This window comes from Lepidochelys kempii, chromosome 2 (genome assembly GCF_965140265.1).
Source record: "Lepidochelys kempii isolate rLepKem1 chromosome 2, rLepKem1.hap2, whole genome shotgun sequence".
In the NCBI taxonomy this organism is placed as follows: domain Eukaryota; kingdom Metazoa; phylum Chordata; order Testudines; family Cheloniidae; genus Lepidochelys; species Lepidochelys kempii.
In genome coordinates, this window is record NC_133257.1 from 110,836,891 (window position 1) to 111,942,470 (window position 1,105,580).

The 1,105,580-nt window shown below is 42.7% G+C and overlaps 4 protein-coding genes and 6 long non-coding RNA genes across 21 annotated transcripts; 4 read left to right on the forward strand and 6 right to left on the reverse strand.

Annotated features, from left to right (window-relative positions):
• Positions 1–53,719: 53,719 nt before the first annotated feature.
• LOC140905953 (uncharacterized) lies at positions 53,720–55,708 on the reverse strand. The gene is made up of 2 exons (XM_073329452.1): positions 55,136–55,708; positions 53,720–54,198 (listed from the first exon to the last, which is right to left on the reverse strand). The coding sequence occupies exons 1-2, from the start codon at positions 55,290–55,292 to the stop codon at positions 53,738–53,740; spliced, it is 618 nt and encodes a 205-aa protein (XP_073185553.1). The 5' UTR covers positions 55,293–55,708; the 3' UTR covers positions 53,720–53,737.
• A 134,753-nt stretch (positions 55,709–190,461) lies between these two features.
• LOC140905954 (uncharacterized) lies at positions 190,462–218,738 on the forward strand. 2 transcript variants are annotated; one of them, XR_012156998.1, is made up of 2 exons: positions 190,462–190,717; positions 218,076–218,738. It is a non-coding gene; the product is annotated as an uncharacterized lncRNA (long non-coding RNA). The 2 variants fall into 2 exon arrangements; XR_012156999.1 differs by lacking the exon at positions 190,462–190,717 and adding an exon at positions 196,850–197,325.
• Positions 218,739–368,377: 149,639 nt separating this feature from the next.
• JARID2 (jumonji and AT-rich interaction domain containing 2) lies at positions 368,378–676,140 on the forward strand. 3 transcript variants are annotated; one of them, XM_073331950.1, is made up of 18 exons: positions 368,383–368,982; positions 495,204–495,339; positions 540,423–540,564; positions 587,014–587,183; positions 608,650–608,826; positions 620,098–620,327; positions 627,116–628,133; positions 632,549–633,042; positions 638,534–638,626; positions 639,187–639,305; positions 639,500–639,570; positions 648,199–648,313; positions 658,235–658,340; positions 662,388–662,570; positions 667,975–668,105; positions 670,199–670,382; positions 673,101–673,208; positions 674,390–676,140. In XM_073331950.1, exons 1-18 carry the CDS (start codon positions 368,938–368,940, stop codon positions 674,561–674,563), a joined length of 3,696 nt encoding a protein of 1,231 aa, XP_073188051.1. In that variant the 5' UTR covers positions 368,383–368,937; the 3' UTR covers positions 674,564–676,140. The 3 variants fall into 3 exon arrangements, with proteins under 3 accessions (XP_073188052.1, XP_073188053.1, XP_073188051.1); XM_073331951.1 differs by lacking the exons at positions 673,101–673,208; positions 674,390–676,140 and having other exon boundaries at positions 368,378–368,982; positions 668,587–670,291; XM_073331952.1 differs by lacking the exons at positions 670,199–670,382; positions 673,101–673,208; positions 674,390–676,140 and having other exon boundaries at positions 368,378–368,982; positions 667,948–668,001.
• LOC140906972 (uncharacterized) lies at positions 388,578–393,405 on the forward strand. Its single transcript, XR_012157324.1, has 2 exons — positions 388,578–388,607; positions 389,357–393,405. It is a non-coding gene; the product is annotated as an uncharacterized lncRNA (long non-coding RNA).
• On the reverse strand, positions 399,839–417,583 carry LOC140906969 (uncharacterized). The gene is made up of 3 exons (XR_012157321.1): positions 417,422–417,583; positions 402,995–403,153; positions 399,839–402,874 (listed from the first exon to the last, which is right to left on the reverse strand). It is a non-coding gene; the product is annotated as an uncharacterized lncRNA (long non-coding RNA).
• On the reverse strand, positions 409,392–415,142 carry LOC140906967 (uncharacterized). Its single transcript, XR_012157319.1, has 2 exons — positions 412,409–415,142; positions 409,392–411,333 (listed from the first exon to the last, which is right to left on the reverse strand). It is a non-coding gene; the product is annotated as an uncharacterized lncRNA (long non-coding RNA).
• On the reverse strand, positions 637,551–646,157 carry LOC140906968 (uncharacterized). Its single transcript, XR_012157320.1, has 3 exons — positions 645,236–646,157; positions 640,832–640,946; positions 637,551–638,968 (listed from the first exon to the last, which is right to left on the reverse strand). It is a non-coding gene; the product is annotated as an uncharacterized lncRNA (long non-coding RNA).
• Positions 672,166–854,716, reverse strand: DTNBP1 (dystrobrevin binding protein 1). 6 transcript variants are annotated; one of them, XM_073331953.1, is made up of 11 exons: positions 854,560–854,716; positions 851,162–851,212; positions 844,824–844,874; positions 820,920–820,980; positions 815,729–815,861; positions 781,588–781,720; positions 767,745–767,767; positions 708,687–708,758; positions 687,760–687,915; positions 685,143–685,286; positions 672,166–677,691 (listed from the first exon to the last, which is right to left on the reverse strand). In XM_073331953.1, exons 1-11 carry the CDS (start codon positions 854,613–854,615, stop codon positions 677,438–677,440), a joined length of 1,134 nt encoding a protein of 377 aa, XP_073188054.1. In that variant the 5' UTR covers positions 854,616–854,716; the 3' UTR covers positions 672,166–677,437. The 6 variants fall into 6 exon arrangements, with proteins under 6 accessions (XP_073188054.1, XP_073188059.1, XP_073188058.1 ...); XM_073331958.1 differs by lacking the exon at positions 854,560–854,716 and adding an exon at positions 854,475–854,539; XM_073331957.1 differs by lacking the exon at positions 854,560–854,716 and adding an exon at positions 853,693–853,854.
• LOC140906966 (maestro heat-like repeat-containing protein family member 2B) lies at positions 854,688–924,838 on the forward strand. Of its 3 annotated transcripts, XR_012157318.1 has the most exons (12): positions 854,688–854,878; positions 912,207–912,362; positions 913,994–914,094; positions 914,597–914,761; positions 915,371–915,465; positions 916,530–916,609; positions 917,038–917,137; positions 917,758–917,853; positions 918,580–918,684; positions 919,146–919,280; positions 920,068–920,162; positions 924,449–924,838. XR_012157318.1 is itself a non-coding variant. In XM_073331959.1 (10 exons), the coding sequence occupies exons 5-9, from the start codon at positions 915,454–915,456 to the stop codon at positions 918,655–918,657; spliced, it is 366 nt and encodes a 121-aa protein (XP_073188060.1). In that variant the 5' UTR covers positions 854,688–854,878; positions 912,207–912,362; positions 913,994–914,094; positions 914,597–914,761; positions 915,371–915,453; the 3' UTR covers positions 918,658–918,684; positions 920,068–921,585. The 3 variants fall into 3 exon arrangements, 1 of the variants encoding a protein (XP_073188060.1); XR_012157317.1 differs by lacking the exon at positions 924,449–924,838 and having other exon boundaries at positions 920,068–921,585; XM_073331959.1 differs by lacking the exons at positions 919,146–919,280; positions 924,449–924,838 and having other exon boundaries at positions 920,068–921,585.
• On the reverse strand, positions 902,509–943,848 carry LOC140906971 (uncharacterized). Of its 2 annotated transcripts, none has more exons than XR_012157323.1 (2): positions 943,680–943,848; positions 902,509–902,848 (listed from the first exon to the last, which is right to left on the reverse strand). It is a non-coding gene; the product is annotated as an uncharacterized lncRNA (long non-coding RNA). The 2 variants fall into 2 exon arrangements; XR_012157322.1 differs by lacking the exon at positions 943,680–943,848 and adding an exon at positions 905,403–906,574.
• Positions 943,849–1,105,580: the final 161,732 nt, after the last annotated feature.

Consider the following 1,105,580-nt stretch of genomic DNA (forward strand, 5'->3'; position numbering starts at 1 on the left):
GGCTTTAGTTCGGATTCATCTCTAATATTTACTAATAATGTTCTAATTGAGACACCATGCTTTTCTCTTAGGACAGGCCTACACTTAAAACGCTGCATAAGCGCAGCTGCATGAAAGGCGGTAGCTGCATCAACGGAAGAAACCCTCCCCTCCACATAATGCTGTCTACATCAGGGGTTAGGTCAGGACTACTGTGTCTTGGGGTGAGGATTTTTCACACCCCTGAGTGACGTAGTTGTGACATTGCACTCTATATGATTTTATAAAAATATACTAATGAGTGTGAATATAATGTAACTGGAATATGCTTCATGCAAAAGGTATCATTACAAAGCTTATAATCTACTGTGTTTGGTCATCCTATTTGTATAAATGTATCACTCTTGTATCTGAAACTAGAAATATAACTCTGAGGGCCTATTGTAATTATGCAAAGTGTGGGCCATTAATGGTGGTTGGGAATCTTGATGGCTCCCATCAGCCAGGACAATTGACTGTGGATGGCTCTGTTTGCAGGCAGGCCTTCCTGTGAGTCAGGCTGGGAGGAATGAAGGCTTGGAGTCTCTCAGGAAATGTGACCATGTCACCTGCTATTGAAACCCATCTTTAACCTGGTGCTTTTCCATTTAGAAGGGATGGGTGGCGGGGGGACCCAGAGAGACAAAGGATTCCCGCCTTGTGCCAAAGCCATATCAGGGGGTGGCCACCATGAGAAATCTCCTAGCTACCACCTGAGCTGGAACAAGGGCTGTACCAGGGGAAAGGATTGTGCCTGGACTAGGAAGGCATCCAGTCTGTGAAAGAAACTTATTGAAACGTCTCTGAGGGTGAGATTTTATCTGTATTCAGTTTTATTACTGTACTAGACTTAGACTTGCGTGTTTTATTTTATTTTGCCTGGTAATTCGCTTTGTTCTGTTACTGCTTGGAACCACTTAAATCCTACTTTCTGTATTTAATAAAATCACTTTTTACTTATTAATTAACCCAGAGTATGTATTAATACTGGAGCGGGGGGGGGGGGGGACGGGGGACAGCTGTGCATATCTCTCTATCAGTGTTATAGAGGGCGAACAATTTGAGTTTATCCTGTATAAGCTTTATACAGGGTAAAACGGATTTATTTGGGGTTTGGACCCCATTGGGAGTTGGGCATCTGAGTGTTAAAGACAGGAACATTTCTTAAGCTGCTTTCAGTTAAATCTGCAGCTTGGGGGCACATGGTTCAGACCCTGGGTCAGTGTTGGAGCAGACTGGCGTGTCTGGCTCAGCAAGACAGGGTGCTGGAGTCCCAAGCTGGGAGGGAAAGCAGGGGAAGAAGTAATCTTGGCACATCAGTTGGCAGCCCCAAGGGGATTTCTGTGATCCAACCCGTCACAGTTATACCAATATAAGTCTGTGGTGTTGACATGGTCTTACACTCTTAACGGTAGATTTCCAACTCTTTCCTATCATCCCCACGAAGTATTATGTCTTTATTTGCAGTGTGAAATTAAACAAAGCCTGCCTGATATCAGATTTCTTTACATAGCCCCACATTCCAGAGTCACTGAGGGCTGTGAACCTCAATGCGATCTTGGGCCATGTTGCAAACAAACTGCAGGACAATTTATGGTTTTGGATGGAAATCATATAAAACTCACTGCATTTGGCAGAGTTTTGCTCTAAGTTTTGAGTTCACTTGAATGCAAAGCTCAGGGAATGCAAACCCACGTGAACTGATAACAGAATGAACATGCATGATCCCCAGTTAATGGAAACCACTGCAGTTTTCACTGCCATAGCCACTGTTCAAGCTGTGCAATCATAAATATAAAGGGACAGGGAGAACTTCCAAAAAACAGAGGGTTCAGAGAAATCGGGGTCAGAATTTTGCCCTGATGTAAGTTGTCATAGCTCTGGTGACATCAATGTTGCTGTGCTGATTTATAACAGCCAGAGATGTGCACCCCTTTCCCAACCCTACTTCTTTGTTTCTATTTTGCAAAACAACTCGAACTTTTAGGCCCTGTCTACACCGTGATCTGGTTAACGCCGGCGACCCCTCGAGGTTGAGAATGAGCTCTTTCTCTGGTTTTATTTTTTATGGGTCATTTGGTGACTGAGGAGTACGATCTTTGAGCCAAGGGCACCAGAGTCTTCCCAAAAGTGTGTCGCGGGGGAGGTCCCTGAGGCCCCACCTCCACCCCTCCTTTTCCCCCTAAGGCCCCACCCCAGCCACGGTGGAAGCCAGAATGGGGCAGAGGAGTTCGCCCCACTGGCCGGTGGGGGGTAGGGGGTTGGGGAGGAAGCAGCCCTCAGCCCATGTCCTCACCCCCCCAGTCCCCCCACCTAGGGTAAGTGGAGGGACCCAGGCTCACCACAGCTGCCCACGGCATGGTTCTTACCATTGCCGGCTGCGGCTCCACAGGCAACCCCCTCTGCCCCACAATGGAGCCAGGTCAAGGACAGAGCCTTTACCTCCACCTGCCTTGGGCAGGGTGAATAACCCAGAGGGCAGGGACATGGGCTGGGGGCTGTTCTCAGCCACCCCACCCCCCAAACACACACACCGCGGGTGGGACCTCAGGGGGAAGAGGGAGGGCTGTAGCTTCCCTGGCCCCACCTGATTCCGGCGCCAATGCTTTGAGCCCCATGCTCATTGACAGATGTTGCAGGTGGTGTTAGATGTCAGGGTTGGGCCGTGATTGCTGCGTGGCAGTCATCTTTCCTTTCTTTTCTGGCATTTTTCTGAGACCAGGGCAAGGCAATTTTCCCTGAAAGTGAACAGTTCTTCTCTGACAAGGGTTTGCCAGTTATCCCTATCCTGGGCTGCTGTCTCCCAGTGTGTGGTGTTGATGCCACATCTCTTGATGTTTATCTTGAGGATGTCTTTAAAGTGCTGGTTATAACATAGCCTCAAGTGTTCTCACGGTATTCCCTGAGCATGCTAAAAATCTTGGATTTTACATGGTTCCAGGCCTGATTCAGGAATGCAATTACCACATAGTTTGGTTCTGCCCACCCTGTGAGAGAGAATTGTGCTTTGAGCATGTTGGGATTACCCTCTTATAATCACATCTCCATCTTGCTAATGTTGATCTTAGCAAATTCATCGAATAAAAACATTTCAATCTCCCTGTCCCCACTTAAGAACACAAAACTTGAAAGGGTCTAAAAAAAAAAAAAGGTGAAATGATAAAATATTCTTTGTAATGGAGTTTGGTAGTCCTTATCTGGGAAAACTCTCTCAGTCTGATCTATTATGCCCCTTCCACAGAGGGGATCAGTCAGTATCTACACTTTATACTTTTACTCCGCTATTCTCAAGTTCACATAAGAGGCAACCACAAGCAAATTTTCAGTTGGTATGCTCATTCTCAGCTCTTCTAGTCCGGGTACGGAATTGAAAAAGATTCTAGCTGAAGGCTGTTAGCTTTCTGTTTTGCCTGGGTGACATTTGAGTGGTTTGCATGTGTGCATATATATGTGTGTGTGTGTGCGCACGCGTGTGCCCCTCTGCTGCTTTTGTCAGGAAACAGAGCTGATGCCCACGCTCACATGGTGTGAGCTCCTCTGGGTCTTCTGGCTCCCCACAAGGAGAGACTCACTTCTTTCATCATCAGATGCATCAGGAGAAACCTCCTTTGTAACGACAGTCAGAGATCCTAATCTCATTTCACAAGCAGCCTCTCAAAGGCTATTTCTCTGAAAGTGAGCACTCAAGTTTAGAGATGTTGTCAAGAAGAACTCGTGGGGAAGTTATTTATAGTTGCAGTAGCTTTTGTTATAGTAAATAACAGAAGTGGCAACATGAAACCGAGCCAAGCAAAATTATTTTTCATTGACAAGTACACGCCAGCTCGTTTATATTATAGAAAGCAAAAGGACTTTGACAAGAAGCTCAAGAAGGGGTAGGTTTTTAAACTAGACTGTCTTAGGCTAGAATGCCTAAATCTACTTTTGGCACTTAAATAAAACTGGCCCGATTTTCAAAGATACTGAGTACCCATGTTCCCATATTCCAGTTAGAATCTGGGCACCCCATAACTTTGAAGTGGTTCTAGGTCTAAATATTGCAATTAGACCTCTTTCTAAAATGTATGAAATTCCAGCCCCAAACATGATCATCCCATGATCAAAATCCAGACCATATCCCAGAATCAAATTCTGTGACTCAGTCCTTTCTTTGCTACTGCAGAGATCGGGCTGGTGTGGACATGGGCCATTGCCTTACACTGGGTGCAATTAGAATTCTCAAAGGCATGCCGTAGGTGCTCTACTGCTAACTAGTAAGGGAGATTCTTGTTTAGCTCATGCAGCAGGGATCTGTCCTTTTGAAGAAGAGTGATTGGAGTTCCAATCCAGCTGCTTCTGCAATATCATCAAAGAGCAAACAAACAATTTAAAATGCTCAGCCTTTTATCTATGTCGTATGAGTTATTTTCCTTTCTGCCACGTGTACACGGCCGTTAATGACACCAAAACATGGAAAACGTTGCTACATTTTGCAAAGATGACTGACAAATTCACCCAAAAAAAGTATATTTGTTCAAACTGAGTAAGCTGGGGTGGCTACAAACATAAGTTTGCAGGCCGTTAGCACCAGCTAACGCATTATTAAACATTATTGTCTCTGTCTACACTTGGTATTTAATGTGTTGAAAAACCTGTTAATTTAAATGCGTTAACTCATATGTTTAAAGTAATACACATTTTCCCAGTCTAAACAAACCTTTGGAAAGTTTTCTTTGCAACCAGAAGGGCTAGAAACATACTCTTATTTTAAATGGAAGCTTAGATTCTGCAGTCTAAATACGCCATGCAGACTACATGTATACATCATGAAAACCAGACACAGCAGCTTATAAACTGTGGTTCATAGGCACCGACTTCTAATGGCACCGGTGGGTGCTTGACCCATCTTTGCCCCTGGCCCAGCCCAGCCTCGACTCCACCCCTGCCCCGCTCCCTCCCACCCCCATTCCAGCCCTTTCCCCAAAGTCCCGGCCCTAACTCTGCCCCTATTCCGACTCCTTCCCCAAATCCCGCCCTGGCCCCACTTCTTCCCTGCCTCCTCCCCTGAGCATGCCATGTTCCCGCTTCTCCCCCCTTCCCCCTCCCTCCCAGAGCTTGCTACAGCTGTTTGGTGGCAGAAAGCGCTGGGAGGTAGGCGGAGGAGCGGGGACGCGGCACGCTCAGGGAAGGAGGCAGAGGCGGAGGTGAGGTGGGACAGGGTGGGGAGCTTGGTTGCTGGTGGGTATAGAGCACCCACTAATTTTTCCCTGTGGGTGCTCCAGGGCTGGAACACCCATGGAGTCGGCGCCTATGCTGTGGTTGTCATACTTGTTCTACAGGGATTTCTTTAGTGTAATTCACTGAGAGAAAGCTAAGAAAGCTAATTAGCAGCCATTTAGTTCTGAAAATGGTGAAGTACATGATCATTCTTCTCTCTTATGAGTTAGTCTACATTAGACGAGGTTTACCAGCATGGCACTCCTGCTCAGATAGCTTATACCAGTTCCCTGAATGAAATAAGCTATACCTGCAAAAGGACTTCTTTTGCCAGTATAAAGATGTCTTAAAAAAAAAAAAATCACATCCCTAACCAACATCACTGCACTGGCAAATGTTTCTAGTGTAGACCTGGCCTAAGTCCAGATCCTGAGATAGTTCTGTCACCCATACTCGTAAGGCTCCCCCTGTTATTGAACAGTCATTGAAGCAATAGCTCATTTCAGAAAGGGAGGGAGAGAGGGAAGTGTCTCATGTAACACAACAAACAACCCCTCTTGATAAATAAGGAGTGGTGTTGGACTCCTACCACCGCCACAAGATTGTGGGAATTTATGTAATGTTGGGGATTCAAAGACAAGGAAGCTTAGAAAAGTAGGGGGCTTTTCAGAGATCCAACATGGAACCCATGTTTGGGATGGGACGGGGTCAATGCACTTAAACAATGGACACTCAATCGCTCCCTTTCGCAGTGGGAGAAAGAATCTTAGGGGAAGGAGGTTTCAGAGTGGTAGTGCAAAGAGGGGCAAGGAAATCCAGCAGAAAGAGCACTAGACTGAGAGTCTGGCGCACTGGGTTCTTCTTCCTGGCTCTGGCACTGGCCTGTGGTGTAACGTCGACCAATCAACTTCACTTTTTTTTAGCCTCTAGTTCCTCATCCAAAAGACAATTACCAGCCTTTGGAAAGTTCTTTGACCGGGTTATACTTGAAATGGCTTACTATGCCTACCTGTGAGGGATATAACATTTAGGACAAAAATCACATTTTTTTCTCTCCTCACATCAAGACCGTTTTAGGGGAAACTATGTTCTTCACTTGTACAGTTTATTGAATTAAGTGCAATGCTTCCCCAGCACCTGCCATCTTCTCAGCCTCACTCACACCCTCCTTCAGCCCCGAGAACAGTCTTTCACACCTACTCAAAGGAAAAGGAGGCTGAGAGCTTACCCATATGAGGAAAAGTTAGGTACAGAATTTAACAAGTCTTCTGAGATATTCAGTTAATATATTTTTCTATTATGTCATGTACTCTGGAGGGAAAAAAATACACACTTTGGGGGAGGGGGGTGGGCACTGTTGACAAGAACCCCAGGAACGGTGTCCATCTCCCTGGCTAATTCTCAGCAGGAGAGGTTATGATCGTGTAAGGGGTCCTCACAAATGCATTCATTCACAACTCTTCCCTCACCCTTCCCCTTGGGTAGGTCTTCACTGCATATTGAGTTAGCCTGGGTGATTGGCAACCAGGTCTGAGCACCTGGATCAGTCTAGCCAGGGTGTGAACAGCCACACTGTAAAGTGATATCCAAGCAACTGTATTCTCACTGGTGCTGCACTCAGCTGCGTGTATGGATAGGAATCCTGGGGGCATATCCCATAGTTCTTTGTGCTACAGTAAGACGAGCTGCTCCATGATTGATTCACAGTGAATTGTGGGAAAACATATCTGTCCTTCTGGGCACACAAGGGAATCATGGGAAGGTACTGCAGGACTACCAGCACTCGAGTGGTTTAGGCAGCATCATCACCGTAAAGTGAGTGGGTTACCAGCTTGAGTGAAAGCAGAACTGGGGCTTTAATCCATACATTCAGGTGAGTCGGGGCAGCACCTGAGACAGACTCCAGGCTAACTCTGCAGTGGAGACATAACTGATGTGCCCCAAAGGAGACTACGCATTTTTTTTAAAAAAAATAAAGAGGCATTTCTGTGGCACTCATCACAGTATTCTGAGTGCTGGTCAAACAGTGATAGATTTAGCCTCACAATTCCCCATACAGTAGGGAAGGATTTTTTATCTCCATTTTACAGATAAGAAATAGGTAAACTAAAAGATTACAGTTCAGATTTTTGTAGTTGCTACAAGGATAGAATATTCAAGATGGAAATGTGGTCTGGGAAACAATCTCTATATTAAAAGGTGGACCAAAATATTAAAAAGTTTGAGAACCTCTATTCGACGTAATTTATTATCCATCATGTCCTCTGACACTGATCACTGATTAATTCTGACGGGAGAAACCTCTTTAGGTATAAAATAAATCTATTCCTTGGCGAGGTACCTACAAAACAACAGCTTCTGCTACAAAATTGTCCTCTCTTTTTGCAGTCATAGTAGCTTTCATTTCTGAAATCACATTTGCCCTCTAAGCAGCAGCATTTTCAGAGCAGGTAAGAAGTTTGTTTGAATTACTGATTTACACTTCTATCAAGCATCTAGAATAGTGAGTACATTTAATGATCTCATGAACTGAACTATGGTTGTTGGTGGAGTATCCCCAGCTGGAAGCATAGTGGAGCTCATTCTATGTCTTTGCTGCCTGATGAGGCATAATGGATCACAGATTATGTAAAAGAAGATGGGGGGTTACTATGAAGCAACATAGAAATTGTTACTTCTCTTGACTAGCAGAAATGTTATACATCACAACTAAAACCTAGTGTTATGAAATAGCCTCAAGAAAAGTATTAAGGGAGAGGTTCAATCGGCTGTTCCATTAATCTTGCAAGTCTGTGCTCTTCATAGGTACATGAGACCCTTGGGATCAGTTTACAAACCCACGTTTCTTCATCCTTGGGTTATCACAGACGAGGAGAGCTGCGGAGGCAATCCCTGGTTTGGGCTTCTGCAGTGACTGCTTTGGCTGATGTATGAATAGCTTAAATGACCCCTGAATAGGGCTGGGTGGGAAATGGTTTTCCTTTCTCCTGAGACTTATCATCAAGATTTTAACTAGTGTTCCTGTCCTGAAGCAAGACAAAAAGTCAAAGTCTGAAATATTATTGCAAACTGAAAATCCCCTCAAACATTTCAGGCCAGGTCAATGAAAAGTTTCATTTTCAAAACAAAACATTTTGAAATTATTTTTTTTACTGTAAACAACATTTCAAAATTAAAACTGGCTCCAAACCAACAAGTGGGACTTTTTTTGTTCTGAAAATGTTGAAACAGAGTGTTCCAACAATTCTGAAACTTTATACAAAACATTTTTAATACTGGAAATTTGTTGAAACCAACTCTTGCCTGCAAGCAGTTTCAGTTTCAGTGAATCAGTATTTTCCGATAATAAAAACATTCAGTCAAAAAATTTCCAATGAGCTCTACCTCTGAACAGAACCATTGTAACGTACTGGCTGAAGAGACATGCAATGTTGCTGTCTAATGGCTAGCTTACAAAGAGACTATGGGAATCTCCTACTATTAGCTAAAGTTCTGTTTGCTTCTTCGGCAGAGGTCTGCGTTTTTGGAAATGAAAAACCAGGGTTCCAATCTCAGTTTCCCAGCTGCATGCATGTGAGATTTATAAAATAATTTGTACAGTCAGTTTGGCCACTTCCTACGCATTTTAGTTACTGAATAATTCCAGTAGTCACTTGTATGAGTAAGGAAAGCAGGACTTGACCAATTATCTGTTGTCTGCCCATGAATTTATTATACTACATCCAGCTCAACTCAGTGTAAGGATGGTTTCCATGACGTGGGGACTTGATGAGAGGACAGCATAAAATGAGAGAAGGATATTTTGGCTGGGGAATCCCTTATCCCCAGCCAAAAGGTCTTTTTATTATTATTTGTATTGTGGTAGCTCACAGAGGGCCAGCCTCTGTGACTCAGCCTTTTGCTAAATATTGTTATAATTGGTTGGGAAATGTTCTGTCTAGATTGTGCATATTAGTTTAAATTAATACATTTGATATTTTTTATGGAAACCTCCACAGTCCCACCTGCTTTCACATTAGCAGCAACAGCAAATTTACAAGTACTAATCCCAGAGCTATGAACATGTTGCTGTTAATACCATTAGAGGTGGTAGGTTTGTATAATTTTTGGTGGTGCCCAGAACAGGTCCAAGTCCCACCTCCCCACACACACACACACCCCTCTGCCTAAGGCTCTGGGAGGGAGTTTGGGTGCGGGGGGTTTGGAGTGTAGGCTCTGGGAGGGAGTTTGGGTGCGGGCTCTGGGCTGGGGCAGGGGGTTGGGGTGAGGGAGAGGGTGAGCGGTGAGCTTACCTTGGGTGGCTCCCAAAAGCAATCCACACACCCCTCTGGCAGCGGTTCTTAGGCAGGGTGCAGGGTGGTCTCCGCACGCCACTGCCTGCAGGCACCACCCCCGCAGATCCCATTGGCCACAGTTTCCGGCCAATGGGAGCTGCAGAGTAGGCGCTTGGGGCGGCGGCAGCATGCAGAGACACCCCTCCCCCATGGGGCCGCAGGGACTTGCTGGCTGCTTCCGGGAACAGTGCGGAGCGAGGGTGGGCAGGAAGCTGCCTTAGCCCCACTGTGCTGCCAGTGGTGGCGTCATCATCCGGGGGCCCTTTTAAATCACCCGGGGGTGGCATGTGGGGCTGGGAGACGCTCCAGGGGAGGTGCATGGGGGCGGCAGGTGGGGCCGGAGGAGAGACCCGGTCCCGAACGTTGGTGGAGCTGGGCCCCCAGGCCCTGAATATTCCTGGAATACGGGCACCACAGTCCCATGTAATTTGCTGCCCTGAACACCACTGATGATTTACAAGGAATTAAACAAAAAGCAGCCCCTCTGAGCCCGAGCTGGGTGGCCTTGGGGGCAGGAGCACAAGATAAAACACAACCCTGTTTGCTTGGAGCGAGGGGGGAGAGAGAGAGAGAAAGAGAGAGTCACACAAAAAAACCCATGACAATGTGAAACTGTAAATTTTACATGGATTTTCATAACTCAGCCCTTGCTCACTCAAAAGATTCATGATCCTTCTTAGCAAACCTTTCAGTGAACCATGCCTGAATTTTGAGTTTGTAAAGAAACCTGAAACCAATGAAGTTTCGAGTAATTTCATGTTTAGCAGTGAATATTTTGCTTAGCTCTAGTCAGTTTGCTCAGGAGTTTAGGCAAGAGTGACCTTGGCTTAGACAAGAAAAATTATTTTACAAATCAAATACACTACACAAGAACATAATTACAAATCGTCTTTCCCTAAATCTGTGCTGACCTCCTGCTCTGTGTTCATTACATTTTATTTGCAGTAGCAGGAGATATAGTTAAGGTTGCAATTCAATTTTCATTTCAACCCTTTTTATCTGCTCATGATTTTCTCACTCTGGGATTGATTGCTGGACTGATTGCTTTCAGTCCAAAGATGAATTTTAAGTGAGCACAATGATTTCAGCCATTTATAAGGCAGGCAAGCTGAGGGAAAATTTTCATTTTCCCATTACAAAAATATAATGAAGATTTTCTTAGCATATGGAGAACTAAAATTGCTTCATTGTTTCCTTGTGCTCCTCAGTCTGTCTGTCTGTCTGTCTCCACCTATTCTTTCTTGGTTTATACTTAGATTGTAATCTCCTTTGGGCAGGGATGGTATGTTTGTCCTGTGTTTGTACAGCACCTAGCACAAATGGCATCCTGACTAGGGCTCCTAAGAACTAGGATAATAGTGATAAAACAAAACAAAAAACAACCACCCACGTTTGAACTTTCATGGGACACTGCCCGGTCAATTTAGGCTAAAATCTTAGGCCTAAATTTTCACATGTGTTTTTGGTCGCCCCATTTCAGGTGCCTTGAAGGGACCTGATTTTCATATGTGAGATCTGCTGCACTAACTGAAAGCCAGGTCCCTTTATGGTGTTTGAAGTTGGGCCCCCCAAAATCACTAGTTACTTTGTATAAGGTAGACTTTGTGTAGTGCAAAATTCCATGGTTTGTTTAAAAAGCATTTCAAAGGTAACAATGTATTTTAAAAATCATTGGGAATTTGCCTGAGTAGGGACTGCATAAAACCTGAGTAAGAACCTCAGGATTTGGCTTCCTGGTATTAAACACACACACACACACACACACACAAAACATATGTTGATGCAGCATTACGGTTAGAAATTTAAACAAAACAGTGAGGCGGATACAGACGTTATGGTTCCAATAGCAATATTCCAAGCCCAGATTTCAATGACCAAATTGTGCATGCTACATATAAATTCTAACAGCATATATAAATACTTACAGTATGAATTATGTGGCTGAGTTAATGTGGCTGCTGAAATTTAAACCGTCATTTCCTGAATTTTTGTTTTGTTTATGTATCGACCACCTTAATGTTGCATTCATGTACAGTATGTTTTTGCATATATTATTGGCAAGTGCCCCCCGAATGCTTCTTTCTGGAATTTTAATGTGCTCTTATGAGCTACTGGAGTGACATCAACTACATTAAACCACAGTGTCCCTTGAAATTGTCCAAACCATTAGTGAAAACACTTTATAATTTCAGAAAGAGGCAGTTCCAACGTACTGTATCAATAAAGTATTATAGTGAGACACTTTGGAGTTCAACCCAGACCAGTAAGGGATTATGTCACCACCTTCCCTACAACTCTGGGTGCCTTAAATGTATACTGCTGTGGCTCACAGCCCTGTCACCAGCAGCCAAGCATGCTGGTCACACACTGGCTGCCACTGCCCAGTTACTTTTTGCAGAGTGACCCCAACACCCTTCCAGTCCCAAATTTCCCCAAAACCATCTGCCAATGTGACAATCCCATGAGGTTCCCTCTCAGCCTCAGCAAGTGAGAATTTTGCTACTGCTAAATTGTTTGACAGCTCCCTGACACACTAGCTTGTCTGCCTATACCAGCAAACTGTTCAGGACTCTGCCAGTATAAACCTTGCCTTGCAGGTAACAAACAGTGAGGCCTACCTCCTGAATTCCCCAGAGACATCTCCCTGGAGTGCCCAGCCCTTTCCTGGAACACTCACAGAAGTTATTGTTTGTTGTCTCTTTAAAGAGACAATATACTACAGCTCATTGATTTAACTGGGGTTTGACAAACTCTTATATCAGTCACAGTACCGAACTGGTTTACAATAAAAGTAAAACAAGTTTCGTCAACAAAAAGTCACAGGTTTAAGTGACCCCAAGTATAAGGAATAAAGACAGAAAAGATTACAAGCAAACAAAAATAAAAATACACTTCTAAGACTAAAACTTAATTTCAGCAAGTTACAGTGGTTGCCTAAGCAGGTTTATCACCTATGTTCAGTTCACAGAGACTTCAGCCCCCTTGGTTGTTATTTGTCAGCTCTGTGTTCTTGGGGAACCAGGGCACAGTATCCAGCCTGTCTGACTTACGAAGGACCCTCCCCCACAACCCCCAGCCTCTGCTTGAGCCAAAATCGATCAGAAGGAAGACTTACAAAAAGAAATGAAAAGGCAGTGGGAGACACCCCTAAACGCCTCCCGACAAGGGTGACAGGATTAAGGCAACTCCCCTAGTCTCATTTGCACCGAAAATGGGACAGGGAGGCATCACCATTAGCATAGAGAATGGAGAACAGATTCCAAGGCAAGAACTGCAGTGAACTCTGGAACCAGAAAAGCAGGGAAGAACTGCATGATGGGGGATCTCTGCTCCAGATGTTAATGAACCCACACCCGCACACACCAGCTCAGTAGTTATCAGACCAATTCTAGTAATAAATCCTTTACTGGTATCCACAAAACTGAAGCTGCCTAATTGCATTGTGAGCTCCCTCAAAGGAACACTGCCCATAGCCTCAGGCGGCAACTGTCCCCGGTGCTCACACCCCCCCACCCCAGGCCCTGCCCCGACTCCACCCTTTCCCCGCCCCTGCCCCACCCCATTCCAACCCCTTCCCCAAAGTCCTCACCCCAACTCCGCCCCCTCCCTACCCATATTGGACCCCTTCAACAAATCTCTGCCCTGACCCAACCTCTTCCCTGAGTGCGCTGCATTCCCCCTACTCCCCCCTCCCTCCCTGCTGCATGAAACAGCTGTTTCACTGCACAAGCACTGGGAGGGAGGGGGGAAAAGCGGGCACGCAGCATGCTCGTGGAGGAGGCGGAGGTGAGCTGGAGCGGGGGTGGGGGGACGGGGAGCTGCCGGTGGGTGCACAGCACCCACCAATTTTTCTCAGTGGTATTCTCCCTTGAGCCATCAGTTTACCTATAAAGAAATCTAGTGTACTCCCTTGAACCATTGTTGTTTCCCCACCAAAAAACACTACCCATGCTCAAATAAGTGCTCTGATGCCTGAATCCAAAATCTGAATCAATTCCATTGGGACTTCATCTTCTCCTGACTGATCATGCTGAGGACTCTGCCTGTCTCCAGCACTCTGGACCTTCAGCTACCACCACACCTGGGAACCCTGACTGGTTCAAGCTTCATGGAGTGGTGAGAACCCAACTCTTTCTCTCTCTAGAAAAGAAAAAAAACCACTCTAGGTATAGCTTTCTAACCCTGACTTGTGTGATCAGGTATAGTTTTCTAAACCTGACTTTTGTAATCAAATTTAAGCTAGATTTAATATTGTAACTCTTTTGATTGTTTGGCTCTTTTTGTATGGTTATTACCTGCCAATAAATAACGTTTATGGTTAAGCTGATTGCTCTCCTCCCTCTTATCTAAGGTAATATCCCTGTAGCACCCAAAAATCCTGTGGGGTCTGCTCATTAAATGGGTTACTACCAGAACAATTGTAATGTGAAAGTGGGGACAGGGACGTGCTGAACCTGTGGCATATGAGGGTGGCAGCTTGGAAGTGCTTCTCGACCCAGCCTGCTGAGTCCAGGGACATATAAGGGGTCAGTCTGGGAGTGCTGATTGACCTGGTCCGCTCAGATTGCTGTGCTGTGTGTGTGCACATCTGATTCTGGGGCTGGAGGAACCCAGCCCTAGGGAACCTAGGTCCTGCCAGATAGCTCCATTGGGATGGAACTTGCAGAAGGGAGAAGTAAATCTCCGTATGAAAACTCAAGGGACACAAGCAGTACACTGATAAAATTACAGAACACCCCCCACCCCCCCGCCCAGCCCAGCAGAAGAATAACCCGAATAAATGAGCATACCCCAAAGCAACAGGAAAATCTGGTAGCATTGTTGAAGGACCCAATGTTCTGTTATTTCAAGAGCTCTGTCCCCTTGAATCCCCCAAGTAATGGGCAACGATGGAGTGTTCTCCCCTTTCATTTTATAGCCCCGTAAACCTTTGAAATTTATTCTTCAAAAGCAAGCCCAAAGCTTCTCTCTCATGCTGGGGTGTAGACTCCAGGCTGCCTTCCCAAAATTCATTGACCCTGCTTCAATGGGCAGGAAGCCTTCCTGCTGTTCTTCCCTTCCTGTTGACTTCCCATTCCCCTGCTGATTCATATGTAAATGGGGCTTCCACTGTTTGATGTCATAATGCTTAATTTACATTGGAGACAGGTAAATAGCTACCTTCCCTCCTGTCTGGGAGAAAGTCTGTTTTCCCCTGTGTTTGGCCACAGACTTTAAAGCATAGTATCAATGAGTATCTATAATTCATCATACAGCGTTACTGCATACATTTACTAGTGATGTCACAGACTTTCATAAAAGACGTTACTTAATACACTTGTATAGTACAGTAATATTGTGTACAATCAGTTGATTCAATTACTTATCATTTGAGCTTCAGCTCTCCTGACTTTAAAGTTAAAAGGCTCTCTCCCTCACTTGCTAGTTTGATTACGTTGTATGTACCTTCATTATTTCTGCCTGATGACCAGGCTGATCAGACAAGCAAATATACATTCCTTTGTCTAGGGCAAACTGATCTTATGCATTGCTTGCCGACAATGTTTTAAGAACATACTTTCAGCACAGGCTTATAACTCTTTGTATACACCTTGTACATTCACCACCCAATGATTTAGGGGACCAGCATGTTACCAGTTTGTATAGGATACCTTACATGACATCTTTTAGACACAGATTATGACAACAGTGTGTTAGGTGTGGTGAGTGTGTCAGGTGTGATAATGAAGGGGACTGGGGATAGCTCCCTTTTATGGATCCAGCCAGCCAGCTAGCTATAAAATCCCTCTTCGTAGCTGTTCTCTAATTGCTTTATCTGTAAAGGGTTAAAAGAAGTGGGTGAGCACCAGGCCAAAAGAGCCAATGGGAAGGCTAAAATGTTTTAAAACTGAAACAAGACTCCCCTTTTGTCTGTCTGTCTGTTGTTCTCTGGAGAGAGGGAACAGAGCAGCAATGCTGTAAGAAGCTTTGGGCCTGGTATGAAAAATCATCAGATCATACCTAGAACCTACTCCTTTGAAATCCCAGATATGTAAGTAGATCAGAGAATGTATAGGAAGATGCAGTTAGGTTTCTCTTTTTTATTTCTTTATGGCTTGTGAATTCCTCTGTGCTAACCCCAGGTGCTTTTGTTTTGTTTGTAACCTTTAAGCTGGACCTCAAAAAACTATTCTTGATGCTTAATCCTTGTATTTGCTCTTTTTAAAATCTAGCAATAGCCTGAGTTTCCAGATGTATTTTCTTTCTGTTTTAATAAAATTTACCTTTTTTAAGAACAGGATTGGATTTTTGTGTCCTAAGAGGTCTGTGCATGTGTGGTTTAATTAGCTGGTGGAAACAGCTGATTTCCTTTGTTTTTCTTTCTCAGCTCTTCCCTGGAGGTGGGAGGGGGCTTGAGGGTACCCCACAGGAAGAAATTCCCAAGTGTGCTTTCCTGGGTCCTCAAGGGGGTTTTGCACATGGGTGGTGGTCAGAGAAAAGCTGTAACCTTGGGAGTTTAATACAAGGCTGGAGTGGTCAGTATTAATTTTTAGTATCCTTGCAGGCCCCCACCTTCTGGACTCAAAGTGCCAGAGTAGGGAATCAGCCTTGACATCAGGCTTAACAAGAGTTGCTGACACAGAGTAGTGAATCACCAAGGGGCCTTTGTGTTGCAAACAGATAATAACTATTAGTCTTTTTTTGGTACACAGCTAAGAAGAAGAAGAACCCCATTTTTAACAATCTTCTCACTCCCTGCTGTCAGCAGTTTGTGCAGCTAGATGGAATATGCTCATTGTTTCTCCATGTGCCTCTTCTCACTGTTTTTTCTGCTGAGACCTATAGCAGGAGCGAGTAAATAGAGCCAAGAGTAGATATAAACCAACTGGCTACAAGGTGATATTTTTAGGGGAGCAGTATCTTGGGAACCTCTTCCTCAAACAATGTGCAATTTGTATCACTAACTCCTAACCTGCTCCCTGATGAGGACAGAAACAGTCAAGACAATCTGAGTCAGTGTGTGGATTTAAGAACACTTAGAACTATCAGTTAAACACTGAACAAGTCACAACCTTAACTTTAGCAAAGTTGTTGGTCTACAGTAATGCCGAGTTGCCAAAATCAGACATCTTCAGTGCACAAGAAGTTGTGTTGGTTCTACAAAATCAAAGATACGCTACATATTCTTGAGTGCCACCTACTGGCACCTTATCTATTTAACTACATACTGTATATACAGACATAGAGCACTCCTGTAACAGATACTGCCTCCTGTTATGTAACAGAGATAGAAACTTCTAACACCCTGTCCCATTTCATGTGCCTGGAGCTGGAAAATAAAGAACAGGCTCTTACCAGCATTCCTGTATGGGCCACCACATCTATATTAAGAAAAGGAGGACTTTTGGCACCTTAGAGACTAACAAATTTATTTGAGCATAAGCTTTTGTGAGCTACATCCGATGAAGTGAGCTGTAGCTCACGAAAGCTCATGCTCAAATAAATTGGTTAGTCTCTAAGGTGCCACAAGTCCTCCTTTTCTTTTTGTGGATACAGACTAACACGGCTGCTACTCTGAAACACATCTATATTATACTGCTAGAATCGGAACATGAAAATTCAACAGCAAAAGGTAATTCATCTATTGCAAATGAAAGAAAATAAAGAAGTGGTGGAATTTTGAGGGGAGGAGGAAGTGTTTAAGCTATTAGTGTGTCCTCTGCTGCAATCAGCACATTAGGGGGTCATAACTTAACAATTATCTATAATATTCCCTTGAACCCTTTTACTACAGTGGCAAGGAATTTTGTAATAAAATACTGTAATAACTGCAAAATGTTCTTCTCCTTTGCAGAGCACAGATACCCTTTTTGACGTAAATATCAAATTCCAGTCCTTTGGAACTGGAAGAAGCTGTATCATTTGTTGAAGTAATAGTAAGTAGGGCTGTCAAGCAATTTAAAAAAATTAATCGCTCTGCTAAACAATAACAGAATACCATTTATTTAAATATTTTTGGATGTTTTCTACATTTTCAAATATATTCATTTCAATTACAACACAGAATACAAAGTGTACAGTGCACACTTTATATTTATTTTTATTACAAATATTTGCATTGTAAAAAACGAAATAAATAGTATTTTTCAATTCACCTAATGCAAGTACTGTAGTGCAATCTCTTTATCATGAAAGTTGAACTTGCAAATGTAGAATTATGTACAAAAAATAACTGCATTCAAAAATAAAACAATGTAAAACTTCAGAACCTACCAGTCCACTCAGCCCTACTTCTCGTTCAACCACTCACTCAGACAAACAAGTTTGTTAACATTTGCAGGAGATAACGCTGCCTGCTTCTTGTTTACAATGTCACCTGAAAGTGAGAACAGGCGTTCCCAAGGCACTGTTGTCCCCAGCATCGCAAGATATTTATGTGCCAGATGCGCTAAAGATTCATATGTCCCTTCATGCTTCAACCACCATTCCAGAGGACATGCGTCCATGCTGACAACGGGTTCTGCTCAATAATGATCCAAAGCAGTGCAGACCAACACACGTTCATTTTCATCATCTGAGTCAAATGCCACCAGCAGAAGGTTGTTTCTTTTTTGGTGGTTTGGGTTCTGTAGTTTCTGAATCAGAGTGTTGCTCTTTTAAGACTTCTGAAAGGATGCTCCACACCTCATCCCTCTCAGATTTTGGAAGGTGCTTCAGATTCTTAAGCCTTGGGTCAAGTGCTGTAGCTATCTTTAGAAATTTCACATTGGTATCTTCTTTGCATTTTGTCAAATCTGCAGTGAAAGTGGTCTTAAAATGAACAACGGCATGTGCTGGGTCATCATCCAAGACTGCTAAAACATCAAAAATATGGCAGAATGCAGGTAAAACAGCGCTGAGACATACAATTTTCCCCCACAAATTTAATTAACACATTATTTTTTTAACGTACATCATCAGCATAGAAGCATGTCCTCTGGAACGGTAGCCGAAGCATGAAGAGGCATATGAATCTGTAGTGCATCTGGCACATAAATATCTTGTGATGCCAGCTACAACAGTGCCATGAGAATGCCTGTTCTCACTTTCAGGTGACACTGTAAACAAGAAGCAGGCAGCATTATCTCCTGTAAATGTAAATAAACTTGTTTGTCTTAGCGATTGGCTGAACAAGAAATAGCACTGAGTGGACTTGTAGGCTCTGAAGTTTTACATTGGGTTTTTTTGAGTGTAGTTATGTAACAAAAAAAAAATCTATATTTGTAAGTTGCACTTTCACAATAAAGAGATTGCACTACAGCGCTTGTATGAGGTGAATTGAAAAATACTATTTTTATCATGTTTATAGTGCAAATATTTTTAATCAAAAATATATGCTTTGATTTCAAATACAACACAGAATATATATATATATGAAAATGTAGAAAAACATCCAAAATATTTAATAAATGTCAATTGGTATTCTATTGTTTAACAGTGCGATTAATCACAATTAATTTTTTTAATCATAATTAATTTTTTTGAGTTAATTGGTTGAGTTAAGCACGGTTAATCAACAGCCCTAATAGTAAGTATTATACAAATGGAGGGAGACGTGGAAAGAGTTCTTCTGTTAGTCATTCACCAGTTAAAACCTGCCAGCACTAATTAACTTTCTTTTCCTTTCTTCCTTTCTCTTCCTCCCACCATACCCTCCTCCCACACACATAACCTCCCTTCAAATTAGAAACCGCTCCCTAAATTCTACTGCAAGAAAAGTAACAACTACCCAGTTGAAAGTTTGGCCTCTTTGTCTGTTCCCCTATGATTCAAATGACACACACACACACACTTCACATTCCTCTGCTGATTTATTACCAATCAGCAATAAACTTTTAGCAGGATTCTGCTCCTCTAGCAGTTGAGGTGGCAGCATTTGCACAATGCCAAACTGTAGCCACCTTACTGGACCTCGTCTTCTGACATAACCCGGGTTCTTCAGCATTTACTTTACAAAGAACAGAGAAATTCAGAGAGTTTGAATAGGCTGCCCCACAGATACCACAACCAGGAGGAGGGGGAGAGGGAAGAAACTAGTGGAAGAAAGGGGAGAAATCTTTTGACAGCACTGAAAAGGATCCCCTGTCCATCCACCCATATCTCAATATCTCTGCTGAGATAACACTTGAAGATGCTGTACACAATAATGGGTGGGTTTCCCACCACACCTCCGCAAATGCCAAGTTTGCAGAAGTGCTTTTCTTAGCTCAGAATTTAAAAGCAGAAGTTATATGTGCATATATCACCCTGTGCTTATTTGTGAAGTCTGTCTGGTGAGATAAAGGCAAGACAGTTTGACAAACTGGTGGGAGAAGAGAGGAGAAGAAGGAAAGAGGCAGGAGGGGAAAGGAAAGAAGCACACCCTCAACCTTCTTCTGCTGTTATGGGTCATAAAAAAGATGCAAATAAGATCAAGAAATTGTTTCCAAATGTTTTAAGACTGAATATTGCTGCATGCACCAACTGCAGAACAGAGGGTAATAGATATCACACTCACAATGACCATTACGTCATATGGAGGGAAAAGCCAGAGGATGAACTCAGACTATAAAATATTTACTTGATATCTAGCCAAACCCAAGTGGAAGACTTATTAAAGAATGTAAACCTCCGCACAGGTTGCCACATTTTCTACCCTCTATTTCCCACACTGTCACCTTTGCCTGCATAGAAAGTGCAGCAACTCTACCAACATTCACACTCCTAGTAGCCCTGCCAACTGCCAATCCTGCACTCAGATGTCACACGGTATAGTAGGAAATGCTGCAAAACAACAAGCCAAACATCTGGAAGATTTTGAAAGGCTGGGTCTTTCTCTCCATCCTTAAGAATAAACTTCCAACAAGCCTGAAGACTGAAAACTTTAATTTATCCACACAAAGGGCCTGATTCTCATTTACACCAAGACCCATTTACACTACTAAAGGATTTCACCATTAAAGTGGGTGAAAACTTAATTTATGCCCATTTATTGCTAGAAGTGAGATGGGAATTCAGTCTCCATGCCCAATCAATCCTTGGCCTCTCTGCTGAGACTCCTGATAATTGGTATTAGTGATGGTGGCAGTTTTTGTGATGTGGACACCTGTCCACTAGGAACAGATTATAACAACTTTCATTCACTATCATCATGGGCATTGATTTGAACATACAACCTAGACACACAACAGCCCTTCTTACTAGCCAGCCAGCTAAGGTGGGAGGTGTGTTTGCTGGCACATATAATCTCCTTTGTACAGTAGTAGGTACGGTAACTCTGAGCTACTTTTGCCCTGACATTTTGTAGTATTGTGTCAGCTTTCTCCAGGTATCTGCTGAAAACAGATGAAATATTGGGACTGGGATGAGGCAAACTGGCCCATTGGGGCTCTTTCTTTCTAATACCTTCATTCTATCAAAATTACACTTAATCATGTTTTGTTGCAGTTGTTGTTTCCAAATAACTTTACATCACTTCTCCCTTAGCAACTCCATCTGGTAGGTCACATTTTTCACACGGATTGCTCTTGGGATAAAACATACTCATTGGGGCCTGTTTTGAATGATTTTTTTATTATTATTATTCCTTTAGTTATCCCAGCTCAGCTCTGTAGCTTTCCTGACTGATCAGGGATAATTAAAGCCCCCACACCCTACCCTACCCTTCTACTAATTTCACTGAGTTATCTAGAGATATTTATTTGTTTAGATTTTAAAACCTACATTCTCAGAACACTCTCAACATCCCTTCCAATAACTAAAACAACTTGATTACAAAGTTGCAGTGAACCACTAAAATCCACTACTAAAGTAACCACCCATATAATCATTGTTCATTCCCACTCTAACTCATTATGATCTGGTAAGTAATAAATGAACACATCCCCTCATCCCACCCCCTCCTCAAATGGTTGCCAAAACAAACCAGCCCAGCCTTGTAGTGTGTCCTGAAGGTCAAAATCACCAGGTCACAAGGAGCATGTTCAGGGTTGAGGGGATCTCAGGAAAAAAAAAAACTGTCAGTGACCCCTTCTCTTCTATACCAAGGGAGTCCAGCCTGAGCACCTCCATTGGTCATGACTGTGGCAGTATGGTTTGAGGAAAGAGACTCTCAGGCAATATGGATCCAAACCATTTAATTAGATAAACCATCCTAAATCCTGGAGTGAACAAAAGCTAGCCCCATATCACCTTCTGGGTTCTCCCATTAAAATAAAACAAGACTGAAGCCATTTCAAAGTGGTTCCCCAATTCATTTCTCTTAGAGACACAGGCAAGTTAATGGCACTTTTGTCAAATGCATGTGAGGGATGTTGTTCTCATCAAAAATCCAGGAATGACCCTCAAGCAAGACTACTATAGCACAGTTTCAGTCTCATACCCAATACTACCGTGAAGGTTGAGGCCAGCTAAAAGTACCCGCAGCTGTCGGAGGCACAAAGATGTTGGCTCCACAGTGGGGAGTAAAGCAGTCTGTATGTTTAGGGCCTAAAATGAAAAAAAAAAAAAAACAAACCCTATTCTGGAGAACTTGAGAGAAAGTGTGTTCGTGCAAATGAGCTTCTGACCTCCCTCTCTTGTCCTATAACCTCTCCCTTTCTCTTTCCTTGACCATCGCCAGTGGAAGTTTCTACGTCCCCCAAAGGGGAAAAGGTACCATTCCTGTCTCTGATCCCAACAAGAGGAAAGTAGGATTTCCTCATAACTATACATCTTGACCTCTAGGGAAATAGTTACCAACAATATCCACAGTCAAACATCTTTTTAAATGTACTTTTACTTAATCCCTGTGCTCTCTTCCCCGAGCCACAAAAACCAGGTAAATGAAGATTTCTAACAACTGTGACAGGGTCGGGCCAGATGGCTACAGGAGAGTGATAGAAGGCAGATATATTAGCCCCAGGCTGAGTAGGTCCCTTTTCTCTGGGTAAGGCAACAGGAAAGGTTCCAGAACAATCAGGAACTTTCTGGAAACAATTAAGACAGACAGACTGATTAGAACACCTGCAGCCAATCAAGAAGGTGGCTAATCAGGGCACCTGAGTTTAAAAAGGAGCTCACTTCAATTTGTGTGTGAGGAGCTGGGAGCAAGAGGCACTAGGAGCTGAGAGTGAGAATGTGTACTGTTGGAGGACTGAGGAGTATAAGCATTATCAGACACCAGGAAGAAGGTCCTATGGTGACGATAAAGAAGGTGTTGGGAGGAGGCCATGGGGAAGTAGCCCAGGGAGTTGTGGCTGTCGCACAGCTGTTCCATGAGGCGCTCTAGACAGCTGCATTCCACAGGCCCCTGGGCTGGAACCTGGAGTAGAGGGCAGGCCCGGGTTCCCCCCAAACCTCCCAACTCCTGGTCAGACACAGGAGGAGTTGACCTGGACTGTGGGTTCATGAAAATGGCCAAACTGAGGGCTGCCATGAATGTCTGAGGTGAGCAAATCTGCCAATAAGCACAAGACCCACCAAGGTAGAGGAGGAACTTTGTCACACAACATTTATAAATAGCCTGGAAAATTGCAGCTCTTAAGCCATTTTTGCCTTGCCCAACTTGTGTTTTTTTGCTTGTACCTGTCAATATTTACAGGCTCCACCATTTCTTGGGTTATTTCTTTTCCCTGGCCTATTTCACTGAATGAATAATCTCTCTAGCATGGGAGCTGACAGTTTGTCGCTGATATCAGTCTTCATTAAGTTCACTGCTGAAAATACAGAGGATGATGCTTGAATATGGGGAGAAAATGCTCATGGAATAGCCTGCTGCTTATAGTGTCACTTTTTTAATGGATTTTACTGACAGTCACTTTTCACTATATATTTTTTTTTAAACACTAACAGTTAGTACATTTCCCTGACACAGAGCTCCTGTCCCCCTCTCCTTCCAGTTCATTCTTCTGTTTAGGACCATGACAGGGAGGACTTTGGCCCGGTAGGTTCCCTCTCTTGTCCCTGGCTGAACTCCAAAACAAAGCTCTCTGTCAGGCCACAGCAATGTCTTTGGGCCTCTTTTAAAGTGACCAGCAAAGGAAAAATTGTATTTGTTCTTTTTTTAAAAAAAGAACAAGTTTTCTTTCTTTATGATGTAGATAAAGGCCTGAATGGGCCTTTCCCTAATACTACCACAGCAAAAAGAAGGTGGAAATGGGTATCTGCTTGGTCTTTTCACTTTGGAAATTCAGATCTTCTCTACTCTATTTTTTCTGATTCAACGTACAACTGGAGCAAGGGGAAAGTTGGTCCCCCTTGCAGCTACTGCTTTATCTGGCTGTTTTCACCTTGCAGTCCAGAATCTAACCATTTGTTTTAAATAAACAGTCTCTAGCTTCCTTGGCTGTAAAGATAACCTTCAAGATGTAAAGTATCTATAAACCAGTACAGTAATATTTGTGGCTTTGGACTAATTAGGATCTGAAGATAAGAGGTAAGACCATGTTAGTTAGCTCAGTCTAATGAATCCATTCTAAAACTCTAGTCAAAACAAGGTAAGTCACTTTAGCATTGTTAAGCTGTTTAGGTCAAAGCCCTAGGCTCCCCAGTAGGCTTTAACTCAACCAGTTTAGTACATGCCAAAATAAAACTTGCCTTGTCTTTACTAGAGTTTTAGGTCATGTCTACACCAGGAAAAGAGACCACCAGATTTAAAATGAGAGCTCATCAACAAAATGGCTAAATGCACCATAAAATCCCAGTGTAGACAGGTCAAGTTGCAGTTTTACCTCAAAGTAGTTAGTGGACGTGAACCATAAGGTTGTAAAAGACACCTATTCTTCCCTAGTGTAGACATGGCCTTAGAAGTTGTAAGAGCAAGTTAGCTAACATGATCTATCATCATACCTTTAAATCCTAGTCAAGATTAAAACCATCTGAGCATACTGAAATCCTGAAACAGCAGCTCTGACAAGTATGAATGGCTTCATTCATCTTTGAGCCACAGACATGAAAGTTAATGATAATTTAAATTTTCAGCATTGTTAACTATTGCTTACACAAAAAAGAGGGGTGACCATATTGTGAAGGGCTATTCATGCTAGTTTAAGCAAGGTGATCTTTTGGTTTCACATACGAGTGGAGCTTGAAAGAGTCCTAACATTTCCTTTAACCAAATCAAAACTCACCTCACCTGGACTGGAGAACTAGGCTTATGACAGAGTTGCCAGGCATGTGAAACCTGATTAATTGAGAGGAGAGCTGATTGCTGTTCACTGTTTCAGATAGTGATGTGCTGCTAACATTTTAACAAAGGGCATCCTCAAAACTTTACCATCTCAGTCAATGACACCTGCAACATAACCTTGGGAAAATACTCTTTTCCTGCCTCCCCAAAAGTATTCATGAATTTCCGTGTTATTTTGCTCCCTGCAACCCAATCAGTGTTTCCACCCCTACACATCTTGTTACACACCAGGCTTCCTGCTCAGGACCCTGGGGAGGCTCTCCTAACTTGCTCACATACCACAACTCTATGACCTCCAAGGAGAGGTCCAGCAAAACTAAGGAAGGTCAGAGTTCATATTCTTAATATTTCTAAGATAAGAAAACAAGCTAAAACACGCCTTTAAAAACACCATTCAGGCCTTGCTTATACATCACTGATAAGGGGAAAGGACACATTTTCTTATCCCTCACCCCACTCCCTTCTGCAGGTCATCTTTAAGTTCTTTCCCTGTTGAACAGTATTTGATCCTGTGACCACAAACCCTCATTTCCTGTATGTGACTCCAGTTATTGTATATATTAGAGAACATCCTTTCATAGTCTGTCTACTGCTCACCTGAGTCTGTCTGTTTATAGGTAGCCATAGATCTTGTTGGCAAAGTATTCTCTATCAGTTCATATGTTATTTCTCCTTAGCAGTATCAACGTGTACTATGAGAGACTGAAAGCTGATGGGCCTTCCCTGGCTTACTTTTTGTGAAGCCCTGTAGTCATAATACAACTTGTTCGTTTCCAGTTTGGCAGACTCTCAATCCAAAGTGGTTTACAAATTTCCTCCCTAGCCACCCGTGACAGCCTTGGATTAATTTTGTCTGGGGCAGATTTGTTGCCTTTGAGTCACTGTAGTTCATTTACCTTCTCTGCTTATTGAACTCAAGTTCAGATGGCATTTAGCTAACACCTACTTATCAATACACCCTGAGAGTACTCAGTGAGGTCTTTAATTCTTCCTGCTGACTTTCCATTGCCCCATATCTTTCTAACTTTCTCCTTGAGTAATCTTCTACTGTTACATTACCAGCACTACTTGGGAGCCTTTTGAAATTGTAGTTAGCTTCATTAGCTACAGTACATGTATAACATCAATAGTGATGTTTACCGTACTTCAGAAGCTTTCTACGTTCACTTCACATGTGCCAAAACTGAAACATCAAATAAAAAAAACTTCATGTTTTGGAGTGGGTTCAGATTCACATCCATGGGTATGAATCTACCCCTACAGCTTTAGCTCTGGGTCGGAGCCAAAATAAATAAAGGCCAGTTTTCCAGTTTCAGTTCAATTGCAGCATAAATCTCTTAGGAATGGTCCCTCTTGTGGTAAGAACAGACCCATGGGAGCCGGATCAGGCCCAGATTGCAGAAGTCTTGAGAGATCAATTGATCTTGTGAGGTTTCTACCACTTTGGGCTAAACATCATGCACAAGTTGTGGCAATTATCAAACCAAACCCAAGCCCCAGTTCTGATTTGACCTGGAACTGAAACCATAACCAAAACCTAATTTGGATCCAAACACAAGCTGCTCTGCAGTTCTCTAGTGAGCATTAAAGCCTCTTGCTTTATCCCCTTTGATTTCTCCTGCATCAGAATGGCTATTACAAACATTTTTCTGGTTCTGTAGAGTGTTTTACTTACTTCCTTACCAATTTACTTGCCAATTAATTTATTGATTGTCACTTTTGGCCTCGGTGACCGTTCTTACCAGCTGGCATTATTGTTCAAGTTTATTCCTATTTAGTGCGTGATTGAGGGAAAGAGGAGGAGAACGGTAATGTTTTACAGCTCCTAACACTTAGTTTGTTGGTGAAGCAGTAAAATTGCTGATGCATTTTAAACTTTGAACTGAAAAGTACAAACTAAATTTCAGCTAGGAGTCATTTTAGCAGCATGCAGCACAGAAGGAAAGGGATAGCTTTGATTCACTGGCATAGGCTTGTGCCGCTGTGTGTTTTGTGTGCATAAGTGGAGGTGTAAATACCATGCACGACTTTGTCCGGAGTGACAGTATCTCACTCTCATGTCATTCTGCAAGATAAAACCATGCATGAGTTTCCCAAAAGTGAAATGCTCAAACTGGCTATGCTCACTGCTGGTTATACTTATTATTAGGCTTTTAAATGATGTGCTTATTTTAGAGAATTTCATGAACTTTTATTTTCCACATTTTATGACTTATTAAATTTAGATGAAGTCACTCGCTAAACACATCAGCATCTACATAATTTTCTCCTAAATTAAATTTCAAGGCCAAATTGTAACTTGCCATTTATCAGCTGAGCATCTTCTGAGGCCATATTCTATCTAGTCACATATACTGGATTATCACCATGTTACCCGCGTGCCCCCAAATTGATTCTGTTCTACCAATGTATGAGAGTTTGTCCCGATAGCCCTGTATCTTCTCTATCTCACATTTGTCATTAGTTATTGGAGACAGAAAAAGAATATTACAAACAAATATTTTGATTAGACTTAAAAAAAAAAGTAAGAGATAGTGGGAACCAGCAGGTTTTAAGTACTTTCATGAACACTGGGAAAAGAAAATGCTGCCATGTGGCAAGAGGACTCATTGGCAATGTTGGAAGAGTTGACAAAACATGGAAAAATAATAAGAAGAAGAAAATAGAAGACAATGGTGAGGTGAGACAAAGGCCTGACCTCTTTTCAACTTTTCTATTTCCTTTCCACAAAATCATTTGGGGGCTACAGAGGCAATAGGGGAAAGAAAAAAAAAGAAAAAGCATACACTTAATCCGAGATTAGAACCCACTAAATCAAAAGAGACTGTGAAATTCCAGCTGGACAAGCTAACAGTGAGATTAAGTGGATTAGTCTACTGTACAGGAATTCAAGGAATGCAGTCTGCATGTGCTTTTGTTGTGGATTACTCAGCAGCAACATTATGGTTTAACATCTCCCAGAAACATATGGGCACCTGTACTTATGCAAACCAACAAGAAACAGCAGCTCCCTGGCATGTGTCTTCACTGCCCTGGGCTTCCTGATTTCAGCAAATACAGGATACTGTGTTTTCAGAGAGTGCATGCATAGCTAAATATGTTGCCACATCTGTTGAAAACAAAATGGCAAACAAGTTATTCATATGAGAACTACAAACACATTTCCACCTGATCATTAACTATCCAGGTTGAGTTGAGGAGCCCAAACCAAAACTCCTGGTTCAGACAGCCCGAAACTTTGTGGAAGTTTCGATCCTGATCTGAATGTTGTAGCTCTGACCCATAACTAAATAGCGTATTTTAAATAGTGTGTGTGTGTGTGTACAGACTACACACACAATAAATAATCTGTGGAGAAAACCCCGCCCAACAACCTAAGAAAATGAAGGAGTGTCTGGTAGATAAATGAACAAACGATTACTAACCAGAGTAACAGTTTATATTAAGCAGTCAGGAATAAATAATTAATATAGCATAGGAGATATAAAGCCACTGACATGGTACGTCTCGTTTGGCTCTAAATAGAACTCTAGATAACCTACTTTGAACAGTAATGTGTTCACAGTATGTGGGAATTAACTGCTCAATATAATAAGTACTATTGAATTTCACATCTCTGTACAGATAAAGGGCAACTGCCACCAAAACACAAAGTAATAACAGTAACTGAATGATTAAAAAAAAGCAAACAAACCTGCTTTTCATTACATTCTTAAAATATTATAGGTTAAAATAATCTTGAAGGGCTTAAAAAACAGCAATTAAGTCTTTCCATTTCTGTTTTCCAAGACTGCAGCTGAGAAAACGAAAGAGGCCTAAGTGCCATACCGTGCTAGCCTTGCTAATAACTCTCTGTGAAAAATCTCATTAATTCAGTCTGGCTCTTCAGATCAGCCGCTAAGACCTTGTATTGTCAGTCATCCTCTGGCCTTTCCAGGATTTCCATCGCCTAACTAGCAGTGTCTCCATGGAAACCAAGCAGTCATGCCTTGCACATCCCCCGAACTTTTTGTTCCTGACAAAGCTTGAAAAATCACATGCAGCAAGGAGAGTTTAACATAGTGAACTAAATCCTGACCCACGCTTATAAATGATAAACCCCAGCATACCAGCTTTATTATAAATTATTTCCTTACAAGATACTTAACCAAGCCAGCAAAATGCTGAACCAGGCAACTTATCGGAAACACAGTTCGAGAAAGGGGAAATAAATAAATCAAGCAAAGCTGAGATGTGGTTGCAGACTAGCTCTGCATCCTTCAAAAGCACTAAAAATATGGAAACAAGTACACCTGACCAGACATATGTTTTAAAGTCATATTTCCCTGAAAACGTTGTCCCTTTACTCCTCTAAAGTGAGGTTCGTCATCTCTCTCAGACTGTATATCATGCTGTCGCCAATTCAGTTGTCTGGAACACAGGCTGCCAACGTGTTGCCAGGACTGGCGGGAGAGACGATAAAGTGAGCACAGGATTGGGAGCCAGAATCTCCCAAGTTACCACTGCCTTTGACACTGAGGTCTTGTCTAGTTTAACTGAAGGTGTGATTTTAAGCTGGTTTAGTTAAACTGGTACAAAAGGCTGCATGGATACTTATTTCAGTTTAAACGGGGCTTATTTCCATTTAGCTTACTTCTATGTAAGCTACACCAAAATCTGCCATTCTAAACCAAAATAAGAGCGGCCACACAGACTGTTGTACCAGTTTAACTAAACCAGTGCAAATGAGTGTGCTGACATACACTGGTGATTTGGTCACGTCGCTGACCCATCTCTCTGACTGAAAGTATCTCCATCTTTAGAAGGCTGATAAGAAATCCTTACCCACCTCACACAGCTCTGAGGAGAATTAGTTGTCAGTAAGTCGTTTTAAAAATGGGAAACACTGTCTGAGCCAGAGAGGTCCTGAGCACACATCTCCCCTTCAAGTCAATGGAAGTTACAGGTGCTCAGCAAAGAGCTCACACTTTTTTCAGGAGCAGGATCTATGAAAGTAAAGTAATATTCTAAATGAGAAACTTTGCTTACTGGCTGTTAAACACATGTGGAGGATAGGGTATTAGTCACGTGCGCAGTCTGTAGTGGAAGAAAAGAACCATGGAGTTCACCTACATACAGCTTGTGTGGAGTTGTGAATGGAACCTGTCCATCCTGGAGATTGTATTTGGTCTGGTATATTGATTGATGTTACCAAACACTACCACCAGTAATAAATATGGCCCTCATTCCCTGCTACTGCTCCAAGAAACCAAAACTCTGGATAAGTCACTAAAACACCATTGCCTACTCAACCCCTGAAGGCTAGTGATCAGCTCTGAATAGATACATATTAAAGAGAGAGAGCCGCAGGCTGCTGCCCTTATTGTTGTATGCGGCTAACTTGCACACTACGGACATATTCCCTTTTGGATATCTTGCAGATCTATGGAAATGACAGCAGTGATTTTTGGAGATGGGCCAAATGAAAACCCTACACTGAACATCCTGACCTTTGGGAACTGGATGAGCACTCGGAGGGGAAGGCTCCTCTCTAAACAGATTTTGAATGGTAGGAAAGTCCAAATCTGTTAGCGGAACCTCTTCTAAAAAGGATGGGCTCAGTTCTCCCCAGCTGACCCACCCACAGCTTTCACTTTCTTTGAGGTGTCTGTGAACGAGCTCCAAACTGCTCCACACATTCGGTGGCAAAATGGACGTTACTGGAATACTACCCGGGGACTGGCAAACATCCAAATGGCAATTTCTACGCTGGGGAGCAGGCTTGTGCATTCCTACACACAAGCTGAAGCCCAGTAACTCAAGTGCTAAAGGACATGGTCAAGGCTGAGAAGCCCAAGGCTTAATTTTAAGCAGCCTGAGAATGTCCTCCTGATTCTGAAAAAATCTATTGATCTCTCCCTACCTCAAATGAGGGCTGCTGCTTTGGTAAAATTCCATCTCCTTTGATGGGTTAACCACCAACCCAGGGCTCTGAATGCCTCCCTGTTCTGTATCTCTCCTCACTAACATGCTGGGTGTTAAGTTAGAAGAGTCCAGCTTGACCATCTATCAGTAGCATGAGCATGGGGCCAAGTCTGAGATTAGGTTGATCATATACTCACAGGCCAGCCACTCCTGGGAATGCTATAAAGTCCGCATGCTCGGCCCATCACTGGAAGAGAGGGCTTCATAGCATTCAGCTCTAAACCCTCTGGGGTAACCAGGTGTTGCATTGAGGCAGCTTGGAGAGACCCACTTCTAGGCTTCAGCCATAAGGATGGTCATCATGAAGTGGATTGAGAGATATGAGGAAAAAATGAAGCGGGGAGGGGAGGAATTCATTCCTCAGGGCTGGGGTGGGGGAGAAATATAAAAGAAGTGCGTTCTCATAACACATCATAGAGCAGGTTTCTCATGTAATTCAACGCTCTGCTGCTTCTAACAATGGAACAGACATGCAGGTGCCTGCAAACCACAACACAGCTGGAAGATCTAATTTTAGGTTTCTCAGTCTTGGCTGTGTCCCTGTAACAGGTGAGGGGTGTAGGATTTTCAACCATACACGCAAACAGTGAAATTCTAGTTACTGTAGAGAGCTGCTCCTATAATTTGGGCAAGGCACCACCAACTGTGCCTAGCATCCTAAAATCGGGTACTCACACCAATATAGGATCACGGGGCTGGTCTTAGGGTATGTCTACACTACTAAAGTATGTCGACCTAAGTTATGTTGACATACAGCCACTGCAGTAATTGAATTGCTACTGCATGTCCACACTATATTCCTTGTGTCAGCAGTGTATGTCCTCACCAGGAGCGCTTACACCGATTGAACTGTCAGTGTGGGGCACTGTGGGACAGCTTCTGAAAGCCAGCAACAGTCGATGTACGCAACACAGTGTCTATACTGACACTAACTACATTAACCTAAGCACTACGCCTCTTGTGGAGGTGGAATTATTAAGTTGGTGTAGCAGGGGAGTTACAGTGGTGGGAGTGACATTTTAGTGTAGTCGCTTACAGAGTTAGGTTGATCTAACTGTGGTGTACACCAGAGCTTAGTCACAACATAATTCCCATGTTTATAAAATCTCATGACAAATCTCGCGCACACTAACTGTTCTTCAGGAGCTCCTCAAGGAAGGAAGATCAGCATGCAGCTGCTGAGTTTGAAAAGGTTTTTATGGATTACTTACAGCAACATCATTACAACATATCTCTGACCTAGCTCTAGGTCAGATTTAGGGAAACAAATAATTTACTGTGTGCCTATACCTACGGCTTGAATTCAGAAAGAATGAGGAGTGCAGCACCTTGTTAAACTAAATGTAGTGTGTTTAAGATACATGAGAAGAGTTAGAAGGGGAAAGATGTTTTTCTTTTTCCAGTAAAAGTTTGCCATTCCAACTGCATATGTACTGCGGATGGGCAGAAGCGGTGAGGCTTTGATCTGGGTTTTGCAAATCTAAAACCAGGAGCGATTTGGATTCCATTTTAACTGAACTAGAAAAAATTGAGTAAGTCAGGCTGGGGTTCTGCCAAAGCTGTTGGGTTTGGCCTGATGTTTATAATGAGCAAACTGGGATGGGTTCTCTCATTCTGGATTTGCAAAACCTTCTGGTGACTAGAATCACCACGGGGTGATTGGAATGAAAACTCTATTTTATGTGTCAGAGTAGCAGCCGTGTTAGTCTGTATTCGCAAAAAGAAAAGGAGGACTTGTGGCACCTTAAAGACTAACATAGAATCATAGAATATGAGTGTTGGAAGGGACCTCAGGAGGTCATCTAGTCCAACCCCCTGCTCAAGGCAGGACCAATCCCCAATTAAATCATCCCAGCCAGGGCTTTGTCAAGCCTGACCTTAAAAACTTCTAAGGAAGGAGATTCTACCACCTCCCTAGGTAACGCATTCCAGTGTTTCACCACCCTCCTAGTGAAAAAGTTTTTCCTAATATCCAACCTAAACCTCCCCCACTGCAACTTGAGACCATTACTCCTTGTCCTGTCCTCTTCTACCACTTAGAATAGTTTAGAACCATCCTCTCTGGAACCACCTCTCAGGTAGTTGAAAGCAGCTATCAAATCCCCCCTCATTTTTCTCTTCTGCAGACTAAACAATCCCAGTTCCCTCAGCCTCTCCTCATAAGTCATGTGTTCCAGACCCCTAATCATTTTTGTTGCCCTTCGCTGGACTCTCTCCAATTTATCCACATCCTTCTTGTAATGTGGGGCCCAAAACTGGACACAGTACTCCAGATGAGGCCTCACCAATGTCGAATAGAGGGGGACGATCACGTCCCTCGATCCGCTCGCTATGCCCCTACTTATACATCCCAAAATGCCATTGACCTTCTTGGCAACAAGGGCACACTGCTGACTCATATCCAGCTTCTCGTCCACTGTCACCCCGAGGTCCTTTTCCGCAGAACTGCTGCCTAGCCATTCGGTCCCTAGTCTGTAGCTGTGCATTGGGTTCTTCCGTCCTAAGTGCAGGACCCTGCACTTATCCTTATTGAACCTCCTCAGATTTCTTTTGGCCCAATCCTCCAATTTGTCTAGGTCCCTCTGTATCCTATCCCTGCCCTCCAGCGTATCTACTACTCCTCCCAGTTTAGTATCATCCGCAAATTTGCTGAGAGTGCAATCCACACCATCCTCCAGATCATTTATGAAGATATTGAACAAAACTGGCCCCAGGACCGACCCCTGTGGCACTCCACTTGACACCGGCTGCCACCTAGACATGGAGCCATTGATCACTACCCGTTGAGCCCGACAATCTAGCCAACTTTCTACCCACCTTATAGTGCATTCATCCAGCCCATACTTCTTTAATTTGCTGACAAGTTAAAGAAGTATGGGCTGGATGAATGCACTATAAGGTGCATGTGACCCACCAAAGTTCAGGTGGGTGAGGAAAGGTGATTTACATAAAAGGCCCTCTGAATTCTGGGTTCTGCCCAGGGCCTCCAGCCCACTGGCATAATTTAGACCTGCTTTAAGTTACAGGTTTGTTGGGTGACCACCTCTGAGCTGAACTGGTTCAGAGTAACCAGACTAGTACACTCCAGCTAGCACCCCTTGTGCTCAGAGCCACCATTTTATACTGGGAGCTCTGCAAGAAGATGGCATAGGGGCTGCTCTCCACCTGCAGAGGAACCCCTCTACAACATGGGGAAGAGCTGCTGGGGCTCCAGTCCCTTTATGACCATGGAACACAAAAAGGGCCTGTATTTTCTATATTGTAATTTATTGCCTTATATAAAGACACTGAGCCAGATTCTGTTCCTGCTGGCATACATCAGGAATCACTCCACTGAAGTCAATAGCATTACAGCAGTGTTACATTGCTGACAGATAAGTATCAGACCCAACAACACACCAACCAGCAATAATCAAGGACATGAAACATTATACAGCCCAGGTGGATAAAAACACTGTTCCAAAATCCAACACATATTAAAGAGAGAGACTGGAAAGGATTGATTTTTGTACTGAATGATGTATCTGCATTTTGCAGAAATAGGAAAAAGAAGTCTTGATGTATAACTCTGCTGGCTGCATCGCTAGGTCCAGCTCAGGCTTGTTTTAAAATGCACATATCAGACACTTCTCTAGTCTGTTCTCAGTCTGCTACGTAATAACTTGCATGACACTAAAGATCATCTCAAATATATCTTTCCTTCTCTTTTTATTTTCCAGAGGCATCTATCCCATCATTTACATAAGCAACTGACTGGATAATTTATGGAAACAAAAACAGTCTGCAACATTGACAAAATACTTCAATAGATGGCAACAAGAATGAATGAAATAAATTCTGTTATCACACAGACATTCTCTAGAATTTTATGAAGCTTGTGTGTACATTCAGAGCTAATAAAAACATGAATGCCATGAGATAATAAAAACTCATCCCCTAGTTTTCCCATATGTTCCTGGGAGGCTGCAAGATCAAGCAAGCAAGATCGTCCTGTGCAATCTAACATTTCCTAATTCAGTTTTAACAAACAGGAGCCATTCATATACCAGAGTGTGTCTGCAGGTCAAACAATACTTAAAATAGCTTGCAGGATGTGTTTGGATAAAAGTTGTATTGCACCTCTGTTTTCGGCAAACATTTTTTTGAGGAATGATTTAATGCTGCTCTTTAGCAGCTGGGGACACCAATCTCACAATTTTCCAGATACAGCAGCAAACATTGAAAAGTATCATATTCTTTCCATCTTCCAAACTTGATCCAGCTTGCAAGTATAGAAACAGAGGTGGCTCAAAGGGAGTGTCAAGGCTGGCATGTGTGAGGATCTTTTTCTATTCATGAGCTGTTCATTAACTGTTCTTCAAATCACGTTGGTTTTAAGTCTTAGAAATATGTGATTGCTCAATCATTTTCAATTAAGAGTTTAAACCAATCCAATGTGACCTTTCTGAGCAGTATGTGACTAGCCATAATAGAACCACAAAACAGATGTTTAACAAATCCTCTGGAATAGGTAGGTCTGAATCAGTTTAAAACCGAGCCAGGCCCCAAATTCAGATACAGATTTTCACCACAAAGTCTGAGGTGTTCTGATCAAGCCCATTGTAAATATAGGGGTCACGTATAAAATTCAGATAACGATTCACGTTTTGATTTTGGCCAAGTTCCAATGAGGACCCTGAGCATAATAATAAAAGTATGTAAGTTCTATCTAAAAGACAGACACTCTAGACAGATATAGTCACTAATGTGAACTGTCCTCACTCCAGAAATGCACCTTCAACATGCCTGCCCTTGGTCGGATTGTTCATTTCCAGGAACAGCTAAAGTCTACCCTTATTCATGCTGCTGAGCACGTAAGTAAATTTTCTCATTGACTTCCATGGAACTACTCACCCGAGAAAACGTGCAGCAACATAGGTTAAGATTTATACCAGGGGCCCTGAATGAGTCACTTTCAGGACACTGTATTAATGCTAATATTTTAATGTTACTGGCTAACAGATCAAAATCTCTCCTGTAGGAGGAGTATAGCGAGGGCCTCATGCATTCCGTGACTTTGCCACCAAAAAATCCACCCTTAGCAGCAGAATTGTGCTCCAGCTTTCATTAAAAAGTTATAACTGTTATGCTTGTAAAGTAAACCTTCCAAATATGAATCGAATATAAACCCGTGAAACGTCTGCCTGAGTCTTCAAACAGCCTGAAACATGAGATGTTACCTATTCCATTAAAATCAGTGGGTTTGCAGCTTGGAACCTGGTGACAATAAATTAAATTACTTCACTCTGATTATTTAAGCAGAAATATCCAGCTCGCATGTCATCCAAAGTCCCAAAGCACTTCTTCTAGGTACCGGACATCTCAGCTGTAGCCTGCCCAGCTGCCAAAATGTCCAACTTCCCCCATGGCCCTCCTACAATGAAGTTATCCATTTGCAATAAAAAAAAATCTGCAGCACACTGAAAATTAAATAAGTCAAGGCAGCATCAAGTTAATATCAAATAAAACCAGCAAAGAACACCTGCATTGATTGTATTATTCACTTTCATGTTAATTCAGTAAAACCCTTCTTTTAAGGGAACCCATAGATTTTACAGAATGTTCTGCTAGAAATATAACAGAATCCAGGGGTCTTGTTGCAGAATGCAGGCTGCCACAGATTATGTGGAGTCTTTTTAGCCTAGAGAGATTGGGGTGAATTTTGGTCATGTCAATAGGGATTTTGCTCCCAAATCAGTATTATCTTTAAGTGAAATTTCCCCGTCCCTCCTTCCTGGGTAACTGTTCCACCCTTATATTTTTGTAACCCATAGGAAGCATATTTCAAATATTTATCTTCTTATTAAAGCAAACTACCTTTGCTCCTGCTGGACCAAGTTTTATAGAATGCCCATGAAACCATGGAACCTGCACTGTAGCTACAATTTGCAGCTGATGGCAATGTAAACACTATGCCATAATTTTTGTAAAGGGCAATGACAAATGTATCCGCTTAATAATAATAAAAATTGAATAGAATTACTGAGTATTTGTATGTTCAAATTTTACAGTCTTATACTTATCACCCAAGAATGGAACATCAGGCAGGTATAGGTAAACCAAGCCAAAATGGATAAGCACATTATTTAGATGTTCTTAGTACAATGATAGGCAATGAAATGGTTAACTGTGTTAGCAAATAAATGTTCATAGTTAGATTTTAAAGTTAAAAGCCTGTTACCACAAACAGAGGAAGTTCCCACTTCTCTTGGCCCTGTTTCATGTCCTCCTATGGACTCAAAGGGAAAAAAGTGCTTTCTAAAAATCAAGTTAGCTAATTCCATTTAGCTAACACAACTTGAAATGCTGCACAGTACCTAGCACAACAGATTACAATCATGTTAACTGGTCATATGATTCAATTTTAAAAAGCACCCTTTTTCCAAGCCTTGATAAAGCCAGAAAGACAACACTAACTTAGATATACATTGTATAAGGTATAATCCTAGAGAGAAAGACTTATTTTCAGTATCAAAGTTTATATTCTAGAGAATATAGACAAATCTGCAGGAAGTCTGTGAGAAGACCTTAAAGCCCCTGGATACCGATCATACATATATGAAACCAAAGGAATTCTGGGAGCCTAATATAATAAGAAATTGGCTCAAGTTGCAAAATTTGGATCCAGATTTTTTAACACCCTGAATTGTTTGGGGAAAGGAGTGTCTAGATCCAGAGTTTTGGTTCAGGCCACTGTAAACAGAGGAACCATTTGCAAAATTTGAATTTTCTTAAAAACTCCTGCTACGTATGCCTCCTGAGATTTGGGAGGCGTAAGATCCAAGGTTTTAGTTCCAACTCATCTCTAGCATGAAAGTGATTTGCAAAGGGCAGAAAACCTGTGTGACAATGGCAATGAGCCATTAGGAAAAAACAATAGGCCTTAAGAGAAGCTTATCTCACATCTAGTGATGAGCCTTCCTGAGAACATTCCAAACAGCCTGTGAGTAATGGCTGCTATGACTCTACAAGGACATGTGCTTGTAGATAGCTGCTTTCAACTACCTGAGAGGTGGTTCCAGAGAGGATGGTTCTAGACTATTCTCAGTGGTAGAAGAGGACAGGACAAGGAGTAATGGTCTCAAGTTGCAGTGGGGGAGGTTTAGGTTGGATATTAGGAAAAACTTTTTCACTAGGAGGGTGGTGAAACACTGGAATGCATTACCTAGGGAGGTGGTAGAATCTCCTTCCTTAGAAGTTTTTAAGGTCAGGCTTGACAAAGCCCTGGCTGGGATGATTTAATTGGGGATTGGTCCTGCTTTGAGCAGGGGGTTGGACTAGATGACCTCCTGAGGTCCCTTCCAACCCTGATATTCTATGATTCTATGTGATCAGACCACATGTCTCTAGACTCCATTTTGAGGTGTTAATATTTTTCCACAGACTGGTCTGGAAACCAAGCTTTGGAACAAAGAGTTCCCGCTATATGCAAAAGCTATACAAGTGAGAGGAGTGAAGAACCACAGATGATGTCACTCCCTCCCAAGAAGATTCCTGGAAACACCTGAGGAACAAAGACTGAACTGGGGGAAGTGCTGGACCCAGGCTAAAGGGATTTCTAGCCTGTGAATGACACACCTGGGGACACATGCCAGCATTTCTGAATCAAAGTGTTTTGGGTTTTGGCTGAATTTTTTCTTTTTTTGAATTAAGTTTGCTATCACTTAAAATCTATCTCTCATAGTTAATAAACTTGTTTTTGCTTTATCTAAATCAGTGAGTTGTAGTAAAGTGTGTGGGAATCATAGCTCAGGGGCAAAGGCTGTTGCACATTCTGCTCCACATTGAGGGAGGGAGTGAACTTTAGGAGCTTACGCTGTACAGTTCCCTGTGCAGTGCAAGATGGTGTAATTTTGGGTTTATACTCCAGAGGGGGTGCATTACATGGAGAGCTGGAGATGGATTGGCTGTAGGCTTCCCATGCAGGGGCTGATCAGAAAGCCTGCATGTAACTGCGGCTGGGTGTGGCCCTACCTATATGAAGTCTGGTGAAAGTACAGGATGGAGGGCTCTGCAGCTTGTAACAGTGCAGTGTGAGAGGGAGCCCAAGCTGGTGGGTCAAGGGGGTCCATGGTACCCCATGGGGAACCCATCACAAATAGTTTGTGTAACTTTTGGGGGGTTTATGATCTGTTGAGAAAGTGGAGGGACATTGGTTTCTTTTCTGTGGTTTGCTTTTTACATTAAAAAATTCAGGTCAAATATTTCCTGATTTCACCGGAGGTGCCCTTGGATAACTGGTGAATTGGGCTGGTTGACAATTATGTGTCAAATCTATTCTTTAATGGAAAAATTAGGTTTTCTATTAAACAGGAGTTTAACAGAAATCTAAATATTTTTATTTGGTAATGCTGTCACAATGCTTCATGAGAGTTGTAGTTCAGTTACCCTGTGTAACTGGACTACATCTACCATGATGCTGCATGTCCAGGGACTCCCGTATACCATCTCTGCTCTTCAAGAGGGGAGAGTATAGAGCATCATGAGAGATGGGGCCTGAGGAGGGAGCCAGGAATATAGAGAACCGGTACATGAGGCACCATGCCAGCATTTCTGAATCAAAGTGTTTTGGGTTTTGGCTGAATTTTTTCTATTTTTGAATTTCCACTGGAAAAAAACAAATCCATATTTTCCCCAGGAAAAAAATACCAATTCTTTGACCAGCTCCCTAGACTCCCCTTAGTGTTCACCTTGACCTGCTAACATACATGAAAGCTACAATCTGCTATGTCCACACTAGATTTCATGTTGTGTTATATGGAAAGAGTCCCAATCCTGCCATGCTATCCCACAGTTGGGGCCATCTCATCCTATGACCTCTGCTTCTGACATGAGCTACCTCTTCCTGCTACCTGTTCTCACCTACAGGCCATAAAGCAACAGCAGGAGGAAGGAAGGAAGATCACAGTGGAAGCTCAGATTGTGGTTTGAGGATTCATTTAGAGAAGAGAGTAGGCAAATGGATCGAAAGCCGAGGAAAATCAACTCCATGGGATAGAGTGGGATGTCTGGTTGTGCTCCTTTGTTGTGGGAAGGATGGGAAGGACTGTAGGCTCATGTATTGAAAGAAGAGGGGACACCAGTGGGGTGGAAGTCTAGAGGGGTGTCTCTTGGGAAAAGGGAGCAGAGAGGAGTTTGCCTACGGTTCCTGAGTGTGGAAGATAGAGGGTATGTATACCTCTTGTAATAGTTAATATAGCTATCAAAAGACAATCTTCAGGCTGTAAGAACTACAGTGAACAAAACATCAGAATACACACTGGTGCTGGAAGGATTTGCAAAGAATGGAAGGAATAATATATTTGAAAGCATTAAATGATTAGGGTTGATGATCTACAGCTTCCACATTTTTCACACTCTAAGTTCTTTATGTAACAGGCTATTCCTGAGACACAACTAGTATGTGTGTCTGAAACATAGGGAGATTTCCTCCAACTCAAGGGGATGAAGGCAATATATGCAACCAGAGCAGGAAGTGAAATTAGAGCAAACACTAGGCAGTCTACTGTTACAACTGTCTGCATTCCTATTGATCTGAAGATTTAGTCTGCATTCTGACTTTATCAGCCATCATAACTGCCATCTATTCTCTCTCATCCTCCTAACCTGAGAAGCACTTCTGAAGGTACTGAGAGACAGTTATCAAAGATCCAGTGCCTAAAAAAAGAACAACATGCCTCAGACGAAACAGCTGCCTGGCACCTTTGAAGAAAGTTTCCTGACACTTTTTCTATTTAATTAAAAAAACAAAACAAACAACAACCCAAACCTCAGTATATACAGGATGTTTGCCCTTACAGAGCATTTCAGAACTGCTTCTGACAGTAGTAGATTATAATGAATCTCCTATCAAGATGTTGGCAGCTCAAGACAGACTGTCTGTGTGTGTGTGTGCACGCAAACGTGTGTATGTATGCAGACTCCAGTCTTCTTAACACCAGAGACTGAAAGGGACGCCCTGTGGGAGTAGGGTGACCAGACAGCAAATGTGAAAAATCGGGATGGGGTAAGGGGTAATAGGAACCTATATAAGAAAAAGTCCCCAAAATCGGGACTGTCCCTATAAAATCAGGACATCTGGTCACCTTATGTGGGAGGATTTATTGCAGGGAATTATCCACATATATAAAACAGTCTGAATGTTTGCATATCCTTTGAATATAGAGAATCCTTTGCATGACAGCTATTTCTGATTGGTTTGTAAACCAGAAGTGTTAACCCAATGAGGTTGATGAAAGGAATAACACCAGCAAATATCACTCTAGCTTTTGCACCTTTTTAATTAATTATTCGTTTTTATAGTCATTTGCACAGCAACACCACCACAAAAGGCACCATCAAAAGTACCACATAATTAAAAAGAAAATATTATGCAGAAACAGGCCAAGAAAATGCTTTCACTTTCTGAATTGTTATGTTTTTAATTCAACACTGACCAATCCTCATGCAGGGGAAAGGTTTTTAAAATAATTATGTTATTTAAGAGCAAGCTTGTAATTCACCCCATACACCTGATGTCAGAGGGCATGGCTATGCCATAGTGCTCCCTGTTGGCCAAGCATGGCATTACCAGTGCTCCCTGCCTCAATTTCCTCCTCAAGGTGGGTCTTCCTGGTTCTCCATGCATCATGGTCTGTGCTGGAGATGTGGCTTAGCCCTCCAACCAAGTCACAACAAACATAACTCCTTCCAGGATAGCAAAAGTCCAAGCTATAAAGTCCCAACAACCAAAAGATTCTTGTGCCCTTCAGGGCTTCTCTTCAGCTAACCCTCTGGGGCCTGTTCCTAGCCCCTGACTCAGGATCTTCTACAGGAGCCTGCCCATTCACTGTGGTTCCTCTCCACTCTGGTATAGAGCACTAGGTCCCCAAGCTGGATTCCCTTAGAGTACCTGGTCTCCTCAGATGTTAGCTCAAGACCTTCCACAGGAACCTTCCTGATCCCTGCTGTCCCCACACCACACTGATCTCTCTCTCTCACTCATCCCCTTTATAAGGCCCAGCTGTTCTCTAATCTATCACCTGATTCTCCTTATTCCCACCCCCTCAGGCTGGGAAGTAGCTAATTAATTATAAAAAGAAAAGGAGTACTTGTGGCACCTTAGAGACTAACCAATTTATTTGAGCATGAGCTTTCGTGAGCTACAGCTCACTTCATACCGTGCTTCCATGGTATGCATCCGATGAAGTGGGCTGTAGCTCACGAAAGCTCATGCTCAAATAAATTGGTTAGTCTCTAAGGTGCCACAAGTACTCCTTTTCTTTTTGCGAATACAGACTAACACAGCTGTTACTCTGAAACCTAATTAATTATGGTTTAGTGTGGCTGGTTTCATCTCCCCTTAAAGAGGCCAGTCACCCTGTCATACCTGTGCACAGGGCTTAAATTCAGTCACAGCTGTCTGGAGCAGAGCTCCAGTAAATATTTTCAAACCCAAGGAACAGAAGCCCAGAGCTTCAGCGCCCCCCGCGGGTCAGAAGCCCCAAGCCCCAGGGCTCTGGGAAATACTCTGTGAGAATTTAAGCCATGCATGGGTGTAAAGGGTGAAAGGTGCCTCATCCCTGCTCTGCTGTGCTGACCTGGCTAACTGTATTGCAGATAGCAGCATGAGGACAACAGCCTCTACAGGGTTGCTACTACCCCCTCTTATACAAGTGGGTGGGCAATGGGTGGGCAAGGAGTGCTGGCACAAATTACTTGGGTAAGTGGGGAACCAAATAGGACCAGATTGTGACTCAGACGTCTGCTCCTGAGGCAGTGCAGCTGCTTGCTGCTCCTTAATTGGGCCTTGTAGCACAGCTATAGTTGAGCCCTAAATCACTGAATACAATTATTTATCTGCTTTTGAATATTAACACTTAAATTCCAGTGCCAATCCTGGAAGTCAATGGGAGGTTTGCCCCTGGCATTCAATGAAAGAACAAGTCTATAATTACCAGATTTTATTTTTTATATTATGCTGTATATTTATTAGAAATGGGCAAAATCCTGAATATTTTATCTGAACTTCACACACTGACTGAACTTTGTGGGTTCTGATAAAATGGAAAAAAAAAAGATCAATGAGACTTGACCTAAACAAACGTAAGCCCCTTAGCTCAAGTCTAATATTTATTGCAGGTCCTAATCCTGCAAACAGAGGAACTTATGCAGGCCCTTACCAACTTGTAGGCATCAAGGACCACACAAGTGCATCTGTTTGTAATACCAGAGGCAGAGAAAATGAGGATGTGCCAAAATCTTTTCTGCTGTTTCCCTGAATAAACAAATAGAGAGAGGCAAGGTGGGTGAGGTAGTATCTTTTATTGAACCAATTTCTGTTGATAGAGAGACAAGCTTTCGAGCATACACAGAGCCGTGAAGAAGACCTTTGTGTAAGCTCAAAAGCTTGTCTCTCTCACCAACTGAAGTTGGTCCAATAAAAGAGATTACCTCACCCACCTTGTCTCTCTAATACCCGGGGACCAACCCAGCTACAACAACTCTGCATAAACAAATAGCGGTCATTAGTGTCAAATAGTGGCTATGAAATCAAATATATAGTCAAGCCAACTGGACAAAAGCTTATAACATTTATTTTAGCATTGCTTTCATGGTAATTTCATGTTAACATGATGCGTGAAATCCTCTCTCCATTGCAAGTAGTAGGTACTTGCCACTGACTTAAGGGTATCAGGATTTCACCCTATGATTCATAGCACATATCTATAGCAACTCATTACCCATATGTAATTCTATTTTAAAATTGGATAAATGACCATCAAAATAGAAAAAACACAAAAACTGAATTGAAAAAAACATAAATTTGTATTAGATATATGAAGCCTTTAAAATGTATTATTTTAAGCAAAATTTGAATTGTTGCAGGAGACCTAGGAAGGGCTTGGAAATGCTATGGGGGTTTTCAAGCATTTATAAATACAGACCCAAATCACACTCAGTTCAGTGGCTCCTATAAACTTGAATGGCATGACTTACTTGATTAAGTCAAGCTGGATTTGGTCCACAGTACATGAAAAATGCCTTCATTTGTGTACAAATACTGGAATATTTCACATCCCTAACATTCATCTAAGGTTCCTCTTTTGGCTGTATGTAGCATCTGAGCAACATAGCATTTACACAGAGCTTTATATGCTCAAAATGCATTACAAACATTATTGGATTCATCCTCGCACCACCTCTGAAGTAGAGAAGTATCATCCCCATATTTACAGCACAGGAAACTGAAACAGAGAGGTTTTTTTCCAAGGCCACAGAAGGAGCCAGAGCTGGGATTAGAACTCAGGAGTTACAGGTTTGGTCTAAACTACCAATTTGTATCAGTATAACTATGTTGCTCGGAATCCACATCCCAAGCGACATAGTTATACCGACCTACCCCCTGGTGTAGACAGTGCTGTGTCAACAGGCGGGCTTCTCCCGCAGACATAGCTACTGCCTCTTGGGGAGATGGAGTATCTACACCAACTTGAGTAGCTCTCCCATCAGCACAGGTAGCATCTTCACTAAGTGCAACAGCAGTGCAGCTGCACCACTGCAGCCCTGTAAGTGCAGATGATCTCCCCGATTCTTATTACTATGCCCATTAGAATTGCCCATCTCTCTCTTTAACAGAAATTTGGCCCATGCTGTATGTAGAATACATAATTCTCAGATTTATGAGACACAATAAATCACTGGTTTCAGAGTAGCGGCCGTGTTAGTCTGTATTCGCAAAAAGAAAAGGAGGACTTGTGGCACCTTATAGACTAACCAATTTATTGGAGCATAAGCTTTCGTGAGTTACAGCTCACTTCATACTTCATCGGATGCATTCAGTGAAAAATACAGTGGGGAGATTTATATACACAGAGAACATGAAACAATGGGTGTTACCATACACACTGTAACGAGAGTGATCAGGTAAGGTGAGCTATTACCAGCAGGAGAGTGGGGGGGCGGGTGGGTAAACCTTTTGTAGTGATAATCAAGGTGGGCCATTTCCAGCAGGTGACAAGAATGTCTGAGGAACAGTGGGGGGAGGGGAGGGAAAATAAACATAGAGAAATAGTTTTACGTTGTGTAATGACCCATCCACTCCCAGTCTCTATTCAAGCCTAAGTTAATTGTATCCAGTTTGCAAATTAATTCCAATTCAGCAGTCTCTCGGAGTCTGTTTTTGAAGTTTTTTTGTTGTTGAAGAATTGCCACTTTTAGGTCTGTAACTGAGTGACCAAAGAGATTGAAGTGTTCTCCGACTGGTTTTTGAATGTTATAATTCTTGATGTCTGATTTGTTATTTACGTAGAGACTGTCCAGTTTGACCAATGTACATATATGGCACATATCACATTGGTAGATGTGCAGGTGAATGAACCTCTGATGGTGTGGCTGATGTAATTAGCCCATATAGGCCAGTGTCAGAGGTTCGTTCACCTGCACATCTACCAATGTGATATATGCCATCATGTGCCAGCAATGCCCCTCTGCCATGTACATTGGTCATACTGGACAGTCTCTACGTAAAAGAATAAATGGACACAAATCAGACGCCAAGAATTATAACATTCAAAAACCAGTTGGAGAACACTTCAATCTCTTTGGTCACTCAGTTACAGACCTAAAAGTGGCAATTCTTCAACAACAACAAAAACTTCAAAAACAAACTCCAACGACAGACTGCTGAATTGGAATTAATTTGCAAACTGGATATAATTAACTTAGGCTTGAATAAAGACTGGGAGTGGATGGGTCATTACACAAAGTAAAACTATCCCACCCACCCCCACCCCCCACTGTTCCTCACACGTTCTTGTCAACTGCTGGAAATGGCCCACCTTGATTATCGCTACAAAAGATTCCCCCCGCCCCCCTCACGCTCTTCTGCTGGTATAGCTCACCTTACCTGATCACTCTTGTTACAGTATGTATGGTAACACCCATTGTTTCATGTTCTCTGTGTATATAAATCTCCCCACTGTATTTTCCACTGAATGCATCCAATGAAGTGAGCTGTAGCTCACGAAAGCTTATGCTCAAATAGTTTTGTTAATCTCTAAGGTGCCACAAGTACTCCTTTTCTTTTTGCTAAATCCCTAGGTACTTTTGACAATGGTTTAAAAGCCCAACTAAACTTACAAAGAAACCCAGAAATCACCTCCATATACAACAGCAGCTAATTATGGGATGCAGAATCTGGTTCCAAAGTTTTACTAAAGATAATAGCCCCCACTTTGGAAACTGACTAGTGATTTTGGGTATGTCCAACCTGAGATGTTTAAAGGGGCCTGATTTGCAGAGGACAAGTGCTCACCATTTTGATATTAATTCAGACCCCTTAAGTTCTCCAGATGGGAACCCCAAACTACTGGTCACTTTTGACATAGTTTCTCCATTATTAAATAAATTTTCAAGTGATCATTAGAACTACCTGTTAAAATTCAGAGTAAGCACATAAGTAATGAATAGGAAAGCTGAGACATTCATGGTAAAAGAACACTAACACTAATAATAATTTGCACTTCCCTAGGGTCTTCCAAAGTATTGCCAACCCTCATGATTTTGTCATGAGTCTCATGATTTCTGGGGTGTTTTAGAAAGGTCCTTATACATTACTTATTTCTGCCTTCAATCTCATTAAATTTTACCCTCACCCAAAATGGCTTCCACCTCCCATCGCAGTCAATGGGACTGGGACCCCAAGCTTCCCTCAGGGAGATGGCCACCATGTCCCAGTAACTATTGTATTGCAAATGAGGCTGCCCCAAGTAAGTACGATATATTTTTATTGCAATAATGCTTAGAGGTCCCAATTATTGATCAAGTCTCCATTGCTAGGTGCTGTCTACACACACAAGATGATGGTCCCTGTTTGCAATCAACATATATGATGAGAAACAACAGGTGGATATAGGACAGACAGACAGTGGGAATACACGATAACAATGAGACAATACTAGTCAATGAAATAGGCACCAGTCACTGCACACCAGCTGCCTAGCCATTTTCAAATTGTTATAGGCATCATGGAAGAAGAGAGTTTTAAGGAGGAATTTGAAGGAGGGCAATGTGGTGGTTTTGCAGAAGTTTATGGGCAGCTCTTCCTAGGCATGAGGGGGCAGCATGGGAGACAGCATGAAGGTGCTTGTTTGAAAGTTAAAAAAGAGGTGATGAAGGCTGGCATTGTAAGCAGAGCTGGATACTCTTAGACTGCAATGGGAAAAGGAAGATAAGAAGAGGGGAAATGGCATGTACATGGCAAGTAGAAGTCAAGAGACTTTGCGGGAGCATGCTGGGAGGATGAGTAGGGCAGCTTTCTGTACTGTCTAGGTAGGGATGGGGAGAGAGAGGGACAGAATGGCGGCTTCCCAAACCCAGATGACTCATGGACTTTTAACCTGTCCTTTAAATCATCTTCTGTACCCAATGACTGGAAGATAGCTAATGTAAAGCCAATATTTAAAAAGGGCTTTAGAGGTGATCCTGGCACCTACAGACTGGTAAGTCTAACATCAGTACTGAGCAAATTAGTTGAAACAATAGTAAAGAATAAAATTGTCAGACACATAGAAGAGCATAAATTGTTGGGCAAACGTCAACATAGTTTCTGTAAAGGGAAATCATGTCTTACTAATCTATTAGAGTTCTTTGAAGGGGTCAACAAACATGTGGACAAGGGGGATCCAGTGGACATAGTGTATTTAGATTTCCAGAAAGTCTTTGGCAAGGTCCCTCACCAAGGGCTCTTATGTAAATTAAGTTGTCATGGGATAAGAGGGAAGATCCTTTCATGGATTGAGAACTGGTTAAAAGTCAGGGAACAAAAGGTAGGAATAAATGGTAAATTTTCAGAATGGAGAGGGGTAACTAGTGGTGTTCCCCAAGGGTCAGTCCTAGGACCAATCCTATTCAACTTATTCATAAATGATCTGGAGAAGGAGGTAAACAGTGAGGTGGCAAAGTTTACAGACAATACTAAACTGCTCAAGATAATTAAGACCAAAGCAGACTGTGAAGAACTTCAAAAAGATCTCACAAAACTAAGTGATTGGGCAACAAAATGGCAAATTAAATGTAATGTGGATACATGTAAAATAATGCACATTGAAAAAAATAACCCCAACTACACATACAATATAATGGGGGCTAATTTAGCTACAACTAATCAGGAAAAAGATCTTGGAGTCATCGTGTATAGTTCTCTGAAGTTGGCCCAACTTGATGATCACTTTAGATAAGCTATTACCAGCAGGACAGTGGGGTGGGAGGAGGTATTGTTTCATGGTCTCTGTGTGTATATAATGTCTTCTGCAGTTTCCACGGTATGCATCCGATGAAGTGAGCTGTAGCTCACGAAAGCTCATGCTCAAATAAATTGGTTAGTCTCTAAGGTGCCACAAGTACTCCTTTTCTTCTTTCAACCTCTTTGAGTTGCCTCGCATAAGGTAGGTTTTCCATTCCTCAGATCATCCTAGTGGCCCTTCTCTGCACCTGTTCCAGTTTTAACTCATCTTTCTTACACATAGAAGACCAGAACTGCACACAGTATTCCAGATGAGGTCTCACCAGTGCCTTGTATAATGATACTAACACTTCCCTATTTCTACTGGAAATAGCTCACCTAATCATCCTAGGACTGCAATAGCCTTCTTCACGGCCACATCATATTGGCAGCTCCTAGTCATCCTTTGAGCAACCAATACACCCAGGTCTTTCTCCTCCTCTGTCAATTCCAATTGCCCAGCTTACAGAAAAAATATTCTTGTTGTTTGTCCCTAAGTGCATGACCTTGCACTTTGCACCTTTTAAATTTCGTCCCATTTCTATTACTCCAGTTTACAACGTCATCCAGATCTTCTTGTATGATATTCCAGTCCTCCTCCATATTGGCAATACATCCCAACTTTGTGTCATTTGCAAATTTTGTTAGCACACTCCTACTTTTTGTGCTGAAGTCAGTAATAAAAATGTTAAATAAGATTGGTCACAAGACCGATCCTTGATGAACTCCACTAATAGCCTCCCTCCAGCCTGACAGTTCACTTTTTAGTATGACCTGTTGTAGTCTCCCTTTTAACCAGTTCATTATCTACCTTTCAATTCTCATGTTAATCTCCATCTTCTCCAATTTAACTAATAATTTCCCATGTGGAAATGTATCAAATGCCTTACTGAAATCCAGATAGCCTATATTTACTGCATTTCCTTAGTCTAAAAAATCAGATATCTTCTCAAAAAGATCTAGTTGGCTACAGAACCTTTTATTATTGGTTTTAATTCCCTTTGCAAGGTCCAACTCTGCTTTGCTTTTGGCAGTTCTCACTTTATCCCTACACTTTCTGGCTTCCAAGAGGTAGCTTTCCTTGCTGATCCATCCCATTTTCCATCCCTTGTAGGCTTTCTGCTTTCTCTTAATCACCTGTTTGAGATACTTGCTCATCAAGCTTGGTCTGCAACCCTTCCCTGTGAAATTTTTCTTCTCGCTTGGGATGCAGGCTTCAGATAGTTTCTGCAATTTTGATAAAATAATTCAAACTTCCTCCACATTCAGATCCTTGAGTTCTTCAGTCAGGTCCTAACTAATTGCATTAAATTTTTAAAGTTTGCCTTTTGAAATCAAGGACCCTACTTGCAGATCTATTCTTGTTTATCATTCCATTTAGTTTAAACTGAATTAGCTCATGATCACTCGAACCAAGGTTGTCCCCTACAACGTGTTCTTCTATGAGGTCCTCATTACTCACCAATACCAAATCTAAAATGGCATCATGTCTTGTTGGTTTGGTGACTATTTGGTGAAGAAATCTGTCAACTATCAAATCCAGGAAAATCTGGGCCCTACTATTATTAGTAGCACCTGTCCTCCAGTCTATATCTGGGACGTTAAAGTCTCCCATAATCACACAGTTCCCAACAGTATTTATTTCATTAAAAACATTAAAGGGGTCTCTATCCATATCCAGATTGGATCCTGGGGGTCTGTAGCAAACCCCTAAGCACTAGTCCAGGAGAACCTCTAGTAGCTTTCTTCCCCAAAATGATTTTGGCCCTAACAGACTCTGTCTTATCCATTCCATCACTTCTAATTTCTTTACAGTCCACCTCACCATTAATACACAGTGCTACTCCACCACCTTTGCCTTTATTTCTGTCTTTCCTGAACTGCACATCCCCTTCAACACCTGTATTCCAGTCATGACTATTCCACCATGACTATTCCACCATGTTTCTGTTATCCCTATAATATCTGGTTTCACTTCCTGTACCAGTAGTTCTAGGTTCTCTCCATTTTGTTACCCAGGCTCCTCGCATTGGTGTACAAACATCTTAATTGTTGCTGCTTGGTTTCGCTCACATTCCTCACCCGATTGAGTACAGTCATTCTACTGCCAGTATCACCTGACTGTTAGCTTCAATGGTATCGACACTATCTTTCCTCTTAATGTCCATTCTCCTACTCACTGCTGTTCCTTTCTCCATTGCTGTGTCTTTTCTCACTTGATTTTCCTCCCTCTCAATGTTAAAATAAGGCATGGAGATTATTTATCTCCCAAACATTTCCCCCTCCAATTCCTAGTTTAAAGCTCTTTTAATCAGTTGTGCCAAATCTCAATCCCTGAAGTTTATTTCCCTCCTTACTCAGGGTCGAGGGTAAATGGGTTTCCTCTCATCAGTGAACATGGAGGCTGCATTTTTGTGTGTGTTGAATATTGATGCTGAGATAATCACACATAAGTGAGTGGCTTCCCTTTCAGGTTGGGGAAAAAATCACAAGGTAGGCCAAAGGCAATGTAATTTAATTATTAATTTAAAATCTTATGATATTTTTGGTGTCTGGTTCATGATTTTTGAAAGTGTGAGGTTGGCAATATTGCTTTTATTCAAGGATCTCAAAACCCTTCACAAAGGTTAATGAAATTAGCATCACAACACCTCTCTGAGGTAGAAAATATTACCTCTGCATTAAACTTGGGGAAACTGAGGGAGAGAGAATTTAAGAGACTTGCTCAAGATTGCATGGGATTTCTGGAGAAAAAATTATTAATATTTGAACAATATCTCCTGCATTAGGGATCTCTATTTTGAATCCAGGTCAGTGAGAGCCAGTCTGCTAGTGTGTGCCTTCTCTCTCCTCCCTGGCCCTCAACCCTTCCCCCAACCCTTCAGTTTTGGCTCTCAGTTAATCCTAAGAGATACCTGGTATTGAGAGAGTTGCTGAGAAACAAATCACTGACTGTCCTTTAGCACTGTGGGGGAGAGGGCGTGAGTATTGTGGCAGAGTCAAAGGAACAGCTTGAAAGCAGCTGGAGAGCTTTGCAAAAAACACAGAGCAGCTGCATAGAGAATGCTATGCACAATATTAATTATATCCATGCTATGGAGGAAAATATTAAACATTGCTTATGTAAAGAGTACAGTGTGGGGAAGCCAGTGACACTATTTCACACTCCCCAAGGTACCTCCACTAGAATGGGGTTTCACCTAAAATTCCAGGGCTGTCAAGCTGTGACAATTTGAATAAATTGAGATTTGAAATGTGTCATTGAAACACACAGGGTAAAATCCTTCATCACAAGCAACAGAGACCTTAAAAGCACCTTTAGAAAATGAATAATAAAGTTAAGGGAGTGTCCCTAAAAGGAATGAAACTTGGGAGGGCTCAGATTCCCTGGGAAATTAATTTTCCCTGCCTCTTCCCAGTGAGATGCCTCAGCCATCTCCTCACTCTCTGCACTCTTAATGATCTTGCTCGAGCAAGTAACCAATCTCTGCTTGATTTACAGGGCCCTTTCTATTCTCTGAACTGTCTATAATTTTAAAATAGAGTTAAAGTTGAGATTGCAGTAAAATCAGATTCATTTCACATATTTAAATGAAAAAGCAAAAATAAGACAGTAAAGATAGCAAGGGTCTAATTTGCTACATGGTTCCAAACATACACTCTGACATTCTTACATGCCAAATTTCTGCACAGAAAACAGATTTTTTTTAGGTCTTAAAAACAAATTGTGCACATACCAGAATAGAACATCCAATACCCATTTTGCTTTGTGGATTGTTTATAGATATTCCCCTAAACTACACCAGTTATCATTAGAAACAGTACATATCATGTATCTTTTTGGTGCAAGGCGCCCCTGGCATTGCTTCAGGGTGTACTGCTCAATATCTCCTATGTAGTCTAAGGCCATGTCTACACTACAAAAGTACTCCGATGTTACAGAAGTCGACTTTTGGGAACAGATTGTATAAAGTTGAGTGCATGCGTCCACACTAAGCACATTAATTCGGCGGTGTGCGTCCACAGTACCGTGGCAAGTGTCGACATTCCGAGCGGAGCACTGTGGGTAGCTATCCCACAGTTCCCGCAGTCCCCACTGCCCATTGGAATTCTGGGCTGAGCTCCCAATGCCTGATGGGGCCAAATATTTGTCGCGGGTGGTTACAGGTAAATGTCGTCAGTCAACCCTCCCTCCCTCCGTGAAAGCATCAGCAGACAATCATTTCCTGCCCTTTCCCCTGGATTGCCTGAGCAGACGCCGTAGCATGGCAAGCATGGAGCCCGTTCAGCTCACCACAGCAGTTATGACCATTGTAAACACCTCGCGCATTATCGTGCAGTTTATGCACAACCAGCACCTAAAAAACCAGGCGAGGAGGCGAAGGCAGTGCAGTGATGAGGACATGAACACAGATTTCTCTAAAACCAAGGTCCCCAGCAATTTGGAGATCATGGTGTTACTGGGGCAGGCTCATGCCATGGAACGCCAATACTGGACCTGGTAATCAAGCACAGAGTTCTGGGACTGCATGTTTGAGATGACTCCCAGTGGCTCCGAAACTTTCACATGCGTAAGGGCACTTTCATGGAACTTTGTCACTTGTGTCCCCTGCCCTGAAGTGCAAGAATACCAAGATGAGAGCAGCCCTCACAGTTCATAAGCGAGTGGCAATAGCCCTGTGGAAACAGCTACCGGTCAGTCGGTAATCAATTTGGAGTGGGCAAATCTACTGTGGGGGCTGCTGTGATGCAAGTAGCCCACGCAATCATTGAGCTGCTGCTATCAAGGGCAGTGACTCTGGGAAATGTGCAGGTCACAATAGATGGCTTTGCTGCAATGGGATTCCCTAACTGTGGTGGGGCTATAGATGGAACGCATACCCCTATCTTGGGACCGGACCACCAGGGCAGCCAGTACATACACCGCAAGGGGTACTTTTCAATGGTGCTGCAAGCACTAGTGGATCACAAGGGACGTTTCATCAACATCAACGTGGGATGGCCGGGAAAGGTTCATGACGCTCGCATCTTCAGGAACTCTGGTCTGTTTAAACGGCTGCAGGAAGGGATTTACTTCCCAGACCAGAAAATAACTGTTGGGGGATGTTGAAATGCCTACAGTTATCCTTGGGGACCCAGCCTACCCCTTAATGCCCTGGCTCATGAAGCCGTACACAGGCAGCCTGGACAGTAGTAAGGAAATGTTCAACTATAAGCTGAGCAAGTGCAGAATGGTGGTAGAATGTGCATTTGGACGTTTAAAGGGTTGCTGGCGCAGTTTACTGACTCGCTCAGACCTCAGCAAAACCAATGTTCCCATTGTTATTGCTGCTTTCTGTGTGCTCCACAATCTCTGTGAGAGTAGGGGGGAGACATTTATGGCGGGGTGGGAGGTTGAGGCAAATCGCCTGGCCACTGAATCCAAGCAGCCAGATACCAGGATGGTTCGAAGAGCACAGCAGGAAGCGCTGTGCATCAGAGAAGCTTGGAAAACCAGTTTCATGACTGGCCAGGGCACTGTGTGACACTTCTGTTTGTTTCTCCTTAATGAAAACCCGCCCCCTTGGTTGACTCTAAATTCTTTGTAAGCCACTCGCCCTCCCCCCTTCGATTACAGCTTGCTTGGAAAGGAAATAAAGTCACTATCATTTAAAAACCATGTATTTTTTATTAATTGATTATAAAAATAGGGAGATAACTCACAAGGTAGCCCAGGTGGGGTGTGGGAGGAGGGTAGGAGGGAAGGAAAAGGCCACTTCAATACTTGTTGAATGACAGCCTTCTGTTGCTTGGGCTGTCCACTGGGGTGGAGTGGTTGGGTGCCTGGAGCCTCCCCTCCCACATTCTTGGGCATCTGGGTGAGGAGGCTATGGAACTTGGGGAGGAGGGAGGGTGGTTAAACAGGGGCTGCAGCAGCAATCTGTGATCCTGCTGCCATTCATGAACCTCCACCAGACGCTGGAGCATGTCCGTTTGATCCCGCAGTAGCCCCAGCGTTGCCTCATGCCTCCTCTGATCTTCCTGCCGCCACCACTCCTCACGTTCATTGGCCACTTTCCTGTACTCTGCTATTGTGTCCTTCCACACATTCTGCTGAGCTTTGTCAGAGCCAGACGACTGCATGAGCTCAGAGAACATTTCATCGCACGTGCATTTTTTTCGCTGCCTTATCTGAGATAGCCTTTGGGACGGAGGAGGGAGGCTTGAAACATTTGAAGCTGTTGGAGGAAAAAAAGGGAGTGAAGTATTTTAAAAGATACATTTTACAGCACAATGGCTATACCCTTTCACGGTGAACAACGCTATTCACATTACATAGCACATGTGATTTTGGTACAAGGTTGCATTTTGCATCTTATATTGAGTGCCTGCAGTTTTGGTGTTAGAGATCACACACGCAGTGCCAGGCAACAGAATTTGGCTTGCAGGCGGCCATGGTAAGCCATAGTCTTTTGGCTTCTGCAACCTTCATGACAGCAGCGCCCTCCTCTCCCATACCAAGCAAAGCACGTTGAGTTGGCCATTTAGTGCTGTGGTTTTCCTGTTTCCGGGATGATTGTTTACTACTCACCCCACCGCATGGCTGGTAACAGGGAAGATCCCTGCTAGCCAAACGCGAACAGCTCAGTGCCAATGCCCCCAACCCCACACCGCATGGCTAACTGCGGGGAGGATTTCTTTTCAGCCACAGGCAAACAGCCCAGTAGGAACGGCCACCTCTGAATGTCCCCTTAATTAAATTCCCTTATTTCAACCAGGTTACCAAGAACAATATCACTCTCCTGAGGATAACACAGAGAGATAAAGAATGGATGTTGCTTGAATGCCAGCAAACACCAGGACCATACGCTGACAGGCTTTGTCATGCAATGATACCAGATTACTTGCTACTAGCATGGCGTGGTAAAGTGTCCTACCATGGAGGACGGAATAAGGCTGCTCTTCCCAGAAACCTTCTGCAAAGGCTTTTAGAGTACCCCCAGGAGAGCTTCATGGAGATGTCCCTGGAGGATTTCTGCTCCATCCCCAGACCCATTAACAGACTTTTCCAGTAGCTGTACTGGCCACAAATGCATCCCAAGTCCGCAGGACTACTTAATCATTAAAAAACACTTGCTTTTATAACATGTATTATATTTTAAAAGGAACGCTCACCAGAGGTCCCTCCTCTGGCTTCTTTGGGTTGGGAGGGTATTTCAGTCAGGGTGATAAAAAGATACTGGCTGTCAGGGAGAACGGTGTGCTGTGTGCTCTCCTCAAGCTCATCCTCCTCCTCTTCCTCATCTTCCCCGTCCACAAAATCCTCAGGCATGGTGGAGAGTACCCCATCATTGGAGTCCAGGGACAGGGGTGGGGTAGTGGTGGCGGAATTGCATGCAGCTCAGCGTAGAAGGGGCATGTCTGGGGCTCTGTCCCAGAGCGTCTGTTTGATTCTTTGGTTTTCTGGTACTCTTCTCTGAGCTCCTTAACTTTCGCGTGACACTGTGTTGCATCCCTGATGTAGCCTCTGTCCCTCATGGCCTCGGAGATTTTTTGAAATGTTTTGGCATTTTGTCTTTTGGAACGTAGTTCTGATAGCATGGATTCCTCTCCCCATACAGTGATCAGATCCAGTACCTCCCATTCGGTCCATGCTGGAGCTCTTTTTCGACTCTGGGACTGCATGGTCACCTGTGCTGATGAGCTCACCTGGCCAAACAGGAAATGAGATTCAAAAGTTCCTAGGGCTTTTCCTGTACACCTGGCCAGTGATCCGAGTTCAGAGTGCTGTCCAGAGCAGTCACAATGGTGCACGGTGGGATAGCTCCCAGAGGCCAATACCTTCAAATTGCATCCACACTAACCCTAATTTGAAATGGCGATGTCGATTTCAGCGCTAATTCCCTCGTTGGGGAGGAGTACAGAAATCGGTTTTAAGAGCTCTTTATGTCAAAAAAAATGGTTTAGTTGTGTGGACAGGTGCAGGGTTAATTCGATTTAATGCTGCTAAATCCGACAAACTCGTAATGTAGACCAGGCCTTAGAGCTGGGGATTGGGTCCTATTTGGGCTCTGTCATTGGTCTTCTGTGAAACTTTGGCCAGTTATTCAACCTTTCCATGCCTTGGTTTATTCATCTATAAAACAGATATTTATAAATAGGGAAGAGATTAAGCTTCATTGTTTGTACCTAGGATTTCAAACATACCAAAGTGTTAGGAGGCTGGATCTGGGCGTTTGATTCAGCTCATTATAGGACTAGGGTACTTCTATGAAAGTCTGAACCCGATCTGTGTTCAGATTTCAAACACCCACCAATTTTCGTAGATATTCAAATTCGGTATTTTCATTGTAGCCCGTCTCTATTTATAAGTAAATAATATATAAATACCTTACAAGGGCAATCTGATTATTTTAATGAATTGTTTGTAATATGCTTAGAGATCCTTAGATGAAAGAAGTGAAAAGTGTTGTTTGAATATATTCTCTTATAATTCAGTGCAACTCACATCAGACCAGGGAGGTAAGGACTGGAAGCTGGCTATTTTAAATGATTGATTTCACTGTACAAACATCAATACAGCAAGCGCACAGGGAGCATGGGCATTCACAGTTGTAACTAAGTTCAGCTAGTGAAAAATAAAAAGCATGAGTTCCCGTGCATTAAGAAAAGCCATATATTTGTTATGCAGATCAACATAATGCACCCAAAAAAGCCAACACGGAGGGGAAAAAAACCACTGGGTCCTGTTTCTCTTCTGCCTTGCCCTACATTTAGTCATTTACCCATGTCTGAAATGGCCACAGAACGCTGCCATTCTGATCTGGTGGCATTTTACATTCACTTGGCAAAAGTACAGGTGACTAGAGATGATGTGAGGTCATGGAGAACCCAGCTTTAGATAAATATAAGCCTGTGCAATCAAAAAATGCACTCATACTTGCCTGCTAGGCATCAGCACTTAGCAAGGACTCCAAGATTCACATGTGCTGCCCAATTTCCATGCAGGCTCTCTAGCATACTTTTAATGTCAGTACTGCTTTAAATACCATACACCAACTAGATACATGACTCTCGGCAGCTCTATAAGCTAATAGATCATAAAAGCACAACATGGCTTTTAGCATGTGCATCAGAAAGGCTTTCACAACAGCACACTTACAGCTACTAGCTATTCTCCCTGTTACCATTCTCTCTCTTTTTTTAAGCCCCTACACACGGTTGTTGCCTTATGGTGATTATTTTTGCTACCAGAAGAGCCCTTTGCATATTAGCAGCCATTAATCCCATTGCATCAGCTGGTTTAATTGGGCTAGGCTGCTCTGATTCCAAACCTCTGTTTCTTTTTCCCTACCCCCCACCCCCCGTGATGTTTAAGGGATGTACCAAATCTATAGTGTTTCTACATTTGAATGGAGCACATAAAAGCTACTTGATCAGGTTTGATTAATTGGGGACACTTATGATTTAGAGGTAAGGAAAAGGCCTAATCAGGGATATAGAAGGGAGCAGGGGGAAGAGGGCCCTTTTTTTATGAAAATGTGGACCTCCCCACAGTAATTCCCCTTCAGCTGTTGCCTCACAGATGGACCTTTTAATTGAATTTTCTTACAGGCCTGAGGGAGGGAGTTCATTTCAGGTCAGGTGAGGCAAATGAAGTGAATCTAATGGCTGTCGTTTCTTTTCACTGGAAGCACAGAGAAGTGTGGTTTTGTTTTCTTCTCTTTCAGCTTTGCTAAAAAGTTTCAATTGAAAACTGAAACACACAGGGCAGCTTCCAAGAGTTTGTTGTCTTCATTTCAGCACAGGTGGCAGTGAGCAGCAAAGGGAGAGGTTTAAATCAGTTTGTACCCTGTTTTGCTGTTGCTCCCGCAGTAGGAAGAGTGCAGTGTGTGTATGTTCACAAACACCATGTGCAATTCTACTGCTACTTTATGTAAGTGGATGTAGGTGGAGCAGGGGTCTAGGAAACCTTTTCTTATAAGTCTACAAACCTGTGCATCTTGGATTACTGAGTTATGCATCCCCGTAGTAATCTAGTTGTTATTTTTACAGCCTGATAGGTATGCATGGCATTTTACAGGTACAGAGACAAGTCCTTGTCCTAAGAAGCGTACAAGCTAAGGTCTACATCTAAACTAGGAAAACAGAAGGGGACCTAGGCTGGCCCAACACCATATACCAGGGTTTTAAATACGATTTGCCCTATCTAGACTAGAAACAAAGTCAGATTTAAAATGTGTCTGTTAGGCCCAGGTCTACACTATGAACAGTTTGCTGGTATAGTTATGCCACTATAGCTAGACCGACAAACGGTCTGACTATAGACACAGTTCATAGTGCTACAGTAATAAATGCTATTGGCAAAGAACTGCTTTTGCCAGCATAACTTTTATACTGGTTCCCTGAGCTGAACTAGCAACATCACTTCTATGCATCTACGCTATGGCTTTTGCCGGCATAAAAATGTCAAAAATGCCACACCAACCACAATTATTCTATGCCAGCAAAAGTTTCTAGTGTATACCTGGCCTTAAACACATGTTAGTTAACTTATTTTATGACACAGTCTATTTTTTCAGTCTAAACATGGCTTCAGTTAGATGTAACACAACATGAAGGAACAAACAAGAATCATAGACTATCAGGGTTGGAAGGGACCTCAGGAGGTCATCTAGTCCAACCCCCTGCTCAAAGCAGGACCAATCCCCAATTTTTGCCCTAGATCCCTAAATGGCCCCCTCAAGGATTGAACTCACAACCTTGGGTTTAGCAGGCCAATGCTCAAACCACTGAGCTATCCCAGAGATAAGGGCAACAACAGTAAGAGATTGTGAATTAATCTTTAAAGGCTTGATCCTGTTGCCACTGAAGTCAACAAGAGCTTTGTCGTTCACTTCAATGGAAGCAGGATAGTGTCATGACCTGTGGGTTTTGAACCCAGATCCTTAGGGGTCATCATATTCCAACAATACACCCAATGGCTTAGTGTAGACTCCTTGAAGCTCAGCTCAGATAGGAGGTTCCAGGCATGGGCCCCACTTGGTGGAACACCAGAGCTACTGATCAGCTACCTCCCCCTGCTTAAGCCAGAAGGAGGAACATGAAGTTGTTTGTACAACTGGACTCTACCCTGGTTTGAGCTATTCACCCAGCGCTACCTGCTTTTGTTTCCTGATCCCAAAATTTCGGGTTTCCTGACTCAACCAGTTTCCTGGTATCTGACTCTTAGCTCCTGAGCTTCTGGTTCTGAATCCCAGCTGGAACGGGGACCCAGCCCTCGCCATGCTAACCACCAGGCCCAGTACCCTGCATCCCAGCCCTGACAGATAAAGCCCCAGATGCATTTGGTTTTGTGTACATGGTTTATAGATCTTGTTATTTTTCACACTTTGTCATTGATAATGGCAATTTGAGGTGGTAACTGCCATTAACTTGCAGGACTGGAGATCAGTAATGATAACCTAGTGAAAAGAAATGAATTTGGAGGAGGTATTTGAAGGAGAGTGAGGTTGCATGATACACAGCAGCAGAGAAGATGTTATGGGCACAGTGTGAGAAAAGGAGACCATGGTGCACGCAGCTGTGTTGCTGTATGACTGTTGCTCTGTACTGTGCCTCTTCTCTAAATTTTAGGTCTTGCAGAGACTAGCCACCATTTTTTTCAGATGAAGAGGAGACAGACACTGCCCTGTCATGGAGATTTTGCTGGCTTTTATCCTGTTTCGTGTCTCTCAATGTAAAACAAGTCAGTCAGACTGAAAGTACCCATTTGCTCTTGTGTGTGAAAAAACAGAGACCAGGGGAGTATCAAGACAAACTGGGTCAGCAGATTATAAGGTGTATATGGGGGAACAGTTGTCTTGTGTACATTCTGCTGGTGGTGCCTCACACAATATCTGAAAAGCGAATTGTTTAAAACTTTATAAAAACCACAGCTTACACTGTGAGGGAGAGAGGAGAGGGAAGAGACGCAGGAGTTTACTCCTGAACGTTTCTGCAAATTTGATTGGTGTGGTTGGTGCAGCTTGTTCACAGCAGTAGATTCTGGAATGAAGCAGAACAAGTGAGGGAGATCCAGCATGGGTTTGAAAGGACAGATAGCGAACATCCATATCCTGTGAGCATTTGGGCTGATATAACCACACACTAAAGTTACATTGCTCAAGGTAGATACACCACCTTCCATCCTTCTCCTCATACATTTAGTAAGGACCATTTCAAGTTTTCTAGCTTCTTTTAGGGACATGCACTTGGTATTTTGCAGTTTCACTGGTCCATCCAGCACCACTCCCTTCAAGTGCTGGGTTATTTTTAAGCCCTGTTCATACATCAAACCCAGCACCAAAACACTTTTCTCAAAATGCTTCTGTGATAGAGTTTGGGGACAGCACCTGACAGAATCATACACGCCTTATTACTATTAACTTTAAACATCCCTATTTCAGAGCCCCAAATGGAAACAAGCAAAGATAACAAAGCTACTGGCATCCTGCTCTGAGCTGAGAGAAGAGGGCCATGGAGGGTGGGTGTCATGTCACACCAGAGTGTGAGGGGGGAGGGGAGCACAGATTTAGGGTCAGATGCTGTCTTTGGGAAGAAGGGAGATAAAAGTGCACAAGCTGAGAATTTCAGTTGAATTCTGTGCTATAAGCACAGCAGAGTTTAGGCCAGATCCTAGCCTTTCAAAAGTACATAGTGGGGTGTGTGGATCTGGCTCTGGGAGTAGATTTGTAGAGCCACACTTAAGAAACAGGTCTGAACTCCAAAGAATAACAATTGAATCAACTGGTTGCATGCAATGTTATTGTGTATTAATATGTCAAGTAAGGTCTCTTATGAAAGCTTGTCAAGTTCTGAACTTGATGGTTACTAGGAGATACATATACAGGTGATGGTTATGCACGTACACATGTGTAGAAAATGGTAATTGTACCTGCGGTGCAACTACAGCATCAAACTCACAAGTGTGGTAAAGCAATCAGGCAGGGAGGGGGGACATCCCAAGCTAGCTGTTTACAGAAAATCAATTTCAAGTGCTCATCCATGGTCCAGCCATGAGACAACGATAGACCATTAAAGTTAATGGGAAAACGCTGAAAACTTGAAACTGAAAAGAAAACCCTAGCCTTAGAAAACTAGGAAAGGAGGGAATTCTCCCTACCCTGATTAACTGAGGCCATGTCTACACTAGTAAGCTTACAGCAGCACAGCTGTACCAGTGCAGCTGAACCACTGTAAGATCGCTCGTGTAGCTGCTTTATGCGGATGAGAGAGAGTTCTCCCGTTGACATAATTAAACCACCCCCAACACACGGTGGTCGCTATGTCAGTGGGAGAGTGTCAGGGAAGGGCTGTTGGTGTCACCCTGCAAGGAGCAGGAGGCTGGTTGTAGCCAGGATGAGACATTTAGACTGGCTACTGGTGTCAGAGCTGTGACATAGCATTAAGGTACCCAAGGATGCTGGGGTGGTGGTAACAGAACTCCTTACTGGTCGGAGTGATCTCAAAACATCATATTAATATTCACAAAATCACCTAAAATAAGATTCAAAATGTATTAATAAAGTAGAAAACAGGAATCTACAAGACTGAAATTTCAAAAGAAAAGAATCACCTGATGCAAAAGGTTCAGAGTTCTGGGTAGAGAAAAATGGGTACCAGTTTCTCTTTACATAACAAGAATAATAATAGAGCTGGATTCTAGGTCATCCATGAAAATACTGTATTTATATCTCATTGTAATCCATTCACTCGTTTATGGATCTGAAGTCTCCCAGGGAGCATCATAAAGCCACATAATGTCGCTGAGTGCTGGATTTTGCATTAGGATACTTGATGAAGCTGACAGATGTATAAAATCACATGCAGCCAGATGACTCCTGAGAGACTATACATCTGTGGATGCTAAAGAGAGAAAGTTATTCCACAGCTCAGGTAAGAAGAGTTCAGTTATTAGTTTACATTCAAAGTTTGTCTTCCATAATCTCTACCTATTTCTGGTGGTATAAACACTATTTAATAGTGTTCTGCTGACTACACATGCTTTTGGGCAAACACATCCCCTTTTGGAACCACTTCTAGTGCAAAAGTGATGAGACATAGATCCGAAAGACCACCCTGTTTGACAGATAGGAGCCAACGCTTATTTGGGAAGTCCTGCAAAACTCAGTCATGTCTCTTCACTACTTACAGGTAATGAAATCACCTAAAATTAAGTAATATTTTTAAATGGCATAGCATGTTTAATTACATCCTGATATTCACACCAGTATCTCCATGCATCTATGGTACTTTGGGGGGTTTCCTTGAAAACTCTTTATAGTTAATACTTGGTTAGCTGATCATCTATCTTGGGTATTTATATGGCCCCATTACTGTAGTATCTGAGCACCTTGCAACCTTTAGTGTACCTCAGCAACCGTAGTGAGATAGAGAAGTGCCATTATCCCCATTTTCAGGTGGGAAACTGAGATATGGAGAGACAAAGTGACTTGCCCAGGGTCATATAGCAAGTCTGGTAGAGCAAGGAATGGAACTTGTCTCTTAAAAGTCCCAAGCTAGCACTCTAACCACTGAACCATCCTTCTTCTCTGTCTTCAAAACATAGATGTGCATCATTGCCTACATGCAATGGTCAATTGTATGTTGCATCATGTTCTGTACATCATTAGTGACATCCTATATAGCTGGGGGGAGCTGGCAGTTCAATAACACTATGTGCCAGCATTATATGTTAAATTACACAGTATGCGATTGAGCACGACAAAATAGAAAGACAGATGCTAACCGTGTTGTGAAGATCTTACAATCTAAACAGGCAGACAGTACAAATTAGACACAAAGTGCATTGCAAGAGATGGACAGAAGAGTGCACTGCTAGGGGGGAACAGCATAGCACTTTTCTTCAACTGACACTGCTCCTCATAAAGGCCCTGCACCCTGGCCTGCCCTTCTAAAGGCAGTTCCTGCTAGGGTTAAGATGGAGGAAGTCCCCTCTAGAGCCCAAGTCCTCTTTGTCTAAAGACCACGTTTGGCTAGAAGCATACAGCTTAAGTGGGGGATTAAGGGAGGAAAGAGCTAAGTGTGTGTGGGGGGAAGAAATGTCCTCAAAGTCTAATAGAAGAATATCAAGATCACAAGGGGGTATTGCCAAGATGATAATAGCAATCACATTCAGTAACTAGCCTCGTAGACTAGTACTTTCTGAGATAGTGGTGTAGAATCAGAAGTTTTTGAATAATATAGCTCAGGAACTATTTATCCAAAGACAATACTTGACTGCTACTGCCCTAGGACATAGTCAAGATTGCACCCAAGTTCTGTAAAACCCAAAGAGACGTCTACATGGCATCTTAATGACAACCCATGCTCCACTTTAATTTGGAGTTATCCACACCAAAAAAATGCTTGGTTGCTTCTGATTCAGTGTGTGCAGTTTGGTGCTGGAAATCATACCAGGAGGGTGTTCGGTTGCCCTGACTAATGGGGTTGAATTTGGAGATATAATATTCTCTTAAGCAGTGCTTGCTACTTATAGTCTGAGGAACAGTAGATTAAAGAGAGAAGGAAGCAGCATAGCATGACTGATAGGGAGATAACCCTCAGCCCTGATCACTGCATGTAAGAAAAAGGTTATTTGGTGTCAGTGTAGCTTATTACATTTTCCCCTCATAGTGAAACCATATACTCCCCAGTAACAGTCAAACATAGGGAGTGCAAAAGCCAGCAATAACACTGTATAATCACTTAGTGAGGTGTCTCTTACAACCTAAAGAAAGCAGAAGCCGAAGCACAAATTTATCTGTGACTTAAACCCACCATCACGTTTGCCTTCACCAATGAAGAAATAATCTGCAAGTGGCATAGCCATGTGTAAATTAGTCATCTTCTTCCCTGTGCGGTAGCCACATCAGACCTAGGCCATCAAATTCTGTGTAAAATGAAGGGTGGCATGGGGGTAAGGCACCAGACTATGAGTTCAAAGAGTTCAACTCCTGACCCTGCCACAGACTTCCTCTGTGGCCTTGGACAAGTCATATAATCACGCTATGGCTGGGTCCCCCCCATCTGTAAAATAGGGAGAGCACTTCATTCCTCTTCCACTGCTTTTCCTATCTAGTCTATTAGTTTTGTAGGCAATCTGGGGCAGGGGCTTCCTTTTTCTTTGTGCCTAGCGCAATGGGGACCCCCAGTTCTACCACAATAACTAATCCCATTTTTTTCCACCTGTAAAATGGGAATAATCATGCTGAGTCCTTTGTAGAGGCTTTAGGTTCTACTGAGGGAAAGGAGCGGTTATTAATAAATAATCATGTGCAAGCGTTCATCATTGTGTACAGAACACACGCGTCTGAAAGCCATTGCAGAAGCACAGCATTTTGTGATGAACACATTACAGTAGGACTTTGTAAAAAGGTTGCCCCAGTAAATGATTGACTAGAGGAGTAAAGAGATCAAGGAAATTGTTCAGGTTGCATCACAGAACCTCGAATCTCTGAAGATCATGGAAGTCTAAACACCCCCAGGTTCCTATACTTTCAAAATGATTTGTCATATGTTATCTAAAAGATGCAATTAGAGCAAAGTTGTTGGGTACTGATCTCCTATGGGCAAGTAATTCATTACTTTCCCACTCCTCCTCTTGTGGGAAAGTAATGAAATACTCCATTCACTCTGTGTGTATTGATACTTGATTGGTCAATATAAGCACAGTACTGTGCAGTAACAAACACTACTGGCTGTAATTTATTATACTGCCAGCAGCCTGAGCCTATCATGGTAAAAATTGCATTGCCTTTATTGTGCTACAACTGAATGGACTCAAATGAAAAATAAGACAAAACCAAATACAATCTGTCATGCTGAAGAGACCATGCCCACAGCATGTTTTTGCATCAAAAGTAAAACACCCTGTCTACTATGATAAGGTAAAGCACCCGATACAATTATTGGTATTTCTACCACCTATTTGTGTTCGGAACAGAAACAGCAAGCCTCTGTCTATAACAGGCTGTGCAGTCAAACTAGGAATAACTAGCTGGGTGGCTTAGTAGATAAAGACTTTAACTTTTCCCCTTGGGATTAAGATTTAAATCTGCTATCTTACCCCAAAGGTCCAAAGTGCAATGTGCTTCCAGTTCAGCGTCCAGTGATTTACATCACAAAACCAGCACAGTCCCACTCCCAGAACTGAACTGATGTACTGTGCAGGATCAACTACCTGCCAGAGACAGAGAGGGCGTTACCTCCAGCTGACTTGATAAATCCTTTAGTGGGTGGTTACGCAGCAGCTGCACCCGACACCTGTGGATTGAAGATAAAAGGTTTTCGCTTCCATAATTGCCAGGCGATTCTTAATGAGATGTTACTCCACAGCATGTTAATAAGATAAGTGCTCTTTTCAGAGTAGAACCACATTGTAAAATTGACTCTCTCTATTCTTAACTCATGACTCGTGGGAAGAAAAGGAGGGGCAACAACAAGAGTTTGTTTGAATTTCCCAGCTTCTTTGTTTTATTTGTCCTCAAGCCTAACTATTTTAAAGTGAATTTAGTACTCGTAAGGGTGGTGGACTGGCAACCCTGGTCAGTCTGAAGTCATCTCGCCACATTACACTTATGTATGTCTACTACATATGGTCCTGAATCTACCATTTCATATAGGCCACCAAATAGCCCTCAGATGATAAATTCCAGTTATTACTTACAGACTGGTAGCTGGATGATGGAACTTGGGGATGGGCGAGGGGTTTAAATGAGTTTGCTCAAATAGGTAGTAACTGGAAGTTTCAGAGTGGTAGCCATGTTAGTCTGTATCAGCAAAAAGAACGAGGAGCACTTGTGGCACCTTAGAGACTAACATGCCACAAGTACTCCTCGTTCTTTTAACTGGAAGTTGTTACTATCGGATGCCCGTTTAGTGACTTTTGTGAAGTGAGTGAAGTGATCTCATTACGTTTCCTGTTGGGGTCCACATCACAAAGCAGGCTACCACAGTTGGTACTCTGTGTTTGCTGAGAGTCTTCCCAGAGGGGCAGCCAGGCAGAGGACTGAGTGGGCATAAAAAATGAACTATCTACTCATGTATAGAGATGGTGCTTCCATGGAAAGATTGAGGCACTGTCATGGCACACTGTAGGGTACTTTTGTTCTGAGACTACCGATGCTGCAGTCACCACACAGAGCAATAGAGGACTTCAGTCACCAAGGTGTCAGCCCAGAACCCTTCACAGTAATTAAACTCACTAAACAATGGGACAAATCCTGCCATCCTCATTCGGGCAAAATTCACACTGAGAAGAACTGCCTGTCCTGGGCTGGATTTAAACTGGCATCTTAGAGAAAGGCTTCACTTCCTGTTATTGACGCCCTGGGTCATGCAGTCTCCTCTGTTAAAACCTCGGTGCCAGTTTAAAAAGTTTTTAAACATTTAGCTATGGAAAAAAGTGAGAGCACAGCTATAAAACACAAGAAACCAAACTGGCCCTTTTCAAATCCTTCCAGGATCTTGGGCAGGGATTTAGACTCAAGTACAATAAATGCTTAGTTATGCCTTAATTGAATCCTACAGAACCATCCCCAGCTATCATATTAACCTCTCCTTTTGGAACAGAGATATAAAGTGCTCTGAGCACCTGAAGAGAAGAACCATACACTCATCTATACGTTGACCCCTTCACAACAGCCTGATCTGAACCCAACCGTCTGGCAACCCTCTGACAACTACCTGACCTTTCCTGATCTCCTTTTATCCCTGCTAATGAATCCACAAACTCCTTCCCCTTAACATCCTCTGACTCCTCCCTGATTCCAACCCCTCAAACCTCTCCCACCTCACTGCCAAATCTTCTGTACCGATCATAACAAGTGCCAAGTCCTGAACCTTCTTGTTGCTGAAAATGCCACATCAAGCACCTTATGATCCAGTTTCTCTCCTGTTATTCTCCTGTTGACGCCCACTCACACACCCAAACTGCAATACAGCCTTCCTCCCAAACACGGCCGACCCCTCTTGATTGGTACCCCTCCCCACACAGCACACTGTGGTATACTGACTGCTCCCAACCCCAGTGACGAACATCTGGTGTCCCTCTCTCCCCCGGCACTCCCAGTGTCTACATGTGAGATCCATCTGGAAATTAGATGGCATTTTAAGGGATAAAAAGTGGATACTTCCACCCAGAAGGCTGTACTGGCTCCTTTGAAGCCATTAGTCTATTATATAAATCCTTCCCCTAGTTCACAGACCAAAGACACTGTAATGACTCTGTAGGAACCTGTCCCATGGGGTCACCTTGACTGCTCAACATTATGCAACATGTCCCAAGTGACAAAAATCCAAGCACATTAAATGCTTCTTGAAAATATGCTGTGTGCAGGTGAAATATCCAGATTTTCAATCTCAGGATCCTTAGTGTTTGATGGTTTATTTCCAGAACACTCAAAAGCACTAAATTCACATAATGGGTTAAAAATTGAGCTGAGCTGAAGATCAGTTCACAAATTTGAGCAAAAAATGTTGGCAGTTTCTGATTTGGATAAGTATTCAGTTTAATCTGTGGGGCAAAACCTCACCTAGCTGTATCAATTCCAATAAAGACATACCTTCTGGATAATTTCTGTAGATGAAACTCAGTTCAGAGAAAAGCACGTACTATCTTCTTTGAATATAACAGCAAGCATAGTAGTGATGTTGGCAGGGAATATATTGCTGGACTATGAGTTGGCAGGATTCTTGTCATCATCTTGTCAGGGTTGTCAGAACAACAACGGCATGCACCTGAGGTAAGATTTAATAAGTATTTCTATTTTGTTTGTGAAATGTTTAAGCTAGACATTCAAATTACAAAATCTAAAAGTATCAAATTGTTAGCCTCCCAATAAATAAATAAATAAAACACCATACCTGAGTTAATCCCAGATGCTAAGGAACTTCCTGAAATTCTCCATGAGCTCTGACTGACTCTGGTTCATTTGTTTTTTAAGCAGAACCACAGAGACATATGAAGCTTGTGGAGGCTAATTAATTTCATCCAAAACTCAGCATGCTCCATCTTACCTGTATCGCCTTTGTATTAATGTAGATGGAATAAATGGGCTAATGATGTTAACATAAGCCAGTCACTGTCCAACCCTGAACAGAGTTAAACAAGGTTCAGGGTTTGATATACAGAGACCTCAGCCTGCTTCTTACCATGGCAAACACACCAGTAAAAATCCTTTTAACCTTTTATTATAGACACAGAAATGAAGGAAACACACTTGAAACATTTAAAATGTAAAGTATAAAGTAAGGCTTTAATTTTAACAACATTTCTTGTTCCCTTTCCCTGTAGCTGGAGAGAGTTTTAGAAGGAAAAATCCCTTTGTTTGACAATCTCTAAGACAGTATTAAAGATGGTAATAACAATCCTTTCGGAGAAAAGAAAGGAAGTTAGTTCAGCTGGCTCCACTGATGATGAAGGTCCGGGAGTCCCAAGACATGGTGGGGGTCATAGGGCCAACTCCATGGTTTCTCCAGGGCTGGAAAACCCACGGGGGAAAAAATGGTGGGTGCTGAGCACCCACCAGCAGCTCCCTCCCTGCCCTGCAGCGTTTGCCACTCGCAGGCAGGCCGCACTGATCAGCGCCCCCGGCCCTGCACCTCCCACCTGCCGTAATTAGCTCTTTCACAGCGTGCAGGAGGCTTTGGGAGGGAGGGGAGGAGCGAGAGGATGGCGCACTGTGGGGAGGGGCGAAATGGGGCAGGAAGAGGTGGGGCAGGGTGGAGCAGGGGCGGGAAGAGACAGAGTCAGGAGGGGCTTTGGAGGAAGGGGTGGAGTGGGGGCAGGGCCTGGGGCAGAGCCAGAGGTCGAGCACCCCCCGGCACACTGGAAAGTCAGTGCCCGTGGTGGGGGATGGCAGCCATGATAGTGAATCTTGCTCCAATAGCCTCCATCTGTTTTTTTCTCCCCCAAAACTGGAGTGATGAGTGGAATAGCCCATCTCCTCATTATTTTGTCCGCCAATTAGGCCTAGTTTCCAACAAACCAATTTTGGTTAATTAATTCCTAGTTCCACGTCTTGTTTTCACCGAGCATGATTTCCACATAGTCCTTGAATCATATCAATGTGGCCTTCTTTTGTTTGGACTAATTTAGTCTCTCTGGTTTTCTTGCATCTGTACATAACATTCATTATTGAAAGCAACTTGACCCACTTTCCATCAACCTTTGTTATTATGGGTTATTGTTACATCTTATGAACTTTCAAAATTTTTTTTAAACAATTGAATTTAAAATTAGGGTAAATTTGTAGGTCCAATTATCACAACATGCACTCCTAGATATCTTGGTGAAGATTTTTAAACCAACAGGTTTCTCTACCCTTCGTAGCCTTGAGTGAAAAAGGGAGAGAAAGACCAAAATAGAATTTAGCTGCTACAGTTTTATTTTAAATCAAAAAGTTACATACGTGGATGTTAACTAGTGATAGCTGAAATTATTTCTCACATAAAAAAAACAAAAAACCTGCCAAATTTTGTAATTGGAAATTCTTGCAAAAACTTGGATTTTTCCCAAGATTTTCCATTTTTTCAAGAATTTTCTATGGCAAGTTTTATTGGGCTTTTTTTCTGTAATGGTGATCACTTTTCACAGGGTTTCATTATCAACTGTGATTGCTTATCTTAGTCACGTGTTGGGATTTTCAAAATTTAGAACTGGTTTACAAACATTTTCAATTTCATAATTGAAAAAGTTCATTTTGAAAAATTTGGATTTTCAAGGGAAAGTCTATTTTAAAAGATTCTGCAGATAATTTGGAAAAATGAAAAGTTGGTCCATTTCAAAAACCAACAGAAAGAAACCATATTCAAAATGTCTAAAAAACTCTTATTGATATTTAGACCAGGTTTAGTGGTCACCCAAACAGCGGAAGAGAGTTATGTAGTCAAAGTACGAAGGTTTATCTGAAATAGCATACTGCCACCCCTCAAGCACCTCTAAATTAAAACCTGGACAATTTCAGCAGAAAGCAATTTTTAAGCTAAATGTGAAAAAAGTATTTTAAACCATTAAATTTCACTTTCCTCTGTATTCTGTGGTTCTTCTCTCCCTTCCATCTTACACACTTGTAAAATTAACACTGATGCTGTGTCATTTTAAAAGAATCCAATGGATTTTTTTTCCCGATTCTCTGAAAAAAATTATTACTTCCCAAGCTGAGACTTTGCCAAATTCAGCTTCAAGGGACTGTTTACTGCCAAGTGAATGTCTTGCTACAATAACACCATAACATAACTTTATTCCTGCAGGGAAAAGTAATTCACTGAGCCCTTTTCGAAACCACAAAACTTCCCTTCTTCCCTCCCACATTAGACGTTTTACTTCAGGCACTCTCTCTCTCTTGCTCTCTCTAAGACGTTGTACAGCAGGAAGCCTGACCATCAAAGGAGTGAATGTTGTCTACAGTCTGAAACACAGGACCGAGAGCTAGGACTTCTGGGTCTGTTTAAAGATCTGCTTTACCTTGGGCAATTCATGTACCCTATCTGTGAAACTGAGATAACAAGATTGCTGACCTTATATGGGTGTCACAAGTGTTTAATAATGTTTGTGAAGTACTTTGAGATCCTTGGAATGAAAGTCTCAATGAAAATACAAAGTAGTGTACAAGGCTGCTCCTTGCATAAAAGTGGGACAAGATGATACTCTCAACTACACTGAACTCAGCCCTTCCTGCCTCGGGACTATGGAATCAAGCAAAAAACAAGAATTCGGTCCTCCCACATAGCAATAATAGCAGCTACTTTCTTTTCAGTCTGGCAAAAGATGTGGCCATTTTTCTCTCCTATAGGCAATTCCATTTTTTTAAGGGGCGCTCCATTAATCTTTCCCCCCCCCCATCATCTTGTTGTACAATGGTCTTCCCTACAATGTGATAGCAGCAGCTGGCATGCTATTTCCTTCTGAGGTATAGTCAAATGCTGGCCTTTTGGAAGGGGACCCATTTTGTCCCCTTTTGCCATATGTTCCTTTGGATTGAGGAGTTTAATACATCCATTTTCACAGTAATAGTTCATGTGTTTTTTCCCCTCTTCTGTGTCCTTTACAGGAACAAATGAATGAATGTCTGAAGAAACAGGAGATGGAAGTAGGGATGATACACCAAAGCCTTCTCCGGGCAGGGTTTTGTTTTTTCTTTTGTACCTTTCTCAGAAGGTTTGTGCCTTTGGCTCGCTTTGTGGCCAAGATCAGGAAGCCACATCTGCACTAGATGAGGAAGCAGTCATCACAGTTCATGGCAACTGCACCTGTATTCCCCCTCAATGGTCCAGCAAGGGCGCCCATTCTTAGGCTTCTGGCTTCCCCAGCTGTCACTTCTCTGGGGTGGAGATGTGCATCTCACTCCCTCTTGATCGATATTTCCAGGCTGCACAGTTCCCTGCCTGCACTGTGAATTCCCCAGCAAGTCTGACTGCCTCAGCAGGTCTTGTTTTCTCCTCAGAGGCTACGGACAGAGTAATTGTTCACTGTTATAAAGGTACCATGCAGCTTTCCTAAGCTATCATATTTATGCTTACAGTGAAAGCATGACAGAGAAAACAAATTAAAACAACAGAGGAACCTACACACATGCGAATAAGGTTACCTCAACTCCAACAATTCCTCTGGTAGGAGTCAGTCCTTCAAACCCTAGCAAGGGTGTTTTTGTTTTTCTTTCTTTTTTTTTTATGGTTACAAATTCATAACTGTCATGGCCCTGAACAAGCACCCCCCATGAATCGGAGTCATTTGTTTATACAGTTTGGGCCTCTGATCTTAATCTCGTGTATCAGGTGATCATCAGAGAATGGTCATCTCTCCCCAGGGCAAAGTTTCCAAAGGCTGAGATCATGCACAAGCGGAGGGGGTATATTTGCATACACCTCCCTCTAAGGATTTCCTGGGAACCCCACTTAACTTTAATAGCTCATTCTTGTCTGGCACATTGTTTCAGATAGTCCTTTGAAGCTCACAACATTTCCCAGGCTTTAAATTAGTCATGTCTCCTTCCTAGAGACATCACATACAATCCCATAAGAATACATAAATATTTGCACAAATATTTTTAAAACAATGAACTACTAAGATACTTAAACTTAATTCAGTAAGGTTTGTCCAGGATATTGCAGGAAATTGCCATATCTGTTGCAAAAGTCTCCTGGAATGACCTGTTGTTGTTATTCAGGTCTGGTAGTTCCTACAACATGTAAGGCACTTTCCAAACACAAAAGAATGCAGCTCCCTGGTCCAAAGATCTGAGACCTGCTCTACACATGGCTTTTATGCTGCAACAACCATTTCAGTTAGGTGTGAATTGGTACCAACAGCTACACCAGTAGTGTGGCCACAATTATACCAATAGAAAGCAATTTCCTATCAGTATAGATTATTCCCCTTCTGTAGCTATACCGATATAAGGCACCTTTATACTGATCTAATTGTGTCCACACTAGAGGGGATGTGATGCTTTATAACTTTACTGGTCTATTAAAATGGTTCAATTTATGGTTAGGTGACAATAGTCCACACCAATATAACAACTAAATGATTTTTTTTTTTTTTTTTTTTTGGTGCAGGGTGGGATAGTTATATAGAAGAGCTTCAAGTTCCACAATCTAGCTATAATCAGCCAGTTTCCTAGAAGAATTCCAGCTGAAGTGAGCCTTTAGGAAAAATTTGAATGTGGAAGGGGGTAGCGCGTTCACAGGTCACTTCAGGAAGGATGTTCTGCACGTAGGGGATGTAATGGAAGAAGGTGTGACATTTTGGGGATCACCCAGACAGGTCATTGCCCGCCTTGTAAAACTTTGGCATGCCATGCAGCTGTGGTCCAGACTCCCGACACCAGTAGCCAGCCCACAAGAATAAGGTCTCAACATGGCTCTCACCAACCTAGTTACTCCTTGCAGGGTGACACTAACAGCCCTTCCAGGCCTGGGTCTCGCCAAATCCTTCCTACCCAAGTTCTTAATTGCCAGATATTTGGACTGTTCCCACTCTTGTTTGTCACCCCCGGAAGTGGGAAACCAGTACCCAAGTTATCAGTTCACTTTAGCACACACACTCCAGAGTTTGCTTCCCCTTATGGTTTCATTTTTGAATCTGTGTTTTTTCTATTAAATAAACCTTTTGTTGATTTTTACCCCAAACATCTCTCTGTTGTGTAAACACATACAAGTTATAGAGTCAATAAATAAATAGAACCTTGGGCTGTACGTGTCTGTATTAGATAAAAATCCCTTCCTAATACAAGTTACCTCTTGCTTTTGCACAGTTTCCCAGCATGCTCCCTAGCTATAGGAGGGGCCCAGCATTTCACAGCTTCCCACTTAGAGGCTTTTCCTCAGTTTCTTCACTTCAAACCTCTTCCATTTTCAGAGGGAAAAGTTTTGTTATAGTTTTTCCTTCAGTCACTGTAGATATTCCAAGTGGTGAAATCCCCAGTTGTCTCAATGTCTTTCCATTAACTCTAATGGCCTATCCAGAGCCATCCCTTAGGTATGGTGAATCGGGGCGACCTTCCCCCAGCCCTGCGCTTTGGGGGGCCCTGCGGACAAGGAGGTGAGGCAGGTGGGCGAGTAGGGTGAGCAGGCAAACGGGGAGGCAAGCATAGGCAGGTGGGGGGAGGGGCAAGGAGGACCCCTCTTACCAGATACTCCCCACTACCAGCATCTACTGCCTGCTGGCGGACACTGCCAATCATAGAATATCAGGGTTGGAAGGGACCCCTGGAGGTCATCTAGTCCAACCCCCTGCTCGAAGCAGGACCAATTCCCAGTTAAATCATCCCAGCCAGGGCTTTGTCAAGCCTGACCTTAAAAACTTCTAAGGAAGGAGATTCTACCACCTCCCTAGGTAACGCATTCCAGTGTTTCACCACCCTCTTAATGAAAAAGTTTTTCCTAATATGCAATCTAAACCTTCCCCACTGCAACTTGAGACCATTACTCCTCGTTCTGTCATCTGCTACCATTGAGAACAGTCTAGAGCCATCCTCTTTGGAACCCCCTTTCAGGTAGTTGAAAGCAGCTATCAAATCCCCCCTCATTCTTCTCTTCTGCAGGCTAAACAATCCCAGCTCCCTCAGCCTCTCCTCATAAGTCATGTGTTCTAGACCCCTAATCATTTTTGTTGCCCTTCGCTGGACTCTCTCCAGTTTATCCACATCCTTCTTGTAGTGTGGGGCCCAAAACTGGACACAGTACTCCAGATGAGGCCTCACCAATGTCGAATAGAGGGGAACGATCACGTCCCTCGATCTGCTCGCTATGCCCCTACTTATACATCCCAAAATGCCATTGGCCTTCTTGGCAACAAGGGCACACTGCTGACTCATATTGAGCTTCTCGTCCACTGTCACCCCTAGGTCCTTTTCCGCAGAACTGCTGCCTAGCCATTCGGTCCCTAGTCTGTAGCGGTGCATTGGATTCTTCCGTCCTAAGTGTAGGACTCTGCACTTGTTCTTGTTGAACCTTATCAGATTTCTTTTGGCCCAATCCTCCAATTTGTCTAGGTCCTTCTGTATCCTATCCCTCCCCTCCAGCATATCTACCACTCCTCCCAGTTTAGTATCATCCGCAAATTTGCTGAGAGTGCAATCCACACCATCCTCCAGATCATTTATGAAGATATTGAACAAAACCGGCCCCAGGACCGACCCCTGGGGCACTCCACTTGATACCGGCTGCCAACTAGACATGGAGTCATTGATCACTACCCGTTGAGCCCGACAATCTAGCCAGCTTTCTACCCACAATCAGCGCCTCCTCCTCCCTCTCAGCGCCTACCATGGATCAGATGTTTCACGGAGGGGAACAGAGGGGAGGGGAGAGGAGAGGAGAGGAGTGAGAGCACAACACACTTGGGGGAGGGAGCGGAACAGGGCAGGGAAGAGGCAGGGCAGGGGCAGGAAGAGGTAAGGGTATTGTAAAAATTCATTTAAAGGCTGGCCAGAAATGCTGAAGCTGGCTATGTAGGGTCCTGCAGCAGTACAAATAATTGTCAATAGTAATACTGTGGGAGTTGCAGGTGCTCAGCGTCAGGCTCCAAGTGCCTCTCTCTTGAGAACTGTTATTATTTCTTTATATCATGGAAGCACCCAGAGCCCCTGCTCGGAGTCAGGAGTTCTGTTGTACAAACACAGAGGTTGACCCAGTTCCTGTCCTGAAGAGCTTTCGGTCTAAGAACGACATGCATGAAAATTTACAAATATCTGAGGCAGTCTGGGATGTATTTCTTGTGTAACTCAAAACTGACTACACCACTCAACTTACTCTCTACCTAGCCTGTCTGGTGTAGAGTAAACAAAAGCCCTATCAGACCACACAAGGAAACAATGTGGTTCTCAGTAAAACACGTGAAATAATTAAGAGACTTCTTTTCAAGATTTCTCCTCCTCCCACACACCCTTTTTATTGACTGTGCTATTATTGTATGGCAAACAGCCTTCATAGGAAAATCCCGCTTCCACCTGCTCCCATCCCACTCCAGCCAAAGTAAGGCAGGAAATGAAAGTTCACAATAGGTCATAACAATACCCAGGATGCTGAATTTACCTTCACTGGTTGGAGTTGCCTCACCACTCTTAACTGCCAAATCCAAGGGAAGACAAGAGCATAGGGAATATGGCCACCCACAGCTAATGCAAATAAATTCCATTTCCTCTGCATTGTTATTGCATATTTGCCTCATATGGCTCTTACTTCTTATTCACATGGTCCTGGCTCCCACCAGCTGCCCTTCTCAGGTTCTCACTCTCAAGGCCCTCAAGCCACATCTTTCTTTGCCTCCTCCAGCCCACTGCTGCCTTTTCTGGAACTGGTTCTCTCTGCACCCTGTGCATGCCTCTGTCTCTGCTTCCTCTGGCCCCAATTCTCTTCCCTGGTCCCCGGTCTCTCTCCCCCCTCGCCCCAGCAGCAGCTCTTTCGACACAGTGCCATGAAGCAAGTTTGTTTAAAAGCTGAATAATGACATATGTGCATCGAGAACAGGTTGCCATTCACTCGGTGTGTCTATCGGCTGCCTGCCTATCTCCAGGGACCCTGTGCGGCCAAAGGAGTTTTATACTGTATGTATTTCCTTTTGCCCCAGTGCATTCACAACAAGTGGCGCCTCAAACTCTAACACGGCTGCCACCGCCAATGCATCCGTTCCATGATTTTCACATTTTTTGACTTGTGCACGGTTTTTCAAATCCAAGCAAAATCCCTTATCTCCTCAGCTCCCTGCCCAAGGCCACTAGGCTGGAACAAAGTAGCCCCCAAAATGTCAAACATGATGAAAACAGTGGTGGGGAAGGGAAGGTGGGAGGAATTGCCATAGAGACGACTGACCACATTCACTGCTCTGGGTTCCATGGAAGGTTTCCTGGCTTAACATCAAACATGATAAACCCTGTGCAGCTCTTAATATTCCACACCCCCCCACACACACCACATCACCACCTTTTGAAAGATTTTACCAGTCAGAGACCTTCCCAAACCTCCAAACAGGAGATGCCAGTAGAACCATCCCTCTCTTTCTAAGTGGTACCGCAGGCGTGTTTAAGTGCTCCACTGTAAAAGGGCCTGCTTCTATCACTGTTTGTGGGAGGTTCCCCCATGGCTCTGTCCAGGGCTTTTGCTCCTTTCATTTTACACTCTGTTTCTGGGCAATCTCACCTGCTCACACAGATTCAGGTAGCACGTGTATGCTATTGACTTACATATCCAGCTGTTCACCATTGACCTGTCTCCTTCCACCCAGCCCCTCATTCTCAGCCCAGCCCCTCATTCTGATGTCCCCTCTTGGATGTCTTGTCTCCAGCTTAAACTGAAGGCCAAAAGGAAAGACCTGATCTTTCCTTCCTCGTTTTCTTCACTTCCTCCATTCTGTATCACTGTCCCCACCACTGCCATCATCTTCAAAGCTCATTATAACTCTGCCCCTCCTACTTATCCTCCCTTGTCAAGTGTCATGTTCTCCTATCCTCATCGCCCCACCAGCGTTGCTGTCCTTGACACCCATTTGACAGCTTCTTGCAAATGCGCTTCCATGCCTCCTCCTGCATGGCCCAGAACTTATGGTACAACCTCCCTGAGCTCCTCCAGAGGTCCCCTACCCTGTCTACATTTAAGTCTCTCTTAATGGCCCACTTCTGTCCTGCTGCCTACAGTCAATCTAGTTGATTTGTGTAATATATATCTGTCATTCCTCTTCCCTTAACTTCTATTTGTGGGGCTGCCCATAGATAGCTCCTCGAGGCAAGGACTGTCCTTTCTTTAATGTCAAGAAAGTATCTAGCACATAATGGTTGCTACTACAAATAAATTAGTACACCCCTATTGGCACACATTAGCTGGCAGATTGCCCATCAAAGGAAAACCAATAGAAAGCAAGTGCCAGTTTTTCAAATTACTGTATGTGTATGCTCAAATTAACCTGACTATTTAAGTGAATCCCCGGAGCAGTGAATATTTTCGGGGTCCAGGACATAGCTGATGGAGTTCACATATATGCCTGAAAAACACCATGGCTCAGTGTTAGCTGTCAACCTGAAAAAAACAATCATACTACTGAATATTGTCCATAGTATCAGTGGCAAGCCTCATTCTTTCTCCTCCACTGAGCAAACTGATACAAGGCATAGAGGAGCTGTTGTGGTGATAACAAGAGTAAAAGCATTTGTGGTATGTGCTATACTTAATGGTGGCAACAGTTCCTGGAGACATTTCGGGGGCAGGCTGAGAATCCACAGAATCAAGCCACAAATTGCTCAATATCTGTATGTTCAATTATTTCTCTATGTTTTCAAAGAAAAAGGAAAAAGCAAAAGGATCCCACATCCTCCTACTCATCTGAGTAGTCATTAGAACTAGTTATGTAAGTACAAGTTTATAGGATCAGGCTATAAGGTTGCTAAAATAAACACCCTCCACAGAAACGTGGTGGAGAAGAAGAAGAGAATTAAGAGAAATTGAATGACTCATGGCCTGTAACAAATTAACTGAAGTATTTGGAGAAAAATGGGTGGAGCTAATAAAGAGTTAAACATTGATATAACTTTTAGAGCAGTAAGTACACTTACTGCAAACCATGCATACTGCATCCTTTCTGTGGTCTTCCCTTATCATTTGTATTTGAAACCCTCACATCTACTGCTTACATGAGACACTAACTTGCAGTGTCAACAATTCTGTTGATCTTTAATAAAACCGGGAACTAAAATGCCTTATGAAATTGTCAATGAAAACACAAACACTACAACTTAGTCATTGACATTCTTTTTTGCAAAACAGCAAACGTCCACGTTGTTGGACTAATCACTTCCAAAGTGTGGCTTTAAAAACTAAAGCATTTCTTATTTAGTGGAAGGCAAAATAAATCATCTTGAATTGCTCATTTCTGATGTCTTTATGTGTGTTTTACTCCAAAATCAGGGGACTTCAAATTTTATTTAAGAAAATATCTTGCTTTAAGGGGAGGTAGGTTTTTTGTTTGTCAGCTTGTTTTATTTTTTATGGCTAAGTTTCAACCTACCACAAATTTTTATAGCCAATTTCAAAGCCTTTGAAAACAAGGTTTTATTAAAGGAAGTGGTGACAGATGTCTTATTATTGATAGTGTTCACACCACTTTCTAGGGGTGGCATTGCACCACCATGGGAGGCAGACACAGTTCACTAAGAAGGATGTTTTCGTACATGAATAGCTGCTGACTACATTCTCCTTGTCCTCTAACTTCCTCCCCAGCAACTCCGTTAAGAAATGTTTTTCTTCTCATGTCTCTCCTATTTTAATCTCCTGTCCTCTTCTTTGCAACAGAGGGGGACATTCTCTTTCCTTAAGAGGGCAAGCAATTCTGGTGCAATAGGATTTACCCCAATTCTCCACCTGGTCAGTTTTGGTGGTAATTTCTCTATTTACTCAACTCCATGCCCCGTTTTAGTTTTTTCAGGTACCTAACAGACAGCATTATCTTGTTACCCACTGGTATTTTGACGGTAACCATGGGTGCATGAACAAGTTGGTTATTTCAATACCCACCCAACCTCTGATAAGGAGGGCAATTAGATTAGCTTACTGGAGGCAAAATCAATACCAAACATCTGTGGGGAAGATTAGCCACTGCTAATTAGAGCTTTTAGACATTAATCAAATAAAATGTCTGAAGCTAATCAACCAATGTGGAAAAAATCCATAATGTCCTAAATCTATCCTTGGTTTTCCAACCTGGTTCACCTTGTAATTGGAAATGGAATTATAAGATCCCAAAGTAGAAGCAAAATTTACTAGACTGGGGAATGTAGGTTATTCACAGATAGTTAGCCATTCCTTTATCAGCTCAAAGGCTTTTCGGTATTAGCCAGTATTATTTTTATTATGATTAGAGCTGAGCAATACTAGCTCCTAGATATGGAACCTGGTCTTGAAAGTACTTAAGCATGTACTTGAATAAGGATGACAGAATCAGGCCCATATATCAAATATATTTACAGACTAATGCTATTTTAAGTGGATTTTATTTCCTACCCTCTCAATCTCTGCTCCTTTTCTTTAAATCCTCTCCAAAGTAGAATCCAAACCCAATAATATTTAAGTTTTTAAGTCAGGCTTTTAAACCCACAATGTTTAAGTGGGTTTCAAGTGAGGCAAAATGAGTTCACCTATGACTAGTTTGAATAATGGGACTGTATTTGATCTCACACCAATGTAAATCAGAAGTAATGCTACTGGAGTTACAAGGGTTTTACAATGGTGTAAGTGAGGTCAGATATATCTTAGAACTAATGCATTTCAGTGACAAGGAAATACCTGTATTAATACGGTTTCTTTACAGTACATTTTTATTTCATGTTGCCTTCACTGTATGCTTTTTGGCCTTGTAAATAGTGTATATAATTATAGCATATTCTTTTTCAGCATCATATTGAAGGGTGGTCTCTCTCAGAGACACATTGCCAAAGAGAGAACTACTCCATTACAGACAGAGCTGAAGATGGATAGAGAAGAAAATGTTTGAAGCAGAGACTTCAGAGAATAATAAAAACATTGCCTCATTCCAAGGCAAAACAGGTAGATCACAGTACGGTGATTTTACCTTAGGCGTCCCTCAGGTTGCCTCATATGGGCAATCCATAAAATGATATGAGAACTAGGTGTATGGTGGGAACTTTGTGACATTCATTCTAACAGTTCATTATTTTTGGCAGCTAGTAAGGGCTTGGGATTGCAGGGAATCTGAGAATCAGCCAGGAATCAATAGCCCCAAAACAAACTGTTGAGCATGAAAGAAACTGTAAATATGTCAACATCATTATATTTAATACTGAAATATTAGAAAGATCTTCTTAGCTTTTGGTTTACTTGCTATTTACATTTGTGGGTAAATGACTGGCTTCAAAAACAGAAGGACTGATAGCTCTCCCTTATTTCTAGACATACTCTGGATAGCTGCTGTACAAGTTCCCTCACACTATGTCAGGGGCACCTTCTGTTTCTGATTCTCAACATCACTAAAGCAGACACTGTGTTTACATAAACTTAAAATTTCAGGTGGAACTTGGGAGCCATGAACTCTGGTGAACTGAATCTTCTTGCTTTGGGTCACTGAAATGTTGCGAACCAAATTCAGTGGATCTCAAAACATTAAAAAGCATGCCCACAGATAAACAAACTTGTCCTCTAACTGGCAATACAGTGAGATGGCACTAAAAAGTAACTACATAAATATATCACCTTCTTATTCAACAGTTGGTATGTATTCAGAGATAACTTATTTGCCAGTGATAAGAAAACACACGATTACATAGTAGCTACAAGTTACAAGTTTTGCTGTCCTCGGAGACTGAGAAAAATGTTCTTACTCAAATCAGGACCAAAAATAAACAAACATCTAAATCTTGAATATTTCTGTGAACCAAAATCTGATAATTACTTTGGATCAGGTCAATCAAAATGCATCAATCTCATTTCAAAATGTTTCACTTTGATTTTGTCCTTTATTTTATTTACATTTTTATTATAAAGTTCAAAACAAAAAGCAATTTTGAAAAAGAGCAAGTTTTCATTGCAAAAATGTCAAAATAGGACTATTTTTTTCAACATTTGAATTTGTCACAAAAAAAAATGGTTCTGGTTCAAAGCAAAATAATTTTTAATTTATGGAACTGCCAGCACATCAAAAATTCTGGTTTTCTTACAGCTTTTCTAAGCAGTCATCTGTAGGTATTACAGTAAGAGTAGGAACACTGAAAATTAAATGTAGATATTTCTGGGCTCACCTGCCCCAGTTAACTTACTTCATTTTTCAGAGAGAAGCATCCAAGGAAAAGTTTGGAAACACTAAACTCTAAGCATTCATTTGACTGGCAGTGTGGAAAAGTGCCAACATGGAAAGGATTAATGCTCCAGTAAAACTGCCAGATTTCTAGGTGAAAAAGATCTTTTGGTCCTCGTTCTGTCATTCATTGATCAAGGTGATGAGTCTCTACTGTAATTTTACTATTATTATTAACTAATTATGAATGGAGCAACCACGGACCACCAGACATTTGTTAAGTAAAGCTAAAATATAGCGCTTTCTGGGGTGACTTGGATCATGTCATTCAGTCAGTTCCCATCATCCTTTTGTCCCTCATATGTCTAACATGTGGATGAAACCCTCTCCATTGTGCCTTTCCTTTCTCTGAGAACAAAGAGAAATTGACAATGAAGTGGCTGACAGCCCATTGCCACAGTCCATATATTCGCACAGCTGTCATTACGTAATCAAAGCAGCCTTACCCACAGAAAAGAATAAATGGCTTATCTGAGAGATAAATGATTTGACTGGAAAAGTTATATTATGTGTACTGTATGTGCTTAAAATTCCCTATAGCTGCACTTTGTTACCAAAGAGCCCAGGTTTGAAGGGATTCCCTTATGTTTCTTTTCCAAGAACAGTTTTTAACAGCTACTTAACCCCTCACCTGAAGAAAAAAATATGCAACTCTTCCACTGCATAGATTTATTGATTTATTAAATTAGAAAATACTCGTCCTGCTGAGGGCCATCAAATCGCTGCAGTGGAATTCTCGTTCGCAGAAGTGGCAGGTTGTTAGAGACACTGAACATTCCAATTTAATGTAAAGTAAAGGCAAATACTGTGATACAATGAAACCATAGGACATAATTCAGTTGCTGGAAATATGCAGTGAAGCAGCCACCCCCCTGCGGTGGTAATGCTGCACATGGCTAAGTGACAACCTGAGCTCAAGATCAACAATCTCCACTAAGGTCCCCTCTTAACCCACCCCTTCCCCCCCATCAAGGCCAGTAAAGAGTGCTCAAGTTGTGGATTCATTGTTTCTGGTCTCCTGGGAGGAGATGAGCGATGGAACACATGCAACAGTCATGTATGCTTTACATCAGGAAACAATAACCAGTACAGGGAGAAACCCCAGACTGAGCATGATGAAACTGATCACATGGCCTTTCAGGGAGGTTATGGCGATGCAGCCAAAGATGTAGGTTGCATGTTAAACTCTATTGTGGGACTGGAAGAGGTATTGTGGTATAAGCACTGGATATGGACTCTGGAGATCTGGGCTGAATTTCTGATTCTGCATATACTGCCTCTGCGACCTTGCGCAAATCACTTAATCTCTGTGTCTCACTTTCTCATCTTTAAAATGGGGATAATATTCCTTTGTCTGTCTTATCTCTTCTAAGCTCTTTGAGGCAGACACTGCCTCTTAGAATACGCATGAACAGTCCCTACCACCTTAGGGTCCCAATCTCTGTTGGACCCCTAAGTGCTACTGAAATACAAACAAGCAACAATGATCAAAATAAGGGACTGGGTTATTTTATGGCCATTAATGACATTGTAGCTAGGCAAGCTCAGAAATTGATAAAGGTAATAAAGCCTTTACAGCATAAAATCAATTCACACAACGCTCAGGAAGGAATTTCTCCATGCAGAGGCCTAGGCAAGTGATTAGGTAGATTATGAGCAAGGGTAGGGGAGACTTTTTTTTTTTTAAGCATCTGGTATGTAGTGTTGACCACAGCCAGAAGCATGGTAACAGATTAGATTTATAGAGTGTAAGGGCAGAAAGGACCATTAGATCATCTAGTCTGACCTTTTATATCACAGGCCATTACATTTCCCCTAGTTATCTCTGTATTGAGCCCTATAACTTTTGTCTTGCATTTGGGGGGTCTCCTTCTAGATAGGCCAGTTATTTGATCCATTAGATAATATCCCAATATGAGGGATAAAAACACTTACAATTACAATATGAAGCAGCCATCTGGGTTAAAATAAATTAGGCTAGAATAAGAACCACCCTTACCTTTATCCCACAACTTGAATTTGCAGCTAAGTATGAACTTTGATTAAACATTTTCTTTTGCTTTTATTTCTATGTAGCTCTGCACTTCCTACTTTCAGCTAGGACAGAAAAGGCTAAACTACTGCAAATAGGGTTTTAGATATACCCTGATACAGGTATTTCCAGCCTGATCCAAATGAAGGTGTACTATACCTTGCCTGAGCAAATCCTCATCTGGCAAGACTTCTAGCAAACAGACACAAACCAGACAAACAAAAATGGGAGTAATCTCTGCATGTTAGGGTGCCTATTCTAACTTCACTGAACCTCCAGACCTTCTCAGGTACACCCACCACTACATTTAGGGGATGAGGATGAGGAAGCTAGCATCCACTTTAATTAATTTAACATGATTCTTATAAATGTTAAGTATCTAGTTAAAGAGGCTGAGAGGCCAGCATTACATGCTGAGGCTCAGCTCTTTGACTGGAACCAAGGGTAAAAGTAAAATGTGTCTCTTACTGGTACAGGGGGCAGCTTTGCCCCCCTCGGGGAAGGGGCGGAGCCTTGGGCAAAAGGGGCAGGGCTGGGGGTCAGTATCCCCCAGCCAGCCTGTCCGCGCCGCCTGGGGCTCCAGTGGCAATTTAAAGGACGGGGGGGCTCAGCCGGAGCCCCAGGCCCTTTAAAATTGCTGGCCCTAGGGTAGCTGCTCCTTTTGCCCCCCCCGGTCAGCAGCTGGGGGGGCAAAAGGGATAAGGACGTTAAAGCGCTGCCGTGGCAGCGCTTTAACGTCATTGACCCTTTTGCGCCCCCCACCCATCGTAGGGCTGATGGGGGGGGCTGCAAAAAAGGAGCAGCAACCTTAAAGCGCTGCTGTGGCCTTGCCAGTAGGGACCCGGCAGGGCCGCTGACCAGGGGGCGGGGCCACAAAAGGAGCAGCGCTTTAAAGTCAGTGGTATGGGCCCTTTCAGGCGGCCGCTTTTTACTGGTACGCCGCACCAGCCCGTACTGCCTTGCTTTCACCTCTGCTGGCAACCCACTTCCATAACTATGCACCCATCACTGTTCCTTCCTACCAAACCACTCACTTTCTCTCTGTCTATCACTGGCTTCACCTTTGTCCCAAGACCCATCTGTGGTGTCTAACAAAGATACAGGTCTTGGCCCTCTGTTTTCCCTTCCATCCTCCTTTTTTGGCACCTTGGCAATCAATTTACACCAGCTGAGGATCTGGCCCTTTATCCCTATCTGCAACCTATACTACCATTTTTGCCATGATACAGTGATAATTCAACAGCGTATGCCTTTTGACACCATGAATGTCACATCGTTGTCCATCCTCTTGGCCTCAAATACCCTCTCAATGTCATGATCACATCAACAACCCTGCTAGCTCTCCATTCCAGGATTCAGTCCAAAACTGACACATGCAACCTCCTTTTAAAAAGGAACACTCCATGGATTCACTCCTAGGCCTCATCTCTTCCTGATCCCCTCTGCATTTCCACCACTGTCCCTGTACAAAATCTTTCCATTGCTGGTGAAGAATTTTCTCCATTGCATCTCCTACCATTTTAGACAGCCTTCCTGTATTTATACCTTAACTCCTCTTCATCCTGTTTTCAGGCTGATCTGAAAACATTTCTTCCATTTTACCTATTATGCCTCTTCATTGCGCTCTCTCTCTGTTACAGTATATTTTCTTAATCTCTGTAGTGGCATAATTTACATTGGATCCCAAAAGATTTGAGACTTAATCTATATGCAATATGCTATACAACAGTGTATTGTCTTGTAAGCAAGCAAGCTACCTCTTACACATTGGAAGAGGCCCTTTTGTTGGAAAGTCACTTGGTTCCAGGTTTTCAGAGAAGGTAAATGTCACCCCCAAATGTGAAATTCAGCTTTGGTCTGAAGGGACTAGCATCCCAGATCGGGTTCAAGTCAATTTATCAGTTTAAGTCCATCTTTGGCTCTGAGCCTCCTTTTTCAAACTAAGATCTGCAATTGGTCTTTGATGTCCTTGTTCAAAGAACTTTGCACACAGCTCCCACCAGCACTAAGTGAGCGCAAGGGGAGGGGAGAGGTGCAAAGAAATGCCTTGTGACACCCATGTATTTCACAAGATACTACCAAAAAGGTACAACAGCTAGCAAATCACAGTTCAAATGTGAAACTGTGAGAACAGGTGCAGCAGACCACGATTAAGTCTGAGGCAGGCTCTTCAGAGCTGGAATTCCTTGAAATTCCCAGCAATTTTCCACAGGAATGATAATGGGATATGTCTTTGCTGCAGAGTTAACTCAGGTGATCCACACCCAGGGTTAGCCTAGCCCAGATGTGAGCAGTCACACTGCAAAGCCCTACCCATATTTACTAGGTCTTCTGTGGTGCTGGACTCATCCATATATGTCACTAGGGCAACTCCTAGGGTTCTTTGTGCTGCAGCAAGTTTTATGATTCTTTCCCAGTGAATTGTGGGAGAACTTGTCTGTACTTCTGGGCACATGGGGGAATTGTGGGAAGACAGTGGAGGACAATCAGCATTCAAGTGTCACTAAAGCCTGTGTCCTCAACTGCAAAGTGAATGGGTTACCAGCCTGAGTGAAAGTAACACCCAGGCTTAGCCATACCCTCAGCCAAACCAACAAGCTCAGATTTCAAGCACCACTCAACTCAGGTGAAAGGATTTTTGTGTATAGACCGGAAGGGGTTAGAGACAATACCAAAGCAACAGCTTGGATTAACTCTGCAGTGAAGACATATCCCTGGTGGATGAACATGAAAAATAAGTACATGGAATGATCCCAACGAGGTTCAGGGTGGATAACGGTTTGAATATCATCTCTGACTTTGTGAAAAAAAGAGTCAGCACCACTATGAAGGGGATTACAGTGCAGCCAAGGAAAATAAACAGATCCTGGACAAATTTTTCAAAAGTGCCTACAGGTCCTATTTTCAAAAGTTACTTAGAAATTTAAGCAGCCTAATCACATAGGCGCTTTTGAAAATTTTACCCCATATCATACACACCAGAAACATCTGGAAAATGTAGTGCAAAATACCAAAATATCTGAGTTGGAATTCATACCACTGTAGGATGGGAACATCCAAAGGTGTTCAAGATTGCTTTTGCTCAGAGAGCTTGTCTATATCGGGAAATTTTATTATGTCTAAATGCAGTTTTTAACAATCGAGCTAGCTGCCATGGTTCATAGTTTTTAAGGGACCATTATGATCACTTAGTTAGATCTTGAGTATTATTATTCCTGTTTTACACAGCGGGAACTGAAGCACAGAGATTAAAAGAATTGATAAAGCTCACACAGAAAGCAGACCCAAGACCTGAACCCAAATCTCGAGTCCTGTCCAGTGCCTTTAGCAGAAAGCCATCCTTCTTCTCATATGATGGTGACCATGAATTTGTGGTCAGGGTAGAGAAGGACAAGTCATGTTTACCATCATGCCCGCTAGTCCTGGTTAAGCACCACAAGGATCTGGGTTTAAAACTGTGTTTAAATGAGGTAACACAGGTAAGCTGAAAGTCTGTCATTCTTGCTCATATGCTCTGAGCACGCGTAGAAAACAGAGGTAATAATGCCAGTGCGCCAAGTGCTTCCACAATTGGTAGCAAAAGTGGAGCTGTATCAGGGCTAGATCAATAGCAAAGAGGTATCTGAACACACACAGGGTAGATGCAGCCACAGAGGGAGAATTAAGGATTTTTCTACACAACTCTGAGCAGCCAGCAGTGTCAATTAAAATGAAATTAAGACTTACATAACCACCACCATCAGGCATGGGAACTAGTGGTGTGGGGGTGCTGCAGCACCCCCGGGTCCTGGCTGCTGGCCCCACGCACCCAGAGTCCTGGCCTCAGCTCTCGGGGGGGGGGGTTGGATAGGATAAGGGAGCTGGCTGTCAGCATCCCCACTATTAAAAATGTTCCAACGCCACTGATCACCCCATCTCAAAAGCATTGTGAAGATGTTGGCAAAACACTAACACCACTTAAATCCAAACAGCCTGCATGAATCATGGACAAACACATTTTTCAGGGGATTGCCATAATTAAAGGGTGACCCTCTTCACTCCCTGACTCAAATTCAGTCAGTCAATCTGTTACGGTAAAAAAAAAAAAATTAAATTAAAAACAAAACCTCAGGGTAAAGCTGTAAAATGTTGCACTTCCTAAACAATGTGTAAGAACACAGCAAAACCTCATGACTCTGAAGAGGGAAACATACTATCTAAGTATGAAAAAGAAAAAGAAGTACTTGTGGCACCTTAGAGACGAACAAATTGAGCATAAGCTTTCCCGAGCTACAGCTCACTTCATCGGATGCATGCAGTGGAAAATACAGTGGGGAGATTTATATACACAGAGAACATGAAACAATGGGTGTTACCATACACACTGTAACGAGAGTGATCAGGTAAGGTGAGCTATTACCAGCAGGAGAGTGGGGGGGGGGGGACCTTTTGAAGTGATAATCAAGGTGGGCCATTTCCAGCAGTTGACAAGTCTGTGTAGGTGAATGAGCCTCTGATAGTGTGGCCTATAGGGCCTAATCACATCAGCCACACTATCAGAAGCTCGTTCACCTGCACACCTACCAATGTGATATGTGCCAGCAATGCCCCTCTGCCATGTACACTGGCCAAACTGGACAGTCTCTACGTAAAAGAATAAATGGACACAAATCAGACGTCAAGAATTATAACATTCCAAAACCAGTCGGAGAACACTTCAATCTCTCTGGCCACTCAAATAACCCTCCTTCCCCCTGTTCTCCTGCTGGTAATAGCTCACCTTACCTGATCACTCTCGTTATAGTGTGTATGGTAACACCCATTGTTTCATGTTCTCTGTGTATATAAATCTCCGCACTGTATTTTCCACTGCATGCATCCGATGAAGTGAGCTGTTGCTCACGAAAGCTTATGCTCAAATAAATGTTAGTCTCTAAGGTGCCACAAGTACTCCTTTTCTTTTTGTGGATACAGACTAACACGGCTGCTACTTGGATACTATCTAGTAACGTCTACAAGGAGTATTAGTTGGGCCCTGCCCAAAACAGTTTGTTCATGATCAGAACACCTGATTACTTTATTCTTAATGATGACAGACATTGGGAGGTTTTGCTTATTCCACACTTTTCTCCCCTATTCAAAGCACTGGGAAGGAACCCTCATTCTCTTAAAAGAGTCAGTCTCCCTCTTCAGTCAGTTTTGAGTCTCACATGATCAGACATGCACTGCAGATAGTGTTAGTTTTATGATTAGAACGATCTGCTGTGAGACATTTTAAAATTCATGACCTTTCCTGTCAGGGTTCAATAACAGACCATCCTGAAGATGAAAGCCTAGCTTAGTCTCCTGATGGAAGTAGCTTTCCTCTTCCTTCCTGCTTCCCATCTTTTCCCTTGATCATTTACTTCCAATTATTTTACAGTTTGTCTTGTGTTAGCAGTGGTTTTAAAATCACTAATGAATTGAGGTAAATTAAAGTTCATCGGTATCTGAACCAAGCATATGTTTCAACTTTACAGACATGCCTAGCTGTCAAAGGTATCTGCCTTTGTCAGGTGGAAGATATTCTGGCAAGGCCACAGCTGGGTAAAAGAGATAGAGCAGAGTTTTGAAGAGAAAGACAACAAGGGAGGAAGGGGGGCACTGATATATTTCCTGTAGAACAGACATTTGCTGAGGCAATAGCTGTAAAACCAACGGGGCGGGCAGGAGGGGGGGGAGACACCAGATACAGCACACTTGCTGGCACCAATACAGCACTGAAGACCCTGCCAATGGAAATTAAAGAGGAATGTGTTTGCTTGTCACCACAATTAGAAGCAACAACAAAAACCCTCCTCTCAGTGGATTGTTCTCAGGAATTTTATTTGACCATCTTCCCATATTCCTGCCACTGACTTCTTCTCAAGGAAAATCCATGAGAACATACATATATATTCCTAATTTACACTCTACAGGCCAGTACATTTCTGCCTATTCCCCAGGCACTGCCACGAACCATGCTCCTTTGTTGGGCTGGCCAGAAAAAAAACAATTCTGCTTCGTAAAACATTGAGGTTTTGCAATTTGTTTTCGTTCAGGTGTGAAACAAGAATGAGACCTATTGACAGTTTTTGAGAGAGAGAGAGAGAGAGAGAGACTCTTTCTGACTACAGCACGGTGGTTAAAGATTGTCTAAGATGGGGTAGCCAGCCTGAGCAGGAATGTACTTATGTACTTGAAAAAAGAAAAGGAGTACTTGTGGCACCTTAGAGACTAACCAATTTATTTGAGCATAAGCTTTCGTGAGCTACAGCTCACTTCATCAGATGCATACTGTGGAAAGTGTAGAAGATCTTTTTATACACACAAAGCATGAAAAAATACCTCCCCCCACCCCACTCTCCTGCTGGTAATAGCTTATCTAAAGTGATCACTCTCCTTACAATGTGTATGATAATCAAGGTTGGCCATTTCCAGGACAAATCCAGGGTTTAACAAGAACGTCTGGGGGGGAGGGGGGGTTAGGAAAAAACAAGGGGAAATAGGTTACCTTGCATAATGACTTAGCCACTCCCAGTCTCTATTCAAGCCTAAGTTAATTGTATCCAATTTGCAAATGAATTCCAATTCAGCAGTCTCTCGCTGGAGTCTGGATTTGAAGTTTTTTTTGTTGTAATATCGCAACTTTCATGTCTGTAATCGCGTGACCAGAGAGAGTGAAGTGTTCTCCGACTGGTTTATGAATGTTATAATTCTTGACATCTGATTTGTGTCCATTTATTCTTTTACGTAGAGACTGTCCAGTTTGACCAATGTATATGGCAGAGGAGCATTGCTGGCACATGATGGCATATATCACATTGGTGGATGTGCAGGTGAACGAGCCAAAACTTCAAATCCAGAAGTTTCAAATCCCTGTCCTTGGTCTTCCTCTTGCTTCTAATATATTTGTAGAATCTTTTCTTGTTACCCTTTATGTGTCTAGCTAGTTTGATTTCGTTTTGTGCCTTGGCCTTTCTAATTTTATCCCTACATACCTGTGTTATTTGTTTATATTCATCCTTTGTAATTTGACAGGGTAGGCCTGTTACTCAATGAGGGGGGAAACAATAACAGAAAATGTGGAAACAGCAGAGGTGCTGAATGACTTCTCTGTTTCAGTTTTCACCAAGAAGGTTGGTGGTTATTGGTCATCTAACATATAGTGAATGCCAGTGAAAATGAGGGAGGATCAGAGGCTAAAACAGGAATAGAACAAGTTAAAAATTACTTAGACAAGTTAGATGTCTTCAAGTCACCAGTGCCTGATTAAATGCATCCTAAAATACTCAAGGATCTGACTGAGGAGATCACTGAGACATTAGTGATGATCTTTGAAAAGTCATGGTAGATCGGAGAGATTCCAGAAGACTGGAAAAGGGCAAATATAGTGCCAATCTATAAAAAGGGAAATAAGGACAACCCAGGTAATTACAGACCAGATAGTTTAACTTCTGTACCCGGAAAGATAATGGAGCAAAAAATTAAGCAATCAATTTGCAAACATCTAGAAGATAATAAAGTGATAAGTAAGAGTCAGCATGGATTTGTCAAGAACAAATCATGTAAAAACCAACCAGATAGCTTTCTTTGATGGTAACAAGCCTTCTGAATAGGAGGGAAGTGGTAGACATGGTATATCTTGACTTTAGTAAAGCTTTTGATGCTGTCTTGCATGACCTTCTCCTAACCAAACTAGGGAAATGCAACCTAGATGGAGCTACTATAAGGTGGGTGCATAACTGGTTGGAAAACCATTCCCAGAGAGTAGTTATCAGTGGTTCACAGCCATGCTGGAAGGGCATAATGAGTGGAGTCCCACAGGGATCAGTTCTGGGTCCAGTTCTGTTCAATATCTTTGTCATAAATATAAAGGGAAGGGTAACCACCTTTTTGTATACAGTGCTATAAAATCCCTCCTGGCCAGAGGCAAAATCCTTTCACCTATAAAGGGTTAAGAAGCTAAGGTAACCTTGCTTGCACCTGACCCAAAATGACCAATGAGGGGACAAGATACTTTCAAATCTGGAGGGCGGGGAGGAGGGAGAGGGAACAAAGGGTTCTGGCCGTCTGTGTGATGCTTTTGCTGGGAACAGATCAGGAACGTAAGCCTTATAACTCCTGTAAAGTTAATAAGTAACCTAGCTAGAAAATGCATTAGGTTTTCTTTGTTTAATGGATTGTAAAATTCGCTGTGCTGGAGGGAATGTATATTCCTGCTTTTGTGTCTTTTTGTAACTTAAGGTTTTGCCTAGTGGGATTCTCTATATTTTGAATCTGATTATCCGGTAAGGTATTTACCATCCTGATTTTACAGAGGTGATTCTTTTACCTTTTCTTGAATTAAAATTCTTCTTTTAAGAACCTGATTGATTTTTCATTATTCTTAAGATCCAAGGGTTTGGGTCTGTGTTCACCTGTACCAATTGGTGAGGATCATCATCAAGCCTTCCCCAGGAAAGAGGTTGTAGGGCTTGGGGGGGGTATTTTGGGGGAAGACGTCTCCAAGTGGGCTCTTTCCTTGTTTGTTTAAAACACTTGGTGGTGGCAGCATACTGTTCAAGGACAAGGCAAAGTTTGTACCTTGGGGAAGTTTTTAACCTAAGCTGGTAAGAGTAAGCTTAGGGGGTCTTTCATGCAGGTCCCCACATCTGTACCCTAGAGTTCAGAGTGGGGAAGGAACCTTGACAATGATTTAGATAATGACATAGAGAGTTTGTGGACGACACCAAGCTGGGAGGGGTTGCAAGTGATTTGGAGGTTAGGATTATAATTCAAAATGATTTGGACAAACTGGAGAAATGGTATGAAGTGAATAGGATGAAATTCAATAAGGACAAATGCAAAGTACTCCATTTAGGAAGGAACAATCAGTTGCACACATACAAAATGGGAAATGACTGCGTAGGAAGGAGTACTGTGGAAAGGGATCTGGGGGTCATAGTGGAGCACAAGCTAAATATGAGTAAGTGTAACACTGTTGCAAAAAAAAAAAAAAAAAAAAAAAACATCATTCTGGGATGTATTAGCAGAAGTGTTGTAAGCAAGACACGAGAAGTCATTCTTCTGCTCGACTCTGTGCTGATTAGACCTCAACTGGAGTACTGTGTCCAGTTTTGGGTGCCACATTTCAGGAAAGAGGTGGACAAATCTGAGAAAGTCCAGAGAAGAGCAACAAAAGTGACTAAAGGTCTAGATAACATGACCTATGAGGGACGATTGAAAAAATTGGGTTCGTTTAGTCTGGAGAAGAGAACACTGAGAGGGGACTTGATAACAGTTTTCAAGTACATAAAAGGTTGTTACAAGGAGGAAGGAGAAAATTGTTCTCCTTAACCTTTGAGGATAGGACAAATAGCAATGGGCTTAAATTGCAGCAAGGGAGATTTAGGTTGGACATTAGGAAAAACTTCCCAACTGTCAGGGTTGTTAAGCACTGGAATAAATTCCCCAGGGAGGTTGTGGAATCTCCATTAGAGATTTTTAAAAGTAGGTTAGACAAACACCTGTCAGGGATGGTCTAGATCAGGGGTTCTCAACCAGGGATATGTACTTCTGGGTCCACAGAAGTCTTCCACGGGGTCTATCAATTCATCCAGATATTTGCCTAGCTTTAAAACAGGCTACACAAAAAGCACTAGAGAGGTCAGTACAAACTAAAATTTCATAGACACAATGATTTATTTATACTGCTCCATATACTATACACTGAAATGTAAGCACAATTTATATTCCAATTGATTTTATAATATGGTAAAAATGAGAAAGTCAGCAATTTTTCAGCAATAGTGTACTGTGACACTTGTATTTTTGTCTGATTTTGTAAGCAAGTAGTTTCTAAGTGAGGTGAAACTTGGGGGTACGCAAGATAAATCAGACTTCTGAACAGGGTACAGTCGTCTGGAAAGGTGGAGATGCACTAATCTCGATAATACTTAGTCCTGCCATGAGTGCAGGAGACTGGACTAGATGAGCACTTGAGATCCCTTTCAGTCCTATGTTTCTATGGTGGAGGAGAAATAAAAATTGTACTGATTCTGCATGGTGTAGTGGCCAGGTTACTTGGCTGGGAGTCAAAAGACCTGGGTTTCTACTCCTGGCTCTGCCACTGATTCATTGAATGACTCTGGGCAAATCACTTAATTTCTGCACTGTAACTTCCCCATCTGTAAAACAGAGATATTGATTGTTACTCACCTGAAGTGCTTTGAGCTCTTGGGATGAAACCTGCTGTCTGTCCTGTATCAAATAGGTTATTATACAATAAATTTATCTGCCTCAAAAAACCCCCTGCAGTCTAAGGCTCTCTCTACACTATGAGTCAGGGGTGGGATCCCCTGCATGCACACACATACTATAAACAGCAGTGTAGCCCAGCTAAGCAGTGCTGAGTACAAACCTGCCAGAAACCGGTGAGGAGGTACTCTGCACAGCTAAGCTGTGCCTTTCCTGCCTCTACCCCAGCTACACTCTTATTTATACTTGCACTCGCTTCCTGAGCGCGCTCCAAGTCTGGCTGCAACTTGCGGAGGCGTTTCCACACTGCTGTTATTAACAATAGCCGGTAGATGTGGCAGCATTAGCTGCAGCAGCATGAATAGGTACCCTGGGGGACTGGTACAGCCCATGCTGAAGCCTGTGCCGCCACATCCATACGGCTATTTTTAGCTATGCTCGCATGGGTAAGGCGAACACAAAAGTACATCTACCTGAGCTGCAATCACACCTTGTACTTCAGCACAGACATTCCTTAAAACTAGAAGCATGGGCAGCGGGTATAATAGGCCAGAGAAGGCTAAGCCGCCCCTAACGGACACCTGGCCCCCGGTGGCAGCGCCCCTTCCCTGAGGACCCCACCCACCGTCTGCTGCTGCCATCACCTGCCTACCTGTACTCCACCTCCCCACTGCTCGCCGTGTCACTTCTCCTCGGAGGCAGGGGAGCGAGGAGGGAAGCTGTGAGCAAGCGGTGGGATCTGGCGGGGAGTGAGGTGGCTCGGCTGGGCACTGGGGCTGTTGGCTTGATCAAGCGGGGGGGCTACCGGCTCGGCCTGGCACTTGGGCGGAGGGAGGAGGGGAGCGGCTTGGCCCAGCCCAGCACTCAGGTGGCGTGGGGGAGAGCAGCCCGGCCTCTCACGGCGGGAGCAGCCTGGCGTGGCGCTTGGCCCAGGGCTGGGGCTGGCCCAGGGTAGCTGCGGTGGGAGAGCCGGGGCGCCTCTGGTCGCAGGGGGGCCCCCTCAGGGCTCCTCCTGTTATGGGGGGGTTGGGGCTCCGGTATGCGGGGGCCAGGCCTCAGGCAGAAGGGGTGGGGCTGGCGGGCTAGCCTCCCCAAAGTAGGGGCTGACCCGCCGCCCATGCATAGAAGCAATTCAGACTTGGGGGAGAGAAAGAGAGAGAGAGGCAATAAGAATAATAAAATCAGCATAACAAGGATTAATATAAATTTTGAAAACCGATTTGAACAAGGAGATTGACATGTCAAAGGTGTGCAGGTTTTCCTAACACAGGAGGCAGCATGTAAAAATGGTACAGAGCCACACAAAAAATTTAAAAAAAAAATATTAAAAAACCAAAGGACCTAGTAAGCTAAGAAAGTATAACTGAGAGCTACATTTTCAAATATAGATGTCTACATTACACCCATGAAATGCATGCAAGAATATTGCCACATCTGTTCTCAAAATACAAATTTCAATAAAAATGGGCATCTCCCCACATCAGTAGGTGCTCACAGGTACAAGTACCTAACATGCACTAATCATGTCTCAGACACGCAAATTTTGTTGCTGCATCCTTGATGCTGTTTGAAAATTTGGCACAGAGTATTTTATGCCAGACATTCAGTGCAAGCATCTTTGCACAGCTTTTCATGAATCTGAATGTGTATATTATCTTTATGACATGTCAGACTCTAGCTTTACCTGAACCAGCAGCAATAGTCTCACAGCAAATTTTATTATGGTAGTGTGACTAATAAAGCTATTTCAAAACAGTGAACCTTGGCTTTATTGTAAATGACTTAGATTAGAAAGCTGTAAATAGCCATGTTAATATAGGGTCAAATACAAAAAAAAAAAAACTTTAAACAGGGCTGGTAGCACAACCTGTTTTTAAGATAGCCTGACACCTCCTGTTTTCAGTTGCTTATTACTTTGCAAAACTTGAATCATTCTGATTCACTGAATCATTACCATGCTGTGTGTCAGCTGATGTGGCAACTCCTGGTGTCAGATGCCATCAGAAGGTCAAGGACAACTAAACAACACACATCACTGGACATCGGCAATACCAGGAGGGATGAGCTGGAGTGCTGATGAGAAGCGCAGTGGGGAAAGTAACTGAAATACTTTCCTCATGGATTGTATTTTCTAAATGGACAACCTACCCTAAATTCTCAATTACTGAGGGACAATTTTCACTCATTGATACGTTTTGCTTTCCACAACCAATTCTCTGCATAACTTTTCATGAGTGATATATCCGAATACTTGGATACGAATATCTAAACTGTAATCTTAAATTTACTCACCTAAATTTGGGTTACTGCTGATTATGAACAATATGTATCTTATGACTTTAAAAACAAACTTTGTATTTGTGGATAATCTAAGCACTATACCCAGATGTACAGACACTTCTCAACCTGTGTATTATATAATTTTAACATTAGCTTTAATACAATTTTTATATCCGGAAAATCTCAGCCAAAATGGTTCAGTTATTTCAGAAAAGGAGGTTAGGGGAAAACACATTGTTTTGCCCACATTAAGTTCTGGCACCCTTTTCTTCAAGAAGCTCCCACGTGCCCCTGTGCTTTGGAGGTGGGTTTTGTAATTTGGCAAGAGGGTGGCCTTTGTGCCTTTTGCTCCTGTGAAAATCCACCCATATTTGACCTAGTTATAAGCCTTTGAAAAATCACCAATTGCACATGCTCAGTAGATACTTGCTAGAGCTTCACAGCTTATATTCCTTCTGAAGAGTCAGTTTGCATTGAGCATGGTCCAGCCTGGGGCTGAGAAAAAATTTCCCTGCAATTTCAGTTCCTGGCCACTCTGGCTGTACCAGAACAGAGAGCAGGGAGCCAGTCTCTCCTGTACTCTCAATGACATCCAGCTGGGCCCAAGCAGGACAGAGGATAAGACTCCTGATTCAAATGCAGAGGGGACAAGAGCCCACAGGCATCGATGGGTGCTCATGCCCCCGCCCCAACTCCACCCCTCCTTACCCCTATTAGGCCCCTCTCCAAATCCACGCCCTGGCCCTGCCTCTTCACCCAGCGTGCCGCACTCCTCCTCCCCGCTCCCTCCCAGTGCTTACTGGCGGAACAGCTGTTTTGTGGCACAAGCGCTGGGAGGGAGTGGGGAGAAGCAGGACGTGGTGGCACGCTCAGAGGAGGAGGCGGAGGTGAGCTGGGGTGGGGGGGCAGGTTGGGGAGCTGCCAGTGGGTAGAGCACCTACCAATTTCTCCCCGTGGGTGCTCCAGGGCTGGAGCACCCACAAAGTTGGCACCTAGCCAAGAGGCAGACTGAAGAGGATGAGGAGGAAGATCGGAACTGGAGGCTGGCAGTGGGGATGGGAGAGAAAGAAACTGGGACTTGGGGTAACAGGGATACTGGGAGCCAAGGGGGCTTGGGGAAGGAGGTGGGGCGAAGGAAGACTCCTCTGACAAGGGTCTGGTATGGGAGAACTGGGACTGTGTGTGCAAAGAGACTGGAACAAGGAATCAGGTAGAGGGGATGGACACTGGGATTGGATGACGAGCTTGGGGAGGGGGAGGGAGAGAGAGAGAGAGAGAGAGACTAGAACTGGGAGCCAGTGAGGACAGGAAATGTGAGCAGGGTCAGTGGAGACTGCATCAGCGTGGGAGGAGAGAGAGATTGGATAGGACTGCATAATGTGGACTACAGACTGCATTATGAGAATCTTTAGTTACATGATCACATTTTTTCCATGGGACATCTACCTTATTCAGTGCACAGAATGGACCTGCCCTGAGGGCGAATCAGGGCTGCACGGCAAAGGAGGCTGTTGCCTGTAGGATGTCCACTTCATTTGTTGCAGAAGCTGAAAGGTGTGTAATGAATCAGGCAGAAAGAGAAAGGTGGGTCTTATGAATGCTGCCCTGGGGAATTGGATTCTATCCCTGCCTCTGCCAGTGAGTTCCTATGTAATGCTGGGCAAGTCACTTAACCAAACTTTTCACAGGTGGTCACTGATTGTGTTCCTCATTTTCTGGGTATCCAACTTCTTACCCTGGAAGTCTGATGGAAAAAGTGCTGAGCAAGCTCAACTGCAACTGAAGTCATTAGGAGCAGTGCTCTGAACATATAAACAGCCACACAGGATCAGACCAATGGTCCATCTAGCCCCATATCCCAACAGTGGCCAATGCCACCTGCTTTAGAGGGAATTAACAGAATGAGGCAATTATCGAGAAATCCATGCCCTGTTGTCCGCTCCCAGCTTCTGGCAGTCAGAGGCTTAGGGACACACCGAGCATGGGGTTGTGTCACTGACCATCTTGGCTAATAGCCATTGATAGACCTCTCCTCCATGAATGTATCCAATATAAAATACTATAGAAGGCTAAGTATTCTGAAAAGTCAGGTCCTAGTTGTCTCAAACTGGGTACCCAAAATTAGTGTACACTTCTTTCCTTAGTGTGCCTTTGCCTCGGTTACCCAACTATAAAACAGGGATAATAAAGCCCCCTTCTCCCACAGGAGTGTTGGGGAAATACATTCATTAATGTTCATGATGCTCTCAGATACTGTAGTGATGCATATCCTAGAAAGTCCCATTAGGAAATTAATAATTCTGTCTTCAGAGCAGGATTTGATCAGTGTGTAGTAAATAAGGCCAGGGGACACACAGTGAACAATGAGGAGAAAACAAAACCTTGAATAGCTGCTCATTAAGTGCAGCTGCATGCACTGATAGAAGCAGGACTCCTGTGGGGGAAAATAGTATGTGATCAGGAAATAAGAGACAGTGTCAACACATATGCACAAGGGGCTGAATTAAGGTTAAACAGAACCTTAATTCTGGCATTTGCTAACGTTTGAGCACTGAAGCTTAATAATGTTCTTTTAACATGGGTGGGTTGTGTGTAAGAGAGATAAGTGAACTTCACCAGCATTAAGACAAATACTGACTTTCTATTCGTTCGTTATTCCAGGATTTTAAATTAATGCTGGGCTGTTTTAAGAGTGGTGCAAAATATTTATCACAGATTTTTTTATGAAGTTTAATTATTTGAGTTTGAAAAACCTCAAGAAATTTCAGCAGTTACACAAACCTAAAATGCAAATGAAATTTCAACCAGGAGAAGAAAGGAGGTAGATGATAGGGATTATCTGGAGGACCGAAGGCTGAGAGGTTGGATTTCTTGTCCTACCTCTGTCACTGACCAATTTAACACAGTATATGAATTTTACAAATATTTAGTTATACTTCATAAGACTACTTCTACTGTGTATGTGGCCATGAGAGAAGAATGAGACAATCAGGGCAAAATTCTCCTCCCAGTTACACCAGGGCAAGTCCAATGACTTAAAATGATCATGGTGTAACCACAGTGTGTTTTCTAAAAGGCCTCCTTTTCTCCCCTAAAGTAAGGGCACAAGATTAAGGGCCATTTCAAATTGCAGAAGAACATTTTTTCACCCATCCCTTAATCCAATCATTCAACACAAGCTAATTCCCCCGCACCCAACACATATACCTTAAATCACTGAGCCACCCTGACCTCAAATCTGCACATGATCAAGTATATTACTACCAATAATCACTTCTATAATACTATGGATGAAACCTTATCCCTCACTTAAGCCAGTGGCAGGATTTCATCCTGAAGGTTTACACATATTGAAAAATGTTCATTGTCCTGGCAAGCCTACAGTGGAAGTAAAACAAAACACACAAGATAAGACATAGGCAACAGTTCAGGAGGGGGAAGATGAAGACAGACAGGATTGCTTGAAGAAGTGGGCTTTAAGGAGAGGTTTCAAGGAGGAAAGAGGATGCTTGGCAGGTGAAGATGGATGGCCTAGGAGGCACAGGAGCACAGTGAGGAAAAAGTACCTTAAGGTGCGTCACAGGGTCCACACGGGTTCCCTGCGCTCTTGTGCTTAGGCTGGTCAAAGAAGGGATCCCAACGCCTCTTTCAGTTGTTTCACCCATGTATTTTTATTTACAGTGCTTACTGCAGCCCCAATTCCCCCACCCTGACCCTTCTCTGGGTCTTCTGGCCCCCAAGGCTTCCTGCAGTCGGTAGAGACAGAACTACAATCCCCTTGTCTTCTCCCCTCACTAGCCTCCTCACTGAGTCTTTCCCTGGGCTTGTATCTCCTCCCAGGCACCAGCCCAGCTGGCTCCACTTGGCTCAGCTGATTCACCTGAGCCTGCCCTTGTTAGGGTCTGCAGCTCAGCTCCTTGCTGAGTGTCTGGGCCCCTGCACCGAAACTGCTCTGCCAGGAAGCAGGGGAGGAGCTACCCCTTTAGCAGGGCATCCAAGGGGTTTATACCCCTGCCCTGCCACAAGGTGGAAGGACAAAAGGCAGGGGGATGGAAGGAAATGAGATCTGAGCTGTAGGTGGGGGAAAAACTGTAGGACTTGCAGGGTAGGACAGGGATCATGAATTTCATGCAGTTAATGTCAGACAGTACTCAAAGCAGGGCAGGGGAGAGTCCATGTCAGAGCAGAGTGTCAGGAGGATGACCATCAGCACCACTTTGGACATGCTGGAGAGGTAAGAGGCCAGGCGCTCAGAGACAAAAAGGTTACCTTTAATGGGAAATAGATTCCTAATAGAATTTAATAAGAATTAAACCAAAAAGTTCCTAAGGAAATTGCTTTAAAAGCTTATAGAGTTAAAGAATAAGACTCTTTCCAGGCAATATTTAAATAAATAATTTAAAATAGAGAATTACATCCCTGCTAATAAATGTCATAGTCTGGTTTTAAAATCCTATAGAAAGGTTAATAAGGACCTCTTCATAAGATATAGTAAGCAAAGTGAGAGATAACCAGGGCACGCACAAAGATTGCATTAGGCCAGATTCTTCCCTCCAATGGAGAGGTACAGCTCTGATGATGATCATAACTTTATCTACTGCAGTGTGAATGGTGCCACTCAGTTATATTACACCACTTGCAAACTTGATGGTGGGTTGGTTTGGATGGATGGATGGTTTAGATACAACAAATCCTCCATCTTGGCAGGGGGTTAGAGTAGCTGACTCTTGCGATCCCTTCTGATCCTATGGTTCGTATGACCATTCACAACAACCTCAGCTCCTCCCTGAGTTGTACCCAAGGCAGCAAGGTTTCTCCTAAGCTTTAACCTCTTACATGCTTGTGTAAAGCATGTTATGTGACCCAGCTGGTGTGGGACACTGAATTAACATTAGGGGAGGAGGAAGTAAAACACTAGAAATTAGCACTAGTCATAAATAAATCCCAAAGCAAACAATTCCCCCATGCCCAACCTAAAACAGATAACTATTACCATTGAAAGAGTTGCTCTTATGTCCTATTGTTAACATGTTAAAGTTTCATATGTAGATGTCGCTTTCAATAAATGCTCATGCTTTCCAGGGTCTGCACTTTAATTGAAGTGATTGTTGCTCTTTGTGAATGGCTAGGGAATTCATTAACATAAAGCCAACTGGCTTATAAATGCTTAGTATTGTGAGCAACCGGAGGATCATGTGGAGGGTGGCTCATGTGAACAGAGCCATATTCAGTGTTATATGCCAAGGAAAGATATTTATGATCACAGTTGGTCCCTTTCCTAAAGTTTACAAGTGCTGTAATATAATTGAGGGGCACCATTCACACCGCAGTAGGTGAAGTCAGCACCCTATTTCTTCCGGGGTTTTACTCTAAATCCTAATTTAAGGAGAAAAATCCCAAACTGGCTGGAACTTAGAGGATGAGATTTCAACACAGGAGCAAAGTTTTCTTCCAAAAATAGGACTTTTTTTTAAACCACCAGCATTTTTTGGGTAAGAAGTCGAAGTTTTTTGACTGTTTCTACCCTAATTGCTAGAGCTTAACTCCCACATTACAGCTAATTAAAGCAAATGGGCGCTGCATGGGCCTATCAAACAAGATTATAACCTATAAATATTTTTGATTGCCTGCCTCCTCTGAAACCCAGGTTTGATTTAAAACCAACAGTGAGGCTATTAGCTCCTAATAAGCAAGTCATGTAGGTGTATAACTACTAAATAAATCCCAGTTTTGGCTCCACACAATCTACAAAACTCATGCCAAACCCAGTAGGACCCTAAATTCGCTCAGCGCTTAAGTTTTCAGGCTAAAAGTTCCCTAGGTGCCTATGTTTCTGCCTCAGAGCATGTGCATTGCTGCCTTCCTCTGAGTGTCTGGACAGCCATCTCCTGCCTCAGTCCTGGTGAACCAGGAGAAGATAGGCATTCTGCTGCATAACTCACATGGGGTGCCCGATCTCATGGGAGGCCTCTGAGTACCCAGAGCAGATTGGACCCCTTTCAAATCCAGCCAGAGGACATGGCAGTGGTATAACTTTTAGCCCAGCGGTTAGAGCACTCGCCTGGGATATGGGAGACTAGGGTTCCATTCCCCCCTCTTCCTGAGGGGGAGAGAGGATTTACACAAGGATCGCCCACCTCTCAAGCAAGTGTTCTCACCACTGAGCTGTGGGATATTCTAATGTGGGGCTCCCTCACTCTCTGCTGTTGATGCTGGATAAATAAAGAGTCATTGCAGCAGAGGGACTGGAGTCTGGGTCTCCCAGTTCTGTGCCCTAACCACTGGGCTGCAGTTATTCCCATTCTCTTTCTCTCACCCAAAGACTGTTCCACTGTGGATACAACTTAAATACTCATTGGGCCATTAGCAAGAAGACTGTACTGCCTGCATAGGCACCGACTCCATGGTTGCTCCAGGGCTGGAGGACGCATGGAAAACTAGCTGGTGCTGAGCATCCACCGGCAGTCAGCTCCTCCCCTCCACCATAGTGCCTCCTGCCCGCCAGCAGCCCTGCCAATCAACTCCTCCCCACCCCTCTCAGCACCTACTACCCACTGTGATCAGCTGTTTTGCAGCATGAAGGAGGCTCTGGGAGGAAGGGGGAGAAGTGAGGATGGGGTGCACTTGGGGGTGGGGTGTAACTGGATGGGAAGAGGTGGGGCGGGGACTTGGGAGAAGGGTGAGGTGGAGGTGGGCCTTGGGGCAGAGTGGGGGGTTGAGCATCCTCTGGGCCTGGAGAAAGCTGGCACCTATGACTGCCTGAGTCGTGAACTGACTTCACCCAGCTACTCTCCCTGTGACCGCTAGTTGCTCACCCTCAGTCCTGTCTGGCTCTGGTGTCAATGGGGAGACTGACTCACATAGCTGCATTTCTCTCCAGGTGGTAAGATGCACTTCACATCCATACCCCGATACTGGCCATGGCAGTGAGGAGCAGCGTCAGGGTACCACTGCACAAATAGGTGAAAAAATCACACATCCGTCTTAGGTACTTGTATGGCCCCCATTACAATAGTATCTGAGCACAACACAATCTTTAATGGATTTCTCCCCACAACACCCGGGTTAGCATTGCTATCCCCATTTTCAGATGGGAACTGAGACGGAGAGAGAGTTAAGTGATTCATACACAGTCACACGGGAAGTCCATGGCAGAGCTAAAAATTGAACCTGCATTTCCTGACTAATAGCAGGTTGGAGCCCTAGCCACTGGGCCATCTTTCCTCATGGGTATGCAAAGGAGGAGAAAGGAATGCAGTCACTGGTGGGCAGGGTTACTGGATACAGACCTGCACCGGTTACTTGGAATAGGGCTCCACAAAAATCAGAGGCCAGCCCTCAAAATCAACAAACTCCCTTGGAGCAAAGGTTTCTCACATTACTACTGAGCAGAAGCCTTTGCTTCAGGCTGGTAAATGGGAGCAAAGTCCAACCACAGCTTTAAAAAAAGTTAGAAGAGAGATTTAACTGGGGTATTATCAGAGATTTAGGCGTATTAGGAGCCAGTTCAGCTGTGCCCTGGCTAACAGGTGTCCACAGCAGTGAAATACAGTTTATATGGAAGGGGTTACTGGGACCATGGGGACAGATAGGTCAGCCAAAAAAAAAAAAAAAAAAGTACAATAAAACTAGTGGCTCATTTATGGCTAGTAGCCTGAGGAAATTCTGATATAAATAGGAATATTCAGGAGCTGACTACGCTTGCTAAATGGCTTAAAAACAGAATTAAGCTTCTCACATTGTGGTGGCACTAACATTTTAGTGAAATCCTGCCTAGCAGCCAATTAAACAAAAAAGCCTCAAACCAATGTATGACATGCTGGGAATCATTTTTCTCAACTTTGTCACTGTCTGAATGTTCTGGTCTTCTCTCTCCTTCCCTTTCTTTTGATCTAGTTCTCAAGAGAAGAAGATCCCATCCTACTAATCTCAAAAGAACAACAGTAGTTGTTAAGTTTTATTTTCAGCTTGTCCTGCAAAACTGAGAGGAGTAAGCCGGCAAACAAGAGAAGAGTCAGCATGACAGTTGCCAAAAATAAGAGAAAATGAGGGCAGTTCAAAAGTGAAGAGGTTATCGGAGAAGCAGTGGTCCCAAGACAGATTATTAAAGGGGGCGGAGGGGGAGGAAAGAAAAAAGAGAGAGAGCACAATTGGTTTTCTCTGTGTAGCAATTGTTTGTGATGATGGAAGTATGAATTGAATGCCAAAAGCTACACTAATGTAACATCAAGGTTGTAAATATGACTGCAAAGAGTCTGGACATGCAAAATTAAGATCCCATAGCAAGAGTAATTCACCTTATTGCACATCCTGTATATTAGATTGAAGTTGGACCAAAATGGGAATCTTGAATCCAAACCCCTTCAACTTTTCTGGTGGCTCACAGGTTCACTTCTGAACCCAGTTCTAGAATACTTTTACTTCTCCAAAACAGAAAGCTCAAAGCTGCCTGTTTTGGATCAGATATGGCCAGTCTCTCAGGAGAATTATTGTTTTGCAAGATTTATCCTACAATTTTTTTTGAATGAGCAATAAAATAACTGCCACTTTAACTGGTGCTGAATAGCAGCATACATGTAAGAAAGTAAATAAATTAATCCCTATATAATAAAATACACTATGTACAAGATCTGTTACATTATTACATGCCAAGAAGTGAAAATGTCACTAAAAACTCATTGAACTCTGTTCGTAAAGCAATGAAAGGGAGAAATGTGAAAGGGTTTTGTAGATTAAAAAGACTACGCAGGTTACTTCTGGTCTTCAAGGCAAGTCTGGAACACAACTGATCTACATATCTGTGGATGAACAATGCTAAGGGGAAATGTGATTCTCTACACAACCCTGGCACAAGTCTGAAAAGAAGCATAATTCCGACCAGATCAGCACTTCCTGTTCTCTCAGAGCTTCAGAGGCAGCTGATAGGGTTTAGCAAATTCTAGTAATTAAAGAAACAGGTGGAACATCATAACACTATCACTCTGGAACTTAGCAGGTTTATTGTCTTGTGGGTCCTTCTAGATTGGGACTCACACACTGTCGCTTTCATTTCCCTATTATAAAATTCATTTTTTGCTACAGGAACTGAGAGCGTTTGAGAGGGTAAAAATATCACCAAAACTTACTAATTTATAAAAGAAAAGGTCCAGTTGGTAAATCTAAGATCTTGATCATGTTCACCAGTTTAGTGGGAACATGTTAACTGAATAAAACAGATATAAACCAGATATACAACTGGAAGATTAAAGTAACTAATAGAACACAGAAATAAAACAATACTGAAATATACAAGGTTAGTAGGAAGAAGGTATACAAAGCAGATATAACTTGCCTTTGTTTCAGTTAACTACATCTGAAAAATTGGTAGTTCTAAGCCTGATAATTTGGTCAGTATTCACTTTGATCAAAGGGGGGGGGGAGAGAAACTTTTTTCCACACATTTGTCTGGCAACTTTTTTCTCCCACTGCTGCCTTTTAGAATTTGACCTTCAGACAAACAGCACCAAGACAGGTGCTTAACCTAACTGACTGTGTTTAATTAAAATGACTGACTGTTACTTATAGGCCTACATGAACTTCAGTTCTGAAGTGACAATCTTTTCGCCCTGTCCTATCCAACAGCAGATTACCACTACCCAAGCCCCATTTCCCTTCCAGTTCACGGATATGATATAAAAGGAACTGGATAAACAGAGGACTTCATTCTGCAGGGTTGAAAGATAGGATGATCTTGAAGTTCTAATGCCAGCCTGGGACTTAGGAGACTTGGATTCAATGCCTAGCTGTCACCAACTTCCTGTGTTATCTTGAGCAAACCATTTAGGGTCTCTGTGCCTCAATTCCCCACCTGTCAAATGGGGATAACAACACTTTTTCCCATGCTTCATCTGTCTTGTCTGTTGAGACTATAAGGTCTTCAAGACAGAAGCTATGTGTTTCTACACCACCTCGCCCCAATCTCTTTTGGGACCTCTAGGTGCTATTGTAGGACAAATAAAATAATATCTGGTTTATTTTGTTATAGAGTTCCAAATTGCACTGTGTATTTCACAGATGCATACTAGTCTGTCTGTGGGGAGTTTGCACTTTTAAGAGCAATGGTGCAAGTCACTTTTCCAGGGTGAAATCCTAGCGGATCTTAAACATAAAAAAGAAGCTTACAAGAAGTGGAAGGTTGGACATATGACCAGGGAAGAGTATAAAAATATTGCTCGGGCATGTAGGAATGATATCAGGAGGGCCAAATCGCACCTGGAGCTGCAGCTAGCCAGAGATGTTAAGAGTAACAAGAAGGGTTTCTTCAGGTATGTTGGCAACAAGAAGAAAGCCAAGGAATGTGTGGGCCCCTTACTGAATGAGGGAGGCAACCTAGTGACAGAGGACATGGAAAAAGCTAATGTACTCAATGCTTTTTTTGCCTCTGTTTTCACTAACAAGGTCAGCTCCCAGACTGCTGCGCTGGGCATCACAAAATGGGGAAGAGATGGCCAGCCCTCTGTGGAGATAGAGGTGGTTAGGGACTATTTAGAAAAGCTGGACGTGCACAAGTCCATGGGGCCGGACGAGTTGCATCCGAGAGTGCTGAAGGAATTGGCGGCTGTGATTGCAGAGCCATTGGCCATTATCTTTGAAAACTCGTGGCGAACCGGGGAAGTCCCGGATGACTGGAAAAAGGCTAATGTAGTGCCAATCTTTAAAAAAGGGAAGAAGGAGGATCCTGGAAACTACAGGCCAGTCAGCCTCACCTCAGTCCCTGGAAAAATCATGGAGCAGGTCCTCAAAGAATCAATCCTGAAGCACTTGCATGAGAGGAAAGTGATCAGGAACAGCCAGCATGGATTCACCAAGGGAAGGTCATGCCTGACTAATCTAATCGCCTTTTATGATGAGATTACTGGTTCTGTGGATGAAGGGAAAGCAGTGGATGTATTGTTTCTTGACTTTAGCAAAGCTTTTGACACGGTCTCCCACAGTATTCTTGTCAGCAAGTTAAGGAAGTATGGGCTGGATGAATGCACTATAAGGTGGGTAGAAAGCTGGCTAGATTGTCGGGCTCAACGGGTAGTGATCAATGACTCCATGTCTAGTTGGCAGCCGGTATCAAGTGGAGTGCCCCAAGGGTCGGTCCTGGGGCCGGTTTTGTTCAATATCTTCATAAATGATCTGGAGGATGGTGTGGATTGCACTCTCAGCAAATTTGCGGATGATACTAAACTGGGAGGAGTGGTAGATATGCTGGAGGGGAGGGATAGGATACAGAAGGACCTAGACAAATTGGAGGATTGGGCCAAAAGAAATCTGATGAGGTTCAATAAGGATAAGTGCAGGGTCCTGCACTTAGGATGGAAGAATCCAATGCACCGCTACAGACTAGGGACCGAATGGCTAGGCAGCAGTTCTGCGGAAAAGGACCTAGGGGTGACAGTGGACGAGAAGCTGGATATGAGTCAGCAGTGTGCCCTTGTTGCCAAGAAGGCCAATGGCATTTTGGGATGTATAAGTAGGGGCATAGCGAGCAGATCGAGGGACGTGATCGTTCCCCTCTATTCGACATTGGTGAGGCCTCATCTGGAGTACTGTGTCCAGTTTTGGGCCCCACACTTCAAGAAGGATGTGGATAAATTGGAGAGAGTCCAGCGAAGGGCAACAAAAATTATTAGGGGTCTAGAACACATGACTTATGAGGAGAGGCTGAGGGAGCTGGGATTGTTTAGCCTGCAGAAGAGAAGAATGAGGGGGGATTTGATAGCTGCTTTCAACTACCTGAAAGGGGGTTCCAAAGAGGATGGCTCTAGACTGTTCTCAATGGTAGCAGATGACAGAACGAGGAGTAATGGTCTCAAGTTGCAGTGGGGGAGGTTTAGATTGGATATTAGGAAAAACTTTTTCACTAAGAGGGTGGTGAAACACTGGAATGCGTTACCTAGGGAGGTGGTAGAATCTCCTTCCTTAGAGGTTTTTAAGGTCAGGCTTGACAAAGCCCTGGCTGGGATGATTTAACTGGGAATTGGTCCTGCTTCGAGCAGGGGGTTGGACTAGATGACCTTCTGGGGTCCCTTCCAACCCTGATATTCTATGATTCTATGAACACAAATGTTTGCTCTTATTCAGTTGCTATTCTGTGCTTCATAAGACTACAACTTCAGGGGGTGTGTTGTAGCAGCAGGGGTGAGATTAGCTTCCCACTGGGCCGGGGGCTGTTAAATCATTAAGTGAGGTGGAGTGGGCCTGGTGTCCCAACCTACTGAGAGGGGGAAGATGCCCTTTCCTGCAGACAAGATGTCAATACACCTTCTCTGTCATTTATAGTATTCCTGTTCTGTGCCAACAAGAGTTTAATAAATCAAAGCAACCAACCTCTTGGAACAGTGTTTGAAGGTTGTGACCTATTCAGACCTAAACATAAGGTCTCAAGAGTAGAGACTCCATGAAGTCCACTAAGGAACTTTGCTATTGTTGACTATATGCAGAAGATGATCTGACATGACACTGAGCAATACCAGGAGAAAACCCTAAAAAAGGGAGGGAGGCAAAGAGAGAAAGAAACAGATTATGGTAGGCCCATCAGGATGTGACACTAGGTGATCCTGCTTGGCCTTGGCAAGTTTGACTGCAGCACTGGAAGAAGGGGAGGCCAGAGACGGTACCAGCAGCTACTGTTGCTTCCCCTCAACTCCCTGTCAAATATTACCAGTACCTCATTGCCTTTTGGTTCTAGCCTGTTAAGTTACATTTAAGTTGTGGCCTATTGGATCCACAAATGGAAACCCTCTAGTGTAAGGTCTCTGCTTACAGAAAAGGCAGCTGGGATGGCAATTCTGTTTTAAGCCTCTATTTTTCAGATCCTACTCATGCTCCACAGAAACACACACACAAACTCTATTTATAGTAGTCCTACCCAATGTACTTGCATTTAACAGGCCAAGCACAGCTGAAAATACATCCACAAAAGAGCAAGCACTGACTGGAAGCTCTGGCCAACAAAGAAACTAATTGGCTACAACAGAGTGTAGAGAACAAATAGATTCATTGGCTGTTGGGGCTCTTCAGTTTGCCCTCTTGTTTCTATTGGCCAATAGAGGAGCAGAACTACCTCAATGGCCCTAACAGGACATCCTGACTGGACTGTTTTCAATGCCTTTTGGATGTCACAGGCATTTATCAAAACCACACAAATTATAGCTCCTTTCAAAACCCTATGATTGGTTACTAAAACTGCCCAAGGTCAAGAACATGACTTGGCAAGGCCCAAACAGTAATTGGCAGAGGGAAGCTTAAAATTATCTACCTAATATAGATATTTAAGGGAGAAACCAGACATTAAATGGGCATAAACTGTTGTCTTAAATATTTGAGTAAGATACAGCGTGGAACAACAGTCTTAGTCTGTTGGCTGTAAAGAGGTCTGTTAAACTTCCAAACCCTTCTCTCTCTCTCTCTACTGGTTCTTTGCTCCTTGTGGCTTTTTCCTCATTGCCTTTACATAGAGTCTGTGGTAGCTGGATGGAGAGCTGCCTATGTTTTAAGCTCTTCCTAATTTGCAAGAAAAACAAATGTAAATCAAGCCTTACATTTATAGTACCTGGAAAGAAAATTTTAGGTTCAAAGTTCACATACATGCAGCAGCAAAGTCAAAATGTCCTGTCAAAGCTACTAGATAGCAATGTTTTAAACAAATCATTTGCACAAGATCTGTTCAATAAAAGAGGCTTGAATGAGAAACCACTTCCCCTAGATTTGCTCAAGATGGTTTTGCATCCATAAAAAAAAAAAGCAGCTCCATAGTGCAAAGTACAGAGCATACATGAGCAGAGCAATGTGCTAAGCAGATCAATTTATCAACATTTTTAAACAAGATGAAACTCAATTTAGTTGATGTCAGCTAGTTTCCAATGAAGCCCTGTTTTCATGAAAGGGTTGCTGCTTTTGTATCTTCTTAAATCAGCTTGACAAAAGGACATAACAAAGAGAAACAAACATTATTACATCTAACAATGAAAAATACCACAGACAAATATAGCAATGTTGAAAAGGTCTTATGTTGCTATTTCTGATACAGCAAGAAAGGAAAAAGTGTGAATTAGTTCAGTTAAGTTGGAAACTCAAAAATTTTCAGCATTTTCCCCAAACCAGAACCAGAAAAATTCAAAAAGTACGTCAGCCTAACTCTGTTTTCTAATCCCACTAATTATGTTCATATCTGGTTGTCACACATTCAGCAGTTTTTAAAGTTTCTACTGGGCATATCTATCACACTGGGGCACCCTTGAAATCCAGAGGCCTATTTATTGCTGGCCATTAGAGGGTAAGCTAAACTTCATCCCTTGGCTCACAACAGAGATCGACAAATCAAAGAACCTCAAACATCAGCAAAGGTAGGTGTAAGGAAGTGTGTCATTACCAGCATGGGGAGTGACTACTAATGAGCAGATGAAATGTAAATATGGAAGTGACTATGTTAATGTCTGTGTCAAGCCTCTGAGCATGCTCACTGGGAACTAGACATTTCCAGAAGCCTAAGCAGATTCATTCCCAGCTGGATGCTTGTACAGCTAACAAAAGCACTGTGCCTTCTCTCCTGACCCAAGGAGCCAGGTCCCAAATCATTTACAGCTTTACAGGTTAACACCAACACCACCCTGATTACCCTCCAGAAGTTTACAGACAGCTAGTGCAGATCTTGGTACGTTAATGTAACATGCTCCCAGCATGAAACTCTACTAAAAGGTTGGTTACTGTGTTCTACACTGGCTTCAGTTTCTGAATGGTCTCAAAGTACAGCCCCACGTAGAGCGTATCATGGTAATGTAATCTCAGGGTGACAAACGCATGGATAATTGCAGCAAGATCTATACTGAAGAGAAAAACATAACTTTCCTCTCATCCGATACAGAGAGGTTAAAAAAAATGCTGGGGGCTGTAGTCACTATCTGAGTACACTGGAACAGCTCAGGGCCTACCACCACATGGAAACGGTCCACCTGTGTTAGAATCATAGACTCTCAGGGGTGGAAGGGACCTCAGGAGGTCATCTAGTCCACCCCCCTGCTCAAAGCAGGACCAATCCCCAACTAAAGCATCCCAGCCAGGGCTTTGTCAAGCTGGGCCTTAAAAACCATTAAGGAAGGAGATTCCACCACCTCCCTAGGTAACCCATTCCAGCGCTTCACAACCCTCCTTGTGAAAAAGATTTTCCTAATATCCAACCTAGACCTTCCCCACTGCAACTTGAGACCATTACTCCTCGTTCTGTCATCTGGTACCACTGAGAACAGTCTAAATCCATCCTCTTTGGAACCCGCTTTCAGGTAGTTGAAAGCAGCTATCAAATTCCCCTTCATTCTTCTCTTCTGCAGACTAAATAATCCCAGTTCTCTCAGCATCTCCTCATAAGTCAAGTGCTCCAGCCCCCTAATCATTTTTGTTGCCCTCCGCTGGACTCTTTCCAATTTTTCCACATCCTTCTTGTAGTGTGGGGCCCAAAACTGGACACAGTACTCCAGATGAGGCCTCACCAATGCCAAATACAGGGGAATGATCACATCCCTCAATCTGCTGGCAATGCTCCTACTTATACAGCCCCAAATGCCGTTAGCCTTCTTGGCAACAAGAGCACACTATTGATTCATATCCAGCTTCTCGTCCACCATAACTCCTAGGTCCTTTTCTGCAGAACTGCTGCCTAGCCACTCGGTCCCCAGTCTGTAGCAGTGCATGGGATTCTTCCTTCCTAAGTGCAGGACGCTGCACTTGTCCTTGTTGAAACTCAGATTTCTTTTGGCCCAACCTTCTAATTTGTCTAGGTCCCTCTGTATCCTATCCCTACCCTCCAGTGTATCTACCACTCCTCCCAGTTTAGCGTCATCTGCAAACTTGCTGAGGGTGCAATCCACACCATCCTCCAGATTATTAAAGATATTGAACAAAACCGACCCCAGGACTGACCCTTGGGGCACTGTGCTTGATACCGGCTGCCAACTAGATATGGAGCCATTGATCATTACCCATTGAGCCCGGTGATCTAGCCAGCTTTCTATCCACTTTATAGTCCATTCATCCAGCCCATACTTCTCCCACAGTATTGTTGCCAGCAAGTTAAAGATCGTATCAAAAGCTTTGCTAAAGTCAAGGAAAAACACATCCACTTCTTTCCCCTCATCTACAGAGCCAGTTATCTCATCATAGAAGGCAATTAGGTTAGTCATGCATGACTTGCCCTTGGTGAATCCATGCTGACTGTTCCTGATCACTTTCCTCTCCTCTAAGTGCTTCCAAATTGATTCCTTGAGGACCTGCTCCATGATTTTTCCAGGGACTGAGGTGAGGCTGACTGGCCTGTAGTTCCCAGGATCCTCCTCCTTCCCTTTTTTAAAGATGGGCACTACATTAGCCTTTTTCCAGTCATTTGGGACCTCCCCCGATCACCATGAGTTTTCAAAGATAATGGCCAATGGCTCTGCAATCACATCCACCAACTCCTTTAGCACCCTCTGATGCAGTGCATCCGGCCCCAGGGTCTTGTGCTCATCCAGCTTTTCTAAACAGTCCTGAACCACTTCTTTCTCCACAGAGGGCTGGTCACCTCCTCCCCATGCTGTGCTGCCCAGTGCAGTAGTCTGGAATCTGACCTTGTCGTGAAGACAGAGGCAAAGAAAGCATTGAGTACATTAGCTTTTTCCACATCCTCTGTCACTAGGTTGCCTCCCACATTCAGTAAGAGGCCACACTTTCCCTGACCACCTTCTTGTTGCTAACATACCTGTAGAAACTCTTCTTGTTACTCTTAACATCCCCTGTTAGCTGAAACTCCAGGTGTGATTTGGCCTTCCTGATTTCACTCCTACATGCCTAGCAATATGTTTATACTCCTCCCTGGTCATTTGTCCAATCTTCCACTTCTTGTAAGCTGCTTTTTTGTGTTTAAGATCAGCAAGGATTTCACTGTTAAGCCAAGCTGGTCGCCTGCCATATTTACTATTTTTTCTACACATCGGGATGGTTTGTCCCTGTAACCTCAATAAGGATTCTTTAAAATACAGCCAGCTCTCCTGGAATCCTTTCTCCCTCATGTTATTCTCCAGGGGATCCTGCCCATCAGTTCCCTGAGGGAGTCAAAATCTGCTTTTCTGAAGTCCAGGGTCCATATTCTGCTGCTTTCCTTTCTCCTTTGTGTCAGGATCCTGAACTTGACCATCTGATGGCCACTGCCTCCCAGGTTCCCATCCACTTTTGCTTCCCCTGCTAATACTTCCCTGTTTGTGAGCAACAGGTCGAGAAGAGCTGTGCCCCATCTGGTTCCTCCAGCACTTGCACCAGGAAATTGTCCCCTACACTTTCCAAAAACTTCCTGGATTGTCTGTGCACCGCTGTATTGCTCTCCCAGCAGATACCGGGGTGATTGAAGTCCCCCATGAGAACCAGGGCCTGTAATCTAGTAACTTCTGTTAGTTGCCTGAAGAAAGCCTCGTCCACCTCATCACCTTGGTCTAGTGGTCTATAGCAGATTCCCACCATGACATCACCCTTGTTGCTCACACTTCTAAACTTAATCCAGACACTCAGGTTTTTCTGCAGTTTTGTACCGGAGCTCAGAGCAGTCATACTGCTCTTACATACATTGCAACTCCCCCTCCTTTTCTGCCCTGCCTGTCCTTCCTGAACAGTTTATCCATCCATGACAGTATTCCAGTCATGTGAGTTATCCCATCAAGTCTCTGTTATTCCAATCACATCGTAATTCCTTGACTGTGCCAGGACTTCCAGTTCTCCCTGCTTGTTTCCCAGGCTTCTTGCATTTGTGTTACAAACAGTGGTGATGCGCGTCCAGTTAGTTGTGCCAATATGAATTCCTCCAATATTTCCAACTGCTTCCACTAGCATAATCTCCATCTTGTCTGGATTGAATTACAGCCAGCTAGCCCTCAACCAAGTCCCAAACACACCTAGACACCATACTACTTCACTGGAGGGGAAGAAGATGATTTATAGCCCTCACTGAAGAAGTGTGTTTCAAGGCAGGACTTGTGGAAGAGGATGAAGGTGTGATGCAGTGGGTCAGGAAAAAGGGTTCCAGGCATGGGAATGCTGCAGGGGGAAAGGCACTGAGGAGTGTAGGAAGATGACAGGAAGGAAACAGCTAGTCATGAAGCTTGGTGGAGTGAATAGGATGAAGGGAGAGGAAAGATGCAAATTTAGAGCTTAATTTTGCAGGGTTTTGAAGGTGAGGACAAGGAACTTAAATTTGATGCAGATGGCAAGAAGCATCCAGTGAAGGATGAAAGAAAGAACAGACATGATCAGAAGTCTGGACAAAGAGGATGACTTTTGAGTATGTATTTTGGATGAACAGAAGTTAGGAGTGAGGGGGAGGGAATGGAAACATGAGAGAAGACTCCAAAAGGTGTGTCCTCCAAACTTTCTGAAGCTTCCCCAAAACATCTGAGAGGTTTTCATATCACTGAGGCTGTTTTCCCATACTACCAGTGAGTTCAGTGAACTAGTGATGGTAGGTGTCACATGTTTAATGTTCTCAATACTAGATGCCTTACAAGCAAAAGTAAACTTTCCACATTTATTATGGGGTCTTTTGAACAAACAGCTTAGTGTCTGACCTTGGGCTGTGTGTGAATGGCTATCTGAGATGGAAATTAATTTTTCCTGTGCATTTCAGCACTTTGGAGTTACTAACGGTGGAGTGGGTAATTAACTACTGCTCTTAATATTTTTTTTAACATGTAAACTGGGCTGGCAATAAAAACCTGAAATCCTCTTGTTTTGAATGACAGTCATCATTTGTTGACATTTCAGTTCACTCATACACTAGAAAGGAAAATATGTAGGCTATTCATAGTTAGGGAGTGCCTCTCCTCCAGTCTCCCCAGTGTTGGACAGCTATAGCCTTGTGTCAATATTATTACAATAAGGTCTTTCATTACATGATCACATGATTGTGAGTATTGCCACATACTAGTTGGTAAACACATTGTGATGTATTCGATAGGATATAATTCCTGGCTATATTAGAAGGATGGGCAGCAGTTGTTATGGGGTGGGATCTTCTCTTGCCCACATCAGGATAACAGTGGTGACCTCCAGTCTGTAAGTGAAGGGTGGGTCTGAGTTTTTCTGGACCCATTTCAGAGTATGGATATCTCCAACCTGTGCTAAAGTGGTGGACAGTAGTCTTGGATGAAGAACTGGAGAAGAATTAAATGTTGCAATGTGAAGGGTCTCTGGCCCATACGCAGACAGTTGGCAGACAAGGGGGCAGGAACAGCATGGAGGAGCATTGTGCTCAAAACGTAACTGAGACTTACCTGACTTTAGTATTGAAATTCGCAACTGTAATGTAATGATCTTTTGTAAAGAACACTAATTCTCAACCTTTACTTTCAATTAATAATTGACTTAACCTGCACTGTACTATGACACACTGGCTTTCAAAAATTTTACTACTTTTTATTTTACTCCCTAAATAGCAAACAGTCTTAGACCAAACTGAAACTTTTATGTTTTTCTTTGCAATTTTCCTTCCATTCTTGCTTCCTCATGTTGATCAATGTGACTTCGAATAGGCCTTCAATATGTTGAACTAAGCCATTTGTTCTTTATATTTGTAAGAAGTTTATGAAAAAAATAAAGCTTCCAGGGAGAATTTTCTTCTTTCCCCACTTTGAGTTTGCTTTACTACTTAACTGTGCTGGATAAGCACAGTGGTCACAACTGAAAAAATAATTTATCAAGAGTATCATACAAGGTTATCTGAACTACTGTAGCTGTCTGCTATCGTAAGCTTAACTTATTGTACTGGGATAACTGGGTAAAATTCTATAGCCTGTGTTATATAGAAGATGAGACTGGATGATATAATGATCCCTTCTGGCCTTAAAAATCTATGAAAATAACTGGCATCCCAGCAGGAAGGGGTGAGGTGGGAAGAAGCAGGGATGGGTGGGGCCTTGGGGGAAAGGGTGACATGGGGGTGGAGCCTGGGCAGAGCCGGGTGGGGAGGGAGGGACATCCCCTGGCTGATTAGAAACTCGGCGCCTATGACACCCAGGCCTTCTACATGCCCACCCAGCTGTCTTCGCCTCCGCCGCTACCACCCCAAATGTGCCTAGGAGCTGTGCAGCCCACCCGGGCGATTTAAAAGGGCCCGGGGCTCCCGGCCACTGCTACCATGGCAGCAGCAGTGGCCAGAGCCCCCCGAGCCCTTTTAAATCGCCCAGGCCCCTGGGCAATTGCCCCCTTTGCCTCCCCGCCTCCCATTGGTGGGCCTGGCTCCCAGACAGCAGTGTCTGCCATTTGCTGGTAATACTGACTTTTTAATGGGTACAACACTAAACCAAAAGCTTACTGCACATTTTACTAGGAAGTTGTTTAGTTTAAAAGATTAGGGGCTGGAATGATCAAATAAAATCGAAACAGATTTTTAAAAGGACATTTTACACTACTGTGGAATGCAAAGATTACTCGCTTTCATTTAAAAATCTGGCTCTAAGTGTCTGCAGAATGACCAACAGACTGTTAACTTGGTCTCTGTGATAATACTGTACATACATAACAGATATTCATTCATGAACTTTTAATCATAGTTAGTTCGTGTCATGGTGCAAATCATCATTACCAATTTAGTTCAGTATGGTCAAGTTTTCTGTATCAGATACCATTAAAAGATAAAGGAATGATCTATTGTATATGTACTGCATTAGGCTCTTCATTAACAGCAGGGCTAACGAATTTATGGAACTCATGAATCAGTAAAGTTATTGCTAGAACAATTAATGGTGAATTAACATACAAGAGAGCACTGGCCCCCTATTCATCTCCCGTAGCTGCAATGTATGCATTCCTATACATGTACCGATGTAGACGGGGACACTGGCCTCTAACTATTCACCGAATTTCAGGTCAATTCAAATACAGTGACTAGTTCAATTGAATATATGGTATAAATTAACTTTGTAAGGAGAAACTACTGTACTGTCAACTCTAAGATTTCCCCTTCTGTGATAATTCATCCCTGTAGTATGTGTACATAACGAAGTCATAAACCTGTTAAATGTAGAGATGAAAACAAGACACAACATTTAGATATGATTTTTGAAAACACAAAGGTGTTTTGCAGATCCAGGGTTATGGTTTGGTCCATTGCAAAAAAAAAATTGGTCAATTGCCAAATTTTGATTCTGGTCAGTTTGAGATTTCAAAGGCCCTCAAAGTCTAAAGGTGCTGGGAGCCAAAAATTTTATTTGGACCCAAGTTCAGTTAAATCAAGACAAGCACTCAGAGTGAGTGATGAAGTGTGAGTATCATTAAAGCTCTAGTGATAGACTGAACAACACATTAGCTTCCTGGTTCTGTGCATTAAATCCATCCGAATTATAAACAAATCTGCATATTTTATATTTATTTAACATTTCCTTACTGTGACCCTGCAACTACAAAACTAGAGGACCTGGACTTTTAAAAATTCTAAAAAAAGACTATCATTTTCCGTCATTTTCTAGGACTTTTCCACAAGGGCTCTTTACCGTCTAATGCTCATTTCTCTACTCATTACTGTCCTCCTGGCCTAAAAACTGTCTGATGACAAGAGAAGGGAAGTGGAAAAATAGGTTAAAACGCATACGTACAAAAAACATTGCAATTCTGAAAATAAATTAACTCTACTTCAAAGGTTAACTTCATAGGTTTTATTATAGGAAAATATCAAAACACTATTCACTTAGTGTAGTAATCTCCTGCCTGCTGCTTTGTTTCTGGGTCATGTAAGCATCACAAAGGATCAGCTCCACATTACTTACAAGCCTGACTTGCTTAACAAGGTAATCCACAATCTTTAAAACATTTATATTTAAGCACTGTTACACAGAATGTCTTTGAAATTAACAAGGTACACATAGGTCAGTTATGAGCACCAAGACAAAATAATCTCAGTGTATAACTATTGAGAAAGTAGTAATGGACTTTTATTACATATACAGGCAGACACTCAGCTGGTATAAATCAGCATCGCTCCATTCAAATCAATGATCCATTGATTTGAATGGAGGGATGCTGATTTACGCGAACTGGGGATCTGGCTCATCATATCTTCAGTGGCTCTTGACTGCATCAGAATTTAATCAAAATGTATCAGTTGCTTTGTACATTCATTATAGACTTTTTTCTCCTCAAAATATTAAAACATCCACACTGACACAGAGAGGAAGGATGGTCCAGTGGTTAGGACACTAGCCTAGGACTTGGGAACTTCCCTGCTCTACCATCGCTTTCCTGTGTGACCTTGGGCAAGTCATTTAGTCTATCTATGCCTTGGTTTCCCACCTGCAAAATGAGGATAATAGTACTTCCCTACCTCACAGGGTGTTGTGAGGATAAATACACTATGGATTGTGAGACATTCAGATACTGTGATGGCAGGAATCACAGAAGTGCCCTATATAGCAGGGCCAAACTGTGGCATGCGAGCCACATGAGGCTCTTACCATTAAAGTGCAGCACACAAGCCCCCCACATCCCCCGCATTCTTTGCCTACCAGACTTGGCAGGCGAGCTCAGGACATCTACCTTGCACTGGGGTGGTGAGGTATGGGCTTCTGTCCAGCGGGGGCAGGGCGGGTCTCAGGGCATCAGCCCTGCCGGGTGCACCTGCCGGGAATCAGGGCTTCTGCAGGAGTGGGGCTAAAGCACCAAGCCCCAGCAGGTGTGCCCTGGCTCTCAAACTTCTGAAGATTGTCGTATGTGGCTCAGAGGGCCTGTAAGTTTGGCCACCCCTGTTACATAGTTTAGTAAGCGGGGAAAGCCTTACAAATAACATGACATTATTGAAGAGTAATAGGTGCTATATCAGAGGTGGGCAAACTACGGCCCGCGGGACCGTCCTACCTGGCCCCTGAGCTCCTGGCCGGGGAGGCTAGCCTCCAGCCCCTCCCCCGCTGTTCCCTCTCCCCCACAGCCTCAGTGTGCTGCATCGCCAGCGCTCTGGCCCGCCACTCCTGCTGGACAGCGTGGCTGGCTCCAGCATGATAAGGGACGGGGAGCAGGAGGTTCCGGGAGGGCAGTTAGGGAACAGGAAGAGGGGGCAGTTGGATGGGGTGCAGGTTCGGGGGGGGGGCGCAATCAGGAAACAGGGCAGGGGGACGGCTGGATAGGCATGGAAGTCCCAGGGGGCCTGTTGGGGGCAGGAGTGTGGATAGGGGGCAGGGCAATCAGGGGAGAGGGGGTGGTTGGATGGGGTGGAGGTTCTGCGGGGGCAGTCAGGAAACGGGGGGGTTGGATAGGCGTGGGAGTCCCAGGGGGCCTTTCGGGGGGTGGGGAGGCTGATGGCGGTCGGGGCAGTCAGGAGACAGGGAGCAGGGGGGTGTTAGATAGGGGGTGGGGTCCCGGTGGGGCGGTTAGGGGTGGGAGTCCTGGGAGGGGGCAGTCAGAGGACAAGGAGCGGGGGGGAGTTGGATGGGTCGGGAGTTCTGAGGGGGGCAGTCAGGGGGTGGGAAGTAGGAGGGGGCAGATAAGGGGTGGGGGCCAGGCTGTTTGGGGAGGCACTGCCTTCCCTACCCGGCCCTCCATATAGTTTTGCAACCCCAATGTGGCCCTCAGGCCAAAAAGATTGCCCACCCCTGTGCTATATAGAAAACTAAGACTGATAGAATACAGTATCCTCTCTGTTTCATTACTTCTGGATCTCAATGCCTCAGCTGTGCGTGAGAGAGAAAGAGAGAGAGAGAGAGGGAGACAGTGTGTGTCTTAAACCCACTATACTACCATCATTGCTTTACAGCTCCCTGTAGTGGCAGGATGCTTCATCTCTTACACACAGATATTAACAGTAACAAACTCCAAAAAACCTTCACCATCATCTTAAATAGAACCTACAGAATAAGCAACTGAAGATTAGATGCAGTATTTATGTTTCTGGGATGAAAGTCCCATTGAGGAATCCTTTTTCTTTTCTCAAAAAGAAAAGGAGTACTTGTGGCACCTCAGAGACTAACAAATTTATTTGAGCATAAGCTTTCGTGAGCTACAGCCCACTTCATCGGATGCATTCAGTGGAAAATACAGTGGGGAGATTTATATACGTCGAGAACATGAAACATGAACGGTTTCATGTTCTCGACGTATATAAATCTCCCCACTGTATTTTCCACTGAAAGCATCCGATGAAGTGGGCTGTAGCTCACGAAAGCTTATGCTCAAATAAATTTGTTAGTCTCTGAGGTGCCACAAGTACTCCTTTTCTTTTTGTAAATACAGATTAATACGGCTGCTACTCTGAAAACTTTTTCTTTTCTGTGCACTCCAGGCAATTACATTTATGGTCATTTCATCTTGTTCTGTATGTAGATCACTAGACTTGAGATGACACTAAAAAAGCAACTCAATTAAAGCAAAACCAGAGAACTGGATGGCCAAATGTTTGTCCTGTCAAACACCAACATTTCATCACCCTTGAGGGCATTGTTAAACTTGCCAACCCTTTTGCTCTCCTTAGGAGTAAGACATTTTCTTAGGACCAGGAAGGGAGGAATAGAGAGGACACTAAAATATTCTTGCTCCATAAAGAGTTAGACATTTGTCCATTATATGATTCTTTTATTCATCCTCAGTCCTCTCTGTTCTTACTATTATTCTTCCCTGTTCTCCTCATGTTGATGCCATCCCTTTGTTACCTTCCCAAATTAGTCAGGATGAAGTCCTTCAAGCTGTACCTAACTTCCTTCTTTTGAGGTTCTCATTTCTCTGGGACCCTCTTCCCTCCTCCCCCAAACCTTCTTCTAATGTGTCTTTCATTTGCTTTCTTTCTCGTATTATGCAATGATCAATGGCTGGGCTACTTTCAAAATAATTACATTACTATTGGGATTCACTAAGAATTAGCGGGTGTATTTTTGATAAAGCCAAGGGTTTGGAACATGACCTGTTTGAAATTTCAACACACAATGAAAGGATAAAGGGAGAGGAAAAGATGGCATGAAAAATCCCTGAAAGGGCACTTGTAATTTCTGGCATATGCAAATGAGTACAATGGGCATTCATAGCCATAGAGCCACAGGCCTGCAGATCATGTATCTGATCAAACAGCCACTTGAATAAATTGGAGTTTGGTTTTACATAGTGCCTTTCCTAATCCTGGTATTGCACAGCACTTTACAGAATGATAAGTTAGCACACTGCAGTTATAATGCACTCAGCAACAGCATACAGACAATCTTGCACATCTAGAAACAGTTTTATTGAGGGGATTGTTGGACAGGGCACTAGCATTATTCCCTGTCTCTTTGTTTTGAAGAGTGCCGTTAGATCTTTAGCATACCTGTGGGCACCATTAGGAGACAGGCTGTGTCTTCAATGCAAAAAAAGTGTTTTTACACTGAGATAACTAACTTGAGATCTCTCCTTCAGGCCATGGCTACACTATGATAATGATGCCCTGGCTATGAAAGAATAAACCTGTAAGGTAGACACAGCCTACAGCAATGGAAGGGTTTTTTTTTTTCCCCCACTGCTGTAGGACCACCATCTCCCTGAGCAATGGTAGCTAGGTTAACAGAAGCATTCTTCCATAGATGTAGCTGTGTCTACACTGTGGGTTAGATCAACATAGCTACAGCGCTGAGGGGTATGGATTTTTCATGGCCCTAAGTGCAATAGCTATGTCAACCTACATTTTAAGTGTAGATGAGGTCTCCTTGTAAAATCTCAGTGGGGTTGACTAGTTACATCAAGTTAAAAAACTACCAGTGCCTTGTCCCCACAAAGATTTTAAACTGAGAAAGTTCTCGAATTAGCCATCTCAGTGTAAAAACACACCTTTGTTACAAAAAGAAAAGGAGTACTTGTGGCACCTTGGAGACTAGCAAATTTGTTACAGTGAAGATGTAGCCTCAAGGGAGCTTGGTTTAGCATTTTAGTCAAAGGATTGCATCTCCCACTGTGAAGCATCTGCAGTGTCACCACCAGCTGAGATTTGATCTCACAGCCCTCAGAAATGAGTGCTATCAACTAAAAAATCTGGTGGGAAAGGAGAGCTTGGATCTGACTGCACCTAGAGATTTGGTGTGCCTCACTGGCAGCAGCATCTTTCCAGTCAATAGCCTGTGCAGGATGGAGTTATTGTGTACCACATAATAACTTGAAACAATTGTTTAATTCACAACCCACTAATGCACTAAAGAGCCTCCAGCCATGCAAGGTAGGACAGGAGTCTTTTTGATCTTTATTGTATTTCCTCAAAGCCTCCTGGTTTCCTGATGTGGTTTTGTTTGTTTGGTGTTTTTTGTTTTGTTTTTTAAAAACAGGAGTGGAGAGAGGCCTGACTTGTGCAATGTTGATGAGTTTTCATTAGAATTGATTTCTCCTGCAAGCTAAATAGAAAGCTAGCATTTCATACAGCTCCACTCTTAGGTGGCTTTGACACTCTCCTCAGCGTTATAAGATGAGCCTCCCGCATAATGGCAGACTCCAGTTACTCTAGTCAGAGTGATTGTCATACCTGAAACTGGAAAGGACCACACTTTTAATGGACATAACCATGAGTTTTAAAATGTGCATGTAGATGAGAGGGCAGCATGGTCCAGCAGACTGGGAGTTAGGAGACCCGATTTTTATTCTTGGCCTGTTGGGTCACCTTGGGCAAGTCACTTCACCTCTCTGCCTCTGTTTCCCATCCTACCTTCTCTCTGTTTTGTGTGTTTAGATAGTAAGCTTTTGGGGGAAGATACTGTTTCATATGCTGAGGATATGCCTAGCACAGTGGGGCCCTGATTTTGGTTGGGGCCACTAGAAACTGCTATAAGACAAAATAACATCTACAACAATGAACTATGTATAAATCAGGGCCCCTGTGTATAAAGCAGTTACCAAGCCGTATTAATTTTTAAACTGCAGCATACTTGTGCTCCTCAGTCTCAGCTTTCATTAAACCAAGTTAAGTTTCCTGCTCTTATGGTTACAAAGGAAACCTTTAAAATGTGAATTTAGTGCAAACTGAGGCAGAGACATCTGCTAGAGTCTACAGACAGCCTATAGCCATAGCTTCAACTATTGTGAACTCCCGCTTCATCCTAATGGGGTGTGATGAGACTTTTGAAGTCATTCAATATTTCACTCACTACTTCAACAGAAACGTCAAGATAATGTACCTATTTGTCACTGCTAGATGTAGTAGCAGTTCCTGGAACAGATGCAGTAGGGAAATGTGTTGCTGTTATGGCATGGCACCCTTTGTTTTGCTGGAAATGTAAAGTCACCTGCCCCAAAGACAAAGGAAAGAAGAAAGGCATCCTCCTCTCTCCATTATCTTCTAGAGCCTCAGACATGACAATAGTAAAAGCACCTTCCCCACCCCTTCCTGGGTGCCAAAAGCTTCCATAGCACCTTGTCCATCTGCCAAAACCTCTAGTTTTCTACTGACAGTGGTTAAAGTGCAGTTGCTTGTTTTAAATTCAGAAATCTGTAGCACAATGAAAATTGTAATTTTGGGGCCACATGTAATAGTCATAATACTGAGCTCTTACACAGCACTTTTCAAGCCTATGTTTCAAACCCCTTTACAAAGGTCCCTGTTTTACAGACGGGGAAACCAAGGCACAGAGCAGTCAAGTAAGTGACTTGCACGAGTTCACCCAGCAAAATATGGCAGATCCTGGAACAACAAAATAAATTGCGCCAGGAATACAGTACTGACTGGACTGAATGGGAGAGAGGCAATGAAGAGGCACAGCCACAAAAATCCTGACTGTCTGCCACACTAACATGGTGTCCCTGCTGCATAATTTAAGTCCTATGTGTAGCGGAGGACATGGCACCTTTCTTATAATAGAAGTTTTTGTGGGGAGGGGGAATATTGAGCTTGAAAGTCAATAGGGTACCCAGTACCTGTTTCTGAATGAGGATGAAGTATGTAGCTTTGTATCAATCCATGCAGAGGATGTCAGTGTTCAAGAGTCCCTTCACCCTTCCCCACTCCCAATCACTGCTCATTGTAGAAGTATCCAACAGAATGATGCAATCCGCTGCAGAGTCACGAAATATCCTTTCTATAGTACCCAATTCCTGCCTAGTGCTAGTCCAGACAAAAGGAAAACAATGTTCTCAAATGAAAGCAAAATGGCATTCAAGAGGCAACTACAGTTGCATTAAGTGTTTCTAATCTTGTTAGTCTGGCTCTTTGGTCTGGAAATTGGGCTAGAAATCTTATGAGATCAGGCATCTGACCAGGCTCAAAGTACCTTATGCAGCCTCTCATGCAGTATTCTCACACCTGTTTTTAAACTATTATTTATTAATACTAGTACCACAGTTGACAAAATACTGTGACGAAGGTCAGCTAAGGGATTTCTGAATTGGCTCAAAAAATACTAGAAATCTTGTGAGAAAGTTAATCTCATGAAATGTTCATACCAAAGAGCTCTGCATAAGCCTCAACTTCCACAACCACAGCTTCTGTGTCTTGCCCCTGACTGGAACAAAGTACTATACAGGCAAATAAAAACTAATTTTTGAAAAGTTAGCCAAAGTTCTTCAAACCTCAAAAATGTCTGATTCAATCTGAGTTTGGAGTGAAGGGCCAGGTCAGTTCTTGGTTTATTTAAACCATTCATCCATACCTAATTGTGGAGTTTTACACTTTCTACTGATGTGCTCAGAGAGGACAACAGACAAGCTGGCCCACTGACCTTTTCTGGGTTGGCTATTCCTATGCCCTTGTTGCAGAACCACAAGCTTGAGATTCATCCAAATTCCCAAACGCAAGCATTTGTTCTTTGAAATCTTCTGTCTAGGCATCTATACTGTTTGATTAAAGGGTTCAGTGCCCAGCAACAAAATCTTTCAGAGTTTGTGTGTTAACTGTCAGAGAGAAATAGATCTAAATGAAAAAAGAAAATATATTTGCATTTGACAAATTGATGGGGCAGACGCATAACCCCACAAGACACCATGGACTGGACTACCAGTTTCTCTAAGACTCTAAATACTTTTTTTTTTAAAGTCTCAAATTAAATTGCACAGCATTACTGATAACACGACACAACTAGCCATAACATGCCTTATAGAAAAGTAGATGTTATTAACATTTTATTGTTTTTATCGGAGGTACATGAACACACATGAGTAAAGCAAAAATGCAATAGAAAGCAATTCATCTCAGTGGTAGCCAAAAGAACCTGTTCAAATGATTATATTGAAAGCTATTCATATACAGTATTTACATCTAACCCTCTTGATAAACATACTCTCTTAACTGTGAACCTAATCTTCACCATCCATTTTTTTAACTACTGACTTCATAATCAAATGCTAGTAAATGAGGCATTACATAGGTTGAGCAGCAATATCCAGCCATTTGATAAGCTAGGAGTAACGCAACAAAAGCTATACATTCTTACTGCATTACAAACAGGTGCTAGTTAAGGGCAATTATTCCCCCCCACACACACACAACACGCTTCTTGATCTGTCAAAGTTATTAAAAACACAGACAGAGCTGTATTTTTTAAACTCATGTTTAGCAATAACTAGCACTCTCCATCTCTTCCATTTTCAAAGATGTCCATTATGCATTTAAATTTACCTCCATCTCACCCAAACTAGTGCTGTGTTGTACATTATTGTAGCGGTGTGGGACTCACCCCTGTGGCGCCTCCTGTTGGTCATCCAGGGAATTAGCATTCCAGCCTCCGGAGTGCCCTCTGCAGGCCAGTGTCCCGCTTGCTGCTGGGCTCCTGGGTCCCTCCTGGACCCTGGTGTACCCTGTTCATGCCAGGGTGCTGCCACCTGCAGTACTCCACACAGATCTGGTCTCCCCTCCCCAGGGAACCCCCAACCCCTCTACCCCCACCTCGCCTCAGTCTATGGCCACTGCCAGTCCTAGCCCCCCTTCCCTGGGGCCGACTGCAGTGTAAGCGCCACTCATCATAGGCAAGGGGGGTTTGGACCTGCTGCCTCTGCCTACCCCTTGGGCTGCCCCCTGCAATCCCAGTACCTATTTGGCCTTCCACTAGACCTGCAGCCTGAGGGGTTTCCAGACCGGAGCTCCCCAGCTCCTCTGGCCTTCCCCCAGCCCTGCTCCACCTCAGGTACCTCGGTATGCTCCCAGCAGCCAGGTCCCTCCCTCTCAACAGGCGAGAGAGAGAGTCCCCCTGCTCCTGGCCTCACTGGCTTTTATAGGGCCAGCTGGGTCTGTTTGGGGCATGCCTCCCAATCAGCCCAGCTTTTCCCCTGCCCCAGCCCTCTCCCAGGGCTGTTTTAAGCCATTCAGGGCAGGAGTGGGTGACCACCCCGCTACAATTATCTATATCAGACATTATAATTATATTGGTATATAGAGTTAAAAAAAGAGTTATTGACTTTTAATATAGTAAAGGCTCAATCCTATGAAGTGCAGAGTCCTCATCTCTCATTGAAATTAGTGGGAGTTTTGGTCTCTTTGCCTCTCTAGTTGAGAGCACTGAGCTTTAACTCCCCACACCTAATTGTGGTAATACCAAAAACTGTGCAATAGTTAAAAGCATCTGCTGCTTCGTACTGACAGTGGACAGCAAATCTGAAGGGAGTTGTCAGCTCTCGGAGCACAGATATTTGTGAACTACTCCATACTGTGGTTAGCTTCACTAATAATACTTCTACTCCAAAGAATAATGCTTATTAGGACAAACTTCATTGTGGGGGAGTATATTTAGAGGGGAAATGAATCATCATCACTTCTCAGATAAAGTAGGTACTAAGAGTTAGAGCAGGGGAATTTGGAGTCAAAATTCCATTTCAGGATCTCTTCTCAGGGTTTTACCACTGTCGAATCTTAACACCTTCCACACAAAATCAGTTGAAACACTGAAGTTCCTAGTGGAGTTTCGACATACTCTGAGGTCTGGAACTGATTCCACTTGATCTCAGATACATCCCTTAACCAACCTGTGCCAGTTTCTCCACCTGTATAACACTTCCCTACCTCAAAACAGAAGGTGTGAGTCCAAATTTCTCAGGCTTTTCGGTTCTCAGATGAGAGGCACTGTATAAAAGTCAAAGTAGCTGTACAAAATGAAGGAAACATACGCATGTTAGGCTTTTTTCCTAAGAAATAACCTCCACCTGTAATGCGCTAGAGCTCGTGTAGACAGGACAAAAGGTGGCTACCAACATTTTAAACATTGTGCATTTGGCCCAGCTCTGAGCAGGGTTAGCCACCACTCCCTGTACCTCATCTGCACAGCATTTCCACACCTGTAGAAATGGAGGGTGCACAGAGTTCTTGGCTGGGAAGCTTCACAAGCAGTCTGCGCTGGTCCTGCAAGGTGGATCAGAAGAATTTATTCTTCAGGGACTCTCCTGACACCAAAAGAATAGAGTCCTCTTACCCAAAAGTGTCAAGCAGTGATCTTGTTGGATCTCCCACATAATCAGGCCCCTCCATGCTGAAGGACGCATGGCTGGTCATATGTCTACACTACAAAAAGAACCAAACCATGGCAGTGATTCTCAGGGGCCCGGATCTACAGACTCAGGCTCACTCTACAGCGCCAACAATAGCAGTGTAGATGTTCCTGCTTTGGCTGTACCCCAGGCTCTGAAACCCAGGGGGGGACGGGGAGGAGTCTCAGAGCTCAAGCTCCAGTCCAAGCAGGAGCCTCTACACTGCTGTTTTTAGCCTCATAGCACGAGCCTGCATCTGTAGACCAGGGCTCTGAGACTTGCTCCCGCAGGGTTTTGTTTTATCATTGCAGTGTAGACTAGACCTTAGTCAATATTGAACCAGTGGCCCAGCATGGTGTTAGGGAATACTGCACTTCTGTCTTTCAGATAAGCTGTAGAAGTGTGGTCTTGACCATTTCATATATAAGATGCCAAGATACTTTTTGTAGGAGAGGTTTCAGAGTAGCAGCCGTGTTAGTCTGTATTCGCAAAAAGAAAAGGAGTACTTGTGGCACCTTAGAGACTAACCAATTTATTTGAGCATAAGCTTTCGTGAGCTACAGCTCACTTCATCGGATGCTTGCATACTTGAATCCAACGAAGTGAGCTGTAGCTCACGAAAGCTTATGCTCAAATAAATTGGTTAGTCTCTAAGGTGCCACAAGTACTCCTTTTCTTTTTGTAGGAGAATACAGGTGCCAGTCCCAGCATTTGCTTGGCCCAGTTCCTACTCAGGTAATTACGTTCCGCTGACCTAAATTCCCCCTTCAGTTATATTTCAAAACAGTGTTCTTCATTATGAGTGTTATGCATTGACTAAAGGCTCTGATCCCCTACCCAAGAGCTGGCTGCATTTCAGTGATAAAGGAAAAAACTCCTTTTTGGAAAATCTGACATGCACTTTGGAATTTTTGGATAAAATGTGCTCTACAGATATCGGTTTTATATATTATTAATTATCTAAAATCAAAGGTGATGGTGTAAGGCACTGGAAACAGAGGGCTAGATATTAAAATGAAAAAGGAATGGTATTTAGGAAACAGAACTGCTCCTGCAATATACCTCTCCACCATCGCTTATTCTGACCAGCCATTCCACTTCATAGAATTCCTCCCCATCCCACATGGGACTGACATTCCCTCACCTTTTTGTAGAAGTGAGCTATTAATCTCATCTCTGTAATTAAACTCTGAACCTAGGGTTTTTTAAAAAAACCTCCCCTTCAACATAAAACATGGTTACTGCTATTTGATTTTTTGCAATACCTACTCTCCCTGATTTTGGAAATTTTATTCTCTCAGTCTGAAGGTGAGTAAATCATATTTATCCCTGGACAATCTATTGACAGATATAAAGTGATTACAAAAATTGTTAAAACTGAAAAGGTGGCAACCAAAGGCAAGGACATGGAGGGACAAATCCCCCGCAGATAGGACATAACTACTAGAGAAGGAGAAAATAAGCTAAAAAAGACTCTAGAATGGATACAAACAACAAAAGAGATATAGGAGGAGAAGTTTGCTTTCTTGTAAAACTGGAACCAGAATTTTAGAATTTATAGAGATACTATGTGTACACACACACTTCCAAATCCATCTAAAAAATGCTATACAATGCAGGCTGCCTACCGAGTATTAATAATAAGAAAAGGCTGCAGTATTGTATATTTCTCTGAATTTGCTCTTTACTGCCAATATTTCACACCAACTGCCCAGAAAAATCAAGTAAAATCTGCTCAGTCCCTCAGGTTTTTGTTTTTAGGGTTTTTTTTGGTCGCTGCTAAAAAAGAGCAAAAATGTTTTCATTCAAGCAATCAAATAGCACTCATCTTATTTATACAAACTACTATGATTGACTGCCAGCATTACCCTGTGGCAACACCAAAGTATAGAAACCATACATAAGCAAAAGAACATATTGGTTTAGCATATTCTCTTATCTTCTTATTTCTCATAGGCTCGTATGCATGGACAAAGGTTATACTACTCCTTAATATGCTAGCCCTACCAAGCGTTTATTGCTTCCTGTGCCCATGAAAACGTGAACTGAAGTGCACTAGCATTCAACCAGTTCCTTGTTATATAGCACAAACTTGCATGGAACTGATTATTCCAGCCTCTTTTATGTTGTTTCTCTGCAGACACGCTTTACAGGGCCATGCAGAGAGTTCTCATTTTTCTTTGCACAACGGGTCATCAAAACAGCTTTTCAGTTTGTCAGCAGATGCTGTGCATGTTTTATAACCAATGGACTGTACCTGTCAGACAGGGGAAAACACTGGAAAGATAAGATCAGTTTTCCTAGTAAAAAATGGCCCTGTCATAGGAAACAATCACACCAATTATCTCAGAGACTTGAGCCAGCAAACCATGTAACACAGATTCCCCCTTCTTACTATTTGCATCTCCTCCTTGCTTTCTATCAAAATATTTCAGCAATCATAATAAGGTACAATGGAAGCCCCTTTAAGGATATACATTAAACATGAAGTGGCTACACTTTGTTAAGGCAACACATTTATTGACCTAAATAAATAGGAAACATCTGAAAGGTCCATCAGAAAGACAGTGGCCTTTATAAAGATTTCCAAAATCTGACTGACTTTATAACCTCTATTGGTGGCCAGCCTCACTAGCAGAATTTGTAAGCACTGCCAGTCAAGCTGCTTACAATGGGCTTCAATCTAGTTCTGGCAGGTATGCGATATTTCAGTAGGGAGTGATTAGGACTGTACAAATCTCCAAAGAATAATGTGTCCATGTTCAAAGCAATGCTCTCAATCCCCAGTCCAGTTTGTTCCTGTATAGATATGCTCTCTTCCAAAACTAGCTTTGGATATATATCATGACACCCTATTTTAATTAAAATGCACAGATGATTCATAAGGAAATTTCCCCAACAATAACAAATATCCAGCAGGACTTCACTTGGGCCAGCTGTCAATCTCCAATACTAAACTTTTTTGGAGGGTTGGGGGAAGGGAGGAGACATATTGGCAGGCAGGAGTCTATGTAATCTCCAAAAATTCTCTTAGAATTCACCCTCTTCTTCACTCTGCCCTGAGCCCACCAGTCCCACTGCTTTCTACGGAACTGTGACCCCTTTTTGACCCGAGCAGTTAGCCAATGTTTGGGGTCTAAGCAGGTTGTTTCTGTTTGGAGGACAAATTGATGGAGTTGGGTATTTGTTTGATGCAATCCTGTTTATTTATGAATATTGTACATAAAGTCCTGCGTCCCTAAACACAGTAGAAATCAAACAGCAGAAGACAGTATCTTTCCTCTCTGTTCCGAACCTCTTTCAGTCAGCACTCTACCCAAAATCTCACACTTGCTCTCTCAGAGCAGCACCTCCAGTGTTTTTACACACCCCACAGTGAAATCCTTCTGCCAGCATATCTTGGATTCCTGACCAGTGTTTCATGCGGCCTGTGTTTGGGGTGGTGACTTCCATTGTTTCAGCTATCTCATTCCATAAAGAAGCTTAATTGCTTTTTACAATTTATCCTGAATGAAGAGCGGCTGTTACACCAACCAGCTTCAAGGAGATTTCACCCAGTCCCCACCGTAACAGTATTATTATTACAGACTATTTACAGATCCTATGTCTGCACCTATATTTTAAAATAAAATGCAAGTTTTAAAAGCATTTAAAAGATGTCTCTTTGAGCATTATCATTTGGCTGCTGATCACTGTGTCTTCTGCATGTATAACTCCAATAAGATATTTCCCAATGAACAGCACTTCACATTTAAAAAAAAAACAAAATAAAATAATTCACACAAGAAACTGATTTGACCAAGCCCCTTCCCCCTACACAGGAGTGTGGTATTAAGCAATCACAGGCAACATCAGACTTGCTGGAGGAAAAAAATAATGGCCCATGTACTTCTGAACTTGTTCTTTCCTGCTTGAAGTCATGTAACTATCACTGATATATTTTACAGATGTGCAAGTTTGTTTGGATCGAGGCTCCAGTGTCTCACAGCTTTCAGCCATACATAGAGCTACAACGCCAGAGCCAAAATAGCTCTTCTAGTTTCCCACAGCATTGATGTCATTCACCCTAGCACTGGTGGTCAGAGTTTCCCAATTCCCAAGTATCAAAGGGCCTCTGAAGTCGGTGTACAATGTCCCCTGTGATTAGGCACCACGTGGAAGAAGCAGTTTTCAAAATCCTGTAAATTTAGGGAGTTGTCCAGCCTTTCTAAATACACCCCACAGTAGGGTTAAATTCCATAGTCTTTCCTTATAACTCATATCAACCACTTGCATTCTAAGACGCATTATCATAACTTCATTCAAAATTCTAGCTTGTTTTCTGGTACCTCATTAACAAAGCATAAAGCATATATTTACCAGCATCTCCTACAATAAAGTTATGCTCAGGAAACACCCTGACTCAACAACACAAAACAAGGGGAGGCTAAACAAAAATAGATCTTGTTTTTTAAAATCCAGTTTTGTTAGGATCTACATAGGCAATGACCAGGTTTATCAACAACTGGCAGATGTGGGTTTAGGAGTAATGGGGTGGGAGGATTTAAAGAATCGCTCATTTCCAATGTCTCCCTCCTTTTTGGTTGCGGCTGATCTCCTTCACACGGTCAATCAAATCTCTAAAGAGCCCTCCAAAGCCTTGTCCTCTCCCAATGCAGTATCCTATTAGCGCACTGACCCTTCACACAGCCAGAGCTGGAAACGAAAAAATGCCTTTTTGAATCAGAAAGCTAGAGCACAAAGGCAGACTTTGGGTTTGAGAAGGGCAAAGCAGAGGGGTTATTTCTCCAGGGACAAATTCTCCTCTCAGTTGCTCTGTGGTTGCACTGGAGGAAAAGAAAAGAATTTGGCCCCTTGAGTGAATGCAATTATTTATTTCCCTAAAAGAGAAGATGGGGGGCAAAAGCATTCCATATTGCAGGTTTTTTGAAGCAGACGTCTCATATACCATACAATCTCCTTGTCTCAGGTGGCAAAAGACAGGTTTTAGAGACAATAAAGCTTTCAGAGATATTCCTAACCTTAAAATGGGGGATTCCATTAGCTACAGGAATAGCTCTATAGTTGAACTAACCTTTTAAGTGTGCCTGCTATAGTTAATTGAGAATGCAACTCCCTCCTTCAAGTCCGAAAGGCTTTGAAGGGTTGGTAGATATCTCCAAGATATCTCCTCTTGAGGCCTGCTGGCATCTTTGCTACTAAGGATGGGTTTGAAAGTGCTCGACTAAGTGGTGAGTGAAGTGGAGCCACTGGAGACATGGTAGGTTATCACTAACAAGGCCAGATTTCCAGTTAGGCACAGTAGGCACATGCCTAGGGGCACTAATGTTCTAGGGGCGCCTTACCACTCTAAAACTGTGCGCAACACAAAGGTCAGCTGTAGGCGGGGCTGGGGTGGGGCGCTGAAGATGCTATGCCTAGGGGTGAGTAAGGTATAAATCCGGCCCTGATCACTAAGGAACATTTCAAAGGGCTTATACTTAATATTCTGCTTCAAATGGGCCTGTGCCTCAAATACTGCCTGTCCTCTTCATACAAGTACAATGCAGAGCCAAAAGAACCTTTGTTTCCTGTAAGTTAAGGTTGCTAGGATTTATTACCCTTGGATGCACACCCTTAAAGCTTAGGAAACAAAGAGTTAAGGATATTATTTAGGCACTTCCTTCAATATCAACTCTCTCTACTGTTTCCTCCTACTCTCCAACGAAGAAGAGTAAAAGCAGTGTTGCCAACTCCTGCAATTTTATCATGAGTCTCATGATATTTGCTGTTTTTCTTAAAGTCCTAATTTCCGGAGTCAAATTACAATAATTTCAGCTTTCATTTAAAAAATTACCCCAAACACAAGTTTCTTATCCTCATGGAGGAGTGAGAAACTGGAAAATGTGAAAGGTTCTAAATAGAAGGCAAATAAGACCAAACATTTATAATTTTTTTAAGTCTCGGGATTTTTAAGTCAACCCATGATTTCTGGAGGGGCTGATTCATGGTTTGTAAAAGCTTGAGTTTGGCAGTACTGTAGAACATTTTATCAAGCCATTTTGTGAATGGTAATACTGAGGCACACAGAAGTTAAGGCCAAAACTTTCAGTGGGACAATAAGTCTCTGATTGGTCACCCAAAAGTTAAGACAACAGAGGCGTTTTTGAAAATTCTGGGCCAGTGGGTCTGATTTTCAGAGATGCTGAGCACCAGCTGACTACCTGGTGGTGTAGATTTTCTACACTTCTATAAAGAAAATGAGTTATTCAACAGCAAACCAGTCTCAGCCTTGTATGGTGCTGCTACCCCCTCTACTATAATCAGGGTCTGTGTGTTCTGTAAATAGAGGAGCTTCAATCTCCAAGGCTGACAATCCATAAGCCCAGGAGAAGGAAGTTGGACAGGCTGGCGCAGGGACCTTTTTCTGGTTGCTTTTGTCCATGCATGCATCCAGGCAGAGTTCTTCTGCGTGGCATCCACTGATACCCTGGACTCCTTTTCAGAGCAGTGAGCACTGCCTGGGATTCTCTACTTGGTGTTCCCTTTGGATCTTTGTTCTAATCCTATGACCTGTGTCCCCAACCCTATTTATTCATTTTTTTCTCCCCAGTAACCAGTTATGTTCTGGGCTCTCGTTTGAGAGGGCAGGTATTTTGTTGTTCTGGTGAGCTCTACTCCTGGATTTAAACAGCACCCTTTGGCAATTCTATATAGTCTTTTTAGAATAAAAAAAGTTTGGCTTTTTTTTTTTTTTTTTTATTCTTGTCAGTCAGGGTTTGGGGTTAGGCCTTTTCTTTGTGGGGGGGTGTCTTCCATATTACCTGTTATTTTGGTCTGAGATTCTCTTTTTTTTTTTATACTTTTCCAAATGTTTCTATGATCAATCACTGAAATGGGTCAATTTACAAAGAGATGCAGGGTTTTAGCCAGACAACTACAGCCATAGCTAACAGGGCTAGCGGCCTGTGCAGTTCTATAAAAACTTTCCACACTGTGCCCATTTATTTGCTTTCCTTTTTTATTGTGTATAGAATTGCTGTCATTTCAAGAAAGTGGTGCCTTTTCTGCAACATCTCTAGCCCTTACGGAACAGGACTCTGGTGTGCATTAAAACATGGGGTACTGCAATCCTGAAAGAGAAACAGTCTAAAACAGAAAGAAGAAGAAAGGTATTTCCCTTTTCTTTTGGGTTTTGCTACCAATATCGCCCAGCCTTTAACCATGCAACGCGTGATATTACCATTCGGCTCTTTTTATGAAGTAGATTGCCAGCTAAAATCCCAAGAGGAAGGAAAATGGACTTGAAGTATTGATTTAAACCGGAAGAATCCTTGCAGATAGAATGGAGGCTGAACAAGATCTGTACACTATAAAAATCAAGGTAATTACTTGTATCCACACACAGCTCCAGCAAAGATGCTCATATCTGGTTACACCAGTTATCTTGGAAACCAGAGTAATTATTATGTACTTCCACTATGAATAGTGCAGCCCATCCAGAGCCCTACTTTAATGAAAGTAGCAGTGTTTCTATAACTGATTCGGTATGCAAGCACCAAAGCTGGCTAGTGGTTCCCCTTTCTAATCTGATCCACTTTAACCACTGCCTTAGTGGAGTCAAGATAAAACAGAATTTGCAGCAACCTTGAGGAATCTAAAGTCCGCAAATCAAACCAGTCAATAGTGTCAGCTAAAACTCATGTGCACTAAAACAAGCTGATATCACATGGCTCTGATACTAAATGAGCTGAACTTAATTTATATTATGTTATATATGTTTTTACATAGAGGGGTTCCTTCCTCGGTCTCATTATAATTTAGAGAAAAGGAGAGAGAAACACAAGCAGAAGCCATGGTGAAACTGACAAAAAGTGACTCTCAGTGATCAATGCAGCTGACTGGGATGAGATTGAGATTTTATCACTTTAGTTTTATCTCAGAGTTGGCTGCTGCGATCAGAAGTGCACTGTTTTGTCAATTGCTCTGTAAGAGGCCTCATCTCTCTGACCTTTTCCTGCTGAATATCCAACACATAGCTCACATCAAATGGGCTGTGTTGGGGCTCCAGCTGCACGCAGTCACCATCTTTGCCGTTTACATCTCATGACTCTTTTTGAGGACAAGCTGACATGGGGTGGATAAGTCACAAATTGCCTTCTCATCTTATTGACACAGAGCTAGTCGTGACCACTGTAATGAATGAGGAAGCTCTGATGAAGCTGCTTTATACAGAACACTTCCGATTTAACTATTTTAATTACCACCAAAGACGATAAGTAGAGAAACACTAAAATGTCTTTAAAATAAAAAAAATAAAAATTATAATTCAATTGTTTACCACCAACAGTTTTGCATACGTATAATATATATTCATGAAATCTGGAAGGGAAAAATAAAGAATTTCAATCTTTATTCCCTTCAATTTCTGAACTATGCCCCCAGTTAAGCAGGTGTTTAAGTCCATATCTATATTCAGCACAGTTCTTAAGCATGTAGTTAACTATAAGCACATGCTTAAATCCCAATGACTTTAATGGAACTTAAGCACGTGCTTCAAGCTAATAAGCATGTTAAGTAGTACTTTGTTGAATAAGAATTGTCTGCTCAACCAGGTTTCTATTTTGGGAAATGAAAAAAGCAAGCAGAGATAACTGACAGGGCATGGGGAGTTGCCTGGTCTCTGATGAACAAAGGATTAACTATAGCTCAGCTTCCCTCTCCCCATTGCTCAGGTGATCAATAGATGGGCCATTACTGTGTCTACTTAGAAGAGATGGAGGAAGATGCTTTTGGAGAGGGGAGGATCCATACTCAGTTATAGGGCTCAGCTGAACCCCAAGTTGGAGGCATATTCCCTGTTTTTCCTTACATAATTTATTTTGATTTCATGTTGTAAACTATTTTATTTGTGTGTTTTAAAATAAAGACCTTGCTGATGGGATTTATATTTTTGTTCTGAATCACTCCACCTATATACATGCCTTTTCTCCTGAGTCCTTGTGGCACCTTAGAGACTAACAAATTTATTTGTGCCAGAAGGACTCCTTGTTGTTTTTGCTGATACAGATTAACACGGCTACCACTCAAACTTTTCTCCTAAAGACTCACTAACCACAAGTAGTAAATAGGGGTAAGCTTTCTTGATTAGCCATCTCTCCTGACCCTACTGATATTTCTGTCTGAGTGATACCAACAGTCAACAAACCAGCAGCAGAATAAGATACAACCACTGCAAATGAAGAAATCTCTTGAGCAAACCATGCAGGTCAACAGGGAATGTGACATTAGCTTGCAGGAAATGCCATAGCTTGAGTGCTATTCACAAGGACATAGCAGTTTAAAGCAATTACCACCTCTGAGGCAGTAGTTCTACTGAGCCCTCCAGGGAAGTTCTTCGTTTTAATAGTCGATGGCATTACAAATGTCCTGGCAAAAGAAAATATTGTATTCACCCTGCATTAGGTACACAGGAATGGAAGGAGACTGGCAGAAATGTATAGAGACTGGGTTTACAGGAATTTATAATTCAACACTAAGGAGAAATCTTTCAGAGCTTTGCATGCAGTGGCTGCATTGACATTTATTGTATGTAAGGGTCAGAGCCTGACAGAGACTGTTCTGAGTAAAAAGAAAAGGAGTACTTGTGGCATCTTAGAGACTAACAAATTTATCTGAGCATAAGCTTTCGTGAGCTCTAAAGTGCCACAAGTATGCCTTTTCTTTTTGCGAATCCAGACTAACACGGCTGCTACTCTGAAACCTGTGTTCTGAGTAAGTTTCAGTAGCATTCATTTTACACATGCATTAAGCTGTTCCTAAAGCAGAGCACCCTGCCTGCTCAGAACCCAAACACTGCATTTGTGCATTCATGTGCCAGCATAGTGGAATGCGGCAGGTGTAAGAATGTTTGATACATCCAGAAACACTATAGTACCACTTACATTTTCCACTAAGCAACACACTGTTTGTTTTCCTGGCTGAGCCCAGACTTCATAGACCTACTGAAGTTTGAAAGATGAGGAGGAACAGAACAAGAGTACATCAGCACCTGTGAAAAGAAATAAATACTCAGAAGAAACAGGCAAACAACGTATTCTCAGAACCAAACAGTTCATATGAGAAAACTCAACAATCACCAAGTCTGACACAGAGGGACAGAGGGTTGTACTTTGTTCTTGCTTTTCACCTGTTCTTTTTACCTGTTCCTACAAACTGGCACATTGACCTGATTCAACCATCTGATGAGGCAGTGGGAGAAGGAATTCCAGCCTAGGATTTGCATCAGTCTAGCCAGAAGTAAGAGAAGTGCCATTTTCATATTAACTGAAAAATCCGCATCATGAGCCCATGGAAGGCAAGTGCAGCACAGCTACACACCATGGTGATGTGATGTGGCATCAGCATACAGAAGTTTGAGGCAGTAACCCAAGCCTGGGAGCAGCCCTGAAATAAATTGTCAGCTGAGTCCATAGAGAGGAAGGATCCAGTCTTGCTTCCACTGAGGTCGAAGGGCGTTTTGCAATTGCCTCTGTTGGGAGTAGAACTGAGTCCAAGATACACAGCAGAGTTGATAGGCTCAGTATCCAGCCCTGGGAAGGCATGCATAAAATAGAGCACAAAGGTAAAGATCACAGAGGAAAAGTGAGGGACCACCTTCAACAGGTTCATATTTGGGGGTCAGTTAAGCATTAGAAAGATGAGATGCTTGTCCAAGCAATTCAGACTGAGAAAACCACACTGGTTTGACAACTGGATGGAACTCTTAGGAGAAAGCCCTTTCTCATGAAACCTCCAGGGTTCCTAGTTCCAGTTTGGCAAGAAGTAATGTGAAAGCAGCTTCCCTCCTGGAATTTTGTATTTCTGATTCTAATCCCAGCCAGCAAAACAAAGTGGAAAATGGATTTGAGTAGAGACCCTTTGCATTATCTGAATTTAATAAATATCTGAATTTATTTTCATTTTTCTGACAACATGGCTTCCAGTATTTCTGACCACAGAGGTAGTAGTTTTCATCAACATGAGTAGATTCAATAATATATGTTTTAAAATCTGGCAGCTAAGCATTGAGATTCTACTGCGATATGTATTTTATAAGTCATGAGATACACACATCAAACAGACAAAAGGTTCTTTTTTTTTTTCAAGAGAGGTTAGCCATTCCCTCCTATCGAAAACTCTGCTATAGAAAACCCTTCTGAGTAGAGATACAACTGACTCCTTTGGGAAATCCCTCACCCTTATACTACCAGCAGTGTAGCTCCATTAGCGGTAGGAGGAATCCCTAGCATAGACATGGAGCAAACACCAGTATTTTAAGCATCAGAGCGGATCTAGACACCAGTGTAAAAAACATGGGTGACCAGCCAGTCTACAGTGGTCTGCCCACCCCCAGTGAAGCTGCAATGGCGAAAGATTTCCAAAAAACATCTAGGGTCAACACAGTCCTAGAGGAGGTTAATACATTCGTCTGACTGGCTAGGAGGAAGAGCTATTATGGGGACCAGGAAAGAGGGGGAGAGAATAAACTTAAAGTAAATCAGCAGTTCCTGGAATGCAAAGCAGTATTTTACCTGGAGTTTGATTCCTGAAGAGACCCACAGGGGCAAAAAGGATAATTTTACAATACCTCATAATCTACTCACACATTTCTTCCATGTTGCTAAAAGCAATTCACTCTATCAGCAGTTGACTATCGCCAAATTTTCCTCCTTTATGTCTGTCTTCCTCTTGGGGAGTAGCAAATAAAGGGCACACAGCTCACAACTTTTTTTTTTTTAAACCAATGACATTCTTATAAAAAGGAAATAAAACTTATAATTTAATAGCCATTAACTGTTCCCAGAACAGCTATTATGATCAAGAGACCTAAAAAATTCTCTCCATGGCCAGAGGGCAGATTCTCCAGTATTAAATGACTATGGCATGATTCCAGGTGCAGAAAGAATCTCTTTAGATTGGCTCTTTCTTGTTTTTAACTAATCCTCCCATGCTGTCAAATCTGCTGCTCCGCCTCATGCCAGCAAGAGAATTCCAAATGTGATGCCCCTCGCCCCAAACCCAGAATCTGAACCCTGCTGTGCAAAGTGGCCTAGCCCCAGACATGCACACATGACGCAGAAGCACACTAACCCCAGACATGCACACATGACGCAGAAGCACACTAACTACCACGCCGCCCTCACTATGGACATTCCAAGAAAGCAGATATTAAAACCTGTGGTTGTGACGGTCACATCCAGTACCATATTTCTGCCATTCCTCCTGGTCAAATGGCTTTCCATTTGTGCTCCTACTGCCAACATTCAGCACCTAGGTGGCATCTCACTGGCAACTACTTCAACCAGGCGTTGCAGGGTACACGGGCACTGACTTTTATTTTTCCCAGTGGGTGCACCAGCTCCGCTCCACCTGAGGCCCCACCCCACTCTGCCACTTCCCCTGAGACCCCGCCCTCACACCGCCTCTTCCAACCCCCCGCCACCCCCTCTCCTGAGGCCCCGCCCTCACTCCACCTCTTCCAACCCCCCGCCACCCCCTCTCCTGAGGCCCCGCCCTCACACCGCCTCTTCCAACCCCCCGCCACCCCCTCTCCTGAGGCCCCGCCCTCACTCCACCTCTTAAAACCCCCCCTCCACCCCATGTCCTGAGACCCCGCCCTCCCTCTACCCCTTCCTGCCCTGCTCCGCCCCCCCCCGAGGCTTCTGGTCCACTCACTGCTCTCTGCCCTCCCGCAGCACCTCCCGCCAGCCACTGCTGCACTATTTTTTCCTGTGGGTGCTTGAGCCCTGGAGCATCCACGGAGTCAGCGCCTATGCCAGGGTATGTTCCATTTCCACCCAGGTTCCCATTCACAAGGGGTCCTCCCTTTAAGGATCTTGCCTCAAAACAATTTAAGACCCAACAGTCTCCTTAAAATCAGAATTTGTTAAGAATAGAGTGAGAAAATTGGATTAAAACAAAATAAATGGACTGCATCTCACATCTAGTGGGAAAATGTGCCAAAGGTGAGCTAGGTACGTGCAATTTGAAATAATACTGCAGAAAACTACCTTACACTTATAAAGAATGCATCCTGTATGGTCAACAGGTCCTTGCCTCCTCAGGCCCTCCCCCTCAGCATCCTGTCAGCGAGACACACTCTTTCCTCTAGGTAGCTGTTATATTTCATACTAGAGTACATATATTTTTCCCACCTACACCCCCTTGCAGATTCAGTGGACTAGATATTCTTCATTTCCTCTCAAACTGTAATGTAATGTCATTGTGCACTAGCAGCTTGCTGTATTAAGCAGCTACTGTATTCTACCACAAAGGAAGCTGCATTTCATTGTTGAGTGAAGTGATTACAAACTATAGAGAATATTCAGGACAGTACTTTAGGATTAGAGGGGTGATGAAAATGTAAAACATTTGTTACTTTAACTAGATAGCTGCCTATTAACAGACAGCATAAGTTTAAAACTGTCCACATAAAGACTCTGAAATAGGGTTCTACCAAATATCTGTTAGAGGCTGCTTGTCTTTAGTCACATACATGCAATACATAAGGACACTAACTACAGCCAGAGAGAGAGAGAGAGAGAGAAAAGGGGGAGGACCTTCTATCACGAGGCAGACACATTAAAGTTGAAAAGACAAAATGCCCTTATCAAAACCAGCATAATGGTTTTATTAATCCTAATATTTTGATTTCGCAACATATTGTCTCATTCTGAAGCCCCAGTTGTATAAATCTGTATAAAACTGGAAGCGGAGAGAGCAGTGTGTTTTTCTCACAAACAATCCAAACATTTCCAGTGATGTACCCAGACAGTCATTTATTTATTTACCTATTTGTCCAGGATGCCCTATCAAAAAAGTGCTATTTCTGGAAGTGACACTGAAATACTGTGCCAAGAGAATGAAAGTCCTGTCTAGCTGATGTGCCATTCACAGTCCCTGAAATACCACCTGATCAAATTGTCAAGGACGTCACCCGAGCAAAGTGCTAACTTTACTCATAAGCTGCAGAAATTCTCAAATAATTAACTAATAACTACTCAGAAGTGATTATTACTATACTACATTACCTTCTGAGAACAGCATCACAAGGGAGCTCCTTGTTACATCTATGACTGTTTTATGGATAATATCCACAGGTAAAGGACAACTATTTTCTATTAGTACCAGCCACTTATAAACAAGTCATGAAGGCTGAAGAGGCCTAGGTGGAGGATTGATACACTGACTCTTCACCTTTTATGACTTATGTTCGTATCTGCTGGATACCCGAATGTAAGGAGTTTGGCATGCTCCTTATGACAATTAACTTTGGTTCCAATCACAAAATCAGTCCTCTACAATTTGACACACTTGGGACCTACTCCCCAGAGGAGGCCCAGAACTAGAATAGCATGAGATGTCGCAAATCAGGACTCAAGTGCTTTGGCAGAGCTATGTATCAAAAGTGTACATAGAACCTGGCTACACTAGGCCTGGCTGTAGCTAGAGTTGTTAATCTCCTAACCACTTCGGAAAACAAAAATTTGGACACCAAACCACCTTGGCCCTAATGCAAATTTACAGAAATGGCAAATCTTGAGATTATTAATTTGAAGGAGTCACTCAGCAGCAACTGGATCAAGTTAACACTTCAGAGAGAAGGCAGTCAGTTAATTTAGCACGTGTGTCTCCCTTCTCTTCCTCTTTCATATATGTATGATTTTCCTACCAGTTGTTTTCTCAGACTTTGCTGAATGAAATGTAATAGGTTTGCACATTATATAGTCATGTGACTTATGTCTCTCTTTTTTAGGTAAACTGTTTTTATCTCCTTTGGTGATTTTTTTATTGGATAAGTGTTTTAATATTTTTAGAGACAATACAAAAAATGCACATATGGACCAAGATGAAAATGGATTTTCATTTTTTAATAAAAATGTTTCCCTTTTATTCACAAGGCCTTGAGCATTCACTTTCAAGTGCCTTTTCTCCAATCTCACCCTCCTCTTTTAATCCAATTCCTTACAGACATACACATACTGCCACAGTTGTATTCTCCTGCCTTTGCCCATATGCCTAGGCAGCCATTAATGTCATGTAGGGGACTAGCAAGTAAGGAAGTGCTCCAAAAACAGTGCAGGCAGAACCTCTCCTTTCTCCTGAGCCAAGTGCATCATTCTGCCAACACATCTGTTTCCCCACCAAGCCAGCAGAGTGTCAAGGTCATCCTTGAACCTGCATATATATTAAATGGCAGTGTAGAATGGCAGGGGAGGGAACAGCAACAAGGACAAAGCTCCCCCTACCCCCTTTGATTAAAAAATGAGATGATGCCACCTCAGAGACATTCCACACCAGGAGGCAAAATTCCCCCAAAGACGGAGGCAAATTTCCTATCCTCCAAGGAGACCCATGTTTTCAAAGACACGTGGTCTTACTGCAAATGAACTCCTGACCTGCTCAAATGCAGCACACATGTACCATACAGATTTATTACAAAGGACAGTGAAAAAGAAGAGAGCGTTTTCTATTCATAAGCCATTGTTATTACTGTATTAGGTCAACAGGACTTTTCCCTGGGGGATTTGAAAAAGGGTTAACGTGAACAAGAGGATGGGGGAACTCTCAAAATAAGTGGTCAAAAAATGTTAGGTACACTCACCTATGGGGTCCCATTGATCTTCTTTGGGGGTAACCTCAATAAGCTAAAGTGACTTTAAGGGTGAAATTGCATTCTTTAAAGTTTATAAACCATGTCCTGAGGTCCTTAATTTGTTTTTAATCTGTCTTTACTCAGGCAAAAACCCAATGAAAAAATAAAGTGGCATTTTAGAAACAAAAAAGAAATAGGCATTATGTGGTCAGATTTATGGCAAGATGAACAGTGTCAGCTAAAGATGGTTAGGGTGGGCTAATAGAGTATAATTACGATTTCCTATAATGGGGCAAGTTAAATAGACAAGCTCTCCTATCCTGAGGAGACAGAGACAGAGGTCAGCACTGAGGGCTTTGAACATAAATGCCTCTTCCCATCCCACCCCTTTTCACATGTGGCACCATAACAGTAGCAGACAGATGCTACACAAAGACAGACACACCTGATTAACCATGAATACAACAGCTGTCGTTTCCCCATCGCCACCACCGCTCACACCCCAGTCGTTTCCGTTTTGGTTTTCCTTTTCATTCTGCTTTCATGAGGAAAGTAAACCCACCATTAAAATCCAAGTGAGTGGAGTGGTATCAGCGTCATGGGCCTTTGTTTCTTTCCTCCCAGACATGTAATAGGTACCTTCTGATTTGTCCTTTCGTCTGAGGAAAGGGAGGCCTACTGCTGAGAGCTCAGTCAACGCTTAACCTGAAGCATGAAAAAGGAGAGCAGTGGGTGAAAGCTGGAGTTCAGTCAAGTGAGAAGGAAAAATAAAGTTCACAGAGAGCAGCATATTTCTTGGGCACAGAAGAGCACCTGGATTTCATAACACTGTCTCTTGCGCTCTTACAGTCAGAAAAGCCTGTTTAAAACACCCACACTTTTTTTTTTAGTAGTAGTACTATAATTTATTTGTCCAGGGAAAGCTCCGCTCAGATGCAGCATCTAGTTTTCCGTGAGGTCCTGCTAGTGAGTTACCCTATTTTCCAGCTGGGACAAAAGAGCTCTTGAATTGTTCTGCCACAGTGGAGGTAGTTGGGGTAAGGAATGCACTCTTCCAACAGGTGTTTTTTGGCCTATATTATTGCAAGGGGGAAAGTTTTCCATTTCCTTTCCCTTAAGAAGAGAGCTGCCTGGCTAGGGCGCGAACAATGTGTGATTAACTTGGTTACACTTAACCTTGGTTTGCACACACTGCAAGTGAAATTCCTCCAGTTCATCAGTTTCGGTGAAGAAACATTACTACACCTTATTAGACCCCAAAGTGGTCAAACGATGAACTGGTTACTGACAGTGGCCCCAATCCTGCAACTGTATTTGATGAGGCGCCACATGAGCAGAACAGTCACCCATAAAGATCTGATAGCAGGATCAGGGCTAAATATGCATGGATCATTTTATCACTGAAATGCAGCCCCTCTGAGGTGGAAGGCAGCAGTCTTTAACAAAGAGTGTACAACACTACACAACTTTTCCGGATAGGAAATGAAGACTATCAAATTCAATGAGAACTACAGGAGACTATTTTGCTTTATTTTTAAAGGGAGGCAGAACAAAATTAGTTTCCCAACCTGGAATTCAGTAGAGATTAGCCTGAACTAAAATCTGAAATCGAGACATCCCTAACCTTAGGAAAGCTGGTGGCTCAGGCCGGTCTCTACAATTTAGCTAGCACACTGGGGAAAGTGACTGAGGAAGAGGGGTGGGCAAGGAATGCAATTCTACGCTTTTGCACTGAAAACAGCATGATGCCTCGTTGAAGTGTAGTTCAGGTACATCATTCTCCACCCTGGGCTGGGCCCTACACAGAGGCAGATTAGGGTTTTGTGGGGCCCTGAGCCAGAGCAAGTAGGGGAAACCTCTCCCGCTCCCCCCTGCTTTCCCTGGTGCCCCTGCCAGAGAAATGGGATAGAGGCATGGGAGCTTCCGCCTGCTCCCCAGCAGGAGCACTGGGCAGAGTGGGGCAAGGGGCAAGCCCCTGTGACCTGATCCCGCTCCCCAGCAGAAGTGCCAGGTGGGCAGAGCGGGTCAGAGTGCGGGGGCACCCATTTTTCTGGGCCCCCCCCATTTTCCGGGCCCCCATTTGCCCAGTGGCTAATCAGTCACTGGCTGTACAACAGGACTCTTATTCTTGATTTTGGAACTGAATTAAGATAATTCAGAATAAGAGACTCCTCTTCCAGAATAAGAGTATCCATACATGGAGTTACTCTGCTTTAAATTCACACACTACCTTATTCTGGATTAATTTTCACATATAGACAAACCCCAAATTATTGTAAGGCTTTTGAAGTGGATTAAGCTAATTCAGAATTTGGCACTCTGGCAGTTAATCAGTAATGACTATTCCAGAATAACTCCCCCTGTAGAAAGAAAAGGAGTACTTGTGGCACCTTAGAGACTAACAAATTTATTTGAGCATCAACTTTCGTGAGCTACAGCTCACTTCATCGGATGCTGTAGCTCAGGAAAGCTTATGCTCAAATAAATTTGTTAGTCTCTAAGGTGCCACAAGTACTCCTTTTCTTTTTGTGAATACAGACTAACACGGCTGCTACTCTCTCCCCCTGTAGACAAGCTCTTGCCAGTTAGCCTAGCAAGTGATAACTATACTACTAATTGGCGATGAATTGTTCACAACTAGTGTTCTAAAACATTAAAAGTATTCTTTCACCCCTGCCTCCTTGTTGAGCTCATCCACTTGGTATGCTTTATTTGAATTATAAACTCTTTGGGACAGGGATTGTTATGCAGTATACATTTGTACAATGCCACACATAATGGGTCAGACACCGGTTGAGGGCAGGCCTCTAGGAGCTACCTCAGTGTAACCATTTAACAACAACATTTGCCACTTCCATTTTCCACTAGCAAAAGCATATTTTTCACATTAAAAAATGACTACATTCCCATGCTGGAATGAATCCTGGATTTATATTTTACACATTTACACAAAACAGTTTTTCACTTGAGAAAACTTGCTATTAAAATATTTTTTTGAGAAAGAGCCAAATAACTGACACTAAAAACATTTTGGCTTTCAATTAAACTAGCAACACGTAACAGGAAAAATTACAGCTGGCTGAAGTGGGAAAAGTATTGGGAAGATCTCTTATGAGGGACTAGAAGAGCAGCACAACCCCCAGACATGAGAGGAAAAAAAAAAAAAGACAGAGACAAATAGACAAGACTACCGAGTCTCTTCCTGCATTGTGTTCTGCTGAATAACTACCACGAGGGAGGCTAGGTCAGTCCATCTCAGATACTATGCCAATACACTAGACCCCATGGAAATTTAGGTTGGAGTTATTTAAAATGCCAGCTCATTTCAATGGAAGACTAAACAACCAGAAAAATGTTTCCTTTGGCTACTGCTTTCCAGTCACAGATAGTTTCCTGAAGTACAAAGATGGAGACTGGGGAGGGAGAGAAAGAGAGAGAGATACACATTTGGGTGAATAATGCTCTGTGACTAATGGCTGTGGTTTGACCTGTCTGAAATAGCTTCATGTGGCCATGACCTTTTGAAGAGCCATGAGCAAGAAACGAACAGAAATATTAATGTGTAATGTGAATTCTCGCACTCCATCTTATAAAATGGGCATTAAAATGAATAAAATGGCAAAATAAATAAATAGACTTAATCTGAGGAGCAATTCTACTAATATTCAGCAGCGGGTGGGCTGTGAGTTTAAAGTACACTGACACAGATTTACAAAGAACTGTACTGACTTCATTTTAAATGACAACTTCTCATTAATCATGCACAAATACTACATGTTGTTCCACTGCTCACACAGATGGGAACAGAACTTAAGTCATTAACAAATTGCCAGACCCGGAGTATATCTCACTACATGGTTTCACTGAGAGGAAGTGAAAGTACTCACCCAACCACTCCAAACATCATGTCCCTTGTTATCAACCTACACAACTTTACACAGAACACTTCCTGCAATGTAATTTAAACATCTTTAAATACATTCTGTTTTCCAGAAGTTACACTGTAGTTAACTGCATTTCTTTTTTAATTTTTACACCTCTTCTGTGAATAAATACAACCCGCGCCTATCCTCTCAGGCTGTGATCTCATCAGATCTGACCAGCTCAGCAAAAGCAGATTAATGATCATATATAGCTCTTATGTAGGGCTGTAAAAATGGTCAGTATCACTAGCTCCACTTTACAGCTGGAGAAACTGAGGCACAGAGCGGCAATGTGATTTGCCCAAGTTCACTCAACAGCCAAGCTGAGAATAAAACCTAGGTCTCCCAAGGTCCAGTCCAGTGCTTTAACCACTAGGTACACTGCCTCCCAGATTTAATCAGGATTTAGGTGAGAGGACCCCAGCCGAAGGGAAATACATAATAATACAGAGGAGGTAATGGTGATTTGATACAGATGTTAATCTTGGTATCTTGACCATCCTGCAACAAAGTCAAGTACATTTTTCTGATCTAAATTCCTCCTGCAGGTACAACTGGTAATATTCATCATCTGTTCATGTGTCCCTGAGTACTTGTTGATATTTAAATTCCCACCATAGTTTCAACTGGATACGGTATTCTGCTTCTTCTCTTAGGATCCACATCTGCAAGGAGGGTACTTAGCTCCTGGTACGTCTGATATGAAATTGTTGGTAGTGATGGCATATTCCATTAAACTCACACACCAAATTCCAAATCAGTAAGGGATGCAGAGATTTGTGTGTATAGAGTTTATAAAGTACTTTGGGACAAAAGGCATTATAACAATTACATTATTATTAAAATTGAGTGAACAATTCACAGGACACAAGAATTCATCCTCTTTCAACTCATGTAGATTGTTATTTGATTAAGATCTTTTCAAAACTTTTTACTCTGAATTAAAGGTGAACATGCTGCACTTGAACTTTGTCATCTAGTTGTAACTGGTCATAGTCTCCTTGTATATTCTATTCTATTCTTGTCCCTAAGACAAGTGCACATGCATTTCTGATGCAAATATCAAAATTCACTTAAGCATTTGTTGTCCCCAGTTTGTTGATTCGGCAATCTCTATTTGTTCCATGTGTAAAACAAAGCTCCCCCTAGTTAAAGTTTGGGTATATGCATCCTATATTTTAAAAGGTACATTATTACATGGCTGGCAAAATACTCCAAGCTGTAAAGAACACTCATAAGAGTACATAACACTCTGTACTAGTACATAACACTCTGTGTACTAGTACATAACTCTGTGTACTAGTACATAACACTCTGTACTAGTACATAACACTCTGTACTAGCTGTAAAGAACACTCATAAGTTTCAATGAAAAGTGCCCAAATCACAGCCCAAGTCACTTGGAACCTCTGAAAATCAAGCCGCTTTTATTTAGATGGCTAATATTAATTAAATAGCACCCCAGTTAAAAATTTTGGTCTAGATTAAAGAATAGCTTGTTCTGAACTAAAACTCATTTTGTGATCATCACTAAGAACTACGTAAAAGTCCGCATCTGAATCCAAAATTTGTGGCTAGCCCCTGTGTCTGTAAAGGGGAACTCTGAAACCTTGATGCAAACAACCTGAATTTAGGGGAAATTCAAATCCAGATTTCAGACCATTTCTGCTAAAACCAAACTTATTTACATTTGTGATCAAAACTCATTCATACAATAGCGCAAAACAATGAAAAGCTAGTGCATAGCATCAATAGATGGATCATATAGCAATGAACGAGAACTTGGAGTTATGGCTTGAGGTCCAATACCAAAGATCAAGGCCATACCAGCCCTGAGAAAGGCTTAATCACTTAAAACATGAACAAACATAAGATAACACAGTTATGGTACTATAAATTGGGAACCCTTCCCCTCAGTGGAGACCAGCAAACTGCAGACTAGAAACGGGATGAGAACAGAAAAAGTGAGATGCAAAAAAAAAAAAGAAGAAAAAAAAAAGGCTCACGGAAACTAACACAACTCCAAAGATGAGAAGTGACATAGAAGATTTTGAGGAGAGAAGCTGAGTAAACAGTGAAGAAGTCCCAAATAAGAGAGCTGACAGCCAGAAACTGTTTGGATTTTAAATGAGCTCAGGGGACCGAGAAGGGGAAAGATCATTGAACTGTTGCCCATGAATGACAAGGATGAGACTGGAGCACTGTGAGAAAGAAGACATCCAGCATATTTGGCAGCAGTAACTTTAGGAAGGTCTTGAACAGGGACAGAGTGGCAACTGATGCTGCTCAGTCCTTGACACATATCAAAGAAGAGGGAGAGGAGAAGTGTCTGACTCAGAGAGAGAGATGAAGAAGCAGCAAGCACCAGAAAAGTCAGCAATGGCAGAAGAGGACCGGGAAAGCCCTTGGGCCTGTGCAGAATTGCTGATGAAGTGTTTAATGATGAGGTGGTGAAGGAATCTCGTCATGTCATTTCAACAGACTAGAGAGGCAGGAAAAAGCACCTCAGAATTGGAAAGTGGCAGAAATAATCCCTAGAACAGTAAGAATACATAATGACAGGTTTCAGAATAGCAGCCGTGTTAGTCTGTATCCGCAAAAAGAAAAGGAGTATTTGTAAAATTTGTTAGTCTCTAAGGTGCCCCAAGTACTCCTTTTCTTTTTAAGAATACGTAAGGCACTTGTTGCTGTATTGTTACAGTGCTCTCAAGCAGAACACAGGAAAGCATGGGTGCAAAGTTATGGCAAACTCCATGGGATCTGCAGAACAAACCAATTTTTTTTAAAGCCTGCAAATGGTATTTCTCAGAAGAACAAGATCAGTCCCTAAGTATAAACTTGAGCTTGTAAATATTTCTCTTCATAGTGAGCAGCAAGGAAAGCTGGGAGGATAAATGGAATCATAAGGCAACCTGCTCTATTGCTCAAAAATTCTGCTACCGCATTGAGCAATGAGGGGGCGGGGGGAGGGGTTTCAAACACAGAGCACCAGTAAGTGAAAGCCCATCTATACTTAGTGAGCAGAACTCTATGCAGTGTTCCAGGTGAGGTTGTACCACAGAGCAGCACGTGCTCAGGTGATACACATTCTAATCTTTCGGACAGCTCATTTTAATGGTTTTCACCCCTTTATTTATCTCCTCAAAGCAAAATGAGATCTTGCATCCTATTCAGATAGAATTTCATGGCCTGGACTAGTGAGGCAAAGAGGCTAACAATGAAGCCTCTCCTTTCCTTGGGCAGAAGCAGTGGAGGTTGCCTTCCTATCCTTGGGCAGAAGCAGTGGAGCAGCGTTCTGCTGCCGTAAAGGCTTTAGCTGTACTGAAAAACTTGCCAGATTTAGTTAAGATAGAAAAACATGGTTAGTATTCCCTGTACTTCCCTATACTTAATATAGACAATAATATCTGTATAATGGAAGGTATTATCTGTATGTCATAATATCTAGGAACCCCAGTCGTGGACCAGGACCGCATTGTGCTAGGCACTATAGTGGGGGGTTAGTTTATTGAAAATCTTATTTACCTAAGACAACAGGCAAAGTTTTCAATACCACCAGTAAGTCTGGAGAGAGGGAGGAAAAATCATGTTCCCAGGGTAGAGCACCATTGTGGGGTCCTTGAAACCTACTTTTGGCAGAGGGTTTTTGACTAGTGTCTGCTTCTGATAAGCTACTATTGAGTCTTTTAAAGGATAGGGGTTTTCAATGCCTCGCTTAACAGCTGAAAGGTTTGGTAGGAGAGGCAAAGACCCTTGTTCAGATTCGACTGCAGCACCTTGCAACAAGAGGAGAATTAGTCTGTTTTCCCTTTTGGCCATTTTCAGCTTATTAGACATTTTTACACCCCCTGTGAGGAAGCTGAGAGAAATTCTAAAAGCCAGACCAACAGCCAAACATGTTGTTGACTCTGTATGGCGCAACACATGAAAAAAGGAACAGGACAACCTAGGTAAGCTCTCAAAAACTCTAGTGTCCCACTGTTTGTTCCTGAGATGTCACATGCCTCATAAAAGTAAATTGTTTGCCTCATAAACAGTGGGCAAAATTCTTCAAACTTCCTTGTGAATTTCGAGTCGCTTTTCAATTGGGCCATATTCACACCCCAGTTTTATTTTGTATGACTGCCTGAGGCCCCCCATTTGCTGCTAACTTCCTGATTTTAAGATGATAGCTAATAGTTTCTGAACATATTATTCAGAACAAAAGCTACATTTTCATCAACTGTATAAGTCTTTCATTATTTTCACCAATAACCTACCTGTTAGGTCAGGTGTAAATCTCCTTTTCCAATGGGACTAAAACCCAAGTTACTGAAGCTTTCCTTTATAATTATATTGTATAATTTTAGATTCTTAAGGGCTGGTATCATCTTTGCCCCTCCCACTCCCATCTCACAGCAACCATCTCATGCTCCATGTCATAACCACCCACCTGTAAAGATAGATATTGAGGTCAAGTTAGTTATTGTCTATATTAAAATGACTAAACATGCAACTGGGAGCCTAAATTTAGACACCCAATTTGGAAAAAATTGTCCTAAACTATAATAGGAATGTCCAGGCCAACAGAATGATGTAATGTTTTTGTAATCATGAACTTGCTAATGCCTGTTTCAAATTGCTGAACATGCCCTTTCAGCTAGCAGTTTTCAGAAGCATGAAGAGATGCTGTCTGAGCAGAGTGCAGTTAATAGAAGTGCCTAACAAACCTGAACCCTTACTTTTACCACATTATACTTTCTTTCAGACAGGACAGTTGGACATCTCTCTCCAGAGGCAGTCCAGGAGGCTTTTTAGACAAAATGTGCTTCCTTCCCCCTCCAAAGATCTGAGCCACAACACTCGGTGTAGGAGTGAAGACACCTTTTTCCCTTTTAATGAAGTCTCTTAGCTCCATATAGATTAAGCACCCTGTATGAAGAGCACTGGAAAAATGCAAGATGGTATTGTACAGTATTGTATTAATGTCATTTAATGGTAACTGTCAATGCTAGTGATGGAATAAATATGGAAAAGGAAATTATTGTAATAGATTGACAGTCTGGAAACTTCCACATACAAGAGACCTGTAAGAGGCTGCTGCTCTGCAGGCTATTAATGCAAATCATATGCACCATGCCTGCTCTCTGAATTATGCAATGCCATGTGAATGTCTAATCCATTTCACCAGGCTTGTCTTTATCCAGAAAAAATATTCCACTGACATGCTGATTAGTATATTGAAAGAGTTTTAGAAGTTTGGTGCTAAAGTGGGTGCCATTGCAGCGTTATTAATTTAGTTTAGAAGACAAACAGCTCTCTGCAGCCATCAAAATCACTACATAAGTCTACAAGATAACTTTGTTAAGGCTGATAGGAATTTACAGAAAGCCTTGTGATATGTGGTAGGAATTAGCAAATAGATAAGAAGGATATCGTTTTTCGAGGCAACAGTTGTTGAGGACTCAGTAACGATATAGAATGAGAGACCTGCTAAGACCCTTGGAATCCCTGTGTGATATGTTGCATGGATTTCTAGACATAATATTGTGAGAACCTATAACGGAAACAGAAAGGAAACTTGAGGGAGCAGTTAGCACATTTACATTGTGGGCATTGTGGTAATGCTGCAAACATGTTTGGCTTTCCCCTCCCCCCCCCACACAGCTTGGAAAAGTGACCACTAAGGGGGGGTATAGTAGAGGTCTATAAAATCATGACTGGTGTGGAGAAAGTAAACAAGGAAGTGTTACTTACTCCTTCTCATAACACGAGAACTAGAGGTCACCAAATGAAATTAATAGGCAGCAGATTTAAAACAAACAAAAGGAAGTATTTCTTCACACAACACACAATCAACCTGTGGAACTCTTTGCCAGAGGATGTTATGAAGGCCAAAACTATAACAAGGTTCAAAAAGGAACTAGATAAATTCATGGAGGATAGGTCCATAATGGCTATTATAGGCAGGGATGGTGTCCCTAGCCTCCATTTGCCAGAAACTGGGAATGGGCGACAGGGGATGGATCACTTGATAATCATCTGTTCTATTCATCCCTTGGGGACACCTGGCATTGGCCACTGTCAAAAGACAGGATACTGGGCTAGATGGACCTTTGGTCTGACCCAGCACAGCCATTCTTAGGTGCTTATGGACTGTATAAACACATAGGAAGACTGTGCCTTTTCCAAAGAGCTTACAGAGTTAATGCAATTGTATTTCAACTCTGAAAACTTAGGGTCAAATCCTATTTAGGTTACTGATGAAAGTGATTTTGATGGGTTAATCCTAGTCCCTGGTGGGCATTTGTCCACATCACACAATTAGCATCACAATATCAGCTAAACAGAGGCACAGAATTGGAATAAGCGTGGTTTATTGTGGCTCAGAATTAAGCTCAGGTATGTGAAAGCAGCTGGCATAAAGCCTGCTTTTGCTGTGTCTGGCTCAAACCAAGCCATTACTGACACTCCCTCATTTTCTTGAAGAGAAAAGCCACTCTCAGTTAAATAAAAAAATAATAAATAATAATAATAATAAACCAATAATAGGAGACAGTGGCATTTGCAGGTTTCCTGCCAGATTTCTAAAATAGCCCTTTAACATGCATGAAACCTGATATCAAATACAAAAACACCTAAAGGCTAAACACTGGTCATTTATCCAGTTTTAAATGAATGCCTAGAAACAAGGTAATCATTTTGTCACAAGACACCTGTACACCTGGAGAGTGAGCATGTGGCAGAAGTGCTATTAAGTTGCTTTGTAAGACACACACCCAAATGGAGAATTCCAAGAATCCATATTTGATCAAAATCTTGATGATTTTTTCTTTGTTTGTTTGTTATTTTTACAATTATAGTGCTGAGCAAGGCCCCATTGTAGTAGACGCTGTGCGCATATCGACAGCCTGTGTTACAGTACATAACTTTAGGTGCCTTTATAATGGAGTTGTAAATGGTTACCAGGAGTTGGAAATATCTGCATTATATCAAAAGCCCCTCACTAGGCTTCTGTGGCTCCTTATTATGGTTAATGCAGATTCCTACACCAACTGTCTGACCTGAGCATTATAAATAGCTTCCATGGTCAATAAGGTGTTAGGAGGTCTTGAGTCTCTTTTATACCATTTTTTGAAGACTGTGATTTAAAACCCTTCACAGTCATTTTAGGGAAGAGATCAATGTAGGACTGTATGCCTTAGGGTATGTCTACATTACGGAATAAGGTCGAATTTATAGAAGTCGTTTTTTTAGAAATCGGTTTTATACATTCGAGTGTGTGTGTCCCCACAGAAAATGCTCTAAGTGCAGTAAGTGCATTAACTCGGCGGAGTGCTTCCACAGTACCGAGGCTAGAGTCGACTTCTGGAGTGTTGCACTGTGGGTAGCTATCCCACAGTTCCCGCAGTCTCCGCTGCCCATTGGAATTCTGGGTTGAGATCCCAATGCCTGATGGGGCTAAAACATAGTCGCGGGTGGTTCTGGGTACATATCGTCAGGCCCCCGTTCCCTCCCTCCCTCCGTGAAAGCAAGGGCAGACAATCGTTTCGCGCCTTTTTTCCTGAGTTACCTGTGCAGACGCCATACCACAGCAAGCATGGAGCCCGCTCAGGTAACCGTCACCGTATGTCTCCCGGGTGCTGGCAGACGCGGTACTGCATTGCTACACAGTAGCAGCAACCCATTGCCTTCTGGCAGCAGACGATGCAATATGACTGGTAGCCGTCATCATCATGTCCGAGGTGCTCCTGGCGATGTCGGCCAGGAGCGCCTGGGCAGACATGGGCGCAGGGACTAAATTTGGAGTGACTTGACCAGGTCATTCTCTTTAGTCCTGCAGTCAGTCTTATTGAACTGTCTTATGGTGAGCAGGCAGGCGATACGGATTGCTAGCAGTCCTATTGCATTATCTTCTGCCGAGCAGCCATGAGATGTGGATGGCATGCAGTCCTTCTGCACTGTCTGCTGCCAGCCAAAGATATAAAAGATAGATGGAGTGGATCAAAACAAAAAATAGACCAGATTTGTTTTGTACTCATTTGCCTCCTCCCCTGTCTAGGGGACTCATTCCTCTAGATCACACTGCAGTCACTCACAGAGAAGGTGCAGCGAGGTAAATCTAGCCATGTATCAATCAGAGGCCAGGCTAACCTCCTTGTTCCAATAACAACGATAACTTAGGTGCACCATTTCTTATTGGAACCCTCCGTGAAGTCCTGCCTGAAATACTCCTTGATGTAAAGCCACCCCCTTTGTTGATTTTAGCTCCCTGAATCCAACCCTGTAAGCCATGTCGTCAGTCGCCCCTCCCTCCATCAGAACAATGGCAGACAATCGTTCCGCGCCTTTTTTCTGTGCGGACGCCATACCAAGGCACGCATGGAGGCTGCTCAGCTCACTTTGGCAATTAGGAGCACATTGAACACCACACGCATTATCCAGCAGTATATGCAGCACCAGAACCTGGCAAAGCAATACCGGGCGAGGAGGCAACGTCAGCGCGGTCACGTGAGTGATCAGGACATGGACACAGATTTCTCTGAAAGCATGGGCCCTGCCAACACATGCATCATGGTGCTAATGGGGCAGGTTCATGCTGTGGAACGCTGATTCTGGGCTCGGGAAACAAGCACAGACTGGTGGGACCGCATAGTGTTGCAGGTCTGGGATGATTCCCAGTGGCTGCGAAACTTTCGCATGTGTAAGGGCACTTTCATGGAACTTTGTGACTTGCTTTCCTCTGCCCTGAGGCACATGAATACCAAGATGAGAGCAGCCCTCACACTTGAGAAGTGAGTGGTGATAGCCCTGTGGAAGCTTGCAACGCCAGACAGCTACCAGTCAGTTGGGAATCAATTTGGAGAGGGCAAATCTACTGTTGGGGCTGCTGTGATGCAAGTAGCCCACGCAATCAAAGATCTGCTGATATCAAGAGTAGTGACCCTGGGAAATGTGCAGGTCATAGTGGATGGCTTTGCTGCAATAGGATTCCCTAAATGTGGTGGGGCCATAGACGGAACCCATATCCCTATCTTGGCACCGGAGCACCAAGCCAGCGAGTACATAAACCGCAAGGGGTACTTTTCAATAGTGCTGCAAGCTCTGGGGGATCACAAGGGACGTTTCACCAACATCCAACATGGGATGGCCGGGAAAGGTACATGACGCTCACATCTTCAGGAACTGTGGTCTGTTTCAAAAGCTGCAGGAAGGGACTTTATTCCCAGACCAGAAAATAACCGTTGGGGATGTTGAAATGCCTACAGTTATCCTTGGGGACCCAGCCTAACCCTTAATGCCATGGCTCATGAAGCCATACACAGGCAGCCTGGACAGTAGTCAGGAGCTGTTCAACTACAGGCTGAGCAAGTGCAGAATGGTGGTAGAATGTGCATTTGGATGTTTAAAGGCGCGCTGGCGCAGTTTACTGACTCGGTTAGAGCTTAGCGAAACCAATATTCCCACTGTTATTACTGCTTGCTGTGTGCTCCACAATATCTGTGAGAGTAAGGGAGAGACGTTTATGGCGGGGTGGGAGGTTGAGGCAAATCGCCTGGCTGCTGGTTACGCAGAGCCAGACACCAGGGCGGTTAGAAGAGCACAGGAGGGCGCGGTACGCATCAGAGAAGCTTTGAAAACCAGTTTCATGACTGGCCAGGCTACGGTGTGAAAGTTCTGTTTGTTTCTCCTTGATGAAACCCTCCGCCCCTTGCTTCACTCTACTTCCCTGCAAGCTAACCACCCTTCCCTCCTCCCTTTAATCATTGCTTGAAGAGGCAATAAAGTCATTGTTGCATCACATTCATGCATTCTTTATTCATTCATCACACAAATAGGGGGATGACTACCAAGGTAGCCCAGGAGGGGTGGTGGGGGAGGGAAGGAAAATGTCACACAGCACTTTAAAAGTTTACAACTTTAAAATTTATTGAATGACAGCCTTCTGTTTTTTGGGCATCCTCTGTGGTGCAGTGGCTGGTTGGCCGGTGGCCCCCCCACCGCATTCTTGGGCGTCTGGGTGTGGAGGCTATGGAACTTGGGGAGGAGGGTGGTTGGTTACAGGGGCTGTAGTGGCAGTCTGTGCTCCAGCTGCCTTTGCTGCAGCTCAACCATACACTGGAGCATACTGGTTTGGTCCTCCAGCAGCCTCAGCATTGAATCCTGCCTCCTCTCATCACGCTGCCGCCACATTTGAGCTTCAGCCCGCCACTTACTCTCTTCAGCCCGCCACTTACTCTCTTCAGCCCGCCACCTCTCCTCCCGGTCATTTTGTGCTTTCCTGCACTCTGACATTATTTGCCTCCACGCATTCGTCTGTGCTCTGTCAGTGTGGGAGGACAGCATGAGCTCAGAGAACATTTCATCACGAGTGCGTTTTTTTTTCTTTCTAATCTTTACTAGCCTCTGGGAAGGAGAAGATCCTGTGATCATTGAAACACATGCAGCTGGTGGAGAAAAAAAAAGGGACAGCGGTACTTAAAAAGACACATTTTATAGAACAGTGGCTACAGTCTTTCAGGGTAAACCTTGCTGTTAACATTACATACATAGCACATGTGCTTTCGTTACAAGGTCACATTTTGCCTCCCCCCACCACGTGGCTACCCCCTCAACCTTCCCCCCTCCCCATGGCTAACAGCGGGGAACATTTCTGTTCAGCCACAGGCAAACAGCTCAGCAGGAACGGGCTCCTCTGAATGTCCCCTGAAGAAAAGCACCCTATTTCAACCAGGAGACCATGAATGATATCTCACTCTCCTGAGAATAACACAGAGAGATAAAGAATGGATGTTGTTTGAACGCCAGCAAACATACACTGCAATGCTTTGTTGTACAATGATTCCCGAGTACGTGTTACTGGCCTGGAGTGGTAAAGTGTCCTACCATGGAGGATGCAATAAAGCTGCCCTCCCCAGAAACCTTTTGCAAAGGCTTTGGGAGTACATCCAGGAAAGCCGCGAATGCCAGGGCAAATTAATCCTTTCACATGCTTGCTTTTAAACCATGTATAGTATTTTAAAAGGTACCCTCACCGGAGGTCCCTTCTCTGCCTGCCGGGTCCAGGAGGCAGCCTTGGGTGGGTTCGGGGGATACTGGCTCCAGGTCCAGGGTGAGAAACAGTTCCTGGCTGTTGGGAAAACCGGTTTCTCCGCTTGCTTGCTGTGAGCGATCTACAACCTCATGATCGTCATCTTCTTCGTCCCCAAAACCTGCTTCCGTGTTGCCTCCATCTCCATTGAAGGAGTCAAACAACACGGCTGGGGTAGTGGCGGCTGAACCCCGTAAAATGGCATGCAGCTCATCATAGAAGCGGCATGTTTGGGGCTCTGACCCGGAGCGGCCATTCGCCCCTCTGGTTTTCTGGTAGGCTTGCCTCAGCTCCTTAAGTTTCACGTGGCACTGCTTCAGATCCCTGTTATGGCCTCTGTCCTTCATGCCCTGGGAGATTTTGACAAAGGTTTTGGCATTTCGAAAACTGGAACGGAGTTCTCATAGCACGGATTCCTCTCCCCATACAGTGATCAGATCCCGTACCTCCCGTTCGGTCCATGCTGGAGCTCTTTTGCGATTCTGGGACTCCATCATGGTCACCTCTGCTGATGAGCTCTGCATGGTCACCTGCAGCTTGCCACGCTGGCCAAACAGGAAATGAGATTCAAAAGTTCGCAGTTCTTTTCCTGTCTACCTGACCAGTGCATCTGAGTTGAGAGCGCTGTCCAGAGCGTTCACAATGGAGCACTCTGGGATAGCTCCCGTAGGCCAATACCGTCGAATTGTGTCCATAGTACCCCAAATTCGAGCCGGCAAGGCCGATTTAAGCGCTGATCCACTTGTCAGGGATGGAGTAAGGAAATCGATTTTAAGAGCCCTTTATGTTGAAATAAAGGGCTTCATCGTGTGGACGGGTGCAGGTTTACATCGATTTAACGCTGCTAAATTCGACCTAAAGTCCTAGTGTAGACCAGGGCTTACATCCTGCAATTTCCTGTCTGTTAAACAAATTCTGAGGATACAGAGATCCCAAAGGTTAAACAGCAGTAAGTACCTTAGTTCAGCATATTCACTTGCTCACTGGCCTGCACTCTCTCCCTCCCCAAGGTTTGTGTGGGAAGCCAAGGACTTTTGATGTTACAAGGAGACTCATGTTGTTAATAGAGGAATGAACCTTTAGTGGTTTGGCTTTCAAATGTTTTGAATTCACACCACAGAAGTTTAGTAAAGTTTCATGGGGGTATGGAGTTCATTTGGAGTGGATGTGAGCACAGTGCAGTTGGGCAGAAGGGCTCTGTGGAGATCATAACAAACTGAAAAGTATTCTTTGGCCTCTGAGGGATTGTTTGCAAAATTATTTGTTTGCTTGCAACATGGGGGGAGGGGAGGGTCAGCACTTGGAGATTTGATAAGATCGATCTTTAGAAACACTACTGGTCTCTACTCTAGAGTGAAATATTTCCCATGTGTTCAGCTTCCAAGATTTAGGGTATGTTTACACTGGCAAAGTTACAGCACCAGCAGTTACAGTGCCCCTTAGAGAGCACTGAAAGGAAACCGCTGTTGTGTGTTCACACTGTCAGCTGCCTGTGCAATAGCGTGTTCACACTTGCGGCACTTGCAGTGGTATTCAGAGTGTGCACTCTGGGCAGCTATTCCACAAAGCATCTCTTCTTCTTCTGCCGCTAAGACTTGTGGGAAGGTGGAGGGGGTCGCAGGGTATCCTGGGTCCTGTCCCAATGTCCCATAATGCATTGCTTTGCATCCCAGCAATCCCTGTGCTTCCGTCCCCATTTGGCACCATCTTTCAACAGTTTGTGGACTGCGCGCTCTGCCTCTTTGGTCTGCAGGAATGGATCCCGCACTGTTGACCAGTATGGTGTTTTCTCTAACACATCACAAGTGGCAGTGGAGTTACTCCTTAAACTACAAAGGCAAGAGGAGTGCGATATTGATCTCGCAACGCATAGTAGCTATGACACAAGAATGCTTGTGACATTCACGGAGGTGGTGACCACTGTGGAACGCTGCTTTTGGGCTCCGTTAACAAGCACTGAGTGGTGGGATCACATCATCATGCACGTCTGGGATGACGAGCAGTGGCTGCAGAACTTTTGGATGAGGAAAGCCACATTCATGGGCCTGTGAGATGAGCTCGCCCCAGCCCTGTGGTGCAAGGACATGAGAATGAGAGCTGCAAAAACACAGGTAGTATTCACACACCTGTCACTAACTGGCTGACCCCAGGCAAGCACACATGAACCTCAAGACCCCCAAAATGGTGAGTAGCCTCAGGGGCAGTGTAAATCAGTGTTCCCAGACCCTACTGTATACTGGGCACATGGCTCTTGGGGAGAGCCACCCACTGTAGGGGGGGCCTGATAATCATTCCTGTCCCCACATTTTCCACAGGCTGTGTTCATTATGGAAGCTATCTCGCTGCGGAGGGTGAGCAGGGAATCAAGGGAGGGTCTTCTCCGAGACTGCAGCTCCCTCCCTGGCCATTATGTTGCTCCCCTGCGTGCAGCAATGGTCCCCATCCAACCCCAGTGGCGGCAGAGTGGCACAGGAAAGTTACCATTAATGGGGCAAGGAACAAAGCAGCTCTGCCACAGAACCTGCAGCAGCGGATTGCCCAGTATCTCCATGAGAGTTTCCTGGAGATCTCTAAGGCAGATCCCATGAAGTGAGGGAGTCAATCAACAGCCTGTTCCGCCGCTCAGACTGAGCACTTGGTGGTACACGCATCATACAGACACAGGCCTGCTTTCTGCAGCCCTCCTGCCCCCAACAACTCGCTGCAGTGATTCCCAAAATCAAAGCCACTTACCAGGGGCCTCCTCTCCTGTTTGTGCTTCGCCAAGCTCCGACAGCTGTGACTGGCTAGCCTCCTCCAGGGTAGAGAACAGCTTCTGGCTGCATGCATCTCTGACCTCTGAGTTGTCCTCTGCCTCTGGGTCCCCCTCCACATCTTCATCCTCATCCAAGATTTCCTCCTCCTGGCTTGGTCCACTCTTGACTGGCACGTGAGCCAACGAAGTATCCACAGGGGCCTTCGCAGTGAAGGTGGGGTCACCACCAAGCATCGCATCCAGCTCTTTCTAGAACTGGCAGCTCATGGGCACAGCCCTGGAGCGGCAGTTTGCCTCCCGCGCCTTGTGGTAGGCGTTCCGCAGCTCCTTCACTTTGACCCTGCACTGCAGTGTGTCCCAGTCATGGCCCCTTTCTGTCATGCATCGTGAAATCTGTCCATAGGTATCATAATTCCTGCGGCTGGAGCGCAGCTGGGACTGGACAGCCTCCTCTCCCCAAATACCGATGAGGTCCAGCAGTGCAGCATTGCTCCAAGCGGGGGATCGCCTGGTGCGTGGAGCAGGCCTGGCCACCTGGAAGGATGCACTGAGACCACTGACGCATCACTGAGCAAAAAGGAAGGGGACTTTCAAAATTCCCCAGGAATTGATGGGGTGAGGATGACGGCTGGTCACCTGAGGGCAGGGCAGTAGAGTTCTAACCGATGATCAGAGAGGCGAGAACAGGCATTGTGGGACACCTCCCGGAGGCCAATCATAGCACTGTAATCGACCAGGGTGTCTACACTGGCACTGCGGCGCGGTAGCCCCGACAAAGAAAGCTGTCTCTCGTCGGGGTGGTTTTTTTACAGCGTTGCAACCGCGCAGTTTCTGCGCAGTAAGTGTGTAGTACGCAGTAGTGTAGTGTGTAGTCCCTGGAGGAGTTACACCGCAAAAAGCTGCTTTACTGCACAGAAACTTGCCAGTGTAGACAAGGCCTTAGATTCTTTCCCTGTAAAACAGACTAATTCTACGCATGCTTATTTAACAGGAAGTTTACTTTATAATGGGACAAACCAGAAGCACAAAATTTGGATCCAGATTTCAAATGCTTCCGAAGTTCAGGCATATTCAGATCCAAAATGGGATTCAAATTCTTATACAGAGAGTTACCATCTGTGAACCAACACCTCTTCTCCAAAGATTAGGGGTGTTCAACTCAATGTTTTTGCTTTACTTCTGTAATCAAATTCCAGGGACATGACTGCTATGCAGTCACTGTACTTTGTATCCATGTTCAACTTTATAACAGAGAGCCTTTTAAGCAGGGTGCACTGTATTAATATTCCAATCAAAATGATCAGGAAGAGGAGAACAACTGGTATGTCTTGTGTCAACTCCATTTAGGGGGACAGAAGCCACAGATGAGAAATAAGAAGCATCTGTATGTGAAAGCATATTTAGTTTTGAAGCTGGTGTGGGAATATTGGCTTAGTCCTTATTTTCCCCAAGTGTTATGTCATCTCCTGTGTAATGTTGACAGTTACAAGGATTACTTGTTAAATAATTCCTTTGCAAACAACGGGGAATAATTCTGGCCTTTGATAGGGGCAGATTATGATCTTGCAAAGCTACTATAAAGATTTTATGTTCATATGAACAGGCTAAGCACATTCAGAAACACAGAAGAAAATATACAAATGCAAATGATAGAAAATAAACCAAAAAACCCCTTGACATAGCACAATTTTTCACCATGAAAACAGAAGATACTACAGAATAAGTCATGGTGCATCAGTCTCAGATTTAGTGAAATCTGGATTTAATGCCAGTCTAGACTTTAAAGGCCTGATTTTTCTTTAACCCAGCATCCTATTTGGGGCCTGCAAAAAAGCAGAGGGTGTAAATATGGCTTGCAGATGTTTGTTTACCTGACAGCGCCCACAAATCAGGTAGCGGCCCACTACACAGGCAAACTGCACGCACAGTTCATTATGCCCACAAAACTGCAGGGCAGATTGAGACCCCTTTAAAGATCAGGTTCCTAAGCAACGTGATCTACTAACATTTGCCCCACCCCTAAAAAAAAAAGAAATAAAAAAAATGCAAGTTTCTTGATATTCAAGTTACATCAGCTGATGGCCAACATAGCACATGTCCAACCAACATTAAAGAGAACACACAAATCTGTTTAAATCCAAGGTCTTCATGTATATGCGGGGCGTAACATGGAGGGTGGGTATAATAGGATGGGGAAGGCTGTGGCTTCCCAAACAGCCCTGTGTGGCCCCACCCATGCTCCACCCTCAGGCCCCCTCCTTCTTGCCTGTCCCCCTTGGCCCCAGCCCAGGCAGGCTGCTCCTCTTCCAGGGAGTCTCCTGGGGCTAGGGCGGCTAGCACTTGGGGTGGTGTGTGGCTGCCCAGCACTGGGGCTGCGCTGCCTGGTGCTCCGGGACTGGAGGCACTCAGGTGGCCCTGGGCTGGTGGCAGGAGGTGGTGGGGCGGACTGGGCTGGGCTTTGGCGGGGGAAGAGAGTGGGAGGGGAGGGGCCTCAGGTGGAAGGGGTGGGCCAGGCCAGGGACTAGCCTCTCTGAGCCTGTGGTTTACCCACCACCCACGGGCCCTGCTGTTTGGAATGGTAATACCTTGTTGATCAAGTGACCAGCAATAACAACCATAGAGCTGATCAGCTTTATCCTCACCCTGAAGTCACTGGGAGAAAGCATGCAGGCTATAAGCTACATTTTAGGAGCCTGCAGGCTGTCTTTGTCCCCGAGGTCACACTTAGGATTCATTTAACATTCATCCTGTTCCCAGGCCAATGATTATAACAATGAGTACTATAGTGCAGTAATGCAATAAAAAGGGACAGACACTTCCTGGAAGTACTTCATATAAACATGAGCTCGAGCTGCAGAAGTCAGATCCAAACTTTCCCAAAGGGAGTTTTTGGATTCACTGTCCACTTCAGGATCTGAAACCAAACGTACCCAGAGCTTGGTTTGTTCGGACCCAGTGAGCGTGGCGATTCCAGTCTCTCTCTGCGTTCACAGAAAGCTTTGGGGATAGATCAGGACATTAAGCTCTTATAATATTTTGCAGCACATCCGGCAATTTTTCCTCCTGCAGTTCTGAATGCGCAAACATAAAAGGGACAAATACATTCCTGGCGTATATTCTCTTGACTTCAGTTAAGTTACACCAGGAATTAATCTGGCACCAGCATTTTACTTTACTGTCCCTTTCACTGAGACATGTTTCCAATCTGTCTCAATCTGAGCATCTGTTATAAATGGATTCAGGGTGAATGACTGCTTTAAAAAAAATTGCACAAAAAAGGAAACGGCGTTAATTTAATTTGTTTTCAAAAACTGCAAATCCTGTATATGCTTAAAGCAAATGAGGCATTAAAGCTGTGGAAATGCATTGAGGCCCTTCTACAGTACTTCCTTAAGTAGGAGGAGAATGGAAAAGGCCCCTTTCATACTGTCACATTGTCTTTTAAAACTGTTAGGTTTCTGGCCCTGGAGTTCTAACTCTTGGCACAGTATGGGGTTACCGAGGGCACTCAGCTACAAACAATTTAAAACTTTTACATAAATCTGAAAAACAAAGAGGCTTTTTATCTGGTTGCTGAAAAGAGTAAACTGGCAATGCCTCTCTGCTCCCCACCCCCAAAGCCTGCTGCAGGGCTGTGAGTGAGGTAATCAAGCTGATTGTCTGATGGCAGCACTGGATCAGACAAACAGGGGCAGGAAGAAGAAATCAGTGAAGGAGATTTCTCTTCCTATCTTGCCATATTGAAAGGGAGGCACTGCTCCCTTCATGATGTCATCATGCTTCTTATCCACACACGCTGGACTCCTCCAGATTTTCACTGCTGTAACTGAAAGCAGAATTTGGCCCGTTGCTAGCCCACTCACTGAGCTCTTCACCTCACATTCAGAAAGGATCAAGCGGAAAAGCAAAGAGAGAAGAGATTTTCCAAACAACAGGGTGGTGTCGGGGAGAAAGACTTAAAGGGCTGGAAGTCTGTAGAACATTTTATAAAACAGTTATTTTCCCCCCAACAATGCTACTCTGTCCCTGCCATGAATCAAAAATGTCACGAGGCAGTTTGGTGGAGCTGTGTATGTGAATGCTGGGTATTGAGCTGCAGCAGCTGCAGGCAGACTTTGTGGTTAACCCCGTGAGACTTTCACTGCTACAGCTGGCTTTGACTGTGTCACTGCATCCGTGCAGCCTCGCATTCTGACAGCTCGCTGCTGCTAAATTTAATCATGGCCTTATCTATACAGCGTCTTCACTTCCTTCCACCGACCTAAGTGCTGGCAGACTGGTTAAAAGGTAAACCAAATTTTAAATAAAGAAATACAAGAAACAAACCTGTCCAAGGTCCTAACTACTAACCACTGCCAAAGCACATTTATATTTTATGTATTCTAAAAGCTTATTGTCCAAGTGACCTGAGTTCAGGTTTCTGCCTCTCTACAGCAAGAGTCAAATCCCATCACAAACACTTAAGTGCTGTGAGGAACATAGCTCCCTGCTCTACTTTCAGGGCTTCTCTCCACAAACAATTTGAAAGAAATTGCCACTATTGCCCTTCCACCACAAACATTAATGTAGACCAACTAGTGGTATTTTTACCACCGTGTTGTCTAGTTCTGCACTCGTACCATAGCCGTAGCAGGCGATTTTCCTAAAACTGTCAGTGTAAATGAAGCCACAGATTGTGTGATCTCCTCAACAGAGCTGGGCAAAACACAGAAGGTAGGTTGAACAAAAAGCATTATGAACAAATTTTGTTTTTTCAAAATTTTTCATTAATTTTGAAATTTTCCAAATTTTGATCTAACACCCAAATATTTTCAGTTTTTAAGGGTTTTTTCACCTTCTCTTTTCCTTCCCCTCCCCCTTTTTCAGAACTCTGGTGTACACAGTCTTCTTAAGCCCCTTTAACTTGTGCAGGAGTTATGACGACAGGGGATCCCCAAAAAGCTACAGTCCCTCTTTCTGAAGCAGTCAGCCTTACTGAAAACATCATCTTTCCGGCATGTGCACAATGGTTGGCTCTTATAACAAAAAAATAAAAAAGGGGAAAATTAGGAAAATGGGCAGAGAAAGGTGAAAAAAGAACTTGGATATCAAAACCAAATATTTTCCACGGTTTATTTTGTTTTCATTTTTGAGAAAAGCTTTTTTTATTGAAAAGAGTTTCAAATAACACTTTTTGACCTGCTTTATTCACCAGCTCTTTCACAAGAAACATGGAACTCTGAATGGAGGCCTTATCTATAATGGAAAACTTGCAACTGTGTTACTAAATGGATTCAAAATCAACGTAGTGATACTGCTGTAAACTTCTAATATAGACAAGTTTCAGAGTAGCAGCCATGATAGTCTGTATGCACAAACAGAAAAGGAGGACTTGTGGCACCTTAGAGACTAACCAATTTATTTGAGCATAAGCTCCAATGAAATGAGCTGTAGCTCACGAAAGCTTATGCTCAAATAAATTGGTTAGTCTCTAAGGTGCCACAAGTCCTCCTTTTCTTTCTAATATAGACACACTTAAAGCAGGCTTGACGAAATTTAGCTTAATGCAGTTAGTTGCATGCAAGGACCTAAGGAGTTTGGCACCAGTGTAACTACATCCATTTTTACTTATTTTAGTTACACTGGCCACTGGTACCAGCCACTGCCAGATTCTCAGGATAATAGATTAGACGGATGTTGGATCCGACCTAGTATGGCAATTCCTATGTACACTAGTACAAATTTTCTAACATAAACCACATCTGAGTTTGTGGCAGGTAAATAAAAGCCTTTCAGTTTATTTGTATTTATTTGTATATATGTAAGGATTCATATATTTGGCCAAATTCCACTCAGCTGCATCAGTTGAAACCCAAAGTAACACTCCAGTATAACAGAGTAGAATTTTTCAATTTTCTCTTAATGATTTAAGATAAAGACCCCTATTGTCCCACATGTAAGCTACTTCTAAGAAATTCTACAAAGGTCCCCTTGTGGTATTTTTCACAGCCTTCCTTTGGGGACAGTGTTTGCCTCCTGTGGAAGTAGATGACTCTCAACCCTCAATACCAGTGAATCTCTGGATGCCTTTTGCTGTTACAAATGTGTATTCCGAGTGTTCTCAAACTTTTTTTGCTGGGACCCCCTTTGAAAATATTTCAGGCTCTGATGATCCCCCTCCCACAAAAAGTGAAGACCCCACCCCCATACCATGCCACTCTTACTTTTGCGCTGCTGCTTACTTTTGCCCAGCCAGCAGCCACCGCTCTTGCAACCCCCACCCCACACACACACACACACACACACAATAGTCTTGTGACTCCCTTTTGGGTCATAACCCCATTTGAGAAACTCTGGTGTACACAGTCTTCTTAAGCCCCTTTAACTTGTGCAGGAGTTATGACGACAGGGGATCCCCAAAAAGCTACAGTCCCTCTTTCTGAAGAAGTCAGCCTTACTAAAAACATCATCTTTCCGGCATGTGCACAATGGCTGGCTCTTATAAATATCCTCTTGAAGATTCACAGCAACATAAAACAAAGGGCACCTTGGATGGGCCTCTCAGTCAGTGAGGTACTTGGGATATGTGCTAGCAGCAACCACCCCTTTTTGTTCTTAAAGTGGACTATTTTTAAAAGACAGAGGCATAAAGAATATACAGTCCAGACACACATGCGCTTAAATTGCTTGCAAGAGAACTCTGTGTGGGTTGGCATGACAGGCAGGAATGCAATAAAGGGTAGGATGTGATTCTCCTCCCCCATCATCACCCCCAACCCACTGTTCCACCTGACAATGCTTTAGCCTGGAGCATACCTAAGGGCTACAGCACAAGCTGCCCAAGAGGGGAAAAGCAACGTAAAAGGCATTATTGCATCATTAGGCCACAATTTGTGCTAATCTCCCCAAACTCTGTGGGAGAATATGAAAGTCTAGAAAAGAGGCTGCCTTTGAAGAGGAAAAATCAGGGTTGGAGTTAGACCACCTGTCATCATCTTTCTCCCCCCATTGCCCCCCCCACAATGCTGGCAAAAATAAAGCTCCTTCCCCGATTCTAATGCCAGCCTTTGAATGAGAGCAGCAGGCATGTTTTAATGAGTGCCCGGCAAAGAGTGCCAATTTTTGTTCACACACAAGACAAAAAATAAAATAAAAAGAGAGGGAAAGAATGAAAGAAAAAGGAACTCTGGCTTGCGTGTGAATGGGCTGAATGGGAAGGTGGAACGTGGTACTATTGTAAAGTGCGGGGATCTGTCCTGAACAGTCAAAACAAACACAAAGTGCCGCCACGTGGGACTTCAGGGAGCTGGCCAGGAATCTGTAAACACTACTAGGCACCATGGGAGAGGGGGACGTCCCTTTCTGGGCAGAATGATGGGAAGAGGGGGGCAAAGAAGGAGAACAGTGTGCTTTGCTGGAGGGATTTGAAGTCTAAACGAAAGCTTGCCAACCTGTTTAAGGGAAGGGCTGGAGAGCCTTGTGCTTTCAGTCACACAATTCTTCCCCTACCGCCCACAATGAAAAAGGAAGCCAGCACATCTGGCAGCATTCCAGGCCAAACCCATATCTGCCAAGTGAGTGTTTGGAGCAGAATGCATAGGGAATACCAGGCAATGACACAGAAACCAACTTTTTCTTTCTTTTTTTCTGTTCCTAATGATTGCCTGGCAAAGGCCACTTCACAGTTTATAAACAGTTCCAGGGACATGCTTTTGTGCTGTAGGGAGGTGTCAACCTTCAGATAAGGGGCAAAGCTGAGGTTCTGGCTACTTGTGGTCTTAAAATATCCCACAGCATTCTCAAAAAGAGCACGGGTGTTACTCTGTTACCATGGCCAAATTCCAATTTGGGTAATTGCGTTCTGCCACCTAAATTCCCCCTGCCATTTCAACTGAATACATTATTCTACGTTCCTTTCTTTCCAGCTGTGTTGTATAGTGATTCTGTACACTATAAAGCACCTGCTACATCCTACTGCAGAGATGTAAAGTAGGGAGTGAAGAAGTAAATAAAAGAGGGATATTCTTCTACAGAATTCCACACCTCAGTCAGTATGCAAAAGCAAATGCACTTATACTCACAAGGATACTTATAGATACTTATGAATATATTATTAATCATTAAGCACAGCAGGGATATTATGTTATTAGCAGAGCAATGGAAGAGCTTCCTGCTGAGAGAGAAAAAGTGAACACGTGACAATTAAGTGATACTGTTTGGTCCAATTGTTAACGTCTACTCTGCCTCTCAGCACAAGACTTTCTTGTCAGCTACCGAAGAAATAATTTCAAAGTAATGTATGTTTAGAAATGTTGTTCTGTTTTGTCAACAAAACAAGCTCTTCAGAAAGGAGAAAGATGCTTGCAGACATGAAAAGATCTGTTTTGATCAGCAATTTATTATTACCACTATTCTTTATGCCTTTTCTACGTTACAAAAGGTTTGCCAGTATAGCTGTACCAGCAAACCCCCTAACACTCTTTTGCCAGTATTATTTATACTGGATCGGCAAGCAAAATAAGCTATACCGTGAAAAGACTTTTATGCAGGTATAACTGCATCTACACTAGGGCTTTTGCTGGTATAGAAACATTGTTAAAAAAAAAATCACCTCCCTAATCATTACTACTATACCAGCAAAAGTTTCTAGTACAGACCTGGCCTTACTTCCCCCCTGAGACCCCAGTTCTGCCAGGGTTTAACTTATTTACACCGAAATCAGTGGGACTACTCAACTTAGTAAAGTTAAGCATGTATTTAAATTTTTGCAGGATTGGACATTCAGTTGTGCAGCATTATGGACAACAGCAAAAATGTCTGCAGAAACATGGTAAAAACAAGCAGTATTCCACCCCAAATGGCGCTCTATTTCAGTGATGGATGATCTCAACAGAAACACACAAATTCTATAAAGTATCTTGGGGTCTTGTTCTTCTAGATGAAAATGCTATATATACATATTATTCATATTATATGGATGCTATATTATATCCATATTATGTAAATATTATGCACCTTTAACTTTAAAGTTAAACATGGTATCTACCAGGCTCAAAAGGTTTACTTTGGTTTTAAAAACTTTTTCTAGTGCGGGGTGATATTTAAAACAAATAAACCCCAAACACAACCCTTACTTTAGACATCTCAGTCACAAACTAACATGTGCAACTGCACATTATCCATAATCATAACTTTGTTTCTCTGTAGTCTTACCAAAGAGTGGTGTTGGGTGGGGGTTAGTAAGTAAAAGAGCTGTGCAAAATATTATAAAAACTGGAAAGGTTGAAGTTTTTATTTCACTTCATATTTTTACAAATTTGGCTGAATCAAAAGTTATTCAATTTCCATTTGAACATATTAAACCCTATTTGAAATTTCATTTCAGCAAAGTCCATTTTTTGCATTACACCATATAACATTTTTAAATCTCCTGTGTTTTGACACAAAAACTTCCATTTCATGAAGACAAATTCTGGTTTTCATTTTTCCTTGTATTGCTGTGGAAAAAAATATAGGCACTTTTCACCCAGCCTGGTTAATATCTCTGGGACTGATCCCTTTGTTTCATTGGGTTTTGCCTGATCTCATTACCTCCCAGGAAGCCATAGATGTTCAGACCCAACCCATCAAAGAGAGTGTTGGCACCTTACTCCCACTGAAATTAATAGAAGTTAGGCACCTAACTACCTTTGACAGTCTGGGCTTTAGTTCTACAGAGATCAGTTTAGAAGCTACTTGTGCCGACAGTGACCCTGATCCAGCAATCCAGCTCCACAACACAGGAGTATGGCTATTATCATCTGGTTTTGTAGAACAAATAACAAAACAAACTCAGGTCTTAGCCGACAAAACGCTTTTCACAGTTTGCCTTTAAGAGTAAGCATGTAACCAAGAAACTGCTTGTGAGAGTGGATAAAATTGTAAGCTCTGTTAGAGTTAGGGCTATCTTTCTGGTCCTGGTCCATGACAGAGGATTCCTAAATCTTGCCACAATACAAATAATAATAAGAAGCAGTATCGTTGCCTCACTGAAGTCAATTACAAAACTGCTATTGATTTCAAGGGGGTCAGGATTTCACTCAAAGTGTTTGTCAAAATCCCGATAAATTATTTCTTTTTTATTTAAGAAGCCTGTTGAATTCTAGGGAAAATACAAAAGGCAACATTTCCTTACACTGAAGGTGATCACCAAAGCATTTTTAAATGATTGAGTTGGTGCCCTTTTTGTTATGTATACATTAGGTCCAAAAGATGTTTTTCAAAGGAAAAAAATAAGGTTCTACTCAATTTTTACCTTAGGAATGTCAAGTTTAGGCTTCCCTAGATTTTCTGGTAAACTAAGGGGTCTCACAGATGTGCATTATAGAGTTTCATACCTTAACTGAAGGAATAGAAGGACTGAATTTTCTGTTTCTCTGTCAGAAACTACACTTACTTGGAGGGATGAGAGTCAAAATGGAGGATAGGGTTTTTATAGAGTAACATCCTCTCTCAGGTAGGATTACGCTAATTAAGGCCCCACTCCGGCAAACAGTTAACCTAGGGTGTAATTTTAAACACAAGTAGTGTTGTGATAATTGGCCTACAAATTTAACCTGTGAGCTCACCTTTGAAAAGTGAGTGAGTGTCACAATAACCTCTAACAATAAGTGTTGATGGGACAAGGTGCAAAAGGAAGTTAGAAAGGCAACCAAAAAGGCCTATTGACATAATTCAAAGACTATCTTGCCTGGTGAACAAGGGAAGGCAGGGACTGGAAATCAATGAACCAAAACTGGTGTTGGAAATTAGACCTAACTGGTGGACAAAATAATGAGGGGATGGGATATTCCACCTGTGACCCCTTTTTGGTGTTCTTAAAAAGAAGAGACATTTTAGGGGGAAATTAATAGAGATGAAGCAAAAGGGGGACAATTTTGGGTTAAAAAAGGGGGAAGGAATAAGTTTCACTATCATGACTATCACCTCCACTGTCTCCTAGACTAGACTATAACATTGTTGGGCCTTATGTTGTGATCCTGAGAGATGTCCTGACCAAGCCAGCAAGAGAGAGAGAGAGAGAGAGAGACTCAGATGACATTGCCCTCTCTGCTGGCTCTGGGTGAATCCCAAATCCCAGCTGGGATGTGAGACTTTGTCACATGCACACCTCCCTGTGTCCTTTTCTTTTCTCTCCTATCCCGCTCTCTTTTTTCACCTGTCTAAAAAGAGTGGCATAGCCAGACAAGACTGGATACTATTAATTTAGGCTTAAATAGAGACTTGGAGTGGCTAAGTCATTATGCAAGGTAGCCTGTTTCCTCTTGTTTTTTCCTACCCCCCCCCCCCCCCCAGATGTTCTGGTTTAACTTGGATTTTAACTTGAAGAGTGGTCAGTTTGGATGAGCTATTACCAGCAGGAGAGTGAGTTTGTGTGTGTATGGGGGTGGGGGGGATGTGAGAACCTGGATTTATGCAGGAAATAGCCCAGCTTAATTGTCATGCACATTGTGTAAAGAGTTATCACTTTGGATGGGCTATCACCAGCAGGAGAGTGAATTTGTGTGGGGGGGTGGAGGGTGAGAAAACCTGGATTTGTGCTGGAAATCACTTTAGATAAGCTATTACCAGCAGGACAGTGGGGTGGGAATAGGTATTGTTTCATATTCTCTGTGTATATATAAAGCCTGCTGCAGTTTCCACGATATGCATCTGAAGAAGTGAGCTGTAGCTCACGAAAGCTTATGCTCTAATAAATTGGTTGGTCTCTAAGGTGCCACAAGTCCTCCTTTTCTTTTTGCGAATACAGACTAACACGGCTGTTACTCTGAAACCAGACAAGACTATACTTTTCAACATTGCTGTAAGCCTCTGACCAGAGAGCCAACTAAAAGCAATGTCCTATATAGCGCAATGCTCATCTGAGTTTACGAGGTCTTGGAGTAGCTAATAAGACCAAGTAGCACGCCTGTGTTTTTCCAGCAGTGAGACTGCAAGTGAGAGTCACCATCAGAAATAGAAGCTGCATTTTCTAGCCAGGCTGTTCCCTTTCTTTCCCTTCTTGTGTGTTTCTCTTGTTTTGTTTTCTCAGCAACAGGACTGGCTTTTAACAAAAATAACAGCTCCAGCCCAGTGTCAAATACAGAGCTAGCTTAGGGACTCTTCCACCACTGTCTCCCATTCCACCATTGTTAGCACAGGACAAGAAAGGGTCATGACTGGAACAGCAATAAAGGGGAGGTAGCAAAGAGGCCCTTGTGCTGCATCAGTCCTCCTCTGCACTTTCAGCCCTGTAGCGTTATTCCAGCCTCAGATAAGTTAGAGCAGTCTTGAGGCTGCACTAACTTAATACAGTTCAAAGAGCTTGGCCTACACAGAGTAGCACTAGGACTGGATTTTATGCCACCTTTTTACTTATACACACACCCCTGAGCTCTGTGAATTTCAGCCAAATACCAGGCGCTAGCTTTATATTTTCAAAGCATCTTACAAACATTGAACAAATGTAAACCTCACAACACATCAGCGAGCTAGAGCACCATTATTATCCCCATTTTATAAATGGTGGGGTGGGGTGGGGTGGGGCTGAGGCACACAAAATTACAATGATTTACCCACAGGTGGTCAGGAGTAGAGCTGGAAACAGAACCCAGATCTCCTACCATCTCAGGTTATATTTTAACCACAGTACCATCCTTCCTTTCCTACGCTGTATGATAGCCTCCAGGGGCCTCAATCAGAATCAGGGCTCCATTGTGCTAGGCACTGTACAAGTGCCAGCTAAGACATTGCCTCTGCCACAAATAGTTTCATAGTTGTGTGTTTGCAGTAAAAACAAACAAACAAACAAACAAACAAACACAACCTGGATGTAGGATCGTCACTTCCAAGCCTCCAGTGCTGGCTGTACTGTAGAGCCTGACACCTGGCAAGACCTGAACAACAGTAGCTATGTTGATATCACCGGTGTCCAGGACAACAGAAAGAAATACCTTAATCCCAGTGTCATTGATGCTCTCGATCATGTCAGGGAAGTCACAGAACTCTGGATTCCGGTAAGTAAAGGAGGAATTGACTAGCAAGCGTTTTCAGTTCATTGTACATATTTGTAAACGTGGGGTTTATACAGGCAATATTGCTTCTCAGGAGTTGCTGTGTGCATCCATTCCAATGGGAGATGAGGGTGCTCAGCACTTGGCAGGACTGAGACCCTACTGACATGGATCTCAGAGTAGCAGCCGTGTTAGTCTGTATTCGCAAAAAGAAAAGGAGGACTTGTGGCACCTTAGAGACTAACCAATTTATCTGAGCATAAGCTTTCGTGAGCTGCTCACGAAAGCTTATGCTCAGATAAATTGGTTAGTCTCTAAGGTGCCACAAGTCCTCCTTTTCTTTTTACTGACATGGAGTCTGTATTATTATTAATTACTTACACAGTGGTAGCATCCAAAGGTCTCAGTCAGAATTCAGGCCCCATTTTACCAGGTCTCACACAAACAGAAATGAAGACAAGCTCTGAAGAGCTTACTGTCTAAATAGACAAAGACAAACTTGGGATGGCATTAAGGGGGGAACAGGAAGCAAGGTGAGGTGTGGTATATTCTTATTGTTAGTTCCAGCATTTTTGTGTATCTCAGCTCTAATAGAGGGAAGGGATCTCAGCCACATCTGGGTGGGGATGGAAGATTCTCAGTTTCTGCCAGTGGATGGGGGAAGTTCAGGGGCTCTGGCCACTGTTACCCTCCCTCTCTAATCCAGACAGCTCCCACTGCGTCTCCCTTTTTATTTGTAAAGACTGTGGATTCACTTTAAGAAGCACATTTTCTGCATCACTCCCATTTCCCTACCCTACAGCTCTGTGTTCTCTCCCCATCATCCCTCCCACGTTGCTCTGCCCTGGTTTAGCTAGCAGGGTGAATGATGACTGCCATTAGGTTTCATCATGTTTCTTCCACGTGCTACATTCCCCAGAACCTTTTCTGTTTCATTCACCACATGCTGCAGTATTTATTGCAGGGTCTCAGCAGCAGCAGAAGTGCATCCCTCTGAACCACCATGACCAGCCGAGTCGCCACACATTTTACCACTCATTGTCCCGCAGTCATTGTCCTGGCTTTATTTCTGCTGAATGATCAGAGCAGCACTTTTCATCCTTTAAATGCTCCACACAAATGGGAGCACAAGTCAAACAAAAGCTGCAACTGCTCTGTTTACTAGAAAAAAAGATCAATGGGCTTAAATGAAAGGACAGGAAGCTGATGTTTTCACTGTAATTTGTTAGTAAGATAGTGAATAGTCCAATCGAAGCTGACAAAGGCTTTTTTTTTTTTTTTTTAATGAATCTGATGTAGAGGGGGAAAGTAAAGTTATCAACAGGCCATGAAATGGGGGACCGCAGCAAGTTGTATTCACTTTCTTTGTTTTTTGATGGAGAGTTAAGCTGAAACCTATCTAATGTGCAAAACCTTGTCCCTGGAAACAGATAACCCACTAGGACAAACAGGTGGGAGTGCAAGTCCCATAGACTTCCAGTGACATTTATTCAGCACCCTTATTGCTACTAATTTCAGCTTAGAGTTTAGGCATATGGGACATCTCAGTGGACTAATGCAGGGATCTCCATACTACAGCTCACGGCTTCGATTTGTCTGGCCCCCGAACCAACATTGCATTGGGCGGCTCAGCCCTCCGCTGCTCTGGGATTCCCGCTGCTGGCTCCTGCCAGCCGGGGTCTCAGCCCACTGCCAGCCTGGGTTCCTTCACCCAGCCGGCAGCGGGCGCTGGGTGGGGCCAGCGGTGAGACCCCGGCCGGCAAGGGGCCAGCAGCAGAAACCCCAGAGTGGCGGCAGAACTTCATGACGTCACTGCATTCGTGCAAGGACAAATATAAGGAAGGAAATCTGGTAGAGTTCTATAAATGCCTGCCAAGTGATCAATATGCTCATGTAAAAAACTTTGTCCGTGGATTCATGTCTGTGTTTGGCACTACTTATGTGTGTGAAAAAACATTTTCGATGACAAAATGTGAAATCCAACTGCAAATCGACCTTGTCTGATGAACACGTACAATCAATTTTGATGATAGGGAACACTAACTTTGAACCCCAGCTAAATGCAATTTTGTCAGAAAAACATCAGTACCATACTTCTCACTAATCCTAAAATAATATTTCTTTTTTTAACTATTTTGCATATATTTAATTTTTTCACAGTCACTTCGGCCCGCGAAGCCCCTTCAAAAATCTAATATGGCCCTCGTCTCATAAAGTTTGGAGACTCCTGGACTAGTGGATTGAAAAGAGTGAGCTGTGTAGCTAACGTGCACCTCTTGCTATGAGGAAGCAGCAGTGTGTAGCAGACCAGAGAGCCGGCTGCAACTCATAGTTCCTCTCCCTGCTCCCCACTTGCACTGTGGGGAATAGGAAGGAAGTTTCCAGTATGTCAGCACTGCAGCTGGGAGGTGTGGTTCCCAGCACAGGTAGACAGCCTTGTGCTAGCTGAGTTCAAGCTAGTGCTCTAGAAACAGCAGTTTGGACCTTGCTGCATGGGCAGCATCAGCTTGGACCCAGCAGGTCAGGCAGGCTTGGATTCAGGTGGCTAGCTTGAGCTGCTGCCTATACAGCAACATCCACACCACTATTTTTAGTCTGCTAGCTGAAGCTGAGCTAACATGAGTCTGCCTACCCACACTGGGAATCACTCCACCCAGCTGCATACCATACCCTTCTAGAGACATGGAGGCCTGGCCAGTGATGAGCTGCCAAAATCTTAACAACCGGTTCCCTCCTCACCCCATGAGGGGGTCATGGCCCGCCCCCCGGGACTCCTGCCCCATCCAACCCCCCGTGTTCCTTGACGCCCCCCCCGGGACCCCTGCCCCATCCACCCCCTCCCCTGTCCCCTGAGTGCCCCCAGAACTGAGCAGGAGGGTCTCGTGGGCCACCGAAGTGGGTGCCCACTGCGCCTCACCCCTAAGAGCCAGAGGGACCTGCCAGGGGGCGAGGTGGGGAGTCCTGGAGTTGCTTACCTGGGGCGGCACCCAGGAAGCATCCGGCAGGTCCCTCTGGCTCCTAGAGGCAGGATAGCGTAGCTGGGGGGGAACAGGGGGAGCGGCTGCTCCTCCCACCGATCACATCAAAAGTGGCACCTTAGGCACTGGAGCGCCCACGGGGAAAATTTGGTGGGTAAAGAGCACCCACTGGCAGCTCTCCACCCCGCACCTGGCCCCAGCTCACCTCTGCTCCACCTCCTCCCCTGAACGGGCCGCCCCGCTCTGCTTCTCCGCCCCCCCCCAGGTTTCCTGCGAATCAGCTGTTCACGCGGGAAGCTGGGGAGGGCTGAGAAGCAGGCAGCGGCTTCGTGCTCAGGCCCAGGGAAGCGGAGGTGAGCTGGGGCAGGGAGAGGCTCCCCTGCGCGCCCCCCCGAGTTACCTGCTGTGGCATGGGCAGCTCTTGTCAGCCCTCCCCCCCCCCCGCCCCAGCTCCCCTCCACCTCCCTGGGCCTGAGCGCGAAGCCGCCGCTTGCTTCTCAGCCCTCCCAGGCTTCCCACTCGAACTGCTGACTCGCGGGAAACCTGGGGTGGGGGCGGAGAAGTAGAGTGGGGCGGCGTGTTCAGGGGAGATGGCAGAGCGGAGGTGAGCTGGGGCCAGGTGGGGAGCTGCCGGTGGGTGCTCTGCACCCACCAAATTTTCCCAGTGGGTGCTTCAGCCCCGGAGCACCCACGGAGTCGGCGCCTAAGGCACCACTTTTGGCCAGTTGTTAAATTTAGAAGCCCTCACGGGACAACCTAAAAGGGCTTCTAAATTTAACAACCAGTTCCAGCGAACCGGCTCCAGCACACCACTGGGCCTGGCCTACACCTACAAATTAGATCCACCCAGCTACATCACTCAGGGCTGTACAAAATGTCATGCCCTGTGTAACACAGTTAGGTCAGCCTAACCCCCGTTGTCACTGGGGCGATGGAAGAATTCTTCCACTGACCTAGTTATCTCCTTTCGAGGGGATGGATTTACTATAACACAGGACTGAGCCCTTCCATTGCTGTAACATGTGTCTACACGCTGTAGTGCTTGTAGTGTAGACACAGAAACTTACTCTGGGCCTGGCGAATGAGACGGGGGAGTGGAGTTGACACTCCTCCTTCCCTTCTCTCCCAGGCCCACTGGTTTAGCAGCAGGAGTACCAAGGGAACAGCCCCTGCTCTTCTTGACACAGATGCAACTGCAATCTGAGCAGCTTTTAGTTGCCTTAGCAGGGAAATAAGTGGGGCATTACTCCCCCTTACATCCCGGCATGGCTGAGTGAGAGCTGTGACAATCTAGCTCTTCGGGCCCTAATAGAAACACTACACCTGCTAGTAAGTGTTTGCACGATCAGGCCCTTATTCATAGATGCGTGGAGCACTTTGTGATACTGTGTCAAGATGCTATGTACAAATAATGTTTTATACCTTAATATTTACACAGCATCGTAAAATGTGCACTGGGCTTTGCAGAACATAGAGTAGGACACAGTCGATGCTCGAAAGATCTAGTGCTTTAGCTAGGAATGTGCTCGCTTGCTCTCTCTCCATGTCTCTCTCTCTCTCTCTCATACACACACATACCTGCGCGCACACACACACGTACACACAGGTTTTAGGGGAAGTACGTAGCAGCAATATTTCTTGAACAATTTATCATTTTAAAGTACTACTGATACCACATCAATGGGAGTTTTGCTACTGACTTCAATAGACCATGTATTATGTAATATTCCCCGGCTGCTTTGAGTTACATGAACACAAGGTATATGCTATATCGGTGTATTTGGCTTGAGCAATACATACAGTATACCTACATATATAAATATATTACATACTGTATGTACATTATTATATAGCTCTTCTGTGCTGGTAAAAATTAAAATGCTCTCCTACAAATAAAGCCTAGGGATTTGCAAGAAGCTAAAATCTTTTGGTCTCCCTTACAACATCCTATGCATAAAATTTCAGATTTCACATCTAATGTGAAGCTCAACACAGAGGAAATTGTGATTTTTTCCTAGAAGGCTCAAAGGAAAATTCAGGATTATGTTATAGACATGAGGAGAGTTCTTACCTACATGCCTCCAGCTTTCATCCAGAGCACACCACACAATCCATTGTCTACAGGCAAGCTCTATGATACAACCGCATTTTCTCCAACCCTTCAGACAGAGACAAACACCTACAAGATCTCTATCAAGCATTCTTACAACTACAATACCCACCTGCTGAACTGAAGAAATAAACTGACAGAGCCAGAAGAATACCCAAAAGTTACCTACTACAGGACAGGCCCAACAAAGAAAATAACAGAATGCCACTAGCCATCACCTTCAGCCCCCAACTAAAACCTCTCCAACACATCATCAAGGATCTACAACCCATCCTGAAGGATGACCCATCACTCTCACAGATCTTGGGAGACAGGCCAGTCCTTGCTTACAGACAGCCCCCCAACCTGAAGCAAATACTCACCAGCAACCACACACTAAGCCAGGAACCTATCCTTGCAACAAAGCCCATTGCCAACTGTGTCCACATATCTATTCAGGTGACACCATCATAGGGCCTAATCACATCAGCCACACTATCAGAGGCTCGTTCACCTGCACATCTACCAATGTGATATATACCATCATGTGTCAGCAATGCCCCTCTGCCATGTACATTGGCCAAACTGGACCGTCCTTATGTAAAAGAATAAATGGACACAAATCAGACGTCAAGAATTATAACATTCAAAAACCAGTTGGAGAACACTTCAATTTTTTTGGTCACTCAATTACAGACCTAAAAGTGGCAATTTTTCAACAAAAAAACTTCAAAAACAGACTCCAATGAGAGACTGCTGAATTGGAATTAATTTGCCAACTGGACACCATTAACTTAGGCTTGAATAAAGACTGGGAGTGGATGTGTCATGACACACATTAAAACTATTCCCCTCACACCCCCGCACCTCGTACTGTTCCTCAGACGTTCTTGTCAACTGCTCGAAATGGTCCACCTTGATTATCACTACAAAAGGTTTTTTTGTCTCCTGCTGGTAATAGCTCACCTTACCTGATGACTCTCATTACAGTGTGTATGGTAACACCCACTGTTTCATATTCTCTGTGTAAATCTCCCCACTGTATTTTCCACTGCACGCATCCGACGAAGTGAGCTGTAGCTCAGGAAAGCTTATGCTCAAATAAATATGTTATTCTCTAAGGTGCCACAAGTACTTCTTTTCTTTTTGAGGATACAGACTAACACGGCTGCTACTCTGAAACCTGTCATTAGTAAAGCTGTTCTTCAAAGGACTATAGGAACTGGGAGGAGTGATGTCATGGGAAAGCCTAGTAATTGATAAAAATGTTTTTTAAGAGTTAACCCTTTCTTTTTCTGCTGTTCAAGAGGAATAAGTGTTGTAATAAAGGCCTCCTTCCTGTCTGCTTTGGGATTTAAGCATGCTTCCTAATGCTTAGCATTTGCAGAGATTCTGATTTTGCTCCTTAATGGGTGGTTTTTCTGCCCCCATTCCAATGTGGATATAAAGCTATTGAAAATAACAGCATGCTCAGCTTCCTGAAGCCAATGCAAGACTTGATGGAATGAGCTGCTGTGCCAACTAACTGAACATGGCATATTCTATACAGACTACCATCTTTAGATCTCTTACTAAGCTCTATTTAAACTTAAGATAACGTTCCTAATTTCCAGATCAGAGGACTTGTTTGTATGTTTGTTTTGATTTTTTCCACGTGAGATAGTTGCTAAAGTTTCTGGTATTAGCTTAAATTCTATGGGCAAAATGTGGGTTCTGTGCCATCTGGCCATAATCTGAGGAGACTTTAATGCTGGAAAGGCAGTTTCGCTATATGCTAGAATTCTGTGCAGCCTCATGCACAGCATCCATGCATGAATTATTTGTGCTAGCCGTATGAGTTCCATGCCCTGAAGTGCACAGTTAGGGGCTGTAAATATACAAATGTGAGGTCCTCGTGCCCACACTCAGCATGTCCTTCTCTGGTTAGAGGCCCTATGGAGTGCCTTTGCAAAGATGTTAGACGAGCCAGAAATGAGGGAGAGAATTCCTGCCCCATGCTCCCCCACAGGCTTTGTGGCATCTGCCCATCCCCATGGTCAGTCAGAATTTGGGCCTATGCCTAGTCATCCTTTTAATGAGAATTGACAGGATGCCGCCTCATTCCAATAGAGTGACTTGTACCCGTAATAGAGAATTTGTAAATAACAACTCACACCAAATAAGACACACAGGACCCTTTTATATTACTTGTAATAAAAAGTGTTGCTTCTGCAAGTCATTAATTGCAAATTCCATAGTTACTGGATGTGGTCCTGGTAATACAGCACTTGTGGTTTTTCACTAAATACTTTCATAAACCAAAATGATTATTTTGAATTATTTTATTGGGGATATACTTTAGACTAATTTTTTACTAGGGCTTGTCTACACATGGAGTGAGCCAGGAACAGCTATTCCTGAACAACTCCATGTATAGACAGACACACACCCTACCTTAATAAATTCACACCCTACCTTAATTCAAATTAACTTTCAAGTGTAGACAAGACCTCAGTCCTCAATTAGAACCTGATCCTTGGGTGAGTAAAGGTGAAGAAATTAATAAGTGACATTCACCCTGGTGCATGGGGGCTTTAGAAGGTTTGTGTACCACTTAAATCTCACTCAAGCTTTATTTTGAAGGCATAAGTGGTGAACAGGCCTTCTACGCAGGGACACATTTCATCCTGTGGCCCTGATTAAGGAGAGCATCCCTGTTCAGGACAGCACTTAAGTGCTGTTGACTGCAGTGAGGCTTAAGCAGTGGTGAGCTGGAGCCGGTTCGCACCAGTTCACGCGAACCGGTTGTTAAATTTTGAAGCAGTTTTAGAACCGGTTGTTAATCCGCTTCCCTGCAGGGGGCGCTGAGGCTTTGATGGGCTCCGGCTGGGAAGTGATGTAATTCCTCCTCTGGCCACCGGGGGCGCTGCACTGCGGGAGCCATGTGGGCTGCCACCTGGCCCTGGGCACAAGCCCTGTTGCTACTGCTGCTCCCCTGGCCCTGGGGCTCCCGATGCTGCCTGGTGAGTCCCTGGCTGCTCAGCTGGCCTGGGCTGCGTCCTGCTGCTCTCCCCGTGAGTACCCACCCCCTGCCTCCAGCCACCCCCGCACCCCCTGCCGCACCCCCTGCCCTGCCCTCAGCCAGCCCCCATCTCCAGCCACCCCCGCACCCCCTGCCTGCAGCCAGCCCCGCACCCCCTGCCTCCAGCTAGCCTTGCCCCACGCGCCTGTCTGCAGCTGGTCCCAGGTCCACTGGTGCCCTGCAGTTCCCAGGGCAGTAACCCTGCACACCTGCTTCAATGAGGGGGGCATGGAGCAGCTGGGACCCACACATGTGCACAACCTAGGGTGACCAGACAGCAAGTGTGAAAAATCAGGACGGGGGTGGGGGTAATAGGAGCCTATATAAAAAAAAGATCCCAAAATCAGGACTGTCCCTATAAAATCGGAACATCTGGTCACCCTAGCACACCTCCAGGGAGTGGCAGGGACCCACACATGTGAAACAGAGCTCATTTCTAGTTCAGGCCTATCTTTTTAAAAAAGAACTTTCGGCAGGGTTAACATAAATCCGTGTTTTCCCGGACAGATCAGGATTTTGGTTCTTAAATCACCGTCCGGGAGAAATTTTAAAATTTTTTTAAATTTTAAAAATTCCTCCTGGGAAAATACGGACGCATGGTAACCCTGTTGGTACAAAAAATACATACTGGGGCACATCCCTTAAATCAGAACTTTTTATAGGGGACCAGTTGTTAAGATTTTGTCAGCTCATCACTGGGCTTACGTACATGCTTACAATTACTCATGTGCTTAAATACAGCTTTGAACTTGGACCAATGTGAATATATGAGAGTCAGTGGGTCTATTCACATAAGTAAGAATTACTCATGTGAGTGAGAGTTACAGAATCTGGCTCTAATAGACTGTTGAATTGGTAACAAATGTGTCATTCCTGTGAGTAATCATTTTTTTTAAATCATAACCATGGCTATGTTGTTTAACTTAGAGTGTGTACCTAGATTAATTTGGAGCAAAGACTTAGAATGTCAATATCAGTCCAAGAACGACTGCAAATTTGCAATAGTATAGGAGAACCATAATTGACTTTAAGATAATGTGTGTGCAGCCAAATATGTTCAGTATCTAATGAATGCCAGCCAATTTTAGGGATAGAGTGTGAATTTACAATCCTTGAATAAGGAGCAGAGCAGACCAGGGAAATAACTGTGTCTCAAAAGAAACTAAAGATCGTATGTAAGATTCTCTGATCTCTTCCCACATTATTTTTATGGCAGCCCTTTATAAGTTATGACTCAGAAATGTCAACAAGAGCTTAAGGGAGTTAGGTATCCAACTACCACTGAAATTCAGGCTCCTCTGAAAATCCAAGCCTACATGCTGACTGACATGCCCACAGGAGAATGTTAGACACTTCTTTGAATGGCTTTAGAATAACTTCTTGGTGAGAGTAAAGTTCTGTACTGACCATATAAAATCAAATGTCATATGAAGCTAAGGGCATAATGAGTGGGGTCCGGCAGGGATCAGTTCTGGGTCCAGTTCTGTTCAATATCTTCATCAATGATTTAGATAATGGCATAGAGAATACACTTATAAAGTTTGCGGACGATACCCAGCTGGGAGGGGTTGCAAGTGCTTTGGAGGATAGGATTAAAATTCAAAATGATCTGGACAAACTAGAGCAATGGTCTAAAGTAAATAGGATGAAATTCAATAAGGACAAATGCAAAGTACTCCACTTAGGAAGGAACAATCAGTTGCACAGTACAAAATGGGCAATGACTGTCTAGGAAGGAGTACTGCAGAAAGGGATCTGGGGATCATAGTGGACCATTAACTAAATGAGAGTCAACAGTGTAACGCTGTTGCAAAAAAAGTGAACATCATTCTGGGATGTATTAGCAGAAGTATTGTAAGCAAGATACGAGAAGTCATTCTTCCGCTCTACTCCGCGTTGATTAGGCCTCAGCTGGAGTATTGTGTCCAGTTCTGGGTGCCACATTTCAGGAAAAATGTGGACAAATTGGAGAAAGTCCAGAGAAGAGCAACAAAAATGATTGAAGGTCTAGAAAACATGACCTATGAGAGAAGATTGAAAAAATTGGGTTTGTTTAGTCTGGAAAAGAGAAGACTGACAGGGGACATGATAACAGTTTTAAAGTACATAGAAGGTTGTTACAAGGAGGAGGGAGAAAAATTGTTCTTCCTAACCTTTGAGGATAGGACAAGAAGCAATGGGCTTAAATTGCAGCAAGGGAGGTTTAGGTTGAACATTAGGAAAAACTTCCTAATTGTCAGGGTAGTCAAGCACTGGAATAAATTGCCTATGGAGGTTGTGGAATCTCCATCATTGGAGATTTTTAAGAGCAGGTTAGACAAACACCTGTCAGGGATGATCTAGATAATACTTAGATCTGCCATGAGTGCAGGGGACTGGACTAGATGAGGTCCCTTCCAGTCCTATGATTCTATGATACGCAGGATAATTAACTGGAAGCATATCTTAGTATTCCTCCTTCACAGGCAACATTAATGCATGTGGGGGATGTTTGGGTTAATTTCATATATTATTTGTATGAAAATAGCTGGTGCTTCAGCATTTGATGCAGAGGTCTGCACACTGGATTGTTACACCAGACACTAGCAATCTGAATCATTTCCATGTTTAGCTTCATCTCTGAAAAAAATCATTAACAAGTTAATGATTTTAAAAAAGCTTCAGACCAAAAGAATTTTTGTCAGTGTTAATTGTGTTTTATTAACAAATAATTAAAACTATTAAAACTATTAATTTATGAAAAGCAATCCTCAAATCTACTTCCTGAAGAGGGTTAAGCACTTCTCAGTTCCTTGCAGTACAAAAGTGGCTTAGATGCCTAAGGGTAATGTCTGCACTGCAATTAAAAACCCATGGATGGCCTATGCCAGCTGTCTCAGGCCACAGGTTGGAGCCCGAGCTCTAGAACCCTGCAAGGTGGGAGGTCCCAGAGCTCAGGCTGCAGCCCAAGCCTGGAAGTCTACACAGCAATGAAACAGCCCTGCAAGCCCAAGTCAGCTGGCATGGGCCAGCCATAGGTGTCTAACTGCAGTGCAGACCTACCCTAAATCCCACTTAAAGCTAGTGGGGACCTAAGTCAATGTTGAAAATATGACTTCAGGTGACCCAGTCAGTGGTAGTGCTCACTGATCATGTCCCACACCAACTGAGCACTGAGCAAAAAGCCCAAAGAAATATGAACTTACTCAGTGGGAAGTGATACTTTACCCCTCACATTCCCTCCCCATGAGGCTGTGACGCAGACCATTATTAGTACCAACTGGCAAAGCGTTCCCTGTTCATTACAAGCAAATCCTGTCTCGGACCTGACAAACTCACTACACCTAGTAAACCAAGTTCATGGTATTTATCCATAAAGGGTAGCATATGAGGTCTCTACTGAAAGCTTGTAACTTATCCATACTCATAATCCATGTGAGATGTGTGTACAGGTAATATTTAAGAAATGCCGTTTCTATATTGAAAATTATGCTCTTGTGGGTTTGAAGTGAAAATGAGCCACCAGCGAATACCTCAGTGATGGCCCATTCAAGCGGGGCTGGGAGGGGGAGGGGAAGAGCATTGTCACACCCTCCCAGCTAGCTGATCATGTAATGTATTGCTCAGTTGTCCCCTGTTGCAACTGCACAGAAAGGTCAACAGAAAACCATCAAAAATAAACTATAAACATTGAAACCACTTGGAAGTGAAAAGGAACAACAGGACAGCAAGGGGATCACCCCATCTGTGAACAAAGACTGATTCAGTATATCAGAGGGTGGAGAAAGACACTCTGTGGCCATTCACTGAAGAGGCACCTTAACAAGGAGCAGAACGAGGTGTTTCAGGAGAGACTTGGTCCTGGCTCCTCCGCAAGTGCCGCAAAGACTGAACTTTGGGCTGAGAATCTACTTTATTAGATAGTAAAGGTAGCTATCAATAAAGCATAGGCTCTAGTTCACATTGTTTTATATGCAACCATTTGTGTCCACCACTCTCCCACCTGTTTCTATTTGAAGTTCTATTGTTTCTTAAAGAAACAGTGCTGTGCAGGGGCATGCACAGGAATTTAAATTTGACCCCTTCTGAGGGGAGCACAGCTCTCTCCCCTCCCCGCCCCCAGCCCCTGAAGGAGCTCACTGCACCCTGGCCCCCTGGAAGAGAGGACTCCCCAGACTCTGGGGCTGCGGCTTTCTCCCCACTGCAGCCCCAGAACTGGGGGAGTACTGCATCCTCACTGATTATTGGGGGGGGTGTCCCCGCTTGCCCCCCTTGCACACACCCCTGGTGCTGTGTGTGTAGCAGGGGTCTGAGGTAAAACTGGTAAACTGGGGTTCCCAGCTCCTTTGGGAACAGAGGCTGTGGGATTGCTGCGAGTAGCCAGTGATCAGGGGCTGGATACCACAAGAGGACGCTATGGAGGGACTCAGAGGCTGCATCTGTTGTCAGCAAGCAGAGCTGGCCTAGCCCAGAGGCGGGGAGTGCTTGAGTGGCTGGCAGGCTGGTTGTGCTAAAGAGCTAACACACAGCTGGCACAGGCAAGACTCCCTCAAGCTGGAGGCAGGTGGCAACAGGGTGACTCCCAACCGTGGGTGCCCCAAGAAGCATCACAGAGGACATGGCTGGAGTGGCCATGGTAGGAGTCATCTGCAACTCCTGCACACTGGAGAGGGGGAGGGGGCTCCATGGTAGGCCCCAGTAGGCTGGTATTGTGGGGCCTACTGTGGTGGGACCCGAAGGAAAAGCAGCTCCATCTGTGATTATGATGATCCCCTGGCTCAAAACCCTCCCATACTGGGGATATAGACTGGAACAGTGTCTGCAACTCTGCAGCCTGCCTAGGGACTACAATTGAATTCACTGCCCAGAAAAGTTATGTGACTCAGGCTTTAGGTGGCTAAGGGTGAATATAAATATAGTGCAGATCTGTCTTATCAAGGATGACTCAAAATGGGGCCTTTTTAATTAATTTTCTCTTGGTGTATAATCCTTCTAGTTTATCTCAACTTCCACCCCCACCCCCTTTTCACTGTCCCCATTACGACTCTGAAGTATTTATTCCAAAGGACTGTAATAAAAGGTTTATTTTCCTTTTCTAATATGATTTTATTTTTAGGACTACAATAAGATAGGGTTAATATCAATAAAGCGGCATTGTGTACATTTTCCCCACCTATTCCAGTCCTGAACCTCACATGAGCACAGACGATTGTCAACTTGGGTGTTGATTCTGTGAGGTTGACAGGCATTCACCATGCAGCAGAGTGAGACATTCATTTCTCTTGTGCCCGGAAAAGAATTTGAACCCTCAAAAGTCCTCTCTCCTCTAATCTCCTGTTAACTGATGCATTAACTTCTTGGTACAACTGACCCCGCCATATCATGCTTGCACAATCTCAGCATAAAAAAAAGGGATTTTTTTTGAAAACTCATGTGGCATAACCAAGTCTAAATGTGCACATAAATCACTCCCTCTCATTTACAAAATATGACACTACAGTCCTTAGGCACATAAACCACTGGCTTCCTGTTCCCAGTCCGAAGCTCAGATAAAGTGGGAGGGTTGGGTGATAGCCTGGCAAGTCATCCCTGTAAAACATCACTAACTTTGACAGACAGAAGAAAAGGCTATAACATTTTCTGCAATTTCATCTGATTTGGCAGTTTCATCTGCTACTCACAATGGAACCAAGATTCATCTAAATCTTCTACTACATTCCGAGGAGTCTGACTGCATGATAATGGTTCTTCCACAAACCAGAGATAGGGCAAAGCGCTTGATACAAGGACAGCATGTCCACTTCTGTACTGATGTTAGTCTCTGAGGGTGAGATCATGGAATGCTCGGTCATTAAAAGCTGTTGGAAAAAACGACTCTGCTGGTTAAAGAATTGGAAAGCCGGAATGTTGACATATGCAGCACACAGGAGACATGGTGGAATTTGAACACCAAGATTCTGATTCATAGTGGTCAGATCTTTTACTGTTGCATGTCTGTGATACATCTAATGGGAACACTGCTCCAATGGGTGTTGCTCTGGTTTGCCCCGAGATTCTGCACAACTGACTGGGTTTATTCGCCATGCCTGATAGCTGCCATTTTCAATTTGCAGGTAGGACATGTGATAGTTATTAGTGCATATGCTCCACATGATGAAAGACCCAATGCTGAAAGAGATGCCTTTTATGCCTCATTTTTAGAGGATCTTGAGAATCTGGATGATACTGTCTTACTAAGAGAGACTACTCACCGACTACAGCTAATTCTGGGAGAGCTGTAAAACACTGCAGAATCTATGCAACTTAAGATCAACGGTAACAAAATCAAAGTTATGCATGCCTCCTATAAAACAGAAATAAACGACTGCCGATACTGCATGTAAATGGCAATGATATTGAATGGATGAATGGTTTTATCTATCTAGGTAGGGTTATCAGCAGGAGGTTCTATTACCAAAGAAGTCACACCTGGGATTAATTTTACGTCTATGGCATTTCAGTATCTTCAGAGGATATCTGTGACAACTAAGATAAAAGCGTTCAACACAGTAGGGCTGACAACTCTGTTATATGGAACAGAAACATGGCCATTAAGGACAGCGGAGGAGAGGAAACTAAATAGTTTTCAGTGTCAAAAGTTATGGTGTATTCTTACACCATACATTGATTTGATTTTTTCACAAACAAGGTGATACTTAGATGATCCCAACAAGTTGCGGTCTTGCACAAATTGAGAACAAAATGACTTCAGTGGTGGGGTCATGTCCAATGGGCAGAAGGATATGCGCTTTTACAGAAGGTTTATAGAGCTGGGGTTGAAGGAAGTAAAGCATGAGGCCGACTACAAAAAAGGATGGAAGATGCAACGTTGAGGGATTTAAGAAGCCTTAATCCTCCCATGTGGACTTGTGCTGAGAGAAGACTTGCAAGGGAGCATTCAAGATGGAAGTCCATTCTAGGCACCACCACGGCTACATCATAGACATGTGAATCTGCTGCTGCACACAGAGCTGCGTGCTGCATACACAAAGGTTTTACCTGGACAACCTACTCTGGAGTCTGCTGATACCCTGAAAGTTGCTAATTAATTCACCACAGCTGCTCTCTCCTCTCAGTGACCTGTCTAGCAAATGTGTGGGTTGTAGGGATGGGGATCTCCGTGCAATGAAGCATAAAGCATGATATATTATTTCCTCGAATTTTCCTCTACTGAACTCAATATATAACTCTCAGAGGAGTCAATGCATAAAAATTCTTCTTTCATATGTGTGCACAAGTGCCTATGTACACAAGTCCCAATATGTTTATGAGACAGGATGGAGTCAGCACCAGAGAGTGATTTGCATGATTAGGAATACACAGGGATTGTTTGCCATGACATAGGACAGAAAGGTATCCCACACTGGGGATTCTCTTTATTGTCCTGGGGGAATGCTATGGGACAATCACATGTTTTAAGTTTCTTCTCTGCAGCAGTGTCAGTCCCAGGACCAGGTACTGGAGCGGTAGTGGTTTTCTCTGCTAATATTTTCACATAGTAAGTTCACTAATTAGGGCCACAGTCCTGCTAGGAGTCCTGTGCTGGAGGACCCAGAAGCTAGTACAGAATCTCACTGACTTTAATGGAACTTTGCACAGGTGCGGGGATCTGCTTGCATGGAGTACCTTGCAGGATTGGTGCCTAGGATTGTACACTGTAATATCTGCCTTAGAGCTGGATCTGTTGCCTTTTAAAGGACATGGTGCCTTTCAGTGGATGTCCAAGCATAGATGTGGAAGCTGGGATGCAGAAGGTTGAATGGCTTGTCCAAGGTCACACAGTGAGTCTGTGGCACAGTCAGTGTGCTGACCGGATATCATGGGGATGAGCACAGTATAAATATCACAGAATAAAGCCAAGTCTCCCAGTTCAGACCCCTATTCTAGTTATTAGACAACAGTGTTTTCCTTACGGCCATAAAGGACCCTCCCTCGAATCACCACCTCTCACCTTCCTTGTAAACAGGGACTCCAATTTCCAAAACCTCAGTATCATCATCAAGCAGGGCTCTGTTCCTTTATCTCCTGGAACACAGCAAAATCTGAGCTGAAATGAAAAACTCTGCTCGCTCTGCTGTAACAGAAGCTGTTGCAATTAATTCTGTCTGTCACTCCGCGTGAATGGCAAACAACAGAGGAATTGCAATAAGCACAAGGAGAAACAAAGCAGGAATGGAGCAACTCTGTATAAGGCTGCTCTTGCAAGCCAAACTTTTTTCTTTTGCATGTGCTCAAGGTGTGATGTTCAAAATCTGCTCACATGTGGTTTGGAAGCAGCAAAAAGAGCATGTACATCAAAGGGGGATTTGGACAGACAGGCTAGTTTATTGCAACGATTTTTTAAAAATAAATGGACTTAATGACATCAGATAAAGTATTTTTCATGGATGGCCCACCTTCCGGCCAACCAACCCGAAGCATATTGCCTGCCCTTGGACTAATGTGTTCTAACACGTGAGCACACATGCAGATGGAGCATATGGCTCCCATCCTTGCCATGGTTCAACAGAATAAAACATTACAGATTCTGAGCTCCTCTCTGATATTTGTGCACGGACAAAGCAATGCTACATGCTTTTTGGCCAGAAGACAGAAATGGCTCCTTGCTATTTTACATTTACATACCTCCTAAATATAGCACACAGGAGGAGTCTTTAATGCAGACAATACCGGTTGGTGGTTCTGGAGAATACAGCTGAATCTGATGTAGGGCTCATGCTGCGCTATGAATCTGAATTCCAGGGCAGGATGCTGCTTGGTGCTGAATTCTTTCAGGCTACTGAATGATGTGCACTGTGCTGATTCACTGGCAGCAGCCCAAGAAAACCATGCTGACATTACCGATTAGAACCTTCCATAGAACCTTATGTAACTGCCAGCGTCATCTGGCTGTGTGCTGAGCTCCAGTGCCTTGAAGAGACGAAACAGAGGTAAGATACAAACTTCACTAATTTATCAGAGCAGAATTCATTAACTCTGGTTAAATTGCATCTGTGGGATTCAGCAGCGTGCAAACTGCACTCTCGGAATCCACACCAGAGGATGTCACTGTCACTGCTCAACACGTGGTAGGATTTTCTCTTTGTGACCTGCTCAAGAGCAAAGGGTTTAAGGGCGCAGGGTAAATCCTTACAAAATTACACCATGCGACCTACAGATCAACAGCTGGCTTGGATCACTTTACAGTCCATGGAGGGAGGAAGGATGGAGAATATTGTAACCAACAGAAGTTAGCCGTCAGAAAGGTTGTGCAGATTTACATCTGAAGATTTTATTGTGGCTTAGAAGAGTGGGCAGAACTCTGCCCTGACTTACACCCTGGCCAATATACATCAGGACAGAACTGGTTCCCCTGGTTTTATGACAGCCGATCATAGTCACAATAACTAACTCTAAATTATAAACACTGAGCCTGGCCTTTGCAGAATTCACAAGGCAACTCCAAAGCCTCCAATGCCCCCATGCAGGGCAGAGGGACAAGTGCGGGTTTTTTGCTCTCCTAAGCAAGGGACTGCTCCCTAGTAGTAGGTCTGGAGTGCAACAGGAAAGGGAAAAGGCAGGGGTATGGTCCCACTGTCCCTCAGTGAGATGGTTGCAGAGAATGCTGCCCTTTTTACAGACTGGGGCCGTGATCATGCTGTCCCTGCTGGCCATGGGGGATTCACCCAAGTGGAGGAGGAGCCAAGAGACAGGTCACTGGCTCCCACACTACCCTCCTCCTTGCTGCTGGTGTGGATGCACAGCCAGGATGAAAGGTTGTTGGGGCATGGCCAGGGCTTTCCCATACCTCACTGATTCCAGACAGCTCTGTTGGCCCATGGGGCCACTGGCAAGCAGGGTAGCATAGCAGGTTGCTCCAAGTTATGCCATGGCACTGGTCTAGACACCAGCCAACCCAAAATCGGGGGAGTGCAAAGGCCTCCTTTGCATATGCTCTACTCCACAGTGAGCCGCTTGACGATCGCCAGGGATCTAGGTCTTCCTTCTTGTTTGGAGTTTCTGTTTCTCCTACAGCCATATAGAGTGTTTACTGTGTTATTGATTGTACTGTGTGAAAGTTTATCTCTAATGAACCACTGCTCACACCATTTAATTCAAGTAGTTTTTGTGCTAACTGGTGCATGCTTTGTAAACAGAAAATAAAAAGACTTGGGACAGTAAAGAGCCAAGCTTAGGGCCCAATCCTGTGCAGTTTGTGATCCAAAGAATGACGAGTCACTTCCATTCTAAGCAAACTCCCTAGGACTTGAAGTTTAGCACCCAGCAGGACCAGGCACTTTTTGGGCCTGATGGTTCATACCACATTCAGGATTATTTTATTAGGTGGGCTCAGCTCAGATCTAAGGAGCAAGCCCACATTGCCAAAACAATCCCATCTCCATTACTACCCTTGCTGGCAATCTTAACAGAGAGGCCAAGAACTGAAAGGGGAATGGAGTTACTTCTCAGCTCTAGACATATGGCTGTCAAGTCAAGGCTGAGGCACATTATCAGGGCAGTATGGGAAGTTTGTCTGTGCAGTACCCACAGGCATAAATAGCAGATTTCAGTGTGGCAGGCTGTCAGTCTGGCACAGTGTGGTTGTTTTTTAATTGCCCGTCCCAGAGACCAACAGGATCATATCACTAGTCATTTGCAACAACGCAACAACTGGAAACAAGAGTGTTCCCACACTGAAGACTGACCGTTACATCATACAACTATTGATATGAAACACTCCTTGAGGCTGCCACAACTGGCCTCACCCTCCAAACACACACACACCAGCCCACACAAAGATAAGGGTAACAATAAGGGAAATATAATATACGTTCTGTCAAAACCATATTGCTGCAACCTGAGGCTATTTCATACAGATGTGTATTTTCAGTACTGCAATATTTAGGAAGCCAAGTAACAAGCTGGATAGCCCCCAGGGGGGGAGGGGAGGCAGGAAATGGTTTATCAAGCCTTTTGCCTCTAAGTCATTAGCCTGAATCTGGCCCATGCCATAGTTCCCATATGTTATTACCACATGGTAGCTGTTTAATGGCCAGGAGTTAATGATCTCAGTCCAGTTCCTTGTTAACAATTGTCCACATAACTAAAACCCCATTGGCAACCTTGTTGGTCATCTTGACAGACAGGCTAAGGATGAAATAGGCAAGGAGATTCAAGAATCCTTTTGCTAACCTAGGTGGTCTATCCAGATCAAGGCTGAGGCATGTTAATGGGGAAGCTTGTGCCGCTCTTCTGCATCTAATCTCCTGGGCTGTCAGTCTGGCACTTGTCATTGAGCAATCTCAGTAAAATAATCCTTTAAAATGGGGGGGAGAACAACTCTGTAACATCTGCTGAATAGCCAGAGATGGGATGTCATTTGGTTTATCTGGCTATTCAGAAAATTACAGAGTAAAAAAAATACTAGACTAATGGCTTTTGACAGCAACGTCGTCTATTTAGACCCAGAGCAAAGCAGCAATGCTGCAAGTTTTCCTCAACACTGACATGGCGAGAGCACTTCCACACAGCCTACACAGCACAGCCTAGAGCAGCGAGCCCACCGGACCAGGCTGACAGACTCTCGCCCGAGGGGCTCAAGCCAGTGCTTCTAGAAATAGGTGTGTAGACAGTGCTTTGAATTGCAGCTCAAGCTGGAGCTCAGGCTCTGAAGCGTATGGGAATGGGTGGGCTTCAGAGCCCGAGCTGGCAGCTGGAGGCACAACCTCATAGCACTGTCTACACCCCTATTGTTAGCATGCTGGCGCAAGCCCCACTATCCCACATCTGCTGATCCGGGCTGGGATGCTTGCTGCCGTGGGCTGCGTAGACATATCCTAGAGGGGTCCAATCCCACACCCATTGAGGTCAGTGGGCATTCCTTCATTTACTTCAATGGGTTTTGAATAAAGCCCAAGGTGAGACAGGCTTCATTCTCTATCCCTAGCCAATGCTTTGCCTCTCCTACAAGAGAGGTTCTAAGCTGTGAGGCTGGTTTTCTCTTGCAAAGAAAAAACAAGATGCATCACGTTTTGATCAAAGCAAGCCACTTCTAGTTTTTGGAGTGCCATCCACCAGAGACCATCAGAAATCAACATGCTAATCCTCAAATGCCACATCACGCCTAGGATTTATGGAAGAATCTGTAGCCTGACAGTTGCACCTACAAGTTTACTTCAGCAAGTAAATCTATAGATAGTAAAAAGGATGGTAGGATTATATCCTCCCTGATATATATATAAGCCATATATTAATTTTATTTAGCTAATAAGAATGGGCCTGATCCTGAGAGGTACTCAGTATCTGCTACTCTCGTAGAGCTCAGCTAGCAGAATCAGGCCCTCCGTCTCACAAACAATAATACTGTAGAATTGATTAGCCTAACTTTTGCTTTATTGCTTTATAACCTGCACCAGGCTGCCCATTTTTCTCCACCTCTCCAAGATTTAACAGCAGCAGTGCTGTTGCCATGTCCTTCCAATGTAGCTAAACCTTCATTATTCTTACAAGATCTACCACACAACATTTACTACTTCAGTATTATCAGTCAGAACTCTAACTTAGTTTTCTCTTCTTATCAAAATAAAGGAACAGAGTCCAGTTAGTGATACCTTATCCTTTTTTATTGTTTGCGCACTAACTCACAGATTAAGTAAATTACAATGAGCCTCCACCCATTAATGTGAATCAAAGTTCTACTGTATATATAACCTCCACTTATGCCCATATTGTTCCATTGTCTCACAAAGAGCATTCAAAGATCAGAAGAAAGTTGACATCATTCTTCTCACTGCACATGAGGTTTCACATGTCAGCAGAGAATCTACAATAGTTAAATTGTCCATGACATGCATCGTGCCAATTAGGCCTAGAAAATATCCTTTTAGTTATTTTCCAAGGAAATATTTCAAAGTTATAAAAACCCAACATGTTCTTCTTGGATCTCTCTCCTCTTGTTCCATTTTCCCTGTCAACACAGCTCAATCATGTCCTGGTCCTTCAGATCCATAATTTCACCTCTCCCACAATAGAATCAATCTTCTTATGACACTGCAGTGCAGCATGCCAAGCAAGAATGTGGCTCACCTTCCCAGGCTCTATAAGCTCGGATTCTCCACTTAGCCCAGAAATCACATCAAGAACCCAAAACTTCTCAATAATCGATTGCTTCTTCTTGTGATCCTTACTATTAGCAATCTCAACATCAATTTGCACATCAGAGTACCTCATAGAGGGAAAACTAGGAAATCAAAGGATACCTAAGTATCCTAGAATAGACTCCGACATGTTCAGTAACGAATCTTAGCCCTATCATGCATCACATACATGTAGAGTTGGTTTGCTGGCAGTTCTAGGTAGTGATGTTTGGGAGATGGTATAATGTGGATTTGTGAACTGGACAAGTCACATCAGCTGCACAGGGATATTTGAGGGCTATGTTTGTCTGAGTGATAGGTATGCGTACATGTGGAAATGTACAAGAGACTTGAGCCTGGATATACATTCTGAATATGCCACCACACTAGAGTTACAACCCCCAAATCCACTTTTAGAGAATGTCTATCCACGGCACAAAGTTGACAACAGCCACTGACACACAAACACACCTCATCCTCGCTACTAAAAAGGTGTGGTTTTTGCCTTGGGATAACTAACACAGATGTGCTGTCCTGAGGTAAAAACAGTAAAGAGAAGGCACTACTTTTTTACTGCGAGGTAAACTAGGAGAGGTCAGCCCCATAGTCCCACCTGAGGTGTTCCCTCACATGCCTTTAACATTAATGTTTCTTTTGGTTAGGCACCATTAGTAGGCCTATAGGTTTGCCATCAGAAAGACTGTAGAGAACAGCTCTGGCTATTATGTGAAGATTGCAGAGACTAAGGAAGAATCACACTGATGAAGACAGGAAGGAAGATGAGCTCAGATTAATGGTGACAGGAAGACATACAAAAGCATCAGGCTGAAACATAACTGGAATTTGTATCCCAACCACAGTCTTCATATTCTGAAGCCAAAAACAGCATAGAATACATTTATAATTAATGACCTACGTACATGTCCCAACAGCATTCACCTACATAACAGAAACAGGGTCAGGAATAGTCCCTGTAAGTATACACATAGCTAGATTAGATAGTGAAACAATAAGAACTATTACATTGAACATGACAATTACATCACTAGTTAATTTGTTTTTAAACAGACCACAGTTACTTGACTGGACAAGTAAGGAAAAAAATAGAACTTAGGGGCCCTTTTTGAACCCCCAGCAGATTGTTGTTTGCCAGGGTGTACAAAGCAAAGAGTAAAAATAGGGACTGAAATATGTGCACTCACCTATTCATTGTGGTCAGTAATGTGTTAGAGCAACAAATAAGTTTTATTCTACACCTGGAAAGAAAAAATAAGAATATTTTGCTGACAGATGCATATTCTGTCAGACTAGTGATCTGAGAATTCAAAACCCACATTTGGAGTAGGATTTGTAATATTTACCATCTCAACTCTGGCATAAGAGTTCCAGCAGCAAAGAGAGGGGATAGGGGCATCGCCATCCTCAAAGAACACCTTCCTATATGAGTAAGTTGTCACACCTGAAAATTCTTCAAGACGGCATTAAGCCCTGGTCTACACTAGGACTTTAGGTCGAATTTAGCAGTGTTAAATCGATGTAAACCTGCACCCATCCACACGGTGAAGCCCTTTATTTCGACTTAAAGGGCTCTTAAAATCGATTTCCTTACTCCACCCCAACAAGTGGATTAGCGCTTAAATCGGCCTTGCCGGCTCGAATTTGGGGTACTGTGGACACAATTCGACGGTATTGGCCTCCGGGAGCTATCCCAGAGTGCTCCATTGTGACCGCTCTGGACAGCACTCTCAACTCAGATGCACTGGCCAGGTAGACAGGAAAAGAACCGTGAACTTTTGAATCTAATTTCCTGTTTGGCCAGCGTGGCAAGCTGCAGGTGACCATGCAGAGCTCATCAGCAGAGGTGACCATGATGGAGTCCCAGAATCGCAAAAGAGCTCCAGCATGGACCAAACGGGAGGTACGGGATCTGATCGCTGTTTGGGGAGAGGAATCTGTGCTATCAGAACTCCGTTCCAGTTTTTGAAATGCCAAAACCTTTGTCAAAATCTCCCAGGGCATGAAGGACAGAGGCCATAACAGGGACCCGAAGCAGTGCTGCGTGAAACTGAAGGAGCTGAGGCAAGCCTACCAGAAAACCAGAGAGGCGAACGGCCGCTCCGGGTCAGAGTCCCAAACATGCCGCTTCTATGATGAGCTGCATGCCATTTTAGGGGGTTCAGCCACCACTACCCCAGCCGTGTTGTTTGACTCCTTCAATGGAGATGGAGGCAATACGAAAGCAGGTTTTGGGGATGAAGAAGATGATGATGATGATTAGGTTGTAGATAGCTCACAGCAAGCAAGCGGAGAAACCGGTTTTCCCAACAGCCAGGAACTGTTTCTCACCCTGGACCTGGAGCCAGTACCCCCCGAACCCACCCAAGGCTGCCTCCCGGACCCGCCAGGCGGAGAAGGGACCTCCGGTGAGTGTACCTTTTAAAATACTATACATGGTTTAAAAGCAAGCATGTGAAAGGATTACTTTGCCCTGGCATTCGCGGTTCTCCTGGATGTACTCCCAAAGCGATTGGAAGCGATTTGCCTCAACCTCCCACCCCGCCATAAACGTCTCCCCCTTACTCTCACAGATATTGTGGAGCACACAGCAAGCAGTAATAACAGTGGGAATATTGGTTTCGCTGAGGTCTAAGCGAGTCAGTAAACTGCGCCAGCGCGCCTTTAAACATCCAAATGCACATTCTACCACCATTCTGCACTTGCTCAGCCTGTAGTTGAACAGCTCCTGACTACTGTCCAGGCTGCCTGTGTACGGCTTCATGAGCCATGGCATTAAGGGGTAGGCTGGGTCCCCAAGGATACATATAGGCATTTCAACGTCCCCAACAGTTATTTTCTGGTCTGGGAATAAAGTCCCTTCCTGCAGCTTTTGAAACAGACCAGAGTTCCTGAAGATGCGAGCTTCATGTACCTTTCCCAGCCATCCCACGTTGATGTTGGTGAAATGTCCCTTGTGATCCCCCAGAGCTTGCAGCACTATTGAAAAGTACCCCTTGCGGTTTATGTACTCACTGGCTTGGTGCTCCGGTGCCAAGATAGGGATATGGGTTCCGTCTATGGCCCCACCACATTTAGGGAATCCTATTGCAGCAAAGCCATCCACTATGACCTGCACATTTCCCAGGGTCACTACCCTTGATATCAGCAGATCTTTGATTGCATGGGCTACTTGCATCACAGCAGCCCCAACAGTAGATTTGCCCCCTCCAAATTGATTCCCAACCGACTGGTAGCTGTCTGGCGTTGCAAGCTTCCACAGGGCTATCGCCACTCGCTTCTCAACTGTGAGGGCTGCTCTCATCTTGGTATTCATGCGCCTCAGGGCAGGGGAAAGGAAGACACAAAGTTCCATGAAAGTGCCCTTACGCATGCGAAAGTTTCGCAGCCACTGGGAATCGTCCCACACCTGCAACACTATGCGGTCCCACCAGTCTGTGCTTGTTTCCCGAGCCCAGAATCGGCGTTCCACAGCATGAACCTGCCCCATTAGCACCATGATGCATGCATTGGCAGGGCCCATGCTCTCAGAGAAATCTGTGTCCATGTCCTGATCACTCACGTGACCGCGCTGACGTCGCCTCCTCGCCCGGTATCGCTTTGCCAGGTTCTGGTGCTGCATATACTGCGTGTGGTGTTTAATGTGCTCCTAATTGCCAAAGTGAGCTGAGCGGCCTCCATGCTTGCCTTGGTATGGCGTCCGCACAGAAAAAAGGCGCGGAATGATTGTCTGCCATTGCTCTGACGGAGGGAGGGGCGACTGACGACACGGCTTACAGGGTTGGCTTCAGGGAGCTAAAATCAACAAAGGGGGTGGCTTTACATCAAGGAGTATTTCAGGCAGGACTTCACGGAGGGTTCCAATAAGAAATGGTGCACCTAAGTTATTGTTCTTATTGGAACAAGGAGGTTAGCCTGGCCTCTGATTGATACATGGCTAGATTTACCTCGCTGCACCTTCTCTGTGAGTGACTGCAGTGTGACCCAGAGGAATGAGTCCCCTAGACAGGGGAGGAGGCAAATGAGTACAAAACAAATCTGGTCTATTTCTTGTTTTGATCCACTCCATCTATCTTTTACATCTTTGGCTGGCAGCAGACGGTGCAGAAGGACTGCATGCCATCCACATCTCATGGCTGCTCTGCAGAAGATGGTACAGTACGACTGCTAGCCATCCTCATCTCTTGCCTGCCCGGCAGAAGATGGTACAGTACGACTGCTAGCAATCCGTATCACCTGCCTGCTCACCATAAGACGATTCAATAGGACTGACTGCAGGACTAAAGAGAATGACCTGGTCAAGTCACTCCAAATTTAGTCCCTGCGTCCATGTCTGCCCAGGCGCTCCCAGCCGACGTGGCCAGGAGCACCTCGGACATGACGATGACGGCTACCAGTCGTATTGTACCTTCTGCTGCCACAAGGCAAGGGGTTGCTGCTACTGTGTAGCAATGCCGTACCGCGTCTGCCAGCACCCAGGAGACATAGGGTGACGGTTACCTGAGCGGGCTCCATGCTTGCCGTGGTATGGCGTCTGCACAGGTAACTCAGGAAAAAAGGTGCAAAACGATTGTCTGCCCTTGCTTTCACGGAGGCAGGGAGGGAATGGGGGCCTGACGATATGTACCCAGAACCACCCGCGACAATGTTTTACCCCCATCAGAGTGCTCCATTGTGACTGCTCTGGACAGCACTCTCAGATGCACGATTGTTTGCCATTGCTCTGACGCAGGGAGGGGCGACTGAGGACATGGCTTACAGGGTTGGCTTCAGGGAGCTAAAATCAACAAAGGGGGTGGCTTTACATCAAGGAGTATTTCAGGCAGGACTTCACGGAGGGTTCCAATAAGAAATGGTGCACCTAAGTTATTGTTCTTATTGGAACAAGGAGGTTAGCCTGGCCTCTGATTGATACATGGATAGATTTACCTTGCTGCACCTTCTCTGTGAGTGACTGCAGTGTGACCTAGAGGAATGAGTCCCCTAGATGGGGGAGGGGGAGAAGCAAATGAATACAAAACAAATCTGGTCTATTTCTTGTTTTGATCCACTCCATCTATCTTTTACATCTTTGGCTGGCAGCAGACGGTGCAGAAGGACTGCGTGCCATCCACATCTCATGGCTGCTCTGCAGAAGATGGCACAGTTACGACTGCTAGCCATCCTCATCTCTTGCCTGCCCGGCAGAAGATGGTACAGTACGACTGCTAGAAATCCGTATCACCTGCCTGCTCACCATAAGACGGTTCAATAGGACTGACTGCAGGACTAAAGAGAATGACCTGGTCAAGTCACTCCAAATTTAGTCCCTGCGTCCATGTCTGCCCAGGCGCTCCCAGCCGACGTGGCCAGGAGCACCTCGGACATGACGATGACGGCTACCAGTCGTATTGTACCTTCTGCTGCCACAAGGCAAGGGGTTGCTGCTACTGTGTAGCAATGCCGTACCGCGTCTGCCAGCACCCAGGAGACATAGGGTGATGGTTACCTGAGCGGGCTCCATGCTTGCCGTGGTATGGCATCTGCACAGGTAACTCAGGAAAAAAGGCGCGAAACGATTGTCTGCCCTTGCTTTCACGGAGGGAGGGAGGGAAGGGGGCCTGACGATATGTACCCAGAACTACCCGTGACAATGTTTTAGCCCCATCAGGCATTGGGATCTCAACCCAGAATTCCAATGGGCAGCGGAGACTGCGGGAACTGTGGGATAGCTACCCACAGTGCAATGCTCCGGAAGTCGACTCTAGCCTCAGTACTGTGGAAGCACTCCGCCGAGTTAATGCACTTAATGCACTTAGAGCATTTTCTGTGGGGACACACACACTCGAATATATAAAACCGATTTCTAAAAAACCGACTTCTATAAATTCGACCTTATTCCGTAGTGTAGACATACCCTAAGACTCTGATCTTGCTCCCACTGAAGTCAAATGCAAAACTTCCATTGTGTGCAGATTGGGTCCCAATTACTCACAGCCTTAGTCATGTGGTTTGAACATAGTTTGATCCAGCCCCCACAGATAAGACTAACCCATTTTGAAACACATCCGGGGGGACTACTGTGTTAGAACATGATCCTCTGACAGGGTAAAAATGGCTGTGAGCTCAGCCCTATCGCTATTGTTTCAGGCTATTGACTCAGGAAGATAATATTGCATTGTTTCCCAGTTGAAAGGTTTTCTTCATTACCATACAAGCCAGAAACTTTTATTTTTTAAATAACTATTTCAATTCTGCAGACACTGAGGGTCCACCACTAGAGCAGAAGGAACAGCTTGATGGGACTTAGATTATGCAACGGAACTGTAAGATAATGTAACAGGATGGCAAGGTACTTCTGTTAGAACACTGTATAAAGCTACTGAAGTTCTGTTGACTCACTGTGGCAGGTGCAGCTCATTAATTTCACCCAGGAAAGAAAGGAGGTGGGAGAAGCTCTTTAGAAAAAGTGGGAACAAGATCAGAAGATGTTCTGTAGGACAGTGCAAGGGACAGCCAAGCTCAGGGAGGAAGCTAAAGATGAGGTTTATGTTGCCTTTCACAAAACTAACACTAATAAAGCCAAACCCCTGGAAGGAAGTGAGTTTGGATGCTAATTCAGGGTCTTTATGCTCTGCTAGGAAGGAGCACATTCACAGATAGGAATAATGGGGGCATGAGGCCTCCAACCTTTGGCCAAATCACAACCTAGTTTTGGGATAGACTCGTGTTGATATATATGACATACAGAACTGCCTAAAATATTGTGCATTAGTACATTAGGCTCCCACAGAGCTGTGGGTTCGCTATCGTGTAACTTTCCTGTGTGGCTCTGTTTCTCTCACTATTAGTTGACACACACATGCATACTTGGGCTCAGCTAATCAGGCTTTAAAAGAAGGTATTATATTTTCTATTGAGGGGAATTTTGCATTAAGACAAAGTTTTGGTCTATGTTGATTTAAGAAGGTTGATTACTACCAAGGTTACAATTCAATTCAATGAGGTTCTTGTGGCATGGCAAGATACACAAATGTTGGCAAAGTGCAAAATAAAGAGGTAAGCCCTGTCCAGGAAAGGGCTACAATCTTTGTTGAGGGGTTTATCCTCTGTGTCCATTTGTCATTACTGTCCATTCCTGATTTGGTGGCAGGATGCTACACTTAAATCCAGTCACAAATACAAGTGAATATAGGGCTTTCCTCTCAGCAGCTTCTGGAACATTAAGGTCTGGATCCAGCTCCCATGAAAATCAATGGCAAAAGCCCCATTGACTTCATTTGGGCCCTGTGTAGCAGTTCACATACAATTATTGCTAATGCAGCTCAGTGACTAGTCAATTGTAATATCTATGAGAATTTTTTAATGGAGCATTTTATCAGTTTTACTTCTTATATTTGCACTGCCTCAGACACTTTCCACCATTTTTATTTAATTAGCACCACAGTTGTATTAACACCATGTTTTTTATATTTAATTATGCTCAGGCAGTATCCCAGCTACATCAGCTTGTTTTGTGTAATTAGCTCTCTACTTTAATACAAATTAATCTCACCAGAGAATGGCACCAGAAATAGAGAAAAAGAAGAGACCTAATGTAATGGAAATAACATCAAAAGATGACACACATATCTATCCTTAAAATGCTGTTAAACAGACAAGGTGAGTGAGGTAATATCTTATATTGGACCAACTGCTGTTGGTGAAAGAGACACGCCTTCGAGCTACACTGAGCTCCTCTTCTCCAATAAAAGAGATTACTTCACCCAACTTGTGTCTCTCAAATCCTGGGACCAACATAGCTACAACACTGAAAACACCATGTTTTGGGGGTTGGTTCTGTGAGATGGCCCATCAATTTACTCACACAAGAAAAGCCTGAAGAACTGGAATTTTGTTTAGCAACTTTATAATGTTATGATTATTTCTCACTGATACAGGGCAAAGAGTTAACTTTGCCTCCTGCCGTATCAGTCAATTTAATCTGAAAAGAATGGGAGAAAGATTGATTCTAGTATCTGGTAAGCATTCTCTTGATCATGGAGCTTAAGAGTGCCTCTAATAGCCCTTTCTCACTCTAACTGCAGTCAGAGGAAATTTAAGGAGCATTCAGATTATGTGACGTGACTTGGTATGTAAGGTTTATGATCTTTTCAACTCCCAGATTTGTTTAGTGTTTGTCTCTCCTCCATATAAAAGGTAATGAACCCGAACCACTAACTTTTGTCTCCAGTTTGATCATGGGTAATACAATAAGACATAGCTAATTTCTGCAGGGAAAAAAAAATAAATTTTTGCTTGTCATCCTTGTTTGTGCCCTGTACTTAGAATTGAGCAAATAATACAAAAAATGGTTTTGAATAAATATTTGCTTCAGTTATGTTTTCACTCTCCTTTTGTGTATATATATTTGAATAAGTTTTACCGGTGAAAAATGTTTGTGGAGACAGAATATGAAAGCTAGACACACAAGTGTGTGTACGTGAAGTGGTTGCACATTCATCAAATCACAGAACAGAGACGATGTGGTATAATTTATCTGAACATTCATTATTAAATAGCACATCTTGATTTTTGAATATTGGGCAATCCAGAATGCAAACATTATGACAAGATAGCTGTTGAATACATTTGAGGATATTATGATCTGCCTGTCTATATCCCACAAGCAGAAGAACATGGCCACACTTGCTGAATAAGTTATTCACTGAACTCTATTTAAAATCAGAAGTTAAAAGTAAAAGACATATCGAGTTATCATGTTTATCCCCTACCAACCAGGAGCATGACCTTGTTCCAAGTGCATTCTTGTGTACTTTATCTAGTGCAATTTCATGAGGGGTGGGATTCTTATCATTGCCTTTTGGACACTATTCAGCGGCATAATAGGCCTCTCCATTCACCCCTAATTTTCCTTTGGTCAGTTTCACCCCATAACTCTTAGATGTAGTCCACTAGCATTACCCTCAACCAGCCAATCTCAAATTTTATCCACTGATCTTTTCCTGGTGGCCCCCAGAATGAAGCATTTGAGGAATAATACTGGGAGGATTGGGCATTTAGGGGAGGAGGGGCTCCTTGGAGGTATCTGTCTTGTGTGAAGTTGTCCTCCTAACGAAAGAGCTGGAAAAATACTGTGGTAAACAACAACTTCTGATGGACAAACCTCAGAAAGTTCAGTTCAGATATTAATCCAAACCCCTTTGTTCTGCAAAATCATACTAGAAATTTCATAACAATACAATTTGTGGTGCTTCCTGCCTGATCAGAAATACAGCAAGAACAGTCTTTCCCCCACTATTATTTTGTCATTTCTGGTTCTGGTTCCAGCCGCAGCCTGGAACTCAGAAAAACAAAAATGGAAAATAAACAGAAAATGTTAATCTATCATCTTCAAAACATCAAAAAAAGTTCTAAGCAGTAGAGCCGGGCAAAACCAAAACAATTTCATTTCATATCCAATGAAAGGTAACTTTATTTTGATTAAATCTAGCTAAATTTATAAACAAAACATCATTTTAGACACAAAAACAAATCAAAACATTCAGAAAATGTAAAAGGAAAACATTTCCACTTTTTTGGAAATTTTTCTCCCTTTCTCCCCTCCCCCAACCGAAACTATTTATTCACAAATTTGGGTTGAATTTGGCAGTATCTCTTGACCTGAAACTGCATGGTTTCTGCAAGTAACTAGTCACCAAAACTCTTTCACTCAGCTCTGTATAGCAGATAACAGAGGCCAAACTGATGACAAATAGGAATGTAGGAGGTGAAAAAAAATCAGCTGGACCAACTAAAAATATAAGTGAATAATGTTAGTCCATAATCTCACAACCTTTTGGAGAGTTCTACAGGGTAAAAAAAAAACCAACCCAAGGTTAATTTGCATATGCAAATTATGTTTATACTTCAGCTGGTAACCTAATTATCTCCAATCCTCTACTAACAAGCCAATTAGATTGAATTTACTGGGCATTTGACAACATACTTACCTTGTACAGACACAAGTCAAAAGAAATGTCAAAGAACTACCAAACGCAGTGTTTTCCCTGACATTTTCAGGGTTCTGAGATAGCTAAACCTAGTAAACAAGACCAGGGAGAAATCTGGTCAGTCCCTGTAGACATCATGATATCCCCTGGGTAGCCATCTTTGGGGTTTACCTGTTAAAGACAGCAGCTCTAGAGAAGAATTGACAAACTGTAGTTTAATTAGTGATGGGTGAGCCTCAGAAGTTTCAGAGATTCATTTCAGTTTGGAAAGTACCCCAGATGTTGAGGAGGGCTTCTGCCACCACTTCTGCTGCCAGATGTTGCTCTGAAGGCACTTAGGAGCTGTGAACAGGTACAAAGCTACTAGTGGAGAATTCCCCAGCACAGGCACTTCACTAGACCACCACAAGTGCCCATATGCCAAGTCCTGGTGTGGAGAAGATGGAGCCAGGAGGGGCAGGGCTGTAACACACTCAGCTGTGTCCATTCTAACTTGTGCCACAAGCCATAGTCAGTAGGGGAGAGGCTTCTGTAATTCAGAGCAGCCCCAATGGGCTACAGAAGTAATACTGGGGGTGGGAGAAGCATTTCTTCCTCCAGAGTAGCGTGCAATCAGGAGAGACTTAAAGCCACTTTTGTCCTCCTGGTCTGTGCCAGAATTTGACCTCATGTGCTTACCTGAACTTCTTAGTTCTGCACAACTTTCCTGGAAATCTTGCCAAGATCAGCCCCTCTCCCGTTTTTCTGGTTCTTCTTTTCCAGACTGAAACCAGGGCTTGCTGAGGTGCATGAAGATGAACACTATAGGGACATTAAAGGGTTTGTTCCGCTTTGGTTCAAGATATACATGAGGGCCAAATTGTATTTGCTCAGATTGCCCCTCGTATTAAATGCACTGTAACAGTATTTTGCACTGTAATTGTGCTATGCATCTAGATACTTATTTGCACTGTTTGCCTTTACATAAGCATACTTGCTCAGTACCATATTGTTACACTGATGGACTAAATTACAAATACAGTTCAGCAAAGGGCTAAAATGCCAAAGTTACACAATGGTCACAGTGGGGCTGGTGTCTCTACAGGCCAGATTGACCCAGCACCTGCCAGGTCCACATGACTGAGAGAGTACAAAGAGTTTCTCCCCACTTGTGCTCCCATTCTGGAGCCTGTGACAGTTTCAGTCCCAGTGGCCTGTGAGCACAAGGCCTGATCCAGACTAATGCTGCTACTCTCCAAAAGGACTGGGAGGAGATGAGGATGTAACTCCCCTTCTCCGCTAGCCGGGCACAATGAGGAGCACATGCTGCAACATATTTAAGTGTAGAAGAGCTTTTCTACATTGGTGATTTGCTCTGGTTACAAACATTGATGGCCTGGCCTCAGGGGTAGCTGTACCAGTGCACACTCCTAGCATTCACAGGCAAAATCACTATAAAATACAATTTGCATCAGTGCAGTTCACCAGAGTTGCAAGCAGAGATAAGGGGCATGGGTGCAAAACATGGCTTATAGCAATTTATCCTATCTATACTAGGAGTTTGCTGCTGCACTTGTGGCTGGCCTTCAATAAGAGAAATCTCCAGTGTAGGGAAGGTGTCTTCACTGTTGTGTATGTGCATTTCTAATGATAAAACATTAAGAACCAACTTTTAGATCAGAAATCTGCCAGCAAAAGGAGCTTCTGCTAACTTCATATACTTGACGTCCCAAAGTTCAAACATACATTTTCAAAGATGCCTCCATCTAAAAGATTTCTTTTAGCACATTAAAAGCACTCCCAGCTAAAATCCCATGTTAGCACTCTCTGAGCAGAATGGTTGATCACTTCAGTAACAGCCTGAGTTACTTTAGAGATTAATGACACAGTCATTTGGCATTGTCCACTTTATTTGCTAACTAATTTGTTCTGGAAATAATACATATGGGGAAGAAACCTATTCTCCAGAACATCACTGCAGGAGATAAGATTAGAATGACATCAAGAGGCTTTCAGCAAGACTTTGTGCAGAATCTGTGTAAATGTCCATATTGTAATACAAATTATGCAGTCAGTCCTGCTCCCCATGAAATCAATGGATGCTTTGCCACTGACTTTAAAGGAAGCGGGATCAGGCCCTGTCTGAACTAAGCTGTTCAAGAACTTCCATGACACAGGAAATTCTGCAATTTTATCATTTGCGAATCAGAAGAAAAACATTTTAAATTTCATGAAAAACAAAAGGGTTTTATTTTTAAAACATATCATTTCTAGACAGTCAAAATATTGCATTCTATAAAGTCAAAATATTTTATTTCAATTGCGACTTTATTTAATGTTATAATTTGGAATATAAAATTGATTTTCATTTTGAAATGTGTTTCAAAATGACCAAGAAATTCCATTCCAACAAATGTTTAGATCTTATCAGAACACTTCATTTTGATTTTTTTCTAAACGAAATTTAATCAAAATTGACATGTTCCCACAGATCATTTTGATTTTGACAAATCAGCATTTTCTGGTGGAAAAACATTACACGGGAAAATTTTCAACCAGCTCTAATTATGATTTATTAAGGTCACCCCCTTTTTTTTATAAATGTTAATTTAAATATAATATTAAGAGTTAAGTGATTAATAGACGTTATAAGCATGTTGCAGACATGAGTAGTACGTTTTATAGATGATTATACACATGTAAGAAGAAGGTGTTATGTATGTTATAAGCAGCCTATTGACCGCTCAGACTTTACAGCAATTAACCATTTATTAACTATTTAAACTTAATCTATTTATAAATGTATCCTACCTATAAATTACGGCCACTTTGTTATATTTCCACACCACCACATTTGCATAATTTATTACAGACAAATAAAAGCTATGGGACCTAACTCTACTGTTTCACACTAGTTTGACGCTAGTGTAAATTGTCACAGTGGAGTAAACCTGGTGTAACATAATAGAGAATCAGACCCCTAATCCTTGCCTGGAAGCTTTTGCAATCTCTCTTATATAAGACAGGACATGACACAGGAAGAGATGACAAGCAGCAAGGGGGTGGTAACAGGAGGAAGATTTATGCACTAGAAGGTCATGAGGTTGCTTGTTTTCACATTGACCAACTTAATGTACTGTTTAAAGGCCGTGGCAGCAAAAACAAATAATCTGTCAGGCTTGCTTTTTATTTGTCAAGACCTGGTTGAAACTGTGTGGCTTGGTCTGTCTCCAAGCTGGGACAGAGATAGCAATTTCCTGCAGTATCTTTGGACAGTTTTACTGTACTAAGTTGATGTGTCATTGTGGGCCAGGAATTGTAAGTAATTCCATGGGGAAGGATGACCACAGCTCCTCCAGGAACTAAGAACAGTTGGGGTGATTAGGCAAGTTCACTCAGGTTGTAACACCTCCAGAGAAGTACCACCACCTGGAAAGACTTGCATATACTAGTTCAAACTGGATTCTCCAGAGACCAAACAGACAAAGTAAGGGCTTTTGGATAAATAGTCTGAGTTTAAACTGATGCAGAGGCTTCTCTCTGATCCAGCAAACGGACAGGACCTTCAGTCAAGGGGCGCCCTGTCCTTCCTGGGTGATGGGTGACCTCTGGTAAGCTTTTAGCACGCGTATAGTTTCTTTAATTGTTTTTAATGTTTTCTCTGTAATGCTTTCGTCTTAAGAATAAATGTGCTTGCTTATAAAGGGCTGTGTGGTAACTCATGACTGCTAACAATTATGCTGCCCATAAGCCTATGAAGAGAAAGCACTGCACAGACACTGGCCTATTTAGACAGTCTGGCTTGCTGGGGATATCACAGTGTAAGCAGGGAGCTGTGCAGCCTGGAAAAACCACAGACAGAAGGGAGACATGGGTCTCTGCCCCAAAGAGGTGACAGCTGAGGAGCTGGGAATGCAGAGTGGGTGCCCTTGGTGGACCATACGAGGGAAATACAGGTGCAGGTGCCCTGAACTGTCGTGACACTTCCCGGAGGCACCCAGTGTGATGGGTTGTACAAACCCCACACTCGGGAAGAGAGAGCTAAGGAGAAGTTCTGGGCCCAGGAGACTCCACCCCCAGGACTCTACTCAGTTGCACCTGCTGGGTGATCTTAAAAGGCCACAGCACAAGGGAGTACAAGGGAGACCTGCACTAGTAGCTCCTGCAGGGATACTGCAGGAGTTCCACGTTACGCCAAGCAGACCTTAATACGGATCTGCAGGCTGCTGCCAGAAAGACAGCAGAGTACCTGCCCATGAGCGAGAGGGATGTCTCTCTGGACTCCTTTCAGTTGAGTATAAGTTGCAAATCAACAGCCAGGCCCCCAGTGGGCCACTGGAGAGGCAGGAGGTGTGCTAGGAAGTGGCCCAGGGAGCAGGCTTGGTGAGACCCTTGCCCACCTGAACTGCCAGCCCCAGGGCCCTGGGTTGGAACCCAGTGGATGAGGATGATCTGGATTTCCCTACTGCCAACCCCCAAGGGAGTATAGTGAGCTAGTGCTCTAACCACTAGGGGACCCCACCACCACCACACCAGGGTTGTGAAGCACCTTGCTACCACCTGCGCTTAGCATGACACAGGAGATCCCTTACTCCACCGGCCACTGACAACACAAGACCTCCCCTCGAGCTCTGCGCAGGCCCCACTGTCACTCTACAGATGAGTAATAAGCACACTCCAACACCCAAGCCCTCCCTGAGCGTCCAGGCCTTGGTCTACTGGACACTTGTGGCATTCACAGATTCACTGCTTCCAAAGAAGCGGCACGCCCCAGCTTAGCACACACAGCACTTAGATCTGTTTATAGTGAAATCAAGTGTAAGTTTATTTAATAGAGTGCAGAGATTCAAGTGATAGCAAGTAGACGCATTGGAAACAAATGTCTACGTTAATCACATGCATTCTGGCACCTAGACTTATTGAACTAGATACTTTCATATCTAATAGAACAATGATCACACAAAGTCCTTTCAGTGTTTCACAGCCAGGGTTGGCTGTGATCTTCCGTTCATGAGACGAGTCATGCGGTTAGCATGCCTCCTAGGTGAAAGATCCAGGGTGTCTGTTTCCACCCCGAGATACATCGGAACAATCCATTGCCCTTATTCATAAACAGGATGCTCCCCTGCTGGTTGTTTTTCCTGGCACACAACACACAATGACCGGATAGGGAGATAATTGTCTGTCACCCCCTTTCTGAGGGGAAACAAGACACATCATCTCCTGGTTATCTGCCATAAGAACATTATGTTCCTATACTGAAAATTATTTCTTAAATATTATCTGTACATATATTTTGCAATTATTATGATGACCAGTGGCTAGAGACCGCACTTGCCCCTTTAGTGAATCATTACGCATATATCCAAGCCAAGGGATCCTGGTAAAACCCTTGCGCCCTCTGCCAGTTGGCACAAAGGGATCCCTAGATCACAACTGTGGCACAAGTACATGTTTAAAAAAGCAATAAATATAAAAAGCAGTGACGATGCAAACTTACACACATCACCTTGACTCAGATGGATCATCACTAAGAGAGAAAGGGCAATTCAGTCTCTATGGTTATTTCAGTCTTTGGATGCTTCCTTGCTGCCAACCAGAGAGTGTTAATTGGTGCTCGTGATGACTGCAGCTTTTGTAATGTGGATACTGACTATTAGAACTGAAACGACCAAATTTCACATAGGTCACTTGACAGCCAGCAGATGGCTTTGATTTTAATTTCTACCGAAGTAAGGTCCAATCATGGAAACCCCAGACAAGTGGTCCTCGCTCACACAAGCTGACCCATTGACTTTTGTGGGACTGCTCATGTGAGCTACAGGATTGGGCTCAAGGTTTAAATTTCAACCAAAGCTCTTACAGGTGAAATGGTCTGTTTCCCATTAACAGTCCCCTCAGCTATCCAGACTCCTTTTGGAACACAGTCTGCTAACAGATTTCAGAATGTGCAACAATGCTGTGTCCAATGTAAGGTGCTATGTAATGCAATATAGAAAAGCTCTTCAGAACCTCCAGCGCTGCATATACTGAATTAAACTTATTTTATTAGATTTAAAGCTCCAATAATATTCTCAAACATTGATGCATTTCTAATATGGAGAGCAAGCTCCCCTCAATCCCCCTTTCAAATTTCCTATCACAAAAGTGAAAACAAAATATCACTCTCTGCATAGCAGATTCTGTGACTTGAGCTGTAAAGCCTTGGAGACTGTCAGGTTCAGCTGTTAAGAACACCAATTTCCTATTCAGGAATACCATGCAGAAAGAATGAAAGATCACCTACAGCACGATTTATTGCCCCAGAACAACCTTCTCAACTCCAGGCACAACCATAATTATTGGTAAGAAAGGCACTGTCTGTTAGCAGCATAATAATGATTTACAATGCAGTCCCCTTCACGATGCAAGGCCTCTTAGCAGGCATAAATACAGGGGGCATATGTTTTGAAGTAAAGCTTGTAAGAGCACAGGCAAGTTAAAGGGATGTTTTACAACAAGAAGTATGTTCTCTTTCATTACATTTACACTGTCCAGTCACAGCACTTAGAGATCTTGACACACATCCAGTTAAAAAACAGCCACGATTATAATAATAGAAAAGAAGAGAGTACATCAAAGTAAAAGCTTTATCATTTGGAGATATCCCAACAGGTGTTTCTGGTTTACAGAAGGAGAGAGGACTTTTCTATATTAGAAATGTTGGACTGATTTAGTTAAATCGATTTAAAGTAGGTCTTGTTGGTTAAAGTGGAGCAAATCCCAAAAGTAGACACACTTAAGCTGATTCAAATCTTGCTTAAAATGGTTTAGGTTAGCAAGGGTAAATTACCAAATTTAGCAAAAACAATTTAAGTAAAGGTTATAGCAGTTTTAGTGCATCTACACTATGGGTTTGCTCCAATTTGAAATTGCTTTAGTTAAACTGGTGCAATTTTTCTAATTTAGACAAGGCCAGACATTATAAAAGTGACTGGTTTATAAATGTCATTTCCAAACTGCCTGAGACATTTGAAACTGAGAGAGTTCTATCTATTCCTAAAGATGTACAGGTTGTAAAAGTCACTGTCACACTTTAAAGCAAGAACACCGCTGTATTTAAAATAGGCAGCATAATAAAGAGGGATACTAACACAGTATATGAAATGCAAAGCTAAAGTAAGAGGTACAGATAAACTGTGTTGGGGGTTCTGTGTTGTGACGGAACATTCACATGGACTTGAAAGACAGTGGGACAAATTCAGCCTTGCTCTGTGCACAAGTCCATTAGTTTCAATAGAATTGCATCCATTTATTCTAGGGCTGAATCTGGCCCATTGTGCTTTTTACAAGTGAGCAATGGCATAAGATGCCCCTTCCCTGCACGTAGGGCTGGTCTGGTTGAGCTTCTAGCGTCCCAAGTGAAACTGGATTCTATATTCCCATGTGTTGTCTTATCTACCTTAAGCCCCAGTCCTATAATTGGATCCATATGGGTGAACCCTTGGCATCTGTGCTGAGCTCCGCGTACTTTAATGTGGCTTTTCGCTGGTCGGCCCACGCTGATCCAGTTGTAGGATCAGGGCCATAGAGTGCCAGTTTCTTTTTTCTTTAAAGCACAGTGTAAATTTAAAGCACCTTGATCATTATTTCTGATAATGGTGTTCCATATGGGATCAGGGATAGTTAGGGGAACTTTTAGCTAGGATTTTTGTAAGTAGGGCAATGGATTAAAGTGGGGAACAGATGGAGGACACCACAAGTGGTCAAAAGATATTTCTATAATCCAGCTGGGAAAGCATCTGTCAGGAACGCTGCCCAGTCCTTCCCCAGAAGCCCCCTCAATCCTGAAACTCTTATTTTGGGGATCCCTTCTCCTTGCTCCAACCCAGAGTAATCTCAAAGGGCTAGACTATCATAATCCCTTTCTGACCCCCCACTTACTTCCTTGCTTGGCCAAAAAAGGGCTGCTCACATTGCACTCCAGCCATGGGGCTGAGTCTCTCTCTGTGAACAAGTAGACACGGAGGTGGTGGAGAGTGAGAAGAGTGGGTTTGAAAGCAAGACATTATTATTATTCTTTGTATTGTGGTAGACCCAGAAGCCCCAGCATTGACCAGGACCCCATAATGCTAGGTACTGTACAAACATCTACTGCTCTCACAAGCACAACCTCTATTTCTACCAAGTCTTTCTAAAGTGTGTGGGAATAGGAAAGACTATCACCCATTTAGGAGTTTGAAGAAATATGTAATAGCCTCAGCTGGTACAAACATCATCATACTGTTATGAAGTGTTTATAGCTCCTAAGGAAGTCAAAGTTCTTAATAAATACTAATAAATTTTATTTCCAGCAAGGCAAGTGTCAAGGCTGATTCCCCACTCTGGCACTTGGAGTGCAGAAGGTAGGGGCCCGCAAGGATTCTAAAAATTAATACTGGCCGCTCCAGGCTCGTATTAAACTCCCAAGGTTACAGCTTTTCTCTGACCTTGGATGGGTAGATGCTGCCACCACCCAAGTGCAAAAACCCTCTTTTTAGAACCCAGGAAGGCGCACTTGGGAATTCCTTCCTGTGGGGTACCCTCAAGCCCTTTTATCCTGCCCTCCAGGGAAGAGCTGAGAGAGGAAACAAAGGAAATCAGCTGTTGCTAGCAGCAAATTAAACAACATGTGCACACACCTCTTAGGACACAAAAATCCAATCCTGTTCTTAAAAAAGGTAAATTTTATTAAAAACAAGAAGAAAGAAAATACATTTGGAATTTAGGCTTTTTGCTAGATTTAAAAAAAAAAACAATTACAGGGAATAAGCATCAAGAATAGCTCACTTGAGGTCCAGCTTAAAGGTTACATGCAAAACAAAAGCACCTGGGGTTAGCACGGAGGAATCCTCAAGCCATAAAGAAATAAAAGAAATATACCTAATAGCATCGTCCTAGACATTTCCTGATCTACTTACATATCTGGGGTTTCAAATGAGTAGTTTCTAGGTATGATCTGATGATTTTTCATACCTGGCTCAAAGCTTTTTACTGCATAGTTCCAGCCCTGTCTCTCCTCTCCGGGAGAACAACCACAGACAGACAAAAGTGCAGTCTTGTTTCAATTTTAAAAAGTTCCAGCCTTCCCATTGGCTCTTTTGGCCAGGTGCCCACTCATTTCCTTTTACCTATGCATGCAGTCAGATTTTTTAACCCTTTACAGGTAAAGCAAGTAGAGAACAGCTACCAAGAGGGATTTTATAGCTAACTGGCTGGCTGGATCCATAAAAGAGCGCTATCCCTCACCTTCATTTATCACAGAAAGTATTGTTATTCTCATTTTATGGAAGGGGAAACTGAGGCACAGAGAAAAAAAATGACTGGTCCTAAGTTAAACAAGGAGTCCATGGCAAAGTTAGAGACAGAACCCACACTTCCTGCCTCACAATTCTCAGAGACATACATTTAAAAAACTCTTATAAATTATTACCCTTATAAATTATTAAAAATCTGTAATTATTGCACCTTATTGTTAAAACATTTTATTCTCATGGGGAAAAAGAAGTAGTGTAATCATCAAGGTGCAGCTCTAAGAGACAATAGGCCAATTCTCTACTAGTGTAAATGGAAAAAACTCTACTGCAATAAATAGAGCTGCATCTATTTACACAAGCAGAGCATTTGGTCCAATATCTCCTATTCAATTTGTTGCCTTCTATAAATAAAGTCTCATGGCATTCACCCCAGGAACTATTATCCTTCCTATCCATAGCTGCTCCAGATCTAAACTCGGATAATCAATCACAGGCACTCCACTGCTTTTAAACTAATAGTTAACTGAGTTTTTTGCTTCCAGCAGATATCAGCTCATTTGATAATTTGCAGTTACTTTGAGAAACAGGTAGTTGTCCAGAAAATAAAGCAGAGGTGGTTTGATAAAAGATTGCTGAGAGGCAAAGGAATTCATTGAACAAATTAATGGTTTGCTAGATCTTAATAAATCATCAGCTCCTTCCTCTTGGCTGTTGTGGGAAAAACTTAAAAGATGCCTAAGGGGCCAAGGTCTCTGACTGGTGGGCAAGACCACAAAGAAAACTAGTTAAAGGAGTATAGGCTGTGGGAGGCAGAGAAGGAAATTGTAAGGTCAGAGAAACGGTGTATGGCCAACTGTGTTGAAAGCACTAGAAAATCCAGGGTCGGGGAAAGGCGGGGGTGTTTGTAAGGTTGTGTTTCAGAACACAAGGGGAAGGAGGAAGGAACCTGTAAAGTTCTGGAGCAACGGGTTAATAATCAGCAAGCCAAGTAAAAAAAGAAAAAAGCATGCAGACTAGAGGTTAATTGCGCCTGTCCGAGATGAGTGGTTACATGGACATGCTTGTTTAAAATGAGGTGTTTGTTAGATGTTATAAATCTTTACTGGTGGCAGGATACAAGTACAGGTAGTGAAATGGATGGAAGCTCCTAAAGAACCTTGCGTCACTTGTGGACCTGATGAAGCCAGTAAGAATGTGCATAGGTTTTGGATCCAGCAAGGAATCCTGGTGTGCAGTGCACTTGAGTTCACTACAGATGCAAGAGGACCAAAAGGTCAACAGAGCACTCACCGACCAAATAGAGAGTAGGACATTGAGCACCTGCCATGGACTGTCTTCATTTGGAATACTGCTCAGCACCTCTCAGGATCTGTCCAGACATTAGGTAGGAAAGAACGAACAAACAAGAGAACTGTAATCCTAGCTATTAAAGGATTATACCGCCTGATGAATTTTGGGGTGGATCTAAATGAGTTGGCAATCTTAGTCCATCTCTTAGTGCAATAATGACACAATTGTAAAAATGCCTACATCCATCTACCCTAGAGCTTCTATTAATGGCAGCATGGGTGCAAGTGGTCTGCTGCTGAAAGTGAATAAGATATTTCTTGTGTAGATGCACTGAGATGTGTACTCTGAAAGGGTTCAGAAAAAAATGTAACCCAGTTTACATTGTCCCTTTAAACTTCTTCAGTTCAAGTTCGGGGGCATCCATTACTAAAAACTGTCCAATTTCTTAGTGTAGGGCTTGAGAAACTCCCTAAAGCACACTCTTTTTATAATCCTTTAGGGATTAAGTAACTCCAGACTCATTTCCCTTAGGGCTGGGTTCCCGTTCAGTTTGGCACTGAGGACAGACAGCTGCATTATTTGTCTGCTAAGGGAAAGAGCATTAACCATCTCCCTGCCACAAATTGCATGGGGTCAGACATCCTTTCACAACTCACTTGTGGTCATCATCAACTGAGCTACATATTGCTTGGGGCTGTGAAAGAATTTCACACCCAGAGCACTATAGTTAGGTCAACCTAACCCCTGGTGTGGATGCAGTTAGGTTAATAGAAGGATTATTCCATTAACCTAGCTACTGCTTCTCAGACAGACTGATTACCTACATTAACGGAAAAACCCTTTCTTCGATGTAAGAAGTGTCTAAATTCCTTGAAAAGAAAAGGAGGACTTGTGGCACTTTAGAGACTCACCAATTTATTTGAGCATAAGCTTTCGTGAGCTACAGCTCACTTATGCTCAAATAAATTGGTTAGTCTCTAAGGTGCCACAAGTCCTCCTTTTCGTTTTGCGAATACAGACTAACACGGCTGTTACTCTAAATTCCTTGAGTTTAGCAAGTAAGGCCTTGGCTACCCTTGCGAGTTACAGCGCAATAAAGCCGCCCAGAGCGCTGTACCTCACTCCCCGTCCACACTGGCAAGGCACGTACAGCGCTGTGTCTCCGCGGCGACCGCGCTGCTGGTACTCCACCTCCCCCAGAGGAATACAGTTTGTTGCACCACCGCTGGTGCGCGGCGGCGCCAGCATGGCCACCCAATGCGCTCTGATCGGCCTCCAGAAGTATCCCACAATGCCTGTTCTAGCCACTCTGGTCATCAGTTCAAACTCTACTGCCCTGGCCTCAGGTGACCAGCCGCCAGACCCGCCCTTTAAATTCTCTGGGAATTTTGAAAATCCCCTTCCTGTTTGCTCAGCCAGGCGTGGAGTGCTTTCAGTGAATCTTTCCAGGTGACCGTGCCTCCACATGCCAGGCGAGCCCCAGTATGTAGCAAAGGAGAATTGTTGGACCTCATCAGTGTTTGGGGGGAGGAAGTTGTCCAGTCCCAGCTGCGCTCCAGCCGTAGGAATTACGATACCTTCGGGCAGATATCAAGGGGCATGAGGGAAAGGGGCCATGACCGGGACGCACTGCAGTGCAGGGTTAAAGTGAAGGAGCTGCAGAATGCCTACCACAAAGCCTGCGAGGCAAACGGCCGCTCAGGTGCTCTCCCCGCGACCTGCTGATTCTACAAAGAGCTGGATGTGATACTTGGGGACGACCCCACCTCCACTCCGAGCACCACCATGGATACTTCAGAGCGGGAGGAGAAGGAGGAAGAGGAGGAGGAAAGCAGGAGTGAGGGTGCTGGGGCAGGGGGAGACACCCAGGAATCCCTAGAGGCATGCAGCCAGGAGCTCTTCTTGAGCCAGGAGGAAGGTAGCCAGTCGCAGCGGCCAGTACTTGGTGGAGGACAAACAGAAGAGCAGGTTCCCAGTAAGCGGCTTTTTTTCAGGAAGGAATTTTTTTGGTGAGGGCTCTTTGGGCGAGGAGGGTTAGGTTTGCATGCATGCCTAGATGCGGAATAGCACATTCATGTGGTCTACCACATCGCAGTAATTGGCCTCGGAAATCTCTTGAAAAGTCTCATCCAGAACATAGGCAATGCACTTGCGCAGGTTTATTGGGAGAGCCACCATGGTCCTTGCCCCAGTTAGGCTAACGTATCCCCGCCACTGTGCCGCGAGGGGCGGGGGGACCATTGCTTCACACAGGCAAGCTGCATATGGGCCAGGGCGGAAACTGCATTGCAGTAGAAGAATCTCCCTTGCTTCCCAGGTCACCCTCAGCAGTGAGATATCTTCTAGGATAGACTCCTGTGGAAAGTATGGGGACAGTGTTCAGTATAGGGGCCCCCTGCAACTGTTGGCTCTCCCCAAGGCACAGAAACCCAGAAGACAGTACAGCCGTGAAACAATCAGTCCCCCTGGAGCCTGGGCTTACTCACCATTTTGGGGCTTCCGTGGGTTATGTGCGCTCTCTTTGGGATGGAAAAATTATGCTACTGTGTAGACTGTGTGTGCCCTCCTTAAGTTTGGGGGAATCATTACTCTGTCTGGTATAAACAATGCTGCCTCTGTTAAGTGTTGCATTTTGCCTTTCAGATGCAACCTTGAGATCTCAACAGTCCGTGTTATCAGCGGCCGAGAGACTGCCAAGACTCAGGAAGAGGCCACGAAAAAGCAAAGACGACATGCTGCAAGAAGTGATGCAGCAATCTCTTAAAGAGAATCAAAAAGTGCAGGAGTGGAGGGAGAGCGAAAGCAGGATCTGCCAGGAAAATGCAGTGCACCGGTGGCAAAGCACGGAGCTCCGGCAGCAAAGCACCAATCGGCTGATAAGCATGATGGAGTGCCAAGTGGACTCTATCCAGGCGCTCGTAGCCATGCAGGCGGAGCACTATCGCGCCCGCCCCGCCCCCCGCAGCCATTGTCCCAAAACTCTTTCCCTTGTGCCCCCATGTCACCTCCGACCCACTTTCCCCAACATCCGGGTTCTTATTGCCAGCAGCTGCCTCCAACACCTGTAGCTTCACCACCCAGCCCTGAAAACTACAACGCTTACCCACTGCATTCAACCCCCATCCTGAATGATAGCCATCCTGAAGTGCAGCACTCATTGTACAACACTCCAGACAGGAAGGCTGAGTATGAGAACAGGACATATGTAAATCTATGTTTGAACCGTTCCCCACACCGCCCCCTTGCCCTTTCTGTTTCCCAAGCAGTTGTGTTTCTTTTCAATAAATGAATTTTCTTTTCAGTAAATGGATTTTTTGGCTTTGAAAACATTCTTTATTATTGCATAAAATAAAAAGATACCTTAGCCCAGGAAAGAAACAGGCACTGCAAGTCAGCGTAGCAAACACAGATTCCTACTAACATTGGAACCACTGCACTTCACTCCCATGCAGGGCACCAGACATTACTGGTGGTTTTCAGCCTCAAATTGCTCCCTCAAGGCATCCCTAATCCTTGCAGCCCTGCCCTGGGCCCTTCTAATAGCCCTACTCTCTGGCTGTTCAAATTCAGCCTCCAGGTGTTGAACCTTGGAGGTCCATGCCTGAGTGAAGATTTCACCCTTCCTTCACAAATATTGTGGGGGTGCAGCACGCAGATATAACCGCAGGGATGCTGTGTTCAGCCAAGTCCAGCTTCCCATACAGAGATCGCCAGCGACCCTTTAAACAGCCAAAAGCATACTCCACAGTCATTCAGCACTGGCTCAGCCTGTAGTTGAACAATTCCTTCCTGCTGTCAAGGCTCCCTGTGTAGGGTTTCATGAGCCATGGCATTAACGGGTAAGCGGGGTCTCCAAGGATCACAATGGGCATTTCGACTTCCCCTACTGTGATCTTCCACTCTGGGAAAAAAGTCCCAGCCTGCAGCTTCCTGAACAGGGCAGTGTTCCGAAAGATGCGTGCGTCATGCACCTTTCCGGGCCAGCCTGCGTTAATGTCAATTAAATGCCCACAGTGATCCACAAGCGCCTGGAGAGCCACAGAGAAATACCCCTTCCAATTAATGTACTCTGAGGCTAGGTGGGGTCGTGCCAGAATAGGAATATGTGTCCCATCTATCGCCCCTCCACAGTTAGGGAAACCCATTTATGTAAAGCCATCCACAATGTCCTGCACGTTACCCAGAGTCATGGTTCTTCTGAGCAGGATGCAATTAATGGCCCTGCAAACTTGCATCAACACGAGTCCAACAGTTGACTTTCCCACTCCAAACTCGTTCACGACTGATCGGTAGCTGTCTGGAGTTGCCAGCTTCCAGATTGCAATATCCACCCGCTTTTCCACCATCAGGGCAACTCTCAGTCTCGTGTCCTTGCACCACAGGGTGGGGGCGAGCTCCTCACACAGTCCCATGAAAGTGGCTTTTCTTGTCTGAAAGTTCTGCAGCCACTGCTCGTCATCCCAGACTTTCATGACGATGTGATCCCACCACTCAGTGCTTGTTTCCCGAGCCCAAAAGCGGTGTTCCACAGTGCTGAGCATGTCCATGAATGCCACAAGCAATCTCGTGTCGTACGCAGTACACAACCCAATATCATCGTCGGACTCCTCACTGTCACTTTGGATCTTAAGGAATAGCTCGACTGCCAAATGTGACGTGCTGGCGAGACTCATCAGCATAATCCTCAGCAGTTCGGGCTCCATTTCCTGCAGACCAAAACTGAACACAGATCGCGCTGCACAGAAACCGTGGAAAGATGGCGCCAAATGTGGACGGAAACACAGGGATTGCTGGGATGCAAAGCGATGCATCACGGGGCATTGGGACAGGACCCAGAATCCCCCTCACCCCACGCCCCTTTCCCACAACCTATGACACCAGAATGGGAAGAGGTGTTCTGTGGGATACCTGCCCAAAATGCACCACTCCCAACGTCGCTGCAAGTGCTGCAAATGTGGCCACAATAGTGCGCTGGCAGCTGCCAATGTGGACAGACTGCAGCGCTTTCCCTACTCAGCTGTACGAAGGCAGGTTTAACTCACAGCGCTGTACATCTGCAAGTGTAGCCAAGGCCTTTGTCTGCCAGCATAGCTAGGTTGGCTAGGAATGTGAAAAACTCCACCCTCCACCCCCTGGAGACATAGCTATGCTGGCAGAACTCCTACTGTACATGCAACCAAGCCAACAGAAGAGTACTTCTGTCACTATAGCTAATATCTTTCAGGGAGGTAGTGTAGCTATGCCAAGGAGTTCTTCCGCTCTGTCAGCATATGCATCATATGTATCTACACTAGGGGGATATGCTGACATAAGTATGCTGGCATAGGCTCTGTAGTGTAAACATGGCCAAAGAAAGCTATCTTGTATCTGCTAGGATAGCTTTACTGTGGAAAACTTGTACTGGTGATATCTCCTTCTGCAGTCATGTAAAGGCAACAAGGCACCTTCTAGCATAGGTGCTAGAACCAGGGATGCTGCCACACCCCCTAGCTGGAAGTGGTTTCCATCATATATAGGGTTTACAGTTTGGTTCAATGACTCTCAGCACCCCCACTATACAAATTGTTCCAGAACCCCTGCTTCAGAGACAGCAAGAGAAACAGAAACATTGAGAAAACGGCCCCTGTACTCTAAAACTGATATCACACGGTTGGGGAGGGATAAGGGGGAAGATGTGTAACAAACTATACAGCTCATTTTCCTTCACTAGTGGAAGTTCCAGTAGACACCATTAGAATCCTTCAGTTGGCCCCTATTAGTTTCTTCTGGTCTCTGTTGGTTTCATTTGAAGAATCATTACTAGGAAACAGGAGACCAATAAACCTGTTGCTCTGTTCTGAGCTGGAGCCAGCTGACATTCTTCTACTGGAATTTCTACCATGGGATAGGCAGGCTTTTCTTGCAGGTATTTATTTACATTAACAGCTGGGTTATTGCTTTGTTTGTCCTATAGAATACAGTGAATATTCTTAAGACTCTCTTTGTGCTACCACTGAGGTCTTTATTATAGGACAGCCTAGGTCTTCTAAGGTCTTTTGTGTAAGCCTCAATCTATCATTTTTTCTTTCTTGGCGCCACTCCTAGGGATTTAGGTATCAGTTCTGGATATCAGCTAATGTACCTTTAAAGCCTCACTGACTTAAATCAGCAGCGAGCTTGCTTTCCTCCTCAACTCTTTGGTAACTAGCTACCAATAGCTGTCAGCCAAGCCAGCCTGCATGTTTTATGAGGAAAAGCAGGAAGAAGCAGATGCAGCACAGAAAGGAGATCTGAGAACACCATTCTATTATGGGCAGTGTCCAAAGCAAAAGCTTTGTATATAACACTCACACCAAAGCTTGTCTCTGGCATATTCTGGGGCAATTGCAAGAGAAGCATCTGTAACCATTTGAGCAATAGGATCTGATCAGATCATAGCCAACATAATGAGCATCTGAAAGATGTGGCATTGAGACGTTCCAGGAATAGTATGTTCTGTTGCTAATAAAAAGTGGGGTCTGGTGTTTGCAGCTGCTAAGTTTAGCTTCTGTAGGTTAAACCAGATTTGAGTATTTGCTATGATGAACAGACCTGGTAGCGACCTCAACATTCACCTTCCTACAGGTGGTGTGCAGCCAGTGTCTTAAACTCATGATTAACAAATGCTGACTCAGTCTGTGAATTATTTTTGTATGATGAGTAAGAGGAGAGACACCGCAGCTGAAATAAGGAAGATATAGACATGGAGCCTATATGATTCCAGGATTGTCACTCCGTAGCCTAGAATGTCGGATGAGTCAGTATGAAGTGATGGAAACAGCTACAAGCATGGCTGAGGTGTTTTTGTTCAGAATATCACAAGGACCAATCATCACTGGGATTTGCAGTCTGGGTGACCATCAAGTTTTTAAATTTGCAGGCATCTTTGGCTTTTTAAAACAAAAATGAGAAAAAAAAACACTACGTGAGTTTATGAATTACACCCGTGCAATAGCCCAGGCTTTCACATACTAGTTCTATATAAGTTCTTATCACTGTCACCATTGTTGGATCTGAGCACTTTCCAAGAGTGCCTTAATTGATATGACTAACATCTGTCACATGGGGTTCATTCTTTCTCTCAGCTTCTCTTCAGGGAGAGAATTGTGTGCAATGTAATGTTTCGTTCTGGTATGGGGGTTTTATATGTGCATGCTGCTAAATGTTTATTATATTTCACACAAGGTAATTAAGGATGAATAATATATATGAATATCAACCTTATTTATTAGCATTAGGCTGGTGTGGGTGCATATTTTTGTTGGGATACATGTGGTATTGAAAATCTGGAAGCAAAAATGTGTACTTCAGATTTATAGAAAGAAACGGAACCGTCCAATTTAGAACAAGCACAGCCCAGCTACCTTTTCCTTCGTCTTTTACAAACACATGACATTGATTCATTACAAGAAAACAAAGTCTCCTTCCAGATACTTCTGCAACACAAATAATCAGCACCTAGGAGCCACAGTCCTGGACCAGGACCCTATTGTGCTAGGTGCTGTACAAACATTTCATGTTCTCACAGACACCTCCTCCATTTCTACCCAGTCTTCCAAACCCGTGTGGGAAATCAGAGAACATACCACCCACTTAAGACTGTGAATTAACAAGTCAGGTATTATTTAACAGAAGGGGAAACTGAGGCACAGAGACAAAATTTCTCCAAAGTTAAAACAGGCAGTCCATGGCAAAGCCACGAACAGAACCCACATTTCCTGATTACCACCTCTAGGTTTTAAGCACAAGACTCATCTAAGTTAAGTTTAAGGTTTTTCTTTATACAAGTTCTATACTACCTTTAAGAGGACACATAGTATTGGAAAGCCTCCCTACCATTGATACCATAGAGGAATAACAGTTGCCCATATCCCTGAATAATGAAAACAAGACTATTTTAAATAAAACATTAAGCTTGGGTTTCTCTTCACTCCATGCAGGATATGAATACTCCTGTTGAAGGCAATAAGTTAGTGATATGCTGCAATGGAAAAATATGGCCCTTGGTAGTTGATTAGAAAACGATTATTATTATTGTTGCTGTCTCTCAAGATCATGTTAGTAAAATAAGCAGAATTTGGCCCTATATTTCTATACTGGACAGCTACTGGTTGGATCATATGAGAATGGCTCTGAAAGGGTCAATTATTGGTTGTTGTGACATCCTGCTTAACCACCTTTTCCATAGACTATGAAAGGTAGAGTAGAAAGAGTAGAAATCAATGGCAAAATGCAGTGAGACCAGGATTTGTCCCTATATTACTACTCAATAACTAACAAAAAGCTAGCAACTATCTACTAAGCACACATTAGGTAAAGTGCCTACAAGTTAATTATATGCAGAAGCTGGGCAAATGTACCCAACATAGTGTGCACTGCTATAATCCCTGCCTCTTTTCTACTGTGGTGGTGGAAAATATCTACTCAAGTTACAAAAGGAATATGCTAGTAATGATGTTTCGACTATATCATCCATGCAACTTGGAGATTCCAGAACAAACCTCAAGTTTAAATTGGCCACACCTGGGCTGACATTCTCCCCAATGCAGAAGGCCAGCACAAGGCCCAAGTGTTTAAGGCTGAAGTGAGTCTCAAGTCCTTGAAGACCCTGAGGACTTAAATGAGTCCATAGGCCTTCTGAAATTTCATTCAGTTTAGATTACAGGTGCTTTGAACATGACAAGGACCTTTACATGGAATTTACTTGTCACTATGGACAGACTCAAGTAGATGGAGTGAAATCAAATGGCTTCCAAAAGGGGTCTAGAGACTTTTGTGGAAACCATTAACTTACTAAAAAGAAAAGGAGTACTTGTGGCACCTTAGAGACTAACCAATTTATTAGAGCATAAGCTTTCGTGAGCTACAGCTCACTTCCTCAACTGAGGAAGTGAGCTGTAGCTCACGAAAGCTTATGCTCTAATAAATTGGTTAGTCTCTAAGGTGCCACAAGTACTCCTTTTCTTTTTGCGAATACAGACTAACACGGCTGTTACTCTGAAACTTAACTTACTAAGATTTTCCTGTATCTATGCTTAAAATATAGCATCCAAGAGTCAGGATTTTAAAGCAGATAAATGGATAGGGAGATCCCCAGTCCTTTGAGGAGAAATGGGAAACTGACTGGCCTGACCGTATTTTCCCATAAGTCTCACAGTAGCAGTGAGTCAGGGAAGAGTTTATTGTAAAGCTAGAGTGTCACATTGTGGTTGGTTCCTTTAATGGTGTTGCTAATATTTGTCCTGTTTTTACAAACTTAACATAGGAAGAGGTCCGTTTTAACAATACAATTGTGATATTTTGGGGCAGAGTTTCTTTTTCATTTCTCAATACTTCATTTTTTCTGTCATCTCATTGTACTTATCAAAGTGCTGGGCACCAATTCCCTGCCACCTGATAAAGCCTGTGTCTTTTCTCATATGAGGGTCTATGTTAGCAGCTCTGCCTGTGGCTAGCACAGTACTCTTGTATATACTCCCTTAACAGGCTATGAGCCTAGCCAGCAAGTGCTCCTGTGTCTGGCTCACACTTTCCCAAGTACCCTCCCATATTCACATGTGGGGAGAGAGGAACTGTGTGGAGAGCATGAACAGGGAGAACCCACCTCATGCCCCTCCAGTTGTTCTATGCTAGCAGCAGCAGGGCCGTAATCACACACCTCCTGTAATTTTGGAGCTTGATTCTGCATTCCTTCTGCACATCAAACTCTCACTTAAGCCAATATAAACTTGGGGTATATGAGTAATACAGGATTGGGGCCTATCATGAATTTAAAGTATTTTTGTGAACACAAGAATTAAAGTGCAGTAGCTAAGTATAAGCCAAACCAATTTGTGTACTACAAAATAGAAGACAAATGCAAAATTTAGCTCTCTCTGCATTACAGTAGTATCAGTTTTGCATTAAAATAGCAAGTACCAAATTGCTGTGCTTTCTAATTAACTAGAGAGAGGTTAAACTGTCAAAACTAAGAACACGATATCTCAGTTCATGATAAAAAGTCTTTTAAACTATAATATCTTGAAACAGTCCTACACATAGAACAACACATATTTGATATTCAGAAGAAACATAGGAGATGCTAAAGTGCCCTCAGCTCAGTAAATTAATAAAATATTAGTCTACGGGTGAACTTCAAAAGCTTTGGAGGTTCCACGTCAGATACGCAGCCAAAATACTGCTGTGAAATATCCTGCTAACCTACTATGAAACGTTCAACTAAACATCCAAGTCAGTCAAATGAGGCTTGAAATGTTGTGACCAATCTGTATGGTTAGAGACCTGTCTTTCCACCTACACTTCTAAAATGCCTGTGTTGATCCAGGTTTCAGAGTAGCAGCCGTGTTAGTCTGTATTCGCAAAAAGAACAGGAGGACTTGTGGCACCTTAGAGACTAACAAATTTATTTGAGCATAAGCTTTCATGAGCTACAGCTCACTTCATCGGATGCTCAGATAAATGTGTTAGTCTCTAAGGTGCCACAAGTCCTCCTTTTCTTTTTGTGTGGATCCAGTGATTCCTTCTTCTGAAAGATGGATCTAGGACCAGAGATTTGACAGGGTCTGAGCCAGCAGGGAGTGAATGAGGAATCAGGGGCTAAATACAACCTTTGTGTTAGTTGATGCACCTTCATTAGCCCCCAGTGAGTTGTGTCCACTTATACCAGGGCTGAATTTGGCCAAGAGTCTATCTGGAGAGGAAGACAAGAAGCTCATTGTAGGGAAGTGGGACTGGGGGGAGAAGAGTCTATTTGAGCAATGGTGAGGAGAAGGATCAAGAAGTCTGCAGGGAGAGAATCTGGAAAAGCAAAGTCTGTTTGGGAAGAGGATGTTTTACACGGAACCTGGAATTTGGTGGATCTGGACCCATTTAGTCTTAAATCAGCCCATCGGCATCTAGTTTGGACAAAAACACCACAAGGACAGGCTCTCCAGTAATACTTTGTCTCTCCCTCACTCCTAGTTTCTTCTGTTCTCCTCAGACTTGTTCGCTCCAAACAAGTTAAACTGCATCGGAGACTAAAATATGGGCTATTGGGTGGGGGCTGAACTTCATTAACTCAAAAACTTGAGATTCTCCATCTAATTTCTGCATTATAGTGCAGAATGAGAGTGGAGACATCCTTAGATGCACATTATTTTTGAAGCTTTTGGCCCCCTGCATTGTGTTTCTGAGGCTCCCTGACTGGTGGACATGTAGAAGGTGTGGATTGGGCACAGCACGTAAATCTCAAATTGATCTGAGCCACCAAGGAACATCTTCTTGATCTCAGGCAGCATCCAAGATCCCCCCCCCCCCGCTTTATTCTCTTCATGCTGCTTCAGCTCCCCTCAGCCAAGCAGCAATGGTAGCACAGCTCACCAAAGTGCCATGCAGCCACTGGCTGAGAGCCACAGAAGAAGAGTTTCTGCTGTTCAGGGCAGCACTATTTTAATGTGCTTTTAGTGTCATAAGTTAGTACCCTGAGAGAGGACTGTGCCATGTTAAACAGCTGTTCTGTTGAATCCACTGGCCTTCCCCTTCACAGCCACAGAGCTCTCAGCTGGAGAAGGGAAATGATTACAAGAAAGCAATAACATATTGCATAGCTGCCTTGCCCCTCAATACTTAGTCCTGCCTTGAGTGCAGGGGACTGGACTAGATACTGGACTAGATGACCTCTTGAGTTCCCTTCCAGTTCTATGATTCTAAGATGCCAGGACTTGGGACTTCTGGTCCAGTCCCCTTCTTGTGCAAAACAAGGCGGTGATCATAAACCACAGATAATTATCAAATCCCACATCAGGGACTTGTAATGGGATACAGAGCCTTTCATTTCAGGTCACCAGTTCAATTCCAACCATTACTATCTGATGGTTATCTGGTGAGTTACATGACATCAGTTGTTGATCTCAGTGCAGTTCCTCGTAAAAGAATGTATACATCACAGCAATCATCCCAACAGCTCAAATCCCAGCACTCTTTTCATATTCAACAGAGAGAGAGAGCAAGAATTAAAATGGCGGTGGAGGCCATTGTGCCTTTTCATCCCGGCAGATATTCCCTTCATGTCAGGGTTGAAGCACAGTAGAGAAAGAGTGTGAAGAAGCTTCCAGTGGGTGTTTTACCATTCTGTAGTGAAGAGATTCTGCAGCACAGTTAATGAGTAATAGTTTGGGGGGGAGGGGATTGTTTTTGTTAAATCCCAATTCATCAGTAATAGACAGATGGAATCCTTACATTTCAGGTCAATTTAACACTCCCAGCATTCAAAGGTCCAAGTCGATGTTGCAGAATTTAATGAGCACAAGTAACAATGTCTCAGCATTATTGAACTAATTACTAGTTTCCCAAAAGAAAATAAAAAAGAAAATTCTCTGAACAGATAAAACTTTAATTAAGATATTACTTGTTATGGAACAAATGCCGCTACAAAGCAGAAAATAGCCTCTAGCTGGAGAATAGATCTAATGAAAGGTACAGTAGTGAATTTTAGTATTAACTTGCTTCACATATATGACTTTAAGCCTTTAGAATAATCAGACTTCACTGCAACAGCCAACACTCTAATCCTCATGATACAAAGTTTCTGTTTTTATGGAGTAGATAATTTAGGAGGTTCTCGCCCCTGCATTGTTCTGTAGCAGGTGGTAATACAGTAATACAGTCTTCTGCAATATGCATTTTCACTTCAGGATTGTGCACAGTGAGCAATTCTCACAGCAAAACTATGGCTTTACAGTTAAAATTATTATAAATTTGGCTGGCTTCTTAGCTACAAGAATCAGATGTACCCTTGTCAGAAAAAAATTAAAGGGAAAGATTCTGCTCTGTGTTACGGGATGAAACTCTACTGAAACCAATGTAATTGCTTCATGGTAAAACCTGTGTAATTAATGGCAGAATTCATCCCCATATAAATGAACTAAATGTAAAACTCATATCTGCAAATTAGCTCTCTCTCAATTAAACTCTCTCTCTTCACAGAGAGAGAGAGAGAGAGAGAGAGAGAGAGAGAGAGAGAGAAAAGAAACTCCTTATCCTTCAAAACTATTTTTCCTATAAGCTGCAAAGGAAGAGATTTATTGTTATTTCTATTTTTACATGCCTGGAAATTACGACAGGACCTGGGGACCAGGTAAATTTCTATATAAACTGGATTAGAAAACATTGAGCTTGGAGCATGCTTCCTCATCCTGTATATGCAGAGACCTTCATTAAACTATTCAGTCCTGTCTACATTAAGAAAATTCATATTCGTGTAACTACACTGATAGTCACACCAATGCAAAGCCCTAATGCTGACGTGCTGCAACAGCACCCAGCGGGATTTACACCAGGGCAGTTTAATCTGGTAACACACTGAAGTAAACGGCACTGGTGTAAGCAAACTGGGACATTGTAAACGTATCTACATTAGGCATTTGCACTGGTCTAACCACATCAATGTAGGAATATTTGGGTGAATCTCCTTAATACAGGCAGGGCTGTAGCAGGCTAAACTTGGTGCTAATACACACCCTACTTAATCTCGCTGAAGTCAGTGGGCCAAATCCTGCACTCACCTATTCACCACATGCTGGGCATAGGCGTGGGTAAAGGTCAGCCCCATAAGATTGCGTGGGGCATAAATCAGCTGTGAATCTGGCTTGTCATACACTTGCTACTTGAAGGAAGGAACCCTTAAAGTCATGAGTCATAGGCTTTGCCAATAAAATATAATTGGCATAAAGATGGGGGCTGGAGGAAGCTTCTGCCTCCCCTCTTGAATAGCTTTCCAATGCACCCCTTTCCACTTAAAGTAGTTTGCCCTGGGAACAAAATAGAAAGCATTCTGCTGCCGTGCAGAAACACAGGGGCCTTCATGAATCAGTGCTACTCAGAATGCTGCTAAATCACAGCCATGGCTATCAGATGAACTCCAAATAAGAAGCTAAAATTGGGAGCCTGTAGCAGTGAACTCCCTAGGGCATATTTACAGCTTGAGTTGAAAATGGTTTCTGGGGGGAAAGAGGTTCATGCTGAAATAGCCATTTGGCAGTAAGGGTGTTGTTGCAGAGAGGAGCCTGTAGATGTCATGTCCCAAAAAAGGGTGATGTACACTAAGCAGGGACGTGGTCAGTAGGGTGGTGATTCAGTGCATTCCCTCAACAGCCTCTCTCAGTGAGAAGCTGGGCCAGAAACTACAGCTGCTCTCATAATGGAAAACCCTGAGGGTGGTGGCCTCTTTTGCCTGCCCTCTTTTGGGGTGAATCACCCATGCGGAACAGGGAGACAAGCTGGTACAAGGAATAGCAATGCACACCTCTTCGCACTGGCTTTATTGTACCTGCCTCTCCACACGTGTCTGCCTTCAAAGGCAACCCATGCTACTTCCCAACCAAAAGCACAGATTATGAGTTCAGAAACTCCCAGAGACCAGATTTAGCAATTTAACTGATCAGAATCCAGGTAATTGCAGCCTAACATAGAAGTTCAGTTAGCAGCCCCTTCCCCCTATCAATATAAAAAAGAAACAACATTAAAAAAAGATATAACAAGCTGGTAAGTTTAGCACACAAAGGACTTCCATGCTTCCTTGAGAGACCCAGTGCAGGGACAGCCCTGGCCTCACAGCATCCAGCTGATGCAATCTTAACACATTTCCCAGAAGAAATATCCTTGTCTTGATCAAAAAAATAATCTTGGCATCATGGCACGAGCAGCCATTCAACAGCACCTTCAGCTAATGGGAAGCAAACAACAAGACAGGTAAACCTATACAACAGGACAGGTAAAAGGCAAGAAGCTACAGAACATTACATTGCAACTTCCATTCTCATACCTCTTTTTCCTTTCATAATCTACACATGAACACATTTTAATAGGAAATAGTGTGCATGTATATTTGATATATACATATGTAGCATAAACAGCAAAATATGTGACTGGCCTCCTCTTAATTTAACATCTTATTCCCAGGATTAAAGCACAATAAAAATGTTTATCAATCAGAGGCAGAATCAAGCTATAAAATGCTGATCCAGACCTCTCTGGCCCCAAATCTCAGTGAGGTTTGGTTCTGGAGTTTGGGTTTGGCCCCTAAGCCATAGCAGCCATTTGCAAAATTTGGACCTGGATCCAGGCTCACATTTCAAACATCCCCAAAGTTCATATCTAGTATGTATTTCCTAAATTAATTCAACATATATCTATTTCTCACTATACAGAGAGAGGAAGAGACAGAGAGGCCATATGAAGCAGACCAGAGAGATTTCTGCACCTTGATTTACTTCAAATCCCTGAAATTGTTTTACTGAAGTTACAAGAGCAATAACAACAATAAAAACAGTTAACTGTGGTCAAGGACAAAAGCATTAGAGGGCAGACTTTTTAAACAGCCTATCACTCCTTGTGTGTTATCTGAGGATCCCCTTGTAAACTAGGACCCTGGGTCTGGTTTACCATCTGTCCTCTCCACTCCTGCCTAGGAATCCTGAAAGGATATTGTATATGCAGGTTCAATGAGGCCCACTTCTGTAAACAAAACTGCATAAAATATGGTGGGGCCTGCTCTTTACAGAATGCCTGTATTTATCGTAAAAACCTATCAAAACAAATATGTAATCTAGGAATAAACCTGGTAAATGAACAAAAAGTCCCATAGAGTAAAACATAATGATTAGCAGAGCCATTCAGCGAAAGGAAACATCTGCTATCATCCAGTTTTTATCAGTGCTGTTCTCCATAACAATCCTTCTTAAAGCAGACACCAGTAAAGTTGGGGGGATACACAACCTAAAAGGTGTGAGGACTTCTGCTAGTTTTTGAAATACCTCGAGCCCTATTCCCGGCTGCCTGCCACATATAAACTATGTTATTTACAGCATGTATTGGCGACAGATTATAGTCACTCAGTTAAAATTTTAATAATTGTCAAAAATCAATGAAAGCAATAGAAGCCCAGCATGAAACGCTGAAGCAAAGGTTAGAGTGAGGAATTTAAACTCAACATGTGTGCACACATGCACAGAGGAACTTGTTTTGCTTTAAGCCAAACGTTTAAGGCATAGAAGTGGAATGTATATAAAAGTAATGAGAGATACATCTGGTACAGAAACAATCATGGTGTATAATTACTATATTTATTAGTGTGCAATATAACCGCAAAAACGTAGGGATTACTAGTCTATTTACCTGCTCTTGTTAACCATATGTTCTCTTTATACATTAATATAAAACTGTAACCTGCTACACGCACCTTGCTAAAGATCTAGAAAGTGATCACCATTTTTTTCACCCTCTCCTCCTATTAGTAACATTTGCCCCTCATATTTTCCAGAGTTGGTTGCCCAACCTTCCCCATGGAGCTGCTAATTAAAACTTCAATCCCCCCAGAAAGCGCTGGCAAAAGTTACCACAACTGATGCAACTTTGGAAAGTATTGTACCAAGCACTGATGTAATCCCCTTGAGAGACCCACAGTTACTCCCAGAGAGTATGTGCAATGGAGAGAGGCTGTCTTCTTTCAATCCGACTCCTGACTTCTTTTAGAAATGCATAAGGCCAACATCTTATCAGGCCTTGTCTCCACAGCTAAAAAACCCGGAGGTTAAAAAAAAAAGCACAACGACAACCCACACAAGTAACTTACGTCCATGAGCTATCCCACGGTAAAAACCACAGTTGAAGATCTAGAACTTTAGGTTTGCCACAAGGTAAACTTCCCGACGTCAGCCCTATCCCTGCCCGAGACTGACCTTGTGGTAAAACTGAAGTGCCTGGTCTTTATTGTGTTTTTACCTCAGAATAGCTCAAGTGTGTTAGTTATCCCCAGGGGAAAAAATACAGTGAAGACAAGGCCTCAGTGTCCACTAGAGAACTAAAAAGATAGGCATCCCCCATTGTTCCACATCCCCAATCAAAAGCATAAAATAATGCACAGTACTGCACTATTTGTGTACTAATTGGCAAAACATGCATAGCAATTTGTTTGAACATGTGCAATGATACTGATATGTATCTTTTGCAAATTATTACCAGCAGAGATTTACACATACAAGTCAGCATGACACACATATAAAAGTTGAATGTATTCATATTGCTACACTCACTGATGCTGCCTGATGACACGTTAGGGTTTTTTTATTGCTTTTTCATGTTTGACATGATTCTGATGGTACATAATTAAATATTAGACAAAGATTGGGTCTAATCCAACATCCTTTACTCACATAATAATCCCATCAGTTTCAATGGCACTACTCACATGAATGAGGGTGGCAGGATTGCGCTTGTATTTTCCACAAAAGTAATTTTTCCAATTTTCTGTTTGGGATTTTGATGGACTTGCCATAAAAATGTGTCATAATCCTTCATCATTATTTTAACGCACTCACATCCCCACCCCTATCTTGTATAAAAATGCAAGTACACTGGTGTGGCGGTTATATTCTGGCCAGGAACGGAAAGAAGTAGCAGTTTGTGTTTTGTCAGGGTCTGAAAGACATACAGCATTTTTGCCAGTCTATATCTTAGTGTGGTTTCCTGAAATGATTAAGGGTCTGAAGGGGGGAAATTTTTCAAGAGATTATGACTCACTTAAAATGTTGTTTCAGATACATAAAATATTTCTCTTACACAATTCCCCTAGTTACATAGAATCATAGAATATCAGGGTTGGAAGGGACCTCTGGAGGTCATCTAGTCCAACCCCCTGCTCAAAGCAGGACCAATCCCCAACTAAATCATCCCAACCAGGGCTTTGTCAAGCCTGACCTTAAAAACTTCTAAGGAAGGAGATTCCACTACCTCCCTAGGTAACACATTCCAGTGTTTCACCACGCTCCTAGTGAAAAAGTTTTTCCTAATATCCAACCTAAACTACCCCCACTGCAACTTGAGACCATTACTCCTCATTCTGTCATCTGATAACACTGAGAACAGTCGATATCCATCCTCTTTGGAACCCCCTTTCAGGTAGTTGAAAGCAGCTATCAAATCCTGCCTCATTCTTCTGCAGACTAAACAATCCCAGTTCCCTTAGCCTCTCCTCATAAATCATGTGTTCCAGTCCCCTAATCATTTTTGTTGCCCTCCGCTGGACTCTTTCCAATTTTTCCACATCCTTCTTGTAGTGTGGGGCCCAAAACTGGACACAGTACTCCAGATGAGGCCTCACCAATGTCGAATAGAGGGGAACGATCACATCCCTCGATCTGCTGGCAATGCTCCTACTTATACATCCCAAAATGCCATTGGCCTTCTTGGCAACAACGGCACACTGTTGACTCATATCTAGCTTCTCATCCACTGTAACCCCTAGGTCCTTTTCTGCAGAACTGCTGCCAAGCCATTCGGTCCCTAGTCTGTAGCGGTGCATGGGGTTCTTCCGTGCTAAGTGTAGGACTCTGCACTTGTTCTTGTTGAACCTCATCAGATTTCTTTTGGCCCAATCCTCTAATTTGTCTAGGTCCCTCTGTATCCTATCCCTACCCTCCAGCGTATCTACCTCTCCTCCCAGTTTAGTGTCATCTGCAAACTTGCTGAGGATGCAATCCACACCATCCTCCAGATCATTAATGAAGATATTGAACAAAACCAGCCCCAGGACCGACCCTTGGGGCACTCCACTTGATACCGGCTGCCAACTAGACATGTAGCCATTGATCACTACCCGTTGAGCCCAACAATCTAGCCAGCTTTCTATCCATCTTATCGTCCATTCATCCAGTCCATACTTCTTTAACTTGCTGGCAAGAATACAGTGGGAGACCGTGTCAAAAGCTTTGCTAAAGTCAAGGAACAACACATCCACTGCTTTCCCCTCATCTACAGAGCCAGTTATCTTGTCATAGAAGGCAATTAGATTAGTCAGGCATGACTTGCCCTTGGTGAATCCATGCTGGCTGTTCCTGATCACTTTCCTCTCCTCTAAGTGCTTCCAAATTGATTCCTTGAGGACCTGCTCCATGATTTTTCCAGGGACTGAGGTGAGGCTGACTGGCCTGTAGTTCCCAGGATCCTCCTCCTTTCCTTTTTTAAAGATGGGCACTACATTAGCCTTTTTCCAGTCGTCCAGGACCTCCCCCAATCGCCATGAGTTTTCAAAGATAATGGCCAATGGCTCTGCAATCACTTCCGCCAACTCCTTTAGCACTCTTGGATGCAGCACATCCGGCCCCATGGACTTGTGCTCATCCAGCTTTTCTAAATAGTCCCGAACCACTTCTTTCTCCACAGAGGGCTGGTCACCTCCTCCCCATGCTGTGCTACCCAGTGCAGTAGTCTGGGAGCTGACCTTGTTCGTGAAGACAGAGGCAAAAAAAGCATTGAGTACATTAGCTTTTTCCACATCCTCTGTCACTAGATTGCCTCCCTCATTCAGTAAGGGGCCCACACTTTCCTTGACTTTCTTCTTGTTGCTAACATACCTGAAGAAACCCTTCTTGTTACTCTTAACATCTCTTGCTAGCTGCAACTCCAGGTGTGATTTGGCCTTCCTGATTTCACTCCTGCATGCCTGAGCAATATTTTTTTTCTCTTCCCTGGTCATTTGTCCAATCTTCCACTTCTTGTAAGCTTCTTTTTTGTGTTTAAGATCAGCAAGGATTTCACTGTGAAGCCAAGCTGGTCGCCTGCCATATTTACTATTCTACACATCGGGATGGTTTGTCCCTGTAACCTCAATAAGGATTCTTTAAAATACAGCCAGCTCTCCTGGACTCCTTTCCCCCTCATCTTATTCTCCCAGGGAATCCTGCCCATCAGTTCCCTGAGGGAGTCAAAGTCTGCTTTTCTGAAGTCCAGGGTCTGTATTCTGCTGCTCTCCTTTCTTCCCATTAGATGCAAAATGGGTCACTATCATATGCTGTCTTCAAGCTGTTACATATGCTAGGTTCTAACATACTAAAGTAATTCTCTCCATACTAATTTACATGCATTCCTATTTCCAGTTGAATTGACACATTTACATTTTCACAGGGATCTTTCCTTCAACAGACATTGGAGATGCAATTACAGATCTGGAACAGGAGGTGACATTCTTCAGTGTGTGAGACTTTTTTGAGTTGGACCCATTATGAAGCAAGCCTCTAAATTCAGATTCAGGTGCAGACCTTCATCCACACTACCCCAGAGTGTGTTGCAATCCTCACTTTTGATTTGGCTCATTACAGACACTCTAGACCTGGAGTTACCCAAAGCACTGGGGGTTTTGGGCTTGGGCCACATTTTAACTAAAAATGTATTCAATCCATTACAGTTTCTTTCTCCAGAACAAAACTGAAACAGCCAAGAGAAAGGTTGGGTCATAGTCGAGACAAGCCCCGCTCCCCAAAACTCCAGTCACATCCCACGCACAGCATCTTCCTTTCCTGGATTCCTCCATCTCTGCTCCAACTGATTCCCTTCCTAATGTAAAAAGAAAAGGAGTACTTGTGGCACCTTAGAGACTAACCAATTTATTTGAGCATGAGCTTTCGTGAGCTACAGCTCACTTCATCGGATGCATATGGTATAAATAAATTGGTTAGTCTCTAAGGTGCCACAAGTACTCCTTTTCTTTTTAAAAAGACAGACTAACATGGCTGTTACTCTGAAATCTTCCTAATGTAGAATTCCTCCCTATTCTCCCTAGTTAGGGATGGATTAACTCCCTGAACTGAGCCAATGAGACGTTGTGCTCAGGCTACACACACACAGCCCATTTTACACTTTATTCCCTTCAAAGCCGGGGAAAATCCCATCCTCCATATGAGGACAACAGGGGACAGAACTTGCATATTGACCCGACACCATTCTCATGAGCCCAACTGCAATGTCCAGGGAGGTGAATTTGGGCCAACTAGAGCTCAGAAAAAACAAATGGCCTTTAAAATGAAGGCTCGGTATGCTATTAACACTATTAATATGAAAAATGAGATATTACAAGAATACACCTAACCCAAAAATGTGAAAAGTTAAATGCGTGCATGACATTCCACCACTGTAAAGGTAGAAAGTGGGGGGAGGGGGATGGAAATTATTTCCTTTTGATTTTCAGGGAACTCTACTCAACTAGTAACTTTAAGAGTCACTAAATCAAAACAAACCATAACATGAGATGTAACCTTTTCAACAGACAAAGGGCAGAACAATTTTGGTACCCCTGACAAGGATACAAAGCCTTCTCCCTGTCCTGTTTACTCAGCAGGGGTCACAACACAGGGTAATCCCATTACATTTCAGCTGCTGCATGTTTGCAGTGATTTACTGACAGCAGTGGAGTTGTTTTAAAATGAGTTAAACCCAAATCTAAACTCCAATCACAATTTGTGTGACCCACATTGAAAGGAAAAGAAAAACAGTTGCTGACAAATGATCTGGTTCATTTGTGATCTGAGGCAAACTGTCTTGATCCATTAGCCTTACTGTAAGGGAAGGCCAGAATCTGCTAGTTGTTTTGCACCTCTCTGGTTGCTAACGCTTAAGCAGGCTCAGAAGTGCAACCTTGGAAATCGGATGTGCCTTTCTAGACTCATCAGCACAATGCAGCTGTGTTCCCTTGTCCTGATACACAAAAAAACCCAACGTTTTTTGGGATCCATTCGGGAAAGATATGGATAAATTGGACAGAGTCCCAAAGAGAGCAACGAAACGATAAGACGGTTAGAAAACCTGACCTATGCGGAAAGCTTAAAAAAACTGGGCATGTTTAGTATTGAGAAAAGAAGACTGTAGGTCCCTCCCCTCCCCGTCTTCAAATATGTTAAGAGCTATTACAAAAAGGATGGTAATCAATTGTTGTCCATGTCCACTGAAGGTAGGACAAGAAGTAATGGGCTTAATCTGCAGCAAAGGAGATTTAGCTTAGATGTTAGGGAAATATTGCTAACTGTAAGGGTAGTTAAGCTCTGGAATAGGCTTCCAAGAGAGGTTGTGGAATCCCCATCATTGTAATTTTTAAGAACAGGCTGGACATCCTGTCCAGGATGGTATACTTGGTCCTGTCTTTGCTCAGGGGGCTGGACTTGATGGCTTCTTGAGGTCCCTTCCAGCTCTACATTTCTATGTTTCTCCCTGTTCTTGCCTTTCTTTTGTACCTTTTTCATTCTCCCCCACCTCATTTGTTTTTTAATCCCTCCATTTACCTTCCAAATTAGGAAATTTTTAAATATGGCTTCAATACTATATGTATTGTATGATTCATCTATTTTACACTTCAAAAGCTTGTTTAAATTGTTAAGTAAAAAAAAAAAATAAAAAATAGGGTCCCCCAGTATCACTGATCTCCCTTACACCTGGCCAACTGTTCTTTTGTAGACCCAGCAAACAGCAGGGAGTCAGGAAACCTAGGGTTTCACTTGCTTACTCTGAGGGCTTGTCTCCATTTACCAGAGTATCGACACGCGGCGATCAAGCCACTGGGGGTCGATTTAGCTGGTCTAGTGAAGATCCACTAAATCGACTGCCAATCACTCTCCCATCAACTCTGGAATTCTACCAGAATGAGAAGCATGAGGTAAGTCGACAGGAGAGTTTCTCCCGTCGACCCAGTGTGGTGTAGACGCCGCACAAGGTCGACCTAAGGTACATCGACTCCAGCTATGTTATTCACGCAGATGGAGTTGTGTAACTTAGGTCGACAGAGCCCTGTAGGGTAGACCTGCCCAAGCTTTTGACAAGTGACTTGAACTCACTGGGCCTCATAATGCTCTTTGTTAATTAACTGCTTTGTGAGCTCTGAGTTACTCATCATTAGCTCTGGAGGCAATGTGGTCTAGTGGATAAAGCACTGACTGGGACTCAGGAGACTTGGATTCTAATCCCGGCTACATGACCTTGGGCAAGTCACTTCACTTCTATATCCCACCTGTCTTGTCTATTTAGACTGTAAACTCTTTGGGGCAGGAACTGTCTCTCAATGTGGCAGTACAGAGCCTAGCACAATGGGGCCTTTATTTTTGCTGGGGTCCCTAGGAGCTACTGTAACAGAAATAAATAATAATTAGTAGCAGCAGCATTAACACAGTCTAGGCATTGATTCAGCAGTGACTCAGGAAAATGCCCTTTTACGAAGGCCCCAGATCTGCAAGTGACTCTGCTCAGGTGCAATGGCTCATTTCACTTGCAGGATTGGGACCCTAAATCACAACCCAGCTTGCTGCGGACTCTGTTTTCCATCCAAATACTGAACAGGTCCAGCGCTGTTGAGTTTGTGAGATCGGACAAGATCACAGCTGAAGGTAAAAACTTCCAGACAGCAGTGAAGGAACCTGTTAAATCCTTCCTCTGTGTTTTCACTTGTGATTTAAGACTAGGAACCAGACACTATTTCCATTGAGTTCAGTGGGATTAGGAGCTGCTCCTAAGTGAAGAGACAGGCTTCATAGGGATCCCGACTATAAAACCGAGAAAATCAAAATAAGATGTGTTCTGAGGACCTTTTTTTTTCATTTTTCATCAAAGTTTCATTTTCATGGACATTTTCTGACCAGCTCTACTGAAAAATAATTAATAGAGAAAAAGATCAAGACATGTAATTGAAAGGGAAACAAGCAGAAAACAGGGAGAAGAGGATAAATAAGCATGGGTCCTGGGGTCAGGAAAGAGAGGAGCAGGCGGTGGAACAGATGAGGGACATTTAATGAACTGAGATGGATGTGATATAACGAAGGAGGAGGTACCTAATCCTAAGTTGGATCTGTACACATATGGCCTTACAATAACAAATGGGTGCCAGCATGGTAATCAATCCATCAGCACTATATTACAGATAAGGTGGGTAGGAAGGAAGGAACCAGGTTTTATTTTCCCCCAGGTCAACCTAAATCTACGTGCATGTATCCATTTCAGCATTGTTTGCGTTAGTGTCTGTCATCTCTCCCTTCTCAGCTTCGCTGACATCACCATCAGAAGATCTTTTTGGATACCGGCTCTGGAATTTAAGGTATGATTATATTGATTCTGTGGCATATCCTACACAGTGGATCCCAGGCTCAGCCACTTCCATGTTGTGATTCTAAGAATCAGCATTTAAAATGTGTGTGGAGTTTTAATCAAATGCACATCACAGATTGTTCTGGGCTTCTGCATGAGAGAAACCAGAATATGGAATCTGCAGAGCTGCCAAAAAGAGCATCCCAGTGGATACCTGTTTCTCTCCATTGTATCATTTTAGCCCTCACTTTCTCATCCTAGGAGCAAACTGCAATTATATTCAGAGCTTTGTATGTTATTTAACTGTTTAAACTGAGGGGAAAGTTAACTTGATTTTCTAAGCTTGTACTAAGGAGGGATGATTTTATAATGGCTCATTAAATCTTCCTTGATATGCTTACAATGCTAAGGCCCTGTTCTGCAAAGAAAACTGTATCGTTGGACATTTTCCATGCAAATTCCCTCAGGAGTCTGTCCACGGGACTCTCTTTGCAGGTTCAGGGCAAGGTTTGGGAGAAGTTTAACTCCTAGTCGCAAACAAGAGTTTCTATCTAGGGGAGCAATGTGCTTAGATTAGCACATCTGCTTCGGCAGGGAAAGTCAGCATTTACATCTTGTACAGAACCAAGCACATCCGTAATAAAAATACTGTAACAATGCATTTGAAATGATAAACTTGTAGATAATACACAAGATTGGGAGTCAGGAGATGTGGTTTTCCTTCTCAGTTCTGCCACAGACTTCTTGTGTGATCTCAAGCAACTTGCTTGAATGATCTATGCATCAGTTTCTCCCATCTGTAAAACAGCTTAGTCTGGCCTACCTCTCAGGGGTCTCCAGAGAATAAATTCAAGCACTTTACAAAATGTGATAGTGATCCTTGAATGGAAGGCACTATCCAAATACAACATGTTATTACTACTATTTATTGGTATTGCAGTAACACAATGCAAAAACAAAAATTTGTAATACTAGCATCATGTCTGTCCTCTTCCATGGAACAGACTCATGGAAATCCACAACAACTGATAAGAAGATCAACTCATTCAAAAAGAAATGCTTGAAGAAGATTTGCAGAGTCCATTAGAAAGAGTTCATTGCAACATCAGACATGGTGAAGAAGACAACATATTTAGGACACACTTTAAAGGATGCCACTAACACAAATACCACATTAAGTGATAACAGAGACACCAACTGGAAAGAGAAAAAAAATAGGTGACTTAGAGAAACATGCCCTAGAGCAACAGAGAAAAATACTAAATACACCAACATGATGGTCAGAAGTCTGAACAGAGCAGCACAAGATCGAAATAAATGGCAGAAACTGGTGAACACCCTAGGCACCTGAGAGTGCAGGAGGATTAAAAACAAAAACCCATACGCTCCTTGAGGCGCCATCATAGACTAGGACCCCATTGTGGCAGGCACTGTATTAATACAGAACAAGGATAGTACCTGCCTCAAAGAGCTAATGCTCTAAGTCTAAGTTCCTCATCTCTGAAAAACAGCCTTAGAACTGGCTGTTGGGTCTACTAACTAGTGGCAGCAGCTCTCCCAGGGAAATCAAAATGGAACCTCCTCCTGCCCACACCAGAAGAAACTATGTTAAACCGGTCTCATTTGGAAAGCACCACTGCATGTCACACAGCCCATTTCAGAGCTGGGTTAATCCTGAATCAGTACAGAGGTGTCTGGCAGCAGCTGTTCCAATAAAAATGAACTGGCTACTAGAATAAAAGTATTTCTGCCACAGCTACTATTTGAATAATGCATTTGCCAATTAAAATAATTCAAACAAATCTCTTGTATCTTGAGGAAACGGAAGAGCAAAAGCAGACAGAAAAGAACAGTGTGTAGGCTCTACCACATCAAATCAAACCAAGGAGAACAAAGGAAAAAAATTAGAACTGTGTAATTGCAGCAGAAGTTAAATTACTCTTCCTATTTATGGCTCTGCTAGAGGAGTACAAGAGGCATCCAGCACACGTGTGAGTTTAAATGTACATTTTCCTGTTTGCTCTGGGTTCTGTGCACTTGCAGATTGACCATTCTCAAAATCCAAGTCCTCGAATTTCAATGAGCATTATGAGAATAGTTCAGAGGGGTTCTCCAGACAAGTCAGTTCTCACCTGACCAGTTCTGGGCCTGCTCTGAACCCCTTTGAAAGGCCACCCTGCACTCCCAAAGTGACTCTTTCACCCCAGCACTGACTCCTCCTTCAAGACTGAGACCAGCAAGGGAAAGTGAGCAATGGCCATGGAATGATATTGCTGGCCCTTAGTTATATACTCTGGTGGCTGCTGCAGTTACACTGTTATTTTTAGCATGCTGACTCAATGAGAGCTAGTGTGAGTACGTCTATCTGAGCTGGCAATTACGCCTCCGCCTCCAGCTCTAGACCCCTTAGAAAGAGAGCATGGCTCAGTGGGAAAAGCACCAGCCTTGGCTGCAGGAGAGCTGGGTTCTATTCCTGACCCCTGCTATTCACCTGCAGTGTGACCTTAGGCAAGTCACTTCACCTCTGTTTCCCACATCTCTCTTGTCTATTTATGCTGCAAGTTCTTTGGGCCTGGAGCTGCCCCTTTGTCTTTTTTACAGTCCTAGCTCAATGGAATCAATCTCACTGGATGCTTCTAGGCACTACTGGAATGCAAAACAACACCATGGTCCCACTGAGTCCTACTGGCAGGGTAGGGCAGGCAGGCACTGCTGATCGTGTGTACTTGTTCTTTGGAAAAATACAAGACTTCATTCTCTGGAGCTATCAGGCAGGTACCTTTCGTGAGCCCCAAATTTACACTGAGGAAAAAAAAACAGGTATATACAAATGGAATGAATTACTACTACAGTCCCACTCTTGCTCCACTTGTCTTTGATCCTTTAGGCCATTTCAGCCTCTGTCATGTGTCGTCACTGTAGTGCCTGATTCAAAAGAAGTACAAAGAGATGATTGGGCTGGACCCTTCTTCCCTATGATGATTTAAAGGAGACATAGGGATTTCAATGCAGTAAGTGCAGAGTAAGAGGAGATACTACGAGGTGATGTTCCTGGGATTTCAGGTCCTGACAATTCGACTTGTACAGATACAACCAGCAGTATACTGTTGGTACGAGTAATTTATCATTTGCACACGCATCTACACACACTTAACAGGTTTATCATCATCTCCTTTTTCTTCTTTTTTGTGAGGCCTTTAAATACATCTTCTCTCTGACAATCCACAGACAACCCACCCCTGCACTCTCTCATGATCCCGATGGCCTAAATGTCCTGTCATGATTCCCATGGATCATGATTCCCTTGGCAGATTTCCTCACCCTTCCACTACTCACCCCACAAAACCCAAAGAGAACAAACAACAAAAAGAACAGTCAGCACATTTCTACAATATTTAACAGAAGAACCAAGCATTTATAAAGTGTGTGGGTTTTTTTGGTCGAAGGTTGCTCTTTCTGTCTCTTGCTCTTAGTTCTTTGTAATGTACCACACAACATACTGTTAGCAGAGATTGAACCTGGAACCTCCAGCACCGAAAGGACAGGCTTCTGCCACTCGAGCTAAAGGAATAGCTCCTTAGCTGCTAATACTAATGGGCTCTCTTCTTCTATGTGGACCAGTCACTATAGGTGGTCTTGAAATACTTAAGATGTGATGCTGCTCCACTTAAATCAACAGTTGTATTGACTTCTGTGGCAGCAGCACATGCCTTAGCCACCGTTACCACGGAGGTAGGCAGTATAGAAAAATGTATATCAGCTCTGACTGTTGCTTCCCCCCCACCCCCAACACCCGAGTAATAGTGAGATCTCAGTGTGAATGCAGCCTTTTAATTCAGTAGTTCCATAGGACCCTCAGAGATACTGGTTTAAATGTTTTCTGCTCACTCTTTGGACTCATTATGAAGAACAAGCCCCTAGAAGGGCATATCCATCTTTCCTACCTCTCGCAGGGCTTGGTTTATGTTATCTGCCTGGCCACTGGAGTACACCACCACTGTTTGCTGAAAGGTACCATGTGTCACCACCAATAACTGAGTTGGAATTTTACAGACAGATCAGAGTGCTGTATTACTGTACCTACCTGCTGCTTGGGGAGGCAAAGAGCAGAGTTCTTGGAAGGCCAATCAGGGTTGTTTTGTTGAATGTGTGTCAGTTTGTAACCACTCCAGGATCCCCCAATTCATCCTGCTAGCTAAGAGTTTGTGTAAGATTAAGCTTGCCAAGAAGATCTTTTCAGCAGGATCCTGAGGTGGAGCATATCAACAGCAAATAGAGAAGGGAGACTGATTGTATGTCTACACAGCAAAAAAAAAAAAAAAAGTCTCAGACCCCAGGTCAACAGTCTTGGCCTCATGGGGCTCACGCTACAGGGCTAAAAATTATAATGTAGATGTTCCTACTTGGGTTGGAGCCTGGGCTCTGAAACCCACCCCACTTGCCAGGAATCAGAGCCCAGGCTCCAGCCCATGCAGGAACATCAACATTGCTATTTATAGCCCTGTAGCACCAGCCCAAGTGAATTGACCCACACTCTGAGACTTGCTGCCCAGGTTTTTGTTGTTTTTTTTAAAAAAGTATAGGCGTACCCTGTGAAACCAGGAGGATAAGACTCATGAGCAGATTTTGGCTTTAAATATTCAGGCCTTTCTCCTCTTTTCACCTACAAAAATCTGGCTCCAGGCCACAGAATCAGATATAGTAGTGGGGGGAAAGAAGGCTTAACTTTTATTTATTTTAGTGCAATCATTAGGATTATGTCAGGGGGGGGAAAGCATTGATGCCTAATCTTTTCCCTGTGCTACACAACACTAGCTGCTTTTAATTTGGAATTAAATTGAAACACTCATTTGGAGCAGCTTTGAACAGCAGCCAAGGCCTTTGCTTGCATTGTGTTAGCAGCTGGGTAGCCTTTCCAGCCTTTTCCCGCCCTGTCCGCGGTGCCTTTTTCAGACCAGTGGTAAAGGATGGTCACTGCACTGAATGCACTTGTCACACTTCCAGAATGTCAAACCTCTCCTTGTCATCGAGATGACGTGCCAACAGACTCAGAACACAGGTGAACTGGAGGCTGGTCTGAGGAAACGTGTCTGCTATTTGTACGATCTCCAAATCACACCCAAATAAAACTCCAAAGTCACCAGCACTTCTGCTCTGATGGGAATACTGGACAAGGAGCACAAACTTTTACATTTTATAAACAGAGCCAGGAACACATTAAAAAGCATATGAAAGTACACAATTTTTAAAGACTAAATAGTATCCTTTTTTTTTTTTTTTTTACAGTGTAAGTTATTTTATTATGGTTGTTGCAAATGATCAGACAAGTCTAGACAAGAGGAATACAGTTTGGAGAGAGGTACAAACAGGCCAAACTAGGTTGGGTGGGGCAAAGCCTAATCCAGTTAAGTGAACTGATCGTCCTGCTTTGATCACGTTATGAGCCTGTTTCACAGGGTACTTACAAAACAGTTGAAGAAGATGCCTCTGTCTCTCTCTCTCTTCATTTTACTCCATATAAACACCACATTTTTGTAAGGCTAAAGAATCCACTGCAGCCTCAAGTCTTTTTCCTAATTATTGGCATTCACTAAAAGAAAGGGCGAGGGGGAATTGACATCTTTTCAATGTGAATGTGAAGGGAGCTCTGCTTATCACAACAGGTGCAGAGGCCACTCACAAAAACAGAAGCAGCACAACACTGAGAGGCTAAGAAATTACTTGTTCTCTTTGTCAGCTGCTCACAGAAGCAGTGTTAAGCCTTCTTGGGAGGAGATAGTGTGTCCTTGTCAAGGCGGGGTGGGGGGGGGGAAGGGTTAAGTTTGGGAGGGACACAAAAGACAGACCCTGCATATTTCCAGAAGAATTTGGAAGATGTGTGCCACAAAAATGAGAAAAGAATGCATTCCCTAGAAGCACAGCAGTGACTGATACCAGTAGGTTAAATAAACTTTAATGATCTAGCATTTAATTTGAATGGTCAACAGCACAATAACTGATGAAAGCAAAGCATTCCTGCTGTAGTGCCCCCCTAAAGAGGAACCTATTCAGGTCTTTCTAATGTCTCCCTCTAATTACACTTTCTTGTATATGGCAGTTCACAACCAGTTCCTAGTGTGTACTTTTTCCTTCTTAGACAACCAATCTATACAACACACTTATGCAGTCAAAGAGTTTTGTTGTGGGTTTCCCCCGCTCCTTTTTTAAGAGAAGTCCCTGGTGAGGAGCCTGGGGTTTGCAGGATTCCGTCTATTTAGTTTTGTTTGGATTTTTCCTACTCTCTTCCCCTTTCAAGATAAAACATCAGAGTGACTGAAACTAGGATCTCACTTATAACACCCCTCTGCTAATCCCTAGATCTCTCTCAAGTGCTGCATAAATTTCACTCTGTCTTCCCCGAGCTTGAAGTTGCTTGACATATGGTGCATTTTATTTTCTGGAGAAGGATGGTTCTGGTTATTTTAACCAGGCACAGAATGATGTGCAAACCAGTTGTGCCTGTTAGACACTGATTACTCCCAGAACCAGATGGTCAAACCCTCCTCTTTAAAGATAGCTGACTCAAAGCCATAAAAGAAAAACACCAAAAATGAAAACAATCAGCAACAACATCAAAAACACACCCTGTGGTGGGGAAAAAAGGTTGTTCTGCTGGCATGGACAGAGAGGAAAACCTTGGAATAAAGATTGGGAGCTTCTCCAGTCTGGAGACCAAGGGCACGGTGGTGGAAGAATTCTTTCAAGGGGAGTTTTCACCAGTTTTGAACTAACTGAAGGAATCTCCTAGCTTAAACGTGGTAGATTTGTTAGCGCATTCTGCTGTGCTACTGGATGTAGTCTTTCAAATAAAACATGCAGCCCACATGATGACCACTTTAGAAGATCCCCAAGCAAGAAGAAGAGTGTTAGCCTCACTAGTCTATTTAAATTCCAATTAACCTGCATTTACTTTGGAAGTACTGTAGTCTCTGCATATCTCTGGTATCCAGAATCAGTAATCCCATCTGTGGTTCTGTGATCCCTCAAGGTAGAGGATGATCTCTTTCACAGTCGTTTTTTTTTTAAATGAATTCTTTGGTGACTGAGGAGTCTGATTGTTGGAAGTCAGGGCTGGGCCATGATTGCTGCATGACAGTCATCTGTCCTTTCTTTTCTGTCATTTTTCTGTGACTAGCGCAAGGCGATTTTCCTCAAAAGTGGACGTTCCTTCTCTGACAAGTCTTCACCAGTTATCCCTATCCTGCACTGCTGTCTCTCAGTTTCTCCCACTGCCCTAGGAAATGAATGTCAAGTAAGAGAACTGGTAAAATATAGCTATGTGAGTTGTTGTTGCCCCCAGTTTTAGGGTCTCTATTACTTACCAGTCTCTCTCAGTAGGAAATGTAATGATCTAGGTCCTAGTCCAAAGTGTTTAAACCTAACTTTAATCATATGACTAATCACTGTACTTAAAATTAAGCACATGCTTAAGTGCTTTGCTGGATTAGGACCTTTCATGGCAGCAATCTTCCCTCTAAGGGCTTGTCTACACTTACATTTTATAGCGCTGTAACTTGCTGGCTCAGGGGTATGAAAAATCACACCCCTGAGCACAGCAAGTCTGACTGCTTTAAAGCGCTAGTGTAGACAGGCTCCAAGCGCTGGGAGCCACACTGCACTCAACCCCCATCACCATGCAGTATAGCCATCCTGAAGTGCAGCACTCATTGCACAGCATTCCAGACAGAAAGACTGAGTATGATAACAGGACATATGCAAATCTGTGATTGTACAGTTCCCCACCCCACCCCCTGGCCCTTTTGGTTTCCCAAGCAGTTGTGTTTCTTTTCAATAAATGGATTTTCTGGCTTTGAAAACATTCTTTATTATTGCATAAAGTAAAAGATACCTTAGCCCATGAAAGAAACAGGCACTGCAAGTCAGCGTAGCAAACACAGATTCCTACTAACATTGGAACCACTGCACTTCACTCCTGTGCAGGGCACCAGACATTACTGGTGGCTTTCAGCCTCAAATTGCTCCCTCAAGGCATCCCTAATCCTTGCAGCACCTTGCTGGGCCCCTCTAATAGCCCTGCTCTCTAGCAGTTCATATTCAGCCTCCAGGTGTTGAATCTCGAGTTCCATGCCTGAGTGAATCGTTCACCCTTCCCTTCACAAATGTTATGGAGGATACAGCACGTGGATATAACCACAGGGATGCTGTCATCGGCCAGGTCCAGCTTCCCATACAGAGATCACCAGCACCCCTTTAAACAGCCAAAAGCACACTCCACAGTCATTCTGCACCGGCTCAGCCTGTTGTTGAACTGCTCCTTGCTGCTGTCAAGGCTCCCTGTGTAGGATTTCATGAGCCATGGCATTAAAGGGTAAGCAGGGTCTCCAAGGATCACAATGGGCATTTTGACTTCCCCTGCGGTGATCTTCTGCTCTGGGAAAAAAGACCCGGCTTGCAGCTTCCTGAACAGGCCAGTGTTCTGAAAGATGTGTGCTTCATGAACCTTTCCTGGCCAGCCTGCGTTAATGTCAATGAAACGCCCACAGTGATCCATAGGCGCCTGGAACCTTACAGAAATATCCCTTCTGTTTAACGTACTCGGAGGCGAGGTGGGCTGGTGCCAGAATTGGAATATGTGTGCCATCTGCCGCCCCTCTGCAGTTAGGGAAACCCATTTGTGCAAAACCATCCACAATGTCATGCACGTTACCCAGAGTCATGGTTCTGAGCAGGATGCGATTAATGGCCCTGCAAACTTGCATCAACACAATTCCAGCAGTCAACTTTCCCACTCCAAACTGGTTAGTGACCAATCGGTAGCTGTCTGGAGTTGCCAGCTTCCAGATTGCAATAGCCACCCACTTCTCTACCATCAGGGCAGCTCTCAATCTCGTGTCCCTGTGCCGCAGGGTGGGGCCGAGCTTCTCACACAGTCCCATGAAAGTGGCTTTTCTCATCCGAAAGTTCTGAAGCTACTGCTCGTCATCCCAGACTTGCATGATGATGTTATCCCACCACTCGGTGCTTGTTTCCCGAGCCCAAAAGCGGCGTTCCATGGTGGTGAGCATGTCCATGAATGCCACAGGCAAACTCATGTCATATGTGTTACTCGAGTCGATATCATCGGAGCCCTCACTGTCACTTTGGATCATAAGGCAGAACACGACCGCCAAACGTGACATGCCGGCGAGACTCGTCAGAATATTCCTCAGCAGTTCGGGCTCCATTCCTGCAGACCGAAAGGGAAGACAGAGCACGCAGTACAAAAAATGTTGAAAGATGGCGCCAAATGTGGACGGAAGCACAAGGATTGCTGGGATGTGAACCAATGCATCATGGGGCATTGGGACAGGACCCAGAATGCCCCACTCCTCCTTTGCACAAGCCACAGCGCCAGAATGGGAAGAGGTGGTGTGTGGGATAGCTGCCCATAACGCACCGCTCCCAACGCCGCTGCAAGTGCCGCAAATGTGGCCACGCCAGTGCGCTTGCAGCTGTCAGTGTGGACAGACTGCAGCGCTTTCCCTGCTGTGCTCTCCGAAGGCGGGTTTAACTCAGAGCGCTCTACATCTGCAAGTGTAGCCATGCCCTAAGTTACACTGGTGCAACTCAAACCTTAAGATAATACCAAGCCAATGCCCCACATTATATTGTGCTACCGGATGTAGTCTTTCAAATAAAATGTACAACCAAGATTATGAGCACTTTAGAAGATCCCTGATCAAAAATAAGAATGTTAGCATCACTAGTCTGTTTAAATTCCAACCTGGGAAAATAGCATCTATCTAAAATTCCTCCTGCAATTGCAGTATCCACTTCCTGTTCTGTAGTGTTGCTGTGAACTATTAAACAGCTGTCATGTCCCTCCCTTCTAGAGGGGACTGCATTTCAGTAGTTGGTGAAGTGATAAGTTTGCAAATCAATTTGTAGAGTGTTTGAGATCTTTGGACAGCATTCACAATATAAAATGTTATTTATTAATATTACACAGCAAATTCCTTCATTCATGGTACAGGATCCCCCTCTCCAGCACAACCGTGTAGCCACTGAGTCATTCCCTCTCTGCTCCGGGTCAGCTTCCTCCCTTCCTTTGACCTTGGCTGGCCCCACAGTTAAACAGGACCTCCCTGATATGAAAGCATGCCCAAAGCTTCCGGAGAGCTCTCCCAGTGCTGTAAAAAAAACACCTCCATGAGGGGCATAACTCCCAACACTGGTGCACTGTCTACACTGGCGCTTTACAGCGCTTGGGGGGTGTTTTTTCACACCCCTGAGCGAGAAGTTTGCAGCGCTGTAAAGTACCAGTGTAGACAAGCCCTACCTCCGTTCAGCCCCTCATTCTGCACAGAAACATAAGAATGACAATGAGAGAATAATTATGCATCCTAATTAGCAATTTCCATGTGTTATGGTCATTTAAAAATAATTAACATTAATATGTATAAAATACATAATCACCGCATGCAAATATGAGTTAAGCATGTAATGATGTTGACTAATTTTTTATAAACGTTGAATGAAAACAACAGTACTTTACATGCTGTTTGGAGCAGGGACTTCATTTACAATATGTTTGCACAGTACCTAGGACAATGGGGTCTGTAGTGGAGCAGCTGCCCCACTCCGATAGGCAGGGGTTAAAAGCAGCCAAGCTAGGCTGATTGGGGAAGCAGCCACAGCTGTGGACAGCTCAATTAGGGCCCAGCTGGCCCTGATAAGAGGGCTGTGGGCCAGAAGCTGAAGGAGTCTCTCTCTAGCTCTGGAGGGAGAGGGCCTAGCTGCTTGGAAACATATAGTACTACAAGCAAGTAGTGCTTGGTAAAACCCCAAGCTGCAGGCCTTGTTGAAGGCCTATGAAGGTACTGGGGCTACAAAGATGCAGCCTGGAAATAGGCAGAGGCAGCTGGTCCTAACCCCTTGCCAATGATGAGTGGCCATAACAGACTGCAGTCTGCCCCAGTGAATGGGGGCTAGATGGTGACTGGCAGTAGCTACTGAGGCAAGGTGGGTTTAGAGGGTTGAGGGGAAACCCAGAGTGTGGGGGTACTGCTAGGGCAGAACCCTGAGGTAAAGGGCACCGGGGTCCTGGAGGGACCCAGGGCCTGAGGCAGACGAGCCGCCTGCTGGCAGAGGGAGCTCCAAAGGCTGGAAAGAGCTAATTCCCAAGACTACCAGCAGGAGGTGCTGCACTGGTGAGTCTTTGACCTTGCTACAGGGTCCCAGCCTGATTGAGGCCTGTGCACACTACCACAATATAGATATTAGAGAATAATTACATACTCAGTACACAAACAGTACTTAAACTTCAGTTTCTTGGATGTTAAACATTTTCCCTACTAATTTGCAAAAGGAGCAGTTACCCAATGTAGAATAGCTCTTTTACAAACTTCATTAAAAAGCACTTCACCATGTTTGTCAGGTGAATTCCCCCCCCCCAAAAAAAAAGGCATTTGTCCCCTTTGCCTTTAGACAACAAAACTTGCTGGAGATTTGGGGCTTCAGTAACATAAAAAATGTAAAACCAAGGTGTGAAAGGGGACAAGGACTCCATCCTGAGCAGAGACCCTGCCTGCCAAACTTCACCCTTTACTTCTGAGCCATTCCCTTGGAAACAAGGGAGTTGTAACTAAAGCCTTGATTCAGCAGGTGCTTAGGCGTGTGCCTAACTTGAAGCATGATTAAAATTAAGCACATGCTTAAATACATCACTGAAAATGGTCCTAAAGGATTAAAACATACTTAATGATTGTGCTGCTATAAACCTACAAAATATATAGTAGGGTATATAAAAATGCAGGTCTTGAGGAGCATATTTTGAGAAACAAGAGACCGTGCACAATTACTAATGCACACCACATTGTATATGCACCTCTAACTTGATGGGCACTCTTCCTATCTTCAGTCACCTGTTCCAATGATTATAATGGGCAGGGTCTACAGCCTCACATGTCTGTCTATCTACCTATTTGTTTTGATCAGGTTGTTCATCACATGGTATCTGAGCCCTTTCCATGAACAGTGACTGCTATAAGAATGTTATGGAACGAGGACACACCAATTGTCGCCCTCCCTGCTGCAGCACAGAGTCTGGGTGCCTAAAGTTGACTGTGGCACACTCCAGGATATAAGAGGCTTGTTTTAATTCTGTTTACAGTGTTATTTGTATTTTATAATCATATGTGTTTTAATAATACATTGTTGAACTGTTGTCTCTCCCTGGAAAAGTGAGAGAAAAGGCAAGAGTGGTCCAGGCAGCTCCTCCACGACACACACCAACTCCCCTAATCTCTCTGTCCTTACCTAATATTGTTTATCCACGTAAGAGAAAAAGAGAGTGACCAACAGTTCTTGAATAACCATGAGGAGGTAAAGAAAGCTAAGATTTGCATATGGAGGTGGAGTAGCCTTTTTGTGCATCTGTGCACAGTTTCAGCTCTCAGAAGTCTGGGAAATACAGCTGGAGCAGCTGCCTCACTGCCAATCCTGTCTGTACATTCAACTATTACTTAAAACATAACAATGGATCTTCACATGGGCATACAACACACATGCTCATCTACATCTCATTCTCATGTGTTCTTCCAGAGCTGGGTATCTGCGGGTCCAGAATAGTTAGGAATAGTTGTTGTTAAAACATTTTATTCGTTTGTTGAAGATTTACTAAACATGTACAATAGAACGTCAGAGTTATGAACACTTTGTAACTCTGAAATGTTCATAACTCTGAACAAAACATTACAGTCGGTGGTTCTTTCAGAAGCTTACAACTGAACATTGACTTTGAAACTTTACTATGAAGAAAAAAATGCTGCTTTTAACCATCTTAATTTAAATTAAACAAGCACAGAAACAGTTTCCTTATCTTATCAGTCTTTTTTTAAACTTTCCATTTATTTTTTTTAGTAGTTTACATTTAACACATAATGTACTGTATTTTTGTTTTGTTTTTTTGTCTCTGCTGCTGCCTGATTGCATACTTCCAGTTCCAAATGAGGGGTGTGGTTAACCAGTAAATTCATAACTCTGAGGTTCTTCTGTAGTTTTGTTTTCCACAGATGTATTCTGTGTTCCTCCTTAAGGGATGAGGACAGAGAAAGAGGGGTGAGGTACGAGGCAGAGCAGGGAATGACCCTGTCCCACCTTGATTTCACTTAGGCCTATCTGAAACAGGCTGGTGTGGGGGAGGTTGAAAGGTGACAGAGCCAATGGGGAAATCAACAGAAGTGTTGTAGGGTTGTGGTGGGCAGGCCAATCAAATGGTACTGCTACCCATTCCTGGCTACGCTAGTTCGGCAATGGCTCAGATTGAACCGGTGCAGGCCACGGTGTTTATAAGAATGGCTCAGACCTGGGGAAATTGCACCAGGGGAACGTCGGTGAAAGTGTAGGAGCACTCTTATGTGTGGACACAGAGGTTTGTTGTTTTTTTTTTTTTTCCAAAGGAGCTTAGTGTTTGTGTGCTTCTCACTTCTGAAAACTTGGCCATTATTTCAGTGCCCATTTGGAAGCTGAGCTCTTTTGTAAATCTGTCTCTCTTCCATCACAAGGAAAGTAGGAGCAGCACACTTTCTTTTTTGCTCCACATGATCTTTAACATAGGGTAAATTTGGGGCCCGTACTTTGTCAGTATTTCTTTTGTATTTTGTTGTTTTACTCTCTTCCCCTCTCCCTCTTTGATGCAACTTTCATTCAGAACAGAACCACAAAACTTTTAGCACTTGCTGCATGAGATATTGGGCTCGGCCAGTGCGTAGGAGGGGGCTATGATTTTCTCTTTTGTTTATATGCTCATAGTATGAGAACCAAGCGAGATAGATGCTGTTCTGTAAAGTGTGAAAATGTGCTCACTACCATGCACTGCAACTGGTTGAACATTCAGTATGAGCTGATCTTTGCTGTCATTATACTGGTGTTCCATTCACAGTAACTCCTACTGAGGTCAGTGCAGTTACTCCTGATTTACACCCAGGCAAATTAGATCAGATGTTGGTTATTAGCCCTTTCAGCATCAGTCTCCCCTCCCAGCCCACCGAGCCATGTTGCGTACAGTAGTACAGTCCCATTACTACCATTGCTTGAGCAACCATGAGTCCACCCTCATGCTAGGGCCATACAAGTGACATTTCACTAACAACATATGCCATCTTTCCTGGAACATTGACAAAGTTAAGGGAGGAAAACAAAAGACAAAGTCCTGGGGAGTTTCCAGAGCTCTATATTTAAGATGAAGATAAAAATTTAACCAACCCCCACCCCCCAGCAGCCACTGACCACTCTTTGATTTTTTTGTTGACGTTTCTAGTTTTGTTTATTTCCTTATGAAGGAAATATACCTTTAGAATCCCTGTGGCTGAAACCAAATGCTTGCATGATGCCAGATGTTTGAGGAGATGAAGGAGATAAACTAGTTAGTCCACATAAAAAGGCCAAATTCTCTGCTGGTGTTAAGATGCACAGCTTCATTGACTTTAGTGGAACGATGCCAGCAGAGAATCTGACCTGGTATCTATATCTAGACTGACAGACACATAAATACTTTGGCACCTGAAGCTGTTTTAATAATATGACATTCCTGCTTTGCAAAGAGATTTTCTGAGGAAGGGTTAATGACTTTTCCTTTGAAAGTTGGTGTTGCAGCTGCAGATGACATCAGATTTTCTGCCATACTGGGTTGTATCAACACACAGGCAGCGTCAAGGGAAGACCAAGCACTGTTTGGGGCTATAATGAAAGGGATGGACAGAGATATCAAAATAAATGACAACATGAGAGATTTCCCCATCATATGGTTGTATTTAAAAATATGAATATCTTCAGAGATTATTAGAGGGTAACAAGAGGATATGCCTTACAACAGATTGAAAGAACAAACAATCCAAGGGCCTTCTAAGACAAATTGTAACCTCAGTTACATATATGTAACCCTCTTAACATCAACTGAGGGCCCTCTATCTTTATATTTTATCCTTCAAAGCAAACCCAAGGAGAAATGGGTTAATTAAAAGAAAATCCATGTGTACGTCTTCATTTTCCATGGTATGTATAAAGGCTGTTTAGTCTCACCAAATGTTACTATTTATTATAGAAAGAATGGCAAATAGCAGTTTGAGACGTTAGCTGCCCTTTGTCTGTGAACACAGAAATCCTCAAGTAATTTAAATTAGCCTCCTGAGTTTCAACTTGAACACAATGAATTGGTTTTCAACTCAGCATAACAATAAAAGATTACTATAGTGTATTTTAAGCCAAAACACTAGAGAGAGTGCAAAATCTGACAAGTTATTTTTCCAAGCAGAGAGTTTATAAGAATACTTTTCAGTTAGCAATATTCCCTTTTGATCTCAGCCAATTAATTACCTGCAAACCTGTTTTATTAACTCTCAGAGGGGCTTGGTTGATGCAAACTCCACCTTGCTTGCAACATCTGCTTGCAAAACTCATACCTGTTGCAGAGTCAGCAGAGCAGTAAGAATTTGGCTTCAGTCCTAAGTAAGTATTGTCACTCAAGGCAAAAATCTGGACTGATTAAGCAGCAACAACTCCTATGTAAGTCTTTGGGCCAACAGTGACATAAAGAGCGTGAAATTTGATCAAAAACCAGCTGAAAGGGGTAAAATAATACCTCTTGGGCCATTTTGGGGCTATGCAAAATGAATATAGATTTACATGCCCCACGGGCAGAAGGTGGAGAGTAGCAAGATAAGACACAACACTCCTCCCCTGCTTATTTTAGGGTTTGTTTTCACTGCTAAAAAAGCTGTGGTTTTTTTACCTCATGGTAATCAACATAGATGAGCTATCCTGAGGTAAAAACACAGTGAAGACCAGGCGCTTTATTTTTACCAGCAAGGGCTGCCCAATATCCCTGCCCCTGTTGCTTTTCCTAGTAACTGACTCCTTCCCAGGGCCGGCTCTAGGCACCAGCAAAGCAAGCAGGTGCTTGGGGCAGCACATTTCCAGGGGCAGCGTTCCGGCCATCCTTTTTTCCCCCCGGCCCCGCTCAGTCAACCAATGAACCCCTGCATGGGACAGGGCGGCGGGCTCAGTACGGGGGGGCCCGGCCCTGGGGTGATACCTGCCCTGGCCCCCCACTGCCAGGGGAGCAGGGCAATGAGGCTCCTGCCTGTCCCTGCTGCCCGTGTCACAAGTGGTGGAGGAGCCGGAGCGGAGCCCGGGGTCGGGGCAGGACCCGTCGCCGGTAAGGGACCTGCTGCCCCGGGCAGCTCGGCGCTGGGCAGGTGCCCATGGTCCGCCCACGGCTGACCAGCTCCTCCACTGCTTGTGACACATGCAGCAGGGGTGGGAAGGGTGGGAGGAGCCGCATTGCCCCACTACCCCCGCAGCCAGTAAGGGACCTGCTGCCTCGGGCGGCTCAGCGTTGGACGGGTACCCCGGTCTGTCCCCTTCCCCGTGGCTGACCTGCTCCCCAGCCACTCTGTCGGTTAGTGTTCCCTCTGTGGGAGTGGGGCCGGGTCTGAGATCGGGCTGGGGGCTCACAGGTGGGATGTACAGCCCCGAGCATCTCACTCCAAACACTGCTATAGCATTATGTATTCTTTTAACGTTACCAGTACAAGTGGCTTCTGGTGAGCGCAGTTTCTCAAAACTGAAATTACTAAGAAATTATTTGAGGGCCACCGTGTCTCAAAATCTTTTGTCAGGACTCGCATTCATTTCAGTTGAAAGTACCATTGCAAACAATTTAGATTTCACTGAATTATTAAAAGAGTATGCAAGTATAAAAACCAGAAAAATTCAGTTCATATAATTCTTTTAATTTATGAGAAACTGGGTGCCCCAAAAGACACTAACATTTTCTATTAGTGTATAGTTGAACCCAAATTGTTTGTAATTGTGATTTTTGTTAAAATTAAATGAGTACACTAGTAGGAAATTTTTTTTCACTAACTACAAATGCTGTTTTCATTTTTTTTAATTTTGAACAGTAAAAAAAACCCCAAACCAAACAAAAAAACATTGCAAAGTGCAAACGTGTAAAAGCCAAAAAAAAAGAGGGGTGGCCAAAATTTTTTTTGCTTGGGGTGGCAAAAAACCTGGAGCTGGCCCTGCCCCTCCCTTTCATGCTTTCTGGAAGGCACATCATTTGCAATGAGGCAAGAGGGGGCAGTTATGCCCCCCAGACCTTGCTTTGCTCCACTTCCCCCCACCCCCAGATTTTTCATAGTTCTGTATGCTCCGATGCTCCATTATGTCGTTCACTCCCCGCACAAATTTTTCTGAAATGACATACCTGCCTTCTGATAATGCAAACTACCTTCATTTTGCTGAATTGATGCAAATGACACTACATTACCCCTTATACCAGTTTTCTCACTTATACTGAACATTCAACTCACACCATCTTTACATCACTGCCGAACTTGGCACTCATTGTCGTGGGCAGGAAATGCTGCTTTGCACCTGTTCCTGCTCCACAGGAAATAAACAGTTGCCACTGACTTCAGTGGCAGTGGGATCAGGCCCTGATGCAGGAAATAAAGTCTGTTCATTATACTTTTGACACGTTTCTCCATTAAACAGAATTTACTGTTGTTCTACTTTCCATATATATTTACAGCAAGGACAGATCTGCCAGTCTGAACAATTAGAGACACAAGGTGGGTCAGGCAATATCTTTTATTGGACCAATTTCTGATGGTGAGAGAGACATGCTTTCAAGCTCACGTGGGTCTGAAGAAGAGCTCTGTGTAGCTAGAAAGCTTCTCTCTCTCTCTCACCAACAGAAGCTGGCCCAATAAAAGATATTACCTCACTAATATCCTGAGACCAACATGGCTGCCTACAACAACACTACATGAAACAATAATCTGAACAATGAGGACTTAAACTTTTAAGAAGAGAAAAGAACATCAATGATTCACTAAATATAATGACAGGTTTCAGAGTAACAGCCCTGTTAGTCTGTATTCGCAAAAAGAAAAGGAGTACTTGTGGCACCTTAGAGACTAACCAATTTATTTGAGCATGAGCTTTCGTGAGCTACAGCTCACTTCATCGGATATGCATCCGGATATCATATGCATATGCATATCCGATGAAGTGAGCTGTAGCTCACGAAAGCTCATGCTCAAATAAATTGGTTAGTCTCTAAGGTGCCACAAGTACTCCTTTTCTTTTTACTAAATATAATGCTGACCCTCTAGAAAAATGTTACAGCCATTGTGGAAATATGCCATGGATTTGTGGGCTTTTCCCCCCTACCACCACAGCATAGACTATGAATAGTGAATAGTGTATTGAGAATTTTTAATATATTTACTCCTAAATCTTCAGAGTAGTTCATGAAGTTTTTGTCATGCAACTCCCATCAATGTCAATGGGAATCAGCTGCTAAATCCTCACACCCACTTTGGAAATGTCACCCATTACTACAATTTGCAGACTTCTTTGGAGCTGTTAGAGCCCATTAGGCAAATACATAGTTTGAACATTTACTTCTAAAACATTTGTTTTAACCTCAAGAGCAAGCTGGTGATTAGAGCAACACAGGCATTCACAGTGCTTTTAAGACAAACTGAAAAAGAAGTAAAGATAATTCCCAGCCCCAAGGAGCTATCTGACTAAGGGCCCCAATCTCACTCTCACTGAATTCAGTGGCAGAGTTCCAGTGGAGTACAGTGGGAGCAGGATTATTTATCAGTTAGCTATACCACAGCCAGACATGACGTTAAATAAAGAGTAGGAGGATGGAGTACGGGAGGAGTAGGATTACAACAGTGGAAGATCATGAGGCATGCTTATTGTTCTTACATATATATCTTGGTAGTTTCTCTGTGTTTTTGTTTTTAATTAACATTGAGGACACTTGCCCAGGATGAAGGCAACAGAAGGGAAACCTTTACAGTGGAGTTAAGGGGTCAGGGCCTCAGCTGGTTTAAATTTGTATAGCTCCATTGATTTATACCAGCTGAAGATCTGGTTTTAAGACTTTTCCTGTACTATAAGATGTTTTTCTTATAAACCTTTCTCTTATACTATAATACCAGAGACACCACCTATCCTTTGGGCACCAGCAAAGTTCACTCTTCCCTTGAATACTCCATTATTGGGCACTCCCTCTTCTGAGATATCTGGTGGATTAAGCATGGAGCCAGGAACTGCTGAATTCTAAACCCAGCTCTGCCACCACTCACTAGGACAAGTTTCAGAGTAACAGCCGTATTAGTCTGTATTCGCAAAAAGAAAAGGAGTACTTGTGGCACCTTAGAGACTAACCAATTTAAGTGAGCTGTAGCTCACGAAAGCTCATGCTCCAATAAATTGGTTAGTCTCTAAGGTGCCACAAGTACTCCTTTCTTTTCACTAGGACAAGTAACTCAAACACATTGCCTCAGTTCTCCATTTGTAAAATAGGGAAAATACATCCCTCCCCTCACACATGCCTGGTGAGGATTATGCAGTGTAGTTGTAGCCATGTTGGTTCCAGGATATTAGAAAGACAAAGTGGGTGAGGTAATATCTTTTATTGGCCAAACTTCTGGCGAGAATTAGTTCGCTAATGTTTATAATGCATTTTGAAGATGTCATATGCAAGGATCATTCGTATCATCATCTCAGAACAGTAACTTCCAGCTGTCCATTTTTTGTTTTTAATTTTTCTAATACAAGAACAAACCTCACCCACTACCAAACCTTTATTTTCAGGGCTGAAATTCAGCCCTGTGCAAAGGGCCCACGGAGCCATGAGTAAGGCTATGTTTTAGTCACGGGTATTTTTAGTAAATGTCATGGACAGGTCACAGGCAGTAAACAAAAATTCATGGCCCGTGATCTGTCCATGACTTTTAGTAAAATTACCCATGACTAAAACTTTGGCGGGGGGGCCGCAGGGGCACGGGAGTGGGGGTGGTCTGGGAGTGCCGTGGATGCTGCAGGAGGTGGCCCAGGGACCCCGCTGATGGCGGGGGAACCAGGCAGTATGGCCTGGGACCCCTGCTGGTTGCTGGGGAGGGGGAGAGAAGGTTGGTGGGGCTGGCAGGGGCTCCCTACCCTGCTCTGTGTCCTTTCAGCTCCTAGGCGGTGGAGAGGTCAGGGGGCTCGGCGCATTGCTCCTGCCACAAGCACCGGCTGCCGCCGCTCCCATTGGCCAGGAACCACAGCCAATAGGAGCTATAGGGTTGGGGCCTGCAGGCACGAGCAGTGTGCAGCACGGAGCCCCCACCGGCCCCTTCGCCGCCTAGGAGCTGCCCACCCCGAGGTAAATGCCCATCCCAACTTCCTGCCTCTAGCCCCCTCCCACATACTCAAACTGCTGCTGCTGGCCCAGGGGCTTCCGTGACCTCCATGACAGACTTGCAGTCTTAGCCAGCCATGAGTACAGGCATGTACCTGGCGCTGTTCATGAATTCCCTGACACATGTCCTTTCTGCAACAAGAGGGAGACCCTGGCACACATCTGTGTAGGGTGCGTCAGGTTTCAGACCCTCTTCCAGAATCTTATCATAGAATCATAGAATCTCAGGGTTGGAAGGGACCCCTGAAGGTCATCTAGTCCAACCCCCTGCTCGAAGCAGGACCAATTCCCAGTTAAATCATCCCAGCCAGGGCTTTGTCAAGCCTGACCTTAAAAACCTCTAAGGAAGGAGATTCTACCACCTCCCTAGGTAACGCATTCCAGTGTTTCACCACCCTCTTAGTGAAAAAGTTTTTCCTAATATCCAATCTAAACCTCCCCCACTGCAACTTGAGACCATTACTCCTCGTTCTGTCATCTGCTACCATTGAGAACAGTCTAGAGCCATCCTCTTTGGAACCCCCTTTCAGGTAGTTGAAAGCAGCTATCAAATCCCCCCTCATTCTTCTCTTCTGCAGGCTAAACAATCCCAGCTCCCTCAGCCTCTCCTCATAAGTCATGTGTTCTAGACCCCTAATCATTTTTGTTGCCCTTCGCTGGACTCTCTCCAATTTATCCACATCCTTCTTGTAGTGTGGGGCCCAAAACTGGACACAGTACTCCAGATGAGGCCTCACCAATGTCGAATAGAGGGGAACGATCACGTCCCTCGATCTGCTCGCTATGCCCCTACTTATACATCCCAAAATGCCATTGGCCTTCTTGGCAACAAGGGCACACCGCTGACTCATATCCAGCTTCTCGTCCACTGTCACCCCTAGGTCCTTTTCCGCAGAACTGCTGCCTAGCCATTCGGTCCCTAGTCTGTAGCGGTGCATTGGATTCTTCCATCCTAAGTGCAGGACCCTGCACTTATCCTTATTGAACCTCATCAGATTTCTTTTGGCCCAATCCTCCAATTTGTCTAGGTCCTTCTGTATCCTATCCCTCCCCTCCAGCGTATCTACCACTCCTCCCAGTTTAGTATCATCCGCAAATTTGCTGAGAGTGCAATCCACACCATCCTCCAGATCATTTATGAAGATATTGAACAAAACCGGCCCCAGGACCGACCCTTGGGGCACTCCACTTGATACCGGCTGCCAACTAGACATGTAGCCATTGATCACTACCCGTTGAGCCCGACAATCTAGCCAGCTTTCTACCCACCTTATAGTGCATTCATCCAGCCCATACTTCCTTAACTTGCTGACAAGAATACTGTGGGAGACCGTATCAAAAGCTTTGCTAAAGTCAAGAAACAATACATCCACTGCTTTCCCTTCATCCACAGAACCAGTAATCTCATCATAAAAGGCGATTAGATTAGTCAGGCATGACCTTCCCTTGGTGAATCCATGCTGGCTGTTCCTGATCACTTTCCTCTCATGTAAGTGCATCAGGATTGATTCTTTGAGGACCTGCTCCATGATTTTTCCAGGGACTGAGGTGAGGCTGACTGACCTGTAGTTCCCAGGATCCTCCTCCTTCCCTTTTTTAAAGATTGGCACTACATTAGCCTTTTTCCAGTCATCCAGGACTTCCCCGGTTCGCGACGAGTTTTCAAAGATAATGGCCAATGGCTCTGCAATCACAGCCGCCAATTCCTTCAGCACTCTCGGATGCAACTCGTCCGGCCCCATGGACTTGTGCACGTCCAGCTTTTCTAAATAGTTCCTAACCACCTCTATCTCCACAGAGGGCTGGCCATCTCTTCCCCATTTTGTGATGCCCAGCGCAGCAGTCTGGGAGCTGACCTTGTTAGTGAAGACAGAGGCAAAAAAAGCATTGAGTACATTAGCTTTTTCCACATCCTCTGTCACTAGGTTGCCTCCCTCATTCAGTAAGGGGCCCACACTTTCCTTGGCTTTCTTCTTGTTGCCAACATACCTGAAGAATGTTACCCTTCTTGTTACTCTTGACATCTCTCGCTAGCTGCAGCTCCAGGTGCGATTTGGCCCTCCTGATATCATTCCTACATGCCCGAGCAATATTTTTATACTCTTCCCTGGTCATATGTCCAACCTTCCACTTCTTGTAAGCTTCTTTTTTATGTTTAAGATCCGCTAGGATTTCACCATTAAGCCAAGCTGGTCGCCTGCCATATTTACTATTCTTTCGACTCATCGGGATGGTTTGTCCCTGTAACCTCAACAGGGATTCCTTGAAATACAGCCAGCTCTCCTGGACTCCTTTCCCCTTCAAGTTAGTCCCCCAGGGGATCCTGGCCATCCGTTCCCTGAGGGAGTCGAAGTCTGCTTTCCTGAAGTCCAGGGTCCGTATCCTGCTGCTTACCTTTCTTCCCTGCGTCAGGATCCTGAACTCAACAATCTCATGGTCACTGCCTCCCAGATTCCCATCCACTTTTGCTTCCCCCACTAATTCTACCCAGTTTGTGAGCAGCAGGTCAAGAAAAGCGCCCCCCCTAGTTGGCTCCTCTAGCACTTGCGCCAGGAAATTGTCCCCTACGCTTTCCAAAAACTTCCTGGATTGTCTATGCACCGCTGTATTGCTCTCCCAGCAGATATGAGGAAAATTAAAGTCACCCATGAGAATCAGGGCATGCGATCTAGTAGCTTCCGTGAGCTGCCGGAAGAAAGCCTCATCTACCTCATCCCCCTGGTCCGGTGGTCTATAGCAGACTCCCACCACTACATCACTCTTGTTGCACACACTTCTAAACTTAATCCACTACATTACTCTTGTTGCACACACTTCTAAACTTAATCTTATCTGCACTTCTCCCCACCTCCTCATTTATACACACCCCATCCATGGCCTCACAAAGCCACAAGACCTCCTTGTCAACCTCCTCCTGCCACTAGCCAAGATGGCCATCCTTGATACCAGGAGGAGGAAGCTGGATGGGAGGGTACTCTGAGACTGTGTGGCCTCTATCCAATCCCTTGTTCAGTCACACCTCCGAGTGAAGTTCTTCTAGGCGGTGTCCACTGACTCTTTAGATACCTTTGAGTAGCAGTGGGTGCTGTTGGGAGCTCTCTGCTTGGTGTCCCCTTCTAGTTCCCCAGTTTTTTACAATTGACCTTCACTCCCTTCCCTGTATTTACTTGTGGATTGCATTCAATATCAGTTAAGGGGAAGGGCCTTTAGCTTTGGGTGGACCTATGCCCACAGTCTCTAGCAACCACAGTAGGTGCAGAGGATCCACACAAGGCAATACATACTCCTTAAGCCTTTAAAGAGCACATAGGGCCTTGGGCAGCCCTCATTTTTCCTTAAAGTGAGATGCTCCCAGTCCCAACCCATTTATAACACACACAGCTGCTTATATACATTACTCTTTGCTCATCTCCACCATCACTGGGCCATTCTGCCAACTAGATTTTAATACAAGAGGATTTTGCAAGGTGCACCACGCAAAAATGATCAAGGAGCTGTTCTGAGGTATATAACATTGACACCTACTTTCATTAAATTTATTTGAAAACCAAAGCATTCTTGGATTTGAAGGAATCCTGTCACTGTCGAAACGATACTGGAACAATTTGGTTTGGTTTCACGGGAAATCTCTCAGTGTAGGCACATCAATAGGGGCATATGATCCCCTCCCTGATATAGCCTGGAGTGGACTAACACAGCAAAAATCACACTCCAATGGCCCCATAATTATTGGAGGAAGGAGAGCAGATCGAAAGCAGCAGCAATCTCCTTCTCTCGGAGACAAAAGCAGCAAATATCTTGTGGCTGGGCCCAAAAGGTCACGAGTGGGCGGGGCATAGCCGAATGAAGGGGATGTAGATGCTTTACATTGCATTATCTTCCAGTAAACCCATGGGGAAATTCCTCCAGGGGTTAGGCCTGACCCTGTCAGCATTAACGTCTGCAGAGTTCCACTCTGTACCTTTCACTTCCTCTCCAGAGAAGGAGGCTAGTGCACAGGGCCCCTCAGGGAAGCAATAACAGCACAACTCCGTGCTGCCAGAGTCCCATGGAGTAGCGCAGAAGGACCAAGCTACCCTGTGGATGTTCCAAGATCCGCAGCATTTCCCTGTCAGCCAGATGTCAGGACATCCGTGCAGCCACATTCCTGCCCTGTCCACCAGATGGCAAAGTCCTTCCATCCTGACATCTCACGAGTATGAAATCACAGAGGTCGCCATGTTCCTTTTTTCTTACCCCACTTTTTTCCATGAAAGGTAACGATATATAATTAGTATTCTTTGTAGCAGGCAGTAGAGCTTTGAACTTGGCCTTGCACCTTCTGAGGTCAATGACAAATGTGCCATTGGCTTTAACAGGACCAAAATGAAGGCCATTGTTTGGTTCTTAAGTATTCTCTGCAGAATCATAGATCTAGCCTGAAATTAGTGCTGATTTACAGTTCAACACAGACCAATATTGGTCGGGCTGCCACAATTCATCCTTGAGATTTGCCAGTAAAGGCACCTTTGATCTTCTTAACAGAGAGAATGGGAGAGATACAATTAGTCTTCCTTCTAATGGTTCTGATAAATCTGAAAGGGGAATGATTGGGCAGGGGAGAGAGAGAGAAGATCTATGCTTTGAACAGAAGGGTCCTCAAATCTCGCTTGCCTCAAAATATCAAAGTATTTAAACTCTCCTAGCTCTGCTCCTAAACATGTGAAACATAGATTGGGGTGGACAGACCTTGACATAAGGCGAGATGAGTTCCTTCTTCAGAATAGATGGGGCCATAGGATGAATAGATCATTTTTTGACTGAGAAACAGCTTGTCTTTCCACAGAATGGTTAGAGAGACAAGGTGGGTAAGGCAATATCTTTTATTGGACTGAAGTTGGTTCAATAAAAGACAGTATCTCACCCACCTTGTCCCTCTAATATCCTGGGACCGACACGGCTACAACAGCACTGCATCCATAGGATGTTTGTGATTCTTTATGCCAATGATAAAAAAAAGTCTCAAGCAAAGCGGAGCTGCTGGCTAAATATGGCTCTATCATGAAAGGCTGTGCCTGCTATGTTCCCATCTGATCTGTAATTACTCTTGTGTCTACAACACAGTAGCTCCCCAACATGGTTAAAACAGAGTTTGCTTTTGTGATGATTGAACCATGGCCTGGATCACTGGCTACAACCCCAGCAGAGCCCAACCAGTAGCTAGGGATGGAGAATGCAAAGGTGGCCTTTGTGCTGCCTTGAGCTTGATCCTCCAGTGTAACTCAGAGCAGCACAAGGGTTAGAGGTGCCAACTGTCTAATCGCACAGACCCAAATACCCTTGCCCCGCCCCTTCCCCGAGGACCCACCCCACTCATTCCATCCCCCCTCCCTCTGTCGCTTGCTCTCCCCCACCCTCACTCACTTTCACCAGGCTGGGGGAGTGTGGGCTATGGGCTGGGGGGAGGGCGGACCGAGGGGTTCAGAGTGTGGGAAGGGGCTCCGGGCTGAGCTTGGGGCATGGGGTTTGGGTTCAGGAGGGGGTGCAGGGTGCGGGCTCTGGGAGGGAGTTTGGGTGCGGGGGCTCAGGGCTGGGGGTTGGGGTGTGGGAGGGGGTAAGGTGTGCAGGCACCAGACTGGCAGTGCTTACCTTGGGTGGCTCCCGGAAGTGACTGGCAAGTCTGGCTCCTAAGCTTAGGGGCTGCCAGGTGGCTCTGCATGCTGCCCCTGCCTGCAGGCACTGCCCCTGCAGCTCCCGTTGTCTGCGGTTCCTGGCAATGGGAGCTGTGGAGTTGGCGCTCGAGGTGGGGGAAGTGTGCAGACACTCTCTAGATGCCCTGGCGCCTAGGAGCCAGAGGGACCTGCAGTCGCTTTCAGGAGCCACACGGAGCCAGGGAAGGCAGAGAACCTGCCTTAGTCCCACTGCGCCACCAACCAGACTTTTAGCAGCCTATTAAAATCTCCCGGATTGGTTTCAGTAGCCACTGGGAGACCGATTCCGATTCCAGGAGATTCCCGGCCAATCTGGGAGGGTTGGCAACCCTAAAAAGGGCTGATTAAAAGACGCCATCTACCAATAGCCTCATGGGGCTGATACAGATCCGCAGGGTATAAAGAAGCTCCAAAACATGCTAGTTCCTTGACTTTCAGCAGCAGGACTGGTATGCTGGTGTCCCCAGAGGGTGGGGATTTTTCCATAGTTCGCGAGACTATTATTAAGCAGGGAGAAATTAATGGCTGCCGTCAGGTGGGTCTTCGATCTACAGACCATCACAGAACTGGTTAAAGCTCCTGGGTGTGCTAAACACCTGTCTTGCAAGTTCAATGGAAGGAGCAATTAAGTCCACTAGGGAGAGAGAGGGGTGAAACCCCCATGCAACTCAGTAGGCCCCAGGGCAAGGCCTAACTGGAAGCTAAGACACATGATCTGAGGAGTTCTCACCTTGCAAACACAGGGGTTAGGGAGACAGCAGGCAGAGCTCCTTGGGCACAGAACGTGCTGGAAAGGCAGGCTTGGGGATCTCTGAGCAAGGAAACTGCCTGCCATTGTTTGTTCATCTGGTCAGGGAAACAGGATTTAGTGCACATTATTTGTAAATATATAGGATTGCACCAAAGAAATACCTGACTCATATCATCCATTTCTCCTCCTGATGGAAACAATCCTGCAAAGCCCTGAATATTGCCTAACTACTTGGACTAATGGGGCAACACTAACTTGAGGGTCAGTATCTCTTCGTGTTCCAGTGCAAAATGGCTGCATTGCAGCTCAGTCCCCCAATTTGGCAGTAATTGCTTAAAACAAGGAACTGCTGACCCTTGTATCCGTAAAACCATGCAACATGAAGCCAAACTACAAAGGTATTCATGATCAAGTTAAAAAGAACGACATTATTTGCCCATCCAGGATCCAGTCACCTGGGTTGTTTTTTAGGTATCAGCAATCAAAAACAAATATCCCTTAAACGGCAACATTCATTATCAGCTGCAATTAATATTAAGGTAAATACAAAAGAACATTCCCTGGGCTATTTTATAGGTGAATAGGGCATGCTTGGAGGAAGACTATCCTTACTTGTAAGCATAGGCACCGATTTCCCCACTGCCCCGTGGGTGCTCAACCCCCCCCCACAGCCCCACCCCTGCACCGCCCTTGCCCCACCCTAATTCCACCCTCTTCCCCAAAATCCCATCCCCACCCCACCTTTTCCCACCCCAGCTCTGCCCCCTCCCTGTCCCAATTCCACCCCTTTCCCCCAAGTCCCCCCCCTTGCCCCACCTCTTCTCCATCTCCTCCCCCAAGCACGCCATGTCCCTGCTCCTTCCCCCTCCCTCCCGGAAAGTCCTAAACACTGCCAAACAACTGTTAGGCAGTAGACGGGAAGCACTGGGAGGGAGGGGGAGTAGCAGGGATGCAGTGTGCTCAGGAGGGAGAGAGGGGGAGGAGGCGAGGCGGGGGCACAGGAAGCTTGGCTGCCAGTGCGTGCAGAGCACCCGCTAATTTTTCCAGCCCCGCAGCACCCATAGAGTCGGCGCCTATGCTTGTAAGGGATTCCCTAGGTATTTCAAGAACAATTTGTGAACCATTGTGGACAAAGATCTGATCAGTTAAATCAACTCAAAAAGAGAAAGGTGGAATATACAATTGCACTATCATTTAAATTTACTCTATACCTTATCATTTGTCTTGCTATACTCTTAAAGTTATATCCATGTCCTGCTGACTGGACTCAGTGAGAACATTAAGGAAATCTGAAGCACTAGGTACTACTTCTCATTGTTTCCGAGCTATCCAGAGGGGAACAGACAGTAGATACACCAAGCAATTCCTCCACAAAAGAAAGAATTTTTTAAAATATATATATATATACGCACACATAAACTATCCATAAACCATTTCTTTAATGAATGGTGTCAGAATGAAGCAATGCAAGAGACCTATAAATATTCAAAGAAGACTACTGGAATACTTTGATTGATGTGACACAGAGTACACACTCATTAGCTCCCACCTTGAACTTCAGATGCTGGTTAAATATCATAGCCCTTTCTAGACTACTACGTAGTGAACCATGAGCACTCGCATTTTGTATGTGCATACTTGAAAGAAATAAACTTAAGCAAACTCCAAAACAGCCCAACTCCAAAATATCCAATATACTCAGTTTCAGAGGACTTTGGCAGGAGACATACGTGACTTATAGTTCGGGCATCTTCAAATCATTTATAAACTAATACACAAGAATATTGGTGTGTCTCAGATGAAAATTTGTGAGCAGTTTAAAATGTGCTTGTGCCCTCCAGATTATGCCCTCCAGCATAAAAAAAAACACCGGAAGGCCAAAATTAAATAGAAAATTTAAAGCTTGAAGAATTCCCACCATATCATCTCCTCTGGTGGATGGAGATTTGGCCTTCCAATGTCACAAATATCCTAAGATCCATGGGGAAATCCTACAGATCTTGAGGCATCAGTGCAGAAAGCTCATTTGTTTTACTCTAGGAATTTATAAGGTGCCAGGCACCAATTTATCTAGGCACCAAATACAGTGATACAATTAGTAAAAAAGTGTTACAACTGCAAGCTTCTGCCTGAAGTCAGCTAATCATGTAAGCAAATACCTAAGAACATGCTGAAATCAATGGAACTTAAGTGCTTTGCTGAACTGGGCCTCAATTCTAAAGTTTCAACTTCTGTTTTCAAATAGTTGTTTCCAGGTACAGAGGACTAAAGCAGTACAAGTAAATGCCTTTTTTTGCTGCCCCTTGTGGCAGGGAGAGAATTTGCCTACTAATTAACTATCCCAATTCGTCTTTAATTATTAACTGGTCTAGGACAAATTCCCATAGCAAACAGTAGGTTTACATTACTACATACAAAGCCTATTTAATCATGTTGAGAACTAAAAAGATACACCGAAAAGGTAAACATAATGAAACTGTTCTCTCATTTAAAAAAACAAATTCCAGTTTGCTCTAGTTATAATATCCAGGCATAACTTTTATATGAGAACATAAAATACAACACACAGCTATAAGTAAAACAATATGTGTATTCTTGAATAATAGGGAAATAGCTTGCCAATAAGGATATATTTTGACCTAATGAAAGATGACCTGAAATTGACTTTGTAGTTACAAACCGATTACTTATAAAAATAAGAGGTAGGGGTGGGGGGCAAGAGAGGGAAAGCAGTGGTTGGGAAGAGCTTATATTATGTAGCATATTGATGTATTTGAAAAGTTTTTTTCCTTTTGATGAATAATAAAAACAATGCAGTAACAACAATTTTCATGCCAAGAAAGAAGATTGTCTAGGGATTTTGCATCTCATATTCCTCTATTCCCCAAGCCTCACAGTGTTGGAAAGCCACATTTTAAACTGGTAAAACTAAAACAAATAGGCTGAAAAAAGAATAGCTTTTAATTAGAAAAGAAAGGCACTTCTGAAAAGAAGTGCAGTTACAACAGAACATTTATTAGCTCTGTAGCCTTATAGGGGTGCATCATGCAGAAGGCAGGTTTCTTCTGTGCTCAGAATGAGGGCTACATCATCTCTGAATAGACGCATCATTTTAACCATCTTATCCATTTATTTTTTTTAATGTTTCAACTGAATTCAACGTTCATGATAGCCTTGTAGGCTGAAGTGATCTATTTGTTATTTTGGGCAAGTCACAACCTCTATGCCTCAGTTTCCCCTTCTGTGAAACAAAGGGGACAACACAACACTGAGCTGCCTCACTCCATTGTGGTTCTGAATGTTTGTCAAATACTTTGAGATCCTCTGATGGAAGGTGCCTTAAAGGTGCAACAGGGAAGTGGCAGTGCATGTTTTCCCCACACCACCCTGCCATCTTGTGCCAAACCCCCTCCCACCCCCACCCCCAAAACAAAAGAGTCTAGCTCCAGAATTGAGGCTCTATGGCTCACTGAGTTCTTGCCTCTCTGCTGAAACTGCCAATTGATGCTGAACATGATAGCGTTTTCTGTGCAAGTACATCTGGCTAGTAGGAAATAGACTGAGACCAACAACAAATTTCACATTAGCTTCAAATCCACTTCAAAGTTCTCCTTCTGGTTCACAAACCTCTCCTGGGATTCTGATTTCATAGTCCCTATCTAATCATAATTTTGGCCTCTCCACAAGAAATTTCTACCTGTGTACTGGAGAAGGAAGATTACTCTTTCCATAGTTCTCCCATTCACTGAACTTTCCCTAATCCTGCTTCCCAGTAATTTCCCTCTTTTAAAATCTCATTTTAAAAGATTCTCTCTCATTAGAGTATGGCTGACTGACTCTCTCTCTCTCTCAAGGATGCTGCATTTCTGCCTTGTCCATATGCTAGGGAACTTCCTTGAAAAAATACCCCAGACAAATACTTTCATACTTATGAGGCAGCCAGGCTCGTGGCTTGTTCTGATTTCCAGCTAATCTTGAGACTTTCATGAAAGCTCCCCATGATATACAATGAAATATTTATTATATACATTTGAGCAACATTTCATGCTTTGAAAAAACAATGTTGATGTTTAAGCAGTGTTTTCTGTCCAGTATTCTTCTGACATTCAGTGTTTGTAATAGCATCCTGACAGCATCGACCCAAGTTCCTGCTTAACTTTCGCAGCTGGACCTGTTTACAGGAAACACGAGGACCAAGATTTACAGAACTCAAAGCAGCACTTTGTTGCTTTTCCTGACTAACTCAACAAGGTCAAGCAGTGAGGAGAGAAAGGAGGAACATATACAAAGCCAGTGCATGGAATCAAGCTTGATTATATTTTAGTTGGGAAATATTAAAGAGGATTTTTTATAGCTATTACTTTTCTTTGAGAAAATGAGGTTTAAAATCTAAGATGAGGCTGCCAAGTTGTCTAAAATGTGGAATTCAACCACCCTCCATCTTTAACAGAGAGGACCATGTGCACAGAGAACACTGTTCTCTGAATGCAATGAGCCATGCAGAAGGCCAACCTTATCAAGATGGAGCATTGCATCACTGTTCTCTAGATTCCTGTATTAGCCTCCCATATGACTCCCTAAACATAGCCTTCTCTTTTGTCCTCCCCTTCTCATCTCCCTCCCTGTTCTTGTCTTGATTTAGACTGTAAACTTTTGGGGGCAGGGAATTCCTCTTCAATTTTATTATAAAGCGCTGTGCACACTCTATGGAACTGTGAATAATATGTGGTATACATGATGCAAGTAATAACTAGTAATAATAATCACACACTGGGACCTCATTCTCCTATTAAAGATGAAGGCAACTGCAATTTGTTCCACTTTGTAAATTGGGCATGGTCTTCGGAGTGGCCCTTCAGGTGGGCAAAGAATTAATCTTTATCTCATGGCAATATGGGAAAGAAACAATGAAAACATGTCTGTTGGCTCCATGACTGATATTGGAACTATATTTTTGACAATGATTTTCACTGGTACTGACATGCTTTGTTTTTGAAAATGTGTTTGTTTTAAGATCACAGTCCATTTGATCGTATGCTATTTTTTACTGTATTTTTCTTTTATAGGGGATGTTTGATTTCCTTATAATCTATTCCAGAAGCCCAGTTCAGGCCTTCTAGGAGGGAAAGAGATCAGGGAACTCAATAACTTTTCATGCAGCAATACTCTCTTTGGGCTATCTGCAGCTCTAATAGAACAAACCACTTCAGATTAAAAACAAAATTTCCTTTGTTTTACCTCGCAGTGCATCTCATGTAGGAAATCTGGGTTTTGGGGGGAGCATGCCAAAGATTCCAGTGCTATGGTCCAGTTGAGATTAGGCACACGGTGAGTTGACACTTTGGTCTCTAATGTAAGAGGATGCTCTTGGTAAATTTCCTTTTGAACAACAGATCTCAGAGCAGACTGCAAGCTCTATAATTCCAAGTGAAGGGAATTGATGGTTGGGCAATAAAACATAATGGGTGTAGTCAGTGCTAGACTTGTTATCTCTCTATCAGGGATGGCATATGGTTAATAAAAGCATTTCTATCATGATGCAAACTGATGGGCTAGGTGACTAACTAGAGGTTCCTTTCAACTCAAATGATTCTGCAATAAGGACTGCAGACATGACAGTCACTGCAATTGAAAAAAGAGCGATAGGGTGTTATGTAGAAGAGAGGAAGATGAAAGATGGTGGCTCTGGAATGAAGAGATGAGCAATAGCCAACCCTTGGGTGTTCTGGGAGGAGATTAACACAAAAAGAGGAATTGGTCTTTTTATAGCAGCTCTAATTTGATTCCATTTCCTTCCTGCAGTAATCTTTCTGGTCTATTTTGCAAGTACACAACACCATGAATGTCCTTTCTTTCATAATTTCTGGCATTCCTGTTCAAACATTTTTTTCACTGTTATGCCCTTTGCCTTCCAATGATGTCACAAAGCAACCACCTACTTTGCTCTGCTCTATTTAAGTCTATAAGGTTTTGGCCAACACTCTTCTTTTCCTGAGTCAGCATCTGTTTAAACTGGATGCTTTAATCAGGTTTGCTCTTTGGGTTGCAAATCCTTCTCTGTCCATTTCTTATGTCTGTCAACAACCTCAGGAACTGGGCACTAATGGTAGATATATGAATTATGTCAAAAGATATCTGACTCTTCATTAGAGCAACTTGTTCCACATTCTCATATCTGTTCACTATATACTGAATTTCTTTAACCATCTACAGATTTGGGAGCACATTAGTTCTAGAGAGATAGCAAAGGTAAGTGATCTTAAATACACTACGCAGCACATTGCTTGCTCATTGTTTAGTAACATTTTTCCTTTAAAAAAATACATCTGTCTTGTAGCACATACATCGTTGCTTCATTGTGACAGATTTATACCCATAAGAAGGAACCATTTACAACTGCTGTTATGAAAAGGCTCCAAACCCAATCCATTTCTCATAAAGATCCTCGGGATAAAAGGAGGATTAATGTTCAAAAGTAAGTTAAATGAAAAACTGAGTCTGCCCAGGGGGAGATGTTAAAGACTGACTGGCACAAAAAAGTTTTCTAGCAAACCTCTGGAAGTTCTAAAAGAAAGGGGTCAAGAGTCATCTGCTTAAGTAATGGTCTCCAAGGCAAAGTATTGGCTGGCCAATCTTATGATTACAATGGACTATTATATGTATGTTCTATAGGCTGAATGCATCAATTATACTGATTATGTGGTTTTAAAAAAATGCTTAACTTGCTTTTCCCTGCTATTCAACATAAGACATAAATTAACACAAAAGCATACATGAACATATTTTATACCTTCCCACCTCCCTTATTTTAAGCTTCAAAGTTTAATGATTTAATTAAGAATGATTTAGAGGGTAACCATTCAGATCTGAGGGAGAAACATACCTTTCTCTCAGAGAAGTTCTAGCCACCAAACACAATTATGCAGAACTGAGAAAAAGGGCGTTGTCAATCAATAAAAAATAATAATTTATCTCAGACCAGGAACTGAGACTCTCAGTGCAATGTTAGTTTTATTAGTAATGTATTTTTTTAAAAACCACCAAAGTTTATTGCCTGGTGTAAATCAGAAAGTTGAAAATGTATGAGATTCTAATTCTGTTATCATGCTATTGCCCAGGAATGTTTTTGCTGATAAAAATCATTAGAAGCAATGTTCTTTTATGGTGAATAACTTTTAATTGTAGTTCACTTGAATGTTCTGACAGACCAAAGGATTTATCCCCAGTCTGATTCTTTCCTGAGAGCCAGACTGAGAGAAGGATAATTGCTAGGTGTTTGGAGACCTCATTCCAGGGTGACCTCAGCAGAGAAGCCCACATCTTCACCTGTATTTACAACTGGATCTAACATTATTGTAAATACTATTTGAATACTAACAAAGTGTCCTCTTTCCATTTCCCAGTCTAAGAGCAACATCCTTCCCTCAGATACATACTGTCTCATTGCTTTTAAAAGATCAGACTCTACCACATGCAATTGCACACACAAGTGCAACAACACCAGAGCTTAATCAGAGGGTAGGGCTGAAGCCCTAATGTTTCTGACCACTGCTATACTAATGGCACTGCTCTGCACTCACCACTTCTCGCTCTTCCTGGGCTGCTTCTCTCCCTTGGCTCTTGCACAAATGCCTGGAGAATAGGGACAAGAAGTTCTCTCTCCCCTGCATTGCACGTGGCATGCCCAACTGGAATGGAACGAATAATAATTTAAGAACTCATTGTGGTGATGCTTTGAGATTTAAAACAGAACATGATTACATGATTTTACTGAGCAACATTCAGGTTCTTTGCTTCCAGGGGGGGTGGGGGGTGGGAGGGGAGACACACAAAGTACCCAGCTTCCCCATGTGTAGTCTGTCCACTCCAGGAGGGGATGGTTTGTGTTTGGAAGCTACTGCAATGCTACCATGTAGAGGGAAATTGCCTTTTTTTTTTTTTTTTTAATTTAAACTCCAATAGTTTGTCAAAACTAAGACTAGCAAAGAATTTTTGACTCCCGAAAGGAAGGGTAGCCCTGTGGTTAGGGTGCTAGCCTAGGGTGCAGAAGATATGGCTTCAATTCCCAGCTCTGCCACAGACTTCCTATGTGACCCTGGCAAGACACCCAGGTTACGGTGGCATGTAGAGTCCAGATGCTGCAAATGCCCCTTGCACAGGTATAAGCAGCAGTGTCTATGGTGAGGCACTGCTTAGGCAAGTACACTAAAGACACACCAGAACCTTAGGGTATATGCCCTAGATGGCTCTCTGCTTGCCCAAGCAGTTGTCTCCCATATCTTCACTGCTATTTTTGGGAGCATAGCATTCCACTGCCTCTCCACTGATGGAGCCTTTCCCTGCCACAGTGAAAGACTCCAGCAGCAGGAGAAGGCTGAGGTAGCAAGGAAAACCTCCAGCAGCTCCCAACTGCTGGAGCCTTTCCCTGCCAAAGGCAGCCACACACTATCGTGTACACACTGCAGCGTGGGCACAGCCTGCTTTTCACTGAGTCGTGTGGCTACACGTAACCTACATGGTACTGCTAAGGCTTTAGGGTATGTCTACACTGCAGCTGTGTGTGAGTGAGCCTCCCAGCCCAAGGAGACAGACTCATGCTAGCTTAAGCTAGTGGACTAAAATTAGCAGTGTGGACATTGCAGCATAGCTGGTGGCACAGGCAAGCTGCCCAAGTTTGGACCCATGGGCTCAGGCTGGCTTGGACTTGGGTAGCTACAACATACATGCTGCTGGGAGGCTGACTACCTGGGCTGAGAGGCTCACTCGCAGCTGCAAGGTAGGCATGCTCTAAGTTGCTGTGCCATTGTAACACCAACAGACCCCCGTCGGCGGAGGGTGGGATTGAACGTGGGACCTCTGGAGCTTCGTGCATGAGCCTCTACTGTTATACCAATAAAATAAAAACCAGCAGGATCTTATTAAAGGGGAAAAGGCAAAATGCCACATTTATTGTGAATACAGAAAGAATCATAGAAGCAGTTAGTTATAGCTATAACATTCCATTCAATCTCATATTTATTCACACATTCATTCATACAAACACACACACATATACACACCCACACACACAGGTTCTGCAAGGTTGTTATCATAGTTACCAGCCTTACAGTTGCTCATGCCAAACCACTGGCCAGGTGGCCTGAATATGAGGGGGGAGCAGGGCCTTTTCAGATGCTCATCTGATGCTCCTGGAAGTTGGTTTGCAGAATCAAACCCCAACGTTCTCACTTTCTAGAGTCCAGTTTTATAGGAATTTCTTCCTATGCCAGTCTATGGGAATTGCTTCATCATGCTGTTGCTGAATCAATCAGCAGATGGCACATTCCTGATGGCTCCGTGCTGCTAGATGTTACCTTGTTCTTTGGTTCTCCCATCCTTGAGGCTGTTGGGTGGATTCCAGTCTGCCCTCCGGGGGTCCTCTAGTTATTTCCACTTGACGCCTTCTTCAGCCGATGGACACTGGATTCTTAGGCTGGCACCTCCCTGATCAGCCAGTTATTATCCACACCAAGCATCCATCCACATACATCCTCTGTGTCTATTTTAATCACAATTGTTAAAGCAAGATGAATACAACAAAAGGGCGGGGAGTCTCTGGGTGCTGTGTCTGTTGTTACATAGTATTGTTTTGAGTCTCTCTCTGTGTGAGTAGTTGTTATTACAAAGAATTGCTTTGAGAACAGACTGTCTTAGAATGTACTAATGCAATTAGCAGCTTGCAAGTTTAACACATAGAGGGAGAGAAACAGTACCAAAAACCAAGAGACCTCTTAATTAGTAATACCCTGGAATTTAAACTATGGGGAATCACACTAATTTGTGATTTTAATACAGAACTTCTTTAACACGATCCAACACTACTGCATGAACTAATGTCAACTAGCTGTTAGCTAAGGTTGCAAAGCAGACTCATTTTACCTCTCTAAGTGTTCTCGGTGCCACTAGATGGGACAGAACGCCACACCCCGAAGGTGTGTGGGTTACACCATTATCTGTATCATGGGGATAACAGTACTTCCCTATCCCTATCTGTGAGGTGTTCAGATGAGGGCCATATAAGTGCCTGAGATATGTATTAAGATTATAAGGTTTATGTGTGTTTTATCTCAGCATGTCACAAAACATATCCCATGAAATCTCTTCTTTTGTTGTTGTTTTGTTGTTCTCCTTACCACAGAACTGACATGGACGGATTAAGGCAGCTATTGGCAGATATCCGGGTCCTGTGTTCAAAAAGGGCCTCTGAATTTGGGAGCAAGTCTCCAAGGATCCATCACAAGCAGTCTGGAACAGCAGCTGACATTGTGAGTCAGTTCCACTGGCGAGAAAATGGGTTGGCCCTTGTCTCTCTTTGCCTGAGAGCAGGCCCAAGGCACTGAACACTGATCAGCAGGCTGAGCTGAATGACACCATAGAGCACTCTGTCACTGCTGGGCCTTCTCCCACGCTTCCTGGAAGGCATAACAAAGGGATGCTGCTTTGATTCAGGAGCAGAAAGGAGATGCTGAAATACTCTCCACTCAAGTGGCAAGTAAAGGTGCTTCTCAAACCCCTCACCACCACCACCACCACTTGAGGTGGAGGAGCCCCTGCACCAAGAGATGAAGATGGATACGGACTTTCTTAGGAGCTGAGAGAGCCTGAGGGCTCTCCTGGGAACCGCAGCGGTGAAAGGAGCAGAACTTGGGGCTACTGGGCAGCCCCACACCCGCAGCTCCTCTGGCGCAGCTGCTGTACCGTCCCAGCCCCCCACAGCCTTGTCCTCCAGCGAGGCTGCTGTACAGACCCCAGGCAGGAGGCCTCAGGAAACGCAGCTGCTGCGTGGAAGGGCCGAAGTCTGTACAGCAGAAGTCTTCGGTGCAGCGGGAGGAGGACAGAGCCCCCCCCGAGGTAACATGGGATGGATGTGGATCATGGGGAGGGGACAGGGAGAGTGCGGGGCCCCGGGCTGGGAGGAGTCATGTGGGGTGTCACGTGGGGAAGTCACATGCCCCAGCTTTGAGTCCCTCCCAGGAATACAGCGTACTGGCAAGAAATGATCTCTACTTGCACCACTGACTGTTTCCCACAGGCGCTGGTGATTTTAGCTGATCTCTCACTCCCGGGGGGTAACAAAGGCACTGAGCACACAGCGGCTACTGGCATCCCACAGCTGCCTGGGCCTGTATGCCACTAGCCTCTTCACTGCAATGGTGCCAGCTGAATCATTACAGAGTGGCATGGGAAAGTGTCCTGCCGCAGAGGAATAACTAAGGCAGCCCTGCCTAGAAACCTTTGGAAGAGGATTGCTGACTGACTATCTCCACAAGTTTCACTGAGATCTCAGGAGGATAAAAGGGACAGCCCTACATTCATAAACAAAGTGCTCTGCATGCCACTCGGCCCCCGCTTCACCTGACAGGAAAATGAAAAGCAGATGCCAACTCTACCTCTGTTGTACCTCTACCTCATCTCATAGGAGTAAAACAATTTATAGTCGATACTTGTTCCTCGTTAACATGAGGATGGGCTGGGCGCCATCCTTGAATTTAAACACTGTTAAGGAAAAATGTCTTCATACACTTACCTGAGGTCCTGCCCCCTTCATCAGGCTCATCTGTGCTTGACTGGTGGGACTGACCAGGGTGTGGCAGAGTCTCAAACAAGTCCTGGCATGGCTGGATACCCCCGCCACATCCCCCATGCAATCTGTTCACAGATGTCCATATTTCTACGACTAGTCCGTAGCTGTGTTTTCACAGCCTCTTCTCCCCACAGGCCCAGGAGATCCAATACCTACTGTCTACTCCAGACAGGAGTGCATCTAGTGCATTGAGCCAGCATGATTAGTTGAGCAGTTGCACACAAGGGCAAGCTGATAGGTGTGCTCACCATGGTGGGCAATCAGGAAAAGGAACTTCAAAAACACATGGGGAGTTTTAAAGGGCTGGGGGAGGATTCCAGTCTCTGTGACCCCTGGGCTGTGAAGTCTACAACTGTAACCAGAGCTGTCACTGTAGCAGGGTGTGGGGCTAGAGGACTGTTAGGGTAGACACTGGTCACACTCACACAGTATCTACACTCACACTGCATCGACCTCAGTAAGTTAACCACGGCTTTTCTGTGAGGCAGTTTTACAGCTTTGCAGTAACGGGGCACTTATGTCAGCCAGAGACAAATCGTAGCATAGAAATATGCAGAAATAGGTCAGTGCAAGGTGACTCACATCGACCTAACTTTTTAGTGTAGAGCTGGCCCATGTCACCACAAGGCTTCCAGCAGTTAAAAAGAAGAGTTGGTAGGGGTGTCTGAGACTGCTTTTGGTGAGGATCTCAACATTCTGATAGATGCAACCCTAATTTTACTTTGAGCTACCCCGACTGTTACCACATTTACACTGCAAGGGAAGGCACCACTCAAAAAGGCAGTCGATGTCTTTGAGCAGTAAGCTGGGTGTGACCCTAAGAGCACCCCAATGCCAGTTGGTACCCTATTGTCATGATAGATACCCAAAAGGTGGCATGTAATATATCACTGGGAAACTATTAACTGACTGATCACTAATATTCTTGAGGGCTGTATGTACAGTAAACCCACAAAGGACTTTATAGCTATGTGTTGGAGATATGTTCTTCAGATGTATTTGGGAAGCGGTGGCTAAGCAACACGCGTTCCAGAAAAAGGAATGTGGTTCTGTCTGCTTGAAGGCGTTTCCAACATAAATTAAGCAAAGGTGTAACCACAGACAAAGCAAAGCACATTTACTTGCAAGGTGAACAAAGTCATCAGGAGCGCAAGCGGGGAAAAGTGATCACTTAACAATCTTGACAGGGACGGAGACTGCACCAGGAAGCCTTCCTGCCTCTTGACATAGGGTACCTGAATTTTGGGAAGACAGCAGGGCATCTACACCCCAGCAAGAGAGATGCTTTGTCTAGGCTTACTTCGCAAAGAATACATTTCAAAGGTTTACTGGACTATAAAAAGAAAGGGGAGAGAACCCCAGATTTATCCATCTCTTGAGGGAACAAAGACACCAGCGCTTTGATTCTGTAAGGGTGGATCCTGGCTGAAACAGTCAGTCACATTGGAGAACTTGCTGTAAGTAGGGAAACCATCTTGAACAAGAACTATAGCTGATTAAGCAAAATTTTAGGCTTAGAAGCATTTTGTTTGTAACTATTTTTATCTTTATTCTTTCTACTTGATATCATTTAAACCTATTCCTTTTGTTAATAAACTTAAGCCAACTCGGTGCTTTGACTGAAGTGGAGCATTTGTCAACCCCACTTAAGTGAATAAGCTGCAGTGTAACGTCTCTTTAAAGGAACCGCAAATTTAACTTCTGCAAGAGTTCAGCAAGAGGGCTGGACATTACAGGGCAGACGGTTTTGAAGAAATTCAGGACTGAGAGGGTGTTGGGGTCACCCTGCAAAAAGTAATTGGGCAGTGGAAGCCAGGGTCTGACCTGCAGGCTTTTATGCTGGCTGTTGGTGTCAGGGCTGCGAGCCACAGCAGCATAGCATTTAAGGAGCCCAGAGTTGCAGGGCAGGCAGTGACACTACGCCTTTAACGCTGGGTTGAACTCCAGAGCATCACAGTGGGTAACCCAAAGTATGGCACACACAGTGAGGGTGCTTAGAATCATCTCAGGAGATGAAGCCAAACAGCTACAATACCACATCACGGAGAAGTAACTGAACTCTCTGATGTGATAATTGATTATTGTGCATTGCAAGAGAGCCAACACTATTCACATGACTTTCAAATTACAAAAGTTACAGCTTCAATAGCCAGTTTAAGGTTCACACAACAAAATTAGTTTTACTATTTACAGTGCAATAAATAAAATCTCTGTAAATTAGGCAAGAATCTTACCGGTGAAATGGCATAATTTAAAATAAGGAACTAATCAGTGCTATCAAAATGGCTTCAATCTGCCTTGAAGGCTCTAATCATTTCCAGATGATAACATGGGGCTGATTGGATGTCTCTGGCAGCATTTCTTATCAAGGTCTGATTACAACAGCTACAATCAAAAAAAGAAAAATTGGTTATACGACACTGGCCAAAATGTGGTCTGTGGAGATTTGCAGACAGCCTTCTCAGATCAAGATGAAGCATTGTAAAACTGCTTGAACTTGTGATGGAGTTTGCAGAAGAAGGCTACAGCCATGATGGTAAATTTCTAAACAATGCCAGAATTAGAGCTAACTAGAAAATTGTTGTTAAAAGTTTTGTTAGAGAATGCCATTTTGACAAAACTAAAGTTTTTCACAATACCGCATTAATTTTGACAAAAATTCATGTAGAAAAGCGGGGGGAAAAGTTTTGAAAAAGTGTCAAAACATCCTGTTTCAACATTTTGGGAATTATGTTTCAGGGTTTCATTTCAAAATCACATTGTTTTGAAATTGACTTTAGTTTACATATTAACAAATTAAAAGATTGAAACTGAAATGAAATATTTTGATTGACCTGACATTAATTTTTTTTCTCCCATTTCTTCTTGTGAAAAATTTCAAAATTTTGGCCTGATTTGGAATGAAAAATATTCTGAAATTTCAAAATTTTTGGCAGGACAGAAAATCTGGTTTCCAACCTGTTTTAGCTGTGATGTATTTCACAAATTCAGTCAACCATCTGTAGAAGAAAAGTGTCCATAGTTTGGCTTCATATTGAAGATAAACAGATATGCAAATACTGTACCTTCAATTCCCAAGAACTAGCAAATATCACCAAAACATTTGCGTCTGTGTGCACCCTTCCTTGTTCCCGGGCCTTTAAGCTACTCTTTAGTTGCACACAACTTTAATGGTATCTTAGGGCTAGTCTACGCTGGCAATGCTAAAGCGTTGCTGCGGCAGTGCTTTAACGTGGCTCGTGTGGTCGCGGCAGAGCGGTGGGAGAGAGCTCTCCCAGCGCTCCAAAAAACCCAGCTCCACGAGGGGCGCAGCTCCCAGCGCTGGGGCACTGTCTACACTGCTGCATTACAGCGCTGAAACTTGCTGTGTTCGGGGGGGGTGTTTTTTCACACCCCTGAGAGAGAAAGTAGCAGCGCTGTAAATTGCCAGTGTAGACAAGCCCTAAGGAATCAGCAAACTCCACTGCAACAACTGTACTTATAGTGCAGTAAGAAAACAGTACAATTGTTATTCATTATTTGTATTGTAGTCCTGGATGAGGCCCCCATTGTTCTGGGCACTGTACAAATGAACAACAAAAAGATGGTTCCTGCCAACAGAGCCTTGCAATCTAAGATGGGAGATGAAGAGATGGGTGAAACAAACAAACAGAAATGAGCACAAGATAGCAGTGAGACAACTATGAATAGTGTAATATACTGCAGACACAGCACGCCAGCTGCCTAACCATTGTTTTGGGCTGTTGGTTTCTTTTCCTTTTTTTTTTAATGCAAAATGGCAGGGAAGAGTTTAAAAAAGGGATATGAAGGAGCATGATTTGGAGGCTTTGCAGATTTCTACACAGGAATCCCGTTTCAGGCACGAGGGGCAGCATGTGAGAAATACAAAGATGCTTGTTAGAAAAGTTGACAAATGAGCAATCAAGACTGGCATCATTGGTGGAATTTAGGCAGGAGTCAACGTCTCAGTTGCAGAAGAGAGATGATCATGGGCTGGGGTTAGACCATGAAGTGCCTTGAAAGTGGAGACAAGAAGTGTGTGTTTGATGTGGTGGGAAAGAGGGAAGCCAGCAGAGGGTGCAATGCAGAGAGAGGGCTGATGTGCCACATTTATTGTGAATACAGAAAGAATCATAGTAAGCAGTTAGTTACAGCTATAACACTCTATTCAATCTCATATTTATTCACACATTCATTCATACACACACACACAGGTTCTGCAAGGTTGTTATCATAGTTACCAGCCTTACAGTTGCTCATGCCAAGCCACTAGCCATGCGGCCTGGACATGAGGAGGGAGCAGGGCCTTGTCAGATGCTCATCTGATGCTCCTGGAAGTTGGTTTGCAGAATCAAACCCCAACGTTCTCACTTTCTAGAGTCCAGTTTTATAGGAATTTCTTCCTATGCCAGTCTATGGGAATTGCTTCATTATGCTGTTGCTGAATCAATCAGCAGATGGCACATTCCTGATGGCTCCGTGCTGCTAGATGTTATCTTGTTCTTTGGTTCTCCCATCCTTGAGGCTGTTGGGTGGATTCCAGTCTGCCCTCCGGGGGTCCTCTGGTTATTTCCACTTGATGCCTTCTTCAGCAGATGGACATTGGATTCTTAGGCTGGCACCTCCCCGATCAGCCAGTTATTATCCACACCAAGCATCCATCCACTTACATCCTCTGTCTATTTTAATCACAATTGTTAACAAAGCAAGATGAATACAACAAAAGGGCGGGGAGTTTCTGGGTGCTGTGTCTGTTGTTACAGAGTATTGCTTTGAGTCTCTCTCTGTGTGAGTAGTTGTTGTTACAAAGAATTGCTTTGAGAACAGACTCTGTCTTAGAATGTACTAACACAATTAGCAGCTTGCAAGTTTCACACAGAGAGGGAGAGAAACAGTACCAAAAACCAAGAGATCTCTTAATTAGTAATACCCTGGAATTTAAACTATGGGGAATCAAACTCATTTGTGATTTAATACAGAACTTTTTTAATATGATCCAACAGGAGGAGGGCAATCCACTGCATTTTACTTTTTAGTAATCAAAGTTGCTTAAATATAACAAAATTAGGATGGAGGGTCTGACACCTACCAATGGGGTTTTTTTTTTAATGTATTTGTGGAAATGTTTTACTTGGTCTCAAATTTTTTCGGCACAGTTCTCAATCAACTGACTAAAACAGACATGGCAGAGTCCACAGGGGTGACATATATGTCGCCAGTTCTGTGATAACTAAAATACATCAAGAACCATAAGTAAAATAAATCAGGAAAACCAGAACACATGTCCAAAATATGCTACAGAGCGATCAGAATTGTATCACTCAAAGTGTTATTAATGATAAAAAAAAGAGTTATCTCCCACTTCCTCTTGCTTGGCAACTGTATTTAATATCTACCTCTTTTTTGCCTGGAAGGAAAGTCAAGTGGAATAGTTGAGACCATTATTAATGGCTTCTTTTTAAAATTAATAATACTAATACAGTATGTAACCTAAACATGAGAATTTGATCTGGCCATATTTTAGAGACAGGAAGAAATACCCCATCTTTCCTTGTAGTTCTTTATTTGTCTGATGGGATTCAGCGAGGCAATGACAAGGTTTCAGCAGCCATATGATGATAGACCAAATGCATATCTGCTCTGAATAAATGTAGTCCCACTGAAATCCCTGGAGGAACACTCACTAATAACCAGGTCTTAATCTGGGGTCCAATCCTGTCCAGATTTATGCACATGCTTAACTTCAAGTATGAGTAGCCCCACTGAGCTCAGTGCACAGTCAGGCCCTTAGTCCTATAACCTGATTTGTGTAACATTTCTGCTATGAAACCTGAAACCATCATATGCAACTCACCTAGTTTCATCACAAACTCAAGACTCAGCCCAGGTTCTCTGGAAGTTTCCCTAAAGTTGACAAAACTTTTGAGAGAACCTGGTTGCTTTATTGTTTTATGTCACAGCACAAGAAACTTGCTCCATGGTTTTGGCTCAAAACCCGGTGAAATTCTGTTTGGATTCAGCTAGGATTAATTTATACTGGAAAATCAAAGTGCAACTCAAGACATACCCACCCATCTGAATAGAAATCCAATAAAAGGTTTGCAAAGCCACTGAAAACACCAAATTTCAAATACAACTAAAAATATAAGATTTAGGCCCTTGCCAAAACGTTGGGCCTGAAATACCCCTTAACTTTTGAGGGCAATGCCACTTTCAGTATAACGGGAAAGCAGGAAAGATTATACCAGAAATATGTCATCATCTGGTGTAAACTGGCTATGATACAAAACAACTATGGAGGTCTGGTGTCCTGAGCAGGAGATTATACTGAGAAATCTTGAGTTCAATAATACTGGCTGTCACTGACACCATGTAGGATATGGAAAAAATCACTCAAACTCTGTGCCTTAGTTTATTTATCTGTACAACAGGCAGAATATTTATATAAAGTATCTTACCTGTATGTTGTACGTATTAGTGAACATGATTAAAGTTCTTTCAGATCCTTAGATGAAAAATCTTAAGTAAGTGAAATTTATACTTTTCACATAGTACAAAACATCCCCATTTGGTATGCATTACAACTGTTGTCTCAACAATTAAATATCCCAATACTAATACTTCTTATTTCAAATCCAGAGACGTCCTTTCTGTGTCACAGACTGTAGAATAAACTGAGAATGTCACACTGTGAATCCACTTTTAAGACACTGAGGGTAGGACTACACTGCAATGTAAGCACACGATTAGTAGAACTTGAGTGAACCTACGGCTTGAGTGTTTACACTCATTTGTATCCCCAGATTAGGAACTGTTGAATCCTGGGTACCAACCTGGGGCTCCAGCATCTACATTGTATTATGCCCAGGCTTCCAAGCCCCGTCCCAAAACGTGGCCACTCTAGCCCTTTGTTCGTGGTCCAGTTGTAACACCAACAGACCCCGGTTATCAGCAGGCAGGATCGAACCTGGGACCTCTGAAGCTTAGTGCATGAGCTTTTACTGCATGAGCTAAAAGTAGGTCTGTCAAGTGATTAAAAAATTGTGATTAATCGCGCGATTTAAAAAAATTAATTGCGTGATCAACTGAGTTGTTAAACAATATTGGAATACCATTTATTTAAATATTTTTGAATGTTTTCTACATTTTCAAATATATTGATTTCAATTACAACATAGAATACAGTGTATAATGCTCACTTTATATTTATTTTATTACAAATATTTGCACTATAAAAACAAAAGAAATTGTATTTTTCAATTCACCTCTTACAACTACTGTAGTGCAATCTCTTTATCATGAAAGTTGAACTTACAAATGTAGAATTATGTAAAAAAAAAAACTGCATTGAAAAATAAAACAATGTAAAACTTTAGAGTCTACAAGTCCACTCAATCCTACGTCAGCCAATTGCTCAGAACAACAAACTTGGTTACAATTTGCAGGAGATAATGCTGCCCACTTCTTGTTTACAATATCACCTGAAAGTGAGAACAGGTGTTTGCATGGCACTGTTGTAGCCGGCGTCGCAAGATATTTACGTGCCAGATGTGTTAAAGATCATATGTCCCTTCATGTTTCAACCACCATTCCATAGAACATGCGTCCATGCTGATGATGGGTTCTGCTCAATAACGATCCAAAGCAGAGTGGACCAACTCCTGTTCATTTTCATCATGAATCAGATGCCACCAGCAGAAGGCTGATTTTCTTTTTTGGTGGTTTGGGTTCTGTAGTTTCCGCATCGGAGTATTGCTCTTTTAATACTTCTGAAAGCATTCTCCACACCTCGTCCCTCTCAGATTTTGGAAGGTACTTCTGATTCTTAAACTTTGGGTGGAGTGCTGTAGCTATTTTTAGAAATCTTACACTGGTATCTTCTTTGCGTTTTGTCAAATCTGCTGTGAAAGTGTTCTTAAAATGAACTTGTGCTGGGTCATCATCCGAGACTGCTATTACATGAAATATATGGCAGAATGCGGGTAAAACGGAGCCAAAGACATACAGGTGAGTCACATCATACGTGCATTTAACTTACGTGAATTCAACTATACGCGCTCAGCAAAAAAAAAAAAAAAAAAAAGAGAAAAATAACAGGATACCTGTAAATAATGTGGGCGATTCTGCTCACCATTCCACTCAATGAGTGTATGCCCTGGAGTTAGGGTGAGATGGGAGATGTGAATCTGCTGTTCCCTCAGTCAGTCTCAGTTCCCGTGTACCTCTCAAAGCATGAGCATCTTGCCGCTCTGAGTGTGATTCTAGTGTTTAAAGATATGTATTTTTCATACAACATGGCCCCAAACGCAAGCCAACTACTTCATCTGGTGCTCAACCGAAGAAACAGTGATCTGTTCCAACGCTGGAGGAAAAACTGGCTGTGTTGGACTTACTGAGAGACGGTATGTTGGTCTCCAAAGTGGTGCGTAAATATGGCCGCAATGAATCTAGCATCCATGCCATCAAGGTTCAAGAGAGAGAAATTCATCAAGCCGTGGCATCAAGTGCTCCAATAACTGCTAGGGTGACAAGCCAGGTGTGTGATAAGACTTTTGTGAGGACTGAAAGGGCATTAAACTTATGGCTGGAAGACATGAACCATAAACATGTGCCTATCGATGGCAACACGTTGAAAGAAAAGGCTCTTAGCCTCTACGCGCTGTTCAAACCTTCCACTGAAGAGGGACGGCCTTCTGATGAAAAGGAATTCAAAGCCAGCCAAGGTTGGCTTAACAGTTTTAGGAACCGCTTCAACCTCAAAAACATGCAAACTACTGGTGAAGCTGCATCTGCCAATGAAGAATGATTTAATTTCTGAATACGATCCCACTATGGAACGAAGCCTCAAAATCACATGTTGTATTATGGACAATTTGAAACCGTATCAAAAAATGCTTGAGCAGCTCAAGAGACAACAGCGACAGTTGCCGATCACTATGTTTTTTAAAAAAAAGCAACCAGCAGCAGATGAGCCTACGCAATCAACTTCTTGAGCTGAACCAGAGCCAACCACTTCGTCTGCGACTCGCTCTCTGTCACCCAAGCTCTCCATCACGTCCGTCTCCTGGATCGACATCAAGCCCTGACGACCCCCTCTAATTACCCCCCTGTAATTAAAAATACAGTACTGTAAAATTATATTTTGCATATGTACTCTTTATTATGTACTGTACATTACTGTATACGTTATACATTTGTACATATTACTGTACAGGGTTGTATACACAAAACCATGTACTGTATACTGTACTTTATGGGCGAATTAAGGGATTTTCAAGGGTAATTTTGACTATACATGATTTTAGCCTTACGCGCTGACTTTAGAACGTAACCCCCGCATAAGATGCGACTCCACTGTCCGGTTCTCTCCCAAGGAGTTCAGTCACAAATTTAATTAACGCATTATTTTTTAACAAGCATCATCAGCATGGAAGCATGTCCTCTGGAACGGTGGCCGAAGCATGAAGGGGCATATGAATGTTTAGCATATCTGGCACATAAATATCTTGCAGCGCTGGCTACAAAAGTGCCATGTGAATGCCTGTTTTCTCCTTCAGGTGACATTGTAAATAAGAAGTAGGCAGCAGCATCTCCTGTAAATGTAAACAAACTTGTTTGTCTTAGCGATTGGCTGAACAAGAAGTAGGACTGAGTGGACTTGTAGGCTCTGAAGTTTTACATTGTTTTGGTGTTGAGAGCAGTTATGTAACAAAAAAAATCCACATTTGTAAATTGCACTTTCATGATAAAGAGATTGCACTACAGTGCTTGTATGAGGTGAATTGAAAAATACAATTTCTTCTGTTTATCATTTTTACAGCGCAAATATTTGTAATAAAATAATAATATAAAGTGAGCAATCTACACTTTGTATTCTGTCTTGTAATTGAAATCAATATATTTGAAAATGTAGAAAACATCCAAAAATATTTTTAAAAATGGTATTCCATTATTGTTGAACAAAGCGATTGATCATGCGATTAATTACGATTAATTTTTTTTAGTGAATCACTTGAGTTAACTGCAATTAATTGATGGCCTTAGCTAAAAGCCATATGGCCCTTAGCTAAGGCTGTAGAGCAGACTCATTAATCTCTCTCTAAGTAGTCTTAGTGCTGCTAGATGGGACAGAACACCACACCCAGGAGGTGGGTGGGTTACACAGTGTGGGAAAATGTGACTGTCCAGAGAACAAAGAAATTCAGCCTTTGGGATTGTGGGATACTTTAGGTGGACTCCCAGAGCACAAGTCCAGTGAGGTTGTGACTACACTGCAAAGCAATAGGGCTTGCACCCTGAGTCCCAGCTTGACTAAGGTTCAGATCCTCCACCCCCATGGGATCCCAGGGCCCTGGGTCTGATCCCTGGATTAGTGCAATTTTTGTGTAGACAGAAGGGAGGTTAGGCTTGTGCCTGAGTTCGAACCATGGGCTTACACTGCAGTGTAGACATGTCCTTATACATATGTCTACACTGCAATAAAACACCTGTGGCTGGCTCAGGTGGGTCAGCTAACACAGACTCACGAGGTTATAAAGTTATATTGTAGATGGTCAGGCTTGTGCTGACACCCAGGCTCTGGGACCCTCCTCCCTCGTAGGGTCTCCCCCAATAGGCATCCCTAGGTACTAATATTATAGTTAATAATAAATAAATAAATAATATAATCTTTATCAGCTAGCACTGGAAAAAGAAAATAAATTAAATGCATCTTTCCACTACATGCATCTGATGAAGCCAGCTGTAGCTCACAAAAGCTTATGCTCAGATAAATTTGTTAGTCTCTAAGGTGCCACAAGTACTCCTTATCTTATTCAGTGTGCATCTCACAAAATCCCTAACACAGCTGGTGCTAAGTGGAACCCTGCTTGGCAGTCTCAGCACAAAAATTAAAGATGGGTATTGAATTTCCTTCTTACCCTTATAGATGGCAGCTCCAGGTCAGATCTGAAGATCACTGGCAAGGTGACATGGAAAAGTTGGCACCACTACTGCCCAAGCTGTTCCTGTTCTGGGGACAGATAAAGAAATATATTCTTAAGGGATGTCAAACATTCTTTCACCCTGAACAGTCCAGTATGGTTGCCCCTTGATCATATGACACCTAAAAGATGAAGGCTTAGATCCTATGGCAAAGAACAGAAAGGGACCCTTACCAAGCAAACTCCAGGAGAGTGTGTGGCTGGGAAAGGAATGAGGAGTACTGTTTGTCCAAGGGACTTAAAGTGAAACAAACATAATTTTCTTTAAAATTCAGTGGCCTGCTACTGCAGTCACACTGTGCACTGAAGATCCACTATCATTTTAAGGTCAGAGCAGCTGCAGAACTGCCTCTCCTACCCAAGCATGCATGTGCAGAAATCCCATTATAATCATGAGCGTTAGTGTGCATTGCTATGAAGGCTGAAGAGTGGATTAATTAGTGCAATTGGCTTTGGAAGGACAAAGAAAACTGACATGCCACCAAGATCAATGTTCACTGATCTGATTCTAATTAGTGATTTTAAAAAACGGTCTCTCTTAAAACACTTAAGTACTTCTTTTCTCTTGGCTATTCATGCTATCTCAGCAGCAGTTGACTCACATACTCAACCCCAATCCTACCAAAACATCCCATTTTAAAAATCATTTTATGTATTCACTTTTGAGGGTAAGGAATAATGGAAGTTAAACATCTGAGCAAAATTAACACCTCCCTCCCTCGGCTTTGTTTTTGTACAGTGTATTGCATAATGGGGCTCCACCCCAGATAGAGATCTCTGGGCATTAGGGAAATACACATATTTGACAACAACAGGAACCTGCTCCTATAGGGAAATTTCTTCCTAAACCCATGAGTTAGGGACTGGCTTATGCATTGGAGCCTGGGGGTTTATAGCCTTACTACTTTATCTTATATAATGTAACCATGTATGTTATAATTTTCCATATAAATGTCTAAACTTTTTTGAATCCAACTAAGCTCCTGGAGATGACTATATCTTGAAGCAATGAGTTCCACAGGTCAATTATTCACTGTGTAAAAAGTATTTCCTTTTATAAATTTTCAAAATTCATGTCTTTTAATTTCATTAGATATCCTATTTTTGTATTTAATATAAGAAAGGGTAAATAGAGCACCTGATTAACCATCTGTATAACATTCATTATTTCACATCTATCTATCACATCCCCACTTATTCATCTCCTCTATAAAGCAGTCCCAGTCTTTTCAATCTCTTGTTGAAATGGTCAGCCCCAGTTCTTAGCTTTCTTCCATATTCATTCAAATACTGCTCTGCAGAGCCAAGCTGGAAAGATGCTGGCAACAGGCTTCAGGGCCAGAGGAAATAGTCTATCCATTTTAGCTTATTGGGATCATGATTTCTCCCTCTGTATGGGATCTGAGAACAACCAGAATACAGATTTAGGCAAGTATTGCCATCATACTGCAGTCCAACTTTAGCCTTAAGCTAACTGAACATATCTGTTGTTCTTATAAGAAACAGTAGTGGGTAAAAGTCAAGATAATGACTCCAAACCAAATAAAAAGTAGATACTTTTCCTATCTATACAGGAACAAATTTGATGCAGAATCTGCAGCTTTGCCTTGACAAAATTAAACAGTGGAATTTTCTTTTGTAAATTAATGTTGCATTGGTGACTTGTGTGAGGCATTCTGTGCCCCTCATGAACCCTTTCAAAGCAGGTATGCCTAGGAAGAATTAATTACATTATTCTTGCGTTTTTGAACCTGTTTGCTTTGAATGCTTAGCAGAATTGGGATTCTGGCATGGAATCTGTGAAAGATCTCTGATTATTTGGATTCACTTAAGTGATAAAATGAAGATACTTAAGCTTAGTTAGTCATAAGCACACATCCCTGCGCTATATCCAGGGAAAAGCTGACCTGTTTCCTGTGGTGTAGAATAAGATGAAAGAAAGTGATGTATCTTGGGAACAGTCAGAGGTAAAGCTGGTAATAACTGGACTATATAATTAAATTTGGTAATACTGAGTATTTTGTTAAGCTTAGAGTAGCATGTGATGAACTGCAGTATTGTTTTGTATACTTTAAAGGCTGCCTTTCTAAAGGTGGCTTCAACATTTTTTATTTATTCCCTCCCCCTTCAAATAAAAGTTTAAAATCTGGTAGTACTGATTTTTTTTCCCTTGAAGGCTGAAATCAGTGAATTACACTAATACTATGCTCAGTAGTCTGGAAATGTAATGAGTTTGCTCTGTGATGCTACCGATCTGTAGCAAAATTTGCCAGTTGGCTGACATGGAATTTATGTCATTGACCTGGAATGAGTTTTGGAGATCTTAACTTGACAGTCCTGCCTGAAACTTTTGTGAAGTAGAGATTCATGGTTTTTTAAACTGTATTTAATGACTCCTGCTTTTACCATACAAAACTTGATCATTTCACTGCTACTTCATCTTTCACCCTCCCCACTCACATCTGTTTGAACATCTGTCATAATTCAGGATTGTAATAATCTCTTTGGGTGGATACTGACTTTGTCCATAATGTCTGGGCAGTACCTAGTACAACGGGGTCCTGACTGGCCTCCTTGGCTCTGTTGTCATATAAATTATACTAATGACTCTTTCAGCCAACATTAAAGATAACTTTAGTTACATGACACTGTATAACATATACTGTGTGAGTGTATTGTACATGCCAAGGGGGAGGAAAGGCAGGGCTGTAGCAGGAAGAGCTACAAGAGAATGACTACAGTGTAAGGGTATGTCTACACAGCCGACGTTAAAGTGCTGCCACGTGGCTGTGTAGTTGCAGCTCCAGTGCTGAGAGAGAGCTCTCCGAGCGCTGTAATAAAACCACCTCCGCCAGGGGAATAGCTACTAGTGCAGGGCTGGTGCACTGGCTACACTGGCATTTTACAGCACTGAAACTTGCATTGCTCAGGGGCATGTTTTTTCACACCCCTGAGTGAAGAAAGTTTCAGCGCTGTAAGTGGCAGTGTAGACACAGCCTAAGATACAGGTTTCAGAGGAGCAGCCGTGTTAGTCTGTATTTGCAAAAAGAAAAGGAGGACTTGTGGCACCTTAGAGACTAACAAATTTATTTGAGCATGAGCTTTCGTGAGCTACAGCTCACTTCATCGGATGTATTCTGTGGAAAATACAGAAGATGTTCTTATACATACAAACCATGAAAAAATGGGTTTTTACCACTACAAAAGGTTTTCTCTCCCCCCACACCACTCTCCTGCTGGTAATAGCTTATCTAAAGTGACCACTCTCCTTACAATGTGTATGATAATCAAGGTGGGCCATTTCCAGCACAAATCCAGGGTTTAACAAGAACGTCTGGAGGGTGGGGGGGGACGGACAAGGGGAAATAGGCTTGAATAGAGACTGGGAGTGGCTAAGTCATTATGCAAGGTAACTTAAGTTAATTGTATCCAATTTGCAAATGAATTCCAATTCAACAGTCTCTCAAATTCCAATTCAACAGTCTCTCGCTGGAGTCTGGTTTTGAAGTTTTTCTGTTGTAATATCGCAACTTTCATGTCTGTAATCGCGTGACCAGAGAGATTGATGTGTTCTCCGACTGGTTTATGAATGTTATAATTCTTGACATCTGATTTGTGTCCATTTATTCTTTTACGTAGAGACTGTCCAGTTTGACCAATGTACATGGCAGAGGGGCATTGCTGGTACATGATGGCATATATCACATTGGTGGATGTGCAGGTGAACGAGCCTCTGATAGTGTGGCTGATGTGATTAGGCCCTATGATGGTGTCTCCTGAATAGATATGTGGACACAGTTGGCAAAGGGCTTTGTTGCAAGGATAGGTTCCTGGGTTAGTGGTTCTGTTGTGTGGTATGTGGTTGCTGGTGAGTATTCGCTTCAGGTTGGGGGGCTGTCATAAATATAAAGGGAAGGGTAAACCCCTTTGAAATGCCTCCTGGCCAGGGGAAAGCTCCTCTCACCTGTAAAGGGTTAAGAAGCTAAAGGTAACCTCGCTGGCACCTGACCAAAATGACCAATGAGGAGACAAGATACTTTCAAAAGCTGGGAGGAGGGAGAGAAACAAAGGGTCTGTGTCTGTCTGTATGCTGCTCTTGCCAGGGACAGACCAGGAATGGAGTCTTAGAACTTTTAGTAAGTAATCTAGCTAGGTATGTGTTAGATTATGATTTCTTTAAATGGCTGAGAAAAGAATTGTGCTGAATAGAATAACTATTTCTGTCTGTGTATCTTTTTTGTAACTTAAGGTTTTGCCTAGAGGGGTTCTCTATGTTTTTTAATCTAATTACCCTGTAAGATATCTACCATCCTGATTTTACAGGGGGGATTTCTTTATTTCTATTTACTTCTATTTTTATTAAAAGTCATCTTGTAAGAAAACTGAATGCTTTTTCATTGTTCTCAGATCCAAGGGTTTGGGTCTGTGGTCACCTATGCAAATTGGTGAGGCTTTTATTCCAACATTTCCCAGGAAAGGGGGGGTGCAAGTGTTGGGAGGATTGTTCATTGTTCTTAAGATCCAAGGGTCTGGGTCTGTAGTCACCTAGGCAAATTGGTGAGGCTTTTTACCAAACCTTGTCCAGGAAGTGGGTTGCAAGGTTTTGGGAAGTATTTTGGGGGGAAGGACGCGTCCAAACAGCTCTTCCCCAGTAACCAGTATTAGTTTGGTGGTGGTAGCGGCCAGTCCAAGGACAACGGGTGGAATATTTTGTACCTTGCGGAAGTTTTGACCTAAGCTGGTAAAGATAAGCTTAGGAGGTTTTTCATGCAGGTCCCCACATCTGTACCCTAGAGTTCAGCGTGGGGGAGGAACCTTGACAGGGGCTGTCTGTAGGCAAGGACTGGCCTGTCTCCCAAGATTTGTAAGAGTGTTGGGTCATCCTTCAGGATAGGTTGTAGATCCTTAATAACGCGTTGGAGGGGTTTTAGTTGGGAGCTGAAGGTGACGGCTAGTGGAGTTCTGTTAATTTCTTTGTTGGGACTGTCCTGTAATAGAGGACTTCTGGGTACTCTTCTGTCAATCTGTTTCTTCACTTCAGTAGGTGGGTATTGTAGTTGTAAGAATGCTTGATAGAGATCCTGTAGGTGTTTGTCTCTCTCTGAGGGGTTGGAGCAAATGCAGTTGTATCGCAGAGCTTGGCTGTAGACAATGGATCGTGTGGTGTGGTCAGGGTGAAAGCTGGAGGCATGTAGGTAGGAATAGCGGTCAGTAGGTTTCCGGTATAGGGTGGTGTTTATGTGAAGATACAGCAAGTCTCTTACTTTTCATGCTTCCTTCTGTAGGCTGCTTTTCCTGCAACACCTATGCCCTTCCCCCTCTCAGGCTGTGAAGCCCTGTCCCTGTCTAACCTCAGGGTATTTTTCAAAAGTTTCCTACCCTTGCCAGGATGGTTCAGCTTCATCAGCTTTAGCAGCATAGTGTCAATACACTGCTACTTGTGGCCACTATTTTCAGGTGTGCTCAGAGGAAATGTGGCTAACACCTGCAGTGATGAACTGATGTTAGCAACAGCAAAACATTTTGGAAAAGTGTCCTTGGTGTAAACAAGGCCTATGTGACACTTGCTTAGCCTTAATTGTGTCTTCCTAAACAGGGCCATTTAAAATTTCCAATGGGGTTGTTTTAATACAATCCCAGCTTTCTACAACTGACCTATTCTTTTTCTAATTTAGCTTTTTGCACATTGTATAGCTGATTAAAATATATACTAAAGACCTGTGTTGGTGTTTAGGTGTCAGATTTAGACACATTGCTACAGTAGACTGTGCAATTTCCCAGCAGACAAGGACAGATTATATAATGTCTGAGAGCTAAATCCTTTAGTGGGAGGGGAATCAAGCCTTTTGTGTTATAAAACTAAAAACTATTCTTGAATAAGATATACACTTGATAATGTAAATTAAGCTAGGCAATAGGCTAAATAAAATAAAATAGCACCGAAATTTCCTATTCCTTCCCCCAAAAGAACTCCTAGGTTTGTACTTCTACTGGTGAGAGACTGGAATCAATAAACTGTGAGTTCTTCTTAGATATTGATCAGTCCAGAAAGTTTTAATAATTTGGTGGCAGTCATTAATTGTTAGGACATTACAAATGCGAAGGACCAGATCCCCAGTTGTAAATCGTAAATTGTAACTGGTGTAAATACACCATTGAGGATTGGCCTTCATATCTCAAATTTGTCTCACAGGAACTATTGCTAACATATTGTTGGGTTGTGGTTAAACAAAAGTTCTTAAACAGTGAGATGTGTATGTAGATTGCTTCAATCTCACATAACTGAGAAAAGGAGTACTTGTGGCACCTTAGAGACTAACCAATTTATTTGAGCATAAGCTTTTGTGAGCTACAGCTCACTTCATCGGATGCATACTGTGGAAAGTGTAGAAGATCTGTTATACACACAAAGCATGAAACAATACCTCCTCCCACCCCACTCTCCTGCTGGCAATAGCTTATCTAAAGTGATCACTCTCCTTACAATGTGTATGATAATCAAGGTGGGCCATTTCCAGCACAAATCCAGGTTTTCTCACCCCCCCAAACACACACACAAACACTTTAGATAAGCTATTACCAGCAGGAGAGTGGGTTTTGTGTGTGTGTTTGGGAGGGGGGGGTGAGAAAACCTGGATTTGTGCTGGATATGGCCCACCTTGATCATCATACACATTGTAAGGAGAGTGATCACTTTAGATAAGCTATTGCCAGCAGGAGAGTGGGGTGGGGGGAGGTATTTTTTCATGCTTTGTGTGTATAAAAGATCTTCTACACTTTCCACAGTATGCATCCGATGAAGTGAGCTGTAGCTCACGAAAGCTTATGCTCAAATAAATTGGTTAGTCTCTAAGGTGCCACAAGTACTCCTTTTCTTTTTGCAAATACAGACTAACATGGCTGTTACTCTGAAACATAACTGAGAGTTAGTAGACAAGTAGATGGAGGGAGAATACTTTTTATTTTCTCTAAACTTCAGCCCCATTTCTCTCCCCTATGTATAAATATTACTTTGTGATAGTTTTTATAAGGACTGTGATCTTGCTGTAGGCTTCAACATCAGCAAAATCCTGCATCATCATCTAGGAGGGATGCATCAAATCAATAGTATTTATAAGAGGACCCTCTGGCCTTTCTGTGGCAGCTCCATGGAGCGAATCCTCTTTACCATGCTCATTAGGACTCAACTATAAAAGCCCTAATGAAAATGAAACATGCATGTCCTACATAACGAGGAAAAGTTCAAGTGCTGGAAAAACAAAACAGGTGTGAAATTACAGCGTGTGTGTGTGTGTGTGTGTGTGTGTGTGTGTGTGTGTGTGAGTGTGTGAGAGAGAGAGAGAGAGAGAGAGAGAGAGAGAGAGAGAGACACACACCCCTTAGGTTTCCCAGGAGAGAATTTGAAAGTGCATGAATATTTCCATTCACAAACTGCATTCAACGTAGGATTTTTTTGGGAGCGGGGCAGGTCACTAGAAGGAAGATAAAGTAATTACAAGTGAAACTACAATTGCTGGCATGAAAAAAGTTTCAGGGAGTAAGTAGGGCAGTAGGTTTGTGTCCATAAACTCAACCACGGTGTAAGCAGATGCTGTTCTGGTTGTAGTAAATGTGAATTTTGCCTGCTTAAACTAAAGCTATGTCTACACTACCACAGTAAGTCCACCTACGCTACACAACTCCAGCTACATGAATAACGTAGCTGGAGTCGACATACCTTAGGTCGAGTTACTGTGGGGTCGACAGGAGAAACTCTCCCGTCGACTAACCTTACTCTTCTCGTCAGGGGTAGGGTACAGGGGTCGACTTGAGAGCGATCTGCAGTCGATTTGGCGGGTCTTCACTAGAGCCACTAAATCGACTGCCAGTGGCTCGATCTCAGAGCGTCAATCCTGGCTGTAGTGTAGACCTGCCCTAAGGCTGACTCTTACCCCTTGTCTTTCCTTTCTGAAGACCTGAATTCATCCTGTTTGAGTCACAAGCAAAAATGAGTGGGATGTGGTTTTTCATTTCTGTCCCTTGTGTCCATCTCAAGATCATGGAACAATTCAGGGCAGAGTTGCATGAGGAAGGGAATGCCTGGATCATGTCTGGCTGTGGTAGATGATCTCAATTTCTCACTCTCAAGAGAACCTAATTTATTTTTAAAGAGCATTTTAGTATAGCATAACAATATTACCACACATCTTGCTCAAGCAAAGAATTTTTCCAATCTATATTCCTTGCCAGACAGAGTGACTGCAAAATGAGTTAGCTACTGTACCTTAACTCTCTGCCTTGGCTGTAGTGACAGGAAGTTAATTAGACAAACTCCAAGGATGTCTTCCAGACCTCAGTTCACACTACTTGAAAGCAAGAGAATTATCTGTTACGTGGGAGTTAATGCTTTTGGAACTTGCTCAATGAAAAAGAAATAATGGCTGAAGTAGCAAAGACCATGGCCACACTAGAGTTCAAATCAAGTTAAGAAACAGTGTTTAAACTCTGTTCCAGCAAAATCTATTTCCAACAGTCAGGGAAAACACAGAAAAATCAAGTTAGAAACGTGTTTAACACACTTGCTAGACCAGAACCATGTTTAAAAACAACCTTTCTAACACAGCTGGATTCATCCATACTATTCCTAAATTCCTCAAGCTAAATGGCACCAGAACTGACTCCATATCCTGATCTTAGCAGCACAGGGGCCAACTTTTGTCGGCGCCGGTGGGTGCTCGTGCCCCCCTGCCCTGGCCCTGCCCCAACTCCGCCCCTCCCTGCCCCTATTGGATCCCTCCCCAAATCCCCGGCCCTGCCTCCTCCCCCAAGCACCCCGCATTCCACCTCCTCCCTGGCTTTCCGCGCGAAACAGCTGTTTCACGGAGCAAGCGCTAGGAGAGAGTGGGGAGAAGCAGGACCCAGCGGCACGCTCAGGGGAGGAGGCGGAGCAGAGGCAGAGGTGAGCTGGGGTGGGGGGGGCAGGATGGGGAGCTGCCAGTGTGTACAGAGCACCCACCATTTTTAGTCGGCACCTAAGCTTTAGCAGAACTGATGACACTTTTCAATAGCTCACACTGCTAGCACCCTCTTCACATTTGCCAAGCCTTGTTGAGCAGTAACAAATCGTATTGTGATCTGAACCTATGTATATATCAGGCTGCCCCAGGCCACAAAGCAAGATTTTGAAGACTGAGCTTTCCATTTTTATGTATTAATAAATATTTTTGTTGCTCACAAACCTGTTATACACTACTAGTTAGTGAAATCCCTTGACATTTGTGTCTCTAGGGAAATGGCTTTGAGAACTATGTTCCTTTTAAATGTTATCTGTCCCACCCAAGTAGTATTAACATAAGTCAAACTCACTGAGAAATACTCAGATGTTTGAATCTAACATCTGGGCTATGGGTCATATGGCCCTCTGCTCTTGAGTTAACACCTGTATGTAGCTCTTCTGCCAGGTGGAGTCCACAGCAAAAAGGGCCAGGTTCAATTCCAAGGCATTCCTCTTAACAATAAGGCTATGTCTACACTACTGCAGTAAGTCGACTTATTCTATGCAACTCCAGCTATGTGAATAATGTAGCTGGAGTCGACATACCTTAGGTCGAGTTACCGTGGGGTCTACATCTCAGGGGGTCAATGGGAGAAAATCTCCCATCGACTTACCTTACTCTTCTCGCCGAGAGTAGAGTACTGGAGAGTGATCTGCAGTCGATTTGGCGGGTCTTTACTAGACCCACTAAATTGACTGCCGGTGGATCGATCTCAGAGCGTTGATCCCTGCCATAGTGTAGACTTGCCCTTAGAAACAGAATCATCCTCAGCATCCCCCCAGTAATATGGGAAAACTAAACACTACACTGGAGTGCCTTTTGAGAGGCAATATTTTCCCACTCGCAAGCACTTGGTGATTGCTCTGTGCTATTGCCTCTGTCGTCTTTCAGTGCAACACTGACCCCGCACCAGATCTAAGGCTTATCCCCACCCTGCTAGTCAGTGATTTCAGCTCTAGTAATCACTGAACAGAAACAAGGACTCAGCTGAGTCCAATCAGCTCTGTCTTTAAACACTGGAGATGGGAGGGACAAAAAGTGTCTGGAACAACTATTCCCATCATTTTCACTGGGATTTGCCATCCCTACTCCCTGTTTAGCAAGTAAGGTTCAGATTAGGGTGACATCCTCAGTCAAGGCAGACTAAGTACAGTTCTGCTGCCCTTTACTCATACAATGAGGATAACATTTCATTACCCTGCACTCAAGGGAATAGTAACCAAAAACCAGCCAAAACTGTTCACTTTGGCAAAGCAGCTCTGTCTGCCGACCATCTAGGCAGAGTAAGTGTATCTATGCACATATGATCTGTTCCTGAAGTCTCTTCCCCCGGTGGATCACTAGATGTCAGGGGAGAACTCATTCAGATCCTGCTTACATCCATGATACTACCAGATCCAGAAATGTCAGACACTGATATTTATCAAATAGTAAGAAGGGACAAGGTTGTTGCATCAAGTTCCAATAGCTTCAAGCTCAGATAGCTCTGCTGTTATTCATGATGAACAAGCGTCAAAAGATTAGGGTAAGTATCCAAAGTTTGGATGCATCCTTACAGTCTACATAGATCTTGTTTCTGCCTAAAGGAGACTCAGTGAAAGAAATTAAATTAAACTCAGGAAGTCAGGTACATAGATTCATGGCTCCAGATGAAGAGATTACTTTGCAACTTCTGATACGTTTACAAGGAGCCAGATCAGTGTCTGCCTGACACAAAGAGACTGCACTCTGAGAAGAATTGGGCTGAGGGATATTATGTGTACTTTATGCTTTATGGATTATTTGTATTGTGCTAGTGTTTAGGAACCTCAAAACAGGGATTAGAGTCCCATTATATTAAACACTGTAAAAACAGATACCACAAAGACTGTCCGTGCCCCTGAAAACTAATCTTTGGCCTCCCCCATGCAGTATCTGGCTGCAGTAGGGAATGGGAAAGTATTAGTGAACAGTGCATATGCTTAGACTGAATAATCACAATCTGCAACCCTTGTCCTTCCTTACCCTATCACTCCAATTCTATTTGTTATCCTCACTCAACACATCATGTCTAAATTTAGACTGCAAACTCCTGCCTTTTTATTTGTTCTTTGACATGCATATGATAGTTTGGGCCCATGAAGACAATAATGATCATGTTAAAATATTAAACAAGGTAAATATCTTCCAACAAAACAACGAACCAATCCCTGGTGCTAAATTCTGCATCTCACAATAATCAGATTATCAAGATGACCCTGGTTCACACACACACACACTACTCCAGAACATATTGCTGATGGAATATGAAAGTAGGTACAATATATCGTGCTGTGATTATCTGGATTTGCAGATCACCAAAGAGACATACACACTAACCTAACAGGCTTCTTGTATCCATCTGACCTTGAATTTTACATAAGCCCTTTCTACTCTAAAAGAAAAAAAAGTTATTTGTTTAAAACACTCTATTAAAGATTTATAAACAATACAGCACATTCGTTTATACACATTGAGTAGTAAGGATATATACAGCTTAATGGGACTATTCACTTCTGTTTCCCCTCTGGGCTAAATGGAGCTGTCAGTTTCAAATGCTAAGCAACTCTTCCTTGTAGGCTTGTAAACTTCAAGCTTAAAATGAGGAAGCTAGAGCATATAATAAAGAAAGAATCCAAAGCCCTCTAAACACTGTTCTGCTTCTCCTCCACTTTAGAGAGAGCAGATGCAGGGACAAAGTTTAGCATGGTGTACTCCTCAAAATAAAAGTTTGCAGTCTCACACTCTGCAGGCACTGAATGCCACAGGCATACTGCACACTTCTGTGTCTATAAGGAGAGGTGGGGGAGGGAGCTCCTTCACAGTTCAGCAGACAAGGCTGGCAGCTATTTGGATTTGATGAGGAATTTCAAGTGGAAACCATCTGAGTGTGTGTGTGCCTGTGTGAAGCGAAACTATATTTAAAGAGAACAAATGACTTATTATAGTGCTTCCACAAGGTCTTATTTGAAAGGGGCATAAGTAAGCCTCATTTTTCTTATCATTATAACCTTAAAAGGGATACATGCTCTTTTTTTATCCTCTTCCAAAAAGTGGTTTGTGCTAATTAGTGGCCAAACCCACGAGAGCAACAATATGCATAAACTCGCAAGATACATTGTAAATAGCTTTGATGTTAACCAAAAAACCACCACATTATGTTGTGCTATTCTAGTATCTTTCAGTCGCCTTCTTCCTCAAGCCCTGCTGCAGAGCAGACTTCCTTACAGGAAGAATTCAAATTGATATCAACAGAGTTAGTCACTGTCAAGTCTCTTCTGACTGAAAACCTAGAGGTAGCCTCCACCTGCAGCACAAAACCATTCCATGTGATCAGTCATTACCTTCCACTCAGTTTCCAACCCACTAAGATGATGTGGCCACTTAAACCAAGAACTAGACAAACATTTGTGAAAATTCCAACCCAGGAATTGCTGTGAGAGATTATTGGTCATAACAGAAGGGTTGGCAAGGCTCATCTCACCTCACTGAATTTTGCTCACAAAGAGAGGGCCAACACAAGGCCTTTCGCACCACCTAAATGCTGACTTAGAGCTGTTTGAGGAGCTGACATGGAGAGCCAGGATGAAGCAGTTGCTCAAGGGTGTCTCTCAGTGCTCTCATTGCATTGTGGAATGCTCCTCCACTGGCCTCACATAGGCTAGTATACAGGAGAACAATTAAAAAGAGGCCAGGGAAGGCCATCCATACTTATGCAAAGCTGTGGCCTGCACACACTACACAAGTGCATGGGTTGGGGGAGAGGCTGTATAAAGTCAGGGGAGGAGACCCCTGGACATCAGTTAGAGGATGCATTTAATAGATCATACCCTTCCTTCTCAGCATTTTGTCCACAGAGACCAATTACCTGGTCTGTATGGGAGTGGAGTACATTTCGTAGCTTGAACAGACAGGAATGTGTCACTCTGCCAAAAAAAAAAAAAAAAAAGTCCTATAGAACTGAAATCCAGATATTGTCTTACATCCATAATGTTCTTCCATTCAAACGTTTGCTTGGGGACCGTCACATTTGAGATCTGTAAAAATAGGTGGTATTCAGCTAAATACCATTCCCCAAAATGGAAGAATAATTCTGTTCCTATAATTATGCATGGAGGTTGCAATAGGCACATTTTATGATAGAAAAATATAAGTTAAGTTTCACATGAACTAGCCAGTGCCATGATGGAAGAAACCAATGTAATGTTCTCAGATTTTTGCCTCCAGATTTACAATCAAGACTTGAAAACAACCAAAGAGTCTTCCCCACAAAGAATACACTCTGAATTTTACCCCAGTGCATGCTGGGGCACTGTATTAGTAGTTGAGTCCGAGTATCCTCATAGCATACATAAGCAGTGAAGACATGATCATTAAAATTCATAGTTATTCTCCTCACTCAAACCTCAGAGCTTGATTTAAGGAGCTCACCATCACCTAGGACATAAACATACTGTACTTAAAATGCTCCATCTTTGGCAAACCATGCTCCCTTTTGGGAGTCCATTAGCCCCAACATGAATCTGGTCTAAAAAGCTATTTGGAGTGTTCAGAAAATGCTTTAGATTCCCAACTACACAGTTCAGCCCCTAAAATGTTTGCATTCAGTTTCTTGTCTGAGCTTTGCAACACTGACAGTAGAAATTTGACCCTTAGTATTGAACGTAATCACTGTTGTTTTGTTGCTGTTGTTGTTTTTAATCTTCTTTTTACAAAAGTAGCATTGTGGATCCATTTGTCAGGTGCCTCAATATGGTGTCCTATTCAGGATTTGCACACATCATGCAGGATGACGCTGCAAAGTATACCCACGGTTACCATCTGGTAATACAGTCTCCCTGGCTCACCATGGATGAGAAGAGAGTTCTATCATGTTCCTGACTTTGTTTTTCACATGTTCTTCTGTCTGCCCAGCTAATGGTGTCAAAACAATTCTCTTCCTACAGGCATGTTTTCCTGTTGTGTAACTTACTTCCAAGAGGATCCACCCTTGAATATGAAGTTAGAGATCATTTCAGTGAATTCAGTAGCAACTATGACACAGCATTCAATAGGAAACAGGGAAAGGAAATGGAAAGCTGCTTTACTAAGAACTAACTAGTAGTTTTGATCATTCTGTTGGCAACTTTTGGTCAGAGGAAAAACAAGCAAATTGCCATTCTTACAAGAGACAAGCCGGGTGAGGTAATATCTTTTATTGGACCAACTTCTGTTGGTGAGAGAGACAAGCTTTCGAGCTACACAGAACTCTTCTTCTGAGAAGTGGGATTTCCATTTCCACTTCTTCAGAGAAGAGCTCTGTGTAAGCTCAAAAAGCTTGTCTCTCTCACCAACAGAAGTTGGTCCAATAAAAGATATTACCTCACCTGCCTTGTCTCTCTAATATCCTGGGACCAACACGGAGGCAACAACACTGCAAACATTCTTGGAAGTAAAAAGAAAAGAAGTACTTGTGGCACCTTAGAGACTAACCAATTTATTTGAGCATAAGCTTTCGTGAGCTACAGCTCACTTCATCGGATGCATACTGTGGAAAGTGTAGAAGATCTTTTATACACACAAAGCATGAAAAAATACCTCCTCCCACCCCACTCTCCTGCTGGTAATAGCTTATCTAATGTGATCACTCTCCTTACAATGTGTATGATAATCAAGTTGGGCCATTTCCAGCACAAATCCAGGTTTTCTCACCCTCCACCCCCCCCATACACAAACTCACTCTCCTGCTGGTAGAGTGGGGTGGGAGGAGGTATTGTTTCATGGTCTGTGTATATAATGTCTTCTGCAGTTTCCACAGTATGCATCCGATGAAGTGAGCTGTAGCTCACGAAAGCTCATGCTCAAATAAATTGGTTAGTCTCTAAGGTGCCATAAGTACTCCTTTTCTTTTTGCGAATATAGACTAACACGGCTGTTACTCTGAAACTTGTCATTATGCAAGGCAGTGCATTTAGCCGTATGGAGTGGAAATCTATCAACTGCATGAAAAAACTTGTACAGATACAGACAGACGTCATCTTCCTTTCCAAATGCAAACAGATGGACATCGTACCAAAAGGACTGAAGGTAAAAAATCCATTACAATCTACATACCACACAGACTATGCTGACAGCTTGTGCCACACGCTCTCAAAGAAACTGCGGAATCACCTGATCAACATCCTCTACAGCAAACAGGGAAAGATTAAGAATGAGCTCTCAGAACTGGATACTCTCATAAAAAACCAACCTTCCACACAAACTTCCTCATGGCTGGAATTTACTAAAACTAGACAAGCCATTTACAACGCACACTTTGCTTCTCTACAAAAGAAAAAGGACACTAAACTTTCTAAACTACTACATGCTACAAGGGGCCACAGCAATGGTTCCCTCAACCTACCCAGCAATATTGTTAACCTATCCAACTATACTCTCAGCCCAGCAGAAGAAGCTGTCCTATCTCGGGGCCTCTCCTTCTGCCCCTCCACCCCCACGAACATGATACAGTTCTGTGGTGACCTAGAGTCCTATTTTCGACGTCTCCGACTCAAGGAATATTTCCAAAATACCTCTGAACAACATACTAATCCACAGAGGCCTCCCTACCAACATTACAAAAAGAAGGATTCTAGGTGGACTCCTCCTGAAGGTTGAAACAGTAGACTAGACTTCTACATAGAGTGCTTCCGCCGACGTGCACGGGCTGAAGTTGTGGAAAAGCAGCATCACTTGCCCCATAACCTCAGCCGTGCAGAACACAATGCCATCCACAGCCTCAGAAACAACTCTGACATCATAATCAAAAAGGCTGACAAAGGAGGTGCTGTTGTCATCATGAATAGGTCGGAATATGAACAAGAGGCTGTTCGGCAGCTCTCCAACATCACTTTCTACAAGCCATTACCCTATGATCCCACTGAGAGTTACCAAAAGCAACTACAGCATTTGCTCAAGAAACTTCCTGAAAAAGCACAAGAACAAATCTGCACGGACACACCCCTGGAGCCCCGACCTGGGATATTCTATCTACTACCTAAGATCCATAAACCTGGAAATCCTGGACGCCCCATCATCTCAGGCATTGGCACCCTGACAGCAGGATTGTCTGGCTATGTAGACTCCCTCTTCAGGCCCTACGCTACCAGCACTCCCAGCTACCTTCAAGACACCACTGACTTCCTGAGGAAACTACAATCCATCGGTGATCTTCCTGATAACACCATCCTGGCCACTATGGATGTAGAAGCCGTCTACACCAACATTCCACACAAAGGTGGACTACAAGCCGTCAAGAACACTATCCCCGATAATGTCATGGCTAACCTGGTGGCTGAACTTTGTGCTTTGTCCTTACCCATAACTATTTTACATTTGGGGACAATGTATACCTTCAGATCAGCGGCACTGCTATGGGTACCCGCATGGCCCCACAGTATGCCAACATTTTTATGGCTGAATTAGAACAACGCTTCCTCAGCTCTCGTCCCCTAAAGCCCCTACTCTACTTGCGCTATATTGATGACATCTTCATCATCTGGACTCATGGAAAAGAAGCCCTTGAGGAATTCCACCATGATTTCAACAACTTCCATCCCACCATCAACCTCAGCCTGGTCCAGTCCACACAAGAGATTCACTTCCTGGACACTACAGTGCTAATAAACAATGGTCACATAAACACCACCCTATACCGGAAACCTACTGACCGCTATTCCTACCTACATGCCTCCAGCTTTCACCCTGACCACACCACACGATCCATCGTCTACAGCCAAGCTCTGCGATACAACCACATTTGCTCCAACCCCTCAGATAGAGACAAACACCTACAAGATCTCTATTAAGCATTCTTACAACTACAATACCCACCTGTGGAAGTGAAGAAACAGATTGATAGAGCCAGAGGAGTTCCCAGAAGTTAGCTACTACAGGACAGGCCTAACAAAGAAAATAACAGAACGCCACTAGCCGTCACCTTCAGCCCCCAACTAAAACCCCTCCAAAGGTTTATTAAGGATCTACAACCTATCCTGAAGGATGACCCAACACTCTCACAAATCTTGGGAGACAGGCCAGTCCTTGCCTACAGACAGCCCTCCAACCTGAAGCAAATACTCACCAACAACCACATACCACACAACAGAACCACTAACCCAGGAACCTATCCTTGCAACAAAGCCCGTTGCCAACTGTGCCCACATATCTATTCAGGGGACACCATCACAGGGCCTAATAACATCAGCCACACTATCAGAGGCTTGTTCACCTGCACATCTACCAATGTGATATATGCCATCATGTGCCAGCAATGCCCCTCTGCCATGTACATTGGTCAAACTGGACAGTCTCTATGTAAAAGAATAAATGGACACAAATCAGATGTCAAGAATTATAACATTCATAAACCAGTCGGAGAACACTTCAATCTCTCTGGTCACGCAATTACAGACATGAAGGTCGCGATCTTAAAAGAAAAAAAACTTCAAATCCAGACTCCAGGGAGAAACTGCTGAATTGGAATTCATTTGCAAATTGGATACTATTAATTTAGGCTTAGAGACTGGGAGTAGCTAAGTCATTATGCAAGGTAGCCTATTTCCCCTTGTTTTTTCCTACCCCCCCCCCCCCGACGTTCTGGTTAAACTTGGATTTATGCTGGAAATGGCCTACCTTGATTATCATACACATTGTAAGGAGAGTGATCACTTTAGATAAGCTATTACCAGCAGGAGAGTGGGGTGGGAGGAGGTATTGTTTCATGGTCTGTGTATATAATGTCTTCTGCAGTTTCCACAGTATGCATCTGATGAAGTGAGCTGTAGCTCACGAAAACTTACGCTCAAATAAATTGGTTAGTCTCTAAGGTGCCACAAGTACTCCTTTTCTTTTTGCGAATACAGACTAACACGGCTGTTACTCTGAAACCATTCTTAGAAGTCTCAGTCCAACTGCTTTGTCAACCAGCATGAGAGATCTCTGAAAGGAAAGTTTGGTCCAGCCATCTCAACTGGTTCATTTTATTTTGAAAACTCACTCTGTTAGCATAGACAAATGTAGATTAATCATTTTAATTGTCAAGTGATGTCCTCAAGCTATTTGCATTCTAGTTTCCACTTATCAAGTGCCAGATCCTCTACCCTTCTGGGATATTCAAAGACTAGATATGTTAATATCCAACCCCCACCCTCAAAGCAGCTTTTACAATAGAAGCTAGACTTGAGCAATTAAGACCTATAGACCCTCCTCTCACTTCCTTGTTCAAAGCCATTGTGGAGATGCAGCTGAAACCAATTACATTCAATTGAGCCCAAATGGCCCATAAGTCATGAGGAAACTTCTTTTCCTGTGGGGCAGTTAACTACAGAGCCTTCCTTTAAATTCCAGAATCCAAGTAGATTCAATCATACAGAAATTTAAAATGAAATAAAATGTGTAGGGTTAAAAATGCATCAAGTCATAGGGAGGAATATGAAAGAGCACAATCAGTTACTTGCATTGTGAAGAACATCATTTATATTACATTAGTGTATCATATTCAGTCATGGCAATCTTTTCTTAAGCCTTGATAAGAAAACAAGCTTTATCCAATATTACCATCATACACAAAGTCAGAAATTGCTAGCATCAAAAATGCAGAATTGATTGTTGATATCTGGATAACATCGGGATCTGAAGAGGGAAAATAACTAAGGCGTGTTGCTTTACTGTTAATTTGTTCCAACTTTTTCCCAAGCTATTTGTAAATGTAGTTTCATGTTGGAACTTTTCATTTATGTTGCATTTAGGATCAACGTAGTCACTGTATGATCACAAGACATAAGACTCAAAACACTGGCAAATAAGACTGGATCTGAATAATCATTAAGCTAACCTATCCCTTAATACATCTTTATGCAGGCTGTATGCTTTTTAATTATTATATTCACTCCCGATGAGCAGAGTGTCAGTCCAAGGCCTGTGCCACACTTAAGTCCCATTTACTCCTTATTTTGAGGTGTTAAATGGGACTTCGGTGCTGTACAGGCTTTGTGCTGAGCCTCTGCATAGGGATGCATTTCACACTAAGGGCTTTGAGAATGACTGGAAGCCAAGAACTTTGGGGCTGCAAGGTTTTGGGGTTTTTTAACTGTATGATTTTGTATCAATGTTTTTTAGGTTTTTTTTTTAAAATAAGAACTTTGATTTAAAATATACCCTGCATCTTTGGCATCACAATAAGGACTCATGAGAATTATTTGAATCTCTTATGACAATAAAATATACTTTGTAATTACCAACCAATTCTTGATAAAAAGCAAACTGTGGAATAATTACGTGAAGTCTATCATCTCAAACACATGCCACCAAGAAAATAATTGCAAAATTAAACACCAATTGCATTTTAAAAAGAACTATTCAGAGAACTCACACTTAACATGGTCCACTCTGAAACATGCCTCTGCTAAGACAGCATTCTGCATGGGGTTCCATATGTCTCTCTCAACCACATTCATTCAAATGTGTTCACTTTACATGTTACAGAAAGGGTTTTTTTTTTTGTTTGTGTTTTTTCCCCTTAAATGTGAGCTCTGCAAATTCACCCTGGGATTTATGAACCAAGTTGGATTCATCCTCAGTAATAAAGGTCTGCAGGCCAAATTCAACACTTGGTTACACTTGTGTTATCCCACTCCCAATACTGTACTTCTCCCAGCCTCTGCTTCTTGAATTGATGGAGGCTGGGAAAAGTGCAGCATTGATTTTTTTTCCATTCTGGAGTAGGGTTGCCAACCCTCCCTGATTGGCCGGGAGTCTCACGGAATCAGCCTCAATTTCCTGGTTGCTATTGAAAGCAATCCGGGAGATTTTAATAGACCAAAAAGTCCAGTCGATGGCACAGTGGGGCTAAGGCAGGCTCCCTACCTATCCTGGCTCTGCCCGTGGCTCCCAAGAGCGGTGGGCATGTCTGGCTCCAAGGAGCAGGGGGTCTCTGACTCTGCCCCCACCCCAAGCACCGACTCCACAGCTCCCATTGGCCAGGAACTGCAGCCAATAGGAACAGCGGGGGCGGTGACTACAGGCAGGGGCAGTGCGTGGAGCTGCCTGGCTTCCCCTGAGCCTAGGAGCCACAGGGACATGCCTCCGCTTCTGGGAGCTGCCCCAGGTAAGCACTGCCCGGCCAGAGCCCACACCCCACACTTCCTCCTGCACACCAACCCACAGCCCTGAGCCCCCTCCCACCTCTCAGAGCCCTTCCTCTCAGAGCCCACACCCTAAATGCCCTCCTGCACCCCAACCCCTGCCCCAGTCCTGAGCCCCCTCCTGCATCCAAACTCCCTCCTGGAACCTGCACCCTGAACCCCCTCCTGCACCCCAGCCTGGAGCCTCCTCCCACACTCCAAACCCCTCACCCCAGTGAAAGTAAGTGAGAGTGGGGGAGAGCAAGCAATGGAGGGAAGAGGAAGGGGGCGGGGCTTTGGAGAAGGGGCAGGGCATGGGTGTGGCCTCAGGGCAAGGGCAGGGCATGGGTGTTTGGGTTTGACAACCCTGTTCTGGAAAGGTGTAGATTAAATGTGTGCTGGACTAATAAAATTTTCTAAAGATACCAAGTTGGTGAGGCAGGCTCATTGCGTGCACATGTACATTCCAGATAGGGTTACCATACGTCCAGACATTGCCTCTTTCTTGATACTCTACCCTCTGTCCAGGAGGATTTCTCAATTAAGAGGCAATGTCCGGGTTTTTTGCGGAGCCCCGATTGGTCTGCTTCCCGACTGGTCCCGCCCCTGCATCTGATTGGTCCATCACAGCTGCAAGCTCCCACCCAACCAGGCCCCAGCTCCCAGCCCTGGAGACAGGGAGAACCTCGCAAGGAGGCACTGATTGATGGTTGTCCCTGCGTCCCAGGTCTGCACCAGCGAACTGTACCCTGCCCTCCAGCACCCCCTAAATACCCTCCCCAGCACACTCACCCCTCCAGCACCCCCCCAACTGTACCCCGCCTCCCCCTTCCTCTTCCCCTTCCCCCTCTGACAGTGTCCTCTTTTTGGAAACTTGAAACATAGTAACCCTAATTTCAGGAGGATATTAAACTGAAAAAAAGTAACAACTACCCATTCTCCTAGACCACCTCCTTTTCAAATGAGCCCTTTTTCCACTTTTGTTGGCCAGATGGATACAGCCCTCCTACACTGGGTTTGTCACGACTTGGGGCATCTCTACACTTTGGGGCACACCTCTGTTTATACCCTGAAGTCCAAACTGCACGCAGCATAGCTGTAGCCTAGGAAAAGTACTTAAGGTTAAAGTAAAACATGTTACTCTGCATCTAGGCTAATGAGAAGGAGGAGGTAATCTGGGATTAGCTAATATTTGTTAGCTAACCCTGATGTAACTTTGACCACTTATCCTAGTGTAGACAAACCTACTAATATTCAGGATTGCACTCCAGAGAAGGTGGACAATGAAGTTTTAAAATCCTGAAAATTGTGCAAGTCTGAAGATTTTAAATGGACAATACAATTCATAATTTTTAAGGGTGTTTGACAACACTTGTCAAAACTGTCAACAGGTATTTTAGAAAGTTTCCTTTATTTTCCTGTTTCTTATTCAAAAGTGGGCGGGAAATTTCTTGGACTATTTTAGTCATTTTGGGACAAGAACTAAAACTGAGGGGGAAAGAGACTGAAACATTTATCTGGCAAAGGTATGTATCTGTTTATAAAAATATCGGTATTGAGTTAAAATAGGTACTAGAATACAGTAGGCCTCTAAAATATATATACAGGATGCACTGCATCTCAGATGATAGGGGGGGAAGGGAGAAATCTCTCTCTGTACTCTGATTCCCCACTACCAGGCAGCAGAGATGTAAAATTGTCTGAGAAATCAAGCGTGCTGTAATCACCCTTCTGGTCGATAAAAGTTATCTGAGGACAGATTCATCCCTGCGGCTGTTACACTGACTCCCTCAGCTTCACAGCACTGAAAGTGGCACAAATTAAATTCAGAACAGTAGACTATATTCTTGCTCTATAAAAGAAAATGCATCAGCATTATTTAGTCATTGCCATTTAAGGGGTAAGAAGTTCAACATACCATTCAAGCTGCAAGATTTAGCTTTCGTTTATGGAGCTGGCCAACATCAATCTCAAGTCTGCCTAGATCTGTTTTGTTGTGTGTATATGTGGGAGGGGGGTGATCACGGCTGCAATAACTCTGAGATGCTGGCCTCAGGCACTGGCTCCCTGCAGGTGCTGCCACAATGCCCTCTGTTGCCCAGTGCAGCTGCCTCACTGCTGCTTTTCAAAAGCACTTTCTTGCTGAGCAAGAGCCCTGGCCTCCATTTTGAGACAAGGACTCGGAAACGGAGCTGGGATTTCTGGGGATTAACAGGGAGTTGTAAGAGTTTCAATTCTCTTCCCACAATTCCCCAGAGATTTCAGAAAATGCCACTGCTTCAGCAAACTGTGCCAGGAACTGTGAGATAAGTACCCAGAATGCAATGCCACTGCACTGGTGAAGCAGAGTGTCAGTGTGGATGCAAACCAAATCTGCATTCAAAACAGCATGGCTAATGTGGACGGACTGATATTTACTGCTGATGCTATCCGACTAGTTCAGTTATTAATTGTTCAATACACAGCTGATGTTACCTTAAAAAAGAATTAACACTAATTTAACTCTATACATGCTGCTAACTGAGAGGTTCCTGGAAAAAAGGAAACTACACAGAGGTAAGGAGGGAAATGGAGCAAAGAGGAAGGGGAATGTTCTCTTTGGAAGGGAATGTTAGGAAAGTGTTTGATGCTAAAGCCAGATGTCTTGAGGACACAAATCTCTTGTTTTAAACTCAAACCAGGCTTGTATTAATTCTGGTTTAATCCATGAAGTTATCATTACTGACTGGTTACAGAAAATTACATTTTCAAAAGAACAACAGAATTTTCCCCATCATGAATGATGCTGTTATGGGGACTAACCTCTGAGTATCATTTTAGTATTGGCCCTGAAGCAGCGGAGACAAGAGGAGTCACCTTGTGCAATTTACAAGGGGCAATAGCAGATACAGCTACTTTTTGCTTTCTAATTACTTTACTGTGTAATTCATCCTAACACAGCAATTAGTGATAAAGCTCAAAACACTCATGCATTATCCTGACAACAACATTTAATTATGACATTAGATACAGTATACTTCATGAGATATGCATCTTAGTGAGTAATAAGATATTTGCACACAAGGGCCATATACTGTAAATGACAGTGCACTAAAAGTAAAGGAACACCAGGAATTTCTCAGGCTGCCATAAAAATGATCCAGATACTGAAAGAACACAATACTGACTCTTCCAGCACCGGAAAACTGAGAAGTCTTAAAAAAAATAGGTCCTGATGTTCTGTTATACAAATTGACTTCCTGATTTTAAAATATTAAGATAAAGTTCAGTTCTTAGGCAGGTATTCAAGGGCATGACATGAACAATTTAAAGGTATTTCAGTTCTAATTTCTTTGTGTGTCATTGTGCTGTTTCCAATTCTAGATATTCTATCTGAGTGTGACAAAACAGGAAAGTGACATTTTTGCTCTGATTATCCGTGACATGTGTCTCCTACTTCTGATTTACATAGGCCCTATTCATAAGACATGATTAATAGCCAACTAGTACTGTCAAAAAGCACATAAATCTGGACATCTATGTAACTGACACACTGCTCGTCTCACAGACACATGCAGCTCTGTCTTATACATCTGATCCCAAATGGCCGTATGCTGGAGCTGATTATGCAATACAGCTGCTGACTGGGACAATCTGGAGGTTAGGTTACTGATGGCACACTGTTAGATGGTGCAGGAAGCAGTGTCCTTCCCAGCCTGTCTGAGACAGGCATGATTAAGTGTTAAATACCTTCTAAATTAACACGCACCACCACAGATGAGCCCTTAGTAACTTAACAGGATAGGAAACCAGCTCCCCAGTTTACTGTATTCTCATTTACAACTACCTTCTTGAACAGAACTGGGAAGCTTCTTAAAAGCAATACCATAGACAGGTCTATTCACTATGGCCTTATGCAGCAAAGCACTTAAGCCCATGCTTAATTTACATTGATGGGGCTTAACTTGCTTGAAATTTATGCACTGTGCCACACGAAATTCTCCTTCCATTTTCATCATTCACAAGAGGCATGAGTTTTTACCTCAAAACACAGAACATGGGTAGATGTGTGCACTACCACTTGGAATATTCAAATGGCATTGAATTAAATGGCAAAAAACAGTTTGTTAATGCAGAGTTAAGACTGCCTGGCGATAGTTTGTGCCCTTCCAGAATCTTGAATTCAGCAAAACTGGAGTAACTAGGAAGAGATGTGATTGTGATGTGAGGAGATCTGGCAATGACTTTGAGGAGCATCATAGATCTCTGATATAAAGACACCTCGAAGGTCAACCTCAAAACAAGCAAAACAGACATTAAAACCTAGGAACTCGTTGCACTGGACAAACCCAGATGGAGAGGTCTGTCCCATGAGTCTGTGTCTGCTTTTGAGGAGTGGCATGTGAGGTCTCTGCAGAAGAAGAGAGCATGTTATAAGACCAGTGCCTCAAACCCTGCCCCCAACAATGACTCCACTTGCAAGACATGCAACTGCATTTGCAAATCCAGCATTGGATTTGCTTCCCATGTGTGAAGCCATAAAAACAAATAAACCCAGAGCCAGGGGTGAAAGTAACTTAAAGGACTTACTGGTACGCCAGAGTCCTGAGCCGGGGGGCAGGGTCTTGACCGGAAGGTGCATGGCCTCAATCGGAAGAGGTTTTCAATCTCAATCAAGGTTAAAGGGCCCAGGCTCGATTTAAAGGGCCCGGGGCTCCAGCTGCGGTAGCGGCGGCTGGGAGCCCCAGGCCCTTTAAATCACCGTGGGAGCTACCAGCAGCAGAGGTGGCTGGGAGCCCCAGAGCTCATGGCTACCGCAATGGAGCCTTGGACCCTTTAAATCACCACCGGAACCCCACCGCCACTACCCCAGGGCTCCTACAGCGGGGCTTGGGCTGCGATTTAAAGTGCCCAGTGCTCCGGCCACTGCCGGGAGCCCCAAGCCCTTTAAATCACCGGCCTGGGGAAGCTGGTCTGGTACAGCACACCAGCTCTTGCCGGTATGCCGTGCTGGCCCGTACCAGCTTACTTTCACCTCTGCCCAGAGCTCAAGTCAATACTAGAAAGCAAGAGAAGAGATTCTAGTTCTCACCTGTGTGCAGTTGATATACTACTCTAGCTAGATAGAAATAAAATAATAATAATAATAGACCTAGGCTGTGACCATCTCTGCACTACAAAGTTTGATCAACACCAGTTGCACTGGCATACAGCCAACAACTTTTGTGTATTGCTCAGACACATGCAGATTTGGGTGCTGGCATCAGCACGGCACATACTCACAAGTAGTTATGTTGATGGAAAGTGCGGTCTACCATGGGTAGGTATCCAAGTGTGCCCTGTGCTGCCAGCAGGTTCAATGTCTTGTGGGACATTTTCATAATGCTTTATGGGATACCAGCAATTCGCCCAGGGATGTCCCACATATACCACTTTTCAGTCTGTGCAATTTCTCTGGGGGAAGCATTGACCTCAGAGCCATATTCTAATGCCCATTGCACAGTTCGCCTGTATTTGCACAACTTGAATGAATACTATTACAACTGGGCGTGTGAGGAGGAAGAAGAGATGTTCAAGCATGATAACTGGATGCTGATGGACAAAAACAAAAATGCCAGATTGCTGCGGGCATTCATGGAGCAGCTCCACACGGTGGAATGCCACTTCTATGTCCGAGAAACGAGTATCGATTGGTGAAATTGCACTGTAATGAAGGTGAGGGATGACGAACAGTGGCTACAGAACTTTCGGATGCAAAAGGCCACATTCCTGGATCTGTGTGTTGAGCTCACTCAGCACTCCAGCATGGGGACACCAGAATGAGGGCTGCATTGGCAGTAAAGAAGCAAATGGCAATCATGCTCTGGAAGTGTGCATCACCAGATTGCTATCAGTCAGTGGCTAATCAGTCTGGAGTTTGAAAATCCAGTGGGGAACACTGCATCCAAGTGTATAAGGCCATTAAGCATATCCTGTTCCACAGGACTGAGACTCTCAGCAATGTGCAGGAAATAGTAGATGGATTTACAGCAGTGGGGTTCCCAAACTGCAGTGGGGGTGATAGACAGGCTGAATGTCCCTGTTCTGGCACCATCCCACCTTGCCCGTGAGTACATAAACCAAAAGGGGTAACCTTCCATCTTTATGCAAGCCCTACTGGATCACCGTGAAACTTCACTGATATTAATGTGGGTTGGTCAGGGAAGGTGTATGGCACTTACGTCTTTAAGAACAGAGGACTTTTCCAAAAACTGCATGCAGGGACATTCTTCTCTGACAGGTACATTACCCCATTAGCAATGTTGCAATGCCAAGAGTAATTCTGGGGGACCCAGCCTATTGCTTGCTCATGAAACTATATACCTGCCACCTCAACAGCACCAGAGAAAGATTAAACTACTTGCTCAGCAGGTGTATGAGGACTGTTGAATGTGTTTTTGATAGATTAAAGGGTTGCTGGTGGTGTTTATAGATCAGACTGGATCTCAGCAAGGCAAACACCTCCATCATTAGAGCTGCATATTTTGTATTGCATAATATCTGTGAAGGGGGAAAGGCTATAGGCAGGGTGGAGGGGTGAGGAGGACTGGCTTTCTGCTGAGTGTGAACAGCCAGACACAAGGGCTATCATTACAGCCTCTCTGCCCCCACTTTCGATCTGACCAAGGAATACTGGCAGAACCTCCCACTCCTTAATCCTGGGAAAAGACCATCATCCATACACCCATGGGTAAAGTTAGTGTAGAGCATCTACAGCTACTACCTATGGGTCAGATATTCTGGCTGGTGACTGACCATGCATCCCTAGGATGGCTACAGTCCATGAAAGACCACAACTCCTGAATCATGTGGTGGTACTTGTCTCTGCACTTATACTGCTTTGAAGTATTACATAAAACCAGCAGAGATCATAAAAATGCAGACTTCTTTTCATGAGACCAGGGGAGGGACCTGTCATCACAACTCTTCCCAGCAACTCTGGAGCTGAGGGGGTGGGTGTGTGATAGGGTTTGTAGACTCCACCACACTAAACCAGAGCAAGACACGGAGCAGTACTTGGCCAGAGAGATCCCACCCCGCAACAGCTGCAGCGCATGTCCTAGACGGCAGGACAGTTTAAAAAGGGCATTGGTAGCCCAGTAAGAGGGGAAAAGGAGTTACAGGCTGCACCAGGAAGGGAGGCGGATGCCTGGAACTGTGGGCAGAGTGACTGACGCCTTGGTAAAGCCATTCTGGGAGCAGTGATGCATAGCCCCCCACAACCCACTTTGAAGCGGAGAAGACAGGAGATGCCCCAAAGAATGGTACTTTGTCAACTAAAACTGTGACTACGCCCCAAATGGGGGCGGCCCAGTCTCCAGTGACCTGGGAAGGCGGGGGGTGGGAGTGTAAATAGGGGTGTACCAATGAGCGGTTTGGAAAGTGTAACACTCCTTTAGGGCTCTGGGTCAGGACCTGGTGGAATGGGTGGGCCTGTGTCCCCATCCTGTAATCCCTCTCCCCTCTGTTGTGAAAGAACCCCAACGAGGGAAGAGGGGACACACAGGTGAGTCTGAGGCCTGCCTGTACAACCCAGACAGGCCCCTTCCAGCGCAACCAGTCTGCAAAGAACTGTTAAGCCACTGCCCGACCACTAGACCAGCTGGCTATCGGACTGACCTGCTACAGAGCATTTGAGACCTGGTGCGATGATCTGAGCCCTCATTTGAGCTCTATCCATATGTGGGGAAATTTTTTTGCCAGAATGTGTCAAGTTCAAGAAAAGCTGTTTTTCCCCCTGGCGCTATAGCTCAGGAATGCCTTGGTCAAATGGCTCCACATTTTGGATCACTGACCACACCCCAGACCCCCATGAAGCACACCAAATTTCAAGGCACTCTAACCACACGGATTTTAGCACACTTAGAACATTTGAGCTTTAAAGAAAGCTTCTTTTAAGCCTAACAGAATAAATCTCAAACATGCTTTTCAGGAACCGTATCGCTAAATACTTTGCATGCATTATTTTGTCCCCCATGCAGCCTAATGAAAAACTGTTTCTAAGTAAAAGTTTATTTTTCTAAGTTGAAAGAGCAAGGTTCAACAACTGTTAATTCCATGAGCCTTACACCTATTTTCACTACTGCATAAAAACAAATTGATTTTAGTGATAAACTTAATATTAATTAAGAGCGTTTTGAAAGTAAAAGTTACACATGTTCCTCAATGGAATCAAGGCACATTCCATTATTTATTTAGTATGAACAGTTTTATTATAAAGAAATGGGTATACCCCTGTTCTGTATATTTTTATAATACTTGGGGGTTAATCTTTTAGTGTTTATGAGACTAACAGTACTCACAGCAGCCTGTGTGGGTAGAAGCTGTTCTCATTTGCTCAGGAAGGATTGCCAGTGCACCTCATTCCTGACCAGCATTCCCTGATACATAATCTTTAGACTTCTCCTGATTAAAAATTATGAACTGTGTAAAAAATTGCTGTTTTTTTTTAAAAGGAGACTAGGCTGAGACCCAACAAATGTATGCTACTTGTGACCTAGAGTCATATTTAAATCCCAACGTCCAGCTTTGTCTAGTTTTTAAACCATTTTTCCACATAGCTTTTGATCTTAAAAAGTCTCTCTTCCAAAAAAATACAAACCAAAACCCTCTGTTACAGTAATCATTAGTTGTGTAAGGCCTATCTGCGATGCCTTGTTTGTTACATACAATTAATACAGCATGTAAGTAAATGTAATTCAAATCCAATAATTGGATAGGGCACCAGAGTGGGAGGCACGAGATCTAGGTTCTAATCCCAGTTTTGTCATCGACTTGCTGTGCTCTGGGCAAATCGCTTCATCTCTCTGTATGTCAGTTTCCCAATCTACAAAATGGCGATAATAATCTTTACTCACCTTTGTAAAGCTCGTTGAGATCTACGGGTGATAATAATATGTATGTGCTAATTATTACTGCTGTTAATATAAATACACTATTCTTTGGCAAGTCATAAAAAGACATATGGAGAAAACTTATTAGACAAATATTTCCATCAACTCATAACAACAACGTGAATGGTGTTTATTTCAGAGTGGTGGAAGGTATATTTTCTCATCCTTTTAAAAAAAACATGTATATAAAAATAGATTACAGTAAGTCCCCAGTGAAGCAATTCATTGCATTTATTACTATTTTACAAGATAGTGTGCTTCTCCTGGCAGGATATTGATTGAGCTACCTAAAATGTCATTTACAGCAGGCTATTTATCTGATGATGTTTCTATCACACTGAAATTCCTATCTCTAAGCCCTTTTTCTTCTCCAAGTAGAAAAATTATTTTGCAGACAAAACTGGAAGTTTCTCAATGTTTTAAGGAAAGGGATTTGACATGTCTTTCCTTTAATGTAAAATTATTATTTTTTAGCATTTGATTGCCTATGTTAACACTAGGTTTCAGAGTAACAGCCGTGTTAGTCCGTATTCGCAAAAAGAAAAGGAGTATTTGTGGCACCTTAGAGACTAACCAATTTATTTGAGCATAAGCTTTCGTGAGCTACAGCTCACTTCATCGGATGCATTGAGCAATGAAGATAAAATATTGAAGAGCTGCTAACTAAGTGAGCACTGTCCATCCTGTATTGAATGAGGCGGGGTCCTGTGGAAAAAACATTTGTGAACATGTTATTAAAGACTGTATCATTATGCATATGCACAAGGAGACCGAATTAAGGTTGCATGGGCAACCTCAGGCAATCCTAATTTTTGAATGCTTGACTGCATCCGATGAAGTGAGCTGTAGCTCACGAAAGCTTATGCTCAAATAAATTGGTTAGTCTCTAAGGTGCCACAAGTACTCCTTTTCTTTTTATGTTAACACTAGAGAGAGATCTAACTAATTCTATATAGTATATTACCTGAAAAAATACATTGAAAACATTAAGGTTGCAAAGTCAAGCATTCAAAAATTAGGATTGCCTAAGGTTGCCCATGCAACCTTAATTCGGTCTCCTTGTGCATATGCATAATGATACAGTCTTTAACTTAACATGTTCACAAATGTTTTTTCCACAGGACCCCTGCCTCATTCAATACAGGATGGACAGTGCTCACTTAGTTAGCAGCTCTTCAATATTTTATCTTCATTGCTCAATGTGTAGCCCCATATCTTATTTACTGCACACTATTCAAACTCTGCTCTGAGATGTAATTATTCATTTCCTCATGGGTTTTTTTATGGTGCTCATCATTATAGTATCTGAGAGCTTCACAAACACTGATTAATTAATCTTCACATCATCCCTGTGAGACTGGGCGGGGGGAGGGGGGGAGTATATCCCCATTTTACAGTTGCGGAATAGAGGCACACAGAAATTAGGTTAAAAAGTGTCCTTTAATGTTGAGTGCAAAATTTGAGGCTTAGGACCTGATTCTTCAGAGTACTTAGCATTAAAGAGCACTTTGTATGTTCAAGACACAGCTCCCAATGACTTCAAGTGCAGCTGTGAGTGCTGAGAACTTCAGCAAATGCTAGGGTCTCAAGTTGGACACCTAGAAAAGTAGGAACACACAACTCGTGAAAAGTTTGGTTTGGGTCAGGAACTCTGTTGCAGAGGCAGGTATAGAATTCAGTTCTCCAGGGCAATATTAATCTTCCTTAACCCTGAAACCATTCTTTCTCTTCCTGCAATCCTTTGCTTTGTTCACCACACACTTTACAACTTCTGCAAAAATTTGAGCAAGGGGTCCTACAGACAGCCTCCTTCACTACATAACCTTGATTCATCCTCAACATACAGACCATTTTCTGCACTGAATGTGGCAGGGGCCCTATGGAAAAAACAGTATGTGATTGTGCAATTTAAAACTGTATCATAATGCATATACTTAAGGAGACTGAATTAAAGTTGCAAGGCAGCCACTGGGATATACACTTTGACAGTGGGTTTACAGATATTTTTTGACAGCGAAGGAATGGTGAAACTCAGAAGTCTTGCTCACCATTCCAGGCTCTGGAAGGGAGAGTGCTCTCATGGGCACAGAAGCTTCTGCCCCATCCCTCCAGCCTGTGCCAGTCCATTCCCCTGCCCCATACTTACTCATTGTCCCAGTCTCTGCCCTCCTTGGCTCTTCATTCCATTTCCAGTCTCCTCACCCAGCCAGTCCTAGTCTCCCTGTCCTTCCCTCCCATGTTTCTCAGCTGGTCTCAGTCATCCCAGACACAATGGCTCCTACTCCTCTCACTCTCTCCTGTTTCCATCCCTATGCTCTCATGCCCAGTCTCCTTGCCTTAGAAGTTCCAGTCTCTCCCGCCACCAGCTCGCAGTTCCACTCAGACTCCCCCACAGGCTCCTGGTCCCAAGCTACTCAGTCTACTTCCACCAGCCCACATCCAGCTCATTTCCGCTGCATTTGAGTCAACCAGCTTCCTCCTCCATGCTGTCTGGGAGCTGGTATGAGGAGCACTGAGAATACAGGAAAGGCAGACATCCTTCCTACTCTCAGTTCCTGTGCCTAGGGCCACAGTGGCCCTCAGCATCCAGAAGGAGCAATTGCAGGGAAAGTCCTGCTCAAACTCGGCATCCCTGGGATGGAGTATGCTCAGTACAGATGGAATATTTGGACAATTTAGCTGCTAAATTCCAACAAGTCTCTACTGAACATGTGTGAATTGAGACTTTTCAAAGGCTCATAACTTGGCCAAATTTATGGGTAGTTTTTCACAAAAATGGCAAAAGGCATATCCCTGACACCAGGGCAATCCCTCTGCCAGTTTCAAATTTCAGCTCCAAAGCATGGAGTTGCTAGAGCTTCTCAGTGAAACAGCTGTAAAAAATTCTTAAATGCAAGCAAAACCATGTATTTTTTTTCCTAACTTTGTTCTCAAAAATAGCAAAGCCATATCTGCTGAAACGTTGCCAAAAAATTCAGCCGGAGGCAGACTACTGGCATGGAAACTTGCAGCCTAAATGGTATGTGTTTGGCAAAGTTATAAGCAACTGAAGAGAGAATCCTATAATGAGAAATGTCGGACAACCTTAACCATAGATGGCACCACGAGCTCCACCTCTAATTAATACATCCTGTTACAGGACTGTCTGTTGCTCAGGATGAGGGTAGCCAGTGCAACAATGCTGTGGCTACATACCACAAAGTAGCCAGTCTGCACAACATTAAGGGGCCCCATTCAAGTCCAAGGCCTTTGATGATGTGAAACAAACCATAGAATAAGTGTTCAAAACCAAAGCAGCATACCTAATGCAGCACAGAAACAAAAATAAGAAGTCTAACAGCTAAAGGAAATAAAACAGATCAATAACATTTTCCGTTCCACAAAAAGAAAAGGAGTACTTGTGGCACCTTAGAGACTAACAAATTCATCTGAGCATAAGCTCACTTCCTTTCCACAATCCTGCATATGGACAGCCAAGCCAAAGTGAGCGAGCATAGGGAAGACAGAAATGGGAACCTCACTTGTAAATGATTCCTTCCTTTTGTCTGGCTTGCTAGCCCAAATGAACCTTGTTGCAGAGCTGAAAGTAAGAGCCCGTACGCCCCTTACCGGGACCAGCTTTCCCAGAGGGCAATTTAAAGCCCTGGGGTAGCGGCGGCGGGGCTGCAGTGGGGATTTAAAGGGCCCCGGAGCTCCAGCTGCCGCTACTGCCCCGGGGCCCTTTAAATCCCCGATGGAGTCCGGCCACTGCTACCCCAGGGCTCAGGCAGCAGGGCTCAGGCGGGGATTTAAAGGGCTCGGGGCTCTGGCAGCTGCCCCCCAGGGTAGCGGAGGCAGCCGGGAGCCCCCAGGGCTCCTCAGTGATTTAAAGGGCCCGGGGCTCTGCTGCGGTAGCGGCAGCTGGAGCCCTGGGCCCTTTAAATCACCCCCAAGCCCCGGGGCTCCCAGCCGTCTCTGCAGCTGGTAGCTCAGGGGTGATTTAAAGGGCCCTGGGCTCCCAGCCGCCTCTACCGCCTCTGCAGCTGGACCCCTGGCCCTTTAAATCAAGATGTAAAGGGCCTGGGGATTTAAGGTCCTGCCTCTTCCGGCTGAGGCCACGCCCCCTGCTCAGGACTCCGGCATACTGGTAAGTCCTCTAACTTACTTTCACCCCTGCCTTGTTGTGACCATAAAACAGCCTCCTGTCGCCTCGGCAAGTGGTTGTTAGATATATCCCTATATGATCACCAGCACTCACTCCCAAACACATCTTCCAGTGGCTGCTGTTGGTTGGGTGGCCACACAACAATCTCTCCTTCACAGGAGGACCATGCAGTTGTCCATGCTATGTGTGACACATAAAGAACATGACTGCTATATGCACATTTCTCTTCCCGCAAACCATGTCCCCCCCTTTCTCACAGTGCTGACACTGACAGCTGACTTCTCTCAACATTAGCCTCATTATCGGTCTTTGAACTATATGTGTAAATTAATGTTCCACCCCAGTGCGTTTATTCAATAAATTAGAATGTAATACAGTGTCACAAAGTTCTAAAAAATTCTAGAGGCTTCGAAAGACTGTGTAATATATTTTTGCACTTAGCAGGACTACAAAAAATACATTTGTTAATAATTATTTTATTTTTCCCAGTAGTAATTGGGGGAAGCACATAAACAATTAAGTATTTTTATAGAAATTCAAACCAAAAGATTCAACTTCTTAGGGTTTCTCCTGCCCTCACTCCCCTCCCCCTCCCAGCTCCTTTTTAAACCAGAAAAATATATTTTGGCACTCATTTATGTTTTCAACATTGTCCTGACAACTGTTCTTAAAAAGCACAGTGAAAGGGATGCTTTTAATTACAAACACTAATAAAATATGGTAACACTCTATTTTTCTGTGCTAGGGAACTGCTAAGTAATAGGAATTTGCATGACAACGTTCCATTATGCTGGCACATGCAAAACTTAGGAACAATCATTCTTTCTAGTTTGACAACACTTAAAAGAGAAACACTGCTTCTGCCTTCCTCTAGGCTAGGATACTTTAGGTCTCACACAAGATGAACACTATCATTCAGCCGTGTCAATTGGAAAACAGGTATTTAATGTTGGGTTCTCTTAAACAGAGACATTTGGGTAGCAGCTTTAGTATGTGAACAAAAGGTCACTGGGGCCTTGACTACAGGTTTCAGATATATTTCACTTGAGATGCCTCTACCAGGAAGTTGCCATAGCATTTTGAATCCTCATTTTTATATCTAAAGGTCTATTAGCCTATCAAATAATTTACAAAAGTCCCGAATCCCATACCCATATATCTGATTGAAAATAACACCTAACTTGGGTGCCTAAGGATAGGCTTGTAAACCATTAACTAGTAGTGACCTAATTTTCACAGAGGTTGAACACCAGCAGCTCCCATTGACTCCAAAAAATGGTGGGGGCTCAGCTTCAACAGAGAATCAGGCCACATTTGGTTAAGTACCTAAATATGGATTTAAGGGTCTAATTTTAGGCATTCAAGTTTCAAAATGCCATTTCACTCTAGACTTACCTTAAAACATGATAAAAGGAAATTTCCCTATGTTCATTTCATGTAAGATATTCCATATTACACTGCACTGTACTTTCGATCTAGGTTTCACAGTAAAATATGAATAAAATATTACCACTTGAGTGCCAAGCATAGAACGAAGTGGTCAGGAGGGTTAAGTTCTAGTGTCAGCTCTTCTGTAAACCTGCTTTGGGAATGCCGGTAAACCACTTACTCTCTCTCTTCCACGGTTTCTGCATCTGCAAAAGGATTGTCACAAGGCTTAATTAATATTTGCCATGTTTATTAAGTGCTCTGAGATCCTCTCATTCAGGTTACAAAGAGCTACAAAATATTATTACCAAGGTTACTTTGATTGTAAGCTTTTTGGAGCAGAGATTACCTTTCTGTTCTGTGTTTACACAGCACTTAGCACAACGGTGCTGGGCCCATGACTGAGGTGCTTAGGCACTATCAATACAAATAATAATAATTCAGAAATATTTCAACCAACGTACATTACCAACATTCACTTAATCAGGAAGGCTCTCTGACTAGCCCTGGTGGATTAGATATTCTAAAAGAATCCTGAATTAAATGATTACAAAAGTTATAGATGAATACTTTTGTACCAGATATAATGCCAAACACAGGGTAAAATTCCTCACACAGCTCAACTAGTGAACTTTTCAGACCTGGCTTGCAGCATCCTACAACATTAGGGCCAAATTTTGGCCTGGATGGAAGTTTTGGGCTTCCCTTGAACACAGATGGACACCTTCACCAAAAGTGTGTGGTAATTTCAAGAAGAGAGCAGAGATGAACTCCTTTTCACTTGTGACCCAATTCTGAAGTTGAACTTAGGTCTCCATTTTTAAAAGTCAATGTACTAAACTTCCCATCCTTAGTCACTGCAGCTGTTCTCAGTTATAAATGTAGATAATGCATTTCCATCTTCCTCAGCTGTTTATCTGCTGCTCCTTCTTTAAAGTGTCCTTCTATTGTGGAAAGTAATGACAGGTTTCAGAGTAACAGCCGTGTTAGTCTGTATTCGCAAAAAGAAAAGGAGTACTTGTGGCACCTTAGAGACTAACCAATTTATTTGAGCATAAGCTTTTGTGAGCTACAGCTCACTTCATCGGATGCTTGCATACTTGAATCCGACGAAGTGAGCTGTAGCTCACGAAAGCTTATGCTCAAATAAATTGGTTAGTCTCTAAGGTGCCACAAGTACTCCTTTTCTTTCTGTGGAAAGTAACTATATAAAAAGAGCACCTTTTAACTCGATAGACATGATTCCTTGTCTGTATTTGGAGTCATATTGGCTTATTTTACTGACTAAAATGCTGACTACTATGAGTACTGCACAGCTAATACAGCTATGGGAAATGGAACTAGATTCTCTTCTGCCTCATCCACTGTCAGTCGAATTGTTAGGTAAATTGCGACTGCAGAACCTCTATTGCTGATGACATGTAAACAAGAAAAATCCCAGTTTGATTTCAAGATTCCAGGTTCAGTTGGCAGGACTAGCGTTAGGAAAATAAAAACTTTGTCATTTGAGTAGATTTGATCTGGAAGTCATTAAGACAGAGTCCAACAATGCCATTTGTACAAAATCACTTTTCAGAGTCGAATAACACATTTGAAAGTGTCTGTCAGTTCTCTGTGTTCAACAACACATGGACACCCTCCCTAAAGTGCTGCAGGTGTTGTTGCTTTGGTGTTCTTTTGTGCAATGTACAGTCTGGGGCATAAGAGCAGCTTTCCCTTGCATGGATACATTATCTGGAAGATTAAAGTGCTTGGCTGCTCACTGACAGCTGAGAGTGCTCCATTCAACTGAAATGAAGGTAAATTTTGTTTTATTTTGATTTCATATTCTCTATGTTCTGAATCCAGCATTGCCTGAGGTACCCACCTGCCAGAAGCACCATTAGTGTTTTAGTAAGATAGCGTAAAATTATTGAAATAAGAGATGGAAAAGACCTATAAAATCATCCTGGCCACTGCCTGGCAATGCAGATTATTCCTTATAGTGTATTTTCAGCCTTTGTCCAGTCTAGTTTTAAAGGACTCAAGTGATGGCATTTCCTCCACTTCCTTTGGATGATTATTCTAGTTTAGCAGCTCTCAATGGAAAGTCATTTTTCCTGATACTCTGTTTAAATTTTCTTTAGTTCATGTTTATACAGTAGAAACCTCAGAGGTACGAACACCTCGGGGATGGAGTTTGTTCGTAACTCTGAAATGTTCCATAACTCTGAACAAAACGTTATGATTGTTCTGTCAAAAGTTTACAACTGACCATTGACTTTGCTTTGAAACTTTACTATGCAGAAGAAAAATGCTGTTTTTAACCAACTTAACTAAAATGAAACAAGCACAGAAAGTTTCCTTACCTTGTCAAATTTTTTTTTTAAAAACTCCCCCCCCCCTTTTTTTTTTTTTGAGTAGTTTACATTTCATACAGCATTGTACTATATTTACTCTTTTTTTGTGGGGGGGCGGGGTTTCTCTTCTGTTGCCTGATTGTGTACTTCTGGTTCCAAATGAGGTATGTGGTTGACCAGTCAGTAACTCTGGTGTTCATAAAAAGAAGTTTATTTGTTAGTCTCTAAGGTACCACAAGTCCTCCTTTTCTTTTTGTGGATACAGACTAACACGGCTGCTACTCTGGTGTTCATGACTCTGAGGTTCTACTGTATTGTGTTGGTTGCTGATTTAAATCCTGCCACAGACATATGGCTCACAAATTAACACTTCTTGCAATAAAAGAAGAATTATATAGTCTCAGAGTGAAGAGATGGACAAAATACTGTGTCATAATTCAGAGGTTTAGATTTGTTACCATACAGTGCATGTAACAGATGTCCCTGGAGCAGCTTACTTTTCTGCTCTGTCTAGTTGGGGTTGCACCATAATTGACTTGGGCGGGTATGCAATGTTTTATGCTTCTCAGCTGCAGACACCAAACCTTGGGGCAGGGAGCTAGGAAACATAATACATATCTTGCTATCCGGTGTTGTGTAAAACTGGATTGACAGAACAAACAGTTTTAATGTCTGACTTTCAGAAAGGGTGGAAGAAGAGACTTACTGTAACAAATTGATAGCTATGACATTAGCAATGAAAGTTTCTGGTTTTTAGGACCAAATGGCTTGGAGGTTTCCTTAAAGAGATGATGGATATTTTTCATTTGAGAAATGAAAAATAAATCTATTTATCTGCTTTAAATTGTAGCAGTCACAATCCTGTATTTCCCATTTTCTATTTGTACAGTATTTGGAGGCAGGTAGTTACTGCACCAAGATGTCATATGCTTGTTACAATTCCCCACACAACACACACATGTGGCTATGAATTTGGCCCCACATATCTCTTACTAATTTAAAATTTGTATTACTGTAGTATCTAGGCTCTACATTAAGAAATTAACAAACATATGTATCCTAATAGTTAATAATAAAACAAATGTTTTTCACTGATAATACTTATAACCAACTGCAAAAAGTTGGGCAATGTACTGTCAGCATGCAACTAGCATGCCAGCTTTTATCATCACTGTGTAATACCACAGAGAAGGTGGATAGCTGATGATCGTATACAAGGAGCATTTGCAGTCTTAGGTAAAGCCTGCCTCTGCAGCTATGTAGTAAAGGGAATTCATATTTATTCCTGGATTAACTCTGCTGAAGTCCATGGTACCCCAGGAATTAATCTGGGCAAATGAGAGACTACGTAAAGCAGGTTACCCAGTTAACAATCGATGATGACAACAATATCACCCAAATACATGAAAAGGGCTCAGAGAAATGAATTAATTTCCTATCTGTTAAAAAAAAAGTATTATCTTTAGTTTCCTACTATAACCATAAATATGCAAGTCAAACTCCACCTATTATTGGAGGTTAATGAATGGGTTAATGCAAGGTGATATGGTGTGGTTTTGTTGTGGATAAAGCATGTAGAGTGTCAGAACCCGTTGGTATTGTGATCAGACCTGCAGAGAACTCGATGTCTGTCCTGTTGAGAAAGGCCTGTGACAAATCTGCTACTAATATGTTATTACTCTGTTAAATTCATTATATTTGCCGATATCAAGTTATATGCTTACGGTCAGCCTGGATTCACAGCAGTCATGCACTGCCACATCATGTAGGAGTAGGAGACTTGAGTTTGGGAACATTTTCAGGACTCCTGCTCTCAAAATTTGAAATATAGGAGAGCTAACAACATTGCTGCTCCTCGAGCTAAGTGAAATTCAGAATTTCCATCCTGTGGGAAATTCCAATATTTCAACATTCGTTTTTGTCCAAAATTGGGAGTTGACTCAACATTAAACTGCATTACTGTAACGTGGTGCATTACCTCTTGAGAGTTATAGTTTGAGTCTGATGCCCACATTCTCACCTGTGGGCAGAGCCCCCTGGCCCTACTATACCTCCCATGATGCATCCATAGCCATGAGACTCCCATGATGCACTGTGCAGGTTGATCAGAGGGGTGTTGGCATTGCATCTAGGAAGACGCAGTTCTCCAGGGAGCCCCGTCTGTAGGAAAGACGGGAGGCCAGAATTAACTCCCATGAGGGAATGTGACATCACAGGGAAATATAGTTTAATGTTGAACTGACTTGAAACTACATGTTTCAGGTCAGTTCAACAAAATGAAATATTCCGATTCAGGTCAAACCACCCCAAAATGAAATAATTTAAATTTTCCCAACATCAAAAATCAAATCTTTTTGGCAAAATTTAAGTTTTCCTGTGGATTTTGCAGAAACAATTGGAAAGTCATTCTGACAAACATTCTTGACCTGCTCTAGCTCCTACAACTACACTTGCAGGAAAAATCCATGGAAGAATATTGGTAATTGCGATCTTGATGAAGGCTGTAGGGTACGTCTCCACTAGCTCTTTTTGGGAAATCTCCACTGGTGCAAATGAAAGGAGCACAAAAAGGGGCCAGGAGTCCTCCTTTCCAGACACTGAACAAATGGTGCCCAGGAGCAGTTGCCATCAGTAGAGAGATAAGAGGTTAGAAGTGAAGGAAAAAAGCTGCTAGAATAAGAAGGTAAACTCATAGGTGACTCCTCAAAAAATTACTATTGTTGAATATGCGGATCCAGGATTATTTTAAGTTTCCCTTTTCTGCAGCACATTGAGCGTTGCCCTGGTGCTGAGAAGTAAGAATTTTACTTAAACCTTATCAACAACCAGAAAAAGTGATCGTCCACTATTCAGGTGGATCCTTTCCTCAAAAAGACATATGCTATTATCCCCATGGCAATAAGTGGTCCAATTATCAGTGTAGTTTGTATTGGCCCTTAGTCCTGAGAAATTCAGAGGCATGCCCATGAAGAAATCAAATGTACAAGAAAGGAACCTTCCTATGGCTTAATGGCTTGGTAACATTCTCTCTTACAAATTAAGATTTTCTAATCATTTGTGAGTGTTGCAGTGTAGCAGTCTTGATTCTCCTACTAGGAACACAGGTTGGGGGTGGGGAAGGTACTTATGCTCAAGATCCCATTATCTTATCCATACTGGGAAGACTAAACTCAAGTAGTTCCTTCCACAGCTTCCGACTACAGAATGCAGATGCTACTGTGAAGCTGTTTAGCCTGTTTATATTTGATGTGTATTCTCATGCTCTTGCAACACCGGACATATAGTGAATGAACCCAGGCTTGTAAAACTCAGTGACTCATTGTTCATCATTTAAGAAATAGTCTCGCCAGTTCAGAAATTCAAGGTAGGACTGTATTTTTGGAAAAGTGAACGTATGCCCTATTTTTTCTGCTTTATGATATTTATATTGCAGGTGAGCTTGAGCCACAAAGTTTGGATTATGATTCGGTCTCCAAAAGTTTGGGGCGTAGTCTGATTTAATTTTTAAGTTATATAGGCATTGTGTGCACATGTGAACCTGTGTGTATTATCAAAGTGTCAGCAGAGGTTGCATTCAGATTATCACATAAAAACTAACATCCCTCTGTCTCTCTCATTCTAATGACTGAATTCAATCTCCAAATGTGGCACAATAACATTTCATGGGTCAGTCGCATTTTCTTTGCGCCTTTTTTGATTAAAATATTTCCTGGCTATTGCAAAGGAAACGTTTTAAAAGGCTTCCTTTTTGAAAATTTGCCAGTTGCCTCACATACCTGTGGACTTCTATATCAAAAACTCAGTCCCCCAAACTCCGTACTTCACATGCACGTTGTGATACCATCTCAGGCATAAGCAAGCCCCTTTTGTCATTTTATTGCGTTTAGTTAGGAGAACTGGCTGAACTATGCAAAGCTTAGCGGATGGAACTGCTCAGACTCACCAGCTACTGCCATTTTCTGAAACTGCCAACCTACTTCCCGGTCTCACCAGCTCTGCTCAACACAAGGAGCCTACGGAACCAGGAAGACAGGCTGCAGAGTGTGGGCTCTGGGGGATCTCTTAAGTCGCGCTGAGGATTGTGGGATGAGCAGGTATATGGATGGGGCAGCTCTGTAATCTGTTGCTTATCTTCTTTACTCATTGTAGTACGGTGTATGTGGCACCAAAGACATAGCATAAAAATACTCAGCAAACTTTGAAAATCTTTAAAACTTAACTCTTCCTCCTGATTCATTACATTACATTAACACAATCAGGAAATCTCGTTAGTCAGTTAAAAGGCAGAGCTTTTTCTTACTGTAGGAGTTCCTGTATTGGTTTTGGTACAGATCCAACAGGTTAAGGAATAGAATATTGGCCTAGTATAAATTGGATCCACTCCAGCATCAGCTCTGGCAATGCTGAATAACATGCAGTATCCCAGACAAAGAATCCTTGCAAGGCAATGACTGTAGTTCTTTTGACTCCATCCACACTGAATTTTCTGTTTAAAACTCATTTCTCAAAGAAAGTACTAATAGTTGAAAAATCTAATGTAGATGGGGGCCTTAAATAATAGGTTATGACACAGCAGACCAAGGAGACTATGCTTACAGGAGGTGACATGTTTATAGTTTGACCAATTACTCCCACAGGAGTGCCTGATCATTCTGGAAATATAACCAACAGGGGGAAAAAAGGTATGTTGTGTAAGACTGTAATTGTATGTCTACGCAGCAATTAAACACCTGTGGCTGGCCTGTGCCAGCTGACTCAGGCTCATGGGGCTCAGGCTTTGAGGCTGTAAAACTGCTGTGTAGACATTAAGGCTGTAGCCCAAACGTCTACACTGCAATTTTACAGCCCTGTAGCCCAATTCAGCTGACATGGGGCCATTTTCAGGTGTTTAATAGCAGTATAGATGGGTCTAAATGACATGTTAGATGGGTTCATTGAGAAATGCTTTCAGAGGCAAACAGCAATAGGAATCTACAAACCAAACATTTTTTACTTCTACTTCTAATTCTGTATTCTTCTGTGTCTCTGATGAAAGCTCAGTTCTGAGTAGAGTAAGAAAAGTCTATTGATAAATCTAATGCATCTTTTGGAGTATGATGCTCTTGAATTTTCAGACTAAGGCAGTTCTGCTCAAACTCTAAAGCTCCCCTTCACAAGTCAGCTCTTTCTAATCTTAGACAAGCAGATTGTTTAGAGCAGTGGTTCTAAACCTGGGGTATCAGAGTAGCAGCTGTGTTAGTCTCTAAGGCGGCACAAGTCCTCCTTTTCTTTTTGGGGATACAGACTAACACATTTATTTAAGCATAAGCTTTCGTGAGCTACAGCTCACTTCATCGGATGCAACTGATGAAGTGGGCTGCAGCTCACAAAAGCTTTTGCTCAAATAAATGTGTTCATCTCTAAGGTGCCACAAGTACTCCTGTTCTTTTAACCACGTCTTCCAGGGGTACATCAACTCATCTAGATATTTGCCTAGTTTTACAACAGGCTACATAAAAAGCACTAGCAAAGTCAGTACAAACTAAAATTTCATACAGACAAGGAATTGTTTATATTGCTCTCTATACTATACACTGAAATGTAAGTACAATATTTATATTCCAATTGATTTATTCTATAATTATATGGTAAAAATGAGAAAGCAAGGAATTTTTCAGTAATAGTGTGCTGTGATACCTTCGTATTTTTATGTCTGATTTTGTAAGCAAGTAGTTTTTAAATGAGGTAAAACCTGGGGTTACACAAGACAAATCAGACTCCTGAAAGGGGTACAGCAGTCTGGAAAAGTTGAGAACCACTGGTTTAGAGCACTATCTGGGTCTCTAGGTTAACTTTTGTTTGTTTTGTGTTTTACAGGATTCCTAGGCATCCTGGGTATATGGTTTCCCTTCTCCACTTAGCTCTAAGCAATAGCTCCACTTATGCCAAGAGAGTTATTAACCTCTTCTCTGAGGATCTAAACAGGGTTAAACAGCACTGTGGTAAACATGTCTGTGCTAGGTCTACACAAACACTCCAGCTGTTGCTAGCCCAGGTGGAGTTGCACTGGTGTTACAGCAAAAGTAGGAGAATTCCCTAAAATCCTCAGTGTGAAGGCAACCCTAGAAGAATGGTCATTTTTACACTGAGGAAAAATGATATCCCAGACCCTATTCAGACTCTTCTCTTACCGGATTTACTATGGAGCAAGATTGGAGTGAGTGCTCCTTTGGCATGTTCCCCAACAGGAAGCAGCATAAAAGGAAGAAATCTCATTAATAAAATGCCACTTATTGTGTCTTTCAGATAAAAATACAAGAGAACTCTTCACCTAATTAGTCTACACATGCAATACCCCATAGGTGGACAATCCCATCTACATACCAGCTCTTTCTCCAGCTATATAGGCTGAAATCCTTGCCCCATTGAAGTCAGTGGGATCCAGGATTACATCCATTGTGTTTTCATGCAGACAGGAGCCCTGAGGCCTCACTTGCCATTAGCCCAATCTCTTAAGAACCACACTACTGGTAGAGTTCACCAACTATCTCTTTTCCCACCAGCTTTTCTGGGGGGCCTACTAATTTTCTCTTTCAGTAGGTCTTCCAAGTTTCTATTAGTAGTAGTAGTATCTTATTATAGACAGCATTACTGAAGGGCGTAGCCTTTTACAGTCAGGTAAGGACAGTGTTCATGCCCCAAGGAGTTTACATGTAAGTTAGACACATCACACAGGGTATGCCTACACTGCAACCAAAGGTGAGACTGCAGCTCGGGTAGGCATATCCATGCTAGCTTTAATTTAGCTAGCACGGCAGTGCAGTGCAGTGAAGAAGCAATGGCACAGACCTCGGCATGGGCTAACAATGATAGCATGTAACCAGGGTTCTGTGCTGAAGCCCGTGGCAGTGTTCCTGTGTCTTCACTGCCATTTTTAGCAAATAGATTAAAGCTAGCATGGGTATGCCTACCTCAGCTGCAATCACACCTGCGAATGCAGTGTGGCCATACCCACTGCGAATACCTCCAGCAAAGGGAATGGGGTTAAAGGAGGAATGAAGTTTACACAAAATGAGGTTTTGGGTTACCCATTTTTGAAGGGTAGATAACATGTTCAATTACTATCCAACATCTTAACCCTCCCACTTCTCTCCCTTCCTGTGCTTTTTCCCCCTGCCCCAGCTTACACCTCTTTTCTTCTGCTTTCCTTTAGCTTTTCCTCTTGCCCTTTCCAGTTCCCCTCTTTCTCGTAAGAAAGACTGAATCTGGAGCCAGATTCACCTCTGCAAGTGCAGAGAGATGCAGTGTGTCTCTCTCTGCATATTTACTGAATCTCCCTGCACCAAAATCTGAAAAGAACACCTTTCCTACTTATCTGTTTCATCCATTCCTGTGGGTCTTATATCACCACATGCAAAATTTCTGTTATGTCAGAGTTAAACACACAGGAAAAACTGCAAGATATAGCATTCTCTGTGTTCTAACACCAACGTAAAACTTTGTCAAGTGGCTACAAAAGTTCTTATAAACTCTCAAGAACTGTGTTCCAACGCAATACTGATAGATTGAAAATACTGAGCCAAAAAATCAGTGCTGGCATGAGCACATGCAACTCCATTGAAGTCAAAGGAATTGTACCCATTCACATGAGGTCTGAACTTGGCTCAGTTTAAAAAAAAAAAAAAAGATACTTTCAGTTAACTTACATCGTGTGAACTCCTGAAGGAACTCCCTTGGTTCTCTTCACATTTTAAAGTAATTTACAGGTTAGATTTAGGTCCTATCTACTAGTGGAAATTCACACTAGTGTAACCACACTGATGCAGTTTCACCAACACAGACCTTAAATGAGATGTACTGCAATAGTGCAAAGTGGAGTTTACATCAGTGCAGTATACTTCAGTCATTTTAAGCCACACCCCTGCAACCCCGACCTGGGGTATTCTATCTGCTACCCAAGATCCATAAACCTGGAAATCCTGGACGCCCCATCATCTCAGGCATTGGCACCCTGACAGCAGGATTGTCTGGCTATGTAGACTCCCTCCTCAGGCCCTACGCTACCAGCACTCCCAGCTATCTTCAAGACACCACTGACTTCCTGAGGAAACTACAATCCATCGGTGGTCTTCCTGAAAACACCATCCTGGCCACTATGGATGCAGAAGCCCTCTACACCAACATTCCACACAAAGATGGACTACAAGCCGTCAAGAACACTATCCCCGATAATGTCACGGCTAACCTGGTGGCTGAACTTTGTGACTTTGTCCTCACGCATAACTATTTCACATTTGGGGACAATGTATACCTTCAAATCAGCAGCACTGCTATGGGTACCCACATGGCCCCAGAGCATGCCAACATTTTTATGGCTGACTTAGAACAACGCTTCCTCAGCTTTTGTCCCCTAATGCCCCTACTCTACTTGCGCTACATTGATGACATCTTCATCATCTGGACTCATGGAAAAGAAGCCCTTGAGGAATTCCACCATGATTTCAACAATTTCCATCCCACCATCAACCTCAGCCTGGACCAGTCCACACAAGAGATCCACTTCCTGGACACTACAGTGCTAATAAACAATGGTCACATAACCACTCTATACCGGAAACCTACTGACCGCTATTCCTACCTACATGCCTCCAGCTTTCATCCAGACCACACCACACGATCCATAGTCTATAGCCAAGCTCTATGATACAACTCCAACCCCTCAGACAGAGACAAACACCTACAAGATCTCTATCAAGCATTCTTACAACTACAATACCCGCCTGCTGAAGTGAAGAAACAAATTGACAGAGCCAGAAGAGTACCCAGAAGTCACCTGCTACAGGACAGGCCCAACAAAGAAAATAACAGAATGCCACTAGCCATCACCTTCAGGCCCCAACTAAAACCCCTCCAACACATCATCAAGGATCTACAACCTATCCTGAAGGACGACCCATCACTCTCACAGATCTTGGGAGACAGGCCAGTCCCTGCTTACAGACAGCCCCCCAACCTGAAGCAAATACTCACCAGCAACCACACAACAGAACCACTAACCCAGGAACCTATCCTTGCAACAAAGCCAGTTACTAACTGTGTCCACATATCTATTCAGGGGACACCATAATAGGGCCTAATCACATCAGCCACACTATCAGAGGCTCGTTCACCTGCACATCTACCAATGTGATATATGCCATCATGTGTCAGCAATGCCCCTCTGCCATGTACATTGGTCAAACTGGACAGTCTCTACGTAAAAGAATAAATGGACACAAATCAGACACCAAGAATAACATTAAAAAAACAGTGGGAGAACACTTTAATCTCTTTGGTGACTCGATTACAGACCTCAGAGTTGCAATTCTTCAACAAAAAAACTTCAAAAAACACAGACTCCAAGGAGAGAGACTGCTGAATTGGAATTAATTTGCAAACTGGATACAATTAACTTAGGCTTGAATAGAGATTGGGAGTGGATGTTTATTTCACCCCTCAATGTTCTTCAGATGTTCTTGTCAACTGCTGGAAATGGCCCACCTTGATTATCACTACAAAAGGTCCATCCCCATCCCGCCGGTAATAGCTCACCTTAAGTGATCACTCTCTTGTTACAGTGTGTATGGTAACACCCATTGTTTCTCTATGTATATAAATCTCCCCACTTGTATTTTCCACTGAATGTATCCGATTAAGCGAGCTGTAGCTCACGAAAGCTTATGCTCAAATAGATTTGTTAGTCTCTAAGGTGCCATAAGTACTCCTTTTCTTTTTACCTATAGGAGACATGCTTTGGGCCAATGCAGTACATCTATGTTAGAGGTTTGCATTCATGTAACATTTGCTTTGTCTCCATTTCCCAAAAAGTTGTTTTTACTGTGAAATAATTAACACATTAGCTATCCTGTTGTAAAATCTTACAAGGCACTGTAGTTTTCGCCAAACTACACCATGGAAATTCAGCTACTGGCAGTGTTGACCTCACCTAGTTAAAAACTCCAGGTACTTTGTCTTCACTAGGATTTTAAAGTGAGATTGCTAACATTCATTATCCCATTGTAAAAATAAACCACATTTCTGCAATGAAGACAAAGCCACTGATGTAGTGGTGATAATTTCCCTAACATAGTTTCTTATCTGAGCACCTGGAATGTGCACTTCTAGTTCTAGAGGGAAAAAGCATTGGGACTCCATAATTCACTGAATGATCCTTAATCAGCCACCAATATTAGGTGTTAATAACGCTAGTCAAGGGGCTACTTAACCTGACTACTAACACAAAGATATATCTGCCACAGCTACTGAACAATACATTTGCCAATTACATTAATTAAAACTAATCCCTTGTAGGCCAAGGAGAACAGAGCAAATCCATGTGGAAAACCAAGTGTCTATACTCCACCACCCAGAATCACATTAAAGAAGGGGTGGGCAGTAAAATGATCCTAAACCAGTGAATTTTTGTCAGAAAGTAAACTCTCCTGAAAATTCTGGAACTTTGAAATCTTGAATTTGTTAGTGTGTACATTTGGATCTAATCGATCCTGTCACTGCATTCTAAATAGTACAATGCTATAGTAAAACAGATGCGAACACAAAATACTAGGGCCACTGAGCCTTATTAAAGACACTTTTCAGAGTAACAGCCGTGTTAGTCTGTATTCGCAAAAAGAAAAGGAGTACTTGTGGCACCTTAGAGACTAACCAATTTATTTGAGCATAAGCTTTCGTGAGCTACAGCTCACTTCATCGGATGCATACCGTGGAAACTGCAGCAGACTTTATATATACACAGAGAATATGAAACAATACCTCCTCCCACCCCACTGTCCTGCTGGTAATAGCTTAAAGACACTGAACATGACAATTATTTATTTAGTTGACATTCAAACTATTATTGTCCAAGATTAAAATGTTTTAACTGAAAGCAGAATAGTTGGTAAATCTCCTAGACGGGCTAGAGGGATTTTTCTCTCTCTCGCTTTAAAAGAGCTTAAAGAAATCTCATCTATAAATTTTTTAGGCGCTAAAGGGGTAAATTTTTAATGAGCAGCAAAGTTTTCAGCCACACAACTCCTACCTAGTTTAATTGGAGGAAACTGGTTAAAACTACATACCCTGATTTAAAAGGTGAACCTTTCACATTCTAGAGTTAACAATAGAATGTTTAGCTCTTGCCTTGCAAATGCTCCCTAACACACTACAAAATAAAATAAAATAAAACACAATTTGTATCTACTTTAAGTACAAAATGGTTCACCCCCATAAGTGTTTTATTTAACAGACTTGCTATTTCCAGATTAACTCTCCACTGCACTCTTTTCTGGAGGTTGGGGATGGAGTGGAAGTTATCTACCAAAAACATCAGCACCACTAGGGACAGGAACTTAAGACCCTGATCCTGTACTAAGATCTGATAGCACAGACCCCTGTGTCAATCTCTATTTTGGTCAGACCCTATGGGCATGCCTACATGGCAGTAAAACACCTGCAGCTGGCCCATGTCAATCGATGCAGACTCCCAGGGCTTTAGCTGCAGAGCTATAAAATTGCAATGTAGATGTCTGGGCTTGCGCTGGAATCCAGGCTCTCGGACCCTCCCCCCTTGCAAGGTGTTTTATTGCAGTGTAGATACACCCTATGGGCCTCAGGCCCTTGGTCTGTGGAACAGAAGGATACAGCAGTGTTGAGAAGTGACCAAGTTCAGCCTGAGGGGAGGGAGCAAGGGTGTACAACCCCCAATTACCCTTCCATGGATGGAGGGACATTAAACAAGCTTCGAAGGTTGCTATGTTAAGGCCTGTTTGCCAGAGGGAGAGCTACAGTCAAGTATCTCTCTTAGGGAGGGGAGAAATCAAATGGAAATAAAATGGAAGGTATTTTAGATGTTCATCTCCCCATATACACACACACACACACACAAATACCTTGTAGGGATTCCACAAACTCACTAAAGGAAATACTCAAAACACTTAAGGTTTAAACCTATGTTTAACTGCATGGAGCACTTTCCTTCAAGCTACATACCAGAACCTGGTTGTGTCTACATATATAGTAAAGACTTTGGAGCCAAACTGTGTAACTAGTGAAATTGATGTAAGTATTAATGTTACTGAGTTGGATCCACCTACACTAAGTCTGAATCTGAACCATAAATTTAGTTGGGAATGTGGGAAATCTTTCTTTTGTGGGTTTAATGCAGACCTTTAACATTCTCTTAATGTAGTTTTGTTAGGTAAATTATTTATTAACCAGGTTTCAGAGTAGCAGCCGTGTTAGTCTGTATTCGCAAAAAGAAAAGGAGTACTTGTGGCACTTTAGAGACTAACCAATTTATTTGAGCATAAGCTTTCATGAGCTACAGCTCACTTCATCGGATGCATTAACCAGATACTCCCATTGATCAACACACGGAATTCCCACTGACGTCGATGGAACTTTTGAGTGCAAATCAATAGCAGGATTTAAAGGGATATTCTTCCTTTTATGCATGTATGTAACTCCCATTAAGAAGTAATATTCTAGAAAAGAGATGGCATAATTTGGGGGAGACGGGAGACTATTTAAAATAGGTTAGGGAATTTAAGACCGTTTCTTTCTTGTAGTTAAGCCAGCTCCTTTGCGTTTGCATTGGGTAACAAAAAGGAGATGCTTTGCAGTATAAGCCTCTGAATCCTTTACTTAATCATGACATTTCATGAAGAAACTATTGGGGGGGGGAAATCTGCTTCTTCATAAGACTGATAAAAAAAGATGGAATCTTCCTTACTAATTCCTAACATTCCCCATCTGCTTGTGCACATCACAACATTGAATTGTGCATTGGAAATCAATTAGATAGGGTTAGAAATAAAAGCATGTGTCCTTTCATAGACACTTATATACACGAAAAAGAGACTAAGGTCTGGTCTATACTACTAAGTCAGGTAGACATAAACTGCATTGTGTTGACCCAGTTGTGTATGTGTCTACACTTAAATATGTCTCCCACTGATATAAGTGTCCCATTACAGCAACATCTCCTCCCTGAATGTTGTAGAGCCATGGCCGATGTACTAGGTGCCGCATTACCTATGTCAGCCCTAACAGTCCTCCAGCAGCTGTCCCACCATGCCTAACACTGACCAACGTGGTCACATTTGTGAGCGCCACTGCCCAGCGGTTATGGAGACCAGAAGTCCCCCACTATTTAAAATCCTGAGAATTTTTGAACTGCAATTTCCTGATTGCACAGCTTGGCAAATACATCTAGCAGCTCTCCATTGTTGCATGCAACTGTCCAGCTGACTATGCCAACTACATGCTCCAGATGCTCTCCGGCTTGAAGTAGACAAGAGATATAGGATCTGGGCCTTGGGGGAAAAGAGGCTGTGCCGCTATGGACCAGCCACAGAAAAGTGGACATCTACAAGCAGATGGCATGAGGGTTGCAGGAGAGGGGGTATGACAGATCGGCAGCAGTTAGGCATGGAAGCAAAGGAACAATGGCAGGAACATCAGTGGCAGGGAGACCAACAGTCAATCAGGTGCTGAGACACAGATCTGCTGCTTTTACAAAGAGACACCGCCACCATGGATACTTCTCAGGAATCAGAGAAGCAGACCCCAGCCATGAATGCCCGGGAGGGTGAAAGCAGCCCCCTGCCCGTGTCCCCACTCCTGGGCCTCTTGCCCAGGACAGGTGGAGGGACCCAGGCTCCGCATGCATCTCTCCCCAACCCAGCTCCAACCGGGGGGCAGGGCCTCGGAGCCGCAGCCTAGTCATGATAAGAGCGGGCAGGCAGCTGTAGGGAGCCGGTGCAGACCCTCCACATGCCTGAGGTGCGTCCGACGAGAGCAGCCCTGACTCTACACCTACTGCAGGTGGAGGGTCCGCGTGGCTACCCACAGCTCCCTGTGCAGCTCTTACCATGGCTGGGCTGTGGCTCCGAAGTGCCCCCCTTCAGCCAGAGCCAGGTCAGGGAGAGCCACAAGGGCAGCTGTGGGGAGCAGGCATGGACGCTCCACCTCCACCTGCCCTGAGCCGGGCGGGGAGCCCAGCGGGCTCGGGCCAGAGACTTGTGGACCTACAGGTTCAACAGTCATGGGCTCACCTCCCTTTGCAGGCCATGAAGAACTCCATTTTAGCACCTTCCTACACCCCTGCCCTTGACATTCCACATGGCGTCAGAGGTCACATCCCTACCACTACCACTCCACACTAGGGGGCATTAAGGACAACCACAGCTTCATGTACATTGACCTGTGAGAGCTACAGTTGTACATGTAGCCAAAATGGATATGAATGCTCTTTCCCTTTGTTAAGTTCTGTTCTGTTCATTAAGTTTTTAATGAATTTGCTTTTAAATTGCCCAGATTTTTCTTTGCACTGGTTTTGTTACTGCCTAAAAAAAAAAAAAATCTATTCTTTGGAAAATAATCTAGTTCACAACACATCTAGTAGAATGCTTAGTGGTACTGAAAGCAACCCCTTCCTTGTTATTGTACAATGTGACAACTCCTAGGATCAGTGACAATCTGTAAATTATTATAAGATGTTCAGCAAACACCACTAAAGTAATAGGTGCATTGACAGTATTATATTCTTAGATGTAAACCAAGCACCGCACAATTCCTAACATTCCCCAAAACTGCAGAAAGAAGGTGGAGCAGTTCATCACAATGTATTACTGTGGCTTGCTGTTAAAGTGCTTTTTCAAGGCCTCCTTCAGCTGTACAGCTCCGCTTTGAACACTTCTACTAGTCCTTGAGTCTGGCTCTTCAAACTTAGCAGACAGCTGCTCCATCTCTGCCCTCCCCGCAGGTGGCACTTTTCCCCCCCACAGAGATTATGCAGGACACAGCAGGCAGCTATAACCATTATGATATTTTTCTCACAGACCCAATTTTGTGAGCAAACTAATGCCACTGTCCCATCTGTCCACCAAAGCACATTAAACAGCCATTCTGTACCTCCTTGGTACTCTCAAGGTGTCTGGTGTACGGCTTCATGAGCCAGGGGAGCAAAGGGTAGTCCCCCAAGATCACTATTGGCATTTCAACATCACCAATGATAATTTGCTCCTCTGGAAAGAAAGTCCCTGCTTGTAGCTTTCTGAACAGTCCAGTGTTCTTAAAGATACGAGCGTCATACACCTTCCCTAATCAGACAACACTGATGTTGGTGAAGCATCCCTGAAGAGCCACCAACACTTGCATAACCATAGAAAAGAAGCCCTTCCTGTTGATATACTTTGGGGCAAGTTGGGCTGGTGTCTGGCAAACCCGCAGCCAGACCAAGGCTGCTCACTGTGCTGCCATGACTCACCCCTCCAACACAACCTGCAGTGACTCAGCCCTCAGGCATGCTGCAGCATCCTATCCCTGAGCAGGGTCTGGGTCAGATGACCACCAGGCACAGGTATTTCACTGACCCTGCTACATCTGCAAGTTAGTCTGTGTAACAACACTACTTAGCCAGAAATGCCTCCTGCTGCTGCAGTGTCAGACTCCCTAGGCTTCCAGCCTGCCCTTGATCTGGTTTCTGTTCCAGCCCCAGCCTTGCCAGAGCCTTGTCCATACCCAGCTCTGACCCACTCTAGCCCTGCATCCACCTCCTGACCCTCAGACTGACTCCAACCTGGCTTTAACCTTTGGCCTGCATCTGGACTCCGACTACTGTAGTGATTTGGCTTGCCTACAGACTCCGATATTGGTTCTTACCCACAGCCTGTCCCTGGGCCCCAGTTTCAGCACTGCCCTTGACCCAGTCCCCACCCCACATCCAGTTTTGACCACTGCTCCAACCACCAGACCTGACTGCCTGGAACCAGAGCCTGACAGCTGATGCCAAAATAGGGATATGCGCGCCATTTATCACTCCAGAGCAGTTTGGGAACCTCACTGCTGCAAATCATTCCAATACGTTCTGCACATTGCCGAGAATCGCAGTCTATGTAGCAGGTGATGATCAATTGCCCTGCACGCTTACATGACAACGGCCTCCACAGTGGATTTTCAACTCCGAACTGATTTCATGCTGACAGGTAGCTATCCAGCATTGCAAGTTTCCACAGTACACTTGCTACTTGCTTCTCCACTGTCAGTGCAGCTCTCATTTTAGGGTCCATGTGCTGGAGGGCTGGGGCAAAAATTAGGGGTTATGAATGACATTATGGGATGGGGACAGTTGCATGCTGGGAACTTGACCTTTTCCTCCCAGTCACTGCTGCACAACTTGTTTCTGCCCTACGATATACTGCCAAAACTTCTGAAAAGATAGCGCACTGAACGGTGACAAGATGCACGCTGGGATACCTTCCCATGGTGCACTGCACTGTGCATCTGCACTAGCACTCCTGGTGACTATACACAGCATCGACACAAGGAACCAAGCATGCATGCACAATATAGTAACTGCGGCAGTTTTATGCTGATGTAACTTGTGTTGGTGTAGTGTAGACATTGCCTATGAAAGTTTGTTGGTTTGAGCTGGATGTTACATGTTATTTAATAAGGGAAAAATACCACGGTGACAGTTGCAGGGCTAGCTGCACCTCTGTCCTCCTTCTGGTCTCTCAGAGTTCATTCGCATGTCTGGCGTTGTAACTTTACCTTACCCAGCATGGAATTCTGCAATTCTCTCAACTTTTAGATCAGGTGCTGGGTTGCAGTAGTGCCCTGTATATCAGCTGGGTTTTTCCAGCAGGTCTGAGTTCAGGTACCTAAGGTTCCTCTCTTCTGGAGTCTGTGACCAGTGCTGTACAGTACAGCTGGCCAGGAATTTTCTGTCAGAATGATTTTCCTTCAGACAATTATTCTGAGCTCCACAGCTCCCCTGCAGCCTGTCAGGCAGGTTGCTGCACAGCCAGGGCTACCAGAGTCCCCAACTCCTTGGCAGCCATCCAGGTGGGCAGCTGAGAATTCTGGGCAATGTATTTAAACTTGGAAACATCAAGATGTTCCCCACTGCAGGAACATTTTCATGTTTCCAAAATAAATTACTGCATCATTTCAGTTCCATGACAAATTCAGTTGTTGGTTTTCCTGAAAACTTTAATTTTTTTTGTGGGAATGAAATTTTGTTTTCCTGACAGCTCTAGGATACAGTGACGAAAAAGCATTTTTAAGAAAAAAAGCATTGTTTTCAATAGTTGGAACAAAGTAGTTAGAGAAAAAATATTTTAAAATAACAAACATGACTATCTTACAGAAAAGCTTACTACCCCTATGGTAAGCTAGACAGGCCAAACTTCTTCAGACACTCCAGTGAACGCCTGCCTCAGTCTGGTTCCCCCAAACAACTCCCCCCACCTCTTGAGAGAGGATCCCTTTTAATCCTGCCAGAGTTCCTTTGTTCTTGTGAATTGTCAGGCTTTCACCCTTCTCTTCCAAACTAGTCTTTTAGGCTCGGAAGGAGATCAAGACAGCATCCTCAGAGCCAAGGGTCCAGGCACTGTCTCTTAACAACTCTCAAGTGTTTGCTAAGGTGTGGCATATCTTGAGCCATTATTTTCCATTTTGCTTGTTTGTCCTGACAGCCCCCTAATAAATGAAACCATTATATTCATAGAGCAAACATCCCCCTAGCCAGGTCAACATGCAATGTTCGTAAATTATTACAGAGCCGCTCCATTTCTGTCACAACCTCATATGTCAAAAAAATATTAAATCACAAGGGAATTGCGAAGGTTTTCTTACTCCCATATTAGCTAGAATAATGTCAGACAGGGCCAAGTCTAGTTTGACATTTTTATGTCTTTAAAGAAAGCATTACTTGGAGGCTGGTTAGATTCCAACTAGCGTTAACGTCAATGACTGGTCCGAGTAACAAAAATAAGAAATGTATGTGCTCAGTTGAAACTCTATTGTTCACCTACCAAGTGAATATTACCCATGTATGTCAGTACATATGGTATGCAAGATGATCTGAAATGTGACTACTTCCCCTATCCAGACACAGTGGAGTTGGTTAAGAAGAACATTCCATCTTTTAATATTGAATTGTCTTGCTTTTGTAGGCTAAAGTCAGACCCCTGCAGTTATAGAACATGGAGGTGATGGTTTCATGATTTAAGAGCACTGGAACTATAAGTTCAAACATGGAACAGCTAATGCAGCTACTTACGATTTCGGAGATAAAATGTATTGCAGTTTGAGTCTTTTGGCTTAGATATTAAGAACTGAGGTTTTACCTGCTCCGCTTGGATGCGGAAGACTTGATTTTCATAAAGCTGAAGCCTTAACTTTCTGCACAACGACAATATTTACAGAAGAAAGTCATTTTCATAAAGCTCTTATGGTACTTTTCCTAAGGTTGCTCCAGTGACCTAGGCCGAAAATTTCCCCTCCCCAGCATCAGAGGTACCGAAAGGTAGCTGCATTTTTGTGGACCTGGATGTATATTGTTTGTGAAGTGTTTTGGAACCCTAACCTGTGTTGTGCCATGTTTTGATTGTTAAATTTCTTCAGTGAAAGAGAGGTGTGTATGACTAACTTGGCAAAGCAAAAGTAATCTAAAGCATTAAAACAAAAATTATATATTTCCTGACATTGTATGGGTATCTCAGGCTTATAAGAAGAAACATCTGATTTTTAATCTGAATTTTAATCAATTTGGTATCAGATCATGTGTTATTTCCAACTAAGTTTTGTGTTGCTGTTGATAGCAATATATATATATAATTTAGGAATATGCTGACAAAACCTTATTATATCTTATAATAGCATTTACTTTATTACAAGATCAACAAAGAAAGAAAATATTGATATTTCAATGTAAATTTAGATTTATCCATATTCAGGAATAACTATTTTAGCATTTTCTTCTTTCTGAGATATTGAATTTTCATGAGAGCTTTGCAAAATTTGGATGTATGTCTCTTTTATCTCTATGATTGTTTCACACAAAGTGATATTTTTATGCTATCAGGTAGTATGTTTATGGAAAATTCATCCTAACTTGACAAGTACTGTCAAGTATATTTCTCTTGGAAATTGCCCACAGTGGGGTTTTTTTTTGGTCAAGGATCATTTCACTTTGACAAATTGTAATCACTTCCTGCTATATTGTGGCATCTACCTTTGGTTTGTCTATTTGCCAGTATTTTACTATTGATGGTGTTGTTTTTAAATCTAAATATAATATATTTTTTAAAATCCTGTTTTTAAAAACAAAAGCTCAAACTTCTGGTACTGTGGTTAAACTTTGTATACACAATTTTAGCCCTGAGTGAATTTGTATAGCTGTGTTTAATCCCTTTGAGAAAGAGGATGAGTCTATTGCACAGGTGCTACCAGACCACATTACATAATGGACATAAACTGTGTGACGATTTGCATAAATGCAGTTCTCAGCTGAACTGGTTCCTGCTTAGATTTTAGGCAGGGAAAACAAGGATGCTGCAGAACACAATAAAGAATCTTACAAACAGTCCTTACAACAACAACCAGGGCAGTGGCAGCTTAAAAGATCAGCCTGGTCTGGCCAGATGCCCATGATGCCATGACACTACTGAACCACTGCAATAGGAGTATTTTATGGTCTGCCACTAAGGAGACTGACTGGTTTCTTTCTGAATATTAATTGTTTTATTATAATGTTAAACTTTTTTTTTAAAACTGTGATTAAATTCCTGTACAGTACTGTGCCACCACGTTTAAGTAAACTACATTTTCAACTGTTCAGAGAGTTTCTCTATCATGCGTCTAAGAAGGGTCTAGGAGACTTCTTAGTAGGAGATTAAAACTTCCCTCATCCACCATGCTATGGCAATGACACCATGTCACCTATGGAAACTATTGGGAGCCTCTTGGTGTGACTGGCAAGAGAGGCCACTAATAGGGGCTTCTCCATGTCCATCAGTTGGGTTAAACTGGGGAGCTGTCAGGTCAAGAATACCCAAGTATGCCACTCTAAAGGAAGTCCAGTAGTTAGGGCACAAGTCTAGGGCTTGGGAGACCTGGATTAAATTCCTTGCTCTGCTACAGACTTCATGTGAGAGGTTGGTCTCATAGATGCTTAGTATCACTATGCCTCAGTTACCCATCTGTAAACCTTGCAGGATGTTGTTAGGATAAATACAGTGAAGAGTGTGAGGTGCTCAGATACTAGAGTAATGGAGGCTTGATAACGTGTCTAAGATAGACACCGACAGACCTGATCACAGCTGCCAGGAGCAGATGGGACAGACCAGATCCATCTGGACAGACATTTGAGTTTGTGGGAGAAAAGGGGAGACCCCTCTTTAAGAGACCAACCTTGAGCTGTTTTATAAAATAACATTCATGCAGGAAGGTAAGTTGAGTCTGTACTCAAACTGCTTCTTATTGTGACATTCGAGTGACAACACTATCCTTCTGAACAACCTGCAGGTCCAGAGGAAGGGACTGTGAAATTTGATGGGGGGGAACAGTATTGATGAAGACAATTAAAATTCCAAAATGGCATAAAGCAGGGGTATTTAAGTGATTAGAAACTATGAGTGCTATAGAAACACAGACATGTAAGATAGGAAGTGTAAAAGAAAGACAGACATTTCGTGGTGGAGAATGGAGTAGGAGAGGTAGATATTAGGAAAAAATATGATCTCCGCTTCTGAAGCTTGGGGTCATGTGAGGTTTTTGGAGTCACAAGAAGGTACCAGTTTGAAGATTATAAGGCCAAAAGGTTTAGGATATGTCTGGAGAACAAGTAGCAGCATTAGTACTGCCATCTACAATGTTTTCCTTTCAAATAAAACTTTTTGGCTTATTGCCAAACAGCCCATTGTTTATTACCAATTATTTTATTTTACTTTATTGCCAAACATCTGTGGTTATAGCTGAAGTGGCTGGAGGGTTAACACCAATTGCTCTGTGCAGGGGGTAATCAAGTGGCCAACACATAGTCCCTTCATTTACAATATAGCAGAAAAATCATGTAACATTATAAAAAGGGATGTTCTATGATGTATACACACTTCTCCCAAGAGCATTATCTGACTGTTTTGAGGAAGCTAAAGGCCTTTCCCATACTAAAATTAATTCATTTCTGCTTTTACACTGATTCTCAAGAATAATTATAAAGACAGCCTCCCAATGCCAGTTTCAAATGTGTTAAGTTTTCAGAAGTATTTTTTTTTAATTGAATCATGATTAATAGCAGCCACAGGCTAGTCATACCAAAAAGGCAAGTTCTCACATTCTGTGATGATAAAGCATTTCATCAGTTTGGAAGAAAGAAAAGAACTACTACCCACAGAGTTGCCACATCACATTATCTGTGCGTTGCTGAACGTTCAAAATCCCACAGCATCCCCAACAGTGATGCGTTACACAAAACAACATTAGAAGTCATTGAAGTGTCAGACAGTGATTTCATCGTGTGTCAGGCCTCCTACTAAAAAAAGTGATTCATCTTTTCAGTGCTGACACCTCAAAGAGTTATTAAGGAAGAAAAGAAATTCATAAACTTTAAATTGAGAAGTGTACTGATATTTTACTCCCAGATAAAGAAAGGGTTATGCAGGTAGTTAGAATGTAGTGGATTCCTCATAGTATTAACCCTTTGTTCTTTTAAAGTATAGTTCTAACTTTGAAAAGTGACTCTAAAAAAGCAGCATCAAGGGGTTTATCGAGATGTTTATTACATCTCAGTGGCTTCCAGATCAATTGTGCTCAATTTACAAGTAAAGATATAGTGTTTTGTTTTGTTTTTTAAACCACCAGCCTTGAAACTCAAATTGGAATGGGAGAGTCAGGCTGTGTTTTCTGGTTTGTGTACTACCACCAGTAATAAAGATTATGTAGGTCAAAGTCAGCCCTTACAATCTATTCATTGATTACAATCCAACCCCCACTGAAGGCAATAGGAGCCTTACCACTGATTTTAATGGAAACTGGATTGGGAGAGAATTTGACCTCCTAATATGAATTACATAACCTTTCTTTGGTGTTGCATGAGCCAGAACAGAATGCATCTCACCTCCATCTCCCATTTAATACTCACTCTGCAGTGTTAACAGGACTAAAAAATAAGTCAAACTTATTTTTGTCGGGAGAAAGGAGCCTGGATATACACAGAGGAAAGTTTTTAACAGGAGTTTAAAAAGGAGTTTAACAGGATGGTACCATTTTTACCTAGTCACTTTTTCTTATCGTAACTGCACTTTACAGCTAAACTGACTCATTTATAAAATTCTTTTAAAATTTAAATTAGGTCAAGCTATAATGTTATCATCTTTGGGCCTAAAAGTGACACATCAAGACAAGAATTTTATCCCAACTATTCCTTTTGCTGGAGGGAGAAGAATCAGGTTAGAATGGTAAACTGCCTCTAACACTAGTCATGCTATCAGTAGACTAGATTGGGCTGGCCTGAAAACTGTAGCAAATGCAAGGCCCAAACCCACAGGGTCCAATTCAGGTATTTATCTTGCTGGTGCCTTGAGCCGAATGTGAATTCCAGAGATAATACTGTGTTGAATTTAATAGTTGAAGTATAAAAGATAATTACCTAAGTTCATATAATAAACCTGTCTGTTCATATTGCATTCCTCCACACAATTTCAATAGTATTAATTGGGCCATCTTGAGTATAAATGAGGTCCAGTCTCTCCATCATTTCTGATTTAGCATGACCTCTTCACTTGGAGCAGTGGAATGTAAGATGTAATATAAGCCAATGAGGATTTGTATTTAGGAACATTTGCATGGCTTTAGGGTAGAACGAAAGGATGATCAAAAAGAAAATAGCTAATGCTTAAAACACTTTACCATAAAATCATATTCTCTTTCCCCCATGTTAAATCAGGTAGAAAGTATGATAACATTAAAGCCTGATCTAATTTAAATAGATTATTTTCTTGCAAATGTTACAACAATTATATCCATCATTTGCCCCCTCTTCTGCACACAGTCTTAATACTCCATTATATCTAGGTACAAAAAAACATTAAAAGGTAAAATGTTATTTTGCAACAGTTGGTAAAAGTTGCTCTGAAATCATTATGGGAGTTTGCACAGCAAACAAAATTCTCATGAATGAGTGGGGTTCCATCCACCGCCTCCACTGCCAGCCTAGGGTTCCGTCCACCGGTCCCGCTGCCTATCTAAGGTTCCGTCCACCGGCCCCGTAAACGTAAAATGTATCAGTGGCACATGAAACCTTAAATTACAGTGAATAAATGAAGACTTAGCACACCACTTCTGAAAGGTTGCCAACCCCTGGTGTAGAGAATTCCAATATTTAACACGTCTCCACATTCACACATTTCCCTACAGGAGTACTAATCCCTTTTGGAGGGGATAGTTCAAGATTTATTATTTGTATTGTAGTGGTGCAAAATAAGCAGGACTCACTGTGGTAGGCACCGTACAAACATAGAACAAAGAGATGGTCCCTGACCGGGAAGCCTTACAATCTAAAATTAGCTGATCTGAATTTTAGAAACCATTCTCTATGGTATGCAAGCGGAGTCATTTCATGGCACAGATAGGTAAACTGACATATTATTTTTACGATCACATATCTTATTACTGGATATATAACTAGGTTACAAGGACAGGTATTTTTAAAATTTACAGGTCATAGTGGAAAGTAGGGTTTTTAATCCAAGTTTCAAGATGACTTTTTAAATTAAATAGAACACAAATATTTGTTCTAAAAACATGGCTATGGAGCAAATGCTGTGTCATCCAGCTCTCTCAGTTGCAGAGGGCTGAGACTACAGCAGAACTGATGCAGTTCCACTGAACAGAGGAAAAGGTAGAATGCCAGAAGTCTGCACATGGGCCTGCAGAGCTGCGCATTTAAAAGCAACCCCAAATCAAGAATAATCTGATCAGTATGCTACACTCATCTCTTCATGCTAAAACGACTTGAAAAAACAAGGTTCTATTGTGAACGGTTATCCATCTACAGACTTAAAACAAAACAATTTTAAAAAATGGGGTTACTCTTATGCTGCATTCCCCATAAGACAATAGTAGAGAACCATTGTCACAGGCATCAGAGAGAGAGAGCGCACGCATGCAAACGATCTAGTCTAGTGGCCAAAGTAAAGAGGAGGAATGGAGTTTGCTGTTGGGCAGAAAGGAGCTGGAACCACTGTGGCCTTGAAAGAAAGCAAACAGCATCTTTCAAAGATAACTATTTGTTCATAGATTGCACAGCAGAAGACATCATGTAATCTGGCTGGCTAGCATCCTTTACCAAGTGTGACAAAGTTCCTGCTCTACCTTGGCGGGTCTTGCACTTATTGGCAGATTTGCTTGCCTTGGAGCTTCACAGCAGCCCTCAGCTTGGCCATTTTTCTGAATTCACAGTCCAAGTTGACTCCTCTTGTGTCTGAGGAGAGGTTGGGAGGTTTGCAGGGGGAACCCAGGCACACCCTCTACTCCGGGTTCCTGCCCAGGGCCCTGTGGAATGCAGTTGTCTAGAGTGCTTCCTAGAACAGCTGTGCAACAGCTGCAACTTCCTGGGCTACTTCCCCATGGCCTCCTCCCAACACCTTCTTTATCCTCACCATAGGACCTTCCTCCTGGGGTCTGATAATGCTTGTACACATCAGTCCTCCAACAGTCCATGTTCTTACTCCTAGTACCTCTTACTCCCAGCTCCTGCTTCTCTCTCACACACACCACAAACTGAAGTGAGCTCCTTTTTAAAATCCAGGTGCCCTGATTAGCCTGCCTTACTTGATTCTAGCAGCTTCTTGATTGGCTGCAGGTGTTCTAATCAGCCTGTCTTAATTGGCACCAGAAGGTTCCTGATTGTTGTGAAACCTTCCCTGTTATCTTAGCCAGGGAAAAGGGACCTGGTTAATCGGGGACTAATAACTCTCCCTTTAATTGCTCTCCTGTAGGCCTCTGGCCTGGAGGGAGAGAGCTGCTTCTCCTGCTGGCTCTCCCTGCTGCTCCCCTGGCTGGGTCAGACACCATCCCTGTTCTCTACTACCTGGTTGCTGACTGGCTGCTAGACCCCCCACCTTTGGGTGCTGCTACTGCTCCAACTGCAGCCCCTTGGGGGGGGAGGTGCCTGCTGGCCTGCTCCCCAGAAGGGGGGAGTGAGGGGCCCCAGCTGTTGTGGATACCACCACCTGAGAGGGGTCCTTTCTGCCTGCCTGGACCACCACCTGAAGTTCCTGGAGCTGCTGCTGTGGAGGTTACTGCCTGGAGCTGCTGAAGCCCTGAGGAGGAGAAGAAGAGGACCATCTACCGGTAGGGGAGCACCAAGAGACTTTGCAGACCACTGTGGAGGGGGCCTTAAGACTGAGTATCTTTCAAACTGTGCTCTTGTGGTGGGGGTCTTGACTGTGTTTGTAGGGACACAGGGGGTGTGGTGTGGAACTACCCTCCAATCCATCTGTATATCCTCCCCAACTCCCATCACTGCCACCACTGCCCCCTCCACCACCCCCACTGGCTGTTTACTATCTGCCTCAGCTCCTGCTTGTGGACTCAGCTGCTTGCTTGGCTTGCCATGCCCTGATTCCACCTTTTAGGCCAGAAGCAGCAGACAGCCTAAACAGACTTTTTGTGCAAGCGCATGTGCCCCGCCCCCAGACTGCCCACCTCACAGCTTTTTCCCCTTGCTACCTGCCCCCTTTGCCCCAGCCCCCTTACTAGCTTCAGTTTGTTTGCCCTGCCCATATTTCCTCTACAGCCTTTGTTTGCTCCGCCCCAACCTTTGAAGCTAGCCCCTTGATTTCCCTGCCCTAACTCCAGCCCGCTCAGCCCCTTGCTCCGTGTGCCCATGCCCCCTCCCATGCACTTGTGCCACTCCCCATTTTAGTTTTAAACCCTCTTCACTGCACCCCCAATGCTGTTGTATTCCCCCCCTCCCTTAGTGCAGCTAGAGGAGCGGGAATTCCACCCCATGTCGGCGACTGACCCCTAGCCCCTGTTTTGTCTCCCCTTCCAGCCCACCCCTTTTGTCGCCATCCTCCTCTGCCTGCAGCCTAGCCGGGAGGAGTGGTCAACCTGCTTTCCCTTTCCCCTTCTCCTTCTGGTGTCTCCCCTTCCCTCCCCACTCACGATGGCGGGGGACGAGACAGGTGGGGCCCCTCCATCAGCCCCAGCTACCCCTCCCCCGCCTGCCCCTCCGTCACCCCCCCAAGCCTCTACCTCCGCTGCTGAACCACCTGCCACCGCACCCACGGTGACCTCCGCTGCTGCCACGTCCCTCCCCCCCTCAGATTCTGGGGGAGCCCCCCCAGCCGGCGGGAAAGGCCAGGGGAAGAAGACGGGGAAGGGCCCCGCTAAAAAGACCAGGCCCTCCATGGCAGGGGCTGCTCCCACTGCCGCGGCCCTACCACCGGCCACGGCGTCCCTCCCTGCTGTTCCCTCCACTAGCTCTGTGGGTGTCCCTCCCCCGGCTCCCAGGGCGTACGCCCAGGTGGCAGCAGCCCCCCTGCCTGCCGGTACCTCATCTCTCCCGCCCACTGCTGCCGCTACCATCTATAGCAGCCGGGGCCCCTTTCCCACCATGACCAGGAAGCATGGCGTCCGTTGCCTCCTGGTGCCCACCTCGCCCCACGTGGAGACGTACGTGCTGGCGTTGGCGACGGCGGTGGGGCCCACGGCCATTGTGGCGACCTCCAAAATGTACGGAAAGTTCGTCTTATTCTTAGCATCGGAGGCCGCCGTCCAGGAGGTGGTGGAGAAGGGCCTGGCAGAGGGGGTGGTGTTCGTTTCCCTGGAGCCGCTAGAGGACCTGGGCGTCCGCCTGGTCCTGACCTCCGTCCCTCCCTTTCTTCCCAATGCCGCCCTGTTACCCGCCCCCTCCACCCTGGGGAAACCCATCTCTGTCCTGAGCCCTCTCCCATTGGGCTGCAAAGACCCCGCCCTCCATCACATCCTCTCGTTCTGCCAGCAAGTGCAGCTTCAACTGCTGCTGGCAGCACGTGATGGAGAGGCGCTCGAGGGGTCCTTCCTGGTCCCCTACCAGGGGGCCCATTACCGGGTGCGTTACTCTACGGGGGAGGCCCGGTGCTACCTCTGCCAGGCAATGGGGCACATCCGGAGGGACTGCCCCTTGGCCCGGCAAGGAGGGGCATCCGGGACCCCCGAGCACCGGCAGGGCACCGGCCCCGTCATCGCCTGCACCCCTAGCTGCCCGGCCCCCGTAGCCACCCATCCTCCTTCCCAGTCTACCACTACTCCCGCTCGGGCCCAAGGAACACCTCCCCCACTATGCCCAGACAAGCCGGAGAGCCCCGCCCCCGCTGCTTGCAATCTGGTTGGGCCTGTGGAGGAGGGTGCAGCAGGGACACCACTGGGCATGGGAGAGGGCCCGCCCCAGAGGGAATCCTCCTTCCCTCATGCTGCCTCACTGTTACCCCCCCGAGTCCCTGAGCCATTGCCTCTGCCCCCTGACACGACCCCTGCTAGCCAGCCCCCAGATGATGCCATGGAGGGCTGGGCCCTAGTCCAGGGAAAGTGGGGCAAGCGGAAGGCTCGAGCTCCACTCCTCCCATCTGATGCAGAGGCCCTCTGGAAGACCAGGAAGGGCGGCACCGATGCTGAGCCTTCCGCCTTGCCCTCGAGTGTATTCCATCCACCGGTGCCGGCTGGGGAAGACGTGGCAGCACCGGGAAGGTCGTATCTCCCCTCCACAGGAGTCCCTCCCTTCTGAGACCCCCGAGGGAGCCCCTTCTGCCCTGGTACCATCCGAAGCCCCTGTGAGCCCTGAGGCGACCGTCGGGTGCCAGCGGGGAGAACTCCAGGGTGGCAGAAAGCGATCTCCCCTCCATATACGAGGAGATTGAGGCCCTGGGTCTGACCCCGGTCACCCAGGGGAAGGACGACCCTATGCCAGCAGGCCTCGATCTGGGTGACCTCACTCCAGCCCCCCTTTTCCCCTAACCATTGCTCACTCCCCCTAACCATTGCTTCTCCCCTTTTCCCCTAACCATTGCTCACTCCCCCTAACCATTGCTTCCGCTCCCACCTCCGAGGAGCCCCTGGACTCCTCCATCAACCCGGCTGCAGAGGGCACCCCGCTGACGACCACCGAGCCTGTTCAGGCGACAGCCAGTGCCACGGGGCCGGGACCCGAGCCACCAGGGGCACCCCTCGTGGGTGTGGAGCAAGCGACTTCCTTCCTGGGCAGGGGCCCTACAGAAGATAGTCCACCTCCTGATGCCATGGACCCACACAAATGAGGGTCATTCTTGTCAGTTGCCAGCTTGTGCAGATCAAGGAGCCTTTTTGCCGAAGAAGGGGGACCTCTGCGATTTACGAAATTGTTGTCCCATCTCACTCCTCAGCACGGTCTACAAAAGTCGTGGCAAAAGCAATCTTGCTACGGCTAGGGTCCGTGCTGGCGGACGTGGTCCACCCAGACCAGACCTACGCTGTCCCAGGCTGCAGCATTTTTGACAACCTATATCTGGTCCGGGACCTTTTGGAACTCAGGTGTAGGGATAGTCTGTTGTTCGCTCCCTTGGATCAAGAGAAGGCGTTCAGGAGATACCCATGATCCACCATGTCGAACACTCTGCGAGCGTTTGCCTTCAAACCCCAGTTTATGGGTTTTCTCTGGGAGCTGTACACCTCCGCAGAGTGTCTGGTCAGGCTCAACTGGACCCTGACCGAACTGGTCAGCTTTGGGTGAGGAGTATGGCAGGGGGGCCCCCTCTCAGGCCAGCTGTATGCTCTGGCGATCGAGCCCTTCCTCTGTCTCCTCCACAGGAGGTTGGCGGGGTTGGTGCTGTGGGAGCCGGAGCTGTGGCTGGTCCTGTCGGCGTACGCGTACACCATGCTTCTCGTGGTCCAGGACCTGGGCGACTTGGCCATCTATTCGGCAGCCTCCTCCGCCCAGGTCAACTGGGTCAAGAGCTCTGGCCTGGTGGTCGGGGATGGCTGGCAGGCGAGCTCCCTCCCACCTGCGCTTCAGGCCATCCGGTAGAGCGCGGGTCCGCTGCTCTATCTTGGCGTTTACCTTTCTGCCACGCATCCCTCTCCGCCAGAGTACTTTTAGATTTAGAGGGTGGGGTGATAGAGCGGCTCCGGAAATGGACAGGACTACTCCGGTGCCTCTCCCTTCAAGGGAGAGCGCCGGTGCTTAATCAACTAGTCCTGTCCATGTTCTGGTACCGGCTCAACACTCTGGTCCCAGCCCTGGGTTTCCTGGCCAACATCTGGACATCGATTCTGGAGTTCTTTTGGTCAGGACTGCACTGGGTCCCTGCAGGGGTTCTCCATCTACCCCTGGAGGAGGGAGGGCAGGGCCTGAGATGTCTGCACATTCAGGTCCATGTCTTCCGCCTCCAGGCCCTGCAGAGGCTCCTTTATGGTGCAGGTCGTCTGGCGTGGAGCATATTGGCGCACGCCTTCCTGCACCGCTTCCGAGGGCTCCGGATACGACTGGCAGCTCCTTTATCTCCATCCAAGAGGTCTTCCGCGAGATCTCTGTGCTGCCAGTCTTCTACCAGGACCTCCTCCGGACCTGGAAACTGCTTTCAACGACCAGGTCCGTGGCGGCCACTGTGGGAGCAGATCTCCTCACAGAGCCCCTGCTACACAATCCCCAACTCCGTGTGCAGGTGGCGGAGTCCCGCTTGGTGCGCCAGAGGTTGGTCCTGGCGGAAGTCACGAGGGTTGGAGACCTCCTGGACTACGACCGAAGAGACTGGCTGGATCCCCTGACGCTCGCTCGGCGCATGGGGCTCTCTAGCCCTCGTACCCCCCGGCGCGTACTTCAGGAGGTTAAGGCCGCCTTGACCCCCGCTGCTCGGGCTTATGTCAACCGAGCCTTGCGCGAGGGCGTACCCCACCCATCCTCTACCCCAGGCCCGCCGGACCTTTCCATTGGGCCCCTACCCTGCCGATCAAAACAAACCCCTCACCCTTTCACTGCAAGCTGGCTGCATGAACTGCAGCTGGTCAGTTTTCAAATCACACCATGGAATTATTTATAAACACTCACGCTTCACACCCTTCACGCCCACACGCTGGTGTCCCGCTCCGATACAAAGTGGCGGGACCTCCTGCCACCCTTGGAGGGTGAGCAACCTCGGTGGGCCAGCCTGTATTCCACCTTGGTCCCGAGGCCCGTCAGGGACATGAGTTGGCGGCTCCTTCACGGAGCTGTGAGCACGGGCGTGTTTCTGACACGGTTTACCCCCATCTCGGATACTTGCCCTTTTTGTAATGTGAGGGAAACCCTGGCACACGTATATCTAGAGTGTGCCAGATTGCAGCCCCTTTTCCAGCTCCTCACCTATACTTTATTACACTTTTGGTTGCACTTTTCCCCTCCCCTTCTTATTTATACGCTCCCTCTCCACGGCCCCACAAAGTCACGGGTTCTCCTGGTCAACCTCCTCCTGGCCCTAGCTAAAATGGCCATCTATAAAACCAGAGTGAGGAAGCTGGTCAATGGAGTCTCCTATGACTGTGGGGCCTATTTCTGATCCTCTGTCCGTTCACGTATCTGGGCAGAGTTCCTCTGGGTGGTGTCCACTGACTCCCTTGACGCCACTGAGGAGCAGTGGGCGCTGTCTGGGGTTCTCTGCTCGGAGTCCCCATCCGGTTCCCTTTGTTTGACCCTTTGACCACATGTTCCTGTTATTTCATTAGTTGTCCCCCCTATTTATTTGGTGTCCAGGTCCTGTGGATCCCCCTCTTAGGCTGGGGGGGATCCTTTAGCACTTCCCAGATCCCAATAGGATTACTCTCCTATAGCCATCTGGCCCAACCCTGTCACACAAGGTACTGAGTAGAGTGCCTTTTTGGCACATTGTGTCTGCACCAGTGAAGGAAGCAAGTCTGAAACTATACCCAAATCCCTCAAAATGTTATAATTGTTCTGCTGTGACTTTGCTGGGCTGGCCTTCTCTCTTTTGTTTTAATTTTCATTTGGCTTTCATTGCTACCTTCTTATGCCCAATATCCTAGTCTACACCACTTGATAGTGAAGATTCAAATTTATTTTAAAGAGGATCTCTGTGCCAGCCTATATTTTACAATCAGTGAACAAGCTCAAGGAAGCAAGGTTCCTAAAATATCCAGACATTTTTATATTTTCACCCTTTCTTCAGTAAAGCATTTCAGAAAATAAGTCTTACCGATTCTCGTAAAACTTGAAAGTGCTAACCTGAATATCTTGATAGCAGCAGATAATGTCCTCAGAAGCAGCTGGACTCTCACCTTAGCCTCTGACACTGAGGCACTGCATCAGCATCAACTGTGTTTTAATACCTTAACGTGACAGAAGAAATAACATGAGCTGAACAAAAATTATAGTATGATTTCTAGCAAAATAAATTTGAGTGCATTATCAACAGACATTTTAAAAACCATACATACAAGTGGATAACAATCACAAAGGCTCTTAAGCAAAGTAAACAGTCATGGGATAAGAGGGAAGGTTCTCTCAGGGACTGGTAACTGTTTAAAAGATAGGAAACAAAGGGTAGAAATAAATGGCCAGTTCTCAGAATGGAGAAAGGTAAATAATGGTGTTCCCCAGGTGTCCATACTGGGCCCAGTCCTATATATCATATTCATAAATGATCTGGTAAAAGAGGTAAACAATGAGGTGGCAAAATATATAGACGATACAAAATTACTGAGGATAGTTATGTCCCAGGCAGACTGCGAAGAGCTACAAAAGGATCTCTCAAAACTGGGTGACTGGGCAACAAAATGGCAGATGAAATTCAGTGTTGATAAATGCAAAGTAATGCTCATTGGAAAGCATAATCCCAACTATACATATTAAATTAGCTGTTACCACTCAAGAAAGAGATCTTGGAGTCATTGTGGATAGTTCTCTGAAAAATCTACTCAATGTGTAGTGACAGTCAAAAAAGCGAACAGAATGTTGGGAATCATTAAGAAAGGGATAGATAATAAGACAGAAAATATCATATTGCCTCTATATAATCCATGGTACGCCCACATCTTGAATACTGCGTGCAGATGTGGTCCCTTCATCTCAAAAGAGATATATTGGAAAAGGTTCAGAAAAGGGCAACAAAAATTATTAGGGGTATGGAATGGCTGCTGTATAAGGAGAAATTAATAAGACTGGGACTTTTCAGGTTGGAAAAGAGACTACTTTCAGGGGATATGATAAAGGTCTATAAAATCATGACTGGTGTGGAGAAAGTAAATAAGGAAGTATTTATTTCTTCTCATAACACAAGAACTAGAGGCCACCAAATGAAATTAATAGGCAGCAGGTTTAAAACAAACAAAAGGAAGTATTTTTTCATACAACGCACAGTCAACCTGTGGAACTCGTAGCCAGAGGATGTTGTGAAGGCCAAGACTATAACAGGGTTCAAAAACAAACTAGATAAATTCATGGAGGATAGGTCCATCAATGGCTATTAGCCACGACGGGCAGGGATGGTGTGCCTAGCCTCTGTTTGCCAGAAGCTGAGAATGGGCGACAGGGGATGGATCACTTGATGATTACCTGTTCTGTTCATTCTTTCTGGGGCACGTGGCATTGGCCCCTGTTGGAAGATAGAATACTGGGCTAGATGGAGTTTTGGTCTGATTCAGTATGGCTGTTCTTGTGTAAGCCAGTACATTTAAGAGTTTGGTTAATGTAATGGAAACTGCCATTGGTATGTATTATAATCAGGTATCAGCGGCAAAAGTTAAACTTACACCCAAGTTTACAGACCACAGGAGCTAAGTACGTATTAACAAGATCAATGCTTTCCTTACATCATTTACATGTAGACCCTGATCCCTACCTATCAATTCCCAACTTAATGTCTTGATCCTGCTAGGTGTTGAACTCCCTCAATTCCCAATGAAGTTAATGGGAGCTGAGGGTGTTCAGCACCTGGCAGCATCAGGCCTTAAATGAGCAGCTGACACAAACAGTTCCTTGTTTGGCAAACCTCACGATGTCTAAAACAGCCATTTGTTCCATTTGGTCTTTTCAACAGAAGCCCCTACAATCTGAGTGTACAGGCTTATATTTGTATATAAAATTGATCGTTTATTAAAACATTTCATAGCCTCCACTGCACTAGGTATGTATTACACCCTATTGCACATAAGCTTGTCCTTCAAAATTTCTTAACTTTATCTTTAGATACAACATAAAGGCATTATGAAGGCTAACTGTAGGCTAGCACCCGTGGACGCAATGCTAGTAGACGCAATGCTAGTAAAAGTACCCGCAGCAGTTCCAAGTAGACTTTATTTCAGCAAAGAAGTCTCCCTCATTTTAAATTGAACAATTATTATTCTGTTGCATATGAACTACTATCCCTAGATGAATTATCTAATCATAAGGTACAAAATGAAAGGTTGAGGGCTTCATTGCATAGCATACACTACTGTATCTTGGAAAACATGACTACTGCTATAACCCCTTAGGCATGAGAGAAGTAGAACTTCCTTGCATCAGTTCTTATAAGAATATCAGATATATGAATAACAAGTTGTAGTTTAGCAGCTTTCCCCATAACTTTTTTTGCTTTATAGTTTGTAAAATATATGTAGTACAGTTATAAATCTCATGTAACATAATAAACTTTATATGTATACATATTACACACAGAAAACTATATTGAAAGAATGTTAAGGTTGCAAAGTCAGGCACTCAAAAATTAGGAAATGACAGAATTTAGATTGCCTGGGCAACCTTAATTTGCCTCCTTTGTGCATATGTATTATGACACAGTCTTTAATTGCACGATCACATACTATTTTTTTTCCCTTCTTGTGCTCATTCACTGCACAAGAAGGCCCTGCTCTGGAGAGGAAGCAGGGTTCTAAAGTGAAAGAGGCTGTAGTCTCCAGGGCAACATTCACCTGTTTTAACCATGAGATCATGCTATTCTTTCTGTAGTCCTCAGCAAGTTTGTGTGTAGATAAAGCCCAAATGGAGAATTTCCTGTCCTTAAAGGTCCTTCATTCTCCCCTTTTTGAAGTCTCCTCAAAGGTCTGTCTTTCTCTACTTTTTGAAGTCTGAACAGTTAGTTGCCTTTCTGAAACTGTAGTTCTACCTTATCCTTTCTTGATTCCTCAAGACAGAAGGCCATCAGGGACAAAACATACAGTGAGGTTATGCCCACAGTCTAGACAACAAACTCGAATGAGATCTTAAAGTAACTGAGAAAATGTTGACGTTATAGAAGCCTGAATACAAAGATGGCTGCCAAAAGGGCTGTTAAACTATTAGTCTCGAAGAAGAAATTGTCTCTGCTTGTTGCCTAGCAAAGTTCTGTCCTCCCGAACACGAAACAAAAATGTATGAATCATGAATGGTGTGGTATAAAGGTTTTACCAGCATGAGTTTGGGATGTTAGAGTTACTCACAGGTGAGTTATGCTGGCCACCCCACACAAGTGCTATTAAAACACTTATCCCACAGCATGCTATCATGTACTCTGTATGTCATGTTACAGAAAAACTATGATAGGAATATTTTAGAGTTTAAAAAAAGTTGGGGCTTTATTTCTTAAACCCTATACCTGTAAACCTAGTTGCCTTAGTTATAATGAATTCAGCTACACAGAACTGAGAGAGAGCCATTAAAACCTCTAAAAATGACCAAAAATAGTTTTTCTAAGCTTAAAAAGTCACAATTTTCATATCTGGTGTTTTGGGACCTCCCAGGGTTAGAAGTGAATGTACCCCAGTGGGAATCTGGAAAACCACCTTTTCCAATTATTTAAAGTTCTTGTCTCTAGCCTTACAGGAGCTTGAGATGTCAGACTTTAAAGTTACATCTATTTTAGGTATAGAAAACCCATTCATTTTGGGCAGCCATAATTTGGGGAAAATATGCTACATTTTGGGGATAGGTATCCAGAAGTCATTTGTATGAAGTGGTAATCGGCCATCTGTTCACAAACAATCACAGATTACCCTGGATACAAGGTTCCTTTTATGGCTAGGAAAAACTGGCATCAGGCCCTTTGTTTCAAGGCTGGTGAGTTATCACATGAATTCAGCCCATGTTCTTTCTGCCTCTCCTGTACTGGTTATACCAGTTTTATATTGTAGGAGAAACCAGAAAATGACTGCTTGGGTTTGTAGCTCATCTGACTGTGTTGCTATATATACCATGACTCTATCCATTGGCCCACTGAAAAATTGTGCCCCAGAACTTTAAGGGCACCAGTAAATATTTTGCCTATTTGCCTTCCAAGTTCAAAGACACATCAGAGCACATGACCCAGGCTGAAAAATGAAATGAAGCACTTCCATAGATGAGGTGGACAAGGCTTTCTTCAGGCAACTAACAAAAGTTACTAGATCACAGACCCTGGTTCTCATGGAGGACTTCAATCACCCCGATATCTACTAGAAGAGCTATACAGCAGTGCACAGACAATCCAGGAAGTTTTTGGAAAGTGTAGGGGACAATTTCCTGAGGAAAGTCCTGGATGAACCAACTGGGGCAGAGTTCTTCTTGACCTGCTGCTCACAAACAGGGAAGAATTAGTAGGGGAAGCAAAAGTGGATGGGAACCTGGGAGGGAGTGACCATGAGATGGTCGAGTTCAGGATCCTGACACAAGGAAGAAAGGAGAACAGCAGAATACGGACCCTGGACTTCAGAAAAGCAGATTTTTGATTCCCTCAGGGAACCGATGGGCAGGATCCCCTGGGAGAATAACATGGGGGGAAGGAGTCCAGGAGAGCTGGCTGTATTTTAAAGAATCCTTATCGAGGTTGCAGGAACAAATCATCCCGATGCGTAGAAAGAACAGTAAATATGGTAGGCGACCAGCTTGGCTTAACAGTGAAATCCTTGGTGATCTTAAACACAAAAAAGAAGCTTACAAGAAGTGGAAGATTGGACAAATGACGAGGGAGGAGTATAAAAATATTGCTCAGGCATGCAGGAGTGAAATCAGGAAGGCCAAATCACATGTGGTGTTGCAGCTAGCAAGGGGTGTTAAGAGTAACAAGAAGGGTTTCTGCAGGTACTGTATGTTAGCAACAAGGAGGTGGTCAAGGAAAATGTGGGCCCCTTACTGAATGGGGGAGGCAACCTAGTGACAGAGGATGTGGAAAAAGCTAATGTACTCAATGCTTTTTTGCCTGTCTTCACGAACAAGGTCCGCTCCCAGACTACTGCACTGGGCAGCACAGCAAGGGAAGGAGGTGACCAGCCCTCTGTGGAGAAAGAAGTAGCTCAGGACTATTTAGAAAAGCTGGATGAGCACAAGTCCATGGGGCCGGATACACTGCGTCCGAGGGTGCTAAAGGAGTTGGCAGATGTGATTGCAGAGCCATTGGCCGTTATCTTTGAAAACTCATGGTGAGCGGCAGAGGTCCCGGATAACTGGAAAAAGGCTAATATAGTGCCCATCTTTAAAAAAGGGAAGGAGGAGGATCCAGGGGACTACAGGCCAGTCAGCCTCACCTCAGTCCCTGGAAAAATCATGGAGCAGGTCTTCAAGGGATCAATTTTGAAGCACTTGGAGGAGAGAAAAGTGATCAGGAACAGTCAGCATGGATTCACCAAGGGCAAGTCATGCCTGACTAACCTAATTGCCTTCTATAATGAGAACTGGCTCTGTGGATGAGGAGAAAGTGGTGGACATGTTATTCCTTGACTTTAGCAAAGCTTTTGATACAGTCTCCCACAATATTCTTGCCAGCAAGTTAAAGTAGTATGGGCTGGATGAATGGACTATAAGGTGGATAGAAAGTTGGCTAGATCATCGGGCTCAACGGGTAGTGATCAACGGCTCCATGTCTAGTTGGTGGCTGGTATAAAGCGGAGTGCCCCCAGGATCGGTCCTGGGAATGGTTTTGTTCAATATCTTCATTAATGATGTGGAGGATGGCATGGGTTGAACCCTCAGCAAGTTTACAGATGATACTAAACTAGGAAGAGTGGTAGATATGCTGAAGGGTAGGGATAGGATACAGAGGGACCTAGACAAATTAGAGATTGGGCCAAAAGAAATCTGATGAGGTTCAACAAGGACAAGTACAGAGTCCTGCACTTAGGATGGAAGAATCCCATGCACTGCTACAGATTAGGAACCGAGTGGACAGGCAGCAATTCTGCAGAAAAAGACCTAGGAGTTACGGTGGACGAGAAGCTGGATATGAGTCAACAGGGTACTCTTGTTGCCAAGAAGGCTAATGGCATTTGGGGCTGTATAAGTAGGAGCATTGCCAGCAGATCAAGGGACGTGATCGTTCCCCTCTATTTGGCATTGGTGAGGCCTCATCCAGAGTACTGTGTCCAGTTTTGGGCCCCACACTACAAGAAGGATGTGGAAAAATTGGAAAGAGTCCAGTGGTGGGTAACAAAAATGACTAGGGGGCTGAAGCACATGATTTATGAGGAGAAGCTGAGGGAACTGGGATTATTTCATCTGCAGACTGAGGGGGGATTTGATAGCTGCTTTCAACTACCTGAAAGGGAGTTCCAAAGAGGATGGATGTAGACTGTTCTCAGTGTTATCAGATGACAGAACAAGGAATAATGGTATCAAGTTGCAGTGGGGGAGGTTTAGGTTGGATATTAGGAAAAACTTTTTCACAAGGAGGGTGGTGAAGCACGGGAATGGGTTACCTAGAGTGGTGGTGGAATCTCCTTCCTTAGAGGTTTTTAGGGTCCGGCTTGACAAAACCCTGGCTGGGATAATTTAGTTGGGAATTGGCCCTGCTTTTATCAGGGGGTTGGACTAGATGACTCCTGAGGTCCCTTCCAACCCTGATATTCTATGTCAGCTATGAATAATTCTCTTTTGTAAAGAGGCCATGGACCTTTTTCTATGGTCTTTGAAATAGATTCTGTCCATGCCAGGGCTGCCCTCCCGCATCAATTGGCTGTAGAGGTACCATTGAAGTTTCTGCTTAGTGAAGAATTGACTCACCTCTCAACAGGATCCTTGGATATAAAACTGTTCTATGTGGAAATAATCCTATTTCACTATGGAAGAAAGAGCTACATCTGCCTCAAAGGTAACCAGATAATATTGGTTTTGCTTTACATTATAAAAATGTGTTGCCTGCCTACTCAAGCACTTAGATTTTGTGGGAAATTCCCATTTACATCTGGTTGGATTCTCCCATACCAAGTAGAGAGGAGTATCTGGACCTAGTTTTGACCCAGAGAGAAAATATTTTGTTGTTTTCCTCTCTTGCTCTGGGGACTGAAAGCCTCATGTAAGCACTGTCTCAAAACAGCCTAGAGCAAAGAGCTCATCTTGTACCTGCCTCCCTCAGGCCTCTGGCTCCAGTTCAGAAAGCTGTCCTTCCAACAGAGGACTTCAAGACTCACATTGCTTACTATATTTGACATGCTCTCTTTTTTTCCTCTCAAAGCTACTGTGCCTGGAATTATCAGGTACAGAAGAGTCCAAGGAGCATAAGGGTCTTCTCCTTTTGTATCTTGTCTTTCAAGAGAATAGTGCCATTTAAAGGCCACATCCTTCAGAGAGTGGAGCTTATGCCCTGCCAGTGATTGACAGATCTGGTTCTGCCACCAAGGTTGCAAGCAATAGTTGAAACCCAGTGTAGAACATACTGATCTTGCTGAAGAAGAAACTCAACTTTCAGATTTCTGCATAATTGGAAGTCATAAAAATAGCTTATGGAAAAATAGATTTGATCTAGAAATCAATGAGACACAAACATGGGACTCCACAATGCCATTTTTTGTCACTTTTCAAACACCTCCAAGGCAGAATAATTTGATGGTAGCTAGGACTAAGCTCACTATCAAGTTAAGGCATCCATGGGAGCCCCTGATCAAATTGCGTGGCAGCCACTAATGTCAATAGCAGTTCAAACCAACTGCATGATATTGACTACACAGTCACTGTATCAGTGTTTAATAAATCATTTTTGTAAAACAATCTACTTTAAGTATTTATAGCAAGTCAGTCAGCACAGTACTGAGGTGGTGAAACACAGTGGGATAAGAAAGGCAGGATTCCAGGACCACAATGGGTGAGTTCTTGTGTGACTTCCCCCACAACAAATCGTGAGAACACAAGCAAGGATCTTCAGCAACAACAGCCCAGTCTCTACTAACTGATCTAAAAGAGAAACAGCAATAGCATGCTCTTATCTGTTATGTGGAATAGCCACTAGCAGGAAACATGACACCTTGAGCCAAAGTGAAACATCTGCCCCAAAAGCATTCTAAAGGTGGGAAAAAAGGGTTTTTGCTAATGTCTATTGTACAAAAAAAGGCCTGATATGTTTGTTTCAAAAATGTTTTACTTCTCGTTAACTTAGAAATATCAGGAATGTCAAGCCTGATTTTACTGGATGTCTCCTTGGAGGATACAGAGACAGGGAAGAAGAGCTTTTATAGTCCTTAACTGCAGAGGCAGGATAGTGGATTTTTGATAAAAGTGTTTTTTCTTAAGTATTTCTTAGGCACTTGAGTTAAATAAAAAATTAAACAGTTCTGAGAGAAATCACTAGTATATCAGTTAATCAGATTGTACTTGCTTGTTCCTGGTAATGCAACAATTCTACTATTTTTCCAATCATCATTAGAGCCTTCCAAGAAAAACACAGTAGGTGAGACCAGAATTTGTGAAGTAAAGCACAAGCAGAAAAAAACATTTATTTAAAAAACAACAAACAAAAAAAACATTGCAGGCCTGCTGTATACATAATGAAGAACCAAAAGCAGGAGTTTTAGCCCACCTCTAACATAAAAACAAATTATATTCAAGTGATGAGTAACTAGCCAGCTGATGAGTGTATTTCCAATTTAGGATGAAGCGTGGTAAAATGAAGCTATCGCTCCATTTGTGTATATGAATACTATAAATAATTCTATGATAAATAATTCCCAAGACTATAACAGGGCTCAAAAAAGAACTAGATAAGTTCATGGAGGATAGATCCATCAATGGCTATTAGCCAGGATGGGCAGGGATGGTGTCCCTAACCTCTGTTTGCAGAAGCTATGACTGGATGACAGGGGATGGATCACTTGATTACCTGTTCTGTTCATTCCCTCTGGGGCACCTGGCATTGGCCACTGTCAGAAGATAGGATACTGGGCTAGATGGACCTTTGGTCTGACCCAATGTGGTCGTTCTTATGTGGTTTTCTACAGCTCTTCACAATGGGACTTAAAAATGTAATTTTATTATTATTACAGCTTTTATCACAGAGTTGATGTTTCATAAATATATAAGTAATCACTTTAGTAATTTTAATAAATTTGATATTTTACAAAGTTGAGAACCAAAACTTAAAAAAGTTTAAAATGTGTCAGATTAGAGAAACCCTGAAATAAATAGCAACAAAATATGGAAAAACATGAAGGGAAGATTAGGATATTAAAAAGTAACTTTGCTTTTCATTTAATATTTTAAATGCAGTTTGTGCACTAATTCTACAGGATGTGAGCACAATGCTCTCTCTTTAAGAGAGGAAGGATGGTTTTGTGGGTAAAGCATATGACTAGGAGTCATAAGATCGGGGTTCTATTCCTGGCTCTCCCATAGCCTTTATATGACATTGAGCAAAAAAGTCATTTAACCTCTTTGTACCTATGTTTCCATATCTTTAAGGTGAAGATATTACCTCAGAGGAATGATGTAAGACTAAATTACAATTTGGGAAGTGTGCCAATATCTTCATTTGGAAGATGTTATAAATGTAAAGTATATTATTTGGTTGCATAGAAATGGAGAAACAGCCACTGGTTTGAATACAGAATTAGTAATGGGAAACATCATCCAAAGTCCTCCACAGTCTTATGACATCAGGAAATGTCACTCAAATTTCTCTATCTCCCCGATTTTCATATGAAAACTGAAATAATTCTCTGTGACTGAGGTGTTATATTTGAAAATGTAAGCTCTCTTATCACTGTTTTCCTCCCCCTTTCCTTTTATAAAGAAATTAAGCTATTTGAGCAACGCCAACCACACGCACACACTTAAATGTGGTTTTAGTAATTTCCTAGCTTGTATACATTACTATGTCCATTTATTTTTATAATTAAATCAGCTGACCATTTGATTATTGTGGAAAACACCAAAACATTTTGGAAAAAGCAAAAGGCACAATCATTGAATGCAGACTGAGGAGATTAAAACATCACATACAATGAACTACAGTAAATGTTGCATTTATGAGAGTGTTTGTTTTCATTACTGGGAAATATTTTACCTTGATCAAACATTACAAATTGCAATGGCAAGCAAATCCTCATCTTTGCAGCACACCTTGGCACCAGCAAAACTAGGGCGGTTTTCAAAATCTATCAAGCTATAGGATTATGGTGTGTGTTATTTTACTAGTCCTGCTGTCGCTGCCTAGGAGTTTCAGCTCTTCAGCCTAATCCAGTGCAGAAGCAGGGATTTTGCAGCATTATGGGGGGAGGGAAGGGGAGTGACCTTAGAATACCTTGGAGACATATTGAGTAAGTTTTATATAAACCAGGCACGTTGTCCTGAGGTGACACTCACTGAAAAGCTAAGCAGGCTCCCAATAACTAGACGGAAAGCAGGAGGTCCCTTTACACCACAAGATAATTTAAGTAAATTTCATTTCTTACTGCAGTATCCTAACCCAGTCCAGGCACCTTAATCCTCATTCTTCCCTCAGAATGCCTCCCTCTCCCCCCGTGCCTCCTTCCTCCCCCTAATTTGTAGCCTCCCATTTTCCACCCAATATCATATGGCTCCCCTGTCAGCCATAGCCTACCAAGGAAAAGTGGGCGGGACCTGTCTCGCCCTTCTTTTCCCCCCATCTCCACGAAAGACATCCCCCTCCCACTGCCTCTTAACCAAACATGCTCCCCATCCGTTTCCTCCTCCCTTCCAAGGTCTCCCACTTAAAGGAGTATTTTGGAGTCTTCCCTCTGCTCCACCCCGGCTTTCCAATGACAAGCGCGCCCCTGGCACCACTGCAATCCCCCAGTAAAAGCTGCCCGGCACCTTCTCCCCACAGCCTCCCACTAGGACGGGTCCTGGCTTCCCCCAACCTGTGTCGCTCCTTCCCCCCCCCACGCTCTCCGAGTATTGCAGCTTCCTCCGCCATACACGGGACCCCGCCCCCTGGCCAGCCCCAGCCACTGGAGCCCCCCCCCCCCCAGTGCGAGGCCCGAGCATCCTTCCCCCGCAGCAGCCCCAGCTCCTGCGCCGGCCAACGTTCCACGGCTCGCGCCCCTCTCTCCGCGCTCCAGCCTCTAGCGAAGCCCCGTCCGCCGAGAGCGGGGGAGGAGGGAGAGCGGGGCCTGGCGGACAATCTCCACCCCGCAGGCAACCAACCAAACAGCCCCGGCGCCCAAGGCGCGGGGCGGAGCAGCTGATGGCACTCGACGGCAGCGTCAGGTCCCTGCCGCGCGGGGCAGGCTGGGAATTGTAGTTTCTCCTCTCCCAGCCGTAGCCATTTTGTGGTGGAGGGAACTACAACTTTCCCAGAGCCCAAGGGATCATTCCAAGGGGGCACGCGGAGGCCCCGCGGCGGGTTGGCCGGCGAGGCCCGGTGCTGATCGCCCGGCGCGTGGGATGTGAGGGGACGAGCGGCTCGCGGGGCAGGAGGATAATTCAAGAGCTTTGCAGACAGGGCAAGGGGAGGGGGGGCGAGTGAGCGTGCCGCACGCTAGGGATCATCGCCCAATTCCCCCTCTCCGCTCCCTCTCAGGGGCCGGCGGCCGCGGCTCGCCAGAGGCCGGGTTTGAATGCGAAAGGGAGGCCGAGGTGTCTGACATTTGCCCTGCACGAGGCACTCCGCTGGGCGGGCTGCGGCTGCTGAATGCAGCTCGGTGGGGGCTTGCGGCCGGGGGCCCGGGTGCGAATTGAGGCCAAGCCCTAACCGAGAGATTTAAAAAAAAAAAAAAAAAAAAATTCAGGTCCATTTAAAGTTGCTGCCGGAGCGCGGCTCTCATTGGTTAGGGGAGAGCTGGAGGAGCAGGGACACACACAGTGCGTGCAGCCTTCACTGCTGCTGCGCTGCTGCTAGAGAAGCTGCTGCTGCTGGAGTTGTCTCTGCTGCTTTCCCTTGCTGCAGCAGCACAAACGTGACTTCCAACATTTTTATTTATCTTCTCCTTTCAGTCCCTTTCCTTTTGCAAGATGTAACTACAGCTCAGACACTAAGGACGTACAGATCGCTTAGGTGGCTTGGGAAAGAGAAAAGGGGATATCAAGGGCGTCGTTTTCTGTGTTAGGGAGAAAATTTCCATTATGAATGTTTCTGCAAAGTGATTTTTTTTTGTTTGCTTCGCATTCGTCCTTCTTTTTTTTTTCCATTCCCCATATCTCGGATTTATTGGAAAGAAAATCACGTTGTGAGGAAAGAAAGTCGGATTACAAGATACTACTACAAACAAAAACTGGATTTTGGGGGGGTATTTTAACAAAAAATTGTTGCGGCTTTACTTCATGAAGCAATTGTCCCCTTTTGCAATCAGAATTTGGATACCAGAATGAGTAAAGAAAGACCCAAGAGGAATATAATTCAAAAGAAATACGTAAGTGGTTATAACATATATCATTTGACTCCCAGTTTTAGGAAATGGCAGTGAATGTCAAGTTTATAGCTAATCCTGCAGCTATAAAGGTTTGAAACAAATGACTAGTAATACTGATTTTTATTTTCCTTAGGTGTGGGGGAGTTTCAAAAACCCTTTTAAATTCCAAAACCTTCTGCCCAGTTTAGTTATAAAGCCAGATTTGTGTAGCGATACCTCAAGTGAATAAATGTATTGACCTCAAATGACACAATCATAATCTAGTTTTAGATGAAAGGCAGGGAGCTCAAGGGGGGGCTGCTGCGATAATGTTACTAAACTGCTTTTTCATTTGGCTTTATTAATAATGCACTTTACATGCAAAATAACATGTTTTATATGTGTGTATTTATAGTCCTGTTTAGTGAAGACACTATGGTTGTTGAAAGCCTTTTAAGTTGAAATCGAATGTCTGGTTATGGCGAGCTTGTTTCTTGCACTACCACATCAAATGTAATATATGTGATCGTTTGCTTATCTGGCTTGCAATAGAAACCAAACCAGTCGGGGATCATGTTACAGGGAATGCGTTTGTTAGGATTGACTTTAATAACAGGAAAATGGCTTGGTTTAGTTTAAAAATGCATGATGGTGTCTCGAAATGCTTGAAGAATATGGTATAGTTCAGGCTGTACACCTATTTTATACAACTGCTTAACCAGACGCTTGAAATAGTCAAACCCTTTAAACATATACGTTTGCAGGGATAGTTGATTTTTGGTCCTGCTTCAGCTATATTTTGATTGGCATAAGGCGAGTCTTTAAGTTTGGAAAAACGGAGGGGATTCGTCAGATATGCAGCAGAACTAATAATTATTTTTATCTGCATGTTAAAAATAAAATATTTCATTTTGTTCAGAAAATACTTACTTCAAGATATGAGATGCAACACTTTTAAAGAAAAAAGTTGTAGAATATGCTGTATTATCATTTCTGGCTTTTTTCCGTGAGGGGTGTATATATGTATTTTTTTTGGGGGGGGGTGACCTTCGGGACCCTTTTTGCCTTGTTTTAAAATAGATTTAATAAAAGGTAAATTGACTTAAGATGCCTATTTCTATCGATGTTTGACTCTTCTCTTTAAAATATAATTTAGAGAAACGAGGGGTTAGGAAAAAATTAAAAACTTAAAGGTATTCTGCACCGAATTTACGAATTAAAAATACATCCGCATTGCAGAGGAATTGGGAGTCTGAAGCGGACTAGTTTAAAGTATTGCATCGAAACAGGAACATTGTCTAGAAAGTCTAACGAAACATGTAAGACGTGCACGTTTCCCAGGCAGTGAAACAAAGCAGAATGGGGGAAGAATTTGTAGTGTTTAATTAAAATAAAATAACCTATATTTTAAAGCCACACCACGTCTGTACGAGTGAACAATAGAATCTTCCTCTGGTTTTGCCTATCGTGCTTGTTAAAGAATTAATAAAACTACTGTCACCCCCACTCTTGCCCAACAGGCAAGGTATGAAAGAGACCTGTGAGCATGGTAGGGAGACAATGTATCCTGTGTTCACAAGTTTAACTTCGGAATGGAGGGAAATAGCTTTTGGGGAGGGGGCAAGGGAGTGCAGGTTACTGTGTTCCTCTGTGTGGGGAGCGGGGAATGTGTGGGTTGCTGCACTATTGCAGTGAGTAGCAGGGACAGACACAAGCATGGCTGCGGCGGCGGCTGCTGCTGCTTTGGGCTGGCCTGGTCGATTTCCCATGCATCCTCTCGAGCAGCGGCAACAGGTTAAGCGGAATGTCATTACGAGACCCCGGGTTCCCGGCCACTCAGCCCAGTCAGTGCCAGGTTCTTGTTGTTGTTCTGTGACGTCACAAAGGGAAGGGCCTGGGCTCGGTGGAATCTTCGTCTCATCAATGTTCTGATTTCCCCCTCCCCCTCCTCTGTGACGTCAAATGTGAGGCGGGCCGCTTAGGCTGGGGAAGAGGGGGAGTCACGAGGGCACTGGCTGCTGCTACTGGGGAGGATGTAGCTCTGGCACCCAGCACTGTTCTCTCCCCTTACCAGGTGAGCAGGTGTAGCAAGCATTGCATACACAGCAACTTCTATCAACCTCTTTCTCCCTTCCTATTAAGTGGAGTCTCAGCCTGTTTAATTTGGTTCAGAGCAGGGAGCTAATCTACCTCATCTTTAGGTAGGAGGTACACTTCCCTGATGCCCTTTAAGAAGAAAGGGTTAGTCATTCTATTTTTCCTACGTGGTATAACTTGATATGGTAAAGTAGAGGCACTCCTGTGTGGGTTGGTGGCACAGGGGGTGAAGTTGTACCAACAGAGCATGGCACCTTTCTTTTTTTCTGAAACCTCTTCAAGTATTGCAGTGTCAGAGTATCCTGGGCAGCATCTTTCCTTTAATACACACACATGTGCACCCACTCAAGTCTTTTGTCTGCATGTTTCAGTCCCAGGCATGGTCACTCACACCCCAGATTTGAACCACAGCTCTCAGAAAGGGCCTCCAGTTCCTGGCATTTTGTAAAGACTTTATTTAAAAATATAAAAAAGTGAGTTTTGCCTTTGATAGTGTGCATTCTATCTTTTTTCCATTTAGCTAATCTCACACAGCTTGTCCACCTGAACTCCCTCCCTCAGAGGGACACAGTTGGTTTTATTTCATGTAAAACCTTTCAGGCACTTCACAAAAATTTTAAGTCTGATCTACATGCTAATTGCTTTGGAGGTTTTGCTATTTTAGGGACACTGGAACATTTGTGTTTTCAGCTCATAGTTACTCAAATAAATCAATCACTATGCTAAGCAATTTCTGATCTGTCTATGGAAGAGCTGGCTTGTTAGGGATTATGTGACATTCCCATAGTGGAGTATAATGATGGTCTTCCTAGTGTCATAAATTGCCTATATTGCTGGCTACATATGATGTTTTACTGCAAGGATGAATTTGAAGTAAGATATGATGTTCCTACACTCGTCGGTGACACAAGGAGACAGGTCAACTAATTGTCCAGTCCAAAAAAAAAGTACTATTTTGTAGGCTACTTAGCTCTGGTCTTCAGATAACCACAAAGACTGCCACAATGCAACTAGAGCCTGTTGCTGAATGCTGAAAAGTAATTGTCTGAAATGTACCCTAAAAACAAAGACTCACATAGCACAGTGTTAAGGCTATTGCCTTGAGGCTTAACTTGCTGTTACGCAAATAATCATCATAACCAAAAGTTTATTTAAACCTCTGATGTATTACACTGGGAGGTGTTAATCCAAGAAAAAGGAAACTCGTGTGTCTTATTTTTAAAATGTTTTCACTTAATTTTTAAAAAACCATACTGATTCATACAAATTTATCATCTCTTCACCCTCCTCCCCCTCAAACATCTTTAAATATCAAATATTACTTTTTGGCTCAAACCTCAGAAAACTGACAGCATTGTAAAGCATCAGCTGTGAAGCCAGATTCTGTTCAGTGTGCACTTGGAATTAATAGTTCTAATAATAATCAGAAGCTTTGAAGTCTTAAATATAATTTCATAAGTTCATTTTTCTATCCTTTTTTGTGATGTCTTTATAGCAAATCCAGTGGTCATCGTGGTTTAGTTTTTGAAGTAACAGACCTTTATTACTGTAACGAAATACCTGTGTAGTTCTGCCATGGTAACAGATGGTGAAATATAATTAAGTAGTAATGACACCACTGTCTCCTTGTGTGATTTGTGTGTCTGTCCTTGCAGGGGTAAAAGTGACACACTCCACATAAGGACAGCCTAGGTATGTCAAATCAGGGGTTCAAAGCCTAAAGAAAATTTAGTAGATTCTAGAGGTCTGAAAAGACATTGATGTTTTTGAGTAATGCTTTGGACTGTGTAATCATACAATATCCTTGTGACATCAATAGGAAAAAAAATTGCTTCATACATCCTTGAAACGTAGCCTTCTCTGGGATGGAACGTGGCAACTGCATCATAATGCGCAACAACAGTATACAGTAGTTTCGGAAGCACGATATACCAGAGCCGACGGAAACTGCACTGGGGAATTTATTTAGGAAAAATGTATCTGTGGTGGATTTTTGGTAACGCCTGTTGCCCTTGCCATCCTTGCACTCAAGTGCTATCAGTTTTCTAATTTTCACAATTAGATGGGGCCTCTGTGTCCTCTTGGAAGAGATACAGTGCTTGATTTGGCACTGATGAGGAGGGAAGACAGTGCTACTTTCTGAATTACTGACACCATAATCTTCCAATGAAAGGAGGGGCAGAGCTGCTCTGTCCTGGTTGAGCCATGTAGTCCTGGGGGATAGCTTTAACAAATAAGGGGAGTTCAGTTCTTATGTTGTCTTAGCTCTTATTTTAGGGGTGAGGAATAAGCTCCTCCATCAGTCCACTACAGATAGTGCTTTTACATGCCTGGCTGGGATTCTGATTTATTTATTTATTAAATATTTCTTTCAAGGGCTAGATATAATCTTGTAAGGACTCTGTTGTCAGCCCTAAGGGCCCTTGGCTAGCATTGTGGAGAAACTGCTGTTAAGTACCCTGTACTACAGGTATTCCACTTTCCCTGCTTGGCCCTCTTTGTCTCAAGGCCTCTTAAGTTTGGTCAGGACAAAGATTTATTACAGCATCTTTCTCCACAAAATAACACACACTTTTCTTGTGAAGAGTTGTAGCTAAAGCTTGAAGGGTGCAACTCCATGGAAAAACTTTCACTATTCAGATGATCTGGTTAAGTCTGGGCTCCTTCCTGAGCTCTGTTAGTTCCCTTGAAACTCTTAATGCAAACCTCTGCTTCATGGCCACACCACAGCTCTTCTAGGTCTGCAGGCTTTGGGGCCTTTATTCCTTACTGGCCAGGTGAGTAAGCTGCTGGTATTGCATATGAGAAAGGGGAAGGCAGAGCTGAAGAACTATTTGGGATCTCTGGATAGGGCCAGGAGGTGATCTAGGCTTTTCCTTGGGCTGAGTTTACATCAACAAATGTCAGATAAAATAATGTAATTACTCAGCATTGTGTGAAAATTGGCTACAACATTGTGTGCAATTCAGAGAGCTAAGGATCTAGTGGTGTACCTAACAAGCATATGACTTATCAGTGCTTACCTTTTCTTGTTGCTGTGAATAATGTCTAGAAGAATTGTCTATTATTGATGGGAGGAGTGGCCTCTTACTTCAACCAGCTTCATGGGCTAGAAACAAAAAGTGTATAATTTTATACAATATGTTCCAGAATTACTGATACTAAATTAAGACAATAGCAAATGGTTCCTAATTGTTTTAGTGTTCATTGGGCGCTTTCACTGCTGTAGTGAGGCTTAACAGGCCTACTAAGCTAGCATTCTAGGTATAACCTCCATTTTTTCTAAAAGGAACAGAATAATACTTAGCACTCTGGATGTTAAAGCTTGGTACAAACATTAACTGATCCTTGCAATGAGAGAGGTAAGATTTGTCCCCATTTTATTTTTGCAAGACCTAGGTCTAAATGACTCAACTAAAACAGCACAGCCCTCAAGAGAACAGACTAAACTAATATCCAGTGTTTCTGGATTCTAGTACCATACTCATTCTGCTTGATTACAATGTCTAACTATGGTAGACAGCATCAGCTGTAAAAGAAGTACAGGTACTTCACATCATTTAGAGTTGCAGCCCCATTGCACTGTATGTTAGAGGAACACTTTTTCAGCATAATCTAAAGAAATAATGAAGTCTGTATTTAAGAATTTGCACTCTTTCTGTGTTTATTTTAATAGAGATCTGATATCTTGCAGATGATGGAGATAATTTCTTATGATGATTACTCAATGGAGGGAGTACTTAATTAAGCAGATCTCTCTCATACCGAAGAGCAAAAGGGACTCTGCAAGATTAAAATTCGGATTTTGGCATTCTGTTTGCACATGTTGCTAATACTGCCCAATTTATATAAAACTGAGAGTGCTGGGAGGGAAATCTATTCAGTGTTTATGTTGTTGTAAGGCTTCTTTTTATTTCATTTGGCTTGGACACTGAAGAGATTCTCGTCACTTTCGGCTTTTCTTATGCACTAGAACAGTATTACAGTATTTGGTTTGCAATAATGCAGAGGAAGGCTAAGATGAAACTGCAAACAGGGAGAGAAACGTGTTTTGCTTCTCTATGATCAGGAGCCAGTGTTTTCTGCAGATGTGGAGAATAAATGCATTGCAGCAGAATCTAATTTTGCATTTAAAACAAGTATTTAATTTTTTTGAGGCCTGATGGTTGTGAAAAAACCTATCCAAATGTAAACAAAGTTTAACTGATACGCTGTCTGAATGAGAGTGCAGACAGCCAGAAACAATAGCTCTGGTGGATTTGATTGACTTTCTTAATCTAAAGAGGATGTTAACTTTCAAGTCTAGTAATACAAATTTCTGTGTTGTCAAACCTGAACAGCCTCCATATATTCCGAGGTATCAAGAGCCCCAAATATCCCTAGCCAACTGCCCAAACCTTCAGCTTTTCTGAAAATGTTTGATTCATCTATTTGTTTTCAACACAATTCTGTAGCACATAACACTTAAAATTTAGAGACCGTGTAAAATAAATTGAACTTAATATCAAATGATTAAATACCAGGGAATAATGTACTTATCACTCACTTTCATATTTAATTTGATTAAAAACCACAATTAAAAAATGATGTGATGCTGCCACAGTATCTGCAAAGTGTTCAAAATGTTTTCTGTAACACTTAGGTCCAATTTGCTATGGAGTACATGGTGCTTAATTTAAGGTATATAAAGAAGGTACATAAAATATCTAGGGTTCCCTTAGATCTTTTCTGAGGTGTTGCTGATTTGTCACCTTTAGGGGTATTGAGTATAGTCTTCCCTGTTTTTGCTACAGAGAACTAGAGAATATTATTGGGAGCTTTCTTGGTTCTCATTTGAGCAGGCAGATGTATTTCAATCTTTCATAAAAATGTTCTCTTTTTAAACATTTGTAGGTTCAAATAAGTTTTAAACCATCTGATTGAAAAGCTCTTCTTTCAGTTGCTCAGGTTTTACTCTTTCCTCTCTTGTAATGATCTGCTAGTTCATGTTCAGGGTTTTCATGTAAAAATAGAGCAGTTGACACCTGGTATTTCCCGGTGTGGAGGTGACAGTAGGGGAGGGGAATGGAATAAAACTTCTTTTAAAACAGGAGTGAACATTCACATATTTATTTTCAGGATGCTTATGCTAAAAGCTTGGACACGTTTTCCTCTTGTTCTTCACTTTAATATGCAGATGAAGAGTCTGATCCTCTGAACACTTATGCTTAAAGTTCCTTATGTGTGTTGACTTGATGTAAATCGAACTATTCACAAGTAAAATGAATCATGCACATAAGTGTCGGCAGGATTGGGACCCAAGGATTGGAGCCAAACGTGCTTTGAAACCACCACATTTCCCATTGACTTCAGTGGGGAACTTGGATGGTCAGAAACTCTTAAGATCAGGCCTACAAACATTTTTTAAAATCTTTTTAAATAGTTCCTGAAAAAATTCTAGCTAGTATTAGGAGCTTGGCTTTTGAAAAGCTAAATGCAGTACCTAAATGTACTGCTTGCATGAGCATAAGAAGCACAGATGTACCATTTAGCCAAGAACTGCATTTGGAAAAGCTCTGCTACTCTTTCCACCCTAAAAATAAGGAATTAGCTCCTGTACTTTGATTTCTCTCTGGTCATCCTTCCCATTCTCCTCCTGAAATTTTATTGATTCACTTTCTTTCCTCTTCTTTCTTAATCCTGTGCTCAACCTTTCTTTCAACTCTCCACTAGAGATCAGGCCTGTAGAATGAAACCAATATCTAGTCAGTTCCAGTTTAGTGCCTGATGGATCACAAACTGGGTGTGCAGTCAGATTATTTGGCAGTGATAAATATTGCATGGGGAAGTGTGGGAGTACCACAGATAATTTTTTTAATTTCCTTATTAGACTGGTGACTTGAGTGACTCTAACTTACTATATTTTTAACCTTCCAAAATGCGTCTCTTCATAATGTTTCTGGTCTTTTCTGCCTGGATTCTTGTGATCCTTTCTGGCAGATACTCTTTTTCCTCAAATTGTTCTGTAAAAGGGTAGCTTTGAATGTGAGATCATTAATGAAGTGGTGTTGTATCTGTGTCGGTCTCAGGCTAGTAGAGAGACAACAAGGTGGATGAGGTAATATCTTTTATTGGACCAACTTTTGTTGGTGAGAGAGGCGAGCTTAAAAGACACAGATACAACACCACTTCATTAATGATCTCACATACAAAGCTACCTTTGGATGTGAGATCTGAGACCATTACCTCTGAGAGATAGATTATCTCTATCTCTCAGACCATTAATGGGTCATTTCTACTTTCTAATAATAAAATAAATCTCACTGGAAAGTCATGTCATGTTGCAAAGCCCTACTAATGTTGTGCTTTACCATGTCCCTAATTTCTGCTTTTTATTCTTCAAATATGTCTTGCTAGTCTGACCTCTTTTGGATGGTGTGATGGTTGCAGAAGATGGAATATTTAGTTCAAACAAATCGATGATACAATTATTTTTGCATACAGCAAAATCCATGGGCGTTCATCCTGCAGTAATCTACTAAATTTAGAATAACTATACAAACTTTCATTTTTATCTTTTGTTGCAGATTAGTTTGAAAGCCTGTATTCTCAAATTAAGAAAGAATGATAGGACTGGAAAACTGATCAACTGTTTTAACTGACCTCTGGAAAGATGTACCTATGTATGAGCATTGTTTTACTATACAGGTTTTCAGTGAAAATCATTTTAACTTTGTTCTTTTACACAAATTGGTATGTGTAGAATAAATACGCACTTGCTGGTATTTCTATTTAATCCAGAACAGAGTGCTGTGCACACCTTTTATTTATGTATTTATTTTTTAATAGCCTACTCTTCTCTGGCCAACACCGAGACTATTTGAAGAGGTGGGGGACAGGGATCCAGGGAGGTACAAGAGAATCCCCCCTGTTGAGAATCTGAGCTTCCCCAGCACCTCCATGGGCACTGATATGGTATGCTGTTCTGCTCCTGGATTTTGCTGAGGAGCTGACTTTTTTGTACTGGCCTTTCGACCTGGCTTTTCTCCCCTAAGTCTGACTGTGGGAAGGGAAGGGCTGTCTTCTCTCCCCTTCCTATTTTTCTGCGTGTGTGTTTTTTCTTCTTCCCCTCCCAAGGAATCATGCCTTGCAAGCTCTGGTATGGCTCAGTTTTGGGTAAATTCTACTTTTGTGCTGGGTGAACTTGACTCTGTCAGCAGGAATCTTGCCAGTTTCACTGTGGTGTTATGGGCCCTACTGCAAGTGTGTGCTCACTATTTGCAGGCATTAAATTCCTTCCTTCCCCTTTTCAGAGAATTAAGATATGTGAAAAAACAGAAGTGTATTGCCAATCTAGGGCCATGTCAGCATACAGCCACCACAGTTACTAAACCGCTTGTGTGTGTGTGCGCGCGTGCACTCTTGGCATGGTGCGCGTCCTCATCAAGAGCGCTTGTATTGATTGTATTATCAGCATAGGGTGTTGTGGAATGGCTCCTGAAAGCCAGTAACAGTTAACTTAAGCAATACAGTGTCTAGACTTACACTGCGTTGAGCTAGTTACATCGACCATGACTCTATGGCACTTGGAGAGGTGCTGTTACTAAATCGATGTAGAGAGGCACTCGTGGGTGGGAGCCAAATTTAAGTGAAGAGGCTTCCACAGCTAGATCAAAGCAGGGCAGTTTATGTTGACCTAACCATGTGGTGTAGACCAGGCTTGAGTAATTAAGAGTTTGTACCTGAGTGTGGTGGCAGCCTGTCTTAAGAATACAGAAGGGAACCTGAGAGAGTTGAAGTGCAGCACTGTAATGAATCCCACACAACATTGAATTATTTTTGACAACACGACTGCTAAAATTTAAAAGGTGTCTGTGAATCTTGGACACGAGTTTGCTCAGTGTTTAACCCTATTAAATGATTGTACTTTTTATTGGTTTTCATACCTGCTGTCTTAACTCTAAATGTGCTTTTCTGAAACTAGTAACCCATAGTCCCAAGAAGTTTTTACTCTAGAAGTAGCATTTAGGTTTCAAAGATGATGTGACTTAAACCAGCTTATATATTAGTGTCTTTTTATAAGATGGTTGATTTGGCAAAGTGTATGTTTTAAAATGCATTACTTTCAGTTTGTCCCAACCTTCCTCCCGCTGCCCTGACGCATCAAAGTTGTAAGCCAAATTTCTCAGCTCTGGAGAGTCAAGATTGCACACACACTTCATAATACAAGTTTCCAGGTCTGCTTGTATGCCAGATCAATTAACTCTTCTTAGCACAACTAGAAGTGGAATAGAATTGCATATGCTTCCGTTTCAAGGGTACAAAACTCAGGCCAAACTTTGAGTTTGGAAAACTCCAAGCCAAATGAAAAGAGAGCATTTTCTGATATTGGTTGTAAAGCTGTCCACTGGTCTGGCACATACTTCTTAACTGCAGTTCCTTTTTGGTAGAGGAACGATACCAAACTACGGGACTTGAAGTGAATTTTCACCAGATAAATGTGAGTTGAAAGGGTTGCAGTGGGGAGGAAAGACTAAGTGTGTGTGTGTGTGTCTGTCTGTCTGTCTGTCTCTCCCTCTCTCTCCAGGTATAGTGATGGTGATGAAACTCTCATGGCTCATTAGACATCTGGAATTTCTATTGGATGACTAAAATATAAAGCAGAAGTTAACATGTTCAGTTAGTAGTGCTTTTAATAAATGATTGAAAGAAATAAGAGTCTGTCTACTACTGAGACTGTTTCTTAGATTTGAAAATTTTTCACTGTGCATTGTTTGCTTATAGTTATTAAACATAGTGGGTACGTGGTATATATGTAAGAGAAAAGGCTTTGTACTACTTTAAACCTGGAGAAAACCCCTATAGATGGGATGTCCCCTTATCTGATTGTAACATTTATTTCTTTCATGTAACAAATCATATATTGATTGTTATAGCTGGCAAGTCATTCCGAACTTGGCTTTTCCTTCTTTCAAAGATTTACCGTTAATACCGTATCTTGATTAAAGCCACAGCTAAATAAATGAGGAGAGGCAGACATTGTTTAAAAATAAAAAAAGAATTTTAAATAGATGGAGAAAGACATGTCAGACAGTGCATGGCTTTAGGAATTTTCCTGCCCGTGGTGGGTTTCAGTATGTGAGCCTCCGGGTATGTCTACACTGCAGTGAAACATCCTTGGCTGGCCGATGTCAGCTGACTTGGGCTCAGGCTGCAGGGCTGTGAAATTGCAGTGTTGACGTTTGGGCTTGGACTGGAGCCTGTGTGTGTGTGTGAGAGAGAGAGCGAAATAGTTATTGTAATAATTTCAGTATTAAGATTTCTGAGGGAGGGAGGATGGCCTTGTGGCTTCTTTAGTCTGGCTGGTGTAGAGCAGCAACTACAATTTCACGTGAAGGTGATTGAGCCAAATGGCTACATCAGGAGTAGCAGATTTTATTGCAGTAATGCCTCCTTCATATTTATAAACTGGGCAGTAGGTAGTGATATGTTTGCAAAGGCCCAGAAATAGGAGTTGGGAAAATGATTTCCATTTTCTATCCAACCAGATCTTCTGCTGATCATGTTTTACATTGGTTATTTGCCTTGATTTCAACTATTTTACCTATGCTAGTGCTATTTTGGAGGGAAGTAGCTCTTATGCAGCCTCCTTGGTCCACAGTACCCTCTCCAAGGGAGGAAGAGGGGCTACTGCAAGAGCACCTGCTTCCTTTTTTTCTCCAAGCCTGAAAGGAAAGCAAGGAGCAGTGGCTGCAACTCACTTTTGGGGGCAGTGGCACTGGGAAAAAGCATAGCTGAAGGAGAAAAGAGTACATTTGTCTTCATTCCCATCCTTCAAGTGTGGCTCTAGAATTGTAAGGTGGTAATATAATCCCCCCCGCTTCCCCAGTTTGCATCCTTGCATGACACCATGTAGAATTAGGCAAATACTGCTAAATTTTTTTGGTCAATCCTTGTTCACTTTATTTAAAAGTATGGATTTGCTGTGGCCATGTTAACCCTTTTCATGTTCATTTTGTGAACATTTGTGCAGTTTAGTTCCTTTGATATGAATGATCAGGGAAAGTGGATTTCATAGCCACGTAACTAAGGATTCACAGAAATCATGTTTTAGATACACATGTCCAAACATTAATTTATGCATTCATCCAGTCAGGAAACAAACAAACAAAAAATCATGTGAATTACCTGACTATTCCAAGTGCATGGATAGTTATGATTAATGGGCTTGGAATACTCAGTCCATCAACAGAGGAAATTTAAAATTCACAAAAATTTGAACATGGTTTTTAAGGACAGACTTAAGGAAATTGCAGTCTGCTCATGGATATTCTACAAGTAGAAAGAGGCTAAATTATTAGTGACAAATAGAGCGCCAGAGCGGAATGAACACTTTTTTAATTAGAAGTGTTAATATTTGATGCATACATTCTGTGTACCTGTCCTATTCTGCCCGCATATTGGTATTTAGAAACACCTATCTCTTCAGACAGAAGTCTCCATTTTGGTGCTTTTTCTGTTGAAAGACCTCTTTTGGCAAAAACATAGCAGTTTGTGGCAGTTTGCCAGAAGACTGAATATTTGTAAGAGAAAAGGTACAGTTGTTACTGGGTTTTTTGTTTATGCCCTTAGCCAAAGGAATATACTACAACATATGTATTTAATCTTTTTAATTTTAATGAAATTTTAAACTGAAACTAGAAAATGTATTATGTAACAAACTTAAGTCCAGTTTTATCTGTCTTAAACCCATGATGGGGTGTGTATTAAAGTGGTCTTTTTCCATGTCAAATAGTTTCTATATCATTACTGCTGACGGGTCTAATTGTGATACGCACAGTACAAATGTAAAGCATAAAGAGAGTATGCTCTAAATAGAAAAGACAGAGGACAAGGTACAGGAATTGATTGACCTCGTCCAGGGTCACATAGGATATGTCTGTGCTGCATTACAAAACCTGCGCAGGGAGTCTCAGAGACTGGGTCTGCAGACTCCGGCTTGCAGGATAGCGCTAAAAACAGTTGCGTAAACGTTCAGACTCAGGCTCAGAATCCCACCCCTCTCCCCAGGTTTCAAAGCCTGAACTCCCCCCTGAGCCCAAATTTCTACACAGCTGTTTTTAGAGCTGTAGCATGAGCCCGAGTCTGTAGACCCAGGCTCTGACACTTGCTGGTGTGGTTTTAAAATAGTGTAAGCGTACCCATCGAAGATCATTTGTCTGAGATGTGAATAAAACCAAGGTTTGCAATGCTCAGTCCAGTGTCCCCTCTCCTAGGCCATGCTGGCTGTCAGTGAATTTATTTTACATGATTCTCCTGTCTGGTACTTCATGATGTGTTTAGTATGAAAGTAAACAATAACTGCATGCAATTCTAGTGCAGAAAATTCTATTCTTTTTGAGTTTTTTTTTTAAAGTATATTAAACGTTTATTCAGTTTAATTTATGTTATGTTATGGAACTTGGCTTAATGCTTTGAAAATGGGATGACAGTTGTTTTCTGGTTTTCATGTGAGGATATAAGAACATCTGTTAGTTCAGTTTCTGAACCTTCTTTGCTCCTCCACATGTGCACCTCAAATTTCAGGTTGTGTCACTAGTGTCCTCTTGTTTTCCATGGAACCTTCCAGAACTTTGGGCATCTGTGAGTCTTAAGTGTACTTTATCAAAAAACTTATGTATTAACTTTTTGATAGTTTTATTATATAGTACACAAAGGAAATTACAGGTAATATTTCCTTTGTTACAGATAGTGAACTGAATTATTTCTGTTCATCATGTCCTTTTTAGAGCAAATAGATCTCATCCTCTCATGCCTAGCTTTTATTAATAGGTTGGAAGAAGAACAAGCTTTCCTGCTTTTTCAACTCCTGATTGGCTTCTTAAGTTTTAATAAACTAGTCATTGAATTGAATTGCTTGAATACACTGAGATATTCTCTCTGCACCTGTGGAAGAAGCTACTGCTGTCAAAAGATGGTTTAGCAGTTCAACAAACTTTGGTTCCAGATTCCTAGCCGGACTTCCACCAGTTTGACTTTTTTAAAAATATGGCAGCAAACAAGTACTGCTGAATATTATTTTTTGTTTAACTTTAAATGATTTTAATAGCTTAGCCCTTAATATAAATTATATACCAATTTAAAATTAAATGTTAAATTGACATTTTAAAATCTGTATTTTAATTTAAAAAATAAATAAGATTTTTATCTACCCAGCTGTTGGGATCTGCTTGCTCATTCCAACAGCGCTAACAGCAGCTTTGTTGAATTTCTGTATTTTTGTGTCCTGCTCCCACTTCTGGAATATTGTGGAATTGACTACATGGATCACGGGTTCAGCGCCTCTGCTGTAGAGATCAGGAGCTTGCTTTCTTTGTTTGGAGAGCTTTTTTTCCTATAATCATATTCCTTTCTCTTGGCTCTCTGGCTGCATGTACTTGTGCAATATCGTATCCTGGTTCAATGTGTGAACTAAAGGGTCTCCTACGGGAACTAAAGTCCCTGTGGGGGTAATTAATGCAAATCACCAGGGCAAATAACAGGTCTGTGGAAGTTCCACCCCCTGGGGAAATAGAATATACTAGTTTGACCTGGTTCAAGAGACCTGGCAAACAGAGAACTTGAAATGGTATCAAGGGACTGCCCTGACAGAGAGAGAGAAATTGCTCACACTCAATCAAAGAACTGACATGAAACTGTGACCGAGAGAGAGGTGTGTGAAGGTCCTGAAGTACTTTAATCCTGTCAGGGTTGGTGGGTGACAGTTGGTAAGCTATACATCTGCAGTATGTTGCTTATTGCTTTGATGTTTTCTCTGTAATGCTTTTGGTGTGAATAAATAGTTCTTTACTCAATGAAATGATCACTAGTTAGCTCTGTCACTTGACCCTCTTAGACTTATTATCAGGGCTTCTGAAACTGTTCACAATAAATAAAAGCTCCCTCAAATGTGGCTTTGAATCTTTCCATCTGTCTCAGTGCTACTATGATTTGCATGGTTATGGCTCTTGCTGCACTTTGCCCAGCCCGTTTCGCCATTTCTTCATGCAAGGAGGTCTCTGTAGAGAGCTAGTGAATGTTTCCATAGTGGTATGACCTTTACAATCTTGACGGTATAGGTCTCCATCTTCTTGAGATAAAAAACCCCAAACTAGAGCTGTTTTCTGCATTTACATGCTTTGAGTTTACTTCAAGCTATAGCACACAAGTCCTTCAGTCACACAAGTGGAGCCTGAACGTAATGCTACAAGGCCTGGTCACCCTTTCAACCCTTGGCTAATGCCTCTTCTATTTAAAGGTAAGCTTTCTTTTATCAAGTATCTTTATGAGGAGATTAAATTGCTTAGAAATGGTTTCACTACAACATGTACATTTACAGTTCTTTCTGGATAAAGTAGTACAAAGACCTACTCTACTCCATACCAGAAAAGAACACCAGGTTTCACCCAAACCAGTCCATTTCCTTGACATCATTTTTTCCTAGTTGTAAATGTCCCCTGGAAATACTAAATGCTCTGCACGTGGAACTTAATCATCTATCTTTGACCATGGAAAAGACTGAATGTTTCTTTCCTTCTTTATGGCAGTCACAAGAAGGAATATAATAAGGTTGGTTGCTCATTGGCTTATTTCAGAGTAGCCGCCATGTTAGTCTGTATTTGCAAAAAGAAAAGGAGTACTTGTGGCACCTTAGAGACTAACCAATTTATTTGAGCATAAGCTTTCGTGAGCTACAGCTCACTTCAAAGGGCTTATGTCAGCCATCTTTTGGGTAAACCCTCTGAAGGGCACCCTACCATCTCCTGCAAGAGATGCTTCCACATCCAATGTGGAATTACAGCTTCTGTAAAATTGGTTTTACAGAGCAGTACTGGGTTGTCCATTCACTTGTTCACCAACTGTTATAAAATTTACAATTTACCATGGGAGGGGCCAGTACCCAATCTGCTCTTATTTCATGGTAGCCAAGCAAAGTGTGTGGTCGGAGTGGGGGAGGGGAGAAGTCCAAAATCTATTTTATATATTTTTGATTGTTTTGTTTTCCCTTCAAACCCATCCACTTTCACACACACAGCCTAGCCCCCAGTTTTTGGTACTTCTAGAAGCAATGGCCTGTGAGCCAAAATGTCATGTTTGAAAGGAATTTTAAAAAGCCTTTCCTGTAACTTTGGTTTCTCCTAATGTGACATTCACTTTTCTGGCCAGACCCTGCATTGAGGGGAAATATGAAAAATGCAAGACTTTTTTACTTTCCCTTTCTTTATTTCTGCTAGACATGTTTCTATCTCCTGAATTAATTGCCTGTTTCCAGATTGTCCCTTGTGGGTTTTTTCCCCCATGGTTTTTCATCAGTTGTCTATATAGGTCTTCTAATTCCTCATCCTTGCAAGCCATCATCTGGAGGATCCATGTGGTCAGTTCAGTAACATGCCAGGGGTGAGGGAAATAAGGGAAAGAGGGAGGGAGACAGATAACTAAGAAAAGCTGCCTTTGTACAGTGTGAAATGGGTAAGCCCATGATAGCTGTAATGCCAAGAACAATGGTTGCCTTACAATTGGAAAGCACGATTATGTGTTTAAAAAAAAAATCCAAGAACTAATTTTGAGCATCAGTGTGACAGCACGTTGAATTCTTCTTGCAGTTTTACCCAACCCATCTTTTTTAGCATAGTTGGGTGTTCATGCACAATTACATATTTGCATAGCTCTTTCAGTCCTTGAAAACCTGTACACATACTAAACCTCATAGTGCTCCTGTAAGCTAGCTAAATATCCTCAGTTATAGATGGAGAAATACATGCAAAGGTAAATTGAGTTGCACAAGGTCACAGTGAGTCCCTGGCAGAACCACAAGTAGAATGTGAAATTCCTGGCTCCCAGGCAGATGGTCCATCTAATAGAACACTGTGTGGACAGCTTCCTTTGGATCTCTCGAACTTCATTTTTAAGAGTGGTATTTGGTAAGATGGAAGAATAGGATACTCTCTTGAGTTGCTGTAAATTTCTAAAACAATAAATATTTTGTGTGAGAACTTGTTCTTCCACATAATTCATAACCCTTCTCTCATCACACACGTACACTATCTACTGGTCGACTGTGAAAAATCTACGTCAGTCAATATCTTGCTGATTGTTACTATTTAATGCTGTAAGCCCTCTGGCTTAATGCCAAAAGAATCTCCTAACGATGGTGTTAATCATGGGGCTCCCATACTTTTGATTACTTACAAGAGTCTCCATTCCAAACTGCCTCTGATCTCAAGGTCAGTAACTGAGGGTCCTGACAGACAATTATATTAAACGTTTTGTTTTTTTTGTGAACTTGTTTCGTGAATTTTGTTTTTTCTCAGCATTTTAATAGGGGATATTTTTAAACTTATTTTTCAGTAAAACCATGTATGGCTATTATCCTTTTACCTAAGAACTGTCAATTAAAATCAATATGGGATCCATATTTTTAAATGTTATATTATTTTAAATGTGTTAACATTGCTTTTTAGAGCTAATTTTGTAGGACATTTCTATCTCAATTTTTAATGTAATGCAGAATATTTCACAATAATACCTAGGTTAACAATGATAGTCTTGCTGTATTGTGCAAAAAAGGCTTCTGTTCAGACCCAGCTGGGTTTCAGGCTTAATTCATTGCTCTATGGTGGGATCACCACAGCTGCTGTGGGGCCTTTACAAATGCAAAAAAGCTGTCAGTGTTTGTTTCGTCAGATGCATAAGTGATGAGGCCAAGTTGAGGAATCCATTCCAGTGTGCAGTGTGCATGTTTTAGACATTGTTTTCAGAATTAGTGTTTTAGAGTTCTTTAAAATATTTGGCACATACTATGCTTTAAAGCAAACAAATCTTAGGAATAGGACCAGTTTAAGGTTAGTCTACTTCAGACTTTCAACAACACTTAACTTGAGTTTATAAAAATGTTATGGTGTACCTGACTTTTGCTCCCAAGCAATACAATTGCCCCCATTTCCTCCCCCCCCAGGTGTTTGTTTGGATTTTAATTGTTGCAAAGAAGCAAAAGTTTAAAATATTTTAAAAGCTTTAATTTTTATATTTATATATATTTTTAACCATAGTATGGACAAGATGCTCTATAAGTCATATTACCAGTCTCTCTCGGGTCTCCACAAGTCACTGCCACCTTTTTTCCTTTGGCAGACAGAGACTGAACAGAGCTCCTTCTAGCCAGTTAAGGAGTAATGTTGGTTAATTGGCTTCAGAGGTTGCTGTTTAACATGGCAAGACATGCCCCCGTACCTAGGGGCTCACTGTACTGCCCCTGCACCACTTCCATTTCCATTTGGTTGAGACAGTGGGAATATATTCCAGAATAGACTTCAAGCTTCCTCGCATTCAGCACTCACAGGAACATATACAACAGGTCTCCCCATCCTAAGGTTGCCAACCCTCCAGGGTTCTCCTGGAGTTTCCAATAATTAAAGATTAATCTTTAATTAAAGACTGTTGTGATGAAACCTGTAGGAATACATCCAACCCAAATTGGCAACCCTGTCCCATCCTGGAACTAGTACAGTCCCTTCTTTAGAGAACTGTGGTAAATGCAAATGGGCAAAGGCAAGTAGGGAGATAAGGGGAGACCCAGTGAGGGGGAAGGGGAGGAAAAGGTGCACAGTAAGGCCTCGTCTATGCTACAAAGTTCTGTGGACGTGAGCCGCTTTGTGTTGACCCTAGTGGTGCATATGTCTATCCTTAAATTTGTCTCCCACCAATGTAAGTGCCCTGTTACGGTGACTCAGTAATACCACTTTTCCAAGTGGCATTCATTCATGGTCAAAGTGCTGAGGTTGATACATCTTGAGCAAAGACACTGTGTAATTAGGTCAATCCTAACAGTGCTCCAGCAGCTGTCCCACGGTGCCTGATGCTGACTGCTCTGGTTACAGTTGTGAACTCCGTTGGTCTCCATGACCCCTAGGCAGAAGGCTCCCCTCCCCTGTAAACTCCATGATTTTTTGAAATGTCTCTTCCTGATGGCTGTGCTTGGCAAGTACACCGAGCAGCTCTCCCTTGTTGTGTGTAGCTGCCCAGCTGACCATACCAGCTACATGCTCCAAATGCTCTCTGGCTTGGATTAGACAGACAGTATTGGATCTCGTGGGCCTGTGGGGGGAAGAGTCTGTGCAAGCACAGCTACAGACCAACTGTAGAAACATGGACGTCAATGAGCAGATTGCACAGGAGATGGAGGAGGGGTATGGCGGGCCAGCTGCAGTGCCGTGTGACGGGGAAGGAACTGTGTCAGGCATGCGAGAAGGCCAGGGAAGCCAGCAGTTGATCTGGCGCTGATGTAAAAGAGGCCTTTCATACTTGGCGGAGACACCATCACCACACCACAGACCATCTTGGATACTTCTGAGGAGCCCAAGCCACAGGCCCCTGGTGTGACCAGCAAGGGATGAGATGGAGGAGGAAGAGGAGTTGGGTGGGAGACGTGTGACTGGGCGGTTCAGCTGTGTCATGAGCCAGGATCTGTTTGAGGCGCCACTGCAGTCCTGTCAGTCCCAGCAGGAGCCCCGATGCGGGGAAAGGAAACTCGGGTGAGTGGTTTTTAAATTTATTTCCCATTAAAATGATGTAGCAATGGTGCCCCTCTCCCAGTTTAACAGGGTACAGCTATCGACTTTTCATTAATGTACATGTACTAGAAGAGGCAGCAGTACAACAAAGAGAGGTAGTGTTCTGATCTGCTTTTCACTCCTCTGTAGAGTTAGGTAAGGAGAGGCTATGCCGAGAAGTTTGTTTATGTACACAGGGATGTTCCTCGAATTCTCTTGAGAGATCTCCATTAAAACTTCCTTGGAGGTTTACTCTGCAATCCTCTCCTGAGGGTTTCTGGGAATGGCAGCCTTATTTTTTCCTTCACTATAGACACTTTCCCATGCCAGTCTGTAATTACTGTAATTGTGCTGGCCAAAGTTCCACAGGCTAGCAGCCTACGGGCCCAGGAGGCTTTGGGATGGCAGCAGCAGCTATGCTCTCTGTGCTCTTGTTACCCTCAGGAGTGAGAGAGTGGCTAAAATCACCACTGCTTGTAGAAAATGGTCCCAGTGCCCGGTGTTGATAGTTTCTTGCAACTGAGCAATTCCTTTCTCATTTCCCGCACCCTTGGTGGGCCATATTCACTCTGGCTGGAGCTGTGAGTGGCGCTGTCCACAAGCACTCTGATGCAGAAGTGCCAATATGCCTGTCTTTTTAAAAAACTTAAGGGAAGGGAGTTCTGAATCTTAATTTTTACTTGCCACTGTGACTATACTGAGAATGATACCTCTCTATGTTTTATCTGCAGCTGCTGCTATGACAGCCTTGAGGATCTCTCCCTCCACACCCGCGGATCGCCTGAGCCAGATGAGGAGGAGAAAGAAGAGGACTTGGGATGACATGTTTGATGACATCCTGCAAAAGACAGTGCTGCATAGACTGTGAGCACAGGGCCTGGAGGGTGTACTTTGCGGTCTTCCTGAAGAAGGAAAGAGCAGACAGGAGAGAGGCCCAGGAGTCCCAGCAGGAAAAGTAGAGGGAGACATAGCAGAATATAATTGGGCTCATCTGTCAGCAAAAACAGATGCTGGAGACTCTTGCGGATCTACAGGCTCAACAGTCATGAGCTCCCCTCCCTTTCTAATCCACGGAAGACTTCATTACAGAACCTCCCTGCATCCACCCCACCCCATTCCATGTGGCATCGGGGCTGCATCGTTGCCCCTATCCCTAACCCTGCACACCAGGGGACATTTAAGAACAGCCACAGCTTCTCGTACACTGACCTGTGAAAACCACAGTTGCTGTATGTGTAGCTAAAAAGGACATAAATGTTCTTTCCCCTTATTAAGCACTGTTCCATTAGTTTATTTTTTTAATGTATTTGCTTTTAAATTGCACAGATTAGTTTTTTCACTGATGATTTTTTTTTTTTTTTTACTCAAAAATCGATTTGGAAAATAATTCATCTTTATTAATTCATGACGTACAGATTCATAGACTTTAAGGTCAGAAGGCATTTAGTCTGACCTCTTGCATGTTTCAGGCCACACAACCTCACTCATTCCTGTAATAGACCTCTAACCTCTGGCTGAGTTAATGAAATCCTCAAATCATGGTTTAAAGACTTCAAGATACAGAGGATTCACCATTTACACTAGTTTTAAACGGCAAGTGGCCCGTACCCCGTGCTGCAGATGTAGACGAAAAACACCCAGGCTCTGCAGAGTGCCTAGCAATTCTGAAAGGTCCCACTTCTTTGTTACTGTACAGTGTGACACAACTCAAAGATGTACATCGAGCACCACTCAATTTCTAACAGGCCCCAAAACAGAAGGGCCAGACAGAGCACAGAACACTGCAGTTCATTTCTGTGGCTCACTGTTAAAGTGCTCTTTCAAAGCCTCCCTGAGCTGTATAGTTCTGCATTGAGCTTTTCTAATATCCCTTGTGTCTGGCTCTTTGCATTCATCAGACAGCCACTCCACCTCTGCTTTCCACCCAGATGGCACTTTTCTCCCTCTTTCTTTCACAGATATTATGCAGGATGCAGCAGGTAGCTATAACTATTGAGTCTTTTTTTTTCCACTGAGAGCCAATCTTGTGAGTAAACAACGTCATCATCCCTTCAATCTACCAAAGTGCTTTTAAATGTCATTCTGCACCTGCTAGGTCAGTAGCTGAATCTTTCCTTGGTGCTTTCGAAGTGGCCAGTGTACAGATGCTGCATTCCTCAGGATCACTGTTGGCATTTTAACATTGCCAATGGTAATTCATTGGCCAGGAAATAAAGTCCCTGCTTGTAGCTTTCTGAACAGTCTTGTGTTCTTAAAGATGTAAATGTCATGAACTTTCCCTGATCAGGCAATACTGATGTTGGTGAAGCATTCCCAGTGATCAACCAACTCTTGCATAACCCTAGAAAAATATCCCTTTGTGGTGATGTACTTTGTGACAAGGTGGTCTGATGCCAAAATAAGGATATGCTTCACCGCAGTTTGGGAACCCCACTGCTGCAAATCAATCCACTATGTCCTGCATGTTGCTAAGAGTCACAGTCCTGCCTAGCAGGAGACGATTAATGGCGCTGTACGTTTGCATTACAGTGGCCCCCACAGTGGATGTTCCAACTCCAGAACGATTTTCCACTAACAGTAGCAATCTGGTGTTGCAGCTTTCCGCAGTGCGATCACTGCTCACCTCTCCACTGTCAGTGCAGCTTCCATTTTGGTTTCCCCACGCTGGAGGGTTGGGGTTTGCTCAGCACACAGATCCAGGAATGTGGCCTTGCGCATCCAAAAATTCTACAGCCACTGCTTGTCATCCCAGTCCTACATTACGATGCAGTTCCCACCAGTCAGTGCCCATTTCTCATGCCTGGAAGTGGTGCTCCAGAATCTGCAGGTGCTCTGTGAATGCCACCGACAACCTTGAATTGATTCCTGCCATGTCCCACAGCAGTCTGTTCTCCATGATATTGTCATGTTCCTTGCTGATTTGGTGGTTCTTGCGGCTCTGTAAATACCAGAGGATCATACGTGCTGGGCTGGCAAGGCTGATAAGAATAGTGCAGAGCTGTACAGGCTCCGTGCTGCTGTCAGAGATGGCAAACAGTGAGATGGCCACATGAGAGTGGAATTTTTAAAAAGTCACCAAAATTGTGGAATATAGATGACATTATGCGATGGAGACATTTTCATGCTGGAAAGTTGACCCCCTCGCTCCCAGTCACCCATGAGCAACTTGTTTCTGCCCACTATGCATTGCCAAAAGTTCCCAAGAGACAGTGCACTGAATAGTGATGGGTTGCGCACTGGGATACTTGTACCCATGGCGCACTGCACTGTGTGTCGACACAAGCACTTCTGGTAAGTAAGTGCAGCGCCAATGCAAGAAGCTGCTTATGCACTTGCATAAGCAATATACTAACTGCAGCGGCTTTATGGCGACCTAACTTGTCGACCAAAGTTTATAGTATAGATGTGGCCTGAGGATTGGGTTTTCAAAAGAACCTGAGAGTCATGCATCAAAATCCTTTTGATATTGAGTGGTTATCAAACTGCCTTAGACTCCAACCAAAACCGCAGCCAAAAAGTAGTAAGGCTTATTAATATTATGTATTTTAAATGTGTCTACATTTCAGTTGATGTCTTAAGGGCTGTTTTCTACGGATGGAATTCATACAAACTTTTGACAAAAAATGACTCTTCTCGCAGGGGAAAAAGTGCAAATGAAGCTGGCAGTAAATATTTATTTGGAATTTTGGGCCTTCTCACTATCTTCAGGTAACATACTCTAAGTCTTATGAGGCATTGGTATTACCTACAATGCACATAGGTCAGTGGTTTGAGCATTGGCCTGCTAAACCCAGGGTTGTGAGTTCAATCCTTGAGGGGGCCATTTAGGGATCTGGGGCAAAAATTGGGGATTGGTCCTGCTTTGAGCAGGGGGTTGGACTAGATGACCTCCTGAGGTCCCTTCCAACCCTGATATTCTATGATTAACATGAATTTAACTTCATTGTGTAGAAATATGGGGCGAGATGCCATACTTATGCTGCTACTATTAATGCCATTGTTAGTGACATGGCTAAAACCAAGCACATGAATAGACTATTTTTAAAAAACAAAGGTTCCCATGATTTATTGTTTTCAGTGGCTCAGAACATTATTTCTAAATGTAGAGTTTGTTTAAAAAGATTCTAGTAAGAGTCTCACAAGACTGTGGCTATATATAACAAAATAAATCCAATATATGTATGGAACCATTTGCATCTGTTTTTTGTATCAGGAAGCTTAAAACAAAAGTCTCAGAATATGTTACCAGGACATAGAGCTGAATTGTTCTGTTTACTAATAACCTAATTTACAAAAAAACCCAACCCGTGCTTGGGGCACTCTACAAGATAATACAAACAAATTAAAATAACAGCAAATGACTACATCAAAATGTAAACAAATAAAAGCTAACAAGTTTCATATGAACAAAAAAAAAGGAGAGGGGGGTGGGCAGTGAAAGAGAGGAATGATAAGGAAGAGTAATAAATATTTGTCTAAATCTTGCTTCTTGCAAAAAGCTTACTGTGATAGAATCTGAGATGACTGATGCACTAAGCTGCGTGGCTAATAATACACAGGGGGGACAGGAGGAGACCAAAAGACAAGAAATCAGACTTGAAATTCCAGGGTCTTTTGTATTTCACAGTACCATTGAAGGACCAGGGTTATTGTAATGGGGGTGTGGGGCAGGGAAAGCAGGTGCTAGCTGTCCACCATAGTACTACTTTGCTGAGCATCAAAAGAGGACTTCCTAGTGTATTGTCCTTCTGAAACTGACTTAAATAAAGTTGATATTTAACACTGTTTCAAATGTTTTTTAAAATTAAAAATGGTGTATCTGGGAAATGTGTTAACTTTCCTGACATTAATTTACTTGAAATGCTGTCTTTATCTAAGGGATCTGTTCAGTGATATCAGACTTGATCTAAAATCCCAGCTGGATGCAAATGTACCCTGTAATATTTATAATAAGTTACATAAGTGGATCTCTCTGGATATTTATTTCATGCTCATCACTTTAGGATAGTATTTGATGGCTGCTGTTGCTCACAATATCTAAAAACCTGGTGAAATCCTGGCTCTATTGCAGTAAATAGCTAACCTCCAGTTGATTTCTGTGCAGAGCCTGGATTTCATCCCTGAAGCTTTATAACAGATTTTCCACCTAGGGCCTGATCCACAGTCTATTAAAGTCAATGGACAGATGCCCCGTAACTTCAGAGGGCTTTGGATCAGGCCCTTAGAACTGTGGTATAGCTTAATAAAGGCCTACATAGATTTTCCTTCTGGTGTCTTAGAATATTACCAGTGTTAAAGCAGAAAAATGTATCCGTCAGAGCAACCGACGGCTCCATGCAAACTCTCACTTAAAGCTGTAAAATAGTTTTGTGGTCATTAGCTTTCTAAACTATGTAAATACTTAATTATTGCGGTTTTTAATATAGTGTTGACAGTTATGAAACTGAAATTGAGAATGGCCATAACATTTCGGGATAGAGTGGGTATAGTAGAGAGACTGATCACACTGCTTTGGCAGTGTAACAGAATCAAGAGGCTTGGTTGTTTCACCCACCTTAGAAAAGTACAATAAAATAAAAATGATAATATACTTAACTGTTTAATTTTTCTTCAGACAAATTGTTTTCAGTTGATTGGCTTCTCTAATTCTTGATCTTTTGATAGGGCTCAAACGTGATAAAGTAGGTCAGTTACCGGCTGAGGTTCACTTAACCCTGTCTACACCAGAGAATTAAAAACTGGTACTCGTACTACCATAGTTTTAACTAATAGTGGTAAAAATGCTGGAAGGTGCTGGAGCCGTGTCTACTCTAGGGCTCCAGCCCATGAAAATATATAGATGGGGTGAAACCCCCCTTTGACTTGAATGGGGTAAGATTTCATTTACACAATATTATTTTGTAAGTTTCACTGCTGAACACAGTTGAATCTTCTCACAGGGCTCTTCCTTACAGATTTGTCGGAATCCAGATGAATCTCTGTTTATCACTCTTGGGTTAAATCTTCATGTTATAATTCCTTGTTACAACCAACCTTCAATGATAGGTTTTTAGATTTTTCTTTTAGCTTTAAATCAATCTGTTTACTGTTACCACATCAAAATTGAGCATATGGGCAAAGAAAATAGACTGGTCACTCTGTTTCTGTTTCCCATGCACTTACATAATGCTGCAATATTTGAGTTACATTTTCCACACAGGAGTATTATTAAAAAAGACCAAATTATTTTCTGAGAATTACTTTAAAACTTCATGGCTTTGTATAACCTTGTTTTTATAAAACATAAATTATTAGCCCAAATCAATCAGAGAGTTTCCTTATTAGCCCTTAAACTGCCAGCGCTTTGCAGAATGATGCTGATGAGGAAAACACTTACAGATTGCATATAGTCCTTGATGTAAATTATATTAAGAACTGTTTAATAACAATGTTCCAGCCATAAGCAACTATTATGATTAATACCTTATAACAAATTATAAAGTGTTTTAAACTCTGAATGAGAAAGAGCCTTTGTTTCTATTAAGAAGTCAGCTTTAGATTTGGAAATACTTGCAGGGCTTGTCTTCATGGGGGTATCCAGTAATGTTAATCCAAATTCATTTTGGAAGTGAATTAAACTAAACCAAATTAAAACTGTGTTAATTGTGAATGAGGGTGTTCACATGAGAGTTGTATGCAATTTAATCATCTTCAAATACATGTCCTTAATTAATTTGGATTAATTTTCCTGGTTGACCCATTGTAGACAAGCCCTCATTCTCTATTTAACACTTCTGTCAACATCAAACACTGAAGCGTGTTAAGAAATACAGTGTCACGAATACACTGGTGTTTTACCCTGTATGAAGTGTCACTTAATAAAGGAGATGGCCACTGCTTAACAGAAGAGTCAGAAAAGCCAATTTTAATTTAATTTGACAATACAGCTCAGTTTCAATCAGAGAGAGGTGTGCTACTTAATCGCTGGACCTCTAGCAGTGGTGGAGCAAAATGGTTGGAGTCATCCTTTTAAGCTTACTTCATCAGTCCTGCTAGGATAAATAGGGGGTAGTAGTGGGGGGCAGGGGGGGGGAACTGCAGTATATTTTGTATATGGAATTGAGGAAACTTTGCTCTGAAAAGCAGGTGGCTAGTAATTACTATTATATTGCAAAGTTCTGTCGGAAGGATGGATTCTGGTCTATGGATGCTATGGTAACGAGGTACCAATATAAGAAATTTAAATAAGGAAGTGGAGGCAACATAGCGAGATTAGAAGGTGACGGCGGCACGAAGCATGTGAAACATCTTGGACTCCTTTCCTTGGCACACATTTGCCTTTTCTTTCTCCCACCCTCATCTGCTTGCTTAATTCTCCCTTACGTAATTTTAACATAGGAGAGCTGCTTCCTGTGCTTTAGCTGGCAGAAAGTTCATTCACATGCAGCTGCAAAGTTGGTGTTTCCTTTTCACAGCTTTCTCACTTTAAAGACCTTGAGAACCACAAAACATTCTGTTGCCTCCACCTCCTTATTTAATTGAAGCATAGTTTAATTAAAGGAAGTTGGAGTTGGAGCCTCTTTGTTAGCTGGGTTATCTTACTCAAACAGGTAACTTAACAAGTTGGACTGCAAAGTGGAAAATGCAAGTGATTGCGTAGCTACATTAAGAAAATTTGAATTTGGTTTTTCATCTGTATTTATTCTCAAGGCATATCCTCCAGGCTGTCTTAATGAGCTCAATCTAGAGGTGGGCAGAAGCACATCTTATCACTTGACAGCCAGCAAGATGGCATGCTATGACTGGCAGACATATCTTGAGCTTGTGTAATTGTCTGATCTTGTCATATGATGACAAATGAAGTGATGATTGTATTCAACAACAAAAAAGTTCAAAGTAGCAGGAAGGCTCTGAATAAATCCACTTGACAGTTTGTCAGCATGGGTTTTTGTTTTTTAGTTTGTATAAATGCAATTTTAGGAAAAAAAACAAAAGTACAACTGTGTAAATTTATAGACAGACTGTCAGTCAGAATTTTTAGCCTAACTTGGAATTTACTTACAGTTGTGGGAGCCAAGTCCCTTCAACAGTAGGTTAAAAAAAACCCAAACCAAACTTCAGTTCTTAACATCATCCAGGTGAGTACGTCCCAAAAGTTTGGTAACTAAAGCTTTGTACACTGGCAAGTGAAAGAGAGAACTTTTGTTGTTCAGAGGTGTTAAAAAACACCTCCACAAAAGACAAAAGTTTTGTCGATGACAAGCACTGGTGTGAACAACGCTAACACCACTCATTGGGGGTGGAAGTTTTTTGCTCTCCTGCCAACAAATAGAGGCCTTTTAGCAGCCTTTTAGCAGCACAGCTGTAGTGGCACAGCTGTGTCGTTAAAAGCTGCGTTGTGTAGACATAGCCTAACTTTTGTATGTTAGCAGTCAAAGTCTGATTTGCACAATGAGCTTATTTAAAGAGAGATATAACAAGGAGGAGGGTATGCAGAAAAATGAAAACCGGGCTGAACATAGTCTTGATTTCAGGCAAATCTGTCTGAAAAAAATAATTCCCTTTTTTCTCCCATTCATCTGTCCACTTTACTGCCTGCTCATATAGATAAATTAAATTCCATAAAAGTTTTACTCTTAGCTTTATTTTATTCAAATGGTAAAATGGGGCAGGTTGAGTAAGAGAAGTTTTATGAAAGAGATTGCATTTCTCTTCCTGATCTAATAATGAAAAACAAGTAGTGTATATAAAGGGAAATAATTTATTTTTAACTTTTGTGTATATTGAACTGTTGCCAAAGAGAATTCCTTTTCTGAAATTGTGAGGTATAGGAAAACTGTTTTTAATGTAATGTCTGGAACTATATGCAGTACAATGATATTTTGGAGGTTTACTTCAGCATTGTGTTGCATCAAAACAGCTGCAAAGTGTAGGGCCAGAAGCTGAATTTTTCAGAGGAAGTGAGGCAACTCATGAGTGTGGTTACCAGTTAACCATGGAAAAAAGAATCTAAAATTCCTTCCCACCTTTTGCTGCTTAAAGTACCACAAATCTGCATTCGGTCATTTTGGGGCACTTACTGTAAAGAAATAGCTGTGAAAGATGCTGATGACAGTGTTAATTAGAACTTGCATCCTTTGCAATTTTTATATCTTGATATAGGAGAAAAGATTTTCAGCACATAATCACAATCTGTGCTATAGCAGGGAGACAATACAGAATCCCTTCCTTCGCACTTTTCATCCATCTTCTCTCTGGATAATTGGTTCAATCCTGGGTTCTTCTATTGGCTTTCTAGGCTCTACACTTTAAATGCTAATGGTGTATTCTGAACAAAAGATAACACGTCTAGGGCAGCTGCCCTGGAGCTCAGAAATGCATTTTGGGTGTGTGGTGTGTGTTTTTGTTTTTGCAATAAACAAACACAGTTGGACTTTTAGAATTCACATTTCAAAAGTTAGTTAACACTATTGTTACTATTGACTCCTAATTGTGACTTTTCTTTTCCTAATGCCGAAGCACTCCTCCTCTCAGGGTTCCCTGCCCACTCTGAACTCTAGGGTACAGATGTGGGGACCTGCATGAAAGACCCCCTAAGCATATTTCTACCAGCTTAGGTTCAAACTTCCCCAAGGCACAAAGTCTTTGCCCTTGGATTAAGTAAATGCTGCAACCACCAAGTGATTTAACAACCAATCAGGGAAAAGACCACTTGGAGTTCCTATTTCCCCAAAATATCCCCCCAAGTCCTTACACCCCCTTTCCTGGGGGGCTTGAGAATAAACAAGATGAGCACAGACCAGCTTTGGATTTTTAAGACCCAAAAAATGCAATCCGATTCTTAAAAAACAGAACTTTATTAGGAGAACAAAAAAAGATAAGAGAACAACTCTGTAAGATCAGAATGGAAGATAATCTTACAGGCAGTCAGATTCAAAACATAGAGAATCCCTCTAGGCAAAACCTTAAGTTACAAAAAGACACAAAAACAGGAATACACATTTCTTCCAGCACAGTGAATTTCACAAGCCAAAATAAAGCAAACCGAACGCATTTTCTAGCTAGATTACTTTCCAGCTTTACAGGAGTTGGAGGGCTTGCATCCTTGTTCTTTCCCCGGCAAAGGTATCACAGACAGACAAAAGCCTTTCCCCCCCCACCCCCCCGCCTCCAGATTTGAAAGTATCTTGTCCCCTCATTGTTCATTTTGGCACAGGTGCCAGCCAGGTTACCTGAGCTTCTTAACCCTTTACAGATAAAAGGACTTTGCCTCTGGCCAGGAGGGATTTTTATAGCACTGTATACAGAAAGGTGGTTACCATTCCCTTTATATTTGACACCTCCTGTTACTGGTTTCTTTTTTTCTTTTTCCTGGTGTGTGATATGAAATGCCAAAAGAGCTGCTAGTAATTTTAGTCTCCGATTTAAAAAATATATATTTTATTTTAAGGCAGTTGGGTTTTTCAGTTTGAATTGTGACAGTGGTTTTGTCATTGGTTTAAATGGTGGAAAAATTGCATTTTGCATGGGTCCCTTTCATTAGGTGGGTACAGCTGGGACTCTGATTTTCAGTGAAAATGCATTCACTTGAAATTATAGTCAGAGGTGTGACTGTAAGAATGGCACTGGTGTATTACCTAAACCTCAGCCTGTACTTTATCATTTGCATCCACTTAACTGCAGTGACAAAAGTTTTGATTACTCTCTTATTCCTCTTGGCACTTTGAAGCAGCACAACTAAGGCCATGCCTACACTGGAAAGTGTTAGCAAACTTGTTAACTATCATGTTAAATATGGCTTAGTTCCTGTCCACACTAGGTGCTATGACCAGCCATCATGTTTTTGAATATGACCGTGTTTGTCCATAACAAGGGTGAAACCATGTCTGACATTTTAAAATGTGTTAACATGATACTTTCCCAGGGAAGATGTAGTGCGAGGGAGCTGGGTTCCGTTTTGGATAATATCATTTTTGTTAGAACGATTAACTAACTTCAGTTGCAGAACTGACGCTGCAGAAAAACCAGCATGGCTTGAAGATTCTAGACCAAGTTAGCAGTGTTGGCAGCTATGAAAAACATCTTGTTACTTTCCAAATTGAACATGTTTTCATCTGGAAGTCCTTGGAGAACCAATAAACATGGAGCTCCAAAGCGTTTGTCACTTTTCAGAATAGAAAAGTACTTTGAGGAATACAGATTGCGTTCCCCCTCCCCTCTTCCCCCCTTCCCCCAAAATAATAATTTAGTAATAAAAGGATTGAGGATAATTGTATGCCAAAATGCAGTGAGTGACTGCAATCTCGGACATTAGTTGTTGGGGTTTTTTGTAACTGTTTTGCATCTTAGTTGTAGCAGAAAACTTACTATCCAATTCTATTTAAAATGATTTGGTAACTACATCAGGGCACAAAGGAAGGGAAACATTTTAAAGTACATAGCTGTTACCAGTGGTAGAAAAGCCTAATATAACACTACTTCATCTCCTTGTGGTGTTAGTCTGTCAGAATGGGATGACAGTAGTTGGTCTTGATAGATGGTTTGTTTTTTTTAAAGGTGTGAAGAAAGAGCCTCTTATTTTACAAATGGAAAGCTCAAGATCTGTGCTAATGGCCCATCTCTACTAGGGCGATCTGTACAAGAGTAATATCTGTCAGTTACACTACCAGGCTGGTCTACATGAGAAAGTTGCACTGGTAGAGCTTAACATATGAATTGAAAGCAGTGCAGCATGGTGTGTGAACAGTCTTCTTTTGGTATTAGGCCTGGTCTACATTTGAAATGTAGATCAGCTTAGTTTTGGCACATGGGGGTGTGAAAAGTACACATTCCTGAGCACTGTAGCTATGCGGACCTAATTCCTGATGTAGACATGGCTAGGTCGATGGAAGAATGTTTCTGTCAGCCTAGCTACTGATGTGTGGGGAGGTGGAGCTCCTTCAGTGACTGAAAAACCCCTTCCGTTGCTGTATGAAGCATGTCTGTTGCAGTGCTATATCACCATAGCTGTGCTTCTGTACCACCCGCAGTGCAGACAAGCATGTCTGCTGCAGTGCTATATCACCATAGCTGTGCTTCTGTACCACCCGTAGTGCAGACATGGCCTAAGAGTGACTTATTTAAGTCTAGTTAAACTTGTTGCTAATCAATTTAAGATAATCCAAAGTAAGCCAAGTTTATGCCAGAATAAGAGCATCCACTCTGCCCCTTGTAGGAGTTTAACTAGATCTGTTTTAAAGTTAATACATGTTATCAGTACAACTCTGCTGTATAAACAGGCCCCAAACATCCCCCCTCATTTATTGTGATAAGGTAACTTCTCAGGTTTAAGTGCTTCATTTGTTAATGACAAATACCTTTTCTAGATGGTAAAGGCATTAGAGGTGCCTGGTAAATTTCTAAGATTGTATTGATTTAAAGATTATTGAAATAATCCATTTGCCTTGCTTTAAGATTTGTGTTCCCACATGCTCAGTTTTCAAAATTTAAAACTAAAATGTCTAATCCAGAAACTTTAGCAAAATGTGGACTTAAACACCAAAAGCCTAATAACCCCATTAATTGAATGTAAGTAGTTGCCATTGAAGCTGATGGCTATGATTGCGACCCAGAGGGCTAGTTTAAATTACTCCTTTTTCATTAACGTGGTGAGACATTGAGAAACAAAGATAAACTGAATTTTTCTCTTTTTCCCCTTCCAAGAAAAGAGTACACTATTGGTTTAATCTTGTGTCATATTACTATTACTGCAGTAGGACCCCTAGTCATGGATCAGGATCCCATTGTGCTAGGTGCTGTACAAACAGAGAACAATAAGATGGTCCCTGCCTCAAAGAGCTTAAAATCTAAGTATAAGGCAAGAGATGACAATTGGGTATAAACACAGGAGCACAAGGAACCAATGAGACAATGGAAGGACTCAAAGAGAGGGTGACATAATCAAAGGGATGGGCTAGGAAAAGGATCTTGCAATCTGGGCTACGTCTAAGTCTTCCCAATTCTTTCAATGTGAAATCTCTGTAAATATGGCCTATTTTATCAATCCACACAGCTGTCTTCTCTAAGCTCTCATCTTACTGAGTCTCAGTTTTTGTAACGTCCTTTTCTCAGGCCTTAACAAATGAAGTCTTTCTCCACACGTACCCATTCAGAAAAAGAACGAGGAGCACTTGTGGCACCTTAGAGTCTAACAAATTTATTTGAGCATAAGCTTTCGGGGGCTAAAATCCACTTCATCGGATGCATGCAGTGGAAAGTACAGTAGGAAGATATATACGTATATACACAGAGAACATGGAAAAAATGGGTGTCGTCATACACACTATAACGAGAGTGATCAATTAAGGTGAGCTGTTATCAGCAGGAGAAAAAACCTTTTGTAGTAATAATCAGGATAGCCCATTTCCAACAGTTGACAAGAAGGTGAGAGTAACAGTGGCTGGGGGGGAGAAATAAGCATGGGGAAATAGTTTTACTTTGTGTAATGACCCATCCACTCTGTCTTTATTCAAGCCTACTGTAATGGTGTCCAGTTTGCAAATTAATTCCAATTCAGCAGTCTCTCATTGGAGTCTGTGTTTGAAGTTTTTGTTGTTGTAATATTGCGATTTTTAGGTCTCTAATCGAGTGACCAGAGAGATTGAAATGTTCTCCGACTTGTTTTTGAATGTTATAATTCTTGACATCTGATTTGTGTCCGTTCATTTTTTTTACGTAGAGACTGTCTGGTTTGGCCAATGTACGTGGCAAAGGCGCATTGCTGGCACATGATGGCATATATCACATCATTAGACCCCGGACCTTGCACATCCCATGCTTCTGTGGCTTCAGAATGTGCTGTAAGAGTTCTGGAATCGCAGTTTTAAAAAAAACCACCTGTTTCTAACCCATATAGTTGGAAAAATGAGCAGAGTGCAAACAAGTGGATTGGTGCCTTCCTGAATCTGTAGACATGGTGCTATGTGCACAATAGCCTTCCATCAGGTGCCAATAGAAGAGCAATAAACTCAAGTATGGAAATATTAGAAGAGCAGCGGTGGCAATCCTAGAATTACTCCTATACCCAGATCAGTTCTCCTCTGTCTCAGCTATTGGGCCTCTGTATGGTAGCAGAATGACTCTTGACAGGACATAATCTTTCAGAACTTGACTTTGTAGAGAGGTAAACCACTTCTTTGGTATTCATTCCTTATAGAATGCTGTAGCTTCAAAGTGACTTGTATGTGTCAACAAAGCTTCTTAATGCCTACTTTGCTATGTTACTGATGGACCTGGAAAATTAGAGACCAAGCGTAAGTGGGTTGCCCTAGATCTCAAAGTAACTATATAGCAGAGACAAATTAGACCGTGGGAGTTCTTGGCTGTGTGCTAAAGCCATTAGAAAGAATTACCTGTATTTGTAATTAAGGCAGTGTCTTCTATTAGAAAGTGATTCCATGTGTGACTCCATTTATGCTAGTTTCACAGCATATTCCAAGAGTATGTCTAGACAGCTGCTGGGAGGTGTGATTCACAGCTCTGCCATGTACATTGGCCAAACTGGACAGTCTCTACGCAAAAGAATAAATGAACACAAATCAGACGTCAAGAATTATAACATTCAAAAACCAGTGGGAGAACACTTCAACTTTCCTGGACACTCAATTACAGACCTAAAAGTGGCAATTCTTCAGCAAAAAAACTTCAAAAACAGACTCCAATGAAAGACTGCTGAATTGGAATTAATTTGCAAACTGGACACCATTAAATTAGGCTTGAATAAAGACTGGGAGTGGAGGAGTCATTACACTAACTAAAAACTATTTCCTCATACTAATTTTCCCCCTACTGTTACTCACACCTTCTTGTCAACTGTTTGAAATGGGCCATCCTGATTATCACTACAAAAGTTTTTTTTTCTCTTGCTGATGATAGCCCACCTTAATCGATTGGTCTCGTTAAGAGTTGGTATGGCAACCCCCATTTTTTCTGTGTGTGTGTGTGTGTGTATACATCTTCCTACTGTATTTTCCATTGCATGCATCTGATGAAGTGGGCTTTAGCCCACAAAAGCTGATGCTCAAATAAAATTGTTAGTCTCTAACGTGCCACAAGTACTTCTCGTTCTTACAGCTCACATAGGCATTCTGTGCTGTCATGGCCACACTACTATTTTTAGCATGCTCTTCCCCTGAACCTGGGTCCACCTACATGTGTCCAAAGTAGTGTAGGTGTGACTTGTTGCTCCTCGGCATAGTTCTCCACATTGGGGGTGCAAGCTGTACTCCTGGATCAAAACACCACTTAATGGCTGATAAGTAGAACCATCACTGGTATTTTTCTCTAGTTTAACCTCAGAATGCTGGATTGAGTGACTAGGGGGAATAAACTGGAATGTGTCTTTTGCAGAGCTGCTCCCTCAAATGTGTATGTATTACTTTCTCTAGTACAGTGTGTAAAGTTTTACGTTGCAAGGAAGAATGAAGTGAGCACAAACATACGGTTGTTCATTTGCAGAACTTTAATAGCATTAAAGAGAAGTGAGGGGCAGGGGACTTCAGTGATTCTGACTATAGTCTGCCAGAGAAAATGTTGGCTCAGTATCAGTTGTGGTAATATAGTGTTTCCCTAATTTTGTTTTGAGTTAAACTAAAGCAGGGCCAAGATGAGAACTTTAATTTCTCTCTTTCTACCTCCAGTTCCAAAACACTTCAGCTTCCCCCAGTTTTCCGCTCCCCCTACTAATATTAAAAAACAGTGAGCTGTAAAAAACAGTGGGCTGGTAGAAACTATCGAGGCTTCATCAAACACTCTTGTGGCAATCCGATTTCTAGTCAGTTTGTCAGTGGTGTAGATAGTGGTGCCTGAGCAGAAGGATTTTGCAGTTGTATATGGACCTGCTAATATTGTGGTAAGGTATCAGTTTAATGCATATTATTTGGTGTGAAGAATGTGCTGGCATTAGTATCTGCCTCGCTGATATTTCACATCTGGATTTACTTCTGGATTTGCAGGCATGAATTCAGAATGTCTGAATTTATGGCTTGGCGGCTCCACTTTTTTAAAAAAATATATAAATATGGAAACTGTTACTAGGAAGCTTCTGATATACATTGGGCAACTGAATTAATGAAGATGCTTCACTCCAAAATGTGTGAACGTGCATGCATAAGTTTAAAATATCTAATTCCCTTTGTCAGTTTTGAAATTGGAGGGAGAAGTATCTCTTCACTAAATAAAAGGAATTCCAGGATTTTAGAGGGAAATTCTTACTGCTGAGGATGGTAGGTTGTTTTTTTGTTTTTGTTTTTTTAAGGCTACCAGCCTCTACCTTAAAACATCAGCTCTATTCCTGCTCCCCTCCTCTTCAGCCAATTTAAAACCGTGATTAGAGTGAGTGACTCGACAAATTCTGACAACCCTGTTCCAGTATCATTTTCACAGCTCATTGTGGCTAAGTTGGGTGTTGGAGGGATTTTGGTGTAGGGAGAAAGGAAGAGAGTGAACACAAAATGTTTCAGATCTGGGAGCAGAGGGGAGATGGAGAAGAGAAAATAGAAAAGCAACTGCTTGATCTTAGGGTAAGAATTATAGTTGGTTTTTAGTTAACAATCCAATTAACTATACTCATTTAATTAGATTGGAACCCCAAACATAGAAACACACTTTTGAATTCCCTTTTTCACACTGTGTGGCAGGAGCGAGGATGAAGACATATTTGATGCATATACTAGAGTAGCAGGTATGCCTTTGAAAATGAAAACCCTAGTTCAGGTGTCTAAATATGGATTTAGGAGCACAGTTTTAGGTGTCCACATTTGAAAATATTGGCCGTGGTCCTTTTAAAGAAAGCTTTTTGTAAAAATAGGACTTTTTTTAAAACCTGGTGGTCTTGTAATTACCAGTTCCGGTAATTACATTTACTTACCTAAGTTTTCTCTAATTTCAGTTGGTTTTAGGGCCAGATCCTCAGCTAGTGTAAATTGGCATTTGGACTCTAACACTGACATGCCATATTACATCCTCTGAGGGTCTGCCTCATGATATTCTTCACTTTCAGTCCTTAACATATCAAGTAGTGTCACTATGCAGCTAAAAAGCTGCTACATTGTAGAGATCTGAGTGATTTATGGGTGTGTAAAAAAGTTTATGAAGCACTTTTGGGATCATTTATGATGAAGGATAATATATAAATTAAATTTACCAAAACGTTTAGCTTAGCATCAGTAAAATTTTACTGTTTAAGAATCAATTAAGTGTAGCAGAAAGGATTAATAGTTGGGTTTTCTCTTCTGTAGTGTTGGTTAATTTATATGCTCCTTCCCAGTAAAGCATGCCCATTCTATGTCTGTTAGTTTGGTCTTCTGCCTCTCTTTAAGAATTTTGGTTGGAGACAGTATTAGTCTTGGGAACCTCTGTTTTCCACATGTCTATACACCACTTATGAAAAAGCAATCACTGCAACTCATAAATATGTGCTCTGTACCTCGAAAGACATGTAAAACATATTTAAGCTATAAGGCTATATAAACATCAAGCAGTTCTGATGACAACATGCAAACCACCAGGGAGGTGGTTGGCCTGATCTCTTCAGAACCTAGAAATATTTGCATACTCTTGTTGTTCAGCTATTTTTTTTTAAATGTAATTTAATTTCATGAAAAAATTAAACAAGAGAATCACTTTCTTGAGTTGTGTAATAAAATAGCATCCTGCCTTGTGGTCTCTCTCGGTGGGATAAGAGACCCTCTGTCCAGTTTCTTGGGTTAGGGTCTGATTCTCCACTCCTTTTCAGCTGGTGTGATCATTTTCACCTGTGCAAAGTGGGTGTAAATGATGACTAAGGGTGCAAGGAACAGAGAATCGGGTCCTCCATCTGCTGCAAATGCCTTCCTGTGAATTTTAGCTCCCTTGAGTCTGTTTCTAGAATTGGAGCTTGGTTCTGCTGGAACTAAAAATTGACTTGTTTTGTGGTATTTGTATTTGCTTTGGAATGCAAGTAGTTAAACCCTTTTTTGTAAAAGGGACTGTATCACTAAAAATAGCAGCCATTATACTCTGCAGTGCACCTCTCTCTGAGCAGCGTGCACCAATGAACCTGTGCACTGGAACTGGTTTTGGGAGGAGGAGCAATGTTGGACAGCATATGGAATGAAAGGTGGACACTGTTAGGCTAAAATAAATTATTTGTGGTACAAACAAGACCAAAGATTATTAAAAGAAAAATGTTAAAAATCTAACTTCTCATCCTTTTATGATTGTTTTGCTGAGCTTGGACAACAATGATGGACAGATTAGTTGCACCTGTGTTTCTAATCTTCTTCAGGTTTTTGTACATGAACGCAATGCTGTGTTATTTGCATTGCAAACAGCACAGTGGATTTTTTTTTTTTTTTTGGTAAACTTCAACAGAAGCAGGGCAAATCCTCTTCCCTGATCCCCATTCTGATCATCATGGGAACATCAGCATTGTCCACTCCAAATATATTTTTTTAAAAGGCAGCCTCCAAATAATTATAAGATTCGTTTTAAAAATCCATGATTTTGAAGTTCTTCATATTTACTTTCTGACTCTTGAGGCTTTGGGTACATTCGGGTCACGTTTTCAAGCTTTTCAAGCAAGCATGAGGGCTAGAAATGTATGTGTTTATCTGGATGCACGTATCAGACATTTTAAACGGAAGAGGTTCTCATGTATTTACAGGACTCGAGGAACTGAGGCTTTAAAGAAAACACAAATATCATGACTCTCAAAAAAGTCACGAGCTGATAACACTTGGAACATGGCTATTTGCTTGGGGTTATACAAAGGCATATTCTCTCACAATGTGAATTTGGGGCAATGTTTGGCCTGACTGTCCCTCTCTGAGCCTTCTTGTGCTGAAAAGTGCAACTGAATATTTAATTTTCCCCTGACCACAACTACCAGAGACCTGCAAAGTTATTTCAACAACATTTCACCCAAAAATTGTCCTTCTAACCTAATTCTGCACATTATCAGACTATGGTGAGAGTGATTCTGTTTTTTGTTTTTTTTTTAAGTTAATTAAATTGGACTGCATTTGAACCGCATTGACTTTAGCCTTCCTCCAGATCATTGCAAGAGTCCGGTTGGACGATTTTCAACTACTGTATTGTATTGTGTTTTGAGGAATATTAAGTCAAAGTTCAAATCTCCTCTACTGTTTAGAATAGGATCTGCCCTTTGAAGATAGCTGCTTAGTTCATCACTTGACAAACATAGCTTAAATGGGTTGCATATTCCTGCTTTTAAAAGTGTCCTCTCTTGTGTGTACCACAAATGGTTGATCTGTTAGCTGATAGTAATGACTATTGGTGACTTCTAATTTGTGGAATTGGGGGTGCAGTGCATACAATTAAATAGTAGTGGAAAATCAGCAAACTAGGAAACTTACAGTCTAGCAGGAGTTGTAAAGGAGAAGTTGTAGTGAAAGTCTGTTGTAACACTTTTTGGGTTGGCTATCTCCCGAGTAGAGTCTGACCCCTTTGCGACCTTTCTGGGGGTTTTGAGTGTACATTTCTTTCCAGGTTGCATGAGTAAGGCAGGATCTTTCCTTCTGTGAGTGTTCTACCTTAATAAAATCTTTCCATTGTTTTCTAGCCCTGCTGAGTGTGTTTCCTTGCTGATCTAAGATCTGCTTTTAAAAAGACTTTAGAGCTTGCCAGAATAAAACCTCCGTAAGCAGAAGTTGGGGAAATAGTCGATTTTGTAAAACTAGCTTTGGGCAAAAGAGGCTGTTTTACAGTGACTTCCTTCCCACCACCTTTAACTTAAAACTTCAATTATGAAAGTTTTTAAACCATAATTTGCTAAAAGAAAAACCTGCTTCCAAATACAGTAATCTGGGTCAAAAATTGTATGTATGTATTTATTTCCTTCCTATTTGTAACCATGTTTTTTCTCCAATGAAATGTAAACAAATCCTAGATGTAAAATTCTTTGGGAGTAAATGTTGCTGAGTATCATACTCCATAAATCCTGTCTACAGAGAAAAGGAGTTAAAGCAAAGGGTGACTATAATAGCCCTAAGGAACTAAAAACAGTGAGTACCTTCCAATGGAAGTTTTTTTCTTGTAATACAAAGGACAAATTACCATCCATCCCCTAAATAGAAGCAAAGCTTTTTTGGTTTTGGCATTAAATGAAGATAGTGCAATCAAGAGGAAGTGGCTACAGAAAGATGAGTTGTGAATCTGCTGAAGGTGGCTAGCTATACAGCTATTTTCAGGTAATTCTTTGCACTTAGTTTTCATTTTTATTAAACACTAAAGGTATATTTAGTGATCACTAAAGTTGTTCTTTATAAAAAGGCTGTTCCATGCTTAAGTAATAGGGTTTGGTGATGAAAAATGAGTGCTATCCATCTAAACATTATTGTGTTCTTTCCCCCTAGCCAGAACACATAGGGGGCCTCTGGTCTTCTGAGGGTTTAATTTCTATTTTTGGAATACATACCCAACATGGCAAAGCCACATCAGTCTGGTTTTTGATTTTTGTTAGGTGGGGTTGTTTTTTGGGGGAACCATGAGTGAGTAAAAGTGTGAGTGAATCTAATACTTATGAAGGGAAAAGACTTGTAGAGGATGGCTTGAGGCAAATTTATTGTAGCCAGGTGTTGAGCAAGCTTCACTACAGGTGCACACACCTTCTTACCTCTAACCTTCAGCATTCCACATGAGCTTGTACTAGGTATCTTTTTGATTAGAGATTGCTGATCATGTCCCATTTCTCCCCCATCTATTCCAAAGTACTTGCAAATATCATCTGAAAGTCTATTCGGAGAACAGTTTAATGACTACAGTCTGGACCTGCAGAGTAACTTCGGACACTTAACCTTTAAAGTTTTTTGTGTGAAATTTACTGCAATGTTTATCTTCCCTCGCTGAGTCCTATCCCCGTGGCAAGGAAAAGAGTAAATTACCAAGGTAAATTAACATAGGCTGGCAAGCAGGAAGTAATGGGTTCGGGGATCACATGGCCAATTAGAATGATATGTGGGAATCATTTGGATTTTAATAAAAGAGAAAAACAAACTCAGGCACAGAAACTATTTGCAATAGTTTTATTTAACTTAAAAAACCAAGAAACCCACTACATTCGATTGTCATCACTAGAATAACTTTGCTTGTATGCAGTATTGCAGTCTCCCACCTTTCCTCTATTTTTGTTGTCTTAGATTTTAATCTCTTCAAGACAGAGATTCTCTTCCTCCTTTGTTTGGAAAGCATCTGGCATATTTTGGGCACTTTTGTATTTCTAAACAATTAATAGTAAGATTATTTCAAAGAACAACTAATAAAACACTTTTTTTTTTAAACTACTACTTAAAATGTCAGAGAATGTCCTTTTCCTGCTTAAGTAAAGATACAACCAAACTCCATAAGCTGATTTGTCTGTTGGAGCAGATGAGGTTATTCATGGAACCCTAATCCTCCATAAGTAAGTAAGATACTTTTGATGATGTCCTCAAAAGGCTCCTGCTCTTGTGCATAAAATGGAACGTCTGCAGTTTAGCAGCTGAATGTGTTTGACTCTGTTCCCACAATTTCATGTCAAAAAGCGAAACCAATCCCCATAACACACAACCCCAAAGGAGTAGTAAAGCATTACGTTAAAATGCATTAGGAAACCTTCAGTGTGCACCAGAAGGATCTACGTGGCCCAATTAATGTCCAACATGTTTGTGCGCTGTGGAAATTGTACGTCCATAGTGCACATTACCCTGCTGTGTAGACAAATCCTTAGCTGTGTTTCCTTCTGAAGGCTTATCCCACAGTTTTGAGAACAGGTCCCAGACTGACTCTGGGAGATTCTGAAAGGCCACCTGTGCAGGGTTGGAGAATAGTGGAAGGACTGTTTGAACCATTAGTGCTATTACACAAGTGACCTCCATGCACATTGGCAACTAAATGGAGTTTGGCATGCACCCATATAGCTTGGAGCCCTTTTGTGTGTGGATTGGATGCATTTTACAAGCCTGTTAGGAGGCTATTCTTAGAAGAAGTTAAAGTGCCATTACTTCATTGAGTAAGAGATGTTGTTTTTAAAAAAAAAGAAGCTGTCCTACATTGTTCACACGAAAGCAGTGGTTCTCAACCAGGGTACGTAGAAGTCTTCCAGGGGGTACATCAGCTCATCTAGATATTTGCCTAGTTTTACAACAGGCTACATAAAAAGTGCCAGTGAAGTCAGTACAAACGGAAATTTGATACAGACAATGACTTGTTTATACTGCTGTGTATGCTATACACTCTTAAATGTAAGTACAATATTTTATATTTCAACTGATTTATATCTATATGGTAAAAATGAGAAAGTCGGCAATTTTTCAGTAATAGCGTGCTGTGACACTTCTGTATTTTTATGTCTGATTTTGTAAGCACGTAGTTTTTAAATTATGTGAAACTTAGGGGTACGCAAAACAAATCTGAAAGGGGTACAGTAGTGTGGAAAGGTTGAGAGCCACTGTACTAGAGCTCAATTTGTTACACAGTTTAGCCTTCTCCAATGCTGGTTAGCAAAGTCACTCTTTTTCCCTTGAAGCACCTCCCTCCACCCCCCTCCAAAAAAACAACAAACAACCCCAAAACAAAAACAACTTTCTGTTGGACAGCCTTCTGTTTGCTTGGTTTATGTTCTAGTGGGACAAAATAGCTGTAGGTATTTTCTTGAAACGTCTGCTTAGTGGATCGTAATCTTTTCTCCTGAAGTTGCTTCCTGGGCCTAAAGCTGGAAAGAATAAAAATAACAACTACTTTCAACCTGAACTGTACCGACTCTGTGGGCAAGCACATAGCCACAGCAAGTTTATATGTAAGAAATGTACTACTTATTCTCTTAGGAAGCACATGAATGAAATGACTGGATGTGACTAGGCTGGCTTTCTTCTTGAGCTTCCAACTTGAACTGGAATTCTGCAGTTCAGGGTGAAACTGAAGCTTGTCTGAAAGCTACTTCAGGGCCTTTAAAATCTGAAGTGTCTCTAAACTTTTAAAAAAAAACCCTTGTCCCTGTGAACAGACTATTAGTCCGTCATGTGTATTGGTCTGTCTTGTCTGTATGTGTACAAATATTTAAATACTTTTACTTTGTTGTCTTCAAAACTGGATTTTCTTGGACCTGTGCTATAATTGTGTGTGGATTGTACTACTTTCCCTCCTCCCTATGCTTCATTCCTCTGTAGGTAGGGGGGTGTAGAGGTGAAATCTTGATTTTGATGTCTTTGTCAATTTAATTTGTAAAACCTGCTGCTTAAGTGGGGATTTTATTAGTTGTTTAAATTAGTCTAAAACTCTTGAACAATAAATAATAATTTGAATGTCCAGTATGTCATTTAAAAATATATATGAAGCCTTGCTCTGAAATGCAATTTGCTTTTTTTACACATTTGCCCTGTGCCCACTTTGGAATGAATTTGACAACTGTGGTCGGAAGTATTTGTTGCTTTTTACTAATATTCAGTTACAACATGAAAAGAAATGCAAAGAAATTCTAATCCTCTAGGAACATTTTATCCTTCTGTATCTGCCATTTGGTCAATAGATCAACTATGTAGCTTAAATTTTTTAAAAAATGTTTGTCTATGTGACTATATACAATCTTTTTGGCTTCCCATTCCTTCCATCCCTGCTCTATTTTCTTTCTAATATTGAAGCTTCTATTCAGTGTTCTGAAGACAAGGCATGTCATGGAATTCCTTTTAATGATACTGCTGTAGTATAGTCAATGCCTGTGAGATAGCTGCTCCCAATCCGCTCAGCAAGAATTTGTGTGAGGAGGCTTTTATGGGAGGGGCATGGCTTACCATAGTGACTTAAATCCAGGGCTGGCTTCACCTTCTGACAGTTTTGATTGATTGATGATTGATCAAGGAATCCTGGGTTTGAAAATCCTATTTGGAGAGGTTCTGGTTGTACTTGGCTCCATGTGAGCCATAAACTATGCCACTAATTCAGTCACAACACAAGGTTCTTTTTAACTGCTTACAGACAGGAGAGTAATGACAACATTTGAAAATACAGATAGTTCATTTCAAGTTATGAATTAAATTTATGAGCCAATTATGGAGTAGCGGAGTGTTTGAAAGACTAAGCAGCCACGTGTTCTCACTGCCAGTTTGTTTTTGTGCTGTTGAATCAATCCTCCCTGAAGCTCTTGTTAATACAGGATCCCATAACCATATCGGAGTCCAACAGTACCTCCTGTAACTAACATAACAAAGTCCACATGCTCAGCTTCGGACTGTTTTGAAGAAAGATTGATGCTACCCAGGCCTACAAACTCATTGCTAAAGGACCGTTCACAGTAACGGGGCAAGTAGCGTGTGTGTCATAAATATAAAGGGAAGGGTAAACACCTTTAAATCCCTCCTGGCCAGAGGAAAAACCCTTTCACCTGTAAAGGGTTAAGAAGCTAAGATAACCTTGCTGGCACCTGACCAAAATGACCAATGAGGAGACAAGATATTTTCAAATCGGGACGGGGGGGAAAAAAGGGTTCTCTCTGTCTGTGTGATGCTTTTGCCAGGACCAGAGCAGGAATGCAGGTCAGAACTCCTGTAAAGAGTTAGTAAGCAATCTAGTTAGATATGCGTTAGATTCTGTTTTATTTAAATGGCTGATAAAATAAGTTGTGCTGAATGGAATATATATTCCTGTTTTTGTGTCTTTTTGTAACTTAAGGTTTTGCCTAGAGGGATTCTCTATGTTTTGAATCTGATTACCCTGTAAGGTATTTACCAGCCTGATTTTACAGAGGTGATTCTTTTACTTTTTCTTTAACTAAAATTCTTCTTTTAAGAATCTGATTGATTGCTTTTTCCTTGTTCTTAAGATCCAAGGGTTTGGGTCTGTGTTCACCTATGCAAATTGGTGAGGATTTTTATCAAGCCTTCCCCAGAAAAGGGGGTGTAGGGCTTGGGGGGATATTTTGGGCGGGAGACGTTTCTGAGTGGGCACTTCCCCTGTTCTTCATGTAACACTTTGGTGGTGGAAGTGTTTAATCTAAGCTGGTAAGAATAAGCTTAGGGGGTCTTTCATGCAGGTCCCCACATCTGTACACTAGAGTTCAGAGTGGGGAAGGAACCTTGACTGTGTGTAACAAACAAAATAGGGTAGAAGTCTTTACATCTGTAATATCAATTGACTTGTCTCATGAGCTGTAGCTGTGACATGAATCTTGAAGACTGGAGTAGGGTGTGTGTTTGATATTAGACTAGTCTTCAAACATAGATTGAACATTGAATTCTAATTTCGCTATCCCAAATCAGAATGTTACCTTCTTTTTAAAAAAATAAAAAGCATGGGGTGTTTTTGTTGTGAGGCGCAAGAACAGAAATATATTGTAATGCTGGTAAATCCCTCCTGTTGAGGAGTCTGACAAGCTATTGAGATATTAAGTGAGAGGGACTTCACAGTGGACATTTTGGGCTTCTGTGAGTTTACATTTGTAGTTAGAAATTTCTCATTTAAATCTTTATAAGATGGATCATTATCAAGTGTTATGTTTTCACATGTTAAGAATCTTGATTTAAAGGATGAGAGTTGATAAAATTTTCTCTACTGGTGCCATTAAAACTTATTTCTGTGATATGTACAAATAGCCATCTAAAATTAATGCCTTCATCTTGCTCTTGTCACTTGTCCTTCAGGGCTGTATTTTTCCACACAACATTAGTGTGTGAATTTGGATAGGAAAGGGAAAACCCCAAAACCCAATTAATGCAACATTAAAGTTCTGACTTTCACTTGGTCATGAATCCGGAATTCAGCAGTACTGCTTCTAGAGCAACCTTACCTATGTCCCATTGAGTGTAAGCTGAGTAGTAAACCATGTTGCAGTTTCTTTTAAGCTTGTAATGAAAAACGCCACTGTAATGCATCTGATGATTGTAGTGGGCCAGAAATACTTTAGAAATACTTACTGTTACCTTCCTGACTCCTCTGCACTTTGAAAATTTCTATTATAAGAGCCCATTTTACATAATTCTTATTAAATAAAAAATACCGGCAGGTTAAGAAATGCTATTCAGCCAACTGGAAGAGGTTTCATAGAAGACAAAATAGCAGCTGAAGTCTTGTGCATCAAATAAGGTTGACCTTGTGATTTCTGTAAGATTTGAGGCAGGGAAATGGAATTGGGTTGATCCACATGCTATGTGTTACGAGAGGTAATTACCCCTCAGTTGCACCACATCCCATATTCTGTAATTCTCTCTCACAGTGAATCTCCATAAGCACGGAGCCCAAAGCGGTTGTGTTTGTGTCAAAGATGGTTAAACTTGATCAAGTGGATGGAGATTGTCAGTTTGGTAAAAATAGTTTCAGTGCAGTGAGAATAAAATCCACTTTCCAATGGTTTTAAAAAAATAGAGGATAAACAGCAAACAGCTTAATCCAGGAGTTAAAAGGGAAGAGGAGAAACCAGGATTGTGAAGTATGGATTAAAGCAGGGGTGGGCAAACTGTTTGGCCCGAGGGCCACATATGGAAATAGAAATTGTAGAGCGGGCCATGAACGCTCACAAAATTGGGGTTGGGGTGCAGGAGGGGGTGAGGGCTCTGGGGTGGGGCCAGAAATGAGGAGTTTAGGGTATGGGAGGGGGGCTCTAGGCTGGGGCGGGGGGGGGGTGAGGGCTCCAGTTTGGGGGGGGGGGTTCTGGGATGGGGCTGAGGATGAGGAGTTTAGGGTGTAGGAGGGTGCTCTGGGCTGGGACTGAGGGGTTTGGAGGGCAGGAAGGGAATCAAGGCTGGGGAAGGGGGTTGGGGCATGGGGAGTGGCTCGGGTACCTCAGGCGGCTCCCAGAAGCAGTGGCCAAGGCCCCCTACTGGCTCCTATGTGGAACTGCGGCCAGGCGGCTGAGTGCTGCCCCGTCTGCGGGTGCCACAACTGCAGCTCCCATAGGCCGCAGTTCCCAGCCAGTTGAAGCTGCGGGGGCAACATTTGGGTCAGGGGCAGCATGCAGAGTGGAGCCCCCTGGCTGCCCCTTCGCATAGGAGCCAGAGTGGGGCCATGCTGCTGCTTCTGGGAGCCCTGTGGAGCGGCCACCAACCCTGCTCCCCGGCTAGAGCACTGGACTGGGGCAAGCCCCAGATCCCACTCCTCAGAAGGAGCTTGAGGGCCGGATTGAAACGGCTGGAGGGCCAGATCCGGCCCACGGGCTGTACTTTGCTCACCCCTGAATTAAAGGATACTTTTTTGGCTAGGTGCAACAAAAGTGCACGTGAAAATTGAAGGAAGGTAGCCTGTGGACAGCAAGGCAGAGATAAAGGAGAAGAAACTGAGGGATTGGGTCTGAAGAGAGACACTCTGGATGCCAGAGTAGAGCTGGTCAAATAGTGGGACAGAATTTGTATGAAAACCTAGTCCCTTGTTTTGTCAGAATTCAAAACCTGGACATTTAATTTCAGAATTTTAATTACCTGCTTGTGTGCGCTGTCCTGTATGTCACCTTCCCTAAACCATTAGACAGTGGTTTGAGAGGGAGGAAAAGTTCCTGTCATATAGCAACCTATGTGTTTTCCCCACACCCTTTCTTGGAGAGATTAGAGGCAAAGAACTTGCATAGCATGAAATGGGGCTAAAATAAGTGAGAGAATTGCAGAATTCTGGGGGGTATGGTAGGATTGAGGGAAAGTTATGTCTAGTGAGAGAGAAGATTAAGACTGTGGGCACTTTTTAGGTTTTTAGAAATTATCGCACTGTGGCTTGGTCTTCACTGCTAAAAAAGGTAGGTATGTTTTTACCTTGGGGTAACTAATGCATGTGGAGCTGTTTGTGAGGTAAAAACACAGCTAAAACCAGTTTAGTTTAGTTTTACCGTGAGGTAAACTCACTGAGATCAACCCTGGGAGAGGGAATAGAACTGTTTGCCTCGCAGTAAAACTAAATGCTTGGTCTTCACTGCATCTGCACTGCATCTATCTCAGGATAGCTCTTTGTGGTTAGTTACCATGAGGTAAATGACATCGACATAGTATCGAGTTCTCCTGAGTGTTTCATTTGAGGCTTACTCAGAACTTCATTTATAAGGTCAGGTAATTCCTGGTTTAAAATGAGGGCATTTAAAAAAACAAAACATACAACTGAAATTCTGTAGCCCTATGGTATTCTAGTAGCAGATGGGTTGACTGATTACTAACTGGATTTCCCCTCTGTTCTTTACAGCACTTTATAAATGCTGAATTTTTTGCAAGGTGGAATTTGTTTTATAACTTGAATTTTTTTTGTGTATTTTTGAATTCTTAAAATTGTGACATTCCTCCTACTCTAGTTTACAGTACGGAAGAATGTCATCCTCATCAGATGCAATATTTTCAACAGTGTGCACATAATACTCAAAAAGGATATTAAAAGCTCAAATGGGAGTCTTCAGACAAAGGTTTAATATACCGTATCTGCTTGATCATAAGCCGGTTCATTTATAATCCAACCCCCCCCCCCCAAAAGATGGATAAGTAAAAATTGGCAAATTTTTATGGCCTATTCATAAGCCAACCTTATAATTCAGGGGGTGGCAAACTTTGGATCCCAGCCCATCAGGATAAGTCGCTGACGGGCCGAGACAGTTTGTTTACCTCAAACATCCGCAGGCACGGAGGTAAACCTAAGTAAACAAAATGTCCTGGCCCGCCAGCGGCTTACCCTGACAGGCTGGGACAGCAACTGGTGGGGAAATTTGCAGGGGGAGAAGCTGGGGGTCAGGGGAGTAACCCCTGTGACCACCCCCGCCACATGACCTAACCCGGAGCCTCCCCACCTCACCCCATCCCTAGCCCGGGACCCCCACACTCTCCCCATTCCATCCCTTCCCACCTTACCTAGGGCAGGCCAGGGAGGATGTCTCTGGCCTGGCCGGAGCTGCTCCAACAGGCCGGGCAGTGCAGCCGCAGCCTGCCAGCCCCGGAGCTGCTGCAGCTGCTTTGGAGGCTGGGGGGAGAGCAGCGTGGCCAGAAGTGGAGAGACTCTGGCCCCGCCTCTTCACTTCTGGCTCTGCTGGCTGTGCTGCCTGTCCTTCCCCTCTCTATTCGGGGGAGGGGAAGGGGCTGTGTCCCACCTCTCCCCCTCTCTATACCCATTCATAAGCCCACCCCCTTTTCTGATGCTTCCCTTTTTTTACTAAACAAATTCGGCTTATGAATGAGTATATATGGTAAATATTCTTGCCAGGTTATTCTGTCGTTAGTTCTTTATGAATCTTGGTCAGTTCAATCTTTCATGCAAATACCTGTTTGGGCTTCGTTAGGCTGAGTGAAAACTAGAAAGCACTTGCAGGCCAGTCTCAGAACACAAAGCATGCCTGCTGGTTCTGCTTGACAAATCCCAACTGAGTATCCATCAGTTGAGAGGGATAGACCTGGGAACAACAAAATGGTCATTCCTTTCTTCGCTCACCTTGTGACCACTTCTGGGGACTCTTTGCTGCTTGTCTGTCTGGATTTGTTCTTGTAGAACTCTTCTTTCCACAGAGAGTCATTGTGTTTCTGGAATTAGTCTCCCCTGCTCACCCAAATGTCTTTGAAAAATTAATCTAATCTAGTTACAATATGAGTAGTCCCTTTCGTTTCCATATTGGTTGGTTCTCTGGAATTGAACTTACAGGTTCAGAAATCTCTTCCCTTGGAAAACATACTTCTGATGCGTCCTAGTTTCTCTAAGCACTGTGTCTCCACTAACAGCTTTTTGCTAATATTATTCAATGTTGTCCCCTTTTTCTTTTAAAAATATGAAATTTTACCATTTTAGGTCTTGTATAAAAATACTTGTGAATTTTAGACTTTCAGAGTTTGCTGAAAATCTTTGTTTTTATGTTCTTGAACAAAATTCTTTACTTACTGTTTTACCAATATGTCCTTTCTGTTATCCTAATTTTATTCCCCTTCTCCCCACCCCATCCTCTTTCCCAGTTTCGCCTGATATGTTGTTACTGATATTATCTGTTTGTAGACAAGTATCTGATTTCTAATTGTTGTTAGTGTTGATGCTCATTTTTGCACTCTGCAGAAAAGTGTCAGTTTAGAAGCGCCCTCTCTTTCTTGCACTTCTCTTAAATTTCCCTTCAATCAGGGAAAGACTGGTCTCTCTTCACCAATGTAATTGATGACAATACCTGATACTGAAGTAGTATTCCTGAGTGTCTTTGGCTTCAGATTGGGTACTTTGTGGTTCTGGTCTAGAAACATTTATTATAATTGTAATTTGTGTATTCTCTGTGGTGCCTACCCACAGCCTCAACCGTTTAGCTCCAGATTAGGCCATCTCCGTTCCTTTTGGGCTTTCGCCAGCTCTTTGGTGTATGATAGTAAAGCTCGTTGTGACCTACACTGAGACCACTCCCTGGTCCTAGGTCCCAGTCCTTAGATCAGACTCTGGGACTGCAGTGTCCATGCAGTAGCAGCACACATCCCTCTTCCTGAAGCTCACGCTGTGCCGTTTCCTCTTGAGTGGCATCCCCATCTGTCAGTGGCAGGAGGGCTGGTGGCAGGGAGTCAGGGCTGGGAATTTCTGTCAGCCCTCTAGCCAGTTAGGGCTTTTTGGAAGGCCAAAAGATCAACTCTTCTCTTCTGCTTGCCCCTTAACTGATCAGTGTTCACAGTGCAGGGCTGGCCCTTTCACAGCACTGCTGCTTACGTATGAATTGGCAGGGGAGATGGAGGGGTGCCATAAGGAGACTAGTTTTCTCCAGTTGTTAGCAGCAGAGGGTGAGCAGATCAAAGGTGAAGGGAGGGAAAAGTAAGCTTCTCTTGTCTGCCCACATGAAAAGGTATTAAAGGTAGTAATAATACCTAGCTTTTACATGATGCTTTTCATCAGCAGATCTCAAAGGAGCTCAGTATTCATTAGCCCCACTTTACAGATGAGGAGACTGAGGCACAGAGAGAAGTGATTTGCCTAAGGCCGTCCAGAAGAGCAGCAGTAGAACCAGAAATAGAACCCAGGTCTCCCGAGACCCAATCCAGTGCTCTGTTCACTAGACCTTGTCATGTATCCCTGTGTGTAAATTTAAATTTGTTAAGCCAACTGATTGGTGACAGTAAGTTTTCCCCAGTCTTCGTTTAGTAACTGGCAGAAGGAAGAAAGTAGTTGTTGACTAAGAATAAACAAATTTCAAGCATTCCTAGACTGGGAAACCTGCTTAGCTTTCCAAAATCGTTCTCCTTGGTGCTCCGCTAAAAGCGTAATTGGCTGACATTTTGCATGTGAGAGATTTACTCTACTGGCCCACATTCAGTTATTTTGTGTAAATGTTTTTGTGGGATTTATAAAATACCTCTCCAGACCATGTATATGTGTGTAAACTCTGGACCATTTCTTTTGAGAGAGTAATAACTAGTATTAGCTGTTGTGGCTTTGGCATGGAGGAAGATTTAATGAGGAATTCAGTTTACACTTTTAGTTAACCTCATGAGGATTTTGTTGGTTAAAAACTAAATATCTGCTTTTTCTGTCATACAGCTGTAACAAGGAGCTGTAACAAGGAGCTTTAGCCAATATCTGTTCTATATTATATTTACCTTGATAGATAAATAGTAGCAAGAGGCATTTTGAAATATAGTTATTTTAAAATTCATGCTATTACTACACATCCCTGCTGTACCCAGATGAAACATTTTGCAGATGGATATTGCAAGTAAATAAAATATTGCTGATTCCAAGTGTCATTGATCTTTATTTTTGTGCCAGTGAGCTGGGATGATGTGATAGATTAGATTAGTTTTGGGGAGGAAGAACAATAATCTCAGCGAGAGTAACTTTTTTCTTAAGCTTTTTGGTTACTTTCAGAAGCACATCCATTGATAATCGGTGTTTAATAGAAAGGAAGATCCGAACTGAAGTATCAATGGAATGCAGATAATTTCTGTTGTGTTCTCCAAAGTGCACTTCCTTGTTCTGTTTTTAGTGTATGGCAATTCGCATTTTCATTCAAGGTTTAATATTCTTTGGAGCTTTTCCTTGGAAAGGACTGTGCACATTTAACCCAGCTGGTGCAAAAAGATCCACATCATATTAACCGTGAAATCTGCAGGTCAGTTTTGGAATTTCAGTGTTGTGTGTAACTTGTACCTTGCTAACTAGTTTGGATTCTTTTGCTCGGTGTAAGTTTCCCTTCCTCAGGCTCCTTCTGCAAATTGCCATATGCTTTCAGATGAGAATCAGTTTTGTACCACTACATGACTTTATGTAATAATGTGAACAGGTATCAGTTTTTTTTAAGGTGGACTCTCTTGTTGCTGATTAAATAGGATATATTTTCTTGAAAATTTGGGCCTCTCAGTGACTACATATGAGATTATATTGTTCCGACTTCTGGATTCAAGATCCTTAATCAAAACTGGCATTTTATTTGAGTAATGTAGTCTTAAACTCAAAAATCAAATGATTGGAAGAATGCTTAAAACCAGCAAGTGTTTTCTGGTATTCACTGTAGCACTCAGTCTCTTGGGCTCACCTGTTGCTAACAGAAGGAGAGAGAACAAAATTATGTGATTCCAGGATGCATTTTGATGTCTGGTCGTTGTAAATGTTTTGTTTTTTAAATCTTTCTTCTCCTACTTTTTCCCTGACTCTCAAGATGGGGATAAGTTTAGAAGTTATTTTAATTCTGAATTATCTATTTCAGACAAAGAAGTCTCAAATTTTGTAATGACTACATTTGCTATCTGCAATAGTGCATGATTTGGGTGGCTCTGAATTGAGCAATGGATTGACTTTTTTAGGTTCCTCTAGTTTTTACTATTTTACCGTTCAATTTTGGACGAGTTGCCAGCTGGACTTTCCATGGTGTTTTATCTTCTTTGTCACTAAACTCTTCTTCTTTTATGTTGGTTATATTCACAGACTTGCTATATCGTTTTCTGTACTGCTTTGTCTTCTGTCCTGTTGCTGAAATCTTTATAATGTTTCTGAGAAGATTTTTTTTTTAAATATTTTTTTTTCTCCTTTTTGTCTATCTTGCAGAATATAGTGGCTTATTAAATGTTTCCTGTATCTTAAAGGGAACTAAGGTTAAAGCTGTCTGTAAAATTTTGGGGCTGTTTCTTTATCTATTTGCATAAAGCATTATAAAAACAAATATATGCAACTGTTAATATCCCATTTATGATGTCAGTGCAAAGAAAATTTATTAAGTTACACTACTTGTTTTTTAAAAACTTCAGAATCAAACAAGTGTCAATATAGAAAGAATCCAGTATCCCGTAACCCCAAATATTCTAATCCCTGTTATGAATTTTGGCTTTTGGACAAATTTATGGACTTTTACACAATTTTACAAAAATGCAGTGTTCCCCATAATCTCAGAAATAAGGTTTTAACCATGCTAAAGGTTCTTATCAAGGTGGATCAGGAACGTGAAATTATATGTAGTTGTGGAGAGTGTCTGTCTCCTGTTTTACCAGATGCAAAAGCCGATTCCATCCAAATAATGGCAACTTCCTTGGCAGAGAGATTTCAGAGTAGCAGCCGTGTTAGTCTATGTGTTCGCAGAAAGAAAAGGAGTACTAGTGGCACCTTAAAGACTAACCAATTTATTTGAGCATGAGTGTAGCTCATGAAAGCTTATGCTCAAATAAATTGGTTAGTCTCTGAGGTGCCACTAGTACTCCTTTTCTTTTGGCAGAAAGAGGGGAAGCTGCAGAATTCTGCTACTCAGGGTGGCACTCTGATCCCCTTTGTATGGTTTCTTTAAAGACTACTTTTTTTTTAAACACTGCATTTCACTAGCGCTTCCCTATGGTGGTAGTGCAATGCAAGTACTGTGTAAAGCCTTGAACTACTAGACAGCCATCAATCCTAAATCTGTGTATTGGAAATGCAGGAATAATTTGTTTTTAATTTGTTTGGGGTAGGGTTTTTTGCATCTTAGTACATTAATTCATGGCGGCTCTCCTGTTAAGTCATGATTAAATGTTTATTCAGGGGTCTTAATCAGTTAGATTAAAAGTTAATGGTTTATGCTGCATACCAGTAGTATATGTCAAAGATTCAAATTCTATTCCAAGACTAGAAAAAAAGCTTTTTTCTTTTTCTTTTCGTTTTTTGGCCTTCCTCTACAGCATGGGGCACAGGACACTTGCAGGTTTAAACTAGTGTAAATGGTGGATTCTCTATAATTTGAAGTCTTTAAACCATGATTTGAGGACTTCAGTAGCTCAACCAGGGGTTAAGGGTCTATTACAGGAGTGGGTGTGTGAGGTTCTGTGGCCTACAATGTGCAAGAAGGTCAGACTACATGATCATGATAGTCCCGTCTAGCCTTAAAGTCTGAGAGTCTACAATGGTAATGTTTCCTGAATTAGTTTAATGTGGTGGTGCTGCAAGAATGTTAGCCAGGAAAGGAATCAACTGAGGAAAGTGAAGTCTCAGTAGGAGAGATGGCAGAAGAAGACTCTATCCTTGCTCATGATTAAGGCTACGTTTTAGTCACGGGTATTTTTAGGAAAAGTCATGGACAGATCACGGGCAGTAAACAAAAATTCATGGCCGGTAACCTGTCCCTACCCCTGACTAAGTATTGGGGAGGGGTACGGCCCGGAGGGTGCCGCGGGGGGTGGGGGGGTGTTGGGGCTGGCAGGCTCCCTACCCGGCTCCACAGCTCCCCGGAAGCGGCTATGTCCCTTGGCTCCTAGGTAGAGGTGTGGCTGGGCAGCTCTGTACGCTGCCTCCTCCCCGGAACTGTGGCCAATGGGAGCTGTGGGGGTGGTGCCTGCAGGCGGTGGCAGTGTGCAGAGCCCCCTGGCTGCACCTTTCCCTAGGAGCTGAGGGATGTCATTGCTTCTGGGGAGCCCCCCTGAGGTAAGCACCACCTAGAGCCCTCAGCCCCTTCTGCGATCCAGTCCTGAGCCCCCCACCCAAACTCCTCCTGCTGCTGGGGGCGGGGTGGTGGCTGGCTGCTGCAGAAGTCACCTCTGTGACAAACTCGCAGCCTTACTTGTGATAGACTTTGCTGCCTGTCAGTTGAAGAGGAAAGAAGAAAGCTGTCAGTCAAAAATAGATCAGCTGAAATGTAGCAAAACCAATTAACAAATGTGTCTTTCTGTCTTAGCAAGATGGCCACTGCAAGCACTAGGCATAAATGCCAGTTATAATTAGTCATCCAGTTCTCCATGTGCCTGTCTGTCTGTGGCCTAGCTCTGCATGCTACTCCGCCATACCTTCAGTGGCTTTTCAGCCTCGGAGCAGTCCAACTATACCGTCAGCCAACCTATGCCAGTAGATGATGCAAATAGTTGCAATATGCAGAAAAAGCTAAGCCTAAATTTTGTTCCTGTTTGTTAGAGTATGATTAAAATCTGACTCTGTAGAGCACCCTTTTTCCTCTTATATCTCTCATCCCAAAGGATACTGAAGTTCTCAATAGGGTCCCTTAATGTGCCATTGGAATGGAACTGACAGATGTTTACATTAGAGATCAGCAGCACTGCACAACAGTTTAGCTCAGAAAATTAATGTATCTGAGGCTGTATTTACATTAGAGAATTGAACCATTGTCAGCTGAAACTGTGGAGGAAATTGAGGTAGACGGAATGTAACTATCACAATTTTTAAAAATCCACCCAGAAAATGGGTTAATTCCCCTCTACTTTTTAAAAATACCATTGGATCTTTGACAAGAAAACAAAGCTGCCATTTTTACATGTGGTATGAAAGGATAGCACGATGTCCCCAAGAGAGAATGTTGAGATGCTGGTTCAATTCTGACTCGCAGGGAAGAATGCCACCTATGGAAAGTACTGCACACTCCTGCAGCACCTACAGTCTGTTTTTTCCATTCCAGAACTGATCAGGCCTGACCCTGCTCATGAGCTGTGTCAAGATCACAGCCCAAGAGGGTGGCAATATCTGCAAGCTGTATATAAGTGACCCTTCAAAATTAGAGCCCATCTCTACGTCTTCTCTGAATATGGGTAATATGGTCTATAGGCATTATTGGAGGAGTGTGTGTGCACGCATGGGGTAATATAGAATATGATCTTGGAGAAACCCAGAAGGGTTGCACTGAATATTATGGAATAACATGCTGTGAACCAACAATATCTAGGAGAAGGAAAACTGATTTCAAACGAGGGCACACAGAGCTCTCTTAGCCTCTTCAGGCAAGTCTTTCTAGCATAAAGAAAACCTGATTTCAAACTTGAGTGGTCCAAGCTTGTGAGTCTTAGAAGGAAAGTTGACTAGGGTGGACCCGCTGATATCTGTTGCCAGCAGTATTACTTTGTGGTCTCGAAGTAGCTGTATTAAATGAAACTGACATCAAAAAGCTGGAGGCAGTCGAGCGAGAGTTCTTCGAAAGAGGGTGGGTGTAAAGTGGAATGATCTTAAAACAATTAGGAAGTTAGAAGGAGAGTAGGATGTGAAATCAGGGTATGGGGTTGGCTACAGTTAAAAAGATTGTGATGCTGGGGACGCTGCAGAAGACAGATGATAGGATGCCAAAGAAGAAAATGCAAACACAGTCAAGTCCAACCTAGAGGCTGACCATTGACTAGAAGATGATGGGACGTTATATGGAGGAACGTGACTAGACTAGACTTAATGGAGGAGCAAGCCATAGACAGGAACAAACAGTGATGCTGTACTGCTCCCCATGTCTGCAAAGATGTTCCAGGCTGAAAAGAAGTGTGACAACTGGAGAACCTTTCCTAAAGGCCTAATAGAGAGATTCAGCTGGAAATAGAGTGGGAGAGGAAGAATCCTGATTTCCTTCTGCACTTCTGTTTGCTGAGCATTAGACTAGAATGTATCTGTACTGAAGATGTGCTTGTTTTGTCCCTACCTGTTGCAGAGCAGTGTTTACCCCAGTCTGGAAATGTGACATTGAGGACTTAATAATTTTCTAAATTTATTTGATGCTACCCTGAACAAACATTTACATCGGGTTTTGTTTTTTAGATTTCAGCAAGAGATTCAAAGTCTAAGTATTTCAAATTGAGTAGTGTAATAGCTGAGGACTATACTTCTTCACTACAGTTGAGCAAATGGTCTGAACAGTTCTGCCTGCTGGGGGGGTGGGGGGGTGTGCGCGCCTACGTGCGTGAGAGAGAGAGAGCGCATGCACGTGTAGGCATGTTATACTACGAATTTCTGTTAACACTCTCCATGAATGGATCTGAATGTGTTTTGCAAAGATGAATTAATTCTTACAACATTCTAGTCAGTCAGGGAAGACTGTGATCTTATTTTTATAGATAATGAATCAGGCACAGAGTGTATTGCCCCAAGTCCTACACAGTCTGTGGAAGAGCTGGGGAGTACACTTTAGGGCTTCTGATTCTCTGGTTCTGAGCTTTCACTACAAGATCCCCTTTCCAGAGGTAGGTTTAGCCTTGTCAAACATATTCCTCATTCAGTAATGTCATTTCAGCCACACAGTAATGTTGTGGAAAGCTGTGTAATGGGATAATCAGTTGATCTTTTGTTCTGTGATATATGTAAAGTTAGGATGGGGAGTTATGTAAAACACACAATGGCTTTCTGCATGGTTGGCAGGTAACATTGCAAATAGCAAATCTGTCACTATAGAAAATAAAATTTGCTATTCCCACCCTTTTTTTTTTTCCCCCCCCAATATGCATCTATAAAAGGGAGTGAGGTGAACAATGTTTTTGCCTGAATAAATTCCAGCATTTCACACAGGGTGCTAATTGTTGACCATGGCACTTGTTACAGTTAGCAAATTTGTTTGTGTCTGTGTTCTCGTTCTCTCTCTCTCTCTCTCTCTCTCTCTCTCCCCCCGCCCTTGCCCACTTCCACTCCAAAGGTTCCTGAAATACACTGTGAACAGTGTCTTGTCTTGGATTATGGTGACTCAGCACTGAACAAAAAGTATTAGCAGTAAAAGTAAAAGCAGTCCTAGGGAAGCAATAAAACATTGCATGGCTTCATGTTTATAATATTCTTGCAGAACTTTTAAAAAAAATTAAAAGCTGTAAAGAGAGTGACATCCTCTTTTAAAATCTGCTGTCAAAACAGAAATGAAACATACAATCAAACAAAACTAAACTCTATATATGTAACAATGACCGAAGTTGTCCACAGTGTGTGGTCCATGGAGTTGAAGTAGCTTCTGTTTAATTTATAATATGCACAAACTCTGCAGAGTGCCCTTTTTAAAGGGGAAACAGAAAGAAAAGCTCTGTTGAAGGAAGAGGATAAGAAGCAAATTGACAGTGTGTTTATTACACAGTGTGTAACTTAACAAACCGCTTCATTTTTCTTAGTGGTCCAGACTTGTCACTTCCATTTGGCAAAGTCTGAAAGCAGTTGTTACTGGCTTCCCCCCAACCCCTGCTCAACTTTTACATACATTTGGTGTCAGATCTTTGTTATTGAGAGACAAATAAATATTGTTTTAATTGACTGGCCATATTTGGTCTTTCTCTGAAATGTGAAGAGTGTAGTACAGGATTTCCAGGAGATAGAGGGTGGGTGGGTGGGTGAGAGAGAGAACCCACCTAATTGTACCTCAGATGTTTAAAGCACTTTTCTTATTCAATACCTCTCTTTATTCCACAGAAAGGACTGCAACAACTAATGGGTTACCAGTCATGTAGATGGAAACAACGGTTAGAACCCTTTCAGTTAAGAGTCTGAAAAATTGAGTGTAATGGTGTTGGGAATGAGCGAGAGAAATAAAACATGAATTAAGTTCTGGTACTTTCCTGATTAGGACCATCACTCCAGGGAGTAGTTAAATTCATGTTATCATATTTTCATAGTTGGATATTGCTTGTTAGGGACCCTTCACAGCTGGTGTAATTCTGGGAAACAGCCTCCTTTCCTTTCTGCTTACAGGCATAATTATTTGGTGCTCACTTGGAAGCAGGCTGGGCACCCTGTCATTTTAAAACTTTTTTCAGTGCTGTGCACTGAGCAGCACCAGTTGAGCAGCCTGAGGGAAACCTGCTGCTTACCTGCTTCAGGACATCTGCTCCAATGTTGTCCTGAATGGCCTGTCACAGTCTGCCTTCAGAGCTGAATCTCCTAACCAAAAGCATTGTAGTGTAAACTGCCAGTCTTGCTTGACCCCTGCATTTCTCTTAGAAATATTGCAAGGGATGTATGTGGGGAAGAGAGGCAGACACCAAGACCCACTTGGGATCAGCACATTGTATCCTGATGGTAGGCTCCTTTTTCCTTCATGTATCCATCTGCCCCCAAGAATCCCCTGTGCCCTTTGGGGCTTTGGAGCTGTGCTCCAGCTCCACTCCAGCTCCAGGCAAAAACCTGCAGCTCCACTGCTCCGGATTTGCTCTGCGCTCCAGCTCCAGGCTCTGCTCCAAAGCTCTGTTTCCCTTCACCCCTGCATAAGGGTACTCTCCCCATTAACAGGGTTGCAATCCCATGCTCTGGATATCCCTAAACCTCAAATTGTCAGAAGCTGACACTGGATGACAGGAGATGGATCACTCATAGTTGTTCTCTTCTGAAGCACCTGGCGTCGGCCACTGTCGGAAGACAGGATACTGGGCTAGATGGACCATTGGTCTGTATGGACCAAGATGGACCAGTATAGCCATTCTTATGTTCCCTTTTAAGCATCTGAGACAAAAGGGTCCAAATATGCCAGTGGCTAAGTGTCAGCCATGTTGGTTCTGGAAGCCGCTAAGCTGTCTTTTTTTATTTTATTTTATTTTATTTTTTAAATCTGTTTGAACTTTTCTATTTGATTCTAAGAGAGTTCAGATTTACACTTCCACCCTATCCCATTCTGGGATTTGCTTTGATACTAAACTCCCTGTATCAGTGGTGATTTGTGCAGGTGCCTTGCTTAATTCCTTAATTAAGAGTTCAAGTTTTCTGCTGCATATGCTGTACCCTCCGGCCTGGAAGACCGATGACCTTTCTTTTCCTATGGAAAGAGTTGAAGATGTATATTCTTTGCCTCCCTTCCTTTTACTAGCAAGGCAGTTAGGAAGATCAGAGTGTACAATATATCTGTGACTTACCATTCCTTTCTTTTAGCCATTGGTTCCCTGATTTTACTAGTGTCCATTTGGAACCCCTTGCCTCTTCCAGTACTCAAAGATCTCTGCAAGGTCTTTAGTTCCCCTAGGAGCTTCAGACATTTCATTTAATGGCTTAGAACCTGAGATCATGAGCCTCTTCAGCTGGCAAATATACTGAAGTCTAGGAAAGCCTCTTCTTAAAGAATGTAGTGAAAAACATTGAAAGGCTGGTTCTTTTGGTGTGTAGGCATAGACTTAAATTCATGTGGATGACATTAAACTTCCTAATTTGCCTTGGCAGCCTTCTCTGAGGCCTGATTTATTCAAACATATTGGCACTGTATGTTGTTAACCTGTGACTTTTCTTTATCCATCTTGCTCCTTCATTCTCCTGTTTCCTAGTTTTTTTAATCTAAACAGCAGAATAAATTTAAAAAATTGGGTTTGTGCCCGGTTTGCTTCATGATTGTGAAGAGACTTGTACCTATTTCCGCCCCCTCCCCCCAATTTTCCCCAGCACCTTTATTCTTGGGTGTCATACTTGTTTTTGCCTTTTTTTTTTTTTTTTTAATCTTCAGGAATATCAAGCTGATTCTTCATCAGTTTTGCTGCAGGGTCCCTTGGAAGGGATTCAGTGATGGAGAGTGCCATACTTTTATTGAAAGAGTCATGGTGCTTCATCTTTAACAAAGACCTCTTTATTCCCAAGTGTTCATTAAATATTGCAGTTAAATAAGTGTACAAAAAGGAAGCATGTAGAGTTTTCAATAGTTTAACTAAAACCCTTTGCCTTCTATTATTCAATTTTTAGTCTCTCTCTTGTGATGGTATTTTAATAAATATTTGATCACTTTTCCAGGGTAAAGACCTGAAATTCTGATATGAAACCCTCCCCTCCCAATCCAGAATGTTTTGTAACCATATTTCTTTCTAGACCATAAAGAAATGAAGGGCACAAACCCAACTCAGCTGTCCAGAAGAGCCCTTCTGGGAAAGGATCTGTTCCTTCAATTACTTCAGGGCAAAATGGTTTTCTGTCCAGCTCCTGGATTTGTCCCTACAAGAACATGGACTTTCATCCAGACCCACAACAATTCTTCCATCTCTGCCCTAGTTCTAAGCAAGCTGTCTGCCTCTGTAAAGCAGGGCTTATTGCGGGCTGCATGTGCCTCATGGGGTTATTTCCTGTGGCCTGCCACGCTCCCCCCGCGCGCCCCCCCAAGTTATTTTTTGCGGGCAGTCAAGCTCCCCCTCTCCACAGAGCGCTGCATCCCTGCTCCTCTGCCTATCTCCAGGTGCTTCCCGCTGCCAAACAGCTGTTTGGCAGCACTTAGCGCTTTCCAGGAAGGGGGGGGGGAGGAGCGGGGAGCCACATGCTCAGGGGAGGAGGCAGGGTGGGGATTTGGGGAAGGGATTGGAATGGGGGCGGGGAAGGGGTGGGAAGAGGCGGGGAAGGGGGGTAGGGCCTCATGGAAAGGGTGGAGTGGGGTCAGGGCCGGAGGCAGGGAGGCCTGTCAGTGATGCAGCCCTCCTCATGTGGCCCTCGTAGTGATTTGAGTTTGAGATCCCTGGCTTATATAATCTGAATATTAAAAGGACTGTTGCACTCTATTTGCATAACTTCAGATAATGGGAAAAGTACTGTTCTTTGCACTATTTTGGGACTGAAAATTGTATATTTATAGAAGCTGTACTAATTATTCGAATACACTTCTAGTTTGTTTTGTGGGTATCTGGTCTATTTACCATTGGTGTGTGGTTCTTCAATGCTTGCTCCTCCCCGCAGAGAAGTTCCCAAAAGAGTGGATGGTGTATGAGAGAGTGAGGTTTCAGTGTGAAGAAGAGGAAGATGTGGTGCAGGGGGAGAATGGTTTTTAATTTCTTACCTTTTTTAGTTTTGGTTTCTCCTAGTGATAACGCTTATTGACCTGAGCGATGTAAGTTGCACTGACTTAAGCGCTGGTGTAGCCAGTGCAATGTCAGCAGGAGAATGACAGGTAAGAAATTCTAAAATTATTTTTTCAATGTGCGACGCCTATGGCTCATGTAGCAGGATAAGGACTCCTCTTCTACAGAGGTACTCAAGTTCCAGCTCACCCAGACCATACAATGGACATACCAATTCTTTTAACCTGTGGAAATACAAAAACTGAAGTGGTGCAGTAGTCTAATTTAGGGCCAAATTCTACTGTTAGACTGATGCAAATCTGTAATAAAGCCTTGTAAGTTAATGGAGTTACTTCACTTTTAAGCTGCTGTAACAGAGAGGAGAAATTAGTCCGGAGAGTGTTCAGCACGATATGAAACTGGAGTGCCATGAAAGAAATGTGATATCAGTTGCATTGTTAGCCACCTGATCAGGCATCCCTCTACTATTGACGCTAGAGAAGTTGACTTTTTTATAAAGCTGGTAAATATAGGCCTTCTATGAAAGCAACTTTTCCAGTCACATCATCCAAACCCGATTTTAACTCTTGCTGTGGGAACAATAAGCCTAGATCTTGTGATCATGTCCTAATAAGTATAAATTGTAGGTTCACTTAGAAGTGATTGTACACTTCATTTTCTGACCAATGAAGTAATATTTGTGTCGGATAAAATGCCCAACCTCTTTGTATCCTCAGCCCAACTTCTATAAGAGTACAGTAATATACCCAAGTAGCCAATTAATTAGATATCTTCAGTTTAATTTTCTAAAACCACATATGTGAATGAGACCAGAAAAATCTAGACCTATAAAGTCAATGGGTGATATATGTTGGGGATGAACACAGGTCAGTATGCTTGTGGGCTTCCTTCATTTTGGTGAAACATTAACTCTTTATTGAAGTAAATTACAAAGTTTTTTGAATTAAGATTTTACAAGAGGCAGGAGTGGAAAGAATGTGAGTGTTGATAAAATTTACAGTAGCATTGTATGCCTCACACTATGATAAAATCAGTCACTTCCTCTGGTTGTGAGGAGTCTGAGCGGCCGAATTACTGGTTCCATATTGGTGGCAATGTTGCTTATGGCTTCAGCAGGATGTAGTATCTGAAGGGTCATTCAAATGAAATGTGTTTTCATTGCCTTGTGAGTTTTTTAAAATATTTTATTTCTGTGAATGAAGTTATCCATAACCTCATCCCAAAATGGAATTTTGTTTTTGCTTTGCTTTTAGAAAGCTTTCAGACCCGTTGGTGGGGTTGGAGATGGGAGGTTATTTCAAATTTGACAGGCAAGTCTGGTGTCCTAGACATGCTAGTCTTGAATAAATTAGAATAATTTATTAAAAAAAAACAACAACCCCGAAAATGAAAAAAGGAATATCAACTTTGCATGGCTAGCATGTAATTTTTGAGTTTCTAATTTTAGAAGATGTGTGGTTTACAATTTTAATGATACTTGAGGTTAGTTAAAATTTGTCATTTTGAAATTTTTTTTACAAAAAAATTTCCTCTTAAAAAAAAATCACAAAAATGTATAACTTTTGTTTCAATTCTTTTGCAGAAAATACTTGCCATTTTCTGACCAGCTCCCTTTAGCACATCTTCAAATCTTCAGAATGATTTACAAACTTCCATTTCTTAATCTGCCCTTGTGAGCTATGAAAATAGTGTTAATCTTTTTCGCTGTTGTTGAGATGGAGAAGTGATTTCCCCAAGGCCATTCAGTAAATCAGTGGCAGAATCAAGATTAAACCTCTACAGTTTCTGCCTTTCTGTCTTGTGTGCAACCCCAGGCTGCCTCTTTTCCAATAGGAAACTCCATTCTGGTCATGCTCAGCACATCATCATGATTACAGCTGGTGGAAAAATGGGGGTGGGGGGAATCCAAGATATTTCCTGTGGAAAATATCTGTATCAAAATATCAATATGTTCAATCATTTATACTCTGGATTTTTAGTTTTCATTTTCAGTAGTTTATAACAACTTGTTTAATATATCTGAAGGAATTTGTTTGACATTCTTTCTTCCTTGAAGAGTAAATCAATGGCAAGTTTAAAGACAAGACCAGTCTTTTAAAAATTGAGTTATGCACATGCAAAGAAGACTTCCTCCATTTTAAAAATAGGCATACAAAATGGTTTTCACATTCAGACAGTTGCTAACTTCAACACTGACAGAAACCTCATCCTGAAAGGAAAGCTTTTTATAGTCACCATGTGAGAGAATATAAATAGGGCTTTAGGTTGGAGACCTCTTTCATCCTGTGTCTGGAATGATTGGGACGACATTTATGCATGTCGTGGAATTGCTGAGTTTGTGGCGTAGGTTCTTTTGGATTTGAGAGAGCCAATTAACTGAAACATAGTTAGTAGTTTAAAATACAGTGATGCAATTTACATTTTTATTTAGATACATTTTTTTATCCTCTTTTGGGGTATTAAACTAACAAGGCCCTAATTTTAAACATAATTATTGCTATTCATCTTTTTAAACTGTGCTCCAGAAAATATTTCACGTTAGTATTATTAGAATTGGAAAAAGTTATATTTTTTTCCAGCACTCTAGTTGGTTTAAAAACTTTTCCTACTGTGAAAGACTTATCTCTCTAGTGAGGGATAAAATATGACATTTGTGATGAAAGCACAAGCTTTACAAGCCCATGTAACCATATTTTGTTTTTAATTAAATTAAAATAATTGTGTGGCTTCCAATTTTATTTACTTTTAAACATCAAAGCACAAAACTTACTCAGTAATATCTAATGGCTTGGGTTCATAATATTACTCTCCGAGTTAGAAAGGGAAGTTACAGGAAGAAATTACTGTAGCAAAAATGAAAATACTTTTTGTTTTGTTAGCGTCTAGGTATTGACAATAGACTTAACGGCACAAATAAGGGTTACTGTGCAGGTAGGACCTTGTGGAAGCCCCAGAATCTAGGGACCAATGTTTACAAAAACCTGATGTTGAATGTAAGCTATGCTGGCCTGGTATGCGCTAGAAATGTTATACTGGTATAACTGTGCCCATGTCTACACTGTGGGCACTACAGTCTCATAATATTCTGGTGTAACCCCCTAGTGTAGACACAACTAGAGCAACAGAAGGATCCACCTCCCTGAGCAACAGTAGGTATGTCAACGTAAGCATTCTAACTGCGTCTACACTGGGGGTTAGGTCAGCATAGCTGCGTGCTGAGGGGTATGGATGTTTCACACCCCTGAGTGCTATAGCTGTGTCGACCTAGGTTTTAGGTCTAGACCAGGTCTGTCCGTTAGGAGTGTGTGGGGGTTTTTTTGTTTTGTTTTTTAAAATGATATAAGTCCTAGTGTGGATGAAGTTTTATACTGGGGTTAAGCTGCTTTATACTGGTATAGTTTATTTTGCTTTCCAAACCAGAATATGCTACACCAGTCAGTATAAATTTATGCTGGTATAACAGTCCACCCATTATGGTGTAGAGCAGTGGTTCTCAAAACCAGTCCGCTGCTTGTTCAGGGAAAGCTCCTAGCGGGCCAGACCGGTTTGTTTACCTGCCGCATCCGCAGGTTCAGCCGATCGCGGCTCTCATTGGCCGCGGTTCGCTGCTCCAGGCCAATGGGGGCTGCGGGAAAGGGGCCAGCACGTTCTTTGGCCCGTGCCGCTTCCCACAGGCCCCGTTGACCTGGAGCTGCGAACCGCGGCCAGTGGGAGCCGCGATCGGCTGAACCTGTGGACACGGCAGGTAAACAAACCGGTCCGGCCTGCCAGGGGCTTTCCCTGAACAAGTGGCGGACTGGCTTTGAGAACCGCTGGTGTAGAGGCTAGAGAGACAAAACACATGCAGAGCAGGTTCCTGGAACATCCTGTGTATTTACCAAGAGCTTTCATTAAAGTTCCTCGCCCCCACCTCCACCCCTCCCTTTAAATGCCAAAGTGAGTTAAAGTGAGAGTGCTGCTTCAGTAGTTATGCACCATCAAGGTACAGATGCTGTTGCTGGGAAATGAAGACGTACTGAGAAACGACACTATCATGAATCTTTCATATTTGTAATTTAAAAACACAAAACAAATTTTATATATATATATTTCTTTTTCCTGCAATGTTTCACATGTAATAACTTTAACGGGGAGAAGGTTGACCTTATTTCTCTTTAAAGCATCCTGTAGCAAGCCAGCCTCATGATGATTATAAAGTCATAAACTGTAGCAGCTTCATTAGAAACAATCTGTTTTAAAAGGGAATCGGGCAGGAGGTAGGAAGCAATGCCTAGTGAGATTCCTAAATTGCTCAGGATGTTGTAAACACAAGTACCTTCTTTTGATCTTGTGAAGGGTCGTTGAGATGTAGTAGTTTGACCCAAGGATGTTAGAGGGAAGTGGCAAAAATCATAGTTTCCGTCCTACCTCCCATTTCACCCGCATTTCCATTTATTTTTGCCTGCGGCTGGCATTAAGAAGGTGTAGGGAAGCAGCCCAGACAAGCCTTCCTTTTGGCTCTTATCAGTAGTGAATTAGAAAATTTGTTTGTACTTTTGGTCTGTTTCACCAGATGACATGGCCTCGTCTTGTTAAGCTAGCAAGCAAACTCTCTTTAAATACAACATGTCATAGCTGAGGAAGGAAAAAACACACGAATAACAGGAGAAGCTGAAAAAGGAGATAATACTACAAGATTGACATTTTTTGTGTGTGTTATGAAAAAATGTATTCTAGCTATTTTCAGTATAGCTGAGATAGGCAAACCTGACATCTCAGAGGGGTGTGTGTGTAACTAAAGATAAAGATATAACACATGTATATTCAACATTTCTTTAAAATTTGTGTGTTGACTCCCTGCTCTTTCTTCTCTTTCTTGCAAACGCTTTGAGAAGACGAGCATTTGAAGGGTTTAAATTAGGCTGAAACAGGAGAGAGAGAAAGAGGGACTTCTTAGCTTCAGTTGTGCTGTTGATTTTTGCTGAAGCTTTGTCAACCTGATAACTACTTCCATTAATTCACACCACCCAAAACCTAAACATATTGTTAGTCTCTGCAGGCCCTCAGTAAAGAAACCATTGGTCTTAGTATTTCCCAAAATCAACATAGTGGTAACTGTCCGTAGGTGAGAGCGTGAAAATTCATCGGAGGAGTTTTTAGTTTGTTTTCAGGGAAGCGGGGTAGTCAAATCGAGTAGTGTTTTGGGAATATGCCTTAATGCAATGTATCCTGTGACTGTTATGGCTATTTTCTGTCAGACCTTAAGAAACTGTCTCCACTCGTTAAAACTATTGTTCTCTTTGCTTTAAAGAGTTTGCATTTATGATTTAATGCATAATGCATGGAAAGAAGTCCTTCCTGCAATAGGACTACTGATATTGTGTCTAATATCAGTAGCATTTTATATACCTGCTAGGCAATATACTGTTGGTCCTTTATTGTATCCTACTGAATTTGAGGTTCTGGTGATGCAACCAAGAGGAGTAACTACCTTTTTTGTTAGCGATCTTTCATGCTAATTCTGCTTGCTAGACCTTTGCACTGGCCCAGTGCTTGCTTGCTTTAGGCCTTACAGCATTCAGCATGATTCAGGACACAATACACAAAGGAGAAATGTCTTGTGTGGGAACTTGGTGCCTGTTAACATCTTGCAGAAACAATGCTGATGGCATTCATTTTTCTTGTTTTCATGCAGAAAGCCCATGGAACTCCTCTGATTCAGTACTTAGATTAGTGGCTTCAGAGTTATCCTGTGGAGAGGGCCCAGTTCCATTTTGAACTTTAACTGTGGACCTGGGTATAAATTTAGGATGACCTTGCTCTTTGAAGTCCTCAGGAAAGCATTCAGTGATGTCAATGGGAAGCTTGCATAGAAATCTAGGGTGGAATATGGTTTTAAGTAGTGGTTAAACTTTTAGTTGTTCAGTATCTTATTGTCACATTGTGTCATTTGGTGAGGAAAATATGCTCCCTTTTTTTTGGTCCATCACTGTTTCTGTTTTTATTTATTTTTTTTCTCCATTCTCTGCTCTGCTTCTTTCCTTTCCCCTCTCCTTTGTGAGTCTCCTCTGTTCTTTCCTATGCAATTCCTTCCCTACAGGAACTCTCATTTCCTTCCTGGGAGATTCAGTTCCACTCCCTTCGCCATTTCATTTACTAAAGTAATCAGCAAATGCTCACATTTAGCATGTCATCATTTGGTTTAATTCACAAATGAAATTAATTGGGGGGAGATGTGGCATAATGGTCCAGGAAACTGAAACTTCGCAGTCAGTTTCAGGCTGTCTGCATCATTTGCACTCAAGTTTTCAAGGTTATCTTGACTTGGCAACTTGCAAGGGGTAGAAGTTTCTTTCTTTTAATAATTAAAGAAGAAAACCACTTCTGCATTTCTGTGCTCCGAGGAGAATGTGGGACTAAACAGAATGCATGGATAGATCAAACAGATGGAGTGTTAGATGGGTCTGGTTTAGAGACTATGATGACAGGTAGTATTAAAAGGGTCACTCCATGTTTCAGTGGCAGAACCTGGATTAAAACTTGGAACTTCCCACCCTGGTGCTCATTTCTCCAGTCATGCTGTCTCACAGTGACGGAAGATTTGGGGGTTTGCATATTAAGGATTTGTAGACTAACTTTTCCCCCTTGTGTTAACAGTATTGGATGGCCTCCCCACTAGTGGGGCAAACTGCGATGTTTGAGCAGTTCATTTTGCAAATATATACACTGATCACAGGCCATTCATATAGAATTATTCTGTGCAAAAATCATGTGTTCCTACTTACATATCTTCTTAGCGTGTGCACAACGTGCCTGAGGTAGCACATGACCAAGATTCATCACCAAATTTGGTCCCTGGTTGGATCATTCGCTTCCTTGGCCCATATGGATGTTATAAATACATATGAATCTATGCCTGTAATGATCCATAGGTATTTATAGCAAACATGGGAAGTACCATTCACACATTCATGCCTATTTACCATGGAAATATTTTCACATTTCCTTAGGTTTGTAAACTCTAAAAAAATTGACATTAGCTTAATCTGTGTGCGTAAAAGAATGGGAGCAAAGGCCAGGAAAACGCTCTTGATAATTTACTAGAAAAATATATATAATGTGATATGAAGGCAATGTTTTGAAGAAAGTTTGATTTTGAAAGCTACTGTACTTTTACCGTCTGGTGTGCATTATGATGCGGCTGCTAAACAACATGAAACTATGTAGCTAATGACATGAAATGTTTCCTACTTTGATCTAATCAGAAGTCTGTCTTGAGCTGCTGGTTTAGATCTTCATCAGAAAAGAATATAGGAAACAAGTACTTAGTATTTCTCTTTGGCAGTTAGCCTCATAAGCTCCATTATTGCTTTTCACATGGATCAAATGAGGTCAGTGGAATGAGCTTCCTGCATGAAGTCTTAGAAGTCAAAGTTAACATCTCAGTTTATAGATCTCTAATTTGAAAATTAACATGGAAAGTAATCTAGAACCTGGGTGAATATGAAAAAGGTGAATATGAAAAAGGTGAATATGAAAAGCAATAGAATAGTTGCTTTAAGATTGTGGTATTAAATAAAACAGTTGTCTAGATTGCTTTGAACTAAAATAATTATTAGTGGCATTTTCAAGATTTGAGATTATGATAGACTATTAGAACTAGAGACCTATGAGCTGATGTTCTGTTTGCTGCCACTTTTATCATTTTGAAATTATCTCAAATTTGACCTAGTTTGTATTGTCATGTTTTGAGGATAAAAGAGAGATCAGTTCAGCCTTGATCAGAAGAAATGTACAACGTGTGTGTGAGGTGGGTGTGTGTGTGTGTGAGAGAGAGAGCGAGAAAATTGCATCTCTCTCTCTCTCTCTGTTTACATGAATCTATACCTTTTTAAAGCCTAACAATGCAGGGTATGTTGTAGGAGACCATAAGATTCTCTACTGTTTTGCATCTTTAAAAATAGCTACATTCCTAATCAGCTAAACATGATCAAACAGTTCAGTTGCAAAGCTGCAGGGGTACAGTATTAGAATGATGGAATTAAGATATTTTATAGGTTTTAGTTAGTTTTGAGTTCACAGTCATTTCAGAGCACGTGACCATCTTCCAAGAAACCTGATGAACTTGAATCCACTATACAAAAAAGTGTTTGAGAAAACCTGATGATGTGTTTGTGTCACTGTAGTATTTATACATCAAAGTTAGGGAAGAAATCAAGCTAGCTGAAGAGAAGGACGCAGGTAAAGTGGGAGGGGGGAAGCATCTGTGTTCTCTAGCTAGCAGATAGAAGGGACTGTCTCTGTGTAGAAGAGAGTTGCTGTAATATGAGGTCTTTTGTGTGAAGAGGTGGGAGGAAGGACTGTAAGAAATAAGTATGACAGTGTTACCAACTCCCACGATATTAGGTGGTTTTCTTATCGCCCTAGCTGGAATTATGTTGTTTATGTGAAAATCTCAGCTTTCGTTTTTGAAAAAGTAGGCTTCTAATCTTTGTGGTTGTGAAGAAGAAAGCTCGGAAATGCTCAAAAACCAGATGGCAAATAAGAAGACATCACCCTATTTTTTCTCTCTCTGTGACTTTTAAGCAAATCTCATTGGCAGGAGGGGGTGGGGGGGGGAAGCTCGTGCTTTTGGTATGCTTTGAGTTGGCAAAACTGGTGTAAATAGCATAAAATCCAAATCGGAAAGAGACACAACAGAAAAGAGAAACACTCTCTATATACTATAATGGTGTGGGAATAAAAATGGTTTCAGTCTCTTATTTCCTTACCTAAAGATAGCCTAGCACTTGCTGCTGAGGATTGTGGTTTTCTGATGAGAAACAAGGACATGAAAAACTGAGAGGATATTGTCTTCTGTCTCTGAATGGAGAGATACTATCACTTTCATATACACTAGTTTAAATTTTAATTAAACTCATGCGAAAAAGCACTGTTGACTAGACTAGAGCAAAATCCAGGCAGAGGCAGAAGGGTGGAGTGGGAGGGAATGGTACGTGTAGAAGATAAGGAAACAATATTTAATTCTATTCAAGTCTGTGGTTTAAATGTTTATATTCTGAAATTCTTCAATGAAACCCAGTTTGAACTGGAGTATATTTCTCAATGATTTACAATGTCAAGAAGTCAAAATGGAGAAAGGAAATAAAATTAAAATGGTGAGGAAAATATCCAGTAATGAAGGGAAGGAGAATTATAACCACTCCTTTCATTCCGTATTTTCTCTCCACTAGTTTGGATGACTGGGTTAGGAGACATGTGCAAGCAAATGTTCTTTAATTTTTGTTTTGGTAATTCCTTCTCTACACCCCTGGCTTTTTGTCATATGTGGCTCCAACCTCTGATTTATATGCATGGCTGCTTGCAATTATTGCTGCAGGGGGCCTAGGGAAGTCTCCGGGAGGCACATCAGCTGGCAGTGACCATGCACAATACAGCAAATGATGTAGTGTGGGAGCTTGTCTGAGGCTTGATGCGTCTGCAGATATGGTTTAGAGGGATAATTGACAGCATGCCTTATTCAATACAAAGAACAATGTTTAAGCATGATTGCAGTGATGTGCTGAAATAAACTCTTGTTATGATTATGCTGCTACATTCTTGGCAGACTTATTGTAAACCACAGTGTGTGTTTTGGTGTGTACGTGGCTTTTTTTTCTTTTTCTTTCGGGTAAGCAGATTAGTTAATGTCTGCCTTTCGTGAGCAGAAGCTTTCACCCTTAATATTAGGGTAAAACTGTATTCAAGCTGTCTATATTCTGTGAAGGTCAAACTACCATTTTGATTTCATTGTATTGCATTAGGAGTTTGTACCGGAGTTCTGCAATAGCAGTGTGGCTAAAACTCCTTTGCAGAGAGTGAATGTGTTTTCCTCTTACTTTGTTTCAGTCAAAGCTATTGTAATGTTTGTGGCGTTTCTGAGAGAGGGCTTGGCATTGCCCCATTACCACCCATTTAGAAGTGTTAATGCTTATGTGCATCTTATTACATATTCAACTCTGAAAGCAGCAAAGGAGAAGTAGAATGTGCACCTCTCTCCTGTCCCTCATTAGGATACTGTGCCCCCATTTTAATGGGTAATGAAATCTTGCCTATCAGACCTTAGCGAAATGGGATGTAGTGAAATTTAATCTCCAGTAGCCTCTCACCTGAGGCCTGATGTTCTAAAGGAGAATTCTAATCAGTGTTCCAAGAATTAAATATATGGTGTGACAAATAGACAACAGTTTTTCTTTTCTGCCCCGTCTCCCACCCTCTTTAATAGGGCTACTTTCATGTTATCCACTAAATGAACCTTTCTCAGACTGCTTTAACATTCACCATATGGTTCCAAAACCAAATTAGAACAGTACATTGTTTTAATTATTTTCCACTTGTGTGGTCAGGAGGTTATTTGGTCTGGTGAGCTATATACTTCAGGCCCTTTTTCTCATTAATACCGCCTTGTGCACATCCTGCACAAGTACAGGAATGGATAGGTTATCCACTTGGGTGGCCAGCTCTTGATATGACATAGTGGCCAGTATTTACAGTTACAAGAGGAAACTTCTGTGACTTACTCTGTATTTTTTCCAGTAATGTTAATTATTTTAATAAATTTCAGCTCCACTCTAAGAATAAAGTTTTGCTAAAATGTACGTTGAAAGATTCTGTTATAAAAAACTAAATTTTGGTCACTTTAAGTTTTTATAAATGGTATTTATTAAGGAGCCTGTTTTCTCATTCCAAGGAACCCCAAGGCAACTCTTCTGGTTCTGAAAACTGATAAGCTTACAAAAAATGCAAAACTTGATGTGGGTAAAATCTACATAGATGAAATGGGACATTGCCTTATCAATTTTTGAGGGTGGAGAACCAGTTTTCATTGTAACACAATGCAAATACTTGGAGTTGAAAAATGGAAGCTGGAGATATCGCAACTAAACATTTCATGTGACTTTAAGTTTAATGCATCTTTCCACAGGAGCACTGATGAGGTAAACAAATCAACTAATGACATGCAGTCGGAGCCCCTACTAATCTAACTGAATATATTGCAGCTTTAAAAATACTGTCCTTCATGTTAACTAGTGATGTCTTTTCTAATTGTTGACATGCTCTTCATTTCAAAAACCAGCCAGCAGTCACCAGTGGGACTGGCCGCTGGGCAGTACAGAAACGTGGACAGGACATTATTTTGTTGCAGACTTATTCCTCCCCTGACCTTCAAAATTACAGAAAACAAACCCGAGGGGAAATATTAATACTAGAAGAAACAGACGGTAATTAAGGACACAGCATTTTGAACTTTGACTGGGATTTTGAAGCTGTGTCTGCTTCAAGATACTGCTGTAGAAGTAGCAGTCACCTTAAAGAGCTTGTCTGTAGCTTTAGAGATACAGCATAACTGAAATGTTGACAGGAACATTTTAAGAGGATGAAAGGAATTCACGTCGGGCCTTAGGGAGAGACCTGTTGCACCTGAGAGCAAGAATAGCAGTTCTTGGCATTATATCAACTTGACTTGCCTCCAAGTCTCTACAGAACAGTAAATATACAGTGGCAGTAATTTGAAAATTTGATAATTCCTTCAAGTATGTCTGTAAAACTTATTTTATCTAGGTGCCGAATGTAGTAATAAAGCACAGAATTTTGTATGTCTGTAAACCAAGCAACGCCAATTATGGGACATGTTACTAAAGATGAGATCTTTACTCTAATTAATAGGTGTATTCCTAGGAAGGTGGTGGTATTTGCTTATATTACCGTAGCGCCTAGGAGACCTAGGCGTGAACTGGACCTAGTTGTGCTAGGTGCTGTATGACCACAGAACACAGTCCCTGTCCCAAGGAGCTTACAATCTTAACTGCAGCTCCTAAGCATTATCCGTGTTGGAAATATGGAAGAAAAAAGACACAATCAGTAGCACAGAGTAATATGAAAAAACTGAGTAACTTCTGTGTCTTGGACAAGTGTCTGAGTCCTTTAAGGGCCTAGATTATTGACATGTGTAACGGTTAGCAGCCCAAGAAAGGGGTTCAGGCTTCTATATATTTGGTTCCTGGTCAAGGCTGTGCAGTTTGGTAGAGTAGTTCTACTTTCTACTCAGGTATGAGGGAGTGTATAACACACAGTGATCTTCTTCTTAAAACTGAAATTCTTCTTGAATTTTTTTTGTAGCTTTGAGGGTTTTTTTAATAATTCTGTATACTCTTAAAAACATGGATAGCTTTCCCAAATTATTTTGTGTTTGTTTTCTCTTCACTGACTTTTTCTCTCTTCTCTTTTTTCTGGCAGTTACTGTTGAAATGGGCCAGTGCCATAGTGCAGGCTGCCCCAGCATGAACTCCTTGCGGTTAGGCAGGGTGTCACTGTTGAAGTCTGCCTTGATTTCTCTTCACCTGGTATATAAAGAAGTCCATGCAGCCTTCAAGTGTGAAGGACCATGGTCTTTGGCAGGTCTCATTTATTTGACCGACAATCCACCACAAAGCACAAAAAAAACCTTCATCCCAGCTTCCTAGACGAGAGACTGACTTGATCCCAGGATACCCTTTTCCTTTTGTGTCCACTATTTGCTGTCCTCTTTCAGAGGCAGGGGAGCTCTGTCAAGGGCAGAGTTTGTGGTTTGTGGAGCTCTGTCAAGGGCAGCTCTTCCTTGGGATAGCTTGTAGTTCCTGGCAGGCTGGGCTTCCTGCCACTGTTTGGGGACTCTCCCTGCTGAGGCCTGGCGCTGTTGGGCGTCTTCCAACTAACTGAATGTCAGCTCTCCGTCTAGAATTCTCTTATCTCTAAGAGCTGCCCATGCATTTATCTCATGTGATTCAATGATAAAATTCTTCTGGGAAGTTTTGACCAGTCATAAGTTTCGTGCTTTCCTAGGTGACCAGGTCAGCAGGACATACACTCTCAACGATGGCCTACTATAAAAATCCAGTTTTGGAACAGATTCTGTTTGGTATCCACGCCGAGTTTCCCTGAATATATAGATGGAAATTTGTCTATGCAGATGACATTGTTCTGACAACCGAGCCACGTGACCTATTGACCATAGAACGAATCCTAACCAAGGACCTTAAAACCATGGAAGAATATTTCTTATGTTCACAGCTAAAGCCAAACCCCACCATAGACGTGGGCAGACTGAGATCCTGATTCCCCATAAAAGGCCAGTTGTCCTGTGACATCCAGATTTGGGTTTTTATTATTATTAATTATTTATTTTTTTGCTTGCAAAATATACACTACCTTGCCAAGAAAAAGGCCATAGCTGGGAGGGAGGTTGATATACATATCTGTATTAGACTGTAAAGCTTGATTTGCTGTTTAAGTTGTGGATTCACATGGAATCCTTCAGATAACTACTTTGAAGGGTTTCTGTTTTCTTTGGATCTGTTTGAGACATATCTACATGTTCCTATTACTTCGTCCAACCAATATTCTAATTTTGCTTCTTGAACGAACAGTGCCAATACTAAGATTTCCCACTGAGTTTAGCTGTGGTTGTGAGAGCTTTTAGTGAGTTGGTTCATCCTTGCAGCAGCACACAGGAGTGAAGTATTTATCCATCCCTATCTCAATAACTGGCAGTGCCAGAAAGTCTAGAAATGCACAGTGAACGTTTCCCCCTCCCACTGTTATGTACTAACTGACCATTCACAATCACTCTAAACTATTTTCTGCTGGCATCTCAACCTTGACTTGGCCTATCTGCCTGGTAGGTTGTTCCAATTATACTGTTGGTTGCATAGTTGTGACTCTGTGAGCCGTTTGTAAGATGCATAGTGTAGGTTTTAAAAGTAGTAGGATATTTGAGTCCTGGTGCTGCACTCCTCTAGGCAGTCATGAAACTCATTCACCTCATTGTGAGCAGGATCAGGTCCATAATGTTCAGTACATTAATTCTTGTAGCGGTTGAGGAAAAACTATTCGTGTATAAGGCACTGGAATATTTGAAGTTTTTATACAAGACTGTAAGTGTGCATTAGTCTGTTGCATTTATGATTTCTATGCAGTAAACCAGTGGCTCTCAACCTTTCCAGACTACTGTACCTCTTTCAGGAGTCTGATTTGTTGTGTGTACCCCCCAAGTTTCACCTCACTTAAAAACTACTTGCTTCTAAAATCTGACCTAAAAATAAGTCACAGCACACGATTACTGAAAAATTGCTTACTTTCTCATTTTTATCATATAATTATAAAATCAATTTGAATATAAATATTGTACTTACATTTCCGTGTTTAGTATATAGAACAGTATAAACAAGTCACTGTATGAAATTTTAGTTTATACTGACTTCACTAATGCTTTTTATGTAGCCTGTTGTAAAACTAGGCAAATATCTAGATGAGTTGATGTACCCCCTGGAAGACCTCTGCATATCCCCAGGAGTACATGTACCTCTGGTTGAGAACCACTGTAGGTAAACAACTAATATATTGTTTGATAATGAAGTATAAAGTGTGAGTGTAACATATAAATTACTTTTATTTTCAATCCTCTGTGCTACTTTGCTCAGGTTAGCTAATAAGTCAGCATTACAGATCATGACCTGTGCTCTCAGTTTTAAGGTATTAAAAAATATATATAATATAATTGGCCACACTACAAGTAACTCAGAATACTAAACCAGAACACTTGAAAAATATTTGTTTACTACTTGCTGTATTTCTGGTTACTTTCTATGTTTCATTTAGGTGGACAATGAAATAGTCTGTTTCATTTCTTCAACAGGTTCTCTTTCATGTAGTCACACACCAGGACAATCTCACTATATTTGGTCAGAAAACATAGCATAGGAATGTTTTTCAATTAAAAACAAACAAAAAGAACCCCAACTTTTATTGGTTTTAAATTCTGTAAAATATTAATTTTCCCTAGAACTCAGTTTTGAGGTCAAATTTGAACTGAACTTTCAAAATCCAGATTAAAAATTTAACTACAAAATTTTGACATTTTTGAAACCAATATAGTTAAAGATTATGAACTTTTAAGTATTCAAAAAAATTAAACTACAAATATTTTTGTTCTTGTAGGTGTGACGTCAGCAAAACAGCAGGTTAGTTTTGCTTTTGGCCTGAAATACTATGTGACAAGTTCAGCCTAAACATTCCCCTTCACCCCCAGTGGAGATCATAAAGCCTTGAAAATGCAATTTCTTATGAGGAAACTCTGGCACAATGTTCACTTTATTGCTACTACTAGTCACTCTGCTGTAATATTTAAAAATCCTGGTTGCCCTGTTGCTTTGTTTGCTTTGTAAATACAGCTTTGCTTAGTTTGCTTGAAGATTGACCCTTTGTGCCCTCTGCAATTGGGTTCTTAAGAGTAGAAGCACACATCTTGTTCTGGCTTTTTTATTGTATGCAAAAGAATAGGAACAGGTGCCTTCGTTTAAGGTTTTAAATGAGAGAGATTGTTTTTGTCTGCATAGTTTTCCATTGCCTAAATCTTTGGAGATTTTTGGTTATGTAGTAAAATTTGTTTTGAGCTTTTGTAGTGTTTGCAGTCAATAGCATTTTTTAAAATATTTCTTGATAGATTACTTGGAAGCTAAAACATCTCATGAACATGCTTTATTTTTTGTTTTTAAATTAGTGAAACTTTCAAAAGGAGGAGATTTTATTAAGTGGCACAGACAAGAAATATATATTTTTGGCAGGTTGAGAAATGGATTGATTGTTGCACACACAACTGAATGGGTTTCTAGATTCTCTCCCCCCAACTGCCCCCCCCCCCCCCGACTGGGTAGCTGTTACAGCAAAACATCTTACAAATACATAAATTGACAAGCCAGATTCAGAGTGTGTCTTATTTTTTTCCTAACAAGACTCCTTTCACAGTTGTGCAGTTGTTGTGAAGTCTTTTACGGTACTCGGTAAAACAGAGTTTTAAAATATTTTCTTTTCTTTCTAAGCATGTGGGTGTGTGAAACACTGCACGCGTGATGTTGATCAGAGTGAGGTTTCAAGATTTTTGGGCTCCTTCCCTCCCTCCCTGCTCAGATACAAGTGTGTTCTGTTATAGGATCCATTCAGTCTGAGATCAAGCCTAGATCTTATCTTTTAAGTCTGTTACCCTTTCCCTTCAGGGCAAAGCCAATCATTCACCTTACAAATCCTCTAAATCTTCTGAGGTGTTTTCTTTGTCTGAATTTCTTAAAGAGTTTGAGTAATCTCAGTAAGAGATGTCTGATAACCCAGAGAGCCTCCTTTTGTTTGTATTTTTATTTGGTTAAACTCTTTCCTCTTTCTTGAGGGCTTATCCTTGGTAGGTTCAGGAACCTATTGTTTTAGTTTTATTTGTTCACTCGTTTAAAGAAAAACATGGTGAATTTTATGTACTAGAATGTAAAACCGATATAATAGCTTTCTCCACATGAATGCTGAGGTACAGTGGCTGAGTGTTTAAGGTGCTCGGCTACAATCCTGAAGATTGTGTGTTTTGAGTCTTGATCTCGCACTGAAGGACAACCTGAAGGCAGAGATTCACCTAGCTGCAGAAATGGTACCTGATCCATCAGGGTAGGACAGCCAAAAGTGATAGTATGTGATGCTGGCCACATCACTCCCTTGGGTACCGTTGGCTGTGAAAGTGACTTGCCTTAACTGCATCTGTCGGCTGAGCTATTGGCTTGGGGAAACTTTGACTTCAAGTGAATAAAAAAATTGTTTTGGTAGACCATTTTAACAATATTGGTAAAGCTGCCTAGAAAATGTCAGTTATGTTTCATTGTTTTGAGAGGGGCAATCTATCTCTCACTCCCCTCCCCCTGTTATTTTTTAAAAAACTCTCCTCAAAGCACTTATATAACTAGTGTATGGTCTTATAATTCTTATTGCTCTTTATGTTTAATTCTCGCATTGAGTCTCATTCTAAAAAAAAGTTGAAATATCTGTTTAAACGTCCATTGCTATGCTGATTTGCCACTCCACTCCAACCCTCTCTCACCTTATCCCTGCTTGTCTTTCTGCTCTCTCATTGGATGTCTTAACATCTAGCTTTGAAACTTATGATCCAGACTTCAGAGTAACAGCCGTGTTAGTCTGTATTCACAAAAAGAAAAGGAGTACTTGTGGCACCTTAGAGACTAACCAATTTATTTGAGCATAAGCTTTTGTGAGCTACAGCTCACGTCATCGGATGCATACTGTGGAAAGTACAGAAGATCTTTTTATACACACAATCCATGAAAAAATGGGTGTTTACCACTACAAAAGGTTTTCTCTCCCCCCACCCCACTCTCCTGCTGGTAATAGCTTATCTAAAGTGATCACTCTCCTTACAATGTGTATGATAATCAAGTTGGGCCATTTCCAGCACAAATCCAGATTTTCTCCCCCCCCCCCACTCTCCTGTTGGTAATAGCTCTCTTCCCCCCCTCCGCCCCCCAACGTTCTTGTTAAACCCTGGATTTGGAAATGGCCCACCTTGATTATCATACACATTGTAAGGAGAGTGATCGCTTTAGATAAGCTATTACCAGCAGGAGAGTGGGGTGGGGGGAGAGAAAACCTTTTGTAGTGGTAAACACCCATTTTTTCATGGTTTGTGTGTATAAAAAGATCTGTACTTTCCACAATATGCATCCGATGAAGTGAGCTGTAGCTCATGAAAGCTTATGCTCAAATAAATTGGTTAGTCTCTAAGGTGCCACAAGTACTCCTTTTCTTTTTATGATCCAGACTGATCTCTTGTTTTCCTTCCTTTCTGTTACTGTTGACAGCACCATCCTAGTCCTAGTTAGTCATTTCAACCTTGTTACCTGTGTCTAGTGCTAGCCCTGAACATCCAGGCTGTTGCAGCTTCTTCCTCCATACCATCACTGAGATCTGGTTTTGTTCTCTGTCCCTGCCTCTGAAACTCTAGTCCAGGCCCTCATTTCCTGTCTTGACTATTTCAGCCTTCCCCTCTGTGGCCTTTCCAACACTCATCTTGCCCCTTTCAAGTCCATTCAGAAAAAAATGCTGCTAAGATCTTCCTTTTCACTCCACCCACCCTAGTTCATTTTGACAGTGTCACCCAGCACCACCACCTCATTCAAGTCCCTCCATGATTTCCTACTCCTCCAACACAATCAAATTCCTTGTTCTCACCTTTTTAAGGCTCTACTTTTAGCCCTTCTGCTTATCTGCACTTATATTTCATTGACAGTCTGAGGCCCTAGGTACACTACAACTTGGGGCTCCCTGTGGCTCAGGTGCTGCTCCCCCCCCATTTTGAATGGTATTACAGAAATGCTTCCCCCACCCTCCTCCGAGAGAAGCAAGGGTTATGGAATTAGGACCTCTTTCCCCTCCCCTCCCTTTGGGTTGTAGTAGCCACCCAGAGTAGTTGGTCTTGGAGTTAACACCCCTTGGATGCACGAGGCGGTTCACACTTCTCAGAGTTCTTTTCTCAGTGTGTCTGCAGACTCAGGCAGACATAACTACAGATTATGCTGGCTTTATGTTCAGAAGTTTTTCTTCACAACCATGAAGGCTCAAAACTTTATTTTAAATGAAAACTGAGACTCTCTGGTGTCATTATGTGATGCCAGGAACTCCGGCAGTAGGTATAGGCCTATAGTACCTATGGCTTAATTGGCCCCTGACCCCTACTCTCTGATCCTCTGAAGACACTGGCTGTCAAACATCAGTACATCAAATCTTACTACAAAACTTCTAGTGCATGGTAGCAGTATTCACATAGCCACCAAAGGCGGAAGCTGGTGCACTATAAATTATTCTAGTGGTTAATTACCCTCAATGTTAAAAATTTAAGCCATATTTCCAGTCTGAATTTGTCTAGCTTCAGCTTGCATCCATTGGATCATTTTATATCTTGCTCTGCTAAACTGAAAAGCCCACTGTTAAATATTTGTTCCCCATGTTGATACATATAGGCTGTAATCAAGTCACCCCTTAACCTTTTCTTTGTTAGACTCCGAAAGCTCAGTCTATTTAGCTTATCACTACAAGGCATATTTTCATGGCTCTCCTCTGAACCCTCTCCAATTTATCAACATCCTTCTTCAGTTGTGGGCACCAGAGCTGGATAAAGTATTCCAGCTGTGGCTGCACTAGTGCCAAACATAGAGGTGAAATAACCTCTCTTCTCCTACTCAACATCCCCCTGTTTATACACCCCAGGGTCACATTTGCTATTTTGGCTGCAACATCACATTGGGAGCTCATGTTCAGCTGATTATCCACCACAACCCCCACATTTTTTCAGTCACTGCTTCCTAGGATAAAGTCCCCCACCGTGTAAGTATGGACTAAAGTCTTCATTCCTAACTTGGACTGTAAGTTCTTTGGGGTAAGGACTCTTTCTTTCTGCATGTTCATACAGTACCCAGCATAATAGGCTCCAGTTCTCATTTGGGTTCTGGGCTGTACTGTAATGAGAACATATCTCTAATAGTGATCAGGGATAAATACTGACCAGGTAGACATTTTGTTAAGTGAAGATGAATTTTATTCTTTTGCTTCTAAGCAAGAATACATTCATTTTGCTGACTGGATATGATCTCATAAGTTTCCAAGTATTTCTGTAATAAGTTGGTGTCTAAGAAGCTTGTCAAAGTGTGAGACTCATTTCCTTAAATGTGGGATTAAAATGACACTTTCACCACTCTGTGTGTTGGAGAGTTCTGTAGTGTTTGAAAGAGGTGCTCAGCCTGTATGTAGAGAGAAACAACTTAAGTGACCACCAACTCTACTGACGTTTTAAATTACAGTTGCAGTAGTATTTACATTAAAACTGTTTTCAATGGCATATAACTTCTCTCAAAACGTACCTTTTTGAGGCTCAAGTTTTTTCTTCAGAGTTTAGTCCCAAAGGAAGTCAGTTCAATAATTTTTAAGCTTGACATGTGAAAAAAGTGATTTACATACTAAGAGAATTGTTCACACTTTCTCTGTTCATAGCTCACTGAGTTTGTGCTTAAAATCTTAAGCTTGTCAGGAGGTAAATATTCAATGAGGAATTTGTACTTTAAGCTTGGAAAAATTTGCCAAGAGATGTTACGAATGACTGAAAATTTTACACTGTTACTGTATTTGCCCTTAATATCAAGTGTTCATGGAGAGCAGATCTGTGTGTGTGTGTGTGTGTGTGTGTGTGTGTGTGGATATGTGCACAGAAATCTTCATCTTAAGGACTCTCCCAACATCCATTCAATCATGCCGATCCTTACACAGTCTCCTGAATCTTGTCTCTTCTCCTGACACGCTATCTTAGAAGCTGAGGAGGAACTGTGTCCATTTTGAATAGGTTGGAATTTCTGGTTCCCCGTTGGTTCCTCCAGTCTGAACAGGTGTAAGAACTACCAGATAAGCTTATCTTTAGTTTTCAGAGTAACAGCCGTGTTAGTCTGTATTCGCAAAAAGAAAAGGAGTACTTGTGGCACCTTAGAGACTAACCAATTTATTTGAGCATGAGCTTTCGTGAGCTACAGCTCACTTCATCGGATGCATACCGTGGAAACTGCAGCAGACTTTATATATACACAGAGAATATGAAACAATACCTCCTCCCACCCCACTGTCCTGCTGGTAACAGCTTATCTAAAGTGATCATCAGGTGGGCCATTTCCAGCACAAATCCAGGTTTTCTCACCCTCCACCCCCCACACAAATTCACTCTCCTGCTGGTGATAGCCCATCCAAAGTGACAACTCTTTACACAATGTGCATGATAATCAAGTTGGGCTATTTCCTGCACAAATCCAGGTTTTCTCACACCCCCCCCCCACCCCCATACACACACAAACTCACTCTCCTGCTGGTAATAGCTCATCCAAACTGACCACTCTCCAAGTTTAAATCCAAATTTTGTGGTCAGTTTGGATGAGCTATTACCAGCAGGAGAGTGAGTTTGTGTGTGTATGGGGGTGGGGGGGATGTGAGAAAACCTGGATTTATGCAGGAAATAGCCCAGCTTAATTGTCATGCACATTGTGTAAAGAGTTATCACTTTGGATGGGCTATCACCAGCAGGAGAGTGAATTTGTGTGGGGGGGTGGAGGGTGAGAAAACCTGGATTTGTGCTGGAAATCACTTTAGATAAGCTATTACCAGCAGGACAGTGGGGTGGGAATAGGTATTGTTTCATATTCTCTGTGTATATATAAAGCCTGCTGCAGTTTCCACGATATGCATCTGAAGAAGTGAGCTGTAGCTCACGAAAGCTTATGCTCTAATAAATTGGTTAGTCTCTAAGGTGCCACAAGTCCTCCTTTTCTTTTTGCGAATACAGACTAACACGGCTGTTACTCTGAAACTCAGCTTGAGTAGTTGATGAAGATTGGCATTTTCAGGACCCAAGCCATGAAGAGCCTTTAAATTAAAACCAGCATTGTGGATTGCACCTGGCATGAGATGGAAGTCAGTGCGATTTATGCAGCACATGGTTAGCATGTTTTCTGTAACAATAACTCAAAATAAGCAGGTAGTTCATTCCTTTTTACACAAGCTGAGGGTTTCAGAGTTCAGTTTTTCCCTTAAGCCTCCATTATATGAGCACTTGTAAAACATTGTTGCAAACAATGAATAAATGTGTTGTGTCCCGATCCCTGTTAAATTTACTCATGAGTATTTGGGAATGTGTATGTGCCCAGCTAAATCAGCTATTTGGACTAATGTTAACATGGCTAAAAGAACAAAGCTTTTATGTTAAAAAAGTATCTCCAAGATGGCTTGTTTGTTTTCAAATTGCAGTCAACTGAGTGTTTTATGTCAGATCATGTTATCTGGAGGTTCAGCTGATAGAGAGCGCGAGAGAGAGCTATAGGCTTTGTGTAAGTAACCTACTAGCTGGTGAGATCCCTTGTGATTGTTTGTTTAATGTGGTGTTGGGAGGCAAAATGTGGTTACTTTTGTATATTAGTCTTGCAATAAGTAATGTTCTATTGTCATTTTAAATACTGACATTTTGGAATTTAACTTTATGCCTTGTCATTTGGCCCTCCAATATTTAGCAGACGTTTCTCTGAGTTAATGTCGCTCCTCAGTTATCTTTGACAGTAGCAGAGTCTGTTTAACATCAGAGGGTTTAGACTAATGTTCATTGATCTTGCCAGGGAGGACATGGACTTCCTGAGCTTACTAGGCAACACAGGCCTGCAAATTGTTGCATTAACAAACCAATTAATTAATAAGTAGGAAATTGATGCAAGCCCTGAGGCAGTATGCAGGATACTGTATTCTTATGTTTTAAAAATAGATGCTGCTTTTATACATAACATGAGGTATTCTGCATATGGACAAAGTCTGAATCCAGAAACTATTTTTACTCTTGTGATACATAATCAGGGCATTTGAGCTAATTATCACTGATAAAGATGGGCCGGGGAGAGCTGTTCTGGGCAAGTACCCATAGTGTTTCTTTCATAATTATTGCAGGATTTTCAAAGGCAATAGTTTAACAGATAGGGAAATTTGTACTGGCTCAAGAGAAACTGAATTGTTGCATTTTTTTCTGCAGTTTAACTGGTTGCAAAGCTGCTGTCACTTTTAATTTGCTTTCTTATGTTAAATCATGACTTTAAAAACACGGCAGATAACTATCATACAAAAGTGGATAGATATTTGGGAGAGATGTCATCAGTGACGGGCAGCATCTTATGAAGTCTAGAGTGGTTCTCTCTCTCTCTACGAAAGGTTCTGGGAGAGAAGTGGCTCTTGGATTCCAATCAGGGTGCTGTCTTTGGACCTTCGTTGGTGGCTGAATTTTTCATATCCTGCCTGTGGCTGATAAAGCAACTACCGTCACTCACTCCTCGCCCCCAGCTGCTAGAGGGAAATCAAACTCTCTGTCTCACTGTGTATCTTCACTCAGTCTTCTGATTTTGGAGGTAGAGAGTATTTGGGTGGGAAAGGAGGCACAGTATCAGTCACAGGTTCAATATCAAATTTGGTGCTCTGATGTTGTTTTTGCAACTCTTAAGTGTTTGGGATTGGACCTTTATTCTATGACCCAGAACACCTAAATATCCCATGTCCTTTTATGACGTACGGACATCATGCCTCCTTGAAAATTGGAAAAACAGATGGAGACCCTTGGAATAACAAATAGTTCTTAATTGGTTGTTAGCATGACTTGACGAAACTTCCGCTGCAATATTAAGGAACCTGTGGTTTCTTTCCACAGAGAAAATGTCTAACTGATAAGAATCTTTCAACGGTGGGAGATAAACCAGCTAAGTTTATAGTCTACTTTCCTTTCCCACATCCCTGACACTTATTTTATTTGTAATAGCTACATACAGCTCAGTGGTTGACTTCTTCTGCTTACTGTTTATATATTTTTTTCCAGTTATGCTACCATTTGTTTGTAATTAATGGAGAATTCTGAGACACTTCTGTAGTGCTCAAGCTCTTCCACCCCCCAATTAACTCAATTAAGTCAGATATTACACCTTAAAAGAGAGACTGTTCAGATTATGGATCTGGATGCATACTTACATTTTTTCCCTTTTATATAACCTGAACTGGAAGGATAGAAGTGTTGGAGGAAGAGGAAGAAGAATACAAAGGTTGTTTGCTGCTAGAGCAATGTCATGACCATGAGTACAGATGTGTATGTTTGCAGAATAAATTTCTCAGCTGAGATTAAATTCAGGAGCCCCTGGTGCCTGTGTGTTTGAGCTGTTGCTAGAACTTTTTGCATTTAGGAAACATCGCAAAACCTTCTTACAAAGTAAAGGCCTTTTTGAAGAATGACAACTGCAAAAATGAAGCCCCCCCCCCCCCACTCTAACCAGTCAAATCACTACCTAAACACCCATTTTAAAAAAAACAAAAACAAAAGACCCTATCCCAAGCAGAGCTTTTATTCCAAAAAGAGAGAAGTGCAAGAGATTCCATAAAATGCTCTAGGGACCTCATTATTGCTAATGAGTTTGTGGAAGGTATTCTGATATTATGGTGATGGGTGGCACCTTAGCTAGAACCGTTTGCAATACAATTAAGTTTTGGTGTGTCACTTGCAACTACATTAGAAAAGTCTGGGTGATGGGGAGGAAAGATCTTGAGGGGAAAAATGTATGAGTCCTGTGGGTGTACTGAGAGAGACAATAAGTGAATACTGAAAGCTGTTGCGGGAGACAGGGGGAGCTGGAATGGGGAAATGCCCTCTTCCCTTTTCCTCCACTCTTCCCCACACCATTTCCAATTGTGTCTGTAATTGATCACTTAGCACTGGGCTAGGAGAGCTTTGCCTTAGGCAACTAGCATCTGAGAGGGAAAGTCAGTTGTGTGTGTGTATATACAAATTACAACAGAAACATTTAAAATATGAGGAGGCTTGCAGAACTTAATTTAGAAATGTCCTGGGCAAAGTTAGAATAGGATTTCCTACTTTTTCTAGATAAGGGGGCCACTTACAGTTAACACTACTAGTGATAAATGTTAGACTGGTCTGTATTAATGCTCTAATCTGATTTTGCCCCATTAATTTTTAAACTAGCAGCGGAGGTCATTAAATCACAAGTCTCCCTTTTTGTTCTAAATGCTTGCATCTCCATGTTCTTTTATCTTTCTGAGATTCTGGCTCTAATTAGAGTGGTGATGTGGTTCATGGCTTGTCAAGCAGATTAACGTGCATTTAAAATTTTTTTTCTTCTTCCCCCTCGGCCCTTTGCTTGTCTTCCTGGCTTTTTTGGTTGTTGCTGCACCTGTATACAAAGTGGTGTGAAAAGGTTTTAGCTCCCACTGTGCAGGCTTGGGAGAAATGTAAAGAGGGGTACAAGAGGGAATCTAACACACATCTTTCTTCACAGAATGTCACATAAATTCCAGCTTCCCTCTGAATTTGCATCAGTTGAGTGACAGATACATGCTTTTCTTGCTGTCTTTTTAGCCATTTTGGAAATGAAAGGTTTTAAAAACTAATGATTTAAAAAATCATCTCTGTATTTTTCTGATTAAATTAGGATTTGCTAATTCTTATTGCAGTGGTGCATAACTTTTGCAGAACCAGGGGCTGGATTGGCAAGTTGCCAGGAAGCCTGAGGGCTTCTATTTGCATGTAAATTTACATAGGATTTTAATTGGAGATAAATGAACATTTTTTTTAAATTTTATAGAACACTTCAAGTGTACACAGTGCTTTTTACACACATCCACATCCACACCCATCTTTCTCTCATTTTGAGCAGTGTCTTAGTCCGGATCCAGTCCAAACAAAGGACCCCAACAAACCAGTTGTGTTCTCCTCACTTTGAGTCCATGAGTATCCTGCTGGCCCAGGTATATAGATGCTATCTTGATTCATCCCTGCTCGTGAGGGGTGTAGTGGAAGAACTATCTATAGCAACAGTTCTCAGACTTCATTGCACTGCGACCTCCCTTCTGACAACAAAAATTACTACCCGAACCCAGAAGTGGGGACCGAAGTCTAAGCTTGTTGCCCTGCGCTGCGGTGCCAAAGCACAAGCCCCACTGCCCCGGGTTGGGGGGGCCAAAGCCGAAGCCCAAGGGCTTCAGTCCCGGGCAGGGGTCGTGTAACCTGATCCCTGCTGCCCAGGGCTGAAGGTGTTGGGCTTTGGTTTCGTCCTGAGGCGGTAGGGCTCGGGCTTTAGCCCTGGGCCCCAGCAAGTCTGATTTGCAACCCACTTTGGGGTCCAGACCCATAGTTTGAGAACCCCTTCTATAGGAAGAATCTACTGCTTCTCAGAAACCAGTTTCACATTGAGGTGGCCACACATATCAACTGTTTTTGTTGTTGTCCATCAACATTTTTTAGCACCCACCCTTGAGCTCTCTACTTCCCATCTATACACAGCTTTCACCACGAATGGGCTGCTTCAGTGAGATTCTGAAGCTGAGGACTACATGTTGTAGACCAACTAAATTTTTTCTTGACTGTCTTCTGTGATCCACAGCCATAAAGAGCTGGATGGGCAGCACTTTGGAAGATAAAATGAATTGTTGAGTAATGTAAGGTAATGCCTGTTAGAAGCAATAATCTGAGCAAGGCATACAGACTGCTGGTTTATAAGTTAACTGTAACCACTCAGAAAACAGAGATGGGCATCACTGAGCTCAGCTCACTGAAAACCTCTGTGCATCAGCAGTCAAAAAATAAAATGTTAGATGTATGCAGAAGGGAATAGAGAACAATTTTGAAGATATTCTGATGCAATTTTATAAATCAGTGGTATGCCCTCATTTGTAAAACTCTGTTCAGTTTTGTTCAGTTAGTCTCAAAAAGGATTTTGTTGAAATAAAGGGGGCCCAGAAATGATGAAAATGAGTAGATGGCTGGAAACCCTTCCATATGAAAACTGACCGAACAGATTGGGATGGGATTTTTAAAAGCACCTAAATTACATAAGTATATATATCACCGCTCATATGCTGCTGTTAGTCTGAGCTAGAGCATATACTGCATATACTATATATCACACACACCTTCTCCTTCTCTTCAGGCAGAAATAATAACGTTCTTCCATGTACATGGAAAAAGAAAACGTGGTGTGGTACAAAAGTATCATCATGCTGGAGACGGATATGTGTGAAACCCGTTATAAAACAAACACCCTCTGGTTCACATTTTCTATGCCAACTGCACCCTGTGAATATATAATATTTAGTCTAAATTTTAGATGCTTAACGCTGCAGCCTTCTTGTATCCTTTTGAAACTCTTCTAACTTTTCTTCAGCATGTATCTAAGGCCTGGCCTAATTCTGGAAGAGGTCTCAGATCCTACAGAAGCTTTATGAACTGGCCATATTCAACACAACTTCTACACTCTTGCTGGTTATGTCAGAATTAATAGCCAACCTGAAAAAACGGTAACATTGTGATGGAATGTGCTAGTGTTCCTATTTCAGAAGTGAATAAATACTGAAATAGGATGACTTTTGTCTTTAAAAAAGGCAAACTTAAGCTAGTGGCTGCTGAGATCTAATGAGCAAACATCCAACAAAGCCTCACTGTTGTGGAGAAAAATATTAAACATTTACCAGCAAGGGAAATTGCTTTACCTTTTATTCTAACATCTCCAAAGCATCTTGGTCAGTTCACCCCAAATGTGTCACCATACATCTCCCTGTTTTGCTAGCTAATTTGTAGCCCCCCAAAATACTTTTTCTGAAGACTTCAGTGGGGAAGCAAAACTTCTCTTTATTACAGAAAGGCTGTTTGGAACATGAAGTACAGAAAAACTTTTGTCTGTCTCAAGTACCATAGATTGAAAGGTTACTGACCATAGTAAAGTAACATGAGTGTGTGGGGGGCAGTATGTTTATCACTTATAATCCAACCTTGCTCCCATGAAGATATTGGAAAACGGCTGTTAGCTTCAGCAGGTATATAGGATCGAGACCGTAGAATGACTTCAGCCTTCACTGGAAATCGACTTAAGAACCTAATTATACAGATAATGAAGATTTGTTTCCTTCCTTTTGACCTTTTTGGGCAGAGTGAGACAAACCCAATCCTTCTAACATGGATACGAGGGCTGTAATATTTTAATATGGGATAAGAACAGCCATTCTGGGTCAGACCAAAGGTCCCTCTAGCCCAGTATCCTGTCTTCTGACAGTGGTCAATGCCAGCTGCCCCATAGGGAATGAACAGAACTGGTAATCATCAAGTGATCCATTCCTTGTCACCCATTCCCAGCTTCTGGCAAACAGAGGCTAGGGACACCATCCCTGTCATGGACCTATCCTCCATTAATTTATCTAATTCTTTTTTGAGCCCTGTTATACTCTTGGCCTTCACAACATCCTCTGGCAAGGAGTTTCACAGGTTGACTGTATGTTGTATGGAAATAATACTTCCTTTTGTTTGTTTTAAACCTGCTGCCTATTAATTTCATTTGGTGACCCCTGATTCTTTTGTTATGAGAAGGAGTAAATAATACTTCCTTATTTACTTTCTCCACACCAGTCATGATTTTATAGACCTATATCATATCTCCCCTTACTTGTCTTTTTTCCAAGCTGAAAAGCTCCAGTCTTATTTATCTCTCCTTATATGGCAGCCATTCCATACCCCTAATCATTTTTGGTGCCCTTTTCTGAACCTTCATTAAATGGTCTCTTTCCATCTGTCACTTGGAATACATTCTAATAAACTTGCTTTAGCACTAAAGAAAGTAACTTCAGTGTATTAATTTTAATTTGACTTCATTCTTTAATTTGATTTTGATTTCGGTCTTTGATTCTATATATAACCTTATTCTCAGCAATCATTTTACTGAAAATTGCCTTTAATTCTTATAGTACTGAGTAATATTTGACTTTTTTTTCTTTTCAAGGCTGGTGGATTAGCAAATAGCTACTCATCAACATGCAGCTTGTAGAACACAGTGCACCTTTTTGTTTTCAGAGATCTTTCTTCTCCCACTAGTGTAATACTTTTGTTTGCTAGCACTGTGAGATGTCCATGTGCTATCAGATTTCTTTTTGTTCTGTTTAGTGAAATATTGACAGTTTTTTGGTTTTAGCTTTTATTATTATTATTATTAATTATTTATTCTTCATAGAAGATATGGTTGATTAAAGATTAGTCACATGTTGCTCATCTGTGTGTGTTCTTTTTCTGTATTGTATTGGTTCCATGCTGGGCTAGGCCGTGCTACATATCTGAAAGGACTTCTAGTTAGTGAGAGTGAAGAGCTTCTCCCCCGCCCCCCCCCGGGACTCTCTTGAAAATGTGTGTGGTTTCTTTAATGTAGTTATTTTATTGAACAGTTTTATATACAGTTCATACATGTGTATTATGTGTTTACTTATGAAAAATTTTTTTGTAATGCATTCCAGAAGGGGAAAGAAATAGCTAGAAATGCATTCAAGTTGAAATATTCTTTTCCCTGGGGACTTTCATTGCCACTGATGTAATTCTTTCTCTGTTTTTTGCCGCTATTACATGTTTGTCTTTTTTAAAAGCAGATTGTTTCCATTATGTTCTGCATTTTTAAAGACCAATCCCAAAATGTTTGTTTTAAGCTGAATGCTAAGTATCCCAAACCTTCTGAAACCTAATCAAGATTGTTTCAACGATCTCAGGTTTTTTTCAGTCTTTTCTACCAAACTTGTGTGTGTGTGTGTGTTTTTTAAAACTTCTTGCTGTACTTTAGCAACTTAGTAAGGGCTGTGGTAAATTTTCCGTCAGGTGAAGTCTTTAAATTGAGATTGGATGATTTTCTCAAAGTTATGCTGTAGTTTAGACATGAGTTTATTCAGCATGGGGCAGGAATTACTGGGTGAAATTCTATGGCCTACTATGTTATGCCAGGAGGTCAGATCAGAAAGTCTTTTCTGGACTTAAAAGTGTATGAAAGTATGAACATCTGTGGAGCAAACTGCGGTACTTCAGCCTGAATCCGCTTTTGGGAAGAATAATAAAAACATCAAACCTGGCAGATCCTTTATCCTTTTTATTTAAATTTAAAAAAAAAAAAAATCCTGAGCTCTTCCAGATTTCAGCGTCATGTTGCAGCTCTGAAGAAAGTGCAACTGGGTAGAGATGAGAAGCAGCTGTAGTAGAAGTGGGTTGGAAAGTCTAGCCTAGCTAATCATAGTATATTCCCCATTGAGTTCTAGCTTTAAAGTATGTTTACTACTGCTTTCAAGTTAAATGTAAACATAATGTACGTTGTATGCATCTTTGGGGAAGATAATACTCCATAGTTGACAAATATGGGATGCAAATGTTAATTATTGCTTTAAAAAGTAATTTTTATCTATTTAGAAATTTTTTATTTTCTTGCCTCTTTCTAATAGCTTAGAATATTAAAACTGAAAAATAAAAATATTTATCTCCTCCTTTTTTTACTTCTTCATTTCCCTGCATTTGGACAATGAAAATAGATTAATCAGGTCCTTTTCAGTTCTCATTTAGGGCACAATGCTGTAAGATCTTACTTAAAAATACTGGAGGAGAATATTTTTAAAGCCATCTCACCATAGCATCCTATATTTCCTTGAACTATAAGTTCATGTTTCATGAAAATGTTTTGGGGCAGTTTGTAAAACATCTTTAAAACCGAAGATTTGAGTGTAAACTATCATCAGGATATGTTTACCATGAGCCAGTGAAAGAAACCATGGGGAGATGTATTGTATGGAGGCATTTACAATTTAATCCAGACTTACTAATTAATAGATCATCTTTTTAGGAGAGAGAGAACATTTAATGGAATTTCCCCCATGTCTCGCTGTAACCTGATTTAGGAGGTTTACTACAATTTTACTTTTCTGGTTTGACCTTGCAGTTAGTGTTTCAACATTAACATTCCAAGAAACTACCCTCATGTTAGGATTTTTGGCTTTCTGGCTTAGAGACACTGCAGTATGATTGGCCCAGTTGATTTGTTGACCGGAAAGTTTGAAATGGGAGTCTCTGGTGACCCTTGCAACATCAGGCCATTGCAGAAAAAGGAAGATAGAAGGTGAAGAAATTTAAGGATTGGCTTTTAGTGCTTTTTATAAAGTGGCATCTGAAGGTGTACTAAACCAGAAAAAAAGTGCTAAATACAGCTCATTTTGAGAAGAAAGTTAGCACTAACTCCAGATGACTGTACTTTTAACTTTCTTGTGCCCAGTCTAGTAAGCCAGATTTTTCTGCTTAATTCCTTGTGAAAGCAGAACAGTTGGGTCAACTAGAGGGTTGGTGCAGGGGAACTGGGAGATGAATAATTTTATTTGTTGGAAAATATTCCTTTTCTATTTCTAGCAAGCTATTCAGCCTAGTGGTAAAGCAAAAATGTAAAAGCTCTCGTTAAAAAAGCAAGGCTGGATTTTGGCATTGTGAGCTTTAAAAATGTAGTTTTGGCTAAAGTTAGTTTATATGTTCTGGCTTGCTGACATGAGAGTAGCTCCTGGAAAACAGCTGAATGAAAGGAAGGATACCATAAAGGGAAATTAAACTTGTGAAGAAAATGCCAACATTTTATTCTTTAAACTGCAGCTCTGTATCAACTAAACAATGAAAAAATACAAGTGTCTCAAAAAGCAATTTTCAACTTCCATCTCTGGTTTTAATCTTATGCATCCTTCTGTGTTTTTTTGCCAACAGCTAGAGAACTGCAAAGTACTAAAGTGTGTGCAGGCTTTCCAGGGATTGTAATAATATTTTAACAGAGCTCTACTGACAGGATGATGATATTCACCAAGACAAAAAACATAAAGGGGTTCCTTCTACTGAACCCCCCTTTCCCCTTTTTTCCCCTCTCCCGTGCACTTCCTAAGGGACTAGAGGAAATGCTACTTTTGGATGTGAAAATGTGATGTCATGGCATAGCTATATGTAATGCTACTGAGCATCAGTGGGAGCAATTAAGATACAATATGTTGTGAGCAGTGAATCTTTACAGATGCATTCGCAACACCTGTTCCTTGCTTCACCCTCCTGTGGGTAGTCATGCATCTGGTTATAAAATAAAAGTGTCATCTCTAAAATGTGATTATAGTTCTCTAACTTCATACTTCTGTCATTTTGAAAAAAAATCAGTAGTACTGAGCAGCAAAAGTATTAGAAATAAGAAAAAAATATATTATTCTGAACCTACTCTGCTCTTTTCTGCTTCCTTGTAGAGCTTTTACCGTGAATCTTCCCCAACTTCTTCTAATCTGCTTCCTGCTAAAGTATTGAAGAAACAGAGCACAGTATTGCAAACATCAAACATTCAAAAATCATGTCAGGACCCCAAAATTGCTTTAATATCATGGGGAAAAATCTGCCCCTATTGAAATCAATGGGAGTTTTGCCATGGACCTTAAAAAAATATTAAATACATTTTAAAAGTGGTAGAATTCTTTTTATTTGTCTTTGAGTCTTTTAGGATTCCGGTTTTACATTTTTTTTCTCTGCAACTGGGATGACAAGAACTTTTTTTTTTTAAATGTAAGCTGAGATTTGCATGTGATTGCACGATTTCAGGAGCTGAATCTGTAAAAAAAAAAAAAAAATCATCATTTGGGATTAAAATTGTGAGAGTTGGCAATTCTGTACATGTATTATTATAAATAATGGTGCAGTGATGCAAGAAAACTTTCAGTTAAGGCTATACATGAATTTCTCTACATGACTCCTCTTGCTTTCAGGTATATTTTTACAATTAAATGCCTACCGGCTGCTTGAAAATTGTACTCCTAGAATACAGGTGGCAGAAGTAGTATCTGGCCACATGAGCTCCAATTTTTTTCCCTAATCATGCTGTCAAATAGTCCAGTATTTGGGTTAGAAATCGCTTTAAACTAAAAGTATAGTGTCTACCTACTAGCGCAAACAGTAAAGTCAATCGCATTTGCAGACATACTCTCTGTAACTTTTCTCACTGCTTACTCAACTCTGACTCCTCTTGTACATTTTGGCCTACTCCTACTCCATTTAGTCACTTTGATGACATAGGCCCTTAGACTCAGGTGAGAACCAATCTACGTTTTATTGGTAGAGCCAAGGTAGAGGATTTGGGAGACAACCATGTTGTAACCTACCCCGCACAACATAGTTCCAATCTGTATTGTAGACATGACCTTAAATGTGTGTTCTAAATTTGAGGTTGGTTACAGGACATGACTAAGATCCCATCTACACTACAGATTGTGTTGTGTTACAGATAGTAAAAGAGAGGATGTTGAGTGAAAGGCTAAGCTCAGCCAGTCAGCAATATCAAGACTGCTTGAAAGATCTCCTGGGGCGTGAATTGGTCTTGTTTTTTGCCTAGAAGTGGTTCTGGTTTCTTTCAGAACCAGGAGAAGCTGGTTTATTCATGGTCTAGATAGTCAGTAAAAGGTGACTTAGAATCATAGAATATCAGGGTTGGAAGGGACGTCAGGAGGTCATCTAGTCCAACCCCCTGCTCAAAGCAGGGCCAATCCCCAATTAAATCATCCCAGCCAGGGCTTTGTCAAGCCTGACCTTAAAAACTTCTAAGGAAGGAGATTCTACCACCTCCCTAGGTAACGCATTCCAGTGTTTCACCACCCTCCTAGTGAAAAAGTTTTTCCTAATATCCAACCTAAACTTCCCACACTGCAACTTGAGACCATAACTCCTTGTCCTGTCCTCTTCTACTACTGAGAATAGTCTAGAACCATCATCTTTGGAACCACCTCTCAGGTATTTGAAAGCAGCTATCAAATCCCCCCTCATTCTTCTCTTCTGCAGACTAAACAATCCCAGTTCCCTCAGCCTCTCCTCATAAGTCATGTGTTCCAGACCCCTAATAATTTTTGTTGCCCTTCGCTGGACTCTCTCCAATTTATCCACATCCTTCTTGTAGTGCGGGGCCCAAAACTGCTCACAGTACTCCAGATGAGGCCTCCCCAATGTCGAATCGAGGGGAACGATCACGTCCCTCGATCTGCTGGCTATGCCCCTACTTATACATCCCAAAATGCCATTGGCCTTCTTGGCAACAAGGGCACACCGCTGACTCATATCCAGCTTCTCGTCCACTGTAACCCTTAGGTCCTTTTCCGCAGAACTGCTGCCTAGCCATTCGGTCCCTAGTCTGTAGCGGTGCATTGGGTTCTTCCATCCTAAGTGCAAGACCCTGCACTTATCCTTGTTGAACCTCATCAGATTTCTTTTGGCCCAATCCTCCAATTTGTCTAGGTCCCTCTGTATCCTATCCCTGCCCTCCAGCATATCTACCACTCCTCCTAGTTTAGTATCATCCGCAAATTTGCTGAGAGTGCAATCCACACCATCCTCCAGATCATTTATGAAGATATTGAACAAAACCGGCCCTAGGACCGACCCTTGGGGCACTCCACTTGATACCGGCTGCCAACTAGACATGCAGCCATCGCTCACTACCCGTTGAGCCCGACAATCTAGCCAACTTTCTACCCACCTTATAGTGCATTCATCCAGCCCATACTTCTTTAACTTGCTGACAAGAATACTGTGGGAGACCGTGTCAAAAGCTTTGCTAAAGTCAAGGAACAATTCATCCACTGCTTTCCCTTCATCCACAGAACCAGTAATCTCATCATAGAAGGTGATTAGGTTAGTCAGGCATGACCTTCCCTTGGTGAATCCATGCTGACTGTTCCTGATCACTGTCCTCTCGTGTAAGTGCTTCAGGATTGATTCCTTGAGGACCTGCTCCATGATTTTTCGGGGACTGAGGTGAGGCTGACTGGCCTGTAGTTCCCAGGATCCTCCTTCTTCCCTTTTTTAAAGATGGGCACTACATTAGCCTTTTTCCAGTCATCCGGGACTTCCCCCGTTTGCCACAGGTTTTCAAAGATAATGGCCAATGGCTCTGCAATCACAGCCGCCAATTCCTTTAGCACTCTCGGATGCAACGCGTCCGTCCCCATGGACTTGTGCACGTCCAGCTTTTCTAAATAGTCCCTAACCACCTCTTTCTGCACAGAGGGCTGGCCACCTACTCCTCATGCTGTCATGCCCAGCGCAGCAGTCTGGGAGCTGACCTTGTTAGTGAAGACAGAGACAAAAAAAGCATTGAGTACATTAGCTTTTTCCACATCCTCTGTCACTAGGTTGCCTCCCTCATTCAGCAAGGGGCCCACATTTTCCTTGGCTTTCTTCTTGTTGCCAACATACCTGAAGAAACCCTTCTTGTTACTCTTAACATCTCTTGGTAGCTGCAACTCCAGGTGTGATTTGGCCCTCCTGATTTCATTCCTACATGCCTGAGCAATATTTTTATACTCTTCCCTGGTCATTTGTCCAATCTTCCACTTCTTGTAAGCTTCTTTTTTGTGTTTAAGATCCTCAAGGATTTCACTGTTAAGCCAAGCTGGTTGCCTGCCATATTTACTATTCTTTCAACACATCGGGATGGTTTGTCCCTGTAACCTCAATAGGGATTCCTTGAAATACAGCCAGCTCTCCTGGACTCCTTTCCCCTTCATGTTATTCCCCCAGGGGATCCTACCCATCAGTTCCCTGAGGGAGTCGAAGTCTGCTTTCCTGAAGTCCAGGGTCCGTATTCTGCTGCTTACCTTTCTTCCTTGTGTCAGGATCCTGAACTCAACCAACTCATGGTCACTGCCTCCCAGATTCCCATCCACTTTTGCTTCCCCCACTAATTCTTCCCGGTTTGTGAGCAACAGGTCAAGAAAAGCTCCCCCCAGTTGGCTCCTCTAGCACTTGCACCAGGAAATTGTCCCCTACATTTTCCGAAAACTTCCTGGATTGTCTATGCACCGCTGTAGTGCTCTCCCAGCAGATATCAGGAAGATTAAAGTCGCCCATGAGAACCAGGGCGTGTGATCTAGTAGCTTCTGTGAGTTGCCGGAAGAAAGCCTCATCCGCCTCATCCCCCTGGTCCGGTGGTCTATAGCAGACTCCCACCACTACATTACTCTTGTTGCTCACACTTCTAAACTTAATCCAGAGACACTTGGATTTTTCTGCAGTTTCATACTGGAGCTCTGAGCAGTCATACTGCTCCCTTACATACAGTGCTACTCCCCCACCTTTTCTGCCCTGCCTGTCCTTCCTGAACAGTTTATAGCCATCCATGACAGTACTCCAATCGTGCGAGTTATCCCACCAAGTCTCTGTTATTCCAATCACGTCATAATTCCTTGACATCACCAGGACCTCCAGTTCTCCCTGCTTGTTTCCCAGGCTTTGTGCATTCGTATATAGGCACTTGAGAGAACCTGCTAATTGCCCCTCATCCTCAGTATGCTAATCACCCCCTCATCCTCCCCTCACAGACGTTCCTGCCTGTGCTTCCTCCCGGTATCCCGCTTTCCGACTTACCTCAGGGCTTTGGTCTCCTTCCCCCGGTGAACCTAGTTTAAAGCCCTCCTGCTTGTTTCCAAGGCTTTGTGCGTTTATATATAGGCACTTGAGATAACCTGCTGATCGCCCCTGATTCTCAGTATGAGGTAGGAGCCCTCCCCTCACAGACGTTCCTGCCTGTGCTTCCTCCCGGTATCCCGCTTTCCCACTTACCTCAGGGCTTTGGTCTCCTTCCCCCAGTGAACCTAGTTTAAAGCCCTCCTTACTAGGTTAGCCAGCCTGCTCGGAAAGATGCTCTTCCCTCTCTTCGTTAGGTGGACCTCGTCTCTGCCCAGCACTCCTCCTTCATGGAACACCATCCCATGGTCAAAGAATCCAAAGCCTTCTCTCCGACATCACCTGCGTAGCCGTTCGTTGACTTCCACGATTCTACGGTCCCTACCCCGGCCTTTTCCTTCCACGGGGAGGATGGACGAGAACACCACTTGCACCTCAAACTGCTTTATCCTTCTTCCCAGAGCCACGTAGTCCGCAGTGATCCGCTCAAGGTAATTCTTGGCAGTATCATTGGTGCCCACGTGGAGAAGCAGGAAGGGGTAGCGATCCGAGGGCTTGATGAGTCTCGGCAGTCTCTCCGTCACATCGCGAATCTTAAACCCTGGCAAGCAGCAGACTTCTCTGTTTTCCCGGTCAGGGTGGCAGATAGATGACTCAGTCCCCCTGAGGAGAGAGTCCCCGACCACCACCACCCGCCTCCCTCTCTTGGGAGTGGTGGTCGTGGAACCCCCCAACCTCAGGACAGTGCATCTCATGCCTTCCAACCAGTGGAGTCTCCTTCTGCTTTCTCCCCCCAGACGTATCATCTGGTCCACTCTCCACAATGGTGCCTGTGGAGAGAACATGAAAACGGTTACTTACCTGTGTCCGCGTTGCTGGTACCCAGACATTCCCCCTTCTTCTTCTGGAGGTCACATGTTGCCAAGCTTCTTCACTGGCCTCTTGGCACCGCTGTGCAACCTGCTCTAAATCTTTAGAGCTTTGTGCCCGTAGAAGCATATCCTGACTTTTATCCAGAAAATCCTCAGATTCTTGTATGCAACGCAGGGTCGATATCTGTTGCTCCAGACCTTCGATCTTCTCTTCCAATATGGATACTAGCTTGCACTTTGTACAGACAAAGTCACTTCTGTCCTGTGGAAGAAAGACAAACATGGCACATCCAGTGCAGGTCACAATAGCTGCACCCCTCCCCCCCCCTTTCCATGTCACCTTCCTACTATGAGCTTCCTCAGAGAAGTTGGCAAGATGTAAGCCTCACTGGGCTCACTCCAGGCGAACTCCCAGGCAAACTCCTGTTGTGTGCTGCTCTGCTGTTCCCCGCTGCTCAGCTGGTTCGCGGAGCTCTGGCTATTTTTAAACAGCCAGGCTTCCCTGAAACAAACACAGCCCCAATACCCGCCCCCTGCAGGCTACCACCCAATCAGGCACTCACTGAGGCTTTCCAACTGCCCTCCCAGCAGACACACGCTCGGATACTCACTCAGCAAACGCACTAGGATACTCACCAATCCCAGGCAAACTCCTGCTGTGTGCTGCTCTTCCCCAACCATTTGTTTGGTCTAGTCGTACCTGTGAATTTGATTCTTTAATGTCATTAGGCAAGTTGCTGAACACCTTACCTTTTTTCTGTCTGTGTTTGTGCTTACTCCACTGTGTCCATGTCTACATCTTGGGAAGAATGGGATAATGGCTGCAATGTGGCCTTTTGGATTGTCAGCTGTGACCTTTTCAAAAAATATAAGATGGATCTACCTGCCCTATGTAGGCAGAGTGTGCCTTTACATTAGTCAGTGCCAATAGATAGGAATCCCTTCAATATGGACTCTTTTGAATGTATTTGGAGGAATTACTTTGATGGTGGTTCTACCTCTGATTCTGGTTTCTGTCCTTCATCTGTAACAGTTTGCAAAGCCTTCCAATTCCGCTTGAGGGTTTGGATCAGGGCTCTGAACATTTCCTAACTAGCTGTTTTTAGGCCATATTCTGAAAGTGATGAGACTCTCTCTCCTTAATGAGTGTTTTTTTTCATTGGAGTCATTCTTTCGGTCTTATTTCTTAATTTTCCTTCTCTTTTATTTTTCATGAAGTGACAGCAAGATCTCCTAGATTAAGGTAAACAGTGGAAGTAGAGATCACCACCAATACTTCAAATTACGTTGATGACAATGCCTTCCTGCATTAAATTTACAGGGCAAAGATTAGGTAGAATGGTAGAATATTCCTTTAATCTAGATTGGTATGGGTGAGGTACAGGAAACATCATCACTGCTAGGAACAAGATTTTTTTCAGTTTGTTTTTATTACTTTAGAAACAGGTTGTCTGTATATTGCTGTGTAACTATAGGGACGCTTTTTTTTTTTTTTTTTTTTAGGGTGGCAAATCTGTTTTAGGTCTTTGTATGTATTAATCAATACAAATAAAGTGGTCCTATGTCTTTCAGAAACTTACTCAATTTCCCCCCTTAGTTTGCACAGCTTCCTTGCAGTAAGCAGCAGCCAAACACCAATTTTGGCAGTTGTTAGTTGGATTTAAATGCTGGTTCTCCTTCAATGTCCCTTTACTTTCCCTTCAGTTTTGAAAATCTTCAGAAGGACAGTCCTGCAAGGAAGGAATCTCCTGTATTACTATCTCAGGAATTGTCCAAGAAGCAGTAACGCTAATGCTAATCCTTGCTTGTTCAGTTCTGCTTCTGCATATGGAACTCCAGTCAGAACAGCAGAGTAAAACCAGACAGTATCATGCTGGTTTCACTTTACAGCTGCTTGGGAAACTTTATGGACAGGAGTGAAAGATGGTGAGAAGAGGGTAATGGGAAGGAACGAGCATGATCTTTAAATAAAAGGTGCGAGATGAAAAACGCGTACCTTTTCTTTAGAATTCAGCCTGTCTGAGTTTCCTCTTGGCCACTATTTTGAAGTCCTAATTAATTGGTTTGGTAACGAGAAATTCAAATATCCCTTTGCTAAATTTGAAATAGGTGCAGAGTAAAAAAACGACATGTTCATTAAACCCCTGCAATAATACACTTTCTAGTCTACTTTTATGTAGTGGATAGTAAGAAAAATTTTGTGGTCAAAACAGTGGTGAATTGTCTCTCCCTACTTTATTTCAGTGTAGCTTTCAATTAGAGTTGGTTGGAAAACGAAAACCTACTTTTGAACCAAAAAAAAAATATATTTTTTTCATTTTGAAGTGTTTGAAACTCTTCAGGTTCTGTTTTTATAAAATGTGTTGCAATATTAAAAACTATTTAGGAATGTATGTAAAGTTATTTTGATATTATTTTTGATAATGCTTTTGAAAACAATTTGGCTCAGGAGAAGTAAAAGCACAGCACTTCTCGGCAAAAAAAAAATCCGTTATTTCCATAAAAGTTTCATTTTCAAAACAGGTCTTTTTTTAATAACCAAATAATTTTTTGTAGAGAAATTTCAACCAATTTTGCTTTCAGTGCTGCAACTGGAGGTATGAAATTCTGTAAGTCAGTACAGGGAAGGGAAGTCCCACTGTTTTGAATAGGTTCTAAGTTATTTGGAAAACTGCTATGTTTTGAGACTGGGTGTGTAAATGTATCCACCACCCCTACACTTTCTAAGCTATTCTTCCAACTGTGTGTCTATGATCAATAGAATTCAGCTTCTGCTATAGGGACCCACACTAAGAGAGACCTGTTAAAATGAGCCTACAAGTTGCTTGGGGGAAGGCTATAAAAATGAGATCCACCACCTTCTCTAAAGCCTTGAGATATATTTGTAAATGGGCAATAATACTTCTATTGCCTTTCAACAAAGAGCTGTATAGTAAACAGGCCTGTGTGTCTGATCATTGCTAAATCTTGCCACTACTTCCTGTATGATGTTTCTAAGCTCTGGCCTTTCTTCTTTGTCCACACTTATAAAACTCTGTTCAGGGCCTTCATGATTTTACACTGTGACTACTGCTGTCTCCTTTCTGGCCTTGACAAATGCCATCTTGCTCCATTTAAAGCAATTCAAAACACAGCTACAAAGATAATTGTCCTGACTCATTTCTCCAACTATGCTATCCCGTCATATTCCTCCATTTGCCACTATCCACTTTATCAAACATGAACTGTCTTCATTTATAAGGCCCTTCACTCAGATCCCCATTCTGCCTATCACTTACATGCTATCAAGCTGTAGCCCTGCCTCCCCTGCTTCACTATGGATGCTAGCATTTATCAGCCGTTGATCCAGTTTTTCGAGAAAAAGATTTTCTCCCATATTACTCCTTATGCCTGAGAGGAGCTCCCTGTGAGAATCTGCAAAGCCACCATGTTATCCTCCTTTTAAATTGCCTCTTAAAACTCACCTTTGTTGTGATGCCCATAAAACACTTGGAGTGCAGTGAACACTGCTTATTATGCTAATCATAATTGTTTCTATTGGTACATGGTGCTCCCGCACTTCTCCTACCTGTCTGTTGTATCGGCCTCTTATCTCACATCTATTTCAGTTGTACACAGTTTGGGGAAGGGACCATTTCCCCCACTGTTTGCCTTGTGAAGGGCTAAGTTTTAAGCCTAACCTAGACTCAGACCCATTGGACTAGAGCCCAAGAGGATCAAGTCATTTTCTGACCCAACCTCCCCCTCCTCCCCAAGAGAGTCGTCACCGCTGTCTCCTGCCATTGGCATCTCCTCTCCTCTTCTTGCCCTCCTAAAATGCTACCCCTGGACGTTGTTTTGTATTGTTATAGTAAAAAGAAAAGGAGTACTTGTGGCACCTTAGAGACTAACAAAATTTATTTGAGCATAAGCTTTCGTGAGCTACAGCTCACTTCATCGGATGCTGTAGCTCAGGAAAGCTTATGCTCAAATAAATTGGTTAGTCTCTAAGGTGCCACAAGTACTCCTTTTCTTTTTGCGAATACAGACTAACACTGCTGCTACTCTGAAACCTATTGTTATAGTGTGTATTCTGGATATGCTTGAAGACAGGAAAATATTTTCAAGATGGGAAATGTTTATTTTAAAGTAACTAGCTTGTTGGCTTGTGTCTGCAGTAAATTGTCTGAAATCGAACAACATAACACTGCAAGTCTGTCAACACGTCAGTCTGACTTTTTGAGAAATCCCTCCCATTTCTTATGTCAACAAAACGTCTGTTTAGACACTGTAAACTGAGAGAAACGTTTTCTAAAAACATGAAATCCTGGTTGTGTTATGAAGGCTTTCAAAATTTCCATAATGCGGCGAAGCTTCCTGTAAATATAAATGACTTTCATTGTGCCTCTGAGAGCAGGAGACGAGTTCTGACCTACAAATCCTACTCCCACTTGCCATTTTTTTTGTTCAGTACATTGAAATTGAACTAGTGCCTCCATCCCTTCCCTAGTGAAAACTGAGTTTAAAGAAAATTGGTTGATAAGATTTTTTTAGTCTCCCTGACACCATAGGTATTTTTGTGTGTGGTATTGTGCAATTTGCAGTTTTGTGTTAATTGAGCTATATGGGAAAGCCGCCATTAAAAGAGCATGCCTTAATAGTAGTTATGAAATCCTCCTGGACAACAGCATTTAAGAGGAAACTTGTTGTAATGGTTCTTGTGTTCTACAAGTGTCAAGCTAATCTTACTCCTGTATTCTGTTTATATGCACTATCATTCTGGCTTTATGACACATTGTTTTAATTTTCTATTTCTATCAGGACTTCAGAGCAATATGCAAAACCTATTTCTTTGAGCTTTAATCCCTCCTGCCCACTTCCTCCCCCACCCCCAAAACTCCAGATTTTAATTTTTTTTTTGTTTCTTTAAAAAAACAAAACATGTAAAATGCACTCCAGCAGTCACTGTTGACAGTGAGGGGGGAGAAGAAAGAGATGAGTATATCTTTGTGTGCTCTTCATAATTTTGGGGTGTGTTCAGACACAGTGGCAATTGTGTCTTATAGGAAACCTAGATAAAGGGACTATTTGACACAAGTTTTGCACAAAGAAAAGGAGTACTTGTGGCACCTTAGAGACTAACCAATTTATTTGAGCATAAGCTTTCGTGAGCTACAGCTCCATCAGATGCATGCAGTGCAAAATACAGTGGGGAGATTTTATATACACAAAGAACATGAAACAATGGGTGTTATCATGCACACTGTAACCAGAGTGATCAGGTAAGGTGAGCTATTACCAGCAGGAGAGAAATAAAACCTTTTGTAGTGATGATCAAGGTGGGCCATTTCCAGCAGTTGACAAGAACGTGTGAGGAACAGGGGCGGGGGGAATAAACATGGGGAACTAGTTTTACTTTGTGTAATGACCAATCCACTCCCAGTCTTTATTCAAGCCTAAGTTAATGGTGTCCAGTTTGCAAATTAATTTCAATTCAGCAGGCTCTCGTTGGAGTCTGTGTTTGAAGTTTTTTTGTTGAAGAATTGCCACTTTTAGGTCTGTAATTGAGTGACCAAAGAGATTGAAGTGTTCTCCCACTGGTTTTTGAATGTTATAATTCTTGACGTCTGATCTGTGTCCATTTATTCTTTTACGTAGAGATTTTGTACAGTAAACAAATACCTGTATGGTGGAAGGAAGGGAGAGAAACTTAAGATGTGTAAAATACATGTTTCGAGAAACAAAGTTTTGAAACTACTCAGGCATTTGGATTCTATGGTGATGAACATGATACAAACTTAGCTGTGCTCTTTCTATTCTGTGTGAGGGAGAAAACCCTGGACCAGGGTAGTCTGTGGGCCAAATCCAGACTGCCAGATGCTTTTGAACAGACCCTGAAAATCTTTTTATTTACTTATTATCATTGTTGTTGTTTATTTTCTCTGGAGTCTGGACCTTGACCAACAAGTTTGGACCTAGACAAAAATAATGGACTTAATTATTAATAATTAAGGCATTCTGCCCAGGACAAGGTTTTTAGTAATGTTTGCAGCAAAAATGGCTGGTGCAGATTTGGGGTTGCATATATGGAGGTATCAAATCACAAGAGTAGGTTTGCAAATATTTATAACTGTTTCTAAGTACCATATTTGAGAGGTCAAAATGTCAAGGCAAGAGAATTATTTAGAATGGTGCAGGCAGGTATCGCTAAAACTGAAAAGATGAAATGAAAAGGGAAAATTCTGAATGAGTGTTGGAAAAATGTTCAGAATTTAGATTGATCAGGATGTTGCATGGTTTCCCAAAGGGAAACAGAGGAAGCCCCTGCATCTGGGGTATTTAAAACTATATTGGATAAAACACAAGAAAATGTACTATAGAGAACAATTTTATGTTGGCAGGGGATGAACGAAATGACTTAATGCCCTCGCTCATCTCTAATTTCTGTGATTGATTCTACAAACAAAGGTGTACTCTCCGGACACGTTCCCCCTCTGCCGGACATGTGCAACATTTATGTAAGCATGCTGTTGTGCATTTGTGTAGCAAGAACAATTATGAATGCTGCCATTGGCAAGGATGCTCAAATAAATTTGTTAGTCTCTAAGGTGCCAGAAGTACTCCTTTTCTTTTTGTGGGGAGTGAGATACTTGCGGCTGCTCTAGAGCTTGATTTATGTTGCATTCGTAACTGGACCCTTTGTGCTCTATAGAGGAGGGAAAAAGTTGGTCAAGTGCCCTGAGATTTGGGGGCTGAGATGAGAGGATTTAACCTGTGCTCATGGTAATCAGGGAGAGTAGGAGTAAGGCAACTATTGAGAAGCGGAGAGAAGGGGGCTAATTGGCTGCTTCTGAATGCAGTGTATAAGATTAAAGCGTTATAACACATGATATTTAATACCTTTTTTTATTAGGTCATAATATATGAACACTGTGTAAAATACATCTTTTATTAGTCTCTCACTTGGTGATATAGCAACCACAGAAACCATTACCAATTCTTCATGTATATTGAATGCTATTTCTTTTAGCGAGTGGAAGGAAAAAAGTACACGTAATTTTCCAGGGGGAATTCATGAGCCTGGTTCTGGTAAACCAGTAAGTAAACAAATGGCCTCCATTTTTATTGCTCCAATACAGCAGCTAGCCACCAATGAAATAACTAGCATAAATGGAGGGGGGGAGAGAGACTTATTTGATTGGTTAAAACAGTGGCTCTCAGCCTTTCCAGACTACTGTACCCCTTTCAGGAGTCTGATTTGTCTTGCTAACCCCCAAGTTTTAAAAACTACTTGCTTACAAAATCGGACATAAAAATACAAAAGTTTCACAGCACATTTTGTTACTGAAAAATTACTGACTTTCTCATTTTTACCATATAATTATAAAATAAATCAACTGGAATATAAATATTGTACTTATATTTCAATGTATACTATGTAGAGCACTATAAATAAATCCATAGTTTGTATGAAATTTTAGTTTGTACTGACTTCACTAGTGCTTTTTATGTAGCCTGTTGTAAAACTAGGCAAATATCTAGATGAGCTTATGTACCCCCGGAAGACTCCTGCGTACCCCTGGTTGCGAACCACTGTTTTAGGGAGACAGAGCAGCGTCAGAGGGAATTCTATTGTATCATAGCTGAGTGGAGATGTTGTTACCTAAAGGCAGTTTGGGGCTAATGCTGAGGGTTTTCTTTGTCCCTTAGGACTTAATGCTTATTCCACCAGGAGGCTTCTAAAATAATGTGTGTGCTGTTCTTTAAAAGATAGCATAGTAGAAGCCTACTAGTCGCAGCTCTTCAGTATGTGTCCACCTCCTCACCCTTCCAGAAAACCAACACTTTGGTGACAAAATGGTTACTTTGTGGATTATATTAGGTCAAATGTTGTGTAGACTTCCGCAAATCTGCTTGTTGGCATCTTCTACGTGGCTTTTATTAAGCACTACAAATTAAATGTTTTGGTATCTGTGAAAGCTTCACTTGGTAGGGAGATGTATTGCAGGCTCTAATGCTTGAACCAGTTTCCCTATGTCAATGGTTCCCAAACTTTAACAGCCTGCGAATCCCTTTCACTAAATTGAGAATTCTTGTGAACCCCCTTCCAAAAATGAATATTTCCAGGGATTTAAGTTTAAATTTCCTCCGCAGTCCCCGGGGCTCCTGCTGCTGGACCCAGTTGACTGCCCTGGTCAACTGAGCTTGGGCTGCAGGGCCCGCTCTCTCTGGGGTTTGGGCTGCCAGCCCCGCACGGAGCGCTGCGGTTTGGACGGACGGCTTCCCTGCTCACAGGGGCAGGGCTTGGGCTGCCAGCCCCAACTGCCCTGCCCCGCTCTCCCTGGGGCTCGGGCTGCCAGCCCCGCGTGGAGCCCTGGGGTTCGGGCAGCCGGCTCCCCCGCTCACGGGGGCAGGGCTCAGGCTGCCAGCCCCAACTGCCCGGCCCCGCTTTCCCTGGGGCTCGGGCTGTCTGCCCTGCCACTGGGTCCCACCTGCTGCCTCCAATGCCCAGGGTCCTCTGGCCGCCATTAGTGAAATTTTTCTGGTGAACCCCCCTGTAAGGTTCCGTGAACTCCCAGGGGTTCGCGAACCCCAGTTTGGGAACCACTGCCCTAGAGCCTCTCTAGCTGTTCTCTTTGCTTCTCTATGCTAATCTTGTCCTCTGTTACTTGCTCCAGACCCTTTCCTCACTCTGTGTTTACATCTTCCTACTTAACCGTACTGTGTACTCTCTGAGGGCAATATCAATACGGTAATGTTCAAAGATAAAAGTAGTTCCTGAGATTGTGGTATTTTTGCCTAAAGCAAAAGGCTCACAGCAGACATTTCCCCCTTCTTTGCTATTTTCCTCAGATGCGTTCAATTTTTGTCTGATTTGGAGATGTTTTTGTTCTTTCCTTACCTGTTTGAGGCAAGACATGCTTTTTTCACATTATTAGCAATTTTCAAGGGAGAGAGAGAGAGGACATGCTCTAGGACCCCACTTAGTGCATCCAGCCTTTGTGGGTGTGGGGCTTTCTTTTCACCCCTGTTTTTCCTTTTATTATTTCTTTTGCTCATCCCCCAAGCAGAAGCAGCTTTCAGAATGACCAAGGTCAGGAGCTCTCTGTAACATGGATAGCAGCAGGCTCTGAGACCTCTTTCCTTCTTGTGGGGTGGACTCTGAGATGTTGCAGTTTTGTACTTGGGTATTTTTGAGCTGTCCAAAAGTGGGCAGATATGATAAGAAACTTGAGAGGAAAAAGATTACAGCACTTCTTCAGTAAGCTTTCTGTGGGGGTTGGTAGTTCTTCTGGCTATATAGTGCAGCCTGGAGAAGCTCTGAGAGAGTAAACGTCCAGGGAAGGAAGTAACCAATACACTATTAAAAAATTAATTCCTGGGAAGTAACATTTACTAATGGGAAATATAGATTAAATTTTGTGGTGGCAGAGTGCTTGCTGTCATTCAAGGCTTTTATTGTATATACATCTAAATTATTAATGCATTGGTAAACTTAAAAGGGAGGGGTGATGGGTTACAGAGTGAGACACAATGCTGTCTTGAGAGAGTGCTATTCTGAGGCCTGATCCTGCAAGTTGCTCCACGTGATCAGACCTCTCTGGCTGTTCAGAGCTCCATTGATTTTTTCAGTGAGACCATGTGTGGATGTAAGAGACTGCAAGCCGCATTATATTAATGAAAGCTGGATTAAAGGTCGTGCAGAAGTGCCCTATATTGTCCAGTCTCAGTTTCCTTGAAAGTTTCAGTTGGCTGTCAAAGGCTAAATACAAATTTTGCTTTTCTTTTTGGGTTGAGGGGAAAGGAGCGTATGTTGCTTTGGAACAGAAATGTCAGATATCCTTGGTGAGCAAGATTTTTGTAGTAACAAATACAGAATATTTGTAGGTGCTTTTTATTTTCTGGTATAATACTATTCAGATTTATAATCAGAGGGATCTTCTGGCTAACTTCTATTTGTACTTTGTTTTCCAACTTCCCAAACATTTAAAAAACTAGTCAAGCTATAAATTGGTAAGTAAGCTTAAAATCTTGTTTCCAAATGAGGAGGATGTCTGTGAAAGGAAAAATGTTTAATCTGCTTTCACCCTTACCATTTTCTAAACTTAAAGTAAACATGAAGAAGTTAAGTGAATTTCTGTTAAGCAGTTTACTTTGCTTTCTTATCACATACTGAGCAGACAATCGATGGCATATTTCCAACTGGCAGGGCTGTTGAAAGGTAGCATGCAACTTCAGCTCTTTTTTTTTCTTTTCAAACTTACGATTGTGCAAGTCTAAACTCACTGGAGAGTAAATATTCATTCAGTACACAAAATGAAGAGTAAATCTGCAAATTGGATTGAGAGAGTAAACAGTATCACACTACAGTTTTTTTGTTTTTTGTTTTTTTTAAACAGCAGGTGCAGTAGGCATACAGATTTTCAAAGCTGATGCGTTACTCGCATAGGTATTGACTGTCTGTCTGTTGGAGTTCCTTTTCACCTTTTTCATTTTAGCTCAGTAGGTGCTGCTGATCAATTTTTCTGACATCCAGATGGAAAAATATTTAACTTCAATTTGATTGCATTCATTTGTATAAGAAGGGGGAAACCGTATTTACTGCCTGTTAGTGGTTTATTTTTAGTTTTCATGTAAAATATTTTTAAGGTGTTTGCGTCTGATGATGATTCTTTGTGCTTTCACAGCACTTTACATCTTGATACTGCATGTACAAAAATTAGCTACTTCTCACAATATTCCTCTGAGATAGGTAAGGAAATATTGATCGCTTAATCTAACCCCAGTGAAGTCATTGGCAAAACTCTAGTTGATTGTCAGTAGAGACAGGATTTCATGCAGTCCCCCTTAAATTAGGGCTGAATTCTGCCCCTAGTTATATCAATGGAACTCCATTCTGCTCGGTGGGAATGCCCAGATGTAACTGGGAATAGAATTCAGTCTATAATGGATAGGCGAACAACCATTAATTGAATTGCTCAAGTCTATGCTACAAGTTTAGCTTTAGAACTTGAAAGTTCCTGGCTTTCCCGTCCTATGATGTACCACTGGGAACATCCTACATTGCCTGCAGTCCTTTGACATACTGGGAATGCTCAAGAGGGGTAAAACAAAGGTAAAATAATAGAGCATTGGTAGCACAATGGAGTCATTCATGTCATTTGAGCCTAAATTATGGCATTGCTAATTATAGGCTCAGGCACTTGTCTTGTAACTGACTCTGCATGGGCGGATATGTTTCCATGTGGAGCCCCATTTAAGTTAATGGAGCTCCATGCAGAATCAATTGCAGGATCAGGACCTAAAGAGCTACTTTTTAAAGATGTAAGATTGCATACATTGCTCATTTGGCTTGTGAACTGTTGTTATTCATGTTCAAGTGCACTAGTAACTTCTTGCAAAATATGCCACTATGTACCCCTATATATCCGAAAGGAACACTTAAAGGGACAGTGACAACTTCAAAAGTGCCTTTCATCAGAAAATTTTGTATATGCTATACTCTTGGTGGGTAAAAGTATGTGGGACAGAGCAGGAAAGATCCATCTCAGAGGTATGGCTGTATATACAGTTCACAGAGGTGATGCAACTTGATGAATTTGATTAATGGAAGAGGAGGAGGTGCTTGCTGAGATATGATGCAGTCTTAATGATATTTGTGCAAGGTTTGGGAGCAAACAGTCTTGATATGAGCTAGCAGTTTTATGATTATGCACTGTGCTTTTATGATTATAATCTGACATTGAACTCATGCTTAAGGAGTAGAAAGGCTTTGAGGAATACAGGAGCATGGGCATACCAGTAAATCTCCTTTTGAGTAGTGTGCTAGTTAATTTGAATTATATACATCTTGGATGGTTCACTGACATTGTTGGATTCACTTGTAGGGAAGCAATCTATTTTCAGTTCACATTGTCACAGAGCAGAACTAATATTTAATCTTCATTATGGTATTTGAAGCATAGAGGGGAAACATTCCATACAACTTCAGCAGAAAAAGTGATTTGTCTGTTAAAAGGGTGTGGGGAATGGAAGTTTGAACTATAGAGAATAAACCTGTACATAGTATGAAATCACTACCTGGATCCTAAAAATCCATCTCTGTATTTCCACTGTAAATCCCAGCTACAAAAACCTACTGGGTTTTTTTTTTTTTTTTTCTGTTAGGTTTTGCTAGTCCATAATTTAATCGAACACCTTTCTGTGACACAGTGTACCGGGCATTTGCTGCCCCCTAGTTTTAGACCTCCAGTATCTACCTACAAAGGCCACTCAGGATCAGTGGCTGGGGAAACCAAGGAGAATTGGTCCTCCAGCAGTAGAAGGACTGGAAGCAGGCCAAAGCTAGTCAGGACCCAGCAGCCAAAATAAAAAAAGTGAAACTGGGACAGGAGGAAGGATCTCTCTTATCTTAACCTGCCTGGTCTGATCAAGGACCTACCTCTGAACTGCACCTTTTTGGTTGAGCCAGCAAAGGATTGTTTTATGTTATAGAATTTAACTCTCTGGGGGCCAACCTGAGTTAAATATTAGTTTGCTGCTATAAAATGAAGGCAAGTTGGCTTTGTGAGATATTCCACTGGCTCAAGTGAACTTGTGACACCTTCATCATCCTAAATACTAGAACCTGAATGCTCAAATAATGAATGGTCTCTTTCCTGTGGCCCTGCATAGACTTTTTTTTTTGGGGGGGGGGGGGGGTCCTGAGATTTGATCAGGATTGGGTTAGGTATTTCTTAGTTGATGATTCCTGGCTGCAGAAATTTCCCCAGCAGAAGGCCAATCAAAATCCCTCAGTGGCTTCCGTTAGCCTATGATGAGAGTCCTACTTTATTTAAGTTGGCCTTTATATTTTTTTTATAATGCCCACTACCACTATACTGTCTTAAAGCTTACTAGATGGGGATGCATCCCTGTGTATGGAGGAGGGGGGAATTTTCAGGGGTACTGGGTTTGTCATGTTTAATACTTTTCCATTACTGTCTGCTGTGTATTGTATTTGGCTGTTGCTTCTTGGATTTGTAATGTTTTATATTTGATTTCTGCCGTACGGGGTATAAACAAACCTGTTCAAAAGGCATCTTTTGCGCTGCAATTCTGTGGGGATGGGAGGCATTATAAAACCCTAAAATAGATCCAAAAATGAATTAAATAGTTAAAACCCTGTTATTTAGTGCACTGAGAAAATTAAAATTAATATCAGGATTGAATGTGGATTGCTCTAACAGAAAAAGAATACAACTGTGCAAATATCTAATTGTAATGGAGTAAATGGATCCAATTCTGCAATCCTTACTCGAGGAGCTCCTCTGAAATTGGAGGGATTAATTGGGTGATTTATGGCTGGAATTGGGCCCTCATAGATTATGTACTACACATCAGTATCCAAAGAGTGGAATTTTATATAGCTGATATAACAGAGCACATTAAGGTTATTGTGACAACAGTAATGTGGATCCTGTGATGATGGGCACTATAGGAAAACCTGAAATAAACTAACTCAGTTTTTCTTGTGTTTTATTTTGACTTAGAAAGCCTAACACAAAAACTAGCCAACCAAAAACAAACACACACCTGTAAGGTCTTTAACATGTTGTTCTTTCACTTTGCACCATGTGGTTCATAATATATTTGTGGATTTTTAAATACCTGTAGCTTGAAAATAGCAATGCTTAGACTGCAGTTTGACTTTTGACAGCAGTTGCATAATTCATTAAATCTTAGAAGCTTGAGAGTTATAGCTGTGATGCCATTTACAACTTTTATGGAAAAGCTCTTAAGTTTGTGACATGTTTAAATATTTGAAGTGCATTATGTTTGTAGTTTGATATAATCTGAAGCCCTCTCTATGGGGAAAAAAAAAAAAAGACTTTGAAAATCACCCCCCTTTAAAATGTGGGGAATTCCAACAGGAGTTGAAGCAAGTCTCATCTTCATCTTTGTGCTTTACTGCTCAATTTAAGGTAAAAGTATTTGTAAGTGCTAAAATGTCAGTTAGTGCACTTGAAAGCATAATGGTTATCTTTGATGTGCCTCTGATAACTTTGGTAAAGTTTAAAAGTTTCCATTGATCAGCTAGAGATGGAGAAAGGAGAGTAGAAGAATGATAAACAAACCAGTTCTTGTAAAGCTGAGAAATTTGTTTTGCATTTTGTGGTCTTTATGACACTTAACTCACTCCAAAAGCAGGGTTGGAAATAATAATTTTTTTTAGACATTTTGTATTAGGTTTACTTCTCAATATTCTGAAAGAGCAGAGTTGGTTAAAAAATGCAGCAAAAAGTTCATGCATTTTTAAAAAAAATTTCATTGACATTTGAAATTTTTCAAAAGGCATGCCTAGTCCATAATAAGCTGGTTGAAAAATCTTCATGGAGAGGTCTTTTTATTTTTTTTACCAACTCTACCAAATAGCTACATTTTGTGAACTATCTGTGCACTAAAATGTCTTTCCATGCAGATAGAAGAACCTGTTCCCTTCAGAAAGCTCCACGCTTTTTCTAGTTTTTCTTTTTAAAAAAGGTGTCATCACTGATTTCATCACTTCAGCTGCCTCAGTGATACCTGTGGCTTTCAGCTACTCCTGCTTCCATTGTTTTAAAATATATTGATCACTGCAGATCACATATGGCAATGCCTAGTAAGAGGAGCTGCATATGCATTTGTCAGCTTTTTAAACATCTAATAGCATGACTCTGTACCTTAGTATATTTTGAAGTACTTAGCTTTAGCATACCTAGTAAGGTGCCGTGAATGCAGTACTCGGTATGTGCCTTTATAACTTTTTAGCCTGAATTAATTGGGGTAGATGCTCTGCTGTACTTCTGGAAGTTATTGGACAGATTCACTGAATAGTCGCTAGGTGACAAACTGTGGAGCAGATGCCTTTTTATTTAGTTATGAGTTTTCCTGGAACACTGCATGACAGTGTCTTGCCTATTGGAAAGTTATTGAAAGTCAGAACACAAATTTGAAAGTAGAGACCATACCTCTTTGCTGTTGGTGTGTGCAAGCCCTTATCTCCTGAAAGACTGTAAGGGTATGTCTATACAGTGCAAAAAAGTGGCAGTGAGTTGCAGAACCTGGGTCAACTGGCTTGGGCTCATGGTGCTTGAACTACAGGGCTGTAAATAGCAGTATTAAACGTTCAGGTTCGGGCTGGAGCCTGGGCTCGGAGCCTGGTCTCTGAGCCCTCCCCGTCACTAGGTTTCAGAGTCCAGGATCAGCCATCGTGTTCACACAGTTGTTTGTAGTCCTGCAGTTCAAGCTCCTCAAGCCGAAGTCAGTTGACCAAGGCTCCACCTTGTTGGTTTTTTTGTTTGTTTGTTTTCTTTGCTGTGTAGACACATCCTTGGCCTCCTCCAGACATAAGGCCTGGTCTTCACACAGAGAGTGCACTAACCTAAGCAGTTCAGTTAAGTATGTATGTTAAATTAGTGTGAGTGGTTCATGTTGATTTAACTTAATTGGGTTTATTACCAGCCCTATGTTAAGCCGTTTAGTCCTGTTTTAAAGAGTGTTCAGCTACCTGGGAACATGTACAAGGAACTAAGTTGCCCACAAGAACTCCGTTGGTTACCAAATTAACTAACTAAATATTAACACTCTTAAACCAGTGTAAGAATGTCCACACAAGGAGGTTGCATCAGTTTAACTGCATCAGTTTAGAAAACAGTTTAGTTAAATTGGTGAAAATTTGAAGTGTAGACAGGTCTAAAAGTCTTGAGAGGGGAAGATGTATCTGAAGTAGTCTCAGAATGGTTTAGTTCACCCCTGTAACTATCTATAGTAGGAGCAAAAGTAGGGGGGAGGGATAGCTCAGTGGTTTGAGCATTAGCCTGCTAAACCCAGGGTTGTGAGTTCAATCCTTGAGGGGGCCATTTAGGGATCTGGGGCAAAAATTGGGGATTAGTCCTGCTTTGAGCAGGGGGTTGGACTAGATGACCTCCTGAGGTCCCTTCCAACCCTGATATTCTATGAAAAGAAGGCTTTTACCTCATCTTAATCCTGGTGACTTCCTGAATGAGAGAGATCCTGTGGACTAATTGGAAGGCGAGAAGCCTAAGCCTAGAAATGTTTGACAAGGGAAGGGATTTCTTGTGGCTGAGTTAGGCTGACTCTGCAAAAGTTTCGTTGGCATAGCTGTGTTGGTTAGGGGTGTGGGGAAAAAAAAATCATACCCCTAACCAACATAGCTGGGCTGGCAAAAGCCCTAGTGTAGACACAATTATCACGGCAAAAAAGTCCTTTTGCCTATTTAACATGTTGCATTTGGGGACCTGATATAACCTGTACTGGCTTTTTTGGTATAGACAAAGCCTTAGTTTTCTTGTTCATGTTCTTACATAGTTGAATGTCCTTAAAAACAGAGAGAAATTATTAACCATAGGGCTGGTCTACTCTAGAAGTGTTGTACTTGTGAATAGATTTAGTTTCACTGGTGCAACTTCTCTAATGTTGCCCAGCCCTCGAAGATGTCCAATATCCCTGATCTGATCTGCAGTGGCCTTACAGGCGCTGTGAAGTGCCTAGTGCATCTTTAGGTCCCTTTAAAATAATGACTAGCAAGAACAGTGGAGAAGATGCATTTAAATGGACTTCCAAGCCATTTTAATTTTTGTTGTGGTCTGTTATTGCTGTAATTATACTGCTGCTTTTGGCACATGACAAAGGTTACAACTTCATGAGTTAAGGGTCAGGCATTCTATTCTGAGGGTTCTTCAGTCTGACGGTAATTGGATGCAGCAAGTTTGGGCTGAGTTCAGGAAAGCTCACACCTACGATTTGTAAAACCTCTGAAATGTAAAGATCACTTTTTATTGTGGTTGTTAGCATAGTTGCATACTGTGTGGCTTGAAAACTATAAGAAATCAGAGCTGAATCCAAATGAAATTCATTAGGAACAAGATGCTTGAGCTTAATTATCTGGAGCTACTTTATACGCTTTCCCGCTGCATTCTATGTACTGTGTGCAGAGATGTGCTCAGTGAAGAGCTTTAATTAGAGCACAAAGGCCGAGAGAATATGTAGAATGTGGAATCTCCCAGTTCCAAGCAGCAATTTTTAACTGGAGAGGCAAAGCATTCTTGATCTTTCCTTCCTTCCTGCTTTATTCGTGGGCTGTACCATTTAACCACAAAGGTGAAGGGCTATGGATGTCACAGCACATGTGGCTGCCTTGACTGCTGGCTCAGATGTCCCACCTTCCCCAAGTGCAAAGAGCTGAACTGGCAGCTCCCCAGCAGATTTTTATAAAGACTCTGTTGGTGGCCAGAGAGTCACACTGTCAGAGTTGTTACATAATAAATGATTTTTCAACAGGTCACAATCCGATTTCAGCTGTAGTATTTAATAGTCTGTAATCAAAGACCAGTCCGCATTATTTTATGGTGTTTCATAGAAGTCATATTTGCTGTGTATGAGTGTGTGCTGTCAGTTTCATTTTAATTTGATTACTCTCTCTATTTTGGAACTGTTGCTTTTCATTTCATTATTTTGCTTCAGTACTGGGAGGGAGGGAGAAGAGAAATGTATGTGTGTGCAGGTCCCACAGTTGCAGATAAAGTGACTGACCATCCTGTATTTTAGGGGACATTCTTGATTTAAAGACAAATGTCCTGTAACCCAAATCCAATAAGCTTTTGATCAGATATAAACTGGTTTCAAGCAATAATCCTGTAAAAGACTGACACTGTGCTAAAAGTGATTTTTTTTCATATGAATAGTATTGTGGGGTGGTATCCTTAAAAATATAAAATAAAATAAAGAAGCTCTCATTTATATTTATCGTACAGCTTTATTTCCTGACATGTAGGTCATTCTAGGTTTTGGTGGGTGGTGATCCTTTAGTATTGTGGTGGAATTAAGAATATAAACAGGAGTATTTTTCCATCTGAATACAATGATGTATACAGGGTTTAAAGGCAGTTTGAATGAAAACAGCCATACTGTTTTGAAATTTTATTTTTTAAAGTATTAGACATCAGAGTGACTTTAATCTCTTGAATTCCTTCTGTACTGCTTTCACTGCCATTAAGGTTACAGTAATGTTGTCATCCTATCTTGCTTTTCTGTCTCTCCCTCCCATCTGCTGGCCACTGGAAAAAAAACCCAGAAACTTCTTTTGAGACTTGTTTGTGTGTGTTGCTTTGTTTAAGTTGAAGTCTGAACTCCTTCCTTCTGGGTGCAAAATGATCATTACATTGTAAATGCATTTTTAGTATGTCATAGCATCCAGGCAAACTATGGCCAGATGAAAGACACATCTGAAGTTCTGTTCTAATTTGATAAATGAAAACTTCAAAACTGATGTTAGTGTAAATTAATTTGGGTTTACTATTTCTTCAAATATTTACCTTGGTAGACCAACAAGAACAACAGTTATAGAATCATAGAATATCAGGGTTGGAAGGGACCTTAGGAGGTCATCTAGTCCAACCCCCTGCTCAAAGCAGGACCAATCTTCCATTTTTATCCCAGATCCCTAAATGGCCTGCTCAAGGATTGAACTCACAACCCTGGGTTTAGCAGGCCAATGCTCAAACCACTGAGCTATCCCTCCCCCCCCATAATATGTTTTTGTATACTTTCCTAGATGTTCTACTTTCCTAGATTTGCAAAACCATTGCTGAGGGCACTGAATGTTTATAAAAGAATGAGTTACCCATGGAGCCAGTACTAAATGGATTTTTAACATTTTAAGGCCAAAATTTTTTAAAATGTCTAATGATTTTGGAGTGCCTATTTTTTACCTCAGTTTTGGGGTGCCTATTTTGAGAAACTTTTTTTTTCTTTTTTTTAAAAGAGAGGTCTGACTTTTATATGAAATGCAACTGGAGTTGCCCCCTGAAAACGGGGCTTCTTCAAGGTATTTCAGGGTAGGCACCCAAAAATTTGATGTGCCCAAAATCACTAGTAACTTGTACTTAGAAAAAGGTTTTTAAATATATTATTCCCCTCCATCACTGTATGGTTATATGCACAAGATTAAGTAAATCAGACTCAAACCTTCTTAAGTTCTTTCATTACACAAAACCATGTGGCGTTTTATCTGCCATGCAGCTCATGTGTGAGACCTGAGAGAGAGAGATGTACTTTGAAGCACCTATATATTCTCTGGGGCCATGTTTACACTACCATGGCACTGTTATGATGCTGCAGCTGAGCAGTTGTAACACTAGTGTAGATGCTTCTTACATCGGTGGAAGGGGCCTTTCTGTCGATGTAGTTAATCCACCTTTTCAAGAGCTGATAGCTAGTTTGACAGAAGACTCTGGTGTGTCGACATCAGAGGCTAGATCAACTTAACTACAGCCGTCCAGCCACAACGTTTTTCACAGTCCTGAGCGACCAAGTTAGGTCAATCTTAATTTTTAAGTGTAGAGCAGGACCAAGAGTGTAGGTTGCCAGGAATGGGAACTGTAGTAGAAAAGATGTGAAGTAGTGTTCCCTCTTAGTAGCCTCGTGTGGGCAGACAGAAGGGAAGATTTTTGTTTTCCCTTTTCCCCCCTCTTCACCAATCATGAAAAGAGGGTTCTCCTCCAAATTAACACCATACCTAGTCTACAAGACCTGCCTCGTACCAGAAGGTCTTAAAGGAAAAATTGACAGGAAATTTTCTAGGGGGGGGGGGGGGGGCGAAAATCTAAATACCTAAAGCACTAAATGCTAATCGTACTACTAATAGAGAGAATTCCCTCCATGCTAGCCAACACATATTGCACCTGATGTAAACACAGTTTAAAACCTTTTAAACCAGAGGTGGGCAAGCTACGGCCCGCGGGTTGGATCCAGCCCGCAAGCCTTTTTAAGCCAACCAGTGAGCTGCAGCTGGGGCACTGGATCGGGAGCTGCTCCATGCAGCTCAGCCCCGCTCTGGCGCTCCAGCTGGGGTGCTCGGTCGGGGTCCGCTCCACATGGCTCCTGGAAGCCGCGACATGGCCCCGCTCTGGCTCCTGGGCGCTCCAATGGGAGCTGCGGCGGCAGTGCCTGCGGACTGGGCAGCGTGCAGAGTTGCCTGACTGTGCTTCCGCATAGGAGCTGGAGAAGGGACATGCTTCTGCTTCCAGGAGCTGCTTGAGGTAAACGCTACTCGGAGCCTGCACCCCTGAGCCTCTCCCCACGCCCCTGCCCTGATTTTCTCCCCTCCCCCCCACTCTCCAAACCCCTTGATCCTAGCCCGGAGCACCCTCCTGCACCCCAAACTCCTCATCCCCAGCCCCACCCCGAAACTCTCACCCCCAACGAGAGCCCCCAGCCTCTCCCTCACCCCAACCCCAATTTTGTGAGCCTCCGTGGCCCGCCATACAATTTCTATTCGCAGATGTGGCCCTGAGGCCAAAAAGTTTGCCCACCCCTATTTTAAACAATGGCAGTTGGCCATGAATGACTGTAGCTGCTTGTCATAGAATACATAAGCCATTTTTAATGTTAGACTGTCTGTTAGGTGCAAAGTCATATTTGACAATGTGCTAGGTCACAATAAAAAATGTTAGCTATTTTCCTACATTAGACAGGATGTTAGGTTTCTGAGCAGGCAGAAATCTGTATTCATAAAGCCTTATCAATCTTCATCAATTTAACTCTTTCAGAAGGCTTTACTTTTTGCACTGTATTTCTATAAAAAGTTTGTTTTAAATGAGCAACCCTTGCATCCTCTGGATAGTTAAACTTGCTAAAAAAAAAGTTAAATATTCAGTATGAATTTTATTCAGAGAGTTTGGTAGAAACTAGTAAACAATAAAAATTAGGGATAACGCCTTGCAAACTGAATATAGCTCTATTTAAGCATAATATATAGCACTTAACTATAGAAAATCTAGACTGAATGATTGCTACTAGAATGTGTTGAAAGTTTCACTTTAAATAGCTGTGTTGTAGAGTAATGAAAAGCTCTAAAAAGCCTGGCTTCACATACCTGTGCTGTAGATGTAACTTCTCTTGCTAGTCTGTGCTGAGCACAGTGGTTTATTGGGCGTGAGGACGGAACTAAACTTTCATGTCCAGAAGTTGTTACTCCAGAAGAGGGTTTAGGGACATTGGTTGGACAGTAAGGGGAGTTTTATGCTGTACATGGAGGACTGATCTCCAGGGTTGTCAATTTGCAATATTTCACAAACCCCGATCTTACAATAAAAATGAAAGAGTAAAATTATATAATTTTATATATGTATTGCAAATATATATATAAACTGAAAACAGTGAAGGCCTCTAACTTGAATTAAGCAGATAAACAGGGCATGTAAAGTAGCAGACTTTCCCATGACAATCTCTGTGCTGTATGAACGTTACCGAATTCACTCACAACACACCTGAACAAAAGCGTTATAGTCCGATTACACACATGGAAAATCTGAAGCACAGTGAAGTTATATAACTTGCCCAAAGTTGCACAGAAACTTAGTGGCAGAGTTGGGAATAGAAGCAAAGTTTAACTATTAGACCATCCTTCCCCTTTTGTTTTTCAAATGTGTAATTGCTGTCCTCGCTGCGTCTTTGTTAAAATTTGTCACAGGGTTCCATTTATTTAGTAAACAAATACTTCCGTTTCAGTCCCCTAATGAGGGGGAAAAAGTGTGTTGGCATCCAGTCGTTCTCCCAAAAAATTCACTCTACTATTCATGCCGAAGGCAGATTCTTTCATATTTTAGCCAGCAAGAAAACCATCTTTTAAATGACAGGTTTCAGAGTAACAACCGTGTTAGTCTGTATTCGCAAAAAGAAAAGGAGTACTTGTGTAGAGAGTTGTCACTTTGGATGGGCTATCACCAGCAGGAGAGTGAATTTGTGTGGGGGGTGGAGGGTGAGAGAACCTGGATTTGTGCTGGAAATGGCCCAACTTGATGATCACTTTAGATAAGCTATTACCAGCAGGACAGTGGGGTGGGAGGAGGTATTGTTTCATATTCTCTGTGTGTATATAAAGTCTGCTGCAGTTTCCACGGTATGCATCCGATGAAGTGAGCTGTAGCTCACGAAAACTCATGCTCAAATAAATTGGTTAGTCTCTAAGGTGCCACAAGTACTCCTTTTCTTTTTGCATCTTTTAAATAGATATCGTTCAAAAATATCTCTGAGGAAAGGACCGAAACTTGTGGCGTATTTTTCCCATTACTTCAGAGTGACCTTCTTATCTTTGGGAGGACCCCCTTGGGACTACCATACTATGAAAGCATATTCATTTAATGCAGTGGGTGCCATGGTAATCTTTACCAACTGCTGGGTCCTGCGCTAGGCTTTTTTTGTTTGATTGGATTTGTTTATTGTTTTGCTGATTGCCACTTGGCATGAAAAATGGGGTCAAGAAGAGCTTGCTGGGGAAAGACCCAAGAGAACTGGAAATATGCCAGACATACTGAGTCATAACCTACGTGTCTATAACTATCCTTGTACCTTACAAAGTCCTGACTCTTTAAATAAAGCCATCCTTGCAGTTAAACTATTTCTGTAAAGTAAAACAAATAGCCTTCTGTGTTGTGTGCATTTGCCTTTGCTTCAGCTGCTTTTTTACCATATGAACTATTTACTAAAGGCTAGGCCGAGCCTGAGAATGTGGTATCTGTTGAATGAATACAGAAGCAAAAGTAATAGTGCTTTTGGTGCTTGTAAAGTAGTAGCATTCAAAAGGGTGAAACTCAACCCTGTACTGAGGGCCTATGCACCACTTCAGTTCTCAAAATGGAGCTTAAGTGGTGCATAGTCCTTGTGCAGGACCTCTGCACAGGGTTGAGTTTCACCCACAGTGAACAAATTGTAAGCTCTGGTTGCATAGTGAGGTGCAGAGTGGCACAGGTAAAGAATTTAAAATAAAACCACTTTAAAATGATTTGTATATGACAATAGTTTGTCACTTAGCTTCAAAAACAGTGAGTATGAAATTTTACAAATAAAGAAAAATTTACAAACTAGTTACCTTGGAACAGGGTTGTCCTTGGTACATTTAGCAGAGCTCAGAGTTCTACAGAAGCTTGCTACTCATCTCTGGCTGGTAGAGGGTTGTGTGCCAAATCATAGGGAATGATGTATTTTCTTCTTCCATATTGTATTCAGCAATCTGCCACTAGCAGGCACTTTGGTACCTGATGTTTAGATACTACATGTGTGATGCCAAGCCTCCCGAAACTGTTTAACAGATGAGGAAAATAAATTAATTTTTTTGTAACAATTTAAAAGAAATTCTGCAATTAGCATTTTAACTCTGTGATCTGTTGGGACTTGAACTACTTCAGTTATAAATAAAATTAACTATATATTATAAGGTCAGAAGCACTGTTCCCTTTAAGCTGTGCATGTGTGTGTGCGCACAGATCCTAAACCCCGCACACATGGTGAAACACCGTGCACACAAAAATTTGCACAGAAGAAATTTTTTGTGCATGCGTGCTGTCAAAAATTAGAGGAACATTGGTCAGAAGGAAACATTGTGATCTAGCCTGACCTCCTGATTAACACGAGCCATAGGATTTGCACCTATTTAATTTTTGTTTGAAACAGAGCATTTTTTTTTAACATCATCATCCAAACTTCATTATTGGAAATTTTAAAATCGAGGATCCACCACAATCCTTGGTACATTGTTCCAATGGTTGGCTACCCTCCATGTTAAAACATTTACACCTTATTTCTAGTCTAAATTTGACTAGGTTCAGCTTCCAGCCATTACATCTTGAACATTTTTGTCTGCTAGATCTCTTATCACATTTCTGTTTCTGTTACTTTTAGACTCTGATCAAGTCAACCTTTAGCCATAGCTTTGATAAGATAACTAAATTGAGCTCCTTGAGTCTTTCACTATAAGGCATTCCAAAATGGTTTTTAATGCACACGTACACTATTTTGTCAGGTGAGTATAACTAACCCAATTAACTGGTAGCATACAAAGTGAGACATTCGGCAAGTCTTTCTTCACTGATGTTATGAGGCAAACCTCATATAACCTGTGCAATTATAACTAAATGTGTCAAGAGTTGGAATTTGCTAGCTGAAAGAATGCAGTTGGGTTCCAGGTCAGCTGCTTTCTCCCTCCGGTCTGCTTTTATATTGGATGCCTGAGGGGAAACGTAGCTTATGATGATGATATATTTTTATTGCTTTTTTAAGATATGGAGATGTGCAACCATGATTATTGGCAATGGCTTGGTCTCTTATTTTGCTGTTCTTGGAGGATACTGTATTGGTGAAATTGAAGTCTTTACTGAAGTGGGGTGGCTGCTTAGTTGTGGCCTTCTCATATTGCAGTGTGGGTAGGACTCTGGGTGGGTGGAAGTTCTGGTTGTGGAGACACCCTCCTTCTGGGGCATATAAATAGCAAGTGCCACTATTGTGGTGTGAAGATTAAGCCAGCATGATTCGTCTTGGTTCTACAGTTACACAAAGGAGAAGATTGCTCTGTAATAATGTGAAATGTAATCTTACAGCTTTAAGAAAAGGAGTACTTGTGGCACTTTAGAGACTAACCAATTGATTTGAGCATGAGCTTTCGTGAGCTACACCTCACTTCATCGGATGCATCCGATGAAGTGAGCTGTAGTTCACGAAAGCTCATGCTCAAATCAATTGGTTAGTCTCTAAGGTGCCACAAGTACTCCTTTTCTTTTTGCAAATACAGACTAACGCGGCTGCTACTCTGAAACTTACAGCTTTAGTGGTTGCAGAGAGCTATAGTTGTTGCTAATTTTTGGGACCCCTTTGTTCTCTGATGGAACTACTGCTCGTCAGGTCCTTCAACAGGTGTGAGGTTCCCAGAGAATGTTCTGTGGTAAGGCTGTGGCTTCCAACTTAAAAACAATAACAAACAAATTTCACTGTGCGATGGCACTATGTCTTGGTAAAAATTCTACCAGGGCCTCTTTTGGGTCTATAGTACTTTGTAGGAGGAGAAGGACAAAACCGTTGATCTACATGTTTTAGTAGCTTTAAAAAAGTGAATTGTTTAAACCTAAGTAAAGTAGGTTAGACATGCCTCTCTCTTCAGATTTTCCTTTACTACCTCCTCTTGAATTGTGTCTGTAACTGAGATGTTCCGGAGAATATACTGTACATTTCATAGGTCACTCACTCAGTTGCACTCTGCTCTCTGATCAGTGTGTGCCAGGAATATTTTAAAGATCACTGTCAGCAAATTTCACTTTGCGGGTATTGGAACAAAATATGCTGCCATGTTCTTTCAGTGGTAGTCAGTTTCCATATCATGGTTAAGTGGATTTCAGTAGGATTTCTTGAATTTAGAAAAGCTGCATTTTTATCTGCCAGGATCAGTACAGGCCCTTGCTGTAGTTTCCAAGTGAATTTCAGGACTCCAGGGGCATTGCAATTGCTGGGGTGGGGGTAGGAGGGAGAAGTGGAAGCCAAGCAGTTTTTACCAGTGGTTTCTCCATTACAGTCGGTGGATCTAAGAAAAAGGCACCAGGGAGTTCCTTGACTTATTTATGAATTCTTATTTGTTTCGTATCTTTAGTTTAAACAAAATATATAACCGTGTAGGGTGATAACGTTTTTGTTGTTTCTTGTTTGGATGACCCATGTAACTCGACCATGGCATCACAACTCATAGGTAATGTCCTCAGGCCATATTTGAAGTACCATTTTAGAGCACACCACATTTTTCCTTGCCCCAGTCATCTGTGTAGCCTCATGTACAAATACCAATTTAACATTTTTAAGGAAACAGTAGACTCTTCATGTTATAAACACTAAATTGATAAACTCAGACAAATGCATTAGATGTTATGGCCTTTTTTCTAACTGAGCAAAAATACCTTTACCACTGAAGGGAAAACTCTTAATTAAATCATCATGCTTTTCTCATCTAACTAACTGAGAGGTCAGGACACTGCCAGCAGTGATGGCAAACTTTTGTTGTCAACATTGTTCTATATCAGAAGCGGTCCCTACTGTAGTTTACTTTCAGTATGTGTTGGTGTGTCAGAAAAATACAACTGACAATCCTGCTAATCTTTATTAAAATTACATATAGCGTGGAAACCTCCAATTTGATTACTGTCTTCACTCTGCCAGTTCTGGTCATGCCTAGTAGGGGAGAGGAGAAAAGTGTGGACTGAATTTGTATTGGTAGGAAAATGGCAAACTGAAATTCAATTTATGTAAACATCTGTTGTCGGGGCAATTGAGATCACCATTCTCTTTAAAGTACTTGCCTAGAGAATTTTTCCATAAATGTTTCAGTTCAATTACAAAGTCCTGCTTTCTTGGCTTGAAGTTCCATATATTCCAAAAGCTATCTGGGCATAGTTCTGTGTTTGTTTGTAGTATAGTAGCATGTCCCTAGTGTGAGAGGAACATCCTGCTGTCAGGATGCTAACTTTTTTCACTGTAGTCCTTGTTTGGCCTTCATATATGTATATTTTGGTCAAGTAATCAGTCAGGCAATTGGGAGGAAAAGATGTATGCTTAGCATTCAATAGGCTCCTCCCAGCCTCAAATAACTCACTGGTGTAGCTAAGAAAAGGTGTTGATAGTCCCCCTAAAATAAGTTTATTTTAAAAAAGTTAATGTTGTTGGCCGCTTCTCTCACACAATGTAAACCCTATTGCCCTCTGGAGTGGATCATTGATAGTGGTGTTTTGGTTTCTCAGTGAAGTGTGGCAGTGCAGTGGGGTATGCTTGCGTAAACAAGGGCTCTCCAGAAAACTCTAATCTTCCCACTTGGCAGGGACACAGCCCTTGAGGAATTCTAGGGCTAGAAACCATAAATTATGATAGTAAAAGTCCTGAGACCACAACAGGGAAGCTAGAGTGTAAGAAAATGAGATGCAGCAAGACTTACCTTACTTCTACATATGCCCTTAGAACAATTTTCTAACTACACTGATTAGAATGCTAAAAGCTTAAGGGAAATAATTTTGCAGGGCACTAATCTTTTTAACTAAAGCAACTATCAAATATTACATACGCTAGTATTCCTTTTTGTAATACAGTATTTGTCTCCTAAAAGTCACTTAGAAAGCAATATGCTCCACAGGCCAAATTCCACGTTGCTCTACTCTGATATTAAACCACAGTAACTTCATTGTAGTCAAATGTATTGTACGACTATAATCCAGATACACTGCTATGCCAGTGAGCAGTTGATATTGCATCAGTATATAAAATATTGAGGCACATAAATGACAACATGTTACGTTGGTACACTGTATTTACTTAAATGTTTTCTGCAGCTCAGTTCAGTGTTGTTTCTACTTTTACCGGTCTCTGAGAATGGGGGAATATTTCCTGGCTGTGATAAATTTCTCTGTGCAGTAGGGTTCATTATAGGGATTTAAAAATAAATTGTACTTCTTCTATAGTACTTGATATTGGCTATTGCTAGGAGCAGAATAATGGATTAGATGGACTAATGGTTTGATTGCCATGTTCCTGTCATGTGTTAATGCCTCTGATGTTCAAATTATATGGGGTTTGCATGCTACACAGTTTTTATTCTTTATAATTTCTTTGTCTAGATCAGGGGCAGGCAAACTTTTTGGCTTGAGGGCCACATCGGGGTTGTGAAATGGTATGGAGGGCCAGGTAGAGAAGGCTGTGCCTCCGCAAACAGCCTGGCCCCCGCCCCCTATCCACTTCCTGCCCCCTGACTGCCCCCCTCAGAACCTCCAACCCATCCAACCCCACCCCCTATGCAACCCCCCCCCCGTCTCTTGACTGCCTCAACCCCTATCCAACCCCCCCTGCTCCCTGACAGGCCCCCTGGGACCCCCAACCCATTCAACAACCCCCCCATCCACTCCTTGTCCCGACCGCCCCCTCCCGGGACCCCCAACCCCCCCCCCGCTCCCTGTTGCCCCCCCGCCCCAGGACCCCTCGGGATTCCAGCACCTATCCAACCCCCTGCCTGAACCTCCGCCCCATCCAACCGCCCCATGATCCCTGGGACCTCCTGCCCCATATCCCTCCCCCCCCCCCGGTCCCCTTACCATGCTGTTCAGAGCAGCAGGACCGGCTTATTGGAAAGCCTGGGAGGTGGGCGGGCGCAAGCCACGCTGCCCGTGCGGTGGTGTACCTGCGGGGGAGAGGGGCCAGGGGCTAGCCTCCCCGACTGGGAGCTCAGGGGCCGGGCAAGATGATCCCGTGGGCCAGATGTGGCCTGCGGGCCATAGTTTGCCCACCTCTGGTCTAGATAGAGGATATCTTTTGAATGCATTTGTTTAGATCCTTCCAGTAAATGTTTCCTTTCCATTATTATTTTCTCTAGGATGACAGTGATGGGATTCCATGGTCAGAAGAGAGGGTGGTACGAAAGGTCCTTTACTTATCTCTAAAGGAATTCAAAAATGCACAGAAAAGGCAACATGGTGACGGCATCAATGGGAGTCTCAAGACTGTGAATGGTAAGTCTCTTCTCTTTGGTTCAACTGGAAGAGTTCTGTCATTTTAAGTGTAATGCTAGTTTTTAGAAGCAAGATGACAATACACAGGTTGGCAAACACATTGTTCAGGAGAACTTGGTTTTTGAATGCTTAAGGGGTTCACTTTACCTCTACAACAAACTGTGTAGACCCAGGGCGCCATAAAAGCGGGATACTGAGGCCATGTCTATGCTACAAACTTTGGTCAACACAAGTTGTGTCTGCATACAGCTGCCAAAGTTAGCATATTTCTCATGCGCGTGCTTGCTTGGCTGCTTGTGTCAATGCAAAGTGTGGTGCACCATGGGTAGGTAACCCACTGTGCCATGTGCCACCATCTGACACAATGCCTCTTGGGAAATGTTCACAAATTGTTGTGGGGCAGAAATGAGTTGCACAGGGATCTTTGGGGGCTATGGGTCAAGTTCCCATCATGCAACTTTCTTCACCCCATAATGGAGGCAGGTGGGCAGAAGTGGGAGGGGAGGTGAAAATAAAGAAAAGTTGCTGAGATTGGTAAGAGTTTATTTTTCATCTTTTTCGTTAAGCCCTTTGGCCACTGAAGGAATGATTTCACAGTCTTTCAGTACTCTTGCTCTCTCTTCTTGAGTAAGAAAGATGTGATGCCTTCAGAGGAGAGTATAAAATTTGGCTTTTCTGGGCTCATTCAGTGATACACGATCCTTCCTTAAATAGGCTTTATCATGCTGGGTTGAAAATGGAAAATGACTGACAGTGTTCAAGTTTCTGGGCAAGTTTGTGTTTCTCTCTTCACTGACAAAAGCTGGTGGGTTTCTTTGTAGAGGCGAAGTGCAGATGCTTGTCAGCATATGAATAACTGTACATGCGCTAATACATTTAAGCAGCAAGTGGGTGCTTTCTTGGTGGATTATTCATATTTGAATGCAGCTTCCGTTTGTAAGGCACAAGGCAGATACTAGTGGAATGCTTAGATGGATGGATGGATAGATACAGTCTGTGTATGTTTAAGTTATTGCGTCAGATAAACAACTATAGCCTCTCCAGGCGACTAAGGTCTGAGGTCAGTAATAATATCAAATACTAATCTGAAGGGAAGGGTCACTCTAGCTTTAGCCACAAGCCACTAATAAGCTTGAAGGTGTATGCAAAACAGCATTGGCTTTCTTTTTTCTCCAGCACCTCTGCTACATTGATCTTCTGTCAAGCATGATTTTTTTTTTTTTTTAAAAGTTTCTTATTCCATTGTGGGGGTTTTCTTTAGTCAAAGCAAAAAAAAAAAAAAAAAAAACTAGGCGTGAAGCACAGTAATTGTGCATTAGAACGCTTTGATGGTGTGCCAGGTTACAGGATGACTGGGGGTTGTATGGTGTCTGGTTTCTCCAAAGACAGCCGAGATGAAAACTGAGTTGTCTGGGAATGCTCTTTCAATGCAGGTACCAGACATGGAGTATGCCATCGGCTATGTCATTGCCAGAGAGGACTAGGTCTTCAGAATATGCCTCACTACTCTGGTATTCTATAATGTAATCCCCCTCTCCACACACATGGGTGACTAAAGGTATGTCTACACTGCAGCTGGAGTGATCCTTTCCAGCTCAGATAGACATATGCAACCGAGCTTTGATTGAGCTAGCATGCTTAAAAGAGCAGTGTAGCTACAGTAGCGCAGGTGGTAGCAGGAGCTAGCCACACAAGTACGTACCTAGGGTCTTGGACAGCATGGTACTCTGGTGGCTAGCCCATGCTCCCACCCATGTCATTGTGGTTATGGTGCTATTTCTAGTGTTCTAGTTTGATCAAACCTGGTGGATGTTCATCTGCTGGAGCTGGAAATTGAAACTTCAGGTGAAGTATAGATATGCTCTACTTTTTTTCTGAGCCAGAAGGGCTTCCTTTCTAATTCCTTTCTGTAAATGAAATGTTTCACTAGGTGTCCAGTTGCAGAGCTGTTGCATTTAAGGAAGACCACTGACCTTCACTGGATCTGTTTAACCCTCATTTAAAAGAAGGGTGAGGTTTTGTGAAAGGGAGAAATGGTCTGATATGGAGGAAAAGACCATTAAGAAATGTTCATCACACTCCGTTTTTTTTTTTTAAAAATGGCCACGTACATTAATTTTAGATTTAAAACTTACTATGTGGGGAATAAGGAAATAAGAACATGAGAATGGCCATACTGGGTCAGACCAAAGGTCCAACCAGCCCAGTATTCTGTCTATTGACAGTGGCCAATGCCAGGTGCCCCAGAGGGAGTGAACCTAACAGGTAATGATCAGGTGATCTCCTCCTGCCATCCATCTCCACCCTCTGACAAACAGAGGCTAGGGACACTATTCCTTATCCATCCTGGCTAATAGCCATTAATGGATTTAACCTCCATGAATTTATCTAGTTCTCTTTTAAACCCTGTTATAGTCCTAGCCTTCACAACCTCCTCAGGCAAGGAGTTCCACAGGTTGACTGTGTGCTGAGTGAAGAAGAACTTCCTTTTATTTGTTTTAAACCTGCTGCCCATTAATTTCAGTTGGTGGCCCCTAGTTCTTATATTATGGGAACAAGTAAATAACTTTTCCTTACTCACTTTCTCCACACCACTCATGATTTTATATACCTCTATCATATCCCCCCTTAGACTCCTCTTTTCCAAGCTGAAAAGTCCTAGCCTCTTTAATCTCTCCTCATATGGGACCCATTCCAAACCCCTATTTTTTTTGTTGTTGCCCTTTTCTGAACCTTTTCTAATGCCAGTATATTTTTTGAGATGAGGGAACCACATCTGTATGCAGTATTCAAGATGTGGACGTACCATGGATTTATATAAGGGCTATAAGATATTCTCCATCTTATTCTCTATCCCTTTTTTAGTGATTCCTAACATCCTGTTTGCTTTTTTGACTGCAGATCATACTTAATTTTCACCAGATTACTATTCAGTGGTGAGAAAATGTTGTGACTGTGTTGGAAAGAAATGTTGTGATAGGGATAAACCTTGGAACCCCTTTTGAGAGTTGATTGGGCTTGCTCAAGAGTTGTGTGGCATAGGTCCTATATGGGACAGAATTTGGTGGTACTACTTTTTATATGCATGAGACAGAATTTTCAATCTCGGGGACCATAAGTCAGGGACCTAAACGAGGTCCTGATTTTACAGAGGTGTTGAACACTGTCTGCTCCTGATGACTTCAATGGGAACCTTTCTTCAATGGGAGCTACACGTATTCAACATTCATAGAAAGGAGGCCCCTTATTAAGTGCCTGAATGTTGTTTTATATACTTAAATTCGAGAGAGACTGTCCTCACTCCATGGTATTGCTCTTACCATGTGTTGCAGGCAGTGGAGAGCATCCTCCAGCAAACTGCAAAGTCAGGTAGGTATCTGGAAGCAGAAAACAGACTCTGATACCATGAGATCAAGGTCTACGCTCATTATAGAGCAACTGATTGTCATCAAGGACTTCTAGGTATTCAGAATTCCATCACAGGTAGATGAGAGGACCCCAAGTTAGATTATCGTATCCATGGTGCCAATGTCCAGATTGGCTGGAGATTTCCCATTATCTCCCCTTCTTTTTAGAAATATGATGGGATGACAACCTGTAGTGTATTTTTATGCCTAGTAGAATCATAGAATATCAGGGTTGGAAGGGACCTCAGAAGGTCATCTAGTCCAACCCCCTGCTCAAAGCAGGACCAATCCCCAATTTTTGACCCAAATGGCCCCCCTCAAGGATTGAACCCACAACCCTGGGTTTAGCAGGCCAATGCTCAAACCACTGAGCTATCCCTCCCCCCAAGTTCTGTATGATGGAAGAAGGGGCAAATGAAACATTCAATAACCTCATGCAGCCACTGTTTCTAAAACTTTTTTTATGGATTACAAATAGTCACAAACAAGCCCTCAAAAAGAATTAAAATGAGCGTGAGCTGTAGTATATGTACTGTTTTGGCAGCTGGAACCATTTACAGCACCATTTTAGCTGACTGTGTGAAAAGCAGATCCAGTAGAAATGGCCCCATCTATGGGAGCCTATATCTGCAGTAAGGCTTGTATTGGTTCTACCTAGAGGAGACTGACACACAATTAACTGGGCTATGTATGTATAATAGAAGACTCTCTCTTAAATGAAAACATTGACGTAATTATTTTTGTTTAAAATAGTTTTTAAAATACTGAAAGCTGAATTGTATTAACTCCTCTACCCTGTCCCTATATCACTGATAAAGAAATCATAGTGGATAGTTATTTCTAAAACAAACCTTGCTTTTAAATTTATTGCAGAATCTCTGGTGTTTGTCTGGTCCTGGTTAGTGTTCAGTAGTTTCCTTAAGGACTGCCTAACTCTTCATACCTTTTTCTTTAGCTCATTTTTTTTGTCCCTGTTAGTAATTAGTTTCAAAAATTATTTTGTACACTTAGCGTTTGCCTTCGTGCCCAACACTCCCCTCCACCAATACTTAACCAGTGGGCTTTTTAGAGGGAAGGATGTAGGAAGCTGATGAAATATACTGTATCAGTATGTTTACACTGACTCTAAATATTCAGAGTATAGAATGACCCACTATCCTTTTGGTATAATATGCCTTTTGTTCACTAGGTTCTCTTCCTACATGTGGGAACAAAAAATCAGAAGAGGATGTTTCTATAAGTTGTCAGGAAACCCTTTGTAGAACTAAATGGGATACTTTATCTCAGATTATAGTAACGAATTTGCACACTGGAAAACCCAAAGGAGACCTGTACTGTGATTTTGATTTATTATTGCCTGTCATTTGAATTAAGATTTTAATAATAGAGACTGGTGTGTTTGGGATTGAGATACCAGTTTTTAGTAGTCATCTTTTAAGAGGAAAACTAGTTCTCATTGAAATAGTTTTCTTACATAGCTTTAAATGTGAAATATGGCTATAAAAGAAAAAAAGATTTAACTATTGCTTGCATTGTGTTTACAAGAGTAAATCCGGAACCCTTAAGAGTAGCTCATGAACCAAGTTTTGATGACCTTTTACAATCCTATTTTTAGATTTTTTTTTTGTTTGTTTATGGTAGCATTACCTTCAAAAACGATAAAAGTGCAAAGAATTTTTTTCTGTTAAGACTATCAGTAATATACTATAAAGATGATGAGGTAGTCATTTTGCAGACAGCAGAAATACTCCAATGTTCATAAAATTGTCAGTAACCTTAGGTTTGTCCCATAAAGCTGATGAATGAAATTGACTACAAATATGCTAGCCCAATATATTCTCCCAAACTTGTGTAGAAACCTGACCTAGCTGATGAATTTGTAAGCATGAGGGTAAGTTCTAGTTAGTGTTGGGCTGGGGGATTCAAAACTTTCCTATATTTTTCTCTTTAAATCTTCAGTCTGCTTCTTGATTTACTGAATGTACTATGCCTGCTGTTCCGGGGGAATATTCATTTTTCTCCTCTTTACATATGTGGTTGTTAAATGAGCTCTGCCCCAAAGAGCTTACTTTTTGTGCATGTGTGCATTTGTACAGCACCTAACACAAAGAGGTCCTGGTCCAGTCGGGTTCCTAGGTGCTACAGTAATACAAATAGTAACAACCAATATTTAAATTTAAATGAAAATACAACATAATACATAATACAATACACTTAAGGACGATAAGGCCATTGCGGAGAAACTAAATGAATTTTTCACGTCAGTCTTTATGGTGGAGGATGTGAGGAAGATTCCAAGCCTGAGCCATTCGTTTTAGGTGACAAATCTGAGGAACTGTCCCAGATCGAGGTGTCATTAGTGGAGGTTTTAGAAAAATTGGTAAACTAAACAGCAATAAGTCACCAGATGGTATTCACCCAAGAGTTCTGAAGGAACTCAAATGTGAAATTGCAGGACTGTAACCTATCATTTAAATCTGTAACCTATCATTTAAATCAGCTTCTGTACCAAATGACTGGAGGATAGCTAATGTGATGCCGGTTTTTAAAAAGGGCTCCAGCGGTAACCCCGGCAATTACAGGCCATTAAGCCTGACTTCAGTACCGGGCAAGCTGGTTGAACCTACGGGAAAGAACAAAATTGTCAGATGCATAGATGAAGATAATTCGTTGGGGAATAGTCAACATGATTTTTGTAAAGGGAAATAGTTTCTCACCAAGCTACTAGAATTCTTTGACGGGGTCAACAAGGGAGATCCAGTGGATATAGTGTATTTAGATTTTCTGAAAGCCTTTGACAAGGTCCCTCACCAAAGGCTCTTAAGCAAAGTAAGCAATCATGGGATAAGAGGAAATGTTCTCTAATGAATTGGTAACTGGTTTAAAAGATAGGAAACAGTTTACAGAATGGAGAGAGGTAAATAGTGGTGTCCCCAGGGTTCTGTAATGGGTCCAGTCCTATTTAGCATATTCATAAAGATCTGGAAAAGGGGGTAAAGAGTGAAGTGGCAAAATTTGGAGATGATACAAAACTACTCAGGATAGTTAAGTCCCAAGAAGACTGCAAAGAACTACAGAAGGATCTCTCAAAACTGGGTGACTGGGCAACAAAATGGCAGATGAACTTCAATGTTGATAAATGCAAAGTAATGCACATTTGAAAACATCATCCCAACTATACATATAAAATGATGGTGTCTAAATTAGCTGTTACCACTCAAGAAAGAGATCTTGGAGTCACTGAGTCAGATAGTTCTCTGAAAACATCCACTCAGTGTGCAGCGGCAGTCAAAAAAGCAAACAGAATGTTGGGAATCATTAAGAAAGGGATAGATAATAAGACAGAAAATATCATATTGCCTCTCTATAATCCATGGTCCGCCCACATCTTGAATACTGCGTGCAGATGTGGTCGCCCCATCTCAAAAAAGATATATTGGACTTGGAAAAGGTTCAGAAAAGGGCAACAAGAATGATTAGGGGCATGGAACGGCTGCCATATGAGGAGAGATTAATAAGACTCAGACTTTTCAGCTTGGAAAAAGGGACGACTTAAGGGAGGATATGATATAGGTCTATAAAATCATGATTGGTGTGGAGAAAGTAAATAAGGAAGAGTTATTTTCTCCTTCTCATAATAAAAGAACTAGGGGCCACCAAATGAAATTAACAGGCAGCAGGTTTAAAACAAAAAAAAAAAGGAAGTATTTTTTTCACACAACACACAGTCGACCTGTGGAACTCCTTGCCAGAGGATGTTGTGAAGGCCAAGACTATAGCAGGTTTCAAAAAAGAAATAGATAAATTCATGGAGGATAGGTCCATCAATGGCTATTAGCCAGGACAGGCAGGGATGGTGTCCCTAGCCTCTGTTTGCCAGAAGCTGGGAATGGGCTACAGAGGATGGATCATTTGATGATTACCTGTTCTGTTCGTTCCCTCTGAGGCACTTGGCATTGGCCACTGTTGGAAAACAGGATACTGGGCTAGATGGAGCATCGGTCTGACCCAGTATGGCCATTCTTATAATTAATGCCCAAACCTAACTGAAGTGTATTGGTACAATTCAGTATAACTCGCTATCAGCCAATTAGACAATGAAGTATATCAGTCTAGAATATTATGTGTTTTCTGCCTCCATATCTGTCCAACTGCCAGGTCCAAAAAACAGGATACATAAATAGTTCAGAGTTACAAATCATTTGGGATGCACTTATTTCTGACAGATATCTTTTATGTAGAATCTGTGTGTACAACCTCTGCAAACACAACAAAGGTATTATGATAAAGGTGAAGTAGAATCCTACTCTGTATGTATTAGGATTCTTTGGGGGCAGTCTCTTAAGACATTATGCTGCCCAATAAGGGTTACTTCTTTTACTGGTTTCTAAATTAACTATGCATGTTCAGAGAGAATATTTACCAAGGCTGTCAAGTGATTAAAAAAATTAATTGCGCTGTTAAACAATAATAGAATACCATTTATTTAAATATTTTTGAATGTTTTCTACTTTTTTCAAATATATTGAGTTCAATTACAACACAGAATACAAAGTGTACAGTGCTCACTTTATAGTTATTTTTATTACAAATATTTGCACTGTAACCAACAAAAGAAATTGTATTTTCAGTTCACCTAATACAAGTATTGTAGTGCAATCTCTTTCATTGTGAAAGTTGAACTCATAAATATAGAATTAAGTAAAAAACAAACAAACCTGCATTCAGGAATAAAACAATGTCAAACTTTAGAGCCTACAAGTCCACTCAGTCCTACTTCTGGTTCAGCCAATGCTTAGAGAAACGAGTTTGTTTACATTTACGGGACATAATGCTGCCAGTCTTATTTACAGTGTCATCTGAAAGTGAGAACAGGTGTTCGCATGGCACTGTTGTAGCCGGCGTTTCAAGATATTTACGTGCCAGATGCACTAAAGATTCATATGTCCCTTCGTGCTTCAATCACTATTCCAGAGGACATGCTTCCATGCTGATAATGGGTTGTGCTCGATAACTATCCAAAGCAGTTCAGACCAATGCAGGTTCATTTTCATCATCTGAGTCAGATGCCACCAGCAGAAGGTTGATATTTTCTTTTTTTGGTTGGGCGGGTTCTGTAATTTCCACATTGGAGTGTTGCTCTTTCAAGACTTCTGAAAGCATACTCCACACTTCGTCCCCCTCAGGTTTTGGAAGGCACTTCAGATTCTTAAACCTTGGGTTGAGTGCTGTAGCTATCTTTAGAAATCTCACATTGGTACCTTCTTTGCGTTTTGTCAAATCTGCAGTGAAAGTGTTCTTAAAACGAACAGCAGCATGTGCTGGGTCATCATCCGAGACTGCTATAACATGAACTATATGGCAGAATGCAGGGAAAACAGAGCAGGAGACATACAGTTCTCCCCCAAGGAATTGTCACAAATGTAATTAACACAATTTTTTTTTTAACGAGCATCATCAGCATGGAAGTGTCCTCTGGAATGGTGGCCAAAGCATGATGGGGCATAGGAATGTTCAGCAGATCTGGACTGTAAATACCTTGCAATGCCAGATACAAAAGTGCCACGTGAATGCCTGTTCTCACTTTCAGATGACATTGTAAATAAGAAGCCAGCAGCATTATCTGCTGTAAAAGTAAACAAACTTGTTTCTCTTGGCATTGGCTGAACAAGAAGTAGGGCTGAGTGGACTTGTAGGCTCTAAAGTTTTACATTGTTTTATTCTTGAATGCAGGTTTATTTGTTTTTTACAAAATTCTATATTTGTAAGTTCAACTTTTCACGATGAAGAGATTGCACTACAATACTTGTATTAGGTGAACTGAAAATATGATTTCTTTTGTTACAGTGCAAATATTTGAAATCAAAAATAAATATGCACTTTAGACTTTTTGTATTTTTAAAGTAAGCACTTTAGACTTTTACTTTTATTTTATTTTTAATACTTTTATTTTTACTTTACTTTTACACTTTTACTTTACTTTACTCTTTTTACTGACTTTTACTTTTATTTTATTTTTATTACTTTTATTTTACTTTACTTTTACTTTTATTTTAAAGTAAGCACTTTAGACTTTTTGTATTTTGTGTTCTAATTGAAATCAATATATTTGAAAATTTAGAAAAATATCCAAAATATTTAATAAATTTAAATTGGTATTCCATTGTTTAACAATGCAATTAAAACGGATTAATAACTATTCATTTTTTTAATTGCTACACCTCTACCCCGATATAACGCAGTCCTTGGGAGCCAAAAAACTTACTGCATTATAGGTGAAACCGTGTTATATTGAACTTGCTTTGGCCTCGAGCATTCCTGTTATTAATGGTCACTTTCCGCCCCCTGCCTGACCCCCTCAGGACCCCCGAACCATCCAACCTCGCCCTGCTCCTTGTCCCCTGACTGCTCCCTCCAGAGACATCCCCTCCATCCCTAATCACCCCCAGGACCTCACCCCTCACCCAACCTCTGTGTCCCCTGACTGCCCTGACCCCTATCCACACCCCTGCCCTCTGACAGGCCCCCCGGGACTCCCATCCCCTATCCAATGCCCCTGTTCCCCGTCCCCTGACCGCCCCGCCCCCAGAACCTCCGAACCATCCAACCCGCCTGTCCCCTTACTGCCCCCCGAGACCCTCTGTCCCACATCCAACCCCCCAGCCTGGCGCCCTTAACACACCGCTCAGAACAGTGTGTCAGAGCCAGATACGCTGATGCGCTGATCCGCCGGAGCGCGCAGCCCCTCCCTCCAGAGCGCTGCTTTACTGCGTTATATCTGAATTAGTGTTATATTGGGTCACGTTATATCGGGGTAGAGGTGTATTAATTTTTTAATCACGATTAATTTTTAGTTAATCATGTGAGTCAACTGTGATTAATAGACAGCTCTAATATTTACCATTAGGAAATTCATTACAGTAACAGTATTTCAAGATCCTAATCTAATGAATAATAGTTAACAGTGCAGTTCTACTCTGAACCGTGTTTTTGTTTTTATTTTTAAGAAATTATGCTGGTTCCCATTTTTCTCTCACTGACTGATTTAATATCACACCTTTTCAGTTTAAATATGCAATTATTTTTCTAACTGACAATCTCTGTACACTTAGACTGGGCTCTGAGAATCAAGATTTTTTTTTTCTACTTTATCCATCATCACCAGTTTTATAAAGATCCTACAGGCCAAACTATGCCCTCAGAGACACCTGCACAATGTCACTGTGTGCAAATGATGCCCTCTTTGCAACTTCATTTTTGTGTGGTGACAGTACAAGGAAATGAGAGGAACCTTTTTTTTTTTTTTTAAGACCACCAATCCCCCAGTTCACCCCCCCAACACACACACGCATCTAAAAGATATAGAAAACACTGTGACTCATTGCCTTGTTGCATCTCTTTCTAACTTTGAAACATTGTACAGACCTTTGAAAATAGCTGCTCAGTATGTTAAATAAAAATAAAAAATAACCTCAGTATGTTTATAGTCAGTGACTCTAAAAATATCACTTTGCTGCAATTATCCACTGCCAACTATGGAAGATGGAGGGTGGGGAAGATGATGTATAAATTGTAAAGTTCTAAGATCTTGAAGTAAAGGGTAACCAGAAACAATCAGTGCAGTTCACTGCATATAGATAATACTTCCTTTGTTTATTAAATCAATTTAGTTTGAAATGCAAAACATATTTTGATAAACTCTTTTTTCCTTCTGTATTGAGCACATCTAAGGTAGTTTTATTTAACCATTTTAAAATGCTGGGTTGTGCATTGTTAACTGAATTTTAAGTTTCATTCAGATAGAGCTTGACAAATCTCAAGTAAAAAATTAATCATTTCGTAAAATAAGAAATGCATCATTAACCATTTTCTAACATAGTAAAAATTTAAAAATTAAGGAACTGTTCAATGTAAATTAAGCTACATAATTGCTAAAATAAAAGTGTGTAGATCTAGTGTATCCTCCTGGTTAGTAAAAGGAAGCACCAAAGGTGATCTCTAGGTACAAATCAACATGTTTTAATGATTACCAATCAACGAGATTCAACCTTTCTGTAGGAAAATAACAGGAAAGTACAAATGCAAAACAAGATGAAAATGGACAATTTAAATCAAGGTTTCCTGCTTGTTGGTTTAAATCAGGATTAAAACCGGTGGTTTAAATTGCTTGGATTTAAATCAATCAATCCACCGTTGCCCACAACAGAAAACAAAAGTGTATTCCAGATTCAGGGTAATATCTGCTTCAATTTACTGCCTAAAACATTTTTGTTGGATGCTTTCAGCAGCACAGGCCTCTGTAGTCTAGGGAAGAGCAAATAATATTATGTTCTGCCTCCTGTAGCAATAAAATTGCCAGCTAAATTCAGCCTGTGGAATCTTTTTATAGCTGATGTGTGTAGCAGAAATAACACAACTTACATTTTCAGCTATGTGGTAGAGCTTGGAGTACTGTCGGAAATCTTATTCTCCATCAATTTCTGTATTTTATGTGCTTGTTTTAGAAATCAAAACAAGATTTTACTACTTCTGTAGATTTGCTTTTCTGACTACTGTCATGCTGTCCATTCAGTTCTATATCTAAATATGCACAGGTTTAGCATACCTTGAATTAATCCTACAAAGATGTTTGACAGCATATATATAATTGCTAGATAATCTGACTAGGTACTCTTCCTGTTATAAAACTCAACACCTTGGTCTGAAAAACGCTCGTTCCTTTGGCGGGCAGATTGGTCTGTTTTATACAGATTGTAGGTGGCCAGATTTCCTCAGGATATTGAAAATCAGAAAGATCTGCTTAGAGCAGCAGTCTTCAAAATATGACAACTTGGGATCTACGGAATGCTTTCTGATGTAGTGTAGAGAACTGGCTGGTCCCATGGTGCTGGCTGCTTTTCCTTATTCCCAGGTGCTAAATTGCGTTAAAAGAAGCCAAAATTACAGTTAATGCTTAATAAAGTAAACAATTGCTGTAGGGGTGTTACGGGATTGCTAATGGGAGAGGAGGTGGTCCACAACAGACTCTATTTAGTAAGCTGCAGTTCACACTATGAAAAAGGTTTGACGACCCCTGCTTTAGTATATAGGGAAAATGTGGGGATCAGGGCAGCAAGATAGGAGGAGTATGTTACGTTGGACAAATATGTGGAAACTCCTTTTCTTTAAAAAATAATAATAAAAAAAAAGGGCCGGGGGGGGGCCCATGGGGGATTTTAGTCTCTTTTGTTCCCCTGATAAATTGACAAGCCCAAGAGACTGATTAGAGCCAGCTGAATACTAATTTTTAGTAGTCTTTATTAAAATCTTCATATAACAGAGAAAAGGTTTTGGGCTGGCACAATGGAATTCTATTCGGGCTGTTGATTAATCACAGTTAACTTGTGCGATTAACTCCGTTTTTTTAATCGCAATTAAAAAAACGATCTCGATTAATCACAGGTTTAATTGCACTGTTAAACAGAATACCAATTGAAATTTATTAAATATTTTGGATGTTTCTACATTTTCATATATATCTTGTATTCTGTATTGTAATTGAAATCCGTGTATATTTTTATTACAAATATTTGCACTGTAAAAATGATAAACAGAAGAAATAGTATTTTTCAATTCACTTAATACAAGTACTGTAGTGCAATCTTTGTCCTGAAAGTGCAACTTACAAATGTAGATTATTTTTGTTACATAACTGCACTCAAAAACAAAACTATATAAAACTTCAGAGCCTACGAGTCCACTCAGTCCTACTTCTTGCTCAGCCAATCGCTAAAACAAACAAGTTTGTTTACATTTAGGGAAGATAATGCTGCCTGCTCTGTACTTACAGTGTCACCAGAAAGTGAGAACAGGCATTTGCATGGCACTTTTGTAGCCAGCATTGCAAGGTATTTATGTGCCAGATATGCTAAACATTCACATGCCACTTCATGCTTCAGCCATCATTCTAGAGGACATGCTTCCATGAAGTTTGTTAAAAAAATAATGCGTTAATTAAATTTGTGACTGGACTTTTTGGGGAAGGATTGTACATCCCCTGCTCTGTTTCACCCACATTCTGCCATATATTGCAAGTTATTGCAGTCTTGGATGATGACCCAGCACATGTTGTTCGTTTTAAGAACACTTTTTCACTGCAGATTTGACAAAATGCACCAATGTGAGATTTCTAAAGATAGCCACAGCACTCGACCCAAGATTTAAGAATCTGAAGTGCCTTCCAAAATCTGAGAGGGACGAGGTGTGGAGCATGCTTTCAGAAGAGCAACACTCCGATGAGGAAACTACAGAACCCGAACCACCAAAAAAGAAAATCAACCTTCTGCTGGTGGCATCTGACTCAGGTAATGAAAATGAACATGCGTTGGTCTGCACTGCTTTGGATGGTTTTCGAGGAGAACCCGTCATCACCATGGACACATGTCCCCTGAAATGGTGGTTGAAGCAAGAAGGGACATATGAATCTTTAGCGCATCTGGCACATAAATATCTTGCAATGCCGGCTACAACAGTGCCATGCGAACGGCTGTTCTCACTTTCAGGTGACACTGTAAATAAGAAGCTGGCAGCATTATCTCCCGTAAATGTAAACAAACTTGTTTCTCTAAGGATTGACTGAACAAGAAGTAGGACTGAGTGAACTTGCAGGCTCTAAAATTTTTACATTGTTTTATTTTTGAATGCAGTTTTTTTTGTAAGTTCAACTTTCATGATAAAGAGATTGCAAAACAGTACTTGTATGAGGTGAATTGAAAAATACTATTTCTTTTGTCTTTTTATAGTGCAAAAACAAATATAAAATGAGCACTGTATACTTTGTACTCTGTGTTGTAATTGAAATCAATATATTTGAAAATGTAGAAAACATGAACAAATATTTAAATAAATGGTATTCTCTTGTTTAACACTGTGATTAATTGCAGTTAATTTTTTTAATCACTTGACAACTCTAAATTATATACCAAATTTTATGTCAATTTTGTACTCCAACCTTTGACAAGAGTACTGTTGATACCCTATTGGCCATCCAAGTGCTTCAGTGCTCTAGTGCCAATGGTCTAATCTGCAGGACACAAAACAAAGGACATAATGGATAAGAGAATAGGATGAAAGATGGGCAGGAAAATAGAGTACATTCTTTTACTAGGGTAAACACAACAAAACACAAAATAAAATAAACCTAGCAAGTAAATACAAATATTTTGAGTCTGATTATACCTGAGCTTGTTTGATACAATTTTAGAAAGTACCTTAGACAGTCTAAAGGAAAATGTATTTTGTGAAACTGTGTGTACCAAAATGTAAACATTTTACACACACATATGCACTCCTTATGTACATGATTAACTATGATTGAGCTTTTTTAATTGTGAGATTAGGTTTTTTTTCCCCCTCTCCCCTTCTCTCTCTCCCTAGCGTTTTTGCACATGCTACACTTCATGTAATATTTCCAGGCTATGGAAAAATAAATAAATTTTCAACCTAAAAAGTTCTTAAATTCCAGGCTTCTCCCCGTCTGCTCCCACCCCCTTTTAAATGGAGTATTTTAGAAATGGATGACTATATACGAGTGTTAAAATAGTTTGTTGATTGAACAGAATATTCTCAGTCATTAGGCTGTGTTTAATCAGTGCAGATGTCATGTATGCTATAAACCTGTGCAAGTCCAACACATGTAGTAAGGTGGTTTTATAAAAAAAAGTACAATTTAGTGACAGATGGTTATAGCTCTACAGATGGGCACAATGAGGATTATTGCAAGTTTCCTGACACAACTACCAACACACTTTATTCCTGACCTTGAAGTTCCCTTTACTACCTGTACTCCCTATTTTTGAGCTTCTTTGGAGGAGAGATTGCCAATCAACAAAGACTATGTGATGCTTTCTGTGACATGAACTAAAGTCTGAGTACTACAGTAGATTGATACTGCTAAACTCAATTCAGCAACTAATCCACACTTGAAGCTGGGATTTCTGTTGTGACAGGCTGGAGAATTAGTAACACTGTGAATGGCCGGCTACCTGCTGGAGTAACTGGTTGTGTAAGGAATAATAATTTTCATTTTACTATTCACTAAATAATTAATCCACATTCTGAACTAATTACTCCATTTTTAAAAACTATTCAAAATAGTCATTTTAGATTAATTCATTTTGGCCCTTTGTGATAATGAGACCTTATTCTCCCAGTGCTTGGGAGTGAGTACTATATAGCCAAGTTCTAAATGCGAGAAAATAAACATGGAATAGGAGATGTTTAATCTTAGTGTTATGAACTACACCAGTATAATACACGTGCATGCAGTTTTGTCTTTATTGTATGGCTCAGATCCCAGATCAAAGACCAATGAGGTGTCCATTTCAAGGATTTGTTGATCAGGCTATCATTTTTGGCATTCTTAATTATCTACATTTTCATATTTTTTTCATTTTAAGTGAATTTAGTATTTGTGAAAGGTATCAAGTTAATAGCACTGTACACTAAAGTCTTTCATTTATGCACACAACAGGACACAGTATTGGTGGGGCAGTGCAAGATCCAGCACACTGTCTTGTCCATATGTCCCAGATATGTCTGGAGTGACTGATTTCTAGGCCTTGAGAGTAGTTGAATTTCCCTGGTTATCAATTCTTTTGCTTCCATGTCAAGATTGTCATTAAGGGTCTAATCGCAGTTAGGGCTGTGTGATGTTGAGACCTGTCTACTAAGAAGATAGTTCATTCCACGTAAGCCAATGAATGGACAACGTTCATTTCTTTCTTTGCTCAGAATTTCCCATGCTTTGTTCAGTATCAGTTTATGAAAGACTCCACTTCTTAAGTAGGTTTTTTTCTTGTGTTCTCTAGTCTGGCTACGTGCTAAATGGAAAAAGTGGAGAGTTGGAAGAAGCTCAGCAGGAACATTCCTCTTAGAATCCCACAGAGGAAGGACTGGCAAAGATGGACCCTGTGCCTATTATGATTGGGAAGCCAGGAGCTAAAAGCCAGTCATTCAGGTTCCGGCTTTCTCCCAAAGGATTTGGCCCAATCATCCTTTCTAACTTATGCCCTTTCTGATGCTGGGACCACACCACCTATTCTGTCAGTTATTCCCACACCTTTCTTCCATCACTGAGCTTTAGTCACAGCTGGCCTTTTGAATCCTCTAAGTCTTTCGGACCCTGGGGTCTCCACACAAACAGAAGGCAGAGAGGTAAATCCAAGCATGACTTGCTCCAACTCATCCAGTTCCCTTCAAAAGTAGACCTTTTAATAGGCTGCCTCAGAGACAGACGATGTCTTCCAGATGTCTTAAATGGAGAGACATTCATTTCCTGAGTCTCAGTCTAGTACTCTATCCCCTAGGCCTCACTGCCTAATAATAAGTCTTCTGTTCCAGTCTTCTGTCTAGGAGTAACTGCTCCTAATTCATGATTGCTCAGCCCATCTCCTCGGTCCTCTCTGCCCCAAACGTAAGAGCCCTCTATCTGGAGCTTGCTTTCTCTCTTTGTGTTTTCACTCCAGCCCTTCCGATAGGATATTGCTGGCAGGTGTTACAAAGTGGGTCCATTGAATACCTTCCTTCCTGGTGGGGTATGGCTTGTTTACCCTATCACATCTGACTTAGATTAAAAACAAAACAAAACTCTCTCTCTGCCTATTACACATACAAAATGCTATTTTTATTTATTTATTTATTTTTGCGCAAAGTCAAGCATTCAGAAGTTGGGAAATGCCACAATGAAGTTTGTCTATCCGTTCAAACTTCTTTTGGCACCTTTATGTGCATGCTAATGAAAAAGTCTTTAAATACAGGATCACATACTCTCTCCCCCCTGAGGATCCTTGCCTTATTCAGAGTGGACGGTGCTCACTTAATGAGCAGCTATTTATGATTTGGTTTTCTCCTTGTTCAGTGCATGCCCCTGGGCCTTATTTACTGCACACTGTTCAAGCCCTGCTCCAAAGACCGAATTACTTCCTCATGGGCTTTTCTGTAGTGCTCATCTCTGTAGTATCTGAGTGCCTCACAAATAAGTGAATTTATTTTCAGAACACTCTTGTGAGATGAGGGGGGTATTATTATTTCCATTTTACAGGTGGGGAACCGAAGCGCAGAGAAATGATGGTCAAAGTAACTATTAATTGTGGATGCCCAGTGTGAGATTCTGAGGACCAGATTTTTTCAGAGTATTTATCGTTATATAGCACTTTATATGTTCAAAACACAGCTCCTATTTCATTTAGTTACAGCTGGAGTGCTCAAGGTTTCACGTCAGACACCCAATAAATGAGGAATACACAATTAGTTACCATTTGAAAAGTTTGGTTTAAGTGACCTGCCCAGCATCACATAGGAACTCTTTCTCTTCCTACCATCCCCAGCCTCATTCACTGCACATCTCCTTCACAGCCCTGATTCATCCCCAGAGCAGGTCCATCCTGTGCGCTGCATGAGGCAGGGGTCCTGTAGAAAAAATAGTATGTGATCATGTAATTGGATTAGATCATATTGCACATTCACAAAGGGGTGGAGTTAAATTTGCACAGCTAGTCCCAGCCTCTGCTCTTGGCTCCCAGTCCCCTTGCCATGCCAAATGCCAGTCCCTCCTCATTTCCCGAAGGGTTTATGAAAGTGCTGGTAGCGTAAATAGCAGCTCTGAGACAGGAAAGGGTCTGTATCTGTGCCTTCTTGGGTGACCTCCTTATCCAATTCTCTTCATAGACAGCATTGCCAGTAAAGGTGCTGCAGAACCACAGTATTGTGACAGTCAGTTAATGCCACTGACCCTGCCTTCATACCAAAGATTAACTTCAGCCTCCATAAAGCATAAACTAAATGGTCCTTCCATCCTTCTGCATTACTCATTGCACCCAAAGTGAAGTGGTGGCATACTTGGATGTACACAGAGCTGTTAAAAGTATATAGTCACCCCACAGCTCAGTTTAGAAAGACACATGCTTTTTTTTGTGCTTTATCATCCAGCGTCAAAGGGAAAGAAGTCTTCAAAATCTTCCACTTCCAGGTGGCTAACCTATTGTATCTCAGCAGTGTAAAAATAAAAAAATATAAATCCAGCCTCCAAAATCAGAGCTTACTCCCTCAGAATTATGGCAGCTTCCTGAGGAAAAGATCATATGCCTCATACAAGGAAAGTTGTAAAGCAGCCACCTGCTCCTCTGTTCCTACTTCTTCTAAATTCTACAAGCTGGACATTGTCGTCATCATCTGATGTTGCCTTCATTAGATGGGTGTTCCTTGCAGTAGTGTCCCAGTAACTGTTAGGAAAGGATTATCTCTTTTCACATCTGTAGGTAACTCTCTATAGTTACCCTCCCAAGTGGATATAGCTATGAAAATCGCAATGTCCTGGATCTATAGACTGAATTGTAAGAAAGAATAGGGAAATATATCCATGTGTTACCTGAAAAATTCTTTTCTAGTAGTAACGAGATCCACAGATCCTATTCACCCTGAATGAGCAGTTAATGAGGGAAAAATGTGGGATTATTTATTGGCACTCCATTTGTTATTCATTGAATTCTTTGCTCTGCAGGAATATTGTTCTACTTCTCCTTATCAGTATAGAGTGGTTAGATGTTTCCTGAGTTGTGGAAAGGCCTCAACTGACAATTTCTCCAAGATGGAGCCACGCCTCCCCTCCAGCCACTGATTGGTGGGTTTGGTTTGCCTCCAAGGCTACACAGAGCAGAGATCTAATGTTGTGGATCTATGGAAATTTTCAGATTAAGGAACAGTTAAAATTTCCTGTTCCACACAACCTAGGCACAGCAGGATGGTCATGGAGAGCTTAGGACAGTTTCTCTCTCTCTATCTGTGTTCACAGTTCAGGTGAATGGACCTGGATCCAGAACAATCTGCAGCAGCCCAGCAGTTGTAAGGAAAGTCTTGCACAGCCTTGCAAAAATCTAAAGTCTCCAGTGTGAGCATTTGCAAATTGTGATTTTTTTTGGTTGGTTGTTCTTCAAAGTGATTTGGCCAAATGGTTTCCAGTCAGCTTATGTCAGTATTCTAAGTAGTCAAAGTAATTATTACAGTAAATTTAGAGAACTTCAAGGAAATGGTGCAAATACTGAGGTAACAATATCTGTTTATTTGGGTAAAACGGACAGTTTTTTGAGTACCACCGTGCTGTCTGTGTGTGTGTCTGTCTCTCTCTCCCCCCCCCCCCTTTCCAGGCATTGGTACCACAGTTTGTTCTATTTCTGACTCTGCATGAAAAAATAGAATTATACACTACGCTTGACTAAGAAAATAAGAGCTGGTACATTCCTCCCTTTCTCCAGCACTGCAACTGGTCTGAAAATTCTCCACCCTCTCATTTTAATTTCAGCTCCCTTTTCTCCCTATGCTTTTCTGCCATGGAAATGGCGTTAAAAACAGGATCATGGGGTACTGAAATAAAATGTACTCACCCTTAAGGTTGCCTTCCTTCGTTGTCATCCCACTCTTTCTCCCACCCCCCTCCATTCCCAAATTTCTTTTTTTATTTCTTGTTTCATCATTTTCAGTCCCACACTGAAACTGGAGATTGTACATTGTGGCACAGTCAGGTGAGCCCTCTCTCCTGCTGAAGAAGATAAAGTTTCATGCAGTTCATCAGCTGGGGACCAGTCGTCTGGTGGAAACCTTTTTCACAGCCCTGGTAGAACTCCCCCTGCTGTGTTTGAATCCTGCACACTTGACCTGTGTTCTCTTAAGCTTGCTTTGACCTGAGTAGACTGCCTCAGTGTCTCTCTTTGGCATACGTCCTGGGCAGAGAGACTGTTCTCCTTTCATGGAAGTGGGACCAGGCCCCCAAGACCAGTGCTCACCCCTAAAGACACCCCAGTTGCTCGAGACACTTTCCCAGAACATCAACCTTGTTGGCAATGTGATTTACCACTTACCTCTCCAGGCACATGTGGTAGTTGAAACACTGTAACACATCAGCTTTGCAAACGTTTCTAACAAAATTAATCTTTACTTTAGCTACAGCAAGTAATATATAATAAAAGACCTATACATGTTTCTCTGCCAGTTTCCTCAAGAGAGATAAGTGGTCTTTAGGATCAGGTCAGAGTCTTTTAAGAAACCCAAGATCCTTCCTATTTCCCTTCGCTCCTGCACATCGTGTCTCTTCCAGTACATTGAGTCTCTTCTCATTCCTGCAGCCAGCCTTCTACTTTTCTTCCCTCCCATTCTGTTTAAATTGCCTGGTGAGAGATCTTTTCCCTCCTAACCTCCAGTTCCCATTGTCAGCTGACCCCTGTAAGCATCATAAGGTGACTAAAGTGATCTTTTAATTACCTAAAGAACTACTTTTCTTGATCTGATCACCTCCTTTGTCTGAGGGGCTTCCATTTAAATAGATGACAATCAGGGTTTAATAACCTTCTATTGCTAGCCCTGTGTCACCACGTTGTGGAATTTCTGTCCAACATTGAGGTAAAAAGATAAGAGGAGGCAAATAAGTCCCTCATTCAAAATGGAGTTTGTAGCCACAGATACAGAGTCCCCACTGTCAGAGTCCACGAGTTGAACAGACAGATTCCCCAAATCATCACACCTTAAACTGTGCATCAGTGTTTCTGTCCATAGGACATCCATGTATACACTGAAGAATTTTAGGAAAAACCGATCAGGTCTAACTAACCTGCACAGTGGTCAATATACTGAAAGTTGCTGGAGCTTTGGTAAAATAGGTCTCCCACTGCTGCTAACACCAGTTTAGCTGAACTCATTGGTGAGCTACCAGACTTCCTCTCTCCCCCCCACCCCCCCTAAAATTCCCTAATGAAGTCAAGGACTGTATTTGAGACTGTCAGTTACAACTATGTTGAAGCACTAGGACTACCCCCCACTGCTGATGTGCAACAGATGCTGCTGAATCAGTTCTGAATACATTCAGAGCTGTTTCAGAAACTGCCTAAAACAGGCGTGGGCAAACTTTTTGGCTCGAGGGCCACATCAGGGTTGCGAAACAGTATGGAGGGCTGAGTAGGGAAGGCTGTGCCTCAGCAAACAGCCTGCTCCAGCGTGCCCCCCCCCTGTCACTTGACCGCCCCCTCCTGGGACCCTCGTCACTAACTGCCCCCACCCCCTATCCAACCCCCCCTGCTCCCTGTCTCCTGACCGCTGCCCTCCCCCCGAACCTCCGCACCATTCAACCACCTCCTGTCCTCTGACTGCCCCCCGGGACCTCCTGCTCCTTATCCAAGCCCCACCCCTTACCATGCAGCTCAGAGCAGCAGGACAGGCTTATTGGAAAGCCTCGGGAGGTGGGCGGGCACAAGCTGTGCTGCCTGCGCGGCGGCGTGGCTGCGGGGAGGGGCTGGGAGCTCAGGGCCTGGGCAAGACGGTCCTGCAGGCCGGATGTGGCCCACGGGCCATAGTTTGCCCACCTCTGGCCTAAAGCCTGTTTGAGTTTCAGAAACATCAGAGCAGAGCTTGGTTCTGACTTGGAAATAAGTTTTCAGCACCAATTTAGCTGCACCTGTTGCTGACAATGGACATCAGCAACAACATTTATATCCCTTAGGGCTGTTTTCCTGTTAAATATATTAAGGAATTTCATCTTAAAATTGTTTATAAGACTGATGATGTGTAAAATAGTTCTAAGAAAAATTCCCTTTCTATGCTACAAAATTATGATTAACACCCTCTTTCTGTGTGCTTCTTTTTCCCATGGATTTTACCCCTTCTCATTTTCTGTTATTGATGTCACCTTTTCTTTTCATCAGAAATGGGTGGATTCATTCTCACTTCTGTTTTTTTTTGTCTTTTCCCATTTCCTAGTATTCCTGTTCAATCTCTCTTTCTAAGTTTTGGCATGTCTCCTCTCTTCATGTGTTGACTGTTCTCCCTTCCCCCCTTAAATATACGGTCTGCTTACGTAATTTTACCAAACTTCATGGGGCGTTCCATGCTATCTGGGACACACTGTTACAGCCTTGCAGATTGTAGGCTTTATGCAAATTTCTGAATCATCCTACCTAAGTGAGAACAGGCTGGTCTTAAAATTTGGAGAGAGTCTATAATAAGCACATGTAACATGTTGGCAAGAAGCATCAGCTTGTTTTACCAGCTCAGTTGGAGCACTGACTGTACATTAATTCTCTAATTTACAATTAACTATATTAGTTCCTTACAGAAAAATTAAATTTATGATCAAATACTGCTTATTTTTGAAATCTCAAAGAAACATAAGGGCGTAAAAGCTTAGTTCTATTATGCTTTTTCCCTTCAGAAGCAATCCCTATCTCAACAATCTAACCTACATTCTCTTTTTACCCTTTCCAAGAGACTGGGTGTGGATTTAAAGTCCCAGAAGGGAGGTTATTTATTTATTTATTTATTTATTTGCATGTATTAACACATGAAGTTTGGCAAAAAGGTAGTGCAGCCTTCATGTCTTCAGTAATTATACACTTTCTTCCTTGTAGGTTGTAGAAATAGTTAATACCAAGAAAAAATGAAATTGAAAAAGTGATGTGCATCCTCATTCCTGTGCAAATTTACTACTTTCACATAGTCATCTGCTGCCAAATTCTGCTGCTGGTCCTGCATTTCAGAAAAAGAAAACATAATAGTCCCTCCTGAATTCCCTTCCCGTTTACATCCTGCTTTCCAGTTGGGATCCGGTAATTCTTTTTATTTTTTTTCTTTAGTGGCAGGCATTTGGCACTCTTGAGTGTTTGCCTTTTTGTGTGTGTTTTCTTTTTTTTTTTAAAGTTGGTGTTCACATTCATTTTTGCACTTTTTGTAACTATATTTTTCATAAGCTCCTTTACACATATGGAGTTAAGTCTTGGCCTTTGCTGCATGGTACACAGGGGACAGGTGAAGAAAATACCTTCTCTTCCCCACCCCCCATTCCCTGTCCTCAGCCTTTGCCACTAGAGCTCTCAAATTACACGATCCTGAGGGACTGGAGGCACTTCAGCTGACTCAGGCTATCTATTCCACTAAATCCCTAGGTCAGGCAGTGTTCCACCGGAGGTGGGGACATGGAGAGAGAGAGAGAGAGAATGACTCCCCATGCAGATACCGTGTAGCCTAGGGAGGATTCACTGATCTGTTTGAGGATCAGAAAAACATGCTGGGGACCTGAAGGTCCAATGCTTAAACCTTGCTGGTCACCCATGTGGGGAATGATTGTGACTGCACACACTGGAATTTTTTTTTCCAGATTTTTAAAAATAAAACTGGTTTGGTTTAGTTACTTCACACTGGAAGAAAACCTACATTAAAAATGTTTGATATTTAAAAACCAATTGTAATCAGTCACTTTTATGGCACAATATAGAACAAACTACCACCGTTCCACAGCTGTCATTTACTTGCTTGTGTTACACACTGCCTGGTTTAAAGGTTGAGAGGTTTGCTTTAAATTCTAACCTAACGCTCAAGGATTAATTTACCATGCTGACTGGTACCACCACTGCACTTACGGGTTATGACCCGGTTTCCGACCACTTTGCATCGACTCTGAGGGTATTTAGCACATGCTGGCCATGGAACTATGTTGTTGTTTTTTTCAAAACATATTGTGGCCCAGGAATGGTGTGGCTTCCAACCTGATCCATCCACCCCTGTGCCCAAAGAATGGCTCTGGTATCCACTGCATGTCCAGCACCCCTCTTTCCTCCTCATCCTGCCACATGTGGGTTCCACTGGTAAGAACAGAGTTTTCTCCTACCTGGGTGATACTCACATTACTCAGTGACTTTAACCATATATTTATGTACACAGAACTTTAACTAATTCCTCTTCTGTAGGATGACTGGCTCAGTAGGTCTGCATAACATTTTGAATATGTGAAGTGGTATACATGGTAAGCGCTCAGTATTAACAACATGTAAGCAGTCTTTCACCTGGTCTGTACTACGGGGTTGGGGATCGATCTAAGTTAAGTAACTTCAGCTACATGAATAACGTAGCTGAAGTCGATGTACTTAGATCTACTTACCATGGTGTCTTCACTGCAGTAAGTCAACGGGAGAGCGCTCGGCAGTTGATTTATCACGTCCTGACTAGATGCGATAAATTGACCCCTGCTGGATCGATTGCTGCCTGTTGATCCAGTGGGTAATGTAGACAAGCCCTTTGTAACTCCATTTGGGTCACTGGGGTAGTGCTTTGAGGCTACACAGTGATTGCATTGTGATAGATTAAAATGGGACTGTGTGGAGTCCAAACGCAGTTTGCCTTGACTGATTGTTCCCCCTACCCCCCATATCCCGCTGCCCTGGTTTCCTTAGCAGTTTTAAAATGTACAGATGTACAGAAAACCTCCAGTTTTTGTTTCTCGATTTTTCCTTTAGTGTCTTGTAATTTCCTAGAACAGTTGGGTTTTATAGATTTATTTGAATACCAACTACACACATTTGAGCCTAAATCCATTGTTTCAAAAGCAATAATAAAAAGGCAAAATTTAACATACACACACACACGTTTTAATGTTTCATTTATTGTTTGCATCCTGCATTTCCACTCTGTAACCATATGCGCAAAAAAATCACTTACGCTGTTGCTATCCACAAACGTGAAGTGAACTAAGTGTAACAGGCTGTAATTTACAGTGTTTTGCATGAATGGGAGGTGAATTCCGCTGAAAGTCCTTTTATGGAAACCTTGCTATTTTCAGGTTTTTTGGTTTTAGGAAAATAATCACCAATTTTTAAATGACAACTGATAGTATGTTATCTGTCTTGTTTGTTTAATCAAAAAGCCAGAATCCTGAAATACACACTACTGGCTCAACTGACAAGTTATGCCCATGGCATCTATTAAGTAAGCAAGCATTTTAATTTAATGTATTTTACCTCCCCATCTCTCCTGAAAACAAACACAAAAACGCTTTTTAACATCAGTGGAATATTTTAGGTCAGTGGGATTTCTTTAAATCCTTGGGGGAGAGGAGGAGGAAATCTCTTCAGGACTACTTTGTCTAGTGTCCGATTTTCAAATTGTTGGCCCCCTACCCCTAACCCTAATCTGGTTCATCTGTGGAGATCTCGCTAAAGGAGAGGTGAGAGTTAGATTAAGCAGTTGGCCACAATTCCTACAAATAGAGATGAAAATTGCTTGGCAAGTGAGGAACGCTTCCTTTAAAAGCTGTAACATCAATGGCAGTGTGTATGCATGTACTTCAGAGGATTTTATTAATCTATATAAGGATAAATTGGATCCACTAAGGAAAATCGGAGCACTCTGTACACACATTCCTTCTTCAAATCTTTGGCAATCAGTTGCAGTTTATATTTATATTATCCAAAACCTTTGCCTTTAAGCATGTCACTCTTGGTTCGACCTATACCTGCTTCCCATGATGAGATTCTCAAAGATTAACTGCCACTGAGCATTGGCTTCTCTTGCTTTGTTTCCTCATCTGCTCTCAAGTCACTGATCACATTATTATCAAATGACACTGCAGTGCTGAAGCCAATCTAGGAGAACACTGGACCTCCCAGCTAGAAATTTCTTTCCTGGTGTGTTCTTTGAATTGCACGTGCCCAGCAGGTAGACAACTGCTGTGCATTAAAAAGACATCAGACACGAGCCCCTCCCACTACTGTCAGAATCAAGTATGAGATGTACAAGGATTCTCACCTTAGGCAAGGGCTTAACTCTAAAATAGAGGTAACATCTCTCAACACTTGTGAGTGTGTGTGTGTGGTAGCACAATTCTTTATCTTGTCAGGCTTTCATATTGTAGTTGTGATTTCAGTACATCGTGGCTGGTTGAAAACACTTCAATCTCAAAGTCATGTGTCATGTATATTGATTCCCCCCCCCCCCCCCCCGGATCATTCTCCAAATAAATTACACGGAGGGGGCTGAGGAAAAACTAGCGTGAGAACTTACCAGCCCAGACCTGAAATCTACTTGTGTGACCTTTAACCATGATGATAAGAAATTTATATATATTTTACTGGACTATCTTTATTAAAAAAACAAACAACCCCCCACCCCAAACAGTTGTTCACAGTAGAAAAGAAAGTGAACACAATTTTGCAAGGCTACATGATCAGAGTGATAATTTTCAGGATGGTCTTAAGCATGTCCTTTCCTATGACATCAAAAATCCACTAAACCCTATGTTGCATGATTATATAATGATGTAAGAACAAATGCTGTGCAAAAACCCATTGTCAGCTTGGCAAAGGTGTATATGAAACCAGTGATGTGGGAGAAAATTCCAAAAGTTTGGATGAACATCCTGAATTTTGGATGGTTATGTGGTGTTTCCAATTACCCCTTGTTTGACCAGCCCTGCCTGCCTTCTACCTGCTGTCACCTTGTGGGAAGCCTTGATGGTTGGATGAAGACATTATCTAAAAGAGTATTAAGAAATTATTGAGGAAAACAAGAGAGAAAGGTTGTCTGGGTTTTGCAGAGGAAAGCGAAGGTGCCTGGTGGAAAAAAAATTGGGAGACTTCTACATAGAAAGCAGTATAAAAGAAGGCTTAAAACAAATCAGTAAAGAAGGATATCCAAAAAGAGATGATGAAAATGCAAGACTGGACAGGAGATGATAGGTTTGGGAATCATTCTCATCGAGCTGGTGGCTGAAATTATTGCGTTGACTACATATGCCTAAATATATATATCTATAGGTGGCACGGGGTTAAAAAGGGGAGGAGAGGAAGATGAAAGGTCACGCTCTATTGAGAGGTTAGGAGGAGGAGATGTTAAATGGAGTAGTCAGCTAATTAGGAGGCCATAGAAAGTGGAGGAGAGTGATCAAGTATGTCAAAGAGCGAATAACTTAAGGGAAAAACTTCAGTCCCTTCAACTGCAATTTTGTGGTTTTGGTTGAGTGGAGAGGGAGAACCAGTGTTGTAGGGATTCTAGTAGAGAGTTGGAAGATGGTAAGTATAGACAACAGGAGACAAGCTAAGATACTCAGCATTTAGCTGTGAATCTATGGAGTTTTATGTATGTTCACCACCATAGTAAATACACTTCTATCGGTTTACTTTTTGTAACTTGTGAGATAAGGGTATGCTTGAATGGTTCTGTTATTTTTACTGATGCCCTTTTTAAAAATTAAGGATAGTCTTTATTTTGGAAGATGGAGGCAAGCTGCAAAAAGAAAAGGAGTACTAGTGGCACCTTAAAGACTAACCAATTTGTTTGAGCATAAGCTTTCATGAGCTACAGTTCACTTCATCGGATGCAAATAGTGCAGTTGCAGGTAATTCAGTTAAGTCTACTGTTTGATTTTCAGCACTGGCATTGTCTACAAAGCAGTTCTTCTGTAGTTGAGGAGTAGTTGCTGCCTCTGAAGGAGGGAAATTAATGCCTCTGCTCTGGATAGTTGTTTCTGCCAACTGAAATACTCGCTGTGAAGGAGTGGCTGTTACATTCGTCCTGAGAAAAGTTGCCTTTACAACCTAGGAAGATAGAATAAATGTGGCATTATAGACAAAAGGCTGGCTTCATGCTTCAGGAAATCAATGGCTAAAAAAAACTTTATTGAGAAACACACGAAACACTCACAACATGCTTCCTTTCTTTACTCCTGTTTGTTAGGAGAGTTTAGCATGCTGGCCTGCTTGTCTAGTGGCAACACAGAATTGAGGTTCAAAACTGATTTGTAAGGGCCCCCTCTGGCAGGGAATTAGAAACTTTACACTGTGCAAAATATACTCATCCCTTGATGTATGTAGGCGGGAGCCATGTGTCTGGCAATGAGCCATTCTTCCTCCCAGCCAGTGCAAGCAGTTATGTTTATAGTTCAGTTCGAGGGAGCCACATCCAACTCTCCTTAGAGAGAAGGGTGGGGTCATTACATAGCCTTCAAGGACTTTGCAAAGGAGGTTAACCAGGCTCGGAGGCCCTTCCAGGTGGAGAGGGAAGGGGAATTCTCGTATCTAGAAAAGTTTTTGTGCATCCCCTGTTTTCTCTCCCTCTTTTTCACCGTTTATTTTGAAGATAATTATTTAGAAGTAAATATAGCTCAATTTCTAATGTTAGTGAGAAATTGAATGAAAAATATTAATTGTTCTAAAGTTAGAGCAATAAACCTCATGGGTTCATAATTCAAACATTTGGTAGAAAGTAGTACGTCAAGAAAAATAACACACCACATGTTTCCACTAAATGCTACAATTCACCATAAAGGTTTGCTGAATACACTTTTAGGGTATGTCTACACTACGGAATAAGGTCGAATTTATAGAAGTCGGTTTTTTAGAAATCGGTTTTATATATGCGAGTGTGTGTGTCCCCACAGAAAATGCTCTAAGTGCATTAAGTGCATTAACTCGGCGGAGCGCTTCCACAGTACCGAGGCTAGAGTCGACTTCCGGAGCGTTGCACTGTGGGTAGGTATCCCACAGTTCCCGCAGTCTCCGCTGCCCATTGGAATTCTGGGTTGAGATCCCAATGCCTGATGGGGCTAAAACATTGTCGCGGGTGGTTCTGGGTACATATCGTCAGGCCCCCGTTCCCTCCCTCCCTCCGTGAAAGCAAGGGCAGACAATCGTTTCGCGCCTTTTTTCCTGAGTTACCTGTGCAGACGCCATACCACAGCAAGCATGGAGCCCGCTCAGGAACCGTCACCCTATGACTCCCGGGTGCTGGCAGACGCGGTACGGCATTGCTACACAGTAGCAGCAACCCCTTGCCTTGTGGCAGCAGACGGTACAGTACGAATGGTAGCCGTCATCGTCATGTCCGAGGTGCTCCTGGCCACGTCGGCTGGGAGCGCCTGGACAGACATAGGCGCAGGGACTAAATTTGGAGTGACTTGACCAGGTCATTCTCTTTAGTCCTGCAGTCAGTCCTATTGAACCGTCTTATGGTGAGCGGGCAGGCGATACGGACTGCTAGCAGTCGTACTGTACCATCTTCTGCCAGCCAGGCAGGAGATGAGGATTGCTAGCAGTCGTATTGTACCATCTTCTGCCAGGCAGGCAGGAGATGAGGATGGCTAGCAGTCGTACTGTACCATCTTCTGCCGAGCAGCCATGAGATGTGGATGGCATGCAGTCCTTCTGCACCGTCTGCTGCCAGCCAAAGATGTAAAAGATAGATGGAGTGGATCAAAACAAGAAGTAGACCAGATTTGTTCTGTATTCATTTGCTTCCCCCCCACCCCCATCTAGGGGACTCATTCTTCTAGGTCACACTGCAGTCACTCACAGAGAAGGTGCAGCGAGGTAAATCTAGCCATGTATCAATCAGAGGCCAGGCTAACCTTCTTGTTCCAATAAGAACAATAACTTAGGTGTACCATTTCTTATTGGAACCCTCCGTGAAGTCCTGCCTGAAATACTCCTTGATGTAAAGCCACCCCCTTTGTTGATTTTAGCTCCCTGAAGCCAACCCTGTAACCAATGTCCTCAGTCGCCCCTCCCTGCGTCAGAGCAACGGCAGACAATCATTCCGTGCCTTTTTTCTGTGCGGACGCCATACCAAGGCAAGCATGGAGGCCACTCAGCTCACTTTGGCAATTAGGAGCACATTAAACACCACACGCATTATCCAGCAGTATATGCAGCACCAGAACTTGGCAAAGCAATACCGGGCGAGGAGGCAACGTCAGCGCGGTCACGTGAGTGATCAGGACATGGACACAGATTTCTCTGAAAGCATGGGCCCTGCCAATGCATGCATCATGGTGCTAATGGGGCAGGTTCATGCTGTGGAATGCCGATTCTGGGCTCGGGAAACAAGCACAGACTGGTGGGACCGCATAGTGTTGCAGGTGTGGGACGATTCCCAGTGGCTGCGAAACTTTCGCATGCGTAAGGGCACTTTCATGGAACTTTGTGACTTGCTTTCCGCTGCCCTGAGGCACATGAATACCAAGATGAGAGCAGCCCTCACAGTTGAGAAGCGAGTGGCGATAGCCCTGTGGAAGCTTGCAATGCCAGACAGCTACCGGTCAGTTGGGAATCAATTTGGAGTGGGCAAATCTACTGTGGGGGCTGGTGTGATGTAAGTAGCCCACACAATCAAAGATCTGCTGATATCAAGGGTAGTGACCCTGGGAAATGTGCAGGTCATAGTGGATGGCTTTGCTGCAATGGGATTCCCTAACTGTGGTGGGGCCATAGACGGAACCCATATCCCTATCTTGGCACTGGAGCACCAAGCCGCTGAGTACATAAACCGCAAGGGGTACTTTTCGATAGTGCTGCAAGCTCTGGTGGATCACAAGGGACGTTTCACCAACATCAACGTGGGATGGCCAGGAAAGGTACATGACGCTCGCATCTTCAGGAACTCTGGTCTGTTTCAAAAGCTGCAGGAAGGGACTTTATTCCCAGACCAGAAAATAACTGTTGGGGACGTTGAAATGCCTATATGTATCCTTGGGGACCCAGCCTACCCCTTAATGCCATGGCTCATGAAGCCGTACACAGGCAGCCTGGACAGTAGTCAGGAGCTGTTCAACTACAGGCTGAGCAAGTGCAGAATGGTGGTAGAATGTGCATTTGGACATTTAAAGGCGCGCTGGCGCAGTTTACTGACTCGCTTAGACCTCAGCGAAACCAATATTCCCACTGTTATTACTGCTTGCTGTGTGCTCCACAATATCTGTGAGAGTAAGGGGGAGACGTTTATGGCGGGGTGGGAGGTTGAGGCAAATCACCTGGCTGCTGGTTACGTGCAGCCAGACACCAGGGCAGTTAGAAGAGCACAGGAGGGTGCGGTACGCATCAGAGAAGCTTTGAAAACCAGTTTCATGACTGGCCAGGCTATGGTGTGAAAGTTCTGTTTGTTTCTCCTTGATGAAACCCTCCGCCCCTTGGTTCACTCTACTTCCCTGTAAGCTAACCACCCTCCCCTCCTCCCTTCAATCACCGCTTGGAGAGGCAATAAAGTCATTGTTGCTTCACATTCATGCATTCTTTATTCATTCATCACACAAATAGGGGGATGACTACCAAGGTAGCCCAGGAGGGGTGGTGGAGGAGGGAAGGAAAATGCCACACAGCACTGTAAAAGTTTACAACTTTAAAATTTATTCAATGACAGCCTTCTTTTTTTTTGGGCAATCCTCTGTGGTGGAGTGGCTGGTTGGCCGGAGGCCCCCCCACCGCGTTCTTGGGCGTCTGGGTGTGGAGGCTATGGAACTTGGGGAGGAGGGTGGTTGGTTACACAGGGGCTGTAGTGGCAGTCTGTGCTCCAGCTCCCTTTGCTGCAGCTCAACCATGCACTGGAGCATACTGGTTTGGTCCTCCAGCAGCCTCAGCATTGAATCCTGCCTCCTCTCATCACGCTGCCGCCACATTTGAGCTTCAGCCCTCTCTTCAGCCCGCCACTTACTCTCTTCAGCCCGCCACCTCTCCTCCCGGTCATTTTGTGCTTTTCTGCACTCTGACATTATTTGCCTCCACGCATTCGTCTGTGCTCTGTTAGTGTGGGAGGACAGCATGAGCTCAGAGAACATTTCATTGCGAGTGCGTTTTTTTTTCTTTCTAAGCTTCACTAGCCTCTGGGAAGGAGAAGATCCTGTGATCATTGAAACACATGCAGCTGGTGGAGAAAAAAAAAAAAGACAGCGGTATTTAAAAAGACACATTTTATAAAACAGTGGCTACACTCTTTCAGGGTAAACCTTGCTGTTAACATTACATACATAGCACATGTGATTTTGTTACAAGGTCGCATTTTGCCTCCCCCCACTGCGTGGCTACCCCTTCAACCTTCCCCCCTCCCTGTGGCTAACAGCGGGGAACATTTCTGTTTAGCCATAGGGAAACAGCCCAGCAGGAATGGGCTCCTCTGAGTGTCCCCTGAAGAAAAGCACTCTATTTCAACCAGGTGACCATGAATTATATCTCTCTCCTGAGTATAACACAGAGAGATAAAGAACGGATGTTGTTTGAATGCCAGCAAACATACATTGCAATGCTTTGTTCTACAATGATTCCCGAGTACGTGTTACTGGCCTGGAGTGGTAAAGTGTCCTACCATGAAGGACGCAATAAGGCTGCCCTCCCCAGAAACCTTTTGCAAAGGCTTTAGGACTACATCTAGGAGAATCGCGAATGCCAGGGCAAAGTAATCCTTTCACATGCTTGCTTTTAAACCATGTATAGTATTTTAAAAGGTACACTCACCAGAGGTCCCTTCTCCGCCTGCTGGGTCCAGGAGGCAGCCTTGGGTGGGTTCGGGGGGTACTGGCTCCAGGTCCAGGGTGAGAAACAGTTCCTGGCTGTCGGGAAAACCGGTTTCTCCGCTTGCTTGCTGTGAGCTATCTACAACCTCCTCCTCATCATCTTCTTCGTCCCCAAAACCTGCTTCCGTATTGCCTCCATCTCCATTGAAGGAGTCAAACAACACGGCTGGGGTAGTGGTGGCTGAACCCCCTAAAATGGCATGCAGCTCATCATAGAAGCGGCATGTTTGGGTCTCTGACCCGGAGCGGCCGTTCGCCTCTCTGGTTTTCTGGTAGGTTTACCTCAGCTCCTTCAGTTTCACGCGGCACTGCTTCGGGTCCCTGTTATGGCCTCTGTCCTTCATGCCCTGGGAGATTTTGACAAAGGTTTTGGCATTTCGAAAACTGGAACGGAGTTCTGATAGCACGGATTCCTCTCCCCAAACAGCGATCAGATCCCGTACCTCCCGTTCGGTCCATGCTGGAGCTCTTTTGCGATTCTGGGACTCCATTATGGTCACCTGTGCTGATGAGCTCTGCATGGTCACCTGCAGCTTGCCGCGCTGGCCAAACAGGAAATGAGATTTAAAAGTTTGCAGTTCTTTTCCTGTCTACCTGATCAGTGCATCTGAGTTGAGAGTGCTATCCAGAGCGGTCACAATGGAGCACTCTGGGATAGCTCCCGGAGGCCAATACCATCGAATTGTGTCCACAGTACCCCAAATTCGAGCCGGCAAGGTCGATTTAAGCGCTAATCCACTTGTCAGGGGTGGAGTAAGGAAATCAATTTTAAGAGCCCTTTAAGTCGAAATAAAGGGCTTCATTGTGTGGACGGGTGCAGGTTTACATCGATTTAACGCTGCTAAATTCGACCTAAAGCCCTAGTGTAGACCAGGGCTCACTTTGTCAACAGATTACCTGAAGAAGTTTTAAAATTAATTAGAACTGTTCCCCTCAAATGTCAGTTGCATTGGCAGCAATTTGAGTCCTCTTGTGTGGAACATTTAACCCACCACTTTCTAAGACAGAGTAGAATTTCTATGCAAGCCTTTTATTTTTTGGTCTTCAACTGAAAACTCATATAACAAAATATCTGCAATTAAGAGGCTTTTAAATCGATATTCATACATTCATTGTGGGGGAGGGTCAGCACTACATTACTGGGTCATGTGTTACTACAGTAAGGGTGATCTTCAAAGCATGTGTCACATTGGAAAAACATTTCTTCAGTCTGTCTGGAGAGCTGCCCATGCTCTTGGCAAAAAAAAAAAAAAAAAAAACCATGAAAGACAAATCCTCAATGAAAGACATTACAATATCAAATGAGGCTATACAATTGGCAATATGTCATTCAGCATTTGCCTGTCATGGCTTCTTTGTTTTGTCTCACACAGGCAGAATTACAGATAATTAAATGGAGAATAACCTCCCCAAAAGGTCTTTCTGACACCTTTGCCCTCTTTTTCAAAGTGTGTTCTGTTGCTAGGGTTCTTTCTTTCTGATCCTGAGCTAATGCTTTGCTAGCTTTCTTCCTTCTTCCCTAATATATATTTGTGTCTATATCTATATCCTTTTGTTTTGAGTCTTCTGTTATTAATTTAACCTGGCATACTTCTTGAAATATATAATTTTGGATACCTTCTCTTGCTACAGATGATTCCCTTACACATCATATTAACTTTTATTGCTGAACTGGTCTGCTGCAGTCTTTCTGCTGTGCTAAATCTGCACTTCTTGGTGCCAATTCTGCACAGCCAGAGCAGAGAATTGCAAGTAGCTTTACAGAGTTCACCCCTGCAGAGATACAGCTCTGAGGAGGACTATTCCAGTGGCCTTTCAGATGAAAGCTCTTGGCCTTCTCTGAAATGCCAAGGACACATTTTTCTAATCTATGAAGATGGTTCTTGTTGGAGAAATTGGCCTTTTTGATTTTTGTCTGTTGAGATAAGTGTAACCCTATTTGTAGAACCCATCATCACTTATCTATAAGAAATGTTTGAGACTGCTACTTTGTTGTAGCTCCCCAGGTTGGTACAGCTATGCTGTTTGGAAATGATAAGGCCTGTAAATGGTCCTTAGAAATCTGCCACTACTAAGAAATGCCCCCCCATAACCGTTATGCATTTGGGTTTCATCTGTAGCATAAGGGTTTTGATGTGTTCAGGTATTTTCTTCTCAAGGCTATAAAATATTCATCCCTAGTGGTTAGGCATTGTGTACCCTATTTTTTTACCTGCTCATTCATTTGCTTGCTTCCTCCAGTCGTTAGACTCCTGCTTACTTTGTAGTGTGTCTTCTACTGACTTCCCAAGTCCCTTTTCACTGCCACTTATGGAGAAGCATTTAGTTACTTTGTCCCTACTTTGTCCCCATGGAATAGCAGTTGTCCAGAGATACATTTTATTTATAGGCTCTACTATTCCACATGGCACCTAAAAACAGCCACGATGTCTTAGATTTTGCTGATCTGTTTTAGTTCCTCCATCAGGGGATGGATATTTGAGAATCAGATGTGTTCTGCTGGTGGCTACCAGTCCTTAATGGTAACTTATTCTGTTACATCAGTAGTTTTCAACCTTTTTTTCTTTTGCAGACCCCTAACATTTTTTTGAATAGAGGTACGGGTCCCTTTGGAAATCTTACACATAGTCTGCGGACCCCTAGGGGTTTGTGGACCACAGGTGGAAAACCACTGTGTTACAATGTTAAGCTAGTTCAGGTGAGGCTAAAAGCAACTTTTAAGGAACCAGTGTGTAAAATAACTGACTAAACCCCGAGACTGCTAGTAAATGATAACCAGTTGGCAAGTATGAGTTACAGATTAAATGGAACTGTAAAAGTAACCTGCAAAGGGGAAAATTTGTCCTTATTTGTGCTGCTTCATGATGTATAAAGAAGGTCTGAAATACTTTTTTACTTTAGATGTATTGGGATATCAGGTCCTCTCTGCCAGCTTATGTCTGCTTCCTGTTCTGTAAATTGGAAGTTCTCTCAGCCCTTGACTTTAAGGATTTGGGGTGCTGAATCAATAACACATACCTTTTCCCTGAAACGTTGGTTAGGAATTTGAGTTAAAATGTTGAAGAAATATTAAACACTATGGGTAAAAATGCCTTTCCCTCTCAGTGGTCTTACTCGCCTGTTACGTGTGATGCCATCCTACTAGTCCTCCAGTCATCCACAAAATTGTCCAGCAAAATCAGGCTAAAGAGGAGCTGGTGTTTCTAATTTAAAAAACAAGCAGAATTTATTTTTCAAAAAAGAAAAAAACCTCATTCAGGCCTCTGAGTATTTTTGTTTCTTTATCAGATGTTAAAACCACTTATTTTTCTGTTGCATATATACCTTAACTGCAAGGGATAAAACCTATGTGTCTACTGTGACCTGGCTTTTTGTATGCGTTCATGTGCGCATGAATAGTTATGAATAAAATATGCATTTAACGCAATTGCCAGTTTGTTTGTTTGTTATAAATAGGAGATGTAGCAAGAGTGTCTTCATTGGAGGACAGATGTTCTTGGGCGTAGCTACAAATCAAAAAGACATTTGTTGATTCTGGGCAACGTAATACCATTCTGTCCAGCCAGAAGACCAACATGAGATACAAACCAGTTAGGTATTTTCAGACTTGGAGATTCAAAGTTCCTTGCCCTTCCTCCCACCACCAAAGCGGGGGGTAGACATTTGTAATGAGTAGCTGCTACCTTTCCTTTAGAGGCCTCACTGTTCTCTGAAGCTTACTGGCTGGTGTAGGCCTCGGCCCAAAAGAGAGATGGGGTACTCGCCATTCCAGGATGAAATGTGGGTGTAGGCTAATCACAACTACTAAGATGTATTTCAACATTGGCAATAAGAAGTATTGGGCGCATTTCCCCACCAATATATATATATTAAAAAAAATCAGTGTTTTAATCATTTATGATACTGTAAAAATGCGTTGTGGTTCCACGTGGCCTGTGAGCCTGTTAAAGGTTTATGAAGGTTTGAAGGGTATATCTGCACTTCAATTAGACACCCGTGGCTAGTCTGTGCCAGCTGACTCAGGCTCATGGGGTTGGGCTGTGGTGCTGTTTCACTGCAGAGTAGACTTCTGGGCTCAGGTTGAAGCTTGGCTGTAGGACCCTGTGAGATGATGGGCTGGAATCAGAGCTCTGGGATTCTATCACCTCACAGGGTCCTACAGCCAGGCTCCTACAGCCAGGCTCCAACCTGAGCCCAGAAGTCAGCTGGTGCGAGCCAGCCACAGGCGTCTAATTGCAGCGTAGACATACCCTAAATGGCCTGGTACCTGCTTGTCACAAAAGCTGCCCCCATCCTGATTCCGTGTGGCCACAGTTGCAGTCAGTGGAGGCACTGTAGTTGGAGCTTCCTGCATCTAAAAGAGAGGGAACAGCTGGCAGGGTTTTCAGTGGAGGCACTGTAGTTGGAGCTTCCTGCATCTAAAAGAGAGGGAACAGCTGGCAGGGTTTTCTCTGTGAGTTCCTATTAGCTTTGGGTCTTGCACCCCTCTATCCTACTTGATTCACAAGAGCCCAAGATTACTCTAGATCTTCCAGACTTGCTGCAGGGCTCTTTTCTTTGCCCCTACCTGTGAGGAAATGGGAAGGTTCTGTTGTGAGATCCTAAATATCTTGATCATGTTTTTTTGCTGCTGCCTTATTGCCAGCTGTTGTAGGTTTGTTGATTAAAGGTTGGAAGAAGTTATAGGAGTGGTCTATTTTATGATTATGTGCCTAAGAATTGTTGAGGAGTGCCTATGCCAAGGGATAGGTGCCCCTTTTAATAGGTTTGTGTATAAATCTAATGAAATAAAACTATGGATTTAGGGAAGAGAGTTTCTGGATGCCGAACTACAGCTATTGGGGTGGTAGAATGTGTTTTTCTTCAAATGTTGTTCTGTTCTCTCACCCCTACCCCACAGCCAGACTCCCGCCGCTCCCCCTTTCACCCAGTAAGGCTCAGGCCTACCATGCATACTAGGAGGCTGGAATATTTTTCCTTACCTTTGGTTGCAGAGGTCCATGAATTACTGATACTAATACTTCTCAGATGCCGATCAATTTAACGCCCAAAACATTCTAAACAAATGTTTAATCTTGATGTTGAAACAAAGAAATTATTTAATTTCACTTACTCCAACCCACCTATTGGCACCCTCTATGTTCATGTACAAAATGTAACACATAATATATACATCCTATATAATGAAATCACAAGAATGTCTTTGTTGGGTTGCTCAGTCCTATAACAGTCTTGGCTGGGGGTAAACAGCTTCCCTCAACCTGCTTTATTAACCTAATTGTCTTTGGTGAGCTCTTCTTTTGACAGGCTGACAAAAACATCTAATGCTGTAATGTCATTCATGCTTGGCTTCCATAGTAATGATGTATATCTACATATAAAAGCACTGTTCTTTTCATTTATGAAAACTGTAAAGGTTATTTGCTAACAGTTTTTTGGCATAACAATACTACTGCATGCATATGCATATCATATGCATATGCGTACCATAATCAACTTAATGTCCAGTGGCTTGTCATCTGAAAAGTCTGGGTACCATTTGGTACTCTTATGGTGGCAACACGGAGCCTGGGGGTGGCATAGATGTTGACTTTAAATAAAAACCTTCAGAATGAGGCATAATTGCAGGATACTGTTGTAGCTTTCGATTATCACCGGAGGCTAGGAGAGCATTTTGTTCACTGTGAAGTCGATGATAAATACACTAGACACAAGGACAGGATTTTATCCCAGAGAAAAATGTGTTTTTTAAAATGGTTATTTCTTTGAAAGCATAGTTTTTCGGTCTCTAAGACAATCATGGGCCTTCTTTTTTTAAGCTTGTTTGTTTAATACATAATGTGATACCTTGTCATGGTGTCACAAGGCAACTGATGGCATTTGCTTAATAAAACTAAATTATCATTTGTTCATAGGTATGCAACAGCTAAATACAGTAGCTCTCTGTACAATACACTTATTAGTGAAGACTATAATAAATATTTTAGAGAGATTGGAATATTTTCACTTGGCATTAAAGGGTTCATGATTTTTTAACCTGCCTACCAGATCTATGGTAATAAATGGTCACATGCACATAAGGGCTATTTGTTTTTGATAGCTGTGGGCCTTTAGAGTAAGGGAGAATGAGATCCTTATTCTGATCACATTTCAATTACATCTGTTTGTCTTACACTAATGGAAAAGAGAAGAGATCTGTTCAATAAAGATAATTTACAGCAAGTAAACTTGTGGGTGAAACTAGCTCATAATAAACTGATAAGTGAAGTGTGTCTCAGGCTGAAAAAACAAAGCCAAATAATTTAGACTCCAAAATTTTTTGACTGGTCTTTAATTTTTTTTTGAGGGAAATATCAACTTAATGTAAATATAGAGTCTATTATATAAAATATGTATTTTTAATCCTCAGTAGTTTACTAATAGGTTATAGTTTCATAATAACTGTTTCTCCAAATTGTATATCTGGGACTCATTTTTGGCCTCATACAGTGCAATTCACATGTGAGTCAGTTTTAGTTGTATGTACCTACAGTAATCTGAGGTCAGAAATGGGCCCCTTGGGGTACACTTAAGAGTTTAACTTGAGTATATTCTATGTTCAGGTGGACGTAGTTATGTGATAACAGTAATTTGTTTATTGACTTGAATATTCACATTTGTAGCATTACTGTCATACTAAGCTTTTTATATGCAGTTTTCCTGTAAGTGATAATGAAAAGAGAATGAAGTAAATTTGACTCTTCTTCTTTCCAGGTGACTTACGGTACACTTCTCAAACCGCACAGCTAAAATCCTGGACAGCTATTGTATCCGGCAGATCAATAGGGCCCTGAGCTGTGCCTTCAAAATCTGTTGTGTATTTACAATTACAATACTATTATATGACTGTGGAATAATGTACTGTGGTGAGAAAGTTTCATTGTATCTAAACTCTCCCCTCCCCCAATACTTGTAACTCTGATATTTAATTTAAAAAAAAAAAATCCTACGCTGGAGACAAGGCCTCACTACCAGCCTCGGTTATTTTCAGTTTGTATTGTTCAGTTATGAATGCACAAAAAGGGCTTAAAATGTCTTTACAAGAGAGAGTATGTGTGCTTGTGTGAGCAAGAAATATGAGGATACTATTTTATAATTTTTCATATTCTAGAGCCGAGCTAGACAGCAGGACTGTAATCTCCTCTTCCAGAGTGTTAACTGTTCACCCCATATTGAAGATTATGAATATAATTGTGGCAAAATTTCCCCATGTCACAATTGTCTAGGTCAATTTATGCTCTTAATATATTTGGCATGCATTCTATGTTGTTGACTGTTGTTAATGCTATATCACAATCGCTCTTGTCAGCTGCTTGTGACCGCAGGCACTGGGCTGGAAACACACATGCATCTATTTCAGCCTTCCAAGCTTTCTCGTGCAATGAAGTGAAGTGTGCAGAAATCTTTACTATGTCACTGTCCTGTTGTGTGAGAGAATGGGAAACTTTACTTCCAGATGCCTTATTTGAAGTAGGATGAGAGAAGCATGTAGAGTGTTTTGGAAACATTATAAAAATCCCTTCTCAAAAGCACTTTTTGGGCTAGCATTCTGCCACTACGAACTATTTGGATGTGTCCATGCCTGCTTCAGTGCCCAGTCACTTTAGTGATGAAAAATATGTGAAAGATTATAATCTTAAATGCATTTTAAAAACAAAATCCAAATTCTTCCGATACTTTTCCCCATTTCACATTGGTTTGTCACTGAACTGATTTCACCCCTACTCCTCAACCCTTCTGATCTGAAATGCTTATTTGTGGTCTCTATATAAATGAGGCCTTGTCTATTACTAGAAAAGCACAATGGTTTAACTAGATTGATTTTTAAAACGAATCCAGTTAAAATGTTGCGAATCCCTCTTGTAGACTCACTTAAGCTGCTTTAACCCTTGCTTATACTGAGCACTAAGAAAGGGTCTGGCGGTCACTGTAGACAGCTTGATGAAGACCTCCACTCAATGTGGCATTGCAAAATAATTGTGGCAGGCTCGAACATCAAGACCAGCCACATTCAAAAGAATGGATAGATGTGCCAAGTCCCTCCTGAGGACTTTGAGGATTTCTAATCACATCCTGTGCTAGCATCACTCATGATAGATATGCTTGAGGGGCAACTGATTGCTTAAACTTTCATGCAGGTTGCATCTGACACTGCTGCATGCTCCCTGGCCATGTCTGTGGTGATGCGAAGCTCCTCCAGGCTCCAGTCATTGGGGTTACTGAGGGATATTCAAACAGTTATGGAGGATCTTCCCTTCAAGCTCTGTGACCTCTTCAACTCTAAGACCAATGAGGCCCTCGGTTTGTTAAAAGACTCTCTGGCTATCATGGGCTTTTTGGACTTGTACACTTCAGCCCCAAGGGAAAAGCAAGCCAGGCTTCATAGCTGCTTCAGATAGTGCCCTCTGCCCTCAGTACTGTAAGCCATAGGGGAACTGGAACCAGAGAGGAATTTGAGCTGGTGATCCTCCTGCCACTTCCTCAGCTGCTATGCACTCCGGATCTTCCTCTTAGCAGCAGATTTAACACCACTGAGAGTCTGGCAAAACCTATAGAGGGTCTATGCCCATTCTCCCTCACCCCCTTTTTTTTGGCAACTCTTTTTTTGGTCTTTTTTTAAGAGGCCTGGGTGGGAATCAACAAGAACCAATGCATCTTACTTTGTCAGCAAACGGTATTGCATACAGCTTTAGGTCCTTTCTAAACCCCCCGCCCCCCGCCCCCCATCCCCCTTTCCCCATCGCTCCTCAGGAACTCTTCTGACATGATACTGTTGAAATAGGAGCCCCTTTTGTAACTCGGAGCAGTGGAAAAAGTGCCCTTGGAGTTCAGGGGCAAGGGGTTCTACTCTCATAATTTTCTAATCTTGAAGAAGAAAGGGTATAGGTACCTTCAGGGCTTCAACAAGTTCATCTGTCATTTCAAATTCAGGATCATGAGTCAGGTCTCTGTAATCCCCTCAACTCTGGTTTGTGGCACTCAACCTTGAAGAGGCCTATTTCCACCTGTTTGTATGCTCAGCATACCTGAAATACCTCAGATTCCTGGTAGGAGAGACTCACTACCAAGACAGGGTCCTGCCCTTTGGTCTTTAAGTGTGTGGCTGTTGTGGTAGCATAAGTGGGATGGCAAGGCATCCAGGTCTACCTGTACCTTGACAGTTGGCTCATCCTGAGGGAAATAATCATAGCAAGTGACTAGCTCCATTCACATAATTCACAAGGCTCTTTGCTATTCTGGGCCTCAGATAAACAGAAAAATCCACCTTTGCTCCAACTCACAGCATAAATTTAATAGAGGATGGATTAAGTTTGAGGTCAGTGAAAACTTATCTCCCACAAAAAAAGATTCCAGACTATAGTGGACCTTGTCAATCAGCCACCTGCAGGCTCGTCCAAAGACCTTGAGTGTGCCTCGTGTAGGCTTGGCTCTGAGATTGCAAGAACAGAAATTAGAAGAGGAGAAAAAAGTGCATCCTTTTTGTGTAAACTGATACAGAAATCACCAAGAGGCAATAAACTCCACAATACCACCGTTAAAGCAATTTTTCGAACAGAACTGTATTTGAGTGTTTTCCTTCTGCACTTTGCAAGCATTATCTTTTCCTGACAGTTGTGGACCGTGCCACAGTCCTCTATGCCTTTTGTCACTTTCAGACCGGATCACTGTATATTTAAGGAGATGCAGAATGTGATGGTCAGTTTACTTAGCAGTTTTATACTTCAGCTATAGCTGCTCTGGCTTTGATTCATTTCCGGTTTTAATTCAAGGTGTTTTGTTTACATTCACGAACATTTTTTTTTTTTTTTTTTTTAATGATAAAGAACATTGTATAAATGGGGTTTGTTGGAATAATAGGAGAACTAATTTTTTTTTTTCTAGTAGGGAAACACATAGTCACCTTCCAAATACAATAATGGTTTGGCAGGGTGGGAGGATGAATGGAAAGCACCTTCCAAATGCAAGTGAGTTGACAGCCCAGGAGGTGATTTTCTTGACTCCAACACTTCAGGTTGCTGGTATTGACATACGGCATCTCTCCAGAATAAATATTACTTTTGGAAAAACTAGCTGAATTCTTTCGTAATGGTTAACTTACTGAAAATAGGGCCCCAAATGATATGTTTAGTTTAGACTTCTCTGGAGTTTACAGACTGTAAATTTTATCATTCGCATTTTAAAAGTTAAAATGCAAAGCAAAAACTGAAACTGAGTTAAAGCCACACTTCTGTGCTGAATGTCGCCAGTGAGGATATTGTGCATGTAAATAACATCTAATTAAGGTTTTAAAATATTTTCTCCTCCATGTGACATCCTCTTGAATCTTCCTGAAGGGAGCCCAAAATGCATCATTTTTTGACATCACAAATGCTATAGAAGTTTCATGCCAGAAATCTCATTGCAACTCATTTGTTGATGTCCTTCAGTTTGAGACCTTCAGTGACTCAGGAAACATTTAAGGGGATTTATTAACAAAAGGGAAGTGAAAACTTAAACACAGTTGTTTAACTTATTTCTGTGTTGTGTCTGCCATGCAGACTAGTTAGTGAGGGTATTAAACACATCTTAAGCTTAACTCCATTAAATTTTTTCTGGTACTCTGTTTTTTTTTTCTTTTTTTAATCTTACTTTATTTTTCCCTACAGTGAAATTCAGGCTTCTGTTTTTATAAGGGATGTTAAAAAGTAGTGTTTAAAAATAACACACACACCTACCTACCTGCAGCTCTCCAACTGTAGCCACCATGTATTTGCTTTTGACTCCAAGTCAAGAGAAATGTAGTGCAATCTAAAAACGTAATGACTAAGTACAGACTTTGAAGACAAGGCAGGTGGTGGTATAAGGGAGCCCTTGAATTAGGTTGTTTTGAAAGGGCCAGCTAGAGCTGCTAGAGTGGAGTCAAAAGAAAAGGAGTACTTGTGGCACCTTAGAGACTAAAGTCCCAAAATGTTTGAGAATGTAATAAGAGATGATGTGTCGTACCAGCTCACAGTGTCAATGGGAGCACTGAATAAATGGGCAGAAGAGAACAGAGGGCCTTTTCCCATCTCAGTACCTGTTGGTATACAGCAGGCTGCGTGGGGATGAAAGTTCCTTTCTGATAGTCTATTTACTTTCAGAAGCTGCTTTGCAGATGTGCATAGTTGAACACTAGGGAGTGTGATCACTGTATTGATAGTGCTGCACAATGCTTTCCCGGCAATGGCAGTGTCAAATGGACTATGATCATACAATGTTTGTGATTGGTTTTGAACTGTTGTTACTAGGTAACCATTAGTGCTGCTACACGGTATGCAGATTGCTGCTGCTTGGCATGCCTTGGAGGGAGACAAACAGAGATTCAAGCAGGAGGCTAAAATGAAATTGGGGAAAGGGTGGTTAGAGAGACTGAGGGAAGAGAGTGCTACTAGCAGTTGCCTGGTGGAGACAAATCTCTGACACAAAACTACTCATGCCATCTGCAGGAGTATTTCGTTGGCTTGGAAAAAGCGGTGGTATTCTCACAGTCAAAACTGGAATTTCTGCAGTGATCAATTCTTAAAGCCTTACCTAAATATTGAAAAAATAGCTGTCGCTAGTTTAATAACCCAAAGCATGAATGGTTGTAGTGTGCTGCTGTGCTACTGGTGCTTCTCGGCCTCACGTCTTAGGTCAAATCATGTTGTCCTTATGTGAGTAAGATGATCAAAATTTGGTTATTAGTCTACATATGTAGGGCTAAATGCCCTTTTCCACCTATGTTGCTCTGCTGCCTAGGGTGCTCCTCAAGTGGAGATAGGAAGTCACAGAGGAGGAAGGTGGTTGTGGTATATTCACTCCTATTTTGTGTAGCTTTGTCTCATCACCCGCAGCCACTGTAGCTGAGTGGGACTTGGCTAGGCAAATAGGAGAGTCAAGGGAAACAGACCTTATGTTATCACACCTTTGGGACTTACAATGGTTAACGCATCATAAATTGCAATGGTTGGAAGCAGCAGAATGAAGAGGAGAAATAGAAATTGTCCACATAATTTATTTTTATATTGATGCAGAGCTTTATGCAAATGACCCCTATTAATGCCAGATACAGTAACTTGTATAAATTCTGTAACACAGAGATGAAATTATGCTGATAAAATTATGCCATTTTTAAGAGATGGGAAAAGATTTTGTGTGACCCCCCCAAGCACTTTTCTTGACCCTTTGTACGCTGATTTGTAATGGACGTTTGCAGTTCTCCACTAAGCTAAATATCTGCAGATTCATCAGTTTCTAACTGGAATACCTGTTCTGTTCATTCCTTCTGGGGCATATAGCACTGTCCACTGTTGGAAGACAGGATACTGGGCTAGATGGACCTTTAATCTGACCCAGTAGTGCCGTTCTTATTACCAGGGATGCTCATTTTTGCAAGGAAAGAGTTTTGGAGCCTTGTATTTGCTCTTCGTATCCTGTGTGAACTTTCTCCTGGCCTGTTCAGTATTATTAATGCATATTTTGAACATTCTGTACTGTTTGTCTCACCCTTACAGGACTTCTCACTAATGGCCCATCGAAGGGATTAGGACCAGGATCAGAACAGTCAGAGAACGAGAAGGACGATGCATCGCAAGTGTCCTCAACTAGCAATGATGTTAGTTCTTCAGATTTTGAAGAAGGACCGTCAAGGAAAAGGTTAGTGGCGTTCACAGTTGCCAACTTTCACACAGTAAGTAAGCACCCTGATTTTCACAAGAAGCCAAAAATCAAGCTAATCCCATTTCAAAACAAGGCCAAAACAATCCAATCCCTAAGAACCCCAACACTCTGACTAGATCCCCCCGGCATGCAGTCTGGGACTGTGGTGGGCTCAGTATGCACCCCTGACTTTCTTTCTTTCTTCCCTCCCCAACCCCCGCCCGCCCTGCCAGGAGCGGATCTCCCCCCCCCCCCCAAAAAAAAAGCTACAAGCCAAAAACTAACCAAAAAGCAACTCACAAGCCAATTAAGCCAAAACCAAGCCCAATTTCTGCGTTTTTTTCAAGATGTTTGGCATGTCTGGTGGTGGTTAAGAACTCAAATAATTTTTTAAGAGTAGCATTGAACGTATGCCAAAATCTCACATACCATAAACAGATTTTCGGGTGTAGAGTGTTTCATACAGCTATAGGGATAAGTTTGCATTTTGGGTTCATTGTCCTGCATCCTTTACAAAGTGGGTGTTCTGTAGTTTAGCAGCGGAAAACATGGCAATGTCGCTGTCATTTTACTGCAGTTGTGTGATTGTTAAATGAAATCTTTACTCGGTATTTTTGGGTCTATCAATGTAAATGTCTGTGTATTAGTTTACTGGATCCAGATAATGTAATTTCAACAAACAAGATACATTTGTGTCATTAAATTAGAATTACCTTTAGATTTGCTTTGAAAGTTAAAATGGTTACATGTTAAAGAGGTTTAAAATAAATGAGGCCTCAGAATACTAGCTGTATAGTGAGCCTCACTATAAAGATGTAGGTTATTGTCTGTAAATATTACTCTGGGCTAATGCTCTGGCAATCTGGCTCCTATTCCTTAGAAATCAGTTATGAAGTCTCTGTTGAACTCTCATTATGCTACAATCTTGGCCAATTCCTAAACGTGTAAAATGTAGGTTAAAATTGCAGGGTTCAAGCCAATTTTTTGTAGAAAATATGCTGAAAGTGCAGGCAGAGGTCAGGGTTTTTTCCCCCTCTTGTATAAAGAAATAAATAAAATTGTCTGACTGAAAAATGTCTTATAAATAAGGTTTTGGCAAAATTTGACTTCTATTTTTTGTAATTTCAATGGATAATACCAATTTTTATTTTTAAACGTTTTTTATCGGTTTTATTTTTCTCAGTTGTGTGTAATTATGGGTTTTAAGCATTTTATTTTTATTGATTTGAATTTTCACCGTTTTGGGAAACAAAAGGGGATCGGGTTAGGGCAACACTGACTGCGTGTTCCCAGCGCTGTCAAGGGGCGCAAGTCACCTGGGTGCAAGATGAGTGGGTGGGTCGCTGTGGTCCTGGTCTGGCAAAGCAGAGACTCCCAGCTAGGGCCACAAGGAGCAGGATGATCCCTGAATGCAGGTGAGGTCGTCCCTCTGCTGAATGGCTCCTGCCCAGGGATGGCTCCCAGCCATTGAGTGAGAGAGCAGGACTGTAACAGCAGGCTGCAGAGAGCTCCCTGGGTGACAGTGGGGCTGTTGACCCTGGATCCCTGCAGCCAGTAGGTGCAGGGGAGGCTGCACTTGATGACTGTCGTTGATAGATATTTTTTTTTCATATTTCTGCATGTCAAGTGAAATCAACATTTACTGAGGGCTAACTGTTTAAATGTATAAGCCTTCTTATAAATCCCCTGCTCCCCCTGCAAAAAAACCACACCAGAATAAACCCCCCCCCCCAAAGCAAAATGGATTTAAAAATAAATATCTACTTAAAACACAAAACAGACTTTTCACATTTCTGTTTCCTAGGTAACCTCAAAATTAGTTTGGGAATTTCTGGGGAAGTCCGAGAAAGGGGGTAAAGAGAATGGTCCCCCCCCAAAATTAAATGAGCAAAGTTTGCCTTTGGATATGCATGCGTGCTCCTGTATATGTCTCAGGACAAAATCTGCATTTAGTATTTTGTATAGATAGAAATGTTGCAAGGGCAAGTTGCACCATAGAAGTGTGGAAGGTAACCTGCAAAGGAGAAACGAATTAGCTATGTTCCCTTTTCCCTTTTTTATGTGAGGTATAAAGAAGGCTTGAAAGTCTTTCTGCTTAGAAATTTAAGTATTGTTTATCATATTTTTCCTGGGAGACTCGGCATGTGATTCAGGAACTAGTGGAATTGTGACATCACAAGGACTGAGGAAGTAAAACTGGACGGGGGGTGGTAATGGGGTTTTTAGAAATAGCATTCAAAACTTTTTTTTTTAAATACCTATTTAATTCAAACACTAGATATATATATAACTGGGAGGAGGCCTTTGTTAATGGTGCAACACCACTGCTGTTAAGGGATGTGAAAGTCCCCACTCCAATTTTTTGGGCCTCCAAGGAACAAAAATAAGTAACTTGATACTTTTGAGATTTAAAAAAAAAAAAAAAAAGCCAAGCTGAAAAATCCCTAATTTTTGGGCTTTTGTGGAAGTGGGAGAAACATTTCAGTTTTACTTCACTTATCATAGAGAAGCACGAGAACAAAAAAAAACAAACCTCCACCACCAATCCTTTTTGCCTGTGGAATTCCCCTTTATATAGAACCTTCCTGTTTTATGTATTTCTCACACTTTTTTTTTTTTGTCTACTTTCCGACTCCCTCTCTGTGCGTTTGTCTGCCTTCTGATTTTGCCCTTCTGTTCTGTGCTGCTTTTTCTCTGTATTCTCCCTTCCCCCAACTACCACATTCTTTGCCCTCTTTTCTATTTCTCTATCCCCTTTTCTCCATTTAATATTTTATATTATATCTGGTACCATTTTGTTCCTCTGCTTCTGAGCTGATGACATTTAGGAAATTATACCCCCCAGTGGCCAAACTTCTCAGTGTTCCTTTTCAGCTTTGAACAAGACTGATGGCCTGTTGCCAGCTGAGATATGCATTTAAACGATGAACATGCCAAAGTCAGACTATCCACAATTTTCTCACTCCCATAATAACAATGTGCATTGTTCTTGGTCTTTGAGAAATGCCACACATTATGACGAGCAGCATACACAATGGAACAAATTTAAATGTTTGCATAGATAGAGAAGTATACACCCTTGGGACCTGTGCTATTTAATAAAGTAGGCTTAGTGTCTGGTAGCACTGTTTTGAACTATGTATATATGGAAATCACTATTTATCGTGTGTGTGTGTGTTGCAAGGGGAAGGAGGTTTTGGGAAACTTGAACCCATCTTCTATACAGTGAAAGATAACTTGTATAGCCTGTTCTCTTGTCTTATTTAATGATATATAGAGAAGAGGAATTTGGATGGCTATTCAAAATAAATACGGACAGATATAAGATTTCGTGGTTATGTAGTTTAGTAAGCGAAAAAGTCTAACTGAATTTCAATTCAAATTTATCTGTTAAAGCATTCTTCTTTTCCCATCACACCCCAATCCGAATGCTTTTACAACTCTTTATTGTTTATTTTGCATTTCTTACTGAAGTTGAAATAGTCTTTGTTACCTGAACCTGCACTGGGCTTGTTGATAGTTCAGGCTATATTTGGCAATGCTTTGTATTCCAGCCAGTGTTTATACATAAGGTATACATGGGAGAGTAACTGTTTAGAAAATGGAGCACTGCTTCACTTGGCTAACCTCAGGCTTTTGGCCAAATTTTTCTGAGGACTTCTTCAGAAATGTCAGGCCTGGGCTGTGCTGAAACTGCAGTCATGAAAGCATGACATGAAATGGAATAGAAGAGTGCAGTTGGTCCTTTTAATTTAGGCTACCAAGACGACAGTTGTAGAGATGCACTACTGTTTGGATTTGATTGATGATCGTAGGGGTAATTGAAATGAAGGTTTGGAAGTAATTTTTGGATTTCTTCTAGTCAGTCCCCTGGCTGATGCAGGACCGAGTTCATCTCTGACAGGTGTTTGTCTCACTTGTTCTTAAAAATCTTTAATGATGAGAATTCCACAACCTCCTTTGGAAGTCTATTCCAATACTTAACAATTCTGATAGAACATTTTCCCTAATATCTAAACTAAATTTCCTTTGCTGGGGATTACTTCTTGTCCTACCTTCAGTGGACATGTAGAACAATTGATCACTGTCCTTTTCATAACAGCCTTTAACATATTTGAGGACTGTTATCGAGTCCCTCCTCAGTCATCTTTTCTTGAGACTAATCAGGCCCAGTTTTTTAAACTTGCCTAATAGGTCAGGTTTTCTAAACCTTTTATCTTTTTTTTTTTTTTTTTATAAATCTGCTCTCCTGTGGACTCTCCAATTTGTCTATATTTTTCCTTAAGTGTGGCACCCAGAATTGGACACAGTACTCCGGCTGAGGCCTCACCAGTGCTGAGTAGAATGGTACAGTTATTAGCCTTTTCACAACTGCATCACTCGGAACGTCCAAGACTCTGAGTTACCTTGTTATGAGGGAGTCTTTCTTGTGGAGCTGGGTGTCAGTGTCTACACCACTGGCCTTTCAACTACTTAAGCATTCTCCTCAGAACTCTGCTGGTCCTGCTTTGCTTTGCAGGTTTACATGAGGTGCATCCCAATCCCTGATCCCTCCTAAAGAGTGTTTCCCTGTAGTGTCCAGGCCCTGTCAGTGTGTGCACTCAGAAATGATCAGGGAAGCTGTCTCCCAAACAGACAGTGTACATGCGACTGGAAGGTTACAACTCAGGTTTCCAGCTTTGCTTAATCTGACAGCACTGAGATGTATTCATAATATTACAAGAATGTTGTAAGCTCATTAACAAAGGTAGAGATTTAAGAGCGAATGAGTAAAGATAATGGAAACAGAAATGGTTACAAATAAAACAAAAGTATAACACACTCTCCAGAGACTAAAACTTAACAGGTTACAATCCTGGTCTAAAGCAGCCTGATCTCACCCAAACCTTTTCTTGCGGTGTTTCAAATTAAATTGGTTGAGATCCCTGTTTTCATTGGCAAAACTGCACTGCCTGGTTACCCCTTCAACTACAAGATAAAAAAGGAGTTCTGGTACCTTGTTCTTATACCCCAAAGTCCATTCTTTTTGTCTCCAGAGTCAGGATGCTTTTCCCTGTTGAGTTCAGATCCCTCTGTCAACCTGTTTTTCCTGTTGTTGTTTTTACAAATGGGACTTACTTTGTGTTGGTTTTACAATGTTTAATATGCATGGGAGACAAGGCAGATAGGTGATTTCCCCATCCCCTTTGTCTGGCAAAACCTGCTTGTCTACCTTGCCAGGGACACAGATTCTAAATGTATTTTCAGTACATACATACAACTTCTTAAACATCACCCATACACACATCCCACAGTGATTGGGTGCATCAACTTCCACTAGAGGTAAGCTTCCACTAGACACCTTATACAACCCTTTGTGCATAAATTATTGAAAGCAGTGTTTTAAGTGTAGTGAGTTTGTCAGGCTGGATATGAGTTGGTGTAACAACAGTGAACCCTTTGTCATTTGGCATGGAGGGTTTTTTAGGATTACAATCACATTGTTGAGTGATATTTAATTTGTGATCCACTGTAACCCCCAGATCCTTTTCAGCAGTACTATCATCTAGCCATTTATTCCCCATTTTGTAGTTGTGCATTTGATTTTTCCTTCCCAAGTATAGTAATTTGCACTTGTCTTTATTTAATTTCATCTTGTTGATTTCAGACCAGTTCTCCAATTCGTCAGGGTTATTTTGAATTCTAATCCTGTCCTCTAAAGTACTTGCAACCCCTCCCGGTTTGGTGTCATCAGCAAATTTATAAGCATACTCTCTCCTCTACCCAAGTCATTAATAAAAATACTGAATAGTACCTGACTCAGGACAGACCCCTGCAGGATCCCTCTAGATGCACCCTCCCATTTCCACAGCAAATCATTGATAACTACTCTCAGTATGTTTTGTCCAACCAGTTGTGCACCCACATTATAGTAATTTAATCTAGTCCGTATCTTTCTAGTTTGCTTATGAGAATGTCACGTGGGATTGTGTGAAAACATTTGCTAAAATGAAGATAAATCACTTCTACAACTTCTTCCCTATCCACTAAGCCAGTAACACTGTCAAAGAAATTATGTTGGTTTGACATGATTTGTTCTTGACAAAATCACGCTGGCTAGTATTTATCACCTTGTTGTCCTCTAGGTGTTTACAAACTGGTTGGATAATAATTTGTTCCAGTATCTGTCCATGTCATCAAGTTAGGATTGGGGTCCTCTTTGTTCCCCCTTTTAAAGGTAGGTACCATATTTGCCATTTTCCATTCCTCTGAGACCTTAACTGTTCTCTGAGTTCTTGAAGATAATTGCTAATGGTTACAAGATTGGTTCAGCTAGTTCCTTACGTATCATACGGTGAATTTCATCAGGCCCTGCCGACTTAAATACATCTAACTTGTCTAAATATTCTTTAACCTGTTCTTTCCCTATTTTGGCTTGTTTTCCTTCCCCGTTGTTGTTAATATTGTTTTAAGCATCTGGTCACCGTTAACTTTTTTAGTGAAGACTGAAGCAAAATTGGCATTAAATACATCAGCCTTCTTGATGTCATCCTTTTTTAGCTCTTCTACCCAGCTAAGTAATGGACATACATTTTCCTTCACCTTTCTCTTGTTCCTAATATTTTTCTAAAACCTCTTTTTATTGTCTTCTGTGTCCTTTGCTAGGTATAACTCACTTTGTACCTTAGCTTTTGTAATTTCACCCTTACATGCATGTGCTAGTCTTTTGCACTCATCCTTAGCAATTTGTCCACATTTCCACTTTTTGTAGGATTTCTTTTTATTTGTTTGGGGTTATTAAAGATCTCCTAATGGAACCATATTGATCAATATCTTCATAAATGATGTGGAGGATGGTGTGGATTGCACTCTCAGCAAATTTGCGGATGATACTAAACTGGGAGGAGTGGTAGATACGCTGGAGGGGAGGGATAGGATACAGAAGGACCTAGACAAATTGGAGGATTGGGCCAAAAGAAATCTGATGAGGTTCAATAAGGATAAGTGCGGGGTCCTGTACTTAGGACGGAAGAACCCAATGCACAGCTACAGACTAGGGACCGAATGGCTAGGCAGCAGTTCTGCGGAAAAGGACCTAGGGGTGACAGTGGACGAGAAGCTGGATATGAGTCAGCAGTGTGCCCTTGTTGCCAAGAAGGCCAATGGCATTTTGGGATGTATAAGTAGGGGCATAGCGAGCAGATCGAGGGACGTGATCGTTCCCCTCTATTCGACATTGGTGAGGCCTCATCTGGAGTACTGTGTCCAGTTTTGGGCCCCACACTTCAAGAAGGATGTGGATAAATTGGAGAGAGTCCAGCGAAGGGCAACAAAAATGATTAGGGGACTGGAACACATGAGTTATGAGGAGAGGCTGAGGGAGCTGGGATTGTTTAGCCTGCAGAAGAGAAGAATGAGGGGGGATTTGATAGCTGCTTTCAACTACCTGAAAGGGGGTTCCAAAGAGGATGGCTCTAGACTGTTCTCAATGGTAGCAGATGAGAGAACGAGGAGTAATGGTCTCAAGTTGCAGTGGGGGAGGTTTAGATTGGATATTAGGAAAAACTTTTTCACTAAGAGGGTGGTGAAACACTGGAATGCGTTACCTAGGGAGGTGGTAGAATCTCCTTCCTTAGAGGTTTTTAAGGTCAGGCTTGACAAAGCCCTGGCTGGGATGATTTAACTGGGAATTGGTCCTGCTTCGAGCAGGGGGTTGGACTAGATGACCTTCAGGGGTCCCTTCCAACCCTGATATTCTATGATTCTATGATCTCTTACTATTTTTTCCTTCGCGTTGGGATGGTAGGCTGTTGTGCCATAAATATTGTTTTTGAGAAACTACTAGCTCTCATGGACTCCTTTTCTCAGATTTTCTACCTATGGAACCTAAGCTGTTAGTTTTCAAAGTTTGTCTCCTTTTTTTGAAGTCCATTGTTCTTATTCTTCTGCTCTCACTCCTTCCTTTCCTTAGAATCATGAAGCCTAACATTTCATGATGACTTTCATTTAAAAATTTTACGTGTGTGTATGTATGTGAGTATGAGTGTGTGTATACACACACACACTCACACTCCATATTTTTCATATGGCAGAGAGAAACTCCATGTGTATGTGTGTGAGCTCTGCTTTTCATTTTCCAGTTGTAAGTGGGCATGAGCATTTCCCAGATGATGTTGTTACACTGTGTTCATATAGTGGAAATTGTTTCTGCTAAAATTTATTTTGGAAAGATTAGGAAATGGATTTTTCCTGCAACGATGAATAGGAGAGAAGGCCAATCACATTGCTGCTAAGAAATGAAAATGAAAACAGAAATCCTGCTTGAAAGAGCTACTGAGTCGAACTTACCCTACGACAAAATGAAAGAGGGACATCATGAAGGCTATCATCTAAAACAGTAAAATGACTCCAACTGAGCATTTTTTAGGACTTATCTACACAGTAAAGTTTCACAAGTTATATTAGGGTAACACTGCTCTCTGCGCAGTCCCTCCCTGCTCCCCATGTGGACACTGATTCTTGCATAAGGGAGACTCTCTTCCTCCCCCGCACCCAACCCCAGCTTATTTTAAACACTTTTCCAAGCAACATAAACAAAAAAGCCACATTGGGGGTGGGAGTGGAGGTCGAGTTTACCAGTATAACTATCTCGATTTAAACTTGATTGATTTTCCTCAACAATAGTAGCCCAACTACCCTTTGAAGTTGCTGCCTCAGTAAGGTAGCTAACACCTTGGCTGCAGATTGGTTGGAGAGTTTTCTACAAAACCAAGTTAACAGGGAAGCAGAGAAAATTGTCTTTATAATAAACCAGCAGTGCGCGCCCTTCCCCCCCCCCACATGTGTCTTCTGTAGTAAAAATAGCAAAACTTGTGGAAAAGCACTAAAAATGCACAACTTCTAATTTTTTTAAGATACAATTTTTCAATGTCCCAGCTTGATGGTGGTAGGAAGGGAAGGAAATATTTGTAATACGGGATTTATTCTTTAAATCAGATTTCTTTTTTCAATTGACTTTTTAATTTACATTACATATGGTGTATCTTTTAAAAATCTATTTAAAATTAAATTTCAAATGTTAAGGCCTAAAATTATTTTAATTGCATAAAATAATTTAAAATAAATACAAAAATTATATTAAACAGTACGTTTGCTGCCAAGTTCAAACCACTGAATTGGTGGAAGTCACTGGCTAGGGACCTGAAACTAGAGATTGTTAAAGTAATAAACCAGTTTTTGACAGTAGTAGCCTTTTCTGCCATTTCAGGGAGAATATTTTCTTCATTTCACTTTATTCAACTTATTCACTTCAGTGACTAGTTCACTCAAAGTTAATAAATGAATTGTGAGTTGAAAAAGCAGGAAAGCCTTTTTTCCCCTCTTCCAATCTTTGAATAAAAACTAGATATGAGAGGATCAGATCTATTAGTTCTAAAATCTTGACAAACATGATAACCAGAAACAATCAGTTCAATACACTAATTACAGATAACACTGCCCTTATTTAGTAATTCAATTAGTTATAATGCAAAAATTCCCCACCTATGTATCTAGCACATTTAAGGTAGGTTTAGTTAATTAAAAAATTTAAAATGCTGTTTTTGTGTATTTTTATTGAATTTTAGTTCCAGTCTATATAGCGCTTAACTCGTATCACAAGTAAAAAAATTAATAATCATCTAGTAAATAAGAAATGCATCTTTCACCATTTTCTCATAAAAATGTAAAAACTAAAAATCTGGATAAATGTAAGTTAAGCTGTATAATTTCTTAAATAAATGTCTATTGATGTAGTGTATCCTCCTGATTAGTGAAAAGAAGCACCACATTTAGTATATGGGCTACATTTAGTTGCAAAACAACATGTTTTAGTGGTTACCAGCGGATGAGAATCAACCTTTCTTTAGGAAAATAACTAAAAAGTACAAATGCTAAACACAATTAAGATGGATTATTTAAATCAAGGTTTCCTTCTTGCTGATTTAAATAATGTTTTAAAACCAATTATTTAAATCAACTTGATTTTAAATCAGTTCACCTTGGTAAAGCTTTACTCATAAGGTTTCTGGATCAGTCCAACCACTGGAAATCTAATTTATAGAAGAATAAGAACATGGGACCATGCTTTCAAAATATGGTCACTTTTGCATGTGGTGATCACTTCAGTTTACTTGAGAAAGTTTGTGTGTTTGTTTATTAAATTTGCTAAATTTCCACATGTAAACTTCATCATTTTTGTCTCAAAATGCAGACGAGCAACTGAATTGTGTGTGCCAAGAGAGGCTGGGTTGAGGCCGTTTTGAAAAACTTGGCCCATATTGTATTGTATTTTATTTTAAAGTAATCTCTAAGTACTTAGAAATCTTTATGATCTTCATTATTATGACATCTGGCTTAACTTGCATAGTTTTTGTTGGTCTTGCCAGCAAATATATGTTTGGTTTCTTGTGTATGTTATTAAAGGGACCACTTGCATGAGGATATTTCAGTTTACTTCTAGTAATAGCAGTGTTACTTTCCAAATGTATATGAATAAATAGGTGCCAAAATTTTTCTACCATTTTGGAAGCAAAAATATGGCCATGAAGTATTGCTTTTGTTCTTGTATTTGCTAGGATTTTTGTTAAATGTTTTAAAATGCTGTGTTAAAAACACCAAATCTGTTGTTTACTGGGTTGCATTCCAGTACCCATGTGAGCAGAAGCAATCTTAGCCTGTTTCAGACCATCTCCACCAATAAAATGAAACCCTGGCAAATGACTAAAAGACAGTAAATTTTTGAGACCATCCATCTGTTGTGGTGGACAGTGCTTGCAGATTGAAGACCTAGAAGTCCTAAAAAAGCTACTCATTAAAGGATAATCACTGCTTTTTTTATCACCAAAGGAGAAGAAAATAACTTGCATCAGGTTTTGAATGCTCGTACATGGATGAGTGTCTAATTTCAGGCAATGCTGTGATCCTCAGTTGAGGAGGTTAACAGTATTGTTCAAAGTAGTGTGAGCCATCATGCTGGATGTCTTCAAATTGTTTAAAGATAGCTTTAGGAATTTGTCTGCTGTCAGTGAACAGCAGTGCACAGCGATGACTGTACACTTTCTAGGAACAGTAGCTCTACTTCATTCAGAAAGGCTGCATGCAGAGCAAGTTTGGTATAAACAGCACATTTATCCTCTGGTTTTTGGAGTTAGCATCTTGCTTGTTCTATGTTAGTAATCAGGTGGCTGTTCATTTATTTGGCCCAAGTAAAACATATTTGTAGAAAATTTTCAAATGTATAAATGCATTTATTTTTTATTGTGCAGCACTATTAATAAAACATATTTTTTGAATTCGCAAATTCTAGTTATAACAAAATTAATCCACATATTTAGTAGGCATTTTTAAGATTTTAGTTCTTCTTTCAAATACTTACATAATTGAGATTCTTTCTCTTTCTTTCATTATGAACAAGTAAATTCTTGTTTGTGGGGAGTGGGAAGAAATTAGAAGTATGGTTGGGAAACTTGAACCTGAGGTCCTGGGGAGGATAGCTAAACGTGACAGCAGTCTCAACTTTCACGCCCCATTGCATTTCCAGTAGGGAATATTTTTTTGTATATTAAGTTCTGCAAGTTGCACTCTCCAATCCGTGCTTGTAATTTCAGTTGGTTGACATGGCAGCGATGATTGTGCATGCTGGTTTATGAGACAATCTTGACTAGTCACCATATTGAATGTTAAAATGAATCACAGGAAGAGTAGAGCGGCTAGGGCACCGGACCCTACTTGTGTGTGCGCTTAGTTTCTCCTATACAGATGTGATCTCATGACACTGGCCTCGTTGTAGTTAATGGTCTGTATGCACACTCTCTAAGGGCATGGCTACACTGGAAACTTCAAAGCACTGTCACAGGAGCGCTCCTGCAGCAGCACTTTGAAGTGCGAGTGTGGTTGTGTGCGAACGCTGAGAGTGCGCTCTCCCAGCGCTCCTGGTAATCCAGCTCCACTAGCACTTTAAAGCGCTCTGACTTGCTGCGCTCGGGGGTGGGGGTGGGGGTGTGATTTTTCACACCCCTGGGCCAGGAAGTTAGAGCGCTATAAAATGTAAGTATAGCCAAGCCCTTAAGCAGACTTCACTGGAGAAGTGAAATGAAATTGTGGTTTGAGGGATCAGGAGGGGAGGGGTTTATGTGTGTAATGCAAGTGCGCAAGGAGTCAACCTGGTTTTCTTCATTTCTTTGTGACTTACAAAGCTTTTCATTTACATAGCACCTTTCCTCTGATAATCTCAAAGCACTTCAGTCAGTTGAGCCTGTAAGAGTAGGTAAGTATGTATGCATTGTTCTCCTTGTTTAGAAGGTTTTATTTTCTCTTAACAGCTGATGGGTTTGTATTTAAATACTTAGCTTGTTATAAGAAACAATTCAATTTGTCAGAGTACTATGGATGAGCTTTTGGGATAAACTGTGTTCGTAGTTAAGGAGGAACAGCTTCTTTAGTGCATGGCTATTAACACCATACACACAAACCATAAATGAGGGTTAATCCTGTTCAAGTGTCTGTCATGATTGATGTGGAATGTAGAGAATAATAAATAACGGGCAGTGATGTAATAGGGCTCAGTTACAGAAGGGAGGGAATATTCATAATACCTCAGACGTTCCCCTTTTTCTGTATAATGAATAATTTATTCACTAGTGGAAACAAAGTACAATGTATTTTTGTTCACCTGTTGCTCACTGCCATGTACTGTAATCCTGTTTATAGACCAGGTGCTTCAGTTACCCACCTCTAATTTTGAGAGGGTTATGCAAAGTTGCATTAGTTGTTTGCTTAGTGAGGGAACAACTGCATTTATCCATGCTAGAGAGGGGAATGGAGACTAGAGTGTTTAGATACAAATAGTTTTTTTTTTTCCTGGAAATCCTGAAATAGATAGAATTTATTTAATGTAGTGCATATATATTAAAATAACAAATTGTATAAATAAAACAATTGGCTATTGGGCTGGATTTGCACTAGGATGATTAAAGGAGAGGAGAACATGCCTTACAGTGATAGACTCAAGGAGCTCAATCTGTTTATTCACAAAGAGGAAAGTTAAGGGGTGGCTTGATTTCTCAGGAGACAAATATTTGATAATAGATAGTTCTTCAATGTAAGACAAAGACATAATAAGATCTAATAGTTGGGAATTGAAACTAGACAAATTCAGACTAGAAATAAGGCTCAATTTTTGTTTAACAGTGAGGATTATAACCATTGGAACAATTTAAGGCTTATGGTGAATTCTCTATCACTGGCATTTATTTTTAAAATTAAGATTGGGTGTTTTTATAAAAGACATGCTCTAGTTCAAACAAATAAATTAAGGAAAGTTGTGTGATGTGTTATGCAGGAGGTCAGACTAGATGATCACAATGGTCTCTTCTGGATTAAAAATCTATGGATTTTTGAATCATAGGCTATAAGAACTATAACTGTTGTCTTCTTTGAACTTGCTTACCTCTCCCCAGTCCATTTTCTGTGCAAAAGCCTGAGAGAGCACAGATATATTTTGCAGTGTGCCTGCAATGTTGCCATCTTACGCTCAGTCAGATCAAACTTAGGCTGGTGGTTGAGAAAAGGAGCCAAAGGTGTTCCTTCAAGTATGTGTCGGTGTGGATCCCACTGCAGAAGTGTGCACACCTCATGCTCTTGAGATCAGAATCTTTTGAATAGCTGTGTATGTTGCCCTTTGCCAGAGCATAAAGAGCAGACCCTCTTTCAGTTCTTTCTTACTGCCTATGGCAGCTAGATGCAACCTAGAGTATACCTGACTTGCTTCTTGAGTGCTTCAACAACTGTTTTCACAAAAACTAGTGAAGAACTTTATCATCTCCACCCTTTTGAATTGGGTGCTCCCCCCAAAAAGACAGAAGAATAACTCTTTGGCATTACCCTTTCCTCTCTCTCTCCCCGCCCCCCCAATATCTCCCGTACAATGGGGTGAGGCAGTTTGCAGAAACCCCCGTGCTTCACGGTGGACTCTGTGGTGGGTTCGGTCACAGAGACCCCCCTGGGACTGTTACCTGACGTGCTGGAACTACCTCTGAGCCTGTTTTCCCTGCTAGCTTGGGACTCCAGAACCCTGCCTTGTTGAGCCAGACACACTAACCTGCTGCAACACAGACCCAGGTCTGGTCCACGCCCCCAAAGCTGCAGACTTTAACCAAAAACTGCTCAGCAGGTCACTTATCTCCAGCACCTGGACACCCAGTTCCCAATTGGATCCAAACGCCAAATAAATCCATTTTACTCTCTATAAAGTTTATACAGGGTAAACTCATAAATTGTCCGCCCCCTACAACACTGATAGATTGATTTGCACAGCTGTTTGCTCCCCCCAGGTATTAATCACTTACTCTGGGTTTACTAATAAACAAAAATGATTTTATGAAGTGTAAAAAGTAGGATTTAAGTGGTTTCAAGTAATAACAGACTGAACAAAGTAGGTCACCAAGCAAAACCACGCAAGTCCAAGCCTAATACATTAAGAAACTGATTGCAGGTAAAATCTCAGCCCCAGAGATGCCCCAGTAAGCTTCTTTCACACACTAGACTCCTTCCTAGTCTGGGCCCAATCCTTTCCCCGGTACAGTCCTTGTTAGTTTCAGTAGATGTCTTAGGGGAAAAACAGGGGTGTTCTCATGACTGGCAGCCCCCTTTGTTCCAGCCCCTTTTATAGCTTTGGCACAAGGCGGGAATCTTTTTTCTTTGGATCCCCACCCTTCCTTCTAAATGGAAAAGCACCAGGTTTAAGATGGGTTCCAATATCTTGTGACATGTTCACATGTCTTGTGAGACCCCAGCCTCCACTCTTCCAGGGCTGGCCCGCAAGTACCCAGGAAGGTTTGCAAGTAAACAGAGCCATTTACAGGTCATTGATTCTGAAGCACCCTTAATGGCTTCCACTTGATATGTTTACGTCAGTAATACAAGTTTAGATCTTATTCTCCTAACTCCAGACATAGAAATAACACATGCAAACAAATGGGATGAACACCTTCAGTAGATCATAAGCTTTGTAATGATACCTTACAAGAGACCTTTTGCATAAAGCATATTCCAGTTACATCGTATTCACACTCATAAGCATATTTCCATAAAACATTATGGAGTGCAAGGTCACAGACACTTCAGCTGTTAGGGGTCAAACCCTGCCTGTCCTGTAGTTGTCTCATTCCCCTTACAGATGGAAATAACTGAAGTCTTTTCTGAGTGGAGAAAGCCACATCCCAGACAGGTGCTCTGTGCATTGATCTTTCCTTCTTGAAGGCTTGTGGGTCCAGGGACACTTGGCACAAGTTACATCTCCTAGTGCAGTCCATGTGGGTTACTTCCGACCCTGGTACATGCCAACAGCCAGATTAGAGCCAAAGAAATTGTCATTGGACAACGTTTCTTTGAGCAGACACCATACTCTGGAGTTCAGAGAGAAGAAGGCATTGAAGAATGTGCCAAAAACATCAGTGCCAACAACCTCAACGCCATGGGCTTCATTGCGGACTACCTTGGCACTAGTTATCTTGGTAATGACCCCAACAGATCCGGCATTGCACCCCCAACACCAAAGGATAACTCGGTCTCCAAAAGACAAGGCTGGATGAAACACAAACATGGCTCTGAGAACCGTGTGACCACCCCACAAAGAGTACTCCAAAAGGCATTCCTCCAAGGGCAAAACCTTCAAACTACTATATGTGAAAGAAAACATAGAATCAAATGAAGTAGAAATCTTAAATGAATCCACATGTTCCATAGAATCTTTAGGGATAGTAATTCCATGCTCTAATAAGAATATAACAGTAGGGATCTATTATCGACCACCTGACCAGGACAGTGATAGTGATGATTAGAGCGGCTATCAAAATAAAGAACTCAATAATAGTGGGGGATTTCAATTATCCCCATATTGACTGGGTACATGTCACCTCAGGACGAAATGCAGAGACAAAATTTCTCGATACTTTAAATGACTGCTTCTTGGAGCAGCTGGTACAGGAACCCACAAGGGGAGAGACCAGTTCTCGATCTAGTCCTGAGTAGAGCTCAGGATCTGGTCCAAGAGGTAACTATAACAGGACTGCTTGGAAATAGTGACCATAATGTAACAACATTTAACATTCCCGTGGTGGGAGGAACACCTCAGCAGCCCAACACTGTGGCATTTAATTTCAGAAAGGGGAACTATGTAAAAATGAGGAGGTTAGTTAAACAGAAATTAAAAGGTACAGTGACTAGAGTGAAATCCCTGCAAGCTGCATGGACACTTTTCAAAGACACTATAATAGAGGCCCAACTTAAATGTATACCCCAAATTAAAAAACACAGTAAAAGAACTAAAAAAGAGCCACTGTGGTTTGACAACCATGTAAAAGAAGCAGTGAGAGATAAAAAGGCATCTTTTAAAAAGTGGAAGTCAGTTCCCAGTGAGGGAAATAGAAAGGAGCATAAACACTGCCAAATTAAGTGTAAAAATTTAATGAGAAAAGCCAAAAAGGAGTTTGAAGAACAGCTAGCCAAAAACTCAAAAGATAACAAAAGAATGTTTAAGTACATCAGAAGCAGGAAGCCTGCTAAACAACCAGTGGGGCCCCTGGACAATCGAGATACAAAAGGAGCACTTAAGGACGACAAAGTCATTGGGAAGAAACCAAATGAATTCTTTGCTTCAGTCTTCACGGCTGAGGATGTTAGGGAGATTCCCAAACCTGAGCCGTCCTTTGTAGGTGACAAATCAGAGGAATTGTCACAGATTGAAGTGTCATTAGAGGTGGTTTTGGAATTAATTGATAAACTTAACAGTAACTAGTCACCGGGACCAGATGGCATTCACCCAAGAGTTCTGAAAGAACTCAAATGTGAAATTGCGGAACTATTAACTATGATTTGTAACCTGTCCTTTAAATCAGCTTCTGTACCTAATGACTGAAAGATAGCTAATGTAACGCCAATATTTAAAAAGGGCTCTAGAGGTGATCCCGGTAATTACAGACCGGTAAGTCTAACGTCAGTACTGGGCAAATTAATTGAAACAATAGTAAAGAATAAAATTGTCAGACACACAGAAGAACATAAATTGTTGGGCAAAAGTCAATATGGCTTCTGTAGAGGGAAATCATGTCTTACTAATGTTAGAGTTCTTTGAAGGGGTCAACAAACATGTGGACAAGGGGGATCCAGTGGACATAGTATACTTAGATGTCCAGAAAGCCTTCGACAAGGTAACTCACCCAAGGCTCTTACGTAAATTAAGTTGTCATGGGATAAGAGAGAAGATCCTTTCATCGATTGAGAACTGTTAAAAGACAGGGAACACAGGGTAGGAATAAATGGTAAATTTTCAGAATGGAGAGGGGTAACTAGTAGTGTTCCTCAAGGGTCAGTCCTATGACCAATCCTATTCAACTTATTCATAAATGATCTGGAGAAAGGGGTAAACAGTGAGGTGGCAAAGTTTGCAGACAATACTAAACTGCTCAAGATAGTTAAGACCAAAGCAGACTGTGAAGAACTTCAAGAAGATCTCACAAAACTAAGTTATTGGGCAACAAAATGGCAAATGAAATTTAATGTGGATAAATGTAAAGTAATGCACATTGGAAAAAATAACCCCAAGTGTACATAAAATATGATGGGGGCTAATTTAGCTACAACTAATCAGGAAAAAGATCTTGGAGTCATCGTGTATAGCTCTCTGAAGACATCCGCACAGTGGCAGTCAAAAAAGCAAACAGGATGTTAGGAATCATTAAAAAAGGGATAGAGAATAAGATGGAGAATATCTTATTGCTCTTATATAAATCCATGGTACGCCCACATCTTGAATACTGAGTACAGTTGTGGTTCCCTCATCTCAAAAAAGATTTACTGGCATTAGAAAAGGTTCAGAGAAGGGCCACTAAAATGATTAGGGGCTTGGAACAGGTCCCATATGAGGAAAGATTAAAGAGGCTAGAACTTTTCAACTTGAAAAAGAGGAGTCTAAGGGGGGATATGATAGAGGTATATAAAATCATGAGTGGTGTGGAGAAAGTGAGTAAGGAAAAGTTATTTACTTGTTCCCATAATATAAGAACTAGGGGCCACCAACTGAAATTAATGGGCAGCAGGTTTAAAACAAATAAAAGGAAGTTCTTCACTCCAGCGCACAGTCAACCTGTGGAACTCCTTGCCTGAGGCGGTTGTGAAGGCTAGGACTATAACAGGGTTTAAAAGAGAACTAGATAAATTAATGGAGGTTAAGTCCATTAAGGGCTATTAGCCAGGATGGGTAAGGAATGGTGTCCCTAGCCTCTGTTTGTCAGAGGGTGGAGATGGATGGCAGGAGAGAGATCACTTGATCATTACCATCCTCCCACTGGGGCACCTGGCATTGGCCACTGTCGGCAGACAGGATACTGGGCTGAATGGACCTTTGGTCTGACCCAATATGGTCATTCTTATGTTCTTTCTTATGGCTCAAAAATTGAAAGAGATGAGCTGATCCCTTGGTGTGGTGCACGGGGCTGAAGGCCTGTGCTGACCTTGACACTGACACCAGCACTGGTAGCCAAGCCTGTCAAGAGTCTGAGTTATGCCTCGAGGGAAGAATTAGAGATGTCCTCTACACCAGGGGTGGGCAAACTATGGCCTATGGGCCGGATCCAGCACCACCTCCCTGGGGCCCCGGTGGGCGAGGGGAAGGAGAAAAGAGGGGTCTGTGCGTTGCCCTTGCTTCCAGGCACTCCCCCTGCAACACCCACCACACAGCTCCCATTGGCCGGGAACGGGAGCTTTGGGGAAGGTACCTGGAGATGTGGCAAGGTTGCATATAATATAATTTTCACTGTAATTTCACTAGGGGGCCCCATCATGGATCCAGGAGCCCATTGTGCTAGGCACAATATACCTACTCAGTGGAAAAAATGATCTCAGCTCTAAAGAGTTTACAATTAAAGTAAATATTAAAGTTGCAAGGTTGAAGCTTGGTTTTAAAAATTATTTGAAGATCATCTTTTTATAGTGTATATTAGTCGAAGACTATTGATTTTTTTTATTTTTTTGTGTCTGGGTTGGAAGCTACTTGGTGTTTGTGTGAACAATACGTAGTTGGCATGTACTTTCCATTTGGAAGAGGGGACATGAACTTTTGCTGATTCACGGAAAATCATTTTAGTGAGTTAGGCTTTTGGTATCAGAGAACAATTGAGCAGTAACGTTGCAAAAGCTTTTAATGAAAGGAGGTTGAAACTATGGGAACTGCTCTTGAGTGACTGGGCTGGGTAATGAAGTTAAGAGCAGGACAGGGCCCTGGCTAGATTAGAGATTTAGAATCTATCCACACCAATGACTTTATAGCTTACAGGGAAAGATTATTTTTATTTATTTTTTTAAACTCTGATTCAGAGCCAGAATGATAATGTAAATGTCCGTCATGGAATCTCATCAGGTTTTAAATCCCTAGTGTCCGGTATTAATATAAAAATAATTTTGGAGTTGAAAATAAATGGCCCAATCTCAGCTGGTATAATGCTTCAGTTCTCAGTTTTGCTGAGAGTCTGGCTAATGGTTTATGTCTAAGAACACTATTTCCTAATGGAAGCTTAGTGAAGTTTTTGTCATTTTACTGTGAACGCCTTTCCCTACTTTATGGTACATTTATACCATCAGTGATCATGTTTTGTATTGTTTTTACTGTGTGTTTTACTTCACCTTCTTCTCTCCATGTATTTTTTACTTTGATTTAAATAAGCTGAGACTTTGGGGAATCATCACCTGTGTGGCCTCCAGTTCACCACCCTCTGTTGGTATTTTATGTTATGGATCAGCATCTGCTGATAGCATCCTTACTTCTATCTCCCCTGCAAGTTCTGCCTTGTATCCTTCGCTGTTACCATGGAGACTGCTAGCTACTATTCTGGCTCCTCCTTCTCCTCTTCTCCCTGCTACCAGAGCTCCTGCAGCAGTTATCTTCCTTTTCATTAATGTCGTCATTTTTGTAGAAATCTTGTTTTCCAGCGTCCTTACAATTGAAAAATGTTGCTACATGGCCACAGTTTACTCTGTTTATATTTCTGAAATGGTATAGATATGCATTTTTGTAGCACACAGAATTTTTGGTTATGAGGTGGAGGTCCTTAGGTGGGGGGATATTTTCTTAATATCTGATTAGCTGATTTGGATATGTGTTAATGGCTGAGTTACTTACTAGAGTTATATTTTTTGTAATGTGAATTGACTGGTATATTTACCAAAAGAAAAAAAAATGTCAGTGTGTTAAAACCCAAGATAGCCCCTAGAATTGAGATTTGTTTTAAAATGACAACGTTTGGAATTTGGTTTAAATATGCCCTTGTGCAAATTAAATTTTTCATATGAAGAGAAGAAAAAAGAGCCAACTCTGTTTTATCCTTTTAAGTTTGAGAATGCTTGTTGCACAGTGCATCACCCTTTAGATAGCTCTTTGTACACGGCTTTGTATTTTCAAACTTTTTGGCATGTGGACACTGTCTTCTTTGCCTGCTTTCCTGACCTGAATAGGGTAGTTTAATTTGTGTGGGTACACAGATCATGTGTGCTTATTTTATGTCCATACTCCCTAGTCTTGGGCAATGGTGCTGCACTTGACGAAGTCAGCACTTGGTCTGCTGACATTTTGAGGGAAGGCTGTAGAAGCTCGCTCAGGGTATCCACACTAGCCATCTCCCAGTAAAATGGTCTACCATTGTCATCACTACAATAAATGCAGATGATCTGATAGCTATGAAGTTGGTGGATGCTGGCACCTTGTTTCACTAGCAGCTTCATACGGGTGCAGTTGCACTGTTACTGTAATATAAGGTACTGGGGTTTCTAGTGTGGATATAAACCTTGAGAGTTTTGCCTCTTCCATCATTGGGGGAACAGGATTTTGCCCTGCATCACTGATTGGAATCTTCACTGTCTACTTGAGTCACAGAGAAATAAATTCTCTTGATTTTTTGCAGAATCAAGAGCTTGTTGTGAACCAGGTAAGGCGCCCCTATATTGGTCTCTGCATGAATGTCTCATTTAGGGCTATTTGTTGCCGTCCATTAGAAAGCTATTTCATCAGAGGTGTTATACAGATATTTCAAAATATTTCCCCTGCTCCTTTTTTTCCTAGTGTAAAATGAATAGGTATTCACAGTTAAGCCAAAACAAAAATCTTCTCATCAAACAGTGTTATACAAATATTTACTTTATCTACAAAGCTACATTCAAATCCATTTTCAAACAATATTAATTAAATCCTGACTCCGCTGAAGTCAATGGCAAAACTCCTATTGATTTCAGTGGGTCCAATTTCACTCTGGGTGTCTGTCCTAAATGAGCGCCTCCCATGTTACAGCAGTGCTGCCGCATCTGGAACAATTCTGATTTTCTCTCTCTCTCTCTCTCTCCCACCCCCCCACTCCCCCCCAGATTCTCCAGCAAAGATAAGTTAATGATGGTTTCCTGTCAGTGTCTTATGTTGTTGTCCCTGCTGGTTGCAATGTGAATGTGGGTTCCACATTGTGAGCTGGAACTTTTGCCCACTAAAAGCTGTAATGAAGTATCTGCCCAATGATGTGGCACCCAAGTCCTCTGCCACATGTTTCCATTAAAATCTGTCTCATGTCTGGTTTTTACCTTCATTGATGCTGGCTAATAATATTGGGAGAAAGCAAGTCTGTCTACAAGTAGGTCTCAGGATTCTTGGTAGCTGTTGCATTACCATTGCAATTGAGACCTATTCCTCAGATGCACAATTGCTTGTCTAAAACAGCTTGCATAAAGTCTTTGCTTCTCTACAAAAGAAAAAGGACACTAAACTATCACACACACCTTGCATAAAGTGTGCCAGTCTTTTCCAAATTTAGATTGTGTTCCAGATTGTGTTATCCTTACTGAAGCTGTGCCTTACTGAAGGTCCTGCTCAGCCTGAGTTAGGGTAGCAGAATCTGTCCTTTTGTTGTTTACTCAGTGCTACCGTGTGATTCTATCAGTTTAACTTTCTGAAGGGTAGTAGTAGATCTCAGGAGTGATTGCAAGTTATGTTGGGTTTCTGTTTCCATTATTAGAACTACACTGTGGAACTTTTTCTTCATCTCTTGGTTCATTTCTTTTGCTTTTTGCTCTTTACTCATCTCATTGCGTTTTGTATGTTTTTCTCTTAATCTGCTCATTTTAAGAAATTTAACTGCTCTCTTGTTATTTCTAGCTTCTCTTTCTCTGTATCTCTCTCCGTTGTGCATGATCTTCAGACTTCAAACCTTCGGACTGACTGCTACCATAGCTTATCTGTTTGGGTTGTTACATACTGCTTCAAGGCAAAAAGAGTTCAGCCCAGTCTCCCTGCTTGGGTATGCAGCTGCATGCTAATCACCCAACCTCCATAAAACATTCCAAGGTGACTAGCCCAAAGATTCATCTTACTTACTACAAGGGAGGGAGTGTGCTGGGCTTGGGAAGAGGGGGCAGGGTAGTGGATGGCTTGTTACTGTGGTTCTTCTGAGTTCTGGTTCACCTCCATCCTCTTTTTCCCCCAGGGCTGAGCTGTGATGTTTGAAAACTGCTCTGTCACAACACTCACTCCCTCTGATTTTTAACTCTCAAAATTCCAGTTTGCAAGTGGATTTGTCATGTATTGCTGATTCTTTCAGCCTGCTAGTAGAATGTAAAAAGAAAAGGAGTACTTGTGGCACCTTAGAGACTAACAAATTTATTCTATTGAGCTACAGCTCACAAAGGCTTATGCTCAAATCAATTCGTTAGTCTCTGAGGTGCCACAAGTACTCCTTTTCTTTTTGCGAATACAGACTAACACAGCTGCTGCTCTGAAACCTAGTAGAAAGTGTTAATATAATACAGTCTATCTTCATAAACGATGTGTTTATATGCTGACATTTAAAGGCATTTTCAGGTTTTAGGCGAGGCCTTACAGTAGGGCAGGCAGCTACACTTCAGGATATGGGCAAGTTTACAGAACTTGGTGCCTGCTTGGTATTGTGATCTTCTCTGCCCCCCAGCAAGTGCTTTCTTACAAGACCCTTATGATTTCTGCTCCTTTGCTCAGTAACATGTCTTCTAGATTTGTTAGATGGAGTCCTGGAGCAGCAAAATTATTGAAGTGGTGGTTGGAGGAGGCATGTCTCGTCCACAATGATCTCTTTTCAGGAAGTGGAATGTTTGATCGACTGAGGCAACTTTCTGTGTGGGAGCTCAGGGGAAGTGTTTCTATCAATATATTTGCCAGAGGATAAATCCATTCATCCGCCCAACAGGTGTTGGGATTACTTTGTGTTCGAGGAAGGTAGCCATCTCAAAGGGATTTATTACAGAATGAAATTTCCCCACAGTTGCGTGCCCTCCCTCCACCTCCCCGCCCCCCCAAAAGGTGCGGGGGAGGTGTCAAGAAAACATTCCCTTGTACTGGGTTCTGGATTTTTCTCAGTATTGGCTGAGACAGGGAGAAAACTTTTATCTCCTTTTTCTCCCCCTCTCTGGGTGAGCACCCTATGGGTTCAGATTTCCATTGTTAGTATGCTAGGAATGGTGGTAGAAAGATACCCCTAGGATTATATCCTCTAATGGTTCACTTCCTTGGCGCTGTAATTTGGCGTTTATTTGTTTTGTTTCTTGGGTCATGTTGTTGTGGCTCTAGACCATCCCATCTATCATACTTGAATTTTTTATCTGGGCTCCACTGGGAAGTATCTGTTTGGTTTCCCAATATTTGCCTTAATTCATCCAATCAAAACTAGAACTTGTGGCATTTTCTGCGATTCAGATCAGCTCTTCAGTTTTGGTTAGAAAGGACTTGAGGTGAGGGAAAGGGGGAAGATAGAAGAAGAAATCCACTTGTCTTACCTGTCTGATGCTATTGCCAGTGAAGGATTCTAAAACTACATTTAGCTTGGTGAATTTGGTGCTCTACATTTTTGAGACATACGGGAGTTCTTTATCCTCGGAAGGCTGTACTTTATTCCATCAGTTTAAAAAAAAAATCACAGATTTCCTTATCCCTCTCACTGTCTAATAAATAGCTACTAACCCCATACCTGAAGTACTAATTTAGAAGGTTCTGCAGTTGTAAATCATATATACCGCAGAACCCTTTAAAAGGTGGGGGTGGGGAAACCCACACATAAAAAATCCCTAAGCTAACTTGAGCCCCCTAACTATTTTAATGATTATGAAAATAAAAAGCTCCAAACGCTGCTGGGAAAAGCACCATGCTACAGTGGTTACTCTTAAGATTTGAAAAAAAAGAAGGATTTATGTGAATATTTCAAATACATTAGAAAGGTTGATGAGACATGGAGTAGGAGTCCCAAGTACTGGTGGTGTTCAACAACAACAAATCTCACCAGCTGTAACATCTGAAATGCTCTTGGGAATTCTTCACTGGGGTGAGATGGCTCTTTATTGGCAATTGCTAGTACCAGTAGTCTTTTCAGGATATCTAAATCAGTTGCACTGTGCTGATGCAGTAAAAAAAAAAATCTGTAATTACAATTTTCAGCTGTACTTCACCAGCTTAATAGGCTGATGTTTGAGTTGCATATCATGGGTCAGCACAAATGCTTATCCGGGGAATGGATTATGCATTGACGCTCATGAGGATTTTAGCAGGTACTGAGGTGCCAGGAAGTGCCAACCTTTCCGAATGTATGTAGTATTCTGACCATCATTGATTCTTTCTATTATACACTCACAAGTTAGTTGGCCCTGTTCTACAGTCACTGTAAAAGATACTGCTGAATGCGTAGTGACAGCTTGCACGTTATCATTGCATTACAGAAATGTAATCTGCTCATTGCTCTGGAAATGTCATTATGCAATACAGCGTGGTATTTTACATTCTCTGTACAGGTAGCATCACGCTGAAAGAGTGTATAGCACCAAGTTGGGTATTTTAGAATAAACTTTGCATTACTTAATGATGCATGATAAATTCAGTAAGATGTGTTCCATCACTTCAGATGTTTAGCTTTTCTGGCCTCATACAATGAACATCTCCAGGGATGAGCTTCATTCTTCAGAACCCATTATTATAAACAGCTATAAGCATACACAATATTAAGAAGAACAGGATATTTAAGCTTGAGAAATGCCATGCAGTAAAAGTTAGGACTTTTGCATATTGCAGGAAATAATGAGCACACAAAAACTGGTGATGCTCCTGTCAGATTGTAGCATTAAATAAAACCATATGTCCTACTAATATCTGTGCCCATGGTAAACCAATCACCAACTGGAGACATGCCAGGTCTTCATACTGCACATGGTAGGCAGCATTTTTGGTCCTCAGATTCCTCTTTCTATTAAAATTCTGACCACTCTTCTTCAGGCTCTCTTATAGACAGTTGCAATTTGTGTGGAGAATTTCCTTATGTTAAAAGGAATTAAAAAAATGACTGGCTCTTTTTATGGGACTAGTGATACAAAGCCCTGGACAATTATACTGTATGAGTGAAGAGTTCTGTTCTAAGCAGTGAACGCCTGATTGTCCATTACATTCCAGCCCTATGCATTGCTTTGGAACCCCATGGGCTGTAGAGGCTCTATATGTATATGTAAGTTATTCCAATGTCCCAAGCCATATACTTTGGTATAATTGTCTGTTCCAGTTATTCTCTGTTTTTTGGGCTGGGACAATTGAAATGGTGGCAAAAACCATCCCTCAACCCAACATATGTCACATTGATGGAAAGGAATAACGGGAAGTTTTGGGCACTTGGGTTACATGATGATATGAGGAGGTATGATGGTAGATTTAGGATAGGTCGGGGGAGTGGTGGCTGGAAGCTGGAGCTGGATTGAAAGACTAGGTAATAGAGTAGAGGGAGTCTCTGATGGCAACTGGGAACAGGGCTGTGTTTGGTGCTGGTGGTAGGGGCTGGCTGGTGGGGTTGCTTCTCTTCTTTATCCTCCCTTCCTCACTGAATGCTCTGTAAGCAGAAGGATATGAGGAGAGTGAAGGCTCCACTGTGTGTTTGGGTTGGGGCAGGAGAGAGGAAAGAAGGGGCAGGGCATCAGCAGGAGTAGAGCCAAATTGCAGTGCGGTGGAACCCTATGTTCTGTTTAAATCAGTGTGTCCCGTCCACCCACCTTCACTCAAATTTGGATTAGCCGACCCTCTGTCATGACAGAGGCCAGATCTGAGTGGTGCCGCTACCCCACATGCTCATATCCAATGGCTGGGAGTCCCCTGGAGAGGGATGCGCTATGCAAGTGCACCGAGTGCAGATTGGTTAATCTGGGCCTGAGCAGGAGTGGAGACAGAATGAGTTGTTGCTTCCTTTCTCTCCCCTAGCTCTTGCTAACAAACACAGGATTATGCAGGATTTTTTTTGTCTGGTGGAGGCGATGTGACCCATTGAGAGCATCCTAGCACCCCACCTGAGCATCTCATTCCATGAGCTGAGAAACACTGGGTCTGTTCCTTTGATTGGCTATTCTTAGTATTATGATACTTTACCTTATGTCTAGCCTACATTTTCTTTATTTAGCTCGTACCTTTGTTCAGCTGTGTTCTGAGACTCCATTTGTATTGTTACCTTAAAGGTAATTATAGACTGATAATCTCTCCCTTAGTCTTCTTTTCTAGAGTCTGTAAATTTAGTTCCCTTAGTTTCTCTTCACATGTCTTGTCTAGGAATGTGACAAATCTGAGGGGTGGGACGGAGGTTAAGAGGGAGGAAGGTGGTACTGTCTAAATACTAGATTTTCCTCCCTGTTTTTGCTGAATGGAAGATATAAAACGGGGATCATTTTAATACTGGTGGACCCCAGTTTTTTATACCCAGGCCCCTTCTACAAAGCAGCTATCTAGAACAATCTAATGTACAAACAGAATGATGCTTTGCTCTAGTGTTGATCCAAAGAGAGAATGTTTTGCCCGATTGATTTACATCTGACAGGGTAGAGAGCCCTGGTGCTGCTGTACCTTGCTAAAGGGCCTTGAGAATTTCCTACTCTCAGCTGTGGAGGGGAGATTTGAGTACTGAGAACCAGCCCAGATTGTCTGACCACAGAGTGTTGAAAAATTTGACACCTAGTAGCATAAGGGTGAATTCCAATATCTAGAGGTAGGTACAGAAACAAGGATGGGGACCCTGTACCAGTGAGGTCCAGGGATGATGACTTGGTGAGATGCAGGTTGTGTTCCCTCACCCCGCAACATCCTCAGCTGCTGGTAAGAAGAGGGCTTGAATTTCTGCCACGTTGCTGTTCGTGGACCCTGCTTGCATTTTTCGGCGGGAGGAACATCAGACTTATCTATTTGCCAGAGAGGGCCAGTGTGTTGTCTTTATAAATGTGAAGGTCAACAGGGAAAAAGCTTTCTGTTAGAGCCCCCTGACCTCTGTGAAGCTGGGGAGACTGACCATTCTCTTTCTAATTCACTCTTCTGCTGCCTGACAAAGCTATGAGCAACAAGAGACTTGTTGCTGTCAGTCTGCAGACTTAGGACAATGCCACTGCATCAGATAAGCACTGGTTCATATCTGGACAGTTTTCTTTACAGCAAAGAGCTAAACCTTAAATTAAGAAAAGAAACCTCACATTCCACGGATGTGAGGGTGTCTGATCCTTTTCCTGTACTAACTATGGGTGGAGGAGCGGTTGTGTGTTGTTTTTTTAAACTTGCTGGTGTGTGTGTGCGCGCGCGAGAGAGACAGAACTGTGGTATTATTTCACTTAATACTCAAATGAGTACTTCAGGATTTATTTCTGTATTCCTGTTCAAATCAGCTATTTACTCTCTCTTTTTGCACTATTAGCTTCTGTTCCTTATGTATTGTCAAATTTTTCCCTATCCTTCTGAAACTCTGGGGACCAGAACTGTTCACCCTGTTCTAACTGTGATTGCAATATGACTGTAAAGAGCATCACTGTTACTGTCCTAGTTCTTTCCAGTGCATCTTGTCTGGACTTGTAGATTTATGTAAGAAGGCCATCTCACTGTTGCAGAATGTAGCTGCTTACCTCATAAGGGGGGAAGGCAATGATGAGGACATACAATTATCGATGAGTGTCATCTGCAAAATTCAGGGCTAGATATTGAACCCTTCACAAAGTTGATACAGGTTTTTAATATAGACCTTTAGGGGCCAAAGGTGTATTTGTATTCAGGTTTGAACTCTGAATCACCACCTTCTCCAGAGTACAGGAGTGTTCATATCTGGAGTTTTGGTTCAGGCCCATATCTAACTTAAAACTGGTGTTCAAGTCTCTGCCCTGAAAGAGCAGTCATCTGAGAGACCACTGTTAACTGCTACAATGGGCTGTAGAGGAAATCTGGGATGCAAGATGTTTTTGCAGTTAATTCTGGACTTAATGACTCAGGATCTTGGGCGGCCGGGGTTTCTCAGGGCTTGTTTACACACAGTTGCATAAGTTAAGATGTGATTTTTTTTTTTTAAAGCAACTTAATTAAACCAATGCTAAAGGCTGTGTGGACATTTTATTTTAGTTTAAGTTGACGAGGAACACAGGTTTTAGCTAAACCAAAATGCATCACTCTTCAAACAAAATAAGAGTATCCACACAGGCATTTCCACTGGTTTAACTAATTTATGGAATTAAATTGGTGCAAGTTTGTTTTCGTGTAGACAAGGCCTCGAGAAAAGCCTTTCCTGCTCTGGCTTTTGCCACTTTCTTTCCTTGGCAATGGCAGGATGAAAGATGATTTATTTTTTTTAATTGGCTTTGTTTACTGTATTCATCTCCTCTAGTTATTAACATCTCGGTGCAAACTAACAGCTGTCAGTTATGTTGTCCACTGTGGTTGTCTTTGTAGTTGGATAATTTTTTGTACTGCATTCCTAGTAGCTAAGCCTATAGATAATGTTATATAAATCATATATAAATCATATGCAGTATAGACAGTACTCATTTTTTCATGAGATACTCACCATTTTTACTTACCCTTTGCCCAGTGGTTGGCTAATCTGCCTAATTCCTTAACGAGACTTTTGTATTGTCTCAATATTATCTTTTCTCATTGGAAAATGGTGTAAAACTGCCAGCCATTTTGGAATCCCACCCTTAACTTGCTTGCTATTCTGGTTCCTGTAGTGCTTCTGTTTTTTTTCTTGAGCCTCTTCTCTTTTTCTGATTGTATTTATAGAACTTTCTTTGATTTCCCTAGTGAGCATTACTTCACTTTACCTTTTTGCCCCGGTCTTTGGCAGCCGGCTTTCCACTGTTCATTTCAATCTCCTCTGTTTTGCATTTTCGCTCTCCGGTTTTTTGTTGTATTGAGTTTTCACAAACTTTTGTCTTCTAGCTGCATGGGTTTTTAAGCGTGGACTAAACTAAGATTAATTTAAAGCCCCAATCCTCTTTCTGTGGATGAAAATGAAAACACTTGAACTTCTGCACATAGTTTAGAGAGACTGTTATATCGCTACCATAGCCTTACTAGTGTTAGCTACTTACTTAACATGAGGTTGTCTGTACTGTTACAAGCGATGGTGTCACATTTGTGTGGGATCAAGCTGAACATAACACTAGCAGTTATAGAACACCTTTTATATTCAAAACACTGTACAAACACTAACTAATTAAGCCACAAAACATCACTCTGAGAGAGATTGGTACGTGTTATCATTTTACAGATGAGGAAACAGAGACAAAAAGGTGAAATGACTTGCTCAAAGAGACACAGCAAGTCAGTGCAAATTAGAACTGAGGCCTTCCTGGTTCTCAGCCTTGGCTTATTGCTTCAGACCTCACACTCAAAACTTTCTATGTATTGGGAAGAAGCAAAAAGTGTGAATTAAACAGAAGATACCAAAGGAAACTGGGTTTTTCTGTTGAGACCTTCCCCCATGTTAGCAGCATAAAGCTGCTGAGTAAATTTTGCTGACTGCCTATCGCAGGTGCAGGTTGTTAACTCCACCTGGATTTCAGAGATGGATATGACCATCTGGTCAGAAAGTACTATGGGCTGGGCAGAAACTGCAAACTCCTGTAAGGAAACTGGTTAAATATACAAGCTTGTAGAGAAAGCTGAAGCTGGGCTTTATATTCTGTTATTAAGTGAGTTTCCCCCATCCTTCTGGTTTTGTTTTATTGGTAGATTTGACCAATGTATGTAGTAGACTGTTTGGATGAAGATGGTCATAGGGCCTTAATGTAGTCCTTTAGTGGAATATCCTCTTGTGGGAACATAATAGATGTCTGGAGCAGGGTGAGCAGCAGTGTGTATACAGATCACATGCCAGATTGATTTACAAATGGCTGTGGGGTAAGAAGATAGTGACACTTTGCTGATCTGATCTAGTGCTGGGAGTATGTTGTTTCTGAGCATCCTGAAGATGGATTTCTCTTTAAACTAAATGAAGCCATTAGAATATGTTTAGACAAGTGGAGTCACTGTAAGTGACCCTAACTTTGCCACATGTCCTTGAAAATTAGAAATGCCATTGTTGCTGTTGCTCAGTTGAGCTAGTGAAATTGATAGGCTAGCTGAGCACAGCTGTATCTGATGGACCACTCCAAATGGGCCTGTTGGTACCCTGTCTTCTTCCACCTAGTGAGTCCCTTCTGGTGGACATAGAACCCATTCTGATTCCTAACAGGGTGGTGAGTGGCAGGCTTACAGGCAGCAGCTCAGTTGCATGTTTCATTGTCTGTAGGAAGTACCTGGACCAGCAGCCATACTTTTCCTCTTTCTTTTTGCACTAGAGATAAAAATTTATTTGACAGGACACAGTATATAAGGGAACCTGTTTCTGGGGAAGGAGAGCAGAAACCAAGGACTAAGCCTTTGTCTTCACTGCCAAAAAAGATGTTTGTGTTGCCTTGGGATAACTAAAGCACATTAGTTATCCTGTTGTTAAATCCTAGTGGAGACAAGGCATATTAGTTTTCCCGCTGTTAAAAACCCACTTTTTGCAGTGATTATATAGGCTAAGAGTAAATAGTGGGAAGGTGAATCAGTGATTCTTTACCCCAGCTGACATAACCTTCCTGTGCATAGATCTTCACAAAGACACAAACTTTCTCCATCTGCCTGATGAGCATATTGGTTTTTACTTTGAAAAATCTGGTCACCATAAGCACTCAAAAAGTGCTTTACACACACATTTCAGTATTTTGCCAGTATTTCTGCATAAGAAGCAGAATGGAGACTTGCTTCAAGGAAGAAACAAGCATCCAATTGTTACGATTGCAGGTAAGGAATGAAAGTCTACAAGATGACTGTGGATGGTGATGACATAGGATAGATTGCCATAGTTTCCATACATATCATTAGTTTCTGACTACTTTATCCACCAGTGAGGGAGAACAGGAGAGCCTGTTCAGTCAGCCTAGCCATCCTCATAGAGCAGGGGTGGCCAACCTGTGGCTCCGGAGCCACATGCGGCTCTTCAGAAGTTAATATACAGCTCCTTGTATAGGCACCGACTCCAGGGCTGGAGCTACAGGTGCCAACTTTCCAGTGTGCCCGGGGGTGCTCACTGCTCAACCCCTGGCTCTGCCACAGGCCCTGACCCCACTCAACCCCTTCCTGCCCCCTCCCCTGAGCCTTCTATGCCCTTGCTTCCCCCCCCCCCCCCCGCCCCCGCCTCCTGCATGCCACAAAACAGCTGATCAGGAGGGAGGGGAAGGCCCTGATTGGCGGGGCTGGTGGGTAGGAGGCACTGGGAGCTTGTGGGGGGTGGGGGAGCTGAGGGGGGGCTGCTGATGTATTACTGTGGCTCTTTGGCAATGTACACTGTTAAATTCTGTCTCCTCAGGCTCAGGTTGGCCACCCCGTCCTAGAGCTTAATGTGTTTCAAAGGGAAAGTGCAGGGGAAATGGCCTCTTTTCTTTCCAGGATAGCTTGGCTGGTGGTGGGATGTGTCATAGCTTGAAAAGAGGCATAAAGAGAGTTAATTTGACAACTGACTGCATCTGCCCCGATTGACTTGCAAGAATGGGCTGTTCCAGTCTGAGGGATGAAATGGGGAAAAGGGTAGCAATCCCAAGAAAAGATTTAATAAAAGTGACTACTCTGGCGTAAGAGAAGAAGGGTGACCAACCATAGAAGGTGACGTGCTAAAATTTGGCTTTCGGTATCAGATTTGTACAAGGATAATATTGGTTTATTTGTTGATGCTGATTTCATAGCCCACTTCTGGGTTTTTTTTGTTTGTTTATAATCTTCTTTGGCAAGATTATGACTGTGATTGGTGGGTCTTTGCTGCTTATCAGAATAAAAAATATGCAGCCGATACAATGTGTATTGTGTCTGTCTTTAGTTTTCTTTTACTGTGGCATTGGCCATTTTAGCTTCATAAAGGAATGTTTAAAAAAAAAAAAAAGTACTGGTAGCCAGATGGTAGTAAAGATTTCAAAAGGCGCAATGTACGATGCAGGTTTCTGGTTTCTCGTGTGCTTAGACTGCAAGCAGCCACCTTCACAAGAGGTTAAAGTGCCCTGAACCAGACTGACCTTGTGACTCTTATCACTTCCTGCAGGGAAAAAAGGAAAATTTACTCAAAACAGTTGGGATTAATTAATGAAGAATGTAATTGAACAGGAAATATTTCAACCCTTCAGATGGTGGCTGAAATGAACTGTCCACATGATTATCTCTGGCAGCCTGGCTTATATTTGTTGATTTTGGGGAATGTGGTAAAAGAGGTGTTTGGGATTAGCTACTGAAGAAGAAAGAAAGTAGTCATCTGTATGGAGGGAAAAGTCTGTTCAGGGAATATAAGAAATTGGTTTTACAAGCTCCAGTGTTCTGATCATGTACCCTCTGCTTTGTTAGCAGGCCAAATTGTTAGGGCATGATAGATATTGCACTAGCATTGGGCGCTTCTGATATCTTCTGTATTATCTAGCATCTCGTTCACTCCACAGCTTGAATCTCTGGTACAACTATTCTGGAGAGGAAATGTGATCCCAGGATGGTATTGAATCTGTACTGAGAATTCACATTCCAGGGAGAATGCTGAAGCATTGATATGCTTGAGAATGTCATGAGAGCATCTGACAGCCCAGACCATTTAGTTTTGTTTAATTTCTTCTGGTTAAGAGGAACCTGCTTTCAGCATGCAGGCTTTCCAAGCATCCATCACGCATGTGAGAGTGCTGAAAATGACAATAGAAGAGTAGCTCAGTTAGAAGTGTTTGTTGTGCTAAGATTAGCATGTTGGCCTTCGAGTAATTACATGAAAAAAAAATCGGTGAAGTAATTTTTCATAAAGGTTGATAGCAGTGCTTTGATTGACTGAAACATTCTTTACTGAGTGATCTTTAATTTCTTAATTCCTCCTCCTCCTCCTATACCAGTGCATACAGTAGGCCATTGACAATACCTTGGCAGTAGCTGGAGACTGGGCAAGTGAGCTTCTGAGTTAAAACTTCCTTCTCAGATAGAAGGGACTTGCCAGTTCAGAATCCTCCATTGTTTGTCTCCAGCAGGTGGAATGATGCTGTTGTCCGAAAAAGAAATATATACCTCTCACTTTTTTACAGAAGAAGGGTGTCCACAATTTTAAAATTCATTGAGGTACCTGTCAGTGATTATTTAAAAAAAAAAAAAAAACAAACAAAAAAAACAAAAGCAAAACCGTGCAGGTTTTTTCCCCCCGGACAGGTGTTTTCCAAAGAGAAACCTCACATTCTGTGGATGTGACAGCGTCTGATCCTCCTGCTGTACTAACCCTGGGTGAATGAGTGATTGTGTTATTTTTTTTAAACGTACGTGTGTGTGTGTGTGAGTGTGAGAGAGAGAGAGAATGTAGGGAGACATGACTGTAGTATTATTTCACTTAATGCTGAAATGCGTACTTCAGGGTTTCTGGTATTCCTGTGCAAATCAGCTATTTATCTCTTTTTGCATTCTGTTAGCTACTGTTCTTTATGTATTACGTTTTTCTCTGTCCTTCTGAAACTCTGGGGACTAGAACTGTACACCCTGTTCTAACTGTGATTGCACTATGGCTATAAAGAGCATCCCTGTTACTGCCCTAGTTTCTTTTCAGTGCATCTTGTCTGGACTTGTAGATTTATGTAAGAAGGCCATCTCGCTGTTGCAGAATGTAGCTGCCTGCCTCATAAGTGAGGAAGGTGATGAATATGTACAATTATAGATGGGTATCATCTGCAAAATGCAGATCTAGATATTGAACCTAGGTGAATCGTTAGCAGCTCTAGAACTTCCATTCCTGAGTGGTATGAGACTGTTGTAGTTGGTGCCCCAACATGGCAGACCCAACAGGCCTAAGACAACTTCCAGAAGATGTGCCCACTGCACAACCCTCAACTCAGACGAGCGGGGCAGGGTTGGTTTACCTAAATTGAGAAGGGGACGCAGACAGACATATTTTCTCAATTTAGGTACATATATGGGGGTGGGGGGGAAGGGAAGAAGAGTATCATAGAATATCAGGGTTGGAAGGGACCTCAGGAGGTCATCTAGTCCAACCCCCTGCTCAAAGCAGGACCAATCTCCAACTAAATCATCCCAGCCAGGTTCATTTAGGGAGTGCAAAGAAGTGGACCAGTGCAGTAACTCCTATTGTAGCTTTGTCTCAGCTTTCTTGGATTGTATAGTCAGCCCTGTGCCTTCCTTGATTTCACAAGCTATTTCTAAGGCCCCCTGTGGTAGACACATGATAAACTTCTTGATATGCACATGACAGCAGATGCTTACCATGCACTTAGAGCTCTCTCCAGAACAGCCCGGCCACATAAATCCTTAAATATGCAATTAAAAACAAAAACAACCTCTTGGCCCGTCTCTCTGGGTTACAACTCATAACTAAGGTCAGTGTTAGTTACACTATCAGATTCAAAATGAGGCTACTCCAAAGTGAGAGAATTCCAGGATTTGTCACAGGACAAGGAAGGCTTTGCCCCACCGGCCTATGACATTTCGAAGGATCTCTTCTGCCATCTGTTGTTGTTTACAGGTCACCACAGGGCCTTATGGAGGAGAGGGAATTACTGTCTAACTCCATGTTTTTGTTACATGACAGCTCTTGAACAAAGGTGTTTCTGATCTGTCTTGTCAAGCATGCTTTACATTTACCCTGTTTTATATATTGCTGAATGTTAATCCAGCAATCTCCAGTGAGATCTGATACTGGATAAATCAGTGTAGTTCGGGTGCTGTAGCCTCTACTTTTTTGTGGTCAGAAAATTTGCTCAGAAGTTTTTAATTTAATTCTAGTAGTCATGGGAGTCGCATTTAGTGTTGAGTACGTATGTACAACAAATCAGTTGTGGTTTTAACTAGAGCCATTTATCAGATGGGGTAAGATCATTTACCCTTCATTTGATCACATTTTCAGACACCTTTTTCCATCATTTTATTCCTGAAGACATTTTTAAAGACATGTGATAGTAATTATTTCCCTTTAAAAAGTAAAATAAAACATGGCCCTTTTGTGCTGTAAGGTTTAGAGCAAAAAATAGAATTCAGTAAGCCTTTTTTGTTGATATTCAGGTACTAACGGGAGGTAGTCAGAATACTTCACTTTGGAGCATTAATTTAAAACTGAAGGGTGTTTAAATTGTGCAACCAATTGTTAGGCTATGTGGACTAGCTTAAAAAAAAGGTTTTAGGGCAAAGTAGGGGAAGGATACTTGCGGGGAAAAAGCTACAGGGATATGTGGAAAACAAAAGGTAAGAATTTCTAAATTGGTTACCTGTTAAAATTTACTTTTAAGGTTTTATATACTTTAAATCATTGTAAACTTATGCTCCAAAATACAACAAAAAATCTTCTTCTCAGTAAATAAATATATGTTGTAAATACTATGTCTTCTTTTACATAGATATTATGGGGCTAGATTGTGATTCCAGGTTACATGCTTTTGCAAGACAATAACAAAGAGTAACAGCCCCATATTTTTCTCTACGTGGGCTATCTGCACCTTGGATGTGCAGGTGCATAGGATTGAGCTGGGTTCATGCCTTCTTACTTCCTCTCCTAAGCAAGTAGTGGGGAGGGACAGGAAATGGTTGGAACTTTGGTTTTATCACCATCTACTTGCTGGCCAGAACTGCCGAGTCAAGATGGTGATGGTGGAAAAGGGTGTAGTAGTTTACTGCTGGTAATTAATTGCTATCCCTTGGGAGCAAGAAGGAAGCAGGACAGGAAATGTGACTCAAAGGAAGGCCTCAGGGCTTGTGTTCACTGCTTTAAAAAAAAAAAAGCTGTGTTTTACCTCAGTGCACGAGTTATCACAAGGTAAAAAACACAGCAAAGACCAAACATTTGAGTTTTAGCAAGAGATAAAACTTGCTGAGGTTGTGCCTTTTCCCCTGCCTAGTGACGACCTCGGTGAATTTACTCACATAAAACTGAAGTGCATTGTCTTCACTATGTTTTTACCTCAGGATGGCTCATGCACATTAGTTATCCTGAGGTTAAAAACAGCTTTTTTTTAGCCGTGAAGACAAGCCCTCAAGTCATCCTGCCAGCCGCAGTTATTCTTAGGCAGGAATGCACAGGTCTGTGACTAAAGTTAAAATCTAGTCCAGTGGTTGTCAAACTGTGGGTCGTGACCCCATTTTAGACTTAGACTTGCTGGGGTCTGGGTCTGAGCCCAATTGCCCAGGGCCGAAGCAGTGGCGGGGCTCATGTTACAGGCCCTGCCTGGGTCTGAAGCCTAAGTTCCCTCTAAGCTGGGCGGCTGCGCAGCAGTCTGTCAAGGGCTGTGCAGGCGGAGAGAGGTTCCTCTCCCCCTGGCCCTGGAGCTGCTGCGGTGAGAGAGGGCTGGGGGGAATCCTCTCTCCACCCTGCAGCCCCGGGGCAGCCTGCACTGCAAACGCCTCATCCCTAACCCTACCCCAGAGCCTGCACCCCCAGCCAGAGCCTGAACCCCGCCCATACCCCACCTCTCTGCCCCAGCCCTGAGCCTTCTCCCACACCCCAAACCCCTTGTTCCCAGCCCTACCCCAGAGCCTGCACCCCTGCCTGAGCCCCCTACCATACTCCAAACTCCTCAGCCCCACCCCATCACACATCACCTCCATATTGGTGCACATAACAAAATTCATTCCGCACATAGATATAAAAAATTAGAGGGAACATTGGCTGAATCCTGTGGGTGCTTCAGCTCCCCCCCTTCCACCCCTGGCCCAGGGAAGTGGGTCTTGGGCTTTGCCCCCAACACCCCCCCCCCCCGGGTCATGTAGTAATTTTTGTTGTCATAAGAGGGTTGCGATGCAATGAAGTTTTGAGAACCCCTGATTAGCCCACAGTGATCGGAGTTCTATAACAAACTAAGATACATGTAGCTAGAACATTGTTTAGATAGTGTTATTAAGCTAAGTAAAATTGTACAAATGTGCTTTCACAAGAAAAGCAGACCAAGCTGTCTTGTATGCATGTTAAATAGCATTTTTTGTTTTTTCAGATAGTCTTAAAACATAAGATCTAACCTCATGGATTAATTAGAGTGAAAGTATGTCTCTTCCATGATCATTGGCAGTAGTGAAGATTGTTTTGTGGCAGAGGATTCACTGCCAGTGTAAGTCCCTGCTTTCCTGTGCTGCTAACGCTCTGAAAAAATGACCCTTTGTGCTGAGTGTCTCATGCTTGTTCTCAGACAGGGGGTGAGTCTTTTTGGAAAATGTATAAAATTCCATTTGGCCACTTGTGTGTGTGAAAGGCCGTAAGAAATTTTCTAGTTGTCTTATGAAGAATGATACCTCCACCAGCACGTTTATTGCACTTGCCATGGACTTTGCCCACCATGAGCATAAGTACATTTAAAATGCTTGATTTAATTTAAGATAGCATATGATTTTCAAGTACTTAATTTCTATGTGGTAGATTTGAAACTATTTTAAACCGCATACAGAGGTTCAAGGTTCTAGATACATTCAGGCTTCATTATAAAGTATCTGAAGAATCTCACTGGCAGGTGCACTTACTCTTAGGTACACAGGGTCGCTTACTAAAGTATCTTTGCATAAATGAATGTTCTGCACTAGTTTGACTCTCACATTGTATGCTGAAACAAACTTAAGGGTGTCATTTGTGTCTCACTTGATGGGTGTGAAGGACAGTGCAATTCCGGTCTGAACTGGAGCAACAGCAGGTAAAGATCACAGAAGACTCTTTTGCTAAATGAGCAAAAGGTCAGATTAAGGAATGAAATAGAAACAGGCACATAGACAAACACAGAAATTATAAGTGTCTTTATATAATACGATAAACTCAAAAACAGGTGAACTAGAATGTCTAGCTGTGGAAGGGACCCTTGATATAATAAACATTACTGAAACTTGTTGGAATAATAAAAATCAATGGGATATTTTAATGCCTGACTATAAATTATACAGGAATGTCAGATTAGGATGAAGAGATGGAGAAGCAGTGCTAGACTTAAAAGATTCCATAGAATCTAGTGAGATGACACAGTTGGATCTGCATGGCTGCAAATCCCAAGCTGTAATAATACAAGTATGCTGCTAGGTCTCCAAACTACTACCCTCCAGATCAAGAAAAGAATATTGAGTGTGTAATACTGAGAGAGATCAAAGAGGCAGCCAAGTCTAACAAAGCAGTAATGACAGGGGACCTCAACTATCTACACATAAACTTGTCAAGTATCACAATGGAACAAAGTGTGGGGAAGCAATTTCTTGACACCTTAAATGATTGCTTCTTGTAACAGCTAGACTAAGAGCACATAAGAGGAGAGGCTATTCTTTATTTAATCCTAAATAACAGCACAGGAGTTAGTTCAAGAGGTAAAGGCAGCTGACCCACTAAGCAATAGTTACTATAATGTAATAAAATTCAAAATTCAGTGTTCACAATAATATAGTAATGGTCCTAGGAGGGAGGAAAGGTAACAAAAACTAACACAGTGACAGTATACTTCAGAAAGCCAGAGAAGTAAAATCCTTATATTTGCCATGGTTGTTACTTACACACAACCTTGGAAGGCAAGTATGCCCCCGAACAGAAAGGGAAGTAGGAAAACAAGAATTAAACCAGTGTGGTTAAATGGGATAGTTCAAGAGGTTATTTGAGACAAAGAAGGAACCTTCAAAATTTGGAACTCTAATCCTAGCAAAGCTAATAATAAGGAGCATAAACTACAGTGGACAATAGGCAAGAAGGAAATTAGGAAGGCTAAAATGGAATTCAAAGAAGAAGTAGCTAAGGGCGTAAAACAAACAGCAAGAGACTATTTAAGTGTGTGTATCACAGACTTCCTGCTTCTGAAAGAATAGGTGAGTCTTCTGGATCACCATAGGTTAAAGAAAGCAATTAAGGGAGACAAGGATTTTGCTGGGAAACTAAATCATTTCTTTACATCACTGTTCGCCCTAGAGGATGTTAGAGATATATCTATCCTTGCCCTGACCGACTATTTTCTGGTATTAAAAAATTAAGTAAGATTGAACATTTGTATGGATTTGAAACTATTTATTTTTGAAGGGCTATAAAACCTCATGCTTCCAGGCTCAAGGACTGACCGTAACTGTTAGGGGTCATGAGAAGACTCTCCTGGGGAGCACATTTTTACATATCTGCCTACTTTGGGCTTTCTTGTGTCTTCTTATGGAACAGCAAGCCACTGTTGGTGCCAGGATACTGGACTAAATGGATCACAGGTCTGGTCCAATATGACAATTTCTCTCTTCCTGTGAACTATCTTACAAGGGTTAGTTACTGTGTTGAAGCATAGTGGTGCTAATTATACTCCAGTGTCTGATTCCTTTAAAATTATTGTTTGGGCTTCAGCCCACCAAACCTCTTTGGTCTTGAGATGTCCATGTGTGACAGTAATCTTTTTCAGTCTCTGAATGTTCTGTCAATTTGAATATAATCCAGTATAGTAATGGCAACCCCGTTCTCCAGCCTAAGCATTATGTGGTATCTGCACTTTGCTTTCTAGTAGGAGTTAAGGAGTGGTAAACTGAATGCAGGATAAGTCTCTCAGAAAAATGTGGAACTAAAAGTAACCTACTGATAATTTAAGTAACTTCCTGACAAAAGCGTTTTGCATGGTAGTCCACTATTGAGAGCTTACTGTTTGTATTAAGTTTTGGTTTTATTTTCTTATATTTGTGAAGTAATTTTTAAGGTATCTTAAACAACTTGTTTTCTAGGTAACCGAGTGCATAGGGTAATCTAGAATACTAAAATTAACAGAGTTGTATTAATAACTTGGACCTTACTTGGCAGAGAAAGTAAGCGTCTTGTTTAGTGAGTGTCGTCTTACTCGATTCAGAGTAGCAGCCGTGTTAGTCTGTATTCGCAAAAAGAAAAGGTGTACTTGTGGCACCTTAGAGACTAACCAATTTATTTGAGCATAAGCTTTCGTGAGCTACAGCTCACTTCATCGGATGCTGTTTCTCACGAAAGCTTATGCTTAAATAAATTGGTTAGTCTCTAAGGGGCCACAAGTACTCCTTTTCGTCTTGTCTACACTACCAAAAAAATGGCGCTAGGAGACCCTATTGGGGAAAAAAGTTAAAAAAAAGTTTTAAAAGTACCTTTAGCTAGTTCAGTCTTGGAACTGTAGTGCGCATGGGTTATAATTTGCTTAAAAGGCTTATTTATAGAATAATTCTAGACTAGAACAGTTTTTCATAAAGTTTTTTACCACAAACCAGGACGGCACTTGATAAGAAAACCATGTCAACTCAATTAATTTTTTTTAAGTATTTTCCTAACATGGCCTTCTTTTGTAGCATAGATGCAGTCTTAAAGAAAAAAAACATCTTGGTGTTTTGTAATTGTTACTTTTCATTTTTCTATTTACATAAATTTTACACAGTGCTTATTATTATTTATTATTATTTTATTTTGAGGATTTTCCCTTTTTTCACCCACCGAAGTCCTTTTTGTAGGAGTATTTGCCAACGCTGTAGTGTGTCTATTTTGGGCTAGAGTGGAGAGGGTAATTATTTTGGAAATAGAAACAGCATTTTTTCTTTTCTTTTTTTAAATAGGCTTTTCAGTTAGTTGGCAAACCAACAAGAGCTTGTTCCTCTAACCATTCAAAGAGGGCAACCATGTTGGTCACTTGGTATTTGCCAGATACAAAATGTCTTGCTCTGGAGTGAACAGACCACCCATTCTGTCTTTGTTTGGAATTGGTATGTAATCTAAATAATTGGATTTACTACTTTAAGGTTTTTCATATTAGAAAGTTAAGTTAATAAGATTAAATAAATTAAAATTAAGTCAATAAGGGAACAGCTGCATGTTACCAGTACTTTGAATTATATAGCACATTTTGGTTTTCCCTGGGCCATGTTCTGAGACTTTGTCCTTCGGTAAACTGTGAAACTGAGGCAGAAATCTGATTTTAAACATCGAATCAAAAATTTAACCTAGAAACTGCAATTGTACAGTACTAAAACTGCACGATAGACTAAACATCTAGTTATTAGTCACTATGTTGCACACATTGGCTAGTTGTATACTTCCACATATCACAACTGAAGCCTGTGGAATTAGTGCCAGTCCATATACTATCGGCAGTTACTTCGGAAGCCCCACAGAGGAAAAAAGCTGGGGGGGTGGGTTTTTTTTTGTTTTTTTTTTTTCTATTCACTTCATTGAAGTGAATTGGCCAGGCTTTTAGTTAATAAAACTTGACATTTCAGACACTGAGGGTCTGGTTCCCTGGCCAAGAGGTAGTGCACTGCAGGTGTGAGAACAAAGCAAGAGAGAACAGGGAATACATCAGAAGTGGTGCTAAATCATTTATATCAAGAAGGGAGAGAATGAAGGAAGAGCAGTTGTTGAGACTTTTTGTCATTGTATGATCAAGTGTGCCATCTCACCTCCTCTGGTAATAATAAAGTCATGGTGTGTCTTGAAGGTGGACTGGAGGAAGATTTTTCTGTCATAAATTTCATAACTAGATTGGAGTACCTCTGCTGGGGTTGGACTGTTGTGGGGTGGAGAGACATTTTTACTACCCGGTGGCTGGGTGAGGTTGGAGAAATGTAGCATTGAAGGGGTGGTCAGAATATGAGGAAAGTGTGTGCACTGGAGTGGAACAGGTGGGAAAGGAATGGTGCAAAATATACATGTCAAGACATTTTGAAAAGTACTTTTAATTTACTAATTCAATAGACATTCGTATTTAGGCTAAATATACTGGTTATTGCTCCTGGGATGTGATGGACTGAGTAGGGACACACTCTGACTCAAACCTCATGTGATGGTACATTGTGTTGCAAATAACCAGATGTTTACCCTTTATATTCAGGATTGTCCATTAAATCATATGATAGGCTTCAAATGTGCATTTCTTGGATTTCTGTTCAGTTACCCGTAGTATTACATCTTATCTAAATCTTTTTGGTTGGGGTAGACTTAAACAGGTAAATTCAACAAGAATTTGCCCAATTTGGTGTATAGAGTATTTCCAACAGCATGGTTGGGAGATTATGAAGTACATTTTTGGGGGAAATCACTCTATGCTACAGCAGCAAGCAAGGTTCTTTTCCCTATTAAATTTAATGGTCTGCTTTTTGGATACATTTTGTGCAGAAGAGAATCCATAACAAAGCATTACTTGTGGCTGCATATGTGCTTTTGGTGATAGAAACGTAACTAGTTGAAATTAAAATCCCATTTATCCTGTGCAAGAGCTCTCTAGTCTGCATGAATGCAGAGGGGATGGCATTCTGCATTTACAAACTGAATGAATTTTTGGGACAGGTGTATTGGTGTACAGAAGCGCTTTCTTTTTAAAGGACCATTGTTCCTAGATACAAGGAATATGAATGTTCAATTAGTCTGTTTCAGTTCAAGAATCATAAGCACGGTTGTAATAATAAGCAGTATATGAGCCCCTGAGGAGGTGGAAATAAGCAAGCAGTATATGTCTATCAGGAATTTAGCAGAATCTTTTGGTCACGATGAAGTATAATTTTCTTTATGGGCAATTGTGTGAGACTATAGGGACAACAAATTTAGAGGAATTGTTAACAATTCATTTTCTGTCATTATTAGAGGGTATATATAACACTGTTATTTTTTCAGTGTTTTAGCTAGGCAATTGGCCCTTCGCTTGAGAGAACACACATTGTGCATAGTATCCACCACAAAGCTTTTGACGATAAAACGATGAAGTATGTGGATGATACTTCTACTGCTCTTTTGGTGTTAATATACATGTATGTTTGGAGAACAGCTTAAGCCTGGCAAGGTATTTTAACTCTGAAATGTCTAGGCTTTATAGATTTAAGGCAGATCTTGAAGTTCTTGGGAAGAAAAAATCCTGCTTTCCTCCAATCCCATGTATAGCTTTTCTATGCAGACAGATTTCAGTGTCTCCCTCGACTATGCTACCTGTAAGTCCCTAACAGTTCTCCTAAGGTATTTTTTACTAGATATTTTTAGGATCACATATATAAATGCTGCTCTTTGGCACTTAGTTCTGTGATATGGTTTCTAAATGCCATCTCTTTCCTTAGCAAAAACTTGGTACAGGTTTGAATGGCTGGATGGCAGAGTTTTAATAGCTGTGAAAATGGAGAAGGTTGCAGATTACTGGTTTTACCCTCACTAATTGATTGTCTTTTACATCTAAATTTTTGTCATCGTTGTACTTCAATGTGTATAATTTGATCAGAGAATCACAATGATTGTTGGCAATACAATGACAAACCTGGATTATTCTGTGGCAGTATTTGTTACAGATCTCAAATTCATATTAGATAAATATTGTATTAGTAGAACCAGTAATCAATGTAAAGTTGCCTTCTCTCTCCTCTAAAAATTGATATTTTAGGTCTTTTTATCATCTTTTTCCAGCCATGCCACTAACAGCCATCTATAGGTTAGCTGCCTTTTTTTTCTTTTTTAATTGAAGACAGGAATTTTAAACTAGCTTTTATAAAGTTATAAATTATAAAGATTGTGAGTTGTTAATGTCTGACTATCTGAATAACATTTGGATTTTTGACTTCTATGAAGCCCTTTTATTCTGTACTGTGTTCTCTCTGTCAAGCTCTTGGAATGCTTGGAAATCTGGGTTGACGGGGGCTCAGTTCAGGAAAGAACTTAATTCCTACTCACTTCCATAAGACTTGAGTGCTGTGCAGTACCAGGGTCAAAGTGAGGCATACAATTGTTCCCCTCCAGTTAACTGCCCTGCACAGGGGTATTTTTCCTAGAACAAATTTCTGCTCTAAATTATTTATTATTATTGCAAGTGAGTACCCATGAGAATCATTGAATCAGTGAGTTTTCTCATTTGTGATATGAGTCCCAAGTCCACTTCGCTTGTCTTCAGTCATCTCAGCCAAATTAGATGATTAGGGCCCTACCAAATTCACAGCCATGAAAAATGCATCACGGACCGTGAAATCTGGTTTCCCCCTGTGAAATCTGGTCTTGTGCTTTTACCACATACTATGCAGATTTCATGGGGGAGACTAGTATTTCTCAAATTGGGGGTCCTGACCAGAAAGGGGATTGTGCGGGGGTGGGGGGTGTGAGGTGGAGGGGGAGGGAGGTTATTTTAGCAGGGGTTGCGGTATTGCCACCCTTATCTCTATGCTGCCTTCAGAGCTGGGCGCCCAGTGAGCTGGGGGCTGTTGGCTGGGCACCCAGCTCTGAAGGCAGTGTTCTGCAGGCAGCAATGCAGAAGTAAGGGTGGCAATAACATACCATGCCATCCTTACTTCTGCGCTGGTGCTGGCAGTGGCTCTGCCTTCAGAGCTGGGCTCCCAGCCAGCAGCCACCGCTCTTCAGCTGCCCAGCTCTGAAGGCAGCATCACTGCCAGCAGAAGCGCTGAAGTAAGGGTAGTGGGACTACAAACCCCCCTACAATACCATTGTGACCACTGCACAACTCCTTTTTGGGTAAGGACCCCTACTGTAGCTCACGAAAGCTCATGCTCAGATAAATTGGTTAGTCTCTAAGGTGCCACAAGTACTCCTTTTCTTTTTGCGAATACAGACTAACACGGCTGTTACTCTGAAACAATTCCAACACTGAAATTTCAGATTTAAATAGCTGAAATCATGAAATTTATGATTTTTAAAATCCTATGACTGTGAAATTGACCAAAATAGATCGTGAATTTGGTACAGCCCTATAGATGACACATACCCAAGATTAATCCAGGAAGTACAGCTAGTTACAGAGGGCAAGCAACAAGATAACCTTGTTCTGCCTTTCCCTGTTCTTCGTTCTTGCTAATGCAGACTTGCAAAATTGTCCTTGAATATTTACAGCCCAAGTACAAAATCTACTTGCTTGCTCTTTACCAGGCTGCTGACAGTTGGAAATAAAACTTGATATTTTACTTGCCGGTCAAAAATAAAATACTTTCCTTGAGGCTTTGCAAAACTGCAATTATGGATGTTCAACAATACAACTGAAGTATGTGTTGATGCTCCTGGATTAAACTTTTGTGATTTCTGTCACTCTCCATTTTGTGCAGTGTAGTTGTAGCCATGTCTGCCACAGGATAATATCTTTTATTGGACCAACTTCTACACAGAGCTCTTCTTCAGGTCTGGGAAAGGTATTCCCAGCATCACAGCAAAATGCAAGGTGTAATGGACTGCAGCTCACTAACCCTCTCTTTTTGTCCTATGACTGCAGAGGTGTTAACAGGCCACTCCACATGAATGATCCCTTAGAATATGTGCTAACTAGTTATGCTAAACAATCTGTTCCACCTTGCATTTTGCTGTGACATGGGGAGTATCTTTCCCAGACCTGAAGAAGAGCTCTGTGTCTCAAAAGCTTGTCTCTCTCCAAAAGATATTGGATCCATTTTGGACCTCACCCACTTTATCTCTAATAGTCAGTTTTAGTGAATTGGAATAAGTTAAGAAACTTTAATTTAAAAATGTTCAGTGATAAATTAAGCAAAATGTTAACTAGGGTAGAACCAAAGTAACAAAAGTATTTGTACCTTTTTAAGAAAGAGGTTTTCATGAAGGAAAAATAGCAGATATTAGTTGGTGTAATTTAATGATAAGGAGCAGGTGAAAATGTTTGGAAAATATAGTATGCTTGTCACGCTTATGGGTGAAAAATTCCTGGTTTGCTACACTGACTTAGTGTAAGCTAGGTAAAAATCACCTGGAAATTCTTAATTAGCCTTACTTACAGTTTGCATGGCAACTTCCACCTTCTCTGTTAGTGTATATATCTATATCTTCTTACTCTGTTCCATTTTATGCATCTGGTGAAGTGGGCTACAACCCACAAAAGCTTATGTTCTAATAAATTTGTTAATCTCTAAGGTGCCACAAGTACTCCTGTTTTTTTTTTAAGATTGCAACAGATACTTTAAAATAACTGCGGTAAAACAAACTTTCTCTCAAACTCAATAAATCCTAATTGTTAGACTCCAAAAATGTGGACTAAACACAACTAAGGAAGATGTTATTGGTAATAGATTGATTTATTCTGCTCTTTTCACAGTGAATTGTTAAATTTAAGTCTATTCTCGGTTCTGCCTAATACGTGTGTGGTGTTCTCTTGTTTTCACAGGCCAAGGCTGCAAGCACAAAGGAAGTTTGCTCAATCCCAGCCAAACAGTCCCAGCACAACTCCAATAAAGATAGTGGAACCGTTGTTACCCCCTCCAGCTACTCAGATTTCTGACCTCTCCAAAAGGAAGCCCAAGACAGAAGATTTCCTTACATTTCTCTGCCTCCGAGGTAGGAATTTTACAGCAGCCTAAGGGAACAACCTGTAGTTCGGAGAACAAGCTGCAGTATCACACAGTACAGTCTATCTGAACGCAGTGGTGCTGCACTTGAACATATTGCACACATTTCCACCCAGTAGTCTAACTGTAGATACAGTGGAGTAGCGTTTTACTTCATCAATATAAAGATTATAGAATTAGGCCAATGATAGAGCTAATGGAAATTACTTTTATGCTTAGCACTCTGTCTCCTTGTCCTTCCCTCTCTCTCAATTATATCTGATTGTATAAACTGAGGCCCTGCTTAACCCTCACAAGTACCTCTTTATTTCCACTAGGAGTGGAAATCTAGCTGGTTATTCCCTTTCTCTACATATGGAGTGTTCATTAACTGCTTTTCACCCTACCAGCTAAATCCCAGAGCAACAAGCTTTATCTGACTAGAAGAAAAGGTTGATTTTGGTTTTGGTTTTGAATAAAAAAAATCTGTTTATTCAGTGGGATAACTGATGCATGTTCACTATCTCACTGTAAAACCATAGTGGAAACTCATCGGTAGGTCTAACCATGAGGTAGGTAGATATGGTGAACCTCCTGGCTAGCCTGTGTCAGTTCTCACTGAAAAAACACAGTTTTTTGACAGTGAAAAGAGAGCCTTTGAATGACATACTGATAATTCTGTCTTGATAAAACCAGAGACTCGCTTTGAGTGCTGTACCTCACTGCTAGGTCACACTTAGGCTTCCCCCAGGGTGGGATTTTTCATCCCCCCTTCCTCCCCCCAGCAGAAGCCTCCTGTTCAATATCTTGATTGTGGCATTAGTCCTGCATTATAGCCATCTGAGAGTGCTGGGACTGCCATAGGTCCCTTTATAGCTAGATGGTGCTCATATTTAATGTGCCAGAGGGGTTGCTGTTGCCATTGCCCCATGCTCTTCACTACTTTTGAAGTAGGGGCCACTTTGGCAAAAAGCCTTAAATGTAAGAGCCACATGGGGTGTGGCTGAGGGGTTCGGAGTGTGAGAGGTGGTCCAGGGTAGAGTGCGGGGGTGAGGGGTTCAGGGTAAAGGAGGGTGCTCAGGGCTGGGGCAGAGGGTTGGGGTGCAGGGGCAAAGGCTCTGGGGTGGGGCTGGGGATGAGGGGCTTGGGGTGCAGGAGGGGCTCAGGGCTGGGATACGGAGGGGGGTGAGGGCTGCAGGGTGGGGTCGGGGGTGAGGGGTTTAGGGTGCAGGAAGGGGCTCAGGGCATGGGAAGAGGGCTGGGATGCGGAGGGGGGTGAGGGCTCTGGCTGGGGGTGCAGGCTCTGGGGTGGGGCTGAGGATGAGGAGTTTGGGGTCCAGGCACGCTGCCCCAGGGCTGGGGCCAGAGGACTTCCACCAGCCCTCTCCCTGCCGGCAGCAGCTAGCTCTGGGAAAGGGGCCTCTCTCCCCGCTGCTGGTAGGCATCACGGGAGATCCGGGGCGGGGGAGAGGCCCACAGCAGCCCTGCAAGCCCCAACTTGCTCCCCTCCACAGTTCCCTCCCACCCCAAACTCTCTCTTCTTCAGGTCCCTACTTCACAGCTGTTCATACCCTGCTGTGTGGCCACGCAGCTTAGAGGGAATTTAGGGAGCCGCACTTAGGGTCGAGGGGGACACCACTGTCTCGCGGGACTTGCAGTGAAGAACACTGCCATTGCCCTTTCCTTTCTGTAGCCTGGTTGAAGGCCTTCATTACAGATAGTGCCGGCCCTGCTGGCAGAATCCTAACGCAATGGACTTAATCCCCTGAGGTTTGCTACATTTGCCTCGTTTCTCAGTTACTACTACCACTTTGCAGATTCCTATTGCTTCTCTTACAGCACAGTTCTCTTGGAATACAACTGCTCAGCATCAATCATAGCTGCCTGCCTTGGTTTTTCTCCTCCTAGTTCAGCATGGTTGAATTTTCCTACGCTTATGTATTCTGCTGCTAATGGCTTGAAACCAGGCTGCCAAGTTGTCTATCTTGACTCTCTCATCCAGTATGTAGAGTTCTCTTGTAATCCAGAATAGGGATGGAAGGTTATTTATTTTTATATATATGGATTGTGAAAAGTAACATCCAGTGGAGACTAAAATGCAGACTCAATCCCTTTCTACATTTCTGTGGATTAGATCTAATTTGCTGTGTGGTAATTTGCTCTGTCTGTTGGCAGCATGCTGCTGAAGTGCTCAGGGCCAATTGACGCATTCTGTTTGTGGGAAAGTTCAGCTAATAAGTGTGTGCACATGGGTGCATTTGTACATATATATTTTCTTCTCTTTATTAAATATGTATTGTTAAATCTCTTAAGGCCCTCACACCTATGGAGAGGCGACTTGAAAAGGGGGGAGACTTTACCCCCAGCAATCTGACTTGAATAATGCAATATGAGATACAGGTATCTTCTCCTGATCCAATGCTTCATGCAGCAAGATTTTTCTCTTAATGGTGAACATTTGGATCTGGTATCTGTAATTTTCTTCTAATAGATGTTCTTCTGTAAAGTAATAGAAGTTTTATAAAGTTGTTGAAGGTCTGCGGTCAATTCCAAATTTCTTCAAGTTCCAGAAATATGGATCTTTTTCAAACAATATGTGCATGTTAACAAAAGGTTATATGTAGATTCCCTCCCCCAGGAAGTAATAGATAAAAATACAGTATTAGGATAAAAAATAAACAGTACACAGTTCCATTGTCACTGTATAGGGTCTGAGAACAACACACAGGGACTCTGGGGGAAGGCACTGCATTGGATTGCCTTAAACAGGGACATGTTGGGGGAAGGAGCCTAGGGCAGGAGAGGGTGGGCCATAGTGCGTGTCAGTATGTCCATTCTGGCTTGTGCTTCAAGCCACAGGGAGCACTGGGGAGTATGCCATAATTTAGAGGAGCCAAGCTCCTCTGAATTATGCTGGGGCCATTGCAGTAGGGTACAAATTCTGTGCTGTGCCTGCAGGAGACAACGGACTCCTGGAGGCAGAGCCTCAAATGTGGCCCTTAATGCATATTTTACACCTTCATTTTCACCAGATTTTTATATGTATATTTATTTTGTATTTATTTTTCACACCTATAATATAAAAAGTTACAGGGAGAAGAGATTGGACAAAGTTTATACAAAGGAACTTCACCCAATATGTGCAAGTAGCAGTGGTGGAGAAACTTTAAAGATTCCCCCCAGATTAAGCCTTTGTTTCCCAAAGAAAACACTGTTGACCTCCAGTGGAAAGTCGGGAAACTTAGACTAGTTGGTGATTGTACTTTTTATATTTTTTTTCCTAAAAAAATCTTTCCTAAAATGACACTGATGGGTTAAAATTCTTGCATTTAAAAAAAAAGAAATCTTACCTGTTACACTAATAACCAGAGTTTTCTGTGATTAAAAAACCCCCAAATTATCCAATTAACCCCGTTCCCCCAATAAAAAAGTGTTTTTCTGCGATTGAAATGAAAGTTTGAACTCTAGTTTCCCTAGCCATAATATATATAGATTTCAGTTGAACATAATGTTTTATTGATATATTTACAATTTTTAAGCAAGTTTGAAGCCTGCCACTGCCATCAATCATTATAATAAAATAAAATTAATAGAATGGTCCAATCACAGTGCATTGGTTCTTTACTGTTGTCAGTGGCCTTGCTGTTTCTGCCTCTTGTTTTCGTTCCTTTTCATCCAGTTTGTTTGGAGCTTTGCATGTGTTCTACAATTGTCTGCCTTCAAACATAATCTACAGGACAGCGCGTTACCATCAACATGAAATTTGTCCATGCCAAACTCAGTGACATGGTCTTTAGGGGTGATAAAGTTTTCGGCATCTCTTCATAACTTTAATTACTCACAGCTGGAGGCTGAAGTGAACTTTGAGATGCATTAAAACACAAATCCGTACACGCTGTTGAGTAACCTCTCTCTCTATATATGCCCAAAGCAGTTTATTGGAGTATGTTTAGCTGTGTAAGTTTAAAGCCCATTAAAAAATCAACCACAAGAGGGGTAGGTCGCATTCATTGAATAAGTGACACCCTATACTTTCAGTAAAATTTAGCTAATAGTTAAGATATGTACTTATTTTTTTCGCAGAATGTAGAAACTAAAGATTCTATGTAAAAATGCAAATTCTGCATTTTTTTTACATTTTTCAGAGGTGCAAATGGATTGCAAGGATCTCTGCTACTAACACAAGGATTATTGAATCTAAAATTTAAAAAATTATATCAATTCCTCGCCTTTCTCATTTTATGCAATCTTACTTATTACATTTTGCTCAACATGGGCAATAATGACAGAATGGAAATAAAATTGAAGTCCATCTGTCAGTTTCTGATTAGTTTAAGTTTGTTGGATCTCAAACTCCAGGCTGCAGTATTCTGCAAATGAATAAGGTGCTGCAAGAGAACATTGTTTGTTTAAAAATAACTTCCTTTATTGCTTTTTAAAAAAATGTTGATAGCCAGCCTTAGTTAAAAGCATGATGTAGAAAACGTCATTCTTAAGCCTTAATGGAGAAGAGAATGTCCCTTTAACATCTGGTAACCACAGTTTAAAAAAAATTTAAAAACTGACATTTTCTTCACATCTTGCATTGTGATCCACAATTCCCCCCCCCCCCCCAATCTCTTTCCATCCCCAGCTCTCTTTAACACAGTCCACCCCCATCCTTCAGCACCTGCAACATTTTAAGATGGATTTTTATTCTGGTGATTGTTAAGCAGTAAAGAACATTTGAAGTTGATTTTAAACTGCTGGCTAGAACCATGAGACACAGAAGAATAAAAAGCCTGTCTTGTCTATGTTTGAAGCAACTTTCTCTCTTCTAATGTTAATCTGATTTAATCATGTTGTTAGAGTTGAAAAGTGGGTAAAAACTATAGGTGGTGAACCCAATACCCTTTATAAATGGAGGAAAAATTCCAGTCAGATCTTTAGATCAGTTTGATTCTGTCTTTCTCTCGCTTGCACCCGATCGCTCACACTAAGCAAGCATAACAAGACTTTTTTCTTTATCAGTGCAATCACTTATTAAACACCAAGAGGCAAATTTTCAAAAATTTTCATGTGGGGTTTCAAGTCTGTTGCTTCAGTTGTTACTAAGAGCTGTGCTGCTAAATCCCCACCCAATTCTTTTACAGTTTACCCTAGTATTGTAAAACACTGAAATTCATGGCAATTTATAGGTTTAGCAGTGATGTAATTGTTGGTAACATAGTATCACGAGGCACATATAGAACATTTGTTCAGGTCTTTGAAAACTGTGCAGCGGGTCAGCTAATGAGACAGTCCTGCAGGGTGATCCACTCGTGCAGTGTCCTGTTGATTTCAGTGGGACTCTGTCACTTTGCAGGATTGGGAACTAGTTTGGCTGATAAGTCAGTAGTATGAGCTTTGATATCTGCTCAGTGATGGTATCTGCTGAGTGACAGCTTGAAAACTACAATGTGATACTATGTGGAGAATAAATTTTTTCCTAAATCTTCTTGTTGAAAACAGAGTATAAATGTATGGCACTGTATAAATGTTTGATACGTATGTTACAACAATCACTCATTCTGAGAAAGGTACCACGTGGGCTAATTAGGCCAGTTTCACAGCAGTGGAGTTTTACACACTTCTGGTGGGCCTCAAAGTGTTGCTGTTCTGTTGGCTGTAGAGCATATTTGGAATAAATTGTACACTGTGTCTCGTGTATTTCATAAAGCAGTGGGGAAATGAAGGGACTCTATTAGGTGTCCTGCTCAAATTCCTTTTTCAGATGGTATACAAAATATCAGACCTTGATGATAAAGTCCATGAGGACCTAGAGATTTGTATCCCTTCATAAAAGTGTTAGTCTTTTAAAGTATTGAACAAATGCTCATATAAAGTGAATCTTCCCTGCCAATAGCAGCTAACGAACTAGCTTTGTTTCTCTGTACATGACTTCAGGGAGATACACTGAGCTTTGTAAACTTACAGCTAATACAGACTAACACGGCTGCTACTCTGAAACCTGTCATCTGTACTTTGTGAAACGAACGTTTATACCACGCTTTCCCCTGAAAGTACAGTAATTTAAAAATTCCACTAAGAGCAAGATCTTCACTCTTCCCTTGAGGAGGGAAGGTTTTCTTTATGGCTTTTAACATCCAAAAATGTAGCTGGAAAGTCTAATTTAATTCCAGGAACATAGAATATTATATACAGGCTGTTGGTGGAAGACAGTGAGACTCCACAAAGGGCGAAGAGGCCCATGCTTAGAGATCCCTTTGTAGGACTGGGATCTATATTACTTTGGGTTCTTCTTTATTTCTCTGAAAGTTTGTGATCCTAATTATTCTTTTTAAACATGCTCTAATTTAAGTGAGGAGAGAATTTACTAATTCCTGCTCGTTTTCGTTAGCACAAATTGTGAGGGCTGTGGACACTTCTGAAATTACTATTCATTGATTTTTCAAACTCTTCACTTCAAAATGGGTATTAATGGGCATTTTAAATTTTGTTTTGTTTTAAAAAAGTCATCTAACTAAGACAAAAAAACTTTAACAATTAATAGTATTTTCAAAGTATTTAGAATACAACATTGACCAGGCTTGGCAGAATTCCCATTCCTTTATTATTTTTAGTTTTTAACTCATGCCCCAGAATTTCCAACATGAGAAGGAATCGAATAGTGCAAATACATCTGAAGTGTTTGCCTGCAGTGTTCTTATCTTTAAATAGCTTCTTTGAAGGAGCGCATGTGCCCTTTGCCAGAGGCATAATTAGTATCTTTCAGTAGTTCATGTGGAGAGGAACGTGTCATCTTTATGCTGTAGTACAATAGCCTGTACTTTTACTGTATTTTCTGTGACTGAGATCACATTATTCCTAATAGCTTCTGTTTTTAAGTGGCCTTTACCCACCTACAATTATTTACAGGTTAAAAATGTTAATGGAGTGATAGAAGTTAGGGAGTTGGTTCTCTTTCCACTCCACCTCCACCCTTCAGGGGAGATGAGTTCTTCAGGGGAGGTGGGAGTAGCAAAGATGATGATTAGTATCCAACATTAGAAAGCTTTCCTAGGGTCAGTTTTCAAAATAAGCTGGAGATATGGGAACTAGGTTTTTATTGATTTTTAGGGATTCCTAAATAGAGGCATCTCAGTAATTAAGGCCTCAAAATACAGCTTTCAGTCTGTGCTAACAGAACTTCTGCCCTCTCATAACCCAAAACACACAATTCTTCACTCTTTCAAGTGATTTAACAATTTCATCAACTTTAAAATGCTGCAGTGTTGCGAAAACGTGTGCAAACAGCAAACTCCACTGTCACTGCAGCAAAGATATGCATATTTTTCCAAACTTCGGCACCTTTCACCATTCCAGTGACCCTGTCCTCCAGAGACAACCCGTACCTGCTGATGGGGGTGGCGGAGGGAGAACATAATTCAAAGACACAGCTCAAGTCCACACCCCCACCTCCTTACCCTCAGTCTCCCTTCCCAGAAAGCAGCAGCATCTCCATGGAGCTCCCAGCTGTTGCTTCTACCTCTGCCCACGGGGAGCAGCTCACCAGCTCCGGTAGCTATCCCACAGGGAGGGGCCCCAGCCACATCATGTGACCTGGCAGAAGTCTGGGGGCACACATGACCCCGGGTGCCTCCCCCGGCCATGTGTTGCCTCTGCTGTCCTCGCACAATCATCCCACCCTTAAATAGGCTATGGGGCAGGTGTCACGTTTTGGGGTGCAATTGAGACCAGTAAGAGGTTGTGTCACTGTTAGTGCTTGAACATTGAGTGCCACTATGCTGTTGTAGCTCCCTGTGTGGACACTCCAGCCAGCATACACGCGTGCACTGGGTGTCTGTGTGTTAAGCAGCCTTGGTTCAGCAACTCTTGACTCCATCAGCCTGCCTGTCACATCACAGCCATGCTCTGGTCTCCTCCACCCTTGGTTGCTAGTAGCCAAGTGTCCCAAACACACCTGGAGTCCTGAATTTCCGCAAAATAGTCTGCCGTGAAATGTTCAGTAATAAGACCTGTTGCTCCTTTAAAGAGACAAAAGCACAGCAGCGTGTGGCTTTAACTGGAGTTTTTAATAATCACTGCAATTCAAATACAGCACTTGGTTGATTTAGAATAGAAGCAAAACCAGTGTATTTAATCAAAAAGAGAGATTTTAAGTAAATTCAGATTTAAGGGTTAAAGTCAAATGATTACAAACAAAAGTGAAAACATGAATCTAAAGGTCTAAAACTTAATCTAGCAAGATAGTCTTCATTCAAGATGGTTTCTCTCTCTCTCCCACAGTCTTCTTTCCAGCTTTTTAATGGTCAGGACCCAACACACAGCTCAAATAGCTTGGTCTCTTTGTCCCCTTAGGTGAAGGGTGATTTCGGGTTCTTTGCCCCTCCCTTTGACAATTGAATAAGCCTTTGAAATGTATTCTTCTGAAGGTTACCCCCAGATAAAGTTCATTAGTTCATGCTGCGTAAAGGAGCCACAAGGTTTGGAAGATCAGGCTTCTTGATTGTTCCTCCCCTGCTGTTGGTTTTTACTATTGCAAATTATCTCTTCCTGCTGCAATTTCCAATACGAATGAATAGCCCATTGAATCTGGGCCACACCTGGTTTGAGGTATTGGCCTCTTTCCACTGTCTGGAGAAAACTTAGCAATTGCCCATCTTTTAGTCACAGATTTTAAAGCATAACATTAGTAAATATCCATAATTTCACATACAGCATTGTTACATATATTTTACAATAGTATTATTGACCAGTGTGGAGTTAGTTTTCAAATGATATCTCACAAGGCGTATTTTGTACAAAAATTATTCCAGTAGTATGTAGGGTGTGAACACAAGGGTGCCTAAGGTCACAGCTGGGTGGATTGATTTAAATCAAGGTGGTTTAAATCAGCAACTTAAATTGTGATTTAAATCAAGTGGAAAGTCTCAGTTTAAATAATTGATTTTCATAAACTTTCCATTTGTTTCTTGGTTACTGTCTAAAGAAAGGTGCATTCTCATTGATTGATATATAGCCATTAAAACCTGTTAATTTACAATTAAACAGAGCCTTTACATTAGATTTGGTACCATCTGTTTGTTACCTAGGAGGATACACTATAACTATGTACATATATTTAAGCAATTATATTGCTTAATATTTTCAGATGCTGATTGTACATTTTTAGTATGTTCAGGTAGGGAGAAGCTTTAAAACAAGAGTATGAGATCAGGGAGATGGGAGGGGGAAGGGTTAATGGATGATCCTCATGAGATACATGATAGTATTTCCTGGAGTCAGAGGCTGGGTCCCAACACCTGTGATGACTTGGACAGTCTCTTGTACCCGGGTACACAGCCCCTGGGTCTCCCACAGGATCAAGCCCTTAATACAGTACATTACCTATTGTGCCATATTTATAAAGATTGACCTCAAAAGTTAGATGTTTTCCCCCGATTCTTTCTTTATGTAGAAAAGCAGCCTTTAAAACCAAATTTTTAATAGAAGCTCTGGGATTCAGCATATTCATTTTTTTTATTTAAGTGTTTGAAGAGATTATAGTACATTTTTAGAGCTTAACATAGTTTATATTAAATTCAGATTTCATTTAAAACAAGCTTAGGTTAAAAAAAGAAAAACTTATTATCTAAATAAAACAAAAGATGATCAACAATTAAATTTTTTTTGAAGAATTTTTTTTTTTATTCACTCTGCTGTGGCATACCCCTTTAACTGTTGTCATTTTCCTGGGTAGAAAATGTAGTGGCCTGCTGTCTCTATCCTCTGCTATCTTAACAGGGCATATCTACTCTTTGTGTGTCATAACATTTTTAAACTACCCCCCTCATAGACTTTAAGGTCAGAAGGGACCATCATGATAATCTAGTCTGACTTCCTGCACAATGCAGGCCACAGAACCTCGCCACTTCTGAAATAGATCCCTAACCTCTGGCTGAGTTACTGAAGTCCCCAGGTCATGGTTTAAAGACTACAAGTTACAGAGAATTTGCCATTTACACTACTTTAATCCTGCAAGTGACCCATGCCCCAGGCTGCAGAGGAAGGCGAAACCCCCCCAGAGTCTCTGCCAATCTGACCTGGGGGCACATTCATTCCCGACCCCAAATGTAGCAATCAGTTAGACCCTGAGGGCAAGATCTCCAGCCAGACACTTGAGAAAATAATTCTCTGTAGTAATTCCGAGCCATCCCCATATAGTGTCCCATCACCAGCTATTAGATATATTTGCTGCTAGCAGTTGTGGATCGGCTGCTTACCATTGTAAGCAGTCTCATCATACCATCCTCTCCATAAACGTATCCAGCTCAGTCTTGAAGCCAGTCAGGTTTTTTTTGCCCCCACTGCTCCCCTTGGAAGGCTGTTCCAGTACTTCGCTCCTCTGATGATTAGAGACCTTCATCTAATTTTGAGCCTAAACTTGTTGATGGCCTGTTTATATACATTTGTTCTTGTGTCCACACTGGCTCTTAACTTAAATAACGCTTCTCCTTCCCTGGTATTTATCCCTCTGATATATTTATAGAGAGCAATCCTATCTCCCCTCAGCCTTCTTTTGGTTAGGCTAAACAAGCCAAGCTCTTTGAGTCTCCTCTAATAATAAGGTAGGTTTTCCATTCCTTGGATCATCCTAGCAGCCCTTCTCTGCACCTGTTCTAGTTTGAATTAATCTTTCTTAAACATGGGAGTCCAGAACTGCACACAGTATCCCAGATGAGGTTTCACCATATCTTACGTAATGGTACTAACACTTCCCTGTCTCTTCTGAAAATACTTGGCCTGATGCATCCTAGGACTGCATTAGTCTTTTTCACAGCTGCATCACATTGGTGGTTCATAGTCATCCTGTGATCAACCCACATACTGAGGTCTTTCTCCTCCTCTGTCACTTCCAACTTCAGTCTCTTACGAACTACATAAGAACTATACAAGCAGGTTAAAGAAAGCCAAACAAGATAATTCCAATCAAATAGCAGATTTATCAATATAGTTATGAAAGGAGGGCATTAAAATGCTGACACTTTGGGAAGAGAAGTTTAATTGCTTCATAACCTTGATTAGTTTAATTCTAAAATACAAGAAATTGCAACATGAAGACTTGAGGTAGTTTTACAAAAAACTGGAAGGCAATTTTCATAGCTGGTTTTCAGTACTAAATGATTTGGGCATTTGAAGTTGAGCTTTTGGCATGACAAGAAATCATAAGACTTAATCCCATATCTTTTGTGCAAGCTTTGAAGTGAACAGATTTTAATTGCTTGAACCATTCCATTAATGATATTACGTTTGTATATAACACCTTTCATCCCAGCGAATCCTAAAGCCCTTTTCAAAATTAAGACTAATACACAGTGCTCTGCCATAGATAGAGCTTTTCTCTTATGTAGTATGAAAAATAAATATATGTTGTATATGGGATCACTTCACCCACCGGTAAAATATGATGCTGTGCATTAACAGTGGTTTAGGACAGGAATTGAAGAATAAAGCATTAATTTATGCTGTAATGGTAGAGGTTTAAAAACTTACAAAGCACACACTAGCCAAAAGAGCATATACAAGATAATGGAGGAAACCATAGTAGTGAGGTATGAGTGATGAAAGTCTTCTGACCTCCCTCCTTCCGCAGTCGATAGGTCTTCTGCTAGGATGCTGTCCTTGAACCTAGTATGCGGACCTCTATCTTTCATACCAACTTCTGGCTAGAAGATGTTTGATAAATTGGAAATGCAGCTAGAAGGCAGAAGAAACTTTCTATTTTTTTCTCTACTCTGTAGCCTCCGGAGTGCTGCAGAGGAATCAAGATTCTTCTCCCTTATGCTGCCCCCCTGACCTCCACTCACAGGAGTGACTCCAGTGCCTGCTTCTGCTGTTGTTCCTATATTGCTGCTGCAGCGTGAAATTGACTTGATTCTGGTAAAGAGGGGACTGGTCTTCCGGGTTCTCCTCGTGTCTGTACCACTGACTCACTGCAGGACTATAGGCAAGCCAATTAGATTTTCGAGACCGATTTGTAAAATGGGGATAACATTTCAGTACTTTATAGAGGTATTGATGTCACTGTGGTTTTGGCCTTTGTAAGCAAATATCGGTGAGCCCTCTGATTTTTGTAATTCTAGAAATGTTATGGCTATTTTTTACTTTAATTTTAAAGAAACAAAAAATCTGTCCCGTCATGTGATGACAGACCTGAAAATGCAAACCAGGTTCTCGGGTTTGATGTCTATTGTCAATGTGAAAATGTTAGGAACTATAGCAATTATTCACAACCCCCATTCCATGTCCGTCCTTCCACATGCCATATGTGCTGCTACTAATGGAGCTAGGGCTAGTGCAAACTCCCTCCTGGCTGCCAACCTGCAGCTGGAGATCGCTCTTCTGCAGAGCAGCAAAAGTAACCTCTGACCACAAAGAGGAATAGCTTAGTAGTGTAAGAAGCATGGTCTGGTGGAATAAGTACAAGAATGAGTTCTAATTCTAAACTAATCGTAGTTCTGAGACTAGTTCCCTCTATTGCTTTTGATACGGTCAAGTCAATTTATTCATTCTGCCTTAGCTTCCTTATTTTTAAAATGGGAGGTAATGTACTTGCATGGGTTCTGTGATGAGTAGCTAGTTAATGTTCATATAAGTGCTGAATGCTAGAGTGGGGAGGAAGAACTATGGAAAGACCGGGGGACTTGTAGAAGAGAAAGCGGGAAGTAAAGGAATACAGGAACGGAGAGCAAAGAAAAAGACAAGGTATGAAGGGGAGAGCAAGGGGAAGATCTAACAGCCAGTAGGGTGAGTTGTTTTATCTACACCACTGAAGAGTGGGAATGCTAGTGTATACAAGGAGCTGACAGCATTTTAACCATGTGTTGTAAAAGGGAAGCAATAGGAGGAAATTTGATGCTATTTTTCAAAGAGAAGGAGGAGAACAATAAATAGAAACGAGGATGGTAGGTTATACTAGCAAGGGTCTTGCATACGTGTGGCATGGGTTAGAACATTTCAATGTATGTTCCTCTCTTATTGTATTTCCTTGGTTGACATTGTATAACCTGAGTTTTGAGAACATACATACTACTAAGATAACCAACAAAGGATTTTATTGAAAATTGAGCCTGTGCCCACCCTATTTCCTTTATTATATAGTAAAGGCAAACAGATTAGACAACATATGGTTAAAATGCTGTCAGCTTACAGTTGCCAGGTGTCCAGTTTTCGACTGGAAAGTCCAGCGAAAAGGCAACCTAGCAGTGTCCGGTCAGGCACTAAAAGTCTGGTTACCTGCAGTAACCAATCTCTGCCACGGGGGTGTGTGGAAGAGCAGGAGCTGCTGCTGCAGCCTGGAGGAGCAGTGGAGTACTCAGGAACAGCTCCAGTGGAGAGAGGTACCGGCGGCTCCCCTGTTCTGCCCCAAGCATGGCTCTCCTTGCCCCACTCATCCCCACCTCCAGAGCGTGGCTCTCCCTTTCCCGCCCTGCCCCAGTTACTCATCCCCGGAGCCCAGCTCTCTCTCTCTCTCTCCAACATCCTGCCCCAGACACTCCTACACCCGTAGAGCCCTGCTCAGCTGGCAGGGGGACAGGGGTGGAGACGGCAGCAAGCGATAGTGGGGGTGGGGGGACGCCTCCTCGGAAGGGGCAGAACAGGTTCTAGCACTCAGTGCCCATGAGGACGTTGGCCCCCACTATGTCTGCTCCTTGCATGCACTAGCATTTCTACTCTTCAGTGGTGGAGCTGAAACAACGGTAGCAATGATGGGAAGTTTTTAGGGGTTGGGGAAAAGCTAGTGTAGACAAGGCTGCATCGTCTTGCAGGGCAGACAAAACCTGAAAAGCTCTTTTTAAAAAAAAAAAAAGCTTCCTTCCTATGTTATAACAAAGCAAAAGATAACACAAGCTTCATTTTTGTTTTGTTGGTAAGTCACCTGTATTGCTGGCTGCTCTGGAGTCACTAGTTAAATAACCTACAGTTCATGAGAAAGTAAAATCTTCTGGCAGCCAAGGATCTAGTAAATTATCAGAATCCCAACGTTTCTGTTGAGTTGTCCCTTGGAGGGAAAATGCTGGCAACTGTGCATGCTTTTGAACCAGGCACAAGCAGCTGCTCTGCACGTCTGCCATGAGAGAGGCTGATGATGGAACAAAGATTCCTCCTGTATAAAATAGCCAGTTAGTATTTGTGGAAGGGTCAGAGAGAGCAGTCTTGGTGGCGCTCCAGCTGAAGTCCAAATCCTGTTCATAGTGATCTGATCACAGTGGAAGGAGTGTTCTGTTTTTGTGTGTGTGCGTGAAAGAGAGAGAGAGAAATTGCTCAACTCTAGCTGTTGGAGCAAAATTGCTCAATTGCTTTGAGATCGTCAGATAAGAAATCTTGTATAAGTCCCCCTATTTATTTTTTGCCATCCACTATCCTGCTACCTACCTTGTCTCTGTGTTTGTCTCATCTACCAGAAAGATGAAAATTATTTTTGTTCTGAAAATTCCCATTGATCTCCAGCTTTCCCTTTCCCCTTCCCCCCAAAGGATAAACAATTGTCCCATGCTCCACTACCTTCACAAGCTGCTTTAAAAGGAAAAAAGGAGAAATTGGGCTGTATGTCATAGCTATAACACCAGGCAGTTCATGGTCCAGTGATGATGGAGGGAGCATGATTTGAAGGGCAGTGTGTATATGTGCTCCTTGCCTCGCTTGCACACTTTGGATATACGCTTCTCCAAGCTATTCAGGCACCAGAGAACTCTCTGTCCCACTTGATTATTCCTGCATGTGGAATTAAATAAATGAAATGTAGTTGCTCTCCTCATTAGAGGTTACATATCTGATTTCTCAGTAAGGCTCCATTATGCCACCCTCACAGTATAAAAGGGCCATAAAATGTGGGTATAAATTAAGTTTACTCCTCCTTTAAGGACCATTTACACTGCCTGCCAGAGCAGCATAAAGGGGCCTTATTATAAATGAGAATTTGGCCCTCTGTATTTAGCACAGAGGTGCAGGCATGTCAGCCCTATTCAGAAGGCAAGATTTTCCACCTGTATGCCGCCCCAAAATGGGGCCTTATGTCAAAGGCAGGAAAAAACCAAACCTTCACAAAAGGCCAGTAGTGTAGTATTTGGCATGCCACATATTTATTGGGTCAGGCTTAAGGCGCACATACCTTGACCTGCCTCATTCTTAAATCACTGTGACGGCTTAAATTGTTTTAGTGTTTTTCAAAAGCACAGCTGGGCTATGTTTAATTATTCGAAGAAATAAGAGAAGGGGGCTTAGGGGGAGTCTGTGTAAATAATTGAGGAAGAAGAATCCAATTTTACAAAAAACGCAGCCCAAATTAGAGAGAAGGTTGTTGGATTGAAATGATTTCTGTTGTGGTTGTAACATATCACAATCTGATTTCTGTCCAGATGAAAACATTTGGTTTGCACTTCAGTAAACATTGCAGAAACACTGCCAGCTAATTTTGAAGAGTAACAAAATACTGCTTTTGGCAAAACAGAGACTCTTTCCATACTCCTGAGTCCGTAGCTCTGACCCAAATTCTTGGTTTTTTTTTCCAACTTTGTTAATGCTCTTATATAATCTGAGACAAAAATGCCTGTAATTTCACAGGGAACAGTATCTTTTATTTTGAGGGGAGGGGAATTGAACATTTGACAAATCAGAAATGTTAATACTCACATTTGTCTTTTAAACTAGCCAAAAAGAGAGTATCATTTGTTCTATTGCATCAGCCACTTTCTTCTGAAAGGTAGGTGTGTGCAAGTAGTGTAGGTAGCTGCCAGAGTTCAAAACCCCCTACTTACATATGCACATTGAATTATATGCAAGTCGAAGGGTATGTCTTCACTAGCAACAGTAAAGCACTGGTGTGCGCTTTAACGTGGCTGTGTAGTCGCGGCACCAGTGCTGGGTCTCCCGGTACTGTAAACCCCCCTCCACCCCCCACGAGGGGAGTAACTACCAGCGCAGGGAGCGCGGCTCCCAGCACTGGTGCACTGTCTACACTGCCACTTCACAGCACTGAAACTTGCAGCGGGTGGGGTGGGAGGGGTTCACACCCCTGAGCGAGAAAGTTGCAGCGCTGTAAAGTGGCAGTGTAGATGAGGCCTAAGTTTTGCACATGAAAAAATGTGCACATTGTTTTGAACATTTTGCTCTGCAGATTATTAAAGGAAATCCTTCAATTTAAAAATCCCACTTCCATCTGACTTTTTTTATTCCTGTTATACAAATAACACTTATGACTCTAATTGAAAGAGATTAAACAACAATTAGCTTCTTTACTTGTGTATTAGGCAACACTTTGTGTATAGTCAGTTTCCTTGTTTCCCCTATATAGTCAGTTTCCTTTGTGTAGATCTTTCACAGAACATCGGAGAAGAGGAAAACACTTACAAGAAAGAGAGAAATGTAATTGTGAAACCACAGATGTTGGCAGATTACCTGAAAATACATTTAGCGCATTTTAATAAAAGAACCGGAAGAGATGAGTTCAAAATTAGCTGTTACCACTGAAGAAAGAGACCTTGGAGTCACTGTGAAAACTTCACCTCAATGCACAGTAGTGGTCAAAAAGGCTGACAAAATGCTAGGAACTATTGGGGAAGGGATAGAAAATAAGACTGAAAATATCATAATGCCACTATATAAATCCATGGTGTGCCCACACTTTGAATACTGTGTCCAGTTCTGTTCACCCCATCTCTGAAAGGATATAGTGGACCTGGAAAAGGTTCAGAGAAGGACAACAAAGATGATCAAGGATACGGACCAACTTCCATCTAAGGAAAGACTAAAAAGTTAAGGGCTGATCATCTTAGAAAGGAATGACTACGTAGGAATATGATAGAGGTCTATAAAATCATGAATGGTGTAAAAAGTGAATAGAGAAACGTTATTTTTTCCTCACCAAACAAAAACCAGGGGTCACCCAATGAAGGTAATAGGCAGTAGGTTTAATACAAAGAAGAGAGAGTAATTTTTCACACAATGCACAATTAATGTGAGGAGCTCGTTGCCATGGGGTGTTGTGATGGCCAAAAGTATAAATAGGCTAAAAAAAGAACTAGATAAATTAATAGAGGATAGGTTCACTGGTGGCTCTTAGGCCAAAATGGTCAAGGATTCAGCCCCATGCTTGGAGCAACCCTAAATCTCTGATTGTCAGAAGCCGAGAAGAGAAGATGGGTGGATCACTCCAATTGCCTCTTGTGGATGAGACATTTTGAAAGATACATTTTAGTCATTTAAGTTTCAGTCACGCATATTGTTCCAGTGGAAACCTGAAAACAGCAAACCCATGGCTCATCTTCACAAGGAAAAAAGGTGTGTTCTGAACTCAAGTTAGTTAACGCAAGGTGAAATCCTAGTGAAGACAAGGCAATTGTTATTTTCCCAGTAATTAGCAGATTGAATTAAAGACAGCTCTCCCACAAAGGAAGATTATGTCTGCAGGACTCCATATTTGGCCAGGCAGAGAGATTGTGCAGCAGAGTTTAGTACTGGGAAATATTTTGGTTTAAGAGTGGTTTATCTCTTTGAACTGATTCCTGATATACTCAACTGAAGTAAACCTGATTTAAATTGGAATAAGAGGGGTCACATAGCCTTTTGTACCTGTTTAACTACACTGATTTTAAATCACACCTTTAAGTCATACCAGGACAACCTTAGGTGTAGAAAAGTCCATGTTTCCTCGGCTATACAGAACCTGAATGTTTAATGTAAACTGGAAGCAGGAAAAAACCCCAACCCTTCCTAAATTAAAAATAAAAATCCTTCTCCAGCCTTCTCTATACATAAAAAATAAAAAAAAAAAATCTAAAAAGTGCATAATTTCTTTTATTTGCAGGTTACCTTAATAAATCTCTGGTGAAAGGTGGGAGAGAACACTAGGTTTTCTGTGATGCATTATACTTCAGACTTGCTAGATTAGTGAAGTGAGAATTAGTGCAATTCTACTGTATCATTGGAAACTGCTAGTCTAATTTCCCTGGGCTTGAAATATACTCTCCAACCAGACCCAGCTGTCAGAGGAATGTGGTTTAACCCTTGTTGTTCACAGTTTGCAACAGAAAATAATTTAAAAAGTATTCCAACTAGAGATGGCATGTTTATGGAATGAATGGGGCCAAGAAAGATGGCTATAGCTATGCTCTCAACTGGGTTAACCCTTCCCTCCCTTTTAGAGCAAATTCATACTCTACTGTAATGGGCTTTGAGCTGAAGTGGGGTATTATTGCTGTTATGTTATCAACACTGCTAGGTGCTGTCCTTGCATATAGTTAGACTAAATTTCTTCCCCGAAGAAGAGTTTGCCTGTTCTGCAGTCAGAGGGAGAAAACGCACAGTAAATGTGGGACTGATCCATAACCTATGGCTCCAGATCCAAAATTGCTAAAAGCTTGAGGTGCGTGTGGATATGGGTATTCATATTCAGCCACCCGTGCGGGGTTGTTTTTTTTTTAAAATATGCATTATTCATTTATTTTTGTTGGTATCAGTTAATTTTTTTTTTTTTAAATTTAAAAGCTGTCTTTGCTAATTGACTTTCTTTAAGTATTCTCCTTCTGAAATTTTACAGGCTTCATAGCTTGGTGTGTTTTGAGCATTAAATTGAATCAATGAAGGCAACAGCTATCAAATTTTTGAAAACTGGCATCTTAGAATGTACAGTAACTTTGTTTTCCTGCCAGGTTTTGTGTAGCATTGACATAGTGATGGCATCAAGCTAGTGGTCCTAGAAACTGATTCATAGAGTGAGTTACCACAACATGCAGAGCCAATAATTTTTGGATCCACATTGCAGACTGGTGTGAAGGGAAGAGAAAGGGAAATGTCTCTTTCATTCAGAACTATCCTAGGGTTATTGCTTTCTTGAGACAGTTACTGCAGAAGAGTTGGGCCAGTCCAAAAGGAATTGTTTATTTCCCTCCCAGCACCTCTTATCTTCTTCAGATGATTGCTTATGGTGTGACAGAAAGTTCCTGTCTTGCAGAAAAATGCCCTATTCATTTTTTGTTAGCTGCTTCAATTTTCATGCCTTCCAACACATCTGGAATCCTGTTTTTGCTGATCCTCATTCTGTAGAAATGTGATGGTTAGCGTGTGCAATAGACCAGTTGTGTGTGTGTGTAACATATTATAATCTCTTTGCAGAGAAAAGCACCATCCTGTGCTGGGTGTTGCTGGTCCTACCTACCCCATGCTGATGGTCCAGTAAGTGGTATCAGGAGACACACTGGCTGCCACCAGGCAGGGCTTTGGCTCTTGCTTCTAATGGCATCCTCAGATGTAAGGAAGAGATGGCATCATCTGTGCTGTCTCCAGTCTAGCAGATATCTATGAGCAAATCACCATGCCCACCAGAATAGATGGGGAGCCGCATGTATATAGTGATGAAGTGGAGAGGAGATGTTTGGGTGGGAGGTGAGGAGACAGGTGTATAGGGGGAGTGAGGGCAAGCTGAAGTGAGCAGCTGAACCCACATAACTGCTTCCGTCTGTATGGTCCTATGTAGCAGCCTTTGACCTCAGGCTCTTCCCCTGGCTACAGGTCTTGATCCACTGCCAAGAGGATACCCTAGCTGTGCCTCACCCTCTCACCCCCTTTTTCTCATGTTAGGGGTAAGGGTGCTGGGGAGGGAGAGAGGTAGCTGCTTGGTGCCCTCCCACAGCAGATCCAAGGGTTGCTAAATAAGTTGAGGACAGAGACTGCTACGTGTGTTCAAAGCCCCGGTGTCTTCAGTGCGGTCAGTCCTAGCATCTTGACAGCCACGCTCACTTGCTCCACCTTTCCCCCACATGAGCAGCTACTCCCTGCCTCTCAGCCTCTCGTCTGTTTTGGGGAGAGGGGTGATTCTTCTTTGGCTTCTGCCAGAAATGTTTGTGGCGGATACAGGTGGCAGGCCCCCTACAGCTCCTCTTAGGGCTACTGGTGCTGGTGGTAGCAGGTGTTTCTTGCTGCTGTTCCAACCCTGATGATGACATAGTTAGGTGAGGCCCAGCAGGGGAAATAGGGTTTCTTCCTAGAAAACAAGTTGTCTTCATGACCGCAGAGCAGCCAAACCTCAAAATATATTTTTACTTCTGAGAGACCAAGGTTGTAGTGCTAATCACTGTGATCCTCAGCATGAGGTTGATGTTTCCAGCCACTCTTTCCAAGGCGTGTCAGATACTTTGTATAGGATCATTATCCCCTTCCAGTATAATTTGTGTAGTGAGAAACACTTTCCTGATGTCCAGTTGAACCAGGAATCATTAAACCCAAGGATTAACTTGAATGAACTGTAGGTCTTTATAACAATGCATCATTTAGATAGTACAGAAACTGTACGTGGCATCTTACAGCAAGTCACAAGAAATGAACAACAAGGCACCAAAAATATTAAACAGCATAATAGCGGCTCCAAAGCGTTTACAGTCAAAAGGGTTTGCAAAGGGGCTCTGACCAAATGGTGAACTACTTTTTGCAGCTCTGCAGAACTTCCCACTCTTATTTAGCAGTAGGACAATAGTGCATTAATGAGCTCCATTTCCATGGAGATTTCTTCTTTTTGGAACACCAATAAACCTTTGTGTGCATAACTGCATTGAATAGTCTTTGGGCATCTGTCCCTGCTGGGGACTCTCTCATCTCAAGGTCACACCTCTAACATGTGAGATGGGAGGTTGTTCTTTAGGTGTCAGTAGTATTTAGTAGCTAGTTTATAATACAAAGAGGGAGACAATCCTGTATCCTTGAGTAGTGCAGGAAAACCCATGCACTCACATTACAGATAGAAAGGAAATGCTGTGACAGGGTATTCATTTAAAATCTAATCTTGGCTTGTTATTCACTGCACTTTTTATTTCTCATATGTCTCTAACTGAATGGCACATTTAAAAATATTTGTCCTTTTGTGTGCAAGTCAAATGAGATGGCACATCTTATGACATAAAGGAGATCTGGGAGGGAGCATAGCCAGAGAACTGGGCAATGGGCAGAGAATCAGGACATCTTGATTCTATTCCACCCTCTACCATTGACTTGCTGGGTGAACTTAGGCCAGTTACTTGGACCTCTTTGTGCCTTGTTTCTTTTCTATCTGTAGAATGGAGACAATAAACCATCAGTGCAAAGTGCTTTGAGATCTATAGCTGGAAAACACTATAAATACTAAGTAGTATTACTTTAAAGTGTTCCTGGGCTATAGATTAGTTTATCCATACTGTCTTTGGCCCCAGTTCAGCAAAGCATTTAAGCACATGCTTTCAGGAAGATTTATTTATTTATTTTTATTTTTATTTTTATTTTTTGGTGGTTTAAGTTAATAATGGAGTCTGGAAGTGTGGCCTTTGTATACATCCCTTTTGTAATAGCATTACCAAAACTGAAGGCATGCATTAGTCTGACCGCCTCTCTTTCCGCTATGTTTAACACTAAATTAGGTTGTGAATAATGCTGGTAGCTCAGAGGAATAATGGAATGACATTAATGAGCCTTTTCTTCATAATGATCAGGTTCTCCAGCCCTGCCCAGCAACATGGTTTATTTTGGAAGCTCTCAGGACGAGGAGGAGGATGAAGAAGAGGACGAGGAGACAGAGGATACAAAGGCAGCCACAAACAATGCTTCATCTTCATGCCAGTCAACCCCCAGGAAAGGAAAAACACATAAGCACGTTCCAAATGGGCATGGTAGGTCCTAAATCATTCTGTCTGTCTTCCTGCAGCGTACAGTTGAGAAGAGAAGGTGGGGGTTGTGGGGGACGCTGCCTTGTAAAGAATTCTAAGAACTGAATTATACTCTCAGCCCTGCAGTGACTTCACATCTGGGAGAAAACTGATACTGTCCATACCATGAAAATGGTTCGCATCTTCCCTTTTATCCAGCTTCTGTCTAGAGGCTGCAATTCTGTCTGTCTGTGGGAGAAATACAAATGAGCAGCCAGGGAGCTGGTTAGAGCTACATGGTGAAAACAGTTTTGCTAATCCCTGATGCTGTTATTTGGCATTTCCTCGGTGCCTTTACTTAGATATTTAGTCTGGAATAATTTAATGTTGTTGAAATTAAATATAAAAACCAAAATCAATAAATGCTACCAAAATATAGCCAAGAGATAGCATTTTAATTTCGGATGTGAGCATTTGCTAGCACATTTGCCGCTGAGTTTCTAAGCTGCAGTGTTAGCCTTGTCAGTAACATAGGACTTCACCTCTACACACTTTATTTTTTTTTGCATGTCATCAGAGTTGCATTAGTTGCAACCTAATTTCTTCATATGGTTGTCAGTCATATCCAGATAAACTAATCAGCGTGTGTCACCACAACATGTACTCAACACCTACTAACCTCAGGACTAAGCCTACTAGCCAGGGTGAAAAGAATCTGAGGTGTCATGTCTCACTACTACTAAAGCCCACATGGTCCAATTGACATCAGCATCACCCGATATTAAAGGCTGTTCACCACAATAAACAAAATTCTGTATTCCCCATTCCCTTCCACAATATCTCTTCGCTATGAAGAGTTGGTCTGCAACGTCTGCCGGATCCTTTCCCCTCCTCTCTGCAGAAGGGCACAGACTCCTTGTCATAGCCGGCTTTCCAGGGAAGATAGAAGTGGCCATTGCTGGGTTCTTTGCTCTTTCTTCCTTCCGAGGAAAACACTAGGAGATCCAGCCTTCCCCCAATTCCTGCCGCCTCATTCCCATTTTACACAAGAGTTTTCTTTATGAGGAACAGTTTGTAGGATCAAAGGTATTATTGCCCCTTTTTGACCCAAGCAGATAGTCAAAGTTCAGGGGATTGGGGATGTTCCAGTTGGAAGTAGAAATTGATGCAATCTGATTGATTTATAAGGAATGTACAGAATTCTGCTTCTCCAAAAGCAGGAGGAATCAAGAACAAAAGGAACAATTTTGTAGCTTGCCACCCAAGCCTCTTTAGCTCGCATCAGACCCAAAAATCTTCTTTCTAGCTGTTTTCCAGGGTCACACGATGCTTACAGGCTGATTCTTGGTTTTCTTGCTTTTTGCCTTTCTGTCTGTCTGTCTCTCCTCCTGTGTGTTCTCAGTTTCTGCGTTTTCTGCCTTCCTTCATGCATACATCCACCCACTTGGTCACAAAACCAGAGGAAACTCTCCTCTCCTCTCTTGTTTCTGCCTGCTGCCCCGCACTAGTTTCTGGGTATACTCTATTAGGCCTTTTTTTAGGTGTGGCACTTTGTTTCTTACCCTTCACTTAAAATGGTTATAAGTTTATTTCTCTGTTTTGGGGCCAGTTGCACAGAAATAGAAGGAAAGAGGATACCTGGCAATACTACAATTCACAAGTTTTTAGCAACAATTTTAGTGTTGTAAAAGGCCTGAACCTTTGATTGTAGGATCCAAACTTTATATCTTCCATCAAAGTCTAGTATTAACAAGTACAGAATCGTGCATAGCGCAAATGAGACTCTCAGCTCTGTAAGATGCAGGGCTTTAAATGCATGGTGCATATGTTGTGCCAAAAGGGTTCCTGTATGTTAGCACATTTTCTTTGAGAATGCCCTGAAGTGCAGCCACTTTGAAATTAGCTTGAAACCAGACACACCTGAACCCTCAGTTGGGGGTAAAGTGTTAATTATTTTCACCCTTAATAATGACTTGATACTCTTCATCACTAATCAGAGTCAGTATAAGTGAGGCTTATGCATTAATAGTTATGCTGAAGACCTTTGTATAGTACATGAGGGATTATGTGAAATGTTTGTCAAAGGTGATGAAACATAATCTTCCCCCAGAAGGTACTTTGTGTATTAAAAGCTACCTTGTTTGAGAGTACCTTAAGTTTTCAGTGTCTGTCATATTTGTTGCTGGTTTGTGTATGTCTGTTTCAAATGAGACCACAGGCAAAAGCAGACGGGAATGGCTGCCCCAATTGAGGTTAATCTGGCGCGAGAGTCAATTTTTAATGGATTTAAGTCTTTTGTTTTTACAGTACTATGTGTAGACAAACACTATGGGCCTCAAAAATGTTAAACATTTGCTATGACATAAAGCAGAAAAGGTTCAAAGATTGATTAGTGTCATTAGATAGTGTCAGATAATTGCTTCCTAATAAATACAGGAGGCACATTAAATTTCCAGGATGACATGATCATTTACCCTATGATTGTACTGGCCTGTAGCAGTTATATGATGTGTTGCTGGAGTACTCGGTTCTTACAAACTATTTGTACATGTTTTTGTAAGCTGTGGAGTCTTTTGTTCAGTGGTGTTGCCTAAGTAGAAAATACACACACATTAAAAACTTTTAAACATGTGAATTAGCTTCTCTCCTCCTACCCTGCTGCAGTATTACATATATTGTTATATTCCCACTTGCTTGGTTTTTCCAGCACACTCTGAATTTCTAGCTATGATATAGAGTAGGAAAATGTATAGGGAGACAAGTGTTCTACCCCCCCCCCACACCCCTCCCAAAAAAACCCCCAAACAAACAAAAAAGCAAAAACAAAACAAAAAAAAACCCTTCATGCTAGAGCGGAGAGAGAAATATGCAGTAGTGTGATGGGCATTGTCCCTGATGCAATATCAAAGTGCAGGCAGCAATAATTTTGTGGTTAAACTGTTTTCTGAGAGATTGGTGCAGTTGCCACAAGGGAAAATGGTAGAGCTGTGCTTTTAAATATTGGTACCACTTTACTGCTACATTGCAACTGGTTAGGGGAGAGTCTAGCAGATGTTAAAATGAGTTTTCAGCAGCCCCTGTTAAAGACTTGGATGATGATAGTGGAGTTTTTTTCAGGCTTTTTGTCTTGGTCAGACGTTAATATTTGGTTGAAGGGAGTTGATATCTTCTGTCCTTTGAACAGTTTTAGATGTATTTTGTGGAGTAATTTGTCACCATACACACCAGATTTAGTTTGTCTACTAAAGAACTGTTAGTATTGTTTATGGGAACTTCAAATACTTTTGCTTTTTAAATTATTTTCGAATGTGGAGCAAGCAAGACGAGCCAGACAAGAGAGCAGATTGGTCAAAATGAGCATAGCAGCATTTCCTCTAAAGGAGCGAATTTGTAGTTGCTTGTGAACAGTAACATAGAATAAAAGTGATAATTCTTGTAAATAGCATGTTCATGGACTATAGCACAAACAAGTGTTACGTGTAATTTGTGAAATTTCTACCAAATTGAACAACAAAAATACCCATGACTTTCCCCTCTCCATTGTGTGGATCTTTGTGGGGAGAAGATGTTTTGAGTAAGCCCTAAAGCTAAATGTGGCATTGAGCTCCCAGTCAGAGTGATTTTAATTGCTTTAGGATTCATACGAAGGTTAAAATGGTGAAAGCTAGAAACTAATCAGTTGAATCACTTGGTTTCCACTCTGCAGCTGACTTCAAAGACTATCTTACCAGCTAAGAGACTGTATGAATCTTTACTGAGAATAAAAAAATCTTTGCTGTTATAGTATTTTAAAATGGTTAAAATAGATGTATGGAATGTGCATCAATGGTCTCTCTATTCTTTTAAAATCATGTGGTTGCCTTTTAACTTCAAGCTTCCTGATACATATTATAGAATTTTGTGGTGAATTTCAGCATTAATTTATGGAAAACAGAAGAGTCTCTGTGTTGCAGTGGTTAGAACAGAAGTTTTGGAGACTGGATTTTAATCTCAGCTGAACCATTCACTCATTTTGACCTTGAGCACATACCTCCGTAATTGCCAATGCCTAGATGTGCAGTGTGTTTAAAATGTCTGCAAACTTCCCAAAATGGGAGAATCACAACAATTATCTTGTAGCAGACTAAGAAGCTTAAAGTGATGATTGGCTAATTTCTTCAAATGTGAAGATTTCAGGATTCCGTATTTCTGACATCAACTAAAAAAATTGTCAAAACCAGAGAATTGTGAATGTGGAGCTACCTTACCTGAGACGGTCACTTTTGCTCTCAATATGCTTTAGTCGTCCAAACTTGACTTTTCTCCATTAAAAACTGTTTCCTTGGCCAGTGTAAACTGGGCCTAACTGTATCTGAAATAGTTATAAGCCATGTTCTGAAATGTATCTAGAACATGATTTGTAAAACTTTTACTATAGGGCTTTTGCCTTTGTTGGGCAGAGGAGAAAAAAACCATTCTTGGAAGGGCCACATTTAAAAACCTTTCTGGAAAATACGTTTTTACTCTTAACGTAGATTGGGCCTTCAGATAAAGCAAGGAGACAGTACTGCAAAGACTATGTTGGATTTTAGTGCATCCTGCTTCTTTTTTTAAAAAAAAAAAAAAAAAAAAAAGGAAAGAAAAACACTTCAGTTCTCAATTTGCAATGGGTAATTTAGCAAAATGATTCTCAGTACATATATAGTCTTGTAGTAACAAATTCCCTATAAGAGATCAGGGGGTGCTTAATACTCTTCATTTCAATGAATCACTCAGTGTATTGTTCATGTGAGCTATGCCATAAGTAGCATCTCTTATGAATGTCAGTGTTTTTGAATGTTTGCATGGGAGTGAATCCTGAATGTGTGGTTGAATGCAAATTTTATGCTACTCAGTTTTGTTTGCATTGAATTTGATATTTCGGGGTATATGCATGAGCTACAACTTCTATCACATCCAACTGGATTTGTCTTGGCAAGGAAAAAAAAAACACAGAAGCATATCTGTTGTCCCCCGCTACAGTATAGAACAAGAATATTTTAGAGGCACGGTGCTAGCCTAGAAAGTGAGTTGCCAATTATTTGTGAGATTTGCAGCCTTTTGTTGAAATATCATAGAACCACTAATTGTTGCAATAAACATTTTTGCACATGTAATTTTTCTGCAAAAATATTTGTAACATGAAAATTACCAGTTCTGCAGTTATTTGCATATCTAAATATGCAAATTAGACAACCCATTTTGGGACTCTTGAGGCTTTTCAGTAGCTGAGATACATGACCTGAAGAAAAGAATAGGGGAGCCTGAAACTGAAAAAGAACGGACTTGAAATCTGAGTGAAAGACTTGTTACCTCAAATGGGGTAGTGTTATATGGACTAACTGCTCAGTGAGAGACTCTTTTGACGTGTGTTGGTCATGATAGATAGGTGAGTTGAATAGTGAGATAGGTGCTAGAATAGGATAAAACTCTGCATTTTAGCTTGAAGATTTGAAAAACAAAAATATTTTACATCGATAACATTCCTCCCTCTCCCCCACCTCATACTTGTTTACACATAGTTTTGAACTACATAATTGGCTGCAAGAAACTTCCAGCATAATCCACTACAGCTGCCTTTTAACCTGTAGAATGCAGCAAGAAATCTTACCATGGAGTTGTGCACCTACAATTTAGATAAAGTTGAACTAGGGTTGAGGTACATGTACAACAATGCCATCCTATTTTATTCAGTTTAGTACCCGATGATGTAATACCCCCTCAAACCGAGATAGAAGAATTTGTGGGGTCAGAAAATGAGTTTGTGAGAAATGCTCAGTACAACTTTGAACATATATGGCACCTAAAGAGAACTGGTGAAAAAAATTTAAAATATTCAGATTTGGGTGAATATCCCACATCTCTAGTTCATGCGGGAGGGAAAAACCTTTTACAATTGTTTGGGTCCTTTAAGGCTGTTTGGGAGCCAAATGAATGTTTTCAGACACACTGACTTAAAAATAAATTGCTGCAAGAGAAAGAGATGTCTTTGTATAATAATGCAGAGTTAATACGAGGCAGTCAATTGATATTTATTAGCATTATGTTTGGGGAGAGTATGTAACGACATGAGATGTGCATCTGAATATCTAGCTCAAGTTCAGGAAATTGCTGAGGTTCCCTTTTCCTCTCCAAAATAAAACTTCTCCTTTTTACCCCTCTTCCCCTCCTGATTTTATACATATTATTATTATTTATTAAATACAATTTTATTAATGTGTAGATTAATTTTATTAACGCAGCACAGGCTTTGCTGTAGCTTGCCTTATCGTCAAAATACCAGTGCATAGGAAAATCTGCCACATGTAGGTTTCCCACCAATCATCCCAATACATTCATACAGTATCTCAAGTGTAAAAATAGGGTAGGATAAGCCCAAGGAGTGTTTGTGAGGGAAAGCTCTATACGCAGAGCCAGCTGCAGCATGAACCTAACTAGTTAGTGTTTTAAATATTTATAAGACTGAGTTTAGCTATCATCATATACAGTACAAAACAGTTCTTGGACTGGTGGTTGGATATGGCTTAGCAAACTTGGGTATGTGTTAGTTTTTAAGGACTTTTCTTACAAAAAGTGTTGCAAAAAATGCAGTAAATTTTTAAAATTCAATAAGGGGCAATTTCTTCCTCTAATGTAATTTATCTCTAGTACTGAGAAGAACTGAGGTCTTGTCTGTAATGGGGTTTTGAGCCACCATTGTCTTGGTGCCAGTCAAACCCCAAGTGTGGACACAGTTTACACCAGTGCAGGGCAATTTGTAGTGGGGCAGGTTATCCTGGTTTCAAACACAACAGCCAAAAGTCATCATTATCTGAACTTTTCTGTGACTACCTATGCTCAGAATACCAACATGAGAGCTAAACCAGGGGAAGCTGTGCTGGTACAAATCATGCTTCACCTGTGAAAATCATGTCTACCCTAAGGGTCTTCACCGCTGCCGCTATAAAGGTTTTTAATATTGCTTGGGGGTAGTTCTCTCTCGTACTTGCCTTTTAACTAAAGTCTCTTTTAGGAGTACAGACCTGCTTGCTTATAGTAGTATAATAATTAAAGACTCCAAAAGGTTTTTCCTTTAATTGTGTTTTTTAGAAAATAACTTAAAGACTGAAACCTTTTTCTTCTGTCCTTTCAGTCGGGAGTACACTTAGTAAGAAAACTGCTATAAGAAAAGCAGAAATTTGGCTAGCATGAAGATGAGAGTATTTCTGGAAAGACAGACACTGTCACTGTAATGAATAAATATGTATATTCAGTTTTGTTTAGATAAGCTATAAAGGTGTGAAATTCCAACTTTCTCAAAACAGCCAGCCAGCTACCAGGAATTAGTAGCTGGTTTGTTTTAAATCAGAATTAGTCTCAGTAGTATTTCAGTTTTCTTTTTCTTAGGCAAGTGCATGTTGCTTTCTTCTAGTCAAAGACACTTTGGCGATATGATTTTTCCCTTTCTTAATTATTTTTCTCATCTGGTGATACTTTTATAATTTCATAGAAATGACCTTTTGTCAGCACTCCAGGCCTGAGTCTAATTTCATTTGTGCTGATTTAAACTGGTGTAACTGCATTAACTTGAATGGATTTACTTCTCATTTTCACTTGGATGAGATCAGAATGAGGATTTTTATGATTATTATAAATGCTTGATTTTCTGTAGCGTTAAAACCTAATTTAACTTTGAGAAGTTTGTATACAAATATGTATATTTACTTGTACTCATTATTAGAGTAGTGTTTTATATATGGGCACAATACTAGTTCTAAGTGTTGTTCAAAGATATGAATAGTGATCTTTAAAGAGGCTGATACCAATTATTGTTTTAATTAGGGACGGTATGACGAACTGCGTTGCATCCAGTTTTCTCTTTTTTTCTATTATGGTTTCAGGGTTTAAGCTTTTTCTGTGAGAATGAATATATTTTTCCTCTCTCCTACTTCTCCCTCTCCTGCTTTCAAGAATCTTACAAATTAAGACAAAAGATAATTACTCAGAAGGATAAAACTGGCAAGGTTCCCATGACACTTAAAATTAATGATCTGTTGAGTACAAAATATACTTTCTCTTGTTCACACTTTATATGTGTGTGTGTGTATATAAAAGCGCACAATTTGATTTTTTGGCTATGTTTTTTGTTTAGTAATTTGCAGATATAAAATGGCAACAGGATACAGAAAATTTATCCTTTGACTTACGGTTCTGTCTGTGCAGAACCATTTATACAGTAAACCCAGTTTGTTCCCACTGAGTAAAAATGCACTTACATCCAGCGAGGAAATACATTTTTAACAAAGTTAAAAATTCATCATTTGTATGTAGTGCATCTTATTAAAAAACCCCAGTATTTTTGCAAAATTCTCTTCAGTTAATTATATGTTTTTATAGTGCCTTCCATCTGATCTTAGAGCTCTTTACAAGTAAGAATAAATTTATCCTCCTAACACCTCCTAAGAGATAAGGATGTATTTTCACCCCTATTTAACAAATTGGGACATTGAGACACAGAGTCTGGGGGACTCGCCCAAAATCACACAGGAAGTTCAAGGCAGGAAGTTCTTGGCTCTGTCGAAGTCCGTGACAAAACTTGCAGTGAGTTCAGTGGCAGCAGGATTTTCATCTCAGATCTTGTGCGTCTCAGTCTGATGCTGCTAATCCTGAGATCATCCTTTCTATATTTTTTGGCATAACAGTAGCTTCCACTTGCTCTGTGCCTCAGGAAATGGGAGGTGCAGGGGATGTAAGAATGAAGTTACCTAGCTGACTTCAAACTTTTACATTCATCTTCTTAAATGTTACCACCACAACCCAATTGGTAAATAATCCAAATAACCACTTCATTCGTGACATATTGAACATGTGCTGGGGGCAGGGGGAGAGCAGTCAGTATTGAGGCAGTCTAGATCTAGAAGCACATCATTCTGTCCACTAAGGGTGTGTTTTTGTTGTTTCTTTAAAGTAATAGAAAACATGAGTAGGTGGGTCTGAAATCTCCGTCCTGGATCTAATGGAAAGCATGGCAAGCGTGCATCATGTTTACTGAGGAGAAAATGCTGGTAGTGCAGCTTTCATTTGAGGAGAAGCATTTCATTTAATTCACACAGGCAACTGTTTCAAACAGATAACACTAGTAGCTAGGGGTGTGCGCCCAGAATCTCTTATCAAATATGTTCAAAATAGTGTCTTTGTGTTAAAGCAATTAATTTTCTCATCTCATTAGTACCTTTTCTTTCTTAATCAAGGAAACTTTTTTTATTTGCAGCATGTTTGCTCTAAGAAAACACCTTAAAGGGAAATTGTTGAGTCAGTTTGGCTCAATAGACTTTTTTGTTGTTTGGTTACTAGAATATTCTCCAAAGGAACACTTCCATAATTTTTAAAAATTCCACTAAAAACACCATTCTCCTGTAGTGTTTGTAATCCCAACAGTGTAACTCCAGAAAACTAATTAGAAACTGACTATAAATAGGGTGACCATATTTCTCTGTGCTGAATACCGGACACCTGGTAAAATTACTCGTATACAAGCGAGTTCAACGGCAATCAATCAGAACTATGCAGTGCAGATGTTCAAATTAACATCAAGTTGACTGAGCCCCTGTTAAAAAAGAAATACTGCACAGTTGGATTGTTTTTATTTACCTTATCTTTAAGGCTATAGGGGTCACACAGGGACTGGTGACACACCCCTCCCCCCCCCGCGCACACACACACACCCCACATGCAGTGGGAGAGGTGACACACACCCATACTCCTCTGTCAAAGGGGTGTGTGTGTCCGACTGACCCTCCCCTTTCTGCCTGGTGCTCTCTGACCTCCATACCTGGCTGGGCCCCCAGGACGGACCTGTCTCTCCTGGTATCTGGTGTCGCGTTTTCCTGAAGCAACATGTGTGGGGGCACACAGGGTTATATGCCCCCCTTCCCAGATTTCTGCCAGGGCTCACACCAGAATGTGGCCAGCAGCCCCCCCGCCACCCCCGGAAGCTTGTCACTTCCTGCCCACACAGTTTTGAAAGGCAGCTAATACCTCCAGGCTGCTGCTGGCCACTGACATAACCCAGTCGCAGTGCAGGGAGGAAGGGGTTAAACCCTAAGAATTAGGGTTGCCAGCCCTCCAGGATTGCCCTGAAGTCTCCAGGAATTAAAGATTAATCTTTAATTAAAGATCATGTCATGTGATGAAACCTCCAGGAATACATCCAACCAAAATTGGCAATCCTACTAAGAATGCATTGTTCAGCAGGGCCCAGGGAGCCTGACTGCAGGGGCTTCAGTAAACCCAGCCACAGAATTGATGCAGCAGGGAGGGTGTCTAGGGGACTGAGCAGTCCCACGCTCCATGGGGGCAGGACGCAGGGTGGATGTGTGTGTGAAGAGGGTGCTAAGCCCCTGCCCCAGGAGCTGCTGTGGAGCCTGCAGGTTCAGTGCATGAACAGGCTGGAAATCACTATCGCTCCCCCAGCCCTCTCCCTGGCACTCCAGAGCTTAGCTGATGGGCAGAGAGGCTTCCCTGTGCCAGCGCTTTGTGGGGCTTTGGCACATGCGGGGCTTGGCTCCTCCTAGCCAGCGCCCCAGGCTGGAGGGTCTTGGGCTTTCCCAAGTGCTGGCCGTGAATGGGATAGGGGGTGGGGCCTTGGTGGCTGAGAGCCAGCAAGCAGTGGGGGCTGCACTGATGGACCAGCAGGGGGAGCGGCCAGCTCTATGCGCTGCATGATTACCCTGCCACCAGCCTTGCACATCCACCCCCTTGGTCAGTCACTGGACTTACCGCTGGTGGGCAGGGTTCCGGCCAGCAGCAGGACCCATCAGTACTGATGTGGGGGAGGGGCAGAAAATACAGGACAATTTGCCCATTTTTAAGAAAAAGTTAGGACACCTGCAGGAGGGCTTAAATATGGGACTGTCCCTTTAAAAGCCTAATTATAAACAAATGTGAAATTTGCTGGTCTGTGTTTGTTCAGACAATGAAAACAGGAACATACCTGGTGACTGTTAATTTAAATGTTAAATTCTGTCTGTTTTTGATAATTTAAGGTCCTGGCTATTTTCAGGAAATCTGTTTTTATAGGTACACAGAATATAACCTGGCAGTCCCTCTAGTTTTCTATTTGTCTTTATTTTGATTTGTATATAACGAGGCACCTACTAAACATCTAATGCTGACAATAGCTTAAGTTTTCTTTTACATCTTTTTAAATGAAGAAGCTGGTTTCAAATGTATTTTGTCTTTTTTTCCCCCTCACACCCAACCCCCATCTCTCCACTACTTTCCCTTCTCACTTCCCAGTCTTCAGTGGGTCCAGCAAATCAACGAAGGAAAAAGAAACTACCCATAAACACAAAAGCAAAGAGACCACACCGGGGAAGGAGAGGAACAGTGAACACAAGGCTGAGAGCAGAAAAGACCAGGCTGCTGCTAATCACCATCCTACTACAAATACTGGCTCCTCAACGAAAGGGTTCACTGCTAACAACCACCACACTCTTCATAGATCGGCTCAGGACTTAAGGAAACAGGTAATGTGTTGTACTCTCATTTGGGCACATGCAATGCATGTGCTCATAAAGTGCTAACCCTAGTACGCCACCCCCCACTGAGGTAACTTTGGAATCTTTAACCTGTGGTATGAAGAAAAACAGGGAGTTGACTTTGAGTGTGAGAGAAGTGAGAGAGAGGAAAAAAAACATTACATAAATGGACAGACCCCCATTGCAATACAATACACATTATTACCACACCTTCACATTACATGAGGGTATACGTAGGGTATTCACATTTGTTTTTTATGAAAACTGTCCGGCACCCTTGTTGGTCTCTCTGCTGATATTGCCAAGGTTGGCTGAACACAGAGAATGACCTTTTTTTTTCTACAGGTGATCCTCAAACAGGTTATGTTTGAGAGTCATTGGCATTGCAGGGAAGCTCGTATTATCACTGTTTGTTGTATTTTACTTGGCCAATAGAAACTCAGGAGTCTACTGAGAGACTACTTGGAGCTCTTGGAAACTCATCTTCCCCTTACCTGCATCCTAATATGATATTCCAAACTGTCCCCGCTCTCAGTGGCAGTACCGCCGAAGTCTTCATATGGCAGCAGGTTTGTTGACTTTCACTCTGCTGGAGAAGTTTTAAAGGACCGATGGCCTCGAGGTTGTGGCTTGCCACTGACTGGCATTCAAAGAGGAAGTGTTTCCATCCGTTTTTTGGCAGTTGGGGCAGGAACTCCTAAAACAGCAATTTTCAAGTAATGTTTCTTAAATTATTTAAAAACCCAGCTCAGTGCCCTTTTAAATCCTTCCACTGGTTGCCGTATGTAAATTAATCCAGTCTAAGGCTTGTTGAAGGTGGTGCATGGGATGAGAGGAGTGCAGCAGGGGGAATTTGCTGCTCTTTTGGCTTAGTTTCTCTTTTCTTAATGGTTAGTTCTGCAACATGCCATTTCAGAGATAGTTTGTTGGAGCATACAGGCTTTCCCTCTGGATAGGCTGGCCTCCCATAGAGCTACAGTCTGGATTTTGCATGGCCCTCCAGGCCTTGGATGGGCACCTGCTAGGTTGGGCCATTAGATATTGAAAACAGCAGAAGGCAAAACACTGTATCCAGTGCCAAGAAAATACCTGCTTAGTGCAATGCTATGATAAGGTTCCAGTCCCTCTTAAATTGCCTCCTCTGGCTCCCTTTTGCCTCCTGAATCAAATTAAAGTTCTTCATTATTGCTTTTAAGGCTCTCCACAATGTATATCCCTCCTACCTTTGCTCCTGTTCCTCCCCATCACACTTTTTGCTCATTCTTGACTGAATGCCCCCTTCTGTCCTTTGCCTTCTTCCATGTGGCTCTCTATAACCTCTCTGTACTCCTCTCCACCTAAGTCCCTTTTCAAAGCTCACCGCTTTGAGGCGTAAGCTATAGTGTTTATATGTATTAAAACGAGACATGTGCCTTTGTAACCCTTAAGATGCTTGAGCTAGGCTGCAAGCCAACTGTATGATCATTTTGTGTTCACCCTTGTCTTCCAGCTCTGACACTCGTATTGCCTTCCCCCCCCACACATACACCACCCCGTGCTGTCATATTTTGTTATTTTTACATTAATTTAGCTTATAATTTCTTTGGGGCAGGCTTAGTCTTTATCTTTTTGCATAGCACCATGCATATCTAATGCTATATACAAGTAATAAAAGAAAAGCTAAGGGATGATCTGTAAATGTGCTGCATAAGATACATATTTCAATTTGGAATATGCTTTTAAGCTTTGATCTTACTTGCTATGAATGAACACTTGAATACTTACACTTATTATCAAAATTGGATAATAGCAGTACGAACTAGATACATAGTGACAGATTATTTAATCTTTGTACAATACAAACATCTAGTTAATATTTTGTGGTTATAGTAAACCTTTTGTAATACATGAATAGCATTTGTTTTTGAACCACAATAATCATAGCTAAAATCAGATTTGTATAGTACAGAATTTGAGCACTATAGGATTCTGACCAGGAAATTCTTTTTCTGTCTTTCTCTAATAGGGATTTTGGCATATGTAACCTTTAGCAGTATAAAATGAAATTAGCGATAGTGTCAGCTATTCCTAAAGTACACGGTTGTTACTGGGGAAAGTAACTCTGATTCTGAGATTGCCAAACAGCAGATTATGTGCACAGATACATTTGTATTTCACTTTTTACTATCTATCCTATGCTATTTAGGGGATATAAGTGAAATAACTTCCTCCAGAATTCCAATTTAAATTGGGCAGTTGTGTGCATTCACAATATTAGAGTCTTTGTCATGCTACAATAAGAAAGACACAGATACTAAAAATGATCCTCCTGTATTCCTCTACTGTTCATAGTGCTATGCAAACATAAAGTAATCTGCCTCAAATATAGTGATCATCTTAAAACTCAAGAAAATAAAAAGGGCTCAAAGTGGAGACAGTTTTTGTAAGCTTAAAATTAAATCGGTAAAAAAACCCTTAATTTTCATTCCACAACCCAATACTAGGAAAAAAAACCTGGCTCCCTATTTTTATGGATCTGCTGATAACTTGACTGTTACTAACTGAGCTATTGTAAAAGGGCTAGTTACTCATATACGGTGATTTAACCTGTTGCAAAACACTAACCTTGCCAGTTAGTGGGGACACCATTAAATTTCTGATTCTGATAAGTCTTTGTTGAATTCTTTAGTGTTCTCCAAAAAGAGGAGAGTTGTTTCATTAGGATGCCAGCCACAGGACCATTCTATTTTTGGCATGTTTTTGCTGGTGGTGACGGCAAGGGATGCTGAGGGGGTTAGTTGTCCTACAGGAAACAAAGGTAGAGAGCATCATAGACCCACAAATGTTTCTCTTTCTCTCTCTCTCTCTCTCTGGTGTTGCTCGCTCTGCCTTGCTGTCTTCCCCCAACCTCCCCCACAACTCCAAAGGAATTGTAGGGAGAGGAAATCTAGTTCAATAGGGCCCTCTGTTGGTCTAATAGGATAATTTAGCTCCGCAAAACTCCAACTCTGTACCAATGCAAATGAATGAATAAACAAATGAGAAAACTTGAAGTCTTATGGGGCTCAAACAATTACAATTATGTATTTTTTTCTAATAAGCTATGTTTTGTTTTTAGAGAAAGAGAGAGAGTGTGTGTGTGTGAGGATTGATCCTAGGTGCTGTGTAGCGGCATGTGTACACCAATGTACATCTAACAAACAGTCTTGAAGGAATACTTAAACTCTTTAATTAAAAAAAAAAAGTGAGGAGAGACACTATGGCAGTGGTTCTCAAACTTTTGTGCTGGTGACCCCTTTCACATAGCACGCCTCTGAGTGCGGACCCCCTCCCGCCCTTGTTTTTAATTTATAAATTAAAAACACTTTTTATATATTTAACACCATTATAAATGCTGGAGGCAAGGAAGGGTTTGGGGTGGAGGCTGACCGCTCGTGACCCGCCATGTAATAACCTCGTAACACCCCTAAAAGGTCCCGACTCCCAATTTGAGACCCCCTGCACTATGGAATCCATTGGATTCTGCATCCGTTGATGGCTCCTCTGTGAAGACCAGAAGATATTGCTGCAAGACTGTGGGATGGCCCCATACAGTTTAACATTAAAAGAGCCAGCAAAATTCCATGTGGTAGGAGAGTACTTTGGTTGGTACCATGAATAAGAGTGGTGTGAAGACAAATAAATAAATAAATAAATAAATATCGACTAAAACCGAGAGGGTAGCTGAAAACTAGAGACAAGTGTATTTGTATGCCTGATTTCACTGTTAGCACACAACTTTAACGAGTGATGAAGGCTATTGTCAATCACTTTGTTACTACCTGAATTAAATTGACTTCTTTCTTATGTGCTCAGTATAAGCACTGCTGCGGGATGGAGCTGTGTCACTAGACCCCATGTGGTGAACCTGAGCAGCTGGGAGTGCGGTCAATTTATTAGGCTGACTCTCTGTGTGTGTATGTTTGGTTTGGCGGTTATTGGGGGGAGACATATCAACTGTAGAAAGGTAAGAAAATGCCTACCACAATTATTTTGTTTTCTTTGGTACCAAACATCTGTTGGATCCTGAGAGACAAATACAGGCAAAGGAAGCTTAGGTGGGTGCTAGCCAGACAGAATTTCACGTTTGCCAATGTGAAACCCTGAATCCACCAAACACTTTGTTAATGGCTATGACCACGTTCTTTGTTCCATTTGTTTCCAGTTGAAGAAGCTTGTTGCAGCCTAATACAGTTTGAAGCATGGTCTGTTCTGGACCATAAATATTTGTGTATGTAAATACGCCAGGTGCATACTCTTTCTACATATGGGAGGTAGCTGTGGGCTTCTTGGGAGGGAGGACAGAAGAGTAAATGAAGCATCTCAAAACCATAATGTTGTAGCTAATCTAAAAAGATGACAGGTCGGAGGAAATTCTCAAGTTCTCTTTAGCCTTATAGGGTTGGCTTACTGCTGGGGAATCTAGAAGAGAAATATATATTCAAATGTAGAATACACTGGTACAGGTATAATGTTGAAAGCATACTGAACCATCTTTGAAATAACTTTGTAGGGAGAACCGGGATTTAAAACGTTATGCTCATAAGGTAGGGTGGAAGGTTAGTTAGCATTAGTCAGATGAACCCCTTCAGCTTCATAACTGGCTCTGAGAGATCTATGTTCTTGCTATGCCGAAGCATTATAATGGCACTAACTGGTTGCAGTTTTCATAATAAATGCAATTTTCCGGGGATTTATATCTTGGCAGTTTTAATTCTGGCCTAAAACTCGTAAAGGAGTTCAATGGTTTTTTGCCTTTGGGAAGGGAAATGTTTTAGGTGTCTTATCAAAGTTGTCAGGATCCCTCCATTCTCCCTCCATCTGTTTTTCTGAGGCCATGTGTCACAGTTACCCTCCTACGTGATTGCCTGGGATTTCCTTTGAAGCCTCTACTAAGTAAAAAAAAAAAAAAAAAAAAAAAAGGCCAGAAGGGGATGCTCAGGGTACACCCTGACCATCAGGGGCTGCCCGTATAGCTCTCCCAGTCACAGCTCGTCCAGGGAGCGAGAAACCAAAAAGACTCTTACTCAGGTCTCACGTTCAGCACTTCCCAGGTCATGGGGCAGGCTCGGAAATGCATTTTTAATTTTAATTGTAAATTAAATGGTTAATTTTTAATATACAATATAAACCCCCATTTATCTAGAACGCTCACAGGGAAACCTGAAACCATCAGGTAAACAGGTCTTCCTTAGAAGAGTCTGGCTTTGGTTTCTCTAACTGTTGGAACCATGTGCAGAGGAAAATGCTGGCTAGTTTTAAAAGGGCACCATTCCAGCTCCCAACCTGGAGAACAGCGGAGAAACTGTGTGGAGAGTGTGTGTGTATGTGTGTGTGTATATATATATATATATATATATATATATATATGTGTGTGTGTATATATATATATGTATAGTACAATCCAGGGTACATAACTAAGAGGGAGGGCTTGTCTTCTAGAGGCTAGAGCAGCAGAATGGGAGTCAGAACTCCTAGGTTCTCCTTACCATTCTGCTGATTTCACTGTGTGACCTCAGCAGGTCATTTAACCTTTTCTGTGTCTCAGTATATCCAGTAGTAAAATGTGAATAATAATACTTGTCTTTATTGCCGTGGGATTATGAAGTTTAATTACTTGAAAATGGTTTTGAAATACTTGGAAGGGCATTTATAGAGGTGCAAGGTATTAACTGAGTTTGGGTTAAGCATGGTTATACAGTATGTATACCCATTGTCAGTACATATATAGAAGGTCTGGACTTTGGATATTTGGGGTGGGTTTTGCATTCTCATAAACTGCTGATGCCCAGTTAATGATAAGAATTTAAGTCTGCAGTGTTTAAACTTGGCTTCCTAAACTTAGTTACTTAAATAGAAGTGACCTGGTTTTCAGAAGTTCCCTTGGAAGCCAGCGATCACTGTCCATGCTCAGCACTTCTGATGATTAGGCTGTTACTTTTAGTTTCCTAACTGGGTTTAGATGCATAACTTAAAGCACTTGAGTTGGATAATATGATGTAATAAAATATACCGTATAGAAGTAAAACTGCCCAGATATAAAACTTAAACAAGTATCTGCACGTATCAGAACTACTGTACAAACTCCTATTCTGTATTCACAACTTTAATAGAGTGCCTCCCGAAACTCAGTATACATGATAGACTGGATCCTTCATGGCCATCCTGATCTGTCGGGTACATAGTGTTTCAGAAATACAGACAAACAGATGTTTGTGTTTTGAATATAAATTTCAGATTTGTAGATTTATAAATTTCATATCCGTGAAGGAGAGGAGTGGGTGGGTATTCTGTGCACCTTCCATTGATGTTAACCAGCCATGTCCATCTCAGTAGTTATAGTAGATACAGTAGAGTGGTTAGTTCTTTTTAGTTATAGACTTAAGCATCCATCCTCATGATGCTATCTGGGACTTTACAGTAGATAAGGAATGGGGTAGTGTTCTTAATGCATGAGTCGGTGATCCTCTCCTTAAGGCAGAGGTACCTGCCTCATACTCTGTGACAGTGGGCTTGACTTTATTTGTTTTCAGTTCTGGTTTTATTTTAAAAAGTGTCCAGATCCTGCCCTTCTCTGGGTGAAACCTGTGATATGCAGATTGCCCTAAGGGGGCCATATCTTGCAGACCTCACTTAGGAGTCAGGTGTGCATGATTTGGTTCTCTGTAGGTGTCTCCATTCAAATAGTCTTTTATTAATTAGTTTTTGTTTTCTCTTTTCTTCCTTCTGCTTCCTCCACAATACTTCTGGCTTCCCAGGTTTCTAAGGTCAACGGAATCACTCGATTGTCATCTCCAGGTGCAAATGCAGCCAGTGCCAAAAAGATGAGAGAAGTCAGACCTTCACCATCCAAAACTGTGAAGTACACTGCAACAGTGACAAAGGGAACCGTCACATACACCAAAGCCAAGAAAGAACTGGTCAAGGAAACCAAACTAAATCACCACAAACCCAGTTCACCTGTTCACCATACAATCTCAGGGAAAACAGAAAGTAGCAATGCAAAAACCCGCAAACAGGTGCTATCCCTTGGAGCGTCCAAGTCTAATAATATCGCTGTTAATGGTGTCAAGGTCAATGGCAAGTTGAACCAAAAGGCATGCACTAAGGAGGTGGGGAGACAGTTGAGGGAGGGGCTGCGCAATTCTAAGAGGAGGCTGGAAGAGACAAATCACATAGAGAAAATACAGTCACCCACCAAGAAAATGAAAGGGGCGGTCAGCTTGACAGAAGCTGTGAGCAAAAAGGCAGCTGTGGAAAAGCCCTTGCTGAATGGACATGTGAAAAAGGAAATGCCAGAGAAGATTCTGGAAAGAAATAGGCCGAAAAGAGCCACTGCTGGAAAGAATACTCCAGGGAAACAAGCACATGGTAAAACTGAAAATGCCTCCTGTGAAATTCATTCTACCTCTGAAACTGAGTCCTTGCACAAGCCACACGACTCAACAGGAAAGCACGAAAAGGGTAGTAGCAAGTCTGGGTGGGCAATGATGGATGAGATTCCCATCCTTCGGCCCTCCACGAAGGAGTTCCATGACCCGTTGATATACATTGAGTCAGTCCGAGCTCAGGTAGAGAAGTATGGGATGTGTAGGGTGATTCCTCCTGCAGACTGGAGACCTGAGTGCAAGCTGAATGATGAGATGCGGTTTGTGACACAGATTCAGCACATACACAAGCTCAGCAGGCGCTGGGGACCCAACGTGCAGCGGCTGGCCTGCATCAAGAAGCACCTCAAATCTCAGGGCATTACCATGGATGAGCTCCCACTCATCGGTAAGGGCTGTGGCTCCTGCTGGTCTTTTGCTTCAGTTTATAAGCCTTGTGCAGTAAATTTTGTGCTTCATTTGATTTTGTGATTAATTGAATCCCTGTGAAACTGCAGGATGCTGGATTTTCCTCTGTTTATTCATAGACCAGGTGCCGTGCAGGTGGGTATAGTGCAGGCTTCTCCATGCTGATTCACTTAAGCACGTTAATACTGTCTAATTCTTCATTGATTTTATCTAGGGCAAAAGGCTACATAGGTCTCTCTATTCAAATTTCAAGACCCTCTCTTTTCTCCCCACTTACTTATAAAACTAATAAATATAAATATTAAGATTCTTGATCTAAAGTTACACTGGAAGTTTTTAGGAGTCTTCTGTTTACAGTTTATGGAGTGCTGCTACACTAGAAAATGAATCTGACTTTTCCCATCTCCAGAATTCCTTTCAAAAGCTTTTAACAAAAAACAAACAAACACAAAACAAAACAAAAAAATCAACCAACCCAACCAAAAAAAAAGTCGTTTGAACTGACTTCTGTTTGGTTATCCAGACACTTAAGATCACAAATTTCTAGTGACCTGCAGACATTTAACAACCATTAAGTGTCAAGAATAGGCAGTAAAATGTGGTTCATTGCAAAATGGCGGTTTCATTATTTCTCCCAGCAGGTAGCTGCCATGGCTAATGCCTGAGTGAGAATTGTTTATTTAAACGAATTCTTGGTTTATAGTCTGCTGTCAGATATGACATAAGTAATAGAAAGGTGACAATGGCTTGTAAAGAACATATATGCTAGTTAAGGAAAACATTTTAATCTTTAGGAAAATTATCTTTAAATCTGCTTTTTCTAAGCAGCCTAGAAAATATAATAAATTTATCTTGGTTGCTTCAAATTTTTATTTAACATTTCTTTTTTAGTAACTTCTAACCAAGTTATAATTCGGAGACCTTTAACAGTACAACTTCAGGCACTGCTTTTGTGATTGAGGCATTATTCCCTGGGAGGCAGCTATGCACATTACTTTGTTTAAAGACCTCTCCTTTCTTTCTACCTCAAGTGTACACAACATTTTTTTCTCTGTTAAAACTTTATTTCAGTTTTCACAACATGAATACGTGAAAAGCAAGAAAATAAAAGAATTCAGACATTGCAAGATTATAATATTAACCAAGAACACCTCTGTAATGTGCAGTACAATATATCAGCAGGATTTAAGAAAAAGGAGAAAAGATTAGTATTCTACAGTACAATCCCTGAAGAAAAGTAGGATTGCTGTAATATTAGGTTGTGAGATCAAATGCTCAAAAGTTCAGGGAATTCCAAAAGTTAAGATTACTCTAGCAGCATTAAATTGATCCTTTGGCATTTGATATCTGTAATGGTTGTATGTTAATAACAAGGAGTATTAAATTCACGTTAGATTGGCAAGGGAAAGAGGAAAATACAACATGTGCAATATGGCAGTGTTAACACTCCTGATGCAACATTAACTTTTTGATTATATTTCCTGGCTCTTGTGTACCTGATCTCACAGCTTTATGATTGTTATTATTAATCTTTTCACATTTAATTTCCTATGTATTTTAAGTTTCAAATTAAAACAAAATGTTGAGGAGAAGGGGAAGAGAAATCTGAAGGTAATCAGAGCACACAGATTAAAAATATATTGGCTTCAGCAGTAGAGACTTTAAATTCTTTGAGATAACAAGTGTGCGCACACGCATATTCCTGCTGTAAGGACCAAATCCCATTTCCACTGAAGATCGTTGAGTTTTGCCATTGACTTCTTTGGGGCCAGGATTTGGCTGTAAATGCACGCCTGAAAATTTGTTTACATTTTTTTCCACTGAGCTTGCTCAGTATTGCAGTTTTCAAATAATCCCAACATTGTCAAATCAAAACAATTTTTTAAAAAACAGTCAGAGGAGAGTCCTTAGTAACCCGTGCCAAGTTTCCAATTTCAGCCATTTGCGATGAGCCCTTTTAAAAAGAAAAAAGGGGTTAAATTTTTTTCCATCAAACTTAAAATATATATTAACCCGCAGGCAGAGGCCAGTCTCTTTGGAAGTTTCACCCTAAAAATGAATGTTTCAGAAAGTTATGGCCCTGTGAAATGGAATTGTAACTGAAACCATTTAACAATCTTTAACGAGGGCAGGTGTTATGAAGCACCCACAGCAGTACAGCATACTTACTCAGTGAGAGAACTCCAGCTCTGACATTCTAAAGTAGCTTCCATCTTGTTGTGCTTGAGAACATTACATTTTTAAGCAGGTGATGAAGTGTTTTGAGATTGGTGATTTAAACAGAGCGTGCAGATATTTATGTTGTATTACAAAACCATTTAATATGAAACTGAGCCACTCATCTTTCAGAACTGAAGGGATGTTACTCAGCTTCATACAGGCCATATACCTTCCATTAGTTTGTCAACGGTGTGCATGAGCAAAAAAGCTGTGTGTTGCTTGAGTGCTATTTTTTGTGAAGGATTAAATGTAACAGAACAAAAACCTCTCAAATTTGTTTCCTTTCTCCTGTGGTGTTGCTCTCACCACCCCTCTCCTTGTAGGTGGAAGTTGCACTACTTTAACTAGGAATGGTTGCTAGATAGGACATACTTTTTCTGCCCTTTGACCTACCCTAGAGCTTTGTCACACACTTGGAAAGTCGTTGCCTATTGTTTCAGCACCAGTACTGAAACCATACTCCTGGGGTCTAGCCACGGGCATTCTGGTCATCTAACCAGTGATGTGCTATCAACATTTTAATAAGGGACTCTCCCAAAAATGGTCTGCCTCCGTTGCAGCACTGTTTAAAAACTGCACAAAAATTTTCCATGTGTCTCCAGGCATCTGAGCCTCGTCACTGAATTTGCCTCGAAGGAAGGAGCTGAAGGGTAGGGAAAAACTGTCAAGGAAGAGAATGGAGGAGATAAGAAATCTGAGGACAGCTATGAAATACTGTAAGACAGTATGGCTAATTTGCGGGAGATGCACGCATACTGCTCAGATGCTATACTAAAGGGCATAGTAGAAGAATCTGAACAGGACAGACGGTTGACTGGGCTTGAGAGGAGGTAGCTATCATCACAGCAGTGGAGGAGTCATTTAGAATGATGATACTTCTTTCTGTTTTACAGTACTGTTTCCAAGCCATATTAAATTCACATTAGAGACTGCTAATCCTTAATGTTTCTCAGGATGGAAAGAGGAGACAAGGATGACTTGGGAGCAGTGTTGATGACAGTAATGTTGTGGTTTTAGTTTTTCCTATAGCAGTTGTCCTTATTTATGGGCAGTTTTTGGTCAGTTTGTGAACCTTTTTCTGTTGATGATTAATTCTGTCCTTTGACTAAATGTGATACTGAGGTTTTCTTTAAAATTTTTACTTTTGGATGGAAAGTTTATCATTAATTTGACTGTCTTTATGCTAGAATTTAAAAGCTTTTGTATAGTCTGTTTTTTTTCTTTGATTGAAGTTTCCCAGAAAGTAATGAATAATTCTCCTGATGATCTTCCAGTTTCCAAAAACTAATACACAGTGTAAAATGCAAATGACCATCTTTACTAAATTACTAGAGGATGCCACTCCGTGGACCCATCTGGAGCTTTTTACTTTAGATCAGTCACATTTCGTCTGTTTGAGTTGACAGAAACATGTTTGTGATGCTTATGGAGATGTGAATCTCCATTTTCCTCAGTTTGTTGTCCTGGTTTTCCCTTGTTTTTGTTTACTTATGTACAAAAATGGTTTGTTAATGTTTGTCTTATATAATGCTTCATATTTTGAAAATGTTGTACAGATGTTAAAAACTCTGCACTACACCTATATAAAGCTGGTTGGGAATTTTTTTTTGCCAGAAATGCTGGTTCACCGAAACCAAAACTTTTTGTGGAAACTCAGTTTTGACTAGAAGTTCACTGGGAAGGTTTCTGAGTGGATTAAATTTCAGGGAGGGCTGGGGGTGGGGTGGGATAGAGATTGGGAGGCATGACCTCAGAATAGCTTGGTATCATTAGGGTATTCACCTTTAATATGGGAGACCTATGTTCAAGTCCCTGCTCTTAATCAGGCAGAGTTGGAGCTTGATTTTGTCAGGTGGCAACTGAACCCAAAAGGGAGGCCAAAAGTAGCTGTGGGGAGGGTTAGTGAAAATATGATCCACTTAATAATCTTGGCAATCCGAGTATTTTAGTCAGAACTTGGGCACTTTAAAAATGGAAACACTGACTGTTTGACTGTTCTATTCTGTTTTCGTATCTGCATTACTGAGGATTTTGAGAAAATAGTGTCCCACCTGAACAGAAACTGATATTATATAAGTAGTAAAGAAATGTTGAATGCAGTCTGCCAAAATTTTTCCTAACTGTTTCCTGTGTTTCCCTCTTCCCTCCCCACCACCCCACACACATGGACTCCAGGAGGCTGTGAGCTAGATTTGGCCTGCTTTTTCCAGCTGATCAATGAAATGGGCGGCATGCAGCAAGTGACTGACCTCAAGAAATGGAACAAGCTGGCAGATATGCTACGAATCCCCAGAACTGCGCAGGACAGGCTAGCAAAGCTGCAGGAAGCCTATTGCCAGTACTTGCTCTCCTATGACTCCCTCTCCTCTGAGGAGCACAAGAAACTAGAGAAGGAAGTCCTGCTGGAAAAGGAGATCTTAGAGAAGAGGAAAGGTCCTTTGGAGGGACACTCAGAAAATGCCTATAAGTTCCATTCCTTGCCCCGGTTCGAGCCCAAAAATGGACTCATCAATGGCGTGGTTCACAAAAACGGCTTCCGTAACAAGTTGAAAGAAGTTGATATCCCATTGAAAACAGGCAGGCGGCGACTCTTCGCTCAGGAAAAGGAGATCGAGAAGGAGGAGGAGGAGAAGGGAGTTCTTAGCGACTTACATAAGTGTATATATAAGGTAGTAAAGACCACTTCTGTTGATTTTCTTCTGTGAAAGCATTGACACGGATGTTCTCTGTGCTGCACTGTGGTGAGACCCAGCTGGAGTCAGCCAGTGGGCCACAGTGTTTTTCCAGCGTCAATGGCTGGATTATTAATTGCTGCAGGCAGTTTGATGAGGGGGTATTAACTCCATCCTGATTTTACTGCAGCTTGACAAACTAGAAAATGTTATTTTTGTGGATGTGCTACATAGAACACTAGTCCCCCTCCATCTATGGAGTTGGCTCTTTGTAAGAAATACTCTAAGCAATTATCCTAGCAGACACAACATTTATTTTCATTTTTTAGTGACGTTTAAAGTAACGTTCTGCTCTCTCACGCCTGTTTCTTGCCAGTTGCTCAATGAGCAGAGTACCACTCCCTTGATAGAGCCATCAAAACTAATGTAGCTAAAAATACACACGATTTAGAAAGTGCAAATTGAAATGCAAACAATATTTTCAACCATGATGCCAAATTTTGCTAAGCACAAATGGTCATAATGCTTGTTCCTCCAGCACATTTAAAATCCGTTTACAAAGGATTGTTGTCTCTTTCATTGTATTTTATTGGCAGCCTTCCACTATTGAGCAAGAATTGGCATCACAACTTGCAGTGTACTTTTTAGTTCGATTGAATTATTTAGCAGTGCTGAGAGTGAGATATACAGTACTTACTGTCTGCGGCCAGTAAGCTGCTATACCACTCCTCCCTCCCCAGTCTCTCTCCTGTCACTATGAAATGAAAACAGATAGCATTCCCAGTGTTACTGTCCGAAGTAGTTTTTGTTAAGCTAGTTAGAGACTGACTAAGCTCATGAATTGCATTTAAGAAAGTTCATTCACATTTCTTCTGCACAGCAATGCATTAGAATTTGTCAGATGAAGAGCGTACTATTCTGGGGCTCCCTTGTCACTCCCGTGTTAAAACAAACTGTTAATGATGTTTCTATCACATTAAAAGATACAAGCCTTATCTAATGGCAGCTACATTAATGATATTCCCTGTGCATAGTTAAAAGGCCTTTTTTGTACTTAATATCTTGAATTTAATAATAAATGAAACATACTGATCTTCACATACAAAACACCACCCCACTGCTTGCCAGTATAAAGTCCCCAAGTTACATTTTAGAGGGAGATGAGAGATCATACACAAAAAGAGTGAGTCTGTGCAGAGAAATATCTTAATCAGCCATTACCTGAACACTGTAATAATAAGCCTGAACCTGCTAAGTTCTGATTGCCTCATGCAAAGTGCTAAACGCTCTTAAACTCTCATTGACATGCTTTCAGAACGTTGTGGAAGGCTCTCAGGACTTCGCAATGTCAGACCCAGTATAGAATCATAGAAATGTAGGACTGGAAGGGAGCTTGAGAAGGCATTAAGTCCTTCCCCCAGCACTGTGCCATGACCAATTATAGGTTTAATAAATGTACTTTTAAAATGTACATGTGATTTAGCACGTAAACGATTAAATATTAGTGAACTTCAGGGCTGACATGATTCATGCTACCCCCATCTACCAAAAGCAGTCAAGATACAAGAACCAAACCAGACCATGAAGTCTTGAATTACAGAGTGGTACTGTAGAGAACATTGCAACGTGTTTTCTGCTTACAGCCAAACTTGCAATCCTCCTTAAAACCACACACACAGTCAGACTCAAACCTGTTTGAAAATTGGTATGGGCCAGGGTAGAATATATGATACATATTTGAGAATGTTTGCTCAAGGGGTTCCAGAGACACAGCCCCCCAAAATATGACCTCCTAGCCTTAAACTCTGGCTCTGTTACTAAAATCACAACACGTCTTGTATCTTTCTGTACAGAGGTAGGGGAAAAAACATGCAGTGAGAACTGGTGTCTAGCATCGAGAACAAGCTCTAAAAGTTAACTCTCATTTTTGTTTTTAAGATTATATTTTGTTCTTGACTCTGCAGAATGAACAGCTGCCCTGCTGTGAGTCAAGTGTGGCTCCGAGCCACAGTGTGCAGATTCCTTAGCTGAGCTGTACTATTTATGGATTAGAGATAAGGTTGTGTGGTTTCATTATGAATGAAACAGCACTTTAACTGCAGATCCCCTGGCTTGCATAAGTGTGTTTTCTGGAGGGGGGAAGGGGGGTGGCATTTCTTATCACACTAACATTCTTTTGGGGATATGTGAGAAGACCGTAAGTGAATATTTCCTAATATTTGAGTTTTGAAGCCTTATGTTCCAGAAGGGTATAGGGATAGGAAGGTCCTATTGTGTGACAGCAACCTTAGCTCAACTTTAAGAAAGGTTTTTGTAAATGAATAGATTAGGGCTGGAAAGGACCATTGTGTTCATTGGTCGTTGCCTACATTACACAGGTCATAGAATTTCACCCGGTAATTCCTGCATCAAGTCTAATATCTTGTGGTTGTATTGGGGCATATTTTTAGGAAGAGACCACCAGTTTTCCAGTACAGTTCTCACCAATGCCATATACAGAAGTACTAAAATATTTTGATAAAATACTTGAATAGTCATTGGGCCAGAGAAAGAGAGAGAGAGGGTGTGACTTTGTTGCCTGGTGACTTGAGAGGTGGGAGAACCCAGGGTTTGAGTCCCTGCTCTAATGACTAATTATTTATACAAAGTGAAACTGCTTCAGCAGGAGATATTGATACCCCCATCCCAGAATAGCCAACAGTCTGGTGGTTAGGGCACTCACCTGGGAGGGAGAGACTGGGTTCCAGTCCCTGCTCTAGAGCTGGGATCAAACTTGGGTTTCCCACACCACCACTACCTCTTCCTTCGCATGCCTAACTCCCCTGGCGAGTCTAGCAGGAAAAAAATCTGGGTTTGGATGTTTTGTTTGGATAATGACAAAACAATTAGTTTAAACTAAAACAATTAACTAAAAATGGCACAAACTCATGAAATGTTTGGTTGACCTGAATTTGGGTTTTTCAGCAAAAAAAAATGTCTGAAAAATTTCATCTAGCCGTAGTCTGGGCACTCCTGACCTGAGTTCATTTTCAGGACTCTTACCTTTTTCTTTTCTCTCCTTAATAGTAATGTAGGTAGAATGAAGTATCACAATATAATTTTGCCATTCAGCTATTCTTCTGTTAAGGCTCTTTACTGCTTCAAAGATTTTGCTTAATACTTCTAAGTTCCTAGAGGATCCTTAGTATCAACTGTTCAGATCTTCTCAGGGGCCTCAAAAGGTGTTTTGCACTTCAGTAATAATTTTGTATTGTGAGTCTATTTTCAGCCAGCTCCATTTTAGAGTGCAAAGCCTTAAAATATTTTCTCTTAATGATCCTCAAGAAAATATTGTCATATTTTTCATGTAGAAAGCTCATCAGCCTTTATATATTTTGTGACTTTTGGGCCGAGGTGGAGGATATGAAATTTTTTGATTGAGAAAATCAAGAACTTCAATCTTTTTAATAATTCTGTCCACTATTGTATGTAGGTTTCTTCCCTATGATAGGGCAGCCGCCATCTCAGAATTTGGAGGACATAGTTAATTTTGGAGGATCAGTCCTGAATCCTATTCTCTTTTGTATGACAAAGTGGCAGGCAAATCTTCTTAAACCTAAAAAGCTTCTATAGAGCATTCGTTAGCAGCTTGTCATCAGGGAAGTATATGTACAAGTTTGAAGACTGTAGGAGCAGAGCGATTTGAGGATTTGTTTTCAAAGCCTGCCTCCATAAAAGATTCACAAGGGCAGTAAAAGATGAAGGAAATTGCTCATTGTATCACAGACCATCCAACTTAGAGATTTATGAGAGTCTGGGGCCCTGGGCATTTTACAGACTTCTTGTAGCAGCTAATTGCCCTGCATTCAGTTTAAAACCAAACAAAAACAAAATGTTAGGACCATTGATGTTTTAGCAACAGACTTAGTCTCTTATAGGAAAAAGAAAACAACAACAAACTGCTGTGTAATTGTCCCTGGTTTACTCTTGGGTAGAGTTCTTGCTCAAAGTAAGCAGAAATACAGTCTTAGCAATTTAGCAGATCATGTTTCACCATTTAAAAAAATAAAAACAAAATAATCCAACTAATTAAATGTTCATTTACCAGAAGTTTAGATCCGGAGGGGGTGTGGAGTTGGTTCTTAAGTTTTCCTTTATTTTTTGAGAGGAAGAGGGTTGGCAAATGTGAGGGAAGGTAATTTGGTGTCAGAGGAAAGAGAGAGGTAGATATGGGGACAAGGGATAGACTTCATGTTTGTAAAGCAGGAATTCCTTTTTAACTTCCTTTTTAACATTTCTCTTGTACATAGCCTGGCCTAGTACAATCAGTACATATCACATTGGCTAGACCAAAATATTGCAAGGTTTGGTGGCAGGGTGCTGTCATCCTTCACATCCCTTAGCTTTCAAGGTTATTTTCTTAGTTTAGAGTGATGGAAGAACTTGAAACCTAAATAGAGGCTGCATTTTCACCAGAGGGTATAGGCAGGTTCCAATGTCCCCAAGCCTTAAAGGGGGGGGCATGTTTCCTGTCTCCACACAGTCTCTTTTCTTGTAAGCCTTAACTTGGTCTCAGATAATACTAACATAAAAACACTTTTAAGGCTTATTTTACACATTTCCAAATTTCAAACTTTGGATCATACACTGAGAACTTGACCACCGTATTTTACTGAGATCTTTGGCAACCTGGTTGCAGATATACAAAGGGCTGGTGCTATGTCTTCCTATGGATCTCTCTTAGATTGAAAATGTGTTTATTATTATATGTGTGTGTGAGCATCTAATATATAAGAATAATATACATGTAAAAGAATATTCAGAAGTTTGCTAAGTGTTGTATAGAACAAAAATAAGACAGTTCCTTGTCCCAACCAGCTTACAATCTAAAGGACATCATGCAGACAAAGTAGTGGAGGAAGGAAGCAACACACATTTTATTATTTTGCTTTTGTAAACCCCCTGCCCCTCCATACCAATCCCTGGTCTTCATAATATTGTTGTTGAACCATGCCTTGCTGCCTTGTTGTTGTACATGCAATTACTGAATATAAAGTATAACTTAGCTCCGAGTCATCCTTTTTGTGTCCTCCTGTTCTCCATGTAGTGCATGTTCTATCATGAACAGCATCTGTTTGCACAGAAAAATAGGTTAAATGAGGTTAAAACACTTTTCCTAAAAAGAGAGACCTTAAAAATGGAAACTGACTTGGTGGAAGTTTTAAAATGACATCTGCATAGGCTCACTTGCTGTATCAGCTGCTGCTCGCCATGATAAAAGCTGGAGTTCCCTACTGCTTTTAATGGCATTTGAGATACTTGCTTCAGGAAGAAATGTATATTAGATCAATGGACTCTGTTGTACCTATTCTTAGAGAACATTCTGTCCCTTCCCCTCTCCTGGTCTTGGGCTGAGGAAGGTAAGGTTTGCACAGTAAATAACACTGGAGGTGGGGGGCGAAGGTACCATTTTTATTTTCACTTTTAATCGTGCTCTCTTGATTCACAGGGTAGGTCTGTTTCTTTAACAACCTTTTACCGGACGGCAAGAAACATCATGAACATGTGCTTCAGCAAGGAGCCTTCGGTAGCTGAAATAGAGGTGAGGGGCAAGAGAGCACTTAGGGATGGGAAATCTTTCCCTATGGAGGATTTAGGGATGGCTCTGCAAAGTTAAATCACAAAGTGGCACAGTAGACTGCTTGAAGGTGTCTGATGCAGGAAGAGAATGAAGATGTTGTCTCTGCTCTTCCTTTTGACATTACTTAATATCTTCAATAAAGGTACTGACAAGTTAAAGACAGGCAGGAGGGTTGGTTGGTTTTGTGGTTGAAGCACCAGCATGGGAGTCAGGGGATTGGAGTTCTGTTCTTGTCTCTGCGAAAGTCTTCCTGTGTGAGTTTGCACAAGTCACTTAAGCGCTCTGTGTCTCAGTTTTCCCCATCTGTAAAATGGAAATAAACAGTCTTCAAAAGGGATGTTAAGTCTTAATTCATTGTTATTTTTAAAGTTCTGTATATCTGTCTCTAAGAGGAGATGTTTTGTTGGAGCAACACTGAGTGTATCAGTGGACTGTAACCTTCTGTTAATTGGTGAACATTTAAAGGAATTTTCTCACTGTCCGTTGGACTAAAAATTTACTACTGCCTTCTTCTGCTATAGCAAGAGTACTGGAGGTTAGTGGAACAGAAGGATTGCCATGTAGCAGTGCACTGTGGGAAAGTGGATACCAACACACATGGGAGCGGCTTTCCTGTTGGAAAATCTGAACCATTCTCAAGGTAAAGTTAGATAAATAATCTGGATTTGTATGGTATTTTGCCTCTTATGCTACAGTTATTCTATTCAGCACAGAATCCATATAAGACTATAGGTCAAAACAATGACTACAAATGTTTGAGATGAGGAGCAACTTTAAGACCAGTTTGTTTTTAATGCGGACGCATAATAATGTGTGTATCACTTCATTCAACAGGCATGGGTGGAACCTTACAGTCCTTCCTAATAATACAGGATCCATCCTGCGACACCTTGGTGCTGTGCCTGGTAAGTAGATCCCCCCCCAGCGTTCTGTGTGGTATTAGGAGTCAACAATTTTGGCAGTATCTGGAGTGGGCAGAATCAATTCTGTTTTGCTTTTTGTTCTGTGCAATTTTTACTGGAGAAGGCCACGTGTGTACCCACTGTTTAAAATTACAGAGGTGCAAGTGGTATTGTACATTTTAATGATTGGCATTGTCATGGCTACTGGGCGAACTGTGCCTTAGACCCCATTCTGTCTCTCTCGAGTGCCCACCTTACATGGTAAGCCTGGCTTTCTGCACCTCACTCTGGGTGGAATCATGCAGCCCAACCACTCTTAGATTGGCTTTGTGGGCTGCAGCCCCTTGGTTTCTAACCATGTTAATGACACAGGCCCAATTTGGTTTTGACATGTGAGAGTTTCACTTGGGGAGCCTGTCACAGCATATGTTTCCAGTGACACAGAAACGGCGCCTGCAAAACAAAGTATTATTTATTCATTCCTCAAAGGTACAAAGCATGTAGAGCAGAGAGTAAAACAATAAAAGGCCTACACTTATGCCTTAAACTTTCCTTGGCTGCTTGTGTAGGTACCTCTCAGCCCAGCTAATTCCCTCTGTAGCAGGGAGAAGCACACTGCCCTGCTGCAGCATGTTCCCCGTCTCTGTGCCTCAATCAGTCTGTCAGCTTTCCCCGACATATCTTGAAGAGCAACCTCTCTTGGCTCAGCAATCCCCTTCTCCCATCCCTTTTCTAGGGTCTCTGAGATTTAGGACTCCCTAGGGTTCCAATCTTTTCGCCTTGGGAAGAGCAACCCATTCCAGCCAGGAGGGAGCCAGACAAGGGGTATTCTGCAATTGATAGATTCCGCGCTTCAGAGCCGTCTCTTTGCCATTGTTTTGCTTCCTGGTTGTTTTCCCCTTTACAACTGCCTTTGATTTAACTCCTGGCCTTCAGGCAGGATAGTGTCACCCAGATAAACTGAGGGTCATATGATATCTATAAAAAACAATGCAAATGTGTCCCAGTTCTCCACAGGGATACCCAAAAAGCCTCCACTTGTTGCAGTATTTATAAGCATATTGGGTGGGGACATGATTTCCAATTTATCCTCAATCTGTTCTTTGAAATGGGCACTTTTCCTAGATCTAGACAGGTGCTGATTTGTTTTCTAACCCATATGGATGGACATTGCCTTGGAGTATTTTGTGTTTCAAGGCATAAAAAGCGATCTGTACGTTTAGAATTGATGAACAGTTGGGGTGATATACCCGTGGGCACTTACTTCTCCTTGTAATGTCCCTTTTAGTTATTACTTGTACATCTGTGTCAACGTTTTGCCTCAGAGTGATGAATGATTGAGATATTGCTTCCGTATTTATAGAATCTAGAACGCAGTGCTGGGTAAAATAATGACAAAATTTACTGTGAATATTCATTAGGACTTCATTCAAGTTTTAGTGGTTTAAAAAAAAGTGCACTGAAAGCAGAATTCACAATCACATATACAAATATCCGTGTTGGAGTACTATCACAGTCAGAGAACAAATACAGTTTCAAGTGACTTATTTGACCTATCAAAACTAACCTTGAATTTTGGGTATTGATGATCAATCCATAAAGTAGAAAATTAAAAAAGATATTTGAGTAACTAATAAATTCAAGGCCATTGCTATAGCCTGGTAGATATTTTATGACCTGAAAGAGTCTAAATTTGTTTAATCTATTATTCTTTGTGAATTATTCACTCTGCTCTGGTAGAGACAGAAAATTTTTCTTCAAGATGCATTGTCCATATATATTCCACTCTTGGTGCACATGTGCCCAGTACTCAAGTCTGGATTCTCTTGGCCAGCAGTGTCTGTTGAGGTCGTGCTTCTGATGGAGGATGTAAAGAGTAGGACAGCCCCAGCTGCCTCTTGCTTCCTTCTTACCTCCTTTGGCTATGAATTGGAACTTAGTGTCCAAGTCTCTTTGCTCCACTGTGAACTATGTAAATAGTTAATGATTAGCTTTAGTGTTAGTATTTGATCTCATTTCTTTTCTTCCCTTTTTGTAAGGAAACTGGTTTCTGCTTGCCTGGGAGGGTAGGGGGATCACTCTCTCTGGGTCTGGCTACACTGCACCGAGAGGTGTTATTGCAGCAGGGGTGGCATGCCCATGCTAGCTTTACTCTTGCTAGCACAGCTAAAAATAGCAGTGAAGGTATGGCGACATGGGCTGCAGCATGAGCTAGCAATCCAAGTATGGTCCCCTGTGGGCTTGTACAGCTCATGTTGCCACATCTCCACTGTTATTTTTAGTGGCCTAGATTTAAGGGTATGCCTATGTGTGCTGCAGTCACCCCTCGGACTGCAGTGTAGACATACACTATGACTGAACAATCCAGCCTTCAAAAGCTGCCCTTTGTGCAAGGCTGTCATGCCCCTAATTGATGGGCACACCAGATGAATATTGTGTCTGGTAAGGGGCACATTACAGAGAGATGTGCCATCTGTAGATCCTTTTCAAAGAGAACCCAGAGAGCTAGGGAGTCTTGCTTAATAAAGACATTTCTTTTGGAGAAATCTGTGTTCCTTCTCAGGCTCCAGGATGCTCAGGGCGGAAACCTCTGAGCAGTCATCAGCTACTCATGGGGCTGAAGTTCCTGTTTCTAAAGGTTATTTCTCCTTGTCTGGTAAAATGTCAGGTGATGGAAGAAAGACCACAAGGTTCATAAAGAAAAGAGATAGAGATTGCTCCTCACCAGGTCCTTCACATTAAGAGCCACAAATTGTTTCTAGTCTCAGAGGTCAAGGGTGACACAGGCCCCCAAACGGTCCCACTGGCACCCATTCAGGCACAAGTCTTCATGCCCCAGGACTGTCTTTTGTCGTACTGCATAAATGCCTGGTTCTGACTCCTCAGCATCAAGGCTCCTGGTTCCAATGCAGTCTACTTAATTTGACTTCAGTGCTAACATATGCACTACCAAAATCCAATACAGCATCTAAAGACGTGTTGGTCTCCTTGACACCAAATTCCCCACTACTAGTGGTGGGGAAGGTGCCTCCTCCAAGAACCAACAGCTGTCCTGACACTGGTACTGCATACATCTACAGTACCAGCCAAAGCACGTTCCATGGGGGCTTCCAGCACACCAATTGGTACAGCTCCTGTTCTGGAGGAATATGCTGCATTTTCCTAGTCTGAAACCACTAGGGGAGGTTTCACGAGGTTGTTCCTTTTCTAGGTATTCAGATAGTTCACACCTGAGAGAATGTCATGGGTTGCTTCCTATTACCACAGACACAGAAGTTCAAGAAGGGATATTATTCTTTGATACCCTATCCCTTGATTATCTGCCACTTTTGCCTACCAGCACTGTTGGCCTTATAGGGCTCCAAGGGAAATGTATCATGCTAAAAGGCCTGCGTCAACATGGGGCATTACAACTAGACCAACTGCTCCACTACCTGCAGAACAGACTGGTCAAGGCTCAGATGAGGAGACCCAGACAGAAGACCATCCTGCCCTAGTCCATATATCCTCAGCATCACTGGATGAGGTGGAAGTTACTGAGTGATTAGCTTCCACCCCAGATGTCTACAAGACATTCCACGACCAACACTGAAGAGAGCAGACCATTGCTACTAAGTTCCCGTCCAGGGACTTGAACAATTTTTGACAAATCCTACATCGGGTTCATTAGCGGTTACAAAAGGTCTCGGGAATCAGCAAAAATCAACACCAATGACCAGTAACCCAAAAAATTAGATGTATTTGAAGAAAAGAATTCTTCAACATTTAGCCTCCAAATGAGAATCATCATCATCATCATCCCCCCAAAGCCTTGTTGGGATTCTATGACCAAATTTATAGACAAGTTTCCCCAAGACCACGTATTATCATAGTTGAGAGTCAGCTCATGGCATGTATATCCCTACAGGCAGCCCTGCATGCTGCAGATACAGCCTCTAGAGCAGGGGTTCTGAACCTTTTTCTTTCTGAGGCCCCCCTCAACATGCTAGAAAAACTCTGGGGCCCAGCAGGGGGCCATCCGGACCAGAGGTGGGACCCTGGGGCATAGGCGTAGTTTGACTTCTATTTGGGGGATGGTGGGGAAGGGCAGGCAGGGCTTGGGCCATCTCTGCCCAGCAGGGTCCAGGGAGGGAGTGCCAGCTCCAGCCCCCTGACTCACCTTATCAGGCCACTCACCTGTTCGGGGCTGTGTGCCGGTAGCTACTGCCCGAGGGATCTGCTGGGTCCGGAGCTGCCTGGGCAGCTCTGACTGGCTGCATGAGCAGTCAAAGGAGGCTGGGAGCTGAGGAGCAGACGCAACCCCAGGCACCAGCAGCAGATGGGGAAATGCCGTGGCTGCCCACTCCATGGCACCATCAGTCAGAGGAGCAGTTGCCCCTCATTGCCTGGCTCTGTCTTCCTGCCTCGGATCTGGCCAGAGGGTGGGGCATGAGGGAGAGGAGGAGGTTGGGGGCTGGGAGGGTGGAGCTGCCCCCAGGACTACCCCACTCTGGTTCAGGCACTGCAGCTTGGGGGACAACACTCTTGTGCCCCTCAACTCCGCCCATCGGCTCAAAATTTCTGTCCATGGCAGCGGGGCTTCAGCCCTGCCGCTCCTGGCTTCAGGAGGATGGAGGAGCTCGGGGTTTCAGCCCTGTGCTGCTTCCCTCTTCAGCCCCATGGGGGGCACTGGGTTTCCGTGGTGGAGCTCCGCAGCCCCCCCTGAAAGGGCTCGTGGACCCCTGGTTGAGAACTGCTGCTCTAGATTATAGCCACCTCAATTGCTATGAGGAGATTCTCCTGGCGCCACAATTCAGGGATCCTTAAAGAAGCTCAAATAACAGTTGAGGATCTCCTCTTTGAGGAATTTGAACTTGTTAGTGTGAAAACAGATGAGACCTAAAGGCCTCGTATGCCACACTGAGATTTTAATGCTAACCATGATAGAGGCAATCCTTTTACCCTTAATACAGGCAGCCTGGAAACACCTAGGAAATGTCTGAAATTTCCCAGAAGGAAGTCATCAGGATCCACATCACCCTCTCTGCTGATCAACCTCAGTCGACATAAAGGCAGAAGATTTGACTTCTTGATCTAAAGCAAACCCCTTTGGCTCTTCCAATTATATCCCCTTCATTTGGGAATAATTTATTTCATGAATGGGTCCTGGAGCACCAGCAAAATCGACCGCTGGGGTCTTGCAAACTGAAATGTTATTCCATCCAGTTCCAGACCCTCCCCAATCCGCCTTTCTCATCCCTATTCAGGGACCCCTCTCATTGAAAGCGTGCTATATCAGAAGGTGCAGTCACTTCTCAGTCTTGGAGCAATGGAAGAAATTCATCAAGAACACAAGGGAAAGGGATTTTACTCTCATTATTGTCTGATTCCCAAAAAGAAAGGCAGTGGGCAACCCATTCTGAACCTCAGACAGTTGAACACCTTCATCTGCAAGCTCAAGTTCAGGATGGTGACTCTGGCCTCCGTAATTCCATGCTTAGATCAGAATAACCGGTACATAGCTCTCGACTTCCCGGACGCTTACTTTCATATAGCTATCCCACCTGCCCACAGAAGATATCTCAGGTTTCACGTGGGCAATTGCCACTAGTAGCAAAGGTCATCACCATTCAGCCTACCAACAGCATGAAGGGTATTCATAAAATGGTTGCTGGTGGTGGCCACTTACCTCAGGAGACAGGTAGTCCAAGTTTCCCATATTTTGATGACTAGCTCATTCATGAGAAGGTGCGCCAGCAAGTAATAGACTTCATTTAACAGACTCTGCAACTGTTCGCCTCTCTAGGCCTAAAAGTAAACAAAAAGAAGTCAATACGGACTCCAACACAAAAATTAGAATTTATTGCAGTCATGCTGGTCTCCCTAATGGTGATGGCTTGTCTACCACCAGAGAGTCCAAGTCATATTAGACCTACCTGTCGACCTTCATGTTTACCACAGGATATCAGTGAGAACTTTTTTGACTGCTGGGACACATGGCCCTTGCAACTTTGTAATTCAGCCTGCCAGACTTCTGTTGCATGCAAGGGTGTTTGAGATCTGTATTATGTATCAGCTAAGCTAACATTACCTGTCCATCCTAATACATGTTCCACCAGAAGTCCTGTCATTAAATTGGTGGAAGGGGCCCTTCAAAGTCTGCAATGGGACAACCATTCTCCCCTTCACTACCATCAAAAACATTGGTGACAGATTCCTTTACTTTTGCATGGAAAGCCCATTTAGATGATCACAAACACAAGCCACATGGACTCCTCAGGAAGCAAGTCTCCACACAAATGTCCTGGAGTTAATAGCCATTTTATGTAAACAAGCATTGGGGCATAAGGCTGTCTCCTTCATGTTAAGAGGGTGTACATGTTTGGAACTTTTGTATCCATCATGAAATTACTCTGAAGGCTGTTCCTCTCCCAGGAATACAGAATGTGCTGGCAGATCACCTTAGTGAGCAGTTTTCAGACACCCGTTACAGGTTGATAGGTTACACTTGAGAGAGAGGTCTTATGTTGTCGTCATTCCAGCATACACCTCTTTGCCAAAAGAGCAAAAAGGAAATGTCAAAATTTCTGGTTTGGACGGTGACTAAGTCAGGGGTCATTGCCTGATGCATCTCTAATTTCACGGTCATCAGGTCTCCTATGCGCTTACCCTCCAATTCTGTTCATCCCCAGTGCTTTCAGGAAGCTCAGATGGGACTCTGCCATAATGATCATGGTAGCTCCAGCATGACCAAGACAGTTCTGGTATCAGGCCTGAAGAATCTCTCCATTCAACCATCAATACACATAGCTCTCCAACCAGAGGTCATAATATGGAGGCACAGCCAAGTCCATCATCCCATATTCCCTACACTTCACAGCATAAATACTGGCTGACTGACTTCAGTAGAAATAAGCTGCTCATCTGCAGTACAAAGTGTCCCTGTCCACAGCAGAAAAGACTCTAGCAGACATACTTATGCTGCTAAATTGAAGAGATTCATGATCTGGTCATACCACCACCAGTTATCACCATCTCAAGCAAAGATTCTAGACAGACTGGAATTTATCTCCTGAATTTAAAGAACTCTGGACTATCTGTGAACTTGTTAAGGGGTCATCTAGCAACCATCTCAGCTCTCCACTGTCCATTGCAAGTGGCTTCTACATTCTCACACCCCACAGTGGCCAGATTCTTATGAAAGTTAGAGAACCCCCCCTTCTTGGGATCTAATTGTTCTCAGAGGGTTAATAGGCCCACCTCTTGGACCTTTCAACACAAGTTCTTTTTCATCTTTCCATAAAACCAGCCTTCCTGGTAGTGATAACATCAGCCAGAAGAGAGGGGGAGATACAGGCATTGATGTCAGGGCCCCCATATCTATCTGCCTTTCATTTAAATCACGTTATTCTCCTGCCTCTATTTTTCTCTCTCCAAAATACATTAAAATAAAGCAAAAATAACGAGGAATCCTCGTGGCACCATAGAGACTAACAAATTTATTTGGGCATAAGCTTTCATGGGCTGGAACCCACTTCATCAGATGCATGGAGTGAAAATACAGGAGCAGGTATTAATACATGAAAGGATGGAGGTTGCTTTACTAAGTGTACCTGCTCCTGTATTTTCACTCCATGCATCTGATGAAGTGGGTTCCAGCCCATGAAAGCTTATGCCCAAATAAATTTGTTAGTCTCTAAGGTGCCACAAGGACTAATCGTTATTTTTGCTGATACAGACTAACATGGCTACCACTCTGAAACGTATTGAAATAAAGTGAGGCGAAGCTCCACACTCTAGATGTCCGAAGGGAGTTTTAATTCTCTATAGACAGAACTAAGCCATTTAGGGTATTCCCTTGATTTTTCATAATCTGTGGAGAGAGGATTAAAGGACAAGCTATTTCAAACAAAGACTTTGATACAAACTTCTATAGACTGGTAAATATAGCTCTATCAAGGAAGGTCACAGGTCACTCAAGTAGAGTGCAAGCAACCTCAGTTGCTTCTTTGAGAAACATTCCCATCCTAGACGTTTGTAGGGCAGCTGTTTGGGAGTTCAGTGTGTACATTTACCCAGCATTAATCTATCATGGAAGTGAGAACTTTGGCTATCATACACTCATTTTTTAGGTAGACTGCAGCACCCATCTCCACGGATCTAGATCACTTTTTGTGAGTTATCAACAGTGCAATATATATGGAAAAGCGGTTGGCTTACTTATAGTAACTGCTTCTTTGAGATGTTCTCCATATATAATTTCACAACCTGTCCTTGTTTCCTGCTACTACAAAGTCTGATAATATCTGGATCCTGTATTGATGAAGGAACTGAGGGGTGGGTAGGGCTGACCTTGGTGGGAGGCACAAAGACATTCAGGGTGCAGGCATGGCCCCAACAAACACTGCTGGCCAGGATAATTCAGACTCAAGTGCATTGGATGCATGTGCACCAAGAGTAGACTCTATATGGACAACATATCTCAAAGAACCACAGTTACTGTAATGTTAGTGACCATTTCATTTAAAACTCCTGAGTCAACTCAATGGAGAACCAGGCTTTTCAGCTGAAATGCGCTCCAAAACTGTCTTTTATTTATTTTTAATTGACATTCTAATCCATTAAAGTTTATTTTTAATTCCTGTATTTTAGGAGTGACAATTCCTTGGCTAAGTATTGGCATGGTCTTTTCTACCTCATGCTGGTCTCGAGACCAAAATCACCTTCCATACATTGACTACTTACACACTGGTGCTGATTGCATTTGGTGAGTATCCCTGCGGTTTGTCCCATTACTTGGAGCCCCAATGGCTCTCGGTAGGAAGATTAGAAGCTACTGCAGTACGGCTACTGCATTTTGCCTGAATAATTCACATCAGGAAATGAAGTTTCTGTGATTACAAATTTAATGGGAAAGTCTATCAAATTTCTTGACAAATGGTATGGTATAAATTAAGTGAAAAACCCCTTCTAAAGGAAAGGGGTTTAATATTTCTTCTATTCTCTGTTTTAGGCTATTTAACAGCAACCCATTTCTGCCTTGTGTAGATTTCACTCTGCAGAATGTTTCTGAGTACCTGGAATCTAAATGACAGCTAGTCAAGGCAGGATTTCCTTAAACTGATGTGTAGAGAGAGTTATTCAAGCCAGCTATATATTCTCATTTTTAAGGTGATTGATCCCATCTTTCTGCTAAACTGTCCCCACTCTTCTACTTAACAAGATAACTTGAGACTCTGTAGGTACCAAACCACATATACCATATATACTCGATCATAAGCCAGTTTGTTTATAAGCTGACCCCTCCAAGATGGATAAGTAAAAATGGTAGAAACTGTATGACCCTTTCATAAGCCGACCCTATATTTCACGGGTTGGCAAGCTTCGGCTCCCGGCCCGTTAGGGTAAGCCGCTGGTGGGTAAGGACATTTTGTTAATCTGGAGCATTCGCAGGCATGGAGCCCCTCAGCTCCCAGTGGCTGCAGTTTGCCATTCCCAGCCAATGGGAGCTGCGGGAAATGGTGCTATTTCTCGCAGCTCCCATTGGCTGGGAACAGCAAACCGCAGCCACAGGGAACTGAGGGGCTCCATGCCTGCAGATGCTCCAGGTAAACAAAACAACAATGTATGAGATATTCAATTCAGTGATTTCATAGAATTTAAAATCATCAGATTTTGGTGTAGACCCATTTATAAGCTGACCCCCGCTCTTTGATGCTTCACTTTTTTACCAAAAATATTCGGCTTATGAACGAGTATATACGGTATATTTTTAATTTGTACCCAGTGATACCTGCCTTTGAAGCCACATCCTTCTAACATTTTGATGTGGATGGTTGCGAGTCTGTAACTTCTTATAGCCACATTTTGTGTTTTGTGGGCACCTGTTGCAAATAGGTTTAAAACATGCTCACACATCTGCTTGGAGGTGACTGCTGCTTACTGTAGTCATTACACAATATTGCTCAGATTGTAATGGAAATACAACAGCTGATAGTGAAATCACTGGAAGCAGATGGTGCCAGAATTTAATATACTTACCTGTGTTATTCCTGTAGTACGATCTTATCCTGAAAGGATCTGCTCTACAATAAGAACAGTATAAGCAGCTAAGCTTGTAGACCTTGAGTAAACAAAAATATCATAAAGTAATTAAGAAACCCCTTGATTATAACACTTTAATGCATGGAGGCTGAATTATAATGGCTAATGATGCCTGGCACATACCACACACAGTACTTTAAAATGCTTTATAAGATTTCAAGAAAACCAAACATACAGAGATGTTTAGTTACCCTCTTAATTACTAATTAAAATTATTTAAACTCTTATCAGTATTAATGATGCTAAGCTTGAGTTGTGGTTCTGTGCCAAGTTGTGTGAATACAGGTAAATGCCTTATGTCACAGCTAAATTCCCTAACAGGATTTGGTCCCCATTGTCCTAGGAACAAACTTAGAATAAGAGGCTGTCCATGTGATGAAGAGCTTACAGTCAGTCTAAGACAAGACAGATCCATAACTGGGGAAAGAGACAATATACAATCAGAGTGAATTGTAATGGCTTGCAAATGTCATGTGAATTCTATTAATTTTATAAAAATATTTTTTTGGGGGGAGGGGAGATGGGAGAGGAGGTTGTTTTTCACATTTTATTATAGGCAGAGCTGGAGGCGCACACTCTACAGTTAAGGTTGCCTAAGACACTGTTTTTGGTTGTGTATAACTTTACCAGACTAACTGTTTGGCCTGACATTTTCCATGCTAGCTGTCAGCCCCAAGATAAATTTCTTTGGAAAGTTTCAGCAATAGCAATGAAGGTGCTTCCAAGAATCAGATTAGGGAAAAGTACATTGTTTTGCAAGCGTTAAAAAAAAAGAAAAGAAAAGAAAAAAAATCTTACATTCTCCTATTTTTTCAAGAAGCTCTAGCACCTCCATGCTTTTAGCAGTGATTTCATATTTGGCAGGGCATGACCCTAGTGTCAGGGATGTGCCTGTTGCTGTTCCCATGAAAATCCACCCACCTTTCGCTGAGTTGTAAGCCTCTGAAAATTGCCATTTGTACATGCTCAGTAGAGAGATGGAGACTGACAATTTAAATTCCATCCACACTGAACGTGCTCCAGGCCTAGGCTGAGGACTTTACCTGCAATTGCTGCTCCTAGCCACCAGGGGCTGTTGTGGCACCAGATATAAAAACTGAGAGCTGAGGTGCGTCTCTCCTGTGCTCTCAGTTCATCTCCTTCTACCATGGTCCCCAAATTTTTTTCAATGGTGTCTTTCCCCATCCCCGGTCTGCGTCCCCTCACCCCCGCAGCCAGGTGGGGGAATGAGTCTGGTCAGGGAGAGGGAGCTGTGCTCTGGGGGAGGGGTGGGGGAGGGGGTGCTGCTGGTAGATCTCCGGCAAGAGATCTTGCCGTCTCCAGGCTCCTGCAGCTCTTCCCGCTCCCTCCCCTGATGGCGGAGGCCAGTTACTGTGGGTAACTGGGCTTTTAGTGACTGGTCAGCAATGTTGACCGGTCACTGCCCTGTCCCTTCTGGTCGAAAACCAGACACCTGGCAACCCTAAGCCAGGGCCACAGCTGGGAGCCAAGACCAGGAGGGGAGCCGTGGCTGGGACTGAGCCTAGGGCCAGAGCAGGGCTGGGTGGCACTCCCTCCCCACCTCCTGGGGAGCTGGCCCAGGTCCACCTCAATCCCCCACCCTGGATGTTCCTCTGTGCCACTTTGGGGGGGGGTGTACCCCACAGTTTGGGAACCACTGTCCTACTGGCACCCAGCTAGTATTGAGGAGAAGGGAGTACCCTAACTCAGATGCTGAGTGGTGAAGAACAGAGTTGGGGTGGTGAAAACTGGCTGTGGGGGTGGATAGAAGCCAGGGCCAGCCCCTCAGTGTTTTGCCATGAGGGGGGAAAAACCCTTTTGGTGCTCTCCCTCTGTTACCAGATGTACCCCTTACTTTGGCATATGCTCATTTATTAGGGTTACTCTTCTGGGGGAAGAGGGTGTCTGTAATTCCATTAATGTACTGCTTATGTCACTTGTGTGTTCATATGGAGCTCCACTCTTTCCTTCTGCAAGTCCCCTCCCAATGGAGCTATACTGCAGGACCTAGGTTCATCAGGACTGGGCTCCTCCAGCCCTAGAACCAGATGAACACACACACACATTAACAGAGCAAGTCTGAGCAGACCAGGTCAATCAGCACTCTCAAGCCAACCCCCCTATATGTCCCTGTACTCAATGGGCTGGGTCAAGCAGCACTGTCAAGCTGTCACCCTTATGTGCCCCTGGTCTCAATAGGCTGGGTCAAACAGCACTTTCAGCTGCCCCCCCTTTATATGCCACAGGTTTAACATGTCCCTATCCCCACTTTCACATCACAATTGTACTAGTAGTAACCCACTTGATGAGCAAACCCCACAGTATTTTTGGGTGCTATAGGAATCTTTAGCTTAGGTAAAAGAAGCATTGCTGCAGAGTAAATGAGGGAAGCTAAAACCACAAAAGAGTAAAGTTCAGAGAGAGAGAAGCAACCAGCTTAACCATAAAAGTTATTTATTGAATAATAGGGATAACTACACAAGGAGAGCTAAACCAACATAACATATATTATTAAAGGTTAATACCTGAGGTAGAAAGGAAAACAGAGAGAGAGCAAGAGATCAAGGGGGGAGGGATAGCTCAATGGTTTGAGCATTGGCCTGCTAAACCCAGGGTTGTGAGTTCGGTCCTTGAGGGGGTCACTTAGGGATCTGGGGCAGAAATTGGGGACTGGCCCTGCTTTGAGCAGGGGGTTGGACTAGATGACCTCCTGAGGTCCCTTCCAACCCTGATATTCTATGATTCTATGAAAGAAAAGGATCTCACCACTCCCTGAAGCATGAACTGGTCAGGTGATGGTGGTAGCTCAGGGTCCTGAGTGCAGGAGACAGGCAGAACCCCCAGCACGATCAGTGAGGAGATTGGAGTCCCAGTGGAACGGATGCTGTGTTTGGGTTCATGCATCAGAGCACTGACTGGTGGGTGAGTAGGGATTTTTGTAGAGAAAATACAATGGAGAACACTAGATTTGTTTATAGGTAAACTGATGACTCTTGGGTTTTCTTTAGGCTAGACAATAGGAGCTAATCACTCTTGGCCATGGGTGGTGTTCTTCCAGGGAGCCCACAGTGCAGCTAGGCTGCTTCAGTATTTTGGGTATCAATCAAGGATTTATTAGTAGAATTGGTTTGATAATTGCTGAGCTGGGTGTGTGCAGACATAGGTTCATTAACATCTGGAGCAGAGATCCCCCATGATATAATGCTTCCCTGCTTTTCTGGTCCCAGAGTTCAGTGCAGTTCTGTTCACCATTCTGAATGCAAATGGAGATGTCTCCCTGTCCCATCTTTCATGCAGATGAGGTGAAGGGAGTTGTCTCTGTTCTTCATTCTGTATGCTAATAGAGATGTCTTAATCTCCTCACCCTTGTGAGGAGGGGTCTAGGTGTGTCTACCAACGCCCTTCACTGCTTTCTACAAGCCTTTTCTCGGATCGGTTTTGGTTCAAGCAGACACTGAGGGTGGTGGTGTGTGTCTTTCATCAGTCAGACAGGCTAGATACTGTGCCCTAGTTCCCCCAAAACACCCAACTGACTGGTATCACCCCTCTTCCCCAATAAAAAAAATAGCCATATGGATCAATGGAGCGAAAAAAAGTGTTAGGAGCAGTGGGAACGGAGACAGAAGGGGACAGGCTTTGTGTGTGTGTGTGTGTGGTGGGGGTGGGAAAGAGGGAATATTGTAGGAAACACAGACAAAAGGGGACAGGGGAAGGCTGGGACAGATGGTTTGGTTGCTCCTAAACCATGCTTCCCTCAACAGTCTGGTAGGGAACCCAAGATTCCTCTGTCCCACCATTCCTCTGCTACCAGCAAATATCTGTGAAACCCACTGGCAAAGTGCTCTCCTCCTGTGCTGGTCCAAATAAACGATAATAGTCTACAACTGCTCTGAGTTACTCTGTTAGGTCAAGGGACAAAGGTCTGTGCAGTGGATCTAAAGGTTCCAACCCTGCTGATGAATCATGTGATGGAATTAGGTTTTTTTCAGGGCTTTTTTTTTTTTTAAGTAGAATATTGCACTGTGATGCTTCCCAAGGTTGCTGGGAGGCAAATTAAGGTTGCACGGATAACTAAATTTTGGCACTTCCTAATTTTTGAGTGTTTAACTTTGAAATCTTAACACTCTTTTACTTTAGTATTTTTTATGTAATCTTACATGTATGTTTATATCTGTGTATTATAGGGCATGGGTGGGTGACGAAAGGCACGAAGGGATTAGCGAAAAGGAAAAACATAGGGAAAAAGAATGGTGGGGGAAGAGGTATGGGGGATAGGTGGGATGGATAGAGAGGAGCATGAAGGGCAGTTGGAGTGAGGCTGAACTGAAGAGACTGTGAGGGAGTGAGTGGGAAGAGGTTGGAAGCAGCAGCCTATTGTTGGCAGGGAAATCTTTTCAGAATAAAGTCTATAGAAAGCGGTCTGACATAATCCGTATCCAAAGGTTCCTACTGAAACTGCTTTGGTAGCAGCTCTTGCTAGTGTGTTTCTGGCTGCCTACACACTGGAGTTTTATTTCCTTTCCTGAGCCTACATGGTCGAGAGCAGGGTTGGGTTGTATGGGGCTTAATGTCCCATGCACGGTTCTGGGTCCAGAAGCAGTGATGGGGAAGTGTATAGTCTCAGGTGGGTCGCATCTTTCTCTCTCCTTTCCAACATGGTGCTGAAGTTGAAATATGGCCCCTAGCTGACTACAGTATGTTTCTAAACACATTCCAGGTAAGATTGGGTCAGTTCAGAAATCTGGTGACAGAAATTTGGAACCCAAGCTTGATTCCTTTTGCACCCTGGCTAGCTCTCTAAAGATCCTTCTGTCTTCTGAACTAGTGTCACTGAACAACTATGAAAGCTGTGACTAGAGGAATGGCTGCAAAAGACACAGGACCTCTGACAGTTAAAAGAAGAAAAGGGGAGGAGCAGTGTTTGAGCGAGAGAGAATAAGAACATGTTCTCCTTTAGACTGACTTGGAAGATGGGGGTAGAAGTAAACAGCACATACAAAATGAGAGATGCACATGAGATCCCAAATCAGTAAGAGACTATACACGTAGGCTCCATTTTACTGAAACATGAGTTCAAGATTTTGTTTTCAACCACGAAACAGTTGCCCATTTCACAAACACCTAATGTCACAAGGGAAACAAGAAATGTCAGTAGGAAAATTACTCCTTTAAAAATAAACATCTAGCTGAAGAGAAGACAAGAGCTGAATGATTTTAAAAACCCTCTCTTCCCCTCAACTCATGTGCACCGTAGCCCACTCCAGCTTACTCTAAACAGCAGTACCTGGGTTTACTATGGAAAACACTCTCTGACACTCTAGGTCTTCCATTTCATAGAAGGAATCGAGCTGTTGCAGATACATATTTGTATTCGCGTCCACAAATGAATTCCTACTGAGCTCTTTATAAAGCAGCTCCAAGCAATAGTGGTGGATCACAGGGATGAGACTGCTTTTTGTCCTGCACACCTTCCTTTGCCGAGAGTTGCATGATAAAATATTGGCAAATTTCACATTTTCAAAGGAAACTAATGTCATCTGTTAGTGACCCTAAAATCAGTATTGCTCAGCATTCCTCAGATGCTGAGAACATAATTATCAGATAGAAAACATTATGTTGGGGAAGAGTAAATACGGCTTTTGTAAAGAAAAATCATGCCTCACCAATCTATTAGAAATCTTTTGGGCATCAACAAACACGTGGATAAGGGTGATCCAGTGGATACAGTGTACTTGGATTTTCAGGAAGTCTTTAGACAAGGTTCCTCACCAAAGGCTCTTAAGCAAAGTAAACAGTCAAGGGATAAGAGGGAAGGTTCTCTCATGGATCAGTAACTGGTTAAAAGGTAGGAAACGAAGGGTAGGAATAAATGGTCAGTTTCCAGAATGGAGAGAAGTAAATAGCGTTGTCCCACTGGGATCTGTACTGAGACCAGTACTGTTCAATGTATTCATAAGTGATCTCAAAGATGGGATAAACAGTGAGGTGGCAAAATTTGAAGATGATACAAAATTACTCAAGATCGTTAAGTCCAAAGCAGATGTTACAAAGGGATGTCACAAAACTGGGTGACTGGGCAACAAAATAGCAGATGAAATTCAATGTTGATAAATTCAAAGTAATGCTTATTGGAAAACCTAACCCAACTGTACATACAAAATGATGGGGTCTAAAAAAGCTGTTACCACTCAAGAAAGAGATCTTGGAGTCGTGAATACTTCTCTAAAAAGATCCACTCATTGTACAGTGGCAGTCAAAAAAAAGCTAACAATGTTAGGAAAGGGATAGATAATCAGAAATTAACTATCATGATGCCACTATATAAATCCATAGTATGCCCTCACCCTGAATACAGCGTGCAGTTCTGGTTGCCCCATCTCAAAAAAAGATACATTAGAAATGGAAAAGGTGCAGAGAAGGACAAATCAGCTGATTAAGGATGGGGAACAGCTTCCATGTGAGGAGAGATTAAAAAGACTGGGACTGTTCAGCTCAGAAAAGAGAGTTAAGAGGGGGATATGTTATGGGGTCTATAAAATTATGAATGGTGTGAAGAAAGTGAATGAGAAAGTGTTATTTACCCCTTCACATAACACAAGAACCAGCAATCACCCAATGAAACTAACAGGCAACAGGTTTGAAACAAACATAAGGAAGTACTTCTTCTCAAACACAGTCAACCTGTGGAACTCTCTGCCAGGGGATGTTGTGAAGGCCAAAATTATAACAGAGTTCAAAAAAGATCAGTTCATGGGGGATAGGTCCATCAATGGCTATTAGCGAGGATGGTCAAGGATGCCTCCCCATATTCTGGGTATCTCTAAACCTCTGATTGTCAGATGCTGTGAGTGGGTGACGGGATGGATCACTAGATGATTGCTCTGTTCTGTTCATTCCCTTTGAACCATCTGGCATTGGCTGCTGTCAGAAGACAGGGTACTGGGCTAGATGGACTATTGGTCTGATCCCATATAGCCATCCTTATAGGAAACAAACCCTGCACCAAGGGCTTTTTTGCCCAGAAGAAATTGGAGAGCATATAGCTGAAATCTCATAGTTGAATGGTAAACCCGCACGGACTTTGCTCTCTTCGCCCCCCACCCCCGTTTAAGGCACGTTTAAGTGAAGGAAAATTGGATCTTTTAAAAATCATCCATTTTTGAGCTTGTCTCCTTCACCACAGGTGTTTCAACTTTCATGCATTTAATTTCATTGATCACATTTCCTGCATCTCTCTCACACCTTTAATTTCAGTTTTGCCTGGGAGTTTTTGTGGGTGGGGAGATTGGGTATTCCTAATACTCTTTTAAATGGCAGGAAAGCCATGCTTCTTTGGAAGGAGGGGTTGTGGTAGGCATGCTTTGGTAAATTTCTATAGTGGTGCGCCAAGACAGCTGTCTGTTATACCAAACATAATTTTCACTATTATCTTGTCCATCTCCCTGTTTGTTTTCCACCTGTTCTTTTTTGTGTTACACTAAGATTGTAAAATCCTTGAAGTAGGAGCTGGCCTTTTATTACATGTATATGGTGCATAGCATGAGGGGGCATTGATTGGGAACCCTGGGTGCTACTGCAATATAATGATCATGATAATACTGAGAAGTGTTTCTCTTCTACATTTCTTTCCCCTCTCCCCATGCAGCGTATGTGTCTCTACTACTTCCCTTCCAGTCTTTATTCATAAGCCAGATCACACCTATACAGCCTGCACAGTGGCAGTTCCCCAGCTGCATAAAACTTAGCTAAGATATCCCTAGAGTGTTTCATGCCACTTCTGCTTGGGAAAGCGCTAATGGCCATGAGCACAGATGGGACTGTGTGTAATTTTTCCACTTTGGTGGCTAGCAAAATATGGGAGGAGCTGAGAGAATATGGGATGCCTGTAATTCAGCACCCAGTTTAAACCTCTCTTCCTGTGCTGCCTGCTGTGTTTTAGGCATTTGATGGCTTCTGTTGCAGGGAAAAGGAGGAAAGGTGAACTTGAGACTTGTCAAGTAAGTGAAGGAAGAAGATCTTGGAATATTTTGCTTTTATTAATCCAATATTTCTAATGTAAGTTCCAATATCTGTATTCTGTTACTGATTTGGGACCATGAACGTTTGTTTTTATTAAAGAAAAAAATGTGGCTTACATTGTAAGTTGGTTTAAGCATATGTAACAAATATAGTCATTCAAAGTAAGGCTTAGTGTGACTGTATGCAGTGTAGGTGCTGAGTAGATGACAACCTGATCGCTGATATCCTGGCTACTGTAGACGTCAGGATGTTACTGATTCTCTCCTCTCTGATTTTGTAGAGTAATGAGTTGTCACATGTTCTGCTTTGGGGATAGCTTGTAATCATTTCAACCTTTTCTTTTCCTTTGACTATAGTAAATACTATAGGGTTGAGTCCAAATAAATAACTTCCCATGAATCTGAAGTATCTTGCCAAAACAGCTGGGGGGGCTGTTTTAATTTTTTTTCCACTTGCTTTTCACTTTGGAGTGGATTTGGTCAATCCTTCCCTTTACTGAACAAGTTGGGGAATACCATTTACTACATAGTAAATGTTCTTTCTATTTTCTCTTTTAAATAAACAGGTATTGCATTCCTGCTGCGGAAGAGAACAAACTTGATGATGTGGTACATACCCTGCTGCAAGCCAATGGCACTCCAGGGCTGGAAATGCTTGAAAGCAATGTAATGGTAAGTTGAATTTTGTTTTGTATCTGTGAGAATCCAATGCTAATCAGAAGGGTGGGATTTTTAATTCACAAATGTTATTGCTTTTGATTTTAAAAAGAAAAACGTTGCCAGTAAAGTCTGGACCCTTGCCACCTGCAGCAGCATTTACCACACAATATTTCCAGTATTTTCCAATTCTACAGAATGCTGAAATAAAGGTTAACCCTGCATGGCAGTAAATGCCCATTCTTTTCAAAAGTACCCACAATCCATGTAAACATGTAAAATATACATATTTCCAACATTTTTATGAATGAAGTCTCCGTCATGGCAGATGAGTCCCTGTTGTCTTTTGTCCCTGATGTCCGTCATGGATATGAGATGATTACGGGTACTTACAGTTCAGCTCCTTTGTTTACTTCCTGTTTTCTGTATGCAGTGGTGCAGTAGCTGTGTCGATCCCAGGATAAGAGAGAGACAAGGTGGGACCAACTTCTGTTGATGAGCGAGACAAGCTTTTGAATTTACAAGCTTGTCTCTCTCACTTACAGAAGTTGATCCAATAAAATATATAACCTCCGTTGTCTCTCTAACTTCCTATTTTAAGCATTTAAAAATGAAAATTTAATAGGCTTTTTTTCCTGGGTGCTTTGTCAAAAAAGCAGTTTAAAAAAAAAAAAAAGCGAACCATCTTTATGGATAGAAATTCCGTGCTTGACTAATAAGATTATAGCAGTAGGGATATACTATCGACCGCCTGACCAGAATAACGACTATGAAATGCTCAGGGAGATTAGAGAGGCTACAAAAATATTAAAAACCCAGTAAAAATGGGGGATTTCAACTATCCCTATATTGACTGGGTACATGTCACCTCAGGACGAGATGCAGATGAAATTTCTTGACACCTTAAATAACTGCTTCTTGGAATCCACAAGAGGAGAAGCAATTCTTGATTTAGTCCTAAGTGGCACACAGGATCTGGTTCAAGGGGTGAATATAGCTGAACCGCTGGTTAACAGCGACTATAATATAAATAAATTGGACATCCCCGGAGGTGGGGGGGTTATACCCAAGAAGCCCACCACAGTAGCATTTAATTTCAGAAAGGGGAACTACACAGAAATGAAGAAGCTAGTTAAACAGAAATTAAAAGGTACAGTCCCAAAAGTGAAGTGTCTGCAAGATGCATGGAAACTTTTTGAAAACACCATAATAGAGGCTCAAATTAAATGCATACCCCAAATTAAAAAACATAAAGGACAAAAAAAGTGCTACCATGGCTAAACAGAGAAAAATAAGTGGTTAGAGGCAAAAAAGCATCCCTTAAAAATTGGAAGTTAAATCGTATTGAGGAAAATAGAAAGGCGCATAGTCCAGTGTAAAAGTGTAATTAGGCAGGCCAAAAAAGAATTTGAAGAGCAACTAGCCAAAGACTAAGAGGAAAAAAATGTTTTAAGTACCTCAGAAGCAGGAAGTCTGCTAAACAATCAGTGTGGCCACTGGACGATTAAGGTGCTAAAGGAGTACTCAAGGACGATAAGGCCATTGCAGGGAAACTAAATTAATTCTTTGCATCAATCTCCTCTACAGAGGATGTGAGGGAGATTCCCACATCCGAGTCATTCTTTTTAGGTGACAAATCTGAGGAACTGTCTCAGATTGAGGTGTCATTAGAGGAGGTTTTCAAAGAAACTGATAAATTAAACAGTAATAAGTCATCAGGAGCAGATGGTATTTACCCAAAAGTTCAGAAGGAACTCAAATATGAAATTGCAGAACTACTAATTGTGGTATGTAACCTATCGGTTAAATCAGCTTCTGATCCAGTGGATATAGTGTACGCAGGCTTTCAGAAAGCCTTTCACAAGGTCCTGCACAAAGGCTCTTAAGCAAAAGAAGCAGTCATGGGATAAGAGGGAAGGTCCGCTCATGGATCAGTAAGTGTTTAAAAGGAAGGAAACAAAGGGTACGAATAAATGGTCAGTTTTCAGAGTGGAGAGAGGTAAATAATGGTGGTGGTAAATACTGGAACCAGACCTGTTCAACATACTCAGAAATGATCTGGAAAAAGGGGTAAACAGTGAGGTGACAAAATTTGCAGCTGATACAAAGTTACTCAAGATAGTTAAATCCCAGGCAGACTGCGAAAAGCTACGAAGGGATCTCACAAAACTGGGTGACTGAGCAACAAAGTGGCAGATGAAATTCAATGTTGATAGAAGCAAAGTAATTCTTATTAGAAAACATAATCCCAACTGTACATACAAAATGATGGGGTCTAAATTAGCTGTTACCACTCAGTAAAGAGATCTTGGAGTCAGTGTTGATAGTTGGTTGCAAACATCTGCTCAATGTGCAGGGGTAGTCAAAAAGGATGATAATGTTAGGAACCATTAGAAAAGGGATAGATAACAAGACAGAAAATATAATGCCTCTATATAAATCCATGGTACACCTACACTTAGAATATGCCGTGCAGATCCGGACACCCCATCTCAAAAAAGATATATTGGAATTGGAAAATGTACAGAGAAGGGCAAGTAAAATGATTAGGGGTGTGGAACAGGTTCCATATGAGGAGAGATTAAAAAGACTGGGACTTCCTAGCTCGGAAAAGAGATAATTAAGGGATATGATAGAGGTCTATAAATTCTTGACTGGTGTGGAAAAAGTGAATAAAGAAATGCTATTTACTCCTTCACATAACACAAGAACCAGGAGGTCACCCAATGAAATCAGTAGGCAACAGGTTTAAAACAAACAAAAGGAAGTACTACTTCAAACAATGCACAGTCAACCAGTAGTACTCTCTGCCAGGGATGTTGTGAAGGCCAAAAGTATAACAGGGTTCAAAAAAGGTTTCAGAGTAACAGCCGTGTTAGTCTGTATTCGCAAAAAGAAAAGGAGTACTTGTGGCACCTTAGAGACTAACCAATTTATTTGAGCATAAGCTTTCGTGAGCTACAGCTCACTTCATCGGATGCATCCGATGAAGTGAGCTGTAGCGCACGAAAGCTTATGCTCAAATAAATTGGTTAGTCTCTAGGGTTCAAAAAAGAATTAGGTAAGTTCATGGAGGATAGGTTCATCAACAGCCATTAACCAGGATGGTCAGGGAGGCAACCCCATGCCCTAGGTATCCATAGCTTCTGACTGTCAGAAGTTGGGAGTGGATGATGGGGATGGATCACTCAATGATTACCTGTTCTGTTCATTCTCTCCGAGACATCTGGCATTGGCCACTGTCAGAAGACAGGATACTTGGCTATGTGGACCATTGGTCTGACCTAGTGTGGCCATTCTTATGTTGTATTAAAAAGCTACGTTTTTGAGGATGTAAGTTACGCTGACCTGGAGCTCTGTGCCAATCTTAAATTTTTGGCCATTCATTAATAGGGAACTTTGATGTTGTAAAACTGGGAAAGGATAGGTGAGGAGTAGTAGGTTAATTTTTGGTGTTTTTCAGGTGTGTTGATATTTTCTAGGCCTTGTTTATTGAAACCAGGAATTCTGTGTAATAGTAAATTCCTTAAACTGTTCTTAGCTTTCAGTGTTTAACATGTCTTACCTACCATGCATGTAATATAATATGCTTTTAGATGCTAAATATATTTTATATATAAAATAGATCTGCTTAGACCTTGAACTGCAGATTTATTCTGTGACTGTCTTTAGAATGGCTTAGTTACTTTAACAAAGGGAACTGTATTTCTGTAAAGAAAAACTAGTGGCACGAAGTACCAAACCTGCTAGTTATTTGTTTTAAATCACACCATGTTTTCATGTAATGCGGATGAAGGTGTTGGCAATTGACATTTTAAAAGCGGTACTTTCAGATAAAGCCCTCACTGTTGGAACTGTACCCTCACCCCCAGTACTTGACATTCTGGACACTGGAAATTCCGTGTTTCATATTGGGCATGGTGGAGAAGGTAAAATTAATGAGATGTCAGTATTACATGTGATCACCCTTCCATAGCAAGCAATGCATGGTGGTGCCCAATGAAGAGGGGATCTAACTGTAAGAAGGATTCAAACTTTTCCTCATATTTTTATTCTCTCTAGATCTCCCCAGAGGTCTTATGCAAAGAGGGGATCAAGGTGCATCGTACTGTACAGCAGAGTGGGCAGTTTGTGGTCTGTTTTCCAGGATCTTTTGTGTCTAAAGTGTGTTGTGGCTACAGTGTTTCTGAAACAGTGCACTTTGCTACCACCCAGTGGACAAGTATGGGTTTTAAAACTGCCAAGGTAAGGTGAAATATGGGAGTTTAAAATGGGTTCATAACCCTGTCGATATCTTTAAAAAGTCAGCAAATCAAGCATTCCGGCATGCGTAGTACACAGTGATATAACTCCAGAGGATTTGCAGATTATTTTAAAATATCTATTTCTGACATTTGTGGGACACTAAAATTATATCTTCACTCCAGAAAATAATCCTAAATTAATATGTGGTAACCAAAGACTGTGTAAGTCTGAAAATGGCACAAGTTTAGTTTGGAGTTAGAGTTGTAGTCATTCACAAGGACACTTTGGAAAATTCCTAATGAGCTGTCAACAGTATATTATATTATGCTTACTAGATTTGTTTCAGGCAACTTGTCGAAGGACAATTTGAATCTCAAATATAAAGATCTGATTAAAATATGGCTAATTTGGGGGATGAGGAGTAGGCAAAATCAATTAGTTTTTACAGCTACATTATGTCTCTGTCTGTCTGTCTGACCGACCCTTTGTCAGCAACTAGCTGCTGATCTGATTTGACTTGAATTTAAAATTCTTAGGCAGACTGACCAACCCATCTGACCTGAAGCTGAAAGTAAAACTAGCTTCCTGCATCCTTTTCATACCTCTGAGTGACATGCCATTGAACTGCGGAAACAAATAGCTGACGTGCATGCCCAGCATGCTGCTTAGCTAAATTTCTCCTTGGCCTCCATGCAGTCAGTTTTGGGGGGCAAGAATGTTTTTTACTAATTACCTCCTTCCCTGAAATGCAACATCGGCTGCACATGTACTTTGGTGGCATTTACAGATAAGCCAGGACAGATTTTCATTTTCAGCCTCAAGTCAAATGGTCAGTACGCTCAGCATTTTTAATTTGAGAACAGCAGCATGACGATCAGACAATAAGTTTCATTTGTCCAGACCAGGTTTGAGTTCTTTTGTGTTCTCGGTAAGTAGTATTCTTCCAAGTCTGTTTTACATTAAACAGATTTTTAAAGTAACATAGTGGTAAGATCAAAGCCGTGTTGCATTTTTTTGATGTGGATGGAATAGGATCCTAATTTTACCCTTTATATTCTTTAGTGACTGTTATAAACTCTACATACAAAGAGTCTTCCTAAGCGTGCGTTTGACTGTCAGTTGTGAAAGAGCCAGTGTCCTAAAGGATAGGGATTCTTATTTAGGGATGACTGAAAATCTCTGCTTGGTGTCCCAAAATCTGAAGAACAGTTTCTTTTGATTAACGAGATTGGCACTGGATGAATATAACTTGATTGAAAATTCAACAGATTCTAACTGTGATAACCTACCTTGGATTCTGATGTTATATCTTTCACAAGCTTTAAAAGAATCTAGATATATAGTTATATCAAAATATAACCTTGGCAACCTCTATTCCTCTTCTCTCTCTCCCCTTCCCCCCCCCCGCTTCAAACCATGCTACCTTCTCAACTCCCCTTTAAGCCCTGGAAATTCCTCCTTGGTTCCTTCACTTTGAGGAAAGATACTTTCAAAGACCGACTTTGTGCTTTTTAGAGTTCTGTTATGTAGGCATCCAAATTCCTCCTTCAGGTAGTTAATGATTTGACTGACAGCCATATGCATGTCTAGTCTTCTTACAATTCTGGACAATAACATTGATAGTTTGTCATCTGCTTTGATTACATGTTGACTTTGCTCTTATTATTAGCTGTTGTGATTTTATTTTATATGTATTGCACTGTATAGTGTTGCTCGCTTGTTCCATGTTATATTTTGGCTTGACTCCTCAGAGATTTCTTTTCTAAGGAAATCTGAAATTCCAGATTAGGAATTGGATTGTCATGTTTGACTAATCTGACTGCTGTTGTGAACCTGAGATAACAATCAGTGTCCTTCTCTGAACTAGCAGATTGCATTTAAGGAAATTTTGGCACAGACAGAGAAGAGTCTATTAGAAATTTTTGTCACATGGGCTGACGAAGTATTTAAAGTCCAGCCCTTCATCTTGTAACATTCCTGTGTTGCAAACCACGCATTTTAGGGCTGATACTTCAGCAACGATCTGTGGAACTGTCATTCCATCAGACGCAGATCAATTACAACTTCTGATGGTTCTATCTTATCGTTCTCCTCTTTCCAATTTAAATGTAGCCTCCCAGACTGAGGCTACTGCAGTCTTACCCTTGAACCTGCCATTTTGAACCAACTACTACCTTTCCACTCAAATATGTTTCACAGGGTGAACAGATATTGCCAGTAGCTAAATAACAAAACATTTAATACTTTCTCCTCCAATGTCCAGCAGAGAAAAATCTGTCAGCTTCTCTGTCACCACAGAGAGGAACTCAATCAGCTCACGAAGGGTATGTCTACACTACAAGCGCCACAGTGGCACAGCTGCAGCATAACAGCTATGTCACTGTAGCCCAGACCCTTAGTGCTGGAAGGGGTTCTTCAGTCACTCAAGCAAATCCACCTGCTTGAGAGGCAGTAGCTAGGTTGATGGAAGAATTCTTCTGTTGACTTAGCTGTGTTTACAGTGGGGTCAACCTAGCTGCATCACAGAGGACGCGACATTTTTCACAGCCATGAGCTATGTGAATAGGCCTAAGAAAATCCAAGATGCATCTGAACGACCTATATGCCACTCATCCCAACTGCACTTTGACTCCAGCACAGAGAACCTGGTTTAACAAACATTTTTCTCTTCACTTGCATTGTGTGACCATTTTGGCGTTTCCATGTTCACTTAAGATATCCCAGATAGTAAGTCTTACTTTAACCAGGCAATCTGCAATATTTGATCTGTCACAGAATGGTGCATTCTGGGGTACTTTCAGTGAGAGAGAAAGTACCAAGAGCATTTGCTTAGGAGGGTAGGACAGAGAAGGATAATTTTCAAAATGAAATTAACCTGTATTTTCTTATTGCCCCATAGATTGGCTAGTGATGACATTCAGAGAACAGGGTTTAATTCTAACAGGTTTTTTTTGACATTCAGCTAACAGGGTTTTAATTCTAACAGGTATTTTTGACATTCAGCTAACAGGGTTTAATTCTCTTTCCATTTTTGTTTTGCAGTCTCCTTTAAGCTATGCCTTCTTGGCCTAGATCTTGCCAACTTTGTTACTGTATATCTTAAAAATGTTGTTCTATCACTCTCTGTTTATGAAAGAGATTCTCTGAAGACAGTGAAAAAACCCCAAACATTCCCTTATTGCAAAATGGAAAAGGAAATTTGCCTGTACTGAGATACGGAAAAGATTTAGCCATCAAATGGCAACTTCCAATTAGCCTTCTGATCACAGATTCATCACAAGACATTCTCATACTCAGTAACATTAGAACTCCTGTCAACTTTGTGATTTGATATAGCACTCCTCTTCTACTTCTGGAGGAATTCTGCGCCCCCAAAAAGTAAATAAAAAAAAAATCTGCGCACAATATTTTCAAATTCTGCATATTTTATTTCTCAAAATAATCCCACCCGTTTCAATTATTTTTGGTCATTTATTTCAAAATACCTTCAACAAGTATGTCTGTAACAATACAGACAATGAAAAAGATTCAAAAAATATTTTTTGAGACATAGATTCTTTACTAGGCAAATTAATACAGAACTCTGGAGTAATGATTCATTTAAACTACAATACGGAACCATATTTTCTGCACCTCTCAGAAGCAAAGGCTTGGGGGAGGGAGATGTAAGGGAGAAGTTGAGGGAGAGGGAAGTATATTGCTGGGAAGGAGCCTGGGTGTGAAAAGTATGGAACAGGTTTTTTATCAGGGCAGAGAACGACTGTTAAGGAGTTTCCTGCATTCAGACCTTGGCTGAGGCCTCTCCCATTGGCTGAGGCACATCTGCCCCTGCATGCCCATATGTCTGTGCTCCCCATCCATGTGTCCCTCCACCCCCACTCAGACACCCATTCCCCCATCCCCATGTGTCCCTTCACCCCTACCCCCTGTCCCCAAGTGTCTGTGCCCCCATTCAGCCACCCTCTTCCCCCTGTAGCTCTGCACCTCCCTCCCACTTTGCCCATGTGGCCCTGCACCTCCATTCCCATTCAGCCCCTGTCCCAGTCTGTCCTACCCCACTAGCTCCTATGAGCCCCTGTCTGACCCTCATCCCCATAGCCCCTATCTCCTGGCCAGGCTGGCACTGCAAAGAAGGCAGGCTCTTTCTCTTCCCTAGCTGGTTGGGAGCTGCTGCTGTGCTCTACCACCACAGTGCCCTCTGGTGGGCAAAAGGCGGAACTGCAGAGCTTACTATCTGCTGGGAGCAGCTGCTGTGTTCTAGTGCCATAGTGTCCTCTGGTGGGCAAAAGGGGGAACAGCAGCAACATTCCAGAAGCTTCTTTCTGTGCAAAAAATTAAAAATATGCACAGCTCATTAATATATGCATGTGCAATGGTGGTACTCTTTGTTCATCATTCTGCTACCTACCTGACTTCCTATTCATTATTTTGTATTTATTATTTCTTAAATGCCAACAATATGTTTGATGCTGTAAGAGACTCAAAACTAAGCCAGACCCTGCCCAAAAAGACAGAAATGGGGAATACTGACCGTCCTGGGGAGCTCAAAGGAAGGAATATTTAAGTGATTGGTTTGGTTCACTTCGAGTCGACATTGCAGAACAAATGAGTCTTTAGGAAGGAATACAGAGAGGTTGTTGGCTTGATGAACCAATATGGATTATGCATTATTCTGTCATAGGGGTCCCAATCCAGATCCTAGTGAGGTCAATAAAAAGACTCCCATTGATTTCAGGAGGTAGTATTGTGATTTGTTTCTCTGTCTTTCTTTTCCTCAGTTTCTTGACATCTATACCTACTGTCCTTCCTGCTAATTGAATATGATTGTCTGTCTCTAAAAAGATGTGTGCTTGAAATATGGGGAAAGCCAGTTGGCACTGGAGTATCTGCCAAATACTTATTAAATATTTTATTTATCTGAATGAATTTGTCCTAGATGGACTTTGTCTGACGTACTTGTTTCAGTATTAGAAACAATATTCAGTATTCACAATAAAGTACTCATAAATTTAAGGAAAAAATCGGTAACAAAAAATCTTAGAAGACTGGCTTCTTAGCTGTAAAGAGCATTATGTTTTACTGAGACTTTTCTTGTCTCAATGGCTTGTATTGGTGAGCATTAATTTGAAGGTATATAAAACTCTCTCTGTAGGGAACACACTCCATGGCACCTTTGTAGCACGTTTGTTTCTCTGCCTTAGCCAGGTTTAGGCTTCAGTGTTTTGTTCTGTCACATTGCTTAACCTAGATCAGATGCAGGAAGTCATAATTCACAGCTCTTTAACAGGAAACATATAGCTTTAAAAAAAGATAAAAATCTAACTTTGTTCTGCATTAAATTTATCCAAATTATTTTTTTCATTTAATTTTACTCAAGAACTAACTTGGAAATCTGTTAACTCAGGAAATGAAGCGACGACGTATAGCCAAACCGTTTTCAATGGAAAAGTTGCTGTATCAGATTGCAACGGCAGAAGCAAAAAAGGAAAATGGACCGACTCTCACTACAATATCAGCACTTCTTGGAGAGCTCAGGTAACAGAACAAGGAGTCTGTTTCACGTACCCTGTGTTTCACAGAGAAACTCTGAAGATGACACAGTTTAAGTAACAATCTGAGTCAAATCTAGCAGTCACTGACCCAGCAAACCTGCTTGAGTACAGCCAGGTGTAGAAGAAACTTCCTTGGCTGTATTTGATGCCAGAGTGCCAGTGGTTAGGATAACTTGCTGTAAAATAATATGCCTTTTGTAGCATCAAAGGGTTTATATAGTACAGCTATAGAGTATTTTTACATAGGGCAAACCAAGAGCTTCTGTACTGGTGGCAATGTGTCATGCACTAGCAGTTGGATGGGAATAACTTCAAACTCCTTTTTTCTCCCTACAGTGATTAAGGAACCATATTTAGGGTTTCTCTTGAGGTAGGAAGGTTTAAGAAGGGGGGAAAAGGAAACGTGATACCATGTCAGCTGGCTTCCGATGTAATGATCTTCTCTTTTGTTCCCTACCATGTAGCATCGCTACCTATCTTTCAAGTTTGTGACAACTGGGTAGTGCTGGTCGTAGTACATCGAGTAATCAAGATGTCTGGAATCTACAAATTGTATTTAACAAACTAATATTAATATGTCACTGGAAATTTTCCAGATTAAGGGGGAAAAAAAACCCCATACACAATTATTTGTATTAGTGTTCAGAGTGAATTACAAGAGGGAAATTTATTTTCAGGTGTGCTAGAACACGCTACCTGAAGCCAGTTCCCCAGTGGGACTAATAGCATCCACATGCATTTTTTTTTCCTTGAAGGGAAGAAAGTCTGCAATTGTGCAATGAGGAACAAAAATGTTAGTGCTTGCTGTTGAAATGCCATGTTGACTGTTATCAGAGTGGTTCTCAAACTTGTTCATATTCTGGATAACTTCTTGAGGTCGGGATCCTCTGGAGGATCTTGGTCATTCCTGTGCCTGCTTATGTGAAAAACAAAACAAAACTCTCGCAGCTCTGTTTAATCTGCAGCTGCGAGCAAGTTTCCCAGCCTGCGCAGACAGAGTAGCCCTACTTCTGCTTGAGCTAGCATGCTAAAAACAGCAGTGTGGATGTTGTGGCTCGGGCAGCAGCTTGGGCTCTCAAACCCACTTGATCCCCTGGGGCTGAGCTTGGGTTACTAGCCCGAGTCTCCGCTGGAGTTGCAATGTTCACAGTACTAGTCACAGCATGCCAGTTCAAGTGAAGCTAGCACAAATCTGTCTATCCAGCTGGGAGGCACGTTCCTAGCTCCAGTGTAGAAAAACCTAGCGTCTCCTGTTTGTCCTGGTTCTGGGCCTCTTGCTGCCTCCTCTGATTGCTCAATCTTCCCATTTGTTTAGCTTGGCCTCTGCCCCTTCCCCACCCCAATATCTTAGCTCTCTCTGAACCTGTGCTTAGTGTCTTCTCCCTCCCAGCTGCTAAGCTCATTCCAGACCTCCTCTCCTCACTCAAGCACAGCTCAGACCCACCCTCTGCTGTCTTCTAATGCCGCACAGCTCAGCGCAGGAGGTGTTGCACGCCTTCTTTTACACACAGTCTTCATTCCAAATGCGGTCTCCCTTCTCTTTCCCCTGGGTGTACAGCAAGATCTTTGTCTTTCAGCACAAGAACTGGGCCTGCTCCCCCTTTCCTTCCTGAAGGGCTGGAGCTCCCTGGGTCATCTCCACCTCCTGGTGAAGGTAGCTATGCTACTCCTCCTGGCAGTAGTGGCTCCTCCTCATGGTGGCTCTTGGCAACTTCAGGAAGGGCAGGCATGTTAGCTGCTACTCCTGGCTCTTCACATGAGCCAGCAGCTCCCTTCTAGACTTTCAGGCAGTGCTCTGCTGTCTCAAGGATCTATGTATCGGTTTGAGAACCACTGGTTTGATACAATGGTTGCTGTTAAAATCTCTGACTGCAAAAGCACCTCCAGTCTTACTGTGATGTTGGCTGCATTTCCCGTACCAGGTCTAGGGAATAGCACCAACACTGAGATGACGCAAACGGTTTGGCTTTGTGTGATAAAGGTTTCAATGGCGATCATTGTATGAGATCTCCTGAGCATAGCTTTGCAGTGTTGCATGGGAGGTGCCAGCTTGCTAACTTCATAAAATATTCACAGGGACACAGAACTGAGGCAGCGGCGGCAGCTTTATGAGGCAGGCCTCCATTCTTCAGCCCGCTATGGGAGCCACGACAGCAGTAGCTCGGGGGTGGATGGAAAGAAAAAGCCTCGAAAGTGGTTGCAGTTAGAGACGTCGGAGAGGAGGTGTCAGATTTGCCAGCACCTATGTTACCTTTCTATGGTGAGGAAAACCCTTAGTATGCCTATAGCACTACTGACTCAGTAAACATTGCTTCAGCCTGGTTTCTATTAAACTGTAAGCGTTAGACAAACAGACACAATGGGCTTCTCTTCATGGTACATTAGTTTGCACTAGAGGGGTGCAAATTTTAGTGCACACTAGCATGTTGCATGCTAACTGGCCCATGTGGACCCTGCTGGTATGCGCTGAAAGTTCCCGACTGCACATTACTATCGTCCTATTTCAAACACTACTGTGTTAACATGCATTATGGAACTTTTTGTCCCTCCATCAGATTTGCCATGTACAAGTTAATGCACAACATGCCAGTGCGCCCTAGAATTTATATCCCTTGTGTGTGGACTAACACACAATGTAGCCCAGCAGCTGCAAAATCATATACTACAATACCAAGAGTCACACTCAAAAAAAGGTCTAGATTTCATTTTCCTAGAAAGAATTTGAATTGGGGGTTGCTAACTAATCCCTGGTGAACAAAGGGTAAACCTCAGCTCGGCTTCCTCCTCCTTGACTGAGTCAGCAAGAGAGGTTGACTATCTGTGTTAGGATAAAACTCAGTATTGCCAAGCAAGTATTCAAAAATCATGTGATTGGCTAAAAAACCCGAGGTTTTTAAAAAATAAATGTAGGGGTTTGGAGCCCTTAGGGTGCATTCATGTCACATTCTCAAGTTTTTCTCTGCAACTCCGAGAGCGATAAACTTAAGGTGGTGATGATGGTTTTTAAATTAAGCTGTGTTTCTCATGTAATCACCTGATTCCAGGAGGTAGGACTTAAAGAAAATCACTAAATAGTGCCAAACGTCCACACTATGGGTCCTAGGACTGGGCTGAACCCCAGATCTGAGCAAGTTTTCTGTTTCTCCTCCTTCCTTGTTTGGATTGGTTTCTTTGAAGGAAATTAAACAGCCTGTTGCTGTTAAAAATGAGCTTTCCTAGGCTGAACATGTTGGATTTTTAAACTCCCTCTGGACAAGGACTGGTTATGTCTGGTGGGCTAAACCGTGTTAAGCAGAGTTAGCCTGAACTGGCTTTATTCTGCTCTGAAAAATAACCATGCAAAAAATTACTCTCTCAGCAGATCTCCCATATTCCACCTCAGTAGCTCAGTTGAACAACAAAAATATATATTCTTTGGGTAGCACCTGTATAGCCTGTAATTCCGAGAGAGAGCGCAACTGATTAAACTCTTAGTTCAGGGGTCAGCAACGGAATCTTTGTGAACTAAGTTCCAATTACAGGGCCAGAGTCTTAACTCATTTAAGCCAGTGAGGTTGTGTAAGTAAGGGAAGAGTTTGTCTTGCAGAATCTTTATTAATTTAATTAAGAACCCAGCTGATTTTCAGATGCCAGCAGGGCTAGCAGTTGTACAGTGATAGTTTTATTTTCAAACTGAGCAACTTTTATCTGAACTTGGAGAGAGACAGCAAATAGGGAATCCTAGGGTGCTGTTTTTTAGTTATTTTTCAGAGCAGAACCACGGTGTTACACTGTATTTAAAAGCAGTCCCCAGTTTTATCCCCATTCAAGACATGGTTTCAATTAATGGTAGAACTACTGTTCAAAGGAATTGCCTTGCAAGAAATTGTGACAATTAAATGTAAGATGCTGACAGAGCTGTGTACTCAGAGTATATAGCTTGTGTCTGTTCATTATTACTGCTGGTTTTTTCTTATGTATATTATTTAGACTGCTAGTAGTATGCAAAATGCAGTAGGTACTTTTTCCTTCATCTTTAGCTCATCCCATCCTTCATATTAATCTCTTGCTTATCCTTCTGCCTCTGGCATGCAATATAGTAACGAAGGGCTGTGCTGCCCTCAGAGCCTTGTCAAGGCAGCTCAGCTCCTAACAGTATCTTAAAATTCTGTGGCACCTTTCATCCAGAGAGATTCCATAGAAACTTGCAACAATATCCTGTATTCAGCAATACCTCTGCCACCCCTGGGCAGAATACATCTGTAGTTTAACACCACAAAGCATTAGTATCCTAGGGTTTAAGATAGGACGTGTGAACATTGCTGTATCCTGTTGGAACTGCAAGGGGAATTTAAGTAGCTTCAATGTAAACACACACTGGAATTTGTAAAGAATTTCATGGCAGCCCCCTCTTGAGAGAAGGGCTCTAGTGTAGCTAAACCCCTCAGATGGCCAGGTCTTCTGTTATGCTTCATCTCAAAGACTGGCACCTGCCACGGACCAGTATCCGTTAATGCTGAAATGGGGCACTGGGTGAGCAGGGCAGTTGAAGTGGAGGGGTCTCATTCAAACGCTGAGCAGGCCTTGGGTTATGATGAGCTCATATCTCAAGGTGGTTTGGCAGCAGGTGCACCTGTGAACATTTTTTTTCTCAGCAGTGGATGCAGCAAATCACTCAGACTTGTATTCTTTCCCTGGAACCAGGGAGATTCATTAACCTCCTCGTCTTCTTACAGACCTGGTATTTGTCCACGATGATGGCTAAATACTCAAATAAATACTTAGTTGGGAGGGGAAGAGAAGAAAGTCAGCACAGACTTTGTCCTTGTATTAATTCGGCTATCCCACCTACTCCAGTCACTTAGCACAAGTTCTTCTAGTCTCCCTCTCTCCTCCTGCTCGCCACCCCAGAAAAAAACCCTATTTTGGGTATACCACGTGTGTGAGATGTGACTGTGATTTGAATCATATTAATGTTTTCTATCTGTATTTTTGTTAGGTCGTACAGGAGAATGAAAATGTTGTCTTCTGCCTGGAATGTGCCCTCCGGCATGTGGAAAAACAGAAGACGTGTCGGGGACTGAAAATGATGTATCGTTATGACGAGGTCTGTACAATATAGTTTGCATTCTTGAGGTTGGTGATGCCAGATGACCTCCAGAGTTGGATATTTGAGCCTAGACTTATTTCCTGGCTCCTGCCTAGTCTGACAGAGGCTCCAAGTACTCAGGAGAACTTGCATGCAATTTCTGGTACAGCAGGAATATGCTTATTGTTGGCATTTTGGCCATCAAAAACACTATAAGTAAAAAGAGAAAATACAAGATCACATCAGTTAGGAGAGCTGTAAGTCGTCACCTATAAAGGCGGAGAGTATTCGGGGGCAGGTGTTTATTGGGTTGGGACCCTTGTAATTATAATGTACTTTTGTTTGTCAGTTTACAGTAACTTCAATACAAGCTCTCACTAAATTAAAGTAAATTTTGACTTACCATGAGGCCAGCCTGAAACTTTACTGGTAATCTTGTAGTGTTGGTGGATGGAGTCACAGTAGTGATTTGAGGCAAATTAGAAACCAAATCAGCACAATGCGATTCAGTAGTTTAGGTGTGATCCTGGAGAACAGAAGATTAACAATGGCAGCAGCAGAGCAGAGAGGCTGCTGGGCGGGGGGGGGGGTGTTTTGGGAGCTGTACTTGTTCACACATCAAGAAGTAGTAGTTTGTTGTTAGCAGGACCTGTGGGTGGCAGGAGCAGCTCTGTGTAATCAGTCTTTCAGTGTCCGAAGCATTTTGAGACTCTGACCTTTCAGCTGTTTCTAACACATGGCTAGGGCTGCAGATTCAGCACTGTGATGAAAATATCATGGGGTAGCGTAACTTCAAATTTGAGTGAGTAATCCTGGCCCAATGAGGGGACTGGAGAGTGAGCCTGCTGTGGTGGTTCCTGACCTGTGGGTCTGGCCTCAGCTCCCCATTCCAGGCATTGCACCCTGGGGCGCAGTGCTACTCATGTCTTTCTTGCCAGATGCTCGACAAACTACTGTATTTATAGTTTGGCATTTTGTGCAGTGTCTCCTTTTTCATTTTCAGACTATTGTCTTTAAATTTGGTGAGCGGCTGAGCAGCCACTAGGATCATTTGAGAACCTTCTCAACCCTTACAGTTCTACGATACTGAACAGAACATCCCTGCCAGGATTCTGTTAATAGGGTTGCTTTTAAAACTGGTATCTTAGGCAGCTGGGAAAAAAGATACTAACTCTGTTGTTTTTTCCCTCTCTGAACAGGAACAAATAATCAGTCTAGTCAATCTCTGTGGGAAAGTCTCTGGTAAAAATGGCAACATCGAGAACTGTATCAGCAAGCCTACACCAAAAAGAGGACCTCGTAAGAGAGCAACAGTCGACGTGCCATCATCTAGGCTTTCATCCTCCAGTTCATCCAAAAGTGCTTCAAGTTAATCCTGAAGATGCCAACACTCATTTTGTCGATTTATATATATTTTTTTGTAATTATTATACCATAGTTTGGAGTACTTGCTGTAGAATACAAGCTGTCTTTGCACTAGCTCTAAAGAAGATTTTCTTCTGGTTTTAGAGAACTAATTTTGTTTTAGCATTAAACTGTTGAATTTTTTTTGTACTTAGGATAGTTATATACAGCAGTCAAATTTTTTTAAACTGCTGTATGTTCACTGTTTTAAAACCGGCAAGGGGGCTGATAAATATTAATTTGTACTGTCCCTATGGCTGAAAAAAGCCTTTTTTGGTAACTGTGAAAAAAGGCTTTTAACCCATTTTTGAATAGGTTAAAGTTTGATGTGTTTTATAATTTGTTCTCCAGTCATGTGAGCAGATTTTCTAGAGAGAAAAGGGATAGGAACAAAACTTGAAAGAAATTGCTTTACTTTTGGCTGTCTTTTATTCTGTCACAGGCAAGATGAGTTTTGTAATTTTTTAAATTGGAGAATACACACTTTCTTTGGGAGGTTATGGCAGCTGAAGATGGACTTTGTTTCCTAACCATAAGCAAAATGAGGAGATTCGGAGTAAATATGTTCTCTTTTACCAGCACATCACTATGCATCTGTTTGAGGGAGGGAGGGAGGGTGGGGGGGTGGGTGTGGGGGAGAGATGGAAAAAAAGACTGCCTGCCTTGAGGGAGTCAAATGAGGGAAAACTGTGCCTGATTTCATTAGGAAATCCATTCTGTTATTTTTTGGTGCTGTTGGCTACTTTATCAAAAACCCTTCAATAGCATCCTTTAAAAAAATAAGTGATTGAAGCCATAAGTGCTTCTTTGTCATAGATGTGCAATCTTTCTAACATTCCATTTCCATTCCACTGCTGTTTTCCCCATCTCTACACAGTCAGCATTAATTTTTTGTTTTGAATTTTTCATTATATGATCACATTTAGAGCCACTAGCAGGTCTGCATATTTCTTTTGAATGTGAAAATGCATTTGCTCTCATCTTGTCTATTTTTTCTCTTCATAGTGTAACAAAAAAAAATCACATCTTTTGTATATATGCCTGTAAATTGTTTTAAATACTTGAGCCTTTTCTTGGGGTGGGGGGTGGGGTGGTATAGAGACAAGATGAAGAAAAGCCTTACGTTTCACTTTCTTCATCGGTTGGATTGGATGCTTACAGGGTTTTTCTTGTAACATTTATAAGTGCTGCTTACATCACTGAACAACAACAAAAAATAATAATGGAGTAGCTGTTGCCCTTTTCTGGTTGTGTGTACAGTATGTGTGGAATAAAAAAGGGAAAATGTTTTCACAAACTGTTTTGTTTCATAATTGAATTCAACAATACCGTAGCTACCCATATTGCACTGAGCTTGCCAGTGGTGACTGTCAGGAAAGTCCTATAATACAATTTGTTGGTTGTTGTTGCAGAAGACTGAACTGTTTTGGAATATTTAACAATAACATAAACAGAGTCAAGTGTTTTTTAAATGTGGTTGTCTGGTTTTTATGGCCTTGCTGTGTACTTTTCCCTCTTGACAGTAAACTTCTGACAATGGCTTACAGTTTGACATTTAATTTATTAGCGCTGCTCTGCTCTCTTTCCTTGTAAGGAAAGACTTCATGTTGTTTATTGCCAGTTTTTGTTTACTTTTCAGGTTTGTACTACAAGGTTTAATAAAAACAAAACTTTTTTTGGACACTTTGTCTGTCTTCTGGGAGGTGAGTGAGTGAAATGAGCTATTTTTTTAAGAAGGGGTTAAACTTTTATTCATTAAATTGAAATAAGTTAACTTATCATGCAGAAGATTGTTTCCAGATTTAATTTCCACAGTGCTAAGACAGGAAACACTCTACCAAAAAGCAAGCAAAACAGCTGAATCCTTAGGAAACTGGCCAGTTCCCAGGGGGCTGGATATGGGGACTACCTCTTTCCAAGCCACTAACTACCAGGAAGGAGAGTCTTTTGGAAGGTAATATCTGTCTGTTGCCAGTCACCTTTTATTTTTAGCTTCCTCAGGCTAGATTTCCCTGTCCCTCAGTGCAGGAGCAGCTTCATATTGATATGAGGCTCCTTAGGCCTCAAGGAGGGCAGATACACCCAGCTGTTTATGTAGACCTCATACAAACTTTGAGTTAAGTTACAGTGCAGTCATTTTTTCCCCCCTGTTATCAAGATGTGGTCAAACTGAAGTTACTGTAGAACAGCAGATTTAGCAAAAACGCAAAAGCTGCATGCTTAGGTTTTCTAATCATTAAATGATTCTCCCAAAATACCCATTATAAAATGAACTTGCAGAAAAGGTTTTGGTATAAGTAGGAAGACAAGGCTGGGATAGAAATACTTTATTTAAAAAAAGGAGCATGCTTATAACAATGCTAAGATGGCTGCTCCAGCAGAAGGGTAAGATTTCAATGTGCAACTCCCATCCCTTGGTAAGTATTTATTTCATTTGTAGCTAAAGTTATCCTCAATAAATTCAAAACAGTGGGGGTGCGGATGCTGCCGCATCAATGTTTTAGGCAGTATGTAAGGTGAATCTTCTATATTCAGCTACATAGCTCAAACATGCAGATAAGGAACATTGTGAGATCAGTGTTAAGGAATTTAAAGATTAGTCAAAGTATGCAATCTCCCTGTTAGTTCTATACACAGTATATACAAAGCTTGACTGCTCCAAAAACCCTCAAAACTTTATTAAAGTAAGTGGTTTAGGCAATTAAAAAAAAATATCCACGACTGGCAATATTATAGACTAATAATGATCTGGCTTTCATGATTAGTTAACTAATTTCTACACCATGGGTGAGTGCTTTGTTCATGTAAAAGTCAAACATTCTTAGAGGATATGGTGCTAGGATTCAAACAGTCTGAGAGTCACTTTCATCACTGACGTCTGAAGTACCTTTTCTTTCACTATTTACAGCAGCAAGGGCAGTATCCACTTGAACTTCCTCCTCATCAGACTGGATAACAGGAGACTCTCCTACTTCACTGGTATCCTGGCTGGCAGAGTCAGTCCAGATTGATGATGATGAAGACAATTTTTGCCTTAATTCAGACTGTCTTGGAACCTGAAGGCTTATTTCATTCTGACAGGTTTTGGATTCAGGCCCTTCAAAAAGTAAGGAAAGGAAAAAAAACAAACCCATTAAATCCATCTATTGAGCCGTAGTCTGTATGATATTGACGGGGGCTGATTATGCTGTTCTTAATGTTAAAATGGATCACTGTTCAGCAGGGTGGTTAACATGTCAGCCTGGATGTACTAGCACAGAGCCATTAATGCAATGACTGACAAGCCAACTGGTGGTCCACAACTGAGGCATTTTACACATCCACTCTATGGACTGCACTTCTCCATTTGTTTCCAGGTGTACTTTAAGATAGAGAGTTTGGTCTGTAAAGCCCAAAGTGGTTTGAGTCCTAGCACCTTTAGAAATTGTTTCTCCCCGTCTAAATCATGCAGATAATTTAGATCAAGTAGGGAGACTAAGCAAGAGTCACAGCTGAACTTTGTGCTGGTTGCTGGTGATGACCCTTCAATTCTCCCTGTAACGGTTAGTGATTCTGGTATATGTGACCAAAGCCAATTCAGATTTCTGCATCTACTGCAAAACAATTTACTGTTTGTATTGCATTAGCAGGAAGAGGCCACGACCAAGGGTTTATCTACACTGGAACACTAATTCTGAATAGCTTTGAAATGAATTAAAAGGGGCCTTAATTTGGTTTGAATGTCAACACAGGAGTTTAATGCAGTTTATATTCACAGCTTTAGTTCATTCAGATTAGCTTTTTTGAGTATTCCTGTGTAGCCCAAACCTAGGATGAGAGCCTCCTTATACTAAAGACAGTCTCTGCCCCAAAATGCTCATAAGACAAAGGATGAAAGAAAGACCGTAGTATTCACACATGGGGAATTAAGATTCATCCACGGTGTCAGAGGAAGTCTTTGAGATCTGGGTTTGATTACCAGCTTTGCCAGTCTCATGCTTAACAAAGCTATCCTTCCTCTCCACCCCTTCCTACAGAGAGGGGTTTTTTGAGCTGACAATTTTTAAAGTCTGCAGCAGAATTTCACCATTTAATACTTCAAGCTCCCCAAGGTAAAGCCTTAGCTGCAGTTATCTGTAAGTCTCCAGTAGATGGTTAAGGACAACTCAATAAGTTAAATAAGAAAAGAGGGATAGAACAAGGAAGGTTGACAGTTATTGTGGAAGAGCTCTCTTCCAATGGGCAAGAGGAGGGTTGTAGGATGGGAAGTGTTGCTTGGGGGCTAAAGTACATGATTAGGCTCTCCAAATTTTAATGTAATAGTGTATGTTGGTCCCAAGCAACACTCTAAAGGGAGGTGGAAGAGAGAGAGAGGAGAAGTGCTGTTAATTGTTTTGTCACATGTCTGAGTCAATCTCCCATTGTCCTCAAATAATGCTCTGTGTTTTACGGGAACATTTTAGTATAACCCACTTAACAGTAACTGAACTGCAAACCCATGAGTTTGTTTTACTTTTTGGAATGAAGTGGACTAGTACAGCAAAACTAATCTTCTAAAGCAGGAGTTCTCCAACTTCATAGCACTGCAACCCCCTTCTGACAACAAAAATTACTACATGAACCTGAGCCCTGCCACCTTGCATGGGGGGCCAAAGTGGAAACCCAAGGGCTACAGCCCTGGGCAGAGGCAGAGAGCCTGTAACCTGAGCCCTGCTGCCCAAGGCTTTGGCTTTGACCACAGGCCCCAGCAACTCTAACACCAGCCCTGCTGACCCTATTAAAATGGAGCTGGGGGCCCCTGAGACCTGCTGTTCTAAAGCTGTACACAAATGCACTTTCCTCCTGTACATAGCCAAATTTCCCATAGCTGTAACTCAAATCAGAGGTAGCAAGGACCAAAAAAGTAATGAAAACGTGTTAACCAAGACAAAATCATCCAGTTAGTACATGTGTATTTTGTAGTAGAAGAGGGGAAAATTCAGTGTCCAACTAGTTCAAATACAAAAGCAAAACACACACACACCCCCACCCCCTACATGTAAAATTCCATACAGACAGACAATTCTGGAAGGAAGGAAGGAATTAAATTATAGGAGATGGGAGAATGAGGACTTTAGTTTAAAATGGTGCAGTGTGCTCACGTTCCAAGGCTAGAAAGTGTCCTTCCACATATTGCTCAAGCTCAGTAGGCACTAAACTGCTCTAAGGTTGATTCTTGCTGTCTCAGCTAGTCTCACAGAATTAAGTTAACACAACCAAAGAATAAGAAAATACATTACATAACAGTAGCACGAGGAGGCTGCAACAGAGAAGTGGAGTCTATTTTGCTAGGCACTAGGGCAGAGACTGTCTCTCTGTACAAAAAGCTTGCACTCCAGACAAAGGGTGGGAAGGGAAATGGTGGCACAAAGAGGGGAAGTGACTTATCACAAAGCAGATCAATGGCAGACCCAAGAATAGAACCCAGATCTCTATAGTCCCAGGCCAATATCCTATCCCTTAGACCACGCTGCCTCTCCATGCAATACAATTTTGTGTCTGCGCACAAGCTGACTTAGGAAGCTAATAACTGAATATGTAAAGAAAAACTGGAAAAATTTGCACTCAGTATGCACTAAGTTCTGGAACAGGCTCCTAACAGAACTCGTGCGGGCAAACAATTTAGTTTTAAGAGAGCATGTAGCCCATCAAGCTAGCTTTAGCATTTTAGTTTGCTTATCAGTAACACAAAGAACCTACAGGTTGCATCCTATAAGGCATTAGCTGAGGCCTATGAACTCTGGCACAGATAAGTGGCCAAAAGGTCAGCTTGAGTTTTGGGGAATTGGGAATAGTGTGCTTAAGGGGGAGATTCTGTACAAAACAATACCAGGTAACTACAGGAACAATGAACTTGGCTATTTTATTATAGATGCCTTGGTAACAAATTGATGTATATGGCAATAAGCTGAAATCATTAATATACTAACTAACCTATAGGATAAGGCAGGTGAGGAAGTTAAACATTAACAAGGAAGATGGACATTTGTATGAATATTTATGACAGACCTTAGGCCCTCTAATAGGCCAGACTACGCTGTCAGGCAGAATCTGTACCATGGGACTCATTTGCCATGCCAGGGACACAGCAGGACCACCAAATCCCCAAGAAAGGGGGTGAGTATATGCGAGGAATGGTACAAGATACTAGTTTAACTCTATTTTTGCCACCTTTTATGTGGTTTGGAGCATGCATGTCTTTCCTAATTGTGTTAAAATAAGTGGTTAAAGCTTTGCGTTGCCCTCCACGTGAGTGTCATCATTGTTCACACAGATTCCCAACCAGCTATTGAATTTGATAACCTTGATTCTGGGACTAGAGTTCTACCACCCCCAGCTCTTCTAATTGGAAACCAATAATAGAATCAGTAACCCCTAAAGACAAATGTATGAGTGCAATTGTAGGACAGGGTAGTTTGGGATGATGGGGGGCAGGGCTCAGCAGCCCTGAGGGTTCCTTTGCTTCTGGTTTGTCTGATGTTGGCTGTCTGGTTCTTGCTCCTATGCTCAGAATCTAACTGATCGCTCTATGTGGGAGTCAAGAAGGAATTTCTGCACCTTCCAGGGATACAAAATATGTTAGTGGATCATCTCAGCAGATCCTTCTCCAACCACAAATGGTCCATTTGCCTGGATATTGTGAGAGACTTTTTCCAGAGGAGGGGAACTCTACAGATAGACCTATGTGCGACAAAGTACAATAGGAAGTGTCCACAGTTCTGCTCTTTTCACAGTCATCAGCTGGGCTTACTCACAGATATGTTCCTTCTTCCCTGGAAGGACCATCTTTTCTATGCATTTCCACCCATTCTGCTCGCGCACAAGGTCCTATATGGCAACAGGCTAAATATCCTGGCCTAGGCAGATGATCTGGCCCTCATTTCAGACAACTCAGAGAGTCTCCAACAAATACTCGATGTCACCAGCTGGGCTGCCAACTGGATGGGGCTCCACCTCAATGCTAGGAAATGTGCATCCCGCATATTGACAGCAGTAGAAGGGACTCAGTCCAGGCGACGCCGTTCCAGATCCAAGGTGAACCCATGATCTTCCTGGATGATGGGCAGACACCTGAGGATACCATTGCCGAGATCCTACAAGATGTGGCCAAGATCAACTGTTCCCGACTGGCACCATGATGGCAGATTAGTGCCTTGAACACCTTCCTAATCCCCCGTATTTCATTTGTTCTGAGGGGATCTGCCATGGTGAAGGTACCTCTGAACAAGGTGGACAACACCATCAGGCAGCTAGTGAAGAAGTGGATGTTTCTTCCCCAGAACACCAGCAATGAACTGGTGTACATGTCACACAGGAAGGGCCATGCCAACGTCCCTCGAGTGCTCTGCATGATGTCATCTGGAAGCGAATCATCACATACCTGAGTGGCTCCCTGGCAGTTGAATTTGGGAGAGACTTTGTTTCGCTCTGGACTTATCCCTGCAATGCTACGCAAAGACTGGAGAAACATATCGGCTGCCACTGGACTTGGTGTGAGGAACGCCAGGAGCTGGGAGTCCTGGTGCCACAAGTGAAAAATGCAGAGCACACAATCATCACTCTGACAGCTAGAACCGTGCTGGAGAGGACCCTGAAGGATGCCATCCCCTGGCAGTACATGGAAAACCTGAAATGGAAGCCAGATCAGGGGAAGGCCTTCAAGGTAACATGCAAGTGGGACGCCAGCAACCACTTCCTCCTCGGGGGCAGCTTCACCCAATTTGCTGACTGGAAGTTCATCTACAGGGCCCAGCTCAACTGTGTCCTGCTGAACTGAGCCATCTGCCATGGGAATCAGGACAAGTGATACAGGAAGTGCGGCTATGCCAATGAGACGCTACCCCACATCTTTGTGTAGCGGCAAGCCCCATTCCAGAGCCCGGCAGCTGCACCGCAATGCCATCCAAGATCGCCTTGTTAGAGCCATCCCACCACCTGTAGGGAAGGTGGCTGTGACCCCTGCCATCCCCGGAACAGATAGCCAACTGTGACCGGACATCACTAACAAGGACTAGAAGAAGATAGTCATGGTGGATGTCATAGTTCCCCTTGAAAACAGGACCCCGGCCTTCCACGATGTCTGATCTCGAAAGCTGGGACACCTTGAGAGCTAGGGGTTATGAGGTTCAAACTCACATGCTCATCATCGGAGCTCTGGGCCCATGGGAACCCAGTAACGAGCGAATGTTGCAAGAATGCAGAATTGGTCAGCACTGTGCTCGACTGATGCAGCAACTCATGGTGTCAGACACCATCAGGTGGTCGAGGGACAACTATCTCTAACACATCACCGGACATCAGCAATAACAGGAGAGATGAGCTCGAGTGCCATTGAGAAAAAGTCAGGAAAGTAATTGACATACTTCCCTGATGGATTGTATTTTCTAAGGGTCAACCTATCCTAAATTCTCGAATACTGAAGGGCAATCTTCACTCATTGCTATATTTGCATTCCACAAGCTATTCTTAGTATAACCTTTCTGAGTGAGGTACCTGTTAATTGGATGCTAATACTTTAACTGTATCACTGAATTTATTAACCTTAATTTGGGATACTGCAGATTATGTACTATATGTATCTTATGACTTTCAAACCAACCTTTTTACTTTTGAATAATTTAAGCACTATATCCAGATGTACAGGCACTCTTTCTTTAACCTGTGTATTATAGAATGTTAGTTAGCTTTAACTTTTTTTTAAATCTGTAAGTAATTCCAATTCCAACTGTGACAAAATGTTAATAAATGCACAGACTAGATGACACTTTAAAACACAACCCTCTGAATTAAGTTTCAGCAATAAGAATTTAGACACTTCATGCTAACCAAAGGAAGTAACAGTGTTATGGGAGTAAGTGTTTTTCATATCCAGGGCATACAACTAATCTTGACAGGAGAATTAACTCCAGGAAATTTCACACACACCCCCTTCCTCCAATACATTTGTGACAAACTTACTCTAAAGTAGAGGGTGGTTTCAGACAATCTTTTACTTTCACTATCAATACATTAAGTAAAACACTTTCTTTCCTCTGAAAATGCAGGTTGAATATCATTAGGTTTAAAGTCAGTTATTTTTGACACCACTTTTCCTAAAATCTTCTGGCTTTGATTTTTTTTTTTCTTTTTTTTGGAGGAAGGAATTTTGGTGAGAACAAAAATTTTGCAGCCTGTAGGACAAAATTTTAATGTACAGCAACTACTTGAGGTGACCAAGTATCTATAATCTCCTGCAACCAACAGCTAGACTGTTCAGGCATGCTACAGTAAGAGGTCCCAGTACATCTCCATATATCAAGGTATGTTAAATCACACTATCTTAATATATTTAAAAAATTCACAAAGGATATAAAATAATGTAATTGCTTTAGAACAGGGATTCTCAAATTTCATTGCACCACGACCCCCTTCTGACAACAAAAATTATTACATGGGGTTGGGGAGGGAGAAACAAAGCCTGAGCCTACCCGAGCCCTGCCGCCTCTAGTGGGGGAGCCACAGCCCAAGCCCCACCACCCAGGGCAGTGGGGCTCAGGCTTCAACTTTGGCCCCGAGCCTCAGCAAGTCTAACATGAGCCCTGGTGACCCCATTAAAACAGGGTCGTGACCCACAGTTTGAGAACCGCTGCTTTGGAATACCAAGTCAGTACCTGAAAGCGAAGAGAAACTGAGTGAGTTTTGATTTAAGGGGAGGAATGGCAGCATTCCTCAGTTTTTAAGAGAAAAAAGTTTACAGCACTACCTGTAACATGGCTCAGATAAACATGGATCAAAGAAATATATTTTATAAGCTACTTACTCTCTGAATAAATAAAACCAGAGTACAAGTTGAACAGAGTACCAGGTCATATAAAGTAATTCTGAATGTCTCAGTCCTACTGTAAGTTATTCTCTTCAAATTAGTAAAGTAACATACCTGAATACACCAGTGCACAGAAACTCCAGAAAAGCAATCATTTAATGCTGAGTTCCAGCCCAAACATCTCCCTGTGAGCCTTGACAGAGACTACATCTTTGAGCAACTTTTGTGATGAAAGTGGTCATGGCTTGCTTCAAAATGACAAAATTCAAGACTAATTATGGGAAAAGTATTCTACTTAAAAAAAAAAAGCTTAACTACCACAAAGAAATTCAACAATAACAGCTTTTAACAGCTTTAAGTTCAATGGGTTTATATATATATAATTAAAATGCCAATTGACCACTTTATATATATATATATATAAAGCCAAAGATCCTGTAAAGTAGATTCTTTTCTCACCCTAAAAAACAAAAATGTACAAGTCATCTAACCCCAAGACACACAGAGGGATGTCTAGGGCCAGAGGAAAAAAAAAGGTCTCCTGGAAAGTCAAGCAGCTTTGCAGTAAGCTCTTATGCATCATGACTGAGGTTCTGTAGGAAATACTAACCTTTAGAGAACAGATACAGTATGAAACACTATACATTCTAGATTAGAGTCCTAGTGATTTATTAGTGCAAGCACAACTAGATAATTTACAAGGCATGCCCTAACTGTTCATTTCATACCCAACATGGGAGATAGTATGCTATCGTCCTCTCCTCCTGAGTTCAAGAAGACATCCAGTGCTTCTTGGTCAGACATGTCCATCAGGTCCATCTGTTCTAGCATGTCCACATTCACCTCCATGGAAGACATACTTCCGATTGGCTCTGCAGCAACAAACAATATAAGTGAATTGACAATGCAGCGCATGTTCTAGGCAAAGACCATCAGCTTTGTAATGTTTCAGAGTAGCAGCCGTGTTAGTCTGTATTCGCAAAAAGAAAAGGAGGACTTGTGGCACCTTAGAGACTAACCAATTTATTTGAGCATAAGCTTTCGTGAGCTACAGCTCACTTCATCGGACGCATTTAGTGGAAAATACAGTGAGGAGATTTATATGCACACAGAACGTGAAAATATGGGTGTTATCATACACATTGTAAGGAGAGTGATCACCCAAGATGTTATTACAAAGGCTTCCACAATTGCCACATTACTGTACTGCATCCTTGACTATTAAACAGCTATTCTCAAAACGTAAATATTGACATACATTGACAAACAAGGAAACTTGATTATTGATAGGAAACAGCTTTGGTAATCACTTAGAAAGACAAAACAACAAGGTATGATCTTGGTAACAATACAGGTTACTGTATTTATAGCTTTTTGATATGAATTATAAATAGCTTCTCAGAGGCAGTCTCGGAACCTACAAAAGCAGGATAGACTTCTTTGTTTCTTGCTCTCATTGTTTTAGAACAGGCTGCCCTCATTATCTTTGCGAAAAGGTATTTTATTAGTATTAATATTTGTATTACTAGCACCCAGAAGCTGGGGGGACAGCGCAGCATGGATCAGCATTCATATCACACTCTCCCTCAGTACCCGGCCCAAACTGGGGAAGCTAATGATCCAACCAATGGACCAAACTCTGTGATGAATCCTGGTCAAATGCCACCTGAGGCACGTTGCGCATATGCTGAGAAGAAGAAAAAAAAAAAAGACAACTCAGAAGCCACAATAAGGATCAGTGTCCTGTCATGCAGGTGCTATAGGAATGCCTGTGAAGAGACAGACCTGCCCAAAGGTGCTTACTAATCCAACCCTTTTCTTCTTCCGGTGTCACAACTCTATTCCCCAGCTGCACGTTTAACAAAAACCTCTCAAGAAAGAAAAAGTACAAGACTGGACAAAGTATTAACACACAGGAGTTGTGAAAATGCAAGGAAGAGTTGTAATTCTCAAAAGGCAGGTGTTCTTTCTTCCCATTTAACCCACCCATGTGATCAGTGGTAGCAGACAGTAGCGCGGAGCCTAAACCAAGGTTGGCGATACTTACTGACTCTCCGAGCTGCATATAACAATCTTCAGAAGTTCAAGAGCTGGGGCAAGCCTGCCGGGGCTCGGGGCTTCAGCCCTGTGGGTAAGGGGGTCTCAGGGCTTCAGCCCTGTGGGAGGTGTCTGCCCAGGCTTGGGGGCTTCAAACCCACTCCTACTGAAGCCCTGAGACCCAACAGGTGTGCCCCACAGATTTTTGCCAGGGTTTGCTGACCTAGCTCAGTCACATGGTGCTGCTGAGCCCACTCCCTGCACAGAAGCTGCTGGAGCCAGCAAGCTGGGAGCTGCAGAGAGCCACTTCTTTTGCTGCTGCCTCTCTCCACGGAGCTAAAGCAGCAGCCCCTCCCTGCAGCTCCCATTCCATGCAGCACTCAGAGGGAGGGCGTGACTCAAGCTGTTGGGGGGGGGGACCTTTAAATTGTGTGTCCCCCCCAACTCCGCCCCACTGTCAGGAGGAACCAGTCATCTCTGGCAGAAATCCCTAGCCCCACCACCCCGCTGGAGGGCAAAAGCCTCACTTTCCTCCCATCCAGTCTGGTAGGTGGAGAAAAGGGGGGTGGGGCTCTGCAAGCCACATTTTAACTGTAAAAGAGCCACATGCAGCTTGCAAACTGTTGTTTGGCCACCCCGACCTAGACAAATGTCCAATGTATTGTCCCATATGGAGACTTCACACCATTAAAGACAAGTGCAAACTTCCGATTAGTAATAAACATATTTAAAAATGTACAAGTACTTTCAGTTGCCCCCAAAAGAAGCTTGTTTTGACTCTGCCACAATTATAGTACTTCAAATATCAAAGATTAGTAATGACTAAAATGATCATTTTATAGCTTTCATATGAACTCTTATTTACCTTTTGTTTTGCAGTAAAACTGACTATATAACAGGTAAGCCAAAGAAATACCTTAAGTATGCATATTACTAAAAGTCTCAAACAATGCTAATGTCAGTGTGCAAATGGAGATGCAACCCTATTCCTTCTTCTGATTACTTTATTTTCCAAGTACAGGATATATCCCTGTCTTTCACACCTGCAGCATAGTAAAATACTGTACTCAGCAATAATTATGTTCTTCCTTGACTAGCGCTGGTACTGCATTATAAAACAAAGATAAACATAAAAAGATAAACCCATTTCTCTCCGATAACATACTGCATTGCTGTGTTTACTTACTGTGCACTTTACTAATAAAAGTGTCAAAATAAAACCAAGTGCAAAAGGAAAACAAAACAATCCTCTCACTAGCCTTCTAGTTGTGGGTCTATGGATTAAGTGGGGGATATTTCAAAACTTGCCTCTTCTCTCCGCTATCTGCAGGTATCCTGTAGAAAGGTATTGCTCCATATCCTGCTGGAAGGCTTCTTCAAAGAACTTCTGACGCTCCTTTAGCTTCATCTGCTGGGTATGCTCCATATCCAAAACCTTCTGGGCATGCTCAGCATCTAGCTCAGCTGAGGACCAACAATAAAAAAGAATATACACCATTAAAAATATGGAAACATCTGTAAGTTTGCTTTTAACATGACTTATCAGAATCACACCAACAAATTATGTTAGTATATCTTCTCAATCATACACACTCGTATTTAATATAGTGTGAATACACAAAAAAGAGACCTCCTCCCCTTGACACATTCTGTCTCACTTTTAGGCTATTTGTAAAGAAAAGTACACATTTCTCATTCAACCCAACAGTTCAAATTCTATGTACCTCATCTGACACACAACTGATCACTCATCACAGTGACTGAATTCTAAGACCCATGGATAAATTAAGATTGGATTACACAGGTCTGAATCTCTATGTACAGTAATGTATAAGGGCAATAATGATAAGATGTTATAGCATCATTTTTGCACTTCCTGAGTATTGGAGATCGTCTGCTTTCAAAATCATACCTCATCACTCCCATAAGGCAAATATGGTATACTATGAGATAATATAACCGGATGCCCCAATATTAAATGGATATAACTCTGTATTTCTTGGAACGAATAAACTGAAACACTTATTGATATAGACTTCAAATAATGACAGTGTCAGAATATTGCTGAGTAAAATTAGCAATGATGATGTTATTATGCATATTTAATAAATAAACTCAAGATGCTAGTCTTCATTTTTGTGTCTGTAGAGCACAGCTGAAACAAAGTTTCACACTTTGAAACTTCAAGGTAATGATACCACATCAAATAAACTGTCAGCTATTCCCCATTCTAACAGGATAAGAAAGTACACTTCTTATAATTCTCAACAAAAACTTAGTTCAGATACTCATGGTTGAGATAATACATCATCATATTAGTAATGTAATTGAAAAGAAAAATTAAAGGTTTAAAGGCTGGACACTCAAAGTCAGATTCCTGCACCAACCTCGACCAACCTTGGAGAAATCATATAGGAGATCCAGAAAATTAATCCTACTTGTCACCAGTGCTCTAAGTGTGCTCAAGATTTGGAACAAATGGAAGAGGAATGCTTGAAACCTCCCAAGTTTTCAGACATATAGCTGCTTTGAAGGATACATCTAAGAAAGATACATGAGACACGCCATGAACAAAGGCAGTTTAACATGCCTTTCTGTGCAACCATGGAGAACCTTCATGTAGCAAAACCCCTGTGGTTCCACTAAACACAGAGTGGGTCAGAATATGAAGAACCTATGAAGATGTACAGATCCTGTGTACTATGGAGCCAAACTACATGAAGGCTCCCTGTGTGCCACAGTGCATTGTGTATCTGTAGGAGAGGGCAATGGACTACATTGCACGGAGCAATTCCCTTGGGCATGCTGTGAGTGCAAGTGGTGCATAGTCCATCATATGGCTGAAGTAGCGATTACAGAGTGCAACTGCTGCCACTGAACGGTCAACTGTGGAAAAAGTTTGTGATTCTGGCTGTGTACAGCAGCCAGGATTTAAGTATTCGAGAATTCATACCTCAATTGTTTCAGGTTACACTTCTGCAGTATGGGTTCAGGTGAAAAAAATGGAATATTGTCAACAACATTTGAGAGGTTATTCACAACCATAAGGGCTGGAAATGTAATTTGTTTTTTAAATAAAAAACAGATTCTGCAGAAACTGTTGGATGAGCTCCCTACACTCCAGGAAATTTTTCTGTTTATTAGTGCATGAATTTGTCAAGTCCGAGCTATCAGGATAGCAGAAAGCATGGGGGTAGAGTGGTGTCTAGCATCTGTTAGGAGGGTGCTTAGAGTACAGTGGGATGGCTGTCTTGCAGTATGATGGTAGATGAGGAAAAGGTGCTCCCCGGGACTGTGTACAGAACCAAAACCAGAAATTTGTAATTTTCCTAACATTAGTAAGAAGGATCTAGCGAAGGGTCAAATATTAGTCCCAGATGCATTAGATTTGGTTTGGTTTGTAACAGAAGTTTGTAAGCTAGTATGTAAAGTTTTAGCAGGGCAGTTAGTGTCTGATCTGCTTTAAAAGTAAAAGAGGATGAGGTTGTAAAGTAAATATTTTAAATTACAGGTAAAGATGTGAGGAGATACAAGGGCAGAGTTAAAGTACATGCAGGAAAACTATAAGATAGCTTTGATTTAACTGAAGTGTTTTTTTTAAAAATAACATTCTATTGTCTTTTTTATGACAAATATAACATAATTAAGCTAGAATGTCAAGGTTCTTTGTCTTGAAATTTCCTCTCTCTTAAATAGAAAATTTCATAAATGTGGAAAGTGCTGTGCCAGCTCTTGCCCAGTCTGTAGGTGTCATCTGAGCACTTACAAACTCATAGCTGGAAACTAAACCAGCTCTTCTGTACATTAGATTTGTTCAAAACAGGTATTAGTCTTATAAGAATGTATCAAGTGTTTAGACTCTGAAATGCTTGTAAATTGCTCCAGGCATTAATCTCACTTGTCATGCCTGTATTCCATGCTATAAAGAAATATTAAAATTTTGCTTTATAACTTTGAAAAGTTTGCTCTGAACCTGTGAACTCAGGCATGAAAATTGTCCCTCCTCCCCATTCAGGAGGCCTATGAAGATTAAACGGCCTGTTAAGGAACATCACAATACAAAGGATTGGTGAATGGCCCTATCAACATGCAAGGGAGCTCATGTACTGGACGGCTAAATAAAACAGATAAAATAGGGTCACAAGAAAAATTTTCATCTCTTTGCTGTTTGAACTCACAGGGCCAGAGACACTAAACTAAGGCAGAGTTCCCCAGGGGTTACCCCTGGGTCTGCCATGAAAGACATTTTCAAACAACACATTACTACATCTCTGTCATCTTGCTGGCGTTAACCTGTAAATAACTCTCTCACTTCTTATTCCTAATTAATAAACTTTTATTTAGTTTATTACAGGATTGGCTACACGCATTGTCTTTGGTGTGAGATGTAAGATACAAATTGATCTGGGGCAAGTGACTGGTCTCTTGGGACTGGGAACAACCTGAATATTTTGTTATTTTTGGTGCAACCTGAATATTGCATGACCATTTATCACTAAGACCAGCTTGTCTGGGTGGCAAGATAGACTGGAGAGCCTAAGGGAACTGTCTGTGACTCTATACTGGATTGGTGAAATCTAATTATAGAACATACCGCCAGTTTGGGGTGTCTGCTGTTTTTGACAGCTTGCCCTGAGGTAGGCACTCACAGTCATGAGCCAGTCCAGACAGCATGACAAGCACATTGAAAGTGCTAAATTTTTCCATTCTTTAGGATTATTTACCTATGCCCATCAATATTAGGACTTTAGTGAGGACTTCAGCTATTTTAGGCAGAGTTTATAACTTCTTTGAGGGTGCTCTAGCCATTTTAATGGTAATTATAGAGACCACTACAACATACACAGTGTAATACTATATCATACCCCTTGGTATCAGCATTCACTGTTCTAGAGTGTTAGCAATACATTTAGTAACTGAAAATGCAAACATCTGGATCAAGGTGATTAACTGATACTAATGACTGTGAGAAGCACCACAAGAGAATTCAGGGATCTTACACATCTTATTGGAGAAAATGTCAGGAGACGGATGCGGACTTTTCTAATATATAATCAGTTGACTGTTTCAGGGTAGCTATAATCAGCAACTTTAATATTTAAAGCTACAAAACCAGAGCTCTGGTTCACTTACTAAAAGCCTTCTAAAGATGCATTTCCTTCTATGATGGAAATAGTAAATCAACAAAAATTTCTCCCCTACAGAATCCTGCATATTCCCTCCTTTGTGTTTCCCAATCTTCTGGCAACCATCTTAGAGGATACTTATCTTAAAGTAACTGGAGGTGTTTGAGATGCCTTGGTCTACACCGTAGGTGTGTGTGCCCCACACACAGACCCAGAATCTTTGAGCCAGCAGTGTCTATTGGGACTGTGCATTCAGCCTGAATGCCCTCAAATCCCATCCAATGGGCAGAGCAGCAGCAACTGCCACTCAGATCCTTCACAAATACAGATATCCAGGTAAAGAACTTTGTACTGAGAACAGGTCATAGGATCCATGTGGACAAAGGCATCTTGAGAAAAAAAAAACATGTTACTTGACTGTATAGTAACCGTTGTTCTTCAAGGTGTGTTGTGAACATATATATTCCATTGCAGGTGTAGTGCACCCAATGCATATGAATGAGACACTTGTCAGCACTATCATTAGGCAGCACATGTGCCCATGCTCTCCTCGTGCAACTGTTTGAGGGCATAAAAGGGATGTGTCTGCCATTTCCCTCTCCATTCCTTTGCATCACTATCTAATGTCTGAAGTAGTGGGGAGGTGGAAGAGTAATGGAATGCGTATGTGCACAAAATCTCAAAGAACCACCATTACTGTATAGGTAAGTAACAGGTTTTATTCCTTTGCATGATAGTATATATAAATTGCACTCCAGGTGTTACGGATGAGGGGTTCAAGGTGTGGGAGGGGTCTCAGGGTTAGTGATGAGGGTTGGGTGCAGGGGCTGAGGGCTCCATCAGGGGGTGAAGGCTCTGGAGTGGGGCTGGGGATGAGAGGTTTGGGGTGCAGGCTCTGGAGTGGGGAGAAAGGACTCCCCCCAGCCCCCTCACCACAGCAGCCTGGGACCAGGAGAGAGGCGCCTCTCCCCGACAACTTCAGTGGGGCTGGGCTAGGCCGAGGGAGGGGTTCCTCTCCCCCAGGCGTGACAAATCCGGGACAGGTCCGTGTTGGGACCAGGGGAGGGGCGCCTCTCCCCGCCACAGCCCTGAGCCCCTACATGGGGCTTAATACACGGCCACACAGTTTAGAGGGAATTTAGCTGTGTGAGAGAGAGAGACACGGACAGTGTGTGCGCACGCTGGCTGCTGGGGAAAGCCATACACTCTCTTCCAGACACTCACTGAAAGCACTCCTGCTCTGTTCTGAGGCCTATTGTCTCCCCTTCCCCACTTTGCAGAGATGGGGTACATGGGCGGGGGGGGGGGGGAGGGACTGACTGTGTGAGCTGGTTGCTGGGGAAATCTGAGAAACAGTGAGAAAAGAAAGGCATTCAGCCACACACCAGTCAGACCTCAGCAGCTCTGAGTCCTCCTGAGCCAGGCTGTCCCCTCTGCCCTGCTCTGTGGAGATGGGGCACAGGGGTGGGGGGACGAGGACACCCTGACATCAGCACCCTCCTCCCTCCCTGCTCTGCACAGCCAGCAGGAGGGTCCTGGTTTCCGGAAGCAGCTGCAGGACGGAGCAACATGTGGGAAGGAGCACCTGAACACGCACTGCCGGCTGGGCGTGCTCGAATCTCTCCTGCGTGGCCGCCCAAGCGCATAGCTTACAGGGACCACAGGTTACCACCACCATGCACTTGATGAAAAACCCTTGGGGCTGACGACAGCCTAAAGGGAAAAACTGTGTAGTCATAATGCATGTTGCCTCCCATGAAACAAAGGTACTTCCTGTGGTCTGAATGTACAGCCACATTGAAATACATGAGCAAATTGAGGGCAGCATACCTACCTCCAATCTCCAAGGAAGGGATAACAGAAGCAAAGATGAACATCTTGAACTTGATTCTCTTGATGAAATCATTCAACTTTCTTAGATCTAAAATTGGACATCTACATGATTTCTTTAGGACCAGGAAGTAAACCTTCCCCACCCCCCTCTGTGTTGATAAAGAACCTCTTCTATTGTTCCCCATTACAGGGGAGAGAGTATACTTTTTGAAGCAATACAGTCTTGTGAGATGGGTCTCTGGAAGGGGACGGGGAAGGTGGATTTGGAAAAGGAAGGGAAGTAAACTGGTAACGTATTCCGTCATTATTGTGCTGAATGCCCACTTATCTGATGTGATTTTATTTTTTCCAAGCACAGCAAAAGAGTGATAGGTATCTTCGAAAGGGAGGAGATAATGGTCAGTGTGCTATCCTCAAATGAGCAGTCAAAAATGACTGCTTGGAAATTGAAGTAGTGTGGTGAGAAAGGTCTGTTGTAGATTAAGCCAACTGGTGACAGCGAGATCTACTGTCGGATGGGGGGGAGGGATGAATGACCCTCAGCTAGCAGGCGGTAGGCAGAAACAGCGGTCAAATGTACCTTAGTAGAACTGACTGAAAGTCCTGAATGTTTTAGAGGCAAATAACATAGAGAAGCAAATAGAAGGCTCTGAGAGTTGAATATGCCTCTGAGTAGATCACAAAAGTCCATTTAGCCTTATATGTCTATCTTGCAGAGCAGGGGTCGGCAACCTATGGCACGCGAGCCAATTTTTAATGGCACGCTGCTGTCTGCCAGACCCCGGCAGACAGCAGCGTGCTGTTAAAATTCCTGCCCGGCCTGGCCCGCTCTTCCCCCCCTGCCCACCACTCTCTCCTTGCAGGACAGGCAAGCTTCCCCCTCCCCCCGCCTCTTCCCCCAGTGTGCTAGATTCCTGGCCCTCCTTCTCTCCCTCCCTGCAGCCAATCAGCTGATAGCCCTTGCTATGGAGGGGGAGAGGGAAAAGCGGAACCGCAGCACGCTCTCTGCTCTGGGGACCTTGGGGAGGGGGGTGGAATCAGGGTATATCCCCTCTAGCTTCCTGCTGTGAGGCCGCTCAGGGCAGGGGGCTAGGAGCACCCCCATGACCCCAGCCCATACCCCCAGCCCTCTGCCCTGACTCCTGAACCCCCCACACCCCCAGCTCAGATAGTTGGTAACTATCTCTGAGGTGTTCTAGACTATTGCCATTTTTGATGCATGCTTTGTCCTCAATAAAACAAGGATTTTTGAGTGGAAGCACTTGTGTGTTCCAATCATTTAACAGATGGAGGTGCTGTGTCCCCCACTGATTTACTTCCTGACACTGCTGTGAAAACAGATTAGTTACCACATCTTTGGGTTCAGATAACCCTGGGTAATACGACTGCTACCATAAAGCTTCCATGAACAGAATTTAAGAACTAATCTCCCTGCCATCAGATATAGGTACGCTGGGTCTGGCTGTAACACTGCACCTTGGTTCTGTGAAATGATGTTTGGAAGTGGAAGACGTGCAGACTGAAAAGTGCATCAGGTTGGAGAACCAAAAGTGATGCCCCATCACTACCCGAGCCTTGTCCTGACATGTCTTCTTGAGGACTCTGAGAATTACTGGAGTGAGGGGGAAAAGTATGTAAGCAGCACCTTTTCCCACTGAAACCAGAAATGTAGCTGCCAGAGAGCCCAGACTCACTCCTCCTTGGTAGCAAAATACAGGGAACCTCTTGTTCAGATCACTGGCAAGCAGATATCTTAAAGGTAACCCCCATTCCAGAAAACTTGATCTAAAACAGAGTCCTTCAGTTCTCACGCATGGGTGATGGAACCCTTTCTATTTAGGTGATCTGCCAAATTGTTCTGGGCTATTAAGTTGAATGAAGAATACACAATTCCCACAAATTGCTTCTTGACATAAGGGGGAAGATCTTGCACCCCCCTCAGTTTATATAGTGCATCACCACTGTATTATTATTAAAATCTGGGTATTGGTGTCCCAAAGCAAGGATGGAATGCCTTGCAGACTCAACAAACAGCTCTCAGTTCAAACATATCTATGTATAAGCAAGGCCCTGAATCCGGACATTTTCTAAATGAGCACCAGAGCCTTACTTGGATTTGTCTGTTACAAGAGTCCTTCTGGGTAGTGGTGGTGGGTAAAAGAACACTGACAGACCTGAAAGGGGTTTGTCCACCAACACAGAGATGTCAGCACCCTTAGGAGATCAGGGAATCCATGCTTTGTCTGACTGGTTGATAAACCAAACAATCATTGTCGAGAGGACACAGATGCTGTTGTGTATGCAGTTATGCAAGTACAAGCTGTCATATGATCCAGAAAGCTAGGGCGGATTTTCATTGAAGTTTTGGTTGGTAGCAGAGGTTAGAAGTGATGATGAGTCATCATGAAAAACTTCTCCAGAGGAAGATATGCTTTTGCCAATAAAGAGTCCTATCTTGCGCTTATAAATTATCAGTTCAGTAGGGGGTGAGTAAATTTTTCTTGATTTATCTTGAGACTCAGGCAGGACAAAAATTGAATGTGTGTGTGAACATCTGACAACTTGGTGATAAGTGTTTTCCCAAATCAAGCAGTCATTGAGACAGGGATTTACATGAAGACCTTGTCTTCTCAGGTGAGCAACCACCACTGAAAGGCATTTGGTAAATACCCTCATGGCTGTTGAGACTGAAAGGTAGGACTCTGAATTAGTAAGGATGTTCACTGATCATGAAATGTAAAAAACTTCCTGTGAGCTGGACGGATTGCCACATGGAAGTAAGGGTCCTGCAAGTCAAGAGTTGCAAACCACTTCATGCGGAATTTGTTGATTATGTCTGAGGGCCAATATAGGATGCTGACCTCCTTTATTTTTTTTTAATGAGGAAGTAGTGGGAATAGAACTCCTTGCCACACAATTCTGGAGGTACCATCTCAATCACACCCTACTGAAGAAGAAAATCTATTTCCACCTGCAGCAGACTATTGTGAGAAGGGTCCCTGAGGGAGCTGTGATATCTCATCACATTGGGGAAATTGTACTTATCCAGAAAAGCCTTATAATTAACTATCTGAATTCACAGACTAGCTGAAGAATATACTTTTCTTCCTTGGTGCCCCTTTGGGGGGTCTACTCGGGAGGACTAGCCTACTTAAGATTTTTCATGGGCAGCTGCTACTACTAAAGACCCAGTAACAGGGCCGAAAAGAAATATTTTAACTCCTTAGGGTGAACTTAGTAATTACAGTCCGCTTTTTTAGTTGTGGCTGCAATAGGTACAGAGGTTTGCCACAAATCTTAAGATGAATTGACGATACCCTCAATGACTGATATGGCCAAGTGGCCTTGGCACCCTGGATCCAGAATGTCGAATAGTTTGAGACCTTGCCTGAATGACTTGGAGGGGTATCTCTGAGGTCTCCACCGTAATTTTGAGAGATACTGAAAGCCCTTAAAATTAATTGTGGAAGGAGCAGATGGTTTTACAGCTTCACATGGATAAAGAAGAAATAGCCAAGGGTATGCATTGATCCTCATATTCCTCTATCAACATCTTTCTCTTCAGTATGAGACTCATGCTAGAATTCTCCTGGATCAGACACTGGTAAGATGATTGCATTGTTTCAGATAGTTCCTTAGGAGGATGAGATCTATTCCTACCTGTGGACCTAGAGGAATAAGAAGCAGGAAAATGATAAGGGTACTACAATAGCCAATATTTCAGGAATAGCAAAGCCTTTTATAGAATATTTCAGGAATAGCAAAGCCTTTGGTAGAAACCAAAGGGCCTGAAACCTTTCAGAAGTATGGGACCTATCACCAGAAAGGCTCCTTCTTAGGAACTAGACTAGGATAATGGCTTCTACTGTCATGAGCCGATGAATATGCAGAAAAGTAGAACTCCTACAATGGTGGTGCAACTAACTCAGGGATGCAACAGACTGAGGAGAGCCAGATTCTAAGTCTCTGAAAAACAGACATTGGTATCACAGATGATGCATGCAGAGCAATTTTCTTAACAAAAGAAACTTGGAACCTGTAGATATTTGAGAAACATTCAAGAGAGCAGACTCTGGTTTGAAAATGATCATCATGTCCACAGATGCTCTCCTGTGTTGAGAGAAACCTCATTACTGAAGTGGACAATACCAAAATCAACCGTATTGATATGGTCGTCTCAGAAGTATAGGTCTTCTTACCACTACACCATACCAAAGTATCTGTAGCAGTACTCATGTCATCAGTATTGAAAAAGTGGTCTGATCACCAAAAATCATCTATGTGGTACTGCAGCAGAACAAGCTTCCATAGCTTCTGAAGACACTGTGATGATAAATTGGGGCGGGGGGAAATGGCTTGGAGACAGAGTGATGAGTCTTACATCTCTTTTTCGACTACTTGATTTGGGAAAACACTTATCACCAAGTTGTCAGATGTTCACAACTGGGACGGTGACCAGTGCTAAGTGCCATCAGAAGATCTCTGTTCCTTCCTACTGCAGGCAGCAGGAATTGCTGACTAACTCAAGGATGACTGAAGAGAAGGGTCAGCATATTTTTGAGACGCGTGAGGTCTCAGAGCCAGAAGACCTGGTAGCTTCCAGAGTAAACTTGCTTTAAGACAGAAGACTGGTTTTGAGAAGGGACTTGAGAATCATTCATAGTCTTTTCCATCAGAAACATTTTAAAATGAGCATCACAAGCTCTTGACACATGCTTTGAAAAGGATTTGCAGACTCAGGGGTTAGTTTTTTGTTGTTGCCACTGCCAATGGGCACTAAATAAAATTTATAATTACTCAAAATAGTAACACTATCTTAACACTATATAGGAAACTACAGAGAAGCAGATGTATACTGTAGTCTGTCACACTGCATTGGGTGGTAAAAAGGAACCAATTGGGGCTGCTCTACCCTTTATACTCTCAGGAGGGAGCATTCACAGCCCCAACGGACACTGCTGACTAAAAGACTCTGGGCTTACACACATGGGGTGCACACATCTGCAGTGGAATCTGTGTGGACACAGCTCGAAGAAGAATACAAACTTTTATAGGGTGCCAAGCTCAGTATAAGTCCCTAATGAAAACCATTACTTGAGAGTTTAAGGTCAGAAGGGACCACCAGATATCTAGTCTGACCTCCTGTTATATAAAGTAAAGAATCAACTGACAGCAGCAATTTTTTTTTTTTTAAAAAGTAGTCCCCCTTTACATAAGGCTACTATCCAAACAAAATAGAGGTTGTCTTTTAGCCAGGCAGAGATATCAGAGTGCAGTGCCTTGTGTCAAGGTCATGATGTGTATACTGAAACAACCAAGTTATGACAGCAGCTGACAGTTATAAAAATGGAATGAAATGCCACCTATCCACAAAAATGTCTGTCAATAAGCTGAAACCATTTTTTTAGAATGAGACTCAGGAGTAAAATATTAAAGTTTTCATTTAAATCACCATCTCTTCGTTGCCAGTAGGGTATAGTCATCAGATACTTCCAGTACAAATTTCTTACTCTTATCCTGAGTTACAAGCAATTACTAATTCTGTTGTGCATGATGCAGAAATGTCACTGAATTGTAATGCTGAAGGCCAGCAGCTATTATTGACTGTAGAAATCTCTTGGATTTCTCATAATAATTTCTGACAATTTTGTTTTCTATAGTGGTAGTGCAGGATTTCTTTTTGTACTCAAAAGAGAGACAGTATCCAAGCAATAAATGACATTTATGCAACCTCGAAGGATTTCATCTTGCCAGACTTTCCTTTTAGCCTAAACTGTACTTCATCTGTTTAAATCAGCACTGATCAAAGCTAACCAATAAAAGTCACATGTAGCACTGACTTATTCTAATATTTTTTCCCCAAGAGGGAATAATCAACTCAGAACATTTTAGCTGAAGAACTGTAATAAGCCTAAAAAAACAAGGAGTACTTGTGGCACCTTAGAGACTAACAAATTTATTTGGGCATGAGCTTTCATGGGCTAAAAACCATTTCATCGGATGAAGTGGGTTTTAGCCCACAAAAGCTTATGCCCAAATAAATTTGTTAGTCTCTAAGGTGCCACAAGTACTCCTTGTTTTTTTTGCTGATACAGAATAAGACAGCTACCACTCTGAAACCTATAATAAGTCTGATCTCTAAGCACAATTACTGAGAGTTTACATGAAAAACCTTCTGACATGATTTCACGCTTCTGCCAGTTACAATAAAAATCACCTAGGCTAAGCAAAAGGAAACTGCTGCACCAAAGATTTCTGTTTGTTTTCAATAACACTAGCGATGCATGAAAACACTCAGCAAATCTGAAGCAACAGAAAACAAATGCATTGTACCTTTCCAAAGACATTTTGAGTCACATTTTGCATCTTCTGACTATGTGTTATATAAAGGCAATTTGTAATAGAGTTGGGTACAGCTGACATCCACCTTTCAAAGTCTTATAAAGAGAAAAATATAGGCCACATATTGCCATAGATGAATTCCCAATGATGTTTGACACATGCTTCTTAAGGCATTATGGTTTTTTTTCCTCCACTCTAAAAGAAAAGAGTGCTTTAGAATTAGAATTCCCCAGCAATACTTCTATGTACAGAGAAACAAGATGGTACAAAATGCGAATTCATAATTAGATCCAGGCCTATAGGAATCATCAGTTTAGAAGAGAGGCACACGATTAACAGTGCGATTTTATTATCTAGTATGACACTCATGTTTATGGTTCTTTTTTAATTTGCATTTCTAATATCCTTTAGCATTCAGAACATATGGTTGCACTTCCACTACAAGTTGAATTTTTTTGTAGCCAAGGCTTTCAGGATTGTTTTCTGTTTCATACTTTCCTTACAACTGAGCGCCATTCCTAAAAATTACAATCCATATCCCAGTGCTTTGAAGAGTTCAAGCTTGAAATGAGTAGGAAGCACAAACATACCATACAGCTACTTATCCATTTACCGGGAGATCAAATGCATTTTTTTTTATGATACTGTAAGTCTGATTACTAAAAGTTATTCCTATATCCATATCTGCAACATGGCAGCCCAGTGCTCTATGAAACCAATAAATGTCCTTAACATTTCTGACTTCAATTTGTAAAAAAAATCCCTATGTGAACAACAATGACCAGAAAAACAGACTAAAAGTGTTGACTTCAGAGAGTGTAGCAACTGAAAATTCACTAAAAGATATGTTGCTGAGGTTGCCAATATGCCTCCTCTTATCCCTAACAGGGAAGTGAAAAAGGTCAAGCTATCAAAATGGTAGAATTACCCATAATAATGCAGAAAAGGCAGAAGTGTTTAATAAATCTCTGTTCTGTATTGGGGGGGAAACAGATGATATAGTTTCATCATAACACACTTTCCATTCCACTAGTATCTCTGGAAGATGCATTTCACTGACTCTTGCAGAAGTTATAGCAATCAAAATGTGTCTTTTAGGAAAGAAGAGAAAATGAGCAAGTTGCTAATGTCTCAGACTGAGAACCCAGGAAAGCAGCCAGGACAGTACTGAGGTCCCATAATGGGACCAGCTCCTTTACTGCTGGAAACAGAAAGACAACACCTTTCAGAAATCTTGCTACCCTGGAATCTGGGAAGACCGACCTCCCTTGGATTGGGAAGGTGGAATGCCAAGATTGTCACCAAGTAAACCCTCAATGAGCTAAAAGCGAGACCGGAGGACTTCAAATGTAGCAAATAGTCCAAGATGTCCTGAACCTGAGTCAACATGGGTCTAAGTCCCTTCCATGTTGCCCAAATTGAAAAACACTTCCACTTAGCCAAATAAGTAGACCTAGTAGACCAGGGTGGATAAAAATTGATTTTTTTAAAGCGGATTTTAAAAAAAACCTTATAATTAATTAAATAAAAAAATCCAATTTATTTTTTTCTTTTAAAAAATAAACCTTTTTAAGATGAAATCTGAATTTAATACAAAATACATTAAGGCTTAAACTTATTGTAACCTCTTAAAACAGTTAAATAAAAAGGAAATATATTGAATCCATGAGCCTCTATCAAAACTTCAAGTTAAAGTTGGAGGCTGCTTTTTTAAATAAAGAATCAGTGGAAAAACATCAACTTTCGAGGTCAAGCATTATAAATATGGCTTAATAGGTTGGAGAACCAACACTGTCTTGACCAAGCCAAGGCAATGAGAATTAGTTTGGCATGGTTCAACTTCAGCTTGAGGATTATCTGAGGAATGAGGAGAATGATGGGAATGCATACATCTGGGCCCCTCCCCAGTTCAGATGGAAAGCATCAGTTAGAGACCCTGGACTGATTCCTGCTTGAGAACAAAATTGATGGTATTTCCTGTTGTCCTGTGTTGCAAATAGGTCAACTGACAGGATGCCCCATTCCATGAAGATGGACCTGACTATAATATTCTTCAGAGACCATTGGTGGTTCTCAGAGAAAGCCTGCTGAGATGATCGGCCAACTGAGAGCCCAGTGAGTGAGAGGCTGGGGACAGGATGTCCTCTTTAATGCAAAAGTGCCAAAACCTAATCACTTCCTGGCAAAGCTTGCTGGAGTGAGCTCTGCTTGTCATGTTCACAAAATACATTGCAGTGGTGTTGCTGGCAAGAATATGAACCCATTCCCTCAATCTAGTCCTGAAAGAGCATTTTCAGTATCTGTTGAGCCTAAGCTCCAGGAGATTGATACAAAAGGATGCTTTGTATTCCAAAGACAAACCCTGAACCTTTAACCTCCCTTGATGTGCTCCCAAACCTATTGTGGAGGCATCAATGACTACACGCCTGGTTGGCAGAGAGTGAACAACTGGAACATCCTGACATACATTGTTCTGTTCCACTCACTGCAGAAGCGAGTCAAATATCTCTAGTGGCACTTGAACAACACTGCCTACTGACTGGCAACTCAGGTGATAAACCAACTTCAATCATGACGGAAGAGGACGAAGACACGTCGCATGCTGGACCACATACATGAATGAAGCCATATGACCTAGCAACTTCTGGCGTATCTGGACCAGGGTCAAAGATTTAGACCGAAGGTACAGACAAGCATCAAATAGTCTAGAATCATTCATGTGGAAGAGAAGCTCTAGAACTCAGAGTCTAGTAGAGCACCAGTGAACTTGATTTTTTGCACAGGAATCAGTGTTGTCTTTGTATTGTTTCAAATCAACCCTAGACAATGAAAGGGTTGCAATGTGAAAACTGAACTTGTTTTTTTAGCTGTGCTCCTCACTAGGTACTGGAAAACAAATTCCCTTCCTCCTGAGTTAAGCTGCTACCACCATCATGCATTTGGTAAAGACATGTGGGGTAATGACATACTGAAGGGGAAAACTGTATATGATAATGCTGATTGCTGACTAATAGTCTCAAACTTCCCATGGCATGGGAGAATCATCCCATAGAAGCAGGCACCTTGGAGATTAAAGACACCAGTTTCATTATGATTTAAGGTAGAAAGAATTGTAGCTAGGACGATTGTTCAGAATCTCATCTATTTGATGTATGTGATGAGGCTGCAAAGACTGAGAATAGGTCTGACCCCGCCCTTGGACTTGGGGACCAGGGAGTACTGAGAGTAGAATCCCTTTCCCCAGTGCTGTAGGGGAACTTCTTACGGCTTACTTGAGGAACTATAGAGGGACTGCAGAAGAACCAGTGACTCAGAGGAGGGGCCCCAGAAAAGGGACGGGATATGGAGTGTATGGCCTAATTCAATCTCACAATATTTAAGAACAACTTGACTGAGGATATCAAACCCCAAACATTGTAGAAGTCAGACAGCTTGTCCCCAAACAGAGGGGAAATGGTGTGAATGCTGATGAGGGTCAAACTCATTGCTTTCCAGCAGCTTATGAAGGATGAGCTGGCTGATTAAAGCTAGACTCTGAAGGCCTTCTCCTATAAGACTTATGCCTTCTTTTGGAGAAGTCTTGCTGCCTTGTAGAGTAACAAGGTTAACTGAAGTACCGTTGGAAATACTGAAGGGACTGCTGCTGATTTTTTTGCCTCCAATGATGGCATATTTTAATTACTGGGGTATAAAGCCCTAAGAACTGTAATGTGACCCTGAACTCCTCAAATGAATGTAAAGTCTCATCTGCCTTTTCAGAGAACAGAGCATCCACCAAACAGCAAGTCCTCTACAGCTGCTATATATCTGGAGCAATACCAGAATTCTGCAGCCAATATACCCTCATCATCACCATCGTTGAGGCCATGAGCCTTGACAATATGTCCACTGCATCCAAGTGCTGACTGGAGCCATAATGTGGCCTTCTGCCAGAAAAACCTTAAACTCTGCCCTTTTAATACATCTAGGACCAAAGAACGTAGGCCATGCTTAAAGGATGAGGGGAGGGTGTCTCTCCTGGAAAGTAGTGACTATGAAACAAGATTATGGTGGATAATCAACTGAATGTAAACTCCCAGCGTGATGCTATGGACAAAAGAGCTAATGTGATCCTCGGATGTATAAACAGGGAAATCCTGAATAGGAGTAGAGAGGTTATTTCACTTGTGTATTTGGCACTGGCGCAACTGCTGCTGGAATACTGTGTCCAGTTCTGGTGTCCACAATGCAAGAAGGCTGTTGATTAACTGGGGAGGATTCAGAGAAGAGCCAGGAGAATGATTAAAGGATTGGAAGCCATGCCTTACAGTGATAGACTCAAGGGGCTCTTAACAAAGAGAAGGTTAAGGGAGACTTGATTACAGTCGAAGGGTATGTCTACACAGCAAAGAAAAATCCATGCCTGGCCTTGACTGAGCTAAGTCCCTCCCCCAAATATTTAGAAGATGGGATCAACATTCGAAAAGAGAATGCCATTGTTTAGGACTAGAAGGAGATTTTTATAGGACAAATACTCATTTTCTTTACATTTCCATACTCTGAAGAAATTGAAAAATGGAAAACAAATTCACAGAAAACAACTACATAGAAATCACTGTTCACACATGTCTCTGTTCCTCTCCAATAATGTGGATAAAATATTTCTCGCATTCATCAAGAAAGTTAGATCCTGTTTCCTTGAAACAATGTGTTTAAAAACAGCATGATTTTTCTCCCACCACACTGGTTCCTACCACAGCAAAACACTGAACATGAAAATTCACAGGCGGATTCAGTAATCCAGCTGTGAAACATCAACATACACTGTAATGGTTCATATACTGAGAAATAACAAACACCAAACACAAATACTAATTTAATCTTCTTTCAATACACTTATAGACCTGTAACTAATTCAATTCATAGCACGTTCCCTTTGCAACACCGAACTATTTGAGAGTTTCTTTTGATCCACAGTTCAAAAGCTAAAAGTAAGTGCTCCATCCCTTCAGCACAGCTAAACAAAATCATATAAAGTGTTCAAGAACCAGCTGTTTCATTAAAACATCTTGCTCTGAAATGAAATGACATGGTAACAGTCATGTAGAACAGTGGAAATTTTCCCATTCACAACACTTTTCAAGGAGACTTTGGAATATGTCTTTCTCCCAGTCCTGTTCTGTTCTGCAGTACAATGGCCATAATGTAGTATGAGAAAAGAACTTGCAATATGTTTTAAGTTGTTCATCTTCCAGTGGGCACAAACATCTACCTGTGGCTTTTTCCACCTGAAAGTGGAACACACAAAAATAAAGGGAGAAAGATGATCATTCACAGAAAGTCTATAAAATGTTGCAGAGGAATCAACGTGGCCTGAACAGCTGGCACCAAGTAGTTAAGCAGTGTTTAATCAGATTGTAAGTCAGTGTTAAATTTTAAACTCTGACAGAAGCTACCAAATAAGAATGTGATTCTGTATGCCAAAAAGTGCATGCACCAAAAGGGAATGCATGGGCCAATAAGAAAGCTGGTCCTGATCAAGCCTAACCATCATCTGTATTGTATAGCTTTCACCACACAGATCCACAGAAGTGGATCATGAACTGCAATAGCTTTGTGTTGGGGGAACTTACTTCTGAAGATACATGGAGAACCCTCCTCCTGATTTACTTGGAAAGCAATCCACAGTATCTGGTCACTCTTATACCCCTTCCACGTGAGCAGCCTTCACACTGCTTTTCCTATTTCACACTGGAACTAGCCTCAAGAGGGTATGGCTTGATAAAGGGAACACAAGAAAGGCTACATACAACAAGGTTTAAAGTTTTAGTGGCAGTCCTACCTAAGATGGGCCAGTGCACAGCTTCAAAGCTATTAATATATATCAAACAGTCACTGATTTTTTTCCCTATTAAAAAATCAACAGAGGCCCCCAAATTAAAGCGATTCCCTGACAAAAGTCACTAAACTGAAGTTAAGAACGTAAATATATATTTAATGGAATATAATTTGAAAACCATAATAGATTTAAAAAACATGACTAAAATGTATCTGGAACACAGGTAATCACAGTTAAGATTATATTAACAAAATTCAGCAGTAATGAAATACAAATTTACTATACCCCAAAACACCATAACTCTCCTCTTAAAATGTGAAGGATTTATACCTATTTTTATATTTGTAAATTAACTACATCATCACCTTTTAAACTGACTAAAACATCTTTCATTTATGACAGCCTCAGTTGGGTCATGGAGTCTATCATAGTTGGAAACAAATCACTGGCAAGTGTCTCAGAGAAATAATTCTGATGTCACAGAAGGCATATTCAGAAATGGGTAATTTCTTTAGTACATGATCACAGTTAGAGGGGCACTGACAACAGCCAGTATGAGAACAGTGAGAGATGACTGACTTGAAAGGAGTAGTTGCAGTTACAGATCGTAAGGCCTGGTCTATACCTAAAACATAGGTCAACCTATCTACATTGGTTTGGGATGTGAAAAATTCTCACCCCCGAGACACACAGTTAAGCCAACCAAATCCACAGCATAGACACCGCATGTTTGAAAGAAGAATTTTTCCGTCATCCTAGCTATCGCCTCTCAAGGGGAATGGATTAAGGACAGAGATGGAACCTTCTGTTGCTGTAGCAAGTGTCTACCGGCATAGCTGTAGTGCTACATAGTCACAGACTATGTTTACACTTACAAACACTGCTGCAGCTGCGCTGCTGTAGCCCTTCAGTGCAGACACTCAACTACTGCCCTGGGAGGGGTTCTCCCATTGCTGTAGTTAATCCACCTCCCCCAAAGGTGGTAGCTAGGTCAATAGAAGCTATCTGGGTTTGAGTAAAACTTTTCTTCCACACAAGTCAGCTTTCAAATACAACAGAATCATGGCATGAAATCACAAATCAGTGTTCATATCAACCAGCTATTATAGCACCTATTGAGTCACACATATAAGAATGATTACTTCGCTATAAGATTAAATAAAAGAACCAAGAAATTCTCTTCCCAATAGTCTCTTCTTAGATACAATAAAACCTCACAAATTTGTACTCATAATTGGAAGATGCATGGATCACCCAAGTAAAACAATCTAGGAAAGTACGTCTGAAAATGTTTTATAACAAGTATACATTTAGTCTAATTTATTTATACTTGGTAGTATACTACAGTAAAAGCTGTTTTATCCGGCACTTCACCAACCAAAAGCTATATAAATCAGTATTTCTGATCTTCATTGAAATGCTGGTTTATAGTCCGGTTCGTGCAGGGCAGGCAGGGGGTCAGGGCGCAGCAGATGATGTTGAGCCTGGGGTTCTGGGAGGGAGTTTGGGTGCGGGAGGGGGCTTGTGACACAGGAGGAGGTGCGGGGTGCCTGATCCAGGGGCCGCTCACCTCCAGCAGCTCCCTGTAAGCGGTGACCTGTTCTGGCTGCTCCTAGGCAGAGGTACGGCAGGTGGCTCTGCGCCCTGCCCAGAGAACTAGCAATGCAGCTCCCATTGGCTGGAATTACCTATTATACCTTTGTGAGAAGTGGAATGAGAAAAATGGTTTGTGTCTGAGAGCTTTATTGGGTTTGTGGATTAGTGCCCAAAGGTTCTCCTGTACTGAGTATAAGTGGTAACAAATAAACAAGTGAAAGATACATGATTAAATTACAAGGAGCTGTAAAATAAAATATAGTTTAAAATTTATGTTCAAATGTTTAAAATCTGGTATTCTTCTCTTCTCAAATATCAGTCTCCTTGCCAAAGGAAAAACACTAAGGAAGGGCATACCCATTTGTACTGGAAAAAATGATATGCAAATTAGAGATATACTGAACACTTTCAAAAGGCCTCAAATTCACTTCCATGTGAAGAAATATTCTACCATTTCACAAGCAAATCTCAATTATTGATTGCCTAAAGTTCTTTAAAAACAGTTTAAAATGTACATTCCTACATGTAAAACTAGAGTTTCTATATTTACTTCTCGTCTTCAGAGATGCTTATTAGTGCAGAATTATGCCAGATAATCTCCTTCCCATTCTTCCCAATAAGTTAGTATCCAGAGCAATAATTCTTAACATCTTCTTACTAGACAAGCTGTCAGAAATTATCATCTTGTGATTGTGCTGTTATTAACATGTGCAAAACAAAAGGGAAAACAAAACAAAAGAGGAACAGGACAGTGCAGTAAAGGTATTGATCAGCTGCATAGAGAGTCTCTATAAATTACCAGGCAAGCAACACTAAGAAATTCACTTACCTTGAGAACTTGAAAGAAACAGACTGTTCATTGGAGATGTTTGCTAGTCACCAGAATGAGTCTAACCAAGTCCCAGAACACACACCTCAAAACAACTGCCTTTGTGTACCAAGATTTCAAATTTTTAAAAGCAGCTGGAGGAAAAGCAACTTCCTAATACACCACAGGAAATACTACTTTAGAGTCACATGAAAGTCTATAGTCTGGCTTTTTCTGTTGACTTCCAGGAAGTTATTAGAATTTAGAGACACGAATGATATGCTCTGCAGAACAGCAAACATCTGAACCTGGTTTTAAAAGACTGAAATAACTAGTCTAATACACAATCAGACAAGCCTAAAAAAACCCTACATTCCCTCGCACAATTTTAAAGCACTAACAGCTTACAGACAATTTTATGTTGTTTGTAAGCCAATTAAAGAACCATGCTGTATTTAGATTTGCTTTTGTTGCAGAAGCTTTCCTGATTTTTTCCTTCCTTGCATTTAGAGGGTCAGGATAAAAAAAAAAAAAGAGCTTGCTGAGGTAGAGCACACTAGCCTCCTACTGTACATGATAGGAAAGCACCTAGCCTGTGGATTGATGTTTAGCAGCTGCTGTCTGCTCCCAGAACCTTATGGACACTTTTGATGGTTAATACAAAAGCTATACAGCAATTACACACAGAGGATCTGTCACAAACCAACAGTACCCAGTCTTGAGATTTCCTTCCCCTGCATAAAAAGACTACTTCCTGTCTTGTCCAAATGCAGTTCGTTGTTTACTGCAAAAAATCAGACAAAAATATTACAGAAAAATACCATTAACGTGGCACATATTCTTTACTTTGTTTTCCGCAAGTCCAAAAGTATACGTGGCTGGAGGCTCATCTCTAGAAGCATGACTTTAGAAATCCCATGTTTCAGAAAGCAGTAAAAACATTTTTGGTTATTTTAGTTACCACTAAGGCAGTCTCAACTTTGAATACATTTGTCTTCAGCTTGAATTAAGAGAGTTAATCAAGAAGAGCAGACAATTTTTCATTTGTCTGCAAACCTGTTGCTAATGTGAAACTGTGCTTAAGAATGGGCACTAGCTTACTATAGTTAATATAGCTACTGTACCATACCATAAATACAGATATTACTTCAAGATGTAGCTAGGCACCTGCTTTACTACTTTAGTATGTATAGCATACTATATGTCCTTCACAAGATATATTAATATCATACAAGCACCAGCAGAAGCATCCCCTCTCCCCAGCCTACATTAGGCTTGTTCCAGAGTACCAAGCCCCAACAAAAATACCCACCTTCCTCTCTGAGGCTAGGAATCTACTGTGGGTAGCTTTTAGCTTCCTAAGAGGGAAATCAGAAATACACTGGACCCTTGCTAGAACACACTTCTATATACCGTGAATTCACATATAATGTGGTCGTGGCCAGGGATCCCAAATTTAATTACTTTAATTGTAATTCATTTTAACGCAGTACCACGCATGGATCCCTAATCCCGCGTTTTCGTAAGGGTCTGGTGTAGTAGTAATGACTTCATTAGGAGCTGAGGCGCACTGGGCACACTCCAGGCCCCCACTTCTGCCCCACTAAATGAACAAACCCATTCCAGGTCACCTTGCCTCTGCTGACTCATTACCTTCAGACCCTTTTATATATGATATTAGCAATTTTAACTGAAAATTGCACAGTATATCACCACTTTGTTCAATTCCAGCCATACCCCAACCGCAGCATTTGCCATACACCTCTTCATGTGAGCTTTTCTTCCACTCTTCACCTATTACTTTACCACAACAATGCCATCTCTCCCTTCCCTCCTGCTTTAAACTCTTCTTCAACCACCTCATCTTGCCCAACTCCCCACAAAAATATACTGCTTCCTACCATTGTGGGTGATAAGAGCTAGCTACTAATTATTATCATTTATACAGAACCAGTGCACACACCATTAAACAAGACAGATAAGGAGAAAGTAAAAGTGTTATGCAATTTAATTCCTTGGGGGCAGGGACAGTTATTTGTTCAGCACTTGGCACACTTTGGGCACTGGATAAATTAATGGATAGTACTACATATATGGCTCTTTGGTTGTACTCTGTGCACTTTGCTACTCTTTCCAAAATGAAAAGGAGAGGTTCAATACCAGATAGCAGAAAATACCAATACAGTATGAAATTACAGACATTTAGAATTATTTAGGAAGACAGTATGGAACAGGGGAATGAGAATGCTGTTGAGAAATAGGAACACCTGAATTCTAATTCCAGATCTGCTACTGGCTCACTGTGAGGACATGGGGAAGTCACTTTCCTCTGCTTCCATTTCCCAGCTTTAAATTAGGGATAATACTTACTTCAAAAGTCGCTTTGAGTATTAAGGTTTATTCAGCACTTTGCATATTCAAAGTGTTAAGTACCATCACTTTTGAATTCACCAACAGCTATCCTCAGACTCCTATTAAAAAAAGACAACTAGAGATCATAAGAAGGAATTCTGCAGTAGAATTTCTGTTCACTGAAAACTAGGAGTCTGTTTCCCAGAATGGCAGATGCTGGAGACACCACAATAGAGAAATCCTGACCTTAACCTCTCTCCTGAGATTAGAGAATTTATTTTTGTGAACCTAAAATCACAGCTGCTTCAGGTGTGCCGCTAGACACCAGGCAAAAGGCTGTGATTTTGAGGGGAAGGGAGAAAGCTAAAGTTTATAAAAACTGATCATTTTCACTTCCCCCTGCCACCTGTGCCCTTTTCCAATTTCTGGAAAGCTGAGAAAAGGTGGCAAGGGAAATCCTAATAATGACTGAGATCTCTCCAGTAAAAGCAAGTAACTTGAAAACAGAAAGTCAAGCATCTGAAATATCAGGTTTATTTACTGGCTCACAACAAATGTATTAATCTAGCTACTATATTATAGCAATGTTAATTCTGTCAGAAAACTGAAAATCATTTATTCTTATGAACAATATGAACAAGTCTGGCAACTTTAAGAATAAATTTTATACCCAGTCCATTTACAAGGACAATCTGGCTGTAAAATCTGTCCATGCACACATACAGTACTCTAATATTATAAAGCAATATAAAACAACAATCAGCATTTTCCATCCTTATAAGTTGAATTTTTGCTCAATAACTTTTTTTTTTTCCTGCTCTGGAATTGGAATATACTGAAATGGAGATTGCTGTTATGGGGTGATGCAAATCTTAAAGTTGATAAAGCTCAGAGATCATCAGATAAAAGGCATTATTTATATTAGAAATCATTAAAATTCAATATTTGTTGTCCACTTCCTTTCTGTTACCACAGATGATAGCTTCTATTCAAAGTATATGTTTAAATATGTAATTGTCGGGAGCACTATTTGGTGAACTGTTGGCAAATGCTAACGTTTGTTACCACTGTATGAACAAGAAATAAACATGGCCTTTCTTGCTTTATTCTGTTTTTTCTCCCAAACCACATCTGTACGTCCTCTTGCAATTACTGTCGTAAAGAATGCACAGCAAAACCAGGCCACTCAATATTGGGCTAAGTTTTCTCTCTTCTGAAGGATAATACTCCCAAAAGCTGTGTCAATACTAGTGAGATATATTCATTTTTAATACCATTTATCTAATATTATTCTGTATATACACAGCAAGGTATTTAAGGAGAATTATCAAAAATAAATTTGATTTGAATTAACAAATGGTCAGAAAATTTGCAGGTGTAACAGATACATTCTTTGTCTATTAGCTTCTAAAGAAAGTTTTCTCCCTCCACATGTATCCTATATTACCCATGTCTTCCATTCCATAAGTGGAATATGAATCACAATAAATGTCCAAAGGAGGAATAATTTCCTGAATTTAAAAAATATATATATCATCATATGCAGCATAACCTTTATGGTCCATGAGGTAGCCTCAGATCTGGTCAGAAGTCTTTTAGGGCATTTGAGGACTAATTTGATCAAATGTTTAATTCTGCTGAAGCTGAATTTAAAGCAACCATGGAGAAGACACCACTTAATTTGTTTCTACTATTTCCTGTTGATTATCTCAAAGCATGCAGTGCAACAGTTTTTCCAAATATAAAAAATCTCCACTAAAAAGGAATTTTATTTTCCAATCACATTTGCCAATTTTTTCTGTTATGTAAGTATCAACATCTCTGGAAAAAAAAAAAGTTTTGTTAGCAGAATAACCCAAAATGATAACCAAAGCAGAGAAACTCCTGGTGAGTATCTACCTAGTGGGGTAGATGGTAGATGCACTCCAATGGCTTGCTACAGGATGAATACTGAGAAAGCACTCTTCGGGGTCTGTTGCACAGTCTTTTCTAAGCCTTGGTCTACACTAGGAGTTGAGGTCGAATTAGCAGCATTAAATAGATTTAACCCTGCACCCGTCCACACGGCGAAGCCCTTTTTTTTTACTTAATTTTTTTGTCTTAAAATTGATTTCTTTACTCCACCCCCAACAAGGGGATTAGCACTGAAATCGGCCTTGCTGGGTCGAATTTGGGGGTACCGTGGACACAATTAGACGGTATTGGCTGCCGGGAGCTATCCCAGAGTGCTCCATTGTGACCACTCTGGACAGCACTCTCAACTCAGATGCACTGGCCAGGTAGACAGGAAAAGGGCCGCAAACTTTTGAATTTCAATTTCCTGTTTGGCCAGCGTGGCAAGCTGCAGGTGACCATGCAGAGCTCATCAGCAGAGGTGACCATGATGGAGTCCCAGAATCGCAAAAGAGCTCCAGCATGGACCAAACAGGAGGTACAGGATCTGATCGCTGTATGGGGAGAGGAATCCGTGCTATCAGAACTCGGTTCCAGTTTTCGAAATGCCAAAACCTTTGTCAAAATCTCCCAGGGCATGAAGGACAGAGGCCCGAAGCAGTGCCGCATGAAACTTAAAGAGCTGAGGCAAGCCTACCAGAAAACCAGAGAGGCGAACGGCTGCTCCAGGTCAGAGCCCAAAACATGCCACTTCTATGATGAGCTGCATGCCATTTTAGGGGGTTCAGCCACCACTACCCCAACCGTGTTGTTTGACTCCTTCAACGGAAATGGAGGCAACACGGAAGCAGGTTTTGGGGATGAGGAAGATGATGATGAGGAGGTTGTAGATAGCTCACAGCAAGCAAGCGGAGAAACCGGTTTTCCCGACAGCCAGGAACTGTTTCTCACCCTGGACCTGGAGCCAGTACCCCCCGAACCAACCCAAGGCTGCCTCCCGGACCCACCAGGTGGAGAAGGGACCTCTGGTGAGTGTACCTTTTAAAATACTATGCACGGTTTAAAAGCAAGAATGTTTAATGACTAATTTGCCCTGGCATTCGCAGCTCTCCTGGATGTACTCCCAAACCCTTTGCAAAAGGTTTCTGTGGAGGGCAGCCTTACTCCATCCACCACGGTAGGACACTTTACCACTCCAGGCCAGTAGCACGTACTCGGGAACCACTGTAGAACAAAGCATTGCAGTGTATGTTCGCTGGCATTCAAACAACATCTGTTCTTTCTCTCTTTGTGTTATCCTCAGGAGAGTGATATCATTCATGGTCACCTGGTTGAAATAGGGTGCTTTTCTTAAGGGGACATTCAGAGGTGCCCATTCCTGCTGGGCTGTTTGCCTGTAGCTGAACAGAAATGTTCCCCGCTGTTAGCCACGGGGAGTGGGGAGGGTGGAGGGGCTAGCCACGCAGTGGGGGGAGGCAAAATGTGAACTTGGAATGAAAGCATGTGCTATGTATGTAATGTTAACAGCAAGGCTTACCATGAAAGAGCGTACCCGCTGTTCTATAAAATGTGTCTTTTTAAATACCACTATCCCTTTTTTTCCTCCACCAGCTGCATGTGTTTCAAGGATCACAGGATCTTCTCCTTCCCAGAGGCTAGCGAAGATTAGAAGACGAAAAAAATGCACTTGCACTCATGCACTCATGTTGTCCTCCCGCACTGACAAAGCACAGACGAATGTGTGGAGGCAGACAACGTCAGAGTGCAGGAAAGCACAAAATGACCGGGAGGAGAGGTGGCGGGCTGAAGAGAGTAAGTGGTGGGCTGAAGAGAGAGCTGAAACTGAAATGTGGCGGCAGCGTGATAAGAGGAGGCAGGATTCAATGCTGAGGCTGCTGGAGGATCAAACTAATATGCTCCAGCGTATGGTTGAGCTGCAGGAAAGGCAGCAGGAGTACAGACCGCCTCTACAGCCCCTGTGTAACCAACCGCCCTCCTCCCCAAGTTCCATAGCCTCCTCACCCAGACGCCCAAGAATGCAGCGGCCACCTAGCCACTCCACTCCAGAGGATTGCCCAAGCAACAGAAGGCTGGCATTCAATAAGTTTTAAACTTTTAAAGTGCTGTGTGGCCTTGTCCTTCCCTGCTCCACCACCCCTCCTGGGCTACCTTGGTAGCTATCCCCCTATTTGTGTGACGAATTAATGAAGAATGCATGAATGTGAAGCAACAATGACTTTATTGCCTCTGCAAGCGGTGATTGAAGGGAGGAGGGGAGAGTGGTTAGCTTACAGGGAAGTAGAGTGAACCAAGGGGCGGGGGGTTTCATCAAGGAGAAACTAACAGAACTTTCATACTGTAGCCTGGCCAGTCATGAAACTGGTTTTCAAAGCTTCTCTGATGCGCACTGCGCCCTCCTGTGCTCTTCTAACTGCCCTGGTGTCTGGCTGCACGTAACCAGCAGCCAGGCGATTTGCCTCAACCTCCCACCCCGCCATAAACGTCTCCCCCTTACTCTCACAGATATTGTGGAGCACACAGCCAGCAGTAATAACAGTGGGAATATTGGTTTCGCTGAGGTCTAAGCGAGTCAGTAAACTGCGCCAGTGCGCCTTTAAACGTCCAAATGCACATTCTACCACCATTCTGCACTTGCTCAGCCTGTAGTTGAACAGCTCCTGACTACTGTCCAGGCTGCCTGTGTACGGCTTCATGAGCCATGGCATTAAGGGGTAGGCTGGGTCCCCAAGGATAACTATAGGCATTTCAACATCCCCAACCGTTATTTTCTGGTCTGGGAATAAAGTCCCTTCCTGCAGCTTTTGAAACAGACCAGAGTTCCTGAAGATGTGAGCGTCATGTACCTTTCCTGGCCATCCCACGTTGATGATGGTGAAATGTCCCTTGTGATGCACCAGTGCCTGCAGCACTATTGAAAAGTACCCCTTGTGGTTTATGTACTCGCTGGCTTGGTGCTCCGGTGCCAAGACAGGGATATGGGTTTCCTCTATCGCCCCACCACAGTTAGGGAATCCCACTGCAGCAAAGCCATCACTATGACCTGCACATTTCCCAGGGTCACTACCCTTGATATCAGCAGATCTTTGATTGCGTTGACTACTTGCATCACAGCAGCCCCCACAGTAGATTTGCCCACTCCAAATTGATTCCCAACTGACCGGTAGCTGTCTGGCGTTGCAAGCTTCCACAGGGCTATCGCCACTCGCTTCTCAACAGTGAGGGCTGCTCTCATCTTGGTATTCTTGCGCCTCAGGGCAGAGGAAAGCAAGTCACAAAGATCCATGAAAGTGCCCTTACACATGCAAAAGTTTCGCAGCCACTGGGAATCGTCCCACACCTGCAACACTATGCGGTCCCACCAGTCTGTGCTTGTTTCCCGGGCCCAGAATCAGCATTCCACCGCATGAACCTGCCCCATTAGCACCATGATGCCCACATTGCCAGGGCCCGTGCTTTGAGAGAAGTCTGTGTCCATGTCCTCATCACTCTCGTCACTACGCTGACGTAGCCTACCTCGCCCAGTTTCGCTTTGCCAGGTTCTGGTGCTGCATATACTGCTGGATAATGCGTGTGGTGTTTAATGTGCTCCTAATTGCCAAAGTGATCTGAGTGGGCTCCATGCTTGCCGTGGTATGGCATCTGCACAGAAAAAAGGAGCGAAACGATTGTCTGCCGTTGCCCTGACAGAGGGAGGGGCGACTGATGACACGGCTTACAGGGTTGGCTTACAGGGAATTAAAAATCAACAAAGGGGGTGGCTTTGCGAGAAACAGAATGGCCCCCTCAAGGACATAACTCAAAACCTCAAGGATAGAACTCAAAACTGGGTTTAGCAGGCCGTTGATTTCACGGAGGAAATCATAGTCATCTCCTGGGTGCTCGGCAGAAGACGGTGCAGTATGACTGCTGACCATCGTCTTCTGCTGGCTGTTGATTAAAAGACAGTGCACTGCCGATAGGACTCAATCGCCATGAGACGAAACTTAAAAGGGAAATGACCTGGCTGAGTCACTCCCATGTTTGCCCAGGCGCCCCTGACCTCATCGAGGTCGGTTAAAAGAGCACCCAGGACTACGTCGACGACGGCTACCAGTCATACTGCACTGTCTGCTGCCAAAAGGCAATTAACTGCTGCTGTGTAGCAATGCAGTACCGCGTCTGCCAGCACCCAGGAGACATACGGTGACGGTTAGCTGAGCGGGCTCCATGCTTGCTGTGGTATGGCGTCTGCACAGGTAACTCAAGAAAAAAGGCGCAAAACGATTGTCTGCCCTTGCTTTCACGGAAGGGGGGAGGGAAGGAGGGCCTGACGATATGTACCCAGAACCACCCGCAACAATGTTTTAGCCCCATCAGACACTGGGATGTCTACCCAAAATTCAAATGGGTGGCAGAGACTGCGGGAATTGTGGGATAGCTACCCACAGTGCAACGCTCCGCAAGTCGACTGTTGCCTCGGTACTGTGGACACACTCCACTGACTACATGCACTTAGAGCATTTGTGTGGGGACACACACAATCGACTGTATAAAAACGCTTTCTAGAAAACCGACTTCTATAAATTTGACCTAATTTTGTAGTGTAGACATACCCTCAGGAGAGATATTAACAAAACTTTGGCTTCAAGCACACAATTCTTGTGTGACTAATTACAAACTGTGGGAGTGATCAAGGGTTATAAAAACAGCCCAAGACATAATGAATACATACACAAATATTTTGACCAATAAAGAAAGCCACCAAGATCTTTCAAGCTCCTCTTTCCTCTAGTACTAATTCAAACTCACAGTTATCAGGGCTACAGCTGTATATAGACATAAGCACCTCATTATTTACTTAGCCTAAACTTTACTGTCCAAAGAGACTTCTTCCAGAGTCTCAATGCTGCAAAATTTGTATTCCAAACGCTATAGTGGAGCATTTATGTTTAAAGTTTTAAAAGTTGCCACTGGAATTTAAAAAATAAAATCAACAAACATTTCAATTGATCTTAAGTACTGAAAATAAGTTGCCAAACTTAAATCAACTTTAAGTTCTTGGCATAGGACTCATGATTTCATGTATGTTTGGACAGTGTCTAGAACAGTGTCCTGATGCTAACTGAACACTACCACAATACAATTAGTTATTTTTAAAAATGGAAAGAGGAGAGAGGGAAAAAAACAAAAAACTATGAGCTCTCTAGGACAGAGATAGTTCAGACACCCATGCTTGAGGCAAAGGATAAAAACCTGTTAACTACTGTGTCCATTCCATATTTAATATAGTGAAACAAAACAGAAAATGTATATTCTATTTGGTTCTAAACTGGAAACTACATTTTGATAACTTAAAACCAGTAGATTTCAGTGATTTTTTTGAGACAGACTGCCTTCTAAAACTTGTTTCTTCTAAACAGAATTATTATTAATATAATTAAGCAAGCGAGTTATGATGCATAGTGGTACTTATGAGTTGAGCCACTGAGGTGGTATTTTGGTGTTTAAGGTGAACACCTGGGTTCAGAAAGGGATTGACAGTTTTTTAATGACCCAGTATGCACATTCTAATACAAATCAAAACACAACACAATCAAAACAGTCAGCAACAAGAATTCCCAAATCCTCATTTACCAAGAAAATTATACAATAGTTGAAAGATGAAACATAAATGCACAATGAAATTTTTGCTTATCCCCTTCATGTGATATGAAATAGAGTATGTACAATGTAGTCTCCATTTTAATAACAGCCCCAAATTTGTAAATCTGCAGAACAGCATACAATAATGAATGAACCTTCTATATCTTTCAGCACCTTGCAAATGCACATTTCAAACAGCAAGGGAAACTATTAGGAAAGTCCACAATGCACAATCAGTATTTGACAGCAGAGGTTGTTTCCAACCATCTTTTCTGCTTCATTTGAATAGCAGTACTAAAGTAATCATGAAGCCATTTCACAAACTTTTTTTTAACTGTCTAAAGATGGAAAGCATGGAATCTTCAATAGCTGTGGCAATTAACCACAAGATCGCTTTCGTGGTTGTCAGTAGCGGCTTCCAGGTACAAGTTAAGATCAGTAGGGCATGGATTTCACTCTGGAAGTCAATGGGAGTTTTACCACCGACTTCAACAGAGCCTGAATTTCTTCCCTAGAAAATATGTTTGGTGTACACAACATGTTGAGACTAAATAAAACAAGTTCTACATCCAGGGCTGTGTAGGGGCTGCTATTGTCAAGTGCATATTGGTTGCTATGTTTGCCTACTCTGCCCATGCACTACTAATATGAAATTTACTGCTTTATAAAGAACTTTGGAATAACTTAAGTATGAAAGGTGCTACATAAAACTAAATTTTGTTCTTATTTAATTTCTTTCTGTTTTAGGTAAGTATGCAGGCACTGAAATATGACAGGGAACTGCTTCTATAAATCAAGCCTGAGAATAAACAAAAACATGCTTTTCTTCAGTTTCAGGAAAAGGGGGTTCTTTGGTATAACTATCAAGTGGCCAGTGCCACATGGCCTGTGATGAAAAAAGGGAATGTAGATTACTACTCTGTTTCAACAGATACAAGTCTCATATTGTTTGCTTAATTTAGGTTTTCATGTACAGTAACACTTTACAGGAACTGTCACATGCAGTACAATTTTGTAAACAGAACAAGTGATGTAGAATATCTCTGAAACAGATAAGTATTTTTTCCTGAAGAGATTAGTCAGTCAGTTTCCTCTTTCACTCTTGTCAAGGCATAAGATTTTGACAAATATAGGTGATAATTTTTGATTTATTTGAAATAAGATCCTATGGTATAACTGTGGTTGCTAATTTTATTGATATTTTTAGGAAGTTATTGAGGAGACACAAGATCTTCCATCTCTAGGTCACTAATTCAAATCTAGCCAATGTCAAGAGTGTTCAGTTACTGCTAACAGCCAAGTGCTTACTTTTAGAATTAGCTTCACAAGGTCCTATAGTGATATCAGGCACAGTCAAACAACAGTATGTACTATGATTACCAAGTAACAACTCAAGTGACATTTAGTCTTCTACAGGAAGACCCAAGAGTGTCAGAACATAACCTGCAAAAGGAGTAAGCTATTCACCTCTCTATGGCACTAGCACAGACAACCATGAATCATTCAACAATCTAGAAGTGTACACAATCCCACCCTCATCATACACAGCATATCCATTACAATAAACCTAGTTATGAAAAAAATCCACATTTATTTCCAAATAGAGGGTAAGTAGTACAGGAAAAAGCTTTGTTATCCAGTATGTTGGGGGAATGGGAGGTGCCGGTTAGTAAAAAAATTCCGGTTAATTAAGAGTTATACTTACCAATGGAGGGAGTTTGGGTGCAGGAAAGGGCTCAGGGCTGGAGTGCGAGAGGAGGTGTGGGGCACTGGCTCTGGGAGGGAGTTTGGGTGCGGGATAGGGCTCGTGGCAGGGAGTTGGGGTGCGGGAGGGGTGTTGGATCCGGGTGGCTCCCCACGAGCGGCGACATCTCTCAACTGCTCCTAGGCGGAGGCGCAGCCAAGCGTCTCTGCACACTGCCTCCACCCAGAGGAGCTGCCCTGCAGCTCCCACTAGCTGTGGTTCCCGGCCAATGGGAGCTGCGGAGCAAGCTCTCAGGGCCAGGCAGGGGCAGCGCAAGGAGCCTGTGGCCATTCATCCACCTAGGACAGAGGTGGGCAAACTACAGCCCATGGGACCGTCCTGCCCGGCCCTTGAGCTCCTGGCCAGGGAGGTTACCCCCCAGCCCCACCCCTACTGTCCCCCCTGCCCCACAGTTATGCCGTCACATGGGCAGCACAGCTGGCTCTGTCAGAGCAGCAGGGCTGCGAGCTCCTTCCACTCTGAGTGACATGGTAAGGGGTGGGGGCAGCGGGTAAGGAGTCCGGGAGGGGGCAGTCAGGGGACAGTTGGATGGGGGTGGAGGTTCTGGGGCAGTCAGGGGTCGGGGAACAGGGGCGTTGGATAGGGCGTGGGAGTCCCAGGGGGCTGTCAGGGGGCAGGGGTGTGAACAGGGAGGGTTGGATGGGGGCGGGGTCCTGGGGGCGTGTCAGGGGTTGGGGGTGTGGATAGGGGTCAGGGCCGTCAGGAGACAGGGGGCATGTCCCGGGGGGCAGTTGGGGCAGGGGGTGCCGGGAGGGGGCAGTCAGGGGACAAGGAGTGGGGAAGGGGGTGTTGGATGGGTCAGAGGTTCTGAGGGGGACAGTCAGGGGGTGGGAAGTGCGTGAGGGCGGATAGGGGGTGGGGGCCAGGCCATTTCAGGGGGCACAGCCTTCCTTACCCGGCCCTCCATACAGTTTCACTCCCCGATGTGGCCCTCAGGCCAAAAAGTTTGCCCACCCCTGGCCTAGGAGCAGCAGGGACATGTTGCCGCTTCCAGGGAGCCACGCAGGGAGCCTGCCAGCCCCGCGCCAACCGGACTTTTAATGGCCTGGTCAGCAGTGCTGACAGGAGCCGCCAGGGTCCCTTTTTGACCAGGCATTCAGCTAAAAAAACGGACACCTGGCAACCCCACTGAAGATTTGTATTGGGAGATATCAGAAAAGCCGGTTTCTAGAGCTTTACAGTTGGTAAAGTGCCAGATAACACAGCTTTTACTGTACATGGAAATTCCCCCATTCTTTTCTGCAGTAAAATGTGAACAGTTCCTATTTGCTAGTATAATTAACTACCTTATGACAGCAACTCAGTAAGGGGTGTTAAGTGTGGAACTCACTTGTTCTTCCATATTCCAGATTAGGTGATCTTCAGAATATGCTGCAAGATGCATCTGTTTTCCCAGGCTTTTCACAAGGCTGGGGGGAGGGCTGACTGAGTTTTAGAGATGGAGAAAAAGTGTTGTGTAGGCTACAGATCCTTTATCGTCTTTGATCTTTTGAGTCATTTTAACTTTTGTGATAAAATTTGTGGGGGAAAACACACTATAATCTAATGTTAAAGATACAATGAAGTCACTAAATATAATAATGAAATTAAAGATCTTCACAATATCTGAAGTAAAAGATTAATCATTTTTATTTCCACAGCAATTTCTCATTTTCCACTATGAAATGATATTCTAGCCACACAGAGTAACAAAAGTTAGATGAAAAAAGGCACTGTTTAGACAGGGTGCAAATATGCAGTACTTGTGGTTTCTTTATTGCATAGTTGTAAGGGATACATGGCCCTTTACATAGTTTTCAAAACACAAGCAGAGTCTGTGCAAAACAAATGTAGTAACACAAAGTGAGATATAAAAATTATTTATAGCTGCATGGCAATTTTATTTTATCTAGTTCTAAGAGATGATGAGGTTAAATTAGTGGTTCACAATTTAAATTTTGCCTACCATGTCATTAAAAAGATTCTGTCATGGGCCAGATCCCTTAGTAACACCCCAATCCCACTCTCCTGGGTTTTCTGTTTTATCTTGTTAAGCAGTCATGGACAGGTCAGTGAACTACAGTTTGAGAACAACTGGCCTTAATCATTTAAAATTAATCAAGATTGGAAACTTACATAATGCTATATGTCATTAGTTAATTTTAACTTCTCCAAAAGTGCCTTGGATGAACAGGAAGAACCTATTTAGGGAGAAATATTTGTGGAAGTTCTTTTAAAGAAGAGTACTTTGAAAGATAAGCAATTTTGGCATTGGAAGACAGTTATCTCTGGAGTTCTGAACTACAATGTGGAAAAAAGCAGGTTTATAATTGTAAATGTTGGAGATGGCAGAAACATTCATTATTACATAATCAAATCCATCCTAATGCCCATTCAACAGTATTCTGTTCCCAACAGTATAATTCTCCATTATTTTGTCTAGTCTAGTATTAAGTGTCTTCAAGAACAGACTTTGAAAGACAATCTACAAAACGGAAAAAAAAAAAAAAAAAAAAAACAGAGCATGTGCCCTTTACTTTCTTCAGTGTATAAATTAAGCCAGAAAAGGGTTTATTTTGCTTTTAAAACAAACATTTTTTCCTGCCATTTTTTTTATTAGATGTAACAGGACTATTAGGACCTTTTTTGAAGCAGAACCCAGAGATCTCAGATATACCTGGTAAACTTTCTTGGTCCTTCACCAAAGATGTGATGAGGGTATTGAGTCTAGCAAAGATATCTTTTCTCTGAAGTGTTTCTCATGTATTCATATTAACCATAGAAAAAACATAAATGAGCATTTTTAAACTATTAATAAAAATCACTTCTTACATCCAAATCAGGGTTCACTTGCATGCATGGAATCTCTAATGATAAAACTCTACCAGTGTTCTAGTGTTCATATTATCTTCAAGGAAAGAAGGTAGCTAAGAGTGAATTTCTAATAGGAAAAAGAACTGAGGACAGATACCTATCATTTTTCAGGACTGCTTTTTAAATCATAAAAAGAAGCAGAGGTCAAAATCTTTTCCCTGTAGCAGGTCACCTGTAACAGAATTATGTAACAACTTTTCAAATCTCCATTCAGAAAGTTGCACCAGTTTAACTAAATCTATTTTTTAATTAGAGACTGGCTTAACCAGTACAAAGCACTCATGTGGACACACTTTAAATCATTTTAACCCTGTCTTAAATTGGTTTAGCTTGTGTCAGTAGTGAATTAAGATTAAACCAATTTAGCCAGTCAAACTGCTTTAAGTATGTCTACAGTACTTAGTCTGTACCAGTTTAACTAAATGGATTTAAATTCGATTTAGCTAAAACCATGCACGTTTTCTAATGTAAACAAGCCTCGGCTTTTGACAGCTTGAGAAAACAGCACTGCAACAACTAAATCTGTTATTAGGTCATGTGAATCCCTTTATTTAATATCTGCCCCTTATTGAGGCAAATCTTGCGTGGTTTAATGCCAATAATCTTGTCTGTACTCCTGCAAAATAACATGCTCCCCTATTGCATTAAAAGCAATGTGAAATTTACTAGGAACTATCACAGTCCGAATGAATTTCACACTGCTGGCAGAACCGTGGAACAATTACTACTGTGAAAAAATATGGGGGATTGTATAGACAACATATTTCTCTCAAGTTGCTGGTGTATGGCCAGAACAAGAAATGAACAAGATGATATAAAGGGAAAAGAAATGGAAACAGAGGAGAGACCTTGAATGCTTCAAAAAAGAGGTGGGAGTGAATCAGGGGTAGAAATTTAGGAAGCTGAGAATTTTTTAGTATTACATACTGGAGATCATGTAATTAGGAATGTGGATCTATTAGGTTATTCTTTCAACTGACCATTGAAAACTTATTATTTTTAAAATTTTGTCTTCATAACATTAGATTGGAAGACCTGTTTTGGGGCTAAATTTAAGCGCTCTCTCTGGAGAATCAACCTGAAGGGTACCTGTGTTCTGATGCTACCTACTTCTTAAGGATCCCACTTTCATACCTTAGGTCAGCAGCCAATCATGGTTTTTGTGGTGTATTCTGGGATGTAGAATTCACTCCTCCCCCCGACATCTGTGTAAGTCAATTTCAACCCATTTTTAAACAGTTAAAACAAAATTTCTCCTCAAAGTATTTTTAGTTGGATTCATGTTAAGTCCATGTATAATCTTTTCCTTATTCCTCTCATGGTTTTTAGGTCCCTCTAATTTTCTCCTTTAGATTTTACCTTTTAAAGTATATTACTGTTAAGTATTTTGACATTAAGTAGTCCAAAGTATCAAACCCCACAATATGCATTTGGCTTTACTGGCTGTAAGAAAGAGGGTATAAAACAAATCTTAGTTAAGCAACTGCTTAGCTGAGTGCTCATACCACCTTTCTTAGGGTTCTTTTAATTTTGATTGCTTAACTAAAGAGAAGGACTTAAGAGATGAGATTTGTTTTATAACATTTTATTAAATATCCTTAACAGCAGCAACTATAGGATATAAGAGAGGAAGAAAACAGTACTGGACTATGATTTGGCTAACAAACTAGGAAATTTGTCAATATCTTGCAGAATCAAATCACACAACCAGAACAGAAAATAATACTTATCTGCAATCAGTACCTTGGGAAAGTGACTTTGTTTAGATTTTTGACTAAAAGTCTCTCAAAATAGGGCCTAACTTGTGCCAAATCATTATCAACTCCAGTGTTGCTCACACAACAGAGGGGGGGAAAATAAAGCTAAAGCATAAGACAATCTGGTCAATTACTTACATGCCAATTCTCCAAGGCCTTCTTCCCAATGGATGTATAATAGTCAACCTTTTTAACCTACTTCCCCACAAATTACGTTAGCCGAGGATCAGACTAAACACTCCCATTTAACAAACTCCTGTTACAGACTGTATAGATTTAGTGCAGTTCAAGGCTTGTACACTTGGTCTGTTTTGCCTATATGCATAGAACTTGAAACACAGCACGAAGCCATTTACTATGGCACATACATGTACTGTTCTACAATCTTAGCTAACAGTAACTTGTTCAAAGCTACTTTACAACAATCTTGATCAGCACCTGTTACAAAACAAGAACACACACTGTAACTTTGTGACAATCTTTAAAGCCCATACACAAGCAAGTACATTTCCTTTCTAATTAGGTGTCAAACCAACCAGATAGCATTCTTTGACAGAGTAACAAGCCTTGTGGATAGAGGAAAAATGGTAGATGTGGTATATCTTGACTTTTGTAAGGCTTTTGATACCATCTCTCATGACTGTCTCAAACAAATTAGGGAAATACAAACCCAGATGGAATTACTATAAGGTGGGTGTGTAACTGGTTAGAAAACCATTCCCAGAGAGCAGTTATCAGTGGTTCACAGTCAAGCTGGAAGGGCACTGAGTGGGGTCCCACAGGGATGTGTTCTGGGTCCAGTTCTGGTCAATCTTCATCAGTGATTTAGATAATGGCATAGAGAGTACACTTGTAAAGTCTGTGGACAATACCAAGCTGGGAAGGAATTGCACATTCGAAAAAAGGAATTTGGTTGCACATTCGAAAAAACTTTCCTGTGAGGGTAGTTAAGCACTAGAATAAATTGCCTAGGGAGATTGTGGAATCTCCATCATTGAAGATTTTTAAGAGCAGATTAGACAAACACCTGTCAGGGATGGTCTAGATCATACTTAGTCCTGCCATGAGTGCAGGGGACTGGACTAGATGACCTCTCAAGGTCCCTTCCAGTCCTAGAATTCTATGATTAGCTCTGTCCCCACCTTAAAGTAAGTCTACCCTGCATACTCCTTTCAGCAGTATGTAGCGTATATACAATACATGACCCCCCAGGATGGGTACAGACAGCAGTGCAGTGAGGCACGGGTTAGGCAAATAAAGACACACCTGAACCCTGTGGGTACATACCCCACATGGCTCTCTACTCGCTCAAGCAGTGCCTCCCTTGTCCACATTGTTATTTTTAGCAGCATATGTCCCACTGATTCCCTGCTGCTGGAGTCTCTCCCCACTGCACAGAAAGGCTTTGGCAGGGGGGAGGCAGCGGGGAAAAGCTCCAGCTGCTCCCGGCCACCAGAGCCTTCTCCCACTACCTCCCTCTGCCAGAGCCTTTCACTGACACATGTAGCTATACACGGCAGTATGGATGCAGCCTGCTTTTCACTACAGCACATAACTGCACATATCCTAGACAGCACCAGAAGTGGTGTGCAGTACAGATGTAGCCTAAGTGGGACCAGGCAGTAGGGGGCTCAGGGCAGTCCTATTTGCTCCAAAATGTATTCTTTCATAATACTACAGAAACTTGTAAGAACTTTTCAACTAATCATTATGAATAGCAACTACGTACATGAGGCATTACATAAATAAACAGATTCTTCATGTAAGCTTCTCAATAGTTTGACATCAAATGTATGAACAATGACACACAAAATATACTTCTATCACCATACTGCTGTCCCAAACAGATTCATGAAAATCAGATCAGCCGATATGTCCCTCAGAAAAAAGGAATTATGTGGTATGACAAATGTTTTCTCCAAGTCAGGCAGGTCCACTTACGCTATATACGTGGATGGTAAGCCAGCAGCAAAAAGACTAAAGAAAGGTATGTGAGGAAATTATTAATTTAAAAATTACATAGGTTATAAAGAACAAATAAAATAAACAGCTTCCATTGAGTTGGCGATTTTTCTGCCAAAGGTTTAATTAGCAAATGCATGGAAGGTGAACTCATTTGTTTTTGAAAATTTGAAGTACTGAAGATAAGCCAGCTTGCACAACTCATCTACCACGGCCTATGATCTATATAAATTATGTGAAATTCTTGCAGGAATTCCATGTGCCATATATGCTTCCCATGGAGAGTAAGGATGGTTTTGTGACTGACACTGGACTGGAACCTGGAAGATCTGGTTTCTAACACAACTATGACACATTCGCCTGTGTAACCTTCAAGGCATCTCTGTAACTTATCTATAAAATGAGGATACTATTTTCCTACTCAGGGGTGTTGAAAAGATAAAACATGTTGACAATCATTCTTTAGTGAAAGGTTGCAAATAAAAACTTGTTCATGATGTGGCCATGTTTTCATAAGGACCGTCTCATGACCATCCCAGCTTCTATTCATGAGCTCATATCCCCACCATGGCAACTAGAGCAACAGCTTATATGGAAGAATATAAAGAATAAGAAAAGTATTTTTTTATGTTATTGGCTTTAGGTGCAAAACACTTTTTTAAAAAGAATTACTCACACCATCCACTGCTGCTCTGAATTTAAATTTCTCCCTTATCTATCTTCTCTCAGCTGGAACCCCCACTATCAAGAACCATAAGGCTAGTTAACTTTATGCAGATCACTTGGAAGTGGTCCAAGAATTACATGTGGGAACCTCTGTTAGATTACTCTGCTGCATGGCTAGGTTGAGAACTGCCAGTTGGTTAGCCTACTCTAGTGTCTGCACAGAGAGCCAAAGGAGGTGGGGGAAAAAAGTCAGGCTACAGGTCTTCTGACTTATCTCTTCCTACATGATTCCAGTTATTTGGATGGTTCATTGATACTGGAAGGTTGGTGATAGAATATATATATAATATATAGACTAGAGAACTCTGCTGTGTTGCTGTGAAAAAGCCAGTGTTCGATGTGGTGAAAGGCAAGTTTGACTAGGGTTAGGGAAAATATCAGAAGGCATGCAGATTTGACTTGCCAGATACTCAGGCACCCCTAAAAAGGAGATCTAATGACTGAAAATCTAATTTATTTAAAGTTCCCAGCAGTTTATAAGAGAAAATCATCACTCCCAAGCTTCCTGTTTTGGAGAACAGCAAACCTAACACTACCCTCTAATAGAGGCAGTGAACTGGAGTCAGAGTGTGGTGGTATAACTGTACACCAAGGAGAGTCTCATCTAAAAACCCTACAGCCTCAGTTGTTTCCATTGTCGTGAGATGGGCAACAGTTAGATGACCTGACCAACAGAATTAAAAATTAGCCTAATAACTAGTCCTCAGTTAGTGGCCTGTGGTTAAATGAGCTGGTGAAAGTGGATAGATGCCCACATTAAAAAACCCACAGTAGTAGGAAGAGAGCCTGAGACATAAGCCCTTGTATCAGAGGCCTGGTATGAGGCAGGACCTGCTCACAGAACCTGGCAAGAACAGGGCTGAATGCATAAATACACATTCCTAAGAAGTGTTAAGCACAGAGTACTCATGCAAACACATCCTGACATCAAGTGGTACCGGAACACACCAATATCAAGGATGGTACAAAAACATTCCCCAAGGATAACAGGAACACACAGACCCCTCTTAAAAGATAAAGTCAGGATGACAGTACGTAATAGAGATGTTCTTAACAGACCAACACATACAAGGTGATGGGTAATAACTAGCCACATCAGGGGGCAGTAACTATGTCAGAGGCAGTACTAATTTGTTTGTATCCGGGTATAAAGATGTATCTCAGAGGGAGTATGTTTGTCCATCCGAGGGGGGAATGGAAAGTCCCGCCATTCATTGAGATGCATCCATTGTCACAGGCATACATGTTTTAGTACCCTCGTAGAGTCTGCCAGATGCTATGACCATGCTTTGTCAACAATAAACCTGGCCGGGTGCCTTTGTACCTTAACAGATCTTGTGGCTATTGGGCAGTTTGCTCAAGGTCTGCTGTTGTCGCAGACGTGGGGCAGCACACAGAGAGAACACACACACAGCCAAACATCTAACCACATCCACCACTATAACTGGCATGTCTGCAGTCACTATCAGTAGAGAAGACAAGGAATGAGTGAGCATGGGGACTGAACTGCCCCCTCATTAGAGCTGATATCTCCAGGTCAGAACTGGGGCTTATTGATGAGGCAGTACACACATTTCATTTGCACTTTCACTGTCCATATTGGGATTATTCTGTTAATAAATATAGGACTCATTCCCCAGACTGTTAACCTGCACAAAATTCTTAAGTCAGGGACAAAATAACAAAAAAAACCACACAACAAACCAAGATGGTCATTCTTTAGTTATTGTATAGATCGGATTTATAGGGTTTTTGTTAAAGACCAACAAGTAGCTAAAGCCTAAATGACCTACTGTAAAAAAAAACAAAAAAACAAAAAAAAACCTGTTACATGGAAAATATTCCTTTGGTTATAACACACTCTTTTCTTATTTATAAAACTTAGCATTGTGAATGAGAAACTGAGGCTTCCCCAAAGCACAATCAGCACTGTTAGGAAAAAACATACTTGTCAATGTGCAATCAAAATATGGTTTCCAGCCAGCCAGAGTCCAAAGCTGACCTTCTGAGGGCTTGGCTACACTTGTGAGTTACAGCGCAATAAAGGCGTCCCGGGAGCACTAGCTCACTACCCGTCCACACTGGCAAGGCACGTAGAGCGCTCTGACCCCACAGCTAGAGCGCAGCTGGTACTGCACCTCGGCAAGTTGAACAACATTTGCTGTGCCGCAGCACCAGTGTGAACGAGGTGTTGCTTTACAGCGCTCTGATCAGCCTCCAGAAAAGTCCCATAATCCCCTTAAGTCAAGTGGCCACTCTTATCATTGTTTGGAATCGGCTGTAGGAATGCGGAAATGCCCGTTGAAAGCTGTTTCTGACAGCCGGCTGGCTGCTCATCTCCTCCGAGACAAAGCAACCATCACTGTGGAATGCTGGGGAGGGGGGAGGGGGTCTGCTGCTGTCTGAACTTAAAAGACAGCATGCTGACATGCTCTCAGCCCCGCCCCCAGAAACACACTCTCCCCCCACATAAACACAACACACTGTCACACTCCACCCCACCCCCTATTTGAAAAGCACATTGCAGCCACTTGCATGCTACGATAGCTTCCCATAACGTGTCGCTCCCAATGCCGCTGCAAGTACCACAAACGTGGCCACATCAGTGTGCTTGAAGCTGTCAGCGTGGACAGACTGCAGCACTTTCCCTACTGTGCTCTACGAAGGCTGGTTTAACTCAAAGCGCTCTACATCTACAAGTGTAGCCATGCCGTGAGTTTTTAAATTACAGGCGTGCAAAGTGAAGCGTATTATGTTGTCACACCAAATCTGTCTCCATTCCTTTGGAGATGTTAGCTCAGTCACCCTCATGTAATTCTACCTCACTGACCGGGAAGGGCAGTGAAAGATAACTTACAGTACCACTGCTTATGGGCTTTAATGCAATGTTCTGGCACTCCTCCAAGACTGTGGAATGAGAGGGAGACAGCACTAAAGATTTCCTTACAGCTGGTGACATCAGAGATCACAAGGATCTTCACTGACCTTTTTTACAAGTGCTTATAGACATTAACAACTTTCACTTACAGTTAAAAAGAAAAGCATTTCCACAAAACAAGACTGCATTCTACATAATTTTTATACTTACCTCAGTTGTCTATGCACTCTTTTCAGATCCAGTGAATAGTGTAAAACAAATCTACCTTTTACTTATTTATTATCTATATTACAGGGGTGCCCAGAGAGCATAAAGAAAATCACGGCCCCTAGGCATTAAGATTTCTATGATTTGTTTAAAAGAAAAAAGAAAAGCATTTGAGAATAATTATTAAATGTCAAAATATTGTAGGTATAGTTGAGTATTAATAAAGAACAGAGAGTGAGAAATCAAACCATTGAGGAACAAGAAGAGAAAAAAGGCACTACCACTAGAATGGTCATGTCACATATTGCTGCAGTTCCCAGTGCATAACTGAAGTATAATGAGCTGGACAGGATACAGGGCATGGTCACAATTTATAAAGAACATGTTAGAAACCAGTTAAGGATACCAGAGGAACTTTAAATTTTCTTTTAAAAAAATGCAGCATAACATTGTGATTACATAAATGCAATCTGCATTAAATATACATCCTATATAAACACAAAATATTACACAATACATGTAAAAAGAGCAATAAAGAAGATATACACAACAGCAATGTCTGCCTTTCGAATCTAATGGGAACTGGGATTTAGATTCAATGCCCTATGTATTCTATGACAAGGTGAATTTAAAATTCTGTGGCAAGACCATTTGTTTGTGTGGCATACCAGTATTGCATCCAGATAATCTAACAGAGAGAATTTCAAAAAATAAGGTATTAACTGAATATGAAAATTAACATTCAGTAGAATAGTCATTTTTTAGATTAAATTCAACTTTATACTATCCCCAAATCTTTATTTAAAAAAAATTCCTGCAGAATTTCATATTTAAAATGCATTATAGAAGTTGTTAGTGGGGAAGCTAGATCTTTTGACAGCTGGGAAAGGGGCATTTGTTACCTAGGTTTCTAGCCCTCAGAAGGGTGAGGAATAGCTTCCCAATAGGAGTTCTGGAGGCAAACAACTTAATTAAGAGACAGAGTTAGACAAATTTATAAGTGCATTTGTATGACATGATGCTTGTGATGGTAGGGGGGCTTCACTTCAGTTCCTAAAAGTTCATACTTCAGAGTTTCATCTGGTCACCTGCAGGAATCAGGAAGGGATTCCACCCCCTTCCCCAAACATATTCTCGTTTGTTTTTCATCTCCTTCTGAAGCATCAGGGATGGCCATGGCTGGAGATGGGTTATTGGCCTGAAATGGAAGCATTCTCTTTCAGGTGCTTTGCTGGCTGGTTCTCTCTCACATGCTCAGCGTCTAACTGATCATCATAAGTGGGGTTGGAAAAAGAATTTTTCCCCAGGTAGACTGGCTGTGACTTTGGGTTTCTTCGCCTTCATCTGCAGCACCTGGGTGTGGTCACTTGACAGGATCACCTGGTTATCTCTCACTTAAATCATACTCTCATTGTGGGGGCCACAGACACAGGTATGGTATTGCTAACCCTGTATACCTAAAGCAGCAGTGTGGACACGTATATCTGTGGACACCGTGTTATACCCATGTCCAGCACAGCATATTATATACTCTTGGGCACAGGTATGGGAAGCACAAGGGAGCATAAACTCCATCCAGTTCTAAGGTACGTGCCCCAGTGTAGACATAGCCTGTAAGGGACGCATCTATCACTACAGTCGTAGATAGGAACAGGGGAGTAAACGTGACTCCAGAACACACATTGGGGGGGGGGGGTTCTACTAATTTAAAGAGTCTAGAACCTCTTAAGGGATCAATACTAATTTGCCGAGACGTGGAGGTGTAAACATTTCTCAGCCAAGCCTGGAAGCAATGAAGGTCAACCTGGCATACAGTGTTACGAAGATACAGGCTGTCTTCAGACCCAGGAGCTGCAAATACATTCCGTTGTTTGTGGGCTCATTTGAACCTGAGAAATTAGAGTTTATCAATATGATAAACCTGTCCATGGGTAAGTGAGCCTTACATGTCATGGTTTCTATGATGGCTCCCATAAACTCTATGTGTTGGACTGGCATCAAAGTGGACTTCTCTGTTGTGTTCAAGTCCTATCATTCTGAACAGAGCTATGGCTTTTCTGACTGCAGAGTGACCTTTGATGTGAGAGGGAGCCTTGAGAAGCCAAATCATTGAAGTAGGGGAGATGACTATTCATCATTCACACAGTTGAACAGCTACCAGTGTCAGAACCGTCAAAGACTCTAGGGGTGGTACAGAGTCCAAAGGGGAGCAGTCATTATTAGAAGAGTTTCTGACAGACTATGAAATGTAGAAATCTCTCATAAACTGGTGCTTTGTGATATAAAAAATACACATGAACCAGCCCTCTGGATCTGGAAATGGTATTACAGATGTCAGTGTCACCATCCTGAACTTTTGTGTTTTGACTAAAGTATTTAACATCTTGAGACCCAAGACTGGTCTCCCTCCACGCTTCTTTATGGGAACCAGAAAGTAATTGGAATAGAGCCCCTTCCCTCTGTATTGGGTAGGTACAGGTTCTATGGCTTCTATACAGAAAAGAACAGAACTTACTGACTCAGCAGATGTTCATAAGATGGGTCCCTGAAATGGGATTGGGAAGGAGGTGAAATTGATGGAGTAGCCCAACGTTATGACCTTCAAACCCATTTGTCAGAAATAACTTGTTCCCAGGACCATCAAAAACAAGAGAGAGAGTCGCCAAAAGGCAGGAGAGGGAGGCAGGAAAACACTGCTTTGGGTCTGGCTAGAGGGATTGTCCTCAAACAAGACATTCAAACAGATGCTTGGCTGAAGATCAAGTTTGTGTAGTTGCTGCAGTGGAAGTGAAATGTCTCTTCTTTTTGGAACTTGGGTTTCTTCTTTAGAGGTTCTGGTAACCTATGGTAGATGGGGAACTCAACAACTTGATCCCTCTGTGCTTTGTGACCTGCTGAATTTCTTTTTGTTTGCCAGGGTATAAATACTGAGAGATAAAAGGATAAAACTTGAATCCTTCTGAGTGTGTAAGAACTCATCAGTGGACTTGCTAAATACTTTGGATCTGTCAAAGGGACATCCCTCAACAGCATTCTGAACCTTTCTTGGGACTCCTGATGATCATAGCCAAGACATATGACCCATAATTAAGGCTATGATTTTGTCACAGAGACCTCTGTGACTTCAGCCATGACGGCTAGGAGCTGTAGGGTCCTGCCGCCTCCCACAGAGACAGGGAGTTGCAGGGTACCCCTGCCACCTGAGCTACCGCCGGCGGCAGAGGGATCCCCGCAGCTACCTGGTGGGCGGCAGAGGGATCCCCACAGCTCCCTGGCCCTGGTGAACAGTAGGGGGATGCCCGCAGCTCTCCGGCCCCAGTGGGCAGCAGGGGGATACCCGCAGCCCCCCGCCTCTGGCAGGTGTCAGGGGATCCCCTGCAGCGCCAAGCCATGGGTGGAATGGGACCCTGGAACTCCAAGCTAGCCCATGCAGCTGCCCAGCGGCTTCCCATTTTGTCATGGATATTTTTAGTAAGAGTCAGGGACAGGTCATGGGCTTCTGTGATTTTTTCTTTATTGCCTGTGACTTTTACTAAACATATCCGTGACAAAATCTTATCCTTACCCATTATAATCGCTGCTCACAGAGGGTAATGCTAAGTCAGCTGCATCTAGGGATGCTTGCAGCAAAATCCTTGCTAACAATTGCTCCTTGTTGCTCTCATTGTTCTTCAGGCAAATGATTAACTTCCCATAATTAGGTAGTTATTTTTACCATTAGAGCTTGATAATTGGTGATTCTAAATTATAGTAATGCAGAAAAAGAATTCTCTGAAGCTAAACAAGTCTAATCATGTCATCTAGTTATTTCTAGTCATCATGAGGGGTGGATCTAGAAGGTGCAGCCTGTTTTGTTTGTTGACCACATCAATGACCAAGGAGGCTAGATGTACATACAGGAACTCTGAGCATTAGAAGGAATGTAGTACTTCTTATTCACTCTCTTGCAGGCAGGGTATGGTAGCTGGAGTTTGCCAAATTGCCTTTGCAGGTTCAAGTAGAGCCTCATCGATAGGCAGGGTTAACCTCCCAGAGGCTGCAACATAAGTAACGTCAATCAATTTGTATTGAGTCACATGAATCTCTTCCAAGAGGAATTTGAAGGGCTATCTGCAATTCTTTTCATGAGATCCAGAAATTTGCTTAAAATTGTTCATTTATGAGGAGAGAGGAGTTTAGCTTTCTCATCAGCCCTTCTTTCTCCTGATCCTTGAAAGACTCCTCCTGAGAGGTTACGGATGTGAACAAGCTGGAGAAGTAAGAGGTTGTTTTATTTCACACTTGCCCTGGATGTAGCTCAGAGCTCTGAAGAAGCGCTCTCTATAGGCAGCCCATGATCTCAGAATGACCAGTCTGGCGGGTCATAAGGATAAGAGGGGGCACCCATGAATGCTTAGACCAGAAGAAGTGTAGAATGACCCATGTATGTCTATGCCATGATGATTCCCTTATGGAAAGGTTTTGATAAAGGCAGCTCTGGACTCATAACTGAGCAAGCCTTGAACACAGATTTAAGTCAGATAAGCACCTTCATCATAGTTGGGGGGAGAGGGGGAGATGATGGTGGAGCTGAGCTAGGGAGTCTGCCCATTTGAGTGGGTACCCAAGAGCATGTCTGCACTGGGAAATCACATTACAGATTAGAACCAAGTTTCCACTATTATCAGTCTTTCAGTATCCATCAGTAGAGGTGACTCTGGCTCCTCCAAAACAATCAAGTCTTTCCAAAGTCTAAGCTCCTCCAGTATCAGGGGAAGTTGAGCAGGAACCTGGTGAGGTTCAAGACTTGGAAGGTGGTGGTACGGCGATTGACCCTGACTTTGACAGTACTGGTCTGACAGGTTGTGGTATAGTTTTGGGTATTGCCGGTCGTGCAGGATCCACTGGCGTTGAAGACAGTACCAGTCTAGTTAATACAGAGTGCTTAGAATTTCTAGCTGTGTAGGTGGTACTGAGACTAGCTTAGGTACAAGTGATGGTGGGTACTGTGAGCCTTAGAGGCACGTGGCGCTTTCACAAGACTTTTAGTTCAGGGAGACCTTGGACCCTCAGCTGTACTCTTTTTAGGATGTGACTTCTCAGCACTAACTTCTTTTTGAGGGGATCCAGAACTCATCTTTCTAGAATTCTTAGAATTGTCCCCCACAGACTTATTGGTGAGTAGGCTTATTAGGTGAGTGGGCTGCAGAGGTGGTCAACTGGGCTCTCTGGTTATCAGAAAGTCCCAATGTATGTGTGGAGGTACCTGGGCCTGAAAGACTGAGGGAGTGCTCCATCGTAAGAGTCTCAACTTTATCTCCTCGTTCCTTCTAGATCTACTCTTCAACCTGGAGCAAATCCTACACTTAGAACGGACATTGGTGCCCCCTAAAGAATGGAGACAGTGACCATCATTAAACTGGAATAGGCTCCCAACAAGCTGGGCAACCCTTAACCCCGAGGATCTAGGCATAGCCTAAAGGAGAAAAAAATTAATTCCTTCAAATAAAAGTAGAAACCCTCCATGAAAGGAAGAAGGGAAGACAAAAAGTCTCCCAAAGAAATCCCTAAAAACTAACAAAAACAAAGGGAAGCTAAATAAAAACCTAACTAAACTACTAAAACTACAGAAAATCTAACTCTAAAGCAGACTAGTTAAAGAAGCAGACAGTACAAGTCACTGTCTCAGGCTGAGGAAGTTGAGAAGGAATTAAGGGAGGTCTGTCAGACACTGCCCTATATAACCTCAGTATGGGGCTCAAGGATACCTAGGAAATGTGGGTGGACGCAACAGGTATCATCATCAGAAGTCTCAGATCAAAGGCGCATGCACTCTGGAAGTGGAGCATCTAGAAGGACAGTACTCAAAAAAGAATGTATGGTCCTCCGCTTTCTTTTCATTGCTTCCTGTTGCACTTCAGATAAGGTTCAGAACTCAATGTTCACACTTTTCAACTGCGTGATGAGGAGGATGGCCTGTTAGCAATTTCAGACAACGTTCCAACGTGTCACACACCAATTTTACATTTGCCACCAAAATGCAGGATACAGAAATGGCCCTTTTACAAAGATTTCCATTGGTCATTTTTGCCTCAGTGGCAGAGGAACTCAACTGTTTCAGCTACACGGACAATTGACCAGACTGTTGAAGGTGGCTGGCTTCAGTTTAAATACCCTCACAGTGTATAGACTGACCCTGGAGGGCAATTTTGCGCTGTTTGTGGGGGAAGGCAGCACCAGCTTGTCTAGTAAAGAATTGAAATGGCAGCATCAGCCAGAGTCTGCAAAATCAGTTGCATAAATGGGAAGATCATTTCAAGATGCGCCTCAACCATTTGTCACCCGCAATCCCTCCTCTGCTCAAACAAGGACAGGAAGTTCCAGCAGAGACACCTTCCTTCAATCAAGAAGAGATCTGGATCGTAGACCATAATGTTAAAGTCTGGGAAGACACCCTGGTTTGTAATATCCAAGAGATGCTGAAGATAGGTGAGAGTATTGTTGTCTCCCATAGCTGCATAGGCGTCTCCAGACAATCTGGCACACAAATTATATCCTTGATGACTGGAATAAGGGTGTTATTCTGCTTCTGTTCAAAAAAGGGTGATAAAGCTGAATGTAGTAACTATAGGGGCATTACATTATTGTTGGTCCTAAGAAAAGTCATCACTTCCACATTAATGTCTTAAATCAACAATGCACTTTATGGCAAAGGCTGGGATATTCAGTTTTAGATCTGATCATTCAGCTCTCAGCCTGAGAGGATGGTTGAATTTAGTAAATGGATGCACCACTTTTATAGACTTCCTATCAGGCCTTTGATTCAGTGCATCAAGAAAGTTTTGGGGATCTGATGAGACTACTCAGCATCCTTGGGAAGACAGTGTCATTGACAGAAGAGCTCTATAATGGAACAGAAAGCTGTGCTTGAGTCAGTGGTAGACACATGGCCTGGTTCTCTATTTCCATGGGAGTTTCGTGAATTGGTGTTGTGTCACCACTGTTACTATTAGCACTGATTGTTTAATGGATAAGCTTGAGAAGGCAGCTACTGGTAAAGTTGACCTGAATACCATTCTACTTCAAGATCTCAAGAATGCTGATGACATTGTCTTATTGGTGAACGATCTAAATTTGGTGAATCACTGCAACTGATGGCAGGTCTGGTCAGGCAAAAAGCAGCACATATGGGCTGGTTATTAATCTGAATACAACTAAGATCCTGGCCATTACCATCAAGTAGCCTATAGCCCTGTCCAGACATGACACGTAGCACAATGGCAACTATCAAATACTTTGGAAGCTTCATAATAGTGCTGCAGAATGCTTGAAAGAGAAGGAGACTCTCAGCAGCAGCTGTTATGTTTTAGGATCTTCAGTGACCTCTGTGGGGATGTTGGGACATCAAGCCTGTTATGAAACTGAGGATCTACAGAACCATATTTATGTGAGTGCTGAGATAAGCTGAAGAACAACAGACTGACATTTTTGATTCTCATCACCTCTGTCAGCTGCTCCATATTAAGTTGCAGGACAAGATCAGATATGAGAATACTGAAAGCTGAACCGGGCAACCACCTACATCAGCACTGGTTCAGTTTTGGCAGCATGTTTACCAAGGAATGCCACTACAGAGCTGGTATTCATTTGGTCGCCAAAAGCTTAGGTGTCATATCGTCATTGATGGACATAAACTAAATATTCAGCCAGACCACCTTAAGGATCTACCTAGAGATCGATCCAGGTGGCACTCAATCTGCAAAGAGGCTGCATTCCTTTGGGATGTGCCATAATGATGATGATGACGATGACAAAAACCCTTAAATCTATAAAACATTTTAAGGCGATGTTTTGCTGCTTAATGTTTGTAATAATGTATACTACTTTTCCATTTGAAAACTTTAGCTTTCACATTAGTAGCATGTACACCCAAAATTTTGCTTTTCAGAAGTTTCTTCTCATAGCACTTTTACTAGTACATTTAACATACTTTTAAACTATAGGCGGGTCTTTTTCAATCTGCCATACAAACCCATTAGTTGGTCTTCACGGAGTTTGGTATTTTCTATGACAGCTTATGCATGCCCTTTTTATCTCACTCCTTGTGGGCCTGAACCCCTGTGACAAAAAAGTGCACATCCAGAATAAAAACACTGGGCCCGATTCTTCAGTTCATCAAAGTTCACTTTGCACCATAAACATAAAGCACCCAGACAATTCCTTTGAAGAATCCCCACCATACAAGAGGAATCTTTGCCATCTCTTGTGACAGAACTCTACCGGCTGGTGCAGTTGGGACAGGAGAGGGAAGGGTGAGGAGAATGTCAGTCAAGGATAGGCACAGACATCGTCTCATGAGTCTTTCTACAGTCAATTCCTCACTGGTGTGTCAGTCCCTCAGGGGCATGAGAACCAGGGAGCCACAATCAGCTCCCTGTCAGTTACCACTATTCACTATACCTGACTTATATTTGGGTATAGTGGAAGACCATGCCCTATATGTGTAGTGACAAACATCATACCTAACCATGTACTAACTAATAAATTAAAAAAATCAAAAATGCAGCAAGCACTCTGGATATGGATAGGAGGTCCCCAACCCACATCGGCCTCTGGAAAGGAAGGAACTGAGCCATTTGGTACCCCACAGACCTTTTGTAACCCCACTCAGGCAGTCCCAAGGGGCACTGCTTTCCACAAATGTCATCAAACTAAGCAGCACCAAAAGACCGAAGCACACGAAAAATGGAGCTATGCAATTACCAACTCTAAAAACGGCTGATTCTAAAACTTACAGCTGTATTGTATATCTCCATCAATAAAACGGAAGGTTTATGTTACAGTAAATGTGAGATCGAGTCTTAGCCAGGGGTTTGCAAACTGTAATTCATAGGCCACCGGTGGTCCATAATAAGCTTATCACATATTGTAGACCCCTCTTCTTTTCCACCTATTTCACTGAAAAGACAACTAAAGATACAATATAACTTTGTATATAATTGCTGTAGTTTCCACATGGATGTTATTTGATTGACACAGAGGGGATATATCTACAAAGCTCTCTGTTAAGATGTGGTCCATGCGATGAAAACATTGCCTACGTCTGAATGATGTTTTTAGCACTGGCTGTCAACAGCTCTATCATCATCCAAACATCATCACTTCTATTTTATTTAAATCGAGACTAGACAGCTAGTTCTTGATCAACTCCCAATCTGAATTACACACTGGGAAAGTCAAAACAGCAATATGTAAAAATAAACCATAGAGCTGAGTGTTATTTTGTCTTAATGTAGTGTAGATGACAATCTACTGAACTCCTCAAGTTTTTTTAAACAAAGAACAGACATAATAGAAGCAAGGACTTCAACTAGTCAAAATTATCATTGGTTGTTCTTAACTTTGTTCAACATTATATCTCCCACTATAATATTTACATATAATACAGTAAAAATCATGTAATTCAGACATGTCTACAATGCTACAGTCATGCACATTATGGGGTGAAATTTCTAAAGCGTACTAACTTGAGGCACATTAATCAATCTATGTAGACCCAGCTGGTACACACTACAATTCTCTGGTGCACTTTAACATTGTACTGTTTTTTAAAGCATTATGTTAACACACACTAGAGAATTTGTGTGTGCACCAGCAGGGTCTACACAGCCCAATTAGTGCGCAACATGATAGTGTGCTTTAGAAATCACACCCCATTATGGGTGAAGGTGCGCTATGTAGGCAAGTCCTCAGAAAGATTAATATTAGGGCAGTTAATTGCAGTTAACTCATGCGATTAACTCAAAAAATAATTGCGATAAAATTAATGGCAATTAATCGCAGTTTTAATCGCACTGTTAAACAATAGAATACCAATTAAAATTTATTAAATATTTTGGACGTTTTTCTACATTTTCATATATGTAGTATTCTGTGTTGTAACTGAAATCAAAGTGTATATTATTTTTTATTACAAATATTTTCACTGTAACGACAAACAAAAGACATAGTATTTTTCAATTCACCTCCTATAACTACTGTAGTGCAATCTCTTTATTGTGAAAGTGTAACTCACCAATGTAGATTTATTTATTGTTACATAACTTCACTCAAAAACAAAATGTAAAACTTCAGAGCCTGCAAGTCCACTCAGTCCTACTTCTTGTTCAGCCAATTCCTAAGAGAAACAAGGTTGTTTACATTTACAGGAGATAATACTGCCCTCTTCTTATTTACAATGTCACCTGAAACTGAAAACAGGTATTCGCATGGCACTTTTGTAGCCAGCGTTGCAAGGTATTTACATGCCAGATATGCTAAATATTCGGCTACCATTTCAGAGGACATACTTCCATGCTGATGACGCTCTTAAAAAAAATATTGCATTAATTAAATTTATGACTGAACTCCTTCGGGGAGAATAGTATGTCCCCTGCTCTGTTTTACCAGCATTCTGCCATATATTTCATGTTGTAGCAGTCTAGGATGATGACCCAGCACATGTTGTTCATTTTAAGAACACTTTTACAGCAGATTTGACAAAACGCGAAGAAAGTACCAATGAGAGATTTCTAAAAATATCTACAGCACTCAACCCAACGTTTAAGAATCTGAAGTGCCTTCCAAAATCTGAGAGGGATGAGGTGTGGAGCATGCTTTCAGAAGTCTTAAAAGAACAACACCCTGATGCGGAAACTACAGAACCCAAACCATCAAAAAAGAAAATCAACCTTCTGCTGGTGGCATCTGACTCAGATGATGAAAATGAACATGCATCAGTCTGCACTGCTTTGGATTGTTATCAAGCAGAACCCACCATCAGCATGGGTGCATATCCCCTGGAACGGTGGTTGAAGCATGAAGGGACATATGAATCTTTAGCACATCTGGCACGTAAACATCTTGCAACGCTGACTACAACAGTGCCATGCGAATGCCTGTTCTCACTTTCAGGTGACATTGCAAACAAGAAGTGGGCAGCATTATCTCCTAAAAATGTAAACAAACTTGTTTATCTGAGTGATTGGCTGAACAAGAAGTAGGACTGAGTGGACTTGGAGGCTCTAAAATTTTACATTGTTTTATTTTTGAATGCAGTTTTTTTTGTACATAATTCTACATTTGTAAGTTCACCTTTCATGATAAAGAGATTGCACTACAGTACTTGTATTAGGTGAACTGAAAAATACTATTTCTTTTTTTTTACAGTACAAATACTTGTAATTGAAAATAAGTATAAAGTGAGCACTGTACACTTCGTATTCTGTGTTGTAACTGAAATCAGTATATTCGAAAATGTAGAAAACATCCAATATATTTAAATAAATGGTATTCTATTAGTGTTTAACAGTATGATTAATCACAATTTACTTTTTTATCATGCAATTGATGTGTTTTTAAAAACACATCAATAGTTTTTATTTAAGTATTTCATTTTTAAAGGCATCCATATTCACTTCTGGAAACTATGCTTTCACTGTGTTCATTTGTGTAACTATTCAGTACAGATTAATAAACAGTAAAATGTAGTATTCTAACCAAACACCTATGGATAGGGACTGTATTTGTACATATATGGAGCTTAAATAAGTAGTAACATCTGGACATTTAAGACTATATATGTGATAAGACATGTAATTGAAAAACTCTCTACCAGAAATATGCATTTAATTCTATTTAGTGAATATTACAATAAGTAAATTAAGTACTATAAGTAAATTAAAATCAGAATTAAATTAAAATAAAATCAGAATTCCCACACACCTCAACGGTCTCTCCTTTAATCCACATAAATGGACATAGATAAGAACAAGTAGTTAACTAACAGATGGGAACCATGGATCATGATGACTAAGGCTATGATTTGGTTGCGGAAGTCACAGAATCCATGACTTCAGCCCACAGCAGCTGGGAACTGCAGGCTACTCCCACCTCCCATGGTGACTGGGAGCTTCATGGTACCCCTGCTGCCTGGAGTGGTGGGGGTCCCCCACAGCTCCCCAGTCCACGCAGGCAGCAGAGGATCCCAGGCAGCTCCTCACCTGCTGCCGATGGTGGAATCCCCCGCAGCTCCCCAGCCGCCATAGGCGGGGGTCCCTCCCAGCTCCCAGCCACAGCAGGGTAGAGTGCTGGACTCTCCTCCCACCCCTTTTTTGTCATGGACATTTTTAGTAAAAGTCAGGGACAGGACACGGCTTCTCTAAATTTTTGTAAATTGCCCGTGACCTCTCCGTGACTTTTACTAAAAATGTCCAAAACAAAATCGTAGCCTTAATCATGACGACCTATTTTGAGATCATGCTGAAAGGAATATATGAAAGGAATAGTTCATGTTTAAGAACTACTACTGCAGCATTTAACAAACACACAGTACTTCTATCTCAGTGTGATGTAGGCATAAGAACTGTTCTGTACTTTTACAGTGCCACTATAAACATATCAGGCACCACCCTGGGGCTCATACAGATAAATGTATATTTTAATTGTTAAGTACACTGTTGCTCTGGAGCTCCATATCAGACTGAACAAACATGCACTCACAGGTTTAATTTTCTAAAAACAAAAGTAAGCAAACCAATACAAAGAATATTGCATTACTTAATTATAATGGTTAAAAATGAATTTTAAATATTCATTTTACCATGATGCGTTCACATAGTCAGTTACAATAACCTACAATTTAATGTATTTCAGCCTTGCAAAATGTTACTTGCAATCTTACCACAGGCAAATAGTTTAACAGATAGATAAAAATATTCCTTTTACCCCCTATTAACTTCAATCATCATAAAAGGTGGGCTAGTAGTTTTTTATGAAAATGTAACAGCCCAATCAGAGTTTTGCAAGGGTCGTGTATTTGTACTTCACCTCTTACTACCAATAGGTTTTGGAACATAACGTGAGAAAAAACAAACAAGCACCCCTTAGAGACCACAGGGTGCTTAAACGTCATTTCCAAAATAAATACAATACTGCCATAAAGGGGTTTCTATTTCCTTTTCCAAGAGGGTTGTGGAGGAATTTGATAATGCTTGGGACTGCATGTCAGTAATGCATTGAGATTTCATATTCTTGTCCTTGGAGAATCTTCAATTTAGTTTTCAATTGTTTAGCCCAAGTAGGTACAAAGATAGCAATCCTGAGTTTCAGGATAATATTATCTAGGAAGGAAGGAATTGCAGGAAGATTGAAATTGGAATTTTGATTTCAATTACAACACAAAATACAAAGTGTACAGTGCTCACTTTATATTGTTATTTTTTATTACAAATACTTGCACTGTAAAAAACAATCAAAATTTCCAATTAATCTCAGACAAGTACTGAATGCAATCTTTTTATCGAGAAAGTATAACTTACAAATTCAGATTTTTTTTTTGTTACATAACTGCACTCCGAAATAAAACAATGTAAAACTTTAGAGTCTACAAATCCACCCAGTCCTACTTCTTCGTTAGCCAATCACTCAGACAAACAAGGTTGGTTACAATTTGCAGGAGATAATGATGTCCGCTTCTTGTTTACAATATCACCTGGAAGCGAGAACTGGCATTCGCATGGCACTGTTGTAGCTGACATTGAAAGATATTTACGTGCCAGATGCGCTGAAGATTCATATGTCCCTTCACACTTCAACCACCATTCCAGAGGACATGCTTCCATGCTGATGATGGGTTCTACTTGATAACAATCCAAAGCAGTGCAGACTGATTCATGTTCATTTTCATCATCTGAGTCAGATGCCACCAGCAGAAGGTTGATTTTCTTTTTTGGTGGTTTGGGTTCTGTAGTTTCTGCATCAGAGTGCTGTTCTTTTAAGACTTCTGAAAGAATACTCCACACCTCATCCCTCAGATTTTGGAAGGCACTTCAGATTCTTAAACCTTGGGTTGAGTGCTGTAGCTATTTTTAGAAACCTCACATTGGTACCTTCTTTGCATTTTGTCAAATCTGCTGTGAAAGTGTTCTTAAAATGAACATGTGCTGGGTTATCATCAGAGACAGCTATAATATGAAATATATGCAGAACGCGGGTAAAACAGAACAGGACCCATACAATTATCCCCCCAAGGAGTACAGTCACAAATTTAATTAATGCAATTTTTTTAACGAGCATCATCAACATGGAAGCATGTCCTCTGGAATGGTAGCTGAAGCATGGAAAGGGCATACGAATGTTTAGCATATCTGGCATGTAAATATCTTGCAACACCAGCTACAGAAGTGCCATGTGAACGTCTGTCTGCAGTTTCAGGTGATACTGTAAATAAGAAGCAGGCAGCAGTATCTCCCGTCAATATAAAGAAACTTGTTTGTCTTAGTGATGGCAGAATAAGAAGTAGGACTGAGTGGACTTGTAGGCTCTAAAGCTTTACAGTGTTTTGTTTTTGAGTGCAGTTATGTAACCAAAAAAAATCTGAATTTGTCAGTTACACTTTCACAATAAAGAGATTGCACTTCAGTACCTGTGTGAGGTAAACTGAAAAATACCATCTTTTGTTTATCATTTTTACAATGCATATATTTGTAATAAAAAATAATATAGTGAGCATTGTGCACTTTGTATTCTTTGTTGTAATTGAAATCTCTCCTCAGGGGGACTGAGTAATCTATCTGCCACCCCAACCGGGAAAACTGAGAAGTCTGCTACTTGCCAGGAGCTACAGTTCGCGATGTGACGGAAAGACTGCCGAGACTCATCAAGCCCTCAGATCGCTACCCCTTCCTGCTTCTTCACATGGGCACCAATGATACTGCCAAGAATGACCTTGAGCGGATCACTGAGGACTATGTGGCTCTGGGAAGAAGGATAAAGGAGTTTGAGGGGCAAGTGGTCTTCTCGTCCATCCTCCCCATGGAAGGAAAAGGCCTGGGTAGAGACCGTCGAATCGTGGAAGTCAACGAATGGCAATGCAGATGGTGTTGGAGAGAAGGCTTTGGATTCTTTGACCATGGGATGGTGTTCCAAGAAGGAGTGCTAGGCAGAGACGGGCTCCACCTAACAAAGAGAGGGAAGGGCATCTTTGCAAGCAGGCTGGCTAACCTAGTCAGGAGGGCTTTAAACTAGGTTCACCGGGCGAAGGAGACCAAAGCCCTGACGTAAGTGGGGACGTGGGATACTGGGAGGAAGCACGAGCAGGAGTGCGTGAGAGGGGAGGGCTCCAGCCTCCTACTGAGAAAGAGAGGTGATCAGCAGGTTACCTCAAGTGCCTATATACAAATGCACGAAGCCTGGGAAACAAGCAGGGAGAACTGGAAGTCCTGGCACAGTCAAGGCATTATGATGTGATTGGAATAACAGACTTGGTGGGATAACTCACATGACTGGAGTACTGTCATGGATGGATATAAGCTGTTCAGGAAGGACAGGAAGGGCAGAAAAGGTGGGGGAGTTGCACTGTATGTAAGGGAGCAGTATGACTGCTCAGAGCTCAAGTATGAAACTGCAGAAAAACCTGAGAGTCTCTGGATTAAGTTTAGAAGTGTGAGCAAGAAGGGTGATGTCGTGGTGGGAGTCTACTATAGACCACAAGACCAGAAGGATGAGGTGGACGACGCTTTCTTCTGGCAACTTGCAGAAGTTACTAGATCGCAGGCCCTGGCTCTCATGGGAGACTTCAATCACCCTGATATCTGCTGGGAGAGCAATACAGCAGTGCACAGGCAATCCAGGAAGTTTTTGGAAAATGTAGGGGACAATTTCCTGGTGCAAGTGCTGGAGGAACCAACTAGGGGCAGAGCTCTTCTTGACCTGCTGCTCACAAACCGGGAAGAATTACTAGGGGAAGCAAAAGTGGATGGGAACCTGGGAGGCAGTGACCATGAGATGGTCGAGTTCAGGATCCTAACACAAGGAAGAAAGGAGAGCAGCAGAATAAAGATCCTGGACTTCAGAAAACCAGACTTTGACTCCCTCAGGGAACTGATGGACAGGATCCCCTGGGAGAATAACATGAGGGGGAAAGGAATCCAGGAGAGCTGGCTGTATTTTAAAGAATCCTTATTGACGTTACAGGGACGAACCATCCCGATGTGTAAAAAGAATAGTAAATAGGGCAGGTGACCAGGTTGGCTTAACAGTGAAATCCTTGCTGCTCTTTAAATACAAAAAAGAAGCTTACAAGAAGTGGAAGATTGGACAAATGACCAGGGAGGAGTATAAAAATATTGCTCGGGCTTGCAGGAGTGAAATCAGGAAGGCCAAATCACACCTGGAGTTGCAGCTAGCAAGAGATGTTAAGAGTAACAAGAAGGGTTTCTTCAGGTATGTTAGCAACAAGAAGAAAGCCAAGGAAAGTGTGAATGAGAACGAATGAGAAAGGCAACCTCGTGACAGAGGATGTGGAAAAAGCTAATGTACTCAATGCTTTTTTTGCCTCTGTCTTCATGAACAAGGTCAGCTCCCAGACTACTGCACTTAGCAGCAGAGCATGGGGAGGAGGTGACCAGCCCTCTGTGGAGAAAGAAGTGGTTCGGGACTATTTAGAAAAGCTGGACGTGCACAAGTCCATTGGGCCGGATGCGTTGCATCCGAGAGTGCTAAAGGAGTTCGCGGATGTGATTGCAGAGCCATTGGCCATTATCTTTGAAAACTCATGGCGATCGGGGGAGGTCCCAGATGACTGGAAAAAGACTAATGTAGTGCCCATCTTTAAAAAAGGGAAGAAGGAGGATCCTGGGAACTATAGGCCAGTCAGCCTTACCTCAGTCCCTGGAAAAATCATGGAGCAGGTCCTCAAGGAATCAATCCTGAAGCACTTACATGACAGGAAAGAGATCAGGAACAGTCAGCATGGATTCACCAAGGGCAAGTCATGCCTGACTAATCTAATTGCCTTCTATGACGAGATAACTAGCTCTGCAGATGAAGGCAAAGCAGTGGACATGTTGTTCCTTGACTTTAGCAAAGCTTTTGACACGGTCTCCTACAGTATTCTTGCCAGCAAGTTAAAGTAGTATGGGCTGGATGAATGCACTATAAGGTGGATAGAAAGCTGGCTAGATTGTCGGGCTCAACGGGTAGTGATCAATGGCTCCATGTCTAGTTGGCAGCCGGTATCAAGTGGAGTGCCCCAAGGGTCGGTCCTGGGGCCGGTTTTGTTCAATATCTTCATAAATGATCTGGAGGATGGTGTGGATTGCACTCTCAGCAAGTTTGCAGATGACACTAAACTGGGAGGAGTGGTAGATATGTTGGAGGGTAGGGATAGGATACAGAGGGACCTAGACAAATTAGAGAATTGGGCCAAAAGAAATCTGATGAGGTTCAACAAGGACAAGTGCAGAGTCCTGCACTTAGGACGGAAGAATCCAGTGCACCGCTACAGACTAGGGACCGAATGGCTCGGCAGCAGTTCTGCAGAAAAGGACCTAGGGGTTACAGTGGACGAGAAGCTGGATATGAGTCAACAGTGTGTCCTTGTTGCCAAAAAGGGCAATGGCATTTTGGGATGTATAAGTAGGGGCATTGCCAGCAGATCGAGGGACGTGATAGTTCCCCTCTATTCAACATTGGTGAGGCCTCATCTGGAGTACTGTGTCTAGTTTTGGGCCCCACACTACAAGAAGGATGTGGAAAAATTGGAAAACATCCAGCAGAGGGCAACAAAAATGATTAGGGGACTGGAACACATGACTTACGAAGAGAGGCTGAGGGAACTGGGGATGTTTAGTCTTCAGAAAAGAAGAATGAGGAGGGATTTGATAGCTGCTTTCAACTACCTAAAAGGGGGTTCCAAAGAGGATGGCTCTAGACTGTTCTCAGTGGTAGCACATGACAGAACAAGGAGTAGCATATGACAGGACAACAACAATGGTCTCAAGTTGCAGTGGGGGAGATTTAGGTTGGATATTAGGAAAAACTTTTTCACTAGGAGGGTGGTGAAACACTGGAATGTGTTACCTAGGGAGGTGGTGGAATCTCCTTCCCTAGAAGTTTTTAAGGTCAGACTTGACAAAGCCCTGGCTGAGATGATTTAGTCGGGGATCGGTCCTGCTTTGAGCAGGGGGTTGGACTAGATGACCTCCTGAGGTCCCTTCCAACCCTGATATTCTATGATTCTATGAAATCAATATTGAAAATGTAGAAAAACATACACAAATATTTAATAAATTTCAATTGATATTCTATTGTTGTAAGTGTGATTAATCGCCATTAATGTTTTTAATAGCGATTAATTTCTTTGAGTTAATCGCATAAGTTAACTGCGATTAATGGACAGCCCTATATAATGCATATGCTTTTGTTAACCTGGCACCATTATGAATGCATAGCTGCTATGATAAGCAGTTCATGTAATGACACATGGGGTAAATTCTGCCATCTTGAAATGAGTGAACAATCAACTGTCATCTTTAAGTTTAGAGGAAAGCAATGTATCCCAAAGAGCAAAATATTTCCTGTCAACCTGAATTTGAATAAATTTACCATTGCCACATTAGCAGTTTAAGAACAAATAATTTTCTGCAATAAGGCTAAACATCAAGTTTAGCATTCATGTAGCATACGTATCAAGCCATTTCTACTGGTTATATTTACAATCCATTGAGATAGGAGTCTGATAAAAGCATTGCCTTTTGTCTAACAGGTGTTATTTTTAAAAAATATCAGTTTGATGCCTAGGGCTGAAAGACATTGGCGAACTAATGCAAAAATGCAAAATATTCCAGTTGAACAAAATAAATCCAGTCAACAGCAGATTAAAAGAATCAATAACGTAAAAATAACCAGTGCTGATATCTGGTTTGTTTTGATTTTCAAATCACTAATTTACAAATCCCAATTTAGTTAAAACTATTCACCAGCATAAAATGACTTGTCATGATTTACAATGCTATTTCATATGGCACACAAACAGCTCACATTAAACTGCTTTATGTTAAAAAAATGCAACTGAACTAAAGGTTAGCATTTGAACTAAGTGTTAGCATTACAAAGCTGCATCTAGGGAAATTGATTCATTACTACTACACTTGGCAGTCTATCTTCTCTCTAATATTAATGCATTCCTAGAAAAAGGTCAATGTGATTAATTTAAACCACTGAGTGGTAATACAGACTTTGATAACAGTGAAACCCCTTACATATCCATGCATTTGTGCTCTTTCATTAATCTTGATTCATGCATGCTGCCTCATGAATATTACTTTGTTAATAATACAAAGGAACAGACGACATTCCTGTGAAAATAGACATTCTTTATGACCCCATTTCATTCTGTTTTGCCAAATCAAGTTGATATCTAACCCTTCATTCACAGTAGAAGCATTATAAGACAGGCTATGGTACTGCAACACAATTTATTAACTGATCTAACTTTAATTTTGTTTTGTATCTGAATTAGCTTTGAACACGAGCTTGACTGATGATAAAAATTAAAATAAAAGCTGCACCTACAGGAACTCCTTTGATTATTCTCGGTGGCTCCTGGAGATGACATGGCAGTGAAAAATTAGCAAGTAAACAGAAGCACAGTGCTGGTCAAGTGAAACATCCAGTTATGAAGCAGCTCCACTGATGCGCATCTTCAATGATGCAGAACAAAGCGATGTTAGAAGCCTGTTTTTCCCAAAGAATAGTATCGAGCCTGACAATTTTCAGTTTGGTCACTCATACACAGATACACATACATCGACACTTTAACTCACTGCCTTTCCAAAACCTTAATGCAAGCTGTCAGGAGCCGTGGTGTACCAGGATGCGAGCATGTATTTGGGAACATACCACATGCTGTTAAAGAAAGGGGTAGTAAGAACAGTGTGACACTACAGATTTTTTCAATCCAACAACATATAATTTACACTGTGCATTTTTTTGATCGAGATAATCACATTTTGAAGCAAGACAGTGCTTAAAAGGATTTCTGCTATGTTTTGTATAAAACATTTATGTAGCCCTCCCCTCCAAATTTTTGCTAAATGTGTCAGCTCAAAAATCTTACACACCAGATTCTATACTATAGTCTTAGTTCAGATCTAAAATATTTAAAATGATTTGTGAACAAACGAGAACGAGACTTCTGCAATGAAAAAGGTATTTATGCATTACAAATCCAAGTTACCATTAGATTGCATGTGTACTAAATATAAAGCTAACGTTTCTCCTTATTCTTAAGTACACAAACAACAAATTTACAATAAAATGAACCTTTTCCCTCCCCCAAATGTTGTATCAGTGAAGCCTACAATTTTCAGGATTTTTAAAAAATCAAATCTAAAAGGTTTGTTTAAAAAAAAGGTTTTTACTGTAAACAAACATTTCTTTTAAAATTATTCCATTCTTTATTTTGAATACAGGCATATAATTACTTCCTCAGTTTAAGAGCCCCGGAGTACTTAATGACGCCATGAATCAAAACAGGAATAACCACTTAAAAAGTCCCTAAATATACTGTAGGTTTAGATAAAAGAACTCTGATGTTTTCTAAAAGTCACAATTTAAAAAGAAAAGTATATATTTTTAAAATACTGTATATTTGTAAAAGCCTCTTGATGAACACTTGTGTAACTCCCTTTTTGCCTATGAGTCTATATTTTTAATTTTTTTCAAAACCATTATTAAATGAAAATCAAGCCTATGAAAAAACCCTAGTTTTCTCTCACTGAGAGGCTGAAGATAATATATACAATCATTTTTTGGAAGACTCAAAATTACTGAGAGTGATCTTACAGGATATTCAGTTTGGACTTTAATATGTAAAAGGGAGAAGTTAAGGACAGAGTTGCAGACTTAAGTGAAATTCCATTTTTGTCTCCATTTCAGCTATCCAAGTTTAACATTTTTAAAATATTAACATTTTTGAAATGTTACGTTTTCTGTAATAATTCCATAAGATTAGACTTACATCGCCAGGACAATATTCCAGCTTGGAATTTAAAAATTGACTAGTTTTCCCTGACAAATATTATTAATATTTTACCCATCAGTCCAAACAAAATGAACCCTGACAAGATTAGAACACTGCAAGGCTGATTGACACGGAGGGCCAAATTCTGCCCAAAGTTACTTCTGTGCAATCCTCTGAAGTCAATGGGAGTTGCAAATGCATATCCAAAGACTATCTGGCCCTTAGCAATGACACTACTAGTCTTGAATTTGCTGCAATATGTGTACAGATGTGAACTTTGACAGAACAAGACTGGACTACATGGAATTAGTTGCAAATATAGGAAGACTACCCACTGAATGCCTTTAACAAAAACAACAAAAATCCAACTGCTGGGAGAATCAGTTAGTCCCAAAAACCACATTGTAACATATAACATAGCATCAAAAAGTAGAACAAAAAGTTTATTGCAAGAAAACAAAGTTCTCTAGCAAAATTTAAACGAAGCAAAGCTTAAAAAATGAATACAAGCCTGTTTTGAGTCCGAGATAACTAAAGAAACCTCTTCAAGCTAAGGTCTCCAATGCCTAAGCTTTCCAATAATGTCCAAACTACTAAAACTGATAACTTGCATACAAATTTCATGTGGCAACCACCACATAATACTGCTGAAATAAAATCATATAGACGGAACACTGATGAAATAAAGCTGTATGTTCAGATAACACCTACACAAGCAGAAGCATCATAAATCACAAATATTAAATTATACTGAAGCCAACCAGCATTATACCAAAGTATCTAAGTGTTTAAACTTGAATATGATGAGAGGCTTGGCAAAAAATACCTTTCAGTAATTTTTTAAACTGAAATTTGCACAAGTATTAATCCCAAGGAAGTCTGACAATTCAGTATGTCCCAGATGACTGGAAAAAGGTTAATGTAGTGCCCATCTTTAAAAAAGGGAAGAAGGAGGATCCTGGGAACTACAGGGCAGTCAGCCTCACCTCAGTCCCCGGAAAAATCATGGAGCAGGTCCTCAAGGAATCAATCCTGAAGCACTTACATGAGAGGAAAGTGATCAGGAACAGTCAGCATGGATTCACCAAGGGAAGGTCATGCCTGACTAATCTAATTGCCTTCTATGATGAGATTACTGGTTCTGTGGATGAAGGGAAAGCAGTGGATGTATTGTTTCTTGCTTTAGCAAAGCTTTTGACACTGTCTCCCACAGTATTCTTGTCAGCAAGTTAAAGAAGTATGGGCTGGATGAATGCACTATAAGGTGGGTAGAAAGTTGGCTAGATTGTCGGGCTCAACGGGTAGTGATCAATGGCTCCATGTCTAGGTGGCAGCCAGTGTCATGTGGAGTGCCACAGGGGTCGGTCATGGGGCCGGTTTTGTTCAATATCTTCATAAATGATCTGGAGGATGGTGTGGATTGCACTCAGCAAATTTGCTGATGATACTAAACTGAGAGGAGTGGTAGATACACTGGAGGGTAGGGATAGGATACAGAGGGACCTAGACAAATTGGAGGATTGGGCCAAAAGAAATCTGATGAGGTTCAATAAGGATAAGTGCAGGGTCCTGCACTTAGGACGGAAGAACCTAATGCACAGCTACAGACTAGGGACCGAATGGCTAGGCAGCAGTTCTGCGGAAAAGGACCTAGGGGTGACAGTGGATGAGAAGCTGGATATGAGTTAGCAGTGTGCCCTTGTTGCCAAGAAGGCCAATGGCATTTTGGGATGTATAAGTAAGGGCATAGCGAGCAGATCGAGGGACGTGATCGTTCCCCTCTATTCAACATTGGTGAGGCCTCACCTGGAGTACTGCGTCTAGTTTTGGGCCCCACATTACAAGAAGGATGTGGATAAATTGGAGAGAGTCCAGTGGAGGGCAACAAAAATGATTAGGGATCTGGAACACATGACTTATGAGGAGAGGCTGAGGGAGCTGGGATTGTTTAGTCTGCAGGAGAGAAGAATGAGGGGGGATTTGATAGCTGCTTTCAACTACCTAAAAGGGGGTTCCAGAGAGGATGGTTCTAGACTATTCTCAGTGGTAGAAGAGGACAGGACAAGGAGTAATGGTCTCAAGTTGCAGTGGGGGAGGTTTAGGTTGGATATTAGGAAAAACTTTTTCACTAGGAGGGTGGTGAAACACTGGAATGCGGTACCTAGGGAGGTGGTAGAATCTCCTTCCTTAGAAGTTTTTAAGGTCAGGCTTGACAAAGCCCTGGCTGGGATGATTTAGTCGGGGATTGGTCCTGCTTTGAGCAGGGGGTTGGACTAGATGACCTCCTGAGGTCCCTTCCAACCCTGATAGTCTATGATTCTATGTGTCCCTGACTTCTATGAAATCTCCCATTGTATTCCTTTCCATCTCTAAAATTTCATTTTTCCTTGAAACACTCAAACTCACATTTACAACTATCAAAATAAGATCTGTAAATGCTTTAAGACAAAATAACTGCAAATGCAAAAAAGGATTTCTAAAGGCAGAAAACCTTTGTTTAGCAAAATGGAAATGTAGTGCAAGAAAACATACACAGCAAGAAAATATACACAGCAGTTCCTTCAACGCTGTCAGATGTAAACAGCGTTCTATTCATCATGTAAACAGACATATAATTTGGAAATTCTAAAGTCATGCACCAATTAAACAAATCTATGTCTAGCTGTCTTGAAGATCTTGAAAATAAAAGTATCCTCATGTGACATCTGACACTGAGCTTGGGGGGAGAGGTAGATACGCTGGAGGGGATAGGGTCCAGAATGACAGACAAATTGAAGGATTGGTCCAAAAGAAATCTGAGGAGGTTCAACAACGACAAGTGCAGAGTCCTGCACTTAGGACGGAACAACCCCATGCACTGCTACAGGCTGGGGAGCGACTGGCTAAGCAGCAGTTCTGCGGAAAAGGTCCTGGGGATTACAGTGGATGAGAAGCTGGATATGAGTTAACAGTATGCCCTTGTTGCCAAGAAGGCTAACAGCATATTGGGCTGCATTAGTAGGAGCATTGTCAGCAGATTGAGGGAAGTGCTTATTCCCCTCTAGTTGGCACTGGTGAGGCCACATCTGGAGTACTGCATCCAGTTTTGGGCCCCCCACTACAGAAAGGATGTGGATAAATTGGAGAGAGACCAGAGGGCAATAAAAATTATTAGGGGACTAGGGCACAACACATGTCTTATGAGGAGAGGCTGAGGGAACTCAGCTTATTCAGTCTGAAGAAGAGAAGAGAAGAGATTTGATAGCAACCTTCAACTACCCGAAGGGGTGCCAAACAGGATGGAGCTAGGGGGTTCTCAGCGGTGGCAGATGACAGAACAAGGAGCAATAGTCTCAAGTTGCAGTGGGGAAGGTCTAGGTTGGATATTAGGAAACAGTGTTTCACTAGGAGGGTGAAACACTGGAATGGGTTACCTAGGGATGTGGTGGTGGAATCTCCATCCTTAGAGGTTTTTAAGGCCTGTCTTGACAAAGCCCTAGCTGGGATGATTTAGTTGGGGTTGGACTAGATGACCTCCTAAGGTCTCTTCCAACCCTAATCTTCTATGATTCTATGTGACTGATTATATATTTACTGTTGTAATCTTCCCCACAGTTATAGTATTTGATCTACCACATACTCTTTTGATATTGCCTCAAGCCTTAAGCTTGTTCCTGGACTACAACAAATCTTTTATACAAAACACATTTTCATGCCATCTTAGCTTTTATTTAAGCAATATCAGTTTCCCAACTCTACTCTGTGAGATGCCAGACTAAGATGCCTTCTTAGATCTGTACTATAAGGTTCAAAAGGACAAATCAATTTGCTGGATCTCACTTCCTTAAAGCATTTAAATAAAAATTGTTCAGAAAACTCATGTAGTACTAATGGCTGAATAAATTACAACTGCAGACCAAAAACTAGTAAAGAATTAGAAAAAAAACTAAATTTGAAGCTCATTACAGAATCTATGTGAGATCTATGTATAATACATGGACACATTTACGCTATCACACTATCTAACTTTATTAGATTTACTATTAATAATGTGACTTACACCCATAAGGTGAACTACAAGTTTACTGAACTTCAGAGTTAGGTACTGAATTCCAGAACACTTGGTAAACTAAATTTCAGGACTCTAAATTTAAAATATTTGTAGTTTTTCAGACCTCCAAATGTACAAAAGTGATCACTGGTTACTTTGTTAGAGCACCATACAGCAGGGGTAGGTAGGTCCATTACATAGTCAGTCAGTGACATCACAACCACTACTGAACATCACTACAGTTTGAAGACTAATCTTTTTGGGATAAAGAAAATATGGTTCCACGATAGATTTTTTTTAAAAAAGAACCTAGGAACTTAAATACTAAAATTTAAGAACATTAAAGTTGCAAACTAAAGTACTCAAAAGAGAAAAAGCCAGAATTAAGGTGGACCTTAATTTTACCCACTTGTATGCATGAACTATGATGCAGTCTTTAATTAAACAACTACATATTTGTTCCACAGAAAGAACAGTTACTTTGCAGTAACTGTGGTTCTCCAAGATGTGGTCCACAGGTTTTCCATTTTGGGGGCACATACACCTCATGAGCTCAAGGCTGGAATTGTTTAAAGTATCAGCATCTGTTGGGTCCATGCCCATGCACTTTCCAGTGCCCAACAGCCAAATGTATAAAAGGCAGAGCAGCTGCAACCACTCTCCAGAATTCAAACTGGCAAGGACTCCAAAATAGTGGCTAAGGAGGAGGGCTCATGGAATACATGTAGACAACAAGAACCACAGTTACAGCAGGGTAAGTAACTATTCTCTCTTTTTCTAGAGATATCCCATACACATTCCACTCCCGGTGACTCTCAAGCAGTAACTCGTACTGGATGGTGGGTGCTCTGATCTATTGGATTAGTAACTGCAGGATAGTTCTACCACAGCAGGTGTCAGATTTGCAACCCTCTATGAATGAATACTGCTAAGCAAAGGTGTGAACTAAACTCCAAGGACCAGCTTTACAAACCTCTGAAATTGGGACACCTTAGAGAGATGCAGCAGAGGCTGCCTGGGCTCTCATGGAATGAGCCCTAACTTGCCCAGGCAGGTCAAAGTGAGCCAGCTCATAGAATGTCTTAATACAGTCAGACACTCATTTTGATGGTCTCTGAATAGAAATAAGTTGCCCCTTCATTCTGTTAGCAAATTTTAGGAACAGCCTAGGAGAATGACAGCTTCTTTCTGTTCAGATAGTACGAGAGGCACGTAACTAGACCCAGGGTATGAAGCCTAGCTTCTCTCTGAGTAGTGAGAGGCTTAGAGAAGGAAACAGGTAGGTGAATCATCTGATTAAGAAAGTCAGGAACCTCGAGGGAGGTCTCAGTCATTTTGGCTTTCTACAATACTGTGTAGGGAATAGAACTAAATAAATATTAGACAAAAAAATACTGTTTTGGTCAAACCATGAGTAAATTTCTGTTGAGTTCACCAACAGTTTCAACTGAACCGAAAAATCAAAATGTTTAGCAAATACTGATTCTGAACAGTTTGATTCAACATTTCCAAAACAATTCAATTTTTTTAACTACATTCACAAAACAGCTAGGGCGGAAGTGGTACTCACTTTCCTTATATCATTTAACTCACTGGCACTCTCCTGAAATGTGAGACCTGGGTTCTATACCCCCATCACCTAATGTGGAGAAGGGATCGATATGAAATTGGATCTCCCCCATTGCAGGAGTGTGCCCTGGACCCTGGCTATGGGATAATCTGGCCTGGGTCTTAATAGCTCCTGCTGAAGCTGTTCCATTATATTTGTTTATAAATAAATTGTCACTGGAGTCAGGGACTTGAATTTGGGTCTCCCAAATCCTAGCTGAGTACGCTAACCACCAGGCCAGAAAGTCATCTTCCCTCTCCCTGGCCTAATGACTATTCATTGTCATTCATAGAGGAAATTCATAATCATTAGGAGCGGCATATGTTCAGTACCTCTGAAAGTTATGCCTTTAATAGCTGAAGAAAGCATTTTATAAAATGATGTGAATCGTATTTCGAGGTGGTACAACAACCAAATATTTTGCAACATCTGATCTTCATGAATCAGAACTGTTAAGAATTAGCCCATATAAAACAGTTAGACTTTTGCCTCTTCTTTTCCTGAGTGCTATCTGCTTCACTTTGTGATGTGCACTCTTCCCTGTCACCCTTTTGTTTCTTACTTACAAGCAGATGGGCCACATTATTATGTACACAATGTGTCTTATTAAACATATATCCTACTATCTGAGAAACTGAGGCCTTAGCTCCATTAGATCTACCAGTAATGGGATCCTGGATTATGAAAGGATCGTTGTAGTTAAGTTAGCCAGTGTGCCTTACACCCACACACACCCTTGGCAGCAGAGACACAGTAGGTTGAGAGACCTGAAGTTACGTATTAATACATGGAGGCACGTGGGTGCTTTGTTAAAAGCTTTTAAAAGCAAACAAACACCACCTATTAATTATTTCCTACTGCCACAGAAGACTCAATGAATACCAGGTTTCAGTGCAGCTGAATGATGCAAAAAGCCATTGACAATGACTATAATGGATTTGTGCTTTATAGAGCAATGATTACTTTCCCCACATTCCCTCAAGTCAATATCAGTAACAATGCTTCTGTGTCTCAGAAATGGCTGCAAACATGTTCTAGTCAAAATATAAAAATATATAGCTAACCTGAATGAATTAGTTTAAAAGATTTATTAACCTTAATGCTTGGAATCTTTTTGAGCCCTTTTAGTAACTAGCAGGGGCTGCTGTCACACAGAGTCTGGGAGGGTTGAAAGAGGAAAGCTAGAATGTGTTTTAGGGACAGTACACAGGAATCCCCAGAAATAAAGGGAACAAAGCCACTCTTCCAGCCAAATCAATATACACTGTTTAATACCAGTAAGAATAAAGAGAAGGAAAAACTCAGTGTTTCAGTTGGGTTCAAACTTTAAAAGGCAATTATGTAAGGTGATGAGTCCACCTCATGATAGATTCCAGCCAATTCACAAGCCAGGAACTGATCTGGTGACTCTCAGGACCGGTATATAAGCACCACAGGAGGAACAGCTGGATGAATGCACTATAAGGTGGGTAGAAAGCTGGCTAGATTGTCGGGCTCAACGGGTAGTGATCAATGGCTCCATGTCTAGTTGGCAGCCGGTATCAAGTGGAGTGCCCCAAGGGTCGGTCCTGGCGCCGGTTTTATTCAATATCTTCATAAATGATCTGGAGGATGGTGTGGATTGCACTCTCAGCAAATTTGCGGATGATACTAAACTGGGAGGAGTGGTAGATACGCTGGAGGGGAGGGATAGGATACAGAAGGACCTAGACCAATTGGAAGATTGGGCCAAAAGGAATCTGATGAGGTTCAATAAGGATAAGTGCAGGGTCCTGCACTTAGGACGGAAGAACCCAATGCACAGCTACAGACTAGGGACCGAATGGCTAGGCAGCAGTTCTGCGGAAAAGGACCTAGGGGTGACAGTGGATGAGAAGCTGGATATGAGTCAGCGGTGTGCCCTTGTTGCCAAGAAGGCCAATGGCATTTTGGGATGTATAAGTAGGGGCATAGCGAGCAGATCGAGGGACGTGATCGTTCCCCTCTATTCAACATTGGTGAGGCCTCATCTGGAGTACTGTGTCCAGTTTTGGGCCCCACACTTCAAGAAGGATGTGGATAAATTGGAGAGAGTCCAGCGAAGGGCAACAAAAATGATTAGGGGACTGGAACACATGAGTTATGAGGAGAGGCTGAGGGAGCTGGGATTGTTTAGCCTGCAGAAGAGAAGAATGAGGGGGGATTTGATAGCTGCTTTCAACTACCTGAAAGGGGGTTCCAAAGAGGATGGCTCTAGACTGTTCTCAATGGTAGCAGATGACAGAACGAGGAGTAATGGTCTCAAGTTGCAGTGGGGGAGGTTTAGATTGGATATTAGGAAAAACTTTTTCACTAAGAGGGTGGTGAAACACTGGAATGCGTTACCTAGGGAGGTGGTAGAATCTCCTTCCTTAGAGGTTTTTAAGGTCAGGCTTGACAAAGCCCTGGCTGGGATGATTTAACTGGGAATTGTTCCCGCTTTGAGCAGCGGGTTGGACTAGATGACCTTCTGGGGTCCCTTCCAACCCTGATATTCTATGATTCTATGAACAGCAACTCAGTCTGCTCAATATCATTCCAGGGGTTGGAACTCTCTCCTGCTTGACATTGGCAACAGACTCCCAACCTTGCTCTTGCTCCCTCCCTGTTCTTGGTCATGCTCCAATTCTGCTCTGGACTCCTGATTCTGGCTCTGACCCCTAGGCCCAGCTGCCACAGCTCCAACCACAAGGCACAATCACTCCATCACAGTTTCTGACAAATTATATGGTATTACTGTAACTCGCTTCATTTATTTGAAGGTAATACCTTCAATAAGTTGGAAATGCTAGTGGATTCATTGACTTATCAATATTGCAAAAAATATGATCAAAACTTAGTTCAAGTCCCTTTGTTATGATATCTGGTAAACTATGGAAAATCTCCATCATAGATTTATGAATTGTTGCTCCGTACTTTGATGAAAAATAAGAATTTGTTGTTCTGATTAAACTCTTTATCTTGGCTATAAGAATGTTTACTGATTAGGACTTTCATAACATTTATATTCTTCTTTAATGACCTTAACAGAAGGGCATTTAGAAATAGGTTCCTGAGCATAAGCATGTGGAGAGTCACTGCTTTCAAGTGCTCACCTCCAGAGCTGTATGCAAATGCCGTGGTTGTCTAGAAGGGTGCAGTTTTAAAAACAGATTTGAGACAGCAGTGAGGCTTGTTCCATCTGTTGCTTCATGAACTGGATCCCTGTTCTCTTATTCTTGCCAACAACTAGTGTTTTCTTCTTCTTAAACATGCAGTCACATTAGTCTATACATTGAATTCATATTTCCTGTGCTTGGGTGTTTTGACCCTCTGAATACAGCTTACCTGAATTCCTAGAGGCACAAGTTTGCTTTGTGTAAAAACCGATCAATTCTGTACAATTCATACAGGCTTCAGGAACTGATTACCTGTCGTGAACTTTTGGTGGCAAGTTAGTTCGAGTATCGGCAGAAAAATTAGGCCCCAGTTTTAGTACAAACTTTAAGGAAGCCATCAGCATTTACAATGAATTGTGTCGAGTATTTTCATTATTTCTTTTACCAGTTCATTTTCTAAGGAAAATTAAATCTTGTTTTTAAATATAAATTTTATTTATAGGTATCAGAAGCACACACAAAAACAAGAGCAACATGTTACTAAAAAGCATAAACACAGAGCTTAAAAACCTTTTAAATTACTGTGTTCTTTTTCAACAATTATCTCTCCACTCTTGGACACTCCATGAGCTTGTAATCTTTAGCAAGCAGTATCAATCTGGGTAGGCATGCACTTTTACCCATACATAATATGCTCTAGACAGGAGTATAGCTCACAACTGCTCTTCAATTCTTTGACTGCTAAAACAAAAACCTTGGATATACTAGTGGTGCCCCTTATCAACTTCTGTTAGTTTTTGGTCTTTGTTTACCTAGCTTAAAATTTTTACCATTTGACACCCTCCCACACCACCCAACGAACAAAAAACAAACTGTCTTGTACCTCGCATAGTTACAATTGAGTTCTGACAACTGACACCCCGTTGGGATGTTCCTCTCTTTCTTCATAACCCACTAATGCAGATACATTTTGTCTTCTTCTGGATTATTTTGGTCTGAAAATAGCAAACAATGGGTATGTCTACACTGGAAACTTCAAAGCACTGCTGCAGGAACACTCCCGCGGCAGCACTTTGAAGTGTGAGTGTGGTCGCGCGTGAGTGCTGGGAGAGAGCTCTCCCAGTGCTCCTGGTAATCCACTTCTACGAGGGGATTAGCTCCAAGCGCTCGGAGCCTGTCTACACTAACAGTTTCAACCGCTCAGACTTGCTGCACTCAGGGGGGTGATTTTTCACACCCCTGAGCCAGCAAATTAGAGCGCTATAAAATGTAAATGAAGACATACCCAATGTCAGAAAGCTTTTAAACCCCTGTAAATTGTGGCCACACTGCCCATTTAAAATAAAAAAAATACAGTTCACTCCTTTTATAAGAATCACATTTGTCCTAGATTATTTGATTCTTATAAGTGGCTGATTCTTACAAGTGCACCATAGGTTACTATAGGAATGATTTTGTCCCAGTGGTTTTGATCACTATAGGCAGTTGATTCTTACAATCAGTGATTCTTATAAATGGAGTGGACTGCACAAAGTGTATGTGTGAAGGGCACAGTATGGAGAGATAGTCTATACCTCTTTCCTTCACTGCCATGACCCAGAGAAAAACCTGAGAGAGCTGCCTCAAATTCCTGTACATTGAAGAGGACTATTAGTGCCCAGTCAACCAATTCAATCATCAAGTATCTGGGGCCATCAATATAAAAGTGTGCAGTGATGCTCAAAGTCAATGGTAAGCACCCAAAGTAGTACATCAAAAGCTTATTAGAGGCTTTAGTGCAAAAGCAATGTACAAAGCTTGGTCCCAGGCCCTGCTAGGAATGCACAGGGCACATTCAGCACAGTCTTCTCAGCATCAAGATGGTCTCCAAAGGAGACCTGTCAATATAATAAAGCAGAGTCCTAGATATACCTATTGTGTGTATAATTTATTTTCTCCCAATACCAAATGTGGTTTTGGGAAGTCAAGTAGGTTAATGGTTTGGTTCAGATGAATTACTGGAACCATTTTGCGGATGAATTTTGGGTGCGGTCTTGGCACCACCTTGGTCCTATGGATTGTTGATTATGGAGGTTTGGCCAAAAGCACCTGAAGCTCACCCACTCATTCTTCCGGCTGAAGCGACCATGACTAGTGGCTTGTCAACACAGAGCACGGCAAGCAGGGTGTGAATCTACAGCCACTAGCTTGCCGTACACTAATTGCCTGTGTGGACCCTACTACCATGCACTAGAAGTTCCACAGCACACTTTGACATACTCGCAGTACAGAACTTTTAGGGTGCAGCAGCATGTCCACATGGCCAGTTTGTGCACCACAAGCTAATGTGCTGTAGATTCACACCCTTGCTTGTCACACACTAATTCTCTGTGTAGAAAAGCTCTAGGAAGTTTGTCTTCAGAGTGAAGTGGTTCAAGGAGATTTCTGAAAGAGGGGCTTGATGAATCTCAGAAGGACTCTATTGAGGTCCATGGCAGGAAGAGACTTGTGGGTAAATATGTAGGAGCCCTCTAAGAAACATCTATACCATACAGTGAGAAAAGACTGAGCAGGACTACAAAGGCAGGTAACTAGGTGAAATTGCTGGAGACATATTTTGATTTAGAGCTGAGCAAAAAAACTGGCCCGTTTGAAGTGCTGTAGTTTGTCCAGAATCTTTGATATCGAGGCTTGGACTGGACCACAGCCCTTAGTGGGCTGCCCATATTGAAAGCTAGTTACACTCTGTAAAGAAAGAGTGCATTCTCTGGTAGATATTTTCCTGCTTTGTATCAGGATTTTCTAGAGCTGTACGGAACAGTTCTTGTCCACTGCACTTAGCCACCCAACAGCTACACTAAAAGGTGGAGTGACTTTGGATCTGCATGGAGTATCTGGTAGTGATGCTGAGATCACATCCAATCAGACTGGGAACTGGATGGGTGGCTAAATAGACCTCTATAGTACATCCATCAGCCACAGTGCTCTCTGCCACTACAAAGCTACCAGAATGACCATGGCTTTGTCTCTATTTATTTTGGAAATCATCCTGGGAAATGGGAATTGGCGGGAAGGCATACAGCAAACTTTTGTTCCATTGTAGGAAGAAAGCATTTGGTAGCAACCGTGGACTCAGACCTCCTCTGGAACAAAAGTTTGACATTTTTGGATTGTTCTCAATGCCAAATAAGTCTACTGGGGGGGATTCACCCTGATGGAATGTGACTTTCATGATGGATCTGTGCAAGGACCATTTGTGACTGGTCATTGACTGTCTGCTCAGGAAGTCTGCTAAATTGTTGCTTACTCCAGTGAGGTGAAGGGCCATCAATGTCACCCCATTCTGATGGCACCAAATTCCAGAATGATTCCCAGGCAGAGGGGCAAGGAACAGACATTCCCTTTCTTATGTAGCGCATGACTGTCGTGTAGTCCAGGAACATCTACTTTATCAAGTTTTGGAGAACAGGTAGGAACAACATACTGGTAACTCTGATGGCTACAAGCTCTTGGACATTAATTTGTAGCTTCACGTAGCTTGGAGACCAGGTTCCTTGGATCTGTAGATAGTTCAAGTGATCTCCCCAACTTGTCCCTGACACATCTATGATTAGTGTCTTTGTCAGGAAGGGAAGTGAAAAAAGGGAATGCCTTTATGCATGGTTGGGAGTTCTAACCACCAAATCAGTTCAGCAGTGATGTGACTTGGTACTAGGATCTTCTGTCTACTGGGTGTTTACCAGAGAATTGATTCTGAGCCAAAGTTGAAGGGGCCACAGATAAAGTCTACCAAGTGACATGTATGTATATGCCAACACATTAGGTCATGCTAGACTGCAAAGTATGTTCATACCATTATAGGTAGCTCTGATGTCAACTGAAGTAAGAGTCCTTGTACCTGGAATCTGTCGTTAGGAAAATATGCTCCTTTTGATTTGGAGTCAATCCAAATTCTTCTGAACTTCACCATCTGAAATGGGGTGAGTACATTTTTATAGTTCACTGAGAGGGCTAGTCAGATAAATAGAAACAGAGTGCTGCCCTAGCTCACCAATATCGCCATTGTGACCTGTCTCCGATCAGCCAGTCACTCAAGTAGAGGTAGATGTGAATGCTTTATCTCCTCAGGTGCAGTACTATCCTGTGTGGCTTTTCATGGAGACCGTCGGTGCCATGGAGAATCCGAATGGCAACACCTTGTACTGAAAGTGATTGGATCCCACCACAAATTGCAAATACTTCCCATGGGCTATGTGGACCACTATATGAAAATATGCATCCTGGAACTCGAGAGCCACAAACCAGTCTTGAGCCTGAAGAGATGGAATGATGGAGACAAGAGCTGCCATCCTGAATCTGAAGGGTGCATATATTTGTTTAGTCTCCTCTGATCTAGGATAGGAAGAAGACCCCCTTTTTTCTTTGGGATAAGGAAGTACCATGAGTAGAAATCTCTTCACCTGTACTCCTGTGGAACCCTTTACAACTCTTAGATGAAACAATGAAGCCACTTCTTTTCATAACAGACTTTTGTGTAAGAAGAGTACCTGAACAGGGACAGGGAAGGGATAATGATAGGTGATTATATCCAACATCCATTTGTCCAAGGTGACAACAGATCACATCCAACAGAACAAGACATGGTGGCTTCCAATGGTAGGTGCTGGCTCCTGATCGGCTCGGATGTGGCTCCTGCAATTCCTGTCAAATCTGCCATCTGGCTGATGGGGCAGTGTTTGTGACAGAGGAGGTGGATGAAAGACATCTCCTCTGATACTACAACGTTGTTGGTAAGCCAGTTGTTTGCCCTGGGAGTAATGATGTACCCATTAGCTCTGTTGGGGCTGATATTTATAGCGCTTCTTGTAGGAGGACAGTGTATAGATTCCTAGGGATCTCAGGGTGGCCCTCAAGTCCTTTATGGAATAGTGTGCTTCATCAGCCCTTGAGCTGAATAGCTGCAACCCCTTGAATGGGAGGTACATTGTGCCTCCCTTGGTTTCCTCAAAGTACCCTCAATTTTGATGCGGTTTTCTTCCCTGCCTTCCTCTCTCATTGGACTCCACTGGTGTCTGCCTAAAGGAACACTTGCTAAAGAATACTCCTGGGGTTCCTTGGAGGTTGATCTTGATGTCTCCTCCAAGTCTGAAACGATGCACATTGGCTGCTCGAGCAGGTGTAGTTTGATCTGTATGTCCCATGCCTTGAGAGTTCTTGATGAGACGGTTTATGCATCTCACACTTATCATGGAAATGACTTCCCCTAGACAGAAAAAGCATCAACTATGCCCCTTGACCAGGGGGATGAGCATGTTGCATGTCAGGCAGGCCTTAAACCTGGAAGGCAAGGGGGGGAAGAAGGTGGAAGGGAGTCTTACCTGTTGTCTCTTGCCCCCCCCACCCTTTTTTTTGAATGCCCAAATTAAAAAATTGGCACAAATAAGTCAGTAAAGAAAGATTTCTTAAAAAAAACCAAAACAAAACAAAAAAACCTAGTGTGGAAAGTAAGTTTGAAGCTCAAGAAAAATATCAGTTGAACACCTGTCAGGTTGCATATCAATTCGATAAGAGGAAACTGAGAGAAGGCTGCAGCCACTCCATCCTTTATGCCCTCACATAAGAGGGCACAAGAAGGTACAGAACATATGCATAGTCCAACAGACACCCAAAACAAATCCAATTTTGCACACTACGCACACATCCACCTACTGTGGGATTGACACTGACACATATTTGAAGAAAAATGTTTCACCCAACACTGGCACATATTCGAAGAAAAATATTTCATCCCTGGTTATATTTGAGTTAGTTCAGGGTTTATTTTACTATTGAAAAATATCATTTACATCATTTATGACATTTATATACCACCACTTTCAAAATATAAAAAGTTTGTTTTACAAACTGATCGTCAAAGTAACTCTGTTTTACAGATGGGAAAGCAAAGTAGTAAAGTGATGTATCCAGGGCTGCACAGCAAGTCACTGGAAAAAAGCTTAGAACCTTCCGGAACTCAGAATTCTTTCCTCCATGGTATTCTGTTTTACATGGGCATGTTAGCGTTGGTTTGGAAATAAATTCTTACCCCTTGCCTAGAACAAACTATATACTGATGAAAATCATTATACAAAGGATAAAAAGTACAATACCACTCGTACTGCTTGTATGCCTCAAAATAAAATGAGGGAATAATACATATACTGATATAGACAGCAAGATTACATAAAGTTTGCCAAAAGGCATTTACAGCTGTTGAAGACATAACAGAAGCTGATCTTGGCCTGGCTTCCATAGCATGAATGAGGATTCACAGAAACAGGGATAAAGACACTTTTTGCTATTTCAATGACCAAATCAAAATTAATCTAGCTGTACTAGCTATTCAAGTAAAAGTTTGTTTTTCCTTATCTACAGTAAACATTAACTAAGAAAAATATTTAAGAATCATGCCTCTTTGTATCAAAATGAAAAATTATTCAAAGTTCATTTGTTGTGCCTGCATCTGCCTTTTCATTAGGTCCATATGGCAAACTAGTCTGAAGAGTAAAGTAATAAATGCAACTGCAAATATGAATGTCTCTCAATTCAATCAGTTAAATCATTTGCACTCTATGCACCTGAAAGCACCAGAGACCTCCAGAGACCAAATGGTCATGCTAAGCAAGCAGCTACAGGCAACTCTTGAGTTTCACAGACTGACTCCAGAAGTCACTAAGGCAGGGGTCCCCAATGCAATGGTGCCCGCCAGGCAGTTGTGTGCGCCCGCAGGACACCGCACCACCAAAGAACCGCCTGCCGAAATGACACCGAGAAGCATTGCCGTTTCTCGGCGGCATTTCGGTGGGGACACTTCTTGCCACTACCGCTTCTCGGAGGCATTTCGGCGGCAGGGTGTCTGGCACCTGCCACAGTCATCTGGGAATAGGAATATGCTATTCCCACAGAAAGGTTGGGGACCACTGCACTAAGGTATCAACACAAATAAGGAGGATTGCATTTTTCAGCTTATAAAGGAACACTTAGTACCATAAAACTAACTGCACTACCTTGGAACAGAATCAACTTTGCATTGTCTGGCTATCTACTCAGTCTGTCTGTCAAACCAATTAAAAGAATTGTACTACAGAGCTGCAGACACAGGTGACACTGCATCTGATGAAGTGGGTTTTAGACCACGAAAGCTTATGCCCAAATAAACTGGTTAGTCTCTAAGGTGCCATAAGTACTCCTCGTTGTTTCTGCTGATACAGACTAACACGGCCACCACTCTGAAACCTTTACATAATCTGTCACTTACTGTCTGGTAATGTTAACTTGATTGTTTTTCTTTTTTTAGCATTATATAATAATAAAATAAGCTAATGAACCAAACAGGCAAATACAGTAAATTCTGTAGAAATTTTCAGCTATATTTTAAATTGCACAAGCTAACATGCATGAATCAAACTTCACTAATCTTTGTAATATACATGAGATGAAAAATCTCAACTCACACTTGTGTTTTACCTAGATCAAAAGGGTACAGCTAACTTTTAAACTGACCTCACATTTAAAATTCTTAAGTAGCAAATTATAAATTTAAATATAAGGTTTATTAAAACCATGAACACCAAAATCCTCTGCCAACCCACTACCGTGGCAAAGCACTGTCACACTACATAAAATTCCCAACCCCTTTGTATTATGTTGGACTGACATATAGTACGTTCTTGCTTTAAAACAAACCCAAATGGGAGTAAGGAAGAAAAAATAAGCTGTCTAAAAAACCCACATATTCCTCTCTCTGAGATAGTATAATACAGTGCAAACTATCAGACTTCTGCATAGCTGTTTCTAGATAGTGCCCATGGCACATGTCAAAAACAATACAAGCTGAAAAAGACATAATGACTACCCTATGACCTGATGTCTTTCACTTCTAGATAATCCTTCAGGAGAGAGTTAGACCAGGTATGGGATCTTTGAAATTTAGCATTTCCCTCACAATACCCATAGAAGAAAGTCCCATCTGTATTTCTATAGCATTTACTACTATCCTAAAGATGTCAGTAGCAGAAACAGATAGTGACAGAGTAACAAAACACTGTTTGTGACATAAGATGAACAACATTATCCAATGTAAAATATTGAGAAAATCGCAACAACTTTAAAGTGTAGAATTAAAAAGAGAAGTTACCTTTGAAGGTTTCAAGTTCTTTCCTGTAGAAGAGAGAAAGCAGAATAGAACATCTCAGATTAAAAACAGATATGTTGCATAAATTCAAACTGCAACTGGGATTATCTATGATGATTTGCAATGGTTTAAAATGTATGAAAAGGTGAACTGAAGGATTTGATTATTGTGACATTTTTAGAAACTTGGTTAATGGAAACTTCTAGCTGCATGTACAGAGCTTGAAGAATTGCTTTCCTGGAGCAAGTAACTGATATCAACTTCTTTAGAACTGAGCTATCACATATTTCAAATATATATTACATATTTATATCTATTCTCACTGTTTCTAGATCATCTGGTTGCAAAGATAACATGAATATGAACTGAGCATTATCAATTAATAAATGAAGGCTTTTTAAATCCACTGACAGACACTAAGACATCCCTGCTGCCTCTCAGAGCTTTGTCAAGCTGTAGCAGAGTGAAAACTGACCACTGTCTTGTCAGTTTTCAGGACTGACATTCAAAACCCTATGGTTAGCAGTGAAAGACAAAAATCTGGTAAATTTTACTGTGCTACTTGAGCAAACTCCAGATGTAGCACAGCTTGATTTTGGAGTTATTTACCAGAGGAGGAGGATTCATATATGTGGAAGGAATAGTGACACCACAAAACTCTGCAACCTGAAAGAAGGAAGACAGGTAGAGCAGCAGACACACCCACTCATCCCTTCATACACATGCACTTTCCTTTCTGCCTGAAGGCATTACAGTGAGGTGAGCAAGAATAATTTAACATTTTTTCTTCCTTCTAGCACCTAGGGGAGAATTAAAGGGGTTGTGTCTTGGAATTATTATTTATGTAGGGTATTACAACACTAATTTAACCATAAATTCCTTTATTACATTCAAAGGCCAAATGGTATTTATACAATTGTTCTAAACATTCCTAAAAAAAATCTAAATAATAAGCAATTTACTCCATCCAAACAGTAACAAAACATTTTTTAAGCATTTGATCAAGATACTTACATATGGGCTAAGCCCCAGGGTGCTTAGACTCATATTAGTCGGCTCCAACATGGTCAGGCATATATTAGCAATGAATCCTTTAAGAGTTTACTTTTTTATACCCTTTAACAAACAAGTGATGTCATTGACAATTACTGACTTCAGCTAAAAACCAATTTGAAACAGTTCATGCTTATTTCCAGTCTCAATCTAGGTAAGATTTATAATCTCCTTTCTCCCCACAGCCATTTTTCCTTATCTTTTCCACTCCTTCTTGCTGACCAATATTTTCTCCTTTGCACCTTGGTTCACATAGGCCCTAATTTTTGAGATAACATTGCTATGTGGGATGGGAAGAGCCATAATGGCTCATTTTAAGACAGATTCTCTTGTCATAATGAAAGCCCTCTGCAGTTACCCCTATTGGTCAGAGGCCTTCCTTTTAGAAACTTCCTTTTATTTCACTACTTATTCTTTGAACCAGACATCCACCCTACTTCATTCCTTCCAGCCTTACAAAGTCATTACTTTCAGGGCCTTTCTTTACAATACATTTCTTTAACCAAACTTAAGACAACTTTAATTCTCTAATTTTATATTTACTCTACAGAGTGAGTACTCAATTTGTCCATATCCAGCTCCACGTAATAGGTATATGATAAATTTGGAGACCGAAGCCAAGTCACGGTAGTAAGCTTATGTGGGGAAGGGGAAAGTTGAAGTTGTCACATGTGGTTTGTTATATCAAAGTTCTTTTCTGTGGCCAGTCACTTTTATTGTTCACCTATTTTTGCAGTTTAAGCCAAGATTCTGTTAAGACACTTGTAGATTATTATTTTTTAAATATTGGGCAATGTATAAGGCCCTTCTTAATTTGTGATACTGCAGAAATTGTGGATCCCGCAACATTCGGCTTCCACCACAATTTTGATTAGCTTCCTTTGCACAGTCCATAATTTTGCATACATTTTGAGGTTCGCAACACACACATTTCCGCCCCCCCCAATTAGTAGAGTAGAACCCTATTTATATGAGCAGATAGCAGCTTCAGCTCCTGCTGTCAGCCCCGCACACGGCAGGGCTCCTGCTGTCAGCCTCATGCATTAATGATTTTAAAACAGTTGCAGCAAAATGTCTGGTTATCAAAAAAAATTAGCAGGCATAACACAATAATTGAGTGTTTATATTGTTCCAGCAAATTTTTCTTAAAAACAAATTCCACCATTAATAAAGGTCCATTATTAATTTTCTGCAATTTTCCACCTCTTGTCCGCAACTCAGCCGCAATTAGACAATCATCCTGCAATTCAAGTAGAGCCTTAGCCATGTACTTATTCTTATTTAACTCTATAGTTCGACACTTTTCCAGAATTTACAGTTGTGATCTCAATTTCAACTCTAGTTCATCGATAACTTCTATTGTATCCGTCACAGGATGCAGAAAAGAGAGCATTTGATTCTTTATCCATCCCTCATGACAACTAATTAACTCAAATACCTACCTGTAAGATATGACACATTGAGAGATGGAGGTTTGCTTTAATCTCAAGGTCTCTTTCCCCTTGGATGGATTCCTGAAGCACAGCTCATCTTGCCTGTCTAGGGAAACCTGGAAGGTGGCAGTAGCGTAAGCTTGACATACTCCTGATTAAGGCTGTGAGTCTGTCACAGAGGTCACGGATTCTGAGAGTTTCCGGGACCTTCGCAGAAGCCGGTGTGGCTGGCCTGGGGGCCGACCGAGCAGCTTGGTCACCCTGGGCCAGCCGCACCAGCCACTGCCCCAACCCCAGCAGCAGCAGGAGATTGGGTGTGGGAGGAGGTTCAGGGCTGGGGCAAGGGCTTGGGCAGGAGGGGGGTGGTGGCTCTGGGTGGCACTTACCTGGGGGTCTCCCCAAAAGTGGTGACATGTCCCTTGGCTCCTAGGTGGAGATGTGGCCAGGTGGTTCTCCGCACTGCCTCCACCCGCAGGCACCGCCACCGCAGCTCCCATTGGCCGTGGTTCCAATGGGCAATGGGCAGAGGCATCACGCAGAACCCCCTGGCTGCACTTCTGTCTAGGAGTTAAAGGACATGTTGCCACTTCCAGAGAGCCTCACAGGTAAGGAGCCTGCCAGCCCCACATACACACCCCGCAGCAACAGTGGTCCTAGGCAGCACGCCACCCCATCTACCCTCCCAGAGCACCCAAGATTTAGTCAGAGGTATATAGTACAAGTCATGGACAGGTCACAGGCCGTGAATTTTTGTTTACTGCCCAAGACCTGTCCATTACTTTTACTAAAAATACCTGTGACTAAAATGTAGCCTTACTTCTGATAAGCACTCAGTAGGCTTTATTTTTTTTTTTAATTTAAAATATAGATAAAATGTTCATAGGCTAAATGCACACTTAAAATAGTATATTTGAGATGTGTAATTTTTTGGCAATGCAACTGAAATATCCTTTTTAAAGTTATGCAGTAGCTTTTAACTCAGATTCAAAAAGTAATACAAATAATTACTTTCTTACATTTGATGTAAGAGCTCAGTGTGAAATGTATATAGCTGCAGCATTAAAACATTGCGAGCAAGCATAAATTTTATTATTCAAGAACTACATTGCTAGGAAGCAAGACTGTATTGGTAGGACCTATCAAACTGATATTCTTGAGCTAAATTTCCAAAGATTTTCTTTATAGATAAGCTTATTATGTACATTAGGCAAGAGAACAGCTCACATCTTTAATGGGATATATCAGGCATCAGAGGAATAATGTTAAAACAATATTAAAACAGATTGCAGAAACACAATCTAATATTCTGCTCACATCACAAAGATGGCACAAACATTAGAAAGTTATGGAAAACTTTGGAGAACCTCTGGGTCTATTTTTAGTTCACAAGTCAAAACTGATTTCTCCAAACTGAAAAAATCCACTTACTTTTCCTCCCCCACACCCCAAACACTAGAAAAATATTTTGGAAAAATCCCAATAAGTTTTATGAGGATGTGATTCACTTTATATTTATTGCTTCAAAGGTGCACATATATTGTTCTAAACAAAAAGCTTGCAGTTTTGTAAGTAAAACAGATCACCAATTGAGTCCCCAGTCTACTAACTTGCTAGACCTACTACTCTTTTGTATGCGCCTTTGGTAAATGTATCACTAATCTGTTTGCTTTCTTAGGAACTATGCTATTATGAAATTTCAACCAAACAAATTTGAATGTGCTGAATCCTACTCATGTTGAGTGGGCTGGACAGAAATGCAGATCTCTTAAAAATGGACAAAATTCTGAATTAATCTGTCCTGCTTTCAATGATTTTACTTCCACAATTTTTCTGTCACTTTGATGCAGTGAAATGTGATGCAGTCTCCATAATTTTCTCTGTGTTCTTGAATGACAATATTTGCAGCATGGATCATAGCATTCTGCAGGGTTTTTTCCACATCCAGAAGCAATAGAACTGAGTAGAAATACTTTTTTCCCCCTGTATCTGTACTTGTAACCTTTCTTAGGTAAACTTCCATGTTGAACTGACAACCTTGCATTCATATCAATATGGTTTCTTTTAGTTCTTGTTTTAATTCGCCCCTCTCCTGCAGCTGCAACCTATAGTTTAAAACTGTAGGAATACATGGAGGGCAAAATGCTTCTATCGTTTTCTTTAAATTGCCAAGTTGAGGGCAGTATTATAATAGTAGCAGTTTTCATTTGTTTTTAATAGATTGATTACCAGTTGATCTTTGCCATCTTTGTGTGTAGAAAAACAAAAATTGCTCCTTAATTAACTGATGTGACAAGCTGCTGAAAAGACTGGTATAGGGAGTTTTGAATTATTTTTATGGATACGTTTTAAATACAGCCATCAAACATGTCTCCTCCCTTGCAGAACCATTAATCTCCTATCTTCTACTTCACTAGACAAAAAAATTTATATTTGACTTGAAGAATCAAAACAACTATTTTCTGTACCTTGTGGGAGAATAGATTAACATGAATCCTTTTCTGCTACATACATCTTAATGATATGTAAAGTTTACTTTGGAGAGTTGTTTTAATTACTTCAGTCCATTCCATCTTGCTTATTCATGTAAGCACTTCAAAGTGAAATTTGAGCTAAAAAGAAAATAAGACCCCCTGGGAAAAAAAACAAGAGCCCACTCTGTTCTTCTTGGAGAAAAAAACAAAATGGGTTTTCACAATCCTGTCTAATATTCTTCATAATTACATAAATACATAATTTAGTGACTCTGTCCCAATGAGGCATCAACAAAAGTGATCTGAAAGGCTGTATATCTGACAACATCTGAGATGGAGCCCTCTCTATTGCAATTGATATCACTAGGACCTGACTCAGGGAATGCAGTTGCCTGCACTACATAAGCTGTTAACTTTTCCTGCCACAGCAGGAAAGATGCAGCATCTTCAGAATTTTATCTTGGATCGCGATAAGCAAGTGATGGAAAATATTTTTAAAAATAAAACTGCAGAGAAGGAATCTATAACTTGTCTAAACACACGTGTGTTATGAATTTCGAGTTGCAAACAATATTTTGTATATACTTGCTTGTAAACACTTCAGCTTAGCTTTCAACTTAATGGCAATATGATGAACTGCTGCACTGTGACTTTTTACTTGTCACAGGAGCATTTGTTCATTGGTTCCCACTTACTAGTTACACAGTTCACACAGAGTTAATTAATTCTTACCATTCATGTGTGACTCGTAATTTCTCTCTCTTTTTTTAATTACTCTTTCATTGCTACCTACTCTTTCCCCGAAGACAAAATAGTGAAATGTCAGTTGTGCCTGCTGGCACTGTAGTATAGAACTTGATGTTCTTCTTTAAGTATGTGTCCCTCTATAGATATGCACGCATCTCATGCGTGAGAGATCAGGCTATTTTGAATAGCAGTGTCTGTCAGGTCCACAAATGCACCACGTGCCTCCTTGTGTTTCCACATAAGCATATAGAGGGTGGAGTGGTCACATCTCTCCCTCAGTTTCCTCTTACTGCCTGTGGCAGTGAGAAGGAACCTGGTGTGTGGGTGCGCACAAGCTACTTCATACACATGCACCCTGAGTGTCCTTGTGTCCTGCACCAAACACATAAAAGGGTAGATTGGGCCACCTGCCACTCAGTTTCCTCCCCACTGAAGAATCCTGGGTGGTAAAGGACTTTTAGGTAGAAGGGGTGGAGGGTGGATCATGGAATCTGCATATAGAAAATATCTGAAAGAACTACAGTTACTAAACAGGTAAGAAACTTTCCTTTCTCCTTTGAGTGATTGTCCATATGCACATTCCATTTATGGTGACTTCCAAGCAGTGGACCATTCTAATGGAGGTGGAAGCTCAAGAAAACAGAGAATGCAGAATAGCCTTCCTAAATACAGCATCTGATCTGGAGGCTTCAATAATAGCACAATGCTTTGTAAATGTGTGGATAGCTAGAACTCCACTTGACTGCTTTACATATGTCCATAACAAATGTTTTTCAACAATGCTGCTGAGGCTGCCTGAGCTCTGGTGGAGTGAGCTCAGAGAAATAAGAGGATCCACCTTAGCCAACTCAAAGCAGGCTCTCACACAGTTAGATATCCATCTCAACAGTCTCCAAGGTGAGTTGGGTTTGCCTTTCATCCTCTCCAGGATGGAAAAGTCTGGGCGAAGATCAAAGTTATTCATCTGAAATGTACTGGGAGGGACCACAGCTTTATCAGGGGATAACTAGTACAGCAGAACCCAATACATTAACTGAATGAGATAGGATATCCCTGGTAAATCCTCAGGTTGGAGGGAAATCTAAGCTGGCTGTTGCTCAGAAGCAGCCTGGGTGACTGAGTGTGACATTACACAGGGTATACAATCTGGATTTATGGACAGCTCTATCTCCTCAATTGTCCAACCTGGGGTACCTTTTACCCTGCTTCGCTGTGAAAACCACCACTCCTGGTCTGCTCCCACACAGCCTCCGGCATGTAAATCACTCCCAGCTATATTGTATGCATACTAGCGCCAGCCACTCAGCCACTCACAAATTACATACAGGGCCACATCAGCGAACTCCCAGTTCCAGACTTTCCCCCAGACATGTGCACCTTGTACTGCCCAGTACCCTCCTGGACAATACAAGCTCATATAAAATCCGTCATTTATTAATAGAAAATGATATGCACAAATCTTATCTTGCTTGCCCAAACACTTCAATCCAAACACACAAGGTTAGATAAAACACAACAAATTTATTAACTACAGAAAGATAGATTTTTAAGTGACTACAAGTAATGAGGCATATAATTCAGAACTGGTTACCAAGAAATAAAAGGTAAAATGCAATTAACACCTAATTTAACAAGTCAAGTCAATCAAAGCAAAGGTCTCTCTCACCACATGTTCCAGCAGTCTTACTAGCTGAACCTCTTTTAGTCAATCACTCCCCACACCTCCCAACTACCCCAGTGCAACACTGCTTCCTTTCTTCTTCAGGTGTTGATAATGCCATGGGTAGAGAGCAAGGCAGAGACTATCTGGGACATCTGTTCTCTCCTCGTATAGCCCTTTCTCTTGCACAAGAATCATCTCCAGCTGATGTTCAGGAAGTCTGTGGGGCCAGGAAGCTTAAGTTGCTTCTTTGTCAAAATGTAGCTTTTTTTTTGCCCCCACCCTCCCTCTCGCCGAAGAGTGGCCACTTACTGAGGCATTGGTCCATTTGAACTTGTTGACACCTGGCTGAGGCATTGGCTAGCCTTTTGTCTCCGTGGAACTTGTTTGTGACCGCCTTCCAGAACATGTTGGAAAATGTGTTGGTAATATTATACAGTGGAATCTTATCTTTACATACAATGTTGCCACACATTTTATCAGGACAATGATCAGCAAATCACAGTATGCTTTGTACAATATTTAATATGGTCTTGTAAAAGGGGCGGACAGAGGGGTACAGACGGTCACACTGAGCCATACATCAAGAAGCTCTAGAAGGCACAGGTCTGTCCAGGTAATCCTCCCTTCCATGAGGTCGATGGCCCCCAACAAGGCTACACAGGTATTGAGGGGTAAATGGCTGGTGGCCATGGACCAGAACCAAGGTCTATGCCCAGCTTAGTGAACACCACATCTGTTGAGAGACCAGTCTCTAGATCCACTACCTAAGACAGAAGAAAGTGGAGAAGACATGGATGGGGAGTACATGTGGGAGCATCCCTTTTCTCACTACGATTCGATGCTGCTGGAAGATGACAAAGAGAAGGAGCACTCCAACTTGACTGGTGGGGAAGTAGATATAGGCATGGACTGTAGAGCCGTGGAGATACTTGGTACTGCAGTGAGAGTGATCTGGTGCCATAAGAGACACCACATGTGAACAACAATGGCAATGCTGTTTCCTTGCAAGACACTGAGATCTGCCAGTGCCATGAACATCACTGCTATAGAGGGCTCACCAGCTGGGTGAATCCTCTGCTAACTGTGCTGATTTGACCAGTGGTGGAGGCAGTACCAACATAGCAAAGTGGGAAGACAAAGATACTGCACTTGAAGATTTCTCAGCATTTTGTTTTGGTGTCAAGGACTCAGTACGGTGAAGGGGTCGAGCTTCAGAAGTCAAAACCCAGGGCCACAAAGTCTCAGAGGCAGAATGGTGCAGGGAAGCCATTTTTATTTTTGAGGATACCTTAATCCAGGGATTTACCTCTAGAAGAGTGGTTCTCAAACTTTTGTAGTGGTGACCCCTTTCACACAGCAAGCCTCTGAGTGTGACCCCCGTTATAAATTAAAAACAGGGTTTTTTTAAAAAAATATTTAACATTATAATAAATGCTGGAGGTGAAGCGGGGTTTGGGGTGGAGACTGACAACTCGCGACCCCCAGATAATAACCTTGCAACCCCCTGAGGGGTCATGACCCCCAGTTTGAGAACCCCTTCTCTAGAACTACCTAATCCCTGTACCTTCCTTCTCAACAGCTTTTTGACTGACCTACTAGAGCCTGAAGTAGGGGAATCATGTCTGGGGATGTGTAGTGGTGGCTGGGGCAGGAGGCCAGGCAGGGGGAGCAGCAGGATTGTCATATGCCCCAGAGCCTGAAGCAGGCCTCACCGGATTTGCTACTGAGCTTCTCTACCTTTGCGGTCCTGGCAGTGAAAGACTTATAAATGGCACATTTCCCAGGAATGTACGATTCCCCCAAGCAAAATCAGAATTTTAAATATCCATCATTAAGTTTTAAATAGCACAATCACAAGGTGAAAATAATAAAACAATCCTAATAAAAACTATCAAAATGCCAATAGGCAACAATTATTACTATTCTATTTGCAACTTGAGAAAAAATGCCAACAGTTCATTGACAGCAAGCCACTCTGCCTTGAAGCCAAGCGGTGATGACAGAAACAGAGGATGTTTCACCCTGCTTCACCCTTTTGGCTAAAAGACTCAGAATGTTGGTGCATGACGCACGCACACACCATAAGATGAATGTGTATATGGACAATCACTTGAAGAACTAGCTGTTACCATAACCACCATGCACCACATACCACAAAACATATCTCTAAACGTTAAAGTTAAGGTTAACGGCCTTCTATCACAACCCCCCCTTTACCAAACTTCTCATTCCCAACTCATATCCCAACTTCAGTAAAGGGATATGCGGAGAAGGGCAGATTAAGGGGGGACCGAGTTACGTTTTCCTTGACTACAATTACCATGTACCAGGAAGGATGAGATGATTTAACTTTTCATCTCCTTACTTTTGTGGGTTTATGTCAGATATGGTATGTGTGTAGCAACTTGAACGGCTTCACAGCTAAGTTTTTATATATCAGTTATAATGGTAATGCTATATTAACAGACTTCTGATCAGAAAAAGGATAATGTGTATACCATATTGAAAGAGATTAGAGAAACAATTAAGCCTAATAACAGTAACAAAGCTCACGAGTGAGCAAATTAAAAGTCAGACTCTGCATAGTTGCTATTTAAGCATATTATGGTTACAGAAAATATGCCTAGCTATAAAACAAAGAATAAAGCAGGAAAATGAGAAAAAAACAGAATGGTTAAATAGCAAGATAAAAAAGTTATTCAAGCCAAAAGAGATCCTTCAGAAAATGAAAATCCAACCCTCATGAAGCCAAAAAAAGTATACTCTACAGCACAAAATATAAGATGGCTATTAGGAAGTAGAGGATGGAAACTGATGGACAAATAGCCAAAGTCAAAAACAAACAAGAAATTCTTTAAGTATATCAGAAACAAGAAGCCTGTGAGAGAATTAGAAATCTACCTTGGAAACAAATTTCACTTTTCAAGTCTATTATGTTTAAAAACAATTTACATCTTAGTTAAATGGAGCTGTTTCTTTAAAATATCCCCAGACAGAGGAGAAATAGTTCTTCCAAAGATTACAGTAATATTAAATGCTCAGCTCCTAGAAAAGATTACCCTACCAACAATAAACGCAGAATTTTAGATTTGTACTAATCAAGAATACCTTCCTTCCTTCGGCTTTCTGCTGGCTCTGTTCTTAAAGCATGTATTGACATTAGAGAACAAGAAGCCTACCTGTTTTTCAAAGGACTTCAAGAGCAACAGTCCTGTCAATTTCAAACCCCAGACAATTAATATCTTTGAAACCAAATATGGAACAGCACAACATGCATACGTTCTCAACTGCAGGAAATTTAGAGACGGCTCCAAATTTTGTTGTTCATCGGTCACTCAACCTAGCAGCTGTGACACGATGTTTAATTGTACTTGTTATATTAGCCCCACCTGATTTTGGAAAAACAGGCTAGTGAACTATCGAACAAATTTTTTTTTTAAATAAAAATGTGCAAATCAACAAAGTGTGTGGTTGTTAGACTACCAATATCTGGAACCGGTAATACAAGATTAATGTGAGCAAAACCTTTGAAGTTTTCTTATTCCTGACACTGTTACCTCCTTGTCATCTGAAATTTACCTACTGATTTCTTTTAGGTTTTTCTATATGGTTATTTCTGGTTGTTTTATTGCATTATTATTCATTTTGCACCAGGATCCAATTGTACAAAGGGCTGTACAAACACAGACCGTTCCTGTCCTCTCTTAGGCCTTGAACCTACAGCTTGTTGCATGCAGGTATATTCCTGTGCCCACATGGAAATCAACTGGAGGACCAGGGCCTAAACAGACAAAACAGTTATAATTTAAAATCAAAACTTCAGAGGGCAATGCTCTGATTAATTTATCAGGCTCTGAAATGCATTATAATTAAGGCTACGTTTAAGTCACGGAGGTCATGGAACTCACGAGACCTCCGTGATATTCTCTGCTTCAGCCCCAGGGGCTGCGGGACTCAAGCTGGCAGCCAGCAGGGTCCTGGCAGGGTTCCAGAGACAGCAGTGACAGGGGGCCCCCTGCAAGGTTCCAGCGACAGGTGACAGACTCCTCAGCGTCCCGCGGGGGGTGGGGAGATGCCTTGGGCAAGTGGCTGGGGGAAATATGGTCACCCTGCAGCTTCTAGCTGCCCTGGGCAGAGGGGGAACCCCACAGGTCCCAGCCAGGGGAAATCATGGAACCGCAGCAGCAAAAGTCACAGACAAGTCAGGGCTTCTGTGAATTTTTGTTTATTGCCCGTGACCTGTCTGTGACTTTTACTAAAAATAACCATGACAAAATCTTAGCCATAATTACAATCAAACATTTAAGCATCTTGTTGGAGTAGTAAACTTTGAAACAGTGACTCAACACACAATGGCAAAACATAAGTCATCTGACATGGACTAGATAAAGAAGTCTATTTCTGAGAGACAGTTCTCCCATAACTACTGTGAAATGAATTTTAATGGTTTAATGTTGACCTAAAGCATTATTTCTTTCCATTCTAAATTTTATAACAGAGTGGGATCTTCCAAAACACTACACTATGCATAAGGCAACTAATCATTTAAAAATGGCATACATTATTCATCGGGCATAATCTATTATTTTTTATATTTTTTGGCTTTGACTACTCCTGACCAAATAACTAACATCGTTCAATCAATTTAGTAGTAGTATGCCAAGCTAGTTAAGCTATTTATAGAACTGACAACTGCTTAGCAAACTTAATAGATATTTTGACACTTAGCAAAATAAATTACTTCCACCAAAGAGATTTCTTTGAAAAATACCTGCATGCCTCAACACATATACTGAATAAAATCCTCTCAGAATGCTTCAGAAGGATTAATACACTTAACTGGATTCAATAATCTACTTCTTTACATACAAGATTTTAAATAGTTGTGTGGCAAATTAACTAGTATCTAGGAATTGGTAGACTGCCATTGTACAGCACTATACTTGCACCAAGCAGGGTGGTGATAAAAACTGAGTCCACTATTGGGTAATAATATCCCAGCAGAGAAAAATATAGGGTTGTCAATGAATTGCAGTTAACTCAAGCAATTAACGCAACACAAATTAACTAGATTTAAAAAAATCAGTCATAATTAATCGCACTATTTAATAACAGAATACCAATTTAGAACTATAAATATTTTTGAAAGTTTTCCAAATTTTTCAAAATCAAAACAATGTAAAATTTTAGAGCCTACAAGTCCACTCAGTTCTACTTCTTGTTTAGCCAATCGCTCGGAGAAAACAAGTTTGTTTACATTTATGGGAGATCATGCTTTCTGCTTCTTATTTATAATGTCACCTGAAAGTGAGAACAGGCATTTGCATGACACTGTTGTAGCTGAGGTTGCAAGGTATTTATGTGCCAGATACGCTGAACATTCATATTCCCCTTCACGCTTCAACCACCATTCCATTTGTGACTGAACTCCTTGGGGGAGAATTGTATGTCTCCTGCTCTGTGGTTTTACCCACATTCTGCCATATATTTCACGTTATGGCAGTCTTGGATGACAAGCCAGCATATGCTGTTCAATTTAAGAACACTTCCACTACAGATTTGAAAAAAGGCAAAGAAGGTACCAATATGAGATTTCTAAAGATAGCTACGGCACTCGACCCAAGATTTAGGAATCTGAAGTGCCTTGAAAATCTGAGATGGATGAGGTGTGGAACATGCTCTCATAAGTCTTAAAATAGCAACACTCCAACGTGGAAAGTACAGCACCCAAACCGCCAAAAAAGAAAATCAACTGTCTGTTGGTGGTTTCTGACTCAAATGATGAAAATGAACATGCATCGGTGTGCACTGCTTTTGGTCATTATTGAGCAGAACCCTCCTCAGCATGGAAACATGTCCTCTGGAATGGTGGTCGAAGTTTTACATTGTTTTGTTTTTGAGTGCTGTTAAGTAAAAAAAAAAATATCTACATTTGTAAGTTGCACTTTCACAATAAAGAGATTGTACTACAGTAATTGTAGGAGGTGAAATGAAATATATTATCTTTTTTACAGTGAAAATATTTGTAATTAAAAATAATATAAAGGAAGCACTGTACACTTTGTATTATGTTGTAACTGAAATCAACATACTTTAAAATGTAGAAAACATCCAAAAATATTTAAATAAATGGTATTCCATTATTAACTACATTTAAAATTGCAATTAATCACAACTATTTTTTAAATCTCACGATTGTGATTAATTATTTTAATCATTTGACAGCCCTAGAAAAATGATACTCTTGTTCTTCAGGCACGGGTCTGGGAATCAGAAGATCTGGGCTCAGTTCCTGAGTAGATCACATCAACTCTCACAGATAACCCTGACGTTTACAAATTATTTGACAACAAAATGGACCACATTCTATGAAGCGGAAAAGCACCAAGATCATTTTACATTGAGAATTAAAGGTTTATAAACTAATGGCTTGATAGTTATTTTTATGTTACTATTCATAGCATTTGTAGTTTAGTTACCTTTTTGTTTTCCTGTAGTTTTCCAGCTGTAGTGTCTGCATATGTTTGTACCTTTCCAACTCACACTGTCCACATAGGTCTTCAAGCAGCAACAGATGATTTTCCATTTCCTTAAAGTTCACCTCTAGCTGGGCTGCAAGAAAAAACAAATAAATATTAGCCAAGCTTCATATACACGAAAGATATACAACGTCTTTTTCCCAGAAACAGTGAGCCAGAGGCAAGTATTAAAATTGCTTAATATGGTAAAATTATGCACACATTTGCATGTATCCTCTTTTTTTGGGTCAAATTCCAGTTCAGGTAAACAAGAGAAGCACAATAGGCTCCCATGAATAGGTATTGTAACCATGGTTCAGTTGCCCCTTGTGGTCAGACACCAGGCTGCTGTACTGGATTCAACCTTTGGATTCCATGTGCTTTTAAGCCTACTGAGTCTTAGCAGCATCTACACACTGCCTTAGTCCAGCCTCTCAGGCATGCTCCGAGGGTCCAGATTCTTGGGATGTGGTACCCCACAGCCCACATGAACATGCCCCAAGACCATGCTACCCCTCCAAAGACTCCCCAGTAGTTTAACCATGCCCTATCAGAGCTCCACCGCATAGGCACTCCTATTTACAGTTTAATTTATTGTGGACCTTGTGACAGCTAAACCAAATGGAATACACACAGACTTTGCAAAGAAACTTCTAAACCAGAATTTATTAGACAAAGCACAGAAGTTACAAATCCCACTCCATGTACTCAGTATTCTTTTCTTGTTCAACAGATGGCCCACAACAGCCTCAGACTTGAGAAGATCTGGCCCTTGAAGTTCTGGCCTCTTGTCAGGTGATCTCAAATCTGCCAGTTCAGCCTTGGGTTCCAAAGTGAGAAAACTAATTCCTCTGGATTCCAGCAAACCTAACATACTAGGGTGGACACATTTGAATGAAGGACTATCAAAGTTGAAGACTCTTGCTGGCTTTCCCATTGCTAGACCCTCTGTGAGGTGAAAGGATTTATTCTAACACCTCCAGGATGAAGGCTACACTGCAGAAGTGAAGATACAGTATACGTTACAATCAAAATGAAGCTCACAGAACAGAATGGAGTTTGTAGATAGCATGTTTCTGTATCAATTTGCCACAATGGGTAAACTGGCTGCTGACCAGTCCTCCCAATCCTGGAGACAAAGAAACCTGTATGTGACGGGAGATGAGGACAGAGACAACTAAAGCAGCATTGAACTCCAGCAACCTAATGTAGATCCTAATCATTTTTCCCCTTTACTCTGGGATCTCTGAGGGCTGCAGTAACCCTCATGCAACAACAAGCAGCAAGGAAGAGCGCAGAGAAGTGGTTCAAAGGTGAAATCTGCCTGTGTTTTGGATGCTCAGGAGAAAGGCTCATCAGGCTGAAAAAGCATCCCTGTTATCTTGTCTAGCTGACAGCTTCATTTTGGCTGTGTTGAGCTGGGGACTATCTTGGGCTATACAAGCTTTTCAATTTTCTAAGCTGTCACTCAATCAGAAATTTCAAATCCCAATGCCCACTAAGAGCAGGGAGCTATCATTTCACAAACAACTCACAAGCTTACCAATATGGTAGCCAGACTCTGTGGAATTCAGCATGGTTTCTGCCCCTGACCAGGGAGCATGGGAGGGCAGCCACTGGCTCTACACAGCAGCCTTAAAGAAGGAATCTCAGGATTCATCTAGGCACCTTTCAAGCTCAGAAGCATTGCTGAGCTACTGAAGTTTTCCACGCTGCTGATGTTATGAGGACCAGGAATTGATAACTTTGTAAAGAAAACTGCTTTCTTTCAATTACTTGTTTGTATGTACGTACATTAGTTTTTGAATCTTGCTTGATTAGGAAGACAATTAAAAACTTTAAATGTGTTTTCTGGAAAAATGTTTTCACTCTTCGTCCTAAAAGATTAATATTGTTGAATGTTTATTTGTCTACCACACTCTACGCTAATACATCTCTATGCTTCACAAATCCTGGTGTATGCTTTTAAATTAAAGTAGTTTCAAACTGTATTTCTGTGCATCTGTAGGCTCCATCAATGAGCTTTGACAGTAATACACCTCAAAATTAAAAGAAATTAGAAATAAAAAACAGTATTTATGAAGGGCAGTGTTTTGTGAAGCATGCAGCGTACCACCTTGCAGCAGCGTACCACCCTGCAGCAGCACCCCTGGGAACAGGGGTGAAGGAGTGGACTGCATACAGGCCTCTCCGTTGTTCTCTGGAGCCTCAGCTTTCCTTTCACAAAGAAGTTAGTCTCTAGTTATGGTTGCAAAGAAAACCAAGAAAACATGACCCAAGTGTCATTGATGCCTGTCTCACTTTGCAAAGCGCCTCAAACAATAGCTCTGAAGTGTCAACTGCTCCATTCCTTTCCATGGCTTCTAATGATAGTACTTTAAAGGTCACTATGGTTAAATCATTCACTGCTCTAAGCATGGAAGAAAGCCGAGTATTAAGAGGATCTACATAATCTTCTCTTAGGCCATATTTAACCATACAAAATTATGTTAACCTAACTTTCATCAGCATACAGCCCCCAGTTATAAAAATCACACTTGTGTCAGCAGCATGTGTCTTCACCAGGAGCACTTTACTGATTGTGTTGTCAGTGTGGCGCATTGTGGGACAGCTCCTGAAGACCAGTAACAGTTGACATAAGCAACACAATGTCTACACTGACACTGCATAAACCTAATTACATCAACTATGACTCTACACCGCTTGGGGATGTGGTGTTACTAAATCAGCGTAGAGAGGCACTTACATTGGTGAGAGCCAAATTTAAGTGGAGACACTTCCACAGATAGGTCAATGCAAAGCTGTTTACGTCAACCTAACCCTGTAGTGCAGACTAGGCCTGAGTGACTGATCATTTTGGTTTAACACCATGTGGCAGGAATGAAGGGGGAGATGCAGTTAGTTTCATTTTCTTGGAGAGATTCAGCTTTCCAAAGTTTGGTAAACGTTAGTGTGGGGTGTTGAAAGTTTTCTGCAGCTTGTTTGGAAAGTGCTGCAAAATAATTATTTCCAGCTCTGTCATCGTTCAAAATAACATCCTGAATTTATGGCAAGGTTAACTTTATGATACTTCACATCATAACATGATCTTTTGTTTGCACAGCATGACGCTATGCTACGTTTAAGGCTGGGATAGCACATCCATTCTTAACCGCCATTTTCAGTAATTTAATTTCTCCAGAGGTTTTAGACTGATTTGTTTAGTTTGTTGTCACAGCTCAGAATCTCTTTTGTTTGGAAAGTCTGATAAAAATCTGTTGAGCCATTTGCGTGCATAATACACAGAGCCTATTTGGTATACATTATGACTCACAACTAAGTGTTGTTATGACTAATCCATATTAGTCCAAATTATGTTAGGTTTTCAAAATTCTAAAATTTTCATTTTTTATAACGTGATATATTTATACAAATCACACCAACATTTAGAGCTTTGCAAAGCACTACTTTTAAAAATAAATGAAAGTACTACCCCTTTACGCAGATTAAGATGTACTGATATTACTAAAGTATTTATACAACAATACCAACAAAACCTGGCTATAACGGTCTAGAAAAGCCACTATCACTTGGCAATAGCAAAGATATTTTTAAAAATGGCTACTTACCTGTACAGTAAATTTGAGATGTCTTACACTTATATAATTCCGCTGTAGGTGTGCGCGCGCATGTCCAATGCACTCGAGTTGGAGACTTTTGCCAGCAGCGCCAGCACGTGGCACACATGCCCCACCACTCTTGTGCACAGAGCCTAGAGTATAAAGGGGTATTGCCTACACCTCTCTCTTTGTTTCTTCACAGCACCCTCCAACAAATATCAAAAGTAGCGGGAAAGGTAGGAGGGACACAGAATGTACATGTACGAAACATCTCAAAGAATAGTTACTGTAGAGGTAAGTAACCACTCTTCTCCTTCAGATGACTATGCACAAATACATTCTATGTTAGGTGACTCACCAACAGTTTCCTTGCAGGTAGTGGGACTTCAAATTATTTGAAGGACTGCAACACAGACTTGCCAAAGATCACTTCTTCCCAGGACGCTTTATTAATTGCATAGCATTTGGAAAAGGTTTGCACCATGCTGATGCTTTGCAAAGGTCTACAATAGGTATGTTGCTCAAAAAGGCTGCCCAGGTGGAATGGGCAGTCATCCTGGGGTAAGGACAGACCTTTGCTACATCATAGCTAAGCTTGATACAGTCAGAAATCCAACGGGATAATATGCTGAGCTGTAATAGGCTGCCCTTTAATCCTTTCTGCATAGGCTAAAATAAAGTCCAGGAGAAGAGCTAAAAGACTTTGTGCAGTCTAGGTGAAAGGATAGAGCCCTCCAGACACCCAAGGTATGACGCTTTTCTTCAGTCTTGCTAGAAAGAACACTGGAAGATGGATGGTTTAATTGAGGTGGAATACCAAAACAACTTTAGGCATAAAGTAAGGGTGTGGCCTAAGAGAGACCTTGTCTTTATAGAAAATCATGAAGGGAGGTGGGGGCGGGGGGGGGGGGGGGGCGCGTCCAGCTAGTACTGCTAGTACTTCAGCTACTCTGAAGCTCTAACACCCTCCTTGCAGAGGTAATTGCTAGTAGAATGCTATTTTCATTGATAGCAATAATAAGGATTCTGTTGCCAAAGATTCAAAAGGGGGAACCCATTAAAAGTTGCAATACTAAATTCAGATTCCAGGGATCTACTGAATCAGACATAGAAAGGTAAACATGAGTAAGTCCCTTTACAAATCTTGATACCAAGGAATGTGAAAAAAAAAAAACATTCCTCAGTGGGTGTAACATCCAAAAATGGCTGCTAGATGGACTCTCGAACTGATGGAAAGACCAGATTTCTAATGCAGCAAGTAGTCCAATATGTCTGACCTCTGTGCAATTTGGTGATGAGTGATGAGATTCAGCCCAGACTGAAAACCTTTCCCATTTTGCTACATAAGTAACTCAGGTGAAGACCTTTGTGCTGTTAATCAAAATGGCCCAGAAATCTTGAGGGCAGACTTTTTTCCACATTCCTCAACCAGAGATCATCCAAGCCATGAGGTGAAGAAATTGTCAACTGGCATGCAGTGACTAGCTCTGGCTTTGAGACAAGAGATCCTCAACCAAAGGCAGAGCTATAGCTGGTCAAACAGAGCTGATGTAGTACTGTTTTGGCCAGTCAAACTACGAGGATTAAGATTGCCTCATCTCTTCTTAGCCTCCTGATTACCCTCACAAGTAAGAGAACTAGACGGAATGCAGCAGATTACTCAACCAGGGAAGAAGCAAGCACCTATCATGGAGTCAGGGCTGTGACTAAGTTTAGAAGTGTGAGCACCAAGGGTGATTTCGTGGTGGGAGTCTGCTATAGACCACCGGACCAGGGGGATGAGGTGGAAGAGGCTTTCTTCCGGCAACTCGCAGAAGCTACTACATCGCACGCCCTGGTTCTCATGGGAGACTTCAATCACCCTGATATCTGCTGGGAGAGCAATACAGCGGTGCACAGACAATCCAGGAAGTTTTTGGAAAATGTAGGGGACAATTTCCTGGTGCAAGTGCTGGAGGAACCAACTAGAGGCAGAGCTCTTCTTGACCTGCTGCTCACAAACCGGGAAGAATTAGTAAGGGAAGCTAAAGTGGATGGGAACCATGAGATGGTTAAGTTCAGGATCCTGACACAAGGAGGAAAGGAAAGCAGCAGAATACGGACCCTGGACTTCAGAAAAGAAGACTTTGACTCCCTCAGGGAACTGATGGACAGGATCCCCTGGGAGAATAACATGAGGGGGAAAGGAGTCCAGGAGAGCTGGCTGTATTTTAAAGAATCCTTATTGACGTTACAGGGAAAAACCATCCTGATGTGTAGAAAGAATAGTAAATATGGCAGGGAGCCAGCTTGGCTTCACAGTGAAATCCTTGCTGATCTTGAACACAAAAAAGAAGCTTACAAGAAGTGGAAGATTGGACAAATGACCAGGGAGGAGTATAAAAATACTGCTCAGGCATGCAGGAGTGAAATCAGGAAGACCAAATCACACCTGGAGTTGCAGCTAGCAAGAGATGTTAAGAGTAACAAGAAGGGTTTCTTCAGGTATGTTAGCAACAAGAAGAAAGTCAAGGAAAGTGTGGGCCCCTTACTGAATGAGGGAGGCAACCTAGTGACAGAGGATGTGGAAAAAGCTAATGTACTCAATGTTTTTTTTGCCTCTGTCTTCACTAACAAGGTCAGCTCCCAGACTGCTGCGCTGGGCATCACAGCATAGGGAGGAGGTGACCAGCCCTCTGTGGAGAAAGAAGTGGTTCGGGACTATTTAGAAAAGCTGGACGTGCACAAGTCCATCGGGCCGGATGCGTTGCATCCGAGAGTGCTAAAGGAGTTGGCGGATGTGATTGCAGAGCCATTGGACATTATCTTTGAAAACTCATAGCGATCGGGGGAGGTCCTGGATGACTGGAAAAAGGCTAATGTAGTGCCCATCTTTAAAAAAAGGGAAGGAGGAGGATCCTGGGAACTATAGGCCAGTCAGCCTCACCTCAGTTCCCGGAAAAATCATGGAGCCGGTCCTCAAGGAATCAATTTGGAAGCACCTAGAGGAGAGGAAAGTGATCAGGAACAGTCAGCATGGATTCACCAAGGGCAAGTCATGCCTGACTAATCTAATTGCCTTCTATGACGAGATAACTGGCTCTGTGGATGAGGGGAAAGCAGTGGATGTGGTGTTTCTTGACTTTAGCAAAGCTTTTGACACTGTCTCCTATAGTAAACTTGCTGACAAGAAAAAGAAGTAGGGGCTGGATGAATGAACTATAAGGTGGGTAGAAAACTGGCTAGATTGTCGGGCTCAACGGGTAGCGATCAATGGCTCCATGTCCAGTTGGCAGCCGGTATCAAGTGGAGTGCCCCAAGGGTCGGTCCTGGGGCCGGTTTTGTTCAATATCTTCATTAATGATCTGGAGGATGGTGTGGATTGCACCCTCAGCAAGTTTGTAGATGACACTAAACTGGGAGGAGAGGTAGATACGCTGGAGGGTAGGGATAGGATACAGAGGGACCTAGACAAATTGGAGGATTGGGCCAAAAGAAGTCTGATGAAGTTCAACAAGGACAAGTACAGAGTCCTGCACTTAGGACGGAAGAATCCCATGCACTGCTACAGACTAGGAACTGAATGGCTAGGCAGCAGTTCTGCAGAAAAGGACCTAGGGGTTACAGTGGACGAGAAGCTGGATATGAGTCAACAGTGTGCCCTTGTTGCCAAGAAGGCCAATGGCTTTTTGGGATGTATAAATAGGGGCACTGCCAGCAGATCGAGGGACGTGATCATTCCCCTCTATTCGACATTGGTGAGGCCTCATCTGGAGTACTGTGTCCAGTTTTGGGCCCCACACTACAAGAAGGACGTGGAAAAATTGGAAAACATCCAGCAGAGGGCAACAAAAATTATTAGGGGACTGGAACACATGACTTACGAGGAGAGGCTGAGGGAACTGGGATTGTTTAGTCTACAGAAGAGAAGAATGAGGGGAGATTTGATAGCTGCTTTTAATTACATGAAAGGGGGTTCCAAAGAGGATGGATCTAGACTGTTCTCAGTGGTAGCGGAGGACAGGACAAGGAGTAATGGTCTCAAGTTGCAGGGGGGGAGATTTACGTTGGATATTAGGAAAAACTTTTTCACTAGGAGGGTGGTGAAACACTGGAATGTGTTACCTAGGGAAGTGGTGGAATCTCCTTCCTTAGAAGTTTTTAAGATTAGGCTTGACAAAGCCCTGGCTGGGATGATTTAATTGGGGATCGGTCCTGCTTTGAGCAGGGGGTTGGACTAGATGACCTCCTGAGGTCCCTTCCAACCCTGATATTCTATAATTCTATGACCCTGCCCTGAAGCAGAACTGTGAACATATGTTGTTCAGGATGGTTGCAAAAGAGGGCTACTACCAGGTACCCTCACAGACAAAAAATCTCTTGCAGCATCTCCTCCTTTCCTGACTACTCATCATGATCTACAAAGTGTCCGCTTAGGGATTCCACTATACTGTTTATCGCTCCTGGGAGGTAAAATTCCTTTAGTGATATGTCGTTCTTTCATGCAAAAGTTCAACCAACTAATTTTTGCCATGAAGTGATCCACTTGCGGATCTTGCACCTCCCTGCTTGTTCAGATAAAACACAGCAGCGTGTTGTAAGAAAGAACTTGAAATCACCTGATTCCTGATGATGGTAATGAAATCTCACAGGCACAAACAATGCTTCAAAGCTTCAATACATTTATACGGAGGGAAGACTCTTGTGATGTCCATAGTCCGTGAGCCTAAAAAGTTGCCACAGATGGGCAGCCTAGCTCATGATGGATGCATCTGTTACAAGAGTCATTGTTGGCTCTGGTGGTAAGAGCCCATTTGCAGATGTTCCCAGGATCTATCCACCAATTCAGGTGCATCTGAAGCACCTGTGCAGGTGAGCAAATCAGCATGTCCAGAGAGCATGTGCTTGGACGGTATACTGAGTGAAGCCAGGCCTGCAGACATCTGAGGTGAAGTCTGGCATGCTGAACACATGGACGCCTCAGGCCATATGCCCCAAAAGCTGAAGGCAAGAATGCACTGCTGTCCATGGGTCAGATTTGGGGTTTTCACACAGGAAGACTGAAACCTGTCCATTGGAAGGAAAACCCTCATGGGCACGGTGTCCAGTTCTGTTCCTACAAAATTAATTTGTTGTATTGACAGTAATGTCAGTTTCTCTACATTCAACTTTAGCCCCGTATGAGAACAGATCTCTAATAGGGATGCTGGTTTGTACACTTCTGTTTGACATTCCTTGCACTAATCAATGATCCAGGCAGGAAAATATGTGCACTCCAAAATGATGCATATGGGCCGTTCCTACTGTCATAAGCTTGAACGCCCTCAGTGCTGAGGACAGACCGATGGGTAGCACGGTGTATTGGCAGTGCATGTTCCTAACTATAAATCAAACACTTCCTGTGGCTTGAATGTACTATCACATAAGTCACTGAAGAAAAACTAGGTGAGGTAACCTTGCCTTTACTGTGCTGAGCACCCACTGGTCAGACTCTACCTCTGTAAAAGAGAAATGCCATAACAATTTGGGGTTCACCCAGACCAATAAAGGATTGTACCACTGCCTGTCATGTAACCCCAGGTGCTTCTGTGAAGTGCAGCTTTGGCTCAGAGCCCTGACACAAACAGCATGTTCACAGTACAATGGCATCACTCTGACTTCACCAGCTTGGTTACTTCTTGCAGGGTGACACCAACAGCCCTTCCCATCCCCCTTGTAGTCTCCAGTCCCTCACTGGATCCTCACAAAAGTCATCAAGTTCGCTGCCTCCAAAAAGACAGAATGCACACCAGCATGTTCGTTTACTCAGGATTTTATCCTGTAGTTCAATATACAGCAGTGAAATGGTTTTGTAAAACTAAAAGAAGTTTATCAACAGAAAAAATGGTTACTCACCTTCTCCTTACCATTGTTCTTCGAGATGTGTTGTTAATGTCCATTCCAATTAGGCGTGTGCGTGCGTGCACGGCAACCGAAATTTTTTTCCCACAGCAGCATTCATCAGGTCAGCGTGGGCGCCCATTTGAGTTGCGCCTTCATGACTCTCAATCTAGAGCCCTGCCGACTCCGACACTGCCCCAGTTCCTTCTTGCCAGCTACTCCAACAGGGGTAGGAGGATGGGTATTGGAATGGACACAAACAACACATCTCGAAGAACAAAAAAGTTATGAGAAGGTGAGAAACCATTTTTTCTGAGAGTGCTTGTTTGTGTCCATTCCAATTAGGGGACTCCCAAGCCTAAAGTTCTGGAGGCAGGGTCAGAGTTGACTACTGATAGGAATACTGCTCTAGTGAAGGTCACATTGTCTTTGGCCTGCCGGGTGATCGCATAATGCGCAGTGAACATGTGTATGAAGGGCCACAACACCACCCTGCATATTTCCTGGGTGGGAACCTGTGCCAAGAATGCCATTGAGGAAGCCTGCGCTGTGGTGGAGTGCCCTGTGAGAGGAGCACACTCAGATGCAGGACGTGAGCTACGATGAAATTCGTTGGGAGGAGACTTGGAGACCTTTCATCCTGTCTGCCACAACTACAAAGAGTTTAATAGACTTCCGGAACAGCTTCGTTCTCTCAACGTAGAAAGCTAGTGCTCTGTGAACATCCAATGAGTCCAGCCTGTGCTTCCTGCTCCTCGAATGTAGTTTAGGATTGAACACTGGGAGGAAAACATCCTGGTTGATATGGAATTGAGAAACTACCTTCAAGAGAAAAGCTGGATGTGGTCTGAGTTGAACCCTGTCCTAATAGAACACTGTGTAGGAAGGCTCTGATGTCAGGACCTTGAGCTCAGACACCCTCCTGGCTGAGGTTATCGCCATCAGAAATGCCACCTTGTACGAGATATAGAGCAGGGAGCATGTCACAAGTGGGAGAGAAGGAACTGCTGGAAGACTTCAGGGTATCCTTCACCTGAGGAGACAAAGAAACCACAAACTTTGGGTTCTGTGATGGACCCTGTCTAAAAAAAATTCCTGCATCTTGACAGGAGGTTAGACTAGATGACCCTTGTGGTCCCTTGTAGCCCTATGATTCTAAAGACTAGTCAGCCATGCTGGAAGAATGGCTGTGGTTAGACTACTTTGAACAAAAGACTAGTTTAAATTGGATTTTAGTCTTAGAATCCTGTTTTTACTTTTGCTTGTAACCATTTCTAGCCCTATTCTTTCTACTTGGTATCACTGAAATCTAGGTGGTTCTTAGAGTGCTTGTTCACGTGCATTCCAATTAGGGGTGTGTGCTCGCTTGTGCATGCATGGAAGCTGGAAATTTTTTTAACATAGCAGCATCCGTCAGGTCGGCCCGGATGCCCCTGGAGTCGTGCCTTCACGGCACTCTAATATAGAGGCTTGCCGCCTCCCCTCCCACCATTCCTTCTTTCTGCCAGTGATGGTTAGCTGGAACATCCCATAGCCCTTGCTTTAGTAAGTGCCTTTTTCTGTTACCCGTTTATCTTTAGTTATTAGTTGTTATAGTTTGTTGGGGTTCTCTCCCTTCAGATCTCTGGAGCCGTGGTATGCCGTGGTCCCTGGGGTTCAAAAAGTGTAAGATCTGTACTAAGCGCATGCCAAAAAGTGACCAACACACTGCATGTTTATGGTGCCTAGGTGAGGGTCACCAAAAGGACCGTTGCAGAATTTGCCACAAGTACCATCCCAGAACTTTGAAAGAGAGGGAACAGCGGCTCAAAGTTCTGCTCATGGAGGCAGCTCTTTGTCCCCATTCAGACCCAGGACCTGTGGAGCCCACGCCCAGCACCTCCTTGTTGGTGCGGAGCACCCCGGCGCCATCATCCAGGGAACTGGTGCCGAGAAATGACTCTCTTCCTGAGACTCTTGGCACCTTCATGGCTCCTCCCGCATCCATTCGGCAGCAAGGCACTGGTCTCAATCACTGGTGCCTCAGAGGAAAAAGAAGCCAGAGACAGATTGTTCTCCCATGGCTAAATCTAAGGAGCCGGCAACTGAGAGACCCCCAGCTGGGCCACAGCTCCATGTCGCCTGTGAGGGCCATGTTGACTCCTGCCCCAGAAGGGTAGTTGAGTCCGGCCCCACCCCGCTCACCAGACCTCAGGAGTCAGCAGCTACAGCTCCCATCAACTCTGGAGGCGTTTAACACGGCTCAGGACTTGTTGCGCCTCTCAGTGCTGTTCTCACCTCCAAGGAGGGATGCACCACCGGCGTCAATAGCACCGGTCCGCCCTGCAGTACAGTCAAGAGGGAAACCAGCTATGCTGTCCCGGCGCTCACCTTCCCCACAGTGCCCTCTGATACTGGTCATTCGGAAACGAGAGCCCAGTCGGTCCCCTAGCTCCCAATGCTCAGTGTCTTGCAGTGCAGCGCCTCTGTGGTCTTCCTTTTTGGAGACCTTGGAGTCAGAATCCAACTCCTATCACGCCAGCACAACCAGGAGCAAGAGGTCCAGGTCACGGCAGGAGAGACTAGTTTACCTGGCACTGTGGCCCCTGCAGTGGTAGAACTTGGCATAGTGGCCTTTCTAGAGGCCCTGGGCCTTCCGTCAGAACCAGGGATGGAGCCAAGGGTCGCACTGGGCAGCAACATCGGTAGCCTCAGCTACTTTTGTTCCGCCTTCCGCCCCTCAGGGTCCTGCAGCCCTGGCGATCTCCCAGCCACCACAGCCAGCTATTGAGGCACCACCGCCATCTCAATTGGCACCAGCACCAATGACACCGATAGTGCTGACATCTGCACCAATGCCTACAGCCCCAACATGGGTGTCCTCTGTCCCGGCACCTGTGGGAACGACACTGTGTGGGTCGGCTCCAGCCTGGGATCCCCAGGAGTCATGGAACCCTTTGGGTGCCGAGGGGAGGGAACAGCCACCCTTTTTGGGCACCTTCTTCCTCTTCCTCGCCAGATGAGGCACTAGCAGGCACTGCTATAGCCTCAGCTCTGGAGGATAACAGGGTGTTGCAGCAGTTGCTGCAACGAGTTGCCCAGGGCCTGAGTATTCATGCGGAGGAGATAATCGAAGACACAGATCCCATGGTGGACATCCTAGCGCCCTCCGGAACCGCACGCATTGGCCTCGCTCTCATCAAAACTATATCTGTCACAACTAAAACTTTATGGCAGACCCCAGCCTCATTGTCCCGCACAGCTAAGCGCAATGAAAGGTGCTACTTTGTACCATCGAGCATCTGTATTCGCACCCACTGTCTGATTCTCTGGTCGTGGACGCAGCTAACCAGCGCGAGCAGCAGGGCTATCAAGGACCCTCCCCTAAGAACAGGGAAGTGAAAAGACTCAACCTTCTCGGTAAAAAGGTCTATTCTATGGGCGGGTTGCAGTGCCGCATTTCAAACCAGCAGGCCCTTGTTAGCAGGTACTGCTATAATACATGTGGAGCAATGGAAAATTTGCAAAGCTGCAGCCATAACACTTCCGTGCCGAGTTCTCGGCCTTGGTTGAGGAGGGCAAGCTCATCTCCTGAGCTTCCCTGCAGGCGGCGCTAGACGGAGCTGATGCTGCCTCCAGGGTGATGGCTACAGGGGTGGGCAGGAGAAGGGGCTCTTGGCTCCAAGTTTCACGTCTGCCATGTGAGGTCCAGCAGACTATACAGGACCTCTCCTTTGAGGGTGTGACTGTTTTCTGAAAAGATGGATAAAAGGCTTCATAGCTTAAAAGACTCAAGAGCCCCCCTCAAATCGCTGGGCCTACATACTCCCGCCACACAGCGGAAACATGTCAAACCACAACCTCCTCTGTGGTTCTACCAACAATGGAACCAGCAGGCCAGTTCCCGGAGGAGGAATAGGAGCAGCAGGAAAAGGCCGCACCCGTCCTCAGGCCAGGGCTCTAGCCAATCCAAACAAGCTCCCTGGCCCCAAACTGACCTTTTGAAAGTGCAGTCGAGCACGGCGCACCAGAACAAAAACTGAATCTACCCTGCCTTATCTTTTCATCCCGACTATCTCCTTTCTACCGTGCATGGTATCCTATCACTACGTACCGCTGGATGCTCCGCACGGTAGAGAGGGATACTCCATCCAATTCTGTGCCCTCCCGCTCTTCCACCCACCCTTCCCCGCCCCTCTTCAGGTACCCCTCTCATGAGCAACTCCTTATATAAGAGGTGCACTCGCTACTTTTGCTAGGGGCAGTGGAAGAGGTTTCTGAGGAGCAGAAGGGCAAGGGTTTCTATTTCCGGTATTCCCATGCCCTGAGACCTGAGAACTCAACAAGTTCATGAAGAAGCTCAAGTTCTGCATTATGTCTTTGGCCTCCATCATCCCTTCACTGGATCCAGGAGACTGGTATGCCGCCCTTTACTTGAAGGACATGTATTTTCCCATAGCAATAACTCTGCCCCACAGAAAATACCTCAGGTTCATGGTGAACAACCACCACCATCAGTTCACAGTCCTCCCATTCGGCCTGTCAGCGGAACCTAGAGTGTTTACCAAGTGCATGGTGGTCATGGCCACATTCCTGCACAGGTGGAAGGTGCAGGTGTTCCCGTACCTTGACGACTGGCTCATCAAGGGCCACTCCAGGGCTCAAGTGGAGGCACAGGTCGACTTCATAAGAGTGACGTTGGACAATCTGGACCGTCTTCTGAACATGGGGAAATCGACGTTGTCTCCAGTTCAGCAGATAGAATTTATAGGGGCGGTGTCGGACTCGACCCAGGCCAGGGTGTACCTCCAAGCCCTCAGCAACATCATTCGAAGTCTCAGGCAGTTCCCCACCACTATAGCAAGGAACTGCCTGAAACTTCTAGGACACATGGCAGCCTGTATCTATGTGGTGCAACATGCCAGGCTCAGACTTCAGCCTCTTCAGCTGTGGCTAGTGTCAGTGTATCGGCCAGCTTGGGACAATTTGGACAGGGTCGTAACCCTGCCCCACCAGGTTCTCAACTCCTGCCTGTGGTGGCTCAACCTACAGGTAGTATTTGCAGGGGTCTCCTTCTCCAGCCATCAGCCGTCTCCATCCCTAGTGACGGCTGCATCAGCACCGGGCTGGGGAGCACATCTGGGGGCCCTCAGGACTCAAGGCCTCTGGTCTGGGGCAGAGCTCGCTCTCCACATCAATCTCAGAAAGCTGAGCGCGTTGCGCCTGGCATGCCAGACTTTCCGTACCCACTTATCAGGAAAACATGTATTGGTAATGATAGACAACACCACGGCGATGTTCTATATTAACAAACAGCGGTGCACGCTCCTCTGCCCTGTGCCAGGAAGCCCTCGTGTCGTGGGACTTCTGCATAAAGCATTCAATACATCTTCAAGCATTGTACCTCCCAGGGGTACAGAACAAGTCGGTGGACTATCTCAGCAGGTCGTTCCATGGCCACGAGTAGTCCTTACGTCTGGTTGTCGCAAACTCCATCTTCCATCAGTGGGGCTTTCCCCAGATAGTCTTGTTTGCCACACAGGAAGTGTTAGCAGTTTTTCTCCTTCCTGAGTCCCAGTCTGGGTTCCATCACAAATGCATTCCTCCTCCCATGGGGAGACTACCTCCTTTACGCGTTCCCACCCATTCCGCTCGTTCACAAGGTACTCCTCAAGATACGGAGAGAACAAGCTTCGGTGATATTGACAGCTCCAGCCTGGCCCCACCAGTACTGGTACACATCACTCCTGCAAACGTCCATGGAAGCTCCAGTCACCTTGGCCCTCTTCCCGGACCTGTTGACCCAGCACCACGGTCATCTCCAGCAGCCGAACCTCAAGTCACTACACCCAGTCAGACAAGTCCTTCTTGGCAGTAGAAAGCCCTCCCACCAGGGTTACCTACCTAGCCAAGTGGAAGAGATTCTCAATCTGGTCGACATAACATGGTTCGTCACCCACTCTTGCCTCTATACCGTGTATATTGGACTACATTCTCCACCTTAAGCAGCAGGGGCTGTCCATGTCTTCAATAAGGGCTCGCTATCTCGGCCTTCCATCCAGGTGCTGAGAACTGGTTGGTCTTTGCCAACCCTACGGTTAGCTGTTTCCTCAAGGGTCTTGACAGACTATACCCATGTCCGACAGCCAGTCCCAGTCTGGGACATCAATCTGGTCCTTTCCAGGTTGACGGGGCCACCCTTTGAACCACTCACAACATGCTCCGTGCTCTCTCTCTCTCATACAAGGTGGCATTTCTGGCGGTGATAACCTCAGCCAGGAGGGTGTCTGAGCTCAAGGCCCTGACATCAGAACCTTCCTACACAGTATTCTATTTGGACAGGGTTCAACTGAGAACCATGGCCATGTCTACACTACAAACGCATGTCGAAACAAGTTCTAACTGCGGTGTTGTATGCTGATGTAACATTGCTTGTGCATGTCTATATTTGGCTCCGTGTGCTGGCGGTACACAAGCTCACTAGGAGTGCTTGTATCAATGCAGAGCGCAGTGCCCCATGAGTAGGTATCTTACTGTGCTACTCGCCCCCATCCAGTACGCTGTCTTTTGGGGAATTTTGACAATGCACAATATGGCTGAAACGAGTCATGGAGGGGTGACTGGGAGCATGGAGTCAATTCCCAGTTTGCATTTGTCTCCATCCCATAATGTTATCTGCATCCCGTCATTTTTGCATTTTTTTTTCAAAATCCCACAAACCTGCACAGCCATCCTCGCTCTCCACCATCTCCAACAGAAGCATGCACAGCTCCGCACTATTGTCATGAGCACTGCAAGCACAGGAGCATTTGCAGATCCACAAGAACCACCAAATGAGTGGGGAAACATGATGATTCCTTGGAGGACAGCCTGCTGTGGGACATGAGTACCAATTCAAGGCTGTTGGTGGTATTCATGGAGCAGCTGCAGATGGAGCACCACTTCTGGCCCAAGAAACAAGCACTGACTGGTGGGATTGCATCATAATGCAGCTTTGGGATGACAAGCAGTGGCTGCAGAGCTTTCAGATGTGCAAAGCCACATTCTTGAATCTGTGTGCTAAGCTCACCCCAGCCCTCCAATGAAGGGACACCAAAATGAAAGCTGCACTGACAGTGGAGAAGCAAGTGGCAATTACACTGTGGAAATCAGCAATGCCAGATTGCTACTAGTCAGTTAGGAATCAATTTGGGAGTCAGGAAATCCAGTGCAGGGGCCACTGTAATGAAAGTGTACAGGGCTCTCAATCATCTCCTGCTATGCAGAACTGAGACTCTTGGCAATATGCAGGACATAGCAGATGAATTTGCAGCAATGGGGTTCCCAAACTGCAGTGAAGCTAATGACGACTCACATCTCTCTATTTTGGCACAAGACCACCTTGCCACTAAGTACATCAACAGAAATGTCTACTTTTTCTATGGTATGCAAGTACTGATGGATCACTGGGGATGCTTACTGACATCAATGTGCGCTGGTCAGGGAAGGTGCATGGTAAATGCATCTTTAAGAACATAGGACTGTTTAGAAAGCTGCTAGCAAGGACTTTCCTTCCCAACTGGCAGATTACCATGGGAAATGCTAAAATGCCAATAGTGATCATGGGCGACCCAGCCTACCAGTTTCACTCATTTTGGTAATTTATTTCAAAATACCTGTCAGTAAGTAGATTATGGACTGCACAGAAGCCTTACGTTTAAGGAGAACTCAAAATCCTAAATATTATTTTTAAAGGTATTCATTATTAAACCAAGCATTTGTACAAATATTTGGGAGTTAGGATCTCTCTCTCACTCACTCCCACACACCCTTTTTGATCCAGGAGAAAAAAATCTTGCACCGTTCCGTTTGGTGTGCGTCCTCCAGACACCTGGGACAAGAGCTATGGGGACTGCACATTGGCATGGGCTTGTAGCAGGTTCTGCAAGGTTTAAAGCCTTGGGAGCAAGACATGCCACAAACTCCAAGGTGGAACAGGAATGCTGCGGTGGGGGAGGAAAAATCCCACCTCTACACCACTAACTTTTAAACTATACAACTGTTAAACTATATACACAAAGCTACTAGGAGAACTAGGGGAGAACTTGCAAGAGCAAGCCACCGCAGTTCTAACGACCGTCACTGGTGCTAAGAAGGAACTGAAGAAGCGCCGGGACAGCAGGATCATATATTCACCACCATGGAAGAGCCAAGCCAGGGGGCTCCACAGCTGACCAGATGGGTGCTGCTAAGGGAACAACTTTCCAACGACTGTGCACAGGGTGTGCACAGACCTAACTGGAATCGACATGAGCAATCACTCGAAGAAGTAGTTAAAATTCATGGGAATGATGTACATGAAGTGCCTAGCTTGAGTGTTTGTATGTGACCTGAACATACAATTTCAAACTTCACATACCAATACAAAATTGTATAACAGTAAAACCTCATTAATCCACACATTTTATAATACTGTAATAAGTAACCAACCATACCACCTAGCAAAAATTTCACAGAGACGTGATTAAAATATTCTTCTATTTCTAGAAAATCTTTAATATTTTGTGAAAATAAGCATTTACAGTACTAGCTCATGAAGTATAATGAACCATAATTCTCAAAATAAATCACAGAAAACTGATGTACTAACTTGCTTGTTAAATAACTGTTCACTTACTAATTTGCAAAATTCACCAACACACAACAGGTCTCCCACAGTGTAATCTAGAGTGAGGTACTATTTTACTAGTATTCTTCCTATTTTAAAAGAGGAGGAAATCATGTAATAAAATCAAGCAATTTAAAAAAGACAAAGGGTGAAAACTAGAGTTCAGCAAAAGCCAACCATTTCTGAGCAGCAGTATTTGAGTAGCCTCTAGTGGGAGCCTGGGAAAACACAACTTGTTTACTTGCTTGAAGAACAGGGATATATGTTTTAATCCTAATTAGAGCTCTGTAGAGGACAACAATTCAGTTTTACAGCAACTTTCAAGGTTTTGAAATTTGTATACATTCCACATTGTAAGAAAAGCAAAACCTTTTGACTATTTTCACAAAATCATAATTGAGAGAAGAACTCTATAGCTGAGTGGTTAGGGCGCTGGTCTGGGATTAGAGCTTGCTGGGAATTTTTCAACACCACTCTACCTTTCTGATGAGACAAACTTCAGAGGAGAGAGAATAGGTGAACTTTTAACAGGGCCAGAAACTCCAAGAACAGGTCTGTGGGATCACTAACTCTTGCCTTGCCAATTCTTCAATACCTTGAAAGCCAGAAGAATTTGAAGGAAGGCATGAAGGAGCTTTTTCTTCAGTGTAAATGAAGTTATTTACCACCTTCTTAGAATGAGCAGCAGTATTTAGGCAGCACTGAATACTGGTTCAGGATAGGTTCCTGTGGCACTATGGTGTGTGTTGGGAGTTTGAAAGGAGGTTCCTGTTACATTTAAATCAGTCTAAGAACCAAGACTTCAAGGTTAACGAGGAGGTGATTATTGTCATGGCCTAATCCTTCACAATCTTTTTTGCCATCTTTACTCTCATGTGGGAAAGGCATAAAGGCATTTTAGCCCATGTCTGAGATAAATGAAACATACCCTGTGTTTTCAAGCATCTCTTCATGTAGTACCTATTTTGGTTTTCCAACTGCACTCGGATGCAAATATGTTCATCAGTTGACTTCCAATATGACCTTTGATGCAGTAAAAGGCTAGGGGAACAAAACTACATTTCCAGTCATAAGCATGTCATACTGACTCAGTTAACTGTGAATTTCCTTTTTGGTGTAGAGCATTGAAGAGTAAAGTGAAAGCTTCTGCCCAGAAAATGAAGATGGCTACTTCCCTAAGCAGTGCTGATGGTTTTCTGCCTTCCTAGCAGCTATGTACATACCAAGTTTCTGAAAAAGAATTTGTTAGAAATGTATAAGTGAGCCTGATGGTCCACAGGATGAGACGGGTTATAATTAAGGCTAAGATTGTGTCATGAATATTTTTACTAAAAGTCAGGGACAGGTCACAGGCTTCATGAGTTTTCCTTTATTGCCCAAGATCTGTCCATGACTTTTACTAAAAATATCCATGATAAAATAGGATGGGACTGGGCAGCTGAGCACTCTGGGGCCCTCATCACCTGTGGGAGCTCAGAGCTCCAGGGTCCCCCTGTCCCCCCCCAGCAGCAAGGAGCTGTGGGAATCCCCCTGCTATGGTGGCCAGGGACCCCTTCCCACCAACCCATGGTGCCAGGGAACTGCGGCATACCCTACCCCTGTGGTGGCTGGGAGCTGCTGGATACCCCCACTGTCCTTTGCAACTGGGAGCTTGGGGGGCCGCTGCCTCAGGCAGCGGGGGTACCTCACAGCTCCCTGCCACTACAGCTCTCAGCCGCCGATGCTGAAGTCACAGAGGTCTTTGGAAGTCATGGATTCCATGACTTCCAGAACCTCCATGACAAAATCATAGCCTTCATTAAAATCCATGTGTCCTCTCCAAGTCCCATCCCTCTGTATTGACTGACAAGCTTCTCTGAACTCATCAGGTAGCTGTTAAACATTCAGAACAAATTCACCAAGATGCTACTACAAGATCTGGATCAAGATCTCTATCTACTGATTCGCTGCAATTGCTGGCAGGAACCAAAGAAAGAATTGTGCTAGGTATCCACACAAGACCCATTAGCCCAGGAGTAGAATCCGGTTTTATATCTTAGCAGAGGTGTTCTATCACTTGACAAATCAGACACTATCTTCTTCCCTCTCTCTTCTGAGATAAAGAATGTCTTGAATGCCAATTTAAATGCAGAGTTTTCAGAGGGCTGTAATTAGCTCATCCTCTTGTTTGCCCAAAGCCTTGTTTCTCACAGCTGTTAGTGTTGGCTGCTGGGCCCTGTATAATATGATGAAAGGAATACACTCTCCCTTGTCTGATAACTTTCTCATTTGCAGGGGAGAGGTGATATGTCATTTGTGAATACCCAAGAAGAAGATACAAGTCCAAATGTGGAGTACTCTTGGGGGGCAGGCAGGGGAAGAGAGACAGAAAAATAAATGTAGGGTTGGAAAGGACCTTGAGAAGTCATCCAGTGCAGCCCCCTGTGCTCAAGCAGGACCGAATAGAGCAAGACTATATTTGACTGGTGTTCATCCAGCCTGTTCTTAAAAGCTTCCATTAATAGGGATTCCACAGCTCTCTTGGAGACCTACTTCAGAGCTTAACTACCCCTACAGTTAGAAAGCTTTCCCTAATATCTAACCAAATCAGCAGCAGGGGAGATTTAAGCAAATTTCTTCTTGTCCTACCTTTACTGGACATGGAGAACAATTGATCACCATTCTCTTTGTAACACTCCTTAACATATTTGAAGACTTATGTCCCCTCTCGGTCTTCTTTCTGAAGATAAACATGTCCTGTTTTTCTCTCTTTCCTCATAGCGCAGTTGTTCTAAATCTTTTATCATTTTTGTTGCTCTCCTCTGGACTCTCTTCCATTTGTCCTCATCTTTAATAATGTGCGGCACTCAGAACTGGACAAAGTACTCCAACTGAGGCCTCACCACTTCCAAGTAGAGAGGGACAATTATCTCCTGCATCTTACATGACACTCCTGTTAATATACCCCAAAATATTAGCTTTTTTGCAACTGAATCATTGCTTACTCATTCAAAATGTGATTCACTGTAACCTTCAGATTCTTTTCAGCAGTACTAATGTCTAGTGAATTATTCCCTATTTTGTAATTGTGCATTTGATTTTTCCTTCCCAACTGAAGAACTTTGCAGCTGTCATTATTAAATTTCATCTTGTTGATTTCAGACCAAATTCTCCAATTTGTCAAGGTTGTTTTGAATTCTAATCCTGTCCTCTAAAGTCCTTGCAAGCTCAGAGTCACCTGAAAATTTTATGAGCATATTCTCCACTCCATTATCCAAGTCATTAATGAAAATATTGACTAGTACTGGATGCAGGACTGATCTCTGTGGGAATCCATTAGATATATCCTCTCAGTTGGACAGCGAACCACTGATAACTGCTCTTTGAGAACAATCTTTCATAGAATCATAGAATATCAGGGTTGGAAGGGACCTCAGGAGGTCATCTAGTCCAACCCCCTGCTCAAAGTAGGTCGAATCCCCAACTAAATCATCCCAGCCAGGGCTTTGTCAAGCCTGACCTTAAAAACTTCTAAGGAAGGAGATTCCAACCACCTCCCTAGGTAAAGCATTCCAGTGTTTCACCACCCTCCTAGTGAAATAGTGTTTCCTAATATCCAACCTAAACCTCCCCCACTGCAACTTGAGACCATTACTCCTCATTCTGTCATCCGCTACCACTGAGAACAGTCTAGAGCCATCCTCTTTGGAACCCCCTTTCAAGTAGTTGAAAGCAGCTATCAAATCCCCCCACATTCTTCTCTTCTGAAGAATAAACATCCCCAGTTCCCTCAGCCTCTCCTCATAACTCATGTGTTCCAGTCCCTTAATCATTTTTGTTGCCCTCCGCTGGACTCTTTCCAATTTTTCCACATCCTTCTTGTAGCATGGGGCCCAAAACTGTACTCCAGATGAGGCCTCACCAATATCAAATAGAGGGGAACGATCACGTCCCTTGATCTGCTAGCAATGCCCCTACTTATACATCCCAAAATTGGCCATTGGCCTTCTTGGCAACAAGGGCACACTGTTGACTCATATCCAGCTTCTCGTCCACTGTAACCCCTAGGTCCTTTTCTGCAGAACTGCTGCCGAGCCATTCGGTCCCTAGTCTGTAACGGTGCATGGGATTCTTCCGTCCTAAGTGCAAGACTCTGCACTTGTTCTTGTTGAACCTCATCAGATTTCTTTTGGCCCAATCCTCTAATTTGTCTAGGTCCCTCTGTATCCTATCCCTACCCTCCAGCGTTATCTACCACTCCTCCCAGGTTAGTGTCATCTGCAAACTTGCTGAAGGTGCAATCCACACCATCCTACAGATCATTAATGAAGATATTGAACAAAACCAGCCCCAGGACCGACCCTTGGGGCACTCCGCTTGATACCAGCTGCCAACTAGACATGGAGCCATTGATCACTACCCGTTGAGCCCGACAATCTAGCCAGTTTTCTATTCACCTTATCATCCATTTATCCAGCCCATACTACTTTAACTTACTGGCAAGAATACTGTGGGAGACTGTGTGAAAAGCTTTGCTTAAGTCAAGGAACAACACGTCCATGGTTTTCCCCTCATCCGCAAAGCCAATTATCTCGTCATAGAAGGCAATTAGATTAGTCAGGCATGACTTGCCCTTGGTGAATCCATGCTGACTGTTCCTGATCACTTTCCTCTCCTCTAAGTGCTTCCAAATTGATTCCTTGAGGACCTGCTCCATGATTTTTGCAGGGACTGAGGTGAGACTGACTGGCCTATAGTTCCCAGGATCCTCCTCCTTCCCTTTTTTAAAGATGAGCACTACATTAGCCTTTTTCCAGTCGTCCAGGACCTCCCCCGATCGCTATGAGTTTTCAAAGATAATGTCCAATGGCTCTGCAATCACATCCACCAACTCCTTTAGCACTCTCGGATGCAACGCATCCGGCCCGATGGACTTGTGCACGTCCAGCTTTTCTAAATAGTCCCGAACCACTTCTTTCTCCACAGAGGGCTGGTCACCTCTGCCCATGCTCTGCTGCCCAGTGCAGCAGTCTGGGAGCTGACCTTGATCGTGAAGACAGAGGCAAAAAAAGCATTGAGTACATTAGCTTTTTCCATGTCCTCTGTCACTAGGTTGCCTCCCTCATTCAGTAAGGGGCCCACACTTTCCTGGACTTTCTTTTTGTTGCTAACATACCTGAAGAAACCCTTCTTGTTACTCTTAACATCTCTTGCTAGCTGCAACTCCAGGTGTGATTTGGCCTTCCTGATTTCACTACTGCATGCCTGAGCAATATTTTTGTACTCATCCCTGGTCATTTGTCCAATCTTCCACTTCTTGTAAGCTTCTTTTTTGTGTTCAAGATCAGCAAGGATTTCACTGTTAAGCCAAGCTGGCTCCCTGCCATATTTACTATTCTTTCTACACATCGGGATGGTTTGTCCCTGTAACGTCAATAAGGATTCTTTAAAATACAGCCAGCTCTCCTGGACTCCTTTCCCCCTCATGGTATTCTCCCAGGGGATCCTGTCCATCAGATCCCTTAGGTTGTCAAAGTCTGCTTTTCTGAAATCCAGGGTCTGTATTCTGCTGCTCTCCTTTCTTCCCTATGTCAGGATCCTGAACTCAACCATCTCATGGTCACTGCCTTCCAGGTTCCCATCCACTTTTGCTTCCGCTACTAATTCTTCCCGGTTTGTGAGCAGCAGGTCAAGAAGAGCTCTGCCTCTAGTTGGCTCCTCCAGCACCTGCACCAGAAAATTGTCCCCTACACTTTCCAAAAACTTCCTGGATTGTCTGTGCACCGCTGTATTGCTCTCCCAGCAGATATCAGGGTGATTGAAGTCTCCCATGAGAACCAGGGCCTGCGATCTAGTAGCTTCTGCGACTTGCCGGAAGAAAGCCTCGTCTACCTCATCCCCCTGGTCCGGTGGTCTATAGCAGACTCCCACCATGACATCACCCTTGTTGCTCACGCTTCTAAACTTAATCCAGAAACACTCAGGTTTTTCTGCAGTTTCATTCCGGAGCTCTGAGCAGTCATACTGCTCTTACATACAATGCAACTCCCCCATCTTTTCTGCCCTGCCTGAACAGTTTATATCCATCCATGACAGTACTCTGGTCATGTGAGTTATCCCACCAATCTCTGTTATTCCAATCACATCATAATTCCTTGACTGTGCCAGGACTTTCAGTTCTCCCTGCTTGTTTCCCAGGCTTCGTGCATTTGTGTATAGGCACTTGAAATAACTTGCTGTTTGTCCTGTTTTCTTAGTATGAGGCAGGAGCCCTCCCCTTTTGCGTTCTCCTGCTCGTGCTTCCTCCCGGTATCCCACGTCCCCACTTACGTCAGGGCTTTGGTCTCCTTCCCCCAGTGAACCTAGTTGAAAGCCCTCCTCACTAGGTTAGCCAGCCTGCATGCGAAGATGCCCTTCCCTCTCTTCGTTAGGTGGAGCCCGTCTCTGCCTAGCACTCCTCCTTCTTAGAACATCATCCCATGGTCAAAGAATCCAAAGCCTTCACTCCGACACCACCTGCATTGCCATTCGTTGACTTCCACGATTCGACAGTCTCTACCCAGGCCTTTTCCTTCCATGGGGAGGAAGGATGAAAACACCACTTGTGCCTCAAACGCCTTTATCCTTCTTCCCAGAGCCACGTAGTCTGCAGTGATCCGCTCAAGGTCATTCTTGGCAGTATCATTGGTGCCCACGTGGAGAAGCAGGAAGGGGTAGCGATCCGAGGGGCTTGATGAGTCTTGGCAGTCTCTCTGTCATATCATGAATCCTAGCTCCTGGCAAGCAGCAGACTTCTCACTTTTCCCGGTTGGGGCGGCATATAGATGACTCAGTCCCCCTGAGCAGAGAGTCCCCGACCACCACCACCCGCCTCCTCCTCTTCTTTCAAACATTTGTGCACCTTCCTTACAGTAATTTTACCTAGATTGCATTTTCCTAAATTGCTGAGGAGAATGTCATGTGGGACTGTGCCAAAAGTATTACTAAAAATCAAGATAGATCACATCTACTGCTTCCCTGATTTACTAGGCCAGTAACCCTGCCAAAGGAGGAAATCAGGTTGATTTGGCATCATTTGTTCTTGACAAATCCATGCTGGCTATTCTTTATAACTAAGGATACGATTTAGTCATGGATTCCATGACTTTACTAGACCTCTGACTTCGGCTTCAGCTATCAGGAATGGGGGCGGAGCTGCGGCTGTGCATCCCCAACCCATGCGTTCTGCTGGGGCTGTGTGCCCCCAACCCACAGCTTTGGACAGAGCCTGGGCTGTGCACACCCTCACGTGGCGGTGGGGCTCCCAGTCCCCTCCATGGGGCTCCAGTTGTTATTCGTTCCCCACATCCTCTCTCCCCCCATTATTTTTAGTAAAAGTCAGACAGATCACGGCTCCCATGTATTTTTATTACCTGCAACCTGTTCGTGACTTTTACTAAAAATTACCATGACAAAATCTTAACCTTACTTATAACCCTATTGTCCTTTAGGTACTTACAAAATAATTTGTTCCTCTATCTTTCCAAAGGTCAAATATCAAAGTTAAACTGACTGACCTATAATTTCCCAGGTCCTCTTCGTTGCCCTTTTTAAAGATAAGTGCTATGTTTGTCCTTCTCCAGTCCTCTAGGACCTTACCCATCCTCCACGAATTACAAAAAATAATTGCTAGTGGTTCCAAGTTTGCTTCAACTAGTTCCTTAAGTACCCTAGGATGAATTTCATCAGGCCCTGAAAAAATGAATACATCTAAACTTATCTAAACATTCTTTAACCTGTTCTTTTCCTATTTTGACTAGTGTTCCTTCCTCCTTATTAATGTTGTATTGTATATCCGGTCACCATTAACCCTCTTTTGGGAAAACTGATGCAAAATAGGCATTGAACACCTCATCCTTCTTGATGTCACCAGTTATTAGCTCTCTTTCCCCACTACACTTTCCTTCATCTTCCTCTTGCTCCTCATGTATTTATAGAACCTCTTCTTATTGTGTTCATGGCCCTTGCTAGGTATAAATCATTTTATCATTTAGCTTTTCTGATTTTGTCCTTACGTGCTTGTGCTATTCTTTTGTAATTAGCCTTAGCAATTCATCCGTGTTTCCACTTTTTGATTTTCAGGTCATTAAAGAGCTCCTGGTAGAGCCTGTGACGCTGTGCATAAGAAAGATGACCATTTGTATCATTGTTGCTACCACTGTTATACAATGAAACAAAACTTGTACAATGTCATGTAAGGTGTCAATTGAAAAGTTTCAGAGTAACAGCCGTGTTAGTCTGTATTTGCAAAAAGAAAAGGAGTACTTGTGGCACCTTAGAGACTAACCAATTTATTTGAGCACAAGCTTTCGTGAGCTACAGCTCTCTTCATCGGATGCAAGTGAGCTGTAGCTCACCAAAGCTTATGCTCAAATAAATTGGTTAGTCTCTAAGGTGCCAAAGTACTCCTTTTCTAATTGAAAAGTTATGATTTGGTAAGTATGATTATCCTGTTTATATGCATGTATCATCTCTGTATCTGAAGATATGAATATTGGCTATGTACATGTATCTTAAAAATGTGTTATATTCCTGGGTGACAACCCCAGGCAGAATTTACATTAGGGCTAGACAGCTACCTGTTGATGGCCTATCAAGGACACTCCACTCTCACAATGGACCGTTGAAGAAACTCATCCTGTTCAGCTAGCTCTTCCTGAGGATGTCTCAGACAGCAAACAAGCAATGACCACCCCGTGATTCAGCAAAACATGTAAGGGCATGTGATGTGCTCATGTGACCATGGACTCCATCTTGGGCCAGTGACTTTCCACATACAGGAGCTGTGGGCTTTGCTTGGGACAATAAATTTCCATGCACATGGCCAAGGATATAAAAAGACCTCTGAGACACCTCCATGTTGCTTCTTCCCTGCTCTAATTCTCTGGACTGAATTTACAACTAAAAGGAGAATCTTGAACTACGGACTGAGGTCCTTTCAATCTTTTGGAAGTTACCAGAGAGACTTTTGCAAGCCAGCAGTCTATTCCACCACTGCTGCAAACCTGATATAAGGACTTTGTAATCATTTGTATGTATATGATCTATCATTTATAACTTTTATATTATTAATAAATCTTTAGTTAGTTACTAAGAATTGACTGACAGTTTGATATTTGGATAAAATCTGAGATCTGGGGATATGTGTCTGATCCTTTGGGATTAGAAAGACCACCACATATAGTGAAATAGATTTATAATAACCTCTCTCTATATTAGATTTGGTTGTCTGGATCAGAGCCAAGGGCTGGAATGCCCAAACGGGACTGTTTGGCTTCAGGTTAACTAGTGCGCTGGAGAAGCTATTTTGTTATTTGCTTGGTGAATCAACTTGTAGAGTAAATCACCAGCTTTGGGGATGGTCTGCCCTATTACTTGCCATCTGCCCTGAGTGTAGCATTCTCAGTATGGCCCATCCGAGGCACCTGGTCACAGAGCCATACTGGCCTCCTACAATTTCCTTTGCATTGGAATAGGTTGCAGTTGTATGTTTAATACAGTCTCCTTGAAAAATTGGCAGCTCTCCTGAATTCCTTCATCCCTTCAATTTTCTTCACAGGGGACTTGATCTGCTAAGTCCCTCAGTTTGTTTAAATCTGCTTTTTTGAAGTGCATTTTCCTTACTCTGCTGCTCTCACGCCTTCCTTTCCTTACAATCATGAAATCCACATAATGTCATAATCACTTTTACCCAAATGCTTATTGTAGCAGAAGCTAAGGACTCAATGGGTGACACGTCCTGATTATATTTTCAGCGAATCTCCAGGACATTATTTGTATACTTTGAAGTTTTGGAAGAAATGCTGTAATGGACTGCATTTGCACCAAGAATACCGATTTCATTATGGGCTGCCTGCCATTGTTTCTCTCTGCATTACAAAAATAATCTTGTGCCCTTATCAAAATCTGTCTCTCCACAGAACTGGTTCCATAATTCTCACAGGTAGGATATGGATTATTTTACCCTTTGTCTTCTGATGCTACCAAGATCTTGCTGATGTGTTGGTTTATTTTAGTTTATTTTGAGGAAAGGGTAATCTTGTACCTAAGACAATGAGTGAGTTCAATAGTACATCTACGCTTGCCAGAATTCTATTTTTTTAAATAATTCTGATGGATAGTATTGATGTTTCTTTAAGCATATTTTCCAACTTTTAACCATTTACAACTGCACAAAGTTATGGCTTTTAAGGATTTTTTCCCTATTTTCATCTATTTACATTTTCACAGTTGCAGGAAATTATGGGGGGGAGGAATCAGACAATTTAATGACTGTAAATGTTAAGATTTAAAAAGGTAGAAGATTGATAACTGTTCACAAACACATTGTCAACACATCAAAATATACCAAATAAATATCTTTGAACTTTAATAAGTTCCCAATCAGCATTCTTTCTTCGCCTATCTGTAAATTTAGACTATCATTGGAAATATTTTGTCAGTTTGTGTGTATGGTGAAATGAACATTTACTGCCATTTACCAACAAAAATCTAATCCTTCAAAGCCTAACATAGACTTCCTTGATTATCTCAACCACCCATTTGCTGAGGTGATTCACTCTCAGATGGGGATGCACCCTGAAACACCTCTCAGAGGGATGGAATCAGCCTAGAACTGAGAAACTAAAAACAAAAACACAAGTTGGAGTTGGATTGTTTTCTAAAGAATCCCAACCTTGGTCTTCCAACTCTCAAAACAGAATAGCCTCCTCCTAATTTGTGATCTCAATACTGGAACCTGGATGATTAAATTCTTCAAAGGGAACACCTGCTGATATAAGATAATTTGAAGAGTCTCTCTCCCTAGAATGAGGGAGGGACTTATTCTAATCTAAAGATTCAATGACTGCTTTGTCTGTATGCTCACCTTACCAAAAAAGTACACCTCAAGCACATCTTTGAAAGTTATGAATAATAGCAAATCAGTCAGATGCAGCATTAGCCCTGAAAAAGCTGCTAGGAAAATCTAGTTTAAAATGGATTTTATGTATTTTTTAATTTTTGAGCACTCTCACAATTGTCTCCTAGATGAGGACAGACCTGCACAATAAGAGATTGCAGCCAATACTCAGCACTGAGGCTGCTGTATCCAAGTTTAGTCTGTTCAATGATTTCACTCTCTTGTCCATGTGTTTGGCAGGAATACTCCCTCAGCTGGTATGATTAGGCCTTTTACTAATGAAGCTGCAGGCTTCACCTTAGCCAGAGTAATGAAGACCTTTTAGTCCTTAGGTACCAATATGTCTTCATAGGGATTTCCCACTCCCCCTTAATTACACCCTAATAAACCAGGTAAGGAAGAACTAGACAGCATTCCTTCAACTTTTCAGGATATTTTATTAATGCTTCATTTTCTAAAAACATAAGCACGTATGAAGTTAGTCGTAGATTGTGCTTAATTCTGAGAAGCTTAATTAAGAGTCTCAGGTATCTCACTCAAAATCCCAGCTCTAGAGATTCAACCTTCTCTTTAGAAGATCTAGAGGGGAGACTCACATGAGAGGTTTTAAGATATTGTGCTGCCCCTTTAAGAGCAAAATGTGAGCAACTGCCTTCACCAGTCCTTGTGACAAATCCTTGAGAGCAGAGGGAAAGCACATTACCAGGGAGATCAAAAAAGAATCTGCAGAAACATCCTGCATGTCTGCCCCCTAAGGAAAACAGTAGTCACACTGGGCTAGATCCACAAAGGGACTAGGGAGACAAGGCGGGTGAGATAGGATCAGGTGCCCTGCCACCCAGTGGAATCAATCCTCAGCCCCACATTAGGTGCCCAGGCTTCCTATACAATGCATAGGCAGTTAGGCACCTAAAAAACAAGAGAGTCATAAAAGCCTGCACACAGAGCAGGGACGTGCCTAAGCTGGCCCGTAGGAAGTGTCAAGAAAAGGGGTGCAAACAAAGCCCTGCCCCTGAAACTCAGTTAGGTGCCTATCCCCGCTTGGAATTCACAGCTGTGAACCCTCCCCTGGAATCAGGCACCTACACCAGGTTAGCCCTTTTGCAAAAAGGGGTGGTGGCGGTGCGCCCTTCCCACCCCCCCCTCCACCCCCATACCTAATAGTTCAGTGGTTAAAGCACTCACCTGGGTGGTGGGCGATATACCCACTCTGCCTAATTTGGAGCAAAGACTTGAACTCATGTTTCCTAGGTAATTTCCCTAACCACTGGACTATAAAGCAATTCTGGGGTGGGTATCTCAGTCTCTCCTTTTGAAGCTATTTTACTTTGCATGAAATACCTAAATACTCCTTGGAGCAAGGACTGGAACCTGGGTATCCTGAGAAAGTGTGCTAATCACTAGGCTATAGAATCTCTCTCTCTCACCCAATGAATATTTAAATATTTTATACAGAGAGGAGGTAGATCCATCTCACAGAGAAGGAGGTCTGAATCACTTCACCTCATGCTACCGGCTGCTGGGTCCAGGCTGAGTGGGGCATGACAACACAGAATGAGGAGGGAGCCGGAGCCAGAGGAAACAAATGACTCACTAGTATTAGAAAGGTTGTGGGAGTTGGCACCTTTTATGGCAGCTACAGCTTTGTAAGAAAGACAGTTTGTGAGAAGGGGGATATTTTGTAGCCTTTTCAACCATCTCAGCACAGAACTTGCTTATGTGCTGGCTGGAAGCAGGAATTTCTTTCTCCAAGTGTGTCTGTTGAGTTTTGAGGAGAAAACCCTTGAAGACAATGAAGAAAAAGTTAAAGTTAATCTTTTACAAATCCTGTAAAGGCTCTGCTACAAAGGGAGACATTTCATCTGTGTGCCATTTGGAGGCAAAGAATTCTGAAGCGTTCTTCCTGAGAAACAGTCCTATGCTCAGAGCACAGATACAGTCAGCCTGCCCCTGGAGATGGGGAATGCCCACTGTGAAGACTGACATGGAGGCTACTGAGAATGATTCAGTTCTAAATACCCATAAACTCTGACATACAAGACAGTGATAAGTGATACTTGCTCTAATTTACAAGATGAAAGAAATATATAGTATAAACCTCTAGGAGGCAGAAGAGTTAGCCTACAGAGTGCAGTTCATAAGTGTATAATTTTAAAGCTTTCAGCTACATATTCTAAAGCAAAATATACAAGAAAGCTGTGATAGAACTAAATTTAGTACATTTTAAAGAGTAAAGAATACTGTCGGTATTGTAACATTTACTAAGACCCTCTAATTCTCCCTCTACTGAAAGCAGCCTATCAGATGTTCTTAATACGGCACTGATTTGAAAGCTGAAGCAAACAGTTTACAACAGTGATTCTACTTTTCAAAAACACTGAAAATCGTAATTCCCTCAAATACAAATACAAACAGCATATATTCTAGTATACAGTTCTCCTAATTCATAGAATATGTGAGTGTGCTCCAGTGGGCACAGTATTCTGCCCCCACTTCTGTCCTGTGCCATCTAATCCGTCCCTGTCCCACTCCTGTCTATTCCTGACCCATGGATTCTCATCCCAATCCCATTTTCTTCATTTAGCCAATCCCAGTTTCCACTCCCCAGGTTTCCCATTCCGGTCCCAGCCTCCTTGCCCAGCAGTCCTAAATTTCACTCATCCAGACTACAGTAACTCCTTGCTTAATACTGTAGTTATGTTCTTGAAAAATGCGACTTTAAATGAAATGATGTTAAGCGAATCCAATTTTCCCATAAGAATTAATTTAAATATAATAATAATGTGGTTAGGTTCCACGCACTTTTTTTCACCAGACAAAAAACATTATATACATATTGTGACAGGGTCGGGCCAGATGGCTACAGGAGAGTGACAGAAGGCAGATACAATTAGCTCCAGATTAAGCAGGTCCCTTTTCCCTTGGTAAAGTAACAGGGGCAGTTCCAGAACAATCAGGAGCTGGTTGGAACCAATGAAGGCAGGCAGGCTAATTAGGACACCTGGAGCCAATTAAGAAGCTGCTAGAATCAATTAAGACAGGCAGGCTAATCAGGGCACCTGGTTTAAAAAGGACCTCACTTCAGTCAGTGAGGAGTGCGCAAGTAGCTGAGAGCGAGAGGACATGCTGTTGGAGGTCTGAGGAATACAAACACTACCTGGCATCAGGAGGAAGGTCCTGTGGTGAGGATAAAGAAGGTGTTGGGAGGAGGCCATAGGGAAGTAGACCAGAGAGTTGTAACAGTCACACAGCTGTTACAAGAAACACAGTAGACAGCTGTGATCCACAGGGCCCTGGATTGGAACCTGGAGTACAGGGAGGTTCTGGGTTCCCGCCATCCCCCTCCCCCATATTGGATATAAGAGGAGTTGACCTGGACCGTGAGTCCCACCAGAGGGGAAGGTCCCTGGCCTGTCCTCTGACCCACTAGGTGGATCAGCAGAGACCGCGGGGATTGTTCTACTTCCTTTTCCCCATGCTGGCTAGTGATGAGGTTAGCTGAGCGAATGGCAGGTTTGAGCCACTAGCAAAACTACTGGGCTGCCATGAACCTCTGAGGTGAGCAAATCCACCAATAAGCGCAGGACCTACCAAGGCAAAGGAGGAACTTTGTCACAATATACAGTATAAGTTTTAAACAAGTTCTAATCAGAGGATTGTCTGGGGACCTGATCATGAGCTCCCTGAGCTTCACTAAAGCAACCCTGTTGATACCAGGTGGGATATTTCCCAGGGAATGCCTTGCTGCTAAATGATGAACTAGCACTCAGCTGAGCCCTCAAGGGTTAATACATTGTTGTTAATGTAACCTCACACTCTACAAGGCAGCACCAAGGGAGGAGATACGATAGAACAGCAGCTGCAAACACTTCCCTGGGGAAACAGAACAGGATGATGAACCCACGTTATACACGCACCACTCCCTCCTCCGGACAGTGCATGCATGGCTGCACAGGTGTTGACTCACCGAAGTGCACGGGGGGCGGTTGGGGGGCCGGAGGGAGTGTGCTCAACCCTCAGATCTGCCCCAGGCCCGCCCCCACTCCACCCCCTCCCCCAAGCACATCCTCTCTCCTCCCCCCAGCCTCCTGACCACCCATGAAACAGCTGATTGCTGCAGAGAGGAGGTGTGGGGAGGGAGGGGGAGGTGCTGATCCAAGGGGCCGCCGGAGGGGCAGAAAGCACTGGAGTGTGGTGGAGGGGAGCTGATGGGGAATGGGGGGGCTGCCAGGCCACCCTGCTTCCAAGCCCCCACAGCCAAACAATGTTATAAGGAAACAGTGCGAAACTTTAAATGAGTATATTCTCTCATCGATCAGGGACGTAACAATGAAACAACGTTAACCAGGACGACATTAAGTGAGGAGTTACTGTACTTGTCCCAGTTCCCCATCCCAATCCCATTGTCCAAACCACCCCAAATCTCCTTCCCCATCTCCTTAACCAATTTGTGTTTCCCCCACCATTACCCCATGTTCTCTATACCCACTGGCTTCCAATCCTAATCTCCCACCCCAGGCTCCCTTGCATCTCAGTTCCAATCCCCATGTGTCCCCCCTAGCTACTTGTCCCAGTCTCTTTGCCCAGCCAGTCTCAGTTCATCCCACACCCCAGCTTCTCGTCAGATGTGTTTCCCCTCGCCTCCACAGGTGCTCAGTACCAATCTCTCTTCCCACCCCCAGTACCTCAGCCAATCTCTCAGTCTCCACCCCTCCCACACACACACACCTATTGGGTCCTAGTTCCCACCTCCACCCTATTTCTCTCTCTGGCTCCCAGTCCCATTCTCCTTGCCAGATTAGGCAATTCTCTCGCAGAAATGCAATTTACAGATAAATTATCTAGGAGTGTTCAATAATTGAATACACTCATATTATGTATGATAACCAGCTAGTTTTCAGGCAACTGTTACAAACATGTAAGCATTTAAGCAACAGAGACAGACATTCTATAAAACAGAGAAATCATCTATTAGAGTAAAAATAGCTTTATAATTATATAAATATAATTCACAGAACAGCTGAATTATTGTCAGTCCTATGTGACTAAATTTTTTACAATGCCCTTTACACCTGTTAAAAAACACATCACACAACTTACCCAGATTTGCTGTCATGGACTCCAGATCTCCTAAAAACCCTGGAATTTGCTGAAGTTGTTCCTGCAGCTCTATTAGACTACTCCTCTTCTTCTCCCAGTGTGCAGAAAGCATCACAACTTCGCTATCCACTAGCTGTAATATTTACAACCAATGATAAAACTTAGTTTGTATTTACTTGCAAAATAGTGATTATTAATTCATGAACTTCAGCTTTTGAGCATCTTGATTGATTTTTATAATCCATGCATCCACAAAGCCTATGACTAGAGCAATGAACTTTCACTGCTGAGAGAGATGGTCACAGTATGCTTTTGTACAGATTGAGGGGGGGTGGGGTTAAAAATGTTTAAATTCAATATGCACTAAAAGGAAGTCTCCATAAAATGTAGCCTTTGCTATTCATGATCAAGTATTTATTTCTACTTATTTCAGGAGTAAATATTTATAAAAAACAGCTTCTCTGTGAAGATTCTGGCCCTCCTCTCCCCCAAGCTTAAGGTCTTAAGTATCTGAATACCCTGTCCTTCAAGGCAGAGTGATTTAAATCAGCAAGCAGGAAACTGTTTTAAATCATCTTTTGTCATCTTTTTATGTTTGTACTTTTTAGTTATTTTTGATTCTCAATGATTGGTAAACATTAAAACATGTTGATTTGTTACTAAATACAGCCTTTACACTAAATTATGCTTCATTTTTCTTAACCAGGAAAATTGCTTAAATCAATCTGTATAGATTAAGTATACTATACAGCTTTACATACATTTATTCAGATGCTTAATTTTTTAAATTTTTATGACGTTAGGAAAAGGTGAATGATGCATTTCTTATTTACTAGATAAATGAAAAAACAAACAATATCAACGTCTACTTGGATGGAAATTAAAATTAAATTAAAATGGACAAAAACAGCTTTTAAAAATTTTGTTTATTAGTTTACTCCTAGCAAATTCTGCGCCACTGTGGGCATACAGAAACATGTCCCCCCGCAGATTCTCTTTCACACAGAAAACTGGTTTTTGTGGGGAAGCAAAGAAAAGCTGCACTTGTGCTCACTCACCTATCCGCAGCAGTGGGGATGCATGTGTTTGGGTACCCAGAGCAGCTGGGGGAGAGGTAAGTCACTGCAGGAGTGTGGTCTGGGGATGCCCCGACTGCCCAGGGACATTAGTCCCAGCTGGGCAGGGTGAAGAAGGGGAGAAGGATGACAGAGAGAGAGTTCCCCCCCTCTGCCCGGATCAGCCGGGGCTGGGTCAGATCAACCCCCCCCCAGAAACCTCCCACAGCTACAGGAAGCTCTGCAAAGTGGGATGGGGGCAGGGCTTGGCAGGAGGTATCTGGGTGTAGGGGGTTAGGCTCGGCTGGGGGTGGGTCCAGATGCACAGAGGTTAGACAGACAGAGGGAGCAGCTCCCTGTACAATGACCCCTTCCCCCCACCTCCTGGCCCCATCGCTCCTCAGCCATAGGTGAAGGAGTCACTGTGCAGGGAGCTGCTCCCCTATTCACCCAATGACCATGCATCTGCTCTCCCCCCCGCCAAGCCTCCCCCCTCCACAAACCTGGAACCCCCCCCCACATCGGAAACCTCTGCACCCAGAACCCCAGACTCCCCACAGCCTCACCCCCTGCATCAGGAACCCCCCACACCCAGACCTGCACCCCACTGAGCCCCAACCAGCTACACCCTGGTCCACACCCCACCAAGCCCCAATCCCCCAGCACCTAGACACCCCGCTGAGCCCTAACCACTGCCCCTGGACACTTCAGTCCCATTCCCCCTGCACCTAAAACCCCTAACAAGCCACTGTGCCTCCAGATCCCCCCACAGAGTTGCCAGCACACAGACTCCACCACACAGAAACCCAATACTCGAGGGACTTCAGTGCCAAAAAAATAAATATTTTAAAATTCTGCAGACCATTTTCAATTATTTGGTAATTTATTTCAATATACTTGTCAGGAAATAATTGAAAATGGTATGATTATATTGTGTTATTTTGACAAATGAAGTATGCAGAATTTGAAAATATTATGTGTAGAATTTTTATTTCTTGGTGCACAATTCCCTCAGGAGTATTAAGTTAAATAAAACTACCCTAAATGTGCTTAATACATAAGAAAAGGTTTATCAAAACATGTTCTGCTTTTAAAACTGATTTATTAAGCAAAGGGAGAATTATCTATATTAAGTGAATTGAACAGAATGTTTCTGGTCACCACATCCTTCAAAATTTTAGGACTAGTTGATCTCATTCTCCCTCACCTAGTTTTTATATAGAGATTGGAAGTTTCCCTGCTTTTTCAACTCCAACTGGTTTCTTAACTCTGAATGAACTAGATGAGTAAACCAAAAGGAGGAGAATATTCTTCTACAGGTGTGAAGACAAGCTACTGCTATCGAAAGCTGTTTTAGCTCTTAAACTCGGATTAGCCAGTGGTTTTACCTAGTGCAGTAGTAAACTTTCTTTAAAAACTTAGCAAACGTGCTATTTAGTATTATTTTTATTTACTCTACATTTAAATAGATTATAAATTTAGGCCTTAACAACTGTCAAAATTTCAGGTTTATTTTTTTAAAAATAAACCTGTATTTAATTTAAATTTTAAAAATCTGATATTTGTTTATTTTTTTAAAACATTAATTTTTATCTGCCCTGCTGCCCTTACAATTAAGGACAGAGAGCTCTCAATTCACATCTCTGGGTCCTCTGAAGAAGCCCTCAAGGAAAGAAACATGAAATTCCAGACATTTTTACGGTTAAAAAAATATGCAGCTCTAAAGTGGTGGGTTTTTGTTTGTTTTGTTTTTTTAAGTCCTTCAGACCTCTTTAAACATTGTAAAGGAAAAGAGGGCACAAAATAATATCCAACTGCTATCACATCATCTTTAAAATATAAACAATATAATTCTCTGTGAACACAACTGTTGGAATTATTAATATTTGAAATGAATATGGGAAACCACCAAACACTAATTTAATCATAAGTTCCTTTATTACATTCAGAGGCCAAATGGTACTTATGCAATAACGCTAAACATGCCTAAAAAGCCTAAATAATATGCAACGTACTACATCCAAACAGTAAGCAAACACGTATAAGTATCTTGATCAAGATACTTACAAACTCAGGCTAAACTCAGGGTGCTTAAACCCATATTGATTGGCTCCAACATGGTCAGGCAGATATAAGCAATGAACCCTTTAAGACTTTACTTTTTATACCGTTACCAAACAAGTGATGTCACTGCCAATTACTGACTTCAGCTAAAAACCAATTTGAGACAGTTCACCCTTATTTCCAGTCTTAATCCAGATAAGCTTTACAACCTCCTTTCTTCCCAAGGCCTTTCCTCCCCTCCTTTTTGCCATGCAACAGTTTTCCATTGCAACTGGGTTCACAAAGGCTTTAACACTGGTGTGTGGGTTGGGGAAGGGCCGTGTTGGCTCATGTTAAGATTCTCTTTGTTTGATTTAAAACCATCTTCAGTCACCCCTATTGATCAGAGGCTCTCTTTTTAGAAACTTCCCCTTATCTTATTATTCTTTGAACCAGACATCCTCCCTATTTTATTCCTGCTGGCCTTGTAGTTCATTGTTTTCAAGGCCTTCCTTCTACCTGCTAGTCAGGACTTTCCTTAACCAACCTTAAGCTAACTTTAATTTTATACTTCTACAAAAGGATTCTCAGTACTGGATACAGGGGTTTATCTAGAGGGGAAAATATCATTTAAATATGAAGCTGTAAGCTGGAAATGTAACCTAAATTAATAAAACACTCTTCCAGCACTCTATACTTAAGGAAAATAAATACAATAAAGCAACAAATCTTTCTTCACATATTACAGTCATGTGGAAAAATGTGAAAAACTTCAGGCATGACAGCTCAAAAATGGTCAAAGCAATTTTACAGAGCAGTGGGGGTAAACCTTTGACAGTAGATGATTGGACTCTAAGACCAAAGAGGTTCCTTCCAGTCTTCTATTCTAAATATCAACGTTTATAACCATCTTAACCATTTTGCAACAATTTAATCTTATAATGTTACAAGCCTGATTTAGTCTTTACTAATTGTAAGATATTTATAATTTCACATACATGATGCTTGGAGAATAATAGCTCATATTTAAGTTTGTAGATGCTTGTTTTATTAAATTAAGTGTTTAGCCCAATTAAATAAATTCCTAGGCGAAAACTGTTTTCCCCCCAAAAATGAGTGACAAGGAGAAAAGCTCCAAAAATACCTTCCCCTTTGTTACGGGATAGGAAGATCATCTTCTTCTAGGATTTCAAAGAGAAGCAGTGAATAGCAACAGATTTATCAAGGCTACATACCTTTGTCTACACCTACAGCAGCACGTAAAGTGTAGCAAAACGCTGCAGTGAAAGGCTCTGGCAGCAGGAAGACAACAGGGCACTACACTGCCAAAAATATCAGTGTATATGCGTGAGGCACTGCTTAGAAATGTCGAGAGCCGTGAACAGTATATATCGTGGGGGATCAGGCATGTATGGCACTCTATCTCCTAAGGCACGCCTCACTGTATATACTGCAATTATACCCCAGCTAGCTGGGCATGCAGTGTCTGTACATTACATGCTGCCACAAGTGAAGATGTACCTTAAGTCACCCATCTGGTATAGTGAGGAGTTTTTAAATCTGAAGCAACAGACTTTGTAGGAATTTTGGAAATTCTGCTTCAACAACTACCACCTGCTAAATACAACAGAACCTCAAAGTTACGAACACCAGAGTTACAAACTGACCAGTCAACCACACACCTCATTTGGAACTGGAAGTACACAATCAGGCACCAGCAGAGACCCAAAAAAAGCAAATACAGCACAGTACTATGTTAAATGTAAATTACTAGAAAGAAAGGGAAAGCAGCATTTTTCTTCTGCATAGTAAAGTTTCAAAGCTGTATTAAGTCAATATTCAGTTGTAAACTTTTGAAAGAACCACCCTAATGTTTTGTTCAGAGCTACAAACAACCGCCATTCCTGAGGTCTTCGTAACTGAGGTTCTACTGTACAGGATTAATCAAGTAAAAACAGTCAAGTCCAATTTAACAATTATCCAACTGTAATGTAATTTGAATCATTTATCAAAATACTGATATTTATTAGAATTTTTTTTTAAAAGTTTCACAGCTCTTCAGATATTTTAACAGATGTAATTTTTTTTCTTACCTCTCCAGCTTTTGCACATTCCTTAGCTCCTTTGTGAAGGGCTGCCCAAGTGTCTTCATACCTGAACAGAATAAAAATTAAAACTTTGGTGGTTATGCTTACCATAAATTCAGTCCCAACTCAAAACAAACGTTATGAATGTTGGTGTTTCATCTTATCTGTGTATTTCTAAATGCAAGTTTCACATTAGTAGCGTATTTGTCCCAGTTGAAAACTTTGCATTTGCTGCTTAGTGCTCCATGGATTTCCTAAACTGCTAATTAACCTGCTAATTAACACAGCCAAGTAATATCTTCAAAACTGTACAGAAAACGAGACAACTAAAAACACTAGTCCCATAAGGAAAGCAATAAAATACTTAACATTAAAGATCTTATAATTGTATATAACAAAAATAGCATTCTGAATAGGATATTTATTTTCTTAAAGGTATATTTGCCTATGGAATCTGCACTCAGAATACATACATCCATGTAAACTTTTACTGGAACACCGAGTAAGACCATTGACCCCAGAGTTATCTAAGAAGCTTTTCATCCATACAGTGACTGTTTATTACAATGCCAGGTGCACTTCCAGATGCTGCAAATATAAACTATTATTTTGATTATTTACAGTAGCACCTAAAGGATTGAGGCCCCACTATAAGAAGTTATTTTGGGCTGATACATCTAAGATATACAAGTATGTGTAAAATACATCAGAATGAATTATGGAAGTGCAATATGCGTTTGCATAGGCCAGGGTGGATTGATTTATATGGGGCAGGCAAACTTTTTGGCCTGAGGGCCACATCGGGTTTCGGAAATTGTATGGAGGGCTGGTTAGGGGAGGCTGTGCCCCAACCCCCTATCCTCCTCCCCTTGCTTCTCTCCGGCCCCTGACCCCCCCCCCCTCCGGGACTCCAGCCCCATCCAAACCCCCCCACTGCCTGTCCCCTGACTGCCCCCAGAATCCCTGCCCCTGACTGCCCCCCACCACCCCATCCAACCCCCCTCCTTCCGACTGCCCCCGGGGACCCCTGCCCCCATTCAACCCCCCCCCGTTCCCCGACCCCATCCACACCCCCGTTCCCTGACCAACACCCCGAACTCCCCTGCCCTCTATCCAACCCCCCTGCTCCTTGCCCCCTTCCCGCGCAGCACAGAGCACTGCTGGTTGGCAGCGCTACAGCCACATCACCCAGAGCATTGCCCAGCCACCCAGAGCATTGCACTGGTGTAGTTGGACCATATGAACTGGAACCATAAACTCACTGAACATTAAATCCCACCAAATGAGGGTAAATCCATCCTCATCATCATATCCACTCATTATACTGCACACCTGAACATAGCCATTATATGAACAATATAACCCCATATCTCAATGTCTGTACTTTGACCCGTTAAACTTTAACCCCCAATCGGGGACATTGCAGATTAGGTATTCCTTACACCACCCGTTCCTAAACCGAATTTCGCACCCCTTGATAATCTGTACCTTATTCCCTAATAACCAGAAACTTCTATGCTTAAACTCTGTACCGTTTTCTTTTTACTTCAACATCTTAATAAAATTATTAAATTACTCTCCGTAACTGCTACCAGTAGCACATTCCTACGCAGAGCAGTTTAATACACTACACCGCCAGCATGTCGTGCTGAGGCTGCGGGGGAGGGGCCGGGGGCTAGCCTCCTGGGCCAGGAGCTGGGCAAGAGGGTCCCGTGGGCCGGATGTGGCCCATGGGCCCTAGTTTGCCCATCTCTGATTTATATCCAAGTGATTTAAATCACCAACTTTAATCATGATTTAAATCACACAGCAAGAAATCTTGATTTGTATTTTAGTTATTTACTCAAGAGGTCAATTCTCATTGGTTGGTAACCATTAAGCCGTGTTGATTTGCAGCAAAATATACCCTTTACACTAAATTTGGTTCTTTTTTGCTAACCAGGAGGAGACACTATAGCTATACACTTATTTAAGCTGTTAATATACCTCATTTATTCAGATTCCTAATTTTTTACACTTTATTATTATAAGTGGTGAATTATGCACATTTCTTATTAACTCTTTGGAATTTTCCCCTCCATACACACACTTGTGATTTGTGTCAAGCTGCAACAGGATGAAGATTAGAATTCAATTAAAATGCATAAACACAGCATTTTTTAATGATTTAACAAAAGTAATTTAGATATGCTGGACACCTAAGAAAAAAGTTTAACACATTTTGCATTTAAAACTAATCAGTGTATTAAACAAAGGAAGTATTTGTAGTAGTGAACTGAGCTGACAGTGACTAGAAACAAGGGCCCAAAGGCACAAACACACTTAGGCATCTCAGTCTGGGTTTAGGCACCACTGTGATTCATAAAACTTCCGCATACCCCTGTAGGTGCCTAAACTCACAATGTCTAAATTTTCAGGGGAAGAAAGTTCCAAGCTTCCACTGCCTCACTCTAGGTACCCAGATGCCTAACTCCTGCCTAAGCCCCAGAGCAATGCATGAATGGGGGAAGAGAGGCATTTGCCTGCCTATCTCGCATGGGAAACCTCATCCAGTAGGTGATCTCAAAGGCCATTACTAGATCAGGTCCCATTCAAAACCTGGTTGGAGAACGACTAGTTCCAGAAGAATCTATGCGTAAGGTTGGCATGGAAGAAAGAAAGAAAGTGTTTTTGGAAGAAGTGAACATATAGGCAAAACAACTAGCATAATTGGTGAGGCATAGCAGGGGACATGAAAAAGTACAAAAGCAGGTCAGTAAGAAGGACCTACATTACAAAGGAACTTGAAATGGTAAGTACCAGAAGCCTGTACACGGTCTACTGGAGAAGGGAAATCCAGCAGAACTCTATATTGCAGGGGTGGCCAAACTGTGGCTCACGAACCATATGTGGCTCTTTTACAGTTAAAATGTGGCTCGCAGAGCCTTCCACATTCTCCCATTCTCCACCTACCAGAGCTCAGCACCTCTGCCTGCCAGATAAGGGTGGTGGGATAAGGGCTTCTGCCCAGAAGGGAGAGGGGGTCTTGAGGCTTCAGCAGCAGTAGGGCTGAAGCCCTGAGCCCCAGCTCTCGAACTTCTGAAGATTGTCGTGTGCAACTTGGAGGGTCAGTAAATTTGGTCACCCCTGATATATTGCAATGTGGTTTTGGCACTAAGCATTAGAAATTGTCACCCTGACACATACCAATGTTTTTGAAAGATGCCCGTTTCAGACTTATCCATTCAGAAACGAAAGCGTACAAAGATTAACCACTTTTCATACACTAGCCACTACTTCTATTTCAATAGAGAAAATGTTGTCACACTGGGCCCTGGTCTACACTACAAGTTTAGGTTGAATTTAGCAGCATTAGATCGATTTAACCCTCCACGTGTCCACACGACAAATTTGGGGTAGTGTGGACGCAATTCGACGGTACTGGCCTACGGGAGCTATCCCAGAGTGCTCCACTGTGACCTCTCTGGACATCACTTTCAACTCAGATGCACTAGCCAGGTACACAGGAACTTTTGAATTTCATTTCCTGTTTGGCCAGCGTGGCAAGCTCATCAGCACAGGTGACCATGCAGTCCCAGAATCGCAAAAGAGCTCCAGCATGGACTGAACAGGAGGTACTGGATCTGATCACTGTATGGGGAGACGGATCCGTTCTATCAGAACTCCATTCCAAAAGACAAAATGCCAATATATTTGCCAAAATCTCCAAGGGCATGATGGGACAGAGGCTACAACAGGGACCTGCAGCACTGCCTTGTGAAAATTAAGGAGCTCAGGCAAGCCTACCAAAAAACCAAAGAGGCAAACAGCCGCTCCGGTCAGAGGCCCAGACATGCCGCTTCTATGATGAGCTGCATGCAATTCTAGGGAGCGCCCCTACTACTACCCCACCCCTGTCAGTGGACACCTGCAAGGGGGGAGTCTCACGCAACAGGCATGAGGATTCTGGGGATGAGGAGAAGGATAGCACACAGCAGGCAATAGGAGAAACCATTCTCCCCAACAGCAAGGAACTGTTTATGACCCTGGAGCCAATACCCTCACAACCCTCCCAAAGCAGGCTCTCAGACCATGAAGCCAGAGAAGGCACCTCTGGTGAGTGTACCTTTGTAACTATAATACATGGTATAAAAGCAAGCATGTTTAATGATTAATTTGTCCTGAAGACTTGGGATGCATTCACAGCCAATGTAGCCCCTCCTTTTAAATGGCTAACCCAACAGGTGCTTGGTATGTGAAAGGAGGGTGCTGCTGTTTGAAACCATTTCCACACATTATGAAGGTTAAAAAAGCCAAAAGACTGCGGCTTACCATGGCTGCCTGCAAGCCGAATTCTGTTGCCCGGCCCTGTATGTGTGATCTCACACCAAACCAGCAGGCCTTCAATGTAAGGGACAAAATGCGACCTTGTACCAAAAGTACATGTGCTGTGTAACGTTAACAGCTTGATTCACCGTGAAAGAGTCTACCCATTGTTCTCTAAAATGTGTCTCTTTAAATACTACTCTCACTTTTTTCCTCCCACAGCTGCAAATGTTTCAACTCTCCCTCTATTATCTCCATCCTAGAGGCTAGCGCAGATAAGGTGGTGAAAAAAACACACTCAGCTCATGCAGTCCTCCCGCACTGAAAGAGCTCAGCAGAATGCTTGGAGGCAAACAATGTCAGAGTCCAGGAAAGCAGAAAATGAACGCAAGGACACGAGGGACGAGCAAGATGAGAGAAGGCAGAATGCAATGCTGAGGCTACTGGGGGATCAAACTGATATGCTCCAGTGTCTGGTGGAGCTGCAGGAGCACAGACAGCCCCTGCAGCCCGTGTAACCGCCCACCCTCCTCCCCAAGTTCCATAGCCTCCTCACCCAGATGCCCAAGAACATACGGGGGCGGGGGAGGAGGCGGCAGGCGGGTGCCTCCGGGCACCCTACCACTCCACCCCAGAGGACTGCTCAAGCAACAGAAGGCTGGCATTAAATAAGTTTTGAAGTGCAGTGTGGCCTTGTCCTTCCCTCCTCCCCTCATCCACCACCCCACCCGGTGCTTCCCTCCTCACCCACCCCTCCCAGGCTACCTTGGCAGTTATCCCCCTATTTGTGTGATAAATTAATAAAGAATGCATGATTTTGAAACAATGACTTTATTGCCTCTGCAAGCAGTGATCGAAGAGGGGAGGGCGGTTGGCTTACAGGGAAATAGAGTGAACCAAGGGGCGGGTTTTCATCAAGGAGAAAAACAGAACTGTCACACTGTAGATTCGCCAGTCACGAAACTGATTTTCAAAGTTTCTCTGATGCGCAGGGTGCCCTGGGGTGCTCTTCTAATTGCCCTGGTGTCTGGCTGCATGTAATCAGCGGCCAGGCCATTTGCCTCAACCTCCCACCCCGCCATAAACGTCTCCCCCTTACTCTCACAGAGATTGTGGAGCACACAGCAAGCAGCAATAACAATGGGAATATTAGTTTCGCTGAGGTCTAGCCAAGTCAGTAAACTGCGCCAGCGCGCTTTTAAACGTCCAAATGCACATTCTGCCACCATTCTGCACTTGCTCAGCCTATAGTTGAACAGCTCCAGGGTGTTCAACTATACTGTCCAGGGTGCCAGTGTATGGCTTCATGAGCCAGGGCATTAAGGGGTAGGCTGGGTCCCCAAGGATACATATAGGCATTTCAACATTCCCCAACAATTATTTTCTGGTCTGGGAAGTAAGTCCCTTCCTGCAGCTGTTCAAACAGACCAGAGTTCTTGAAGATGCGAGCGTCATGTACCTTTCCCGGCCATCCCACACTGAGGTCATTTAAACGCCCCTTGTGATCCAACAGTGCCTGCAGCACCATTGAAAAGTACCCCTTGTGGTTTACATACTGGCTGCCAAGGTGGTCCGGTCCCAAGATAGGGATCTGCATTCCGTCTATCGCCCCACCACAGTTAGGGAATCCCACTGCAGCAAAGCCATCCACTATGACCTGCACATTTCCCAGAGTCATTACCCTTGACAGCAGCAGCTCAGTGATTGCGTTGGCTACTTGGATCACAGCAGCTCCCACAGTAGATTTGCCCACTCCAAATTGATTCCCGACTGACCGGTAGCTGTCTGGCATTGCAAGCTTCCAGAGGGCTATCGCCACTCACTTCTCAACTATGAGGGCTGCTCTCATCTTGGTATTCTTGCACTTCAGGGCAGGGGAAAGCAAGTCACAAAGTTCCATGAAAGTGCCCTTACGCATGCAAAAGTTTCACAGCCACTGGAAATCATCCCAGATCTGCAACACTATGCGGTCCCACCAGGCTGTGCTTGTTTCCTGGGCCCAGAATTGGCATTCCACAGCATGAGCCTGCCCCATTGCCAGCAGGATGTCCAAATGGCCAGGGCCCGTGCTTTGAGAGAAGTCCTCATCACTCTCGTCACCGCGCTGCCATCGCCTCCTCGCCTGCTTTTGCAGTTTCTGGTTCTGCACATATTGCAGGATAATGCGCAAGGTGTTTACAATGCTCATAACTGCCGCAGTGATCTGAGAGGGCTCCATGCTTGCCATGGTATGGCGTCTGCAGGAGAGGAGAGTTGCAGCAGAAGCAGTGGCTGAAGATGGATGCCACGAGAATAGATATTTATAGAGAACGACGAGCGGACCTGTGAGATGGATTCAGGAGAGCAAGAGAGCAGAGTTGCAGCGGAAGTGGTGGAGGACGAGTTAGCACCGCGCACATTTCCCGAGGAAGAACACACGTACCCGGGAGCCCATGGCAGACAACATTGAGAAATTCACTATTGAGACAATAGCAGCAGAGCCAAGTTGCAGCAGAAGCGGTGCATGACAACGGTTAGCAGCACCCAGGAGGACCAGAACGGATCCCGCGAGCTGCAGCAGAAGCAGTGGATGACGATGACCAGCAGACCTACTGCACCGTCTGCTGCCAGCAGCACCCAGGACACAACAGCAGCAGTGTCAGTGAGCTGGGCTGAGAGGGCTGCACGCTTGTCATGGTATGGCGTCTGCATGGAAAAAAGGCGCGAAACGATTGTCTGCCGTTGCTTTCACAGAGGGAGGGGCGACTGACTACATGTACCCAAAACCATCCCCGACAATGTTTTTGCCCCATCAGGCATTGGGAGCTTAACCCAAAATTCCAATGGGCAGCGGAGACTGTGGGATAGCTACCCACAGTGTACTGCTCCATAAGTCTATGCTAGTCACGACAGTGAGGACGCACTCTGCTGACTTAATGCGCTTAGTGTGGACATACGCAATCAACTGTATAAAATCGATTTCCAAAAATCGTCTTCTATAATATTGACCTAATTTCATAGTGTGGACATACCCTTGGACTACTTAAACATAGGCCAGATGAATGCAATGTCGTTTTCACTCCCATTTCAGAAACTGTGCAGACCAATGTTGACATACATTTTGTGTCTGGCATGTACTAGACACAAACTCAGCCATCAAACAATATCAAAACAAAGCTTTGAAAAATAAAACAGTTGAACAAAGACCACTAGCAATTTATGAATTTGGCAAAAGCTTCCAAGAAAATACATGATAATCAGCCCCGCAGATTAGTTATTTCGTGGTGTGCAGGAGGCTCCCTCCCCCACCGAGCCTCCTGCACACCACGAAATAACTAATCTGCGGGGCTGCCGGTGGGCGGGAGGAGCTGGGAGGGAGGAGCTGATGGGGCTGCTGACGTATTACCGTGGCTCTTTGGCAATGTACATTGGTAAACTCTGGCTCCTTCTCAGGCGCAGGTTCACCACCCCTGCCTTAGGGGACATCATCATAACCAATGATGAGCTGCCAAAATGTTAACTGGTTCCCTCCTCACCCCACGAGGGGGTCGTGGCCCACCCCTGCCCCCCGGGACTCCTGCCCCATCCAACCCCCCACGTTCCTTGACGTGTGCCCCCGCCTTATCTACCCCCCTCCCCTGTCTGCTCCCAGAACCGGGCAGGAGGGTCTCGTGGGCCACTGCAGTGGGTGTCTGCCCCGCCCCTAAGAGCCAGAGGAACCTGCCGGGGGCCAGATGGGGAGTCCCGGTGGTGCTTACCTGGGGCAGCTCACAGGAAGCATCTAGCAGGTCCCTCTGGCTTCTCAGGGCGGGGTAGCATAGCTACGGAGGGAGCAGGGGGAGCGGTAGCTCCCCCCACTGATCACATCAAAAATGGCGCCTTAGGTACTGACTTCATGGGTGCTCTGGGGCTGGAGCAACCACAGGGAAAATTTGGTGGGTGCAGAGCATGCATCGGCAGCTCCCTGCCCCGTGCCTGGCCCCAGCTCACCTCTGCTCCGCCTCCGCAAGCGGTGGCTTCACGCTCAGGCCCAGGGAGGCGGAGTTGAGCTGGGGAGGGGAGCCGTTCCCCTGCGTGCCCCCCCCCACCCTCCCCACCCCCCACCAGTTACCTGCTGTGGTCCAGGCGGCCTCCTCGCGCCCTCCCACCCCAGCTCCCCTCCGCCTCCCTGGGCCTGAGCACGAAGCACCGCTTGCTTCTCAGCCCTCCCAGGCTTCCTGCGTGAACAGCTGAAGCTCCAGCTCACCACTGATAACTAATTATTAGAGAAAGGAAAAGAAAAAGTTACAATACCTCAACAGAACAAAAACAATGATTGTTTCAGTTGCAATCTCTTCCATATGTCTCTCTGTGAAGACCTTTCAACAGAAATTATATCTTTGAGTGTGGGTCCACCTCTGGCAGGGACTCTCTTCGAGGAAAGTTAAAACCAAAGTCTATTATTCCCAAAACCAGTAGAGAGCTCTGTCTAGTGAATCATAAATAATAAACTTTATAGATGGGTATAAAGAACTTTCAGAAAGCCTTTGAGAAAGTCCCTCACCAAAGGCTCTTAAGCAAAGTAAGGGATAAGAGGGAAGGTCCTCTCATTGATCAGTAACCGGTTAAAAGATAGTAAACAAAAAGAGTAGAAATAAATGGTCAGTTTCAGAATGGATAGAGCTTAATAGCGGGGTCCCCCAAGGATCTGTTCTGGAATCAGTGCTGTTAAACATATTCATAAATGATCTGGAAAAAGGGTTAAACAGTGAGGTAGCAAAGTTTGTACAATGCAAAATTATTTCTGATAGTTAAAGTCCAAAACTGACCGTGAAGAGTTACAAAGATGTGACAAATGGGCACAATCCAGACTAAAAGGGGGCTGCATCACCCCTCCCCTACAACCCTGGATACCTTACAATGCCTCACTTTAGTGGCTCCCATCTGAGCCACTCACAGCCTTCAAGCATGTAAGCCACACCCTGAGTGTCTATGTGTAACTGCACCTTGTTAGCTAAACCCTGGCTCTCACTAGACTTGGTTGTACTATAGGGTGACCCAACAATCCAGTCCCAGACCTTCCCAAGAAGCATATATCCTGTACTGCCCACCCCTTTCCTGGAAAGTACAAATATAGTAAGTCTGTTATTCCTTTACGGGAATAATATGGCAATTTATTACCTTAAATAGTCACCCAGACACTTCAACTTAAACACACTGTATTAGATCAAACAGTAAAACACAGGCCTGTATAGAAAGCTGCAAGCAGGGACTTTCTTTCCAGACCAGAAGATTCCATGTAGAAACGCCCATAGTGATCCTGGGAGACCCAGCCTACCCCTTACTCCCATGGCTCATGAAGCCTTACCCCATAATCCTTGACAGCAGCAAGGAGCACTGCAACAGGATCAGCCAGTGCAGAATGACCACTGAATGTGCTTCTGGCAGATTAAAGGGTCACTGGCACTGCCTTTTTGACAGGTTAGACCTCAATGAGGAAAATATTTCTATGGTCACAGCAACATGCTGTGATCTGCATAACATTTGTGAAGCTGGGGGGTGGGGGGTGTTTCTACAGGGTTGGAGCATTGTGGTGGATCATCTGGCAGCTGATTTTGAGCAGCCAGATACCAAGGCTATTAGAGGAGTTCAACATGGCGGGGGTGGACCTATTTGAATAAGGTAGGCTTTGAAGCAGCATTTTGACAGCCCCAGTAATGTGTTTTTCTTTAATATATTCAGTCAGGCATTGTTTACTTGCTACTTTGAATGATCCTTATAATGATTGCTGCCTGAGCGTTAACTGTACTCTGCAAATGTGCCAATTGCCATGGTGTATGGATTTCAGCAGCAACCACGATATGTAGGACATAAATAAAGAATCATATTTCTAAGGCTAAATATTTATTAAACAGTAATACACAGATTTCCATTTTTTACAAAGGACATGACATTGAGGAGCACTCTCAAATGAGGCTCTCACAGCTATGTGCAAGTCAAGCTGGCATTATGAAACATCTCCCTAGGGGTAGAGTGCAAAGTGTACTGCGACAGGCTGGAAACATGTGAGGAACATGTGGGAAATTTTGGAAGGGCATGGAATGCAGTTCTGTATGGGCTGCTGTGGGAGTCGAGCATGCTTGTGTTCTGACTGCAGTGAAATCAGGGACCTCAGCATCTCTGTTTGGTCCTCCATGAGATTTATCATCCACTCCTGCCTGCCCAGTCTCCTCTCCTGGCTATCAACTCTGAGTTTTTACACCGATTGTCTCTCTCCATGCTCTGTGCTCACTATCTGCAGTATCAGATGATAGCAGCATTTCTCTAACCATGACCTCCTTACTCATCCTCATTTGCCTCCTTTATCTGACAGAGGTGCTCTGACGGTATGTATGCGGCGGCCTTCAAGGCCACATCTGCAGAAGCAAAAGAAACAATACACAGAGGCAGGTTTCAGAGTAACATCCCCGTGTTAGTCTGTATTCACAAAAAGAAAAGGAGTACTTGTGGCACCTTAGAGACTAACCAATTTATTTGAGCATAAGCTTTCATGAGCTACAGCTCACTTCATCGGATGCATACTGTGGAAAGTATAGAAGATCTTTTATACACACAAAGCATGAACAAATACCTCCCCCCACCCCACTCTCCTGCTGGCAATAACTTATCTAAAGTGATCACTCTCCTTACAATGTGTATGATAATCAAGTTGGGCCATTTCCAGCGCAAATCCAGGTTTTCTCACCCCCCCCCCAACACACACACAAACCCACTCTCCTGCTGGTAATAGCTTATCTAAAGTGACCACACTCCTTACAATGTGTATGATAATCAAGGTGGGCCATTTCCAGCACAAATCCAGGGTTTAACAAGAACATCGGGGGGGAGGGGGGGGAGGAAAAAACAAGGGGAAATAGGTTACCTTGCATAATGACTTAGCCACTCCCAGTCTCTATTCAAGCCTAAGTTAACTAGACTAGCTATTTACAACACACATTTTGCTTCTCTACAAAAGAAAAAGGACACTAAACTTTCTAAACTCTACATGCCAAAAGGGGCCACAGCAGTGGTTCCCTCAACCCACCCAGCAATATTCTTAACCTATCCAACTATACTCTCAGCCCAGCAGAAGCAGCTGTCCTATCTCAGGGCCTCTCCTTCTGCCCCTCCAGCCCCACGAACATGATACAGTTCTGTGGTGACCTAGAATCCTATTTTCGACATCTCTGACTCAAGAGATGTCGAACACACTCAACACACCTCTGAACTCAACACACCTCTGAACAACATACTAATCCACAGAGACCTCCCTACCAACACTACAAACAGAAGGATTCTAGATGGACTCCTCCTGAAGGTCGAAACAGCAGACTGGACTTCTACATAGCCCTGGTCTACACTAGGACTTTAGGTCGAATTTAGCAGCGTTAAATCGATGTAAACCTGCACCCATCCACACGATGAAGTCCTTTAGTTTGACTTAAAGGGGTCTTAAAATCGATTTCTTTACTCCACCCCTGACAAGTGGATTAGCGCTTAAATCGGCCTTGCCGGGTTGAATTTGGGGTACTATGGACACAATTGGACGGTATTGGCTTCCGGGAGCTATCCCAGAGTGCTCCATTGTGACCGCTCTGGACAGCACTCTCAACTCAGATGCACTGGCCAGGTAGACAGGAAAAGAACTGCAAACTTTTGAATCTCATTTCCTGTTTGGCCAGCGTGGCAAGCTGCAGGTGACCATGCAGAGCTCATCAGCACAGGTGACCATGATGGAGTCCCAGAATCGCAAAAGAGCTCCAGCATGGACCGAACGGGAGGTACAGGATCTGATCGCTGTATGGGGAGAGGAATCCGTGCTATCAGAACTCCGTTCCAGTTTTCGAAATGCCAAAACCTTTGTCAAAATCTCCCAGGGCATGAAGGACAGAGGCCATAACAGGGACCAGAAGCAGTGCCGCGTGAAACTTAAGGAGCTGAGGCAAGCCTACCAGAAAACCAGAGGGGCGAATGGCCACTCCAAGTCAGAGCCCCAAACATGCCGCTTCTATGATGAGCTCCATGCCATTTTAGGGGGTTCAGCCACCACTACCCCAGCCGTGTTGTTTGACTCCTTCAATGGAGATGGAGGCAACACAGAAGCAGGTTTTGGGGACAAAGAAGAAGAAGCAGATGAGGAGGAGGTTGTAGATAGCTCACAGCAAGCAAGCGGAGAAACCAGTTTCCCTGACAGCCAGGAACTGTTTCTCACCCTGGACCTGGAGCCAGTACCCCCCAAACCCACCCAAGGCTGCCTCCTAGACCCAGCAGGCGGAGAAGGGACCTTCGGTGAGTGTACCTTTTAAAATACTATACATGGTTTAAAAGCAAGCATGTGAAAGGATTACTTTGCCCTGGCATTCGCGGCTCTCCTGGATGTACTCCCAAAGCCTTTGCAAAAGGTTTCTGGGGAGGGCAGCCTTATTGCGTCCTTCATGGTAGGACGCTTTACCACTCCAGGCTAGTAACACGCACTCGGGAATCATTGTACAACAAAGCATTGCAGTGTATGTTTGCTGGCGTTCAAACAACATCTGTTCTTTATCTCTCTGTGTTATCCTCAGGAGAGTGAGATATCATTCATGGTCTCCTGGTTGAATTAGGGTGCTTTTCTTCAGGGGACACTCAGAGGAGCCCGTTCCTGCTGAGCTGTTTGCCTGTGGCTGAACAGAAATGTTCCCCGCTGTTAGCCACGGGGAGGGTTGAGGGGGTAGCCACGCGGTGGGGGGAGGCAAAATGCGACCTTGTAACGAAAGCACATGTGCTATGTATGTAATGTTAACAGCAAGGTTTACCCTGAAAGACTGTAGCCACTGTTTTATAAAATGTGTCTTTTTAAATACCGCTGTCCCTTTTTTTCCTCCACCAGCTGCATGTGTTTCAATGATCACAGGATCTTCTCCTTCCCAGAGGCTAGTGAAGCTTAGAAAGAAAAAAAAACCGCACTCGTGATGAAATGTTCTCCGAGCTCATGCTGTCCTCCCACACTGACGGAGCACAGACAAATGCGTGGAGGCAAATAATGTCAGAGTGCAGGAAAGCACAAAATGACCAGGAGGAGAGGTGGCGGGCTGAAGAGAGGGCTGAAGCTCAAATGTGGCGGCAGCGTGATGAGAGGAGGCAGGATTCAATGCTGAGGCTGCTGGAGGATCAAACCGGTATGCTCCAGTGTATGGTTGAGCTGCAGCAAAGGCAGCTGGAGCACAGACTGCCACTACAGCCCCTGTGTAACCAACCACCCTCCTCCCCAAGTTCCATAGCCTCCACACCCAGACGCCCAAGAATGCGGTGGGGGGGCCACCGCCCAACCAACCACTCCACCACAGAGGATTGCCCAAAAAAAAGAAGGCTGGCATTCAATAAATTTTACAGTTGTAAACTTTTACAGTGCTGTGTGGCATTTTCCTTCCCTCCTCCACCACCCCTCCTGGGCTACCTTGGTAGTCATCCCCCTATTTGTGTGATGAATGAATAAAGAATGCATGAATGTGAAGCAACAATGACTTTATTGCCTCTGCAAGCAATGATTAAAGGGGAGGAGGGGAGGGTGGTTAGCTTGCAGGGAAGTCGAGTGAACCAAGGGGCGGGGGGTTTCATCAAGGAGAAACAAACAGAACTTTCACACCGTAGCCTGCCCAGTCATGAAACTGGTTTTCAAAGCTTCTCTGATGCGCACCGCACCCTCCTGTACTCTTCTAACCACCCTGGTGTCTGGCTGTGCGTAACCAGCAGCCAGGCAAGTTGCCTCAACCTCCCACCCCGCCATAAACGTCTCCCCCTTACTCTCACCGATATTGTGGAGCACACAGCAAGCAGTAATAACAGTGGGAATAGTGGTTTCGCTGAGGTCTAAGCGAGTCAGTAAACTGCGCCAGCGCGCCTTTAAACGTCCAAATGCACATTCTACCACCATTCTGCACTTGCTCAGCCTGTAGTTGAACAGCTCCTGACTACTGTCCAGGCTGCCTGTGTACGGCTTCATGAGACATGGCATTAAGGGGTAGGCTGGGTCCCCAAGGATACATATAGGCATTTCAACATCCCCAACAGTTATTTTCTGGACTGGGAATAAAGTCCCTTCCTGCAGCTTTTGAAACAGACCACAGTTCCTGAAGATGCGAGCATCATGCACCTTTCCCGGCCATCCCACGTTGATGTTGGTGAAACGTCCCTTGTGATCCACCAGGGCTTGCAGCACTATTGAAAAGTACCCCTTGCGGTTTATGTACTTGCCAGCTTGGTGCTCCGGTGCCAAGACAGGGATATGGGTTCAGTCTATGGCCCCACCACAGTTAGGGAATCCCATTGCAGCAAAGCCATCCACTATGACCTGCACATTTCCCAGGGTCACTACCCTTGATATCAGCAGATCTTTGATTGTGTGGGCTACTTGCATCACAGCAGCCCCAACAGTAGACTTGCCCCCTCCAAATTGATTCCCAACTGACCGGTAGCTGTCTGGCGTTGCAAGCTTCCACAGGGCTATCGCCACTCGCTTCTCAACTGTGAGGGCTGCTCTCATCTTGGTATTCATGCGCCTCAAGCCAGGGGAAAGGAAGTCACAAAGTTCCATGAAAGTGCCCTTACGCATGCGAAAGTTTCGCAGCCACTGGGAACCGTCCCACACCTGCAACACTATGCGGTCCCACCAGTCTGTGCTTGTTTCCCGAGCCCAGAATCGGCATTCCACAGCATGAACCTGCCCCATTAGCACCATGATGCATGCATTGGCAGGGCCCATGCTTTCAGAGAAATCTGTGTCCATGTCCTGATCACTCACGTGACCGCGCTAATGTCGCCTCCTCACCCGGTATCTCTCTGCCAGGTTCTGGTGCTGCATATACTGCTGGATAATGCGTGTGGTGTTTAATGTGCTCCTAATTGCCGAAGTGAGCTGAGCGGCCTCCATGCTTGCCTTGGTATGGCGTCCGCACAGAAAAAAGGTGTGGAACGATTGTCTGCTGTTACTCTGACGCAGGGAGGGGCGACTGAGGACATGGCTTACAGGGTTGGCTTCAGGGAGCTAAAATCAACAAAGGGGGTGGCTTTACATCAAGGAGTATTTCAGGCAGGACTTCACGGAGGGTTCCAATAAGAAATGGTGCACCTAAGTAATTGTTCTTATTGGAACAAGGAGGTTAGTCTGGCCTCTGATTGATACATGGCTAGATTTACCTTGCTGCACCTTCTCTGTGAGTGATTGCAGTGTGACCTAGAGGAATGAGCCTCCTAAACGGGGGGGGGGGGGGAAAGGGGGAGAAGCAAATGAGTACAAAAAAAAATCTGGTCTATTTCTTGTTTTGATCCACTCCATCTGTCTTTTATATCTTTGGCTGGCAGCAGACGGTGCAGAAGGACTGCATGCCATCCACATCTCATGGCTGCCAGGCAGAAGATGATGCAATAGGACTGATAGCAATCCATATCGCCTGCCTGCTCATCATAAGATGGTTCAATAGGACTGACTGCAGGACTAAAGAGAATGACCTGGTCAAGTCACTCCAAATTTAGTCCCTGCGCCCATGTCTGCCCAGGCGCTCCTGGCCGACGTGGCCAGGAGCACCTCGGACATGACGATGACGGCTACCAGTCATATTGCACCGTCAGCTGTCAGAAGGCAATGGGTTGCTGCTACTGTGTAGCAATGCAGTACCGCATCTGCCAGCACCCAGGAGACATAGGGTGACGGTTACCTGAGTGGGCTACATGCTTGCCATGGTATGGCGTCTGCACAGATAACTCAGGAAAAAAGGCGCGAAACAATTGTCTGCCCTTGCTTTCACGGAGGGAGGGAGGGAACGGGGGCCTGACGATATGTACCCAGAACCACCCGCGACAATGTTTTAGCCCCATCAGGCATTGGGATCTCAACCCAGAATTCCAATGGGCAGCGGAGACTGCAGGATAGCTACCCACAGTGCAACACTCCGGAAGTCGACGCTTGCCTCGGTACTGTGGAAGCACTCCGCCGAGTTAATGCACTTAATGCACTTACAGCATTTTCTGTGGGGACACACACACTCGAATATATAAAACAAATTTCTAAAAAAACGACTTCTATAAATACGACCTTATTCCGTAGTGTAGACATACCCATAGACTGCTTCCGCCAACATGCATGGGCTGAAATTTTGGAAAAGCAGCATCACTTGCCCCATAACCTCAGCTGTGCAAAACACAATGCCATCCACAGTCTCAGAAACAACTCTGACATCATAATCAAAAAGGCTGATAAAGGAGGTGCTGTTGTCATCATGAATAGGTCGGAATATGAACAAGAGGCTGCTCGGCAGCTCTCCAACACCACTTTCTACACGCCATTACCCTATGATCCCGCTGAGAGTTACCAAAAGAAACTACAGCATTTGCTCAAGAAACTCCCTGAAAAAGCACAAGATCAAATCCGCACAGACGCACCCCTGGAACCCCGACCTGGGATATTCTATCTACTACCCAAGATCCATAAACCTGGAAATCCTGGGTGCCCCATCATCTCAGGCATTGGCACCCTGACAGCAGGATTGTCTGGCTATGTAGACTCCCTCTTCAGGCCCTAGGCTACCAGCACTCCCAGCTACCTTCGAGACACCACTGACTTCCTGAGGAAACTACAATCCATTGGTGATCTTCCTGATAACACCATCCTGGCCACTGTGGATGTAGAAGCCCTCTACACCAACATTCCACACAAAGATGGACTACAAGCCGTCAAGAACACTATCCCCGATAATGTCACGGCTAACCTGGTGGCTGAACTTTGTGACTTTGTCCTTACCCATAACTATTTTACATTTGGGGACAATGTATACCTTCAGATCAGCGGCACTGCTATGGGTACCCGCATGGCCCCACAGTATGCCAACATTTTTATGGCTGATTTAGAGCAACGCTTCCTCAGCTCTCGTCCCCTAAAGCCCCTACTCTACTTGCGCTATATTGATGACAGCTTCATCATCTGGACCCATGGAAAAGAAGCCCTTGAGGAATTCCACCATGATTTCAACAACTTCCATCCCACCATCAACCTCAGCCTGGTCCAGTCCACACAAGAGATCCACTTCCTGGACACTACAGTGCTAATAAACAATGGTCACATAAACACCACCCTATACCGGAAACCTACTGACCGCTATTCCTACCTACATGCCTCCAGCTTTCACCCTGACCACACCACACGATCCATCGTCTACAGCCAAGCTCTGCGATACAACCGCATTTGCTCCAACCCCTCAGACAGAGACAAACACTTACAAGATCTCTATCAAGCATTCTTACAACTACAATACCCACCTGCTGAAGTGAAGAAACAGATTGATAGAGCCAAAAGAGTTCCCAGAAGTCACCTACTACAGGACAGGCCTAACAAAGAAAATAACAGAACGCCACTAGCCGTCACCTTCAGCCCCCAACTAAAACCCCTCCAACACATTGTTAAGGATCTACAACCTATCCTGAAGGATGACCCAACACTCTCACAAATCCTGGGAGACAGGCCAGTCCTTGCCTACAGACAGTCCCCCAACCTGAAGCAAATACTCACCAGCAACCACATACCACACAACAGAACCACTAACCCAGGAACCTATCCTTGCAACAAAGCCCGTTGCCAACTGTGCCCACATATCTATTCAGGGGACACCATCACAGGGCCTAAGAACATCAGCCACACTATCAGAGGCTCGTTCACCTGCACATCTACCAATGTGATATATGCCATCATGTGCCAGCAATGCCCCTCTGCCATGTACATTGGTCAAACTGGACAGTCTCTACGTAAAAGAATAAATGGACACAAATCAGATGTCAAGAATTATAACATTCATAAACCAGTCGGAGAACACTTCAATCTCTCTGGTCACGCGATTACAGACATGAAAGTTGCAATTCTTCAACAAAAAAACTTCAAATCCAAACTTCAGCAAGAAACTGTTGAATTGGAATTCATTTGCAAATTGGATACAATTAACTTAGGCTTGAATAGAGACTGGGAGTGGCTAAGTCATTATGCAAGGTAACCTATTTCCCCTTGTTTTTTCCTACCCCCCTCTTCCCCCCGACGTTCTTGTTAACCCCTGGATTTGTGCTGTAAATGGCCCACCTTGATTTTCATAAACATTGTAAGGAGAGTAATCACTTTAGATAAGCTATTGCCAGCAGGAGAGTGGGGTGGGGGGAGGTATTTGTTCATGCTTTGTGTGTATAAAGGATCTTCTACACTTTCCACAGTGTGCATCCGATGAAGTGAGCTGTAGCTCACGAAAGCTTATACACAGAGGCAGTATTGTGAGTGCACTCAGTCTTGAATCATAAAAGTTACATACTCCTTGTCATGAATATAGGGGGAAGGGTGCAACCTTTATATATCCTTGGCAACTGTACTGTATTGCTTTATCTGTAAAGGGTTAAGCAGTTCAAATAACCAAGTTGGCACCTGACCGGAAGGACCAATGTGAAAAGAAGATACTTTCAAATCTGGGGAGGAAGGATTTGTTGTTTGTTCTGTGGGTTGTTCCCTCTCCGAACAGAGGGAGAAGCCAAGCAGGTACAATATCTCCTGAAAATATACCTGGAATAATCCATCTAAAACTACAGAAATTGTGAGTAGGGAAAGGAAATGCGTTCGGTTATCTTTTGTTTTGGCTTGTGAATTTTCCTATGCTACAGGGGTAGTTTCATTCCTGTTTTTGTAACTGTGAAGCTGAGCTCAGAGGGGAATCCTCCGTTTTAAATCTTATTACCCTGTAAAGTTGCCTTCCATCCTGATTCTGCAGGTGTGATTCTTTCACTTTTTTCTTTATAAATAAAATTCTTCTTTTAAAAACCTGATTGATTTCAGTGTCCTGAAGACAAAGGGTCTCGTCTGAGCTCACATTGCTAAGGCAATTGGTTGGTAGTTTATTCTCAAGCCTCCCCAGGAAAGGGGGTGAAGGAGTTTGGGGGGACAGGGATTCCAAGTCACCCTTCCCTGAATATTTTGTGTAAATCACTTGGTAGTGGCAGCAATATCAGCCTAAGGAATTAGTGCCTTAGAGAAGTTTTAACCTAAGCTGGTAACATATAAGCTTACGGGGTCTTTCATGTGGGTCCCCACATCTGTACCCCAGAGTTCAGAGTGTGGGATGGTGAACCCTGACACTCCTCTTTCTCACTTTCCCTTGGCAAGCACACAGCACGGCGAGAGCCCTTAACGTACTGAGTTCAGCCTGTGGGGGAAGAGGCAAGATTGGACCAAGGGTCTGGGTCAGAAGGGGATCTCTACAAGCACGTAGGGACACTATTCTGAATACACCATTTTCCACAGGCAGGGGTGATTGAAGCGGATATCTCACAACTGAGGTATCAGACGATGCAAAGGTACATCTCCTGTATGCGTGCAGCTTCAGACCAGGCTGTGCTGCTTTGGTTCCTGCAGAAATAATTGCTGACTGGCACAACAAACTTTCCTACAATGGGAAAAGAAACAACAGCTCTGTCAAGGAACCTTCAGCAGAGGATTGCCGAGTACCTCCAGGAAAGTTTCACAGAGCTCTCTATGGAGGATTCCTGGGACATCCCGGTGTGCATTAAACTGTGTAGCTGTACAGGGGACTTAGAAGCAGATGCAAACCATCCTAGGGTTATTTTCTATCCATTATCCCGCTTCTACCATATAACAAAATAAAGGAGAGCTCCACCTCATGTCACCATGCAGTATAAAATCAAAATGAATACTTACCGGAAATCCCCTCTCCTGCTTCAGGCATGCTACAGCCAGAGTGCTGGGATTGGACAGACCCCTCCGGAGTTAAAAAGAGGCCCTGGCTCGCCATGCCACCGGATGACCCTGTCCAACACCCTCCTCCATTTCCTCTTCCATCACTTCATCCTCAGAGTTGACTTCGCTGGCCACAGCCTCCAGTCCCCCGAAAGCATCCATAAGGTTCTTGGTGATGGAGTAATGGTCACCACCGAGGATGGCGTGCAGCTCCTTGTAAAAGTGGCATGTCTTCCACACCGCACCAGAGCAACATTTGGCCTCCCTTGCCTTCTAACACACCTGCCTTAGCTCCTTGATCTTAACACACTATCGCCGTGTCCTTTTCGTGTCCCTTCTGCCCCTGCCATTAGCAATCTGCTTGTACATATCAAAGTTCTTGCAGCTGGAGAAGCACTGCGACTGCACAGCCTCTTCACCCCACAGACCCAGCAGATCCAACTACTCCTATGTACTCCAGGTGGGAGTGTGTTTCCTGCAGAAAGCTGCCATGATCAGCTAGGAAGATGCTATGTGAGCTCTCCACGCTGAACAAACAGTAAGTGAATTTTCAGAAATACCCAGGGCTGTAAAGGGGAGAGTGCAAGCCTATTTACATGACTGCAGGGCAGCAGAGCTGAAACTGCTGACCAGAGCGGTGATGATGGGCATTACGGGACACCTCCTGGAGGCCACTTATGGAGACATAAGCAAGCACAGTATCTACACTAACACTATCGCACTAACTTCATCATTAAAAGCTCTATGCCACTCATCAAGGTGGTTTTATTATGTCTGTGTAGCAGGAAAATTAAATAGGCGGGGGGAGGAACATTGCAGTGTGTACACCTCCACTGTTTCACTGACAAAAGCTGACTTTTGTCAACAGAACTGTGTAGTGTAGACAAGGCCTTATCTGCAAAGCAAACTCTCTCACCACAAGATCCAGCAGATTACTGACCAAACTTTCAGGTCAGGACCTCAGCTGCCAACTTTCATGTGGTAAATGAGAACCTGACTTTCACAATAAGCCAAAAATCAAGTTAACCCCATTTCAAAACAAGGCCACAACAAGCCAATCCCTAAAAACCCCACCACTCTATGTAACTAGATCCCCCAGCTTGCAATCTGGGACTGTGGTGGGCCCGCTGTGCACCCCTGATGCTCTCCCACATTTTGCCAGGAGCCAATCAAAAAAAAGAAGCAACAAGCCAAAAAACTATCCAACAAGCAACTCACAAGCCAATTAAGACAAAAACAAGCCCAACTTCTATTACCAACATGTGAATTATTCAGTTTACCAACACTCTTATATTTGACCCAACTTACCACAAACTTTTAGACATATATGACTGAAATGGAATTAGATGTTACCTAACGGATTTCCACAGGAACATGTTTTGCAATTGACAAAAACAGATTTTCAATTTTGGAAGTAGAATCACAAGTGACTTAATTAGCACAGCTGGAGCAGGGCGGGGGGGAACAAACCACTAATTCATATAGCCAGGGGCCGAATCATATATTCCTTGTGCAGCTTACCTTCTATTGCCATGGGACAATGCATTAGGTAATAGTACCATCTGCTTAACTACCTGCTCCAGAACTCAACTTATTAAACCTGGCATAAACACATACTGATACACGCAAAAATAGTTTAGGTATTTCATATGCTTCTTCTGCACATATTTCTTTGGACTAAATCAGTTTGATCTCCAAGAAAAACAGTTATGTATGTAAGGACTTCTTTTTTATATTGCCTACCTCACAGAAGAAATATCCATTCATATAATTCAATTTTTTATATGTAACATTCCAAATCATTTTTATAAGATTCTTTCATTATCATCTCAAGAAGAAAACCAGTGCTAAATCAGTGCCAACACAATAGTTATACAATGAAGTATTTATAATCATGGGTCATCTCAACAGTCAGTAAGGGAAAATATGAGCTCCAGAGAGATCCAAGTCAAAGGAATGAGTACTCAATACAAGCCAAAAAAGATTCAAAGCAAAACCTGCCTAAAGCAACTATAGAAAAAAGAAGCCTAACAGGAAGACCAGAGACTGGGAAATAATGTGGACAATGGGAGTCTGAGATTTCATCTGAAGTTAAAGCACACTTTGGAGGCATCCATACCAGAATTACAGCTTTAAAAGCAAAATATGAAATCCTAGACTTGTGAATGATAGTTTGTTTTGCAGGGAAAAACCCCTCTACAGACACAAAAAAGGTAGAGACTCCACATGTGTTCTCTTATGAAGCCTATGTTGCTAAACAAAGACTATGGGAAACCAAAGAAGACTTAGTATCAGATTATCTCCTCGCAATGCCTGGAGCTACTGTGGTCTTAGAGAGAAGCTGGTCCTGAATTGGATGCAGCAGACAACCCAGATAACGGAGAGTCACAGGTACAAATTCTATAAAAAATTCTAAATAAATATATGTTGAAGTTCAATATTTTTGTACGCCTTAAGTCCAGAAAAGGGAAGGAAAGTTTAACAGTCAAGCAGTCAGTCCTTGTAGGAGTGTCTAAAGCAACTTCAAATTTACATAACAAAAAAGCATAAGCAGCTCCGGCAGGCTGTTTTACGAATCAAGAGAACATCTGACTGCAGCTGCAAATGCCATAGATCTTAATGAGACAAAGTGGATGAGGTAATATCCTTCATTGGACCAGCTTCTGTTGGTGACAAAAACAAGCTTACAAAGCTCTTCTTCAGGTCAGCAAAAATAACCTGAAGAAGAACTCTGTGTAGACCTGAAAGCTTGTATTTGTCACCAACAGAAGCTAGTCCAATGAAAGATATTACCTCACCCACCTTGCCTCTCTAATATCTTGGGCAGCTACAACACTGCATAGATCTGAATGACGTTTCAACGGAATCAACTAAGAACACATCAAGAAACATCCAAGTGAAGTCATTTTGCAAGATTTATGCTCCAATATTGTGGTGTGTCAAAAGAGCAGACCACATGATATTTTAGAAAATGAATGTGAGTACATCAGAGAAAACAAACTAGATAGCACAATAACTCGATGTAATGTTGATTGTTTTTCTGGAAGCAAGAGGGTTTGGGGACAACAGAACAGTGTTCTTATTGCACTTGATCAAATTAAAAAAAATCAACATCGATCCATTCTTTCCTCCAATCCAATAAGCAAATAAAAGAGTAATATTTTCTTTAACATTTAAGTTTAAAAATCTCTTCAAAATTAGCGAGTACCACCACAGGTGGAAGGTGAGTTTATTATACTATGAAGCCAGATGACCCTAATCTACTTAAATGCAAGCTGGGTGGCTTTTTGTATTAATCAAGTATAGCCTGCCCCAGCACAGAGATCAGTTGGGCTTCAGCGGCATGAGAAACTGGATAGTTGTATAATTATCACACTCTAATCTATATAATATTCTATGGATAACTATATAATATATGCAAAGATATACATTAGAACAACTGCAGGATTCGGAATGTAGTAGAAATAAAGGTTGCAAAATCAAACTCTCAATAATTAGGAAATGCTAAAATTAAGGTTGTCTGGGCAGCCTAATTTTAGAAGATTATTTTATAACATTATGTAACCTAATTACATGATCACATACTATATTCCCCCACCCCACAGTATTCCTGCCTCACTCAGTGCACAGGATGAACAGTGCTCTGGGTTTGAGGCAGCTGTTCAATGTATCTATCCTCATCATTAAATTAATAGCCTCTGACTTCTTTACTGCACACCATTCAAAACCTGCAATCAATACAGAGTTTTCATTTTCTTATGATCTTATTTACTACTTGTTCCCCCTATAATATTTTGATTAGGGAAACAAACCATGGGGAAAAGAAATATTAGTATGAAAATGGAAGGACATACCTGCTGAGCAATTCCAATCCAGCAGAAAACTTTGGCAAATACTGAACAGCCCTGTAAACAGAATCATAAAACCACAGAAGTTAAAAATGGAAGAGAATAAGGTCAACCAATCCATCTCCTTGTCAGTACAGAATTATTCACTGCCATCTCCATTTGCTACCATTTTGTCTGGTCTCGTTCAAAACATATGATGCAATCTACTTTACAAGAATATAAAAATATTAAACCACTACATTTCACTGTCAAGCTGATATCCACCTACGTTTTCCCTTTTTCGCTTATTATTGCATTAGACCCCTTAACTTTGCTTTATTCTTGGTGTTCATTAGAAACAGACAGACAATGTACAAGGCAATTTTTTGCAGATGCATTGGCAAGAAAGACATTGCATCTAATACTAACTTTAAGAGTAGATTATGAAATCATGATTACAATGATGTTTAACTACTTTTGAATTAATATGTTGACACTAATCATTAAAGCCCAAAGGTTTTGCATTTAATGCACTCTACGTTAAAACTGTGGTAGCTACAAAATTGAAAGAATCTTTGCCAGCCCATAATCTAATATTTCCTATGTTGGTCAGAGCTAATATACATACACACCAATAGGTATTACATGCACAATATTAACATTTGTGTGTGTGTGTGCATGGGGAGGGGAATCATGCTAAACTGTACTATGCTTATTCTTGCTCACTTATGCCAAGACATGTATCCCACAATGCGCTGGGACAAATCTCTCTCAGCACATGGCTCAGGCAAATACAAAAACTGCCAAAAACTAGGTGAATGAGTTTTATGAAACAAAGGTATAATGCGGTACATTATTTCCTTGTAAGGTGTATGAATGCTTTGCATTAAGGAGTATTTTCATACCCCTCAATGTTTGGAAGGTAATAAACAAAACAAAAGACAGGAAAGTACAGGAATGCACCAATGACAAAGCTGGCACAAGATGGTTAGTTAAACTTTAAGTGACATGAACAGTGAGTGCTGCGCAGCTTATAAACAGCTATCCTATAAAAAGATGGCTAGCTTAAGTGGCATTTGGGAAGCACATCTTCTGTGGAAGGTGAACTGAACACGCTGCAAGACTGAGCTTCCTGGGAAAAACCAATGTACTCTCTCTTTCCTTCCTGTACTGCATTGCTTTGTCTTTAAACGATAAATCTGGCTTAGCTTGGTTATTTGGTTTCTTGAATATTTTTAATATTGAACTGCAAGTACAGTCAATTAGTCGGCTATAACTCTTAGTCAAGAGCAAGAATAAACTTAAATATAAAAACAATGTTAGTTACAATGCTTCTACCACATATTAAATATTAGTAAGACTTTATAAATATATTGTACTACATCTAGGGCTGTCAAGCAATTAAAAAAATTAATCATGATTAACCGCACTTTTAAATAGCATACCATTTTTAAAAAATATTTATGGAGGTTTTCTACATTTTCAAATATAATCATTTGAATTACAACACAGAATGCAAAGTATACCGTGCTCACTTTATATTTATTTTGATTACAAATATTTGCACTGTAAAAAACAAAAATAGTATTTTCAGTTCACCTAATACAAGTACTGTAGTGCAATCTCTTGATCATGAAAGTTGAACTTACAAATGTAGAATTATGTATAAAAAAACCTGCCTTCAAAAATAAAACAATGTAAAACTTTAGACCCTACAAGTCCACTCAGTCCTGCTGCTTGTTCAGCCTATCGCTAAGAGAAAGAAGTTTGTTTACCTTTGCGGAAGATAATGCTTCCTGCCTCTTGTTTACAATGTCAGCTGAAAGTGAGAACAGGCATTTGCATAGCACTGTTGTAGTCAGCATTGCAAGGTATTTACGTGCCAGATGTGCTAAAGAGTCATATGTCCCTTCATGCTTCAGCCACCATTCCAGAGGACATGCTGATGACGGGTTCTGCTCGAAAACCATACAAAGCAGTGCGGACCGATGCATGTTCATTTTCATTATCTGAGTCAGATGCTACCTGCAGAAGGTTGATTTTCTTTTTTGGTGGTTTGGGTTCTGTAGTTTCCGCATCAGAGTGTTGCTCTTTTAAGACTTCTGAAAGCATGCTCTATACCTCATCCCTCTCACATTTTGGAAGGCACTTCAGATTCTTAAATCTTGGGTCGAGTGCTTAGCTATCTTTAGAAATTTCACTTTGGTATCTTCTTTGCGTTTTGTCAAATTTGTAGTGAAAGTGTTCTTAAAATAAACGTGTGCTGGGTCATCATCTAAGACTGCTATAACATGAAATATATGGCAGAATGTGGGTAAAACAGAGCAGGAGACATACAATTCTCCCCCAAGGAGTTCAGTCACAAATTTAATTAATGCTTTTTCTTTTTTTTTTTTTAAACAAGCAGCATCAGCATGGAAGCATGTCCTCTAGAACGATGGCCGAAGCATGAAGAGGCATATAAATTTTTAACGCATATGGCACGTAAATATCTTGCAATGTCAGCTACAACAGTGCCATGCAAACACCTGTTCTCACTATGCATCCGATGAAGTGAGCTGTAGCTCACGAAAGATTATGCTCAAATAAATTGGTTAGTCTCTAAGGTGCCACAACCTTTTCTTTTTTCAGTTGACACTGTAATTAAGAAGTGGGCAGCATTATCTCCCGTAAATGTAAACAAATTTGTTTGTCTTAGCAATTGGCTGAACAAGCAGTAGGACTGAGTGGACTTGTAGGCTCTAACGTTTTACATTGTTTTGTTTTTGAGTGCAGTTATGCAACAAAAAAACTACATTTGTAAACTGCACTTTCATGATAAAGAGATTGCACTGCAGTACTTGTATGAGGTGAATTGAAAAATACTATTTCTTTTATCGGTTTTACAGTGCAAATATTTGTAATAAAAATAACGTGAGCATTGTACACTTGGTATTCTGTGTTGTAATTGAAATCAATATATTTTAAAATTTAGAAAAAATCCAAAAATAGTTAATAAATTTCCATTGGTATTCTATTATTTATCATTAAGATTAATCACAATTAATTTTTTTATTCACTATTAATTTTTTTGAGTTAATCAAGTGAGTTAACTGCGATTAAATCGACAGCCCTAACTACACCAAGACTTTCCTCACTTCAGACTCCTGAAAGACCCTCATAATGGTGTGAAACTGCAATTATACCAACTGTTTGAATGATGGTGTATGTGATATAAATAATATGACTCAACAGTTGTTCATTAGTTAGACTCACAGATTAGGCTAAGTTATGTTTGGTTCAGAACCTGGTCAGTGGAGAGGAAGCAAATGTGGTTTAAAGCCACCTTTGTGTTCACCTAGTCTGAGGCTAGAGGCGAAACTAATCCAGTGTTTCCCAAAAAGTGGGTCCTGACCTCATGTCACAGGAAGGATCTAGCAGGAAGCAGTGTGGGAAGTGGAATCTGAGCAGCAGCAGCACAGAGAAAATGGGCGGAGCCAACGAGTGGTCAATGAGCAGCCTCGTAGTGACACAGGCTCAGCAGCAGAAAGAGAGGGGCCAGCTGGGGCTGCAGGAGGGGGCAGGGCTGGGATAGCCAGAATAAGGGAGCTAGGGGAAGCTGAGCACCGGACTTGGACTAAGAAGAAGGCTGAAGAGTGAAAGGGAGAGCACAGTGTGTCGGAGGGCTGGGAAGGGAGAAGACAGCAGGGGCTGGAGGGCTGAGAAGAGGAGGAACAGAGGGGTAGGATGGCAAGGGGTGGCGAAGGGGTAATGGTAGGTCCCCAAAAAAAGACAAAATGCAGATGGTGGGTCACCTTAGTAAAAAGTTTGGGAAGCAGTGCTCTAACCTATTGCTCGCTGCAACAGCCCTCTAACATATTCTGTCAGCCAAGAATCACTAGCACACAAGGATCTCCGGTCACACCTCCACAATCTCAATAATTAAAGGCCTGTGTTTTTCACAAAGGCAAAACAACATGAAATAAAACAAAAATCAACATAAAAAAGGAAATAAAATGGAAAAAAAGCATTGCGCAAGTTTGGCCTGCCCACCCTATCATGACAGGAGCCACTACCCCACCTCACTGCCCTCCACCCAACGGCTCCCAGCCTTCCAGGAAGCAGAACCTGCCACCCCCTACCAAGGGCCATCCAGCCCCCACTTCCCATCAAGGGACTTCCGCCCGCTAATGCAGGGCAGGACTCTACCCTGCCACCACCCCCATGGCTTCCCACCCACCCCCAGGGGGACAGAACCCAACTGCTGCCCTCCCTCAAGAGTCTCTCACTAAGACCTAACTGTCACACCTCCCAAGGGCCTCTCACCCACCCTGGAGCAGAGCTATATAAGCAGAGATAGGGGAAGGGTTCCTGGTACTAATTGGGAAGCTGGAGCTCAGTGGGGGAAGGGGAAGTAGAAGAGGGGTGTCTGGGGCTAATAGAGACTAGGGGGTTTGACATTCAATGGGAGAGAGAGACTATATAAGGGGAAATGGGAGCACCCCAGGGAAGAGGACGGGGGAAGGAAGCAGGAGGGGTTGGGAAGATCTCATGGGGTTTGAGACATTGAGTGAGGATGGACATGGGGAGGTTATCAGGAGGCTTCAGCACAGGGTACATCTAGGTAAAATGATGCGGTGTAGATAAACTCGGATTTATGGCCACTGTTTTTATTTATAGTTATCTGGGGTAATTTATTAATGTAAATGTAATAAAGAAATAAAACATTTTAATAGATAAACAAAATAAGAAATTTCTGAAAAATAAAAAGAATTTCACAGGACTCTACCAATAATTCCGTATCACTGCAACACAAACTCTACAAAGCAGGACTAGAAAGGAATAAAAGAGAGCCAGTTATGCCATTCAGGCAACTTATGCAATATAGCTATGCAAGGGGACTCATCAGCTGCCCTTTCAAAGCAGTTCTCTGTCCCCCCCAACCTTTGACACACAGGAGCAGCACAAACAGAATGGAGGATTCAGACCCTAGTCTTCATGAACTTTCGCTGTACAGAGTTCATGTTAACATATCAACAACAGAGCCTACAGAATCAATGGCATTACTTCAATATGCCACCTGCATTAAAACATTATTTATTTGTATTACTACAGCACCTATGAGCAATACATATGCACAGCAGGGAGTTTCCTAAAATTACTAATTCAGCCTTCTCTCAATAAAATATTTTAGCCTTGGCCTACATTATGGGCAATTGCAACTTTTTAGTTATAAAAGACTGATCTTCCAAAAGTTAACAACTTCTGAATTGCAAAAATGTAGTGATCAGTTTAATTTATTTAAAATTGCTCTGGATTTTTTGTTTGGGTTTTTCTGTTATTTTAAAAAGGAAATAAATGTCTGTAACACCACTTTCTGGATGAAAGCACATATACAATGCTTCACAGCAAATCATATTTGAGACATTGTATATAACTATAGCAAAATTAACAAGAGTACTTGTGGCACCTTAGAGATTAACAAATTTATTAGTCTCTAAGGTGCCACAAGTACTCTTGTTCTTTTTGCGGATACAGACTAACACAGCTGCTACTCTGAAACCTATAGCAAAACTGTACTTTTCTACAGTTGAATATTGTACAAAGATGACATTTATTCATGTTGAAAACAGAACGACATTTTACAATGCTGACTTCAGAAACATTATAACCAATGCCATTTTCAGCTATGCTGCGGAATGATTTAAGATTTCTCTTCTGAAGTTACCATCCCTTTATCACCGATATTTTTTAAGCAAAGAAAGGCTCTTATTTCTGTTCTTATACTTAAAAAATACCTCATAACATAGGAAGAACGATTGTAGTACACCTCTACCCAGCTATAATGCTGTCCTCGGGAGCCAACAAATCTTACTGCGTTATAGGTGAAACCGCATTATATCGAACTTGCTTTGATCCACCGGAGTGTGCAGCTCCCCCTCCTGCCCTCCGGAGCACTGTTTTACTGCGTTATATCCAAATTCATGTTATGTCGGGTCACGTTATATCGGGGTAGAGGTGTACTTAAGAGTCACATGGAGAAAGATAATAAATTCAAGTGTCATATAAATGTTTTGGGCAGTGATACTGTTTAATTTACTATATTATAAAGGACAATATACTTTAGTTACAGCAAATATCAAACTTTAAACTGAGTGCTGAGCACCAAAAAACGGCTAATTTTAAAAAGTGGGAACTAGAGTGTTCTATTAAACCATAAGTTTCAGGTACTCCGATCAATAGAGCAGCATATTCTTCATCAAAATTTCAGTGTTATGTAAAATAACATGTAAATAGTTTTGCCAAAGTATATTAGCTATGTTTAAACAATGTTTTCATAAATAAAGACATAAGACAAAACTGTATATTTGAGCATACAGAAGTACCTCTGCTTGCTTATTTTTGCTTCTCTTGATTTGTCACCCAAAGTCTTCAACCTAGAATTCAAAACAAAAGCATCAGGCCTTTGCTAACTACCACAATAGAAAAAAAGCTTGACACAATAGGTGCCAAGGGTGCATTTTAAGGATTATAAATGTCAATTTTGCTTTAGTTTATTTGGAAGCGAGATCCGTTTCCCCATTTATTGTATTTTTCAAGACTATTACATTAAGTGATTTTTCCATGAACTGTATTCCACCTTTCTTCTCTCACACAGTACTGTACAGACAGCTGCATATTGGATTTTCAAATGTACCTAATATGATTTAGGAGTACAAGCCCCATGTACGCATCTACACAGTGACTTCCGCTCCTGAATCACTTGCATCTTGTCTACACAGGAATGTTTTATCAGTTATACAGGTATAAAACCCTGTGTGGAAACTCTTATAGGACTAAGTGTGACTATTTTTTGGTTTAGCTTAAACCCTTCCCAAGCAACATATGTAAAACCAAAGAAACCCATTTATTCTGGTATAAGAGTTTCCACAGAGGATCTTATATCAGGATAAAAATTTCTGCACCAGGGCAGGGAGTTTATACCTGTTCAACTCTATCAATTTATACTTCAGAAGTTACATCATAAAAACTTTCTTATGCAGCCAAGGTCTTAGGCGTGTTTGAAAATTCCCACTCCCCCATGTCAACAAAACTTCTTTGGGAAATTTCCCACCATTGCATTACCACTAGTACAACTGCATCATTGTTTTTGGTAGTAAAATCCTTCAGGCGCTTCAACTGCAAGTAAAGCAATACCTACAGACCAAAAAGATAGGGACTTCTCACCCTTCCAACAATGGTGCAAATTTATAATCCTCTAAATCAGTGGTTCTCAAGGGTTGCAATCCCATTTTAATAGGGTTGCAAGGGCTGGCATTAGACTTACTGGGGCCAAAGCCCTTGGGCTTCTGCTTTACCCTTCCTCCCACACACACACTGGGCAGTGGGACTCATGCAGACTCAGGCTTCAGTCCCCCATCCTGGGGTCATGTACTAATTTTTCCTTGTCAGAAGGGGGTCGCGATGCAACGAAGTTTGAGAACCCCTGCTCTAAATTCAAGTGTCAGTATAAGAACAAAGGATAACATTTTTCAAACACACCTGGATCCATTTTCAAAAGAGACTGAGGGTAAGACTACGCCTGGTCTACACTACACGGCTAGCGCAACGTAAGCTGCCTTGCATCAATCTAGCTATAGAACTGTCCTCACTTAAATTTGGCTCCCACTGACTTAAGTGCCTCTGTATGCCAATTTACTAACTCCACATCCCCGAGCATCATAGAGTCATGGTCAATGTAATTAGGCCGATGCAGTGTCAATGTAGACACTGCATTGCTTATGTCGACTGATAACTGGCTTTCAAGACCTGTTCCACAATGCCCCACACTGACAATACAATCAATACAAATACTCCTGGTGAGTACATGCACCACCTACACAAGTTTCAGAGTAGCAGCCGTGTTAGTCTGTATTCGCAAAAGGAGGACTTGTGGCACCTTAGAGACTAACCAATTTATTTGAGCATAAGCTTTCGTGAGCTACAGCATCCGATGAAGTGAGCTGTAGCTCACAAAAGCTTATGCTCAAATAAATTGGTTAGTCTCTAAGGTGCCACAAGTCCTCCTTTTCTTTTTGCACCTACACAAGGAGGGAAGTCTGCACATAGACAAGCAATTTAATAATTGCGGGGGCTGTCTGCCAGTGTAAGTTAGGTTAACATAATTTTGTACCTTAGACATGGCCTATGCTACAGAGACCATACCACCAGAGCTATGCCGGCATAGCCCCATAGTGAAAATGCAGAAGAGCTTTTTTTCCTATCAGTGTAGGAACACCACCTCTCCAACGGAGGACAGAAGCCCCCTTCTGTTGACATAGCTGCATCTACATGTGGTGTTACCTCAGTGCAGCTATGTCATCAGGTTGTATAGTGTAAATCAAGCCTTAGGCTCCTACATCCCACTGACTTTCTATGAGATTTATTTATCAGATCCCTAAGTGGCTGGACAAGTCCACAGGAAGCAGCCATAAGTCAGAAACCACTGCAAATAATAAAGTTCTAGAAAGTGGTTGGGGGAACATTATCTTTTGGTAAGTGGGATCTTTCTCCTGTAAATACAAGGATGTGGGGCAAATTAAACTGAAGCTCAGATTTCTACTTTTGGTTTTCCCTTCCCACTCCTAAAGCATGGGTGGAGCCATTCCTTCCTTCCCGCCTCCTCCCCTCACGTGACAGTTACCCCTTCTACAGGCAGCGACGCTAACGAGCTTTTAGCGAGGTGTGTCAACTCCAGGGCCGCCAATCAAATCGCTACTTTGGTCCAGGAAGTTTTGCTGGTCAGTTCTTTCAAACCATGTTTACCACACGCCAACACGTCTCCATTCCCGTTTCCCCCACTCCCTACAACGTGAACACGACCAAACGCCAGAGTTACCCCGCGCCCGCTCCCCCGGCGCCTCCAACCACTTCTCACCGCCTCCCGTTTCCGTCTATTAGCGTTGCAAGCCCCGTGCCCGTGGGCGGCGGTCGGGGGTTATGAAGGGCCGGGGGCGCCCCAGGTGACAGGTCTGCATCAGCGCCTTGGGGCGGTGCCGGGGAGGCACAGCCCGGAACTAGGGGCGCTGGGGCCCCTTCCCTTGGGCCCTACCGCTCTCCAGGAAGCGGCCTTTTCCGAGAGCAGCGGTTCCCAGCCGGAGCCTCCGCAGCTGCCCGGAAGTTTCCCGAGGCTGCAACCGGTGCCGCAAGGCAGGGGCGGCTCTACCAATTTCGCCGCCCCAAGCAGCCGCCGGAGGACACGGCCGGCCGCCCCCCGTTCTCAATGCCGCCCCACGCACCTGCTTGGAAAGCGGGTGCCTGGAGCCGGCCCTGGCCGCAGGGATAGCCACAGCCAGCGCCCTCTCCCCCACACAGCGCGGGGAGGGGGGGGGGGGCTCCGCGGCCGCCCCGGGTCACAGCCTGGGCATGGGACACTGGCTCCCCCCGGGGTCTGGGCGGGCCCCTAGGAGCAGTGGGGCAGAGACCGGGACATGGGGCTAACGGTGGCTGAAACTTTCGGTTTTGAGCCACTGTCCGGATTTCAGCCTGTAACCGCCCGGGGGGAGGGGGGGGAAGGGGGGGCTGCGACCCTGCCGGACGGGGCAACGTGCCCCCGAGTCCCGCCCGGCCTCACGCGCGCCCCCCCCCCGGCCTCACGCGCGCCCCCCCCCCCGGCCTCACGCGCGCCCCCCCCCCGGCCTCACGCGCGCCCCCGAGTACCGTTGTCCCCGGCGGGGACTTGGAAGAACTTTCTCCCTCCGGGGCTCCGCGCGCGGAGGGGAGGGGCCAGGCCGGCGCGACTCACCCCGAGGTGAGGTCCTGCTGCACGCTCAGCAGCCGCTCGCGCAGAGTCTCAAACATCTTTCCCTCGCCGGCCGGCCGGCCGCCCCACCTCCGCGCGCGCGCGCGCGCCTCCTCCCTGCCGCCCCTCACTCACTGCAGCACGAGCGCCGCGCGGAGCGGAGCGGGGGTGGAGCCTCCTACCTCCGCGCGCAGAGGGGGAGGGGAAAAAGGCGTCTCTCGTGCGGCTATTGTTACCGCCCCATTCCGGCGACGGAGGCCCCGCCCCGGAGCCGTTGATGTTCCCTCCCCTTCCGCCGCCGCGCAGGGATGTCATGACGTAGGTAAAGGACCGCGACGAGGCTGCTTCCTTCGGCTTTTCCCTGCCGGCCTGTGCGCGCGGTCTCCCCCTCGCGGGCGGGAACTCGAGGCCTCCGCGCCTGTGCGGGGCCCCTCGCGCGGTCGCTGGGATGGACGCGGGCGTTGGGTGGGTGGGTGGATGGAGCCGTGGTGTTGGCGGCCTGTGATACCCCGGAGGCCCCTGGGTGATCTGGTGGTCCCAAGTTCTGGCCTTAGCCTCTGTTCCTCTGTGGCCCCTGCCAGGGTGTCCCACCGTTACCACAACCGCGCGAGCCCTCTGGAAGTGCTGGGTCTGTGGTAATGCAGATCTGCCTGCTGCCGGGGCTCTGCGCGGTCATCCGGGATGTGTCTGGTGCCGCCGGGTTGGGAAACAGCTAACTACAGTGCAGCCTGAGGAGGCTGGAGTCCCACCCAGCGTGTTATGCTCCATCTGGATGCAGCATGTTGGGACGCGTGATCTCCCTGTAGTACATCGCTCTTAATGAAGATGGGAACAGGCTGCGTTTTAAAGTACCATGGGCCATAAATGGGGTACAGATTGCACTTTGGGTGTGTCCTTCAAAACAGACTGAGGAGCTGGCTGGACTCCTTTTTGAAGGAGCAAGAGAAAATGGCAGTGGGGAACTGTGACAGATGGTACAACCTGGGACTGCTGTGCTGCCTTAACTCTCCAATTGAGGCTGTCTCTTACAATGCTGTGCTAGTGACAAGCAGCAAAACTCTCCAGGTGCTGTGATCCCTCCTCAGCCAACAACATGCAGGGACACACCCAGCTAAATTGTATGAATGCATGACAAGCCACTTGTGAACTATTCAGAAGGAGACACCAGCAAATCTCCCCAGCCTTGCACCCCAGAAATGTACTATCTTACACTGATCAAGACCTTCTCTTGAACAATGCAAGTTCATTAATTAGTTCACTACTTCGTGAAAGGATAGTGGCCATACATTGGCTTTTGTAATCTGAGTGGATTCCTCAAGCACTTTAGACAAACTCACTTGTAAGGATAAAACATTCAAATAAGTTTATTAACTACAGATAGATTTTAAGTGATTATAAGTGGTAGGCATAGAGGTCAAAGATGATTACATAAATAAAAAAATAGCAGTCTAAACTCTACATCTTCAGACTAAATAAGATTTGAATCAAGCAGTTTCTCACCCTGCTACGTGTTGTAAGTAGTTCACAGTTCTTAATACACTGGCTGAATTCCTTGCTCAGCCTGTGCCCTGCCTCTCCACTGCAAGGTCTTTTTTTCCAAGCATTCTTGTCTTTGGAGTATGTGGGAGAGGAGAGAGGCCCTGGGCTGATGTCACAGACTCCAATTTATACTGCCTTATCCATGTGCATGGAAAAATACTGTCTTAAACATAGTCAGGTGTCATATGTTGTATGTGCCCTGCTGAGACTCTGGGCCTCCATTGTTCATGTCTTTTGGAGGGGTCCCTTGGGAGAGTGGATTCTACCTAATGGGCCATCAACCCATGGTTGGCTAGTCCTAATGTAAATCTGTCTGGGGGGGGTTAGTTGCTTAGTTGCTCCTTTGTTGCCCCTGAAAGGCCAGCTCTGGGCATACCCCAGAATCACAACATTTCAGCAACACACATATAGCAAAACTTCATAACTTCACATAGAATGGTAACACAACAGGATAGTAATGTTCAACAGATCATGACTTCTCAAATGATATCTCACTAGGCATACTTTGTATAAAACATATCATAACCATATCACAGTGGTGAATATTCGGGTTCCAGGGTAGTATTTTGAGATACAGAGTGTCACTGGAATGATACATTGTTTTCTTGCTGAAGATGATTTTGTTCACCCATCCTTTTTAAAAATGGGCAGGACTAAAGAAGCAGTGGGATTGGTGTATTCAGCAGCCAGTTACCCAAACAATTACAAAATAAAGATCCCAACACATTGGCAGGATGCCATCTTCCCCTTCAAATCAAACCACCAAAGAAAATAATATAAACTATCATTTTTATCATTTATATATAGCACAATAGTATGCCAATACTGCAAACATTTATGCACATACGTCACTTTACTACCCTGAGTAGTTGGACTACTCACAAAATAATTAAGCATATGCATAAGGATCAGGGCCTAGATAATCCTAGCACAGAAAAAATAAAAAAAGTCTGTTCCCTGAGGCATTTATAACCTACGTTAAAAAAAAAAATCCACTGTAAAAATACCAACTGGCCAGGAAATAGTGACATTAATGAGACTCAATGTTTATGACGAGATAACTCGCTCTGTGGATGAGGGGAAAGTGGTGGATGTGTTGTTCCTTGACTTTAGCAAAGCTTTTGACACAGTATTCTTGCCAGCAAGTTAAAGAAGTATGGGCTGGATGAATGGACTATAAGGTGGATAGAAAGCTGGCTAGATTGTCGGGCTCAACGGGTAGTGATTAATGGCTCCATGTCTAGTTGGCAGCCGGTATCAAGTGGAGTGCCCCATGGGTCGGTCCTTGGGCCAGTTTTGTTCAATATCTTCATAAATGATCTGGAGGATGGTGTGGATTGCACCCTCAGCAAGTTTGCAGATGACACTAAACTGGGAGGAGAGGTAGATAGGCTGGAGGGTAGGGATAGGATACAGAGGGACCTAGACAAATTAGAGGATTGGGCCAAAAGAAATCTGATGAGGTTCAACAAGGACAAGTGCAGAGTCCTGCACTTAGGACGGAAGAATCCCATGCACCGTTACAGACTAGGGTCCGAATGGCTCGGCAACAGTTCTGCAGAAAAGGACCTAGGGGTTACAGTGGACGAGAAGCTGGATATGAGTCAACAGTGTGCCCTTGTTGCCAAAAAGGGCAATGGCATTTTGGGATGTATAAGTAGGGGCATTGCCAGCAGATCGAGGGACGTGATCGTTCCCCTCTATTCAACATTGGTGAGGCCTCATCTGGAGTACTGTGTCCAGTTTTGGGCCCCACACTACAAGAAGGATGTGGAAAAATTGGAAAGAGTCCAGCGGAGGGCAACAAAAATGATTAGGGGACTGGAACACATGACTTGTGAGGAGAGGCTGAGGGAACTGGGATTGTTTAGTCTGCGGAAGAGAAGAATGAGGGGGGATTTGATAGCTGCTTTCAACTACCTGAAAAGGGGTTCCAAAGAGGATGGCTCTAGACTGTTCTCAGTGGTAGCTGATGACAGAACAAGGAGTAATGGTCTCAAGTTGCAGTGGGGGAGGTTTAGGTTGGATATTAGGAAAAACTTTTTCACTAGGAGGGTGGTGAAACACTGGAATGCGTTACCTAGGGAGGTGGTGGAATCTCCTTCCTTAGATATTTTTAAGGTCAGGCTTGACAAAGCCCTGGCTGGGATGATTTAGTTGGGGATTGGTCCTGCTTTGAGCAGGGGGTTGGACTAGATGACCTCCTGCAGTCCCTTCCAACCTTGATATTCTATGGCTCAGTATTTTTTTAGCAGTTGTGAATCGAAGATATGACATAGGGCCTGAACTTATAAAACCTGTGAAGTGCAAAGGGCTGCCAGAAGTTCACAGAATTTATAACTTGTGTTGGCCTGTCTGCTTAGAATGTAGCCAAATAGATTTTTGCCATTGTGCCATATTCAATTTAGTGTTTATGGATGACAGAACAATGTCTCAGCTTGCTTGCAGAAATTGTTGGCAACCTGAGGCAAGCAGGGCATTACCTTGCTCTGGTTTAAACACAAGCTCTCATTTTACAATGAAGGCTTAATTTTAAATCTTAAAGTCCAAAAATGTTTTAATTTAGGGAAATAAGGTTAGAAATCTAAATAGATATTTGGTCACATATAAATGTGATTTGATTGTCAGAGATGCAGAGAACCTACAGTACCCACTGATTTCAGAAATTATTTGGGGAAAGCAATCAGTATGTGCTTATCTCTACATTCAACTGTGGTGAGATGCCCACTTGCATGTTACACTAACCAGTCACCTACAAGTTTCTGACATCAGTCTTTGAAGCTGTTATGAAATCTTTGGTACTTGGGTGTACCTTAGGCAAGTCACTTCACCTCCTGCTGTCTCACTTTCCCCATCCTTAAAATAGAGATGATGATATTGACCTCTTTTGTAAAGTGCTTGAGATCTGCAAAAGAAAAATGCTACATAAGAGCTAGATGTTATTATTAATAGACTTCTGATATATGCTTAATAAATATTGTGTATGACTTCTGCATGAACTTCCCTTTTCTTTATATTGTCTATGAATACTAGAGAATTATGGCTAGGATTTTGAAAAGGGCCTAACAGATTTGAGTGTTTACCTCCTTTAGGCTCTTTTCAAAATTGTAGCCTAAACCATAGGTAATTGAACAGGTGGAATAATACCAGCTTTAGGAGCGACAGTATTATGTCTCCGACCGTATTATGTCTCCACACTGCCCGTGCTCATTCAGTTTAAGTTTTGCTTCTTGTTCTAGAAGGACTATGATTCCATATAACATGACAGCCCCACATTCACACAGTTCAAGGCTGGACTTCCGTAGTCGGTGCTGTTGTCATAGTAATATGTACTGTGCTGCAGGGATTTGTGAACTGGATGGCCAGTGTGTCATAGATTGAGGGATTTGGGATAGTGGGATTTCCAGACTAAGCAGGAGTGATAGATGGAACACATGACTCCCAACAAGACTAGGTGTACATTGTGCCAATTTCCTAGACATTTGCATAGGCTGGCCAGGTAAATTTCATGATGCAGAATGTAGACTAGACAGGCAATCAAAGCAGTGACTGGGACATTGTGGAAAGATAATGAAAGGATTATTTGCGCTGGTAGGGCTATTATGCCAGCAGTCTCCATTCACAACAGAATTGTGTGGGGGAGACTGACATGTTGGAGGATCTCACAGTGGTTAGCCTTTCTCAAAGCAAGCCTAATACAAATGGTAGTTGTAACTGCTGTGCACCATTGGGAGTACTTCTGTGTATGGATGCATTACAGGTATGTTGGAGGGACTGTATGGTGCAAAGCACCCCTAATTTCTTTAATGTAGACAAGGCATATGAGCCTGATTGGCCAGTGCCTTGCACTGTGTGTAGTCAGACCCCTATTCAAAGGGCTTGAGAAATACTACCATTCTGACTTGGTAGCATTTTACCCCCACTTTGCACAGATGGCAGTATATACTCAAGATTCAAGGTGATGGGAAATCAGGTTATATATCCATTGGTTGTTACAGGTTACTGTATAATAGAAGGAGATATTTTAACTCGGTTATCAGGTTGTCTACTAAATTAACAACTGTTATCAGTTATAGGTAAGTCTACAATTTAGTCATGGGTATTTTTAGTAAAAATCACAGACAGGTCACAAGCAATAACCAGAAAGTCACGGGCAATGACCTCTCCGTGACTTTTACTAAAAATACCGCTAATTAATTCTTAGGTGCTGAGGGTGGCCGGGTGCTCCAGTGAATGCTGCTGCTCCTCAGGGTACAGGGCAGCCCGGGGCCCTGCCGCCGCTGCTGCTCCTGGGATGTGTGGGGGGCAGCCCAGGGCCCCACTGCTGCTGCTTCTCCTGGGTGGGGGGCCAACCCATGGCCTCACTGCTGCTGCTGCTGCTCCAGGCGGGGGCGGCCCAGAGTCCCACCACCGCTGCTGCTCCTGCAGGCTGGGAGTGGCATGGATTGTCGCCGCTGCTCCAGGGCAGTGCCCAGGACCAGTTGCCTGGGGTCACCAGAGCAGTGGCCAGTGCAGCTGGCCCCGGGGCCGCCCCAGCTGCTTGGGCGGACCTGGGGTCAGTTGCACCAGCTGCTGCACCTGCGGAAGTCCCAGAAGGCCACAGAATCCGTGACCTCCATGAAAGACTCGCAGCCTTAATTATAAGTGATTAAACTAATCTTTCAGACAGTTTAATTTAAATGGAATCAATCCTTTTCAGGACAATCGGTCACTCTTTCTGGATGACTATGATCAGGGTGACAATTTCATAAAGTAAATGTTATCTTTTACCCATGTGTTTTCAATTAATATGTACCAGTATTACTTTGGGCATGATTCTGCAACTGCTATGAGCATACAACTTTCATTGTATTCAGTTGGAGCTATCCACAATGAGGTGCTGTAGAATTTGGATCTTAAAGTTGTTAAATAACCTTTCTAATCCTGTTCTGGCACAAGTATATTGTTTCTGTTCACATTTTGTAAATAGGTATGACATTCTGGTATGATATGATTATAAAATTTTCTTTTGTGGAATAACTCTAGTATCAGTAAAGCACCGTAATCCAAGTGCAATAGTATTGACTATTACAGGGATTCTCAAACTTCATTGCACTGTGACCCTCTTCTGATAACAAAGTTACTACATGACCCCAGGAGGGGTGCGGAGCCCGAGCCCCACCATCCTAGGTGTGGGAGAGAGGGGGCCGCCGCCCCAGCCCCACTGCCCCGGGTGGGATGGAGAGGGTGTCACAGCCTGAGCCATGCCACCCTAGGTGGGGCTGGAGCTAGGGCTTTAGCTTCAGCCCTGGGTCCCAGCAACTCTAATGCTGGCCCTGGCAACCCCATTAAAATCGGGTCGCAACCTACTTTGGGGTCCTTGCTGCTTTGAGAACTACTGAACTATTCAAGATATCTAGTGGCAAGGAGACAGCAGAGGAATAACAATACCACTGAACAAGTGTTTCTCAGCATTTTGAGGTTGGCTACTCTTTATTCAAAGTCAAACATTTTTGCAAACTCCTTACATTTGCTGTAAAAGTAAATAATGCATCAGTGATACAATGACAATCCTATATAATTTATTTGTGTTTGTGTTTCAAGAGGTTGACAGAGAATACTTGGCCTTAAGAGGTGAGGGGAGTGGAAGAGTGAGATTTTGCTTCAGATTGTAATACAATTTCAACACCTTGTGACCCTATAATCCCTGTGGGTGTGGCAATCCACCAAGTGAGAAATAGTGAACTAAATCCAGAAATAAAGGTCTAGATTCTGGGTGCTGGTCTAGCAGTGAGAAAGCAGCTGTAAAGCCAATAAATCTGGCCCCTTTGGATTGGTTGGATGATATAGAGACATGCTCATGGGGCTCCTGTGCCACCCTCATTCCAGGCCCTCAAGTGAAGGGGATACAGCAATAAGAAAGGCAAATTTCCAGCTGCTGGAATAGCCTGCTAGGGTCATGAGCAGCCAGATAGGGACCAGATAGATTCCCACTCAGCTCTAGGATAGGAGTGGCATAAAAGGTGGTTAAAAGATACCACTGCCCCAACAGTCTGGTGGCAAATGTAGTTTGCCCATATCAGATGATCTGGCCCAACGTGTATCATCACCGTTACATCTGCATGATCTGAATCCAGTTTGTAAATTTTGTCTTTCCAAATTAGATCCTGCTTGGCAAAATGGTAAATAAAAAATTCAAAGGCAAGCTTAAAAAAAGCAAAGCAACTGAGTTTAAAAGGACACTGTCAGGTAAAATCTGCCCTGTACTTCTGGAAGCAGAAGGGAACTGAAACAATTGGGTTTCTGTTGTGTGGATACAGAAGGGTGGAGATTCAACTCCACAAACTCTCCCCCAGGCCAGAAACTCCTCCACTGGATTTCTGTGGACTTTGTTCTCTGTAGGGTTTTGGGAGGAAGCAGACCAGCCAATCTGCATGGCATGCTCCCTGTCGATTTCCGAGCAGAAATCCAGATGAGTAATAATGCTCGTTGGGGAAACATGAATGCTCAGACATCTCTCTATAGCTGCTACAGTATAACTGGAGGAGGAGTGAGCCAATGGCAGCACAGTTCCTGAATGAGTCTTATGGCAAAGCCAGCGGGATGCCTGTTTGAAGGCATAAAGCTTCCATAAACCATCTGAGAGATCTACTACTTTAGGGGATTGTTTTTGCTGTCTTATATTTTTTTTGCAGAAGTAAGGGAAACTCGGCTTCCACGATGGAATGGTGATCAGTGAATTCAGAATATCTTGTCCCTGCCTGGGGAAAACCTTCAGTGTTGCAAATTTATAGTGAGTGATGCAACGTTGGTCCCTGCAGCAAGCAGTCTTGCAATGATGTGAAAAGTTCCAGCCTGCATGTGATTTTGGAGAAGCAAAATCAGAAAGGAGCCCATCCCATACATGCACCCACAGAGAGCCCTGCAGCTTAGGAGGTCTGCTAAACTGCAAGATGAGAGACCTTGTGTTCTAGTCCCATTTTTTCCATGATTGCTGTTAGTGTTTTTTGGTGTGCTTCATCATTATTAGCTGGGGGTTAGTCCTATACTCACGGGTGGGAAATAACTGTCATTCATCCATTTCACAGATAAGACAACTAAGAGTTTAGGAACTAAGAATGTAGGCCATACTTACAGGATGGGGGACTTTATCCTGGGAAGCAGTAACTCTGAAGAAGAGTTGGGGATCATGGTGAATAATCAGCTGAACATGAGCTCCCAGTGCAATGCTGCAGCCAAAAAGGCTCATGCAATCCTTGCATGCATAAGCAGGGGAATCTCGAATAGCAGTAGAGAGGTTATTGTATTTGGCACTGATGTGACTGCTTCTGGAATAGTATGTCCAGTTCTGGTGTCCACGGTTCAAGAAGGATGTTAATAAATTGGAGGGGGTTCAGAGAAGAGCCTCAAGAATGATTAAAGGATTAGAAAACATGCCTTAAAGCAATAGACTCAAGGAGATTTAGCTTAACAAATAGAAGATTAAGGGGTGACCTGATCACACTCTATAAGTACCTGAATGGGGAACAGACATTTGATAATGGGCTCTTCAATCTAGCAGACAGATAGAAGATGATCCAGTGACTAGAAGTTGAAGCTAGACAAATTCAGACTGGAAATAACGCATACATTTTTAACCGTGAGGGAATTAAGCATTTGAAAAATTTACCAATAATTGTGGCAGATTCTCCATCACTGGCAATGTTTAAAGCAAAACTGGATGTTTTTGTAAGAGATACACTCTCGGAATTATTTTGGGGGAGTTCTGTGTAATATAAGAGATTAGACTAGATGATCACAATGGTCCCTTCTGGCCTTGGACTCTATACACGGTGTCAGTTCGGAGTAGAATCCAGGCCATTAACATAATAGCTAAGACTCATGCACTTTGCCACACATGCTTTCAGAAGGAACATGCTAAATTAGGTGCTTTTGTTACCCACACTAACACAGTGTAACTGTGTCAACCCCAAGCAACTACACCACTTATAGAGGTTTATGACTCTCCTAGTACTTCTCTGGTAAGAGGTGTGGTTCTTTATTTGATGTGATAGAGGCCTATGCTTTTGTGCCCAGAGATTGAACAAGGTTCAGTCCCCACAGGTTATCCAGAAAGGGGTGATATTATATTTAACTATACTGTCTGTAACTACTATTCTGCAATCTGGTTCCAGAGCTATCAGTAGAAACCAAAAATCATGATGCCCAGCATTCCACTACTCTCTCACAAATGATTATATTTGGCAAAGTGCTTGTTGTGTCTCCCTGCATGTGCTGATCAACAGAGGATAATAGCATGCTTTCCCTCCTCTCCTCCCACCCCCATACATCTTTTTTGTTCTAATGGAAGAGGTCTACAATCTTTCAGTCAGAATGATCGCTATTAACTCGTGCTGCTTTTCCTACACCTAGAAGTAGCACAGCCACACCCAGGGGACCCTCTAAAAGTACAGCTGGCGAGACCTAATAGCAAAATAGAGACAAGTGGCATTGCACCTACACAGAGGCCCTTTACCTCCTATAGCTCCTGAGAGAGGAATGACGTTAGGGTGCTAGCCTAGGACTCAAGAGATTTGGCTTCAAGTTCTTGGTGTCCCAGACTTCTTGTATGACCTTGGGTAAGTCACTTAGTTTGTCTGTGCCTCAATTCCCTGCTGACTCTGTAAAATCAGATAATAGTACTTCCTATCTGACAAGAGGATGTGAGGATAGTACTTTAAAAGCTTTTGAGGTGCTGTGAAATTTTGAGGATCACCCAGACCAGTAAGGGGTTCTGTCACCATCTGCCCTGTAACCTTGGGTGCCTTAATGCTATGCTGCTATGGCTCAGAGCCAGGAAACCAGTAGCCAGCCCAAAAGCATAAAAATCTTACCCTGGATGACACCAGCCTAGTTACTCCTTGCAGGGTGACACCAACAGCCCTTCCAATCTTGACACTTCCCAAATCTGCCTCCCCTGTGTTCTAAACCCTTAGACACTTGGATTTTTCCCCTCTGGTTCATCACCCCCAAAGGAATGAAACCTATTCCCCAGGTTATCAGTTCACTTTGGGACACACATTCCACACTGTTTGCACAGCAACCTGTTTGGGGTAAAGATAAACAAAAAGTTTATTTAATAAAAAAATAATAGATTCAAAAATAAAATAGTAAGGAAAAACAAACACAAGTTACACAGAAAATAGAGAAAGACGCAATCTCAGGCTTTAAACTTCTATATTAGCTAAATTCGTTTTTCTGATACCAGTTACTTTTTGCCTCTGAACAGTTTCCCCCAGCATACCCTCATGCTCTCATAGAGGGACCCCAGTGTTTCACGGATGGCACCCCACTTAGATGCTGGACCTTTGTTTCTGGATAAAAAAACCTGTTTTGCCTCCTTGGTCTGTTTACAGTCTCCAAAATGTAATATCAGAAAGTATCCATAATTTCACAGACAGCATCAGTACATACATTTCACAGTGATTAATGACCAGCATGTTGTTACTTTTCAAGTAATATATTACAAGACACATTTCAAATAAATATCACAGTATGTTAGGTGTATTGAACGGGTCAGACCAGCTGAGTTTTACTGTTATATTCCAGGGCGCTCCTTGTTGTCTGACTGGGTTACTCTCAGGTCACAATTCAGATTCCAGTAATGCGTGGGCCATGTAAGCACTTATGATAGACAAAGATGTTCAGGGTTCCCCCAAGTTAAAGGAGGCGCTTTTGCAACAGTAGGGCAAACATCTCATATGCATCCAATGGAAGGGTGCAATTTGAAATTCACAGAATTGCCTCTGTTCTGATCAGGAGCTATGGCAATAGTGTATTGTACTATTAGGGAGAGCATTTTGAGCGTTTTTAATGGCTTTCCATTTTGTATTTCTGAGTTTTCAAATCCAAGGACTATTTCAGAGTTACAAACCTGAATCTGTCGTAGCCTGATTAAATTTTTAATAGCAGCACAAACCTCACCTAGTGCTGACAAATCTTGTAGTTTAATCCCGTGTCACAATTTAGTGGTGTTTTTTCTTAAACCCTTAGCTCTCAAAGTCAGAAAATTGCATCAAAATCTTGGCTTTAATATTTTAAAAATGTAAATATCTAGCTTTCAGGGTTGCAGAGAAAAACTTGAAAGTTTTAAGCCTAATCATTCCAAAACTAGAAAGCAAATGAAAAGAACCCATTTTTTTAAAATATAATTTAAATCAGCCTCATGATTTTTTGGGGCCTGACTCTGATTTTTCAATGTTTGGAATTACCACTGGTGCACTCCCCCAAAAGTTTTTAGTTTTAGAGAAGCATGCTATACGTTTTAACTTCCCTTCAGAATTACAATTTTTTCAGCATTTTTAGGTGGTATAATTTCCGTGGATGGTAGCTTTATAGGTGTGTGAGTAAATCTATCTGAATTTTTTATTGCATTTCAGATTTCAGGCCATAGCACTGCTTTTGGTACAGAATAAACAAATGTTATATATTGACAAACTTATCAGGTGCTGTTATGATGTTGAGCACTTTCTCACATTTATCATTAAAACTAATGTGTTTTTCTTAAACAGTGCCTTTTTTGTAAATTGCTCTGATAATTCTTTTCTTTACAGATTATGAAATAACATTAATTGTATTTCTATTGGGTTTTTTATTTTCTCTAATATTTCCTCCTAGTTTCATTTTCTCTTTCCCTGGGAATAATTCTTCGGGTGAAAATATCTTAGACATAATGTAGATATGAGAGGTGAGATTCATATATATGCTTACCTTTTTAATCCTATTCCACACTCTGAGGACTAAATTTTCAGAGGTGTTGACTATTTGCATGTCCCACTGATATTGACCTAGTGGTTGAATTATGATTTTTCTTTCTGGTAAGCAGCCTAAATTAAATTGCTTAATGTAGTTAGGTGATAAACACTTTATTCTTGTCAAACAGCTAAGGCCACTAGGGGGCAGTGTGAGGGAAAAAAAAACCAAAAGAATACTTATCAGAAAAAAACACAATGTATTGTGATAAACTCAGGACAGAGGGCTGCATGGGGGGTGGGGGTGGGGTGGAGGGTAGAAAACAGTCCCAGAAGGTTAAAAGGCCCTCCTCCCTATCAACTGAGGAGGGGTGACTACAGGTCAATCAAGTTCAGCTGAGAAGGGGTTACCAGAAATCAATTAGGATCTGCTGAGAGGGAGTTACCTGAGATCAATTAAGATCATCTGATTCCAACTAAGGGCTGCCTGAGACCTTTTTAAACCCTCCCCTAATGGGAGAAAAGGGAGAGAGAAGGAGTCAAGCTGCTTGTAGGCAAGTAACAGTAAGAGAGCAAGCCTCACCAAGAGGGGGAGGCATTCCGTCCCATAAGGAAGAAAAACAAGCCCAAAAGACTGTCTGAGAGAAGGATGGACTACCCCTGTGCAGCCAAGAGGGACTGTTTTACCCCAAGCCCGTCTCACCCAGGCTAAAAACAGCTGTGGCTGGTGAGACCGAGAAGGTGCCTTGTCCCAGTATCTGGAAGCAGCCAAAGGTTACTTGCAATATATCAAGTGCTATTCTTGCAGTATTGCACCAGAAAACCACATTGAAGAACTCCCTTTTATTTCAATCATTGTGGTACTGGGTGCCTCGTATATAGAATAAAGAGTGTAATAGCCACACCATCCTTAAGTCAGTCTTGAGCCAGAGCATCCCTTCTATACGTTCATGCAGTATTCCTTCCATAAGCAGCTCTCCCTTGCTTGTGTAGAAGAAAGAAACCGCTGTAGAACCATTCCCCACCAACTTCTTGGTACCACAGATACCTTTCCATTGATGCCATAGAGGAAAGGGGCTCCATGAGTTTTCGGTGAGAGGGAGATGATTTCTAGTGTTAGCAGAGTCAGGATGAGCTCCACCCTGACATCTGGTGGTGAGTTGTAGCAAGTTGTGGAAAAGAACTTCAGGGGCTGATCTCATTTGCATAGGCACACCCACCCCGCCTAGAATGAGCCTATAGCTGCCCAAATGGTCACTTTGGCTGCTGTGGGATCCCCAGTTTCTCTGTTATTGGGGCAGGAAGAATAAATTATTATCCTGATTATATGAATCAAGGACAGTGGAACTGTACTTGGCCTTTTGTTATGATGGAGGGACTCGCCATCAACTAAGTAGCACTCGTTAGGCAAGGGACCTGGGTTCCAAAACTCAGTGAATTGAGAGAGGCTGGGGACAGGTGTAACTTAGATAATATTTTTACTTCACAGTCCAAGAGACACAGACAAGGTTTTCATCTTGAGGCCAAAAGAACAAAAGCATCAAGACACTTGATCATGGCCTTTGATAGGCCAAGAGACTACCAACAATTGATCTTAGCCTTACATGCTAATTGCACTTCCTCCTCTCTTCACTGTGGAATATCAGAGCTAATTTTGATTCCATTAGGAATCTAGTTACAGGCTGCTGAGCTGAATTCGTTTTGGGCCAATGGTGCATCAGCACTGAGGCTCCCCTACTACAAGCTGAAATCACAAAAGAGCTAAACTTACTGAGAGCTGAAATCACTAAGTGTTGTGTTAAGTAGTGGGGGAGCCTGAAGATATATTGTAGAGCAGTTTGCGGGATGGCTGGAGTGGGTCATGGGGGAGGCTGGCAGAGCAGAGCGATTCGTGGGACAGCTGGTGGAGCGGAGCCAAGCCCCGCCCCATGGAGAGGTGGGGCAATCGACTTTGGACCACATAAGGTGCCCCTTAAGCCCCTCCCCACATCTCCACCCAGGTTGGAAGGTAAAACTCTGCAATTAAACTTTCGAACTCTAGTGCTGCACTGACCAGGGGCAGAGACTTTTGGGTTGTTGGACTCAAGAACCAAAGGGAAAGGACACGCCCCAGTTTGCTTGGGGTGGGTTTTTTGCTCATGGGTTGTGTTATGAATTCTGTTGGTGGTGTTTCCCCAACATAATGCCACATTGTTTCTCTCTGTTATTAAAAGGCTTTTGCTACACTCAGATGCTGTGCTTGCGAGAGGGGAAGTATTGCCTCTTGGAGGCGCCCAGCGGGGGTGGTATATATTTGTCCCAGGTCACTGGGTGGGGGCTCGAGCCGGTTTGCATTGTGTTATTGGAATGGATCCCCTAGATACTGAACCCGGCCCTTGTTGCTGCCACCTCTGACGGGCAGAAGGGTTACATTTTTGGGGGCTCGTCCAGGATCCCTGGATCAGTACCCCTCACAAGCAGCTGTTGAGTGATCCACTACATTGGGAAACAATTTATATTTTGTTTTGTTTGTGTTTATATTTAGAGGAAAGTTCTGTTTGTATAATGGCTAATATGTCAGGTTTGTTGGGCCCCGGCTCAGCAGCTTCTAGTTTAGAGACTGCAGCCTTTGCCGATGATTGGACAAAAGCACTGAGGCAAACCCTGGAAAAGGTTGTGCAGTCCTATGCTGCGTCAAACTCTTGTCATAAATTAAGGTTATTTGCTGGGGAGGAGGAGTTTGAACGCTAGTTAGAGCATACCACTGAAATGCTGCAAGAGTGGGCCGTACCAGATGCAGAAAAACAAAGATGCCTAATAGAGAGCCTTGGCAGCCCAGCACTGGATGTGATTCGCACCCTGAAGCTCATTGACCCTGGGGTCAGTGTGAAGGACTGCCTAGAGGCCCTTGACACCTTTTGGAGCGTAGAGGGCCCTGAAGACAGCTACTGTAAGTTCCTTAATTCCCGACAGCAAAGGGGTGAGAAGGCTTCAGCCTATATACAGAGGCTGGAGAGACTGCTTCAGAGAGCTGTCACGAGGGGAGCAGTGACTGCTGAGCAGATGGATCGGACCAGACTGGCTCAAATTGTAAGAGGAACTCAGTATCAGAACCCGATTCTACTTCATCTCCGGCTAAGAGAACGACAGGAACATCCCCCAAGTTACTCCCAGCTGATAAAAGAGGTCAGAGAGGAGGAAGAAAGGCAGGCTGCCAGTGAGTTTTGGGAAGCCCAAACATCAGAGCCAGCCAGCACCACACCACTGCAAATGGCCAGTGTACTGATGGTGAGCACCAGAGAGGAACTTGCCCAACAAATGCAGGTCCTAACAGAACGGATAGCTGAGTTGCAAAGCACCATTGACCAAGTTAAGACTTCCATGAATAAGGAGCCTCAAACTGTGGCGATGGAGAAGTCAGCATTTAGATCCACCCTCCCACCCAGGCGAAGGGGGAAAGGACAATTCTTCTGCTACCGATGTGGTCAGGATGGACACAGTGCTGCCAAGTGCCGTAATGAAGAAAATCCCTCCTTAGCGTATGGAAAGCTGAGGATCAGTTGGGAGAGATCCGGTAGCTGCCAGAGGGTCTGAGGATGGGGACCACCTGCAGGATTTGAAGATTCCCCCAGAAAAGACTGTCCAGCTGGGATCCCCGCAGGACTGATAGGGCCTTGAGCAGAGGTCACGGTGATAATTGAAGGGGTGGAGTGTAAAGCAGTGCTTGATACTGGATCTCAAGTGACTATTATATTTCAGTCATTCTACCAACAGATGCTTACGCACCTGCCTATACAGCCACTGACTAGCCTTGGTCTATGTGGCCTCAGCATGGATGAATTCCCCCTACCAAGGGTATGTCATAGTGCACCTGGAATTCCCAGAGGAGGTGGCTACGGTAAGAGAAGAGGTAGACACAGCTGCCTTAATATGCCCTGATCCTAAAGGGACCTTTGATGTGTCTGTGCTGATAGGGACCAACTTCAGTCTCTTCAAGGTACGCGTGGATTAGTGCAGAAGACGGGCTGGGGACCAGTACCTGAATACCCTGATGATCCATACGCTTTGTGCTGAAGCCTATAGGAAAATTGAGAGTGCTAAAAGGGAGACATCTGAGCTACAGATTGGGGCATTGAAGTACGCAGGCGCGACCCCCTTAGTAGCGCCTGCAAGGACGGAGCAAGAAGTGCTTGTCATGAGTACCTGGCTGAAAGGCAGTAAACGGACGTTAGCAATGATAGAGCAGCTGATGGGAGGAGAGCTCCCTGAAGGAGTGCTGGTCCCCAGTGGAGTCATAACCCTACCTGCTGAAGCCCAAGAAAGGGTGACAATACTGATTGCTAATGAAACGAGTCGTGCTGTTGCTGTGAAGCGAGGACAAAAGATAGCAGACCTCTTTGAGCCTGAGTCGATTATAAAACCCCAGTGTGCAACTCAAGTTCCGGCAATAGACCCAGCAAAGTTTGCCTTTGGAGATTCACCAGAGTCCGGGGAATAGAAAGATCGCCTGAGGAAGAAACTTTGTGAAAGATCCAAAGTGTTCTCACTGCATGAGTGGGATGTGGGATGTGCAAAAGGAGTAGAGCACAACATCAGACTACATGACTCTCGACCTTTCAGGGAGAGATCCAGGAAGACTGCTCTCTCTGAGATGGAAGATGTGCAACATCATCTTCAGGAGCTGGCTGTGAATGGCATCATTACAGAGTCCCGCAGCCCATACGCCTCACCCATTGTGGTGGTCCGTAAAAAGAATGGGAAAATCCGGATGTGTATTGACTACTGCACCCTAAACAGCTGTACTGTGGTTGTCCAGGATGCCTTATTTCAGAGTAACAGCCGTGTTAGTCTGTATTCGCAAAAAGAAAAGGAGTACTTGTGGCACCTTAGAGACTAACCAATTTATTTGAGCATAAGCTTTCGTGAGCTACAGCTCACTTCATCGGATGATCCGATGAAGTGAGCTGTAGCTCACGAAAGCTTATGCTCAAATAAATTGGTTAGTCTCTAAGGTGCCACAAGTACTCCTTTTCTTTTTTCAGGATGCCTTAGACTGTTTGTTGGGAAGCCAGTGGCTCTCTGTGTTGGATCTTCGAAGTGGATACTACCAGATCCCTCTGGGAGAAGAAGATAAGGAGAAGACAGCCTTCATCTGCCCATTAGGGTTTTATCAGTTTGAATGCATGCCTCAAGGGATTTCTGGAGCACCTGCCACATTTCAACGTCTCATGGAGAAAGTTGTGGGAGACATGAATTTACTACAAGCGTTAGTTTATTTGGATGACCTGATTGTGTTTGGAAGAACCTTAGAGGAGCATGAAGAAAGACTTCTTAAAGTGCTTGATAGGTTGGAGGATTATGGTCTGAAGCTTTCAATTGACAAATGCCAGTTCTGCAGAACCTCAGTGAAGTATGTGGGTCACATCGTGTCCCAAGAGGGTGTGAGTACTGATCCCAATAAAATAGAAGCACTCACTACAGGGCCATGTTCAAGTAACTACAGAGAACTCAAGACATTTCTTGGATTTAGTGGCTACTACCACAGATTTGTGAAAAACTATGCTACGATTGTAAAGCCTCTGAATGATCTTACCAGGGGATACCAGTCCAGCAAGAACAAATCTAAGACCCAGAATAAGGGGAGGTCCCCAAAGCCTCCTGTGCAGAGACACTATGGCCCCTTCGAACCATTTGGGCCATGGTGGGATGAGAGATGTGAAAGGGCTTTTCGAGAAATCATTACTTGCCTAACTCATGCTCCAGTCCCAGTCTTTGCTGACCCAAGCAAACTGTTTATCCTGCATACTGATGCCAGTTTGGAGGGTCTGGGAGCAGTCCTGTACCAGGAAGTAGAAGGCAAATGTAAACCTGTAGCCTTTGCCAGCCTAGGATTGTCTGATAGTGAAACTCGCTATCCCACCCACAAGCTGGAATTCTTGGCCTTGAAATGGGCCATCACCGAGAAGTTTCGAGACTACTTGTATGGTGCTCAGTTCCAGGTGTGGACAGACAACAATCCACTGATTTATGTGTTAACAAGTGCTAAGGTGGATGCTACAGGGCAGAGATGGGTGGCCACCTTGGCTAGCTATGAGTTCAGCATTCAATACCCATCAGGGAGAAGCAATGTAGATGCAGGTGCATTGTCCAGGCGTCTGCAGGCACCAGAAGTTGCTGTGATATCCACAGATGGAGTGAGAACTATTTGCAGTGAGAGTCGCCGAGAGCCAGAGGCCCATGAGAGCCTTCATGGATGTGTTGCAGAAGCTTTGGGCCTGCCTCCTGAAAGCGTGCCTTCTGCTTCAGTCAACTATATTGCATTGGACCAATCTCCCTTGCCCATGCTCAATGCAGCTGACTGGCAAGAAGCCCAGCTGCAAGATATTGACATTCGTGATACACTACTTGCCAAAAGGGAGGGGCGAAGCCCAGATGTGGTTGTCCCACCTAACCCAGAGGGTAAACTACTATTAAGAGAATGGATCAAACTAAAACTGATTCAGGGAGTGCTACACCGAATGACCATCGACCCTTTACAAAAGCAACAAGCACTGCCAAAAAGAGTACAGAGCCCTGACCATGAGGGCCCTGCATGATGACTTTGGACATTTAGGGATGGAGAGGACCCTGGAACTTATTTGTAGTAGGTTCTATTGGCCCTGGATGGCTGAAGATGTTCTCAAGAAATGTGAGTCTTGCGCTCGACGTATTCAAAGGATAACTCTGCCCACAAGGGCTGCATATCTCAAGAACATCACCAGCAACAAACCTTTGGAACTGGTACGCATTGATTTCTTGTCTTTAGAGGTAGACAGGAGGAATGTTGGGAACGTTCTAGTAGTGACTGACCATTTTACACAGTATGCGCAGGCATATCCCACACGTGATCAGAGGGCCACCACTGTTGCTCGGGTATTGTGGGACAAATATTTCTCAGTCTATGGATTCCCAGCCCGGATACACTTGGATCAGAGGCAGGACTTTGAGAGTCACCTTCTGAAGGAGGTGCTGAGGGTAGCGGGAATTAAAAAGTCTAGGACAACGCCTTATCACCCGCAAGGTGATCCTCAGCCAGAGAGGTTCAACCGAACCCTATTAGATATGTTGGGGACTTTGTGACCAGAGCAGAAGGCAACCTGGAGCCAACATGGCACATTTCTGGTGCATGCCTACAATGCCACAAAGAACGATGCTCCGGGAGTCACCCCATATCTCTTGATGTTTGGGCGAGAACCAAGATTACCCATAGACTTGTGCTTTGGGGTATCAGAGGATGGAGATAGCTATGAAACTCATCAGCAATATATATCCCGACTATGGGAAAAGCTACAGGATGCTTATCACTTAGCTTCATCTGTGGCTCGGAAGAATGCAGACCGCAAGAAACATCGATATGATGCTAGGGTACGTTTGTAGGAGCTCCAGCCGGGGGACAGAGTTCTGCTGCAAAATTTGGGTATTGCTGGCAAACACAAGATAACTGACAGATGGAAGGCAATACCTTATTTGGTGATGGAAAAGCTGGGAGACCTGCCGGTCTACAAGATCAAACCTGAAGAGGGTCCAGGGCCAATAAAGACAGTGCATAGAAACCTTTTGCTCCCTGTGGGGGAATTGGTAGGCACCCCTTATGAGATGGGCCACAACAGGGCAACCAGGCAGGATAAAGGTGCTAGACCAAAGCCACCATCCAACATGGACAGCCGGCCCCTATGCTGCACATCTGTGAGTGAGTCTGAGGAGGAAGACACAACCATGGTGTATCCTGGAATGGAGACAAGATTTCAGTCTCGATCAGCTGAAACTAAAGAGAGTTCCCCCTCTTCCGCCCTAAACCCCATGGCGGAATTATTTAGGCCCATTTCTAACACCCCTGTGCCGCTGATGGGACCCCCATGTGATGACACAGACAGGTTGGACAGTGGAGACACACAGGTAGAGGATGTCTTGGACCCTCCAGTGTTAGAACTAGCAGTGCAGGGGCCTACGCCAGTAGCCGAGGGACCCTCGAAAGAAACCTCTCCATCCGTCGCTCAAGAGGATGTCCCTCCTACCACAGCAACAGAGATTCTCAATAGATGAGACAGGGCGATAGAGCAGTAAAACGGTTAACTTATGATGCACCTGGGGTGACTAGTGAGGAGCCAATACATTTAGCACACAGGCTTGTGGAAGCTAAAGTGGGCTTCCTGAGGCCCTTTGGAGGAAACCAATGAGTTGGTATAAAGGGAGTGTGATTTGTCGGGATGACAAATTCTCGGCTGGGAGGAGAATGTAAGCAGAGTCAGGATGAGCTCCACCCCGACATCTGGTGGTGAGTTGTGGCAAGTTGTGGAAAAGAACTTCAGGGACTGATCTCATTTGCATAGGCACACCCACCCCGCCTAGCATGAGCCCATAGCTGCCCAAATGAGCAGCCATAGGAGGACTCAACCCGTGGCAGTATGACTTCAACTGGAGCCAAGCTCCCACAGATAGGGAGGACAAAAATCACAGTGTTGCAGGGAGCAGGTGTCCAGACAGCTTCTGCTTCTGTTCCTCTTGAAATGTCCTTCAACTTGGATCCCCAGGGCACCTGTAGGTGATCTCTTCTCATCAGCGGGCTGCACAAATCCAAAAGAGAGTGAAGGGGGGGAGAATGTTGTCATAAGAAAATCAGGGAAATGTATTAAATGAGTGGGTACTGAATAGTAATAACTAAACTGGTAGTAATTCATGAATTTGTCTCTGCATCTGTCAGTTCTGTTGTTTATATTATAAAGTGTAATCACTTAAGTGAATGTTACATCATTTGGCTTTTATGGCATCCTAGACTACAAACATCTTCCATAAATGCCCTGGGACTGTTACCAGAGTAGAAGACATGCCATGAAGAACAGGGTGTTCTGCGTAGAGTAAAATACATATTTTCCCCAGAACTTAATGATTTATCTTAAACTGTTCTATTTTACTTTAACCTTCTCCCACCCCTCCTTCCCCCGCCAATAACAGCCCAAGTCCTGCTCCCATAGAATTCAGAAACATGGTTCAATGGGAGCAGGCCCACAGCTTTTGAAGGATAAATGAAAACTGAGTCAATTTTACTGTTCAGAGACAATTATTGCAACCAATTAGATCAATTTTAGTTTTATGTACAGAGATGTTTGTTATCCAAGTGAATTCTAAAGGGGATCATGATAGAAGAAAGTAACTTCCCCCTTCACTGTTAACATAGCATTTTTCTAGGTTTGTGTTTGGTATTAAGCTGCTAATTGGCTGACTTCATCTTACATGAGCTCAGGGTCTTGTTTTTAAAAACAAGATCTCAGTCATCCGTCAGTGTCTTTTTTGTGACAAATATCCTCTCATGAGTGAATTTTAATTGCCATTTTTGCCATGAAACCCTCCCCTTCTTTGCTATTTTCTTACTTAAGGGAATTTCTATTGATCCATTGTGGTGGACTGCCTAGCATTTGATTATTATTGTTGATTGTGGAGTTGTGAGCTTTGCACTGTTTAGCTTTTTAAAATGGAATTCTGGGTCCTCAGTTTGTACAGGTCTGCTGCTTACCACTCCATTATGCAGGGAATCTAATCCACTTACGCTGTAAGAAGCTTGGAGACTTTATTTCATATCATTCAAACGGAATTATGCTCAATAAATAAAGCAACACGATCAAAAAATAGTCAGCAACTCTCATATTGTAGCAGGACTTGATCATAGTGTTTGTCAATTTAATCTTTCTTGCAACAATTCAGAATTACATTACTAGCTCTTGTGAAAGTAAACTTGTCCTCTTGAAAAGCACTCAGTATTCCAAGTTACAGAGTCAACTTGAAGAGGAACATGGGGAGTTATACATACAAGTGATTTAAAGAGATCTCTGCTCCATTTTTTTAAAGTAAATTTTATTTATGTCACCTCTCATTCCAGGCCCTCAGAGTGCTTTGCATAGATCAGTAAGCATTGTACAGAAGGAAAAAAAAAGAGATACAAAGAAGGTCAGGCTAAACTGTTCAAATTTGAGTGCCTATATTTAAGGCACCTAAATAAATGGCCTGATTTGAAGTCAATGGGAGCTGTGGGAGTCTAGCATCTCTGAAAATTGGGCCATTTTATTTAGGTGCCAACTTTTGGATTTAAGTGCCTAACTCTAGACACTTAAGTTTGAACATTTTGGCCTAAGTGTCCAAAGTGTCACAGTGAAAGTGTGAAGTAGGAATGGGCCGGTCCTTGTGATGAAATACTGCAGTGAACTCTAGTGTCATCAGCTCTGGTTGTGTAGGTTTCCTGTATGGTTTCTGCTTTCCAAATAGGAGGCAGAATGGGTTAGTGGTATTCAGGCAAAAGCTCTGCCAAGAAAGGCATGGTAACTAATGAACAGTTTCAAATTCATTCCTGAACTCAGTATCAGAGAAATAGTAGCTGATGGTACATTAATAACAGAGGAGGGTAACAGATGGTAGCTTACCTTGAGAACAAAAAAAACCTGAAAAACCACTTAAAAATGTCCTCCAGATCTTACTCACAATTAATACGTAGACTTTTCTAATTCAGCCAACAGCCTTTCAACAGCTCCAGGGGTGTCATACATCCTTTTTAATGTGAAAAAGTGATAAAAATAATACTAGACCAGAGTTACTATATTCCCAATAAATGAAGAGTTTGGATTCTTTAGAAAGCATTGTCCAAGTTTCCCAGGTATCACTCACTCACTGGCAGTATGCTTCAGCCAAGTTACACAAATGCATTTACCTCTATCTTCTTGTTTATTTTTCCATCATAACTCTTATTGTGTGTGTATATATATATATATATATATATATATATATATATATATATATATATATATATATATAGCAATATTATTATATAGCAGGAATATTGGTGTGTGCTGGTCACTTAATCCATCTGTTTGTAGTGCAGCCACTTGTCATCTTTCAAGCACCTTATCAAGAACTGCACTGATATGACAATGTTTTTAATGCTGTTCTATAGGACAACTCCAACAAGGTGGTAGGGAGATATGAGGTCACTACCCAGCCCTATGGACTGCTGTCAGACATAATGACAGAGTGGAATTTTTCTGTCATGAAGGTTTCTAGCTGAGATAGATTTAAACTGTGCCATTCTTTATTTTTACTGTGGATGGCTGGGCTGAAAATTAGGTCCTTAGTTTTTTAGACATTCTTGTTATGGCATTGTTTGTGTCAGGCATGCTGCATGGTTCTCTTGCTTCCTAAAAACCTACGATCTCTGGTAGCACTTTGAATTGATCTCATTCAGTATCAGTCTTGAGATTTTCAAAAGAATTCTGAATATTAGTGAATGAAGATTAAATACAAATGAACATGAAGAGTTTTAGCTAAAAGTTCATCAATAACTCAGGTTTATTGCATAATTAGAGACACTATTTTGACAAAGTTCCTAACCTTGAACATTCATATTGGTCCAAATGACCACCACCTATTCAGGTGTCAGTGCTTTACAAAAGGTGGAAGCACTCTTTACATAAATATTTTTATCAAACAGGTTGTGAAATCTAGCCCCATTTAAAAACAAACAGTTTGAATTTTCCTTTCTGTCTGGGAGATGCACAGTTTAGTTTCTCTGACTAGCAACTGATATAATTACATTCTTTCTGATATTTGGCATCTATACTGAAGAGAAGGAAAAAATCCTACTCAGCTAATTTATACTGGAAACACTAATTGAGCTTATCACAAAATATACTTAGTGTTGTTGCTTGATATATTGGTTGTGTGTTAATTATATTGATTACTTAAGAATTCCCAATTAACAGTCTGAGATTTGGTAGGTTCTCATCCAAGATCAGGCCCAGTGTTAAAATTACTGTTAAGAGGAGAACCTTGACTGGCATGGCTGCAATGCTCACACTTCAGAAGAGCCTTCTGCATTTGCATTAGTTTTATTAATACAGTTAGTAAAGTTACAAACACTTTAACCCAGCAAGGAAGGTGGAGATAATAGAACATGAGCATCTTAGCATCCATATACTCAAATCATCCCTTGCAGAAAAACCTTAAGTGTTAGTCATCATCCTCATCACCGGTGGCCATCATCCTGGCATCTTTCAAGGCACAGAGGCCAGGATGCAACATTTATGTTGTGTTACACTGATGCCACTATGCCTAATGCATATTCAGTAGGGGTTTCAGCCCCTTTTCCTTATTTGAACTTCCACACCTCACTTATGTTAGGGTGCCCTTTTCCCATAGGTTACTAGGCCTTTTACCTCAAGCTTATTAGCATATACATTAATTAGTTAACATGGCATTCTTGTGGTAGGAATATCAACAGATGTCCAAACTTAATATCTCATACTGATATAAACTATCATCTTGTGGTTACCTGTCAGAAGTTTCAGTATTACAGCATTCTATCTTGTAATCTCTTATGATCTAGGGTTGCTCTTGGTTAGCTGAGTATACTAAGGCTTTTTAGGCCTTACTTAATTTAGCTACACTATTGTTTTACAGGCTTTGAGGGTTGTGGGGCTCCTTGCCTAAGTTAAGGCAGTAATATCTATGATTTACCTAGCAAATACTTACATTTATAGGCTGTACTTTTCAGCTATTGTAAGATTGGTAGCTACATCTTTCTCTCTTCCAGCTTGTAAGTAAGTATCCATTATGTTTTCCTTTTCTTTTTATGGCTATGACGACACATTCACCTTATGTAGTATATCACTGAACCTGCAGTCCTATCTCAGGCAAAACTCCCACTGACACTGATCTCAGTGGGAGCTGTGACAGTGTAAAGACAGGGCCGTGTCTATCTAGAAGCTTTCAAGAAAGCCAAAATTAGAACTGATAATAGAGCACAAACTATAAGAAATACTAACACAAACCAGCTTCTTGGTCTTCTCTGCTATAGTGGTTTGACTGTCACAGCTAAACTGGAGATATGAAATATACTAGCTTTAATGTAGCTTGGCTGATGGACAAGTAATGCTGAAAGTTGTAGCCTGCTATCAGTTTCTATATTCAGAGGGGAAAGCATTTTGAAGACAAGCTGGTTGAATGAACAAAAATATCTAATGGGCTGACTCAACACAATGGGCCAGATCCTGAGCTAGTAGTTTACTGTCATAGCTCCACTGAAGTCAATGGAATTACAGTAATGTACCCCAGCTGCAATCTGGCCCATTATTTCCACTTACCTGTAGTTCCTCATACTGCATGTTCTCAGAAGTGGTGTCTCTGTTGCTGACATCTCATTAAATCATGCAATTTAATTTAATTATATTAAGACTAAGAGGGCTCCTAGTGATTGGGTTAAAGTCACATTCTTGCTAGCATCCAAAACTAAGCAAATCTGGTCTCCCCATGGAAACCAGATAATTTGTAATGCTTATTTTATGTTTTTTAATCAAACTCATCTCCCTTAATAAGATCTATAATTATTAAGCAGGAAGGCATAACGAGATTGGTTGATTAGAATGCAAGGAGCATAGTCAAGTACTTTTAATTCCCCAGGGAGGAAGCTCTCCGATGATGGCCAAAGTCGTCTTAGAGCGGCTATACTGCTATTTTTAAACACCTTTATTTTGAAAGAATTATGTTTATGGGAGATAAAATTTTTAGTTTGGAATGCTTAATAGCTTTTTGTCATTGCTTTTGCATTCTTTTGGTATTAATGTTTGCCTCCAGAATTAAAAGAATGAAAATCTTCTTGTAAATATCCCATGTTAATTGGATCAATGTCTCTGATGTTTCTGACTGCAGTTTATGGGCCCAATCCTGCAAATCTTTACTGAGATGATTATTCTCACTGACTTCAATGGCTCTGTTTACATGAATATGGTTTGGAATATCAGATCCCAAATTCCTTTCATCCCCTTCTCAATTTTTGCATGAAGGGCTACTTTTTATCATGCAAACCCGGGTGGGTACTTTATTATTGACTTCAGGAACTTAGTCTGAAATTTAGATCCCATGAGGAGTTTGCAGCATTGGCAGTTAAAACTAATACATTTGTGTGAACTGAGCAAATTGCCACAATAGAAATAAGAAAAGGAGTACTTGTGGCACCTTAGAGACTAACCTATTTATTTGAGCATAAGCTTTCGTGAGCTACAGCTCACTTCATTGGATACAGCTCACTTCATTGGATCATTCATTTAATCTAGCTAGCTCACTAAATAGCAGGAAAGATGTAAGGGTGTGGGCTTAGAAACAGGAGTATGCACCCAGAGTTCCAGGCAGGCTTGTACAGCCTGTGCGGCAGTCATGACACCTCTTCTTCAGTGCTATTTTTCGGTTAAACTTCGTGCGGGTATTTCTACCCACGTTGAAATCACATCTCTCAACTGCAGTGTTGACATGCACTCTCTCCTATGTCCTAGGGTGTCTTGGACGGTCTGGCCAAAAGAAACAGTGAAGAATTGATTTCTAGGAATATAATGCACTCTCTTTTACTTTAGCTGTAACTAAACCTATTTTAAGGAGACTGCTTCCTTAAGTAACTTCTTGCAGGCAGGTACCAAGATAGCAAAACCCCTCTAAGGAGAGCTAATGACTGGAACCTCACCCCACTCAGGGTATTCAAACTGAAAGGCACAAACTAAAAGAATCCTCTCTTCCCAGCAAGTGTGTTGTGAGCAGAGGTATGGTTCTGGTGGGCATAGCGGGGAAGATGCCAAGGGATGAATTCCTGTAGTATCCATTGTGCTGGGCACTGTACAAATGCAGAGTACTAGACAGTCCCAGCCCTGAAGAGTTAAGAGTCTAAAGACAAGACAGACAGTGGTTAGGGGGAAGGGACATGACACCAGCAGAATGACGGTTACAATGGGAATGTTAGTGCCATGCTTCTGCTCTCCCCTCACCACCCCCCCCAGGGTTTGGTTTTGTTTATATAAATTCAAGTGGGGTTATGTTAGGAGGGGATTAGTTAAATAGAATGACAAAGGAAGGTGAGAGAAGATGGAGGGTTAGAGAAGAGGGGGCAGGTAGAATAAGGCTGAAGTGAAGAGACTTCAAGTGAGGAGCAAGAGCAAATTTGCAGCAGTCAGTCACCACAGAGGACAGACTGTCCAGATACAAACTTTAGACAGCAACCTAATGAACGTCATCATCAGGGTCCCTGCTGCTGAGATTGCTCCTGCCATCTTGAACCAGGCCCAAGAGCATGGGTGGTGGGTGAACTCCACATTCAGGGAAGTTAGCCTGCCGCTCCTCCCTTCCACCTGAGGCCCTGTCCCCCAAGTCTCTCCTCCTCCCCATGGCCTGAGCCCCGAACCCCCCACAGCCTGAGCTGTACTGGCCTGGCCTGAGCCTCCCCAGCTGGCCCAACCCCGGCCAGAACAACTCCCACGGGCTGTCCCGGCAAGCCCCTGACTGATCTGAGTCCTTGCCGGCTTCAGGGTAGGGGGGATGGAACATGGGTACGGCCCAAGGCTAAGCCTTCCCTGGCCTAGGATACGCGCCACCCCTGCCCAAGAGAACTGAGTTTGAGGGGTGAAGTCTGTGGTCAGTGATGAGTATGCAAGGAGAAAGCACACACAACAAGAGGAAAAAAAATCTGTTTATTTTCTGATTAGAAGAAGACTATCACTTGGTCTACGCTACAGAGTTAAATCGACGTAAGGCAACTTACATCAACCAAACTATGGAGGCATCTACACTACATTGTTCCTCCTGCCACTTTAACTTGGCAAGAGGCATAACGCTTAGATCAATGCAGTTAGGGCAATGCTGTGTCAGTGTAGACACTGTATTGCTTACATTGACCTAAGTGGCCTCCAGGAGAAGTCCCACAATGCTCTGGTCACTGTTTTGAACTCCGCTGTCTGGCAGCCAGGTACACGCCCCTCCCCTTTTAAAGGGCTTGGAATTTTTTAAATTGCTCTTCCTGTTTCCTTGGCATGGAGAGCTAACATAGCAACTGCCCAGCTCACTGTGCCGGCTCCATGCAGCAAATGTGCTCCTGCCTGGAGTACATGGGAGGAGGGGGATCTCCTGGGTCTGTGGGGAGAGGAAGCTGTGCAGGCACAGCTCGGACCCAGCCATAGGATCGTCGACATCCAGGGCCAGATCCCTCAGGGCATGGAGGAGAAGGGGCACGACAGGGACGTGCAGCAGTGCCATGTGAAAAATCAAGGTGCGCTGGTAGGTGTACCACAAGGCAAGAGGCAAATAGTCGCCCTAGACATGCCAGTTTTACAAGGAGCTGCAACCTCACCTCCATTGCCAAGCGCTCGGTGGATCCTTTGGGGTAGCTGGAGTCACATGCCACCACAGTGAACCCTGAGGACAAGGTGCTGGACAAGGAAGAGAAGAAGTAGGAGTATGTGGGACAGCAGATCAGGGAATCCAGTGGCATGGCAAGCCAGGACCTGTTTTTGACTGCTGAGCAGTTGAGCCACACCCAGGAGACCAGCACTGATGAGTCTGATGCACAGAAGAACTTGAGACTAGTATTGAGATTGCTTCAGTACTGCAGGGACACATCTATTGTACTTTTTTAAATCAGGCCAGAAGTAATGGTGAAATAACCAGTAGAGGTACAGTTGCTCTCTGCTTCTCATTCCCCTGAACAGCTAGGCAGAGGGGGCCCTGCAGAACAGTTTGTTTACATGCACTGGGATATCCCAGGAATCCTCAGTAGAGATATCTAGAGGCTTGTCTATACCATGCAGCTTTAGCAACAACCTTGTCGGTAAAAGTCAGCGTGTGTAAACACTCTTTGGTGGCACTTTTGCCAAGAAAATACTTCCAGCCCCGTGAGCGGCATTAGCTTTGTCGGCAGGAGAGTGCTGCCACTTGTGTCGGCAAAACTTTTGTCTTTTGTGAGGACGCTTTAAGTACCCGTGAAAGACAAGATTTGTTGACAACTTTGCAGCATAGACATACCCTAGGAAGGTTTCCTGGATGTAGTCTGCAATCTTCTGCCAACGGTTTCTGGGGAGAGTTGCCTTGTTTCTTCCGCTATGGTAGGACACTTTGCCACACCACTCAGCACTTCAGCAGGCAGACAACTGGTGCCTCCCACTATGACGGCGGGGGGTGGGTGGGCACGACACCAGCTAAAGGGGAGGACACATGACCTCCCCACGTGATTCCACCCCGCCCCCAGCCTGGGGCCCCTGCACTCTCCCTGTCCCCTCCCCATCCCACATTACCTGGGGAGGTGTGCTGTCATGTTCAGCTGCTCTCCCTAGCAGCTAGGCCCTGGAGCCATTCCTGGATGCATCTTGGTATCAGCAGCTGCCTGGGAGAGTGCCTGGCTGCGGCGGCAGCAAGCTGCCTCCCTCCTGGGCTTGGCTTCCAGGACAGTGGCTGAGTGAGTCGAAGCCCCCCCACCCCAGCATGCTCAGGATCTGCTCCTGTCCCCAGAAGCTGAGCCTGGGCCGGGGGGGGGGGGGCAGCCTGCTGAGAGAGCAGCACTCACTACCCAGGCTAGACTTCTGGGGACAGGAGCTGACTTTGAGCATGTGAGGGGTGGGGGCTCTGGCTCACTTTGCCACTGTCCTGGAAGCCCAGGACAGGAGGGAGGCAGCTCGCTGCTGCCACACCCAGGCACTCTCCCAATCAGCTGCTGCTCTGCACCAGGCAGCATGGCTCTAGCCCCACCTCTTCCCTTATGGCTCTTTGCACGTTCTGTTATTGTTTTTGCTTTTTTGGTTGCCTTTTTAAAAAAAAAAAAAAAAGACTTGCTAGCTACTAAGTCTGCTGTTGTGGAAAGTATCAGTTTTCACAGCCTCCCAGCTAGCTGCAGGGTGTAGGGAGAGGCTGAGAGCAGTGAGTGGGGGCATGGCCTTGGCTCAAAGAGGCAGGACAGGGGGCTAGTCTCCCCAAGGGGAAGCTTCACCCTCCGCCCATGAGCGTAGCGATTGGTTTCACCCACATTGTTATTGTGGCATTTAGTGCACTGGATGAGGTAGACCACATGCTGTGGTAGAAATGTGTAGGATCCATGCATCTTGAAAGGTGTGTTGGAGGGTGAGACGATTGTGATCGTTGTAGCAGTGGAGATGTCTGCAGGTTTTGCATCTGTTGTTCTGGCAAGGTCTGGTGGCAGCTTACATATTACCTTTCCTAGACTCAAAGAGCCCTGTGTGTCTTAAAAGTTTGTTTCTCTCACCAAACGAAGCTGGTCCAGTAAAAGATTCTTACTCACCTTGTCCCACATCAATATCCTAGATGTTTGACTTCCTCCTCTGCCTGCTGCTATATCCCCCTTCCTTTTGCTATCCACCACCCCTATTTATATCACCTCTTTTTCCGGTATGGTGTCCTGATTTTTATTCAATTGTCTTCAGAAGGTATTGTTAATAATCAAAGGTATCTCGCTATCATTTACATATATTACACACTGCCTTAAAAAACAGTGCTGAAGCAGGTCGCACAAAGAATTCTAAGGTGTCAGACCCAAAGGGGCTTGTTGTACATGAATTAGTGGAAACATCTTGTGGAAGGGATCCATTAAGTACACATGCATCCACCAGAGAAGACCAATTTGGGAAGTTGCCATGACAATCCGGGGATTATTTTGACACTCTCAGAAGCCTCCTTTTTATAGTCTGCCTATATTTCAAAAATAATTCTATCAATAAATCCCTGAAAGGGTCTTTGAAACTGAAACACAGTACTCTAATTACTGCATCATAGAAAAGGAATGTACAGATCCCTTAAAGTACTCCTTTATGTTCCAATATTTCTGCTGATGGAAGCCCGTGAATTCAGTCTACCTCCTGTAGGTTACAACTGTTTGCCAGCAGTCACATTTGCACCAGATCAACCTTCGTAAAAATGCATATTGTCAGGGATAAAATCCCTTACTCAGAGGATGTAATAATTCACTGGCAACTGTGATTAATTCTGCTTGTTACTTTAGAAAACATCTATTTCTTCTATGGTAAAAAAGTAAAAATCCTTCTCTTAAGTTTTATTACATTTTGCAATAAGCAAATCTTCTGGATGATATAAGTTAACATACTGTGCATCTTTTTCTGCATGATCCAATTCTATTTAACTGGCTTTGACTCTGCTCAGGACTTTTGTAAAATTGGAAGATTATTTAATGTCAAAGATTTCAAAAATTCAGTGGCTAGGATGCTTTGTAATCTCTTCATGCACAGAAAATGCATTTGATAAAATCAAATAGAGCTACTTTCTTAAACAAAAATCTTTTTAGCCTGGATAAACATTTCCACCATCTGTTACATTTTCATATGATTCTCTTAAAGTATAAGTGATAACAAATGATCTTATCTACATAAGAGACTTATGGCTGCCCTTTCTGTATTTTTCTTTTTGCAGCCAGTGAACTAATTTCTAGACCTATTGGAGAAAAAAATGACAATACAGTGTAAATTCAAAATTTTTAGAGTAGATGTGGGTTTTTTTTTTTTAGTTTTAGCAAGGCTTTAGTCTTGAAAATAGAATGTTTCTATTTAGCAATAGATGTTTTTAAGCCATTTACAGAGGATTTTTTTAAACTAATTAGACACTAATATTGTTAGGATGATCAAGTTTTATGTAGACTTCTAGCTTCCGGTAAATATTCGATTGACATGATTGGTGTCAGTTATGCAGTGGAATGATAGATCAATGCAGTACAGTGATTCCTAGCTACAAGCTATACAGGAACATTAAGCTGCAGGTGAATATCTAAGAATAGCTTATTATCTTCAAAAGAGACCCTAGGTGCTACCCAAAGAACATTATAGTAGAAGTGACCACAGGAATGACGACTGAAGAGTTAGGTTTAATTTCCTAAATAATAATGATCCTTTAGAGCAAACTAATTATTTTAAAAGAAAATATTTTAAAAACCAAGCAAGTGATCAACAGTCAACTGAAGGGTAAATAAAAAAAACAAAAAAAAAACAAAAAACCCACCTAAACACCACAGTCAGAGTGCCAGTTTCTGATCTCAGATATTTCAGTGTAAATCCAGAGCAACTCCTTTTAAGGTATTAAAGTTACTTCAGATTTACATTGCTCTAACCTAGGAGTGGACAAACTATGGCCTGTGGGCTGGATTCAGCCCACCAGCCACTTTAATCTAGCCCTTGAGCTCCCGCTGGGGAGCAGGGTTGGGGGCCGCTCCACAGCTCCCAGAAGCAGCTGTATGACCCTCCTCTGGCTCCTATGCCTAGGGGCAGCCAGGGGGCTCCGCTCTGCACACTGCCCCCACCCCAAGCACCGCCCCCACATCTCCCATTGGTCAGGAGCTGCAGGGGCTGTGCCTCTGGATGGGGCAGCGTGTAGAGCTCCCTGGCTGCACCTCCACATAGGAGCCAGAGAAGGGACATGCCGCTGCTTCTGGGAGCCACTTGAGATAAGTGCTGCGCAGAGCCTGAACCCCTGAGCCTCCCCCCATGCCCCAACCCCAGCCCTGATCCCCCTCCCACCCTCCCAACCCATCAGCCTGGAGCACCCTCCTGTACCCCAAACCTCTCATCCCCAGCCCACACACCCAGAGCCCTCATGCCCCAAACCCCTGCCTCAGCCCTGATCCCCCTTCTGTCCACCAAATCCCTCGGTCCCAGCCCGGAGCACCCTCCTACATTCCAAACTCCTTGTCCCCAGCCCCACCCCAGAGCCTGCACCCCCAGCCAGAGTCATCACCCCCTCCTGCACCCCAACCCCAATTTTGTGAGTATTCATGGCCTCCCATACAATTTCTATTCCCAGATGTGGCCCTTGGGCCAAAAAGTTTGCCCACCCCTGCTATAACCAGCATTTTATCTGGAGGCTTGTGATGGGGTTGGGCCTCACCACCACAGTGCCTCCCACTGGCACATCTGGGAATTAGCTCTGTACCTTGCAGAGTGCCCTCTGCCAGTGGTGTCCTGTCTGTCTTCTGCTTTGCCGGTATCCAGACTCATGTTGCTCCCTGCTCAACTATGTCCACTTCAGGACACTGCCCTCCGGCAGTGCCCCAGTCCATCTTTACCCCCTTCCGGAGGAGGGGGGGGTTAACAGCAGTCTTCCAACTCATCCCTACTGCAGTGGCCAACCAGAGCCCCCAAAGTCTAGCCCCTCTGCTCAAGGACTGGTTGCAGTCTGTCACAGCCACTCCTCCACAGCCAGGTGCAGTACAAGGGGGAAGGACCCAGGCCTGTCCACTGCTCTAGGTCCCAACCCAGGGACCCTCTAGTGGCAGCCTCTCCACCCTCCTTCTCTCCCCTCATCTGTCAGTCCTCCCTGCATCACTTCCCCTCTGACCCCTTGCACCCTCTAGGCCCTTCTGGTCAGGGCCCTCAGTCTGACAGGTGTCAGGCTGGAGCTCTCCTCTACTCCCCTGAGCCCGCGCTGCGCTGTCTGAGGTGCTGGTCTCCTTAGGTCAGGAGACAGACCTTTCCCTATGAAAAGTTGAGAGAGACTCCCTGCATCGCTCCTGGACAGCCTTTATATAGGGCCCAGCCTGGCCCTGATTGGCTGCCCTCTGCTTGGCACCGATTGGCTCCCCCACAGGCCCTCTCTGATTGGCTGCCATTCCACGCAGCCGCTCTGGCCTGTTGTAGCCCAATCTTGCCTGGGGGTGGGGCATTGCCCCACCACAAGGCTATTTAATGAACTGTGTTAGAGTCAGAAGGTGTGTTATTTGTAGCAAAATAAAGCCAAAAACATAATAGAAGAACACCACTTATTCTCTGTAGAGTCAGTGCAAAGTGCTAAGCGCTGCGGGGAAGAAGAGTCAGACCTATAGAGTGCAAACATGGACTGTTGAAATGTGCACACTGTAGAAGTTTATTTATGTAATTCATACCCAATTTCCCCCTCCCACTGAAACTCTAAGGCCAGGTCTATACTAAAACTGTTGCCAGGAAAAGAATATTATTTCTATCCTAGCAAAAGCCCAAGTATAGACTCGGTTATATCAGCATAAAAGTGCTTTTGCAAGTATAACTTATTTTGTTCAGGAAACAGACATATGCTATACTAGGTAAATCAGTCTTGCTGGGATAAGCTACAACAGGAGGGTTTGGCGCTACAGCTGTACTAGCGTAGATATACTGGCAAAGTTACTGCATGTACCCCATCTATGCTGAAGCAAGTTTTTTTAATGGCATCATTATATCTTTGTTGTCCATCCTTAAAATCACCATATGGTGTCAATAAACAATTTCACGGAGTGCTTGCTATCCCCTACAGCATAAATAAGCCCAGAATTAACTAAGGATAATTAAGCCAATCACAAGCATATTGGAAACACATGTTTAACAATTAGAACATGAGCTGCAAGCCAAGTATCTGGCAGTTGCCTGATTGCTGACAAGTGCTGGGATATTTCATAAATGCATTGCTAATAATTCTAGCATCACAAAGCTGCATAGTCTTATTGTGAAAAATGACTCATGAGTGTATATCTGTTTGAAATGCATTATGGGAAAGGTTTCTCCTTATAAAGGAATGTAGCAAGATATTTCACTTCATTATATGGAGGATAATAGTATTAGGTGTAAAGTGGACTGTTTTATTGAGTTACAATGCAATATTGGATGGTAACATTTCTTTCTGTAAGGATTACATAGAAGAGAAAAGGCAAGAGAAGAGGTAGCTCCAGACTGTCTGTGTAAAAATCTACATCCCTTATTCTCTCAGACCCCATTTGTCCTATTAAACTTGGTCTGTTACCTGTGTATTCCTATGCTGCCACCAACAGAGAACAAAGATGCAAAACACTTACAGCTCAGTTAAGGAAATAACATTCAAATCCCTTCTGCACCTTCTAGAAGAAATTCAGAGATGTGTAAGGAGTGTAAGTTACATGTTGATGAATGGTCTTAAACTGGTCTCAGGTGATATTTAAATTACACATTGAGGGACCAGAAGTATTATACCATCTTAGACTCTTCTCTGAATTTGCCCCAACACTGGTATGTGGAGGCGTGGGAAGTTTTAGGACTGTCTAAAGTACATAGCATATGGTATTCAAGAAACGCATAAGGCATCTGGATCCCAATACCAGACTCATCTCTGAGAGACTTTACTAGCTACTGGAAAATCTCCGTACTATCAAAGGGGCATGGGGGCGGGGAAGCGGGGCGGGAATTGCTGTTGCCTAGAGAATACACCAAAGATCTGCCTTGGCTCTTCTGTCCAGATGGAAGCACTAGATGTGTGTGTGTTATTTACCCTTTATGCAATCAGCCTTTAACCTAGCCCTTTGTTGCACTTGCTTTACTGCTTTTGTTCATTAATATGATATACTGAAATCAGTGGAATTTTAGAGAGTAGCAGCTAATATGGTACATTAAAACAACGAGGAGTCCAGTGGCACCTTAATGCTGAAGAAGTGGTTTTTTACCCACAAAAGCTTATGTCCAAATAAATCCGTTAGTCTTTAAGGTGCCACCGGACTCCTCATTGTTTTTGTGGATACAGATTAACACAGCTACCCCTCTGATACTTGAATATGGTACACTGAGCACCATAATGGATGCATTCTGGTTGAATTACTGAGAATGTTCACCAGAAGTCATACAATTAAAGGTAATCTTTGTTTACTTTATTTCTTCTCATCCTGAACACAAAAAGAATCTTGGGTGCTAGAGTTATGTGAAAAAATACATATAATTGGCCAGACCAATGAAAATTCACATTTTTGCTAGCAACAGAGCTATGGAGAAAGGGAGTTTGTTTTTCACTAGGGAATTGACCATTCTACCCAGCCAGAATGCTAGCCAATGCCCAAAATTTGCAGTTCCCATAGTCAGAGGCTTGAAAGACTTTACTTGGGAGCCTCACACCTGGATATTATTGTCTACTTAAACACTATTAAAACAAAAGCTGAATTCTTCAACAATCTGACTTTCATGAGCATCACCAATGAAAATCTGCCCAAAATAGATACCCTGCTGTGCAAATGAACAGAGGATTGCTGCATCAGCATGGCAGCTTCCCCCCACGGTGTATGAGGTCATGCAGGGAATCCATACATACAACTGTTCAAATAGATAAAGGGCACATGGGCAAAGATGCATTCCTTCAGATGAGAACCTGGCTGGGGAGTGTAAGAGATTAAGAAACATGGTCTCTGAAAAGGACACAAAAATCTTTCCAAATCTAGATCGAAGAAACTATGCAGTGCACATGGGAAGACAAACAGAAGTCTAGCAAGAGATAAAATACTCCTTTCTGGTCGCCAAAGAATGGAGAATAGCAGCAAAAATTAGATGACCTGGCAAGCAGGTCACTCTAGAATTGCACATCTATGGAATTCTAAAAAACTACATGCCTGGCTCAGATACTATGATGAGGACAGTGTAAGAACCTGTATATAGACTAGACTAGAAATGGCTTCATAATCTGCATGGGGAGTTTAGGATTTCAATTATTTCTGGACATGCCGGAGCTAAATGTTTGCAGAATGTTAGTACATTTCAAACAGTTATTAACACAGCTCATTCTCTCCTAATGCCATTTCAAAGAGGCTTGACTAATCACTCTATGGAGAAAAGAGCCTCTAATGACCAGTGTGACCAAAAACCAACAGTGATTCATGGTGTTGCAGGGCACTCCCCATTATCATATCATTAGTGACACTATGTCAACAAAACTTGAAGTGGTCTCAATGAACACTAGAACAGGGTTACACTTCCCTTTTTGATTTTGCTCCTTTCATTCTTGTTGTTGCAAGTAAGTAGTGAATTGTGGTATGGATTTAACTTTTTCTCTCAGACACCAATGATTTCAGTATTTTGCTGTCAACCAGTAGTTCACTGAATCATTTAGTTACAGTCAACTATTTTGTTAAGTTTCTTTTTGTAATGTAATATTGCAATAATCTTGCAACATGAACTCTCTTTGGCATGTTTGCATATAGACTAATAATGTTTATGTACAATCAGCTGCTATTGACAGCTATAATAATAATGATCTCTCAATTATGAGAAAATGGAGGGAGAAAATCAAAGGCTAAGCCAGCTTTACACCATTCCTGCTCCACCCACCCTGCATGAAATAATGTGTTTTTCCTTTCTCAGTACGAGTAGTCAGAATTTGTGGAATTCTATGGCTTTTATAGCCCAGATTCTGCATCAAACATTTCCAGGGTTTTGTGGCTCTATTTTTCAGTCTAATTTGTTTGCCAAATCTTGGCTAAAGTAATGCTTAATGTTTCAGCAATCTAAGCATGCATGCATTATGCTGACTAGAGATGAGCCAAGAGCAAAACTTCACATCTAAACGCTCCTGAGCTTTAAGAAAATTTGGTTTTGTATTCAAGCTTCATGGGCCTGATTCTCCTCTCTTCAACAAAGTTACTCCTGATTTGAACAAAGAAGAGAGTCAGGTCCTTGTTGGAGCTCAGGACCATCTCTAAGGTCTTGTCTACAGTACAGAGTTTTGAAGACAAAAGTCAGCTTTCGTTGACCAAATAGTGGAGGTGTACACACTACAATGCTTCTTCCGCCAACAAAACTCTCGAGTTTTGCCGACAAAATAAAATCACCTCAACCGGAGGTATAGAGCTTTTTTGGAAAAGTTATATTAACAAAGTGTCAGTGTAGACACCGCACTTGGTTATGTTGCTATAAATGGCCTCCAGATGTCCCACGATGCTCATCCTGACCATTCTAGTCAGCAGTTCGGACTCCTTTGCCCCTCACCCAGGTACACAGGCTTCTGCCCCTCCCCCTTTAAAGGCCTGAGAATTTTTGAAATTCCACTTCCTGTTTGCTCAGCATGGACAACTCCCATCTCATCTTCCCAGCTGACAGTGGCTCCACGCAGCAAACAGTCTCCCAGTTGGAGCACATCTGAGTTGTTGACTCTGCTGGCACTGTGGGGAAAGGAGGCTGTACAGTCCCAGCTCTGCTGCAGCCATAGGAACTTTGATACCTACGGTCAAATTTCTCATGGGATGTTGGATAGGGCTACAAAGGGAAAACGCATCAGTGTGGTTCAAAGATATGAATGGGACACACATTCGTGCCGTGCAAAGAAAGAAGTTGAGGCAATCTGGTGTTGCATTGAAGACCTGTCGGTTATATAAGGAGCTGGACGCCATCCTCGGGAGTGACCTCACCTTCCCTGGCAAGAGCCCCGTGGATACTTCAGCAGGGCTGGAGACAGCTGACAGTGGACTGAACCCTGAGGACGAAGTCATGGACAAAGAGATCAAGTTGAGGATGATGTGGAGCCCACAGCAGAGTTGTCTGGTGGTGCAATGAGTCAGGACCTCTTTTCCACTCTGGAGGGGTCTAGCCCATCTCAGTAGTCCATCTCTGGTGTGCATGATTCAGGAGAGGAGAGCTCTCACAAGTGTACTTTTTGAGTTGATGCTGCTCAGTTATATGAGGTAGAGCTGTCCTTCTAGAACTAGGTGAAGGGACAGAAATGCACATGCAAACACAGCTCATCTTGTACTTCACATTCCCCTGTGCAGCTAAGCAGTGTGGTGGAACAGTGTGTTAATGCACACCGAGATTTCACAGAAATCCTCCAGAGATATCTCTAGGGGAAAAAGAAAAACAAATCCCTTTCCTGGAGGTACTCACCAATCCTCTACCACAGGTTCCTTGGCAGAGCTGCGTTGTTCCTTCCCCCATTGTAGAAACTTTTCCATGCCACTCTGCAATCACCTGGGCAGGGACAAAAACAGCATGCAGGCGAGCAGCATAGGGACCTTGTAGGAAATGCACCCTTGCATCCTCATTTACCCTCAGGAGTGAGATATTGGCTTCAACGACCCCTGCCTGTGAAAACTGGTGGGAGAATTTATAATATTGTCCCTAGTTGCCTACAGTGATTTCCTTAAAAAAACACTGATATCCTTTGCCCAATCTTGAGTGCCCACCCTGCGTTAAACTCACCATGTTTAGAATGTTCGCTGAGCTCTGTGCTTGCCAAGGGACAGTGAGAAACTGATCTGTATTTTTAAAAAGGTGCATTTTACTATAATGATTCGATACTGTGCATGCACTAACAATCATGGCTATCTGTTGTTTCTTCTGCTTCTCTGGATGTGGCCTTCAGGGGAACCACCTACATGCTGGCAGAGTGCCTCTGCCAGTTCAGGAAGCGACCAAGGAGGAGCAAGGAGGGCAAGTTTCAAGAGGTGCTCCAATCTTCAGAGGTCGAAAGACAAGTACACAGGGTGTGCAGAGCGACTTTAAAGGAAAATTATAAAATAGAAGGCAGGACAGAAAGGAGAGCCAGGAGTGAATTTTAATGGGCCAGGAGCAGATAAAAGCAATGGAGAAGCAAGAAGAGATGTTGAAGTCCCTAATCACACTGCAGGCTGAATTCATGCGTGCTCGGCCCCCCGTGCAGCCAATACAGAACTGCTTTCCATGCCCTGCCCAAACTCCTCCCACACATTCCTTGTAACTTCCCAGCCTGTCTCGGTACTCCCTTCACTCCACCGCTTTGGACAGCTTCCAAAATGATAGCTGGACTTACACACAGCTATGAGAGCCTACGCTGCCCTTCATTATTTCCCTTCCCACCAAGCTTTTTGTGTATGTTGTTAATAGGTATTTAATTAAAAAAGCACTCTGAAAGATAACCAATATTTGTCTTTGTCTCTTGTCTGTGGTTGCTGCTAGAATTAATACACAGTGGTAATCTGAACATTCGCTGAGTACAAATCACGGTCAGGAATCAAAGTTTTCATGTAAGGTGGCAAGTTAAAGCATGCCAGAGTGCTGTATAGAAAGACATTACTGGAGTTCATTGTCAGAATGGTGCCTCAAAGCCTCCCTAATTTGAATAGTCCTCCCATTGTGCCCCTCTAATAGCCCTGGTATCTGGCTGCTCAAAATCAAGCACCAGGTGATCCGCTTCTGCGCTCCACCTGGAGGGAAACTTTTCACCCTTAGCCTCACAAATATTATGGAGTGCACAGCAGGCTGCTATAACCACGGTAATATTTTCTTAATTTAGGTCTAACCTGCCATAAAGGCAGCGCCAGTGTGCTTTTAATCTGCCACAGGCACATTCTACAGTCATTCTGCACCTGCTCAGCCTATTGTTGCAGCGCTCCTTGCTGCTGTCCAGGTTTCCCATGTAAGGCTTCATGAGCCATGGAATTAAGGGGTACGCCAGATCTCCTAGGATGACTATGGGCATTTCAACATTCCCCACTAGAATCTTCTGGTCTGCAAAGAAAGTCCCTGCTTGCAGCTTTCTGTTCAGGCCAGTGTTCCTGAAGATGCGCGAGTCATACACCCTCTTGGACCACCCTCCGTTGGGGTCAGTGAAACGGCCACAGTGATCCACAAGTACCTGCAATATCATAGAGAAATATCCCCTTCCTATTGATGTACTCCCTCACAAGATGGTCGGGGCCCAAAATTGGAATATGCACCACCTATCGCCCCACTGCAGTTAGGGAATCGTATTGCCACAAAGCCATCCACTAGTTCATGCACATTGCCATTGTCAGTCCTTTGTAGCAGGATGCAATTAATGGCTCTGCACACTTGCGTTAATGCAGCCCCTTCGGTGGACTTCCTGACTCCAAACTGATTTGCGACTGAACAGTAGCAGTCTGGGGTTACCAGCTTCCACACAGCAATCACCATGAGCTTCTCTTCTGAGAAGGCAGTTCTCCTTTTGGTGTCCTTGCGCTGCAGGTCTGGGTCGAGCTCAGCACACAGGAAGGTGGCTTTCCACATCCGAAAGTTCTGCAGCCACTGTTTGTCATCCCAGACCTGCATAATGGTACAATCCCACCACTGAGTGCCCAGTAGTGATGGTCCATGGTGTGCAGCTACTCCATGAATGCCAAAAGTAATCTGGTGTTGTTTCTTTCCCTAGCACAGAGGAAGGTCAGGCAACTCTGATTCCTGTTCAGCTTGGGTGCTCATGATATACTGCACAATCAACCACGATGTGTTCATAACAATGACCACAACAGTAGAGAGCAGTGCAGGATCCATTCTTTCAGACAGAGATGGCAGGTGCACAGTAAACAGGGGTTGTTGAAAAATACCAAGAAATGCAGTTGGAAACCCATGGAATGATGGGACAGAAAAAACTGCATCATGGGACATTGGGCCCACACCCAGAATGCACTGCAATCCATTCCACCTTCCCACAACTCCTAGCAACAGAAGGTGGTAACACAGTAAAAGCTACCCACAGTGCACTGCTCTCACCGTTAATGCTCGAGCACCAACAGGAGTGTTTTGTGAACACACACATGTGATATTATTATACCGGTTTTTGATTGTCGGCGTAACTTGCCTTGACAAAACTCTGTAATGCAGACAAGACATCAGTCTGATGGTCTTATTCTGTCATGGATGTAAGAGAAGTATTTCTCTAGCACGCAGAAAGTATTCCACCACAATACTGAAGTTTCAGGGCATTACAGCATTACAACATAGGATAAAGGGAAGGAATTTGCATCCTTTCTTGTTCTATCAATTGACCCTCCCTTTTTTTGTTCTAGGATCAAATGTGAAAGGGTTCTTAGTGTAAATGAGAATTAAATGTGTGTATAAAATCAGTGTGCATATACTGATTTGTTCACCTTCTTCCGACATATGGATTCTGAGACAAAAATCAATAAATTAGATATTGGGTAAGTGATATAGTCACAGCAGCATCATCCCAAGACATCAAGTGCATCCACCCACCATTGATATGATAAACAGGGCAGATGGCATATTGTTTGTTCTTGAGCCCCACAGGGGCATGATGGGGGAGCTCAAGAAGCCCCTGTTTTATGCATATAAATTAGATAGACTCACACATGTTGTGGCTGTAATTAAGGAGCCTGTTGAAAATTAAGCCCACTCATCTGTAGCAAAAACTAGATCATTTTGTTCTTAAGGAAAAGGCATATGGTGGAATTCTTAATATTTGAAATTATTAATATTGATATGGGAAACCACCAAACAATTTAACCTTTACTAAATCCAAAGACCAAATGGTGTTTAAACAATTGCTCTAGACATGCCTAAAAAGCCTAAATAATAAGCAATTTACTTCAGCAAATACAGTAGCAAAACATTTATAAGCATTTGATCAACTTACTTACAAATGGGCTAAATGCAGGGGTGCTGAGACCCATATTGGTCAGCTCCAGTGAAGTCAAGCATATATTAGCAATGAACCCTTTACTTTGTATACCCTTTAACAAACAAGTGATGTCATTGCCAATTACTGACTTCAGCTAAAAGCCAATTTGAGACAGTTCACCCTTATTTCCAGTCTTAATCCAGGTAAGTTTTTACAACCGCCTTTCTTCCCAAAATACTTCCTCCCCTCCTTCTTGTTGCTCAGCAGTTTTTCCATGGTACCTGGGTTCACATGGGATTTAACACTAGTGGGGGTGGGTGGGAAGGGCCATGTTGGCTTATTTTAAGACAGTATTTAAAAAGAAGGCCTCTGACGGTTATGGGTGACTGCAAATGGTTTTTAATAAAACAAAGAGAGACTTCCCCTTATTTCATTAGTTATTTTTGAACTAGACAGCCTTCCTACTTTATTCCATCTAGCCTTATAACTTATTTTCAAGGCCTTCATTCTACTTTCAGTCAGGGCCTTTCTTTACAACACATATTTTTCTTCAGCTAACGCTAATTCTTTAATTTCATGTTTATCCTACAGCATAATTTTAAAGTTATCCTCACTTGACTTAATTTTGATTGGTTCTTTATATAGCTTGTAACTCTTCTTTGGTCCTGTAAAGGATTGGGGCCCCATCTTATCATGTCCTTCTCCTGCCAGACCAGGTTTTGCTGTTGCTGAGCCAGCTCACTCCCTGAGGCAATTCTGTCTGAGCTCTCTTAAGGAATCCAGGGGAGCAGCTTCCAGCAGGGCTAGCTGATTTTTTAAAGCCTTTTTAACAAAAGGAATCGAAGACTCACAGACTCTTCCTTCAAAAGGCTGTGTAGGCCAAGTAGTCCTTTGCCCAAATCTGCCCCTCATACCAGTAACTTCAGCAACCCTACCTTTCTTGGCTCAAGCCTCAGCAGTGAAGGACTTCACACAACCTCCCATGCTATCAGAGGCTCGTTCACCTGCACATCTACCAATGTGATATATGCCATCATGTGCCAGCAATGCCCCTCTGCCAAGTACATTGGCCAAACTGGACAGTCTCTACGTAAAAGAATAAATGGACACAAATCAGACATCAAGAATTATAACATTCAACAACCAGTTGGAGAACACTTCAATCTCTTTGGTCACTCGATTACAGACCTAAAAGTTGCTATTCTTCAACAAAAAAACTTCAAAAACAGAATCCAAAGAGAGACTGCTGAATTGGAATTAATTTGCAAACTGGATACAATTAACTTAGGCTTGAATAAAGACTGGGAGTGGATGGGTCATTACAAAAAGTAAAATTATTTCCCCATGTTTATTTCCCCCCGCCCCCCCCCATTCCTCAGACATTCTTGTCAACTGCTGGAAATGGCCCACCTTGATTATCACGACAAAAGGTCATCCATCCCCCCCCCCCCCCACCGCTCTCCTGCTGGTAATAGCTCACCTTAAGTGATCACTCTCGTTACAGTGTGTATGGTAACACCCATTGTTTCATGTTCTCAGTGTATATAAATCTCCCCACTGTATTGTCCACTGAATGCATCCGATGAAGTGAGCTGTAGCTCACAAAAGCTTATGCTCAAATACATTGGTTAGTCTCTAAGGTGCCACAAGTACTCCTTTTCTTTTTCCGAATACAGACTAACACGGCTGCTACTCTGAAACCTCCCTTCTGTCTATTTGGTTTCTATAGCATTCCTCATTGCAGTAGCAGACCATTAGGAGCACAGCACACCTTAGCCTCTGGAGGGTGTTGCAGTCTCCCCCCCTCCATTTCCTGTTGTCCTCTTTTATAAGGGTCAGCTAATTAATGTCCAGCTCTTTCTCAGGTACAGCAGGTGGGGCTAACCAACCAGCCAGCCAGCTTCAGGCTCCTGACCCCAGAGGAATGGTATCCTTTACACCTTCATAGCTTTGTTCTATATTTCTGCCACTTCAGATCAATTTTTCCTGATTCTAAGACATGAATCTCTAGTCCTGATAAGAAAACACTGGAACTGCCTTAGCCGTTTCATGGCTAGATGATTATGAATCAGTACAGAGATGTCTGGCAGCAGCAGTAACTACAAACTGGTGCATTCAAAGGACTATTTAGCATGAACTGCTTCATGCAGCTACTAAAATACAAATGATCTACAGTCCAGAAATAATCTACAAACCGGTGCATTCAAAGGACTATTTAGCATGAACTGCTTCATGCAGCTACTAAAATACAAATGATCTACAGTCTCTGAATAATATGAGAGAAACTTTCAGAACTGTGCACTTTTACAGGGTTGCCAAGTGTCACAAATACAACATGACATACATTTGGCAGCCCTGTCTCACCTCCTTACAGATCCCCTTGGATATCACACTTCTACCAGGACTTCAAGGTTTGCTCTGCATTATTTCCTTTACCCTCTAGCCTCTCTCTCTGTGGCATCTGTTCTGAGGTTGCAAGAGGGTTTCTCTGCCTCCACTCTTGTCCTTTGCCCCCCACCCTACCCCAGCTGGCTTCTGGCCAGATGAGCAGCTGGCAAGAGCATGAAAGAGTTGATTGCATCAGTGGCACAGCAGGACAACAGCCCAGAGCAGGCTCAGAAAAAGCACCAGGAGTCCCCTATTCTCCCACTGTATGGAGTAGATATCATTGTTATGTACGGATGTGGGGTGTGGCTGCAGAGAGCGTCCTTCCTTTTCGGAAGACAGAGATTGGAGGGCGCAGAACAGACTGGCAGGCTGCAGTTTACAGCAGGCTTTTGCTGTGTTATTTAATGTTTACATTTTGAAAATATAGTTTAAATACAAACTCTCCAGGTCTTAATAAGACCAGCACATGCTCCATCTGCCCCAGGCACCCTCCACCAAGCCCCTCACTCAGCTGTCCAAGGTGACCACCATCAGGCTCCCTAGCACACTGACCCCTCAACTGTTGCAGATACCTTCCTCCACCCATGAATCCCTGTAACTCCCCAACCAGCCAACTGTCCTTGACCTCTCCACCCATCCAGCTTCCTCAGGAAACCCATCCCCTTTTCCTATGTAGCCCAACACAAGCCTCACATTCAGCCTGCTGCCCCAGTCACCTTTCTCCAGCCAGCCCATACCAACCCTTATCCAGCCAGTTGTCTCAGACAACTGTTACAAAGTCCTCCCTCTTCTTTCGGGAGATGGGCTCCCTGTGTGTATAGGTGAACAGTCTCATCACTTTTTTCTGGGGAGTGCCTCGGATCCCATTGCTCAGCGACTTTCATCTATGAAAAATATCATACATGAAGCTGCTCAAAACTTAGCAGTTATGTTACAATATGACATACTATATGCCAAAGGGCTTAGAGCGCAGTAAGCTGCAGCTTCACTGTCAATGCTAACGTATTGTTACAAAATAAAAAGCACACTATGGTAAAAATATTCTCTCAGGAGTGATATGTATCTGATGCCTGGTACAGAGCCAAAACATGCACATCTGTTATTGCAAAGCAGGATACCAGCTCTAGGAAAACATCATTTAAGATAAAATATGATAAACCTATGAAGATCCCTCAATAATTCTTTGTGCTGTGGGGTTGCAAACAACCTGAGTATCAATAATGCAAGATACAGAGGGGAAATTGCCAGGTGACTGATCAAACCAGGACTTCAAGTTCAGCTTCTTCCAATGGCAATAAACAAATATGGGAATGAGCATTACTTTAGAATGGGATATCTTGTTTCTGATCCCATGACTATAGACATTATCGCCTTTTGCTACAAATGGAAATAGAAAATGAAGACAGTAGCAGTATCAACCTCTTCTGACAAACAGTACAGAGAACCTTTAATTGCTGTGGATGTGTTCCAGTGAGGGCGGACCAGGTAGCAGGCTTGGGGTTCAACTTTATTTCATGCAATTCACTTAAAACCAAATGACTGAACAGGACACAGATAACCTTTGCCTAAACTAGATGCTGTCCAGTCCTGAGTGGGAAAGCATCCAAAGAACTGTTTTGTGATGCTATGATGTAAATACGGTCACGGTTTCCTCATACAAGCCCCAAAGCCATATGGTCTGACACGCAGTGCTGCCAACTCTCATAATTTTATTGAAACTCTTTATATACAGTGTTTTCCTTAAAGCTCCAGCTCCTGGAGTAAAATGACTATGGCAGAATCTCAACTTTCTTTTTTTTTTTTCCTTCTTTCTTTTTTTTTTAATAAAAGACAATTTCTAGCCCTCATGGTTAGATAGAAAAATTTGAAAACATGCCCCAAGTGCACCCTAAAGGCTCAGAAGCCAGAAGGCAAAGGAAAAGAGCCTAAATTTATTTAAAGAAACATAATTTTTAAAGCCAATCTCATGATTTTTGATCCTTTTTCATAATTTTTGAGCGCTTAGGTTAGCAATATGCCACTGTATTCTACTAAACCCTTTACCATACCTCATATTTGAGCCATCCTGCAGGAAAATCTCCATCTGTGCTTGGTCAAATTTATCCTTTGCTCTTTAAGAGTTATTTGTTCTGACTGTCTCTCTTCCCCATGTCCTCTGTATCTTTGAAGGTTTAAATCTCCCGCTCCCAGGCAATTCTGGACAATTCCGCTAAAACCAGCAAGTGTTACCTAACAGTAAATAACACATACAAACGCCAAAGTTGCAACAGTTGCATGATTGAGGAAAGTAGGTAATTGTGTGATACAGGAAAGAAATGGGATTTTTAAAAAAAATGCGCAAAACTAATCATAATCCACTGAACCAGTATATAGTTAGCAAGGTGGAAAACATCACTTCTGGGCCACAGTTTCAGAGATGAAAAAGATTCTTCCTATACTTGTGGCTCCTATGAAGCTTCCCATGTCCCAAGCTAATTGCAGGGAATTAGGCCTATCTGTGAAACAAACTAAATGCTAATTCCTTTGATGAGTACTCACTCCTCCTAGCCCATGGCCAATCTGATCTCCTAATGACTCCAGCAAATAGATTCCTGCCAGAGGGCTAGAAAATGTTCTCTCCTCTCCAGTTGCAGAGCCAAATATCTCTTACTGATGTCTGTAACTGATCAACCAGAGCTGCTCTCACCAGCAATCCAACAGTTCACTTATGAGAGGAATCCTAGGTAGCACTCGTGCCAGTGGATAAAATTCTGTTATCAGTGTCATGAGTTCAATAGGACTTGTGCTCCTAAATCACTTAAGTGCTTTTGAAATCACCACCACGTATGCAACTTCACTGTTGCTTATACTACATATTGAATTGTGTGTAGTTGCCATTTTGGGACGTCACTGAGAGTGATGCTAGTCCAATGGGACATAGTGACTCACAGGAGATGTGTTGAATATAGACTATTTACAGTATTATTAGGTATTTAAAAGGCACCTATCACCAAGGTATCTAAGAAAGCTACATCATAGCCAAGATGAACTACATCTTAGCCAAGTTGGATGTCTGCGTATGCTGCACTGTGGTTGCTGGCTCCTTATAAAAAAGTAGTTTAAAGGGTGTGAAATTAACATGTAGAAACAGTTGACTGCAGACTATAAGTTCTTTGAGAGAATGTAACTTTAGCAACCTTCTTTACTCCACTGTCCCTTTCTCTAACTGCTGTGAGTGCTGGATGGGATGAGTTCAGGAGAGTTTCCTTCACCATCACACCACAGCTCTCTAGATCCCATTGATCATTCTCAAATAGGTCTCTGTGGGTTTTTTTAAAGAGTGATGGTTATGTAGTATCGCTCAACGGTGATCAGAGTATCAGGCATACCTGTGTAGATACGATTATTGATATTATGATTATTCATATTAGTGTAGACTAATTCATACAAGTTTTATTTGTCTGATTTTGTTTTTATTTTTTTCTTTATGCTCTCAGTAAATCATTTATGTAAACCATGTGCATTTGACCTATTAGGGTTCTTCCTCCTGTGGTTAGGGATGCAGTTAACAGTGTCTCAGATTTTGCTGTCAGTTATTGTTTGCATTGGTAACATACAAACACTTCTTCATATATCCAGACCAGACATGGGGCGTCTTTTCCAAAAAGTTCCAGCTTGTCTATTAACAGTGTAAACCCATCCTCTTGTCTCATGAACAATAGTCCTTTCTGAATTTCATTTTTATGCTTGCTTCTGGTTTTCTGCTCCTGAGAAGGGAGACACAAAAGGCAAGGTGAGCAAACCATGCCAAGATCCCTATTCAGTCAATGTGTGACATGAAGGCCCATGGTTACTGTGATGCTGGCAGACCACTGAATGCTGACCAATGCATAACCGGAAACCAGTCTGGCTCACCTGTGCATTGGTATTGTTAAATTAGATGTTAAGTTTATAAGAATGTGTTTACTGTTTAAACTTTATGAAATGCTTGTAGGATGCTGCATGTGTCACGCTGTCAGGAGTGGCTCTTGACTGTGAGTGCCTACCTCATGGCAGACACCCCCAACTGGTGGTGTGTTCTATAATTAGATTTCACCAAGCCAGTAATAAATGTGAACTCCTGATTCACTATAACAGTCTTACCATGGAGTCACTGACAGCCCCTTAGATTCTCCAAGCTATCTTGCCACCCAGACAAACTGAACTTAGTGATAAATGGTCACTTGCACCAAAAATCACACCACATTTGGGTTGCTTCCTGTCCCAAGAGACCAGTCACTTACCACCAGATCAATTGGCACCCTAGAGCTTACACCAAAGATGTAGTGTATTAAATTGCTCCCCGTAGAAATCTGCTACTTACGGTGTAGTACTTACTGCTGCCAGTCCTGGTGCTCCATAAGTAGCACATTTCTACGGGGAGCAATTTAATACACTACACCCTGCGGCTCTCGCAGCGGCGCTGCCAGCAGGAATTCGCAGCCCTGCTGCCCAGAGCGCTGACAGCATGGCAAGCTGAGGCTACGGTGAAGGGGCCGGGGGCTCAAGGGCCGGGCAGGATGGGCCCACGGGCCAGATGTGGCCCACAGGCCATAGTTTGCCCACCTCTGATCTAAATCCTAAGAGTGACAGAGTTGTAGTGATCTGTCAATTTAAAGTGTCTTTCAGGGCAGACACAGGAGGCTGTCCCTGGGGATCTCTGACTTCAGTTTAGAGTCTCTGGCCCTTCAGAGTTCAAACAGCCAAAAAAGATGGAACATTGTCCTATGACTTTGTTTTATTTCCTTCATTCAGCTTCCACGCCTACAGGACAAGCTTCTTGATGTTTCTTGATGGCCCATCTGATTTTGATAGTCCATCCAGATGGACGGGGATGGGGAGAGGGAAGGACAATTCTCCTGCCTGGATTCACAAGTTCAGAGCAAACATTTTTAAAGTTATAAAACAAAACTTACCTATTTTCTTATAGCATGGAATACCGACATTATAAGTGAGATTAATCCATGCAGCAATTTATGAGCATTTCTGAGCATTAGCAGTAGCAATTTATGAGCATTAGTATTCTTAAAATACTAATACCTATTTTGAACATAACTAACATACAGGTGACCTGGTCTGGTCTCCAGCTACGAGTTTGTCAATTCTTAGCTAATGTCTGCAGCCTTGGCAAGAGGTGACATCTGCCCTGCCACTGTTACACCAGGTATCTGAACTGAGAGCAGAGAGCCTGTCTCTCCTGTGCTCTCAGTGACCCACCCCTCCATCCTGCTGGGCCCAGATGAGGAAGTACCTGATTTAAATGTAGAGACTAGGGGGCAGGGGTGAGTAGATTAAAAGAAAGAGGCTAAGGGATCCTGGAAGCTGGGAGGAGGTGAAAGAAAATGGCATTTGGAGTTGAGGTGAGGGCAGAGACTGGGCCCGGCTGGGCAAGGAGACTTGCAGCCAAAGAGGAGACTGGGACTGAGAACCTGTGGGGTGGGTGGAAGTAGGGTGATCAGATGTCCCTATTTTATAGAGACAGTCCTGATATTTGGGGCTTTTTCTTATATAGGCACCTATTACCCCCCTCCCCTGTCCCGATTTTTCATACTTGCTGTCTGGTCACCCTAGGTGGAAGGAGGTGAAGGGGAATGGGGGACAGATCTGATGAAGAGCTGTGGTTCAGAAGGAGAACTGAGACTAGCTGGAGAGATTGAAAGAAGGAGCCAGGACTGGAGATATAGGCGCATTGAGATTGGTTGAAGAGCCTGGGGAGTTATATTAGTACAGGAGGCCAGGATGTGGGAGAGAGACAAATCAGCTGAGGAGATGGGAGGGGAACAACTGGGACTGACTGGGCTAGGAGACTGGCCCCAAAGCCAGTGCTGAGACCTCCCAAGCCTCTGTAGCCGCTTTGCACATTTCCCCAGATTCCCCCTTCACGTGTGCTCTCTTCCCTTTCTGGTTTAGCCCCTCTGGGATCACAGAACCAGTAAAGTGAGGAACCACAGACTTTGCAAAGGAACTTCTTAAACACACACACACTTTACTTTTGGACAGCACAAGAGAGTCACACATCTGTGCAAAACAATAAACACTTGACCTCAATCCCCTCTCCAAACCCTCAGTATTCCTGAGAACCATTGGATTTTGGTCAGTGTCCTGGGATTCTTGGGGTACCTAGCATAGGAGAGGTTTCAAAGGAGCAGCCGTGTTAGTCTGTATCCACAAAAAGAAAAGGAGTACTTGTGGCACCTTAGAGACTAACAAATTTATTTGAGCATAAGCTTTTGTGACCTACAGTGAAGTGAGCATGATACTTTAAAAAGCAGTCTGTGATACCTTTTCTTTGAGGCCTAGGACAGTTGGATTGTGAAGTTCTACACTCCCAGGAAGGGAGCCAGATAAGAAGTCTGTGTCTGGGAGCCCCGCAGCTTGAAGCAGTGGCTGGACTCTGCACAGACCCCACATGTCTTGGATGTATGTTGGATTCAGAAGTTAGGTCCATTTAACGTAGTCTGGTGACTGTCCACTAGAGGGACTCAGTCTGTGACAACATCCACGTGTATGCAGTATAGATGTAGCTCTGTCTGCCCCAGGATATTAGAGACACAAGGTGGGTGAGGTAATATCGTTTATTGGAACGACTTCTGTTGATGAGAGAGAGAAGCTTTCAAGCTGCACAGAGCTCTTCTTCAGGTCCGGGAAAGGTACTCCTCGGGTCACAGTGAAATGCAAGGTGGAAGATTTCGGAGTAACAGCCGTGTTAGTCTGTATTCGCAAAAAGAAAAGGAGTACTTGTGGCACCTTAGAAACTAACCAATTTATTTGAGCATAAGCTTTCGTGAGCTACAGCTCACTTCATCGGATGATGGAAGATTGTTTAGCATAAAGTAGTTAGCACATATATATGATAAGCAATCTGTTCCACCTTGCATTTTGCTGTGATGCTGGGAGTACCAAGGGAAGTGGTGGATTCTCTGTTTCCTCATGTCCTCACCTCACAACTGGATGTCTTTCAGGAAGGTGTGTTTTAGTGAAACACAAGCTGTTGGGTTTAATATGGGAGTAAGAGTGTGAAACTTCATGGCCTGTGAGATAGAGGCCAGATTAGGAGATCTAATGGCCTAAAAATCTATGAATCTATGAAAAACTCATTGTGAGATGAGGAACATCTGCTGTTTTACTGTTTAGCCTGCTTGCTCCCCAGAATTAATAGTGAGCAAGTGGGGAGATTTGGGGGAGCAGCTGAGCCATCCAAAGGGGCTGGCCAGGAGCAGATATCAGCCCTGCAAGGGAGGGGTGGGTGTGGCAGTGACTTCACAAGGGCCTTTGAAAGGAACTCAGCCTATTGGGCAAAGGTGGTGAGCAGGCTGTGACCTCACAGAGCTCCCTTGACATCAGACATGCAGTACAGGGGGGCAGGGCAGGGGGAACCTCAGAGACCCCTATAGCCTTGCTGCAGCAAGCCTTCTTCTCACGGTCTCTCCTGGAGGACTAAGAGATGATTTGTGTTCATGCACCTGAGTGCTAAGGAGGAGCTTCTCTGGGAGTTTTCTCCTTGCTGTCTTGATTTTGTAGAAAGCAGACATCCCCTGTGTAGAAGGTAAGATTATCAGTGAGGGTTGGAACATGTTCAGTCTGATCCAAACATTGCCAGCCGAGTACTAGGCTCAGAAAACACAAGGTAAGTTGGCAGAAAAATGTCCCACCTAGGAATCCACCCCTTAATAACTGGTTAACTAATAGGTCTCAAAATGTAATTGTAAATGAGGTATCGTTATCGAGCAGGTGTCTTTCTAGCAGGGTCGTGCAGGGATCGGGTCTTGGCCCTGTGCTATGTAACATTTTGATCAGTGACTTGGAAGCAAATATACAATCATCACTGTAAAATCTGCAGATGACAGAAAGATTGGGGGAGTGGTAAATAACAAACAGGACATGTCACTGACACAGAGCCATCTGGACTGCTTGGTAAGCTGAGCACAAGCAAACAACATGCATTTTAGTATGTCCAAATGTAAAGTTATACCTCTCGGAACAAAAAATATAGGCTATATGTACAAGATGGGGGACTCTATCCTGGGAGACAGTAACACTGAAAAAGACTTGGGGTCATGTTTGCTAATCAGCTGAGCATGAGCTCCCAGTGGGACACTGTGGCCAAAAGGGCAAATGCGATCCTTGGACCCATACATAGCGGAATCACAGGTAGAATTAGACAGGTTATATATCTTTGTATTTGGTACTGATGCAACCACTACTGGAATATTGTGTCCAGTTCTGGTATCTACAATTTTAGATGGAGGCCAATAAATTTGAGAGAGTTCAGAGAAGAGCCACAAAAATGATTAAAGGATTAGAAAACATGCCTTATATTGATAGACTCAAGGAGCTCAATCTATTGATCTTAACAAAGAGAAGGTTAAGGGATGAGCATAAGGGAACAAATATGTGTTATGGGCTCTTCACTTTAGCAAACACAGGTATAAGAAGATCTAATGGCTGCAAGTTGAAGCTAGACAAATTCAGACTGGAAATAAGGTGAACATTTTTAACTGACAGGGTTTGGAACAATTTACCCAGGGTTGTGATGGATCCTCTATAATTGGCATTTTTAAAATCAAGATGAGATGTTTTTCTAAAAAATCTGCTCTAATTCAAGCAGGAATTATTTTGAGTGAAGTTCTATGGCCCATGTAATACAGAAGGGCAGACTAGATGATCAGAGCAGATCTTTCTGGCCTTGGAATCTATAATTCGCTGGGGTGTTTGGAATTTGTCCCTTTTTGCTTGCCTTTACTTTTCTTTTCTCTTTTCTTGTTCCATTTCTCTCTGCTGCTCTTCTTCCTGAGCAGGGTGGGGCTGTTTTCTAGTTGTCATTGTAAGAGGCCCTCACAAAGAGATGGGGCTAGAATTTTGTGCTGATAGTGATCTCCCCCAAAATGACCTCCTGTGGTGACTAAGGCTGTCTTTTGCCCATCTGTTCAATTGCTCAGCTTCCAGCCCTTGAGAGTCTCCATGCTGATTGGTTGAGCTTGGGGTCTTACTGAGTTAACAGGGAGGAGACCCAGGTCACTGCTGGCTGAGTGCAGTGAGGCCTAACGCTCAGTTCAATGGCATTTCTTTGTCTGTCTGTAACATGATAATTTTTGAAGACTCCGTTAAATTGATTCCAAAATTTCTAGGCATCAGTGGGAAGAACCTTGTTGATTTTGGTGACAATTGGAAAACAGCAACACCAGAAAAGCCTGATTTCCACACCGTGCCCATTAAATTGGTGCTGTAGGCAGAGGCGCTTTGTGACACCAGAGTTAACTCAGCCAGTCAGTGCTAACTTTCTCCAGTTGATTTGCATAATTCAACCCCATTGGTTAAAATGAGTCAGCAAATGAACCTGCAGGTTTCAATGGGAGAGATGACCAACGCAGGCAGCAGGGTTAGGATTTAAGTTCAAGGTTATTGGAGTGAATGAGTGATGGGTGGGTTGCTGAGTTACCTCTGATGTCACAATGCTACTGCTCAGGCTTCTCTGCCTGCAGAGCCACATGGGCAGTGACTATCAAGGGGAAGTTTTTGTTGATCTGAAACATATAAAACGCGAAGAACAGAAGAGGAATGGCTTAGATGATTTGACAATAAAATGTAGGGGGGTTTGGTATTATCAGGTCCAATTGCTTCTGGTTCAGGGATGGAAACTGGGCCTACATAAACAAACAAGTGTCCAACCCTCTAGTTAGCCTCTTTTAAGATCGAGTAAATAATTTTCAACAAATTATTGATATGATGAATTTTGCTGCCTTCTCTCCTATAATTGAATATGAGCAGTTTATGATTCTCTTGAAAGTAGTAGTTCTTCTAAAATCAGGGTGAATACAAATGATTTTAAAAAAAAAAGCCACAAAAAGGATTTTAAAAAAATTTAAATTATTTTTATTTAAATTAAAAACAGGGTTTTTTTTAAAAACCAGACTATCAGGGATTAAATTTGAAATTATGACAACCTGTGTTAGTGTTTAAACTTGCTATAGTTTAGTCCATGTTTGCTGTGCAGTTTTAATGGAGGTCAAACCACTGAATTTGTGGAAGTCATTGGCTAAGCACCGGGAACCAGAGTTTGTTGAAACGGTAAAACAAGCTTTTGACAGCAGTAGCCTCTTCTGCAGGCACAGAAAGAATATTTTCTTCAGTTCATTGTATTCAGCTAATTGAGTTCAAGGACAAGTTCATTCAAATTTCAGATACTGATTTGGAATTGAGAAAGCAGGAAAGCTACTTTTCCTCTTCCAATCTATGAATAAATACTACATGTTGGGGGAATCAGATCTACTAGTTCCAAAATCTGAGAGATACAATACCCAGAAACAATCATAGAATCATAGAATCATAGAATATCAGGGTTGGAAGGGACCCCAGAAGGTCATCTAGTCCAACCCCCTGCTCAAAGCAGGACCAATTCCCAGTTAAATCATCCCAGCCAGGGCTTTGTCAAGCCTGACCTTAAAAACCTCTAAGGAAGGAGATTCTACCACCTCCCTAGGTAACGCATTCCAGTGTTTCACCACCCTCTTAGTGAAAAAGTTTTTCCTAATATCCAATCTAAACCTCCCCCACTGCAACTTGAGACCATTACTCCTCGTTCTGTCATCTGCTACCATTGAGAACAGTCTAGAGCCATCCTCTTTGGAACCCCCTTTCAGGTAGTTGAAAGCAGCTATCAAATCCGAAAGTTCAATTCACTAACTGCAAATGCCTCCTTACATCAGTTAGGTTTAAATGAAAAACATGTTTCAGAAAACTTTTTTGTTATTCTCTATTCAGCAAATTTAAGGTAGTTTCATTTAATTAATAAACATATTGAAAATGCTCTTTCTGTGCATTTTTGAGAGTATTTGAATTTCCATCCAAACAGAGCTTGGAAAATCAGAAGTAAAAAAAATCATCATAATCTAGGAAATAAATGCATCATTTGCCATTTTCCAACATAATAAAAATGTAAAAATTAGACTGAAGAAATGTAAATTACTCCATATAACTGCTTAAATAAATGTGCTTAGATATAGTTTACCATCATAGTTAGCAAAAGAAAAAGCACCAAATTTAGTGTAAAGACGATATTTAGTTGCAAATCAACATTTTTAATAGTTATCAACTAATGAGAATCAACCTATCATTAGGAAAATAACTAAAAAGTATAACTGTAAAACATGATTAAAATAAATGGTTTAAATCAATGCACCCTGATGTCTAGTTCTGGGATTCTGAATTTTGGAGGCCAGACTGAGACCCTCATTCACTAGGAACAACCAAGAACTAAGTAACACATTCTAGTGCTGTTAGCAGCCAAGCCTCTAAAGCCAAGTAACAATTGAGGGCAGTAGGAGACTGAGGGACACTGAGAATTTCCAACCGTTGATTCCAAACCCAAAGATGTGACATTGGCTTTGGATGGGGGAGAAGCAGGAAATCACTAGGGATTCTTGCCCCAAACAACAATCACCCATTGTCCTTTTGAGCTCAAATGTGTTTAATACTCCTGACCTACTTAAATCACACTACTTCTAGGAGTTAGAGAAGTGTCTCTATCCTGAACAGAGGAGGTGAAAATAGAGGTAAGAAGCAAGAGGTGGTTACACAGCAACGCCGTGGCAGAGCCAGAAAGAAAAGCATAAGAAAAAACATTTATCAAAACTGAGTTCTTAAACAAAGGAAATATTGTCTGTAGTTAGTGAACTGAATTGATACATTCTGGTCACCATGTCCTTCAAGAGGTATGAACTGGTAGATCTCATCCCCTCACACCTCATTTTTATTCATAGATTGAAGGAAGAAAACAAGTTTGCCTGCTTGGTCAACTCCCCATGGATTTCTGAAATTCACTGAATTTGTCATTGAACTGAACTAGTTGAATAAACTGAAATGAAGAAAATATTCTTTCTGCACTTTCAAAGGAGGCTACTGCTGTCTGAAGCTGTTTTAGCACTTCAAGTAATTCTGGTTCTAGGTGCTTCAGTGGTTTGACTGTCCTTAAAACTTGGCAGTAAACATGTACTACTTAATATTGTTTTTTTTTTCCCTATTCTCTTTACATTATTTTAGGAGATTATAATAAGATTAGGGTTTAACATAGGTTGTCAATTTCAAATTTAATTTTAAGCAGGTTTAGTTTAACAAACAAACCTGTGGTTAATTTAATTTAAAAAATCCAGTTCATATTTTAAAAATAATCTATTTTTAATCCATCTGCCTAGGAATTGAAAAGCCTCCTAGCTCATCTCCCAATCCAGGAAGGGCTGATCCTCCTCAACCTAAGGTCTAAGGCTGGGTTCCTCACTCTGTACTGGGCTGAACTGAAAGCCCAGATCTAAATTCTAGGAATTTGGATCTGGGCTGAACTGAAAGCCCAGATCTAAATTCTAGGAATTTGGATCTGACCTTTAATGGTCCAATGCTGCATAGCACTTACAGACCGGCTTTTTCTGGTTAAATCTCACAGCGTTTTACAATATTGGGTAAGTATTTTGTACCCATTTTACTGATGGGGACTGAAACATAGAGAGGGGGAATGGCTTGGCCAAGGTCTCATAATCAATAGGAAAACTACCAATGAAAGCCAGGAGTCCTGACTCCCAATACCCATCCTTGATTTAACTGGGAACTGGTCCTGCTTTGAGCAGGGGGTTGGACTAGATGACCTTCTGGGGTCCCTTCCAACCCTGATATTCTATGATTCTATGATTCTATGATCCTCATGTACTGCAGCAGGCCACACTTCCTCTCAAAGCCAGGGAGACTGGGAATAGGGTCCTGCTTGCAATTGTCAGCTCTGGAAGGGAGTCTTCCTCTAGTGGTTAGTTCAGGAGCCTGGACACAGGACTCCTGGATTCCATCCCTGGTTCTGTCACTGACTCCCAGTGCGACCCTGAGGCAGTGACTTCCCCTGCCCAGGCCAGTTTTCGGTCAGTGGCGTTGGGGTCCCTCCCCTACAGCCCAGGGCTTGTCAGGCTTCAGGAATGTGTGTAAAGTGCTAGGAGACCTTGAGATGGGAGGCATCCTACGCCTGCAGTAGGTCAGTGTTTTGGACCCCCGGCTGTTGACATGAGTTTATCCATCCCTTGGCAATAAAACATCATCTTGTTTTCACAGCCACTGTCGGTCTCTCGGTTTCTACACCCTGCCCTGCTGGCAGGGAATTGTGCTGCCCAGTGCAGCACCTTTTCCAGCTCCAAGGAGTGAGGAAGAGGGCAAGGGAGAGACCTTGCCCTGAGCATCTGCCACCGAGGTCTACGCCATCCAGAGCAAGTGAGTGGCACACATAGTTTGTCCTCAGAGGCTTCCCTGTTCTGCTTGGGGAGGGGCAGAAATAGGAGTTGGGGGGAAATCTCCTCCTAATGAAACGAGATTTCCTAACACAGCCCCCTGCAGTTCTGGACCTGGGCAGCATGTTTCCTGCAGGGTGTTCTCCAGAATCATCTCTAGTATGGTGGAAATAGCCCAGCAATAGGGCTCCCAGCCCTTCCCTTGTATGAAACTGTTCCCCAGGCTGAGAGTCTCTGGGGGAGCCAGACCCTGCCAGCTGCTGAACACCCACAACCCCAATCAATGAAATCAGTGGGAACTTGGTGGGGGAAGGATTATGCCTCATATGACTGGGACTTGGTGAACTTTAGCTGGGGAACAGTCCCCAGGGCAGGCTCAGATTCCTTCCTGGGTTCTGTTCTTTCTCTAGCCTGGCAGGGAGTGTGGCCTGGGGCGGAGGTTAGCAGGGCGGAGCTGCTTGTCCAAATTAATTGAAAACCCCACTGCTCTGAAAGGATGAGGCTCCCCCGATGCAACAGTGCCTCAGTGGTGAGGGGGAACTTTGGGAGCAGCCTGTTCTGTGAGCTCCTGCCCGTGTGTAAATTGCAGTCCCTGTACCCCATGGTGGGGTGTGTGGTGAGGAGGAGTTGTCCCAGCGGAGGATAGGTGGAGGGGAGCAGGAAGGCCTGTTAGTGAGAGGCTGCCTTGAACCCAGACTCGAGGCTGCTCCCCACTCAGTTCCCGGATGGAGAGGCTCAGGCAGATGCTGGGGAAGAAGGCTGTGAAGGTGGCTCCAGGGCCAGTGGGAAGCTGCTGCAGGCTGCCCCAGGAGGAGAGTGGCCCCTCTGTACCCACTGGCGGGGAGGCAGGTTCTGGCCTGTCCAAGAGGTGGAAGTGCCTGGTGTTCTGGAGGAGGAAGACACCAGCTCCGAGAGCAGGCCCTGAGGCACCTTCTGGGCCAACATGGAGGTGGCCCAGGATGCAGCTGTGCGGGAGGGACCCAGTACAGGGTGGGAGCCGGGCAAAGCGGCTCTGGGGCTTCCTCTCCAGGAAGCAGAGGAGCCAGGAGCCCAGCCCCAGGGCCCAGCAGAAGCCATTCCCCTGCCTGGCCACTGGAGAGCCCCCAGCCTCCCCAGAGCAGGAGATGGGCGACCCCGGCTCTAGCACCAGCAGCTCCGCCTACTCCCAAGGGGCCAGCAGCACCTCATAGGAGTGTGAGAGGGCTGAGGCTGAAGGCTCCCCCATGGCAGGTGAGGGGAAGCCAGGGGAAGGGAGGAGGATGGGGGGGATGGACTAGTAACACCCTGGGCCCATTGGTTCACCAAGACATCAGCCCTGAGCCACGTGAGACTCACTGACGCCAGTGGGAGTGGCACAGCCACGCCCTGTGCAGGGCATTCAGGGCGGAGTTGGGGGAGCTTCAGTTTCCCGGGCCCCTGATGATGATGGGGCATGGCCTGACTGCTATGGGGTCCTGAGGCAGATGGGGCTAAGGGCGTCTCTGTGGGGGGTGGGAGGGCCCTCTCTGCCATGGGGCTCCTTACAGAGGAGGACAGAACATTTAAGCCTTCTCTCTTCACTGAACCCCTCAGCAGCACCAGGAGTCATCCTCTCTCCTTCTTTCCCTGGTGCAGGGAACCCCTGTGTCCAGCTGGAGGGGGATGAGGATGAGGACATGCCCCCAGAAGAAGCTGCCATCAGGGTCATCCAGAAACATCTGCAGGGCAGAGAAGAGGTACAAAAATCCCCCTGCGGAGCTGGCGCCGAGTCTGTCTGCCCCTTGCACCATCCCCACCCCAGAAAACCCATAACCCCCTTATGGGGGCACTTCTCCCATGTTATCTGGGACCTCCAAGAGGGTGTGTTTGTCCCACAAAGGCCAGGGTCTCCTCCCACCACAGACACTGCCAGTTACAATCCCTGCCTGTGCGGGAGGACACTGTGGTTTTGTTGACCAACACAGGAGCTAGAATTAACAATGGCCAGGAGTCTCAGTCTCAGGTTCACCTCCCTTCCCGTATCTATCACTGGGGGTTTGTGTTCCCAGATATGAGTCAGACAGGATAAAGGTACAACCAGATTTATTAATGGGGTGGCAAGGATTCCCCAGGTAACAAGGTGAGACGGATAATAAAACAAGGCAGGCTGCATCAATAGGGATCTATATACGAGGATTAAAATGAGAATGACACTACCATCTCTGGCAGCTTGATCTGATGGTGTCTTCTCCTTTTCAGGATGGCTGCTGTCGTCAGACGTCACCGGTATGGTGCTCTGCTCTTGTTCAATGTTGATAACAGTCGGCTGCGTACTTGTGTTCTCTCTATGTGCTGCCCCGGCTCTGCAGATTGCTGGCACAGCAGACCACGAGAGAACCCCCGATGATCACAGACTCCGATAAGGTACAAAGGCACCCGGCCAGGTTTATTGTCAAATGAAGCACAGTAACAGTTTCCCGCAGACTCTACAGGACATACTACGAATATGTGCCCCCTGACAATGGACACAGCTCAGTCAGTGGCGGGACATTCCACTGCCCCCTAGGCTGGACCAAGACACCGCCCCAGGGATACATTCTTATACACAGATACAAACCAGTTACACATCACTCCTGATGTATCGAGGTATAACCCCTCTGCGTATTGGGGTGCTGCCTCTCTCGGGGTACATGTTGGTTCGAAGAAACAAGTCTATCCATCATATTATTCTTTTGACCCTGTCTTTTGGGATGGGTCAGCCTGTTCCTCATTATTTCTGTGGATTGTGTTTGTACCGGACTGTTCTGGTGCCATCCTTATCCATGTTTATCCTATTAGTGCTTGATACCCTTTAGATATGGGTATCTAATTTAAATACCAATTAGCAGCCTTCCTCTTGCCAACTTTTGTGAGCAGGGCCTGCTTCTGGCTCACAGCTTAACTTTGCTTTATGTTAGAAAAGTCTTGACCATTCCTTTGGTTCAGGCCTCAGGCCTCATACCAGGCCTCTGATACCAAGGGTTTATGTTTCAGGGCCTCATTTTACTACAGATGCAGCGCGACAGGACGGCTGGATTCCTCAGATGGAGACAGGACCTCCAGGCAGAACCAGATGAATGTCTTCTCAGGTAAGATGGAAGTATTCAGGTAATTAAATCCCTCCCCTTCCTGCGTTGTCGTGCGTGGGACAAGTGATCACTATAGGAGATGGATCAGGTGCGTGCAGGTAAGTATATTCCCTACTTAAGATGACCCTTGTGGAGTGAATGGCCTACCCTATTAACCCTCAGCCACTTGCTCTGCCCCAAACAGACAGCAACAAGACTCTGCCACTCAGGTGGGCAGCCCCGATCTAATCTGAGCACCGCCCTTATATAGACATAGGGTTGCTAGGCAGATTAGCCAATGACAGTAACCATCTTTTCCCACCTAAACATAAAAAGGCGCCAAATTCAGAGAGAGCAGGGGACCAGAAGGGCTTACAAAATGGATGTCTAGTTGTCCTTTAGAGGATCCAAGCTGGCCTTAGGATTTTTAACTCTACAGTTTTGGGAAGGGGGGGCTTTTCCTGTTCTCCCCCATGGAGGACTTGAGCCCTGGAGCTGGTTTGGGTGGGGCGGGGAGGCCCCTAGCTAACCGGCTCTCTCTCCCCCAGCCCCACTCCTAGTGGGTGCAGGACAGGGCCAAGCAGCTCCGCTTCCTGCACGCTATCCCCACTCTGTGCTTCTCCACACAAAAGCAGGGGCAGGACACCCTGGAGCTGCACTGCTCCAGAGCGGCCCTTGTGGAGAGCACTGCGGTGAGTGAGACCCGGTGCCCGGGCCCGTGCCGGGAGGGAACTGGACATGGGCCAGTGGGGGGAGATAGTGGGGCTGGAGGGGGCAGCAGAGGGCAGGGATTCCTGGGGCTGAGGACTGGGGAGCAGGGAAGGGGGAAATTCTGGCACTGATCCGGAACTGGCAGCGGGGGGGATGGTAGGGTCGGAGGGGTGCCTGAGGAGAGGGAGGAATGTGGGGGTTGAGCTGGAGAGGGGGTGGGAGGGGTTAGTTTGATGGGAGGGAGGAAAGGGGAGTCAAGGTGGGGGGGGAGGGGTTATGCTGGCTGTGTCTGCTGCACAGTTTGGCCTCCTCCCTGGGAAGTGCCTGTGGGGCCTGAATCTCACCCGCTGCTTTGTCCCCTTTGGGTCTCCCAGGAGTTGATTGAAGACCTCCCCCTGGAGTCTGAGCCAAGCTCCATCCTCTCCAGCTCCGTGGCTGCAGTTTGCAACCTCAGGTACCAGAATCCTCCTGCCCAGCTGCCTTGACCCTGGTGCTGTTCAGGCCCAGAGCTGGGAGTCACAGATTCTCCCCCTCCTAGGTCACCCCCAATTGTGGCTGAAGGGGTGGGAATGTTCACTCTTTCCTGACTGGGTGGTTGATTTCACTTCAGTAACTTTATAGGGGCCCTAGGGAGAGGATCACTGGGGTAGGGGGTTATATAAGAGGGGCAGCCAGGTCCAGTGGTGAGATCAGGGGAACGGGCCCTGTTCTAGCCCTGCCACTGACTGGCTGTATGACTTCAGCTAGCTCACTGTGCTTCTTGGCACCCCTGTTTCTGTTTTTGCTGGCCTGTGCCTATTTCCCTGACATTTCACATCCCATGGTAGTTCCAGCGCCACTCTCGTGCTCTGAAGCCTAAGACAGGCTCCTCTCTCCTGCCAGCAAACTGAAGCCGCCTCTTGAGCTGGAATCACACCTCCTGCGGGCTGTCCTGTACAGCGTTTTTACCATGGGCACAGGGAAGGACACCGCTCACTTCCAGGTAGGTCATCATCCTACTTCTGTATCCCAGGAGCCTGTGGTCCCTGCTCCCTTGGTTTGGTGGAGCTGCTGAGAATAGAGGAGGGGTGAGCAGAGCTGGGAACAGGCCTGGGCTTAACAAAACGGCAAGGAGGGCCCCTTCCCTCCAGAGGGGATTGCGTTACCCTCTGTGGCTGATCCTGGCCTTCCCTCCTCATTCTCAGCTCTGCTGCCTGGACTCTGCCCGGGCCCCTAGCTCCCATCCATAGCAGTGTGGCTGTTCCATACCCTGCTGCATACCAAGCCCTCTGCAGAGAACTGCTAAGGGCAAAGACTGAAGAGCCAGATGTCTGTGGTGTTTAGGCCGAGGGAGAGCTATTGAAGGGGCAGCAGCAGCTTGGAAAAGAGGTTTCCACTATAAAAAATAAAGTCCTGTTGAAGTTTGTTAGTACCTTGCCTGGCTACTACAACAGTGTCATCCTGCCATGAACTCTTGCTAAGTGTCTCTGGAGTGATAGGAATGGAAGAGGCCAGGATGCATCTTTGGGGTCTTGCCAGGGCTCCCCAGAGAACCCTCCTAATCATCTCCTGAATGCTGTAGCCCCAGATCCCATGACTGTCCGGCACTCCCTCCTCTTGCAGGCTCTTCACAAGGCCTATGCAGACAGCCTGGACATTATGCTGAGGAGCCTGCTCACAGAAACCCTTACCACGGACAAACTGCAGCACCTCTTGGAGGTGAGCACAAGAGAAGGGTCTGGGTGGAATTTCATCTTAACTCCATGGGAGGGCTGCAAAGGAGAGACTGGAAGAGCCACATGTCCATTATGTCCTCCCAGGTGGGACCCAGCGGGCCAGACTTTGCCAGAACTGTCAGTGCAGTGCAATGTTGGGGCCCTTCCGCCTTTGCGGGGACAGAGGGAAGGAGCTGGGACTGTAAGCCAGAGCTCTGCATGGTTCTGTTAAGCACTAACAGTGGGCACCAGGCCTGGTTGGGGACTGAGAGCCTCAAACCACTGTGAGACCCAGGACATGGGCCTCTCAGAAAAGTCACTGGCTCCTTTCTACTGAGACCCTGAGATACAGAAGGATTCTTAGGACAGAACAGCTGATTCCCTATGGACACGGCAATTCCTGGAGGGATTCTCCTCACAGTCACCCCCTCTATCGTACCAATGCCATTGCAGCTGGGGAGGGGCTAGAGCATGTGACTTGATCATGATGTGCTATTCATGGATCAGGGGTTCAGAGAGGGTGGGACCAGCCCCAAGACCGAACGTTGTCCCAATCTGGAGAGACAATGACAGCTTGTGACCAGCAGGACATGGACAGCGTCCTGGATGCAAGAACCCCCTTTTAAAGCTCTGTGATGAACACAATGTCTCAGCCCCATGGGGAGGGGAAGCTCATTTGTAGAGGCTGTGCATATGCCCACTGACCCTCACCTGCCTCCTTCTCCCACAGCACATCAATTTCTGGATGCACTCCAGAGTGACGCAAGAGAGAGCCAGGTCCATACGGAGCAGCGCTGCCCTACTCTGATACACCACCTGCCTCCCAGGATTTGATGTAAGTGACCTTTGACCCCCCTGCATAGGCAGGGCTGGCCTCTGACAAACTGGGAGATTTGCAGCTGCAGGGGTTCTAGATTGAGAGGGCCCCTGTGGGGAGGCAGAGTCAAAACTGAGAATCAACTATGCTTCAGTCAAGTTCCTTTTCTCCTGGCTAACTGGTTCCCCTAGGTCCATAAGGGGCTGTTCTCCATACCCACGGGCTGGCAGATTTGTGCCTGGCCTCAGGGCCCTTGTTATTCTGGAGCTGCTGGCGAGTGAGTCCTCATAGAGAGCCCCTCCCCTGGTCCCTTTGCTCAAAGCTCCTTTGGGGGCAGAGAGAATGAGGGCTGTAGCTCTAGTTCCTGTCCCCCAGCACTTCCTATAGAAGGAGTGGGAGGAGAGAGACTCCTGGCCCAGGGGAGATGAAGAGCCGAAGGTAGAATATTGTGAATTCCCCTCTCCTCCTCCTTCCATCAGAGCTCATCTGACTTCTCCAAGGTGGGGTATCTTGTGGCACAGCTGGGTCTCTATATCACTGACCCAGCATGTAACATCATCTGCAATCCAAGGAGGGGATTTACAGGCTCTACCAGCTACGGCTGCAGAAGAGGGGTAAGAAACGCAGCTGGGAAATGGGACGCTGTAGAAACAAGCCCCTAGGAGACTAACTCCAGTGGGCCATTGGGACCCCTGTAGAACTAAGAGTTCTCCTTTTAGACCAATCCTAGCTGGGCAGAGGGATGCCAATAGAAACAAGGTCCCTCCTTTGAGACTGACCCCTGCTGGGCAATGGGACCTGTATGGAAAAGTAGCGCTCCTTGGAGACTCACTCCACTGGGCAATGGAACTCTATAGAAGAAGCCCCCTCCTCTGAGGCCGACCCCAGTTTAAATGATGAATTCATAAGCGATGAGTGTGAAAGTGCCAAGGAAATTGGCTCTTTTATCTCACAGGGCACAGCTGAGCTGCCATGGGGCTGCCAGCTGGTGAGGGAGCAGGAATGGAGGTACTGAGACACATGGAAAGTAAGAGCCCAGACTGAGGGCAGGGGCAGGAGTGGGGACCACAGAGGAAGGATAGAAAGCTTTGCAGGATTTCACCAGCTGGGTACCTAGGGCCAGATCCTGACTTCAGTGGATGTGGGGGGTTCTCAGCATTAGACACCTTCATTAGCAGGGACCCACTCCCAGAGCCCAAAGACTGTAATGGTCACATGATTTCTGTGATGAATGGAACAAATCCCCCTCCAGATACTAAACCGCCTGATGGGGACCCTACTATTCCATTGGGGCATAGATACTGCAAAGGCCCCAGTCAGTGTGCACCCAGCAATGGGAACAAAAGGAATCAAGCACTGAAACCAGAATGCCAACCTCACAAATGTGTCTTTCTCTCCCAGGCCTGAACATCAGAGATGCCAAAGAGCTGTGGTATTGGGATGGGCTCCAGGACACCAAGCACCTTGGCTATAGAAATATGGCCAGAGTGGGGGAGGTAAGGTCTCTCAGCTGATACATTACAGCAGCTCAGGTGTGGAACTGTCTCCCCGTGCAGAGGCTGTGCCTGGATACAGGACAAGAGCCTGCAGTGTGTTTCCAGCTGACAGAGTTCAGCTGGGAGAGACTGAGGATCCTGGTTCGGAGCCTTCCTAACGGCCCTGGTTTGGGGTGATACATGGATCCATTTCTACGTGGCATAAAAGGAATCCCCTGGGGCATTGAGTTAATGCAGGATTGTATCTCGAGGGATCTGGCTCCACTCACTGTCTCCCTGGCTGACACCCGAATGTCTGAGAGGGGAGCCACTGGGTCAGTGAGTTGGGAAGCTCACACCCAGTTATTGCCAGACCAGACCCTTGTTGGATTCCCTGCTCCTTGTGGAAGCATGGGAAGGTGTGGGATTTGCCCAGCACCATTGCAAATCAGGAAGCAGAACCTGCCCCTGCCCAGGGAGTTTGGTCAGGGACACTGAGCTCCTACCCTGGCCTGCATTACTGCACCATACGTAAGGCTCGTGGGAATGTTGGTGGCATGGGGAATGGGACCTGAGTGAGCTCGGAAAGCCCCATCCCTCTAGCTTGTGAGCTCCAGGAGATATCGCTGCTGGAAGCAGTAGCGGGTCCTGTGTAGTCTTTGTGAGCTACATTCCAGACTGCACCAGGCTTGTGCACATTGACACATTCCCAGCATATCATGGCTCCTGAGGTGAATCCTGAACTATTAGAGGCCTCAGTGCCTGCGACCTCTTACTAAAGGGGAATCCCTGGGCCATGGGACCCCAAAGGTCCTCCAGGGGAATTAGCTGCCTTGGCTGCAGCAGGACTCTTACCCTCCACGTGAGCCACTAGAGGGATTTGGGCAATCTACCAAGAGCTCAGGTGCTGTTGGTTTTAGGTCTTCGGTGAGATCTTCTCAGAAGACCAGAGAAGATCCTTGCTGCAGGCGGTGCTGCTGGCCATCCACGACCCCCGGCTACGTGTCAGCCAGGCTGGGCTGGTTCTAGCCTTCTCCATTGTGGGGGAAGCTGGGCAGCTGATAGGGGATGAGGTAACCACAGAAGGATTAATCTAGCTTTGGGGAAGGACCCAGGGCCTTTCACCTCTCGGCCAGGAAAAGTCACTCCCGTCCCATCCCCATTTGCTGGCCGGGGAGCAAGGAGGTGAATGAGTCATTGCAGGTGCCATTCTTAGAGATGAATTCAACTCCATACACAGGGTAGAGCCAGCTTGTCCCCTGAGCAGCTCAAAGCAGTTCAGACCCAGCTCTCCAGCCAGGCTATTTATTTACAGGCATCACATCAACAGGACAAGCTGCCATCGCTCATGCTAGGGTTGGGAAACTCCCCTGGAGACCAGGGCCATCCCTAGCCATTTTGGTGCCCTATGCAGCCCCCCTGCGGGGTGTGTGTGTGGCCCCAGGCCTCGGTGAGGGGGGGGCAGGCGCAGGCTTGGGGGGCAAGGGGGAACCACCTCCCAGCATGAGCCGGCGGAGCAGGGTGGAGCAGAGCGGGCTGGGGCCGGGTCGGTCCAATTCCCACCTCCTGGTGAGTGCAGGGTGTGCCCAACCCTGCACTCATGGGGCGTGTCATAAATATAAAGGGAAGGGTAAACCCCTTTGAAATCCCTCCTGGCCAGGGGAAAGCTCCTCTCACCTGTAAAGGGTTAAGAAGCTAAAGGTAACCTCGCTGGCACCTGACCAAAATGACCAATGGGGAGACAAGATACTTTCAAAAGCTGGGAGGAGGGAGAGAAACAAAGGGTCTGTGTCTGTCTGTAGTCGTCTTGGCCAGGGACAGACCAGGAATGGAGTCTTAGAACTTTTAGTAAGTAATCTAGCTAGGTATGTGTTAGATTATGATTTCTTTAAATGGCTGAGAAAAGAATTGTGCTGAATAGAATAACTATTTCTGTCTGTGTATCTTTTTTGTAACTTAAGGTTTTGCCTAGAGGGGTTCTCTATGTTTTTGAATCTAATTACCCTGTAAGATATCTACCATCCTGATTTTACAGGGGGGATTTCTTTATTTCTATTTACTTCTATGTTTTATTAAAAGTCTTCTTGTAAAACACTGAATGCTTTTTCATTGTTCTCAGATCCAAGGGTTTGGGTCTGTGGTCACCTATGCAAATTGGTGAGGCTTTTTATCCAACATTTCCCAGGAAAGGGGGGGTGCAAGTGTTGGGAGGATTGTTCATTGTTCTTAAGATCCAAGGGTCTGGGTCTGTAGTCACCTAAGCAAATTGGTGAGGCTTTTTACCAAACCTTGTCCAGGAAGTGGGGTGCAAGGTTTTGGGAAGTATTTTGAGGGGAAGGACGCGTCCAAACAGCTCTTCCCCAGTAACCAGTATTAGTTTGGTGGTGGTAGCGGCCAGTCCAAGGATAACGGATGTAATATTTTGTACCTTGGGGAAGTTTTGACCTAAGCTGGTAAAGATAAGCTTAGGAGGTTTTTCATGCAGGTCCCCACATCTGTACCCTAGAGTTCAGAGTGGGGGAGGAACCGTGACAGGGCGGTGGGAAGTGGAGTGACCCAGCCCCAGCCCACTCCGCTCTGCTTCCCTGGCTCCCAGCTTTGGGGCTTGGGAGGCAGGGGGGAACTGGCCCCCAGCACTCACTGGCAGTGTGGCTGGGAGCCGGCGGTGTGGAGCAGGCTGGGGCTGGGTCACTGCACTTACCACCGCCCAGTGAGTGTGGGTTGCCTGACCCCTGCTGCAGTCCTCAGAGGAAGGGGTGGAGTGGGGGCAGGGCTGGGGCGCAGCTTCACTCTACAAGGGTGGCAGTGGAGTTGGAGGTCACTAGAGAGGAGACAAGAATCCATCTGGGGATTGGGTGGGGGAATCCGTCCCTCAGACATGGGGTGGGGCTGGGTGGAAATTTTGGTGACCTCAGGTGCCATTAATACCCCTGAAGCTGGAGTGCGCGCGGTGTTTTGACATGTGCCCGGGGTTTAAGATCTGTGTGCTCGCGCACACACACACACACAGCTTAGAGGGAACAGTGCTCCCCACCCTCCTTTTTCTTGGCCTTACTCTCTCTGCCATGGCTCTACGCTCTCCCTGCCTGGCCTGACACAGAAGGGCCTGCATGTTAGTACCAGGGCCCATGTCCCCCCCTGGAGCTCAGAAAGCTCTGCACTACAGCAGGGGAATGGTTGAGTGCCCCATCTGCACCACTGTCTGACCTGGGGCTGCTGTGGCCGGGCCCTCCCCAAGTATCCTGAGAGAGAGCCACACCCACCAATCCAGCTGCAGGTGAGGGGAGGGGTCCCTCCCAGCTGCTCTGGGCTCATGCCTGCCCCTGGTTGCTGTGGGTTGGAGCTGCTAATGAGGAGACTTTCTGGACACAAGCTGGGAGAGGGAACTGCAGCTCTCTGGGAGAGGGAACTGCAGGCCTTTTCTGCTGCTCATTGGAGCCTCCACTTCCTCACAAGGGGCAGGGAAGGACCCCCCCCACAACACTTTTACCACTCCTAAGAGCTAGGGCAATGACTCCCTCTCCCCAGAGCAAGGGCAAAGGTCTCCCATGCCGCCCATCAGTCCATCCCCCATGCCAAGGGATCAGAGGATGAGTCCGACCTCAGGGAGCCAGAGCTAGAATGCCACCTCCCTCTCACCACCAAGCCCCACCCCCACCCCCACCCCGCGGGGCTATGGCCTGTCTGGTTACTGTTCCTGCCCCATGTCTAGAGGCCAGTTTAGGAAGCCTCTGGCTGTCAGGGCCCAGCCCAGGACAACAGGCTTGGTTTATTACAGTGAGAACATCTGTAGAACCAGAGTTTCTCATCAGTAACCATTGCAGTCTGGGAGAGGTGGCCTGACGTGGAGCCCGTCCCCTGTGGTCACTGCTCAGACAATCCCATGGCCCATGTCACCCATGAAATTGTGAATGTCTGAGCCTCCCACCACCCACATGGTATCTGAACCCCTCCCAGCCAGGAACGTAACTCCCCCCCAAGCACCCTGGGACAGGAAATGATCCTCCCCATTGGACAGGTGAGGACTAAGACACAGAGGAAGGGCTGTGACCCAGGTCATATAAACCTGGGTGTAGATATAGGAATTGGACTGGGTCCCAGGCTAGTGCCTTCCCCCCAGGGGCAGCTTCACTTTCTGCCCTTTATTCTCCCCTCCTTTTAGAGGGTCTCTGAGTGTGAAATGAACAGGAGCTAGGGATGGAGGTGTGGTCCCTGGCACATAGCCTGGATGGGAGCTCCCCCAGCCCTGGATCCCAGCCCAGGGACAAAGACATTTTGTCATCATGCTGTCCTTCTTTTATTCCTAGGAAGAGAGTCTCCAGGTGAGGATTTGTGGGACTGGAACCCAGATCTGCAGGTCTCCCTCCATGTGGGCACTGCTTGGAAGTACCAGGAAGTTATCTGGGCAACAAGGCAGATCCCTGCCCGTCTGCTGAGCCAGTCCCCACCTTGATCCTGGTTCATGCCTCCGTGCACCACTCTGCCCTGCCCTCCAGTTCCTGGCTATTGACTTTGGCTTGACCCTCGGCTACGGTCTCTGGCTACTGACCTTGGCATGACCCTTGGCTCTAGATGTTGGCTGTGAACTCTTGCTCTGTATTGTCCTTGCCGCCCTCTAGCCTCACTCCAGCCCCACCACCAACTCACTCCAGCCTTGTCTCCTACTCCTGATCCTCCTCAGTCTCTTGGACTCTGACTACCTGGCTTTGAGTTTCTGCCTGTGTCTGGACTCTGGCTTGATATCAGCTTGGTTTATCTTTGGACTCTAACCACCCAGCTTTGATCACTGGCCTGCACCTGGACTCGGGCTCCAGTTCTGATTCTGGTTTGTCTATGGACTCTGATCTTGATTTTGACTTTGCCCTGTCCCTGGATCTTGATTCCTGCACCATCCTTCACCCAGATCCGAACCTATGCCTAGCTGGGACTTTTGCTTGAAGCAGTAGGCCTAATTATAGGAAGCAGAGCCTGACACCAGGTGGTGCAACTTTTTGCAGAAAACAGGTCCTTCGCTAGTAAGTGGCCCGTATACAAAAGGGGACACATCACACCAGGTGTGAACGAAGGCCTTGCTAACTGAGCTTGGCCCTGGGGTTCCCCTACCTGAGTGGTTTGATGGAAATGACTGAAAATGTGGGGGTTTCTTAACTAGCCTCTGCCCCTGGACCTACCCCACCCATCAGGCTAAGGGGGGATTGGTAACTAGTGTATTGACCAGTGAGGTGCTAGACTGGGCCTCACCTCCACTCAAACTGAATTTTCTGGCACTAATATGCTGGAGCACCTTCCTGTGATTGGCTGAAGCTCTCCTGCCAAAATTCTTGCAGGCACATAGGCCAGCCGTCTCCTATACCATGCACTTTTGATGGCTTGTGGCCAATGCCGAGTGGACCCAGATGGCCCAGTTTTATCATTTCCGCTGGGCACTCAGTGAAGAGGTCAAGGAGGAGTTAGCGTGACTAGAAGCCCTCTTGGGCCTCTACAGCTTCATTGATCTGGTCAACCACATTGAGAACTGCCATCGCGAGCGCAGGGAGGAAGAGAAGAGGGTGCTACAGAGCTGCCTTGGCCTAGCTCTGCACTAACACCCTTGAGCTCATCCCCTGAACCTGAAGTCAGCGCAATAACTTGTTCTTCTACTGTGGTAAGTCAGGGCACGCACTCACTTGCTGCCTGTCATGGACCCTAGCCCGAAAAGTATCAGGAAATGAACAAGGCCAAGTCTTCATGGAAATCCAGGTCCATCAGGGCCCTCATTGCATCTTCAAGTTCCAATTCAGTTGTGCATCTCCAGAGAAACACGACAAGTGGCATTGCAGTGGGCACTTATTGATTCTGGGGCTGCGGACAATTTCATAAATTTCGAGACAGCCCAAGATCTTCAAATCCTTGTCCTGCAGAAGTCACATCAGATGTTGTGGGAACCATTGACAAGACCCTCCTGTCCTCAGGACTGGTGACTCAGGTAATGGTGCCCCTGCAAGCAGTAACCCAGGTACACAAAGAAGTGCTAACGTTCACTGTGATGTGTTCCCCACATTTTGGTGGGCTCACCTGGTTAGCATGACAGGACCCCCATGTTCTCTGGCAAACCCAGAAGACCAGCTTTTCCTCCAAGCAGGCCTATCTCCATAGCAACAGCAACAAGTTCCTTGTCCAAGAGACCCATTGCCAGACAGTGGTGAGTCCACCCCTGTGTGTACCAGGGCTCACAGCAACTGGCTGCAGTGATCCATTCTTGGGTCTGACACCCCACATTCCTGATAAGTACCAGGATTATTTGGACATATTCAAAAATAAAATGTGGACACATTGTCTCTGCACTGAGACCATGACTGCCCTATTGATCTACAATTTTGGGCAACAGTTCCCTTTGGCCATATTTACGCAATGTCCGAACCAGAACTGGTGGCTCTCTCTGCATGTACTCAAGAGAAACAGTCCAAAGGGTTTATTCGCCATTCAGCGTTTCCCACAGGGCCTCCGGCCTTCTTTGAAAAGAAGGAAGTGGGACTCTTACTCTGTGTAGACTACCAGGCTCTGACCAAAATGGCAGTTTGGAACCATGGATTTCATTGTAGAACTCCCTGAATCAAATGGTCACACGGTACAACTGATTATCATAGATCAACTGACCAAGATGGCAGGCATCAACCGCTGTGACCGCGTACCTTTGTCTGAAAGCACAGATCAGCTCCAAATTTGAAAACCTGAATGCCAACCTCAACTCTTTTTGCTAACGATAGATTAACCCCTGATTTCGGCCCACACTACAATGACCTCTCCGAACTTGCCGGACAACAACCTGGTTCTATGAATCCACCACATTCAAGAAGAACTAAGGGAGCACCTCGAGGACACTAGGAAGGACTTCAAATAGTATGCAGACTGCCATGACAGGAGCGGTCTTCTCAATAGAGAAACTCTTTGCTGAATGGAGGTACTGAGCCCTTGGCACTGACCGAATCCCTAAGCCCTCTCTGTGGCACTAGTTCCTGCCCCATTCCCCTTCCTTAACCTTCTGATCCCATCCTCCTCCACTGGCTATAGGGAGCAAACTCTCGGTCCTTTTCCTCACCCTGGCACAGTCCACCCCCAGCATGTCCGAGCCGAGCTCCTCGCTGACAATGGGAATGTCCTCCCCTCATTCCCTGGGAGGGAGGAAACTGTTATCCCTATTTTACAGGCAGGGAATGAAGGTGATGAAGTGACCCCCTCCAAGGCCACACTTACAAACATGAGGTAGCTCCAGTAACGTAGCTGGGAGCGGGGGGAGCGGTTGCTCCCCCTCTGAGCACAAGTGGCGCCTTTTTAATTTAAAGGCGCCTTTTTAAATTTTTACCCACCCGGTGGCGCTCCGGGTCTTCGGCAGCAGGGGCCTTCATGCGCTCCGGGTCCTCCGCGGCATTTTGGCAGCGGGGGCCTTCGGTGAGTACAAGCGGGTGGCACTTTTATGTCCGCTGCCCCTGTTCGCTCCACCTAGCTACACCACTGGGTAGATCTGGGAACTGGATTGTGTTCCACTCTAGTGCCTTCTTCATAGGGGCAGGTTCACTTCCTGCCCTTCATTTTCCCTTCCCCTCTGGGATCTTCTTCTATGGGGTCTCCAAACAGGAAATGAACAGGAGCTTCCTCCCCTCTCTGTCTTCCAGGCTAAGGGATCTGTCCCTGCCTCCTACATCAATCAATGTAGCTTGCAGCTGGCCCAGCTTGGGGACCAATGACCTCATCCTGTCAAACCAAGAAGAGCCGGCTCTCAGTGATGCTTAGGTAGAAAACCCTACTCCCCTCATGGAGGTAGGAACCACTCACTCATCTGGGTAATTGCAGCTCTTGGGACAAAGATCAGGTTCCTGTTACATAGCCTGGCTTACAGCATCCCTTATCCCTGGATCCCAGCCCTGGGACTCAGACGTTGTTCTCATTGTGCTATGTTGATTTTATTCCTAGGAAAAGCATCTCCGAAGGAGGTATATAAGGATCCTGGACTCTATTGCCTGCAAGAAGCTGCAGTCACCTTCACAGGTAGAGGTCACTGTCATTCATACAATTTCAGCACTGCCCTTTCTGCTCTCCAGCTCTGCTCCCTCCAGCAGGACAGAGACACCCCTTAACTCCCAGAGTCCTGATTTCCTGCTATTCCTGAGGCTGAGGGCTTGTATTGACCGCACTCCCACCATCAGATACTTTTCCTATGGGAATCTCACTAGAGCAGAGAAGCAATCTCCTCTTCTCTTAGAACCAGTCTGCTCAGTAAATCCATCCACACTGGCCTCATCTTAGCTGCTTTATCCAAGATGAGGAGTATCTTTTGAAAACCCTTACTGTGGGGTTGAGCAGGGGAGACTGGAGCTCCAGCAGATTCCCCTGAAGAACACCACCCTGTCTTTCTGTGGTCAGGGCAGGACTCACCGTCCGTCATGAAGGTTAAGACCGGATGGGAGTTGATGGATTGACCTTGATATGTCATGTCCTTGGGTGGATGAGGGACCTACATCACAGAGGTGGACAGCAGCAGATGTTCCACACATGGCCAGGAATGGGCTAAACAACCTACAATGATAGGTAAGTAAAACCATGGCCACATATAGACACCACGGGCATTGGTGGGGATTGAACCAGGGCCCTTCAGCACAAGCCCCTCTCACTCAAGCTAAAGGGGTCACTCTAGGAGTGTAGAAGAGCTACAGGGTCTGTCTGATGGAATGAATAGAAAGGGGAGCCTGAGCTGATATTGCTGGGCCCTTCCCGGTAGCAGGGGATGCTGTGGGACAAAGTGACAGTAAGATGGGAGTGGGATGGGAGGAGGGGATGACTGAGGTGGAGATGTTGGCACAGGGAGGTGTTTGCACAGGGGGCTTTGGAGGTGCGAAGGAGAAGTCTGAACTGGACATGGAAAAAGGGCAGCCAGAGCCAGACTTGGGGAAGTGGGAAAGACAGCACCAGGAGAGGAAGATCATGTCAGCAGCTGCAGTTTGGATGGCTGGGAGAGGGAAACTGGGGAAGTCACCAGAACATGATCTGGAGTCTTGTCAGTAGGAAGAGCCTGGATACACATCAAAGAAATCAGCCCCGTTTTAACAGAGGGACGGACAGAGATGGAGCAGTGGAGAGTTCCCCTAGAAAGGAGGCTGATTATGACTCTGTTCTGGTTCTAAGTCCTGTGCTTGGACCACACTCCAGTGCAACAGTCCGTAAATTAATGTCCCACCTGAACAACAACCAGCCAGTGCTTCAGCATCCTGGCCTGGAGAAGAAAACTGACAATCTTGCAGGAGATTCCTCAGGTCAGTGTGAACCAAGGCTGGTGGCCTGTTGGAGAGTCTGTCTGACACATTTGGGAAGCAGCCACTTAGAAATGGCTGCTCCACGTAAGAGCATGGGGATTGCAAAACCCCTCCAATGCACAGAGCTCTGACTAACAAGACTTGTATTCTGTCACTAGAGTACTGATGGCAGAGACCAGCCTGCTTCCCCTGTGGTCTGGGCCACGGTGTTCTGCACGGAGGAACTGCTTCTTTCTCTGCAGGCTGCAGGGATCTGAAATTGTTTGCAGCCCCTGCTGTTGCTGTACCCTGGAGAAGGTGTATTTGTCTGGCACTGTATTTGAGGTACCAGGGCTAGATACTGCTGACCTTATTCGCTGTTGTGACAGCAGTCAATGGCAGTTCCTCTGGAATCATATGGATCCCACACAGTCTCTCAAAGGTGGACAGGGACTTTTCTATGCAGCCAGTCTCTTGATAAATTGGGCAGGCTTTCTCCTGCTCCCTGCTGTTAAGAAGGGATGTACTCAGATTCTGAAAGTGCTGCTTCAGTACTTTGAGCTGCAATGCATGAGTTCTCTCCTCAGTTGCGCTGCTCTATGCATTTTTTGTTAGGCTTCCTCCTCCATTTCACTGTTGGCTTTGACTGCTGCCATACATTCCATGCATCGTTGCTGGGCACTTGCCTCAGTTTCCCTGATCTGCAACTCCACCATCATTATTATATCATGTTAATGTTCTTTCTGGGCTTCCAGGTGTTGTAGCCTGGCCAGTTTCCCTGAAATGTTCAGGGATGCAGGACCCTTGGATGCCTGGTCATAGCTCATGAGCAAAGTTCTCGGTTCCTGATCTGAGGCTTTCCTCTTAAATGATGATTCCCTTTGCGAGCACAAATGCTCAAGGTCTTTTGTCCCAAGACCCTCATAGGACTGTGATTCACTCATTGTGACTAATCTTTAACCCTTAAACGCTCTCAGTATCAAATTAAAACTTTTGAAAAGCATTGGGTTTTAAGATCTTTAAAACCAATTGACCTGTTGCATGCGAATCCTGCCAAGACTATGCCAATTGCTACACAGTCTGCAGTGGCTCATGACTGTGAATGCCTACCTCAGGGCAGACACCCCCAACTGGGTGGTATGTTCAACTGGTGGTATGTTCTATAATTAGATTTCACCAAGCCAGTAACAAAAGTGAACTCCTGGTTTACTATAATAGTCTTACTGTGGAGTCACCGACAGCCCCTTAGATTCTCCAAGCTATCTTGCCAGACAAACTGGGCTTAATGATAAATGGTCACTTGCACCAAAAATCATACCACATTTGGGTTGCTTCCAGTCCCAAGAGACAAGTCTCTTTCCCCCAGATTAATTGGCACCCTAGATTTTACACCAAAGACAATGCCTGTAGCCAATCCTGCAATAAACCATCTAAAGGTTTATTAACTAGGAAAAAGGACTAAGAGTTATTTATAGGTCAAAGCAAGCAAACATATACACACAAATGAGTTACCATCTAAATCCTAAAAGTGAGAGAGTTGTAGTGATCTGTCAGTTCAAAGTGTATTTCAAGGCAGACACAGGAGGCTGTCCCTGGGGATCTCTGACTGCAGTTTAGAGTCTCTGGCCCTTCAGAGTTCAAACAGCCAAAAAGATGGAAAATTTTCCTATGGCTTTGTTTTATTTCCTTCATTCAGCTTCCAAGCCTACAGGACAAGATTCCTGATGTTTCTTGATGGCCCATCTGATTTTGATAGTCCATCTGGATGGGTGGGGAGCATTTCATAGAGTCTAAATGCTAAATATATTCTTATAAGACTAATACCTATTTTGAGCAAAACTAACATACAGGTGACCCGATCTGGTCTCCTGCTATGAGTTTATCAGTTCCTAGCTAATGGCTGCAGCCTGGGCAAGAGCTGGTATCTGATCTGAGAGTGTCACAGAGCATATTAATCTTACTTATTTTGTCTGTATCCCAAGTTATAAGGTAATATTTAAGTGTTTGGTAATGATAAAATTAGTTGCTCTGAAACTGTAAACCGAGTCAGGAGAGAAGCATTATTAAGTGTGAAATGCTAGTTTACCACAAGATATGTCATCTCTCTCCAAAAAAAGAAGGCCCATAGACACCAGACAAGCCATTGTGGAACATGGACCAAAGACATTGATTGCTTCCCCCCCACCCCCACCATACCCATGAAGAGAAATCCAATGCAGTCATCCCATGAGCTTGAACTCTGGGAGGATGGGAATAGAAATCTTGTCAAGAAGAAATTGTTATCTCTATGCTGCGTGAACACTGAGGGACAAAGATTTCTAAGCATAAGGAAGAGTTCCCCGGCTGTTTAGCCTGGGTCAGCCCTAAACGGCATATAGAGCTTCCACATTACAGCAGCTTCTATTTTTTTTTGGGGACCTAAGGCTGTAGCTGATTTGTGAGTGTATGTTTACCTGCTTTAACCTGTAAACAACGCTCTTATTTCCCCCCTAGTTAATACATCTTTTGTTCATTTATTATTGGATTGACTACAAGTGTTGTCTTTGGTGACAGATCTAGGGTGCACTTGACCTGGGGTAAGTGACGGGGAGTAACCTGAATATTTTGATTTTTTGGTATAAGGGACCATCTATCACAAAGGCAAGCTTGCCTGGGTGGCAAGATAGATCAGAGTACAAAAGGGGACTGTCTGTGACTCCATGTTAAGGCTGTTGTAGTGCGTAAGGAGTTCACACTTGACACTTGGCTGGCGAAATCTAAGTATAGAATTCACAACCAGTTTGGGGTTTGTGCCCTGATTCTTCACAGTCTGCCCTGAGCTTGGTACTCCTGCTCATGCGCCATTCTAGATAGCTTGACAGTTATTGAGAGAGTGTTGTGTTGACATGACATTGTGATTGACATCTGCCCAGAATCTCCAAGACACCTGGCAATGGCTGGGGAATAGCAAATTCATAATAGATATACATATTCTTGGCAAGATCTTCACAGTATGATCCTCTCTCTCCTTCCTTACATCCTTTAATGAGTAGGAAATGGTCAATGTAGACAGGATTAAATCATCATCACTGGGCATCAGCATTAGAATTCCTTTGAGATGAATGGAACTATTTCATCTTCCCAGAGCTATTGTTTCAGGCTTTCTGCCAAGTCAGGAGGATAGGACACCATTAGTTGCTCTCTGTTCACATTCTGAAGGTAGGTTTTGGTGTTTGTTTGCTCACTTTTTGTTTTTTTGTTTGTAACCATAAAGACTAGAGACTTACCTTTTTGGTTTTTACTGAAAGCTGAGCTTTTGGAGAATGAGATGGCAGCTCAGAGAAGGTGAGAACATGTTGTACCCCTGCATTCTTTCTTCCCCAGGCTCAATCCCTAGTTTGTTCTGGTCAAGCTGGCCTTGAGAGAGGCTCATCCCAAACTCTTGACATGAATCTTCTTTCCATGACAAATAAAATTCAACTGTAAAAACAAGGCGAGTTGGGACAGGCCCCTCTCAGTTGCCAAATGGATTCTGTTTATACTCCCTGGGCCTTTTTCTGTCAGCTCACATCTGTCACTTGTACTTCTGTGTACAGCACTGTGTGTACTCTGAGCTGTGCACTTTGCTGTATTTTATTAATGAGAAAAATTGCTGAGGGCACAGGATGTTTTCCTTTCTGATGGACAATAACATATGTCAGAATTTTGGTCCAGTTTCATGTATGATTTTGTGTTACCTTGGTGACCCAGGGCAAAGGCAGCATAAAATGATCTGTGATCAAAAGACGAAATATTCTCCCAGAAGGTTCAACATCTTTATCCAATAGACCACATCTAATTCAGTTCTAACTGACATATTACATTATTTGGCTCTGTTTCAATAGTGTTTTTTGTTTCAATAGTTAATACACTATTAAAAATGACAGGACGTATTGTTCCAGTGGTTGCAGGAAACAGCTTTCAAGTGAACAGCACAACTGGTCTGGGGACCAGACCTGCCTGTCTTGTTCAAGTTGCACAGAACTCTTTTTGTTTTACAGGCAAAGACCAGCCTTTACCCGACAATGAGGAAGTAACAAACAAGAAGATACGCATTAGGCATGGAGTTCTCTCACATTTTCAAGGTATGGACCATATCTTAATAGAGAGATTGCCTTCCATTCACAGTCACACAACATCCATGTGACAATTACAGAAGTGGCTTACATGGAAAAGTAGTTTTTTGATGTATGCAGGTGTATTTATCTGTCAGCATGATATGGTTTCCCCCCCCTTTTTGAAAAATATCAATCAGCTGTTCTTCTTTTGATCTTCATTTAATCTCCTTCTCCCATCCATCCTTTCCCCCGTCTCCTCTGCACATATTTCAATGTCCAGTCCTCCTCTCACGCTGAGCGTGCTCCTCGGTCACAAAGTCTATTAGGCACACTGATTTCAAAGGTTGTTTGAAACTTTCATTACACAATCTAATTCAATGTACCCTATGGAAGTTGGTTTATCAGGAGTTTACTGTAAGCACACGATGTACAAACTTTATTTTCGAGCTGTGTCTTTGTTATAAATATGTTATATGCTGATTTATAGGAAGATCAAAACAATACAATGCAACTATATTTTATACTGAATCTGTCATGCAGGGCATATCCCAAAATGCCTCTTGGAGCTACATAGTGCAAGACAGTATTGGGTATACATTACAGAACGCAGTGATGTAAAGACATTCTATGGTGAATGAATTAAAGTATTCAAGCATAAGGCCAATAACAGATGGAAGATGGAAATTAAGAGTTATAAGCCGGGAAGAAAATATATATTTTCAACTGAGATTTGAAAAGAGATGGAGAATTGATGAGGTGGAAAGATGGAGACAGTCTGTTCCACATGGCAGGAACTTAAGATGAGAAGGTGCTTGCACTATTAGTGGCAAGAAATAACAAGGAGGCTCGTGCTAGACCACAGAGGGAGGGAACAGAAAGAGGAGAGGAATCAGACCCATATGGAATGCTAGAGACAGTCCATGGAGAATGGTTTGTAAAGCCAGGAGGACGAGAGAACAGCTCTGAGTTGGATCCTGAATTGCATGGCAAGCTAATGGAGCATTCTGAGGATAGAAAGTCTGCAATACTTTGCAGTTACTGGAGTCTGGAGAGCTGAGCTTAGGGAGGTTATTGAGAAAGGACCCGCAATAGTTAAGCAGAGAGGAGATTAAGATGTGGATGAATATTTCAGCAGAGGTGGTGCTAAAGAAATGGCATGCACAGGTGATGTTGCAGGAGTGGTGATACACAGGTTTTTCGAATTTGGGATTAGATCCTGTCCTCTACTTTACTACTGCACAACAGGAGGAAAAAGAGCATAGAGAAACTTGTGCCCCACCCCCTTGCAAACAACAAGACAGGATCTCTCCCTATTGCTAAGAGAACATTAGGTGGGGAGACTGGCTACTATACTGGCCTGTTCAGTGTGGCCCTAAGATGGAATTGTCTGCTGGCTCAGAAACTATATCCAGGCCTCCAGCTAGCTAGCACCTAGGTTGTAGACAGCAACATTTGCTTGCCAGTGGCACATAATCCTCCTTTTCAGATAGCCAAGTTCTCCCTACCATGTGTCCCTCTGGAGCCACACTCTGGAATCCTTTCCTGCTCAGTACAATTGCTTAGGAGGGAATGCAAGTGCCAGCATCTTTGCTATCCCTTGCAGCACTAGCCAGGCTAGAATTTGGACTAGTAGAAGTATGAGTTCAGGGTCAAGGATAATGCTAAATTTCTAGACAGTGAAGGCAAATGGGTGAGCTGAGTTTCACAGAGAGGTCAAGAATATATTGTTTGAAGATGCTTCTCTTGTAACTGATGTAGTCTGTATGGAACTTCAGAGTAATGGACAAATATATGAAGTGAGCTAAGCTGAGTAATTTCCTTTTAAATGATGCCTAAGGAAATACACACAATAGTATTTTTTTAAAATAGTTTTGATGAAAGTTAAAAAAAAAAAAGCATTGTTTTTATACAGTCAGAAAAATATCTTTAACAGAGCCGTGTAGAATGCAGGCACTTAAATGGGAGTATATTGTTTGTGAATGATAATACAGTATCTTTGAATAGGATATTGGAATATAATGTGTAGGATTTTACTCTTTTAGCCAAGTGAATGTTCTGTGTGTTTGCATTGCACCTAGCACAATCAGGTCATGGCCTATGACTGGCACTACAATCATACAAATAATAAATAAGAATAAGAATAATAGTGTAAAAAGGAGCAACTGGTGAACATTGAGTGAACCATGATGAGAGGTGGATAGAAGTGTAATGGAATAAGGGAGATCTAGCACTACTGATTGTCCCTTAGTTACTAATAAAAGAAAAGTGGATTTTTAAAATGTGGATCTTGCTCTTGGCATCAGCTTATGTAAATAGCTGTTGTGGGAAAATTTAAGCTTGACATAAATTCAGCCATTGTGTGTCCAGCCATTGCTAGCTGAAAACCAAATACCACATAGCTAGAAATAATTCGTTAGGACTCTGAGAGGCAAGGCCGTATAGCTGCGTGATTGCAGTTTTACTAATCAGAATGGGAGGATGGGACAGAAAGGTAATGTGCCATAAAAATGGAAGGGAGTGTGGAGATAGGTGACCTTGGTTTAACTGTCCCTGACATATATGCTTTATTGTTGTTATGACTAGAAATACTAGAAATGCTTTGCTGATAAGGAATAATGAGCAATTTACTGAAACTAGGAGAACTGTTGTCCCACGAGGGCAATGATCCCCAAACTTTTTCCATCATGTCCCCCCTTACCCAAAATGGAACCTGTCTGCCCACACCCATGGGAACTGGCTTGGGAGTGGGGCTGTGGTCGGGGGCTGGGAACCGGGCTGGGAGCTTGGGGCCACTGGGGCTGAAGGCTAGGCCAGAGCAGAGCTGGGGGCAGAGCAGGGGTGGGGAGGATTAGGGCCCAACTGTTTGGGGACCACTGCACTACAGGATACTACAAGTGACTTCTAGTGAGTCACATGAGTTACCTGCTTTATTTAAGTTAGCTATAAAAGATGAGGTAAAAGAATACACTTTGGAACAGTCGGAGGGAACTTTTCTTCAGGCAAGGAGCTGACACCTAAACTCCCCAGAAGCTGGATGGAAGGAGGGTCCCCAGAAGCTTGGCTGTTGATCAGTCAAAACCATCTCAGACTTGGGTAACTATAGTTTGGGGTGCTCTGAATCTATTGCTATAGCACATATGTGTGTGTGCTTGTGACCTAATAAAAAGTAGTTTTAGGTAAAAGCAGTCTGGTTTGTATCAATCATTTATTAGATGGAGGAGCTGTGTCCCCATTAATTTATTCCTGATGCCCCCTGGAAAAAAACCCGTTAAGTTATCACTGCTTTGGGCTCTGAAACCCCTGGGTAACATAGCCACTGATTCATTGTGTAATGAGTGTCCAGGTGAGCACAAGTGGCATTTTTTTTCACAATTTGGCCTTTATCTCACTGTGTTCTCTTGCCTATGAATTTGTATCTGGTGTACAGTAATCCAGGGTAAATTACAGCAGGGTCAGATTTGGACAAGGTTAATTGCTGAGTCACTGAATTTTTCTAAACCTGAGTTAAGTTCTGAAGCTGAGCTGGGGCTAACAAGCTCTTCTGGACTCAGCCAGCACTAACCAGGTACAGCTGTAAGGCTTGCTCTCCCTGGAGTGGGGATGGAGGTGGGGAGCTTAATAAGGGAAAGCCTGCCATAGGAAGGGGTGATAAACAGGAAGAAGACTGCTGTACCTCAGGGTATATCTACACTTAAAACGCTACAGTGGCACAGCTGCGCTGCATTCGAGTTTCAATGTAGACACTTCCTACGCGGATGGGAGGGATTCTCCTGTTGGTGTAGGTTATCCACCTCCCTGAGAGGTGGTAACTAGGTCGATGGAATTCTTTTCTCAACCTAGTGCTGTCTATGCTGGGGGTTAGGTCATCTTACCTACGCTGCCCAGGGGTGTGGATTTTTCAGGCTCCTGAGCAATGTAGTTAAGCCAACTTTTCTAGTGTAGACCAGGCCACAGAGCCTGCTGACTGCAGAGGCATATCAGCAAAGAGGGAGGCAGTCGCAGACCTCACCCCCCTGAGATTGTGCAGAGCAGGTATAAAGTAGAGTGACCCAAGAGGAGGGGCTGGAGGCAGACCCTAATCCTGATTAGAGACACTGTACCTGCTGACAGGCCAAGCCCCAAAGGGGCGACCCAAAAGACTGCCTAAGAGACAGACCACCTTTGCCTTTCTTTACTTTTACTCTGATTTCTGCCCCCACCCCCAGGGAAAGAGAGAAAGAGAAGACTTTTATTTTTTGCTTGTTTGTTTGGAGAGTCCCTTGTGTGCTACAAACATAAGGCTGGAACTAGGGGTGCTGGGGGTGGTGCTGCACCCCCTGGCTGGACATGGTTGCCATTATATACAGGATTTACAGTTTGATTCAGTGGATCTCAGCACCCCCACTATAAAAATTGTTCCATCACGCCTGGCTACAGATGGGGGAAGGACCTTGTAAACAACTCAAATTGTAGTTTGGTTGGAGCTCAGGGGAGCCCCCAATCCCCTACAATCATATTTCAGTCAGTGGTGATTTCATTTCTTCCAAAACAAAAGATCAGGACAGCAAAAGTTTACAGCTCATGTGTGTTGTCAGCATGGCCTATGCTTAAAACATAGGTTGACAAAGCTACGGTGCTCAGGGGTGCGAAAAATCCAGCGTAGATTAATCGAGATCAACGTAACAATGCTTCCATTGGTATAGCTACCATCGCTCAGGAAGATGGAGTTCCAACAGCGATGGTAAAACTGCTTCGGTAGCTGTAGGGTGTCTCTACACAATGAGATTACAACGGCATAGCTATGGGGCTGTAGCACCCGTAGTGTAGACATGGTCAGTGACCCTCATACTGGGTATGAGCAGCCAAGAGGGAGTGAGATGGGGAACTTACCACCGTCAGGATCTTGCTTGTAACTTCACAACTCCAAGCAGCAATAAGAAATGCAAATCAAATGTATTCCATTCATCCTCTCTCACTCAGGTGCCTCTTTTTGCCTTGAAAGAGCACCCAATTCACCCAACTGCTTTCACTTTCCTGCAAGGCAACAGCATTCTTTTGTCTAGGTTTGCATAGTAAATTTTAATGCATTCATGCTCTTACCGGCTGGCTCCTATATCCGCAGGCCCTGGTTAGCTAGGCAATCAGTCTTCTTCATTTACTTCCTTTTCTTAGAAGAAATGGCTTGCAGATTGGCAGGTGAGTAATTGTGGCCTCTATCAACCTGGCACATTGTTAAGCTAGTGGCTAACAAATAGAACTGTAAAGCTATCATCCTACCCATTGTGAACCTCTCAGTGAAAGTGGTTTGCATGACAGCTTATACTCCTCAGTGATTATCCTATTCATGGGAAGATATTCAGATAATATCAATCATCTTCAAAGGGAACAATTTACTTTTAAAATGTGTCAGTGCCTTTGGGGGGAAAAACTTTTCTCCATTGATATTAGCAAACAGCATTTCTATATGCTCAGAATGTTTTTTCTGCCAAAAGGCAAATAGATTGAAGAGACCGTGTATGTAACTTCTTAAAATGGCCTTTAATTGTCAATCTTTCTTTTGTTGAACTCAGTGGTAATTACTTTTGGGGGGAAAATCTTGAACTTAATGAAACAGTGATAGGATTGCTCAGGTTTCAGAGTAGCAGCTGTGTTAGTCTGAATCCACAAAAAGAACAGGAGTACTTGTGGCACCTTAGAGATTAACAAATTTATTTGAGCATAAGCTTTCGTGAGCTACAGCTCACTTCATTGTTTTTTCATGAAGTTGATAGATTTCTACTCCATACGGCTAAATTCAGTGCCTTGCATAATGACAGGTTTCAGAGTAGCAGCCATGTTAGTCTGTATCCTCAAAAAGAACAGGAGTGCTTATGGCACCTTAGAGACTAACAAATTTATTTGAGCATAAGCTTTTGTGAGCTACAGCGCAGGTTACTGTGCATCTTTCTGGGTCACAGAGATGCTTTTTTTAAAGCCCATGAATACTAGCATTATTTAGATCCACTATTCAACACAGAATGATGTCTTGATAGCTATAATTTTAGTCTTTTTTGTCCGGATTAATTTTATATTTTTTACTCAGAATATATTAATCCATGGAATGATAGAAGACCCTATTCAATCCTAAATCTATCCATCTGCTAGGGAAGAATTGTTCCTTACAATATGTTCTCACCTTCTTTTATCCAGTCTCTTTTAAAATGTCCCAAAATATTAGGTTTCCCCACTCACCTTTGGAGACTATTCCACAGACTAAAGCTCTGATCCTGAAAACACTTAGCACATCCTTGATTTTTATGCACACATGTCGACCCATTGAAATCAACAAAACTACTCACATGTATAAAGCTAAGTATGTCTCCCTGACCTTGGAGATCTTAGAATCTAATGGCCCAATCCTGCAAGATGTTGAGCATCTCCTGAGAGATGCTCAGAACCCTCAGGAATTTTCTGGGATCTGAGGGTATGGACAGAGTTTGGGAAATGGGATGTGATCAAAAGTGAGTGAATGAACAGTGTAGTGTGGGGTATATCACAGTAGTTCCATGATCATCTTCTATTCTGTTGGGGGTGTTTTAGTCATTAAAGGCTTGATCAAACATTCACTGAAGTCAATGAGTGTTGGACTGAATTCTAATTAGTTAACACTCTTAAAAGGGGCATTTGTATGGCATTTCGAAGAAGTATGCTTCTCGGGAAGGATGGAAGCGGGAGAAGGCTGGGAAACAGTGCACTGGGTCAGCAAAGAGGATCCAGGACTAGTATTTACATATAGGAAGGCCTGTAGGCCCTAGGGATTCATATGTGAAAAGTCGAGACGAGAGTGAGAAAGAGAGACACAAAAAAGACTTAGTCATGTAGTTTGAGCTGAGTCCAAGGGTTGAATTATGTTGCGCAGTGCTGAGCACTCTGTGGATTCTCATCAAATAATAAGCCATTGTTTGGATGAGATCTGGCTGTATATATTTATATATGTATCTTAACTATTGTCTAATTTTTATCTTGTGCTTTAAGCTGTCATTAGAATGGGACGGAATCTGCTGTGTGAATAAGAAATATGATTGTGATTTCATACAGGCTGCCTCTCTGCAGCAGAAAAAAGAAAAAATGAGCTTGAATTTTAATAACTATTTGAAGGCTTTCTTTAAGTGGACAGAGTCCCCTGCTAAGCAAATCACATTGTGATTGCATTCCCAGAAACCTGAAAGATGATCATGGAGCCAAAGAAAACCTACACGGGGAAAAAAATAATCACTGGTATTATCAGAACTCCAGCTGCCAGGATCAATTAAGGAGACTTACCTTGAGAAGCAGAGAAAGCTGCAGGAGGGAAAGATCAGATTTGTAAAATGTAAAGGTTTTGAGGAGCGAATACAAAGTATGTATACTGTAGTAGGGCTACTTGCCAATGTAGGGCCAACTTATGTTTAGTCCTGACCAGATACACAGGGGATTCCAGGAAGCCTTCCCCCTCTCAAACCCCTGCACAGGAACCGAGCACAGTCTGGCTGTGGAATGCAGGTACCATGCTGTGTTAGTGCCGCCAAAGGCATCGGCCGCCCTGAAGGAAGTGGAGAGAGCTGAGTCGTGGGGGGTCCGTGCTCCCCAGGTCCTGCATCTATTAGCTGGTTGGGGGCAAAGTTATGGTGAGGGGGCTCAGCTATTTAAAGCGTGGTTCAGCTACTACTGCAGCCTATGCTCTCCTGGAGCCCCAGGAGGTAGCATTGCCACTTGCCAGGTGTCCAGTTTTCAACTGAACACCCGGTCAAAAAGGGACCCTCTGCAGCCCTCCCCAGCCTGGTGAAAATGAGCAAGTGAGTGAGGGTGGGGAGAACGAGCGACAGAGGGAGGGGGGAAGGTGGAGTGAGTGGGGTAGGGCCTCGGACATTTTTGGCGGGGCAAGGGTGTTCGGTTTTGTTCAGTCAGAAAGTTGGCATTCCTGCCAGGAGGAATTGTGAGTAGCTCTCACTGCAGGAACTTCCCTCCCTCAGTGAAGAGCTGTGCCTTGAAAGCTCAGTCTAGCCTTGTTGTTCTCACAAAGGCACAGCTCTGCACTGTGTGTGTCTGATGGGCAGGATGGGACAGGAGAGGCCAGGAAGTGAGTTGACTTAGCCAGAATTCCACCTGAGGCTCTCAGGGAGCACACATTGGATTCCATACAGTTTCTGAAGGAAAGAGGATGGGGGCAGAGATGGGCCCTGTTACACTTACCTTTACACTTACAAAGTCATAACAATAATAGAGATAGTAATGAAATCATTCTGGGTCAGGGCTTAATGTGCATGTATGTTTCAGATGCATGCTAGTGATCTTATTAGAGCTTTAAAAGCCTGTAAAAGACTTTACCTCAGCAAGTTCCATGCTCATTTAAACCCCTGGTTTATCATTATAAAGTGTATTAACTTTCCCATGTTTAATGCTTATTTCTGTCCTGAGAGAGAGCAACAAACAATACATCACAAATGGGTTCCCTGGGAAATATGGATAAGTGGAAGCAGGACACCATTTACACTTGCAGCTGATTGTTTTAAAAAAGCTGTTCTGAAGTTCAAAAGGTGAAAGGCCATATTTGGTAATCTTCTGCCTTTTATCATAGGGTTTTTTTTTCTTTATTCTGAACAAAATGGAATTACTGAGATCTTTTGACCATCATTAGGCAGTTTCACCCTCTAGAAGAGTCAAATAGGAAAGTAAAAGGCAGCAATACTTACCCAGAATCATCTTTGTTTACTAGTTCCTTGGAATAGCTTCAAGAATGCTAGCCCAGTGCAGGCATCTAATGAATGCTGCCTACTGTATATACCGTATAGGTGATTCACCCATCTATGACACTGAATCACATTGCTGTAACAAAATGTTTCTTCCTGCTTTTTAAGAAATGGGCTAATGGCAATAGTTAGTGGCAAGACAGGCAGTTGCTGTGCACTGTTCTTTCCCCACAGATACTTTTCCCACAAAACACATGGTATTCCAGACTTGGGCATCTCCTGATCATATGCTAACCATATTCCATTTTGGAATAATAAATATTGATTTTTCTGATGTTGACAAATGCCTACAGAGGACTGGAATTAATGTTAATTTCTGCAATCTAATCCAGATTTGAACCCAAGGGAAAAGCTAGTGTATGTACAGTGCTACAGTACCTAGCCTTTTTCACTAAATTATTCTCAGATAAACTTTTTCAATTAGCTTTGACTTAATTCAGTCCTTAACTATTCATATTTGGGTGCCTAGAGTACAGGATCCATATAAAAGTGGTGTGGTTTTTCAGGCTGTTGAGCAGTTGCATGTCCCTTTGGCCTAATGAGCACACCCTCTATGACAATAACACAGCACAGCTTCTCTATAAATCTAGTCCCAGCATCCATGGAATTTGCTTGTTACAGAAATGTGTCACGGCAGGGGGCAGGGAAAGGTTGTAATGAAATGTAGTATATCTAGGACTCTGAGCCAGGGTGGTGTGTGCTATACTAAAATTGCCTTGCAGGAGGTACAGCAATTCTGTGCAGAGAATTGGAGCAATTTCTGGGTTAAAAGTTTTACTTTACAGCACTTTCTCCATGTGAAATTAAGCTCTTAACAAAAAAAAAGGCAGGCATGCTGTAAAGTTAACACTTATGACTGATGCATGATTAATGATCCCCTAAAGGCACTGAGAGAGAAAATTACCTCCTTCCTTCATTTAAGGACATTATTAGAAGACTCAGTGAGTTCAAAGCTCATGAAAGAATGTTAAGAGACTGAATCAGGCTTTAAAAAAAAATCAAGATAAATTATTTGCTCAGCATTTCAAGGGCAAGTTTCCTTTAATGTACTGGCAGAAGAAAACTTCTCCACACACTGTTACACACTATTCATTTTTTTACTCTATCTTATCAATTATGATTTACTTGCCTATGTAACGTTCTCACTGTGTACCAAATGGGCCATAATTTTGAATAGATGGGAACTAAATCTGCATTTTAGTATTATATCTTGGGACCTTAAGTGTGAGAACCACCATGTCCTGCTGACACTTGCAAAGATAACACAACATGCTGGAAAAATATTGTGTAAGGTAAGCACTGTTTGCAATATCAATATCTTCTCCCCCCTCCCCCAGCAGTTCACAGAATAATAGAATCCACATCAGATAGTGACTTAAATGTTTTGCAGAGAGAGGGAGAAAAGGAAAATAACTTTAAATGCGGCTAATTATATTTCCTTTGTCTTACCTTTGTAGGGCTTAACAGCGGCTTTGCCATGAGTCCTCGGTATGGGACAGGATCGTGTTTCACTGCTTCAGAAGCAGATCAGGAAACCAAAGAGTCTTAATCTGCCTCTGGATCCCTACGCTCTGTGAGGTACATTGCCTATGCTGACACTATCCCTGGCACTGCATACGTCCCTTGAGTTGTGTGGAGTGGGGCAGAGGGTCTGTTCAGTCTCCACCCCTTCCTGCCCACATGTGTGCAGTAGATGTAGCACCCCCATCCCCCTGTCCACAAAACTATCCAAGAGATAGGGTAGCCAGGTTTGGTTGTCATTTTACAGTATAATTGTCAGCCTGGCTTGATTTTTGCAAAACCAACTGGTTCAGAACAGTGTCATATTTTATCAGAACATTTAAAGTTTGGGGCATTAAGACAAATGATCCCAACTATTCTGCATCTCTGCCTCAGATCAAAAGCTCAGAACCTTTAGAATGAAACATTGTAAAGTCCCAAGAGATCTATTCTCATCTCAGTTGCAGTAATTTACAAGTTTAACTTCCATCAGCATTAACAGGAGCTATGAGCACAAAACCCCACATGCTGAGATGACAAACAATATGCCCTTTTATCTGCGGTTGGCCACAATGGACTTCCAGCATGTCTCTGCCACACCATAGTGACTTGACTTTTGTAAAGATAAATTTGTGAGCTACTTTGAAGAGTTAGAGTAACACATTTGCACTCTCTGCCCGAGTTTCCCATTTAATTGCGTTTAAAAAAAAAATTTCTACCAGCAAAATAGCATTAGTAATTTATGTTCCATTAAATCCCTCCAAAAAAACTCTTAGGCTCTGTCTTCACTGCTTAAAAAAAAAAAAACAAAAAAAAAACCTGAGTTCTTTACCATGGAATAACTAACAAGCATTAGCTATTCTGCTGTAAAACCTCAAAGTAAGTTGGGCGAGATCAATCATGGGCAGGACAGTGAGAGTGCTGACCTTGCCTAGCTACTTCATGGTAGAAACTGCTAGTGCTATTTAGAATTCAGCAGCAAGGTAATTAACATGTGAAAATTATCTATGTACAACCCCCCGCCCCTTTGTGACAATGAAGACAAAAATGTAGTGATTCATGAATGCTCCCAGGTAGGGTGACCAGATGTCCTGATTTTACAGGGACAGTCCCAATACTTGGGGCTTTGTCTTATGTAGGCACCTATTATCCCCCACCCTCTATCCTGATTTTTCACGCTCGCTATCTGGTCACCTACTCCCAGGTTACATTTAAAGCCATTTTAAGAAAGAAGTGTCATACTTCACAAGGAAAACTGTCACATGGTAGCTTGTGACCCACCTCCCAAGGTACAGTGTAAACTATGATGGTATGAATCATGCATCTGAGGCTGACACTGAAGTAAGATTAAAAAAAAACATGTATTAGAAGTTAGTTGAGGGAAATGGCTGGTTCAGGGGATTGACAGTGCAACAGTGAGATATAGAACCATACAGCTTTAACTTTTCAGTCTGTGGTTAAAACAGCTCCATAGCTGCTGCAGAGAGATGCTTCACATTAGAGGCCTTGCCTACACCAAAGGTTTGTATACATTTACCAATTTACCAAAAGAGCTATTCTGGAATCATTATTCAGCTTGCTCTACTTTGGAGCCAGACAAATACTTATTTGTGAGTGTGCATTTTGAGAAGTTGATCAAGAATACTTGACCTTGAAGGGAAAGGGTGAGTGAAGGAGTGAGATTTTTCTTGACTTCACATTGTAATAATATTTTCAATACCTCACAACCCCCTGATTGCCTTTTGTGGCCACCCAGTCGAGAAACACTGAGCTAAATTGCTCCTATTTTAAAAATAAGCGAGGCTTACAGACACAGACATGGGATTTTGAGCCGTAATGCACAATGATAATTCCCTATTCCACCTGTCCTTAAGACTTCAGATGAGGATACCTTTTCCCATTAGTTTTTGAAATGTGCACACACCGTTTGTGAGGGCCTCCTTTTTGTGTGCAGAAACATAGCCTTTGGCACCTGGGAACTGTTAATGTTTTCCATACACTTTCAGTCTGATTGACTTATTTTAGATTTAGGGAAATAGCAAATCAAGAGAGAACAAAATTTAAAGTGCATGAGAGAGCACAGTAGATGTCTCCTCTGTAACCATGCTGCAGCAACTCTCCTTCACAAAATAGCAGCTGCCTCAAAGTTACCTCTGCAATAGGCAGGAAGACTCCTCTCTGTTTAAAAGTGTAGCACACAGTGGAATGACCGTATCTACCTTCAGTCACATAGCTCCCTTCACCATGCAGAAGGGACGCACTTGTAGATGGAGGGACCCACTTATAATTTAGCTCAAAGTGTTTAATGTGTATCGCTAGAGTGATTGCCTTATCACCACTAAAAGCTATATCAGATCCCATCTTTGTTTCATTACAAACAGAGCCTCTTGTAGGATGACCAGATGTCCCAATTTTATAGGGACAGTCCCGATATTCTGGACTTTGTCTGAAATAGGCGCCTATTACCTCCCCTCGCCTGTCCTGATTTTTCCCACTTCCTATCTGGTCACCCTAGCTTCTTGTTTATATAAAAAGTAATCATTAGTTTATTTAAATGTTGTTAGTGATGGACTTCATAGGGTTATTTTTTAGAGTTGTACACATACTCCATGCAGAGTCTGTGAAAGGGCTAAGCTCTCTCTCTCTCTCTCTCTCTCCTCTGTGGGTATTAAGGCTGTCAGAGCAGCTGAGAATAGCCAAGTTTTTGGCCATGTTCCTGGTGAAAGATGTGAGGGTAGACTGGCGTAGAGCCATTCTGGCAGCTCCCCTTATGGCAGGAGTATTCACTAGAGGCCATTACTGCTGCCTTTGTGCTACAACAATGGTGTAAAAAGTCTGGGGCAGAATGGAGAATCAGAGCCAGTGGGGAGGGGCGTGGGGTGAGGGGAGAGAGGCAGGTCCACATTGAAGATGAGAAGGTGTTCTTTTTTTCACAAGGAGATCATATGAATAACATTCAGTTCAGCAAGTATTACCCACCCTTTTCCCTAGTATATCTGTGGTCCGATTGATTCATATAAAAGAACTATTTGACATAATTCTTTGGGTTAAATTATAGGAAAGATGCACAGAGGTGGATTAGAGGTTTGCGGGGCCCTGGGCCAGAGCAAGTGGGGGCCCCTCTCCACCCCTTCTGCCTGCAGTCTCCCCCTCGCGCCCCCCGCCCCCAGTGTTCCTGCTGGGGAAATGGGGTCGGGGCACGGTTGCTTGCCCCACTCCATCCAACCTATGCTCCTGCAAGGGAGTGGGGCAATCCTCTGTGCCCCGACCCCACTCCCCAGCAGGAGTGCCAGGCAGGTGGAGCAGGTCGGGCTGCGGGAGCACTCCTTTTTCCGGGGCCCCTCAATTGGCCAGGGTCCCTGGGCATGAGCCCCATTGGCCAGTTGCTAATCCGCCACTGAAGATGCAAAGTGTATGACTGGCATGAGAAAAAGGCCCATACAGTATCAGATTCTTAGTTCCCAGTGTTGTTTAATGTATTACCATTAGCTATATATAATGGGGAATGCTTGGCACAAAAAATTAACACATTAGCCTTTCACCCCAGAGACCTGCTAGATTCAAGACCCGAGCCACTTGTAAGTGAGAAGAGTTTGGTGGCTTCATCTTATTCTCCTCTTGACATTTGTCCACCTTACAAAATAGCTACACAATTTTACCTGCCTGACTGGTAAAGAGGGTCAGAGGACAGATTATGGGGTATTGGCCGGGCAGCGTGGACAGCATCTGTGCATGGTATGCCTGGCTCTAGTCAGTTCTGTTAGTCCCTCAATTTCCTGAGTGCTAAATTCAGATCCTTAGCTGGCATAAATCAGTGTAGCTCAATTGAAGTTAATGGTGCCTGTCAGGGTTCCTTCCCCACTCTGGACGCTAGGGTACAGATGTGGGGACCTGCATGAAAAACCTCCTAAGCTTATCTTTACCAGCTTAGGTCAATACTTCCCCAAGGTACAAAATATTCCACCCTTTGTCCTTGGATTGGCCGCTACCACCACCAAACAAATACTGGTTACTGGGGAAGAGCTGTTTGGAAATGTCTTTCCCCCCAAAATACTTCCCAAAACCTTGCACCCCACTTCCTGGACAAGGTTTGGTAAAAAGCCTCACCAATTTGCCTAGGTGACTACAGACCCAGACCCTTGGATCTTAAGAACAATGAACAATCCTCCCAACACTTGCACACACACCCCTTTCCTGGGGAATGTTGAATAAAAAGCCTCACCAATTTGCATAGGTGACCACAGACCCAAACCCTTGGATCTGAGAACAATGAAAAAGCATTCAGTTTTCTTACAAGAAGACTTTTAATAGAGATAGAAGTAAATAGAAGTAAAGAAATCCCCCCTGTAACATCAGGATGGTAGATACCTTACAGGGTAATTAGATTCAAAACATAGAGAACCCCTCTAGGCAAAACCTTAAGTTATAAAAAGATACACAGACAGAAATAGTTATTCTATTCAGCACAATTCTTTTCTCAGCCATTTAAAGAAATCATAATCTAACGCATACCTAGCTAGATTACTTAATAAAAGTTCTAAGACTCCATTCCTGGTCTATCCCCGGCAAAGCAGCCTATAGACAGACAGACCAGACCCCTTGGTTCTCTCCCTCCTCCCAGCTTTTGAAAGTATCTTGTCTCCTCATTGGTCATTTTGGTCAGGTGCCAGTGAGGTTACTTTTAGCTTCTTAACCCTTTACAGATGAGAGGATTTTTTTCTCTGGCCAGGAGGGATTTTAAAGGGGTTTACCCTTCCCTTTATATTTATGACAGTGCCAATTTGCACCAGCTGAGGATTTGGCCCTTTGATTTTAAGATGTAATAGCATTAACATCATCATCTATTACTTAGATGTTCATTTAATTGTGCCAAAAGAACAATATTCCTCTAAGGACTAACCATTTTGAAAGCATGTTCTCAGAGACGGAGAGGCACCTCTTCCCATCTGCTAGGAGGAAAATAAGCTAAATTGTGTAAATTTGCATCCCTTATTAGAGGTACTGTTTTTCATAATCGTGCTCTAACTATTATATTATATAAAGAACAAATTACATTAATCTGGCAGGGCACTGTACTGCATTGACTCTCATTCAGGGCTTTACAAAGACTGCACACAATTATGTGTGTTGTAGATGGTACTTAAATATTAACAGTCTACAAAATCCATTTGGAAGTATTTTAAAGATGAGCCTTTGAGATGTTCTTTTTCAAGCTTTTGACAGCAAAAGGAAGCCAAAATGTGGAGATGGGACTCTTGACACAAATAGGGCCCAATACCTCCACAGCACTGAGTATGGTAAAGTCTACAGAAATGCAATGCAAGGAGCTCCTGCAGGAGCAGGCCTTCAGAACTAGATTAAATTTTTAAAATCACAAACATGAGCATTTTAATTTGCAGGATAGCAGTAAGTATTCAGACATTCCTAAACCAGGGATGTGCAGTATCTCTGCTTTTTGTTTATAACCTGTCAATGGTGTTTATGCACATGGAGGATTGTTACAGGGAAAAGGAAGGTTGTGGGTTGTTTTTTCTCCCAGCTTTGATATTTGCATGATTGTCAGAGCTGAGTGGATCCTAGATCTCCTCTAAAGCAGAATTAGGAGCATGTTTTTCTTACAATAATGCTCCCTTGTTTTTTTGTTTTGTTTTTCGCTTCTGAGGTTCTGATTCACTGACTCCACACAGAAAACATTTGAAACTGCTGCTGAGCTAGCCCTAGTTGTAGCTATTCATTATATACCGGTATGCCTGTAGATTTGTTTTGGAAGGAAAGAGGGAGAACTGAAGCACATACTATCTCTTGCATGTAGTGCATAATCATAAATTAACCTAGGGGAAATATCATCCAAGGTCTAACATTAACATACTTCAGTGCCTAGGATTAAAACAACTAGCCTGAGAAGAAATTAAAATGATCAACTTAAAATGAGAAATACCATTACCTAAAGCTAAAAGAGATGAGGGGGGGTGTTTCATTCTCCTCTTGTGTACCAGTGTAAATCACGAATAACTTTATGGGAGTTACTGGTATAAATTGTAATGGAGGGGAGAATCAGGCCCATACTATTCAATACTGCCAATGAGAATTTTGTCAAAGACATCATGGGAGCAGGATTGGGCCCACACTATGGGTTAAATTTTCCAAGGTTGTGTGCCACTAAATTGGGGGAAGGGGGGAATCAGTCCTACACTTCAGACTATGGAGGAGCTGCAAAGCTTCTCTGCATAGCCTACACCAGCCCAGTGGCTGAAGTTACCTCTGAGCTATTACCCACCTCCTACACCATGAAGGAGAATATGTATAACTGTGGATTCTCCAGCTCATCCCAGTATCCTCTTTGGCCTGTCCTTGCCAGACACCCCTTCCATCCTCTCCCACTGCTATGCAGGGAGCTTGTGTACAGCAGGGCCATACATCCATGCCATACAGATAGTACGTGTTGCCTATGTGCGCCTCCCCACCGATTGTTCCTCTTTTGCAAAGTCCTGTTTCCCTCTGGGCCTGTTGGGGGAAGTGGGTGGATTTGCCCCTTAGAATTAGACCACAGCTTTGGTCTGCACAGCAGTGTACAGGGCATGCCAGTCTAGTTCTGGACACATTCTACTTTCATCTGTGAGGAAGGCAGTCTTTTTCAGTATCCTTTGTTTGTTCTAAAATGCCCAAACATCTGTGATTAGATGAAACATAGTCCCATGAAACATCTTCCTCTGAACAACGGCATTTGGCTACTTCAGACTTTAATTATTCTAGACTGACAAACACAACAGGAGGATTCCGGAGGCTACTCAGTGGAATTAACAATGAGCTCTATGAATTCATAAAAGAAACAACCAGGCTGATAAGAGCTGGGGTATTAATCAGTTTAAATGGCATTTAGCACATGATCCTTTAACTGAAATGATGCATTGTGGCATAACATATTCCATTCCTGACTTTCCGTTAACTTTCATATGACCTATTTCTTTACTTCCTGAGAGGTTCATCTCTCTGAGAACCTCACAGGACAAAATAATATTTTCTTTATCTCTCTGCAAAACTGATATTTGAATCAGGTGACTCACTTCGTGTTAAAAGCAATATGCTAAAGGTGTTAATACCGCTTCATTCCCCCCCCCATCCCATTTCTCTTAAATTTTCTTCTATTTTTCTGTCTTCCTTTCTCAGCCCTCCTTCTTTTGAAGCCTTGCATCTCTCACAAGGGAGGAAAAGCTGTGCAGTTGTCATTCTTCACAGTGCTTCCCTGTTTGGCTGATTAGAATAGGAGAGTTAACTTGCACTTGTTAATTTGGAGAAACAATAGAAAGCAAGTAACACATATAACACAGTTTTTGGTAGGTCTTAAAAAGGATACAATACCTTAAAAATGTTTAGCATACTCCAGTCATTATAACCAACAGCTGTCAGGACCACGAAAATAAAAGTATCTTGCCTTTGTCCTTGATTCCTATTTTAAATCCAGTGGGATTACAATTTGCTGTCTTTAAGTAAATATTTTTAGATTAATTTCACAATGCTTTTGCTAGTCTAATCATCCTTAAGTGAATGGGAACTCTGCCTGAGAAACCCTACAGGAAGTTCCTGTTGAAACATCTCACCTGGTTCCTACAGTTTCCGGTTAACAATGAGTGGTCACCATGTGCCGTCAGTTTTAAAGCGGAACTCCCAGAGTCCTGCATAAAAAATAATGATAGCCATAGGATTTGGAGCAGACTAATGGATTTTTCTGCTGGTTCCTGGGGCTATTGGTATCCCTCCGAAATCAGTAGAGATCAGTAGAAACCAGTGTAGACCAGCTTGAAGCGGTCTAATGGAGGATGTATATTTCCACTAGGAAAGGCCTGGAAAGCTGGGCCTACCCTACAGCTCTTCAAGGCAAGAACATATTCAAGGCAAGGACCTGGTTGTTTTGTTATGTAACACAATGTGTACATCTATGACTATTGTAATTAACAATAATTTAGTACATTGATATGTTCGTCTGTATTTCTTAAAGAAAAGAAGCCAGTCTGGCTCTTTTATTTGCCACATAGATTATGCACTGTTGCCATCAATGAGGCAGTGACTCTGAGATTAGAGTTTGCAGATACCTTTTTGATTAATTTACTGAGTCTGCAGTAGAGTCCGAAAGCTAATATGATAGGTCCTACATAAAAACTGTCATTTAAAAAAATGAGGGGTTTTTTCCCCCCTCAGAATAGTATTTAAAGTGACAGGACATTTCCCAACAGTTTACCTCAGTTTTAAGGTAGGCCATGTTCAAATGTGAAAGTGTTTCTTTGAAAAGAAACAAACATTTGTTTAGTCAGGTTGACTTTAGATTGGTTTAAGGTGACAGAAAAAAATTATGTTATACTTCCAAAATGAAAATCAAGCTGTATGCAGTAATAGTACAGTGTCTGTTATACTATTGAGATCTGTGCTTGAACAAATAAATGTAGATGAGGCTCAGTAGAAAATCATGTATAGTGTGACAGGAACAAGGAAAGGGCCAATGGATTATGCAGAACTCATTTGATTTATTTCATAGTTCACTGGGTTTTCTTTCCTTTCACTAAACTACACTTAAATCTGCTGTATTGCCCCCGTCCTGGGAATATAGCTTACCATACCTTAAACAGCACACCTTTCGCACACATTTTGTCACTGTAAATTGTTATCTAATGTCTCATTAAGAGAAAAGCTGGCTGATTACCCTTGGTTGTGATGGTTTTTATGAGCTAATGGAAAGATGACATTGCTATGTCAAATATTGTACTGTATATTCCAGTCCTCCCAACGTGTTTCAGAAGAAGGATTAATTGTATCCTCTGTAACCTTTCCCCCATCTGCTGCCCAGGAAGCAATCAATTTAAATCCCCAAATTTAAGTAAAACAAAGAATAGTGGTCTGTGGTTGCTAGCAGATTTTCTTTATCATGGCCTTCATTTTCTAGTATTCCTTCCTTCCGCCAGTAATCTCACAGACACTGAGATAGAAGGAGTGTCCTTCATTTCCTCCCTCCATAATCTCTACTGTATTTTACTGTACCATAGACTCCATCATAGTATCTCACAAGACTGGAATATAGCTGAGTGCTGCTGTTTTAATTTTGCACACCCAAGCTGAGGAGGCTCTATGGGTTAGTTTCTATCCTCTTCTCTACTCGTGCACGAAGTATAGGAAGCCCTTTCCCTATGTACAAACAGCAGAGCAGCATCTCTCCTCAGTGGTTAGAACTGCTAGGAGAGCAAGCCAACTGCTGCACTCCCAGGAGGAGATGGTTTGTCCATAAGGGGAGTGCCACACCCGTATGTATTTGCGGGGAGTAGATGGGTGGTGAGACAGGTATGGTAATTTCCTGCAACATCCTGGATCTTATTGAATTAAGTTTAAGTGTCGTGGGAGTTCATTGTATTAAAAATGCAAATGTGTATTATGGGATTTAATGTAATGTTTTTAGGGAGCTGACTAATTAAGCCTTTGGAAATGTTTTGAACTTCAAAGGACTATTTGAAACATTGTGAAACTTTTAAAATTAATTGGGTTTCCCAGGAATTCCCGGGATGGGTATGCAAATGGGACTCAGGTTATGCAAGAACTCAGCCTTTCGAAGCTCTTCCCTGGGGAGGGGAACTTTTGTCTGGCTGTATTTCTGTTTAGGGTCACTTCAAAGTACCAGACTGGTTAAAGGAGTGACTCACTGTGTCATGAGAGAGTGTGTGTGTGTGTGTTCCGAGTGAAAGCTGTTATGATCCTGTGACCACACAAACATCTCCAGGTGAGGTTTGAAGGATTATTCACTGGCCAGAGCCCTTAGTGGAGAGGGCATGATCTCTGGTAAACTGATTAGCAGGCATGTAGGTTCTTTATTGCCTTAGTCTGTTTTCTCTGTAATGTTTTCCCTTAAAGATTAAATGTGCTTGCTTGGGAGGAGCTGCGTGGTAACTTAACTGTGGGAATTACACTGTCTACTGTGTCTGAGGAGAAAAGCAAAGCAGGCCTGCTTAGGCAATCTGACTTTGCTGGTGGATTCACAGTGGAGGCAGCCAGCTGTGCTGCTTGGAGTTACCCTGGTCAGGAGGGAGAGAAATGTGGGTCTCAACCCAAGAGAGGTGACCACTAAGGAACTTTGGGCCTAGAATGGGTGACCTTGCTGGACTTTAGAGGGGGAATATAGGTGCAGTTATCCTGGACTGTGACTGGTGGGATTAAGGACAGTGTGTGAAGAAACAAGCACTCCATGGAGATGCTATGGGCTTTGTATCTTTTTGGCCAAAATTCCCCATGGATCCTCAAGCTTGAGACGTTCCTGTGGATCTTTTGCTCCCCACAAGGGAAAAAAATCCTTCCTTCTGGGAGAAACGTGTCAGAACTTTGTGAGCTAAAACTGAACCAGTATTGCTACTCTCCACCCCCTTCCAGGCATTTGGTTTGAAAGGGATCAGTTTAAGCTTAGGGTAATGTTATCCATATTATTCTGTAATTGAATACATCAACACATTCAGAAGATGTATATCCTTTTACTGCTTTAGGCCCCACATATCCCATTAACTAATCACTCTTACCATTTTGCCATGAGTCCAGTAGAATTAAAACAATTTTTTGATGGATTATTCTCAAAATCCAAGGTGGGAGATGAACACAAGCGCATACGGCATCTGATTTCCCATTGAGGCATTCATTTTAATTTCCCTTCTCCGTGCTATCAGTCTATTATGGGTCCTGAGCAAAGGAAATTATATACTAAAGCCACAGTAGATGTCACAAGACCCAGGATTGCTACATATTTCAAAATTAGTGGCTCTTCTAGTATTACCTGCTGGTTTAGACCCATAGTTAAGAAAATGCAATCCTTAATTGCAGAAACTTACACCAATGTGAACAGTTCAACATGTACTGAAGCACAGCAACAGTGACATTCTGCGAGGACTCTACGATGGCCTACATTCCAAAGAGCCCCTTTGTATCCAGTCCTTCCAACAAATCACTCATCTATTTTTAGAACAGGATTTGTTTCTTCTGGCAATCAGGGAATTGGTAAACGCTTCATTTTCAGTGCTTTGCTTAACAGATCTAGACTTCTCTTGCATGTTTAAATGTACTTGATTGAGATTAAGTGAAAAGATAGTTTCTTCTCACGTGTGCCACAAGGAGATGAGATACAGAGTGGCCGGTGAAAAAAGGGGCAGATCACAAGAGCAAATTTTGCTTGTTGGTAGTTTACATTTTTTTAAGTGTAGCTGTATATGTATTATATATCATATGTACATAGGAAGGTACAGGGTGGGTATTTGATACAACAGAGGTGTAGTGTATAACTGTCTGTTGCCCATCCCTACACCGCTGCCTGCATAATTTTGCAGAGGAAATACTACATTTGGGGAAAAGAAGGAATGTTCTTGTAGTGGGATTGGTTAAAAAAATTATAGAAGCTGCTTAGAGAGCTGGAATGTTAGGCTGAATGAAAGGGCAGGAGGGTGCTTTGTGGTTGTGAAACTTTGTGAGGAGCCGATTTCCTTTGTGTGACATAACTAGGGTGACCATATTTCTCTATGCTGAATACGGGACACCTGGTAAAATTACTCATATTCAAGCGAGTTCAACTGCAATCAATCAGTGATGGACCCGCCTCTCCTGGTACCTAGCGCCATGTCTTCCCGAGCCAACCCAGTTTTCTGCCAGGGTTCACATCAGAATGTGGCCAGCAGCAGCCTTTCGGCACTGTGCGGGAGGGAAGGGATGGGAGCTGCTTCCAGCCACAGGGGAGGAGAAGGTCGGGAAGGGATGACCTGGCCTGTGTCTTGGCAGAGCTCATCTCTTCTCCTGCTCCCCCATGGCAGGAAGCAGCTTGTCTTTTCCTGCCTGCACAGTAACGAAAGGCAGCTAACACCTCCAGGCTGCTGCTGGCCACAAACATAACCCAGCCCCCTCCTGTCTCCTGGCTACAGCGTGGGCAGGAAGGGGTTAAGCCCTAAGGATGCATTGTGCACCAGGGCCCAGGGAACCTGACTGCAGGGGCTTCCACAAACCCAGCCAGAGAGGTGGCTCAGCAGGGGAGGGTACCTAGGGGACAGAGCAGCCCCGTGTTCCTTGGACCAGGATTCAGGGCAGGGGTGGTGGTGAAGAGGGTGCAAATCCCCTACCTGGTGGTCTGCTGTGGAGCCTGCAGGTCAAGGCATGAACGGGCTGGAAATTGCTTCCCCCCTGCCACTCCAGAGCTTAGCTGAGGGGCAGAGAGGATTCCTCATGCCAGCGCAGTGCGGGTCTTTGGCACACACAGAGCTTGGCTCCTCCTGGCCAATGCCCCGGTCTGGAAGTTCTTGGGCTTTCCTGGAGTACCAGCCCAGCCAGAGGCAGTGGGGGAAGGAAGGAGCCTGCCGGCCAGTCTGTTTGGTGAGCTGAGCGCTCCGACCAGGGGCTGGTTCACTGCACAGCATTGGGAGCAGGACGTGCCCCGCCGGGGGGATATGGAGGAGCAGCTGGGCTGCAGCAGGGGTGAAGGGGCAAAGCAGGGAGAGGAGTGTGAGAGGGGGAGCATGTAAAGGGCCAATGGGTGGGCAGCAGAGGCGACACATATCGGGACGCTACCTGATGCCTGCCAGCACTCACCGGCTGCCTTAGCGCACAGCCACTGCCAGCCGGAAACAGGACGGGGGAAAGGCCCTGCTGGCCGAGAGCCAGCACGCAGTGGGGTCTGTGCTGACAGACCAGCAGGGGGAACAGCCGGACCCGTGCCCTGCAGCTTTGCCCTGCCGCCAGCCTTGCACATCCACCCCCATTGTCGGCCACTGAACACCCCTCCCACTCACCGCTGGTGGGCAGGCAGCTAGCGAGCAGGGATCTGACCAGCAGCACGACCTGCCAGTACTGATGGCAGAGGGGGTAAGGGTAGGGAGAGACAGAAAATAAGGGACAATTTGTCCATTTTTAAGAAAAAGTCGAGAAACCTGCAGGAGGGCTTAAATACGGGACTGTCCCTTTAAAAAGGGGACATCTGGTCATGCTAAACAAAGTACTTTCATTTATTTTACTTTTTGGCTCAACTGGTTGACAGTGTCCCATTTAACGCGTGAATTTCCATTATAAACAGTACACTATAAACTCCACTAAATTTTTTAGTCTACCATGTAAAATGTAATTAGGTACTTTAAGTCTCACCATTCTCACTGAGAGCTCTTGGGTTAGTATGGAGAAATATCTTCTCTGCCCCAAAGGTTCTCTAATATGGGTTTCCACAGGGTTCTGTTCTGTCACACCTCCTGCCAATGTGTTATATGGGGTCATTGTTCTCATTAAGTTGTGAGGATAGGACAAGAAGCAATGGGTTTAAATTGCAGCAAGGGAGGTTGAGGTTGGACACTAGGAAACACTGTCAGGGTGGTTAAGCACTGGAACAAATTGCCTAAGGGGATTGTGGATTCTCTGTCTTTGGAATTTTTTTAAGAACAGGTTAGACAAACACCTGTCAGGGATGGTCTGGTTATTACCTACTCCTGTCTTGAGTGCAGGAGCCTGGATTAGATGACCTCTCGAGGTCCCTTCTAGTCCTACATTTCTATAAATTAAGAAGAGGAGTGAGAAGAAAAGGAGTACTTGTGGCACCTTAGAGACTAACCAATTTATTTGAGCATAAGCTTTCATGAGCTACAGCTCACTTCATCGGATGCATAAAGTGGAAAATACAGTGAAGATGTTTTTATACATACAGACCATGAAAAAAAGTGAGGATGTTTTTATACACACAGACCATGAAAAAATGGGTGTTTATCACTACAGAAGGTTTTCTCTCCCCCCACCCCACTCTCCTGCTGGTAATAGCTTATATTGGTTAGTCTCTAAGGTGCCACAAGTACTCCTTTTCTTCTGCAATGCAGTTGAATTACTTGCCCAGTTTCTGACAGAGATGGGATGTAGATGGGGGCTGAGACTCACTCCAGATAAGGTATGTGGTAGTGGAAGCATACGTTGGCGATAGCAGTCCCTTGAATGCAGAATTATGCCAACTGTTTTTTACTCAGGTTTTCTGCCTGCAGGTCTTGTTTGATCCTTAGTTGCTGCAGGATGTAAGGTAACAATGGCTGACATCCTTTCATCCTTTGTAGCCAGAAAGAAGATGGCAGCCTTTTCTTTCCAATTCAGAGCTCATAACAATCATTTGTGTTTTTGGTGGTCATAAAGCTAGCTTATTGAGTGTGCTCTACCAATCGAAAACATCTTATTCATTGTAAACCCAGAAAAATTGATGTGGAGTCATTGAGACAAACAAGGACCCCTGAATGCAATTTTTCCAGTCACTTTTGAGACTAGTCTATCCAGTGTTGTACAAATAACAGACCTTTAATATTAACTGTTTCCTTGTCCTGGCTGATATGTTATGTTGTTTAGAATCTAACTTCTCAGCTGGTGTGAGCTCACCTCATTAAGGGTGCTTGTTATTTTAATCTTTACTTATACTATTAATGTCTGTTTAAATTGTGAGAAAAAATGGAAGAAGTGAAAAGGTTTTACTGAGCTGTGCATTTGAAGACAGGAGAGCTACTGAAGATTTAGGCTGGGTTTGCTCTTAAAATTTAGGTGAACATAGCTACTTTGGTTAGGGGTGTGAAAAATCCATATCCCTGAGTGATGTAGCTATATCAAACTAGCTCCCAGTGTAGATGTACCCAGATTGATGAAAGAATGCTTGTATGGACCTATGTTTGGGGAAGTGGTGTTTCTACAGTGATGGAAAAACCTCCTCCATTGGGTAAGCTGAGTTTATGCTCCTGGTTTATGTCAGCACAGCTACGGTGCCTTAGTTAAGCCTGTATGGTCCTAGTAGTATAGACAAGGCCATCGTCTTACCATAAAATTATACCCAGAGCAGTGCAATTAAGTTCTAGACTAATGCCTAAATAACTACTAAATCACCACCCACGACCATCTGCCTCCCCATAATTATCAACAGAAGCTGCAGCTACCACCATCTTTGGTAGACTGCTAGATTTTCATCCTCGTGTCTTTAAAACCACCTTTGAAAACCAAATTTTCATCTTCAAAGCGGTCCTGCAAATTTCTGTATTTCATCCCTATATCTCAGCATTTCCTGCCTCTGTAGCCATTCAGATATTGCTCCTCCTCATCAGCTTGCCCCTTTTGCCAGGTGCAAAGAGCATTGCTATTCAATGTTCTTTATCTTCTTAATTGCATCTTGCACTTTCAGCTTTTCTGCCTCAGATATCTTAAGTATTAATCACTTCATAGTCACTTGTGCTAATCTGAACTTCTCTATCTTCTTATCTCTGTCATCAACATAGCAACATGCAATGATTAAATATCTGAATGCAGGCAGGTCTGCTGCTTTTTTTTTACTGTATCAGAATCTTTCTCCAAAGTGCACCACCCCACTCTCAATGTTCTGTTCATTTCTTCTATACAGCTGTCCTTCGTTGTGCTAAGTTGCTGTGAAAGTAGAATGAATTATATTGAAATTATAATTCATTAAAGAAATGCTACTTGAAGGGTTTGGTGAAATATAGTTGTCAGGAAGAGAAACATTAAGGAGTGTGAGACAATGGGTCCTCAAACTAATTAACTTAGAGCTCCTACTGAGCTAGGAGATTGGTAAATGTTAGTATGCTAATCAGATATGTATGTATATTTGTCAGTTTCTGCTTCCTTTTGTCTCTCATGTTAAATTGACTTTGGCTTATTTGTATAAATAAGTTAACTTGAGCCTCAGAGAGGGGCTCACATATCTGGGTGCATTGGCAAAGCACTTTGCTAATAAACAGAGTGGTCTGACAAATTATGTGAGTCCTGAATCTGACTTTGACAATTTGGAGGTCCCACTGAGATGGCAACCGTCTTCACTGGGGCCGTGTGACTCCTGACTGTTCTTAGGACGGCCGTGGCAAGCCGGCACTTGGGCATTTGGCCCGAGCGGTCCTCCTCCAGAACGGAAGGGTGCATGACCATGGTGAAGTCTACGCCATCGAACCTGTTGGTTCTCGGTCTGTTCTGGTAGGGATCCCGGGATCTGACATCAGGAATCTGGTCAGGTAATTATTTCTGTGTTTTGTCTGGACTGAGGACTGTCTTGTCTCTTTGTCTATCCGTCCTCCCTGTGGTGTGTTTGAGTCTGGGCACAGTCTCCGTCCGGGGATCGGCTGACCAAAGGGTTCCTGTCCCCACGGTCTGAGTGAGTGAAATCTGCAGAGTCGCAGCCGCACTGCGCCTTGGGTAAAACCCTTGGTGTGAAAGCAAGGGCGATTGAGGCAGTAGCCTGTGGGCTCCTTTTGTGTGTTGCACCGGGCATCGCTCTGATGAACCCGACTTTCCTTCTTGTGTGATTAGTGTGTAAAGTCCTCCTGTATGGGTAACCAGACGTCTAAGTCGGGACAGTTCCCTAAAGGAACGCCGGCTCATTTTATGTATTTTAGGAAGGGTCCGGACTCCTGTAAATTTCTGGAAAAATGGTCTAGGCTAACTCAGGAGAATCCCAAAATTCAGTGAAAATAAATAAATTCAGTGAAAATAAAAATTCAGTGGCCACTGTTAGGATCTTGGGACAAAGACCGAGTAGATGTCTTAAAAGACAAACTCGGCCAACCTAAAACTAAATTGGCGAAAGGAGAGGTTGATTGTTTCATGCAGTGGTGGGAAGAGGTAAATCATAGGTGGACAGAATCAAAACTTGCCTCTATCAAAGATTCTGGCTTCTGTCCCACCAGATGCAACTCATTTTACTATTGTTGATTTGTGCTCTGCTTTCTTTTCTGTCCCGATTCACCCTGACTCCCAGTTCCTGTTTGCCTTTTCTTACAAGGGGCAAAAGTACACATGGACCTCACTACCCCAGGGGTATACTGAAAGCCCGTCATATTTTTCCCAAGCATTAGCCCGAGACCTTGCTGACCTTGTTTTCCCGTCCAGGTCCACACTAGTCCAATATGTAGATGATCTACTCCTCTGTTCCCCTTCATTGTCTGCCTGTGAAACTGACTCTTCAGTGCTCCTTACTGCCCTAGCAAATAAGGGTCACAAAGCTTCTCGCTCTAAACTACAATTCTGTCAAGCTTCTGTCACATACCTTGGTTTTCTCCTCTCCCAGGGTTCCTGTGCACTTTATCCCACCCGTGTCCAAGCTATCCTTAGCTTTCCCCGACCCCGCTCCCCACGCCAGGTCCGGAAGTTTTTAGGCATGGCTGGATTTTGCAGACAATGGATTCCCCAGTATGCCTCCCTTGCAAAACCTCTCCAGGAACTCACTCGATTCTCTGTGCCTGACCCTATGCCGTGGCCCCTGAGGCCAATTCTGCCTTTGTTTCCCTCAAACAGGGTTTGGCTTCTGCCCCTGCCTTAGGGCTGCCTGACTATTCTAAGCCTTTTAGTGCACGGTGGTTTGTGGCAGAAAAGAGTATCTTTTCTGCCACAAACAATCTGGGTGTGCACTTGGAGTTCTCACTCAGATGCACGGAGAAAAGAACCGCCCAGTGGCTTATTTCTTTGCCAGTTTAGACCCTGTTGCCCAAGCCTTACCCTCCTGCCTGCATGCTGTGGCTGCTGCAGCACGCCTAGTCAAAATGTCTGATTTCCTTGTTCTCCACTCTCCTCTTACCCTCCTGGTCCCTCACTGACCTCACCCTGCTCCAAGACTCTGCCCCAGAAACGGAGAAAGAATCTTGGGTTGCCCAAGGTTGCTCTCTACATCCCTGTTCTTTTTGGCGCTCGCCTACTGGCACCTTTGTAGCCCCCTTTTCACTCTACCCATCTCTGGCCGCCCTGCTACATGGTGTTTTGCATGTCGGAAAGGAGGGGATGTTCTCTACTGTAACTAAAATAGGATGGTGGGCCCCCCATTTTAGCCCTTTTGCAGCCCGCCACTGGGCAGCCTGTACCATTTGCCAAAGCCATAATATTGGTAAACCTGTAAAAGTGGCCCAGGGGTTCTGGGGTCTGCCTCAACCACCGTTCTTGCATTGGCAACTTGATTTTGTACAAATGCCTAAGTGTCAACAATATGAATTTATATTGGTTATGGTATGTTTATTCTCTGGTTGGATTGAAGCCTTTCCTTGTCGCAAGGCTGACTCACTGTCTGTTGCCAAATGTTTGTTAAATCATATTATGCCTGCCAAGGGAATTCCTGCTACTCTGTCCAGTGATTGGGGTACACATTTTACTGGACAACTTGTCAACACCTGGACCGTATATTGCATATCAAACACCTGTTGCACTGTCCCTACCACCCACAGAGTGCAGGTGCAGTTGAAAGATGAAATGGTGTACTTAAGAATAAGCTTGCTAAAATTTGTGACTCTACAAGATTAAGCTGGCCAGTAGCCTTACCATTAGCCCTTATGGACATGAGATCCACTCCATCCCAAAGGCATAAATTAAGTCCCTTTGAAATTGTTTTGGGACGCCCTATGCGAGCTATGACTACCATTACTCCTGTTCCAGATTTGAACTTGACTCACAGTGCGCTCCTTCATTATTGCAAGGGACTAATGCAAGCTGTAAGTCACTTCCATTCCCAGGTTCGAGCTGCCTGGCCCACGGAATCCACCTCCGACACTTGCCACAACCTCGAGCCAGGTGATTGGGTCTACGTATGGCGCCATCATCGAAAGCACGCCTTGGAGCCCCGGTAGAAGGGTCCTCATCAGGTACTGCTTACTACACAGACGGCTGTTAAACTATCTGGCATCGCAGCATGGATACATGCTTCACGGTGTAAGAAGGCACCATCCCCAGAAAACCAGTCATCACCTCAGGACAACGCAGAGTCAATTTTGACTCCAGAAGAAGATGTAGAGGAACAGTCTGCAATACCTTACAATCTACGCTCTCGTAAGGGTTGCCAGAAGCAGACGCTGTTCCTTGGCTGCTGGTATCTTATGGTCTGGGGAGACCACGATGACAATTCTTTTATCCAGCAGCAGGTGTGGATAGCTCAGACCCTTAATATTTCTAATTGCTGAGTCTGCAGCCACATCCCAGCCCACTCTCAAACTGGTGTTCCTGTCCTGGCTATCCCACTCAAGTCCTCAGACCTCACTGGAGGGCCTCGTCCATTTAACAAAATATGGAACAGCAATGACACTTGAGAAGCAGTGGGAATAAATGCATCTAAATGGATAAGTGTGGTGGAGGGAAAAGGTCATTGGTGTTGGGTGTGTAATGGAACAGGGCTGGATCTGGGGAAAAGCCATTGCCTTCAGCCAACCACATAGCAAAAAGAGCAACTTTAGCTGTTACCGGCAGCTCTGGCTGGAGTGGCAGCTTGCTGGATGGGTCTGCTCTAACTTTTATGTAGCTATTGAAGAGGTTAGAATTGTCAGATCAGAAATGTGAGTGAGACTGGAATGAGCATAGTATGGTGCTGTAGTAGCCTTTGGAGAAACAGACTTGCAGACTGCATTAAAAAGATCAGAAAGACTCCTGGAAGTTATTAAGATTATGACTGTACAGACTAATAAATTGGCTAGTCTACATGTTTACCATTGCCGTATATATACTGGGTAGAATGAGAACTGCTTAACTATGTCTTAGGTCCTTGGCTACCAGCAGATACCAGATTTTCTTTTAGCTCAGGTGGCAGGAGGCTGTGTTTTTGGAGCAGAAAGATCTGAGCTTTATCTCCACGGTCACCAGGAAGTTCTAAATGCTCATGGTATGCAGAACATTAATAACTGAACTCTTAGGTAACCATGGTCTTCTTATAATATTAACACTAACACACGCAGGCATAGATTCACATGCCTTCAGATGACTGGTGAAGATTCTTTATATTGAAAAGGAATTTTGCCCTGCCTCCAACTTTTGCTTAGTTACTTGGTACTTTTCAACATGATTCATGTGGAACCAACTTCACAGATGTCTTCTGCTTGACACCTTATGTATTCAGTGTTCCTATTGGTATGTTCCAGGTCAACTACAGCATTGTTTTGACAGAGCCTATTCTATGGAATTTAGGCTGAAACCTCAAAGGCCATTCTTGAAACCTATGACAAAGCTATTCCTGTAGCTGACATAAGGGGGCATGTCTTCATTTTGCCCTCCCCCACTCCCCTCCTTGAAATGCTAGTGGTCAACCAGTTCTAATGGTATGTCTAAAAAGTGCTTGGTGTCAGAGTTATATCATAACCAAAATGTGATGTCTAAATACTTGGTGACCAAATGGCTTAAGGACATGGAATCTGGAGCTTTTCCTCTCTCAGTCAAACAGATTCAATGAGAGTAGGTCAGCAGTGCCTGAAAGTGATCTTCTAACTGTTCAGTTACCTCTATCTGAAATTAGTTGGTGATTTCAGTCCCTTTCCTAATGAACAGGTGTTCACAAAAAGCACCATCGCAGCTGGCACTAACTGGTGTCCTTGAATGAGCTTTGAGGCTGAAAAGCACTCTCGCTCCTTAAAATGATCTAATCAGTACAGGGCTGAAGCACATTGGTGGGGCAGTGTGAGGAAGCTTGTGCTGCTCATGCTGTAGCTATTTTATGGATAAACAAATGGCTTCATTCTCAGTGACTCTCATGTTGGTACTTTTCAAGAGCCCTATAATACATGAAAAAACCCTCACCTGGAAATGTAATAGTGCAGTATAATGCAAGAGGCACTCATGTAAATACGCACAAATTATTATGCATCCTGGTCTTAAAAGATCAATAGATAACCCACTGCTACCTTATGGCTTTTATACTCTGCTCCTACATTACTACAGTGCCTTTCTAGGCTGCACAGCATGACATAGACAGCATTGTCTGGCTACACTTGAAAAGCAAAATATGATGTGCATGTTTATATGCCTCACACACATACCATATATACACATATAAAAGGAGACATTCCGAAATACATTAACCCAGAATGATTATAAAAATCTGGGCCTGATTGTGACTTTAGTGTAAGCTGCACTGCCACAGGAGTAGCCCTGGGAGGCATTGTGCCTCAAAGATACACCTCTGAATCACATTGCCCTTCTTGTTTCTTCCTTGCTGCTGAGGGGTAGAGAGTTACTGCTTCCCTATACCTAACATTGGGATAGGCCAGCAGTAAATTACTACCCATCCCATGCTGGCTCAGCTATTCTAGCTGGTAAGAGGTTCGGAGCCAAGGCTCACTCAGTCATCCACGAAGTACATTATTATTGTTTAGTGTTTATATTACAATAGCATCCTGTGATCTTATTCAGAATTGTGGCCCCCATCATGAAAGCTGCTGTGCAAACACAAAAACAGTCCCTGTCCTGAAGAGCTGGCCAAGAAACCATGCAAACCATTATCATGAATTATTTGTATTGCAGTGACACTTAAAGGTTCCAGTCAGGGATTTGGCCCCGTTGTGTTAGGTGCTGTACACACACAATAAATCACAAAAAGAATATCCATTCTCACTTATTACATAGGAAAAAGGCCCCTGCCTTTGTGACAGCAGGCAACAAGAGTTGTTCGGGTATTCAACCCAGGCAGGCACTGCTAATGATATGGAGTTGTGTTGTCAAAAACTGTTGATCCCATTTCAGTTATTTTTCTTCCAATAATGTTAGTAATTTTACTTTGCTGCAGTAATGTATCATGCTTCATGTGTCAGCCCTGTTCAAAAGATAGATCTAATTGCATTACTAATGTTGTGTGAGAACGCATATCCAGTCTGCTCTGGCTCAATGTGGAAAGATGCAAAACTTGAAACTGTGGTGAACCACTTATTAGTTCAGTAACGATAGCACTGATCCTGATGTGATATTTGTTTACTTATTTTCATAGTGAGTCTGGGGCATTCATCTGAAATATGACTCACACTTGGATTTCCTAAATAGCAGAAGAGACTAAAGGGGGTCAATGGTATCTACTTAATATCCAAGTAAATGCTTCCGTTTTTCCTGAATTAAGGAGATAAGGGTACTAAATTGATGAGTGGATGAGACTAAGAAGTGTGTTCGCTAAACTCCTGAGCAAAAGAACTCCAGAGTAGTAATAACCATTGTTCAAAGGTGGGTTTTTAATTAATTATACTTTCATTTTATGTAGAGTGTCTGATCTGAGGCTCTGAAACTGCTGTACAAAAACTAAACCACAGTACCCATGTGAGGTAGGTGAGTATCACAGAATGCCCCATATTATGAATGGGTGAATTAAGTGAGGTTAAGGACAATTAGCCTCACAGTGAGGTTAAGGACAATTTATTTCAATGGTGGTTGCCTAAAATTAGGCACCTAAATCTATATTTAGGCATCTAAATAAAATAAGTGGCCTCCTTATTAGAAGCTTGTGCTAATGTCAGTTGGGAGCTGTGAATGTTGGCACCTCTGAACACCAAGCCACTTTTATTTAGGGATCTACACAAAGACTGAAGTACATAATGTTTAGGCACGCTAAGTTTGGAGATTTTGGCTTTGGAGTCCTGCACAGAGTGCACCAGAAGCTGATGACAGAATTTGAATCAAACTCAAAGAGTCATCACACCTGTTCTAACCACTAGATAATACAGCCTCCCTTGAGCAAAATGTTCACACAGTCTTTACTCCTTTTGGATGCTGGAGTTCTTATGGTCCCACATTAGCTCTCATATAGATGCCTGCAACTCCTTCTGAAGTCTGAGAATAGAGCTGGGCCATGTTTATAAAGTAAAGCAGTTCTTATCTGCAACATGTCAAAAAGGATTTATGAGTAACTGTAGAATTATGTGCAAGAAGAACTATGCAAATACAATAATGGCACTTCAACTATTTTTAATGCTTTGAGAGAAATTATCAGTCCTACTGGCATTGCCCATTTTAAGCATAAGGAACATCTCTTAAACAGGTACAATCTTTCAAAAGGGAGGGAACTCGATAAATATGACTACTGTATGGTATGTTTCCTATGAACAGAAGAGCAATAATAAAAGTAGCACATTCTGAAAAGTTCTGTATTAGAAAAGACAGAAAAACCCTTTTCCTATTGAATTAAATTTTTAAATATTCTTTCTGTGGCAGATGGTAGTGTTATCTAAAGAAATACTCCTGCTTAACCAATATATATGCCTGGAAGAGACAAACTGCTTCATACTCCCCTGTGACGGGTGTTTTAGAATTGGTTTTAAGACTACCCATGTAAGATGCAAATGTATTTAAATTTTTTGCAAACTCTCAAAAATATGGATCATATTTACAGAATGTATGCTCTGTACAAAAGGTTATGTGAAAAAAATAGCCTGCCTGTCTCATTTCTAAAGGAGGACACATCTCAGTTGTGAATCTCTTCTTATATAACTGATGTTCAAACTCACATGTCACAGCCAGTGCTGAGACAGAGATACACACCATCTGCTTCCTAGTATTGTATCCACTTTGTTCTGTTTATCTGGAGTCAGTGGTTTCACCCTTAGTAGAAATCTACAGATGTACATAGTGGATCTGATCCTGCCGTTCTTGCTTGGACAAAGCACTCTATTGAAGTGAGTGGGGGGAGGGGAGTTGTACCAGAGTGGGGTTATTTAGCACCTGGCCCCATATTTCGTGAGAAGATGGCCAAATCTGCCAAACTTGCATGTCTAAATTTAGGCTTGTATATAACACCATATTTAACCACCTATGTAAATGGCTTGGTTTTTTTTTTCCAAAGGAACTGAGCACCTGCAGCTCCCGCTGAAATCAATGGGCTATGTAGAGGCTTTAGATGTAGAGGAACACAGGAATTGCCATCCATGTAGTCCAGAATCCTGTCTTTGACAGTTGTCAGTGCCCGATGCATCAGAGGAAGTGACATGAAACCTTGCGTTAGGGAGGCATGCCTCCCTGTGTTAGGTCTCCTCCTAATCTCTATTAGTTAGACATTCTCTTAAACACTGAGGCATGAGGTTTAATCTTTCTCTGGAATGACTATTATAACTCTGGGTATTCTTGTTACCCATAGACATGTTCAATCACTTTTTGATTCTCATTATGTTTTTGGCATCAACAGTATCCTGTGGCCAGGAGTTCCACAATCTAATTCCCTTGTGTGAAAAAGTGAACTCCCTCTAATTTTGCAATATGCTTTTCTGAGCTAGGGTGAGCAACAGAGCTGCTTGGAATTTTTTTTAATGGAATTTTTTTTTGTCAAAAAATACCATTTTGCCAAAACCTAAATGTTTTGTGGAAACCACTGTTTCAATAATTTTTTTTCTCATTTCCATGCTATAAGAGTGGGAGCGCAGAATACCCAACAGAGATAGAGATCTCAGAATAGCCAATGGGCTGGTGGCTAGGGTGTTCCTCTAAGATGTGGAAGACTCAGCATTTAGTCCCTGCTCTGAATCCCCCACATCCCAGGTGAATGCCCTAATCACCAGGCTATTAACTATTCTGGGGTGCCATGTCTCTCTTAAATTTCAAAAGGTCTAATTTTCATCCCACTTTGAGGTTTCGAAATTTGTGTTTATTCCAGTGTTTTATCAAGCTTAATGGTTATTTTTCTGGCCAGTCCTAGTGAGGAGTACTGTATACAGTATTCCAGATGTTGTCACCTCATTGAGTAATAGAACGGCATTGTAATAAGTTCTATACTAATCTCCATCGCTTTCCTTAGGCATCCAATCTTTTGTTTGTTTATTTTTACCACAGCTGCACATTGTAGATAGTTCAAGGAAGAGCTTGGTTTAGTGAGGCCCTTGTCCCTTCCCTGAGTTGACACAGTTAATTTAGAACCTTGTAAAGTGTATGAGCAGTTTATCTTTTTCACGCCAATGTGCATTAATTTGACATTATGTTGTCCCTCATGATACCCAGGTTTGAAGAACTTGGCCTTAGTTTTCCTCATACCTGAATATGAGAACAGAGGGCTTTAGTCACCAGTGAAGAAAAGTACAGAAACTGCATAGAGATTGAAACTCCCCATCCCTCTTCTCAGAACAAGTGCATAAATAGATTTTAAAATACAATATTAAATACCACTACTTTGCTCTTTTGAGACACTAGTAGGAGCAGAATTCTGTAATATGTGATCATTTGACATGTAGACACACTATATATCTGGAAGATATGAGGGTGGATTTTTCAAGTGCTCAGCACTCACCCGTAGGGCTAGCACCCAACATGTACCCAGTGTGTTAGAGCTCTTCATATAGTCTTGCCACTTCTAAATGGGGGCTCTGCCTGTTTGAAAATCTGACCTCAGCAGTGGGGGCCAAGACCTTCTGAAAATTCCAGCCATACAATTTTGAAAAACAATCTTGTTCTCTTAAATTCCACATCTTTAGGCAAAGACATTATGGGGCATCATATCCAATAAACCAATTTATAGAAGCTTAGTTCTGCTTTCAGAAAACACTGGTTTCAACCTCAAAGTTGTCTTGTGCCTGCCTGCCTGCATTCCTATGCAAGTATCAGATGCCATAGAAAAATCAATTTGCATGATAAAAAATAGTTCTCAGCAGAACAAATTTGTTTGGTCCAAACATATGAGAGATGCCATAGCAACCCCATATATCCCATATTATTGGCTGTCCTTTGCAGGAATCATGTGGTTCATGCCACCATACCATCTAACCCAAGAGTTCAAAAGCACCCTTTGTCATTTTGTAAGACATTAACATAAGCCTATTAAAATGCAAAAGTATTACATTAACAACGGGTACATGCCCTTGTGTAGTGCTTTTAAGGCAGCTGGTAAACTATTCAATATTATGTTTGCAGTTGTGGTGTAGCTGTGTTGGCCCCAGGATATTAGACAGACAAGGTGGGTGAGGTAATGTGTTTTATTGGACCAACTTCTGTTTGTGAAAGAGACAAGTTTTTGAGCTACACTGAGCTCTTCTTCAGAACAGAAGTTGGCCCAGTAAATGATGTTACCTCAGCCACACTGTCTATTCAATACTATGATAGACATAGTCCACCTAGCACACCAAGCCTCTGATTAGCTCTGGAATATATTTTGAGACGTCATCAAGATCAACACATGGCTTTAAAGGCACCATTTTAATTTTTTTTAGTGAAAAGGTAGAAAAATCAATGAGCTCACATTCCTAGAGCTCATAATAGAGCATAGTCAATACCAGGTCCAGATGGCATGGCCTAGAGGCAAAAGCGTGTGCCATGCAGTCGTGCTTACAGCAACAATTAGCAGAACAGAATTTCCAGTAAGAGATTCCAGCATAAGGCCCTATACCTGAGTGTCAGACATTATTTGTCAGTCACTGAATTAATAAAAACATGTAGTCCAGAGGAGCTCCTAGAATTGAAGTGACAAATAATCACAATCTCTGCAATATCTAGTAATCACTAAGGCATACCCCGTCGCCTTTTAGTGACTTTATAAAAAACACCTTGGGAGTTGTGCAGTCATTTTATATCTTCTACAATAAACTGCCATCAGGTAACACTGCTCAGCCTGGTAATTAGAAACATTACCTACTGGACCTGCTGTGCTGACCTGCTCATCTGAACAGAAGGTACATTAGCATTAATTTTGCCTACATACCAACCAGACTGATTGTCCCAGCATGGAAACAAGTGTTTCACATACAACAGTGCTTAATGAGTGATTTCCCAGTACAAATCATGTCTAGACATTTCTTGTTGCAGTGGCACAAAAATTATAATCCTTTCCTGCTGTTGGAGATTCTGTGGGAGCAGGCAAATGAGCATCATGTCTAAAGTCCTCCTTAGCATACATATCCATGCCCACCTGCACTTTAAACAGAGACAAAGGGATGGCCTCCGGCCTATCAAATGTTTCTATATGTCCCCATCGCCATGGTTTCAGAATATCTTACAAAATGTAAATACGCTATGTGAGTAGTCTACACAGAGAATTGATTTTCCCCTTTCCAGGCCACATGTCTGGAGGCAGATAGGGTTCTTTAGATAAAAATTGTACACCTTATTTCCAGTCTTAATTTGTCTAGCTTCATCTTTCAGTCATTGGATCATGTTATTCCTTTCTCTGCTAGACTGAAAAGCCCATTATTGAATATTTGTTCCCTGGGTAGCGACTGTAGACTGCAATCAAGTCACATTTTTCCTTCTCTTTGTTAAACTAAGCAGATTGAGCTCCCTGGAGTCTATTGCTGTAAGGCATTCTTTCCAAGCCTTTAATCATTCTCGTGGCTCTTTTGTAAACCCTCTCCAATTTATCAAGATCTTTCTTGAACTGTAAACTCCAGAACTGGGCACAGTATTCCAGCAGCAGTTGCACCAGTGCCAAATAAAGAAGTAAAATAGTGTCTCTAATCCTACTCAGGATTCCTCTGTTTATGTATCCAAGGATTGCATTAGCCCTTTGGGCCACACTTTTGCTCATTTTCAGCTGATTACCCACCACAAACTCCAAATCTTTTTTGGAGTCATTTTCTAAGATAAAATACCCCATCCGTAAGTATGGCTACATTCTTTGCTCCTGGAGGTATACTGTTTCACATTTGGGGACAACGTATACCTTCAAATCAGCAGCACTGCTATGGGTACGTGCATGGCCCCACAGTATGCCAACATTTTTATGGCTGGCTTAGAACAACGCTTCCTCAGCTCTCGTCCCCTAAAGCCCCTACTCTACTTGCGCTACATTGATGACATCTTGAAAAAGATGCCCTTGAGGAATTCCACCATGATTTCAACAATTTCCATCCCACCATCAATCTCAGCCTGGATCAGTCCACACAAGAGATCCAGTTCTTGGACACTATGGTGCTAATAAGCGATGGTCACATAAACACCACCCTATACCGGAAACCTACTGACCGCTATTCCTACCTACATGCCTCCAGCTTTCATCCAGACCACACCACACGATCCATTGTCTACAGCCAAGCTCTACAATACAACTGTATTTGCTCCAACTCCTCAGACAGAGACAAACACCTACAAGATCTCTATCAAGCATTCTTACAACTACAATACCCACCTGCTGAAGTGAAGAAACAGATTGACAGAAGAGTACCCAGAAGTCACCTGTTACAGGACAGGCCCAACAAAGAAAATAACAGAATGCCACTCGCCATCATCTTCAGCCCCCAACTAAAACCTCTCCAACGCATCATCAAGGATCTACAACCTATCCTGAAGGACGACCTATCACACTCACAGATCTTGGGAGACAGGCCAGTCCTTGCTTACAGACAGCCCCCCAACCTGAAGCAAATACTCACCAGCAACCACACACCACACAACAGAACCACTAACCCAGGAACCTATCCTTGCAACAAAGCCCTTTGCCAACTGTGTCCACATATCTATTCAGGGGACACCATCATAGGGCCTAATCACATCAGCCACACTATCAGAGGCTCATTCACATGCACATCTACCAATGTATTATATGCCATCATGTGCCAGCAATGCCCCTCTGCCATGTACATTGGTCAAACTGGACAGTCTCTATGTAAAAGAATAAATGGACACAAATCAGACGTCAAGAATTATAACATTCAAAAACCAGTCGGAGAACACTTCAATCTCTTTAGTCACTGGATTACAGACCTAAAAGTTGCAATTCTTCAGCAAAAAAAACTTGAAAAACAGACTCCAACGAGAGACTGCTGAATTGGAATTAATTTGCAAACTGGATACAATTAATTTAGGCTTGAATAGAGACTGGGAGTGGATGGGTCATTACACAAAGTAAAACGATTTCCCCTTGTTTATTCCACCCCCTAACCCCCACTGTTCCTCAGACATTCTTGTCAACTGCTGGAAATGGCCCACCTTGATTATCACTACAAAAGGTTCCCCCACCCAGCTCTCCTGCTGGTAATAGCTCACCTGAGGTGATCACTCTCGTTACAGTGTGTATGGGAACACCCATTGTTTCATGTTCTCTATGTATATAAATCTCCCCACTGTATTTTCCACTGAATGCATCCAATGAAGTGAGCTGTAGCTCACAAAAGCTTATACTCAAATAAATTTGTTAGCCTCTAAGGTGCACAAGTACTCCTTTTCTATTTACATTTAGCTGTATTAAAATGCATAGTTTGCTTGTGGCCAGCTTACTAAGCTGTCTAGATTGTTCTGTATTAATCATGTGTCCTTTGAATTATTACCACTCCAATTTTTGTGTCATCTGCAAACATTATATGTGATGATTTTATGTTTTCTCCTGGGTCACAGATAAAAATGTTAAATATCATAGGGCCAAGAACAGATACCTGCAGGAACCCCACCAGAAACACACCCACTCAGTGATGAAGACCTAAGACCTGTGTCTCATACATCTTTCCATTCCTTTGGACCAGCTGGATACCTTGAGAGATGTCTTACAGTTTCCACATTGAGGACCTAGTATTGATTGGAAACTTCTAGGTGAGTAGAATTCCTCCTGGTCTTTTTCCCTCTGGTGGCTACAGCCTGCCCATCCTTGTCCATTTCTAGCTGTGAAACATACTGCAGTGACCTCTTGCCTCTCGTGGTTATGCCTTGCCTGGGCACCTCAGTGACTTCTTCTCTCTCCTACTCCTTTGTGGCTGTCATAAATATAAAGGGAAGGGTAAACCCCTTTGAAATCCCTCCTGGCCAGGGGAAAGCTCCTCTCACCTGTAAAGGGTTAAGAAGCTAAAGGTAACCTCGCTGGCACCTGACCAAAATGACCAATGAGGAGACAAGATACTTTCAAAAGCTGGGAGGAGGGAGAGAAACAAAGGGTGTGTCTGTCTGTATGCTGGGTCTTTGCCGGGGATAGACCAGGAATGGAGTCTTAGAACTTTTAGTAAGTAATCTAGCTAGGTATGTGTTAGATTATGATTTCTTTAAATGGCTGAGAAAAGAATTGTGCTGAATAGAATAACTATTTCTGTCTGTGTATCTTTTTTGTAACTTAAGGTTTTGCCTAGAGGGGTTCTCTATGTTTTTGAATCTAATTACCCTGTAAGATATCTGCCATCCTGATTTTACAGGGGGGATTTCTTTATTTCTATTTACTTCTATTTTTTATTAAAAGTCTTCTTGTAAAAAACTGAATGCTTTTTCATTGTTCTCAGATCCAAGGGTTTGGGTCTGTGGTCACCTATGCAAATTGGTGAGGCTTTTTATCCAACATTTCCCAGGAAAGGGGGGTGCAAGTGTTGGGAGGATTGTTCATTGTTCTTAAGATCCAAGGGTCTGGGTCTGTAGTCACCTAGGCAAATTGGTGAGGCTTTTTATCAAACCTTGTCCAGGAAGTGGGGTGCAAGGTTTTGGGAAGTATTTTGGGGGGAAAGATGCGTCCAAACAGCTCTTCCCCAGTAACCAGTATTAGTTTGGTGGTGGTAGCGGCCAGTCCAAGGACAACGGGTGGAATATTTTGTACCTTGGGGAAGTTTTGACCTAAGCTGGTAAAGATAAGCTTAGGAGGTTTTTCATGCAGGTCCCCACATCTGTACTCTAGAGTTCAGAGTGGGGGAGGAACCTTGACATGGTGGCATAGTGGTGGGATTAACCTGAAATCATTTTGAGATCCAGTTGAGATTTTCTGAACTAGAAATACAGATTTTAAAAAGGAAATTTTTTTTTCCTTTGGAAAGGAAGTCCAGAAAGCAGCTGAAACTGAAAGCAGCTTGGTTTTTCTCTGCTTTGTGGCCAAGCAGAGACAAAAGGGGATTATCTTTGTGAATTGCAGGTTTTCTTTGCCTGGAGGCAGGGTACTTAACTCCTGCAGGGAAATTCACAGTCTTCCAACCCAGAGGTTTTTTTTTTCTTTTCTTCCTAAAAGTAAATAGGGGGTGTGTGTTCTACCCATTTGCCTGGAGACAAAAGTGGCAGGGTTTTTTTTTAGGATTTTGATTTTTTTGTTTTACAAGGAGCACAGGTTTGAAAAGGAATTTTTTTTTCCTTTGGGTGCTGGTAAGCAGGTTTCCAAGTAGTTGGAGGTTTTTTGCTTTGATTTGGGCCCAGAGCAGAGACAAGGGAATTGTCTTTTTCTGTAGGCTGACAATCACTATCAGAGAATAGGTATTCTATTCCAGCACAGCAAAATTTTACAGCCAAGTTTTGTTTGTTTATTTCTAAACCTTGGGTGTAAAGTTAGTTAAAAACAGAGAGGTTAGAATGACAAAATCCACGGCTCGACAAAAGCTGGAATTAGCCAGATTTCAGGCTGCGGAAAAACAAAGGGAACATGAAAGACAGATAGAACTCATGCGGCTGAAAATGGAAGCAAGGGACAAAGAAATGGAAGCAAGGGCCAAAGAACTGGAGGAGAAGGAAAAAGAGAGGAAGCATGTGGAGGAGGTGGAGAAGATAAAGGCTCAGCGGAATATCCCAACAAACCCTAGCAATCCTTCTCCAAGTACCACTTCCCATCCCAGAAAGTTCCCCACCTACAAGGCAGGTGATGATACTGAGGCCTTCTTAGAAAACTTCGAAAGGGCCTGCCTTGGGTACAACATCTCTACTGACCAATACATGGTAGAGCTGAGGCCGCAGCTCAGTGGACCCTTAGCTGAGGTGGCAGCTGAAATGCCTAAAGAACACATGAACAAGTATGAACTGTTTAAATCCAAGGCGAGAGTCAGAATGGGGATAACACCCGAGCAGTCTCGTCGGAGGTTCAGAGCCCTAAGGTGGAAACCAGACATGTCATTTACCCGACATGCCTACCACATTGTGAAACATTGGGATGCCTGGATATCAGGAGCAAGTGTTGACTCTCCAGTAAATTTGCCCTTCCTAATGCAAATGGAACAATTCTTAGAGGGTGTTCCTGAGGAAATAGAAAGATACATCCTAGATGGGAAACCCAAAACTGTAATCGAGGCAGGAGAGATTGGAGCCAGATGGGTGGAGGTGGCAGAGAAGAAGAAAACTGGTCGCAGTTGGAGCGGAGACCAGAAGGGACCACCCCAGACCACACCCTATTACCAGGGGCCGCCCAAAGCCCCACCTACCTCCCAAAGAACCCTCCAGACCCCTTATCGTCCCACCACCCCGTTCTCCAGCAACCCTCCTCGCCCCAGTGACCCGTCAGCTGGACGATGTTTTAAATGTAACGAGCTGGGGCATGTAAAGGCCAACTGCCCCAAGAACCCCAACAGATTACAGTTCATTGCACCGGAATCACACCAGAGGTCCACAGGCCCAGATACCTCCCAGATACCCTTGGAGCGGAGGGAAACTGTGAGTGTGGGCGGGAAGAAGGTCACCGCGTGGAGGGACACCGGAGCACAAGTGTCAGCTATCCATGCTTCCTTAGTGGACCCCAATTTAATCAACCCAGAGATCCAAGTGACGATTCAACCCTTCAAGTCCAACTCTTTCGATTTGCCTACAGCCAAGTTGCCTGTCCAGTATAAGGGCTGGTCAGGAATGTGGACTTTTGCAGTCTATGATGATTATCCCATCCCCATGCTGTTGGGGGAAGACTTGGCCAATCATGTGAAGCAGGCCAAGAGGGTGGGAACGGTCACCCGCAGCCAGGCTAAACAAGCCGTGAGGCCTAGCTCTGTTCCGGAAACTTCTATCAGGACCCGGTCAGAGGTGATGGACCTGGACCCCAGGCCAATGTCTGCAACAGCAGTAGTGGATCCAGTCCCAGAGACCCAGATGGAACCAGTCCCAGAACCGGAACCAGCCGAACAACCAACACCAGACCCCGTGTCAGCACTGAATCCAGTACTTGCAACCTCAACACCAGAGGGCCCCACCGAACCTGAACTGGCAGCAGCCGATAACCCTACACAAGAGGCTCAGCCGGAGCCTGAATCCCAACATAGTGCACCAGCGGAGAGCGGTTCACAGTCAACAGAAACAGCTCCATCCCCTATATCGCTTCCAGAGGGACCAAGCCTAGGTCCACAATCCCATGAGGAACTGATGTCTCCAGCATCAAGGGAACAGTTCCAGACCGAACAGGAAGCAGATGAAAGCCTCCAAAGAGCTTGGACGGCGGCATGGAGCAACCCACCGCCTCTCAGCTCTTCTAATCGATCCAGGTTTGTTATAGAAAGAGGACTTTTATACAAGGAAACTCTTTCTGGTGGACACCAGGAAGACTGGCATCCTCAGAGACAGTTGGTAGTTCCAACTAAATACCGGGCCAAGCTCTTGAGCTTAGCCCACGATCACCCTAGTGGCCATGCTGGGGTGAACAGGACCAAAGACCGTTTGGGGGGGTCATTCCACTGGGAGGGAATGGGCAAGGATGTTTCTACCTATGTCCAGTCTTGTGAGGTGTGCCAAAGAGTGGGAAAACCCCAAGACCAGGTCAAAGCCCCTCTACAACCACTCCCCATCATTGAAGTTCCATTTCAGCGAGTAGCTGTGGATATTCTGGGTCCTTTTCCGAAAAAGACACCCAGAGGAAAGCAGTACATACTGACTTCCATGGATTTTGCCACCCGATGGCCGGAAGCAGTAGCTCTAAGCAACACCAGGGCTAAAAGTGTGTGCCAGGCACTAGCAGACATTTTTGCCAGGGTAGGTTGGCCCTCCGACATCCTCACAGATGCAGGGACTAATTTCCTGGCAGGAACTATGAAAAACCTTTGGGAAGCTCATGGGGTAAATCACTTGGTTGCCACTCCTTACCATCATCAAACAAATGGCATGGTGGAGAAGTTCAATGGAACTTTGGGGGCCATGATACGTAAATTCGTAAATGAGCACTCCAATGATTGGGACCTAATATTGCAGCAGTTGTTCTTTGCCTACAGAGCTGTACCACATCCCAGTTTAGGGTTTTCCCCATTTGAACTTGTATATGGCCGTGAGGTTAAGGGGCCATTGCAGTTGGTGAAGCAGCAATGGGAGGGATTTACACCTTCTCCAGGAACTAACATTCTGGACTTTGTAACCAACCTACAAAACACCCTCCGAACCTCTTTAGCCCTTGCTAGAGAAAACTTACAGGATGCTCAAAAAGAGCAAAAAGCCTGGTATGATAAACATGCCAGAGAGCGTTCCTTCAAAGTAGGAGACCAGGTCATGGTCTTAAAGGCGCTCCAGGCCCATAAAATGGAAGCATCATGGGAAGGGCCATTCATGGTCCAGGAGCGCCTGGGAGCTGTTAATTATCTCATAGCATTCCCCACCTCCAACCGAAAGCCTAAGGTGTACCATATTAATTCTCTAAAGCCCTTTTATTCCAGAGAATTAAAGGTTTGTCAGTTTACAGCCCAGGGAGGAGACGACGCTGAGTGGCCTGAAGGTGTCTACTACGAAGGGAAATGTGCTGGTGGTGTGGAAGAGGTGAACCTCTCCATGACTCTTGGGCGTATGCAGCGACAGCAGATCCAGGAGCTGTGCACTAGCTACGCGCCAACGTTCTCAGCCACCCCAGGACTGACTGAACGGGCATACCACTCCATTGACACAGGTAATGCTCACCCAATTAGGGTCCAACCTTACCGGGTGTCTCCTCAAGCTAAAACTGCTATAGAACGGGAGATCCAGGATATGTTACAGATGGGTGTAATCCGCCCCTCTGAAAGTGCATGGGCATCTCCAGTGGTTCTGGTTCCCAAACCAGATGGGAAAATACGTTTTTGCGTGGACTACCGTAAGCTAAATGCTGTAACTCGCCCAGACAACTATCCAATGCCACACACAGATGAACTATTAGAGAAACTGGGACGGGCCCAGTTCATCTCTACCTTGGACTTAACCAAGGGGTACTGGCAGGTACCGCTAGATGAATCTGCCAAGGAAAGGTCAGCCTTCATCACACATCTCGGGCTGTATGAATTTAATGTACTCCCTTTCGGGCTGTGAAATGCACCCGCCACTTTCCAAAGACTTGTAGATGGTCTCCTAGCGGGATTAGGAGAATATGCAGTCGCCTACCTTGACGACGTGGCCATATTTTCGGATTCCTGGGCAGACCACCTGGAACATCTACAAAAAGTCCTTGAGCGCATAAGGGAGGCAGGACTAACTGTTAAGGCTAAGAAGTGTCAAATAGGCCTAAACAGAGTGACTTACCTTGGACACCAGGTGGGTCAAGGAACTATCAGCCCCCTACAGGCCAAAGTGGATGCTATCCAAAAGTGGCCTGTCCCAAAGTCAAAGAAACAGGTTCAATCCTTCTTAGGCTTGGCCGGCTATTACAGACGATTTGTACCGCACTACAGCCAAATCGCTGCCCCACTGACAGACCTAACCAAAAAGAAACAGCCAAATGCTGTTCAGTGGACTGAAAAGTGTCAGAAGGCCTTTAACAAGCTTAAAGCGACACTCATGTCTGACCCTGTACTAAGGGCCCCAGACTTTGACAAACCGTTCCTAGTAACCACAGATGCGTCTGAGCGTGGTGTGGGAGCAGTTTTAATGCAGAAAGGACCTGATCAAGAATTCCACCCTGTAGTGTTTCTCAGCAAAAAACTGTCTGAGAGGGAAAGCAACTGGTCAGTCACTGAAAAAGAATGTTACGCCATTGTCTATGCTCTGGAAAAGCTACGCCCATATGTTTGGGGACGGCGTTTCCACCTGCAAACCGACCATGCTGCACTGAAGTGGCTTCACACCGTCAAGGAAACTAACAAAAAACTTCTTCGATGGAGTTTAGCTCTCCAAGATTTTGATTTCGACATCCAACACATCTCAGGAGCTTCTAACAAAGTGGCTGATGCACTCTCCCGTGAAAGTTTCCCAGAATCAACTGGTTAAAATCGTCCTTGAGATGTGGAAAATATTGTTAGTCTTTATGTACTTGGTAGTATATTTAGAGATGCATGTGTCTTATTAACTCTGTTTTTCCTAGAGCTCCAGGAAGAAATCCCAGCCAGTGTTTCACCCTAGCTGAGATTTGGGGGGCGTGTCATAAATATAAAGGGAAGGGTAAACCCCTTTGAAATCCCTCCTGGCCAGGGGAAAGCTCCTCTCACCTGTAAAGGGTTAAGAAGCTAAAGGTAACCTCGCTGGCACCTGACCAAAATGACCAATGAGGAGACAAGATACTTTCAAAAGCTGGGAGGAGGGAGAGAAACAAAGGGTGTGTCTGTCTGTATGCTGGGTCTTTGCCGGGGATAGACCAGGAATGGAGTCTTAGAACTTTTAGTAAGTAATCTAGCTAGGTATGTGTTAGATTATGATTTCTTTAAATGGCTGAGAAAAGAATTGTGCTGAATAGAATAACTATTTCTGTCTGTGTATCTTTTTTGTAACTTAAGGTTTTGCCTAGAGGGGTTCTCTATGTTTTTGAATCTAATTACCCTGTAAGATATCTGCCATCCTGATTTTACAGGGGGGATTTCTTTATTTCTATTTACTTCTATTTTTTATTAAAAGTCTTCTTGTAAAAAACTGAATGCTTTTTCATTGTTCTCAGATCCAAGGGTTTGGGTCTGTGGTCACCTATGCAAATTGGTGAGGCTTTTTATCCAACATTTCCCAGGAAAGGGGGGGTGCAAGTGTTGGGAGGATTGTTCATTGTTCTTAAGATCCAAGGGTCTGGGTCTGTAGTCACCTAGGCAAATTGGTGAGGCTTTTTATCAAACCTTGTCCAGGAAGTGGGGTGCAAGGTTTTGGAAAGTATTTTGGGGGGAAAGACACGTCCAAACAGCTCTTCCCCAGTAACCAGTATTAGTTTGGTGGTGGTAGCGGCCAGTCCAAGGACAACGGGTGGAATATTTTGTACCTTGGGGAAGTTTTGACCTAAGCTGGTAAAGATAAGCTTAGGAGGTTTTTCATGCAGGTCCCCACATCTGTACCCTAGAATTCAGAGTGGGGGAGGAACCTTGACAGTGGCCATCTCCTGTTTTCCTTGAACCTGGGACTGATTGTTTCCCAAACCTGGTTGACTAAGAACTCCTCAGCTTCCTTGATTCTCATTAACATCTCTACTTGCCCTTCCAATCCAAGAATCTTTTCCTCCAACACAGCCACCAACTTGCACTTCATGCACAGGAAGTCCTTTCTTACACATGGGAATGCTTAAACTAACACTTGCTTTAGAATGTCATCCGCCCTTCTTGGTGCATCTTGCCTGCTCTCAGATCAGTGCATGTGGAGGAGGCCATGCTACTGCTTCCTTCCTGTACTCTCCTCCCCAACCCCCAGTCACCTTTGGGAGGATGTGTACCCTTGAGGGTGAAGAGAAGGAGCAATTCCTCATTTTAATTGTTAAATTCTCAGTGGGCTGTACGGATGGCGAGGGGGTCTTATGGAAGGATTGAGGTCATTGTCCGATGTAGTTGACAATGTATCTCTTGCTTGGTGTTTTTGTCGAGTGGTTCTTTTGTGCTCTCCACTAATTTGGAGGCAATGGAGTTGGGCCGTACTTTTGAGGTACGATATTCCATTGGATTAGTGGCTCTCAGATGTTGTAGTTAGGCCCACGCATGGCGATTAGAGTGTGTGAAGTTCAGACCTTCAACACACTCAATCCACTGCTGGCGTCTGGCTGAGTCTAGAGACTCTAATAGGGGCTTTGCAACCTGTGGTCTGCCCGACTAGTTGTACTGCTGGTGCAGATCCTGGATCTCTTTTGTCCAGTGGGGCATGTATTTTTCCCAGAAGCTCTGGGGATACTTTTCTTGGTGGCAGCAGTAAGAAGGCCAACGAAGTGGTTGAATGTCACATGATGTTGTTGCAGGGATTCAGAGATCACCATTACCATGACCCCACTTCAACCTTTCTCAGAGTGGAGCTGGATCGCACACTAACCTTCCATCACCATCTGAAGAAGGGAGCTGCCAAGATGAAGACAAAAGTCTATCTGGTCCAGAAACTGGCAAGCACAAGCTGGAGAGCATCAGCAGCAGGGTTACAGACATCAGCGATGGCCCCTGTGTACTCCATAGCTGAGTACTGTGCACTGGTATGGGCCAGAAGTAGCTATGCTCAACTTGTTGATGTTCAACTGAACACTGCAATGTGGTGCATCACTGGAACCCTCAAGTCGATCCCAACACCTTGACTGCCAGTACTGTCGCACATTGCTCCCCCATCCATTTGCCACGATGCCACAACCCTTCAGGAATTCCAGAGGACCATGGAAAATGAACATCTTTCCAGCCATCAGGACCTTAGCAATGTCTCTCACCACCGCTTGAAGTCATGTAAGCCCTTTTGGACCCACGCATTTAACCTTCAACAATGCAACTTCAACCTTCATGAAGTTTGGAAAGCCAAATGGAGTTCACAAGAAGTCACAAATAAACACTTTGTGAAAGACCTGATGCAGAAGATCCCTGGCTTCAATCTCCCATGAAGTTCATGGGCAACCCTAAATCGCATCCACACAAACCATGGCAGATGCGGATACTTGCTGCACAAATGGAAAATTAAAGACTCTCCAGAGCGTGACGGTGGTCACCAGAACAGACCATGGAACATATAACAACTCAATGCCCAATTCACAAATATGAAGGAGGCATCACAGCGATACGCTCTGCTATTCCAGATGCAATTATCTGACTTAGCCATCTGAATGTAAAATTATAGTTGTTGCTATATCTACGTCAGCCACATGAAGAATAATAATGGGCTGTGTAGTGTATAGGAACTGGATAACATCCTTTTAAATAGTTTAGTAGCCGTCTAATAGGCCTCCCTGTCTTCTATTACAGAAGCAACGAGAACCAGTTAAAAACATGGTTATTTGCTGTGCTAATTTGGTTTCCTCATATTTTTAATGTTGTGTAAAGAGCTGGTGTAATCCATGTGCCGAATAGGGAGATATCTCTTTAAGAGACTCATTGTGGGGAGGTAAGAGCGAGTTGTGTCTGAGTCATTATTGCTAGGCAGATATAGCACTCCACATCAAGAAGCTTCTGGAATTGGACGTGGTAGTTTTGGGTATGCTCCAATAGGTTCCCTGTTGCTGAGGTCAGACTCCATGAGGGCAAGCAGTCAGGGTAGCTGCTTTACGAAGGGCCATGTGTCCTGTGTGAGTTGGGAGAAGCTGAGCCCTGGAGCAGAAAGCAGGCTATTGTCTCCACCTCTGAAGCATTTTTCAGCAGTTTTCTTTAAATTTATACACCTGTGACTTAACTGAGTAGTTGGTTAATTAGTTAACTGACTGGCTAGCAGTGATTTCAGCAGAGGAAGAGTCTGCATGGATTCCAACTGAAGATTTCTACAAGCAAGTGGAGGGAAGATGTTGTTTTAGACTCAGCAAACTGTATAGATTTGGTGATCAAAGACTCTAACTGAGACTTACGTGAACTAAACGTAAGCTTTTGGGGACTAAGTTTCTTCTCACTGTGTTTCACTGGGGACTGAACTGTTCAGATTTTAATTTGTTTTCTTTATTTATGTTTATGTATAACTGTGAAGATAATGTCTGTGGATTATAAAATAGCCATGTCATGCTGTAAAAATTAGATTATTATTTGTTTCTTTATCATATGATTTTATAAAGTTATTTAATTAAATTAATTTCTTTAGTTCCTTTTGGGACTTGAATGTGGGGAAGTTGACCCTGTACAGTCTTTACTGAAAATCCTTAGAGACTGAACTCTGGGTCTCCAACTACTTTTCTATGGGAGTTGTGGGGTTTTTTAGGCACTGGAGAAGGGCAATGAAGTGAACTCTAGCCCACCCAAAGATTACCCTAGTACACAACAGGCTGGGACTGAGCTATATGTCGAAGACCACTTATTACTCTGTGATCCAAACTTCCTGAGAAAGCTTCAGTACTCAGGGACAATGAAACTTTCAATGAATAGGGGAAGCCTAATGCAAGCAGGAGACAGAGCCTTCTCACTGGCTGGCCGACAACTGTGGAACTTTTAGCCAGAAGAGCTGAGGATGACAATGAACCTGTTTATCTATAGAACAAATTCCACAACTTACTATTTTGACATATCCTTCCCATAATGAACCGATTCACCTACTCTATCACAACCATTGTCATGCCCCCATTCTACCTGCTCTGAGGGCTATTGTGACACCCTGTACTTCATGTGACACCCTGTACCCCAAATTCATCACTTTTATATGATTATGATATATTTAGTACAATGTATGCCTTGCATGGTATCATTTGAAAACTCATAATCTGCTGAACATTATTATCCTGGTAAAATGTGCGTGGCAACTTTGTATGTAAAGTTATGAGACCCTAAAGTATGACAATGATTTTACTGTAGCATGTTACAAAGTTAGAAGAGCAGGCTCAAATGAGTTTTTCAGAGACAAAGACAGACTTGCACGCTAGCAGGCTGCTAAAGAGTCATTACTTCTTTAATCAGAGATTAACCAGTAGGGGAGTTGTAAACAAAATATTTACAATTCACCCAAAGGACAGCTGGCAGAACATGTATGCAATGGAACTGCTGACTCCATGTTCCAGCAAATATATTTCCAGTACAAAGGTCAGAGTATAAGAAGGAGAGACAGTGACCTACTCCCCACCTCTCCTCCCTCAGCTCTACTCACAGATGTGAGATCGCTTGAAAGACAATAGGAGCATCATTGGACTGGGGGGAGTTGTCGTCACTGAAAGGCTTTCCAGTTAGTATGGACTGCTGAAAATTTTGGGGTAAGAGAAATCTATTTGCTTTTAAATCTTATTTAGCTTAGTAAAGTTTAGGAAATAGTTTTGTGGTTTTATCCTTTTATTTCTTGTGTAACCAATTCTGACTTTTATGCCTTTATCACTCATAATCACTTAAAATCTTTCTTTCTCTAGTTCATAAACTTGTTATATTCCTTTATCTAATCCAGGGTGTATTTGGATTGAATGGGACTTGGGGACTCCACTTGAGACAACAAGGCTGGTCCATATAAACATTACTCTTTGTTGGAATGTTGGACTAGTATGAGCTTATACTGCACAGGGTTTTACTGAGCAGTAAAAGGTGCCCATTTCTGGGGTACAAGGCTGATGTTGGGGAATTTGTTAGTGTTACCCTTTATATAGTTCATGAGTGGCTGGGAGAGCATTTGTGTAACTTTGCTAGGAGTGACTTTCCATGCTAATGGCTGTGTGTGAGCAGAGCCTAGAGAGGCTGCATGTTACTAACAAAGCAGGATAAAAGTCATCCTGAGCTGGAGAATTAACACAGCCGTTCAACAGTCCAGATTGTACCCTGGAGAATGTCACAGCTATACTGGGACAGACTGTTCAAAAAAAGCTCAGCACCTAATGTGCTGTTCTCTTCTGATAATCTTGCCATAAGTGTCACAAATGGAGTCGAGCAATTTGGTGCTCAAGTTATACCTTCCTCTGAAAATGCTCTGCTGGCATGAGCCCACTTGCACCTGTTACTGCAGTGGCAAGTGCCTGATATTGTGGGCACAAAATCTTTGAAAATGTGGTCCTCTGAAGGCCAGTCCAAAAGGTACACAGATAATTTCTAATTGTGCTCCTGAGGCAATGGGACAAGATAACTAGGGTTTTGTGGACTACGTTACAGAAGTGATGATAAAAACAGATGAGTTTATTAAGACAGAGTGAATCCCTGATGACATCTAAGTCTAATTAAGCCAGGGTACTCAGCTTAATGATTTTGTTGTAGAAGAGGTAACTGTTTTGGAATTGAATACATTTAGGGCAGCTCTTTTGGAAGAGGATATTGTACTTAGGGGTGCTATTTCCAGGGCCTATAATAACAAACACTTTCATTTAAAAGACTATGCTATTTTAAACCATTCTGAAATCCCTCCAGCTGTTCAATGTTGCTATCCTGAAAGGTTCTGAAGGAGCAAGATAAGCTAAGGAAGACAAGGGTCTTCATAACGGCCAAGGGAGTCTGTTTGTAGCTTGGAATAAATATGCAATTCTAACAGTAATCATCCTGACCAGTGAGAATGGGCAACACTCATAAGAGTTCCATGCTTAAAAATAAGTAAATAACAGAAACCTTTCTCTTAGTCTTGTTGAGAATCGGTGACAGAAGTGCTCTAAGGTTATTGCACTAGGGTGACAGCTTTTATGTACTTCTTTTTGATGTAGCCCATGCATTTTAAAATCGAAAATATTGCAGCTGGTACCTTCCACTGAAGTCTGGTGCTTTTCTTTTGGATTCAGAGTTGATTTTCTCACCTCTCTCATCGGGGTGCAGTGTTCCTCTTTGCATGCAACTTTGATGAGCCATATTTGAGGTTTATTTGATGTACTTTCTCTGAACAGAGCCTAGTAGTCCAAGGGATATATTGTTTTGTCAATTAAACATTGCTCCTCTGACTTAACTGACACCACACAAACAACCTTCCTTACACTCTTTCCTTCAGCACTGCAGTGATAGGTTGCTTGCTGCTCAGAAACTCATGTACTGGTAATATCTTACTACCCAGTTCTTCACCACAATCTATTCAGGTAAGTCTGTAGTCAGAGGTGGCAAGAAAAAAACCTTGAAATTCTCAGTGAGTCACATTCAGAATTAGCATTAAAGGGTGCAGCTTCAATGACTGTTTGATGTCATTCAGTATAATTTAAATCAGCCCAAACTATTTAGGATTGGTGCACATGAAAACGTGAAATAGAAACCTGAGGCAGGGGGGATGATGGAAACCATATCATTAAATGTTTACTTTCATTAACTGGGAATACAGAGTGCTAGGTGTCAGCACTTGAAAGTAGGCTGGCAAAGGGAGGACGCTGGAGCCCCTTCCCCCAATTCTGACTGGTAGGACAGAGGTAAGGGGAGCCACAGAGCTCCTTGGTTGGAATGTCCTATATACAACAGCTACTTGTCTGGGCATGGGCAGTGGTTGGTACAACTTTGCATGTGCATGGCTCATGGAAGTTTCTTCCTGGAATCCCTTCCTAGAAAGGTGTTGGCAGCAGGAGCCCAGTGCATTTTAAAAGTCAGATTTTTCAGAACTGCAGAGGTACAACTACATGAACAAATACATGCAGAGTTGTGCTCTTAACTGGCATTTTCACTTTTGTTGTTTTTATTCTGGTTTCACAGTGTGTATTTTCCAGTTAAACTACAAACATGTATGCATTTTTACATCCAGAAGAGTCTGAGCACAGGACTGGAAATCTGACCCTTAATGGTGAAAGAGAGGTAAATATGTGAAGCAGACAGCTGATAATGAAACCTCCTGGGCCCTACTTAGACATTAATGCCGCCTTTTAAAAAATAAATATACAAAATTAATAACTGGCTTTGCTTTAGCCAAGTCGTATTTACTACATTTGCCATATAACTGTATATCCATCACTTTATAGTTTCCAGTGCATCAATGGAAAAGTGGCATCTTTCTATCACATTCTTTGCTTCACTATAAGATTGCATTGGATATGCCAGATCACAGATGCAATCTTAATCACCACAAGCAGACTTTGTGGAATCATATATACAACAATAACATAATCAAGATTCTATGAACAGCAAGCAAATACCTTATCTGGCACAACCCTTTTTTCTAAACCATCAGGGCATCTCTAAGTGGACCATGCACAAGGGAATGAATATTTAATTGCAGTGCATGATATTTACATATTCTGTTACCTATAAATGTCACACACACAAAGTTATTGGAAAGGGGCATAATCATATTTCAAAAATTTGGCCTATCTTAGAAGAGAGACGTAACCATAACTACGTCATAAAGAAATAGTCAAACTTATTAACTCAGAGGGTCATATTGGCCGCTTGCCAGAAGCCCAACGACTGCACCTGATTTGCATATATATTTGCAAAATTTTATAGTCTAATTTTTTTCTCAGATTAGTGTCTTGTTTGCTAGATGAATAGAAATTGCATGTTCAACAGTATCAGAAAGCTGCAGTTGATCAGTTTTGCCCTCATCCTGCAGCTACAGTGCGGGGATAGCCCCAGGCTGTATTTTAGGAACCCATAACTATATTTCCTCTGTCCCCTGCAGCATGATGGTCTACAGTATTACCTGACTCTATTGCTATCAATCATAACCAGAACATTTTTCCAGATCAGGATGGATTGTGTGGCAAAGATTTGTTCAGACATTCAGTAAGTGTGTGCAGGATAGTCATTTCAATGCCAGTTCTAATCCAGTGTTCTCATTACTTTAAAACACAATGAAGAGAAGAAAGCCATGGCAAATCTCTGAGCTACTCAGTGACACAGGGGATGGAATGGTTGTGTTATTTCATTATCTGTTTTCTCAGACCACATCCACTGGAAACCTGTCCAAAACCATTTTCCTTATGGGTGACACCTCAGGATGTCTCATAGTGTTTGAAGCACTCATTAAGTCAGAGGTTCTATTCCACCCTCTCAAATTATTTTTCTGTATTATAGATTACTAAGGCTGTATCTAGGGGCAGAGCTTTCATTAACAATGGACACAGCCCTTCTAACTTTGAATTTGTTGCAGGACTGGTGCAGGAATATTTTTGTCTGGATGCCAGACCGAGTGGAACACCATCTCCAATGAATGCCACAACTTTTGCTACTGCTTGCAATCTGCACTGTGAAGAGAATGAAGCTAATCAAATTTACAAATGGTGCAATCCATTTCCTCTTTGAGACACAATCTTTGAGCAAAGAGGGCAGTAGAAAGCCCTCCTTTAAGGTCTGAGGAAACATCTTTTTCAAAGACGTTGACAGAATCTCTTAAAAACAAATAACCTCTTTTTGGAAATCTATCGGTCCAGCTGCCTCCCAAGTATTTTCTATGTGGTTGCACCATTGCCTACAAATTACAAATTGTGACATCCCCCCACTCCCACTTTAAATGCAGAAAAGAAAGAGAGAGAGAGAGACGTTACTGGGGAGATGCGTCATTATGTTTCTTTCTGCCCTGGGAAACTGGTGCGATAGACTCCATTGTCTTACATACCAAACCCTGAGGAGGACACTAAAGCCCATATCCTCAAATTTCAATGGGCGCTAGCCCCCTAAATGCCTTTCAGGATCTGGGCCTACATGACTTGTGTTACTTATTGCAGTATGCTGAAGAAATTTGAAAACTCATCACCTGCTTTTCATCAACATATTTATATCATTTTGGGCACATGCTTATAGCAATTGCTATGAACTACATTAAATATGACTCTTTATCTTTCTCTGATATCAGCTCCATCTGCTTGACCTCATCTCATCCATATTCATTGTTGCCTTTAAATGCTTCTCAATAGCCTTTAGGTAGAAGGCACAGATAAAAAAGTTCTCCATGATCATGAAATGCATGATAAGGTATTGCATAGTTAATTGTTGTTTCTTAAGGACTCTCCAGGAAGGAAAAGCAGTGAATTGTACATTCCTGAGTAGAGAAAGAACAGCTGCAAAAACTTGAAGAGAAGCTGATTCCCCTTGCTGTCTGCTTTTACTACTGCATTTTTTAAGAAGCAGCATTAATTTGACATTCAAGGACCGATGTCTTTTTTAGTATAAAGCATCTGTGTTACCCATGGATATAGCAAGAAGAATTATATAGTGTAATGAAATGATATAATCATTATAATACCGTACTTAATTTTATAGCACTTATGCTCTTCAAAGTGTAACCTTGGCGCCCTTGAGGGAACAAACTCAGGATATGGGGTGCGCATTACCTACCGAGGGCCCAGGTCATCCTGCTAGTCTGGATCTCCCTGCTGTACTCATGACTCCTCCCACTAGTTATCTGGATTATTCAGAATGATACTCCAATGGCAGTGCTTCCTGGGAAATAATGGGTAATCCATCCTACCACGGCATACTGTGCTCATGTCATAACTAAGTACAGAGTTCTCAAATTACCAAGTAACTCCAATAAACTATATAGAAACAACAGAAATTATAAACACAAAAATTGTAAAGAACAAGTTATACTAAATAAATATATATGAATGTGGCTAGGTTGCTTTAAGTACAGATATATATATATATATAGGGGGCGGGGTACCATAAACTTTTTTTCTCTCTCTTTTGGTCATCTAACACAACCACAGCAAAGTCTCCCTGACTCTAATTGTTAACTCAGCCCTCTAACATGTCTGTCCCCAGTCGAGGTCCCTGTTGGTGGTGCACTTGTGGATGCTGCAGGCACTGTGGTCTGGTGTCTGTCTTATCTGAGGGATCTGATGATCCATGGACCAGTCTGCTTCTCAGAAGTAGCTTTTCAGCTCCAAGGGAACACTCCTCACACTGGGGTAACAAGCTTAGATATAAGCTTTCCGCTTTTCCTCCTGGTTGAGGTAACTGTTGGTGATCAGGCTGCAGGCTGAGGCAGCTGAAGTAGCTGGCTGAACTGTCCTTCGGGCAGTCACTTCCTTCTCCCTGGCATCTGGTCTCTGGGGTAAAGAACCCAACAGATCTCCCCTCTTTGGGGACATCTGGGGCTGCTACATTAGTTACCTGTCTCCAGTCTCTTTTCTTGCAGGAGGGTTGACTGTCAACAGGGCAGCAGCTCTGTTGGGATGCAGTCTTTGGCCCTGGCAGGGCCCACATAAGTTTCACAGCTCCACTTAGGGTAAGAGGTGTTGGGGAGGTTACAAAAGCAATTTAATGCTATTTATTAATGCTCACCATAATGTTATGAGGAAGAGAGGGAGTTACAAACAGGGAAAATGAGGCAGAGTGATTTGCCCAAGGATACAAAGAAAGTCACTTTCAGAGCTGGAACTAGAAATCAAGAATTCCTTGCCACTAGACCTATTTTTAGACAAATAGAAAAGCAATGCCTTCCTCTGATAGTCTGCAGATGTTGTGGATCGCTGGCTAGCTATGATGGTTTCAAAGAGCAAGAGGGAAGGATGAAATGAGGGCACATAGAAATCCCTTCTAAAATATGGAAGCCTACATCTATTTGCCCATATCAAGCAAAGCATTTAAGTACACAATTAACTTTAAGCTTGCGAGTAGTCCTATTGACAAGATTTTTGTAAGTCCCTGAATTAAGTTTAAACTAAGTTCTATCATATAGGCATGCAGCTTGTACTTTAAAATATATATGTTTCTCGTGTGAAAGGTGAACTGGTCATGTGACAGTGGGGCCTTTCCATTAATTTTTACTAGTTATTGAATATTAGAATATGCTGCAGATGCTGCTCTGGAATATCAGTTTAAACTTACACTCACATCTAATCATACTTCACAAACACATTATCATTGCATTCTAGTGCGGTATAGCTGCTCTCTGACAGAAGTTGTGGGTCAAATCCCATGTCTGCATTTAGGCTCATAACAATGCTGACAAGAAACTTTCACCACTTGAAGTGCTATCCTGTGGAAGAGATGATAACTCATGGTCTCTGGAAGTGGCAGATACAAGTTAAGGACCAAATTCTGCTCTGACTTGTCCTTGGCTTCCAGAACACCATTGAAATCATACTCTGATTGTCTTGGGCCCAGGCCTTGGGCCCAGGCCTGAGAGTCCCCAGGTAGCTGCCACATCCTGGCCACCATGAGCTAAGAAGCTACTAGGGCTATAGCCCTTGCCAAGACACCACCCACAGCAGCTCTGATTGGAGGATTGCCCAGCTCCATGATTGGTCGAACTACACTATTTAAGCCAGAAAGAGGCAGTTTGTTTGAGCAACAAGGTAGTTTCATGTTGTGGCTGCTCTGGACCTAGGGAGGTGGTAAAATCTCCTTCCTTAGAGGTTTTTAAGGTCAGGCCTGACAAAGCCCTGGCTGAGATGATTTAACTGGGAATTGGTCCTGCTTTGAGCAGGGGGTTGGACTAGATGACCTTCTGGGGTCCCTTCCAACCCTGATATTCTATGATTCTATGACCCTGCTTGTGCCTGCCTCCTGCACCCAATCCTGCTCTGCTCTGGCCTTAACCCTGCCTTTGCTCCTGTTCCCACCTGTGCCTGCTCCATGCTTGATCTTTGCCTCTCCTCCTGCCTTTATGCCTTGCATCCAATCCTCAGTGACCAGGCCTGGCTCTGACCTCAGCCTCTGACTTCTGATCCTGACTCTGGCTTGACCCCTGGCTCTGGCATTTGGCATTTGACCACTGCTCTGACCTTAAGCTTTGATTCCTGGTTCTGACTCTGGCTTGGCCCCTGGCTCTGGTAACTGGCAGCTGACTCTGGAGCTGACCCTTGACTTTGTTCTGCAACCTGGATGCCTGCTCTGCTCCCTAGACCTGACTCCTACTCTATTAGGCCAGATCACCTACATTCCAGTCCATAACAATTCCCTTGCCTGTGCTATTGTCCTATATTAGGTCTTTGATCTTGTCTAACTCTTCAGGATGTGGAACATGTTTCACTCCGAGTCTGATCTTGCTGCCGTTGAAGTCAGTGGAACAACTCCTGGTGACTACAGTGGGAGCAAGATTGGGCCCTATGTAAGTTACCAGACCAGTACAGATGACTGATAATAAACAGAGATATAATTAACAACAGTGGTACTTTTCAGAATGAAAAGGGGATAATTATGGTGCTCTGGCTAGGATAACTGCACTCCATAAAAACAATTCTAATATCTTGGGCAGAGGGTGTGAGAGCTACTGTGAGTATATGATGGTAGCTGTGTTTTCCTGTGCAGTCATTGCATTATTATGGCCAGATTCTAGAACTAGAACTCCATAATTCTGTGCCACTAGTCTGTTGCACTCCAGTAAATACAGAGGAGCCCAACTGCCAAAAGTGGAGTTCCTTGGGATTTGCACTGGAGCAGATAAGGTCAGAATCTGGCCCCTAGTATTTATCCCTTTGAGGTCTCTCCATTTATCATGGGCTTTCTATAGAACCCATCACCTTAGTACCCAAGTGTACAGGCCCTGAATATGCTACAGCTCAGAGCTTTATGATAAGCCTGGCATTTATTTAATTATGATCAATAAAAAAGAAATACATCCTGCAGAAAAGTCCAGAGGGCAGTGGTAGCTGCCCATCTACTGGGCTTGCAAAATTGTTTGTTTTAAGCTATACGTAAAATAGCATATAAGAGAAAAAATGTCCTATTTTTTTCCTTTGAGCTAGCATGGTTGCTGGATTCCACATTAGCAGGCATCAGCCAAGGCAGCATCAGTTATGTGCTGTACTGTGCTGTACCTCTAGGAAGCATTTTGGATTGTAAACCAATGATTGAACTTGTCTGTTGATTGTGCCTAATGCTGGTGCTCAGCCATTCAAAATAAGTGATGCCTCTTGTAACAAGCTGCAAAGTGGAAAGGAATGGTTTAATCATGCTGCCCTGCCTCTCAGCAAGGATGCCATAATGAAACATTGACTTTATCCCTCTTTCAGTGTAAATAAAACTCATCAGACTGCATTACTTATTTTTTTCTGAATTGCTCCCAAAATAACATTATTTTCCTCCTCCTCCTCCTCCTCCTCCTCCTCCAAAAGTATGAGAACCTTTGTGACTGGGCAGCCTCTCTGCTTCACTCAGGAACTGACAGAAAAAACAAATGTCTACTTTAAGGACAGGTCTACACTAGAAGCCCTACCTCAGAGCAGCTGTGCCGCTGTAGCGCGTCTGGTGAAGGCGCTCTATGCCCACAGGAGAGCGCTCTCCCCTCAGCATAATGACTCCACCTCCATGAGAGGTGGCAGCTATGTTGGTGGGAGAGCGTCTCCCGCCAACATTGCGCCGGTGTGGACAGCGCTTATGTCTCTGTAACTTGCATCACTCAGGGGGCATCTTTTTCACTCAGCAACTGCTCCCTTTCTGACTGACAAGATTCCATCTTCATGATCACTCTCCTTTCCTCTTTCTGCAAAGCTTACTGTCCCTTGCCTCTGCCCCATCCATCCACTCACACCTGCCATGGCCTTCAAACTATCAACACCTCTCGCGTCTCTGCAGATCTGAGCCCCCTCATTCCCGCTTGCTCCTCCTTGGCTGCCGAAGATTCCCAGGTTGATTCTCTCAGTTCCACTTTCTCCTCCACCCTTATTCACCACACTGTCCATCTCACTAGCTTCCAAACTCAGCTCATGCCTTGCTCCTGCTTCCTGTCCTCTTACTTCTGTGCCCCTGAATGCCTGCAGAAAAGGGAACTGAGGGGCCAGGCAGACTTTCTGCACTAAACATCTTTGTCTTTTCAAATCTTCCTCATGCAACAGTTCTCCTATTCCCAGCAAGTCCCAGGCCAGCTACTCACAATGACTGTTTGTGACCTTTAGTTCCCTCCTCAATCCTTCTCGCTCGCCATTCTCTTTCCTAGTCTGTCGTAGCATTTACTGACTTCAAGTGGAAGGTTGAAATGAACTAGTCTGAGCTTCTAGCAATTTACATTCTTCCTTCCATGGCTCTCTCCCTTCCCCATAGCCTTTGTTCCCAGACTCTGATTCCACTTGGCCCTTGACCACCAAGTCCTCTCAGCTACTAAGTAGCTGTGCACTTACCCTTCCCAGAGAGGTCAGCATGATTAAACCAGTCCCTTCTTCTCCCTCTTCTCTCACTACTGCCTCCTTCTATTCAGTTCACAAGCATGCTATAGCAATCCCCATCCTTAAATAAATAAAATAAAAACAACAGCCAAAAAGCCTCAAACCCAGTGACTCCCTTGCAACTATCCTATCTTCCTTTCCTCTCTAAGTTCCTTTAATGGGCCACAGCTGCTGTAACCTCCTTCCCTCTGGCTTCCTAGATGCCCACATTATTCCCCACAGGCCCATCAAAAATGCAGCTGCCAAAATGTTCTTCCTTGACCGCCAATCAGATCATGTCACTCCTCTCATTAAATCCACAGTCTATGAAGATTAAATGTCTCAGCCTAACATGTCATCCAGCCTATATCGCTGATCCTGTGTCCTGACAGCAATGCAACCCCACCGACCTATTCACTTCTTTCTCCCACTCCCATTGCTGGATCTTCTTACGTGCTGCCTCGTGACTACCCAACCACAGTACACCTCTGTCGTCTCATTCAAATTCATCCTCTGCACTCACTGCCTCAGGGCCCTCAAACACTAGGCCATATCAGTCCTCTGCCCTCCCCACCCTGTTATTAGCTACAGGGGAGTGAAAGATGGAGGAAAAAGTGGATGTTTAAAGGAAAATGGGTAACAAATTTTACCTTGCCACCTTCTCTGGGTCTCCACAGAGTCTTTCAGTTTGTATGCTCCTTAGGGTAGGGCGTGTGTTTATATGTCTTGTGCAGCGCCAAACACATTGTTAGTGTTTAACAAATGATTAATGGTAATAAAAATAAAAGGCTCTGTTCCCTCCACTTGGTTAATGGGAATTGCTCATATACAGTGGCTGTGTAATCAGGCTCCCATCTCAGCAGTCTGTTGTCAGAGCGACTCTCCCCTGTGAGCAGCAGTGAATGACTATGTATTAATAATGAGCTACGAGATGCTTGAGATTTTCATCTCCTAATTAATTAGAAAAAGCCAAAGGAAATTAATGTAAGTAATTCTTGTCTGAAGTGTGGCTAAGCTGGCAGTTTGGTGCACTCTCTATTCTTTTTGCTTAACCTTGTGCTGTGTAGTATACATGGTTAGTGGTGCAAGGAGCGGGGGATGGAGGTGTAGATGACATGGGAGACTTAGTGCAATTCCTGGGAGATGCTGACGATGTTACTGAGAGTTCGGTTACTGAGCTCTGCACCTCTCGGGATTTGACCCTCAGGTTCTGAACCTGTGAGGTACTTGGCACCCTCAGCAGTTGACGTCCATGGGAACAGGGAAACTTAGCACCTTGCAGGACTGCGCCTCTAATGAACAATTCCGTCTCCAATAGTTTTGGTAAGATGGTTTGCAAAAGACTCTGTTTGAGTGAAATGAACATGTTGCTTCTCAGAAACAAATCATTCCAAGTAGAGGTAGGCCAGAACTTCGTAACCTCACTCCTTTCGATTTCAGGGCACAGTGGGAATTGCCTTAAGGTCAGATCCAAAGACAGAAGGTGCTTATTTTCCACCTGTGGATTTTAACACAAGATTACAGAACAAGATAGCAGAAGTATCGTATAATAGCAGATCGGATGAGATTTCCATCATTCTTCCTCATGAGACCATCTTGCAAGCTTAAGATACTACCAAACTGAAACCTTAGTGTGAACATTTTTAGTTCTAATACAGTGATCTTTAGTGGGCTTTCATCAATCACAGCTTGCTCTGCCATCTCTTTGGGCAATAGCTAATTTCCCCTGCATTTCTGAAGGACACTGGGAGTTATTCATAATACAAGAAGGGAGAACGACTCGTCTGAAATGGCCACAGAGATTGGTCTGATTCTTCATTGTCATGCACCTTGTGTAGCCTTTTACACCAGTTTAAAGTCAGTGCAAAGCACTCACATTCTGTTCTTCTAGTTCTTTTAGGGTTCAGTTTGTTAATGCCATCTGCAGTGTTCACGTGTTGACTGAGCTCACAGCAGCATCTGAGAGGGTCTGATATCTGAAAGTGATTTCCGTTAGCTTTGATCATGTTCTATGGTATCTCACTCCAATGAGAGGGGCAAAAACAAATTAGGGAATAATGTCTAATTGTAAAACCTATTACACTATCAAAGGGAGAGTGAAAGCCTTTTTTCTGCTGCAGCTCTTTTCAAAAATCAAAAGCTGATACGTTGTTACTTAGGCTGGTGAGTGAATTTTCTACAATCTCTTACATATGAACTCCCCCTGAGATGCTGAACATGTACTTTTACTGATAGATATTAGCATGTTTTGCTTCCCACTCACAGGGCCTATTGGGGATAGTTGCATAACACTGCAGGCAAACTGGAGAGAGTGAGAGAGAGCAGTACTTGGAGAGCACAGGCTGTTTACAACCTTACAACGGGCAGAGGTAAAGCAAAGGAACTCTAAACTAGTTACAGGAAAAGAGTTTTAAGATGATCAGGGTGCTGAAATGGAACTGATAATAAAAGTTGCCTATCTGTACCCTGTGAGCTGATTAGCTCAGTCAGAGTATACTGTGTTACAATTAGCATCTGAAGTTTATTCATCTGTAAACAGGCAAAGACAATGGTCTCCGTGGGAGGCTTAACTGGAAGAATCATCCTTCTTCTGTCCAGTTTATAACTTAGTTGCCTATTAAAGGGTCTGATCCTGTGAGAGAGCTGAGCCTTTCCTGCAACGTGCTGAAGCCACTGAAAGTTGAGGGTACTCAGCACTGATAGGAGTGAGAGCTACTGTTATAGTGTTCTCTGCTGAGTGTGGCATTCTGCAGTGCAAGGAAATCATTTCCTGATGACTAGAGCTGGTTGGGAATTTTTCATCAAAAGGTTTTGGTTCTTTTTGACAGAAGATGCCAGTTCATTGAAACTGAAACTTTTCATGGAAATGTAACTGCTTTGATGGGAAAGTTTCTTTCTCAGTTCCAGGATGGAACTGGGGGTGGAAAGATCAACCTATCCCAGAATAGCCATTAGCTTGAGGGTCTGGGCACTCACCTGGTATGTGAAAGACGGAGGTTGAAGTACCAGCTCTGCCTGATTCAGAGCAGGGGCTTGAGCCTGGGTCTCCCCTATCCCAGGTGAGTTCCCCGACAGACACAGTCATTCTCATTTTCTCTCTCTGGCCCACTGAATGGGATGTGGGACACAGGTTCAAGTCCCTGCTCGGAATCAGGCAGAGCAATGGCTTGAGCCTTTGGGTCTCCCACATGCCAGGCGAATGGTCTAACTACTAGGCTATTGACTATTCAGCTGGGTGTGTTTGGGGGAGGGGAATACCTCTCTCTGGCTATTATGGAAAACGTGTGTTTCTCTCTCATTTTTTTGTGAAAAATTTCAAAATGTTTTGTTCCAATGCAGAGCAAAAACAGATCTCTAAACCTTGACATTTTTTTGTGTGAAATGGAATTCTTGTTTTCTGGCTAGCCCTATTGATAACCAACTTAAAATCATGTTATTGGGCAGGATTCAATAACTACTGAAGCGATAAAATTGGTATTAAATGCAGACTGTTAATGCAGTTCTAAGATTATCAATTTAAACACACCCAAGTCAGGAAATGAATACATTAAAGACCTATACTAATAGTAATGTGCCCATATAGCATATGCAGTGTTGATCACGTTTAGAGATATGTCTAACTAGTAAGCGAAAATAAAATGAATGGTGGTGAATTACTCAAACCTTTCTCACATATATGCATTTAAATTTATAATCTTAATATTGCTCTTACACAATGTTTTTGCATTTAATTTCCTCTTCTGAAAAATGAAAACCTGAGTGTAACTCTGACTCTACTGTATGTCTTATTGCTAGGGAAAGCATTCATAAAGCTGAGGAGGAGGACTTGTGGCACCTTAGAGACTAACAAATTTATCTGAGCATAAGCTTTCGTGAGCTACAGCTCACTTCATCGGATGCGCATCCGATGAAGTGAGCTATAGCTCACGAAAGCTTATGCTCAAATAAATCTGTTAGTCTCTAAAGTGTCACAAGTACTCCTGTTCTTTTTGTGGATATAGACTAACACGGCTGCTACTCTGAAATAAAGCTGAGGTATACCCAAATTTTCCCCCATTGAAGGCTGCACTAACAATTTGCCAGGAGTCAAAAAACAAAACAAAAAGCAACCCCACTCCCCAACGAATATGCATAAAATGAACAGATGCAGCCACCTTTATCTTTCAGTCTGTGGGATGGCTTAGGGGACTGCAGGTCCCAGCATGCTGTGTTCCATTCTGAATGCTTAGAGTGTGCATTCTAGGATCTGTAGCATTCAGGGACAGCATCTCCATATCAGAGCTGAGGGTAGCCATGGTCAACATTGTAGAACTCATTGAGCTTCTCCTTAACAAAGTGAACAACTAAGGGCTAGATACCTTCATGTCGAAGGGGATGACTGAGGACAAGATTCTGTTCTGACTTTTTATTCTTCAGAAACATACCCTGAAATTTAGCCTATTTTTTTCCTTCCTTAGTTTGCTTCCTTGTTCCAGCATCTACTGAGACTAATGAATTCCCTTCATGCATTTATACTTATACCTTTAAGGTATTATATACTGCAGTTATGGCCCCTTGAGTTTTCTCTTCTCTAGATTATGTAAATATAGCGCCCATAGTCATCCCTCTGGTTGTATAGTTTATTTTCCAATACTGGTACGCTCTTTGTTAGACATTACTTTGTCTCTGGCTTTTCTTTTACCTTCCCACATACTATCCCATGGGCAGTGTTGTCAGGGCTTATGTCATTGTTACCGCCTTAATTGTATATGTGACCATCCAATATATATGGTACATTGGATAATAGCACTTTAAAAATTTGGCAATGGCATCACATTGAATGCTTGCATTGAGTTGCCTAGCATTAGCCCTGAATAAGATACATTACAAAATAAGTAGACCACCACTTTTTAATCTTTTGGAAGCTCTCTAATGAATTTGTTAAAAATTCTTCACTTCTACCACCCTCTGTCTCTCTTTTCTATTTAGACAGTAAGTCCTGTCACTTACTATGTGTTTACACACCCGCCAGCACAATGAGCTCCCAGTCATTGTTGGGGTCTGTCATAGGGTGTACAGCCCTCGTGCTATCCCAACCACTAAAGGGTTAAGAGAGAGAGAGCTACCACCTCAGCTGGGGCTGATTGGTGGCCCTGCAGCAGCTGAGGAGATAAAAAGGCTTTCAAGAAGACTGAGGAACACCTGAGAGCAGCAGCCTCCAGCAATGGGCTGGTAGGAAGCCCTTGAAGGACAAAGTAGTCTGAGCCTAAGTTCTCTCTAAGCTGCACAGCTGGGCAACCATGCAGCAGGCTATCAAGGGCCATGCTGACAGGGAGAGGCACCTCTCCCCCAGCCCCGGGCTGCTGCTGTGAGAAAGGGCTAAGGGGAGCCTTATATCGCTGCTGCAGCCCCGGGGCAGCCTGCACCCCAACCCCGTCATCCCCAGCCCCACCCCAGAGCCTGCACCCCCAGCCAGAGCCCTAACCCCCCACACACCTCAACCCTCTGCCACAGCCCTGAGCCCCCTCCCACACTCCGAACCCCTCGGCCCTACCCCTGCCACACATCTCCTCCATATTGGCGCACAGAACAAAATTAATTCGGTACATGGATGTAAACAATTAGAGGGAACATTGAGCCCCAAGAGGCTGGAGACTGTTGACTTTTCAGTAGGGTTACCGGCCTCCAGACTCTGTACCACTCCAAGAGGGGAGAGGCTATTAATGATCCAGCTGAGGTTGGAGTCTTAGCATGGAACTCCTGGACCCAGGGCTAAAAATGGTGATTTGCTGAATAAAGGGAACACTAAAGCAGACTGTCCCTGATACTCTGTGCAACTGTGAAGGGGAGACAGATACTGAACACAGCCCTAGGCAGAGTCTGTAGGTGCTGCTTTAATACAAATATATAATAATATGTGAAGGTAGAGATACCTGAAAATCAAAGCCAGGTGAAAAACATCAGAGTGTCGGAGAAATGGGTGAAAGACCAAAATCTCATCCATTTTCTTTGTGGGTAACTCATTTTTTACAGCTGTACATTCCCAACCTGCTGTTGCTATAACAGAGTGAGAACTGAAGGTGCTAATGATCTGAACTGGTGCTGATTTCCCTGAGCCATATGTGAGAGCAGCAATGCAGGTTCATCAATCTGCTGCAGTAGCTATGAAAGCTCATTTTAATTATTTAATCCACTCACCCAATGAGATCTCAGAATTATTAAACGTTTGCCCAGATACCTTCTTAGAATATTTTTTCCAGACCAAGTTTTCCCTTCTGTGCAATTGGCATTTCTCACACATACATGTGTTCCCTAATCTCTCCATCCACTAGTACATTTCCCTTTCTTCTAGAACCTCTTGCAAATCACAAGTCCCCCACAAATATCAAGTGCAGCCTTTTCAAGGCTGAACACAGATGCCTCTTAATGCCCTAACTGATATCTACCCTGGCCTTAAATGCTCCTGGATTTATAGGGATGTCCCTTAATTTTCCAAAGTTATCTATGCTGTGATACAAACTGTTTAATGAAACAGAAGAATAGCACATATTTCAGCTATCTGTTCATTTTTCTTTTAGAATTACACTTTTAAAAGCTATTTTTTATCAGTTTTGGCATATCCCCAGCTCCGATTCTCCTCTATTTGGACTTTTCCCTCCCGTAAACATACCATATCAAGGAAAGGATATACAAATCTTAGGGCTCTGGAAGTGGAGGCCCACGGCTATAATCTCAATCTTTATGAAAATCCACCAGTCGCTCACATTCCTTTTTAATCACTCCTTTCTCTCACCAGTCATGTGAAACATTCAGACTAACAGGTCAATTTCCTTGTCCTTCTAACTAAACCATGCTCAGATCTCACATCTCATATGCAATCAGGTGATCTCCCAGCCCATAATGCATTGTGGATGGAAGCACCAGACTCCTTTGGATCTGTGCTCACAAATGGGAAAGACTCATGAAACCAAACCTCTATAAGGAGTGTTAGCTCCAGGACGTTCTCAGTCCCAACCTCTCTGAAGGACTGCATTTCATCATATTGATCTCAGATCCTCTGAATAGCCATACTAGACTATTGATCTCTGCTTCCAAAATGGGAAACTTGTGACCATTGGGATAGTCACTATAGAATTTTACATCTTTCTTTCTTTCTTTTTTATTTTTCTAGTGCACTGGGCTCTCGTACTTTTCGAGAAAGCTGAGAGATAGAGAGATCCTTCTAGCACCCAGCCTTGGCAATGTGTATATACTTCCAGTGTGATTTTTTCAAAAGAACATTTAGACATGTACCAAGTCGATCCAACTCTAAATTTTTCAATAAAGACCGAAGTAGGTGCATGCTAATTAAGGGTTAGGCCCTTATCTATTAAAGTCTTTTGTACCCAAAAATATACTCACAAATACGTAAAAAGAAAAGGAGGACTTGTGGCACCTTAGAGACTAACCAATTTATTAGAGCATAAGCTTTCATGAGCTACAGCTCACTTCCTCAGATGCATATCGTGGAAACTGCAGCAGGCTTTATATATACACAGAGAATATGAAACAATACCTATTCCCACCCCACTGTCCTGCTGGTAATAGCTTATCTAAAGTGATTTCCAGCACAAATCCAGGTTTAATAAATTGGTTAGTCTCTAAGGTGCCACAAGTCCTCCTTTTCTTTTTGCGAATACAGACTAACACGGCTGCTACTCTGAAACCTCACAAATACGTGTTTCTCGCACATGAACAGAACAAATTGACGAGACATACGCTGACATGCAATGAGGCTGTTATCTCATTGAAGGACACAATAAAATCACTGGAGCACTCTAGGGGTTAATGCTGACACATGAGCTCTGCGACTTCCATGTGGCACGAGGGCTCTGGTTACTACCACCAGTGTCGGGTCTGTGTTGGGTAAGGTGGGAAAGCAACTGGCCCCTCTCTTTGGGCTCTCCTTCTCCTGGCCAGGGGGGTGGTGCAAGGGCAGCTGCATGCTCTGCTCCTGCCAGCTGCCGCCACCCTTGCAATGCTGTCTGTGCTGAGGTCTGGAGTACCAAGGAATCGCAGCACCTCTCACTCCCCAGTGCCACCACCACAACTCCACGGCCAGGAAGCAGAGAGCCGACCTCCAGGGCAAGAGGTGGCAGTGGGAGCTCAGTTTCAGAGGCAAGGGTCGGGTTGGAAAATGTCTTGAATCGCTTAGGCTCATGTTAGGTGGGCTTGGGTCTGGATCAAGCCTAAAGATTAGGCCCGAGCAGACCTCTACTGAGGAGGAGGAGGGGTCTCCTCTGTTCCTTCCCAGAGTGAGTGTGGCAAAGAGGGATGGGAGCTGCAGAGCAGCTGTCCTGTTACTCCCAGCAGGGGAGAAGGGAGGGAGCAGAGCTGCCATGAGCTTCTGGGCTTTTCCTGCTATCCCCACCCCTCCTGTAGGAATAGTGTCTGTGCCTAAGGGGAGGGTGGGAACCTCTGCCAGCCTCCTGCAGCAGCCCTGATAGCCTGCTCTTCCCCAGGAAGCAGGGCAAGTGGGGAAAGCATCCAACCAGAGGGGCTTTCCGCAGGTGGTATTAAAATGTGCACCCCTCAGTGACCTGGCTCACTGCTTAGATATGTTATTTTCCAGGTCTGCAGCCCCTTGCGACCTGGTGCAGTTCAAGCACTGTGTTAGCAGCACTGGAAATACCATAGGGCCATTGTTACTTTCTTCAGACGAAGAGGAAAACCTCCTGTGTATCTGTTTCTGAGAAGAAAGTGAAGTCTGAAATGTGGAATAAAGAGTGCCACCCACATAGGGCTTCCCAGAACTAGTGACTCCAAAAGCTGCATGTTGCAGAGATGGCAAAACTCTTCTGAAGGGAGAGCCAAATTCCCCTTGTTTGTGCTGTTACAGACTTCGGCTGGTCCTCCCTGGGGAAGGTTGCTTCTATAATGCATTACTTCTGGCACTTAAATGCCTTCTGGATTCAGTGAAATTGAGGCATGGACTCCCATTTCTGGAAAGAAAAGGGTAGTGTTAAAAGACACTTAATTCAACAATCCATATTCTTAAGGTAACCCTAGAATTTGATGGTTTACTTAGCATTACAGTCATGGTGTGGGTATCTCTTGAAAATAGTCCTCTCTAAAGCCATCTGTATAGCTGAACCAGCACTCCCACTAATAAACTGTTTCATTTTTAGTTGTGTATTATATATCCCATGTACAGAGATACTGTGTCATATTATTGAGCAGCTGGAGGCAAGAAAAGACAGTCTGGGATTTTTCTGCTGAAATCTGCTAGTAGTTCTGCCTATTTACAAACAGACAGGCTTGACAAGACTGATTGACACATCAAAAATTAAATATCACAACTTGGATAATGTTTAGGTCCTCCTACAGTTCCCATCAATTGTTCCAGTTACTATGATTACATTACAGTAATGCTCATGAAGAGCTATACTTAGAAATATTGGGTGAAATTGAGCAAAAGAACACCTAGGATCAATATCAGGACAAATTCTCAGCCATGAGGCCTATTAAACTGTATAGAAAAGTAGTTGGCAGCCTTATTACTTGTGTTATTTGAAATGACTGGAGAGAGCACTTGAGCACTGTTGTAGGGAATAATCTTCTGCTGCCAGCTGGGAAAGACTATATGGTGTAACTTCTATGTCCTAAATCCTCCGACTTCCTTCTTCAGCAAGCTTGGGTAGCCAGGCTTGAGGCAAGTGGGCTTTGTGAGAAATGGCAGAGGACCCTCCCTCCCCAAGTCACTGAATGGCAGTGGAAATGCTTCACGGCTGTTAGAAGCCACAGAAGCTTCCACTACTTCTGCCTCCTTGCAGTGCAAGAGACAAGGCCCATTGGCTCCATTTCTGCTCATCAACTTACAGCCTCTTCTCCCTCAAACCATGCTGCACAGACTAGACATCAGGGCTATGCAGGCCCCAGAAATCCGGATATGGTACATGCAGTGGTGTTACATCAGTTGTGTGGTTCTGCTGCGTGTGAACTGTCCTCAGCCTCAGAGGAGGGGGCAGGACTTGTTCATGCGATTCTGTAATTCATTGCTTTGCCCAGTTCCATTTTAAATGACTTGAGCACTGAGGCTTCCACTGCTTCCCTTAGGAAATTATTTTGCAGTGTAACAGACGGCTAGGACATTTGCCTGATATTATCTGGCTTTAATTTTCCTTTGGTCAACTTCATCCTATTAATTCTAGTTATAACAATTCCTTTGTCTCTTTGGATTTTACATCCTCTAAATACTTTTTGATGGTTATTGTAGCCTCCACTTAGTTGCAAAGTGTCATTATATAGTTCTTTCTTCTTGCAAACTATATGTTGCTATTAATATTGGGTGTAATTGTACATTTGCACTTTGAAAATAATAAAATTATATTTAATGTAGCCGGTAGTAAATTGGGAATTGATTGAAAACTAGAACAACACTCCTAAAGATAAGACAAGAACCCCATGCTTGCCATAAATGACAGGCATCTCCTTACATTTACACTGGTCTTACATTAGTGTAACTCCAGTGACTGTGGCATTAATTCAGATTTACAATGGTGTAGACAAGAGGAGAATAAAACCCTGATCCTTCAAATACTTACATGTGTTCTTAAGGTCAAGCAGATGAGTAATTCCACTGCATGTTCTTTGGGTGCGTGTTCTTTCAAATGTGGATGTATAGCATGGTACCTTGCACTGATGAGCTTGACTGCTTCATGGCTACTACACAGATTGTAAATTGTAGCTGTTATTAGACAGCAGTGGTAGCTATGTTGACTAATTTTTTTTTTAATTTCCTCCTTTCCCTCTAATGTATGTGTTTGATATGGAAAAAAATAACAGAAAAATTACACACAAACAAAAATTAGTCTTGCTTGGACATAGTTGAAATTGCGGGGGAGGGAATTCACAGCTCAAGAAAATGGGTTTCTCTGCTATATGGCTACTTGAGCCATCCCTGCCTTCAAAACATCACCGTACATTTTCATCACTTCTGCATGCTTTCCCTGCCTCCCCCACCCCCTTCCGTCTTTTATGGCCAAAGAGCTGTGTGTGTGTTGTGCTCGAGAATGACTTCTGCCTTTCAATTAGTTAGTGGCAAAAACTTGACTTCCCTTTTGCCATGGCATGGATGCTAGTGAAGGTAAAATGTCTTCAGCAATTTCTCTATGTCAGGGCTACCCCCAGAATTTTCCCAGCCAAGGACCCCACTGGGGTCCTGTCTGTAACACTAAGCTTCTTAGTTCAAAAGGGGGCATTGATATTTGGAGTCCATACAGGTGGCAACTCTGATTTAAAACTGAAAGAGGCTGCACTGTAGAATTCACTGAGCTGCCTTTGGTCAGACCTGCACCCTGACCATAGAATCTCAGGGTTGGAAGGGACCTCAGGAGGTCATCTATCATGCAATCGATGGGATTTAAGCATATACTCAAAGTTAAACATGTGTAAGTGCTGACCTGAGTCAGGGCCTTTGTTTGCAATTAATGTCTCTGAACCTGTCCAGCTCAGTACAAATACAAATACTAATCTTTGTCTCTGTGGTTTTCGTTTGTCAGAGGCATATAAGAAGAAAAATGAACAAGAACTGGCAAGAGCCAGCAGGATTTGTGCTCAGAGTTACAGGACAGTACATTTACCAAGGATTGGAATAGAAGGGTACAGCTTGCTCAGGAGGGACAGGTAGGGAAAAAAGAGAGGAGGTGTTGCCTTATATATTAAAAATGTATACACTTGGACTCAGACTGAGATGTAAATAAGAGACAGACGTGTTGAAAGTCTCTTGGTAAGGCTAAAAGGGTAAAAACAAGGGTGATGTCATGGTAGGGGGTCTACTAGATACCACCTAACCAGGAAGAGGTGGCGTGGAAGAGGCTTTTTTTAAACAACTAACACAATCATCCAAAGCACAGGACTTGGTGGTCCTGGGGGACTTCAACTACCCAGGCATCTGCTGGGAAAATAACACAGCCGGGCACAGATTATCCAACAAGTTTTTAGAATGTATTGGTGACAATTTTTTTATTTCAGAAGGTGGAGAAAGCTACTAAGGGAGAGATTGTTCTCAATTTGATTTTGACAAATATGGAAGAGCTGGTTGAGAATTTGGACGTCGAAGGCAGCTTAGGTGAAAGTGATCATGAAATGGTAAAGTTCATGACTCTAAGGAATGGTAGCAGGGAAAACAGCACAATAAAGATAATGGATGTCAAGAAGGCAGACTTTAGCAAACTCAAGGAGTTGGTAGGTAAGATCCCATGGGAAGCAAGTCTAAGGGGGAAAAGAGTTCAAGAGAGTTGGCAGTTTTTCAAAGAGACATTATTAAGGAAATGCATAGGAAAGATAGGAAGTATGGCAAGAGACCAGCCTGGGTTAACCAGGAGATCTTCAATGGCCTGAAACTCAAAAAAGTGTCCTACAAAAAGTGGAAACTAGGTCAAATTACAAAGGATGAATATAAACATATAACATAAGCATGTAAGCACAAAATGAGAAAGGCCAAGGCACAAAATGAGATTAAACTAGCTAGAGACATAAAGGTGTTGGTCCCAAGGGGGCGAGGGCATGGGTGGGCTCAGGTACACTCAGTGAAGCCACTCCAGGTGCATAAGTATAACCGGTTTTATTACCAAAGTATAATAGATAATATAATAATATAATATAATTAATAGACTGGGAACCCTCCCAGTCTTCATGCATTACTAAATACGTGCTTTCCAGCAACCAAGCAAGCAAGCCAGCAAGAATCAATGCTTACACTCCCTCTGCTACGGACTGTCCCGGACCCTCCTGCCTTGTCCTTGAGGGCTCGTAGTGTAGGGACAGGATTTTATAATTGTACTATAAGAATAGAGGTACTAATGTGTGTCTTGATTTCATTTTACCAGCCACCCTTTTTGAATAGCAGAAAGGAATAACCCTCTGGGACATTGGTAGGAATGCATCTGACAGACTGCCAGTGTCTGTACTGATGTTAAGGCAGGGACAGACCAGAACAATCCTTATGACTGTTTATGGTCACCCTTTTGTTTTAGGATAAGTTATAATGTCTATTATGGTTTCCTATATGTATTACAAATTAGGCACTCTAGTTAAATATACATTTCTTTGTTTTAAGGTTTAGTGAGTAAAACACAGGATCTTGTATTGTGTCTATGTTAATTAGATTAAAGGAATGTTAAAGGCCTGAGCCACAATGTAAACTGTTTTGACCACAAGATATTAGTGAAATTTAATTTACAATGTATTCTGCTGAATATAAATACTACTGTCTTCTCTGTGAGAGATTGTTTGTGTGAATGAGGAATGCACGCATCAGGAAAAGGTAAGGTATAAAACCCATCACAAATGTCCAGATGGTCAAGAAAAAGTGACAGGTTTCAGAGTAACAGCCGTGTTAGTCTGTATTCGCAAAAAGAAAAGGAGTACTTGTGGCACCTTAGAGACTAACCAATTTATTTGAGCATAAGCTTTCGTGAGCTACAGCTCACTTCATCGGATGCATACTGTGGAAAGTGTAGAAGATCTTTTTATACACACAAAGCATGAAAAAATACATCCCCCCACCCCACTCTCCTGCTGGTAATAGCTTATCTAAAGTGACCACTCTCCTTACAATGTGTATAATAATCAAGGTGGGCCATTTCCAGCACAAATCCATTCACCTGCACAACCACCAATGTGATATATGCCATCATGTGCCAGCAATGTCCCTCTGCCATGTACATTGGTCAAACTGGACAGTCTCTACGTAAAAGAATATATGGACACAAATCAGATGTCAAGAATTATAACATTCATAAACCAGTCGGAGAACACTTCAATCTCTCTGGTCACATGATTACAGACATGAAAGTTGCGATATTACAACAGAAAAACTTCAAATCCAGACTCCAGCGAGAGACTGCTGAATTGGAATTCATTTGCAAATTGGATACAGTTAACTTAGGCTTGAATAGAGACTGGGAGTGGCTAAGTCATTATGCAAGGTAACCTATTTCCCCTTGTTTTCCAACCCCCCCCCCTCCTTCCTCAGACGTTCTTGTTAAACCCTGGATTTGTGCTGGAAATGGCCCACCTTGATTATCATACACATTGTAAGGAGAGTGGTCACTTTAGATAAGCTATTACCAGCAGGAGAGTGGGTTTGTGTGGGGAGGAGGCGGGAAGGGTGGGGGGGGGAAGAAAACCTGGATTTGTGCTGGAAACGGCCCAACTTGATTATCATACACATTGTAAGGAGAGTGATCACTTTAGATAAGCTGTTACCAGCAGGAGAGTGGGGTGGGGGGATGTATTTTTTCATGCTTTGTGTGTATAAAAAGATCTTCTACACTTTCCACAGTCTGCATCCGATGAAGTGAGCTGTAGCTCACAAAAGCTTATGCTCAAATAAATTGGTTAGTCTCTAAGGTGCCACAAGTACTCCTTTTCTTTTTAAGAAAAAGTGAGAGACTTGGAAACAGCAGGAGACAATCAGAAAATATCCATTGTATCCATGCTAAACATGTTAGCAGCATTGATGACCTCAGAGGTGAGGCAGGCACCCCCGAAGGCGAGACAACAAATAGGAGATAACGATAGGAAGCCCAACAATAACCAAATGATAACAGCAGAAAACCCCAAGATTAACACCACTTAAGGACTAATGATTACAGAATGACATTGAAAAATGCATGGACTCAAATGGGAATTTACAACTATAAAGATGGGGTGTTTTGCCATGGAACTCTGGGTTCAGTCCTGCAAAGCCTCGGAGCATCGGATTGCGACCGACAGAACCCAGCTCCTCACTTGTGTTCAACCTAACTGGCCATTAGATTGACTCGAGCTACAACAGACTGGTAACTATAAAAACATCAACTGGCAGGACTGTGTGCATGGTGTGTATGTGTGTGTGACTGAAAAGCATATGCTAACTGTTGTATTTTCAATAAATATGGCGTATTTGCCTTCTCTCTTATAAAAGATCCCGTGTGCTTTGTATAGCATAACAGTAGCAGACGCTGCTCCAGCCTGGGGAATTTCCTGGGAACCCACAAGGCCAACGTCCGCAGGTGAGACTGTTCGTCTAAAGCAATTCTCATAGCTGCTTTTAATCATCACCTTCTTCTAAGGGCGGGGGGGCATATTCACCCACAAGCAGGCTCTGGCAGGAAACACTGCTGTTTTCTATTCCCACACTTCAGTCTCAGGCCTTCCTTATCTCTTCACTTGTTTATCCAGCCAAGTGGCTGCAAGCCAGCTTGGTCGATCAAAGCCAGTTCACTACTAGCTGTCCCCAAACCATGCTGTAACAACAGCCCAAGGTAACTTGCGGTCAGCCCCAACAAAAGAGTAACAAGAAAAGATGCTACAAATACATTAGAATCAAGAGGAAGACCAAGGACAGGGTAGGCCCAATACTCAATGAGGAGACAAAAACAGAAAATGTGGAAATGGCAGAAATGCTAAATGACTTTTCTGTTTCAGTTTTCACCAGAAAGGTTAGTAGCAATTAGACACCCAACATAGTGAATGCCAGTGAAATTAGGTAGGATCAGAAGCTAAAATAGGGAAAGAACAAGTTAAAAATTACTTAGTCAAATTAGATATCTTCAAATCACCAGGGCCTGATGAAATACATCCTAGAATACTCAAGGAGCTGACTCAGGAGATATATGAGTCATTAGCGATTATCTTTGAAAAGTCATGGAAGAAGGGAGAGATTCCAGAGGATTGAAAATGGCACTATTTTTGTCCATATATAAAAAAGAGGAAATAAGGACAACCCGGGGAATTACAGACCAGTCTGCTTAACTTCAGTACCCGGAAAGATAATGAAGCAAATAATTAAGCAATCAATTTGCAAACACCTAGAAGATAATAAGATGATAAGTAACAGTCAGCATGGATTTGTCAAGAACAAATTGTGTCAAACCAACCGAATAGCTTTCTTTGACAGTGTAACAAGCCTTGTGCATTGTGGGGAAGCATAGATGTGGTATATCTTGACTTTAGTAAGGCTTTTGATGCTGTCTCACATGACCTCATAAACAAACTAGGGAAATACAACATCCTAGATGGAGCTACTATAAGGTGAGTGCATAACTGATTGGAAAACCATTCCCAGAAAGTAGTTATCAGAGGTTCACAGTCAAGCTGGAAGGACATATTGAGTGGGTCCCACAGGGATCTGTTCTGGGTCCAATTCAGTTCAATATCTTCATCAGTGATTTAGATAATGGCACAGAGAGTATACTTATGAAGTTTACAGATGATACCAAGCTGGGAGGGGTTGCAAGTTCTTTGGAGGATAGGATTATAATTCAAAATTATCTGGACAAACTGGAGAAGTGGCCCAAAGTAAATAGGATGAAATTCAATATGAACAAATACAAAGTACTCCACTTAGGAAGGAACAACTTAGGAAGCACACATACAAAATGGGAAATGACTATCTAGGAAGAAGTATTGCAGAAAGGGATCTGGGGGTCATAGTGGATCACAAGCTAAAGATGAGTCAACAGTGTAACGCTACTGCAAAAACAAACAAACATCACTTTGTTTGTATTAGCAGGAGTGTTGTAAGCAACACACGAGAAGTCATTCTTCTGCTCTACTGTGCACTGATTAGGCCTCAACAGGAGTATTGTGTCCAGTTGTGGGCGCCACATATCAGGAAAGATGTGGACAAATCTTTCAAAGATGTGGCAAAATACAGAGAAGAGCAACAAAAATGATTAAAGGTCTGGAAAACATGATCTATGAGGGAAGATTGAAAAAAAGTGGGTTTGTTTAGTCTGGAGAAGAGAAGACTGAGAGGGGATTTGATAACAGTTTTCAAGTACATAAAAGGTTGTTACAAGGAGGAGGGAGAAAAATTGTTCTCCTTAATCTCTGAGGATAGGACAAGAAGCAATGGCTTTAAATTGCAGAAAGGGCAATTTATGTTGGACATTAGGAAGAGCTTCCTAACTGTCAGGGTGGTTAAGCACTGGAATAAATTGCCTAGGGAGGTTGTGGAATCTCCATCACTGGAGATTTTTAGGAGCAGGTTAGACAAACACCTGTCAGGGATGGGCTATATAATACTTAGTCCTGCCATGAGTCCAGGGCACCTGACTCGATGACCTCTCAAGGTCCCTGCCAGTCCTATGATTCTATTAGGGGATTTTCAAATTCCTCTCTGGAAGACTTCTTTCTATCCCAGTCATTGGCTGTCTTCCTCCTTGCTCTCATCTTCCTTCCACTCCTGAAATCTTGTTCTATCTGCAAACTGAAGGTATGCCGTGAACCATGGTGTCCTGTTAGTCACTGCTCCACTCAGGCCTTCTCAAGCCATTGAACATGGATCCCCAAAATGCTGCCTTCAGCCGCATGTGGCTGCATATGTCCTTTTCGTTACATTTTATTTAATCAAATGCTTTGGATAAAGAATTATTTTCTTTGCTCACTGTTTATTACTATTTCACCTTCCTTGAAATGAGAACTCACTAGAAGCACCTTGGGAAGGGGAAAGTTCTTTAGTTTTGCTGGAGCTGACCCAGCCAGGCTGTGCAATCTCTTACCTTAGAGCAGCATTTGACCCAAGGTCTGTAAATAGCTCTGTATTATTGGCTGAAATGCTAGTTTGTAACATGGAACAACAAATGCTCTGCAGTGAACCACAGCTGAGAGTCTATTCCCTGCAGCACGAGAAGTACACTGCAGGGACTACTATTCCTGTTATATGCCGTGGTGGAAGCATAGGAGCGTCATAAGGTTTTGCTATGTCAGGGCATCAGCCCTCTCGACTTTGAAAGGACCTAAAAATAGGTGCATTTCATCAGCACCAGCTCTTCAGACTGAAAGAGGCAGAAGCTAATTTGATATTTTTTTCTATTCTACTGAGACTTTCCAAAGCCATTAACCTTCTTGGTTTTTTTCGTTAGTTGTTGCTGTGTTCTATATTTGCAGCACTGCTTTTGTTAGTGTTACAGTTCTTAGTTTCTGTATCCTGTGTCTGAATTTATATGAAATGTCTCCCAGTCCTTCTCAATTTCCTGGGTGAGGGCCTCATCTTGCCCCCCCTTGAAGTCAAAGGAAATACTCTTATTTATTTCAATGGTGCATGATTAAGCCCTTAATATGAATGGACCTATAAACCCTTTCTCATCCATTCCTGAGCCTTGAAATATGAAATATCACTTCAGTCTCAGAAAGAATTTTGATAACACTGATACTAATAATATTTACCAACCTTTTCACATAGGGTGTGTGTTTGTGTTTATAAACACTGTCATTCTGAAAAGCTATGCACACATAAACTGTAGGACTATGCATAATATGCATCCCCTGCATGACTGTTAGGCCACTCTTAAGCAAGTGTACAGATATGGTCATTCTTCATATCTGTCCTCCTAAATGTAGGGTTAATGTGCTCCAGGTTCCCGGGTCAATGTTGATGACACTACAAGAACTATTTGATTGACTCCTGTCTTTGAGATGTTGAATATGGAAATCTTTCAATCTCAGTCACAGGTTTGGTAATATTTGCAGTTGATACGTGCACACATAACACTTCAGTTCATTTTAATAACATTTTATTGGCAGAACACATTAAGCAAAAGTGGCCAAAGTGTAAAAAGAAACACAATGTTTGGGTCTTGGCCAGAGGTAGATACAATATATGAAACATCTACCCAGGACAGAACTTCCCAGTTTGTAGGAGTTAACACACACATGACTTGTTTACGGTGACCAAGTTTTGTTGTAAATATTAACACAAAAGACCTAAAATCCCTGATGATTGCCTGAGATGCTCTCAGCTCACTCTTATTCATTCTCTCTGTCTTTAGATATAATTTTAACAGAGGCCTCCTTATTGGAGATGTGCATTTCCTATTGTCCCAGGGTTTCATTAGCAAACCCCAAAGACCACTCCTTCCAGATTTCACTGCAGTGGGGCCCCTCTCCTCTCCTGGTTCCCAAAAACAGCTTTCAGAGTGCCCAACTTGAGACACTTTAAAGGGGTGAGGGTGGTTGCTCAGCTCTCTCTGAAAATCAGACCCCTTCAAGGCATATCAAGTTGGACACCCTGAATTACTAGTCGCTTTTGGAATTCTTGACCTAAAACCTTTTGACTGATAAATATTATAAGATTATATATGATGAGCCCTGTTCTTCCATGCCTGCATCATTAGACACACCTGTGGAATTCCTCCAAGACTGAGCAGTGTTGTGCAGGTGGAATACTTTACGATAGGCCTCCATATTCAAAGACAAAATTTAGCAGCAGAACTGAAAAGTGCACGTCTTGTAGCTGTTCTAATTCACAATGTAAAAGGAAAGACTCCAACTACAGCAATCTGACATGACTGTAGTACATTTCTCGGAGGCTTTTCTCTGACTTCAGAAGAAAAGGTCTTCTGTAATTACAGTATGAACACATGGGAAAACCACTCGATTGTAGCATTGCAAGTCTGGCATATAAACTATTCCACCAGCAGCAAAAGTGCCTCATACTTTTTTGTTACAGGGACAAAGCTGAGGTGGTTTGGCTCAGTCTAATTCTTCCTGGAGAGTGAAGGCCAAAAGCCATTTTATAGAGAGAGGCAACTAGAACATTAAAACTCAAGAGAACAATTTTACAGCCATTTGGCTTCTGCTCTCAGATAACAGCCAGTTGGCTTTCTGCAACAACCTTTGGATCATAAACAAAGACAGTAAGAGTAAGTCAACATATCATTACATGAATGTAATTTCTTCCACAAACCTCTCCATCCCTTCATAAAAAATGCCCTTAGATCTGGAAAACACTTCCTGAACTGATTCTTGAGGCTACTGTCTTGTTCATATATCATCTCAAGACAAATTGACAGAAATTGAATGAAATTCAATAGTACCAAGTGCAAACTCATGTAATTAAGTAATAAGAATGTTGTCTACAAACTGCGGGGGGCTCATAAGATGGAAGTGAGATAGCAGAAAGAGACCTGGGTGTGTGGATCACAGGATGACAGGATGACTATGAGCCACCAGTATGATCTGGCTGTGAAAAAGGCAAATGCAATCCTAGGATGTAGTAGGAGATGCATTTCCAGTAGAGACAGAGAAGTACTGTATTAATGACATTGTACAAGGCATTGGTGACACCTCACTTGGAATATTGTGTACAATTCTGGTCACCCATGTTCAAGTAGTATTAATTTAAACTTGAACAGGTGCAGAGAGCTACTAGGAGGATTGGGGGAATGGAGAGGAGAGTGGAAGAACTTGTCTTGATTAGTCTTGCAAAAAGAAGTCTGAGAAGGAACATGATTACGCTGTATAAATGCATTAGGAGGATAAATACCAGGAAGGGTGAAGAACTATTTAAGCTAAAGAACAATGTTTGTACAAGAATAAATGGATATAAACTGTCCATGAACAAATTCAGGCTGGAAATTAGAAGGTTTCTAACCACCAGAAGGGTAAGGTTATGGAACAGCTTCCCAACAAGGGTTGTGAGGACAAATAACAATTAATTTTAAGAGCGAGCCGGACAAACATCTGAGTGCAATTGTATGATGTGGTTGTTTAGGGGGCGGGTGGGGGGGGAGGCTGAAGTGGCGTTCAACAGCCCTGGTTTATATCTCATGTTATGGTTCATAGCTTATGTTCCTAAAACTTCCATTTTAGAGTTTCACCTAGCCACTGGCAGGGGTCAGGATGGGATTTTTTTCCTCCCAGTGTATGATGGGAGGTTGATTTGTTCTTTCCCCCCTTCCTCTGAAGGATGAGGAACGGCCACAACTGGAGATGGGCTGCTAGGTGGGGTGGGCCAGGGTTCTGAGGTGGCACTGAGTAGTCTCTCTCTCAGGTTGGCCAGCCGGCTGTTCTTGCTCACATGCTCATGGTCTAACTGATTGCCATACACGGTATGGGAAGGAATTTCCCCCCAGGTCAAATTGGCAGTGACCTTGAGGGTTTTTGTCTTCCTATGCAGTGTTTACATGCAGGTCACTTGCTAAGATTATTTGGGTATGTCTCACATGATCATTTCCCTCTCATTGCTGTGACCTTAAGCCCTGGCCCACCTTTGTCCCTTCTGTGCTCTGCCTGTGGCACATAATAGTCTAGTTTCCTGTGCATCTCATTTCAGTTGTTAGGTTTAGTGTGAGGTTGTTGGTGGCCTGTGATAAATAGAGGGTCAGACTGGATGATCTCGTGGTCTCTTCTGGCCTTAGACTCTATGACACCTATAAGAAATTAACCAATTAGTGATGGTGAAGTTCAGGGGCTGGTTGGTAATAACCACTTGTCTTCTTAGGCTCAAGTCTTCTAAGACTTTGTGCATATACACACTGTGGGTGGGCCCATTGGCTTCAAATGAGAAATAACAATTAAAACTATAAACTTCCCTGTTGGGAGAAGGCTGCAGGTTCCACGCAGCTTCTCCTGTTTAGGGAGATGGTCCAGTCTGAGGAGCTGCTAGACCAGGTAACAGATGGTGCTTTCACAAGCCTTTTTCTCATATGAACATCTTATGGTCCCAATTGCTGGGGCCAGTGGCTACAGTGCTGGGCATGTGAACACCACATTCTGAGGATACTCTCCTTCCCACATAAGACATAATTCTCCCTGTCGAGGGACAAAGGTGGAGAAGGGAGAAATGCCTGCACCTTCAAGCACAGTCCTGATTTGGGAAAGATGAGTCTGATAAATCAAAATACCATCTTGTGTAACTGCACTGGTGAGTATGCATTACAAGTTCCCCTCTGTGTCGGATGTGCAGGGGATGTGAGGCCTAGCTCTGCAGAGGTATTTAGGCACCTAACTACTAATGATTTCAATGGGAGTTAGGCACCTAAATACTGTTGAGGTTCTGGGCTTCAGTCTATTGCAGCCCCAGCATGAGCGCTTTCACTCTTTCACTCTAGCTGGAGGATATATCTTTAGTTCTGGAGGCCTGTGAATCAATGCCTAGTGTGTTGGCCAATATGGTGGCCATCACACCTGCATCATCTGTCAATTTCAATATTTGTGTGATCATGAGTAAAGCATAGGATGACGGGACTCCTTACTACCAGAGATTAAATTGAGAGAAATGTATAGGGTAAGATGAGCCCATTAGCGTTTTCTCCTGCAGAAAGTAGGCTGAAACAGTTCTGAAACATTCTTAGCAGAATAATGTATCTGAAGAGCTGCTTATTGCAAGGTATTACTCAAATCCTCTTTTGCTGAGACACAGAATGAAAAGAAAGTGAGAAGAAAAATCAACAAAGTGGGCTGTCTTTGAGTTGAAGTGGAAAAGATATACAGGAATGGGGCAGGGGGTAAAAATAACCCCATTTATTTTGCAACCTGTAGAAACAGCTACAGCTAAGTAGAGAAAACTAGATTGAAAGGTGGGTACTCTTGTTGGGAATCTAGACCTGTGCTGCTCTGTCTTTGGCCATGGTCCAGAAGCGTACATGGTCTGGCTGAAATGATACAATGCACATTATTGTTGTTTATCTAGCATCATAGGTGACACATACAGTCAGAAGATGAGGTCTATGACCTGAGAAGCTTACACTCTAAGTTAGACAGGTACAACACAGTGTTTAATGGTAAGGCGCGAACAAAGGAGCAGATAGCTTTCCACTGCTAATCCCTAATTCAGTGCTACCTGAAAGAAGCCAGTGTTGAACAGGAACCCGAAGATGGCAGGAAGAAAGACAGTGGGAGGAGTCAAAGGAAGGGCTGTGGCACAGGGAGAGAGTAGAAAGGACGAGAGGGAAGGGGAAGGAATGAGAGCTGAGTTTCGGCTGAGCTGTGTACTGCCTTGGTGAAATCAGACCGTGAGCTTCACGTGGAAGATGTCAGGAAGCCACTAAAGGGATTCAGTGGTTGGAGAAGGTGGACTGCAGAATTTAAGCAGCAGGATTTTCTGTTCCACTGGATGTTTTCTTATGAGACACTATTTTCAAAGCACACAGACTGGAAGGGGCAGGAAGCGGGAAAAAGTAGTCGGTCTGTATTCACCCAGCCCCAACAGAAAGCAGGCGGTAGGGCCTCAGAGATGGAAGGATTGCCTGGAAGAGGGTGCGGGGAATGGCTCAGTGGCATAAGCTGCCTGCAAACCCCCACTCCACAAAGGGGCCCTAGCACTGGTTGGTGCTGCCCACAAAGTGGATGAGGTCAGCTTGGCGTGAGCCGAGTCAAGCTGCTCAGCAGGGGATTTGATTCAGAACGTCTCTTATGGAGATCCAGAAGGTTCCCTGCCTAGGTGCCAAGGAGGGCAGTAGTGCTGAATCCCCACTGTGCACAGCTGCTACTCAGTGCACAGAGAGGGGTTGTATAATGTTTGCCCTCTGCACTGGGGGAGGTGCCTCTGGCCCATTTGTTTCAAAAGTAGTAGGACAACAGAATCTGCTTAGTAGCACTGGGCCAAAATTTGTCTGTGTTGAACTGAGTTAAATGTAATTACTCCTGGGGAGGATTTGGCCCATGAGGCAGCTCTCTGAGAGATTGTGTCATAATTAAGCAAACTTCCTATCCGTGCACATCCCGAGGTACATGAAATGCACCATCCCTGAGAAAGAGCATACTACACGGTCTATAAGGGACAAGGAGAAAACCATCTGTCTTTGATTGCGGGGTGGGGAGGCTCAGTTAGAGTAGCCTTGCTTCACCTACCCCCTGCACTGTATTGTTCTTCAATCTATGGTTACAAACACCTCAGGTGATTTTCTTGTTGGATACAATCTCATAAGAACACTTTGAACAAGTCCCGAATATTGTGCACAGGTGATCACTTGTCTATTCACATATAGTTTCCTTTGCAGGTGAACAGAAGAAGTAGGGCCAGGTTTTTATGTGGCATCAGGGAAACCTTTCGGTTTACACTTCATGGATGGACAGTACAAACTGGCAGAACAAAATGCATAGAACAGAGGCTTTGAGATGGCAACACTGACACTCCATGTGGACTGAGTTTACCGATTAATTAAACAGGAGCTTTACTTCTAAATTGGCTGCAGCTGGAGGACATAAGGCGTGCTAAGAAAAGGGAAGCATTACCACAGAGGCAGGGCTTGAAACAGACCAGGATGGAAATGGTAGGCTGACTTGCTCCCTGCTGTATTGTTTGCTGGGCATGTGGGAAATTTTTGGTTTGCTGTTCTGGAAGTTCATCAGCAGGACACAGAGTGACAATCTGTAGGTGCTCCCAGAACTGTGAGAATTACTGCATTACCCCTCTCAGCTGCAGCAAGGGAAAATTTTACTACTGCTAAGCTGTGTGACAGCTCCCTGATGCACCAGCTTGTCTGCCTTCCTATCAAACGCTTCAGGACTCTGCCAGTCCAAACCTTGCCTTGAAGCTAACAAAGAGTGAACCTCAACTTCCAAGTACCCCAGAAACCTCTCCCTGCAGTGTCCAGCCCCCTTACTAGACATTCACAGCAGTTAAGTTGGTTGCTTAATGAGACATGCAGTGCAACCTGTTAGCTTAACTGAGGTAAATACCCCTTCTCTTCAGTTAGCGCACTGAAGCGGTTTATAATAAAACCAGTTTATTTAACAAAGGGCCATAGGATTAAGTGATGGCAAATATAAGGAGTAAAGATAGAAAGGGTTGCAAGCATCTGAAGAAGTGGTGTTTTTTTACCGATGAAAGCTTATACCCAAATAAATCTGTCAGTCTTTAAGCGGCCACCAGACTCCTCGTTAGTCATAACCATGGCCACACTCTTCTGCACAGGACAAATCTGTGACAGAGTGATGCCTGCCCTGTTCAGTTAACTTTCCTGGGTTTTTCTGCCCTTGCCTATTTGCTTTACAAGCCCTTTACCTAAGACCAAATAGGTCCTAAGAGACAGGTATCCAGTAGCAAGCCATTGCTGGACATCATCAGCTTAGGGACGCTTGGGGTTTATTCCAGAGAGTGCAAGTCACAGGCCCTTTAAAGGGCACGGTCTTATGTGGAATCAGATGGCCAAACTCCAAGCCTTGGCTGGGGAAGATGTGTTGATAAGATGGTTCATCTAATAACAGATATGAGGAGCACTAGGCAGAGAGAGTGAGCTGTATTTGACTTACAATTATATAGGAGAAGGGAGTCAGTAGCAGCAGCTAGTGGCATAATATATTTATCTTCCTCAAGAACAATGCCTTCTAAAGCTGTCAGGGTTCCCTCCCCACTCTGAACTCTAGGGTATCGATGTGGAGACCTGCATGAAAGACCCCCAAGCTTATTTCTACCAGCTCAGGTTAAAAGCTTTCCCAAGGCACAAATTCTTCCTGTTTCCTTGGACGGGATTGCTGCCACCACCAAGTGAGTTAGACAAAGATTCATGAAAAGGACCACTTGGAGTTCCTGTTTCCCCCAAAATATCCCCCCAAGCCCCTTCATGCCCTTTCCTGGGAAGGCTTGAGAATAATATACCAACCAAATAGGTAAACAAGATGAGCACAGACAAGGCCCTTGAGTTTTTAGGACACTAAAAACCAATCAGGTTTTTAAAAACAGAACTTTATTATAAAGAAAAAGTAAAAGAAGCACCTCTGTAAAATCAGGATGGAAGATAATTTTACAGGGTAATAAGATTTAAGACACAGAGGATTCCCCTCTAGGCAAAACTTTAAAGTTACAGAAAACAGGAATAAACCTCCCTCTTAGCATAGGGAAAATTCACAAGCTAAAATAAAAGATAATCTAATGCATTTCCTTGCTTTACTTACAACTTTTGTAATCTAGATGCTTATTTCAGGTAGGGTTTTAGGAGAGGCTTTTTTTTTTCTGCCCTGGTCTCTCTCTGTCCTGGAGAGAACAACAAAAGACACAAACAAAAAACCTCCCCCCACAGATTTGAAAGGATCTTCTTCCCTTATTGGTCCTTTTGGTCAGGTGTTAACCAGGTTATTTGAGCTTCTTAACCGCTTACAGGTAAAGGAGGCATTTTATGCTACCCTTAGCTGTATGTTTATGACAAAAGCCCAGTTTTTTTGTTGTTGTTTTCCTTTTCTGTTCTTCTTCTCTTTCCTCTGTCTTGGCCTGGAGGATCAGCTGTTGATACTTCATCTGGGAAACTGACACCTAAAACCTTCCTCCTCACCAAGGAACCCAACTCTATCTGAGTAATTTTGAATTGGCAGTAGCAATTTGTAAAATCGCATCCCATTAGTGAATCATAACTCATTTTGGGGATCTACTGTATTTTCTACAAACCTTCTCTTGCTGGGAACAGATAGGTAATTTACACCCTTTTCCTCAGTGTTCACAGCTGCCAAAGGAAATACTGCTGCTTCTGGAAAGGAAGTATGGACATACACAAAATACCCACATACGTTCCCTCTGCATCCCCTGCTCATGACGAAAGCCCTTCCAGTCTGGGTTGATCAAAAGTTTGGTGTGTGGAAAGCATTTAGAGAGAATCTCTTCCTTCCAGGGCCTTTGGCGCTCACTACTCACAAGTTCAAATCCAGCTGAGTTGACAGTCACCATCTGAAGATGATTTGGTGTTTTATGTCAAATGAATTTGGTGGGACCTATCCATTTCTCAATGGACAGCTATTCCCCAATCACCACCACTACCGGCATTAAATGGCACAGAAGGTGACAGTTTCAGCAGAGAGTCTAAGGAGGGGATAGGTCCTTCATATAGTTCCTCCAGGTCTCCTTGAGGTACATGGACTGTTGCCTGTATGGTACCTATTCTATGGATAAATGGAAGGCTTTTGTTTCCAGTGCTATCATTCCTAGTACCTGTCATCAGAACTAAATTTACTTCTGTTTTCAGGTATGTTTTGGAAACCGTTTACATCTTTCACTGCACTCATGATCATATTAGAACAGGTATTAATTCTTTGGGTAGAGTGTTGGATCTTTCTTTCATTCGTTTGTTTTCCATTCAGTCTGACATGGTGATATAGCATCCTTCTAATGTAGCAACCAGCAGATGAAATAAGTTTCTCCCTTTGGAGATTACTATTGTTTAAGTGGTTCATCCTAAGCATTTATTTGTCTGGCTCTGAATAAGGGATGGAGAATCTGGCCCTGAATAAATGTTACATTGTAAGGAAATAGGAATATGTAAGTAAAGCATGTGGCTGTACTGTTGTTTACAATGTACTTTCACAAAAAGTTCAGAATGTCTTTTAGTCTCGGATTACTGCATGAATGACCAGCATTATTTGAACAGTTTTGGATTTAAGCATTTTAAAAATCAGGATAAAACCATCCATCCACCAACATAATCCTATTTACAGCATTAAGAACCTACTGCATGCAGGAGAACAAATTTCAGCTGACAAAATCTTCAAACATAAGGAAATGGCTTTAACATTTTGTGCATTAGAAAGGGAAGAGAAAAGAGATTATGGCAGCTAAATTATAACACTTGCATTTTGAATCATTTAAACCGCTTTAGGCATGTGGCTGTATTTTTCAGGAGTTTGTTTGTTTTTCTTTTTTTGTACCCACTGGAATAAAACTTTAAAACAGTTACAGTAAAACAGCCCTAATTAAACTATCAGGATGGTTTTGTTAAAGGTTAATGGCATAGTGTGGCTCATGTTAAAGGCCTAAATTACTATATGGGGACCAGTGATTTTGGGACCCCCAACGTGAGACACCTTAATGGGGCTTGATTGTCAGAGGTGATCAGCTCAAGTTGCACCCCAAATTAACTAGTTACGTTCAATAATGTGTAGACCATCATGTCTAATAATAACCAAAAACATGCACTGCATCTATTGTGTGCTTCATTCTCTTATTGGTAAATAAGACAACAAAATTAGAACATTTAGAAATGTTTTAAAAATTAATGAATAAACATAGGATAATTTCACTATTTTTGAATTTGTCAGTTACTATTAGAGTACTAAATATGAGCATGAAAGTGTTACTGAAGACCAAATCCGGGTCATTTGCCCAGAACTTTTATGTAAATAAAGAAAGGTTTCAGAGTAGCAGCCATGTTAGTCTGTATCCGCAAAAAGAACAGGAGGACTTGCGGCACCTTAGAGACTAACCAATTTATTAGAGCATAAGCTTTCGTGTAGCCCACGAAAGCTTATGCTCTAATAAATTTGTTAGTCTCTAAGGTGCCGCAAGCCCTCCTGTTCTTTTTATGTAAATAAAGAGTTCCACAGCTAAAAACTTCCCTTGACTTTACTACCCATTCTCCTCTTCAACTCACTATGTGGCTTATATGCCTCCATCACCATAATGTCCATGTGCCTTATAATATTTATCCTTACAGCATCCTGTGAGGTAGGGAAATGCTATAATTGCTATTCTACAGAGGGGGAAACTGAGGGGTAGAGAAATTAAGTGATTTGTTCAAGTTCACACAGGAAGCCTGTAGTGGAGCAAGGAACTGAACCCAAGTCTCTAGCGTCCCAAGGTAGTGCCCTAACCACTGGACCACCCTAACCTTCCCTGTTAGGGAAATCTTGGGGAAGCCACTGAAATAGGGAATAAAGGGGTTTTAGGGCTCTGGAAGGAGAAGCAGAAAGTATCTGTGCCAGTCAGAGAGGTACAAATGGGATTCCTCCAACTCCCAGTTATGGGCATAAGTCACAGGGGCGGTGCCTCAACTGATGTATGTGAGTTATGGCAGTTTAAACCAGCTAAGGATTTGCCTCAGGGAGTTCAGATTAAGATCTGACCGTTCAAGTCTGGTGGGGAAGTTTGAGTTCTGAATCAGCTCAAGAAGTTTGGGTTTAAATCCAAATTAGAGCTTCTCAAAAGCTTGGAGGTGAGCGTTAGGTCTGAAGTGGAATGACAGATCCAGTCTGCAGGGATTTTGGTCTCACAGTTACATGGGTTGGTTGGGGGTAGGGCGGGGACATAATCCAAATCCTATCTAATCTAATCTAATCTATCCAGGTTTGTGCAATGACACCCATCACCAGAGTGGCTGAGCACCTTCCAAAGACTTACCTACAAGATTTGTTTTTGGAGTTTAAGTCCTTCACTATGGAATAACTGTTAAGATAGGTCAATATGCAGGCCAAATGACCTTCAGGAAGTATGTCTTAAATTTGGAATTTGGTTGTATCAGTATGTTAAAGTAGTCTTTAGGCTTGCACAGCATCTCTAGGTGTTCTGACCAGTTCTCACTAGAACCATTAGCCCTTACCTCCAGTTGGCAGAATTGGTATAAGTATCTGAATAGAAGGGAAAAATGTAGGGTGAGAAGAAAGTAAGTTTCCCATGTACTTGTGTTTAAAGTGAAATCATTTAAGCACGAGAAATGCCCTCAGATTCCTTCCTCTAGCCTTTTCCTTTCCTCTGAGATTAATAAATAAAACAAAGGCTACAGAGGAACATTTGTATTTTCCAGGTTAATTTTTATTTTGTTTTATCCAGGGAGGCAGATGCACATAGTCTGACAGGAGGCATTAAGCTCAATTAACTTTTTTCACTTCACAGACTTCTTCCCCTTGAAGTGAAAGACTTTAAAAGGGGGCAGGGAGAGGAAGTGAGTCTTTTATGGCAATCCTAGTAAACACTTGTGCTCAGGGCACTTCCTGTGTTTCACATCAAAGGAAAGAGTCACCCTTCATTAAAGGTAAAAGGCAGATTATTACAGGATCTAATTTATCTTTTGATTCCAGCAGATACCACACTTATGTTACCATGCTTAGCTGCTGTGCAGCTCCCCAGGGCAAAGAAAGAGAGACCACAGGGTGGTTAATAGTAATGCAGAAATCCCAATCAGTTGAAAAGTCTGTCAAGCAAGCATCCAAAAATTCAGAAGCTCTTTAGACTGGAAGTTGCACAAGAAGAGGCTCCCCTGGGAGATATTTGGAACTTCCCACTTTTCATCTGAGGCAAAACCAGAAAGCTCAGGAAAAATGTAAACAAACAGATTCTAAGCAAACTTTTTTGAAACACGAAAAAGGTCCAAGTTCATCCATTTAGTGTAAAATGAACCTTATTTATTACAGACCAGTTCTTTCATTTGTAATGGTAACACAAGAGTTTTGATGGGAGCAGAAAGGGAAAGTTTACTCCTATGAAAGAACTCCCATTTAGGTCCCAATCCTACCAACTGAAGTCAGTTAGGAAGACTGGGTTTGTAACAGGTGTGAAGGGAAAATAATGGACTGTTTCCAACCTTCAAGCACCTTCTTGAAGAGGTATCTTCTGATTAAAAAGGAAGATTATTTCTGGGGAAGTTGGTATGTTACTTAATCCAGATTCAGATGGTCCTATTCTGTCCTCAATCATATGTATTGAACCTCAGTGCCTTCAATGTTGAGGCATATGTGTGTAACTGTGTGTAGCATGAATGGCTGGAAGGTCTCATAATTGAGGCATTGGAGTGTGACTCAGGAGCTCTGGGTTCATTTCCCTGATCTGACACAGATGTCCTGTTTGATGTTAGGCAAGTTACCTAATTCCTTGGTGTGTCAGTTCCCTATCTTTAAAATGGGGATACTACTACTTCCCTACCTTATAGGAGTGATGTAGGATAACTTAAGCGTTTGTGTGGTGCTCAAAAGCTGTAGAGATTGGTCTGTAGAAAAGCCTGTAAAATGAATATATCACAACCCAGTCACAGTAAGGCTAGATAAACAGAAGAATGCCTTCAAGTCTTGTATGTCTTATATAAAGAATGGAAGGCTGAGGAGTGTGCTATTAATTTAAATTTGAATTATCCCAACCAAAATTGCATTGGAGAGTGTCTCTTTGCCACAGATCAAATTAATGTTCCCATGGGAACCAAGATGTAATCTCTATTATAGGGCATAGTGCAGATTCTAGGGTGAAAATGTTTGCTCTTGAAGTCTACTGAATGCTGAAGACGAGGCAAGAAAATACATTTTATTTACGACCCCAGGGGGGCACTCAAAATTCTGCAAAAATATTTTTGCATACAGTTTGCATTTTTGTAATGGAAAAACCTAGGGTCTCTATAAATAAGTCCAGTATACCAAGACCTTTCATGTTTCAGGTCAGGCAGGGTTACTTTTAGAGATGTATTTGGAAACTGAAGCAGTTTTTTAAAAAAATCAGCTTATAAGTCTAGTGAATTGACCATACTGTTCTACTGAGGTCTTTTTTTTCTACTTTCATGATTTTTTTTCATGTTTAACAGGCTCTCCACATTTTAATTCATGCACCATTAATGTAATCAAATAATTACACTGATTTTAAAAATCCACTCCAAGCAGCCAGTAGGCTGTGACAACTACTAACTGAAGTTTCAAGGTTGTTGTAAAAATCATAGACTTATAGAAATGTGAGTCTGGAAGGGATCTCAAGAGGTCATCAAATCCAGCGCCCTGTGTTAAGGCAGGACCAAGTATACCTCAGACAATCCCTGACAGGTGTTTGTGTAACTTGTTCTTTAAAATCTCCAATGACAGAGATTCCACAACCTCCCTTGGAAGCATAGTCCAATGATTAACTATCCTTATGTTTAAAAGGTTGTTCCTAATATCTAACCCAAATCTCCCTTGCTGCAAATTAAGCCCATTACTTCTTGTCCTACCTTCAGTGGACATGGAGAACAATTGATCATTGTCCTGTTTATAACAGCCCTTAACATGTTTGAAGACTGTCAGGATCTCCCCTTGGTCGTGTTTTCTCAAATCTACACATGCCCAATTTTTAAAAATCTTTTCCTCATAAGCTCAGATTTTCCTGAACCTTTTGTCATTTTTGTTGCTCTCCTCTGGACTCACTCCAATTTGTCCACATATTTTTTTAAAGTGTGGTGCCCAGAACTGGGCACAGTACTCCAGCTGAGGCCTCACCAGCACCAGGCAGAACGGGACAATTACCTACTTTATCTTACATACAACACTCCTGTTAATACACCTCAGAATGAGATTAGCCTTTTTTCACAACTGTATCACATTTTTAGCTACTTCAGTTTTGTGATCCCTTATAATCCTCAGGGCCTTTACAGTAGTACTACTGCCTACCAGTTATTCCACAGTTTGTAGTAGTTCATTTAATCCCCTCCCTCCCGTGAAGACCTTTGCAATTGTCTTTATTGAATTTCACCTTGTTCATTTCAGATCATTTCTCCAATTTGTCAAGGTTGTTTTGAATTCTAATCCTGCCCTCCAGAGTGCTTGCAACCCCTTGCAGCATGGTGTCATCTGTACATTTTTTAAGCGTACATCTCCATTCCATTATCCAAGTCATTAATGAAAATATTGAATAGTACTGGAGGCAAAACTGACCCCCCTGCGGGGCCCCACTAGATACTTCCTCCCAGTTTGACAGTGAGCCATTGATAACTACTCTTTGAGTATGGTCTTTCAAACAGTTTCGCATCCACCTTATAGTAAATTCGTCTGGAAATCACATTTCCCTAGTTTCATAGGCGCCAACTCCGTGGGTGCTCCAGGGCTAGAGCACCCACAGGGAAAAATTAGTGGGTGCTCTGCACCCACTGGCAGCCAAGCTCCCCTCCTCACCCCCCCTCACCTCCTCCTCCACCTCCTCCCCTGAGTGCACTGCATCCCAGCTCCTCTGCCTACCTCCTAGCGCTTGCCACTGCCAAACAGCTGTAGCAAGCTCCGGGAGGGAGCGGGGAGAGGCGGGAACATGGCACGCTCAGGGGAGGAGATGGGGAAGAGGTGGGGCGGGGATTTGGGGAAGGAGTCCAATAGGGGCAGGGAGGGGGTGGAATTGGGGCAGGGACTTTGGGGAAGGGGTTGAAATGGGGGTGGGGCCAAGGGGAGTGGGGGTTAAGCACCCACCGATGCCATTAGAAGCCGGTGCCTATGCCTAGTTTGCTTATGAGAATGTCATGTTGGGTTGTTAGCCTTGTTAAAAGCAAGATATATCAGCTATACAGCTTCTCCCCTATCCATTAGGCCAGTAATCCTATCAGAAAAGGAAATTAGGTTGGTTTGGTATGATTTGTTCTTGATAAATCCATGCTGGCTATGTTTTATACTCTATCATCCTCCAGGTGCTTACAAATTGGTTGTTTGTTAATTTGTTGCAGTATCTTTCCAGGTAGCGAACGTAGGCTCAGTGGTCTATAATTCCCTGGGTCCTCTCTGTTTCCCTTTTTAAAGATAGGTACTATATTTGCCCTTTTCCAGTCCTCTGGAACCTCATCCATCCTCCATGAGTTCTCAAAGGTAATTGCTAATACTTCCAAGATTGCTTCAGCTTGTTCTGTAAGTACCCTAGGGAATTCCATCAAGCCCCTCCAACCTGAATACATCTAACTTATCTAAATATTCTTCAACCTGTTCTTTTCCTGTTTTACCTTGTGTTCCTTCCCCTTTCTTATTAATATTAAGTCTGGTCACAATTTACCTTTTTAGTTAAGACTGAAGCAAAATAGGCATTAAACATGTCAGTTTTCTTGACGTAGTCTGTTGTTAGCTCTCCTTTCCCGCTAAACAGTGGACCTACACTTTTCATCATTTTTCTCTTGCTTGTAATGTATTTAAAGAACCACCTCTAATTGCCTTTTATGTCTCTTGCTAGGTGTAACTTGTTTTGTGCCTTAGCGTTTCTGATTTTGTCCCTAGATGCTTTGCTATTCTTCTGTGCTCATCCTTAGCAATTTGTCTCTGTTTCCAATTTTTGTAGGATTCCTTTTTGATTTTCAGGTCATTGAAGGCCACCTGATAGAGTCCTATTGTCTCTTACTATTCTTCCTATCTTTCCTTCACTTTGGGATAGTTTCCTGTTCCACCTTTAATAGCGTCACTTTGAGAAACTACCCACTCTTCTGTTTCCTTTTTCCCTTTGATTTTCTTCCCACAGGACCTTGCCTACCAGTTCTCTCAGTTTGTTAAAGTCTGCTCTTTTTAAGCCCATTGTCCTTATTCTGCTGCTTTCACTTCTTTCCTTCTTTTTCTCTTTTGAATGATAGAATCTATCATTTCATGATCACTTTCACCAAAATTGCCTTCCACTTTCAGATTCTCAACCAATTCCTCCCTGTTAGTCAGAATTAAGTCTAAAATGGCTGTCCCTCTCTGATTACTTCCTTCCCCTTCTGATAAAAACAGTTGTTTTCAATACATTCTAAGCATTGATTGGACATTTTGTGTTTTAACATATTATTCTTCCAACAGATGTCTTGGTAGTTAGAGTCCCCTATTACTACCAGGTCTTGTGATTTGGATATTTCATTACATTGCCTGGGTTCAATGGGCTGCTGTTCATCCTGTGATCTTGCCTTCCTTGAAGCATCTTCAGATGCCAGCCATCCCTGCTATCCAGTTGGAATTCTCTTCTTTCTCCTGTTATTGCCCCAGTTTTGACCTGGTCCTGTGTCCCTGTTCATCTGCCCACCCAGGAGGACCTCTGGCATCTATGTCCTCCAGGTTGAAGAGTGATGTTCCACAGATTCCTTTGTGCCTAATCCACTGCTCCCACAGCACTTTTGAAGTTCTGTGTCAACAATTGTTTAGATACCAGAGGTTCTGGAAGTATGAGAGTATTTGGACTGGAAGGTAGTCCAAACCTAAGACAAGAATGCCAACTATAGCTGGGATTCAGGATAGATACAGGAACTGAACTGGTAGGATGGGAATATACTTCACCTGTGGAGGAAAAGATGAATGATGAAAACTCAGCAAAGATGGAAGGATTATTGACTTAAATGAAGTCCGGGACACCAGGAAATCCCAATAAACTTGGCTGTGGGGTCTCCAGAAGTGACTAAGATACCTTCTGTCCTATAGGTGGTGTCAAGTAATCTAAGGGTATGTCTACACTACGGAATAAGGTAGAATTTATAGAAGTCGGTTTTTTAGAAATCGGTTTTATATATTCGAGTGTGTGTGTCCCCACAGAAAATGCTCTAAGTGCATTAAGTGCATTAACTCGGCGGAGCGCTTCCACAGTACCGCGGCTAGATTCGACTTCCGGAGCGTTGCACTGTGGGTAGCTATCCCACAGTTCCCGCAGTCTCCGCTGCCCATTGGAATTCTGGGTTGAGATCCCAATGCCTGATGGGGTTAAAACATTGTCGCGGGTGGTTCTGGGTACATATCGTCAGGCCCCCGTTCCCTCCCTCCCTCCGTGAAAGCAAGGGCAGACAATCATTTCGCGCCTTTTTTCCTGAGTTACCTGTGCAGACGCCATACTACTGCAAGCATGGAGCCTGCTCAGGTAACCGTCACCCTATGTCTCCTGGGTGCTGGCAGACGCGGTACGGCATTGCTACACAGTAGCAGCAACCCCTTGCCTTGTGGCAGCAGACGGTACAGTACAACTGGTAGCCGTCATCGTCATGTCCGAGGTGCTCCTGGCCACGTCGGCTGGGAGCGCCTGGGCAGACATGGGCGCAGGGACTAAATTTGGAGTGACTTGACCAGATCATTCTCTTTAGTCCTGCAGTCAGTCCTATTGAACCGTCTTATGGTGAGCGGGCAGGCGATACGGACTGCTAGCAGTCGTACTGTACCATCTTCTGCCAGGCAGGCAAGAGATGAGGATTGCTAGCAGTCGTATTGTACCATCTTCTGCCAGGCAGGCAAGAGATGAGGATGGCTAGCAGTCGTACTGTACCATCTTCTGCTGAGCAGCCATGAGATGTGGATGGCATGCAGTCCTTCTGCACCGTCTGCTGCCAGCCAAAGATGTAAAAGATAGATGGAGTGGGTCAAAACAAGAAATAGACCAGATTTGTTTTGTACTCATTTGCCTCCTCCCCTGTCTAGGGGACTCATTCCTCTAGGTCACACTGCAGTCACTCACAGAGAAGGTGCAGCGAGGTAAATCTAGCCATGTATCAATCAGAGGCCAGGCTAACCTCCTTGTTCCAATAAGAACGATAACTTAGGTGCACCATTTCTTATTGGAACCCTCCATGAAGTCCTGCCTGAAATACTCCTTGATGTACAGGCACCCCCTTTGTTGATTTTAGCTTCCTGAAGCCAACCCTGTAAGCCGTGTCATCAGTCACCCCTCCCTCCCTCAGAGCAACGGCAGACAATCGTTCCGCGCCTTTTTTCTGTGCGGACGCCATACCAAGGCAAGCATGGAGGCCGCTCAGCTCACTTTGGCAATTAGGAGCACATTAAACACCACACGCATTATCCAGCAGTATATGCAGCACCAGAACCTGGCAAAGCAACACCGGGCTAGGAGGCGACGTCAGCGCGGTCACGTGAGTGATCAGGACATGGACACAGATTTCTCTGAAAGCATGGGCCCTGCCAATGCATGCATCATGGTGCTAATGGGGCAGGTTCATGCTGTGGAACACCGATTCTGGGCTCGGGAAACAAGCACAGACTGGTGGGACCGCATAGTGTTGCAGATCTGGGACGATTCCCAGTGGCTGCAAAACTTTCGCATGCATAAGGGCACTTTCATGGAAGTTTGTGACTTGATTTCTCCTGCCCTGAGGCGCATGAATACCAAGATGAGAGCAGCCCTCACAGTTGAGAAGCGAGTGGCGATAGCCCTGTGGAAGCTTGCAATGCCAGACAGCTACCGGTCAGTTGGGAATCAATTTGGAGTGGGCAAATCTACTGTGGGGGCTGCTGTGATGCAAGTAGCCCACGCAATCAAAGATCTGCTGATATCAAGGGTAGTGACCCTGGGAAATGTGCAGGTCATAGTGGATGGCTTTGCTGCAATGGGATTCCCTAACTGTGGTGGGGCTATAGACGGAACCCATATCCCTATCTTGGCACCGGAGCACCAAGCTGCCGAGTACATAAACCGCAAGGGGTACTTTTCGATAGTGCTGCAAGCTCTGGTGGATCACAAGGGACATTTCACCAACATCAACGTGGGATGGCCGGGAAAGGTGCATGATGCTCGCATCTTCAGGAACTCTGGTCTGTTTCAAAAGCTGCAGGAAGGGACTTTATTCCCAGACCAGAAAATAACTGTTGGGGATGTTGAAATGCCTATATGTATCCTTGGGGACCCAGCCTACCCCTTAATGCCATGGCTCATGAAGCCGTACACAGGCAGCCTGGACAGTAGTCAGGAGCTGTTCAACTACAGGCTGAGCAAGTGCAGAATGGTGGTAGAATGTGCTTTTGGACATTTAAAGGCGCGCTGGCGCAGTTTACTGACTCGCTTAGACCTCAGCGAAACCAATATTCCCACTGTTATTACTGCTTGCTGTGTGCTCCACAATATCTGTGAGAGTAAGGGGGAGACGTTTATGGCGGGGTGGGAGGTTGAGGCAAATCGCCTAGCTGCTGGTTACGTGCAGCCAGACACCAGGGCGGTTAGAAGAGCACAGGAGGGCGCGGTACGCATCAGAGAAGCTTTGAAAACCAGTTTCATGACTGGCCAGGCTACGGTGTGAAAGTTCTGTTTGTTTCTCCTTGATGAAACCCCCCGCCCCTTGGTTCACTCTACTTCCCTGTAAGCTAACCACCCTCCCCTCCTCCCTTTAATCATTGCTTGCAGAGGCAATGAAGTCATTGCTGCTTCACAGTCATGCATTCGTTATTCATTCATCACACAAATAGGGAGATGACTACCAAGGTATCCCAGGAGGGGTGGTGGAGGAGGGAAGGAAAATGCCACACAGCACTTTAAGCACAGCACTTTAAAAGTTTACAACTTTAAAATTTATTGAATGACAGCCTTCTTTTTTTGGGGCAATCCTCTGTGGTGGAGTGGCTGGTTGGCCAGAGGCCCCCCCACTGCGTTCTTGGGCGTCTGGGTGTGGAGGCTATGGAACTTGGGGAGGAGGGCGGTTGGTTACAGAGGGGCAGCAGTGGCAGTCTGTGCTCCAGCTGCCTTTGCTGCAGCTCAACCATACACTGGAACATACTGGTTTGGTCCTGCAGCAGCCTCAGCATTGAATCCTGCCTCCTCTCATCACGCTGCCGCCACATTTGAGCTTCAGCCCTCTCTTCAGCCCGCCACCTCTCCTCTCGGTCATTTTGTGCTTTCCTGCACTCTGACATTATTTGCCTCCACGCATTCGTCTGTGCTCTGTCAGTGTGGGAGGACAGCATGAGCTCGGAGAACATTTCATCGCGAGTGCGGTTTTTTTTCTTTCTAAGCTTCACTAGCCTCTGGGAAGGAGAAGATCCTGTGATCATTGAAACACATGCAGCTGGTGGAGAAAAAAAAAGGGACAGCGGTATTTAAAAAGACACATTTTATAAAACAGTGGCTACACTCTTTCAGGGTAAACCTTGCTGTTAACATTACATACATAGCACATGTGCTTTCGTTACAAGGTCGCATTTTGCCTCCTCCCACCGCGTGACTACCCCCTCAACCTTCCCCCCTCCCTGTGGCTAACAGCGGGGAACATTTCTGTTTAGCCACAGGCAAACAGCCCAGCAGGAATGGGCTCCTCTGAGTGTCCCCTGAAGAAAAGCACTCTATTTCAACCAGGTGACCATGAATTATATCTCACTCTCCTGAGGATAACACAGAGAGATAAAGAACGGATGTTGTTTGAATGCCAGCAAACATACACTGCAATGCTTTGTTGTACAATGATTCCCGAGTACGTGTTACTGGCCTGGAGTGGTAAAGTGTCCTACCATGAAGGACGCAATAAGGCTGCCCTCCCCAGAAACCTTTTGCAAAGGCTTTAGGACTACATCTAGGAGAACCGCAAATGCCAGGGCAAAGTAATCCTTTCACATGCTTGCTTTTAAACCATGTATAGTATTTTAAAAGGTACACTCACCAGAGGTCCCTTCTCTGCCTGCTGGGTCCAGGAGGCAGCCTTGGGTGGGTTCGGGGGGTACTGGCTCCAGGTCCAGGGTGAGAAACAGTTCCTGGCTGTCGGGAAAACCGGTTTCTCCGCTTGCTTGCTGTGAGCTATCTACAACCTCCTCCTCCTCCTCATCTTCTTCGTCCCCAAAACCTGCTTCCGTATTGCCTCCATCTCCATTGAAGGAGTCAAACAACACGGCTGGGGTAGTGGTGGCTGAACCCCCTAAAATGGCATGCAGCTCATCATAGAAGCGGCATGTTTGGGGCTCTGACCCAGAGCGGCTGTTCGCCTCTCTGGTTCTCTGGTAGGCTGGCCTCAGCTCCATAAGTTTCACGCGGCACTGCTTCGGGTCTCTGTTATGGCCTCTGTCCTTCATGTCCTGGGAGATTTTGACAAATGTTTTGGCATTTCGAAAACTGGAACGGAGTTCTGATAGCACGGATTCCTCTCCCCAAACAGCGATCAGATCCCGTACCTCCCGTTCGGTCCATGCTGGAGCTCTTTTGCGATTCTGGGACTCCATCATGGTCACCTCTGCTGATGAGCTCTGCATGGTCACCTGCAGCTTGTCACGCTGGCCAAACAGGAAATGAGATTCAAAAGTTCGCGGTTCTTTTCCTGTCTACCTGGCCAGTGCATCTGAGTTGAGAGTGCTGTCCAGAGCGGTCATAATGGAGCACTCCGGGATAGCTCCCGGAAGCCAATACCATCGAATTGTGTCCACAGTACCCCAAATTCGAGCCGGCAACATCGATTTAAGCGCTAATCCACTTGTCAGGGGTGGAGTAAGGAAATCGATTTTAAGAGCCCTTTAAGTCGAAATAAAGGGCTTCATTGTGTGGACGGGTGCAGGTTTACATTGATTTAACGCCGCTAAATTCGACCTAAAGTCCTAGTGTAGACCAGGGCTAATAAAGGCAATTCAAGCTGGGGGGAAAAGTCCATAAATAGCCCTTCAAATGCTGTTTTGTGATCTTGACATTCCATCTGAACCTTCTTTAATGAGGCCAAGTTAGGAACTTTTGATTCAATGTCTGAGCTGGAATGCCTTGAATAAAATTGTTTTTTTTTCTCTCCACAGCCTCATACAAGCCTGATTATTCCACTAGAGATGATGTGAGACCAGTCCCGGAAATATGTTTTGAGCTTATTGAAAGGCTTTCTTAAAACTGGCACATACAAGCAATGATCAATGAGTGCCTGGCACCAGTACACTGAACCACATTGTGCCAGGCATAATAATTATTGTTGACTGAATACTTACAGCATTAAGCAATGGTTCATTTAATTAAAAAAAAGGGGGCTTTGGAAAATACTTTAAAGCGGAGGTGGTAAGTAAAATACTGTACAACAAATATCATCTAAGCTTTGACTTAACATAAATCTGTCATTTCAAAAGGATAGAGCCAGTGATAAAAGGCAGTTAATTAGGTATGGGACTTGTATGAAAAGTTCTGTACGGAATTGGCAAATAAACCCAATGGGTTTCGCTCGTGTAATCTTGTACATTTTTTTCCTTAAGAAAGAGGAAAGTTTCAGTAGCCAGAGTGGTTCAGAATTGCATCAAATAACTGTGCATGAATGTGCCTGACATTGGCCCTTGCATACTACAGTGGTGGGTGCATTAGGAATATATCGATAAACAGACACCTTTTGCATTTGTTCCAGGAGCTCAGATAATTAAGTAGCAATAGTACAGTATTCTTTCACTGCAGGAGGTCTCCATTTTACTAACATTTCTGCTAACCATTCTTAGTTTTTGCTATTTTTTTGCTGATGCATTCTTTTCTAATTCCATTTGAGTACCTGTTGTTGATGAGATTAATGGTTCAGCATCTTTGAGACACTTGTTTAAGATGTGGACAGAATTATATATCAGCCATGCACATCTGTGCTCTACAGTTTAAAATCACCCTTTGTTGAGAAACACAGAAGGAGAAAGAACTGCCTGGAATACACTTTAAGATGCTAGTGAGCAGCTTTGTAACCTTCCCCCTGGCATTTAGTAGTTGTCATTTAAAAAGCAGCTTTTACTGATTTGCACGATTTGAGTGTATTGTGGTATTGTCCTTTCTAAGTGTAGCTGTCAAACACTGTATGGCAATAAGAAGTACATTTTAATGACCATCATACACAGAAAGATAGATTTTAAGTGATTACAAGAAATAAAGTATAAAAGTCAGAATTGGTTACAAGAAAACAAAAGTAAAATGCAACTAATGCCTTACTTAACAAAACTAAGTGAATTCAAGTCAAAGGTCTCTCTCACCACATGTCTCATCAATCTTACTGGCTGATCTTTCAGGATCTCTTCCCCCAGTCCAATGCTGCTTCCTTTGTTCTTCAGGTGGTGTTGATGATGTGGGTAGAGAGAAAGGGAGAGATGATTTGAGGCACCTCCTCTCTCTGTACAGTTCTCTTTGTGAGTCCTCTACAGCCAAGGTTCAGGAGACAGATGGTAGGCTGAAGGGGTTTGGGCTCTTGGGTGGGTGTGATAGTCTGTACCCCCATATTCACCTGTTTCATACCGACTATGATAAATCTTATACACAGTATGCCTTGTGAGGTATCATCACAATTTGCTGATCATTACTGTCCTGGTAAAATATGTGCGGCAACATTGTATGTATAGTAGAATCCTATAACCATATGGTATTTCTAGACATAATGGAGGGGCTGGGGGAGGAAGCCACAGACCAGTTCCTCAGACAAAAGGCTAGTCAGTGCCTCAGCCAGGTGTCAACAAGATCAAATGAGCCATCACTTATTTAAGTGGCTATTCTTTGGCAGGAAAGAGGGTGTGGGAGAAAAATCTACATCTTGACAAAGGAACAGCTTTGTATAAGATTTATCATAGTCAGTATGAAACAGGTGAATATGGGGGTACAGACTATCACACCTACCCAAAAGCCCAAACCCCTGTATCTCCTCAACCCTCCTCTTCTTTTTATCTGCAACCCACAAAATGGCTTGAAACCTATCCAATAACCCAAATTTCACAATATTCTACACCTGCAAGGGATTGTGGGACATGGGAGCCACAGGATAATTTTTCAGCCACTCTGTGAGTTGCAGACTAAATCAAGTTGAGAATCCCTGTTGAAAGCTAAACATAGAATTGAGACAACCATAGCCTAGTCCCTGTTGACTGCTTGGGAAGAAGATTTCCTTTCTGCTCAAATAGCAAAGCTGACTATAGATTATAAGAGTTCCTTCCAGTTCAATTCCTATTTGTGATAATGTGTATATAGTTTGTCCAATTACCAGATTGGACTGAGTCTGCTGAATGGGTAGATTTGGCCTACTGTCTGTCCATAAATTAGCAAGTGCAATTTATTGTATTTGACTGAAAGCTATACTGGCAACAAGTTTTCAATGGAAAAAAGCTACAGCAATAAACATATGCTACCTGGCCACTGCTCAGTTACAAATTACTGGGAGTCTTTAATACATTCAGTAGACTGACATGTTTTTCTTCTATTAATAAGGTCATAACACATGTTTTGCTGTGGAGAGGGGAGTCACCTCCCTAACCAGATCAGTGTAATTGAGTTGTCTGTTCTTCCTTTCTCTCTCTTCTGTATACGGTAAAACATCCCAAAGCACACTGGCATGTGTGTTACTGTTGCTGCTGAGTGTGCATGTCCTCCAGGTACTCTGCTCTGTTGGTTAAGGCAGCGGCTGCCTAGATTTTCCCAGAATTCACTGACTAAAAACATGGTTAGACAGCATGACAGGTGTTTGGCGGATGGTTGTGTTGTGAAATAAGCTCCACTACATTTGTTTTAATTTAATCAGAGGATGTCACGGATGGTTTATAAATATGGTTGTTATGACTTAGGCGCAAAATGACACTGATAGTGGTACTGATAGTTCTTGATTTGTGTCGCACACACACACCAGTTTTATACCAATCCCTATTGACTTCAACAGAATTAATTCTGAATTAAATCTGTATAGGGCCACAAAAATTGCATGACTTTAACTATATAATTTTCTAAATCAATTTTGTTAAATTAGTGGAACTCCTCCCTTCTGTTAAATTGGTTTAAGAATGGCTCGTATTGATGTAGCTTGAGTCATTAAAATAATTTGAGTGTCCACACTAAACGAGTTGCATCAATTTAACTAAATTGATTTAGAATATGATTTGCTTATAACTGTGCAATTACCGAGCGTAGACCAGCCTTAAGTGAGTGGAGAATTGGGCCCATGTTGTTGATGAGGCCTTAATCAATGAGCATGTAGCCTGACTGCAGGATCTGGGCCTGGGATATTTTTGGCATATTCTTTTGTTATTGTTTTGCACATTTTCATATTTTTATATAGAAGATATGAGTAGGAGGAATGATCTAGGAACAGTAGTACAGTAACAGTAGTAGTAATTTTAATTGATTAAAATAGATATGATTTTTCAACATTTGTTTTCATCCCAAATTGGGACAAAAAGTCAAAATATAAACATTTGTAACAAACTGCATTTTTTCCCCAAAAAAATTATTTGGAAACATTGAAATGAAACATTTCATTCTGGTTTATTGAACTGAATTGAAACATTTAGTTTTTGAGTTAGTTTGATATTAAACTCCATCTGCCTCTGTGCCTCATGGGAGTTGTAGTTTGGGTGCTTCATGCTCCTACTCTCCCCTATGGACCAGGCTTCCTGGCTGGACTACATGATGCACCCTCTGTCATGTGGCCCCCCACCCCCACATAATATAGCATGTAGCTTGGTCAGAGGTGAGACCACAGTACATCACTGGAGATTGTGGTCTGATGAAGAAGCGCAAATCAAGAGCAGAGAGAGGATGACGTTATGGAGGAGAGAAAGTTTACAACCTGATAACCTTACAGTAAATCCCACTAGCAGATGGTCAGTTCCATAACATGTAAGACCAGAACCCTTAGGTAACAAGAAGCCCAGCCAAGGAGGTGCAAATTGAAATAGTCAAAGAGACAAGCAGCAGCCTAATATCTGTTCCATCTCCCTAAAAACGGAAGTGAAAGGGAGATGGCTCAGCAGCCCTATAGGAAAGCCCGGAAGTAGACAAACAGCCAATGTAGCCCAGCCCAGCCCTAGTCCCTCCAAAACAAAGCATCACTTCGCCCTCTGTGACACAATCATCATTAATTATCATTATTTGTATGTGGTTTATTGGGACAAATCACACACTCTGCCAGTATTTCTGGGTACATTCATTCACTTATGGAATGCTGCATGGCAGCATGTGACCTTGCTCAGTCCCCAGTCACAAATTACCGAATGACAAGTAGCGAAGAAGTGGAAGAGAGAGAAACTTTTTTTGATTAAAATAATTCACGCATTTACATTTGTAATACAATGGTGGTAATTGGATGGCTGCTCTATCTCAGTGCAGGGATTGGATCATTACTGAGGAAAAATAAACTACAAGCTTTGGGCCTCATAGTTAGTCCCCTTGGAAACTAGATTAATGCCTTGTGAAATAGAGCACTCCCATTATCCGCTAAATAGTTTCAATTATTGTGCTTAACAACTTAGCAACAAAAGATGTATTATCCACAATGCCACATATGATTTAGCTTGATCATTTAAAGGGGACACACACACTTTTTTTTTTAAATTTCAGTCAATAGCCTACACTCCAGCAATACATTTAGATAAGACCCCAAAAATGAGGAGAAGGGCATTCAGCATGTTATTACTGTAACCTGTGTATAGTATACGTGTATATGTAACCTGTGTATTAGTATAACCTGTGTTTTAGACCATTTTTTTAAAGTACTCACTGTCCTAAGTGATCACCCCATAGTATCCCCAGGCAGCATCAGATTTCCTGTATTAAAGATTTGGTTCAAAGCTCTCTGAAGTCAATGAAATGGCACATGGATTTCAGTGGGCTTTGGATCAGGCCATCTCTCCAACATGATCAGAGATCACTGAATTGTCCAGATACAGCATCACTCTATACCAGGAGACCAGAGTTGGATTTCAGTGTCCATAAAGCACACGTATACACACAGCTGGTACACAGGGAACTTCATGCACTGCATCTATCTGGAAATTTATTTTCAGATTTTATATTAAAACACCAGACAGCAGTTAAAAAGAATAAACTTCCCATTTTTGTCTCACCTCCCTCCAGGGTAACTGGTGTGGTGAGCAATTATTTGCAACACAAATGACCTTTTATTTAGTTTTTAAAAGTAAGTATGTGTATTTCAAGCATTTGATAACAGTAAAAGCATTTCAGTTATCACTAGGGTTATTTGTCATTTCTATTGCTGTGGTGCTTAAAGGCTCCCATCAGGATTGGGGGCCCCTTGTGTTAGACATTGTACAAACACAGAGGAAGACACAATCCTTGCCCCCAGAGAGCTCCAATCTAATTTCTAAGTGTTTTTAAAACCATAGCATAAATTTTGTTATCACGTAAGTACAATTCAACCTTTTGTGGAATACCCTTCAGCTTTTCAAGTAAAATTCAGCTTTGTTACGGATCTCTCCCTTAAGAGCTGTCAGTCTCCCAAGTTTAACTTTAGTTAAAAACATAAGAAGAAAAGCCAAGTATGTTTAAAAGCTTAGAATACATTGCATTCACCTGTTAGACTGCCTTTTAAGGGGGATTGAGTTCACATCGCTACAGCTGAGGGAATACTGTATTGAAAAGCCACCATTTCTGTGTTAAATAGCAGCAATACATTATATACTCCTGTGGGAATTCTGCATCACTATACGTACACAGAATTCATGGCCCCTGCATATTTCTTTGCTTATCTGCAGAAAAATGACTTTTGATGGGGAAGCAAAGGGAAGCCACAAGAGTGGTCATGCACCCACTCCTAGGCAGTGAAGACAGGTCAGTCTGGGCACCCAGAGCAGCTAGTAAAGATGTAAATCACCACCTTGTGGGCGGGGGATGGGTAGTCATGTGTGTGAGAGAGAAACTCTGTCCCTCTCACTTGCTATTGCAGCACGCTTAGTGTGGAGGGAAAGGGCGTTGGGGCATTTCTGAAGAAGTATGCGTGGGGCAGGCTCTGTTCCCTCTGGCAGAGGAGAATGTAGCAGCCTGCCTGCTTAGTGAATTGTTCCCATTATTCTTAGTGAATTTCCCCAGGAGTATAAAACAGGTGTGTAAATTTTAAGGCTCCTTTACATTGCCAGGCTGGTGTAAAGGAGCCTAATCGTAAAGGACAGTATGCCTTATAAATGCTTATAGTGCTTTAATGGCTAGAATTGGTCTAAATTTTTGGACTGAAAAAATCTCCTGTCAGAATGTGCTCCATGAACTGTTGCTACTGACCTTTTTGGAGATGGTCAGCAGCCAGTATAAACTGTGAGTTTGAGTCCCCTGTCCTCACTTGCTCTTCAGGTGCCTATGATGTAACACGGAGAATCTGGCTGCATATATTGGTTGACTAATAATTAGAAGTAAAGGGTCAATACTAGCTACATTACTATTAGATAGAGGGGGGTTGGTGCTTTCCTCCAATGCTCCCCACTCCCATTTTCCATCATTGTATTGTAGTTTAAATAAATTATCAAAATAATTGAAACTAGCTGGATTAGGTTGCATTATTTTGACAAAAAATGCAGAATTTTGCAGAATTTTTAATTTTTTGGTGCAGAATCAGGATGGATTTGATTTAAATCAAATTGATTTAAATCACTACTCAGGAAGTCTCAATTAATCATGGATTTCTACATAAAAGTGCATTCTTGTTGGTTGTCATAACCTTAATACATATTCTTCACAACTCAGAGATAGACGTAGGTTTCATTTTTAGAAGGTACACACTATACATAGTTAAATGAAATATTAAAAAAAAAACCCAAAATTAAGTCCACTATGTCAGCCAGGTCAACATGAGAAATTTGAGTTAGCTGCAGAAGCCAATATTTTAGTCGTCTTCACCTTCATTTTCCTGTTTGTTAATAATCTGGAAAAGAAAAATAAGCTTTCCTGCTTTTTCAGGTCCCAAACGATTTCTCAATTTGGAATGAATTAATCCAAAGGAAGAAAATATTCTTTTTACACAGGCAGAAGAAGCTACTGTTGTTAAAAGTGAGATTATCACTTCAACAGTCTCTGAATCCAAGTGCTTAAGTGACTTCCACCAGTTTCACTGGTGTGACTTTCTTTAAAACATCTGCAGCAAACATATTTCTTGAATGGTTCTTATTCCCAAACTTGGTCTCTTTTATGGCCTGCTGCCATTATAGGTTTTCCTTTCTATTGAGAGAATGGTATGGTAGATCTCAAATCAATGAAGGCTACACTCAGAAAGACCTCAAGACTTCTGGAATATGCTGCTCAAACAGTTTCACTTTTGTTTCTACTGCCTGTCCCTCCCTTCTCACATTTGTCTCCAGACTTCTTCTCCTTGTCCAGATCTATTCCACCCCCAACAATCTTCTATTCATGGAACTTTTTGAAACTTTGCATTTTTAGAGAGAGGTAAGGGATTGACTCTGTACACAAATTTGCAGAGGGACAATAGGGTTGAGGTCTGTTATTTCTCATCTCTATATATTATTTATTTAAAAATATTTTTGTTGTTAACAAGCATGTTATCTCTGGAGACACAAATCCACAGTTTGAGAACTGCAAAACTAAACATCTCTGATGGTATCTTCTAGACTGAGCACTGAGTCCCATTGGGTAGATAGAAAGATTAACCTAAATAATCTATACAGAAGCCCCTGGAACCCCATAAAATTGGGTCCCTAATCCATGATCTATTGGAACTCATTTACAAAACTTTTCTTAAACATTACATGAATATATTGTCTCATAGTATAGAATTAGAATTTATAATCCCTATTCCATGATGAGATATCTTTGAGCTATAATGTATCTTTATCTTTAGATAGGTTTTTTCCTCAAAAATCCCATTTAAATGTAAAAAATCCAATTTTTTTTATTTAAAAAAAAATCATTGATTTTTATCCACCCTGCACAGAATTCCCCCAGGAGTAATTATATCTGTACCACCTTGCAAAATCTGTTGTGTGATTCAACATTTCTACTACTTCCCTTTCCATTTCCAGCTGCGCTTGTAAAATGTTGACAGTTACTTCATCTGAGGTGTGGCTTGTCTCCCCTCACTGTCCTATCTCACCTTCTTCCTTTGGAGTTGTGGTGTGAATGAGCTAGGTTTGGGAATGGGGAAGAGGAAGGTTGATGTATGTTTTGGTTACTATAATCTGTCTTCTGAGCAGCTTTCACCCAGAACTGATAGATCTCTCCTACAGATGGAGAGAAGACATTGTGGGTGTAGCTTTCAACATATCCAGAGATATCAACAAATGATAAGTCTTTTTCTTCAATTTACTCATCTTTGGTAAGATCTAATTACACAGCTCTGACCACCATCAACAATAAAGCACCCAAGTCCAGCCCAGAAAAGCTTTGAACTATTGACTTTCCAAGATGAATGTAGTTCATTTAGCTGCTTTGAGAGAAGCTTTTGTTTGGTTTGTACAGGATACATCAACTCCCCATTAAGTCATCTTCTCTTTAGTGGATTGACTAACTTGTCTGGATGCTTGTCCAATCCTGCCCTTCCCTACCCATCCAGATGGGATGCTGTGGCTACCAGAATTCGTGAGTTAAACTGGGCCAAAAGAGTTCAGTTGGAGAAATGCTGACCTGGCAAGATACTTCTCTTGGGTAGCTCAATCTAGTGCAAGAATCAGTGTGTGTATATAAAATATTGTAATATCAGGGGTGTCCAAATGAATAATACAAGACCAGATTGTTAAAAAATATAACAAACTTTTTAATGCATCCAGGGTCTTACCACTGCAGTGCCTGCCTTCCAGAACTGGTGACGGGCAGCACCAACCATCAGTTTATTTGAATTCAATTCTCCCAGACTCTCTCTCAATTTACAGCCACCTGTAACCCAGCTAACTGGAGAAGGAGTAGCTCAATACAATATGATGGAGTATCTCAAACACCTGGTCTTACTTTAACTGAATAGTGGCACCCATTTTTGTCTTTCTCTTAACGCAAATATTCCTGAAAGAGCAATTGTAGTGTCTGAACATTAAGCAATTACATTTTCCCTTGGCTCTATTATTTTACCACTGTTTTGTTAAATTGTTCCTATAGAGGCTGAAAGTGTTCCCCAGGATAATCATGACATGCCCAGGAGTAAGGACGGTTGGGTTACTTCTCTGTTGATTATCTTTGAAAATTCTTGGCTATATTTCTGAAACTGATGTTCCCCATTCACTAGAATCCACTACAGGTGACATAAAAATTTTCCATTAAAATGCAGATAGTGCATGTTGCCTTCCACAGCTGAGTTCTTTGTAGCAAGTATATTTCTTGGTGCATAAAAATCTACCTTTACAGATTAAATAATCTTTTAATGATGCGGATGACAGAGTAATATTAGGAAGAAGAATATGATATGGAGAAGAATTAATCTGGTATAATATTCACCTAACAATCCTGATCTTCAGTTATTTTGGTTTTATGGTGTTGTTGTTTTAAGCAGAATACTTTCCCCTTCTAAGTTCTCACATAGGGAAACATTATTTTGGGTGAAGATTTTAGTTGTGTCTTAGATGCTCATTTGGATCAGTTTGCCCATCTTTACATCAAAGAAGGCTATCTGAGAAGTTTGGTAATAGCCCTTTCTCTGGTTGATGGCTAGGACATTATTACAACCTAAGGATCAAACTACATTTACTTTTTCTACATCCCGCAATTCAGATTCCACGGTATTTTTTCTTAACTACATCATTAGTAGAACATGTTTTATCAGCTCATATCATTTGGGCCCTACCCATTTCAGTCCTTACTATAGTTGTCAGAATACTTTCCATGGTTTTAGCTACACATTTGAAGTCTCTTTGCCCATTCAGAGAAAACTGATACATTGGATTTGTCTTGGGTAGTTTTGATCACAGAGAAGGTCTTTTGATATTGTGGAGTGGGGCTATAATATTATTTACTAGTTTGTCATCTTAGGGCACAAATGTTTAAGTGATTCTACATCTTTTATGTATCCCCAAAGCTGCAGTACTAACTTATGTTGTGCACTGAGTATTTTACACTGGGAAGAGAAATAATGTGGGGATACGCTCTTTCCTCCCTTCTGTTTGTCTTGGTTCTAAATTCTCTTGTTGAAGTCATAGTTTTATCTTTGTCTCTGAAGTGGCAGAATGTATGCATTGGAGGTGGATGGTAAGTTAGTTTAGTTTTCTTTTGTCAAACCCAAAGAGACTACTAACTCTGTCTAATTTATTTTACTGAACGTTTTGGTTTTTTCTCTGGGTTCAAGATTAATTTTGAGAAGTCTGCAGTTCTTCCTCTTGGGCTGTTTAAACTCATCCGATGGTAATCAAGGAGACCACATAGTTCAGTGGATAGGACATTAGGAGAGCTGGATAGTATTCCTGGTTTTCCCACTGAACTACTGTGTGACCTTAGATCGGTTACTTTGACCCAGATCCATTAAGGTACTTACGCACCTAAATCTCAGACTTAAGTACCCAAGTCCCAGTTTTAGCCTAAACTGTGATCCACAAAATCTCCACTTGGCTGAAGCCTAACCATGTAACCTAAACTCACTCAGTGCCTAATTTTCCAGGGTGAAAGTTCCCTACATGTTTCTGCCTCTGAGCATGCACACTGCTGACTCCCTTAGGTGTCTGGCCACCTATCTCCCACCCAAGCTCCAGAGAAATTCATAAACCCTGGGAAGATAGATGCTCCACCACCTTAAAGAGTCGTTGGGCCAGAGAGAGAATGACTCTGTAGCCTGGTGGTTAGGGCACCCACCTGGGAAGTGGGAGATCCAAGGTCCAGTGCTCCAGTGGCTCTTTTTAATTATTTATATACAGTGGAACAGCTTCAACAGGAGAGACTGAGGAAATCCCACCTCAGAATGTCCCATAGTCAGTGGCTACAGCACCCTTCTGAGAGCTGAGAGACCCCTGCTCAAATCCTTTCAAATTCCCACTCAGGCGGAGGTGGGAATTAAACCTGGGTCTCCCACATCCCAGGGGAGTGCTGTAACCACTGGGCTAAAAGTTATAAGTTGGGTGGTGGTGGCAGCATCACCACCGCCGCCTCCTCTAGCTGTTTTGTGTGGAGTGAGGCAGGTACCTAATTCCTTCTCACAAGAAATGGCCTAAGTGCCTAAGCTGCCTGACTCCAGCAGAGGAGTTCCTAGTTGTGGATCACTAATCAGAGATAGGTGCCTCCCTGCAGCCTAGCTTTGGGTGCCCAGCTCCCTGAGAGGAATGGGGCTCAGGACATTCTCCGGTTGGCATCTCCTATTCACTAGTTCCGGCAGCTTGCTGCCTAGCGTGCTAACGTTTGTGGATCACATTCTCTCAGGTACTTGTCTTTCCCCATCTCATTTGGTAGGGAGCTGACGTGCCTAACTCAGGCTGTGAGAGTTGCAGTGTTGTTCCAGTGATTTTTGCAGCACCTATAAGTTAGGTGTTTCAACACGTAAGTCCCTTTGTAGCTCTGGGCCTTCACCTCTGTGTGCCTCTATTTCCCCATCTATAAAATGGGGATAATGACACTTAAATTCTTTTGTGAAGTGCCATGACATTTATGGTTAGAAAGTGCTATAACTTATTAGCCGATGTACAGGAATACCAGTTATCTTGGTGACTGGATGCCTAATGGAATCTCTGATCTGTATGAGAGAAACATTCTTCCTTCAGTTAACAAAATCAGGGTTCGCTGGTCCAGACAATTGCAGCTCCCTTACACTGATGTCTCACTAACAGTTATATCCCATATACTATATATTTCATAAATGTTTCCAGTCATGCCGTTCAAATTCATGATACTCAAATTTCATTTAAAAGGCCAACACAGCATGTACAAGGTTGTCCACCCAGTGCAAATGGGATCTGGGAATCCCTGCCATGAATCAGCATAATTTAGTTTGTCAGGTGCAAATCATTTGGGATATTTTGATGTAGAGAATTATTCCCTGGCAAGATCAAAATGTGTTTTTCTCTTTTAATATGGCAAATACTCTTGATTCTTTGGATGCTGCCTTCAAAGTAACTGCTGGGGAAGAGAATAAGACATTTATTGTACATTACTTCACTGCTCAGAAGCAAACTTAGTTCCAAGGGTTTACCCAAGCCTCTGAATTTTGACACACCAGAACAGTTGCTAGTGGTTGATCTCAGGGATGGTTTCATATTGGGAAACTTTACTGTCCATCTTGTGCAGTTGTTTTAGTGTGTAAATCCCCTTTGGACCCCATGGAACTTCTGGCTGGCCATTTATAATTTACAAAGTTTGTTCCCTGAGAGTCTCATTTTCTGTGGCACAGAAAACAACCCTGATAAACTGGATAAAGATATCTCAAAACATTGTTCCCATGCTGAAAATCAATGTTTTGGGAATTCTGTACATGGAAAAGAAAAACAAGCAAGAATGAAAAATTAAATCAACACTTCCTGGGCTCTGCAGGACCATTTCTGAACTTTCTGCCTGGAAGAACTCAAAAGATGGTGGATTCAGGCATGACTGAATTAGCCTTTGAATTATCGCACCCCACATAATCCATAGCAAGTTTCCAGGAACATAGAGAGAGGTTTCTGACTCCTGAAGGAGACAGGATGGAAATGAAATCTTCTCTTTTTAAAATTGTTTTTGGGTGAGGGGGATTAGAAACACTCACACTGTATCACATGAGAGTTTCTCTGCTTACAATGATAAAAAGAGTGTTTTGTTTGACAGGTTACTGTGCTGTTTTACATGTATGTCCTTGATCCTTTCGCTACTCAAAGTGAATCTTGAATATGTTTGTTACATGTACTAATTTATACCAATGAAATAGTGTTTAAAAAATCCCCATTTGTGGATGCAAATAAGCATGTGCAAATGTAGTCTTGAACTTGATATAGACCTAATCTGCAAAGTTTGAATCCAAAGCTCTCCAGAGTTTGGGAATCTTGAATCTGAAGTTATGATTCAGATCCCTCTCCATTTTTTACCCACAGACTGATGTATTTACAACATTTGCTGGGGCAATTAGAGAAGCCTGCTGAGAATTTGGTCTGGTGTATTCCCCAGCCTTTACTGAACTATGAAAAGAAATGGAGTTCTTGCAATCAAACACCTCCTGAAGCCAATTTGGACTCCACTCTTAGAGAAGCATGACAGAACATTTCTAGTGATCAGTCAGAAGATTCTAAAAACTAATAATGCGGAGGATATGCCCTCTTACACTTTTCACAAATTAGCAGAAAACTGGCAGAAACTTTGGTCTCATAATTCCAGAAGGACACAAGCACACAGAATGTCTCTTGGAGTGAACGGACTAAGTTAATTCTATGGAAGTTCAAGGTCTAACTAGTTCACCTCGAGACATTAACATTTTGCAGGACATAAGTGTATTGCTTCAATTCCTGGGTTAAAGAGGGTGCTTTCTCCTGATTTATTTGGTTTGTGTTTAAACATTGGCTTCTTTCCACAGACTTGCAAGTAGCTCTCTGAGTTGCAGGAAATCAGGATTAACTGCTTCACTGCTGCCCAGAATGCCAGGTAGTGCTTGGGCCAATGCATGGAATAGCTGTAGAAAATAGCTGCACAATGTACAGTGGAACACCAGATATAAGTAGTTAAAAGTCCTGGAAACCAGACACCAGTTTCACATGGGTGACAGTTCTGCTGATTCTTTGTAAGATCCTACTGTTCTCTCTTGTACCATTCCAAAGCTAATAACCTGTGATTTATTGTATACCAGCTCAGCTCCCGGGGTGCAGCCTGGCTGCCTTTCATCAAATTGCTAATGAATACTGCCCTTAAAGTTATTGGAGATCATTCTAGTGTAGGGGGATTCTCTGCTGATCTAAACCTGGCATCCACCACTACCACTCTCTGTTTATTTTGCAGGGAGCATGGTCAGCACTTCCCAAGGCTGTGCAGGTACTAGCTGTTACATCAGTCCCCGGGGGTGTTGGCAGATGGCGTAACTCACAGCAGCCTTCAGACTGCTCTGTATTTGGCTGTGGAACTAGCTTTGCAGGCAGCTCACCCAGGATTGGGAGAGCTCAAAAGCCACCCATATGCTTGCCCTCCTAAACTGCGCTATTTGCCTCTTGTCCACAGTCAAGAAACCAGGTCACTAGGTCAATTCACATTGAAGAACGTTTTCCAGTGACTCATTTCCACAGCAAATTAAAAATATACAGATTAGGCTGAACATTTATAAAATATAGAAGGGTGCTTGAACAATGTGTATAGCGGGGGTGCTGAGAGCCCTTGAACCAAACTGTAAACCCTGGATATGATGGAAACCATTTCAAACTAGGGGGTGCGGCAGCACCATTCGTTCCAGCACCCATGAAAATATATTGCTTTTAGTTTGTTTATATAGATTCAAGAGGTCAATATGCCTCTATGACAAGATTGATGTGTCTCTGAGCTCCCAATCTGACTCCTACAAAAGTCAATATTTTCACTGATGTCAATGGAATAAGGACCAGCTTCTCACTTTAGTAAACACAATAAATACATGGAGGGGTCGATTTCTGCCTTCCTGTTCAGGTGCTCAATTCTTGTTGATTTCAGAGACTGTTGCATGCCTGTATCTGAGGGCAGAATTCTGCCCTATAATGTAGGGAAACCTTACAATATTTTGGCTTGCAAAGTCCAGGGCAACAAGAGCAGCCTGTTCATGCAATCACCCACACTGGAACAACTTCATACTCTGAGCCCGCTTGTGGCTGCGCTGAGCACTTCTTGCTTATCTGTTAATTGCTTTGACCTTTTTGTTTACTTCATAGTCAGGAATTTCAGAATTTGCTACACTAAATTGACCTTAAGATTGAAGCATTATACAAACATTGACTTAACCTTTTCTGTTACTGTCAATATTTCCAGTCTATACATATGCATGTCCTATCACACTGGCAAAACCTGAGTTATGCTTGAAACTAATGCCCTTTATTTGGTTCGGTTATGTAGTGCAGATTCAAAAGCACCCACTTGAACGTCTTTAATAAAATGCCTAACTCCTATTAAAAAGAAGTGTTTCCAGAGGATGACAGACCAAAAGTCTGTCCTATTTTAGAAGAACCTTCCCTTCTCTTACAGCATTTTTCTCACCTCGGCTTTCTCTCTCATTCTTAAAAAATCTATTAGTATGCAGGTACAAACGGTAACACCATTTGAACAGTGTACAACTCTGTTTGATCCCAGCTACTGCTATCCACTAAACAGGAGTCACTAGATGTTCTAATTAACCCATGTTTAGCCTTTTAGTTGCAGAATTAATATAGTGCTCAAAGTGCATCTCTAACAGATATAGTTGGACGCTATACAGACGCTTACATGCTAGAGTGGAGCATATTGTAGAAACTAAGACTGCTAGATGGTTCATGGTATGCATAGCTGCATTCTGTAACAACCCACTGATTAGTGGGTACAGGGGAGGAAGAAAATAATTGAGAAACCCTAGAATAAATATCTTTGAAAGACCTAATTTTATAACTGAAATGACAAAACCATTATTTTATAACTGCTCTTTATGGTTTCTATTTATTCCACCAAGGTCTGAATTTCTACCTTATTCCCTGTGGATTTTGTTATACCAGTTACTACTTATAGGTATTATTTGTAAAGTGCTTTGGGGTCCCTGGAGTTTGAAAGGTGCTGTGTAAAACAAAATTTGAGTCTACTTGTTTGGTCTGGAGAGCAATCCAGCAAGGTGACGGCTAAAGAGCTGTTTACGTACCGACTCCACTTAATGTCATTTTTGGACACACTTCAGGTTCAGCATAGTTCCAGAGTACTCTGTGCCTAATTTTTGTCATGGGAAACAATTGAAAAACTTTCCCATTTATAATTTATATAATTTCTCCCTGTATTAAAGAGAACATTTTCAAAGGCATTTGGATCAAAATTTGACTTACTACTCCATGCAGTTCTTGAAATCTGTTGTTTCCCCCGTAAAACCTGAATGTTTCATTTTTTAAAATGCTTGCAGCCTAGCATGAGCAAACATGGGTGTGTGCGCACATGATGGAAGGGGGAAAATATCAGTAAAGAAAAAATACTTTGGTTTCAGACTTCCAAGTTTATAAGGAATGAAACGAAGGCTTGATGAAGTTTGGTAGAGAACAGTTTTACTTTCCCATAGTTATGATGATACCCTTTTCCCCACCTGACTTTCAAGAGCCAGGAAGGCCCATGGAGTTTCTGGGCTTAAAATAGATTTGTCTGGAAAGTTTGCTTCGCTTCCTACTCTTCTAACATCATGCCTGTCTTGGAAGGGACTATGCCTTCTTATGTGGTTGGAGCTCATTATAAGTGCTTTTGCAATACAGATAATATCCAGACATTGTGACATGGTCCATACCTGCCTGCAGGAGTTGAAATGAAAAAGGACCCAATGACTTAGATCAGTAGTTGTTAACGCACCTCACTTCTTAACATGGGAAATTATTTTAACTTTACTTGCCAGCAAATATTGTTTTCTTTGTTTTATTTTCTCACAGGCTGCCAGGGAGAAGGACTGCTGTCCCCTGCAAATTCCTTTTATGGTATGTAGCCTAAAATATTTAATTCTGTGTGCCATTTCTGTGTACGTTGAAACAAAATGGGAGAATTTGGATCTGAAAGTGAAACTCCGTTGGTCAGTTCCAAGTTCCATTCAGACACAGTAGAGACTCTGGTCTTGTCTTCACTGCTACACAAGGTGTATATTTTACAACAGGGTAACTATGCCTGTGAACTATCTTGATGTGACAACACTGCAAAGACTTACCATGAGGTAAACTCACCAGGGTCAACTATTGGAAGGGATATAGGGCTTACAGTAAAACTACAGTGCCTGGTCTTCAGTGTGTTTTTACCTCAGGATAGTTCATGCATGTTAGTTTCCCTGAGGTAAAAAACACAGCTTTTTTTAAGCAGTGAAGACAAGTCCTGAAGCTCAGTTTGTGAGGTAAAGGGGGCCGGGAACACTGTAAAGAGAACAAGTCCCTCATATTGTTCTGCAGCCTCTTAGCTGAGGAGGAAGCAGCTTTCATGGGCTCTAAATAAATCCCCATCCAGCTGTCTTCAGGCAAGGAAGAGCTTGGGCCCTTGAGAGAGGAAAACTCCTCTGATGAGGATGAGGGACTTGGGGAGGGAAGCTCTCCAATAAAGAGAAACACGCACAAAAATGATGTCCATGCTAATCTGTATAGTAGAGGAAGTTTAAGTGCTGCCACTTTGTTTAAAAAAATAAAATAAAATAAAAAAGCCATGAATCAACCCTTTTAACTTAAGTCTTCTAGATTTTTCTCAAAAAAATAATGTCCCTTTCACTGAAGCTCCAAACCTTCCCATTTGATGCATTCGGTCTCTATAGAAACAGCAGCTTAGGCAGGTGTTTTTCACACCCCTGAGCAAGAAAGTTGAAAAGTCATTTTAACCCTTTAGAATATTTTTACTTGACTTTCAATAAGCTTTGAAACCAAGTTGATCTTGAAGAGCCACTTTTAAAAACAATAAAAATCCAGACCAAATCAAAACTCAAATAGGTATTCCCAGAAAGTATGTTTTTTCCTTCAAGCTCTTGGTTAAATTTTTCTTATAATGTAATGGTACCCTTGCCTGATGTAGCTCCAACCCTCCGGGCATCCCACAGATAAGCCATTCTTCTATGCGTCGTGTGGATAATATGCATTCTGACTCACATATAAAAGATTAATGACAGAATTAGTTCTGTCTGTATGAGGATTTTATAAGGAATCGGGCCTTTCCCGTATAAACTGTGGAAATTGTATACCAACAGCGAGCCACTGAGATCCATTAGTTGCCAAGATGAATGAACAGTAGTAAGAAGACAATAGCATGCTGGGGACCAGGTCTTATGGGAGGCAGTTCTAACTAATGCAGTTCTTCAGCTTCTATTACATTACCTGCCAGCTATCTCGATGGTGTCATGCTAAGCCCAGCTCATGGTTTTCTACCCAATCTATATGCAGAGGGATGACAACAGTGGCTGAGGTCTGTTTGCAATTTACATCTTTTTACAAGCTGTTTCCTAAACAAGCCTGTGGCTGCTATGTGTATTCATCCAAAACTTTGCTAAACTACATGTGTTTGCCTTTGCTGTGAAAGAACATGATCGCTTCTGGAAAAAGTTTGGCAGGGGCATGATAATCTCTGCACTAGTATAAATATTTTAAAACATTTAGCAAACTTGAGAGGGCAGCATGGAGCAGTGGGTAGAATGCTGCACTAGGCCTCAGAAGATCTGGGTGCTATTCCCATTTCTGCCACTGATTTGCTGTATGACCTTGGGCAAATCATTTCATCTTTCTGCGCCTTTGTTTCCCCTCCCATCCTTTGTGCCAATTTAGATTGTAAGATCTTCAGGGCAGATTGCTGATTTAGAGTGTAAGGTCTTCAGGGCAGAAACAACTGTCTCTTGCTATAAGTTTGTACAGTACCTAGGCACCTCTAGGCACTAATAAAATACACATAATAACAGCAACCTGTTAGTCAAAGCAATACAGAATGACTTCAAAACTGGACTTGGCAAAGCACTAGAAAACATACCGGGCCCAATTCTGTGTTTGCTGTTCCTAGTAACTTTAATGGGAGCTGAGTGTGCCTCTCTGGGGCAGAATTTAGCTCACTGTATGAAACAAGTCTGCAGTCGTAGTTAATCTTCTACATGTGAGTCAGAGTATAAAGTGGCATCTTTTGATAAGCCTGTATGGTATCTATTTGAATCTAGTATTTCCCAGTAGGGAGTAAGGGTATGCCAAACACTTCTAGGAAGCATCAGACTAATCTGAATCTGTGCCAATCCCCCTTTCTCATTCAATGCTACTTTTGCTTTTTTAGGGGAAGCACAAGAATTGCCCTAGAAGGAAGGGTGCCATGCCTCATTCAATCCTCACCATTCCAGTACAGCTCCCATCATTCCTAGGCCCACAAACAGGTTCCCAGTACTCCTTTCCCTCCTCATGAGACTACTACTGCTTTAACCGTTTCCATCTTTTTCCTATTAAAAAAAAACGTGTTATTGCTATTGCTCCTGGTCCCAGTCTACAGTCAGTGAATTGGTGCACAGGCAAAGGGATGTGATGTGCAACCCCTCAAACTACAGCTCCATATTACCAGCTCTGTTCTCACTTGTCTTCAGAAGACATAGTTTCCTTCTAGAGGTGGTGGGTTGGGGGAATAACTTACTATTAAATGGAATAGGGTTTCAATCTCTGATAGGACGATGATTCTCCTAGGACTCAGACATGTTGAGCAACAGTCCCAAATGTATCCTGAAAAGGGTCATAGATAACCCTGCCACTAGAAATATGTTCCAGTTTAGTAACATTTTATGTCTTTCCATTTGAGGAGCTCCCTGTCTTGGAGGCTGGGAAATAAATAAGATTTTCCTCTGCTAAAGGATTTAGTGAAAAAAAACAGGTCAATGAAAGTTCATTAATACCCATTTCTGCTCACCAGGCCCACAAGATATTGACCAAAGTGTTCAGAGTCTGTAATAAGTGTTCAACCTTTTCCAAATTCTATTGGGATAAGTGAGCCCTCAAAAATGTCAACACCTGTCAGACCAATGCTACAATAGATGAACCAAGTGAATGAGGAGTTTATAGCAAACCACCCATATGGAAATCTCAGTTAGGATGCTCTTTCATTAGAATATGAGGCAATGGACATAACTACCTTTCTCTGCAGTGCAGAATGTAATGCTAGAGGAATTCTTGACAAAAACTAGAGCCAAAATTGCTAATGAATTCTATTTTAAACTGAGATTAGTTCTGGTGGAAGGTAGTATTTCAGTGAGGCAGGTTTTAGCAAAACATGTTGAACTAACAAGAAATAACTTGGAAACATGGCACTGATGTTGCTATCATATAGCCTGGTTGTATATTCAGTCTTGCTTGTTGCAACTGGTTCCTGTCTTTGTGTGGCAGAGAGTCTGTGGGAGCAAACAGGACATGTGGCATTGTGACCTTCAGGATATTATGGTGACTTTTAAACAGCCTACAAAAGCTTAATCCTTTACAGCACAGTAGGAAGGATCCTATTTTGCTCTAGTGGGGAGAGGTGACGCAAAATGAGCTGGCTTGACAGCCCTGGAGACTGAAATACTCTGTGTAGTCACTGAAGAAATATGGCATATTTAATAGCAGTAGAAGCTGCCTCACGTTGTACCCTGCCAACATGTCTTAGTTCTGTTCTGCAGAGAATGCCTCCAGAGATGAGAGGATAATTCCAATCCTATTTAGCCATTCACCTTGTTGTCAGACGCTACCAGTGTGGTGCTCTGCTTGTGTTCGGTGATGATAACAGTCGGCTGCATGTGTGTTTCCTCTGTGTGCTGTCCCAGCTCTGTGCAGATAGCTAACACAGCAGACCCTGAGAGAACCCCCAATGACCACAGACTCTAGTAAGGTACAAAGGCACGTCGGCCAGGTTTATTGCTCAAACGAAGCACAGTGATAGTTCCCTATAGACTCTACAGGGCATACAATGAATTTGTGCTCCCCTGGCAATGGACTCAGTTCAGTCAGTGGCAGGACTTTCCACTGCCCCCTAGGCCGGCCAAAGACACCACGCCAGGGATGCGTTCTTATACACAGGTACAAACAAGTTACATAACGCTCCTGACGTATTGAGGTGCAACCTCCTTACGTAACTATGCACCACCCTTCTACGTAGCGAGGTGCCGCCTCTCACCTTGTACGTGTTGGTTTGAACAAAACAACTCTATCCATCATACTAGCCTCTTGCCCCTGTCCTTGTTATCTATGTGGACGGTATAAGAATGTTCTTGTACCATTTGTATACAGTTCTGGTATCCAATACGCTTTAGATATATGTTTGTGCAACAGCATATGTTTTTGCAACATCAGCCTTTTCCTTGCCAGCTTCTGTGAGCAGGGCCTGCCTCTGGCTCGCAGCTTAACTTTGCTTTATGTTAGCAAAATCTTGACCATTACTTTAGCTTGGGCCTTAGGTCTCCTACTGGGCCTCTGATACCAGGATTTATGTTTCAGGGCCTCATCTTACTAAACACCTCTGTGCTGACTCTTTTACACTGATGCCAATTAGTGCCAATTATGCAGGTGGATTGGTGATGTGGACAGCTGGTCACTAACAACTGAACTGGGGTCATCAACTCATTTCATATGGGACACCAATAATAAAGGCCCAGCAGGAAATCCCTGCCCTATAAATGATGCTAAGAAGAAAAATTTAAGAAGAAGCTTGGCTAAAAGCAAAGCCCAGGAAATATAGTGTCAAGCAGGCTATTCAGGGAAAGTGTCTGTCTGAGATCTGTGTAAAAATGCAGGAAAGACTCAAAATCTAGAATGGTTTGAGAAATGTGTCCTAATTATAATCTGAATACAGAGAAATTTTGTGGATGTTCAACATCCAAACCCAGAGCAGGACCTGAATTTTGAAAATGGCTTCTAAAGGGCCAGATTCAACTATTGCCACATTTTTGTCAAGTGGTAAAGCTTCATCTGAGTCTTGAGTTTATAACTCAAGCTCAGCAAGACAATAGTATATTTTGTCTGTGTGTTTTAAACAGTTTTGAAGGAACAAACACTTTTAAATTCTTCAAGCTGATCAGCTATTTTTGACTTCCAGTAGAAATAGTACAGCCACTTTTCAAATGTAGAATTCTTTTGGTTGGTTTATTTGTTACTAGTGCATATAATGGATATTTTATCCTTCTCTTGACACACACGAAAAGCAACGTCTGTATTCAGATCATTCTTGTGATCTAAGTAAACCCATAAAAGCAAGAAATTAAGGCTTCAACCCCCTCTTTAAGGTCCAGGCCAACAAAGAATTTAATATTTAACTTTAAGCACATGAATAGTCCTGTATAGTTCAAAGGGAATGATCTTCTGCTTAAAAATAAGCACACGCTTAAGTGTTTCTCTCAGTCTGGGTCTAACTCACTCCACTTCACTCACTGTTTATTACAAAACACACAGCGCACGCTTGTGTCTGGTCCTGTATGAGTGTGAAAGAGAAGGAGAGGAACCTTCCCTCCAAATCCATTCCACCTTTGCACAAGGACCACAAGCCATCAGTCTTTTCACTTTCCTAAGTGAAAAGATTGCTCCGCACTAGTGCTGCCGGGGTCTGTAACCAAAAGGGGTGAATGGGGAACACCATCCCCATGCAAGAAGGCAAGGGGGTCACTGGTATCTGATAGTGAGTTTCAGCTGGCCTGACCATTCAGCATTCCCCAACTCACTACTGTCATAACCTGTATCTAAAAAGTGCCAGGTAAGGTGTCAATAGAAAGCTAATACCATACTGATCATTAATATTATTGCATGGTGTATGTATGCAGGACAAAATCAAAATTACAAACTGCACAGCTTATCACTTTAACTGGAGTTAACTAACACTTTAATTCAAACACAGCCTGGGTTGATTTAGATTAAAAATACACTTGTTTTACTAACAAAAGGAGATAGGATTTTAGGTGGGTTCAAGTATGAAGGATAGAGTTAGAAATGGTTACATGCAAATAAAAGCGAAAAACACATTCTAGAGGCTAAGACTTAACAAAACTACAGTCTTGGTCCAAGGTAAGATTTTTTTACCACACTACCTTCCAGCAAGATGGCTGACCACCCCTTTGTGTTCTTAGGTGAAAGATCTCTGGGGGGGTTCTTTGCTCCTCTCTTCTATAGTCCAGTGAACCTTTGAAATGGATTCTTCCGAAGGCCAGGGTGAACTGCATTCAAGCTGTGAGGAAGGAGACCTGGTGAAGGAAGTTCCATGCTGGTGTTTGCTAAAATGCAAATGGATCTGTTGCTGCAATCTCCTCCTCCTGCTGTGATGCTGAGTTATCTCCTCCCCTTGTTAGCTTGATGATTTTGTTTACCTCTTCTGTAAAGGCATCCCCATTGTCTCTTAGTGTACAATGAAATTACCTTCAAGGTACACATTTCAAGAGGACACCCAGGGTATATAATGTTACACTGTGCAGATAAACAACATTTGTCCTTAATTTGACCCAATGCATTATATTGCAGGAGAGTTGTACAATTAGTCTTATGTCTAGGGACCCCTGCTATACCTACAATAGGGCTAATTATCCAATACAGCTGCAATAGACTACAGCGGGTCAAATTAGGGAAAGAATTTCAGACAAAAGTTTGAGTTTAATATAATCAGACCCTGAGTTTAATTTTTTTCCCACAAATAAAACAAAATACAAATACTCCATTGATACGCCCTGGGGAGCCCATGATTTTGACATCATGTCAATCACCTCATTTGCATTTTGTTGAATCCTGTGAATTATTTTTATTAACATTCACTTCTGGTTTCTTCAGAGTCAGTGTTTACTCTGAATGCTTTTTACTAATAGCACTGAAATCAGTATTCAGAATTCATAATAGGCAATGAATTAACTGGGTTTGTGTGCTTATATCATTCAGTGTAAAATTGCTGAAGAAGATGTTAGAATGAATTGTGTCAATATGTATACACAATAGCATGCATTTAGCAAAATGGTTAGTAAAACTCTTTATGGAAAATACACACTGCAAATATATTGTAAATACTGTTTGATCTCCAATACACTAAACACTCTAGTGATCTTTGGAGTCTTTCTAGAAAAGACTTTTTAAATAATACACTTTTTCCAACCTTTAGTTTGTCATGATGTCCTGGACCCTGATTTTGCAAATGTTTAAGCACATGCTTAACTTTAAACATCTAACTAGTACCAGATAAGTCAATGGGACTGATCACATGCTTAGAGGTATGCACATGCTTAAGCATCTGGATGATTGATCCCTGATCCTGCAAAAATTGCATCATAAACTCCTAAAAGGAAAAAGAAAGGAGGATTATAATGAAAATATTGATTCTTAACTCTGGCAGTGCTATAATAAAACGATTTGTGACAGATTTGGTCTTCAGATAATTGTTGCAGGTCCTTCTGAAATGAATGGCAGCAATGCTTGTGCATCAGAGGGCAGAGTCTTTCTGTTGTTCATTCCTACTGTGCTTGGATTTAGATATATTTTGATCAATAATCCTTGTGAACGTGAGTCCTGGATGCAGAAATGATTGTCTAGTTAAGATTAAATTTAAATCTAATTTGTCTGCCTTCCACATTGTAAAATTACCTGGATGCTTCTTGTTTTTGTTCCTGTGTAATCAGATTATTATTTGAAGTTCATTCCGTCACAATTGATTTGCCCTATATTGTATTAAATTAGTGTGATGTACAAGCTTCTAATGTCTTATGATGCTTTTTCCCCAGTGCTACCCTCAATCATTAAGTCAGTATCTTGATGTGAAAATGTTATACAAAGTCACACTTGGAATTGCTGCTGGTTGTATGCAAATAAAGAGAGCATCCTATGGTGTAAATGGACAAATCAGACACAGTTTTAGTCAGTGTTCGAAATGATGCTATAGCATATTTTATTTCTCATTATAGCTGCAGCTTTGAATAGCTCTTTAAAAAAATAAGCCTTCTCCAACACCTCATCTCTCATCAGCAGCGCTAGGATCCCTTCTGCAGATGCTGTGAACCTAGGATTGATTTTCATCATCAATATTCTAATGCAAAATAAAAATCAATGCATAACATAAATCCTGGATTTGGTGCATTATGCGAGGAATCCCATTCTAGTGATGCTAAAGGGAGATCAGGTGCTGGACCTGAAATTTTCTATTTAAATAGTAATTTAGTATCAAGCCCTGATGACGGTTGGATTGGTCAAAACATCAGCTACAATGATTAATGAAACAGTGTGAAGCAGTAAATGTATGAAAACCTTCTCCTAACTATGCTTTGAATTTGCGAGGTTCATTCTAGTTATTGGAATGGAGTGCTGGAGCTGCAGATGCTAAATAGAATGCTTTATGATTTGTATAACTGATTTGTCTATAGAGCCCCAGGCCATCTTTCATTGCACCCTATTATAGATTTTTAAATGGCCATATTAGAAGTATTTGGAAGTGGATGACTCAGGGACCTGAAAATGACATAATGTGCTTTTATCTCTAGGTCACTAATCTCGAGCCAGCGAGCAGCTGGCAGGGCAACTGATGCCAGAGGAAGCACTTGGACATCAGAGTGAGCAAAGTGCCCCCACCCCCTGCAGGGTGGGAGGTGAACTCATGCAGATGCAGCTCTGAACTCTGGGTCTTCACTGACCAAGGACAACAGCTGTGAGTGGGGTGCGGTGGAGGGAGAAGGGAAGGGCATGTTAAAGGAACTTTTGGTTGATGGACATCAAAACCCTGAGGCAAAATGACACTGCCCAACGTACTCTGGGGTGGGTCTTTTGCTCATGGCTTTATGTTTATGAATCCTGCTTACGGCATTTTCCCAAATTAACGAAGGGTGACTTCCCTCCTTTCATTAAAAGTTTATTTTCTACACTCAGACTCTGTGCTTGTGAGAGGGGAAGCATTGCCTTTCAGAAGCACCCAGGGGGTGATGTGTAATTGTCCCAGATTACTGGGTAGGGGCTCAAGCTGGTTCTGTGTTGTATTGTTGAAAAGAAACCCTAGATATTGAACCTGGCCTTTGTTGCTGCCAACTCCAACCAGCAGAAGGATTGCATTTTATTAGCTGTAATAGTTTGTTTTATGTCAAGAGCACACAAAGCGTGTAGTAAACTCCAGTGGCCTGCTCTGAAGTGAGGCTAATTGTTTAGCCTCAGCTCTCCTTTGGACTCTGTGCTGACACTTAAAAAATTGCTACAGCATATAACAGTAATGGTGCAAAAACCTGGAGTAAATCTAGTATAAGAAGTATTGTTTTCCCCATTACTGAAGATTTCACTATATATTATTATTGGGGGGGGGGAAGTATTTTCTGTGAGAAATTTAGAAAGGAACAACTGGGGGAAAAATGCTGAAGTTTCCCAATAAAAAAGAATGGTCACATACCTTCCAGTAACTGAGATGTGTTGTCCACCTGGATTCCACTCTTGGTGTGCATGCACCCCATGAGTACAAGATCAAAATCTTTTGGCCAATAGAAACAACTGGACCACGTCTGCACCCTGGATGCCTTGCACCTCTCACAACGGCCATGTAGGGCAGAGTAGGCCCAACCATCCCTCATTTCCTTCACCAGGACAGAATCCAGGTGGTATAGAACCCCATAGTAGCTGGGAACCTTGGGGAAAAAAATTGTGGGTTATAGTCATATGTGGAGGGTCTTTGTCTACAGTGGCTTTGTGACTGGTCTGATTTCTCTTAGGGGCTGGCCTATAGATTCCCAAATAACAAACAGTGGCTCCTGAACCTTTCAGAGAGTGCACGATTTCATTGGGTCTTACATTAAATAGGTCACAACCTTAGAATTGGAGGTCCTCACTTGTTCTCTGGACCTCCTCCAGTATTCCTGATGACTGTAGCCATGGAGTCGTGTGCATGGTGAGTGAGGTGACCACTGGGCATGCTGCAGTATCCGATGCATCGAATGTAGCCTGTAGAGAAGAGAAGGCGTAAGGAGCCTTCTTCCACTGTGCCCCTCTGCAGGAACCAGCCACAGAATAACTGGCGAGCACAGGAACTGTGCGTGGCAATGGCTCCCAGCATTGTTAGCCTCCCCAGAAGAGAGAGAACTAGTCAGTGAGCCCCTGGTTCTGCCCCAGCTGAACCTGGCCAAGCACAGAGGAGAGCACTTGGTACTCTCCAGGAATCCCCAGAAGGAATGATGTCTGAAACATAAGCACCGATGCTGTGGGTGCTCAGGGGCTGGAACACCCACAGGGAAAAAATAGTGGGTGCTGAGCAGCCACCGGTGGCCCTGCTGTTCAGCTCCTCCCCCTCCCACCCACTGGTGGGCCCCACCGATCAGCTTCTCTCCTCCACCCCAGTGCCTTGCCAATCAGCTCCTCCCCCTCCCCCCAGCACCTCCTGCCCACTGATGATCAGCTGTTCGCAGTGTACAGGAGGCGCTGGGAGGAGCAGGGGCAGTAAGAGGTGGATATAAGGGCTGGATGCGCTCAGGGAAGAGAGCAGAATGGGGTGGGAAGAGGCAGGGAGGGGATGGGGTCTTGGGGGAAGGGGTGGAATGGGGACAGGGACTGTGGCAGAGCGGGGCTTAGCACCCATGGGAAAACCAGGAAATTGGCACCTCTGATCTGAGATCCCCAGAATTCTTCCACCAAGCTCCCTCAGCACTAGGGCAGCCCTCTGCACCTGCCTCCAGTGCAGCCTGTGGCTTTCAGTTACCGTCCAGCTCCATACTATTAAATTAGTGGAAGTGGCTTGAAAGCATGAGGCCAGGATAGCGGTAATTTTCTCTGGCTTCCTTACATCACAAGAAAAAATATAAGTGATTGCTGTTCCTTATTTCACTCCACTGCTCTTTGTGGATTTTTCTTTTTTTCAAGTCTCTGCTGAAAATGGTCTTTGAAGAAGTTTATTATATCTCTTATAATCAGCATTGTACTGAAGTCTTCCTGGAACCACAAAGCGTAGGTGCTTGAACTGAAAAACATTCAGGCAGTGTAATAACGATTTTCTTTGCTTTTGTGTACTGGAGGGTGAGAGGTCCTTGCTATTTACCCCTGGGCTGAGGTTTCTCCTATTTATTTGCTTTCCAAATGGCAAGGATGCATGCACTACATCAGCAGGGTCTTATGCATGCTAAATATGAATTATTTTTGTTTTAAAATGCCTCCAGTTGTCTTTGTGTTAGCAGCAGACAGTTCAAATGAATGTATTCCTTGCTGAATGGAAAAATGAACTTAATTCTCCTAAAAGTATGTATTTACATGAGTGGTTTGAAGATTTTATTTGTAATTGGGAGTTTATTTCCATGGATAAACCAACTTCTTCACTGAAGGATAAATAGTGGGATTATGTGGCTATTCTTCTAATAAATTGACAAGTGTCAATCATTAGTAAAAAAAGTCAAGTGTCGTTGTCCCTCTCACACACATATATCTAGCAGATGTTTTGATATGTCTAAACAGCACTATTCTATATGAATTGCATGGCTCCATTTATGGGCACTTGCACTGTTCCCCTCTGTCTGGTATCCCCAGTAAGTTTTGAAATACAATGAGCTTCACCATGCCCTGAGACCATATTTCCAACACTCTGCTGTGTACCCAAATAACCGTGCTAGGCATATCTGTCCGTAAGGCACGCATTCTCTAAAGGTTATAATGTTTCCAAGGGTGCTCCTTAAACATGACACAGACCAAAGGTTCTTTCTTTATAGCATTTATTATATAGTTACAGTTTGTATAAGGCAAGATCAGGCAACAGAGAACATTAAAAGAAAAGCAAAATAGATACAGTAAGCAATCTCTTTGGTTCATGTGATGAATAGGATGGATGGAATTACAAGTAGCAAATAACTCTTAAAAGAATCCCATTACCATCATGGTCTTACTGAGTATGTGACTATGGTTTCCCTTTGTTTTCTCTGATCAGCTTGGGCCGTTTCCATTGTTGCCTTTGAGGACTTATGTATTAGAGTTCTTTGAAGGGGTCAACAAACATGTGGACAAGGGGGATCCAGTGGACATAGTGTACTTAGATTTCCAGAAAGCCTTTGACAAGGCTTTTACGTACATTAAGTTGTCATGTCATGGGATAAGAGGGAAGATCCTTTCATGGACTGAGAACTGGTTAAAAGACAGGGAACAAAGGGTAGGAATAAATGGTAAATTTTCAGAATGGAGAGGGGTAACTAGTGGTGTTCCCCAAGGGTCAGTCCTATGACCAATCCTATTCAACTTATTCATAAATGATCTGGAGAAAGGGGTAAACAGTGAGGTGGCAAAGTTTGCAGATGATACTAAACTGCTCAAGATCGTTAAGACCAAAGCAGACTGTGAAGAACTTCAAAAAGATCTCACAAAACTAAGTGACTGGGCAACAAAATGGCACATGAAATTTAATGTGGATAAATGTAAAGTAATGACCTTGGAAAAAATAACCCCAAGTGTACATACAATATGATGGGGGCTAATTTAGCTACAACTAATCAGGAAAGAGATCTTGTAGTCATCATGGATAGTTCTCTGAAGATGTCCACGCAGTGTGCAGCGGCATTCAAAAAAGCAAACAGGATGTTAGGAATCATTAAAAAAGGGACAGAGAGTAAGACAGAGAATATCTTATTGCCCTTATATAAATCCATGGTACATCCACATCTTGAATACTGAGTACGGATGTGGTCCCCTCATCTCAAAAAAGATATACTGGTATTTGAAAAGGTTCAGAAAAGGACAACCAAAATGATTAGGGGTTTGGAACGGGTCCCATATGAGGAGAGATTAAAGAGGCTAAGACTTTTCAGCTTGGAAAAGAGGAGACTAAGGGGGGATATGATAGAGGTATATAAAATCATGAGTAGTGTGGAGAAAGTGAATAAGGAAAAGTTATTTACTTCTTCCCATAATATAAGAACTAGGGGCCACCAAATGAAATTAATGGGCAGCAGGTTTAAAACAAATAAAAGGAAGTTCTTCTTTACACAGCTCACAGTCAACCTGTGGAACTCATTGCCTGAGGTGGTTGTGAAGTCTAGGACTATAATAGGTTTAAAAGAGAACTGGATAAATTCATGGAGGTTAAGTCCATTAATGGCTATTAGCCAGGATGGGTAAGGAATGGTGTCCCTAGCCTCTGTTTGTCAGAGGGTGGAGATGGATGGCAGGAGAGAGATCACATGATCATTACCTGTTAAGTTCATTCCCTCTGGGGCACCTGGCATTGGCCACTGTCAGTAGACAGGATACTGGGCTGAAAGGACCTTTGTCTGACCCCGTATGGCCATTCTTATGAGGGCTCAAGGCTGCAAAGACATTGTCACCCTGATCCAGCAAAGCACTTAAGTACATGCTTAACTTTGAGCACAGGCGTAGTCCTTCTGAAGTCCCAATGGGACTGATCATGTGTTAGAGTATTTTTCTGGACTGGGGCCTGAGTGCTCAGCTCCTTGCAGGACCAAGCGCTTAACCTCTCTGTGCTTCAGTTTCTCCACCTGTAAAACATTTCACAGGGGTGTTGTGAGGCTAAAGTCATGAACATTTGTGAAGCACTTTGAGATGGTAGCACTATAGATCTGCAATGTATTCTTATTATTTATTAGTAAGGATCAAATTCGTACCTAGGGCCTCTTCATTGGCTCACTTCAAGATTGGGTGAGAAGGCCCAACTGACAAGGTCATGTGCATAGTAGCGGTCCCATCATGAGAGCACTTTCTTCACCCTTCTCAGACACTTGGGTGCTATTAAAGGTTTTCTTAGACAATTTTCAGTAGAGGTTCTGGGCAATTATAACCTGGTTATAGGCTTTCCTTGCGGTTCAGTTTGTTGTCAAATTCTATTACAATGAAAACCCTTTGAACCAGCAATTCAGGTGAGTCAAGCAGAAACCACCATGCAACTAAATTTCCCCTAGTTTACTGAAGCAAATAGGTTTAAAATTTCATTTCTCATCTCCAAATCTAAGATATCATCTGAAGAAGAGGAAACCCAATAATAATACTGGCTGAATCTGATTCTCAGCCTATTTCCCTATTTCTACTGTAGCTATCCAAAATAATTTTCTGCTCCCACAAAATGTGGGAGAGGAGGCATTTTAAAGGATTCCTGTCAATTTTGTTGGTCAGTGTGGCAGTGTATTGAATGCAGGGCCAATCAGAGGGGGCCCAGGAGGGCCATTTGGCCTGGGTCTCAAGCTCAAAGTGGGCCTCAAATTCAGACACATGTTAATTTTTTGGCATTTGATAAGTTTTGCAACTTGTTTTTACGTGCATCCCTATTGGACCAAAGTGTGACACACACTCTCAGCTTAGAGCTGCAAATTTAAGCAAATAAGAGATGTGATTTGGTAAAAGCCTTAATTTTTTTGCACAGAAAAAGGCTAGAAAAGCATTTGTTAAATAAAAAAATATTCAAATTATGTCTCGCTCTTTTTTTGGTGCCTTATTTCGTTTTCATGTGTTGTTTTTTATTTTTATTATGGCTAGGGGCCTCAAAAGCTGGAAGTGGCCCGAGCCTCTCTGGACCTCTGAGAGGGACTGATTGCATGTAGGGTCTTATAGGCATTAATGCAATAAAATGTTAATGTTTTTATATCTTTAGTTTTGATTGTTTTTATAGGTTGTATCCAGAAGATAAGAAAGTGGTAATTATGATTAAGGAAGTTTATTATACTTTCTTCTTTTGTTAGATGGCTCTGATTCAGCAGTCATCTATATGTCTGATCTATGCAATAGAAATACAGGGCCAAATTCTGCATGCATTGAAGTGCATGGGAGTGTTTTTGCCATTGACTTTGGGAGGAGCAGAAATGGGCCCCAAGTGGTTTTTTTTAAAGAAGTTGTTAACCTATATTTAAAAACCTGAGCTTTATTCAAACTTGTAAATCACTTTGCTTTAACTTCTGCATAAAATAGATTAGAGTTAATGAAGTCTGATCCCCCTTATGGATTAGCATGAGTAACATAATTACACATTAACAGAGAAGTATGTATGGTCCTAGAGTTACTGGCTATCATTAAGGACAAGTAGTACAGGGAGATTCAGGAAATAGCAGCAGGTTTTATAAATGCATTAGAGAACTTATACTTTTGAGCTTTTTCCCCAAGATTTTTCTGGAAAGGCCTCTAAATGCAAATAGCCAATATTGTATTAAAATGTGTGGGCCATGCTTAGCTTAGCAGTTATACATATTCAGAAAAAGAAGCTTAAGGAAATTGACCTGACAAAAGTGAATGTTGATCTAGTCTAAATGATGACTTGTTATAGAAAAACAGCAGCCAAAGCTGTGATCTGAATGGTACTTTTTAGAAATGCTCTTTAATTGTGTTGGGTCTTTGACCTGGTTCAAAAGGGTAATAGAAAAACATCTTGCTTACATCTTCCCAAATATTTTGATAATTTTTCAAAAGCTTATGCTATCTACCAGGCCCTCTACCTATTCCAATTGCAATCCATAGCAAAAGTCCCATTGGCTTCAACTGAAGAAGGATCAGATGCTAAAAATGGATGACGTTGTGAGGGGTTTGGTCACAGAGACCCCCTTGGGACTGTCACCTGACGTGCTGGAATTACCTCTCAGCCCATTTTCCCTGCCAGCTTGGGACTTCCAGAACCCTGCCTTGTTGAGCCAGACATTCTAGCCTGCTGCAACACAGACCCAGGTCTGATCCACACCCCCAAAGCTGCAGGCTTTAAGTGAAAACAGCTCAGCAGGGCACCTAGCTCCAGCACCCAGACACCCAGCTCCCAATGGGATTCAAATCCCAACTAAATCCGTTTTACTCTGTATAAAGCTTATACAGGGTAAACTCATAAATTGTTTGCCCTCTGATAGAGAGATATGCACAGCTGTTTGCTCCCACAGGTATTAATCATTTACTCTGGGTTTAATAAGAACCAAAAGCGGCAAAGAGTCCTGTGGCACCTTATAGACTAACATGCTCCAATACGTCTAAGCTTTCGTGGGTGAATATCCACTTCGTCGGATGCATCCAACAAAGTGGGTATTCACCCATGAAATCTTATACTCCAATAATCTGTTAGTTTATAAGGTGCCACAGGACTCTTTGCCGCTTTTACAGATCCAGACTAACACGGCTACCCCTCTGATACTTAATAAACAAAAGTGATTTTATTAAGTAGAAAAAGTAGGATTTAAGTGGTTTCAAGTGATAACAGACAGAACAAAATAAGTCACCAAGCAAAATAAAGCAAAAACACGCAAGCCTAAGCCTAATACATTAAGAAACTGATTGATTGCAGGTAAAATCTCACCCTCAGAAATGTTCCAATAAGCTTCTTTCACAGTCTAGACTCCTTCCTAGTCTGGGTGCAATCCTTTCCCCTGGTACAGTCCTTGTTAGTTCCAGCAGACATCTTAGATGGAAAGCAGGGGTGTTCTCATGACTGGCCACCCCCTTTGTTCCACTCCCTTTTATAGCTTTGGCACAAGGTGGGAATCTTTTGTCTCTCTGTGTCCCCACCCCTCTTTCTAAATGGAAAAGTACCAGATTTAAGATGGATTCCAGTATCATGTGACATGGTCACATGTCCTGTGAGACCTCATTCTTTATTACCCACAGGCTGGCCCACATGTACACAGGAAGGCTTGCAGGTAAATAAACCATCTACAACCAATTGTCCTAGCCAATGGGAGCCATCAAGATTCTAAACCACAATCCCAGTTCCCTCAGCCTCTCCTCATAACTCATGTGTTCCAGTCCCCTAATCATTTTTGTTGCCCTCCGCTGGACTCTTTCCAGTTTTTCCACATCCTTCTTGTAGTGTGGGGCCCAAAACTGGACACAGTACTCCAGATGAGGCCTCACCAATGTCGAATAGAGGGGAACGATCATGTCCCTCGATCTGCTGGCAATGCCCCTACTTATACAGCCCAAAATGCCATTAACCTTCTTGGCATCAAGGGCACACTGTTGACTCATACCCAGCTTCTCGTCCACTGTAACCCCGAGGTCCTTTTCTGCAGAATTGCTGCCTAGCCATTCGGTCCCTAGTCTGTAGCAGTGCATGAGAAACTTCCATCCTAAGTGCAGGATTCTGCACTTGTCTTTGCTGAACCTCATCAGATTTCTTTTGGCCCAATCCTCTCATTTGTCTAGGTCCCTCTGTATCCTATCCCTACCCTCCAGCGTATCTACCACTCCTCCCAGTTTAGTGTCATCTGCAAACTTGCTGAGGGCCATCCTCCAGATCATTAATATGTTTCCATAAAACATATGGAGTGCAATGTCACAGATGTATTATAATGTAAACTGCAAATAGCAGTGGACAAGATTAACTGAGATGAAAGTATATAAAAGAAAATCCAGTAACAACATTCAAGCATCAGAGATGTGAAGATTTTGGCTAAACGTCCTTTTTTAGGAGCTAGGATAAAACCCAAATACATTGAGGTTTACATGAACCACTCACTCTTCAAAGGACAGACTTCACACCAACTTCTAATGCTAATGAATTTTTCTCTGCAGCTATTTCCTACCAACCCATATTTGAGCTGGCTGGCCTTCACGTGAAATAGAAATCCCTTGAAATTTCACATGCTTTTCACAGCCATATGACAGTTCCATTTCTGCTTGACCCCTCAGGGCTATTTGGGGGCTTTAATTAGAAAGATTTCCTACTGTTGTAGTGCTCTTTTTCTTTTTAAAATGATTATTGCAGGAAAAGTGGCTGGCTTACACAATTCATAAGATTGCTGACAGCTTGTTCATCTCAGAACGTTCCTGGGAAAGGGTCACTTTCCAAACAGATACTTGGGGAAATGGAGAAAGAGACAGGGGCTCAGACTATCTGATGATGGTAAACAGTGTGTATATATAGCCCAGTATATACACTGTCCCTTTGTTTTGCAATATACCATTCTTCCTCCTAAACATTCTGGGCCAAATCCTGATCTCATTTACCAAGTGGAGATTTACACTATCTCCTTAATCTTCAGTGAAATTTACTCCAGATTTATGTTGGTGCAACTGAAATCAGAATCTGGCCCATTGATTTGTCTGTCAATTGTGCTCGTCTACAGATAGAAAGATTTTTTTTCTAGCTGCCAGATCGGCAAATTCAAACTGGGTTCTGAGGACAAAGCTGGGTCCTTTACTTCCCATGCATCATTAGCTGCAGTAAAGATTTGGCAGGCCAGTATTTTATGTCAATGACACCTGTGCAACTCCAATGGGTTGGAACATAACGGAACATAATAAGCCACTCTTATTAAAGACCTGGGCATCATTTTAGACAGCTCAATGAAAAACTACGGCTCAATGTGCAGCTATGGTCGCAAAGCAATCAAGATATTGGGATCCATGAGGAATAGGATGGAGAATAAGATGTCTTCCAATTTTTCCCCACACTTGTTTGCCCACCCTAGAAATTCCACTAAACAATTTGCCGTGAGCAGAGATAACAGTAAGGTGCTCTTTGGTTCTTTGTGAGCCTCACTTTGGCTAGTACAGAATTCCTGCATTTCAGTCCCTGCAAACAATCTCTCACCGCCTGTTTGGGGGTACAATTTAAAGGAAGTCTCATTTTAGGAAACTGTAGTATAATTTTACCACTTGACTGCTGATAAATGAATGCTCTAGGTATACATGGCAGCAAATCTTTTGTGCTGCTGCACTTAGCAGGTATGGCCCTGCATGTCCTTGATTTTGTATCAGCAGTACAGTCAAGGAGTTACAAGATAGGACCTGCTGTAAAGGGTCTATTGATATGAGATGATAATTTATACAAGTTCATTGCTTCAGAGAACTTGGATAACTTGGGTTAGCAACACAGATTTCTCTCACTCCTGCTTTCTCTCTCTCTCTGTCCCACACTCAGATGTTGGTGATCTTATTGATCAGCATTAATTCAGACAGTCTGCATAGTGGAGTTGTTTTCATGTCCGGGATTGGTCATGTGAGGATCTGAGTTAGGGGCAAAGACTGGGCATCAATTCCCTTCTCCCACCAGGCATAATTAACAAGGAGAATTAAAAAACCGGGACCAGAAGTTAATCAATCAGGTCTCTAACACTGAAAGGTAATCAATCACCTAAAAGCCTTTGAAAAATGAGGCAGATTTACATCCAGCTCCTTTCAAGCTGACACCTACCATATCACTTGACTGACAGCTGAGAGTCCGCATCCGTCTAATTTGTGTCTAGCCAGAGGTATAGGACTTGCAGCCTGGTTCTTCTCTGGAAAGTTGTCTCTTACCCCCAGTTCAGCACTCCTGGGCATTCAGGCCCTGCAGCATTCAGTCACTAAAAGGCTGGAAAAACACCATAAGTGGTTGTTTTATATATTTCAGCTCTCATGGAGATAATTGTGACATCTTGTGGACTGTATCTTTTAAAATTCCTTCTCAATAGCACAAGAAGCTGCCTTATCATTTTGATAATCTGAGCATTGTGGTGTATTGAGGATGGTGTTGGAAGCGAAGGGGGGTGCTTCTTCCCTGTCCCTGCTCCTAGGCTACAGGGCTCTAGTAGCAAAACATGGGAGCAGAGCCAGCTTGAAAAGAGCCAGCTTAAAGCAAGGTGAGATGAATTGTGCCTCTCTGGTTCAGGCAGCAGCCTGTTTGGGAGTTCTTCTGTGTTTCTGAATCATCAGAAATTTAGTGTTATGTTGCAACATTCTAGTAAGAGTATTTTATGTTTCTATCTGTTTGCATCGTGTGATACATAACCGTCATTAAGGGACATTGTTTCAGGGCAGAGCATAACGCTTGAGTGATGGCTGCTACCTCAGCCTATGCACCAGGGATTGAACCATGGACCTTCAAAGTCTGAGGATCTCCAGTTGAAGCTAGAGAGGTGGGCTCTGTAGGAGTGGTCTACAACAGAGGTTCTCAACCTTTTTCTTTCGGAGCCTCCCCCGTGCTATAAAAATTCCATGGCCCAGCTGTGCTATAACAACTGTTTCTCTGCATATAAAAACCAGGGATGGAGTTAGGGGGTAGCAAGCAGGGCAATTGCCCAGGGCTCCACACCACAGGGGAACCCATGAAGCTAAAGTTGCTCAGGCTTCGGCTTCAGCCCCAGGTGGTGGGGCTTGGGGCCCCAGGGTGCAGCCCTGTGCAGTGGGGCTTCGGCTTTTCTGACCTGGACCCTAGAGAGTCTTATGCTGGCATACTTGGCAGACCCCCTGAAACCTGCTTGCGGTCCCCGAGGAGGCTCTAGATCCCTGATTGAGAATCACTGGTCTACAACAGCCTCCCATGGCATATGTAACATGGTGACCAGTAGCTTTAGGGTTGCCAACCCTCCAGGATTGTCCTGGAATCTCTAGGAATTTAATATTAATCTTTAATTAAAGATTATATTGTGATAAAACCTCCAGGAATATATGCAACCAAAACTGGCATCCCTATGCTTTAAACCTGCAGGTCCCCTATTACTGTTTGGAGAGTGTTAAATCTATCTTTTTCTGTGCCACGTTGAAAGTTTCCCCTATTTGTATTTTGTCCTGTTCTGAAATTATTCACAATAATAATAATAATTAATAATAATAAATTAATAATAAAAAGACTCTTCTTTGGCAAAGCAGAAATGTTTAATATGTGAAACACATTTTAATTATCCTGCAGCAGACAAATGCCAAAACATGACCTGCTTAATAATGAGGAGGAAAATCGGATAAGTAATGTTCTGTGTGATCTGCATGTTACATTTGTTCATGTGATAAGAGCTAGAGCTGACTTACATTGTCAGGGCCAGCTATGTAAATATAAGACTGCAATGGCCAAGGGAGCCAAGATACAAGCGGTGGGGAAAAGCAAGAGCGAGAACACAATGTGTTCTGGATGCTACAGGGTAAGATGGAGCTGTGCAATGAATCAAAAAAGCTTGTGCTGCTAAACCACCCTAATCCTGCTTTTGTGGAATATCTTTTTGTTACATGAGACTGAAATTAAATATTCATAATTAAAGATGGTCATATGATTCTTGGAAAAAACAGTTGATTTACCCTCTGTGCAAACCTAGCCAATCACATCATCTGTGGGGAATACCTACAGGAGGGCAGGGAAACTCAGTGGCGTTGGCTCAATGACATTTGTACATCTGACAGATGGGGTTTGCTCCGTCCCTCCCCATCCAGAGTGGGAAGAGGACATGATCTAGGCAAGCTATAGAAGAGATAGCAGAGGCATGCAGCAGTGCCAGGGACTCTATTGAGGTAGATCTAACATATCTGCTGGGTTTAGAGAGGGCAGGAGGGAAGAAAAGAAAGGGTTACTCCTTGTCTGCCATTCCATCTCCCATGGCAGCACAGCTCAAACCTTTGAAATAAGGCTGGTGCCGGTGTTTCCCCAAAAGGATTAATGGTGGTGTCCACACAACCTCTTGCATTTGTAAGTAAGTTTGGCCTGGGTCAGTTCTCTGAATTTTTTTTTGTGTCTGGCACATCAGCAGAGAGCTCTTGAGCATAGCTCTTGTAGTAGATCTGATCAGTAAATAACCCTGGATTTGCAAACACTTAACAATTTTCACATATTGGGATTTCCTTATACGGTCATCCATAGAGAGAGCCTAGTTGTGTTGAGACCAAACCCAGGCAATAGGTGTGTCACAGGTAGTGTGCCAACTGCACTTCTTACCCCTCCTGGTGAGCGCACGCCCTTCCAGGTCTCAGTCCTTGAGCTGTCACCTGGATCAGGGCAGAATCATACAATTTCCCCATTCTCAGACAGGGCTCTGGATGGCAGTCTCCTCCTTCAAGGAAAGTACTATCTATTGAAACAAGAGCATCTCAGAGAAAACATATCTTAAAAACAATAAAACACCCTGTATGCAATGCCTGCTTTTCCTGAAGGCTTACTGTTTTCTGGATCTAGAAAGGCAGAACTCCTTCAGACTCCTTCATAGAGCATGTCGGTCAGCTTGACTTCTGGACAAAACTCATTGACAATTGACCCCCTCATCTTTTCTTGAAAAGCTCTTTTAAACTATATACTTTCTTTTTGTTCTCTAGTTCCCAGCATGGCAAAACTGCTATGTTACTTCAGCCTGAAGCCTGGAAGGATATCATTGTCTTGTAATTGTCACCCCAAGTGTTTTGTTGGGGGTTGCTTATCTGTGGAGCAATTGTATTGCCTTCCTGTTTTATCTTCTCACAGAGCCCTGTTATAAACGCATAGACTTAAAGGCCAAAAAGGACCATGATGATCATCTAGTTTGACCTCCTACACATTGCAGGCCACAGAACCTCACCCACACATATTCTTGTAATAGACTCATCACCTCTGACTGAGTTACTGAAGTCCTCAAATCATGATTTAAAGATTTCATGTTACTAAGAATCCATCATTAAGGCAGACCAATATACTCATACCAATATGTAATAACTTGCCCACACTGACTGGATCATATACAAGGTTCATAAAATGGTTACATCTCAATATTCTTAGATTGTTGCATGGGAACTCCTACTGTATTCATAGCATTATTACATATCTCCACTTATGATATAAGGTTTCTGTCACCTCATTACTTAAACTACAGACGAGCTTGACATTGAGTGTCATTTAACCCATTCACAATGTTCAGCCACAGATCATGAAATCATTTCTCCCTCTTTTTCACTTTCTTTTATGAAGCTAGAATTTTTCACTGATGTGGTTCTGGAGCAAAATATGACTGAAGTACTTGCAGAAGTTCCTGGTCTGTGTAAAAAGTTTTGCTCATCATCAGGAGCATGTGTACAATCTGGTTTTCCTGGTGTGACATTTGTGTCTATAAAACTATGATTGAGGATTTTCACTGCTCATTCAAATGACCTATAGGGACCTGTCATATCTGCCATTCTAGTGTTTCTTATTTAAGTCACTACTGCTAGAGGGGAACTCATCCATAGCCAGTGTAAAGAGTATAGGATCTCTTACTGAAAGAGTCAATTTCCCTTCTGAGAGTGGGAGTTAGAAGCTTCTCCTTTCTGGTGCTAAACCTCTTTGCATCCCTTTCCAGCAAGCAAAACTCTTGGGAAGAAATTGTTGGTGCCCCAGGAGAAAGAAAGGTTTGCATGGAATCTTTATTAGTTTGCACATACAATGTATTAAAGTGGTTGCTATTTCATTTGTTATTTCTAAATAAAATGTATGTAAACAGGTTTATTTTTGTTTAATCTATCCTGTACTTATGGAGAATTTGTTGTTACTCAAACTAGTCACCATAACTTATACAGTGCAGCAAGAAGAGTGAAACTTTCAAAGGTTAATCAGTTAGTAGGACTGAGCAGATCTCTGATCTCCTCTTACTATGTCCTTCACAGCAATGTTGCAGTGGAGAGCTACTTGCGCTACGCGGCCTTTCTTCTCCCCATCCCAGAGATACCTAGCAACCAGCCCCCACCCATTACCTTGTACTTAGTTTCATGCCCTGAATAAACAGAGCTAGTCTAGACTTTCTCCCTTCAAATCCTTTGCCTGTCTCTGAATCAGAACCAGACAATAATTACTTGGTAGAAAAGTGAACTATCATTACTGTGTTTCTTCATTAGTTAGGACAGTATTTCTAGTGACACTCCCTCATTAGCTGTCTGAACAGAGATGGAACAAGGCATTTCTATCTTTAATTTAGAAAAAATGTGTTATGTGACACGATCCATAGCGTGCCTTTAAACTCAGTTCTTAGGGCCTGATCCTGATCCTAGTTTCTTGAGACTGGCTTCAACAGGAGCAAAAATAGAAGGCAAAGTGGGCCCTAGACCAAGATTTACAAAAATAGCATTGTAATTTGGGGTGCCTCAGTTTTTGGGTGCCTGAGCAGAAACATCTTAAAAGTTGAGGCATCTTTGCAGAAGTTGGGTGCTCAGGACTTTCTGCAAATCAACCCCCTTTAAGGCATCTCAAGCGGGGCACACAAATAATCGTGAATCACTTTTAAAAATCTTAGCCATAGTCTTTGTTTTAAGTCATATTTATTTTCAGTTGCTGATTATGCTTTAAGTTTCACATCAGACTATGCAAAGAATTTTTCCTTATTGGTATATGGTAACCGTACCTACATGGAACGGAAACTAATATACATGATAAGCTGTAGCTACACAGAGTTTTGGTTTAATAAATACCATATGAATAAAAAGGGCCAGAGACAATCTTTGATCTTTGTGCAGAGTTCTCTTTGCTAGTTGGAGGTCCATACTAACCAGTTGCTCTTTCAGGTTATTTGGTAGGTCCTACAGTAATTACTGTGAAGCCTAGTGTATGTTCTGCTGAAGAACACATACAAAATAAAACTTTAAAAAATGTTTTGTTTAGTGTACAACATAAAATGTACTTACCCTGCCACAGCAGAGGTCTATTATGTACTTAACTAGATACGCATTACCAGGTCAAAAAGAAAAGGAGGACTTGTGGCACCTTAGAGACTAATAAATTTATTCAGTGGAAATGAAATTCACTGAATGCATCCGATGAAGTAAGCTGTAGCTCACGAAAGCTTATGCTCAGATAAATTTGTTAGTCTCTAAGGTGCCACAAGTCCTCCTTTTCTTTTTGTGGATACAGACTAACATGGCTGCTACTCTGAAACCTGTCATTACCAGGTCAGTTAGATGTTCTTACAAGATATTTGTGACCTGTAGGATGATAATACTTTGCACTTCCACAGAGCTTTTCATCTAAGGAGCTCAAAGTGCTTTATATGCATGAAGTTAGTTATCCTCACAACACCCCTGAGTAAAGTATTATTTCTCTGTAGATGGAGAAACTGAGGTACAGAGCGGGTCAGGATCCATACCTAACATCAGGCAGCTAGTAATTGGCAGATTCAAAAATACAACTTAGGATTCCTCACTCCAGGCCCCTTCCCGAATAACTGAATACATCTTACTGTTAACCTCTAAGAAAAGGTTGAAATGTTTTTCTTTGTCTCTTGCCTTTTTCCTGTCTGCTGATCAGTACCACTGAGCTGGAAAAAATGTGAATGCTACTGGACAGCATGAATGAACTAACTTGTCCCTGGTGTGGTGAGCACATTTCCTAGTGAGATAGATTCTGCAAAGCTTTCCTGAGCTTCCAGTACCATTTCTCCCAGCTGCAACCTACTTGAACACTTGATTGCATGCAGCTTTTTTTTCACTGTTTCTGTTTGGAGGAGTACAAAGAATTCTTGTTGTTTTTAGCACAACTGCCAGAGGCTGGGGGATTTGCAATACAGGCCTCTAGAGTTTAAATAAGAATGCACCAAAATAACAGGGATGGTTTTAGAATTTCTGGAGAGCTGTCCACAAGCAGAAAGAATCTTTGACAGTTTACACTGTTAATGCGTCTTGATTTGCTGTGCAAATCCAATGAAACTGTTAGTGAGTATAAACTGTAAAGAAAATACTCAAAGGAAAGTGCAGATGAAATCAGTGTCTGCCTGTTGGGACTGCTGCCACCTCTGCATCTGACCACTATTTACTTAGTTCCTTTTAAAAAAAAAAAAATCTGAATCCTTTCCAGCCCTACCATTTCAAAATAACTCAGCTTTATGCACAGTAATCGGGGCACCAGAGAAGGATCCTGTGAATCTTGCTCTGCTTTCAGACAGCCCCAAGAATACAAATACACTCCTCACTCTCTTGCTACATTTTGGTTGACCTGAAACAGAGATGGCCCGATTCCCTTCTGGTGCCTGTCAATAACCATTGTTGGTGCAGAAAGATCTTCTTAGGTTCTCAAGCCGTACTCTGAGCTGATGCGCTGAAGGAGAGAAGCTGACAGTTTGACAGGGGACAGCTTTATTTACAGAATGCTGCGCGGCTAAAATGGTTGAACTGCACTAAATGATGTGCACTTTGTTTGGACAAAGAGATGAAAAGTTATAACAGGCTGCGCATACTGATTGCTATTTTATGGACTTTTCTATGCTACTCATCATCCTAGTAACTGGCCATCGCCTATATATTAAGGAATTTCTCAATTCTTGCTGCACTTCTGTGCAGTAGAGAAATATAATTAATCCCTACTTTACACATGGAGAATTAGGCACAGAGCAAGTACATGACTTTTGTAAGGCCACATAGAATATTTGGGGCCAAACCCAGATTATATAAGTCCAGTCCTTAAGCACAAGACTGTCCTGCCTCCTAAACTGATCTGTTAGAACATATGTTCTCTGTCTACTGACTTCAGTGAGAACAAGATCAGATCCTAAATAGGCTTTTATTTTGCCCCTCCTACTTCAGCTATCTGGGGCTCAGTTAGAACTGCTGCCCTGGTCGTTATTTGGTTGTTGTTCCCATGTACATGGCACCAGTCATTTGGATGTGGTGAAAACCATTTGTCCTGACTTTTTTGCACTGTTTTTTGTTATTGTTAATGAATTTTCCAGAATGTGAATTTTGACATTTTTCCCCTCATAAGCGAGAGCAAACTTCTCTGAAAACTAATCGATACATGGCCCCATTTAGAGAGAGGGCAGGTCTGGGTGTCCATTCTAAGCTCAGAGTTCTGTGCATGTGCTATGAGTACAGGCTGCTTAGAATTCTGGCTCTGCAGAGCTAACCTAGGTAGCAGCATTAAAAAGGGACATTGGGTACAGGGATAACCTTGAAAAAAAAAAAGAGAGAATATTTATATCAAAGCAATTGACTTTGTTTTCCTCAGATCCACAGCATTCAGATCCAGATCCAAACTTTCTCAAAGTTAAGGCTAGTCAGAGCCAAAGTTTTGCCATAGGTCTTTATAGCACTACCAGTCCGTGATGTCTTTTGGATTAATTTTGGATTTGGTCTCAAATTTCCCCATAGTTTAGGAGTGTTCTGATCTTGGCTTTTGGTTTGGGACCATGTCTTCCCACAACTGACCATATTGTCATGCTGCATACTGAATTAAGATTTTTTCCCTTACGGTGCCCAGCTTTTCATTTTGCATTTTCCCACAATGAAAATTGTGGTCCTCTATGATTTCACACTTTAATATCATGGAACTTAGTGGGGTGCTTTAAAAACAGCAGTATGTAATCAAAAGGGAGGAGATTGTGATCTGTGTGAAAGGTGGGGAAATGAAGCCTTGTTTAAACAAAAATATTTTTCATCATTTTTCTAACCGCTTTGTATAATTAATACAATTATACAAAAGAAAACAGATGGAATTTTTATCCCTTTTGAAAATAATTCTTGGGGAGGGAGGCACTCTGGGAGAAAAGGAGAGGCCTGTGGGTGTTGGCTAATGGGCCTAAGGAAGGAATGCCCTGTTGGGAACCCTTTTTCCTCTTTTGATTTGCACACTCAGTGTCCACAACTTTTTCTTTGCTGTTGCTTTCTGCTATTTCCAGGGGCAATTGGTTAACAGTGGCAGTAGAGACCAGGACTGAGAAGTTTGTGGCACAAAGCCAGATCAGCTCTATACAGGCCAGCTATGGGTAGGTAAATGTGGACAGATGAGGAGGGTAAGGTTGTCTGATTGCTCGGCAAGAAAGCTAGGGACAGTAATTCCTTTGGAAGAGCAAGAGGGAACACGGGCATGAGGGGAGGTACTGAAGATGAGCATACGTATATCTGCTATCTTGATACAGCATGCAGATGGTGACATCTTTGTGTTCCAAGGGTTAAGTGTGAGATAACTGAACCATTTGCTCAGTATGGAAACCGAGTTCAGTGGCATGTTTACTGGGATTCAACTAAACTGATATGGTAAAAGATTATTAAATCATGCAGCAGTTCATCATAGAAGGAACCCCAATAAACAGTATTTTTAAAGTGCTTTAAATCATATTGTTGTAGCCTGGTCATATTTATGAACCAGAAGAGACTCTTGTTGGTACTGCTTGGCTGTTAAACATGTGAAAGAACAGCCTGTTTCTGTCCAGTTGAGTAATGCCTTTGCACTGGAAACAATACAATACTAAGCCTGAGCACAAATTCCAGATTCGCTTGCTTTCTAATTGCCATCTGAAATTTTACAGAGAGTAGCAGCAATAAAATATTTAAGGGACTATCTTGACACCTTGCTTTCATTCACAAGTTCGCATTTTCCTTAGTCAGATATCTCCAGTGTATCTTTTCCCACCCCTTCAGGCAAAGCATCAAACACTGTCTTTCTTATGCTTTTGATTCACTCCCATGTTCCACCAGCCTCTGCCAGCAGAAATCCAAAGCTGCAGGACCCTGGTGGCTTACATTATACACATACCACAGTGGAAGTTCACAGTGGAACAACCCTGCTTCGTTAAGAGGTCTTCAGATGGAAAGCACGACTCCAAAACTGGATGGTACTCACTGGGGAGAGGAATGGCCAGAGCACCAAAGAACGATTTTCATTCAGGGCATCTGCCAGGCATTGCTCCTATGCATCCCAAATCACTTTAAGGCTGCCTTCCCTTGGCAGAACTCCAGGGTGCATGTACCACTGTCTTTGCCCAGGAATGAATCGCCTTCCTCTTTTGGGCACAGCTGAGTCTGCTGGCACTGGGGGATGCAGTTTGTATTCCCTCTGTCATCAGCGTTGACTCAACTCCAGCAGTCTATTCAGTAAATTATCTCCAGCATATGCTGGAAGTGTCACCATCAACTTTAGCTTAAAAGACTAACATTGAGCTCCTCCCAAATCCTCTTCACTTCCAATTTTTTTCCATTACTGTCTCCAAGCCTCACAACCCATGTATCATTTTTAATTTCACACCTTCTCCCTGCATACACACACACCTACTTCAGGCTTCCAAAATATGTATGAGCATGCAAACAACTGGAATTGTGCATATTTTATGGGTGCAACTAAGGTGCTTATGTTAGAAAATATGGCCCACAGTGTTCTGGCCATTGGACTCACTGGTATAATAATAGAAAGCTTGCTTTCTTCCTTGAAGTCAATTATCTAGTTCATTAGTGAAGAAACAAAAAATCTGAAGGTTCACCATTTCTCCCAATGAGGAAAAAAGATTATTGCCAAGAAAAACTCACATACAAATCAGACTGTATGTTATAATGTTACAAGCAACATAAGGTTGGATCTATTTAAATCAATGGAGACTGCGGGTGTTCAGTTCCTTCAAGATCAGGCCATGAAAAGCAAGATTTGGAAACTATCATAATTTAACATTTGACATCATGGCCCAATCATGTCAATATGATAAAGTTGACACATTTTCTGTCCATCCTACTTACAGCTCTGTCTTTTTAAAGCCAAATATAGTAATTGTTTCCCCTCTTTGAGATAGCATATCATTTTAAAATAAATTTCTAACTTGCAAATTTTAAATTCCCCTGTTTTAGCTATTTATTAATAAGATAGTGTCAAGACATTTAGACCCCAAATGTAACTGCAGCTTGAAAAATCTTATTGAAGCTAGAAATGTGTTTCTTATTATAGATTTATAAACAGAGATCTGTAGACACAAATTAATTTGTTCATGTGGCCTCTGAGTGCATATGTATATAGATACATACACAAATACATACATATCCATATCTATAGATAAATGTAGAAAAACACGACATTAAAAGAATATGAAGGTTGCAAAGACAAGCACTCAGAAGTCAGAAAATGTTTATTGTCACAAAGGACTAGATTACGGCATTTATGCCACAACCGTGTATCAAGGTCAAAGCAGAGCTGCACTGCCCCAGGACAAGTCTGGGGGAGATTATGGCTCAGGCATGACACAGTCTCTCCAGGGATTTCTTCGTGTGTACAAGGGGATGTGTAATCTGTTCCATCCATAGACTGTTGCCTTGTGCGCCAGTCCCATTCCGTGGACTGGTGCAGTGGGAAGTAAGGCCATGATCCCCTCCTTTCCATCCTATTTTCAGCTTCTTGCCCCCTAGCCCGATAGCAAGAGGGAGCCATCCTTGTGCTCTCTGGAGTGCGGGGACTGCTATTATGGGTGGTCCTCACGCAATTGTGCAAAGGCTGGGGCGAGGCTCATTGCATGCTCTTGCACACCCACACAAGGGCAGATGACAACCCTGGGCCCTAGCAGAGATGTCTCTCTCTTCCCCTGCATTTCTGTGCAAAGGAGATATAAAAGACATATGGTAACCGTCAAACCTGAGCTTGAATTCTTGTTGCCTTTTACACTCTGAAAGGTTTTTAACCAGCTCTGCCCATTCTCCCTTTGCTAATAAATGACTCCTACAGCTCTGCTGTTCTGCTGCAATTCATCAGTTCCATGGAGTGTAGCCTGAAAGCATCCCTTCGTTGTCATCCTAAATCTGCAGTGCAGTTTAGCCTTCTGTGTGTGATGTTCTCTGGGATACCTGCAAGAGCATTCCTAAATCATGATCTACAAGCATAAAATAGCTTTGAGGGCCTGCTCGAACCATGCTGCACTTGGTTGCATAATTGTGGATCAATGTTTTTCTAGAATATGCAGCTCTACCTAAGCACCTTTCCCACTAGCAGCTGTAATTAATGATCAGTGCACCTGTAGGTAATGTTGTCTAGAAGAGATGCAACATGTGTTTTGTAACGTGAGATCCAGGTTGGTTAGTGCTGTTCAAATCAATACCATCTACAGTGTATACACCTTTTAAAGAAGGACTGTTTGGCATTTGTCATTTCTTCACAGCAAATCATCTCTTGGAGTCAGGTTAGAACAGGGAGTAAAGGCAGAAGCAGTCCTGGCTCTGCTACTGACTTGCAGTTTGAGCTTGTCTATACCTCAGGTTTGCCATCCTTAAAATGGGTATAATAACTAAGTGCAAAGATAGACGTGCAGTGCGGCTTTATTGGCACCTTTGCTTAGTGTTCTATGCTCTAGTGGTGTAGCAGCTTCCCCAGCTGGACCAAGGAAGAAAATCCAGGTGAATCTTTGCTTTTGGCAAAACATGCTGGTCTTTTCCTTTTGTGTCCTTGAGTTTTTTGTGGGAGACAAGCTTGGTACATTCTAATGAGCTGAGCAATACTTTGAGCATTTTGCACTAACAGTTGCCTCCAGTGGTATCAAAAATCGAAAATTACTTACCTTGTGCCTCTGCTTCTGTGAAGCTATCATCTTGTGGGATACTCACTCCAGGGTCTTAAATCCTTAGCACAAAAGCAGAAGAAGTCCCTAGTTCTTTTGGGGTTTTTTTGTTTTTTACCCTTGAGACCAGTGGTATTAGGGTGAAATGCTACCAAACGTTTAGCTATGTTCCTCTTAATAACAGCATTGCCCTGAGAACTGGTGTGAAAAGAAAAAAGTCTCTGGTGGGACTTTCTAAGGGCCACAGTGTGCTGTAATATCTTAAGGTCTTTTTGACATTAAGCATATGGAGAAGGGCCTTGCAGGAAGGGCAAGTAGGTCTGAGAAGAATTTTGGCAGGATAGTAAGTTTATTGAAGTAGAACGCTGATACCGTCATAGAGAACCATCCCAAATGTGCACAAAGGCAGTATGGCTGATGGAAATAAGTGTCTAGAAATGGAAATTACCTAAGGTGGAAGAAAAACTTAGAGCTTAATGTGCTCAAATCAGGAGGACAGGCTAATTTCCATACCAGAATTCTGACATATGAGATTGCTAGTCCGGTATCAAGGATTTTTAATGTATCTATCTATTTGTGGATAGTACCATATGACTGCTAACATTGTACCTGCATTTAAGAAAAGGAAAAAAAGTAATCCGGGCAAATACTTATCTGTTAGCCTGACCTCAGTAGTATGGAAGGCTTTAGAACAAATTGTGAAGGAAAGAGTAATTAAATTTATGGAGGTAAATGGGATGGAATATAATATGGGTTTACCAAAGATAGATCATGCCAGCCTAACTTGATTTCCTTCTTTGAGAAAATAACTGATTTTTTAGATAAGGGAAGTGCAGTAGATCTAACAAACTTGGACTTCAGTAAAGCATTTGACATGGTACCACATGTGAAATTATTAGCTAAATTAGGGAAGATGGAGATCAGTACAAGAATTGTTTCAGAGTAGCAGCCCGTGTTAGTCTGTATTCGCATTTTTTCATGGTCTGTGTGTATAAAACATCCTCACTGCATTTTCCACTTTATGCATCCAATGAAGTGAGCTGTAGCTCACAAAAGCTTATGCTCAAATAAATTGTTTAGTCTCTAAGGTGCCACAAGTACAAGAATTGTAAGGTGGATAAGGGACTGGCTAAAAGGGAGAAGCCAATGGTTGTGCTGAAAGGTAAATAATTGGACTTGAGGGAGGTTACTAGCGGAGTTCCTCGAGGATCGGTCTTGGGATATTTACTAATGACCTTGGCACAAACAGTAGGAGTGTGCCAATGAAATGTGCTGATGATACAAAGTTGGGAGGTATCATCTCTACAGAGGAGGATCGGAATATTACACAGGAAGATCTGGATGACCCTGAAGCCCATAGTGACAGAAATGGGATAAAATTCAATGGTACAAAATGCAAGGTCAGGCACTTAGGGTCTAATAAGAATTTCTGCTACTAGCTGAGGATTCAGCAGCTGGAAATGACAGAAGAGGAGAGAGACCTTGGTGTGTGGGTCGATCACAGGATGACTATGTGATGTGGCTGTGAAAAAGGCAAATACGATTCTAGGATGTATCAGGCAAGGCATTCTCAGTAGCAGCCCACGAGTAAAAATATACAGAGGACGCTCAAAGAAGCACAATCAGTTTAATAATTTTTTTATTTCTGTTGTCCATGACTTTCAACCAGAAGTGAGGGGACAACAAATTTGTATGGAATATAAGTAACTTTGGCCCAGAATTCAAAGGATTTTAGGGTCCTAACTTTCATTGATTTCACTGGATGTTAGGAACCTAAATACCTTTGGAGATCTGGGCCTTTGGGACTAAAATGACATCCCTACAAATGAAGTACTGAGTGGGTATGCTGTGAAGTGAAGACAATATCACCAGAAAAATTATTTTCTCTGTTGGAAACCTAATCTCATAGAGATTAAGTGTTTCAGAAGGAGCTTTCATTAGCTCTATCAAGACCCCCATTAATATTCCAAGACATAGGTTTCTTAATGGGAATGTCCAGAAGGGTCTAGCTGTGCATGAACCTGGCAATAAGAGGCTGCAGAATCTACTGGTCTGCTTTCAACTAATTCATGCTAGGCCAAGAGAGCTGCCAAATATACCTGGCATTAGTCTTTACATAAGACTCAAACCAATGAAAAAAGTAGTCATTGTGGACTACTTTGGAATGGACAATGCTTTGCAGTGCTGAGAGAAGCCTATCTGTAGTCATTCCATTCTTCTAATCTGGTGAGAGCCTACCTAGTCCTTTGGTTGGAATAGTTTCACTCCAAAGAGCACTCATCCTGGAATTTAGCCAATAAGGTGCCTTTCAATAAGGCACAAGATTTTAACAGAGAGGGTAATTAACATTTAGAACAACTTACCAAGGGTTGTGGTGGATTCTCCATCACTGGTAATCTTTAAATCAAGGTTGGATTTTTTTTCTAAAAGAGATGCTCTAGTTCAACCACAGCTAATGGACTTGAAGCAGGAATTAAGTCAGGGAAGTCCTAGGGTGTATGTTATACAGAGGGTCAGACTAGATGATCATAGTGCTGTCTTCTAACTTTGGAATCTACACATCTCTGACACTTATGAAAGAAAGCTTGAAGCGAGCCTGTGCTTTCCTTTGGGCCCAAGGCATGAAGCACATCTGAATGGAGCACTGAACCAGGGAATGGCCATTTCCTAGACAGATGAAGCAGCAAATATGGTCATCTGATTTCAGCTTCTAGGGAGGCAGGATGCACACTGTTTAAAGGTGGATTTCTTATCTGGATCAATCATTATGCTTTCAATGTCATGGCCCAACATCCAACTATGGACAAAGAATCCTCCTTGCAAATTACTAAGGCAGATTGCATCCTATTAAAATCTGTTGGCACTCAAAGTTTATCCAAATCTATGAACTTTAAGTCAATAATGTCTTTTTCTTAACTAGAAAAGGAGTACTTGTGGCACCTTAGAGACTAACAAATTTATTTGAGCATAAGCTTTCGTGAGTTACAGCTCACTTCATCGGATGCATTCAGTGGAAAATACAGTGGGGAGATTTATATACATAGAGAACATGAAACAATGGGTGTTACCATACACACTGTAACCAGGGTGATCACTTAAGGTGAGCTATTACCAGCAGGAGAGCCGGGAGGGAAGCGGGGGGGACCTTTTTTGGTGATAATCAAGGTGGGCCATTTCCAGCAGTTGATAAGAATGTCTGAGGAACAGTGTGGGGGGGAAATAGTTTTACTTTGTGTAATGACCCATCCATTCCCAGTCTCTATTCAAGCCTAAGTTAATTGTACCCAGTTTGCAAATTAATTCCAATTCAGCAGTCTCTCTTTGGAGCCTGTTTTTGAAGATTTTTTGTTGAAGTATTGCCACAAGGTATACATTGTCCCCAAACGTGAAATAGTTAGGGGTGAGGACAAAGTTCAGCCACCAGGTTTGCCGTGACATTATCGGGGATATTGTTCCTGACGGCTTGTAGTCCATCTTTGTGTGGAATGTTGGTGTAGAGGGCTTCTACATCCATAGTGGCCAGGATGGTGTTATCAGGAAGATCACCGATGGATTGTAGTTTCCTCAGGAAGACAGTGGTGTCTCGAAGATAGCTGGGAGTGCTGGTAGCGTAGGACCTGAGGAGGAAGTCTACATAGCCAGACAATCCTGCTGTCAGGGTGCCAATGCCTGAGATGATGGGGCATCCAGGATTTGCAGGTTTATGGAACTTGGGTAGCAGATAGAATACCCCAGGTCGGGGTTCCAGGGGTGTGTCTGTGCGGATTTGTTCTTGTGCTTTTTCAGGGAGTTTCTTGAGCAAGTGATGTAGTTTCTTTTGGTAACCCTCTGGGGGATCAGAGGGTAATGGCTTGTAGAAAGTGGTGTTGGAGAGCTGCCAAGCAGCCTCTTGTTCATGTTCCAACTTATTCATGATGACGACAGCACCTCCTTTGTCAGCCTTTTTGATTATGTCAGAGTTGTTTCTGAGGCTGTGGATGGCATTGTGTTCTGCACAGCTGAGGTTATGGGGCAAGTGATGCTGCTATTCCACAATTTCAGCCCGTGCACGTCGGTGGAAGCACTCTATGTAGAAGTCCAGTCTGTTGTTTCGACCTTCAGGAGGAGTCCACCCGGAATCCTTCTTTTTGTAGTCTTGGCAGGAAGCTCTCTGTGGGTTAGTATGTTGTTCAGAGGTGTGTTGGAAATATTCCTTGAGTCGGATGCGTCAAATATAGGATTCTAGGTCACCACAGAACTGTATCATGTTCGTGGGGGTGGAGGGATAGAAGGAGAGAACCCGAGATAGGACAGATTCTTCTGCTGGGCTAAGAGTGTAGTTGGATAGATGAACAATATTGCTGGGTGGGTTAAGGGAACCACTGTCGTGGCCCTTTGTGGCATGTAGTAGTTTAGATAGTTTAGTGTCCTTTTTCTTTTGTAGAGAAGCAAAATGTGTGTTGTTAATGACTTGTCTAGTTTTTGTAAAGTCCAGCCACGAGGAAGTTTGTGTGGAAGGTTGTTTTTTTATGAGAGTATCCAGTTTTGAGAGCTCATTCTCAATCTTTCCCTGTTTGCTGTAGAGGATGTTGATCAGGTGGTTCCTCAGTTTCCACACAAAGATGGACTACAAACTGTCAGGAACAGTATTCCCGATAATGTCACGGCAAACCTGGTGGCTGAACTTTGTGACTTTGTCCTCACCCATAACTATTTCACATTTGGGGACAATGTATACCTTGAAATCAGCGGCACTGCTATGGGTATCCACATGGCCCCACAGTATGCCAACTTCAAAAACAGGCTCCAAAGAGAGACTGCTGAATTGGAATTAATTTGCAAACTGGATACAATTAACTTAGGCTTGAAGAGACTGGGAGTGGATGGGTCATTACACAAAGTAAAACTATTTCCCCATGTTTATTCTCCCCCACCCCCCACTGTTCCTCAGACGTTCTTGTCAACTGCTGGAAATGGCCCCTACCTTGATTATCACTACAAAAGGTTCTCCACCCCCCCCCCCCACTCTCCTGCTGGTAATAGCTCACCTTAAGTGATCACTCTCCTTACAGTGTGTATGGTAACACCCATTGTTTCATGTTCTCTATGTATATAAATCTCCCCACTGTATTTTCCACTAAATGCATCAGATGAAGTGAGCTGTAGCTCACGAAAGCTTATGCTCAGATAAATTTGTTAGTCTCTAAGATGCCACAAGTCCTCCTTTTCTTTTTGCGAATACAGACTAACATGGCTGCTACTCTGAAACCTACCATTTTTCTTAACTAGTTTACAATAATCTGAAGAGATATTTGCACATAGTGAAAAAAGAAAATATATCCCTTCTGTGTTTTTTCAAAAAGTATATGTCAGAACAGGGCACTTACGTACTTTCAGTACCCTTCAGTGTTTTATTGTTTTCTTTTTCAGTACAAACAAAAGGGTTTGTTTTATGGGGAAGCAAGGAACTGAACCTGCTTCTACAGCGTCGCAGGCTAGTTCCCTAACCAAGGGAAGACATTTAATCTTTCTGTGCCTTAGTTTCCCATCTGTGCAGTAGGGATCATAGTGTCATGCTGTCTGGAGTGGTTCATGACTGTGAGTGCCTACCTCAGGGCAGACTGTCAAAAAGTAGGGCAGACACCCCAAACTGGTGATGCACAATTAGATTTCATCAAACCAGTAACAAATATGAACTCCTGAAGCACTATACTAGTCTTACCATGGAGTCACAGACAGTCACCTTGGGCACTCCAGTCTATCTGGCCACCCAGGCAAGCTGGACTTAGTGATGAATGGCCACTTACACCAAAAATCACAAAATATTCAGGTTGCTTCCAGTCCAAAGAGACCTATCACTCACCCTAGATCAATTTGATCTCACACCGGAAACAATGCTGGTAGCCAATCCCATAGTAAACTAACTAAGGATTTATTAATTAGGATAAAGAAATGAGTTATTTACAGGTGAAAGCAGGCAACATATAAGTACAAACGAGTTACAGTCTATGGTTCCAAAAGGTGACAGAGCTGTATTAATCTCTCCACTGAATGTCTTTTAGGGCTAACCCTAGCTTGACCTTGGGGATCTCTGCTTTAGTTTCTTAGCTCCAGCCCTTGTGAGTCCAAACAGCAAAGATATAACTATTTCTTCTTGTGAACATCTTTATAAGCCCTTCACCCAGAGTTCAAATCGATGGGATGAGCAGGAGCATACATAATTTCTTCATGGCTGGATGGGGCAATCAACAAAGTTTTTGTCTTACAAAGGCCCATTTAGTTTTGATAGCCCTTCTTGATGGGTGGGGGGAACCACCCCTTCTATCTGAGTTCACAAGCTCAGAGCAGGCATTTTTACAATTCTAAAGCAAAACTTTCATATTACCTTACAGCGCGGGATACAAACATAACAAGTAAGAATAATGCATGCAGCAACTTACAAGCATTTTATAGCGTCTAAGCACTAAACGTATCCTTACAAGTCTAACACCTATCTCGAACAATACTAACAGACAGGTGAGCTGGTCTGGTTTCCAGCTATGAATTTGTCTGTGCTCAGCTGACACCTACAGACTTGGCAAGAGCTTGCACCTGGTCTGCCAGCATCACACATAGTACTTACCATCGTCACAGAGATGTTTTGATGAGAAATACATTACAGATTGTAAGGCACTCAGGTACTGTGATAATGGGGACCATATAAGAACCTTAGATAGACAGATGGTTGTTATATATGAAAACTGAAGATATTAAAGGTTTTCATGCCTTGCTTTGGAGTTCACACACACCTTTTTATATATATTTTCACATGTAAAGCCCAACAGTACTTCAAGTTCTGTTTACCGGTGATCTTACATCAATTGTGATTTAAAGCTGTACTTCCATAAAGATTTAAAGAAAGAAATCCAAAAGCTGATATAGACCGTATCTTATACTTAGTTTACAGTGTCTGTAAGCCAGGCCTCTGATCCTCGCCGCAGTGTTAGGATCCCACAGTCTCAAAAATAAACACATGTAAGGAAAAATCTTGACAGGCTGTCCAAAGCCTCTGTGCCACAGGAATACTTTAGAGTACAGTGGGCAGGAGAGGGGGTGTTGTGGTTTGTCATTCATTTTGATGGACTGCTGAGCAATGCAGCAGTCAACAATTCAGCACTCCAAGTATCAAAAAGTTCTTTGTGATCCAACTGTTTCCATTGTGGTTCTCATCCTTTGGTGACTCTAAGGAAGAGGGGTGAGGGGGAAAGGAAATCAAGAACTGAATGGCATCCTCTGACTATGCCTTATTATAAATCCCACATATGGCCTGGAGTGTGGTGGATAGGGGGCAGGTCTTGCTAGATTCCTTTCTCATCTCTAATAATATCTTATCTGATAGGAGAGAAAATGCAAGTAATATTATGTGAGGCACAGTTTTGGGAAAGGGCTTGATGAATTTTTAGTTACCATAATCTTTAAGCAAAGTGGCAGCTGAATTTCTAACTGCTCTGTGGTACGTTCTCTCTCTTTCTGTCTCTGTGGTTAAAGTATATGGCAAACCTTTAAACTGCTATGCTTAGTAAGACATGTTCTAAAGGTAAGCAATCTTGACATGTTATTCTTTTGAGCTAGGTGCAGTTTTCTATCTACCCTACTATGAACTCTTGCTTGTGAGCATTAGCGCAAAGTCTGTTGTCGTGATCGGGTTGAGGCTCAAACCTGACCTTTGGGCAATTGCTTAGCAGGTTTCTACATTGCTCTTTCCTCCCCTGCATGAAAATTACAGCAGCCCTTGAAGTGATGCCTTTCACATCACTGCTAGCAAAGCTAGTCAACTACAAATTTTCCTTCTTTACAAAAATATTCAAAAATAATGAATTCTAATGCAGGGTGTCAGTGCTAAACAAAGAAACAGACTTCCCAAAACAGCTGGGTAAATAATGGTGGAGTTTTGTTGTTGTTGTTGTTTGTTTTGGGTTTTTTTTTGTTCATTGGCAATTTCAAAAAATTAAAAGAAATGCTTTGGACTGAAAACAAATTTTTTTGACAAATCGAAAAGTTAAAAACAATTGTTTCAGGTCAAACTAAATATTTTGTTTTGACAAAATGTAAGCCTTTCATTTCAATTTTGATCATTCTTACACTTTAAAAATTATAACATTAAAGAAAATTTGGAAACAAAAAGTTGTCAACAAAAATAATTGTTTTGAAAATGTCAAAATAAAATATTCAGATTTTTTTTTCAAAACGAACAATTAGGGAAAGTGACACAAATTCACAAACCACGGTAGCAGAGGTGACTCTGCATTTTTTGCCAAAAAAAGTTTCAGCCAAAAAATGTCACCCAGTTCCACTCCCTAATCCGTTGTATTATACTATTATGTTGACTACCAGTTGAAGGCTGGTTTCAAGGGTGGTCTAGTTCATGGCTGTATATTTAAGAATTGTCAGTTAGCTCTTAGAATACGGGATGGGAACTTCATTCTGATGGAAGTGTGTGTAAATCAGAATAATTAGATACTAGGAATCCTAGGTTTAAAAACTTTCATTAAAATAAGTAACCAAGAGACCACTTACATAACCACATACAATAATGCAGATTTATTACTCTAAGGCCAAATCAGATGAAATCAGTGGGACTTGCATCTGTTTGAGTATAGAATTGCCCATAAGGTTTAGGTTTGAGGATGAAATCCTGGCTCTAGTGAAATCAGTGGCAGACTTGCTTTTGACTTCAGTAGTGCTCAGATTTCACCATAGGTCTTGAATGAGATCTGTGAAATTCATTCTGGTTTGCCAGATTCCATGTGATTCATTTTTCTCCTGTTCACTTCCCGTAGACGTTGCCCCCATCCAAGTTTCACTTTGAGTTTCAGATCTGGATGAACAAAAGCAAAACAAAACTCAGCCAAAACTGCCACGTATTTCCTGGTTTGGAAAAAACAATGTGAAGCTCTGATGTTTCATATGTTTTCAATCCCAAATCAAAACCATGGCTCAAGGTTTGCTTGATATTTTCCCCCATACTTTTAATTGAACCACCAAGATGTGCACATGTTTAAAATAAGTAATATCGGGACTTTATTTCTGTAACACTTCCTTCCCTAGAGTTTGTTACCCCCTCTCATTGTGTAAAGTCTAAAAATCAGATGATAGGGGGAGATTTTCAAAGGAAATTTAGGTGACCAACTTTCAATATGAGTTAAGCATCTAATTCCTCTCTGTGCCTTTGAAAATCTTCCCCATAATCCTTCAAAACAGGTCATGTATCTGTTTTGTTTGGGCTGTGAAGCACCTAACACAGTATCAGGCTGTAAAATAGCAATAGAAGAATGAATAACTTGTATTTTGATCACCCCAAAGTTCAGTGCTCCTGGATTTCTGGGCTTTGGTAATTGTTTGTATTCCCCACATGGTGTGCTAAATGCTATACAGACAAATATGGAGACAAGGTTCCTGACCCATCACTGCATCCCTCACCCTGCACCCTCATCCCCCCATCACTGCATACCTCCCCATCCCATCCCCCCTGCATCCCCATCCCCCTGTTATTGCATCCCTCCGCACCCACTCCCATCTCCCCATCACTGCATCCCTCCCGATCCCAACCTCCCCGCACTCCCATTCCCCCATCATTGCATCACTCCTGGTCCTATCCCCCATCCCCCCATCACTGCATCCCTCCCGATCCCAACCCCCCCCGCACCTCCATCCTCCCATCACTTCATCCCTCCCCATCCAACCCCCCTGCACCCCCATCCCCCTGTCACTGCATCCCTCCCTGTCCCAACCCCCCACACCTCCATCCCTCTATCATTGCATCCCTCCCTGTCCCACCCCCCACACCCCCATTATTGCATCTCTCCCCGTCCCAACCCACCCACACCCCCATCCCCCTCACTGCTTTCCTCCCTGTCCCACCCCCCAACCCCCATCCCCCGTCACTGCATCCCTCCTTGTCCCAACTCCCCTGAACCCCCTTCCCCCATCATTGTATCCCTCCCCGTCCCACCCCCCACCCTCCTCACTGCATCCCTCCCCGCCCCAACCCCCCCCATCCCTCCGTCATTTGGAAGACTCAGAATTATCTGACAACTTAAAAACATGTCCCTCAAGACAAAACTGAACGTGTACAAAGCAATTGTTATTACCATCACAACATATAACAGTGAGTCATGGCAATTTACCAAGAAAGATACACAAAAGCTGGATGCATTTCATCACAAATGTCTGACAAGAATATTGGGAATAACCTATAGAGATAGGAAGACAAATGAAGAAATCAGAAAAATTTCTGGACAAGGCGCCCTCTCACAAATAATCTACAAAAGAAGAGATCAGTGGCTGGGACGTGCTGAGAATGGAAAAAGAACACTTACCAAATACCACCCTTGAATGGAAGCCAGAAAATGCAAGAAGAAAGAGAGGAAGACTGCGAATAACATGGAAATGAACAGTTCTGAACAACATCAAGCACCTCAACATGAAATGGGAAGATTTGCAAAGAAGGGCAGTGGACAGGCAAGGATGGCAAATGTGGGTAGCCCAATGTGCAGCAAAGCATGGGATGGACTAAGGTCTAAGGTTAGGACTGGACAAAGTGTCTTCATGCTTGATTTTTTTTCTTCAGCCCACTATAAAGATGGGGGCATTTGTAAAAACTCAGATCTGGATTCAGACTTTGACTGCCCTGAATGTTTGGGGGTGTAAGTGTAACCCACACACCTGCTGGGTGTGGTGTTCTGTCCCATCCAGTGAGACCACTGAGAGAGAGATAAAATGAGTCTGCTCTACAGCCTTAGCTAACAGGCAGTTGGCTTTTAGCTCATGCAGTAGAGGCTCATGCACTAAGCTCCAGAGGTCCCGGGTTTGATCCCACCCGCCACTGACCAGGGTCTGTCGGTGTTACATAGCATCTGGCAGTTGAGGCCCTGATCCTGCAGGGAGCTTCTTACATATGAACTCTTCTATCTGCAATGAGTTCATTTGCAGGATCCGATATGCAGTTTGGCCCCATCTTTAGCATTGGGTTTCATCACAAAAGATTTGCACAGCTTCCCCTGGTCACCACAAAAGTCTAATCCTCCTGCTTTTTACCTTGTGGAAACTAATTGTGATTTAAAAAAAAAATTCTGATCAATTTTTAAAGCTAGAGAAGTAGTCTGTCATCTTAGCCTTGAGAGTGTGAATAGACAGAAAATAGCTTCAGACCCGCTAGATCACAAAAGCAAAATGAAAAATTACTTCCGCTAACATTTCCTGTTGTGAACCTAACTGAAGGGATATTTCATTTTTTATTCCCCATAAAAACATATATTTTTAAAAATATTAAAATCAGCTTATTTTGTAAGACTTCTTTTTCAGATTCATACCTTTCATATTTCAACAATAAATCTTTAACTTTCTATACAGTATTTTATTATCCTAAATTATTCACCTAATAAACTATTGCCACTGTAGTTCAGAGGATGATCAATGCTTTGATAAGGCATCGCTACTTTTTCATATTGTTTAGAAATATAAGTGATGAAAATTAATCTGTACTTGATGCCATAAATACAAGTCTTTTAAGTGAAAAATCAGCTCCAGCATGACATGAACCGACAGTTCTCTCTACACCAGTCATGTTCACCTATATCTTTTTTAGGGTCCGTAACCAAGCAAAACCAAACAAATAAGAGGGGTACACAATGCTGTCCCATTAATGGAATTAAATTGGGTTAAAGATAAGTACAAAGTCTTCAGAATTCAAACATGGTGTTCCCTAATTCGTACCAGGATATAAGCGCATACTTATTGTCATGAAATTCACACTCAGTTTGTTACAGTATGTTTAGCTACACCACAATGAGCGTTCATCAAGTATTTTGCAATCTGATTCTACAGACCTCTTGTGCACACAAAAATTCCATTGAGCTCCAAGTGGACAACAATGGTAAGATTGGATTTTTTGGCAACTGTACATTCAAGCGTGTTGGAATGATAAACATAATTATGTAGCAATCATTTATTAACAAAAATCAGGCAAATTAATGAATATTACTTAAGTATAGGAAAAGGAGAAAGGCCAGGGATTTTATCACTGTGTTGTTCCATCTCCTCTCTCCTCCTGGATGAGCCTTAAAACCGTAGTTCTCAGCACCTGTGGGAATTAAAGACCCTGTAGTATTTTTTGTGAGAGTAGTGGTGTTAACTCTGCTATATTGGCCAAGTTCCAATTCTACCAATTACATTTGACCTATCTAAATTTCCTTTATAGTTTCTATTGGGGAAAAATGTGTTTAGTTTCTAAACTCATCTGATATGGTATGGAGTGTTGTAAAGCAGTGTAAAACAGTTGCACACTTCACCCAGAGGTGACTGAATTTCAGAGGTGGGTGAAAACACCTGAAGTATGTATAGTTTGTACAACAATTTAAATGTGCAATGTAATATCATGATTTCCCCTTATCCAGCATACCAAGTAAAGTGATACTTTTCTTCTATGTGATCCTGAGAGGGATGAGATTTGTACGAATCATAATGGCTCAAATCCTCACTTCTAAGTGTCAAAAATGCATGTAGATGAGAGATCAGTAGAACCTTCTTCTTCTGGCCCCAAAGTGGCAGGTACCCTGGTGATTTGCTACCCAGATAGAACTCCCCTATCTACCTCCTTAGTGCTGAGGAAGCTGAGCCTTCTGAAAAAAAGGGATAGGTTGCATAAGAGGGGCTGGAGCTGCAAAGTAAGCTTTATATATTGTTTTAGCCAGTGATGCAGGGCAGCAAGCCCTGTCCACATCTCACTGGCTTTCTCACTGTGGGTTTTTCCACTAACTGCAGCCATGAAAATGACATGCTTCTACCAATGTGGCCTTGGAGGCTTTGTGATCCAAGAAATCCGATTCTCTCTTGATTTGTTAAATTCAATCTATTTGGCAGCCTTTAATTCTGTGTCTCACTTTTCACCACTTATGAGGTTCAATATTCTTTTGTATATGTGAAACACTTAGTTGGCAGTTGAGATGAAGAATAATTGCAGCCATCCAATGTGACAGCACAATAGAGATATGCCAGATAGTTATCCAGTGGTTATCCATATAGAAATTTGATTTAAAGATTTAAAAAAGTACAATGTTATTGCTTTAATTAGAGTTCACAGCAGACAGAAAGTGTCACTGCTGCAACAGCAATTACTGTAGCTAGTTGGCTATTCTAGGTATTTGGAGGAAATATGGTTTACTAGCAAGAGCAAGCATTTTCTCTGGGATAAAGAACAGGCCTAACAAAGAAGATATCCGGGTTTTACTTGCAGTTTTGCCACTGACTTGCCTTGTGAACTTGAGTAAATCAGGTAGCCGCTCTGTGTCTCAGTTTCCCCATCAGTAAAATGAGGTTAATAGTACATTCCCTACTTCATAGGGATGTTCTAAGTCTGTATATAAACCTCTTAGAGATTGTTGGGGTGTGAGATGCTATAGAAGTACAAAATATTAATACACAATATGAGTAATCCTCTTCTCTGCCTCTTCACCTGCTGCTGCTGCCTTTTGAACAGCTCATGTTGAGGAATAGAATTGTGACATTCTTATTTCTTTTTTCCCTTGTCATCTTCTTGGGTTTGCTATCTTTGGGAACTGAATGGCAAATTGTTACCATTTCAAAGGTATCATGCCTCCATTTCTTCTTCTGACCTCCATCTTCCTCCATGTCATTGTCCTCAATTCATTTGCATTGTGGTTGAAATGAAATTACTAGAAACATGATGTTATGTCTGCCATTTGCAGACAGAGCACCTGGCTATAGCAATTACATAAGGCAGAGTGTACAGATTTTAAGTAGTTGTTTTAGAAACTGACTTTTTAAAAATATGATTCATTCTCTTCAAATTGTGGTTATTTTCCAGATAGTAATCATAACTGACTATGGATAAGAGATGTTTGATCCCAAAAATGTTTTCATTTAGACCTATCATAGAATCATAGAATAACAGAGTTGGAAGGGATCTCTGGAGGCCATCTAGCCCAACCCCCTGCCCAGAGCAGGACCAATCCCAACTAAATCATCCCAGCCAGGGCTTTGTCAAGCCTGACCTTAAAAACTTCTAAGGAAGGGGATTCCACCACGTCCCTAGGTAACGCATTCCAGTGTTTCACCACCCTCCTAGTGAAAAAGTTTTTCCTAATATCCAACCTAAACCTCCCCCCCTGCAACTTGAGACCATTACTCCTTGTCCTGTCATCTGCTATCACTGAGAATAGTCTAGGTCCATCCGCTTTGGATCCACCTTTCAGGTAGTTAAAAGCAGCTATCAAATCCCCCCTCATTCTTCTCTTCCGTAGACTAAACAATCCCAGTTCCCTCAGCCTCTCCTCATAACTCATGTGTTCCAGTCCCCTAATCATTTTTGTTGCCCTTCGCTGGACTCTCTCCAATTTCTCCACATCCTTCTTGTAGTGTGGGGCCCAAAACTGGACACAGTACTCCAGATGAGATGTCAAATAGAGGGGAATGATCACATCCCTCGATCTGCTGGCAATGCCCCTTCTTATACACCCCAAAATGCCATTGGCCTTCTTGGCAACAAGGGCACACTGTTGACTCATATCCAGCTTCTCGTCCACTGTCACCCCTAGGTCCTTCTCTGAAGAACTGCTGCCTAGCCATTCGGTCCCTAGTCTGTAGCGGTGCATTGGATTCTTCCGTCCTAAGTGCAGAACTCTGCACTTGTCCTTGTTGAACCTCATCAGATTTCTTTTGGCCCAATCCTCCAATTTGTCTAGGTCCCTCTGTACCCTATCCCTACCCTCCAGCATATCTACCACTCCTCCCAGTTTAGTGTCATCCGCAAACTTGCTGAGGGTGCAATCCACACCATCCTCCAGATCATTAATGAAGATATTGAACAAAACCGGCCCCAGGTCCGACCCTTGGGGCACTCCGCTAGATACCGGCTGCCAACTAGACATGGAGCCATTGATCACTACCCGTTGAGCCCGACAATCTAGCCAATTTTCTACCCACCTTGTAGTGCATCCATCCAGCCCATACTTCTTTAACTTGCTGACAAGAATACTGTGGGATACTGTGTCAAAAGCTTTGCTAAAGTCAAGGAATAACATGTCCACTGCTTTCCCTTCATCCACAGAACCAGTTATCTCATCATAGAAGGCAATTAGATTAGTCAGGCATGACTTTCCCTTGGTGAATCCATACTGACTGTTCCTGATCACTTTCCTCTCGTCTAAGTGCTTCAGAATTGATTCCTTGAGGACATGCTCCATGATTTTTCTGGGGACTGAGGTGAGGCTGACCGGCCTGTAGTTCCCAGGATCATCCTTCTTCCCTTTTTTAAAGATGCGCACTACATTAGCCTTTTTCTAATCTTCTGGGACTTCCCCCGCTCACCATGAGTTTTCAAAGATAATGGCCAATGGCTCTGCAATCACATCCGCCAATTCCTTTAGCACTCTCAGATGCAACGTATCCAGCCCCATGGACTTGTGCACGTCCAGTTTTTCTAAATAGTCCCGAACCACTTCTTCCTTCACAGAGGGCTGGCCACCTCCTCCCCATGCTGTGCTGCCCAGTGCAGTAGTCTGGGAGCTGACCTTGCTCGTGAAGACAGGGGCAAAAAAAGCATTGAGTACATTAGCTTTTTCCACATCCTCTGTCACTAGGTTGCCTCCCTCATTTAGTAAGGGGCCACACTTTCCTTGGCTTTCTTCTTATTGCCAACATACGTGGAAAAAAGAAAAGGAGTACTTGTGGCACCTTAGAGACTAACCAATTTATTTGAGCATAAGCTTTCGTGAGCTACAGCTCACTTCATCGGATGCATACTGTGGAAAGTATAGAAGATCTTTTTATACACACAAAGCATGAAAAAATGGGTGTTTACCACTACAAAAGGTTTTCTCTCCCCCCACCCCACTCTCCTGCTGGTAATAGCTTATCTAAAGTGATCACTCTCCTTACAATGTGTATGATAATCAAGTTGGGCCATTTCCAGCACAAATCCAGGTTCCCCCCCAACACAAACCCACTCTCCTGTTGGTAATAGCTTATCTAAAGTGATCACTGTCCTTACAATGTGTATGATAATCAAGGTGGGCCATTTCCAGTACAAATCCAGGGTTTAACAAGAACGTCTGGGGGGGGGGGGGGGAGTAGGAAAAAACAAGGGGAAATAGGTTACCTTGCATAATGACTTAGCCACTCCCAGTCTCTATTCAAGCCTAAGTTAATTGTATCCAATTTGCAAATGAATTCCAATTCAATAGTCTCTCGCTGGAGTCTGGTTTTGAAGTTTTTTTGTTGTAATATTGCAACTTTCATGTCTGTAATCGCGTGGCCAGAGAGATTGAAGTGTTCTCCAACTGGTTTATGAATGTTATAATTCTTGACATCTGATTTATGTCCATTTATTCTTTTACGTAGAGACTGTCCAGTTTGACCAATGTACATGGCAGAGGGGCATTGCTGGCACATGATGGCATATATCACATTGGTGGATGTGCAGATGAACAAGCCTCTGATAGTGTGGCTGATGTTATTAGGCCCTGTGATGGTGTCCCCTGAATAGATATGTGGGCACAGTTGGCAATGGGCTTTGTTGCAAGGATAGGTTCCTGGTGGTTCTGTTGTGTGGTATGTGGTTGCTGGTGAGTATTTGCTTCAGGTTGGGGGGCTGTCTGTAGGCAAGGATTGGCCTGTCTCCCAAGATTTGTGAGAGTGTTGAGTCATCCTTCAGGATAGGTTGTAGATCCTTAATAATGCGTTCGAGGGGTTTTAGTTGGGGGCTGAAGGTGACGGCTAGTGGCGTTCTGTTATTTTCTTTGTTAGGCCTGTCCTGTAGTGGGTGACTTCTGGGAACTCTTCTGGCTCTATCAATCTGTTTCTTCACTTCCACAGGTGGGTATTGTAGTTGTAAGAATGTTTGATAGAGATCTTGTAGGTGTTTGTCTCTGTCTGAGGGGTTGGAGCAAATGCAGTTGTATCGCAGAGCTTGGCTGTAGACAATGGATCGTGTGGTGTGGTCAGGGTGAAAGCTGGAGGCACGTAGGTAGGAATAGTGGTCAGTAGGTTTCCGGTATAGGGTGGTGTTTATGTGACCATCGTTTATTAGCACTGTAGTGTCCAGGAAGTGGATCTCTTGTGTGGACTGGACCAGGCTGAGGTTGATGGTGGGATGGAAATCGTTGAAATCATGATGGAATTCCTCAAGGGCTTCTTTTCCATGGGTCCAGATGATGAAGATGTCATCAATATAGCGTAAGTAGACTAGGGGCGTTAGGGGACGAGAGCTGATTGGATACAATTAACTTAGGCTTGAATAGAGACTGGGAGTACCTAAGTCATAATGCAAGGTAACCTATTTCCCCTTGTTTTTTCCTACCCCCCCCCCCCCCCAACATTCTTGTTAAACCCTGGATTTGTGGTGGAAATGGCCCACCTTGATTATCATACACATTGTAAGGAGAGTGATCACTTTAGATAAGCTATTACCAGCAGGAGAGTGGGGTGGGGGGAGAGAAAACCTTTTGTAGTGGTAAACACCCATTTTTTTCATGCTTTGTGTGTATAAAAATCTTCTATACTTTCCACAGTATGCATCCGATGAAGTGAGCTGTAGCTCACGAAAGCTTATGCTCAAATAAATTGGTTAGTCTCTAAGGTGCCACAAGTACTCCTTTTCTTTTTGCGAATACAGACTAACACGGCTGTTACTCTGAAACATACCTGAAGAAACCCTTCTTCTTACTCTTAACATCCCTCGCTAGCTGCAACTCCAGGTGTGATTTAGCCTTCCTGATTCCATTCCTACATGCCTGAGCAATATTTATATACTCATCCCTGGTCATTTGTCCAATCTTCCACTTCTTGTAAGCCTCTTTTTTGTCTTTAAGATCAGCAAGGATTTCACTGTTAAGCCAAGCATATTAAGCTTATAATATGGTCGCCTGCCATATTTACTATTCTTTCTACACATCAGGATGGTTTGTCCCTGTAACCTCAATAAGGATTCTTTAAAATACAGCCAGCTCTCCTGGACTCCTTTCCCCCTCATGTTATTCTCCTAGGGGATCTTGCCCATCAGTTCCCTGAGGGAGTCAAAGTCTGCTTTTCTGAAGTCCAGGGTCCATATTCTGCTGCTTTCCTTTCTTCCTTGTGTCAGGATCCTGAACTCGACCATCTCATGGTCACTGCCTCCCAGGTTCCCATCCACTTTTGCTTCACCTACTAATTCTTCCCGGTTTATGAGCAGCAGGTCAAGAAGAGCTCCACCCCTAGTTGGTTCCTCCAGCACTTACACCAGGAAATTGTCCCCTACAGTTTCCAAAAACTTCCTGGATTGTCTGTGCACCGCTGTATTGCTTTCCCAGCAGATATCAGGATGATTGAAGTCGCCCATGAGAACCAGGGCGTGCGATCTAATAGCTTCTGCGACTTGCCGGAAGAAAGCCTCGTCCACCTCATCCCCCTGGTCCAGTGGTCTATAGCAGACTCCCACCACGACATCACCCTTGTTGCTCAGGCTTCTAAACTTAATCCAGAGACTCCCTGGTTTTTCTGCAGTTTCATACTTGAGCTCTGAGCAGTCATACTGCTCCCTTACATACAGTGCAACTCCCCCACCTTTTCTGGCCTCCCTGAACAGTTTATACCCATCCATGACAGTACTCCAGTCATGCGAGTTATCCCACCAAGTCTCCGTTATTCCAATCACATCAAAATTCCCTGACTTTGCCAGGACCTCCAGTTCTCCCTGCTTGTTTCCCAGGCTTTGTGCATTTATATATAGGCACTTGAGATAACCCGCTGATCGCCCCTTGTTCTCAGTATGAGGCAGGAGCCCTCCCCTCTCACACGCTCCTGCTCGTGCTTCCTCCCGATATCCCGCTTCCCCACTTACCTCAGGGCTTTGGTCTCCTTCCCCCAGTGAACCTAGTTTAAAGCCCTCCTCACTAGGTTAGCCAGCCTGCTCGCATGGGGTTTTATCATTTCATTTTTGATTACTTCATGGTACACTGTACCCTCCATAATATGAAATACCGTACTCTAAAGCCTGAATTTTATTTTATAAAACAAAACCAGTGATGTTACATGACATAACTAACATTAATGCAGTGTTAAGGTTGATAAATTAAGCACTGCAAAGTCAAGAAATTCCAAAATTTATTTCTACCCCAATGTTAAGTTGACCACATTGCATATTCTGTATATTTTATATACAATAGTTTTAATAATAAAGGATAATATGTGAAAATTTACATCTAACAAACATAGCATTGTTTATTGCACATGTGAAGGAACTCTTTGGTGCTGTTAATAATCCACTAGGGTTTTTCCACTCTGATAACAATCACACCCAAGTTATTCATAAGAATATCTTGGTAACATAATCCAACAAATTCTTCCTTACAAATTCTTCCTTATAATGAGACATTATCACTAGAGAGCATTTAAAACATTATGGGCCAGACTTCGATCTCAGTTACAGCATTGTATATCACTGGAGATACTCCAGAAGTAGATTGTCATAGCTGAGATTAAAATATGGTTTACTGCACGTCTCTACAGTTGCACAAGGAAAACAGTAATAGAAAATATATATATTACACACTCACTCTCCCCCATATATGGTTGAAATACCATTCCAATAGAATTCTCCGTTTTTGAATTATTTTACTATGAATGGATTTCTCAACATGAACACTGCACTAACATTAGTTTTTTGCATTTATTTTCCCCTTGGTTTCTTTTAAAAACAAACAACATTAAGAAAAATCACGACTAAATTGCTTTGAAGATGCCCCAATGAGGTTGAAACATTTTGGATTAAATCCTTGTTAGCTAAAATTGACATTGTTTCATTTATGCCACTGACTTCAGTGAAGATCTACTAATTTACACTAGCTGAAGTTCTAGAGAATGATTAATAATAAGAATACTTTGTACTTTGGTAGTGTCTTCTATCTTAAGATCCCAAATTGGTTGTCAAGCATTCTCTGTCTGGAATCACTGAATTAACTGGGGAACTCACAAACAACTGTAGTTCAAGACAATTAAAATCATATTCAGCTGTGGAGGAAATAAATCTCATGATACACTTTTCCACAAATGCAGTGGAAAAATTCCACAAATCCTTTTGTTTGTTTTAAACCTGCTACCTATTAATTTTATTTGGTGACCCTTAGTTCTTGTGTTATGAGAAGGAGTAAATAACACTTCCTTATTTATTTTCTCCACACCAGTCATAATGTTATAGACCTCTATCAGATCCACTCTTAGTCATCTTTTTTCCTAGCCGAAAAGTCCCAATCTTATTAATCTCTCCTCATGTGGCAGCCATTCCATACCCCTAACTTTTTGTTGCCCTTTCTGAACCTTTTTCCAATTCCAATATATCTTTTTTGAAATGAGGTGACCACATCTGTACGCAGTATTCAAGATGTGGGCATACCATGGATTTATATAGAGGCAATATGATATTTTCTGTCTTATTATCTATCCCTTTCTTAATGATTCCCAACATTCTGTTTGCTTTTTAGACTTCGCTGCACATTGAGTGGATGTTTTCAGAGAACAATCCACAATGACTCCAAGATCTCTTTCTTGAGTGGTAACAGCTAATTTAGACACCATCATTTTATATGTATAGTTGGGATTATGCTTTCCAATGTGCATTATGTCGCATTTATCAACATTGAATTTCATCTACTATTTTGTTGCCCAGTCACCCAGTTTTGAGAGATCCTTTTGTAGCTCTTCGCAGTCTGCCTGGGACTTGACTATCTTGAGTAGTTTTGTATCATCTGCAAATTTTGCCACCTCATTGGTTACTGCTTTTTCCAGATCATTTATGAATATGTTAAATAGGACTGGGCCCAGTACAGACCCCTGGGGGACGCCACTATTTACCCCTCTCCATTCTGAAAGCTGACCATTTATTCCTACCCTTTGTTTCTTATCTTTTAACCAGTTACCAATCCATGGGAGGACCTTCCCTCTTATCCCATGACTGCTTACTAGCCTTTGGTGAGGGACCGTGTCAAAGGCTTTCTGAAAATCTAAATACACTATATCCACTGGACCCCCCTGTCCACATGCTTGTTGACCCCCTCAAAGAATTCTAGTAGATTGGTGAGGCATGATTTCCCTTTACAAAAACCATGTTGACTATTCCCCAACAAATTATGTTAATCTATGTGTCTGACAATTTTGGTCTTTACTATAGTTTCAACCAGTTTGCCCGGTACTGAAGTCATGCTTACCGGCCTCTAATTGCTGGGATCACCTCTGGAGCCCTTTTGAAAAATTGGCATCACATTAGCTATCCTCCAGTCATTTTGTACAGAAACTGATTTAAATGATAGGTTACCGATTATAATTAGTAGTCCTGCAATTTCATATTTAAGTTCCTTCAGAACTCTTGGGTGAATGCCATCTGGTCCTGGTGACTTATTACTGTTTAGTTTTATCAATTTATTCCAAAAACCTCCTCTAATGACACCTCAGTCTGGGACAGTTCCTCAGATTTGTCACTAAAAAAAATGCCTCAGGTTTGGGAATCTCCCTCACATCCTCAGCCGTAAAGACCGATGCAAAGAATTCACTTAGTTTCTCTGCAATGGCCTTATCGTCTTTGAGTGCTCCTTTAGCATCTGAATCGTCCAGTGGCCCCACTGGTTGTTTAGCAGGCTTCCTGCTTCTGATGTACTTAAAAAATTTTTTGCTATTACTTTTTGAGACTTTGGCTAGCTGTTCTTCAAATTCTTTTTTGGCCTTCCTCATTATATTTTTACACTTCACTTGCCAGAGTTTGTGCTCCTTTTTATTTTCCTCACTAAGATTTAACTTCCACTTTTTAAAGGATGCCTTTTTACCTCTCACTTCTTCTCTCACTTTGTTGTTTAGTCCCGGTGGCTCTTTTTTGGTTCTCTTACTATTTTTTTTTAATTTGGGGTATGCATTTAAATTGAGCCTCTATTATGGTGTCTTTAAAAAGTTTCCATGCAGTTTGCAGGGGATTTTACTTTTGGTGCTGTACCTTTTGATTTCTTTCAGAGTAGCAGCCGTGTTAGTCTGTATTTGCAAAAGGAAAAGGAGTACTTGTGGCACCTTAGAGACTAACAAATTTATTTGAGCATAAGCTTTTGTGAGCTACAGCTCACTTCATCGGATGCATTCAGTGGAAAATACCGTGGGGAGATTTATATACATAGAGAACATGAAACAATGGGTGTCTCCATACACACTGTAAGGAGAGTGATTACTTAAGATGAGCTATTACCAGCAGGAGAGCGGGGGAGGAGGGGAACCTTTTGTAGTGATAATCAAGGTGGGCCATTTCCAGCAGTTGACAAAAACGTCTGAGGAATGGTGGGGAGTGGGGGAATAAACATGGGGAAATAGTTTTACTTTGTGTAATGACCCATCCACTCCCAGTCTCTATTCAAGCCGAAATTAATTGTATCCAGTTTGCAAATTAATTCCAATTCAGCAGTCTCTTGGCCACTATGGATGTAGAAGCCCTCTACACCAACATTCCACACAAAGATGGACTACAAGCCATCAGGAACAGTATCCCCGATAATGTCACAGCAAACCTGGTGGCTGAACTTTGTGACTTTGTCCTCACCCATAACTATTTCACATTTGGGGACAATGTATACCTTCAAATCAGCGGCACTGCTATGGGTACCCGCATGGCCCCACAGTATGCCAACATTTTTATGGCAGACTTAAAACAATGGTTCCTCAGCTCTCGTCCCCTAATGCCCCTACTCTACTTGCGCTACATTGATGACATCTTCATCATCTGGACCCATGGAAAAGAAGCCCTTGAGGAATTCCACCATGATTTCAACAATTTCCATCCCATCATCAACCTCAGCCTGGACCAGTCCACACAAGAGATCCACTTCCTGGACACTACAGTGCTAATAAACAATGGTCACATAAGCACCACCCCATACCGGAAACCTACTGACCGCTATTCCTACCTACATGCCTCCAGCTTTCACCCTGACCACACCACACAATCCATTGTCTACAACCAAGCTCTAGGATACAACCGCATTTGCTCCAACCCCTCAGACAGAGACAAACACCTACAAGATCTCTATCAAGCATTCTTACAACTACAATACCCACCTGCTGAAGTGAAGAAACAGATTGACAGAGCCAGAAGAGTACACAGAAGTCATCTACTACAGGACAGGCCCAACAAAGAAAATAACAGAACGCCACTAGCCATCACCTTCAGCCCCCAACTAAAACCTCTCCAATGCATCATCAAGGATCTACAACCTATCCTGAAGGACGACCCATCACTTTCACAGATCTTGGGAGACAGGCCAGTCCTTGTTTACAGACAGTCCCCCAGCCTGAAGCAAATACTCACCAGCAACCACACAACCAAACCACTAACCCAGGAACCTATCCTTGCAATAAAGCCCGTCACCAACTGTATCCACATATCTCTTCAGGGGACACCATCATAGGGCCTAATCACATCAGCCACATGATCAGAGGCTCGTTCACATACACATCTACCAATGTGATATATGCCATCATGTGCCAGCAATGCCCCTCTGCCATGTACATTGGTCAAACTGGACAGTCTCTACGTAAAAGAATAAATGGACACAAATCAGACATCAAGAATTATAACATTCAAAAACCAGTCGGACAACACTTCAATCTCTTTGGTCACTCGATTACAGACCTAAAAGTTGCAATTCTTCAACAAAAAAACTTCAAAAACAGACTCCAGTGAGAGACTGCTGAATTGGAATTAATTTGCAAACTGGATACAATTAACTTAGGGTTGAAGAGACTGGGAGTGGATGGGTCATTACACAAAGTAAAACTATTTCCCCATGTTTATTCCCCCCCATCCCCCACTGTTCCTCAGATGTTCTTGTCAACTACTGGAAATGGCCCCTACCTTGATTATCACTACAAAAGGTTCTCCACCCCCCCCCCCCGCTCTCCTGCTGGTAATAGCTCACCTTAAGTGATCACTCTCCTTACAGTGTGTATAGTAACACCCATTGTTTCATGGTCTCTATGTATATAAATCTCTCCACTGTATTTTCCACTGAATTCATCCGATGAAGTGAGCTGTAGCTCACGAAAGCATGTGCTCAGATAAATTTGTTAGTCTCTGAGGTGCCACAAGTACTCCTTTTCCTTTTGCGAATACAGACGAACACGGCTGCTACTCTGAAACCTGTCTCTTCCTAATAACTGGAGTTCCCTCCCCTGGAGAGGTATCCTCAGTGTGAGAAGATACCACAATATCAGGGCTGGGGCAGAGTGTTGGGGTGCTGGGTGGGGGGGATGAGGGCTCCGGTTGGGGGTGCAGGCTCTGGGGTGGGGCCGGGAATGAAGGGTTTGGGGTGCAGGAGGGTGCTCCAGGCTGGGACCGAGGGGTTTGAAGGGTGGGAGGGGGATCAGGGCTGGGGCAGGGGGTTGGGGCGCAGGGAGGGGTGCAGGCTCCAGGTGGCACTTACCTCAAGCAGCTCCTGGAAGCAGCGGCATGTCCCCCCTCTGGCTCCTATGCAGAGGCGCGGGCAGGTGGCTCTGCGCGCTGCTCCGTCTGCAGGCACTGCCCCCACAGCTCCCATTGGCCAGAGTTCCCAGCCAATGGGAGCTGCAGAGCCGGCACTTGCTGCGGGGGCATCATGTGGAGCCCCCTGGCTGCCCCTATGTATAGGAGCTGGATGTGGGACATACTGCTGCTTCCTGGAGCCAAATGGAGCCACGACAGGTAGGGAGCCTGCCTTAGCCCTGCTGACTGGACTTTTAGCAGCCTGGTCAGCTGTGCTGACCAGAGTTCCCGAGGTCCCTTTTCAACCGGCCATTATGGTCGAAAACCGGACACCTGGCAACCCTAGGGCCAGGGGCTGTTCTCCCAATGGACTGCTCCTTGAGCTACTGCAGAGAGGAATTGTTCCAGAAACCAAATGGACAGAAGAGAGACTGTGCGAA

Coding starts and splice junctions, on each gene's coding strand:
- LOC140905953 (XM_073329452.1), bottom strand. CDS start 55,292: ATGCCTGAGGATTTTGTGGACGGGGAAGATGAGGAAGAGGAGGAGGAT. Junction 54,199..55,135: donor AGCCAGAGGAGGGACCTCTG/GTGAGCGTTCCT, acceptor TTCCTCCAACAG/CTTCAAATGTTTCAAGCCTC.
- JARID2 (XM_073331950.1), top strand. CDS start 368,938: ATGAGTAAAGAAAGACCCAAGAGGAATATAATTCAAAAGAAATAC. Junction 540,565..587,013: donor GAAGGACCGTCAAGGAAAAG/GTTAGTGGCGTT, acceptor TTGTTTTCACAG/GCCAAGGCTGCAAGCACAAA. Junction 639,306..639,499: donor AAATCTGAACCATTCTCAAG/GTAAAGTTAGAT, acceptor TTCATTCAACAG/GCATGGGTGGAACCTTACAG.
- DTNBP1 (XM_073331953.1), bottom strand. CDS start 854,615: ATGTTTGAGACTCTGCGCGAGCGGCTGCTGAGCGTGCAGCAGGACCTC. Junction 851,213..854,559: donor CAGCAGGACCTCACCTCGGG/GTGAGTCGCGCC, acceptor TTTGAATTCTAG/GTTGAAGACTTTGGGTGACA. Junction 781,721..815,728: donor GTCCATGACAGCAAATCTGG/GTAAGTTGTGTG, acceptor TTTTTCTTGCAG/CCCAGCTAGAGGTGAACTTT.
- LOC140906966 (XM_073331959.1), top strand. Junction 917,138..917,757: donor AGGACACCGCTCACTTCCAG/GTAGGTCATCAT, acceptor CTCCTCTTGCAG/GCTCTTCACAAGGCCTATGC. Junction 917,854..918,579: donor AACTGCAGCACCTCTTGGAG/GTGAGCACAAGA, acceptor CTTCTCCCACAG/CACATCAATTTCTGGATGCA.